The 1,153,433-nt window shown below is 38.4% G+C and overlaps 1 protein-coding gene across 1 annotated transcript; it reads right to left on the reverse strand.

Annotated features, from left to right (window-relative positions):
* Positions 1–35,227: 35,227 nt before the first annotated feature.
* MARCKS (myristoylated alanine rich protein kinase C substrate) lies at positions 35,228–38,410 on the reverse strand. Its single transcript, XM_052645840.1, has 2 exons — positions 37,929–38,410; positions 35,228–36,127 (listed from the first exon to the last, which is right to left on the reverse strand). The coding sequence occupies exons 1-2, from the start codon at positions 38,028–38,030 to the stop codon at positions 35,228–35,230; spliced, it is 1,002 nt and encodes a 333-aa protein (XP_052501800.1). The 5' UTR covers positions 38,031–38,410.
* Positions 38,411–1,153,433: the final 1,115,023 nt, after the last annotated feature.

Genomic DNA, 1,153,433 nt, shown 5'->3' on the forward strand with positions numbered 1-1,153,433 from the left:
AACGAAAACACTCTGAATTGAGATTGTAGATACAAGGCAAACAACACTATTTACCGACTGGGGAACCACGGCTGAGCAGTCACGTGGCAGGTGCTGTAAGTGGGCTCACCCGGTGTGCATACAAGCCATGTGTTTAATACAAGTATTTATGTTGAGTGATTCCATAAATACAGAGTTTATGAAGAACTGGGGCTTATGAGAGTGTTTACATAATAACAAATACCTGATGGAAAGTTTGACTTATAATCAATTTTGGTGTTCCTGAACATCTGAACTTTGGGTACTTTGTAGTACTTCTGTTCTGGTGTTTACTGGATGCTTATACTGCCCCAGGCCCCACTCTGGGAACCGGAAAACCCAGAAGCAAAATGAGCAAGTTCTTGCCTTCATGAAACTTATATTCTAATGGAAAAAGATGATCAACACAATAGAAGTTAGAGATGTATGTGTTGAGGAACAAAATAAACAGGAGTGGGCGGGTAGATGGGGGAACCGTTGTCATTTTTATAAAGAGAGCTTGGCAAAGGGGCCTGGCTAAGGAGACTTATGTATGATTCTGTCAACACGCAGACATTCAGCGACAGAATGCCATACAGAGAACAGTGAGTCCCAGGCACTGAGATAACAGCATCCCTGAGGTGCTAGAGGAAACCAAGGGGGCCATGGGTCAGGAGCAGAGTGAGCAGGGGAAAGAGATGGAAAGGAAGTAGTCAGACCAGGAAAGAGGTCTGAAAGTTCTCTCCACCCACACTGGGAGCTCGGCAGCAGCAAAGACTGCTTGTTAAAGTGGTCGGGGTGAGTGGAAAATGTAAAGTCCCTGGCCACCGCCTTAGTCCCTGATGGGACCACTGAGAAGAGTCTAGAAGGCTGAGGTGGAATCTGTCAGCTCAGCAGTGAGAGGCTGTCCAGGCAGCCTACTCCCCACAGCTGAGCTTGAGGTCTTTCTGGAAGCTCACATACAGACACAAGCAGAGCCTCCTTTCAATAAGTAAAATATCCAGGTTTCTCATGGTCATGGGAAGAGAAAGAAAGAGGAAAAGAAAATAGAAAAGGCTCCAATACTTTGGCCACCAGATGCGATGAGTCAACTCATTGGAAAAGACCCTGACGCTGGGAAAGATTGTAGGTATGAGGAGAAGAGGATGACAGAAGATGAGATGGTTGGATGGCATCACTGATTCAATGGATATGAGTTTGAGTAAACTCCAGGAGATAGTGAAGGACAGGAAAGCCTGGCATGGTATAGTCTCTGGGATCACAAAGAGTGAGACACGGCTTAGTGAGTGAACAACAATGACATTTCACACTTAGGGTTTTACCCCTCCTTTGGCTAAGCCCTGCCCTAAGCTTAGAAGCCTCCAGGGAATGAGGTGGGCAAGCCTAGCAGGCTTTTCTCTCTTTAGCACCCTCTCCATCAGTTACTAAGTGTAGCCTGAAGGGGGAAGGGATTAGAAGGAGGAAGTTCCCATCCAGGGAGGAGTGGGGGCCTCCCCGCCTGGTGATTGTCTCAGAGGCGGGGCTGATAGCTTACAGTCACTGGTGTATTTATGGCCTTGGAGGAGAGAATTTCAATCCAGGGCCAGAGACAAGGCTTGATCACTCAAAGTTTTGTGTAGCAGAGTTTTACTCCAGTGCAAAAGAAATAGAGAAAGCTTCTGACATAGACACCAGAAGGGGGCAGAGAGTGCCCCACTCACTAGTTTGGGTGGGGCTTTATATACTTTTTCAATTGGTTACTAACAATAGAAAGGTCTTACCAGACCCACTCCCACAACTTGAGTATTAAGATAATAAGATTGGTCAGAAGGTTCCTATTAAGGAGAAGCAGGTCCTGTTGTTATATGATCATTAGTATAGAGCTTAAGGTAAAACATACCCTGGAGCTAGATGGGTGAGGAGAAGGAGGCACTCCCCTCTGCACAAAATTTAATGAGGCACCCCTAAAGTGCAGTAATTAGAATAAAAGTAATATCTTAGTGGAATTCTATAAGAAATAGAAAGTAATGCAAAAAACCTATGACGAATGAGCTATCCCATCCTTCACAGCTGGTCTAGGACAGGGGTGATGGGCACCTGTGGCTTTGCTCTGCAGCTTTGAACCGTTGAGGCAACAGAGAGCTGATTGAACAGCATGCTCTCGGACCACGTGTGCGCCTGCAGCCCACAAATCTGCCAGACCTGCCATTCAGCACCTCTGTGACCAAGTCCTTCCTCACCTTGCCAACCTGGTGTGCCTCTCACTCTTCCAGATCCAACTCAAGGATCCTCTGCTTCATGAAACCTTGTGGACAGAGTGTTTGTGTCCCTCCCAAATCCCTATGTTGAAATCCTGACTCCTGAGGAGGTGGAATCTTTGACAGGCGATTAGGTCATGAGAGTAGAGCCCTCACGAGTGAGATTAGCACTTCTATAAGAAGAGATGCCAGCAAGCTTTCTCCTTCCCCTCCACCAAGTGAGGAAACCATTAAGAAGGCTCTCACCAGAACCCAATCCACTGGTGCTTTGACTTCTCAGCCTGCAGAACCAAGAAAATATCAATTTCTGTTGTTTAAGTCATACAGTCTATGGTATTTTTATTGCAGCTTGAACTAAGACAGTGACCCAGCCTTTTCCCTTTTCCCAGAAGTTACTAATTCCATTGCATCACCCTCATATCTCACTCACCCTGATTTTGCATCTCTCCAGTAAACCATGACATCCTCTAGATCACAAAACCTTTCTTCCACTTCTTCAAGACCCTGCAGAATATCTAGAGCATAGTAGATACCTAGAATTTTCTCTCAACAATGTATTTTGGACATTATTATGTTTTTTTTCAACCATCTAATCTATTTTGTTTTACTGATGTACCACAGTTTGTTAAACAGTCTCCTACAGGTGTTTAAGTTTTTCTAATCTTTTGCTAGAAAAATCACGCTGCAATGACTTTTGTTATGCTGACATCACTTTGCACATGACACAGAGTATTTGATCAACAATTCAGAGACAAGGAAGAACCACATTTGAGATTCTGTTCAAGTTTTATGTTTTGCTGAAACATCATAAACTTTAAATTCTCACTATGTAGCACACCCTTTAGCATTTTTCTTTCTTCTTCTGCATATGTCTGACTCACAGAACTAATTATTTAAATTCTAAAATAGCTTTGATAGATATAAACAAGTTGAACGTCAATGGCATCTGTCCCTTCATCCAGTTTTTTTGGTGAGGACACCCAGTGAAGTTCAGCATAAAATTAATGAAGAAAAGAAGAGAAAACACAAAGCCATGACTCTAATGCATTTACTGTTGAGTAGCTCTTCTGGGACTGATCAACTCCAGAGAGCTTTCTGAGTATTACTTTGCAAATTTAAGGAATAGAAGCACATGAAAACAATTACACAGGAAAAAAATCAAGGAAAGTTAAGAGACTCTTTAGGATAACAAAATGAAGCAAAAACATAGGTTTAGAAACATCTTTGAAATTCAAACTAGATTTCTTGAATTATTTTGGGATAGCTGAGGGCTGATGGGAAGAACCGGACATCTCAGACACAAATCTGCCTTCCAATTCACTGCTGTTTTGCAAGAGATTTTGTGTGTGTGTGTGTGTGTGTGTGTGTGTGTGTGTGTGTGTTTATAAAATACAATGTTAAAAAAAAAATCAAGCCAACCATTTATAAACAAATCTTCCTAAATTCCAAGAATTTTCTGACGAAGTATGTCAACTCAGAATGTCAAAGACCAAGTTAATTAGCTGAAGGCTGACCTCAGAGGATACTCATTAGGCCAAGTGTTTCCAACTGCACATTGCAAAGTGATGGAAATGGACGCCTGAACACCCGTGTTCTGCACTGAACACCCGTGTTCTGCACTCCTCCGGGTGTTCACCCTCAGCAGGCTCCTCAAAAATGCAACTATAGCAGATATAACCTCTCATTTAGGGGTTGTTATAGACTTTTCTCCAGTCTCAGGCCACAGATGGACTGCTGAGTTCCACCCAGAAGAAAAATTTCTGCAGCACTTGCTTTCCTGGCCCTCAGGTGAATGAACATGTTCCAGAAGGCTCACACCACTCTGCTGACCTTGGGCCTTCATTGTGAGCCACGTGACGCATGTTTAGGGTGCCTAAGACATGTAATGCCTCAGCCTAGGCTAAGGTGGGATCCTCTTTGCAGGTGAGCACATCCATCAGTCACTTCCTGGCACCCCTGGACTGGGACCCTTTCCCTGGATAGAAACAAAATAGATTCCTGCCTTCTTCCTGTTATCCTTTTCATTTTCCTCTTTCACCTTGTTTTTCTGTGATCTCTAACTCCAGCCCTCCTCTGTCTGATGCACATGCCACCCTGGGAATGTTATGTCATCGCTAGAAGGGTTAGTTCCTATCATCTTTCCTCCCATCCTAAACCAAAAGAAGCACATGCTGTTGCCCCCCCCAAAAAAATCTAAAGCTTGCATATTCATAAAGACAGTCTAAAATGACATATGAGACACTTAAGCAGAGGTTACCTATTGGATGGGTATAGAAACTGGACAATTTGGGGGGAAAGATGGGAAGGATACCTTTTGTTGCATATATTTTTGAACTCCTAGTTTTTGAGCCATATACATTATCTAGTCAATGAAAGTATAATACAAAATTAAATAAGAAATATATCTAGAAAAATATTAATTCTTGCTACTCAGATCTCACTTTTCCATAGAGTAAATAATATAATAGGTCTATTTTGTTTTATGTATATTCAGTTCAGTTCAGTTCAGTTCAGTCGCTCAGTCGTGTCCGACTCTTTGCGACCCCATGAATCGCAGCACGCCAGGCCTCCCTGTCCATCACCAACTCCCGGAGTTCACTCAGACTCACTTCCATCGAGTCCGTGATGCCATCCAGCCATCTCATCCTCAGTCGTCCCCTTCTCCTCCTGCCCCCAATCCCTCCCAGCATCAGAGTCTTTTCCAATGAGTCAACACTTCACATGAGGTGGCCAAAGTACTGGAGTTTTAGTGTTAGCACCATTCCTTCCAAAGAAATCCCAGGGCTGATCTCCTTCAGAATGGACTGGTTGGATCTCCTTGCAGTCCAAGGGACTCTCAAGAGTCTTCTCCAACACCACACCTCAAAAGCATCAATTCTTCGGCGCTCAGCCTTCTTCACAGTCCAACTCTCACATCCATACATGACCACAGGAAAAACCATAGCCTTGACTAGACGGACCTTTGTTGGCAAAGTAATGTCTCTGCTTTTCAATATGCTATCTAGGTTGCTCATAACTTTTCTTCCAAGGAGTAAGCGTCTTTTAATTTCATGGCTGCAGTCACCATCTGCAGTGATTTTGGAGCCCCAAAAAATAAAGTCTGACACTGTTTCCACTGTTTCCCCATCTATTTCCCATGAAGTGATGGGACCAGATGCCATGATCTTCGTTTTCTAAATATTGAGCTTTAAGCCAACTTTTTCACTCTCCTCTTTCACTTTCATCCAGAGGCTTTTGAGTTCCTCTTCACTTTCTGCCATAAGGGTGGTGTCATCTGCATATCTGAGGTTATTGATATTTCTCCCGGCAATCTTGATTCCTGCTTGTGCTTCTTCCAGTCCAGCGTTTCTCATGATGTTCTCTGCATAGAAGTTAAATAAGTAGGCTGACAATACACAGCCTTGACGTACTCCTTTTCCTATTTGGAACCAGTCTGTTGTTCCATGTCCAGTTCTAACTCTTGCTTCCTGACCTGCATACAGGTTTCTCAAGAGGCAGGTCAGGTGGTCTGGTATTCCCATCTCTTTCAGAATTTTCCACAGTTTCTTGTGATCCACACAGTCAAAGTCTCTGGCATAGTCAATAAAGCAGAAATAGATGTTTTTCTGGAATTCTCTTGCTTTTTCCATGATCCAGTGGATGTTGGCAATTTGATCTCTGGTTCCTCTGCCTTTTCTAAAACCAGCTTGAACATCAGGAAGTTCACAGTTCATGTATTGCTGAAGCCTGGCTTGGAAAATTTTGAGCATTACTTTACTAGCGTGTGAGATGAGTGCAATTGTGTCTATTAGTTTTGACAAATAAGTTTTTCTTTTTACTGAAATGGCCATAAATATGAATTATACTGTATCTGAATTATAGTATAAGGCAATAAATTTTTTAAAATGTCACTTCCACTTTCCTTTCTTATTCCATCCAGTGTGTAATAAAAATTTTCTGAGTGAAATGTTAACATTTGCAAAGTGCTTTCAAGTTTGCAGAGTCCTTCACATGCTCTGCCTAATTACGACATTCACAGAAGCAGCCTGGCACAATTCTTTTTACTTTACAGGTGAGGAAATGAGTTTTGACTTGTCAAGGCCACAGAGCAAGCCAGCGGCAGAACTAGGATTTGAATCCAGTTCTCTTGGCTCTGAATGGTGCCTTATTGTTTTCTCTAATTTCAGGGTAAAATTCTTACATGGAAAATTTTAATTCAGCTTGAAAGACTAGAAAGGAAAATGAAAAACTTAAACAACTACCCTACTGACACCACCATCATAACTCAAACACGCTGTATTTTGCACTTCACTGTTTCCATTTCTCTGCTCCTAGGTCTCCAGTGTGTTGCCCAGGAATGCTCATCACCATCTCAGAATCCAAAGTGGGAATATTTATAGTGTCTCCTGACTTTGAAAGGAGTTCAGAGCAGAGAGCTGAAAATAGTTGGTCTGAATGGGAAATGAAAATCAAATATTCTCTTATTCTAAAGGGCACTGTGAACAAGGATTAATAATGTAAGATGCAAGACATGCTATATAGCACTCTGAAAGAACATGATGCCTACATATTTAGTTTAAGGGAAAATGGTAAGTTGGATTTTTATGTGTGTAACATATTATGAAAAAATGTGAAGAAAGGAGAATTTCACTGATGTTGAAATTTATGGGGTTTTTTTTCCACTCCCACAAGCAATTACCATTTTAGCAGAAACTGGAGAAAACTAAACATTTATTTATATCATTTAACTGTCCCATTTTGTCTTGTCATCATCTTTTGGTTGAATCCAACTGAGTTATTAATTGAGAAAGTCTTAACAACCTAACTGCAGGGATTAAACACACACGCATACATGTGCTATCATTCCATAGTGTAGTTGTTTAAGATTTCTGGAATCAGGATGCCTTGCTCAAACTCTGTCCTGATACTTCCTACCTGGGAGACTTTGGGCAACTAACTCAAACTCTCTGAAGACTCACTTCTTACCTTAGAATTATATGACAATCAAGTAAGATTATGAATTTAAAGCAAAAGTATACTTCTTGAAACACTGCACTGATTTGTTCACGCATACATTCAACTAATACCAGGTCCTGTTATGTTCAGGCTTGGAACCCAGCCCTGGAGAGACAGCAATGAACAGAACAGCAACCCCAGCCGCCGGGAGTTAACCTTCTCTGAAGGGAGACAGGAAATAACAAATAAGGTAAGTGCTACTGAAAAATATAAATGGAGAGAGAGGAGAGAATGCCAGGGGTACAATTTTAAGTACATTGACTAGGGAAGACTGTGCTAAGAAAGAATGGCTTTCCTAAACATTAGTTGTTATTATGATCATAATCTATTATTCTACATTCACTTATCCCATTTGCAAGCCTTTGTGAGTAGACGAACAAATTTGACACTGTTGGTGGCAAACAGAAGATAATCAGACACACACCATCCCTGCAACCACACTCATCCCACTTCTCTGCAAATAATTTAATGTTCTAGAATTGTTCTCTGGCCCCCCTGTGATTAAACACCTGTTTAACATGCAATTTTATAATACATCTGGTGTCAAGGTTATAATAATGTTATGATATAAACTTGATATGATATATGCTACGAACTTGTCAAAATAAATGTGTAGAATAGATCTGTCTCTTTAAAAAAAAAATGCTTTCTGCCATGTGGTCTGTCTATTTTGATTTTCCTCAACTTGGCAAAGTCACTTGCTTCCAGTCTAAGCCTCTCTTTGAAGCAGTTGTTGCATCTGGAGTAAACAGGCCCCAATATCTGGGGTCAAAACATAGGGAATAGGTGTTTTATTAATTTGCAGAAAAAAATAGAATGCTTATCCAGATCCCTTTTATTATGATGATCCCATTTAGCTTTTCCCTTTCGTTTCTCACTTTCTTATACTTTTCTTTCTACCTTTTCCCTTCTTCACTACCTTTCTTCTCTGAGTCCTGCTTTTCATCCTCTCTTCTTTCCTGTTTTAGCCCTCTTCTCACTGTGAGCCATTTAAACTCTAGAGAGCAGTTTGCCATGGAGTGAGAACTGGACAGGAATCCCCCCAGTTCCCAGGCCTGCATTACCCTGGGCAGTTTGAGTCATCTGCCGGCTTTGCCCAAATCTCTCATAATAGGGAAGGAGAAATGGCACCGTGCACCAGCTGTGTGGTCCCAGGGAACTCAACCTCTGCAAGTCTCAGTTTCTTCAACTAACACAACTGTACTTTCTGGTTAAAGCTTGTTTTATAAGTTAGAAATAATATTTGAAAAGTTCTTGGTCCTTTGGCATTGCAATGCAACTGCTGAGTGACGTACATGAATGAAGATTTGAAGGATTGTGGTCTACTCTTTTCAAATTCCAGTAAGTACATGAGGAACATTTTTAAGGGCCTCGCATAGTCTAGGCACTAAATAATAAGAATTATTATTACTTACTTGGCACCATCCTCAGGAGTTTTCTCTTTGAGCCTGGTCCTTCCTTTCTGTTCTTTCTGGTATGTCTGTTCTTTGCTAAGATGGGCTTTATTTTTCTGTTTCTTTGCGTGTTCCTGAAGCAGCAGTTCCTTTCTTTCCAAGTCTAAAGACCTGGGCTTAGGCCTGGGCACGTGTCAGCCAAGCATTGTCTTTCACAGTGAGACGTTGGCAGTGCCAGGGCAGGAACGGGGGGCTCCTTGACTGAGGGAGTAGGGCCCTTCCCTCACTGCACCATATGGCCTCTGAGAACTGCATTTGATTTTCATTTAATTGAAATTCTTGTAGTAAACCACAACAATAGCATTAGCAGTAACCAGCTCTTTTAATTGTCAGAATAATCCTTATCTGTTTTTGTGCAGATGTTGTCTTGTGCCCAGGGCAGCTGTGAGTGTGTGAACGCCTCATCAGTGATTGCGGACACTGCCCAAATGGTGATCAGCACAGAAACCTTATAAAATTACCAACAGACTACCACTTCTGTCTGCCAGCACTTTCAATGCCAGCCAGCCTTGGGGCTTGTTTTGTTTGGTTTGGTTTTTTGTTTTTTTTTCTATCGGAGTAGGTTGTGATTTAGAACGAGTGTTTGTGGACCATAAATGAAAATATAGGCTCACACCCAATTAACTAGCTTTGACGAATCAGAAGGGACATACATGGTTTATTTACAAGAATGAACAACAACCTAGAAAACTAGGGATCTTTTTCTGCCTTCCTTTCCCGTAATAACCTAGGACAAATGTAATAAAACTCTGTCTTTCCCCCTCTGTCTTCATATGCTATATGTTGTGAGGAATGCCAAAGAAGTAAGTTATACTTCCTGTCCTTCAAGGGCAAATATAAGAAGGTTGAATCACAGTGACTGCGGTTTGAATCATTTACCAGGATATAAAAATATTAAGCTGAAAGTGTCTGTTCACATGTGATTCTATCTCTTTTGATGTCCAAAGGATGTGAGTGACATAACATCTCAGTTAGATGCATTTCCCCCAGTACAGAAGTGAACGTCTTTGTCTTATTCTTGCTTGGGTTACATACTCATCCAATTTCCCTCAATGCCTCCTGCAACTCTCCCTCAACGACTTCTCTTATCTGTACTTTATAGGATCTCCAAAGACTCTCTGCTTCTGTGAGGCCACCTAAACTATGATCCCATAAAATTAAAATGATGAGATGGAAAACCACAGAAAGCACTACACACCTGGCAGCTGAGTGGAGATTTGTGTTGCCAAATGGGCCCAGGCCTGGGCTTCTGCCATGTGATTCTCTGCCCACCTTCTACCCAGCTGCTGCTACTGCTGCTAAGTAGCTTCAGTCGTGTCTGACTCTGTGCGACCCTGGAGATGGCAGCCCACCAGGCTTTCCTGTCCCTGGAGGGGACTGCTAATTTTTAAAAATAGGTTTAACACAATTGTACACTCTAATGTACTCTGTACTATCTTCTCCCTGTGGGTGCACTTTTCAACTGGTACAAGAAGTTCGGTCCCTTGTGAAGCATGAGTTTGTAAAGATTTAGATCAGTTTGGTTATCTCTGTTGATTTTAACCAAATGGTGTATCCTGATATATTATATGAATTTAGAGTTAGTAGATCTCATTTCATTTCAACATATAGAGTTTGGAAAGTGTCCCAGAAGCCAGTAAGAAACCAAGCTTCTGCCCAAGAACTGTGGGCAGGTGCCTTCACCTCTGTTTTCTTATCTGTCGCCAGGGCACTACTATGGCCATACAGGTCTGTGTCATACAATTTCAAGGAGACTGTTCACATTGCAACTGAACAACAAAGTGGTCTGTCTGTAACAGGAGGATCGGTGAGCAAATTAAATCATCTTTCAATCGCTTTGAGCTAAAGTTTAATCATTATGACAAGGCGGTATTCCAACTTTTCTCCAGATTTTCTTCACATTTACTTTTTAAAATATCATTTTTTTTTAACCAATGCTTTCAAACATATGTTCTAGACTAAATTTGGTTTAGAAAATAGTTTTAAGTTTTGTACTATTTTCTGTAAAACAATTAAATAGTAAATATTAAAATTTTTAATGTTTTAAAACTTTACAGATTCCACAAAACCCAAAAATATGTAATAAAAATAGCTTGCCACGGAGGTCTTCTACACAATGATTTAAACTGAGATTGCTAGCAAATTAAATGGATTATTAGGTGTTTAACACTGTTGCTTTCCACTGTAATTTGAGTGGGATATAGCTGGGCCTTTAACATCACCATAGACACTTTGCTCTAAAGCAAACCTCCCTATCTTTATCATTGGTCTTGGAATCTAATCAAGGGAGCTTAGATACTGAATTGCTGATAGAACTCCCTTGATGAACTGATTCTCCCTGTTAAGCAGCCCTAATAGTGTCAGAATCCAGTTCTCTTCCTGTAGATAGTAGTATGTTTATGTCAAATCACTACACTCCATATCCAATTAGAAGGACACAGAAAAGCTTCAAAGTTTATTAATACCTTGTTAAATGGCATCAGGTAGCTTTGCTCTGTAATTTCCAACTCAGCAAGATCTTACAGTTCAATGTGCAGGAAGTCTACAAACTTGAAGCCTAGCCTTTCCCACTATAAATTAAACCTGTTTCCTTATTGGTATAAGCAAAATACTTAATGATGACTCTCCTCTTTCACTGTCCTTTCACAGCATTCAAGACTCTTTGGTCTTATTTTTTCACCTCTAGAAAAGGATATTTAAAAAAAAAAAAAACTTTCACCATTTTAAGGACTCACCTGGAAACCAAACCTAACTTAAAAACTGAGTAGAGAATTCCCCATGCTATCTCAGTGCTTGCTCTGTACCAGGCACTGTTTGTAATATTGTACTATTACATATGTTATTACCTCGTTTAACCCTCACAACAACCCTAAGAGGTAATTCCATTATTGTTATTTTATAAGTGAAAAACCTGAAGAGGCTAAGTAGGTTACCCAAGGTCACGTGATTAGAATTCAGCAGAGCAGAACCTTGCTCTTAACCACTGGTCCCCACTCCCCATCGCCGTTTTGAGCTTACTTATTTGGTAGCCAAATTTCTAAACACTGATGATGCATGTAACTTATTGCCTTCAGAACACTCTTCTGGTAAGCAATGTTATTACAAGTTTATTATAGTGTTATTACAAGCTTGCTAACAGTACACACTCATCATCAGTGAAAAAAAAATGATGCTCTAAGCATGCCTAGCCTGGTGCTGGCTCCTCCCAGACTGCTCCCACCCTGTTTTTTTTTTTTTTTTTTTCTGTTTGATTGTCTGTTTTGCAGATGGTGCCTTTGATATTCCTTTTTCGTGTTGAATACATTGAATTTCACTTTAACTCTGAGACATTGTCTGTGCAGCATTTTTAAGGGCACCAAAACATAGAGATTGCCTAGAAAACAGACTAGAATTGGTAGTCGTAAAGTAAAAAAGAAAATCAATAGAACTACAATATAAACAAAGTATAGTACTCTGAATTTTTCATAAGAGAGGCTAAAAAACTTACTCAGAAGCAATTTTCTATATGTCATTCTTATTCAGCCATTACATGGGACAAATGTATATTTTCAGATAATTGGGGCAGAGCTAACGACTTCAAATGATAAAAGCCTATACAAACTGGAGCCATAGTTTGAAGGCTAAAACCATATTTTCAGTAAGTCTAAATGTTAGTGTTTAAACTGCCCAGGAGTGTCTTTGCCCTTTGGATTGAGAGTCACTGCACACCAGTGGCCTCTGTGCCACTGGTAAGCTTTCCTAGGCCCCATTCTTGAACGTGTTTCCACTTAAGTGCCACAGACATTTTTGCAAAGCCCACTGGAGATCATGGCTTTTATCACAGACAATCTTTTCCCAAGACATATAGTATTCAGGATGAAAAGAACTCTCCTGGCTAATTTATGTTGCTTAGAAAGCTGAAACAGATAAAGGAATCGCCTCTAAAAATCACCACCACACTGTAATATAATCAGGAACTGGGTGAACTCAACAATAGAAGGAAGTTGGATAGGCTGACCTTTCCCAAGTTGTTTTTAAACTGACATGTGAGTGGAAGTTACTGGTGTGGTTTAGTTGCAGCTTCTGTTTTCCTAAGAAATTTGGAATTTGATCAGGGAAGTAGCCTTATTCTTTAGACATAGAACAAGAAAGAATACACCCATCTTTCTGGGGTGTGGGGAGAGTAGGGGGTATTATTGTAGCTGGGATCCATTTCCCCAAAAGATACAAATAAAATTACCAACCAGTAACTTAAACAAGAAGTACTGTTTATCTCTTACTACTGACCCGCATAGTTCTACACATTGGTAGAGCTTGAGGGGAGCAAGGTTTCAAAAAAAGTATCAGAGTAAACTGAGTTAATAAACGGTTTCTTCTCTCAAGAAGTTTTTACAGTTTAACTCAACATTTAGCCTTTTAAACATGTTTGAAAGTGTTTAACTTTCTTCCATCATCATTTGTCACTTTAAAAGTTATATCTGTAGTGTCTATGTAAATTATGATTCCCAGGTTTTCTAACATGGTGCCAGAATACTGTGTAGGTAGTACATTGTACTGTCTTTTCATATAAATATATTAACAAGTCACCAAAAAGTAGGAGCTGTTGTTAAACAATGTGTTTAGAATTGAATATAAAAAATACAGTCATTTGACCCATGCCTCAGTGTTGTAAGTGGACTTACCCAATTTATGCTTATCAGTCAAATAAAACCTTGGCAATACATTTCTAATAACCAACACTAGAAGCCGAACCCCAGTCAGTCATTCCTTGGACTGTACCTGCACCCAGAATCATCCTGTGTTTGAAATCTTTGACTTCAAACCAAGATTGTCTTCTCCTTGTCTAACTTCACTGCCCTTATTCCCATTCTGGGTCCTCTCCATCTGCTCGTTTCTCATTATTTCCCATTTCTACTGAATGCCTGTCTAGGATTGCAGGGCCCATCACTTTTATACCTCTCACACCAGGGTCCTTCTGCATTCGTTTGTCTTTCTCCCATTCCTGTCCTGTCCGCTGTCAACTGTGAATCAGTTCATTATTTGTTTTCTCTGTATCTGAGTCAATGGAGAAAAATCTCATTGTTGTTGATGGCAGGACTGCAAGCTCAGATATTTTTTGACCTGGCTCATCTTCTTGTTCTTGCTTCTCTTACTCATTTCCTACAGAAATGCTGCCAAGCTTTTTCATTCTCTCTAAGCCCTCCCTCTTATCCTGAAAAACTCATATTCAAGTGATGACCTTGCCTCCTCTTTCACATAAGAAACAGAAACCATTAGGATTGACCCATCTCGATTTCTTCTTACTATAATTTACCAATATTTTCAGACCCCTTCACCCTTCAAGCCCTAGCATAAAAGCTACGCTGAATCATTCTCTCTCAGTACAAATTGTCAATTGTGTTTTCTGAGCTCCAATAACATTATGAATATAAATACTATGAAAATGATGGATTTTTAGGACTATATCTTAAATTTCCTGCTGTCTATTAAATATACCTAATGAGATAACAATTCATATTTTAAGGCAAGACAGGAAAAGTTTAAACATCTGGCCCTTTGGACCTCCTTCCTCCCTTCTAGGATGCATCATCTCAGTCACTCAGTCGTGTCTGACTCTTTATGACCCCATGGACTGTATCCAGCCAGGCTCCTCTGTTCACGGGATTCTTCAGGCAAGAATACTGGAGTGGGTTGCCATCGGGCATCTGTATTATGCATAACCTGGATCTGTCCAATGACAGAGATGCCTGCTCAACCATGAAGATCAAATTTTCTCCTCCTGGTGCCAGCCCTGCCACTCCTTAAAAGGTGACCTTCTTTTCTCAATCCTGTAAAGGGTCATGATGACCTACTACTTGCCTTGTGTCTGCAGATGCATGCGTGTATGCTAAGTCACTTCAGTCGTGTGCGACTCTTTGCCACCCTATAGATTGTAGCCCACCAGGCTCCTCTGTCCATGGGATTCTCCAGGCAAGAATACTGGAATGGTTGCCATGCCCTCCTCCAGTATATTGCTGACCCAGGGATCAGACCCGCGTCTCATATCTCCTGTGTCGGCAGGTGGGTTCTTTACAACTAGTGCTACCTGGGAAGCCCGTGCATGTAGATACTTTTGGTGAATGTTATGTACAATGCCAAAATATTATTTTCCTTAAAGACAGCAACTGCTAGAGAACAGACTTAGGTCAGATGACCTGGGGAGATATTAGGCCTTACCTAACAGAAGTTCTTAGTTTAAATTCTTACTTATGTCCTTGTTAATGTTACTTGCCATATTACTTGTATTCTGCTTATTTATAAAATTATTGTTTCTTGTACTACCAGATGTGTGACTGAGCTGCTGATAAAATTAATGATGATTAGGTGACTTGAAATGATTGACCAAACATATAGTTTTATGAGATCAATGGCTGTGTTAGTAAAACTTGAGATATGGGAAGAAGCAACAAAAGAAACATTTCCTGAACCATAACAGACATAAGACAAATAGTCCAGAGGCTTTTGGCTACTGTTAACAAGACCTAGTTCAGTATAGCACATTACCTGTCAATGAACCCCTCAGCTGACCTGGGAATGAGCAACGTGGGACAAGTTGGTCATGAAATGCCTCCCAAATCCTCATTTAAGTTAAGGCTGGAAAGGGGAGCGGGGGGAGGCTATAAGAATGTTGCCCACTATCAAGTTCTATAAGAATCAAGTCATTATCCACTATAGATGCTGACCTACAATACACCCTGAAATGAATTCAGGGTGAAGATCTGAGCACTTTGTGCTCTGGGAAAACTGACAGAACTGGCCCTCAGATAGTCAGAGATTTTCAGGAGAAAACTTTGTGAACTCAGTTTCTTGCATCTTCCTCTATGTAGAAAAGCTCTGAAGTCATTAACTAAGATATCTATTCCTCACAAGAAGCAAGATGTGTGATTGATTATGTGCATGTGCCCTTTCCCTAAAATCACAAACATACTGGCCTCTCCCCTTACCTTTTTGGAATAGTCCTTTGAGCTATCAGAAAGACTATTTCCTGGGTTATAATCCTCAGGTTGGCTTAAATAAAATTTTCAATTTCTTTCTGAATTGACTATTGATTGTTTCATCATGTATCTTTAGGAAATCCAGCCTATGTTATCATTTTTATAGTTTAACATTTTAAAATAAATAATACCTTCATATTATAAAACATTCAAAAGGTAAGAAGAGAAATCACTGAACATTCTTCCTCTGGGTCTAGCTACCCAGTTTCTTGTGTATTCTCTAAAGATGCTCCTGGGTGCATGTAAACAATTAAGTATTCTCCTTCATCCACACTTTTTATATTGACAGTACTATCATATTATATGCACAGTTATATACCCATTAATTAACAGTGCATACCACAAATTATTCCAGATCAGTATATAAGTATTACTTTTTCTCTTTTTGGTAGATTAAAGATGGCCACAAGTTCTTTGTCATACTTTTACTTTAGAGAAAGAGTATATTTCCCTTGCTTTGAATCTGGCCTGGCCTTATCCCTCATTTTGTCAATAGAATGAGTTAGAAGTGATAATTCCTAGGACTGACCCTTAAAGAGAGCTACAGCTTTATGTTCTGGCCACACTCCCTCTTGGAAGCTAGCCATCTTGCTGGAAGAAGCCCAAGCCATAAGGAGAGGACACATGGAGAAGAGCTAATGCTAATACACTATGATCAATAGTCTCAGCTTACTTTCAGTCCAACAGCCAGCACCAACTCCAGCCATCTGAATGAGCCATTTTGGACAATACAGCCTCATTGAGTCTCCAGATGACTGCAACCCCAGCTCATATCACATAGAACAGAACTTCCCCAGCTAAGTATGGTCACCCATCGAATTTTGAGAAGAAATCAATAATTGTTATTGTTTTACACCACTATCTTTTAGGGTGGTTTGTGAATAGCAATAAATAACCCCAAAGCCATAGTATTCCATCATATATATACACCCCTCCTTTACTCAACTTTTACTGATGGACATTCAGGTTGTTTCTACTCTTGTCACCTTTTTGCTACTACAAACAATGCTGCTATTAATAATAATGTATATGTGTCATTTTGCATGTATGGATATAATTGTGGAATGAATTCCTAGAAGTAGAATTGCTGGATACATGCAAGTATGTGTCTATAGTTTTGATGGATATTATAAATTGTTATCATCAGAGATTTTGCTGACTTACACTATCAAAAATGTAATAGTAAAGAAACTTTGTATTCTGTTACAAGTTAATCACTAAGGGGATGCTGCCTTTAAGCTCAAATTATACATACATGATGGCCCTTCTTTGGGAAACCTGCCCCTCTGATAATGAACATTAAGCTAAAATGCCTTTGTGTAGCTCACAACAAATATCCTGACCAGGCTCACCTGGGACTGGCTGTAGTGAAGACAAAACTAGCATATCCCCTCCAGAGTCTGACCAGAACCAGGACTTTGCCTACTCCTTTTGGCTTTGATGGTAAAGAATCTGCCCACAGTGTGGGAGACCCAGGATTGATCCTTGGGTTGGGAAGATCCCCTGGAGAAGGGAATGGCAAAGCACTCCAGTATTCTTGCCTGGAGAATTCTGTGGACAGAGCGGACTGGCGGGCTACAGTCCATGGGGTGGCAAACAATTGGATACGACTGAGCAACTAAAACTTTCACTTTTAGTATAAAAGAAGCCTGAACTCTAACTCTGGGAAGAAAGTTCTTTGGAATTCTTGTCTACCATCCTCTCAGTCTGCTGGCTTCTAAATAAAGTCATTTGCCCTTGCTCCAGCAGCTTGTCTCTCGATGGATTAGCCTGGCATGCAGCAAGTAGTACAGGCTCGGACTCGGCAGCAAGAATACTTGAAAATTCTCCCATAACTCTCAATAACACTGTGTTATCAGATTTTTTGATTTTTGCTAATCTAATAGATAGGAAATGGTATCATTTTAATTTGTAGTTCTAAGTGAAGTTGAATATATTTTAATATATTTCAGAGCCATTTATATTTTCTGTTAAGTGAAAGGTCCATGTCCTTTGCTCAGATTATATTAGGATTTTTTTTTAAATTTATAAAAACTCTTCAGGGAATTGAATCCTTTATTTGTAATAGAAGCTGTAAATATTTTCTCCCCAATTTGTCCTCTTTCTTTTGACTTTGCTTAGAGTACGTCTTGCTATGTATAGCTTTTTGTTTTTATGGGTCAAATCATCAGAATGGGGTCTTTCCCATTCTAAGAGCTTGAAATTGTACCTTGGATTCTTCTTCATATTTTCATTTTAATTGTTTCTTTCATTTAAATCTTCTCTAAAGCATGAATCTAAATTTGTTTTCCAGTTGGCTTTCTGTTGTATTTCCTAATCTATTTACAAATCTACCTTATAGCTCTTGATCTCAAGGGCAGGAACCTTGACTCTTTATGGACATGTCCTAAATGCCTAGCACAATGGCTCATCTATAAGAGACTCTTGGTAAGTACTGGTAACCATATGAAAGAAATTTTCATCCAGCCCTAGTTCCACAGATAAAACCACTCTTTTTGACATTATCTGGGCAGAGTTTGTTGAGAGGGAACAAATATGCTACTTAAAAAAATTATTTTAAACAATTAAAAGAATCTATTGAATTCATTACAATATTGCTTCTGTTGTTTATGACCCTGAGGCATGTGGCATCTTAGCTCCCCAACCAAGGATTGTGCCTGCACTCCCTGCATTGGAAAGTGAAGTCTTAACCACTGGACTGCCAAGGATGTACCTGGATGCTATGTTTTGAACAAGCACATTGGAAGCTCTAGGACTCAAGTCTCAGTGATGTAGGAATACTTCAGTCTCATTTTTATCTGGATATACAGTGTTGCTCCATGTCCTTGGTGATAGGTTCCAGGACCACTGAAGATACCAAAATCCCTCAGATCCTTAAGGCCCTTATGTAAAGTGGCACAATATTGGCCTATGACTTACTCACATCCTCCCATATACTTATCTCTATGTTACTTATAAATGTAAATACTACGTAAATAGTTGACTATAAGGCCAATTCGAGTTTTGCTTTTTGTAACTTCCTGGAATTTTTTTCTGAGTATTTTCTATCTGTGGTTGGTTGAATCTGAGGATATGAAACCCACAGATAGAGGAGGGCTGACTGTATTTCCTTTCTATTAGGTATAACTGCTCTTTCTCTTGATGCTAATTATTAACTCCATACCTCAAATGCCAAAGTCTTATTTATTACCTTGCACACAGACCTCTTTTTAAAAAAATATTTATTTATTTTAATTTATATACTTTTGGCAGCGCTAGGTCTTCATTGCTTTGCACGGGCTATCTCTAGTTGTGGCGAGCAGGGGCTACCTTCTAGTTGTGGTGCATGGGCTGCTCATGGCCGAGGCTTCTTTTGTTGCAGAGCACAGGCTTGAGGTACCTGGACTCAATAGTAGTGGCTCATAGGCTCTAAAGCAAGGGCTCAGTAATTGTGGTGCATGGGCTTAGTTGCTCGGTAGCATGTGGGATCTTCCCAGATCACATATTGAACCTGTGCCCCGTGCATTGGCAGGTGGATTCTTATCCACAGTACCACCAGGGAAGTCCAGATACAGACCTCTGATAGAAATCTGGAATGTTGATGGGTAGGTAGGTACCTTGTCACAATAATTTTAATGGTTCTTCACCCTGGTTACACAATCTCCCAACGTCTTGGTAGCTGTATAACTTGACAGAGAAAGTAAGAAAAGAAAGAAAGAAAGAAAAAAAACCCTGATATAATCCTCTTAAGAAAAAGATGTGAAATATGTTTTAAACATTCTATAAACAATATAAGATATTCAAACAAAGGAAATGTGATGCTTTTATTGCTTGTTTTGGGTGCTGCATCTATTCTCCCAAGGAATGTCATGGTCTTAAATTCTATACCTCAACAGGCACTTCTGCACCTGCAAATCACCTTCAAATTTACCTAATTATCAAAACTTTTTACCACCTGGTCTCCACTCTAGACTTCCAAGTGATTAACATTTTTAATGGTTCCTTGTAATTGCTCTGATATGATAATGTATGCAAGCATATGTGCATTCAAAAATATTCTTTCTTCCTTCTTTTCATTCCTGTGTGTTTTGGTCAGAAGAGGAAATGTTTTAGGAATGAAGATATAATGAGAAATTTGAGAAACCACTGATATCACTGTGATGAGCTGTGGTTGAGGGGAACCCAAAAGGATGACAAGAGTAGTTCTTCCTTTCCAAGTATGGCCAAGTAATGATGAATGCATTTACTTAATTCCCCTTAAATTAATCAAGTACCTCTCTTCCATGGGTAAACTATATTATATACTGTCCTTTCCTTGCGTTTCTCAAAAGACTACAATAAAACATTCTCCTTAGAGGTTTACTTGGTTTATTTATTTATTTATTTATTTTGCTGCTTTTTGTGTTGTACACACTTCACATAGTGGTTGAACATGTAAGAAAGATATATCTTTATCTTTGATGACTTGATGACATGGCTATCCCTATAGCAGATTCCAGAAGTGCTTCCCAGGTGGCTCAGTGATAAAGAATCTGCCTGCAATGCAGGAGACTCCCTGAGTGCAAGAGACATGGATTCGATCCCTGGGTCTGGAAAATCAACCTGGAGAGGGAAATGACAACCCAGTGAAGTATTCTTGCTTGAGAAATCCCATAGACAGAGGAGCCCTGGGTGGTGGGCTGCAGTCCATGGGGTCCCGAAGAGTCAGACATGATTTAGCAACTAAACAACAATAATTTATTCAGAAACTACGAAGTTGTCTATTTGAAATTATCTCCAGTAAAGTTTGTTAAAATACAACAGATCCATTTGTCAAGCTGCAATACTCCCCATCCCTTACCCTCCACCTCTGCCTCAGCCAAGTGAAAAAAAATGTGGAATTCTTATGAAGTTTAGTAGATTCCCAATAGGGTAATGTCCTAGGAAAATAACAAATGTTAGGTTGCAAAAATAATTGTGGTTTTGGTGAATTTTGACATTAGATATTGGAATACATTCTTAAATATATTTTAATGTGCATTTCTCTATTTTTTTTTTGCTAATGACTTATTACTTGCTGTGTATTTTATATTTATTTTAGTCTAGGGAAATAATATTAGACAAAAAGCAAATTCAAGCAATTTTTTTATTTGAGTTCAAAATGGGTCATAAAGCAGTGGAGACAACTCGCAACATCAAGAACACATTTGGCCCAGGAACTGCTAATGAATGTACAATGCAGTGATGGTTTAAGAAGTTTCGCAAAGGAGATGAGAGCCTTGAAGATGAGAAGCATAGTAACTGACCATAGGAAGCTGCTGCTGCTGCTGCGTTGCTTCAGTCGTGTCCGACTCTGTGTGACCCCAGAGACTGCAGCCCACCAGGCTCCCCCGTCCCTGGGATTCTCCAGGCAAGAACACTGGAGTGGGTTGCCATTTCCTTCTCCAATGCATGAAAGTGAAAAGGGAAAGTGAAGTCGCTCAGTTGTGTCCGACTCTTCGCAACCCCATGGACTGCAGCCTACCAGGCTCCTCTGTCCATGGGATCTTCCAGGCAAGAGTACTGGAGTGGGGTGCCATTGCTTTCTCCACCATAGGAAGCTGACAACAATCAATTGAGAGGATCACTGAAGCTGATCCTCTTAGAACTACATGAGAAATTGCGGAAGAACTCAACCTCAACCATTCTATGGTTATGCAGCATTTGAAGCAAATTGGAAAGGTGAAAAAGCTCGATAAGTGGGTGCATCATGAGCTGACAAAAATTAAAAAATCATCATTTTGAAGTGTCATTTTCTCTTATTCTACGAATAGCAACAAACCATTTCTTGATTGTTTTATGACATACAATGAAAAGTGGATTTTATATTCAACCAGCAACAACCAGCTCAGTGGTTAGACAGGAAGAAGCCTCAAAGCACTTCCCAAAACCAAACTTGCACCAAAAAATGTTCTACCACGTCTTCAAGCATCTCACCAAATTTTTGCAAGGAAAATGTTTCCACAACCAGCAGGAGGCAGAAAATATTTAGAGTTTGTTGAATCCCAAAGTACAGAGTTTTACACTACAAGAATAAACCAACCCATTTCTCATGGGCAAAAAAATGTGTTGATTATAATGGTTCCTATTTTGATTAATAAAGACGTGTTTGAGCTTAGTTATAATGATTTAAAATTCACATTCTGAAATCACAATTACATTTGCACCAATCTAATAGAATCTGATACATCTATTTCAGGTGGTTTTACTGAATTATGTCCTGGTGATTTTGGAATCTTGATCACCAATGTGGCTAATATATCAATAAAAGTGGGGGAAATGTTAGTCACTCAGTTGTGTCTGACTCTGTAACCCCATGGACTGTAGCCCACCAGGCTTCTCTGTGGAATTCTCCAGTCAAGAATACTGGAGTGGATTGACATTCCCTCCTCCAGAGGATTGTCCCCACACAGGGACTGAACCTGGGTTATAACTAATTAAATGTGGCTAATTATATCATTAATTAATGTGGCTAAAATATATCATTAAATAATATAATTTTCTATAATATACAATAATGGTGCTTTCTATATGACTTTTGTGTTTATATCCATTTATAATATATCAAGGCATAACTCCAGGTTCTTTGAAGGACACTGCTTAATAAAGAGCAATGAAAACTGAGGAGCTGATGGAAATTCTGACATTACTTCCACCTACTTCCCCTACCACTGCTCTTACCATCCACAAGAAATTGTTCATGACCTCAGTTTGGAGTCATCTTTTACTCAGGAATATCGCATCTGTCACTAAGAGTCAGACACAACTGAGCGACTTCACTTTCACTTTTCACTTTAATGCATTGGAGAAGGAAATGACAACCCACTCCAGTGTTCTTGCCTGGAGGATCCCAGGGACGGGGGAGCCTGGTGGGCTGCCATCTATGGGGTCACACAGAGTCGGACACGACTGAAGCGACTTAGCAGCAGCAGCAGCAACAGGTATTCAGTGCTTTAAGATGATGAAAATTTATTTGACACTCCTCCCGCCAAGACGTTGTGTACATGTCCTTTCCTAGAGTCTGGATACACTCTGTGACTCCTTTAACCAAAACAGAATAGCAGAAGTGAGTTGTGCCAGTTTCTGAGATGAGGCCGTAAAAGACCGGCCACTTTTACTCCCTGTCTCTTGGAGCGTATCTTGGATCTTCACCTCAGGGAGGAGTTAGCTGCTGGGCAAGAAGCCTGACTATACTGACACAGCCATGGGTGAAGAGTACGTGCTAAGTCTTTGCTGGTCCAGCCATCCCAACCTGGGCACCAAGACCAGTAGTCAAGGAGCCACGTTAGGCCTCCTAATCCCAGCAAACATGCCAAGAAGAAAAATGAAGATCCCAGACATATGGCCTCCGTCTAGCCATCCCAGCAGCTCCCAGCTATTCAAGCAGCCCCAGCTGTGGCCACAAACATCATGTATCAGACTCACAAGCTGTCCCCGCTGTGCTGGCTCTAATCCCTGACCCACAGAATCATAGGCATCATGGATACGGTAAGAGTTTCACAGGTGTGTATATATTTGTGTATATCAAATTTTGCTCTTTAAAAATAGATGGTTTATTATTTATCCATTATATAGCGAAAAAGCTATTGGAAAAGAAAAAATTTAGATTATTGTTGCTATATACCACTGAGTTTTCAGGTGGTTTATGATCTGATAATAGATAAAATGAATATGCATCTTCTATATTTTATGTTTGGGGTTTCCCTGGTGGCTCAGTTGGTAGAGTCTGCCTGCAGTGCGGGAGACCTGGCTTTAATCACTGGGTCAGGAAGATCCCCTGGAGAAGGAAATGGCAACCCACTCCAGCATTCTTGTCTGGAGAATTCCCCAGACAGAGGAGCCTGATGGGCTACAATTCATGGGGTCACAAAGAGTCAGACACAAGTGAGTGACTAACACTTTTATTTAGTAAAATTAAAAATATAAACATAGATAGCATATAAACTTAAAAGATATATCAAATAGTTTTTTTTTAAATAATATTCAATTTGTTTTCACGTCTTTGTGATTAAGACTATAACATCATTGAATGTTTGACTTAGAAGAAATCATATTATGGATTGGTAGTAGTAGTGTTGGTATTGTTTTTAAGATGAGTGACTTTCCCACCAGAACAGATTTGAGGCATGCAGTATATTCACTCGTATATTCCCAGATCCCAGTCCTTTCACTAGACCACAGTAGGTGTTTAACAAATGTTTACTAAAATAAGAAATGAAGTATGAGATAAATACTTAAGTAGAAAACTCTCCTTTTGTTTTAATCTTTATCTTGGACATCCTAAAACATGTTGCAGAGAGCTGCAGTGTACCAGCAGAGTGCATCTGAGGTATTCAATATTAAATCAAAAATTCAGATACATAATAGCAGTGAACACTGATGAATACCTCCTAAGTGCCAGACATTAGAGCGGGTGCATTCCTTCCTACTAACTGACATTCTTTTTATTCTCAATTTTACACACAAGAATGGTGAGGCTCAGAAAAATAATATACCTAATATTGTAAAAAGTTTTCATGTGACTTCAGCACATAAGTGCCTAATACTGCTTCATTCTTAGACTTTTTTATACAATAACATTATTTACTAAACAAATTAACATAAAATATCAATAAATTAACTTTATTTTCTAAATAAAATAACACAATTCGACCGCATTGTCCACGAAGAATAGGACCTAAAGAACACAAAAGCAAGAAAAGTCAGTAATCTTTATTCTGCCCATTTCTTCTTTATTGTAGGCCAGATGTGTATGATGCTTATTATAACTGCCTGTTATGAAAGACTAATCAGCGGTTAAAGCCAAATTAAAGATTCTCATACAAAGAATTTTCAGAGAAATCAACTTCTGATCAAAAAAATACTTCCTTTAACCAAATCTTAAACCTCATTCCATCATTGTTCTCTATAATCTTAAGAAGGATTCAGAAGATACGATAGTATATTCCAAGACTTCAGGTAGCAAATGAAAGGGGTGAAAAATTAAAACTAGAGGGGAAATTTTGTTTAAAATTTTTAATATTAATAGTAGTGAGCACATTCAGATTTATGCCTGATTTTATATATCTATATATATATTAGATTTATAAAATATTTGTATCTTGCTATTATTAATTTAGTATACATATATACATTTCTGTATGAATTATATCTAACTTGTAAATATAGTTTTGATAACAAGATTGGTATACAGGTCAATAATAAATTAGGGAGGAAGCATGCTTTATGAGGAAGCATGCTTTTTGGAGTAGAATGTGGCAACCCACTCCAATATTCTTGCATGGACAGAGGACCCTGGTGGGCTAGTCTGTGGGGCTGCAAAGAGTTGGACAAACTGAGTAACTGAGCACATGCTTTACAAACAGCTAGTTTTAATGAGTCTTCTTGATCTAAACAGAAAAGTATCAAAACTCTTCATTTTCTCAATAAATATGTTTATTCTGTGTTTTAAGTTATGGCAGAAATGTTTCATAGGAACTATTCACTTTCTATTATTGTGACTGTATTTTTTTAATTAATTGTACTGGTTCTTTGTCCACTAAACATTAATAAGCATGAAGAATTTTAATAAGCAAGAATGTTGAAAACTGTAGATTTTCTCAAGAGAAATGAAAGACAACTTTCACTATAGTCTTGAAAATAAAACAAACGCTAGTATTTGTATATTTTTTGTTTAATATCTTTTTTTTTTTTGCTACATAGTACAGTATGTGGGATCTTAAGTTCCCCAACCAGGGTTCAAACCCACACCCCCTGTACAGGACGTGCTGAGCCTTAACCAGTGGACCACCAGAGAAATCCTGTGTTTGTTTTAAATAAATACATCACTGGAGTCCTCATACATTTCATTTTTGGATCAAATGGAATTTCAAATTTAGAAGGTATGTACCAATATAGTTTTCAAAATTCTAATTAAAAATTTTTTATTCTCATTCCAAAATATCTACCAATAGTTTATGTTTTTAAAATATCGAGACATATATGATAAAAAGAAAATCAGACATTTATTTGTACTAGTGTATTTCAATACTTGAACTATATAGTGCCCCAGAGGTGGAAGGAAAATAACATTGTTAAGATAAAATCAATACTTTATAACATGACCTAACCAAGTCCATATGCTTTTTTTCTTTATAATTTCACTGTGTTCTCTAATCTAGAAAAATGTTATATATTTAAAATTATCTATTGCCTCATCCAATGCTTGCCAATTTCTAAAAAGCACTAAAATAGGTAGCTCTAGGTGGTAATTTGTTTAAAAGAGACTATTACTTTATGGTCACTTAAATTCAAATTTCTCAAACTTCTTTATAAAAGCAACCAATTAATCTTGCCATAAGAGCCTCTGGGCTCTACAGTGAGTATCAGTTCCGTTCAGTCACTCAGTCATGTCTGACTCTTTGCGACTCCATGAATCGCAGCACACCAGGACTCCCTGTCCATCACCAACTCCTGGAGTTCACTCAGACTCGCGTCCATCGAGTCAGTGATGCCATCCAGCCATCTCATCCTCTGTCGTCCCCCTTCTCCTCCTGCCCCCAATCCCTCCCAGCATCAGAGTCTTTTCCAATGAGTCAACTCTTTGCATGAGGTGGCCAAAGTACTGGAGTTTCAGCTTTAGCATCATTCCTTCCAAAGAAATCCCAGGGCTGATCTTCTTCAGAATGGACTGGTTGGATCTCCTTGCAAGTTTTTCTTTAAAAATTGCCAATTTCATTGACCCATACTCCTTCGGAGAAGGTGATGGCATCCCACTCCAGTACCCTTGCCTGGAAAATCCCATGGATGGAAAAGCCTGGCAGGCTACAGTCCATGGGGTCGAGAAGAGTCGGACACAACTGAGCCACCTCACTTTCACTTTTCACTTTCACGCACTGGAGAAGGAAATGGCAACCCACTCCAGTGTTCTTGCCTGGAGAATCCCAGGGATGGCGGAGCCTGGTGGGCTGCCATCTATGGGGTCGCACAGAGTCGGACACGACTGAAGCGACTTAGCAGCATACTCCATCACAGAAGTTTTAGTATTTTTCCAGGGAAATTAGTAATGCCTACTGACCAGTATGTTCTATTTAGTGTACCTCTTCATTAAGTGCTAACATGTATGTCTCTATGACTAATGACTGCTGAGACTCCTCATGCCAGACATTTTTCTTACTGCGTGGAGTACAGTGTTAAGTTGATAGATTTTGGTGACATTTAAAATGATTACTCAGCAGTAATTATTGGGTAAAAGAAAAAAAAACAGCAATGTCTCCTGTTTCTTTGAAACTGTATAAACAGAAGCCTTCTTGACATGACACCTCAACTAAAATTTAGTAAGGGATGTTCCAACACTTAAATATGTAAATCCATTTAGTTTGAGTAAAATAAATATTGAGTTACATTTATTTTTTAAGCACATTCCCCAGTATCTTAATAAAATTTAAACTGATTTCGTTTATTGGTTCTACAACTTTAAAAGATAATCTAACTTTAAAAGATAATCTACCATGAGTCCATCGGAGCATCGTTTACATTGTTTATATCAAATAAGTTTAAAGCTATGAATGTATAATGATACTAAACAATAAATACTATCATTGGTCATCTTTGGAGAATGTTAGGGAACCAGTACTGAAAATTACTGAAAATTACTAATTACTGAAAATCAGTAATTAGAGGGAAGAAATCAAACACTTATTCTGCCTTTCCATAAACAAATATGCCTTAGGACAACCAAATGGTTGATGAAGGAAAGTTTCTTTTTATATAATTAGCTGCTCAAATAATAGAAAAAAGAAAGTCAATAAGAATAATGCCATTTTATCACTCTAAATTAGTTAATGGATTTAAGCAAAGATTAATTACTTCAAAAATCACAAAAAGAGAAACAAGTCAGGTTGCCTTCTGATAGACATACTCACCATTGCCTATGATGTAGTTCTTTGAACCTGAATCTGATCAAGCCTCTTGATCTATTGACCAATTTATAGAAAATATAAGAAATTCAGAAAATACAAGAAATACAGAAAAGATGAAGGAATATGTTAAATGACAACAAGAGGTGCAGTTGGCAAAATTCACACTGTGGAAATTATAGAACAAACAACTCAGTTTCTTGCACAAATAAATTGCAAGGAAAATAAACAGGTGGATAAATTCAGACATAACATTACATAGTATTTTTAGACATTTTTTAAATTTATGGCTGACAATATATTTAATTTTATTTATTTATGGGTGACAGTATTTTAAAATTTTCGTTATTTAGTTATGGCTGCACTGGGTCTTTGCTGCTGTGGGCAGGCGTTCCCTAGTTGTGGTGAGTGGGTGCCGCTCTCTCGTTGCTGTGCACAGGGTTCTCCTTGTGCTGGCTTCTCTTGTTGCGGAGTACAGGCTCAGTAGTTACGGCTCACATGTTCTAAAACATGGGTTCAGCATCAGTAGCCCATGGGCTTAGTTCTGGCATGTTGAATATTTCTAGACTGGAGACTGAATCCGTGTCCCCTGCATTGGCCTAATTCCCAACAACTGAACCACTAGGGAAGTCCCCAGACAATATCTTTTTCTTTTTTTTAACTATTTGTGTTTTAGAGATTCTTCCTGTTGTTGTTCAGTCGATCAGTTGTCTGACTCTTTGTGACCTCATAAACGGCAGCACACCAGGCCTCCCTGTCCCTTGCCATCTCCCGGAGTTTGCCCAAGTTCATGTTCATTGCATTGGTGATGCCGTCCAGCCAGCACATCCTCTGATGCCCTCTTATCCTTCTGCCCTCATTCTTTCCCGTAATCAGGGACTTTTCCAAAGAGTTGTCCACTCACATCAGATGACCAAAATACTGGAGCTTCAACTTCAGCATCTGTCGTTCCAGTGGACATTCAGGATTGATATCCCTTAAGATTGACTGGTTTGATCTCCTTGCTGTCCAAGGGACCCTCAGGAGTCCTCTCCAGCACCAGTTTGATGGCATCAGTTCTTTGGCATTCTGCTTTCTTTATAGTCCAGCTCTCAAAACTGTACGTGGCAGCTGGGAAGACCATGGCCTGGAATATACAGACCTTTGTCAGCAAAGTAACATCTCTGTTTTTCAACACTGTCTAGATCTGTCCTCACTTTCCTGCCAAGAAGCAATCATGTACTGATTTCATGGCTGCAGTCACCATCCACAGTAATTTTAGAGCCCAAGAAGAGGAAATCTGTCACTGCTTCCACCTTTCCCCCTTCTATTTGCCATGCAGTAATGGGGCCAGATGTCATGATCTTAGTGTTTTTTTAATATTTAGTTTTAAGCTGGCTCTTTCACTCTCCTCCTTCACCCTCATCAAGAGGCTGTTTAGTCCCTATTCGCTTTCTGCCATTAGAATGGGATCATCTGCATATCTAAGGTTGTTGATGTTTTTCCCGCCTATCTTGATTCCAGCTTGAAACTTGTCCAGCCTGGCATGTTTCATGATGTGCTCAGCGTCTAGGTTAAACTAACAGGGTGACAGAAGACAGCCCTGTCATACTCCTTTCTTGATCTTGAACCAATCAGTTGTTCCATACTGGGTTCTAACTGTTGCTCCTTGACCTGCATACACGTTTCTCAGGAGACAGGTAAGATGGTCTGGTATTCCCATCACTCTAAGAGCTTTCCACAGTCTGTCATGATTCACGTAGTCAAAGGCTTTAGCGTAGTCGATAAAACAGAGATAAATGTTTTTCAGAAATTCGCTTGCTTTCTCTATAATCCAGCGAATGTTGGCAATTTGATCTCTAGTTCCTCTTCCTTTTCTAAAATCCAGGTTGGACATCTGCAAGTTCTTGATTCATGTAATGCTGAAGCCTAGCATGGAAAATTTTAAGCATGACCTTTCTAGCATGGAGATGCATGCAATTGTCCGATGGCTAGCACATTCTTTGGTACTACCCTTCTTGGGAATTGGGGTGAAGGTCGGCCTTTCCCAGTCCTGTGACCACTGCTGGGTCTTCCAGATTTGCTGACATAATGAATGTAAAACCTTGATGGCATCATCCTTTAGGGATTTGAACAGTTCTGCTGGAATTTCATCACATCTACTAGCTTTATTAACAGTAGTGCTTCTTAAGCCCCACTTGACTGCATTCCAGAATGTCAAGAGATATTTCCTATCAACTCATTAATAGATTTAAGATAGAGATATAATCTATTTTTCTAGTTTTTAAACTATTGTTTCTCTTTTCTAGGGTAATATTAATAATAAAAACCTCAAGCTAGAAACCAGTCTCTCTTCCATTGAAGGAAGAGAAAAAGTAATCATGTAGAATTCTTTACATCCTGACCTAAGGACAGACAGCCTTTCCATTCTTACCCTGGAGTCCTGTATTAGTTTGCTAGGGCTGCAATAACAAATAGTAGACTGGGTTGGCTTTAAGAGTAGACATGTGTTTTCTCACAGTTCTGGAGACTAGAAGTCCAAAATCAAGGTGCTGACAGGTCTGGAGTCTTCTGAAGGAGATCTGCAATCTCCTTGTTTTGCAAATGGCCACCTTTTTCCTGTCTCCTCACATGCTCTTTTTCTCTAAACACATGTGTTCTGGGTATCTCTCTGCATGTCCTTTTTTTTTTCTCCTTGTTAAGACATCAGTCACATTAAATGAGGGCTGACCCTGACACCCTTATTTGAACTTAATCACCTCTTTAAGATTCTGTCTCTAATAAGTCACATTCTAAGTCATATTCAACATGAATTTTGCAGGGGTGATTCAGCTGATAACAAGGCCTTTCAAAATCTCACCGTGTTCATTTGTAATATCAATGCCATGTGCATGTGAGAGAAGTCACTTCAGTTGTGTCTGGCTCTGCAGTCCTATGGACTGCAGCCTGCCAGGCTCCTCTGTCCATAGGATTCTCCAGGCAAGAGTACCAGAGTGGGTTGCCATTTCCTCCTCCAGGCTATCTTCCTGACCCAGGGATCAAACCCACATCTCTTATGTCTCCTGCATTGGCAGGCAGGTTCTTTACCATGAATACCACCTGGGAAGCCACATTAACTGCTTAAAATGGTTTGAAATCTAGAAAAAACTTCAGTGTTGATGCAAAAGCTAAGCCCTTGAAGCTCATGCAATTAATTACAAAGCTACACTTTGCAAAGTCTGTAGCCAAACATTTCTAATCATTGACTTTCACACCCTAATTTTCCAGACATGTGCCCTCCAATATGGCAGCCACATGTGGCCATAAAGTGATTATTTTATGTACACCTGGAATGACTGGTCCAAACTGAGATGTCAGTCTAAATCACTGAATTTCAAAGCGTTAAGGGAAAGACAAGTCAACTAAGTAATTTTTTAATTGATTACATGTGCAAATATTTTGGATATGTAGATTATTAAAGTAATTTAATGTTTCTTATTTTTTAAAATTATGGTTACTAAAAAAGTTTAAAATGACATTGTGGTTAGAATTATATTTTATTGGTTGGTGCTTTCCCAAATGCAGGTATGTATCATCTGAATTAAGACTTGCTTTGAGTCTTTCTTAGACTTCCAATTTATAATTCATCACAAACCCCTTCTCTTTTCGCATCCCCACTAAGTTACCCAGGGATAGAATTCTAGCACTTTATCCAGTCCTTAACACATATTTCAAACCTAAGAGACACTTTCCATTTGTTGGGAAGACAATCTGTAATGCTAACTTAATAAATTCAACTGAAATGTTGTATTTACTGAAATTCCAAGTGATGAGTAATCCTACTGCCTTTCATCTTTCCCCTGAGAGAATAAGAGTAGTTGACAAATATACTCTCACTTCTCACTTACTAGTAGTACTAAAAAGTCTTATGTTCTAATTTCACCAAAGCACTAGAACTGAGATTATCAGGGTTGCTAAAAATTTTAAAGTGATTATTTTATGTACAAGCAGCTGCTAGATCCTATGGTGGGATATGTGTTTTGGTTTGTTTTTAAAATTGTTGATGAGTTGAGAGGAAAAACTATAGATAGTATTTGAAGATCAAGAATTTATCACTTTTTCAGGAACATAAAATATGGTTAACATTCACACCTTTTAGAAGTATTTATTTTCCATTTTAAAAATAGCATTGATGGGTGTAATTTAAAGGAGTGCTAGAACTTGAATCCCCAACAGGGACTGGCACATTTACAGACTGAAAGCATTTTAAAATTCCTGTTTGCTATACCGTGGTTTAAGCACTTTCATATAGCTGGAAAGTGGACAGGGGAAAAAAATGTTCAATTTGCACAGTAAATGATTAAAGGAAAGATAAAAGCTAATAGCCCTGTTAACTAATTTTTTAATTTTCAAAGCTAATTGGGCTATGTTAAACTACATGCCCCTCCCAGTTGGATCTACCTGATATATAGAAAAGCAAAAAGGAACCCTTCCTCCAAATCCTTAACTGCAAAATTTTATTGTTTATATTCATGAGGGGGAAATGTAAATAAATTATTGTTTCTCAAATACATTAAGTTCTATCATTAAAGTTTTTGACTTGTGAGCATTGTAACTCACTTTCAATGGATATAATTTTATATCCTAAGTATGATGTCAAGCATACCTTCCAAATTCCTTAAACTGAATAAGTTATACTTACCATCAACACTTAAGATGTAAAATTTTTCTCTAAAATTTGCATTTTATAGTTAAATCTGTAAAAAATCCTATTTTAGCAAGCTTGATTATATCAACTGTTAAAACTTTATTTTACAAGCAATAGGAATTGGATCAAATAATTATTATAATCCAGAGGAATTATTTTATAACCATAGCAAATGCCATTATACACACTGCCAATACAGATTTAATAGACAATACTGAACTGTACAAGAGTTATTTATTTTTCCTTAATCTCAAAGCTATTTTAGTAATACAAAAAGCCATATTAACATTTCTCCATTAGAAAACAATGTGATGTACAAAACTTTGGATGAAAAGATATATGTCAAATTTCACTTAATCATTTGGTGGAAAATCCACCACGCCATCGATACCACCCAAAGTGTTTTAGGCAATGATTAAAAATCAAAGTAAGCATCTTAATAAACTCCAGCTGTTAAAAAAAAACAGACCTAGCAATATAGTTGGCTACATAGTATTTTTGACTACTCAGGGTTACTTTTTAAAATCCATTTTTTTTCTGAGTCCTACCACATACCAAGTGCTGTACTTGTCCAAGTAGGTATTTGAGGAAAAGTTGGTAAGGTAGAAGACCCCATAAAGCAGTCCTTTGGTTACCATATTTGACTTTTAACTTTTAAACATTCTCCAAGATCAAGGAACCCCAACTAAAAGTACACACTCTTCCAAGTGTTATTCGATTTTATTAGTGGGGAGGGTGTTGGTAAAGAGCTCATGAACTATTATTTATAATCCATTATTCCAATTAAAAGCGCTTGTCAGAAACTAATTTGTTATTTTTCTAATGAGTTTAAGATCTGGCATTCAGTTATTACCAACGTGGTTCACCCTACAAGGCACACTGCTCAAAAACAGCAAAGCAGGTATGCATAAATGCTTTTCTTTGCATTTAGTGAAGTAATATTTGATACCCATATTTATCTGAAAATTCAGTTGTTTAAGGTCCAGTGAAGAAAATAAATCCAGTTATGGGGTGGTAAAGAGCAAAGAAGGTTAACTAGTAAATTATTACTATACAAAGAAATTTTATTCTCTATCTTTTTCTTTGAATAACAAGATACTAACACACTATTTTCATTAAAAGAAAAAAAAAATGCTTGCAACTATTGAACTGAGGCAAGTACAAAGGCCCATAAACCAACAGTATCGTCCATTCATCACCATTACTTCTTTACATTAAGCTTGTTCTCCTAAAGTATAATGCATACTCTAAGCTATAACTTGGAAATTAGCCAAGCACTAAGCAATTACAATGGCAGGTAATACACCATCAGTTTTTAAAACACTTTCGGTCACTTTTCATGACCCACCTCCAGTTTGAATTGAATATATTCTCAGTATAAATTTGTTTTGGGATCTGCATGACAAAAAAAAAAATGTAATTTTATGACATTTTCACATAAGACATTTAAATAGTCTTCAGTTCATACCACTTTTGTATTAAATGATTCATCCTGACATGCTATATATAACTACAATAAAAATAACTTCAATTTTTAAAGAAAACTAAATGCAGATAAATGTTAACAGATTTGACATGGAATGTTGTAAGATATTCCTGTATGTAATCTGATACTACTGATTATAAATTGACAAGTTTGAAAAACTTCAGATTAAAAACCACAAGAAAATTTACTCTTGATGGCATGCAAGATTTTTCAAAATGAAACCAGGACCTCAAAGTCTCAGTATTTTATCAGAACATAAAGAAACACAACAAATTTGTACATTTTATTCACATTTATTTTTCGCTTTTAGTGTGCTCACAGAAAATTAGAACACCTTAAGCAGGAGTTTAATAGCAATTTTTGTAAGCAAAGTTACATTCCATCTCTAAGTCAAATTGGTCAAAGCTTCTCCAGTATTTACAAAACATGATAGACAAGATGCTACACAAAACCATTGCATCTGAAGATTTTTTTCCTTATTCTCAAAGACGACTGGAAAAGAAAGCATTGTCTGCTGTAATCAAAAACATACCACAGTATAAACAGTAACCATTCCACTTATCACAGCTTGGTTGAGTTTAAAATTTGTGTTTAAAAGGTCCAAGATGACTGCAGTTTTACAAAAATGGGCAGGGTGGAAAGTTGCAAACTTCATGTGCTTCTGGATATCAAGATTTGTTTTTATACAATAGTCACAGTTAAAAACACCCTGCTGGTAATACATAATTACACTTTATTAAGGTCATAAACCAGCAATAAACAATAAAGCCTATACAACTTGTAGTTCTACTTAATCACTGACTGGTACAGCTAACATGAGATAAGTGAAAAGTTCCTATGGTTTAAATGAACTCCTAAGACTATGATCTTTTTAAAAATCTGGGTATCGGTGTTTTTTTTTTCCTCTTTCCTTCTTAGTCAAGACTTGTAGTGTTGTAAACCTGCCTCACAAAATACATCGTAATAACTTTTCTTAAAAAAAAAAAAAGACTAAGCCTTTACACCATCATTTCTAGTGGTACAGTATCTTGGCAATGTTATGCACCACTTAAATTTCTCCATGGTGGCCCCTATCACTTCATCTGATATCCCTTTTTGACCCACCCGTCTCCTTCATATATGGGCATGTCCATAGATTGACAAAGAAAGTTTACAATTTTGAATAAAGATGCAAAGTATGCAAAAAACATTAATACTGATGCAAAAAATAAAAATAAAAGAGAAACAAGGCAGAGGAAGGTATTTAAGCTCTCCTCGACCTGTTGGAATGGTGGTAACAGAATGATCTGAGATGGGATCTGTGGGGAGTGGGTTAAAAACAAAATTTGTTGTTTAAAAAAAAGTAAAATAAAAAAAGACATCTTTAAAATCAATCCCTGGTTGTAGACAAGTTCTCCAAAACCAGTACCTGGCACCACTCCAACAAACAAACGGGGGGGGGGGGGGGAGAAAAGTTCTTCGATTATCTCAAAAAATCTTGCCCTTTTACTCGGCTGCCTCCGCTGGGGGCGCTTCTGGACTGCACTCGGGCTGGGCCTCCTGTGAGGGGGCTGCGCAGGCTGACGACGCCGGGGCAGCCGCCGCCTCCTCCGCGGGGGCCGCCTCCTGCTCCGGGGGCACGCCGGGCCCGGCAGCCGAGGGCGCCTCGCAGGCGGCCGCGCTGGCCCCGGCCTCTTCTGCCTTCTCCTCAGCCTTGCTGGGCTCCTCGACGGCCTTAGCCTCCTCGCTGGCGGGCGGCTTCTCGGGCGCGACGGCAGCCTCCTCGGGCTTGGCCTCCTGCGGGTCGCCCCCCGCCGCCCCCTCCTCGCCCGCGGCCGCCTCCTCGCCTGGCGCCGCTGTCGGCTCCCCGGGGGCCGCACCCGCCTCGCCGGCGGCCGCAGCGGCGCCCCCAGAGGCCTCGTCCTTGCCGCCTTCGGCGGAGGCGCCGGCGGCCCCTTCGGCCTCACCGCCCTCTCCTGCCTCCTTCTTGTTCTTCTTGAAGGAGAAGCCGCTCAGCTTGAAAGACTTCTTGAAGGAAAAGCGCTTCTTTTTTTTTTTCGGGGTCTCGTTGCTGGGCGAGGGTGTGGCCCCGTCCTCAGCCTTCGGCGAAGACGTCGAGGAGGCGGCAGACGCGGCCTCCCCCTCGGCGGCCGTGGGTGAGCCGGGCTCGGCGGCCTCGCCCTCCACGGGGCCCTCCTTCTCCACGGGGCTGACCCCGGCGTCGGGGGCAGCGGCGGCCGGCTCATCTTTCTCGGCCGCGGCGGGCGACGCCGCCCCGCTCCCGGCGGCCGCGGGCTCCTCCTTGTCGGCAGCCGGGGCGCTGCCGTTGGCCTGCAGCTCCTCCTTGGCGCCGGGCTCGGCGGCCGCGGGAGAAGCGTCGCCGTTTACCTTCACGTGGCCATTTTCCTGCGGGGCAGAGAAAGCGGGAGGTCACTGACGGGGCCCGGGTCTGTCATCCCCGCCCCCACTTCTGGACCGGGAGGGTCCACCGTCCCTCCGGGCCCCTCAGGTTTTGCAGAGCCTCTCCCTTATGGGGAGGCGGGGTTGGATGCCCAGACGAGAGTTCCTCGAAGACCTGGGGGCAGGGGTGTTTGGGGTGCCTAAAGGCACTGCAGGGGCCTCGACCACTCAACAAATCCGAGGCCTTAAGAGGGCAGAGTCCGAAACGTGGAAAGCACAGGGTAACCCATTCCAACCTTCGCCGCAGGGACTTAGTCCTGTAAAAAATGATACACCAAACGCCCGTTGGAAGGAGACACAGACACAGAACCAGAGCCAGTGATCTGTGCCTAGGTTACACGTCCCCCTTTCTCCCTAAACTCTAAAGACCTCTTCAAAACACCAAGAACTCCCAGGGGGGATCCCAGCGTTCCAGCCCGAACCGCCCGGACTGCGCAAGCAAGGGCCCTACGCCCCAAAGACCTGGGGTCGGCAGGGGGCGCTGCGCCTCCACCAGCTGACCTTGCGCAGGCAGGCGCGGAGGGGCGGGGCCGCCGGGCCACCCCGCCCTGCCCGGTCGGGCCCTGCCCGCTGGCCAAGGCGCCCCCGAGCCCGGATAGCGCAGCCCAGAGTCCGCAAACAAAGCTCAGGTGGCGTCCCGGTCGGCATAAAACCAAGACAGGGGGAAAACCATTATTTCAGAGGGCTTGTCTCTGCTTCCACGCCCACCTCTGCCTGTGATTCTGCGAAGCCCGGGCGCGCCCCGGCGGCTCATTTTGCATTTTTAACGGGTTCAAAGCCTCTTGGCAGAGCCTGTCTTTCCTATTAGGTTAGGGCAGGCGAAGCAACACGGCCTCTGCTCTAGGAAAAGAGGCGTGGTGGTTGCCCGGTGTTTGTGAAGCAGCCACCCTTGGCCGACCTCTCGCGCCCACCCAACTGTGGCCATCTGCCTGGATTCGGGCAGCGCCGGGGTAGCCCCCGCAGTGGTCCAGGCGCCACGCACTCCAACAATCTCGACCGAAACACACGAACTGCCTCCTGTTGACCATCTGGACAGGTTCTTCAAAGAACCATAGTCTTCCCACCCTAGGGAGACCATTTAAAAGTCAGATGGGTGTGTAATTCCACAGACAACTACGAATAAAGACTTAGAACAGTGAGAAAAGCCCATCGAAAGGGAGTGAAACCTGCCCACCTCCAGCCAGCCAGCAACCTTTCCAAGAACCCAAGTCACGCCACCTCGGTATACAATAAGACAGCTCTCCTTCCCTCCTCAGCCTTTCTTCACCGCCATCCCTACTGCGCTCCCCGCCCCCCCCCACCCTTCTCTACCCGCACACACACAATCACACCAGAAATCCTGAAGGCGACCCAGTCTCGACAACAAACACGAGAGCCACCCAAACACCTTTGTGCCCACCAAGCACAAATGCAACCTGGCTAGGGATGGGGGTGTGGGGTAGCACCTAGCTAGTCAGGTTCTGCCAAGCTCCAAACACGCCATTTTAAACGATTTGTCACTTCTTTCCTCCCATCTACACAAGAATTCGCCAGGATTCTCTGGGAACCATTACTTTGGGAGTCAGGGGAGACCCCACCTATGAGAAATTGACAATTCGGCTATCGCTTTCCATTCAACTTTCAGACTGGAATCTGGCCACGCTTCTTTCCGCCGAAGGCGCCTCGGGCACGACCAAGGAGGGAAGGGGAAGCGCCGGGACTAGAGAAAGACACCAAATAAATGACCAGAACCACAGGTAGAATTTACCTGCCCATTCGCTTTAGAAGGCGACGAGGCCACAGCCGCCTCGCCGGGCCTCTCCGCGGTGGCTTCTCCCTTCGCGGCGGTCTTGGAGAACTGGGCACCCATGCTGGCTTCTTCAACAAAGAAACTCAACAGATCCAAAGGGGGAACAAAGAGCTTCGGGTTGGTGTAACGACGGGGCAAGCGGCAGCAGCAGCGGCAGCAGCAGCGGCAGCGGCAGCACACACACCGGAGGGAGGGGGGAGTGGGGGTGGTGAAGAGGACAGAACAGAACCGATTAAATACACGCCGGATAAAAAAATTTTAGTCGTAGAGATCAAAAAGCAGCAGCGCAGGAGGGAGGGGAAAAGGGTGGAAAAGTCGAGCACAAAAAACGGAGCCCAAGTGTAGTTTTTTAAAAAAAAGAAGTAATAAAAAAATCCCAGATTTGTAGCCGCACTGTAGACAAGAGGAAAATGGAGAAATCTCCCTGGTTGCTAATAAGATGCGGGGTCCAACGCCCAAGTGCACAGATGAATGGGCTCGCGGGCGCTGACGCGGCCCCCGCGCTCGCCGGCCAATCCTCGCGCCGCACACAAAGCAGGGGGCGGGGCCTGCGCGCCCGGCGAACAATGGAGCCGCGCTTTGCAAACGGTTTGAAAATCAGCCTCAGACCGAGAATTAATGTCCTCCAAATAAATAAATCAATTAAAAAATACATGCCTTTCGCCTCCTTCTGCCTGAAAATAATAATGCAGTACTGGATTGGCTTGCTTTGTTTGTAATTAATTAACGCGGGGGGGGGCGGGTACTTGTGGATGAGGGCGGAGAAAGCGTTAACTTGACTCGCTTTGGCTCTAGTTGGTCTATAACCGTGTCTCTCCTTCCACTCCCTCCCCTCCCCCATCTTTCCGTGTGTTTATGTGTATGTGTGTGTCTGTACGCAAGTTTTTAAGACAATGGTTGGGATTTGGGTGCAGCATGTTTTCTGTGTCTGTTCTATATATGTTTCACAGATCTTGCATAGGGTTTGTTCTTCTAACCGTTGCAAATGTGAAATCGCCCCAAATCGAAAGGTATTTAAACCAAGAAGATCGAATTTCATCAAAAGAGATCGCGAGTTAGAATTAGGTCTGTAGGCCAGATGTGGAAAATGCAAAACCAGCAAGCAGAAGCCACACTCCCTTCTCTATTCTACAGTGACTTGAAACAAAATATTTCGAGATTAGACTCTGCGCTCATCAACCCTCGCCCCTCCCCCAGCCCGTATTAGTGATTACCCACCCCCCCAACATTATAAAGTGAGAATCATGAACAAAAAATCGAAAAGGCTTGCATTTTATCACTGTATGAAATGACTGTTTTCCTCTATGGTGAAATGACACAGTCTAGAGTGTGCGAATCCATATTTACAGTTGGGATGCGATTCGCGTCGCTATGAATCTTTTTCAGTCTACTGCCAGGATCAGATAGACTCTTTTTCTGAACGTGTGTGAATGTGCAAGCAAGCGAGTGGACTCCTAGAAGGAAGGAGGCAGCAGCGATGAAATTCTGAACAACCGGATTGATTATTACAATTTCTAAGGAGAAATTACATATTGAGAAACAGCAAGAAGATCCATGAACACTCCAAGCCTAACTTGGGTTAGAGAAAAAGCTTCTATGAGGAAACCCAGGGTATCTCCAACTGCACCTCTTGTCTCGGAAATACCAGATGCTGTTTGTGCGTGAAAGACAGCGCGCTGATTTAAATAATGGAGGGGGAGAAGGTAGGGGCAAAAATCAAGGATACATACACTTACACATACTCTTATAAGCATTCTCCTACCACCTACATTTTTGCTCCCAGAGTTTTCACTCGTGTCCAAATCAGACTACCTTTTTTCGTTTACATTTAGTGATCCTGAAAAGAATAACCTTTCGTTTATGGAGGTGAGAAGCAGTCGAAAGAATGGTTCATTTCTCCTGGTGCTGGCTCTGAATTCTCAAACAGTTTTATTTTTCTGCTCATTGTAGGGAAATGGGTCACACTCTAGAGTGAAAAAGACGGTTGGTTCAAGCCAATAACTCTTTGTTCAAGTATTGCTTTGAAAGTCACCAAGTTGCAGATCCTTACAAGCTTAGTCTTCTCACTGTCCACTACTTCAGATGCATCATTATTCCATCACGAAGTCATACTCCCCAGAGCCGACGTTAAGGCGTTTCTGTCGAGGTGTATCTTGCCAAACATGTTATCACCCTTAAGGGAGCCCGCTGGCCTGACCCAGGACCCCAGCTGCCGCGATGGATACGAATCCCTTGTAATAGCGGAGTTCCAACTCGAAAAGCAAACTGGTTGATTCAAAAACCACCATCCAGGCGATTCTCAATAGCTCTTTTAAACCGTTGATATCCACCCACCCCCAACGTGAATCGTGCCCTTTTCTTCTGCATCCCCCTCCTGGTTAAACTTGGGGTGATTGCTAGCTAGCTGTCGGATTTTTTCCAGACGTGTTCTTAGCCCTCCATTTGGGGGCTGCTTTTATTGCTCCTTTGTTACCAGGCTGCCGTGTAGCTTTCCCCCCTTTTCTTTCTCGAATGCCTATTTGCCTAGTATCGGCTTGTCTCCTTGACAACGGCCGGGGAAGATTCGGAGCCCAGGGCGGGGGGAGGGGGAAGGGGCGGAGCCGGCGAGAGGGTAGGGAGGGAGGTGGTAGAAGCGAAAGAGGTGCTGAGCGAGAGACAGGGAGACAGACAGCAAAGCAGATGGCCGCGCGAGGGGGCGGGGCCCAGGCGGGGCGTGGGGGGACCCCGAGCGTCGCGAGCTCGACGGAGCCAATCAATTCCCTCAGCTGCGCCGGGCTAGAAAACAAGTGTAAACACGTAGATTCCCTCGCCGGGAGCGGCCGGGTAATTTAGTGTAGGGAAGAGTTTTTTTTAGATAGGAAAGCGCATTTTTAGCGCAGGTTGGAAAGCCGACAGGCCCCAGTAACTGGCAGGGGGAGGCAGTTTGCGGGACGCTGCCGGGGGTGGCGGTTGCTGAGGGCTGCGCCAGGGTCTCCTCAGACTCCCCCGGCATCGGGCCAGACGGGGGGTAGGGTAGGGGGGAAGCCCGGAATGCTTGAGGGAGTGAAGGCGGAGGATGGGTGAGGAAGGAAGGGCTGGAAAATGGGAAGAGGTCGCTCTGTCTCGGAAACTACATAATGGCTGGGAAGGACTGCCAAACAAGACTGAAACCGGTAGGAAGTTGTACAGTGTAAGTACACAGTTCCTCAGGAGTTTGGTGTTCACACACTCAGAGCTAAATGTTTCAAATCCACCTCTAAGTTTAAAAAAAAAGACAATTTATATAAATAAGACTAAGGAACCCAAGTGGTCATAGTGAAAATGTAAAACTGGTAACCAACTCACCAGGAGTACAAATTCTTTATTTGCATTTTTAAACCACACACTAGGATATTTCTAAGATGTTAACGATCTGTATATAGTTTTCTCTAGAAGAAGAACGCTTTATTTAAGATATCTCAAAGTTATTTTTTTCCCTTATGTTAGCAGTAGAAGGAATTTTTAGAAATGGTTCCACAGATTCTTGAGGGACTACTGTATGCCGCACATACTGATGTAGGCCTTGTTTTCCCATTAGTGAACAAGAGAGACGAAGTTCCTGGCCTCAAGGTGCTTACTTCCCCTGCCATCTGCCTACCACCTCCCCCGCAACCCTCCGCTGCTTTTAGGTTCTTAGTTCCTCACAGCCTACTGAACCCTTGCTCCCTTGCTCCCTGTAGTGGAAGGGCAGAGTCCTAACCACTGGTTTTGTTGTTGTTGAGTTGCTAAGTCATTTCCAATTCTTTGTGACCCCATGGACTGCGGAACGCTAGGCTTCCCTGTCCTTCACTATTTCCCTGAGTTTGCTCAAACTCATGTCCATTGTGTCTATGATGCCATCCAAGCATCTCATCCTCTGTAGGCCACTTTTCCTGCCCTCAGTCTTTCCCAGCATCAGAATCTTTTCCAGTGAGTCAGTTCTTCTCATCACATGGCCAGAGTATTAGAGGTTCAGCTTCAGCATCATCCTTCCAATGAATATTCAGGGTTTATTTCCTTTAGGATTGACTGGTTTGATCTTGCTGTCCAGGAGACTTTCAAGAGTCTTCACTAGTACCACAGTCCGAAAGCTTTAATCCTTTGGGACTCAGCCTTCTTTATAGTCTGACTCTGTACTGCCAAGGAATTCCCAAGGAGCTTGCATTTTAGTAGATAGTCTGCTTTAGAGGAAGTGGATTATCTGGTTTCATCTCTTCTGTTACCAGATGAAGAAACGGTCCCAGATATTGTCAGTTGGCAAAGCCCGGAATAGAGTTCACTGCCTTGATGATTCCAAGTCTCCAGCTTCTTCCACTACTTTTGGTGCTTACCTTCTTTTGATGGCACAGATTTATTGGTAGGTTGCTTATTCATTCCCAAATTACCTAATTGAGCTCCTGGTAAGTACCTGGAATGTGCTAGATATTCAGCTGACACCCCTGACACCAGGGAAGAGGATGAACATGTCTGTCCTCACTTGTAACTTCCATTTCACATTATTATCTCTTAAAACTTCTTAGAATATGAAGAAAGAGAACAAAGGATGAGCTTATGTGTGGTTAAAAAAAAAAGATGAGGGCCACTTTCTAGATTCCAAATTAAATATACCTTTTTCATTTGACATTCATTCAGCATTCCTTCATTCAGAAAATACAAGATCCCACTGTATTTATGGTGTTATGTTCCATTTTTCATCTCAGGTTTTATATTATCTGAATTTTAATTCCACATAAGTTGATTAGTTTGGAGTATAGCGTGAAGCAAAGCAGACACAGCCTCTCATTCATTCAATAGGTATTTTTTGAGTTCCTATCATGTGCTAGGCATGTGAAACATCAGTGAACAAAAGAGATAAGAAATCTTTATGGAGCTTACATTTTAGACTAGGGAGAAAAACAAAATTTAACAAATATAAATAAGCAATTTATCTTTTTACCTTTTCATACTGTTCATTGGGTTCTTGAAGCAAGAATACTGGAATGGTTTGCCATTCCCTTCTCCAGCGGGCTTCCCTGTTGGCTCAGAGGTTAAAGCGTCTGCCTGGAATTTGGGAGACCCGGGTTCAATCCCTGGGTCAGGAAGATCCCCTGGAGAAGGAAATGGCAACTCACTCTTGCCTGGAGAATCCCATGGAGGGAGGAGCCTGATAGGCTACAGTCCATGGGGTTGCAAAGAGTCAGACACGACTGAGCAACTTCACTCACTCACTCACTCTCCAGTGAAAGAGAAGAGTGAAAAAGCTGAGTTAATACTCAACATTCAAAAAACTCAGATCATGGCAGCTTGTTCCATCATTTCATGGCAAATAGATTGGAGAATGCAATGGCAACCCACTCCAGTGTTCTTGCCTGGAGAATCCCAGGGACGGGGCAGCCTGGTGGGCTGCCGTCTATGGGGTCGCACAGAGTCGGACACGACTGAAGCGACTTAGCAGCAGCAGCAGCAGCAGATGCGGGGAAAAGCAGAAACAATGACATATTTTATTTTCTTGGACTTCAAAATCACTGCAGATGGTGGCTGCAGTCATGAAATTAAAAGACACTTGTTCCTGGAAGAAAAGCTATGACAACCCTAGACAGTGTTACTATAAAGTAGAGACTTCACTTTGCCGACAAAGGTCTACATAGTCAAAGCTAGGTTTTTTTCCAGTAGTCATATACAGATGTGAGAGTTGGATCATAAAGAAGGCTGGGCACTGAAGAACTGATACCTTCAAATTGTGGTGCTATGGAGTACTTTTGAGAGTCCCTTGGAGAGCAAGGAGATCAAACCAGTCAATCCTAAAAGAAATCAACCTGAATATTCATTGGAAGGACTGAGGCTGAAGGTCCAATTCTCTGGTCACCTGATGGGAAGGGCTGACTCATTGGAAAAGACCGTGATGCTGGGAAAGAGTGAGGGCAGGTAGAGGGTGACAGGATGAGATTGTTGGATGGCATCACCAGTACTGTTGGATGACATCAGTGAGCAAACTGGGAGGTAGTGAAGGACAGGGCAGCCTGACGTGCTGCAGTCCATGGGGTTACAGAGTTGGACATGAGTTAGCGACTGAACAATAACAAGCAGATTATATGGAATACTACCAGTACGTTAAGTGTTGGGAAGCGGGTGGGTCTGGAACAAAATAAGGAGGATGTGAGTGCAGGGTTGAAATTCTATATAGGAAGGCCTTGCTCGCTGAGAAGATAAACTTTGAGCAGATTTGAAGAAGTGAGGGAATTGATAAGGTGCTTCTAACAAGAGAAGTAAAAATTGAGCAAAAAGATCACAAATAGGTAAGTAATTATAAATAATAACATGTACTCTGAAGGAAAGTTTGGATTCTATAAGATAGTTTAGTTAAGAGGGTTTAAGAAGGCCACTTTAAAGTAGGAAACCTAAAGTATGAGTAGGTGTTAGCCTGGTAAAGAGGTGGAGGGTTGTGTTCAGATGGAGGAAAGCCCCTGAGGAAGGAAGAGTTCAAATGGATTTGGGGGGAAGGTCAAGAGATTGGTTTGGACATGTTTTTGGATGCCTTTAAAATATCCTAGTGGAAGAGTTAAATCTGCAGATGTAAGAGTCTGGAGCTCAGCATTTGGTTTGCAATGTAAATAGAGATATGTGATCATTCCATATGTAAATACTTTCTGAAGCCAAGTCATGAAAGTACACCAAGAGAGTGCAGAAGCACACCCTAAATACCTTCTGCCTTAAGAGGCTGGGTAGATATTTGTCAGTTATACCTTAATAAAGCATAGCATAATATAACAAAGTAATAAGAAATAATTGAACAATAAAAACAAAAAGAGTGAGGCTGGGTAGAAAAGGAGGCTAGCTGGCAGAGAAGACTGAGAAGGAACCTCTAAGGAGGAGACAGAAAACCAGAAGAGTGTGGGGTCTGGAAAATCAGTCAAGACAGTGCCTCAGGTAGCGGTTAGTTTTGTCAAATGCTGTTGAGAAATCAAATAAAAGACTGAAAAGTTTCCATTGGTTGTTGCTGGTTACAGAACAGTATTCTGTATGCAGAATATAGAAGTTGCTAGTTACGGGCTGCAGAGCAGTTTTTATCTTATGTTGAAAGTGGAATCCAGGTTTAGTATGTTGAAGCGTCAATGGGAGGTAAAGAAGATGACACTATAAATAGTCCCTTGTTTATGAAGTTTGACTGGGTAGAGGGTGTAGATAGGGAAGTAGCTGTAAAGGGATGATAGAATATTTTTTGTTTGGATTTGGGTTGTCTTGGATGGAAGATAACAGAGCAAAGTTGACTGCTCTGAAAATTAATCCAGTAAAAGGGAAATGTAACCAGTATAACATTGAAAAGGAACAATGAATGGAATGATGCCCCTAAGAATGCAGGAAGGGATGGAGATGTAGGGCACATGCTGAAATACTGAATTTTGAAAGACTCTGCCCCTTTTCTGTGACAGAAGAGGATGGTCAAGATTGACTCCCAGGAAGATGAGAGGTTTTCCTTCTAATGGTTTCAACTTGCCTTTGAAATTCATCAGCTAAGGGTAAAGAAGAGAAGTTTGAGTCTGATTATGTTACAGAAGGTAGGAAATAGTAATTGGGAAGCACAGGATTGAGACTTTTGGGTATAGTAAGATTTTAAAGCAATAATGAGTGCCCATCTGATGTTGATAAATCCCGATGATGATTACTCAGTACATCAGAGTTTCTCTCTTTGTATAAACTCTTAAAAAAAACATTATGTAATTCTGGCTCTGCTGGGTCTTTGTTGCTGCATGCAGACTTTCCCTAGTTGTGACGAGCAGGGGCTACTCTAGTTGTGGTGAGCGGGCTTCTCCTTGTGGTGGCTTCTTTTGTTGCAAAGCACAGGCTCTAGGGCGCGTGGGCTTCAGCAGTTCTTCACAGTGGGCTTCAGGACTCTAGTAGCTCTAGAGTCCAGTGAGACTCCTGGACTCTAGAGCGTGGGCTGAATAGTTGTGGCACACGGGCTTAGCTGCTCTGCGGCATATGGTATCTTCCTAGATCAGCGATCAAATCTCTGTCTCCTGCATTGGCAGTCTTTACCACTGAGCCACCAGGGAAGCCCTCATATAAACTCTTAACTGAATAGTCATATTTATCACAATCCTCTTTAAGATTACTAGCTATTCACTTTCCCAGCTTATACCCAATTTTTTAAAAGTATAGTTGATTTACAGTGTTGTGTCACTTACTGCTCTATAGCAAAGTGACTGTTACACACACACACACACACACACACACACACAGTCTTTTTCATATTCTTTTTCGTATGGTTTATCACAGGATATTGAATATAGTTTCCTGTGCTATATAGTATAGCACCTTGTTGTTTATCCATTCTATATGTACCAGTTTGCATCTGCTAATGTCAAACTCACAGTGCAACCCTCTGCACCCTTGCCACCCCCTTGGCAAACAGGAGTCTGTTCTCTGTGTCTCTGATTCTGTTTCTGTTTCATAGATAGGTTCATTTGTGTCACAGTTTAGACTGCACATAATAAGTGATAGATGTGTGGTATTTGTCTTTCTGACTTGACTTTGCTTAGTATGATATTCTCTAGTTGCATCCAGGTTGCTGCAAATGGCATTATTTCATTCTTTTCATGGTTAAATAGTATTCCATTGTATATATGTACCACATCATTATCCATTCATCTGTTGAAGGACATTTATGTTGTTTCCACGTCTTGGCCATTGTGAATAGTGCTGCTACTAACTGTATTATGCCTATACCATCAGTATCTGCACAAAAGTATAGATTAAACTGACTGCTTTTATAAAGCTCTATTTCAGTTAATCCTGTATGGTTTTGTACAGATATGTATAAACAGAATGGAGTAGGGAAGAGAATCTACTAGGCACTAGGTACTGTACTGTGTGAGCTTGTGCTAGGCTTCTGTTTCACCCTTACAGCAGACCCATGGACTTGAATAATTATCCCCATTTTACAGATTTGGAAATTGATGTTCAGTAAGATTTGGAAAGTGAAATCCAACTACTGTGTTAACCATTGTCTGTTGAGGGCTATCTGATTTTAGGAATCTAATAAAATTTCAAATGATAGTAATAGCACAATGGAGTCTCATAGTAGGGGCTTAATTAATTTTTTAATAGTTACCATGTATTGAATGGAGAAGATGATGGCACCCCACTCCAGTACTCTTGCCTGGAAAATCCCACGGACGGAGGAGCCTGGTAGGCTGCAGTCCGTGGGGTCGCTAGGAGTCGGACACGACTGAGCGACTTCACTTTCACTTTTCACTTTCCTGCATTGGAGAAGGAAATGACAACCCACTCCAGTGTTCTTGCCTGGAGAATCCCGGGGATGGGGGAGCCTGGTGGGCTGCCGTCTATGGGGTCTCACAGAGTCAGACATGACTGAAGCAACTTACCAGCTTACCAGCATGTACTGAAATGTTAAACTTTGCTTTTGTGTTATTAACTATCTAATAACACTCAAATAGAAAGATTCTTTCATGGTTGGGAAATATCAACATCACTGGTTATCTGATCTGAAGACTCAAGGATTAACACACCTACAAAAGGAATGAAGTTTCTGGAATGTTAGATCCCCTCCAGATACTTAGGTGATTACTACAAAACCACTGGAAGCTTGAGTATGTTTCTGATTACTGCTCTTCAGGCATATTGATTAACTTAGCAAGGTTTTTTATATTTGAAAAACTTACCAAAGGGTAAAATACATTCTAGGTGATAGAAAGATTAAAAAAAAAAAAAAAGAAGAAAACAAAAGTTAAAAAAAAAAAGTTTTTGCCAGAAATTTTGAATCAAAGCTTATCTACAGTAGCATTCCCTAGAAGTTGCAGTATTTACCCTTCAAGGTACAGGCTGAAAACTTTCCATGTCAGCTTTTGAAAGACCTGAGTTAGAAGGGAGAGATAAACAGGCAAATAAATAAAGAAAAGCAATCAAAGTTAACATTAAAAGGATCAGGCTCTTAGTCTTACAGAGTTATCTAATTAACTAAGCCAAAAGGGAGAGTAGAAAATTCACATGGAAAAAAGTTGACTCTTCAGTGTGATAGCATAGGAACCATGTAAAGGTTAGTTTTTCATTGTTATTTTAAAGACATAAATACTTTCTGATATTAAAAAGTAGATTAAATCCCTGGCTAGAATGAGATACTAAAACTATTCTATGGGTCAAGAAATTAAATTATAAAATTATATTAAATATCTTTATTACAAATAATAATGGCATCTTTAAAAAATGATATGTTAACCTTTAGAAATCACTTGTTGCAATCAATAAATTGACAAGTTTTTATTAAGCTACTGCTAAACCAGACCTCTGTAAGACCCCCTCCGTGTAATGGACATTTCAGTGTCTTCAGTGCTCTATTGGGCTTTCTGATGGAATGATTGGGAAGGATGCTGACATTCATTTGCTCAACTGGTATTTATTAAGCTTCTACTTTACACCAGACACTGGGTAATAGCACTTTGCCTATAACCTCCTCAGAGGTTATGTGATATGCTCAAATTTTTGTTGCTTATAAGTGGTCTGGGCTGGATTGGGTTCTGAATCCAGCTTTTGGTGGTTCCAAAGCTTCTGGCACTGTTTCCCTGGATACCATGCTGTCTTAGAGTAAGAATTTTATGGGATGTTTCCAGTTCTCCTGGAAATTATAAAAATGCCCAGTAGACACTAAAAATTAACCAAAGGGCATTCAAGTTCATTTATGCATGGTGAGAGAAATACTTAGGACCGGGTATAAAATGAGAATTAGTATTCAAAAAATCACACACACACACACACACACACACACACACACTCAGAATCTGACAGATGAGATTCTTGAACCTGGCACCATCCTTAGAAACGTTATCCATAATATAGTTATTGCAGAGTAGATATTGGTATAATTAAATTAAAACCTGGTTAAGTTGCACTCAGAACTTACCTTTCTCTTTTCTGGAGACAAAAATGTGAGTCTGGCTGAGGGCAGAGTGAAGCCATTGGAATGCCGGTAAAATAGAGTGTAGAACTCAAGAGAGGAAGTTACTGTTGGGAAGGAAATCAAGATATGAGATGTGTCTGGGAGCTGAGACCAGAGATGAAAAGGTGCAGACCTTCACAGCACCACTGTGGGAAGTCTGTGAGCATTCATGGGAAGAAAGAAATTGTAACAGAGAATGTAGGGGTGATAAGAATGGGGTATTCTTCCATTAAGTCTGCAGTTGAAATTTGATGTACATTTTGGTTGTATGTGCTGTGTAGCTCAGTTGTGTCTGACTGTTTGCAATCCCATGGACTGTGGCTCCCTGCCAGGCTCCTCTGTCCATGAAATTTTCCAGGCAAGAATACTGGAATGGGTTGCCATTTCCTCCTCCAGGGGATCTTCCTGACCCAGGGATCCTACCCATGTGTCCTGTGTTTCTTGCATTGGCAGGCAGATTCTTTCCATTGTGTCACCTGGGAAGCCTCTTTGGTTATACAGTAGGTTTTAATATGTAAAGCACTACTATGTATATTTCATTTAATACTCACAGTAAATTCAGGCATCAGTTAATTCCCAGTTATAAGAGAGCCGAATAATTTGCCTGAAGTCCTACGTATGGCTGCTCACACCAGCCAGTATCTTGTGGTCGGCTGGGACAGGCAGGGACTGTCTTAATGGCTCTTCCTGCTGTCTCTGCCCTTATGTAGCACTTTTCCACTCCCATTCCACCTTAATAACTTAATAAAAAGAGAATCATGCCACATTTCAATTGATTTTGAGTTTTATTCTCATCAAATCACTTCAAATATTACTTCTATGCTAGTGATGTTAAAATAAAAAATTCCTGTCCTAACTGCTACCCCACATTTCAGATCTGTATTTTCTGCTATATCATTACTGATTTGGGCATTGCTGTGGGTATTTCTCACCACTCCCTCAAACTCAGGTTATCATTTTCCCACCTAAACCAGCATCACATCATGAAAGGATTTCTTTGGTTTTCTTGAAGACATTTTTGACTCATTCGTTTCCTTCACTTTCCAGGCTAAGAATAGAACCATATGTAAGACCTTCTTCAAGATTCAGTATGACCAAGCTAGTCTGCTACCAATTAGAATTAAAAACTAAAACTACTGGTTCCATGTTATGTATGTATGTTATGTATATATGTATGGCTGTGACGAGTCCCTTTCCTGTTCACCTGAAATTATCACGATGTTGTAATCGGCTATACCACAATACAAAATAAAAAGTTAAAAAAAAAAGACATCTAGGTTGTTTCCATGTCCTGGCTATTATAAACAGTACTGCGATGAACATTGGGGTACATGTGTCTCTTTCAATTCTGGTTTCCTCGGTGTGTATGCCCAGCAGTGGGATTGCTGGGTCATATGGCAGTTCTATTTGCAATTTTTTAAGGAATCTCCACACTGTTCTCCATAGTGGTTGTAGGGATGTTGTGGGGAGGGAGGTGGGAGGGGGGTTCATGTTTGGGATCGCATGTACACCTGTGGTGGATTCATGTCAATGTATGGCAAAACCAATACAGTATTGTAAAGTAAAATAAAGTAAAAATAAAAATTAATAAAATAAAAAGAAAAAGAGTATAGATGTTAGATTTGGGCTGCCTGAATTTACACCCTAGATTTGTGACTTTTAGCAATGTATTTCACCTCTTGGATCTCAGTTGCCACATCTATAAAATACATAAAAATGAAAAAAAAAAAAAAGAAAAAACTAAAACAAACTAACCATCTAAAACAAAACCTGAAGCTTTTACGTGTTTGGTCAGCCCATAAACTTCTCTTTCCAACTCTACTCTCTCTTTTTCACATTTTGGACACAGTTTTCCTATGTTGACTATTCTCTCTTTAAAATTACCATTCATTAGACTTTATAAAATATAAAAATAATTCAGTAACAAGGAAAGTACTGGGATTTTCACTGTATAATTTATTGAAACTCAGAATACCCCATAGATCATCTTTCTCAAGTTATGTTGAGTTTCTTTTCCTTTCACACATCTTTCATATTTTCTCAATACGTGGTAAAACTGATGTCAAGATTTTTAATGTGTCTGCCTAAATTACCTCATTGCTAGTTTCTCCCCTTTGTAGGGCCATCAGTCTATGTCACAAATATCTCCCTCTACCTCCATTGATCAAAAACTGACTTTCAGTTACCCAGGATCTAAGCCTCCCTGCATGACTTCCAAAATACTTCATAATCTGCTGCAAATCTCCAGGCAGAGGATAGTTTGAGAGCCAGTTTATTACTCTTCTCTATAATTGTTTCATCTGCCTCCTGGCAAAGAACTAGTAATTATGAGTTTTTGGTATAGCCCCTTTAAATATTCTTCGTGGAGAGAAGGTTGAAGAACTTCTTCAATGTATCTCATAATTTAAATCAATCTAGGAAGCAGTTCTCGATTGGCTTCTCTTTTTAGGGGTGAAAAAGGAGCAGATTTCAAGGGGATGGTAGATTGATCTCTCTTTTTGATGAAGAGAGTCCTGACTTTGAACTTCTCATGTCGTTTTCAAGTCTCATATGTTTGACCCAACCACAAGAACAATTGCACCAGAAGAGGCAAAATGTCCTCCTAAGAGGAGGAGAAGAGGAAACAGCAGCTAAAAAAATCATAGACATCGCCTTCTGATTATGTGGACAAGACTACTTTTTCCTTCTTCATGAAAAAATTTTTTATGTCTGTAACATTTCTTTTTCTCACACTGACACTTAATTTCCTTGGCTGGATCTTTTTTTTTCCTCTCCGCATTGTTTTTTAAATGTCCTAAGTACTTTTAGTGAATTTAAACTACACAATGTCCGTTAACTGACTAAAACAGGTAATAATTCTCCCTATATTCTTTTTTAAAAATTAATTATTTTAATTGGAGGCTAATTACTTTACAATATTGTAGTGGTTTTTGCCATACATTGACATGAATCAACTATGGGTGTACATGTGTCCCCCATCCTGAGCCTCCCTCCCTTCTTCCTCCCCATCCCATCCCTCAGGGTCATCCCAGTGCACTGGCCCTGAGCACCTTGTCTCATGCATCGAACCTGGACTGGTGATCTGTTTCACATATGGTAATATACATGTTTCAATGCTATTCTCTCAAATCATCTCACCCTCGCCTTTTCCCAGAGTCCAAAAGACTGTTCTTTATATCTGTGTCTCTTTTGCTGTCTCACATACAGGGTTATTGTTATCATCTTTCTAAATTCCATATATATGTGTTAGTATACTGTACTAGTGTTTTTCTTTCTGACTTATTTCACTCTGTATAATAGGCTCCAGTTTCATCCAGCTCATTAGAACTGATTCAAATGTATTCTTTTTAATGACTGAGTAATACTCCATTGTGTATATGTACCACAGCTTTCTTATCCATTCATCTGCTGATGGACATCTAGGTTGCTTCCATGTCCTGGCTATTGTAAACAGTGCTGCAATGAACATTGGGGTGCATGTGTCTCTTTCAATTCTGGTTTCCTTGGTATGTATGCCCAGCAGTGGGGTTGCTGGGTTGTATGGCAGTTCTATTTCCAGTTTTTTAAGGAATCTCCACACTGTTCTCCATAGTGGCTGTCCTAGTTTGCATTCCCACCAACAGTGTAAGAGGGTTCCCTTTTCTCCACACCCTCTCCAGCATTTATTGTTTGTAGACTTTTGGATAGCAGCCATTCTGACTGGTGTGAGACGGTACCTCAATGTGGTTTTGATTTGCATTTCTCTGATAATGAATGATGTTGAGCATCTTTTCATGTTTTTTAGCCATCTGTATGTCTTCTTTGGAGAAATGTCTATTTAGTTCTTTGGCCCATTTTTTGATTGAGTCATTTATTTTTCTGGAATTGAGCTGCAGGAGCTGCTTGAATATTTTTGAGATTAATTCTTTGTCAGTTGCTTCGTTTGCTATTATTTTCTCCCATTCTGAAGGCTGGCTTTTCTATCCCTATATTCTATTTGTGTTCTTTTCATTAGAAGGCAAAAAATATCTGCAATTTTGAGTTGACAAAATTCATGTTGTTATAATGTGGTGTCTTGAGAGTATCTCATAATAAGCAAAAAACAATTATTATATTTTAGACGTTGCTTTTTTTAAATAATTTGATATTTATTTGATTCATTCAATTTAATGGGAGAAAACTGAAAAATTATTTGATACCAGATAGGTAAATATATTATTATGTCTGTATCTTTCAACTTAATTCTTTCTTTAAGTCCTTAATGAGTCTTTAGAATGACTCCATGAAATACATTAAGATGTAGTTTATGTCACTGTATAAATATATATGTTACATCATATATTATTTATATTTGAATTATATATTATATATCACATTAAGTATTATAGTGAGTGACTATGCATGGGGTAAAATATGAAGTTGAGAACAATGATTTCCATTGCCACTCTATCCACACTTATAGAAACAAACAACTATCCTTTGAAATGATCATTTTGTCAGAACACCCATCAGACAAATGCCAATCTTCAGATCAATTTGGGAAACATTCCTCTATGGTTAGGCCTCATGAACTACACAAGAAACTACTTCAATACTTTATAATTGTGTTTTATGATGATAATTTTTAAATTATAAACTGCGTTACCCACTTTGATCACTCACTCTAATAATACTAACACCTTCTAGGTACATGAAAATGTGTTCAATTCACTTGTAAAGTATAATCTTATTCACCGTGGTTTTCAGTTCAGTTCAGTCACTCAGTCATATTCGACTCTTTGTAACGCCAGGCCTTCCTGTCCATCACCAACTCCCGGAGTCCCACCCAAACCCATGTCTATTGAGTCGGTGATGCCATCCAACCATCTCATCCTCTGTCGTCCCCTTCTCCGCCTGCCCTCAATCTTTCCCAGCATCAGGGTCTTTTCAAATGAGTCAGCTCTTTGCATCAGGTGGCCAAAGTATTGGAGTTTCATCTTCAACATCAGTCCTTCCAATGAATATTCAGGACTGATTTCCTTTAGGATGGACAAGTTGGATATCCTTGCATTCCAAGGGACTCTCAAGAGTCTTCTCCAACTCCACAATTTAAAAGCATCAATTCTTCGGCACTCCAGCTTTATAGTCCAACTCTCACATCCATACATGCTGCTGCTGCTGCTGCTAAGTCATTTCAGTCGTGTCCAACTCTGTGCAACCCCATAGGTGGCAGCCCACCAGGCTCCCTGGTCCCTGGAGTTCTCCAGGCAAGAATACTGGAGTGGGTTGCCATTTTCTTCTCCAATGCATGGAAGTGAAAAGTGAAAGTGAAGTCAGTCGTGTCCAACTCCTAGTGACCCCATGGACTGCAGCCTACCAGGCTTCTCCGTCCATGGGATTTTCCAGGCAAGAGTACTGGAGTGGGTTGCCACTGTCTTCTCTGACATCCATACATGGCCACTGGAAAAACCATAGCCTTGACTAGACGGGCCTTTGTTGACAAAGTAATGTCTCTGCTTTTTAATATGGTCATAACTTTCCTTCCAAGGAGTAAGTGTCTTTTAATTTCATGGCTGCAGTCACCATCTACAGTGATTTTGGAGCCCAGGAAAATGAAGTCTGACACTGTTTCCACTGTTTCCCCATCTATTTCCCATGAAGTGATGGGACCAGATGCCATGATCTTCGTTTTTCTGAATGTTGAGCTTCAAGCCAACTTTTTCACTCTCCTCTTTCACTGTCATCAAGAGGCTGTTTACTTCTTCTTCACTTTCTGCTGTAAAGGTAGTGTCATCTGCATATCTGAGGTTATTGATATTTCTCCTGGCAATCTTGATTCCAACTTGTGCTTCTTCCAGCCCACCATTTCTCATGATGTACTCTGCATATAAGTGAAATCAACCTATATGCAGGTCAGGAAGCAACAGTTAGAACTGGACATGGAACAACAGACTGGTTCCAAATAGGACAAGGAGTACGTCAAGGCTGTATATTGTCACCCTGCTTATTTAACTTATATGCAGAATACATCATGAGAAACTCTGGGCTGGAGGAAGCACAAGCTGGAATCAAGATTGCCGGGAGAAATGTCAATAACCTCAGATATGCAGAGGACACCACCCTTATGGCAGAAAGTGAAGAAGAACTAAAGAGCCTCTTGATGAAAGTGAAAGAGGAGAGTGAAAATGTTGGCTTAAAGCTCAACATTCAGAAAACAAAGATCAAGGCATCCGGTCTCATCACTTCATGGCAAATAGATGGAGAAACAGTGGAAACAGTGGTAGAGTTTATTTTGGGGGGCTCCAAAATCATTGCAGATGGTGACTGCAGCCATGAAATTAAAAGACGCTTACTCCTTGGAAGAAAAGTTATGACCAACCTAGACAGCATATTAAAAAGCAGAAATATTACTTTGCCAACAAAGGTCCGTCTAGTCAAGGCTCTGGTTGTTTCAGTGGTCATGTATGGATGAGAGAGTTGGATTATAAAGAAAGCTGGGTGCCAAAGAACTGATGCTCTTGAACTGTGGTATTGTAGAAGACCCCTGAAAGTCCCTTTGGCTGCAAGGAGATCCAACCAGTCCATCCTAAAGGTGTATCAGTCCTGAATATTCATTGGAAGGACTGATGTTGGAGCTGAAACTCCAAGACTTTGGCCACCTGATGCGAAGAACTGACTCATTTGAAAAGACCCTGATGCTGGAAAAGATTGAAGGCAGGAGGAGAAGGGGACGACAGAGGATGAGATGGTTGGATGGCATCACCGACTTGATGGACATGAGTTTGAGTAAGCTCCAGGAGTTGGTAATGGTAAATGGCGTGCTGCAGTCAATAGGGTCACAAAAGAGTCAGCTACGACTGAGCAACTGAACTGAACTGAAAGAGTTGTTAATGTATTATTGTTTTAAATTGTACTTTGTAAGAGGTTTTCGGTTGGCATCAGAATGAGAATAGGCAGGAGATAAGAGAACTTTCCTGGTGGCTCAGAGGGTGAAGTGTCCGCTTGCAATGCGGGAGACCTGGGTTCGATCCCTGGGTCGGGAAGATCCCCTGGAGAAGGAAATAGCAACCCAGTACTCTTGCTTGGAAAATCCCATGGACAGAGAAGCCTGGTAGGCTCCAGTCCATGGGATCGCAAAGAGTCGGACATGACTGAGTGACTTCACTTCAAGAAGAATGTATTGAGATAGTACATTTAATATTCTGGGACTTAGTAAGTACTAGATAAATGGTAAATGTGGGGATTCTTTTTCATCTTGGAATAAGCGGGAATCACAGAGCTGTTATTAAGAACTTGTTTAAGTAAGGACTTGCAGTTAACCCATATCTTCACTTTTCCTTTGTGCAGAATTAGAAGGTGCTAGAAGGCAATAGAATTGGTAGTTGTCTTTTTCTTCCAGCAAGTTGTCTTTTTCTTCCAGCAAGTTGTCTTTTTCTTCTTCATGCTCTCATGAGGGAGGTGAGATTGTATTTCTCAATATTAATTTTAATTAGCATTTAGACTTTTACATGATTAAGCTAATACTGTATCTCCACATTTTTCTTTTTTTATAACTATCTTTTCTTAATCTGTGCTTTTCCTGAAATATCCTGCAAACCAGTGCTCTTTAATGTAAGTCAGCATTTTGCCTTCTTCTCTGGGACATCTCTTTATCTGAGACCTAGCTGGGAGAGACAGCGGAGAGATGCCAGAATAAACAGCAATTTGAAAAATTTGCATTAGATTTTTTTTTAATCCCACCCTTCTCATAGAAAGTACAGATAGAGTAATGAGTTTCTCTGGGTTCTCTCTCTTTCTTTTTTCCCTGAGTGCTAATTAAAAATCTTGTTATCAGCAATCTCTTAATAATTTATTTATGTCCTGGGTTTTTCTTGGCAGTATGTTGTTATCCATATGCAAATTTATTTTCTGCAGTTTTTGCTTTTTCCTCCAGTTTTGAGAAAATATTAAAAAGAGATAATTTATAACAAACTACAGTCCTTGCTATAATTATCATCATCATCATGATTTCAAAATGTGAAACGTGTATACCAGGAGGTAGGAAGCATCATACACTCTCTCTGGTGTAGCAGTTAAGAATTTTACAAGCACATAAAATTAGCTTTGGGTCCAGGCTTTGTGAGACAAGCACTGGTATCATTTCACTGATAGGATAGATACCAAGGCATGGAAAGCTTGACACGATTTTGCTTAGATCACTCTGAAAATAACCAGCAAAAGTGCTCCAGGGGCCTGGAAACTGAGTTTAAAAATGCCCTTTCCCTTACAGAGCAAGAACTTTAGAACTTCATGGAAGATTGGACATCAGGTTCAAATTGTGTTCTTGCTATGCAGAGCCACCAGTATAATGTGATTCAGAGTTGATGTCTGGCCCAGAGCAAAACTGCACCAGAGCATCATGTGGCAGTAGTAGCTCTCTGGAGTTATTGCATCCTCATGGAAAAATTACAGACTTTTATTAATAGATCATGCCTACATCCAAGGACAGCTTTAAAGGTTGGATTTGTGTAAACAGTCCTCCCTTAGTATATGCCTGAGTTTGTATCCAGGACCAGCCTTGGATATCAAAATCCCTTGAGGCTGTAGTTCCACAGTCTGCCCTCCTGTATCTGAGGATTCCTCATCTGTGGACTCAGCCAACTGCAGATCTTAAACTTAGTATGTGATCCCTGGTTGGTTAAATTCATGGATGGGGAACACACAGGAATACATGAGAGCCAACTGTCACTGTTGTTCAGTTGCTAAGTTGTGTTGTGACCCCATGGACTGCAGCACACCAGGCTTCCCTGTCCATCACTATCTTCTAGAGTTTGCTCAAACTCATGTCCGTTGAGTTGATGATATCATCCAACCATCTCATCCTCTGTCATCCCCTTCTCCTCTTGCCCTCAGTCTTTCCCAGCATCAGGATCTTTTCCAGTGTGTTGGTTTTTCCCATCAGGTAGCCAAAGTATTGGAGCTTCAGCTTCTGCTTCAGCGTCAGCCCTTCCAATGAATATTCAGTGTTGATTTCCTTTAGGATTGACTGGTTTGATCTCCTTGCAGTCCAAGGGACTCTCAGGTCTTCTCCAGCCCCACAGTTCAAAAGCATCAATTCTTTAGCACTCAACCTTTATGAAGTGCAGCTTTCACATTTGAACATGACTACTGTAAAAACCATAGCTCTGACTATATGGACATTTGTCAGCAAGGTGATGTCTCTGCCTTTTAATGTGTTGTCTAGGTTGGTCATAGCTTTTTTCCAAGGAGCAAGCGTCTTTTAATTTCGTGGCTACAATCACCATCTACAGAGATTTTGGAGCCCAAGAAAATAAAATTTGCCACTGTTTCCAGTTTTTCCCCATCTATTTCCCATGATTGATGGGACTGGATGCCATGATCTTAGTTTTTTGAATGTTGTGTTTTAAGCCATCCTTTTCACTCTCTCTCTCATCTTCATCAAGAGACTCTTTGGTTCCTCTTTTCTTTCTGCCATTAAGAGTGATATCATCTGCATATCTGAGGTTGTTGATACTTTTCTTGGCAGTCTTGATTCCAGCTTGTGATTCATCCAAGCTGCCATTTCATATGATGAAATGCATATAAGTTAAATAAGCAGGGTGGCAATATACAGCCTTGACATACTTCTTTCCCAAGTTTGGAACCAGTCCCGTGTTCCATGTCCAGTTCTAACCATTGTTTCTAGATCTGCAAACAGGTTTTTCAAAAGTCTGGCAAGGTGGTCTTGTAGTCCCATCTCTTTAAGAATTTTCCACAGTTTGTTGTGTTCCACACAGTCAAAGGCTTTAGCATAGTCAATGGAGCAGAATACCTGAGAGCCAAGTGTATTAATATATTCATTGTAAAGAACGGGGGTATAAGCAGACTCACACAGTTAAACATTTTACTCTTATAAAATTTTCAGTGCTTTTGTATTAGCCTGACCATTATAAAAACTAGAGCTATTTAGATAAACATGAAAAATAAGGAAGAGAAATGAGTGACTAACAAAACATAGCTCTAGACTTAAGACTTTGTAACTCTGCCAGTTTGTTACCTGACCAAATAGTTCTGTATAAGGTGGGAGCCATGTTAATAAAAATACTGCACATTGCTAATTCTGTTTTTTCTGTAAAAATTTTTAATGAGAAAAGATACATGTTCATATTGCAATTTTTAAAATGGGATAGGAGAATATAAAGTAACTGAAAAAAATTCCCTTTCATTTTTCCTTCTTTTAGGAATTCCTTTACTCTCTGGTGGTTGCTTGTAATATTTCTTTTTGAGTTTTTTCCTATTCATTTTCATGCTCACAGACCAGTATGTACATGAGTTTTACAAATGGAATGAATGAAATTATTTTCTATTATCTATTCTATTCTGTGACTTTTTAAAGCTTCATATCTTCAAGAATGCCCTTAAGAGTCCATATAGAAACACCTTATTCTTTTCAAGAGGCACATTGTGTTTTTCATAGTTCATATGGAAGTATTAAAGTGTATTTAGTCATTTTATTTGTGAATATTTAGGTTGTTTTAAATTTGTCTCTATAATATCATTGGCTTTCCTGGTGGCTCATATGGTAAAGCATCTGTCTACAATGCAGAATACCCAGGTTTGATTCCTGGGTCAGGAAGATCCCCTGGAGAAGGGAATGGCTATCCATTCCAGTGTTATTGCCTGGAGAATTCCATGGACAGGGGAGCCCGGCAGGCTACAATCCATGGGATTTCAAAGAGTTGGACATGACTGAGCAACATTAAAATATAGATTTGTCCACATCTGTAAGTATTTCTGTAGGATGGATTGTTAGAATTAATATTGTTTATCAAAGGTTATAATTAGTTGTCATAATCTTTAACATATTGGTTCAGTTCAGCTCAGTTGCTCAGTCATGTCCGACTCTTTGCGACCCCATGAATTGCAGCATGCCAGGCCTCCCTGTCCATCACCATCGACCAGAGTTCACCAAACTCATGTGAGTCCACCAAGTCGGTGATGCCATCCAGCCATCTCATCCTCTGTCATCCCCTTTTCCTCCTGCCCCCAATCCCTCCCAACAGAGTTTTTTCCAATGAGTCAACTCTTCGCATGAAGTGGCCAAAGTACTGGAGTTTCAGCTTTAGCATCATTCTTTCCAAAGAAATCCCAGGGCTGATCTTCAGAATGGACTGGTTGGATTTCCTTGCAGTCCAAGGGACTCTCGAGTCTTCTCCAACACAGTTCAAAAGCATCAATTCTTCGGTGCTCAGCTTTCTTCACAGTCCAACTCTCACATTCATACATGACTACTGGAAAAACTATAGCCTTGACTAAATGGACCTTTGTTGGCAAAGTAATGTCTCTGCTTTTGAATATGCTGTCTAGGTTGGTCATAACTTTTCTTCCAAGGAGTAAGCGTCTTTTAATTTCATGGCTGCACTCACCATCTGCAGTGATTTTGGAGCCCAGAAAGATAAAGTCTGATGCTGTTTCCACTGTTTCCCCATCTATTTCCCATGAAGTGATGGGACCAGATGCCATGATCTTTGTTTTCTGAATGTTGAGCTTTAAGCCAACTTTTTCACTCTCCATTTTCAGTTTCATCAAGAGGCTTTTTAGTTCCTCTCCACTTTCTGCCATAAGGGTGGTGTCCTCTGCATATCTGAGGTTATTGATGTTTCTCCTGGCAATCTTGATTCCAGCTTGTGCTTCTCCCAGCCCTGCGTTTCTCATGATGTACTCTGCATAGAAGTTAAATAAGCAGGGTGATGATAAACAGCCTTGATGTCCTCCTTTTCCTATTTGGAACCAGTGTGTTGTTCCATGTCCAATTCTAACTGTTTCTTCCTGACCTGCATACAGGTTTCTCAAGAGGCAGGTCAGGTGGTCTGGTATGCCCATCTCTTGAAGAAGAATTTTCCACAGTTTATTGTGATCCACACAGTCAAAGGCTTTGGCATAGTCAATAAAGCAGAAATAGATGTTTTTCTAGAACTCTCTTGCTTTTTTGCTAAATTGACCTAGGAAAATGTTTCAGTTCTTTGTTTTCAGATGTATAGTGATAAAAATGCCTATTTCCCCATTCCATTGTCAAAACTGCATAACACCAACTGTTTGGTTTTTTTCCTTATCTGATACCACCCTTATGGCAGAAAGTGGAGAGGAGCTAAAAAGCTTCTTGATGAAAGTGAAAGAGGAGAGTGAAAAAGTTGGCTTAAAGCTCAACATTCAGAAAACGAAGATCATGGCATCTGGTCCCATCACTTCATGGGAAATAGATGGGGAAACAGTAGAAACAGTGTCAGACTTTATTTTTGGGGGCTCCAAAATCACTACAGATGGTGATTGCAGCCATGAAATTAAAAGACACTTACTCCTTGGAAGAAAAGTTATGACCAACCTAGATAGCATATTCAAAAGCAGAGACATTACTTTGCCGACTAAGGTCCATCTAGTCAAGGCTATGGTTTTTCCAGTAGTCATGTATGAATGTGAGAGTTGGACTGTGAGGATGGCTGAGCGCTGAAGAATTGATGCTTTTGAACTGTGGTGTTGGAGAAGACTCTTGAGGGTCCCTTGGACTGCAAGGAGATCCAACCAGTCCATTCTGAAGGAGATCAACCCTGGGATTTCTTTGGAAGGAATGATGCTAAAGCCTAAGCTCCAGTACTTTGGACACCTGATGCGAAGAGTTGACTCATTGGAAAAGACTCTGATGTTGGGAGGGATTGGGGGCAGGAGGAGAAGGGGACGACCGAGGATGAGATGGCTGGATGGCATCACGGACTCGATGGACGTGAGTGAACTCCGGGAGATGGTGATGGACAGGGAGGCCTGGCGTGGTGTGATTCATGGGGTCGCAAAGAGTCGGACACGACTGAGCGACTGAACTGAACTGATGAAAAATTACTCATAATATTAGCCACTTCTTGTGTTCTTTGATCATTTTTTCTTTTGCTTATTATTATTCTTTTACCTTATTATATTGGATTGTTTGTTATTGATTTGATGGAGCCTTTTGTTCTCTATGTATTATAGCAACTAGCTCTTTCTGTTATGTGTTGCAAATATTTTCTTCCAGTCTGTCTTCTTTTTTAACTTTTTATGTTGTTTTTTTCCCTTATGTCTTCTGGGTTTTCTGTCTTGTTTAGAAAAGACTTTGTTGCCTTAAAAGTACATGTATATTCTCCTGTATTTCCTTCCAATTTGCTTAAATTCAACTAATCAATATTTGCCTAAGTTCAACTAGTTAGTAACAGAATATTTACTTAAGTTCAACTAACAGAATAAAGATTAGAGTCCAAGTCTTCTGACTGGTGTTACCCCACCATAAGGCAGCTTCTTCTTTGTGCCTGTTCTTGGTGCTATCTCTCTCTCTTTTAAAACCTACCTTCATGTTGAATAATGAATCTGATTGAAGGAAATATAGCATAAGCTCATAAGTCTCTGAATCTTAAGAAATGAACAGTAGACTCTTATACGGTTAAAATTTCTCAAATTCAGGTAATACTTAGGTTGATAGAATTTTGGAATTTATTTTTAACCTAATATTTCTTTAAAGGCCTTACATAAGTGAAACCTCAGCAAAACTTCTTAAATATTTGTCTCAAACATCATGTACAAAATAAAACTATAAAATGTCATCACATTCATAGAATTGAGAGACATTATAATTAAGCTTAGCATTTGTCTTGCATTTAGTGTTGTTGCAAAACAGAATTGTTTGATCACCATCAACACTTGACAAAAAGATGGAGTTTTAGCAGTTATCAGTACAGTGTGACTATCATCAAGTGCTTTGACACTAGAATAAATCTGCAAATTTCAATAAATAAATATGATACTGCTGTTGCTGCTGCTGCTAAGTCGCTTCAGTCGTGTCCGACTCTGTGCGACCCCAGAGACGGCAGCCCACCAGGCTCCCCCGTCCCTGGGATTCTCCAGGCAAGGATACTGGAGTGGGTTGCCATTTCCTTCTCCAGTGCATGAAAATGAGAAGTGAAAGTGAAGTCGCTCAGTTGTGTCTGACTCTTAGCGACCCCATGGACTGCAGCCCACCAGACTCCTCTGTCCATGGGACTTTCCAGGCAAGAGTACTGGAGTGGGGTGCCATTGCCTTCTCCAGAAAATGATACTAGGGATCTCTTATCAAAATCTTATATGGAAGTAGATTCTGACTTAATGATGCATCCTAACAGTTTCTGCAGGTGGCTAGTCAAGATGCAAGCCTGATGCATTGTTTGTGTCCATTATACAAAGATCTCGAGCACTTTCTCTAAAGTAAGTAGGTGTGTATGCTAACTCCATATCATAAAAAGAACTCTGAAAGATTTAACTACCTTTGTGTCATTTTTCCCTATTTTTAAGCACAAGACCTCAAGTAAAATGCAGTTATGCCTGTTAGATTAGAATAAATACAACAGTAAACATGTGAAGTGTATAGTGTAGTCAGCACATTTAAACGTTGATCCAGTCAAAAACAGATTTGGTGGTGGCTTAGTTGCTTAATTGTGTCTAATTCTTGCGAACTCATGGGCTGTAGCCCACCAGGCTCCTCTGTCCATGGAATTCTCCAGGCATGAATTAGAGTGGGTTGGCATATCCTTCTCCAAAGAATCTTCCTGATGCAGGGATTGAACCTAGGTCTCCTGCATTCAGGCGGGTCTCCTGCATTGTAAGCAGATTTTTTACTGATTGAGCCACCAGGGAAGCCCAAAAACAGATTTAGTAGATATTATAAATGTGACTTTTTCTAAATATAGAAAGGTTAGGAAAGACCTTATCTGAAAGAATCAAAGATGAGAGGACCCAGGTTGCCCGGAATGGAGGCCAATTGAAGAAGTGAAGATCACAAAATAGAAAAAATGTGGTTTGTCTTGACTCAGGAGGTACCTGAATTTCTAGTCCTTGTGGAGATAATCATCAAATACTGGAAAAGGTTAGGGTATCTTCCTGAAGCCATCTGTGAGGAGGAGGGTGCTGACATGCTTGTTTTGCAATGGGGTTGCTCTTACCTTAATAATGAGTCAGTTATGAACCTTCCATAATACCTGTTGTACAGAAGCCAAGAGAGTGTCTCGCAGGTGAATTATGGGACTAAATTAAGTATCGCATTTTAGTGAAATCCTTACATCACTCTACACAGGGGTCTCACAGAATATTCTGACTCCTGCTCTTGGTGTCTGTGGGTCTTCTCTGGTGAAATTGATAATGGGAAGTCATGGTGCAGAAGGTGATCCAGTACATTAAATACCATTTCTGTTTTGTTTTGGTGTCTTTAATCTAGGTACTCTTGACAGGAAATTTATTATTTTTAAAAATGAAGTATTTCATTTTGAAAGTGAAAATGTTTACAATAATTGTGTGTCAGCTTCAATATCTCTGCTATCTGTTCCTTGTTCTCATTGCTGTTCATGTGAAACCCTCAAGCTCAATCAAGCAAACCTCCACTCTTTCATGAGGCAACCACACATGGAATGAGAACACTTATTACCTGATACCTGATAGACAGGAGTTGCAGATAGCTCTCTCAGGATACCACTGGCCTAGCTTTTCACTGAAGAATTGATGCTTTGTTGGCTGACCCATGTTTTCTCTCCTAAAGAACATTTGGAAGGGAGCTTTGCCTATGTAACTTGCCTGGTTGGCAGTTTTGTTTCTTTCCTAGCCAAGAAGCAAGGGGTTCATCAAACCAAATTTGAACCTTCAGCTCCACTTGAAAAATCATGGTGGTTGGTGTAAGAATCAGCAAAGTCTTTGAAGTTCTCTAGCATGCAAGACAAATTATAATTTGCTTCTTAGCTGAAATGTCAGTTTCCTTGTGAGTTGTCTCGTATCCTTAGCACAGAGTTCCCAGACTTCTATAACCATCATCATGGGTATTTTTATATTAAAATTATACATTATGTTTCTTCTTTCTCTCACTAGGAATGTTTCATCCCTTATTTCAATAATTAGGCCTAGAGAATACAAATTTAGTCTTGAGTTGAAGAAATTGAAGTGACACAAAAATTGAGATTATTGAGAAAGAAGCGTTTTATTATCCTATTGCAGAAGCATTTTATTATCCTCATGCTGTATTTTTATATCTAGTAGAGCTAATGTAATCAAATATGATAGAAATTCACTAAAACGTGAATCTTCTATAGACATTACCAATTAATGGAAATGGATATTCCATTTAAAGTTACTATAAAATATTGGCTATATTCTCTGCTGTATAATATATTCTTGTAGCTTATTTGGTTTATAATAGTAGTTTGTGCTTCTTAATCCTGTATCTTCCCCATCTCTCTTCTCTCTCCCCCTGGTGACCAGTTTGTTCTGTGTATCTGTGAGACTGTTTCTGTTTTATTACATTCATTCATTTATTCCTTTGGATCCAGATATAGGTGATAGTGTGTTATTCTTACTCTGTCTGATATATTTCACTGGGTGTGATACCCTGCAGGTCCATCTATGTTGTTGCAGATGCAGAATTTCATTCTTTTTTATGGCTAAGTGATATTCCATTGTGCATGCGAGAGAGTGTGTGTGTGTGTGTGTGTGTGTGTGTGTTTGTATACCGCATCTTCATTATCCATTCACCTGTTGATGCATGCTTGGGTTGCTTCCATGTCTTTACTGTTGTGGATACTGCTGCTGTGGGCATTGGCGTGCATATATCTTTTTGAATTAGCACTTTATTTTTCTTCAGATATATACCCAGGATTGGGATTGCTGGTTGTATGGTTGCCTATTTTCAATTTTTTGAGGAGCCTTCATGCTCTTTTCCATGGGGCTGTACCAGTTTGCCTTCTCACTAACAGTATACAGGGATTCCCTTTTCTCCACATCTTTGCCAGCACTTGTTGTTTGTGGTCTTTTTATGATATCCATTCTGACAAGCATGGGGTGTTATCTCTCTGTGGTTTTTGATTTGCATTTCTCTAATGGTTGGTGATATTCAGCATCTTTTCAGATGCCCATTGGCTGTTTATATATCTTCTTTGGAAAAATACTTATTCAGGTTTTCTGTGGGGTACTGCTTTTTTACAGTTCTTCTTGCTTATAGCTTTTACTGTCTGGTGGGTCCCCAGGGTTTCTCTTCACTCTACTGTTGGTTAAGTCTGTGCATCTCAAATGCTCCAAGTCAGGGAGTCTTTTGGCAGGTCAGTCACTACCCATAGAGTATGTCTGTTGGACCAAGCCCTAGCAGCAGATTAACACCAGCATAGAGTTTGATGGTTATCCTGGTTTAGTAGTTGTTCCAGACTCTGCCCCAAGCAGATGTGACCAAGGGTTGTTGTCATGTGATATCTACATTTGAGAAGCTTCTCAATGTGTTGTGTGGACACACTTGGCACCAGTGTAACTGGCAGAAGGAAATAATCATTCCAGGAGAATGACCTTTGAGGTCACTTCTATCTCTAAGAATCTCTGACTAGTTCCAATGAGATTTAATTCTGAATGAGATTCAGTTAGTATGTGTTGGATGATTGCTGCATGCCAGGTGTTCTTCCATATACTGTCTCATTTATGTCTTGTAACAAGCTAGGGAGTTGTTTATGCCTTCATTCATTGAATCTAAGATGCTACTCATTATAAGCCAAACCATTATTTTATGTACCATTAAGATTGAAAGAATATTACCAGTTAAATTTTGACACAATATTCTCTTATTTCTTAGCATTTGATTGAACTGCACATATCAAAACAGCTTTCTTACTTATACAGACATAGTTTCTTATTACATATCATTTGTTATGCATTGAAAAGAAAATATAGTAAAATAAATTAGTTAAGGTATCCTGGAAAAAATAAAGATGGATATTCAATAAATCAGTCAACACATATTTATTTAGTGCTTCTGAGTTTAAAGATTTTAAAGTGCTGCTATCAGACTTTTCTGTGATAACAGTAGAGCTTCCTAGAACCTGGAAGTGATGGCATTCTCACTGCACCAGACAGTGGATCATTCTTTAGTGAGAGTTAGCTAACCAACCCCTCCCCTCTATCATTGATCACTAACCTCACACACTAAAACATTGACTTCTTGTTATACTCACAGAAAATAGAACCCATGAGGTGCTCATGAACTTTTAAGTTGAAGTACCATTATTGAAATTCATGCAATGTGATATAACAGTGTGTGATCTATGGCTGAAATAAATGATTACTTCTGTGAGATTAAGAAAAACTGTAAGTTAAATGTAAGCATATGTGATAAGAACTGCTTCTCTTCTAGTTGCCCTGCTGTCTGTAAGTGCTTTTATGCTCTTTCTAAGCCTTGTATTGCCCTCACTAGTTGGCCTGTGGTAATTTACCCTGTGGGAGCCAGAGCACAGTCTTCTATACCAAGAGTTAGAAACATTTTTATGAAAAGGTTCTGATATATTAGTTTCCTAAGCTGCCACTAAACATACAACTAAACAACAGAAGTTATTTCTCTTATGGTTTTGGAAGCTCTGAGGAAGAAACTGTGCCTCTTTTCGAGTTTCTGGTGATTGCTGGCAATCCTTGGTGTTCCTGGGCTAGTAAATGCCTCACTCCAGTCTCAGCTTCTGTCTCCACAAAGTTCCTTCCTTCTGTGTATCTCTGTGTCTTTCCTTCTAATAAGGACACAAGTCACTGATTTAGGGACTCCGTGCGAGCGAGCTATTCTAATATGACTTCATCTTAATTTCATCTACTAAGACCCTATTTCCACATAAGATTGCATTGTGAGGAGCAGGCTGACATGAATTTATGAGAGATTCTGTTTCTGTTGAACCCATTACAGAGGACCAACTTTGTTGTCACACAAGAGCAACCATAGATAATACTTAAACAAATAAGTGGGCTGTGTCCCAATAACATTTAATTTATAGACACTGAAATTTGAATTATATATAATTTTCACATGTCCTGAAACGTTTTTCTTTTGATTTTTAATGCAACAATTCAAAAGGTATTTTGTTGGCTATATAAAAACAGGAGGGAGGTGGGGATAGCCAAATTTGACCCACATGCCATAGTTTGCCAACTTCTGATATATAGTATTGGCTAGCAGACAGAGGTGACAATAGGGTAATTTTTCTCCCTTCTGCTCTTAAACAAAAGAACCAAATTCTGAGAAAATCTGTTTGTGATTTACATCAAGCAACTTTTGTTAGATAGCTTCATGTTTCAGCAGAGAGGAAACCAGACTGATCAACAATGATGCCTGTTTGGCAGCATCATTCCTGGTGTGCTTGCCAAAATTTTGGTGAGGATTTTGCTGTCAAGATTAAGAGGTGATGCAGGCTTAAATGAAGAACATGACCTGGAGTCTTTACGTTGAAGGATTAGAGCATTTCCCTCATGGACGCATAGTACTGTTAATGCCAAATGTTTGAGTATGCTTTTGAGGTGATTTTAAATTAAAGGCATTTTGTGATTCAATACTACATGGCATTCTGATGAGATGTTGTCAGTCCCTAGATACTCATTCAAGGCCAGATATTAGATAATACTCTGCACATCTGAACAGACTTTATCTTCTAATGCTAAGAGTTGTTAAGTCATTTGGGGGCAAAAATAATCTAAACATTCGGGTTTATCATGCATATTGTTTATAGTAAGATTTATCTAGTAAAAATGTGTTGAGGGTGTTATTAAAGATTGTGATTATCTATCTGCTTTTTCTAATTACAAAACCAATACATGATCTTTGTAGAAATTAAACTAATGTCTGAAATTAACAATATATAAAGTGAAAGTTTCCCATAATCCCAATTCCCAGAGAGAATTTTTGAAGAGATGTTGGTAGTTATTTTTCCAAAAATTTCCACCCCATGTTATTATGGAAAGCAAATGAAAAAATATACTCTATAGATATTTTGTACGTTTTAAAGAGAATTGGGGACAAATTTTATGAACATAAAGACAAAGTATTATTAGATATAAATACCTAATTATGCATTAAACTCATAGTATGCTGATAATAAAGTATGCAAAAGTCCTATTTCCAGATCTTAAGACATACATCTTTGGCTTTGTTTTGTTTCTAAAAAGTAGAGAATGACCCAGTGCAACTAATAACTTTCATATACACATACATGATGAAATTCTGTTATTTGGACATTTATTGTGTCTTGAGTTCAGTGGTGGATCTTTTCTCTCTAATACAGAGAGACTAAACAGATACCCAACTTCTTTGATGACATCATCATTTTAATGAGGTTTTCCCATCCATAAAGCATATTAGCAAACATTTTATCTGGCTGGGAATTGAGAAAATCCTGTAAGCTCCAATTTAGTGTAGGAAAGAGCTGATTGCCAGGATCTCAAGTGGATTTCAGTGTTGACTGGTGTGGTTTATGCACTAGCAGCCCAGAACAGAATGGCTGACTTACCATCATTCCTAGATGACATGGAAATCTTGTATACAAAAGTGGATAGATAATTCTCCACTTGTACACAAAAGTGGGTAGATAATCTTAACACTTAACAGTATGCCTGCAAGATGCCAACATACTCTTATTACTAGTGTCATATGGGCTTCGGGACCAGACAGAACTGGGCATGAATCCTAACGTTATTGTTTTTATCTACGGGGAACCATAAGTTACTTAAACTGAGTTTTGGTTTTCTTATCTACAAAATGGATATAAATAGTACCCACTTTGTAGGAGTGTTGTAAAGATTAGTGCTATTGTGAGTAAAGCACTGAGCCAGTGTCTCACATTTAGGAGGAGCGCAGATAATTTCTTTTTTATTGCTACTGTTTGAGACATCTTTAGATGATTGAATCCAACCCTCTTATTTAACAGAAGAAGAAACTGGATTCAGAGGGCTTATTGCTCTTAGGTTGCTTAGGTAGTTGGTGGCAGAACAAAAAAGATAATTTTGACATTTTTCAGCTTTTCTTTCCATTATTCATCTGTTTATTCTTTAGTCACCATTTATTATGTACCCCTCAAGTTCCTGGCATTGTGCTGAACCTAGAGAATGTAAAGGAGAATAACATATAGAATGTGTTGGAAAGCTTACAGTCTAGTGAAAAACAAATGCATAAACATAAATTATTGGTCAGTTTTGTAGAGGCTATAATGGAATGATTTGATACATATTTATAAAAAATGGTTAAGATAGTGGTCTAACTCAGCTTCGGGGAACCATTAAGGCTTCATAGTGACAGCATGATATCTGAGTTTAGCCTTGAAGTATGTTTTGAAGATTGCAAGGCAGTTATGTGTTTGTATATGTGTGTGTTTAAGAGAGGATTGGCGGTTGGAAGTGGTATTTTAGGTAAAAGAAATAGCCTGTGCAGAAGTGATGGAGGTGTTATATTGTGGCATATTCATGACAGCTTTGATAGCTTAATGTGGTTTGAGTTGTGGGAAGAGGTGAGACCTGAGTAAGTAACGCAGCTTTTCTTATTCTACTGAAATGTTGTGATGCATTGTCTGGTAGCTGGTGTACTAACAAGAATTAAGTGTACATAAGGGGATAAATGGAAGAAGGCAATGGCAACCCACTCCAGTACTCTTGCCTGGAAAATCCCATGGACGGAGGAGCCTGGCGGGCTGCAGTCCATGGGGTCGCTAGGAGTCAGACACGACTGAGCGACTTCACTTTCACTTTTCACTTTCCTGCATTGGAGAAGGAATTGGCAACCCACTCCAGTGTTCTTGCCTGGAGAATCCCAGGGACGGGGGAGCCCAGTGGGCTGCCGTCTATGGGGTCTCACAGAGTCGGACATGACTGAAGCGACTTAGCAGCAGCAGCAGCAGCAAGGGGATAAATGAACGTCTGTGAACTGGTTTGGGAACCTGCTTACCATTTATAGCACTGGTCCAACGTCAAAATAATAGGATGAAAATAAACATTTGGAACCCAAATTGTACAAAGAAACTCCTTATAATGGTTGATTTACACATAGGAGGTGCTGAATAAGTACTGGCTAAATATTTTTATATAGTAGTCCAGTTATTATAAAGTTACTTTTGATATGAAGCTTTAGGATAACATAATAATCTATACAGTTCCATACAGTACAATAAAACTGTACTGACAACATTGACATATATTACAATTATGGGTCTTTGGTTATTAATTACCATTACAATCTGATTAATGTTGTTTGACTCATTTTCTTGAGACTTAATCGAGATAAATTTGATTTTTGATGGTTGCTGATTGGGCAAGGGGAATAGTCTGTACTGTTATAACTATGTATCCTTATTTCATTACATCTCCACGTCCAGTTGAAATTATGTGTCATGTGGTTTCCCTGGTAGCTTAGACATAAAGAATCTGCCTGCATTATGGGAGATCTGGGTTCGATCTCTGGGTTGGGAAGATCCCCTGGAGAAAGGAATGTCTACCCAATCCAGTAGAATGCCTGGAGAATTCTGTGGACAGAGGAGCCTGGAGAGCTTTAGTCCATGGGATTGCAGAGTCAGACACAACTGAGTGACTAATGCTTTTTTCTTTCACTCACTCTTTTACTGCCTTTATATATTCCCTGTTTTTTATTTTGTGGAGGTGACTTACAGACTTTTTTTTTGGTATGTGTGTGATTAAAAAGTCCCACCATGTGTCTCTTTTCAGTGTAATCTAAATTACATCTTTAGAGAACAGTTTGTTTTCAGTCTGCTGCTCTAGATTTGATATCCTAACATAACCATATTTCCACATTCCTTTTTATTTTATTGATTCCATGATTTATTATCTTTCTTCTTGGTTTTTCGTGGAGTTTTCACTGGGGCATGTTTATTGTGTTGCTCTATTGTGTTGCCAGGCTTGTTTATTTATTCAGAAAATCTTACAACCTTGTGGTATAATTCTGAATATGATTTGATTATAGATACTTTAGGCTTTGTTTTGTTGAAAAGGATTTCTTATTTACATTCACTAAGGTATATTAGTTAGAATAGTCCATAATTCAAGAATAAGAATATCTGGACAGGCTAGAGGGAGCTGCTCAGAACTTTGCTATTTGAGCAGCAAGGGGAGGTGAGGAGTAGGCAAAGAGGGTGATGTAAAATGTCAGTGTCAGGGTATAGTAAAAGAAATGTCAGGGCGTCTCTAATAACATTTTTTCAATTGGTTTTATTTTTTTAAGGCTTTGTGCTGTAAGTTTATTTATAAACGTCTAGGATGCTGAGTTCAAGAGTTTGATTCTTTTTTCGAAGAGATTGCATCTCTTAAAATGTTCTTCACATCTGCCTCATGGATTATTTTTTAAGCAGTTGGTGTCTTACTGTTAACATAAAGGTGCAGCAAATCTAGACTCAAAGTATAAAGTCATCATAGCTGGTAACCTCCACTTGTTTTCCACTGAAAATGGTATATTCTTCCCTGGAGCTTCCTCATTGTGCCTTCTACAGGCCACAGAGGTTGTGAACCTCCAGATGCTCTGTCCCAAAATAGCCTGTTGGAAGTTCTGTGAAAGGTACAGAAGCTGAAGGTGGAAGCACACCAAGCACTCCTTTCCTCAAGATTTTGTTCCCCTGTATTGCAGCTGGTTTTAAAAAACTTAACCAAACTATTGTTTACTTGCTGGGTCATCTTTAGGGATTCTGAGTCTTAAAGGATTTGCTTGGTCCCAATGGCTCAGTCAGTAAAGAATCTGCCTGCTTTGCAGAAGACCTGGGTTGGACCCCTGGGTCAGGAAGATCCCCTAGAGAAGGGAGTGGCAGCCCACTCCAGTGTTCTTGCATGGAGAACTTCAGGGACAGAGGAGCCTGGTGATCTACAGTCTGTGGGTCGCGGAGAGTCGAACACGACTGAGCGACGAACACTGACACACTTGATTCCATTAGTTGAGTAACTTTCTTCAAGGAAAATGGTAACTGCTCACAATCACAGTGTTTTAAAGTCTTAGAGGTCTTTTGAGCATAGGAATAATTATTCCTTGAACAAGTCACTGAAGAGAAGTTTCTAGAAATTTCTGTAGCTATGGCAACCATTTTAGGCAAAGGCATCAGTTATCTTTTGCTACATAACCAACCACTGTAAAGTCTACTTGTTTAAGAAAACAGCACTTTTTCCTTCTCCTGTTTTGGTGGGCTGGCCTGATTAAGGTTGGAAGGTTGAGGATGGCCTCACTCACATGGCGGGGACTCGTCTGGATGATGTGGGATGATTGAAATGCCTGAGGCCTTTCTCCACGTGGCATCATCCAGCAGGCTATCAGGTCTGGACTTGTTCAGAAGATCCTAGCAGGAAAAGAACACAACACCGGTGAGCCTTTTTCAAGTGTCTGTTGTGTCATGTGTTCTAATATCCCATTGGCCAGAGCAGATCATACAGCAAAGCCCAGATTCTCCCTTCTTGATGGCAGAGACAGCAAAAGGGGCTTGCATAGAGGGGTTAGAGAAGTTCATGATCATTTTGAAATTGATCTCAGCCAGTTACCATAGAAATTATTCTACATGTTTGTTAAGAGGTTGTAACAGTGAGCAAAGCTGTCTATAGCTTCAAAAATTACTACATTCACATGCAGTATTTGCTGCAAGCTTAGTCTATAAAACTTAAAAAAGAAACAAAACAGCTATCAATTTATAAGGCATATAAAATTTATACCAGTTTTAAATTCTTCTGAATTTAAGGAAGAAAATAAGAAAATCCACTGCTGCTGCTGCTGCTAAGTCACTTCAGTCGTGTCCGACTCTGTGTGACCCCATAGACGGCAGCCCACCAGGCTCCCCCGTCCCTGGGATTCTCCAGGCAAGAACACTGGAGTGGGTTGCCATTTCCTTCTCCAATGCATGAGAGTGAAAAGTGAAAGTGAAGTCGCTCAGTCGTGTCAGACCCTCAGCGACCCCATGGACTGTAGCCCACCAGGCTCCTCCATCCATGGGATTTTCCAGGCAAGAGTAGTGGAGTGGGGTGCCATCTCCTTCTCCAAGAAAATCCACTAACATTTTTATATTGCTTTTCATTTTACAAAGTACATTCACATATATTGCTTTAAAGAAAATACTTCAAGCCTCTTGGAGAAGTATTAGATCATTATCCTCATTTCATAGGTGTAGACTGATGCCTATACATGTTAAGAATCTTACTCAGTCAGAATCACTTAACTAGTAAGAAAGGTGGGTTTTGCACTTAGTTCTTTTGGTAGCCTTGCCTCGAAGCTGTACCCAGGAGTCCCTGGGGGTGCCCCATTGATCATTTAATGCAGCAAAGGACAAATAAAAGTAGTTAGTAGTCATCTCTGTAAGTTTAAGCCATAGCGCACACACACACACACAAACACACACACACACACACACACACACATATAAAACATTCTCTCATTCAATGAAAAATCTGAAGATCTGTTTTTTTAAGGAAAAAAAATATATAAATGATACTCTCATCAACAACTTAGTGAATTCATTTTCTGTCTGTTTCATTTCTGCAGACTGTTAATATATATTCAGTTATTTTCACATTACACTTATATGTTCACTGAATTTCACAAATTTTTTTGGATCCTGAATATTAACTGTTCCTATATCCATTTTACTGTAAGAAACTGGTTTATCTTATATATACATATATACTGAAATTATGCATATATATGTATGTATGCATATATGTCCATATGTGTAAATAGATATCACCTTATATCTTTTATTTCACGCTGCACAGACATGGTTTTCCAACAGAACTTGTAGACATTCCATGCATTCAGTGTATAGCCCCAGAGACAAGCAGGTTCCCAAAGATTTTAAAGTGAGAGATCAACATTCCTTAAACCTGTACTTTCACACAGTATAATACCTTACATACTTGATGGGAGGTTCAGATGAGGTAATATAGGTAAAAATCATTTGTAAATGCTTAAAAGCTATAGAAACATGAACTTGCCTTAAGGAAATACCATTAAGAGGAGCCAACATAATTATTTTAAACTCTTAATTACTGGACTTACACAAATTCAAGGATTTTTAGAACCACTCTCTGTACCTTTCCTATTTCTTTAGGCTCATTGACAAGAAATATCCCAGGTCTGAGAATAATCGTAACTGCTTGTGACTTGTGTACAGAGCTAGGGACTTAGTCTAGCAGTGAAATTTTATGGTTAACTTCTCTTCCCCATCACTGGGCCTCCCCCCACCACCCAAAAGAATGGAGAGGGCCTGCAGAAACTCCTCAGGGGTCTGTTTGAGAGGCAATTAACATTCCTACCTGACCACTCTTCCCTTCACTTTGAGCAGTACTTAGGCCCGTCCTCACCCTTGGTCTGGATTCTTGTAGTGAGTCCTAATTATATTCATGGCCTGCCTTTCAGCCTGAAGTAAACTTTATAGCCAATTTATGGGCTATTTTCAAAGAAATTTCGTAGTGTTTTACAGGGACTTTATTTACTTTCAGAAGACTTCATCAACGTATTCATTATAAAGAACCATATAGGTTTGCTTTTCTACTCTTTTCCTTCACACTACAGCCTCTACAGGAAATTACCTTGCAGGCAGAGGCTTCATGCAGTGAAAAGATGTCTCCCTATTCAGTGGAAGTAATTTCTGTCTTATGTGTTACTTTGACTGTCATAACATTCTCAGGCATGAACTTCATTCTCTTAATTAATATTTATAACCTCCTCTTTAGGCACCTGTAATGTCATTGCCTGTGGGGATGGGAAGCTTAGTACATGGCAGGTGGAAGAGTTGATACAGTTAATAGTTAAAGAGACTGGGGTTGTCAAAAGGTCCTACTGTCAAAGGAGGCCCTGGGACTAGTTCTGGCTGCTCTAAGTATTCCTAATTGGAGGTGGCATGACCCACTGGTCCCGGGGCAGGAGATCCCAAGCCCTTTGTTGCTATGTTTGCTTGCTTCTGGTTTTCCCTATGACTTTGGGCAATTCCCTTATGTTTGAAACCTTTATTTCTGCAACTGTAACATGAAAAGTACCTGCTGCTGCTGCTGCTGCTAAGTTGCTTCAGTCTAGATGGGGCTTATTACCAATAGGACAAATGGCGTGTCTGCGTAGCCGCTCTCAAGGCCTCCTGCTCTCAGAAAGGTTAAGGCTAGAGTGTTTTCCTCCCCCTGGAGTGAAGAGATTTCCTGGAGCAGTGCAGAATTACCGGCTCTGGAAAGACATGTCTGTATCTATCAGTCCATCGGCTCCTAGATACTGCTCACTTCTGGAATGGCACAACTATGTCACACGCCTCTAGAAGATCATAATGCAAGATCTGGGCAAACTTAAAGATTAAGGAAACACAAGGGGATTGAGTGTCTATTGGATAGATGACTGCTCATGAGTCATTTATGTAAACTTTTCTAATCTTTGTCATTGACATAGTGGGTGATATTCCCAGGTGACTCAGTGGTAAAGTAAGTGAAAGTGAAGTCGCTTAGTTGTGTCTGACTCTTTGTGACCCTATGGACTGTAGCCTGCACTAGGCTCCTTCATCCATGGGATTTTCCAGGCAAGAGTACCGGAGTGGGTTGTCATTTCCTTCTCCAGGGGATCATCCCGACCCAGGGATCGAACCCAGGTCTCCTGCCCTGCAGGCAGAAACTTTACCCTCTGAGCCACCCGCCTGCTAATGTAGGAAACTCGGGCTCAATCCCTAGTTTGGGAAGATCTTCCTAGAGAAGGAAATGGCAACCCACTCTAGTATTCTTGGCCAGGAAATCCCATGGACAGAGGAGCTTGGTGGGCTACAAGTCCATGGAGTCGCAAAGAGGTGGACGTGACTTAGTGACTAAGCAACAACAACAGTTTGATAAATCACCTTGTTTTTTGTGTTCATTTTCATTATTTGTTAGTTAGTTAATCCATAGTTACTCAGTCAGCACATATTCTTGGAAAATCCAGTATGTCTGAGACACCACAGAATGTAATCCTAATTTGGGGGTTCAGGTCTAATGCTCCATGAATTTTTTTTTCTGATACTCTCAGTTGCAGATAATCTTTCTTTGCTCTGATTTTCTGCTTTCTAACTTTAGTTAAAAGCATTACTTACCATGTACTGATACATATTAATGTTATTTGTGTACATGTTTCTTTCCAATACATAATTCTTATATATAATTAAACACCTGAACTGCCTCGTACATCCCCTTGTACTTCACAGATAAATATGTAATGGGAAACATAGAAAAACAGAAATAGTATGCAACAATATATGATGTTATATGGGGATATGGTGCTACATGTAATATTAATAAATGCTCAGGGAATTAAGGTGAATTGATGAGCAGAGAAAGATAGTTGGAAGAAGTTAAGGTGGTAACAGTCAGAGATGGGGCAAAGGCAATCCAAGTTGAGGAAAGGCATTAACAACTGACCCATGTATGGAAACCATACATCTATGGGGAGTCAGGGGACATGATAGACAGTAGCCCCTAGAGGATAGGACATTGCAGTTGCCAAGCTAAGGCAATTAGATTCTTCTGAGAGCAAAGGCTATACTACTCAAATATTTTTAAGCAAGTGACCTTTTCTTTTTGAAAAGATCAGAGAGGTGTTTTAGAAAGATTCCTCAGGTAGTGGTATCCAAGGTAGTGACACCACCTAGAACCAGGGGGAATTAGACAAATTAGTTATGAGTGCAGGAGTGTGTGAGAGTATGTGAGCACCTGGGCACAGATGTAAAGGCATGAGGCAGTGAGACTAGAGCAGAAGAGTGGACTCTGCAGAGCATGAAGCAGGGATCAATAGGACAATGGTGATCGAGGATGAAAAAAAAAGGGTGCAATAAAAGCTAACTACAAAGTCTTGTGTTTGAAAACAGTCATACCATTTATAAAAATTTATAAAAATAAGAAAATAATTTTAGAGGGAAAATATTGCATTCAGCTTTAGACATTTCAGCTTGAGAAACTCATTAGACTGTGTGGATGCAGAGACCATGGGAATTAAGCAGCTTGTTCAAAGCTCAGGACTGGAGCTTAGGAGGGAGGTCAAGGGTTAGGAAGTAAATGTAGATGAAATAGAGTTGTCTGTTCAGGAAACAGTCTCAGTCTTTTCTGTCTCCTGGGAAATATTTTATTAGTGCAAGTTACCAAATTAATTTATATTTGATTTAAATATAGAATAACTTGAAAGGCTTTAAGTCAGTTACAGTTTGGATCCCTCAGTTAATTAGTATTTTGTACTTGCTGACTTCTCAGGTTCCTTAAAATTATCAGAAATCTATGTTTCTCTAAGTAAGATGGGGGAGAAAAAAAAAAAAACCCGCTTAGATAAATATACTAATCCTTGGAATGTTGAAAGTCCATTACAGCAAACATCTGCCCGCCGCCATGTTTCCTTATTAATTCATCCAGTGCTGAGAAGTGATTGCTGATCCTTGAGAAAGGGCACTTTTGGTTTTAGCTTCTGTAGCTTCTTAATCTGCTTCTCTGCTCCCAGCCTAGGAGAGCTCAAGCCATGCATCTTTCCAAGCATGGAGGGAAGAAGTCAGCTCCCCCAGCTCCATCAGTTCTCAGAGGTGCTGGACTGATGCCTGGTCGCCCCTGGAGAATTGTGCGGCCGCCAGTGCAGCCGCGTTCCTAGTTACATGGTGACCAAGAAAAGTCCCTTTCTATGCACTGATTTCTTAGCCTGTAGACACTGAGGCACCAGGATGTTATGGGGATTGGGAGGCCCTCTTCCCTATAAATACATCCTCCTCAGAGTTGCCCCTCCTTGTGCTAGTCCAGCCTCCAGTTTACACCATAACACAGCAAAGAAACAGCAGCTGTCCTTTCTCTCTTGAAGAGAGAGACACTCACCCTGGCTGAAGTGCAGAGAAAGGAAGGAGGACAGGATAGCAGAGAAGGGGCTTCCTTTAGCGACGGAGCCTTCAGTGGCAGAGCCCTGGATTAGGACACAACAGGATGTCTCCTGGCTGTGAGACACTTGACGAATCACTCTACCACTCTATCTCCATTTCCTCTTCACAAAATGAGCAACTCTAACTAGATGATCTCTAAGGCCTATTTCCTCTCCTAATATTCTGGTTTTTAAAAATTTTATGCGATGAGAAGAAAATAAGCATTCCAAGTTAGTCTTGTCATAATCCCACTGGAGTACTGGGCAATGCCTATTCCGCAGATAAACACTTCTTTATGCTTTTTAAAGTACTTTGGGCTGAAGCGAGTAAAGAAAAAGGAAAGTTCAGAGGATGAAATTGATCCTGACGATTCTTTTAAATTCAGGGAACTACAGCCTTGAAGTAGTGTTCATAAACTGGCCAGAACTTGAGTTCTGGGGAGGTAACCACTTCCAGGCTGAATTTCTGATTTATACTGGCGTTGAACAAGCACGGGCTCCCAGCATGAAGGACTGTGATACAGCAAGGAAGTAAACTGGCTTTGGACTGAACTGCTCCATCTAGCTTTGCCTCTGGTTGTTAGGGGGTATGCTGTCAGTTACCACTGTGAGGGAGCAGTGGGGTCTGTGTAGATACTTGGCAAGGGATGGCATCTATAGGGTCATGTGTGTTGTTTGTGCTGAAATTCCATAATATCCCCAGGCAGTTTAATTCTGTGGTAGAACCAACTTGAATAATTAAACAAAGTGAAGATTTGACAACACTGTACTTGTGGTACAACACAGCTGTGATTCTATGAGCTCAGCCGAGAGAAGGAGTTGGGGGCATCTGTCACAGCAAAAGCATGCTTTGTAACAGACAACAATTTAGCAGACATCCGAAGTCCTACAGAACAGAGGCTGCAAAGAATATGGTCTCTCGGGAGTGAAAGAGTTGTGGTGTCTGTTTAGGGAATGTTAAAGGGATAGTTGATGATGTTTGCTAGGTCACTAGCATCTTTTGAAATGAAACTGTGCCAGAGGAGAGTCAATACATGTTCTTTTCCTTTTATAAACACTTTTACAGACTTGTTTATGGATGATCAGTAAGTAAACTGCTGCAGGGAGGAAAGATCACTCTTTGGAACAACTAAAGTTTGATATCTTTTTTGTGTACCTGTGATAATCCTAAAGATAGGAAAAACTACAGACTATTACATGTATCAGCAGTTTGTACCTATGAAACGATTTCTTCCCTGCTGCCTTTTCTTGTTGGGTAAGGCCTTTTTAAAAATAAAAAAGTTTCTTAAGAAATAACTAATTTTCCTGATGCTTGACCATGAGATTACTATCCCTAAAGGATTCTTTTATCTTATCCTGAATGTGATGGCTCTTTGTGTTCCCCAAGAGTACAGGGGATGCTTCCCAATAGGTGTTTGCTCCCCAGTCACATTCATTCCTACAGAAGTCATTTGTACAAGTGAGAACTGGAGCATGTTAATCATCAGAATAATTCTACTGCTTGGTATTTTCACAGAGCAGAAATGATCTTGGAGCTTAATGTTTAATACCTTTGAACTGTGGGGTTCAGTTTCATAAATAGATCAGCATATGAGTCTAAAAAGCAGTCATGTTATTTGTGTATTTTGACTTCAAAAATCTCCAAGAATAATTTACTGTCATACTTTTGTTTTGTGATTAACATAACTGCAATGACAGTTTTTTCAAAAAATCAATTTACTTCAAAATTCAACTTGTCTCACTTTTAACATGGGCGATGCATGTAGTTTGAGATCACAATAAAATAAAATGACATATTTCGGATTTTATGGAAGATGTGTGAAAACAAATGTTAAGTACTGATTTTTAAAAAGCTCTCTAGAGTCTTTCTTTGTATCTGGGCTGTCATGGCATTGATTTTTTTCTCCTTCTGTTTCTATTTGTTTTTCCCTTCTTGACTCCCTGGCTCCTCTTTTGCAGACATTCCCCTGTTTATGGAATGAGGTTCCAGGGTGAGTCCACATTCTATTCCTTGCACAGTTTCTTTACTGCGCAGTATCTTCCTCCTGGTTTGGTGACTGCAGCACCATCCAAACATCGGTCCATCTCTCCAGTTCCTCCTCCATCAGACTTCTTGCCTCTGCTGCATAATAGCTGCCTGACAGGTCAGTCTACACAGTCCAAATTGTTTTCCACAGAAAATTCTTCACTTTACTCAGTTCCTGTAGTTGGCTGCCCTCCTTAAAATGCTTAGCTGTTCTCACTCAGTGGATCCAGAACTCTGGCCTTTTTGTGTCTCTGACAGCACCCTCCCATTCTCAGTTCTCTCACACCTAGATATTTTTACTTGGTCTCCTGGTCTGAGCTTTCTCAACTTTGATCACTGCAGAATGTTTCAGAACAAAAATTTCTTTTCTCTCTGTTATATCTGTGCCCACCTTGCTTTAGAATCTTTCATCAGATATTTCTCATCTTTACCTTGATCTTTGATTTATCCATACATAATTTTTAGGGCAAAGCTCCCAGATTCCCACTACTTAAATATCTTCATTGTGCTGCTTGTATCTTTTCTATAAAGCCTTACCTACTGTTGGACCCATTCCTTCCACAGGTTTACTTCCAAATGTGTTAAACATCTTTTCCTCTGTTCCGGAATGTACTCCTTCCTTTTCTTTGCCAAACCAGCATCTAGGCTGGATAGCGGTTTAGAGCCTGGGTGCAGGGGCCAGATTGCCTGGCTTCCAATTCAAGCTCCGCCATATACTAGCTGATCCATGTTGTAGAGGACACTTAATCTCTTTCAGCTCCTATTTCTTCATATATAACATGGGAATAATAACAGGCCTTACTTAATAAGGCTGCCGTGAGGAGTTTATGCACATGAAGTGCTTAGAATGGGTCTTAACAGGGTGAGCCCTGCTTACGTGTTCACTCTTATCATTCACCTGCATTCAGTGTTTCACTGCACTTTATAGTCTAAGGTTGCATATGTCTCCCTAATCAGTTTTGTTCTCATCCTCTGAGGATCGAACACAAGATTCTGTACATCAGAGTGACTCAGCAAATACTTGTTGAAATAATCTAGACAGTGTTGGGAGACAGCTGAATTCCTTGATTTGGAACTTGATTTTTAGTTGTCTGAGAATGAAAGAGTCATATGGCACTATCATATGTAATATGACATATAGTGTACGTTTAATCTTCAATTTTCAAAAGTATATAAATATATACATAAATTATATACATATGGTGGTGGTGCTTTAGTTGCTAAGTTGCCCCGGTAAGAGGGTCTGATGTATGGTAAATGCTCAAAATATATTGTTTTAAATGTTCGAATAAATGAATGAATGAAGTGAATTGTCAGATTTCTCCAGATTTAACTTAGGAACCTCTTTGGTCACAATGAAATAATACATTTTTAAGCTAAAAATAATTTTTATTATTAGTAATAATAGTATATGTAATATAGACAGACATTATATATATAATTATATATAAAATATGCATATGTACAAAATGTAATGTATGTGATTAAGTATATATATTATAAAACTATAGGGCTTCCCTGGTGGCTCAGTCTGTAGAGAATCAGCCTGCAATGCAGGAGTCCCAAGTTTGATCCCTGAGACAGGAGGATCCCCAGGAGAAGGAAATGACTACCTGCTCCAGTATTCTTGCCTGGGAAAACCCATGGAGAGAGGAGCCTGGTGGGCTATAGTCCATGGGGTTGCAAAGAGTCAGACGCAACTTAACAACTAAACCATCACCACATGTATATAATTTATGTATATATTTACATATATATATTTATATGCTTTTGAAAATTGAAAAAAAGATTACATGTATACAATCCCATAACCAAAAATATCTATTTAGGGTATAATTTTTTCAGATATTTTCCTGTGCATAGAAGTGTAAATTTTTAAAAATAAAATTGGATCATACTATATTTAATATTTTATAAACTTTATGACTTTATTTAAAACTGTAGTGTGAACTAGATGTCTACTGTATAATGAGCACCAAAAGTGATTAATCAGGCCATCAAGCTTTTGTTTTTCTCTTTTGCCTTTACATTTATCCTTTTAGTCCCACTTTTCTTCCCCTTATGGTGCCTACTTCAAAATAGTGTAATTTAAAATGCAATTTCCAAGGCATAGCGAGGTGAGGGTAGGTCTAACTTATACTAGAACATAATTAGCATTTCAGAAAATACACTTAATAGCTTTGTTTTACCCTACAACTTTGATTTTCCTTTTACAATTATTTTTTAATAATTTTATTTTACATGAATCTATAGCTGAAATTCCCCATTGATTTTAGAACAAATACTGAAATTAAAGATTTAATAATAAAGCATAAATATGATACACACCTAGATAGATATTTTCAAGGAGTTCAAAAGCATTTTTTCTTTTTTCTATTCAACATCTATACAGTTCAGCTATATTGGGGGCCTCACCACTAGCTCTCTCTCCCTCTTAGTAAGTATCAAGAAAGACCAAGGGCACTGTTACTTCTTCCAGATTCCATTTTTGTTTACAGAGAACTCTCCATTTTAAAGTATAATGTCAAAATGGCTAAGCAGAAGGGCACCAAAATTGACAGAAAAATGACTATGATTTAACCAAGAAGCCACATTTACACTGTAAATGAGATAAAGTAATAGAAAATGTGCTGGATCAAGATGATAGTTTGGGCCACGCTAATGAAATCCTCGGATAGTAACTTCTTCAGTGAGCGTGCTCCTTTGCCTGGCCTTGTGAGTCGGATCTGGGAGAGCCACAGCTCTGTGCTGGGAACCAGGAAGTGTCAAGTTGTCTGTAAGCTATCTTTGCCTTCACAAATATTTACCAGTCACCACCCTCTTCTCCTCATTGCTACAGAAGTGAAAAAAACAAGGGGAAAAACAATTGAGAAAGGAACATGATTTCAGGTTTATGAAGTATGAGAGAGAATTATCCTTATTAAGGGACTAGTTAACAGGACTTTTTAAAATTTTATTTTAAAGCAGTAAGATTTTTGACTGTCCTGATTCTCTCAAACAACATAGCAAATAAATATTTAACAGAAACTCAAGGTGTAAGGAATAAATCTTAGGTAAAATCTATAAGTGAAATGTACATAAATATCTGATTTACAAGTTTAGCTGAGTTTCTAGTCTGGAGGCTAAGTGAATAGAAGGAGGGGGAAAAGTAATAATATATATTATATTAAGACTTATCAATGTAATTAGTTATGATAGACATAAGTAATATTTAATGAACTATCAAAGGTAACCAATCTTGCAGAAACAGATAATTTTTATAAGATCCCTATATTAAACTATGCCTTTAGACAAAAATTAAGTGTATATACCAATCAGAGTGCCCTTGTAAGACTCTGAATTGTTTGTGGCATGTTTTCTTAGTCCATTGGTTAATATTATGCTCAAGTCAGAGGTATTTATTATTCCAAAGGTTTTGTAAAATGAGTTTTTGGTAATGTCTCTATAGCTACTGGTGGAAAAGTACATTTTTGTGACATTAAATTTTATTTTCTTAGAGTTTGTCTTCTAAATATGTAATGTCTGAAGAAAATGACAATCTGAAAGGACAGCGCTGCTTCAGCTGGTTCGTTTCATTTCTCCCTCCCTTTAAATCTGTCTTTCACTTACGAAACACCAACAGAATGGACTGACTTCAAAAGTGTTTAGTTACTTTATAAAGAAACTGATTTTCCAACAGACTTCTGATATATCAAAAGGTCCTCAGGAATCAAACCTTATCTCTCTTTTTTCTTTCTCCCTGCCCTACTCTGTTTGGTAAAACTTGTAAATTGTTTCATTGACCTTGAACATTTTGTTCACATCCTTTGAAGAAAGGCAGAGATACAAAATAATGTTTTTGAAAGTACTGTGTTACAAAAGAAAGAGTGCCTGTTAGCCCATGTCCTGGATAATAATACTTCTTAGGCTTCTAATTTGGGAACACACAAATAACCATAATATTAAATTTAGGTAGAGTTTTAATGAAAACTTCAAAATCCTTTGATTTACTAGAAATAGAAGAGATTTTAGAGACTACTTAGTTCTGCTCTGAACCAAAACAAAATATCAGACATTTTTTCTTATTATAAACATAATATAGATGTTTAGTGCAAAGATTTGTGAAAAATAACAACTTTATGTGTACTCTGTCTAGCTTAAAAATCAGACATTATCCTGATCAGTATGTGGTTTAGTATTGTGTGTTTTTTCAACTTGATGTAAACAGGGATCATAATTAAGTGCCACTAGCAGTGTTTTAAGTTCTGATTGTTCCATACCTTGCCAACACTTGATATTGATGAACTTTAAAATTTTGCTTTTCTGGGATATGGAAATGGTATTTGTGATATTATTTTGCATTTCCATGATGATTAACAAGATTGAATATCTTTTTGTACTTTTTGGATACATTCCTATTTTCTTTTCAATGATGCCTATTTTTCTGTTGGGTTATTTATATTCTTCTTAAAATATATAGAAAATTTTCATGAATTTTGCATAATAATTCTTTGTCAGTTATGTTTTACAAATATGTTTTCTCAGACTTACATTTTCACATCCTTTGTCATACATATTATGGGGGTCTTATCTAAAATCGGCAAAGTAAATTAGTATGCAAAATTATTATGTATTTACATAAACATATAGCCATCACCTAGATCAACATATAAAACATCTCCAGAACGGCAGTAGAATCCCTTTACACCTTGTCTCTAGTTAATGTGACTGCATTTCCCATGCTCAGGCTTCCCTGGTGGCTCATACGTAAGGAATTTGCCTGCAGTGTGGGAGACCTGGGTTCAATTCCTGGGTTGGGAAGCTCCTCTGGAGAAGGGAATGGCAACTCACTCTGCTATTCTGGAAAATCCCATGGACAGAGGAGCCTGGCAAGCTACCGTCCATGGGGTTGCAAAGAGACAGACATGACTGAGCAACTATCCCTTTCACTTTTGGCCAATGCTCACGGCATTCTGTTCTCTACCACTCTGGATCTATTTTTCCTGTTTTGAAATCTTAATGAATGAAATTATATAGTATGTTTTGTGCAATTCAACAGTCATGTAATTGTATCATACAATAATCATACAAAACATATTATTTTATAATTGGCTTCCTTCACCCAGTATTCTATGAGCAAGACATTGTATGTAAAAATACTGTTCTTTTTCATTGCTATCTACTGTTCTACTATGTGACCATTTTACAGTTTTCCATTCTACAGTTGATGCACATATGGGTTCTTGTGTTAGTCTATTAAACGTTTCTGCTATAAGCATTCCTGTACTTACCCTTTGATAGACAGTAGCCCTTACTGTCCTTGGATTTATAGCCATGAGTGGAATTTTGGGACATAGTTGTATGTATGCTTGGCTTTAGTAGATATAGCCAGAATGTTTGTCAAAGTGGTTACACTGGTATTTACTTGGAATAACAGTATGTGAGTTTCAGCTGCTTTATGTCCTCATCAATGTTTGGTATCGTCATTCCTTGAATTTTAGTCATATTCTATCAGGTTGGTCTATATGCATTCATCTTCTCATAGGTTTAATCTAGTAGATTCTCATTTTTCTCTTTAATTTTCATTCTCTTGGTGACTGATTATGTTGAAAAACCTTTTGTAGGCTTCATGACTATTCATAAATTTCTGTTTATGAAGTGATGCTGTCTGTTATTCTTTTTTTTGGATTGTCAGTCTTTCTGATTTTGATTCATATTTCTTTATATATTATGGATTCAAGTCCACTATTATTAGACATGTAGTTTCTTCTTCTGGTTTATTACTTGCCCTTTCATCTCTACATGTTATCTTTTAATAAACAGAAATTCTTAGTTTTAATAAAGTCTAATTTATAAATTTTTTATGGTTGATGCTTTCTAATGAAATCCAATTTGTAAATTTTAAAAAGTTATAATATTTAACATTTGGTGTCAATATTGACATGATTGTAAAATTTTATTCAGAGCTAAGATAAATAGAATAGTTTAAATACATTTCCTTTCTTGTACAATCTTTTTTTTTTCTTTTGCTGATTCTTTTGCTGATTTTTTTTTTGTGTGTGTGTACCTATTACTAATTAAGCCTCAGACTTCTCAACAAAGCTGTAAAATTTATTGCAGTATGTTCAATTTAAGTAATATGTATATTTCACTTTTTCTTTTAAAAATCTTCCCTTTCAGCCCAATTTCTAAGTCTCCATACTAAGCAGAGATTGTCTACTAACCAAGTTAATCTACAATGGGCATGTAGAAAGAGAAGTTAACCTCTGATGTTTTAATTCACTGAGATTTTGGGAGGAGTTGTGTATTACTGTAGCATAACTTACCCTGTACTGACTGTCAACAGTATTCCTTTGCTGAAAATAACTGCTTTGTTGCAAGCTGAACTTCAGCCATCCCATGCTTTGCCTCTGCTATCAATCTAGGAGGTCCTCTGATCTCTTCATTTTCTTGCATCCTTGTTTTTTGGACTCTCAAGTCTTCCTTTTTCTTATTTTACTCCATTGTTTTGGTGGCACATATTCTTCAGTAGCTTCCTTATAAAAATTCGTGGAAAATAGTTTTTGAGACCCTAAATGTTGAAATATGTCACACTAGATATGATGTATAACTTGGCAAATTCAGGTATTAGCAATATTTCTCCTTCATAATTTAGGAGACAGTTCTTTAATTACTTGCTGAAAATGTTATTATTTGAAGTCCATTGACATTTTAACATACCTGTTTTCCTTTCTAGAAGTTTTCAGAATCTTCTCTTTGTCTTGAGTGCTCTGAAATTTCAGGGTGATATGCCTTGGTATACCTTTGTGCTTTGTTATTGAATCTGGAAACCCATGTACATTAGTTCTGGAAGTTTTCTTATGTTGTTTCTTTAGTGATGTTTTCCCTACCATTTTCTCTGAGCTCTCTTTAGAATTCCTGTTATTCAGATCCTATCTTCTAATTAATTTTATCTTTTCTCTACCATTTTCAAACCCTTTATCTTTCTCTTCTTCTTTTTTTTTTTGAATATTTTCTCAATTTTATCATCCAACCTTTCCCTTGGTTTTGCTTTTCATATGTATTTTAAAATTTCCAAATCTCTTTTATGTTCTGTGAAAGTTGTTGTCCTCCCTTCCTTCCTTCCCTATGTTTTCCTTCCTTCCTTCTTTCTTTCCTCCTTCTTCTCTCTCTCTCTTTTTAATCCTTTTATTGTTCTTCTGCTCCCTGCATTTTTTCCCTGTGTGCTTGGTTATTTTGCTATTGTTAGACATTTTAATCAAATGTCTAAGAATCCTTGACTCTTCATTCATATTATGAATGAGTCACTAAAAAGCTAACTGGAATGACTGGGAACATGGGGTTCACCATGATAATTTTTGTTGTTAAGTTCTGGTAGGTTCTATATAGCACATTTATTTAAGAACATTTATTTCAATTACTAGCTGGCTAAGATGAAATAAAAAGTAAGAATGGATTTTGTATTTAAACAATGCTTTCTTAGCATCTATTGAAATCATCAGGTACTCTTTAACCTTTAATTTGTTAATGTAGTTTCCGAATGGTAAGGTTTCTAACAGTAGTGTTTCAGAATGGCTTTGTTGTCTTTCTTCAAGGAGAAGCTAAAAGCTTCTCCTTTTTAAGGAAGGGGAAACTGGAGTGGGAAAGCAGACAGTGCTGTCCACGCTGCCAGTGTTTAGGTCTAGGTTTGCTCTCTCTTTGCTCTATGCAATGCAGAAGTTAAGATTTTACTTTTCAAAACAAGGATTTGACGTAGGAAGACTGTAGCATATTTTAAGGAGTCAACAAAGTTTGTTGTTATTCTTAGACTTTCTGTGTTTAATATAGTTTTTGCTTTCAAAGCCCAAGTGGAATTAAAACTCCTTACTAGCATGACATCTAAGGTATTTGGTTTGACATCATTTTAAGGGTAAGAAAAGGTATTTATAAAATGTTTTTTCAGTGAGCTCTTCATCTGTGGTTTAGCTACTTTCCTTACCACAGCATAGCTTTCCACCTACTCTTTATCGTCACATGGTAATCAAAAGACCAACACGCTTTTTCCTTCTGCAATATTTTACTCTTTCACATACTTCCCCAAAGAAGAAGGAAGAGTGAGGCCTGTTCTAATCATTAGCATCAGTTGCAAAAGAGTGTCTGAGTTCCCTGAAATGCCAAAGAATATGTAGCTAGGATTTTTCTTAAGCTAAGAAATGTTATGCAGAAGTCTTAGAAATTATTGGTATATTGAAAAAATGAAAAGCAGCCTAAAGGTATCGTGGAAGAGACTTAGGTCTGGAAACCAAGCCAGGAAGTGTTAGTTAGGCTCACTTCTCACTCACTAGCAAGTCACTAGCCTCTCTGAGCCCTCATTTCTTTGTGCATAAAATAAGAAGGCTTGACTTCCCTAGATGGTCTCTGTGGTCTTTTGGGACTCTGACATTCTTTTGTACTCAAAACAATAGCAACTCTAGGAAATAGTCAGTAAATAGACTTGTGCAGTTTATTGCTTAATTAATGTAAACTTTGTTAATGTTATATTTCAGAATTAAATATTTTTTTCCTTTTTGTTATGAACACATTTGTTTTTAAATGTATGAAATAGAAGGCTTCCTGGGGAACTATAAAATATCCCCAGAGTAGGCAGAGTAATATCCCCAACCTAAGATGTCCCATGTCCTAATCCCTGAAATTTGTTAATGTGTTACCTTCCATGACAAAAAGACTTTGCAGATACGATTACATTAAGGATTTATGTAGAGGTGGAGAGGTTATCCTGGATTACCCAGGTGGGTATCACAAGGGTCCTTATATGTTAAAGAGGGAATTCATAGAATTCATAGAATGTTGGATCTGGAGTGCACCATAAATATAATCTAATGAAGTCTAGCACTCTCTTTTCACAAGAGAAGAAATTGTAACCCTTTGAGATTAAAACTGTGAGTTTTTCCATAATCATCGAGCTAAATTCCACTACACTATAGTCTTTCCAATCGAAAGTGCTAGGACATGAAACTGTTTAATAAATACCTTGGTGTGAACTGTGAAGGAGTATGAAATTCAAATGCATCCTGTATGAGTCAACTCATTCTCGCTTGAGAAGCAGCTTAACAGAATGCATCTGATCTAGGATGTGTAGCGAGATTGCCTTTATGCAAATCTCATCTCTAGTATTTCCCAGCAGTGTGACCCTTGACAAGTTATTTAACCTTTCTATGCTTTTATTTCCTTGTCTGTAAAATGGAGAAAGTAATACCATTGACTCATAGGGTTGTGGAAAAGTGAAAGTTAGTTGCTCAGTCATATCCAGCTCTTTGCGACCCCGTGAACTGTAGCCTGCCAGGCTTCTCTGTCTATGGAATTCTCCAGGCAAGAATACTGGAGTGGGTAGCCATTGCCTTCTCCAGGGGATCGTCCCAACCCAGGGATCGAACCCAGGTTTCTGCATTGCAGGCAGATTCTTTACTGTCTAGGTTGCGGAAAGAGTTAAATATATTAATAACTGTAAGGCCTGTAGAACAAGGCCTGGGCCATATTTAACACTAAATAATTATGAGAAATTACTGTTATGAGCAGCAGGCTTTATAATACAGACATGCTATTTCAGTTAAAAAAATATTTATTAACATTAAAAAAATTTTAATTATTAATACTAATATTTGTTCCTGCTGTGGTTATTAGCTACCTCTTGTGGTGAAGGGATGAACACATAACCCTGAAACAAGGGCTGAATGTTCTGGTAAGGCTGAAAGTCTTGTCTTCTTCCATGCCCCCAGACATTTTGTAGACAGCACATGACTGTCATGAGTGCTCTTGCTAATTAAAGTCTCATTAATACCAAAGAACTGTACAGTGACTGATTCTATACTGTCGTTTCTGCAAGCTGCATTGTTTGAAGAACAAAGCAGCTGATGTTCTGTTTCGTTTCTTTCATAATGCTGAGCATGGGTATCTGATAGAATTGCTTAGGTTGGCAAACTTTGTGAGCAGAAGTGCTAGATTTGTATACATCTTCAAGAATGAGGCAGTTCAAAGCTAAAGTGAGCTGGGAAAGAAACAGGAAGTGAAAAAGTAGAACGGAAAGACATAGGTAGATAGAGGAAGAAAAAAGAGGAAGGAAGAAAGAAAGAGCTATGAAAGGACATGAAAGATAAATGAAAACACTTAAATGGAGAAGAGACTTTTAAGAGGCAGTTTGAGCAAACGGGAGACTGTTTTACATGAAGTGTTTCTGATGCCTAAACCTGTCTTCTCAAACTTTAATGTGCATTAGAATCAGCTGGAGGACTTGTTAAACTAGTTTCCTGGATCCCATTGGCAGATTCTGATCCAGGAGCTCAAAGTGGAGCCCAGTAATGCAGATTCTAACAAGCCCAAAGGTGGTACTGATGCTGTTTGTCTGTGGACACAGAACCTTTGGATTAAACCATATTTACAAAAACTAAATAGCTTTTACTGTATTTTAAGCTATATTTTATATATAGTAATAGCACAGATATTGATGTTCTTGGTTTCCTAATGTAAGTTGCCACCTGCTGCTGCTGCTGCTGCTAAGTCACTTCAGTTGTGTCTGATTCTGTGCCAACCCATAGACAGCAGCCCACCAGGCTCCGCCATTCCTGGGATTCTCCAGGCAAGAACACTGGAGTGGGTTGCCATTCCCTTCTCTAATGCATGAAAGTGAAAAGTGAAAGTGAAGTCGCTCAGTTGTGTCCGACCCTCAGCGACCCCATGGACTGCAGCCTTCCAGGCTCCTCCGTCCATGGGATTTTCCAGGCAAGAGTACTGGAGTGGGTTGCCCTTGCCTTCTCTGAAGTTGCACCCTACTAGGTCATAAAAAGATTTATCTTTTCCCATATACTGTGTCTTCCAGGATACCAGTAGATTTTTTTTTTGAATGAAGTCCTAGTGGCCTCATGTTATTTTCCATCAGAATGATATAATGAACTTCAGTAAGGTTTTTAGCTTTTTAAAGAACAACATGTATATTTATAATCTGGAATTGAATGCCAAAGAACTAGAAATACCTATATTACTATGATTACACCTGAAATTCTCCTAGTCTCATATAAACTATAGTCCATTTTCTATCTCTTATTTATGATCCCATTTGAAAGGAGGATATTTTGTTGTGTTATATTGAATTCTCTTCCCATTCTTTGGATTAGCAATTTACAGGGTTTCTGTAATAAGTAATCTGAGATGTTAGGCAAGGAAACTATTGAGTTGAAATTCTTGAGTGTGCTTCTTGAACTTCATGTGCATCTAAATCCCTAGGAATCTTGTTAAAAATGCATATTCTGATTCAGGGGGTCAGATGTTGGGTTCTAAGTTACACTTGTGTAACAAGCTTCCAAATGACATTGATGCTGCCAATTTACAGCTCACATTTTCAGTAGTAAGGCCTTGTATGGTGTATGAAGGTGGTTCTCAGACTTTAGCGAGTATCAGAATCAATGGAAGCCTTGTTAAAACACAGATTTTTGGCTTTTACACCCGAGTGTCAGAGTTAAGGGGAGTAGGGCCTAAGAATTTACATTTCTAAGTTGTCAGATGATGCTGGGGAAAGTGCAGGGAAACACACTTTGACAACCACTAATCTATTAACCAACCTCTTCATCTTGCTGATACTCATAGACTTGCCAGAAATTTATATTGCTGATTACGATTGCCCTCAGATGTCTCTGATAAAGTCATCAGTGGTCTCTTCATTGACAAATCCAATGGACTTCTCTCAGTCTTACCTGGCTTCTCAGTGGCTTCTGACTTGTTACTCTGCTCTTGATACCGCCATCTCTCTTGGTTACTATAGCAGTATTTTCTTTGTTTCCTTCTTACTTCTCTAATTCAGACGGTATTCTGTCTCAGATTCCTGTAAAAGTTTTTCTTTAATCCACCCCATGCTCTAATCTCAAAAAGTCTGCCTGACCTCAGCCTCTTATCATGTTACCTTAGACCACATCAGGGCTCATCTAACCAATCTCTCTGCCTTGAATCTCATAGTCTCTCTTCCCACTTCTACCAGTGATCTTTCTAAAATGCAAGGGTGGGGATATTTATTACCGTGCTTAAAATCCTTCACTAGCTTCCCATTTGTTCCCATTGTTCCCTTTGGATATATTCCAAACTCTTTAGCTTGGCTAATGTGGCTTTCTACAATGTAGTTCTTATCTGCTCTTTCCACTTATATCATGCCTACTTTGGAATCTTAGTTGAGTTCAGATCAGTCGCTCAGTCATATCCGACTCTTTGTGATCCCCTGAACTGCAGCATGCCAGGCCTCCCTGTCCATCACCAACTCCTAGAGTTTACTGAAACTCATGTCCATTGAGTCGGTAATGCCATCCAACTATCTCATCCTCTGTTGTCCCCTTCTCCTCCTGCCTACAATCTTTCCCAGCAACAGAGTCTTTTCCAGTGAGTCAGTTCTTCACCTCAGGTGGCCAAAGTATTGTAATTTCAGCTTCCGTATCAGTCCTTCCAGTGAATATTCAGGACTGATTTCCTTTAGGATGGACTGGTTGGATCTCCTTGCAGTCAAGGGGACTCTCAAGAGTTCTCCAACACCATAGTTCAAAAGCGTCAATTCTTCAGTGCTCATTTTTCTTTATAGTCCAACTCTCACATGCATACATAACTACTGGAAAAACCATAGCCTTGACTAGACGGACCTTTGTTGGCAAAGTAGTGTCTCTGCTTTTTAATATGCTGTCTAGGTTGGTCATAACTTCTAATTTCATGGCTGCAGTCACCATCTGCAGTGATTTTGGAGCCCCCCAAAATAGTCTGACACTGTTTCTGCTGTTTCCCCATCTATCTGCCATGAAGTGATGGGACTGGATGCCATATCTTAGTTTTCTGAATGTTGAGCTTTAAGCCAACTTTTTCACTCTCCTCTTTCATTTTCATCAAGAGGCTCTTTATTTTCTGCCTTAAGAGTGGTGTTGTCTGCATATCTGAGGTTATTGATATTTCTCCCATCAATCTTGATTCCAGCTTGTGCTTCCTCCAGCCCAACATTTCTCATGTACTCTGCATATAAGTTAAATAAGCAGGGTGACAATATACAGCCTTGACATACTCCTTTTCCTATTTGGAACCAGTCTGTTGTTCCATGTCCAGTTCTAACTCTTGCTTCCTGACCTGCATACGGATTTCTCAAGAGGCAGGTCAGGTGGTCTGGTATTCCCATCTCTTTCAGAATTTTCCAGAGTTTGTTGTGATCCACACAGTCAAAGGCTTTGGTATAGTCAATAAAGCAGAGATAGATGTTTTTCTGGAACTCTCTTGCTTTTTCCATGATCCAGCCGATGTTGGCAATTTGATCTCTGGTTCCTCTGCCTTTTCTAAAACCAGCTTGAACATCTGGAAGTTCATGGTTCATGTATTGCTGAAGCCTGGCTTGGAGAATTTTGAGCATTACTTTAGTAGCATGTGAGGTGAGTACAATTGTGCAGTAGTTTGAGCATTCTTTGGCATTGCCTTTGTTTGGGATTGGAATGAAAACTGACCTTTTTCAGTCCTGTGGCCACTGGTGAGTTTTCCAAATTTGCTGGCATATTGAGTGCAGCACTTTCACAGCATCATCTTTCAGGATTTGAAACAGCTCAACTGGAATTCCATCACCTCCACTAGCTTTGTTCATAGTGATGCTTTCTAAGGCCCACTTGACTTCACATTCCAGATGTCTGGCTCTAGGTGAATGATCACACCATTGTGATTATCTGGGTCATGAAGCTCTTTTTTGTACAGTTCTTCTGTGTATTCTTGCCACCTCTCCTTAATATCTTCTGCTTCTGTTAGGTCCATACCATTTTTGTCCTTTATTGTGCCCATCTTTGCATGAAATGTTCCCTTGGTATCTCTAATTTTCTTGAAGAGCTCTCTAGTCGTTCCCATTCTTTTGTTTTCCTCTATTTCTTTGCACTGATCACTGAGGAAGGCTTTCTTATCTCTCCTTGCTATTCTTTGGAATCTTAGTAGACAGACTTAAAAACAATGAATTTCAGTAGAGGCTGTGTGATTTCATGCCTCCACATCTCTGTTCATGCTTCATTCTCTTCCAAGAATTCCCTCCTTCGCATATATGTTTAGCCAGCAGACATCTTCTCAACTTTCATATGTCCCTCCTCTTTGAACTCTTGATGACCATCCCAGGAAGCAGTGACCATTTTCTTCTTGTGGCCACACATTATAATGACATCAGCTATACTGTATTGTACTTAATTTATGTGTCTGATTCTCTTTATCAGATTATCTATCACCTCTTGAGAACAAAATTATTATTTTTCCAACTCAGACTTTATTTTCTTGTGCTCCAAAATCACTGTAGATGGTGACTGTAGTCATGAAATTAAAAGATGCTTGTCCCTTGGAAGAAAAGCTATGACCAACCTAGACATATTAAAAAGCAGAGACATTACTTTTCTGACAAAGGTTCATCTAGTCAAAGCTATGGTTTTTCCAGGAATCATGTATGGATGTGAGAGTTGGACCATAAAGAAAGCTGAACACTGAAGAATTGATGCTTTTGAACTGTGGTGTTAGAGAAGACTCTTGAGAGTCCCTTGGACTGCAAGGAGATATAACCAGTCCATCCTAAAGGAAATAAGTCCTGAATATTCACTGGAAGGACTGATGCTGAAGCTGAAGCTCTAATACTTTGGCTACCTGATACGAAGAGCTGACTTGATGGAAAAGACCCTGATGCTGGGAAAGATTGTAGGCAAGAGGAGAAGGGGACAACAGAGGATGTGATGGTTGGATGGCATCACTGACTCGTTGGACATGAGTTTGTGCAAGCTCTGGGAGTTGGTGATGGACAGGGAGGCCTGGCCTGCTGCAGTCCATGGATTGCAAAGAATTGGACATGACTGAGCAACTGAACTGACATGTTTCTTGTTTGTTTCCTGAACAAATGAATGAATAACAGATTGAAGAAGCAGCAAGTGATAAAGACATTGAGTGACTGTGTTAGCATATTAAGTCTGCTATAACAAATTACCATAAATTTGGTGGCTTAAAACAACAGAACCTTAGTCTATTATAGTCCTGGAGACCAGAAGTCTCAAATCAAGGTGCTAGTAGGGCCACACACTCTCTGGAGGCTTTAGAGAGATTCCTTCCTCTCTCTTTCCAGATGCTGGGGCCTGTAGCTTTTCCTTGGGTTGTGGCTGAAGTCACTTCATTCCATCTCCATTTTCCCTTTTTCTCTTCTTTCTCTTCTAAGAACGTTTGTTATTACCTTTGGGGCCAACATGGGTAATCTAGGATGATATCATCTTGAGACCGTTAACTTAATTTCATCTGCAAAGAATCTTTTTTCAAATAAGTTCACAGTCACAAGTTCTGGTAGTAAACACACGGATGTAGCCTGTTGGGGACCACTCTTCAACCCACCTCAGTGACTATGGGAAAAATAAAGATGGTATTCATAAACAGAAATAGGAAGGAGGCAGAAACTCCTCTTCTGCCCTCTGAATCCCATTTAATAACAATGAATAGAAGGTGGTAGGCATGCACTCTCTTTTTCTAGTTTTCTTTAAACTGGTTATCACCCACAGACAAACTCTTGCTTCTTAAAAAATAAAGACATATATATGTGTGCATATGTTTTAGGAGGCATGGGTCAAGCACTAATGTTCTCCTTTCTGCCTAAATTGTACCAAATCCTCCTTAAGCTTCAAAAGAATAAAATAGAAAAGAACAAAAAGCGCAAGGATCTCATCTATTAGTCTTTAAAAAGTAGCACTTTCTGAGCTGATGTTTGTTTTCTTTCACTGTACATTTGTCCTGGAAGAGAAGGAACTGTTTCTTTCTTTTTTTTTTTCAGTAGTACCAGGCCTTCTTCACCAATTAGACACTTAAATACTTTTGATGAAAATGTAAATTTGTATTGGATGAGATCAAGGAAAGAAGTAGGGTTGGGATAAGCAGTTATGGAAACTGTGGGGGTGGGAGACTGGGCAGAGGCTTGGGAGTGCTGGTCCAGATTCCAGCCTCAGCACTTACTCTGCAGTTTGCACATGATCCCCCAGCACTGAAGCCAGGGTTTCCAGAGCAAACAGCTTTCATTTCCATTAGTGACTGACTTACAGCCGCCAAGATCAAACCTTTTCCTCTGACTTTGCAAGTGAAGGTCGCGGGCTTTCTCATCTAGTCTACAGATATGGGAGAGCTCAGGAAAAGTGGGGAAAACAGAAAAATACAGGATGAAGAAACTATAGAGCTACATTTCCCTTTATTTTTCCACAAGACAGGAGAACAGCACCGGATACTGTAATTTGTCAAATCCCCAAACAAAACAAAACAGGTCTGTTGTTAATACTGACAAACGGTCACAGCTGCAGAAAAGTTTCCACATGAAATCTTTCAGTCCTAAATAGTCGTTTTGCAGTTTTATAATTGCTTTTCCAGGGTTCTTTTTCCCCTCAGTGTTTATTCATGTTAACTGTTTGTTCCGTGTTGCAAGGGCCCTCCTGTTAGATTTCTGACAGTGCTGCTTTCCATACAGTAGTTTTTAAATATTCTATTCTGTTCCATCAGTACATATATATCATTTCAATTGGCACAATAACTTTAGCAATGGATGTTTTAATTACATAGAAGAACTACTGTTATACTCCCTCATTGTACCCCCATTCTCATTTGGATGATACAACCCCCCACCTCCACCCTCAGAAGCTTGTGGTTAACTGTTGTGCCACAAATTAATGCAGTGAAGCTTGAAACCCAGGTTGTCGTGCAGCTCAAATGTAGGCCAGGTGTTGAGACTTTTCCAAGTATTTTTTTACTATATTTTGGTTAAGTTAAATTTTCTTAGCTGGCTTGAATTGCTGTAAAAGTGAGAAAGCCAGGCTGAAAGAACTCGTGTTTGATCATTTAAAGCTGAAATTTAAACCTCAAGTAAAACAGAATCCAAAACTGATTCAAAACAGAAAGAAGAAAGTTTTATGTGACTTTGCTGTGATGGAAACTGATGAGTTACACATTTTTACTGTTGATTCTTAGCTTGTCTTCCTCTTTTACCAGAATATATTTATCTCTTCAGGAGTAATACCATGTTACAATAAAACCACTTTCATTTTAACTGCATTTGTGATACTCAGACACATAGAGGTTGATGTTTAATTTTGCACTGACAAGAAAGAATTTCCAAAGAATGGTATATCAGCTTGTGAGATAAATGTTTAGCCCTTGGAAGAGAAAAGGAATCTCTGAGCCTTTGTAAAACACTTTACCAGCACAGAAATAATTTGAATATAAATAATTCTAAAATAAAAGGACAGAGTATTCAAATCTAAAAGCAGAGTCCAAATTTTTTTACTTGGCAAATTTTATAGACATTCAGAATTATTCAATATAAATTAAAGTAATAAACATTTAACTTAACTATCAAATAACTTTTATAATACTTTTTACAATATGTTCACTTATTCAGCTGAACTTCTATCTGAATTTGTAAGATACTACTGTATTTGTATTTGTACACAAATTTTCTAAAGATATACTTAGATGCATTTAAGCTATAATTTTACATATTTTATGGTACAGTTAAAAAGGGAAAATAAACATAAAAATTGAAAATTAAATGTTTTATTCACTTTTAGGTATAATGTATTACAAATGGCTTCCCAGGTGGTGCAGTGGTAAAGAATCTGCCTGCTTATGCAGGAGATGCAAGACGCTCAGTTTTGATCCTTGGGTCAGGAAGATTCTCTGCAGTAGGAAATGGCAACCCACTCCAGTATTCTTGCCTGGGAAATTCCATGGACGGAGGAGCCTGGCGGGCTACAGTCCATGGGATTGTAAAGAATTGGACGTGACTGAGCGTGCGCGTGCACGCACACACACATACACACACACACACACACACAGTATTACAGGTTCATGGTCAAAAATTAAGGAAATACAGAAAACTCTAAGACAAGAAACCACTTCTAACTCTACCACTTAGTAATAACCATTGTTAAAATTTTTAGGATTACTTTTAACATTTTTACATATATATTATCTTTTAAAATAAATCAGGATTAACTAATATGTCAATGCTGCTGGAACAACTGAGCATCCATATAGAGGAAAACAAATGAGTTTTGATCCATATCTCACTCCATACACAACAAATTAATTGAGATGGATCATAGACTAAACTTAAAACCGAAAACCGGGAACGTAAAGCTTCGAGAAGAATAGAAGGAGTCTATGATCTTGGGACAAAAATTTCATGGAAAAAAAACCACAAAGACCGTTAACCACAAGAGACATAATGTTTAATTGAATTGTGCAAATTTTCTTTGCTTGTTAGAGGTCATCATTCAGATAGGACCAAACAAACCATAAACCAGGAAAAAAATATTCTCAGAACATAGGTATGACAAAATACTTACATTTACATCCAGCATATATAAAGAACCCCCAAAATCAATAATAAAATAATACTATACAGTAACTATTGCTGTATAACAAATCACTAAAGTGAATTGAAAGCAACAAACATTTATTTCATACTTTCTAAGGATCAGGAATTTGGGGGCAAATTAGCTGGGTGGTTCTAATTGAGTATTGCTTATGAGGCTGCAGTTAAAGTATTAGTTGGGACTGCAGTCAGCTGGGAGAAGGCAATGGCACCCCACTCCAGCACTCTTCACTTTCATGCATTGGGGAAGGAAATGGCAACCCACTCCACTGTTCTTGCCTGGAGAATCCCAGGGATGGGGGAGCCTGGTGGGCTGCAGTCTCTGGGGTCGCAGAGAGTCGGACACGACTGAAGTGACTTAGCAGCAGCAGCAGCAGTCAGCTGAAGATCTGATTGGAACTGGAGGATTCATTTTCAAGAGATGACTCGTGGCTTCTAGCAAAAGACCTCAGTTCTTATGCCACATCGGCTTTTTTATAGGTTGCCTTAATGTCCTTCTGATATGGCAGCTGTCTTCTCCCAATCCAAGAGAAAGAGCAAGGAGAAAGTCACATGCCTTTTATGTTCTAATTTAGATATCCATACCATCAGTTCCCTGGTGGTTCAGATGGTAAAGCGTCTGTCTACAATGCAAGAGACCCGGGTTCAATCCCTGGGTCGGAAAGATCTCCTGGAGAAGGAAATGGCAACCCACTCCAGTATTCTTGCCTGGAAAATTCCACGGATAGAGAAGCCTGGTAGTCTACAGTCCATGGGGTCGCAAAGAGTCGGACACGACTGAGCGACTTCACTTTCACTTTCACCATCAGTTCCACCATAATTTATTTATTAGAAACAATAATAACTGGACAATAAATCTGGACTTAACCGATGCAGGATACAGCATGCTTGGGGCTGGTGCACGGGGATGACCCAGAGGGATGTTGTGGGGAGGGAGGTGGGAGGGGGGTTCATGTTTGGGATCGCATGTACACCCATGGTGGATTCATGTCAATATATGGCAAAACCAATACAGTATTGTAAAGTAAAATAAAGTAAAAATAAAAAAATAAATCTGGACTTAAGATTTAAGAAGTTAGGCTTCAGTTTTTGAATGGAGGAGTATCAAATTTAAATCACTACAGACACATCACAAAAGAAGATACATATAAATGAGCAGGAAGTATAGGGACAAAAATGGTCAGCTTCATTAATCGTTAGATAAATGCAAATTAAAACCACTATAAAACACTATTCCAACCCACTATGTGGGCTAAAATGAAACAGATTGGCAACACCAAATATTGAAGAGGATGCAGAGCAACTGGAGCTCTCATCATTGCTGGCAAGAGTGTAAAATAGTCAAATATTTTGGTGAATTTCCTAGTGGTGTCTTATAAAGTTTATGCTTAACTCATTCCACTTGTAATAGTTTCCTGAGAAGTAAAATATATGTCCACAAAAAGCATTAGACATGGGAATAGTAAGTTTATTCATAAACACTTAAAACTGCAAACAGCCCAATGTCTGTTAACAGGGAGAAGGAAAAACAAGTTTACACAGTGGAATTCTTACAAAATGTATATTTATGCAATTGAATATTACTTAGCAATACAAAAGAATGAACTCCTAATAGGAGTCTCAAAATGTAACTATAAATTAATTATTAAGCAGAAGCAGCTAGACACGAAAGAATAAATATTGTATGATTCTGTTTATACGATATCCAAGAACTGACAAAACTAATCTATAGAGATAGAAATAAATTGTTACCTAGTGACAACAGAGGAAAGGAATTGATTGGAAATGGGCAGGATAGAATCTTAGGGGATGGATGAAAATGCTCTATTTCTTGTCTTGGATGGTAGTTACAATAGTGTATGCAATTTCCAAAACTCATAAAGCTGAACACCCAAGATCTGTGCATTTTATTGTATTAATAATGCTGTAATAAAAAAATGAAGATGATATAATGTTTTATTTACTGCTCTTTTGACTAAAATTACATTGTGTTATTCTATTTCCTTTATATTACTTTTTGAGAAAGTGTTGGGTGGCTACCTATTGTTTTAGGATATTGACACCATGCAAATATAAGTATCATGAAATGTATAAAATTATACATCATCATATGAATATATAAATATTAAGATTAATCTCACATTTTATAATAAGCATGAGTAAATTTTCTTATATCTCTTAGTATTTTGTTTTGAAGGCTAATGGTCTTTCATCATTATATGTTCCTTACTGAATCTTTCCCTCTTCCTTTCCTGCATTTCTCCTTCCCTGCTTGCCTCCTTCCCTTCCTTCCTACTTCCTCCTCCTCATCCATCTTCTCTTTCTCTCCCAGTTTGTGTGTGTGTGTGGGGGGGATTTGGGGGGGGGCATGCCACATGGCTTGTGGGATCTTAGTTCCCCAACTAGGGATTGAACTTGACCCACGACTGAAAGCCCAGAGTCCTAACAACTAGGCCGCCAGGGAACTCCCCCACTTTGTGTATTTTACTAACTTTTAATTTAAAAATACTTGAATTCTATAGAGAAGTAAGATGAATGATGAATATCATGAAACCTGTATACCTTTCACCTGCTGCTGCTACTGCTGCTGCTAAGTCGCTTCAGTCGTGTCTGACTCTGTGCGACCCCATAGATGGCAGCCCAGCAGGCTCCTCCGTCCCTGGGATTCTCCAGGCAAGAACACTGGAGTGGGTTGCCATTTCCTTCTCCAATGCATGAAAGTGAAGAGTGAAAGTGAAGTCGCTCAGTCGTATCTGACTCTTCGCGACCCCATGGACTGCAGCCCACCAGGCTCGTCTGTCCATGGGACTTTCCAGGCAAGAGTACTGGAGTGGGTTGCCATTGCCTTCTCCCATATCTTTCACCTAGATTCACCAATTCTTAACGTTTTGCAACATTTGCATTGCATATGTGTGTGGGGGGGGCACATACACTTTCTTAAGTTGCAGGTGTTACTTTAGCATTCAGCAATTTTTCAGATATGAAAAATTCTGCAAAATCACAATAAAGTGATAACTCTTAAGAAAATATGATAGAATAATATTAATTATAGCTGCTGCTGCTGCGTCGCTTCAGTCGTGTCTGACTCTGTGTGACCCCATAGACGGCAGCCCACCAGGCTCCTCTGTCCATGGGATTTTCCAGGCAAGAGTACGTGGGTGGCCATTGCCTTCTCCCATACCTTTCACCTAGATTCACTAATTCTTAACCTTTTGCAACATTTGCATTGTGTGTGTGTGTGTATAGGCACATACACTTTCTTAAGTTGCAGGTATTACTTCAGCATTCAGCAATTTTTCAGATATGAAAAATTCTGCAAAATCACAATAAAAGTACTCTTAAGAAAATATGATACAATAATATTAATTATAGCTGCTGCTGCTAAGTCGCTTCAGTCGTGTCCCACTCTGTGCCACCCCAGAGACGGCAGCCCACCAGGCTCCCCCGTCCCTGGGATTCTCCAGGCAAGAACACTGGAGTGGGTTGCCATTTCCTTCTCCAATGCATGAAAGTGAAAAGTGAAAGTGAAGTCACTGAGTTGTGTCCAACTCTCAGCAACCCCATGAACTGCGGCCCACCAGGCTCCTCCATCCATGGGATTTTCCAGGCAAGAGTACTGGAGTGGGGTGCCAGTGCCTTCTCCATTAATTATAGAGTGCTTACTCAAATTTTCCAAATGAGTTCCAAACTTTCCTTTATACTTTTTGTTGTTGTTTCAGGATCCAAAGATAATGCATTTAGTTCTTTCCTTAGTTGCCTTTAATCTATTCAAGAACAATCTACCTTTTTTTATTTGACATAACATTGATATTCTGCAGGATCTAAAATGATTGTCTTATAGAATGTTCCTTAGCCTAGATTTTTCTGATTAATTCCTCATAATTAGGTTCAGGTTAAACATTTTTTGCAAAAATACTATGAATTATATGTATAATGTGTTGCATTATATAATGTCACTGTGTACCTTTACTGCTGAAGTTAAGCTTGATCCCTTGGCTAAGATATTTTCACCAGATCCCTTCCTCTTTGAAGCTAAACAATAATCTGTAGGATGATCATATGAATATCATGCCCTCTAATAAGTGTTAGTTTTAACATTTATTAGTAATCCATATGTGAGACTCAGTTATTACAGTGATGGTTACAAATTGGAGGTTGTTCTAGTTCTGTCCTGTTTTTTACACTTTTTAGCTGCATTCTTACACATAATAATGCTTATCTCTTTTTTCTATAGTTTAGTACCATAGATTCTTTCTAAACAATTGTTTTATTTAATGTGTTATAATCTCCTTTGGACATTTTAGAGTTCAAATTGCCCTGCATTGGGCCAGTGGAGAATAGAGGGAATAATTTTAAATTATTTTAGATTGTTTTAGGCCATTCTAGGCATACCCCCCACCCCGCAAATTTCTTCATAGATTTTCTTTTTTTCTTGTTTTTTAAAGCTTTATTTATTTATTTCTGGCCGTGCTGGGTCTTCATTGGTTCACAGGGTCTTCCTCTAGTTCCAGTGAGGGGGGGCTGCTCCTTGTCGTGGTGTATCGGCTTCTCATTGTGGTGGCTCCTCTTGTTGCAGAGCACAGGCTCTAAGAGTACTGGCCTCAGTAGTTACGGCACATGGGCTCAGTAGTTGCACCTCCTGGGCTCTAGGGTGCAGACACAGTAGTTGTGTTGCATGGGCTTAGTTGCTCTGTGGCATGTGGAATCTTCCTGGACCAGGGCTCAAACACTTGTCCCCAGCATTAGCAGGCAGATTCTTATCCACTGTGTCCCCCCACAGAGAGCCGGGACTACTCTCTAGCTGAGTGCTCTGGCTTCTCGTCATGGTGGCTTCTCTTGTAGAGCATCGGCTCTAGGGTATGCAGGCTTCAGGAGGTGCAGCACTTTGGGCTCAGTAATTGCGACTTCTGGGCTGTAGAACATAGGCTCAATAGTCGTTGCACACAGGCTTCGTTGCTCTGTGGCATGTGGGATCTTCCTGGATCAGGGATTGAACACATGTATCCTGTATTGACAGATGGATTCTTTACCACTGAGCCACCAGGCAAGCTCCTTGTTACCTACCTTTGGTATTTTTCTTGAAAATCAACAACCTTTTTATTTTAATACCTTTGTTTTTAATGTCATTTGTTTAATGGTAAGTTTGTGTAGTTTTTCAGTTTTAATATCTGTGTTTAACAACTGGCTCATCATATTTCTTGCCAAAGTTTAACAATTGGCTCTTCTTAGAACAGGTACAAACCAACTTCAGTACCTGATCCCACTGTCTATTACCAGTCAAGGTTTGAGCCTAACTTTTGGGTTCAATATTAAGTAAAATATCAATAAAATTATATGTAAAACCAGATTGAAAAAAATCTTAGCATATTTTTTCCCCAGAGGAATCACTTTGTCAGCGAAATCAATTTCCTTCCCTCTTCTCCTTCTATGCTTCATGCTCTTAGTTTTAGTAGTGTCAAAAACCATTAAACCATCTCCAATTTACTGAACTGGAAAGTTAGTAAGAACTTCAGGTAATATGTGAAGGAGAACTGAAAGACCATTTAGGGACAAGAGGCCCGCGTGTATCATCCTGTCCAGATATTCTTTAGGGGAACATACTCTTTATTCTGCCCAGCTGCCATCCCTTTTAGCATCAGCTCCCCTTTTCCTGGTAAATGTCCTTCACTCGTCTCAGCTAAGGACCTTGCTCCTTCCCATAGTTTCTTCTTGGGCATTTTTGAACTGAATCTGGAAGAGTGATTCAGCTCTTCTCTGGAGGACAAGTATGATGAAACATGGGAGAAACTGGCAGAAGTTGTGTGACCAGATTTCCCTTCTAGTCTCAGTTCTCTTAGCACCATTGCAAGGCACTGCCCCACGTACTCTGTGTGTCTCACGGTCTGGGGCTGCACCTCCTTAAAGTGAGATGAAGAAATTAGGGTTGAGCCCCTGATTCCAAGGCTCTAAACACTGATTCTTAAGAAGATAACCATAATCTGATTCAGTTCAGATCGACTTCATTAAGTGCTATCCTTGTGCAAAGAAACAGTTTATATGCTGGGGGTAAAGGAAGATAGTCGTATTTTTACCTTAAAGGATCTAGTGTAGTAGGAGAGAAGTGTGTGTAGTCAAATACATATAAATAAATGGCATGTCTTACTGCTTATCTATACAGTGAACACTTAGCAGCCATTTAAAATAATAATCTATATGTACATACATTTGTGAAATACTACATAACTACTAAATCATATCTCTGAAGAGTATTGCTAGAGGAAAGAATCATTTTATGCTCATTACATACATAGACATTATATATATATATATATATATATATATATATATATATATATGTTCTCAGAGAGGCAATGGCACCCCACTCCAGTACTCTTGCCTGGAAAATCCCATGGACGGAGGAGCCTGGTAGGCTGCAGTCCATGGGGTCGCTGAGAGTTGGACACAACTCAGTGACTTCACTTTCACTTTTCACTTTCATGCATTGGAGAAGGAAATGGAAACCCACTCCAGTGTTCTTGCCTGGAGAATCCCAGGGACAGGGGAGCCTGGTGGGCTGCCGTCTCTGGGGTTGCACAGAGTGGGACACGACTGAAGCGACTTAGCAGCAGCAGCATATATGTTCTACATATATACATATGCATATATACGTATAGACATACGTATATACAAAGCATGCATGTGTGCTGTGTTGCATGTCTGACTCTTTGTGACTCTATGGACTAGAGCCTGCCAGGCTCCTCTGTCCTTGGGATTCTCCAGGCAAGAATACTGGAGTGAGTTGCTGTGCCCTCTTCCAGGGAATCTTCTAGACTCAGGAATCAAACCCACATCTCTTCTGTCTGCTGCATTGGCAGGTGGGTTCTCTACCACTAGTGCCACCTGGGAAGACCATCCAAAGCTTATATAGTGTATAACTAAAATTTAAAAACATACATAATGGGGTGACTCCAGTTTTATTTTTATTTTTTAATATGTATATGTAGGAAAAGGAAAGAAGGAAATACTATAAAGTGAGAAGTAGATGGTGGATTGTAAATGACTTGACTTCAACATTTTTTTTTGTTTTCACAATTTTCAAAATTTTCAGAGCGAGACTAATGTGACTGACACCAGTACCCAAAATATTTTATTGTTGAACATATTGCACAGTTACTGTAAGTCTTAATTTATACAGTATATAAATCTTCTAGGATTAATACAAAATACCAAAGACTAGGTGGCTTAAACCCAGAAATTCATTTCTCACAGTTCTGGAGTTGGAAGTCCAAAATCCGGGTGTCAGCAAGTTTGGTGTCTCTTGTGGCTTCTTTCCATGGCTTGCAGACCACCATTTCTTGCTGTGTCTTTCCTCTCTGTGGTCACAGCACCTTGTGTCTCTTTCTCATTTTATAGGGACCCTAGTCTGTTGGGTTAGGACCCCACTCAGAAGACCTCATTTAACCTTAATTACCTCCTTAAAGTTCCTCTCTCCAAATGGAATAATGTCAGGGCTTCAACCTATTGAAGCTTCAAGCTATTGAACTTCTGGAGAACACAAATCAGTCTATAACATATGATTTCTAAAATAAACTCAAAAAATTGATTCAAGATAAAGTTCTCAGAGTAAAAGAAATTTTCATGTAGCTTATTTTAACTGGTGATTATTTTTAATATCTTTGTAGACTTGAAAAGTAGTATCTAGCTTCTAAATAAATGTTTCCATCTCCATTTCCCACATCGCTACCCAAGTATTTTCTTAATTATGTTGTTGTCTGATTATATGAGTACCAATGATATTATTGTTAAAATACTCCATACTTTAAAATATGAGTTTATGTTTAAACTTTTTTTTGTTTGTTTGTTTTAACACTTTAATTTTCTAAAACACAACCAGGTAAATTCTCTTCCAATTGACTTGATTTGATTACATTATAATGAGTGAAATTTTACATTAGACCTATGGAAATTCAGTCCTAAATATAAGAATTTTAAACACTTATTTTACTTGGCTTCTCAGTATAGATGGTGACCTGATGGTGACCAGTTTCTCCAAGATAAATGTGCCTGCACACAAATAAACATATATGTATGTGTATATATACATGTGAAGTGTGAAAGTGAAAGTTGCTCCATTGTGTCCAGCTCTTTGTGACCCCATGATTATAGAGTCCATGGAATTCTCCAGGCCAGAATACTGGAGTGGGTAGCCATTCCCTTCTCCAGGGGATCTTCCCAACCCAGGGATCAAACCCAGGTCTCCCACATTGCAGGCGGATTCTTTACCAGCTGAGCCACAAGGGAAGCCCATAGATAAAGCACATATTTTTCTCTGATTTAAAAATAACCTATGTATGGGACTTCCCTGCTGGTCCAGTGGTTAGGACTCTGGGCTTCAACTGAAGGGGTTGTGGGTTCTATCCCTGGTCAGGGAACTAAGATCCTGCAAGCTGCCCAGCCTGGCCAAAAATAAAAATAAATTTAAAATATTCTGTTCAGCATAGAGATTTTAGAAAAAAAAAAAAAGAAAAGCACAAAGAACAAAAGCATATACTTTATCCTAATATCCAGAGATATCTGATGTTATTGTTTTGCTATATATTTGTTCCTGGCCTTCAAGATGGCATCTAACAAGTCTCACCTCATAACAGTCACATCCTTGTGTAGCCTCCTTCCCTGTGGAATCAGACTAATCAGTATGAGCATTAAAATCACTTGAAAGTGACTGTGTGTGAATTCTGAGACTATACCATTAAAGAAACCACAGCTGCTGTTTTATTCTCTTAGGAATCCAGCCACCATGTTTGGAGATACTCAGGCATCCCTCGAGAGGCCCAGGGTGGGAGGAACTGAGCCCTTCCTCCAACAGCCAATATCAACTTGCCAGCCACATGAGTGAGCCCCCTTGGCAGTGGCTCCTCCAACCCTGATCAGACAGCCAGATAACTATATATATATATATGTATATATACACTCAGTCGACTCTTTGTGACCCCATGGACTGTAGCCTACCAAGCTCCTCTGTCCATGGGATTCTCCAGGCAAGAATACTGGAGTGGGTTACCATTTCCTTAACTATAGTTCCGGCTAACATGTGCTTGCAGCCTCATGAGAGAACCTAGGTAAGAACTGCAAACTCTGCTCCTCTCAAATTCCTGACATATAAAAAGTGTGAGAGATAATAAGTGATTTTTGTTTTTAAGCCCTTAAGTTTTAGCATGATTCATTATACAGTAGATAAGTAGTAGAATATTCTTCTAGTTTTCTATTATATTTATTTTTTTCATTCGACAAGTATTCATTGAATACTTGCTACATGTCAGGGTTGACCCAGAGAAACAGAAAACAAGGGTATATATATATATATGTGTGTATATATATATATATACACACACACACACACACACACATACATATATGTGTGTATATATGTATAAGATGAGTGTGTGTGTTTTTTATGAAAAACTGACCTACATATGCTCGCATGGTGGTCACTAGCAAGCCTGAAGTCCACAATACAGGCAGGCAGGAAGGAGAGGTCATGAGCAAGTTGGAGCCCTGCGAGCACAGGCTGAAGCTTGTCTGTAGGCAGCAGGCACTCAGGAAGGAAGATCTGGGGGAAGGGAGAGGAATTGGACAGCCAGCTGCTGTTTTGAAGTCTTTTAGCTCAGTGAAGTCGTAAGTATTCTTTTAAAGGCCTTCCAACTGATGAAGCCAGGTCCCCTAGGGGTAATCTCTCTTTGGATTAATTTGAAGTCAACTGACTTGGGACTTTAATTGTATTTGCAAAATCCCTTCATAGAAGCACCTAGCTTAGTGTTGATTGAAAAACTGGGAGAGAGCAAGAGCAAGAGAGAGGAAGGAAGAGAGGTTTTTATTATGAGGAATTGGCTCACATAATTATGGAGGCTGGGGAGCTCTGTGATTTATACTGTCTGTGAGCAGGAGACCCTGGAAAGCCAATGGTATAATTTAGGCTGAATCTGAAGTCCTGAGAACCAGGGGAGCAGATGGTATAAAGCCTGGTCTAAGGGCTAGAGAAGATGAGATGAAGTTTCCCAGCTCAATCACTAAGGCGGGAAAAAGGAGTGATTCCTCTATCCTCTGCCTTTGGCCCTCGATAGATTGGATGATGCCCACCCACATTGGGGAGCATAATCAACTTTACTGAGTCTGTTAATTGAAATGCTGCTCTCATCCAGAAACTACCCTCAGACACATACTTGAAATAATGTTTAATTTGGGCAGCCTGTGGCTAGGCAAGTTGACACATAAAATAACCATCACAGCTGGTTTCTCTGGGCTTCCCCTGTGGCTCAGTAGTAAAGAATCCGCCTGTAATGCAGGAGACCCAGGTTCAATCCTTGGGTCGGGAAGATCCCCTGGAGGAGGATATGGTAACCCACTCCAATATTCTTGCCTAGAGCATCCCATGGACAGAGGAGTCTTGCAGGCCATAATGCACAGGGTCGCAAAGAGTCGGACGAGACTAAAGTGACTTGAGCATGCACGCACAGCTGGTTTCTCCATATTATCACAAACCTGTTTATTCAGATTCATATTACATGAACCAGTACATAATATCCTACATCAGTTCTGTGTCTTTAATCTGTGACACATATAGTTTTTTAGAAAGGTTTGTAGAAATGTTCATGCTGTTATGTATACTGATTAATATATTTAAGTCATCAATACAGAGTTATAATAACTAACTTAAATCATCCTTAAAAATTAAACATTGTTCAAAGAAAGCAGTTTGCATTGTTTATTATCTATAGATTAATATTGTATCATGCTTTTGGAGTGAGATTTTCTTCCTATTTTCAAAATATTTTCACATCCATATCTTCCATGATTTCCACAGCATCCCTAAAGGTCAGCAGGGCAGTATACTAATATAAGACTTAGAAGGTACAAGGGTAAGGAAGACTGTTTCTATCTTAAGGAGTTGTCAGTCTTGTAGGGGAGAATAGTATGTAAGCAGATAGCTCTAAGAGAAGATTTGATGTGACAAGTCAGGTTATGACTAGCAGACAGGGATGGGTTTGGGGAACATGATGGCAGAAGAATCAGATTGAGCAGAGTTCTAGAATATGTCTAAAATTCTTCACTTAGAGGGCATATAACCATGTTCTTGGCACAGGTTTGCAATGAAAAGTTGGGCCAGTGGAAAGTCATGAATATAAGTAACAAAAGAGATATTTGAGTCTGTCTCAAATAATGTTTCTTTGCAACTAAGCAGAGAAGATATTATTTTACCCTGTGGGGTAAAAAGCTTTTTGGAAAATGTTAACCCTTCTAATTGGAGAAGGAAATGGCAACTCACTCCAGTATTCTTGCCTGGAGAATTCCATAGGCAGAGGAGCCTCGTGGGCTACAGTCCATGGGGTCACACAGAGAGTCAGACACGACTGAGTGACTAACACACAACCCTTCTAAGGTCTTGATTAAACTATGAATTTTCTGTGGCTGAGAATTTTCATTGGGATTGTTAATGACATTGAGTAACATTTGATTTGGGAGAGGACTGATATCTTTTAGTATTTGAAATATGATTATGTTCATCAATGAAATCTTTTAGTATTTGAAAACCTGTGAGGCTGAACACAAGTGGAGCAGGACCAGAGAGAAAATAATAATGGCAGGAGCGTGGAAACCTTTCTGCTTGCTGACCAAGCTCAGGACGAGGCCTGAAAATGTATTCCTGGCCCTGGAGTGGCTGACACTACCAGCATGCCTCTGGTGGAACCACAGTGCCTGCTCCTGGGACTCATCGTGCAGACACTACCAGACAAGAGAGTGCCTTTCTTCCAGCAGGGTAACTGCATTCACTAATTGTAGTCAGTGGAGCCTACCATCAACAGGAGCGATAAATAGATAAGCTCTGTCCTCTCTGTGGCAGGGGAATGAAACTAGTGGTCATTTACTTTACATATTTATCTTTTAAGAGGCTTTTTTTTTTTTTTTTTCTCCAACTGTAGCTAAATACTATTGTCAGTAAGTCAGGGTACTCTTGTCACAATATGCTAGAAACCTCTCACTTAACATGGTGGTTCCTCTACTGCTATTCTAAGGTGTTTTATGGGCACAGTTTGAGCAACATCACTGTTTTCTTAGACTGTGCTCAGGACTAATCCCATCAAATCCATATGTATATGTGTGCATGAATGTATTAATATGTATATGAAATTCCATTACAATAAAACTGGTTAGGTTGTAGAGCTCTATAGGATGAAACTGTTCTGACAGCTTGCTTATTTCAAGTACTCTTTCCTTTAATATCTTAACCTCCCATAATCTTAGACTTTCTTAGATCTCAAAATACATGAAAGGTTATTTCTAATATCTGAAAAAAATACATTTATTCTTTAAACTATTAATATTCAAAGGAAAACCATGAGGGAAATATTTAGAACTTAAGGGAATGCTCTGTCCTTTTTTATATAATGAGTGAGTGGAAGTCTCTGTTGTGTCGGACTCTTTGTAACCCCATGGACTGTGCAGTCCATAGAATTCTCCAGGCCAGAATACTGGAGTGGGTAGCCATTCCCTTCTCCAGGGGATCTTCCCAACTCAGGGATTGAACCCAGGTCTCCCACATTGCAGGTGGACTCTACCAGCCAAGCCACCAGGGAAATTTATATATATATAGGACTTGAATAATAAATATGATAATTGCACAATAGAATTCAACTAGATGAATCAGGAAAGAAACTTTCTATTTCATGTGTGTGTTACCTTAACTTAGATTTTTGAAACCCTTAATTAACTTGAATTCAGTATAGTGAAATTGTAAGGAACCATCATTTGCGCTCTTAGGATTTCTCTACAAGAAGAAATACAAATCATAGAAATTGGCAGGCTGCATGGTGATCCAGTTGAGAAAAATATGTGACTGCACCATACTTCTGCTAAGAGTCTGTGAGTAGTTCTAAAATTCAAACAAGAAAAAGCAGCTCATTTCAAAGACTTTATAAGACAACAGAATAATTGCATGATATTTCTTAGGGCCAATGTAGATTAACATTAGTTTGTCATATTTTCCCAGTTAAATCTGCACAACCACTTAATTGTCATCAATGACTCTAAGGCACTGTAACATTTTCAATCATAAAAGAGATTAAAGCAACAATTTTTACTCTTTGCTAAAGTAGGAAATCTATTAGAAAATATTAGAAAGATTATCAGCTACTAAGTTTGAAACAGAAAGGGATTTCATTTGAGTCCCTCTGAAGTCTTCATTATTTAGAAGTTCTTGTTCTTCTAACTTTAGAAAATCACTGCCTTAACTTTCCATTTTGTTTAAGTCTAGGTATTGCTACTTCACGACTTAGCAGCAGCAGCATTGCTACTTCTAAAATGAATTTCAGTAGCTAAAGGCTTAATCTATTTAGGAATTACTAGAACCATTTCCTGAAATTCTGAAAAAATTAAAAGTTTCAAAATAAGAGTCCTGTGGATTTAATCACCTTTGTGCTCCCAAATTAATTATACATGTAGTGAGGATCAAATGATCATGTATATACTGTATTTTGTTTGTTTGTTTTTACTATTATCAGTGCTAATTCACTCAACAAGGGATATCCCAAATGTGTGGAAAAAGAGCCAGACATCCCATTCTAGATTTGGTGTGGATGACAGGTTTGACAGGAAGAATATGCTTTACAGATTGAAGAATAGGATATCAAAGTGAGTAGATATTTTAAAAAACATTTAAAATACACTATATAGAAAGCTGATGAAAATATTGTATTAAAAATAGGAGCTCTCTCTCTAGTTGATTTGTGTGGTCTGTATTAGCTTTTTATTTTTTAATTTGAAGAAAATTGCTTTTCAAAATATATCATTATTTTATATTCTATAGTTCTGGAGTAGTCTTCTGTTCTCATGGACAAACTCAGTATAAAATGTGAACTTACTGTCAGTAAATTCCATCTTCCTCTTACACCAGAACTATTTAAAACTAACATATACATTCCAGATTTTAGGTATATGTGCTGTGTGCTTAGTTGCTCAGTCATATCCAACTCTTTGCAACCCCATGAACTGTAGCCCACCAGGCCCTTCTGTTCATGGGGATTCTTCAGGCAAGAACACTGGAGTGGGTTGCTATGCCGTCCTCCAGGGGATCTTTCCAACCCAGGGTCTCCCGTACTGCAGGCAGATTCTTTACCATCTGAGCCACCAGGGAAGTCCTTGTATACTGAAGTTGGTAGCTTATCCCTTCTCAGGGGATCTTCCTGACCCAGAAATCAAACCGGAGTCTCCTTCTTTGCAGGCTGAGCTACTAGGGTAATGGTTATTTTTCCCCACAAATTAATTATTTTTGTAAAGATTCTATAATGTCTCCTTCTTATTGTAAGTATTGTGAAAGCATGCATAGAACCTGGGGGATCTTCCCTCTAATGAAGACCATTTTCTGCTGTTGGTTAACTTGCATCATCAAGCCTTTAGGTTCAGTTTCCTGATCTGGGAATCGAAGGTTTACAATGGCTAGTTGCTAAAGATCCTTTTTATGATTATATATATAAGGACAATTATTTTTGAAATTTTCTTTTAAAATAAGTGTAGGAAATCTCAGATATTTTAGTGTAAAAACTTCAGAAAATCGGGATCAGGAAGATATTAATGGATGTTACCCTAAGAACACACTTTCATCATAAAAACATTCACCCAGCACTAGGTAAAATGAGTCTCCCAGCCACAGTATCTATATGTTTTTTTTTTTCTTTTTTTTTTTTTAATTTTAACATGGTTCAATATGCTGTTGTGCCAGCATTAACAAAATGAGTTTTTAAGCAATAATGTATCCTGTAAGGAAAAAATTAAATGCCGATTTTGTCTGTGTAGGAAGTGTGTAGGCAGGATTCTCAACTTTTAGGAAAATTTCTGTCTTCATAGAAAGATATTTTTCAGCTACTCTTTGAATTACTTCCCTGAGAACAAAGAAAAGACTATGAAAATGGAGTTGTCACAGGACTTGCTTGACGGCAGGGGTGATCTGTGGCTGCCTCCACCTTTGCTGGAATTGAGAGCAGAATCTGAGAGGAAGACAGAGGTGGTGTCACAGTAGGGCTGGGGAGGCACTGGGAACAAAACTGCTTCAGAAAATGGCCCAATTGACTGGTTCTGCCCCAAAGACCCCAAAAAGCCAAAGCAGTCTTGTGAAAGAAAAAAAGGAACTGGAGGAACCAGTCTCCATGAGGGCTATTAAATTGTTGACACCTGTTGTGAGTTCAATGAGTGCCACCAAAGTTTGTCTGTTGAAGTCCTAATGTCTAGCACCTCTGGATATTATTTTATGTGGAGATGGGGTCTTTACAAAGTGTAATTGAGTTCAGGGTCTTTAGAGTGGGCATTAATCCACTATAACTGGTGTTCCTATAAAAGGGGGAAATTTGGAAACAAAGACATATACAGGGGGAGTACCATGTGAACATGAAAAAGGCCAAGGAGCAAGGCTTGGAACTGATCTTTCCCTCATACCCCTCAGAAAAAACAACCCTGTAAACATCTTGTTTTTGGATTTCTAGCCTCTGGAATGGGGAGATAAAAAATTCCTGTTGTTAAAGTACTAAGTTTGTGGTACTTTGTTCAGCAGCCCTAGCTAAATAAAACAATACCCAACCTGAATAAATTTTAAGGAACAAGTAAGTATCAGAAATTCTGATTTATATGAGTCATTCTACAGAGTAAAGTGAAAATTTGTTTGAAATGGAATTGAGAGTTTTGTGATTTTTATTTGTAGTGAAAAGAATTTTACTAAAAACAGTTGCATGTATATATACTCACGCACATATTATTTTAAAAAGTTAAGCTATATATATATAAAGTTAAAAAGAATACACAGAAGAACTGTACAAAAAAGATCTTCACAACCCAGATAATCACAATGGTGTGATCACTCACCTAGAGCCAGACATCCTGGAATGTGAAGTCAAGTGGGCTTTAGAAAGCATCACTACGAACAAAGCTAGTGGAGGCGATGGAATTCCAGTGGAGCTATTTCAAATCCTGAAAGATGATGCTGTGAAAGTGCTGCACTCAATATGCCAGCAAATTTGGACAACCCAGCAGTGGCCACAGGACTGGAAAAGGTCAGTTTTCATTCCAATCCCAAAGAAAGGCAATGTCAAAGAATGTTCAAACTACCACAATTGCACTCATCTCACATGCTACTAAAGTAATGCTCAAAATTCTCCAAACCAGGCTTCAGCAATACGTGAACCGTGAACTTCCAGATGTTCAAGCTGGTTTAGAAAAGGCAGAGGAACCAGAGATCAAATTGCCAACATCGGCTGGATCATTGAAAAAGCAAGAGAGTTCCAGAAAAACATCTATTTCTGCTTTATTGACTATGCCAAAGCTTTTGACTGTGTGGATCACAACAAACTGTGGAAAATTCTGAAAGAGATGGAAATAGCAGACCACTTGACCTGCCTCTTGAGAAACCTATATGCAGGTCAGGAAGCAAGAGTTAGAACTGGACATGGAACAACAGACTGGTTCCAAATAGGAAAAGGAGTACGTCAAGGCTGTATATTGTCACCCTGCTTATTTAACTTATACGCAGAATACATCATGAGAAACTCTGGGCTGGAGGAAGCACAAGCTGGAATCAAGATTGCCGGGAGAAATATCAATAACCTCAGATATACAGATGACACCACCCTTATGGCAGAAAGTGAAGAGGAACTAAAAAGCCTCTTGATGAAAGTGAAAGTGGAGAGTGACAAAGTTGGCTTAAAGCTCAATATTCAGAAAACGAAGATCATGGCATCTGGTCCCATCACTTCATGGGAAGTAGATGGGGAACAGTGGAAACAGTGTCAGACTTTATTTTCCTGGGCTCCAAAATTACTGCAGATGGTGATTGCATCCTGAAATTAAAAGACGCTTACTCTTTGGAAGGAAAGTTATGACCAACCTAGATAGCATATTCAAAAGCAGAGACATTACTTTGCCAACAAAGGTCCGTCTAGTCAAGGCTATGGTTTTTCCAGTAGTCATGTATGGATGTGAGAGTCGGACTGTGAAGAAAGCTGAGCGCTGAAGGATTGATGGTTTTGAACTGTGGTGTTGGAGAAGGCTCTTGAGAGTCCCTTGGACTGCAAGGAGATCTAACCAGTCCATCCTAAAGGAGATCAGCCCTGGGTGTTCATTGGAAGGACTAATGCTAAAGCTGAAACTGCAGTACTTTGGCCACCTCATGTGAAGAGTTGAGTCATTGGAAAAGACCCTGATGCTGGGAGGGATTGGGGCCAAGAGGAGAAGGGGACGACAGAGGATGAGATGGCTGGATGGCATCACCGACTCGTTGGACATGAGTTTGGGTAAACTCTGGGAGTTGGTGATGGACAGGGAGGCCTGGCATGCTGCGATTCATGGGGTTGCAAAGAGACACGACTGAGTGACTGAACTGAACTGATACATAAATGTACAATATAAAATGAGAGTCATCACTCTTCTTCCTCCAGTTTTAATCACCTGCTTAGTGCTGTTTGAAATCTAGCATTGTGTTTGTACAGTGCTGGATTCTTAATCTTACAGTATACAAACTTGAATAAAATTCTAGTCCAAGAGTAGAGTTTTGCTTAAACATCACATTTAGAGTCTGTGCTGTGGGACTATGTTGTAAGTTGAATCTTACACTTCTCTTATTGCAGCACCATGGATAGGCTGTAAAGTAGTCAGCCTGTTTTTTAAATTCTATCCTATGTCACATGTTTAAAGTTTAGTATATTACCAAGGGTGAATTTTTCAGAATCAACTATCATTTGAAGTTTTTCCTGACTTTGTTTTGTTTACTGCTTAAAATATTGTTATTTGAAGTAGAATAGCTGACTGCTGCTGCTGCTGCTAAGTCGCTTCAGTCATGTCCAACTCTGTGCGACCCCATAGACGGCAGCCCACCAGGCTCCCCCGTCCCTGCGATTCTCCAGGCAAAAACACTGGAGTGGGTTGCCATTTCCTTCTCTAATGCATGAAAGTCTAGTTTGTAACAATAATAAGAATAGCTGACTACATCTTATTAAAGCTCTTTCCTAGGAATCAGTAATAAACAAATCAAATAACAAATCAATACCTACCTTCTATGAAGTTTGAATCAATTATAGCAGAGTGATAGCCTTGTGATGGAGAACTCAGTGAATCAGCAGCCCTACTGTGAATCTCCCACTTGATATAATAGTGCAGGGCTTGAGCTATATGAAAACCTCTGAATAGACAACACAAACATTACAAAGTCCATGTAAGCAAGCTCAAAGCTTTGTTGGCAGACATGTCTGAGTCCTCAGCTGATGTTTGTGTACTCATGGTTTGTATGCAGTACCAACAACTTTTCTTGGTATAGTTCCTAAGTTCAAAGCAGAGAAACAGTAATAAAAAGAGGATGCATTTTACTCCTCCCATGTACAATGACCAGAATCAGAAGAAAAATTTAAGCACTCAATGACTTGCAGGGAATTGCAAACTATGAAATGCTACAGTAAGTAGCATTTTGAACAATTGCCTGAAGTCATTTAATAACAGTGAAAAGAGTTCTTTAGATTTTGAGGTCATTTTTATATTAAAGTGTAATATTATAATTGATGCTCAAAGTGGCCTCAAGTCACTTTGAAAAAATTTTTCTTGTGATCAATATTCCATATTTAAAGTGGTAGTTGTTCTGTAGCTGAGTCATGTCTGACTCTGCAACCGTATGGACTGTAGCATGCCAGGCTTCCCTGTTCTTTGCCATCTCCTGGAGTTTGCTCAAACTCATGTAGAAAGTTGTGTGATATATTTAAGAATGATTTCCATTTAAAATTGTTCAAATATCAAAATGATTTGGCATTTACAGAGGGAATGATTTAGTAATATGAAAAAAAACTTTGCTGTCTACATAGTTGAGGTTTTATTAGTATACCAATTAAAGTATTTCTTTTGCTTAGGTGCCTCTATTTATGATTGTGCCTTAACTTATTGGACCTTTATATTATATACAAAGTGTTTACTCCACTGGTTGAAAATAAATAATGAAGTAATACTTTAAATCTTTGCGGCAAGTGTTAGTCACTCAGTCGTGTCCGACTTTGCAACCCCGTGGACTGTAGCCTGCCAGGGTCTTCTGCCCATGGGATTTTCCTGGCAAGAATACTGGAGTGGGTTGCCATTTTCTTCTCCAGGGGATCTTCCTGACCTAGATATCAAACCTAGGTCTCCTGTATTTTGGGCAGATTCTTTACCATCTGAGCCACCAGGAAATCTTTGTAGTAGTCTTATTTATTTAGGGACATTGAAGCTGTGTTGTTCAGAATAAGGGATGCCTACCATATCAGCATACAGGAGAAGTTAACCAAGATGAATGGACTTCAAGTGAAGAGACTTTACTAAATGTACATCTGTCATTGTGGGAGCTCTACCGCTAAAGGAGAAGCAAGAGACCATAAACAAGGCGGTGTCTTTAGGCAGTTTTACAGATACCTCCTTTTCCTCAGCATCAGATCAACTGGTACAGTATTATTCAAATTGTATTCAAATAGTCCAATAACGCTGACTTAGGATTGAAAAACAAAGGCCGAGACCATATCAGATGAAGTTCTCAATATTGTAATTAAACGAAGGCAGTATTTGTCATATTGAACAAAGAAATGGTCTTATAAAATTTACTCCAAGTTTTGAACAAGGGGCTTACACTTGCCTGCTCTTTGGTGATTCCGTGATAACACGTCTTAAGTGTTGTTAGCTGCTCCATGCTAACAAAGGAGAACAGCTTATTTACAACAGCCTTGCAGGCAGAGGTCTTTCAAAGTTCATATCATCTTTCCTTCCCAAGGAGCAATTGCTTTGCACATATGCTCTACAAATACCAAATACAAGGAACCTGGTTTTTAATTACAGAGTAAAATATCATTCTCAAGTTGCATAACTGGTGGTTGCCTTTTGCAATGCAATGAACATAAGGAAACCTGACATTAAATCTTTGATGTGTTGCCATGACATTTTCTGAAATTTTACTTTATGCCACTTTTAAGCTGAAAACTATGTTAAATTTGAATTCTTTGGGGGGGTAATAGAGTGATGCAAAATTATAGAACCTAACTCTGATGTTGGAATGTCTAGGCCCACAGAGTGTATATTTCAGATTTTAGAAAAAAAGTAGATACAGAAATAGAGACACACTGGGGTCTTTATTCTCTCCTTACAGTAGTTCCATGTTTTTCTAGATATAGAGGCCATTTAGTCAGGGAGGGATGTCTCTAGCTTCCCCTTTGCATGAAGGGAAACAGAGTGGAGAAAAAGACAGTGGCAGTCAGTGTCACCACAGTTGAATGTGCAGGCCCCTGAAACTGAGAGAGAAATAGCACAGACTGTGTAGTGTGTATATAGGTATGTGCAGGGTGTGGGGGTGGGGGATTGATCTCAGGACTTCCTGTGGATAACAAAATCCACCGATGTTCCAGTCCCTTAAGTAAAAGGGTGGACTGCAGTTGACCCTCTGGATCCACACATTCAACCAAGTGCATTATCCCTGGATGAGGGGACCGACTGTATTCCTCCAGTTACAGAGTTGCTGGAGGAAGGAGCAGGAACTATAGTAGGAGGATGTTGCTCTGGTTCTCTCTTCCAAAGTGCCTTTTGGAATAAAAATTATTTGCTTAGCAGGGTTCAGTACCACTGCAAATGTTGGCACGGCTCCATACAAACCAGAGGATATTGAACACTAGTTTTTCCCCTCCCCACATCTGCATTTTCTACACCTGCAACCTTTTTTTGTTCCTTACTCCCCAAAGATCTCTGACATTCTGAAAAGTGAAGAGGCCAAATCTTAGAACTGAAAGACACTTTTCAAGGCATTATCTGTTCTGTCAATGAGAGGGGAAAAGGTAACTGGGTATCATGATTATAATTTGGGCTTATATAAGTAAAATGTAATACACAAAGCAGGATCATCCTACTTGAAATGATTTTCAAAGGTTCAGTATGGTCCCAATCCTTTGACCTCTAAAACCTCCAATACCAGCTAACCACGACACAATACATTTAGTAAGTGAATTGTAACTATTTTGTAGATTATTGTGAGCAGGGTTGTATGGAGACTTTAAAAATTGATTGTCTTGTTTTTAAATTTCACACCATTAGTTCATGTATGCACTTTAACTCCAACAGTCAGCTAAATGTCTGGAAATACATTCTTATTTCTTTCTCCAGCCCCACCTAGATTGTTCTTGCCTTTCCCCTGCCTGTCCTGACCTTCAGAATGAGTCCAAAAGGTCAATGTCCATGGGCTTATCTCCATGAGACCTCAGTATTATAATTTTCATTGAGCTTTCGGTTCGGTTCAGTCGCTCAGTCCTGTCCGACTCTTTGCGACCCCATGAATCCCAGCACGCCAGGCCTCCCTGTCCATCACCAACTCCCGGAGTTCACTCAGACTCACGTCCATTGAGTCAGTGATGCCATCCAGCCACCTCATCCTCTGTCATCCCCTTCTCCTCCTGCCCCCAATCCCTCCCAGCATCAAAGTCTTTTCCAGTGAGTCAACTCTTCGCATCAGGTGGCCAAAGTACTGGAGTTTCAGCTTTAGCATCATTCCTTCCAAAGAAATCCCAGGGCTGATCTCCTTCAGAATGGACTGGTTGGATCTCCTTGCAGTCCAAGGGACTCTCAAGAGTCTTCTCCAACACCACAGTTCAAAAGCATCAATTCTTCGGCGCTCAGCCTTCTTCACAGTCCCAACTCTCACATCCATACATGACCACAGGAAAAACCATAGCCTTGACTAGACGGACCTTAGTCAGCAAAGTAATGTCTCTGCTTTTGAATATGCTATCTAGGTTGCTCATAACTTATCTTCCAAGGAGTAAGCGTCTTTTAATTTCATGGCTGCAATCACCATCTGCAGTGATTTTGGAGCGCAAAAAAATAAAGTCTGACACTGTTTCCACTGTTTCCCCATCTATTTCCCATGAAGTGATGGGACCGGATGCCATGATCTTCTTTTTCTGAATGTTGAGCTTTAAGCCAACTTTTTCACTCTCCTTTTTAAGTTTCATCAAGAGGCTTTTTAGTTCCTCTTCACTTTTCTGCCATAAGGGTGGTGTCATCTGCATATCTGAGGTTATTGATATTTCTCCCAGCAATCTTGATTCCAGCTTGTGTTTCTTCCAGTCCAGCGTTTCTCATGATGTACTCTGCATATTGAGCTTTTACTCATTTTCTTATATTTCACTGTGCCCAACAGAGTATTTTGCACATAGCAATTGTTAAACATTTGCTGGCCTCAGTTAACAGCTGCCCTCTTGCCAACCTTCAGATACAATTTAGAATTTCTTTAGGGTCAGCAACTAAGTCATCTGCTTGTTGGCCTCCTCCTACTCCACAATGATAAAATGCATTCTAAAATAGAGAGATTGAACTGACCTCAGTGCTTTGCTAAGAACTATGTATAACAGTATGCCAAAATTACATGCAATAAACTGAATCACTTTGCTGTACAACTGAAACTAACACAACACTGTAAATCAACTATATTCCAATGTAAAATAAAAATTAAAAAGAATTAATTCAATAGCTACCATTCAGATTTTCCTGTATAGCAGGCACAGCAAGGTCACTGTGCTGAGACTTTTTGTGTGTGTGCACTAAGACTTTTATAATCATGATCTTACTTATAGCTCATAATTTTGTTAAAATAGGTAATAACATTACCCCATTGAGACCCAGATTCATTAAGGAATTTGCTTAATGCTGTTCAGCTCATTAATGGCAAAGACTTGAAACCATGCACTTGACTGATTCTGTTGTGTCTATTCAAGCACCCAAAGCAAGTCAAGAGGTAGGAAGTACTAAGTTAGAGAGATTTTAGTGCATGGTTGAGCAAACGGGTCATTTTGATCTTTTAATGCTTTTTTAAGAAAAGGATTGTAAATCTAGTAGTACACTATACTTCTAGGTACATAGCGGTGTGTAACCATGCATGCTTAGTTGCACAGTCAAGTCTGACTCTTTGCAACTCCATAGACTCTAGCCTGCCAGGCTTCTCTGTTCATGGGATTATCCCAGTAAGAATACTGGAGTGGGTTGCTATTTCCTCCTTAAGGGGATCTTCCTGACCCAAGGACCGAACCTGTGTCTGCTGCATTCCAGGCAGATTCTTTACCACAGAGCGACTTGGGAAGGCCCAGCTACATAGAAGCCTTGTGAAAATATTAAGCCATCTTCTAAATATGGCATTTATGGAAACATTTTAATTCAATTTTTAGTCTAAGAATTATGTTTCATTTGTATCAAGTGTTATAATTGACAAAGTATTTTCATATATACTATGTTATTGGATTCTTATAGCTGTTGAGTTCAGAGACTATATATTATCTGGTTTTACTGCAGAGGATTTGAGTTTAAGAAAGTCGAGATAACTTCCTTCAAATCATACAGCAAGTAAATGTTCTAAAAAGAATTAGTTCTTTTTATCACTATAATGATTCTGGAATATCTCAACATGTATTAATATCTCAACATATATGTGCATTTGTAGTCAAGAGTAACCTACTAAAAGTGATTACAGTTTACTACTACTAATGATAGCAACTTTACCATTTGCAATCAAGAATAAACTACTAAAAATTTTTAGTTTACTAATAACAATAATCACCATTTTCACACAGGTTGTACACATGAATTTTCAGCCAAACCAGGACCCCCTGAGAATGACAAATGGCAAACTAATTGGGAAGTTGAGACAACAATCATAAATGGGACTAGCTCGAGGAAAGAGGGATGTGTGATTCCCCAGGTGAAACAGCACCTGTCTTGTGCTATCCTGTTCTAAACAATTTACATGGATTAACTTGATTAATTCTCTATCCTTATGAGATAGGAATTATACATATTTTTCAGATGAGTATTTTCTGATGTGTTTAAGAACACACAGCATTCATGGATTCTTTTCAGTGCCCTGTGCTCTACTGAATCTGTTGCTTAAAAATAGGGGAAGGGAGAGCCAAGGCCAAAAAAATAAAGACCTGGGGAAAGGCAGGCAGTGCTTATGAGAGTTTTGTAGTTGAAAGAGCAGCTAGTTGTTTTCTACTGCTAGTTGGGGGAATAGTCTGTGGGAAAGTGGAAGTGTTAGTTGCTCAGTAGTGTCCTACTCTTCAACCCCATGGACTGTAGCCCGCCAGGTTCCTCTGTCCATGGAATTCTCCAGGCAAGAGTACAGGAGTGGGAAGCCATTCTCTTCTCCTGGGAATTTTACTGACCCAGGGATTGAACCTGAGTCTCCTGAATTGCAGACAAAATCTTTACCATCTGAGCCACCAGGGAAGCCCCTGGTATGGGGGAAGCAGTGGCAATTAAGTGAGGAAGTATGGATAATATATCAACAATCTTGCTAGTTACTGGTTTTTGTTTTGTTTTGTTTTTTAAATTTTTGGCTGTGCTGGGTGTACACTGCTGTGTGGGCTTTTCTCTAGTTGTAGTGAGCGGGGGCTACTGTCTAGTTGCAGTGGTTGGCCTTCTCATTGCAGTGGCTTCTCTTGTTGCAGTCCCTGGACTCTGGAGCACCAGGTTCAATAGTTGTGGCATACAGGCTTAGTTGTTCTGAGGCGTGTGGGATCTTCCCTAATCAGTGATCGAACCAGTGGCCACTGGATTGGCAGGGAGATTCTTTACCATTGAGCCACCAGGGAAACCCCTTGCCAGTTATTATTTTTTTAAAATTATTACACATTTACACACATTGAAGATGGTTTTGATGTACTTGGTGCTCTTGGAAAATTATTTAAATACGTTTGAACAATTACGTGAACTCTAAGCAGTTGCCTTTATTTCTAGGTAAGATGGGTGAACCAGTCAGGATTAGTTTGTTTTATTAATTGGATCTAGCCTGGGATAGAGCCCAGTTTTTGACTGTGAGAAGCCCTCTGGCTTATCTTGCTTCTGCTGAGGCTAAAGTTTGTTTGTTTTTTCCTAAGTGGGTGTCATCTGTGTGAGTCCTGTACCCTTTCTCGAACTACATTCCTTTTCTTCTCTGCTCTATCCCCTCTTAGTTTGTTGAGAGAAGTCTGTTGGCATTCCACTTCACTTGTCAGGCTGCACATAAAGGCAAAGATTGGAGATCTACAAGTGAAAAGAAATATTTCAATAGACAATGCCTGGTACTTTCAATCTGATCACTTTACAAACAAGCAGATGCTTTCTCTATTGTATGGATGACCTCATCAGGGAAAGTGGATTAAGCTCTGGATCACTCAGAGTCATCCTCCAGCACTTCTCAAATCACAGGCCTATTCTGCTCTACTCTTCCCTTAAAAGAAGAAGGACAATTCTAAATAACGTTCATCTCATTAATTAAAAAAACAAATAGGTAAGTATTTATACCCGTAGTTAAATGTAAATAATGTTTCATTAAGTATGAATCATCAAATTGCATCACAATGATTTTAGAGCAAATTGTATTTGGGGCAGGCATTATGCTAGAAATTCTTTCATGGCTTATTTAATTCTCATAATATTCTAGAACTGCTTTCCCCTTTTTAAACATAAGATAAGCACTGGTTAGAAAGATTACATAGCTTGCTAAAGATCAAGAGTAAAAAATCTATTTACAGCTAATCAGTTGGCTTTGAGTGATATAAACAATGTAGGTTTTTGTATTACAAAGGAGCTAAAGACATACAGTTGTGTTTCATTACCAGTCATTAACTCCACCCTCTTCCAGATTATCTGGCAAAATATGCCATTTAAAAGATAGGAGCCCACTTTTCCAGAAAGACCTGCCTTTTCTATTTTGTTCTTGTTGATCACCTAACAAAATGAAAGAAGAATGTACCTTGTCTCACAACATATTTTAAAACAATGTCTTTCACTGTTGTTTTTAACGTTTTTTTTTCCGCAGAACGCTCTTCTTTAAACATCTGTTAAAAAAAATTAGCATTTAACAGATGAAGGACTTCACTGGTGGTCCAGTGGGTAAGATTCTGTGCTTCCGCTGCAGGGAGCACAGGTACGATCCCTGATTGGGGAACTGAAATCCCACATGCCACAAGACATGGCCAAAAGTAAATAAATAAGTAAAATAATAAAATAAATGAAAACAGTATACCAGTTGTAAGATCAGTTTATACTGTTTAAAGTGAAAGTGAAAGCACTCAGCGGGTCCAACTCTTTGGACCCCATGGACTGTAGCCTACCATGGATTGTAGCCTACCATGGACTGTAGCCTAGCAGGCTTCTCCCTCCATGGGATTCTCCAGGCAAGAGTACTGGAGTCGGTTGCTATTTCCTTCTCCAGGGGATCTTCCCGACCCAGGGATCGAACCCGGGTTTCCAGCATTCCAGGCAGACGCTTTAACCTCTGAGCCACCGTTTGCTTACTATTAAATCAGTTATGTGAAGAGACTGTTCCTATGAACATTAGTACTCAAAATCAAGGGTTAGAAAAGATTAAAAAATAAAAAGAGTTAGAAAAGATAGTTGCAGGGTTATATTGTTTTTACTATCCAATTGTTTTCTGTATTTTTATTTGAAAAGTAAAATTGACTCAAGAAAAGTTACAGTTCATACTGTTAAGAATTAGTATCTGAATTTGCACTTTTAGCTATACAGCCAGAATCTCTCCGGAATAAAAAGAAGAAATTCAGGAACATTTATTAATTATTAATAAATGACACATTTGCAGTAAATTCAAATATCTGTATAGAGGTGTCAAGAAAAAGTGGCTCAAGTGAATGTATTGGTGGTTTCTTATTTGGTATAGAATGTATTTCAGTGTAGTATAGGTTTTCTTTTTAATTATAAATCTATGTGTTATTGAATGTATTTTTATCATATTTTATTTTTTTATTTGAAAGTGTATTTTTATAATGACATGTGAGCTCAATATTTATAAAACAGATGAATCACCAGGAATTTTCAGAAAGACAGTTTGAAAAGAATAACCTTAGTTTTCTTTTTACTTATTCAAATTCCAGTAATACCTGTGAATCAAAACTACAAAGCTGTTTATCATCTATATTTAGTCATTTTCATAGAGTTTGGTGAGGCACATGTGAAATGCTATGGAATGGCACTTAATTTTTTTTAATAATGAATTAAAACCCTTTTATTTTAGCTCCTGTTACGAAGGAAGCTCTGAGTACTTATACTTTATTTTTTCCATCTGTGTTGCAAATTACTTCCTCCAAATTTTGAAAAACTTTTATTTAAGACTTAAAAAAAAATAACTATTTCAAACTTATAGAAAAGTTGCGTGGGCAGTTCAGAATATTTCCATATCTCATGTAGACACAATATTGAAAACTCTAGTGCACATTTCTCAAAAACAAAGATAGTCTCCTCCTAATCCCAAATAATCCTCCAAATTAAGAAATTGATACACACTACCTTTTAGTCCACAGACCCCATTCAAATTTTGAAAGCTTTTGCAGTAGCAGCTTTTCCCTTTAACATCCAGAATCATGCATTGTGGTTATTTTTTACCACTCTTTAGTTTCTTTAATCTGGAGTATTTCCTTAGTTTTTCCTTAATCTTAGTCATGGATTCATGGCCTTGATAGATTGAAGAGTACAGACATTTCATTTGATAACGTGTCCCTCAACCTGGGCCTTTTATGAGGTTTTCTTATGACTGGATTCAAATCATTCATTCATTCATCAGAAATGATGCTGTACTCTTCCCAAGTTGATTACACGATGGAGGCTCAAGATGAGCACCCATCCCACCCCAAGTGATGCCAACCTAGAGCACTCAGTCAATTGCCAGCTTTCTCTACCTTAAAATCACCTTTTCTCCCCTTTGTAATTGATAAAGATTTTATGTTGAGATAGTTCAAACCTATGCCAATAGCCTCAAAATCTTTAAGCCTTCACCAGCTTTGGCATCCTTTCCTAATTCCTGCCTGAATTAATGACTTTTATATGACTGTCAAATGATGATTTTCTATTTCATTGTTTATCAGTTGGCATTCTAGGATTGGATAGATTTTCCCCTTCTCCTTCATTTACTTATTCATTAAATTATTTATATCAGTATACATTTATGGATTCCTGTTTTATTCAGTGGATTGTGATCTATTACTATCATTATTCTGATGCTCAGTTTTCCAGAATTGGCCAGTTGCAACCTTTGTAAATTTGCTCTCAAGTCTTTTTGATAGTGTTTATATCATTCTTTGAACACTTCCTTACTTTCTATGACAAAAAAGATAATCCAAGCCCATATTGTATCTTCTTTACCCAAGTGCTGGAATCAGTTGTTTATCTAAGGAGTCCTGGTTCCTTTCAGTGGAGAATGGTTTTGGAAGCCAAAATCTGCTCTCAGAGTACTCATTACTACTGGAGTGTCATTGCTTCTAGACTCTCTTGGGAAACAGAGCTGAAATTCTATATGTATTGAGATATATATATACAGATGCATATATAGGTATGCATATATATTTATGTGTATGTATATTATGCACATATAATTATTATTTATGCACACTAATCTATATCTGTCTATCATCTATTATCTAAAACTACAATTTCACCTAGTATTTCCAATTCCAGTTCATAATCTCAAGGTTATTTCTAGCTTTCTCATTTCTTATACGTTCTTTGACACTGAGGAACCTGACTCTCATTACTGACAATATAGTTACATTTTCTCAAAGTGATTATTTATAACTAATCTTCCTATTTTGCTTTGTTCCTCCTCCACCATCTTCAAGAAAGAGAAGAAAACTGAAAGCAGCTGTACTTTTCAGTTTACTTGGCAATTGTAGCCCTGAGCATTCAGTACAGTGCACCTCTAGAAGTATTTCCTAATCATTTTACCTGTCTTTCAATTTCTTTCTGCCTCCAAATGTGGTAGAATGATTATAGAATATCTTTGTGGAATTAGGGAATAACGTTCAACAGTTGTCCTCAGTCTAGCTACTATTTCTTCATTTTGCCCTGCTTCTTCCTCTTCTGTTCTGCTGCTGCTCTTGACTTGTTTCTTGATTGAATTACTTCAGCAGGTTCCTAAATGCTACAAATTTTGTTGCCTTTAAGATCTTCTTCCCCATAAACACCAGCGTGATCCCTTTAAAACACAGAGCTGAGTACAACATTCTGTTGCTTTAAAATTTCTCAATGGCTTCCTTATTGCTCCAGATTCATTAATGTGGTTTATAAGAAAATCTATAACTTGATAGATTCTTGTTTTCTCTCCAAATTAATCTCTCATCACTTTCTTCTCTAAACTTCCTGTGTCAGCTACAACAAGTGATTGTATGTATACAAAAAAGTCATGGAATGAGTGTTTTTGACACCAAGCTTTCTGGATTTGAATTCTCTTTTATTGCCTATAATTTTATTTATTTATTTATTTATTTATTTTTGATTGTGTTGGGTTTTCACTGCTACATGGGCTTTTTCTCTAGTTGTGGCGAATGGGGGCCACTCTCTAGTTGTGGTGCACAGGCTTCTCACCAGAGTGACTTCTCTTGTAGAGCACAGGCTCTCTGGCATGTGGGCTTTAGTGGCTGCAGCACATGAACTCAGGTTCTGAGGCTCTAGAATGCAGGCTCAGAACTTAGTGATATAAAACAACTCTTTTAAAACCAGATTTTGTGGGTCCAGATTCAGCAAAGGGTCAGTGGGGACAGTTCTATGCTCGGTCCAGAGGATTCATTTCTAAGATGACTTCTCACAAGTCTGGTACCCAGGCTGATGGATCAGAATGGTTTCTGCTGGTAGCTGGACATTTTGCCAAGCAGCTCAGGGATCCAACGTGTGTGTTTCAGCAAATCAAGTGGAAGCTGCTTGGCCTTTTATGATATAGCCCCAGAAGTTGCACAGTGTCACTTCCACTGTACTCTATTGATGGTAGCAAGATTCAAGGGTAGGGAATATAGATTCTTTCAGCATTTTAAAGCTGTTGCACCTTGGAGGTAAAATGGAGGTACTAGAAGTCTGGGTTAAATGAGACTTTTTATAAGGTGGCCAATACATAGTAAGTGATTGATAAATATTAGATATTTTTGTTTTTCAGTGACATTTCTTCCTGGAATTCAGGTCCTGTTCTCAGCCCCTTTCCTTGGAAGTCTCTCTTAAAAGTTGCCTCTCTTAAAAGTTTCCGGGTTGTCTGACCTCTACAATGCATATAAATGCCCATTTATGTGTTTATTTTTCCTACTAATCTGAGGCTTCTAGGGCAAAGATTGGAGAAGGCAATGGCACCCCACTCCAGTACTCTTGCCTGGAAAATCCGATGGACAGAGGAGCCTGGTAGGCTGCAGTTCATGGGGTCGCTAAGAGTCGGACACAACTGAGCGATTTCACTTTCACTTTTCACTTTCATGCATGGGAGAAGGAAATGGCAACCCACTCCAGTATTCTTGCCTGGAGAATCCCAGGGATAGGGGAGCCCGGTGGGCTGCCGTCTATGGGGTCACACAGAGTCGGACACGACTGAAGCGACTTAGCAGCAGCAGCAGGGCAAAGATAATTAATACAGTATTTCTAGTGTGCAGGGGCCCAGGACCCTGAGACAGGATGATCATATACCCAGTTTGCCTGGGACATTCTGCATTTACACCTGCTGTTGTAGCACAGTTATTAACGGTGCCACACTTCATTCTCAAAAAGTTCCCGGTTTGGATGATATATAATGCAGTATCTGCTCAAAGAGATTTCTAGAGCCTCAGTCATGTTGCTAAAGGAAAGACTGCCCTTGACCCTCTGACACACTTTCCAATTGTAGCAGCAGGACTTGAAGGTAACCTTGGAGCCTGGGAAACTTGCCTCTCACCCAGGGGGCTGGGGAGGCTATGAGGGAAATGTGCCTATGATGTCCCAGTGAGCCAGGCCTATAGTGCTGAATCACTAGCAGCATTTCCCAAAAGTGGAGTTAAGAAACTATTTCCCACTGACTCAAAGGGTGTGGGGCTGTCACTGGTCCGTACCAGCTAGAACAGAATTACCTGGTTTGCTTTGACTTCTGTTGAAAAAGTAGTCTAAGTCCACTCTGAAACCCCATGCCCTGTTGTTCTCTGAGGATCTTCAGGTATTGCCCCCAGACGTCTTTCAGGAAAAATTGTCTGATGAGTGCTCTTCAGTTGTGCTACAGAATTTTGAAATGACACAACGTTGAATTTGGACTAAATTGTAAATGAGCTAATGCTCCGATGTTTGTACTTACCTGGAAAAACAGGTTTAAAAGATCCAGGAAATCAAGCCATATGATCACTCCAGAAAGGAGTTTGTAAGAATGTGCCATCACCTTGGATAGCCCTGCCAATTGCCATTTTCGGAAGTGAATGGGGACTTTTTTGCCTTTGGTTTGGTCTTCTGCATTTTTCAAGGCCCAGTTTAAGTCCTGCTTTGTCTAAGAAACTTTCCTGAGTTCCCACAGACAGCCTCACCTCTCCTTTACCTCTGCTTTTCCTCAGCTCCAGGTATTTAAAAAATTTACTTATCTGGCAAGTCTCCTGACCTTTCAGTCAATACCTTTGATACAGTATTTGTGTGCCAAGCACTGTGCTGAATTCTTTGCGGTAATCATTCCTTCTAATCCTCTACCACCAGGTAAGTACTGTTATATGTATTTTGTAGGTAAGGAAACACAGGTCACATTGCATTATTATTTATGTTAGATTACATCGCCTCTCTCCATCTACCTGTAATCCTCTCAAGAACTGCAAACAGGTTGCTTATCTCATGGTATCCTAGTTTCCCCACACAGAGTAGTAACTCAGAGGAGCAAATTGTTGATGTTAATGGCCAGTATTACTTTCTATCTACTCCATAAGATGAAATTTTAAGCGTGACTACGTAGTTGTGCTCTATAGGCCATCTTTAAAGCCCTGGAAACCTCACATCAGGCCAGGGAAATTAAGTGTGAAGAGAAGGAATAATGCATATGCGAGACTTGCCATTTTGAGAGTCCATGGATGTTGGTTTTGAAACATGGAAAGCTTTCCTTCAACATTTGTTTCAAAGAGGAAGAAAATGTTGAAAGTTTTTAAAATGCTAGGCACATTGTGATTATTTGAATATTCTCTCATGTTGATTTCCTGCATTACATCTTTGAAAGTGTCCTGATTTTCATAAGTATTCCAGTGCTGAGTGGTATTTCCTGTCTCAGCCTAAAAAATGGGTTTTAACTTGCAACCAGAAGTGTCAGAATCAGCTGCAGTGACAAGAGTTGTTGAGGCAGTGACGAGCACGTGGAAACACATTTGAATTTTGATTTTAACGGACACTGAATACGTCTATAAATGTATATGAAATAAGAATGAGTGCCTTATCATAATTTTAAGTCTGATTTTTATTGTCAAGAATGTTTCCATTTAGAGTCCTTTAACTCTTGCCTTAAAGTGTTGGCCAAAGTTCATTTTTGTGTTTTTTAGTCTCATACTCAAATTGTCAGGTATTATGTGTGATGAGGCCAGTCAAGGCAGAATTATGAAAATTACAGGTGGAAAATTAGGTCCTTTTCTTTTTTCTTTTCCAATACAGGCTACTTTGTTTACAGAATATCCTCAAATAATTTTTCCATCCTCGTTTAGGATAATGTACACAAATGCTGGGGCCATTACAGGTTCCCCTGGGAGGTTATTCCTCAGAAAAATGGGATTTGTTGCAGGTACATTTTTTACCTAATTTTTAATCTAAACTTTTGTTTTGCTCAATTTCATTCTTTTACCCCTTAGACCACCTGTATAGTTCTTCACAGAAGTTTGCAGAATGCCTTTTTTGATAGGAATACTCATAATAATTAAAGGGAATTAGGTTCATTTATGTTTGCCGTGCATGGGTCTGCTTTATTTTTTGTGTGCTTATTGACATGGCCTAAGGAAGCATTCCATTCTAAAGGAGATCAGTCCTGGGTGTTCTTTGGAAGGACTGATGCTAAAGCTGAAACTCCAATACTTTGGCCACTTCATGCGAAGAGCTGACTCATTGGAAAAGACTCTGATGCTGAGAGGGATTGGGGGCAGGAGGAGAAGGGGACGACAGAGGATGAGATGGCTGGACGGCATCACCCACTCAATGGACGTGAGTTTGAGTGAACTCCGGGAGTTGGTGATGGACAGGGAGGCCTGGCGTGCTGTGATTCATGGGGTCACAAAGAGTCAGACACGACTGAGCGACTGAACTGAACTGAACTGAAGGAAGCATAATGATAAGTGGGCAATTCTTAAACATAATCACAGAACTGGATTAGAAGAGGTTCTTAAGTATTCTTTTAAGTAGGTGTAAAAAAGATTAGGCCCTTTCTTATAGCCATATGCTAGGTTTCTCATTTATGGGAAAATGAATGAAATAAGCAACCTGATCAGTTTGGTCTTGGATTGTCTAGAACTTCTCCAGTAAGTTAGACTTGCATCAGTATGTTCAGTTCAACTTCATACTGTAACCATAAATTGGGACGTTTCGATTTGCTGTATCCCAGAGACACCAACCTTGAGGCTTGATCTAGCCTTTATGGGTATTTGTATATCTATGATTGAGCCCATGCTTGGCAGATGTCAGGTGTTTTGTTGGATAATTGAATGATGAAGTATGTGCCAATTAAGAAAAAACTAGTAAAGCAGCCATTTATCTAGTATTTTTGACACCCAGTGCCTATCATTTTTAATACCCTTATATGAAAGATGTATTTCAGTAAGATTTGTGCTATGAAATGAATAATAATAACAGCCAAAAGAAAAACATAAACAATAAACTTTCATTAAACAATATATAATCATGCAAGTAAATTAAAAACAAATGTTATAGAACAAAAATATTTTGGTTTTATAAAGTATAAGACATTAATGATTTCTTGGGAAAAAGGAAAATATTTTATACTGCCGTGTACTCCATGACTTCCAAAGGGAGAATTGAAGTAACTCAAGTTTTCCTTCTTTATCCTTACAACCATTGTTTGTTTTTACTATTCTAAACACTTGAAGCTGTAGTACCCTAGAAATTGGAGTTGCTAACTGCCATCCAGGCAAGCTCAAAGGATTCCAAACCATTTTGAACTTACTTTCTATGGCTGATTCATGTTGATGTTTGGCAGAAACCAACACAATTCTGTAAAGCAAGTATCTTTCAATTAAAAAATAAATTTAAAATAAAAAAAGAATGTGGACAGCTGAGTCTCTGGGTGTACAAGTGGAGGTTCCAGATTACAGTGTTTATTTATAAATGATGTTATATATATATATGAAGATTACATATATATTATTAAAACTCATCAGTAACCACAGCAATTGTTCAGAACTTCAACGAACAAAAGGTGTTTTAAGTGGGAGGAGTATTTTATGATTGACTTTGCTTAGAGTTGACAGAGCATAGGGAAAATAGAAAGCAGTATGCCTTTGAGCTTATTTCTTTTAGTTTATGATTGAAAAATTCTTAATATTTACAAATTTTATAATTCTCTACAGACAATAATGGCTTGCCTGCACCTGGGGCACACTGTTCCCATTTCCCTGTCCTGGGTTCACTATTGTGGAAGACAGGAATTTTGCTTTGAATACAATTTTAGGGAAAAAAAACTGTTAAAAATGTTCCATGGCTTGCAGGTATCCAATATATATTTTGAATGTCTAACTAGAAGAGAGAATGGAGGATGGGTGAAATCTCTCAGAAGACTATGGGTATTGGAGAGTAGCTGGCTAGTATCAGGCCCGTGGGACAGCACAACAGAACATCAGCATTTTGCAAAGGGAAGTGAGGAGTAGAACAAAGAACTGATGTTCCATTCTGTTAGTGATTGTTTTGGGTTGCTGATGGGAAGAGCAGAAGCAAGAGAGTTTTTCTAGGCTTAACTTCCCATCTCATTCTTTTAATTTCTGCCTTTGACCAGGGTTAGCCATACATACTGTTTTCTCCATTCCCTTGGTCAGTTCCTGAGAAGACCCCTGTTACTCTTCCTTCAGTGGCTTATCTGCTTCTGTCAATAATCTGGAAATTTTATAGTAAAATGGTGTAAAATGGGGAAGTACTGAAATGCGTCTCAGGTCATGCAGAACATTTGTATGCCAGATGTGTGGTACAAATAGGGAGTACTTTGCATTAAATTCTTTTTGCCATTGTTCTCTTCTTGGACTCAGTTTTCTCTTGCTGACTTAGAGCTGGCATGGAAACCCCAACATCCTTTGTAGGCATTTTTGTACACTTCCTCTCCAGTCAGAGCAAGGGTATCCAAGAAGTACAATTCTCTGAGATGGCCCTTAGTCATTCTGTTTTAGTCCTCATTGCTCGGTCCAAGAGAAATCTCCATATGAGAATGCCTTGTACCCTGTTTCATGGCACCTCTATCTTCCACTCTTATAAAAAATAGGATTCCAGCATAGCCATTAGGATGACTACTATTAAAAAAATAGAAAATAACAAGTGTTGGTGAAGATGTGGAGACATTGGAACCTTTGTGTGCCATCGGTGAGAATGTAAAATGGTGCAGCCACTATGGAAAACATTATGACAAATCCTAAAAAAATTTAAAAAAGAGTTAATACATGATCCAGCAACTCCACTTCTGTGCATACGCCTAAGAGAATTGAAAGCAGAGAGGAGACATTTGGGCACCCATATTCATAGAAGCATTATTCATAATAGCCAAGAGGGAGAAGCTTCACGTCCACTGATGGATGAATGGATAAACAAAATGTGATATATCCATACAATGAAATATTCAGTTCAGTTGCTCAGTCGTGTCTGACTCTGCTACCCCATGAATCGCAGCACACTAGGCCTCCCTGTCCATCATCAACTCCCAGAGTTCACCCAAACTCAGGTGCATCGAGTTGGCAATGCCATGCAGCCATCTCATCCTCTGTTGTCCCCTTCTCCTCCTGCTCCCCAATCCCTCCCAGCATCAGAGTCTTTTCCAGTGAGTCAACTCTTCTCATGAAGTATTACTCAGCTTTAAAAAGGAAGGACTTTCTGACACATAGGATGACTTGGATGAACTTTGAGAACACTGTGCTAAGTGAAATAAGCCAATCACAAAAAGACAAATACTATATAACTTAATTTATAGAAGATACCTAAAGTAGCCAAATTCATAGAGATAGAAAGTTGAATGGTGGTTACCAAGAGTTAGGTTGAGAGGGAAATGAAAAGTTGTTGTTTAATGGGTACAAACTTTCAGTTTGTGAAGAAGAAAAGTTCAGGAGATGGGTGGTGATGATGATTGCACAATGTGAATGTACTTAATGCCACTGAGCTGTATACTTAAGAATGGTTAAGATGGTAAATTCTCTAATGTTATGTGTTTTTAACCTCAATTAAAAAAAAGAAAATATGACAAAATTACATACCTAACCCTAACCGTAATCCCAGAAAACTGCATGTGAAAAATAATTATGGGTATTTTACCACAATAAAAGATAATTAAAAAAATAAAATTTCAAGTTTGTTACTCGTCACTCTTTTTTTTTTTTCTTTAATTTATTTATTTTTGGCTATGCTGGGTCTTTGTTGCTGCATCACTGGGTTGGGAAGATCACCTGGAGAAGGGCATGGCAACCCACTCCAGTATTCTCGCCTGGAGAATCCCATGGACAGGGGCCCTGGGGAGCTATACTTAATGGGGTTGCAAAGAGTCAGACACGATTGAGCAACTAACATGCACCTGCACAGGCATACACACACACACACACACACACACACACACACACACACAGTCTGCTGGGTCTTTGTTGCTAGACAGGCTTTTCTCTAGTTGTGGCGAGTGGGGGCTTCTCTGTGGTTGCCATGTGCTTGCAGTGGCTTCTCTTATTTTGGAGCAGGGGCTCTAGGTTGCAAGGGCTTGGTAATTGCTGCTTGGGCTCTAGAACACAGGCTCAATAGTTGTGGCACACGGGCTTATTCACTTCATGGCATGTGGAATCTTCCCTGATCAGGGATAAAACTCGTGTCTTCTTCATTGGCAGGCAAATTCTTTACCACTGAGCCACCAGGGAAGCCCCATGTCACTCTTAATATAAAATAACAAAGAGCTGTTTTAGGGACGTTAGATTCTGATGCCATGGGCCACATGCTGTACCTCATTCCAAGCAAGTTTTGAAATCATGCTTGGTGGTCACTGTGGTTTGAATACAACACATGGTTAAGCAATACTACCTTGTTCTTTCCAGGTCAGAGACCAATGGAAGAGTAAATCAGAATAGGAAATGACCACCACTGTCTGTGACATCAGAGAAGGAAAGGCAACCCACTCCAGTATTCTTGCCTAAAGAATCCTGTGGACAGAGGAGCCTAAAGGGCTGCCATCTATGGCATCACACAGAGTCGGACGCGACTGAAGCGACTTAGCATGCATGCATGCATTGGAGAAGGAAATGGCAACCCATTCCAGTATTCTTGATTTAGTAGCAGCATTCTTTGAGATGGTACCCTCTTAGGTGGAGAGCTTACATCCCTAGCTCATCTACATCAGATTTAAAGATCTGAACGTTCACTTCAGCTCCAAGTAGAGGCTGCTTGTGCAAAATGATGTTTGGCAAAATGAAGTAAGCAAATTGGGTGTCATGGTGAATTAAAAGCACAGTTTTGAAGAACAGAGGCCTTCAAAACCTGCAATGCAATATCCACATTTTGACATTTAGGTTACCAGGCCAGAGGTAGCATTGGTGAAAGAAAACTATGATTACCATGGAGATTATTTGGCAGTAAGAAATAGTAAAATAATGCTTTGATTTAAGCCATTTCTCCCCAGGGCTCACATGTATAATAATTTATTTTCACAATATACTGAGGAACTAGGGAGGAATGGTATTATTATCTCTATAGTTATAGAAGGTGAAACTGAGAAATAGAGAAATAATTAGAAATTGAGGCAGTGACTCATTGTCAAGGGAACCTTAGAAAACAGGCTTCTAGTTTCCTAATCTTGGGACCTCTTCTTAAGAATAGCTTGCCTTCTGTTCTATTGATCCTGTTGAACAGAGCTACAACTCTATGTCCCCAAACATGACAATAGTTGGCTCTCTGAATAAGTTTTTTAAGTAAAGAAGCCACACAAGAAGCCCCTCCAGAAGCAAGCAAATGTATGGATGATGACCAAGGAACTTCAGTGTTGGCTGGAGAACTTCAGTTTCCTTGACTGTCACATTTCTCTGTGTCTAATTGAGAGGAAAAAAGACAACTGGAATTTCAGTAAGCTCCATTTTCTTGGCTTATAAGTCACAAGCTCCAGTTAAGTGCTGCCCTGAATAAGTGGCTCCTCTGTGTTGAAGGAGAGACCACCCCCTGTTGCGGTTTCGCAACACACATATGGAGGTTTCCAGAAGCCCTCAGCTGGAGCAACTAAATGTGACTGAGACAACACAGTCCCAGAGACAAAGGTCAGACCTATTTTAATCTCTGAGTAAGGCTATTACTCTGAGACAAGGCCCTTCTTGTCTGATATCCTGTTATTTTCAGTGATTCACAAGCTTGAATGTCTTTCATCTGGGAGCACAGAGTCCCATCCCCCTTTCAGATTTGTTTGTGAGTTAAAATACTTCCCATCCTCAGTCTTCTCAGAGTGTCTTCATCCAGCCATAGCATTCCTCAAGCTGTGACCTGGAGGAGTCCCTGGGAGGAAGAGTCAGCACAGCTTGGAATGTGAGCCCAGGGGAGGATCTGGAGTGTAGCAGGAAGTGGGGTTGCGGCTTGCTTGGAAGGTCCCTCAGAGGCTCTGAACCAGTAGGTCACTGGGCAGCTGACTCTTCTGACTCTCTGGGAGGCTTGCTCTGTACTGTCTGCTGAGGTGTATGTGTCGTGCAGATGTTTCAAAGTCCAATCACTGTAAAATCCAACGGAATTAGGAAGAAAGACACTTCCTTAGTTTCTTGATGACACAGCCCTCATTTTAATTACTGATCCATTTGGATTGATCACCCTCATATTTATGGGTTATTTCTCCAAAGTGAATGTTGCAATATAGAAACCTGCTTATCCAGTTTTCATATATCCTGTGGTTCTTGAGTTTGCCAGTTCCCTCCTTTCTTAAAAGCAGTTTTTTAATGACTTCATCTACTATGGAAACATCTCAAATCTCTATTTCTTAGTTGTTTAATACCTCAGTTTGGTGTAGACAGAGAAGAGTTTGAGAAATGCAGTCAAAGCTAGCCTTCAAAGAATCTTCCCAGAGTACTAATAATGATGAATTACCACTTACTGATTTTGTACTGGGCAAGTACTTTATACATATTATCTAATTTAATCTACATAAGATCATTTTACTGAATACAAAACAAGGTTTAGGGTAGTTAAGTAATTTTCCCTTAATCACAGTTAGTTTATGACTAGAACTAAGATTCCATCTCAGATCTTCTTGCTGGTAAACACAATAGAACAATTTTGCTGAGACTTTGAAAATAAATGTTGGATCCTCTTCAATATCATGGTCTTCTTTGTGGATATCATAAAATTAAATATTTTCTAAATTTTCTTCTCTCTTATTCTTTTTAAATAAAAGTTCCCTGAAGTCAGTGAGAAACTGGTGAGTTGCCCTTTTCATTTGTTTATAAGAGGAAACATGAACTTCTGTGATTATTCCACACATTCTTGCCACTTCCCTAAATCAAAGAAAAAAAAGAGCCACAGAGCATGGCTGTAATGCCTGTTTTCATATCAAAAGGTCAAAAACTAAAGATCCTTTAGCATGCCATGAGGAAATAGTGGAAAGAAAGTATTGTCACAAAAATAACAGGAGTTGCATAAATAAATAAATAGGAGTTTTGAGGGCATAGAGAAAAGGAATTAACATTTTGTGTCTGAATTCTGATCCAGAGTTAATGTTTTCAGAAGTAAATTCATCCAGCAAAAGACTGAAGGCTTTTGGATTTGATTGTATCAAAATTCCACCCACAAAATAGAAGTTGATTACCTCCCCTCCTGTTCTCTATTGAGGTCAAGCGAACAGCAGAATGCATTACCTTTGCTAAGGACTTTATCTATACCCCAGAGCAAGGTGGAGAGATAAGCTAATTATCCAAATTTTCAAGCCAAAGAGCGATTTGGCTTTAATTATCTGGTAGAAAGTGTTTGGAAACCTGAATTACTTGCACATATTTTTATCTTTGCTTAAGTAGAGTAACTTTGTGTATAGGCCCTTTCACTTGATGTTCAAGATTTCCTAGTTACTGAAATTATCTCCACTCATGTAAAGAGAAGGAGTTTCATGTTCCACAGGGAGATAAAGACTGAGATCAGAAATTTGGTTTTTAGGTCACAGCCAACAGTGAAGAAGGATGCAAACGGGGCTTCTTAGCCCCAGCTTTGCATGAGAATCACTTAGGGAGCTCTTAAAAGTGTACCAGTGGCCCTGGCCTCATATAAGTCCAACCAAGTCAGGATTTCTGAGATTGGAGCTGAGGTCAGTATATTTTCTAAAAGCTCTTTAGTGATTTGAAAGCAAACTCCAGTACTTTGGCCACCTCATGCGAAGAGTTGACTCATTGGAAAAGACTCTGATGCTGGGAGGGATTGGGGGCAGGAGGAGAAGGGGACGACAGAGGATGAGATGGCTGGATGGCATCACTGACTCGATGGACATGAGTCTGAGTGAACTCTGGGAGTTGTTGATGGACAGGGAGGCCTGGCATGCTGCGATTCATGGGGTCACAAAGAATTGGACACGACTGAGTGACTGAACTGAACTGAACTGATGGTTGAGAATCACTGGATTCATCATGGATATTATCATGCTGATGATAAGTATAAAAAAGATGGAGAATATATTGGTTCTGTTGTCCAAATTATCCATGGACAGTTTATTTTTAAGAATATATCAAAAAGATATAAAGCAAAATGAGAGTGTAAGTTTATTTCCCTGCCCTTTTCACTAGTATTGTGGTCTCCTGTATCTGTCTCAAATAAAATGTCTTATAGTTCCCAAAGCTGGTTATGAAAGCAAATTCTAAAGTACCAAAGCCTCCTTCAGAAAGATGAGAAAGAAAAATCTCTATGTTCTAACTGAATAGAGAACAACATTAACTAAAACACCATACTTTCAAATGATTCAGGAGTCACTTTCACAAATCCTTTGGGTTCATATTTCACTGTTCACACAGGCACAATTACTTTCCATACTCATTTGATATTTTAAAGAAGTAGTGGTTCTTAGACTTTATTGTGCATCTGAATTACCCAGGGAACTTGGTAAAATCCAGGTTGCTGGGTCCTAGTCTTGGGTTTTCTGGTTTGATGGGTCTGGGGTGGGAATCCAATAATCTGCATTTATAACAAGTTCCCAGGTGAGGCTGGTCTTGGGACCACAGCAAACTAAAGTAGAACTTGAACACCTCTCCCCAAAAGCTCATTATAATTGTGTAAAGAATAATGTGAATATTTACTTTAGTATTATTTTTATTCCAAACTAGATTTGAGCAATTCTCTAAAAGTATATAAATAGGTTAAACTTAAATTAAAAGGTAAAGGAGACTTTCCAATTGTCCAGTGGCTAAGACTCTACCCTTCCAATGCTGGGGGCCTGGCTTTGATTCCTGCACAGGGAACTAAATACCACATGTCACAACTCAGACCCAGTGCAGCCCAAGAAAAAAAATGGGAAGGAAATTTGAGTGAAAAGTAAAGTTTGAGTTGTAAAATAAAACCAAACAGCATATATATATATAAGCTATTTTAAGAAGATACAGAAAGTAAAATATATTTTACTATTTAATAAAACATACATTTGAGAGTATTAATTCTATATAGTAAATATATCATTCCTGGGCTTTTTCTTGCTTCTAAATTCCTTAGAAACTTAAGTGATATAATATTTAGCTATTCCAAAGTAAAAGAAAATGGAAAATTGCCTCGCCAGTCCTGAGGATACCGGTCAATGATGTGAGATTCTGTTTTGCTCCTCTGTATGTGCATAGACTGCTTTCAAACAGAATACAGTAAAATGAAATGAGGGGTGACATGCCTGGTTTACATAGTAAAACTGTGTATAGTAGATAACTTAAAAAGTGATTTGGAGGCTTGAAATTTTTAGGTTCATTATCCACATGAAACACCAAGCCAAAGCAGGATCTGAGCAAATGAAGCCAGGCAGGTAGAGACTGACATGGTGTCCTGACTAATGGCAGCATATGGCCCAGTGCTGTCAGATAGTTGATTTATTGAGAGAAGCTAGAACAAATTTTTATACAAAGTGTTATGCATTTTAACTGTTGGCAACAAGTTTAATTAAATAATACTGTGTGAATCAAACCAGATTTGGGCCAGCAAGATTTGGCCTTGCTAATCTGTAAACTCATCTTCAGGGATTCATTTTTCCTGGTTAATTACCAACTCCTCTTTGCATTCTGAGTAGACTTCTACCCAGGCAGCTAACTGAAGCAGAGCCAAACAAACTATTGACTCTCACTTGCATGGCTTTCCTTTAACCCACTGGTTCTCAAAGTGTCATCCAAAGCTGTATCAGTGTCTTCTGGGAACTTGCTAGAAATACACATTAAACTTGCCCATCTGAAATGGGCTAATTTCAGACGGCCTGCCCCAACCTTAGTCAGAAACTCTGGGAATGGAGCCAGATATCTGTTTTAACAAACCCCTCCTTGTGATTCTACTGCCCACTAAAAGTTGGAGGGCCCCAATTTACTTGAAGAGAATTTAAGGCAGCCTTATTAAACCAGAACAGATCTACTGGTTTAGTAATAAGATGAACTCCTTACCAGCATCCAAGGCCAGAGTGCTCCATTTCAAATGGTGCCAGGTATCATTACCCCATTAACTGATACTTTGGTATATTTCTTTTTAAAAATACTTATTTACCTCGCTGCATCAGGTCTTAGCTGTAACACTCAGGATCTTTGATATTCATTGCAGCACTTGAACTGTTAGCTGTAGCACGTGGGATCTAATTCCCTGACCAAGGATCAAACTCAGGCCTCCTTCCTTAGAAGTAAGGAGTCTTGGCCACTGGACCACCAGGGAAGTCCCAGACACTTCTGTATATTTCATTTAAAAAGATAATTCCAAAGTAGCATGGAGAGTCTCATTTGAGAAGTTTGCTGAAGAATATCTGTCAGTTTAGAGGTTGTTATCATTGATTAGTCACTCAGTCATGTTTGACTCTTTAGTGGACTCCTCTGTCCATGGGATTTCCCAGGCAAGAATATTGGAGTAAGTTGCCATTTCCTTCTCCAGGGAATCTTCCCAACCCAGGGATCAAACCCGTCTCCTGCCTGGCAGGCAAATTCTTTGTAGCTGAGCCACCAGGGAAACCCCTAGGGATTGTGTCAGTGCTTATTTACTCTTTTTTACCAGCTGCTCCAGTTGTTGTGGTTGGTGTCAGATGAAAATATTCACACTTCCTTTTGTAGCTCACATTTACCAGTTTTCTGAGGGTCACTAGAATGTGAGTATAGTTATAGATCCTTCTAATGGAAAAACTGCTTCAAATATACAGAGTCAAGGTATATCTAAAGAAGAACATTTATTCTCAAAAGAGAATTTAATCTTAAATTAGTATATTTACCAATATCCAGATGTGTGGCAACAAATACTAGCATTTGAACTGCACATGCTGTTTTCTTCCCTATATTAGACACCTTAGAGTTACCTGGAGTGACATAAGAAGTGCTGATGGGCACTGAGGAGGCTTGGTTTCTTCATGTCTCTCCCTATCCCTGCATGTACCTTCAACGGGTCATTTGTGACTTCCCTTTTCTCAGCCTGTAAAAGGAAAGCCTAGATCTGAATTATCTCTTCTGAGAGCCTTTCAGAAGGAAAGGCTTCTGAAAACATTCTGTAATATTAAAGGCTTATTGTCATGTGGGTTATGAGTCTTAGCTGAAGCTTCTTTAGTTGTTTGGCTATCTGGGGATTGTGTATTCACAGGCATTCCATTTAAATCACATGCTCTGAGCTCATTTACTTGTACTTTTATAGTAATACTTAAGCATTTATATATTGCTTTTCATCTTCAAAGCACTTAACATACTTAAGAATCCTTCCAGCAACACTTTGAGGTAGCTTAGTATTATTAAAATAGAAAGAGGAAGAGGACAAGGGAGAAACAAGGAAGGAGAGGGAGAGAGAGGGAATTTTTAGTCCTTTAATGATTTGTCTCTGCCTCAAGGAAGAGAATATACCAAGGGGGCACAATTAGCAAATTTAAAACAATAATTTTCTTAAAAACAGGGGTGGGAGAAGAATATACCAGGGCCAGCATTCATATACCATGGCCATAATTAAAACTACTTCCCTGTTTTGTGTTAGACTTGCTATCAAGCTTTTGTCCTTCCAAACATTCTTAAGGGTTTAGAGTCCTCCCCGCACTACTCCAGGATTTCCTCGAATCTTTGCAGGCTGAAGGCATTTTGATATTGTCTACCTTCTTGGAGGGCAGAGACACATCTAGCACAAGTACAGTTCTTAGTTTATGACAGAAGTTTGCTGTTGGTGATGGTATTATGGATCCTTTCCTGTTTTAAGCTGATGTAGCCAAAAGCAGAAGGGAAAAGTGAAGATTTCTATTGCAGCAAATTCATGGAGTAGATGCTTTGTGCTGCTAGCTTGCAGGTTTGCAATCTTAAATTTCCCTGTAGCTTACTAGAGACCAACGCCTTTTAGAATAATGCCAAACACATGTTGAACTTTAGTAACCTTTACTCTGTAATGAAAATATAACTCTGAGCAGGGTGTATAATCAAAAACCTAATGATAAAATTATTGCTTAGAAATTTAAAGTTTGGTTTGAGGATTTTTAATGCTGACACGGAAAGAGCAGTATGAATGGAGAGAGAGGTTCTGCGGAGGGATGGGAGGGAGAAAAGGACAAATGGAGGGAAAGGAAGATGGGTTTTCTGGAGGAGACTCTGAAGAAGAACTTCAGCTATCACTACAGTGTCCTCCAGACATGTTCCAAGACAGGAAGACCAGTGCTGAGAGGTAAATGTCAGAAGTACCCATATGAATGAGTCTCTTGTATGAAGTTAGATCATTTTTAGCATAATGCTATGTATTTTACTTCACAAATTAGATCTGACTTTTTTTTTGCAATCCACTTTAATCCAAAAATTCATGTCTTTGTAAATTTCTAATCCACTCTGTGACAGTTTTAGAGGTGTTACAGAAATTTGTGAACCAGCTGCTTAGGCTGAATTTTTTTTTATATGTAAACTCATTAAGTTCTGATAAAATACGCTGGCACACAAAACAACCCAAAGCTAGTTCATCAATATTTAATGTTAGGATGCAAAAAATGGAGTTTTGCTGAACCATGTTTCTAAATTGGACAGTCTTTTCCTGGCAGATATTTTAGATGGCCTGCCCTGGGACTTGTTATAACTGCCTTGCTCACACTGTTGTTAAACATGCGTTTGCCTCAGAAAATACTTTCTTGTTTTTCTGTTTATTTGCTCACTGAATTTTATTTTCCAAAAATACTAAAATTTACTAAGAGATGTAAAGACGTCATAGAGGAGGGAGCTAAGTGTGGCCTCCTGTTTGTTTCTGGCTGAGTGGCTTCTGCTGCTAACATTTCCCTGAAGTCCCAGAAGATCTTGTGCCTGGGGCTCATCTTCCCAAGTTCTGAAATGGGAGGTTTTCTATTGATTGAGGGTCGATAGGGCTTTGAGGTGACTCACTTTCTCATGGTAGTCTACTCATGACAGATTTGTTCATACAGCCTTAGTAATTTGCAGTGTGAAATGGAGATAGTTCACATTTGGAATTAGTCTACTCTGAAGAATTCCTGGTTGGACTTCCTTGGTGGTGCAGTGGATAGGAATCTGTCTGTCAATGCAGGGGACATGAGTTCAGTCCCTCGTTCAGGAAGATCCCACGTGCCACAGAGCAACTAAGGCCTTGCATCACAACTACTGAAGGGCCTGTGCTCCACAAGAGAAGCTGCCACAGTGAGAAGTTTGTGCACTGCAACCACAAGTAGCCCCTGCTCATTGCAATTAGAGAAAGCCTGCATGCAGCAACGAAGACCCACTACAACCAAAAATATTAAAAAACAACAACAGTAAAGAATTTCTGGCCTTCAAGACATCCTGGGTCAGTAACCAGAAAACTTCTCGTGGTGAAAAGAATCACCACATAATAAAGGACACCAGTCAATATTGGAGGTTATTTTGTCCAGGCAGTTGTAGAACCAGAGAAATTGTCTTCATACATGACCAGAAGTCACTTTAAGACCAAGAAGACTTGAAGACCCCATCTTCCTTACACGGTGCTAAAGGAATGCTCCTAAATTTTTATTTTGCTATTCTTGTGGGTTTTTTTTCTTTTTTTTGACAGTGCAGCTATCCAAGGCATATAGCTCTGTGCTCCGCAAATCTGTTCCTTAATAGCTTACTACATTCAGCTTTGTATTTTGATGTACTGTGTTACCTATCTTATTTGTTGTGTTAAATTTAAGCTCTTTTTAATAGGAATCATATTTTAGCAATCTTTACTATCTCTCTTTGTGCCTATAGTTCTGTTTTGCACTCCATAGAAGTTTAATGCATAGGATTTGGCTATTCTATGTATGTAAGTATGTATCTATGTATGTTTATATATATGTATTCTTCTTATTGCCAGGCCCTCTTTTTTTTTTTTCTTTTTCACCAAGTGGTTCCTTCTATGAGGTACCTGGTTAATGATCTAACTAGAAAATAATCTCTACCCCTAGTGTTTAAAATATATTATATCCTGTATCCACAGTAATATCCAAAGAAACACAGGGCAGCCCTCATCCTCTTATATAGCTATCAAGTGTGAAACCATATGATTGGGAATAGATTATCTAACCAATACAGCTCCTCCCGCCCCATGCAAAAAAAAAAAAAGAAAAAGAAAAAGAAAGAAAGCAAAATGCCAGGTATTTCTTCAGACACTGTGGGAAATGTATCAAAATATCAAAATAAAAATTGCTATATCCCCAAATTCTCCTCACATGCTTACTCTTAAAAGAGTGCCAGGAAATAATATTCAGGCCCCATGTATTTAAAATGTGTTAGAACATGCTTCATTGGGGTTTTGGCTAACAGCATTATGAGATGCAATTCAACTCAGTGCACAACATTTTTCTAGAGTGAGTTTTAAGAAGAAAAATATCTAAGGCTTTATTTATTAATGTCAAATAGACTTTGAAAACTAATTCATCTAATTTGCTTTCCTAACTCTTCATTTATTGACCCTTTAAACCATCTTTTTTTGTCCTAAAATTTTTTGAATAGGTAATATATTTCAATGGTTCAAAAAACTGAAAGGTATAACAACTATTCAGAGGTTAAGTTTCCTGTTCTTATCCTTGTCTGGCTGCTCCCCATCCCTATCTTTTTTCATTACACAATATTCCTCAGCTATCTTTTCATATTGTGCATAAGGAGTTTTCTCATTCTCTTTTAGTGTTATAGAGTATTTATAAGGATATACCACAATTAGTATAAAGTCTTCAACTGATATACACTTAGGTAGTTTTCATTGTTTTAGTATTATAAACAATTATTCAATGAATAAATTTGTACAAATGTCATTTTGTAAATTGGCAAGTTTATTGGTCAAGTAAATTTTCAAAAATAATATTTCTGGAAATTTTCTGTATGCATTTATTAATCAGTTAATATTGACAAATTGTCATCATAGAGATTTTGTCTAAATTTATACTTGTATAGGTACATTTTGAAGTCATTGAATTTTTGTCAATCTCCTAGATGAAAAGTAATATATGAGTGTAATTTTAATCTGTATCTCTTATGATGACTGAGGTCAGTATCTATCCATATGTTTGAGTCATTTATAATTCCATTTTTGAACACTCTGGTCATGTAACTTACTTTTAGGTTGTCACGTTTTTTTTATTATTGATTTTAGGTGCTCTTTGTATATTAGAAAAATTATTTTTCAATTTAACTTGAAAAGTTTTTTTTTGTTGTTGCCAGTTTATAAAATTACTTGGCTGTGTATGTGTGTCTGTGTCTATGCTTCAGAATTTTTAAAAATGTTGTTGAATTTATCAACTTCTGTTATGGCCTCTAAATTTTGAGCCATATTTAAAAAGCCTTCCACACTCCAAAGTTAAAAAAATGCTTTTTTATGGTTTAATTTTTATATTTAGATCTCTGATCCCCTTGGAATTTATCTTGATATACAATATGAGATATAGATCAATCTTTTGACATAATCAGAAAGTCTAAGATAAAACCTTATAGTTTAGAATAAAAATTGAACCTCTTTATTAAATAATGGGTCAGATTGGTTGTCTACAATGATTACTCACCCCAAAATACCCTTCACTGCATATTAGCTGTATAACTTCCAACTTTACCAAACTCAAGAGTCCAACCTTAAATTAACCAAGAATAGTTAACTTCTCATAAGTTAAGCCTAATTAATCATATTATATAATTATTCAGCATATCTTTGGCTACCTAATGTGAAGAGCCGACTCTTTAAAGAAGACCCTGATGCTGGGAAAGATTGAAGGCAGAAGAAGAAGAGGATGACAGAGGATGAGGTGGTTGGATGGCATCACTGACTCAATGGATGTGAGTTTGAACAAATTCAGAGATGGTGAAGGACAGGGAAGCCTGGCATGCTGCAGTCCATGGGGTTGCAGAGTCTGACACAACTGAGTCTGGATGTTAAAAAAAGTGAGATTAAATTCTGGTTCTGCCATTTAGCTGCCTGATTATGTAAACTTGAGCAAGTTACTTACCTTTTTGGTTCTGTGTTCTAAATTATTTGTCTTTGCTCTAGGAACTGTACAAATTGTACCATGAATAACAACAACATTCAGTGTATAATTAATGCCTTCAAAGGTCTATAGCACTGAACATAGTACATTAGTTTTGAGTTCCACATTTAAATTCCTATAGTCTAATATGACTGATAGACCAAGTGAATACAGAACAAATATTGAGTTAGCTATAGAAAATCTATATCATATAGTTCAGATGGGGTATAAAGGTCCAAAAAAATAATAATAATCAGTAGATAAAAGGTTCTAATTCTAACCAGAAGGGCTCACTGAAGACATACATTTTGAAAAACCTCCTGAGAGAAATGGCTACAGGAGTAAATGGAACAGGGGACAAAGTGGCCTCATAGTAGAAGGAGCTTCTTGAAGTGCCTAGACGGATTTTTTTTTTAACTGGAGAGGACACAAACAGGTGTGAGTTGTGACAGAATTTGCCATCACTTTTAAAAACCTACTTAGGGAAACCAAGTATGAAAGAGTCCATACGTTCCTGAGATAAGACTATACTGATACACTGGAGCTGTTGCTGGAATCCAATATCTTACCTCAGATAACAGGCACTGAAGATGACCCAGCTAACAAGAACAAATGTAAAAGGGCAAACCTTACTCAGTCCCCAACTCCACATCACCTAGTTCACGTCAAGAAGAATGGCTCCTGGTTGGTATGGTCACTAGTGACCACAATGAGAGTTTCATGGATTGCTAGTAGTCTGTTAGTTGCATATAAGGAACAATTAATTGGACAAAGCCATTGTCTTGGAGTAAATTGCTTTTTCAGATGTTCTAAATAGTGAAGTATTCTGTGTAGATATTTACATCGGTCATTTAAGGAGTTCTGAAATATGGAGAGAAGACTGGACTGGATGTTAAAAGAAGTGAGATTCAATTCTGGTTCTGCCATTTAGCTGCCTAATTGTGTAAACTTGAGCAAATCACATAACCTTTTGGTTCTGTGTTCTAAATTATTCATCTTTGCTCTAGGAATGAACAACTATACAACTCAATGGCTTACAACAATAGAAAATAAACAGTTTTTCACTTTCTTGACATGTGAGAAGATGGATCATATGCATGTCTGTTTCCAGTGTCCTCTTCATTCCAGGCTGAAGAGGCTGTCTCTTCTAGGACATGTGAGTCTGTGGCAGAGGGAAAAAAAATAGGGAGCTGGCAACACACATGGTGACTTTTAAAGTTTCTGTTTGGCCATAGTATAAGCAATGTGCCTTTTCATGCCAGTGGCCGAAGCGCATGGTCAAGCCCAATGTCAATGGAATAGAGGTATACACTTCTGTACCAGGCAATGCATGTTATATTGGAATGGGTGGAATTAATTAAACCTTTCATATGAAAGGGAAATGAATATTTGGAATCAGAGATACAGTCTATTTCAAGTTCTAATCATAATTTTATCACTGCTTCCTGAATATGAAATATAATACTTTCTCTGATCTTCAGCTATTAAATGGGGGACTTAAATGATCTTCCATCTTTTCTGTTCTGAAGTTCTATGATTCTGGGAAATGGTCATTTCTATTTGCTATCATAGTGTTGCTAGAAGAAAGGAATGGTGCTTCTGGACTGTGATGACCTAAAGGCAGGTTTCTTCATTCTATCTGTGCTCCTGTAAGTGGCTAGGGTATGATGAATGACAAGTATAACTGGTTGTACTTATCTGGATGATCTCATTTCACTAGATGATAACTGGTGGAGTTTGGATTAAAACTCGAAGTTACTGAGTTCTCTAAGCTCAAATGTTCTTTTATTTTTAGGTCTGAATTTCCCAAATTCATCTGTCAATACAATATTTTAAAAAGTATAACATAGTGATAGGACAGCAACTGGAGTTCATGAGAAATAGAGTTGAACTAACAGAAATCATAAAAGGGTCTCATGAAAAAAAAACTAATTTCAATTAGAAGCTATTAGCATTTAATTTATATGCAAATATACAATTGACATTGGGGAACATTAAAAATACATGCTAAAATTATGAGATAACTAACATAGACTGGTAATAATAATGGATAACACAGTTTGATCCCAGCTGCTGGGTAAGTATAGCTTATGTAGCAGTGGCAGACCTCACATCACATGGATTGTGATATATCATTTCACTTGACTGACATTCTTGCCAAACTCTTTTTAAAGGAAAATTATCACAAAAAATAAAAAGGTAATACCTACATGTTTGACATTTCTCTTATATATGTTCTAGAATAATTTGAGAGAAAGTACTGCTAATGCTGAGAAGGTTTTGTTTTGTTTTCTTCTGTGGAATGTCCATGAATATCTCACAGAATGAGGTTTTACTTTGTTGAAATATAAACTGAGGCATGTTAGAGATTTTAAGAGTTTATTTGAGCAAACACCCATTCAAAGTGGGCAGCTCCATATGGGAAGTGTTTAGGAACACTCCACAGACAGGAGCATGTATTACTGGCCACTGTAGATGAGCATGAATAATAGTCGGTCTCAGTGAATTCTGGCTCTGTGCCTGATGAAAACAGGTTTTTTTGAGGGGAGGAGGTGAGCAGCAAGGAAATGAACCATCAGTTAACATTTGCCCTCTCTTTTTAAAGATAAATTATAAGTTGACTTTAGAGTTCACAGCTAATAGCCTGCAACATGTAGAATCAAAGGTAGAATCAAAGGTGCAACACATTTATCCATGTTCCTTTATTACCATTGCTTAGCTTTAAAATATATATACATATATAACACATGTATAAATATGTGTATATATACATATATATATAATAGTAAAATAATTAAAAAATGTTTTCCATCAGGATATATATGCTATAGAATCTAAGGAGAATTTTGTTTATTTAGCTGTGTCAGGTCTTAGTTGCAGAACATGGAATTGTCCCTGCAGTGCACAGGTTTCTTTCTAGTTGTGGTGCATAGTCTCTATAGCACCCAGGCTCAGTAGCTAGGCACGCAGGCTTAGTTATCCTGGGGCAAGTGGAATCTTAGTTCCCTGACCAGGGATTGAACCTGTGTCCCCATGTCCCCTGCATTGCAAGATGGATTCATAACACTGGACCTTGAGAGAAGTCCTCAGAGAGAATTTTGGATCAACTTTTAACTAGAATTCTTTCCTTTTATCCAAATCATGGGCTTCATACTTGTGAACATTTCACTAAAATGTGATTAGGAAGAAAGATAGATCTTGTTTGACATTATCCTAAAGGTTGATAAGATTTTTGAAAGGAATATAATTTATTTATTTATTTTTGGCTGTGCTGGGTCTTCATTGTTGCACTAGGTTTTCTCTGGTTGTGGCGAGTGAGAGCTACTGTCTAGCTGCAGTACACGGACTTCTCATTGTGGTGGCTTCCCTTGTTGTGCAGCACGGGCTGGAAGTCTAGTGGGCTTCAGTAGCTGTGGCTCCCACTCTAGAACACAGGCTCAATAATTGTGATGCATGGGCTTAGTTGCTCTGAGGCATGTGGGATCTTCATGGATCAAGGATCTGAGCCCATGTCTCTAATACTGACAGGTGGATTCTTTACCCCTGAGCCCCCAGGAAAGCCCTAAAGACTGATAAGATTTTAAGCTTCTGCCAGGAATTGAGAATTGGTTGTCGATAGGCAAGTAGATGACCTCTAAGGTGTTCTCCATCTCTCTGATATGACTTCTGATGTGCAGACATAGGGAATGTTATTTATAGGAGAAATGCTTGTGTAGTGTGACTTTTAAAAAAATAACAGCTTTATTTGACTATAATTTAGATAAATGAAATTCATATCTTTTAAAGTATACTATTTAATGGTATTAGTATGTTTACACTAATACACTATGGCACAATCATCATCCTTGTTGAATTTAAAATATATTCTTCACCTGCAAAAGAAACCCCATATGCATAAACAATCACTCCTCATTCTCCCCCATCCATATCCTTGACAACCACCTTGCTTCCTTCCTTCCTCTCTTTCTTTCTGTTGGCTGTGCCAAGAGGCTTGTGGGATCTTAGTTCTCAGGTCAGGGCTCAAACCCAGATTCTGGGCACTGAAAGCCCAGAGTGCTAACTGCTGAAGCACCAGGGAATTCCAAACCACTTATCTTTCTATCTCTTTGAAATGGCTATGGACTATGTAAATACTTACATAGGCACTAGTTTAATTATATATATACACGTACACATTTTGTCTGTCTCTCTATATCATACACACAAATACATACATACATATATGTACATTTATGTGTGGGTGTGTGCTCAGTTACTTCAGTCGTGTCTGAGTCTTTTTGACCCTATGGACTGTAGTCTGCCCATGCTCCTCTGTCCATGGGATTTTCCAGGCAAGAATACTAGAGTGGGTTGCCACGCCATCCTCCAGGGTACCTAGGGATCGAAACTGCATCTTTTATGTCTCCTGCATAGGAGGAGGCAGGTTCTTTACCACTAGCGCTACCTGGGAAGCCCATGTACATTTATATGTATGTACAAAAACTTGCAAAGAATGTTCAAACTACTGCACAGTTGCACTCATCTCACACAGTAGCAAAGTAATACTCAAAATTCTCCAAGCCAGGCTTCAGCAGTACTTGAACCGTGAACTTTCAGATGTTCAAGCTGGATTTAGAAAAGGTAGAGGAACCAGAGATCAAATTCCCAACATCCGTTGGCTCATAGAAAAAACAAGAGAATTCCAGAAAAACATTTGCTTTATTGATTATGCCAAAGACTTTGACTGTGTAGATCACAACAAACTGTGCAAAATTCTTCAAGAGATGGGAATAATAGACCACTTGACCTGCCTCCTGAGAAATCTGTATGCAGGTTAAGAAGCAACAGTTAGAAATGGACATGGAGCAACAGACTGGTTCCAAATTGGGAAAGGAATACATTAAGGTTGTCAGCCTGGTTATTTAACTTCTATGCAGAGTACATCATGTGAAATGCCAGGCTGGATGAAGCACAAGCTGGAGTGCTTCAGCACAAGCTGGAGTGCTTCAGCACAAGCTGGAATCAAGCTTGCTGGGAGAAATATCAATAACCTCAGATATGCAGATGACATCACCCTTATGGGGGAAAGTGAAGAGGAACTAAAGAGTTTCTTAATGAAAGTAAAAGAGGAGAGTGAAAAAGCTGTCTTAAAACTCAACATTCAAAAAACTAAGATCATGTCATCCTGTCCTAATACTTCATGGCAAATAGATGAGGAAACAATGGAAAGAGTGACAAACTATTTTCTTGGGCTCCAAAATCATTGCAGATGGTGACTGCAGCCACAAAATGAAAAGACACTTGCTCCTTGGAAGAAAGTTTATGATCAACCTAGACAGCATATTAAAAAGTGGAGACATTACTTTGCCAACAAAGGTCCGTCTAGTCAAAGCTATGGTTTTTCCAGTGGTCATGTATGGATGTGAAAGTTGGACTATAAAGAAAGCTGAGTGCTGAAGAATTGATGGTTTTGAACTGCGGTGTTGGAGAAGACTCTTGAGAGTCCCTTGGACTGAAAAGCAATCAAAGCAGTCAATCCTAAAGAAAATCAGTCCTGTTCATTGGAAGGACTGATCCAGAAGCTGAAACTCCAATACTTTGGCCACCTGATAGGAAGAACTGACTCATTGGAAAAGACTCTGATGCTGGGAAAGATTGAAGGCAGGAGGAGAAGGGGATGGTAGAAGATGAGAAGGTTGGATGGCATCACTGACTCGATGGATGTGAGTTTGAGCAAGCTCCAGAAGTTGGTGATGGACAGGGAAGCCTGGTGTGCTGCATTTCATGGGGTTGCAAAGAGTCATACATGACTGAGTGACTGAACTGAACAAAGACTTTTATGAAATGAACTCTTTCATATTGTAAAAATGGAGACACAATCAGGCATTCATGTGCATTCAAGTGTTAGAGAAAGCATCAGATCCCATGGGTTAAGGGCTCAGTCCTCTAAGACTTCCCCTCCCTGCCCCTGTCCCAGTGTACACACTACAGACTGCTATAGCAAGTCCAGATTGTCACTGGCAATTCTGATCCATGAGCTATGGAGGGAACAGGGGGCAGGACACAACCCTCAAAAGAATGACATTGCCATGAAGGATATGACAAAAACTTGTTAGAACCAGTTTGGCCCAAGATGGTGGAAGATTCGACTTCCAGTAGACCTTGAGCCTCATTATGTGTGTGTTAGTCGCTCAGTCATGTCCAACTCTCTGCAACCCCATGGACTATACCCTGCCAGGCTTCTCTGTCCATGAAATTCTCCAGGCAAGAATACTAGAGTGCGTTGCCATTTCCTTCTCCAGGGGATATTTCCAACCCAGGGATTGAACCCAGGTCTCCTGCATTGCAGGCAGATGCTTTACCATCTGAGCTACTAGGGAAACCCAAGCCTCATTATATGCTCCTTGTAATACATTTTCATATGCCAAGTGACATACCCACAAATGCCATGACAGTTCGACTGACCACAAAAGGCCAAAGAATGGACAGGGGCTCAGTTCCTGGAAATCCCCACGCCTTCCCCTGAAGTAGCTGGAATAACCCTCACACTTGTTCACCTATGAAATTACTCAGCCCACAAAAACTAACCATGCAATATTTCAGGAATCATTTCACCTTTTGAGATGGACCACATTCTGTCCACGAAATATATATCTTTCAGGGCCTCTTGCCTTCTGAGATGGTTCAAACTCATGGTCTATGGAATGTATATATCTCTCAGTAAATCTGCTTCTTACCCTTGAACCTAAGCTTCATTAAGTCCTGAGACCAGATGTGTGATTTCAATTAAAAGGCCATGGGTTCAAGACCCAGTCTGAGTTTTGGCTGGAGGTGGGGTTTCTGATTGTGTGGTTTCAGCTATAGATGAGAGGTTCCCACAACTCCTTTTCTGAGTTCCATTAATTTGCTAGAATGGCTCAGAGAACTCAGAGCAACATTTTACTTACTAGATCAATCTAATTATTATAAAATGATGTAACTCAAAAATGGACAGATGGAAGAGATGCATAGGGCAAGGTATGTGAGCAGGGATGCAGAACTCCCATGCCCTCTCTGGATGGACCACTCTCCCAAAATCTCCATGTATTCATCAACCCAGAAGCTCTCTGAACCCTATGCTTTTGGAGACTTTTTGTTTTAAATATTTATTTTTTTATTTTGTCGTGCCAGGCCTTGGTTGTGGCACACAGCATCTTTGGTCTTCATTTCAGCATTTTAGTTGTAGCATGTGTATTCCTATTTGCCCCCTGTGGGATCTAGTTTCCCGACCTGGTTTGGGAGCATTGAATCTTAGCCACTGGACCACTAGGGAAGTCCTGCAGATTATATTCTTTGCAGCCAAAGATGAAGAAGCTCTATACAGTCAGCAAAAACAAGACCGGAAGCTGACTGTGGCTCAGATCGTGAACTCCTTATTGCCACATTCAGACTTAAATTGAAGAAAGTAGGGAAAACCACTAGACCATTCAGGTATGACCTAAATCAAATCCATTATAATCATATACAGTGGAAGTGAAAAATAGATTTAAGGGACTAGATCTGATAGAGTGCCTGATGAACTATGGACGAAGGTTTGTGACATTGTACAGGAGACAGGGATCAAGACCATCCTCATGGAAAAGAAATGCAAAAAAGCAAAATGGCTGTCTGAGGAGGCCTTACAAATAGCTGTGAAAAGAAGAGAAGCGAAAAGCAAAGGAGAAAAGGAAAGATATAAGCATCTGAATGCAGAGTTCCAAAGAATAGCAAGAAGAGATAAGAAAGCCTTCCTCAGCGATCAATGCAAAGAAATAGAGGAAAAGAACAGAATGAGAAAGACTAGAGATCTCTTCAAGAAAATTAGAGATACCAGGGGAACATTTCATGCAAAGATGGGCTCGATAAAGGACAGAAATGGTATGGACCTAACAGAAGCAGAAGATATTAAGAAGAGGTGGCAAGAATACACAGAAGAACTGTACAAAAAAGAGCTTCATGGCCCAGATAATCACAATAGTGTGATCACTCACCTAGAACCAGACATCTTGGAATGTGAAGTCAAGTGGGCCTTAGAAAGCATCACTACGAACAAAGCTAGTGGAAGTGATGGAATTCCATACAGTTGAGCTATTTCAAATCCTGAAAGATGATGCTGTGAAAGTGCTGCACTCAATATGCCAGCAAGTTTGGAAAACTCAGCAGTGGCCACAGGACTGGAAAAGGTCAGTTTTCATTACAATGCCAAAGAAAGGCAATGCCAAAGAAAGGCAATACCAAAGAAAGGCAATGCCAAAGAATGCTCAAACTACCGCACAATTGCACTCATCTCACACACTAGTAAAGTAATGCTCAAAATTCTCCAGGCCAGGCTTCAGCAATACGTGAACCGTGAACTTCCTGATGTTCAAGCTGGTTTTAGAAAAGGCAGAGGAACCAGAGATCAAATTGCCAACATCTGCTGGATCATGGAAAAAGCAAGAGAGTTCCAGAAAAACATCTATTTCTGCCTTATTGACTATGCCAAAGCCTTTGACTGTGTGGATCACAATAAACTGTGGAAAATTCTGAAAGAGATGGGAATACCAGACCACCTAACCTGCCTCTTGAGAAACCTATATGCAGGTCAGGAAGCAACAGTTAGAACTGGACATGGAACAAAAGACTGGTTCCAAATAGGAAAAGGAGTATGTCAAGGCTGTATATTGTCACCCTGCTTATTTAACTTCTATGCAGAGTACATCACGAGAAACGCTGGGCTGGAAGAAGCACAAGGGAGTCAAGATTGCCAGGAGAAATATCAATAACCTCAGATATGCAGATGAGACCACTCTTATGGCAGAAAATGAAGAGGAACTAAAAAGACTCTTGATGAAAGTGAAAAAGGAGAGTGAAAAAGTTGGCTTAAAGCTCAACATTCAGAAAACAAAGATCATGGCATCTGGTCCCATCACTTCATGGGAAATAGATGGGGAAACAGTGGAAACAGTGTCAGACTTTATTTTGGGGGGCTCCAAAATCACTGCAGATGGTGAGTGCAGCCATGAAATTAAAAGATGCTTACTCCTTGGAAGGAAAGTTATGACCAACCTAGATAGCATATTCAAAAGCAGAGACATTACTTTGCCAACAAAGGTCCATCTGGTCTTTTCCAGTGGTCATATATGGATGTGAGAGTTGGACTGTGAAGAAAGCTGAGTGCCGAAGAATTGATGCTTTTGAACTGTGGTGTTGGAGAAGACTCTTGAGAGTCCCTTGGACTGTAAGGAGGTCCAACCAGTCCATCCCAAAGGAGTTCAGTCCTGGGTGTTCATTGGAAGGACTAATGCTAAAGCTGAAACTCCAATACTTTGGCCACCTCATGCGAAGAGTTGAGTCATTGGAAAAGACCTTGATGCTGGGAGGGATTGGGGGCAGGAGGAGAAGGGGACGACAGAGGATGAGATGGCTGGATGGCATCACCAACTCGATGCACATGAGTTTGGGGAAACTCCAGGAGCTGGTGATGGACAGGGAGGCCTGGCGTGCTGCGATTCATGGGGTCACAAAGAGTCGGACACCACTGTGCGGCTAACTGAACGGAGAGGCTTCTTTGAAAAGTGAAAGTGAAGTGCTCAGTCGTGTTCGACTCTTTGCGTCCCCATGGACTGTAGCCTATCAGGCTCCTCCTTCCATGGGATTTTCCAGGCGGGATTGCTGGATTGTACTGCCATTTCCTTTCCAGGGGATCTTCCCGGCCCAGGAATCGAACAGGCGTCTCCCGCATTGCAGGCAGACACTTAACCGGGTCTCCCGCATTGCAGGCAGACACTTTACCATCTGAGCCACCCTTGCATAGATGCAATTGGCTAAATCATGATTTAAACTCTGTCTCTAACACTTTTTCCTTCTCCCCTCCCCAGAGTCAGAGAGGTGGGATTAAATTTTCCAATCTGCTAATCCTGCGGTTGATTCCTCTGGCAGCCAGCCCTTAACTTTTAGGTTTGATCCTTCGGAGAAGGAAATGGCAACCCACTTCTGTATTCTTGCCTGGAGAATCCCAGGGACGGAGGAGCCTGGAGGGCTGCCGTCTATGGGGTCGCACAGAGAAAGACATGACTTAAGAGACTTAGAAGCAGCAGCAGCAGCAGAAAATTGCCTCATTAACATAAAAATTGTTGCTGAAAGGAGTTTATTAGGAATATAAAGGTCCGTTAACTTCTCTTATCACTTAGGAAATTCCAGGAGTTTCAGGAGTTCTGTGCCAGAATGGGGGATGAAAACCAAATGTATTTCTTATTATAGAAAAGAATATTACCGCCATGGAACCAGCCCTCCTGAGTTTGAATGTTTGTCAAGTCACTTAACAGCTTTGCTCAAGTGTTTCCCTATTTTAAAAATAAAGACAATAATAGAATGCACACTGTAGGAACGATGGGAAGGTTAGACAGATGGACAAACATGGAGAACAGAGAACATTGCCTGACATGCTGTGTTATTTAGATATTAACTCTTTGAACTTTTTATTGGTGTATAGCTGATTAACAATGTTGTGATAGTTTCAGGTGAACAGTGAAAGGGCTCAGCCGTACATATTTATTGAGCTTTTAATATATCTCTGCTGACTCAATTATATGATCATTTTTTGAAATCACTCAGTTGTGTCCGACTCTTTGCGACTCCATGGACTGTCGCCTACCAGGCTCCTCAGGCAACAGTCAATGGAGTTTTTCAGGCAAGAGTACTGGAATGGGTTGCCATTTCCTTCTCCAGGGAATCTTCCCTGCCCAGGGATCAAACCTGGATCTCCCACATTGCAGGCAGATGCTCTACCATCTGAGCCACAGGGAGGCCCTTTAATATATCTCTGGTGATTCAATTATTTGATCACTTTTTGAAAGTGACTATCTGTTAGTAGTTTACACAACAGGGTGACTCATCTTAATTTCAGTGAGCCACAACTTCTCTGTACTCCACTCCGTACATCACGAGTTGTATTACCTTTTCTGTGGTTTTCTCTGGGCTTCCTCATCACTCCACCAATCACCAACTCTTATGTTGTAAGGGTGGCAGCCTATAATAGAAAATATGACAGATTTGACAAATCCTAATAGAGCAGAGGGCTTCCCTGGTGGCTCAGATGGTGAAGAATCTGCAATGTGGGAGACCTGGGTTCGATCACTGGGTCAGGAAGATCTCCTGGAGAAAGCAATGGCAACCCACTCCAGTATTCTTGCCTGGAGAATCCCATGGACAGAGGAGCCTGGCGGGCTACAGTCCATAGGGTTGCAAAGAGTTGGACACAACTGAAGTGACTTAGCACATATGCAGTAGAACAGAGAGTATCCATGTTGAACACAATGTCAACCCTAGTACTGAATCAGGTTATGGAAGCAGAGCCACATGACAGAGAGCCTGGCTCTACACACACACACAGTCACACCCATCCACCCCTCCACCTACCCCACCAACACACACCCCTGGGGCTTCTGAAAAGAGGGAAATATAATTTTCTGGCACCTTTCAAGGACTATCAACTACATTGTTGTTGTGACATGGAAAGATACTAATATTTACTATATTAAGTGAGAAAGGATACAAGTTTATACAACAATTAAAACAATGGAAATTAGAAGAAAACATACAACTTAAAAAATATATTTTGGTTTAGTGAGTTAATGCTATCTTTCTTTCTTTTTTTTGGCCACACTGAGTGGCTTTTAGGGTCTCAGTTCCACAACCAGGGATTGAACTTGGACCCTTGGCTATGAAAGCACAGAATTCTAAACACTGAGCCTCCAGGGAACTCCCTAGTTTTCCTTTCTAACTTTTAATATAATCAAATTCTATCTCCTGTGCTGATAGTACTTTATATAATATACCTTATAAGTAGTGAGTCTAAATGAAAGTATTCTTTTTTTTTTTTTAAAGAATAACTTTGTTTTATTATCATGATTTGTGAAAGAAAAAACAGGATACATAGTTCAAGAAAGGATACAGACAGTGCTCTGTTTTAGGTCTCAAATTTCTTTTTGATGGGTGGTGGGACCTGATGTCATCAAGGGGCCATTCTGCTGTCACCAGTGTTCTTTCATCCTAAAGATCTATAAAGAGTAGAGGCTTATATATCAGAAACTTGAAAAGCATGAGCTGTGATACATTCTTCAAAATGCAACCGTTTCTCCATCTAAGGAGATGCACAAGAAAAGCAGAATGGCAGTTAACTGCTTAAGAGAATTGAGTTGCAGATTTTATAATGGAGAAAGAAAAAAAGATTTCAAATCAGATTTCTCATGTTGTCCAGTCCCTCTTTTCGTAACTGACACAATTATATAGTCCTCACCTTGTTTATTTTCATCATCATGGAGACCATGTAAAGTCCTTGGTTCCACCTGCTTGTTCTGGACGTGCTGACTCTTCAAAACAGAGTTTTTTGTTTTTAAATCTTTCTACTTGGAGGACTATGACATATGGCTCTCAGTTTGTTTTCCAGCTGTTTTCTGTTAACCTTGACTCTGAGGATTTTTTTCCCCAAAATAATTTATATATCAAGGCAGGATGTAGGTCAGGGGGAAGTTGTCCTTTGAATGTGAAGGTGCTGAGGCACAGAGCATGAAAAGAGAACACGATTATTCTAGCAAATTATACATGGGTGACTTCAACTTTCAATTCTTTCTCTCTCTCACATAGTTTTCTTCCTTCTCTTTCCTCTTTTGCCTTTATCAAACTTGCAGATACACCATGTTTTGCCCTCATCTGAATAACTTTTGTTTCTGGAGTGAATCTTAACCTCTCCGAGCAGCACCCCTTTTAAAGCCACAAGATCACAGGAACAATTAATTAAAAACAGCAGGCTCTTACCTGATGTCTTCAGGATGGCTTTTAATTACACGAAATGCTCTACTTTTCCCAGTGAGGATGCTCTGTAACCCAGCACATGGTTTTTCCCCACTGCCTTTGCAGGCGAACTCTGTGTCCAGCAGGACTGCTGCTGCCTGCCAGCCCAAATCCTTTCTTTGTGACAAAGCCTGCCATTGTGTCCCCCATGCAGCCCCACTGATCTTTCCCAAAGGGCCTTTAAGAACATGTGCACACTTATTTCCATTCCCTGATGTGCTGGACGCGATAATAGTCAGAGAACCATGGTAACTTGTCTGGACTCACTGTCTAGTGTTCTCTGAAAGAGAACTGGCATATCTGGCAGCTGGACGTGTGTGTGTGTGTGTGTGTTTTTAGTTAGGGGAGGGCAATCTCTGGTGCTTTTGTTGGAGGGTGAGGAGGGAATAAAGAGCTTCAAAGAGTGACAAGGTGTCAGTGTCCTCCTAACTCAGCTGTTCAGTGGCCTAATCCTAGCCCACAACTGGATGTCTAAGGGATTGAAGGAGAATGTTCCTCCTGGCTAATTTCCAACTGTTTCCAAATGCGCTTGATAAAGTTCCATGTGATTTTTTTTTTTTAGTTGCACCTGCTTTAGCAATCCCAAAGCAACTCCCCCAACCCCCCCATTATACTATACATCTGTTATTTTGCTGACATGGAAGCTAGCATAACAATTAGATTCATTACTTGCCCAATAAATTGATTCCAGCTAAGCTTAAAAGACCTCAGTGTATTCTTTGAGCATTTACCCAGTGAGAGAACACATTTTAAAATCCTGTCTAAAAAAACTTTTTCTGGGAGGTGGGAGGGGGATTCAGGATTGGGAGCTTGTATAAATCCCTGGTGGATTCATGTCAATGTATGGCAAAACCAATACAGTATTGTAAAGTAAAATAAAGTAAAAATAAAAATAAATAAATAAATAAACTTTTTCGAGTTAGACCAGTAACATGTCATTCATATAAGCTTGTTTCATTTCAAGGTGGTGATGAGATGAAATTAGAAGGCCTGAATGATGGGTAAGAAAATGAGAGGTGGCTGGGAATCATTTTCACTTTCTTATAAGCTAAAGCAATTTTGGGAAGGTCCTTAAAAAAATTCTAAATTTTCTGCCTGCAGAAGAGTTTTTAACAAATGAAGACCTTGATGGTATGACAGTTGCTTTTTTTTTTCCTCTTTGCTTCTTTCCAAAGATAAAAATAGACAAATAGGTTCTTCTCTAGAACTAATTTTTTTCAGAATTAAAAAACATATACTTGAGACTTCTCTGGTGGTTCTGTGGCTAAGACTCCACATTCCCAATGCAGGAGGCCTGGTTTTGATCCCTGGTCAGGGAACTAGAATCCATGGGTTGAAGCTAAAGATCCTGCATGCCACAGCTAAGACCTGACACAAATATAATAATTAAATAAAAAACATACTTTATTTGAATAGGGCAGAAATAAGGAGGAAGGAAGGTAATGTGTAAGTAATTTGGTTCAGCCCTAGACACTATCTTTGTGACTGTGTGATGTACAGTAAAGTTTCACCAAACAGAACATCTTCTGAGAGAAAGAGATTAAATAAACTGGCCAATCCAAGGGACACATACAGATTGAAAGTGAAGGGCTGGAAAAAGATATTTCATGCAAATGGACACACACACACACACACACACACACACACACACACACACAAACAGGAGTAACAATACTCATATCAAATAAAATAGACTTTGAAATAAATGCCATGAAAAGAGACAAAGAAGGACACTACATAATGATCAAAGGATCAATCCAAGAAGAAGATATAACAATTATAAATATATATGCACCCAACATAGGAGCACCACAATATGTAAGGCAAATGCTAACATAATAATAGTGGGAGAATTTAATACCACACTCACACCGGTGGATAGATCAACCAAACAGAAAATTAGCAAGGAAGCACAAACTTTAAGTGCCTTATTATCAAATTCAGACTGAAATTGAAGAAAGTAGGGAAAACCGCTAGACCATTCAGGTATGACCTAAATCAAATCCATTATGATTATACAGTGGAAGTGAGAAATAGATTTAAGGGCCTAGACTGATAGATAGAGTACCTGATGAACTATGGAATGAGGTTTGTGACATTGTACAGGAGACAGGGATCAAGACCATCCCCATGGAAAAGAAATGCAAAAAAGAAAAATGGCTGTCTGGGGAAGCCTTACAAATAGCTGTGAAAAGAAGAGAAGTGAAAAGCAAAGGAGAAAAGGAAAGATATAAGCATCTGAATGCAGAGTTCCAAAGAATAGCAAGAAGACATAAGAAAGCCTTCTTCAGTGATCAATGCAAAGAAATAGAGGAAAAGAACAGAATGGGAAAGACTAGAGATCTCTTCAAGAAAATGAGAGATACCAAGGGAACATTTCATGCAAAGATGGGCTTGATAAAGGACAGAAATGGTATGGACCTAACAGAAGCAGAAGATATTAAGAAGAGGTGGCAAGAATACACAGAAGAACTGTACAAAAAAGATCTTCATGACCCAGATAATCACGATGATGTGATCACTCATCTAGAGCCAGACATCTTGGAATGTGAAGTCAAGTGGGCCTTAGAAAGCATCACTACAAACAAAGTTAGTGGAGGTGATGGAATTCCAGTAGAACTATTTCAAATCCTGAAAGATGATGCTGTGAAAGTGCTGCACTCAATATGCCAGCAAGTTTGGAAAACTCAGCAGTGGCCACAGGACTGGAAAAGGCCAGTTTTCATTCCAATGCCAAAGAAAGGCAATGCCAAAGAAAGGCAATGCCAAAGAATGCTCAAACTACCGCACAATTGCACTCATCTCACACACTAGTAAAGTAATGCTCAAAATTCTCCAAGCCAGGCTTCAGCAATACGTGAACCGTGAACTTCCTGATGTTCAGGCTGGTTTTAGAAAAGGCAGAGGAACCAGAGATCAAATTGCCAACATCTGCTGGATCATGGAAAAAGCAAGAGAGTTCCAGAAAAACATCTATTTCTGCCTTATTGACTATGCCAAAGCCTTTGACTGTGTGGATCACAATAAACTGTGGAAAATTCTGAAAGAGATGGGAATACCAGACCACCTGACCTGCCTCTTGAGAAATCTGTATGCAGGTCAGGAAGCAACAGTTAGAACTGGACATGGAACAACAGACTGGTTCCAAATAAGAAAAGGAGTATGTCAAGGCTGTATATTGTCACCCTGCTTATTTAACTTCTACGCAGAATATGTCATGAGAAACGCTGGACTGGAAGAAACACAAGCTGGTGTCAAGATTGCCAGGAGAAATATCAATAACCTCAGATATGCAGATGACACCACACTTATGGCAGAAAGTGAACAGGAGCTAAAAGGCCTCTTGATGAAAGTGAAAGAGGAGAGTGAAAAAGTTGGCTTAAAGCTCAACATTCAGAAAACGAAGATCATGGCATCCGGTCCCATCACTTCATGGGAAATAGATGGGGAAACAGTAGAAAAAGTGTCAATCTTTATTTTTCTGGGCTCCAAAATCACTGCAGATGGTGACTGCAGCCATGAAATTAAAAGACGCTTATTCCTTGGAAGAAAAGTTATGACAAACCTAGATAACATATTCAAAAGCAGAGACATTACTTTGCCGACTAAGGTTTGTCTAGTCAAGGCTATGGTTTTTCCAGTAGTCATGTATGGATGTGAGAGTTGGACCGTGAAGAAGGCTGAGTGCCAAAGAATTGATGCTTTTGAACTGTGGTGTAGGAGAAGACTCTTGAGAGTCCCTTGGACTGCAAGGAGATCCAACCAGTCCATTCTGAAGGAGATCAACCCTGGGATTTCTTTGGAAGGAATGATGCTAAAGCTGAAACTCCAGTACTTTGGCCACCTCATGCGAAGAGTTGACTCATTGGAAAAGATTTGGTGCTGGGAGGGATTGGGGGCAGGAGAAGACGGGGACGACAGAGGATGAGATGGCTGGATGGCATCACTGACTCAATGGATGCGAGTCTGAGTGAACTCCGGAAGTTGGTGATGGACAGGGAGGCCTGGTGTGCTGTGATTCATGGGGTCACAAAGAGTCGGACACAACTGAGCGACTGAACTGAACTGAACTGGGCCAGTTAGACCTAATTGATATCTGTGTGACATTTCACCCCAAAACAATGAATTTCACCTTTTTCTCAAGTGCCTACAGAACATTCTCCAGGATAGATCACATCCTGGGCCATAAATCTAGCCTTGGTAAATTCAAAAAAATTGAAATCATTTCAAGCATCTTTTCTGATTACATGTGATAAGATTAGATATCAACTACAGGAAAAAAAAAAACTACAAGCATATGGAGGCTAAATACACTTCTGAATAACCAACAAATCACAGAAGAAATCAAAATATGCATAGCAATGAATGAAAATGAAAACATGACAACCCAAAACCTATGGGATTCAGTAAAAGCAGTGCCAAGGGGAAGGTTCATAGCAATACAAGCTTGCCTCAAGAAACAAGAGAAAAATCAAATAACCTAACTATACACCAAAAGCATCTAGAAAACAAAGAAATGAAGAACCCAAGGGTTAGTAGAAGGAAAGAAATAATAAAAATTAGGGTAAAAATAAAAGAAAAAGAAAGGAGACTAGCAAACATCAACAAAACTAAAAGTCGGTTCTTTGAGAAGATAAATGAAATACACAAACCAGACTCATCAAGAAAAAAAGAAGAATCAAATCAACAAAATTAGAAATGAAAATGGAGAAATCACAACAGACAACACAGAAATACAAAGGATCATAAGAGACTACTATCAGCAACTATATACCAATAAAATGGACAAATTGGAAGAAATGGATGAATTCTTAGAAAAATATCACCTTCCAAAACTGAACCAGGAAGAAATAGAAAATCTTAACAGACCCATCACAAGCATGGAAATCAAAACTGTAATCAGAAATCTTCCAGCAAACAAAAGCCCAGGACCAGGTGGCTCCACAGGTCAATTCTACCAAAAATTCAGAGAATAGCTAACACCTATCCTACTCAAACTCTTCCAGAAAATTGCAGAGGAAGGTAAACTGCCAAACTCATTCTGTGAGGCCACCATCACCCTCATACCAAAACCAGACAAAGATGCCACAAAAAAAGAAAACTACGGGCCAGTATCACTGATGAACATAGATGCAAAAATCCTTAACAAAATTCTAGCAAACAGAATCCAACAGCATATTAAAAAGATCATACATTATGACCAAAGTGGGCTTTATTCCAGGGATGCGAAGATTCTTCAGTATTCGCAAATCAATCAATGTGTTACACCACATTAACACATTAAAAGATAAAAATCATATGATTATCTCAATAGATGCAGAGAAAGCCTTTGATAAAATTCAACATCTGTTTATGATAAAAACCCTCCAGAAAGCAGGCATAGAAGGAGGATACCTCAACATAATAAAAGCCATATATGATAAACCCACTGCAAACATTACCCTCAATGGAGAAAAACTGAAAGCATTCCCCCTAAAGTCAGGAATAAGACAAGCGTGCCCACTCTCACCACTGCTATTCAACATAGTTTTGGAAGTTTTAGCCACAGCAATCAGAAGCAAAAGAAAGGAATCCAGATTGGAAAAGAAGTAAAACTCTCACTGTTTGCAGATGACATGATCCTCTACATAGAAAACCCTAAGGACACCACCAGAAAATCACTAGAGCTAATCAATTAATATAGTAAAGTTGCAGGATATAAAATTACGCACAGAAATCCCTTGCATTCTTATACACTAACAATGAAAAAGCAGAAAGAAAAATTAAGGAAACAATTCCATTTACCATTGTGATGAAAAGAATAAAATACTTAGGAATAAATCTACTTAAGAAACAAAAGACCTATATATAGAAAACTATAAAACACTGATGAAAGAAATCAAGGATGACACAAACAGGTGGAGAAATATACCATGTTCATGGATTGGAAGAATCAAAATAGTGAAAACGAGAATACTATCCAAAGCAATCTATAGATTCAATGCAATTCCTATCAACTACCAATGGCATTTTTCACAGAACTAGAACAAATAATTTCACAATTTGTATGGGAATACACAAAACCTCAAATAACCAAAGCAATCTTGAGAAAGAAGAATGGAACTGGAGGAATCAACCTGCCTGACTGCAAACTATACTACAAATACTTCATGACTATACTACAATCATCAAGATAGTAGAGTACTGGCACAAAGACAGAAATATAGATAAATGGAACAAAATAGAAAGCCCAGAGATAAATCCACACACCTGTGGACACCTTATCTTTGACAAAGGAGGGAAGAATATACATTGGAGAAAAGACAATCTTTGTAACAAGTGGTCCTGGGAAAACTGGTCAACCACTTGTAAAAGAATGAAACTAGAACACTTTCTAACACCATACACAAAAATAAACTCAAAATGGATTAAAGATCTAAATGTATATAAAACTCCTAGGGGAAAACATAGGCAAAAAACACTCTCTGACATAAATCATAGCAGGATCCTCTATGACCCACCTCCCAGAGTAATGGAAATAAAAGAAAAAATGAACAAATGGGACCTAATTAAACTTAAAAGCTTTTGCACAATGAAGGAAACTATAAGCAAGGTGAAAAGACAGCCTTCAGAATGGGAGAAAATAATAGCAAACAAAGCAACTGACAAAGAATTAATCTCAAAAATATACAAGCAGCTCAATACCAGAAAAATAAATGACCCAATCAAAAATTAAGCCAAAGAACTAAACAGACATTTCTCCAAAAAAGACATACAGATGGCTAACAAACACATGAAAAGATGCTCAACATCACTCATTATCAGAGAAATGCAAATCAAAACCACAATGAGGTACCATCTCACACCATTCAAAATGGCTTCTATCAAAAAGTCTACAAACAATAAATGCTGGAGAGGGTGTGGAAAAAAGGGAACTCTCTTACACTGTTGGTGGGAATGCAAACTAGTACACAGCCACTTTGGAGAACAGTGTGGAGATTCCTTTAAAAACTGGAAATAGAACTGCTATCTGTCAGTTCAGTTGCTCAGTCATGTCCGACTCTTTGTGACCCCATGAATCACAGCAAGCCAGGCCTCCCTGTCCATCACCAACTCCTGGAGTTCACTCAAACTTATGTCCATCGAGTCGGTGATGACATCCAGCCATCTCATCCTCTGTTGTCCCCTTCTCCTCCTGCCCCCAATCCCTCCCAGCATCAGGGTCTTTTCAAATGAGTCAACTCTTTGCATGAGGTGGCCAAAGTACTGGAGTTTCAGCTTTAGCATCATTCCTTCCAAAGAATACCCAAGGCTGATCTCCTTTAGGATGGACTGGTTGGATCTTCTTGCAGTCCAAGGGACTCTCAAGAGTCTTCTCCAACACCACAGTTCAAAAGCATCAATTCTTCGGCACTCAGCTTTCTTCACAGACCAACTCTCACGTCCATACATGACCACAGGAAAAACCATAGCCTTGACTAGACGGACCTTTGTTGGCATACAACCCAGCAATCCCACTGCTGTGCATATACACCGAGGAAACCAGAATTGAAAGAGACACATGTGTCCCAATGTTCATCACAGCACTGTTTACAATAGCTAGGACATAGAAACAACCTAGATATCCATCGGCAGATGAATGGGTAAGAAAGCTGTGGTATATATACACAATGGAATATTACTCAGCCATTAAAAAGAACATGTTTGAATCAGTTCTAATGAGGTGGATGAAACTGGAGCCTATTATATAGAGTGAAGTAAGTCAGAAAGAAAAACAGCAATACAGTGTCAGTTCAGTTCAGTCACTCAGTCGTGTCTGACTCTTTGCGACCCCATGATTCCCAGCACGCCAAGCCTCCCTGTCCATCACCAACTCCCAGAGTTCACCCAAACTCGTGCATTGAGTTGGTGATGCCATCCAGCCATCTCATTCTCTCTCGTCCCCTTCTCCCCCTGCCCCCAATCCCTCCAGCATCAGGGTCTTTTCCAAGGACTCGACTCTTTGCATGAGGTGGCCAAAGTACTGGAATTTCTGCCTCAGCATCAGTCCTTCCAGTGAACACCCAGGACTGGTCTCCTTTAGGATGGACTGGTTGGATGTCCTTGCAGTTCAAGGGACTCTCAAGGGTCTTCTCCAACACTGCAGTTCAAAAGCATCAATTCTTCGGTGCTCAGCTTTCTTCACAGTCCAACTCTCACATACATACATAACCACAGGGAAAACCATAGCCTTGACTATACAGACCTTTGTTGGCAAAGTAATGTCTCTGCTTTTTAATATACTATCTAGGTTGGTCATAACTTTCCTTCCAAGGAGTAAGCGTCTTCTAATTTCATGGCTGCAATCACCATCTGCAGTGATTTTGGAGCCCAGAAAAATAAAGTCTGACACTGTTTTAACTGTTTCCCCATCTATTGCCCATGAAGTGATGGAACCAGATGCCATGATCTTCGTTTTCTGAATGTAGAGATTTAAGCCAACTTTTTCACTCTCCTCTTTCACTTTCATGTTATATTAATGCATATATACAGAATATAAAAAGATGGCAATAATGACCCTATATGCAAGACAGCAAGAGACACATGTAAAGAACAGACTTTTGGACTCTGGGAGAAGGTGAAGGTGGAATGATTTGAGAGAGTAGCAATGAAACATGTATATTACCATATATGAAATAGATCACCAGTCCAAGTTCTATGCATGAAACAGGGCACTCAAAGCCAGTGCAGTGGGGCAACCTTGAGGGATGGGATGGGGAGGGAGGTGGGAGAGGGGCTCAAGATGGGGGACACATGTTTACCCATGGCTGATTCATGTCGATGTGTGGCAAAAACCACTACAAGCTTGTAAAGTAATTAGCTTCTAACTAAAAAATATATATATATATATATGTGTGTGTGTGTGTGTGTGTGTGTGTGTGTGTGTGTGTGTGTGTGTGTGTGTATGTTTTAAGGGATGCTATTACTGAAGTACTAAGCCCCTGAAAGAGATGCTGGTAGTGGAAATGAATAAAGTTCTCCTAAGTGGGAAATTTAAATGGTCAGGACAAACATGTATGCCAAGACACAGCCAGTTTATATAGTTCAGACTTTAACTTAGAAATTATTTCTGTCTAAAAAGTTTGCTTCAAATTTGATTTAAGAAACACTGATGAAGCTTTTTCAAAATAGAAATATTCATGTATGTAAATCCTATACAACAAATATAATTAAGCACCTACTGTGCACAAGGAATTGTGCTAGCAGCTACAGGAAATAGAGATGAATAAGACAGAATCTTCTTGAGGTGTTTTAGGCTAAGTGCAAAAACAGGTAAGAAAGAATGAGACCTCACCCGAAATCTCTAATTGAGGGCAAAAGAAACTAAGTCTGACAATTAATGTGTATTTTAAAATGTATTTAGAGCTTCAAAATAGAGATAATGTGCTATTTAATAAGGGCTTCCCAAATGGCTCAGTGATAAAGAATCCGTCTGCCAGTGCAGGAGATAAAGGTTCGATCCCTGGGTTGGGAAGATCCGCTGGTGGAGGAAACAGCCACCCACTTTCCTGGGAAATCCCTTGGACAGAGGAGCCTGGTGAGGGTTGCAGAATCAGACATGGCTGAGCAACTGAGCATGCATGCACTGTTTGAAAAATGGGTAGAATTCTAATGCGTGGAAAGGTACTCCAGGTCTAGTTAGCAGGGTAAATTAAGACTGGAAATTTCTAGCTATGTCTAACCCACAGAAGTCTGACATGTAAAAGTATAAACTTTAGTATGTATATCAATAATATATAATTTGTATATGTATGAATGTATTCACACATATATTAATTGTAATCTGAACCATCATTTTATGTTTGTATATGAAATGATTTATAAGTATCAACAAGGGGAGAGTATTAAAAGAAATGGTTTGTTTTCTAGGGTTCTGGAAAAACCTCTGGTGTGCTTTGCCAATTGTAGCTATGAATGTTTAAAAATCTACAATTTGAAATTTGGGAGTTAGTTACAAAGTATTTTTTTATATGCAATATTATTGAGCACCCATGGTATAAACCATGTGTAGGCAATGAAAATATAACAGTGCAAAATCCTTACTCTTCTGAACCTTAAGTTCTCATGGTGAGACATGACAGACAAGTAAATACATGATATGTAAGATTCTGATATGGGGGAGAAAGTGAATTAAATAACAGGGAGAGGATGGTATTTTACATAGGTGGTCAAAGAAGACATGCAGTGTGAACAGAGACTTGAGAGAAGTGAAGAAACAGCTAGGTAAGGATTTGGAGGAAGGGTATTCCAAGCAACAGAAACAGAAGCGCAAGGTGGGGAGTGTGCCTGGGCTGTGTGGAACTTGGAGACTAGTAAGGCTTGAGCACAGTGGGCCGAAGGGAGAACATTAGGGGACTGAGATCTGAGAATTTGGAAGTAAGATAAGCCTTTCAGTCATTTTAAGAGCTTTGGCTTTGCTTTGACTGCAGTGGAGACATTGGATGCTCTTAAAGAGAGGAGCAGGTGACTTGGCCCAGAGTGGTAGTGGCAGAGTTTGGATTTTGAAGGAAGAGCCAATGGGATGTGCTAATGAACTACAAGTGGAGAATGAGAGAGGAAGAGTCAAGAATAACTTGGAGGGTTTTTGCTTAAGCATCAGGAAGGAAGGAGGAAAGAAGGGGACAATGGGAAAGCCATAAGCCAAAACTGAATTACACCAGTATTCGCACCTGGAAAATCCGATGGACAGAGGAGCCTGGCAGGCTACAGACCATGGGATTGCAAGAATCAGACATGACTTAGCACCTAAACCACCACCAGCCACATGGTGGCTATGAAAAAAAAAAAACAAAACTGAATTACAGTCTCCAGGGGTGGACCCCAGGATTTCTTAGACACTCTGTGAGAGGGGACAGTTTTTCCCAGAAGTTGACAGTTGTCAGACTCCAGCAGGCCACCATTCAGGCAACGGCAACAGGCATGCATCCACATGCAGGATACCCACACATCTCAAAGGACAAAAGCTGAAAAGCCTTCCTGCAAAGCTTTGCTCATAAAGGAGGAGGGCAGATGCATTTTGAATTTTCAGTTATTTTAAACACTGAGGGTTAACAGTCCATAAAATTTTATTTGAAAGTGAAAGTCGCTCAGTCATGTCTGAAGTCTGCGACCCCATGGACTATACAATCTTTGGAATTCTCCAGGCCAGAATACTGGAGTGGGTAGCCTTTCCCTTCTCCATGGGATTTTCCCAACCCAGGGATTGAACTAGGGTCTCCTGCATTGCAGGCGGATTCTTTCCCAGCTGAGCCTCAAGGGAAGCCCAAGAACATGAGTGGGTAGCCTATCCCTTCTCCAGTGCATCTTCCCAACCCAGGAATTGAACCAGGGTCTCCTTCATTGCAGATGGATTTTTTACCAACTGAGCTTTAGTATGAACTTTATTTTCCAGTGGGGGAAGAGAGAGAGATAATGAACAAATAGGCATGTAAATGTAAGGTATGTCAGATGTTACATGGCCACTGAAGATTATTGTTCAGCTAGCCCATATACTCTAGAGTAAGAAAACATTCCTTTTTCATAACTGAATTAACGTCTAGACTAGTGCTGTCCAATAGATGTATAATGCAACCTGCAGGTTTAAGCTATACAGGCATTAAGAAAGAAAAGGAAACAAGTGAAAATTAATTTTAATAACACTTTACCCAACATATTCTAAAGATTATAATTTCCACGTGTAATTAACATAAAGGTTATATTACATATGCTTTTTTCATATTAAATCTCCAAAACCCACAGTGTATTTAAATGCTTAGAGTATGTATTTTGTATTTACTCAGACAGATGGTCAGTAGCTGCCTGTGAGTAGTAGCTACCGTTTTGGACAGCATAGATTTGGAGAGTTCACAGATTTGGATTCAGTTCTTCTATATTTAACAATCATAAAGAATGATCCAATTCTTTTTAGATCTGGATAGGTTCTCCTCAGGTCATATGTGTGTAAAAATGTACATCTACAAAGTTTAGATATATGATGTTTAGGTAGAACTAGATATAGCATTGCATTATTCATCAAATTTAAGGTTTAACTGACAATCACTGAAGACAACCAAAAGGAAAAAAAAGTGCTTTCCCTTCTCTGACTTTTCCACTTTGGGGAAATACATTTCAATCAGAGGAAAGAGGAAGTCTTATTTCAGGGTCAGTGTATGTGTGTTCTTGTGTACACATACTCACTGGCATGTTTGTTTATGCATCCCTGTGTTCTCTGAAAGATGAGTGGCCTTGTTGGTTAATGAAAGTCAATGCCATGGAAGTGTTGGTAAAAATCCTGGCCCTAGCACACAGAAAATACAACTTCCTGACTGCCATTCCAGTGTGGAGAGACCGGGATAATTATCCATGAGAAATCAAAACTGTTGAATATTCTTGCAGTAGAAGGATCTATTCCTTCTGAGAGAGAATGTCTTGAAGCTCTGTACCTATAATCATTAGCTATAAAAATTATTTATGGCTTTGTGTGTATACATACACAATAGTTGCAATACTAAACCCTAGATTCAGTGTATGTAGTTAGTTGTCCACTGGGCATTAAAGGATAGAAACCAAATATATATATCTTTGGTACATGGGATATTTAATGCAGTGGAATAGTTAACCTTAAAAAAGACGGATGTGTCATTATTAGTTTTTGAGGGGAATGCTAAAATACAGGATCTTGGAAAGATGGAGTGGGTGAAGAGGAAAAACCCGAATGTGAGAAAGTAATCAGAGAGGACAGTGAAAGGACAGGAAAGGGAAACTCTCCTACTTCATTATTTTGCCCAAAAGTCGAGCCAACCCCAGTGCACTCTTCCCAGCAGGCAGGGAAGCCTGCAGTCCCCTAGGCCAACCCTTTGCCCAGCAGAGAGGACAGAGAGGAAATGCCAGTGAGCTTATTTTTCACACGCTCCACCAACTAGAAACTCACTCAGTTGTGGACACCTGAGTTTCGTACAAGAAATATGTCACAGCAAAACTCATCAGCCTCAATAACAAGTTAATTGAACTGCTCGGGGCAGAACAAACATTTTGGGACCTATTCTCTGCCAAGTACTTTACACGTGTCATTTCAGTGAAATGTCACTTATTTATTTATATTTATTTTGAAATGTTTAAGTTGCAGAGATGGTGAAAGAGTATATACTCATTGTAACAAGAGATTGTATATGAACCCAGTGTATATATTAGACCACTGAGATTCAGAGAGGTTAGGCAATTGGGTATGTGGCAGAGACTGGATTTGAAACTAAGCTTTACCTCCTTATCTTAGGAGTCTCCTGAATGACATAGCTAGGCTACAGATATTTTAATGTGGAATGAAAGTAGGGTAGAGAATAAGGGCTACTTTTGTAGAACGAGAACTCTGTGAAGCAGGGTGAAGGGCTGTGAAGATGGGAACCCCACTGCTACTTCACTGTGTGTTAATGGCCAGGTCCTTCAGGCTTCCTCCTCCTGGCTTTCTTGTGTATGGGTCCTGGTGATAACCCTTGCTTGTTTTGTGGATTTGGGGAGATAATAGGAATGACCTTTTATACTACGCAGTATACTGCTAATAATAATGTAGAGTGTTTGACGTTCATAAGGGTGAAAAGTAAAAGTAGAGGCTTTGGACAGTGGTTGGGCAATGTGTAATTGATATCTCATTGGGGGAAGAGAAAGAACAGGCCCCACAACTGAGAAGGAGGTTCGGAGTTACCAGAGATACACATCCCATCCTGACCTGTGTTACTCTGGTCCTGATCATTAATCTTTCAGTTCATTAACCAGAATTCCTCTGAGTGCTTCTCCAGTTAGATACTAGTTTGGCACTGGCCATACCAAGCCAGGGATCTTCCCAACCCAGGGATTGAATCCAGGTCTCCCACATTGTAGGCAGATTCTTTGCCAACTGAGCCTCCAGGGAAGCCCCATACCATGATGAGCATACTGATCCCTGTCCTGGCTGGGAAGGGCTTTTGTGCCCCTGATAAGCTCATCTGGCAAGCAGGCTCTGGTTCTGGCAAAGCAAGTCTGTAAAATCGAAATTGCTGGCCATGCTACAAAAGTGAATATGTGCAAACCATTCACACCAGGAAAATCCAGTTGGTTTTGAAAAAGAAACAGGTGATCCCTTTTAAAGCAGAACAATAGAATGCAGAATACGTAAACAGAACTTCCAAAATAATATAATGGGGGAGTAATTATTTATCTTTGCTTCACTTAAAAGATTTCAACAAAGAGTTTCTTTGAATGTGGAACTGTCTCAGTGCTCTTAAACATATGTTCATAGATGACCTGATTGAGAGCCAGATGGAACCAGCTCACTATGCAGAGTTAGGATTCAGTGCTGAAAGACCATTAGCCGGGAAGATAAAGGATTTCTGTGAAGACACGGTTTAAGCCAGTGCAGTCAATGGCATGGCAACGTGCAGAAAGAAAACTTCTGTCAAGTTTCAGTCATTGTTCTTTGAAAATAAATTATTCTCGAATTGGGCAGCTGTAGATATAAGGAAACATTTATGTCAAGCTAGAAGATTTTTGAAACTACTGTAATGTACTTAATTGTAATTCCCTCCCCTTTCAAATACATAACTCCTCTATAGAATTGTTCATGTATTTAATAACCTCTCACATATTGCAAAAGATATTCTTGACCTTGGGATTTGAATTAGTTCCTCAGCTACTCTCTCCTGTTTCTGGCCCTGTGTTGCTCCTTAATTTTTGAAGAATTATATCAGATTTCAAAACCCTGCCACTGGATTGGCAGAAACCATGTGGTCAACTAGAAAGAGACTCAAAGTGAAAGTAAGAAAACCTTTAGTGTCAATTCAGCTTCACCACTATCCAGCTATTCTTTTTTCATTGCTTATGCTTCTTTTCTTTTTAATTAAAATAAGAGTGGGATTTTATAATTTCTAATAATCTGACACAGTTCCAAAATTCCGTCCTATTAGTTTTCTTTTTCTGATGCTGTTTTTAGATGACTGTGAGTTACTCAATATGTATATCTAAGCATAAAACCCTCTCTTTCCCTACAGATTACTGAGGAAAGCCAAATCTTAGTGGACAAATAGTGAGAGGGGTAGAGTTTTAGGGTTTCTTTCATTCTTTGGCATTTTGCCTGATTTTTTAACTTCACTCTGATTTCTTTGAAGCTGTGTTTATTGTTCTTGCTGCTGCGGAACACTTATCATGAGCCCTGTCATCATTTCATGGGAAAAAAAAAAGTATTGAGCACCTGAATGCCTTCTAGAACTTCTCTGATGAGACTCTAAAAAATTTTATGCTGTTTTCCAAGCTGAGAGTGGTGCCCTTCAAGGCTCCAGGCCTTTGTCTATGCTGTTCGCTTTCCTGGCTATTCTCTGTAACCCTCTCCATCCTTGAAAGCCAATCTCAAATATCATTTCCTCTGCAAAGCCTGCCAGAGAACTTCCACTTTTGCATTCATCACATTGCACTGTAATTGTTTGTTTACACATCTGTTTCCTCAACTAGACTCAGAGCTCCCTGAGGTCGGAAATCTCCTCTTGTTCAACTTTGCAGCTTCCTGTTGGCTGCAGGGAAGTCAGAGCCAGAAAGGTGGCCCACCCTTAGTAAGTATGTGACCCTTCAGGGAAGTTTTCCTGCACCCTGTTTGCCCCTTCTTCTTCTTCCCTTGACCTTATCTGTCTTATCTACTTCTAATTCCTGTTATCTGGCAGCATTGTTTATATCTTAGAAAATCATCTGAAAAAAATTTTAAGCTTGGAAGGTTTAAGAAGGAAAATACTCATCTGTGGATCCCTAAGGCTTGACATAGCACTGGACAGTACTAAGCTACTCAATAAATGTATGTTTAATACATGATATAATAATAATAATATTTGAATGTTACTATGGACTAGGCAGTTTATATATATATATATACACACACACACACACACACATATATATATACACACATATATGTATAAACTCATTAATTTTTCCAACTGAGAAGCAGAAACTGTTTTTATCTTCATTGTACATAAGAAAACTGAGGCCCAGGAAGTTTAAGTAACTAGCACTGTCTACACATTTTGAAAGTGTTTGGGTCAGTATTGAAACAAAGGTGATACAAATAAAGAAGCTAAATTCATGATAGTCTGATCATCACCAGAATTTCATAAATGAAAATTATACATGTGAATTGAATGCCAAAGGACCACAGATCAGGTATAATTTTGGCTTCAGATCCAAATCACATGTGGTAGGTTTTTTCTTTAATTTACAAATCTATATTTTATAGGAGTTTCTTTGGGAAAATGTCACCCAGGAGCTGCTATGCTTCTCATATCTCTGGGAATATTGAAAGAAAGCAGAGAACCCAGATGGCTCAGTGGGTAAAGAATCTGCCTGCAATGCAGAAGACACAGGAGACTTGGGTTTCGATCCCTGGGTTGGGAAGATCCCCTGGAAAAAGAAATAGCAACCCACTCCAGTATTTCTTGCCTGAAAAATCCCATGGACAGAAGTGCCTAGTGGGCTGCAGTCCATGGGGTCACAAAGAGTCGGACACAACTGAGTGACTTAGCGCACACACAGAACTGAGCACCACATAGGTCTGTCTTTGTAATAAGTGTGCCCAAAGCAGCATCTGCAATCCCTTAATGATGCAAAGAAGTGTGGAATCAATAGCAAATTCCCTAGTCTTCATTTAAGCTGGGTCGCATCATAAAAGATGTGATGGCAATGATTTAACTGACTGACTGAGTCATTCCTAGGATCCTGACTTCCATCCAGGTCCCTGGGCAAAGTGGAGGAGGAAAGGCAAGGAGAGGAGAGTGTCTTCCTTTTTCCTGCCCTCTGGGTCAGCCTCCTTAAGTAGTTCTTGCTCTCTACAGCTTCATCACACATTCTTCCCCTTCAAAATCTCCACTACTGTTGGAAGTCAACATCCAATGTGCCTCAGTTTTCTCCTCTGTAAAATGAGGATAATAATGGTAACTGGCTTCTGAGGTGACTCAGTGCAAAGAATCCACCTGCCAATGCAGGAGCCACAGGAGATGCGGGTTAGATCCCTAGGTGGGGAAGATCCCTTGAAGGAGGAAACAGGAACCCTTACAGTATTCTTGCCAGGGTAATCTCATGGACAGATAAAACTGACAGGCTACAGTCCATGGGGTCGCAAAGAGTCCAACACAACTGAGCAACTGAGCGCACACACAGACAACAGTAACTCCTTCCCAAGGGAGAAACAGGGAGGCACAAGGTACAGTGGGATCTGTGGAGGGGGTAGAGGGGCTCCAAATAAAGACAGGATGAGGTGGAAACACTACTGGGGACATGCAGAAGATAAATATGAGTGAAACATGATCATAGGGGAGATCTGGGCTATTTCAAGTAAGGGTTCTGACTTTAAAGGAATCAAGGGAGGGTGGGCTGATCCCAAAGCCTGTGCTGTTTCTCAAGCAGCAGATGGAGAACATGGCTCCTGTTCTCCTGATACAAATGAGACCACTAAGAGAGTTGCTGAAGGAAAGGAAATCTGACTATAATGCCTCTTCTCAGGTGACATCACAGGTTGTTGACAACCCTGCTGCATAGACATCTCAATCTACCACTGTACAATGACATCATTATATAAGACTACATATATTTGGGTCACTCCTTGGATATTTTTCTATGATGATCACAGATTCTGATCAGTGCATTTGTATATCTAATATTGTATTCAGAAGAAGGATAGTTATCCCCACTACCCTAGATAAAAAGACAGAATGACCCTGAATCATCCTTTCATCCTTAGGTGGGGCAAAGCGGGCTAATTTGTCACTATCTTGATGAGACTTTCCCTGCTGTAAAATAGTGTCATAGATCTAGGAAGGACCTTGAAAGCTATATAATCCTTTTCTTGGCATCTCAACAATAGCAAACAGATGAGGAGACTAAAGCCCAGGCAGTGATATGAGGATTTGAATAACTGGGTGTTTAAATTTCCAGCTCTATTGGCCATTAGTTGACCCTGTCGACCATAGCTAAATCTCTTAACCTTTAAAACACTAAAGTGGTGCTTTCTCAGTGCAATCCATTTAGAAAACTTTTAATCTGGGAATTCCCTGGTCCAGTGGCTAGGACTCTGTTCCCAATGCAGGGGCCTGCGTTTGATCCGTGGTCAGGGAACTGGATCCTGTGTGCCACAACTAAGACCCTGTGCAGCCAAATAAATAAATTAAAAAGAGCCTTTTTAATCTTCCATCACTACTCATAAACAGAGAAGGATGTGGACACATGTACTACAAATGCCTTTGCTGCTTCTCCAGTGAAAGGAATTTTCTAAATAACCAGGTCAAGCAGACTGAGTCTGAAGGTAAGGCCAACTGTATCATTCGTCTCAGTGGCATCCACCCGAAATCGAAGATTCTAATTCCAAGGGAAAGACAGATGGTGACAGCCTCCAGCATAGACCTAGTGTGCTGTGGTTATATCTGAGATGGATGGAAAAGACCATCTGATCAAAATTACCTTGGCTATATACAGCCCCCAGACAGTCATCCCTTTTAGTAAATGAGCTAAACTTTTCAAAGAGAAGCATCTCTGGGAAGGTTAATTCACTGTAGTTTTGTGTGTGTGTGTGTGTGTGTTTTAAATTCTCACAGTAGTTTTTCATAACCCTTCACACCTTCATGTGACTTTATTGGATGCAGATAAGAAGAGCAATCTTCTGTGTGTCTGAGGAAAGGGTAAGCTGCAGTGGGGAGTTGATGCAGTGAGTCTGTCTTTCCCAAGAGCATCCCAAGAAAGAATCTTATTTTTTTTCAGGGAATAGAAAGCAAGATTAAGGGGAAAAGGGAGATTGGAGAACAATAATATCAGAATTGAACTATTGCTGTATGTCCTAACGATAAACGTACGATTACTGAGCTAGACAGGAAAAAAACACCTTACAATTACATATTTATTTTCAGTGTTTTTTTTTCCTCCTTCTTTTCCTCCTTTTTCTTCTTCTTAGAAGATGTAAATTAGCATTTTCCAAGGAAAATCCATGAGTCCCAAGTGACCGAAAGCTTTGCTTTAACCGAGAACAGGCATAGAGGAATTTAGTTATGAGTTCTAGCTACTGAGGACAAAGACATTTGTTGGGGCCTCTTTCATGCAAGGTAGATTGAACAAAATTCCATATTTTGAATAGACATTAAAAAAAACAAGCTTTATTGAGATATAATTCACATATCATATAATGTACCCATTTAAAGTATATTGGGTTTTGGTATATAATATTATTAATTTTTAAAAATTGTAGCAAAATATATACATATATGACATAAAAGTTTCCATTATAACCAATTTTAAGTGACAATTGAATGCAGAGTTTTTAAATCATTTTTTACAGGGGAATTCTGTGACTTACCTCTTGCTTGTCATTGTGAATCTGAAAAGAAAATAAATATACTGAAATATAAAAGACCAATTGAAAAGACATGCTGACATGGACTCTTCTGTAAATGAGCAGCAAGTTATTAACTGTTCTTAAGAGACTCCATCAGCAGCCAGGTGCCCTGTGACTCCCAGAGGCCTTATAGATCCCAGACTCCCTCAGCACCATCTGCCCAGAAATACTGCTTCAGGGTCATTACCACAAAATGATAAGTGTTCAAAATGAGGGTTTCTCACAGCTTCCTGGGAACTCTGGCTTATTAGAATGTTGAAAAAGCTCTCTAGGTGCATGGTCACTGGCTAAAAGCTGCTGTGATGGAGTTCTAATACTTAGATTGTTGATTGCCAGTATCTGAGGTTTTCCTAGTTCAGGATTTCACAGTAGCATCATTTTTATGTTTTGTCCAAGCTTTTGGTTGAAAATAACAGTAGCCGACAGTTCCTGAGCACTTCTCAGGTTCTGTCTTAATTGCTTCACATACATCATCTCTTGTGATTCTCACAACAATCTGAGAGAAAGAGGCTCTTATTATCTCCTTTACACAGACAAAGAAATTGAGGTTTGGAAATATCTAGTAACTCACTGGCCTACAGTGAGGTCTTAACAGCTGGTAAGTGGCAGAGACAAGACTCCAACCCAGGCCCCAGCCCTGGGCCAGGAGGACGGACCCCAAGTAAGCTCCTTGAGTCCCTGCATCTAAGCTCCTGCTGTGGAAGGGTCTCTAATGTTAAATCAGGAAAGCACCGAACCAGGACAGCTCTGAAACGATATTCCTGTCCTCCAGGGGCTTTCAGTCCAGGATGAGAGAGTACAAGGGCTCTAATAAGGCCTATAATAAAGCTACCAATAACCTACTCCAGTATTCATGCCTGGAGACTCCCCATGGACAGAGGAGCCTTGTGGGCTACAGTCCATGGGATCGCAAAGAGTTGCATAAGATGAGTGACTAATCACAGCAGAACACAGCACAGCACAAAGCTACCAATAAAGCTGGGAAAACTCTTAACAATTTAAATTTCTTAATAGTTGGACGCCTTTTTGTTCCAGATACAATGATATGCAATTAAAACGGGCCAGGGTAAAAAGATAAGGGCTTCTCAGGTGGCACATTGGTAAAGAACCCACCTACCAATGCAGAAGACACAGGAGACCCGGGTTCAACCCCTGGGTTGGGAAGATCTCCTGGAGAAGGGCATGGCAACCCACTCTAGTATTGACTGGAGAATCCCATGGACAGAGGAGCCCTGTGGGCTATAGTCCATGGGGTCGCAAAGAGTTAGACATGACTTAATGATTAGAAAAGGATACATACTATACAAATCATTTCTTTAAAACTTATTTTGTAGTTTCTGATACTTCATACTGTAGTAGCTGCTGAGCTAAGAGGCCTCTAAGGTCCTGCAGTAGCTTTGAGAAAACAATGCTTGCTGCACTCCCAGAGCAAACATGCTGGTCCTTCCAGTGCTGTGGTAATTAGTCTGTTTACTTGAAACACTTGAGCTGAGTTTACAGGGCCGCTAACTAAAGCCTCCTTACCTTAAGGGCTATGTACCTCTCCAGGAGATGTCAATTACTGCTTTGCAAATTGTGTCAACTTCTTGGCAAAATGGCAGTCAGCTGTCAATGTGAACACAAGATGAATCACAGAACTCAAGAGAGGCAGAGGTATTTGCAAAAGCAGACTTTCAAAGAGCTGGACAAGCCTGCAAGCATTACAGCCTTTGGTTCCTTCATCTTTAACATCAACAAAGTACATCATGCTCAGAAAAAATATTAATCCTTTTTAGGTCCCTGACCTCTGCACACCTCTCTTAACTTTTCTCTTTTTGACATTGCTTGCCTCTATCTTTAAAAAGTGCTGAAGCATAAATGCTATTCTAAACTGGTTACTTGTGAAAATACTTTTAAAATTATTTTTTGCTGCCAAAAGTAAAGTAAAACAAAATTTTTTTTCTTTTTTTGCTTATGCTACTTAATCATGGATTTAGAAGCCAGGGATGGAAAAGAAATAATCCAGGATAGGTATTAAATGTTAATGTAAAATGGTTAGATTAGCAGAATATCAACATCTGGGTTTTTCAAAGTGGGGCCTTATACCACCTGCTTCAAAATCTCTTTTAGAAAACAAACAAATTCACCCAGGGCCACCTGGACTCTAATCTCTGGGGATAGAGTGCAGTTATCTGCATTCTTAATCAGCTTCCTATGATTCAGGAGCTAATTGAGGATCTTTCTAATTTTTTTCTGATTAAAAGTGATAGGCTGGAATGTTCACAGTTCTGATCAGCTTTTCCCAGTGACTGCTTGCTGCCACAGTGGGGGTTCCTCACCTTTATTTGTGCCATGATCTGGGAGTATGGTAAGTATACAACTCCCTTCTTAGGATAATGTTTATAAATTCATAAATAAAACATATTGGACTTCTAAAAATGAATTATACTGAAATGCAATTATCAAAGAAAATATAATTAGTTGCCTTTTAAAATGAATGTATAAAATAATATTCAGTAATACCAAATGATAGGTATATTAACTACCAATATTTCAAAGCTGTGATGAGCATAAATGAAAATTTGATATTCTTAACAATTGATGTGTCTATGATTGTATTAATGACTTCTATTTCAGTTACAGACATAGCTAATACCACTGCTTTATTGCCTACATTTAAAAAGAAGGAAACGCTAAAGGTTAGTTAGAAGTTTGTGAAAATAAAGATGTGATTTTTTTCCCCCTCATCAGGGAGTTCATGAACTCCCTGAATTCTAAACTTGAGCTTATATTCTACTTGAATTCAAGCCCCAGTTTAAAATTCCCCTTGTATTATAGAAAAAGGTAGATAGTAGTCATGTAAAAACTTCCATTATTTCCCAGTTCAAATATGTCACTTCTAAGAAATGTCTTGCCAATTAACTAGACAAAAAGACTATACAAAGTGCAGCACATGGCAGGGCAGGGCAGCGAACACACCAAGATGTAACACTTGTTTGCCCTTATAGACCTCTGACCTGGCCACCTTAGAGACTGTGTGAAGTTGCAGACAGGTGTTGCTTGTGAGATTTCATCATCCCTTGGGGCAGCTTCTTCTGGGTCATTCATTCTCTAGATCCCTGGAACAAGCTTCCTCCACGGCTTCCTATACTGAGTTGGAGAGGGTGGAAAAAGATTGCTTATGTTATCCTGGTGGAAGGTTAGTCCTGGGCCCTAGAGCCGGGGATCTGAAATAGGTGTATGAAAATAAACCATTAAGCACATTTATCTTAAACCTTCCCCTGCAGCTCCATTATTTCAGGAAGGCCCTCAAAGGGCCTTTGCTGTGGGTACTTCACCTCAGGAAGGCGAATGAAGTGCTGAAAGCTCAGAGGATCCACCTTTTGTGGAGAGTTGGGTCTGTCCACACTTAGCCCCCATCATGGTGCAGAGGTGCTAAGTGAGCGTGGGTTCTTCAGTGTGACCTCTACTGATCCCTTAAATGTGACCCTTCAATGGCCTTCTGATGGTGGCAGGGGGTTGCTCATCTGGGGAGGTGACGCACACTGAATTGAGTGTCAGGCCTGGCACTGTGGGTCAGACAGACTGTGGTGCAAAAGCAGCTCTTTTTCTGTCCCTCTGCCTTGGGTTCCTCAGCTGGAATCAAGACAGTTGTATTAGATGATCTTTTTATGAAATTTAGTGATTGAATTGTTGAATTGTTCTTCTAGGGCTGCTGTAACAGTAAACCACAGACTAGGCAGCTTACACAATGAAAATACATTCTCTCACAGTTCTCGTAGTCCTGGAGGCTGGCAGTCTGGATCAAGGTGTTGGCTGGGTTGGTTCCTTCTAAGGGCTGTGAAGGAAAGGGTCTCTTCCAGGCTTGTGGTCGGCCTCTTTTCCCTGTCTCTTCGCATCCTTTCCCCTTCTATGTGTGTCTCTGTGTGCAGACTTCTCCCTTTTATGAAGACACTAGTCCTACTGGAGTAGAGCTTGCTCTAGTGACCTCGCTTTATCTCGTAATCAAGATAAAAGGTTTTTTTTTTTTTTTTTTTTAAACCCTCTGTCTATATAACATCCCGTTCTAAGGTATACTTGAAGTTAGTACTTCAACATATGAATTTGGAGGGGATACAATTCAACCTATGACAGTGATCTTTTGGGTCTCCTTTACGGTGGATGATTTTAGGTGTTAGATAATTGTTCAACTCTCCCCTAGATGTCATGAGTGATTTTGAGACTTTCCTACAGGAGCCGGAGCACTGGTTCCTAAGGCGCTGAGCAGAAATGACCTGTCTTTGGCAGGTCTCTGCAGTGTCCAGAGGAGACTTGTCAGGAAAGCCATTCCTCACCCCACAGAAAAAAGTGACTGTCCTTTGGGAAATCCCAGACAGGGCAGTTAGGAGGGCAGCAGTCCTCATCTCCAGAGGCAAATTGAGGAAGTCTTCCCCTTAGGAAGTCTGTTTCAGCTTGGCTCAGACTCTCTGTGCTGGGGAGAGGCACAGGGTAATGACTAATGAGCAATTTTCCCAGCCCAGGGGAGGGTCCTGGTCCCACCTGACCCACACCCTTGCAGCCCCACCTTAGACACATGGAGCCAAGCAAGCCTTCAGTTCAGGAGAGGAGCGCCGTTGTGGAGCCAACCAGCTTTCACAAGCTTACCCTGGATTTCAACAGTAAATCTGGGTGTTCTCATAGTGTGTTATTTACTCTATGGCACTTTATCTGTGTTTATAAACCATCTACTTGGTTTTCCTGCCAACTTCAGTGTGGTATAATTGAAATTAAGAATGAAAGAAATGAAGAGCCAAAGTCTGAATTTGTCGTCTATAAAACAGAATAAAAGCCCAGCTGACTAAGCTAAAATATGTACAATCTGATGTACAACAAGTATTTTAAAATAATTTAAAAACAAAATCCAAATGAGAGTGTCTTCAAAATACCAAGGAATTTTGAACATTTAAGAGACAAAAAATACACAAAATCTCACAATGATTTTGATTTCATTAATGTTTCCTTGCTACTTTAGATAGTTACCACAATCTATGAAATGTGAACAACAAAAGTTATCTAAAATTATATTACAATGAGGTAAAAGCAATTTAAAATCTATTTGGAACTGTGAATTTTCACCTTCTAAATTTTTACATTAAAATTTTATCTAAATCTCTGTCAGGCATGCTATTTTCCCCTCCCATAAATAAGATGTCTCTCTGCTTTGTGACGAGCTTCTTTCACTTAGTTTTTTTCTAAAGTGAGTTCAGTGATTTTGTTCTCGTTGGTGCTCTGCATAGTCTGGAATCCAGCTTGATCTTCTACTTCATTTCATAGCTTTTACTTTTATGTCAGCTTCTGGGACTATTGTTTTTTTAAGTATATATGTTTATTTTCATGCTTTGTTTTTATATTACTCACCGAAAAGGTAGCTGTCATTTACATATCCAGTCATCTCTTTTTTACATCTTTCTAATGTTCATCTTCTTTTCTGCAACTCTACTTGTTACCCGCTCCAGTTTTTGTCTGACCTAGATACCTCAATTGTAAGCGCTTCAGGGTAGGGCTCCTGTCACTTGGTATTTTGTAAGGTTTTCCAGAAACTTCTTACCTGACTTTGAGTAATTATGATATGCAGACCACTATAATTCAGTTATGAATCTGTGAATGACAATATATCCTGCTGATAACATTTTAGATAACAGCTTGGTTAGGGTGTGGTTAAATAGTACAGATAGTTAGAAGTGGGGAAAGGATTCAGCCAAAGGAAAATTGGACATAAATTTCTTGAAAGTGTAAAGCAACTCAAGGGCTTCTCTGGTGGCTCAGTGGTAAAGAATTCGCTTGACATAAGAGACAGGAGTTTGGTCCCTGGGTCAGGAAGATGCCCCGGAAGCAGGCATGGCAACCCACTGCAGTATTATTGCCTGCAGAATCCCATGGACAAAAGAGCCTGATGGGCTACAGTCCACAGACTCACAAGGTGTTGGCATGACTGAAGCAATTGAGCATGCAAGGAAATCCAAACCTCTTGCAATGTGGCAGTTAGTGCTGAAGAGAAGTTGTGGGTAAACTCTCAAGTCCTGGAGAGGACTTGTACTTTAAGAGACACATGGAATGGGCTAAATGAGAACATAAGAAAGCCCATGGCTGCTCATTTGGGCATGTTGGAAACCATAAAAAAAAACTATTCCTCAGGTACAGAAAAAATGACTTAAAAAAATACGGTGGTAATAATACTGCCCTGCTTGAAAACTGATCTGACTAGTCTGTGACCCAGGTGAACTTTCTTTCCTGTCTCTATATTGCTATGGCTATGATCACCACATCTCCTAGGAGCTTGGAAAGTGACACATCAGAAATTTGGAGATATTCCTTTAGGGTGAGGTCACTTCTGGTCACTTCCTCAGGGGCTTTATTAAATCAACGAACAGCTGTCTTCAAAATCCCCATTAGGTATCTGGGGACCAGTATCTATAACTATCAAAAGATGTCATCTTCTCTTTTGAAAAACAAAGCAAGATAAAGCCATAGAAAATTTGGAAAAATTACAGAGTTAAGTTAAAGAAACTAATGTTTATGAGGCTTCCCTTATAGCTCAGTTGGTAAAGAATTGGTTTGCAACGCAGGAGACCTGGGTTCAGTTCTTGGGTTGGGAAGATCCCCTGGAGAAGGAAGTTGCAACCCATTCTAGTATTCTTGCTTGGAGAATCCCATGGACAGAAGAGCCTGTCAGGCTACAGTCCATGGGGTCGCAAGAGTAGGACAAAATTTAGTGACTAAACCACCAACTACCAGTGTTTATGAGAAAATGAAAGCCCTCCTCATAAAGATCACCCATGGGGACTGTGGCTTCTGGAATGCCACTTCCTGGTGATTGCCTCAGGGGTACTGCTGCAGCCATCCCCTGGGAGCGTGGTAGGGAGTGTGGATCTCCATCAAATGCCCATAGCTGGGAGGGCTCAAGTATAAAAGAGCTGTTCAGACACTGAGGCTAGGATGCCAAGGCAAGACTTTGCATCATGTTATTTGGCTGTGTAAGTGCTCCTGAATCTCAGTCTCTCCCAAGGCTCTCAAGCTCATGAAGAATTAAAGGGGTGACAGCACAGAGTCAGGGCTATCACCAGGGCTGACTTAGACAGTAGAAGCTCTCACAGTACCAGCTGACCACCTGGAGAGGAATGTTGGCAGCCTCTGTGGAGGTCTGGGAAAGATCTTTCTGGAGGAATAAGAAGACATAAAGGTGGCCAGATGAAGGGTATAAACTTTCCAGCTTTGCTGGCAAGCTCTCTGAGGTGACAGGGTTGAATGAGATTCACTAAACAGATCTGGCAAATTTCTATGGTGCTAGGCCACTTTTAAGGTACCTTAAAATAAAAACAATGTAGGATGTTCTGGACAGAATGTTTACATGCTCTCCCAAGTTAATATGTTGAAATCCTAACCCCAGGGTGATGGTATTAGGAGGTGGGGGCCCTTGGGAGGTAGTTAGGTCATGAGGGTGAAGCTCTTATGAATGGTGTTAGTGCCTTTATGAGAAGAAGGCTTTCTTCTCTCTCTGCTCTGCCATATGATGATATGTATGAGAAGAAAGCCACCTGCAAGCCAGAAAGAGGGCTCGTAACAGGTCTGCTGGCACCTTGATCTTTGACTTCCTGGTCTCTAGAACTGTGAGAAATAATGTTTGTTGTTTAAGCCATGCAGTCTGAACTAAGACATAGAGAATGCCCAGAACCTTGTAGGAGAATGTATCCTTTTGGGTAGTTCACAAAAAGATGAAAAGCTAAATATCTTTGGAGAAAAAATGAGCTTGAATTAGTATCAGAATTGGTATAAAGAATAAAACCAGGGAAACCCTGATTTAAAATCTTTCTTGTTTATTCTCTTTGTTGGAATCTTTCCTGTCACCTAAAAAGTTCCCTAATTAATCAGTCAGAAATTTATACTCTGAGAACATTTCATGGGATTAGTAGTTTTGTAATTGTTTCTGACTCAGTTCGTACGTAGTGTATATATAAACTATAGCACAAGAGTGTAAAACAATGGAACAGTTTTCTCTCACTATAATCAGGCTTTGCTCTCTCATATCAAAATTGCTGATTTAAAAATTTTTTCTTTCCAGCTTCAAGGTTGCCTGTTACATAATTTCTTATGAAATAAGCCACAGAGCTCAGTTGGTATTACTTTATGTCTTTGATGTGAAATCTGAGGAAGTATAGTTTAAAATTCTGTTAAAACTGTTAAAATTGAGATTAAAGTCACTGACCTCCATGACCAAATAAAAGTGATTAAAATTAGTTATATTAAAATATATTACTAAGAACAGTTTAAATACAAAGCTGTTACAATTCTAGCTCCATTTCTAAACAAGATAATTTGAAATTTTTGATGATTGTGACCTCTTTTATAGTTTAAGGAGAACTTAGTACATAGGATTGTTACCTATTAAATTATAAACCTATTTGAAATTTATGTGGTTGAAAGATAAGCTTTCTTGTGCATTTTGTTACTTAAAGCAGTTCCATAGATGTTTCTAAAAGAACTCAAAGTAGTACTATTTATCCCACAACTTTCTTATTTTCTTTGTGTACACCTGGTGTTAGATTGGGCAGAGTTTAGAATATCGAAGTTTAGGAATTCAAATAACACAGGAGGTTTAAGTATTGAAATGATGCTTATTTGCAAGATTGTCATCTTTGCAGGTGACATATCCTAAAGGTACAAGTAGATGTTTATGTAGATAAATATGGATGTACATATACATGCAATTACATACATTTTTTTCTTTATATAATTTGTATTTTTTAAAAAATTCTCTCAATGTGTGTTGTGAACCTGATCACACTCCACCCCCACTGCCTGCCCCATGCTCCCCTTCCTTCCATGGGATTCTGTGTAGTATAAAGCATGTAAGAGTTGAGGAAGATTTGGGGGCTACATTTGGTGATGTATCCTTGGGGTAAATCCATTATGTCAGTTATACAGAACAAGCAACCTTCCCACATTTCCTTTAAGATTAGTATCAATACCTTATTCAGGGGTCTAGATGCCATAAATACGTATTTGCTAGCCTTGTCCAGCAGGAAGCCTTCCCTGATAAGTCTTACCCCTTAAAAATAGCTCATTCTTTTACATCACATCAGCACGTAGCGTTTCAAGTTGGATTTAATTTTTTTTCTGATTGCCATTTTTCAACCATTTTTTCCCCTACTGCTTTCCCCAAAATGTTCATTTCAAGGTTACCTACTGTTGAAATGCTTGTCACCAAATCTAATAAACACTTATCAATCAGTATCTTATCTGTTTACAAGTCATCAATATTGTGATCACTCACTCTATTCCCTGGGCTCCACCATTAACATTCAATGTTTGTTTACCTCTTAATCACATGGATAGTCCTTTTTCTTCAACCTTTCCATACCTGGTTCCTCCGAAACCTGCTCTTCATTCAAAATCTGCTGTCTTGTTTAGTGAGAGGCCTCATCCACCTGAGATGATACGGATAGTAGGGTACTGTTATCTGACAGATAAGACAGTTAGATGCATCTGAATCCAAAACCTGTCTTTGCCTTTGTGGATTTTCTTGTGAAAATTGTGTCTCTGACTCTAAACTTTGAGGTTGAAGTGGTAACAATTATGTCATAGAATTACTATGAAGATTAAGTAATAATCTCATAGGATTATTATTGTACATATTAATGATATGTACAACTGGCATGATGCCTAGAACATAGAAAACTTTTATTAAGTGTTAGGCTGTTCTTAATTTTTGCCTAATTGCTTTAGTCAGAAGTCACCCTGGACCATTTTATCCTACAATTAAACTCCATCTTACAACTGTTCACAAAGTACTATTGATTCAACCTTCTAAAATCTTCCAGAATTTATTACCTCCCTATTCTCATGGTTTAATTATTTACTGACTGTATCATTGCCACAGTTTCCCTGATCCACTTACAGCCAAAATAAAGTTTTAAAATGCAAATCTAGTCTTGGCTGGGCCCAATTAAATTCTTCTGTGGCTCTCTGTAGAGTTCACAGTCACGTCTACCTCCACAGTGTGGTGGAGGGACAACTTTCCACTGTCCCTTTAGAGTTAAGTCCTGCTACTTCCCGCAACAAATTACACCTCGATTTTCTGAAGTCTCCAACTGTCTTTACCTTCCCGTGTGTAGTTATACCTTAGACTCTTCTTCCCATTCTCCTTTGATTCATCTGGTTATCCCCCAGACTTGCCTTAAAGTTAGCTCAGGCTTTATCTCCTCTATGAAGGCATCCTGATGAGCCAGCCTGGTTTAAGTGCCCTTTATTCCTCTGTGGTTGCCATCATCATATGCATAGTATGGCCAAAGCATGAATTACAGTATTTTTTTCCTCATGATTCAATTTCCATTTCCCCACTAGCCTGGAAACCCCTTGGGAACATGTTAAATCTCCTGGATATAATTTACACCTTATACATACTATGTCTCAATATATGTGTGTTGAATGAATGGAATGTTGAGTAATTTATTATAATAGAGTAAAACTTGAATGAATCAATAATTAGATGAATTGATTAATGAATGATTTGAATCTTCAGAATGGGCCAGACTAGCAGGCATTCAGTTTTTTTCACAAGTAGTTTTCAACACCTTTTGCCCTTTTCTATCTGCCTAGTTTTTGCCTTCCTCTGCTGAGTTAAGTGCCCAAACTCTGAATACCTTTAACACCCCATACATGTCTCTGTATTAATACTTGCCAGCATGTTCTTAACAGAAGATTGAACTAAATTAATGTCAGGGTCATTACTCAATAGAATCCAGAGTCTAGACTCATCAGTGAACTCTAGGGCCATGGCCTTGTCTGATTTATCAACTATGCATTGTGGATATTATTGTTCAGTTCAGTTGCTCAGTCGTGTCCGACTCTTTGCTACCCCATGAATCGCAGCACACCAGGCCTCCCTGTCCATCAGTGACTTACTTGAGCTTATAGACTTCTGCAGTGGAAGAACTCAGATTTAATTTCCAAATGCCATGCTATTCTATTTTACTCCTTTTAAGAGTCAAAAAACAAAGAAGAGTCACATTTTATTTATTTCAGTTTTTACTCATGTAAAAGCTGCTGCATCTAAATCAATTGTAGTCTAATTTCTGGCCCTTAACTAATATTTGAAGTTCTCTGTAGACGTTTTGGACTAATGTTATTATTTCTTTTAATAAACACAAACCAGTTGAGCCACTTCCTTCTTGTGCATGGTCAGTGAGGAAAAAGAAAAGAAATGGATTACAAAGTTTTACTCACATTTGGTTGGTTTATGGGCTATTTCATATCATTATCTACAATAATAAATGTAGTATATATGGTGATTTCTGACATAGTTATAGTCAAGCATTGTGATTGACAACAGAAGAAAAACTCAAATATACTGAGATAAAATTGTTTCACCTGAGCTGTTGTTAGGGCTTAGCTGAGAAATAACTTTTTTTCTTCTTATTTCCCACCCCCTTTTTTCTTTCTTTTATTAAAACTTTGTTTCAGATCCCTGTTTCTTCCATATAGAAGGGAGGTTTCTGGACAAGGCCTTGGTTGGGTAGTTAATGACCTCACCTGGACAAGTTCCCACCTTATCTTTTATGTCTTTTGTGTACACTAGACAAATAAAACAGATGAGGAAGAATATTTTGAGCCAAAGAACACAGTGCAGTTGGAAATTCTTGCCTCATGTAGCCATAGCCGTGTTTATTGTTGTTCTAGCTAATACATACTAAAACACAGACTGAAAGATAGGGAACCCTAAACACACCACCCTCTTTCTCACGTCCACACCTTTGGTCCTGCTGAGATTGCTCCATGGTCTACCCTCTTCTCTGCCTCTTGAGTGAGGAGGAGTTCATCTTTAAAACCTTAGCTCTCTAGCAAACCCTTTTAGGTCTGCCTCTTCTAAGCACGTTTTGGGTCTAGCTCAGAGGTAACTGCCATATTGAATAATAACCATCTCCTTGCACGTTTGTCTTATCTACTAGGTTGTGAGCACCTTGGGAGCAATAGATTGTGGTTATTTCACAACCAGATCCTGAGAGCCAAGCTCTGGGTAAGCCAGACACATAGTAGTCACTCAGATGTTTGCTGAATAAATGTGAAGTCTGGTCCTTAGTCTGAGATGATGTAATATTTACAGCCATTGACTCAGATGATAAAATCCTAAGCCAATCAATTAGGCAATATTAATAAAAATGACTCCAGTTCTTTGTAGTTCCCAAAGTATATTGAATGCAGTTATTTTAAAGACCAGGTAAACATTTTGATTGAAATATGTTAGCTCTGTAGAGGGAGTTGGAGGTAGAATGGCATAATGGCTAAGAATGTGCCCTTTGAAATCAATATACCTGGGTTGAAAAACAAGTTTTGGTGCTTACTAGACCTGTGACATTGAACCTCTTACTTGCATCAGTTCCATTGTTTGTAAAATAAGTACAGTAATGCCCACCTCACAGTGTTAATTAGAACATGTCAGTAAAACTCTCCCCATGGTTCTCAGCACATGGTAAGCAGTGGATACATGGTCTCTGTTATTAGTGGACCATGTGCTCCTAGGCACAGCTTTGCTGTAGAGTTGTGGGATTTTGGTCCAACAGTTATGTTTGTTTTCAAATGTCCCCTGATATGTAACTTGTTTGCAGATGCTAGGATCTGTCCTTAGCCTCCTCCCAACTTTGAGCCCAATTTTACAGATGACCTTAAGTCTCACAGAATGAGAGGGGACCCAGTTTGAGTGAGAACTGGCATTTTAAGGACAAGCTTTTTCACTCTCCTCCTTCCCTTTCCACTCACTTCTCTCCTTTCTCTTTCCTATTGCAAGACTTTCCTCATAATGCTTGAAGAAAAAGATGGGAGCATATATAGATGACCATTTACTCATCCAAACTCTGTTCTAGACATAAGTCTTGTGTCCTAGGGGCCTGAACTGGGTGCAGGATTGAAACCCCAGGAGCTTCTAAAGTAGAAGTGTGTGGAGCAGAAATTGATAGAGACGACCAAGTAGCAACTGAACTAGGGTATCAATTCAAAAGTATTGTGTCTACCAGCAGAATTCTGCTGGGAGGTAACATGATAGAAACTTGGGAAAGCAGAACTGAGAAACAGGGTTAAAGGAGGACAGGAAAGAACATGTGGAGATATTCCCTGACTCATGGAGCAAAACCCGCAACAGGTAGCAAGGAATAATGGAAAGGTCAGAGGCCTTGAGCCCGGACAGGCTGTGGGAGCCTAAGGCATTCCTCTAGCCTGTTCAAGCCTCATTTGTTACATCTGTAACATGGAGATACTAGTGATTGTCCTATTGTTTTCCTGGGAAGATTCAGGAAAAAGGTGTACCTAAACTATCCAGGCTTTTTCAGGTACTCAGCCCTCAGCCTTGGCTTTGACAGGGCGGGAACCACCAAGCTACTAATACCAACAAAGATCTAAGGGGAAAAGCAGGCTTTCCACTTCTGTAGTCTCCAGTCATCCCTTCTGATCCAAGTTTATAAAGACAGAGGATGGAAAATCAGATGAAGCATTGTTGATGTTTAAGAAGAGGATGCCAATGAGCTTAGAATCTGTATTTGTTATGGACAGCTAACCCGGAAGATTGGTTCTGATTGGGTGCTGCTGACATCAGCCTCTAACTCAATTCCTGCCTCTAATTTGGAAAAATGGTGAATGAGGAGTCCTAGAAAACATTTCCCCAGGATAAAGCTGCTTTCTCCTTAGAGATCCAGTGCCTACTTTTCTGATGGAATGAGACACCCTAGTTTTCCTAAACTCTTTTGGAGAAACCATGCAGTTTGGTATTTACTCTAATTTCCTTAATGTACAGGAATGACCATGATAAGTCACAAGTATTTGATCAAAGTATGCTGAGCATACATTTGTTTGAAAATGTAGTTGAGTACTTTGGATAAATGGCAGTAATTACATAGCATAGCATTATATTGATGATAATGTGAAATTCAGATGCTACTGATTTTATTTAATGGTGTTCAACTCCTTTCTTGGGAATAAATTTAGTTTGCTTCAACCTAATTGAGGACACTTGATTGAGGTGCTTGCTGTGACTGCCTTAGTGCTCAGCTAGGGGCATATGGAAAAAAGCCAAAGAAAACTGATAGTCAACAATAAGTTCCCTGGATTTGTGTATGTTTCACACAGCATTAGATTTTTTTTTTTTAATTTTCTGAAAACTGCTTTTACATTAGTCCTTCATTTTTTAAACTGTTATAAATATCAGTGGCTAAAAATAGAAAGAGGAAATGGATATTGATAAATAAGAAATGCTCTTGATTTTTGAGAAACATGTTTTCTTATTTCCAAAGTTACATTGCATTTCCAAAGTTACCTGCCAGGCTATAATTATTGCAATCTTTATATATAGGAAGGATCTCACAGGAGAGAAGCAATAAAATGAGAACATTTTATGATCAAAATTCAGCACAGTTCTTTAAACTTACTGTTTTCCACTGAGTCCTGCAGTAGACATCATAGTGAGTTAAGGGAAAAACATTTTAAAAATGTGTTCTCCACACCTTTTCCCTAAGCGGGTTGTTTGGCTACTTTTGTATCCTGATTCATTTCCCATTTTCCCACAATTTTACATACTTGAGTGCTGAATCTCTCTCTGCTTTTTGTTGTCTTTCTAGTATCAGATAACTATCCTAAATCAATAATTTGTTTTCATCAGAAACAATTTCCTTCCATAAAGAAAATATCATTGAGGCATAATTATTAGAATAAGCCTCCTTAATACAACTATGCGGAGAACTATGGAGACTCTGAGTGTTAAGATATGTGTTTGAGTCTCGACCCGGCCACTCTTTTGTGACCAGTCTTGTGATCTTGGGAAAGAGACATTTTTTTCTGAACCTCTGGCTTCTTATCCATGAAATGGGATGATGATACTTTATAGTGATTATAAAAACTAGATGAAATAATGTCACAAAAGCAGAACTGCTTGTAAATTCCAGCTGAAAGCCTTTTAGATTTTTAGATCTCTGCTGAAGTACAGGGACAGTGTCTCCATCTTTTTTATCCTCAGCATCTAGCAATTGAGCAGGCATACAGGAGGCCCACAGAAACGTCTGTGGAAGGAGTTACTGATATTTTCACAGGTGCCTGCTTCATGTCAAGGCTTCTTTAAACATCTGTGAACTCCTCTGGGACCAACGTTGAAGTTACCAGGATGTTTCTCACAAATCCTGACACTGTTCCTGGCATACCAGCAGTTGTCTCCTGAGGATTTCAGAATGAAAGAGCAGGGGCCGTGCTGGCTGCGCACTCTGCTTCTGAGGGAAGTAAAATCTACCATGTCATATATATTTGGCCATTCTTTGTAACTATATCATTGAGCAGAGAAGTCTTTAAACTTCTCTAATGACATGGAAATCTAGACAAGCATAATGAAAGAATCATCCATAACACTGGGAATGATAAATAATCCCAAAGAGATCACAGATGTTTTATCATAAGTACTTTAATAAACTTCATAAAGCTGTTTCCAAATAAAAGCATATCCTCCAATGGCAGTAATTAGAATCTATAATAGAACCAAACAAAGAATTAAAAGAGATCATTTACTGTGACTAAACACACTACATTTGCCCACCTGCATTTTCTACAGCTTTGTAAAAGACTCATGAGTCAGGGTCATGACATAAGAGAACACTGTGCTGTATTCTTAAAACTAGAGCCTGTATAATGGACTAGAGATAGAGCTTCTACTTCTTATCCTGTCATTACTTTATAAAGTGAAGAAAAGCGAATCAATTAATGCCTGTGTGCCTTAATTTCCTAAACTCTAAAATGAGTATTATATTTGCCTTACCTGTCTCACAGGGTGGCTATGAGTATTAAATGAAGGAATATAACAGATTGCTGGGAAATAAACATAAAAACCTCTTTATGAGGGCGTTTTGTGATGATTCTGGCTATAGCAATCACCCATTATTGATACAAGTCTATATGGTTTCTTTCATAATCTTCAGTGAAGTTATTCCAATTGCCAAAGCCTTCAATTTCAGTTTCTGTGTTTTCTCTCCTAAAGACCATGTTGTTTCAGTTGTTATAACTTTTTAAAATATTTGTCTGGCTGTGCTGGGTCTTCGTTGCAGTGCAGCATCTGGGATCTTTAATTGTGGCATGTGGAATCTTTAGCTGCAGTATAGGAACTCTTAGTTGAGGCATGTGGGATCTAGTTCCCAGATCAGAGGCCAAACCCAGGACACCTGTACTGGGAGTACAGAGTCTTAGCCACTGATCACCAGAGAAGTCCCCCAGTGTTATAATTTTTATAAATCTATTGTGAAAATCACCCCCTCAGCTGATAGCTAACACTTGTGAAAGTTGGAGCTTTGGCTGTTGAAAACCGAAATAATAATGTTTGTCTAGTTATTTTAGTAACCCTTATGTAAAGTTTTCAATCTCCTGGCAAAGAATGTGACTGTCTTGTTCATTACTTTATCATCATTTTGTAGCATAGGGCTGGGCATAAGTCTCTATCTAATCAATATTTATGAAATAAATGAACGATTCTACTGTATTATTGAGAGATTTCTCCAAAGCAATTTTTAAATTTGTTTTTCAATTGGAGTGTAATTGCTTTACAATGCTATGTTAGTTTTTGCTGTATATATGTATACATATATCCCCTCCCTCTTGAACCTCTCTCCCGCCCTCCCCAACGCCCTCCCATTTCACCTCTCTAGGTTATCACAGAACACTGAGGTGAATTCCTTGTGTTATGCAGCAGCTTCCCACTAGCCATCTGTTTAACACATGGTAGTGTGTGTATGTCAATGCTACTCCCTCAGTTCATCCCATCCTCTCCTTTCCCTGCCATGTCCACAAGCCTATTCTCTGCATCTGAAGCACACTACTGGTTTCCTTGAAAAATTAACAGTTAGAAAGAAAAATGTTTTGTGTAGATGTGATCAACCATCAGATAAATACTCAAATTATTAGGTTAAGAACCATATACATGCTGCTAATTTGAGGGATATTGTCTGAGCTCAGGCTCCATGTGGATAGGTCAAGAAGACCTGGAGCTGAAATCCAGTGACATCAGATGGCATGATGGCTCATAGGTGGAGTTGTTTCAGCTCACAAAAGCTACTACTTTTTCTTTATTTGTAGAGTTACATTTTTAAAAAGACTAAAGAAATGTGTTTCTACATTAAATGGATTTTTGATGTAAGTCTTCATTTATTCAATGCATATTCAAATGCATTTTATTTATCAGGAGTTGAGATACATATTCAAGGAGACAAAGAAAGACCTGCCCTTGTGGGTCTTATTGTAAACCAATGATGCAGACAAATGAACAAGCAAGTATGACTTTTTGATAAGGACTAAGGGAATGCATAACAGGATCACCTTAGAGATTAGGGTAGGAGAGAGGGTCAAAATAAACTTTCTAGCGAGATGCTGTCTAAGCAGAAAATGGAGGAAAAAAATTGCCAGGTGGCATGAAAGGTGAACACACAGTAGGGTTGGTCCATGGAGTTGGGGGAGGTGAGTTGGGCAAGAAATATTTTATAGAAGTCACCTAGGATAGGTCATACAGGACCTTGAAAGCAATGTAAGAGTTTGGATTTTATCATAAGACTAAAGTCAAGTTCTTGTAGGAATTAAACTAGGAAAGTGATCAGATCAAATTAGTTCTTTAAAGATTCTTTCAGCAGGTGGTGCAGATAATGGATTGGAGGCTGAGACTAAACAGAAGGCCGTTATAGACATCCAGGAAGAGAGGATTAAGATTTGAACTGGATTACTAGCTGTGTTGATGGAGAGAAGCAGAGGAGTCTGAGAGAGCTCAAGGGGTTGAATTTGAGGGTCACCACAAATCTTTGCCAGGGACATGGCTGTAGATCTGAGTTTAATGCAAGAGGGACCACAGGATTGGGGTTTATTAGGCCATAAAATCTCACAAAGACCAAGCTGTATGATCTCTGAGGACAAATCCTCTGCCAGGCCAGCTTCACGAGTGTACACCCTGTACAGTCACATAGACCCCTGACTCAGGCAAGGTGCTTTTAACAGTTTAACGCCAAGAGGAGCTACCCCACGTCCGAGGTCAGGGGCAGTGGCCTAGAGTGCCAGGCTGCGACGGCGCAGGAATGGCCGAGAGGAGCTACCCTGCGTCCGAGGTCAGGGGCGGCCAGGAGAAGCCACCTTGTGCCCGAGGCCAGGGGCGGTGATCCTGAGGAGCCACCCCGAGCCCGAGGCCAGGGGCGGCAGCTGGGAGGAGCCACCCACGCCTGAGGCCAGGGCCGGTGGCCAGGAGGAGCACCTGAGGTGGCTGCACAGGCACAGGAGGGCCTAGAGGAGCTATCCCACGTTGAAGGTCAGGAACTGCGGCGGTAAAGAGATACCCCTCATCCAAGGTAAGGAGCAGCGGCTGTGCTTTGCTGGAGCAGCCGTGAAGAGATACCCCACGTCCAAGGTAAGAGAAACCCAAGTAAAATGGTAGGTGTTGCAAGAGGGCATCAGAGGGCAGACACACTGAAACCATACTCGCAGAAAACTAGTCAATCTAATCACACTAGGACCACAGCCTTGTCTAACTCAATGAAACCAAGCCATGCCAGTGGGGCAACCCAAGACGGGCGGGTCATGTTGGAGAGGTCTGACAGAATGTGGTCCACTGGAGAAGGGAATGGCAAACCACTTCAGTATTCTTGCCTTGAGAACCCCATGAACAGTATGAAAAGGCAAAATGATAGGATACTGAAAGAGGAACTCCTCAGGTCATTAGGTGCCCAATATGCTACTGGAGATGAGTGAAGAAATAACTCCAGAAAGAATGAAGGGATGGGGCCAAAGCAAAAACAATACCCAGTTGTGGATGTGACTGGTGATAGAAGCAAGATCTGATGCTGTAAAGAGCAATATTGCATAGGAATCTGGAATGTCAGGTCCATGAATCAAGGCAAATTGGAAGTGGTCAAACAAGAGATGGCAAGGGTGAATGTCGACATTCCAGGAATCAGCGAACTAAAATGGCCTGGAATGGGTGAATTTAACTCAGATGACCATTATATCTACTACTGCAGGCAGGAATCCCTCAGAAGAAATGGAGTAGCCATCATGGTCAACAAAAGAGTCCGAAATGCAGCACTTGGATGCAATCTCAAAAATGACAGAATGATCTCTGTTCGTCTCCAAGGCAAACCATTCAATATCACAGTTATCCAAGTCTATGCCCCAACCAGTAATGCTGAAGAAGCTGAAGTTGAACGGTTCTATGAAGACCTATAAGACCTTTTAGAACTAACACCCAAAAAAGATGTCCTTTTCATTCTAGGGGACTGGAATGCAAAAGTAGGAAGTCAAGAAACACCTGGAGTAACAGGCAAATTTGGCCTTGGAATGAGGAATGAAGCAGGGCAAAGACTAATAGAGTTTTGCCAAGAAAATGCACTGGTCATAGCAAACACCCTCTTCCAACAACACAAGGGAACACTACATACGGACATCATCAGATGGTCAAAACAAAAATCAGGTTGATTATATTCTTTGCAGCCAAAGATGGAGAAGCTCTATACCGTCAGCAAGAACAAGACCAGGAGCTGACTGTGGCTCAGATCATGAACTCCTTATTACCAAATTCAGACTCAAATTAAAGAAAGTAGGGAAAACCGCTAGACCATTCAGGTATGACCTAAATCAAATCCCTTATGATTATACAGTGGAAGTGAGAAATAGACTTAAGGGCCTAGATCTGATAGATAGAGTGCCTGATGAACTATGGAATGAGGTTTGTGACATTGTACAGGAGACAGGGATCAAGACCATCCCCATGGAAAAGAAATGCAAAAAAGCAAAATGGCTATCTGGGAGGCCTTACAAATAGCTGTGAAAAGAAGAGAGGAGAAAAGGAAAGATATAAGCATCTGAATGCAGTGTTCCAAAGAATAGCAAGAAGAGATAAGAAAGCCTTCCTCAGCGATCAATGCAAAGAAATAGAGGAAAACAACAGAATGGGAAAGACTAGAGATCTCTTCAAGAAAATTAGAGATACCAGGGGAATATTTCATGCAAAGATGGGCTCGATATAGGACAGAAATGGTATGGACCTAACAGAAGCAGAAGATATTAAGAAGAGGTGGCAAGAATAGATGGAAGAACTGTACAAAAAAGATCTTCACTACCCAGATAATCATGATGATGTGATCACTCATCTAGAGCCAGACATCTTGGAATGTGAAGTCAAGTGGGCCTTAGAAAGCATCACTATGAACAAAGCTAGTGGAGGTGATGGAATTCCAGTTGAGCTGTTTCAAATCCTGAAAGATGATGCTATGAAAGTGCTGCACTCAATATGCCAGCAAGTTTGGAAAACTCAGCAGTGGCCAAAGGACTGGAAAAGGTCAGTTTTCATTCCAATCCCAAACAAAGGCAATGCCAAAGAATGCTCAAACTACTGCACAATTGGACTCATCTCACGTGCTAGTAAAGTAACACTCAAAATTCTGCAAGCCAGGCTTCAGCAATACGTGAACCGTGAACTCCCTGATGTTCAAGCTGGTTTTAGAAAAGGCAGAGGAACCAGAGATCAAATTGCCAGCATTGGCTGGATCATGGAAAAAGCAAGAGAGTTCCAGAAAAACATCGATTTCTGCTTTATTGACTATGCCAAAGCCTTTGACTGTGTGGATCACAAGAAACTGTGGAAAATTCTGAAAGAGATGAGAATACCAGACCACCTAACCTGCCTCTTGAGAAATCTGTATGCAGGTCAGGAAGCAACAGTTAGAACTGGACATGGAACAACAGACTGGTTCCAAATAGGAAAAGGAGTATGTCAAGTCTGTATATTGTCACCCTGCTTATTTAACTTCTATGCAGAGTACATCATGAGAAACGCTGGACTGGAAGAAACACAAGCTGGAATCAAGATTGCCGGGAGAAATATCAATAACCTCAGATATGCAGATGACACCACCCTTATGGCAGAAAGTGAAAAGGAACTAAAAAGCCTCTCGATGAAAGTGAAAGAGGGGAGCGAAAAAGTTGGCTTAAAGCTCAACATTCAGAAAACGAAGATCATGGCATCTGGTCCCATCTCTTCATGGAAAATAGATGGGGAAACAGTAGAAAAAATGTCAGACTTTATTTTTTTGGGCTCCAAAATCACTGCAGATGGTGACTGCAGCCATGAAATTAAAAGATGCTTACTCCTTGGAAAAAAGTTATGACCAACCTAGATAGTATATTCAAAAGCAGAGACATTACTTTGCCAACAAATGTCCATCTAGTCAAGGCTATGGTTTTTCCTGTGGTCATGTATGGATGTGAGAGTTGGACTGTGAAGAAGGCTGAGTGCTGAAGAATGATGCTTTTGAAGTGTGGTGTTGGAGAAGACTCTTGAGAGTCCCTTGGACTGCCAGGAGATCCAACCAGTCCATTCTGAAGGAGATCAGCCCTGGGATTTCTTTGGAAGGACTGATGCTAAAGCTGAAGCTCCAGTACTTTGGCCACCTCATGTGAAGAGTTGACTCATTGGAAAAGACTCTGATGTTGGGAGGGATTGGGGGCAGGAGGAGAAGGGGATGACCCAGGATGAGATGGCTGGATGGCATCACTGACTTGATGGACGTGAGTCTGAGTGAACTCCGGGAGTTGGTGATGGACAGGGAGGCCTGGTGTGCTGCGATTCATGGGGTTGCAAAGAGTTGGACACAACTGAGCAACTGAACTGAACGCCCTATTGTTTATATGTTGAAATTCTTCATAGTTTTTGAACTGGGCCCCACAACTTATATGGAGGAGGGGGTTTTTGCAACCCCCTCCAGTATTCTTGCCTGGAGAGTTCCATGAAGAGAGGAGCCTGGCAGGCTACAGTCTATGGGGTTGCAAAGAGTCAAACACAACTGAGGGACTTCACTTTCCACAACTTATATAGCTGGTCTGGAAATTACCACTGTGGTTAAGATGTGCTAGGTGTTTGTTAAAATCGGTTGAATGAAAGACTTCTATTTTTACGCACAAGCAGTTAGCTTAGGAGTCACAAGGCAGGCAGGAAGTAAGGCCAACTGCTCCTTAACACAGGCCAGTTCCCCTGTGTCCTGCTGCCTGAGGGTAGAGAGGTCTAGAAAATGTGTGCCAGCAGCTAAAGCCGAGCAGTCACACCTCAGGGATTTGTAACTTGGTTCTGCCTATCCAGTCAGCTGATTCAGCTATGTTGTCTCTTCAACTACTTCTACAGACCAGTCTTTATTTAATACTTATTTAGATTGTCCTGCAGTGATTTCTTTTTCCTACTGTGTTGACTTCTAATTTTGAATACAGGTTACTCAGATCATCTCTGAATCCTTGATTTTCTTTTGTCTTTTTTTCTATACCAGGCATCATTTTGCTGCAGTCAAGTGTCATGCTGTATAATTATTTTTAGATCAAGTATACTTACTGCTTCGATTGCTGAGAGCAAATTATATACTGTATATCCTGTCTATTGTTAGATTTAGGTATAATAGAATTATTTCAATCTTTCTTCATGTTAACTCTTGAATGCTTCTCTTCTATGTGTTTTCTTGCAATAACCTCAGTCATATCCTTTGTTGACATGTATCCTTTTTTAAGAATTTATTCCTTCCAGGCTGTTTCTACTTCAGACGTTGCTGATGGTCAGTCACTGGTTAAACTTGGTGTCTTAGTCTGTTTGAACTGTTGTAACAGAGGTACCATAGAGTAGGTGCCTTGTAAACAACAGAAATTTATTTTTCACAGTTCTGGAAGTTGGGAAGTCCAAGATCAATGTGCCTGCAGATTCAGTGTCTGGTTCCTGCTTCCTAGCCCCTTTTTAAAGTACCTTTTTAAAGGGTACTAATCCCATTCATGAGGGCTTAGTTCTTATGGCCAAATCACCTTTCAAAAAGCCTTGCCTCCTACTAAGATCAGATATTAGGGATTAGAATGTCAATATATGAATTTGGAGTAGACACAGACATTTAGTTCACTTGGCAACCTACGAAGCCAAGTAACGCCTTCATCTCACTTTTAGACCCAGGGTGGTAAAGACCCAAAATGGAAAATAGCAAGGACTTGAGAGTCACTGAAATCTTGGTTTGAATGCTAGTTTTGCCAGAATAAGCTGTGTTTTTTTGATCCTCTTTCTCTTTATCTGAAAAAAAAAATGGCAATAATGCCTATCTTGCAGGACAACCTAGAAGAATAGTTCGGTTAATGTATAAAAAAGTTCAGTATATACTAAGTATTCAACAATGGCAGCTACTCTGCAAAATACATTCTGTATTTTTTTCTTAAACCTTCTATAGCTCAAGGAAGACTTGAAATATTCTTACTGTGTATAAGGTAAGCAAGATAATCCTATTTATTTTTATGTACCTTTTTATCTGTCAATCCATCTATCTCCATTTTATAGATATATATAACTTAATTTCTAAGGGTTACCTGTAGTATTTTCTCATCTTTAATAAGGAAAGAAGACTCTACTTCAACTTTTTAACTTGAAAATTTTCAAATCTACATAAAAGTTGAAATATTGGTAAAATAAACATGGTATATTTTCCCCTGGGTTCATCAATTTTAATATTACTCAATTGTTAAATAATTACTACTAATACCTGTTGTATTCATGCCATTTTTTGTTGAACCATCTGAAAGTGGTTGTGAAGACATTATAATCCTTTGCCCTTAAATACTTCAGCATGTATCTCCTAAGCATAGGAACATTTTCCTACATGACCGCACTATATCACACCTAGGAAATTTAATATAAAAGAAGTCTTCCACTATCTGGTTCATTCCCATCCCTCCAGTAAAGACAAGTCATTAAGAATTCTTGTCAGCCTCCATGTTAGTTTCAATTCAGAGACAGAAGTTCTCTGGGAGAGAGGGCTTGGTTCTTAGAAGTCAGAACTCAGGCAGTTGTTGACAGTAGGAACTAGCAGAACAGAGATCCAATCCCTAACATATTTATGCATATGTCTCTAATGCTATACTTTATTCAGACTAGTTTTGCCTTTCCTTAGCATATCTTTACTTATCATATTCACTTATATCTCCCTCTTTCATTCCTGATTCTAAGATCTTGCTTTTTCCACCTGTGGGAATTACCATAGCCTCAGGTTTTACCTTGTCAGTGGACTTCCTGGAAGACATCAGCTAACACCTGTCAGCCTTCTCTGAATTGTTGTTGTATACCTTATATGCAAGGAGATCCAACCAGTCCATTCTGAAGGAGATCTGCCCTGGGTGTTCTTTGGAAGGAATGATGCTAAAGCTGAAACTCCAGTACTTTGGCCACCTCATGAGAAGAGTTGACTCATTGGAAAAGACGCTGATGCTGGGGGGGATTGGGGGCAGGAGGAGAAGGGGACGACAGAGGATGAGATGGCTTGATGGCATCATTAATGACTCGATGGACATGAGTCTGAGTGAACTCTGGGAGTTGGTGATGGACAGGGAGGCCTGGCCTGCTGCAATTCAAGGGGTTACAAAGAGTCGGACACGACTGAGTGATTGAACTGAACTGAACTGAGCTGAACCTTGTATGCATTAATTTATTGAGCATTGTCTTACCTTGTTGTTCTCGAATTGTTTTATAGGATTTTTAGGAGGCAAGATTTAGGCTCCATAAGGGCAAGGTCTTTGAGAACATAATAGATGCTTGAAAAATATGTGTTAATTGATAGTTTTATTTTCAGCTGTGTATATCTTTGACTAACAATGGCATTGAACTGACTCAGCATCTTGAAGCTCAGTAGCATCCAGCCTTTGTCACCAAAAAGTGTTTTTGTAACTAACACGTTTACCATCAATTACACTCACAGTTGCTTTGTATTATTGGCTCTTCTTTGTCAAAGGATATATAGATCCATCATTTAAATCAAGATCAGTAGGGGCATCTCCATTCAGGCAGAGGTTTTAAAGCCAGCTGGATGTCAGTTACCAGGACATTGTTCAGACTGCTGTGTGGCCAGAATGATGCAGATGTTTAAGTAATTGAAATAGCTGCAGTACCACATAGTTTGCTTTGCCATTCCAACTGTATTATTGTTTGACTTTTAGAAAAAGCAATTGTGTGCATCTCCCACTACTTTCTTTCTGAAATCCATATTATTTAAAGTATAAATTGATATTTTAATGGATGTGTTGGATCTGTTAACAGACGTGATAACTGTTGACTTAAAACAAATGGTCACAACCTAAAAGTTGAGTTATGTTTTATTTAGCGGTAATTTTTAGGACTTCAGGGCTAGAAGACAGCATCTCAAGTAACCCTAAGAGAACTGCACTGAGGAAGCAAGGGGAGGAGTCAGATTATATAGAAGTTTGTAACAAAGGGCACAGAGAAGACACTGGCACCCCACTCCAGTACTCTTGCCTGGAAAATCCCATGGATGGAGGAGCCTGGTAGGCTGCAGTCCATGAGGTCGCTAAGAGTCGGACACGACTGAGTGGCTTCACTTTCACTTTTCACTTTCATGCATTGGAGAAGGAAATGGCAACCCTTTCCAGTGTTCTTGCCTGGAGAATCCCAGGGACAGAGGAGCCTGGTAGGAGGCCGTCTATGGGGTCACACAGAATCGGACATGACTGAAGCGACTTAGCAGCAGCAGCAGCAACAAAGGGCAAGTAGTCTGAACATCAAAAGTATTTTCTTGAATTAAAGAAAACTAGATATCTCAAATTAAGGAATTTAGTGCTTTTCTATGTATGGGATGATGCAAGAGTCTGGGCTCCCTGAAATCATCCCTTTCATATGCATCTCAGCTATCTGGGGCCAATACCCTCCATTTCTCCTCACTGCTTACTGTAGGGAGTGGCTGCAGCCTGATGGCTGCTGGATTGCAGGTATAAGGTATTGCCCTTCCTGGTTGCCCTCAGGGCTCAGTGATTCACATTTGAGGGCCAGAATCACTGATAAATGTGACATCCTTATTTACTGATATGGCAGAATACTCCCTTTCTCATAGATTTCCTAAAATTGTAGAGTTTAATTATTTCTTAACATTTTTAATAATCTTATTTCCTCTTTTATGGAAACTCGAATAATTTTAGATTATTTGTATTTTTTTTCTAAAATGCCAAGTAATCTTTCAATCTCTCCATATAAGACTATCTGTATAGTCGTAAAATGACTCCATTTTGGCTATGTAATTTTAGTTTAGGTAAGGAAAGGAGGTTCTGTTTAACTTAGTATATTTTTAAGTGTGCTCTTGACCAGAGTTTGTTGTTATTCTTTCTCCATGTTCTGATGCTCCAAGTTTTTCTCCAAGTTTGACTGGTGTATTTCCAGATTTCACAAATAAATCAGTTCTCTGGAACTGAGTCTGCTCTTTGTAGCAGTTTTCAGGGATGCTTGTCCTGGTCTCCCCATCCCAGCGCTGTGGCAGATGGATGTTTCGGTCACCAGGTGACTGCCCTGGGGCCATAACCTCCTTGCTGAAAACCTTCCCTCTTTCTTGTATTCTGAACTGAGGAAGTCTGCTCTGTTCTGTACACATGCACTTGATGTTTAAACATAAAAATGGCATTTTAGCTTTTTCCATACGCCCACCTAAACTCAAATTCCACTGAATTTAGTAGAAACAAAGTAAAACAAATACTATGGTTTGAAGCCAGTCTAGTTCATTAATTTGTCTTCTGTGACGGTCACAATAATCAGTTTGACTGAAATGTTCATGGGTCAACTAGTTTTGAGGATATACTTTTATAGAACTTCATTGTAATAAGATTAGAAAGGTAAACTAAAGTGGCTCAGTCTGTTATAATATGATGCTTTCTCATCACTTACCATTATTTATATTTATCTACTTTAAGCTGCATTTAGATGCCATCTCAATTTGTTTTAAGATTTGATAACTTGTAGAACTGTGTTTTGGAATGGACACAATTGTTAGTCAGGTAAATATCAAACTTGTTTCCTTCTGAATCTTCACCCTGTGTGACTTCATTTTTACTTTGATGCTGATGCTGGGGAGTGATAAAGATCCATTTACATACCTCTTTGGGAACCTGAGCTTTCATGCTGAAAGCTGTTCCTATAACACTTAAATACATACATTGTGGTAAGTAATTTATATGATGTGAGCAGCTTGGCTTTTAAAAATTCCTTGAAATGTTTTGGTATTGAATTTAGATTTGAATAATACATATTGGGTAGAAGGAAAACAGAAATAAGGTTTAAAATAATCAAGATTCACTGAACATCTGTACTTTAATACAAGGTAAAATAACAGAAGAAAGTTAATATTTTATTTTTTGAAGATTATTTGAAAATTGTTTATTTCCTATTTCTCTTACCCACCTTTGCATTTTCTGGCCTTTTTCAAGTCACATTGGATAAGTCATCTTTTTTTTTTTTTTTCATATATTTCTTAAAACAAACTACTTTGTATGAGTATCTAGCTAAGGATTGAAACATGGACATTCTTACAATACCAAAATAATTTATTTTCTTCTCTCTCTCTCGCCTCCCTGCCTCAAATGCCTGGAAAGATAGTTTAAACTTTCTTTGAACTAGATTCTGAAGAATGTTTCTGGTTTGGGCTTTTAATCAGAACCATTTCCTATAGCATGATTCTTTATATTTATCTTAAATTATTTTACTCTAGTTTCAGAGAAAATAAATTTAAGGGGGCTAAAATCTCTCATTGTCTCTCATCAAGCAAAAACCTTCTAAATTCTAATTTGAGTTTTCAGAATACATTCTCTTTTTTCTAAGTAGCTGTGGGTTTCTGTTACTTCCATACATTTTCACCTTTATTTCACTAATTTTGGGTTTTTCTTACTCAGCACTCCTCGACCTATACAAAAAATCTATCCATGTTGTCTTCTTCATCCTTTTACTCCTCCTCATCTGAATCACTTCTTATCAAGACCTACATACTAGACAGGATTTTAGGCCCTCCCTGTGTGGCATGTTCTATACTTACAACAGCCTACAAGGTTTTACAGATGAGGAAACAAGAGTTGAGACTGTGCGGTAGGCTGAATAGTGACCCTGAAGATGGCCACCTGTCTCTGGAACTGTGAATATGTCATCTTTTGTGGTAAAAAGGACTTTGCAGATGTGATTAAGGTTCAGAAATTGAGATGGAGCGATTACCTAGGATTATCTGGGTGAATCCAATCTAATTACATGAGTTCTTAAATACAGAGAACATTTCCTGGCTGGATTAGACAGAATTGTGGTGGAGGGGGAAGTCTGCTGGCTTTGAAGATGAAGGGAATGGGCCATGAGAAAAAAATACAGGTAATTTCTAGAAGCTGGGAAAGGTGAAAAACCAATTTTCCTTAGGGCTTCCGGAAGGAACACAGCGCTTCCCACCTGCTTGTTTCAGCTCACTGAGTTTTTTTAGTTCATGTCAAACTTCTGCCTCCAGAACTAGAAGATGATATAAGATGATACTAAATTTGTGCTAATCTGTTATGGCAGCAATAGAAAATGAATACAGATAGGTTAAGTCACTTGTTTATGGTCACACAACTTTTTTTGGGGGTATACTATTTATTAATATTTAAATTTTACCATTAAGCAATGAGCTCAAGTATATGCTGGCCATATGTTCAGATTTTTAAAATAAAGATAAATGGACAGACAGCTTAAAGGGTGCAGTGTATTTAACATTACACAATATATTTGGCAATTATAGAAAATCTAGGGGGTTTTTATACACTTTGTAGCACAAGTGTAGGAATGAGCCCTGCAACTCGAGAAAAAGACCTTATTCATGACTGAACAGAGGTCCTTGGTTGCTGACAGAATCTCCTCTTGATTTCAGACTTGAGACAAACTGAGGGGTCTGGCAGTATACAAAAACCACTGAATTCAACTCAAACAATAACAGGACTGGTAAGGGCTAGTTCAGATTATGGGGGACAATCTGAAGGGAGCAGGGTTAACTGGAGCTCAATTCAGGATCCATAGATTAGAGCAGCAGTAGATTAGAACAGAATGGTGGTTGCAATCCTCTAAACAAGTTCCTAAATCCCAAACAGTGTGATCACACAAGTTTTTGAGTTGGAGCCAAAACATCCTTGCTCATTGATGTATGTGTCCTTCCTCCATGCCATACTGCTGTTAGTAGCCAGAGCAGAGAACAGTTGTTTTTCTCAGCACATCAAATATAAGCAAATCTTCTTCAATCATGCTTCTTTCCAGACTCTGGGCTGCTAATTCATCTGTGCTCTTCAATATCTAGCACAGTGTATACTTCTTAATAGAACCCAGGCTATGAATGATAGTATAAAAATTCACACAATCTATGTGAATAACCTATAGTACTCTGTTAACCATGAGTTTAAAAAGCAAGAGATGCAAATTGAAAAACATTAGGAGAACCTTTATCTCTTTTATGCTATTTGCTAGAGTCGGACAAGACTGAGCGAGTTCACTTTCACTTTTCACTTTCATGCATTGGAGAAGGAAATGGCAACCCACTCCAGTGTTCTTGCCTGGAGAATCCCAGGGACTGGGGAGCCTGGTGGGCTGCCGTCTCTGGGCTCGCACAGAGTCGGACATGGCTGAAGTGACTTAGCAGCAGCAGCAGCAGCAGCAAGAAAAAGACCTTTGATTCAACATTGTTACAAGAAGAGGTACATTCCATTCTATTATAATACACTTGAGCTTAAAATTACAATTTAGTATCCAGTTTGTGTCACAAGTGGCAGCTAAACTTCATACCCCACATGATTTCGCCACTCTCCTTATTTAACTGTCTTTCTGTTGTTCTACATACAGAGGAAAAAAGTGATTTGTAAATGTTGACTAGACAAAGGACACTTCAGAAAGGATTCCAGGAACTCCCTGTGCTTTTATTACCATTACACTGAAGATACCTTCTAAAAAGTTGAAGATTGTAGCTAAAACCATGCCCGCAGCTTGGACACCTTGAGAGATTGTTGTGCTGCACATTAAAATTCAGGGCAGAAAATAGTGCTAGAGCAGTATAATGAAGAAAATTAGTTGACTGAAAAAATTTTATGTGGTACCAAACATCTTGTTTTGTACAAATATTTATGAAATAAATTCTCTTCCTTTCTCCTATGAGAATTCCTGAAAATTATGTTTGAAAGCTGAATAATAAGCTTTGAGGTAAAGGATTAACAAATTCATAACTGTTTTAAAGAAGGCAATGGCAACCCACTCCAGTACTCCTGCCTGGAAAATCCCATGGACAGAGGAGCCTGGTAGGCTGCAGTCCATGAGGTCGCTAGGAGTCGGACACGACTGAGCGACTTCATTTTCACTTTTCACTTGCATGCATTAGAGAAGGAAATGGCAACCCACTCCAGTGTTCTCTCCTGGAGAATCCCAGGGGCACGGGAGCCTGGTGGGCTGCCATCTATGGGGTTGCACAGAGTCAGACACGACTGAAGTGACTTAGCAGCAGGAGCAGCAACTGTCAACAGCTTTTCTTCTCTAAGAATAAATACTAGAATGGAATACTAAAGGAAGTAATGAACTACTTATTTGTTTAAGAGTTCTTTTAAGACGGTGTATGTTCTATATCCATCAGTGATAATTAAAATAAGGCCAGTTCTAAATTTGAGAGAGGGTTTTACTGAATCCTCAAGATTTAATTTTTGTTGTATGATTCCATAACCACTTGTGGTAGGTACTGCCATCTTCCTTGGCCCTGACCTTGAGAACTGAGGAGGTGATTTCCTTTAAATACAAAGGCATCTTCCTGTCAGCATGAAGCTTTAACAATAAAAAGGTATTAAAAACAATCAACCACCTTTTATTTTTTTAAATTTCTAGTTACAATAGTTCAGCAAACAAAGCCCATAGTCTAGGTCCTTCATATGCTCTGTGTGTTAGCCACTCAGTTGTGTCCAGCTGTTTGTGATCTCATGGACTGTAGCCCGCCAGGCTCCTCATTCCATGGGATTTCCCAGGCAAGAATACTGGAATGGGTTGCCATTTCCTTCTCCAGGGAATCTTCCTGACCCAGGGATCAAACCCACGTCTCCTGCATTGCAGGCAGATTGTTTCTATATGGGCTACCAGGGAAGTTGCTCACTTTTTATAATTTACAAAATTGATACATGAACCATGATGCCAAGCAAGAGACTGGCCATGGTGTTCCAAGTGGGAATGGGGTAACAGTAATAATGATGATCATCTCCTCTTGGTTTTGACAACTTTAGAAGTTGTCAAAGGTTTGCAGAAGTTTGTTAAAACTTCTGTCAAAAGTGGCAAAAGTTTCTCCTTGAGATTAACCTGGGGGTTCTTTAAGATGTAGAGTCTTGGGCTCTTTGGAATTTAACATTTTATAGCTGGAGCAAAGAGGAAATAAAGGAACATAGAAATAAATACCTAGTTTAGTCCAAGGGTGCCTTTTTCCCCAGATAACTCTGAGTAAATTTATTTACCATATAGAAATGCCTCCTGCCATTATACATTTTAATTTGAGGATAATGATTACTTATTTGAATATCAATTTCTCAATATCTTCTTTCCTATGTAAGGTTGACATTTGTGTGTCTTTGCTTTCTTTCAATCTATGATAAGCTTCAGTAAATACAGTACAGTGTATACCCAGAGATAAAGGTATTCTATTTCTAGGCATTTGAATGGCAGCAACTTCCTATTTTAAAACAAAAGAGCTGACTTTTTTCAAATGCCCCATGATGCCAGTGCTACTGATCTCCCATTGCCCTGACTTTTTGATGCCTAGGTTGGGTAAGCAAATCCAGTAAAGCATCTATGCAGGCTGGCCAACATGTCTCTGCTACTGCTCCCTTCATAGTTAATAAATTGGAAGAACCTTAGTGTGTAGATCTGTTGTTTATGCTGCTTTGTATCCATTCTTCCTTCTTCCGTTAGCCACATCCAGATTATTTTAGGGAGAGGTCACCATTGCCCCGGAACATGTTATTCAGAGAGAGGTGATTTTACTCCTTGGTATCAAGGTGAGTTGGGTCTGTGTCTCAGATCTGACCATCCTGTGTGGTTTATCTGCTTGGCTGTGGTGATTTCTCCAAGGATGGGCATGAAATCCAAGATACTCAGTATGTCTACGGGGTCTGTAGGTCATTTACTGATACTATTGGGAATGAGACATCCATTCTGCTGGTTGCTAAGCTAGCATAGTGGGTTATAAACCTAACACTGTTGAGGACAATCTTAATACCACAAAGGTGCATGTGTATCCTCAGTCACTCAGTGACTCTTTGCAACCTCATGGACTGTAGCCCACCAGACTTTTCTGTCCATGGAATTGTCCAGGCGCAAATACTGGAGTGGCTTGCCATTTCCTGCTCCAAGGGTCTTCCCAACCCAGGGATCAAAGCTGCATCTCTGCATTGGCAGGCAGGCAGATTTTTTTTTTACCACTGTGCCACCTGGGAGTCCCCACCACAAAGGTGAGCCTGCTGTAAAATAAAGCCCTGAGTCAGTTGGGGCTGAGGATGGAGACACATTTCTAGTGAAACTGTTAGAGAATGTGGATCCAGCTGCACCTTTTCCCTGAATTATGTGAAGCAAAAATTCTTTCTTCCTTTTATCTCTTGGTGTTCCATTTCCCTCGCTTGGAACTGAGCCAAGTCCTAATTTGATTATGATAAGGGTAATGAGTCACATTCTAGTTGTATTCCAAGGAGCCCATGTGTGTTAGTTGCTCAGTCATGTCCAACTCTTTGTGACCCCATGGACTATAGACCACCAGGCTCCTCTGTCTAGATTCTTCAGGCAAGAATGAGGGAGTGGGTAGACATTCCCTTCTCCAGGGGATCTTCCTGATCCAGGGATCGAACCCAGGTCTCCTGCATTGCAGACAGATTTTTTTAATCTGAGCCACCAGAGAAGCAGTCAAGGATCCCCAAGTGAATCAGGAATCAAATGACTACCTTATTCAGTACAAGAAATAGACTCTGCTATGGTGTCTGCAATATTGTATTTTTTTGTGCCCACAAACAGATACTGCTAATGAATCAATATGGTAAACTCTGAGTGCTATATGGGGCAGCATAATTGTAGTCCAAGAAGGTAGAACAGCATAAAAATGGTTTAATTATATTCTTATATTCTGTGATCAGAAAAAAGAGATACAATGTGGGCACCTGTGGGTGCTTCCAAGAATCACAAAGGTGCCACCTGCTTGCACCGAGTGGTAGATACCATCTGATCTCAGGGGTCATGGAAGACCGTAGAGTTTGCTCCCAAATCATGTTCAGCTTCTACTTGGCACTCTCTGACTCCTGAAATTTTCCATCAGCGCTTCAGTGTTTGTCTCGGTGGTTGTCTGTAATATATGCATAAAACATTTATGAGAAACTTATTATAGGGGCTTCCTTTGGGGAAAAGGTCTGGAGAAAATAAAACAGTTGACTCTTACTTTTTATTTTATCATTTCTTCCCAGTTGGACTTTTAAACTGTGCTTAAAATTGAAACATAAAGGGTTTAATTTTCTAACTTTATACTCAAGTTGTTTTATTTTTAAAAAGGCAAGTGGATAATCTGTTTATTTGTTAATTTTTGCATTAAGAAAGCATAATAAGTATCACAGTACGTGCTCACTCACTGAAACTGTTTGAGCCCCTACTTAGCACTGAGCTCTGTTCTAAGCCGTAGGCACAGCCATGAGGCTAGTGGACAGTCTCTGCCTGCACGAAGCTTCCGTTTCAGTGTCCAGAGCTTTTCTAAGAATGTCACTTGAATGTGCTCATTTGCTTTTATCACAGTGCTGGGATAATGATTTTATTTTACAGAGGAGGAGGCTATAAGTGTAGAGGTGTTAATTCCTTTGCCCCAGGTCACACAGTAGTGAGTGGAGGAGGTGGAATTTGACTAGAGGCAGTCTGACCTCAGTCTCTGCAGATGACACTGGACAAACAAATGCCTCCCAGCGTCTGTGAGCAGATCTACGGTTCAGTTCAGTTCAGTTCAGTCGCTCAGTCGTGTCCGACTCTTTGCCACCCCATGAATCGCAGCACACCAGGCCTCCTTGTCCATCACCAACTCCCGGAGTTCACTCAGACTCACGTCCATCAAGTCAGTGATGCCGTCCAGCCATCTCATCCTCTGTCGTCCCCTTCTCCTCCTGCCCCCAACCCCTCCCAGCATCAGAGTCTTTTCCAATGAGTCAACTCTTCGCATGAGGTGGCCAAAGTACTGGAGTTTCAGCTTCAGCATCAGTCCTTCCAAAGAAATCCCAGGGCTGATCTCCTTCAGAATGGACTGGTTGGATCTCCTTGCAGTCCAAGGGACTCTCAAGAGTCTTCTCCAACACCACACTTCAAAAGCATCAATTCTTCGGCGCTCAGCCTTCTTCACAGTCCAACTCTCACATCCATACATGACCACAGGAAAAACCATAGCCTTGAGTAGACGGACCTTAGTCAGCAAAGTAATGTCTCTGCTTTTGAATATGCTATCTAGGTTGGTCATAACTTTCCTTCCAAGGAGTAAGCGTCTTTTAATTTCATGGCTGCAGTCACCATCTGCAGTGATTTTGGAGCCCCCCAAAATAAAGTCTGACACTGTTTCCACTGTTTCCCTATCTATTTCCCATGAAGTGGTGGGACCGGATGCCATGATCTTCATTTTCTGAATGTTGAGCTTTAAGCCAACTTTTTCACTCTCCTCTTTCACTTTCATCAAGAGGCTTTTTAGTTCCTCTTCACTTTCTGCCATAAGGGTGGTATCATTTTCATATCTGAGGTTATTGATATTTCTCCCAGCAATCTTGATTCCAGCTTGTGCTTCTTCCAGCCCAGCGTTTCTCATGATGTACTCTGCATATAAGTTAAATAAGCAGGGTGACAATATACAGCCTTGACGTACTCCTTTACCTATTTGGAACCAGTCTGTTGTTCCATGTCCAGTTCTAACTGTTGCTTCCTGACCTGCATATAGACCTGAATCAAAACCCTTATGATTATACAGTGGAAGTGAGAAATAGATTTAAGGGCCCAGATCTAATAGATAAAGTGCCTGATGAACTATGGACTGACGTTCGTGACATTGTACAGGAGACAGGGATCAAGACCATCCTCATGGAAAAGAAATGCAAAAAAGAAAAATGGCTGTCTGGGGAGGCCTTACAAATAGCTGTGAAAAGAAGGGAAGCAAAAATCAAAGGAGAAAAGGAAAGAAATAAGTATCTGAATGCAGAGTTCCTAAGAATAGCAAGAAGAGATAAGAAAGCCTTCCTCAGCGATCAGTGCAAAGAAATAGAGGAAAAGAACAGAATGGGAAAGACTAGAGATCTCTTCAAGAGAATTAGAGATACCAGGGGAACATTTCATGCGAAGATGGGCTCGATATAGGACAGAAATGGTATGGACCTAACAGAAGCAGAAAATATTAAGAAGAGGTGGCAAGAATACACAGAAGAACTGTACAAAAAAGAGCTTCATGACCAAGATAATCATGATGGTGTGATCACTCACCTAGAATGAGACATCCTGGAATGTGAAGTCAAGTGGGCCTAGAAAGCGTCATTACGAACAAAGCTAGTGGAGGTGATGGAATTCCAGTAGAACTATTTCAAATCCTGAAAGATGATGCTGTGAAAGTGCTGCACTCAATATGCCAGCAAATTTGGAAAACTCAGCAGTGGCCACAGGACTGGAAAATGTCAGTTTTCATTCCAATCCCAAAGAAAGGCAATGCCAAAGAATGTTCAAACTACTGCACAATTGCACTCATCTCACATGCTAGTAAAGTAATGCTCAAAATTCTCCAAGCCAGGCTTCAGGAATACGTGAACCGTGAACTTCCAGATGGTCAAGCTGGTTTTAGAAAAGGCAGAGGAACCAGAGATCAAATTGCCAACATCTGCTGGATCATGGAAAAAGCAAGACAGTTCCAGAAGAACATCTATTTCTGCTTTATTGATTATGCCAAAGCCTTTGACTGTGTGGATCCCAATAAACTGTGGAAAATTCTGAAAGAGATGGGAATACCAGACCACCTGACCTGCCTCTTGAGAAACCTATATGCAGGTCAGGAAGCAACAGTTAGAACTGGACATGGAACAACAGACTGGTTCCAAACAGACAGTAAATACCTGTTAATGCATAAATATCATTGGGAAAAGCATACTTAAAGCTGTTATTCAGTCCTTTCAGTTCAGCCAAAAGATGAGAGCAGGTTTTTCTAGAGCACAGAAAGTAAACAGCAAGAGGGCTGAAGTTAGAGTGGTGGTGACTAGAGGAAGAGGAGCAAGAGGAAAAAGAAGTGGGAGAGGAAGAGGAGGAGGAAAGGAAAGAAGGGGAGCAGGAGAGGGAAAGGGGGAGGAGGTGGATGGGGAGGTAGCCAACTTACTGCCGGGAATGGTGACATCCCGTTAGTGGCATAGCACATATTTGGGGTCTGGTACCCTGAGTGTTGGCACTTAACACATTATATCATTTAATCCCCACCACTGCTCTGTCTGGCACCAAAGCTTATAGCTCATATCCTTCCAGCTTACTTCCAGCCCCAGCCCTGTGTTATCTGGACTCATTTCTGGGGGGAACCAACTTAGCAGACCTCAAAATGAGGGACTGAAGATTCAGAGCCATGGCGTCCGAAGAGTGGCATTGCCGAGCCAGCCTTCTCTGGGAAGAGCAGCCCACAGAAAGGATATTTTCTGGGGTTCCCTGGTGGTCCCGTGGTTGGGAGTCCACCTTGAAATGCAGGGGACACCAATTCAGTCCCTGGTCTGGAAAGATCCCACACACTGCTGGGCAACTAAGCCCACGAGCAACTACTGAGTCCACGTGCTGCAAGTCCTGAAGCCCAGGCTGTGCAACAAGAGAGGTCAGCTCAATGAGACGCCCATGCACCACACTAGAGAAAGCCCACACACAGCAATGAAGACCAGGGCAGCTGATAGTAAAATAAATAAAAATTCAAAAAATAAACAAACGAACTAGGATCTAGGACTTCCCTGGCGGTCCACTGGCTTTTTTTTTTTTTTTTTTTTTTTAAAGATATTTCCTGATGAAACATTGGTATTATTTGGTGGTGATGTTTTTGGGTATAAAGTTGTGGTGAGCTGCAAGCTGGATTCAGTCTTTTCTCAATGATTATAGCAAAGAATTTGGTCTGTTGGCTGGGAAAGTAGCTCCTAAACAGAGCCTGATGCGGGGGATGGGAGGGAAGAGGAGGACTCACATGAACCAGGCTTCCTGAACATGCTCAGTCCCTAGAAACTGAGAGTGCAGTTTGTTCCTGGCTAAATGGTTGTGAATTTATTTGTGATAGTATGACTGTATGTGAGAGAAAATGCCCATGTAGGGTGTGTGTGTGGCTGTCTGTGTTCTTTTTAATCAGAGGCTCACTACAGTGAGTCTGGAAACAGATCATTTGAGGGCCCTCAGCAGCCACAAGAGAGAGCTTGGAAGGAGCTCCTCTCCGATCTCTCAGTAGGGCTGCTGGCTTCCCAAGAGCAAGTGATCCCACACAGAAGAGACAGCCCCCAAGATAGAAGTGACAGACATTTTAAAAAAACGTTTATTTTTATATTAGAGTGTAGTTGATTAAAAAGCAAAGACGTCACTTTGCTGACAAAGTGTCTAGTCAAAGCTATGGTTTTTCTAGTAGTCAGGGATGGATATGAGAGTTGGAACATAGAGAAGGCTGAGCGCTGAAGAATTGATGCTTTCAAAATGTGGTGTTGGGGAAGATTCTTGTGAGTCCTAGGACTACATGGAGATCAAACCAGTCATTCCTAAAGGAATTCAACCCTGAATATTCATTGGAAGGACTGATGCTGAAGCTCCAATACTCTGGCCAACTGATGTGAAGAGTGACTTACTGCAAAAGCCCCTGATGCTGGGAAAGATTGAGGGTGGGAGAAGTGTATGGTGGAGGATGAGATGGTTAGATAGTATCACTGACTCAATGGACATTAATCTGATCAAACTCTAGTTTGATTGACCAAACAATAGTTGATTAACAAAGTTAATCAATTAATTTCATGTGCACAGCAAAGTGATACAGTTATATATATATATACCTATACTTTATCAAATTATTTTCCCATTTATGTTGTTACATAATATTGAGCAGAGATCCCTGTGCTATACAGTAGATCCTCGTTGGTTTTCCATTTTGAATATAGCAGTGTCAGTTCCACACTCCTTAAAAGATGTTTGCTCCTTGGAAGAAAAGCTATGACCAATCTACACAGCATATTAAAAAGCAGAGACATTACTTGGCCAACAAAGACCCATCTAGTCAAAGCTATGGTTTTTTCAATAGTCACATGTGGATGTGAGAGTTGGACTATAAAGAAAGCTGAAAAGGCTGAGTGCCAAAGAACTGATGCTTTTGAACCGTGGTGTTGGAGAAGACTCCTGAGAGTTCCTTGGACTTCAAGGAGATCAAACCAGTCAATCATAAAGGAAATCAGTCCTGAATATTCATTGGAAGGACTGATGCTGAAGCTGAAACTCCAATACTTTGGCCACCTGATGTGCAGAACTGACTCATTGGAAAAGACCCTGATGCTGGGAAAGACTGAAGGCAGGAGGAGAAGGGGATGACAGAGGATGAGATGGTTGGATGGCATCACCAACTCGATGGACATGAAGTTGAGTAAGCCCCGGGAGTTGGTGATAGACAGGGAAGCTTGGCGTGCTACAGTCCATGGGGTCACAAAGAGTTGGACATGACTGAGCGACTGAACTGAACTGAACTTACCTCTCCCTGCCACCCTTCCCTCCAGTAACCGCAAGTTCATTTTCTAAGTCTGTGAGTTGTGACAGTCGTTTTGTAATCTGATCTTGGAAGTGACATCCTATTACTCCTGCTATATTCTGTTTGTTAGAAGCAAGTCACTAGGTCCCATGCATTCAGGGGTACAACTGCATAAGGGCTGACTAGCAGGATGGAAGCCATCTTAAAGGCCCCCTCCTAGGCCTGTCACAGAAATCTTCTATCTATGAGTATTCTTGGTCACCAAATCCAAAACATACATTTAATAGTGGTTCACACAAGTGAATAGTCGATGAGATCAAAGAATGCTGTTAGTAATTTAAAGCAAAGCTAACTTGTACTGAGAAGAAAACATAAACCAAAGGGAGGTACATGGGAGAGACCCAACTTCTGAAAAATTTACTTCTGAGAACACTGAAGACAACTGAGCCAGTTCAATTATATCAGCATTTATTAAGACCTCTGTTTCATATATGCTCTGCTCTGTGTGAAGTCGACTTCATATTTCCCTTCACACAAAAGAGAGCATTGCCTATTTAGGAAGGCAAGACAAACAGAAAACAGAATGACAGTAGGAGAGTTTACATTAACTTGAAGCATGTAGAATGGTATGGAGAGAACGGGGTCCGCAAACACTTTCTGTAAGAGCAAGCTGCAGGGTGTGTATTTCAGGCTGCGTGGGCCACATATGGTCTTTGTTGCATCTCTTTCTTTTTTTGTACACGATTTTAAAAATGTAAAAACCATTCTTGAGCTTAGCCCTGTAGGCAGTGAGGCATCACTAGGTTTTTGAATAAGGTTGTTACTGACTTGATGCATGCTGCAGTCCATGGGGTCACAAAGAGTCAGACACGACTGAGTGACTGAACTGAACTGAACTTATCCCTAATTCCTAATTGTTCTAGGAATCCTAATCTGGGGCAGTGAAAGGGGAGGGTTGCTAAGTTGTTGAAATGTAGTATCCTTGGGTGGGTGGGAAGTGAGAGATGACATTGGATATACAGAAGGAAGCCATATTATGAAGCTAAGAAGTCATGGAAATTTAAAAGTAGGGGTGTCTCAACCCATTAAGATCAATGAAGAAGACTTTGCATTAATCCAGGCCTAATGAAATGATGAGGGCCTGTATTGGCCTGGCAGCCTCTATTCATGCTGCTTAGCTCAGGATTGGCTTAATAAATGATTAGATGGCCCTGAATGATGATAAATGAATACTTCTTCAGAACTAGGAGATAGCTGAGTATTTAGTCTCAAATAGAATTGCATATGAGTAATAACGCATGTCTATATAAAGTGAAAGTCACTCAGTCATGTCTGACTCTTTGAGATACCATGGACCATACAGCCCATGGCATTCTTCCGGCCAGAATACTGGAGTGGGTAGCCTTTTCCTTCTCCAGGGGATCTTCCCAACCCAGGGATCGAACCCAGGTCTATATGTGCATGTCTATATACACATACTAAATACATAGTAGTGTTTGGAACTGATAATCTTCTCTTTTAGATTTAGAATGGACTCTCTGGGCTATCCTTTTCTGAGGCTTAGATCTATTAGGCAAATACCATTTGATAACTAGACTTTGTCCCTTTGATCAACATACTATCTCCTAAATCAGGACTTACAGGCCTTAAGGTACAAACAAGGTAGTATAATTTAGTTAGGATCCAAAAATTTGGATTTGTGTGCAAATATTTAAAGTACAAGACATAGACTTGTAGCAATATAGCTTAGAAAACTTGTCCCATTACTTATACTTGGGACACCAGCCCCTTCCTCGTCATAGGAACTGTTAAAAGAAGTTCTGCAGGCCTCTCTTATCCAGGAGGGTGGCAGTGCCCTGACATACGCTCCAGTTTGTGTGGTTCTCCTTCCACTAGAAGCCCTGGCAGAAATGCTCAGACAAGGCTGACAGCTTCTCTCACTTGGAGTAGTGGAAACTGTTACTCTCTGCTGTCTCCTGGGAAAGGAAGAGTTCATCCTTTCTCCTCAGTCTGTGGGTACTTAGGCTGATTAAAGCCAGCTTTATCCATGCACACCTAGTGAATTTATATTCTTAGCGAAACAGCCAGTTTGCTGAGAACAGTGGTCCTCAAAGGATAGTCTCTAGACTAGCAGCAGCATCCCCTGGGAACTTGTTAGAAATGCAGATTTCTGGACCTCAAACCAGACCAACTGAATCAGAAACTGGGATTTAGGCCTAGCAGTCTGGTTTTAACAAGCCTTCCTGGTGATTTTCATGCATGCTCGAGTTTGAGAGGAAAAAAACCTAATTCTGAGTTCCAGGTTTGAACGAGGGATTTAGTTTTAAACCAGATCAATGGATCTCTGCATCTGTTGTGGCAAGAAATAATACAATCATCATCAGGGAGTCAGTTATGAGGAACGTCAAAGAGACTGTGAATGGATAATTGGGTGTAATGAAGAGAGAATCAGCTCCCTGGGAATTCCTACTGAAATCTGTTCGAGGATATTTCCAACACAGAATTTTGTACGACATTTGGAAATATTCTGCACGTTGAAAGAGAATGCAGATTTGGTAAGCAATAATGCATTTACTTATCAGCAAACACAGTCTGGGGCTCCCAAAGCTCCAGGCAGCCAGCTGTAGTTGGTCAGCCCAGCGTGGCCACAGAAACCAAGCCGAGTGTGTTCTGTTCAGAGAGGCAAGGCAGGAAGCCTCAGGACTCCAGTTTGTTTCGGTTTGCGGGTGCCGCTCCCCCGCTCCCCTCCCCCTTCCTGTGTCATAGTTCCTTTGAGAACAAGTTCTTTAAAATGACATAGTAACCAGTTCCAATGCAGAGAGAGAGAGGGAAGAAGAAGAAGAAGAAAAAAAACTCATCCTTTTCTCCAAAAAAAATGTAATTAAAGCAGATTTTCCCCAGGATCTCAGTTATTCTTTGGCTGCAGACGTACCTTTGGAAGAGGTACAGCCGGGTCTCCCTGCACAGGAAGTAAATCAATTCGAAGTACTTCGTGCAACAGATGGATTTTGACCGAATTTGAAAATTATATTTTTGTAAAACAAATCATATTTTAAATTCAGCAGAGAAATTGCCATTTAAAAGGAATTTCCTGGCAGATCTTTTGCCAAGAATATAATTATTTTATTATTTATTTCTTACTACAGAAATTTCCATATACAATAAAACCTCAGTGAAGAAGAATTTTCAAGGAATTGGAGGATTCTTCTTATTCCTTTTTTTTTCTTTTGGATTGACAGAAGCTTAACTGAAAGAAAAATATCCTGTTTCCAGCTTTTGTTGACAATCTTTTTAAAAATCTTACAATTGATTCTTCAGAATTAGTGGTAGTGGATATAATCAAGACTTTCTTGGTGATTAAAGACTTTGCAGCAACATTTTTATCAATTGGATAGTGATAGGAAATTAGGTTGAATTTGTGTTGACTGTAAAATGATACACTGAAAATGAGTTACTAGAATATTGGAATAGAACTCCTAGTTTTACTTCTTTTTAGTTGATATTTTACTTAAGTATTCAGCAGAGAAGGATATTGGTTTACATAGAAACTTTTGTTGGTTGGGTCCTGGTTGAAGTTTAGCAGATTTACCTACTGAGTATACATATATGTTTAGAAAAACTAATAAATAGGAAATGTATGTATATCTTTAGAAAAACTAGTAAATAAGAACGGAAGTGAGTTAAAATATCTTTGGATTAAACATGCGATTATATTCTCAGTGGAAAAAAAAAGGTAGTTGTTTAAGCCCAGGGTTGTCTTTGTTTTCATATTTTGTTGGTATGAAGAAGTGGCCCTCAAGCAGGCCATATTCAAATTCGTGACTTGGACAGCCTTCTGTAGACAAACAAAATGGGAAGGGAAGCCAGGTTTAGCACCTTGATTGCTAACCTACTCTAGGATTAATTTAAATTCAGTAAAGCTTATTATATCCCTGGAGGAGGGCATGCAACCAACTCCAGTATTCTTGCCTGGAGAATCCGATGGACAGAGAAGCCTGGCAGGCTACCGTTCATAGTGTCTCAGAGAGTCAGACATGGCTGAAGTGACTGAGTATGTACACAAAGCTTATTATACGTTTGCTATGGGACAGAGAAGCCTGGCGTGCTGCGATTCATGGGGTCACAAAGAGTCAGACATGACTGAGCGACTGAACTAAACTGAACTGATGATTATTAAGCTGTAACTCTTGGTGCCTCTGGAGTTACAAAGATAAATAAGAGATGGACCCAGCCCTCAGAGAGCTCACAGTCTAGGGTTGGAAAACTCTGGAGTATGAAGTTGGGGTGGGGTAATGGAGTGATCCAACCAGGAGTCATATAATTTGAGAATCTTTACATCTGTTTAGGTGGTGAATGCCATTGAGGAACACAGTGGGATACTGATCCATTTTATTTTACCATGAAAACTAGATTGATCTTACAAGCAGAAAACATGCCTACTTAAAGCTATGTTCGTACTGTAAAATCACATCTGTGAACTCCCAGGCCCACAGAAATAACCCCCAAGCTGTTGAGCTAATAGGCAGGATGGACTGTTCCCCATTTTTTTTTGCTGTTGTTAATGTCAGCATTTGTTGTTGTTTAGTCACTAAGTTGAGTCCAACTCTTTTGTGACCCCATGGATGGTAGCCCACGAGGCTTCTCTGTCTGTGGGACTTCCCAGGCAAGAATACTAGAGTTGCTTGCCATTTCCTTCTCCAAGGGATCTCGACCCAAGGATTAAACCCACATCTCCTGCATTGGCAGGTGGATTCTTTACCACTGAGCCACTAGAGAAGCCCAATGTTAACATGCTCCCCCTCAATTCATTATGCCATTTGCTAGCACTTGTCGCTAAATAGGGTTTCCCAGGTGGCACTAGTAGTAAAGAACCTGGCTGCCAATGCAGGAGACGTAAGAGATCCCTGGGTCCAGAAGGTCTCCTGGAGGAGGAAATGCTAACCCTCTCCAATATTCTTGCCTGAAAATCCCATGGACAGAGTAGCTTGGCGGGCTACAGTCTATGGGGTTGCACAGAGTCGGACATGACTGTTGCTAAATAGTGACAGGTGTCAAAAGTTGAAGGACATGGAGACTTGAGAAAATTCTATCAATTTAGTTTAAAACTGTGATTTGGGAAATGATGACCCCTCATTTCTGTAGCAGGCTTCCCTGGTGGCTCAGATGGTAAGGAATCTGCCTGCAATACAGGACACCCAGGTTCAATCCCTGGGTTGGGAAGATTCCCTGGAGAAAGGAATGGCAATCCACTCCAGTATTCTTGCTTAGAGAATTCCATGGACAGAGGAGCCTGGTAGGCTACAGTCAGTGGGGTCACAAAGAATCAGACACAACTGAGTGACTAACACACTCACACTTGTCTCTCTGTGACTCCATTCTTGCCCTCACTCCACCAGTACCTCTGTCCTTTATCCAGCCTCTTAAACTCCAATCTCTGTAGGATTTTCTTGGTGGCTCAGATGGCAAAGAATCTGCCTGCAATGCAGGAGAACCGTGTTTGATCCCTGTGTTGGGAAGATCCCCTGGAGAAGGGAATGGCAAGCCACTCCAGTATTCTTGCCTGGAGAATTCCATGGACAGAGGAGCCTGGTGGGCTACAGTCCAAGGGGTTGCAAAGTGTCAGACATGACTGAGTGACTAACACTTTCACTTTCATTTCTGTAGCAGCTCAGAGAAACCCAGTGTTCTGTTGAGGGTATGGGAGCTTGTGAGGTGCTGAAGGAATGGACATTGTGTCCAAAAGGATTTATTGCCTTTCCAGCCTTAGCCAGGAGGTCCTTCCAGAAAGTACTCACTCTGCTCCTGGGTATGGGGCAGGGATAGAAATTCCTAAATGGTAGGGATGCTCCTGCTGCTGCTGCTGCTGCTGCTGCTAAGTCGCTTCAGTCGTGTCTGACTCTGTGCGACCCCATAGACGGCAGCCCATTAGGCTACTCTGTCCCTGGGATTCTCCAGGCAAGAATACTGGCTTAGCTTTATACCTTTCCTTGGTACTAACATTTCTTCAGAAAGTAGCTGCTCAATAAGAAAACTGTTGAAAGGTGCCACAAGCTGGAATTAGGAACAAATTTCTCTAAAAAAACAGTGTTATAAATATTATTGGGCTTTCCTGGTGGCTCAGTCAGTAAAGAGTCCACCTGCGATGCAGGAGACGTAAGAGACGTAGGTCCAATCCCTTAGTCAGGAGGATCCCCTGGAGAAAGGAATGACAACCCACTCCAGTATTCTTTCCTGGAGAATCCCGTGGACTGAGGAGCCTTGTAGGCTACAGTCCATGAGGTCTCAAAGAGCTGGACACGACTGAAGTGACTGAACATGCGTGTATAATGATCAAGTTAAAGTGAAATAGTGTTAAATTCATTTAGAAAGATACAAATGGGTTGAATAGATTTTATGAGCTGGCCTTAGAAGCTACCCTCCTATCTATAATATTATTTACATGGAGTGGTGATTTCTTACATTTTAGATTCAATTAGCTAATGTTTATCTTAAGACTATCATGTACCAAGTACCTTCTGGACATGCTGGGTCATGGGAACAAAAAAAAGAGTCCTTCACCTCAAAGGATTGTTATAAAGATTAAATGAATTATAATGTGTAAAACTGCTCTGAAGGGTCCCTGACTTAAAGAAAGTGCTTAATCATTATTAGCTGGCCATTCCCCATATTATTGTATAGCAATGTAACAGACATGGTCCCTCTCCACAGGGAATTCAGACAACTTTCTAGCTGGGGCTGGTCTGTATTATTAGAGTTTCTTGGCATACAGGTCTCTAAGGGAGCAGCTGTTCTCTTACAGTTGGGGCTGGACTGCCCTGTGAGCAGTTGGTATCTGTCTGTGTGGCTTGACTAGTAAGCAGAGCCCTTTTCACTTTTCCCCTGGGGCTGAAGGATGGCGGAGCAGGGAAGCTGTGGGGAGCCGCCGGCTGCCTCTGGAAACTCTAACCAGTGGCCTTGCCTCCTGGGAATTGCAACCCTACCCCATGAGTGTTTACTTGCCAGCCATGGCTGTGGATGTGAGGCCTGCAGGCTTGCAACCTCCTGTCCGAGGCTCTCAGGTTTGTGGACATGTGGGTCTCTCAGTGCCTTGTGTAAATCCTGTGAAGGCTCAGTTTAATAGTTCCACATGGACTTTCTGGCCTGATCTGGAGGAAGCAGGCAAGAGGAAAAACTTGACGTTTTCACTTTTCAAAATAGGTCAGGTTTTAAGTTAACTTCTTCAGTGATGAAGTTTCAGAACTGTTTTGGACATCCTGAAGCAAACATACCAACTTTGGAAGCTGTCAAGGATTTGGGATGAAATTTTTACAGGCTTCCTGCTGCTAAGCATTGTGGAGCACAAATTAGTCCCAAGTGGATTAAAGGGTGAAAGAACTACACTTAAATGCTGTTGAAAATCTTGGTAAAATGAAGCTTATTAATGCTTGAGTAACACCAAGGTATATGGCTCCATCAAGCTTAAGACAAACAGTAACAAGGGCAAATAGGAACTGTTCCTTGCAAAACTTAGTGGGGACTCTCCTCCACAGCTGATACTCATCTCACCATGTAGAGGCTTCTTCTCTCTTTACTCATTTGTCCTTCATAATTAGCCCCTCTGCTTTCAGTGGACCCCTCTCTTCACTCTGGTTGGGGTTTCCCTGAATCCCCATTCTTGGTCTTATCTCGTGGTAGAATAATTTTCATTCATTCAACAACTTCTATATGTTTTCATTCTTAACTGATTTACATGTTAGGCATAAGGACCTGGCCTTTAAGGGAAATGAATGAAGCAAAACAAAAACCAGATATAAAGCCATTTAGCCAAATATAGGTTCAGTTTTCCATCTTGGTATGGTTTGCAGACTTTTATTTTGTTAATTTAAACTTTTCAGGTTACAACTTGGACCAAGATTTACTAACAGTAAACATATTTGTTTTGTCTTCTGCTCTCAAAGTTCCTTAAAATGTAACCATCTGGGGACAGTTTAAGAAAGTATCTCTCTATCAGTATTTACTGTGGGGAATACTGGGCACTTTGAAGAACTAGTAAGTCTTACTTTATTATCATCTTTAGATACTGACCTTAGGCTTATCTGGTTCTACAGTTCAAGATCAGCACAGAAAAAACTATAAGTAACTCAAGGACTGAATGCTGCCTGTATCCTTTAAATGTTGGTAAATGAGGAAGTGGCCATAAAGATCATGCAGGTAGACTTCAGATAAAGCCTCTTTTTAGTTTTAGATCTTTACAAATTAATCATTAATATAATGATCCTTCAGATTTAATATAGGACTGATACTTGGATTTATAAATGAAGCATAGGGAAAAAAAGGAAGAATGCCGAGATGATGTTTGCTGTGTGCTGTTTCAATGTCTGATTTCAAAAGACTGTAACTCTCCAGTGGATCCTTGAGCGGCAGATCACCAAATCACCATGGTAGCAGAGTACTCTTAGGGCTCAGGAACAAGGGTGTCAGGAGCAAGGAGGTAACATGGGGTACACATCAGTGGAACTTCACTTCTGTTTCTAGACCCACTGTTTTGATAGGAACAGCTGTGATGGGAACAGTGACTTTGGAGCTTATTTAGAAAGTAATTAAATTCTGTGACTCATTGAACAAAGCTTATTAAACAAGAAGCACTGCAAGGAGATCCAACCAGTCCATTCTGAAGGAGATCAGCCCTGGGATTTCTTTGGAAGGAATGATGCTGAAGCTGAAACTCCAGTACTTTGGCCACCTCATGCGAAGAGTTGACTCTTTGGAAAAGACTCTGATGCTGGGAGGGATTGGGGGCAGGAGGAGAAGGGGACGACAGAGGATGAGATGGCTGGACGGCATCACTGACTCGATGGACGTGAGTCTGAGTGAACTCTGGGAGTTGGTGATGGACAGGGAGGCCTGGCGTGCTGCGATTCATGGGGTCGCAAAGAGTCGGACACAACTGAGTGACTGAACTGAACTGAACTGAACAACTACCTGTAACCAAGACTGATGACTTTCACTGAATGAAGTAAAATTTACCTGCCTTGAGATGGAAAGATTGAGAAATAGAGAAGTAGTTTTGTGCTGAGGATTCACTGTACACTTGGGATCTACCCTGTTCTAGTTCTAGCTGTATGACACTGAGCAAGGTTAACTCTCTGGCTTCATTTTTCCTCCCTGTACAGTAAGGATGTATATAAAAAGTTAATATAAAATAAAATGATAAACGAGTAAAGGGCTCAGTTCACTGCCTGGGGTGCATAAAAAAACAATGATTGTTAGTAGTATCCTCTATAGTTTCACTGATATTTCAAGAATAAGAACTAACATGGATATGCAATTTTAAATTTAGGGAAGAAAAATATGTAGATTTACTCTTTTAGGAGGTAAAATTGAGATGACTACAAACATCATCCATGGAATTTACTCAGGATTTTGGTTAGTACTTTAAGGGAAAATACCAACATTAATTTTACTTTCTTAAAAGATAGTTTCACATACCAAAGTCATTTTATTTTCATGAGTCTAAGGAAATGAAAAAATTGAAAGGAAATAGCATATGAGTGTGACTATATTTTTTAAAAAGTGGTAATGAATGTGATAGCCCATTTATTCCCTTCAATGAAGAAGATTTTGTAAGTATATTACAAAGTGGAAAATTCAGTATTCTTTCTATTTAATTCTTTGGTACAAATAAAGAAATTGTTATAATCACGCCATACTTTTAAAATAATACTACACTCCTTTTCTGTTTTAAAGCAAGATGGCTAATTATGCTGTATTTTTTTTAACTTTTCTTTTACAAAGTGCTTTTAAGGTTTTGAAGCACTTTTATGCTGTTTTAATAACAATCCCCAGGTAATTTTGTAAGGTAGTCAGAGCAAGTATGATACTATTTTTTACATTCGGCAAGTGAGAAAAAAAGCAAAGGAGGTTGAAAGACCCAGCTAGTTGGGGATGGGGTAGACACTCAATAATGTTATGTTTAAAACTTCAGTTTGTTTAGAATGTATAGTTTGAGACCATTTAGATTCATCTACCAACCAGTTCTTGCCAGGAGGCAGAATATTTTAATCTCTACTTCACTCTTTAATCTCAATGATGAATCTTCCCAATTTGTCTTCCCACTTACTCATACAACCTCATTGTCTGAGTTCTCTATAAATTATATTCCATTTTTTGGAAAATAATGTTTTAATTTACAATATAATTCTGTGGCACCTGTGTACTATTTCAAATGATTTATTGTTACTGTAAACTGACACCAGACTTTGAAAGTGTCAAATTTAGTGACTAGTTGCTGCTGCTAAGTCACTTCAGTCGTGTCCGACTCTGTGCGACCCCGTAGACGGCAGCCCACCAGGCTTCCCCGTCCCTGGGATTCTCCAGGCAAGAACACTGGAGTGGGTTGCCATTTTTGGTAAGTATTATAAATGCCAATCTCATGTTTGGATGAAAACTGGAAAGTTTAGTCACCAAGACATATGTAAATTCTAGATGATTGAGACATATTTCTTTTAATTTTTCATATAGACCATGGTTTCACACCAGGCTTCCCTGGTGGCTTAGAGGTTAAAGCATCTGCCTGGAATGCGGGAGACCCAGGTTTGATCCCTGGGTCAGGAAGATCCCCTGGAGAAGGAAAATGGCAACCCACTCCAGTATTCTTGCCTGGAGAATCCCATGGAGGGAGGAGCCTGGTGGGCTACAGTCCATGGGGTCGCAAAGAATCGGACACGACTGAGCGAATTCACCTCACTTCACACAGATACAACTTGAGTGAGGTAAGTTTGGGAAATGTTGCTGAGTGCCCCAGCAAGTGGCCATTGGTTTGGGGTGTTTTCAAATGCTTTCTTTTAAGGAAACTTTCCTTCACTGTCCAGAATCTGGCCATGCCTGGGACCTGCTGGATGACAGATCCACCTGCTAGTTTCTAGTGTGGACCCAGCTGGTGAGATTTTCATTCTTGGAGAAGATCCATCTACAGTATGTGCTGAAAATGGCAGTGGGAGAAGAGAAGCGACATCAGGTCAGCTGCCTTCTTGCCCAAGGCAGGCTGACGAGAAACCCTTCAGAAAATAATCCTGTAATTTTGAGATGTCCTTCATAAATAAAGGCAAACTGCTTCCTATCTTTCAAAGAAGGCAATGGCACCCCACTCCAGTACTCTTGCCTGGAAAGTCCTATGGATGGAGGAGCCTGGAAGGCTGCAGTCCATGGGGTCTCTGAGGGTCGGACCCAACTGAGTGACTTCACTTTCACTTTTCACTTTCATGCATTGGAGAAGGAGTTGGCAACCCACTCCAGTGTTCTTGCCTAGAGAATCCCAGGGACGGGGGAGCCTGGTGGGCTGCTGTCTATGGAGTCGCACAGAGTCAGACATGATTGAAGTGACTTAGCAGCAGCAGCAGTAGCAGCAGCTTCCTATCTTTACACTGCTTTGGAATTCACTCTTCACCACTCCTCACCCCCCTTCCCTGAATCAGCTGAGTCACTTAAACGATGGGAATTAAATGCTGTAGAAGCTGGAACCATGTGTTTAAAAGACGTTTGGGAAACCTTACTTAGGGCTTCCCTAAATCGAGGTAATTAAGGAAACAGTCACCTCTTTGCCCTTGGGAACTTCTGATTTTTTGCTTAGCAAACACCTGTAACTTTTACAGCCTTTAGAGCTTTCTCTGAGTTTGGTCCCCTTGCACTGTGTTATTTTTGCTCTTATCATTTTTATATACACTATTTGCTTTTCCAATTAGTCTGAAGAACAGGACACATTTTACAGTTGTATATCTTTTTAAGTTCCTACATAGTTACCCTGGTAATCTACACAGAGGAGATACTCAACACAGTGGTCACTGCTAAGAATAATTACAGATTTCCTCTTTGAGATGCTGATACTTCCCATCCCCCACATGGGAATGGAGAGTGTATCACTTTCCTAGAGAGACCTTTGTGATCTTAGTAAGCTGACACATGGGTGTGTATAAACATGGCTGAGTTGGAAAAAATGACTCAGAAATTATTCAGATAAATCAGTTTAAATATCAAAGAGTTATAGCATTCACCCTGCTTAAGAGATCTTATGTTAGATTAATAAAAAATGTAACAGCTTGTTCATATAGGCTGATCATTCAGGCCACCCAAGATAGGTGTTCTCTTTTTGTCTGTACACCCCTTGCTCACCCAGCGCCTGCTTCGCCTACACTTGCTCACGTGACTGACCTTCCTCCACACTTGCTCCTGCCCCAGCTGATGATTATTTTAATCCTTCAGAACATCTCCATCTGATAGCTTTCCAAAGGGGTGGTGAGGGGAGCCCCCGGCTAGTTTCCCTAGTAACCCATGAGCCAAGCTGACGTCAGTTCCCCCTATAAGTGGTAATCTCCACTCTCCTTCCAGGGTTGAAGACTGCTGCCACGTCCTGCCCTATTCTGCTGTGTCCTGCCCACTGCCAGCTGCACACGGTGGGGTGTCACTCTAGGACCTTGATTTAGACATGTTAGCTACTACTATGAAGCCACTGATGTCTCTGTCACTGATTCCAGGCTCTAAATTTGGCTCTGAACCTGGGCAAATACAGGCCCGGCAGTGCAGGCCAACACAGTCCAAACTGAGTTCAATTAACGTAGTTTTTTTCTTTCCTTGTAGCTAGTCTACTACATTTTAGACAAGGAGTTAGGTTTAGAAGCTTTGCTGAGGGGACAAGGTAAACTGTATACCTGCAATGTTTTTCCATTTGGAGAAGACACAGAGAAACGTCTATTTACTCAAAGGACCAAGACAGTCACACAAACTTCACTAAGGAGCCTAAGTAAATATATCTTACTTCTCAAAACGAGCCACTCTTGAGCTGATAATCACACGCAGAAGGTGCTTCAGCTCACCAGCTTAATTACAGTAACTTCAACAGCATCACACCTCTCCCTCTCCACCTCCCTCCCCTTGTGCCCTCTTCAGATTCTTAGATTTGTCTTAGTTTTATTGGGAGGGACATCTTAACTCTTGTCATTGAATAGTACTTTGGAAGCCAGTCATTCTGGAAACAGCAAGCAAGAAAGTCCTAATGGAAATGGAGATGTCCTTCTGGGGTTAACCATGGAAACAGGCATTTCTTTTCCTTGCTTGTGGAGAGAGAGATTTGGCTTGGTGTGTGTGTATGAAGTCATCAAAGTAACAGCACATTCAATTCCAGGGATTTTAAAATAATATATGGCTGCGAAATGGAAAATGGAGGTAATTATATATTTGGTAATTTGGTCAACTTTTGAATTGTACAGATAATATTTATTTATATTTCTTGCCTAATTTTTGCAAACACAGTTTGTCTATACAACACAAATAACCCGAACAAACCTAAAGAATACCATGAGTGGGGCTATCTCTTGTGTTATGTTCGTAGTGGCCTTTAAAGTTGGCTTTAGAATTTTAAGATATATTTGCATAGTGTGTATTTCACAAAACAACTTCACTCTGTATATAAACAGGGTTTGTTTTGAAGGACATCAGACATTCTGCCTGCTCAAAATGCCTCTCCTAGACCACACATCACCTTGGTTGGAAATTCCTTCCATTAGCAGCCAGTCTGATCCCCAGAGACTAACTTGCTAAGTAAACTTCCATATCATTTAAACTGTCTTAGACTCAATTTCCTTATTTGTAAAATAAGAGGTTAAAGAGTCTATTTCTCTAGTCTATTCTTTCCCTGTTTTCTTCTCTTTCCCAGTTACTCAGTTTTGTGTTTAGTATTTTTCTGTATTCAGTTTGCAAAGTGTTAAGATAATTTTAATTATATTACAATCAAAATGTCAACTTCTAATCTTAAGAAAACAGATTCTAATTAACTAGGATTGCCGTTAAGCACTTTCTTATCAAGGAAGTGTTCTCTTTGCAAATCCCTGATAACCTTTCTCTATAAAGACTCAAAGAAGTTCTTAACCTCCACTTGAACTGCCTTTCTTATTTCAGACCTTTCCATTATCTTCATTACCTTCTATGTTTCCACCAGTGGGCTAATGGCTACCAGTAGTTGATGTAGAATAAGCCTCAGGTTTATCAGGTCTTACTGTTTTTTAGAATATCAAGCAGAGTAAGCACAGTTATCTTCAATTTCTTATAAGCTCTTAAACTGAGAGGCACACATCTCTGTTGTGAGAGAGAGACTTAATTTTATATACATGCCACACCATCTTTATTCATTCATACATCAAGGGATACTAAAGGTTATTTTCATATCTTGGCTATTGTAAACACTTGCAAAAAACATGGGAGTGGGGAGGGAGCACGGGGAAGGCATATATTTTTTAGAACTAATGTTTTTATATTCATCAGATAAGTACCCAGAAGTAGAACTGCTGGACCATATGATATTTGCATTTTTAATTTTTTGAGGAGCCTCTATGCTACTTTCCATCGTGGTTGCACTAATTTCTAGTCCCACCAACAATGCACTTGGAGCTTCCTTGGTGGCTCAGTAGTGAAGAATCCACTTGCAAATGCAGGAGACAGATTAGATCCCTGGTCCGGGAGGATCCCACATGCCATGAAGCAACTAAGCCCATGCACCACAACTATTGAGCCTGTGCTGCACAGCAAGAAGAGAAACTGCTGCAGTGAGAAGCCTGCACCCCACAACTAGAGAGTGGACCCTGCTCACCCTAACTAGAGAAAAGCCCATGCAGCAACAAAAACCCAGCATGGGCAATAAATGAATAAATGAAATTCTCTTAAAAAACTGTATGTGGGTTCCCTTCTCTCCACATCCTCATCAGCTCTTGATTATTTCTTGTCTTTTTGGTAATAACCAAATAGCAAGGTAATATTTCATAGGTTTTGATTTACATTTCCCTGATGATTAGTAATAGGAGAAAGCAATGATCTTTTCATGCAACTATTGCATATCTTTATGTCTTCCTTGGAAAAAAAAAAAAAAGACTATTCTAGATCCTCTGCTCATTTTTGTTCTCCTCTCATTTTTAAATTTATTGTTTTTTTGCTATTGATTTGCATCAATTCTTTATATATTTTGAAAATATTTTCTCCCATTCAGTAGGTTGCCTTTTAATTTTGTTGATGGTTTCTTTTTAGATTTCTACTGTCCCACTTGTTTATTTTTTATTTTGTTGCCTCTACTTTTGGTGTCAAATCCAAAAAACTATTGCTAAGATAGATGTTAAGAAGCTCATTATCTATGTTTTCTTTTAAAAGTTTAATTTCATGTCTTCATACAAATCTTTACTGCATCTGAGTTATCTTTTGTGTATAATGTAAGACAGTGGTCTAATTTCATTCTTTTGCATGTGGCTGTCCAATATTCCCAGCACTATTTATTGAAGAGACTGTCCTTTCCCTCATTGTATATTCTTGTTGCCTTTGTTATAAATTAATTGACCCTACATGTGTGGGTTTATTTCTGGGCTCTCTATTCTGTTCCATTGATTTATTTATTTTATAAGAATACCATACTGTTTTGATTACCATAGCTTTGTAATATAGTTTGAAATCAGGGCATGTGATGCTTCTAGATTTGTGTTTCTTTCTCAAGATTGCCTTGGCTATTCAGGTGAGATTGTCAGCTTTTTCTGAAAAAAAAAAAAGAAAAAACACATTCCACCTTATAGTTAGGTATATTTCCACATGGTACAAGACATCTTATGAGTATCCATTATGTGTTAGACATCAGGCTGGGTTCTAGGTGGGAAATATGGAAAGCTAAACTGTATGCTTGTTTCTGGCAACTCAGCTTCTAGCAATGGAGCTCCTCTTGCTCCCGATACACCTAATAATTTATGTACCATTAAATGTATAGTCCAGGTAAAATTGCCATGTTTAGTCTTGAATAACACCTGATTCCACCTGAACTGTAAATAGTCTTGAGTTTACTCAGAACTTAGCTTTCATGCAGCTACCTCAAGTTCAGTCTCAATGAAAGGTGAGCAAACCTTGAAAATGCTCTCGGTAGTTGAAGCATAAGCTTAGAAAAGTAATGAAACGTACACCCAGACAAGGACTGTTGAGAAAGTTTCATATCACTCTCCAAATTGAAAGTGGTTGCAAAGAAAAGCACATTTCATGCACTTATTATCTTCCCATCTTTCCTTCCTTCTTCTTTGCTTATAAAGGCTATAAATGTTAGTATAGGCTGTTGGAATTTCCAGAAGAATAAGCACCCCAACCCTGCACTGTGTACTTTCTTTGTTAATCAGTGAGACTGTGAGTTATAAAATATATCTTAGAGACAGCCCAAGAAATCACTAAACATTTTTCCATTTTGTGATTCACTTTAATAAGTGACAATTTAGAAATAGACAGTTCTGGGCTACTCTAAAATAAGTTATGTTCCCCCAGTTCAACAGTTAGTTCCAACAGGGCCTCAATACTTTTTACAGCTATCAGTTGAACACTTGTGCAAACTGATGCTGTCATTCCAAATGTTTCTGCCAAGTTTCTGCTGCCAGGAGCTGTTGAAAGTTTTACTAAGTCTTTTCTTAAGACAATCTATGTTTTCCTTCTGATGAATGATTTAATCTGATTTATTGGGGAAATAATTTTTTTAGAATGATTTAGTATCTTAGCATTAATCCTTTATTTGTGGTTTTAACTTGCTTCTTAGAGTAAAGGATTTTACCTTTATTGTTATTTCCCTTTTATTGTTTCAACTTAATGTTTGTTCTAATCTTAGAAGTGTAATCTCTTATTTATTTGAACTTTGAGGTGGGTGGGTGTAGAGGGGAAGCATTTTAAGAAATATGGTCATAGACAAGAAAACAGTCCTAACAAAAGTAAACATGACCCATTTCAAAGCTGTAATTTAAAATTCCTCAAATACTACTTGTTTTTTAAGGAGACCTTCCCCAATATATGATGTAGGGAGTTAGATAATTTTTCTAAAATTATCTTTGAGGCTTTTCTCATTTTGCTCATGATGCTTATTTCACTCTTAGTATATATTTGAAGAGCAATACATTATTTTTTTTTTTCATCACAGAGGTTAAGCTTTTTGAAGTAACATGTGTAAGTTTTGATCATGAATGTAGAATCCAACCCTAATTTAGTTGGTCCTTACACCCCATGTAATCGAAAGGTCCTAACTGTTTTTCTCATTTTATAAGAACCTCATATCATATGCTGAATCTGATTCCCATAAACAAATATCAAACCAACCAAGGAGACAGAGCAAATACGTCTTGCGGACTGAAGCAGTAAAATGGGTTATCATATTAACTCATGGCCGATGACAAGTCTATTAATGTTTACAAGGAAAATGCATTTCTTCATTCATTCATTCAACAGTTAAACCATCTTTCTTGCAAGCCACCTATGTGTAGCAATAGCCATTCCAAATTATGGACTATCAATCTATGACCTGCAGGCCAAATCTGGCCAACTGCCTATTTTTGGGCAGCCCATGAGCTAAGAATGGTTTTCACTCTTTTTAATAATTAGAAAAATCAAAAGAAGAATAATACTTTGTGGTTCATTAAAATGATATGAAATTCAAATTTCAGTGGTCAGGAATAAAGTTTTAATGAAACCATAAACACACTCCCATTGGTAATTTTCTAAAGCTGCTTTTATGCTAACAAATCAGAGCTGGAGCACTTGTGACAAAGACTCTGTCCTACAAAGTTTAAGACATATACTGCCTGGCCCTTTACAGAAAAAGTTAGCTGATCCCTGTTCTAGACACTGGGAATTTAACATAAGAAAAATAAGAAAATTTTCTGCACTTATGAAAATTTTGCATTCTAATGGGAAAACAAAAAGCATAAAGGAACAAGATCATTTCAGACTGTTGAATATATTATAAAGACAATGAGACATTTAATGTGATAGATAGTGAAGGTTTGGGCTTCCCTTGTGCCTCAGCTGGTAAAGAATTCGCCTGCAATGAGGGAGACCTGGATTTGATCCCTGGGTTGGAAAGATCCCCTGGAGAAGGGAAAGGCTACATACTCTAGTATTCTGGCCTGGAGGATACCATGGACTGTATAGTCCATGGGATTGCAAAGAGTCAGACATGACTGAGCGACTTTCACTTTACATAGTGAAGGTGGTTAATTTAGATGGGGTGGTCAGAGGAGTCCCCTGTGACAGTGAAGCTGAGAGGTGAATGGCAAGGAGTCAGCCATGAAGCACCTGGAAACAGAGGGTCTCAGTCAGAGGGAACAGGAACTAGGAAGTCTCAGGAACAGGGAAGCATGGCTGGAACACAGAGAGATGGGGACAGTAGAAGGAGGTGAGATCAGAGAGGGAGTGAGGGTTAGGCAGGGGCCAGCTCACAGAAGGCCTTTGTACTTTTCCCTATGGGCAGAGAAAATTCTCTGAAAGGTTTTAGCATAGGAATGACATGATGCTGAATTCTACTTTAGACAGATCAACTTGATGATTGTATGGAAAAGAGATTCTAGTGGAAGCCAAAGTGGATACAAATGGGCTGCTGCCATGTACCCAGAGAGAGAGGATGGTGGTTTGACTTAGGAGTGCAGTTGAGGGAAGGGAGGAATTGGGTAGATTTAGAGCTTAACATGGAGGTGAAGTGTCAAGGCTTGCTGAGGTGGAAGGCGAAGAAAAGAGAGAAATAGGATTATGCTCAGGTTTTTTCCCAAACTTGTGCCATTTCCTAATGTAAACTGTTCTGCATGCATGCATGCTAAGTCGCTTCAGTCATGTCCATAGTCCCCAAGGCTCCTCTGTCCATGGGATTCTCAAGGCACAAAGTGTACTGAAAACTGTTAAAATATATGAACTAGACTTATATCTCAAATAGAACTTTCTATCTATGTAATGGATGTTTTCCATTTGTTTTGTGCTAGAAATGTGGTTGTGCATCTACACCTTGGTGTCTGACTAATTTTTGTCTTTTTTGTCTTTCTTGAATGTATTAATAGGAAATAACTGACATCATCCACAAAGGCATATGTGGTATTGGAGAAGACCTTTGAGAGTCCCTTGGACTGCAAGGAGATCAAACCAGTCAATCCTAAAGGAAATTAACCCTGAATATTCATTGGAAGGACTGATACTGAAGCTCCAATACTTTGTGGACACCTGATGTCAACAGCTGACTCATTAGTAAAGACCCTGATGCTGGGAAAGATTGAAGGTGGGAGAGAAGGGGATGGCAGAGGATGAGATGGTTGGATGGCATCACCAACTCGATGGAGTTGAGTCTGAGCAAACTCCAGGAGATGGTGAAGGTCAGGGAAGCCTGGCATGCTGCAGGCCGTGGGGTTGCAAAGAGTTGGATATGACTGAGCAGCTGAACAACAGCAGCAAAGGCAAATAAACCGAGGAAAGACGACTTTTAACTTCAAGTCCACATGAGGACCTCTTTCTGCAGAGACTGAGGAAGAGGTAAGTGTGACCATGAAATGCCAGGTTTTTTGTTTATTGATTTGGTTGCACCGTGCCTTAGCTGTGGCACATGGGAGCTTTGATCTTGGGTTGTGGCAAGTGGACTTTTGGGTTGCGGCAGGCAAAATCTAGTTCCCTGATCAAGGATTGAACCTGGGCCCCCTGCATTGGAAGCATTGGAAGTCTCAACCACTGGACCAACAGGGAAGTCCCTGAAAGACCAGTTTAACACCATTTGTAAACTTTGCCTTACGCAGGTGATCTTTTGTTGATTTGTAGATAACAGGGAAATAACCAGATTTCCTTGTGACATTCTCATAACAGATATTTGTGACATTGATTCAGTTGTTTTAGTTCAGACTATTATAGATATCTAGTTGATGGACCCATCCAACCAAATAGCAATCACCTGTATTTTTCTAGGCTGTAGAAATATTTTATTTGTAGAAAGAAAACATGTTTCTCCCAGTTTTGTCAGCATAGTCAAACATTAATGATGTACATCAGCAAAAACTTATGAGAAAATGGGGGATATCATAGTACCAACACTATCATTAAAAAGTTAGGAAGAAATTGCAAAACCTTTGCTAGACTTTTTTTTCTCTCTAATCTTCTATGAAAAGAAAACCAGAACTTTAAACCACCCTACAGGTGATCATTTTAGCTACACTAATTACTCATGAAGATTACATGACTTTGAACAGTTGTGGTCACTGGAATGGTTGAAAAGATCAAATGAACTGGGTGATAGGATGGTTGTAGTAATCAGCATCAGACTGCAACTTTTGGTAGATTGTGTTTGTGTGTGAGGGTGGAGGGAAAGAAAAACTTGAACTTGAATTCAGACTTGAGCATTTGGTGGGGTGATTACGGCCTTACTGAGACAGCAAACCTGCAGAGGGAATGTACTTAGGGAGTGAAGGAGATGATTTCAGTTTGGAGCCTATGTTGCATTTGGGTTGTGTGTGAATAATCCACTTGGAGACATCCAGGAAGTAGTTGGAGATAATAGGTCTGCAGTTCATAGAAGAGGTTGAGATGAAAGATTTAGAGGGAATTTAGAATCTTGAGCGTAAATACGATAGTCCAGAGAAAATGTACATAGTGGAAAAGACTGATATTTACTCTCTAAGGAAAAGAACAAGAATAGAAACTTGTAAAGGAGACTGCAAAGGAAGAATCAGAAAGATCTGTAGTAAACCACTGGTATGAGAAACCATAGAAGTCACAAGACTATTTTTTTATATATTGTGTCATCTATTTATTTATATATGTATATATTTTTAATTCTCTTCTGATTATGTTATCTTTTTACTTAAAACACTTGGCTCTCAGAAAGAAATCCCTAATCCTAAACAGGCTGTACACAGGGATTGTCAAACTATAGCATTCATCAGAATTCTTGGAGGGCTTATAAAAAGAAGAGTATTTTAAAAAGTGAACTGTGATGTCAAATGCTGAAGGAGTAGAAGAGAAATGGAGAGTTGAAAACAAAAGTAGATTTGGTAGATTAGATAGAAGTTCAGAAGTTCCCTTAGGAATAAAGGTTATAGGATGAAAGTGCAAGGTAAAGTGTAGCTAGCAGAGATTTGGGAGAAAGGAGCAAGCTTAAAGCAGAGTGGGAAATGTTCATGGCTAAGGAGTCCTGGTAGGTTCCCTGACAGCCACTTTGGAGAGCCCAGCAAGAGTAGTGATCACAGATATATGATCACAAATTGCCCAACTGTTACTTCTCACCTGCACCATGCAATGCTAGACCAAACTTATTACGTTGCATGCAAAGAGTAAATAGTTGAGTTAGCCTAGGGATGGAGTTTTGCCAAGTAGATGCTATAGAAAGACAAAGGGGCATGGGAATTCTAGAGTATTGGTAAGAGAAGTAGTCAGAATGTTCAAAACGTGAGATCTATGCAGAATAATTATAGAGGTGAAGACTGGAGAGGGCTGTTGGGCAATAAAAGAGTAGCCGAGGACTAAAGGTTCTGATGACTTGCAGCACTCCTTCTAGATTCAATATGTATTTAATAGATACTCAATTGAGAGTAAGGATACACAGATGGCTACTTCCAAGTCCAAACATCAAAGATCACATGACTCCCACACATATATCCCATTCCTCCATTAACACCTCTATTTCAATTGAAGGGATCAGTTTATTCAACCAGAATATGTCACCCTGCCTCTGTACCTTTTGTCATAGCAATACCCTGTGTTAATACCTATTCCACTCCTTTTTGCCTATTCAAATCTTACCCATCTTTTAAGGCTTGGCTTTCCCTTGATTCACAGAACTTTCAACTGAGGGAAAGCGAGGGGGAAAAATGCTGAGCACTGATTATCTTCTAGGAAATGTACATTTCACATGCAATTCTAATTTAATTTGGACAAGGGAGTACTCAATTTCCTTAACTTTATTTTATATTGGCGAATAACCAATTAACAATGTTGTGATAGTTTCAGGTGGACAGCAAAGGGACTCAGCCATATGTATACATGTATCCATTCTCGCCTAAACTCCCCTCCCATCCAGGCTGCCGCATAACATTGAGCAGAGTTTCCTGTGTTATACTGTAGGACTTGTTGGTTATCTATTTTAAATATAGCGGTATGTATGTGTCCATCCCAATCTCCCTAATTATCCCTTCCCCTCATTCTTCCCCCCTCCCCTACCCTGGCAAACATATGTTTATTCTCTAAATCTGTGAGTCTGTTTCTGTTTTGTGGATAAGTTCATTTATATTTTTTCTTTTTAGATCCTCATATAAGGGATGTCATACGATATTTTTCCTCCTCTGTCTGACTTACTTCATTCAGTGTGACAGTCTCTAGGTCCATCCGTGTTGCTGCAGATGGCGTTATTTCATTCTCCTTAATGGTTGAATAGTATTCTGTTGTATATATATACCACATCTTTATCCATTCCTCTGTCGATGGACATTTAGGTTGCTTCCTTGTCTTGGCTATTTCAACTTCCTTTTGAATGTGAGTTATCTATTGTTTTTAACATTATACAGCATTTTTCTGTTTACTTGTTTTGAGGGATTTTTGTGTCTATGTCTCAACCTTATACTGATAGTATTTTTTGATGACTTAATTATATTGTATTTTCTGTAGTACCATTCATTCTGAAAGGTGCATTGCAGGCATAAATTCTTACTCGATTAGGAATATGAAAATGCAGCTAATACACTAAAGAGTATAGAAAAAGGAAAAGAAATATGCTGCTGCTGCCGCTGCTAAGTCGCTTCAGTCGTGTCTGACTCTGTGCGACCCCAGAGACGGCAGCCGACCAGGCTCCCCCATCCCTGGGATTCTCTAGGCAAGAATACTGGAAAAAAAAAAAAAAAGAATACTGGAGTGGGTTGCCATTTCCTTCTCCAGTGCATGAAAGTGAAAAGTGAAAGTGAAGTCACTCATTCGTGTCTGACTGTTAGCGACCCCATTGGGATTTTCCAGGCAAGAGTACTGGAGTGGGAGTGCCAGATATTATCCCTTATAAATTCATGATATGTGATGGGAATTGGGAAAAATTTGAGAAATACTGCCCTAGTGTTCAAAATATAAATCTACTTTCTATAAGTGGATAATTTACTATTTCAGTAGACTCATATCTGATACATTTATAATGGAATGTCTTGTAGCCAGTTCTACATGATTATTTCATTCGAAAAGTAGCCAAATATGATATAATGGGTAGAGGCATAAATTTCTTTTAATCCATTGTGTTTCCATATATTTATATGAGCTAACAATTCAAGAAAATAAAATTCAGTCTTGGACCTATTTTGAAAAAATGAACACTTTATAATTTGGATAGTTGCACATTAAAATATCTGAAATTCAAAATATATGAAGAACTCACACAACTCAATAGCAAAGCAAAAACAATCTGATTAAAAAATGGGCTGCTGCTGCTGCTAAGTTGCTTCAGTCGTGTCCGACTCTGTGCGACCCCAGAGACGGCAGCCCACCAGGCTCCCCTGTCCCTAGGATTCTCCAAGCAAGAACACTGGAGTGGGTTGCCATTTTCTTCTCCAATGCATGAAAGGGAAAAGTGAAAGTGAAGTCTCTCAGTTGTGTCTGACTCCTAGTGACGCCATGGATTGCAGCCTACCAGGCTCCTCCATCCATGGGATTTTCCAGGCAAGAGTACTGGAGTGGGTTACCATTGCCTTCTCCAAAAAATGGCAGAGGACCTAAATAGATACTTTCCAAAGAAGCTATACAGATGGCCAATAGTTCCATGAAAATTTGTTCAACATCACTAACGATTAGGGAAATAATAAATCAAAGCTACAGTGAGATATTACATCAGATCTGATAGAATGGCTCTTATCAAAGACAAAAAAATAGCAAAGTTGGTGAGTATGTGGAGAAAAGGGAACCCACATGTACTGTTGGTAGAAATGTAAATTGGTGCAGCCACTACGGAAAACAGTACAGAGGTTTTCCCCCAAATTAAAAACTATACTATGCGATCCAGCATTTCCACTTCTGGTTATTTGTCTGAAGAAAATGAAAAAAAACCCCCACTAATTTTAAAGGTATATCCACCCCCCTATTCACTGCAACATTATTTACAATAGCCAATATATGGAAACAAACTAAGTGTCCAAAGATAGATCGATATCACATCATCTTTATCCACTCATCTACCTACCTATCTATAATGAAGTATTACTCAGCCATAAAAAGGATGAAATCTTGCTATTTGCATCACCATTAATGGACCTAGAGGATAATACACTCTGAAATAATATGCCTTCAGACAGCAAAAGACAAATACCATATGATTTCACTTGTATGTGGAATCTAAAAAGCAAAACAGAAACAGACTCATAGATACAGGGAACAAAGTAGTGGTTGCCAGAAGGCAGGTGGTGGAAGGACAGGCAAAACAGGTGAAAGGGGTTAAGAGGTACAAATTTTCAGTCATAAGATAAGTGACAGTGCTGTAATGTATATCGGAAGGAATATAGTCAATAATATTGTAATAACTTTAGACTTATTGTGGTGATCATTTCACAATGTATGAAAATATTTAATCTCTGTTACATATGTAACACATCTGTTATAGATAAGAAATGAATACAATATTGTATGTCAACTATAATTTATAAACTTTATTATTTAGAAAAGTAGTATTACAGTGAGTGAAGATTTTGAAAGATTTGGCCCATATAAAAAATAGGAGTGCTTAACAAAAACATAGTGGTGTTTATATGTCAGAGATGAAAGTGAATAGTTCACATTTTGGTGGCAGCAGAGTAGTTTTATGGAGTTAAAGCACTGGAATTAATTCTTTAAAGAAATTTTGTAGCATCTCATTGAGAAATAGCTATGAAATATTCGTTAATGAACCATCAAAATTTCTTCTCTTCCTTTTCCAAATTCTCCTCCTACTTCATTTTTAGGTTTATAGTATTTTTATATCCAAAAGTTAAGCTTCATTTAAAGGCTTTGCCAACATGATGTTCATTTCATAAACAAATTCATTCAAGCATAGACAAGTTATACATGTCTGAGTTTCTTCAGAAAGCTTTTGCTGGAACCAGCAATAGCACTGGAGTTTCCTATCTGCAAATGAGGTAACTATTTTAGAGCATCATATGCTATATATTTAGTGGGCAAAGGCTGTCAAACTTGTTATACAAAGTTGAATGGATCAGTTTTTCTTCACTTTTTACAGTATTATCATCACCTTCTACCTGGAGATCATCATTTTCTTCATTAACCTCAAATTTACTAAAAGGAATGTTCATTTTTAGTGAAAATTTATAAAATATTTCAGTATTTTAAATGCTTAGCAGTTTCTTGCCATGCAAAAGGGAGAAACTTTTTAAATTGTAAATTTACAGTGATGTATATATTATTGAGATGACAAAACTTAGGCCATTTTGTAATTCATATGTAACTATAGTTTTCTTGTCCCTGGATACACCACAAGAGTGGAGTCTATAGAAGCTGCCAAAACATAATACCTTATATTAGTAAAACAAATATCATAGCATGTTTTCATATGCTGTTTTTTCTTTCTAAACATAAAAGTGTTTTTCCTTATTATAATAGAAATATGTGCACATTATAGAAAAATTAAAAAACATGGACACACAAATAGAAGAAAAAGAAAATATTGATATATTACTCCAAGTTAAGCTCTAGACACTTTGAGTTTAGTTTCATACCATCCTCCTCCCCATGTGTGGCTCATATACAGAAAATTTCCATTTGCTTATACACTTACTAATTATATTTTACATACCAGCATGTACCAATAGTTATGTTTTTATTTTACAACATTACTTTAGACAGCTATATAGTACTCTATTAGGTAGGTATATTCTAATTTTTAAAATCAGTTTCTATTGGACAATTGATTCTAACATTTTGTTGTTCTAATCAACACATGAGTAAATATCCTTTTACATACATCTTTCAACGCTATCTTAATTATTTCCGGGAAGCTAAATTTCCAGAAAAGGAATTATCAGCCATAGTTCTGGGCACTTTTAAGCCTGATAATTACTGCCAAATTGCTTTCGACAGTCTTATACTCTGACCAAATATATTTGAAAATATCTTTTGCCTCTAATAGAAATTCGACTATTAATTTGCATTGTCTCATTCTGACTCTTATAATTGTGAGGTAGGCAGAACAGATGATGAGAAATGATCACACATCTAGTAAGAAACAAGATGGGGAGTCAAGTTTTCTGACTTGCCATGCCATGTATTTCTTTTGTATCACATACTTCTCACTGTTACACTGTCGGTGATGGCAATTCCAACTGAATTGTCAGGAAAGAACCTTGAGCAGGAATTCTTGCATGCTGCAGCCTGACTCATGTCTGTGTTGCTGGCAGTGCCCTGGCCTCCAGCCATTGGACTGTGGGTGGCACAGTTCTTGTGATTCTGAGAAAAAGGCGATGTTGTCACCCTGCCTGTCCAGGCCAGCTCTGAAGCCAATGGGAAAGGGAGGAGAAAAGAAAGTTGGAGGCACAGAGGCAGTGGAGGGTGACCAAATTATAGACCTTGTAATAGCATGTCCCTAAGACCTTTTGAGTTTTGCCCTGTGTTATGAGTGAAAGAATCCAGGCCATCTATCTGACCACAATATTTTAAATTAGTGAGTTTATTTTTTATAATTTTTTAATTGTAAAATTGACACAAACAGGGTTCTGTTTTTGTTTTCATTTATACAAACAAGTCAAGGATCCAAGTTCTCATAAGTGAAACAAAGGAGGTGGTGAAGGGAAAAAATTTTCTTTCGGATAGAAAGACATTAAAATGGGATTTTTAAACTCTTATTGTTTGTACAATATGGTTGAGTAAGTTTAAAGAAAATTGAAAAAAATGACAATGTGTTTAATCATGTAGTTGTTTACAAAGTTCTAAGAAATATTTGGCTATAGAATTATTCTAGAATACTGTTATGCAGAAGCAACATTTGTTAGGGGCTAGTAAACCAGCCACCAAGTCTTCCCCGGTGGCTCAGGCAGTAAAAAGAAAATCTGCTGGCAATGCAGGATGCCTGGGTTTGATCCCTGGCTTGGGAAGATCCTCTGGAGAAAGGAATGGCTACCTACTACAATATTCTTCCCTGGAGAATTCCATGGACAGAGGGGCCTGGGCTACAGTCTATGGGGTCATAAAGAGTTAGACACGACTAGTCGTGTCTAACACTTGGCTTTCACAAACCATATATGTTAGTAGGTGTTGTAGGGTTAGTAAGATGAAGTAGTTAAGAGGCTCTGTTCTCAAGAGCCATCTTGTAGTGGCAGGATTGCCACTAGAAAGGTTGCCCCAGGAAGCTTTCCTACCTGTTAATCTTCTCTTGTCACTCAACCTACTTTATAAATTGACTTCAAATCCATTTACTTATCTGTTATACCCATCAGACTATGAGGTCCTTGAGGGCAGGAATTGTGCTCTGCTGTTTACTGTGCTTACCATGAGAGATTGTATAGGAGAGGGATCATAGAAACTTCATAAAACAAAATAATAGCAGAGCAAATATAGCTTTGTCATTTACCATTTGGGGGAAGGAATTATTCTTTGATTATTATGTTCACTATTCTCAAACATATTGGGCTATACTTTTCAAATTAAGGTAAGTTAGCATATTATCATGGAGAAGGCAATGGCACCCCACTCCAGTACTCTTGCCTGGAAAATCCCATGGACGGAGGAGCCTGGTAGGCTGCAGTCCATGGGGTCGTGAAGAGTCGGACAGGACTGAGCGACTTCCCTTTCCCTTTTCACTTTCATGCATTGGAGAAGGAAATGGCAACCCACTCCAGTGTTCTTGCCTGCAGAATCCCAGGGACGGCAGAGCCTGGTGGGCCACCATCTATGGGGCCACATGGAGTCAGACATGACTGAAGTGACTTAGCAGCAGAAGCAGCAGCATATTATCAAATTTTAGTTTTTATTAATTTTGCAAACCTAGGCAAATCATTCATGTCCTTGATTTTTCTTATCTACAAAGTAAAGGTGTTGGACCAGACCAATAATTCTCAATTGATGTTGGGGAATCCTATCTCAATATTCAGAGATAGGGTAGAACACATCAGAATCTTAGGATATTTGTGGTTTGAAAAAACACACTCAATATCACTGTGTAATTTTAAAATTGTAAAATGAAAAGAAAGGTCCTATTTCTGTAATGTTAAACAATAGAAAAAAATTGTCCTAGAAAATGTTGGCCTCCAGGTTTTTCAGAAGTTGTGGGCCAACTTTTCTTAGGACGTTGTATAAGAACCTTTAAGGTAGATGTGGGAAGGATCATAATTTATATTCTTTATGGTTTTCAATGAGTTCAATAAAGTTAAAATACACTGTACTAATGCAAAGAAGCTCCAATCACCTAAGATTTCATTGTGGCTGACATAAATCTTAGTTTTCTTTGCATGTGTTGGAAAAGTTCCGTCACCTTTTTTTTTAAACTTATTTTGAAGAGAGGCAAAAACTGTAGATCATATTAATACTAGGCTCAGAAAGATAAAGAGGATAAGAAAACCACTCAGACTGAGTTACTGAAACATTGATGTGTAGAGCTGCTTACTTCTTGGACTTGCCTATGTGATCAAGGACAGGCTGATCCTTTAGTTAATTGTAGCTCAGAAGACTGAAACCCAGCATAGCATGTTTGGGTGACGGGGTGCTGTATTTTTAAGAGATGAGAGGTTATGTTCTCAGAGTGCTTCGGGTCTTTATTTGAAGGAGTTTTTTAAGGGTTGAGTACTTGCTACTTAGCATCTGAATAACTTCCTCCTATAGCAAATTACTTTCTGGTCAAAATCGACATAATGTTCATATGTCTTTCTGGTCATGAGTATCCACATCACAACAAAAGTATAAAGTGATTTAAAATTCCTTGTCCAAACTAAAAAGAGATTGAAATGTCACCCATTATAGGAGTTGATACAAAAGTCAGTTCTTGCAAGCTCCTCTTCTCTGTGGCTCTCTTCAGATGGCTAGTGATGGAGTTGTTGTTTTGTTGTTGTTTAGTCATTAAGCCATGTCTGCCTCTTTACGACCCCATAGACTGTAGCCCACCAGGCTCCTCTGTCCTTGGAACTTCCCAGCCAAGAATACTGGAGTTGGTTGCCATTTCCTACTCCAGGGGATCTTCCTGACCCAGGGATTGAACCTACATCTCCTGCACTGGCAGGTGGATTCGTTACCACTGAGCCACCAGGGTAGCCCTGGTGATGGAGACAGCTGTGCGACTCATCCTTTGAGACTTTTGGAGCCTAGCCCATGCCCTCTAGCTCCTCTTATCCCCCAATGATTTGTCCACATTCCTGTGGTTCCAGGAGTCAAGAGCATCCTGACATCTTCAGTTACAGGCCAACCTGGGCTACTTTCACCCTCCATTTTGCCAGTGAGAATCCATTTGTCCCATCCTGTGATATTTCAAGATCTGATTCTAAACTACTGCATAGCTTTGATTAAGTTAGGGCATTGTTCAGTTTGGGGCATGGCCTATAGATTTAGAGAAGCATTCTTAAAATTTGACGTTTTGACCTAAATCTTTTTTTATTTATTTATTTATTTATTTATTTATTTATTTTTAATTTTAAAATCTTTAATTCTTACATGTGTTCCCAAACATGAACCCCCCTCCCACCACCCTCCCCATAACATCTCTGTGAGTACCTCCGTCAGTTTGGGTCTTCTGAAAAGCAGGTGTCAAGCAAGAGATCTGGGGGTAAAACATTGTGAAGGAAGAAAGAGACGGACCACAGGTAGGCCAAGAAGAGCCCTGAGACCCTGATACAGATCTGTGAAAGGAGAGGAAGGGAGTGTTGGGTTGGAAGGAGCCTCAGACCACAATGTAGTTCTGAGGAAGTCTCAGCCAGGCCTGTGGGGATCTCTGAGCTCAGGGTCCCGTTAGAGGAGTCCTGTGTCAGGCAGAAGTGGCCTGGGCCTACTGTTGCTACCATGCTCTGTCGTTGTCTGGGGGCAGTCAGTGGGAAGTGTGACCTAACTTGAGTGTTGAGTGTTGCACTGGATCTAAGAATGTGACAGCTTAAAGGTGTCCATCAGCTGTGTTCCCTAGAGCAGATCCTCGGAGGGAGAGTTGAAAGAGGTACCTCTACCGCCACTAAAGTACCCCAAAGTGGGACGTGAGATCCCAGGATCCTCAGCAGAACTTTCTAAAGGTTGTTGGCATTATTCCTCCACTCCCCACTCCCATCTCCTGCCTGCCTCATGGTGATTCCTTCCATTCCTAGACCCTCTCTCAAGTACAGATGGGGAGCTACACCTCTGGAGGCTCACTTTTGTTGGTTTTTATTGCCTGGCCAGTAAAACCAGCCATAAAAAAAAAATATATCCTGATTCCATGAACATTTCCATGATGAAATTCCCAGCACTGTGTTAAATACAGAGGACCCAGGATAAATAAGACACCTCAAAGGACTCATACCCTAGAGAAGTTTATGCACAAATTAGCATACATTTTAATAATGTGATAAATAGAGGACTAGACTGAACATAGAAGAGAACTATCTTGACCAGCCTGGGCAAAGTCTGAGCAGAGTCTCCAAGAACAAATACCACTTACTCAGACAGAAAAGGTGGTCAGAGGCAAGTCTAGGCAGAGGCAAGAAAGTATGAGGAACAGACTGTAAGAAATGGGGTGTTCCTGGAGGATAAAGGGGAAGGTTTATGAGGTAGGCAGGATCCAGATTTATGCTTGGGAACTGGTACTTGATTGTGTTAGCCACGGTCACCTGTGCATTTTACAAGTGTGGCAGAGGATTTGGGTGCAAGAGAACAGTAGGAAGCCACTGCCTGCCAACTATGTATTTCTATCCTTTTAAGGGTAGGTGTCCTGAGGAAAGATTGCCTGCCTTACATTCAAAGGATGTGGGTTCTAATCTGTGTGTCATGGTTTACTGTAGTTAGGCAAGTGCTGTAGTTCTAGAAATGGAAGCTTGTTACTTATAAACTGGAAATTGTGATACTTGCCCTGACCCCTATTGAGCTGTTGTGAAGATCAAATGAGTTGAGACAGGACTTTCTGAAGGCACTTTGCAGACTTTCAGCACTGTAAAAATTAAGGGGCTGTTATTACGTGCTGCTCAGGAAATAACAGGCACCTGGGAAAACCCACAGAGTGTGGTTTTGTAAGAAGTTGCTCAGCCTCCAAGGGAGAAAATGCTTGGCTTAACATTGGCCAAGAGGAACATGTCTGGGAAATTACAACATGAGGTAAAGCAAATGGGGCTTTCTGTTTTGTTTTTTGGAGATTACTATTTCTTGTCATTCTCATTGTTTACCCTTCCTCACCTTGGGTGGTTCTGAAGTGAGAGGAAGTTGGGGTGGGGAGTATTAATAAGGCAAAGAAAAGATGGTTAAAATTTACTTGATGTAACAATTAGAAACTGAACCATTTCAATGTGGGGAAGATCGTAAGCTAGACCTTGGTTATTTGAATGTGTAATGTGTAGGGATGGAAAACAAATTTAGGTGTACCAGAAAACTCTCTGACTTTTCAGGAGTCTCAAGGGGTCCCCATCCTCTTATACTCCCAGATAGAAATAGCAGTACAGTATCAAATAAATAAAACTTATCCTAACGCTTCTCTCCTGGAAGAATAAAAATTCTTTCTCTTATTAGCTCTCTTTTGTTGACAGCTTGTTAGATTCTTACCAAACAAAAAAACTCCACTGTCATCAGAATATTTGCTGTTGGTGAGATTCAATGGCCAGGCCTTTGACATATATTATCAATGTATATCCCTATAAATATATTATTGGTTTGGCCAAAAAGTTCATTCAGATTTCCTGTCAGATCTTATAGGATCTTTTAGCTCAACCCAACACCAGTACATGTATAAAGGTTTGGAAAAATTTCTATTTAAAAAATCCTATTTAAAAAATCTCTATTTAAACAATCCTGTAATACCACTGATCTCCTAAAAGAGTTGTCTGTTCTATAAAAAAACTTTTTTTGTTTTTTTTGGGATAGAGGAATCCATAAGAATATTTGCACGTGAATTGAGATAATCAGTTAATTCTTATAGCAAACTTGCAGGCAAAAATGTTGATTATTCTTTCTTGAGTAGTCATACTATAGGTTGGTCATTGCCAACTTAAAGCAAAACAAAAAAAAACTAAGAGACTTTAACTTGTATGACCCATGAGAGACATATTGGAAAAGAATTGCCCGAAGAACTGGGTGGCTGAGTTAGAGATTGATTCATTTGATGTCAACATCAGCTACTTTTGACTTTCTTTTACTAACTTTTAGAGGGTAGAAAGCTAAAAATAATATCCCTCAAAAACCCTTGGAGTTAAACTTTGGGGAACGACCTGGGCTTAGTCGTGCAAATGCAAGTGTTAATTTTCTATTGCTATTTAACAAATCATACAGATTGAGTGGCTTAAAATAGCATCATATGTTGGCTTATAGTTTCTTCAGTTCAGAAGTATGGGCATGGGGTAGCTGAAGCCTCTGCTCAGAGTTTCATAAGGTTGAAATCAATACATCAGCCAGGGCTTCACTTTCAGAGGTCTTGTCCAAGCCCACTGGTTGTTAGCAGAATGCAGAATTCAACTGCTTATAGCTGTAAGAGATCCTTGTTTTCTACCAGGCCATCAATCAGGGGTCATTCAGGGTTCCTAGAGGCTTCTTGCATTCTTTCCATGTGGCTCTCTCCATAGCATGGCAGTTTGTTCTTCAAGACAAATAGGACGGTGTCTCTGACTTTGAATTTCTGATTTCATTTAAAGGTTCACTTAATTAGGTCAGGCCCACCCAGGATAGGGCTTCCCTGGTGGCTCAGATGGTAAAGAATCTGCCTGCCTGGGATCTGTCCCTGGGTTAGGAAGATCCCCCTGGAGAAGAAAATGGCAACCTACTCCAATATGCTTGCCTGGAGAATCTCACGGACAGAGGAGCCTAGCGGACTACAGTCCATGGGCTTGCAAAAGGTTGGACATGACTGAGCAACTAACTCTTTCACTTTCACCCAGGATAATACCACCTTTTGATTAACTCACAGTCAACTGACTGGAGACCTTAATTACATTTACAAAATCCCTCCTTTTTTTTTCCATAACAGAACACAATCAAGGAAATGATAGCCCATTGTATTCACAAATCCTGCTCACACTCAACAGGGCCTTGTACAGGGCGTGTACATCAGGAGCAAGAATCTTGGGGACCATCTCAGAATTCTGCCTACCTCAGTGTGCCATTTATAGACAGACGTAGCCAAGGTGAGGCAGGAAGATTGTACTGTGCAGGAAGCACAGGGGCATGGATGCTGCTGCCAGGGAGAGTTTGTTTCTATTTTCTAGTGCTATGTGTGCCAAGCAGTAGGCAGCAGCAGCAGAGAAGGGTTTGTTTCGTTTTGTTTTGTTTTGTTTGCTAGAACAACTAGCAAAAATGTAGTTGAGTATTTTTTCTGGGCAACTTTTCCTGTTTTCCTTGGTAACATTCAACACTGTTTCTTTTGTCCTGTCATGGATGGTATAAGAACGATTATAATAAATCTCTTTCTCTCAAACTAGCTATAGTGAATACTTTTATCTGCAACGTAACACCTTTATTGATACAACAGGATCAATGATGACCTCTTTTTATATATCCATTAAATGTGTGTCATTCTGTAATGCCTCTATAGATTCGTAGACCTTTAGAGCAGGAAGGATATACTTTCAGCTCTAGAGCTTTTAAAAATATTTTCTATAGAACACTTGTAATAGACTTTAGGGTGTGAGGATAGTTTTTTTTTTTGAGGAAGAAGTATTCAATAGTTCTACCAGCTTGGGATACACTATACACTCTTGGGGTTTATGATATTCATTAGCATAACAAAGACTCTCAAAATCCTACAGAAAAAAAGGCAAAACCAAATCCAAAACTGTTCAGACTTTTCTTAATCCAGTGAAGGTTTCCCAAACCAAGGACCAAAAAGGTTAACTAAGTTACCAATTCAACTAGTTAGTGATAGAAGTTTAAAACTAGACTAACTAGGTTTTGCTGACACCCAGAAACATGTCTCCCTGAAACTTGTCCTAGTTCTTAGAGAAGCTTGGTATCCCACACGTCTCCACTGAAGGAGGAGGTGACCGCCAAATGAGCAGACTCTGAGGGAATGTTTCCCTGCCTCTCTGTTATTCACACAATAGCTTTTCCTGGGTGCCAAGGCCAAGGGCTCTCAGACCACAGGCAAAGGGAGCTTGTGAATTAGGTTCTAGGACATTTTGGTAACCATCACACCGTTATCCTCCATGCAGACATTTTGGGCTTGGGGCTTGATAGAAAAATAAGTTGCTTTAAAATAATTTCAAAATAAAAATGAAAAAAGTATAAAGGCAGTATGGATCATGTGCATAATAGAAACCTGATTCCTGGATCAGAATGCTTGTAAGCACATGCCTCTCCCAAATTCCAAAATGTAAATCACATCACACACATCTGACCAAGAGAGAAGAGGTTCCAGGAGGCGCATATTTTGAGAATGAAAACAAGGAGCTGTGAGTGTTACAAAGCACAGCTCATAGTCAGCTGGCTGGCCCGACACACCTCGATTTTTATTGTTCCCCCAGGCCTTCCTGCTTGCATGGTGCAGAGCCCAGGGTGGCTGTGGACATGCGCTGAAGCAGCTGCAGCCCCTAAGCTTCCCGCACCTGCCTTTGCTGATCTTGGAAGGAATTAAGATTAAGTAAAGAACTTAGTCTCTGCCACACGTTTATTATTGGGAAGATTCCCTCTCAGGGCAGAGAGGCAGGGTCACAGGTAAGACTTCTCACAGTCTCTTCTGGGGCTTTCCCCTCAGCACCATAGTTTCTCCTTCCTTTTGGTAGCAGCATTTCTAACAGTGCATGGGTTAAAAACCAAAACCAAAACCAACTATCCTTACCTCCTTACCACAATGTTTCACAGCCACTGAGGCCCTTAAAAGAAAGAAAATGGTAAACAAATCCAGCCATTGCACTGAGTCATAAAAGGACTTGCACCACCACATATACCCACCGCAATTCTCTGGGAAAAGTTTCCACATATGTGTGTATTCTCCGGGGTTTGTAGTGTTCCCTAGAGCTTAGATGGAGGCAGAACTGTGCAGCTTCCTGTAAACGGCTCTGGAGTTGCCTTTGTTGTGCTTGAGGAGCCAGAAGAAGACAATTTAGGAGTTGGGGTAATGGCATATGGAGACTGTACTCCTTCTTCCGTGCCTTGTAGTCAGTAGACATTTTCTGGCCTTTTTGGTTCAACTGTTGAGCCTCCACCCAGAGGCTTTCAAATTAAAGCTATTAGACCAGTGGAAGTGGGTTGTGTGGATACTTTTGAGGACTACAAAAGATATCTTGTTTCTTTTAAAACACTGTGAAACAAGCATCCAAGGAATGGGATTTATTTCAGCTTTTAATTATTACTCTGGAGCATCCTTATGGAAGAGCAAAATAATTGACAAATGAGGTTTCCAGCCCCAAATGTTGACATATTTGTTAATCAAGAAGTAAATAATATTTTGCTCTTCTGTTCTCAAAACTGGGCTCCAATTATATTTAGTCTATAGTTGATAAGATGTAATGGACAGTGTAAACAGAAATATTTAAAGTGTGCTCAACTCCCATGCTTTGTTAGATAATATATAATCAGGACAGAGTTATCCCGTGAAGGAAAATATGCACACTGGATGCAGAGAGATATACAGACATATTTCTATTCTAGCAGTGGGGTCAAATATTTACAACAGGCAGGGGTGTCCAGAAAACTCTGAAAGTCCAAATCATTTGCTATCTGTAGAAAACTTCTTCCCTTTAATATTACACCAAAGATCTCCAGGAAGTTCTGATACCTATTCGCTATTCCAGGATGGCATGACACTTCACTCTATGTGGATCTCATTTGTTAGCTATATGTGGAACTCACAGTCTTTACTGTAAGAAGTATACAAATTGTTTATGCTAAATTTGAATTAAAACTGACTCTTTGAAACAGTAAAGATTCCAGGCTTGTGATGGTAGAGGAGACCATATTTTTATTTCTGTTCATTTATCTAATGGCCTGAATTCATTTTGATCTATTTAATACCAAAACCAAAATGAAATCAACTTCCTTTAAAACTTTGACTTGCAGTTACCTGAAGAATAAAAAGGAAGATATATTGGGGTTCCCAGTAGAATGGATGGGTATTTCCCTGTCAACGCCGCACACCAGGGATTCCAGCTCAAACCCCAGGAAGGCGACAAAAAAAGATGTTGAGGATGTGGATAAAGTTCCCCAATTCTTTTTCTTCTTTTTATCAGGCTGTAACTTTAAATGAATTTCTTTCTGGTCCAAAGCAGGAATAACTGCTAAGGATTCCAAATGAGTACTCAAACAATTTTATCGGGCCCAGTAATGGACCTATTTTTGATAAGCAAGTAAGGAAAGCTGATAGCCCTATTTCAAAGCAGCCGGCAGTCTGCCAGAGAGAGGCACCTCCCAGGAACTTTCAGGGAAACACTTGTAAAGTTCACTGATGGCTCAAGGTGGATGCCTTGGTCCCGTACTTTGGACTCTTCATTGCTATTCTGACAGGTGAGGCCCCAGATGCAAATATTTGGTTTGACCCTTTCTTACTGTGAACACTGCAGCCCTTAGTATAATGTGAAGTATAGAATTCATGGCTATTTGCTCAGATATTATCAAAATAATTGTAAATTCTACTTGTTATTTCTCAAGGACCACTAGCCTGGCTGCCCTTTCGGAGAAGGAATTTGATAAAGGTAGGTGAGTAGAAACTTGTGAAAAGTGTTAGTCGTTCAGTTGTGTCCAACTTTTGCAACCCCATGGACTATAGCCTGCCAGGCTCCTCTGTCCATGGGAATCTCCAAGCCAGGATATTGGAGTAGGTTGCTATTCCCTTTTTCAGGGGATCTTCCCGACCCAGGAATCAAACCCCAGTCTCCTGCATTGTAGGCAGATTCTTTACCATTTGAACCACCAAGGAAGTCCATTAGGGGATGAAAAATAGCCATAGTACAGATGAATCTCAGGACTCAGCATTAACATTCAGACATAAAGTTAAAGCATGGAGCAGTCTTCCAATGAATCCTGATTTCACCCCAGCTTGGGAAAGGCAATAATGAGCTCAACAAGCTGTCTGTCAGAGCGAACTTCCACACCAGTCTTTCCTCTTTACTTTTTGTCCATGATCATTCATGATGGTTCTTCACCACTTTCCTTGTTGCTTTCTATTGAATCTCATTTTGTAATTTTTTTAACTCAATACCGCACCCCCTCCCTCTTTGTGAGTATAAATCTTGCCTCCCCCTGTAAATTTCAAGCATCATCAGGGTGAAGGCATGGTTCAGCAAGTGAAAACAGCATGAACTGTGGAATTAGCCTAGCTACTTTCAAATTCCGGTTCTTTCATTTATTAACTGTGAAAACATTGGGAAGGTAATTAACTTCTCTGAGTCTTTAGTACTTTATCTCTCAGAGATAATATCTACTTTTCTCTCTGTTTTAAATATAAAATGAGAATGTCAAGCCTGCGGCCCAGATCTAGTTTCTCAATTTGTTTCATTCTTTCTCTTGTATTTCTGTGAAATACACTTGCTCTGGCACCCTCTTCTCACACTTAGTATATAACAGACATTGAACCATGCTAGTTAAATACTATGTGTGTGTGTGTATGTGTATATATATCTATGCTTTTTGAGGGTGGATTGGAAGGTTTAGAAATTATCAGTTTGTATCAGTTTGTAGAAACTCAATTTGTAAGAAGTCCCTGGATCAGGGATCAGGAGGATGTTATTTCTCTCTGAATCTTCTCAACATATTTGCCTTACCTCCCTACTTTGCCTGTGTAGACACACCCTTAACTTTCTATCCACACTGGTATGCTTAAATCTAGAAACTGTTAAGAGGGAAGTGGAGAAAGAAGATAAAAAGGAGAAAATCAATGAGAAGGAAAATGAAGAACAAAACTTTAAAAAGCAAACTGAATGAAATACATTTAAAGCAACAAAATTCTGTTTCAGCAATGTGATACCAGTAGTGTGAAAGTGTTAGTCACTCAGTCGTGTCTGACTCTTTGCAACCCCATGGACCGTAGCCTGCCAGCCTCCTCCATCCATGGGATTCTCCAGGCGAGAATACTGGAGTGGGTTGCCATTTCCTTCTCCAAGGGAACTTCCTGACCCAGGAATTGAACCTGGGTTTCCCACATTGCAGGCAGATTCTTTACAGTCTGAGCCACCAGGGAAGTCCCTGTAGCATAGGTGAGGTCAAAGACTTGATCATAGACACGATCAAGTCTAGCGTAGGCTTGGGTGTTGAGTGACATCAGCAAATGTAGATTCCCCAGTGAGTTAAAAAGCTGAGGGATTTGGGAAGAAAGTTTAATAAAAGGAATCATCCCTGCAGTCTGAAAGTACAGACATGCATAGCTGAGTTAGATATTTAAAAGACTTTGTTGAAATACAGAAGTTAATAAGCAGCAGTGTGGAAAAACAATGCCATTTGAGTTACTAATTCCAATTTGGAGATCTGGTCTCATTTAGGAGATTTTTGCATGGTATATATATATATGATAACATTTTAATACTGCTGTGTTTTTAGGTTTCGGGATCTTCTTTTCATCGCCTCTATATGTCATTCAGCTCTTGTTCCTCTTTTAGAAAAATCTCAAAGTTAAATTTCCTAAAAATCTGAGAACATTAGAAGTATAACTAAACTGCTCACTGATAATTTCTTAAGACTGTATGAATACATTTCCCACCTCCCAAAACATTGGTTCTCAGTAGCCCAGTTATTTTTTGAAGTGTTGAGAATACAGAGTCTGATGATGTGGATGGCAGGAGTACTAAGGTCCTCTCTTTAAAACAAACAAACAAACAAAAAAAAAAAAAACAAAAAAAAAGCCATGAGCCCATTAAACATGGTAGCACCCTGGTGGCTGCTACCACAGCCCTTTTGCTCCATCAGAGCTGCATTTCCAGGGAAGTTGCAGAGGTGGTATGGCTCACATTAGGCAAGGCACAGGCGAAGGTTGCTCAAGAAAGGAGAACTGGGATACTGCTTGCAAACATTCAGAGTGAATATTCCCCTTGGTGAAGTCTTTCCTAGCTATTTCCACAATATGACACTTCGTCTTTGGTTATGTGCTTCCCGGGCAATTTGCCCATTTATGGGGCACTTAGCATATTGCAGTGATGACCTGTATAATGTCAGATCCCTGCAACATGATATCTGACATGTAGTAGGGAGTTGAATGGGCTTCCCTGGTGGCACAGTGGTAAAGAAACCGCCTACAATGTGGGAGCTACAGAAGATGAGGGTTTGATCCCTGGGTCAGAAAGATCCCCTGGAGGAGAGTATGGCAACCCAGTTCAGTATTTTTGCCTGGAGAATCCCATGGACAAAGGAGCCTGGTGGGGTACAGCTCATAGGGTCACAAACAGGACTGAAACGACTTACCACAGCACGGCAGAGAGTTGAATGAATGAATTAAACAAACTAACCCTTTCTGAGCAGTCAAGTTTGGCTGCCCTAAGATCTAGGAGATCTCCCAGTTAGCCTAAGCTGTTAATAGCAACAGTTACCTATTGTTTATTCAATAAAACAAACATACTGGGTTTTCCTAGTGCCACCTGCTTTTGTTTTTTATTGTATGTTATTTTTTTCTAAGACTTATTCTCACGGCTGGCCTTTGATTTCTCAAAAATAAAATATTTTCATGAGAGAGAATATGAGATTAGTGCCTGCAAGGAAGGTTTTAAGTTCTTAAATCTAAAAACTTTAAAGTCTCTATAATATACTGATATTAGAAACAAGATTTTGATAACTATATCCCTACTTGTAGTTGAAATGGTGTTTTTTTTAATAGTTATTTGAAGCTATCTAGATACCAGTTGGGTGTAAGGAGAAGGAAATACTGTGTGAAAGTTTCATCGTTGGTGTACGCTGTACTCAGGAGCTAGTTTAGACTGTGCTAGAGAAAAAAAACAGACACATCATTTGTATATCGTTTGAATTTGGTGTGTATGACACTTTGATCTGGTGTGTCCTGAAAAATCAATAGATTGAGATGTGCACTTTTATAGGAGAACATATCAGAATTAACACTGGATTAATGGTTTGGGGTGGGGGAGAAGGTGGAAGACTTCTCTCTCCATCTCTATTCCGGTGCTGGTGAAATTAGTAAAAAAATTTATTCAAAACTTACAAGCTCAAAAAACATAATTTAAACTACATGAAAGCAAGTGTAAAGTTTGACACTGAATGGTAGCTATGGGCTTTGTCCCTGAGCCTGCTCTCCATTTAGAAATTGGAGGCATTTAAAGACGGCACTTGTACCTGGGTTCAAGCACTAGCCTGAAGTGCCTTCCCCAGCCTATTTCTACAGGGAGATGAGGGTCAGTGTTCCCTCTCTGTGCACAGTAGAGTCAAACCAAGAACACATTTTCCTCCCCAGGAAATGGGCTTTGATTATGTTATGAAAATGAGTGCCAACATTTGTCTTTCACTTTCTCACTGGTTCTGAAAAGGCACAGAGTCCCAACAACAAGTGAATAGTAAATTATAGACTTAATGACCTGTTTTGAATATTTAAGAGACAAACCCAAACTCTTAAGAGTTAGTAGCTGCCGTTCAAGGAGTTCAGTGCACTAATAGGGAAAAGTAAAAAATATCTCTAAGCTGTTACAATAATTTGGGAAATTATGTGAGAATCAAGTCTATGCCCAAGGTTCAGGTTTGTTTTTTCTTCCTATGCCTCTTTTATCTTAAACCTAACAAATGAGTAGATAGGTTTGTGCAGAGGCAATGACAAAGTAGGGGGAGAGAAGGAAGTGTAGAAAAGCTGGCAAGGAATCAGCAAAAGGGAAATGGTGTTTTTTAATAGTTATTTGAAGCTATCTAGATACTGCTTGGGTGTAAGGAGAAGGAAATACTGTGTGGAAGTGCAGAAAGGAAATCTGTAATTAATAAGCTGAACCACTCACATTTTAAGTAGTAAAACTGAATATATGTTGATGTGAATATTGAAAAACCCAATGGAATCAAAGGTGCAAGTGTAACTCCTTTGTTCAAATTTAGAGACTAATGAACTATTAGTTAAGAAGCAAACTATCTCACATGCTCTCTGAACTCCAGCAGAATCTTAATTTAATTTCAGTTTTAGCTCCGGTTTAGTTTAGTAAATATTAATTGAGCATTTGCTGTGTTGCAGAGAAGGTCAGAAACTGGCTAACTCACATTAGCAATGAAAGAATTCCAGCATATTTGGGGAGATGACAAGTAAGCAGAAATTTCCACTGTAATAAAACAGGATGCTGTAAGAGAAAAAGGTGTAATAGACATGAGCGCTAATTAAAAAAAACCAAACTTTTTCTGTGTGTTTAAATCCAATTTGAAGGATTTAAATGGCCAGATGTAGGAGGAATTGGGATTCTGGAAACAGCTAAGTGTAGTGGAAGATCCCAAAGGACTCCGCCCTTCTGTGACTGAGCAAATTATTCGGGAAAGACTCATTATGTTTAAAATACAGGCACTTTAATTTTAAAATACATCATACAGTAATTCTGAAGCTCAACCACTGTTACATATTAATTATCATGATTATATGCAGTTATTAGTTATTGAACTATTTTGCGATGCTTACATAAAACTATGGAAAATACTTAGATCCAAGCAGAAGATCATAGAATGTCTTAACTTTATACACTGTGGGTTTATGAAACATATGTTTAGCCTTCCAAAATATCCAGGTGTTTGGTTTTTCCAGGAAAAATTATTGCTTATATTTCTCTCTTGTTCATTCAGATGTTTTGGCTTCACATAGATTCTAATGTTTTGTTGTCAAGATGTGATCAGAACTTTCTAAATTATTGTCTATGGTATTCAGCATTGGCCACACTAGATCTGACATCACACTTTTAATTGTTGCTTCAGAGTTTTTAAGGTTTTTGTATCATACAAAATCTGATGCCAGAGCTTTTACAGCAGATGTGTTCAATAAGAAAAAGCTGTACAAGAAATTCTCATCCATATAATTGGTCATCTCCCATCAATGTGCTTCTTCCTGATCCAATTTATCTCTGTCTCCTCCAGCCTCTGGAGTCAAAGCGCTTTTTAGCAAGGTCGTGGCCATGCTGGCTGACTGCATTAGTAGTTAGGCATTACAGGTTCTCTTCTTGTCCTTAAGCTCACTTGTCACTTCCTCTCAGACTTTGGACTTGATTGGCCTCTCGCCAAACACCTCCAGCTGTGGTTGGCTCTCTCTTCCTCCCAGGAGACCTTGTCCCTAGATCCTCCACCATGCTCCCGCCAGCCCCAGTGCTACCACTGTTGCTTTCTGCCTTTCAAACCGAGTGTTCTCACATAAACTTTCATTTCTGGGGGCTTATCATTTAGTATTCTTAGGTTGCATGGGACATACACCCACATCCCTCAAATCTGTTAACTTCAATGGATTCTCCCAAATTTCTTGAAGACTCATTTTGTCTGAAGAAAACCTTTTGTAGTTTCCCCTATCCCCTCTATGTGACTCATCAATGGAATCTCCCTGTTTTTCCTTGCCTGAGTGTTAGAATCTAGCATAAGCCCACCAGGAATTTCCATAACTTCTTGTTCACTCTGAGACTTACAAAAATGTTGGACTCACTTCCTCATCTAAGGGACTGTGGAACAAAGAGCCAGAATTTAGGGTGGCTGTCATTAGAATGATTTCCAAACAAAACTCTAAATGAGGTCGTTCCCCCCTTCAGAGATCTTATTCACCACTTGCCCCCAACATCCGCAGTTCAGATCAGTAGGCCTTCCAAACAAGTTTTCCCCTTTCATCCTCTCCCCTCCACCACATCTCCCATCAGTAACATTTCAGATCCTCTTAGCATTTTTATTAGTCCACCGGGCCTCTTCCTGAAGGTCACATTAAGATGTTAATAGTGGTTTAGTGCCCAGGAGTTTAGTGGGTTTCCCTGCCCAGGAGTCTTTAAAAAAACAAACACATAAACTTTTCAATGAGAAGTGAAGCTGACTCCCAGTGCTCTCCTTCTAAGCAGGGAAATTTTGTGCCTCTCGAGGGAGAATGAGTGTGAGGGCTTAGTGCTTTCCTATACTCATCCAATACCCCAGACACAATCCCCATGTTTGCTTTTTTAAAAAAAAACTGGTTGTGCCAGATATTTTATTTGTGCTTCCAATGGCACTCTGAATCTGAAAACTCAAATAATCCCCATGCCCAATTTAGAAGGCTCGAGTCTGTTCAACCCCCTCTCTTCCCCCAGGACTCCCTAGACATCAATTTGAATTTTGAAGACACAGCCCTTGACCCTGCATTGCATAACTACCCTGGAGGGAGAGATGATCTCTCCCCTTCACATAACCTTGTTCTCTTCTAGAGAAACAGCTCTGCAAGATTAAATACACTTGAGGGAGAGTGACATTACCGAGGAGAGGATAGTTAATTGTTCCCTCAAAATCCAATGGGCAGTGATCCAAAAACATTTGGGGAAATAGAAGTAACTCATTGCAAGCCAGCCAACCGGTGGCTTAAACTCTTTTACTTGGTGATTTCTTCTGAGTGTTTAGTTCAACTGCCTTAAGATCCATCTTGATATTAACAGGCTGTTTAGGATTTTAACAAGATTATTTGGAGACTCAAAACCTTTCTGAACTCATGTAATAGATGAATTCTCTCAAAATGGGCAAACTGTAAGTGGCCCCAAAACAAGGTACACATTCCCCTTGATTTATTGAGGTACAGAGAGGAAATAATATAAGTAGATACATAAATAGATCAATCTTTAAATATAGTATTTTAAAGGATTCTATTTTTTGTGAATGTTTTGTATTGTTTATAATCTAGTAGTTGGTAGTACAGTTATGTAACTCATAAATAACATAGATATGTTTGGGGTATGTTCTTTTTAAAAAAAAAAAAAATACTAAGAAGGAGGGATTAAATAAAACAAGAGCACCTTGCATTTAATACCCAACCCTCTCCAGTCCATGTACTATAATGAACTTTCCATGTAAGCATCTACCCAGGAAAATGAAGAGGTAGTCCTGCTTCACTCAAAATCCAAAAATTTTTCCTGAATTCCAGCCACCTCTAGAAGTGGAAGCTGGGTACAGCTGCATTTAGAGTCAGTATTAGTTTAGATAAAGTTGAAGGCAGCTCTTGAAGGAAAACATTTATTTTTCAGGTCAGGGCACTTATGTTTTGCATAATCCTTTAGTATCTTGACAGTCAGACATCCCCACCAGATACACTTGCAAGGACTCACAAGGGAAGGATTTGAGGGAGCCAGATGGATGGAATCAGTGAGGAGCATGGGTGTTCGTGAAGATTACTTGTGATCTGTTCTCTCTGGGGAAGGAGAATTAGAGCTGGTCTTTCTTTAGACAGCATAAAAGAGGACCCCCTGTGAGAGAAGGGATTTCGTGCTTTGATTTGTCACAGACGATGTAGGTTCTAGACATAATTCCTGCCTATTTCTTCAGAAGTTTGACCATCAAGGGACACAAGGTGCAGGGAAGGGAAGAAACAGAAGTTTTTCTTCTCTTGCTGCCTCAGCCTGTTTTCAGCTGCAGAGGAAAGAGCACACTCTGGTTTTGAAGGCCTGCACGGGCATGCGTGCTCAGTTGCTTCAGTTGTGTCTGACTCTGTGCAACCTTATGGACTGTAGCCCGCCAGGCTCTTTGGTCCATGGGATTCTCCAGGCAAGATACTGAAGTGGGTTGCCATGCCCTTCTCCAGGGGTGCTTCCCCACCCAAGGATTGAATCCTTGTCTCCTGCCTCTCCTGCATTGCAGGCAGGTTCTTTACCCACTGAACCACCTGGTAGGCCCCAAAGACCGGCATATCTGCCTTTAAACCACTGCAGGGCTGCATCACTGCACAGCTTATGTGCTCTGCAGCTATCAGAGTCTAGGTGACCCACAGCCTCCAGAGCTGTTCTCTGAGTGGCTGTCTGACTACTGGTTCCTGCCAGCCTCTAAGTGCTGTTAGTTACTTGGTGTGTGGTCTTGGATGAGTGGCTTATTGTACCTACTGGTAAATGGGATAGTAATTCCTACCTCCCAGTGTTGAGTATATGTATGCCTTATAATTTAAGTCTTTTCTTTCTTCCCTGGTCAGTTTGATTTGTCCACCTGCACAGCATCCATTATTTATCTTTGTTCACATTAAGATGTTACCTTTTGGACATCACTATTCAGGCACCTTCTGTGAAGCCCTTTCTAGTAACTTCCCTGTTTCTAGTTCCATGTCTTCCTCACCAGCATTTCACTAAGAATTGGTCATAAGGCACTAGTTGTGCAGGATTAATAGCTGTCATATGAAAAACAAAGGAGGTGGGGACATGAGGTCTTCAGTAAATTTGAGATGTGCTGGGTCTGACAGGCGTGTCCAGGTTTCTCCAACAAGGTGAGTGCAGTGCAGGGGACATCACACTTCAGGATTTCCCAAACTGTCTACTTTGGTACATAAAACTTTTATGCACAATCGTTTGTGGGCCTGAAATTTGGTGGCATTTACTTGAAGAAATATCAAATTCTTACCGTAGAAACTTCAGAAAGCGACTTCTATTCTCTTGGTGTCTCAGGTCCAAAGATCTGATGTTTCTGTAGTATCTATTGAAGGAAGACAGATGTTAAGTCTACAACTGATGTTAAGTTAACCAGAGTTAACCCTGGTTTTATTCATTAGTCCAACCTCAGTCTAATTCCTTAATTAAAAAACCACCTATGTAAGACCATATCTGTCATTCCCTTCCAAGCCTGGGAGAATTTTAAACATCTTCCCTTCTACATGATCACAGCTACATTTTCACTATCTTTAAGGCATAAAGGTAGAGAACAGTCCTTGGAGTTAGTTGAGAGATCAGTTTTCCTATTGTCTTCCATAAGCTCCTAGGATTTTATATATGCAGTGCATAATTTTAACTATGCCTTTAATCACAAAATAGGTCCTAGTTCAAACCAAACAATTTCTAAAGACATGAGAAACCACATAGAAAAATATAATACAAAAGTTTTTGCCATAGATATGCCCTAGTTTACTAACAAAAAAGGAGAAATTAGTACATAATACATGCTGAAACCACAGAGGAAAGAAAGTATATTTGTAGTGTCTATCTCACATGTATTTCTATTCTAGAATATAACTACTGATGTTGAGCAACTTAACCCTTTTTTTGTAATGTTTGCTGATGGTTCCAGATGAAGACAATGTCTCTTATACAAGCGTCAGTGAACAAGCCTGTCAAGACAAGCCCAAGGGTGGCATTATTTGCATTTGTTGATCAGCGACTCTTGAGAGCTGTAACGACTCTGACCCAAAGAGTGACTCAGAAAACCAGGGGCCTATGTCATTCTGCTCTAGACTCGGCCTTGCAGCGTTGCAGTATTGTGACTCGACAGTCCTGCAGCTTGCTTGCCCATCATTTTCATTGACTGATGCTGCTGTGAGTGAAACTCTCAGCAAATCAGTGTTCACACCCCAGCTTCTCAGCTTTTCCTCCTGTACTTCTTGCTTGATCAGAGGCCGAGGACAACAGTATAATGATTCATAGGCCTTCTTGGCAAGTAATCATTTTCTCACAGTGATCATATATTCTGGGAGAGGGGTAAGGAATACTGATTTGCTTTAAAAAAATTTTTTTTTAATTTAAACTTTCTATTAACATGAGGTTGACAGGGTTACTTTGTCTCCATTTGTAAGTCCTTCTAAAAAATATTTAAAAGCAATTTTGTTTATGTAGCTTGGGACTCTTAAATGTATATTATCCATTGAGAACAGAATATGATAATACCATTACATTCTTTATTTTTTAAGAAAAGAAAAATCATTTTGTAAGTTCCTTCCTTATTTTGGTACATGAGCACTAGGTATGCTTCATAAAAGTTGAAAGTAGAGAGGCCCCCACCACAACTCCATTTTATAGATGAGAAAACTGTGCCCCAGAGAAATTATATGATTTTTCTATTGCCATAGAACTGGTCAGTGGCAGAGATAGATCAGGGCTGAAATCAGCTAATTTGAGGCTACTGTCTTATCTGATATTAGACTTACTTGTACCTGTCATAAGAGAATCTAGGTTTAAAGAAGTCTGTGACTTGCACAGTGAGTCATGTGAATTAGGGACAGGAGTTGAGGCAGAAGCACAAAGCACAGAAATTGGTATCAGATGGGTCTCAATGTGAATCCTGGCCTTGGAACTGGGTGTGTTGGTTAATGTCTTGCTTAACTTTTCTGAGTGTGTTTTCTCATCTTTACAGATGAGAAAGGGATAGTTCATGGTACCTGCTCTAAGGATAAGAGATAATGCACGCAAAGCTCCTCGCACACAGTAGGTGCTCAATAAATGGAAGCTCTGATTATTGTTACGACTAACAGGCATTGCCCTTCCTCTCTGCTGCTTCCTTTCAAAGCAGCGTTTGCTATTCTCCACACTCTTAGAGTTCTGCCTTGTCAGGTTCAGCATGGTTCAGCTCATTTTCTCAAGACACCAATGATTTTTTTTTTCTTCATAATTTGCATCAGCGTTGTCTCATTTCCCTGAAACCCTGTCACAAGTCAGGAGATTGTTGCAGAACATCATCTGAAACCTTACTCACAAGGGAAAGTCCCTTCCAAAACAGGCATTTCCCCTCCTCTTGAGTTTTACACTTCTCTTTCACATTATGCAGGCGATCCCCCAGCCTGGTGGCTGACTGCACACAGAGAAGGACCTACCCCTAGTGTCCTGCGCAGCTTGAGTACGGTGGGAGAGAAGGGTCTGGTCACGGTGGCCCCTGGTGACTTCATTGTCACCATTTCTAACACTGAGCCTCCTAGTGCTTCCAGCTTTCCGCTTTCACCAGGTCTCACTCTTGAAACCCCCGATGGAAATTTAGAGGCTTCTGTGGTTCCGAGGGGTTACTGGGGCTTTGCATTTTCTGTTTCCTCACTTCCTGTATAGCTCTCAGGGATTTCCTAAGAAGACTGTGCTGTCCTAGTAGTCTAGTCTGGCTCCTCCCCGCCGGGATGGGGGAGCTGGCACGTAGGTGGGTACCTTTTTTTTTCAACACTGTTTCAAAAATATATTTGGGTCTTATAATGAAAAAATATTCTCGGGTCATTTATTTTTATTTTTATTTTTTTTAGTGCAAATAGTATGTACTTATTGTGATAAAAAATAATCAATTTTATCAAATGGATTCATCCTTTTATCCCAAATATGTGTGTGTGTGTGTGTGTGTGTGTGTGTGTGTGTGTGTGTGTGTGTGCCAGTGCCCTATTTTCTAGATATTTTGTCACCAGGAGATTTTTTAACTTGAGGATATGTTGCAACACAGGTGAGCCATCTGCAATATCTTTAAAAAAAAAGTACAGATCTGTGTTAATTCTTTGAAAATACTTTCCATTAACTGTTCACATCATAAAGGATTTTTTCAAGAAGAGAAAATAGGACTCTAATCCCATCCTTTCTGCATAATAACTGATTTCACTTTCATTAACTTTTATTTTTTATTCATGTACTATTCATGTCTTGTGTTTCCTTAGGCCAGGCTTTAAAAATTTGTATCATAAAAATAAAGCTAGCTATTTCCTAAAATTTACTGCAGTGGGCCTGGTCACTTTCCTGATTTCTTGTACCCTGTCTTTTTCGACCAATAGTATACCATGTAAAGATGGAGCCAACATTCTTTTGCCCTGGGGATTGATCCCCAGTGAGGTCACTGATTCAAACTCCATTTTTGGTAGTTTTCTTTTCCTTTTAAGAGTGAATAGAGAAAAGTTCCAGGACAAATATCTATTGAATACTCTTAAGTAATGAGTACTACTATCTTGATTAGGACAAAAGGTGTAAACTCACTTTGACCTGCTCAAGACGAGAGTGAAAAGTATGGAGGAGACTTACTGGTTGGCTTTTGTGATTTTGCAAGTGGCTCAGGTCCACTCTGAACGGAAAGATAATTTCTGCTATCATGTCCCACTCACAATATGGAAAGAAGTGGATGTGGAGGTGATGAAATAAAATGAGAGAGCATTATAAGCCACGGGCTGGTGGTGGCACTGAGTTTGGATTTGGGGAAGGATAAAGTAATGGGCTCCAAGAATAATAGAATGAAGCTGAATGAATAACCATGGATTGGAGAGCTTAGCATCTGGAAGCAATAAACTAGTGTATTTGTTTATTTACTTGTTTGTGGGAAGTATTTAAGATAAATTAATTAAATTGATTCTCACTGAAAAGGAAAGACTATTCTAACAGGTTTACATAAAAACTGAAATTTATTCCACATGTAACTAAAATAAAATCCTAAGCTGGATTTGGCTTCAACTTTGGATGAAATTGTGTCTTCCAACAAAAGTTGTTGTCATTCTGTCTTTCTCCAGATTTTCACCTTTCTTGTTGGGTTTCCATGTTAGGCAGGTTTCCCAACTTGCTGGCAAAGATGATCGTCACCAACTTATAGCTTCTGCTCAACAAGCTTTGTAGCTCTGATGGAAAATACATGCTTCTTAAATTTTGATTGGCCTGGCTTGGGTTATAGGCCCACCATGGAGCCAGGTGGAGTGATTAGCCCCATCTAAATCATATGGCAAAGTGGTCTTCTCCAAAGGGAAGGAATGAATTTTGTTATTAGCAGAAGTGATGCTGCACAGGCAAACACCAAGAATTACCACTACACAGATCATTTAAGTATCTGAGTATCTGATGAAAGGATAAGCCTTCTATTTCTAGAAAATTGCTCATAAGCACTTCTCCACATGCAATAATTCTGCTTATAATTACTAGAGTTCACAGAGCTTCTGAATTTGCATATCTCTGTGTACCCTAGGGTTCCATAAATCCTAGCTTCAAAAAACTCAATAGCATGAAATAATTGAGGGCAAGCACTAGGACTTTTTGGATATGATATTCGGAGAATAATGTCAGAAGAATGCAATGAAATAACATATACAAAATACTTAGCATACTACCAATACGGCAGAGCACCAAAAAATGCTATTTGATTGATTGATTCATTCATTCATTCAGTGTATTGAGGGCTCAATATGAATAAGACTGTCTATGAAACAGGTGTTATTCTTCTCAGACCCTGCACTGAGAAGAATAAAGTAGCCAACTATACTTTTCAGCAAATCATCTCACATGGGAGGAATGAGGGAAACCTAATATGCAAATTGCAAGGAGACAGTGGTTATGTTCTGATTAGTTCCTAGTGATTTGAATCCATGCATATATATCAACTGTTGATATCAGTACGGACAATACAAGTGTTTGCATAAATAGATTTGAAGCTTTATTTTTTCCCATTAAGGACCTAGTACTGAGTGCCAGTATAAGAAGATATTTTACTTCTTTCCCCATTAATTTTGATAAGCCTCAATCAAGCTACTTTCTTTTCTCCTATTCTTGCTCTTGTGAAGGATCTTTTTCTCTGTGTGTGTATTTTTGTGTGTAGCTTTACTAACCATATTGTTTGGGATCTTGAAAAAGGAGATGTGATACAGGGTACATTTGAACTAAACATTTGTTTATTTAGCAAGGGCTTCTGTTTAAGAAGGAGTGAGTTGGGGTATGCGGTGGTGTGAGGAAGCAAGATGTTACCAGATGATTAAACACTTGCTGTGAACGTTACTTGATATGTCAAAAGAGCCTTTGCAGATATGTGTAAGTTAAACATCTTGAGATGGGGCATTTAGCATGGGTTATGCTCTTAGATCCAGCGCAATCACAAGGGTGCTTATTGTTTTGTTTTTCTCCCTTCAGCTGCACATGCAGCATGTGGGATTTAATTCTCTGACCAGGGATTGAACTTGTTCCTCCTGAGAGGGTCAATTCCTAGGCAGGTTGATAAGAAGTCTGGGGGTCCCCAAGGAGAGAGGGGTCTGGAATTCTCAAGGAGGAGGAAAGGACAAACTTTTTTCCTCTGCATTCCTTAGTCTTAGTCTTAGTCACCTGGAACTGATGATTACACAACAAACTCAGTTTAAACTCTGTACTAAGGACTGGAAAAGGTCAGTTTTCATTCCAATCCCAAAGAAAGGCAATGCCAAAGAATGCTCAAACTACCACACAATTGCACTCATCTCACACGCTAGTAAAGTAATGCTCAAAATTCTCCAAGCCCAGGCTTCAGCAATACGTGAACCGTGAACTTCCAGATATTCAAGCTGGTTTTAGAAAAGGCAGAGGAACCAGAGATCAAATTGCCAACATCTACTGGATCATGGAAAAAGCAAGAGAGTTCCAGAAAAACATCTATTTCTGCTTTATTGACTATGCCAAAGCCTTTGACTGTGTGGATCACAATAAACTGTGGAAGATTCTGAGAGAGATGAGAATACCAGACCACCTAACCTGCCTCTTGAGAAACCTGTATGCAGGTCAGGAAGCAACAGTTAGAACTGGACATGGAACAACAGACTGGTTCCAAATAGGAAAAGGAGTACGTCAAGGTTGTATATTGTCACCCTGCTTATTTAACTTCTATGCAGAGTATATCATGAGAAACGCTGGACTTGAAGAAACACAAGCTGGAATCAAGATTACCGGGAGAAATGTCAATAACCTCAGATATGCAGATGACACCACCCTTATGGAAAAAAGTGAAGAGGAACTAAAAAGCCTCTTGATGAAAGTGAAAGAGGAGAGTGAAAAAGTTGGCTTAAAGCTCAACATTCAGAAAATGAAGATCATGGCATCCGGTCCCATCACTTCATGGGAAATAGATGGGGAAACAGTAGAAACAGTGTCAGACTTTATTTTTTTGGGCTCCAAAATCACTGCAGATGGTGACTACAGCCACGAAATTAAAAGACGCTTACTCCTTGGAAGGAAAGTTATGACCAACCTAGATAGTATATTCAAAAGCAGAGACATTACTTTGCTGACTAAGGTCCATCTAGTCAAGGCTATTGTTTTTCCAGTGGTCGTGTATGGATGTGAGAGTTGGACTGTGAAGAAGGCTGAGCGCTGAAGAATTGATGCTTTTGAACTGTGATGTTGGAGAAGACTCTTGAGAGTCCCTTGGACAGCAAGGAGATCCAACCAGTCCATTCTGAAGGAGATCAGCCCTGGGATTTCTTTGGAAGGACTGATGCTAAAGCTGAAACTCCAGTACTTTGGCCACCTCATGCGAAGAGTTGACTCATTGGAAAAGACTTTGACGTTGGGAGGGATTGGGGACAGGAGGAAAAGGGGACGACAGAGGATGAGATGGCTGGGTGGCATCACTGACTCGATGGGTGTGAATCTGAATGAACTCCGGGAGTCGGTGATGGACAGGGAGGCCTGGGTGCTGCGATTCATGGAGTCACAAAGAGTCGGACACGACTGAACGACTGAACGGAACTGAATGTATCCTGCTTTAGGACAGTTTCTCCTTCCTGAAAACTTGGCTAATTCTGTTATCTTAAAATGTAAATTATGGAGTGGGTCTAGTAAGATCTTGACAATCTCCAAATAGTCTTTTGATTCATTGTAATAACCAATTAAAAGGTATATAACTCCATTGCTAACACTAGTAAAGGAGGTATTCTTTCTGCCCCCTTCTGATGTCTATGTCAGAAGCTTTCTCTATCCCTTTTATACTTAAATAAAATTCTGTTACACAAAAGCTCTGAGCGATCAAGCCTTGTCTCTGGCCTTGGATTGGATTCTTTTCCTCTGGAGGCCAAGAATCCCGGCGTCTTTTGTGGTTCATCAACAACCTTTCACTCCTGCAATGAAAGTGCAGAGTGTTAACCATTGGACTGCCACAGACATCCCACAAGGGTTCTTATAAGAAATGGCAGGAGGTCAGAGTGAATAGTAGGAAAAGAAGGTTGGAGTGATGATCTTTGAAGATGGGGCCTCAAGCCAAGGAATACTGGCAGCCACTAGAATCTAAGGAAAATAAGGAAATAGATACCTTCAACTTTCAAAGGAACGTGACCCTGATAAGACTTTGATGTAGAGTTGTGTTTTCCAGAACTGTTAAAGAATAAATTTGTGTTAGATCACTGTGATTGTTACAGGAACAATAGGAAACTAACACACATTTCTCTTAGGAAAGGAAAGAAAATTCCAGTAGACATTTACTCCAGTATATTAATATATGTGTTTTTTTTGCCTGCTATATACATATGGTAACTGCTTTTTCAGGTGCCAGTTACCAATATTTTTCTTATCAGTTCTACTAAAAAATATGTATGATTCTAAATTGAGTAGTGAATTTAAGGAAAGAATGGACAGTACGTAAGGGCACATGCTGAGTGAATCAAGGGAGCTTGCTATGACAGGGCTTGATGTCTCTGTGTTGGTTAGAAAGGCTAGGCCAGGCTGTCGTGAACAACCCCAAATCTTGGAGTGGCAGAAGCTTCTTTCTTGTTGGTGCCAAGTCTGCTGCATGAGCAGCTGACCTGACAGGGAGTTCCCTCCCATGCGGTGGTTCGGTGTGTCACACTGTCCTATTAACCTCTGCTTACACACTAGCCAAGGCAGGGCCCGAGAATGCTAGAGGGTTTCATGCCAGCAGTGAAACACTTCTGCCTGAAAGTGACACTCATTGGCCAAAGGAAGCCATGTGGCTACATCTATGTAATTTCAATCAAGTGGGAAAGTGTAATAATACTCCTTTGTGCCAAGGGAGGAAACCTAGGGATACAGGGAAGCAACTTACATGTCTAGTCTATGACCACAACTTTGTAGAGTATTTTAAATAATTTTGGAATTTGCATATGTCCTTCAAATATATAGTGATAGATACATGCTCAAATCTGAGTTATCATCTTCTTTCTTAGAAGTGTTTTAAGTTCTGAATTTCCTCAGTATTGTCACAGACCCAGATTTCAGTTTAATAGTTAATGCTAAGAAATTGAATACTATAATTAATAAGCATTAACAAATGAAGTTGATTGTTAATATTATATTCTTTTAAAAGGCTTTAAAAAGCACAAAGCTAAACAAAATGAATATAAGTAATCTAATAATGAGAAGAGAACCCAGGTGGTGCTGAATTAAGTATTTAGTAACATTTGTAAAGAAATGGAAAATCATACCTAATTATATGATTGTGCTTACCTTTCCTCGGTTGGAAAGCCTTTGGCAGGCAGTGCATTTCTATAGGCATTTCATGGTGATTTAATATCAATTAACATCTACTTGCAGCAAAATGTTGATAGTAAGTTTTTAAATTCACAGGCTTGACATTTTGCAGTGAATATGGGCATATGAAGGAGATTTCCAGGTTACTGCTAATAGCACCTCAGAAAGATGGAAAGTGGATTTTAATCCTTTGCCAAGGAGGCTAGCGAATCCCCTTGCTGCAATTTAGGATATATTGCATCCAGAAATAGACAAAAGAATTGTTTATTCATTTATTTTTTTTTTCCTTTTTACAAATTAACTAGTGTTCCAAGTTCAGTTCAGTTCAGTTGTTCAGTTGTGTCTGACTCTGCGACCCCATGGACTGCAGGATGCCAGGCTTCCCTGTCCATCACCAACTCCTGGAGCTTACCTAAACTCATGGCCATTGAGTTGGTGATGCCATCCAACCATCTCATCCTCTGTCGTCCCCTTCTCCTCCTGTCTTCAATCTTTCCAAGCATCAGGGTCTTTTCCAATGAGTCAGTTCTTTGCATCAGGTGGCCAAAGTATTGGAGTTTCAGTTTCAGCTTCAGCATCAGTCCTTCCAATGAATATTCAGGGCCGATTTCCTTTAGGATGAACTAAAGGATGGTTAGATCTCCTTGCAGTCCAAGGGATTCTCAAGACTCTCAAGAGTCTTCTTCAACACCACAGTTCAAAAGTATCAATTCTTCAGCGCTCAGCTTTCTTTATAGTCCAGCTCTCACACCCATACATGACCACTGGAAACAATGTAGCTGTGACTAGATGGACATTTGTTGGCAAAGAAATGTCTCTGCTTTTAATATGCTGTCTAGGTTGGTCAAGCTTGCTCTTTGGAAGGAAAGTTATGACCAACTAATGTCCCCAGCACACAGTAATTAGGCCCCATGTTCCTGACAAGGGGTATTCTGCTTAAAGTGGCCTTTAAATGCCTCTTGGTGGAGTTATTATCTAATTCAGACCTTTTTCCCCCCCTTGGAAAGGAATCAACATGTTCTACAGGCCCTGCCAGCCAAGACCTTTAGTAGTTTGCTTGTTTATTGACTTTGTTTTAATCACCTTCTTAAAAACATTCTCCCTAACCCCCTCAGGGCAAGATGTGGATTTGTTTACACCTTGGTCTTTAACTTCAATATGTGGTTACTAATCATTAAATCATTGACTATATTTCAAGTTTTCTTATGTTGCTCAGTGTCTACTTGGAGAAGAGTCAAACCCAGAGTCCCTTTAAAATTAATAGGACTGCCAGGTAGTCTGAAAGTCAAATAAGAAACAGGTTCCTTTTGATGTAGAATCAGACAAGTATGAGATATGAGTGACCATTATTATTATGTATTTAATGTGCATAGAAAAACTGATCTATAGCCTTCGAGAGTGTTCTAGAAGTCTGGAATGTTCTTACTGTTGGCTCTATCTCAGATCAGTCAAAAAGTCAAATGGAACAGCAGCTTCAGGGTATTAAATTAGAGCTTTCTAGACTCATGCTCTGGGTAGACCACATGACGAATGGGTATCTGCTCTCACTGGACCTACAACCATTCATACCCAGCTCCTCTGTATAGTTTCTACCCCTACTTCATAAGGAAGTTGCCTCTTCTTGATAACGGAAACCACCAATAAGGGTGGGAAAAGGGAAAACCCATTTCTGGCTTGAAATACAAGATGAGAAATAATTTTCTCATCAGTGTATCTCCCTTGCATTGAGGAAGTGATTTCGTGTGAGTTATTATGAAAGACACTCATCAGCAAATACTATCTGAGTACTAACTATGTGCTAGGCTTTGGGCCAGGTACTGAGGATTAAGCTTTAAAGCAAATGGAATCTCTGTCCTCCTGGGAGTGACTAGTGTGAAATTCAGAACAAAAAATAGCCAAGAACAACACCATATGATAAGTGAGATAAAGGGAGAGCACATGGACTCTGGGAATCCCGAGGAGGGCACATAACCTGTACTGAGGGACTGGGGAAGGCTTCTTGGACAAGGAGGAGATAAGACAAAGGGTAAACAGGAGTTGGGGAAAAACTGGGGACCAGGCTTAGAAGACAGTGTGACAGGCTGAGGAATGAGCACAAGCCAAGGCTCAAAATGAGAGGGAGCATTTGAGGTAGCGAAGATCTTTAGGTCGAGTAGAAAGGTTAGAGTTGGGGCTAGCATGGCAGGCATGAGATAGCATAGGCATACTAAGGAACTTTGCTGCATCTACAATGAGATTTATTGAAAGATTTTTAGGCACAGGGTGACATGATCAAATTTATATTTTAGAAAGATCACTCTGGTTTCAGCTTTAAATGACCTGGAAGACTTAAAACCACACATCTGTGGAGAGACCAGTTAGAACAGGACTTCATTAGTGTGACTGATGGGCTTTCCTGATGGCTCAGCAGATAAAGAATCCACCTGCAGTGCAGGAAACACAGGAGATGTGTGTTTGATCCCTGGGTTGGGAAGATCCCCTGGAGGAGGAAAATGGCAACCCATTCCAGTATTCTTGCCTGAAAAATCCCATGGACAGAGGAGCCTGGTGTTCCACAGTCCAAAGGGTCACAAAGAGTTGGAAACAACTGAACACAATATGATGTGAGTGATGCTGTTGCCTGATTGAGCCTAAGGACCAGATGGTTGTTTAGACGCTAAGTCGTGTCCAACTCTTGTGACACCATGGACAGTAGCCTGCTGGGCTCCTCTGCCCATGGGATTCTCTAGGCAAGAATACTGGAGTGGCTTGCCATTTCCTTCTCCAGGGGATCTTCCCAACCCAGGAATCAAACCCAGGTCTGCTGCACTGCAGCTTCTTTACCAACCGAGCTATGAGGGAAGCCCAAGGACCCGAAGGTAGAGGTATATAGAAGAAGGAAGCGTGACAGCCATTGAAGACTGGTGGTTAGCTAGGGCACAAGGTCTGGTTTAGGTAACTGGCTTGATGCTGATGCCATTTTCAGAGATCAGAAACAGGAGTAAGAGCAGGTTTGCAGAGGGAAGCTAAGGAGTGTGGTTTGGTCATACAGGGTTTGAGGTACCCTGTGAAGATGTCCAGTAGTGCACTTGATTACATAGCTCAGTGCTCAGAGGAGAGAGCTGGTCTGCAGATAAACTGGCAGTCACCAGCTTTTAGCTGGTAATAGAAAATGTTACCTGGAGTGATCTCTAAGGGCAGCAAATAGGCACAATGCCAAGGAGTACCCACAACTGAGAGATAAACCCCAGGCAGGAACCCACAAAGGAGACAGATAGAAAAGAAAGCCAAGGAGTGCTGATTCTACAGAATCATAACTCTAAGGAAAACCAAGATGAAACTAAACACAGGCCCAGTTCTTAATACATTTTAATATAAGAAATCAGGAAAGGTCAAGAAATGTTAGGAACTGGGGCTAATGAAAATTAAAAAAAATACTTTTGCTTTAGTATCTATAGGAGGGAAAGGGGGCAGAGAGAGAGAAAGTGTGTGTGTGGTTGTTTGGGATTCAGGGAAGGAAATAGGGAATGTGGGAAATACTGTCAGCAGATATTACTTGCGTTCCCTTAACTCAGTCATATATGGAATGTTTATTCCCTTAACATATATTTAGAGCCTACATATAGAGCAGTTTTCCTATGGCAATGGATGATACACAAGGAGTACAAGTTATAGCTGGTCCCTGAATCTTGTGATCTTATCAGGGATGCAACACCTGTATCATAACATGAGTAGTGGAGGGAGCATGTGATGAGTACAGGGGCTTATATAGAAAATAAGGTCTGTAAGAATTTGGAAGAGGGAGATATTAATTTTCACCATGTGTGTGGAACAAAAAGACAAGACACAGAGCCAGGCATCTAATGTTCGAACTGAAAAATTTTTACAGGTTTTGAATTGTTAGAAAACTACCTACAAGGAAGATAGGCTCCTAGATTTATCCTCCTCCATGTCCCTTTCTGAACTCACCAGGGTTAATACTCCATTTTTTCAGAACTGCCTCTGGCTTCTGAAAGCAACATTCATCAGGGGAGGAACAATTAGTCTTTGTCTCTCATTAGTAATAGAATCAACAGCTCAGGGAAGAAAAGCCAGCAGTGACTTTTCAGTCACCCCTTCAACCCCCTAGGTTGTTCTGAGAAATTCCCAAATATCTTGTAGGAAGAACATGCAATATATTTAGCAACAAGTTCCTCCTTGCCCTGAAGTATGCCAGAAACATACACTTTGAAAGCTCATGGAAAATACAGAGAACTTGTGGGTTTTGTTACTTGGCAACTGAGATCTGAGCTGTTAAAATAAGAAATTTGCATTATTTTACAATTTCAAAAATGCAATCCATGTTATTTTCCTTTCTAGAAGGGGAAAAGTAATGTAGAGTCAATATCCTATTGTTTCAAAAATCCACTTTTGTTGGATTGACTTTCCTGTGATTATATCCTTGTCATCCAAGTTAGATACCTCATAGGCTGGTGGTTTCCAGGTAAAGCTCAAGTCTGGCTAGAATTCCTCGAAATGCCATGGGAAAACCAAGTCAATATTCAGAGAATGAGGATCATTTTATTAGAGAAGTAGGAATGCTGTCTTACATGTTGTGTTGGTGGGAGAAGACACTGAAGAGACAGAGATCAGAGCTATCATCCTGATATTATAGGGGAGACTCTTGCATCTGATCCCCTACTGGGAGTTACACCTTCCCTCTTGCTGCCCGGTCCCACCTCTCTTACCGCTGCCCTTAGACTTTAAGGTTGTCCTTGACTCCATGACCAACACAGGAGAAAGTATCAGTGTGGCACCCATACTTCCAAAATCACAGCTTGAAACTAGTACTCTAACAAGAGTAAATGAATGATGAGGAAAATGGACAAAATATTTGACATAATTTCTTGGAGCAAGTGAAATGGAGGATGCATTTCTATATGGATTAGACTTGGTTGAATGCCCAACTTTGGGTCACCTGAAACTCTAGGTGTATTAAATATGTTGAGCACTTCTGGATTCAGGGGTACATCTTACTACATCTCTTCTCCCATCCAGTGTTGTAATGAAAGTTTAGGTATTGTTGAAGAAGAGATCCTGCAATCAGATTGCACCTCAGTGAGTCAATATGAGGGGAACTCCTGGGGAAAATATCCTCTTTTTAAGCTGCAGTTACAGCTAATCACAGCCTGATTCTCTGGCAGGGGTAATTCTTTTGAGTTTAGAAAATGGAGAAGCTAAGTAATGGTATTGAGATTTTGATGTCAAATATTTCACAAGGAAATGGTCAATTCTGCCTTTACTGAGAATATCATAGAAAGTATTTTGTTTTGTATTACTTTACAACAAGACTATAGTAAATTCATGAGGATGTACTTTTACAGTATTGACACATAGGCTAAAATATAAGCTTTGTTATTATTTTCACTGATATAGCCCCAACTACCCAGAAGAATTTCTGGTACGTAATAGATTGGCAATAAATATTTGTTGAATAAATGGATTCTGAGTATATGATGTATCAGTTCAGTTCAGTTCAGTCACTCAGTCGTGTCCGACTCTTTGCGACCCCATGAATCACACCACGCCAGGCCCCCCGCTCATCACCATCTCCCAGAGTTCACTCAGACTCACATCCATCGAGTCTGTGATGCCATCCAGCCATCTCATCCTCAATCGTCCCCTTCTCCTCCTGCCCCAATCCCTCCCAGCATCAGAGTCTTTTCCAATGAGTCAACTCTTCGCATGAGGTGGCCAAAGTACTGGAGTTTCAGCTTCAGCATCAGTCCTTCCAAAGAAATCCCAGGGTTGATTTCCTTCAGAATGGACTGGTTGGATCTCCTTGCAGTCCAAGGGACTCTCAAGAGTCTTCTCCAACACCACACTTCAAAAGCATCAATTCTTCAGCGCTCAGCCTTCTTCACAGTCCAACTCTCACATCCATACATGACCACAGGAAAAACCATAGCCTTCACTAGATGGACCTTAGTCGGCAAAGTAATGTCTCTGCTTTTGAATATACTATCTAGGTTGGTCATAACTTTTCTTCCAAGGAGTAAGCGTCTTTTAATTTCATGGCTGCAGTCACCATCTGCAGTGATTTTGGAGCCCAAAAAAATAAAGTCTGACACTGTTTCCACTGTTTCCCCATCTATTTCCCATGAAGTGATGGGACCGGATGCCATGATCTTCATTTTCTGAATGTTGAGCTTTAAGCCAACTTTTTCACTCTCCTCTTTCACTTTCATCAAGAGGCTTTTTAGTTCCTCTTCACTTACTTCCATAAGGGTGGTGTCATCTGCATATCTGAGGTTATTGATATTTCTCCCGGCAATCTTAATTCCAGCTTGTGTTTCTTCCAGTCCAGCGTTTCTCATGATGTGCTCTGCATAGAAGTTAAATAAGCAGGGTGACAATATACAGCCTTGATAGTATATAATTGAGTATTTTTTCTAATATTTCATGGAATTAACTTCTCCCTGGAATGGACTGTATTTCTAGACAAAAGTCTCAAAATTATGGCCTTTGTAAATCACAAATTCTGAAATATTAGGTAATTTTTTTTGTCTGTTAACTGAAAGAAGTTTAACCATGTTCAATGAAATGTTATCTTTTCATTCTAAAAGCCAACAAATCTATGAATGTAGATTATTTCTCAAGCAGTTTTCACTTCTAACATTCCATGATCTTTATAAAAGCATATTCACTAGTTCTACTTGACACATATTTTATTCCTTTGGAGAAAGGTTTGGGAAATTCTAATCGAGCAGTGCCAACTCATGTTTGGTGGGTTGTCCAGGGCATCACTGCATACAGAAGAAATATTATTGACCTCTGAAGACTTTAGCTGACTATCTGCTGAGACAATCAATTAATGTGAATATACTGTTCATTAATCATCTTCCAAGCATTGTACTGGTGCTGTTGCATTGAGCATATAGTTGAGAAGACAGACAAAAAACAGTAACTAATAATCACAGGTTGTGAAAAATTACCATCACAGAAAGAAATGGGGCCAAAATAGAAGGTGAGCTATTTTGATAGGGAGGTCAGGGAAGGCCTTTCTGAAAAGGTCTCATCTGAGAGATGAGAAGCGTCAGCCATATTCAGGAGGAAGGGGCAAGCATTTCAGGCAGAGAATACAGCATAAGCAAGTGAATCACACATTTAGAGCTTCTTGTATTTTCAGATAGAATCATATGATGCCCAAGATTTGCTTTAAAATAGTTCAAGGGAAGGCTGGGGAAGGGGAGTATGTAGATAGAGAGCATTGGCCATATAGGGATGACCATTGACATAATGTAACTGGTACGTAAAGATTTATTATCCTATGCTCTCTTCTTGGGTATGTTTGTACTGTTTGACAATAAGATTTTTTTGAACTTCTTTTGTTTCCAGGTTGAGCTATTATCTCATTTTGTTAGTTTCAGAAATAGCACGCTCTTTCAGCATCCACTGTTTTTAAGAATATTGGAACCACAGGTCTGAAGAGAGTCATGTTAGAAACATTTGACGGGGGAGTTCAGTCATTTCTGTAGCCCTTAGTATAGACCAATTTCTGTTCCAGAGGAGAAAGATTTTCATATATTTTTATGAAGTGAGAGAAAAATAATATTTAAGAAAGTTTGACCAAATTCTGCTGTTAAAATTCAACTTTTGGGAAGTATAATTTACATGAAATAAAGCTCACATATTTTAAATAGACAGGTTGATGACACTGTGGAACTGTATCCAAGTATAGAACACCTCCACCTCTCCAGAAAGTTCCCCTTTACCTTCATGCTCAAGTCTCCCCTTCCTCACTTTAGAAAACCACTGATTTGATTTTTATTATTATCTATTTATTTTGGTTGTTCTATAATTTCATAGACTGTAACCATACACCATGACTTTGTGCTGTCTCCTTTCAGCAGCATGCTGTCTGTGTGATTCATTCCTGCAGTGATGCGTAACAGTCATTCATCCTTATTGAGCAGGATACTCCGTTGTATTGCTGGGCCACAACTTATCCACTTGCTGCAGACATCAGGTTGACTCCTGGTTTGGACCACTGTGAACAACACTTGTGTACAAGTCTTTTGTGTGCATATATGTTTTCATTTCTCTTCAGTAGATATTTAAGAGTGGAATTACTGGGTCAAATAGTAAGTGTATTTTTAACCTTGTAAGAAACTTCCAAACTGTTCTTTGAGGTAGTTGCATCATTTTAACACTCTTACCAGCAATGTATGAGAATTCCTGTTGCTCCCCATCTTTGGTAGGATTTCATCTCGCCAGTCTTTGATTTTAGCCACTCTAGTGGATATGAAATAATGTCACATAGTGGTTTTAATTTACATTGCCCAAATGACTAAGGTTGAACATCTTTTCATGCATTTATTGGATATTCATATATATTTTTGTGAATATTGGATATGCATATATACTAAAGCCTATTGACCTTTATGATAAGTAGCATTATTTTTCTTTCATTAAGGTGAAAAGTGCTTTTCATATTCTGGATAAACCCCATTAGCAGTTATATGTGCAGCAAATATTTTTTTCTTAGTCTGCCTCTTTGCTTTCTTGATGTTTTCTTTTAAGGAGAACAGGAGGATTTAATTCTAATTAAATCCAATTTAACTTATTTTATTTTATTTTTAGTACTATTTCTGGCCTAACTAAAATATATTTGCCTACCCACAAGGCCATCAAATATGTTTGGGTTTATTTCTGAACTCTCAGTGTTATTTCATCATCTTAATTGCTGTAGCTTCATACTGAGTCTTAAAATGAAGTAGTGTAAATTCTTCAATTCTGTTTGTCTTTTACAAAATATTTTTTTTTCCTTAGATCCTTTGCATTTCCAAACACGTTTAGAACCAGCTCGTCATTTTCTTAAAAAAAAAAAAAAAAAAAAAAAAACAACTTTCTGGGGATTTAAATTTGGTAAGACAATGCTGAGTTTTTCAATCCATGATCATGGTATATATTTCCATTATTTAATTCTTTAAAAATGTCCCTGGCAATACTTATTGCTATCTGCATAAAGATCATGAACAGCTTTTGTTAAATTTTTATTTCTGTTTTATGTCATTTGATCCCGCTGTACATGGTATTCTTTTAAAATCTTATTTTCCCCCTATTTTTGTTTCTCAATTTCATTTTTTAAAATTTATTTCTAATTGGAGGATAATTGCTTTGCAATAGCTTTATTATTTTGAGATGAATATATTTGCAAGCTTAACAAACCATGTCACTAGATTTTTCACGAATTATTTCTCACAAAACATGATTAAACTTACTTAATTTTATAGCAAAAAACTGAGATACCACAACGTGAAATAATTTAAACAAGCTGTTCAGTGCATACAGTCCTTCTCAGTCTTTTACCGGGTCTCTCTTAGATGGAAGAGAGTTGGAGATATATCACTGTGTTCCTATATACTGGAAATGGGAAGGAGATAGCTTTCTCCTTTATACTGATAATATCCCTAGAAGGGAACAAAACTTGAGGATCACTGGAGGAAAAAGGAGCGAGCATTGTCGTGATTGTCCAGAGAATGCGTACTGAGTGTCCTCCACTGTGTTTTTTACAACAGTCACCTTACACAGAGCCCACCTGGGGAGTCATTTTTCTTCCCCAGAAAGATCCTGATTCTCTGGGCTTAAGTCTGAGCATATGGTTTTCTAGTTGAGTATGTTTATTTATATATTTATTTTTTTGAGTTGACCAACTATTTCTATATGGGCTTCCCAGGTGGCTCAGGGGTACTGAATTCACAGAAGATACAACTTCAGTCCCTGGGTTGGGAAGATCCCCTGGAGAAGGAAATGGCAACTTACTCCAGTATTCTTGCCTGGAAAAATCCCATGGACAGAGGAGCCTAGCTGGCTACAGTCCTTGGGGTCCTAAAGAGTCAGACATGGTTTAGCAACTAAACAACAACAAAACTAATTCTATAGGGGACTTATGGAGAAGGCAATGGCACCCCACTCCAGTACTCTTGCCTGGAAAATCCCATGGATGGAGGAGCCTGGTGGGCTGCAGTCCATGGGGTTGCTGAGAGTTGGACACGACTCAGTGACTTCACTTTCACTTTTCACTTTCACGCATCGGAGAAGGAAATGGCACCCCATCCCAGTGTTCCTGCCTGGAGAATCCCAGGGACAGCGGAGCCTGGTGGGCTGCCATCTATGGGGTCGCACAGAGTCGGACATGACTGAAGCGACTTAGCAGCAGCAGCAGCAGGGGACTTATAATGATTTTTATATTCTTCTCTAAAATTAAGATGGTACATTTTCTTGCTTTGATGTTTTGTAGAACTTTTTTCAAGGATCAAATGTTAAGGCTCACAAAAACCCTTTGTAAACAGCAAGGGTTTAGCAGAATGTCAAATATCAAATCTTTTAAAATGGAGCCCTTTTTTAATGTCTAGGCAGAGAAATTTAATTACTAGTGACAACTGATTGTTGCTGTTGTTGTTTTTAAATTTGGTACAGGAAGACGTGACAGAACAGGGCCTTAACATGCATTGAATAAATAAGCATTATTATCATCCCTTTGCAAATAAGAAACTGAGGTTCAAAGAGATCAACTTGCTCAAGGTTCTTCCATGGTTAAAACTTTGCCTTGTCTACAGAGCAAATTGTCTAATTGAGAAACTGAGTGTTGGAAATGAGTGTGCAAGGGTAGCATGGGGATACTTGAATAGGGGATGCAAGACAGTTTAGAACTCAGCTGAGGGCCACTTGGTTTGCTCCCTACTTTTCTTTGTATTACCATCCCTGGGCACCACATCCATTTAGAGTCTCAAAGGGTCAAGGCAGTCCAAGCTCTTTAACACAGCTGGAATCACACATCCCAGATTATTACTGAGGTGTTTGCATAGATTTCAGTTTATTTACAGTGTCTGTACTGAAATTTATCTTTGGAAGTTGCAGTCAAATAATGTTTCTTAAGTCTCTCAATGTACTAGACTGGTAGTAAATGCTGGGTAGGAAGTCCATGATATAGCCACTAACCTCCAAAAGCCTTTTCTCTAGATATGGGCACAAGACATATCCTAGGCAGATAATGCCCAGCAATATATAGGTAGTGCTTTAGGATACATAGAATATTATGCTCCAGGATATGGACGGAGTTGAGAGCATGAGGGGGATTCTACGGGTAGCTGGAATCTCACTTGGGCTTTGAATTGGAAGAAAACAGGGAAGATGTATCTCCTGATATGGAATGTGAGGAGACTGGGAGTATATGTTCTCTGCTTGAAGAACCTGAGGAGGCACATGTGGTTGGAAGACGTGTCTAATGTGTGGTGGTTAAGCAGAGGGTTGGAGGGAGACTACCTACATCTTAATGGCCACCAGTGACTGTCTTTGAGGTTCTGAATATCTATCTTCTATGGGCATGGGTGGACACACATACACCTACTTTCTCATCTGTGAAGTAACGGCAATGATAATGGATTCAGGGAAACAGGGCACAAAAGCGCTTAGCACGCTGCCTGATACAAAGCAAACACTGATGCAATGATAGCTGCTTTCATTACTTGGATGCCAAAGTAAAGCAGAATTTTGCTTGGCTTCTGTCTGTCACCTTCCAAACTTATTTGCATTTGTAACCGTGAGAAAGCTAGGGCTGCCATAACAGGGTAACGTAGACTGGGTCACTTAAACGACAGAAATGGATTTTCTGGCAGTTTTAGAACCTAGAAGCTCAGGATCAAGATACTGGCAGGTTTCATTTCTCCCAAGGCCCTCCCTGCTCACTGTGTCCTCGCAGGGTCTTTTCTCTCTGCACAAACCTAGTGGCTCTCCCTCTTCTTATAAGGTCACTTGTCCAGTTGAATTAGGGTCCACTCGTATGACCTCATTTAACCTTAATTGCCTTATTAAAGGCCCTTTCTCCAAAGGCAGCCGCATTCTGAGGTCCTAGGGGTTAAGGCTTCAGCATACAAATTTGGAGGGGGTGGGGACAAAATTCAGGGCCTCACTGTTACCGTTCCTGCTTCTCTGCTTTCATAGTGTTATGTTTTCTTGTCAAGGTTAATCCTTCTACATGGCCTCCATCCCATCAGGTATTGCCTCCTTCTTTCCCAGTGGCTTGATATTTGGGGCTTCATATCATATCTCCTTTTGCTATTCATTTATTTACTTATTTTTTTAAAAAGAGATGGATAACTATAAATCTTTCTGGCTTGCATATATACTATTTACTTCCTCCTTAGTTAAATTGAGAAAATGTTCTTTGTTTTAAGATTTTTATACCAGGCAGGTTAGGTAGTAGCAAGTGACATACTAGGTGTGTGTGGATATGCATGTATGTATGTGTAGGTGGGTGCATTTGGCAGTTAGCATGAAAATTTGGAAATCCTGATTCATATTTGGACAAACAATTTAAAAAATGCTTGCTCTTCAATTTAAAAAAGTATCAAAAATGGGAAACTCATCTAAAGATAAAAGCAATCATTAAAATATAAATGCTGGGGAAGATTGCTTGTCTGTATTCAAAAGGCAGATCATTGCTTTTAAATAGAACAGAAAAGGGTAATGAATATTTCAAAGGGAATGTCAAATAAATGGGCACAAATGTATAATTTACAGCTCCAACATGGTAGAACAATTTAGAGTTTTCCTAGCAACAGGCGCTCTGATGAACTGTCAAGGGAGCAGAGATGCTGAGGCCTCTGCTCTCTCAGCTCCCCTCCAATCTCACTGAATTCCTGCTATTTCAGATATGCTGTGGACATGGTGTTAACTTAAACGGTACTCAAGGAAAAAAAAAGCACACGCTGTGTATGGAGAAAAGCCCAAGTTCTTCCTCTTTTTATGAGGTGCCAAATCTTGCTGCTGGTGTTTACATTATGAGAGAAATGTGATATTAATATTTAGCTCACTCTGCAGAAATATGCATTTAAATGGGGGCAATTTCAGCATGCAGGCTCCAGAGGAAGATCTCTGTCTCTGTGTCTCTCTCTCACACACACACACATGCACACGCACACATGCACGGAGAATGTTTTCTGGCTCCCATGACTAAGAACTTTCAATTACGTGTGGAGTATAACACATGGCCAGCAGAAGGAGGGGACCCAGCAGAATGACAATGATTACAGCCGCGGGGTAGGCCCGGCATGCAGGAGAGCTCTGTGAACCCTGCTGGAGATGGAGGTCCCACATCCACAGCTGCAACATCAAAGAATCCTGGTGACCTAGATTCAGCTATAGATCAGGGACTGCTTTGGCCTGCGTGGCTGCCACTAGGCCAGCAACCTGCATGCAGTTTCATGGGGTTGCCTGGCAAACAGCGCTGACCCATTTCACCATGACAACTCAGGCTGCTCTGCTAAAGGCCAGTGCACAGCGTAACACTTGCTGCTGGCATTTTAAAGATTTCAAAATTAAGTTTACTCAGAGTTTCTGAAAAACACATTTAAAAAACCCAACCAAAGCTGACATTCTTTGATGGTGATGGGAGAGATGGAGAAATGTGAGAAAGTTGTTGTTAGTCTTTTCCATGTTCTAAACTGTGGACAAATCTATCCATTTTATGTTTTACTCAGCCAATAGCATTGTAATAAATAAGTCTCCAACCAAAGTGAATTGATAAACAGAGAATAAGTAGGTGAAAAAGCTAAGGGATTAACTTCCATGGCCATATATATCCTGGTCTATTAAAATAGAGTATATAGAAACTAATAATTTAAAATCTCCTGATAAATACATGAAAGTATTTAAATGTGGAGTTATTATACCTTTAGCTCAATCTTGAACTGCACAGAATTGAGTTTCGTTGGAGAACTAAAATAGTATGCCCCACAGCGGGGAAAAAATGGGTCTGTGCTTTGGTAAATTCCATTTAGTAAGTTCAATTTAGGAAAATCATGGCCTGGTTTGTGCATGTGATTGTACTGAAATGCAACCTCTGCTTTTTTTTTTTTTTTTTTTTTGACAAAAACCATAGCACAAAATTGAAAGCATTTTCAGGTCTTTATATTGAAATCCATGTACCATTCTCAGCACTGCTTTTTTGGTTGTTGTTAAAAATAGCTCGGGAGATTAAACCTCAGAACTTTCTCAGTGATCTTGATTGTTCCCTATGAGGAGAAAACAAAATCAAAACAGGCCAAAGAATTGTTTCATATGATGCAGAGTCTATTCCCAGTGACTGATCCTATCCATGAGCCATGTAGGTTTTAACTTGAGGATGATAGTCATACACAGTCTTGACTTTCAAGAAGGGGAAGGGGAAGGGTAGCCATAGCTTGGCATTGGAGAATCAATCCAATACCATTTGTTGAGACATGGAATAAAACTATAGAGTATCTTTGTAAAATAAATGAGCCATTCACTCCCTTCATAACAAAGATGTTAAGAACTTTTCCTCACTCTCTCTTACTCAGAATTTTTCTTCAATGCTTAAAAAGGTTTCCTTTTCCCTTGTAAGATTTCAGTCTACTTTCCAGATCCCTACTATCTCAGAGTCATCCAGGAGCAGTCTCCATCCTGTGTGAAAGAATTGACTTCTTGTTGGAAAAGCATCTAACCGTTTGCAATCATGCCACACTTTATCCCAAGGTCCCCTGTCATCCAAGAGTTTGTTAAGTTAACTGAGCATCTAATACATTGTTGCAAACTAGATCAGAAGTTAGAAAGCAAATGCTGTTTGAGGACAATAGTGGCTGTGGAATCAATCATTCAACTTTCAAGGACAATTTAAGATGAAAATTACTTATCCAAAATACCAGAAAGATATTAATAGTCACTCATGGGCAAAAATGGAGTTGTAAGTAGGATAATCATATGTTATAGCTTGCCTGTCATCCTGATATAATTAGAAATGGTAGCCTTTTTGTATCCTCATTTGAATGATAAATTACATGGTCTTCCCAATAATTTTCAGTGCTTCCTTCAGTGTATTTCTACAGTTTAGTTTGCTGTCTTTTGTTGTTGTTTAGTTGCTAAGTCATGTCTGACTCTTTGTGACCCCATGAACTGTAGCCCACCAGGCTCCTCTGTCTTGGGGATTTGCCAGACAAAGAATACTGGAGTGGGTTGCCATTTCCTTCTCCAGAAGATTTTTCTGACCCTGGGATCAAACCTGCATTTCCTGCATTGCAGATGGATTCTTTACCATTAAGCCACAGGGAAGAATTCTTGTCTGCAACTATGATTTAATCGGGAAGAGTGTTATCTTTACAGCCTAAGGTCACCACCTCTTAGTAAAAGTTCCACCCACTTTCACATGATACATTTGGTCATGATCTTGTATCCAGGAGTGACCATAATCTCCACTGAGAAGTCAGAGGTTCAGATTAGTGTCTTGCTCTCTATAAGATAATCCTCTATATACCCTTCTCTCCTCAATTACATGCATCCATTAACCTTCCCCACCTTCAGGGTTCTTGCTCATCTCTCCTGTTCCTTTTCCAAGGCCTTACATTCTCAGATTCTCCACTAGCACCCATCTGCATATAACTGATAAGAGCTTTAAAAGTTTGCTTTTTGGAAGGGAGGGTTAGTTGAAATTGTAAAAGGAGGAAGGACTTGAAAGACAGAGAGAAAGCTTCCTTGGTGGAATTTTGGCATTAATCCTTAAAATCAAACTGCTCAGACAGCTTCTCGTTTACTTTTACATCTCAGTCATCAAAGTCAGTGAAGCCAATAGACAGATGATCAGCAGGACTCCCCAGTGTAAATGATCTGAAACATTTAGGTAGAAAACAGCCTTCTCCTATAAAATATTTTCATTTCTTGGGCTATGAAGCCATGTTATCAGTTCAGTTCAGTCGCTCAGTTGTGTCCGACTCTTTGTGGCCCCATGAACTGCAGCACTCCAGGCCTGCTTGTTCATCACCTACTCCCGGAGTCCACTCAAACCCATGTCCATTGTGTTGGTGATGTAATCCAACCATCTCATCCGCCTTTGTCCCCTTCTCCCCCTGCCCTCAATTTTTCCCAGCATCAGGGTCTTTTCAAATGAGTCAACTCTTCACATGAGGTGGCCAAAGGACTGGAGTTTCAGCTTTAACATCAGTCCTTCCAATGAACACCCAGGACTGGTCTCCTTTAGGATGGACTGGTTGGATCTCCTTGCAGTCCAAGGGGCCCTCAAGAGTCTTCTCCAACACCACAGTTCAAAAGCATCAATTCTTCAGCACTTAGCTTTCTTCACAGTCCAACTCTCACATCCATACATGACCGCTGGAAAAACCATAGCCTTGACTAGATGGACCTTTGTTGGCAAAGTAATGTCTGCTGTTTAATATGCTGTCTAGGTTGGTCATAACTTTCCTTCCAAGGAGTAAGTGTCTTTTAATTTCATGGCTGCAATCACCATCTGCAGTGATTTTGGAGCCCCCCCCCCCCCCAAAATAAAGTCTGACACTGTTTCCACTGTTTCCCCATCTATTTGCCATGAAGTGATGGGACTGGATGCCATGATCTTAGTTTTCTGAATGTTGAGCTTTAAGCCAACTTTTTCACTCTCCTCTTCCACTTTCATCAAGAGGCTCTTTCGTTCTTCTTTGCTTTCTGCCATAAGGGTGGTGTCATATGCATATCTGAGGTTATTGATATTTCTCCCAGCAATCTTGATTTCAGCTTGTGCTTCCTCCAGCCCACCATTTCTCATGATGTACTCTGCATATAAGTTAAATAAGCAGGGTGACAATATACAGCCTTGACATACTCCTTTTCCTATTTGGAACCAGTCTGTTGTTCCATGTTATATGTTTCTGAAAACGGCATTTATGAGAAAGCAAATATATAGATCCAGAATGTGTTTATCATTTCATACTTGGAAAACAGGTAATATTTGAGATCAGTGTAATGTAATGCCAGGGTTTTTGATATAAAAAAACAATGTATGCATGCCATATTTACTTCCTTAATTAAATTGGCATACAGCTAGCAATCTGATTGTATGGTTATTACTTTTTATTGTGTGAGGGGAAAAGTCTCATGATATAAATAAATACATTCTGGTGAATCGTTTCCCATAGAACAATTTTAGAAAAATATAGGGTAGAGTATTTCATTAGATCATTCAAAATCCTTCTAATGTCTGTGATATTATTTCCCTTCCACCTTTCAGTCGCTTATTTATTAGCTTTTATGGTTTCCCTTGCCCCAAGGTATTTAAGAACTAGTGAAAACATTATCTTTGCAAATGCTTTCAGACATCCAGCTCAGAATTTCTGCACAGTGTTAATGGAATGCATCATCTAGACATGCACTGTCTTGTAGACTGAATCATCCTTGTGAATTGACCATGGGTTCATTTATGCTTTAACTACAAGCATCATTTAATGATGCAAATGACCAGTCCATTTCTGAAATACTGGAGCATCCATTAATGGTAAAGATTCATTTGCCCTGACTGGCAAGAACTATGGTATTAGGTTGAGATTATTTTATTCCTAATGCAAGTAGGATACATAAGAGGATTTGGTCCTGGTATCATCTTCTCCTTGGAATTTTTATAAGAAATGGCTTATAGCATGATTTGTTCACAGTCTGTGTTAGTTATCTTATTGACAGAATGATTTTCCATTCTTTAAAAAAAAATCATGGTCCTTCTTGTTTTTTTCCTTAAAGCTCTATTTTTATTGATATTATTAATTCAGTCACTCAGCGAGCATCCAATCAGTAACATCATTCTCTTTCAACATGACATTTTTCCAGATATTGTGCCATGCAAGATATGACCTGCCCTCCTCTGGGTTGCAGTCCGGTGGGAGGGTTAATACTTACACAGGTAGTATTCTTGGCAGTGATGACAGACTATATGAATACATGATGAAGACTGTATACTCCAGAAATGTGATATAGAAGGTATTCTGGCTGTGGCGGAAATAACATTTGAAGCTAAAGTGTGTAGACTTGGTTTTGGTAGTCTGGGCTAAGTGTTTTACTAAGCCACAGCATAAGTAACAATATGGGCACTAGAAGGGCATTCTGTGATCAGAAAAGAGTCTTCAAAAAGTTGCATTTAGAGCTCAACCTTGAGTAATAGAGCTGGAAACTGGAAGAATAGTTGGGAGCCAGATATTAAGGCTAAGTGGTTTGGTCTAAATTCTAGGCAGTGAAGAGAGTGAGATTTTAAGTAGGAGCTTGGTGACTTCTGTGTGCTTTAAGAGAATGATTAAGGGCAGTTTGCAGGATGAACCGCAGGAGCGAAGAAGGTCAGTTGGGAAATTATTGCAACATTCAAGGTATGATGTGATAAGAGTTGGAAAGGAAGTAGTAGCAGTATGAATAAAAGGAGAAGATGCAGAATGTAGGACTGTTGTTTTATTTCCCTGGGGAATTGAGTTTGTGTTGATTAGTGAAGCAATAAAATCAGTTATGTTTCTGCTAAGACTTCAAAAAATATACAACTTATTTTGCCCATGATTTACTTATGAAACAAAGTCAGTCAGTGATTTAAAAAACATTAATCAAATGATAGGTAATGATTATCATCTTAAGTCCAATATGCTTCCTTTCGCAACCTTCCACTCCCCACAATCTGCAAGAGCATGGGCACATTATGCACATTCCCTGTTCAACTTTCCCCCATCCGTCTGCGACTGATGAAGCATTTCTGTTTGAAGATAGAGAAACTATAGCACAGAAATTTTAAGTATACAGGGAGGCACGAAGGCAATATTCCCACTAAACCAATTTTCTTTAGCAAGAGACAGATTAGGATGGCTTTAAGTGGCAGTTAGTTAACAGTGAAATAATTTGAGCAGGTCAAATTTTTGATGAAATGTCTAATGGGGGAAAATTAAGGTTAAGTATATATGGGGGACTGGGATTTGTCTTCTAACGAGGAACCGTCCTTAATTGCTAAAGCTGGCATGAATAATTTAGGATGTTTAGAACAATGACATTGGATTGTTGTCTTCAATCCTCTGGAATAGTTTTTATCTTCTTAGTCAAATTTACAAAAAAGAAAAACAAAAAAAGGTTTGCTAATACTTGACATTGCATTGAATAGCTTCCAGTCGACTAGCTGCCTACATGGGACTAGGCTATGTAGGGATTATCCTTGACTCATCAATGGGAGGAAACAATCATGAAATCAGATAGAACATAAGCTGTAGTTGAATGCAAATTTTGAAAGCATTACTGAATATACATCCCAGTAAATTACACTAGGAAGCAATGATTTAAATGAACCAATTACTATGGAAATACACTGGTTATACATTGTGTGTTTGTGTATCTATCTGGGTATATAAAACTTCTCATTTTGCATATGTATATGATGAAGTAGGAACAGGGAGAGAGAAGGAAAAGGAGAGATTTTACCCAAAAGTGGAATTTTCTGAGTATTTATGCTTAAACTATCTTTTCCTTAAACTACTTAAAGACCTATCCTTCACTGTTTGAAATAGAACTCATCCTTTTAAGGTTTTATTTTATTGTTCATTTTTATTTGTACAGAGTTGCCCATTAAGGTTGTATTCTACTGTGCTATGACTTTTATCCCAAATGACAGAATTACTGGACTTTGAAAGCTGACATGGGGGAAGAAGAAAAAAAGGAAATGTTTATACCTCCTCATTTTGACATGGCTTCTTCAGAAATCTGGTATTAAATATCTTCCTGCATCTGGGGAAGGGAAGAAAGAGGGCATACAGGCATTCTGTACATAATGTTGAAATAAAACCCTCTATTGTCCACCAAGACAATAGAACTAGTCTATAATAATGTAGTACAAGTAGAGCAGAAACTACACAAACCAGCAATGCAATCTTTGTTCCAGTGTAATCTTCCATATCAACCATCTACAATCCCCAGAGGTAAGAGAAAGGCCTTTCTCCTATTTCCCATACATAACTTAGCACCCCTCCTCTCTCTCTCCTTGCTGTATAGTTAGCAGTGTAATAAGGCTCCCTTTGGGGATGGCTAAACATGTTTGACAACATAGGAACTGTCCTAAATAATGGCCAAAGTCTCCAACTAAGCCCAAATGCTTTGTATGGATAAACAAAGTAGTTAGCTTCATTGTCTGTTTCAAAGTCTGCAGGTGTTTCCTTTGGTGGGAAAAGAAGTAGAAATACTGAGAAGTATGATGATCCAGGGGTGCTCACAATCAAAGGGCTCCTTGGGAAGATAGCATTTCAACTTTTGTCAAGAAAGACAGTATCTTTCTATAGGAATATGAGGCCAAGACACAAACATGCCTAAAACAAAATATCCAAGAACGTCGGGAGGAAGGCAGAGCACTGAACACACTGAGGCTGACACAGAGTCAACTGTTCACCAATAGTTCACTACTCCCTAGCCCTCTGCGAGGTAGAGGTACTGGGTGGCTACCACACGAATGAATAAGATTAGTGTGCTGCCCTCCGCATGGAGCTTTCATTCATAGTGGGCATTCGACCCAAACACACAGACAGGTATCAAATAAATTGTTATTGTTCAGTTACTCAGTCATGTTAGACTCTTTTGTGACCCCATGGACTGTAGCTCGCCAGGTTCCTCTATCCAAGGGATTTCTTAGGCAAGAATACTGGAGCATGTTGCCATTTCCTACTCCAGGGTATCTTCCTGACCCAAAGATCTAACCCGTGTCTCTTACATCTCCTGCATTGGCAGGAGGATTCTTTACCACCTGAGCCACCAGGGAAGCCCCGTCAGATAAATATCTCCTAGAATTTTTCCTGAGCCTAGCCACATTTGAGCCCCTAAAATTGCTTGAGTTTGTCTATAATTAGTCTTGCTGAAACCCATGACTTCAAGTTATATGCAAGAGTCAAAAACAATTAATTCCCAAAACATGTCATGCCTTTTTACAACCATAAAATTAACCTTTAGTTTAAGAGAAAATTCAATCTGTTAAAAATGTTTTATGAATGAGAGAAACTAGTCTGTAAAGATAAGACCGTTAAGAATTGTGAAAGCAGTCACAACAAGACGATTGCATATTCAAAAAACCTGGAAAGGACTTTGGAAGAAACTTGTTTATGCTGTTATCTTTGCTTTATCGGAGAACAAAAGGGATAGAAAGGCTCACAAAGTTCATAATCTCTTGACATCCTACCCTCCTCATTCTGGGAAAGACTGGTCCCACATCTTTTAAGTATACTTTCATTTTGGTACATGTCTCAAGGGTCTGTCACATAGAGACGTTCAATACTCCATAAAAGGTGGAGGGGATATACTAGTGAGTAAAAACAAGGACCCTGATCTCATAAACTTTATCTTCAATAGTGAAGACATACAATATATACATATATATTTACATATATATGTGTATATATATATTATGATTTTTTTTTTTTTGAGGAGAATGTTGCAAAGTCCAAGGTATATGGAGATATTTATGGAATTGTTAAGTGGCTGTTTTACACAGAGCTATAAGGGAAGGCCTCTTTAGCCAAGGGACATTTAGCTGAAACCTGAATGATGTGAGGGAACATGCTAGGTAGATATCTGGGAACAGTGGCTCTAGACAGAATAAACAGCAGATGCAAGGGCCATGGGACAGGAGTCTCGCGTTTTCAACGCTCTGCAGTCAGTGTGCCTATAAGAAGCAGATGGAGGCAGAGAGTGGGAGGAGATGTGACTGGAGTCAGCCTCTGGACCACCAGTAAAGTCTTTCTTCTGCACTTTTTCAAAGCTTCAATTTGTTGATGGCGTGGTGAAGTATTTAATATTTAGATAATAAAGCATTCCCATAAAGAGCACCGTGCTGAACAATTTTTAATGTCAGAATTCAGCTCTCTGTGATCTTCAGTTGAAAACCACCATGCAATTTCTCCAAGATACTCAACTACAAGAGTTTTACCCTAGTAAGGAACATTTCCTTTATATTTTTCCTCTCAAAGGCAATGAGAATGGGATCAGTGCACATCTCAGCCCAGGCTAGGTCTCCAGCATGGATCCAGATCAACCAATTTGGTAATAAAATGAAGGATCTCCCTCAGTTCAGTTCAGTTCAGTTCAGTCACTCAGTCGTGTCCAACTCTTTGCAGCCCCATGGACTGCAGCATGCCAGGCTTCCCTGTCCATCACCTGGAGCTTACAACTCATGTCCATTGAGTTGGTGATGCCATCCAGCCACCTCATCCTCTGTTGTCCCCTTCTCCTCCTGCCTTCAGTCTCCCAGCATCAGGGTCTCTTCCAGTCAGTCAGTTCTTTGCATCAGGTGGCCAAAGTATTGGAGTTTCAGCTTCAGCATCAGTCCTTCCAATGAATATTCAGGACTGATTTCCTTTAGGAATCACTGGTTGGATCTCCTCGCAGTCCAAGGGACTCTCAAGAGTCTTCTCCAATAGCACAGTTCAAAAACATCAATTCTTCTGCACTCAGCTTTCTTTATAGTCCAACTCTCACATCCGTATACATGACTACTGGAAAACCGTAGCCTTGACTAGATGGACCTTTGTTGACAAAGTAATGTCTCTGCTTTTTAATATGCTGTCTAGTTTGGTCATAACTTACCTTCCAAGGAGTAAGCATCTTTTAATTTTACGGCTGCAGTCCCCATCTGCAGTGATTTGGAGCCCAGAAAATAAAGTCTGTCACTTTTTCCACTGTTTCCCTATTTGCCATGAAGTGATGGGACTGGATGCCAAGATCTTAGTTTTCTGAATGTTGAGCTTTAAGCTAACTTTTTCACTTTCCTCTTTCACTTTCATCAAGAGGCTCTTCTGTTCTTTGCTTTCTGCCATAAGGGTAGTGTCATCTGCATATCTGAGGTTATTGATATTTCTCCCAGCAATCTTGATTCCAGCTTGTGCTTCATCCAGCCTGGCATTTCGTATGATGCACTCTGCCTATAAGTTAAATAAGCAGGGTGACAATATATAGCCTTGACATACTCCTTTCCTGATTTGGAACCATATGAATATGGTTCATATTCACCATTCAAGATGGTGGAGTAGAAGGACACTTGCTTCTCTTTTCCTGCAAGAACTCCAAAATTACAACTCATTGCTGCACAACTGTTGACAGGAGAATGCTGGATCCCACCAAAAAAAGACAGTCCACATCCGAAGGCAAAGGAGAGTCCCCAGCAAGATGGTAGGAGGGGTGAAATCATGTTTAGAATCAAACCCCATACCCACCAGAGATGCTCAGAGGAACCTTGTGTGCACCAGGACCCAGAGACCCCACAGAGACTAAGCCAGAACTGTGTTTGAGTGTTTCCTGCGGAGGGACAGGTCAGCAGTGGCCTGCCGCAGGGGTGGGGGCTCAGGGTGCAGTAGCATAAGCCCTCTGGTTATAGCATAAGCCCTCTTGGAGGCGGTCGCCATTAACCCCACCATAGAGCCACCAGAACGTACCTAGGACTGAGGAAACAGACTCTTGGAAGGTACAAACAGAACCATGTATGCACTAGCATCCAGGAGAAAGGAGCAGTGACCCCACAAGAGACTGACCCAGACTTGCCTGTGAGTGTCAAGGAGTCTCCGGTGGAGGCGTGGATCTGGGGTGGCCTGCTGCAGGGTCTGGGGCACTGAGTGCAGCAGTGCGTGCAGGGGACCTATTGAAGGAGGTCACCATTATCTTCATTACCTCCAACATAGTTTGGTCTCAGGTCAAACAACAGGGAGAGCACATAGCCCCGCCCATCAACAGAAAATTGTTTTAAAGATTTACTGAGCATGGCCCCACCCATCAGAACAAGACCCAGTTTCCCCCACAGTCAGTCTCTCCCATCAGGAAGCTTCCATAAGCCTCTTATCCTTATCCATCAGAGAGCAGACAAAATGAAAACCACAATCACAGAAAACTAACCAAACTGATCACATGGACCCATAGACTTGTCTAACTCAAAGAAACTATGAGCCATGCCATGTAGGATCTCCCTAGACAGCCTCTAATGTCTTTTCAAGGTCATGGCCCTCAACTGCCTTTACCCATCACTACTTCCCAGAGGAATCACATCCCTTATCCTTTCCCCAGACTTTATTTCCCCAACTTAGCTTTCTAACACGTTGTCTGTCACATGTGAAGGTGGGGTGGGATAGCATGGAGGAGAAGGGAAGAAGCCCCTTAGACTGTTTTCTGAAATCATTTTCTCTGAAAGTTCTGTCCAAACAGTAATATTTGCAGTGGGAGCATCTAGAGTTACCGTTTGGAGAGCAGAAATCAGCACTGTAGCTCTGAGCGGAATTGCCATGATGCTCCTGCTGAGGTCCAAGCGTTATGAAGGGGAGGGAAGGTGGTGGGGACCAGCTCCTCTGAAAAGCACATTTCCTGTTAATAACAGCTTCCTCATACTGAGTGCCTATAAGGAGTTATTTAATTTAATCAGCCTAATCGTTCTGTGATGTAGCTATTATTATCTCTATTTTACATGTTAGGAAATTGAGATGTGGGAGGCTTAAATAATTTATCCAAGGTCACACAGTTAGACAGTAGAAGAACAAGCAGTCAAACCAAGGGCTCTTTATGTTCACAGTTTGTATCCTTTCCACTATATGAACTGCTTCTTGGTTCAGATTTCTCTGGGAGAAATGGTAGAATAATTCAGTAGTCCAGTGATTCCAGGCTTCGAGGCACAGAGAGTAACCTTTCCACTGTATGTGCAATTGGGGTGCTATGGATGTGGGTAGGCCCACGTGTGGCAAAAAGAGAGGACTGGTAATTCCTTCCCTGCACCCCAAGAAGCTCTACGGTAGTCCATCCCACCCCAGTGGCATTGCGAGGCAGTGTTGGTGACCTTCCTGCAGTGACACAGATACAGTAAACACAGACCCTGAGGGGAGCCTGGTTGACAGGTAACTCCTCTGTGACTCAGACCCTTACTCATTACATAAACTCAGAAGCCCAGACAAGCCCCCAGTCTTCACACATCATGGCACCAGGGAGATAACCCCACCTGAATCTGGAATCCCACCTTCTTGAGAGGAAGCTGATTAGCACAGCACATTCCCAGTGCCTGACCAAGGCCACACAGAGGGGAAAATAACCATTCTTCCCTCAGCAGATGAAACCTGAGCCTTGCATTTCACTCTGCTAATCACCAAGTAAACAAGCTCTTTTATGCTAGCATCTGTGAGGGCTACTTCCCACACTGCCTCCTTCCTCCGTGCCTGCCTGCCTGCCTGCTCTCACCAAAATACCAGCAGCATCACAGGGCCACCTTAGCCCCAGAGGAGCCCCACTATCCTGAGGCCTGGGCCATGTTCCACAGAGGCCCGGGCTTAGGGACTTCTATTTCCTCCTAGGGCCAAACCACCGCTTTGGTGTGCAATATCCATGAGCTGCTTTGGCAACTGTAGAGACTCTGTCAGTGGTCTCTGTAGAATTTTCCTGGATTCCAGAGTTTCCTACCCCTGCTGGATCATGGTTAATTCACTGGCAGCACTGACTGCTTGAGAATAACTCTTGGTTTTCTTCAGTTTTCTTCCTTGCCCAACACAGGCCAGCTCATGAAGCAGTTCACACACACTGGTGCCAGATTTATAAAGTGTGAATTGAATTCTGCCCTTGGCCTTCTCTGCCCAATTCCCCCAACTTTCCTATTGTAGCTTCTCTTAAAACACAGCCACATTTCCTTTCTAAAGCCCTAGGAAATCCTGCCAGATTAACAAATGGGGGGAGGGGGAAGGATGATTTCTTATGCATTTTCATATGTAAGCTATCAACAGTCCCTGTTCTTTGTGATCTTCCTTACAGAGTACCTGTGAACCAGGGTAGTTATGCTCCAGGTTTTCTAAAAGGAAAAGCAGAGACCATTTCTTTCCTTTTTTTTTTTTTTTTTTTTCCTACTGCCAACAACCAAACCAAAACAAAAAAACAAACCCAAATGAAGTGAATTGGAAATGAAGTCCGAGAAGCAGAGGCCTTCTGTCTTTTAGCTCAACACTTGGTGATTTGCTTGATTATACTTCCCTCGGCCTCTCTCTCAAATCTCAGAGGCGCAGACTCATTACCCCATTAGGATTTGGCTGCAGAGCCTGAAGGGACAACGAGAACAGAGACGAATCTGGTTAGGGTGCCAGAGCTAACAACCTCTTGTGTGCAATAAAACCAGACAGCATTTTTGATGGACCACATTCTCATTGCATTTGAACAGTCTTGGAAAGCTTCCATGGCTGCTGATTTCAAATAAGAAAACATGCCATAGGGAAGCAGGGCAAAGAAATGTCCTCTGGGCTCGCCTCTAACACATGTGGACCCAGTGTAATCATCCAGTTGGAGGTGCACAAGCCATATGATGAAATACTTAAAAGTTAGGGTTCAAGCTTGAAAACTCTTTTGATAAAATGTAAAATATGCTCTATTCTCCTTCTGTGATAAACATGTTTTTATTGATAATCTAGTGGCTGGGTTCAAATGTGGATTTCTCTGACTCCTTGGAGTTTCATTCTGGATCACAGTGGTCAGGGAGAGCTGGCCTCTTAGTGCTCGGCACACTATCCTTGGTCCCAGGCCCATGCCCTTCTCTTCACATTCTGGCTCCAGCTTGCAATGTGTGTAGCCTCTCAAACCCCTGCTGGACCCTCTACCTCAAGTGTCCAAGTCCCGCCTACACTCCCACCTTCAGTCTCGCCAGGGCCATTCCTTGGCCTAGAGATGTGCCCAGTTGCATTCAGGTGCACAGGCCCAGGAAAGAGGCCTCATACAGTTCCTGGAAACTGACTCTGGCTGGTTGGAAAGGGAATTCCAGGGTACTGGGAAACTAAAGTATGGTTGTGGGAGTGTACTGGGGCTGGGGGAAATATCTTTTTGGCCCCATGGACTCTTCATCCCATTAAGAGAGCTGCTGTTAAAAGATGAGGTTGGACACAATTGTAAGATACAGGGCACAGACAAGTTGGCCCTCTCGCTTGGATTTATGGATCGTGCGTATCACATAGGTCCTTTATAGGAGGATGTTTCCCTTAGAAAGTAAATTCTTGCTACCATGACCACTACAGGATAGCAGATGGAGATTCATCAAAATAATGTGCTCTTAGCTTCATAAACTGGTCTGGAATGAATGTATAGCTGTGATGGTTCTCCATTATGGAGGCATAGTGATATCACTCAGGGAAGATTTCTATGACCCCACACATAAAGATTCTGATTGAATTTGGTTTAGGGTGGAGTCCAGGCACATGTATTTATTTTTTAATCTTTTTCTAAAGATTGAAGTATAGTTATACTCCATTTATAGTTATAAAAATATTGGCTGTATTTCTTGTAACATTTCGTACAGAGTAGTTTGTACTTCCTCAGTCAGTTCAGTTCAGTCACTCAGTCATGTCCGACTCTTTGCAACCCCATAGACTGCAGCATTCCAGGCTTCCCTGTTCATCACCAACTCCTGGAGCTTACTCAAACTCATGTCCATAGAGTTGGTGATATCACTCTATGGTGATACCAACCATAGAGTTGGTGATACCATAGCAGCCATCCCATCCTCTGTCATCCCCTTCTCCTCTTGCCTTCAATCTTTCCCAGCATCAGGGTCTTTTCCACTGAGTCAGTTCTTCCTTTCAGGTTGCCAAAGCACTGGAGATTCAGCTTTAGCATCAGTCCTTCCAATGAATATTCAGGACTGATTTCCTTTAGGAATCACTGGTTGGATCTCCTCGCAGTCCAAGGGACTCTCAAGAGTCTTCTCCAACACCACAGTTCAAAAACATCAATTCTTCAGCACTCAGCTTTCTTTATAGTCCAACTCTCACACCCGTACATGACTACTGGAAAAACCATAGCTTTGACTACATGGACCTTAGTTGGCAAAGTAATGTCTCTGTTTTTTTAATATGCTGTCTAGATTGGTCATAGTTTTTCTTTCAAGGAGTATGCATCTTTTAATTTTATGGCTGCAGTGATTTTGGAGCCCCCCAAAATAAAGTCTGTCACTGTTTCCACTGTTTCCCCATCTATTTGCCATGAAGTGATGGGACCAGATGCCATGATCTTAGTTTTCTGAATGTTGAGCTTTAGGCCAACTTTTTCACTCTCCTCTATGACTTTCATCAAGAGACTCTTTCATTCTTTGCTTTCTGCCATAAGGGTGGTGTCATCTGCATATCTGAGGTTATTGATATTTCTCCTGGCAATCTTGATTCCAGCTTGTGCTTCATCCAGCCTGGCATTTCGTATGATGTACTCTGCCTATAAGTTAGATAAGAAGGGTGACAATATACAGGCTTGACATTCTCCTTTTCCTGTTTGGAACCAGTCTGTTGTTCCATGTCCAGTTCTAACTGTTGCTTCTTGACACTGCATACAGAAGTCTCAGGAGGCAGGACAGGTGGTCTGGTATTCCCATCTCTTTAAGAATTTTCCACAGTTTGTTGTGATTGTACTTCTTAATCCCTTAATCCTCTACTTTTATATTGTCCCTCCTTTCTCCCCTCTCCCCGCTGATAACTACTAGTTTATTCTCTATATCTGGGTCTGCTGCTTTTTTATATTCACTAGTTTTTTTATGTTTTTTAGATTCTACAAATGTGATATCATACAGTATTTGTTTTTCTCTGACTTATTTTACTTAGCATAGTGCTCCCCAAGTCCATCCATATTGCTGCAAATGAAAAAAATTCATTCTTTTTTATGGCTAACTACTATTCAATTGTATGTATATATATGCACACAATTGAATTGATTTATATATATATGTATTGATAGATATAGATATATCTACTGATGGATACTTAGATTGCTTCCATGTCTTGGCTCTTGTGAGTAATATACTACTATGAATGTTGGGGTGCATGTCTCTTTTCAAATTAGTGTTTTTGTTTTTTTCAGCTATGTACCCATGAGTGGAATTGCTGGGTCATATGGTAATTATATTTTTAGCTTTTTAAGAAGTCTCCACACTGTTTTGTCTAGTGACTGTACCAATTTATGTTCCCATCTACAGTGTTCAAGTGTTCCTTTTTCTCTACATCCTACCTAACATTTGTTATTTGTATTCTTTTTGATGGCAGTCACTCTGACAGGTGTGATATCTCATTGTAGTTTTGATTTACATTTCCCTAATGAACAGTGATGTTGAGCATCTTTTCATGTGCCTGTTGGCCATCTGCATGTCTTCTTTGGAAAAATATCTGTTTTGTTCTTCTGCCCACTTTTTAATTTTTTTTTTTAATGTTGTTTTACCTGTTTTTATGTGTTGGATATTAACCCTTCAGTCATATCATTTACAAATATTTTCTCCTATTTAATAGGTTGGTTGTCTTTTTGTTTTGTCAATGGTTTCCTTTGCTATAGGTGCAAGTATTTTTAAAAAGCTCCTAGGTGACTTTATGAGCAGCCAAAATTGAGAACCACGCAGTCCAGCCTAATGATATTGCTTCCAAACCCCAAGAACATTCACCTTTGTGTTTACCTTACTCCTAAAAACTCAAAACCATCATGGCTCAGGAGATGTTCATTTCCAGAATAACAGGGCCCCTGTGCTGTAGCCTACAGTCAGTTCTCTGCTTGGAGCAATGAGTAAGACTGGTCTACATAGATTCTGCTAGAGGTAGGCAAAGCTCTTAACTGTTTTTACCATGCCAGATGAAATTCAAAATATTTAACACTTAATAGACACTGCAGCAATCCATCTAGACAGACTCCAACTGTAGAATACTGGTTGGTCTGACAGATTCCTCTAATTACTCCTTCCAGAAACCCCTTAGAATGGATGTTACTGTGCACATTTATCAGAAAGGTGGAGGTCTGTGACCCAGATTCAGGTCTTCTGACTCCAAGTCTTGAGTTCTATCAATTGCAGCAGACATCTTTCCTAGTTCCGCAAACATTTCTTTAGTCTATAATGCTGGCCTAAGCCAGGACACTTGAAGGAAGATATATTACTGGCTTCATATAAAACACTACCTACAAAATGGATTACCTAGTTTAAATCTAGACAAACACAAGGAGGGAAACAACAGCTTAGAGCCTCTATTTGAATGACATTTATTTCTGACCCAAGTAGTCTGCTTTTTAATTCTGAATTTATGTATGAATTCCAGCATATGCTCAGAGCTGTGCTTACCCTTAACAACAGGTCACACTCAGGTCTTACAAGTACAGAATCCACAGTTTTAAGGTTGTAGCTCCAATGTGAGTTGTGTAAGTTTAAGTATCTGATACTTACATCTTATTTACTTAAATTCTCTAAACAGAGCAGGATCTTTCATGGCCATCTAGTCTACTTCTGTTTCTGGGAAAGTTTGCATTTAAAGCATCCCAGAGACAAAACTTCCCCACTTGAAATACAATTTCTTTCTCTACTCAGCAGGGGAGGCTTCTATTCAAAGCTTAGGTCAAGGCCTATCTTTGTGACAAAGTAATTCATTTCAAGTCTCTGTCCTCAGCAAGGCAGATTCAGGTTCTGGGAAATGGAATTTTGTACAATTTGGAGAGTTCCCTTTATGATAAATAAAATGAACATTTATTTAAGATGAGAAAATAAATCAAATATTGTATTGTTTACAAATATTTCCATGTATAAATCTTCTCTCTTCAATAAGACTATAAGCTTCTTGGAGGAAAGGATCATGTCTTATAGCTTTTTTCTATTTCTCCACGTTACTAAGCATGTTATAGATGCCCAGTAATTATTTGTGGATTGATTGGCTATCTACTAATTTTTGTAAATTTCTATAGAAGTTAAAGTGATGGATTGATCAAGATAGAATGGATTTAATATGGGAAAGTTCCATATTGAGTATAGAGGTGTACTCAAAACTGATTTTTGAAGAAGGAATACTTGATTGGAAAGGAGGGTGTTTGTATGGGGAAATGGGAAGTTAAAGGTGTTTAATGAAGCTTTTTAATTTATTAAAAGAATATGAATTTCTAATAATTATCTTCACTGAAACATAACCCACTGGGTATAGAAACACATTTAGATTCATTGAATGAGGTATTTTCAGTAAAAATTTCAAAATCAATGTTGTGGTTTTTAAAGTAATTGTAGTGATGTCTAATTATCAACAGACAAGTTGCCCATTTATTTCCATATATAGAGGGAAGGAAAAGCAAACAAAGTAACAATAGGAAATTCCCTGGTGGGACAGTGATTGTGGCCAGAAAGAAAAAAAATTCTACTCATAGACAAAATTAAATGATACAGAAAATCATATAAAACAACAACAACAAAAAACATCATCCCCCCCCCCCAAAAAAAAAAAAAACCCCACAAACAATGGACAAGTGATTGAAGTGAATCAAAATTTCAAAATTTCCTTAGGGTCTTCAAAATTTCCTTAGGGCCTTGACGACTCTCCAAATTTATCCAAAGAATGGCGACTCTTCATGTCTGCACAGGCCTTTTAATGAGTGACAGAATGGTTTACAGGCTCACTATGAGGATATGCTTTATGTTTTCACATCTGTGATTTCCATTTACGCCTGCTTGTGAGGGGACTGAGAGGGTGATGAGATGCCATAAAGTGGGAAATGAGCTCTCTTACCCACCATCTTCTCTCAGATACTTATTAGGTGAAAACTATGAGAACATGAAGCTACAAAGAAGTCCTGGCATCTGTCCTAAGTCCCGTGGAATGGTAACAAGCAGGCAGGAGATAAGCAGGGTATTTTACAGATTCCTTATCCTAATCCCACTTAAGCCAAATCCTGCATCTCACCTCTGCTACTGGGGGTTGATCAGGGATCCCAGGATCCAGAGATGTCAAAGGGCAGCAGGAGCGCAGCATTCTGAACTCAAGCCTTCCTTTATTTAGACACAGGCTAACTCATTGCCTTATCACTTTCCTATAGATTGTCCTGGTTTCAGTTTACCTTCAGTTTACCCTCCAGGCTGTATGTTAGGTAATTATATGTTACTTCTATCTTCTGATAGCCTGGATGTTTCTCATTTTTCCTTCCCCTGTGCGTGAAACATAGTGTGGGTTACATGGTAGGAACTAAGTAAGTATCTCTTGAATGATTTTTTAAGTGCTTCATCTCAATAAAATTGGGCCTTCACCATGTCTCCTTACCACTGGTCCATTCCAACTTGTTCAGGACTTCACACTGCTAACATAAATTTCCATTGAAGGAAATGTTGATGTTATTCACTGTTCTGGTAATAAACAGATCTCTACTACGTTCATTAGTTCAGATGACACTTCCCTGGTGGCTCAGCTGGTAAGGAATCCATCTGCCATGCAGGAGCCCCGGGTTCAATCCCTGGGTTGGGAAGATCCTTTGGAGGAGAAAATGGCAACCCAATCCAGTATTCTTGCCTGGAGAATCCCATGGACAGAGGAGCCTGGTGGGCTATATAGTCCATAGGGGTCACAAAGAGTTGGACAAGACTGAACAACTAACACACACAAGGAAGCTTATTATTAGAAAACCTTACTTGAGTTATATTTCATTTCAAACACAGAGGGGTAAAGGCCTGTGTAGAATATAGGTAACTATTGATTTTATCTATTCTCAAGAAGCTTTCTTATCTCTCTTATTGCATAACAGATATTTTACCTCTAGCCTTAGGAGTAGGCAGTAACAATACTGGCCAAATATTCCCCTAGCTAGAAAGTTGTAGTTAAAATTTGGAACATGAACCAGACAGACTGTTTCCCTGGTTTTGCCACATGGGAACCAAAGGAGAAAGGAGTCACCACTTTCCACTGGGGTTTCTGAACAGAGAGTGGATGTGAAGTTCCTTCAGCTATTTTCTTGAGCTGCTTAGAGGGAGTCTTGACTGTAACAGAGCATAAGGCAGCTCTTTCAAGGGAAGTGTGGCCGAGAGATGAAGGGAAGGAGGGAGGATGGAGAGAAAAGGTCAGACAAATAGTGGACATTTATTGACCCCAAGATTTAATCATGCTCAAAGTCAGTGCCTTGCTTGGATTTCCTAGTTACAGGAGTCAATAAATATCCTCCCTTTTTACTTTCTTACTTATTCATCTGAATTGGTTGTTTGCCACTGACAATCAAACATTACCTGTGGAATATCTAAGGAAGTTGCCCAAACCAACTTGGTCAGTTTTAGACAAAGCATATTTTACCAAACGTTTTTCCCTAAAAGAACGTTTTCAGTTGAGCATCTATCTAGGCCCCTGGATTGTAGAAGCGATCAACTTTTCTCAGATGATTTTTATGAGCATTAAATAAGTCAATCATATAAAGCTTTTACCACTTGGCAGATGGTTCTAGTTGTTTAAGTCTCATTATCATCATCATTATGTTCGATGAAAGTTATTGAGATAGGGACTAGGTTGAGATATTGCTTGGAAGCCAGATAAGTGGTAAATCTATGTTATGCAAGAATATTTTACAGGTAGTACTTGGGGTTTCGTCTGTATAGTCTGTACTACTCTGTAGTATACAGAGTATAACGCGCTTCAGAAATTTTTGTTGTTTTTGTTTAAAAAGTCTTCTGTCTTTCTCAGAGCCTTGCCAAGTCAGTTACATAAGTGCATTTGGGGGGAGTTGGCAAGGTTTATTTTTACATGGAAAAACAATGTATCACTTTGACTACATACACAGGGGGAGACAAGAAGTAGCTTACTGATATGCGCTAGAACAACTCCCCAAACCAAACAGGATCCTATCCTTTTTTCATGAGCTGCGGTCGGTCCAGATAATAAGATCACTTAAAAAAAAAAATCTTATGTCACTTCTGGACTAAGGTGAAAATTTTAAAGAAATTAAAAAATTATTTTAAAGACAAATGAGAATTGCTCATCAAAATTAACCCTAAAGTAAACAAAAGCTGTTGACATAGTACTTGTGAAGCTTGCGTGTCTATCCTCTGACTCATGAGGTAATTAAAAGCAATTCTGGTGAATAAATTGACTGTTAACGGGGTAGGAGATGGTAGTAACCATAATCTGGGAAAGATTCCGTAAAAAGACAGAAATTGAGAATATTCAAACTAAGAAAATCAACCATTTTTTGCCCCAGAGAATGCAAGTTGAAAACATCTTTGTTTTTTCACCCACTATTTTATTTCTGTTCTCACACCCCACCCTCCTTTACACGAATATTAAGAACTAAGGCTTTAGCAACAGGCTTTGGTGGTGGGAGGCGGGGGTAAAGGGAAAAGAGTTGTGTATGGCTTTTCATATGTTAATAAGTTGGTTCCATGACAACCATTGAAAAAGAAGGGCTCGAAACAAAAGCCACTGCGAGAGAGGATCAGCGCTCTTTCATGGGCGCTGTAAGAATAACAGCCGAGGCTCCCTCCGCTGAAAGGTATCTGATGGCCGCTCGTCAAAGGGCTTTGTTTTAGTAGCGCAGAGTCAGTATATAATTAATGCAGAGTTTTATGAGTCCAAATTGCACCCTCAATGATGCTTCCCTTTTAAAAGGTTGTGAAAAAGAATCTGAAACCAAGAGGATTTGCTTCCAGGAGGGACCTGAGCTGTACGCAGACTATCAGTTCCTGTGATCATGCACTTCAGTTTTAGGTAAAAAGGTCAAGGGCTTTTTATCTCTGAGTCTAAGAAAGCATTTAGAGTTGGGCCGCTAGGGGAGTGCGATGGGAATGTCTTGCTTAGCTCTCCAGGCAGCCTTCGAACATGGGGCCGAGTTATCCCAATGACGTGGTGAAAGTGCTGAGGCCTCACACAGGAGCCGCCCTACGACACTGGCATTCCTGGGCTTCTGGGACCAATGATAAGAATTCCCAACCGGCTGTTTTTCCTTCCAGAAACATGACCATGACGTGACACCCTCATGACAGATTTCCTAATGCCTCTTACAGCTAAATTTTTGCTTTGACTTAAGTAACCACACATATCAATTAGCTGTTTTATCAAGTTAGCACAATGCATTCCTTCTGGTTAGTTCTAAAGCATTGTAAACTGCTGCATTCAGGAATAATGCTGACTTTACTAATTTTCTGTCTAGCCCTGTTTTTCTCTCCTGTGTGTTACCCAGTTCTTGATTGAATTATATTGTTCCTTTTATTTGTCCCCTTTAAGTAGTTGCCAAAAACTTGCCATGAGTAACTTGTGATACAGTGTTTTCTCTGTTCCGATGGACACAAGAACTTTGATCACAATGGAATGCTTATGGAATTACATATTTCAAAGGACACTAATATGAAAATAGGACTTCATTCGGAGTCAGGTCACAATGATGAATAGTAATGCCAAAATGATTACTGGAAGAATTTGCAATTTGCTTTTAAACTATTGGCTTTGGTCTCCCCTGTAATTCATGTTTTTTTTTTCTTATAAACTTATGAACTTATATCAATCTTGCTTTCATGCAATTAGTGTCTATAGCAGTGTTGTTTGATGAAAAGAAAAGAGATATTGTAGCTCTGATGAATCAGAATTTGAGATCTGATGATATTGTTACCAAGATTGTATCAAAAATATGCCAGTTTTCTTAAAAACTTATTTCCAGATGCACATTTTACTCAATAAATATCTGCAGTGTGAAATTTATCACTATCCAGTAGTTTGGCATGGAGAAGGCAATGGCACCCCACTCCAGTACTCTTGCCTGGAAAATCCCATGGACGGAGGAGCCTGGTGGGCTGCAGTCCATGGGGTCGCGAACAGTCGGACACGACTGAGCGACTTCCCTTTCCCTTTTCACTTTCATGCATTGGAGAAGGAAATGCCAACCCACTCCATTATCCTTGCCTGGAGAATCCCAGGGATGGGGGAGCCTGGTGGGCTCCCTATGGGGTCGCACAGAGTCAGACACAACTGAAGTGACTTAGCAGCAGCAGCAGTAGCAGTAGTTTGGCAAAAATCATTAAACCATTCATTCATTTGACAAACTTTAAAAAAATTTATTTTTGATTGAAGGATAAATGCTTTACAGTATTGTGTTGGTTTCTACCAAACATCAACATGAATTTGTTATAGATTTATCTATGTTCTCTCCCAATTGGACATCCCTCCCACCACCCTCCCCATCCCGCCTCTCTGGGTTGTTACCAAGCCCCCATCCCACCCCTCTAGGCTAAGCCCTAGTTTGAGTTCCCTGAGTCATACAGCAAATTCCCACTGGCTATGTGTTTTACATATGATGATGTTTCCGTGTTATTCTCTCCATACATCCCACCCTCTCCTTCTACCCCCTGCCCACCCCAGCTGTGTCCAAAGTCTGTCCTTTGTGTCTCCACTGCTGCTCTGCAAATAGGTTTATTAGTATCATCTTTAATCATTCAACAAACTTTTAATGTCTATTGCAGACCAGAACTGGACGTAATTCTATTTGTACATAGATGACAATATTTTTGCTTTTCTTGAAAAATTCACAGTTTAGCGAAATGGATAATTATGTTAATAGATAATCACAGCATTTTTATATCTCATCTCCTCTGAAATTAAGATTTGAGATGGCTTAGTTATATATGAGAAAAGATAAAAGAGAATGTATAGGTGAAATAAAATGACAGGAAAAGAAAATGAGATCAAAGAATAGAGTGTGCTCTAGAAACAGACCCCAAAATCCTGTGTTGTTGCCAGAAGTGATCCACAAATTTAACCTTGAATTTTTTAGCAGCCAGTCCAAAGAATATTGTTTACAAAATTCATGGTGTTCATAAGGGCAGAGCCAGCAAAAACAAATGATAAGACAAACTTACTTGTATTGAGATATGAGAGAAATTTCCCTACCAGATCTGTGAAAAAGTGTGTACAGTGTCATGTTGTGGTGTGTTCTCAATACCATGCTAAAATAAATGCAATATCGTGGCTCTTATAAGTATTTTGGGTACTATTCCTCAGCTCCAAACAAGACAGATTGAGATTCAGAGTGCTTCCAATGACCACAGAGCTTCTCTAAAAAAAGGAAAGTAGCCATAGTTGGCTTGACCACAAATAACTGTTCTCTGTACTATGTAGCCTCCCTTCTAACACACACACACACACACACACACACACACTCTCACAAACCTCCCAGTTACAAACATCATCGCCACAGCTAATTGGCCTGGGGAAGGGAGGGGCACTTGACTCAAGAGGAACTAATGTTTACAGACTGGCCAGTGGCCTTACAAGGCCATCTGACAAAAAAGGTTTGCTCAGAAATGGTGACTGAAGTTGAGAGGAAACAATTGGATGTTTTCTTTTGGAGTGTTTGATGTTAAGAGACACACAGAGGGAGGCAATTATTTGGAAGTGTGAGCAGGAACCAAAGGGCACAGAGAGAAAAGTTAGGTTGCAAAGGCCAAGAGGCAGCTGAGACAATAAATAGGCAAAAAGTGAAAGGGACACACAGAGCAAGGGATGGGGTGGTGATTTCGTGTGGACAGAAATGGTGTCATCAATAAGCTCCTGCTGCTGAACTGGGGCTGGAGAGCCCATCCCGGGAACTGTGGTGTTTTCTGAATGAGAGCGGGTTTCCCTGACTCTACTGTGTTCTGCTCTTCCTGCAAGGGGTCAAGGGGTAGGTTTGTGCCATTACTGTAGCTATCCCGAGAGAATCGCTGACTTTTGTCACTGACAGAGGAAGCCAAGTAAGTAGCTGATGGCACAATTTGAAGTGCAACTCAGTATTAGAAATCTTACAAAGGAGTAAACAGTGAGGTGCAAACATGTAGTGCTCAAGGTCTGTGTTGATCCAAGGAAAAAAAAAACATATGTATAATGGTAGGATTGCATGTCCTTCAGAAAATCTCCCATGAGTGTTACTACTATAATTTGTAAATAAATTCTTCACAAGGATTAAGTAGCAGAATTTCTAGTGTTGCACCTGAAAAGAATGTAGAAAGCAGATGTTGCCTCTAGTTTTATTAACACTGTGTTAGTCACTCAGATGTGTCCGACTCTTTACCATCCCATGGACTGTAGCCCACCAGGCACCACTGCCCATAGACTTCTCCAGGTGAGAATGATGAAGTGGGTAACCATTCCCTTCTCCAGGGGACCTTCCCAACTCAGGGATCAAACCTGGGTCTCTCGCATTGCAGGCAGATTCTTTACCCTCTGGACCACCAAGGAATCCCCATGGTCAATTTAAATCTGGAGGATAGGGTTGATATGCTTTCATAGAAAAATTTTAAATGTGGAAATTTTCCTCTGTTTATAGGTGGACTTATCCACGATTGCTAGGCTAAGGCAGTGCATGCTTATGCTAAGTGGCTTCAGTCGTGTCCAACTCTTTGCAACCCTATGAACTATAGCCTGCCAGGCTCCTCTGCCCATGGGATTCTCCAGGCAAGAATACTGGAGTGGGTTGCCACGCCCACCTCAGGGGTCTTCCCAGCCCAGGGATCGAACCTGTGTCTCTTACTGTCTCCTTCTGCACTGGCAGGCAGCTTCTTTACCACTAGTGTCACTTGGGCTAAGGCAGTATTGCCTAACAAAACAGAATAAACTCCTAGTTATAAATCTCAAACACAAATAAATGCAAATCCAGAAACCCACAGCTCTGTTTCATAGAACAGAGCTACAGAGATGTAAACATTTTAAAGTATGATAGACCATGATTGTTCCCTACGACTGTAACAAAATTTCCATTATAATCTCTTAGAACATCTTGTCTGATATGGCGCTGTTAGAAAGAACCAGTTGAATTTTAAAGTTCAGCTGCCCACGACAATGGTTTTAGTTTTATTAATAACAGAAATGTCCATTGCATATTGGAGACCCTCTTGATCATCACAGTGATCAGTATAGGAGAGGCATGAATGGAGGACTGGGAAGATGAAGGGAAGAAAAAACTCATCAGAACTACCGGGCTTTAGGACGGGGCACTGACTGAACCTTGACAAAGAGGGGCAACAGAGAACCCACAGACTCTGAGCCCCTGATGGTGGAGGCCTAGCTGAAAGCCTAACCTATAGCAGGCTTCCAACTCCTCTCTCCTGCTATGCATACAGGAGTCATTGCAATGCTGATACAGGCACAGGCAGAAGTGGCTAAGGCAGATGAGGGACTGATACAGAGGCAGTGTAAACACACACACACACGATGAGAAAGAGGGGCATCAGGACCAGCCTCATGGAAGATACTGACTTCTCTAGCAAATTCAGGTTGATACGATGCTCAGTAGTTCTAACTAAGATGGGCGTTAAATCAGTATACTGAAAAATTTCACAATGCAGTTATGTCCAATACATATCCTAGAGGAGTTGAATTCTGTAAGCCTAGGATAAAATTGAACTGGTGTAACTGGGTAATGCTTTCCAGGTCGTCCTGATCTGTTTCCTGATTAGTAGGATCATAAGACCAACCCTTGGTGAGAAATGAATTCCTAGATGTAAATGTCAGAACCCCTTTGGGATCTTACTCCATTTAAGTTGGAGTTTACTTTGTATGTACCTATGGTTCCTAGGTGGCACTAGGGGTAAAGAACCCATCTGCCAATGAAGGAGACGCAAGAGATGAGGGTTTGATCCCTGGGTCAGGAAGATTCCCTTGGAGAAGGGAATGGCAATCCATTCCAGTATTCTTGCCTGGAGAATCTCGTGAACAAGGGAGCCTCGTGAGCTACAGTCCATGGGGTTGCAAAGAGTCTGACACAACCGAGAAACTAAGCGTATGTGCTTCATTTAACTATTTCAGTTCAGTTCAGTTCAGTCGCTCAGTCGTGTCCGACTCTTTGCGACCCCATGAATCACAGCATGCCAGGCCTCCCTGTCCATCACCAACTCCTGGAGTTCACTCAGACTCATGTCCATTGAGTGAGTGATGCCATCCAGCCGTCCAACTGTATATAGTACATTTCAATGTAAGGATTAGGCCTAACACAAAATGGGAAAAACAAAAACAACTTGTTGGATTTAATTGATTTTGTGAAGTAAAAGGATTCTCAAAATTGAGTTTATTATTTTTTCATATTTTTTCCCTTAATTTCCCTTTGGTTTGCCAAGTCAAGTCAATTGACTTTCAGAAGTAATTAAGACTTCTAATTTATTATATTTATTGAGGGACAGAACTTGAGAAAGTTTCCAAATGTTTTTGATATTACTGTTACTGATTTAGAGAGCATTACCTAGTTTTTAGAGGCTTTACAATGAAAAAAAGAAACCACCAAAAAGTGCTACTTTTCAATTCCCTGACTGGTAAATTTTCTCATTTATGTCTCTGCAGTAGATAGATTTTTGGGCTTGATATCAAGAGAACAGTTTGGTTCTTTATGTTGGGCAAATTTCTTATCTTTTAAAAATTCTTGAATGTATCTGTCTGTAAAATAGATAGAAATACATCTGCTATACAGAGGATTTTCTAAAATAAGAATTAAATGAAATAAAATATAGTATACTGCCATCCACAGTCCTTGACCTAGTCAAATAGTTATTTTTCTTTGCCTGTCTTGGTAAGTTGGATTAAAACAGAGCATTGTGAGTGCTAAAATTCGACTATCTCATTCTCTTAGCAGGATCCTATGAATAGATTTGGCTTTGGTCATTGTGAAATGATCTCCCTCTTGAGATGACGTCTCCAGGCTGACAAGTTTCATGTTTTGAATAAAATGTGGAACTGTGCATTTAAAATTCCAGCTATGGGTTTTCCTTTTACTTTGAAATGTTCCTCTATGTGGAAAGTGAAAGAAAAAATTGAGGCAGCTGCCTGAATAATTTCAGCCAAACCAAAAAGAGGCTATTGTTGTGTGGATCATTATACGTGAAAGTGGTCCTTAACCTCTCTAGAGAAGTGCTACAGTTCCATTCTACTTTGATACAAGTGCATCACCTTAGAGTTGGAGAAATGTGAAGGATAGTATTTTAGCTAAATTTTATTTTTAAACTATTCTTTCATGAACTTCCTTGCTTCATTGGTTTTGTAACTTCATGGATTTATCTTATTGACCTTATTCTCTTCTACCTTTTGCCCTACCCTATTGGAGAAGGAGGCGATATATACTATTTTATGCTGAGTTTCAAAAAAAAAAAAATGACTAGTACTTTGAAAATATTTCTTGGGGGACCAAGCTGTTTGTATTTCCCTGGGGAGCTAAGAATAGGTGATGGGAGGATTTTGTGATCTCAATTTCTGCTTCATGAATCTCAACATGATACTCTTAAAAAAAAAGTCAGCTATAATGTATACATTAATTACTCAGAGAAATAGAGTTTTTCTGAAGGAAAACATTGAAAATTATCTACATAACAACTAAAACTTTGGAAGGGAAATGAAAGATGCTGTCAAATATTTGGATATTGTTTCTACAAAATAAAAAACAGGAGGTATTTTAAAATATTCAGGAATTTGGACTTGTTATTGCTAGAGCACCCAAATCTTAGAACATCAGTGTATTTGTTTTGTAAGGAACATCTATCCAAAACGAGGGTATTTCAAAAGAGCAGGTTCTGTGGAAGATTCTAATCAGATATGTTGTGAAGTTTTTTTAAGATGTGGATGCCTAACATGGGAAGGCAGTTGGAAATTCAGAGAAAATGTTTGGTTTATTGGAACAAGTCTTATACTATGACATATAAAACCTGGGGTTCTGTGCTGATGACTGGTGAGACTTTGGAAAAGATATTTCTCTTGTGCCTTAGGATTGTCACCTGTGGTGTGTAGTTGTGAGAGACGGCTCTGGATTCAGAATTAGCCAACGGGAAGAGAAGTGGGGCCTCATGTAACTGTCAGTGTGCTATTATTGCCACTTCATTTTTCTCCCAACGCTGCTATGCTCCCAACCCCTTCGTGATAAGAACATTTTCTCTTCCAGGTCCATTTAATTTAAAATATTTGTTAGAGTTGAGGACTGTGAGACCAGGTAATGGGTCATAAAAAACTCAATTGAAAAAAAATGGAGAGGTTGAGAACATAAAAACTGTGGGAATACTGGAATAATGAGTTTGGATACACATGTACATATTCACACTTACTCAAGAGAGCTTCCAAAAGAGAGAAATGAAAAAAAGCTGAAAGGAATAGCTGAAGATTAGGGCAGAATAAAAGAGAAAGTGATACAATGGAGGAAGATAAAATGACCAAGAAAGAAAGAAAAACTATTAGTTTTTCATATTCTTCAAAACGGAATATGCAAGGAGAGAGAGACAAAGAAGGAAGAAAAACAGTAAGAATTCCCTACATTTTCTGAAAGGAGAGATAAAAGTAAGATCCTTAAAGGCAGCTTCCAAGATAGGAGCTCAGAGAACTGAATATTGAACTCTATATCTTTTAAAAAAATTGAAGCGTATTTGATTTACAATGTTGTAAAAGGGGACAGAAGGGGTAAATTAGGAGTTTGGGATTAACATATACACACTACTATATGTAAAATAGATAACTAACAAGGAACTCTTATATAGCACAGGGAACTATGCTCAATATTTTGTAATAACTTATAAGGGAAAAGAATCTGAAAAAGAATATACATTTTCTTTTTCCCTTTGCTATACACCTGAAACTAACTCAGTGTTATAAATTTATGCTTCAATAATATTTTTAGATGAAGTTAGTAGTTATACTGGTTAGTGTCAAATGCTATGGCTCAACCACAAGTGAAGTTTATTTTTCACTCCATCCAGAATGGATGTTCCTTTGTTTCAGGTTGGGAGGAGGAGGGAGGACTCTATGTTGTCTTCAGGGAACCTGGATGGCAGTGACTCTATCATTTTTAATATGTGAAGCTTGCTTATGCTCTGGTTATTAGCATCTCATGCGGTGGAAGGGGAAAGTTTCTCAGGACGTTTTATACTCCAGGCCTGGAAAGAAAAGGCAGCAATCATTTCTGCATACTTGCCATTGACCGAAACCCAGTCTTGTGACCCCAGCACAAAGCAGAGGGTCTTGGGAAATATAGTCTAGCTGAAGAGGAGAATGTACTCTGATGATAGCTAGCAGTTTCTATTAGTTGCTGACATTTAAAACTCACAGATTTCTCACACACACACACACTCCAATTTCTAGCTTCCCATAAATGGAAAAACCTGGCAATTCTGATCAGATTCCACATGGCAACAATTGGATGGAACCACGTAGCAGCTCGCCTTTGGAAGGAGCATCCTATCTCCAGGTTGCTGTCATCCTTACCACTTCTATTTTTGTCCCAACCCCGGTCCTACCTCACTTCATCCAAGCATGATTGACTCAAGCGTGAAGGGATTATACAGTTAGAAGCCTTCTTACAGTGTAGTGCTTAGTCACTCAATCGTGTCTGACTCTTTACAATGTTGTGAACCATAACCCACCTGGCTCCCCTGTCCATGGGATTCTCCAGGTGAGAATACTGGAGTGGGTTGCCATTTCTTCCTCCATGGGATCTTCCCAACCCAGGGATGGAAACCATGTCCCCTGCGAGTCTTTCATTGCAGATGGATTCTCTTACTGCTGAGTCACTGGGGAAGTCCTTGGTTCATTAAAACAAATAAAAACAACAGCTAAAACAGGAAATTTTAAAAAAGGTTCTTTAGACTTTTACTACCCCAAAGTATGATAATTTACTTTTTTTGCTTGATTATAATCTTGCATCAAAATCTTTTCTTTAAACATATGTCTTCTGATGAAACTCAGAATTATCTTTTTTCTGTATCTTTTCTTCTATAAATCTCACACACAATATCGCTTCTATAATGTTCAATTTTTTTTAATTAAAGGAGCATTTAAAGACATTTATAAAGCACCTTGAAGGAAGAATCCTTTAGATTTTGATAAGTTTGTCCCCAACATACCAGCTATCTCATTCACATCTGATTTTTAGTGACTCATCCTTATCAAATTGTTCCGAAGTATTCAAGTTAGTTTTTACAGAGATAATAACTTCTATTTTACATTCCTATTTTATTGGGTGAAATAATATTTTAAAAAATCATATAATTTACAATAACAAATACATTTGTCATAAGTAAGTTTGAAGATAAGCACAACTGACTTTTGGTAAGTATGTTAGTTCAGGTAAGCATAAGTTGCTATAACAAAAAAGTCCAACATAGAATAGCTTTACTATGACAGAAGCATTGATATGTTTTCACAGAAGGTTTCAAAAGCAGGTGAGTAGTTTAGGATGAGTAAAAAATAACTCTTGATGTGATTCTTTTGTTTGTTTGTTCGTTTAGTTAAAGATAAACTGTGATATACCTACTTTCAGTCCAAAAGTTAGAGAAGAAAGGAGAGTCCAATGCAAGCAATACTATAAAGGAGACAACTGTGAGGTTGTACTTTTCATTACTACTCATATTCTATTGGCCTAAATCTGGTCTCCTAGCCTTGGATAGCTACAAGATGGCTGGAAAATGTAGTCCATAGCTGGCCATGTGTTATCATAAAGAGGAAACTTCTATTACTGAAAGGAGAGGATGAATCTTGGCATTAGCAGTCTCTGGCCCCATAAACATGGAAATGAGTCTTATGTACTATTGTATCAGTTAGATTTTGCAGCACAACAAACCTTCCCAAATTTAGCTATAACAACAAACGTTTATTATTCCTCTTGATCCTATGGGTTTGTTTAGTACTTCTGGTCTGGTTGGCTTAATGGGGGCTGTATGATCTAGGGTGGTCTCATTAAGATAATTTATTTCTGATTCATTTGGTCTCTCATCCCCTGATAAGCTGGCCCAGGATTCTTTTTATAGGTACCTCAAGTGTATAAAGCAAGAAGAGGGCAAGGTTCACAGAATAAGCAGTTTTCAGTTTCTGGTTATATACATTTGCTGAAGTCCCATTGACCAAGGCAAGTCATATGGCAATTCCAAGATGCAAGGAGTAGAAAAATAGGCATTGTCTTATGATGGCAGAGGCAGCAATATCACATTGCAAAGAAGAGTAAACACAAGAAAGGGAGGAGTTTGTGATCATTTTTGTAATTTACCACAGCAAAGAAGCAATCTATTAACTTTGAGGGTTCAATTTTTTTTTTTTTATAGAGAGAGTATTGTGTACCCAGGCTAGTCTGTTAAATGAAAATCAGACAATAAAGTTTCTATCCATTTGTTATGATGTTTGTTCCTCAAAAGAGAAACAATTGTTTACCTCTACTCCTACTTAGAAATAGGGAAGGATTTTTTAGGTAAGAACACCAAAGTGCAAACCACAATATAAAGGTTGATAACTAGAATACATTGTGATTAAGAACTAGTTTCCTTAGAAATATAAATAACATGAAAAGCCAAGTACAGACTGATTATCTATGCAGCATATTTAGCCAGAATGGATTATATATCCTCAAACTCCTGAAAATCAATAAGAAAAAGATAAATAACTCAATAGAAATATGGGGAAAAAAAATACCCAAAGAGTCATTTCAGGGTAGAGGAAACTCAGAGGCCAATAGACAAATGGAAAAAGGCTCAACTTTATAAGACACTGAGGAAGTGCCCATTGAACTCTGAATCAAATACCATTTCAACTCTTAAGATTGGCAAAAATTAGAAAGCCAGACAATGAATGTTGTAAAGGATATGAAGCAATAAGCACTCATGTATTTTGGACAGGAAATAGTATAAATAGTTTAGAAAATTACTTGGCACTATTTTGTAGAGTTAAAAATATGCATATTCTATGACCTAGAAAATTACTCCTAGATAAATAGAGTAATTTCCACCCATGTGCACCAGGAAATGTGTATGATAATGTTCCCAGCAGAGCAATGCATGTGAAAGTAAAGGTTTGGAAACAACCTAAATGTTCATTGACATGAGACTAGACAAATATTTTTTATCTTTTTCATGCCATGTCAGTTATACAGCTGTGAAAGTCAGTTAATCATAGCTCCTATATATATATGTATCTATACAAAATAAACAAGTATCAGTGTGAGTGGAAAAAACCTATTTCAACAGGATAAATATAAAGTGAGCATCTTTTATATTTTTTAATTTTTAAATCAATTGCTGTTTAATTGTTTGCTTGCGTTGGGTCTTCGTTTCTGAGTGCACACTTTCTCTGGTCGCCAAGAGCTGGGTCTAATCTTCGCTGCGGTGCATGGGCTTCTCACTGTGGTGGCATCTCTTATTGCAGAGCACAGACTCTAGGTGCAGGGGCTTCAGAAACTGCGGCTCTAGGGCTCAGTAGTTGTGGCACATAGGCTTAGTTGCTCCATGGCGTGTGGAATCTTCCTGAACCAGGAATCAAACCTGTGTCCCCTGCACTGGCAGGCAAATTCCTATCCTCTGTACCACCAGGGAAGTCCTCCAATGTGAATACCTTTTATTAAAAAAAATATTTTTGTATTAAAAAAATACAAAAGCAATATATCGCTAAGGGATACATGTATATGTCATAAAAACATTGGACAAAAAACAGAATGAAGAAAATTTCAGGATGGTGGTGTAGGGTCAGGATGGGATGCATGAGAATGTGAATAGTATTGCACTGTGTGTTCTTTGGTGTGTATGCACAATTTATAGTTTTAAGAAAAAGGATAGTGGCTTGTTGGCTAGTATTTGCTTAGAGCTTTTAATCAGAACTTCTAAAAATATTTCATTAAGGGTCCATTACTCCTGAGGGTTTCAGGATAGAATTAACGCCCTTTGCTTTAAGCAAAGAGGGTCTTTGAATTCAGTAACTTAAAACATATTGACCATTAATTTTGCATTCTACTTCATATTCCAGTGATTATGTTAATATTAAATTTGAGCCATTGCCATAAATATTAGTAGAATTTAAGTTTTAAGGAAATTAACCATTTAATTCTATGGCTTTAAGGACTCCCCAACAAACCATAGTATATTTCACATGGTAAACACAGGTTTACTATCCTATAAAAAGAGGCAATATTTAAAGTTTTAAATTCTGTGGTGGTTGTAGAACAACAAGAAAAGTAAAGTGGAGAGCCTTAAAAAGGAAAAACAAAAAATTACTATGATTTTGAAGGTATCAAAGAAAGACAGACCCTTACCTTGTATGTAGTATTATCATGTCATGTATGACACTATTATAATTGCTTGTGTCATGGACTGCATGCCCTCCTAGAATGTAAACTCTTTCTTGTCAGAGTTGTTTATTTTTTTTTATCCTTGTATGACAGCAAAATGAACAGCACACAGAATGCTCTATAGGAACTCTCTTGGCTCGCTTTCTAATTGCAGACTATCAGATTGCAATTTTGGCAGACAAATCCTGGTGGAGGAAGGACTGTGAGCTGGCCCCTTCCTTTGAGATCTCATCAGTAACAATTGCCATTTCCTTGTTGGCATCAGGGAGTGATGCGCTCTCCTTAGCTCATTCTGAAGTGAGTGGACATGAGCCTGTCCCTTAACACCACACAGAGTGACTAGTAGCCTTAACAGAATGTAGTGGATAGCAACAGAGTAATATAGCTTACTCAGGAAGTAAGTTAGTGACTGGTTATTCTTGCTCTCCAGTCACCAGTCCAAATGTATACTAACTGCTTTGCCAAATTCTCATTCTGACTTCAATATGGCAATGGCCATCTTTCTCCTACCACCCTATAAGAGTTCAAGGATATCTCGATTCTAGAGTCAAGAGATTGGGGCTGCAGAAGTGAAGGGAATCCAGTTTATCCACAGTCTACATTCTGCCTTTTCAGTCATAATTTTCCATCTTATGATCTATGTAATTTCCATATAATTAACAAAAGGACCACCTTTCCCCTTAAGTGAATACCAGCTCCAACAGGTCAGTCACATAGGGACAAAAATGTTTAGCCTCAGTACAAGAGATAGACCAATTTGGGGAGAATAGAAGCTGGAGGGAGCATGAACAGCATGACTGGCAGGGCTGGGGGCATTTTCCATAGAGGTGGTTTTGACAAATGTTTGTTGAGGAAACAAATTTTAAAGGGCTAGTTGAAAGTATTGAGTACACTGCAATGATCAGAAGATGCAAAAGAAAACTGAGGAATGAAAACATATGAAGTAGAAAAGTAAGCAAACCAAATTTTAGAAAACAGAGTAATATTGAACAAATTATTATTATTAATTTTTTTGTTGCCAACTTTTTTTAAAACCATAGTCAAGTGTGATTCTACTAATGGCATGTACCAGCCTTCTGATGGGGACTTTTTCATGACCTAATGAAACAACTGCAAATAGGAAAACAGCTCTCAAGGTGGAAAGAGAGTCTAGGTATACCAGGTTGGATGTTTTTCAAGTCTGATGTATATATTTACTTTAGAAGTCTGAACACATGAACAATCAAGAGAGCATTCCTCAGATTTGGCTTGAGGCAAGTGATAGCCTCATGTCAAGAGGCTAGTTAAATGGGCACATCACTTATAATGTTTTGTTTGTTCATTTTTTTTAATAGGAAGGGAGAATTATAGAAAATCTGGGGATAAGAATTATTCATTCACCCAATACACATTTATTGTACATTTCTACATGAAATACTCTGTGGGGTTCTGGGGATATGAGGACTATTTAGACATAGTCTGCTATTCCCCAGTAGCCTAGCATCTAATGCAGATAATGTACATTAGCGTGAACATAAAAGACCTCTAAAGGGTTAAATAACAAAAACTATGGGAATGTGCTATGGTTAAGATCTATCAAATCTGAACAGTAATTGTAAAATAGAAATTGATAGACTTGAGGGTTAGAATACTATAATGATTGGCAACTGTTTATAAGAAATCTAAAAACTGATATAAAATAGATATCAGTGGAATAGATTATGTAATAATTTCTGATTAAAACTGTGTACAACTCTATGGTTGCAGGAATGGTATCTTCCCAGAGAAAGGTACAAGGCTCATAGCAAAGAGCATTTTCTGAATGTACTTTGTGGAAACAGGATCAAGAAAACTGAGATAATTGGAGAGAAGGAAATTGGAGAGAAGAGAGAAGGAAAGCCAGGCAGCCTATAGTTACAGAGGGAAAGCTTACAGTATTTTATCCTTATTGGTATAAGGAATAACAAGAAATCATGATATTGAGGTGACGATTTTCTGGAACTGTAGTAAAGTCCAAGTACATAGGTGGGTGAGAGAGTCAAGAGAACTGGTAAGCAGAGCAGAATGCTGAGAAAAACTGACAGTGAGACTGATGGGGGGCAAACCACAAATATTTCAGAGTATAAAACTTCTATGCAAGTTTGAACTGTAACATCAGTGGACATGCTGTTTGCTTTGCTGGAGAAATGATTGTACCAATTTATGGTTAATATTTAAATACCTTTTACAATTTCATATTTTAAAAGTTGAAATTGGAATGTGATAAAATATTTGGGGCTAAATGTATATGTAAGGGGTTGTTAATATACCATTGTCATTGGTTCCTCCCTTCCCATCTGAGGTAGAAAAAAATAAACCCAAAATACATCTATTGAAAAGTAATGAGAATTCTAATTCATTCTATACACATTCATTAATGGCTTGTTATGGGTAAAACATTGTTCTGGATTAGGAAGCTACTGTAGTATTATGTTACTTTAATTCTTCTTAAGCATTTCGATGTCTTTCATTTATGGTTACTGTATAGCTAGTGCTTTTAATGAAGAGAAGGGTATACAACACATGAGTGTTTGTAAACGTTAGTTTAATTCCAAGTCAAATTCTACCAAATTTCTCAGACTAAATAAAATAAAAATTGTAGGCCTCCATGGGCATCTGATGATCATACTAAATCATACTTTAAAATTTTTCAGGTCAGAAAAGTAGCAGGTAGATCTAGTTTCCTACCAGTGGCTATCTTTCTCTTCTATCCATGTTCCCAGTTAAAAAACATTTCTCTCCTTAGACTCTTTTGAAAATAGAGTTGGTCATATAATCACTGTTTACCAGTGAGACCATAAGAAGAAATCTGGTGGAAAAGGACTGAAACTTCTATGATGTCTTTTAGCCTTTGTTTTCCCCTGTTTCCTCCCGGGAATATGGCCATAATGCATCAGTCATCTTGCAACCATGAGGATGTGACAGCGTTTGAAGCAGGGCAGAGAGAAAGAGAGCAGGATGGGTCTCTGATGGCACTGTGGTGCCACTTACTCCAGCCCTTCCATCTTGAGACTAACATGTTTTGTGAGAAAAATAAATTCCTATTTGGCTCTGTCTCTGTGGTCAGGTTTTCATTTCATGGAATTTAAGAGAGGGAGAAAACAATAATTCTAGAGGAAGAAATGGGGAAAAAAAAATGGGACAAAACACAACACAGTAGAAAACTATTTTCTCATACTCCAAATTCATATACATTTTTATGAAGTAGTAAATATTTCTACCTAATGAGTTATAGCTCATTCAGTAAGTGCTGTAGCTCACTGATTCTAAGATGTACCTTTTTTCGTATTTTTATATATTTTTATCACTGACATTGGATGTTTTTCAATTGCTGTTGGCTAGGTGGCACTCCTATTGTGGATGTTATTATTTGCACACCTGCAAAAGAACTAGCAGAATTAGTGTCAGGGGCTTGAAAGAAAATTCTGAACACAATGATAGAGCTTTCTTGTAAGAAATTCTGCATCATCATGTCTCTCAATTGCACAGATGATGCCACTGTGGGGAAAACAGAGGTATCAAACCTATGTACCAATTCTCATACAAAAACATGGTAAGAGAGTTAAACTATGCAAAAGCTTTTTAAATGCCTTAACCTATCTATTTTGCTGATGTTTTCCTTCTTATAGATGCATACGAGTAATGTATGATCCAGAATGAATTTAAATGGGCTTGTTTAGTATGTATAAAATTAAAATTCTAAGAGAAGAAAAGAAGTAAGGGTAATAATTTAATTTGCAATTTTTTAGTCATTCTGTTGTATTAGTTACCAAGTTGTGTCCGATTCTTTTGTGACCTCATGGACTATAGCCTGCTAAGCTCCTCTGTCCATGGTATTTCCCAGGCAAGAATACTGGAGTGGGTTGCCATTTTCTTCTCCAGGGGATCTTCCCAACCCAGGGATCGAAATCCCATCTCCTGCATTGGCAGGCAGATTCTTTAATTCTTTTACTGCTAAGTCATCTGGGAAGGCCCATTTAATCATTCTTAGTGGCATATAAAATCATGGGTTGTTTTATAAGATATCACATCATAGGTTTGATAACATACCATAACGGTCTGCTTAGCCTGGAGTAACGGTTGGGCTTTATTTTCATGGCATGATGTTGTATTAATAATAGAACATAGGCCTTAGGGAAAAAGAGGCCAAGGTAACAATGTCCCAAAGTAACATTTTGTGGCTGTGTGCAATGGGCCTAGCAGAGTCCCTGGCAGTTATATTGCCTTAGAGACTCATCCTGTGACTTGCTCTAAATTCTGGGCTAAATCCAGAGGCCAGATCCCAAACTTGACAGGCAAATTATATATATATTTGTAGGATGAAGTGATTTCTAAAAATTCAAATCAGTTTCATATACCATGCAGGTTTGCCTGGTATTTTTAACTTCTCTTCAAGTGTAATGTTTTTGGATAATATATTTATACTTTTGCCTTTTAGAATTTGTGCATCTGAACTGAATTTCAGTAACTATATTGACTTTTCTCATATAGAATAGGTTTTAATATGCTTATTTTAAAAGGGAGAATCTGAAGTGTCAAGACATAAATGACTTGCCTAAGGTCACATAGCTAGTAAGTGGCATAATAAGGATTAGAATTCACATTTATCTGTTTTAAAAGTCCAAGTTCTTTATACTGTGTGTAAATTAAAGTAAGCCTCCCCCTCTCTAAATCACACATAAGAAAATACTGGAATCATAGAGTAAATTGCTAATGTGCTATGCTTAGTAGCTCAGTCATCTCCTACTCTCTGTGACCCCATAGAAGAAGCTAAATATCACAACCAAACTGTGCAAAGTTCAACTGTAAAAATTAAAGCAAAACAAAACAAAGCTAGTTTGTATTAGAAAAGAAGAGGAAAAAAATGAAAAAGAAGATGGAATGGAATAAAATTTCCTACATAATGAATAGAGAATAAAAGAGTTATGGTTATAATGATAAAAAAATTTTTTTAAATGTTTTTGACAAGGACAAAAATGATAGCTTGATTGCCAAGATGCTTTTTTTTTCCTTTGGTTAATGACCTTTTAAAGGAAGTCAAAATGGTGGAACATGTTTTGGATGATTACAAAATTTCCTCATTGAGAGTCTGATTTCCCAGTTTCCTGTCAACTTGAAAGTGATGATATAGAATCACTGGCTTTACAAAGTGGCAGCAAAACCAGGTATGACAAAGACTTGTTTAGTTTGACTGGCCAAAAGTTATTAAGATGATCAGTGCAATTTATGATGTGTGACTGTCTGAGCTAAATGTCTAAGCCGGTCTTTAGAAATTAAGTTTCATTTGAAACTCACAAACTGATTTTTCACATATGTAACCAAGCCTTCCCATAAATAAGAACTTCATTCCCAGAGTGTTGAAAATAATGAGAGGGGTCCTGTTAATGGATTAGAAAGAAGATCCTGCTGTGCTCCTGAGGACAACACAAGCCTTTAATTTGATTAGACAAAGAATTGAAAACTTGAGAAATTTTAGAAAAGTATTCAAAACTGCATAATTGTATTTTTTAATTAATTTCTTTTTAGTATTTTGAGTTAAACCCAACAACAAATGGATATGTATTGTTAGCTATGGCTTTTAAACTTCTAATATTTCTATTTCTGTATTGTTGATATTTAATCCATAAAACTATTGTCTGATACAAATTATCTGACATATAAAAGATACTTTTTTTTTTTTTTTGGTACTTTGAAATGAGAAGGAGTTATTTTCCAAACACAGAAAATTAACCATAAAGGCTATGGTCTACTCCAGCAGGATACATTATTTTGTTTTTTAAGAATTTTTTAATCATACACTATTATTTGAAGCAAAGAACATTTTCTCCCTATTATCCTTCTCTACAGAACTAAGCAAGATGTAACTTGAACCTGGGGAAGCTAACCAGACTCTCCAGTTTGAGAAAAGGAGCATGGGTAACTATGTGAAAGCTATAATCAGGAGGCTTTTTGTTTGAATAGAAATATTTCAAAAGCTTCTCTTGGCAAAGCTTAATATTAGGTTAAATCATTATGAAATTTCAGTTTTATAGGCTCAAAAAGGGATGAATAGCAATAACGTTACATACTTCCACATAAGGCACTGAGATACTGAAATTTGCTAAAGATGTAATGATTATTGACTCAAGAGACAAAGAGCAACTTTGGGAATAAAAAACTACATTGCCTGTGAGAAGATAGATATTAAACGAAAGTAACTGTGTCAAGTCTTGTCAAAGTGAATCCCTGGACCAGCAGAACTGCATCACTTGGGAATTTAAAAATGCTTACTGTAACTCCTCCCTAAATCCTATACTGGGGGGGTGGGGGTGGGGAGGGGGCTAAGAAACTTGTGCTTAAATTAGCCGTCAGTTGACTTTGATGTATGCTAACATTTAAGAACCACTGGACTATGTGTTTCCTAGCATAAACTATGTCCTCACTATCAGTGAGACTTAAATTGAGTTGAACTTGCATTTATTAAGTTTACATGCCACTGACAGAGAAAACACAACAATGGCAATCTTTTTACTTTATACATTTGATCATCGGTATTATTATATGTTCATAGTACTGTCTTTTATGCTATCCTTTCATTCTCCCATCTGGAAAATCTTTGATGGTAGTAGGAAATGCTACTTTTGTCTTATCAAAGGAAGTGAGATTTTGAAGACAGAAATAAAGCCACTTGGCACATATTTAATCATAGTTATAAGGTTTTTAATTCAAAAAAGTAAAGACCTAAATGTAAGAGAAGATGGTTTGCTAACTGGAAAAATAAATGGTAAGAGAAAGGAACTAAGGGACAGAGATTTGTACAGTGTCTAGTGTTTCGAGGAGTTTTAAGGTAGTAGAACAAACACAGGAATGCCGGTCTTATAAGCAGGTCCAAGACTGCTGCTCAGAGCATGAAACCAGGATTATAGGTTCCATTAACTTGCTAAGGTGGAGTATATTAGCTCCGTTAGTGTAGAGTTATAGCAGAGCAAATGCTCTTTTGTGTTTTGAAACATATTTTTTCAAGTGAGAAGCAAATGGAAGTAATGGATAGAAAATACCATTAAAATGATTGTTGGATTTATATCTGAAAAAGTGGGTTTCAATAAGATAATGGAAAGTTTTTGACATTCTTGATTGCTAATATTTTGAGATTCACCATTTTGTAATGTTCTATTATACTTGAAAATGTAAGATTTTATTATTTTAAGCATCATCAAATAATTCGAACCATTCCAATTCATGAGAAGGCTTAGATATGACACACATTTTGTCATGTGTGTGACAAAAAACCTACAACAAATATCAGCCCTAATGGAGGAGTTCCAGGCCCAGTTCATTTATGGCTGAAGAGAAGACAAGAATGGTCACATTCAACCCTGCTGGCATAACACTATGGGAGCTTTTAGGCAATGAAATGAGTAAAAGAACAAATAAGTACTACAAGGGTAGAGACAAAAATAGCCTTATACTATGTACCAGAAAATTTAAGAGGATCAATATATTGTTAACATAATAAGAGGACAAAAAGAGACTTGAATAAATGTAAAGATATACTTAATATCACATATATTTCAATTTTTCAGTTTAATATATAAATGATATCCATTCAAAATCCCAAGAGAATTTTTGAGTAACTTTAAACATTGATTCTAAAATATGTGTACAAAAATAAAGGTCCATGCATATTTATAGTAATTTTTAAAAAAGAAGCCAAGGAAGAACTTGTCTAAGCAGAACTTCAGGCATATTACAAAAATGTTTAAAAAATGTTGTACTAAAAAAAAAATTTAAAAATGTGGTACTAGCATAGGAATGTATAGGTAGACAGTGGAATGGAATAAAGTGCAGAAAGAGGAGAAAAAAATGTGATTGAGGTGACACTGGGAAATTAGCAAGGAAAAGATGGATTCTTTAATATAAGCAATAGAAAAATTAGGTCAAGACATGAAGAAAAATAAATTTGTAATTTATGCTTCATATTACACATATTGCAAGAAAAGAGAAAGAATCCACTTCAAGTGAATTAAAGGCCTAAATTTGAATGGCAAAAATCCAAAGCTTTTATGGAAGAAAATACAGGAATTTATCTTTGTGATCTCATTTAGGGAAACCCCAGCAATATCCCAGAGCATAAGTGAGAATATCTAAATATAAACATTGTTTTTAACAAAGGATTCCAGAAGCAAAATTAATTGGCAGGAATGGATTAGAAGAAGATATTTATAATGTGAAAACAAAGTACATACACAACGTGTATATTGGTTTCCTGCAAATGAGAAAATTTGTAAAGCCAATAACACATGAATGAAATATATGAATAAGAGTTCAGGAAAACATGGGATAGGGATTGAATAGTTAATAAATAACATATACTTACTAATTTAAACAAAAATGAGTTATTATCAGATAGACAAAGGTTTGAAAGCCACATAACATCACGTTCTCATAACATCAGTTGCTAGTGGAGTAAGGTGATGTAGTCATCTTGGGCAGTAATTCACCAGTATTTAGTGAAATTAAATATTCATGTAACTATGATTCAGCAATCCCACTCCTGGTGAGCCTCTCACAGAAACTCTCCTCATATTCATAGGAAAATCTGTTTCTTACAGTGTTAGCTATGTTAGAAAAAGGGAGGGAGGCAACTGCATGTGCCCATCACCAGAAGAATATGTAGGTATCATGTGAAGATGCAAACCGTAAAAACTAGGTTTACCAAGGCTATTGGGATCTCCCAGGAGATCCCCAGTAAGGAATGATCCTCTTCTTTTCTTGGATTCTGCATAAATGGAGTAATAAAAGCAAGACTCCTTGAAAGTCTAAATATTACTCTTATTGTTGGATAGTGCAGCATTGGAAAATATAGTTTAGTGTGAGAGAAAAGGGAACCACTACCTGAAAACCAGGGTAGGCAGAGTCTCCGCCTCTGAGCAGAAGATAAAGTGGACCCCCTGCAGGCAGCTAGGACGTGTGAGAAAATAGGCAGAACAGAGCAGAGCATGCCAGCCAGCCGTTCTCAAACGTACCAAGGGAGAAGTCACTCTACCTCTCAAAGGCAGAGTGCAAAACAAGGCAGAATGGGGCTCTTTATAGGAAATTGACATTCCTTGTGAGGAAGATTAACAATATGGGTAGATCTAAAGGCATAATATTGGTGAAAAATGTCAGGAATCAGACAATTTATAGTTCAGTAAAATATACACATGTTATTTTTTAAAAGTACCCAAAGAGCATATTTTTGAAGGTTGCAAATACAGGAAACATACGGAAGGTAGATTAGAAAGGTGGGGAGTACATGTACTTTGTAGATGTACTATGGGAGATTTAAAGTTTAAAAAAAATAGTAAAAGAGGAGTTTTGTACAGATAAAGGAAGATAGTGTCACCTGAATTTAGGTATATGAACAATTTACTCCTGTACTACTGGGATTAAAAAGGCAACATTAGGGATGCAGAGATGATATGGCATTTTTTATTATTCTGTTATTTGCATTCGTATATATGAGCAAAAAAAAATCCTACCACAAAAATGAAGTTAATAAACGATAGCAGTTATCCCAGAACTCAAGGGTGGACCAAGTATTAAGCTTTTTTTCTCTAGGGTTTAGAATCTTTTGAGAGACGGCTTTCATTTTTACACAAAACTTTTACTTCTAAGGAGAGATGATTATTAATCAGATGATGTTTGTAAGAGAGAAGGGAAATCAAACAAATCATTTTGATGTTCTAGGTACTTTTTTTTTTAAACTTCCTGTGCTTTTCACTTCCGGAGCATGCTTTCTGCTATTGTGTGTCCCACTAGTGATTGAGACATGTCGTTAATTCAGTTTATCTTGTTCCCAGAATCTGAGGGGATAAACAGAACCAGTTTTGCTATTTTTGTTACATAAATATCTTATGAGAAATCTGCTAGCAAACTGCCCCGCCGTGGAGCCAGGCAGGGGCCAGGCTAGGGAGGAGGGGATTGCCAGCTGGGCTGGGCCTCCCTGACTCAGGGATCCTCGAGACTGGATGCCATCTTGAGGCAACTCCTGCTTGGGCTGTGCATACAGCACAGGGCTGCTAAGCGGCACCCACTCCGGGACTTGGAAAGTACCCCTCAGCCCCACAGTAGACAGATGGTATTTCTTCTGCGTTTGTGTGGAGGGGGTGGGGGAGTGGTGGTAACAATGAGCAGCAGTAGCCACTTGACAGGCTCCCTGCTGCCAAGAATTTGCATGACGAACGCTTGCTGCCATCTGGAGAACTTCAGCTCATTGAGGAAGAATCAGCATCTCAGCCTCACGATTCTCTTTGCCCCAGTCTGTGCCGAGAATCTCTTTTCCCAGGGGAGGAAGAGAGCAAAAAGGCAAATCAATCAGACGAACGGAACCTGGCCTGAGGGAGGCAGGCTGCGCCATTCCTTAGGGGAAGTCCCGGTGAGCTGGACGATGCTGGTCTAGTCCAGGGGGCGTGTGGACCAGGCTGGCATTTCGGAGTGGATTAGGTCAGTGGAGTCCGTCACCTTTTGAACAGGGCTTTGTTTATCTGCCGGTAGTTGGTGGAGGAAATGTGGAAATGAGGAGAAAACTCAAATAAGGAACCCCTTTCCCATGACCTCCAGCGTGGAGTTCAATGAGGCAAAAGACTGACCGTACACCCCGGGGATCTGGTCACAGACCACAGTGTTATGTACTATAAACACATGTGTGGGCCATTTAATTAAACACATAACACAGCTTTCCAGCTGCTGAGATACTGCATGTTTAAAACAAAAGGTATTTTTCAAAGTATGAAAAAAATTCCACTTAATATTAGTTATTGTATTTTTAATATCCTTTCTTTCCTTGTTATGGGAAACTTATGGTATTTTTTCTCTTACGTTTTTTCTTTAAAAGGTATTTTTTTCCTCCAAAATATCTTTAATATTTAAAATTTGTTAGGATCAAATGGTATCTTAAATGAAACATTTTATTAGGAGATTATATCCTATAAGGGCTATATATAATACATAAGACCACATAGCTTTATGCCTTAGAGTTTCTAACCTTAAATAACACCAAGCCAATTCCTCATTGGAAAAAAGAAATGGACTCATATATTAATTATGGAATTACCAAATAAGTGGGAGTAATACCACATTCAGGGGCTTCCTTGGTGACTCAGATGGTAAAGAATCTGCTTGCAGTGCAGAAGACATGGGTTTGATCCCTCGGTCAGGAAAATCCTCTAGAGAAGGGAATGACTACCCACTCTGGTATTGTCTGGGAAATCCCATGGACAGAGGGATATTGTGGACTGCAGTCCCCGGGATTGCCAAGAGTTGGACAGGACTGAGTGGCTAACACTCCCACTTCCAGTGCCACACTGACCACTGATGCTCTGTGAGATTTGTGAAAGTGGAAATTGTATTACGTCTCTCCTCAGTGCCCTAGCACCCAGCACAATTCCCACCTTGAGGAGAGTCTGTCTATCTCTGCCTTGGGTATTAGGAGGTATGATTACAGATTAACAGCAAACTTCAGCCCAGTGGAGGACTTGCTAGAAAGGTGCTGGAGAGCCATCATATGGACTGTAAAATGGTGAACAGCCAAGGCTAGAAAGGAAGGGCCAGCAGCCAGGCTGCAGGAATGTGGAAATTGCTTTAATGATAAGTATGCCTATATTCTGGTGACCTCCAGCCTTTGAATCTAAATTTCAAATTCTCTGAAGGTGAATTTTGATGGGCCCACCTTGGGTCTGGGTCAGGTGATTGCTCTGGACCGATCAGAGAGGCGAGGAAGGTGGCAGGCGCAAGTAGTACAGCAGCGCTGTTGGCGCTAACTCCGGGTATCATAGACAGCTTCCACCCAAGGGGAAAGGCATGTCTCCATCTCATGTCCCAACTGCACTATGAAGTCATTGAGGAGTCACCTGGCAGTATCAGAGCTGAGGCATTCTGGTTGACTATGTATTGTTCAGAACACAAGCTTAATGCTCTGTTTGCCGGAACTTAAAATTTAAATTGTAAGTGTATTTCCCTATCTTATTTGATGGAATTATTGAGGTAATTTAGTGTTCCAATGATTCAGAATTATAATTATGCTTGTTAATTTTTATAAACTATTGTAACATGATGCTCTCTCAGGAACCACTGAGGGGTAGAAGGGACGGGCCTGGACTAAAATGAAGAGAGGGAGGCATCTAGGATGTAATATTTAAGAAGGCAGTCAGGCTAGCATGAGAGTAAGTTAGGAGTTTTTCCTTAAATGTTACATCCTTGGTGACTCACTTGCTGTGCCTGTTTGGGCACTGGTCAGAGGGTATATTTAACCTTAAACAAAAATGACTTCATACTATTCACCTAGGTGGTTTTGTCATCTGTTGCTTCTGAAGAAACCATTGTTTTGTAGAGCCCTCATTACAATCACTCTCACTTCTCCACCCATTCAGACTTGTCTGATCTTCTTTAGTTTGCTGTAACCATGGTGTTCTAAGAGCCCTTTATTCCCAACCCAATACCAGTCTAGGGAAATCCTGATTTAAAAATTTCCATCCTATAGTTCCATTGTCACTATGAATGTCAATGATCTGATATTTATATGTACATAAGTATTCAAATCAATTTGAAACCTTCATAAAAGAGTCACTTTGAAATAATACTAAATGAGTAATCATTATGTACAGATGTATTGAAATAAACATGTTTCCTAGTAGGACATGTATCCTGATTTTTACATTTGAAAATCCAGCAATTATAACCATAATCTAGAGAGAACTAAAGCTTTAAAGATAAAAAGCAGACAGTTACAATAACAAAATTATATACTGCACTTTAAATCTCTATAGCAACACAGTTTTTGTGTGAGTCCTTGAGGGTGATTCTAGTTCTGGTCTGTGGAGAAATAGCTCATGACATTTATGACAGATTCTCACCTTTTTTTCTAGGTAGCCCCTGAGAGCCTAATTCTGAGTATAAGAGATGATTGCCAGACGAAGGTGATGTGATGGTGAGACAGAACATCATTCACCTGGAAGGAAAGTCAAATCTTGAGTTGTGTTCTTGGCTGTACTCCAACTTGTGAGATTACCTTAGATAAGTCACTCACTCTGTCATAGTTTTCAGATCTGTAATTGAATTAGACAAATTTGAAGTCCCCTTTGGATGTAATATTTTCTATTTCCATTATTTCAAATGAGAGTTGACTGAACATCAAACTTTAAAAACATTTCTACTGTTTCAGGTGATCTATTGAGTTGGCCAAAAAGTTCATTTGGGTTTGTCTGTAACATCTTATGGAAAAACCTAAACGAACTTTTTGGCCAACCCAACACATACATCAGTGAAATAATTAATTTTAACGGTTTTCTTTGTGGTGCCTGCTTGATATTCATCCCAAGAACAAAATGCTCTGCCTATGTGACCTGTGATTATAGCTGAGTCATTCCAGTGGTATGACGGTTTTAGTTTTTTCCAGTATCTGTATACAACTTTAGGAAAATTGAATTTAAAAAATTAACCAGTGGGTAGTTTGCCTGCAGAACACTAGGAACTAGCTCAATCTGAGGACAGAATTAAAATGCCCATGTTTTCTGGTATTATAGAGAGCTGTGTATATGTGCTCAGTTGTGTCTGACTCTTTGTGACCCCATAGACTGTAGCTCGCCAGGCTCCTCTGTCCGTGGAATTTTCCAGGCAAAAATACTGGAGTGGGTTGCCTTTTCTTTTTCAAGGGGATCCTCTCGATCCAAGGACTGAACCCGTGTCTCCTATGTCTCCTGCATTGGCAGGCAATTTCTTTACCAATTGTAGAGAATTAGTTTTTGTTTAATTGAAAAAAAACCAAACAGAAACAGACATCTAGTTCGGTTAAATGGTCTTGCTTGCTTTTGTGTCTTTTACTCTATCAGTGTAATTGTTCTTTTAGGAGATTGTTATCTCCCCCAAAAGACATGTTGGTATCCTAAACTGACTCACCTCAGAATGTGATGCTATGTGGAGATAGGGTCTTTACAAAGATATTCAAAATAGTCTTTATGGTGGGCCCTAATCCAGTGTGACTGATGTCTTTATAAAAAGGGGAAATTTTAACACAGATATGCACACAGGAAAAATGCCACATGAAGAAGGCATAGATCTAGATTGGGGTAATATTTCTCTGAACCAAGGAGTTCCAGAGATTGCTTACATGCCACCAGAAGTTAGGCAAGAGACAAGGAACAGATTCTTCTTGTCTACCTTTAAAGGTATAAACCCTTCCAACACCTTAATATTGGCCTTCCAGCCTCAACTGTGAGACAATAAATTTCTTTTTTTTAAATTAATTAATTTTTTAACTTTACAGTATTGTATTGGTTTTTTGTATAAGCCACCCAGCTTGTGGTACCTTGCCTAGTAAACTAATGCAGATACCTATTAGTGTATCTATGTCTAGATAAAATCCCATTATTAATTTCAGTTTTGGTTTTGAACACACACATTCACATGCACAAAGATTCTAAAATTACATATGTAGTTTTTAAGATCTCAGAGTGAAACAAAAAAAAGTACTTTTAAGGAGACCCCACAGAATTTGTACTTTATACACATATCCACTAGTAGCTTGAAAACGTAATTGCTTTCTGTGTCTTATTTTATTATGAATCTCATTTATTCAGTAACCTCATTTATTGATTATGATTGGAATAATTTTCAGGATCATCTTGCTACTCAAAAGCACAAAGAAAATTAGAAGTTTAGAGCATTTATGAACCATTACTAGGCAAAAATTTTCTGCAACAAAGAGTTGTCCCATCACCCTCCTAAAATGTACAGTGTCATGCCATTAGTGAATTTATGAAATATAAGGGAATTCATATCTTTCTTTGGGAAATGTTGATAAACTATCCTTAAAATTGTGACTTTCTTCTTTATAATCTCATAAAATAAAATTCTCTAACTTCCTTGGTTTTTTCTTCCAGTATTTCAGAGTTCCCTAAAGGAAGATTATTCTTTCTAATAGCTAAGTAAAATTCCGCCTTTTTGGGATTTATGCTTGAACTTTTTTACATACAGTTAGTTAGAAATAAAGAGCCAGTTACTGAAACTACTACATATAATCTCATGGAGGTAATGAATATGGAAATCAAAGATATAATATTTTTAGTTACTTCTATTTGCTTCACCAGTTTAAAGTAAGATTATATGCTTATAGAAATGTTTTCCTTTCTGGCTCACTAGACTGTATTTTTTTTCCCACTCTTTGATATACAGGGAGCAGAAGTAGGGCAATTTAAATATACCTTTTGAGCCAAGGAAGCTAGCAAGAAATAATCACAATTTTAAAGAAAAATAAGAAATTGTAACAGTGTTTAAGTGGGAGATTGCATTTTATTTGGATTCTGTTAATTACTGCTACCAGTCCACAAGCTGTTGCAAAAAGTCCCCTGGAGATTATTTCCAGGCTATTTATAGAATCTTCATAGAAGAAGCTATGAGAATGTCTTTTTATGATATTCTCTTTAGGCTTCCATTTTCAATAGCTCACAATTAGTTGTCTGGAATGAGGATGTATGTTAGGCTAAGTATGCAGGGGTCATAATTTTCTGACCCACTTCCTTCTTCATGGCCAAATACATTTGGAAAGAATTTTTTCCAGATTCTGTTTGTTGTATTAACTTACAATGACATCTTTTCAACTGTCTTGGCTTTAAAAGTATCTTGTAGCTTTAAAGAAGCAATTTCCCATTTTAAATGATCCATTACCATGCCTACAAGAATGTGGGTAGCTACCCACAGTGGTGAATATACTTGTGGAGAAAGCTTAGAACCGAGATGAGCAGACAGAATAAAGATGGGAGAATATTAATGCCTAGACAGGAGGTGGATTATGAAGGGAAGCCGAGGGTAGCTTCTTGTAGAATGGACTCATTTTAGCCGTTTTCTCTTTCTTCAGGTTACAGTGGAAGCTATTGTCTTCCTTATTAGCAAACTGAAATTGATCCTTTCATTTATTTACAGTTCTTCTCTAAGAAAGAATTCTTTATTTGGTTTTACTCATCAGTTTCCACAGAGTAGAATTTCGTACCTTTCTCTTTGGCATCATCTGTCCATTTGAGAAGTGCAGGGCTTCCTTAATTCCCTAAAATGGGTTTTGTGTATGCCAGAGGGCAGCATGTGACACTCGCCCATCTGGCATGTAAGTTGCCACTTGGCTGCCACCTGTGTTGCCACCCAGGACCCTTGCCACTCTTCCTCCATCCAAAGCATTAGACTCCAAGTCCCCACAGCCCCTTGCTGACTGCTGTCTCTTCTCCCATGGCAGATGTCAGGGTGGGAAACACTTTGAGGGCCAAACATTTGCTATTACCAGCCTGGCATAGACTCAAATCCTCCTCTATGGGCAAAATATAACAACATTGAATATGTTTGCCTCAGTCTACAATCACTTCCCTCCTTTACCTCAATCCCAGTTCCTACCTTAATTTGACTCATAGCTTTAACTTGGAATAGATCTGATAGGACTAATGTTGCCCATCCTGCTTGCCATCCCCAGTCCTCACTAAAGAGATCTTTGGGTGAGGAGGAGGACTGATTCATGCTGTCTTTAATCAGCTGAGCTTAGAGCCCCTTTGAAATTTTCCTGGTCCTTGGACATGCAAATCCAAAATCATTAAGTTTTTGCAGTCTGAATAGATTATCGAGCTAGTGGAAGTGCCACAGAGGCCATAGAAGAGGCAAGAGGTGTGAATGGATGTGATCCCTCTAATGATGAAAGATCAGCTTTGGCATTATAAACTCATACTATTTTTAGAGCAGGAGTTATCTTAGAATCATTCATTTAGCATATTTTACAAATGAGAGAACCAGAAGTCCTATGGCTTGGTTATATATGGTTTACATATTGGTGCTATTCTTATTGATATTCTATAAAAACATATGTCATGAAATTTATTATTATAAGTACTTTGGATTTATGTCTATTCTTTATGCATCTAACCTTTGAATGTGGGCAATCTTAGGAACAAAGCATTTCATTTGAATGAGACCGTTGAGCGCTAAGAGTCTTTCCTAGGCATGGCATTGAGACATTTCTCAATTACACTCTGAGAAAATGCTTTTCTTCCACTATTCGAGTTTACGGGAATAGCTTTAGAAAACATCATTCGTATTCATAACTGTTCACTTATTCAATGAGGTTCTTGTTGAATATTTATTGAAAACTGGTAGGCACTAGACTAGGTACTCGGGATATAGTGAGGAACAAAACAAATAAGATTCTAGATGCTAAAAAATGAGTGGCTTATATTTTTATTCAATGGGCAACTGAATGTGGTCTTAAAACTATAAATCTAGTTTGTTTGTTTTTTTTCCCTTGTGTGTTTTCCTTTTCTTTAATATCACCTTCATTGCAAAGTGTTTGTTAAGTACAAAGGGTATTAGGTAGAATGCATTTAGCTGTGAGGGAAAGAAAAATCAATCAGATTCAAACTGGCTTAAATAATAAAGGGAATTTATTGGCTCTGTAATTTAAAAGTCCAGCTGGAAGGTGGGCATCCAGCATGGTTTAATCAAGGTTCCAGGTTAATTGCTCAGTGACTGTTCCAGCTCTGTCCAGCACCATGCATGTATCATGTTACTCCCTAAAAGGCTTCTCTTGTGGTTGCAAGATGAATACCAAGAGAAAACAGGGTTTGATTTTTCTCACTCATAAAAAGGAAAGAAAGAGTATTCTTAGGATTCCAAGCAAGATATTGTGATGACTCAATTAATTTGATTAGAGCATATGTATACAACTGAACAAATTATGGTGGCCAGGAGAATAAAATATGTCATTTGATTTCAACTAACCCAGGACCTAAAATTGAGAAATCTGTGTGCAGGTCAGGAAGCAGCAGTTACAACTGGACATGGAACAACAGACTGGTTCCAAATAGGAAAAGGAGTACGTCAAAGCTGTATATTGTCACCCTGCTTATTTAACTTATATGCAGAGTACATCATGAGAAATGGTGGGCTGGATGAAGCACAAGCTGGAGTCAAGATTGCTGGGAGAAATATCAATAACCTCAGATATGCAGATGACACCACCCTTATGGCAGAAAATGAAGAAGAACTAAAGAGCTTCTTGATGAAAGTGAAAGAGGAGAGGGTGAAAAAGTTGGCTTAAAGCTCAACATTCAGAAAACGAAGATCATGGCATCCGGTTCCATCACTTCATGGGAAATAGATGGGGAAACAGTAAGAACAGTGACAGACTTTGTTTTTTGGGGCTCCAAAATCACTGCAGATGGTGATTATAGCCATGAAATTAAAAGACACTTACTCCTTGGAAGAAAAGTTATGACCTACCTAGATAGCATATTAAACAGCAGAGACATTACTTTGCCAACAAAGGTCCATCTAGTCAAGGCTACGGTTTTCCAGTGGTCATGTATGAATGTGAGAGTTGGACTATAAAGAAAGCTGAGTGCCGAAGAATTGACGCTTTTGAACTGTGGTGTTGGAGAAGACTTTTGAGAGTCACTTGGACTGCAAGGAGATCCAACCAGTCCATCCTGAAGGATATCAGACTTGAGTGTTCATGAAAGGACTGATGTTGAAGCTGAAACTCCAATACTTTGGCCACCTGATGCAAAGAGCTGACTTATTTGAAAAGACCCTGATCCTGGGAAAGATTGAAGGCAGAAGGAGAAGGGGACGACAGAGGATGAGATGGTTGGATGACATCACTGACTCAATGGACATGAGTTTGGATGGACTCTGGGAGTTGGTGATGGACAGGGAGGCCTGGAGTGCTGCAGTCCATAGTGTCACAAAGAGTTGGATATGACTGAGTGACTGAACTGAGGACCTAAAATTGGAGATAAGAGTAGGATCGGTTTCCCTCGAAGTAATTTAGCTGGAAGGAGAATAGGGCCAAATTTGAGGGCTATTTAAAAAAATGGGAAGTAAATAATGAATACCAAGTAGAAAATCATCAAATATTTACTAGATAAATTTTGGGATACTACATCAGGTTCTATGATCATGCTGGTTACCACTCATGGAGATTTATTTAAAAAGTTGAAAATGAGTTTACATTTTACATTGTTCAAAGCAACAAAGAAGAAAAAATTAACAAATTAAATATTCAATTCAGTAAGAAAAACCTTAATAAAAGAAACCAAAAAAAGAAATTAAAGAAATCAATAAACATAAAAACAGAAATTAATTACTGAGAAAACATAATGAAATTCTTCCTTTTGTGATCATAGAAGACTCTTTACTTTTAAACCAGTTCAACACACTGAGAAAATCCCATGGACAGAGTAGCCTGGTGGACTGCAGTCTGTAGGATCACAAAGAGTTGGACTGAGTGACTGAGTGTGAGTGTCCGCACGCGCACACACGCGTGTGCGCACACACACACTCACACACTGAGAAAACAGAAATAAACTAACAAGAACAACAAAATCTGTTGGACAACATTGAGGAGCTACCAAAGTAGCAAGGACTTGAAGGTCAGAATTCTGGAGAGAAGAGCCCTAAAAGATGAACCCCATTTCTGGTGCCACTTTTTATCTTAAGGGATTTGCCAGTTAGAAGCATAAGTGAAGGCTGAGAGGCTAGAAGTTTTGCAGAAAGTAATATTTGAGAGGCTTAGAGGCTCAGCAGATTTTAGGGTAATCTTATGGGGCTGGGGGCCCCAAACTAAAATTGAGAGCCAACTTGAGAGTCCCTTGGACATCAAGGAGATCAAACCAGTCAATCCTGAAGGAAATCAGTCCTGAGTGTTTATTGGAAGGACTAAAGCTGAAACTCCAATACTTTGGCCAACTAATGTGAAGAGCTGACTCATTGGAAAAGACCCTGATGCTGGGAAAGATTGAAAACAGGAGGAGAAGGGGACAACAGAGGATGAGATGGTTGGATGGCATCGCCAACTCAATGGACATGAGCTTGACCAAACTCCGGGGGATAGTGAAGGACAGGGAATCCTGTTATACTGTAGTCCACGGGGTCGCAAAGAGTCAGACACAACTTAGTGACTGAATAGCAATAAGAAAGAAGAGTTGCTTATAAATACCCAAGGTTTTCAACTGGGGCTCCCAAACAGTTATACCCCAGGAGTATGGGCTAACTCTCACAGGGAAAACAAAGTCCCAGTTTTGAGTCATTTTGGGTCTTCCCTAATAGCTCAATTGGTAAAGAATCCACCTGCAATGCGGGAGACCTGGGTTCAATCCCTGGGATGGGAAGATCCCCTGGAGAAGGGAAAGGCTCCCCACTCCAGTATTCTGGCCTAGAAAATTCCATGGACTGTATAGTCCATGGGGTCACAAAGAGGCGAACGCGACTGAGTGACTTTCCCTTTGAGTCATTTCAATCAACTTTAATCAATTATATAAAAGTGAAAATCCTTTGCCTTAATTTTCTGTCAGAAACAAAGGTAAATTCCATCTAGACAAAGACACCATTGTCCAGAGTTTCAAATTATTTTTTATATACAATGTCATTACATTAAGAAATTTCTGGTCATGTTGACCAAAAACTAAGAGAGAAAAATTAAAACAAACAATAAAATCAGACCTACAAGAGATCCAGATATAGGAATTATCAGGCATGGATTTTATTTGTGATACATTTATTAAAAAAAGGATGGAGAACGTTAGCAGAAAACTGGAAAAAGCACAGATAAGTTAAAAGCAATTTGAGAACTGAAAAATTTTTAGTAATTGCAAGTAAGAACTGGATATGTAGGTTTCATTAAAACAGATTTAATGAATTAGCAAATTGGTAAGAAGAAGGTATCAAGAAACAAAGAGATGGAAAATACATAAGCATCAGAGACCAGTGAAATATGGGGAAAATATCTGACATATGTGTACTTGGAATCTAAAAAAAAGAAAGAGAATGTGGTAGAAACATGAAGAGGTAATGACTTAGAATTTTCCAGAAAACAGATGGCAGTAGATAAATGATTCAAAAGCTGTTTATGAACAAAGCAAAACAAATAATAACAATGACAATAACAAAGTTAGCTAATATAATCAAGGGAAAAACAAAATAAGATTCCAAAATGAGTATAAACTATAGATATAAAGGATATTGAAATTATAATAAGTCTGTACTTATAAATTTACAAGCTTAATTAAATGAATAATTTCTAGAAAAATTTAATGGCATTCATTTAAGAAGACATAGAAATTCTAGAAATTAATGATAAATTACCTCCAGAAAAACATAGCTTGAGTCTTTCATAGATGAAATTCTATAAACTATTAGAGAACAGATGATTCACACAATATATAAAATTGTTTAAAAGCAGAGAAAGAAAACATAAAACCTTCCAATTTACTTTCAGTGCTTATGATGATAACAATATGAAAATCTTCCCCCAAATGGCATAGAAATCTACAAAAAATTACATTTAGAAATAGATACCAAAAGTTTCACAACTGATATCTGGCAATTTATTAAGAAAAAAGGCAATCATATTCCGGCAATACAAGAAAAGTTTAAATCGTAGAGTTACACTGATACATTTCTATCACATTTATAGATAAAAGAAAAAAAACAATATTGCCTGCTTGGTGGTCATCAGACTTTTTTTTTGAATTAAGTTTTACTACTTTGAGAGTTAGCATCTTGTGTTAGAAAACTAACATCATCTTTGATTCTAAAATAGGAGAAATCCACACCATACCAGTGTCTGAAAAAGCAAAAGACCATTAGGAATTTTATATTTCTTGCCTTCTTTAGAATCTATAATGATATGTTACTTCATTATTCAACCTTTTGCACAATTAAATTTCCTGTTGTTTTGCAGAAATGCATCATGTATGAAAATAATGCAGAAGATACATTTCAGTTCATCAAAGGGATAGATAAATAATTTACAGTTCAGTTCAGTTGCTCAGTCATGTTTGACCCTTTGTACCCCATGGACTGCAGCACACCAGGCTTCCCTGCTGCTGCTGCTAAGTCGCTTCAGTTGTGTCTGACTCTGTGTGACCCCATAGACGGTAGCCACCAGGCTCCCCCGTCCCTGGGATTCTCCAGGCAAAAACACTGGAATGGGTTGCCATTTCCTTCTCCAATGCATGAAAGTAAAAAGTGAAAGTGAAGTTGCTCAGTCATGTCAGACTCTTAGCGACCCCATGGACTGCAGCCCACAAGGCTTCTCTGTCCATGGGATTTTCCAGGCAAGAGTACTGGAATGGGGTGCCACTGCCTTCTCCTAAATTATTCCTGCTGCTGCTGCTCTGCTGCTGCTGCTAAACTGCTTCAGTCATGCCTGACTCTGTGCGACCCCATAGATGGCAGCCCATCAGGCTCCACCATCCCTGGGATTCTCCAGGCAAGAACACTGGAGTGGGTTGCCATTTCTTTCTCCCTGTCCATCACCAATTTCCAGAGCTTGCTCAAATTCTTGGCCATTGAGTTGGTGATGACATCCATCTCATCCTCTGAAATCCACTTCTCCTCGTGCCTTTAGTCTTTCCCAGCTTCAGGGTCTTTTCCATTGAATCAGTTCTTCGCATCAGGTAGCCAAAATATTGGAGCTTCAACTTCAGTATCAGTTCTTCCAATGAATATTCAGGACTGATTTCCTTTAGGATTGACTGGTTTGATCTCCTTGCAGTCCAAGGGAGTGGTTTAGTTGCTAAGTCATGTCCAAATCTATTCCTCGGTCAGGAAGATCGCCTGGAGGTGGAAAGGGACCCTCAAGAGTCTTTAACACACAGTTCAAAAGCATCAATTCTTCGGCACTCAGCTTTCTTCACAGTCCAACTCTCACATCCATCAGATCAGTTCAGTTCAGTTGCTCAGTCGTGTCCGACTCTTTGCGACCCCATGAATCACAGCACGCCAGGCCTCCCTGTCCATCACCAACTCCCAGAGTTCACTCAAACTCACGTCCATCGAGTCGGTGATGCCATCAGCCATCTCATCCTCTGTCGTCCCCTTTTCCTCCTGCCCCCAATCCCTCCCAGCATCAGAGTCTTTTCCAGTGAGTCAACTTTTCGCATGAGGTGGCCAAGGTACTGGAGTTTCAGCCTTAGCATCATTCCTTCCAAAGAACACCCAAGGCTGATCTCCTTTAGAATGGACTGATTGGATCCATACATGACTGCTGAAAAAACTATAGCTTTGACTAGACAGACCTTGTAACGTCTCTGCTTTTTAATATGCTGTCTAGGTTGGTCATAGCTTTTCTTCTAAGGAGCAAGTGTCTTTTAATTTCATGGCTGCAGTCACCATCTGCAATGATTTTGGAGACCAAGAAAAAGTCTATCATTGTTTCCACTGTTTCCCCATCTATTTGCCATGAAGTGATGGGACTGGATGCCATAATCTTAGTTTTTTGATTGTTAAATTTTAAGACAGCTTTTTCCCTCTCCTCGTTCACTTTCATTAAAAAGCTCTTTAGTTCTTCTATCCTTTCTGCCATAGGGTGGTGTCATCTGCATATCTGAGGTTATTAATATTTTCTCCCAGCAGTCTTGATTCCAGCTTTTGCTTCATCCAGCCCAGCATTTTGCATGATGTACTCTGCATATAAGTTAAATGAACAGGGTGACAATATACAGCCTTGATGTACTCCTTTCCTGATTTGGAACCAGTCTGTTGTTCCATGTCTGGTTCTAACTGTTGCTGCTTGACCTGCATACAGATTTCTCAGGAGGTAGGTAAGGTGGTTTGGTATTACCATCCCTAAGAATTTTTCACAGTTTGTTGTGATCCACACAGTCAAAGACTTTGGCATAGTCAGTAAAGCCGAAGTAGATGTTTTTCTGGAACTCCCTTGCTTTTTCTGTGATCCAACAGATATTGGCAGTTCATCAAAGGGATAGGTACAAAATAGTTTGCACTATTGCAATATTGTTAGACAAGCTTTTTAACACTTTGTTGTTGGTGGTGTAAAATTGATGAAGTCTTCTTGGAGGGTAACAAGGTTGGATGTACTAGAAGTTTAAAAAATATTAATTACCTACATTCTATCAATTTCATTTCTAGATATTTATGTCAAGGATATTACTATGGTGTGTAAAATGATTTATGTTCCAGGATATCCTATTCATTGCAGCATTATTATGAAAGTAAAACATTGGAAACCACCTAAATGTCAACAAGAGATTAAGTAAATTATGATGAAGCTTTGATTGGATACTATGGCTTAAAATATTTTAATGGCATGAAAATATTAGTTATATATTGATAAAAAAGTCACACTTTTATAAACAACAAAAATGTATATTATACACAAGCAGACAGAAGAGATATAAATCAAAATCGTAGCAGGAATTATTTCTTTCAGTAGTATTGTTGCAGCTGATGTTCATTTTCTCCTTTGAGCCTTTCTATAATTCCACATTTCCAAATTTCCACGATAAACATAAACATATCCTATTTTTGTAACCAGAGAAATATTATTTTAAAAGTTGTGCTTGAAGTAAGGCAAGAAGGAGAGGTTATTTCTTTTCAGGAGAGCTGGGAACTTTGTGATAGTTTCCAGCATAACAACTATGACTAGCAAAATCATATTATTTCCTTTTCCCTCCTTAGTTAAGCACTCCTGAGATACTAATTTTGTCCTCTTAAAGGGTCCAATATGGCAGTATCCGTTCAGTTCAGTTCAGTGGCTCAGTCATGTCTGACTCTTTGCAACCCCATAAACTGCAGCACGCCAGGCCTCCCTGTCCATCACCAACTCCCGGAGTCCACCCAAACCCATGGCCATCAATTCGGTGATGCCATCCAACCATCTCATCCTCTGTTGTCTCCTTCTCCTCCTGCCCTTATCTCCTCCTGCCCTCAATCTTTCCCAGCATCAGGGTCTTTTCCAATGAGTCAGCTCTCAGCATCAGGTGGCCAACGTATTGGAGTTTCAGCTTCAACATCAGTCCCTCCAATGAACACCCAGGACTGATCTCCTTTAGGATGGACTGGTTGCATCTCCTTGCAGTCCAAGGGACTTTCAAGAGTCTTCTCCAACACCACAGTTCAAAAGCATCAGTTCTTTGGCACTCAGCTTTCTTTATAGTTCAACTCTCACATCCATACATGACTACTGGAAAAACCATAGCCTTGACTAGATGAACCTTTGTTGGCAAAGTAATGTCTCTGCTTTTGAATATGCTGCCTAGGTTGGTCATAACTGTCCTTCCAGTTGGCAAAGTAATGTCTCTGCTTTTGAATATGCTGCCTAGGTTGGTCATAACTGTCCTTCCAAGGAGCAAGTGTCTTTTAATTTCATGGCTACAATCAGCATTTGCAGTGATTTTGGAGCCCAGAAAAGTAAAGTCAGCCACTGTTTCCATGGGAAACAGTGATGGTACTGGATGCCATGATCTTAGTTTTCTGAATGTTGAGCTTTAAGCCAAGTTTTCACTCTCCTATTTCACTTTCATCAAGAGTCTCTTTAGTTCTTCTTCACTTTCCACCATAAGGGTGGTGTCATCTACATATCTGAGGTTATTGATATTTCTCCCAGCAATCTTGATTCCAGCTTGTGCTTCTTCCAGCCCAGCATTTCTCATGATGTACTCTGCGTATAAGTTAAATAAGCAGGGTGACAATATACAGCCTTGATGTATTCCTTTTCCTGTTTGGAATCAGTCTGTTGTTCCATGTCCAGTTCTAACTGTTGCTTCCTGACCTGCATACAGAATTCTCAAGAGGCAGGTCAGGTGGTCTGGTATTCCCATCTCTTTCAGAATTTTCCACAGTTTATTATGATCCACACAGTCAAAGGCTTTGGCATAGTCAATAAAGCAGAAATAGGTGTTTTTCTGGAACTCTCTTATTTTTTCGATGATCCACTGGATGTTGGCAATTTGATCTCTGGTTCCTCTGCCTTTTCTAAAACCAGCTTGAACATCTGAAAGTTCACGGTTCACATATTGCTGAAGCCTGGCTTGGAAAATTTTGAGCATTACTTTACTATTGTGTGCTGCTGTTGCTAAGTCACTTCAGTCGTGTCTGACTCTGTGTGACCCCATAGATGGCAGCTCACCAGGCTCCCCCATTCCTGGGATTCTCCAGGCAAGAACACTGGAGTGGGTTGCTATTTCCTTCTCCAATGCATGAAAGTGAAAAGTGAAAGGGAAGTCGCTCAGTCGTGTCCGACTCTTCATGACCCCATGGACTGCAGCCCACCAGGCTCCTCCATCCATGGGATTTTCGAGGCAAGGGTACTGGAGTGGGGTGCCATTTCCTTCTCCGACTAGCATGTGAGATGAGTGCAATTGTGCAGTAGTTTGAGCATTCTTTGGCATTACCTTTCTTTGGGATTGGAATGAAAACTGACCTTTTCCTGTCCTGTGGCCACTGCTGAGTTCTCCAAATTTGGAGCCGCTGCAGTTGTGTGTCGTCGCAGTCACTGCGTTCATGCGTATGGCAGTATAGGAAGACCCTGAACTCCCTTCCTTCCATGGACATATCAAATCTGTAGGTATTATGAAATAATTTTCACAGCTGAAAGAGAACTGTGGACTAGCTGAACAGCACCCAGCAAAATAAGGGGTAAAAAAGTCACAAAGAGTTGGGTAGGAGTGGCAGAGATGTAGTCTGTCTACAAACCCTACCCCTGGCAGGAGTATCTCCCTGAGCATGAGGAGTGCCTACTTCACACTGGGTACCCAGGGGCCTGAATGAAGAGATGAGGTCCTTAAAATATCTGGCTTTAGAAACCAGTGGGGCTGACATCCAGGGGGTCTGAGGCCTGTGGGGATCTGGGATACTTCCTTTGAGGGACTCAGGAGTAGACTTACTCATCCTGGGACTCACTGTAGTGAAGGCTACAGTTTGAGACATGACGGTATGATATGTGAAGAAGGTTCGTTTGCTAATCTTAAAGAACTTAACCGTAAAGCATAGATGCACAAAAAATGAGAAAGAAATCTAAACATAATGCTAAAGAGAGTCATAAAATAACAAGAGAAGAAAGCAATAGAAGAGAAAACTACAGGATTGTAGAAATGAGGGAGCCATTGACAGGATGGATGTGAAGGCAAGTTCTAGGATGATAGCTCTACAGCTATGCAGTGGGTCTGGAGGAGCATGCAGTCCAGAATGGAGAGAGAGTGAAAGAGGTCTCAGAGGGAGAGATTTCCAGGAAAACGTATGCCGTGGTGAGACTATCTGATGCTTTTGATCATGTGAAAAATAGTATTATGAAATGTTTTATGTATTAGGTTTACACTTTTGAGGCAACTTAGATATAGGTTTTTTGTATAGAAGCCTAAGTCAATGAAAAATTGAAACAATTATACACTTTTTCAAATAGTAAAAATACTACAGAAATGGAAACAAAATCATATTATACTATTTGGCTCAGCAACAAACAATAATTGCACAGTTATAATAAAGTATCTGCATTCAGAAATTTAACCAAAAACTGTTGTAAACATACACTAGGAAGATGGTGGGAATGGGAAGTGATTAGTAGTGTAAGCGAGAGGTTTAGTGTAAGAGAAAAAAAAAATATCTGCTGTAATTGGAAGTCAGTAGATCAAATAAGATCTTCACCACCCAGATAATCACAATGGTATGATCACTCACCTACAGCCAGACATCCTGGAATGTGAAGTCAAGTGGGCCTTAGAAAACATCACTACAAACAAAGCTAGTGGAGGTGATGGAATTCCAGTTGAGCTATTTCAAATCCTGAAAGATGATGCTGTGAAGGTGCTGCACTCAATATGCCAGCAAATTTGAAAAACTCAGCAGTGGCCACAGGACTGGTAAAGGTCAGTTTTTATTCCAATCCCAAAGAAAGGCAATGCCAAAGAATGCTCAAACTACCGCACAATTGCACTCATCTCACATGCTAGTAAAGTAGTGCTCAAAATTCTCCAAGCCAGGCTTAAGCAATACGTGAACCGTGAATTTCCAGATGTTCAAGCTGGTTTTAGAAAAGGCAGAGGAACCAGAGGTCAAATTGCCAACATCTGCTGGATCATCAAAAAAGCAAGAGAGTTCCAGAAAAACAGCTATTTCTGCTTTATTGACTATGCTAAAGCCTTTGTGTGGATCATAATAAACTGTGGAAAATTCTGAGAGAGATGGGAATACCAGACCACCTGACCTGCATCTTGACAAACCTGTATGCAGGTCAGGAAGCAACAGTTAGAACTGGACATGGAACAACAGACTGGTTCCAAATAGGAAAAGGAGTACGTCAAGGCTGTACTTTGTCACCCTGCTTACTTAACTTCTATGCAGAGTATATCATGAGAAATGTTGGGCTGGAGGAAGCACAAGCTGGAATCAAGATTGCCAGGAGAAATATCAAGAACTGCAGATATGTAGATGACACCACTCTTATGGTGGAAAGTGAAGAAGAACTATAAAGTCTCTTGATGAAAGTGAAGGAGGAGAGTGAAAAGGTTGGCTTAAAGCTCAACATTCAGAAAACTAAAATCATGGCATCTGGTCCCATTACTTCGTGGGAATTAGATGGGGAAACAGTGGAAACAGTGTCAGACTTTATTTTTGGGGGCTTCAAAATCACTGCAGATGGTGACTGCAGCCATGAAATTAAAAGACACTTACTCCTTGGAAGAAAAGTTATGACCAACGTAGATAGCATATTCAAAAGCAGAGACATTACTTTGCCAACAAGGTCCATCTAGTCAAGGCTATGGTTTTTCCAGTGGTGATGCGTGGATGTGAGAGTTGGACTGTGAAGAAAGCCGAGCACCAAAGAATTGATGCTTTTGAAGTGTGGTGTTGGAGAAGACTCTTGAGAGTCCCTTGGACTGCAAGAAGATCCAACCAGTCCATTCTAAAGGAGATCAGTCCTGGGTGTTCATTGGAGGGACTGATGTTGAAGCTGCAACTCCAATACTTTGGCCACCTCATGTGAAGAGTTGACTCATTGGAAAAGACCCTGATGCTGGGAAAGATTGAGGGCAGGAGGAGAAGAGGACAACAGAGGATGAGATGGTTGGATGGCATCACCGAATTGATGGCCGTGGGTTTGGGTGGACTCCAGGAGTTGGTGATGGACAGGGAGGCCAGCCGTGCTGCGCTTCATGGGATTGCAAAGAGTCGGACACGACTGAGCTACTGAACTGAACTGAGATGATTAGTAACCATATTAATTAGAAGTATAGGGGTAGAAGTCAGAAAAAAATAGCTAAGACATTTTTGCAAATAGTTTTGTTGGGAAGTAAGACTACGTTGGAAGTGTGCAGTGGTGGATTCTAGTTTTCACTGTGTTTTCTGAACCTACTTGACTTTCCAAAACCATATATTTGAATTACTTTGATAAAATTAAACAGCAGTTACTTTTAAGAGAACATTTGCTCGTGAGGGGCAAAGCTAGTGTGGGCAAAAGAAAACTAAGATCATTTACTTATATTTCTAGGCGTATCTCCAGAATTAAGAGCATTTAGTCTGCTCTAAGCTCTTTTAACATCGGAATTCTTGTGGTCGCTGCCGTAGACTTGGATGTGGTCTTCAAATTCTGTATACTTGCCACTCTACCATGTCATCTCAAAATCATTTGGAACATCAGTTGATGTAAAAACAACTTGACTTCAGTTATTTTCTTGAAAGGATTTTCCTTTTCTACTCTTCTTGGCAATGAAGACTGGACTGTGGGCTTTCCCAGAACTGGCTTGGTGTTACGCAGTCCACTCAGTCAACAAAATTAAACATAAAAGTGTTTCTCATGTTTCAAGACCTAGTCTTTGCTCTGACAGCTTGTTGATACCACACCACTCGATTGATAACACTTAAATGTCTGGCTTTGATTGTGGTAAAATGCAATCAGCTGTTGACATAGAAAATATGAATAAAAATCCAGAGGGCAGATTTAGAGTATGTTTATGTGTGGGGCTGGTTTGGAGGATGGAGTTGGGGGAGGAAAATAATTTGAGAGGAGACAATGGAGAGAGACTTGAGGCCACAAGTATATAAGCTCAACAGCCTCCAATGTTTGTCTGACAGCCCTAACCTTGGAGCAAGCTTCTTCGAAACTTCTTTCTACTTATGATAATGGCAAAGTAAAAAGAAAAGCATATCATTGTTTTTGACTTAGATTCTTATCCACAGTGGAGAATGTGATAGCTTATTTGCAAATCATTTGTTCTCATCTGAAGGGGCTCCCATTGTTAATGCTTCTGAAGCTGAAACTGAATACTCTGGGATTTTATCCACTGCCACTTGCCCAGCTGCAGAGAGAAGCATTGACTTAGCTTCCAGACCCCAAGGCAAAGGTTCTAGGAAAGTCTGCTTAGGTGCATTTTAAGAACCTCTCACCTATCACTTCTCTTTCTCTTCAGCCATTCATGGTAAAATTCAGAACAGGTTGGAACTCTGCTCCATTTTATGCCTGATAATTTAATGGAAATTAAAATGCAGTTAATAAAGGTAAATGACTAGGGAAATAATAGCCATGGCCAAATTCTCCCAACTTCATCAGCGAAGGAAAGTTTATAAGATATTTTAACAGCTGAATAGTCTAAGTCAACTTCTGGTGGGTATGAGTGATTTCAGAAAGGGCGTCTCATGGCCATTAAGAATTAAGGAAACCAAATAATCATGTGGTATCATTTAATTCGTGACCATCTTGAAAGTTTTCTTTGTAATCTGGGTTGTGACCATTCACATGACAATTTGATTTTAAAGAGTTAGCATTCCACCAGTCAATTTTCTTTCAATTCTTATTTTTATACTCCTGACAAGTGAATACACTTAGTTGAGGAAAATTAAGTATTTGTGTAATTATGTGTTTTGTTATTCCTCATGGTCAATGACAGCATTTCAGGTCTTCTAAGATTACATCATCTAAGAAGATCTGAAGGAGATCAACCCTGGGATTTCTTTGAAAGGAATGATGCTAAAGCTGAAACTCCAGTACTTTGGCCACCTCATGCGAAGAGTTGACTCATTGGAAAAGACTCTGATGCTGGGAGGGATTGAGGGCAGGAGGAGAAGGGGACGACAGAGGATGAGATGGCTGGATGGCATCACCGACTCAATGGATGTGAGTCTGAGTGAACTCCGGGAGTTGGTGATGGACAGGGAGGCCTGGCGTGCTGCGATTCATGGGGTCACAAAGAGTCGGACACGACTGAGCGACTGAACTGAACTGAAGAAGAACTAATAATATGTTCTAGTCTCCATTCATTTTGTTAATAGACACAGGCTACTCTACATCACCACTCAGATTTCTTCAAGTACTAATGGCATTTGCTACCTAATGATCTGTGACGCTAGAGCTGAGCTAATGACTACAAGGTGACGAGCATTGTCAAAATACAGTGTCAAAAAAGACATTGTATATTGTTCCAGTGGTAGATAAGCCTTAAGTTTACATCCAAGTTTTATAATTCACTTCTATGCTTTCTATAAATAAATACACATATATATGTATATGGACTTCCCAGGTGGTGCTGGTGGTCAAGAACCCACCTGCCAATGGAGGAAATGTAAGACACTCAGGTTCTGTCCCTGGATCAGGAAGATTCCCTGGAGGAGGACATAACCCACTCCAGTATTCTTGCCTGGAGAATCTCATGGACAGAGGAGCCTGGTTGTCTACAGTCCATGAGGTTGCAAAGAGTTAGACATGGACATGATTGAAGCAATTTAGCATGCATGCATATATGTGTAAAAATGGGTAGGAGGGAGTGAGTGGGGTTCAGCCCTGAAAACATTGGTGGAAAGATATATTAAATTGGTGATGTATAAAAGTCATTTTACATTCCCCTTCTTACTCTCTCCCTTTCTCCTTCACTCTCTCTAAATAGGTATGTATGCCTGTGCACACATATGTATTAATAATGTATATAAATACACATACATACACGCCCACATGACTATTCCTTCTATTATGTCTCACACTATGTATATCTGATAAAATGCAAAGAGAGAAGTAATGCTGGGAAACAATAGGGTCAAACACTAAAATGGAAAACTCCCTTTTTTTCCTCATCAGAACATTGTCAATCTTTTCATCTTCCAGGACAAATTCATTTTGGTTTTCCCTGAAGTAAAAATGAATGGTTATCTACAATTCTTTTCATATTGAACTCAAAGTTCTTCCCTCCTTGGCCTTATCTGGTTTCAACTGCTCTTTAGAATGAACATTGTATATTTTCTTAGTCCACAAATACAGACAAAGCTCCTACTCTTCTGATTTGCCCGAGGGCAATGTGGTCTAATTCTCAGAGCAGTGCTGTAATGCGTTTGTATGAAAAAGAGCATCCTTGAGTGAGTCACTCTGCCTCCCACAGACCATGAGTCGCACATGTAGTTTCAGAGCCCTGGTCAGAGAGGCCGGATTGGACCCATCTGAGCTCACTGTGAACCCTGAAAACAACATCAGGGCCTGGGGTTATTTTAAACTTCAGCATTTTAGCGTCCATTCTTTTTCACTACCATGAGTAATTTAATGAGGGTTAGTTTTAATAGACTACGATATTAAAGAGTCTTTTGTATTTATGAATGAATTATTTAAAATATACTCCATCTTTAAAGCAAGTAATTATCTTTTTTCTAAAGACAGTTTCTAAAAACAGAGATTTAAAGATTTAAGTGTATATTTTAACTTTTTGAATCTATAATGAGTACCATTCTGGAAACAAATTATTATTTCCAAAAAGAAAATATAATAAGCCAACAGAAACCTCTTACAAAGTACAATTTAAAAAATAATACATTAACAACTCTTTCAGTTCAGTTCAGTCGCTCAGTCATATCCAACTCTTTTGCGACCCTATGGACTGCAGCACGCCAGGCCTCCCTGTCCATTACCAACTCCTGGAGCTTACTCAAACTCATGTCCATTGAGTCAGTGATGCCATCCAACCATTTCATACTCTGTTGTCCCCTCTCCTCCCGCTTTCAATCTTTCCCAGCATCAGGGTCTTTTCCAATGAGTCAGTTCTTCACATCAGGTGGCCAAAGTATTGGAGTTTCAGCTTCAGCATCAGTCCTTTCAATGAATATTCAGGACTGATTTCCTGTAGGATTGACTGGTTGGATATCCTTGCAATCCAAGGGACTCTCAAGAGTTCTCTCCAACACCACAGTCCAAAAGCATCAATTCTCCGGCACTCAGCTTTCTTTATAGTACAACTCTCACATCCATACATGACTGCTGGAAAAACCAAAACTTTGATTAGATGGACCTTTGTGGCAAAGTAGTCTCTGCTTTTGAATATGCTATCTAGTTTGGTCATAGCTTTTCTTCCAAGGAGCAAGTGTCTTTTAATTTCATGGCTGCAGTCACCATCTGCAGTGATTTTGGGCCCCCCCAAAATAAAGTCTCTCACTGTTTCCATTGTTTCCCCATCTATTTGTCATGAAGAGATGGGACCAGATGCCATGATCTTTGTTTTCTGAATGTTGAGCTTTAAGCCAACCTTTCACTCTCCTCTTTCACATTCATCAAGAGGCTCTTTAGTTCTACACTTTCTGCCATAAAGGTGGTGTCATCTGCATATCTGAGGTTATTGATATTTCTCCTGGCAATATTGACTCCAGCTTGTGCTTCATCCAGTCCAGCATTGCTCATGATGTACTCTGTATGTAAGTTAAATAAGCAGGGTGACAATATACAGCCTTGACGTACTCCTTTCCCAATTTAGAACCAGTCTGTTGTTCCATGTCCAGTTCTAACTGTTGCTTCCTGACCTGCATACAGATTTCTCAGGAGGCAAATCAGGTGGTCTGGTATTCCCATTTCTTTAAGAATTTTCCACAGTTTGTTGTGATCCACACAGTCAAAGGCTTTGGCATAGTCAATAAAGCTATACATTTTATAAGCTAGTCTACAGTATTTTGTTATAGCAGCCTAATCTGACTAAGACAGGAGAGAGGAAACAGGTTTGACTCAAGCAGATAGTTTAAGTTGAGGATTGTATTACTTGTCCATTACTGTATAATAATATTAGCACAAACGTGGTGGATTAAGACACATGCATTTTTATCTCACAGTTTCCTGGGGATTCAGATTTGAGGCACAGCTTAGCTGATACCTCTGCTTAAGATATCTCGCAAATGCTGCAATCACTGCTGACTGGGATTGGGGGTTTTATCTGAGGCTTGATTGAGGAAGGAGCCAGTGCTATGCTCAGAGGATTACTGGCAGCATTTCAGTCCTTGTGGGCTGTCAGATGGAAGGCTTTCATTCTTTGTTGGAGGTAATGCCCAGCTCTTTCCTTGTGGATTTTCTAAACGTGACTGCTTGCTTTCTCAAGCCAGGAATGAAGGGAGAGTCTCCAGGTAGGAAGGATGTTACAACTTTATGTAATGTAATCACATATATGTAAACCTGCACGGGCTTCCCTGGTGGCTCAGCGGTAAAGAATCTGCCTGACAATGCGGAAGACATGGGTTTGATCCCTAGGTCAGGAAGATCCCCTGGAGATGGAAATGGCAACCTGATCCAGTATTCTTGCCTGGGAAATCCCACGGATAGAGGAGCCAGGTGGGTTACAGTCCATGGGGTTGTAAAAGTGTCGGACACGACTTAGTGATGAAGACAACAAACAGCAACAGTCCTGTACACCATGTCACCTTTGCTGTATTATGTTGGTAAGGCGCAGATTACAGATCCTGTCTACACTCAAGGGGAAAGATTACACATGGTGTAAATACAGGTGTAAATTACACACGGCGATAATCAAGAGAGTCACTTGAGGGTCTTTCATCACAGGGAACAAAGCCGAAAAAACATCAGGAAATAAAATAGGGTCCTTGTTTAATGAAGATATGGATAAATGTAAATGATTGTCTTCATTGTGAGTAAAAAAAAAAAAAATCTAATCTCTTATGTCTTACTGACTGAATTTCCAACTTGAACTTTCCATTGTGATATACAGGTTATTGACAGTACCCTGAATTTAGGAATAGATTCTGTCCAACTCTGTGGAGGCTATTTGATAAGCAATACTGATAAATATTTTCCTGTCCCTGGTAGTTATATGTAGTGCAGCCATGAGATGTTCAGCTTAATGAAGAGGAAATGTGGTGAGGTTTTTGGAGAGGATCTGGTTACTGGAGGGGAGAAGGTCCATTTGGGGAAAAATTTACCACACTTGCATCTGATCAGTTTGATAGAGAAGAGGCCATATTTGGGCAGAGAATAATGAACAAATTACAGAAATTAGAGCAGGGGAGTGGCAGAGCCAAGAGGTCAGATCAAGCAGCTTGACCCCAGAGCCTGCAGTCTTCAACCCTCCCCATCTCCACCCAGGGTCTCTGAAGTGTCTGAGTTCTTGGTGAAAGGGAAATCTCAGAGGTCATTCAGTTCCAGCTCCTCAGCTTCAGATAAGGAAATTGAAGGATCCATGAAGATTAAGTATTAGCCTCAAGTCATGAAATGGTCCTCTGGCATAGCCAGCCTCAAAAATTAAAGCAAAAATCAAAGTACTGCTTTGAAACTTTCGTGGATTTTAATTCTTCATTTATAGGAGGGCCCTCTTATGGTTTCTAAAGAAGAGGTTGAAAAGAACTGAATATCTGAAGAATTCCTTCAGTCCTCTTCTGCTTGGGGTTTTAGGATGTAAAGTAATTCCATTAAATCAATGTTTAAATAGCAGCAGCAGCATGTCCCTAGAAAGAAGGGATACATATCAAGCATATCATTTCTCAGACTTTTTTTTCTTCTTCATTCCTCTACCTCTTCAGGACAAATCTAATGTGAAGCTTTTGAAAGTGACATGGGATGAGGGCTGGGGAGAAGCTTAACTAAATCTAATCAAACTTCATTATCTGCTAACTTCAAAGGGAAGCCAAGTATGAAGGACATGTGTGAAGGTTCAGCAGGCAAGAGGCTGTAAGATATCTTATGACAGTTTGCTTGAGTATGTTGCAGTTCTAAGTGTTAGGAGCATTTAATCCAGCCAGAAGAAGCCTTGAGAGAAAAATAGGTACTACTACTAGAATCTAAAGAGGTTCAGGTATGTTAGTAGTAATCAAAGCAGGTTGATCGGTTATCTGAAAACTCGGTGCAAAGTGTTTGATATTCAAAACAACAATCTGATTATGTCTTTCTTGGTTGGAACCAATCGATTACTGTCTCATTACTGTTCATGTCCAATCAATCAACAGAATGACAGGTTTGGGAACAAAGACCAGATACAGAACAAAAGATGAAAAGCTAATGTGGAGAACATGCATTTGAATTTTCGTGCAGCTGTTTGCTATGTAATCTTCCTTTCATTCACAATTAGTTCACATCTTTGTCTCTAAAGATACTCTAACCATTTACCCCAGTGGTCTCAAGTTCTTTAAATGTACACACTGAGACCCAGGAAGGTGAAGTGGCTGAACTTGGCCACAGGTCTAGGTGGCTACAAAGCCAGAGTGTTAGCTCATGTCTTCAACACTTTGCACATTTTGTCAAGACTCAGTTTCCAATCAGGTTCATTGATGTTGATTTAACAAAGAAAAAAAAGTTAAAATAAGATTAAAAAGTTAAAAAAGTTAAAATAAGAATGAACTTCAGTGATTATTTCATTTCCATTGAGGCATTGATTTTTAGCTTTGAAACGCTGCAACTTTTCTAAACTTTAGGAGGCTGACTAGATGCTGAAAGACTTACTTATTGCCTAAAATCTATTTAGAAATTCTTAGATGAAAGGCACTACATAAAATTATTCTTATGACAGAGTGACTATGTGGAGCCGGGTTTGTGTTTGGCTAGGATGCATCTCACCTGGTTAGCCGGCAGCCAGGTTCTTTGGGGAGATGATGTATGCCTGTTGCAATAACAGGGCCAGAGAGAGGGAGGCACTGGCACCAAGGCTTCTTAGAGAAAGCCCCAGGGTAAGCCCAACCCAGCCTCTCCTCCCACTAATTGTAAGTTTTATTATTATTATTATTTTACCTTTTATGTTTTAAGGTCAACATCTTCATATTTTAAGGTTATAAGAACTTATGGGGTCACAGCACTTTATAGTTAATGAAACGTTCATATAAGTTATTCCTTTGGAGAGTCTTAAAGTCTGTAAGATATGTAGGTAGATATCACCATCCTGTTTGGATGTATAAGCACAGACGATTATTAGAATCACACTGTCAGAAAATGACATTCTGTACCAGAACAAGGCTGCTTCCCTAGCTGAGCTTCAACCTTAGCAGAGGTAACATTGATGTCATCTCTCCCAGGCATGCTGGGGCATCACTGCTGAGTGGGAGGTTGGCAGCTCTGGCAGGATTACTGAGAGGGATTCAGGTTATCCTAGTCAGAAGTGCCAGGAAGTTAGACCTCTGCCTTTGGTTTTATCACTGTGGGTTAGGAGGTTTTGTGGAAGAGTTGCCTCATTCCTCTGGGCTTCAGGTCCATGCCTTACATCATCTAGGTGACTGTGCACTGGAGTAGAGGGAGAGAGACACCAAGGCTGCTTCCCAAGCTGCTGTGGACAGTTGTGCAGGCTGTGTACTATCCCACTTTAGGGGCACCATTCAAATCAAAGATGTTATAGATGCTCACATCGACTATGATACTGTAACAGAGAGAAGGAAAGTTGGGGAAAAGGTGTTTTTCTAATTTATACAAAAGTTGAAGACAACTAGGGCTCTGAATCAGGGCAAATTTATGGAAAAAGATGAGAAATAAGCAAAGAAAAAAGTTATTAGAATTTTATTCACAGTCAATTAATCTAGAAGGCAATTTATGAGAATACAACCCAATTTATATTTAAGAGCAAAAAGAAAATCAGTAAATTCTACATATTATAAGTGTCTCATCAGATAACACTGTGAGTAGAGAAACTTCAGACAGCAGCAGGCCTGATTTTTCAAAGAATTAGATTTAATTAGAAAATAAATCCACAAAACTTCAAGTATCAAACAGTTTAGGAAAAGAGGAACTTTTTTCCATGTTATTTCACAGGTGACTGAGAGATCTAAAGATTCTAGGTCATTTAAGAACTTGCCCAAAGGATTATTTTCATTTTTCCCTAGCTCTGTTTGAGACTACCCTCATACTCAATACTTCCTCAATTTATATCACAGTGAAAGATGAATCAGTTCTAAGGAGTAAAGGTTTAAAATATTTTACTCAGCTTGGTTGGGATTTGATTGAACTGAAGCTTGACTAACAGGAGTTTGAAGTTAAAAACTGAGTGCACTTGTATGTCAGTACATCAAGGAGAGCCCAAAGGAACCAGAAGTGAGAGTATCAAAGAAGTAAAATAATGAGTTCTGCATGTTGAATGCAACAAAATAGCAGCTATTATGCATTTTTCCAAAATTCTGTAAAATTCCTATTTTCTAATTTTATTTCCAATCAGTTCCCTATATTGCATGGAAAGAATTGTAGATATTTCTCAAAGAACTTGTACTAGCTCTCATTTTTTTTTTTTAATAACCACATTTTAACAAAAATTAATCTCTGGCTTCAATTGTTCAACAAAACCTCTGGGTGAGATCCCTCAAGCAAAATCTACTATCTTTCTCGTTCTTTTCGGTCTTGATGTTGTTCTAACAGTACTGGCCACCTTTTCATCTTGAGTCCTCTTGATTTCTAAGCTTATGTGCACCTTTCACCATCCTCTCACTTATTTCTCCTTTTGTTCACATTTTCTGGACTCTGCTATTTCCTCATCTTATATTCTGCAAAAATATGTGTACATATTTTGGTATGTGCTTTCTGAGCATCTTTATATTGACATTTCTCCAGGTTTCTTTTTTGAACTCTTTTCCCATCTCTACATTGTTGGTCATATCACTGTATTGTTTTGCTTGACTGGCCTATATCAGTTTACCATCCATCTTGTGTTTCTTTCCCTCAAATATTTCCAAAGTCCACTCTTGACATCTTTTCATTCTATAGTCACAGAGCCTCCAGCTTGCTGCCTTTAGCAACCCATTTGCTAATTTCTTTGTCTTTAGTCTATCTTCATCTGAACAGCTGCATTCACACAAAGAACATCATTTTCTTTTCTTCTTGTAACTTCCAGTAAACTGTCACATCAAATTTATGTATCTTCTCAAGCAATTCTGGTCTTTCCATGGCCCTCTTCCCTCTAATCTCATTGCCCTCTGCTCTCTGTAAGGAATTATATAACATGGTTCACCCAAAATAGTCTTGCTTTATTCCTGTTACTTTAGAGCAATTATTAATTGTGTCTTCTTACTCTCCGGTGATTGCAGCCATGAAATTAAAAGACACTTACTCCTTGGAAGCAAAGTTATTACCAATATAGACAGCATATCTAAAAGCAGAGATATTACTTTGCCAACAAAGGTCCATCTAGTCAAGGCTATGGTTTTTCCAGTGGTCATGTATGGATGTGAGAGATGGACTATAAAGAAAGCTGAGTGCCAAAGAACTGATGCTTTTGAACTGTGGTATTGGAGAAGACTCTTGAGAGTCCCTTGGATTGCAAGGAGATCCAACCAGTCTATCCTAAAGGAGATCAGTCCTGGGTGTTCATTGGAGGGACTGATGTTGAAGCTGAAATTCCAATACTTTGGGCACCTGATATGAAGAGCTGACTCATTTGAAAAGACCCTGATGCTGGGAAAGATTGAGGACAGGAGGAGAAAGGGATGACAGAGGATGAGATGGTTGGATGGCATCACCGATTCAATGGCCATGGGTTTGGGTGGACTCCGGGAGTTGGTGATTGACAGGGAGGCCTGGTGTGCTGCACTTCATGGGATCGCAAAGAGTCGGACATGACTGAGTGACTGAACTGAACTGAACTTTCAAAATTGTCCGCTTTAGTATTAAATTATAAGGTCATCCTACCTTAATGGGACCTTGGTCATGACTGTGTCTACTACACAAATATACTTTGCAATTCTCTGTATTTGAATTGTCCTTATGCTCCTTGGAATATGGAATGAAGCAGGGCAAAGGCTAATAGAGTTTTGCCAAAAAAATGCACTGGTCATAAGCACTGGTCATAGCAAACACCTTCTTCCAACAACACAAGAGAAGACTCTACACATGGACATCACCAGATGGTCAACACCAAAATCAGATTGATTATATTCTTCGCAGTCAAAGATGGAGAAGCTCTATACAGTCAACAAAAACAAGACCAGGAGCTGACTGTGGCTCAGATCATGAACTCCTTATTGCTAAGTTCAGACTGAAATTGAAGAAAGTAGGGAAAACCACTAGACCATTCAGGTATGACCTAAATCAAATCCCTTATGATTATACAGTGGAAGTGAGAAATCAATTTAAGGGACTAGATTTGATAGAGTGCCTGATGAACTATGGACAGAGGTTCGTGACATGGGACAGGGATCCCCATGGAAAAGAAATGCAAAAAGCAAAATGGTTGTCTGAGGAGGCCTTACAAATAGCTGTGAAAAGAAGAGAAGTGAAAAGCAAAGGAGAAAAGGAAAGATATAAGGATCTGAATGCAGAGTTCCAAAGCATAGCAAGAAGAGATAAGAAAGCCTTCCTCAAGAATCAATGCAAAGAAATAGAGGGAAAGAACAGAATGGGAAAGACTAGAGATCTCTTCAAGAAAATTAGAGATCCCAAGGGAACATTTCATGCAAAGATGGGCTCGATAAAGGACAGAAATGGTATGGACCTAACAGAAGCAGAAGATGTTAAGAAGAGGTGGCAAGAATACACAGAAGAACTATACAAAAAAGATCTTTATGACCAAGATAATCATGATGGTGTGATCACTCATCTAGAGCCAGACATCCGGGAATGTGAAGTCAAGTGGGCCTTAGAAAACATCACTACAAACAAAGCTAGTGAAGGTGATGGAATTCCAGTTGAGCTATTTCAAATCCTGAAAGGTGATGCTGTGAAAGTGCTGCACTCAATATGCCAGCAAATTTGGAAAACTCAGCAGTGGCCACAGGACTGGAAAAGGTCAGTTTTCATTCCAATCCCAAAGAAAGGCAATGCCAAAGAATGCTCAAACTACTGCACAATTGCACTCATTTCACATGCTAGTAAAGTAATGCTCAAAATTCTCCAAGCCAGGCTTAAGCAATACGTGAACCGTGAATTTCCAGATGTTCAAGCTGGTTTTAGAAAAGGCAGAGGAACCAGAGATCAAATGTCCAACATGTGCTAGATCATCAAAAAAGCAAGAGATTTCCAGAAGAACATCTATTTCTGCTTTATTGACTATGCAAAAGCCTTTGACTGTGTGGATCACAATAAATTGTGGAAAATCCTGAAAGAGATGGGAATGCCAGAGCACCTGACCTGCCTCTTGAGAAACCTATATGCAGGTCAGGAAGAAATAGTTAGAACTGGACATGGAACAACAGACTGGTTCCAAATAGGTAAAGGAGTATGTCAAGGCTGTATATTGTCACCCTGCTTATTTAACTTATATGCAGAGCACATCATGAGAAACTCTGGACTGGAAGAAGCACAAGCTGGAATCAAGATTGCCGGGAGAAATATCAATCACCTCAGATATGCAGATGACACCACCCTTATGGCAGAAAGTGAAGAAGAACTAGAAAGCCTCTGGATGAAAGTGAAAGAGGAGAGTGAAAAAGATGGCTTAAAGCTCAATGTTCAGAAAATGAAGATCATGGCATCCAGTCCCATCACTTCATGGCAAATAGATGGGGAAACAGTGGAAACAGTGTCAGACTTTATTTTTCTGGGCTCCAAAATCACTGCAGATGGTGATTGCAGCCATGAAATTAAAAGACACTTACTCCTTGGAAGGAAAGTTATGACCAACCTAGATAGCATATTGAAAAGCAGAGACATTGCCAGCAAAGGTCCATCTAGTCAAGGCTATGGATTTTCCAGTGGTCATGTATGGATGTGAGAGTTGGTCTGTGAAGAAAGTTGAGCACCGAAGAATTGATGCTTTTGAACTGTGGTGTTGGAGAAGACTCTTGAGAGTCCCTTGAACTGCAAGGAGATCCAACCAGTCCATTCTGAAGGAGATCTGCCCTGGGTGTTCTTTGAAAGGAATGATGCTAAAGCTGAAACTCTAATACTTTGGCCACCTCATGTGAAGAGTTGACTCATTGGAAAAGACTCTGATGCTGGAAGAGATTGAGGGCAGGAGGAGAAGGGGATGACAGAGGATGAGATGGCTGGATGGCATCACTGACTCGATGGACATGAGTCTAAGTGAACTCTGGGGGTTGGTGATGGACAGGGAGGTCTGGCGTGCTGCGATTCATGGGGTCGCAAAGAGTCGGACAGGACTGAGCGACTGAACTGAACTGTACTGAACGGTGCAAATATTTAGGGGTCATTTTTGATCCATGTCTTAATTTGTAATGTTACCTGGCATATTTCTGTATGAATTAATATAGATTATATTTCTGTAATTATTATATTATAGATCTGAGCTCTCTTATTTCATTTCCTCTGGAAAAGAATTCTGCATCTTTTACCATTTGATAATATCCCAGCTAGAATTAAAAAAGAAAACTGCAGTTTTTCCATTTCTAATAAATAAAGAATGTTAAAGTTTTTACTTATACAAGTGGTCCCTGACTTAACTATGGTCTGACTTTACAGTGGTGTAAATGTTATTTGCATTCAGTAGAAATTATACTTCTAATTTTGAAATTTTGATCTTTTCCTGGTTTAGTAATATGCAGTAGATATTCTTACAATATTGGGCAATAGCAGTGAGCTGCTGCTGCCACCAGTCAGCCACATAATCAAGAAGGTGAGCAACCCACACACTTAACAACCATTCTGAACCGCATAGTCATTCTGTTTTTTTTTTTTTTTACTTTCAGTACAGTATTAAACAAATTACATGAGATATTTAACACTTTATTGTAAAATAGGCTTTGTGTTAGATGATTTTTGCCCAGCTATAGGCTAATGTAATTGTTCTGAGCATGTTTAAGGTAAGCTAGGCTAAGCAATGATGTTGGGCTAATTAGATGGATTAAATGCATTTTTGATGTATGATATTTTCAGCTTGTGATAAGTTTTTATCAGAACCTAACCTCTTTGTAAGTGGAGGAAGACCTATATAAAATTTAGGGATTTTAGCATGTTTAATTTTTGCACATTGATCTAAGGTCAAAGATTATCCGGAAGTGTTCTTGCTTCCCTCTTGCGTTCTTGCCTTTAAAAAACAGCATGTTGGCAAGTATTCATGCAGGATCATACAGATTTATCATTATCTACAAAGTGTTTCAGTGGAATTCAGGACAACTGTTAGTCAGTGTTAGGGAGAGACAGACGACTGAAATCAACAGTTTCTGTCTCTTTTCTTGTTCCTAAAGGGATTCTGCTGGGCTTTATCAGAGTTGCTGAAAGAAAACAGCTGAGAATTGAACGAATTTTCCCACATCCTTCAATAAATGGTAGTTGGTGAAAAGGAATGTAAACATTCTTACAGTAAAAGGAGTTCAAAAAGAAACCCTAAATCCTTAAAATTAATAAACCGGTAAGCCAAAACATAAAATTGTGCAACTATTTGTATCATGATAGGAAAAGAATTTCAGGTGTCTTTTTGAAGAACAATAAACAGTGTATTAAAAACTAAAACAATATTAAGTACTATACAATAGAAAAAATATTGAAGGCACCAAATAAAAGAAAGTAAATATAAGTTTCTATTGACATAGATTGATTTTAAGAATGATGATTCAAGTTGTTGACTTCCTTTCTTTCCTGACTCCTAACCCAGAGCTTATGCATTTTTTCCTTAAGCTTATCTTGTACCTTTCACCTTTCCCTGTTCATCAGGGCATTTCAGAAAGCTTCCTTTACTGTAACTTATTCCTTACATGCTGCAGCTGTGGTTACATGTTTTTCAGTTGTTAGCACCTTGCACTGATCTCTTAGCATCCCACTTCTGTTTTTTGTTTATTTTTAAAATAAAGTTACCCTTCACTTTACTAAGATGATACTACTGATTAGGCAGCAATATTAGATATTTCAGGTTGTTTTCTGGAAGTGATGATGGATTTATATTGCCCACTTGTATTTTTCCAACATGGTTCCCTGGCAACTACGGGCATTCATTTAAGTGAGGATTTTTCATGTTGGGGGTTGCAGTTTAGGGTCATGAATCGAACTGTGCTTCTTATATTTTGCTGTGTATCAAAATTATGTAGGGAACTTAAAATCTTGAATCTAGGTCATATCATATACCAATTAAATTCAAATTTCTGGGTGAAGGAACTTGAGATCTGGTTCTTGTTTAATCTACGTTCACGAGGGACTTGGGTGTGTAATTTTGTTTTCTTATCTTTTTTTAAAAAAAAAAAAAACAGCCTTTTTGGTTATCTTTAACAAACAATGAGTTTTACCATATATGTTCACCTGTGAAACCATCACTGCAGTCAAGATAATGAATATAATCCTATGATTCCTCATGCATCAGTGTAAGCTCTTCCTTCTCCCACCCCTTCCCTGCCGTTCCCAGGCAACTGCCAGTCTGCTTTCTGTCACTATAGTATGCATTTTCTGTAATTCTGTAGAAATAGAATCATATGGTACATACTCTGTAAGGTCTGGCTTTTTTATTTTTTACCAGAGAGAAATCGTATGTATCAATGGCTTATTTTCTTTTTTTAAAATTGCTAATTAGTATTCCATTGTGTGGAAAAACCATAATTTGCTTATCAGTTCATTTATTGATGGGCACCTGAGTTGTAGCTATTACAACAAAGCTCCTATGAACATTCATGTACAAGTCTTTGTGTAGGAGTAGGCTTTCATTTTTCTTGTATAAATGTCTAAGAGTAAATTAATTGGATCATATGATAGCAGATGTTTTTTAAGAATCTGACAAACTATTTTTCAAAATGGCTGTATCATTTTGCATTTTTACTAGCAGTATAAGATTTCTAATTCCTTCACATCCTTGCTAACAATTGACATGGTCTCTCTTTTTAAATTTTTAGTCATTTCAATACAGGATACAAGATGCTTGGGGCTGGTGCACGGGGATGAGCCAGAGAGATGATATGGGGTGGGAGGTGGGAGGGGGGTTCAGGATTGGGAACTCATGTACACCCATGGCGGATTCATGTCAATGTATGGCAAAACCAATACGGTATTGTAAAGTAAAATAAAGTAAAAAATAAAAAAATAAAAAATAAAAATAAAAATTTTAAAAGGCTAATATTAATACATTCTTTCATTTAATTGAGGATCTTCTATGTGATGGCTCTTTTGCAGGGCCTATAGATAGAACAGTTAAACAAGCAAATAAAATCCTAGCAAAAGTAAAAAAAAATTTTTTTAGTCATTTCTAATTGATCAATAGTGATGTCCCATTGTGGTTTTAATTTGTGCTTCCCTGGTGATGGTTCCTGGTGGCTCAGACAGTAAAGAATCTGCCTGTAATGCAGGAGACCCAGTTTTGAGTCCTGGGTCAGAAAGATCCCTGGAGAAAGAAATGGCAATCCACTCCAGTATTCTTGCCTGGAGGAACCCATGGACAGTGGAGCCTGGTGGACTACATTCTGTGGTGTCACAAAGAGTCAGACACAACTGAGTTACTAAAAACACAGTGACTAATGATGTCAAGCATATTTTCATGTCTAGTCAAGGCTATGGTTTTTGCTGTGGTCATGTATGGATGTGAGAGTTGGACTGTGAAGAACGCTGAGTGCCAAAGAATTGATGCACTTGAACTGTGGTGCTGGAGCAGACTCTTGAGAGTCCCTTGGACTGCAAGGAGATCCAACCAGCCCATTCTAAAGGAGATGAACGCTGGGATTTCTTTGGAAGGAATGATGCTAAAGCTGAAACTCCAGTACTTTGGCCACCTCATGCGAAGAGTTGACTCATTGGAAAAGACTCTGATGCTGGGAGGGATTGGGGGCAGGAGGAGAAGGGAATGACAGAGGATGAGATGGCTGGATGGCATCACGGACTCGATGGACGTGAGTCTGAGTGAACTCCAGGAGTTGATGATGGACAGGGAGGCCTGGCGTGCTGCGATTCATGGGGTTGCAATGAGTCGGACACAACTGAGTGACTGAACTGAACTGAACTATTTCAACTTTTAAAAAATTAGGTAATTTTTCATTTTATCATTGAGTCATAAGGATTTTTAAATGTGTTATAGATAAAAGTCTACTCTGAGAACTTGCCTTTTCAAATTTTTAACAGTATATTTTGAAGAACAAAGTTTTTAATTTTTATGAAGTCCATTTTATTAACTTTTCTGTCTGTGGTTTGTGTTTTTGCCAGATTCAAGGTCATTAAGATTTTCCTTGATATTCTAGTAGTTGCATAGTTTTAGCTCTTATATTTAGGTCTATAATTCATTTTTAATTAATTGTGAGAAAAGGGTCAAGTTTTATTTATTTTTCCATATGGACATCTAATTGTGCCAAAGCCATTTGCTGAGAAAATATCCTTTCCCCAGTTGGATTATCTTGGCGTCTTTATTGAAAACAAACTGACTATATATGTGTGCATCTATTTCTGGACTCTATTCTGTTACACTATTTGCTTATTTTTATGTCAATTCCACACTGTTTTGATTACTAGACTAAGACTAAATCTGCTAGTATAATTCCTCTATATTTATTCTTTTTTCAAAGATTTTTGACTATTCTAGGTGTTTTGAATTTTCATTTAAATTTGAGAGTCAGATTGTCAAATTTTACCAAGGAGGGAGGGAGCCTATTTTGATGGCATTATGTTGAACATGTAGATCAAATTAGGATTTATGTTAGCTCTATTCGTTTTTTGGTAGATTCCATAGGATTTTCTATATAGAAATTGTGTTCTCTTTGAATAAAGATTAGTTAGTTAGTTAGTTCAGTCACTCAGTCATGTCCGACTCTTTGCGACCCCATGAATTGCAGCATGCCAGGGCCTCCCTGTCCATCACCATCTCCCGGAGTTCACTCAGACTCACGTCCATCGAGTCCGTGATGCCATCCAGCCATCTCATCCTCGGTCGTCCCCTTCTCCTCCTGCCCCCAATCCCTCCCAGCATCAGAGTCTTTCCCAATGAGTCAACTCTTCACATGAGGTGGCCAAAGTACTGGAGCTTCAGCTTCAGCATCATTCCTTCCAAAGAACACCCAGGGTTGATCTCCGTTAGAATGGACTGGTTGGATCTCCTTGCAGTCCAAGGGACTCTCAAGAGTCTTCTCCAACACCACAGTTCAAAAACATCAATTCTTCGGACAGTTTTACTTATTTCCATATTCTCCCAATATTGTTGCCTTTGTCTCTTTTTTCTTATTATGCTAGCAAGAATCTTCAGGACAATGTTAAGTAGAAATAATGAGAGTAGACATCCTTGTCTTATTCCTCATCTCAGAGGAAAAGCTTTCTGTCTTTTACCATTTAAACATGATATTAACTGGTTTTTTTTTTTTTTTTTTGGGTAGATGCATTGTCTACAAAAAAGAGAAAGTTTTCATTTCAAAATACTTTCCCTTTTGATATTTCCTTTGTATCATGGGTTATTTAGATGTATATTTGATTTCCAAATATTTGGGGATTTTCCAGATATTTTTGCTCTTAGTGGTTTCTCAGTTAATTACACTGTGGGCATAGAACAGATTTTGTATGATTTGAATCCCTTTAAATTTATCTAGACTTTATGGTGGTCCATGGACACTTAAAAAAAAGAGAAGTGAACATATTCTGTGTTCAAGAATCTTTGAGTGAGGGAACTAGGTGTCAGTGTTTTTTCTTTAATGCTTTCCAGATGATTTTAATGTATAGCCAACTTTGAGAACAGATTAGACCAGTGGTTCTCAAATTTAGTATGTGTCAAAAATCACTAAAGTGACTGGCTAAAACACAGATGCTGAGTAATACAGAATTTCTGTTCCAATAGTTCTGAAATAGAGTCCAAGAATTTGCATATCTAAAAATTTTCCAGGTGATACTGATAATGCTATTCTACAACAACATTTTAGGAATGACTGGACTAGATTCTTGATATTCAAAGTATAGACCAGAGACCAGCCACATAAGCATCATCAGTGTGCTTATTAGCAATGTTGAATCTCTGGTCCACTCTATATCTACTAATAGAAATCTGCATTTTGGTGAAATCCTCTGGTTATTCTTTTACACATTAAATTTATGACTCAATGGAACTAAAACACTGCTTTTTACTCTGACTCAGTAGGTTTCATCATGGGGCCTGAGATTCTGCATTGCTAATAAGCACCCAGGAGATGTTAACGTTGTTGGTCTGTAAGTCACACTTTGTGTGTGTGTGTGTGTTTGTTGCTTAGTCATGTCTGATTCTTTGCAACCCCATAGACTGTAGCCCACCAGGCCCCTCTGTCCATGGGATTCTCCAGGCAAGAACACTAGAGTGGGTTGCCATTTCCTTCTCCAAAAGGAACTGTAGAAAGAAAGAAAGTGAAGCCACTTAGTTGTGTCTGACTCTTTGTGACCCCATAGACTGTAGCCTACCAGGCTCCTCCATCCATGGAATTTTCCAGGCAAGAGTACTGGAGTGGGTTGCTATTTCCTTCTCCAAGTCATATTTTAAGTAATGTTAAATAAAAATCCAACTGAGTAAATTTTAAAGATCTAATTGGCTTTGTCGAACAAGGTATGGATTGGTCAGCATCCCATCTAGTGAGGAGAAGAGTTCTGCCACACTGTAGAAAAGAAAAGTCTCTTAAAGGTGGAAAAAGGGGTGGCAAAAGGACATTATTAGCAAAGAACACATTGTTTCAGTGGTATTCTGGAAAAAATGAAAAACCTTAATCTAATAATCATAAAACAAAATGCTCCCAGATTGAGGAACATGCTACAAATCAACTGGTCAGTATTCTTTAAAAGTATTAAGGTCATGAAAGACAAGGAAAGAATGGGAACTGTCACAGATCAGAGGAGGCTGAGGAGACGTGACCGCTAAATACAATGTGGGATCCTAGACTGGATCCTGCACCACACAAAAATGGACATGACTGTAAAATTACTGGTAAATCTGATTCATATCCGTAGTTGGGTTGAATGTTTTGTACCAATATTCATTTCTTAGTTTTGAAAATTATACTACAGTCTTGTAAGATGCTAACATTAGGAAAGGCTGTCCTACTTTTGCAACTTTTATGTAAGTCTAAATTTATTTCAAAGTGAAAAGTTTAAAAAGTGTTTTAGGGACTTCCCTGTTGGTCCATATACAGGCCAAATGGGACAGGAAAATGGGGTATGCTATTTTTCTGGGTGGAAAGTGAGTTTTTGAAACACCCAAACTCTTAGATGAATTTATGATCTTTCCAGTGGAACTTCTAATCTAAGAGTTAGTCAAGTTCTTCTGGTCTCCCTGGGAAAAAGATAATGCAAGGCAAGATAGCTTTAGAGCAATGGAAAAACAATGATGATTTATGTACTGCAAAAGAGATAGAAAAGCATTTAATTGACCTCTGCATTGTCAGGAGCCTGATGATTCATTATCTTATAGTTAACAGAAGGGAACTCTTTTTGGAAAATTTGTTTGAATGGATGTGTCAAAATACTAATCAAGCCATACCTTAGAACGAAATTCATTAATTGAATTATTTGTAGAGACATCTCAGTCTCAGTGAAATGGCATCAAAACCATTTTAAAATCTTTAAATTTCATCTATGCCACCCAGGTGAAAATAGTAAAACTTTCTGTGGACAGTGCCCCTCCCCCACCCCCCACCAAACAAAACCTAAACCAAAAATGTTGGCTTTAAACTAAATAACTAAATCTTGTATTTTCAAATGCTTTTCAGGTCAGTCAAAAATTTTAAAGGGGAATAGAATTTCAGAAGTTTTCTTTTTCATGGTAGGCAGTTAGTATACAAAGAGGTAGATAGATTTTTTTCATTGTAATAGATGAATTGAATGTGGAAGTTTTAGGCATGTCCTCAAATTTTTCAACATTCTTCCCATGGAGATGTGGGATCCATGTCCTCTGCTGTGGAATCTGGGCTATCCATAGTAACTAGCTTGTAAGCAACAGATTAGGGCTTCCCAGTGGTAAAGAACCCACCTGCCAAGGCAGGATACATGTGTTCTATTCCTGGGTTGTGCAGATCCTCTGGAAAAGGAAATGGCCAATATTCTAGCCACTCTAGTATTCTTGCCTGGGAAATCCCATGGACAGAGAAGCCTGGAGGGCCACAGGGTTGGATACGATTGAGCATGCATGCAAACAGTTGATTGTGGTGGAGGTAACACTGGGGAACTTCTGAAGTTTGTTCAGAAAAAAGTCATGAAACTTCTTCCAGTTTTTCTTGGGGAACTCACTCCAGGGGAAGTAGCTGCCATGTAATCCAACCCTGAGACTGTCATGGAGGAGAGGCTATGTGTTGGCACTCTGGTTGGCCCCGGCTCAATGCCCAGCAGCAGCCAGCTTCAGTTGCCAGCCCTGTGAGGAAGACATGTTGGATGGCCAGCCCTGTAGAGCCTTTTGTTGACCCTGTCCCAGCTCACACCTCACTGTCACCTCCTGAGACACCTCAACTGAGAACATTCCAGATAACGCCCTCCCTCCATCACTGATCCACAAAATACTACCCTCAATAAAGCAATTTTAAGGTGCTAAGTTTTGTAATGATTTCTGACACAGCACATGTAACTAGAAAAGTACCAGCAAATTTATATGAAATCACTGATTTATTTATTCATTTATGTATTTCTGGAACAAATTTGTAAATTTGAAGATCTTTACCAATTAGAATCACACACAGTCCAAAAAAATGATTTACAGTACTGTCCGGGTTTTGTCCAATTTTAATTGTGTATTCTAGATTTTCCATCCATTTATCTGAAAGCAATCACTGATTAATTGTATTCTTAGTGGGGAGGATTCATGGTTTATGCTCAGAAGGGCAGCTGTTGCCAGGAAGGAAACAGGTTTCAACAGGCTGGAGACATAGGCCCCACTTTTTCTGGCTCCAGCCACCTGTTTCAACTGAGCTAAAATAGCCTGTATGCAGAGATTTTGGAAGTAGTCATTAGGAAAGAAAATAAACTATACTCATTTTGAAAACTCAGTTTTATGGAGAGGAAAAAATTTGAAGGCCCAATTTAGGGTATAGTTATGAAAGCAATTTACAAATGATTTAGGATTTCTTAGTGGAGAATTTCTTATCCAAATGGCAAAACATTTGGCGCCGCTGATTGCAGGAAGAATATGAAGCTGCGTTGAGCAAGGAGCTTGGTGAGGGCTTATGATGCTGCATTGTCGAAAGTGATGCAGTCCAAGTAGGTCAGTATGCATATACGGCTTATAAACCTTCTGTTCTCAGAGAGTGAGTCCTCTAAGCAAGGCACAGGGTATAGTGCTTCATACAAAATCAAATGAATTCACTCTTGTATGAAAATGTATCCATAACTAAGTTATCATAACTGCTGTACCCTAGGAATTTAGGAACCGTATTAATTTCCTGAAAATTTCAAACTCCTGCCTTTTTTTTTCCTTTAATTAAACTATTAGAAGCAGTAAATTAAAAAGGCGAGAATCTGGGAAAGGAGAAGGAAGAGAAACTCAGCCATTTACCTAAGAAAGAGAAAAAAATAAGGTGTGAGATAATATCAATTTAATTTTTAGTTAACACATAAGTGTTCCGAGGAGAATGTTAGTACTTTATATTGTAAGATTTTATATTATAGTACTTTATAAGATAGATTTCCTATCTTTTTTGTAATGTTTCAAGTGTTTTGTCTTTTGAATCAGAATTCTTAAAGTTATGTAAATAATTTATTAAATGGGTGGGACCTGACAGGGTATAAATGAGAAAAACTTTTTTTCTCCTTCTATCTTTGAGAGTTCCCTTCCCAGTAACTAGAGACCCCATTGCTTTGTAGTTGCTTTTAGGTGTTAGACTGTCATTTCCCACCCCCCCCCCCCCCCCAGCTATGAATAAGATTAATTTAAAAAATTAAGCTGGCACTCAAGCCAGAGGGGTATCACTCACTTCTCCCTAACTAAGCCTAACTCAGGCGTGGCCTCTGCTTTCCCAGTCATCAGAGGAAAAGGAAGCCACCCGCCTCCCCCCACCCAGTGGTTCTTGCACACTAGTCCAGTTATCAGTCCTCTTTATGGCAGATGCCCAGTGCTTACTTTTCTGCTGATGCACTGGTGAATTCTCTGGGGAGGCCCCTCTGCGGATGTCCACTCAGCAATTCTCTCACAGGTGAGGCTTCTTCTGGTTCAGTTCTCTGAAGCTTCCTCCTCTCCTGTTTCAGAGGTACACTCTGTGGTGTCCTCCACCCTATGGCCTGCCCTCTCTACTGGGATCCTTTGAAGATGCCTGGAGCCTGGCTACCTTCTGCAACTTTCTCTTGGCCTAGAGGAAAACTCAGGAAGTGTAGGTTACCCCCACGATTGCCCTCTCTCCTCGTCCTCTGTTCTAGTTTCCTCCAGACAGCCTCCCATTCTCAGTCTTCTCTAAGGAGAGGGAGCCATTGGTATCTCTCTTCATGTATACCCCCAAAGTTCTGGAGACACTTATCAACATGTCAGGTTTTCTCCAGTCCTCTCTCAAGGATAAGCAGCCAAGATTCTGCAGCTGGGCACATACCTAGTTGGAGGGTGAGGTACCCAGTGCTTCTTGGAGAAGATAATTTCAATCTCTAAGAGAGTTTCCCTCATGGCCTTTTTCTTTTTGTGTGTGTGCATGTGTGCATGTGTGTACTTGAAAGTGAAAGAAACCAGTTTGACCACCTCTTAGTTAAGTTGTGCGGGGATGTTTCTAGAACATCTTTTGTAAATGCAGGAAGGGATAATAGTCAACTTTGGTCATTAGTTTTGAAGCCGAACTTCTGAAACAATAGGAAAAGCTTAATTTCATATCATGTTACATTTGAACTCGGATGTACTCTAGTAGTGATAGATTATGAGCAACACAGCTGGAGGGCATTACTCAAATTTTTGCAATTATATTATTTCTACATAACTCAGGTCCATAGTAATCTGTACTTCCTTTCCTACGACCCTTTCACTGTTTGAATCCTGGGAGAGTCTTCAGTTTATCACTGTAAGAATATGCACCACCCCCCCCCCTTTCCTTGTCTTGCACTTCCCTTTTTCTCCTAAATTCCTCCCTCCCTTTTTTCCTTCTTAATCTTGTCCCTTCTACCCTAATTTGTGCCCCATCTCTTTTTTCTCCAGTCTCTCTTTTCCTGAGATTTTCTTCCGACAGCCACTGCAGTATTTCACAGTGAGATATAAATTATAAGTAGTTCAGAAAAGAGAAAGCAAACTAGAGCGAAATATAATACAGAACTAAGAACAAACCAAGTATAAAAACACATTCCATAAAAGCCTACATAGTACCTACAAAAGGACCATGAATCTGATACTAATTGGCATCCTAGCAGCCAAGAAGAAAACACTGCTTGATCAATTATATAACTTAGAGAGTCCTTGACATAAAAAGAGACTAATTGGACAGAAAAAAACCCCTTAACTATTGCTGGTAATAAGGACAGACAGGAATTTCTCCTGAGGGTGTAACGTTATGAACAAAAAACCCCAATAAACCACCTCTTAGTAGACACAAGAATATTTTTTGTGGGGCTATTTCATCCAGCAAATCTCGGTGTGAGCAGATGGCATCTTGCCAAAACTCTGGTTGGTAACAACAATTTGATGAGCGCTAGTCACTGCTTAGCCTCTTATAATGTGCTCTGCAGAAAAGTGCGCCTTACAAAGCTCAGGAGAGGAAGAGAAGGCAAACAGTGTAGGCAGCCTAGTTTGAGCAGAGGCCAACACTTAGATCCCCATCTTCATGGAATGTAAGCTAACTGAGTCATATTCCTCCCGGAGAGGAAGTGAATACTGCCTAGAAAATTGAGTTCCAGAGAAGATAAACTGTGCTAGCATGTTTTCATATACAATCTTTAATTAGCATTAGCACACTAGGGCAGTAAACAATTCCCCAAGTCCAGTTGGTCTTCCTGCGGCGTGGAAAGGCCAGGTCCAGCCTAAAGCATACTGCGTGGTAACATTCTAATTCTGGACCTGAAAGCGTTAGGAATAGACAACTACTGTTGCCCTACATTTGAGTCTAAAGAATATACTTTAAATTTAATAACATCAAGAAGACTTTCCAAGAAGTATTTTTTTCGATAGCAGCTGTTATACAAGAGTCAGTTTCTAAAATATTTTAGATGTTTTGTAAATCTCTGTAGGATGTCCCAGAGACCAGAATTCCTAAGGGCAGCATCTCCATCTGATATTTCAGATATGGTGGTGGTCTCTCTCTTCTTGGTGTTCTTGACTTGTTTCTTACTCTTGGTTGGAAAAGACATTCTGACTCTTGGGCAGGATTTTTCAATACATCTGTGGGAAGGGACCAGGGTACCCTCCCAGCCCACCAATCTGTCATGGACTCATATTTTTATAAAGTCCAATGCAAATGACTAGAAAAATGGTCATGCATTTGGATATTGTTGCCACAAAATGTCAAATTATTAAAAACATTTCTAATGTTTGCTTTCATTTTCTGTGTTCAGTTCTTTGAGGGTTGGTAACAGCTTACAGATGTGCTTATAGTATCTGGGCTCTATTTGAAGAAGGACAGCTCTAAGGTATTAATTAACCTGATGCCATTAAAACTTGAATTCTAGGTGGTGTGTAATCAAGCTGAGATGCTGTTTGGTGTAACATCTTCTGACAGTTTTAACTCACTTTCTGTTCCTTTAGAAGGTATTTTGCTGACTTAGCAGATGAGAAGATGCCAATCGGCCACCTGGGCCAGTGCTGGCAATACAGTGGGCGGGGCTCAGTATTAAATGAAAATACAGGGCTCCTTATTCAGGAATTATTAAGAATTCCAAGACAGCAATGGCAGGGAATTGAATCAAGTTGCAGGGTCCTTCTGAGGGTAGCAAGTACTCTGTGCAATTGCCAAGGTCACACACCTATGATGTTTGACTGGCCTACTCAAATTGCTCCTACTGAGCTTAATATCTTAGCAAGACACTGTGTGCTTACACTGCTGGATGCTTTAGGAGGGATCCCTCTGAAGCTCATTTTAGGGTGTCCTCAGGCCCATGTGGCCTCAGTGTTCGAAGATATTGCTGCTGTTAACAGAGTTGTCCCTTGACATGCCTGTGTGACCTAAAAAAACCATGAACAACAGTCCTTTTGACCTTACATTCTGGTGAAGCCAGATGTGTATTAAAGACTGCTGCTGCTCCTAAGATGCGTCAGTCATGTCCGACTCTATGCAACCCCATAGACGGCAGCCCACCAGGCTCCTCCATCCCTGGGATTCTCCAGGCAAGAACACTGGAGTGGGTTGCCATTTCCTTCTCCAATACATGAAAGTGAAAAGTGAAAGTGAAGTCACTCAGGTGTGTCCGGCTCTTAGCGACCCCATGGACTGCAGTCCACCAGGCTCCTCCGTCCATGGGGTTTTCCAGCCAATAGTGCTGGAGTGGGGTACCATTGCCTTCTCCCGTGTTAGAGACTACTGTCAGTGTAATTCCAGCTTTTTAGCCCTTTCGAGGGTATTTACTTAAAACTGGCTTTTGGTTTTCTCCGGTTTCTGAATGCTAGGGCAACAAAGGTAAATAAAAATAATCACTCTGGTGGCAAGTGACAGGATTATTCTTAGGGCACAAGCTATTTGTTTTTTTTCTTTCTTTATAAACAAGGTTAAGTGGCTCAATAGAGTGTGAAAAAGAGGCCCTAGTTTCTTTCGGAAGGTTCAGTCTGGAAAGTGAGAACAGAAAAAAATAAGGCCTTTTAGGTACACTGGTGTTTACAATTCAATTTTGTTTTAATAGCTGTAAGGCAGACTTGTTCCGTCCACTTCCTTAAAGCTTTAATAAAGTCTGCTACATAAAGGCTTTGTGTGATCGTTTTTTACTTTTCTTTCTCTGTCTCTCTCTTTTTGATTTTTTTGTAAATCAAATAAAGAGTACATTCCTACTGTCCCACATCTGAAAGACAGGACAGTATTTAAGGTTAGCAAAACTTAATGGATGAGAACTTGGGCTTGGGAACCAAACTGCCTGGGCTTGGATCCTAGCAACAACACTTACCAGCTTAATCTCAGGAAGTTATTATCTTTGTGCTTCAGTTTCCTCTGATAATAGTAGTAGTTCCCCTAAAGTTGTTGTGAATATTAAACAAGGTATCTGTAAAGCTCAGAGAACAGAGTTTGGTTTGGTAAGTGTGTTAGCTATTATTATTAATCCATAAGATACATTAATTTGATGAGTACAATAAAAATATAAATCCACTGGAAAGGTGCAGAGATCTTAGGAGCACACTGGGTCACAGGAGTTTATATCAGTCTGATCTGGATCTTAAGAGTCCAGGTTACAGCAGTGGCCACTGTGATTGTTCTAGGTTGGACCCTTTCCTTGTTGAGTTCTTAATGTCTTAGCAGCACCATCTTGATGAGGCCATGCACCCATGTGATGGGCCTGTGTTTGATCCCTGCCATTCATTCTGATATCCCTGGTCCTCCCTCCTTCATTTCAGCATTACCCCTCCAGCTGTAGAAAATATCTTGTTTGGGTCTCCACAGTTAGGCTACATGGCTTAATTTTATTTATCTACATAGATAATTTTTTTAATGTGTTTTTTCCCCGATATAAATTTTATTTGTTTATTTATATATTTTAATTTAATTTTAATTGAAGGATAATTGCTTTACAATTTTGTGTTGGTTTCTGCCATAATTAACATGAATCAGCCATAGGTATATATATGTCCCCACCTTCTCAATCCTCTCTACCACCTCCTACCCCATTACTTTTCAAATGTGTCTTTATCACACTTCCCTTAACTTCCCTTAGCTGTTTGGCATCCATCTCCCCCTTCCCCAGTAATTGAGTGCCTGTTTAAGAGCTCTGATGTTATTCACCTGCTCTTAACATCTTGTCCAGGAAGATTGGTTTGTCATCACTCTCATACTAGACCCTAAGGAAAGGATGCTATCAGTGGCCTCTGGTGCTAGGCAGTAAGAAACCTGTGTGGGGCCTGCCTCAGTTCCACAGGTGTACTGTCAGTGCAAGGTGTACAAACACTTCCTCTCAATAAAGAATTTAAGAGCAGATAACAGAATCAAAGTTCCATTGTCCCAGCATAGTTTTTGAGTTATTCTCATGAGCTATTTCATGAATAATGCTACTGTATAATGGTAGTGATGATGATGATAATCTAATATATGGGGACACATATGTGCCAGGCTTTGTTCTAAGTATTTTATATGTACTCACTAATTATCATAGGAATCTTGTGAAGTGTTTTCCCATTTTTACAGATGATTAAACTCTTGATCTCTGAAACTGGGTTCTGTGTTTGTGAAAAGAAAATGCTAGATTTCTGTAGTCCTGTTTACTTCAGAGGATAAGAATGATCTGGCCAGGGAATGCAGTAATGTTAAGCTTTAAACCAACGATCCTCAAACTTTGGCATGCATCAGAATTACCTGGAAGGTTTGTTTAAAAAAACAGAGATTTCCAGGCTCTACTACAAGAGTTTCAGATATAGTGGGTCTGAGTAGTACCTAAGACTTTGTGTTTCTTTCAAGTTTTCAGGTCATGCTGATGCTATGTTGGGCTGAGCCCAATAATGTGAGGTTGTGATGTCATTATTCAGGATTGGGGAGAACTAAGGCACAATTCTATGACTATAGGATCACTTCCCTTACAAATAATTAAACTTCTGCAAGGCTAATTATATATGCACATTTATATATACTTGTATATACATTTCTATTTATTCCACTGTAATGAGAAAAATATCTTTTACTTCTCTTGAAATCTACAGAGTACATTTATTTGTGTCATGGATACTGATGTTAAAAATATTAATAACTATTTTTAGAGCAATTTTAAGTTCACAGGAAATGGAGTACAAAGTACAGAGTTCTCATAAAATTATTGTCTCCAACATGCACAGCCTCCCCCACCATTAACATTTCCCACCAGAGTGGGATGTTTGTTACTATCAATGAACCTACACTGACACATCATTATCATCCATAGTTTATATTAGGGTCCATTCTTGGTATTGTACATTCTATAGGTTTTGATAAATGTATAATAACATTATCCAAAATCCCACTTTTAAAAAATAAGTTATTTTTAGCTATTACTAAGCAAATAATTTTTCACATTTTCTTTGCTTTTATGTTGTAGTTTTCCTCAGAGATAAAATAATATTCATTTTGCTGAGAGGATCCATCTGTTCCTTGCATCCCACTTCCCCAGCCCTGCCCTCCCAACCACACACACACTCACATACTTTTATTTGTTTTTTAAAGGTAAGGAAGGGGCAATAAAAAGATCCTATTGGTTATTTAAATTTTTTTTCAATGTTAGGAATTCCCAGTTAAAGAAGCTCTGCTTCAGATTTCAATGGCCAATCAGCCATGGGATTAAGTGGATTAATGTAAAAAGCTTTCTCAAAAAGAAAAAGAAAATCCACTCATTTTCTTCTGAGGGAATGTGTCTGTGATTTCAGTGACCCTAACAATGCAGTATGAAACAGCCACCACACAAATGGATGGCGACAGCTGTACCCTAACACCAGGGAAGACAGTAATTGTACGTGCACTGCACAGTTCTAAGAAGCTGGTCCGTATATGTTTCCCTTTATTGTAGGTGGTTGGGCTGTCCTTTCAACAATGCTTCCCTTTATTATGTTAGCAGTATTTAAAAGGCACTGTGTTATGGTGGAAAGAGCTGTATAGTTTTTAAATTCAGTCAAGTGTGAATTTGAGTCCTGGCTTGAGCAAGTTCTTCATCTCTCAGAGACCATTCAAATGGTGGCGATGGAGGACAAATTCTGTCTTCTCAGGTTACTGGGAAGCTTAGCAAAGGGCTATTAAAATGCCAGTGAGTACTCATCATGTTTGGCAAAAGCACTATGTTAAAACAACCATTCAATATTCCACAAAAACAATTATTCATAAATCAGTTCAGGCAATCATTCATTCATTCATTCTTACTGAGCACTTTTGTAAGTGCTCTGTGTGAGGCACCGTAGAGTATCAGTAGTTCTCTTCTGTTACTGCTTTCTTCTTTGTAATAATCTCACTAAGCAAGCTATCAACATGAACTATTTTAGATGGTTATAAAAATATAGGCATAGTATGTTTTCTTTAAATGTTTAAAAGTTAGAGACAGAAATAAGAACCATCTCCAAATATTAAAGTGATTTTCAGGGAAGTGAAATTATGTATGTCCTATGTTTTCTTCTTCATGTTTTATTTACATTTTGTAAACAACTTTTACAAATTTAAATGATTTGGGGATAATAAAAAGGACAACAAATTTTATTAAAATTTTAACAGTGTTTGGCTAATTCTGATAATCATCATTGCAATAATCAGTAATTGGTTCCCACTGTACACTATTAGGGGGCTTCCCAGGTGGCTCAGTGGTAAAGAACATGCCTGCCAATGCAAGAGATATAGTTTTGATCCCTGGCTTGGAGGAGGAAATGGCAACCCACTCCAGTAATCTTGCCTAGGAAGGGAAATGCCATGGACAGAGGAACCTGGCAGGCCACAGTCCATGGGGTCATCAAAAAGCTGGACACAACTCAGTGACTGAGCATGCACACATGTGCATTATAAATTGGGGGGCAAAGGAGGAATAAGGAAAAAACCTGTGCTTGAGTGTCTTTTAACAAACTTGTAAAGGGAGATGCTTCTTTTATATGTCAGTGGTATCCTGCTATCTTTTTAATTTTCAAAAGGACAAAGGCTAAAGCTTAAAGTTTAGAAATAAGGGACTATCAAAATCATGAGAAATAATAACACATATCTTTCTGAAGAAAAAATGAAATTCTCTTAAAGAAAGAAAAATTCTTAGAAATCTTCCTCAGGCTCTGAAGTTAAATATTATATATGTTTGCTCTCTTTGGATAAAGAGTTTTAAAAACTTGGTTTCATTTCAGTTCTTTTCAATTCTAATTATACTTCACACTGACCCAGGTTAATGTGAACACTGATAGGCTTGTCCTTTCCAGGAATATTTACCATGTGACTGATAAGGTCATTTCCCAGATCTGTGATTATGGGACTAATATCCAAAGTAGACCAAAGATGAAATTGTGTGGAGATCTCCACTGTTATGAAATCTGTGACAATGGCAGGTTGTCCTTATATAAAAATTGTTGCTGTTTAGCTGTGAGATGTCAGATGTCAATTGCTCTGAACCACAAACAGAGAAACATCCTGAACTTAACAAAAGCATTTCCTTAAGTACAAACTAATTCAACCAGACTCACAGAGTATTTCAGAATGTTGAGGTGTATCCAGGGTTTGGGAAGCTTCAGCAGAGCTGTGGATTCTGAAGACAAAATATTAGAGTTGTGGTATTCAGCCACAGTGGGGGTATTTCTACCTATTGATGATATTGGACACCTGAATTGCCTTCTTTGTCAGTGCTGCAAAGGCCTCAGAATTTATATTTGTAGTGTGAGAACTAAGAAGGCTTGATGACAACTCGTACTTTTTTTTTTCCCAGCATGAAACCCAATTATACTTCAAGGGCTTATACCAGCAAAAATAATTATTTCTTTTCCAAAGTTGATTCAAATCATTATCATAGCTGTTGGGCCTGAAGTGGGGAGAAAATTACATAAGGTATTATTACATTTTTTAATAGGAAAATAAAATGTAATGAATACTATTTACTCCCCAATTCCGTATCTTTGAAGACAAATTTTATATAAAAGGTATGTTTCTTATCAAATTAAAGTAGTTTTTATGATGGATTTGATTAGTTAATTTTTAAAAGAGGAAAATATACTTCATGTAATGTGTATATGCTGATGTATGGTAAGAATGCAGTGTTATGTAAAATGATCAGCAGGCAGTCAGTTAGGTCATTCGTAGTGGTCAAACGTGGGTGGTATGGTGGACATCCATACCCTGAGCTCAGGGATGCCATTGCAAGGGAGCAGTGATTATTGCAATTCTGGGTGCTGGAAAAATTTAAGGCCTACCTATTAAGTGGTGCTAGTGGTAAAGAACCTGCCTGCAAGTTCGGGAGACATAAGAGATGCGTGTTCGATACCTGGATCAGGAATATCCCCTGGAGGAGGGCATGACAGACCACTCCAGTATTCTTGTCTGGAGAATCTCATGAACAGAGAGGAGCCTGGTGGGCTACAGTCCATAATGTTGCAAAGAGTTGGACACAACTGAATTGAATTAGCATGCATACATTGCAATGCAGTTTATTCCACAAATATTTCTGAGACTCTCTGGGCCAAGCTTCACACTTTGAGCAGATACCACCACAGAGGCAAACCTCTACCATCAAGGGGTTTGCAGCACAGTAGGGATAATCAGATACCAGCACCCTGATAGAGGCTGCTGTATGAGCCTTGAATAGGGGGTTCCCAATGTCCCTTGGGCAGTGGCAAGAAGTTTTGTTTTTATTGTTTTGCTTTCAATAGAGAGGACACTGAGGCTTAGAGGAGTCATACAAACAAGAAGAGACAAAGCTAGGAATTGGAGTCCATGTCCTTTGCCCATACTATGCCAACTCCTCTAGGGGTGGGAAGGTCTTGTTGAGGCATGAGATGGAAACAGTAGGACAGAGATAGGTTGAAAAGATTTATAATGGGTAAGATGAGGTGGTAGTTCTAGAAGGTCTTGTAGGTCTTCATAGAACCGTTCAACTTCAGCTTCTTCAGCATTACTGGTTGGGTCATGGACTTGGATTACTGTAATATTGAATGGTTTGCCTTGTAAATAAACACATCATTCTGTTGTATTTGAGACTGCATCCAAGTACTGCATTTTGGACTTTTGTTGACTATGAGGGCTACTCCATTTCTTCTAAGGGATTCTTGCCCACAGTAGTAGATATAATGGTCATCTGAGTTAAATTCTTCCATTCCAGTCCATTTTAGTTCACTGATTCCTAAAATGTCGATGTTCAGTCTTGCCATCTCCTGTTTGACCACTTCCAATTTGCCTTGAATATGGAACTAACATTCCAGGTTCCTGTGCAATATTACTCGTTACAGCATTGGAGTTTACTTCCATCACCAGTCACATCCACAACTGGATGTTGTTTTTGCTTTAACTCTTTCTCTTCATTCTTTCTGGAGTTATTTGTTTACTGATCTCCCATAGTATATTGGGCACCTACCGACCTGGGGAGTTTATCTTTCTGTGTCCTATCTTTTTGCCTTTTCATGCTGTTCATGGGGTTCTCAAGGCAAGAATACTAAAGTGGTTTGCCATTCCCTTCTCCAGTGGACCACGTGTTGTCAGACGTCTCCACCATGACCCATTCATCTTGGGCGGCCCTACATGGCATGGCTCATAGTTTCACTGAGTTAGACAAGGCTGTGGTCCATGTGATCAGTTTGGTTAGTTTTCCACGATTTGGTTTTCATTCTGTCTGCCTTCTGATGGATAAGGATAAGAGGCTTATGGAAGCTTCTGGATGGGAGACACTGACTGAGAGGGAAACTGGGTCTTGTTCTGATGGGCAGGGTCATGCTCAGTAAATCTTTAATCCAACTTTCTCTTGATGGGTGGGGCTGGGTTCCCTCCCTGTTGTTTGATCTGAGGGCAAACTATGGTGGAGGTAATGAAGAAAATGATGACCTTCAAAAGGTCCTGTGCACACAGTGCCACACTTAGTGCCACACTCAGTGCCCTGGACCCTGTAAAAGAGGCAGAAGATATTACGAAGAGGTGGCAAGAATACACAGAAGAACTATACAAAAAAGATCTTCATGACCCAGGTAACCACAATGGTGTGATCATACACCTAGAGCCAGACATCCTAGAATGGAAAGTCAAGGGGGCCTTAGGAAGCATCACTATGAAAAAAGCTAATGGAGGTGATGGAATTTCAGTTGAGCTATTTAAAATCCTAACAGATGATGTGGTGAAACTGCTGCATTCAATATGCCAGCAAATTTGGAAAACTCAACAGTGGCCACAGGACTGGAAAAAGTCAGTTTTCATTCCAATCCCAAAGAAAGACAATGCCAAAGAATGTTCAAACTACCAGACAATTGTACTCATCGCACACACTAGCAAAGTAGTGCTCAAAATTCTCCAAGCCAGGCTTCAACAGTACGTGAATCATGAACTTCCTGATGTTCAAGCTGGTTTTAGAAGAGGCAGAGGAACCAGAGATCAAATTGCCAACATCTGTTGGATCATCGAAAAACCAAGAAAGTTCCAGAAAAACATCTATTTCTGCTTTATTGACTACGCCAAAGCCTTTGACTGTATGGATCACAACAAACTAAGGAAAATGCATCATGAGATGGAAATATCAGACCACCTGACTTGCCTCCTGAGAAATCTATTCGCAGGTCAAGAGCAACAGTTGGAACTGGGTGTGGAACAACAGACTAGTTCCAAATCAGGGAAGTGGTATGTCAAGTTTGTATATTGTCACTTCAGTTCAGTTCAGTTCAGTCACTCAGTCGTGTCCGACTCTTTGCGACCCTATGAATTGCAGCACACCAGGCCTCCCTGTCCATCACCAACCCCTGGAGTTCACTCAAACTCACGTCCATCGAGTCCATGATGCTATCCAGCCATCTCATCCTCTGTCATCCCCTTCTCCTCCTGCCCCTAATCCCTCCCAGCATCAGAGTCTTTTCCAATGAGTCAACTCTTCGCATGAGGTGGCCAAAGTATTGGAGTTTCAGCTTTAGCATCATTCCTTTCAAAGAACAGCCAGGACTGATCTCCTTTAAAATGGACTGGGTGGATCTCCTTGCAGTTCAAGGGACTCTCAAGAGTCTTCTCCAACACCACAGTTCAAAAACATCAATTCTCTGGTGCTCAGCCTTCTTCACAGTCCAACTCTCACATCAATACATGACCACTGGAAAAACCATAGCCTTAACTAGACAGACCTTTGTCAGCAAAGTAATGTCTCTACTTTTTAATATGCTATCTAGGTTGGTCATAACTTTCCTTCCAAGGAGTAAGCATCTTTTAATTTCATGGCCGCAATCACCATCTGCAGTGATTTTTGGAGCCCAGAAAAATAAAGTCTGACACTGTTTCCACTGTTTCCCCAACTATTTCCCATGCAGTGATGGGACCAGATGCCATGATCTTTGTTTTCTGAATGTTGAGCTTTAAGCCAACTTTTTCACTTTCCTCTTTCACTTTCATCAAGAGGCTTTTTAGTTCCTCTTCACTTTCTGCCATATGGGTGGTGTCATCTGCATATCTGAAGTTACTGATATTTCTCCCGGCAATCTTGATTCCAGGTTGTGCTTTTTCTAGCCCAGCGATTCTCATGATGTACTCTGCATATAAGTTAAATAAGCAGGGTGACAATATACAGCCTTGATGCACTCCTTTTCCTATTTGGAACCAGCCTGTTGTTCCATGTCCAGTTCTAACTGTTGCTTCCTGACCTGCATATACATTTCTCATGAGGCAGATCAGGTGGTCTGGTATTCTCATATCTTTCAGGATTTTCCACAGTTTATTGTGATCCACACAGTCAAAGGGTTTGGCATAGTCAATAAAGCAGAAATAGGTGTTTTTCTGGAACTCTCTTGCTTTTTCCATGATCCAGCGGATGTTGGCAATTTGATCTGTTTCCTCTGCCTTTTCTAAAACCAGCTTGAACATCTGGAAGTTCACAGTTCACGTATTGCTGAAGCCTGGCTTGGAGAATTTTGAGCATTACTTTACTAGCGTGTGAGATGTGTGCAACTGTGTAGTAGTTTGAGCATTCTTGCTTATTTAACTTATATGCAGAATACATCATGTGAAATGCCGGGCTGGATGAAGCACAGCTGGAATCAAGATTGCCAGGAGAAATACCAATAACTTCAGATATGCAGATGACACCACCCTTATGGCAGAAAGGGAAGAAGAACAAAACAGCCTCTTGATGAAAGTGAAAGAGGAGAGTGGAAAAGTTGGCTTAAAGCTGAACATTCAGAAAACTAAGATCATGGCATACAGTCCTATCACTTCATGGCAAATAGAAGGGGAAACAGTGGAAACAGTGAGAGACTTTTTTTTTTGAGGCTCCAAAATACTGCAGATTGTGACTGCAGTCATGAAATTAAAAGATGCTTGCTCCTTGGAAGAAAAGCTATGACCAACCTAGAGAGCATCTTAAAAAGCAGAGACCTTACTTTGCCAACAAAGGTCTGTCTAGTCAAAGCTACGGTTTTTCCAGTGGTCATTTACAGATGTAAGAGTAGTTGCACTATAAAGAAAGCTGAGCGCTGAGGAATTGATGCTTTTGAACTGTGATGTTGGAGAAGACTCTTGAGAGTCCCTTGGACTTCAAGGAGATCCAAGGAGTCCATCCTAAAGGGAATCAGTCCTGAATATTCATTGGAATGACTGATGTTGAAGCTGAAACTCCAATACTTTGGCCACCTAATGCGAAGAACTGACTCATTGGAAAAGACCTAATGCTGGGAAAGATTGAAGGCAGGAAGAGAAGGGGATGACAGAGGATGAGATGGTTGGACGGCATCCTCAATGGCATCATCAATGGGCATGAGTTAGAGCAAGCTCTGGGAGTTGGTGATAGACAGGGAAGCCTGGTGTGCTGCAGTTCATGACGTTGCAAAGGGTTGCACACGACTGACTAATTGAGCTGAACTGTGAAGATGAGTTGACCAACTGAATGCTGAGTATGACTGAAGGAATAAGTAGGGGTGACTCTTGGGTGGAACTCTGCCTTGGGCAAGTAGGAAGATAGTGACACCCGCTACCAAGAAAGGGAGGTGGAGTGGTGAGAAGTGGAACAGGAAATGGAGTAATGTCAGCTTTAGATCTATTGTGTTCCTACGGCTTATTCATCTAACTGATGTTTAAAGCTGACAGGAGAGGAGCATGAATAGGCAAATGGATTTTGAAAGCCTTTGGCATGCAGTTGGTGGTTTAAACTGTATGTGAATATGACATTTTGTGAATTAGACAAATAAGTGGAACAGTCTAATGAGTTTCATCTTATCTAGAATCAAATATTTAAGGCAACTAAATACTTTCAAAACTAAATGAAAACTAGTGATATTTAACATAAGATTTAACAAATGAATATTATTCAGGTAAAGAATTAAATACTTTTTATTTATGAAGCTGGGAAACTTTCTTATTAAAAAAAATACTCTTCCTCCTTCAAGTGTCCTTATTCCCCACCATTTCCCTGCAACGGAATTCATATTTGGTCATTTCTTATAGTACAGTTGTAAAGAAAGTGACCATCTGGTGATGTCCATGTGTAGAGTCTTCTCTTGTGTTGTTGGAAGAGTGTGTTTATTACATGTTCTCTTGGCAAAACTCTATTAGCCTTTGACCTGCTTCATTTTGTATTCCAAGGCAAAATTTGCCTGTTGCTCCAGGTATCTCTTGACTTCTACTTTTGCAATCCAGCCCTCTATAATGAAAAGGACATCTTTTTGAGGTGTTAGTTGTAGAAGGTCTTGTAGGTGTTCATAGAAACGTTCAACTTCAGCTTCTTCTGGGGTATAGACTTGGATTCCTGTGGTATTGAATGGTTTGCCTTGGGAAGGAACAGAGATCATCCTGTCATTTTTGAGATTGCATTCAAGTACTGCATTTTGGACTCTTTTGTTGACAGTGATGGCTATTCCATTTCTCCTAAGGGATTCTTGCCCACAGTAGCAGCTATAATGGTCATCTGAGTTAAATTCACCCATTTCAGTCAACTTTAGTTCAGTTCAGTTGCTCAGTCGTGTCCGACTCTTTGCGACCCCATGAATTGCAGTATGCCAGGCCTCCTTGTCCATCACCAACTCCCGGAGTTCACTCAGACTCATGTCCATCGAGTCAGTGATGCCACCCAGCCATCTCATCCTCTGTCATCCCCTTCTCCTCCTGCCCCCAATCCCTCCCAGCATCAGAGTCTTTTCCAATGAGTCAGCTCTCAGCATCAGGTGGCCAAAGTATTGGAGTTTCAGCTTTAGCATCATTCCTTTCAAAGAAATTCCTGGACTGATCTCCTTCAGAATGGACTGGTTGGATCTCCTTGCAGTCCAAGGGACTCTCAAGAGTCCTCTCCAACACCACAGTTCAAAAGCATCAATTCTCTGGTGCTCAGCCTTCTTCACAGTCCAACTCTCACATCCATACATGACCACTGGAAAAACCATAGCCTTGACTAGACGGACCTTAGTCAGCAAAGTAATGTCTCTGCTTTTGAATATGCTATCTAGGTTGGTCATAACTTTTCTTCCAAGGAGTAAGCGTCTTTTAATTTCATGGCTGCAGTCACCATCTGCAGTGATTTTGGAGCCCCCCAAAATAAAGACTGACACTGTTTCCACTGTTTCCTCATCTATTTCCCGTGAAGTGATGGGACTGGATGCCATGATCTTCATTTTCTGAATGTTGAGCTTTAAGCCAACTTTTTCACTCTCCTCTTTCACTTTCATCAAGAGCCTTTTTAGTTCCTCTTCACTTTCTGCCATATGGGTGGTGTCATGTGCATATCTGAAGTTACTGATATTTCTCCCGGCAATCTTGATTCCAGCTTGTGTTTCTTCCAGCCCAGCGTTTCTCATGATGTTCCCTGCATATAAGTTAAATAAGCAGGGTGACAATATACAGCCTTGACGTACTCCTTTTCCTATTTGGAACCAGTCTGTTGTTCCATGTCCAGTTCTAACTGTTGCTTCCTGACCTGCATACAGATTTCTCAAAAGGCAGGTCAGGTGGTCTGGTATTCCCATCTCTCTCAGAATTTTCCACGATTTATTGTGATCCACACAGTCAAAGGCTTTGGCATAGTCAATAAAGCAGAAATAGATGTTTTTCTGGAACTCTCTTGCTTTTTCCATGATCCAGCGGATGTTGGCAATTTGATCTCTGGTTCCTCTGCCTTTTCTAAAATCAGCTTGAACATCAGGAAGTTCACGGTTCATATATTGTTGAAGCCTGGCTTGGAGAATTTTGAGCATACTTTACTAGCATGTGAGATGAGTGCAATTGTGTGGTAGTCTGAGCATTTTTTGGCATTGCCTTTCTTTGGCATTGGAATGAAAACTGACCTTTTCCAGTCCTGTGGCCACTGCTGAGTTTTCCAAATTTGCTGGCATATTGAGTGCAGCACTTTCACAGCATCATTTTTCAGGATTTGAAATAGGTCCACTGAAATTCCATCACCTCCACTAGCTTTGTTCATAGTGATGCTTTGATTATCTGGGTCATGAAGATCTTTTTTGTACAGTTCTTCTGTGTATTCCTGCCACCTCTTCTTAATATCTTCTGCTTCTGTTAGGTCCAAACCATTTCTGTCCTTTATCGAGCCCATCTTTGCATGAAATGTTCCCTTGGTATCTCTAATTTTCTTGAAGAGATCTCTAGTCTTTCCCATTCTGTTCTTTCCCTCTATTTCTTTGCATTGATCACTGAGGAAGGCTTTCTTATCTCTTCTTGCTATTCTTTGGAACTCTGCATTCAGATCCTTATATCTTTCCTTTTCTCCTTTGCTTTTCACCTCTCTTCTTTTCACAGCTATTTGTAAGGCCTCCCCAGACAGCCATTTTGCTTTTTTGCATTTCTTTTCCATGGGGATGGTCTTGATCCCTGTCTCCTGTATAATGTCACGAACCTCATTCCATAGTTCTTCAGGCACTCTATCAGATCTAGTCCCTTAAATCTATTTCTCACTTCCACTGTATAATCATAAGGGATTTGATTTAGGTCATACCTAAATGGTCTAGCGGTTTTCCCTACTTTCTTCAATTTCAGTGTGAATTTGGTAATAAGGAGTTCATGATCTGAGCCACAGCCAGCTCCTGGTCTTGTTTTTGTTGACTGTATAGAGCTTCTCCATCTTTGGCTGCAAATAATATAATCAATCTGATTTCGGTGTTGACCATCTGATGATGTCCATGTGTAGAGTCTTCTCTTGTGTTGTTGGAAGAGGGTGTTTGCTATGACCAGTGCATTTTCTTGGCAAAACTCTATTAGTCTTTGCCCTGCTTCATTCCTCATTCCAAGGCCAAATTTGCCTGTTACTCCAGGTGTTTCTTGACTTCCTACTTTTGCATTCCAAAAATGTCAGTGTTCACTCTTGACATCTCCTGTTTGACCACTTCCAATTTGCCTTGAATATGAAACTAACATTCCAGGTTCCTATGCAATATTGCTCGTTAGAACATCAGACTTTACTTCCATCACCAGTCACATCCACAACTGGATGTTTTTTTTTTGCTTTAACTCTTTCTCTTCATTCTTTCTGGAGTTATTTGTTCACTGATCTCCCATAGTATGTTGGGCACCTACCGACCTGGGGCATTCATCTTTCTGTGTCCTATCTTTTTGCCTTTTCATGCTGTTCATGGGGTTCTCAAGGCAAGAATACTAAAGTGGTTTGCCATTCCCTTCTCCAGTGGATCACGTGTTGTCAGACATCTCCACCATGACCCATACATCTTGGGCGGCCCTACATGGCATGGCTCATAGTTTCATTGAGTTAGACAAGGCTGTGGTCCATGTGATCAGTTTGGTTAGTTTTCCACGATTTGGTTTTCATTCTGTCTGCCTTCTGATGGATAAGGATAAGAGGCTTATGGAAGCTTCTGGATGGGAGACACTGACTGAGAGGGAAGCTGGGTCTTATTCTGATGGGCAGGGCCATGCTCAGTAAATCTTTAATCCAATTTTCTGTAGATGGGTGGGGCTGTGTTCTCTCCCTGTTGTTTGACCTGAGGCCAAACTATGGTGGAGGTAATGAAGAAAATGGTGACTTCCTTCAAAAGGTCCTGTGCAGACACTGCAGCACTCAGTGCCCCTGACCCTGCAGCAAGCCATCCCAGATCCATGCCTCTACCAGAGACTCCTGGACACTCTACACATGGACATCACCAGATGGTCAATACCAAAATCAGATTGATTATATTCTTTGCAGCCAAAGGTGGACAAGCTCCATACAGTCAGCAAAAACAATACCAGGAGCTGACAGTGGCTCAGATCATGAACTCCTTATTGCCAAATTCAGACTTAAATTGAAGAAAGTAGGGAAAACCACTAGACCATTCAGGTATGACCTAAATCAAATTCCTAATGAGTATACAATGGAAGTGACAAATAGACTTAAGGGATTCGATCTGATAGAGAGTGCCTGAAGGACTATGGATGGAGGTTTGTGACATTGTACAGGAGACAGGGATCAAGACCATCCCCAAGAAAAAGAAATGCAAAAAGGCAAAACGATTGTCTGAGGTGGCCTTACAAATAGCTGAGAAAAGAAGAGAAGCTAAAGACAGAGGAGAAAAGGAAAGCTATACCCATTTGAATGCAGAGTTCCAAAGAATAGCAATGAGAGATAAGAAAGTCTTCCTCATTGATCAATGCAAATAAATAGAATAAAAATAATAGAATGAGAAAAACTAGCGATCTCTTCAAGAAAATTAGAGATACCAAGGGAACATTTCATGCAAAGATGGGCACAATAAAGAACAGAAATGCTATAGACAGAAGCAGAAGAAATACGAATAGGTGGCAAGAATACACAGAAGAACTGTGTAAAAAAGATCTTCATGACCCAGATAATCATGATGGTGTGATCACTCACCTAGAGCTAGACATCCTGGAATGCAAAGTCAAATGGGCCTCAGGAAGCATCCCCTATGAACAAAGCTAGTGGAAGTGATGGAATTCCAGTTGGGCTATTTCAAATCCTAGAAGATGATGCTGTGAAAGTGCTGCACTCAATATGCCAGCAACTTTGGAAAACTCAGCACTGGCCACAGAACTGGAAAATGTCAGTTTTCACTCCAATCCCAAAGAAAGGCAATGCCAAAGAATGCTCAAACTACCGCACAATTGCACTCATCCCACACACTAGCAAAGTAGTGCTAAAAATTCTCCAAGCCAGGCTTCAACAGTACGTGAACCATGCACTTCCAGATGGTGAAGCTGGTTTTAGAAAAGGCAGAGGAACCAGAGATCAAATTGCCATCTGTTAGATCTTCAAAAAAGCAAGAGAGTTCCAGAAAAACATCTATTTCTGCTTTATTGACTATGCCAAAGCCTTGGACTGTGTGGATCACAACAAACTGAGGAAAATTCTTCACAAGATGGGAATACCAGACAACCTTACCTGCCTCTTGAGAAATCTGTATGCAGGTCAGGAAGCAACAGTTAGAACTGGACATGGAACAACAGACTGGTTCCAAATGGGGAAAGGGATATGTCAGTTTCTATATTGTCCCTCTGTTTATTTAACTTATATGCAGAGTACATCATGAGAAACGCTGGGCTGGATAAAGCACAGCGGGAATCAAGATTGCCGGGAGAAATATCAATAACCTCAGATATGCAGATGACACCACCCTTATAGCAGAAGGGGAAGAAGAACAAAAGAGCCTCTTGATGAAAGTGAAAGGGGAGAGTGAAAAAGTTGGCTTAAAACTCAGCATTCAGAAAACTAAGATCATGGCATCTGGTCCCATCACTTCATGGGAAATAGATGGGGAAACAGTGGAAACAGTGTCAGACTTTATTTTTTTGGGCTCCAAAATCACTGCAGATGGGGACTGCAACCATAAAATTAACAGATGCTTGCCCTTTGGAAGAAAAGCTATGACCAGGCCAGACAGCATATTAAAAAGTAGAGACATTACTTTTCCAACAAAGGTCCATCTAGTCAAAGCTATAGTTTTTCCAGTAGTCATGTATGGATGTGAGAATTGGACTATGAAGAAAGTTGAGCGCCGAAGAATCGATGCTTTTGAACTGTGGTGTTGGAGAAGACTCTTGAGAGTCCCTTGGACTTTAAAGAGATCCAAGGAGTCCATCCTAAAGGAAATCAGTCCTGAATATTCATTGGAAGGACTGATGCTAAAGCTGAAACTCCATTACTTTGGCCACCTAATGTTTAGAACTGACTCATTGGAAAAGACCTGATGCTAGGAAAGATTGAAAGTGAAGGAGAAGGGGACGACAGAGGATGGGATGGTTGGATACCATCACCGACTCAATGGACATGAGTTAAAGCAAGCTCTGGGAATTGGTGATAGACAGAGAAGCCTGGTGTGCTGCAGTCCATGGTGTCACAAAGAGTTGGACATGACTGAGCTACTGATCTGAACTGAAGTGAAAGAAAGTGAAAGTCACTCAATTACGTCTGACTCTTTGTGACACAATGTACTGTATCCCTCCATTCTCCTCTGTCAATGGAATTTCCAGGCAAGAATACTGGAATGAGTTACCATGTCCTTCTCCAGAAGATCTTCCCAGCCCAGGGATTGAACCTGGATCTCCTGCATTGCAGGCGAATTGTTTACCCTCTGAGCCACCAGGGAAGTCACAGTGATAAAGAATCCACTTGCAGTGCAGGAGACGCAGGCTTCAGTCCTGGGTCAGGAAGATCCACTGGAGGAAGAAAGGACAACCCACTCCCGTGTTCTAGCCTGCGAAATCCCATGTCCAGAGGAGCATGCCAGGCTACAATCCATGGGGTCGCAAAGAGCTGGATACGACTGAGCGACTAAACGACATCTACAGATGCTGCTGCATTTCTTTTGTCACTTTTTTTTTTTAGTTAAGACCCTATGTTTTCAGTTTTCCCCTTTCTATCATTTATACATTCTAGGTGGTAATTATCTTATTTAGTTTATACCTCTCAAAGCCTCTTTTTCGTATATGTTTTGTTTTGTTTTTATTGCTGTTTTTGTAGGTCTCTCCAGATAGTTCTGTGTCTGTGCCTCTTTGCTCATCTTAAAAAGCATTCACATCTTATTCCCTGAAACTTGCAGTTTCCGCACACTTAATCACTCCCTGTGAAACCTGCCCATTGTGACCTTCATCTCCTCTGACCGACAGCACCCAGATGCTTCCTGTGAGACGAAGCACAGGCACTGACTTGTGAGCTACAGGAAGCACTGTTCTTTTTTTTTTCTATTTGAAAATGCTAAAATAGTGTAAAAATGCACTGTGTTATCTCTTGATTATTGGAAGGGTGGTTCTCATACTTTTATATTTTCCTTCTCTTTGGTGACGAACTTCCTAACCATTCACATCAATTGCCAGCCCCGTACCAGGGTCTGGATAGAAACCAGACACACAGGTGAACTTGGTCCTGCTTGTTGGTGTCTCCAATAAAAAAATTTGAAATTTAAAGACATAAAAACTGTAGACAAACTTTGATTGTGTCCTCTATCAGAGGAAACACTACATATTTTTGAGCAATGAGACTTATTTTAAAATTATTATTTAGAAATATAATTTGATGGCCACACTTAGATCTAAATGTGTCTGATATTCTGCAAGGCTTTAACACTTCCAGCACAATCATGAAGCTGAACAGTTAAGAGGAAATGGTGATTAAATCATTTGTCATACTCCCCTGCTTAGGCTCCTCTACCCTGGAAAGAAGTGACATCACATCTTAGGCTGATACAATGCTAAAAGCAGTCAGCAGGATGTCAACCTGTTTTTTAACACTCATTCATTCAGTAAATATTCATGAGAGCCAGTTTTTGTCAGGCACTATGTTAAAGACTGAGGATGAGTATAGTACGTTGGAGAGCTATGCAAGATATTGTGAGATCTTGGAGGAGAGAGATTCAACTCCACCTGGGGTATGGAGGGGGGTACTGCTGTCAGAAAAGCTTTGGGAAATTATATTTAGTTCATTGTCAAAGGTTGACTAGAAGCTAGGCAGGGAGGCGGAGGTGAGGGGTTAATATAGGAATAGAGAGAGTCTGAGCAAAGTATGAGGGCAAAGAATTGAATGCTGTATGGGAAACAACAGTCATTTCAAGCTTTCTGAAATGTGGAGTGTGAGATGGAATGGTGAAAAATTAAAGGTATGAGATTGCGTGGCAGGAAATGAGGGCATAGAAGTGGGCAAGGGACCGTGTTCCATGTCAAGAAAGTTGGACTTCATTCTGAGAAGCTAGGGCTCCATTAAAAAGACAGATATTTTAGACATAACTCTAGGGCGAGAGAAAACAAAATAAATGTAAATGAGGTGAGAGAGGAGGTTGCCACTGTGTTTAAGCAGAACCAAGAGACCTAGTTTTAAAGTAGTAGTTGAAATAAAACGGAGTTGAGGTAATGCAAAGTATTTAAGCAGAGACAAGAGATCTAGGAATAACGTAGTAGTTGGGGTAATACAAAAGATTTTAAAAGTATTTTGAGGCAAAGTCATCAGAGTTTTGTGATTTCACTGATTACATATGAAAATTAAGGTAGGTGGCAAAGTCAAGAATGATACCTGGGGTTCTAGTTTAATGTCTGTTTGCATAGCAGTATCATACACTAAGTAGAGAGCATAGAAGAGGCACAAAATTAAGGGGAAATCTAGTGAATTGTTTTGGGCATGTTGAATTTGAAATTTTGTTGTTTATTCTTTGGACTTCTCCAATCTACAGTTCATCATATATCTCCACTGGGAGATCAGAACCAAGAGTTTGAGCTTGGAAGGCATTAGTAGACATATGGTTGTTAAAACACAGGTGTGGGTGAAACCCCAGTAGGAAGAGAGCATTGTAGATGGAGAAAAGTGCAGTAACGCTCTGGATGTGAGCAATATTGAATGCTTGTGCAGAGAAAACAGGCGAAAGGAAGACTCGCAGAAATAAGAAAGATCAGGAAGATGGCTCAGAGACCAAGAGTGTAGAGTTTTAAGAAGCAGGAGATGACCAACAGAATTAAAACAAAGTTGCCTTCCACAGGTAAAGACTGAAAAATAGCCCTTGGATTTGGGAACTCAGAAGTTGCTTGGGAACTTAGGGAGCAATGAGAGCAATTTCAGCCTAGTCATGAAGCAGATGTTAGATTTTGCTGAATTCTTAAGCAAATGGGAGTGTAGGTTGTGCTTTTGAGATATTTGGAGAAAGGGTAAAAAAATGGATGGGTATACCAGAAGATAGAAATTGGGCCAAAGGAGATTGAAAAAAAAAATAGATTATGGAAGAGTCTTGTATGTGTTTGAAGACTATTTAAAGAGGAAGAAGCCAGAAGCTCACCCAAGCCTTCAGTACATTTGCTGCCCCACCTGACCCTACAGTGCTTCACTGTGAACAGAAGCTCAGAAACTGGGACCTCAGTAGAGCAGAATCTGGCTGATCCAGCTTTGGCAACCAGAGATACTCACTAATCAAGTATGTTGTCTTTCTGGTTAGCACATTGCCTGGGGGTGAGTTGGGTAATTAAATAAATTAGTTGAAGTGGTATGATCTAACTTCTTCATGTCTATAGAGTGCTGCTGGGTTTTTTGGAAAAAAAAAAAAAAAATTAGATGGAGATTGCTTCCCTTGTGGCTCAGCTGGTAAAGAATCTACCTGCAATGCGGGAGACCTGGATTCGATCCCTGGGTTGGGAAGATCCCCTGGAGAAGGGAAAGGCTCCCCACTCTAGTATTCTGGCCTGAAGAATTCTATGGACTACAGTCCCTGGGGTCACAAAGAGTCGGACACAGCTGAGTAACTTTCACTTTCACTTAGGAAGGAGAAGGTATTAAGGAAAAAAATAAAAGCAGTGTTTATCATGAATGAATGAATTTTAAAAACTGAATGTGTTGTCTAAAATGAAGATTTTTGGATTAAGTAATCTAGTTTTGCCCCTTATTAACATAGATGATTGAGGGTGACTTGCTTCTACTCTTTTTTCCCCTCTATTTTTGAAATAAAATTTCAACCTTAGGACTCCCTCTCAGAGTGTACTTTCTTTCATTTCTTTTATCTGAAAGAAAGGGGGTTTATCCTTAAAAAATATATATATATATATTCTAGATACATAGGTGTCAAGGCTAAGCAAAGGACAGACCATAGAAGGACTTGGGTGGGTGGGTGGCGGGGGATGAGGGCATTTTCTACTTTGTGAACAAGACTAGTAATATTCACCATTTTTTATTATGCTATCTAGGCAGGCCTTTAGGCTTTTAAGGATATTCTTATGCAGAAATATCACATTTTATCTGTGATAGATATATTCTTGAAAATTAGTAGATAAAATCTTATTCAAATGCAGCAAAAAAGTTATGTAAAGAAATCCTATAGCAAATCTTTTCTTAAACCCAAGGGGCCTTTTTAAGTGGGTCTATTGAGGAGACAGACATTTTTGTGAATCAGGCTTTTGTCACATGGAGGTTGAAGGACATCTGCAGTAGACAAAGCCCCCCCCCCCCCCGCCCCCCCACATACAGAAATCAGAGAACTTTAATCAGAGTCACCTCTAATTTGCTTCAGTGGGTCAAGCTCTGATTAGCAGTAATAAATTCTGAAGATCAGGGTTGAGGTCTCCTGCATCCAAGGGTAATTCCACTGAGCTACTGGAGGATAAAGAAAGTAGGATGCCCCCCAGAATGTTTGTAAGGGGACTGAACTGGGGCCAATGTAGTCTGGAGCACAGATGATCCTCAGCTTGGATGCAGACAATAAACAACCATAGCACAGAATAGTCTGAAGTACAATCACTGAACAGCTCTTGGGTCAAAGCTTCAAGATGATTCTATAGCACAAGGGCTGAGTGTTAAGTAGGGACAGATTTTGCAAACATCAGATATACGTGTAAAGAGAACTGACATAGTTCTTTGATTTTTTTGATCTCTGAACATTGCTTTAATGTATATTTTAGTAGAATTAGTTATCGTATACTGTATCAGCCTTATAGCTAAATTTTATGAATGCAATTACATTTCATTTGTTTGTGTTACCACTTTTGTTTCACTCCTTTTTTTTTAGCTTTCCTAGTTGCCCTTCCTTTACCTTTATTCTTAGCATTAGTGTTAATGCCACCCTTTTCTGTCAGACATCGTCTTGGCATACCTTTTGTCAGCACCCTCTCTTTTGGACATTATTTATCTTATGTTTCTCATTAACACGAAATATAAAACACATAGAGAAAAATATCACACATTTTATTCCTACCTTCAAATGCAGACGTTTAGTTGATACCCTGTTCTAGGCATGCATTTTGCTTTTTCTGCTTTTAAAGAATGACAGGCAATATTTTGCCATGCCTTAAAGTTAATACAAGACTTTCATATTCACTAGTCTGTTCCCTTTCCACAACTATCCTAAGACGAAGTGTTATGAGTTTTGCTTTTAAGAGTAGGAAACTGATGCTCTTGAAGATCATGCAGGTCTGCATGAGTGGACAAAGTACCATGTTGTCAAAAGAATATTCCTGGGGAAGTCGATAGGCAATTCCCTCAAATAGACTTAATGAATTTCCATGATTTGAAATAACCAGAAGGAGTGTTGGAAAGCAAGTGAGTTAAGGAAAAATAACAAAAAGCAGCAGCAGCAGCTACAGTCACATCTCGGGCCACCCAGGGTTCCCTGGGCAAGTGTCTTTTGACTGCAAGGCCTAACAGAACCCAGACCCCCACCAATTCCCACTTTTTATTGGAAGGTGTTTTTTTTTTTTTTTCCAGAGTTCAAGATTGCAAAGAAGAGAATGAACATTTTGTATTCATTTAGATTGTGCCAGGACAAAGATGGTGGGGCTTGGCTTGCAGCATTTGGCAGGTTGAGGGCTCCTGACTTCATTAACTATGAGGCTTTCACATGTGTACAAACATACACATGTACAAACACATGTCTACAGATACGTAAATCAAGTTAGTGAAAAGAAAAATTAGACAGAGTTGGTTAATTTTTTGTGTGTTCAGTCACTTAGTCGAGTCCAACTCTTTGCGACCCTATAGACTGTAGCCCATCAGGCTTCTCTGTCCATGAGGATTCTCCAGGCAAGAATACTGGAGTTGGTTGCTATGCCCTCCTTCAGGGGATCTTCCCAACCCAGGAATCGAACCTACATGTGCTGCATTGCAGGAGGATTCTTTACCCGCTGAGCAATCATTTTAATTCATTTTAAACTTAACTAATAATTACCTTACATGTATCTAATCCTCTTCTTCTGAATAATTTCTTAAAAAATATATTACTGTTACAATGGAATGTATCCGAGGAAATAATCCCTAGAAAATATTGGGGAATCATGCACTTCACATATTAATGAACCCTGAATGCCACCAAGATACAAAAGAGTAAAAGGAAACCTGGGATGTACTTCCTTGCATGTGACGAATTCCAGTGAAGAAGGTGTGCATGAAGGGTGTCTGTTTAGTTAATTATAAAAACAAATTCTCAAGAAATTATCATCTCTTTAAGTTCCTTCAGTTTGTAACTGTTGATTTGGGCCCTAGCTGAGCTGGTTATGAAATAACTAGCCCAGAAGTAAACAGCACACGACAGCTGCAGATTCATTGGTAAATACTGCCGCATATTTGAGATGTACTAGGGAACTCAGAGCTCAGTGATTGCATCTCCAGGTGGGAAATATCTTCCGCTGTGATTTTTGTGCTGATCTGGAACATAGTTCAGGCAGAACAGTGAACTTCACATCTAGGCACCTCCTTTGGGAATGCTCATAATCACGGTAGCTATTTTTGCTCAGCACCCGTCCACGACTATGGAGTTCCATGCAGGGTGAGAGCACTTTTATCTTCTTAACTTAGAAAGGCTGCCATGTGAATGCCAATGGATATATGAAATCACAAAATACCCTTCAAGGGTGAGGAATTCTGAAAATGATCAATCAGGTGATAGATACATCAAAACAAGATTAATAACTTCTCCTAAAGGCATGCAAAGCAGTAGTAAACTATAGAGAGAAATTTTATTTGGATGAAAGTTTCCAGGCTTTTATTGTGATGTTTTTTCCCCTAACTTCAGAAAATTAAAATCTATATTGAGCTTCTAGTGTTTAGAAATCTTTAAGCCTATAGGAATCATCATTGTTTAATTCGAACACAGGAACTGTGTTATGTTTGCCATAGACTAGGTTGGATTTACTCACAGACTTTCAGGAACTCATAGGAAAGACAACAAAACATCACTACACATCCTTCCGTATATGAGCACCTGGATTTCTCATCATTACTAGTGGGAACATAAAGTGGTATACCACTTTGTAAAACTGGCACTTTCTAATAAAGAAACACCCTTCTTTCTTTATAAAGGGTGTTTATAAAGGTATATGACTTTGTAAAACTGGCAATTTCTAATAAAGAAACACCCTTCTTTTTCTTTATGAAGAAAAAGACCTTCATAAACCTATGAATGGTGGCTTTGTTCATAATGGCCCCCCCGTGGAAAAAACCTAAATGACCATTACTATAATAGTGGATAAACCATCTGTCGCATATATTTATATAAATATAAATATAAATAAAATGTGACTACTACTCAGCAATCAAAATTGCTAATTTGCTAATAAATCATTGGAGCACAAGAATCCTGATGTAAAAAGTGAATGGATGATTCTGTTTACATAAAATTCAAGAATAGGTCAAACTCATTTATGGTGATAGAAGTCAGAACAGTGATTATCTGCAAATATGGGATGTTATGGATGGTGAAAGGACTGAAGAAATTTTCCAGAGTTGTGAAATACTATTTTAATCAGGTTACATTGAAGTATAATGCGCACTGAAGTTCATCAAGCTGTGCAACTAAGGTGTTTTATTGTTCAATATATAAATTATACTTTAAAGTACTATAAATACAAATTTAGAAAAACTCAAGATATTGTTAAGAAAAGAGAGATTATAATGGCAGTTTATGTTGAATCCTCAGGGAGGAAAACCTGAAGAAGTGGTAGAGGTGTTGAGGAAACAGTTTAATATGCCTTTTGCTTGTGGTATTTTGGTTGAGGGAGGAGAGAGCTTGTGCATAGCTGCTGGGAAGAGTGGGAGGATGGAAATAAAGGTAACCGAGGGTGGCATATGGATTCAGATCTCTAACTTAGAATCTGAGCACAGCTATGTTTCTATACCTTAAGGGCCATATGATTTCAATACATCAAAAGAAGTACCTTTAGCAAGACAGTGTCCTCTAAAAGTAATAAAAATAATGGTGGACACCAGGGATGCTTGTCCTCTATAAGGCTGGGAAAAGTTGTCCAAGTTATGTACAAGTCAGACTTGATTCAGAATGCATCTTTGGGGCAGGGATGTTATTTTAAAAAGGAATAAAAATTCTATATGAAAGAGTAATAGATTAGTCAGAGACACTGAGTATTAAAATTACTGTGGCTTCAGCTTTCTTTGAAACTGGTGAGTCTAAGGCTTTTGGGTTACATTCCAAAGAAGATGGTATGTGCGTATTTATTTTCATTGAGTGCTCTTGGGCCCCAGAATCAGTGCTTAATGAGTTTGATGGGTTTGAGCATCAATTTTATTGTTATAATCTGTTGGAAGTTAGAACTTGACTTTCAATTTCCAGACTTCAGAACAGTACATGTGAGCTTGCCAGAAGTTTTGTAAAATCCTATAGCCAGTCCAGCAGTACCTGTTGAATGATTGTATCTCCATGACAGCCAATGACTATGCTCAGTAGGAGCTGATTCTACTGAGTAGAACAGGCCATTTTTTTTTGGAAAGGCTTCCTGATGGTCTCTGAGTCACCTTCAACAGTAGGAATGAGAGATTTCTACCCACAGAGTGGCCTATAGCACCTGGCCAAGTTAAAAGCAGAAACCTTAAAAAAGCCTATTTCCTCATCTATAAGAATGGTTTGTTTACAAATAAGAAGTGGCAAGTACCCATTAACTCAATCAATCTTCCCAAAGCAAAGGGGCAGGGATTTTGCCCAAATGTGGGTTTTCTCTCTGGACACTCAGATAGTAAAGCTAACCTAATACATGAATTCTTAGCTCAGCATCAATCTGCAGGCATGAGTAAGAATTTCCGGGGCATTAGATTAAACGTGTGAAATTATTTATTGCATAATAGAAGATACGGAAGTCATGGGAACACAAAGGACTATTGCAATTTTGTATTTGAAAAATACCTCTAAACCCTAGGGACTTCCCTGGTGGCTCAGATGGTAAAGAACCTCCCTGCAATACATTTGACCTGGGTTCTATCCCTAGGTCAGGAAGAGCCCCTGGAGAAGAGAATGGCTACCCACTCAAGTAGTCTTGCCTGGAGAATTCCATGAACAGAGGAGCCTCGTGGGCTACCGTCCATGCGGACACAGAAGAGTCGGACATGAATGAGCAACTTTCACTTTCTGATCCACCACCAAGACTATTGCTTTGCTATAAAATTTTTTTCTCAGCATAAAAATAAATTTCATCAAAATAATTAAAACCTTAGAGAAGACAGTATGATGTAGCGAAAAGAACACGGACTTTGGAGTCAGCAGATCTGGATTTGAATTTGGTCCTCACCAGTTATAGTGACTCTGAGTTAGCATCAGTGCAGGTTACAATGCTGTGTACTGGGGCCAGATTCCCCAGTAGCTGATGGCAGCAAACATTATTACTCACTTGTGTTGCTTGTTTTATTGGGCGGCCATGCCTCTGCTCTCTAGTTGCTTTATTCCAAACCCCACATGAAGAATAAGCCCATATCTTGAGAGCATTGTTGGCCTCACGGGAGAGGGGAAGAAAATAGAGCCCATGATAGACAATGGTAGATTTCTACTCACTGGCTTAAACAAGGCATGGGGCCAAGCCTGACTCATTGGGGGTAGGATTGTATAATAGACTCATTGGAAGTAGCAGAAAATAGTCTGACTCTAATCTACTACAGTGATCTTTGTGAAGTTACTTCTCTAAATCTGTCTCCTCAGACTGTCAAACAAGGCTAATGATCCCTGTCTCTGCTGTAGTTCTCAGTAAACAGTTGTAAATGAAATGCTCTGAACAAATCTAGCTCTTTTTTTCCCCTTCTTTTGTGATGTTTGTGGATGAGCACTGATTTGCATTACTGTGAATTTCAGAGTTTAGAAATTAATTAATCTTCACAAGCTATAATTTAGCAAGTGTTTTTTTGGCTACATCTTACTATGTGCCCTGAAAATCATTAATTTGAAAGAAATATAGACCTTGCTGTTTTTCTTTTAAAGTTCACTAATACCGCGTTAGTTGCTCAGTCATGTCTGACTCTTTGTGACCCCAAGGACTGTAGCCCACCAGGCTCCTCTGTGCATAGGATTCTCCAGGCAAGAATTCTGGAGCGGGTTGCCATTTCCTTCTCCAGGGGATCTTCTCGACCCAGGGATCCAACCTGGGTCTCCCATATTGCAGGCAGATTCATTACCATCTGAGCCACCAGGAAAACCAAAATGAGCCCATGGGATTTCCCAGGCAAGAATATTGGGGTGGGTTGCCATCCCCTTCTTCAGGGGATCTTCCTCCTCAGAGATCAAACCTGAGTCTCCTGGATTGCTGGCAGACTCTTTACCATCTGAGGTACCAATGTTAACAATTTGAATACAAAGTATGATAGTGGTTCCATTATACTTTGTGTTTGAGAATATGGGAAAGTATAAGTGTTCCCATTATGCTTCATATATGAGAATATGGAAAGGAGATTAGCATTATTAGTCTCACTTTATAGTTAAATGAATTAGTACAATAATTTAAAAAATTCATTAATTCATTAGCAACATTTTAAGTTTTTTCTTCTGATTATTAAATAGTAATATGTATACATTATAGAAAACTGAAAACACAAAAAAAGGATTTAGAAAGAAAGTAATCATGCATAATATTCCAAGAATATCCTGACTAACATTTTGTTATACTTAGATCATTGTTATCTCCTTCTCTCCATGGGTATTATGGCTATAACTTTGCACAACCAGAATCATAAAGCATAGGTTTCTTTTTTTAATACTTGATTTCTTAATATGTTTTACTTTTCTGTCCATTAAAACATCATTTTCAAGGATGTTTAATATTCTTCTGTTACATACAAGTCATACATATGATGCTTGCACCATTGGATATTTCGTAAATTATTCAGCTTTCTACTCTTGATTATTTATAATTGTTTTTTGTTCTATTTTGTTTCGCAGTCAGTGCGGCACTGGATTGAACATCTTTACATATATGTTTTTGTTTGCATTTGGAATTGTTTATTAAGTCTAAGGTTCTACAAAAACAATTAGGTCAGAGAATGTTTGAAGTACTTGATATGTATCACTACTTTGTTTTCCAAAAATTTTTGACAAACATTGTTGACTTTTTACCATATGCATAATACTAGTGGGACAAAGTTGGCAGTAGGTAGTGATGAGTTGAACTGGAAGATGGGATCCAAACATGAACAAGACCTCAAAGCAAATCTGGCCTCAGAAAGAAAATAAGGTTATAAATAAAAGTGGGGCATTGTGGAAATAATTGAGTGTGGGTTAAAACTGAGAGCAGCCAAGGTCAAGCTACTAAATGAAAACAGTAGCATTTTAAAATTCTTGCCCTAAGGAATGATGCAAGGTTTTGTGTCCTAACTGGTTTGGAAGACAGAGAACAGACTAGTCAGTGGGAGTGGTCTTGTGTGGGTCTTCCCCAAGGTCACAGAGTTTGTTAGGGACCCAGGATCTGGGCCTTTTGATCCTGTGGTCAGTGTGCTTTTCGCCACATCACGGTGACTCTCACGTGTGCATTGAAGAGTCAAATTACCACACCAGACATGGTGTAACTGAGTGACGAAATGCATGACATAGACTCATGCTTCCTGAGTCAGTGGTTCTCTATCCAGGGACTATGAGCTGGGTCAGGTTAAATTTCACAACAGTTACCGAAAATGTGCTTTTGCTTTGTTCCCATGACCTTCTGCAGATTGGCTCATTGTTTCCTGCTCACCCCACCTCTGACCCAAATCATCCATGAGAAGATTCTAACAGGTTGTTGCATCCTCAAAACTGCTGTTTCTCTTGATGTTCTCTTCCCCTTGCTCTACAACAAGTCTTTTGCACGTGCCTCCTCGTGTGTTGTGGGAGGCTCAGCATTTATGAGTCAGTTTTAAAAACTGAGCATTACACTGCACCAGCTCCTGGAAGCAGAGCTGTGAACAAGAAAGGCACGTCTGCTCCTCAGAGGGTGAACTCTAATGAAGGGAGACAGACAAAAACCAAGCAATTTAATAGACACAGTAACTTCAGATAGTAAAAATATTTTAAAGACAGTGACAACAAAGGGGATAGAAGGGTGGGGTGAGTTGGGAGATGAGGATTGACATACCCACGCTATTGATAATGTGTATAAAGCAGATAGCTAATGCAAACCTCCTGTATAGCACAGGGACCCTTACTTAATGCTTGGTGGAGACCTAAATGGGAAGGAAATCAAAAAAAAGAGGGGATAAATGTGTACATATGGCTGACTCACTTTGCTGTACAGCAAAAAAGTAACACAACATTGTAAAGCAACTATACTTCAATAAAAATTTTAAATGTAGATTAAAAGAAAGAAAATAAAGTAAACCAGATAATATGATAGAGGTGAAGCTTGAACCTTATCTAGGTCCATGGACAGGAACGCCTCTTTGAGGAGATGCCTTTTAGGTAAGATCAGGATGGCAAGAAGGAGTTACCTTGTGAAGACTGGGGAAGAGCATTCTGTACAGGAAGGATGCCAGCTGCAAAGGCTCCAAATCAGGAACAGGCTTGGCATGTTCAAGAAATAGAAAAACAGTCTGTGTGCCTATAAGGTAGTGAGTGAGGGGGAGTAAAGGAAAAGACAGTCTTAGACCTGGGCCAGACCTGTGGGGTCTGGAAACCTGCCTGTCACCCAGGATTCCTCTCTCCCTGCAGGCATCCTCCACTTTAGATTATTTACCTCAAATTAGCCCCCTCATTATTCCTCAGAGCTCTCCCCTTTTGCTGGCTTATATCAAGTCTCTCTAGGGCAGTCTGAATCCTTCCTGCTAACATCAGATTTCCTCACCTTAGTTCACTCCCAGGTTAACATAGGAGGGATGTTTCTAAATGCAATCTGACTGTACCACTGTAGATTTCAAGTAACATGCAAGAAAGCCTCCCCAGAGCAAACAAAACCTCTCCTTATCTGGTCCAGCCTTGTTTCTTACCATCCTCTTCTCCTGTCTTCACATTCCTTCCTTCTTTATTCCCCCTTCTCATATTTACTTTTTCTCAAACTGTCCAGAGCTTCTCCCTGCAAGCAGATCATGCTTATTTTTGCACCTTGTACCAGCATTGCCCTCTGCCATGCACACGTGGTCTTTTTTCCTCCTCTTCATGTCCCTTTAGTGCCCCTGATGCCATGAGGGATGGAACCAGCTGCCCTCCTGGGTGCCATAGCAACTATTGTTGCTTCTGCTACACACATAGGACTTCTTACATCTCCCTCACTAGGGTGAAAGTTCTTGCAGGTAGGGTCTGAGTCTCATTTTCTTTTCTATTCCCACAGTTAGAATGAGGGCAGTGCCAGGCACAGAGGAGGTGCTCTGTGAACGTAGGCAAGAGGTCCTCATCTACTGTGGGTCCCGATAGAAGTATTTGGGCAGGAGGGGCTTTGAGGAACCCTTGCGCCTTCCTCTGATGTGGAGGGCTGTGGCAACTTCATGGTCCCAGGAAATCTACTAAAAAAATGATGGTAGTGTCAGTCTTGGTTTATGAGGAAGATACTAAAAATCTCCCCAGTGCTCTGTCTAGACATGTGTGCGTGCTCAGTCGCTTCAGTCATGTCTGACTCTTTGCGACCCCATGGACTGTAGCCTGCCAGGCTTCTTTGTCCATGGAATTCTCCAGGCAAGAATGCTGGAGTGGGTTGCCATGTCCTCCTCCAGGGGATCTTCCCCATAGTAGAGGCTAAATAAATATTTCATAGATTAATGAATGATCAAGTTAATGACTTCAAAGAGAAATTCTTTCCATATCCAAATAACCTTGGCAAGGAATACAACCCTGATCCTCCCATGAAAAGGAGAAGTATATTTCTTCAAGGTTTTTTTCTTATAGCAACATCAGAATTTATTTTGATATTTGGATTTTTCCCATTGAACCTGAGGTATTTGCTTGAACACTTCTCAGGGCACTTCACATATGGATCCTAAGTGTGTTGTGTGTGTGTGTGTGTGCCTGTTTATTTTCTTATGTTTGTGAACAGGAAATATTGTATTTACATGTCACTTAAGTTTTCTCAGAACTCCCTTCCTACAGTCCCAGGAACCTGCATCATACTGGAATGAACTATTTCTCGACAAACCCAGAGAACATACTGTCATGCTGACCCTCTTGTTTGTGTGAACAAACTATTTAAGGTAAATGTATCAGCACTGAGATGTCATTTCCTCAAGACTCAGGCTTTTCATGTGGTTGATGTGCTCATGTCTGAGTGGATAGACTTCTAAAAATTAAAATACTGGCTAAACAAACCAAAGAAAAATATTTTGAGAAATATTTAGATTAAAGCTGATTGATTCATAAATGTAAGAACTTGATCAAATATATCGTTATAAATTATGATCTATTCAAAAATTCATCACAAAAGAGCAGATGTAATAGATATGATTGATATTGAGTTACTTACCATCATCACATTTTTAAAAGTTCTGGAGATGAATTGAAAAAACTCAGTGACTGAAGAAATATGAAGAATGCTTTTATTCTTATTGTGACTTAGATGTTATGTGAAAATTGCAAAGTTATGAGTAGTTCTCTGAAACTGGCAGAATAAAGATGATGTGTCTTGTATATATTATGAAAACCACAATTCTTGTAAAATGCATAAAACACTCAAATATGCAAGTGAATGTAGTGTTTCTTTTTTCTCCCATATTTTAGTGTCAAGCAATATAGACTCTATTTTTTTGGGTACACATTCCCAAGCAGATCTCTCTTGGTGTGCAAATATACAAAATTATTTTTTTAGCATTAGATAATATTGATCAAAAGAAAATTACATCCATGAGTGGAAAGTAGGAAGAGGTAAAAACAAAGGAAATTCTAAAAATACAATTTAAAGAATCCAATTCAATACCATGGGGGTGTGCCCAGGAATTAATATTTTGGTAGAGCTCCCCAGGTAATGCTGGAGCATAGTCAGGTTTGGGAGGCACTGGCAAAACCTAGTTCTCTCTTCCTGGAATTAGATTTAACATCTGTCAGCCTACCTCTGTACTAGGTAATAGTGCTGAATGGAGTCCTTAGCCCACAGCAAGAGAGGAGGGAGCAGGTACTTCTTACTTCCCTCATATAATGATAGGGACGTCTATGGTCCATGGACATCGACTGGCTGCAACATCTAGCTTTCCCTGTTGGAAATGTCAGCTGACAGAGTTGCTGAGAAATATGGAGATTATTTTAGTGTAATTTGTCATTTCACAGTTGAGGACACCTATAGATAGTGAGTTACTTGGCAAGGTCACACAGATAGTTCTGGAAAGATTTGGGAGTAGAACTCAAGTTTCCTGAGACTTTCGTGCTTTTCTCATTAGGAAAAAAGAAAAGGCTCTTTATACTGAGACTTCAAGGGAAAGGCCTCTTTCCCCATCACTTTACTAGACATGCTGTTACCTAGTCTCGGACCTCAGGTACCCCCTAAGGCAGTAGACACCAGTTGTAATGCCAGCCTAATGCCCCTTCTGCCTTCTTTTGGTAAAAGCCCTTGACTAGTCATTGTGAAAATGCTTTCTTCACTCTCTTCTGGTTTGAGTGGGTTTACCCCGGCCCCTGGCCTGAGGGGTGGGGTGTGAGAGAGGGCATATCACCCAAACCAGAACACTTGAAGATTGAGTGTTTAGTTCCAGGAGGGTGCGACTTATCCAGGCCAGTGAGCATCAGTCAGGGAACTTGTTGGAACCACTGAGAAAGAGCTACTCTCTCCTTTGTGGTCCTTGTGGGCAAGAGTTGAGCTACTGCTGCTGGTGGCAGCGGTTGGGGACACCCTGCCTGAGAATGAAGACAACATAGAAGAAAAAGTCATGTAGAGAAAGTGAGACTTATCCCTGGTGGCTCAGCCAGAGTACCTGGGTCCTGTCACACCATTTCCACATCTTCTCCTGGAGTTTTCACTTCAGTTCAGTTCAGTTCAGTCACACAGTCGTGTCCAACTCTTTACAACCCCATGAATTGCAGCACACCAGGCCTCCCTGTCCATCACCAACTCCGAGAGTTTACTCAAACTCACATCCATCGAGTCGGTGATGCCATCCAGCCATCTCATCCTCTGTTGTCCCCTTCTCCTCCTGCCCTCAATCCCTCCCAGCATCAGAGTCTTTTCCAATGAGTCAACTCTTCGCATGAGGTGGCCAAAGTATTGGAGTTTCAGCTTTAGCATCAGTCCTTCCAACGAATACCCAGGACTGATCTCCTTTAGGATGAACTGGTTGGACCTCCTTGCAGTCCAAGGGACTCTCAAGAGTCTTCTCCAACACCACAGTTCAAAAGCATCAATTCTTTGGCACTCATCTTTCTTCACAGTCCAACTCTCACATCCATACATGACCACTGGAAAAACCATAGCCTTGACTAGACGAACCTTTGTTGGCAAAGTAATATCTCTGCAAATATGCTACTGGAGATCAGTGGAGAAATAACTCCAGAAATAATGAAGGGATGGAGCCAAAGCAAAGACAATATCCAGTTGTGGGTGTGACTGGTGATAGAAGAAAGGTCCGATGCTGTAAAGAGCAGTATTGCATAGGAACCTGGAATGTCAGGTCCATGAATCAAGGCAAATTGGAAGTGGTCAAACAGGATATGGCAAGAAGTAAACACTGACATTCTAGGCATCAATTTTCACTTAGGTGTTAATAAATCGACTTATGGCCTAAGCTGATTTGATTGGGTTTCTGTTAACCTATGCATGAGAGAATTCTGCTGATATACTGGGTTCTGTCATTTTGCAGCTATTCCACCATTTCACTGTAATGCTCATTCTTTATTTTTCCTTTTTAAGAGCTTTTTATTAGAAAAAACATAAAGGATTAGTTAGCCATGGTTATCCTGTTTATCATTTACACAGACCAATTGCCTGGTTATCAATAGCCCTGCCCTGACATGCCTTATATTAAGCATGAGGGAAAGTTTTTTTTCATAACTGTTTACACACTGGGCAAGGCCTGTGAAATGTCATCAAACAAAGATTCTTGCTTTTGTGGAATTTAACTTTTTGTGCAGGGAGCGATAATCAATGAAGAAAACATAAAAAATTAACATGTAAATTGTCCTGTGGGTTAGAAGGTGAGAAGAGTTATTTTAAAAATACCATCAACAAGAAAAAAACAGAGTAGAGGGTGCTAGAAATCCTGAGGGTGTGAGGATTGCAATTTAAAATAAAACTTATTACAAAAGTTACAACCTAGTAAAGACTTAGTGGTAAGGGAGTTGGGCAGATGGCCACCTGGGAAAAAGGGTGCTTCAGGTTTTCAGGATAACCAGTGCCAAGACAAAAATGGAGTGTATCTGTAGTCTAGAAACAGCAAGGAAGCCAGGGTAGCTGCCAGAGCTAACAATGGAAAAACAAAGTCAGAAAGGTCACAGAGATTAGTTACATTTCATTTGCAGTTATCTATGAACACTTTTGTCTTTTACTCTCTGAAATGGAGAGCAAGTGAAGTTTATTTCACTTTATTTTTAAGTTTTTATTATCCTATCTTACCCTATTCTATTTGATTCTTTTGGAGGAGTGACGTGGTGTACTTTGCAATTAAAAAAAAAAATGCCTGTGGGTATAGAGTGGAGAATAGGCTGGGGGTAAGTGGAAGCAGGGAGACTAGCTAGGAGGCTGTGGCAGAAAACGTCCACAGATGCTCAGCACCACATTCAGTCTTCTAAACATTCCTCAGTGCCATGTGCCTGGAAGCTCACAAACTATTTTCCTCGACTCCCTTGCCAGCTGGTTTCCACATAGGAACTGCCAATGGAAAGCACGGTGGTAAAATGAATGTAGGAGGAAGAGAGCCCCATTTATTTTCCTGCTTCTGGTTGCACCTCCATCCAGACGGCAGTAGGGAACATCAGTAACTGAGCACAAAAAGGAGGGAAAGGCCATCAGCTGATAAGGAGAGGAATGCAAGTGCGGCATGTTTGGGGCAGAAGTGGTGGGTGAATAGGAGTTCAAGTTTGGGCATGTGAAGTTTGAGATGCTGTCCTAGTGGAGCTGTCAGTAAGTGACTGCATAGTATGGAATTCAGGAATGAGATCTAAGCTGCAGATGTTAATTTGGAAGTTGGTGATGTTATTTAAAGCCGTGAGATGAAGATGACAGAAAAGGAAGATCACCACTGGGATCCTGAGGCTCTCTAACATTCAGAGCTCAAGGAGAAAAAGAGAAAGCAGAGAAAGAATGAGTCATGATGATGAAAGCCTCAGACCTTGTCAAATCAGCTGATGAGTCAAAAAGATGAGGACCGAGAATGGAAGCTGGATTTAGCTATGTGGGGTGATTGGTGACCCTGATAAAAGTAGTTTTAAAAGAGTATGGGGGTGAAAATCTTGGCACTGGTTTATTCATTCACTAATTCATTCAAAAGTACTTATTGAGCATCTGCTTTGAGCCAGTCACTGAGAATTTCAGGTGAACATGAAAGACTTTGCCCTGACCTCTCTAAGTTAAGAGGATTCTACTTGTAATTACAGGCTATGATATCAGGCAGGGATCAATTTCAAAACAGACCTTTACTACATGTGTGCGTGCACAGAGGCATACACACCCTTGAAGGCTGAAGAGAGCAAGAAGACACAGGCTAAGGGAAGTTTACTGTAAGCCCATAGGATGTATGAGAACACTCCTTGCCTCTATGGGCTAGGACTTGTTAAATACTGTTTATCTTATGAGTGGCTGCATCTGGCACCTTTAAAAGGGGATTATCGACTCTCTTTTTGTTTTTATTTTGGGAAGTATTTGACCGGGTGCCATAATTTGATTTTAATCTGATTTTATCTCTGTAGTGCTTAGATAGTTTAATTGCTGGTTTGATCAGGCACCTAGAATGTGAATTGTTGGAAAAATAACATGCTGCATTCTTGTAGTCAGGACTGTTTCCATGGATTCTCTTTCCTGAATACAAGCAGTTATTCATAACTCTCCAGGGACTAAAACTTGCAAAATAGTATTTTGTTCATCTAAATATTGTTTAATAGAAATCCTGTAAAGCAATATCTGAAACCCTAATATTTTCTTAGGTAAGTTTTGGCATGAGGTCCTATGCAATAAAATAATTGAAACTGAAACAAAACTTAAATGGTAGACATCCTAATATGTGTTTCATTATAATATTGGCTCTTAAATATTAATCTCCTGTAATTTACTAGCAAAGTAATCACTAGGATATAATAAAAATGTTAGTATAGCTTGAAAGTTATTTGTTTGTAGATAGGAGACCTCTGTAAAGTACAGAGAAATATTATTCTTGCAAATATAAACACATCAGTATTTTGGGTTTTTTGCTTGAATTCTGTAAACACTACTAATAACCTATAAACAAATGCTCTTGGGCCACAACAATATCAAACTGTGATAAAGTGTGTATATTTTGTTCATTCAGGCAATGAGATTGATCTTTAAAGAACTTTCCTTAACAAGTATCAGTATTTTAAAGCATCAGTATGTCCCATTTTAAACTCGTCCCTGAGTCCTACCAAGCAGCTGAATACAACATACTCCTACATTCCGAAGCCTGAAACGCAAATGATTTGTATCTTAAATGTATTTATTTCAAGAAAGGGATTCTTTCACCGGGAATTTTTATCAGGAAGTGGGTGAATAGATGAGATGATTTTTTTACAACAGTAAAAAAATCAGTTATATATTTTTAAAAAGCTGTCTATAATCAAATGATTTATTCTATTTTATAACATATCTAAAGTAAACTATAAGCTCCAAGTGATTAAAAATCAGGAAGTTCATGGCCTGGTTTTGGCTCAAAGAACTTGAAATAGCCAAACACAGCCTTATTTGGCCAGAGTGTTTGCCATGTTTTCTTCGATTTCAGTAATAGAGCCCCTGAAATTAGTGACTAGAATGAAAACTTCTTAGTTCCTTACCCCCCACCCCCCACCAATTTATCCCTTCGCTCATCCTCCTTTCTCATTTGGTAACCATAAGTTTTTTTCCCTATGTCTGTGAGTCTATTTCTGTTTTGTAAATAATTCATTCTTTGTATCTTGTTTTTTTAGACTCCACGTATAAGCGATATTATATAATATTTGTCTTTCTCTATCTGGCTGACTCAGTATGAAAATCTCTAGGTCCATCCTTGTTGCTGAGGTAGAAGAGGGAGAAATCAAACAGTTCCTAATAGAAAAGTCAACAGAACTGAAGAAAAGAACGAAGACGTTTTTCTCTAGGTCATCTAAAGTGAGAAAACTTATGTTTTTGTTTTGCTTTAATTGTGTTGACTTTTCTATTGCTTCTTTCTGTCCTCTACTCTTGAAATGAAGTTAAAAAGTTGTTTCCAGGAGTATTAGGCATACTTTTAGCTTATTTCTACCCTTACATGCAACTCTAATCTGGACAGTTTATTAGTTGATGAGACATAATATTGCCTCATTTGTCAAGATTAGATTTGTGGAGAAGAATTACAGAAATATCCTCCCCTTTCACTCTTTGCATCTACATGATTGTTAATTCATGTTTGGCAGTGTCTTCTGCAGGTTTAGAAGTGCTCTCAGAACACGCTGGGAAATAAATGGCTCAGCGTTCACTTCCATGGGTGTTCACTCAGCTGACAAAATTGATGTAAATCAGGATCAGAAGAGGACTTTTCATTATTTAAATTGGAGAGAGTGATGTTCATTGGTTGCGCTTAACTGCTGAGGAGGCTTGGCTCAGATGGTAAAGAATGTGGGAGACCTGGTTTGATCCCTGGGTTTGGAAGACCCCCTGGAGGAGGGCATGGCAACCCATTCCAGTATTTGTGCCTGGAGAATCCCCGTGGACAGAGGAGCCTGGTGGGCTATAGTCCATGGGGTTACAGAAAGTCTGATATGACTAAGTGGCTGAGCATACACACACACTGTGAGAGGTTTCCAAATTTTATTTCTTAGAATAAACGGTCTCCCACAGAGTGGAGTAGGAGTCAGAGAAAACCCAGAGGCTCATTCTAGCCCTTTGCTTCCTAATTACAACCAAAGGAGCTCTCCCTTCTGCTCTTTTAATAGCAATGTGTTAAATTTGCAAACAGCACTACAAAATGGATTTGCTGCTTTAAAACTTAGCTTAGCATTTGAAGAGATAGGTCTTGTTAAATGAGCATCATAGGAGTGGGGATCTGAACCCAAATGTGCTAGAGTCTGATGATGGTTCCCACAAATCCATTCTCCCTTTTTTCTTTCCAGTGATAGAACCCTGAACTCCCTCATCTGCTCCCATTTTTAAAAGGCTGGTACAAGGCCACCCAACTAGAAAGCTTTATTTTCCAGCCTCCTTTGAACCAGCCCTGTGTCAGACGACTAAGTCCAGAGGAGTGAGGTGTGAGCAGAAGTGATGTGTGCACATTCTTTAAAATGTGTCAGTTCTTTAAAAAAAGGAAGTCCATTGGCATCTAGTCTCTTCCCTTTCCAAGGGGACTGTCATAGCCACCGTAGTCTCTAAAATGGAAGCTATAAGTTGATGATGTCAGTGCCACCCAGCAGATCTTAACTGCTTCTTTTGAACTATAACATGAATGAAAAATAAAATTACATGTTGTGTGTGTGTGTGTGCGCGCTCAGTCACTCAGTTGTGTCTGACTCTTTGAGACCCTCAGGGCTGTAGCCTGCCAGGCTCCTCTGTCCATGGGGATTTTCCAGGCAAGAATACTGGAGTGGGTTGCCATGCCCTCCTCCAGGGGATCTTCCCAATGCAGGGATCAAACCAAGGTCTCCCACATTGCATTATTTACTGTCTGAGCCACCAGGGAAGCCCACCCATTTTGAAGACCATCAAGATCCTCTATTATGAAGATTTTGCTAAGCTAGTAGTTCAGCCTTTACCCAAAGTAAAGTAACAAAGGTCATGCAAGATTGGTGAGGTCAGTTTCATTAGAAAGGCTGACTTTAAAGAATTTAATCTTCAATGTAATTGGGTTTTATCTCATGAAATAACATGGTACAGAGGAATATCACAGCAATCAGTGCTGTGCAGGCCAAAATGGACAGATTCCAGTCATTATTGTCCTTATTATTTGACACAGCACAAAAGGGGGGCAGGATGAAAGGCAGAGACACATCTAAACAAACAAACATGGGCAGGAATTAAGTGGAGGCGATATTATGGCACACATGCCTAGCAGTTAGTGGGAACTGAGAGGAAAGCCTGGAATGAAGAGAAATGTAGACAAATGGCATCTGGGGGAACTCTTTCATTATTTATCATTTTGTTCTTTTGCTGCATCTTTCCTATAAGAAACTTCTGAGTCTTTACACAGTAATAACAGTTATCTTACTGACACCCTGGTGCTTCCTATGCTATCCTGATGCACAGGCATCTTCCTGTGGTCTCTTATCCAAGGGCTCCTTAGGGGTTATATTAAACTCACCCTCAGGAGTCCTGCCATGGCCCTACACTGAACATATTAAAACCAGAATTCCCTTTCTCTTCATAGAGGTTGCTTCCCCTATCTATTCTCTGTTTGTCAATGTTACTTTTTTTTTTTTTTTTTGCCATTTTTCACTGAAATTTTTTTGACTGCACTCGGTCTCCATTATTTTGCTGGACTGTCTCTTGTTGCAGGGTACAGGCTTAGCTGCTCTGAGGCATGTGGAATTTTCCCGGACCAGGGATTGAACCCATGTCTCCTGAACTGGCAGGCAGATTCTTATCCACTGCACTGCCAGGAAAGTCCTGAGGTCTTTTTTCTTTTTACTTTTCTTTTTCTTTCATCTGTCCAGCCAGTGTCAACACATCCTCCTCTTCTTTCTTTAAACTGGTTTTAGATTTATCCATTGCTTTCTGTTCTCACAGCCACCTACTTGGTCCAAGACCAGAACACATCAAACCCCATACCCCGACAACCTTCTGTTTGGTCATAACCAGATTTTGTTTGTTCTCACATATTAAGATTGGAGAAATTACTCTAGAAGCTGCTCTTAGCATTTACTTCCTTCCTCAATAACCCATTACAGTTGGCTCCCATTTGTTTATTGCCTATAAGTCATGTTTGCCTTCTTGCCAGGCCTTCCATAAACGGTGCTGATGAGATGTGTTCTAGGGTAGTCAGTAAGCACAGGTTTTGGTGTCCTCCTGACCTAGCTTCAAATTCCAGTGTCAGCAGTTAATTACAGGCTCTGTGGTATGGCCATTTAAGCCTTAATTTATTGTCTGAAAAGCTATGATAATGCCCCCTTGAGAGGGCTTCTTGAGGCATCTCAAATGGAGTGATGTCTGGAAGGTGCGTGGAATAGTACGCAGCACAGAGTGGGCACTCAGCTCGTGTACTTCCTGTTGCCTTGCAGCCAGTGCTCCCTCCCCTGTGTCGTCCACATTAGATTCCTCCTCTCCTGGACCACATCATCTCCATTCCTTCCTTGGCATTTTCAGGGCCCTTTGCCCTTTAACCCCTCTTGAAGTCCTACTTTCCTCACAGACGCTTGTCTGAGTTCTCACTGCTTCTGTCATTGACTGACATCTGTCATATATTTGCTTCAGCTACAGTTCAAGTGCAGGAATCATTCTTATACTTTGCTACTCTCTCCAGCATCTGGCTAATGTTGATCACCTATCATTCGCTCAACACCTAGCCATGGAGATATTAACGTAGATGGATTTACAAATATCACAAAAATAACAAACTCATTAGATGTACTAGTTTACAAAACGTTTTGGAACACATGTGCTCAAGTAGCCTTGCTGCTGTTATGGCCTCACATACCTATTTCTTTGCACTGTCTCCCACGTGACTTGACTTGAAGCAGTAATGGGAAGGCTATTTGGTGATGTGGGCCAGAGAGAAAAGGTGAAACCTAAGTGTTCAAGGGAAAAGGGGGCAAAGGTAAGAAGATGTGAAACTGAGAGGAAGGAATAAAGGTCATGGAAAGGGCAGTAAGGTGAATAAATAAGGCTATCTCAGCATCATGCTGAATCCTGGATATCAACAGTTTCATCAAATTCCATTCATAAACTTGAAAAACTGGTGTTATCCTTGTATTAACAGATCTGTTATAGGTGAACTATTACACACACATGAAAGATGGTACAAAAGTTTGCATTATGGATGAACGTGTATTGAGCCAATACTGACTCAGACACGTGGTACTCCCAGGAGCCTTAGAAGAACTCTCAATCCCAGTCCAAGGCCTGGGATAGCCTGGGATAACCAGAGCACTGCAGATTTGTGGGCAGCCTGGGTGACTTCGGAGTTTGGGGAAGTCAGCCTGACGGTGTGGAGTTCCAGGTTAAACTAGGAGTGATTTATCTGGGTCTCCAGCTTCAGTACCCTCTGGGCTTTACCTTTTCACTCTCTAATCTTTAAGGCTGCCAAAAGCTCAGCTCAGTTTTGCTGCTATTTTATTTTTTCTAGATCAGCAAATGACTTCAGAGCAACAGTAGCTTTGTGTTTTGGTCTTATCTCTCTGGAATCTTGTCTTTCAGATTTTGGTCTAGTAATTCCTCAGTATCTTGTTATCTTTTTTAATATGATTATGAATATTTTATTTGACTATTTTGCTTGTTCTTAATAGGAGTGTAAGTCTGAATTACACTAATTTTTAGAGGAAAACTTGTCATTGCATTTTTTTAGATGTAGAAATTGAAGTTTAAAGAGAGATATCTATCCAGTAGAAAGAACCAGAACTTGAATCCAGTTTGGTCTCATCCTAAACTTTTTGTTCATTCTGTTCTGTCATTTAGACTAACAGATGAATGTAGTATAATTGGGTGTAATTACTGTGTTGGGTAAAAGTTATAAGAATTAATTGCTTATTTGCCTTCTTAGTTGTCTGCCTTTACTTCACTTTTAACCTTGGTTCACAACACTCTCTCCTCTAGTAACATTAGTAACTAAAGTGAATAAACAAAGTTTAATAAAGACTGCTGGCAGTTACTGACTCTATGCATTGTGCATTAAAGAAAACTGGATTTCTTTTTTGAGTTGGGGGGTTGTTTTAATCATGCACCCAAGAGATAAAACGATGGACTCAATCTCCATGGGGTTTCGAGCACTTAACCAATGTGATCTTGTTAATCCTCACAACACTACCTTGATATCTCTGTTTCATAACAAGTGTAATTTTCCAGTAGAAAGTAAGTGACTTGAATCTTGATTTTAAAAACTCTTCTTTTTGGATCCCCTGGCTGCTATACACCTGTCTGGGCTGCTTCTCTGTATTGACAGTTTTTCCATTTATCTAACATGGCTTTCAAAAGTAAGACTTTATAAGGCTCAGGGTAAAAAAATAAATAAATAAAAGTGTGAAGCTAAAGGGATGTATTAAAGGGATAGCATTAGGATGGTGGTTATGTATTACAGCTGGAATGGAAATTTCCCCTCGTCTGATACAATGGGAATGTAGAACTGGAGGCAGCTCACCCAACACCTGTCTTTTGATAAATATAGAAAATTGTGATTATGGATTTTCTGTTTCTATTATATAGATAATTCCCTTAATTTTAAGCTATCACTTTTCAGTAATAAATTTCAAGCTGTGTGTGTACTGTGATTTGAAACTGAAGAATTAGATACTTTAATATTGTTTTTCATAATTAGGCAAGGAGAATAGACACTCCCAAAATTGAAAAAGCTCACTCAATTCCAGAGTTTTTCATAGTTCTAAAAAGGGTCAATAGGAGTATCTTTCTCAAACTTAAAAATCACACAAGCTCTTGTTCAAAGCTTGCCTGCGTGCCTTGTATCTAGACACCAAAACTGGTGCATATAGCTACTGCTAAGTCGCTTCAGTCGTGTCCAACTCTGTGCGACCCCATAGACGGCAGCCCAGCAGGCTCCCCCGTCCCTGGGATTCTCCAGGCAAGAACACTGGAGTGGGTTGCCATTTCCTTCTCCAATGCATGAAAGTGAAAAGTGAAAGTGAAGTCGCTCAGTCGTGTCTGACCCTCAGCGACCCCATGGACTGCAACCTACCAGGCTCCTCCGTCCATGGGATTTTCCAGGCAGGAGTACTGGAGTGGGGTGCCATTGCCTTCTCCAGAACTGGTGCATACTGGAGTCAGAAGTTTATCCCTGACCACCACCCCTTCCACCAACATGGAACTTTTGACAGGAAAAGTCCCATATCCAAACCATGAAGAAGCAGGAAGCTCAGGTTGCTTTTTTGCCACATCCTGGTAGTTGCAGTGTGAATCTTTTGTTAGGAAAGCTGGAAGATCACAATGGGGTAACATGTTAATTTCGTAGTGCTTATGCAACAAGAAAAAAATGACTGTTGCACTGGTTGAGGGCCTCTCTAACAAAGACAACCTGAATTAAATATAATAAAATGATTAGGACAGCATAAAACATACGAACCAAACATTTTCTACCACCGAGTCCAACAGAGTCTTGCTCCTCCTCAGTATTTGTGAGTGTGATGGACAATACCAGAGCAAGATCTCATGATGAGATGAGGATTGAAATAACATGTTTTGGGGATTCAAACTTGCATTGTCTTTTTACCGGGGAATTATTTCTGTTTCTGTTGTCAGGGCTTTGAAACATTTCTATTTCTCAGAGATATCATAGTTGCTATGGGACATTTCAGAGTTTAGATAATGGACACTTGAAGAAGCACACTGAGAGAAAAGATGGCTTCACGTCAAGACAAGGCTTTGGAAATGAGCTGAAACCACTGTGTGTTTGCATATTAATGACAGGGAGCAGGTGAACACTAGCAAATGGAAGCACAGAGGGTGGCTGGTGAGATGGCTAAGGGGCTATGAAACCCAGGTGATTTGCTATTAAGTACAAGCTAATGGAGTGATCCTTTAAGATTCTAACAGGCACCAGCGATCCGTAGGAACCTAGGGGCTAGAAGTATTCATCTCCTTCCTTCTTTATAGTATAATATTTTAGCTGGCATTTTAAAGTAATCAATGCTGAATTATTAAATAGAAATGTCAATAATTTCAACATAAAGCACTCTAAGAGTAAGAAGTTGCTAAGGAATATTTAGATTTCAAAGAGGTTCAGTGTCAGAATATCATCAAGGGGTAAAGTCAGTGTGGAGACAAACAGCATTGGTTCAAGTCAGCCTCTCTGAGCCCTGGGACTGCGGGAGGTGACTCGTGCCCTTTCTGAGGCTCAGTTTTCTCAGTTATAAAATGGGGTTAATATAGTTTTCCCCTGGTTTGTTATAGTATAATCTTACATAGGTAATTTAGTGTTGTAACAAAAGTGAACAGATAAAAATCTGTGTTTAAAAAATAGTCTTCTCCCAAAGATTTCTAATTTCTGTGTTTTAAACAGCACTTTTTTGGCATATTCGAAATATACAAATCTTGACATAGACACATTCTAAAAATCTATGTGTAATCTTTGAAGTGTTTGCCCTGTTCTCATGATCTGTGTTTTTTCCCTCTCTTTTTTTCTGGCAAGAAGCCTCAGGCCAGAACTAGGAGTCCCTACATCCCTTTAGGGAGACTCAGTCCCTGGCAGAGAGGAAGGCTGTGGCAGGGGACATTCTTCAGGCCCCCTGCTTCTTTTTCTCAATGTATTGCTTTTATTTATTTATGGCTGTGCTGGGTCTTCATTACTGTGCACAGGCTTTCTCTAGTTGTGATGCACTGGTTTCCTGTTGCGGTGACTTCTCTCGTTGCACAGCAGAGGCTCCAGGTGCAGGCTTCATTAGTTGTGGGATGTGGGCTCAGCAATTGTGGTGCATGAGTTTAGTTGCTTCCTGGCATGTGGGATCTTTCCAGATCAGAGATGGAACCTGTGTCCCCTGCACTGGCAGACAGATTCTTAATCACGGGACCATCAGGGAAGTCTAGCCTCATTCTGTTGGATTCCTGCAACATGGGAAAGGTATGACTCCAAGGGTATGTGTGGAGTCAGGAGGAGCAGATGAAGCTCTAGGGTAGACACTGGGGAATTTTAGTAGCACTGTAGAAATTTAACCAATTGCCCATTGTCTAGTATGAAAATGATGTGGATATATTATAGGGCAGAATTCAAAATTCACGTAAAGGTTTTAAAGAAAATTGGTATTTGAGGTTGGGATAATGTAAAATTCATAATGCAAAATATAGATGTATTCTACCTTGACATTGAGGTAATGTGAGGAAACTGTGGAGCAAATCAGTTAGCTCTCTATTCCTAAAATCAGCTGCTGCCTCACCTGCCATGCAGGACTACTCTTAGTTTTGTTGGGCTTTTCTAAAACTCATCTTAAGGAAGTAAATGGTCTTTGATTACTTTTTCTGATGAAACAGAGATGAGATTTTTGCTTCCAGTTGTGCTTTTTAAAATCTAACTTGTCTCGCTGAATTGTTATTGCTATTCTTTATGCTGGCTAATTTAGTGCTTTATAATATTGTTTATTTTTTCTCATCCTCTTCCCCTTCTCCTCCCTTTTTATAACCAAACTGAGAATTAACACTCTCCTGGCACTTATAGGAAATATATAATTAGCCATCTAATGCTATATTAGGCAACCATTATTTTTATTATATATTTGGGGATTTTAGATAAGTAGATAAATTAAGGAAGAAAAATTGCCTACTTTGAAGCTACACAATTTTAATTTGACCCTACATTCATTTTTTCCTATAAATATTTTTGAGATGGAGGAGGAAAATAAAACCCAATAAATAAGTAAGCCCCTTTGACTTGACATCTTGGATAATATTTTAACCATGTAGAGGTTTTAGCACATTTGAACCCTTATGTCACTGAGTTATTTTAAAACAACTAGGAATCTTGGTTTAAATTTGTATTTAAAAAGAAAGGATTGATTTTAATTTCTGGGTATAAATTATTTAAAGCATGGGTTGGCAAACTTCAGCCTGTGAGCTAAAGCTGGTATGTGTCTTATTTATGTACAGTCCAAGAATTAAAAATGGCTTTTACATTTTAAAGTGTTGTAAGAAGAACAACCAAAGGACAATATTCTATAGAGACTGTATGTGGTCCACAAAACCTAAAGTATTTATTATTTGGGTTTTTACAAGGAAAAGTTTGCTAACCACTGGTCTAACAGATTACACAATATATTTTCTTTTAATTCCTTTTAATGCTCTCTGTTCCATTAACACCCTCATCCTTCCTGGGACTCACTGCTGCTTGGTTGTCCAAACTGTTCGTGGAGTATGTTTTGAGTTAATAAACACAATGCATCATTACTCACAGAAAACCTGTGACTTCTGCTTCTTTCGTGGCTTCTTACAGTAACATTTCAAACCCAATCTCTAAGCTTTATGCTAACTGCAATGAATCTACACTGATTGTGAATACAGTCTTGTCTTCTGGCCATCATTAATCCAGAGTCTTATTAAGCAACCGTTCTCCTTAGTGAGTGGTGAACAAAAGCAGTAACACTAAAGTTTGGAATACTGGTTAGTCCTCAAAATATATACATGCATGATGAAAAGAAAATCTTTTTCATAGTGAGGAAGAAGGCATGAGAGAAGCTCAGGAATTAACCAGTTAAATAAAAAGCCTTTTTGCTTTGAGAAAGGAGGGAAACAAGGGCAAGCCAGTGGTTTGGGAAATTGTATTGCTTTTTTCTTAAGTAGAAATGGACAGGTGAAAAACACAATCCTCTTTCTATGTGAAATTAGAAAACCAATTCTCAATTTCTCTTCCCCCCTCTCTCTTTTTCCCCATAACTAGTGGCTATTTAACCCTCAGAGTCCAGAACATGGGCTCCTGTAGACATTCTGGGTCCCAGATATCTGACTTTGATTTGTACCATTTCATGCAGAATTTCTTTGTTAACTGAAGAAAGGCAAACAGTCCAGTGCCAAGGCAAAGCAGTAAAGCACAGAAAATAGATCTAAAGTAAGGTGATACTGAAACAAATAATAGTACTTTAAAAAGCCAGAATAGTATTATAAACGATTATCACACACTGTCCCCACCACACCTTATTTGTTTTTAAAAAGATTTAGAATGGTTTTGTGTGTGTCTACTATTAGGTAATAAATTTTACTCAGGAATTGGTTAAGTTCCAGATCATTCCATATGCAATTCTCCTAACTGCCTGTGATGTTCTCATTTTGACATTGATTATGTGGAAATGAAGAAACAATGGGTTAGACTAATAGTTTTTACATAGATAGGCAAAGTTTGGGCAGGTTCCTTAAAAATTCCCTTCAGACTGTGGAAATAGTACAACCAACCACAAAGCCATTCCTGGAATATTTACTCTCGTCCAGCTCTGGAGAATTCTTGGTTGTCACATGGCCTTGGAGAAATGCGTGGTCTTGTTTCCTTGCTAAGGGGCCCCTTCCCATGGTGCCGGCTGCAGCTCTATGCTGACTTTTGATGGATGGTGACACCCACTTCCTGGCTGCCAGCTAACAACATCCTTGACTCTTCTTTGAAAGAAGCAAATCTCAGGGAGTGGGTAATCAGCCAAAGGAAGTCAAGAGGAAAGGCAGAGATTGTACCTAAAGGAAAAAGTAAATTTGATTACTTTAAAGCTGCAGAGTCTGATGTATTCTATTTACTGCCAGATAAATGTTCAGAGGTGGGTAGTGCTAGAGGATGTATATTAGTGAGACCGACCACTTATTTCCTTTAACACGCAATGCTACATTGCGACTGGCAACGTACTAGATTTGGAACCAAGAGGTCGGGGTCCGAGTCTGAATGGTTGTTCAAATGATAGGACATATGTCTGAAGATGTGCAGGATATTCTGTCCTCTCTCAGCTTCAAACTCACCTTGAAGGCATTGATAGGAGACTGGAAATTGGGAAGAGTGAGGGAAAGGGAGAAGTTGCATCGCCTCTATTTGTTCCCCAACCGCACAAATGAACGTGTGTGCGTGTGTGTGTGCATGCATGCGTGCACACACACACACACACACACACACACACACAGTTCTTCTGGTAGCCCCCCAGCATCATTTGCTTATGAAGGTGTTTAGAATAGTGCTTGCATCACAGAATGTGCTCAATCGTTAGCTATTATTTTTCTTGTTTTATACACAAAAATGTTCCAGCATTAGATTTATTTGGAAAGGCTGGGACCTCCCTCTGTCTTTCCCATGAGATTGATAATAAACGTGCTAAAGAGTTTTTTTTTCATTCAAAAAATCAGTTCAACTTTAGTTATTCCAACATTCTCTAAGCCTATTTGAACACCAAACTTTCTCCCCTCAAGTACACCAAATATTATCTTGTAAAAGTGGGGTTCTGTAGAAGCTATTTTAGAAAATGACAACCTAGTGAGACATCTGTGGAGAACCGCCTCTTTACTTTCTGCATGACCCGAGGGCTTCTAAGCTTCAGTGATCCCCTTTTTGGTTTCTTCATGACACTGTCAGTCCCTGTGGCAGACGCTGTTCAGGGCAGCCTCTGTCATCCATGCCCTTGTATGATCCCCTCCTCATGAGTACGGCCAATAGAATATGGCAAAGGGGACGGATTGTCACTCCTGGGGTTATGTTTCATTATGAGACTCCATTTTAGCAGATTGGAGACAGAGAAGGAGACTCTCCCACTGACATTAAAGAAGCAGGTGCTATGATGTGCAGGGCAGTGTGAGCAGCTTAGAGGACCCAAGGGCCTCAGTGACAGAGCAGATAGGAGTCTATTCTGCCAACATCCACAAGCGTGGAAGAGGATCTTGAGCTCCAGAAAGGAGCATGGCCCATCTGACACCTACATTGTGAGACCCTAAGCAGAGGACCCAGTTATACCATACCCAAACTCCTGACCCGTGGAAGCTGAGATGTAATAAATGTATGTCATTTTGAGCTGCTAAATTCAGTAACTCTGTAATGAGAGCAGCAATAGAAAACCATTCCCCCTGTTTTTTCATTAATAACAAAACCTGAATTTCCTTCAAAATGTCAAGCTGTCCAGAAAAAATACTTTACACTCCTGAATCTCTTTGCTGAAAAGGGAACAAAGGGAACCTATCTAACCTAGGAGTTCCAAGTGGAAGTCTGATAAGGATTCTTGAGGCTTGCTTTTCTGATGAAAGGGAAAAATACCCTGGTGTCTCCTTAGTTTTCCCCTTTGAATATACTTCCTATGTAGGGAGCTGTGGTAGTCATACTGGGGCCAAGAGATACATAGAGGTGACAGCCTTGACCTTGTTGAACCATTTAATCAACACTAGCTTCCATACGTCTCATTACTTGAGAAAAAGAATTTCATGTATTAGTATGTTTAAGCTACGGTTTGTTGGGATTTCTGTTATGGTCGTATAAACATATTCTTTAATGGTTAGTATACTATATGATTTTAAAAATAACCAAAAAACACAGGCAAAACATCTATGACAGTGTCTGTCAGAGCTGCCCTTTCTCCCTCATACATATATGCATATGTGGGTTTGTTCTCCTGCTTCTCTGCACTTTTACCCTCTTTCAGTCCTCTCTCTCATCCTTGCTCTATCTCCATTCATTCATTCATTCATTCGTTCATGCAGCAAATATTTACTGAGCACATGCTAATTTCTGGTACTGTGCTAGGTCCTGAGGATGCAAACATAAATAAGACACACAGGTTTCCATTTTAACATTTCAGTCCTTGCCTCATTAGAATGAGAAGAGTTTGATGACTGATTAGCTGATTACATTTTAGTGTGATTGACTTCCATTTGCAATCTCAATATATTTATGAATGGATGAGTCTTAATCCAAATTGCCATAATGTTTTTACTCTCAGATACAAAATTCCAGGTATTAGTGAGCAGATGATGAAGCTTTTCTTGGTGTGGGGTTGGAGGAGATATGTGCAAGCAGGTGACTGACCTTGGACGACTTGTTATTAGTAATTTCTGGAGACTTCCATGCGTTTTCTGATAGCTCTTTCTTATTCTCCTTACCTGGCCACAGGACATTCTCTTTCTTGTCTAAAGGTACTCAAACCCTGACTCTTTCACCTCTCTTTTGGCTTCAAAAGTCTCAGAAACATATCCTGATTTCAAGCAGACTTTATATTCTTTTAAGCATAACAGTGTTGTACTATGAACCTCTTATCTGGAAACACCACAGTAGAGGTCTCTAACTTATTTCTACTTTTGGTGATAATGACTCAAATCAGTAGTGTAACAATGGAATGCACTCTCTTTGTTAAGATGCTTCTGTGTCCTTACCTAGTCACTTGCTACTTGTTTCATTTCTATGTGCTTTATTGCCCTTTATGTACTGATTTGACCTATCTCAGACCACAAACTCATTGAAGAGGGAAAGTATGATGCAATTCATGTCTTGTTATGTGCTGGAAGTCAATGAATTGTGGTGATGGTGGCGATAGACTTTCTTTGAAGCTCTTGGTCACTAGCCTTACCATCATTTAGGGTCTAACTAAAATATGCCCAATTCTTCTTTCAAGTGCCAATTACAGAATAAAGCAGAAGGAAACCCAAAAGGACATAAACTGTGTTGGAGATTATTTTTAGTTCGTGAACTTAAGCTAATTAACATTTGAATGGCCCAACCCGGATCCTCTTAAAGACAAATAAGCAGGAGAGACTGAGGCACACCATCTGGCTGCCAGGAGGCCACTGTTATCATGGTCAGGAGAATGTACACAAAGGAGTTCTGATGTTCCGTTTGCATGTCAATGGAACCAACACCAACCACTCTTTTTCACCTGCATTCAGAATCTATAGAGAAAGACGTTCACCCAGAGAAGTCAGGCAGTTGGAGCTGGAGAGCTAAACGTCACCCTTATCACCAAGGCTGCTGCTGGGGTACCTCATGCTTAGTCTGCCAGTGAGACGGGCTTGCTAATAACCTCAGAGCCTCTGTCAACTCTGCTTGACTGCAGCCCCTCCTTGCTGGGGCCCACCTGAATAACACTTACACAGCAGAGCAGGGCAGGCTGACAGATTTTGAAGGAAGAGCACACTCAGATCCTTCTCTTAAACCCAGCAACAGAACACTCACTCCTTTTCCCAGGGCAGGAAGCTGAATGGGGCCACAGCTAGTGTGAAGCAAGTGAGGGCAGAGTTGTTTTTATGGAAGATTTTTATATTTTGTTCCTCTTGGATTTTTTGCGTTTATTTTGATTTTTTAAAAATATTGCATTAAATAGTATTTTTCTCAATTATCGAGTTTTCGAGTGCATCCTTATATTTCTTAATTGAGATGAGTGCCTCAGTAGCCTCATCTGAGTTCGAGCTTTGTAAGACGATAAAAGGGTAAATGGATGGAGACCCTTCCAGACAGAAATATCAGGAGTAGGGACTGTATTCCTACCTGGTCAGATATTTAGGTGCTTGATCAACTCTACTGTAATTGTGCAGATACTCATGTAGTCAGAGAAACTCTTTTTTCTTTAGTCAATATGTTGGATCTCTGTTGTTATAAAAGGAGATGCAAAGTAAGACAGGTGACAGAGATACTAGAAGATGATTATAATGTTCAGTAAAGCTACCAAATAACGTTGGTTCTAATGGGCTTCAGAACCAAGTTGCTCTTTAAAACAAATACTTGATATGTCTTGCTTTTTCCTTAATTAAGATTCAGAAAATATTTGAGTGTGTATCCAAACATTATGAAAAATGTAAACACAGATTTGGACTTGTGGAATTTAATGCATGAATGTGTCCAACTAAATCTTCAGGCTCTGACCATCAGAGGAACGGCCTGTTCTGTGACGAGTGTGTGCCTGCCTTTGGAATTCACAACACATTCCAGGAAAATCATATCCTAACTAGTTTGGTTGTTTACGCCAAAGAGGGCATTTTTGCACCTAATTTTTCAACTCTAGTTTGTTTGGATTGAGACAAAACATTCTCACACAGGAAGACACTAGATACTCTTTCTCAGTGGAGGGAGCATTCTCTTTTCGGGGTCAGGAACTTTATGTCTGCAAAGTTAATTATCACGAGACTGTAAACCAGGCTTTCAGGCTCCATGTCTGTGTCTCTGACCTTTGCCAAGGGCACAGTGCCACCAGACATACCACAAGATATGCAAAGGATGGAGTCTAACTTGAATAGCCTTGTTAGCATGTTTTCTGGTGCTAATATGAAGAGTCTCATCCTAAGTCATTTTGATGCATTTGAGATAGCTCAGTTCAAAAGGTTAAATCATCTAGTACCAAAAATATTACCTTATTAATGGCCACATCTTAAATTCTTTCACTGGGACCTGTAAACATTTAGCCTTTCACGTTTAGACAAGATCTAAGCAAGGCATTGGACCAGGTTCATCAGTTTTGTAGTCTTATAAGCTTTGACAAATCAAAAACATTATTTCTGATTTATAGCTTACCTTTAGGTAATATCTAATATCATGGCAATTGGATGGGTTTAATCAATCATGGGAAATAGATAGGGAAACAATGGAAACAGTGTCAGACTTTATTTTTTTGGGCTCCAAAATCACTGCAGATGGTGACTGCAGCCATGAAATTAAAAGACGCTTACTCCTTGGAAGAAAAGTTATGACCAACCTAGATAGCATATTCAAAAGCAGAGACATTACTTTGCCAACTAAGGTCCATCTAGTAAAGGCTATGGTTTTTCCAGTGGTCATGTACGGATGTGAGAGTTGGACTTTGAAGAAGGCTGAACTCCGAAGAATTGGTGCTTTTGAACTGTAGTGTTGGAGAAGACTCTTGAGAGTCCCTTGGACTGCAAGGAGATCCAACCAGTCCATTCTGAAGGAGATCAGCCCTGGGATTTCTTTGGAAGGAATGATGCTAAAGCTGAGGCTCCAGTACTTTGGCCACCTGATGCGAAGAGTTGACTCATTGGAAAAGACTCTGATGCTGGGAGGGATTGGGGGCAGGAGGAGAAGGGGACGACAGAGGATGAGATGGCTGGATGGCATCATGGACTCGATGGACGTGAATCTGGGTGAACTCCGGGAGTTGGTGATGGACAGGGAGGCCTGGTGTGCTGTGATTCATGGGGTTGCAAAGAGTCGGATACAACTCAGCAACTGAACTGAACTGAACTGAATCAATTACAAAAGTGTGATGATTCAAAAGAATTATTCTGAGTCTACGGCTTAGTTCTTGGTGGCTTTCACTAACTGGCCGCCTGGACCTTTGTTGTTCAGTGTGCCAGCACTAGCCATGTGTGGGCTATAGAGCACTTGAAACATGGCTCATCAGAACTGAGATATACTATAAGTATAAAATTCACAGGAGATTTTACAGACTTAGTTGATATTTTTATTTTGAAGAGCTAAATAAAAATCTATCCTAATTTATAATACCTGTTAACTTAATATTTGTGGCCAATATTCTAGTTCTATTGGATAGTGCCATTCTTGATGTTTTGGAAGTAAACATTATGGAGAGAGACACTCATATACTTTGTACACTTCCTTTGAAGTATTCCAGAAGCAGCACCCATATACACAAAACCCCTGTGAAGAGGGTAGGAAGTACCTTTTACTAATGTTTCAAAAAAAAAAAAGTTCAAAGAATGTTGTCATCATGACTATGATTCATAAATCAGAAAGAGTTTGAGTTCACGCTTCAGAGAGTAAAACATTCAGGGTCAGCTGTTTTATGCATTACTAACTCTTCTTTGGGTACAGTTTGAAAACAAAAATCTTGGGGGAAGGGTGAACAGTGCTGTGGACTTGGGAAGGTATGTATAGGTAATAATTTTTACAGAATACCTAACAGACAATCGGTCCTTAACAAATATTTGCTCAATCAAGCAAAAAGGGCTTGTGAAGTTAGATTACACCGAAGTTAGAATACACAGAAGAACTGTACAAAAAAGATCTTCACGACCCAGATTATCATGACAGTGTGATCACTCACCTAGAGCCAGACATCCTCGAATGTGAAGTCAAGTGGGCCTTAGAAAGCATCACTACAAACAAAGCTAGTGGAGATGATGGAATTCCAGTTTAGCTATTTCAAATCCTGAAAGATGATGCTGTGAAAGTGTTGCACTCAATATGCCAGCAAATTTGGAAAACTCAGCAGTGACCACAGGACTGGAAAATGTCAGTTTTCACTCCAATCCCAAAGAAAGGCAATGCCAAAGAATGCTCAGACTACCACACAATTGCACTCATTTCACATGCTATTAAAGTAATGTTCAAAATTCTCCAAGCCAGACTTCAGCAATACGTGAACTATGAACTTCCACATGTTCAAGCTGGTTTTAGAAAAAGTAGAGGAACCAGAGGTCAAATTGCCAACATCTGCTGGATCATGGAAAAAGCAAGAGAGTTCCAGGAAAACATCTATTTCTGCTTTACTGACTATGCCAAAGCCTTTGACTGTATGGATCACAATAAATTGTGGAAAATTCTGAAAGAGATGGGAATACCAGACCACCTGACCTGCCTCTTGAGAAATCTGTATGCAGGTCAGGAAGCAACAGTTAGAACTGGACATGGAATAACAGACTGGTTCCAAATAGGAAAAGGAGTACGTCAAGGCTGTATATTGTCACCCTGCCTATTTAACTTCTATGCAGAGTACATCATGAGAAACGCTGGACTGGAAGAAGCACAAGCTGGAATCAAGATTGCCGGGAGAAATATCAATAACCTCAGATATGCAGATGACACCAGCCTTATGGCAGAAAGTGAAGAGGAACTAAAAAGCCTCTTGATGAGGGTGAAAGAGGAGAGTGAAAAAGTTGGCTTAAAGCTCAACGTTCAGAAAACGAAGATCATAGCATCTGGTCCCATCACTTCATGGGAAATATATGGGGAAACAGTGGAAACAGTGTCAGACTTTATTTTGGGGGCTCGAAAATCACTGCAGATGGTGATTGCAGCCATGAAATTAAAAGATGCTTACTCCTTGGAAGAAAAGTTATGACCAACCTAGACAGCATATTGAAAAGCAGAGATAGTACTTTGCCAACAAGGTCCATCTAGTCAAGGCGATGGTTTTTCCAGTGGTCATGTATGGATGGGAGAGTTAGATACTCAGCACAGGCTACTAGGTGATCCAGATGTCTGGTAGCATGGCAAGTATTGTCGGTCACTCAAGTCATGTCCAACACTTTTGTGACCCCATGGACAGGCTCCTCTGTCCATCGGATTTCCTAAGCAAGAATACTGGAGTGGATTGCCATTTCCTCCTCCAGGGGATCTTCCCAACTCAGGAACTGAATCTTTGTCTCCGGCATTGGCAGGCAGGTTCTCTACCACTGAGCCGTGTGGGAAGCTCTAGATGTGTGGTTAAATACTCCTTTTTTTCTTTTTGCTCTTGGCTACTTGGAGGAACAGAAATAAAAGAAGATATTTGGCTTGTTTTATCATATGCAAGGACTATCTTCTTTTACTATAAGCAGTTATCAAATAAGCTTAACTGAAATGATCTTGCCTCAAAATAACTGTAGGATAATAAACTTGAAAGCTATTTTATTTAACTTTGATACTGTAATATCTTGATAATATCCAACAGACCAATGTTTTTATGGATCTCATCCTGTGATCCTAAATTGGATTGAAATAATGACTTTGATGTCTTATTGATTTTTTCTTCCAATTTTATTGAGATATAGTTGATAAACAGCACTGTATAAGCTTAAGGTACACTGTTCAGTCACTCAGTTATGTCCAGCACTTTTCAATCACATGGACTGGACTACAACACACCAGGTTTCTCTGTCCTTCACCATCTCCCAGAGCTCGCTCAAACTCATGTACATTGAGTTGGTGATGCCGTGCAACCATCTCATCCTCTATCATTCCTTTCTCCTGCCTTCCATCTTCCCTAGAATCAGGGGCTTTTCTAACGAGTAGGCTCTTCACATCAGGTGGTCAAATTATTGGAACTTTAGCCTTAGCATCAGTCCCTCCAATGAATATTCAGGATTGATTTCCTTTAGGTTGACTTGTTTGATCTCCTTGCAGTCCAAGGGACTCTCAAGAGTCTTCTCCAACACCACAGTTCAAAAGCATCAATTCTTTGGTGCTCAGCATTCTGTATGGTCCAACTGTCACATCCATACATGGCTACTGGAAAAACCATAACTTTGACTATATGGACCTTTGTCCACAAAGTAATATCTCTGTTTTTTAAATATACTATCTAGTTTTGTCATAGCTTTTCCTCCAAGGAGCAAACATTTTTTAATTTCATGGCAGCAGTCACTGTCCACAGTGATTTTGGAGCCTAAGAAAATAAAGTCTGTCACTGTTTCCATTGTTTCCCCCCTCTGTGTGCCATGAAGTGATGGAACAAGATGTCGTGATCTTAGCTTTTTAGGTGTTGGGTTTTAAGCCAGTTTTTTCATTCTCCTCTTTCACTGTCATCAAGAGCCTCTTCAGTTCCTCTTCACTTTCTGCCTTAAGGGTAGTGTCATCTGCTTTTCTGAGGTTATTGATATGTCTCCCTGCAATCTTAATTCCAATTTGTGCTTCATCCAGCCTGGCATTTTGCATGATGTGATCTGCATAGAAGTTAAGTAAGCAGGGTGACAATATACAGCCTTGATATACTCCTTCCCCAATTTGGAACCAGTCCTTTGTTCCATGTCCAGTTCCAACTGTTGATTCTTGATCTGCATACAGGTTTTGCAGGAGGGAGGTATGGTGGTCTAGTATTCCCATCTCTTTAAGACTTTCCCTCAGTTTGTTGTGATCCACACAAAGGCTTCTGGCATAGTCAATGAAGCAGAAGTAGATGTTTTTATGGAATTCTCTTACTTTTTCTATGATCCAGTGGATGTTGGCAATTTGATCTCTGGTTCCTCTGCCTTTTCTAAACAGAGCTTGAGCATCTGGAAGTTCTCGGTTCGTGTACTTCTAAAGCCTCACTTGGAGAATTTTGAGCACTACATTGCTAGCATGTGAAATGAGTGCAATTGTGCAGTAGTTTGAGCATTCTTTGGCATTGACCTTCTTTGGGATTAGAATGAAAACTGACCTCTTCGTGTCCTGTGGCCGCTGTTGAGTTTTCCAAATTTGCTGACATATTGAGTGCAACACTTCAACAGCATCATCTTTTAGGATTTGAAATAGCTCAGCTGGAATTCCATCACCTTCACTAGCTGTGATCATAGTGATGTCTTCTAAGGCCCACTTGACTTCTCACTCTGAGATATTTAGTTCTAGGTAAGTGGTTACACCCTCATGGTTATCTGGGTCATTAAGATCCTTTGTGTATAGTTCTGTGTATTCTTGCCACTTCTTCTTAATCTCTTCTGCTACTGTTAGGTCCATACTATTTCTGTCCTTTATTGTGCTTGTCTTTGCATGAAATTTTCCCTTGAAAATTATCCCTAATTTTCTTGAAGAGATCTCTCGTCTTTCCCATTCTATTTTTTTTCCCTCTATTTCTTTGCATTGTTCACTTAGGAAAGCTTTCTTATCTCTCCTTGCTATTCTTTGGAACTCTGCATTCCAATTGGTATATCTGTTGCCTTCTGCTTCTCTTCCTTTCTCAGCTATTTGTTAGGCCTTCTCAGACAACCATTTTGCCTTTTTTTGCACTTCTTTTTTGGGGATCGTTTTGATCACCATCTGCTGTATAATGTTACAAACTTCTGTCCAAAGTTCTTCAGACTATCTGAAGAACTCTGTCTATCAGATCTAATCCCTTCAATCTATTCTTCACTTCCACTGTATAATCATAGGGTATTTGATTTAGGACATACTTGAATTACCTAGTGGTTTTCCCTTCTTTAAGTATATATACGGTATAATCAGGATGATTTACATACATCATGATTATCGCAAAAAGTTCAGTAAACATCCGTCATCTCATATAGAAATAAAATTAAAGAAATAAAAAAATTATCTTATAATGAGAATTCTTAGGATATACTCTTAATAAGTTTCATATATAATATATGTAATGTTAATTATATTTATCATGTTGTACACTGTATCCCTGAACTTTCCCAGTGGCCCAGTGGTAAAGAATCTGCCTGCAATGCAGCGGTCGCAGGAGATGCAGGTTTGATCTGGGTCAGGAAGATTCCCTGGAGGAGGGCATGGTAGCCCATTCCAGTATTCTTTCCTGAAGAATCCCATGGACAGAGGAGTCTCGCAGGCTAAGGTCCATAGGGTCACAGAGAGTCGGACACTACTGAAGCGACTTAGCACACGCATGCACACACACACATTGTATCCCGAATACTTGTTTATCTTATAAATGGAAGTTTGTACCCTTTGGTGCCTTACTGACTTTGACTAAATGGCAAAATTAACAGTTTAAGCAGTAGTTGTTTAGGAGATGTGACCAACTTGTTGCTCTGTGGGAACACATGGGGTCTTTCTTACTGATTTCTTACACATGACCATTCTTAATGATTTGAAATCGAATTTGTGACTCATAGTAGTCTAACAACTGCTCTGGGACCGGCATTAATGACTTAGTAATGGAGTTCAAATCCGAAGCACTACTTTTTGTTTTCTCCAAGAATCTGAATTATACCTTCCTCCTAAATAATTTCCCTGCAGACTTGGTCTTTCTTAAAAAGATGGACTTGTCCTACTTCAGTACTAGAAGTGTGGCAAGTTATAAAAATAGATACAGATCTGAGATTCTGCCACAATTTTCCCCAGTACTGGATTTATATCGAAAGTGGACATCTTCAAATTTTTGGTTATGGAACATCTGAACAAGCACAAATACTTCTACAACCCATAATTGCCAGTTTGGACCATAAAAAATGTATGGCTTTTTGTGGATTAAAGGCTTAGATTTCAACACTGACTCTCCCCAACCTCCACTGCAAAATCCAGCAGTCTTATAAATACAGCATAAATCCACATGCACTGTGATTATCGTGGTCAATTATGCTAAACCAAGCACATAGTTTTTCCTCAAACATTTTCATAAGCAAGGAAAAAATTGCCTTCACAACTCATTTTTAGAGATGGGCTAACAAGTTTGGGTCATTTGAGAGCTGACTCACATTTTTTTTTTTGGTCTCTACATTTAAGCCATGTTCACGTTCAGAGGAACCTATCTAAACTAGCTTTCTATTACCTTGATTGGGACCAGATGAAAAGAGACTGAAAACAGGTCAGGGTTTCTACATCCTGAGGACATCTTTATAATAAGTAGACCCCTTGTAGTTTATGATCAGATACCTTCTAATGTAATATTATTTTTTTAAAAACAGCTTTGAGGGAATATAATCTACATACCATAAAACTCACCTATTGTAAGTGTACAATCTAAATATTTTTAGCAAATTTATACAACAGTATAAACATTACCATATTTCAGTTTTAGAACATTTCATTACTTCTAAAAGTTCCCTGTGTCCATCGACAGCTCACCTGTTTCTACTTCCAATTCCAGACAACCACTGACTTGTGTTCTCTCCATAGATTTGCTTTTTCTAGACATTTCGCATAGGTAGATTGTATAGTAATGACGCCTCTTGTGTTTGACTTCTTTTTGGGGTACTCATACATGTTATAGCATGTATAGTTGCACCATCCTTTGATTGTTGAATAACATGCCACATTAAAAAAATCCATGTACTAGTTGATGGACACTTACATTTTTGTCCAGTTTTTGGCCATTCTGAATAGCGCTGCTATGAATATTCACTTATATGTATTTGAATGGACATATGTTTTCATTTCTATTCCATGAATTCCAAAGAACTGACTCACTTTGCTCTATAGTAAGTTTGTATTTAAATTTTTAAGAAAGTATCAAACATTTTCGCAGTATGTGACTTGTTACATCCCCACCAACAATACATCCCCACTTGATATTTTCTGTATTTTGATTATAGATTCTAATAGATGTAGAGTGGCATGTCATTGTAGTTTTAATTTGCATTTTCCAACAAACAGTGTTTAACATCTTTCATATGCTTAATCATTTATATCTTCTTTGGTGACATGACTTAACATTTTTGCCCATTTGTAGATTAGAATATCTGTCTTTTTATTATTAAGGTGTAAGTATTCTTTATTTACGTTGGATACAGATCCTTTATCAGACCAGTTTTCTTCTGGTCTGTGGCTTGCCTTTTTATTTTCAAACTCACTTGAGACAGTGAAGACAAGAAAAGATATGAATTCTGAACCATCCAGGCATGGAAATGCTGCTTTTACCCTTCATTTTTTCCCCCTAAAATGGTAGCTAGCAAACAGGAACCGATAGTCATGTACATGTGGCTTTGCAGACAACTTAGAGACCGTGACCTGGACCTGGAGTGATCAGCTCTTTATTTGTCAGGTTGTCTAAGCAATGTCTATATGTGCTATGGCATGCTTAGGAAATAGTTGAGGGGAAGGAAAATTCAGAAGAGGCAAGAAGGGGTAGGAAAATAGAAACTGTTATGGAGAAGAGAGAACAAAGATAGCCATTGGCAGAAGCACAGTATGAGGAGCCTTCCTCTGTATCCTGACACTCATACAGGACCAGCCCATATTGTTCACTACTGCAAGACTTAGGACCTAACAGAATGCTTATCATTTAGTTGGCATTCCCTAGTGTGTGTATCAGTCGCTTAGTTGTGTCTGACTCTTTGCAACCCCGTGGACTGTAGCCCGCCAGTCTCCTCTGTCCATGGAATTCTTTAGGCAAGAATACTAGAGTGGGTTGCCATTTTCTTCTCCAGGGGATCTTCTCAACCCAGGGATCAAACCCGGGTTTCCTGCATTGAAGATAGATTCCTTAGTGTCTGAGCCACCAGGGAAGCCCTGGCATTCCTTAAGTGTTTTAGAAATATGACTTACTCAAAGAAGGCTATCCATTAATTCAAAGTCTTCGCTTGATATGATATCCTAGCCATGGTGTGAGGTCTTGGTCTCTGCCCTCAAGAGATACATAGAATATTTGGGAGGGGAAACATAATCAAATTATTAAAAGGAAAGCATGTTAAGTTCTGTAACAGACAGATGAAAAAAATCTTATGAAACAGTAGAAGAAGCTACTTGTGTTGTCTCAGGGCTTGGTGAAGTGTTCATAGAGAGCATGGCACTTGAGTTGGCAAGGCTATTGGAAGCATGGTGTGAAGAGTCATTTGAGAAAGGATGAGAATGGCATAGTAGCTAGAGATACAACATATGGACAGAAAACATTGGGCACACATGTGGGACTTTCAGGTCAGGCTAGAGGTTTGTATTATAGCCTGGGGCACATGCAGAGCAATAGCAGTCCCTGTAAGTTCACTCTCTACCTTGCTATTAGAGCAATTTTCTTTAGAATGTAAGTTTTATGATGTTAATACCCCTTGTAAGCCATAAAGCCACCCAACCGTCACATGGTATTATGAAATATGAGCTTCCATAGATAGATACCAGCATGAAAGCATGATGCTTATTGTGGAAACATCCAGTTCACACAAGTCATTGAATCTCTATGGTGGCCTAAGCCCAACCTCCTGATTTCCATGCCCTCGTGTAATTGCCTCCTATACCATATTATTGATCTGTGTGACCAATAGAACACAGAAAGAGTAATAATATGTCACTTCTAAGGCTACATCATAAAACACATTGTGGTTCTGTCTTGGATGATTTGCTCTGGGAGAGTCAGTCACCATGTTGTAGGATATTCAAGTGGCCTATGGATTTCCCCAGGTAGCGAGGAATCTTAGTTGCCAGCAATCATATGAGTGGTTCAGCCTGGAGCCAGCCTGCCCAACCCCAGTCATGTCTTCAGATGATTGTGGTGGCCCCAGCTGGCCTCTTGAGTGCAACCTTACAAGAGATTCTGAGTCAGAGCTACCAGTTTCTAGACCCACAGAAATTTTGAGATAATAAATGTTTAAGTCATTAAATTTTATGATAATTTTTTAGAGCAGTTGATAATAATATAGTCATCAATCATATAAAGTCAGAGTTAAAAGAAATACCAGCAATTAAGTAAGGCAGGTGCTGATAATTGGGTACAACATTTCCAATGAAGTTTGAAGAGATTTGTGGAGTCCTCCTCCACCTTCCCTGAACACATTGAAACCTCCTTACTATCCCTGACTTTAAGAGATATGGTGCTTGGTCCAACCTTGTTTGTCTAATTAATGATAAGAACTCCATTTCCTGACCACAAGTCAGACTTTTACCACTATATTGTGCTAATGTCCATGAAAATGAATTAATTTAGTTAGCCTCTTTAGTTTATAAGGGATACCCACCATTTGCTGAAGATTAGTCATTGAGTTTGTTAAGAATTATTCATCTAGGAAGAAAATATTACATGGCTAAAGAGAGTGGGAGGCAGTTTGAATGCTAATTGTGGTAGCTAAATAATGGCCCCCAAAGATATGTAGGTTGTATCCCTGGAATCTAGGAAAGTTGCCTCATGTGGCAAAAGAGATTTTGCAGATGGAATTAAATTCAGTTCAGTCAATCAGTCACGTCCAACTCTTTGTGACTCCATGGACTGCAGCATGCCAGGCCTGCCTGTCCATCACCAACTCCCAGAGCCTACTCAAACTCATGTCCATTGAGTTGGTGATGCCACCCAACCATATCATCCTCTGTTGTCCACTTCTCTTCCACCTTCAATCTTTCCCAGCATCAGAGTCTTTTCAAATGAGTCAGTTATTCACATCAGGTGGCCAGAGTAGTGGAGTTTCAGCTTCAACATCAGTCCATCCAATGAATATTCAGGACTGATTTCCTTTAGGATGGAATGGTTGGATCTCCTTGCAGTCCAAGGGACTCTCAAGAGTCTTCTCCAACACCACAGTTCAAAAGCATCAATTCTTCGGTGCTCAGCTTTCTTCACAGTCCAACTCTCACATCCATACATGACCACTGGAACAACCATAGCTTTGACGAGACAGACCTTTGTTGGTAAAGTAATGTCTCTGCTTTTGAATATGCTGTCTAGGTTGGTCATAACTTTCCTTCCAAGGGGTAAGCGTATTTTAATTTCATGGCTGCAATCACCATCTGCAGTGACTTTTGGGCCCCGCAAAATAAAGTCTGCCACTTTTTCCACTGTTTCCCCATCTATTTGCCATGAAATGATGGGACTGGATGCCATGATCTTAATTTTCTGAATGCTGAGCTTTAAGCCAACTTTTTCACTCTCTTCTTTCACTTTCATCAAGAGGCTTTTTAGTTCTTCTCTTTCTGCCATAAGGGTGGTGTCATCTGCATATCTGAGGTTACTGATATTTCTCCCAGCAATCTTGATTCCAGCTTGTGCTTCTTCTAGCCCAGCATTTCTCATGATGTACTCTGCATATAACTTAAATAAGCAGGGTGACAATATGCAGCCTTGACGTACTCCTTTTCCTATTTGGAACCAGTCTGTTGTTCCATGTCCAGTTCTAACTGTTGCTTCCTGACCTGCATACAGATTTCTTAAGAAGCAGGTCAGGTGGTCTGGTATTCCCATCTCTTTAAGAATTTCCCACGTTTTATGGTGATCCACACAGTCAAAGGCTTTGGCATAGTCAATAAAGCAGAAATAGATATTTTTCTGGAACTCTCTCACTTTTTGGATGATCCATCGGATGTTGGGAATTTGACCTCTGGTTCCTCTGCCTTTTCTAAAACCAGCTCAACATCTGGAAGTTCACGGTTCACGTATTGCTGAAGCCTGGCTTGGAGAATTTTGAGCATTACTTTACTAGCATGTGAGATGAGTACAGTTGTGTGGTAGTTTGATCATTCTTTGGCATTGCCTTTCTTTGGGATTGGAATGAAAACTGGCCTTTTCCAGTCCTGTGGCCACTGCTGAGTTTTCCAAATTTGCTGGCATATTGAGTGCAGCACTTTTACAGCATCATCTTTCAGGATTTGAAATAGCTCAACTGAAATTCTATCACCTCCTTTAGCTTTGTTCGTAATGATGCTTCCTAAGGCCTACAAGACTTCGCATTCGAGGATGTCTGGCTCTAGGTGAGTGATCACACCATCGTGATTATCTGGGTCATGAAGATCTTTTTTGTATAGTTCTTCTGTATATTCTTTCCACCTCTTTTTAATATCTTCTGCTTCTGTAAGGTCCTTACCATTTCTGTCCTTTATTGAGCCCATCTTTCCATGAAATTAGGAATTAAATTAGGGATTTAAACTAGGAAGATTATCCTGGATTATCCAGGTAGAACCTAAATGTGTGCACAAGTGGTCTGTTAAGAGGAAGTCAGAAAGTGATTTGATAAAGAAGAGGAGAAGGCAATGTGATGTGGAAGAGGGAGAAAAAAGATCATGTGATTCAGGGCCATGAGCTAACAGAATGAGGACAGCATCAATCCTAAAATAGATGATTTTCTCCCTGAAGCTCCAGAAAGAACCAGCCTTGCTGACCCTTTGGTATTAGCCCACTGAGGCTGATTTTATGATTCTGACCTCCAGAACTGTGAAAGAATAATTTGCATTATTTTAACCCACCAGATTTGTTATAATTTGTTGCAACTGCCATAGGAAACTAATACATTAATCTTAACTTCATCATGTCCTATTTCTGTTAGTTTATGTAAGACAATCTTTCTAAGACTCTGTCTTCTCATCTGTAAAATGGGAACAATAAAATGTCTATTTCAAAGGTTTGTTGTTAGACTGAATGAGATCATTCATGCAAAATGCTCAGCATTGGACTTGGCAGCTGGAGAGTTCTTTATAAACCTGGCTATTGGTTTAATTTTGTCTAGACAGAAAAACTGCAACATTTAAAAAAATATTGAAGTATAGTTCATTTGCAATGTTATTAATTTCTGCTGTACAGCAAAGTGACTCAAGATATACACATTCTTTTTCATATTCTTTCCTGTTATGATTTTTCACAGGATATTGAATATAGTTCCTTGTGCCATACAGTGGGACCTTGTTATCTATCCTATATATAATAGTTTGCCTCTGCTAATCCCAAACTTCCAAACTTCCCTCCCTTCCTCACCTCACTTGGCAAATGCAAGTCTGTTCTCTGTATCTGTGAGTTCGTTTCTGTTTCATAGAGAAGTTCTTTTGTGTCATTTTAGATTCCACATATAAGTGATATTATATGATATTTATCTTTCTGACTTACTTCACTTAGTATGTTCGTCTCTAGGTCCATCCATATTGCTGCAAATAGCATTATTTCATTCTTCTTTATGGTCGAGTGATACTCCGTTGTATGTCACATTTTCTTTATCCATTCATCTGTTAATGGACATTTAGGTTGCTTTCAAGTCCGGGCTATTGTAAATAGTGATGCAGTGAACATTGGAGTGCATTATCTTTTTGGTTTTTCCCACATATGTTCCAGAAGTGGAATCGCCAAATCATATGGTAGTTCTGTTGCTTTTCAAATTATAAAAGCTGCAACATTTTTTGTCTCCTTTTGAAAACTCAAGAAGCATACTAAATAGTCTTGGAATATAGAAAGGGTTGAATATTTATTAACTGTTCTATTGTTACTGGCTTCCCTGATGACTCAAATGGTAAAGAATCTGCCTGCAATATAGGAGACCCGGGTTCAATCCCCTGATGGGGAGATCCCCTGGAGAAGGAAGTGGCGACCCACTCCAGTATTCTTGCCTGGAGAATTTCATGGACAGAGTTATCTGGCAGGCTACAGTCCAAGGGATCACAAAGAGTCGATACAGTTGACAGACTAACTTTCACTTTCTTCTATTGTTACTGTCCTATCAGGAACCCAAAAATCTGTTTACTTCACCCTCTCCAATTGTTCTTTCTCAAGGGTGTTGACTGCAAGATGAGGAAAAAGCACATAGATGGAATGAGTGGAAAATAAGCCATGAATGAGAGATCTAACAAGGGTTTTGGAAAGGTTTCTCTGTTTATTACCTGTTTTCAGAGAACACCACACAGAACAGGTGAAAAGTTATCCTATTTATAAAGATCTCCAGAGAGGGAGAGTCTGCAAGTTTTCTTAGTAATTTCCCTTGGTACATATGAAGACTGCTCTTGATTTTCAATGACTGCACTGATGGCTGTACTTCTCTACAAAAATAAATTCTCGCCTACAAAAATAAAAAATAATGATTTTGTTTTTCAAAGCTGCTTGATATATAATGATGCCTTAAAGAGTCTACTATCAGAGCAGCCATGCGTTAGTTACCTGGTCATCTGTCTTATGCAGCTTCAGGACCACTGGAAGTGTGGAGCAACCTAGATGTATGAGCCTTTCCTCTCCTTATTCTGGAATAAATTTCAAAATTTCAATGTTGAAAAAATGTGTAGTCATCATATTTACTTATATTATTCATCCCTACAACTCAGTTTTCTGGAGGCGCTTGTGTTTCAGATTTCTACTGATTTAGTCTTTGTATTCTTTTGTTTCAATGTACTGATCACATTTGCATAGATTAAATGCTTTCTGTTTCTCTCTGAGCCCTGGTGGACTGGAATAAAATCTACATCATTCTCTTGGTAGAACTTCTTGTGCCTCATGATAAAGATAACACTATAAAATGAAGCAAGAGGAACATTTTTAAAATAGGGTCTGATCCGGTTAGAATCAGATATCCTTCATTAGATATCCCTCCATTTATGGAGTAATGAACTGAGGAATAAATTGTATCAGCATGACAAACAACGGACATAGTTCAGGCCAGTGATTTCCTAACGTTCCACAAAACCCTGGTCCTTTTAGTTGGAGATAACTATAAAAATAAATGAATTGGGCTCACTGACTGGGCTTCTAATGCCTGCCTAAGGTTCACCAAAAGGGCTAAAGTTCAACTTCTCTTCTATCTCTGAACATGCCTCAATCCTGGACATTAGTCCTCAGTCATCGAATGCCAGGTTTGCCCTCTACTACTATGATTAGCAGTACCTTAGAGGAGGGAGTGCCTTTTTCCTAATTTGACCTGGGTTGGTTAATACCTGTTGAGCTAGAAAGATGCAAGATGAAAGGCAGTCTGAAGTTAGCAGACCAGGTAGTCATTTTCTCTAAATACAAAACCCCGACTATCTAAATCAGTAATGAAAGCCGACAAGCTCCTAATTGAAGTGACCTTGTTTGGTCAACAGAGACAGACAGCTGAGGCAGAGTTCATCTTTACCTTAGTGGGGTTTACTGCCTCCCAGGTGCCATCTAATGGTGGCTGTTTACCAGTAACCTTAGTAGGTCTTTTGTGACAACTTTAAAGCTACAGATTATAAACCAGGCAAAAATTACTTTCCTTCCTGTAGGTGCTCTCAGTCTAAGGTAGGCAAGGGATGAAAACAGGCACTTCCAGAAGGTGGGGTTTGACCTCCCTGCAGATAAGAGGCTCATGCCAGCCTTTTTGCTTTTGTGAGAAATCAAAATTCAATATATAACCTGAAATCTCCCCAGTTTATTCAAGTCAGATCACAGGTTCCAGAAGGGAAGATGAAATTTTCATTTATCTTCACTCTACACTTAGATACTGTGTGCAACTGCCTCGGCCAAAATCTTGTAGATTTTGATGCATTTTATCTGTTTACACAGATCAACAATGCTTGGCTACTCTCAACGGTAAACACTACATCCTGTTGATAGAGGAAGGGCAGTGTCTGCGGGAAGCACGAGCACAGTGCTCCAGGCTCCTCTTCTTTCTCCTTTTTCAGAGGCTCCAGGGGAATATGTGCCTTTGCACCAAGTTACCAGCAACCCTAAATCATGATTAATTTAAAGCCCTTTCTCTCCTTGGTTAGGCCTGACACAAGCAACTGCTTTTCTGTCACATTGATTTTTCTGTCCTTGCAGATTCAAAGCCAGGGTTGAGTCTTCCTAACAGGGTGAATTCTCTGACAAGGAAGTTTTGCAACCTAATTTACCACTGGAGGCAAGCTTGTCAGTGAGTGCCAGAGGGGAACTGTCGCAATCCACTGGTTAAGTATGCATTTAATAGTGTTTATCCAAGCAAGTTTGTGATTTCTTCACTCTCTCCAACAAATATGTTATTTGTAATACCTATCTTCTGTAATCTAGGTGTTTGAAAAATGTCTCTAACATGTGTGGGCTAGAATGCATTTTGTTTTCCTGTGAGTCTATTCATTGAACAAGGGCAGTCTCTGAGGAACCATCAGAAACTGCTTGCCATTTTTCCAAATCCTCTCTCTCTGCAGTGACCATGACTTAATCCTGAAGGAAAACAAGGTAATCTTTTCAAATAAACATTCTCAAGGATGTTTAGAGGGAACCCAATTGCTAGTATGCAGAACCCTCCCAGTGATTGAAAATAGTTACACTGAGGGAGTACAATTACAATAAGCTGGAGTGTTTGTAAGCATTCGGTATTTTCAGATGATTAACAATAATAAGTTGAATTGCAAGAAAAGATATGTGTGTGTGTGTGTGTGTGTGTGTGTGTGTCTGTGTGAGTTCAAAGAGTCATCCAGGGTCTTTTTACTCAGTGCTGTTGGTGGAAAATGAGGCAGAGGGAAATTAAAAGCTTTCACTAGGTAAGGAACATTCGCAATGTTTGAACCTAAGCCCGTTAGGTTTCACTGGACTAACCTGCTTCTTGTGAAAGTAAATAAGAGAAGAAACATTTGATCGTTAAGTGGAAAGAGAGCACTGAAACACACACACTTGGCTGCATGCAGTTTATTAGTACAAATTCCCAGTCTCAAGGAGCTTGGCCAGCAACAGGGGAGACTTAGAGGAAGGATTGAATAAACTCAAAATTACCTGGATGATAAAATCAACTAAATGCAGACATTTGCTGGAGTCTATCATATTACTTAGAACATGACTTTGTATTTTTATAATATTCAAAACATTTGTCAAGTACCTTTCTCTTTCCCTCTTTGGTCTGCAGGCTTTTGAAAGATAGACCTCGTTTCTCATTTGGGCCTGAAGTCTCAAGATGGAATGCTCATCCTGGCACAAATGAAGGCAGAAATGATTAAAAGGAATGAGTCTGGTCTTGATTTGACATTTTGATCTCCCATTGTTTGTGGCCTGATATTCTCTAATTTATTTATCTTTTAAGTTGCTTGTACAGTCAAAACATCTTTTTATGTCCCCACCTATGCATGACATAAATGCATCATTACCTTGTTAAAAATCTTAGAGCAGTCTGTTTGTTTCTGTGCAGTAGAAGTGCAGTATGGGCCACATGTATAATGTAAAATTTCCTAATAGCCACATTAAAAAGTAAAAAGAACAATATATCTTATTTAACTCAACATATCTAGAACATTACCTTTTTAATATGTAAATATAAAATTATTAAGATACTTTACATTCCTTTTGCATACCAGTTTTTTGGAATTGGGTATGTATTTTAACTTATTAGGCATCTCAAGTCAGACCTACTTTCAGGCTATAATGCTGATGATCACATTCCTAGTGATCAATGGATCCACAAGACCATTGTGGTAAGAAGAGCTCTGTCGCCATATGTAAATGTAGGGTATGTTTCTCCCTGCTTAGCAAGCAACTGTGGTTTGGAAACAACACCATCCTCAGTGGTCTCTATGAAAACTTGGATTGACCAACCATCCCAATCTGATCAGGGTTTCCTGGGACATAGGGCTTGCAATGCAATAACCAGGACAGACCTGAGTAAACTAGAAAGGCTGATCATCCCACATTTAACCCATGCTTGTCCAATCGACATATGTTATCATCCTGGCCACTGTGCTGCTTAGAATAGTGGCCACCTTTGAGGCAAAAAGGGTTGAAAGCAGTGAAGTTGCTGCCTCTTGGCAACAACCTATGGATTAGTGGGGATTTTTTAAAATAGAAAACAAAAAAGACCTACTATTTTTTCTTCTTCTCTTACTCTCAGACCTTTGTGCTTCACTTGTGTTGTGGTTATTGTACTACATTCTAAATGACTCTCCTGATGGATTATGACTTATTCTAGGTATTGGAAAAATCTGAAGTTCACAAGATTTCCAACCTGTGGATTTAGGGACCCTTGGGAGATTGGAGAATTGCAAAATCAGGCATCTGAAAGTACATCCATCCATTTATCTCTTCTTAATCAACAGATTCTAAAAGTGAAGTCATAGCATGTGGATTATAACACTTTTTGACAGTTCCAAGAGAAGGAATGAGTAAGCATTCAATACATGTTATTGAACTGCTAATATGTAACTTGACAAGGTTAAGTGCCCTATGTGAAGCACTTAACATATTTTATTGCATAATATTTGGACTTCACATCAATCTTACAAGGTTGGCATTATTATCCTTGTTGTTTTGAAATAGGAAAATAAAATATATATAATTTTCTTTATTCACTATTCATCTAAAGTTCTTTTAAAAATTATGTTCTCAATGGATTTAGCATTTAGTGGAGAAACCAGGCTTCTGGGCATATGGCTGTTATGAGTATCTAAAGAGATAAGAAATACCCCTGGAGAGGAGAGAAGAGCAAGAACACTTAAGAGCAGAGGTTGGGAGTGGGCATGAGGCAGAGAGGTGACCAGCTAAACTCCCTGGAAGCATGGTGCCTGATGCCTGACACACTAGTTTTTCTGCTGTATCGTAAATTTCTCTCCCTTTCCCGAGAGAGTTCCATTATTCTACAATGACAAACTTTAGTTTATTTTTCTGCATCATAGTGACATAAGTGACAGAACTCTGAATTATGAAGCAAAAGAGTTGGGTTTTCCACTAGGTTCTCTGGATTTGCTTTTTATGAGGTCTTTAGGTGGAGTCTTTTAAGTATTTGGGACTAGAGTTTCTTCACTTGTGAAGTAAGGCAGATCAGCCAGTTTATCCACAACACTCTCCATTCCAAACTTAAGATACTACGCGGCCTTCAGATAGTGTCTTCCTTTTCCACTTTTACTGTTCTTCTATTAAGAATCATTACCTGGAAACCATGGTTCAGAGGCATGAAATTGCATCTGAGTGTAAAGGGAACTCAGCTTACAAGGAAAACATTTCATTTTGTTTTATTTTTGCCAAGGTCAAAAATTCCTTCCATCATACCTGCAGGGTTTTTTCACTTAAGTGTGGCCTAGGATGAACTAGTGAATATTTGGCAAATCAGAGTAGTAATGGCAGAGGGACAAAATTTCACCAAATGCCTCAACCTAGCATTACCAGATTCATAACTGAAGAATAATGAATTTAACCCACCATTTATTAATACCTGAAAGTTTCCTATACAGAAGCCAAGACAAACAAACCTCACATTCTCACATGAATGTGCTTTGGTGACAGACCAAAATCTTAATCTTAGAATCTGGATTTTCTAAGAAATCAGCTTTCTTCTTGTATTTAGCTTTGTTGTGCCTGGGAATGCATTTAAGTATATAGCTATGAATCAGGAAAGAGGGAGAAGGAGGGAGAGAGAAAGAGAAACTGTTGTGTGTTCCCAATTTTAGCATAAGTTTCCAGCTTGAAGATAGAAATCATTTATAAGATTACATTAAAAAATAAAAGGATGGAAAGGGAAAAACTATTGAACATGATCTTAGCCTTTCACACTGAAGTGTTTTTTTGAGGGGGAGGAGTTTCAAAAAACTTAATGTTAGTTTTATGTTTTGATTTAAATGAAATGAAAACATCCCATGTTTTATGAACAAACATGGTAATTAACTTCCATTGTGTATTAACATACAAAGTAATATACATTAGTTATAGAAGACTCTGCTTTCATAAAATAGATATTTTTCCTCACTGAATATTGAAGTTGATAGCTTTTTTCTCTGCAGCTAACCATGTGATAGATTTGGCCACATGTAACTCAGCAGAAAGGTCCATTTACTGACCATATCATGATGCTCTTCCATATCCAGCTGTTTCTTAAAAGGATACTACTACAGGTTTAAACCCTGAATATTTAATATGGCACACTTGGAAAGTCATCCAACTCCCCATGACAGAGTTACAGACATGGTGCACACTTATCCAGAGTCAGTATATCCAACATCTGTTTTCACCAGTTATTGGAAAACACAAGCATGAAAGTCTCTGGCATTTTCCACCTGAACTTTGCTACTGTAAATGTGGCCAGCCCACCTTCACACGGCATTGTGATTGGCATATAGGAGCCAGTGGAAGATATCATCAAGCCTTAGCAACAATTGTCACCAACAACTTCCTGTTTGGTATGAGTACCACTCATGACTACCACATTTATAAAGAACTACATGCTTTCATCATACCGGAAACAGGTGTATCTCTAAGACTTGACTTCCTCTCTACATCTTGCCTTCCCAACTTCTGTCCCTTCTCATCACCCTGCACCCCCACAGCTTAGGCTTGCTTCTGTTTGCTCAGGCTGCAAGTGGGCTCACTTTTATCTGCTTATAAAGCCAAGCATTAATTTTGTAAAACTGTTCTGCCACATATTTTAGCCTCTTCCTGTTTGAAATTAATCTGTATGTTAACAGCTTGCAAAGCCTTTGAAGCCAAGCTTTTGCACAAACTTACATCCACTGTGTTGCTAAGTCACCATATCAGTGTTATCTGCCTTGTCACCTAACCCACAAAGCAATAAGCAACTTAAACTTAGAAATTTAGGGTTCTTTCTTCCTCCATCTAAAGTACCAGATTTGTATGCAAGAAAGGTGGCTTGGAGGCCTGGTAGTATGAACCATGAGATTATTAACTCGAGAGTTACGTGCATGCTGAGGATTACAATTTGCAATCACATGCAAACTCCTGTTGCAAATCCTTTAAAATATTTGCCTTTTATACCTTTTGTCTTTTCCCTCCTGAAACTTTCTGCCCTCCAGCATATCATTTTTACATACAGAAAGGATGATATTTGACCTATTGAAAGGCTGGCTATGATGTTTAGTTCACTCATCCGGAGGCTGGTACAAAGGAAAGCTCAAGCTTGCCCTTAGCTCTGCTGGGTCAGTCCCTGTCCCTGCTACCCACTGTTCAACAACCTACCCTGACCCATTCCTTAAGGAACTTGGCAGAAAAGCCTCCCTTCTTTGTCTTGCGTTCATTCTTTGGAAGTAAACTGCAGACCTACTAGCTACACAGCACCTTGCTTCACTATGAGAATCACAGATAAATATAACATCTGGTTCCTGTTCTTAGACGGTCACCTCTGTTTATGCCCTTCTTTCCCTCTGGGCTCACAGTCTAATTGGCAATCTGCAGAAAGAGCTTTCTCTTTCTGGAACTCTCTACTGAATTATGAAAGTAATTGGACTTTACCATCTTTTCTAGATTTGCTTTCTTTTATTCCTCTAAGCTCACCTATGTGGCAGCCACAGATTGTACTGTTTAATGTCCCCTGAACCCACCCTGCCTATAAGATTCATGGAAGAGCATGTCACTCTATTGCTCATCACTAGGGATATAACCGTTCTACTTAAAGGTCTATTTTAAGTATATTTTCTTTTTGCCTGGATTAAATTATTTTTTGCCTTTTTTGACTCAGAGTAAGTGACAGGAAAAAAATAAACCACAATAAACTTTAGAGTCTAAAGGATCTCATTCTGCATTTGGGGTCTACTGCTTACTAACCATGCCCCATTGGAAGAGTTAAGGGGCCTCTCTGGGCCTCAGTTTCATCATCTGCAAAACGGAGAGAATAATACTGCAAAAGAGTTAAGGCTTTTTAATTTAATTATTTCATAATTCAGGTAGTTTGCATAAACGGCTTAGCACAGTGTCAGGCACTTAGTGGGTACTTCTTAAATGCTAGTCAGCATCCCTTCTTGGAAACCTCCACTATTAAATTTTGTTTGGGGTCTAAGTTTGCAGGATTATTTCCTGTCTTAGACTCCAACTTGCTTAATAATCGGTACTACAATTTATTCACATGGGATTCCCTGTAAATTTGCACAGCAGCTTTGTACCCAGCAGATGCTCAGGCACATTAGATACATCACTGTGTTACTGTAAAAATACAGATAATTCTAGGTCTGTAAAGAGCAAACCTGTACACAAAGCTCAAGTTCTTTAAAGCCTTTGCTGTGCTCAGCGAGGTTCCTGAGTGTAGGATAGTTACAGGGAGAAAGTGGCAGCTATATGTGCAGGCTCACGTAATTTAGGGCCGTGTGGTGACCTCTCCCTGAGGTCACACACAAAATGAATCAGGAGAAGAGAGAACAGAGGCACAACCAGCTGCTCTCAGATCCATAGACATGCCAACAAGGGGGAGAGACTCAGTCTTTCCTGATTAATCTTTGATGATTTATTCTTTGGACGTCATTTAAAAGGAACATTTTAAAGTAAATTAATTGAACTCCCATGACCTTTTACCCTACTTGTATCATCAAAAGAAACCAGATCTTGAATTTTTAAAAATACCCCGTTTTCTGTGACTTACAAGCTACTGAGGAATCTCAGTTGGGTTTTCTTTTTCTTTTCTTTTATTTATAAATACAAATCCAGCTCTCTTGGCTGTAAATTGAAACATCCCAAGTTTGAAAATCCCAATTTTTGTCAATAGGTGTTGAGTGAAGGGTGTCATAGGGATGAATAAATGATAAATATAATCTAAGACACACAGAATGGGCAAGTATTAGGTCGGTGCAAACGTAACTATGGTTTTGGACTGTGAATTGTAAATCATTATAACTAGGATCAAACACACATTTTTGCCAATGAGAAATAAGTTTTTATTTATTCCTGTAACATAAAAATCCATGCTTTGGGCTTTAACGAACTCTTGCAAAGCATTTTATGCCTCATGCTGGTTGTGGGAGTGTTTTCTCTGCAAAATTTGTCGAGATGCTTGAAGAAGTGGTAGTCGGTTGGCGAGAGGTCAGGTGAATATGGTGGATGAGGCAAAACTTCCTAGTCCAGTTTGTTCAACTTTTGAAGTGCTGGCTGTGCAAACTGCAGTCAGGCATTGTTGTGGAGAACTGGGCCCCTCTGTTGATCAATGCCAGCTGCAGGCATTGCAGTTTCCAGTGTATCTCATCAATTTACGGAGCAGACTTCTCAGATGTAATGGTTTCCCTGGAGATTCAGGAGGCTGTGGTGGATCAGATGGGCAGCAGACCACCAAACAGTGACCATGACCTTTTTTTTTTTGGTTCAAGTTTGGCTTTGGAAAGTGCTTTGGAGCTTCTTCTTGGTCCAACCACTGAGCTGGTCATCTTTGGTTGTCATATACAGTCCACTTTTTATCGCACATCACAATCCAATCGAGAAATGGTTTGTTGTGCAGAATAAGAGAAGACGACACTTCAAATCCATGATTTTTTGATTTGCAGTCAGCTCGTGTGCATGCATGCCAAATCACTTCAGTCGTGTCCAATTCTGCAACCCTATGGACTGTAGCCCACCAGGCTCCTCTGTCCATGGGATTCTCCAGGCAAGAACACTGGAGTGGGCTGCCATGCCCTCCTCCAGGGGATATTCCTGACCCAGGGGTTGAATCTGCATCTCTCATGTCTCCTGCATTGGCAGGTGGGTTCTTTACTGTTAGTGCCACCTGGGACCCACTTAAGAGCTTTTTCACCTTCCACTTTGCTTCAAATGCCAAATGACCCCATTGAGTTCTTTGGCAACTTCTCATAATCAGTTTCGATGATACACTCAATGGGTCGTTGATAACTTCTGGCCGGCCACTGCACCCCTCATTCTCAAGGCTCTCATCTCCTTTCCAAATTTTCTTGAACCATCACTGCGCTGTATGTTCCTTAGCAGTTCCTGGGCCAAATGTGTTGCTGATATTGCAAGTTGTCTTTGCTACTTTATGACCCGTTTTGAACTCAAATAAGAAAATTGCTTGAATTTGCTTTTTGTCTAACATCATTTCCATAGGCTAAAATAAAATAGCAAGCAATAAGTTATTAGCAAAATAAACATAAAGCGAGAAATGTGTATTAAAATGATGTATAACATAACCACATTTATTTAGGAATATATTCCAATGTCAAATGGCAGATTTCAACAATGCAAAAACTGTACTTTTGTGGCACCAGTCCAATATTTGTTGCCTTCAATACAGTCATTTCCCCTGTTGGCCTGATAATATTTCTGAGTTTGTCCCATTTCAATATAACTTGGGTAAATTCTCATTAGTATGAGCTGGCATTTTTCAAAGTGCAGGTAGCCCATCTATAAATGAGTTATAAAATCAAGATTTCTTTAAATTAGTAGAATAGAGTAATATTGAGAGTAAAATAGAAAATATGTAACTTTCATTTGCATGTTATATGTGTATTATGAAACATATTTAGTCAGGTGCTGAGCTGGGGTGTAAAATGTATTTTTCACTGTGACCATATCTCAAAAACTTTGGAAGGTGTTGTATCTGTTTGGCGTCATGGTGCTTTGTTTACAAATTTCCCTGGGATGGTGATATAACTCTGGGCAATGAAATGTCAAGGGAATTCTGATGGGGAAGGTTGGATATGCTTAGGGATACAAGAGGAGATTCTTCTCTCAAAAGCACGATGCAGAGTCAAGCTACTGTCCTTTGTTTCATTGGATGTTGTTATATCTGTACACGCTTCCTGAAACTGAGGCACCAACTGGCAAACACAAGAGGATCTCACGTGAGATCATGTTGAACACAGCAGAGTAAGAAGAGGAGGGAATCTGGGTCCTAGGTTTGGTCTTAAGCCATGATATTAAACATTTCTAGAACTATTCTACTTCTGGGTTTGTTATATGAAATAATATTGGGTTGGCCAAAAACTTTGTTTGAGCTTTCCATAACATCTTACAGATAAACTTGAATGAAATTTTTGGCCAACTCAATACATTCCCTTACCTTTTAAGCCACCTGAATTAGTTTCTTATGACAGCATAAATAACCCTGAGAGATAAAGACAGATTATTTTAGGAAGTAAAGTTAAATCAAACACTCATGTAAAGGTCTGGTGGAAAGAAAGTCTGGAAAGGTACTCTGGGTCAGATCATGATGGATTTTGAATTCCAGTCCCAAACATTGGTACTGACTCAGTACAGGCTTATGGCTGTGAGTATAGATTTAGAGTGGTCTGTCTAGGCTCAATCTTTGTTTTCTACTTGTTAGCTGAATTACCTTGGGAAAATGATTTTTTTAAGCAGTAATGTTAGAACGTTAATTTGGTGTCATTGTCCAGGGTGGACTGAAAGTTGGAAGAAACTGGTGTCAGTGAGTCTGGTTGTTAAGACTGGTGTGATGACCCAGTAATGAAGAATGAGAGCTATGCCCTGGAGATGGTGAAGGAAATAGGAATGGAAGGATGAAGGAATTACTAAGAGTCTGGACCTGGTGATAGACTGCATATGGGAGATATGTCTGAGGAAGGAGTCAAATCTCACCATGTGATTTCAGCGCTTGAAGTCTCGAGTGGGGAAGGGATAAGGAGGTCTAGTGCAGTAAGAATAGGGAGTGGGCAGGGGAAATGACTTCCTAAGATCCTCTTTGTGAGTTTGGCACTCTATTTGGTTATAACTCCTCATCTGAAATCTCATTTTATGTACGATGTGCCAAAATTTTGAGAAGTTAAGGAGCTTCTCCTAAGCGACATAATCAATGACTAAGCCAAAATTTAGTCCCAGGCCATTTTTACTTCAAATATCTTGAGAGCCACTCATGACCAGGACAAGAAATAGAAAAATCAGGAGGAAATGAAAAGGTTTTAGTGAGAAGACAAAGTTCAAACTATAGATGCTTAATACAGATAAGAAATACAGGAGAGATTGTGGATAGGGCTTAAATAGAGATATTTTTAGAATGATGGCTTTTTAAATTGAAAATAAAATATGGAGTGAGAAAGAATAGGTAAGTACTAAAGACAGAGAAGTATGAAAAATGAGTGGGAGGACAATTAGGATGGTCCGGATATAATGAATTCCAAGGGAAAAGTGTGTGGCAAGAGATGAGGTTCCATAATGATGCTGCTTGAGAGATTAAGAGCATTAGGGGCTGAGAAAAGGGTACAACAAGAAGTAGCTTTTTTTTTGGTGGCTTTCAGGCAAGAGATCCCAATAAGCTTGGCAAACATATGTGCTGCTGCTGCTGCTGCTAAGTCACTTCAGTTGTGTCCGACTCTGTGATCCCATAGACAGCAACCCACCAGGCTCCCCTGTCCCTGGGATTCTCCTGGCAAGAACACTGGAGTGGGTTGCCATTGCTAGATTATAAGATATACGAGTTAGTTAGGGTTAGGCACCCTCTCTGTGTCTTCAGTGATGGGACTGCTGCTGCTGCTGCTAAGTCGCTTCAGTCGTGTGAGACTCCACAGTCGGCAGCCCACCAGGTTCCCCGTCCCTGGGATTCTCCAGGCAAAAACACTGGAGTGGGTTGCCATTTCCTTCTCCAATGCAAGAAAGTGAAAAGTGAAAGTGAAGTCGTTCAGTCGTGTCCGACTCTTCGCGACCCCATGGAGTACAGCCCACCAGGCTCCTCCGTCCATGGGATTTTCCAGGCAAGAGTACTGGAGTGGGTGCCATTGTTAGATTATAAGATGTACGAGTTAGTGGATGAGAAATTGTGGACTATTAACAAAAGGTCTCAATGGTAAGAAAAGATTTAACAAGAAGGGGAAAATCGTTTTTTGTTTACAGTAGAAAGTAAAGAAAATAATTTGAAGATAGCTTAGAGAATAGTTGAAGGTGTCTAGAGAAAGGGTTAAGGAGAGAGAAAAGAGGGAGGAGGAGGAGGAAGAAAATGAGAAAGAGGGATGAGGGTAAGAGAAGGAAGGAAAATAAGAGTGAGTATGGAGGTATCTGTATGTAAACGGCTTTGTAGTCCAAAAGATGTGAGTTCAAACATGAGTTAGTAGTTATCTACAGGACAAAGGAAATGGCAGGCTGTGACTTTTTCCTGCAACACTTAATGCCTTCAGGAGAAAGAGAGGAGAAAACAGGCTTTGTAACTTGCAACCAGTGACTCAGGAAAATGGTGCAAGAGTATTAGTGAAAGCAGCCCTGAAGTGATGCTGGAGTTCATTTCCCGACACAAGTTCCAAAGGGCACTCCCCAGAGGGAGAGTTCAGAGCTCTAGCTGTGGCTCTGCTCTGTTTAGGTGAGAGGTCTTAATTTCTTTTTTTTTTTTTAATCATAAGGACATCAGTTTCTGTTATCTATAAAATGGAACACTCTGGCTATGGCTCCTTATGGTTTGTTATAATTTCATATATATATATATATAAGACAAGAAGATGACACTGATGATAATGGTGATAAATAACAATAATAGTTATAGCAACAGCATACAAAATTATTTGTCTCTATAGTGGGACAGACATATTTATAGTTTCTACATACATTATCTCATTTAACCCTCCCATCAGCCCTATGGGATTTCTATATTTACACCCAGTTTACAGAAAAAACTCAGATACAGTGATTTAGTTGCCTAAATTTAACAACCTATAAGTGACAAGGCCAGAGTTCAACCTAGGTAACCTGACTTCAGATAAAGAATTTTGAAAATAGCCTTCTATTTTGCCATGTATTATTACAATATAAATTGTCTTACACTCTGTAAACAAATTTCAACAGAAGATATGTTTCAAGTTTATTTATTTTTATTACTAAGGCATCTGTTTTGCAGATCCCATTGACTCTTGACTCCATGGTGTTTCCATAGTTTTGTTTTCCCACTTAGAAAACAGCACCTCCCATCTTCCTGTAGCTTCTTAAGGAAGATAAATGTCTGAAGTTGTTTGGTATTTGTTTCTCTGAGCAGCAGCATAGTTGATCTGGGAAGGATGCTTTTCCTCTAATGAGCAGCGTTGACAGCTGATGCCTCAAACTTGTTGGCTGACCCTGAGCTGATGAGTATCAGGCAAAGATGATGAAATGGAAGGGAATCCAGATCATCTTTGACTTACCATGGGGTTACATCCCAATAAACCTATTGTAAGTTGAAAAGCATTTAATACAGCTAACTAACTAAAAATCATTGCCTCACCTACCTTAAATATGCTCAGAACAATTATATTAGCCTATAGTTGGGCAAGATCATCTAACAAAAAAAGCCTATTTTATAATAAAGTATTGAATTTTTCATGTAATTTATTGAATAAGGTTCTGAAAGTGAAAATCAGAGTTGAGTTGTTGTATGGTTAGGAAAGGTTAGGAATATATGGGTTTTATTACACTCATGACCACTGATTGACTGGGAGACACAGCTCGTGGCCATAGATCAGCATCAGCATCAGCTCTTAGCGACCCCGTGGACCGCAGCCTACCAGGTTCCTATCAGTATCTACTGCATATTGCTGGGCCCAAGAAAAGATCAAAATTCACAATTCCATGTTCAGTTTCGACTGAAGGTATGTTGCTTCTGTACCATTATGAGGTCAAGGAATTATAAGTTGAACCATCAGAAAATTGGGGACCATCTGTATAACTCTTTAAAGGCTAGAGAAAATTCTTCACTATTGCATAAAAATGAGGAATCAAACTTTGAATGGGTTTCCTCAGAGTGTCATTTTAATGACTCTGCCTGAAATAGTCTTTGGGCTAAATTGCAAGCAAATTGTGTATGGTAGGTGATATTTTACACTAAGAGCTAGCTGCAGAGCACCAACATAGGATTCCAGACTGTTAATCAAAGTCTTAAAAGGTTGTTCTAAAGAGCCCGCCATGCTTGGTAGGATATCAGTGCGTTCATTACTGCTGCAGTTCTAGAAGCTTATTTGTAGTATCTTCAAACTCAGTTGGCTGTGTCTTAGAATTACTGGAGCTACCTGGAATTTGATCAAAAGAAAGGTTAAAGAAGTTAAGTCAGGTGACATCCTCTGGTAGCATCTTGAAGAAAGGAGCAGGAGCACAGCTTAATTACCGCACTGTATTTACCTCCCTGGAGGACAGTGCTAGGGACTATGAGACAGTGACACAAGGCTTATATGGAACTGGCCATCATAGAGTTAACAGGTTATTATCCAGGGCTCTGGATTTGTGGGGTCTGTAACTCATGTAAGGTATTGTCAGAAGATTTCCTTTTCCATTTCCACATAATCTCTCATGCATAGCCACAATCCTGGATCAATGTTCTCCAGGGTGAACAATAGTGTTTTGAGACTCAGAAAAAATTCATTTTCTCTAACCCTGTTCATATGTTTTTAAGAGCAGCTTCAATAGAAAAAAAGGTTATTGATTCAGAGCCACAGGTCTAGAGGATAAATAGCAAAAGTCATGCGGAACTCAGGCAGGAAGGCAAGGGACGTGGATATCAGCCCACACAGTGGTCTCAGAAAGGGTTAGGCACCTTCTTCAGTGATAGGACTGCTGCTGCTGCTGCTGCTGCTAAGTCGCTTCAGTCGTGTGAGACTCCATAGTCGGCAGCCCACCAGGCTCCCTGTCCCTGGGATTGTCCAGGCAAAAACACTGGAGTGGGTTGCCATTTCCTTCTCCAGTGCATGAAAGTGAAAAGTGAAAGTGAAGTCGTTCAGTCGTGTCCAGCTCTTAGTGACCCCATGGACTGCAGCCTACCGGCTCCTCTGTCCATGGAATTTTCCAGGCAAGAGTACTGGAGTGGGTTGCCATTGCTTTCTCTGCAGTAATAGGACAATTCAGGTCTAACTGAGGGAAAGTCAATGGTAATCTCAAAGGACCTCAGTGATGTGGAAACATAGCCTGGCTTTTCCCATGGCAATGCTGCTTCTTACTTCAATTTTTGCTTGCTCTTAAAATATGTTTGTATTTTTAACATATTTACATGTGTTACAAGGTGATCTTCCCAACCCAGGAATCGAACCAGGATCTCTTGCATTGCAGGATTCTTTACCAGCTGAGCTATCAGGGAAGCCCAGTTAAAATATGTTTGTTCAAAATCTATTTCCACACTTTTTTTTTCTAAGGGTCTACTCCCCATTTTTGTCAAAAAAAAAAAAAAAAAAAAGTACTCTCTTGTTAAACTCTCGAGTCCCCTGGGCAGCAAGAAGATGAAACCAGTCAGTTCTAAAGGAAATCAATATTCATTTGAAGGGATGATGCTGAGCTGAAGCTATAATACTTTTGCCACCTGATGCAAAGAGCCAACTCATTGGACAAGACCCTGATAACTGGGAAAGTTTGAAGGTAAGAGGAGAAGGGGGTGACAGAGGATGAGATGGTTAGATGGCATCACTGACTCAATGGACGTGAGTTTGGGCAAACTCCAAGAGATAGTAAAGGACAGGAAAGCTAGACGTGCTGTTGTCCATGGGGTGGCCAAGTATTGGACATGACTTAGCAACTGAACAACAATGTTAGACAGGATGTAAACGTACAGAGGACTTGATAGTAGCTCTTGAAAATCTCATTCAGAATGAGTAGGAATGCTGTAGGCTTGCTTTTTTTTTTTTTTTGACATTTCAGGCGTTCTTCTGACTTGTCTTACATATTAGATTTTCTTAGATGTTAGCTACTTTGATACTATATGGAATTTACTTAGGAATATCATGTTTTCATACTCTGAAATTCAGGCTAAGCTTGCTTTATAATGTATTAAATATTTTGAAATCAATATTGTATTTCTGCCCTACCCTCCTCACCTTTCCCTCCCCTCACCCCCCGCCCCCACCAAGACTCTTCCAATAGATTTGGGCCAGAAGAGTTGAACTCATGACTGAATGCTCTTCCTCTCACCTTGTCTCCATACGTGACATGTCAGACCATAGACCCAAGCTAGATAGACTAGATTGTTCCAGTCCTAAGATGAACCTTCTAAAATTTTCCAGTCTTATGTGAGCAGAAAATCTCATATAAACACATATTTATACAACATGTTTTAACTATTTTTTTTTTCTAAATCTCAATACTTTTGCTTTTCAGTATAATTACTATTATGATTCCTCTGTGAAGACAGAGGCTTACTTTGGTTATGGATGTCTCCTTGATGTATTTTTAAAAATACTGATCACATTGTGGCACTTCTTTGCTTAAAATTCTTTATTGGTTTCCCATTACATTGGGTAAAAACCCAAATTATTTCCATGGGTCTAAAGACCTGTATGATGTGGACTCTGTTTCATTGGAGGCCAACATGCTGGTCTCTCGTTCTTCAGTCAAAGAGGCCTCTTTCTGTTTTTGCAAGCTCTATCCCACCTCAGTGGGTGACACACTAGGTGACATTAGCCTCCTGACCTACTACAGAATACTACTGAAGGAACTTCCCTGGTGGACCAGCAGCTGAGACTCTGTGCGCCCAGTGCAGGGAGTCTGGAATGCTCCTTTGCAAAGATGACTTCCTCTTATTTAAAAGTCACATCTTCAGCTATGTCTTCCCCAACCATCCTATTTAACTAGATTTCTTCCTCTCTCCTAGGAGCTCCATCCCCATTTTCTGTATTTCAGCAACAACTTTCTTTCCTTAAGAATACTTATAAGAGTTCATTTATCATGTTTATTGTCTGTCTTCTCTGCTTAGCCATGAGATCTATGAGATCAGGGGCCACATGCCTGGGATATTCCTAGGGCTTAGCAAAGTACATGAAACATGGTAGATATTCAACAACTATTTGCTGAATGAATACATGAGGTTGGGTGGGATGTGATGATAAATGTATCACATATTTGTATCCTGAGTGTGGAATAATAGACAAAAATTAAACAGTTGAGTCCAGATGATAATAATCTTCAGTTGTATTCTGTTTTTTTAAATATTTATTTGGCTGTGCTGGGTCTTAGTTGCAGCTTGAGGATCATTGATCTTTAGTTGTGGCATAGGGAATCTAGTTCCCTGACCAGGGATTGAACCCAGATTCCCTGCATTGGGAGCACAGGGTCTTAGCTGCTGGTCCATCAGGGAAGTTCCTTCAGTAGTTTTCTGTAGTAGGTCAGGAGGCTAATGTCACCTAATGTGTATTTTAGACAGATTGATCTGGCAAAAGTACAGCCAGCTTGATTGTAGTAGAAAAATAGCCGCAGACAGACCAGTAATAGTAAGAGATGGAAGAGACTGAAGCTGAGAAAAGTGTTTTAGACAGGGAGCAATGTTGATTAAAAACTTTGATTTACTGAAGCAGGTAGGCAAGAAGAAGGAAAAAAAAAACTTCTTTTGATGGATATTTTATTCAGAATATAAGTTTTGGGAAGGTTGTTAGGGAAAATAGAAGGAAAAAAAAATATTCCTGTCTCAAGTCTCCATCCTGAGGAATTACTTTCAAAGAGGTGACTTAATGTAGTTCAGCATCATTTCAGTACTTTTGTTCCATGGAAGATCTTCTGGTCACACCTGGGATAAGAATCTTGAACAGTTATTTAATTTTTTAAAAAGATCCTCTAATGTCTCCCAATACAGAGTCATATTAACTCAAATGTACTGATATTTGATTTTGGAACCTTTTTAAATGGAGTCTTGTAGGAAAGGAAGGCTAGGCTGTGTTTCTTTGGGAAAGATGTTCTTGGTGGGATATAGGATTATGAGTTGTGTCTCCTAGGATTGAGTTGTGGCTCTTTCCTATAATATTTGGATAAATTTAGGCAAGTCATTTGACCACTCAGAACCCTATTTTCTGTTCTATCAAATGGAAATGGATCAAACCCTAACTTACAGTAAATACTTTTAAGCTTGGAGCTACTTAACAAGCTCTCATGACCAGGAATCACAGATACTCTGCAACTCCATCTTGCCACGCAAATCTGCGCATCAGCATTCTAACTTCTGTTTACCCAGAAGTTAGTGGAAGGGGATTTACAGGTATGAAGGATGGAGAGGAAGAAAATAAGAAATATAACTAGACTAGTGTGACCAGGGAATGGTAGACTAGTAGTATAGGGTTTGTGAGCTGTACATTTACCTTTGCAATTAAGATCATCAGGAGATTGTTAGCACCAAATAGTAAATGATCAAATATTGTAATTTGTAAAAAAAAAAAAAAAATGGTGGAGGGGGACAATTTTGTGAGGGTATAATAATTAAGGAAGGAAGGAGAGAATCTTCCTGTCATGTTACTGTTATTGACAACAATTCTGTGGCTATGAGGCAATGGTTTCTGAACTTTCCTGGGTCAGGGACTTTTTGGAGTCTCTGATAAGAGGAATAGATCCTAGAAAAATTCCATGTATATGTGTGCGTGCTAAGTTGCTTCAGTCGTGTCCGACTCTGTGCGACCCTGTAGCCTGTAGCCTGTGAGTATCCTCTGTCCATGGGGTTCACGAGGCAAGAGTACTGGGGCGGGTTGCCATGCCCTCCTCCAGGGATCTTCCCAACTTAGGGATCGAACCAGCATTTCATGCATCTCCTGCATCGGCAGGCAGGTTCTTTACCACTAGCACCACCTGGCAAACCCCTACCAGGTATATATTCAACCCCATTTTTGTCTACAGATCATCTGAAATCTTTTTAGAGAGGAGGTGACCCATGGATACCAGGGTAAGAGATCTGGCCATAAGGCAGAAATTGAACTTTCTTTATATATCACTCTGTTTTCTATTTTGTTTTGTTTTCATTTAATTTTCAATGGGATTGTTCCCCTGGGTCATAAGCAATCACGAGGGGCCTGGCATTGTTCTAAGAACTTCCTTAACTGTTAACAGCAATCCTGCAGGCTAGTGGGCTTCCCAGGTGGCGCAGTTGATGAAAAGCCCACCTCCCAATGCAGGAGACAAAAGAGATGCGGGTTTGATCCCTGGGGCTTCCCTGTAGCAGGAAATGGCAACCCACTCCAGTGTTCTTGCCAGAAAGATCCCACGGACAGGGAGCCTGGTGGGCTACAGTCCATGGAGTTGCTGAGTTGGACACAACTGCGCATATAAACGCAGTAGGGTTTGTGCTGTTTTTTAATGAAACGTTGACTAATAACCAAGTCAAGTGTTTTGAATTGTTCCTAGATGAGTCTGGGGAGCCTGACTATAGGTTCTAACAGAAGACCATCAGCTACTTGCTGCCTTTCACAACAGATTATAAAGTAGCCCCTGGTCAAGGCTGCCCTTTTCTCTAAGGTACACCCCTTAGTACCATCTGGGAGGGGACGACCGCACAGCGCAGAAGAAGAAAGATCACTCTTAGAGTCCTCTCACATTCAGGGTGCCTTACAACACGTTAGACCACTGTTAAGCCCAAGGTGTGTGGGTGTGCATGTATTTTTAAAAAAATACAAAGAGTTTTGCTATTCAAGTTGAAAGAATGACCAAAAAAGCCAAAGTTTTATTGAGATCAGAACAATTTCTCAAAGATTTGTTTTTCCAGGTCATTAGAATTTCAATTCCTGATCTAGAAAAGAGATACATAGATCTATATTTATTCTTCTACCTCTTACAATAATAGATATTTAACTTTGATAACACTAGTAATCAATTCCCAGGAAGCAAGCTGTTTCTACAACATCAAAAATTGCACAAATATTCTTTAAATAGGCTTCCCTGGTATCTCAGCTGGTAAAGAATCTACCTGCGATACAGGAGACCCTGGTTTGATTCCTGGGCCTGGAAGTCCCCTAGAGAAGGCATAGGCTACCCACTCCAGTATTCTTGGGCTTCCCTGATGGCTCAGTTCGTAAAGAATCTGCCTGCAATGTGGGAGACCTGGGTCCAATTCCTGGGTTGGGAAGATCCCCTGAAGAAGGAAACAGCTACCCACTCCAGTATTCTGGCCTGGAGAATTCCATGGGTTGTATAGTCCATGGGATTGCAAAGAGTTGGGCATGGCTGAATGACTTTCACTTTCATTCTTTAAATAAGCTAAGTGTATAAATGGTTGAAATGCTAAAATTGAGGAATTCTGGGTTTATGATTAATGCTAATATTTGAAGCAGTTTTACAGAAGTGCATATAATTGGAAAAGCAGGTTTGTTTGGGTAAAATCAAAGTATTTATTAGTAAAGTTCTCTGAGATACTTAGATGAAAGACATTGTAGAGGTATAAAATACCATTATTATTATCATCATCATTAATAGCCAGTCTAGTACTCTAATGATTTTCTTGAAGTTGCTTTGTTGGTTTTTCATGTATTAACTTTTTGGACATGATTGCAATTAAGGCATTAGAAACTGATGATTTGGGTTAACTCTGGGAATAAGAAGAAAGCAAATTAAGCAAGCATCACCAAACCAAAAAACTCTTTAAGATGAGCAAATTTTCCATGGCTTAAGAGTACTTTCATATTTACTTCTAAAGCTACCCTTTCATATAAATTAACATTCCAGAATGGAAGGTTGGTTATATCAGAGAAAAACAGAAATTATGCTAAATCTCATAATACAAGATATCTCCAATATTTATGGATAATGATGATAGTTCAGGTTGCATTAAATTTGAATTTTAGCAAATCATGTCAAAAGAAATGACATTATCTTGTCCAAAGTCAGAAAACCCAATGACTCTGAAATTGGTTCTTGGGAATAGGTCCATATGGTTAGTTAATGTTTTTTGATGCTATCTGGGTGGTGTTCTGGAAAGCAAACTGCTTTTTGCTGTGAAGAAAAACCAGATTCCAAATATTTTCATAGTTCTTTTACTGAACATTGATATTTTGCCCTACTTTCAATTTTTCTGTAGACATAGGCATTTTGAATGATGACATGTTCAGATAAAGTAATAGTTTTCCTGAAAGAATGATTATACCTCCAACTAAAAAATCAAACTTGGAAAAGAGAAATAGCAATATAAAGAAGCCAATATGGCTTTTTAAAGGAAAGTTTTGAGTCACTAAAAAAGAACTAGATAATTCCTATTAGTTACAAAGTGATTTTTAAAAACTATGTTAAAAGAAGCATAAAAAACTGAAAAAAATGTTGCAAGCCATCTTTCATGAGCTTCCTTGTTATCAGGTGTTGGATGGATGATTTTACTACTGAAAAGCTGCATTACAAGTCTTGACAACTAAACTCCAGTAGAAAAAAGAAAAAGATAAGTGGAGCATATTGATAAAATAAAATTTCAAATTAAACAATGTTTAAAGGAAAAACTCTACCTTCAACTTAAAAAATTGTTTTAAAAAGACTTTCAAACATAAGCCAAAGCATTTTCCTACTTTAGAAAATAAAGTCTGTGTAGTCAAGAGTTTCTTTGATCATTGAAATGTCCGAAAGTATCTAAAGATCATTATTGTAAAAATAAATTTAATGTTCAAGATGGTAAACCTATTGCAGCAATTTTTTTCAAATTGGAATGTTCTGATAAGTGAAGAGAAACTAAAAAGCCTCTTGATGAGAGTGAAAGAGGAGAGTGAAAAAGTTGGCTTAAAGCTCAACATTCAGAAAACGAAGATCATGGCATCCGGTCCCATCACTTCATGGGAAATAAATGGGGAAACAGTGGAAACAGTGTCAGACTTTATTTTTTGGGCTCCAAAATCACCACAGATGGTGAGTGCAGCCATGAAATTAAAAGACGCTTACTCCTTGGAAGAAAAGTTATGACCAACCTAGATAGCATATTCAAAAGCAGAGACATTGCTTTGCGACTAAGGCCTGTCTAGTCAAGGCTATGGTTTTTCCTGTGGTCATGTATGGATGTGAGAGTTGGACTGTGAAGAAAGCTGAGTGCCAAAGAATTGATGCACTTGAACTGTGGTGTTGGAGAAGACTCTTGAGGGTCCCTTGGACTGCAAGGAGATCCAACCAGTCCATTCTGAAGGAGATCAGCCCTGGGATTTCTTTGGAAGGAATGATGCTAAAGCTGAAACTCCAGTACTTTGGCCACCTCATGCAAAGAGTTGACTCATTGGAAAAGACCCTGATGCTGGGAGGGATTGGGGGCAGGAGAAGGGGACGACAGAGGATGAGATGGCTGGATGGCATCACTGACTCGATGGATGTGAGTCTGAGTGAACTCCGGGAGTTGGTGATGGACAGGGAAGCCTGGGTGCTGCGATTCACAGGGTCGCAAAGAGTCAGACACGACTGAGAGACTGAACTGAACTCAACTCTTGTGTTTTTCAGTGTGTGTAAGTTCTATGAGAACTTTTTTTTAATGATTTCTGTTTTCATTTCACTAAATTAAAAATGTATATGCAGTGTATGCCAGATCACCTAAAGACTGCTGTATGGACTCAGGGTTTCTATTTGTGTTACAATTGTTTCAACATTGAAAGTTCACCTAAGTAGTCAGTATCTAACTCTTCATGTCCTGTGACCAGTCTCATGTCAAAACAGGAACTGTCCCCAGATAGCCATTGAGATGCTTTTTGCCAGTTGTAATGTCCGAACTTGTCTTTTACAATAATGAATTATAATAGAAAAACCTTTTTATTGACTAAGCTTTTTAACAAATCATGGTTGTTTATTTGATATAAAATTGGAATCATGAAGAAACTAACAAGAGTGAACTTACTACATAAATGAACTTGATGTTTTTTGCTATGTGGAGTGCTACATCAAAGATGATTTTACCATAATTGGTTACAGAGAAGCGGTGGCAGTTTGGGACCTCCCCTTTTCACATGGAGGAGTGGACACACACAAATGAATAGAGCCTGAGGGGATGAAGTCAGCATACTCACCATATTCAGGCCAGGAGTGAACGGCAGGTGTGGATCTGTCTTGTATTTGTATGTTCAGGTACTTCTTGTTGTTGTTCAGTTGCTAAGTTGTGTCTGACTGTCCCTCACCATCTCCCGGACATTTCCCAAGTTCATGTCCATTGAATCGGTGATGCCATCCAAATATCTCATCCTCTGTTGCCTTCTCCTTTTGCCTTCAATCTTTCCCAGCATCAGGGTCTTTTCCAACAAGGTGGCTTTTCACATCAGGTGGCCAAAGTGTTGGAGCTTCAGCTTCCTCATCAGTCCTTCCAATGAGTATTCAGGATTGATTACCTTTGGGATTGACTGGTTTGATCTTCTTGAGGAAACTTGTAAATGTTCAATATTAGTAAATGCAGAAGAAAATATAAGAAAAATATTTTTAAAATTCAGTGAAAATTTATTTTTTTTACATTATTATATTTTGGGATTTACTGTTACATTTTACCAACAATGGGTTGATGGTAAAGATAAGTTAATGATCAAAAATTTCTCTTTTGATTGTACAATACTGAAGGTTGAGAAAATTGATATAGAGGAATTCAATTTAATTTAGACTCACTGTAAAACAGTCAAAGTTATTTTTGAAATAAACAGCAAAGCTTGATAACAGCATCTTCCCTCCTACCTTCCTCCCTCTCTCCCTTCCTTCCATCCATCCTTCTTCCCACCCTTTCTCCCTCTCTTCCTTCTTCTCTTTTGATCTATCTCACCCTCTCCTTTCTCTTTTTTTCTCTCCTTCTTACCCTTTCCTCCTGAAAGTTGAGAAAAGCAAGATAACACCCAGCTATTAATTCTGGATAATTGAGATATTATTTATCAAAGTAAAAGAATTTCTGAAACAAATGTCATGTACATTTTCTTTTTCCTTGAGTCTTTAAGTATCAACAATGATTTGAGTTTTAGGACATTTGGGCCATATTTTTTTCCCCTACTGATTTATTCAGATCATACTCATGTGAAGACTTAGCAAGTCAGTATGAAATTAGACCCTGATGCTGGGAAAGACTAGGCAGGAGGAGAAGGGAGCAACAGAGGATGAGATGGTTGGATGGCATCACTGGTTCAATGGACATGAGTTTGAGCAAACTCTGGGAGATAGTGAAGGACAGGGAAGCCTGGCATGCCACAGTTCATGGGGTTGCCAAGAATCGGACATGACTTAGTGACTGAACAACAAAAATGAAATTAGAGGTCATTACTCTTCAGAGACCCAGGTGTCCCTGGAAACAACTTCCACTGAATTCTTAATTCTTTAAAAAGAAATTTAAAAAACTTAAATCTTTAAAAAACTTAATTCTTTAAAAAGATTAATTCAGCTCAATTCAATAAATAATATTTGAGAATGTACTATGTCCAAAACACTACACTAAGCCCCGGAGGTAAAAAGATAACTTGGAAATTATTTCAGCTCCCAGGGAACTTAGAATCTGGTGTGGGATGTTAATACGGAGAATGGAAAGGTAAACATTAATTTAAAAAAATGTATATTTTATGTTAATCTACTAGTGCTTCTTAATGCTTTTTATAAAAACTTTCTGGCATTTTTTTTTGAACTAGATTTCTGAACTTATGAAAGAGTTACTTCTATTTTACTGGTTTCACAATGTGAGAGAAGAGGCATCATTATTACATATGATATTCTTTGCAATATGAAAATGCCCTCAGGCTGGGATTCATGGATAATAGTGAAAGTAAAATAAGTAAAAAGTGAAACTGTGTTGGAAGAAGGCTGAGTCCCACATGGACACATTAGCTAGTGTTGAATGACAAATGATAGCAGTATTTGGTCCTTTTCAGTCCTGATGGCAGGAAAGAGGAGCTCAGGTAGCCATAGGTGGTATGAGCCATTAAGGAGATGTTCCTGGAACAATCTCTGTGTTAAAAATAAAAATATAAGCCTAACCAGTACAGATGTAAGATAACACTAAAAGTTAAACCTTAAATAACATGGCTCCTGATTACTTTGCTTTCATTTAAAAAGTGCTCAATATTAATGGAAGGTGGAGTATTTAATCTACACTTGGAGCAGGACATATAACTTAGTATAACAGCTATTCAGAACCAGAAAACAAAACAGCAACAACAAAAAACAACCATTGTGCTATCATTACTTATGTAATCAGATGTGAATAAGGGCAAGAATATTTGCAGGGTGGGTGGTAGAATGAAAGTGATGAGCCCTGAATGTCCTCTTTAAATCTGAGTTCATCAATTATGTCTTGGTGGGTGGTAGTATCATGGAGAAAGTCTGTGGTCAAATATGTTTGAGGAGCATTGGGATAAATAAAGCTAAACAGACTTGTTTATTGTTGGACATTTTCTAGCCTTGCTGATGTGCCCTATAACTCTCCAGGAGGGGAAAATTTTAGAGAGAATTCCCTAAATGCATTCAACTATGAAACACTTCTAGAAGAACTCACAGGGGAAGTGAGTCCTTGGAACATAGTTTTAGAAACATCCATACTAGTGTAGAGCATGTGGGAAACACTATTATTTTAATTTTTTTTATTTTAAAAGAAAAGAAACGAAGCCAATTTAATTATCTCCTGGGTCCAGCATGAAGTTAGGTAGGTGCTTGATATGTGTTATCTCATTTTATCCCAATCTCTGTGATATATTGTTTCTTTTTCCCTGCCATGCCCCTGACCACCCCCCAGTTTCCAATTGCAGCTTAGGAAACTGAGGATCTCAGAGGTTTACCTGGTAAACCAGTAAGATTAAGGCTGGGATTAAAGTTTATAGTTTTTTAAAAGCTTGAATTTGGAAATTTTGACTTGCAACTGAAATAAGTTGAGTCATGGATCGCATCACATGATTGATTCATTGCTGAACTCAAGAAGCACTGTTATGTGAAGCTCTGGTGGGACAGTGATGAAGATGTAGCTCCTTCCTAAGAACTTAAAGTCTGGTGGGGAAAAGCAGACCCATGAATAAGTAATATCAAGGCAGTATAGGAAGTGATCAAAACAGGCTCACACACCTCTTTGCATTTGTTCATAATATTTTCTCTCCACAAAGTACAGTGAACCTGAGCCCTCAATCCCACCCTTTCACACCCATGAGAAGCTGTAAGACTGAATTGCAATGCATGTTCTCTATGAAGTATTTTCTAGGCACCTTGCCCTCTTCCTCCTTTGGAATTAATTGTTCTTCATACTATGTTCCCACTGCATTTTGCTTTTCCTCCGCCAAAACTTAGTTTTCAAAGTGTGAATTGAGATGTGTCTGATTATCTTTCCCTAGATTGACAGTATTTTGAAGAGTGATATTATCTCAGATATTCTTAGAGCCACCAGTGCCCAAAGAAGTGCTTTGCTTGAATATAGCAGACCCAAAGTAAATGGTTTTGTTTTGTTGCTTGGCTGTTTTGAAATAAAATAAATCCTTTTTCTTTTTAAGTTGAATTTTACCATTGTTTAAAAATCATTAGCAATATGAACTGTAGCATCAAGAAAATTCTTAGAGACAAAAAACTGTAGAATGTTGTTCCTGTTTTATTTTTTACTTCCCATCATTTTGTCATTAACTCATAGACTATGAGGAAACATCAGAGGAAATACGGCATGGACTATGTTGTTCATTAGGAAACCCACAAGAGCCTTCTCATGAACTATTAATAACAATCCAGTTTGATTATGAGGCAACTTTAGCAATTATGGAGAGAACATGAAGACTAGGAAGAAGTCCCTCATAGAGCCTTTAGCATCAGTCTTTTTTGAAATCTTGAGTTATAGACAAGTCCCAGGGGCATCTAAGGCAAGCCTGGGGAAAATGCAATTATTTTAACTAGTAATAATTAAATTAGCAAGAGTGTAAGCATTTACTTTTGTCAAATCTTGTTCAGACTTTAGAGACTTTGCAAGAGATTTAAATATATGAAAGGATCTTTCTTATCTGTTTGTAATCAGATATTAGTTGGTTATTTAAAAAATGGTTGAAGTTGGGAATCATAAATGTAATATATGTGATTCTTTAACAATCAGCATAATGGGAGCCTAGTTATATGTTTATAAATGATCAAATCTACATGGCAAGTTTAAAACATAAATACATTGCCTCATATGTTTTAGCCTTTAAAGAGAAGAGGTAAAAACAATGAAGTGTCTCACAGTAAGTACAGGAATAAATACATAGAAACATAGGAAGGGGAAGGGTTTGTCAAACCTGTAACCATTTTGGTTTTACTTCAGCCATATTTTAACTCTAGATATTCCCTGAGAAAATTATTTAAAGCAGGAGTCAGCCTATTTTTTTCTACAAAGAGCCAGATAGTAGATAAAGGCTTTGCAGGCTCCTACAGTCTTTACACATAAATGAATGGGCCTGCCTGTATCCAATGAAACAGTATTTACAAAAGCAGCCAGTGGGCTTGATTTAAAGCATTGACACTGCTGCACATCAAGGTCATCTGTGGGAAGTGACTGAATCTCTGAGAAGCCATCTCTAGCTTTGCAAGCTCAGAACAGGAACAGCAGTCTCCTTCTTCGGAGAAATGCTCACCCCACACTCCCACTGCGATGATGTCAGAGTTTGTGCTTGCACATTCCTCTCTGACTGAGGGTCTCCCTTGGCTGATTCAACTCTTCCTCCTTCAATGGATACATTTGTCGTTGGCCCATGCTAACATGAGTTGTCCTTCTGTGTCTTGGTCCTGGGAGGGTCTTGAAATGAGTACAAATGAGTAGGCACCTCGCTGCTGAAGATGAGGCTAGCAGGAAAGGGGGGCAGCTGCCACTTCTTTGGCTTTACTGGTGCCCCAAGCTGAAGACCCCATGTCTTCCTCAGCTGAGGCCTTCCTGAGCTTGCAGAGATGGACATGATTGTGGATGAGCAGTCATCTTCCCCTCCTTATAAAATCCCCCCGAAGTGGGATCTCTCCAGCTAATGCCACTCTGGGGGAGATATTTGTCATGCTCGCCCTCGATCCAGCCCACAGGTTGTAAACTTGATCACTTCTCCATGCTGTGCTGGAATTTACTCCCTCTTGGCTATTCTCCAAGTGTTGTAAACATCCTAATCCCTCCGGGAAGCTTTTGTGAAAAATATTTTTTTTCTCAAAGAAGTCACTGGTCCCCTTTCACAATCCTGAGCAGCATGGTCTTTGGGGAAACTTTAGCAGAAATGAGCAGGCGACACCCAGATGGGCCTGTTTCTTCTTGTCGCTTGAACCATTGGCCACTCTTGGCACTGTGAGAGCCCTCCTCATGCTCTCACGTGGCTGGTGGATTTTCTGGTTAACGTGAAGCTTTAAACAATCCAAATCCCTCCATGATTTTGGAGGATTGTTTGGACTGTGTTATGGCAACAGGGTGGGCCCCCAAAGAGGATGTTCTTGCTCAGCATTCACTGATTCCTAAAGGCGCACAGCTCAGCCTGCTACATGTTTACTGAAACACCCCTGTGGTTTGTCAAACTGCAGTTAAGTTGATGTTGACTATTTTCCCAGGCACTCCCACTAAAAACAAAAACTGGGCTGATGGCTCAGAAACAAGTGATTCATGTGCATCCAACATGAAGGAAACTAAAGGCAAGTCAAAATGAAAGCTGGAAAGAGCTCTAATTATTTGTAAGTCCTACTGTATGATTATTAAACTTGTTCGCATTAATGAGATCTGTCAGTCCTGACTGAATTTGTGGTTTTATAAAAAGGGGATTATATATCTACCTCATTGAAGCTGAATATGAATTGTGCCATATAATAACAAATGATGATTTATGAGGGAATTTCCAAGTATGAATACTAAGATAGGTGGTTTTCTTTGATCGTTATTACAAACTCTCAGGCAGGTATTGTCCCCATTTTATGATGAAAAAAACTGAGGCTTATAGAGGTCAGATAACAAGCCCTCAGTCAAACCAGCAACAAATGATGGAGTCAGGACCAAAATCTGTGGAAGTACCACACATAGCACTAAACACCTGAAGGGAACTGAAGAATCATGAATGTACTGGCTTTTTTAGTGGGGGCCAGGTTTATGTTTTCTTGGACTAATGGAGTTTGCACCCTTGTTGAATTTATTTGCAAATATATAATGCACAATTTCTCTGAGAACCCTAACTTAATGTTTTATCCTCTAAAACAGTGGATCTCAGCCAGGGGCAGTTAGTTCGAATTCCCATTCCCTTACCCACGAATATATGGAAATGCCTGGAGACATTTTTGGTCCTCACAACTGGGTGGGAGCTGCTATTGGCATCAATACAGAGGCCACAATTGCTGCTAAAATCCCACAGTGTACAAGATAGTCCTTCTCTCAGCAAAGAATTAACCTTCCAGAATGTCAATAGTGCCAGGTTTACGAAACTCTATTTTAGGGTGCTCTGGAAATTAATAGATTCTTGGAAAGATCAAGAACTTGGATAAGCAGAGCTAAACAGCTCATATCCATAGAGAATTCTATCTCTAGCAGTTTTCACATATCAGCCCCTTTAGCACGTCTCCAGCAAGACTGGTCTGTGATGTCACTGAATATTATAAAAAAGCCAAACTGATATCAAAATGGAGCTTCAGTGTTTCAGAGAAGATAACTTTGGCAGCCATGTTCCTTGTTTCTTGTTCTTTGGCAGCCATGTTTTAAAATCTTTTTTCATTCTTATGCTGAACATTTTTTCCAAAAAATGGCAATGTCTGAAACTATGGCTCTTCTTTTGAAATACAGCATATGCTTGTTTAAACGATCCATGTAGCCAGAGTTCCAAACATGAGGCTTTTCACATTTGTTTCTCATCATTTTTGACAATTAGCCTCCCTTATTTCAATAAACACCTCACTCTTAAAGAGTAGTTCTTGAGTACCATTTATCTTTTCCTGGGTGGAGTTAAGATTTCCCATGAACAATCATGTCACATTTTTCTCTGCAAAATGTTTTTCCAAGTGTTTAACTCTGTGGGCAAACCTACAGGGTAGATAAAAAAGGATATCTTGAGAATTGAAAGTCTTCTCTAAGCTCCTGATGCTAATCCTTTAGTTTCCACATTAAGGAAACCACCCCCCCACCCCGACTCCGCCTCTGAAAGAAGTCAGGGCTTAACATTAAGGATATAGTTTTACTTCAATACAGGCAAATAACATTCTTGTTGGCAACTATCCAGGAAATTTTAACCTAACATATATGTCTCTGAGTTCAATAACCTTTTACTATATCAACTTCAGAATTTGAAGAAAAACTAATAGAAAGTTAAAATAATTAAGTTATAAACCTGTTGTTGCTGCTGCTGCTGCTAAATCGCTTCAGTCGTGTCCAACTCTGTGTGACCCCCATAGAAGGCAGCCCACCAGGCTCCGCCATCCCTAGGATTCTCTAGGCAAGAATATTGGAGTGGGTGGCCATTTCCTTCTCCAATGCATGAAAGTGAAGTCGCTCAGTTGTGTCCGACTCTTCGCAACCCCATGGACTGCAGCCTACCAGGCTGCTCTGTCCATGGGATTTTCCAGGCAAGAATACTGGAGTGGGGTGTCATTGCCTTCCTATAAACCTGTTAGAAACACATAAATATTGATTGATACACTGTTACATTTATGGGACCAATCAATTTAATTAAATAACATCATTTCTAACTCCTGAAAAAGTTTGAAAATGGCTGATTATTTTTATTGAGTTTTAAAATTGGGTTCTAAAAGTCATATCTAGGACTACTGTTAGGTTATGAAAAAAAAAACTGAGGGGCACTTCTACACTGGTATTTGAGAGACTATTTTTAAGGCAGGAGATTGGCTTCCAAGAGACATTTAAAGTGCCAAAGACTTGCATAAAAAAGATGAGACCATAGTCTCCCCACTTCATCTTAACTTCATCTAAACCAGACAAAACCATGAAATTGAGTTTTCCTCCTTCCTAGTTCTTTACTGTCACATAGAAAAGTCGTTTGTGTCTATATTCCTTTTTAAGAGGAAAAAAATCCAAAATTTACAAAAAAAATTGGAATTGATCTCATTATGAATGGGCATACAGAGCCTTACTAGGGAAGTATTGCCCCCAGAGTTGGCTGTGACAGGATCAGCTGAAGGAAATGCCCTTTCGCTTATAAACATAGAATGCTGGTTTAGACTGAGCAGTAATTGTTTTTTGCCTCAGTTCTCTGACAGCTGAGAAACAGAGTTCCTGCATTTGCTAAACCAAAATTGTGTGTGTGTGTGTGTCAATAAAATGCATAATCAGTTCCATGGTATATAGACATATAGGCAAACTCAGACAACAGGTATAATATGTACCAGGGTTGGACATACCACTTGTTTTCCAAGGAATTTCTCAATTGGAAACTTAAGTTTCTCAGTCCGCCTCGTAAAGCTTCTTCCTCCTCTTCTTTCACTTCTTCCCCTCCATTTCCTCCTCCTCCTCCCCTTTGCTCGACTGCAGTCAAAGTGAGAAGATTTAAGGATAGTTGTTTACCTCCATCAGAGTGTGAATTTTACAAAGAACTATTTTATAGTCTGGATTTGTTGGTTTGTGATTTTATTGGCTTGCCTAGCAGGCTGCTTCTCCCTGGAGAAATTAAGTCTTCAGACTTCTGGTTGGCAAAGTCTTTGAGTCCCTCTGCTGTGCTCCCCTTGGGGGATGGAAGTGTCCCAGGTTGGTCTACAGTGACTCTGCTCACTGAGCAGTGTGCTACTGTTCCATGGGAAAATGCCAATTGGCAGCCAGGCATGAGTGGTCTGGACAATTAGCAGGCTTCTGTTCAGTTGTTGGTCTTATTGACTACAGAGCAAGCATGTCACTTAGATGAGAGAGGAATTTGGGCATGTGAAGGAACTGGCCAGGATCCACTGGCAACGGACTGGTCCTACCCCAATCTCCATAAGCCCTCCAAATATACCAAATACATAAGACTCTCAATCAAAACAAAACAGAGAGCTTGCTGTGCATGCAAATTCAAGACAAGAATGGTAGTACTTCTATTCCAGATAGATTTTGTCTGTAAGCCCTTTTTGATGTAGGAATGCTAAAACTCTCCATGTCAATAACTTAGGAGGGACTATTCCTAGATTTTAAAAAGTGAGTTACGGTTGGTGTTAAGCTCACTTGGTGATATTTCTGTAGCAATGTTGAGCCTCCTTGGATTATATAGCTCTTGAGCAAAATAGTTTACAAAAGTTTCTGGGATTATAAGGAGTTGAGCAAACACTGACTAGAGGCATCTTGGATAATCAGAAGACACATTTAGGATTAAACTAGATTATTAACAGATGGTTGGGAAACATCTAGAAAAAGAAGCCGTGAAAGCTCAGAAATTCCATAGATTCACTGAAAACAAATCGTACCAAAGAAACACCATTTTGTATTTAAATCAGCTTTGTTGAGTGGTAGATAAGAAAAATATTATAGGTACAGTGTTTCATTTTAGTAGGACATTTGATAGAGTCTCAGTTGAGGAGATTGTTTTGTAATGAAACAATCATTGGATTTGGAGTCAGAAAACTGACCTGACTCCCACTTATCAGTTCCGTGAACTTTCATAAGTATGTGGCTGTTCTGAAGCTAGATTTCTTCATCTCTTAAATTGGCATATTTACTTATGTATTTTCAATCTCATTCCAAAATTACTGAATGCTTGAAAGCAAGGCTAATAACTGTGGCTTGGATGAAGCTCTACTTAGACGATGAACTCACAGTGAGATGAAGAATTAGACTCATCAGTTATACCTCAATTAAAAAAAATTTTTTTAATCATTAGGAAAGAGAACTAGGTTTAAAGGCTATTGGTCAGTGGATCAATATTGGCTTTATATAAGGATCTTATTGAGCGTCCCACACAACTCTAACTTTTTTCTTGTTCAATGTATTATTGAAACATTTTGTAGAAATATAGAATTGATTATACATAAATATAGGAGGATAGCTTCCAATTATAGAAACAAATTATCAAAATATTTTATACCTGCTATGCTGAGCTAAAACACAATGCCAGGTTTATTACACATAGACATGTTATGCATAGATATATTTTTATTTATTTTTTAAAATTTAAATTTATTTATTTTAATTGGTGGCTAATTACTTTACAATATTGTATTGATTGAGAACTGACTACAATAGGAAATCAAGAAAAAAAGCACTAAGGAATTAAATTGAAAATAAGACAAACAGCAGAAAAATTCAGATGATTTCCTCCACTTGTGCAAAAATTTCACCTTATATCAATTAAACAAACATTCACTGAATTTTCCCAGTCCCTGCCTTTATGGAACTCATCCTGAGCTAGGAGTTGATACTAAGATTTGATCCATGTTGTGACAAAGGTATGTAAAAGGGACTGTTGGAGCTGAGAAAGTGACATGAGTGAGACATTTTACATGTGGTGTACATATATATGTTTAGGTGTGAGTGTACCTGTATGGGTCAGGGGAAGCTCAGCAGGTTGTGCTGAGCGGATTCTGAGGAATTGGAGTTATCTAGTTGGACAACATGGGGAAGAGCATCCTGTATTAAGGAGATCATGGCATGGAAATGCATGGCATGGTTTAGGAGTATTAAAAATTTTATATGACTAAAGCTTGGATTTGTATATGAGCCAAGTTATGAATGACTTTTTTTCAGTCATATATATATTCTTTTTCATATTCCTTTCTGGTATGATTTATTATAGGATATTGAGTATAGTTCCCTATGCTAGACAATAGGACCTTGTTTATTTTATATATAGAAGTTGTATCTGTTAATCCCAAACTCCTAATTTATCCCTTTTCCATCCTCTCTTCCCTTTGTTAACTATACATTATTTTCTGTGCCTGTGAGTCTATTTCTGTTTGTAAATAAGTTCATTTGCATTGTATTTTAGATTCCATATTATGCGTTATTCTACAGCATTTGTCTTTTTCTCTCTAACTTCACTTAGTATGATAATCTCTAGGTTCATCCATGTTGCTATAATGGCATTATTTTATTCTTTTTTATGGCTAAGTAGTATTCCATTGTTTCCAATCTTCTTTTTCCATTCATTCATCAAAGACATTTAGGTGGCTTCCATGGTTTGATTGTAAATAGTACTGAAATGAGCATTGGTGTACATGTATATTTTCAAATTATGATTGTCTCTAGATATATGCCCAGGAGTGGGATTGTTGGATCATATGGCAACTCTATTTTTAGTTTTTTAAGGAAACTCCACACTGTTTTTCATAGTGGATGCACCAATTTACATTTTAATATACTAAATTATTTGAGCTTAATCTTACAGGTGGTGGGGAAAGCCTCACTGATTGGTGATCACTTGGTGGCATTACTGGATTTGTGTTTAAGAAAGCAACTTTAAGGACTCAGTGCTGCATGAACAAGTCAGAAGAAGCTGGAAGCAGGGAAATATTTTAAGCAATAGGTTAGTTATGAGCTTTTGGTTGCAAAGGATAGAAATCTAAATTGATCTAGTTTGAGCAAAATAGAAAGTTGATTGGATTCTATAACCAAGTGAAGATGTAAAATAGGCTTTAAAAATGACTCTGTAAGAATCAATGACCTGAGCGCCATTTGGATTTTCTTTTTCTCTCTTGTCTTTAGTTCTTCCTATGTCAGCTTCCTTCTCTCATGTGAAATTCTTTATTAGTCTTGATTTGTGACTACAAGCAGCTCTCTTCAGGGAGTTTCAATAATCTTGTATAAAGGCAAAGTTGGCTAGTTGGGTCATGTGCTCATCTATGGACAAATCACTAAGGCATGTGATGGGATATTTTGACAGGCTTAGAGCTTACCTGCCTATCTAATACCTACTTCTTAGTGAAAACAGAACCTTGAGTTTGTTTTGGGATGTAATGCATCCAGCACCGTGCAATTTATCATGATTAGTTTAAGCCAAGCATTACAATTTTATTGTATATTTTATTCAATTTTTACACATGTGTATTTTGCAACTAAAGATATCCTTGAAACCTACTTCATTCCAATGAGATTTCCAGGAAAGTATGCTGCATAAGTTTCTGAAAATCCATTTACTTTATTGATAAAAATGATTGGAATAAACTGGGGCCCTCTTTCCTCCTCCTGCTATTTTTTTTTTGCTTGACCTTAGAACACATATATAATTTGAGTTGCAGGAGCCAACTGGTGGCCATGAGTTAACATGCATGTGGGAAATGCCAAGAGAATTACAAAGGCATAGACCCAAGTTTTTTGAGCCATTAAAACTAATGTGAGCAACTTTCTACCTCCAGCATTATTATTAGGTCAGAAAAACAAATCCTTGTTTGCTTAAGCTACTGTTAAACAGTTTTAATTACTTGCAACCAATTACCTTTTAAGTGTTATAGTACTTTTAGTCAAATACTTTGGCCGTGGAGTAAGGTCAAGCGAGAAATTGACAGCAACTATTCAGAACACACATCTAATACGATGAGGGAGGAGAACTAGTTCCCCCCTGAAGACAACAGTGTGTAAAGGATAGAAACTGTCTCTGTAGGGATCATTTTAAGTGTGAGAATGAGTGACAGGATGAGCATGTCTCAAATATTCAAAGACATATGTATGGAAGAGGAATTAGACTGATTTATAATCTTGGTGTCATTTTTATCTCAGAGTAAGGCAGAAACATAAGGAGACCCTACAATTTGGAGGTAGGATGTTTATAACTGAATAACTGCCAGGAAACGTTTAGAGGTGAGTTTATCCTTAATTTTGTGGGATGTGAAGCTATGTTCTCCTGGGTATAGTGAAGAGAGCTTATAGCCTATATTTTATCCCTGCCTTTTTGTTGCTTACTGGCTCAATCATGTCTGACTCTTTTGTGACCCCATGGACTGTAGCCCACCAGTCTCCTCGGTCCATGGAATTTCCCAGGCAAGAATATTGGAGTGGGTTGCCATTTCCTTCTCTAGGAGATCTTCCCAACACAGGGTCCAAGCCCGTGTCTCTGCATCTCCTGCATTGCAGGCAGATTCTTTATCACTGAGCCACCAATGCCACCTCCATTTAATGCTGTCTGCTTGTGTGCAAGGATTGTTGTTGTTCAGTTGCTAAGTTGTGTCCAACTCTTTGTGACCCCACGGATTGCAGCGCGTACACAGATGGAGGGTGCTTGTTTGGTGGCCATGCTAAAGAGGAAGAAACTTATTCAAATTTTTTGCCACCTTTGACTATCTGATGTTCCAGATAAAAAATTTTTAGAAAACATAGAGACACAACCCAACATTTTCCAGGTCTTTCAACTTGTTTTCCATCTTTGGAAACAGCACATATTTGTGGTTGAGTCTAGGCTCAGGAGCTAGGTGATCTGAGTTCAAATTTGACTTCACTTACTTATTTTGTGACCCTGGGCCAATTACTCAACATTGTGTATCTCAGTTTTCTCATAAATAAAGGAGAGATAATAATAATAACAACAACAAGAATACCTATTTATATCAAAGGGCTGTTGTAAGGATTAAATAAGTTAATTCATGCAAAGTACTAAAAATAACATTAACTCACTGATGCTTTTCTTTCATTGACTTTTGCTATGTTTTATATAAAATAATTCACAGTTTAAAATAAAATTGGAAAATATTTTTTCTTATCTAGTATGTTTCAGACACTATTAGACCATATACAGAATATTAACCTTGCCCACCAAGAGCTCACAGTCTACTTGTGGAGACGAAGTACAAAACTCACAAGAAAAAAGAACACATACAATTAGAAAGAGGAACATGTACAACAGTGCAAGCAATGTCACATGGTGGTAACATTGTAAGGCAAATTATTGGTGTGTGGGCTTTTTATGTTTGCTGAATGAATTTGTGAAAAAACGTTGGTAAAATTTAAGTGCTCATTTGATATCTCATTATACTTGATGCTGGGAGATGGCTTAAAAGAAAAACCAAACGTGAAAGGTAAAATAGACAGGGATTAAGTTAGACCTAACATCTCCTAAAGTATGAAAAATTACAGATTATGTGGGTCATTAATAAATAAGTAAAACATCAAGCAGCCTTCCAGCATTTGTGAAGAATTACTCTTGGAAACAGATAGGCTGGAAATATGGTCTGAGTTTATGAGAAGTTTATGTATATATCTGATCTCAGGCCAGGAACAGATTCCAAGCATGTCCACAGAGTTGGTTGCACATGTGAGTGTCCTGGGAAGCCCAGCCATAATTCTATTTCCCTGAGTTGTTCAGTTTCTGACTGAAATGTTCTTGGAAATGTAAATACGCCGAACACTGTAGAAATCAGAATGACTTATATGATTATTTTTCTGTAGAGCTGTGTCTTAATCTTTGTAGCAAATAGAGTTAGTATTTCTCAAGACTTATTCACTCAATTCTGATTAAAGTTCTGATAGTGTTAAGAATCATTTACCTTTCTTCTAAGGCATTTTAATAGCTTTCACACTATTCAAAACCACAGTTTACTGTGCTTCTGCAAAAGGAAACAGAAAAATAAATGGAAAGAGCCAGGCATGAAGTGAGTTAAACTGGAGAGTCCAGCCCCTAAATTCCAAGTATTTAATGGATATTCTTGTTTTAATCTGTTTTTAGGAAAAACTTGCCATCTTGAAATCTGAAATCACATTAGTTTGTAAAGGCTATTCTGTTAGAACTGGAGGTTCAAAAAGTCTTGAGTGAGAGGAAGCTTTTGAAATTCCACCTGCACAGAAATCTTTCCACAGCCTGGCTGACAGTTGCTCATCTAATCTCTAGCTGAGTCTTTCTCGTAACAAGTAACTTATTTCTATACAAGTCCATTCTACTGTTGAATATCTGGTATGAAGTCTTCTATATACAGCCCAGATGTCATTTGCCTCTTCAGTCTCTGAATATTTGTAAAGTTATGTTTCTATTAAACCCCAAATTATGATGACTTTGAGTATCTAATGGGACTTTGTAAGAGTCCAAGTCTTTTTAGAAAACTTGGGTATATTTTTCATTGCCCCCCACCCACGATGGTGTTGTTTCACGTGTGCTCTCATACAGATCCAGTCTAGTTCTTGACTCTGCCCCTTTAATCAATGTGCTATGTTACTGGCTCAAACCCAGATGGTCCTTATAAAGTATCCACTCATTCAGGCCCAGCTATCTGTTACTAATGATCACTACTTTGGAACTCTCATTTTTCCTTTGGCCATCCAACCTGAGTACAGAACAAAATCTTCTTGTAGTTCTCTACAGCACAGGCTGTCATTTTCATGAAGATTTATCAATGGTTTGGAATTATTTGCCATTAGATATAGTTACCCTTGAGCCTATAGGCCATAAAAGTCTCACAAAACATACCCTATGTAGCCCCTGGCTTTCTTCCTCCTGGCAAGATCAATTCATCTCCACCAGTTGGAGCGTCCTCGGGTCCCCCAATCACTAGGCCACGAGAGAAAAAATTCACCTTTCACACCACTCTCAGATCTGCATTATTCTGTCCTCACACCTGCTTTTTTCCCTAGGTAATTATCCTGTGAGATTCAAGGACAATTATGTTAATATGTAACAATCCAACATCAGTCATTTCCTAAAGTGTGAGTTTTTCAGTTTTATGAAATGTTAAGTAAAGGACCTTCTATCAGGAAAAGTTCTTGTTGGAATTAACAAAATATAACTGTGGGTGACTTAAACAGGAAAGATATTTGTCAGAGGGAAATCAGGTGGCTCTCAGAATCAGGCTTAGATAACAGTGACCTGTGAGGTTAGACTGGAGGAAGCCGTTCAGGCCCAGCTACAGTTGGGGTCTGCTTAGAGAGTTGCCCCCAGCACAGCCATCTCTGGACACTTGTTTTAGCCATCAGCATCAGACTCAGTCGTCTCTTACCTTCAGATGCTAAGCTAGTGTTATTGAATAGAAGTCCCCAGAGTGACAGTATGTCTTCACTGTTCAACAAGTAGACACTAGTCAGGTGTAGTTATTGAGCACTTGAGATGTGGGTGTGTCTGGAGATCTAAATTTTTAATTTTATTTGACTTTAACTAAAATAAATTTAAATAACCACATGTAGCTATTAGTTTACTATATTAGCTCAGTCCTAATCTATCAGAGCCTGTTAATTTGGGATTATCAGTCATTTTTTTCCTAAAGCCACATTTCCAGGTGTAAAAAGAGCCACCTATATTTCTAATCCTTGACTCTTAGGTCTCTCTATTTGACCATCTCTGTATTTGACCTACGTGAAAAATAAATAGCATCCTCCCATTAGCACTGTGCATCAGCCATTGCACAGAGGTGGCATTAATGGGCTCTTCCAGCATTTAAAAAGGCCAGGTGCACCTAGTGATCAGATAATGATAAGATCAGTAGATCTGTCCATGTTCATAGGTCTTAGTTAAACATTATAGCTCTGAAGTTAGTCTTTCTAGATTAGAATTCTGGCTCAGCCATTTGCCCACTTGGTGACTTAAGTGACTTCACTAAAGCGTTTGTGCCTTGGTTTCTTCATGTATATGATGAGAGTACCCAACTCAAATAACACATAAATAAATTCGTATAAAATACAGAAAAACATCTGATGCACTATAAGCTCTCAGTGAATATTGGCTATTATTGTTATTAATGCTATAGATATCAAAATGATTTGCAACAAAAGTGGATACTAATCCACTGGAAACATGAATGGGTAGGTCTATGGAGCTACTGTGAATCAAAGCATAGACTGGAAAGTTAAGGTCAAAAGACATGGTTAACTCAATGGCCTGACCTCTAGAAGGGCAATCTTTACCTTCTTAGTTGAGAATCTATCTTGTATTGTGAAATTATGCCTTCTAAAAACAAGTTAATAAATTGTTTGATGATAAAACTTCTATTTCGTATGTTGAGAGATTTAAAAAAAATTGCTGATTTAGAGTAGAGTGTGGAAACACATACACAATGAAGGAAACAGTGTCAATAAGACTAATCTGTGCTGACTCTGAAATACACATTAGTAGCTTTAGGAATTATTCCTGTCGTTATAGTGAGGGTTTTTATTTTTATAAAAACAGAAACCAAAAATGTAGAAAAGAACTCCAACATTCAGATTACTACATGGAGCTTTGCAGTGGTGAAAGAAATTGTGCTTCTCCTATGTTTAAACATTTATTTCAGTCTTGAACTCTGCTTAAACCTCACCATGGGCCTTCAGCAGCCAGCGTTTAGAACCACGCAGTCCTGTCTTAGGCAAGCTTTATATTTTTTCCTTTGCAAAAAGAAAAGAAACACAATAATTCCAGTCTCTCAAAAATGGTTTCCTTTGTTTTTCTAAAAAATTTCAAAAAAAATTGAAGGAAGTGTCTTGCTGTAATTTTTTGTGTGTATCCCTAGAAGACACTGTCTTATCTAGCCAGCACAATTTTCCATCTGGTTTTAAAAACTAACAGAACTTATTTTAGAGAACTACCATGTTACAGGCAGCAAATGAAAGACTTATAATATAACTTATTCCACAGGAAAAAAAAAAAAAAAACAACCTGGAGAGTCTGCTTCCTCATATGAGATCAATAAAAGTGCCCCCACGTGCATGTGTATATAAATTTTGCAAGTCTTCCACACATGTGTTTTTCAAATGCCACTAGCTTGTAGAAAATAGCAAATCCCCTAGTTTTCTAGCAACCAAATCAATAAGATGTGGAATCTTCATCAGTCAAAAGCCAAGTACTTTGAAGTATTCATGCATACCAGCTGGAAGAAACATACCATTGCTATACTTAAACCTAAACACATGTACTGCATGATATTATTACTAAATTGGGTATATTAAGGTTCACAAATTCCTGGGTGCAACTATGCATGTTTAGGCAATTTCTAGGCTGATAGTAAAAAAAAAAAGAAAAGAGACAAGTTATATCTAAATTGATGTTTTAATTTTTTTGTAGTGGATCTTCTAAATTAATATGATTTATTCTGAATACTTTAAAAATTGTTTTGAGTTGATTTCCTGATAATGAAGATGAGTTTTTCTCAATCCAGGTGCCTCATGGTTCCATGAATGATGACACTCATTTGTGAGACAGGTGGCCTAGGTGAGAGGAACTTTCATTTATGCAAAATTTTAGTTCTGTCACACTAATATGTTCATAGTGTGAACCTTAAAAACGTTCACACTAATGCCATGTTTTACCCAACCGTATGCATAAACCTGAAGCTGGAATATTTATATTTACTCACATTTTCCGCAATTGTCTTTTGAAAGAAAAATTTACCTTTACACACAGAATATTCTGTTTTGAAATAGTAACTGCTAGAGTCAACAAAGTATATTCTATTAGGGGATCAACTTGTCCTTGTCCAGGAGGATCAAGGGTCAAGGGAGCTAGTGGAGAAGAAAATAAGGAGACTTGATTTGTCTCTTCTCTTCCACGAGTGGTAATGAGGTCCCTTTCCATCTCACTTTGTGTTAGAGACACAAGACTGTTTATCTCACTAGGGAATCTTCAAAAGACAAGAGGCTATTCTGGGAGAGCAGAGCAACGGATGGTCCTTTTTCCCTTAGATGTCTCTGGACATAAACTCCAAACATGAAACTTTCAAAGAAAAATAATCCTCTGAAACTGCCTCTTATTTACTTAACAAATCTCTTCTTCCCTCCTCTATCCCATCACTCATGGCTAGAACAGCCTCTTAGTACTGAAGGAAGGGATTGGAATGTAATTCAAATGAGTTAATTCTCTGATGAATGAGAAACAGAATCTCAGAGGTTAATGAAGGCTTCTGGGGTTATTTCTTCTTGTTTTGGAAATTAAATAATGAGGACACATTATCAAAGAGAATTATATAAGCATATATTCTATTAAAATACAAGGGACCTGATAGAAATCCAACTGACCAAGAATCTTCCAAGTAAATAGTAACCCTGGCAGCTGGGAGGACCAAGTCTAAATAGCTTTTGCGAGTACACACTGAGACTGTCTTCATAAGACAGCTTTATACAGTTTTAGCTGTTAGGGGGCTATTTTCTTTATAAAATCACAAATCAAGTGTTTTGTTTGAATGTCTAATTAACTTATTCCTCTCCTTTCATAACCCATGTTTTTAAACACACATGCAAACACAAATTCATGCCACACATAAGATTTGGTATGATACTGGTGTCACGTTTGAGTGTGAATAGCTAATTTGGGGAATCATTTAGCAAATCCATCATGAATAATGTCTTAATCCAGAGGGTTTGTTTTCTTTTTTAAATTTTTTATTTTCTTTTTTTTTAAACACAAGCATATAATTTCTGGTTTAAACATTATATATTCTTGAGTAGGAATGAAGTGCCACGTAGTCTTTCAACACAGTTCCGAGTGTTTGACCTACCCTAGGAATATCTCCCTACTCCAAAGGAAAGGGTGGTCAAGATATTAAATTTATTCTTTAGAGGGTTAGTTGAGGTTTATTCTCTATCTTTTCCTCCCATGAAAATCTCTGGTGTCTGCTACCCCATGCTGGGAACCAGTAGACAAAAGCCTGGTGGTGAATCAAAAGTTGCAATTCAAGCCCTGAGAGAGAATTTCTATTAAAATGGACAACAGATGTGAACAAAGGAAAGAAATAGATCAAAGATGTGAACTCCATCCATGAGATTATTTGCAAACACAAAGCATGTAGGTTTTTTGTTATTTTTAACTTTTATCAATGCAAACTTCTGGGTGGAGGAGGAAATAACACCAAAAAAAATAAAATAATGAAGGGAATAAGCAACCATAGAATAGAAAGAATCATGTCTGTGGAAAAGAGTGGAATTTAAAAGAAAACATTTTTTGAGCACCTTGTTTATGCAGGCACTGGCGGGGATGCTGAGAGTAGAGACACTTATAGCTTGACATGAGCTCTGCTTTGGAAAATCCAGAGTCCAGTGGAGAAGTCAAAATTATGAAATAGCTGTAATGTAAGAGAAATGCAAGAATCCCAGAGGATGCAAAGTCAAATTATTCATTATATATGTTGATATAAAACTTTGGTATCCTTTTAAGAATTCTGAATTGTTTTCATAATTACATCATGACCTGAGCAATGGTTAGCCTTCGCATAAGAGTTGAAACAGTTTGGAAACAACTCAAGTAATTGTTGGCTTTTATGACTTACTCCTGTGCTGAAGAGTCTGAAGCAGTTCTGTAGAAGAAACAGTGGAGGCAAAGGATAGTGATTTCAAAGCCAGTGACTTTCAGCACCTTACCAGATTGCTACTTACACTTGGTCATATCCTATAACTTCAAACTTAACCGCATCTCTCATTACTTCCTGACCAATTAACATTCACACCACAAATGACAATGCCTTTTATTTGCTATTTGGCATTCCCTGCTACTGCTGCTAAGTCGCTTCAGTCGTGGCCAACTCTGTGTGACCCCGTAGACGGCAGCCCACCAGGCTCTCCCGTCCCTGGGATTCTCTAGGCAAGAACACTGGAGTGGGTTGCCATTTCCTTCTCCAATGCATGAAAGTGAAAAAAGTGAAGTCGCTCAATTGTGTCCGACTCTTAGCGACCCCATGGACTGCAGCCCACCAGGCTCCTCCGTCCATGGGATTTTCTGGGCAAGAGTACTGGAGTGGGGTGCCATGGCATTCCCAACCCCAAGTAAATACTCACAAATTAATACCGCTTAGTCCAGACTCCACAAGTCTTTGAATGCAATTTAGAGGTTTCTATTGAAAAGTTATTGGGTACTTGTTGATATAGCTTTCATTTTTTATAATAAAATGTTAAGGCTGGTGACAACTGTAATTATCTTAAAATAGCCCTATAGCAGTGATGAATGAAAAGGATGATGGTGCTTACTTCAAATGCTCATTATGCAGATATCAAAACACGTGAGGGGAGAAACTACCTGAGTTAGTAGAAGAAAATGGGAGAAAGTATTGGGCTTGTACTTTCTTTAAAAATTTGTTTTCATTTTAAGAAGCATCAAGTTTAAATACACTAACTGCTTATTTTAGGACCTTGAAAATGCTCTAAAGTCTATGGAATAATTTTGGAAGTCTCTCTTTTGTTTTTTGATAAGGATATTCACATAAGTGTGGACTAAAAAAGATGCCCAACTTGAGAGTTGTTAGTTAAGTTTTATTTGGGGCCAAAATGAGGACTGCAGCCCAGGAGACAGACCTCAGATAGCTCTGAGAAACGGCTCCAAAGAGGCAGTCAGAGAAGGTCAATATGTAAGATTTTGGTGAGGGGGGAGTTCAATGCAGGAACTTACTATACAAAAGGTTTTCTCCTAATCAGGGGAAGCTGATGTCACCAGGAGGGTACTTAGTGAATTTCTAGATATGAAGAGATGGAAGGATTGGAATCATGAAATCAGTTTCTGAAGATATCTAACTATCTAAAGAGCTGTTTGACCAGGGTCGCTGGAGCACAGAGTGCCTCACTCCGCCCTGAACTCCCTCGAGGGGTGCTGGAGGTCAACTGCAGCAGCGCAGAGTTCAGTCCCCACAGAGGCAGACGGCAAACACCACTATTGTTCAGTCGCTGGCAAATGCTCTTGGCAAGTGCCAATTTGTAGTTGATAGGCAAGTGCCAATTTGTAGTTGACATAAGGTTAAAGAAGTCTGTAGTTAAAACTTTCCTGAACAGTGATCTCAAATGGCAGGGATCCCAAACCAAGTCAAAAAACTGTTTCAAATTCTAAATTAGAAAACAAATGAATTATTCTTCAATTTGTAACAAATTACAGTGACTCTATGGTAGCATTCAATTGTATTTTTATGTGCTAATTTCTTTTTTATGGTAGGCATTCACACCAATATTATTCAGTAAAGAGCATTGCCCTAGGAGGTTAAATGATTGTAAAGGCTGCTTCTAAAATTTTATATGTCCAAAGTTAATTCACAAAGTGGAAGATAAATTTATTTTTGATTTCTCTTATTCTGAGTAGCTAGGGCTAGTAAAAACAGAGATATTTAAACAAATGGAAGAAAAAAAAGTATGATTTTAATTTGCTGCTAAGTCACTTCAGTCGTGTCCGACTCTGTGCGACCCCATAGACAGAAGCTCACCAGGCTCCCCCGTCCCTGGGATTCTCCAGACAAGAACACTGGAGTGGGTTGCCATTTCCTTCTCCAATGCATGAAAGTGAAAAGTGAAAGGGAAGTTGCTCAGTCATGTCCGATTCTTAGCGACCCCACGGACTGCAGCCTACCAGGCTCCTCCATCCATGGGATTTTCCAGGCAAGAGTACCGGAGTGGGGTGCCATTGCCTTCTCTGATGATTTTAATTTATTTCTATGTAAAAGTAGATTTTATTTAGAAATCATCTGTTTTGTGATACACTTTCCAAACATATATTGTGGTAAAAGCTAAGTTCTTACCTTTAAATAATGTAACTTCATGGATAAACAGCTTAATTAATTGGAAAGGGTAACATCCAGTTTCCCTACCCAAATAGAATGAAATAGGACATAAAGTAAAAAATCAATAGCACTTCAGAGTGATCAAATTATTTTCATGGTGAGTGGATGGATTCATGGGCAAAGTCAGTTTTAAAAGAGAGAGGCAGCTACTTAAGGTGCCCATAAAAGGAAGTTAGAATGGGAATTCAGCCTAACAACACAGTGATTTTAATTATTTGTAATGATGAGGGATGGACCGAGGAAGAGCCTTTATAAAAGAAAATTATAGAAAAGAATCCCCCAACCAACATTTCTTTTTCTACTCACTTTCAACATATATCTTCCCACCATATTTTTTCAAAATTCCTATCTGCTTATAGGCAATGAAATTGTCTAAAGTCAGTGTAACCTGTTCTTTTAATCCTCTTGATCTGATGAATATAGCAATATATCAAAGAGAAAGATCCAGTTTTGGGGAGAGAAGCAACATTCTGGAATAACATCTAATATGGATGATCAGTCCTTGAGAAACTTAAGACTAGTTATGCATAGTTATAAAGGGAAATTTGGAATGACAGGGATATCAGAAGAGTTTAAAGACCATTAAGAAAAGGTTCATGCACAATAGCTGAGTATTCCATAATAGCCTGGACATCAATGAAATAGGATGGTTTTATGCCTGATTCCCATATGTTCATAAATGAAGCAAATCACACAAAAGAAACAAATTGCTTTCCCTCCTAGTGAATATCATGGGTCCAAAGCCTGGGTTCCATAAAGTGTATTTTCTTTTTCTCCAGCTCCACTTTCTCTCATGTCTTGCCTTGCACTCCACCCTTCAGAAGCACTGAAGTGTTCATTGTGTTCTTGCTCTCTTCACCTGTTTCCTCCAGTACACATTTATGCCATGCTAATCCTTAGGAAATTCTCTCTCTATGAAAATCTTTCCTGTGTTTTATTGCCACCACTCATTTTTAATGTATGCAGTTCAGTCATTATATTATATAGCAAAATTTCCCTGATCTCCATTTTTGAACTTGGTTACATCTTTGGAAACTCTTAAGTAAATCCTATGCAATTGCATATATGAAAATATCATCCATTTCCTTGTCTGTCTTCTCAAGTAAACTTTTATCATGTCTCATATAGGTATAGCGCATAGTACAAAACAGTGCTCAGCATACACATGGTGAAATAAACCAAATAGAATTGAAAGTTGCACTGTATTAGAGTTTGTCAAAATGTTGTCCACTACCTGGTGGGTGTGTGTGTGCTCAGTTGCTTCAGTTGTGTCCAAGTCTTTGCAACCCTATGGACTATAGCCCATCAGGGTCCTCTGTCCATGGGATTCTCTAGGCAAGAATACTGGAGTGGGTTGCCATGCCCTCCTCCAGGGGATCTTCCCAACCCAGGGACTGAACCCATGTCTCTTATGTCTCCTGCCTTGGCAAGTGAACTCTTTACCACTAGCTCCACTTGGGAAACTCCTACCACCCCAGTGGAAGTAAGTGTTAATTGATCCGTCGAGTCTGACACTTTTTGACTTCCATGGTGGCTCAGGTGGTAAAAAAAAAAAATCCGCCTGCCATGCAGAAGACCTGGGTTCGAGCCCTGGGTTGGGAAGATCTCCTGGAGAAGGGAATGGCAACCCACTCCAGTATTCTTTGCAACCCCGTGGAATATAGCCCGCCAGGCTCCTCTGTCCATGGGATTTCCCAGGCAAGAATACTGGAATGGGTTGCCAGTCCCTTCTCCTTTAAAAAGTGTTTTATACTCGACAGTGAAATTATGTACAGAAATTGAGTAGGCATTTAGAAGCTTCAACTACAATTTAATATTGTTGCAGTATTTGAAGTCATGACTTGTCTCGCTGAACAGGGTACAGTCCGGGTTGACTACGCTCAGACTTCTGTGGTGTGTAATATATGGCAGGATGTGCATAATAGTCATGTGCTATAAGAATGCACGACAACATCCAGGTTAGTCAACTGTAACCCCAAAAGGTAGAGAAATGTGAGAGAACATAGACATGCATATATTCTTATAACTTGTCATTTTCAATCATTATATTTTAATCAAGTTAATTTTCTAATATAGTAACAGACAAAATATATTATTTATATACATTTCTCATTAATGTATGGTAAAAATAAGCTTCATTGGATAATTTTTGGTTAAAAAAGAAGACTTTCTCTAAATATGGCTATAGAAATACTTGAAATGATGATGCTGATGATGGCGGGGATTCCACAGACAGAAAGATAGAAAGAGTTTCTGCTGCTTTTATTTGGAATAATGATTTGTCATACGCTGAGTTCCATTTTATAGCCATAAATGATTGTGGAATGCTGAAATCACAGTTGTTTATTAGCTAATATGTTTGGCTAAGGTTAAGAAATCATTCAAAGTCAAGTCAATAACATATGAATCATAAACTATAGGTTTAAAACCAAAAGGATTCTAGAAAACAGACTATTAAATTCAAAAGCTTAGAGAAGCAGAAGTTTAATATTTCACATTTGTGTATTACTGATTTTAAGTCTTTTTGTAAAGTAGCCCTTTGTAAAAATAAGAAATCATATACAACTATTGAAGTAGTAGTGAAGGCTGACTCAAAAATGCTTTCTTAGAAACATTGGGAAAATCTGCAAAGTAAGATTATGCATCTGTTTTTACTGATGTTTTTACTGATCTAAGTTTGATGTTTTCAGGAATTTCTTAATTCTATGGAAGGCCTAAGCATAGAATAAACAAAACTCTCAGGGTATTTTTTTTTATTTGCTCTTGACAAGTGGACATATTATTAAAACAGCAGTTCCTTTAGTATCTGTGCAAACTGAACATGTTGGTAACGTGAAGGAAGAGGTTTTTTTTTTTATCTTCATTAATGACAGTTAAATGTTAGCTCTGAACTGTATAAAAGTAAAACTAAAATAGATTAAATTTTAAACAAATCTGGTTTGGGGTTTGTTTTGCATAGGAGCATTGATATGATAATGTGTCTAGATTAGGAGCTTGGGTTAGGATGTAGGTAATGCACACAGAAGTCTTGCCATTAAAATAAAAAGACACCTAGTGTAGACTCTTAGTGTAAGAGTACCCTAGCAATGGAATAAGATTTATGGGTTAGGTAAGTTTAATGTTTTAAAGTAGAAACTATTCTCTTTATTATGATAATATGGAAACTGATTGTAAGGTACTGTTAGTGTACCCTGAGGTGAGAGGATGAAAGGGAGGAAATTCTGCCAAGAGAACTTAAACTATGAAATACATTCTTTGTGCATCTGCAAGATAAGAAACAGTTTGGTCCCAAATGTTTAAAGATGGGAATTGGACCACTGGAATTTCTTGTCTCTCTGTTTTTGTATTTTCAAATGATCTTAATACTTGCATGCATGTGAGGAAGGTATGCAACCTGCTTTTCAGGGGCTGATAAAACTGAAGAGCAAAAATAAAAGTTAAAAGCTTGAAAAGAATAGAACTTCTATAGATTATAATAGATTTTATGAAACAACAATTATTAATAAAGCAGACAATGATCTTGATATTGCACATCTGTGAAAAGTTATCACCAAACACCTTACAAATTTAATAGAATGTTGCATTGTTGTGATTCTGATTATCAGTTCAGTTCATTCGCTCAGTTATGTCTGACTCTTTGTGACCCTATGGACTGTAGCACTCCAGGCTTTCCTGTCCATCAACAACTCCCAGAGCTTGCCCAAACTCATATCCATCAAGTCAGTGACATTATCCAACCATCTCATCCTCTGTTGTTGTCTTCTCCTCCTGCCTTCAATTTTTCCCGCATCAGGGTCTTTTCCAATGAGTCAGTTCTTTGCATCAGGTGGCCAAAGTTTTGATATTTCAGCTGTGGCATCATTCCTTCCAATGAATATTCAGGATTGATTTCCTTTAGGATGGACTGGTTTGATCTCCTTGCGGTCCAAGGGACTCTCAAGAGTCTTATCCAACACCACAGTTCAAAAGCATCAGTTCTTCTGTGCTCAGCTTTCTTTATGGTCCAACTCTCCCATCCATACATGACTACTGGAAAAACCATAGCTTTGACTAGATGGCCTTTGTCGGCAAGATAATGTCTCTGCTTTTTAATATTCCATCTATGTTTGTCATAGCTTTTCTTCCAAGGAGCAAAGGTCTTTTAATTTCATGGCTGCAATCACCATCTGCAGTGATTTTGGACCCCCCAAAAATACAGTCTGTTACTGTTTCCATTGTTTCCCCATCTATTTGCCATGAAGTGATGGGACCAGATGCCATGATCTTAGTTTTCTGAAAGTTGAGCTTTAGGCCAACTTTTTCACTCTTCTCTTTCACTTTCATCAAGAGGCTCTTTAGTTCTTCTTCACTTTCTGCCATAAGTGTGGTGTCATCTGCATGTCTGAGGCTATTGATATTTCTCCTAGCAATCTTGATTTCATCTTGTGCTTCATCCAGCCTGGCATTTCACATGATGTACTCTGTATATAAGTTAAATAAGCTAGGTGACAATATACAGCCTTGAGGTACTCCTTTCCCAGTTTCAAACCAGTCTGTTTTTCCATGTCTGGTTCTAACTGTTCCATGTTGGTTCTAACTGATTCTAATAATAGAAAAGCCAGAATTATAGTTTATCTGTCTATATTTCTTTAATTATCCTAGTAATTTATTTTTATTTTATTGTTCAAGTAAAGTTATAAATAAATTACTAATAGAAACAGTTCATTCACCATGAATCCTATGAGAACTGTTCTAGATCTGTGATACTCAGATTTGAATGTGCATTTGAATCAGCTCAGGACCTTGTTAAAATCCACCTTTGGATTCATAGAGCTCAGGTGGGGTCAGGGAATCTGCATTTCCAATAGCTCACAGTGATATTGATGCCCTTCCTTGGTCTGGGGACTATATTTCAAACAGCAACTTTCCAGATAATAGCTCTTGTCATTCTTCAGAGAACATTTTTAGCTATTAAAGTCACTACACGCTCTTGTTTTATGGGAAAATGATATTTAATTTTTGATTAAGCATTTAAAGTATAACAGGAGTACATAAGGAGCACCTAGGGACCAGGCAGTTTCTCTGCATTTTCCACAGTACCTGGTGGGCAGTGCCTCTGGTCTGATGGTGAGTAAGCTCAAAGCTTGCTCAAGAGAAAAAGGAGGCCAGGGGAACTTTGCAATTTATCACTAGCAGTTCCCTGGGAACTTAGCCATACTGTTTTTAAGTGAAGATATATCAAGCTCTTTAATAGCATATTTTCCCAAGTTTTTTGATCTGCTTCAAGTCATGCATGAGATAGGAGTCCGCCCACCCTGCAATTTCACTGAAGGCGAACTGGACATGGGTTTTTTTCCTATCAGTTTATCAGTATAAGTATCGGTGCACAAATGTAGAAATTTAAGGCTCTCATGTGTTACTCACTTTTAGAGATTAATATATGATAAAAGCCAGAAATATAATGATTTCTTCATGAATAGTTGTATCTTCTAATGAGAACGAATGAGACTATGGTGTTTGGCCAACGTAAATATGTCCCTTTAGTTCTAGGTAGTTCACAGGCTAATGATACCAGTATTAAATATGTTAAATATAAAAATACAACCAAGAACCTTTGACATGGAAAGAAATGAAAGTGTAAATCTACATAGTCTGCGAATCGATAATTTAAAAAATAGTCTTTGTTGTGGAGAAGGAAATGGCAACCCATTCCAGTACACTTGCCTGGAAAATCCCATGGACTGAGAAGCCTGGTAGGCTACAGTCCATAGCGTCGCAAAGAGTCGGACGTGACTGTGCAACTTCACTTTCACTTTCAAAACTGCACACATTTTTACAAATATAACAAAAATGAAGGAAAAAAAATAGTCTTTGTTGATTCGTAAACACAGCACAATGTACTTACGCAGAAAACTATGTGGAAAGCTCATGACTTTGTATGTAAATAAATAAATAAATGCAGATATAAAAAAGTATCCTAGCATAGTATCATTATGATTCTTCCAAAGAAGTATAATTTCTCAGTGTTATGCCAATTTATGTAAGTTACCTTGTTCTAGAAAACACATTCTTATCATCCCACCCTTATACTGATACTTGGTAGTGTTTATTATAGAAAAGGGGCTTCCCTGGTGGTTCATCTGGTAAAGAATCCACCTGCAATGCAGGAGACCTGGATTCAATCTCTGGGTTGGGAAGATCCCCTGGAAAAGGGAATGGCTACCCACTCCAGTATTCTGGCCTGGAGAATTCCATGGACTCTATAGTCCAGGGGGTCAAAAAGAGTCAGACACGACTGAGCAACTTTCACATTAAAGGACACTCTGATGGCAGACCCCAGACAAATATTATACATGCAGAAAAAAGGTCATTAAAATTTAAAAAAATCTTTAGAATATTTGAAGAATGTTTGATACTATGAAGTAAAAAAGCTTTTCTTTTTGCTTATCATTCCTAAAGAGCTTTCTTTGTATACAAATGTTTTATACATCACAGAGTTAAATTTAAACGGTTATAAAAATGAATTATGCCACTTTATAGTAATTATCAACTCTCAAAGCAAATTTAAAATTAAATTATAGGATGAAAATTCATTAAAGTATGCATAAATGTTAACAAATGTAATTGAATTATAGAAATTATATGGTCTCATTTGAAAAGAAATTCTAAAATAATAATAATAAAGAACTTCTAGACCTTTCTTTGTTGGCTAGCACACCAAGAAATCCCCATTCAACAATGCAACATTTAATAAAATGTCCAAGATGGACACATGGCTTTATTTTTCCAGCGCTCTCAAAATGGCATTTGAAGTTTTCTATTTTTTCCCCAAAGTGTTTAAGATGAAATCCCTTTTGAGTCCACATCATTTCCTATTTTTTCCAATGACAGTAAAATCTGATTATTAGCAAAACGATAAGAGTGCTTTCTGGCAACCAGCTGTCACAGAGTCATGCTGGGCACTAGAGTAAAGGAGGAGTTACAAGAAAACAAAGCAACCAATCTGTAACTCATTTCAGATATACTTATAGAAAGTTTGAAATAGCAGAGGCCACAACACAATCGGATTGTAACAGGTGAAGAGAATATCTTCAAAAACTTTTACTTTCATAATGACCTAGTGATATACATAGTGATGTACAAAGCTAAATTTAGAAATATTACATGAGCATTGATCTAGGATTTGAAAATCTCTGAAGAAAGGAATCATTTGTTGGATTGAGTGAATAATCATAAAATGTTACTTTCAAATAACTATCTACTTCCTTTGCATATGTATATTTTTTCATATTGTTAAATAATCCACCCCTTGTTTTAAAATATTCTATAGCTATTTTCATGATTTGATATTAAAATATGGCTTCCAGAGATCTCTGTTTTGTCAAAATTGATCCTTCTGAAAAGAATTGCTTTTTTTTTTTTTTTTTTTTGCAGTTATCCAATACAGGTTGTTGTACCTATATGAATTTCTCTTCAGTTGACCAAAAAGTCCATTCAAAATAATTTTTTGGTCAACCCACTATCTGTTGGGATTCTCTGTTGGTTCTTATGTTGTTGGCAATGCAATCATTCTTAAAGGAAATGTTGGGATATCTTTGTAAGAATGCTTCTCTATGGTGACAAAACTTGTTGATGTTTTCCTTTTATTTCCAATCTGACTTTAAAGTCTCCAGCCTTATTAACCTAATGCTTTGGATGTTGTAATTGTTGTGAAAAAGACAGTAGAGAAAAAGACCACCATGCATAATTAAGGTAGATAATAATGGAGAAAGAAGTGTCTCCTATGAACTTTGAATGTGCCAGCAAACATTTCATTCACCATTTAACTGATCCTTTATATAACAAGATTCTAAAAGTGGAACTGATGTTAACTGAAAATGGGCATTTAGATACAGATTTTGTGAAAATGATCCTTAAGCTCCAATTCTCTGCTAATTTCATGTTAATTCTGAGTAGTATTTATGCCAAACTGAGGTTAATTTAAGTCAACCATTTATGAGTGTTTCAGTTCAGTTCAGTTTAGTTCAGTCGCTCAGTCGTGTCCGACTCTTTGCGACCCCATGAATCGCAGCACACCAGGCCTCCCTGTCCATCACCAACTCCCGGAGTTCGCCCAGACTCACGTCCATCGAGTCAGTGATGCCATCCAGCCATCTCATCCTCTGTTGTCCCCTTCTCCTCCTGCCCCCAATCCCTCCCAGCATCAGAGTCTTTTCCAATGAGTCAACTCTTTGCATGAGGTGGCCAAAGTACTGGAGTTTCAGCTTTAGCATCAGTCCTTCCAAAGAAATCCCAGGGCTGATCTCCTTCAGAATGGACTGGTTGGATCTCCTTGCAGTCCAAGGGACTCTCAAGAGTCTTCTCCAACACCACAGTTCAAAGGCATCAATTCTTCAGCGCTCAGCCTTCTTCACAGTCCAACTCTCACATCCATACATGACCACTGGAAAAACCATAGCCTTGACTAGATGGACTTTTGTTGGCAAAGTAATGTCTCTGCTTTTGAATATGCTATCTAGGTTGGTCATAACTTTTCTTCCAAGGAGTAAGCGTCTTTTAATTTCATAAAGCAAATACTAAGTAAGTTGGTCCAAACATTATGTATTGTGATTTTTTTTCATGATTCATTTTTTAAAGCTACTGTGCTATGTACACATAATTTGAATGAAATAACAAACATGGATAGGCATTTTATTTACACAGGCTGCCTTAATTCAAGATGTGATATCCATCCATGGTAAACATTTACATTGTTAAACAGGCCTTTCCCAACATTTGAGGGGCAAGGATAAGAATAAAATTGTATACTAGACATATACCACGTGTCTAAGTATTTAAAAGGTATAAACTGAGGTATCAAATTTTTAATTTGTTCAAACTTTATACTCTGTCAAATATATTTTCATATCAAAAGAATTCTGCAAACCTATAATTTTTTATATGCTGAAAGTTGAGATGATATCAAAGAAAATTGAATTTAATTATTATTGCACATATTTGAATATTCTGTTTATGACCCAAGTATGTTTGATGGCTAATAATATAAATACATGTTATTTACTTTAGCACATTTCTGCTCTAATGATGTTGCTATTATCAACATTTTTACATTATTTTTGTGTATTGGCAGTCACGATCTAAAGCATTAAAAGTATACCTATTGAAAACATTTTTATCAAGATGCAAATTACATGTAAAATATTAAAAGTAGTTTTTATGTTTTTAAGAAAGTATATTTTTCCAAAATATTAAATTTATCTACTAACATAAGGGCAAGTGCAAATTTTTGTTTTCATGTATCTAATGTAACAATTATTAAAAAATTTAAAAGTTTATTTTTTAAATATATTTTTAAAAACTGATCTTTAAAATTGAAGATTTTAAATTGAAATTTGTTAAATATTTTTGTTGAAGTATTCTAACATTCAGTATTCATCTAGTTGTCCTTAAATAGTCCTGTAAATAGTCAGGATCATGCCTTAGGTATGTTGCTTGACCACAGATATATAAATTTAAGGGTGATAGAAACTGTTTAATCCTGCAAGAATTTCATTAGTCACCATATGCAACTTTTGTATATCCAAGGTAATCTCTGAGTGCCTTCAGAACCACAAATTGAGACACAAAGAGAATCCTAAAAATGGATGCTTTCAGTGCTACTGGAAAATCATTATGCAAATGTACTGCGTTCATACTATGTGAGAGGAAGGATTTGGTTAATTCATTTTTCTTCTTTCTTTATGTTTTGGCCTCCCAAATCACTTTGAAGCAGCGTCCATCTCCAGTGTTGGCAATGACACATGTCACAAATATTTAAGCACTGTGGACTTCCATTTTGAGGGTATAGGGCAAACGATGGGTTAAAGGGTTTCCCTGGCACTTAAATGGTGCTGGTCAGTAAGACAGTTATTTAGGGTTCCAGGTGTAGCTCAAGGGCTCAAACTGAGCTCTGCCTTCTGAGTGACATAGTCTCTTATGTTCCCTCTAATCTAAGTTTTTTTTTTCTGTCTGTGATATGCAGAATCTTTTAAAGTGTAGATCCCAAGGCAGGGCCCTTCCTGCCCAGGTTCCCATAGCAGAATTTCATTTTTTCCCCAAGTATGATGCAGAGGGCCTAAGAAATCAGCTTGGGAATTCAGCATACAGTCACACCAATCAAGATATTTTAATGATGGAGAAGTTCAAACTCACTTCAACTTGGATTTACTAACACTTAAAGGAAGAAAAGATACTTTGTAGGGTACATATTCTGTGATTTGCACTTATGTAAAGTATAATTTGCATGTTTGGGAGTTAAATGGGCTGGGTGTAGAACATGGCCATTTACAACTAATATTTGTAGTTCCATACCAGTCACCTTCCTGTTAAAGGTGACCTGACATGACCTTGAAAAAATTCTCCTGCAAGAATTCCATGTGCTTTGCAAACTATCTTGTAGACTCATGTTTTAAATTAATTATTTGTTCTTAACATTCATGGGAAATAGATGGGGAAACAGTGGAAACAGTGTTAGACTTTATTTTGGGGGGCTCCAAAATCACTGCAGATGGTGACTGCAGCCATGAAATTAAAAGACACTTACTCCTTGGAAGAAAAGTTATGACCAACCTAGATAGCATATTTGGAGAAGGAAATGGCAACCCACTCCAGTGTTCTTGCCTAGAGAATCCCAGGGACGGGGGAGCCTGGTGGGCTGCCGTCTATGGAGTCACACAGAGTCGGACACGACTGAAGCGATGCAGCAGCAGCAGCAGCAGATAGCATATTGAAAAGCAGAGACATTACTTTGCCGACTAAGGTCCATCTAGTCAAGGCTATGGTTTTTCCAGTGGTCATGTATGGATGTGAGAGTTGGACTGTGAAGAAGGCTGAGCGCTGAAGAATTGATGCTTTTGAACTGTGGTGTTGGAGAAGACTCTTGAGAGTCCCTTGGACTGCAAGGAAATCCAACCAGTCCATTCTGAAGGAGATCAGCCCTGGGATTTCTTTGGAAGGAATGATGCTAAAGCTGAAACTCCAGTACTTTGGCCACCTCATGTGAAGAGTTGACTCATTGGAAAAGACTGTGATGCTGGGAGGGGTTGGGGTAGGAGGAGAAGGGGACAACAGAGGATGAGATGGCTGGATGGCATCACCGACTCGATGGACATGAGTTTGAGTGAACTCCGGGAGTTGGTGATGGACAGGGAGGCCTGGTGTGCTGCAATTCATGGGGTCGCAAAGAGTCGGACACAACTGAGCGACTGAACTGAACTAAACTGAAGATGATATTAATTACCTCTATGAATTATAATTCTGTCAGGGGAAAACATATTTTTATATTGAAAACAAGTAAAAAGAGACAGAGATGCTATCTATCCAAATGGCAAAAGTCTGGCAACTGGTAACTCATAGTATGAACCTGCCAAATATGTCCTGCTGCTTTACCATGTGGCCACCTGCCAAATAGCTCTGTATTGCATCCTCAATAGGTTTAACAAGAGGAAATGGAAAGGGACTCAACTATAATGCTATGGTTCAATTAGTAAGCACTTGTTCAGAAACTCTTAATGGTTTAAATTGAATATCCTGTCCAATAGAATGTGCAGGCTTACAGCTTGACAAGAACACAGCTAATTCTGTTTAGATATTTTAAAATACCTATTTTAAGGACATTCTTATTTATTAATTACATGCTTAGGATTCATATTTTAGATAAAGGGCCCATAAAGTACAAGTATTTGAGAGTTGAGTTAATAGGAAGTAGAGCATAAGCATAAATTCCTCCTCTGTTCCATTATTTATGATTTGGGGTTTAAACAAAGTGAATTTCTCAGAAGTAATGCTTCCATCGGAGTCTAGTGATTTAGTCTTCCATACTTAAATCACTTACATGTAGGTATGTTTAAATGTAGTAAAACACATCACTCATTTTGTTTTCCATATCCATAGGTTAAGAGAGTCCCTAAGTGAGGGGAATGAAAGCCCTATAGAATTGGGCATTTGGAGGAAAGAAACAAGAGAATTCACATAAGATATCCAAGAGAAATACATAGGATGGGAGTGGGAAGTGGGAGGGAGGCTTAAGAGGGAGGTGATATGTGTATACTTGATTCATGTTGTTATGCAGCAGAAACTAACACAGCATTGTAGACTAATTATCTTCCAATTAGAAATTAAAGAAAAATACATAGGACAATAGAAAAGTTTAACTTAGAATCATGGCAGGTTTATGGTGAAAGTTACCTGGTTGTTGTTCAGTTGCTAAGTTGTGTCCAGCTCTTTGAGATCCCATGGCCTGCAGTATGCCAGGCGTCCTTGTCCTTCGCTCTCTCCCAAAGTTTGTTAAAACTCATGTTCACTGAGATGGTGATGCTATCCAACCATTTCATCCTCTGTTTCCCCCTTCTCCTTCTGCCCTTAATCTTTCCCAGCATCAGGGTCTTTTCCAATGAGCTGGCTCTTCAAGTCAGGTGACCAAAGTACTGTAGCTTCAACTTCAGCATAAGTGGCCAAGTATTTGAGTTTCAGCTTCAGCATCAGTCCCTTCAATAAAATATTCAGGACTGATTTCCTTTCGGATGTCTGGTTTGATTTGTTGCCCAAGGGACTCTCAAGAGTCTCCTCCAACACCACAGTTCAAAAGCATCAAAGGAGAAAAGGAAAGTTATACCCATTTGAAAGCAGAGTTCCAAAGAATAGCAAGAAGAGATAAGAAAGCCTTCCTCAGTGATCAATGCAAAGAAATAGAGGAAAACAATAGAATGGGAAAGACTAGAAATCTCTTCAGGAAAATTAGAGATACCAAGGGAACATATAATGCAAAGATGGGCACAATAAAGGACAGAATTGGTATGGTCCTAACAGAAGCAGAAGATATTAAGAAGTGGTGGCAAGAATACACAGAAAAACCATACAAAAAAGATCTTCATGACCCAGACAACCACAATGTGTGATCACTGGACTAGAGCCAGATATCCTGGAACATGAAGTCAAGTGGGTCTTAGGAAGCATCCCTATGAACAAAGCTAGCGGTGGTGATTGAATTCAATCACCAACTCCTGGAGCTTGCTCGAATTCATGTCCATTGAGTCAGTGATACCATCCAACCGTCTCATCCTCTGTCATCCCCTTCTCCTCCTTAATCTTTCCCAGATCCAGGGTCTTTTCCAATAAGTCAGTTCTTTGTTCATGTGGCCAAAGAATTGGAGTTACAGCTTCAGTGTCAGTCCTTCCAATGAGTATTTAGGATTGATTTCCTTCAGGATTGACTGGTTGGATCTCCTTGCAGTCCAAGGGACTCTCAAAAGTTTTCTCCAATGCCACAGTTCAAAAGCATCAATTCTTCTGTGCTCGGCTTACTTTATGGTCCAACTCTCCCATCCATACATGACTACTGGAAAAAGCTAGTTTTGACTAGACAAACTTTTGTCAGTAAAATAATGTCTCTGCTTTTTAATATGTTGTCTAGGTTTGTCATAGCTTTTCTTCCAAGGAGCAAGCATCTTTTAATTTCATGGCTGCAATCACCATCTGCAGTGATTCTGGATCCCAAGAAAATAAAGTCCATCACTGTTTCCATTGTTTCCGTATCTATTTGCCATGAAGTGATGGGACCAGATGCCATGATCTTCGTTTTCTGAATGTTGAGTTTCAAGCCAGCTTTTTCACTCTCCTCTTTCACTTTCATCAAGAGGCTGTTCAGTTCCTTTTCACTTTCTGCCATAAAGGTGGTGTCATCTACATACTGAAGCTACTGATATTTCTCCCGGCAATCCTGATTCCAGCTTGTGTTTCATCCAGCCTGGCATTTCACATGATATAGTTTGAATATAAGTTAAATAAGCTAGGTGACAATATACAGCCTTGAGGTACTCCTTTCCCAATTTGGAACCAGTCTGTTGTTCCATGTGTGGTTCTAACTGTTGCTTCCTGACCTGCATACAGGTTTCTCAGGAGGTGGTCTGGTACTCCCATCTCTTTCAGAATTTTCCACAGTTTGTAGTAATCCACACAGTCAAAGGCTTTGGCGTAGTCAGTAAAACAGAAGTAGATGTGTTTTTCTGGAATTATCTTGCTTTTTTGATGATCCAGTGGATGTTGTCATTTGATCTATGGTTCCTCTGCATTTTCTAAAACCAGCTTGAACATTTGGAAGTTCTCGGTTCATGTACTGTTGAAGCCTTACTTGGAGAATTTTGAGCATTACTTTGGTAGTGTTTGAGATTAGTGCAATTGTGTGGTATTTTGAACAATTTTTGGCATTGTCTTTCTTTGGGATTGGAATGAAAACTATCATCTTTCAGTCTTGTGGCTACTGCTAAGTATTCCAAATTTGCTGGCATATTGAATGAAGCACTTTCAAGCATCATCTTTTAGGATTTGAAATAGCTCGGTTGGAATTTGTATTTGTATTGATGCTTCCTAAGGCCCATTTGACTTTACATTCCAGGATGTCTGGCTCTTGGTGAGTGATCCCACCATCATGGTTTTCTGGGCCGTAAAGATCTTTTTTGTATAGTTCTTAAGTGTATTCTTGCCACCTCTTCTTTCATATCTTCTGCTTCTGTTAGGTCCGTACCATTTATGTCCTTTATTGGGTCCATCTTTGTATGAAATATTCCCTTGGTATCTCTAATTTTCTTGAAGAGATTGCTAGTCTTTCCTATTCTAACGTTTCCTCTATTCCTTTGCAATGATCATTTAGGAAGGCTTTCTTATCTCTCCTTGCTATTCTTTGGAACTCTGCATTCAGATGGGTGTATCTTTCCTTTTCTCCTTTGCCTTTCACTTCTTTTCTGAGCTATTTGTCAGGCCTCCTCAGATGACCGTTTTGCCTTTTTGCATTTCTTTTTCTTGGGGATGATCTTGATCACTGCCTCCTACACAATGCCATGAACACACACTGTCCATAGTTCTTCAGGCACTCTGTCTATCAGATCTAATCCCTTGAATCTATTTGTCACTTCTACTGTATACTCATAAGGGGTTTGATTTAGATCATACCTGAATGGTCTAGTGGTTTCCCCTACTTTCTTCAATTTAAGTCTGAATTTGGCAATAAGCAATTCATGATCTGAGTCACAGTCAGCTCCTGGTCTTGTTTTTGCTGACTGTATAGAGATTCTCCATCTTTGGCTGCAAAGAATATAATCAACCTGATTTCAGTGTTGACCATCTGGTGATGTCCATGTGTAGAGTCTTCTCTTGTGTTGACAGAAGAGGGTGTTTGCTATGACCATTGCATTCTCTTGGCAAAATTCTGTTAGCCTTTGCTCTCCTTCATTTTGTACTCCAAGGCCAAACTTGCCTGTTACTCCAGTATCTCTTGAACTTCCTACTTTTGCATTCTAGTCCCCTATGATGAAAAAGTACATTTTTTCTTGGTGTTTGATAAGGTCTTGTAGGTCCTCATAGAACTGTTCAACTTTAATTTCTTCAGCCTTATCGGTTGGGACATAGACTTGTGTTACTGTGATATTGAATAATTTGCTTTGGAAATGAACAGAGATCATTCTGTCATTTTTGAGAGTGCACCCAAGTACTGCATTTCAGACTCTTTTGGACTATGAGGGTTACTCTATTTCTTCTAAGGGATTCTTGCCCGCAGTCGTAGATATAATGGTCATCTGAGTTAAATTTGCCCATTCCCATCCATTTTAGTTCACTGATTCCTAAAATGTTGATTTTCATGCTTGCTATCTCCTGTTTGACCACTTCCAATTTACCTCGATTCATGGACCTAATATTCCAGGTTTCTATGCAACATTATTCTTTACAATATTGAATTTTACTTCCATCACCAGTCACATATACAACTGGGCATTGTTTTTACTTTGGCTCAGCCTCTTCATTCTCTCTGGTACTGTTTCTCCACTTTTCTCCAGTAGGATATTGGGCACCAACCTGGGAGTTCACCTTTCAGTGGCATATGTTTTTGCCTTTTCACACTATTCATGGGGTTCTCAAGCCAAGAATACTGAAGTGGTGTGCCATTCCCTTCTCCAGTGGACTATGTTGTGTTAGAACTCTCCCCCATGATCTGTCCGTCTTAGGTGGCCCTGCACGGCCTGGCTCATAGCTTCATTGAGTTAGACAAGGCTGTAATCCGAGTGATCATTTTGGTTAGTTTTTCTGTGATTGTGGTTTCCATTCTGTCTGTCCTCTGAGGAAGCCTCTTGATGGCAGGGATGGGCTGTGGGGGCATCTGGGTCTTTCTCTGAGGGGCAGGGCCATGCTCAGCAAATCTTTAATCCAATTTTCTAGTGGTGTGTGGGGCTTTGTTCTCTGCCTGTATTGTGGCCTCAGGTAGGCGTAATGGCAGACCTTCAAAGGACTTGTGCCAGGACTGCTGTATTCAGTGCCTCGACCCCAAGGCCGGCCACTGTTGAGCCACGCCTCTGCTGGAGACTCCTGGACCCTCACAGACGCGTCTGGCTCAGTCTCTTGTCCTGCCATTGCTCCTTTTTCCTGAGTTCTGGTGAACACAAGGTTTTGTTTGTGCCCTCCAAGAGTCTGTTTACCCAATAGTGTGGAAGTTCTGCAATCACATCCCACTGGCCTTTAAAGTCAAATGCCCTGGGGGTTCTCCGTCCCTTTGTGGGATCCCCAGGTTGGGAGATCTGTTGTGGGCCCTAGAAGTTGTACATCAGTGTGAGAACTTCTTGGTACAATTGCTCTCCAGTTTGTGGGTTGTCTGTTCAGTGGGGCTTACACGCTGCAGCTCCCAGTTTGGCTGCAGCCAGAATGCCTGCTCCTGTGGCATGCCACTGTTGACCCGGGCCTCTGCAGGAGACACTCCGCTGCTCAAAGGCAGCTCTGGCTCAGTCTCTTGTGGAGTCCCTGGTTTCTGGCGTGTGCATGGTTCTGTCTGAGCCCTGAGTGTCTCTGGCAGGTATAGGGTTTTATTCTAAACATGATTTTGCCCCTCCAGCCATCTTGTTGGGGCTTCTCCTTTTCCCTTGGATGTGGGGAATCTTTTTCTGGTGGGATCCACCATTCTCCTGTTGATGGTTGTTTAGTGGTTAGTTGCAGTTTTTTTGGAGTTCTCACAGGAGAAGATGAGTGCATGCCCTTCTACTCTGCCATCTTGGGAAGCCATGAATAAGTGTTTTCTAAGGGCAATTGAATTTACCCAGTGTATAGAAGTTGGGATTGAATTCAACAGACTGGTAAATTCTTTTGATCCCAGCCAATAGCCTTAGGGAATAAATGTCTCAAGATGGGAGAGAAGAGTAGGGCTTAGGTAGCATAGGGGAGTCGGTGTGCTGCCCCAGCACTTTTTTCTGGAGGCATTTACCCAGTTAAGGATATGGATAAAGGGATGAAGTCAATTTGGGCTCATCTTATGTATATTATCTGTAGTGAAGTGTCACACACACGGCAGGCACCTGCATGGTGCTTCCCTGGCTTTTAGTAGGAGCCTTAGGTGAATGTAGTTAATGGGGAGGTTTGGTATTAATGAAAACAACTTTTAGATTCATTTAAATATTTTCTGCTGTAATTTATTTATAACATCACATCTCTAGATTAGCAGCTAGAGATTGGTATTAACTTACTAGTATTTTTTGTAGGGTAACAGAGAGGGGCAACAAGAGCAGCTATGTTTACATTTTCCTTTTTGTAAAAATACTTCAATGATGAAATGATCAGATCTCAGTAAGTTCTCTTCCTATACTTGGTTACCAACAAAAATTAATTCTTCATATGTGAAATATGAGCAATGATGAAGCCTCATGGGGTCTTGAGGGAATTAAACAAGACAGTATCTAATATTAGCATAGTTCCTGGCTCAAAGTTGCAAATTAATTAATGATTCATTATGGTTGCAATATATATGTCTTGTGAAGGATAAACAATAGCAAAAGCAATAGTGGGTACTCACATTACTGTGATGCTTTATTGAGTTCTTTAGATAATGAAGGAAACATGCTTAGGATTCTCTATATATTCAACATTCTTAGGATTTTCAAATATGTGGGTAATTGAAATGTTTGTATTTGAACCAAATAAAGAATAGAACAAACAAATATTGTGTATTTTAATAAATTGATTCCATACCAAAAAAGTTGAAGCCTAGATAATGAATTCAAATAGCCTAATCATATGATCATCTTGATAAATGCAGAAAGAGAAGTTGGTAAAATTCAATGTCCATTTATGATGACAAAGTGGATATGGGGGAACATGTGTATGCGTGCTCAGTTGCTCAATCATGTCCAACTCTGCAACCCCATGGACTATAGCTTGCCAGGCTCCTCTGTCCATGGAATTTTTTCAGGCAAGAATACTGGAGTGGCTTGCTGTTTCCTCCTCCAGGGGACCTTTCTGACCCAGGGATCAAACCCGTATCTCCTGCATTGGCAAGTGGATTATTTACCACTGTGCCACCTGGGAAGTCCACGGCAGAGGGGGGAGTATACTTCACTATAATAAAGGCCACATTTGACAAACTCACAGCTAACATATTCAACCATGAAAAGCTGAAAACTTTTCCTCTAAGATCAGGAACAAGGCAAGTATGCCTATCCTTGCTATTTTCATTCAACATATTATTTGGAGTCCTAGCCACAGAAATCAGACAAGAAAAAGTGATAACAGACATCCAAATAGGGAAAGAAGTAAAACTGTTGGCATTTATAGATGACATGATAGTATACATATAAAACCTTAAAGACTCCACAAAAGAACTGTTAGAACTAATAAATGAGTTCAGTAAGTTGTAGGATATAAAATCAATAAGTAGAAATCTGTTGCATTTATATACATGAACATATATATATATATTATATATACTATATATAGTAGAATATTACTCACAATGAAAGAGAAGGAAATCTTGTCATTTGTGACAGTGGGTAGACCTAGAGGGTATTATGCTAAGTGAACTAAGTCAGAAGGTCAAATACAGTATAATTTCACTTATAGGTAGAATCTAAAAAACAAAGTAATGAACTAATAAAACAGAAAGAGACTCAAGTACAGAAAACAAGCTAGTGGTCACCAGACGGGTGAGAATTGATGGGTCTGGCAAATTGGTGAACGGGATTCAGAGGTACTCCAGTTACAAATAAGTCATAGGAATATAATGTGCAGCAGAGGAAATGTAAACAATAATATTGTAACAAACTTGCATGGTTACTGGACTTATTATAGCAATCAATTCTTAATCTACATAAACATTAAACCACTATGTTGTACACTTGAAACTAACAATATTGTATGTCAACTATACCACAATAAACTATTTTAAGAAAAAGAATTCAAAATGACTTTAAAGTAGAATTACATCTTTTTTTTTACACTTTGGAATTTAAAAAAATTATTGAAATATAGTTGATTGCAATGTTGTGTTAGTTTCAGGTATATAGCAAAGTGATTGTTTTATATAAATATATGTGTCTTCTTTTTTTACATTCTCTTCCATTATAAGTTATTAGAAGATATTGAGTATAGTTCCCTGTTCTATACAGTGGATACTTGTTGGTTATCTTGGTTATCTATTTTATTTTTAGTAGTCTGTATGTTTTAGTCTCAAATTCATAGTCTATCCCTCCTCCCATCTTTGGTAACCATAAGTTTGTTTTCTGTGTCTGTGGATCAATTTCTGTTTTGCAAATAAGCTTATCTGTATCATTTTTCTTAGATTTCACTTATAATCAATATCATATGTTTGTCTTTGTCTGGCTTCATGTAGTATGATAATCTCTAAGGTCCATCCATATTGCTGAAAATGGCATTATTTCATTCTTTTCTATGGCTGAGTAGTATTGTATATATGTACCACGTCTTCTTTATCCATCTGTTGATGGACATTTAGGTTGTTTCCATATCTTGGCTTTTGTAAATAGTGCTGCTGTGGACATTGAGGTGCATGTATCTTTATGGATTATGTTTTCCTCCAGATAAATGCCTAGGAGTGGGATTGTAGGATCATAAGGTAGCTCTATTTTTAACATTTTTAAGGAAACTTCATACAGTGTTTTATAGTGGCAACATCGATTTACATTCCTCCCAACAGTGTACAGGAGTTCCTTTAAAGTCACTGGTCATTAGCTGAACCTGAAGTTCTTTAAAACATTTTCTATTTATCTTTAGAACTTGTAATATATAAATGATAATGTATAAACTAGACATCTGAAATAAAAACTTAAGTGCACTTAGTCTTTACTATGAACATGTACACGGAAAATCATTGCTGTGTAATTTCTGAAGCTAGGAAATTTTCGTATTGCATTTGCTATAGTGAGAAGGGCTCTGAGGTCAGCATCACAAGGCCTGTATTGTCATGATCCTTCTACATCTAATACTCTTACCAAACCTGGTTCATTTGCCCCAAGCACAGCAAGGCAAATGTGGAGGTTTATAGCAGATTAAGGAGTCATTCACAAGGCAGCTAAGCTAGGAAACCAAAAAACATCTCACATCTACCTCTCCAAAGGCCAGGGGCTCAGGATGCTTATGGGATAAAGCTGAGATGTGGAGAACAAGACTGGCAAAAGATAACTGGAGACAAGAAAAAAGGTGGGTTAAGGGGACTTCTGTGTAGACCCGCACTGAGCTCTGGCTCTTTCAAGGTATGCTTGCTTGGTGTGCTCTGAGGGTGGGTTTTGGCCCTCTGAGGTCAAAACTTCACCAAATGGACAATTGCGCATGGACAGATGGAGGGCTCATGGGCTTACCCAGTCTTAAACAGCTGGAGCTTCAGCAGGATGCTGCCAGCTCCAAGTTCCTAAAAAACAAGTTGGGCAAACGGCTTGGCGCTTGGATAGTATGCTTGGAGAGCAAATTTTTATAAAAACAACCAAAGTGTGAGTGAGTGAAGGCAGGTTATAGGTGTAATGGATTTAACTGGTGATTAACCTGGGCTTCAATACCAGGTAAGTTTCTTACTCTGAGACTCAATATTCTTATGTTTAAAATGAAATATGGTTCCTTTGTACTTTGCAGAATTAAATAAGATCATAGATGTGGAATGCGCTGAAAAAGGTGTCAAGTGTGGTAGAAAGGGATTTACATGAATGTTGCTATGCTCTTGTTCAGCTCTTGCTATGCCAACTACTGTTGCAATGAAACCTAACCAGGCAGTGTCATGGTTACCTAATTTTCAGGAATTGACTTCCCCAAACCTAACAAGCATGACATGAAACACAATGCATATTGAGACCCTCTTGCTTTGCACCTCCCTGAGAAGAGCATGGTTTGGTCCACACACTAATTACTATCTTCCTCTTTACATTTCAAAATTTGGCCCAGCCTATGAAGCCTGAGTGTTCCAACGGAAATTACCTTTTTTTTCCTGTTCTTTGCACAGGTGTTAGTGCAACTTAAGGACGAAATTGTTTATCCTTTGCTTTGTATCCAAGAAAACTTTGGATCCTTAAGGGTAAAGTGTGTATTCAATGTATGGTTTTACACCCAACAGAGTTTAGCAGAGTGCTTGGCCCCAAATAGGCAGTGATGAGCAGGTATTTCTTTAATGGTGAAGATATGTTACAGGATTTGAAATCTCATCCAGCATACAACATTTGCTAGGAGAGAGAGAAGCAAGGGACTGTTGGGGCAATTAGAAGATAGGAGATGGGCAAAAGGTAAATTGAAAATAAATGGGTTTAACCAGTTTAAACAAGGACAGGGAACAATATTTTGTAATACCTATAAGGGAAAATAATCTGAAAAAATATATGTATGTATAATTGAATCACATTGCCGCACACCCAAAACAGAGCATTATAAATGAGGTATATATGTCAGTTTAAAAAAAAAGAGAGAGAAAAAGCAAAACTAAGTTTGGACATGATGAACATGAGAGAACTGAAACGAAAGATTAATTCAAACCTGCAGGTCAAATTCAAAGATCTGTAACAGGAGATTTTTTTAAAACCAGGAAAGAACATGTACTTTTATTAAACTACAATTTAAGTCTGTTGTACAGCAATCAAGTATCAAAGATGCAGTAAGATATGTGAAAAGAATGAAGAGAAGGGAACTATTATTTCACGCGCATATTATGTATCAGCATCTGGAAAAATGCTTTATATATATAAACTCCAGTTTAAGAGAAAGGATGTGGTTTTCTGTTAAGCTATAGACAATGCAAGGGTGAAAGCAACTCTAGGGATGATACTTGGATTAAGGAAGATGGTGCATTTCTGGGATTTAAATTTTGTGGTGTTTTTCCTCCCTCAATATTAAGAGTTATAATGCAAGACAAAATATCTGCCATTGCTTATTAAAAGAAAGCCTGAGAGTGCTGAAAAGAATAGCTAGTGACAGATACCAGGAAATATTTTCTATATTATTGTAAGATTTGCAAGGCATGTGCATGATCTCTGCAATTTATAAGCAAACAGAGAAATCATGCTGGGTTCTTTGACTTCTATCAAGCTCATCAAAGAAAGCAGAACAAAATGAATTGCAAAGACATATTTTTGAGGAGAGATGTTTGAACAATATATGAGATAACAAAATGAAAGGGAAGTTAATAGCCATGATTTTTTTTTTTTTCCCTAGGAGGGGGAAGTCAAATAAATAGTCTTTTGTTTTCTTTTCTAAGAGAAATGTGAATTCTAATGAATCTTAAACTACATATCACCTTTGGGGAGCTATTAGTTTTTGTATGGAGTGGTTGATAGAATGACATTTTCCTATTGAATCTAGATAAGAATAGTCCAACACTGTAATTGTTTTCAGAAGTTTGAAGTCACCAAAAACATATTTCAGTAGAGAATGTAAAAGAAAAATTATGTTTAAACGGTGGGAAAAAATACAGAAGTGACATTTTGAAAGGGAATGGGGTGTCATTTAAAGTTATTTCAATGACAGAGGAAAATTCGACTGGCTTTGATTCTCATAGCAGATTCTCTTTCCTCCCCTAGTCTGTGTTATCATGGGTTGGATAGTATGCAGGTAAATTCTTGCTGTTTTCATCCTTGAATTCCAATCAGTCTCAGGATTTGTTTTCACATGTACTATCAATCAATAGAGTAAAAGGCACACATTAATATATAACTTGAACTTTCTTCTCCTCCTGGAGATATAAGAAGTGAACTAGCTTAAAAAAATGCATAAGCCAGTCCAAACTTGGTCGATATCTCTTTTATTTCCTTAAGTCAATTTTGTCAACTGCCAAACAAAAAAAAAATTACAAATTTATTAACACTTGAATGCATAATTTACTCTCAGGCATGGAATGATCCAAAACAAACAAGCCAGTGTGTGTTCATATAACTAAAGTTATATGAATTTTTGAATATACTACCTCATAAATCTAATACATTGCTGAACTTAAGAAAAAATAGTGTTGACACTTAAGGGGGCCACCGTTAATTATCTCTCACTGCAGACATCATGACCTCCCTTTATTCTATAGGATTTTTTTCCTCCTTATGGTGCTGTAAATATTTCATATATTTTTTTCCCCTATTAGGTCTGTGGTGCTCCTCACTGGCTATGGTCTCAGTAAAATTTCTAGGATATTCTACCATTTCTATAAAGATGTTTGCTGTTACTTATTTTCTGATATAAATCTGTAGTTGGTTTTAGTATATTCAACTCTGCTAAATGAGGAAATAGAGCTTTAGGCAGGTTGATTTGTGGACATGGTCGTCTCGGTTCCCAGTGATGCACTTGTTTTGGGGGATTGACTGTAAACCATGTTCTTTGGCTCTGCTCGTTCCTTCGCTGCAGGCTCATCTAGCAGGACTGATGCCGTTTTCTGTGACTTCTGCCTTCACGATGCCTCGCCTGACTCTCCAGTCTAAACTGGAACCTCTAAACTCTCTTCTTCACCTTATACGTTCTCCTCAGCATTTAATAATTTGGAGTTTTACATTTGTGTGACTACTAATGTATGTGTCACAAACTCTCCTATAATCCACGAGGGAAGGAATTGTGTTTCCAGTGCCCACTACAGAGACAGATGCAGAGAGGGCGCTCAGTACATATTCGTCAAAGTATGAGTTAAGGTGAGATTCAGACCCAAGTCTGCCCTACGGTAGAGCCATGGATTTACCCATTAAGGCGTGGTGGCAGGGCTCCCACGGCCAGTCCTTGCATGTGGAGTTTGGAGGGCTGGTGGCTCCACATGCACTAGCCTGTAGGCTGTATCCTGAATTGTCCTATTGAGACTAGATTGGAAGCTCACTGAGCGCATGCCCCATAGTTTACATTTATTGTAAGTAAAGCATACAGTTGGTTGGTCTTCAGTAAATACTGAATATCAAGAGCTGATCTTCAAGTGTACTCTATCACAGAGCATTCTCTCTCTCATTAACGGTGTATTCCTACCACTGTTCCTTGGCATTGTCTGTTCTTCTGCTTTAATAACTGATGATCATATTCATGATTGTGTCACCAGGCTGTGCATGGTGTTAATGTTTCCTTCTTTCTCCTTTATTTTAAGACATTTGGAGTGATCAAGCTTTCAAATCCTTGAAAAAGTGAACGTCACTGTCTATGGCAAGCTGCATATTTTTATAATGTACCACACAACTTTGAAAGCAACACAGAAATTCAGAGTACTCAGATTGAAAAATGAACACTTTTTATGTTTAAAAGTGAATGAGCTTTACATATTTTTGAAGTTACATGCATTTTTCTTCCCATTTATAAGAACTGGGCACAAAGCAGGAGATTTAATACTATTCTGCTTTGGCTCTTTGTTGATTTTTCTTCCCACCCCCACTCCATCCCATCCACTCCATTCCTTTTGTTCTTCATAGTTTCGTGCTAACTTTGGAGCTGCGGACATGTCATAGATCACAGGATTTTATATATGAGCTAAGAGCAAGAATGCTAAAATAATTTCTTTCTCAGGCCTCAAAGATAGATGGCAGGTCAAGACACTTGAGTTCATAGCCAAACATACTGAGGCACAGAGCAACATGGCAGTAATTTGAGTTGCAAGTGCCAAAAGTGCTTGTTCAGCACTAACAAGAAATAGGAGAACAGGATCAGTATAATCTCATATTCTTATTAAATTAAAAAAAAAAAAAGCAGAGTAATGCCAAGGTTATGACATGAACTGACAAGACCAAAAAAAGAAAAAAAAAAAAGAAAGAAACTCAGAAAACAAAACACACACAACTCAGAGATTTTCAGATGCTTCATCTTCTATTTGCAGGCATGTGAAAGAATAAAAATAAGCCCCATGGCATGAGTTATAGATGAAGTATCTGCCTTTAGCTTGGAATTTCCTGGCATTTTTCAGCTTGTGACACAGACTTGATGTGATTAAACAAGGGCTTTTCTCCAAATGTAAAGTTTTTTTTGTTGTTGTTTCAAAGCTGAATCTAATATGCTCTAACTTTTTTAAATGGGAGCAGATGCCTCTGTTCTGTGAGCTGGCTACCAGACTCTCAGAAATAAGTGGCGAGTGGAGGCCTGTTCTGGTAGAGGTTAAGGAAACAGTCCTCCATATTTGTCTTTCAGAACTACACATTACCCCTGCGCTCCCAAGCAACAGGGCCCATGTCCCTCCACAGGATGAGGCTGGGCAGGGAGTGGCTTCCCTTGGATTGGATTTTGTTTGGACTCCCTTGGAGAAGTCTCTGAAGAAGCACAGTCTTGGGACCAAGCTCACCAGTGAGCGACAGTATCGCTGTCCCCAAGAGATGAAAAGAAAGAGGGTCAGGGGGAACCTCTAGTGGGGGAGTACAAAATTGTCAAAATTACTATTGTCATTTTCTTTTTCAGCATATTAAAAAGCAAAGACATTACTTTATCAACAAAGATTGATCTAGCCAAAGCTATGGTTTTTCCAGTAGTCATGTATGGGTGTGAGAGTTGGACTATAAAGAAAGCTGAGCACCAAAGAATTGATGCTTTTGAACTGCGGTGTTGGAGAAGACTCTTGAGAGTCCCTTGGACTGCAAGGAGATCCAACCAGTCCGTCCTAAAGAAAATCAGTTCTGAATATTCATTGGAAGGACTGATGCTGAAGCTGAAACTCCCAATACTTTGGCCACCTCATGCGAACTGACTCATTGGAAAAGACCCTGATGCTGGGAAAGATTGAAGGTGGGAGGAGAAAGAGACAACGGAGGATGAGATGGTTGGATGGTATCACCGATGCGATGGACATGAGGTTGAGTAGGCTTGGGGAGTTGGTGATGGACAGGGAAGCCTGGCGTGCTGTAGTCCATGGGGTCGCAAAGAGTTGGACACGACTGAGCAACTGAACTGAACTGAAAGCTGGAGGGGTGCTAGAGAAATGGGGAGAGGTAGGTTGAGTGAAGTGGTGAACAGTCTGGCAATCTCCTGGGGCAGGGGCAGCCAGGATTCTCTGCATCCTTGGTATTTTGTGGGATGAGTCATGTAGGGATGGCAAATAGGGCCAGCCCCTGGTAAGTTCAGCCCCACCCCTGAGGTAGTGGCTGTCATCATCACCGAGGAGCACAGACTGGACTAGGAACCTCCGTCCTGAGCAGTCCACAACGAATCATGAGGGGACGCAGAATAGGACCAGAGACACACCTTAGGTGAGTCCTTCCTTCTGCAGCGGGAGTGAAGGGAGGTAAGGAATACTCCTCGCTTTCTTTTCAGCTGCTGTGATCTTGAACATATGCAGCGAACGTAAATATGTGCTTGAAACCATCTGGAAAAGGTCCTCTGCCCCTAAACTGTTCCAGTGTCAAATGTCACCACTTAGTGATATATTTGCATTAATAATGCTTTCATAATATTAATAATAAGTATTATACTTGAGTTCTCTTGGTTTTGGTTTTTGTGAATCTATTGTGTTTTTGATCTGTGGTTTCCCTGATTTTTAATGTTTTATGTTTTATAGTATGTTAACCCATTACTATATCTACTTGCTTTTGACTGGGAGTTATACAGACTCAAATACCATTCTTCTTTTTACCATCTGATCTCTCTCTCCAATAATAATCAAGCAATAATTCAATAAATCTGGTGAGGGTTGGAAGGAAGGAATCTATATCTCAGGTTAGCTATAGATTGTTGTTTAATAAAATTTTCTTTACCTGTAGATCAGCTCTACAAAGGAAAGCAAGCTATTGATTGATGGGAGGATTGCAGATTTATCGAGTGGTCTATGACTAGGATCTTGAAGAATTCTTGTCCCACTGATGTGACCATGCACACATCACCAAGCTTCTTGAGGCTCAGATTTGTTGTCTGTGTAAATGAAAGGTGGACATGGTGGCCAACTTGGATGATTTCTAAGGTTCTTCATGGGTCTGGGTCTGATACTCTATGGGGAAATGATTCTGAGAAGGAGGCGCGGGGCTTGAGAAGCACAGGATGTGGGGGCTGGCAAGGAGATTCGAAGTGGTGCAGTGTTTCAGATAAGTGGATCACATTTCTCTAAAAAGATTTGACTGGAATCTATACTTCTTTGTTTTTGAGCCACGTTCTTTTGGGCTTACTCTTTACAAAGAAACACCATCCATAGTCCTGGATGGTGTGTGTGTGAGACAGAATAGTATAAGTGTCATGCAGAAATGTGCTAAAATTGATTTAAGGCCATGCTCGAGTATATGACCTGTAAAAACATTTGAAACCGCTAAAATATGAAACCTGAAAGTCCACAGAAGCAGCTCAATCTGACAACACCTTCACAGACAATATTTATCTTGGTAAAATGTTGAAAACATTGAGGAATTAGTCATGAAAATATCATTGAACTTTCCCTTAGAAGCTTTAAAAAATGATGGGCCTAGAAGAGTTACAGACTCTGACCCACAGGGATTGAGTGGGAAGGTAGAGAAATTTTCCGGAAGAGCAGAGTCACTTAGCAGCAGGCTATCAAAGGTGACATACAGCAGAATTAGTCGCTCCCTTTTAATGCTCCTGAAATGTTTTCCTGGGGCCTGTTACCGCCATTACCAAATATCTCACCTGTACTACATTCAGCCGTGAACATGACTGTCTCTCCTCTCCTCTGATGACTCCTCAAGGAAGGGAACCTGGTCATTTATTTCTCTCCCCTCCAGAACTACTGTTCCAAAGACTAAAACTCAGACCACTGAAACCACTCATGCCTGTTAGTCTCTGAACTAGCTTGCCCAACTACCTGAAATATTCACTCAGAAGTATAATTATCATCTCAGACTTGACGCTGTAAACAGAGCTCTTGCTTTCCACCTCAACTTCTTCCGAATTGGCTGTGTCTCCATTTCAGTAGTTGGCACAACTCTCCACCTAGTCATTCAACCCAAACCCCCAAAACTATCCTTGATTTTTTTTGCCATTTACAGCCTGACCTCTGATCCTTCAGCACCATCAGCAAAACTCATCCTGAAACCACCCACTCTTCTTCCCTTCTTATGACCACTTTGAAAAGTGAAAGTGAAGTCACTCAGTCATGTATGCGACCCGTGGACTGTAGCCCAGGGGATCTTCCTTGGCCCAGGGATCAAACCCAGGTCTCACACATTGCAGGCAGACGCTTTAACCTCTGCACCACCAGGGAAGCCCACTTTAATTCAAGCCAAATTGACGACTACTATGATAGCATGCTTCAGTTTCTATGCTCAGCCCAAACCATTCTCCACGTAGCAGCCAGAGTGATCTTTTGAAAAGTTAGACCTGAGTAGGTCACTTTGGTGTGCCCTGGATTCCTGTTGCATTTAGAGTAAAATACGAAATTTATTCCAGAGGTGTGCTCTGGCATGTCTTGCGGTGTGCCCTGGCGTGTCTTAGTTCTTTGACGTCCTCTTGAGCTAGTCTACCCATCACTTACTGTCCTTTAGCCACACAGGCCATCTCTGGTTGTGAACACAGGACTCCATCATTCGCTTGTTTCTTTAGCAGCAGATCCTCTGCTTCATGAACCTCACGGGGCTGGCTTCTTCATATCAGGCTGCTGTCAGCCCAAATGTCTATTTTTTAGTGAGTTCCTAACTGACCATCCTGCCTAAATTAGCATCCACCCCTGATACCTCTTATCTGTATTACATCATCCTGTTTTGTTTTACTTGGAGCATTTATCACTAGTAAACATTATTATTTGTTCATCTTTTATGTGCTTACTTATTATTTTCAGCTGTCCCTCATGTGGAAGGCCTATATGAGCAGGAAACTTGCCTGTTTTGTTCTTCATTGAAGTCAGTCCTAGAACAGCACCTAGGTCATAGTTGTTGTTCAGTTGCCAAGTTGTGTCCAACTCTTTGTGACTCCAAAGACTGTAGACCGCCAGGCTTCCCTGTCCTTCACAATCTCCCAGGATTTGCTCAAATTCATGTCCATTGAGTCAATGGTGCTATCCTGACCCAGGGATCAAATCAGCGTCTCTTATGTTTCCTGCCTTGGCAGGCAGATTCTTTATCACTAGAGCCACCTTAGGACATAGTAGTGCTCCATAAATAAATGATGACTGAATAAGTGAATCCATTCATATTTCCAGCTCAATTCCTGAACTCTGCCTTTAGTGAGAAGTATATGATGACCCTTTTGGTATGGAAATCAGTGAGGATGGTGAGAGAAGACAAGAAAGGCATAAAATGTGGCCTTGTTTCCCTTACCTGTCTCACCCCTTCTTAAGACACCAGAGTGTGCGGGAGGTGAGCTACATGATGTTGCTGGGAGGTCTGAGCAGCCCCTTCTCATCCCACTTTTGATCAATGAAATCAGAAGTGACACATTAGGAGTAGAAAAGGCAACAGGAAGTTTGAAGTTTAAATTTCATGTCCTGAGCTTCTCAGGAGTTATTTTACTGGGCTCACCATTCTTATTGGTTTAGATGAAACTGAGGGTGTCTTGGAAGGCTGATCTTGTTCCTGGGCCTCTGGATAAACGGAAATGGCTTTGGTGCATTTGGATGAGTTTCTCTGGTCTACACACACACGCACATGCATACATGCACGTGTGCGCACGTACACACACGCACACACACACACACAGTATGAGGCCTTGACCTTCAGAGGGCACTTATATCTATGTAATTTGGGACATACCAGGACTCTCTCTGATATCTAAAAGCTTGAAATATATTTGGGAAGGTGACATATGCGCAAGGAATATGAGATACTTATTTAAGGAAAAGACTTAAATACTACAAATTGTTACAATGTATGTGAACAGTGATGACTCAAAAAGCAAAGAGAAATAACTATGAGCAAAAATTATTAGGTCTTCATCCACATTTTCCCAAGCTATGTAAAACCATAGGGGATTTAGTGAGGCTGCAGAAAATAGTTTTCTTAATACACTGGAATTAAATATTCACCAGTTTGTTGTTTTGTTTTTTGCAACTTGTTGCAAGGTCTGAAGTTGAATCACATTCAATTAGTAACAGTTAACATAACCAATATGTCAATTAAATTTTAAAATAATGAACTAATGGATAGAGTGTTTTTACATTCTTAAATATTAAGATTTTTAGAAGAGAAAATGAGTATTTGTCTTTCTGCAGACATATTTATCTCTTCACTTTTTAGAACTTACTTTCCAAATAGAGATCATATAATTCCTTTATTGTTTTTCACATACTTTGCCCTTCTTTACCTTTTAACAACTCAGAAAGAAAGATAAATCAACATACATTTATTTTCTTTTAAGTTCAGTGGCTCTAATGAAAATCTTGGAAAGAGAAAAATTTGAAACCAATTGTTTCATGGTAATTGTGGGTTTATCTGGTAACTTTCAGGGCTCTCCAGGTGGCTCAGTGGTAAAGAATCCACCTGCCAATGCAGGAGGCACATGAGACACAGTTTTGATCCCTGGGCCACAAAGATCTAGAGGAGGAAATGTCAGCCCGCTCTGGTATTCTTGCCGGGAAAATTCCATGGAGAGAGGAGCCTGATGAGCTACAGTCTGTGGGGTTGCAAAGAGTCAGACCAGGCAGGCACACTGGTAACTCTGTGCTCTTGGTAACACCCAAGATCACTCTGCACATAAATGTACACAACTGTGGGTACATAATTGTGAATGAGATCCTGACTTGCCCTGGTTTATCAAACAAACTTTTGCAATGTGGTATGTGCTGTTCTCCACAGCTTTTCTGTAAGCTGACTGGCCCTCCTTAAGAGCTTCCTTTCCAAGTTGCACAGGCTCTTTCAAATCATTACAGAACATTGTTAGTCTCGTATGGACTTTGCCTTCATGCTCTTCAGGACTCTATTGCTCTAATATGATCTAATTTTTAAAAGGAAAATCCCTGTGACTTGAGAAAATACAAAGTAAATGCAGGACAAAGTAACTTGGTTAATATAAGCTCTTCTCTGAAAAAGATAATGAAAACCTGCCATTTGATTATTTAGGCAAATTTGACATATTTCAGCCTTCATTCGTTTGTACTTCTTCAATAGGCAGTTTTTTATCAAAGACTACTAGGTCAAGAATTTCTAGGGTTATCCCTGCATAAGACATTTGTGGGTTGAGAAGCTTTTATAACTGACTTCTTTATCAGAAAGACTTCACAGGCAGCTGCATATTTTATTGCCTTTCCCCATTCTAGTTAACAAGGAAGAATAATCCATTGAGAAATGCATAAATACATATTCAGCTTATACTGTGGCAATTTAAGAAGTGTTTCTGGAAATGCCATGAACATTTTATGGATTGCGAACTCTTCAATTTTCGAATTTATAACATAACCGTAAAAGTTTTGAAGACCTTTGGGGGAAAAAAAAAGCTCACTTCTTCCTTAAAACTTATGTCTGAAACTGATTAGTCTCATGAAATGCCCCTTTATGTAGGAGAAAACTTTAGAAAACCTAGGACTTACCACTGAGTCAAGACCATTTATATCTTAAGTCATGTTTGTTTATACCTGGCATAGTCACCCTGGCTTAGACATCTCTTTTATGATCCCTGGTTTTAAGTGGTTAGTGTACAGAGCTGCATGTATAGGAGAGCATTCACATTTATGTTTGTCCTGGCATGTCCCTTCAGTGAATTCTCCCAGGGTAAGTGGGGAGAAGTACCTGAGGCCTTTACTGGATGTGTAACTAACCTGTTCCCAGAGCAGACAGGGCACCTTTTAAGGCAACTGCTGAGATGTATCCTGTCAACTCTTACTACAGCTCAGTACTGTTTGTTAGTTTCCAGTATTATTCATTTGATATAATTAATTTTATTTGTATATAATGCAATGACGTTCCTATTTTTACTGCTTCCTGGAGCTATTCCAAGCAAAGCTTAATTTGCATAACAAGTACACTGTTTCATCTTTATGTGACTTTCTTTCCCTTTGTGAGGTCCTTCATATGCATAGTGTGCTTGCAGATTAAAAAACTCTTGGCACAGCAAAGCTATTGCTATTTATTTACTTTAAACAGAAGGTCAAGAAAATTTTTGATTAACTACAGTGGGACTGTCTTCCTATTTTAGCATGACTACTAATACTACTAATATGACTATTAATGTTAATAGAGAGTTCCAGAAAAAACATCTACTTCTGTTTTGCTGACTGCTCCAAAGCCTTTGACTGTGTGGATCACAACAAACTGTGGAAAATTCTAAAGAGATGGGAATACCAGACCACCTTATCTACCTCCTGAGAAATCTGTATGCAGGTAAAGAAGCAACAGTTAGAACTGGACATGGAACAACAGACTGGTTCCAAATCAGGAAAGGAGTATGTCAAGGCGGTATATTGTCACCCTCCTTATTTAACTTATATGCAGAGTACATCATGTAAAATGCCGGGCTGGATGAAGCACAAGCTGGAATCAAGATTGCTGGTAGAAATATCAATAACCTCAGATATGCAGATGACACCACCCTTATGGCAGAAAGCATAGAGAGCCTCTTGATGAAAGTGAAAGAAGAGAGTGAAAAAGTTGGCTTAAAACTCAACATTTAGAAAACTAAGATCATGGCATCTGGTCCCATCACACAGATGGGGAAACAATAGAAACACTGACAGACTTCATTTTTTGGGGCTGCAAAATCACTGCAGATGGTGACTGCAGCCATGAAATTAAAAGATGTTTGGTCCTTGGAAGAAAAGTTATGACCAACCTAGATAGCATATTACAACTTTACCAGCAAAGGTCTGTCTAGTCAAAGCTATGGTTTTTTCCAGTAGTCATGTATGGATGGGAGAGTTGGACCATAAACAAAGCTGAGCTCAAAGAATTGATTCTTTTGAACTGTGGTGTTGGAGAAGACTCTCAAGAGTTCCTTGGACTGCAAGGAGATCAAACCAGTCAGTCCGAAAGGAAATTAGTCCTGACTATTCATTGGAAGAACTGATGCTGATGCTGAAACTCCAGTACTTTGGCACCTGGTATGAAGAACTGACTCACTGGAAAAGACCCTGATGCTGGGAAAGATTGAAGGCAGGAGGAGAAGGGGATGACAGGATGAGATGGTTGGATAGCACGACTGACTTGATGGACAGGAGTTTGAGTAGGCTCCGGGAGTTGGTGATGGACAGGAAAGCCTGACGTGTTGCAGTACATGGGGTCGCAAAGAGTCAGACACGACTGAGTAACTGAACTGAACTGAGTCTGACTACAAATGGATGTGTGTAAGTTTTCCCTTTCTTCCTCTATCCTGTAGCAGTAAAAATAGTGTAGACTTCCGAATATAGAAAGAAGTCCTTGGTATTTTAAATCTTTACTTGCTCATCTTAAATTGACTTGGCTTGCTAGTTTCAAATTGGTATGTATAATTGTTAAAGTGCAGGATCATTATATAACTAACTCCAATCCATGGAAAACATGAGTTCACATCAGAAACAACTGAAAGGTAAAGAGAAGGAACTGTATGATAGAGCGCAGCTGATGCGACCAGTCTTAATATTTCTATATTTCAAAATCCTACGAGATCTTTGGTTCAAGGGTTCCTGCATGGTGGCAGGCTTATGTCTGAGGGAGGTGGCACTCTTTGTATTATTTCTATAATGAAAAGTGTTTTAGTTCCCAAATTTCCCTATCCTTTGCGAGTGAAAAGAAATGGGACTTTTATTTGACACATTTATTCATTCCCATCGTGTTTCTAATGTTTTTGCTAACTGTTAGACAATGCACAGTCTATACGGTACACGTAACTTCTATTTCTGAGGTGCAGAAACTGGGGTTCAAAGAAGATAAGCAAATGTCCATGGCCACAGGTATTAAGAAAAAACTGGAATTTACATGTAGGTCTCTGATTATAAGATCCCGATTCTTTCTTTTGTGGGATGCTGTCAGTGAACCCAGGGCCTTTTGCCTTCTTTCATTATTCTTCATGCTTTGAATATTGAATTGTCCTTTAACATTTTTCTGAATGCACCCCCAAGTTTTCTAAGTCCCATTAAGGGTGAGACCCAGGTCTGCCAGAACCTTCTAATAAAGAAAAAATTCTTCTCTGAAAGAAGGTCCTACCCGGGGCAGAGAACGCTGTATAACATAGTTCTCCAAACATTTTCAGTGAAGCAGAGTTAATATAAGTGTCAAGGTCAGGCTTAAAGTGGAGCAGCAAGGGAATGAATGCCCCCTTTGGCCATCTGAGGCCCAAGGAAAGTGGGCAATTTGGCTTTAGCCATTGTGTTTTAACTGTATATGGAGTCAGAGGGTCTGGCCTGAGGAAACGCAAGGAAACTGAGACTTAACTGGATTTAAACTGAATTTATCTGATGAGTTTGGGGAAATCCATGTGCCCAATTTGATTTGCCTGTGGGTTTGTTTAGCTGCAGGGGTAGGTGAAGGTGTTAGTGCTAGAGCCTTTGTGTGGTGGAAATTTCGCTCAACTTACTTGTTGTACAGGCTGCACAGACTGAGGGGCTGCGGCAAAACTGAAGAAGCTGGAAGGTCTCCGTGAGCTCGTGAGAGGGAGGGGTGACAGGGTTTGCAGTGACTCCGTGTGGCATGGTGTGGGGGTAGAATGGTCTCCCATGTCTGTGGGGAGTGTAGCACGCTCTGGCATATGCAGCTGGCAGTGCCAGGGGCATCAGGGCCTCTTTCCAGGAGCATTTAAGGCGCTGTCAGCAATGGTGGAGGCCTGGCATGTTGGTGACGGATGGAGGAGCATTAGGCAGGAATGCCCTGGGGCCTACAGTCCATTTGAGTGGCATATCTGAGATGGCTTCTCAGACCCCCAGAAATATTTGGAGGAGGCATTGCAGGGACATCATCACCCTGTGTGTGGAGGTGGGTCAGGTTTGGCTTATTACTTTTATTTCCTAACCTGACCACAGCTGCATCCATGATACAGTGAGCCAGAGGAACATTTGGGTCATAATTAATGGAGAGTGTTGAGAATTCTAGGAAACCAGAGGGTAATGGGTCTCCACAGTGCAAGGGCAGGACCCGCTGGTTTCTGACCAGGGTTTGCTGCTGGTGATGCAGCCCAGTGGTGTGCCACACGGCTTCTAGGGTTCTACCCTGAACGCCTTAGTCAGCTCCAGGTTCCTTCAGGAGGGACAGAGTTTGCATTGTTTCTTTTGTATTTTTAAGACACTCAAACCAAAGTCTTTTCCGTTTTCTGTCTTGTGCTGTATGTAACCAGAAGTTACTACTGTGTCAGAATACATTCATGAAGAGAGTACCTTTAAGTCTGCAGTGTTTGCTGTTGAATGATTCTGTGCATGTGTGCCTCAATTCAAAATTCCTCCCGTGCAGTTTCTGTGTAGAAGAGTTTGTGTGTGTGTGTGTGTGTGTGTGTGTGTGTGTGTGTGTGTTTTAATCATCTGTTTTGTACCTTAAATGCTGAATACAATGTAGCTTCAATCATCTCATCAGAAATTCTGTTGATTGTCGGGGAAGTGTTAGTCCAGCTTATATCTTGTTGACCTACGATCAGGACATCAACGACCTCTGCAAAAGGTCCAGGATAATTACAGATTCAGTAGAAAACCTGAGATAAAGAAGAAGAGGGAAAGTTGGAACAGGGAAGAATGTGTGTATGTGGAGACCCAAGTGGTATATCTCCCTTCTCAGTTCCAGATGGTGACTAGAATCCTCAGTCACATTTTTTAACATGCATCCCTCCAAAATGGATTTAAAAAAATGATGTATAGTTAGAGTGTCTAAGACCAGAGCTTTAGAAATATGAGTGAGAAACCTGTGGTTAGACAATGGCAAATGACTCTAGGATGAAAATATGACTGTTTATTTCAGTTATACTTCATGTAGGAAAAAAACAAAACAAAACTGTCTCTCTTATTTTCGTAAGGCAAAATATTTAACCCAGCACTTTCCAAAATGTGTTCTTAGAAGTATCAGTCTGGTCAGATGCCAACCAGAAACTGGTTTTTCAGAATTTCATGGCTTTGTAAGTTTGGGAGGTACTGTTACAAAAAGCAAATCACATTTAGACACTCCTAGAATTTGCAACGGAGAAGGCAATGGCACCCCACTCCAGTACTCTTGCCTGGAAACTCCCATGGACAGAGGAGCCTGGTGGGCTGCAGTCCATGGGGTAACTGAGAATTGGACATGACTGAGCGACTTCACTTTGACTTTTCACTTTCATGCATTGGAGAAGGAAATGGCAACCTGCTCCAGTGTTCTTGCCTTGAGACTCCCAGGGACGGGGGAGCCTGGTGGGCTGCCATCTATGGGGTCGCAGAGTCAGACACGACTGAAGCGACTTAGCAGCAATAGCAGCAACAGCAGAATTTGCAAGACTTTAATAAACCAATATATTCTATAACCTCCAGTCAGGGGAAATAGCTCACACACACTCTGCTTTTCTCTGAGGTCATTTTTTTAGGGGAGTGAAACCACTTTGAGAAATGTGGGTTGCTCACTGAGAAGGAGTAACTCAACCAGGCAAATTAAGGATCAAGAAAACTACCAGAAAAACTACCTTTCCCATTGAAATCATTAGCAAATTAAACAGTGATAAGATTCTTCATGGCTACATATTTTCATCTGAGTTAGTTTCCAAAAAGTTACCCAGAACAAGTGCCTCTTAAATGTAAGATACTGGTTTGGGTGCTCATAAAAACTTCCTAGAAAATCAAGCTTTTATACTAAAATTATACAATTGACCTGAAGAAGTTACTGTTCCCTCCTTAAAATGAAAGTTAGTCACTTAGTCATGTCCTACTCTTTGTGATCCCATGGACTGTAGCCTGTCTAGCTTCTCTGTCCACGAAAATCTCCAGGCAAGAGTACTGGAGTCAATTGACATTTCCTTCTCCAGGGAATCTTCCTGATCTAGGCATAGAACCCTGGTCTTCTGTATTGCAGGTAGATTCTTTACCAACTGAGCCTCCTTAGGAGATCTAAGAAACATAGAAAATGGCTGAGGATATTTCTAGCTGATAAGAGAAGAATTAGCAGGTGTTGTGTGAGAGCTGACATTATCTCTTGATTGCTGAGATGTCTATTTCAGAGACAAACATATTCCATCTCAAATAAACATATTGCCAGATATGTGGCACAGTGACTGATGAAACAACTAGGAAGAAACCAGGTTGCCCCATTCATTAAGTTCCCCTTTTAGAAAGCCCTGTATAACTTAGATAGCTACCTGCTTGAGTGATCCTGCTTATCCCTTCTTGCATTCTAAGTCCCCCCTTTTTCTTAAAAAAATCTGCCGATAAAGAATGAACCTATGTCACCCTGAAAGAAAATGAAAGTTGTTCATTTGTGTCCGACTCTTAGTGACCCCATGGACTATACAGTCCATGGAATTCTCCAGGCCCGAATACCAGAGTGGGTAGCTGTTCCCGTCTTCAGGGGATCTTCCCAACCCAGGGAGTGAACCCAGGTCTCAAATATTGCAGGTAGATTCTTTACCAGCTGAGTCACCAGGGAAGCCTGAGAATACTGGAGTGGGTAGCCTATCCCTTCCCCAGGGGGTCTTCCCAACTCAGGAATCGAACCAGGGTCCACCTGCATTGCAGGCAGATTCTTTACCAGCTGAGCTCCCTGGGAAGCCACTGTGAAACCCTAGGTGCCCCATTCTCCAACCCCAGTAAATGCAGAGACTTAAGTCTCCACTGCCTCAGTTTCTCTCTGTGACCTCACTGGCTTGTGGATGTTCTGGGTACTCCTCTGAATGAATCTTGTTCTTCTGTTTCCTTATGATTTTTTGGTGTGGGTGTGTCCTGTAGTCATAATGATCTCAGGGACTGGCCCAGCCACAACATTGGGAAAAACTGGGGAAATGTCTGTTGGAGGCTTGCCCCAGCATGTATGGTCCAGGGGGTATCCCAGCATTTCTAGCTGATAGCATTACTATCAATAGGCTGAAACTTCCCCCAGTGGCTCAGCAGTAAAGAATCCACCTGCAATGCAGGAGACGCGGGTTCAGTCCCTGCGTTGTGAAGATCACCTGGAGGAGGACATAGCAACCCACTCCAGTATTCTTGCCTAGAGAAACTCATGGACAGAGGAAGTTGGCAGTTTATGGTCCATAGGGTTGCAAAGATTCGGACACAACTGAAGTGATTAAGCATGCACAATAATGGTAAGTAACATGACTTAGGAATTCTCTCTCTACATAAGAGTCAGTCCCTCCCAACATTTTCAACCCCCCATATTGGGGCATAACCTTCAGGGCTAAGAACATGGAATTTCCAGGTTCTGCTTGGTGCTTGTCTAGACAGACTGCCCCAGGTGCTGAATGCCAGGCTGGGTTCAAGATCTGTCTTCTGGGGAATCTGTAAACATTGCTTTATGTACCAAAGGAACAGAACTTGATAATGTCCAAAGACAGCTGAAGTAGAAGTTTATTTTAAAAATCCATTATGCGAGAAATTCTAACTCAAAAGCAATAATTAAGGAACATTTAGAAAATCAGACAAATGTGCTCTATTAGACAATGCAATACTAGAGGCATCTTCATCGCCTGGTTATGGGAATGGGACTTTGAGAGGTGTGAACATTGCCTAATTTGGAGAAAGTGTGGCAGTCCAAGCTAGGAGCACAAATAGAGGCTATGGAACCCTCCACTGGGCCTTTAAGCAGGAAGCAGTGGAGACAGACCATGTTCTCTATCATTTTAAAGGCCCCGAGTTCACCATCAGAAACTCACTGGAGGAAAAGCCAGGAAAATGCCCACATCTTCACCCTTTCTAATTTCTCATTATAGTTTTCTGTTTTTTCCTCTCTCAGGTCATAAAATATAATATAAAACCAAGATGGATTTTAACAGAGGATGATCCAGATATGTAACTAATTCCTACAGCTTAAGATCTTTAGACTTCCTAGAAATAAGTTTTTCACTTTATTATATGAAAAATTAAGGTAATATAAAATTTAGACTTTACAGGTAATTCATAATTAGCTGAAATTTTGACCTTTTCCAATACTCACATCTGAATGACATTATCCTTAAAACTGCTTAGGGTTTGTTTTAATGTTTTTCCAGAGGTTAGTGCTATAAAGCATTGTAGGTCATGTGGAATTTTAATTTTGAATCATGAGAAAAAATATTTTGCTTATAATAGGATCATTACTTTTTTTCTTTCCTTTGAATATGAGCTACAAAGAGAATGAGAGAAGAAAAACATGTTCAATGTTTTGTTAGTGAAAATAATTTTGATAAATGTTATAGCTAAAAATTAGAATTGTTTAATACCTTTAATACAAATTGAGGGTGCTTTAATACTTTTGCATATCATTATTCACTGATATTTCTAAATGTAATGACGTGAAAGCCTGTTGCCATCTAAGAATAAATAATGCAAGTATGCTTGAATTTCTGTACATTTCACACTTTAGCGAGTGAGTATATTTCATATGATAACAACTCTGTCCTAGAATAAGGAATACTCAAACTGATGGAAGTTTGATTTTAAATGTAAGCATAATATCAAGGAATATGGGACACTTTTTTTTTAAATTTTTATTTTTACTTTATTTTACTTTACAATACTGTATTGATTTTGCCATACATTGACATGAATCTACCACGGGTGTACATGTGTTCCCAAACATGACCCCCCCCCCACCTCCCTCCCCATAACATCTCTCTGGGTCATCCCCGTGCACCAGCCCCAAGCATGCTGTATCCTGCATCAGACATAGACTGGTGATTCGATTCTTACATGATAGTATACATGTTTCAATGCCATTCTACCAAATCATCCCACCCTCTCCCTCTCCCTCTGAGTCCAAAAGTCTGTTATACACATCTGTGTCTTTTTTGCTGTCTTGCATACAGGGTCGTCATTGCCATCTTTCTAAATTCCATATATATGTGTTAGTATACTGTATTGGTGTTTTTCTTTCTGGCTTACTTCACTCTGTATAATCAGCTCCAGTTTCATCCATCTCATCAGAACTGATTCAAATGTATTCTTTTTAACGGCTGAGTAATACTCCATTGTGTATATGTGCCACAGCTTTCTTATCCATTTATCTGCTGGTGGACATCTAGGTTGTTTCCATGTCCTGGCTATTATAAACAGTGCTGCAATGAACATTGGGGTACATGTGTCTCTTTCAATTCTGGTTTCCTCGGTGTGTATGCCCAGCAGTGGGATTGCTGGGTCATAAGGCAGTGCTATTTGCAATTTTTTAAGGAATCTTCACACTGTTCTCCATAGTGGCTGTACTAGTTTGCATTCCCACCACATTTCATAATTGTTTTTATATCACTCAAGAAGTCCTGAATGAGTCTCTGGGGAAGTGTGCAAGAGACAAAGGAAGACAAGATTAATAGTGTTTTTCAAGAATCTTATGGCTCAGTTGGAAGAAGAAAATAAGTGTGTGAAAAGCTAAATGATTAACAAGAAGAATAAAAGTAAAAGGTAAGATGAATAATAAAGACATGACTTATTAATGGAGTTCAGAGGAGAGAGAAAGAGGATCACGTAAGAGTGGTAGAGATTGAACCTGACATAAAAGGATAGGGAAGATTGTATTAGAGAGGACCACTTCCACTCTTTGCATGCATAAGAGAGTGAGAATATGGAAAGATTGTAGCAGCAACAGGACACTATGGTTCTAATGCAGGGGCTAGTGAATAATACAGTTTATTTGGAGTCAAGAATCCTTAGAGGTGGAGAGCTATATTTCTGAAAAGGAAAATGTGATTGGATTATGGAGACTCTTGAGTGCCAGACCAAATTTAAACTTTGTAATATAATGTGAAAGCACGGGAATACAATGACATCAGTTGATTTTAGGAAGAGTGACTAATGTGTGGGAGAAGAAGGACCTGGAGGCAAGGGATATAGCTATTTGTCTGCTGGTGTTGGCCGACCAATTTTTGGACCACTGAGTTAGACGGTGATCATGGAAGAATGGGAGAGAAGCCGGGACTGCATGATTGTGACTGAAAGTGGGAAAGAGAGGAATCAGTGATCACTGTTTCTAAGGACACCATGAACTGGCTCTCTTTAAGTATCATAGCAATGAAAGTTGCAGTGCATTTTAACCATGAGTTGACACATTCACTGGCTCTTAGGGGTAAAAGTGAGATCAAGTAACTTTGGTCAAGCTTTCTGTTTTTAGTGAAGTTTGTGTATCGTTATTTTATAGACGTGCTCATTCAAACTAGTTGTCTGGGCTCTGAAAGCATGGCCCTGGGCCCTGTCATATTGCCTTTCCCCAGAATAGGTATTATAGGTGGGAGCAAAGATCTTAGGATGATATTTTAAGTGTGTGAATATCAGTATCTGGAATTTTATTGCAATAACTTAAAATATAAAATGAAAATTGCAGCATGCTCAGCCGCATATTTCTAGTCAAATGCAATGCTTTTGCATACCCAAAGGATTTGAGGACAGTTTTCTATTTCAAAAAAATATTTTCTTAGCAATTTCATGAAAACTTAGTATAGCAATGTCTGTCTGTCTATCTCTCTCCCTAAAAAATATCCTGATCATTTCTGAGTGAATTGTTTCTGAGAAGTGTAAAGCAGCTCAATCTTGTTTATGAAAAGAATGTGAGAGAAGTTCTGAATTTCTCCAAGGGTTCTGCACAACACTGTCGTATTATTACAACCTCAATATCCTGTGTTAGCCACACTTATTGAACTCGTCACATTTTAGTTTTATGGGAGAGCAATGAATGTAAAAGGCACATAAAACCCACAGCCAAATGGTTGACATCTGACCTTTAATCATCTCCTAGACTCTGCCTTAGTAACACACAACCTCCTCTTCTCTCCATACACAGTGGGTATATTAACTGCTTCTTAGCTTACTAAGCATCACGGTGTTGTTTAAAAAAAAATCACTGGCTTTCTTGATCCTGGGGGCCTTCTGCATCCTCACCCCTCTGTTTTGTTTTTTTACCACTTATTTTCTGATTTTTGGCCCTTCAAATTGCCACTTCCTTTGTGATTAAAATTAAGATTTGGAACCTCAAGCAAAGGTGTTAAAAATAACATATTGAACACTCACAAGATCAAGAAGAAACTAAGTAGTTTGTTTTGAATTTTGAAACTCTGTCACCAATTATATAGTTCCTAATTTTTACTAATATATCAATAATTATATAACTTGAAATTTAAAACTATATATATGTGGCAGAAAATTAAAGAATTCAAGATGGAATTTGTAGAAAGGGACCTCAGAAGAGGCCTGTCCATCCATCACCTGACAGGGATGAAGGTTGAAAAGTTTGGATGTTGTCACTAATGTCACATGGCTACTTATGGTTGAACTGGGACCGAACCCTCTTAAGCCCCAAACTGCTCCCATACAACTTTGCCCTCAGACATGACATCTCTGTCAGATAGACAATGCTGTGCCTTAAACAGACAAAGACTGAGCAGGAGTGCCACACTCTGCAGAGAAACTTGGATCCCACCTATGAAGCAAGTCTCTTGTTTGCTGTCTCAGCTTCATGAATGTGCATGAAGTATGGATCACAGACACTCCCACCTGCCTTAGTTTTGCCTTCATGGGATGAGAAGGGGTATAAAAAGTCTGGAAACCTGACCCACCTCAGTCCATAAAAAGACTTCTGCCTGGGAACCTAACCACAAGTGATTCATTAATAGGCGATTGAGAAATTTTTTTTTTTTTTTTTTGGTCAGGAACTCTCCTTTTCCCCCCTTTTATGGAAATGAACAATTTGAAACACAACTAAAGTATAAGATGGTATCAATCCCCACTTAAAAATAGTTCTATCTGCTATACATAAAGATATTTATTTCTTATGATAAAATATTTGTTAGCTCTTCCATAAGTATCCCCTTAATTAAATATACCATTTGTTTTGTCAAAAGTGCAGTACAAAAAGTTCTTTACAGAATATTTTTGTGCATCCAAAAATAGTAGTTCAGTTAGTTAAAAATATTTTTTTTAACTTTAACTTTGTGTTTCTAGTAGATGAATAATTATATGCTTCAGGTCAGATAGTGTTGTTATTTCACTTATCGATGTTCAAAAGAAATTAGTAACTCAACGTGGGATTTTTATCATTTATTCTTTAATGCTTACTAAAGATAAGCACTGACATTTTTTAAAAAGTTCTTACTTATGTGTGGATTACATTTCACTTCTATAGTATTCTTCCCAAGGATCATATGTTATGTTTGACCTTTTAATAACTGACTTCAATTCAAATAAGAAAAAGTAATGGCATTAAGCTACATTCAACATTTATTAATATAGCATTTAAACTCAAGGAAAATGCCAGACTCCAACATCCTGACAATGAAAATTCATCCTAATCAGACTTTGTCTCTACCCTTTGTAAGAAATGCAAGAAACTGGGATACCTTCTGTGTTAATCTGAATCACAGCAAGTACCACCCACTTGTGAAGTTAAAAATCTTTTCATCATATTTACTTTGTATTTAAAAAAAATAGATATAGGTTCTCTCCAATTGCTTCTCCAAGTTGTGGTGTGGAAGAATCAATAGACAAAACATGAATCATCACTAAGGGCTTGAAATCCTAGGGACGATCCCATTCAGAGGGAAATATAAGATAGATTATATTTAGTGGTGGTGGTGATATTTATAACTGCCTCAAAGTCACTCAGGTAGAATCCCCACAAACATTTTAATATTAATTTTCAACTCTCTTTATAATTGCTTATATGCCTTTAAGACTCTACCTCACTTGGTAAAAACAAGACTTAAGTCCTCAACCTTCTAAAAGTAGCCTGGGCAAGTGATTCAGATGAAGGTCTTGATTAACACACTCTTTCTCCAGGTCTGCTCTAACAAATCAAGCATTTCCTGGAAACCCGCCCACAGATTGTGGAACTATTTTTAGTAGCTCACCTCCCAGTTAAGGCAGCTATTAGATATCCTGCCCCTTTCAGGTGCAGTAAAATAGAACATAAAAGAGTATAATTGAATGATTACAGCTAAGGACTGTAACCAGGAGCCCAGGGTCTCTCTCCTGCTGGGCACTCTGGGACATGCCTCTGAGAGCCTTCCTCCGCCCGCTGCCAGGTGAAACCTACACAAGGCACGCCTGTACCATGCAGAAGTGATGCCACCTCAAAAAAGGCACTGCTGGGCTTGTTCTTTGTTCACACACATACCGTGGAAAAGAAAGGAGGGGGAATTCGTTTTTTTAGAGAGATCCTGTGCATTCCTGTAATTATCTTAACAGTCTCAGGAGGTAGCTGGGTAGCATCATTCTCTCTGTATCATGCACAGAGCTTATCCATCAGTGGTTTGTGTACTTCTGAAGGACACATGGCTAATATGCAGCAAAGCTGGGTTTAAACCCAATCCATGCTATTCCTCTCTACTTTTGCAGAGGAAACTGACAAGCCCTAGAACAAGGTGGTTGAATCATTTATTGTCCAAAGCAGAATGGGAGGCGACATAGGAAACATTTTCCCATGAAAAGCCTCATCGTCTAGGAGGAAATGGAAGGTGGGACTTTCAGGGAAATATGTAGCTGCGTAGGAGGTAGAGAGTGTCCAAGCATTCTCGTAGAGCTGCGGAGCTGATGCTGATCACTTCTGTCTCCCCGCACTGTGGACTAGTTTGGACTTTAGTCACTGGAGCAGAAAGCTGTGATGGAAAATTAACTTTCAAGGGCTGTTTATCTCATTAAGCAATGTTTCTTCTGCCTCTCCTCATACTCTAAATGTTTTGTTTATTTTAGGGGAGAATTTTTTTAAAAATTCAAGCTGAAAAAATTTGGCTTGCAAACATTTGCATGTTTATGAAGGGCAAAGACTATATACATTTTGAATTCCTGTAGCCTCTATGACATAAAAATAGTTAACCAAGTATGAGATGATCTCCCCAGTCCAGTGCAGGGAAAGCATTGTGGATACCTAGTAACTAGCCAACATTAGCCGTTAGTCGGAGAAGGCAATGGCAACCCACTCCAGTATTCTTGGCTGGAAAATCTCATGGATGGAGGAGCCTGGTGGGCTGCAGTCCATGGGGTCTCTGAGAGTTGGATACGACTGAGCGACTTCACTTTCACTTTTCACTTTCATGCATTGGAGAAGGAAATGGCAACCCACTCCATTGTTCTTGCCTGCTTGCCTGGAGAATCCCAGGGACAGGGCAGCCTGGTGGGCTGCTGTCTCTGGGGTCGCACAGAGTCAGACACGACTGAAGCGACTTAGCAGCAGCAGCAGCAGCAGCACAAGCAACTAGTAGCAATTAAGGCGTGGTGGCGTGAAGTTAAGGTTTTCAGCATTTGGAGTCAGCCTGGTGGTGGTACTCATAGGCCCTCAGATCTCTGAAGAGAAGGAACAGCTACTCTGTGGTTAGTTCCTGGAATGGAATCATTTTAGAACCAAAGATTTGTTGAACATTTTGCACATAGTTTTTTTGTTTGTTTGCTTTTATACCAGTTTGTGTGTTGTTGCAATTGCTTCACCCATGCAGAAGACACCCTTTTATTTAAACCATGAAATCTGACTGTAGTTCTGAAAGTGAGTGAAAATAATCTGCTAGCAGAAAAGAATTCTCAACAAAATCAATGCTTGTTTTTGTTTTGGCCAGAGCCCTTTTCAGGATGCACTGTGTATGATAAGGCAGCGGTTAATGGAAGCCTGTGCTTTAAAAGGAGACATTTAGAGATAACAGACAGAGAAGGCAATGGCACCTCACTCCAGTACTCTTGCCTGGAAAATCCCATGGATGGAGGAGCCTGGTGGACTGCAGTCCATGGGGTCGCTAAGATTCGGACACTACTGAGCGACTTCACTTTGACTTTTCACTTTCATGCATTGGAGAAGGAAATGGCAACCCACTCCATTGTTCTTGCCTGGAGAATCCCAGGGAGAGGGCAGCCTAGTGGGCTGCCGTCTATGGGGTCGCACAGAATCGGACACGACTGAAGTGACAGCACCAGCAGCAGAGATAACAGAACTGGAAGGAATCAAGAAAATTACCACTCTAGGACCAAAAAAAAAAAAGAAAAGGAAATCCACTTGTTAATGACTATTGAGGGCATCAGTGTGGGTGGAGTCTAGATCAGTCAACATGGGCTACTTTATGTCATGGTGCCCAAATATTCGAGAACCTCAGTGCCTTTAACAGGAACACTTGACTGATCAGTCATATTGCCCGTTATGATTGACTGGGCTTTACTCTGCAGAATCCTAGTCATTCCAGGCAGAGCAGCCTCTACCTGGAAACACGCTAGTGACCGCAGCAGAGGGGAAAAGTGTGGCTCGGCGTGGGAGTGACCACATTGCTTCTGGTTGCTATTGACTTTTGTGGATCATACGTCAAGCCTCATTTCCAGGGAGCAGGGAAGCATAACCCTTTCCCAGGGAGGGAAAGCAAGCCTCAGTAACTGGTGATACAATCTATCACAGAGTCCAGTAAATAATTGATGCTTACAGAGTTAAGCAGTCTGAGTAATGAAGAAGAAGTTAAATGAGTCCCTATACGCTTCATTCAACAAATATTTACTAGATTCTTTAAATATTAGGCAGTGTACTGAGTACTATTTTATAAGGCAGGTAGATGATAATATGTGTTCATCAAGCATTTGCATTTAAAGGAATACATTTCATCTATCTGAGAAGAAAGTTTGTGTGGCTTAGCTCATTTCCCTGAGACAAAGCAAAGGCGCAACATGAACTGTTTTAGTTCTGTAGTGAGGCATTGCAGATTTGCAGATTATAGGTCATAAAAACTCAAGGTGCTTATAAAAACTCTAGGTTATTATGCCGCAGTTTCTGTAGGTCAGTGTCTTAACACAGTGTGACTGGCTTCTCCACTCAGGGCCCCATCAGGCTGAAACAAGGTGTCAGCTGAGGTTCCCATCTGACGCTTGGGGTCCTCACTGTGGTTAGCAGAAGCCATTTCCTGTGGTTGTAGAATATTCAGGTTCTGGTGTTCCTGCTGGTCATTGGCTGGGAGCCCCTTTCAGTCCTAGGGGCCACCCTGGGCTCCCTGCCCTGTGGCCTCCACAGGGCACTCACATGTGTTTACTTTCTGCCAGGCCAGCCTAAGTGTGTATCCCTGACTTCTTCTGGTTTGACCAACTGGAGAAAAGGTGCTGCTTTTAAAGTGCTTGTGTGACTCGTTCAGATCCACCTAGGTAACCTCTCTATTTTAAGAAGAGCTGATTTGGGATCTTAATTACATTTGCAGAAACTTTTCATGGATTAACCCTTCACTAGATGAGTATTTGATTGAATTATTGGGATCTATGTTATGTGAACACTAGACTCTGGGCAGCAGGGCACCTCCCAGAGTTCTGCCTAATACCTGGTCCCACTGCAGGGACGTGGGAGTTAGTATGACTTGCATGGGGCAGGACCGATGAGAGGCCTGTTCTAGTATCATGTGGTTCTCCTGAGTAAGAACTAGATTTACTTAGATTGGTATCTAATTGAGGGCATTTTGTGATTAGTAAAAGCCTGGCTCTGTGCTTCTGATGTGGTTTCTCTAAGAGTTGCACTGAACGTAATCCCTTAAATGCTAAGAGGGTTAGCATCTGAAGAGGGTAGCAACTGAAGTAGTCAAGAGTTCTGGCAGGAAGCAGGCAGTGTTCTCAAACTTGGTAAGTTGGGAAAGTTTAATAAAAAAGGCTTCCCCCGCCCCGTTCTTCCTTCCTTCCCTCTCTCAGCTGTAGGCAGAGTTTAGGAATCAACAAGCTAGAGTGCAGTACCTCTCCTGGGCCAGAAGGGAGAAGGAGGAGGTGTGGGGCCAGGAAGCTGGAGCGGTGAGACAGGTGGAGAGGGACACCTGACTGGAACTGTGGCCTTTCATGGAAAGATCCAACCAATCTATGGATATTGAGCAGGGTCTTGGTAGGGAGTAAGTAGCTTGACTGCATTCTCCTGCCACCCTCTTATATTTAGCTAAGAGGGCAAAAGAGGCTGTTGGTTCAGTTCTCAGAGGCAGCCTCCTGAGGCAAGAGGAGCAGATCTAGAAGGACGAACAAGAAATATGCGGCCCAGTTACCAAAGAATGTTTCTTGGCTGTGATCAGGGTCATGGGCTCTGTTGTGACTTGCAGCTGCAGTGTTTCTTCATCTGTGTTTCATAGAATGCTTTGGTGAGCTTGATTATAACTTACATCCCATTAAACTCACTCATTCGTATGTATGGCTGTCTTTCTGCTGTCTTGAACTTACTGAGTGCAAGGGTCATATCATTTTCATCTTTATACCCATAGTACCTGTGTGCTTGGCTCAGAGAAGGTGATTAACAAATGCTTGTGGAATTATAATTATATGAAACCAACAGTAAATTATTATCAAAGACCTATAAATCGATTTGGTATTAGAGGTCTAAACAAATATACACTGTTCCAATTGCTAAGATGTTCTAGTCCATGTGAGCTGAGAGAGAAGGTGCGCTTAACCATTGTTGCACCGTCTTACCCTATGACAAGTTGATGTTCCACTTCATTCTCTACTTAAAGGTCAGCAATTCCAGGTTATCCTACATACTCCATTCAATAAGTATTAAAATCGATCAACACAGAAGGACAATAAAAGGTAGGGAAATGAGATCGCTTGGAGCTGCTTGTACTCAAACGGCAGCTGACTGTCTATCTCTTGATGGCCTCAGAATGAGAGGGTTGGATGTCCTGTCTTCCTGCCATTATCACGTGTGATTCTGGCTGCCAGCAGGGAGGGGCGTATGCTTAGTCTATGGAAAAACTGTTTTCTCCTGCTTTACTTGTTAACATTTTTTTTCAAAGCTAGGTAAAGATAAATGTGGTCAGCTTGATTTATGATCATTGTTTTGATTCCTATAGAATCACATGCTGAAAAATCTCAGGGACTGACAGTCTGGAGAAAAATGTAAACGTCATAATTTTGTTAATTGTTTTAGCATGTGTTTCTTCCACATGTCTAAAAGCAACTGTAATTGAGGATTGTGGTTTCTGGGCCACAGCCAAAATTACAATGTGACTAACAACTGAGGAAAATATCGTGGGATGTCATGTGGTGTTGGATCTTTTATCTTTTTTTTTTAATTAACCTCTGCCAAAGTGAGTATTTTCCAGTATTGAAGTATGTTACTGGAGTATGAAAAAAAGAATTGTATGTAATTCTTCTTTTGTATGAAAATACAAATTGAATTCTTGGATTGGTGTTTTTCATCAGATAAAAAATAACATATAAAACTCACTTTTAAATTCTGTGACTATCTATTCCATCCTGGAGTTTCCTATTTCAAAAATTGGATTTGTGGAAAAAAACCCCAGCTCTCATTAAACATTTCAATGATAAGAGTCTTTCTCAAGGAAACAAATATCAGGAAATTCAAATACAGGTAAGAAACCATAATCTGCCCTCACCTTCTTGCTCCAAAGCATAATAACTCTATTGAGAATGCCTGAAACCAATGGGTGATCTGACCCTGAGGCTTCATATACAATTTCTTATTTTTATGACAGGAATTTCACAACTTCAAGGCAAAGTTGAAAAACAGTCTATTTCTCCACTTAAGCAAGTGATCAGGTTGCTGCAGGAACAAAGCAAAGGGCTGAGCTCACATGCTCAGCCAGGAGCTCTCTTGCAAGCTTCCTGGTTTGGGATAGACTGCAAATGCTATTAGTATATTTCCTGGTATTTCAGCCTTCTGCGAATTGCACAGTAACTAGATCTTTGAACAACGAGCATTTGGTAGCCAGAATCCCACAAAAACTTTCCCGTATTTTTCAGAACTGTCTGCTTGTTTGGGGGCTGTTCTCTCATTGTTTTATACTCTTTCTTCTGTTTCTCTCCCCACATGTCTGTAATTCACAGATACTTTTGTCACACTTAAAACTGACTCTACATATGTGACTAAGCTGATTGTTGGTGCATCTAGCAGGTCATAGGAAGCTGTTGCTGACACAGTCTCTTCATTTTCCTGACACACTCACACCCCCTCCTTTATCCAGGCTGACTGGCCCCACAGCTGCTGTGAGCTGCAGAAGCAAATGGAAAGTCTATCCTGCCAGTGGCTGGAGAAAAGTTTCCAAAGTATCATTTGGAGTAAAATCAGATAGAAAATCCAAGTGCAGAGAGCAGAGGAAGAAAGGACAGCTAAGATAAGCGTTCTAGCTTCTTCATGGAACTGTGTAAGGGCTTTGAAGAGCCTGAATTGTTATGTAAAAATCTGCCAAATGATCATGTACAATTTTTTTTCTAAAAAGAGCTTACATTATATGCTCAAGGGGTTTGGTTAATATTAAATTTTATAATCAAGAGAGAAGGAAGGTTAAAGGTCAGTAAGAAATAATAAAATTAGGATACAAAGAAGGAAATAAGGATGACAGAATAGCCCTTCACTCTTCTCATCAGTTACTTTAGACTTGACCTTGTGAGCTGGCATGTAAGGATACCATTTATACAGCAAACACATATCTAATTTAGAGATGAGAAAATGAAGATATAGAGAGGTTAGCAATGTGTGTGCAAGCTCAGTCACTTAGCTAATAAGTATCAACCATAGGCTCTGGGGGCTGCTCTTAATCACTAGTTTAAACCAGGAGGCTTTCTCTTTTTTCTCTTGTTATGTGTTATAGCATTGTTTTTTAAAATAATCTGGAGGATAAAGTTATACACCAAACTATTATTCTGGGTGTCACAATTATGGGTGATTTAAAATTTTATCCTTACCTGCATTTTATATAAAATTATTTTCTTATCTCTAAGAAATTAAAGTTCAAGATTGTTAATCCCTCATCAACAAAGGGCACCAAGACTATGAACAAGAATGAAGAGTTTGGTATTAATCTATAATGACTATCATTATAGTGAAATGTGACTTGTTCATGGTATTAGTAAGATGCTTAATGAAATCAGTGAATTAAAAACAGCCCAACAAAGAGTAATTTTAATGTAAATTTACAATACTGGACTAAATAAATACCTTTTATTTCTGTAACATGTACACTGATGCCCCATGACCATGTGTCTTGGTTGTGTCTTCATAGGCACCAAGAAATGGGGACCTGGGCTAGTTATGTGGTAATTTCTGCTTTGAAAAATTTCCAGGTAAAACCCATCTTGGTGGAGATCTTAAGGAGCTGATTCATCCATTGCTTATTTGCTACAACGGACTAAACACAGGGACTTCTCTGATGGTACAGTGTTTACAACTTCATCTCCAATGCAAAGGGTGTGTGTTTGATTCCTGGTTAGAGAGGTGAGATCCCACATGCCTCATGGCCAAAAATCCAAAACATAAGACAGAAGCAGTGTTCTAAAAAATTCAATAAAGACTTTAAAAATGGTCCACATCAAAAAATCTTAAAAAAAAAAAAAGAAGACTTAGGACAGTCGCTTGAGGAAAATCCACAATTTTCTATCAATTATCTTTTCAGTGGAGGCAGTTGAACAGTTCTTCTTTGAGGCAGAGTTCCTGGTTAGGCTTATTTCCACAAAAGGATCTAAAACTAAATAATTGCCACTTCCCAAATGCTGACATGTAGGCTGCTGCTTGAACCAGTCCACTCAGGATGTGGACCTTCTACTCTCCATTCAGACTTTGCCTCTCCACAGAGAATGAAATTGGTTGGCCTCCAGCCCCTTTCTCCAAAGCCCTGCTGAGGAAGTGACCCTTTGGAGAGTGGTTTGAAGGTGATTCCCTGGGCCCTCAAATTCCTCTGCATGCATCAGACCAGACCGCTGAAAAGCAGTACCACTCAGACCACATTGTCTTACCCCATTCAGAATTATTGTTCCCTAAGCTTTCGTGGCATGGCCTCAGTTCTTATCAATGTATACTATGAAACTATCAGCCACCTGACTATGTTTCCAGATATCACCTACTACTTAGGCAAGGGTACACTTCCAAAATAGTACTTGAAAAATTGCTCAGATTTAGCGCTAGGAATTTTTTTTTTCTTTGATGAAGTGATTTGTTTTTTTCTAACAATAAGAATATTTGTGGAAGGGGAGGCCTGGAGAATCCCAGGGACGGCGGAGCCTGGTGGGCTGCCATCTATGGGGTCACACAGAGTCGGACACGACTGAAGCGACTTAGCAGCAGCAGCAGCAGCAGCAGGATGAGGTTGAGTGTCTCTGGGAGAAGCCAAGATGACTTTCTACTGAAATTCTCACTGAGTTGTCAGTGTTCCAGGTTTGATCAGACTCACTGAAGCCAATTCACTCTGCTCAAACTTCTGAAAGTCAGAATCCTAATGTGGAATGCCATTGTCCTTCATGTGAGGTCTTTTCCTGCCATCTTTAAGTTTGCTAAAAAACCACAAGAAGCAGAAGCACGAGAGATGGACCATTTTAAGAGAAATTCTATCAGGGCTTAGGGTCCTAGTGCATTGTCTTGGCCAATAAAACGTTCATTTCTCTGTAATTCAAGGCCAGATTTTTTCTCCTTTCAGGGTGATGCTGGATAATCCTGTACCATCTTTCTCTTGAGTGAGGAACATCCCCTTTCTAGTCTTACAGTGGTTTTCCCAGGTGAACAAAATATAGTTAGGATTCCGCTTAATATAGCCTATGACATCATAGATTCGCCTTGTTATGTTATATTTCAGTTTAACCTTAGTTTGGATATTTCAAAGTCTTGTGTGTGTGTATTTATATCTATGTAAATGTAAAATTTATATAAATGTATATCTCACAGCTGACAGATCACACTGATTGTTGTGAATTTTACTGAGCACACTCAGAGGGCAAACTTCTTTCAAAACTGGGGTGTTGAGGAGTGCACATCAGTATTTTCTTCATTACTACCAAAAAGATTATGTAACTCATTTTATCTCCCGTTGTTTCTATTCAAAAAAACAACAACAACAACTTACAAGGAATTAAGGTTAGATCATGTAGAAATGTATAAGCCCTTGGAACCCTTGTGATATTTATCGAAGTTTGGCCTTACATACTCTATTTTCAGTTATATTTACTTTCATCTTTTTATTGGTTTTATTTTTGTAAGTCTATTCACAGTCGTCTGTAAACAGAAGTGAGGCAAAGAACATAACAAACAAATGAACAAATCACTTGTTTGCTCAGCCCCTCTATTTAGGGTGTGGCAGTTTTCTATGTTCTGTTGGGTAAAATCAGAAATCCTCACTAATATACAAATTTTCCATTGGTGAAATGAGAAATGCTATAAACTTTTATAGTAAAATATAATTTAAATACAAATAAAAATATTAGAAGTCAAATTCTGCTCTTTAAAATGATCAGTTTATGGAGTATTCTAGTAATTAAATATGTTATCTGAGAGTTATCTTTAATTTTAGGCATAAATTATACATATATACATATATATATAAAGAGAGAGCGCGAGAGAGAGAGGGGATATATATATCTAATGTCAGTAGTATGGGTGTGTATTCATATATAATAGAAGTAGATTTTATACTAAGATCTGTTCAGACTTTATACAGTCACTCTAAGCAATCAAATTATCATTGGTGAGAACTGGGAGGGAACTAATCCTCTGAACTTTTATATTCTTGTTTCAATTCTAGATAATGAGAGGTTGAAAACTTTAAGAACAGATGCATACCATGTGCTATGTTTTGTGCAAAAGTAGTACTCTTGCCTGGAAAATCCCATGGACGGAGGAGCCTGGTAGGCTGCAGTCCATGGGGTCCCTAAGAGTCAGGCACGACTGAGCAACTTCACTTTTGCTTTTCCCTTTCATGCATTGGAGAAGGAAATGGCAACCCACTCCATTGTTCTTGCCTGGAGAATCCCAGAGACAGAGGAGCCTAGCGGGCTGCCGTCTATGGGGTCGCAGAGTCAGACACAACTGAAGCGACTTAGCATCAGCAGTAGCAGACAAATAAAAGAGTTACTTTATTTATCTACAGAGATAGAAATCGTATACCCCATTTTGTTGCTAATTAGACATGAAAGAAGATGGCTTTCATATAAACATCAAGTTCTTCTTGTTGCTTCCAGCTCCCTCAGTGTCAAGTTTCTGATTATTTCTAAGAGCTTCTTGAAGAAGGCAGTAGGAATGGACAATTCATCACGTTCCCAGTATTAATCTGTGAAACAGTGATGGGACTGATGATCTAATACAGTTAACAAAAACACCACCATGTATTTTATCTTTGTTTTTTCCCCCCATCACAGGAAATGGGGAAGGGACTGTTTTTCCAGTAGTGAAGAACAAAGGCACTTTGGGGGGTGGGTTGGATTTCATATATTACCCTCCGCAAGGTCTTTTTTTTTTTCCTAGAAAACTGTAATCAACACACAAAAATGCACAATGCTTAAAACAGTTGAGCAAATTTATGTCTTTAATTATATATTTCAGTACAGTTTACTTTTAGGAATAGTTTTGTGAATGCTATAAATAAATTATAAATGGAAGAATTACGCTGAGAATGAAAAGAACTTTGAAAATAAATATTGGCATAATCCAGCTATTATGAAAACGGAATGGATCCAATTAAAAAATGATGGCAGTTCTCATCTTGATATCCTATTCTTTTTAAAATTATATTTAATTCATAATGTGTTAGTTTCAAGTATACAACAAAATAATTGTTATGCATCTATGTTTTCCAGGTTCTTCTCCATCATAGATTATTACAAGATACTGAGTAGAGTTCCCTGTGCTATAAGTAGGCCCTTGTAGTTTACCTATTTTATATATGTGTGTCTGTTAGTTGCTCAGTCGTGTCTGACTCTTTGTGACCCCGTGGACTGTAGCCTGCCAGGCTTCTCTGTCTGGGGAATTCTCCAGACAAGAATACTGGAGTGCGTTGCCATTTCTCCTCCAGGGGATCTTCCCGACCCAGACACTGACCCCGGGTCTCTTGCGTGGCAGGCAGATCCTTTACCACCTGAGCCACCAGGTGATGCCCTTATATAGAGTAGTACCTATGTGTTAATCCCAAAGTCCTTATTTACCTCTCCTCACACCAATTCCCTTTGGTGACTGAAAGTTTGTTTCTGTCTGTGAGTCTATTTCTGTTCTTAAAATAAGTTCATTTGTATCATTTTTTTATATTCCACATATAAATGATAGACATGATATCTTCTTCTGGCTGACTTCACTTATTATACTTCACTTAATATAGTAGTCTCTAAGTCCATCCATGTTGTTGCAAATGGCATTATTTCATTCTTATGGCTAATAGTTTATGTATGTACACACACACATATGTATAAGTATTTATACACCACATCTTCCATTCATCTGTTGATTGACATTTAGGTCCATTTGTATCAGTGAGTACCAGAGAACACCGATCCAGTGTCTAGAGATGATGCCTGACCCATTTTCCTGAAAAATTCATCCCATAATTTGACAATTAATAGACCAATTATATCAATGAAGAACACTGCATTTCTTCCTTTTCTCATAGTTGAGACTAGTGGTTATAGCCATGCAGAGGATTTTCAGGGCTGATGACGATCTTTAGAAATTTGGGGCCCATTCATGTCCTTTGCACTTTCCCCACTGACAAAGTACATACTTTTATATCTGACCAACAAGGGAAGCCTTTTGGAGGAAAAGAATGGCAGAATATGAGGATACTGGGAAAAGAGTGTTATGTGTGGACAGCATGACCACAGATAACCATCTCTAAAATCAGATTGGTATTCCAGCTCTGCCAGTCCTAAACTGTGTGATTTCAAAAAGACTTTTTAAAGTGATGTTTTTCCCCCTAACTAAGCTTCAGACATTTTGAAAATCAGAAAGAAGTATTTCTTTCTTCTGAGTCATTGACCAACTACTCCCAGCTGATTCAGCATGCAGAATGTGCTTGCTGTTTCACTTGATCTGCTGCAGAAAAGCTCCCCTGGAAGGCTAGCCCCTTAACTGAAACTGGTCAGGAAACTATCACTAATCAAAGGAACTCAAGAGGTTATTACCATACTGTCATCATCCATGCATTAAGGAGTCTATTAGCAATTGCTAAGGCATCTGTCTTTCCAGATTCAACACAAGCCACTCTGGCACTGGAAGAGATAGAAAACACCTGGATAACCAAGAGGGCATGGAGCAGTGCAAGTATCTATCTCCCTGAGACAGCGCCATTTGTATATTACTTTAGATGACTTTAGATAGCCGCAATAACATAACCAATAGTTTGTGGCCATCACCACTTATGAGAAAGCAACAGTTCATTAAGGACTCGAGCAAACTGCCATATTGACCCAGGGATCAAGACGTTTCAAAAAGTATACTTTCCTTCCGAAAAAAGCAATGAAGGATAATTTCTTTCAGTTGAAAAAACTAAGTATTTATTATGTTCAAAATACTATGTTAGATTATCAGGGCTTACAGAATTCTGCAAAACAATTCTTTTTTTCACAAATTAACTGGTAGTTGTGAGAGCCCTAAATAATTTTAATTCCAAGTAAAGTGAGAGTAAGCATTACTGACTGGTTAGATGTTCAAAGGGAAGGCTGATCTCTTAGGTTATGCTCCTGAGTGTGGGCAACCTTGAAGAAGCGATGTTTGAACCAGGCCTTGAAAGACAAAATTTGGGAGGAAGAATGGAAGAGAGAATAAAAGAGTGAACTTGTTCTCAGATGGAGGGACCAGTGTAAACAAAGGCAGAGGGGCAAGGAAATTTAAGAAATGATGAGGTTAGTTTTCTGAAACAGGAGGGTTATAAGATGGGACTGAAGAAGAAAGCTAAAGAAGTGGATTGTTTTGAGAGCATAGGGGGCCTTGGATATTAGACTAATGAGTTTGTTATTTAATAAGGAATTGTCTGTAATAGGGAAATGTTGAGGGGTTTTACACTGTGGGAAGACGTGATAGCAACCTGTGTTGTAGTATTTGCAGTTTGAGAGAGGCATATGTCAGTGTTCATCAGCTTTTTCTCCATTATCGCCCTTATAAGGAGCATTTGTAGACATCGGCCTGATATTTCACAGGTTTCCCATACAGTCATGTTCTTTGAGAGCGGATCTACTGCATCTTGTTTCCATCAATGGCCAGGATATTCTTTTTTTCTTATCTTTTTAAATTTCCTTTAGTGTGTTTGAGCCTTGAGTAGCTGTTGAGATAGAGCAATCTAACATCATTAGGTACTTGGTGAGTGTCATAGGAGTAAAATTGCAAAAATGAGACTTCCCTAGTTTTGAACCCAATGAAGGGCTGTGTAATGTTTGAATCAGGTTTTTTTTTAGAAGTTACTATTGTTATAAAAACATCATAACAAACAGCAGGTTGCAAGCATATTTTGATCATTCTTACTGAAGAAAATAAACATTTATTGCCAACTGTGTAAGGGCAGATTTGATGACTGATGGAAAAATCACACTGCTTTGTCAGTTCACATAAATAATAATTCATCAAAGGAACATGTGTTGATGAGTGCAGTCTGGTTTGAATTGAAACCGTAGTGCATTCTTGAGCAACAGCTTAAGTACCTGAGCCTCATTAAAAAATCTCCAGCACATTATCTAAGCATATAAACAATTCTTCCTAAGCTATGTAATGAATCTCATCAGAAATGCTCAGGGATGAGTAAGGTGGCCTCTATTTACCTTGAGAAAAACATATCTGGGTGCCCAAGAAAGCCTGATGAGTACTTAAGAAATATGATCTGAATTCACTTTTACGATAGATGCTCAACAAATTGATCTGGGACCAGATGAGTGTTTACCAGACACTAAGGAAAATAACAAGCATTGGCTGCTCAGCTTTCTCTGATAATCATTGTTCAGTGAAAAAGGATAGACTGTGATATTTTCTCTGGTGAGCATTCCACTCTTGGGCCACCCCAATCTAAAGGCCCTCTGTGCTGTCGATGAACTGATGCGATTTGGCAAGCTGGTGTGTGAATCTGGTGGCCAGGTGTCTTGGTGTGGTTGAGACAGGAGCTAACAGATTCGACATGTAGGAATATTGCTCCCAGATGCTCCCCCAAGGGAAAGAACAACTTTCTTTCGGTGACCTGTCCTTTCAAGATGAGTCCTATGCTGCAGGCACTGCGATTAATTAGCTCTGTGAGAGGAAGCAATGCATCATGGGTGCCTTTCTGCCAGAAAAAATAAGCAGTTCCAGAGGGTGCTGCCGATTTCTTAGTAAAATCCAGTGGTCTGTGTCTGGAGGTTGTCCAAGGCAAATCAAATAAAGAACTCTTCAGATATTGAGGTGATAAGGGAGAAAGAACACAATAATGATGAGCGGTGCTGATTTTGAGCTGAAGAGAAACCTAACAGGCAAAGCCGTGTCACAGATAGTCGTGGCCCTTGCTGCCGAAGTCTGCGGAAAAATACAACCGGAATTCGATGCCCCTGATGTCAGTGCCGCGATGTCCAGAGCCCCACCGCCTGTCAGTTCTCAAATACTATTGTATCACTTGGAAACAAATATCTGTCTGACAGTATTTTGACATTTGTATGTTTAAGAGACTTTGTTACTCAAGATGAATTGCATTAGCAAAGCTTTTTCAGCTTGTCATTTCAGCAGAGTTCTCAGCGTTCTTGCTGTCTTCCAAACTCTAGAATGAAATGCCTATCTTGTCAACCACTTTCATGATTCCAGATTACACATCCTGAAAAATGAAACCATCTCTGTGCAGAACTGGATTGACAACATCTGAATCCATGTTGCTAATGAGACAGTTTAGGCAAAGTAACACAGATACTGGGCAGGCATGGGTTATGTTGCCCAGGTTTCAGGGAAACTAGCCCAAGTCATGGCTCTCTCATCCTCTAAGGGTCTCTGTCCTATACCCAGTGTCTAAGAAGAAAGTTTGACTGGTCCCTTCTTGGAATATGAATATATTTTATTCATTCATTCTATTATGTGAAATTATTATTGTTTACTTCCCCCAAATTAAATAGATTTCTGTATTTCTATTTCCCATTGTTCATTTTTAGCCTTCTGTATCATCTCTTGGGGCTTCCCAGGTGGCTCAGTGGTAAAGACTCACCTGCCAAAGCAAGGGACAGGGGTTCAAGCCTTGGGTTGGGAACATGCCCTGGAGGAGAAAATGGCAACCCAGTGTTCTTGCCTGGAGAATTCCCATGGACAGAGGAGCCTGGTGGGCTACAGTCCATGGGGTTGCAAAAGAGTTGGAAATGACTGAGCAACTGAGCCTGCTCACATGCATTATCTCTTTATTACTCTGAAGAGCAGGAAAGAAGTCACTCTGTTGTGTGAAAAATATGTCCTATTGCACGTTCTGGTTAGGGTCATCTGGGACAGTTCTGATAATGTTTCAGATATTCCATACGCCTCACTTCAGGTTACATAAACCTTCCTTTTTATTAGATTTCAAAGAGAAAAAAGAAAAAGTAATGTGTTTAACTCCTGGGATTTAAAAACCTGTAATTAATTTGAACCAAGCTGTATTACTTTTTACAAGGATCTCTTTTAAAATTTTTGTTGGTTTATTAGAAAAAAATCAAAAAGACTTTTACAGTTTTCCTTTAGAAATAGGATGGATTAACTGGCCTTAGTACTTCATAGGGCTTCTCAGATGGCAAAGAATTTGCTTGCAGCGTGGCAGACTGGGGTTCAGTGCCTGGGTTGGGAAGATACCCTGGAGAAGAGACTGGCAGTCCGTTTCAATATTCTTGCCTGGAGAATCCCCATGGATAGAGGAGCCTGGTGGGCTACAGTCCATAGGGTTGCAAAGAGTCAGACATGACTGAGTGACTAAGGACAGTACTTCTGTATTATATTAATTTTATATTATACTGTATGTGAATTTCCATTCTTTTTCTTTGAAGCTTGTGTCAGTGATCATTTTATTGTCTTTCAGCTCTGAATCCACCCTTCTCTGCCCTGCTTTGGGAAAATGAACTGGACCCTGTAAACATTTTCCCTTTGCTGCTGGTGTGATGCTCAACTTTGCCAATAGAGGGCACTAGAGGGATACTACAAGTTGATGGTGCCAGGTTGATACTTCCCTCCCGGTTCCAGGCTTCCATTTGTTCTTCAGCGTGGAAGTCTGGAAGTTCCAGCTACACTTTGATCAACCAGGGGCTGCTTCTGAGTACCTCTTATGGACCATATCTGTGGTAGCTTTAGTTGAACTCTCAGACTACACCCTCTTTGAAGAAATCCGAATCTCAGTTTGGGGTCCCTTTCCCTCAGCTAAGAGATAGTGGCTGCCTTTTTGCACATCGAAACTCCAGACTGCTTAGAGTTCTCTTTTAGCCCTTTTAGTAGTTCACCTCCTTTTATAAATTAATAATTACTTATATTTCTTTATTTTCTACTCAAACTACTGATCTGATTTCTGTCTCCTGACAGGACCCTTACTGATGCAAGTTGTTTACAGGTGTTCTTAATGTATACATATCTAACCCATTTAATATTTTTCAAATTTTCCAAGAGAGGGGGAGGCCCTTGCTTCTGTGTTTGTAATTTTTTTATTCCCTTCAAAACTTTGTATAATATTCCGTATTAATTGGGCTTCCCTTGTAGGTCAGTTGGTAAAGAATCCACCCGCAATGCAGGAGAGCCCAGTTCGATCCCTGGATCAGGAAGATATGCTGGAGAAGAGATAAGATTACCCACTCCAGTATTCTGGTCTGGAGAATCCCCATGGACAGAGGAGCCTGGTGGGCTACAGTCCACAGGGTTGCAAACAGTTGAACATGACTGAGTGTCTTTCAATTTTACACGCTGACTTTCACTTTTGCCACATTAATTAAACACTTCTGACCAACAATGATGAATAAGACAAGGATGTCAAGAATCTCATTGTCCAGTAGGAGAGAGACACAAACAAACAAGTAACTTTAGACTGTGATAGATATGCCAGCGAAGAATGGGCGTGGTGTGGTGGCCCCACCCTGTGTTGGGTGGGGCTGGGACTGGGGATGGGATGGACCGCACTGAGCAGTTGCTACTGAACTGAGTTTCTGAGATTGAGAAGAGGGGTGGTCCCATAGATTAGGGAGGAAAGGGCAATGCAGACAGAGGAAGATGTGAAGTTTCAGGAATGCAAGAAGCAAGACAAGGCCAACCTGAGGAATGTCAAGTACACTCTTGTGACCTAAGGCAAGTGTGCCAGTGTGTGTTTGCAGGACTATAATGTGAGTAGGGGAGGAGGCAGCATTAAGAGTGGTGGGAAAACGAGGCTGAGAGAGAGGAGTGGGTTAGCTCCAGACCGGACTGGACTTTGCACGTCCTGCTAAAAAGTCTGGGTTTTATCATGGACAGCTACAAGTTCAAAGAACTCAAGGAATATAAAGAATATAGAGACAAAGTTAATTGTTAGTTTTTTGCAGTGAGTATATTTAATCCTTTACAATGTGGAATACATTTTTGAAGGATGCAAAGAAATTCAAATCCTTAGCCTCGCCTTGGAGTTAAAAGAGGGAGATTTAAGTGTTAGGAAGGAATAAGAAGCATTAAATGGACAGCTAAAGAGCAAAGTGTGCCCTGGGGTTTGAGGCAGGAGAAACTGGGTAATTAAGAAGAATAGAACTGTCTGGTAGGGCCCTTGGGCACCTAACTTTCTTCCTCTGTCTGCATTGTCCTTTTCTCTACATCTGTAGGGACTGTTCCTCTCCTCTTTGAAAACTCAGCTCAGTGACAACTGTTCTGTGAAGTGTACTCGAGCCCCATCCCAGGCCCACCCGACATGGGGCCCCACCACAAACTTATCAAGTACATTCTTCTATGGTGGTATCTTCATACTGGAATAGTAAAAGGTTGCTTGTTGGTATGCAGAGGTACTTGCTTATAAATATGTAGAGGGACTGCATGGTAGGGAAAGAACAACCTTTTAGTAAAGGGAAGCATGGTCTCGGAGTGATTTTGGTAGCAGGAGAAAAGCTTCTGAAGCTGAAGCTCCAATCCTTTGGCCGCCTGATGCCGACTTATTGGAAATGATCCTGATGCTGAGAAAGAGTGAGGGCTGGAGGAGAAGGTGGCAGCAGAGGAGAAGATAGTTAGATAGCATCACTGACTCAGTGGACATGAATTTGAGCAAACTCCGGGAGATAGTGAAGGACAGGGAAGCTTGGTGTGCTGCACTCCATGGGGTTGCACAGCTTAGCAACTGAATAACAATAACGTGGATTTTTGCTGGTAGATTGCTGATTATAAAGATGTTTCTATGTTGTTAGCAATAATGAATGGAAGGGAAGAAACCAAAGATGAAAACCAGATGCTGTTGAAATGTTCTTTTGGATCGATTTGTAAAGTATATTTCAAGCATTGAGATGCTACATGTTTCGGCTGTTGGTTGGAAAGATGTAAAGAGTGTTTGTGTTTAATTTACATGGGTGCTCTCTCCTTGATAGCTCAGGTGGTAAAGAATCTGCCTGTAAGGTGGGAGGCCTGGGTTCGATTCCTGGGTTGGGAAGATCCACTGCAGAAGGGATAGGCTACCCACTCCAGTATTCTTGGGTTTCCCTGATGGCTCAGCTGGTAAACAATCTGCCTGCAATGTGGGATACCTGGGTTCGATCCCTGGATTGGGAAGATCCCCTGGAGAAGGGAACAGCTACCCACTCCAGTGTTCTGGCCTATAGAATTCCATGGACTGTATAGTCCATGGGGTTGCAACGAGCTGGACATGACTGAGCAACTTTCACTTCACTATCTCCAAAAGAAACAAGCCACAACACACCAAATGTCATAAATCAGAATGTCATGCTGAAAAGTGTTTCACATTTCCATTCCTCCCTTAGGAAATGGTTGACCTCAGAATAGGAATTCAGAAATCTCCCTGCCTGCTTCTTTGCCTCTAAGAAAACCGACACTGGTTCCCCAAACCCCTGATTAAGAAAGAAGCTGGAAGAACAAGCAGAAGTGTTTTGAGACTGCGAGTACCCCTGCCAAAACCCAGTGGGAGTGTCTCTGGAGAAATGAAGGTCATAGAAGTTTAAAAGTTTGATTATTTTTCAAAGTTTTTGCTACCTTCCCAGTAAATAGTACCTTCCATTCTTCATTCTTACTAGCAAATTGTCATTTACCACCCAATAATTCTCTTATTAAGGCCTAGAGGATTATTATTTTCAGGGATGGGTGAATTTAATTGCCTTGCTGTCTCCCACAACTTTGCCAGAGTATCTCAGGGGCCAAAGTTCTTCTCATCTCCCACCTCCCAGAATATATTCTCTTTTATTATGAAGCATGAAACCTGGACTACCTTGAATCAAATGTATGAGAGGAGAAAAATGCATCAGGGCAAAGGGATCGCTCAGTTCTAGGCTTGTTTCTGTGAAGGCCTCACTAGTTCTGACCTTTGGAAAGTTATTTAATCTCTCTGTCTTGTCTTTTTAATTAGTAAATGTGGATATGAACATATTTCTCTGACTCCTTATAAGATTTTTGTCCAGATGAAATGAAATAATAGACATTGAGAGTCATTTTGAAAAAGTATGGTGTTACCAAAATGTAAGAAATCCTTCTGTTATCCCGATTACAGTAACCCGCATGATTAAGAAGCATAGATGGTAGTGTTTGGAAAGATTTGCTGGGTATAATGAGATGGGGCATCACAACATACACGGTGGCCTGTGTGTTTTGCTTCTCTTTGTGCGTGTACAGCGACCTACCAGCTAGTGGCCCAATGATCTCCTGCGTGGGTGCATCTTCATCTTTCCTCGTTCATTAACAATTATTTATTAAATGCCTATTGTGTACAAGAAGGACTTCCCTGGTGGCTCAGGTGGCAAAGAATCTACCTGCAATGCTGGAGACCTGGGTTCAATCCCTGGGTTGGGAAGATCCCCTCAAGATCCCCTGGTTGCTTGGCAACCTACTCTAGTATTCTTGCCTGAGAATTCCATGAATGGAAGAGATTGGTGGACTTCTAGTCCATGGGGTCCGCAAAGAGTCAGATATGACTGAGCAACTAAGCACAGCTCAGCACAACATGTAACAAGAAAGGTTTCTAGATATTGGACATACTGCTTAAAGGAAAGAGACAACGTAGCTTATACCCTAATTAGAGGAGACATAAAATAAACAAGTAAATACACAGTATGGCAGATGGCATTATGTGCCCTGGAGGTAAATAAAGCAGGAAAGCAGAATGTTAGGCTGTGGGGCATTATGGCCGACTAGCCAAATCTTGCCCATGGCTTGCTTTTACAAATACTAACCATGACCGTTCACTTATATCTTGTCTGCTGCCTTGAGGAAGTAGTTGAGATGGAGAGCAGCTTTTTTTTTAAACCATGAAGCAAACAATATTTACTCTTGGCTTTGTGCAGAAACTGTTTGAAGCTCCTGATATAGGCCTTTGTAGGCCATCTCAAAGACTTGGATTTTTACCCTGAGTGAAATGGGTTACCCATCGAGGGTTTGTGGAGTTATATGACCCAGGTTATGTTTTAGGAAAGTTTGTCCTGGTGCATCTTATGAGACTAGATTCTGGGGGCAGGAATGGAAGCACAGAGACCAGTTAGATGGCAGTTGCAGTGATGTAAGGGGGGTGACTCACTCCAGGGTAGAAAGGATAAGAAGGGGGGGATGAGTATAAAGCTGGTTTCCAGATAAAATTGTAAGGTAATACAGTAAGGATTTTGGCCTGAACAACTGCAAGGGTGGAATTGACATCAGCAGAAATGCAGAAGCTGCCAGAGGAGCAGGTCTAGGGATAGAAGTGAGGAGTTTGGTTTGTACGTAGTGAGTTTGCACTATTGCATAGCCCTTGAAATAGTTGTGCCAGTGAGGCAGGTGACTGAATAATGCTGGAATTCTGAGGAGAGGGCAGTGCCGGGGATAAAAAAATCTCACAGTTATCAATGTGTAGTGGTTGATCAGTGCCATGGGACAAAACAAAATCGCTCCCTTGACTTTACTGCTCTGCTTTGTTTTGTCCACTAGTGCCCAGGCAGACTCTGTTTTTGGTGGAAAGATAAGGGAAAACTTTGTTTGGGTACAGAGTTTGATGCCTGTGTATTTCTTGATAGCTCTACAAGTCATTGTCCTCAAGCTACATTTAGCTTAAAGGAAGTAGGAAAGGGAAACATTCGAAATTTAAAAATGATACATTGATCTTAGTTTTGAAAAGCAAAAATCCTGCAAGGTGTATGTCTGCTTTCAGCGTACATCCTGCTCAGTTTCTTGGTTGTGTCCAACTCTGTGACGCCAGGGACTATAGCTCCCTGTCCTCCCCAGTCTCCTCTGTCCTTGGGATTTTCTGGGCAAGAACACTGGAGTGGGTTGACATTCCCCTCTCCAAGAGGGTAGGATAATTTGTCCCAGGTGCACTTTTTCTCAGAATAGGTAAACAAGAGTAGAAGTTCCATTTAGTTAAAACCTACTGGATTCCAGGAGTTTTACAAACAATAGTTCATTCCACAGCTCTCCTGTTGAATTTTGAAAAATTGGGTGGAATTATTCCAGTATATCTATCATTTTATTCCTCCAGATGGATATTCAGTGAAGATAATTTCTGGCTCTTACCATTTCATTCTCTCTTCTAACAGAGAGAAATTGAAAATAAAGTCCCAATTAGTGCAAACACATTCCTGACTTTCAAAAAGGTTCACTTTTAGGTCACTTCTAAATTAACTTTCTATTTAATTGGAACAGGTTGGTCCAGCCCACTAACTGCTGTTCTAGTTCTAAGGCTAAATATAGTTCCGTAAAGCATCAACTTCAGAGAAGGCAATGGCACCCCACGCCAGTACTCTTGCCTGGAAAATCCTATGAATGAAGGAGCCTCGTAGGCTGCAGTCTATGGGGTCGCTAAGAGTCAGATACGACTGAGCGACTTCCCCTTCACTTTTCACTTTCATGCATTGGAGAAGGAAATGGCAACCCACTCCAGTGTTCTTGCCTGGAGAGTCCCAGGGATGGAGGAGCCTGGTGGGCTGCCGTCTATGGGGTCGCACAGAGTCGGACACGACTGAAGCGACTTCGCAGTAGCAGCAGTAGCAAAGCATCAACTTAAAAAGTATCTGTAGTGTAAACTCCCTGATACTGTAATGATTATTTTCATTTAAAATAGGCACATTTGTAACCATGGTCTGTGTACGTTGAGGGGCCAGAGTGTACATTGTTCAGCTCTCTAGGTTAAAGTGCATAGCATAGATACTACGTATAGCTGAGGAGAGAAGAGAGGCAATCTGCTGATTGAGTCACTGATCTGGAATTGCTCCCTATTACCTAGAACCGGGTTTCTCAACCATGGCACTACTGACATTTGGGCTAGATAGTTCTTTGCTTGGATGGTGGGCTGTGCTCCATAGAATACTGAGCAACATCTCTGGCCTCTACCCTCTTGCTACTGATTGCAGCCATTCGTTTTCTAGTTGTGATAACCAAGTCTCTCTAGAGATTGCCAAATGCTTCTGAGGGGCAGTGGGTGTTGAGAACCACTTACATAGAGGGTAATTTCTGTTTCCTTAGTTGGGCATTGGAAATTTTCTGTGATTTACCTTCAAGTGTTTTCAAGCTTTCCCTCCATAAATCTACCTTAAAATGCCTGGTCTACTTATCATTCTCCTTAAAAGTTTTTTTTTTTTTTCCTTTTGGAGTTGGTGCCTCTGCAAATGCTCACCCACTTCCCACTATGGAATTCTATCCCTTTCTTCTAGACAAATGCTATCAATGCGTATAAACATAATGTAGTCCTTTGTGTTTCATGAAACGATAGCATCAAGCCATAGAAACTGAAGGAGGTTAGCCTAGTTGTTTTGCAGGTGAGGGCCATGAAATCAGGGGAGCCACTGTTGACTGAGGTCATGGGGGCTACACGGGGAGCAGGCAGCAGATGCAGAGCCCTTCCTCTAAATCTACCATGCCTGCCATCCCACCTGCTTTCTGGATGTCTCTGGTCCCATTTTACTTTCACCCTGAAACTCTTAGAGATTTTTGTTCTTATGATTCACTTTCAAAATCAGAGTCCTTCCACACTGAAACATAAACATGCCATTTAATACGTGAATGAGATACAAGCTTCTTACATAGACATGACAGAGAGAAATAATTTCATAGATTTATCATAATTCAGTAATAGAAATTATATTTTTGGAGGAGAATTTTTTTAAATAAATAAATTTATTATTATTTTTTAATTGTCCCGCAGGACTCTGAGGCACTATTCATTTCTTTCTTTCTGTAACTTAAACTTTTTATTTTGTATTGGCGTATAGCCAGTTCACAATGTTGTGGTAGTTTCAGGTGAACAGTGAAAGGATTCAACCATGCATATCCATGTATCCATTCTTCCCTCAAACCCCCTGGAGGGGAATTTTTTAAAACTCAATATTTTATTAAAAGTTCCTCACATTAGCGTTGTCCAATAAAAATATGAGACAGATATGTAAAGATAATAGTTTCTTGTAGTCACATTAAAAAAGCAAAAGGAAACAAGAGTATAATTTCATTAAAATATTTTAATTAACCCCATTATGTCCAAAATGGCAAGTAGATGGGGAAACAGTGGAAACAGTGGCTGACTTTATTTTCCTGGGCTCCCAAATCACTGCAGATGGTGATTGCAGCCATGAAATTAAAAGACGCTTACTCCTTGGAAGGAAAGTTATGACCAACAAAGATAGCATATTAAAAAGCAGAGACATTACTTTGTCAACAAAGGTCCATCTAGTCAAGGCTATGGTTTTTCCAGTGGTCATGTATGGATGTGAGAGTTGGACTATAAAGAAAGCTGAGTACCGAAAAATTGATGCTTTTGAACTGTGGTGTTGGAGAAGACTCTTGAGAGTCCCTTGGCCTGTAAGGAGATCCAACAGTCCAGTCCAGTCTAAAGGAGATCAGTCCTAGGTGTTCATTGGAAGGACTGATGCTGAAGCTGAAACTCCAATACTTCGGCCACCTGATGCAAAGAGCTGACTCATTTGAGAAGACCCTGATGCTGGGAAAGATTGAGGGCAGGAGGAGAAAGGGACGACAGAGGATGAGATGGTTGGATGGCATCACTGACTCAATGGACATGGGTTTGTGTGGACTCTGGGAGTTGGTGATGGACAGGGAGGCCTGGCGTGCTGCGGTTTATGGGGTCGCAAAGAGTCGGACATAACTGGGGTCGCAAGAGTGACTGAACTGAACTGAACTGAATGCCCAAAATATTATTTCAACATGTAATCATCATACAATTGTTAATGAACTATTTTACATTCTTCTCTCTGTATAAAGTCTTTGAAATCTGGTGTTTATTTTATAGTTACTCATACGTCAGTCGGAGAAGGACATGGCACCCCACTCCAGTACTCTTGCCTGGAAAATCCCATGGATGGAGGGGCCTGGTAGGCTACAGTCCATGGGGTCTCAAACAGTCAGGCACAACTGAGCGACTTCAGTTTCACTTTTCACTTTCATGCATTGGAGAAGGAAATGGCAACCCACTCCAGTGTTCTTGCCTGGAGAATCCCAGGGACGGGGGAGCCTGGTGGGCTGCCGTCTATGGGGTCACACAGAGTCAGACACGACTGAGTCGACTCAGCAGCAGCATGCATCAGTACAGAGTAGATGCTTTGAAGTGCTCGTGTGCTCGTGGCCTGTAGCATTTCATAGTGCATGACGCTCACATGGACCTCCTCACCTCATGGATACTCCTGTGTATGAGCTACTAGATCATAGAACCAAATGCAGTCTTTCCCCCGTATACCTCTCCTCAGAACTCTCTGTCTGGACTAGTATCAGCCACCTCCATCTGAGCCAGACACCTCGGTGCCACTGTGGCTCACAGGCCCCATCTTGAGCCTTTTTTTTTTAAACATTGTCATCTGAGAGATCTCCAGTTGCTCTCAGTGTTGACACAAAAGCTTCTCAACTCACTCTCTCTCTCTCTGGTTTCCACCCTACCTGAGGTTATAAATGGCTTCCTAGTCCGTTTCCCTTTGTGTAGCCTCTCACCCTGTCCACCGGTCTCTACACTTAGGTGATATGTAATCATTGATCTGACCATTTCCTTCCCCATGTTTCCCATAGGTTTAAGGATTCAGTCCCAGGATTCAGTGACGCAGTCAAGCACCATGCAGTCAGCCTTCTCATATCCGGCTGCCCGTGTGGACCTTGTTCCAGCACCACAGGTCCTGCTCTGTCCCCTGACAACACTGTGCACTTGACTCACTTTTGCTTGTGACTTTGTTGCTCTGTCCTAGACACCCTTTACCATCTCTACCTTGACTTTGATTGTGGAGACCTTAACTTGTGTAACTAAAGTCAAATGTACCTTAAATATAAAAAGCTTCCAAACTGCCTGAGAACATGCCATCACAGATAAAAGCATGTCCATTTATTTTCTTATAATTACATGTATGTATGTCTGCTTTTGCCAGTAGATTATAAACACCAGAAGGCTGATTTTGTTTTATTTGTCTACATTACATAAGATGTCGAATCTGAAAGTGGGATTGTCTTATAGTAGGAAGTCCCCCAGTTCCTTTCAGTTGAGATGACTATTTCTGTCTTGCCAGATTCAAAATGAGTCATGGGTCATGGTCCAAGGGCCTCCTCTTCATCCTTGAGTCTGTCGTATGTTGCCCATCCTACATACCCACTCGCGCCTGCAGAGGGACAGACACCAGGACAAGACACAGGCGCTTTCTCATATGCGTGGACACAGATGACAGCAACTTGTGAGAAATGAAACCCACCTTAACCAACCCCGTGGAACTCTGGGAAGAAACTACTCAGCTGCCCAATGCTTGGTTTTAGCTAGTGGTGTAAAATCAAATCTTTTGAACAAAGTTATTGACAATTTGAAATATTGACTCTTTAGGGTCTTACTATTTCTAAATTGCCAGGCCTAAATTTTGGTGCTAGCCCATGGGCAGCAAAAAAAAAAAAAAAAAAAAACCAAAAAGTTCATCGAGAAATAAGAAGAGGGAAATTGTTGAAAAATATCACACAGAATCATAAATACCTATCTAATATTAAATTTTAGTAACTATATTCCAGTAGAAATGATGATATTTTATTATTTAATTAAATGTAATGCTATTTTTAGGCATTGGTTTGGGAGCTGGTGTGTCAGGTGGTATATATTTAAGGAGAAATAGGGTTAAGTGGGTTGTGACTTGCTTGCAGGTAATTTGGTGATGGAAGGAGGTATGTATGACATTTAGTTGTTTAAGTCAACCAGTGTGAAAACCAAACATAAAGGTAAATTGTTATCTGTAAAAGATATTTTCATTCTTTAGGCATGTTCCTGTGGCTAAGGCTAAAATGAACCCATTTGAGATCTTCTTTAAATAGAAATTTTTAATAATTTTAAGTAGCAGTTAAATAGATATTAAAGGATGTCATGACTTCATATTATTTTTAATGGCTGTAAGAAAAGGGTCTAATATTGAATTAATAGCATTCTATTCTATGACTTTTCTTTATTTAGAAATATTTTGTATGTTAAATATAAACCTGTCGTGTTATACATGAAATTAGTAAAAGTCAGAAATGGATTCATAAAAGATGTTCCAGTTTGAATTCTGGATTCTCTTTTGACATGTTAGAATTTTCAAGATTTTTTTTTTTCTAGTACACACCTATGACCCACATACAACCTTCTACTTGACCCAGATTCAAAACCCAGTCCTTTCAAAAGATTCAGGGAAGTTTGTTTTTTATCTGCACTTGATGTAAGGACTGCTTCACTTAAACAGTAATTGCTCCTGTGAAGCAACCAACTCGAGGTAATTCTAGTTACTGCTCTTGTATGGAGAACAAAGACACACAAAAATACACAAAGACACAGTCCGGGTGAAGTTACCTGGCTCAAGGGCTTTTCTGTATCACAAGCAAAGGGGTTTTATTGTCTGTTCCCTTGGTTAATTTAGTTTTCCTCTAAACATTGTAAAGACTAAAAAGGTTTAGGGAGAGAAGGAGGAAGATAGTACTAGCATTACAGAATTCATGTGTTGTGTTAGGCAGTGTTTTAAGTTTTTTACATGAATTACTTCGATTTATAAAAATTTTGAGTTAGGTATCATTCTTCCCCCCAACCCTTAATTTAAAGATGAAGAAAATGAGCTTTGGAAGAGTTAAGACATTTGTCCAAAGTCTCAGAGCTAACAGGCCATGGAGCTGGGATTCAGCCCATTGTCCCTACTGCAGCAGGCGACCTCCACCATGACAAGACTGAGGCTCCCAGAATGCAACATGCCACTGACGTTTACTAAGGGTGAACTTTAGCAGAGTTAAGTAGACATACCCGGTGTATGCTGCAGCTAGCTTGTATCAGCTTACAAGAGCTGGTTGCTGAATTTTCAAGTGATGGTTGTTACATACAGACATGTTGTTGGTTGTCACTAAGTGGTGTCCAACTCTTTTGTGACCCCATGGACTATAGCCCACGAGCCTCTTCTGTCTCTTAATAAGCATTAACATCCATAAACTCAAATTCTAATAAATTTTTTAAAAGATAGTAAAAACTAAAAACATCACTTCTAAATTATTTTCCCGCAGTTTGCCATTGCCTCTGCTTGAGATTACTCCTATCTGTCGCATGTGCGTGGAGGAAATGTAATAACTATATGATGCTGTGCGGCTGCGCTCTTGTCTCAGCTCCACCTCCAAGGACCTCATGTTGACTGCTCGACATTAGCCACGGGAGGAGCCTTTGGACCATGGAGTTAGGTAAACACTACAGATCTGTATCTTCCATCCTGGGAAAGCTGTTTGTTACTATTTACCAGGACACTACTGTGCACAGCACTTGGAGTTGATATGCACACCTCAGTTCTTTGATGCTTTTTGTTTCTGTGAACTCATGAGCATTCGATGCGTATTTACCTAGCATTCACTGTGTGTGCGTCAGGCGTTTACAGTATACACTTCTGCCACCCTTATTCAATGTATACCTCTTAAAGTAGCTATAAGGTAGATGTCATCACTCCCATTTGTAGATAAGAAACTGAGATTTAAAGTAAAATAACATTCCCAAGTTCATATAGTTAGTAAGTAGTGGAACAAAAGCTTGACTCTGTGCTTTGTGAATCCACGTTTCACAGTTCTGCAGCTTATTGTGGAGACAGTCCAAGAGGTAGTTGTGGTCAAGGAAAAGCATTTTATTAAAGCCATACATTTTCTTTCTATTTTATTACTACTGTATTCATTTGAGTGAATAATCAGCACATCCACTGGAATGCAACATGACAGTTTGTAATGTTGAATAGAAAAGTGAAAGCTAGAATAGAGGATAAGAGGAGCTTTAGAGGAAAAAGCACAAAACACATGGCAATTCAGATTAGCTGTCTCATACAAAGAAAAAAAAGTTTATATTGTCCCTGCCCTACAAACTGGACTACACAACACATCACCCCATTCTGGGGATACAGTTTTCCAACAATAACTTTATTAAGGACAGAAAGAGCTGAAGGCATCTATTCTTGAGTCTATTTTGCTATGAGATGCCCACCTGATACTTTGTAACATAGAGTCATGGCTTCCTTCCAAGAGGACATTTTAGAGGGGCTTAGTGGACAACCTTAGTTTTTATCATTTCAACAGGTAATTTTATAGGTCAGTAGCACAAACCCTAAAGTTTCAATGTTTTAATACAAGACCCCTGAGTGAACACAGTTTACTTCTTGCTCCCATCATAATCTGATACAGATCAGGTGTTTGTGGCTTAGTGTCCCTCTAGTTATGGCTCAGGGAGTCAGCTACTTCCATTTGCAATGCCTCTATTTCAGAGTTCTTCACTTCCAGCTAAGGCACCTATGGAGAATTCACATTTTTCTTAGCTTCATGAAGCTGAGCTTTCACTCACATTCTTTTCACTGTGCCCTCATTCACATGGCCACAACCTATTCATAAGTGAAAGTCACTCAGTCGGTACGACATTTTGCTACCCCATGGACTGTGTCCATGGAATTCTCCGAGGCCAGAATACTGGAGTGGGTAGCCTTTCCCTTCTCCAGGGGATCTTTCCAACCCAGGTCTCCCGCACTGCAGGCGGATTCTTTACCAGCTGAGCCACAAGATATAGTTAATTTCAGAGAACACATTGATGGTTGGTGCTAGGGACCGTCTTCTCCATGTTCCTTAGAGCCTAAAAAGCTTTCTTTTATTCCATCCACTCTTACTTTACTCTCAAGTCAAAGTAGATTTCTGTCTGCCAAACACACCAGAAGAAATAAAGCATGACATTAAGACTACTGTATTTCTGTTCCTCTTTATAATGGCAAGATTTTGACAATGTAGTCTGAAGTCAGTGTAGCTATTAAGCAGCTTCACTTGCAGAGCCTTCTCTAACACAAAGGCTAATCAGAGTTCTCATTATATTTGCTCCTTGGCATTTAAGTTCAGGAATTAAAGAAAAATATTGGAGAAATCTATCATACTGTTTTTATAGTTTAGCCAGTGAACCACTCAGTTGCTCACACTTAACTTTGTTCTTTATGTGGTTTATGTGAATTCTCATTTCTTTTAATTAGGAATGCTAAATATTTTATTGACATGTTTAACTTTTGCCCATTTTGGTGGGTTCTTATACATTATCTTTTGGAACTCCTGAGGCCCACTATAAAATATGCCCTTGTAGATTAATGTACAGTCATCAATGGTTACTGCTTCAGAGTAGCCAAATAATCATTAAATATTAAATGTTAATGTGAGGTTTATGAAAAACCGTTTCTAATCTCTGCCTCAAATCTCACACAAAATACAATGAAAGGGCAGAGAATGGTTTGCTGAGAACTAAGGAAATTCCTGGGACACAGGGCTCTTTAAGTTAAAACTGGGAAAGTTCCAGGCAAACTACAACTGGTCAGTCACCTTATGAGGGTTCCTCCTTGAAACACAGATTTGGTTTCTTCTAACTGACTTTGTGTTTTTATCTTAGGCCCCAGCCCCTGTCCTACAAGTGGGAAAGAGACTTTATAAGATAGTGTCCTAGGCATATACAGGAGAAGAAAATCAAGCATTTCATCCAAGTAGATTCATGATGGATTTGTTTGGATCACTGGAAGTTTCACCTTGGCAGAGAAGATTCACCATAAATGTTTCAGCAGAGGAAGTTTCCAGTTTTCACAATTGAGTCTTTGTATCTAAAAAGTTTCTCTCTTGATTTTAAATTAAGATAATGTATGAAATTATTCTCCACTAGTTATTCCAACTTGGCTTTCAAACTAGTAATTTTTTTTTTCACAACAAAGAAGGGAAATAAATAACAACACAGAGAGGGGAACTTTTGACCTGACAATCAAAGCTTGTGCCATTCAAACCTCTCTTCTCCATGCCTTTTGATGCTATCTGGCATATTTCAATTTTCTTTTCCAGTGGCCTCAGCAAATGAGAAGAAAGGTTGAAACTGCTCATATGGCATTTAAAAATTATAACTTCAGCAAATTTGCTTAAGAAAAATGGACTTTGCTGTTAAAAGTGACCTCTTTTCCCCCTGTTTTAGTAAAAATTTGTATTACCCTAAAATATTCTGTCCCTTATATGAAACGTAAGGCCTTGTTGTCATTTCATCCGCTCTCTCTGGCCCTGCTCTGCAGAAATTCACTGACAGATTATTTTCTCTCAGCAAACACGTGGCTCCAAGTTATAAAGATAAAATTAAATGTCATGTAAAGTCATAAGAAAGTCTAATTCACCTCCAAACAGTGAACAGAGGAAAGAAAAGTTAGATTTTATAGAGTGCTTGGTGGTCCCTTAGGTATAGTTAAGTCAGATTGAGAATAAAGGGAACCTGGAAGAAAGCAGAGCTGAGATAGATGGAAACAGAGGGTAGATGAAAATAAAGGGGCTGGGAGAGCCAGAGAGCCTGTTGTGATGACATCATTTGTGAGCATGGATCTCACCATGTCTAATCCACCCCTTGAACTTTTCAGATAACGTCAACTCATAATTCGTTTTGTTCTTAGCCAGTTTGCTTCCAAACAAAAGATTTCTGACTGACAAGCTCTCTCAGGATAGGTTGCATTCTAATTGTTGACTTTTGTGCAGCTCTCCGGGACTAGAAGCATAATTGAGTGACACCCTCTCAATTTTGTTCCCTTGCAATGCAAATTCTTATTTATTCATGTACTCAAACAGCAAATACACATGTTTTCTGAACCCATAGAAGAGGCAAGGATAAGGGGTGATGGGGGGATGAGGAATACAAGCTCTGGGGTGGACTGATTGCCCAAATCTGCACAGTTTTTCCACTTATGTGACTGGCTCGCCCCTCAGCCAACTGACTCATGACAAGATTGTTTTAAGAATTAAAAAGAATACTTGTAAGATATAAGATATTGAAAATAGCAGGCACCTTATAACTGACCTATCATTGTAATTGGTATTAATAATATTGATATTGTCATTTTGGATACGTACAAAGTATTCAGCTAGTGTCTCCATGATATAAGTAGAAAAGGAAAGGACACAGATTCACAACAAGAAGTTGTAAGTGCAGGCTGTAAAATAAACACGCTTAGTGGTTCAGTTCAGTTCAGTTGCTCAGTTATGTCCAACTCTTTGCGATCCCATGAACCGCAACACGCCAGGCTTCTCTGTCCATCACCAGCTCCTGGAGTCTACCCAAACCCATGTCCACTGAGTCGGTGATGCCATCCAACCATCTCATCCTCTGTTGTCCCCTTTTCCTCCTGCCCTCAATCATGATGCAATCATCTGCATATCTGAGGTTATTGCTATTTCTCCCAGAAATCTTGAGTCCAGCTTATGCTTCCTCCAGCCCAGCTGGATCTCCTTGCTGTCCAAGGGACGCTCAGGAGTCTTCTCCAAAACCACAATTCGAAAGCATCAATTCTTTGGCGCTCAGCCTTCTTTATGGTCCGACTCTCACATCCATACATGACTACTGCATGCAAGTTGTATAATTGAAAAAGGAAAACAACACATAATGTTTGCCATGTAAAAATAATAATATGCCCTTATTTTTGTCCTTATTTTATGTAAAAGGTAGCAAGTTTTATCCATTGTTCTATAGCTTTTGTTTTTCACTTGATATCCGTGATATGGCAAAAGACATGCACCTCAATTTGTATGTCACAGTGAATTATATTTGATAAGGTACTTAATTATAACTTGTGTGATTTAGCTAGCCATTGGGATTGTAGCTGAACTTAGGCTTTTACACACTCAGCAGTACGTCACTTTTGAGGCACCGCATTTTCACTTAAATATAGTTCTTAAAGGTGATATTGCTGTGTCTGCAAGCGCACACATTTGTAATGTGGATAATGATTGCCCACTTGTCCTTGTAGGGCATGCAGACAGTAATGTATGAGGTTGGTCATTCACTGATAGCATCTCCAAAAGTGCTAATCAAAAGTTCAAATACTTCCCACTTTGATGGGTAAGAAAAAAGAGTGATACAATGTAGACTTGCTCTTCAGTTTCCTTTGTGCAAGTGAAGCTGAGCAACTTTGATGTTTGAGAGCCATTGTCTTTCCTTTACTATGAATTGTATTCTGACCATTTTCCTATTTGGTTATTGGTCTTTTCCTTTATAAATTTTGGAGAATTAACGTTTTGTCTATGATAGAATGGCGTACTTTCTGTTCATTTCTCTTTTGAATCACTGTTCTTTTTTTTTTTTGCAAAGGAGTCCTTTAACAAATTTTGTATCGAATTTATAAAATGTTCCTTCTGTGGCTTAGGTATAATTTCAAGTAAATTAGAAGGTCCTTTTTATCTTTTTTATGAAGGCATTTCCCCACATTTTCTTCTCGTATTCTTGTGCTTTAATGTTTTTCACGTTCCAATCCTAATGAATTAGGAATTGAACCTACTTTGCAGTGGGAAGGACAGATCCATTCCAATATCATGTACTGATTTGCTACACGTAGTATATAATGAATTATCATTTGTATTTAGTCTATTTCAGGACTCTATCCCATAAGTCTTTTCCCACATGTCAGTATGAAGCTGTTTTAAATATTAAATCTTTATAATCTACTTAAATAGTTGGTTTAATCTCTGCTGATTGTCCTTTTTCAGAGATTTGCTGGCAACTTGTTTGCTTAATTTTCTGTGCAAAATTTAAAATCATCCTGTCTATTTATACCCTCCCTGTAAAGCTAATATTTTCATTGTGCATTCTAAGTCACTTCAGTCCTGTCCGACTCCTTGCGACCCTATGAACTGTGACCCACCAGACTCCTCTGTCCATGGACTTTCCCAGGCAAGGATACTGGTGTTGGTTGCCATTTCCTTCCCAGGGGATCCCCCTTCAGGGGATCTTCCTGACCCAGGGATCAAACCCAGGTCTCTCATGTCTCCTGCACTAGCAGGCAGGTTCTTTAACACTAGCCCCACTGACTGTATTAAATTTAGAAATTAAGTTTGAGAGAATTAACATCTTTATTATGGAAAAGGGGGTCTTTCAAGAGCACGCAATGTGTCTTTCTGTTTGCTTAAGTCTACTTTGAAGTCTTCCAGCGTTTTAAAATTTTGCTTCATATAAGTGTTAAGCCTTTCTTAAGTTTATTCCTAGGTTTTTTTCCTTCTGTGTTGCTTTTGTAAGACAAAGTAATGTCTTCAGTGTTCTAAGCATATAGCCATATATCTACAAATAGTTGAAAAACGAACTCTTTTAAAACATGTACACTTCTAAATTCTGTTTCTGTTTGTATTGCTCAGTGCCTCTATCACAGTGCTAAGTGATAGAGGGGTAAGAGAATCTTTGTCTTGTTTCTAATCGTTAAGAGTCTGTATAAGTGAGCTGACTGAACAGTCTCTGTAAGACTAATGCTAAAGTTTGAAATCCACAAATCAGACAGTCAGGTAGGGGAGATGGATGTAAAGAAGGAAGAATGAGGACAAGCTGGAACTCATAGGCACAGTCGGGGACCTAGGAAGATGGACTGAAACACATGTCATTTCCAGGAATTGTTGGTATCCTTCACTTTAGAGCTGAACAGATGACTGGCCCTCAGTCCACACTTAAAGAAAAACCAGTAGGGAAACTTACTATATTATATTATTATTAGTGACCTTATTTAGTGCTATTTGCCTACTTTGCACAACTGGAATGAGAACGGAACATGTTTATGTATCTTACTCTTACTTGTCATTCAGGATAGATTTGCTATTTTTTAATTGCCGTTATATTCACCATTTCCCTTTGTTAATCTTCCTCTCTGCTTCCATCACTTGGGGAAATGTTTTTTTCTTACGCTGTTTAGCACTTTTTCTCCCTTCTGCTGTTAACTGTACCCTGAATTTCATCTGGGTGCCACCTTTTTTCCCTCCCTTTGTCCCTGGACTTTTCAGATTGAGTTGATTCAAGCTCCCCTGATTCAGGGTGAGAACATGGCTCATATCTGGTCAATCACATTCCCATGGCTAGGGCAATTTACTCAAAGGTGAACAACTGACCTAATCAGAACCAATACAATAGAGCAAGATTTGATTGGAATTCTTGAAGAATATACTTACATTGGAAATAAAATTAAGAGAAAATGGAAGCTAACTTGTCTCTTGTGGAGCCTAGAAGCAAAGCCATCAGTTGGAAGACAGCAGAGATGAAAAGATCAGGATCTTTTGATCTTATTTGAGCCCTAAATCCTCCAGCTATGTGTGAAGTAAGCTCCACCCATGAGCTTTTCAGTTATAGAAGCCAATAAATTTTCACTTTCCTCAATCAATTTTGAATTAAGTTTTCTATCATTTCTGACCCAAACAACCCTAAGGCATAACATATAACCAACAGATGCTCAAGTACACCCATTGATTATAATTGTGATTCTCTTTTCCATGTTCATAGCTACTCCGTATATACTGCCCTCTAGCCTTATTCTATGAGCACCTTTAGAGCAAGGAGTGATTTTTAAGTTTCTTATCCCCAGGGATGATTATTAATCTATTTTGCAAATATCAGGGACACAAATAATGTTTGTTGAGTGAAAGAAAAATAAGTTAAATGTTCTTTTTGCCCAGTGAATGTTTTTGAGCCTGGTAAGCAGCTAAGTTAGACACCTGCCATTTCCACGTCTGGCCAGGGTTCTCATCCTTTCTTCTTTGGGGTGTGTGCTTTTTAGTGTTTGTTTTCATTCACATTGGTGAGAAATTGCCTGATTCTTTACCTTTCTATTTTTACCTTCAGAAGTTTGCCCTTCTCTTTTTGATTTGTGTCACACAGCCACCTGTGTTATTATTCAGTTTTTTAATCTTTGATTACATTATGTATTTTGTTTTCTTTTTTGATAGTAATTCAGTCATTCAAGCTGTTTTCTATGAGCATTTCCACCCACTTACAGGATCTCTTACTGAATTTACTTCCTGACACCTGGGAGTATTATTTACAATCTATCTTTTAATATGCATTTAAGGCTATTTTCTACCAAGCCCAGATGACAACTGAGTAAAACTACACCCTATGAATCTTTCTAAAGATGAGGGAAATAGACAACCCCTCTTTCTGCAATTAGTTATTCACTGAAAATATGTCAGATGGGCATTGCGTGTCTAATTGTGAGCTAGGAGTACTGAGAGATATAAAGATGGAAAACATGGCCCTGCCCTTTTAGAGCAAAGTAAATATAACATGAGGCAAAGGGAAAAATTGCTGCACAAATGTATGATGATTCAGTGAAGAAGTGAGAGAGAAATGAATGCATTTGACTTGAAACTCAAAGGTGATCCAATCCAGGCCATGAATTGTGAGTGAGAATTTTAACTATGGGGCCTGACACCCAGTGGAGGAAATGGTAAGAATAAAGGTAGGGAAGTCTCTGTTCTCATCCCAGTGCTTCATTTTTGCCATGGTAGATGCTGGAAAGAAAGTAGTTGATAAAATGGCAGAAATTCCTGCCATTATGGCATTTATATTTCAATGGGAATGATGGACAATAATTAAGATAACTAGGAGGGCTAGGTAGCATTTGAGACAGTGGTAAGTATTTAGCAACAAATAAAGCAGGAAGGGTAATAGAAGATGTTAGGATTTGAAATTTCCGATAAGATTGTCATAGGAAGTGAGATAGAGCTAAGTACTCTCAATTTTTGCAGTTGGAATCTGTGGCTTAGCAGGCTGACATTGACTGGTACCAGTTTTGGCAGCTGGGCACTTCCTCTTCCTGAGTATGAGCTGCCAGCCAGTCAGGAAGGGCTGAGGTGGGAGGCGAACATGGGTATGGTGCTGCCTCTGCCCTCCAGGACCTTACAGGGAGCGAAGACAGAGCTCATACCATTGTCGCCTATGATATAAAGTGATTATGAAAGGGCCAGGAAGGATGGGGAAACTGAGAAGTGCTTAAGTAGGAATTCCATTTAGCACCAAAAGTGGCAAAGAGCCAGGAAAGTATTCAGTCCTATAGAATTCTAAAAACAGTTCACAAGAAGAATAGCTGGTTACGGTGGCTTTTTGAATTTTCTTTCATTATGAATATGAAACAATAACCTAAAACAATTGAGAAAAAAGACAGACTTGCAGGTAGCATCTTAGAATACGTGTTACTTGAAGTGTGTGAGTGAAGTGAGGTACAGTCTTTGACTCCCTTGGGTAGTAAGATAGTGGTCACCCCAACACGCGGCAGGCTTCATGTGGGCCCTGGCAGCCAGAAACACAGGGCCCTTGTCTGGCGTCTTATTCCTGATGTCCTTGCCTGTCAGTCAGCCTCCAGCCACCTGGGTTCTTTCCATTATGTTTTTGTTCCTTGTAATAAAATGGATTTTCTTTCTCAGAGAACGAGCATAAAGATACCCGGAAAATAAAGCCAGGTGCCTGTTCGCAAGACTGTAGCAAGCCAGCGTGCAGATGAGGCTTCTCAGCCTGTCCTGTAATTTCCCCCAGAGGAAAATGCTGCTGCTGACATGAATAGCAGAGGCCAGACAATGATTCTTAGGGAAGATAAACAGGCCTGTGACTCCCTCCTGACGGCTCCCACTCCTCTCCTCAATGAGCGATCATGGAGCAAAAGGTCAGGGGGATAATTCTGCACCTGCAGCCTGGGATGGCCAGGCTCAGTCCTCACACAGAACTCTCCCATAATTGATGCTAATTATTATTGAACCAAATGCACCCTTTCATAGAGGGGCATGTGGGAGGCTCTGTCACTGTTGGGGTGATTTTACCTAGAGCAAGTTTAGAATTCTTTGCACAGATGGACACACACCCAAGGAGACCCAAGTATCACATAAAAGTTCTTCATAGAGAATATTATCATTAGAAATTCCTGCAGCTTTTTAACGAGAAGTTTGGGACTCAGGTGAATGACAAATGCTACCCAGTACCAGGGCCAGAATACCGAGTGGAGGAGCATGATTTATTCATAGCGGCTTGAACTCCACTGCTGGGCCTCTGGGCTGCTTGTAGGATTTTGCACCCTGCCATCTGGACTCTGAGACAGGTTAACAACAACTTTGGAGACCTTGGAACCCACTGGGGATTTGCTTTCATGGACATCCATCTGCTTTCTGGTGGTTTTAATGAGAGTAGGGGCCCAGTGAATAGGATGGAGAATGGAAAAGAAATGGATGAGAATTCACCCAGCTGTACATAAAGCAGAATTGACTTTAGCAGAATACCAGTGTGGAAGTGAGAACTCCCCTTCACATTAACCACTCCCTGTTTAGGAGAACAGTTTTAAACAATGTTACATTTTCTTTTTCCAACGCATCAGTTCTATTTTTCCTCTCTTGTGATAATAAATCAATTGTTTTTAAAGGATGTCCTTATATATAAAAATAGTATTGCTTGTGAGAGTTTGCACCGTGCCATCTGGACCCTAAAACAGGTTAACAACAACTTTGAAGACCTTGGAACCCACTTGGCTAATTCTTCAAATATACTTTCACCCCCTACCCAGGATTTCTAATTATACATAAATGTGCATACAAAGGGATAGAGTGTGCTCAAATGTACAGTTTTATTATAATCATACCCCTTAAGCCAAATATTGGAGGGAAAAGAGTCACATAGTCACTCATTCATCAGAAAATTATTGCACCCAGACTATATTGTGGGGCTTTTTTTCTGGATTCTGACCCAAAGATGAGGAAAACCTTATCCTTCTCATTACTTTTCTTTCAGTATTGGAAAGATGTTCCTCCACTATCGTCTAGCTTGCATTGTTTCCAGTGAAAAACCTACTGTCAGTCTTAGCTTTGCTCCTTTGTAGGCAGTCAATGTGTCTTTTAATTTTTTTCCTGGCTGCTTTTAAGATTTCTTCTTTATTCATTATAAGTAATTTAACTATGTTAGGCCTTGGTGTAGTTTTTTTCGGGTTTCTTATGCTTGGGTTCATTGAACTTTTAGGATCTATGGTTTTATTGTTTTTTTTTATCAAATGTGATAGATTTTTGTTCATTAATTCTTCAAATATACTTTCACCCCCTACCCAGGAACTCTCAGTTCAGTTCAGTTCAGTTCAGTCGCTCAGTCGTGTCTGACTCTTTGCGGCCCCATGAATCGCAGCACGCCAGGCCTCCCTGTCCATTACCAACCCCCGGAGTTCACTCAAACTCATGTCCATCAAGTTGGTGATACCATCCAGCCATCTCATCCTCTGTCGTTCCCTTCTCCTCCTGCCCCCAATCCCTCCCAGCATAAGAGTATTTTCCAATGAGTCAACTCTTCTCATGAGGCAGCCAAAGTATTGGAGTTTCAGCCTCAGCATCAGTCCTTCCAATGAACATCCAGGAATGATCTCCTTTAGAATAGACTGGTTGGATCTCCTTGCTGTCCAAGGGACTCTCAAGAGTCTTCTCCAACATCACAGTTCAAAAGCATCAATGCTTCAGCGTTCAGCTTTCTTCATAGTCCAACTCTCACATCCATACATGACCACTGGAGAAACCATAGCCTTGACTAGATGGACCTTTGTTGACAAAGTAATGCCTCTGCTTTTTAATATGCTATTTAGGTTGGTCATAACTTTCCTTCCAAGGAGTAAGCATCTTTTAATTTCCTGGCTGCAGTCACCATCTCCAGTGATTTTGGAGCCCCAAAAATAAAGTCTGACACTGTTTCCACTGTTTCCCCATCTATTTCCCATGAAGTGATGGGACCAGATGCCATGATCTTCGTTTTCTGAATGTTGAGCTTTAAGCCAACTTTTTCACTCTCCTCTTTCACTTTCATCAAGAGGCTTTTTAGTTCCTCTTCACTTTCTGCCATAAGGGTGGTGTCATCTGCATATCTGAGGTTATTGAGATTTCTCCCAGGAACTCTAATTATACATAAATGCTCAAAGTTGGTCCACAGTTTGCTAATGTGCTGTGCTTAGTAATTCAGTCCTGTCCGACTCTTTGTGACCCATGGACTATAGCCTGCCAGGCTCCTCTGTCTTTGATTGATTGTCTTTGAGGATATTCCAGACAAGAACACTGGAATGGGTTGCCATGCCCTCCTCCAGGGGATCTTTCCATCCCAGGGATCAAACCGAGGTCTCCAGCATTGCAGGCAGATTCTTTACCATCTGAGCCACTAGTTTCCTCATACTGTATTCATTTTTTCAGTCTTCTTTTGCTCCATTTTTAATTTTTTGATAGTTTATATTGCTATATCTTTAAGTACACTAATTTTTTCCTACACTATTTAATCCATTGTTAATCCTGTCCTTCAGATGTATTTTTCATCTCCAGAAGTTCTATTTGTACTTTCTTTGTATCTCCCCTGTCTCTTTTAACATGCCCATGCTTCCCTCTACCTTTTGTGAATATACAGAATATAATTATAATAATATAATAATCCTTATATCCTTTCTACTCATTTTGTCATGTGAGTAATTTGAGTCTTTCCATTAATTAATTTTTCTGCTCTTGAAAGGCCTGATTCTTTGCAAATCTGGTGATTTTTATTTAATGAGTTTACTTTTTTGAGTAAGAAATATTTCTTTAAATGTTCTTGAGTGTTTTGGAGGGGATTCAGCCAAGTTTTTACTTGACTCTTTCAAACCTTTCTTTTTTGTTTTGTTAGATGGAACAAGAAGGTCATTTGAGCTAGGAAAAATTTTGCTCCACTATTCAGGCAAAACCCTTCTGAGTACTCTATTTAATGTCCTATGTATTTAAATTTATTTATTTTAATTGGAGGCTAATTACTTTACAACATTGTATCGGTTTTATGGGAATTCTCCATTGTAGCTTGTGGGAACATGAACTATTCTTGGACTTGTATAATCTCTAAAAATTGTTCCCCCTGCTTTGGTGAATCTTTCTTCACTAGGGTCAATTTCCTCATAGGCATGTGCCGATTAGTTCTTAGTTAAAGCCTTACGGGTCTTCTGTATATCTCCAGAGCTGGTTTTCTCCATTCTGGGCCTCCGCCCTGGGAATTTTACCTACATTAATCTCTCTATTTCCTTAACTCTGTCCTCTCAATCTTTGAACCTGCTTCTGAATCACATGGGGTGCTTGTTAAAAAATGGAGATTCTGAGGTTATCCACATGATTTGAATTATAATTTCTGGAGATGAGGCCCAGAATATTGTAGGTTGATCACACAATGCTATTGATTTCTGAGAACCACAACCCTGATGAAATCGTTCTCAAGGTTTATCAGTTGCCATCTCCAACAGTCTTCTCTGGATCTTAAGTCTCCTTGACTTTGTCTGATATACAGCCCTACTCATTCTCCCCTCTTGGATGTCCTCAGGATTAAAGTATATTAAAACAGCTATTTGAGACTTATCCCAGCTCAACAATCAACCAATTTGGGGCCTAGGAGAGGAAAAACTTGGCCTATAACTTAAGAGACTCAAGTTTTGGACTGAGGGGGTGCCACTGACTTGCCTCAATTATACTGGGTCTTGTTTTCCAATTCCCCATCTGAAAAATGAAACATAATAATTACATCTACCATACCAAGTAGCTATAATAATCAAATTAAAATGGAAAGAATGCTAGACATACTATAAATATCTCTCAACTTTTTCTGTATATGTGTTTCAGTTCTTTGGCCTTGTATCTACATTCTGAGTATCCCTTAGGGAGATATTCCAGCTTACGTGTTCTGTCTTCTTCTCCATCCAGTGTACCACTCAGCAGATTAATTGTTTTTATTTTTTGAACTTTGTGATCATGGTTTTCTAAGATCTCTAGTTTTTTTTTTTTTTTTTCATAGAATGAGTTAAATATCAACTAAAACCTCTCCGAGGATATAAATTATACCTATATATTGCATATAAGCTGTCTTCTGTTTATTTTAACTCAGTTTCCATGAGTGTTCTTTTATTTGGTGAATATGGCACTTTGTGTGTGTGTGTGGTGCTGGTTTTCCTCAAATCTTAGCGAATATTGATTGTTCATATTTGCAATTGACAATCAATGTTTAATTGTGCACATATCTTCTGATTAGAGTAGCTTTCTCTGAAAATTGTGTGGAAGGATAAGGAAGTTTTCTGCCACAGTGTGCATGTCCTAAGTCATTTCAGTTGTGACTGACTCTTTGCGACCCCATGGGCTGTAGCCCACAAGACTCCTCTGTCTATGGGATTCCCCAGGCAAGAATACTGGAGTGGGTTGCCATTTCCTCCTCCAGGGGATCTTCCCCACCCAGAGGCTGAACCTGGGTCTCTTACGTCTCCTGCATTGGCAGGTGGGTTCTTTACCACTAGCACCACTTACGTCATTAATAGGAAGCTGCTATGGTGTGGAGGCTCCCTATTCATTCCACAGTCTTGAATTAGTTGGGGCACTGCTTTATTTCTCTAGGTACAATATTTATTCTGGGAGTCTTTTATGCCAAAAACACACAGTTTCAGAAAATCATGTATTTATGCTTTAGCACAGGAAACTAAAGTCTACTATCCTCCTTGTTTGTTTATTTCTCTGGTTTCCTTATGGAAGGTGACATTTCATTAAGCTTTACTCAGTTTTTCTCTGTACTTTGATAAGAGTGCTAAAATTGCTAACCTGGAAGATCATTCACATTTTCAAGATCTAGATTTTCTTTGGAGGGAGTGAAAGAAAGGATATTTGGAGGAGTCATACCTACTATCTGTTGCTTAGCATAAATGGGCCTAAAAAAAAAAAGGTTCAGCGGATCTTAGTTAGTAAGAATCTGTTGCTTCAGTTTCTCTGTTTATTTTCTAAGGTCCTGTTGTCTGTTGACTCTGAGCTTTGTTTATATGTGAAATTGCTTAACAGTAATTTTCTCATCTGTGTGTTTGGACTGTTGTTTTCTCCAATTTTGTTTCTCTGACATTCTGACTCCATCTGCTTCCTTTCAGGAATTCCTCAAAATTTCCCAGGAGCTGGTGGCATTCTTTCTGTTTGTGACAATTTTTGTTAATTTGTTTCTTTCAGAACATTTAAAGATGTATGTGCTTGGCCCCCATCCTGAAGTAATCTTTATCATAGTATCTCTAGTTTTAATAATCTAGGAGAAAAAGTTCAGTAACTTAAATATGCTTCTAGAGATTTTTTTTACTGTATATGTCCCCAGATTTTGAATACACAGCTTATTTGGAACTTGTAATCATCTTTACATGATTGTCTTAAAGAAGATCTTTTATCTGACCTCATAATTGGTTGGGAGAAGGCAATGGCACCCCACTCCAGTACTATAGTCTGGCAAATCCCATGGACGGAGAAGCCTGGTGGGCTGCAGTCCATGGGGTTGCTAAGAGTCGGACACGACTGAGTGACTTCCCTTTCACTTTTCACTTTCATGCATTGGGAAAGGAAATGGCAACCCACTGCAGTGTTCTTGCCTGGAGAATCCCAGGGATGGGGGAACCTGGTGGGCTGCCGTCTATGGGGTTGCACAGAGTCAGACACGACTGAAGTGACTTAGCAGCAGCAGCAGCAGCATAATTGGTTTATGAATTAAAAAGTTGGATGAAACACATAACCATAAAAATGATACATGGACTGATACATTTTGTTTCATTTGGATATACACATGTACATTCTTGTGTCAGTCTTTTGATTACCATCCATGTTCTTTTTGAGTATCAATCAGACAGTTCAGTCGCTCAGTCATGTCCGACTCTTTGCGACCCCATGAATTGCAGCACGCCAGGCCTCCCTGCCCATCACCAACTCCCAGAGTTCACTCAAACTCATGTCCATCGAGTCAGTGATACCATCCAACCATCTCATCCTCTGTTGTCCCCTTTTCCTCCTGCCCCCAATCCCTCCCAGCATCAGAGTATTTTCCAATGAGTCAACTTTTCGCATAAGGTGGCCAAAGTACTGGAGTTTCAGCTTTAGCATCATTCCTTCCAAAAAACACCCAGGACTGATCTCCTTTAGAATGGACTGGTTGGATCTCCTTGCAGTCCAAGGGACTCTCAAGAGTCTTTTCCAACACCACAGTTCAAAAGCATCTATTCTTCGGCACTCAGCCTTCTTCACAGTCCAACCCTCACATCCATACATGACCGCTGGAAAAACCATAGCCTTGATTAGATGGACCTTGTTGGCAAAGTAATGTCTCTGCTTTTTAATATTCTGTCTACATTGGTCATACTGTCGATACTGTTCATGGGGTTCTCAAGGCAAAAACTCCCCAGGTCAGTAGGTGCCCAATATGCTACTGGAGATCAGTGGAGAAATAACTCCAGAAAGAATGAAGGGATGGAGCCAAAGCAAAAACAATACCCAGCTGTGGATGTGACTGGTGATAGAAGCAAGGTCCAATGCTGTAAAGAGCAATATTGCATAGGAACTGGGAATGTCAGGTCCATGAATCAAGGCAAATTGGAAGTGGTCAAACAGGATGTGGCAAGAGTGAATGTCGACATTCTAAGAATCAGCGAACTAAAATGGACTGGAATGGGTGAATTTAACTCAGATGACCATTATATCTACTACTGCAGGCAGGAATCCCCTAGAAGAAATGGAGTAGCCTTCATGGTCAACAAAAGAGTCTGAAATACAGTACTTGGATGCAGTCTCAAAAATGACAGAATGATCTCTGTTCGTTTCCAAGGCAAGTCATTCAATATCATGGTAATCCAAGTCTATGCCCCAAGCAGTAACACTGAAGAAGCTGAAGTTGAATGGGTCTATGAAGACCTACAAGACCTTTTAGAACTAACACCCAACAAAGATGTCCTTTTCATTATAGGGGACTGGAATGCAAAAGTAGGAAGTCAAGAAACACCTGGAGTAACAGGCAAATTTGGCCTTGGAATGCGGAATGAAGCAGGGCAAAGACTAATAGAGTTTTGCCAAGAAAATGCACTGGTCATAGCGAACACCCTCTTCCAACAACACAAGAGAAGACTCTACACATGGACATCACCAGATGGTCAATACTGAAATCAGATTGATTGTATTCTTTGCAGTCAAAGATGGAGAAGCTCTATACAGTCAACAAAAACAAGACCAGGAGCTGGCTTTGGCTCACATCATGAACTCCTTATTATGAAATTCAGACTTAAATTGAAGAAAGTAGGGAAACCACTAGAGCATTCGGGTATGACCTAAATCAAATACCTTATGATTATACAGTGGAAGTGAGAAGTAGATTTAGGGGACTAGATCTGATAGATAGAGTGCCTGATGAACTATGGATGGAGGTTCGTGACATTGTACAGGAGACAGGGATCAAGACCATCCCCATGGGAAAAAAATGCAAAAAAGCAAAATGGCTGTCTGAGGAGGCCTTACAAATAGCTGTGAAAAGAAAAGAAGCAAAAAGCAAAGGAGAAAAGGAAAGATATAAGCATCTGAATGCAGAGTTCCAAAGAATAGCAAGAAGAGATAAGAAAGCCTTCCTCAGTGATCAATGCAGGGAAATAGAGGCAAACAACAGAATGGGAAAGACTAGAGAGCTCTTCAAGAAAATTAGAGATACCAAGGGAACATTTCATGCAAAGATGGGCTTGATGAAGGACAGAAATGGTATGGACCTAATAGAAGCAGAAGATATTAAGAAGAGGTGGCAAGAATACACAGAAGAACTATACAAAAAAGATCTTCACAACCAAGATAATCACGATGGTGTGATCACTCATCTAGAGCCAGACATCCTGGAATGTGAAGTCAAGTGGGCCTTAGAAAGCATCACTACAAACAAAGCTAGTGGAGGTGATGAAATCCCAGTTGAGCTATTTCAAATCCTGAAAGATGATGCTGTGAAAGTGCTGCACTCAATAGGCCAGCAAATTTGGAAAACCCAACAGTGGCCACAGAACTGGAAAAGGTCAGTTTTCATTCCAATCCCAAAGAAAGGCAATGCCAAAGAATGCTCGACTACCACACAATTGCACTCATCTCACAAGCTAGTAAAGTAATGCTCAAAATTCTCCAAGCCAGGCTTCAGCAATACGTGAACCGTGAAGTTCCAGATGTTCAAGCTGGTTTTAGAAAAGGCAGAGGAACCAGAGATCAAATTGCCAACATCTGCTGGATCATGGAAAAAGCAAGAGAGTTCCAGGAAAACATCTATTTCTGCTTTATTGACTATGCCAAAGCCTTTGACTGTGTGGATCACAATAAACTGTGGAAAATTCTGAAAGAGATGGGAATAGCAGACCACCTGACCTGCTTCTTGAGAAACCTGTATGCAGGTCAGGAAGCAACAGTTAGAACTGGACATGGAACAACAGACTGGTTCCAAATAAGAAAAGGAGTACGTCAAGGCTGTATATTGTCACCCTGCTTATTTAAGTCATATGCAGAGCACATCATGAGAAACGCTGGGCTGGAAGAAGCATGAGCTGGAATCTAGATTGCCGGTAGAAATATCAATAACCTCAGATATGCAGATGACACCACCGTTATGGCAGAAAGTGAAGAAGAAAAGTTGTGACCAACCTAAATAGCATATTGAAAAGCAGAGACATTACTTTGTCAACAAAGTTCCGTCTAGTCAAGACTATGGTTTTTCCTGTGGTCATGTATTGATGTGAGAGTTGGACTGTGAAGAAGGCTGAGCGCTGAAGAAGTGATGCTTTTGAACTGTGGTGTTGGAGAAGACTCTTGAGAGTCCCTTGGACTGCAAGGAGATCCAACCAGTCCATTCTGAAGGAGACCAGCCCTGGGATTTCTTTGGAGAGAATCATGCTGAAGCTGAAACTCTAGTACTTTTGCCACCTGATGTGAAGAGTTGACTCATTGGAGAAGACTCTGTTGCTGGGAGGTACTGAGGGAAGGAGGAGAAGGGGACGACAGAGGATGAGATGTCTGCATGGCATCACTGAGTCAATGGATGCGAGTGTGAGTGAACTCCGGGAGTTGGTGAAGGACAGGGAGGCCTGGCGTGCTGCGATTCATGGGGTCACAAAGAGTTGGACATGACTGAGCGACTGTACTGAACTGAACTGAACTGAACTGAGGTTGGTCATAACTTTCCTTCCAAGAAGTAAGCATCTTTTAATTTCCTGGCTGTAATCACCTTCTGCAGTGATTTTGGACCCTCAGAAAATAAAGTCTGACACTGTTTCCACTGTTTCCCGATCTATTTGCCATAAAGTGATGAAGCCAGATGCCATGATCTTAGTTTTCTGAATGTTGAACTTTAAGCCAACTTTTTCACTCTCCTCTCTCACTTTCATCAAGCGGCTTTTTAGTTCCTCTTCACTTTCTGCCATAAGGGTGGTGTCATCTGCATATCTGAGGTTATTGATATTTCTCCCGGCAATCTTGATTCTAGCTTGTGCTTCTTCCAGCCCAGCATTTCTCATGATGTACTCTGCATATGAGTTAAATAAGCAGGGTGACAATATACAGCTTTGACGTCCTCCTTTTCCTATTTGGTGAGTATAGACAACCTGTTTATGGGCTTTCCAGGTGGCTCAGTGGTAAAAGAATCCTTCTGCCAATGCAGGAGATGTGGGTTCAATCCCTGGATTGGTAAGATCCCATGGAAGAAGAAATGGCAACCCACTCCAGTATTCTTGCCTAGGAAATCCCATGCACAGAGGAACCTGATGGACTGTAATCCTGGGGGTTGCAATGAGTCAGACACAACTGGGCTACTGAGCCTGCATGCACACAACCTGTTTATAATTCCAATTCATCTTTCTTTCATAAACACGCCCATAAGGTATCGTCTGTTTTCTAGATTCAGTTTCTCCACAATGTGTAAGAAGTTGACCATGTGAGTAGAGGATTCCTCTGTATCTATCCATCCCCTTCTCTCAATCAGTCATAGTTGCCTAGCCCACACCTATTTTGCAGTAATTATTTTAACAATTCTCCTTAATGCAATCCTTCAAAATAATCCTTATTGAAACAACTCTTTTTACTGTTATTTATTTATAAGAAGAAAAGAAAAGAAAGAAAGATATTTATTTATATATTTGCCATAATAAGTATATTAGGCATAAACAGTTTTGTAACTAAAATAATTAATTCTTATGAACATATACTTTAATTGATAGATATAAAAATGCAAGGGACTTTTTAATAATGAAAAATCTCAGCTGTGAGTGTTCAGAGATTGTGAGCATGCTGCTATGTTTAAAATGGGAAGAGAACTCCGGCTGATCTGAAAATTATTTAAAATGGATACTGGTTAAAAAGGCTTTGTTATGAATGTGCTATCATCATTTATTTCACCAAAAGTTTTAGGCATTCTGCTAGGCTTTGGGGATATAGAGATCAATATGATGAATAAGAATAGATAAAAAAAGAAACGAAATATAGCAATAGCCTCAGAGACATGTTAGTTTATGCATATGTGATAAAAAGGGCATCATAATTAGTGGGAAAGGAACCAACTGTTTAGTCGATGATGTTGAGAAAATTATTCACTTTATGAAGAAAAATGAAATGGGATTCCTATATGTTGCCACATACAATAGTAGACTACAGATGGACTACAATATTTAAGTATGAAAGACAAAATTGGAAGGAATAAAAGAAAATATAGGATAATATGTTTGTGATTAAGAGATGGAATGGGGAAAAACTTCTTAAATAAAACTTAAAGTACAAACCATGAAAAAAATGTTATTTTATATCAAAATTAAGCATTTCTGTTATGTGAGGAATTGAATGGGCTATGCAATAAACAGATAGCAAAAATGGAAGGATGTATTTCAAATGCCTAAATCTGGGAATGGATTAATATGTAGAATACACAAAAACTTTCTGAAAATGATCAACAACAACAAAAAGGCAGAAATCCCAATAGAAATATGGACAATGATGGAGATAAGAGACACCACCAAAAGACTAAGTATATAACATGATTCTGAAACACAGTACTAATCCAAGAAATGCAAATTAAAAACAGAAATATAATTTTGCATTGCTGGAAAGGCAAGATCTGGGAAGTAAGCAATGCCAAGTGTTGGAGAGGATGTAAATGTATTGATAGTCTCGTGTGCTGTGGGAAGGAGGGTTGACAGATTAAGCCATTTTGGAAAGAATATTGTCATACTCCTTAGTTAAATAAGAATGTGAAGTTCCTGTGACCCAGAAATTCATCTCTTATATGCATATATTTAACATATGTGTATATACACACATACATTATACACATGTGCGTACATACATATAAAATGTGGTAGTGGTATCGTTAAGTCATGTCCAACTCTTGCAATGCCCTGGTCTGTAGCCCGCTAGGTTCCTCTGTCCATGGGATTTCCCAGGCAAGAATACTGGAGTGGGTTGCTATTTTCTACCCCAGGGGATCTTCCTGACTCTGGAATCAAACCTAGGTCTCCTGCTTTGCAGGTGGATTTATATGTGTGTAGACATATGTTTGGGCTTCCCTGGTGGCTCAGGAGTAAAGAATCTGCTTGGAATTCAGGACACCTGGATTCAATCCCTGGGTGGGAAGATCCCCTGGAGAAGGGACTGGCTATCTACTTCAGTATTCTTGCCTGGAGAATTCCATGGACAGAGGAGTCGGGCAGGCTATAGTCTATGGGGTTCATTGTACATATACACACATTATACACATGCTAAAGAAATTCTCATGAGGTCTAAAGGGGCTTGTAAATGAATGCTTATTGCTGCATTACTGTGGTGGTGAAGATTTGGAAGCAACCAGTAAATGTCTTGGGAGAACAAATAGGTAACTTGTGGCAGCTGTTTACCAGAAAACATTGCGCATCAATTAGAAGCAATTGATATTGAATGTACATGTGAAACCATCAGTTCAGTCACTCAGTCGTGTCCACCTCTTTGTGACCCCATGAACTGCAGCACGCCAGGCCTCCTTGTCCACCACCAAATGTTGGAGTCCACACAAATCCATGTCCATTGAGTCGGTGATGCCATCCAACCATCTCATCCTCCGTCATCCCCTTCTCTTCCTGCCCCCAATCCTTCCCAGCATCTGAGTCTTTTCCGGTGAGTAAGCTCTTTGCATCAGGTGGCCAAAGTATTGGAGTTTCAGCTTCAACATCGGTCCTTCCAATGCACAACCAGGGCTGATCTCCTTCAGAATGGACTGGTTGGATCTCCTTGCAGTCCGAGGGACTCTCAAGAGTCTTCCCCAACACCACAGTTCAAAAGCATCAGTCCTTCGGCGCTCAGCCTTCTTCACAGTCCAACTCTCACATCCACACATGACCACTGGAAAAACCATAGCCTTGACTAGACGGACCTTTGTTGACAAAGTGATGTCTCTTCTTTTCAATATGCTGTCTAGATTGATCATAACTTTCCTTCCAAGGAGTAAGCGTCTTTTAACATCCTGGCTGCAATCACCATCTGCAGTGATTTTGGAACCCAGAAAAGTAAAGTCAGCCACTGTTTCCCCATCTATTTGCCATGAAGTGATGGGACCAGATGCCATGATCTTCGTTTTCTGAATGTTGAGCTTTAAGCCAAATTTTTCACTCTCCTCTTTACCTTTCATCAAGAGGCTCTTTAGTTCTTCTTCACTTTCTGCCATAAGGGTGATGTCATCTGTATATCTGAGGTTATTGATAGTTCTCCCGGCAATCTTGATTCCAGCTTGTGCTTCTTCCAGCCCAACATTTCACATGATGTACTCTGCATATGAGTTAAATAAGCAGGGTGACAATGTACAGCCTTGACATAACTCCTTTTCCTATTTGGAACCAGTCTGTTGTTCCATGTCCAGTTCTAACTGTTGCTTCCTGGCCTGCATACAGATTTCTCAAGAGGCAGGTTAGGTGGTCTGGTATTCCCATCTCTTTCAGAATTTTCCACAGTTTATTGTGATCCACACAGTCAAAGGCTTTGGCATAGTCAATAAAGCAGAAATAGATGTTTTTTCTGGAACTCTCTTGCTTTTTTCATGATACAGCAGATGTTGGCAATTTGATCTCTGGTTCCTCTGCCTTTTCTAAACCAGCTTGAACATCTGGAAGCTCATGGTTCACATATTGCTGAAGCCTGGCTTGGAGAATTTTGAGTATTACTTTACTAGCATGTGAGATCAATGCAATTGTGCAGTAGTTTGAGCATTCTTTGGCATTGCCTTTCTTTGGGATTGGAGTGAAAACTGACCTTCTCCAGTTCTGTGGCCACTGCTGAGTTTTCCAAACTTGCTGGCATATTGAGTGCAGCACTTTCACAGCATCATCTTTGTATGGATGGATCTTAAAAATGTATTGAGTAAACAAATCAAAACACAGAATTAGTTAACATATTAAAACCTAGAATGTAACACAGTATCACTTATAAAAATTCAAAAATATACATAAAACAGGGCACAACAGAAACACAAATTCAAATGTGTGCATTTTCACTTTACCCTTTGCCTATGGATGGCAAAAGAATTGCAGTTCTATGAGTAAATAAATAGGTAAAATTTGGCAGTTGGTGATCTTAAGATGACCATGGGTGACAATGGGTAATGTATTCAGAAGCAGGATTAACTCAGCCTTCCTCACTTGAGATCCAAGTTACTTAAAAGAAAAGAAACCCCTATAAAACATAAATCTATTCTTCAGAGGACTCATGAATTGTCAAAGTCCTCAGAATAATTGAATATAGCAACAATCATGACAGAGAGAAGTCCAGAGTTTGGCCAAACGTCACTAATGCAGTTTATTTTATGTCAAATGGACTGAGCCACGGGTACCTAGGTATTTAATCAAATAACTTTAAAGTGTGTGTGTGAGTGTTTCTGGATGAGGCTAGCATTTGAATCAGCGGACTGAGTAGAGCAGATTGTCCTCCCTGTTACGAGTGGACCAAATCCAATCAGTTTGAAGGGCTGAATAGAACCAGAAAGCTGAGTAACAGGGAGTCCCTTTTGCCTGAATGCCTTCCAACTGAGATGTTTTTTTCCCAGTCTTCAGACTCAAACTGAAACATCCACTTTCCTGAGTTTCCGGTCTGTGGACTATAGTCCCAGGGGTTTTGTAATCACATGAGCTGATTCCTAATAGTAAATCTCTTTATATGTAATAGTTTTATATCCTATCGGTTCTGTTTCTCTAGAGTACCCTCACTAATGTAGTCACCACTGTCCCAAGGTCCTTCTCTTGTACAGCGCTAACCTTATGAATGCTCACTTCTATCCTGGAAATCCAGCCCTCACATTTGTGTTCCAGGCAACAAGCCAAAGAAGAATTGGAGAGCCAACTTCCTGCCAAGTTGACTCACCCTACAACTTGTGCCACTTGCTACTGGCTGGTTCTGTGGCTATTTTATCTGCAAAGGAAGGTGGGAAATATAGTTTTTCAGTGTGGTACAGTGCCATGCCCAGGAGAAAGTAGGTTCTACTCTTTAGGAAGAAGTGGTGTTTGAATAGTGGATTGGTCCTTAGTGGTCTGTCTCAGCAACAGCCTTTTGCACACAGTTGGCATTCCAGAAATACTAATTGAATCAAAATTTTAAATTTTCATAAAATTATCCTACATCATAGAATTGTAGAGAAATGAAATACCGATCTCTGAGCCTTATTACTCTGCTTCTGTTTTGATTAATTCTTGCATGAATTAGTTTAAAACATACATTCTAAAAAATGCTGTTGAGTGATTTCTGTGTTGTTGTTGTTAGCAGTCACTCAGTCATGTCCAACTCTTTGAGACCCCATGGTCTGAAGCACCATAATTTTTCCTGTCCTTTGTCTCCCGGAGTTTGCTCTAACTCATGTCCATTGACTTGATGATGCCATCCAACCATGTCATCCTGTGTCATCCTCTTCTCCTCCTGCCTTCAATCTTTCCCAGAATCAGTCTTTTCCAAAGAGTCAGCTCTTCACATCAGGTAGCCAAAGTATTAGAGTTTCAGCTTCAGCATCAGTCCTTCCAGTGAATATTCAGGGTTGTCTTCCTTTAGGATGGACTAGTTTGATCTCCTTGTTGACCAAGGGACTCTCAAGAGTCTTCACCAGCACCACACTTCAAAAGCATCAATTCTTCAGCCTTCAACCTTCTTTATGGTCCAACTCTGACATCTGTACGTGACTACTGGAAAAACCATAGCTTTGACCAGACAGCAAACTGATGTCTCTGCTTTTTAATATGCTATCTAGGTTTTCTTCCAAGGATCAAACGTCTTTTAATTTCATGGCTGCAGTCACCGTCCACAGTGATTTTGGAGCCCAAGAAAATGAAGTCTGTCACTGTTTCCATTTTTTCCCCATCTATTTGACATGAAGTGATAGGATCTAAAGCCATGACCTTAGTTTTTTAAATATTGAGTTTTAAACCAGCTTTTTCACTCTCCTCTTTCACCTTTATCAAGAGGCTCTTTAGTTTCTCTTTGCTTTCTGCCATGAGGGAGGTGTCATCTGCATATCTGAGGTTACTAATATTTCGCCCAGCAATCTTGATTCAAGCTTGTACTTCATCCAGCCCAGCATTTCACATGATGTATTCTGCTTATAAGTTAAATAAGCAGGGTGACAATATACAGCCTTGTCTTAACTCCTTTCCGAATTTTGAACTAGTCCATTGTTCCATGTCCAGTTCTAACTGTTGCTTCTTGACCTGCATACAGATTCTCACGAGGCAGGTAAGGTTGTCTGGTATTCTCATCTCTTTCAGAATTTTTCAGTTTGTTGTGATCCACACAGTCAAAGGCTTTAGCATGGTCAATGAAGCAGAAGTATATATTTTTTCTGGAATTCTCTTACTTTTTCGGTGATCCAATGGATGTTGGCAATTTGATCTCTGGTTCCTCTGCCTTTTCTAAATCTAGGTTGTGCATTTGGAATTTCTCAGTTCATGTAGTGTTGAAGCCTGGCTTGAAGGATTTTGAGCATTACATTGCTAGCATGTGAAATGAATGCAATTGTGTGGTAGTTTGAACATTCTTTGGCATTGCCTTTCTTTGGGATTGGAATGAAAATTGATCTTTTCCAGTTCTGTGGCCACTGCTGATTTTTCCAAACTGGCTGGCATATTGAATGCAGCACTTTAATAGCATCATCTTTTAGGATTTGAAACAGATTAACTGGAATCCCATCACCTCCATTATTTTTGTTCATAGTGATGCTTCCTAAGGATCACTGGACTTCACAGTCTAGGATGTGTGGTTCTATGTGAGTGGTCACACCATTGTGGTTATTTGGATCATTAAGACATTTTTTGTACCATTCTTCTGTGTATTCTTGCCACCTCTGCTTAATATCTTCTGCTTCTGTTAGGTCCATACCACTTCTGTCCTTTATTGTACCCATCTTTGCATAAAATATTCCCTTGGCATCTATAATTTTCTGGAAGAGATCTCTAGTCTTTCCCATTCTACTGTTTTCCTCTATTTCTTTGCACTGATCACTGAGGAAGGCTTTCTTATCTCTCCTTACTGTTCTTTGGGACTTTACATTCAGATGGATTTATCTTTCCTTTTCACTTTTGTCTTTTGCTTCTCTTTTGTGTACTGTGAGTTTTTCAATTAAGTTAATGAATTATTGTAGAAGAATCCTTAGCAGACAAAAGGTAAAATTTTATCAGGCAGATAGAAATGATATATACATATAAATTGTGTAAGTAAAAGTCAATACTTCTAAATGGTTCTACCATGTTTGAAAATACATACACTTTTAAGAAGTGTAAACATTGCCTCATTGATCTTATCATATTAACTGGCTAAGAAAAAATTTTTTTGTTGAAAGTAAAAGCTAAATTTAAATCTCAGCTCTGAGTTATCATGAAATGTAAACATGGACACTATGTGATGAAAGCTTTACCTGTACAAATATATTTTTCCCATATATATTATAAATGCATATATTTTATGCATTTTAAAGATAGTTTTTTTTCAGTGTTAATTTGTGATACATTTGTTGACTATTTTATACATTTTTATATAAAATATACAAAATTCAGAGCAGAGAGAATGTCAGAGCCCTTGACTTAATCTTGCAAATCAACATTGTATGCTTAAGGGATGGTATGGGAAGGGAGGTGGGAGGGGGATTCAGGATGGGGAACACATGTACACCCATGGATTCATGCTGATGTATGGCACAACCAATACAATATTGTAAAGTAAAAAAAAAAACAAAAACAACTGTGAGATGACTGTAAAAAAAAAACAAAACATTGTATGCTTAGAAAAGAGGTGGGTCAATACAATAATTCATTTGTCATATTGATGCACTGGAAGTCAATTATATTTAAAACAGACAGACAGACACACACACACACACACACACACACACAGCACTTAATGGCTTAAGGTTAAAAGCAAAAACGACCAAACTAGCTTACTCATGGAAAAGAAAAAACTCACTTAGCCACTGCAGAAATAACACTTCCTGATTTTGCAAAGAGGTCACAAGTGGGCCACCTCCGCTCCTGCCGTGGGATAATTCCCAGTGTGAGTGACGCTATTGCTGGAGATGCAAACTCTGGTAGAAGGGTCTCCAGGGCTATGGGATCCCGTGGCAATGGGCTGAGAGAAACGACTCGGCCCTCTGCTGCCAAAGCTCTTTGCCAGGCTATGAAGAGTGAAGAGGCTGTATAAACTATGATTAGTTCTTGGTATTAACAGCTGGGAAACGTGTTGCTCATCTATAAATGCCACTTGTCCACTCTGCGTATTCACTGGTCTACTTTTTCGTCCGTATTAGTCAACCATTGCCACCCTCTTCTTACCATCTCACAGAGAGAATGGGAATCTGTGATGTAAGAAATGGTCACTGCAATTAGATTATTTCTAAAAACATATAAGATGGAATGTCATATGCAGAAAGAATTGATATAGGCATCTAAAATGTTTGTAATTTCTCACAGCTGAGAGAATCAGTTTTCTGACTTTAATATTAAATAATAGAAAGTAAATTTTAGCTTTTGAAGACAATTTATTTTTCTACTCTGTGATGTATTTAAAATGCAGTATATATTTGACTCTAAGTATAATTCTAGTGTTTTGTCCAAATTAGTTTGGACTTAACTAGAAATAAATTCTTAGAATTTATTTATAAAACAGCACATATTAATAATATTCCCTTTATCTCTATAAAGAACAAAATATATAAAGAATTATAAAAGCTACTTTTAAATGGCAGCAACTGAAAGAACTCCCAGTTCCTTCAGTTCAGTTCAGTTCAGTTCAGTCGCTCAGTCGTGTCCAACTCTTTGCAACCCCATGAATTGCAGCATGCCAGGCCTCCCTGTCCATCACCAACTCCCGAACACTCACTATTCTGTAATTCAGTCAATATGATTACACTGTTTTTGAGATTAGCTCTTTGCAAAATTTCTCATAGAAACTATTACTTGAGATATTAATATTGTAAGGTAACTACTATCAAAAAAGAAAGAAAGTTCCAGAAAAAGCATCTACTTCTGCTTTATTGACTATGCCAAAGCATTTGACTGTATGGATCACAACAAACTGTGGAAAATGTTTTTAAGAGGTGTGAATGCCAGACCACCTTACCTGCCTCTTGCGAAATCTGTATGCAGGTCAAGAAGCAACAGTTAGAACTGGACATGGAACAACAGAATGGTTCCAAATCGGGAAAGGAGAACGTCAAGGCTGTATATTGTCACCCTGCTTATTTAACTTATATGAAGAGTACATCATGAGAAATGCTGGGCTGGAAGAAGCACAAGCTGGAATCAAGATTGCCGGGAGAAATATCAACAACCTTAGATATGCAGATGACACCACCCTTATGGCAGAAAGTGAAGAGGAACTAAAAAGCCTCTTGATGAAAGTGAAAGAGGAGAGTAAAAAAGTTGGCTTAAAACTCAACATTCAGAAAACTGTGAACATGGCATCCGGTCCCATCACTTCATGGCAAATAGATGGGGAAACAATGGAAACAGTGAGAGACTTTTTTTGGGGGGGCGGGGTGGGTCTCCAAAATCACTGCAGATGGTGACTGCAGCCATGAAATTAAAAGACACTTGCTCCTTGGAAGAAAAGCTATGAACAACATCGACAGCGTATTGAAAAGCGGAGACATTACTTTGCCAACAAAGGTCCATCTAGTCAAAGCTATGATTTTCCAGTAGTCATATATGGATGTGAGAGTTGGACTATAAAGAAAGCTGAGTACTGAAGAATTGATGCTTTTGAACTGTGGTGTCGGAGAAGACTCTTGAGAGTCCCTTGGACTGCAAGGAGATCAAACCAGTCCATCCTAAAGGAAATCAGTCCTGAATATTCATTGGAAGAACTGATGCTAAAGCTGAAACTCCAATACTTTGGCCACCTGATGCGATGCTGGGAAAGACTGAAGGTGGGAGGAGAAGAGGTCAACAGAGGATGAGCTGATTGGATGGTATCACCGACTCTATGGACATGAATTTAAGTAAGCTCCAAGAGTTGCCAGTGGACAGAGAAACCTGGTGTGCTGCAGTCCATGGGTTTGCAGGGAGTCAGACACAACTGAGAAACTGAACTGAACTGAACTGAACTACTATCTGGTATTTGGTCCATAATTCTGGAAGTAAAAGAACTGAAATCCAGCTTCGTGAATGAGTTTGACTAAAATTTATAGCAAAGATTCAAGCAATAATTTTCTATTACTTTTCATGAGAAAGTGATATATTTCAAAACACAACTCTCACAGCATTACCTTAGCAAAGCAGGGTGACATTTAGTGGTATCTTCCCCACAGTTAAGTTCCAGAAGACTGAATCCAACTGAATAGTGAAGAGACCACATAGGGAAGCTAAAACACATTTTTTTTTTTTTTTTTTAGAATAATATCCCTGGTATTTGGGCTTTTAAGCTATAAGATTTTTTAATGTCCCTTTTGGGGTCCTCACTTGGAGAAGGCAATGGCAACCCACTCCAGTACTCTTGCCTGGAAAATCCCATGGATGGAGGAGCCTGCTAGATTGCAGTCCATGGGGTCGCTGAGAGTAGGACACAACTGAACAACTTCACTTTCACTTTTCACTTTCATGCATTGGAGAAGGAAATGGCAACCCACTCCAGTGTTCTTGCCTGGAGAATCCCAGGGACGGGGGAGCCTGGTGGGCTGCCATCTATGGCGTTGCACAGAGTCGGACACAACTGAAGTGACTTCAGTAACTTGTATGTGATGTGGCCATCTGAGCATTTCACAGCTAAGGACTGACCTTGAAACCAATTGCTCAAAACATCTGTGTTATGAAAAGTGAATTATTTTGGATCATCCAATTAAGTCAGGTCTAATTAGGACAGCGGCTCTGTCCAAATTGGGGTGACTAGGATCTCTAGCACTGCCCTCTGGTGGCAAGCTTTGCTCACCCAGTCTCACAGGCACGATTGGTGGCTCTTTTGTCAAGTCAGCTGAGCGAAGCTTTTAGAGTGTCTTCAAATTGGTGTCCTCATTCAATAGCTCTTCCTCTTGGGCACTGGATTTCAAAACATCATCTCCAGACTAGAAACATCAACATCACTTGGAATTTGTAAAAACTGTAACATTTTGGTGGGGCCACCCCGTACTGTCTGAATCAGAAATACTAGAGGTAGAGAGCAGTGCTCTGGATTTTGTTTTAACAAGCAGTTCAGGTGATTCTGATGTCCACTAAAGTTCGAGAACTGTCTTCCTGTTTTGTCCAGTGATTTGAACTCTTCAGAAACACCAAAACCAAAATGTTTTGCCAGAGCCCCAACTTCTTTCCCTTAGTCTCTCAGCCTTCACAAAGACCAGAATTGTATGTTTCAGTTCAGTTCAGTTGCTCAGTTGTGTCTGACTCTTTGCGACCCCATGGACTGCACCAAGCCAGGCTTCCCTGTCCATCACCAACTCCTGGAGTTTACTCAAACTCATGTCCATTGAGTCGGTTTGCTTAATAGTAAATTTAAGCAATTGTAACAGTGCTGTTTCGAGCATTTGTTTTTATGCATCTCTGCTTGTGTGTATATTTCTACAGTATAAATTTCTAGATGGTAAATTGCTGAGTCAAAGAGTATACATGTAAGTATTAATATATTTACTCTTTGTGACCCCATGACTGTAACCTGCCAGGCTTCTCTGTCCATGGGATTTTCCAGGTAAGAATACTGGAGTGGGTTTCCATTCTCTTTTCAAGAGTATCTTTCTGAGCCAGGGATTGAACCCAGGTCTCCTGCATTGCAGGTAGATTCTTATCAATGAGTCACCAGGGAAGCCCAAAAAATAACAAATGAAAAATTAATATATTTCCTTATTTCCTGTATTCTTGATGCTCTGGAATCTGGAGCCTTTCTGAACCTGGAGAGACTATTCCTCTGAGGGTCACCTAATTTCAAGAGAGAGCAACAATTTGCCTGCAAACTCACCTTTAATATATAAATCAATCAATCTAAAGCCCATACTCTGAACTCTATCTTGTTCTTACACTCCAGCAGGAAAGATTCCTCTGACCTGCTTATCCTATAGCACAGAACCCACAGAAAATTTTCAAACTATCCAGTCCTAAGTCTGCTCAGCTAGCATACTCTGCCTTGCTTGGTTCTGCCATGAACTCTGATACCAGAATACCTGGGTTGAAATTCTAGCATCTGTGCTTCCTGGGTATGTGGAATTTTTTCCTTGGTAAGTTATTTGATTGCTCCATTGACTCAATTTTTTCATCAGAATATGGTTGATAATAACAAAATCTACCTCACAGAGTCTTAAATATTGATAAACATAGAATACTTTTAATAATACATAGCATGTAGTAACTATTTGCTATCATTTTTGGTCAACTTATTTAGTCAACCTCAAACAAGTTGAAATAGTTTAATCTTCATAAAGAACATTTGTAAAAGCCTATCTATTATATTTCTAGCAAAATAAATCATTAAACAATATTTATTAAAATTGTACTGAAGTTAAACTGTATTGAAATTGAATAATATTTTGAATATTTTCCCACCTAATTGTTCAGTCTCTCAGTCATGTCCAACTCTTTGTGACCCTATGGACTGCAGCACACCAGGCTTCCCTGTCCTTCACCAACTCCTGGAGTTTGCTCAAACTCACATCCATTGAGTCAGTGATGCCATACAACCATCTCATCCTCTGTTGTGCTCAGCTCTTTCTGCCTTCAATCTAATAGATTTTAAAAATAATCTCTATTAGCCTTTTTTTAGTTATAAGGTGATTGAAAAATTTTAGGGTATTTTGAGGCTTTGATTACCTTTTGCTGTGAAATATTTAATTTTTTCTCTTTTTGTTATTTATTGTTTGACTAATGAATATTAGTCCAGTATTTAAAATTGAAGATCTTTTTGTGATTATATCTTAACATTTTTATACCAGTATTAGCCAAACATTTAAAATTTTATAGGGTCAACTGGTAATGCTTTTCATTTATGATTCCTGGCTTTATTTGTTTAAAAGTCTCCTATATTTTCTTCAAGTACTATAAATGAAGTATTCCATCGTTTACAATTCAGTCCTTCTAAGCTGGATTTTGACCACCTTAAAGTTTTGTTTTTTTTTTTTTCAATATCCCGACAAGCCGATGTCTGTATGGTCATAAAAATTCCCTGAAACTTTCTTTGTTTACTTGTTCCGAATCTCATCTCCAATCCTTTTTTAGCATTTTCCCGTATGTGAAATATAGGATAGAATCTCTTACCTTGGGAATATCTCAAAAGAAATTTCTTATTTCAGCAGTCTATCCATCTCAACCATTGACATAGAAATTTGTTTGCAAATTAAATTTTCCATGATGACAGTGGTCAAATCTCTGTATGTCCTGGACTTCACCCACCTGACCAAATAGATAAATTGATCTCTAATGTTCTTTTCCAAGAGTCCCAATCATGCTAATCATTTCTGCAAATTCAAGGACAACTTGTTCACCACTGGGGCCTTCCTGTTTGGCTCTGCCTCATCCTTCCATTTTTTTCTTTCACTGATGCTAATACTGTTATACTGAAAAGTGATTTCTACTCAGTGGGGATTTTTTCTGATCACTATCCAAATCCTCTTTTCTGTCTCATATTTCTACTGATTTATTCATTAATTTAAACATTACATTACTGAGTAATTATAAAGACCTTATCAATGGCAGGCTCTTGCGATACCTCAGTGATGCAAATCCCAATGGCAGAGATTCTTGTTCTGATGAAGATTTTGTCTCAGAATTGTTATGGTGTCTGGAACACAGCATGTACATGTATGTGCATAAATAATGAAATATGCTTGTAAATAATTGGTTGGAAATGTTAATTGATTTGGATGCAGCTATGTTCTCTCTCTGTGTGTATGCTTTTTGATTAAATTAATAGGCTTAATTTTCTGGGACAGTTTTAGGTTGTAGATAAATTGAGCTGATAGTACAGAGTTCACATATACCTCTTCTTCTGCCCTCCTCATCAATTTTTCCTATTATTAACATCTTACATTAGTGTGGTATATTTTTTTGTTGTAACTGATTAACCCATATTGATATACTACCATTAAAGTCCATGGATTATATCAGGGTTTATTCTTTGTGTTGTGCAATTCTGTGCATCTTGACAAATATATATTGTGATGATATTTATGATTGCAGTATCATACAGAATAATTTACTACTCTGAAAATGCCTTTTGGGAACCTATTCTTTTTTTTTCTTCCTCCCCACCCTCAAACCCTTAACCCCTGGGAACTACTGATCTTTTAACTTGATGGTTTTGCCTTTTCCAGCATGTTATAGACTTGGACTCAGTATGTAAGCTTTTCCAGTTTATTTCTTTCATTTATCAATATGCATATTGATAAATGTGTCTGTGTGCTTAGTCATTCAGTCATGTCAGACTCTTTGTGACGGACTGTAGCCTGCCAGGCTTCTCTGACCATGGGAATTCTCCAGGCAAGAATACTGGAGTAGGTTGCCATGTATCCTTTAGGGGATCTTCCCAACTGAAGAATCGAACCCAGGTCTCATGCATCGCAGCCCAATTCTTTACCATCTGAATCACCAGGGAAACACAAAGCAGTAGTACTGAGTCATCCCCAGCTCTGTGAAGTGAAAGTTGCTCAGTCATGTCTGACTCTTTGGGACCCCATGGACTATACAGTCAAGTCCAGAATACTGGAATGGGTAGTCTTTCCATTCTCCAGGGATCTTCCCAACCCAGGGATCAAACCCAGGTCTCCCACATTCAGTTCAGTTCAGTTCAGCCTCTCAGTCGTGTCTGAATCTTTGGGACCCCATGAACTGCAGCACGCCAGGCCTCCCTGTCCATCACAGACTCCCGGAGTCTACCCAAACCCATGTCCATTGAGTCGGTGATGCCATCCAGCTATCTCATCCTTTGTCGTCCCCTTCTCCTCCCACCATCAATCTTTCCTAGCATCAGCGTCTTTTCAAATGAGTCAGCTCTTCCCATCAGGTGGCCAAAGTATTGAAGCTTCAGATTCAACATCAGTCCTTCCAGTGAACACCCAAGACTGATCTCCTTTAGGATGGACTGGTTGGATCTCCTTGCAGTCCAAGGGACTCTCAAGGGTCTTCTCCAACACCACACTTCAAAAGCATCAATTCTTTGGCACTCAGCTTTCTTTATAGTCCAACCCTCACATCCATACATGACTACTGGGAAAACCATAGCCTTCACTAGATGGACCTTTGTTGGCAAAGTAATGTCTCTGATTTTAATATGCTGTCCAGGTTGGTCATAACCTTTCCTTCCAAGGAGTAAGCATCTTTTAATTTCATGGCTGCAATCACCATCTCCAGTGATTTTGGAGCCCTGAAAAATAAAGTCAGCCACTGTTTCCACTATTTCCCCATCTATTTGCCATGAAATGATGGGACCAGATGCCAAGATCTTAGTTTTCTGAATGTTGAGCTTTAAGCCAACTTTTTCACTCTCCTCTCTCATCAAGAGGATCTTTAGTTCTTCTTCACTTTCTGCCATAAGGGTGGTGTCATCTGCATATCTGAGGTTATTGATATTTCTCCCAGCAATTTTGATTCCAGCTTGTGCTTCTTCCAGCCCAGCGTTTCTCATGATGTAATTTGCATATAAGTTAAATAAGTAGGGTGACAATGTACAGCCTTGACATACTCCTTTTCCTATTTGGAACCAGTCTGTTGTTCCATGTCCAGTTCTAACTGTTGCTTCCTGACCTGCATATAGGTTTCTCAAGAGGCAGGTCAGGTGGTCTGGTATTCCCATCTCTTTCAGAATTTTCCACAGTTTATTGTGATCCACACAGTCAAAGGCTTTGGCATAGTCAATAAGGCAGAAATAGATGTTTTTCTGGAACTCTCTTGCTTTTTCCATGATCCAGCGGATGTTGGGAATTTGATCTCTGGTTCCTCTGCCTTTTCTAAATCCAGCTTGAACATTTGGAAGTTAACAGTTCACATATTTTTGAAGCCTGGCTTGGAGACTTGTGAGCATTACTTTACTAGTGTGTGAGGTGAGTGCATTGTGCAGTAGTTTGAGCATTCTTTGGCATTGCCTTTCTTTGGGATTGGAATGAAAACTGACCTTTTCCAGTCCTGTGGCCACTGCTGAGTTTTCCAAATTTGCTGACATATTGAGTGCAGCACTTTCACAACATCATCTTTTAGAATTTGAAATAGCTCAACTGGAATTCCATCACCTCCACTAGCTTAGTTCTTAGTGATCCTTCCTAAGGCCCACTTGACTTCACATTCCAAGTTGTCTGGTTCTAGGTGAGTGATCACACCATCATGATTATCTGGGTCATGAAGATCTTTTTTGTATAGTTCTTCTGTGTTTTCTTGCCACCTCTTCTTAATATCTTCTGCTTCTGTTAGGTCCATACCATTTCTGTCCTTCATCAAGCCCATCTTTGCATGAAATGTTCCCTTTGTATCTCCAATTTTCTTGAAGAGATCTCTAGTCTTTCCCATTCTATTGGTTTCCTCTATTTCTTTGCATTGATCACCAAGGAAGACTTTTTTATCGGTCCTTGCTACTCTTTGGAACTGTGCATTCAAATGGGTATATCTTTCCTTTTCTCCTTTGCTTTTTGCTTGTCTTCATTTCACAGCTATTTGTAAAGCCTCTTCAGACAGCCATTTTACTTTTTTGCATTTCTTTTTCTTGGGGATGGTCTTGCTCCCTGTCTCCTGTACAATGTCACAAACCTCCATCCATAATTCATCAGGCAATCTATCAGATCTCATCCCTTAAATCTATTTCTCACTTCCACTCTATAATCATTAGGGGTTTGATCTAGGTCATACCTGAATGGTCTAGCGGTTTTCCCTGCTTTCTTGAATTTAAGTCTGAATTTGGCAATAAGGAGTTCATGATCTGAGCCACAGTCAGCTCCCTGTCTTGTTTTTGCTGACTGTATAGAGCTTCTCCATCTTTGGCTGCAAAAAATATAATCAATCTGATTTCGGTGTTGACCATCTGGAGATGTCCATATGTAGAGTCTTCTCTTGTATTGTTGAAAGAAGGTGTTTTTAATGACCAGTGCATTCTCTTGGCAAAACTCTATTAGCCTTTGCCCTGCTTCATTCCGTATTCTGAGGCCAAACTTGCCTGTTACTCCAGGTTGTTTCTTGACTCCTTACTTTGCATTCCAGTATCCTATAATGGAAAGGACATCTTTTTTGGCATGCATTTAAGGTTCCTTCATGTATTGTGACTTGATAGCCTATTTCTTTTTATCATTGAGTTATATTCCATTCTATGGATGTACCACAGTTTGTATCCATCCACCTATCCAGGACATATTGTTTGCTTTCAGTTTTTGATTATTACAAGTAAACATGCTATAAACATTCATATGTTTTGTGTATATATTAGCTTTTTTATCATTTGGGAAAACACCTAAGAATGTGATTGATGTACCACATAAAAAGGAAGAAAGATAGCTTTAAGTCATGTCTGACTCTTGTGACCCCATAAACTGTGGCCTGCCAGGCTCCTTTGTCCAGGCAAGAATACTGGAGTGGGTTGCCATTTCCTTCTCCAGGCTACCACATAAGACTGTGTTTAAATTTGTAAGAAGCTACCAAATTGTCTTCCAAAGAGGCTGTACCACTTTTTACTCTAATAAATGAGAGTTCCTGTTGCTTTACATCCTCACCAGCATTTTGTATTGTCATTTTTAAGATATCAGTCATTCTAATAGTTGTATAGTGATATGTCTTTGTGTTGATTTCCCTAATGATATAACATCTTTTTCAAGTTCAAAAATTTAGAAAGGCTATTGTATTAAGCTGATGTGAATAATTAACATCACATTTTCAATATAGAAAGAGACAAACATTATGTCACTTCCTCTTTTCTTCATTCAAATATTTTCAGTGGGTCCAATCACTTATAAGATGACATATATAATTTAATATTAATTAAAAAGGCCCATGATTGTCTAACTGTAATTTTGTTTAGCCCAAATTCCTATCCCTTCCTTTTGGTTTTTGCTGAGAGGCATACATTCCTCTTTCGAATTTTGAAAATATAGGCTGAAAGTAAAGTGAAATGTTAGTTTCTCAGCTGTGTCTGACTCATTGTGACTCCATGGACTGTAGCCTGCCAGGCTTCTCTGTCCATGGAATTCTCCGAGGCAAGAATACTGGAGTGGGTAGCCATTCCCTTTCCCCAAGGATTTTCCCAACCCAGGGATCAAACCCAGGTCCCCTGAAGTGCAGATGGATTCTTTACTGTCTGAACTACCAGGGAAGCCCTGTGCAAATATGGGCTATATTCTATCAAGACCCTGTCCCTTTGGACAAGTAAATCCTTTTGTTAGAAATGTCTTCTTGCCCTCCGTTTCTTTTGCCTTGCAAAGACAAAGTGCCTACCTATTCTTCTGTATTTGGCTTCCCTCTTTCTTTGATCCTTCTCTGTCTTCCTGATCCTACATTGACTCACATAAATGGGTCAGTGCCCTTCAGAATTTTATGTGGTCTTTCAGGTTAGTACATACTGATTGTATTGTAAATGTCCTCCTGGTTGGGAAAAAAGATTATGAGTGTGAAATTATTTCTTACTGAGAATTCCTAAAAAGGATTCTTTGCTGACTGAATGAGGCGATGAGAGAAAGAAAGCAAATGAGAGAAGTTAGTGTTACATTCTTTGTTTTAGAAAAGGTTTTAGGAAGGCAAAGATTAAATGTGTGAAAGAATAGGACTGGAGCCAAATAGGCCAAATTACTAAGATATGAATATGTACATACAGGGCTGAGAGATAGCATAAAGTCAGGTGTCAAGCAATAAAAACCCAGTCTCTCGCAACTAAGTAGAGCCATTACAAAAAGAACAACCCATTTAAAGGTGATTTTAGCATGTGGGTAGTTAATTTAAGATTTAATTTGAGTATTTAGTTCCATTCAGACAGATAGAGCCTTTGATTGTTTTTAAAGAGCTAATTCTGAAGTGGAGTAATTGGTAAGAATTCCCACCTTGCTTCTCCATGTGGAACTATGGCAGTAGTTTGAGAGGGAGAAAGATCTCAGGGGATGGCTGAATGTGGGGCTGATGGAGGCTGGATGTCGGCTCCCAGGATTATCAAAGATTTCTATACCTTAAGCATGGCACCAGACCTGACTGTACTTTGTGGTCAGTAGTAGTTCGTGTGGACCTTAAGTGTTGACTAATAGAGGCTCCCTGACTCTTTGGTTACATATAAGATAATTTGGGGTGTGTGAGTATGAGAGGGTAAAGATCTGTAACAACTGAGGCAGAATGTCCCACCAGTTTAGTAAGATAGAATCATAGTCAAAATTAGTTTAAAGAAAATAAAGAAATATAAAACAAAATTGTCATTACTTCTTGTAGTATATTTGTCTACAAAGAAAATACTAGATAATGGAGAGATTTTTTTTTTCTAGAATTGGTGAATATTCAATAAGATTTGTGATTAATATTTAGAATTCAGTTGTGTTTTTATATACCAGCAATTATTGTTTTGAATAGTGTTCACAACAGCAATAAAAACACATATGGTACCCAATGAATAAATGTAACAAAAGATATGCAAATCTTCATGGAGAAATAGATAACATTTTATGGAAGTGTATTAAAATGTAGTATAGAAATACAGGGAGTCACCATGTCATATATAGAAAGACTGTTGCCAATATGTGCACTTCTGATAATTACACACACACACACACACACACACACACAATGCTATATCATTCAAAATCTTAAATGTTTTTGAGAAAAATTAAAAGTTGGCTTTGCAGTAGATATCAGTTTATCAATAACTAGCAAGTCTGGCAGTACCAAGAGTTGGTGAAGCTTAGAGTACTGAGAACTCTTAGATAATGTTGATTGGCTTATGAAATGGTACAGCTACTTTAAGAATAATTCACAATTTTAGAACGTAATTCCTTTGATTCAGGAATTTCACTTATAGGTGGACAAAATATGCATTATATTCTTCATAAACTTTGCTTGCAATTGCAAAAATTGGAAAAAAATGTCAGTCAATAGGAGAGTGTATATATTTGGAGGTCCCATGATCACCCTCAGGTTTAGTAATTTGCCAGAACTGAACAGAATTCAGCAAAGCTGTTATGTTCATGGTTATGATTAGATACAGGGCTTCCCTGATGGCTCAGGAAATAAAGAATCCACCTGCAGTGTAGGAAACACAGGAGACACAGGTTTGATCCATGGGTTGGGAAGATCTGCTGGCAGAGGAAATGGCTACCCAATCCAGTTTCCTTGCCTGAAAAGTCCTTTGGACAAAGGAGCCTGGCAGACTACAGCCCAAAGAATTGCATAGTTGGACATGACTGAGCAACTAAACACACACACATGGTTTATTATGGTGAAAGGATAGAGATTAAAATTAGCAACAGAAAAAGGCACACCAGGCAGAGTTCCGGAGACAAGGCATGCGTTTCTAGTTGTTCTCATGCAGTGTGGTAGTATAGACAGCACTGTTTCTTTTAGCAACGATGGTGACAATATATTCAACTAGGGAAGCTCATCTAAGTCTTAGTGTCCAGTGGACACTATTGGATTGTCGCCTAAGCATGGTGGGTGGCTTGTGTAACTGATCTTAGGCTGACCTTACTCTCTACCCCCTTTATAGGTCAGACTTTGCCTGGTTCAGGTCCTCCACCATAAATTACTTTGTTAGCATAGGCTATCTGGCACCACCCCAAGGGCCCTCAGTAAACAAGGACACTCTTACCATGCAGGACACTCCAAGGGCTTAGAGGATACCTCCCAAGAGCTGGACAGAGCTCAAATCTTTCCTTTGAATGTGCAGGTGTGAACAACTCACACTTGCTGAGTTGTCCTTTACTATACAGTGTATAGGTTTCCCTCATAGCTCAGTTTGGTAAAGAATCCACCTGCAGTGCAGGAGTCTCCCAGCAATTCATGAGCTCTCAGTTTGATCCCTGGATTGGGAAGATCCCCTGAAGAAGGAAATGGCAACCCACTGTAGTGTTCTTGCCTGGGAAATCTCATGGACAGAGGAGCCTGGTGGGCTAGAGTCTGTGGGGTAGCAAGAGTCAGACACAACTTAGTGTTTAAACCACCACACAGTATATAAATAAATTGTGTTACATATCTACAAACAACAGTATGGATAAATTTTTATAAAACTACTATTGAAAAAGAAAGTAAACTGGAGGAAAATGAGTACAGTATAAGCTCATTTATAGGAAGTTAAAATTATGTAAAATATTGTTTGATATGGCACATGAATACATAAAAATGTAGAACGAATATTATGGAGAAGGAAATAGCAACCCACTCCAGTATTCTGGCCTAGGCAATCCCATGGACAGAGGAACCTGGCAGGCTACAATCCATGGTGTCGCAAGAGTTGAACATGACTTAGCAACTAAACCATCACCACCAGAAAAATATTAAAATGTTAATGAGAATAATAAATTCTAAGTACAGGCTAATTTTTAACTCTGGGGACAGAAACTGCAGTGATCTTCTAAGAAGTACATGGTAGGGCATTAATTAAATCAGAAATGTTTTATTTTTCAGGCTAGGTGGTGGGTACATGGGTGTTGGTAATTATTATTCAATGACTTGATATGTGTAGACTATTTCAAATTTTTAAGAAAGTAAATTTTTCATATAATTGAGTTTGTTTAGTAGGCATAAGCATATTAGGTTGGTACAAAAGTAATTGCGGTTTCGGACCATGAGTTTTAAATCTTTATAACTAGCCTCAGACACATCTTTATCAATCAAAATAGGAACCATTACTATCAACACATTTTTGCCAGTGAGAAATAAATTGTTTATTCCTGTAGCGCGAAAATCTGTGCTTCAGGATTGGACAAACTCTTGGAAAGCATTTTCTGCCTCTTGCTGGTTGTGGAAGTGTTTTCTCTGCAAAAAGTTGTTGAGATGCTTGAAGAAATGGTAGGTGGTTGATGAAAGGTCAAATGAATATGGGGGATGAAGCAAAACTTTGTAGCCCAATTTGTTCAACTTTTGAAGTGTTGGTTGTGTGGCATGCAGTGTGTGTTGTCCTGGAGAATAATTGGGCCATTTCTGTTGACCAGTGTTGGCTGCAGGCATTGCAGGTTTTGGTGCAGCTCATTGATTTGCTGAGTATACTTCTCAGATGTAATGAATCCTTTCGCCAGGATTCAGAAAGCTGTGGTGTATCAGACTAGTGGCAGAGTACCAAACAGTGAACATGAGCTTTCTTTGGTGCAAGTTTGGCCTTAAATCTTCTCAGTCCAACCACTGAGCTAGTCTTCACCAATTGTTGTATACAATCCAATTTTCATCACATGTTGCAATTCAATTGAGAAATGGTTCATTGTTGTTGCATAGAATAAAAGAACATGACACTTCAAATGATTTTTTTTGATTTGTGGTCAGCTCATAAGGTGCCCACTTATTGAGCTTTTTCACTTTTCCAATTTGCTTCAAATGCTGAATGACTGTAGAATGGTTTTTGTTGAGTTCTTCAGCAACTTCTCCTGTAGTTTTAAGAGGATCAGCTTTGATGACCCTCTCAGTTGGTTGTTGTCAGTATCCGATGGCTAGCCACTGTACTCCTCATTTTCAAGGCTCTTGTCTTCTTTGCAAAACATCTTGAACTTCCACTGCACTGTACGTTTGCTAGCAGTTCGTGGGTCAAATACGTTGTTGGTGTGGAGAGTTGTCTCTGCTGCTTTATGACACATTTGAACTTGAATAAAAAAATTGCTTGAATTTTCTTTTTGTCTAGCATCATTTCTATAGTCTAAAATAAATATAAAATAAATAACAAGTAATAAGTAGTTAGTAAAAGTACATAAAGTGATAAATGTGCATTAAAATGATGTATAACATAATCACATTTAAGAATGTATTCCAATATCAAAAGTTCAACAATGCAAAACCACAATTACTATTGCACCAACCTAATACTATAGTTACTGCTACACATTGATTTGATTTGTTATGATATTCTAAGGAGTCAGGTCTATTTTGAGGATTTATCATAGCATTGAATTCAGCTTCAAGATGGGCAGAAATAAAGCAAGACAGAAATTGCCAAGTTAATCTACCAACCTCCTTTCATGTATCTTCTTCATCTTAACTTCTCAAGCACAGAGCCTATGCCTCATGTCTTTTCTCCTGGCATCCAATGGGGAAGTATTGAATGGATTGATACATTAATTAAAAATTTATACATGAACTTAAAAATTTATACATGCGAATAACTACTCAAAAGTAGGGTCCTAAGATAAGGAGCATTATGAGTCAGATTAGAAATGGGTTGATTTGGAGAGTATATTCTCTGAATCTCAATGTTGCAGGTATCAGGGACATGGAACAGGGCCTGTTCAGGACTCTTGGCATATGTTCTGGAATAGGGTTGAAGAGAGAAGCTCTCAGATAGATCACATGTAATATGAAGCTAACCCTGGCTTATGCTGAAAATAAAAGGGCTAATAAATAAAACCCATTTTCATTGATGTTGCCAAATCACAGAAACTAAAGGAGTATTATATGGTGATAATTGTCCTAGGATTAAATTTAAAATCCACTTAGAACCCTTTAGACTGAAACCCCCAGTGAATTATAATTGGCTGCTATAATTGGCTGAGAGCCTAATTGGCAGATGTACATGGAGAGGGAAACTTCCAGTTTGCTCTGGTGCCTTGGGGAATGTCTAGTTTGAAGTCCCAGAAAAGAGATTACTTCAGTTCTGCTAACACTTGAGTTGCTGACAATCAGGTATGATTTGAGGGTTACCAGAAAAGCATAGTATCCACCAACCACAGGAAAAATCAGACATTGCCCTAAAAGCTGAAGCCAAAGAGAACCCATTCCTGTCCATCACACAGAATTTAGTGTAAATAAATCAGGGCTGTTCTCCCAATCAAGAGGGGTACCATTTCCCCTGTTGAGGAATGACATGTTATAATTTTAACTAACTTGGCACTAGTAAAAAATGATGGGTTATAAAATCATATATATAGTGGCATCTAGAATATTGAAATTCCGTTCCTTAAGCTGCAATTGTGTGTGTGTGTGTGTGTGTGTGTGTGTGTGTGTGTGTGTGTGGAGGTGGAGGTGGAGGTGGGGGGTGGTGGTATGTGATCTCAATTTTAACTTTCCTGTTATATGGCTGAAAGACTAGTCAGATTCTGTAATGCCTGTTGTTTTAGCATCATGACTGAGGATAATTTAGGATGCTCCCTGGTAATAACATATCAACCCATGGCTGAATCATGGCAATGTGTGGGAAAAACCACTACAATATTGTAAAGTAATTAGCCTCCAATTAAAAGAAATTAATTAATAAAAAAGAAAGATTAAAAAAAAAAGAAAAAAACTAAGAGATACTGAATGCTGTCTATGTGCCAGCACCCTGATAACCACTTTAGCCATATTTTGTGGTTTGCTACTTGGAATAGCCTTATGAGGAAATCCAGAGAAGTTGAATAACATACCCAAGGTAGCATAGGTTATGGCTCTTTGAATCCATATCTGTCTGACTGTAAAACTCAGGTTGATCTTGATTTTAATGCCATGATGACAGTTTTCTCTTTTAGTCACTGTTGCTACTGGCATACAAGCAGGGCAGTTTAGTTTGCTAAATGTGCCTATTAAGAAATAGGACATTCACATTGGCCTGTTTACTTCAAAAAATCCTGTGAGAATGAATTAGGTTGAGTCATATTTTAAATTTTCCAGCAAGTGGAAAAAAACAGAAGAAATATGACTTATCTTTAATCTCCTGATTGAGCTTTGCCCCCCATCCCCCCATGCCCTTTTGGATACTGAGCTGAGCTCATGAATGCTGGAACAATAACCATTTCTTACAGCATTCACTTTCAAAGTCCACAATATAAATGACTAAGGGTATAAAATTTCCAGAATTTTGCATTAGGAGGAGAGGAAAATTGCATTAAGAGAAGAAAGAAGATTGATGGTACTTTGTCATTTACAAAGGCCTTTGGACACGACTGAAGCGACTTAGCAGCAGCAGCAGCAGCAGGCTGTGTTATCCATGGACTCTCACATTTAATCCTTGCTCTTATACTATATGTGGCTTCCCTGGTGGCTCAGATGGTAAAGAATCTGTCTGCCATGTGGGAGACCTGGGTTCAATCCCTTGGTTGGGAAGATCCCCTGGAGAAGGGAATGGCAACCGACTCAAGTATTCTGCCTGGAGAATTCCACAGACAGAGGAGCCTGACAGGCTATAGTCCATAGGGTTGCAAAGAGTTGGACAGGATTGAGTGACAAACACATTCACTTTCATTATACTGTAAAGAGTGGTATTATTGTTTTATCATCACTGCTGATTAAACTAAGGCACAGAGGGAAAAAATGACTGCCGATGTCGTGTCCCAGCAGTTCCACTCAAGAAGGCAGGCTCCTACCCATGTGCAACACAGCCTCCACTTGATCAGGCTGATCAAACTGATATGAATGGAACATGGGTTTTAAGGGCGAAGATGAGAGCTGGAGAAAACTCCTTATTCAAGATATAAACGTAATCCTTCAAAAATTCCTGTGTTAGAAAGGCAAACAAAACAAAACAAAACAAAAAACAATCAAAAAACCCACAAAAAAAACCAAAAAAAAACCATGAATGACTTCATTGGTAATATATTGAATTAATTTTTTCATCATCTAATAAAAAATATTTTTTTCAGAAGCTGGGGAAGCAGGCAAAGGACTGTCCCCAAGGATGTCCAGTGAAGCAGTTGCTAGCTGAAAAAGAACAACTCTTGGGGTACTGGGTGAGTAACCATGATTAGACCCTCGGCTTAATTAACCAAGAAAGAAACAAGTATCTTGAAAAGGACCCTGCCCTCCCTCCCTAATTGACCATTTAGTAGACTCTCAATATTTTTCTCTTCTTTCTTTTTTCAAGAGACCCTCAACCTTTTAATTTCATTCATTTCAAAAGCTGCCTTGCCATTACGACCTATTCATAATGATATATATTTAACAGAAAATGATAGTTTTTTAAAAAAAGTGAAACTCTTTTTTTTGCCATTATTATGGTTTCTACATTTATTGATATATGTAACAACTATTTATTAAGCCCCTACTTTTATGCCAGCCTGTCCTTTGAGAACTAGGAGTATGGAGGTGAATAAGGCCAAGTTCCCACCCATGTGGGGCCTGTGTCTAATGGGGAAGATAGGAAATAAAATGCAAATTAGATACAGCGCCAGGCAGGGTCAGGCATATGAAGGAAATAAAACCATCTCTGTGGAGGAGGTATCTAAGCAGACTACATGTTGCATGGAATGGGATCATGTGGAGAGCTAGGGAAATGTGTTCAAGGCAGAAGGCATATTGCGGGTATAACTCAGGGCACAAAAGAACTTGATGAGTTCTCTGTAGAACAAGATCATGGTAATCTTACTTAGCACTGTATGTCTACTGATATACACTACATTTCCAACATTTTTTTTTTTTTAGTATTTTTTGTTGAACATGGTTAAAATGATGGTGAATATATCCATGTTCATCAGCATTCTGATGATGATTTTGTTATATATTTTCACTTACTGGAGAAACTTGATATTAAATTCACTTTATTTACAGACATTATTTACAGTCTTTATTTACAGACATACTACGGTCATTTAGGTTTTCTAATTAAAACTTGTCCATAGTTTACGTTTTTGGAGTACTTTGATATTCAAATGATCCTGTGAAAATGGATCTTAATGTTTGATGAATTTTTTATTGTGGCATTCAAAACTGAAATATTAAAGTATTTTGGCTTAAGTATCATAAAATGAACTATAACATTAAATATGGATATTCTGAAAGTGTGTATTTTAAAATTTCAGTACTCAATTTTGACTTCATTTGTGTATTTGTAAGTACCAGTATGCTCTAGAACAATGATAAAAGAAATTTAAAGAATCTGAAAACTTACAGTGTTTTACTGTACTGTTTGGCATTTTGGAATTAATTGAGTTTGACCTGATTATTTTCTGTGCTGATAGCTTCCACATGGAAACACAAATATCGGTATTTCCGGAGCATCATCACTAAAAAGCAAAAATAAAAATCTATCAGAAATGGACAGATCTCCATGAGATAAAATTTATTGATTAGTAACAGACTTAAATCTTTGTTTCATTCTGCTTTTGTCTTTGTGATACTAAGACAGGCTACCTTGTCAAATAGCTAACGACACACACAAGTCTATGGTTTTGGTTTTAAGTCAATTTAATTATTTTCCTTCTGTTTTCTAGGCTGTTTTTGGCAAATGCACACTGAAGTCATTGCTGAACAAGCCTCCCATATTTTCACAAAGCCTGACAGCATAGACATCCGTAACCACCCTTCCCATGGGAAGCTTTTTCTTCTAGAACAAGGACCCCCAAAAAAAGAGTCTGCTTCAAATTCCCATCCTCACCTCTTTTTACTCCCTTAGCTGAGACTGACAATAAGGAGAGGGCAAACTGCAAGGATGATATTTCTGCTCTAAACAGATTTACATCTTAAAGGAGAGAGCCTCATTTAAAATAGTAATTCTATTTGTCTATTTTTTCCTTAAGCTTTCTCTTTCCTATCTTAAAAAAAAAAAAATGAATAGCTATCAATAAGACTGAGTTTCAGGGAAAAACTGTTACTATAGAAGGCCAGCCAGGTGACCAAGACTCAAATGGTTTTTAGGAACCCTTTATATAGATCTTGTGGTAACAGGCTCCTTAGGGAGCATCTCAGTTAGAGATAAGTTCTGTTACTGTACTTAAGTCCAGCATTGTTTCCACGCATCTACGTGAAGAACTTTATGCTCCCAAATTCCTTTGGGTCTTGGGCTTTATATTTATCTATTCTACACAGAAAACATTATTATTATTTTTTTTTACAAGCTTCTACTGCTGGTAATTATTTTAGTGGTTTTATAGATAAAGTTGCAGGAACACAATTCTCTTTATAGATTAAAAATTACCTTTTCGTATTCCAAAATCACTGGAGAGATTGTTTTATATACCTTGTTTTTTTTTTTTTTAATATTTAATTGTGGTCTAGCTGCTCAGGATTCATGAAAACAAAACAAAATGTTGTCATCATTGATAGTAATTTGAAAGGAAAATTTCACATTCATGTTACATTCTTACAGAACCAAATAAGCTAGTAAGCAAAAAGTCATAAAATAAGCTTAACAAACCTTCATATTAAGACAAAGTTAACATTTGTCACTTGGCAACTGGATAAAAATTCAACTCACAAGACAGAATTTGGGCTGCAATCAATGCTTATGAAAACCACGTGCAGTTTGTGCAAGCCCTGCTGGATTTGGCAGCGTTGGGAGTCAGCTGTGATTCCTGAGCATAATAAATGCATTGGTTTGAATTCTCCTGTCTGTTGTATGTGAGGTTTGTCTGGAGCTCATTCAGATTCAAGATGCACTTTAAGATAGAATTACGAGGGGGAACTGAAGGAAAGAAAAAAAACCTCCCATTTGAAATGCTTTTATTGGAGGATGGCCCTACTAGGTGATTGTTCCTCTGGACATATGTCATTTTCAAAAATGAAAATAACATTGCCTACTTTGGTTAAGATTCCACCCACAGAAACTGTTCCATCCTTATCAGACTCAGCTTCAGCAGCGGATGATATCTTAGTCCTTTATGGAATGGGAATCATCTGGTGTCCTATTGCTAAAATAGTCTAGAGATTACTCACTTACTTCTCTGCAATTATAGCCATCTGATCCTTTGATATTGTGGAAGGGGGAGATAATGACATGACTGTAACACAAATCCATATTGAAGAGCCCAGTGTTTAAAATTCTCTGTGTTCACACACCAGAGGTTTACTTGGGAGCTGATGATACTTGTGAGCTGATGGCACATCACAGATAATCATCAAATATGGTTATCAACTTAGTATCTGGACAAAGAATGAAAACAGGAAATAACATTCTATTATTAACTCCTAGTTGTTGAATATAGGAAACACTTAAAACATATCAAGCACCCTTAGTAATCTTTTCGGTAAAATACATACGACTCAGTGGAGCACCCTCCACAGAGCCCTTTCTAGTCAGATAAAAAGGTCATTTATCTTCTTTTAACAAATAAGACTTTGGAAAATTCAAGGCAAGTAGGCCAGATTATAGCATGACGCTCCGAAGACAAGGAATGGTGTTGCTCCTCCTCTGTTTTTTCTGCTCTCAGACCACCTTCTCATCTCTTTTGCTTTTCAACAAAAAAGCCCCAGCATGGTGAGTTGGAGGTTGATGAAAATATGTCCAGTTAAATCTGCCACTGTTAAATCTGAATACTTCTTTTATAAAAGATATCTAAGGTGTCATTCCAGACCCATCATTTATTTTTTTTTTACTTGAATATACTAATGAATAAAGAACACTAGATTAGGATATAGGAGACAGGTTCAATGTAGTCTCTGCTGTATACTCATCACTGAACTTTCTATATAGTCTGAGTGTTAGTTTCTCTTTTGGAAATTGAAGATACCTGCTAGACTCATGTCAAGAAGTTACTAGATGAATCACAATGAGGTAGGTATTTTGTGAAGTGCTATATTTGTTGTTTAGTTGCAAAGTAGTATCTGACTCTTGAGACCCCATGGACTATAGTCTGCTAGGCTCCTCTGTCCATGATATTTTTCCAGGCAAGAATACTGGAATGGGTTGCCATTTCCTACTCCAGGGGATCTTCCTGACACTGAAAGATCTCCTGGATCTTCTGGATCCAGGAAGATCTCCTGGGTCTCCAGGATTGGTGGGTAGATTCTTTACCATTGAGTCACCAGGGAAGCCCAAAGTACTATAGAAATGCATTTTATTCTTACGCCTGTATCTAATAAATAAACCAGTGAACATGCATCACATGATTCAGGAATATTAAGCTTCCTTTGTGCTTTTATTTTATGTATACTAAATCTCCCCCTTTTCATTTCAGTTTTATCCATGTATGGTGTTTTTCTTAAATGCTTTACCCCATAAAGATCATGTAAACTTTTAAAATTATTTGATTCCTTTTTTACTTTATTATTTGTCATTTAAGTAAATATTGCTGTGCATTATTCAAAAGGTTTTTTGGTTGTAAATGCAGTTGCCTTCAATAATTTTGTAAATTCACAAGTTCATTTCTATTCTGCTGATATGATATATATGAATATGTAAAATATAGTACTGGGCAAATTTGACTTCTTCGTCAGGATGGTTTACCACAAATATGGCTCCCGTGAGCTAGAATCCTATGTGGTGAGCCCCATGCTATGCTTCATATGCTTCTTGGGTCACTCTGGCCCAAATATCTGTCCTCCTTGGTTAATCATATCCTTAGTTGTTTCTGCCTCTAGAACTCTGATTTTTTTAACTTAGTTGACTATAGTGGACTTGAACAAGTCTTTCTTGGTATGTAAGCACAACATGCTGAAATAACAGGGAAAATACTTACGAGTGAGGAGTAGCTTATATGTAAAGACAAGAATGTCTGCCCCTATTTTAATTCAGATTTGTGCAGTAAAATTGGTTTGGAAGGGGGAGATGGTCTTCAATTGCAAACAATGATATATGTTGTCAAATCAAAAATAGATAAACAAATAGAGCCCCAAGTCCATCAAGCAGCGCAGTGCTGCACATGGAGCCATATTAGAGGAGAGAATGCTCTGACCGGATTTTGCTGCGTTTGTCAGTGTTGCAATCATGTTTCTTTCCAATGCATGTGGTTGCGGTAGCCCAGAGGTCTATATTCAGATGGTTCCCTGGAAATTAAAAAATATTGAATTGAAATTACCATTTTCCAGTGGGATCCCCAGGCACAGACTCTGTTATTGCCATTTAGCAGCCAGCATCTCTGTTCAAGCTTCTGTCTAAATTTGCAAACATCATACAGTTGTCTCCTTTGGTAATTATAGAGCCTCAAAGTACTGAGAAGAGGTGGCACTTAATAACATGCATTACAACAGCGTGGTAACTTAGGCAATAAAAACACTGCCTAACGGACACCATTGTAATGGGAGCTGCATGGTGGGGTGTCTATAATAATCAGAATAGATTTAATGTACATATTTATGCCAACTGTAAAAAGGTTGCAAGCAACAGTAGGAGAGGCAATATGTTACAAGGGTGAAACACTGAAATAGGGAACAAAACATATTCTTAACATATTCTGCCACAATTTTGTTTCCTAAAGGGTGATATAACACTGTGAGTCTATCAACAGAATCAGCTATTTGTTTTCAGTTCTAGTGTGTTTGGGTTATGAATTATGAAAGGATTATCCTGATTTAATTTTAATTAAATTTCAAAACATCAGTGTGGTCGTGTGTCAAACCCCATTGCAACTGTTTAACTTTGTTGACCAAATAGATTCAATTTATGTATATATATTTTTAATCTTACCCCCAAAATTGTTCAAGACACCTAAGTAAAATCCAACCAATCTTTGGACATTATTGCATTGACTGTACAAGGATGTGAATTTTGATAACCTGGTACACCACAGTACTGCCAACAATGTAGTTTTGCACTGTTGAACAATAGAATATTCAACTGCCTTTAAAAAGCCACAGCCTGACTCCTTAGGCATAATGAGAGCTAGTTTAGTAATTTCTTCATGTTAAATGAAACAGGGACCTTTAACAATCTCAGATATGTACACCAAGAAAAGATTTTTGTTAATAGAGACTTGATATCCATTTAATAAAATTAGTCTTTAAAAGGTTTCCAAAAGGAGCTAAACTAGAGTTTCTGTGTTTTTTTTTTTTTAAATGAAACAGATTTTTCTTACAAGAGCTATATCTTTTGCTGTAGGTGGCTCTTAAAATCTTTATGTCTTTTAAATCTTTTATGGGCTTCCCTGGTGGCTCAGCTGGTAAAGAATCCGCCTGCAATGTGGGAGACCTGGATTTGATCCCTGGGTTGGGAAGATCCCCTGGAGAAGGGAAAGGCTACGCACTGCAGTATTCTGGCCTGGAGAATTCCATGGACTGTATAGTCCATGGGGTTGCAAAGAGTCAGACACGGCTGAGCAACTTTCACCTTAAATCTTTGTAATGCTCATGTCTCTGTGTACCCCATTTACAAGCAGTAGGAATTCCATTTAATACCCGGATAACACTAATCTATGTTCTCTCCCTTCAAATCACACACACAAAAATGTCCAGACAACTACAATGTAATATATGGTAATCCTCAGCAATGCTCGCATGCTTTACAAATCAATGCTGATGCCATTGTCATTCCACCAGGTATGTTGGCCACACTACATCTGCTCCAAAGCTTTGAGGTCATATTTTGTTGTCTTCCAAGATAGTTGCCTGTCCATCCCATATTGCTTTGTCCCAAATGTAGTTAGAGATTTTTCCTCAATTTTCTAAAATATGGTTAACTGTGGGGTATAATAATTTTAATAGATTTATTGAGATGTGATTTATATATCATAAAGTTCATCCATTGTATTAATATTACTATTACTTTCAGGGGGGCATATACCACATAGTTTGCAGGATCTTATTTTCTAAGCTAGAGATTAAACCTAGGCCATGGTAATGAAGGCGTTGAATCATAACCACTGGATTGCTAGGAAGTTTCCCAAATTCATCCATTTTAATGGTACAATTCAATAAGTTTTAGTATGTTTATAGAGTTGTAGAGTCATTGCCACAGTTTAATTTTAGAACATTTTCATCATACCGAAAAACTTCTGCCCATTTATAGATATTCCTTATTTACACATCAACCGTAAACAACTGCTAATCTGCTTTAGGTCTCTATATTTCTGGACATTTTATATAAATGAAATTATGCAGTATATATTCTTTTGAGTCTGATTTCTTTTACTTAACGTATTTTCAACATGTATCCAGATTGTAGCATCTATCAGTACTTCATTCCTTTTATTGCTGAATATTATTCCATTGTAGTGTACATTATGTTTTGTTATTTGCTCACAGGATGTAACATTTTAAATCTTCACTGAAGGGGTACTTGTGCCATGTCAGAATAATAATACCAAATTTACCACACAGTAGGAAAACATGACAAAATATAAGCCACTACTACTGCTGTTTTCAGATCTTGGTCAGTAGGCCCACAGGACCGTGATACCTGTTAGAAAAGAAACTAATGAGGTAAGGTCTCTGATGGCCCTGGTTTTCTATCTAGAAGCACTTTACAGACTGTGGACAAATTAGGGGAAATTCAACTCAGGACAACAATCTTGCTGAGTTGAACAGATAAGAGTTCATAGGAGAGGGAGCTTGGGTGCTAGGAAAGAGTACTAGAAAGAAAACTTTGCAGAAAAAGAGCTACAGTAATATTGCTAAAGTTTCTTTTGAATATTTTGGTAAGAGTAAGCATCGAAACCCTGTGAGTACAGGCAAAAAAGTACCCGAGAGCTGTAATGGGCCATTTCTCAGTGTTCATACAAATTTGGGAAGTGTTTAAATTTGACTAATCAAACTTGAGAGAACTCACTAAATACCTTATATATGCAGTAAAGATTAAAGAAAGGTCATGCTTGAGGAATAGGGTTAAACTAGTCCTCATACAAAGGCAGTTCTGCATATTCCCTAAAATAGCTTATGAACAAGTGTTGAAAGAATCAGTATGACCTGAAAGTATATCAGCTGCTACCTCAGCAAGATTCAGCAGTCTTTAAGGGAATATAACTGAATCTAAACACTCAGCAATGATAAGCATCCATATAATAACAAAGGGTTGATGCTTTTGAACTGAATTACTAGGTACATAAGGAAGAATTGATGCTTTTGAACTGTGGTGTTGGAGAAGACTCTTTGAGAGTCCCTTGGACTGCAAGGAGATCAAACCAGTTAATCCTAAAGGAAATCAACCCTAGATATTCATTGGAAGGACTGATGCTGAAGCTGAAGCTCTAATACTTTGGCTACCTGATGTGAAGAGCTGACTCATCAGAAAAGACCCTGATGGTGGGAAAGATTGAAGGCAGAAGGACAAGGGGAAGACAGAGGATGAGATGGTTGAATAGCATCACCGACTCATTAGACATGAGTTTGAGCAAATGCTGGGAGATAGTGAAGGACAGGGAAGCCTGGCATGCTGCAGTCCACGGGGGTTGCAAAGAGTCAAACATGACTGAGTGACTGAACAACACTGAATATATGTACTCCAAGAAAAATTCTTCAGATGGAAGAAGTGACTTCAAATGGAAACTTGGACCTACAAAGAAAATGGGAAATGTCCTTAAGTGGTAAGTAAATGGGGCTTCCTTGATAGTTCAGTTGGTAAAGAACCCTCCTGCAATGCAGGAGATCTTGGTTTGACACCTGGGTTGGGAAGATCCCCTGGAGAAGGGAAAGTCTACCCACTCCAGTATTCTGGCCTGGAGAATAAATGAATATATGTAAAAGTTTTCTTATTTTAAAATATCTTTAAAAGACAGCTGTTAAACACAGATTAGTAGCTATGGATTTGGGGTTTTACAGAATAATTAAAAGTATAATGTATGACAACACTATCAAAAAGGATTGGGGAGAATATAAAGTTCTGATATGTACAGTAATAAAATATAAAGTGAAAGTTGACTGTTAAAGTCTTCCCTGGTGGCTCAATGGTAAAGAATCTTCCTGCTAATGCAGTAGATGTGAGTTTAATTTCTGAGTCAGGAAGATCCCCTGAAGAGGAAAATGGCAACCTACTCTAGTATTCTTGCCCGGGAAATACCATGGCAGAGGAGCCTGGCGAGCTACAGTCCATGGGGCCATAAAAGAGGTGGACATGACTTGGTGACTAAACAAAGCAATACTGAAAACTTAAAGGTAAATCAATCATAAGTCAATTGACCAACCAAAATTATATGCTAATAAGCAAATAATAAGATATAATGGAACACTGAAAATTGCTCAATTAACCAAAAAATTGCAGAGAAAGAAGAAAGTGGGGACAAACAGTAGATGAAGCAGATAATAAACATCTTGCAAGATGCTGGACTTAAATGATAGCCATACTGATAATTACATGAAGTGTAAATGGTCTACCCACTTAAATTAAAAGGTGTAGTTTATCAAAATGGGTAAAAAGCAAGATTCAATTTTATGCTATCTATAAGAAACCCCCTTTCGATATAAAGACACAGATAAGTTAAAGGTAAAATAATGAAATAGGTATACCATAAAACTGCTAATGAAAAGTAGAATAACTATATTGTTATTAGATAAAGACTTCAGAGCAAGGAATATTTATTTCCAATAATAAAAAAATTCAGTGATAAAACAGAATTCATCAAAAGGTATAACTATCTTAAGTATATATATGTACCTAATAACAAAACTTCAAAATTCAGGTAGCAAAACTTACATAGTTTAAAGGAAAAATAGGCAAATCCATTATTATCATTGATTCTTGTTGGAGATTTTCACTCTCTTCTCTCAGCAATTGATAAAATAATAAACTGAAAACAAGTAAAAATATCATAAGCAATATTATCAACCAGCTTGACTTAATTGACCTTTCTAGAATACCGAGCAGCATGGTTCACATTCTTTTCCAGTATTAAAGTAAATTTTACTGGGGTAGAATATACTCTGAAATTTTGCTAAGACTGTACCCTGGAACATAAAATAAGTCTTAATAAATTCAAAATACCTGAAAACATAGAAAGTCTGTTCTCTAATAATAGTTTAGTTAAATAGAAATTAAATCAACATTCTTTTAAATTATAAGTGAAAGAAAAGATAACAAAGGACATTTAAAAGATTTAGAAATTAATAGTAAGGAAAATACAAGATATCAAAATATTTGGGACAAAGCTAAAGCAATACTTAAAAGGAAATTTTTAAATTTACATGTTTGTCATGCTGGGCTGCTGTCTATGGGGTCGCACAGAGTTGAACACGACTAAAGTGACTTAGCAGCAGCAGCAGCAGCATGCTCAAGTTAGAGAAAGATGATAGATCTGAAATTCAGTAATGAGTTTCTACCTCAATAAACTAGAAAAAGAAGAGCAAATTAAATGTATATTTCATTTAAATTTAAAAAATTAAATGAAATAAAAGACAATCAAATTCAAGGAAATAATGGCAAATAATAATACCAATTAAATTCAAAACTTGTTATTTGAAAGTTGAATAAAAATAGACATGTAGCTAGATTCCAAAAAGGGAGGAAGAAAGATAAGTTGCTGCATATATTATAAGGATAATGAAGAAATATTATGAATAACAACATGCCAATACATTTGATAGCTTATAAGAAATTAACAGATGCTTTTAAATATACAAATTAGAAAAATAAACTCAAGAAGAAATTGAAAATGTCAATAGATTTTACCAGTTTAAAAATTTTAATATTTTAAAAAATATTTCCATATAGAGTATTTGAAGAACCTGTAATTTCACTGAATTCTCTCAACTCTTAAAGGAAAAATTAATATCAATTGTATATAAACTTTTTTTTAGAAAGTAGAAGAGGAATAATACTCATTAAGTCTGTATCTGAAGCTAACATTTCTCTGGTGCCAAGATCAGACCTACACATTATGAGAAAGCAAACTATAAACTAATATTTCTCAGGAATATATAAGAAAAAATCCTTGCTAGTAACAATTTAGTGGCATATAAAAATAATAATAAATGATGACAAGGTATTGTTTGTCTCTACGTTATAATGTTTTAACATTTGAAAAATACTGGTTTATTTACTTATTAACAGAATGAAGATGAAATACCATATGAGCATCTCAATAGATGAAAATGGACATCTGACAAAATCCATTTCCCATTCATAATAAAATTTCTATGCAAGCTAGGGATAGAATGAAATTTCCTAATTCTAAAAAAGAACACTTAAAAAATGTCAGCAAACAACATACTTAATGATGAAAACTTGACTGCTTTCTCCTAGAATTGGGACCAAGGCAAGGATATTCACTCTCAACTTCTTTTCAACATTGTACTTGTATTACTGGTCAGTACAATAAGGTAAGAAAAATAAAAGACCTCCAATTTGGACAAAAGTTATGCTGTCTTTATTCCCAAACAAAATGATTATGTAATACAGAGACTCCTAAGGAATGTACAGAAAATCTGTGAAAATTAATAAGGAAATTTAACAAGGTCTCAACACCAAAGGTCAATACAGCAAATAAAAACAATATTACATTTCCAATGAACAATCAGAAAATATAATTTAAATATTTCATTTATAATAGTATCAAACACATGACATATTTAAAGATAAGTTTAATAAAGCAAGACATAAACTGGTGCACTGAAAGCTACACAACATTTTGAGAGAATTAATCAGAATGGAGAGATATATATATCATGTGCATGGTTTGACCAACTCAATATTTTTAAGATATCAATTTTCCTTAAGCTCATCTATAGATTTAACACAATTGCAGTAAAACTTCCAGCCATCTCTTTCTCTCTCTTTTTTTTTTAGAACGTCCCAAACTCATTCTAAAATTTATTTGAAATTGCATTACAAACCACTTTGGTATATGGTCTCTGATCTTTCTGCAAACTTGCACCATGCCAAAGAGCTACTACAGTCAAAGGATATCTCTCTGCCCTAAGCACAGTTCAGTTCAGTTCAGTTGCTCAGTCATGTCCGACTCTGCAACCCCATGAATCGCAGCACACCAGGCCTCCTTGTCCATCACCAACTCCTGGAGTTCACTCAGACTCACATCCATCAAGTCAGTGATGCCATCCAGCCATCTCTTCCTCTGTCGTCCCTTTCTCCTCCTGCCCCCAATCCTTCCAGCATCAGAGTCTTTTCCAGTGAGTCAGCTATTCGCATGAGGTGGCTAAAGTATTGGAGTTTCAGCTTTAGCATCATTCCTTCCAAAGAAATCCCAGGGCTGATCTCCTTTAGAATGGATTGGTTGGATCTCCTTGTAGTCCACGGGACTCTCAAGAGTCTTCTCCAACACCACAGTTCAAAAGCATCAGCCTTCTTCACAGTCCATACATGACCACAGGAAAAACCATAGCCTTGACTAGATGGACATTTGTCGGCAAAGTAATGTCTTTGCTTTTGAATATGCTATCTAGGTTGGTCATAACTTTTCTTCCAAGGAGTAAGCTTCTTTTAATTTCATGGCTGCAGTCACCATCTGCAGTGATTTTGGAGCCCCCCAAAATAAAGTCTGACACTGTTTCCACTGTTTCCCCATCTATTTCCCGTGAAGTGATGGGACCAGATGCTGTGATATTCGTTTTCTGAATGTTGAGCTTTCAGCCAACTTTTTCACTCTCCTCTTTCACTTTCATCAAGAGGCTTTTTAGTTCCTCTTCACTTTCTGCCATAAGGGTGGTGTCATCTGCATATCTGAGGTGATTGATATTTCTCCTGACAATCTTGATTTCAGCTTGTGTTTCTTCCAGTCCAGCGTTTCTCATGATGTACTCTGCATATAAGTTATATAAGTAAGGGGACAATATACAGCCTTGACGTACTCCTTTTCCTATTTGGAACCATTCTGTTGTTCCATGTCCAGTTCTAACTGTTGCTTCCTGACCTGCATACAGACTTCTCAAGAGGCAGGTCAGGTGGTCTGGTATTCCCATCTCTCAGAATTTTCCACAGTTTATTGTGATCCACACAGTCAAAGGCTTTGGCATAGTCAATAAAGCAGAAATAGATATTTTTCTGGAATTCTCTTGCCTTTCCCATGATCTAGCAGATGTTGGCAGTTTGATCTCTGGTTCCTCTGCCTTTTCGAAAACCAGCTTGAACATCAGGAAGTTCACGGTTCACATATTGCTGAAGCCTGGCTTGGAAATTTTGAGCATTACTTTACTAGCATGTGAGATGAGTACAATTGTGTGGTAGTTGAGCATTCTTTGGCATTGCCTTTCTTTGGGATTGGAATGAAAACTGACCTTTTCCAGTCCTGTGGCCACTGCTGAGTTTTCCAAATTTGCTGACATATTGAGTGCAACACTTTCACAGCATCATCTTTCAGGATTTGAAATAGCTCAACTAGAATTCCATCACCTCCACTAGCCTTGTTTGTAGTGATGCTTTCTAAGGCCCACTTGACTTCACATTCCAGGTTGTCTGGCTCTAGATGAGTGATCACACCATCGTGATTATCTGGGTCATGAAGATCTTTTTTGTATAGTTCTGTGTATTCTTGCCACGTCTTCTTAATATCTTCTGCTTCTGTTAGGTCCATACCATTTCTGTCCTTTGTAGAGCCCATCTTTGCATGAAAAGTTCCCTTGGTATCTCTAATTTTCTTGAAGAGATCTCTAGTCTTTCCCAATCTGTTGTTTTCCTCTATTTCTTAGCATTGATCACTGAAGAAGGCTTTCTTATCTCTTCTTGCTATTCTTTGGAACTCTGCATTCAGATACTTATATCTTTCCTTTTCTCCTTTGCTTTTCACCTCTCTTCTTTTCACAGCTATGTGTAAGGCCTCCTCAGACAGCCATTTTGCTTTTTTGCATTTCTTTTCCATGGGTATGGTCTTGATCCCTGTCTCCTGTACAATGTCATGAACCTCATTCCATAGTTCATCAGGCACTCTATCTATCAGATCTAGTCCCCTAAATCTACTTCTCACTTCCACTGTATAATCATAAAGGATTTGATTTAGGTCATACCCGAATGCTCTAGTGGTTTCCCTACTTTCTTCAATTTAAGTCTGAATTTCATAATAAGGAGTTCATGATGTGAGCCAAAGCCAGCTCCTGGTCTTGTTTTTGTTGACTGTATAGAGCTTCTCCATCTTTGGCTGCAAAGAATATAATCAATCTGATTTTGATGTTGACCATCTGGTGATGTCCATGTGTAGAGTCTTCTCTTGTGTTGTTGGAAGAGGGTGTTTGCTATGACCAGTGCATTTTCTTGGCAAAACTCTATTAGTCTTTGCCCTGCTTCATTCCTCATTCCAAGGCCAAATGTGCCTGTTATTCCAGGTGTTTCTTGACTTCCTACTTTTGCATTCCAGTCCCCTATAATGAAAAGGACATCTTTTTTGGGTGTTAGTTCCAAAAGGTCTTGTAGATCTTCATAGAACTGTTCAACTTCAGCTTCTTCAGTGTTACTGAAAGGGTCATAGACTTGGATTACTGTGATATTGAATGGTTTGCCTTGGAAACGAACAGAGATCATTCCGTCATTTTTGAGATTGCATCCAAGTACTGCATTTCGGACTCTTTTGTTGACCATGATGGCTACTCCATTTCTTCTAAGGGAGTCCTGCCCACAGTAGTAGATATAATGGTCATCTGAGTTAAATTCACCCATTCCAGTCCAGTTTAGTTCGATGATTCCTAGAATGTTGACGTTCACTCTTGCCATCTCTTGTTTGGCCACTTCCAGTTTGCCTTGATTCATGGACCTGACATTCCAGGTTCCTATGCAATATTGCTCTTTACAGCATTAGACCTTGCTTCTATCACCAGTCACATCCACAGCTAGGTATTGTTTTTGCTTTGGCTCCATCCCTTCATTCTTTCTGGAGTTATTTCTCCACTGATCTCCAGTAGCGTGTTGGGTACCTACAGACCTGGGGAGTTCCTCTTTTGGTATCCTATCATATTGCCTTTTCATACTGTTCATGGGGTTCTCAAGGCAAGAATACTGAAGTGGTTTGCCATTCCCTTCTCGAGTGGACCACATTCTGTCAGACCTCTCCACCATGACCTGCCCATCTTGGGTTGCCCCACGGGCATGGCTTAGTTTCGTTGAGTTAGACAAGGCTGTGATCCTAGTGTGATTAGATTAACTAGTTTTCTGTGAGTATGGTTTCAGTGTGTCTGCTCTCTGATGCCCTCTTGCAACACCTACTGTCTTACTTGGGTTTCTCTTACCTTTGGCCCTAAGCGCAGCTACCCTCAATTAGATATAACCAAGCTGCAATCCTCTGATGGAATTAATTCACATAAATAGTGAAGGACAGAGGCTCACAAGGGTACCAGCTATATTTCTTAGTAAGATGAACTGGTTGAATTTTGAGCATGCAGCAGATTAAGTTAAAATTCTGGTGGTGTGTATATGATACATTTGTCCAGGTATGTGTCACCATCTATTCAGGGCATTGCAAGTTGAGAATATGCCACAAAGGCCACCTCTTCCTACATTTCACAGCAACTTTGGTTTCTCCTGAGACCACAAATGCCTCAAAAGCTTGAAAAAATTTTTTTCACAATGCCTTCCGTGGCCCGAGTGGCTATTTCTGAGGATTGTGAGAGGGATATTTGTAAGAGGAAGAACTGCTTACATTACAGAATTTTCTGCAGTATTTCACCATTAATAGCGGTGGTTTCTTTCTTCAGCAACAACTGCTTACAGGAAGGCAGACTTCATTAACATTCTTCAGTCCTGCTGAGTCTCCCCTGCAGCTCTCAGCAGTCATTCACATTTCCAAAAAGCTTGAAGGTCAAAATTCTGCCTCTCTATGTGTCAGAATCACTTCATGACTTCAACTTATATTCAGACCACATCAATCTCCATTTTTGCTTCTGAAACCGAAACCCAAAAAAGACTCACTTTGCTTAGACCCACCAGATTACAAGAGCCAATGGATAGTACAAGTCTTTATTCATTCAGGCAAATTAAAAAGGTTTCTTCTTTGAAGAACTAACCAGATGATGCACCAAGATACAATTATGGGCATGACTTAATTATTTAATTTGTAAATTATGATTTATAGTCAACCTAATTCCAAAGGACATTCTACACAAAATGTGTTAGGAAACTTAAGGACATGAAAATGAATATATTAAATTAGAGGTCAACACTCAAAATGGCCCAATTATTTTAATTATAATTTATTAATTTATTTATTTTGACTACTGTCCTACATATGGGATTTTTAGTCCCTGACCAGGGATTGAACTACGTCCTTAGCATTGGAAGTATAGAGTCTTAACCACTGGACTGCCAGAGAAGTCCCAGTTAAATTTAAATTTTAGAATAGTTTTATATTCCTTTAGGGTTTGTGTGTGTGTGTGTTATTTGATGCTTTTTAAAAACATTATTCTTGTGTTCTTTTCTCTCTAGTTTTTGTGTATTTTATTTGCTGTAGGTTTTGATTTGTGGTTACCACAGGGTTCATATGTGTTGCTCTGTAACTATATCCACTTGTTTTAAACTGTTAGTCATTTAAGTTCAAATACATGTTGAAAGAGCTGCATTTTTTGTTCCCCACTCCCACATTTTGTGTTTTTGGTATATTTTATATCTTCATGTTTATCCTTTTACTCTTTTTTGTGATTATACTTAATTTTACTTTTTTCCCCTTTTAATCACTGTAATAGTTTATTGCTCTACCGTCTTTATATTTGCCTTTACTAGTGGAATTTTTCCTTTCTTATAGATTCTTATTTTTGTAGCCTTTTCTTTTCCACTTAGAGAAGAACTTCTAACATTTCTTTTAGAGTTGGTTTGGTATTGATGAACTCTTAGTTTTTGCTTGTCTGAAAAGTTCTTATCTCTCCTTCAATTCTAAATGATATTCTTGCTGGGTATAGGTTGCAGGGTTTTCCTTTTCAGCACTTTGAATATATCATCCTCCTCCCTTCTGTCCTACAAAGTTTCTGCAGAGAAGTCAGTTGATAGTCTTATGCATCCGTGCATGCTCAGTTGCTTCAGTCATGTTTGACTTTTTACAACCCCACACACAGACTGTGACCTACCAGGCTCCTCTGTCTATGGGATTTTCCAGGCAAGAATACTGGAGTGGGTTGCTGTTCCCTTCTCCAGGGAATTTTAGTGAATCTTAGGTGGTTCCCTTATATATGACTTTGTTGTTCTCTTGCTGCCCTTGGAGTTTTCTCCTTATCTTTTGCTTTTACCTTGTTTAGGACCCTCTGTGTTTCCTTTTTCTCTTTCCTTCTTCAGATTTGGGAAATTTACATCCATAATTTTACCTAATACATTTTCAATTATTTTCTCTTCTTCTAGAACCCCTGTAATGCAAATGTTTATACACTTGATAGTGTCAAGTATAAACGGTCGTCATTTTTTTATTATTTTGCTTTTCTTTTTGCTGTTCTGATCGGGTGATTTCTATTATTTTGTTCCAGATCACTTATGCATTTCTGGATCATCTATTCTGCTATTCCATCATTCTAGTGTGTTTTCCATTTGCTGTATCCTTCAGTTCTGACTAGTTCTTTTTATATTTTCTTGTTCCTTGGTAAAATTCTCACTGTGTTTGTCTATTATTTTCCCTAACTCAGTTAGCCTTCTTAATTAATGACACTTTGAGTTCATTATTTAATGAATTATTTGTTCCATTAGTTGTTTTTTCAGGTGTTTTCTCTTGTTCTTTTAATTACAACAAATTCCTCTATCTTCTCATTTTGCTTAATTTTCTTGATGAAATTAGGTGAAACAGTTACCTCTCAGTGTGTTGAAGGAGTGTCCTTGTGTAGGAACATTCTTATATAGTCTGTGTGTGCCCCTTGGCTATGATAGAGGAGCTGGATTTGATATGAATCACATTTCTTCCCAGGGCATGCTGGTAGCTGTCTCCTTAGTAGGAGGTAGAGTGGAAATGGAGAGGCTAGAGCCACAGCCAGTCATGAGCCAGGACTTTTCCTGGCTCAGGACACAACACCACCTTGCTGAAGGTCAGGTCATGTCTCAAGCTGCTGGACCAGAAGCCCTGAGGGTCAGGTCTGAACTGGCTCCTTTTCTTCTAAGTGGCACCTTTGTCCCAGAGTGGGCACTTGGTGAGGGTATGGACTCCAGCTGTGGCGGTCCTGGTCCCAGTCCAGGCCACTCAACATGCTGTCTCCATGAGAGCCACTATTGGCTGTCCATTCCCTGTTCTGTGCTGTTCTGTGTCCAACCCCGTCTCGCACAGTTGAGCACTCTTCCTGCAGCAGTGCTCCTGACCTAGTGTGGACCTGCCTCACAAAGCAAGCAGGGCTACTTTGGGGGCTTGGCTCAGGCTGATACAAATGCTGGACTGAGCACAGGAAACTGGCCGGACTCTCATGCAGTTCCAGTCTGCTGTCTCTGCCTTCATTCTGGAGTGGGCAAGCATGTCTGCGCTCTTCAGGAGTGGAGTCTGGGTTTCTTACCACCCTCCTGGTAGTCCCTCTGGTTTTCTAATCAGCTATGTGGACTGATCTTCCCAGTGCTGGACTACAGGGCTGGGCTGCTGAATACATGGCTCTAACCGCTCACTCCTCAGGGAGGATCCCTCAACCCATGGAATACCCCTCCTCTTCTGTGTCCTCTCCCAGGGTCACAAGTCTCAACCTGATAGCCTCTCTTCCCTTCTTGCCCAATTCTATGTATATCTTTCTTACAGCCTTAGTTGTATAAGAATCTTTCTGCCAATCTCCAGTTTATTTTTAGTAAGAACTGCTCCATATGTGGTTATATTTTCAGTATATTTCTGTGGGGAGGTGAGCTCTGTGTCTTCCTGCTCATCATCTTTATCTGTCCCCGTGAATAGTTTTAGATTTATAGAAAAATTGTGAAGGTGGTACAAAGTGCCCATACAGTGTAACAGAGACCTATACAGTGCACTTACATAGTGATAGTGTCCTTTATCATTAAACTCTAACATTATTAGCATCTAATATGGTACATATTTTACAATTAATGAGCCTTATTATTAACTAAAGTCTATCAAGGCTGTATATTGTCACCCTGCTTATTTAACTTATATGCAGAGGACATCATGAGAAATGCTGGACTGGATGAAACACAAGCTGGAATCAAGATTGCCAGGAGAAATATCAATAACCTCAGATATGCAGATGACACCAACCTTATGGCAGAAAGTGATGAAGAACTAAAGAGCCTCTTGATGAAAGTGAAAGACGAGAGTGAAAAAGTTGGCTTAAAACTCAACATTCAGAAAACGAAGATCATGGTGTCTGGTCCCATCACTTCATGGCAAATAGATGGGGAAACAGTGGAAACAGTGACAGACTTTATTTTTTGGGGCTCCAAAATCTCTGCAGATGATGACTGTTGCCATGAAATTAAAAGATCAAACCAGTCCATCCTAAAGGGAAATCAGTCCTGAATATTCATTGGAAGGACTGATGCTGAAGCTGAAACTCCAATCCTTTGGTCACATGATGCGAAGAACTGACTCATTTGAAAAGACCCTGATGCTGCGAAAGATTGAAGGGGGGAAGAGAAGGGGATGACAGAGGATGAGATGATTGGATGGCATCACCAACTTGATGGACATGAGTTTGAGTAAACTCCGAGAGTTGGTGATGGACAGGGAGGCCTGTCATGCTGCAGTCCATGGGGTCTCAATGAGTCGGACATGACCGAGTAACTGAACTGAACTAATACTTTATTCATGGGCTTCCCTGGTGGCTCAGACTGTAAAGAATCTGCCTGCAATGCAGGAGACCTGGCTTTGATCCCTGGGTTGGGAAGATCCCCTGGAGAACCACGTGGCAACCCACTGTAGTATTCTTGCCTGGAATTCCATGGATACAGGAGCCTTGGAGGACTAAAGTCCATGGGGTTGCAAAAATCAAACATGACTAAGCGACTTTCACTTTCTTACTTTATGTATATTTCCTTAGTTTCTACTTAATGCTTATATTCTGTTCCGGGATCCCATGCAGAATACTATATTTAATTGTCATGTCTCCTTAAGCTCCTCCAGACTATGATAGTTTCTGACTTGTTTTTGATGAACTGGATAGCTTTCAGGAGTACTGGTTAGGTGTTGTGTAAACTATCTCTCATTTGGGATTTTTCTGATTTTTTTTTTTTTTAATGAACAGACTGGGGTTATGGACTTACTGAGGTAAACTGCCAATTTCATCACATATCAAGGGTGTATGATATCAATATAACTGCTATTGATGTGAATGCTATCATCTAGCTTAGGTAACATTCATTAGAGTTTACTTCTGTAAAGTTACTCCATATGGCCACTTTTGGAAGGAACACACCTTTCCAAACTGTACTGTTTGTAAGGAAGCGATGTTGTGCTCCACTTTATTGGGTATTCTGCATAAGAGACTTGTCTGAGCAAATGAACATATGCATACACACACACACACATGCAAGACTTGTCTCTTCCTTCTCATTTGTTTGTTCAATCATTTATCTCAGTATGGACTCATGCATATTTATTTATACTGTGAATTATAGTCTAATACTGCATTATTTATTTTCCTACTTAAATTATTTTGGCTTTAGCTACTGGGAGTTCACACAGTTGTCTCCTCTGTCCCTTAGAAGGACATTGTTTTATATTTGATCACGTCCTTACTTTGTAGCACTAGAAGATGCTGCAAGTCTTGTATTCTGCCTTCTCCAGTTGTAGAATCACTCATTTCTCCAATGACCTCTAGTTCCTTTTATTGGAGAATGTTAATAAAAACCAAGATCTGGATTCTGGGAAGACTGTCTAATTTTTGTAATAATAGTTTTCTCTGTCTGAGTGAAGTGACCTTCATGTCTATAGACTGGTACATGTCTATTTTACTGGTGGATATCTGGGTCATTTAAATATGTTTTGAATAAGTCACTTAAAGAAGAGCATCAGGCTAAGTAATATTCTAGTTTCCATTGAATAATTGAGGCAAACAGTACAACCGGGAGTTTAAATGTATGCAGACTCTAGATGTTTAGAATCAATCAACATTAGAGCTGTGCTTCTCAGACTTTAATGTGAATGCTAATCACTTGGGCATCATTTAAAATGCAGTTTCTCATTCAGTGGGTCTGGAGTGTGACCCGAGATTTTGCATTTCTAACACTTTTCCTGGTGATACCACACTTTTATAGTAAGCCCTTAGAGCAGGGGATGGCTTTTTTTTTTTCCTCTGTAAAGGGCTGGATGATAAATATTTCAGGATTTGTGGGCCATGCAGTCTTTGTGACAACTACTCAACTCCACTGTTACAGAGCTGTACATGAAACATGGAGAATAAGTATGGCTGCATTTTGATGAAACTTTATGAACAGTGACATGTAAATTTCATGTAATTTTCACCTGTCACTGAGTATTAAGGTAAAGGCTGTTCTTAACTCTAGGGCTATACAAAACAGGTGGCAGGCCATAGTTAGATGACTCTGTCTTGAGCATTTATTCCCAAACCTAGTCACATTATTAGTATCTTCAGCTAGGGAGTTTTAAGAACAGTTGTCCAGATTTTATACCACAGGTGTGCCACGATCAGTGTACTTTACAAGCTCCATGTGTGATTGTGATGCACAGCCCGGTTGGAGAACCACTGCTGCGGAGGGCTTTGCATAGCTTTCCCTTCATAACCATTTTTTTCTCTGCTTGCACACTTCTAATGAGAGGAAGCTTATCACCTGGCAGGTAGATCATCCCATTTATGAACACCTCTAATAATTGTGGGAGTGCTTTTCCTACCACTGCATCTCAGTTTGTTTCCTTGTTCAGTTCAGTTTAGTTCAGTCACTCAGTCATGTCCAGCTCTTTGTGACCCCATGGACTACAGCACGCCAGGCTTCTCTGTCCATCACCAACTCCCGGAGACTGCTCAAACTCATGTCCATTGAATTGGTGATGCCATCCAACCATTTCATCCTCTGTCATCCTCTTCTCCTCCCACCTTCAATCTTTCCCAGCATCAGGGTCTTTTCCAATGAGTCAGCTCTTCACATGAGGTGGCTAAAGTACTGGAGTTTCAGCTTTAGCATCATTCCTTCCAAAGAAATCCCAGGGCTGATCTCCTTCAGAATGGACTGGCTCGATCTCCTTGCAGTCCAAGGGACTCTCAAGAGTCTTCTCCAACAACACAGTTCAAAAGCATCAATTCTTCAGTGCTTAGCTGTCTTTATAGTCCAACTCTCACATCCATACATGATTACTGGAAAAACCATAGTTTTGACTAGATGGACCTTTGTTGGCAAAGTAATATCTCTGCTTTTTAATAAGCCATCTATGTTGATCATAACTTTTCTTTCAAGGAGCAAGCTTCTTTTAATTTCATGACAGCAGTCACCATCTGCAGTGATTTTGTAGTCCCCCTGAAATAAATCTGTCACTGTTTCCATTGTCACTGTCTCCTTGTAGCTTCTGTAAGGTATAGTTCAGGCTGAGTAGGAAAAGGAGAGATGACCTCAACAGAGGTAGGTTACCTTTATTCAGGCAAGGAGGGGCGACAATCGGCCTAACCACAAGGCTGAGTGCAAGAGGGATCAGGGAGACTTAACAGTTAAAGGAAGGTTTGTGGAGGTGATAAGGGAAACTTTAGTCAGGTGGGACATTTTGGGTAATCTTTAGTTGAGATGGCATTTATAGTTGAACAGGAGGTGGAAGGTGTTGGGCAGGGGCTGATAAGTCCCCTGGGTAGGGGGTGATAAAAGTTCCGGGCAGATGAAGTGGGTGGGAGGTTTCTGGGCAGGGGGTGATAAGTCCCAGGTAGATGCAAGCTCCCAGGTAGAAGCATCAGGGTGGGACTTAAAGTTCGATTTTGTTTTCCCTGAAGTTAGATGATTCAGCAAGGGCCTTTGAGAAGGCTGTTTTCTCTTGTAGGCCCAAGGACTCCTTCAGCTTCTACTTATAAGCTCCCTCTTCCTTCCAAAGCCAAGGGGAGAGGAGCACATCTAATCCTGCTTCTATGTTATAATCCTCTAAAGTCTTTGAAGAAAGCTAGTTTTTTTCACAGTTCCTCCAAATGTTAAATCTTCTCTTTTGCAGGATAGGATTTGTATTTCTAGCTTCCTATCACTTAGATCACACTCCTCTGGAACATGCTTTGTTCCATTTTACTGTATTGGTGCCGAACACGTGAAGTATGCAAAATGCTGGAGGAGGATTGGCTCCATTGTTTTGCCATCTCTACTTCCAGTATTGCCACTTAAGATTACACTAGCTCTTTTCTTTCTTTGGATGGTCAGTTCACATTGCTCGATGTTGCCAACAAAAATTCCTAAAACTTCAATGTAAGTAAATAAGGTCTCCTTCATTCTCTACCCATGTAGGGGTTTTCTGAATGCAACTACTGTATTCTATATTTTATCCCTATGAAAATTCTCTTTAAATTTTTGGTCTGCCATTCTTGCCAATTAAAAAAAAAAGTTCTTATTTATCATCTGTGGTAGATTGTTGCAGAAATGGCCACACTGGCATTGTAACTTATTTATACAACACCATCAGTTTATTTATATTTCTCTTTATCCCCTGTACTTTGCTAGTCTCTCCTAACCTGATTCAAGGCTTGGCCCTGCAGCTTGTTTTAGCCAATGAGACAATAGTAAATGTGACAGTAGAAACCTGAGAGGGGATTGCTATAGGGTCTTGCATTCTCTGTTGCTGCTCTGTGGAATCATGAGACTACAGAACGAACAAGCAAGCTAGCCTGCTGGAAGGTGAAAGATCACTGGGAGCACTGGGCACTCCATCCCACAGTAAGCCAGTCCAAAGGAACTTGCATTTGATTGTAAATACATGAGTGAACATTTGACAAGACAAATGAAGCTCAACCCAGGTCAGCAGAACTACGCAAGTGAGCCCAGCCTAAACCACAGAACAACAGAACTATGAGCTAATAAATATGTGCTGTTTTAAGTCACACAGTTTTGGCTGTTTTTTTTTTTTTTAAGTAACAAAAGTTAATTTATACATCCTCTAATGTCATAGCATGCATTCTTTTCACTTGCATGTCACTTACAAATGTGGTGTTTTTCTGTCTCCACATTATTGAGTAGATTCTGACCAAATAAAGAGCTCTGAGATATAACTGTAATGTTGACACTGGCCAAGTCTCTTTTGTGCAGCCAGATTTTCAAAAATATTCTAACTACTTTTCATGCAGCCGACAATTTGCAAAAGAAAAGATTGCACTGGAATAAAAGCTGGATTAGCTTATAATATTAACATATTTCTTTCCTTCTGGTTAGTCTGGAAGACAGTGTTATGTTTTCTAATATCACAACATTATCTGTGGTCAGAATGTTTGAAGTATCTGAAAGTAAATTATCTTTGTAAGAAAAAGTTAAGCATAGCTTTTCTGAGAAAAAAAAGAAATGAACATTTGAAGAAGTCATTCAAGTCTTCTCATACTGATGAATTTTATGTTTTCTAAATGCAATGAGAAGGGTTTCTTTTTCTTTTCCTCCCCCCTCCCCATTTTGATTCTGTATTTTTGTTTCCCTCCTGAGGCCTGTAACTGGTGCCTTCAGTCTGAAATAGAAGTGCTGAAATCTTGAATGTGGAGATTTGGGGAAAGAATGAAAAAGACATTTCCTGCGTGATTAGTAGCAGGAAATACCAGAAATCGCATCCAAAATATTCTTTTCCCTACAGATTTTTTTGTTCCATATATTATTTTTATTTTTGTTTTTTTAAAGCAGTATGTTATCTGTTTCAGTGCATTTATTCCATTTATATTTGGTTCAATTACTACATTTTTAAAAAGACACAAGCCCTTAGAACATCTTTGGAGTAACCAGAGACAGCAAATGATCCTATAATGAGACAGCTTAATGCAGTGGAGAGTACACTCAATTGGTAATAGATAGCCTGATAGGACTGTCTCATATACTAATTTCTTTTTTTTCTTTTCCTACTCTTTATTGGTTTTGCCATACTCATATACTAATTTCTAGCTGTGTGACACTGGGGATCTTTCAGAAATTTTGTTTCTGTTTGTATAAGATGAGGATGATAATAATATCTAACTTTCTAGATAGGACTGTCTGTGTAAGTGTCAAGTACATTACAATGAATTAACAAATAATAGCTTTTATAAACTAATAAGAAATAGAAAATATTTAATGAGCACTTGTTTTGTATGAGGCACTGTGTTAAGAGGTTGGCTTGAATGGCATGGTAAGATATGATTCTTAGGGACCAAAACTTATTAGTTCTGATCTTATTAGTCCTTATACAGAATGTCTGCAGGGCTTATATTTTGTTTTCCACCACACACAGCTTCCATTACTGGCCAAAGAGAGCTGCTTGGAACTGAATTATAGCATCTCTGTTTACGAGAGCAACTAAAAATGGGGATATATTTTCTTCCCTTTAAGAACACTTTCATCTTTCTCATGTGGCCACACTTAGCTATAAAAGAGGCTGGAAAATGTGGGCTTTATTCTGAGCAACCATGTGTCCAATTAAAAATTTAGAATTCTATGATAGTAGAGAGAATGGATACAGGGAGGGGATGAACTAAAAGTCTCTGTTATAGCACTGATGTGAACACGTTTTTCAAATGCATGATTTCATTTTAGTAGGTGAGTTGGAGCAAAAGTAAGGAGAGGTACCACTAAAACATACCCAGTTCCAAGTTTTGCCTAGGGCTAGCCCAGAGGAGAAATCTGATTAGAAAGTGATTTTTTTTTTTGGCAGCCTGAATATTAATACACTCTAGTTCTTTTTCTCTTGTTCCCTCTCTTCTCTTTCTTTCTTTCTTTCTTTTTTATTTCTTCTAGGTCAGGAAAAGAACAAATTTCTAAAGATATTGACTCTTAAAATCCAAATCTAATTTATCTTTCCATTTAGAAGCTACGCAAAATTTGGCTTTTGGAATAAAAGCATGCCATTCATCTGTAAAGTAAAAAATACTAAATTTAACCTTCTTTCATGGTGGATCAGTTAAATAAATTTGAAAGGCAGTCTCATGACAAAACCACTAATTTCTACTTTCATTAAGAACTATGCTTTAAAAAATCTTCATTAATTTTTACTTTTTTTGTTCCAGATCTTCATATTTTGTTCTCTGAAACTTTATAATTTCCTGCTCTCAGTATTTAACTTCCCCTTCCTTTTTTCTCTTATAATATAGGATAGTAAATACTGTAGACATGATATTCTAATCATAAAGACTTTCCTGGTGGCTCAGATGGTAAAGAATCTGCCTGCAATGTGGGAGACCTGAGTTCGATCCCTGGGTCAGGAAGAATCCCCTGGAGAAGGAAATGGAAACCCACCCTAGTATTCTTGTCTGGAGAATTACATGGACAGAGAAAGCTGGTGGGCTATACAGTCCATAGGGTCTCAAAGAGTCAGACACAACTAAGCAACTAACACTTTTCTAATGACAAAAGTTCATATATTGATATGAAGAATCACTAGCTTAAGAATTCACAATATGTGCTGTAATCACTGTATTCATTTCTTAGGGCTGCCATAACAAATCGCCACAAACTTGACTTAAAACAACAGAAATTTCTTCTCTCTCAGTTCTGGGGATGAAAAGTTTGAAATCAAGGGGTTGGCATGGTTGACTCCTCCTGGAGATTCTGAGGGAGAATTCCATGCGTCTCCTCCTAGTTTTAGTGGCTGCTGACAGGGAGGCCTGGCATGCTGCAGTCCATGGGGTTGCAAAGAGTCGGACATAACTGAGCAACTGAACTGAACTGAACTGACAGTCCTTGGCTTGTGGCTCCAACACTGTGATATGTGCCTCCATTTTCACACTGCCTTCTCTGTGTATGTCTTTGTGATGGCATTTAGGGCACTTCTGAATTCATCTCAAGATTCTTAATTATATTTGCAAAGTTTTTTTTTTTTTTTAAGGTAACATTTAAAGATCCAAGGGTGAGGACTTGTTTTTGGAAGGCCAATACTCAGCATATTACAATAATTTATAAATGTTGCTTAACACTTAATGTTTTGTGATGTTTAAATACTCAATATAAACAGAATTCAACTCCTTAACTGGATTTAACAAGCTGTACATTTGGCAGACATTGTCATTTTATGGAAATTTTGGGTAAAATGTGTTTTTCATAGAACAAGTAACTTTTTGTGTGTGTGAGGAGGCACTTTAAGTGTTTATCATCTGACATCTAGTTTTGGAAGTAGAAAAGGGCTCCAAGTAGCTAATCTGAAAAAACGTTGGCTCTTCTCCCCATGACTGCATTTTACGTTCTCTTGCAAGTCCTGGTTAGAATACTCAGCCTCTCTCTCTCTTACTAAAAGAGTAAACCTTTCCCCATTGAACTCAGGACACTTTGGTTCAGAGAGACTAGTATTTATCATTAACATATATGTTATTGATATGCATTAAAGAAGCCCTCATACGAACTGACTGCAAACAGAGCCAATTTCTGGGATGATAGATGGTAAATCTGGAGACTATCCTGAAGTAACTATGTATTTTAACACAAAATTTAAATAGGCTATTTGATAGAATTTTCTTTTATTTTTTCCTATTGGTTTATATGTGTATATATGTGTATATGATATATATATTTCAATGAAGTATAATTCCATATAGGTGATTATTTTGATGGCAGGGTCTCTGGGAGGTGGCAGAGAAGATTCATCACATGCATAATGTATTCAGTTGTAAATCTTTCAATTCAGGCATTTGTTAATTTTCCTCTAGCTCTTCTCCCAAAATGATTCTATTCTTATTCAAAGAAAAAAATGATGAAAATATAGATTTTAAACAAAGATTATCATTTTTGAGATAATTTTGTTTGGTAAAAAGGAAACACAGAATTCAATGAAAAAGATGTGATAATTCAGGCCAGAGACAGACAGGATGAACTAGTCTTTTCACTATAGATTGAGGAGTAAGAGCACACTTTCGCAATAAAGCAGGAGAAAAAATGAAATATGCTGAATACCTCTGAAAAGGGTAAATGAAATTACATGGTAGGGGGGATAATTTTGTATTTTTTTAAGTTCATTTGTCCTTGTTACAGGCCAGACTTCATGTCTGGGTCTTTTCTGCCATGATCTTGAATCATATCAAGCTGTCAGGCTTGGAATAGTCGAGCTAATAGCTGCTCGTACCACGGTTTTCACTTCTAAACAATGTAGTAGGAAATAATTCACCTTGATAAGACCAGTAGTGTTACGACTTAAGAACCAATATCTCATGGAGTACTTACCTGAGGGGAGACAGGAAGATTTAAGGACTTCAGTTCAGTTCAGTTCAGTCGCTCAGTCGTGTCTGACTCTGTGACCCCATGAATTGCAGCACGCCAGGGCTCCCTGTCCATCACCATCTCCCGGAGTTCACTCAGACTCATGTCCATCGAGTCTGTGATGCCATCCAGCCATCTCATCCTCGGTCGTCCCCTTCTCCTCCTGCCCCGAATCCCTCCCAGCATCAGGGTCTTTTCAAATGAGTCAGCTCTTCGCATCAGGTGGCCAAAGTACTGGAGTTTCAGCTTTAGCATCATTCCTTCCAAAGAACACCCAGGACTGATCTCCTTCAGAATGGACTGATTGGACCTCCTTTCAGTCCAAGGGACTCTCAAGAGTCTTCTTCAACACCACAGTTCAAAAACATCAATTCTTTGGCACTCAGCTTTCTTCGCAGTCCAACTTTCACATCCAAACATGACTACTGGAAAAACCATAGCCTTGACTAGACGGACCTTTGTTGGCAAAGTAATGTCTCTGCTTTTTAATATGCTATCTAGGTTGGTCATAACTTTCCTTCCCAGGAGTGAGCGTCTTTTAATTTCATGGCTGCAGTCACCATCTGCAGTGATTTTGAAGCCCCCCAAAATGAAGTCAGACACTGTTTCCCCATCTATTTGCCATGAAGTGATGGGACCAGATGCCATGATCTTCGTTTTCTGAATGTTGAGCTTTAAGCCAACTTTTTCACTCTCCTCTTTCACTGTCATCAAGAGGCTTTTTAGTTCCCCTTCACTTTCTGCCATAAGGGTGGTGTCATCTGCATATCTGAGGTTATTGATATTTCTCCTGGCAATCTTGATTCCAGCTTGTGTTTCTTCCAGCCCGGCGTTTCTCATGATATACTCTGCATATAATTTATATAAGCAGGGTGACAATATACTACCTTGACATACACCTTTTCCTATTTGGAACCAGTCTGTTTAAGGACTTAGCTGGCACATAAATAATTTATTGACACAATATCTCCTTTTGTTCCCCATTAGTGTTCACATATTCCATATTTCTTAAGATAAAGCAAGAAATTCCATTTTCTGACTTGCCTCTCTGTCAGAGCATGGTTTGGTGAATTGATTTAGTTATTCTGCTGTCATTCTCCTTTCAGAAGCCCTATTTGAAAACAAAATTTCTGAACAGAGCTACGCACCAGACTGGCCTGAACACTGTCGATAATATGTCTTTACCTCCAAATGACAAGTGGAAGTGATCTATGAGGAAAACATCTTGTTTTATATGCTACATCTTTGCCAATTAGCATGACATGAGATTAAGAGTAATACTCTTCTACAGTGTAGGACTCAGAGCACTCAGAAACTGAAATTCTAGATTTTAATTCTGACTCTGTTCCTAATTAAGTGGTCCTAGGCAAATTATTTTCTTCTTTTATACTTACACACTAGAGATAACAATGAATATTTTAATTACTTTAATTACAGTAAATGGGAAGAATATGTATGTCTGTGTATGTATTCATTTTGAAAAAGTGTATAGGAGTTATACAAATGTAAGATCTTAAAATAAGAGTAATGAATACTTGCTTAGAGAAAAAAGTGTATATATGTAGATACGTATACATACTTACATAGAATGTATATACAATATTTCAAGACACACATATGAGAACAGTGTTGTTTATTTTTCTTTTGGCCTCTGTTCCATGGACATCAGGCTATGACTTCATTTAAGTATTTCCATCTGGAACAAAAAAGTAAAGAAAAGTTGAGGAAGTCATATCATGCCTTCTCAATCTTCCAGACCACATCTCCCTAGAGTGCAGGTTCTGGTATGCTTGGGAAGAGTTAACAACATTCTACACCTAAAAAAAACCCACAAATCCTCTTTCAACAATACAAATTCCTCTGGAATAGGCATCCAGAGACAAAATTCAACATGTTTAGAAAAACACCTAACGTGTGTCTCTGTTACTGGAATGACCAGCAGGAACCCTGCTCTGCTGGAATATTGATGGGAAACACATGCAGAGAGGATGCTATTAAAAATTACAGATCAGTAAGAGCAGTGAAACTTTGAAAAAAAATTTTCTCCAGATTAGACAGTGAGAAGCCATAGAAGAAATTTAACTCTTGGGCCCTGTAGGCAGAAACTGTACCTGTGTTGGGTATATTGTAGATATCCAACAGAGAGGACCTCCCTTTTTTGGTAGTCTTCTCTAATGAGTGAGCTTTGTTTGCTACTCTCTGAATAGTGTTAGAGTCCATTCTGAGCATTAGTTGTGTCTACAGAACTTTTAAACATTTTCAGTGAAAAATGATATTTTGGTCAATCATTCAGAAATGTGTATGATGCTAGGAGTTGTTTTTTAATAGTTTGTAGATGGTATAAAAAACATCCTGAATGTCACCAGTTGGGTAAACAATAAGTATACAGGAGCACTCTGATTGCATGATGGAAAGGAGAGAGGCAAAACCAAATGGGCAAGAATAGGGGAACGAGAGAAAGGAAAGGGGAAAATTATGAGCCATCATCAAGTGCCGTAAATGGCGCATTGGAGTCCATGCCTGGTGCTGATAGGACCTCACACAGATCTGTGACCCTGGCTCTAGAAAACTGCTCTTATAGTTCTACCCACTCAGAAAGAATAAACTGTGCTTACAACTTAGCAAGTGAATAGAGAATAAAGTTAATATTCATATTATATGCAACACTTCTGCAGCTGCTAACTAATGCCAGGACTATGCCATTCCATAACTACCTTGAATAAAAATTAGGGTATGGGCAGTAGGAATAGTACTAGCCAGTCAAGAAACTCTAGTGTGATATTATTAAACACAATTAATTGAACATTTGAAAGTAAAAAGGAAATAGCAAATTTTTTCTAAAAGGTCAGTAGCTTGTTACCCCATATGTAATCGTTATATCTTTTAATAACATTTTTGTATAATTTCATTCTTTAGCAAAAGGCTGAATCCATACCTGATGTCATAATTCTGTTCTGATTTAAATTTCATAATTGATTAGTGATTTGCATTCTACACATATTCTGATAAAATATAAATTTTAGAGGATCCTTAAATTGTCTTAACCATTTCAATTTTTGTGAAAAACTATAGAATCTTATTATGAAGTTCCTAAAGTATGATTATTCACAACCTTCTGTGGAATAGCTTTTGGTTAGTTATACTACTCCAAATGCCTAGGTGATGAGAATAATATAGATAGCAAGTAGAAATAGCACATACTTTAATTTTTATCTTGAAAACTGCATGTCTTTTTATTTCATCAGCTACTAATAATTGCTATAGCATGTACATATCTTAAGCTATAAACTCTGTTGTTTTTTTTTTTTAATTGAACTTAATCTTTGTTTTGAGCTCTCATTCTACCAGGTGATGAACATTTTCCCCAAAATTGTATCTCCGTTATAGGAGGCTTACAAGGTTCCAGAATATAACAAGTTGATCTGAGCAAATTTATTCTTTGTGATAGTGACAGCCTTCCAAGAGATTTAATTCAAGGTAAAAAGAAAGTCTTAGTCCACATTCCACCATGTATATATATATATGTGTGTGTATATACACACACACTATACATACATCCACACAGAGAGAGTAGAAGAGAGAGAGAGAATGCTCCGTTAAACAAATTCTCATTAGTTAGCCAATACAAACATAGGTCTATTTTGCAGTCTCTATGGGGTCCCAGTTTTCTAATCTCTGTTCTTTAATGTGTTCCAACCACCGCCTTACATGAAATGTGCCCTAAAGCAGATATGATAATTTTCCAGAAGCTGGGTTCCATGATCTTTTCTGTTCTTAACAGGTGTCAGGAACTGTATAGGATTTGAGATTTACCCTGCCTGCAAGCTCACATGTTAATCTACCACAGTTGTGTGAGTACTGGCAGAAGACATGAGACTCGGATCAGAGACAAAAAGCAGTTACTACTCACAATAGAAATAGCCTGAGTATCAGTATTTACACTGGTTCTCACAGGCAATGTGAATAGTCAGATAACACATTCAGAAGGGATAGGCTACCCACTCCAGCCAGTATTCTTGGGCTTTCCTGGTGGATCAGATGGTAAAGAATCCGCCTGCAATGCGGGCGAGCTGGGTTTGACCCCTGGGTTGGAAAGATCCCCTGGAGGAGGGCATGGCAACCCACTCCAATATTCTTGCCTGGAGAATCCCCATGGACAGAGGAGCCTGTCTGGCTACAGTCCATGGGGGTCACAAAGAACTGGACATGACTGAGGGATTAAGCACAGTTAGGTAGGAGAGTAAACCTGAGTTTTGATAACTCAGAATCATTTATAACTCAGAAGCTTTTAATCATTTATACTGAGTTTTGATAACTCAGACTGCTTTATGCTCTGGAGAGAGATAGTATCTTTATTTTTTTTCTATAAAGTGATATTATAATAAGTAAAGGGCCAAACAGTAAGTATTTTAGATTTTCTTGGCCAAATACAGAATCATTTTCATATGCTTCTTAACTTTGTCTTATAACACTAATAATTTAGAACCCAGTTTAACTCACAGGACATTCAGAAATGGGCTATAGGCTGAATTAGGCCCACTAGCCATCATTGGCAATTTCTACCAAAGCAAATAAACAAACCCCAAACCCCCAAAACTTGTCAACTGCCCAGGAGAGGAACCCATCTCTCCTAGGCCCTTAACAATACAATAAGCCATGAAAAGGTAGTCCAAAACGAGAACAGTCAGTGCCTTTCTTCAAAAACATGCAGCAACCTGAAAGACCGTGGAAAATTAACTCTAAGTAGTGTCTGCCCCTGTCAGATGTTACTTTCTACAACAATTTCTACACTGTCTTGATTTCTGGTGAATTTTTCTATGAGTTTGCCGCTTCATAAGCAACTCTGATTAACCTAACCTACAAAACTGGGACCAAATTTGTTCAGGTGTCTTGTATAGCATTTACTTCAGGCTGTTACCAAAATAAATCCAAGCAGTCAAGGCTAAGAGTGTATCTAAAATATTTTATTCAATCCACATTTGTAATAGATTAACTGTCAGTGAAGAAAGTATATTTCAAACAGTCTTCATGCTATCAATAAATCACTAATCTCACTAATGAAAACCCATTTTTGACATTCTGCTAATTAGCTAAATGTCTTGTGTGCTCAGAGATAATGATAGCTGAAGTGCTCATAATAACCTCCCCTGGATAGTGATTTTTCTGATACAATGCTTGCTGACCACTTCTGAGGTAAAGATTCTTAATTAAAATACCACCTGCACATGAAATATCAAAATATTCATCCTTCACTATTCTAGTGAAAATTACAGATGTCCTACCCCTAGGCTTGAAGGTGGCATTTGGATTTTTGTCTTTATCATCTACCTTTGCAGGCACTTGCTGAATTATTTGATACTGAGCAGTCGTCAGTCATTAATCTCTACAGATGTATCCTTTTTCCCCAATCACAAAACCTCTCAAGGTCCACCCTCTCAAAATTAATTTTATGTTTTCTTGGAATCTCAGGAAATTCTTAACTCCACCTGTTCTACTTTAAGGGCTAGAAAAAAATAACGTTTGAATACTGCCTGGGCTGTACCAATGCATGTGAGAAACTCATGAGATTGTCCCAGGTCTATCTGCCAAGATAATGCCCCTAGTCATTGCTACGCAATTGCTTCTGTGTTATGTTGAGGTATGAAAAGTTCTGGAATTTGGCTGATTTCTTTAAGACTAAAGAAATCTGTGACTAAAGTATAGCACCTTAGGTTTTCAGTTCAGTTGTCTACTCCCATGGGAAGTAGCTTCAAGCGTTTTCTCAGAGACTCATATTAAGGCTTCATTCTGTAGCTAAATATTCAATCTTCTCTCCTTTTCAACCTCATCTCAGTCGCTAGAGAAGTGCTGTCCGGTAGAATTTTCTGTGATGTTGGAAAGTATTAATATCTGTGCTCTCCAATATGGTAGCCACTAGGCACATTTCGCTTTTGAGCATTTGAAATGTGACTAATGTGACTAAATAACTGAATTTAAATGTTATCAATTTTATTTCATTTAAATTTAAATAACCACAAGTGACTAGTGGCTACCATTTTTGAACATGTAATGCTGTTCTAGAATCTTTACATAATCTAGATTGGGTAATGATTTATAGGAAGGAAGGGAAATCTAATACAAGTCTTCCATTTTTAAAAACTTTTTTATGCCCTAAACTACTATTCTGAAAATTGTAACTCAAAGATTGGCTTTGTTCCAAAACAGAAAGCCCCAGGCTTAGAGGGGTATGCTATCAAACGTTTAAGGAAGAAATTACACCAATTTTCTACAATCTGTTTTAGAGGCTAGAAGCAGAGGAAACAATTCCTAACTCACTCTATGGGGCCAGCATTACCTAATACCAAAAGTAGATAAAGATATTACAAGAAAAGAACACTGTAAGCCAATATTTCTTATGAGCACAGATTAAATAAAATATTAGCAAATTGAATCCAAAAAAAGTATAAAAAGAATTTTATATCATAGCCAAGTGGAATTTATCCTAGGTATGCAAGACTGGTTCAACATACAAAAATCAATTACTATAATCCATTACATCAGCAGACTGGAAAGGATCAATTACATGATCATATCAGTAGATGCAGAACAAAAGCATTTGACAAAACGCAATATCCATTCATGATAAAAAATCGCAGTAAAACAGAAAGAGAAGAAAACTTTCTCAACTTGATGAAGACTATACAAACCTAAATCTAACATATACTTAATGGTGATAAATTCACCGTTTAAAAAATTGCCTTTATTTACAAATGATATTATTATCTACAAAAGAACTGGCAAAAAGAAAACTCTTAAAACTAAAAGAGATTATACCAAGGTTGTAGAATACAGGGTTAATACACAAAAATCCGTTTCTTTCCTGTATGCTAACAATGAACAACTGGAATTTGAAATTAAGAACATGATGCCATTTACATTAGCACCACTAAAAGTTAAATACTAGATATGAATGTAATAAAATATGCATAAGATATGAAAGAAGAAAACTATACATCTCTGATGAATAAAAGTTGAGAAGGAAACGAATGGTAATGTGTCCCATATTTATGGATAGGGAATACTCAATATTGTCAAGATGTCAGTTCTCCCCAATGTGACCCAAATCAAAATACCAGCAAGTTATTCTATGGCTATCAACCAACTGATTCTAAAATTTATATGAAGAGGCAAAAGACCTAGAATAGCCAACACAACATTCAAGCAGAAGAACAAAATTGGAGGACTGCTGCTACCCAACTTCATAACTTAATATTAAAAGGTTACAGTAATCAAGAAAACATAGAATTGATGAAAGAATAGACAAAGAGATCAGTGAAATAGGGAGCCTAGAAATAGACTCCCATTAATATAGTCAACAAAGGAGCAGAGGTAATACGATGGAACAGAGATGATCTCTTCAACAAACACATCTGGAACAACTGCACATCCGCTAGTCAAAAATGAATCTAGACACAGACCATGCACCCGTCATCCACATCAACTCAAAATGGATCGTAGACTTAGTTAGCTATAAGGCTCGAAACTGTAAAAGGTTGTTAAAGCAACATAGGAGCAAGCCCAGAAGACAGAGCATGGTGATGCTTTTTTTTAGGGACAACACCAAAGACATAACCCTTATAAAAGAAATATGTGATAAGCTGGACTTCCTTAAAATTAAAAAACTTCTGCTCCATAAAAGACAATATCAACAAAATTAGAAAACAAGCCACATTTTCAAATAGTGTTCAAAATATTTTCAAAAGATACATCTGATAAAGGACTGTTACCCAAAATATACAAAGAACTGTTAACAATGAGAAACAACCTCATTAAAAAATGGGCTAAAGATCATAATGGACACCTCACTAAAGAAGATACACAGAAATGAGCATATGAATAAAAGCCCTACACTGTATATCATCTGAAAAATGCAAATTAAAACAACAGGATACCACTGCATACCTATCAGAATGGCCAAAATCCAGAACACCGACAACACTGAATGCCAGTGAGCATGTGTAGCAACAGGAATTTTTGTTTGTTGATAATGAAAATGTAAAATGGTACAATGACTTTGGAAGACAATTTGCTGGTTTCTTATAAAACTTAGGGCTTCCCTCATAGCCCAGTTGGTACAGAATCTGCCTGCAATGCAGGAGAACTGGGTTTGATTCCCGGGTTGGAAAGACCCACTGGAGAAGGGACAGGCTACCCATCCCAGTATTTTTGGGCTTCCCTTGTGGCTCAGCTGGTAAAAAATCCACATGCAATGTGGGAGACCTGGCTTCGATCCCTGGGTTGGGAAGATTCCCTGGAGAACCGTAAGGCTACTCACTCCATTATTTTGGCCTGGAGAACTCCGTGGACTGTATAGTATACGTGTGTATATATATATAAATATATATATGCTATGCTAAGTCACTTCAGCTGTGTCTGACTCTGTGCCACCCCATGGATGGCAGCCCATCAGGCTCCCCCATATATATAACACTAAGCATACTCTAGCCACATGGTTCATCAGTTATATTCCTTGCTATTTACCCAAAGAAGCTGAAAACTTAAATCTACACAAAAACCTACACAAGGATGTTTATATCAACTCTTTTTTTATAATTGCCAAAACTTAGAAGCAACCAAGATGTCTCTTAGTAGATGAATGGATAAATAAACTTTGATATATCCAGACATGGAATGTTATTCAATGTTAAAAATAAATGAACTATCAAGCCATGAAAAGACACAGAGGATGTACTATTAAGCGAAAGAATCCAATTGAAAAGGCTGCTATATGACAATCTAGGAAAGGCAAAACTATGGAGACAATAAAAGATCAGTGGTTGCCAGAGTTGGCAGGGAGAGATGAAAAGGCAGAGCACAGAGAAATACAAGTGCAGTAAAAATACTCTGTGTGATAATCGTAATGATGGATTTGTTGATTGATTTTTCCAAACACATAGAATGTACAACACCAAGAAAAGGTAAACTACGGACTTTTGAGTCGTTATGATATGTAACTGTAGGTTCATCCTTGTTTAAAAGAAAAAGTACCACTCTGGTAAGTGATGTTGAGGATGAGGGAGACTATGCGTGTGTGGGACCAAGGAGTATATGAAAAATCTCTATGCCCCCTTCTCAATTTTGTTGTAAACCTAAAAATGCTCAAAAAGTAAAATGCTTGAAAAATAGCATCCATCATTTTTAACAGTGAAGAATTGGCCTTTGAATTCTGCTACATTACTCCTCTGTTCAGAGAATGAATCTTGCTATCCAAATGTGGGAAGGACATATGTGAGTCCGGGCAATCTTCATTATGAACTTGAAATTTAATTCTTTAGATATTATAATACCTGCACTTTTCTTGGGTCTCAGTTTAGGAAAAAATCAATGCAAGGAACTGGAAGATTCATTTCTGAAATAGAAAAGCGTAGAAGAAAGTTCATAGTTGCTTAAATTTTAATCTTTCTTTACTACTTACAATATTACCTTAGGGAAATCATGTAATTTTTTAGAAACAAAATTTATCAACTTATAAAATACAGGCTAATGATATTTTCCCCAAATGACTGTGATATTTCAAACTAAATAAAATCATTCATACAAAGCATCATCACATTTCCATTATATTGGCCACTCTTCCTCTGTTTTTGAAACAAGGTATATCTAATAGTTTCTTGGTTTGCAGTGGACTCTCTGTTCAAATTAAACTTTAAGAAATATATAATTATATATACAATGTTTTATCAAATCATTGATAATTTTATTCTCCAAATATTAAACTATAACATTATTGATATACTACTTTGTGACTGCTATTATTTTTAACAATTATACATTTCCATGTGTGATATCAGCCCAAACTTTACCTATATATCCTATAAATAAATATTTATAAGAATCTATGATATACTCACTTATATATACATATATATTCACTGCTTTCAGAAAGGTTTATTTTGCAGTGCTAAAAAAAAAAGGAAAAGTTAACTCCATATCTGAATTTTCAAGTCGATTTGTGAAACTGGTTGTTTCAGAGGGTGATACAGGCTATATTAAACTTTATTATAACTGTAAGCCCACATAGTTGAAAGCCTTTACTTTCTTGAGAATGAAGACATCTGATTAGGAGATACTCATAAAAAGATGTTATGAAACAACTCTACCTAGAATAACACATTGAAAATGTCATGTACATTTGCATAATGCTATCGAAAGAATATACAGCAAATTCATGGCTGTATATAGGAGTAGGAGCCAGCCCTAGTGAATGAATGAACATTAACCACATGAAACATTGCCAGGAGATGCCACAAGGGAAAATTACAGATAGCAAGTGCGAGGGCCATTCGTTTATTTATGAGCTTAGTTAACCCGTATTTATTGTCGTCTATATTGTGCTAGATTGTTTGCCAACCTTTTCTCAGTATCAACCCCCTGAATTGTACTCCATTACTATGATAGTGAAGAGTCCACTTGCCAATTCAGGAGACGTGAGTTGGATTCCTGGGTCAAGAAGATCCCCAGGAGAAGAAAATGGCAACCCTCTCCAATATTCTTGCCTGGAAAGCCCAGGGACAGAGGAGCCTGATGGGCTACAGTTGCCAAAGAGCTGGACTCGACTTAGTTCCTAAACAACAACAAACCATTCATGAGGTTTTTTTGTTTTTTAAATTTGATGGTGATATCACCCCCACTGAGAATGCATGTACTGTCTGCCAGTAACAGTGGTGAGCAAGGCAGGCGAAATTTTTGTTCTCAGAGAGCTGGCAGTTTAACAGGTAGACAGACACACAAACAGACAATTATATATCATGAGGAGTGCTACCACAGGGGTAGCAAAGAACCAGTTAAGTTGCTCCAACTGGGGAAGCCATCTCCCGGCCCCAGCCCCGACAATCAGAATGGGAGCCTTTCTTCTGCTGAGTGGTCAGGAGGTTGGTACAAGAGATTGCAGTTTGAGGCTTCAGTTTGAGCCAGTTTGGTTTTGAATACTTTCAAAATTAAAACACCAGTATTATTGTTAACAAAAGAACAACTAAATTCAGTTTAAGATTTCCCCCCATGACGCTTGTGGGTTACAGTAGATTTATGTTTAATGCCTGAAAAATGCTATGAGGCTGCCTGAAGAGGCTAGCAAGCAGAGAGGGTTGCTTGGGGGAACTGACTGTACTCCCACTGAAAGATGATCAAAGGCACTTTATTCTTTAAAACCAGATGTGGAACTTGCAGTAGAGCTGATGGCCTGGGGCTATTTTAAAAGGGATGACGCCCAGGAGGGCCTCTGCCAGAGGGCATGACATCTGCAGCAGAAACCCGAAGGTGAACTGATGGATGCGAAAGCCAGGGAGAGGTTGCTGATGGCAGGAGGGGCCCTGCCAGAGCCAAGGGGCTATGTTCAGAGAAGCCAGCAGAAGAATGAGGAAGACAAAAGTGCCCGTGAGAGATTTTCAACAGCTACTATGGCCGAAGGAAACTGACGCCACAGAACATCAGGGCCAGACAAGTAAACTTGTCCTGCTCGTCCTCTCCCTTCCCACTCCTTCCTTCCACAGCCCAGGAAATGAAAGGAAGAAGAAGGCTAAGATAGGGAAACATACCTATCCGTGTACCTCTTTCCCTTCACAGGTATACAGCCTAATATAGGCTCAAAGGGGGAGATGAAAGAAAATTCAACCTTAAATAAATTCTAGAGATTAAATATTTTTCTCCATGTCTTGGACATAGTAGTTACTGTGAAAGTGTTAGTTGGTCAGTTGTGTCCGACTCTTTGTGACCCCATGGACCATAGCCCACCAGGCTCCACTGTCCATGGGATTCTCCAGGTAAGAATACTGGAGTGGGTCATCATGCCCTTCTCCAGGGGACCTTCCTAACCCAGGGATTGAACTTGAGTGTCCTGTGTTGCAAGTGGATTCTTTATCATCAGAGCCACTAGAGAAGCCCTGAAATGATACTTTGTGTTCTAGAATAGACTGGAACAATTTTTATTATTGAAGGGTAAATAGTAAACTGTGAAACTTGCTCAGGTTTTGAAAAGTGGGAAAATTATCTCCACAGGGAGAAGTTAGTTCTGAACGGGCTGTGTGGGGAGAGCATAAGGTTGTTTCTGATAGCCGTGTAGGCGGCCTGTGTGTTCAAGGGACCAGTCATACTTAAGCAGGATGAGAGCTGTGGGCAGGTCAAGAGCAAAGTGACACTGTTTTAGAAGTTGGTGTGAGACCAGCCAGGCCTACTGGGCATGTGACAAACTCAGCAGGAGCTAAGGGGAGGTTGAGTCCACAAAGCCAGGGTACTGAGCTGTGGAAGAGTAGATCCCAGGTGAGAGGAGGCAGACGTCACCAACAGAAGTGGGATATAAGTTCAAAGATGGCTGAGTCAGCCATGCTTCATTGATACCCACCAAACACTAATGCTGGAACCATGGAGAACCTGAGTGATTCTGCACTCAGACTCTTTCCTCCATCTCCCCAGATGCACTGTACCCCTAAACTCTACCTTAGAAGAACTAGGAGAGCCTGAGCAACGGTCCCCCAAGCTGATCGTTACCTAAAGGGACTATTTTATCACACAAATTTATCAACCAGATTGGACATTTGTTCCTAGTTCCAAGGAACTAGGTTCCCTGCCACCTAGACAGTGAGGATGTCTGAGGAGAATCAGAGCAGTTTTAGACAAAATATGCATTTTCCCTGCCCTTGAAATTGCAAATAAATATATTCTGTGGTGCCTCACCTCCACATTTGGCCCAAGCACTTTAAATAACATAACTAAAATGTGGACACATGGTGTAATTCTTATTAATTTGCTTTCTCCTTTTACCAGAGATTAGTACATTTTCCTACCATCAATGAAGAGAAGTAGAGACAGTCCTGGCTCCAGTTCTTATTTTCATTGTGGTCTTTTCCATGAAGTTCTTGCTTTACTTTACAACACTTGGTGTACAGTGGTAATCAGTACAGGTCAACTGAACCAAAAAGGCATCTTCTATTACATCATGTGTTTGAAACATGATTTCCAGCCTCTGTAGATACCCGTCGACTTCCTGAAGTCTAATTCCCACTTTATTAAGCTGAACATCTTAACTATAGCATCTGCTTTTACTCTTACTGAAACCCTTTTTTATTTCATCTTTTTGTCTCTGCAGTTCATATTCTTGTGCTCTGCATATGATTTCCAAATGGGAGATTTATCTCTCTCTCTAGTTATGAAATATTTTAGGTGTTTATCTAGAACTCTCCATTAATCTTTGCTTGGATTTGTTTTCTTAACAGTCTAGACTTCTGTCTTGTACTGCTCTTTGCATCCTACTTCCCTTGGAAATCTTCTAAAGAAAGCCTCTGCAGATAGTGAGACCACAGGTGTAATCTTAGAGATCTTGAGTTCTTTCTGTTCAGGCTGATATTGACCATGATGGCCATTTGCTGTACCTACCTGTGATGGTCACAACTTTGTGGTTATGATACATAATCATAGTTCCTAACAATTTCCCTTTGAACTCAGCCCTCTGGAAAGGACTATAATCTTCTCACCATAGTTTTGGACATGAATAACTTTGAGCATTGGATGGCTATGAAAACTCCCTCTAGGGAATTATTTTTTTCCCCATTCCTGGTGTTTGTGCCTTTGTTTCCTTCCCTCCCATATTGACCTGTATTACCAATGTGATTGCCAGGAGAAATATCAATAACCTCAGATATGCAGAAAACACCACCTTTGTGGCAGAAAGTGAAGAGGAACTAAAAAGCCTCCTGATGAAAGTGAAAGAGGAGAGTGAAAAAGTTGGCTTAAAGCTCAATATTCAGAAAACGAAGATCATGGCATCTGGTCCCATCACTTCATGGAAAATAGATAGGGAAACAGTGGAAACTGTCAGACTTCATTTTTGGGAGCTCCAAAATCACTGCAGATGGTGATTCAGCCAGGAAATTAAAAGATGCTTACTCCTTGGAAGGAAAGTTATGACCAACCTAGATAACATATTCAAAAGCAGAGACATTACTTTGCCAACAAAGGTCCGTCTAGGCTTTGGTTTTTCCAGTGGTCATGTATGGATGTGAGAGTTGGACTGTGAAGAAAGCTGAGTGCCAAAGAATTGATGCTTTTGAAGTGTGGTGTTGGAGAAGACTCTTGAGAGTCCCTTGGACTGCAAGGAGATCCAACCAGTCCATCCTAAAGGAGATCAGTCCTGGGTATTCTTTAGAAGGACTGATGCTGAGGCTGAAACTCCAGTACTTTGGCCACCTCATGCAAAGGGTTGACTCATTGGAAAATATCCTGATGCTGGGAGGGATTGGGGGGCAGGAGGAGAAGGGGACGACAGAGGATGAGATGGCTGGATGGCATCACTGACTCAATGCACTTTGAGTGAACTCTGGGAGTTGGTGATGGACAGGGAGGCCTGGCATGCTGCGATTCATGGGGTCGCAAAGAGTTGGATATGACTGAGTGACTGAACTGAACTGAACTGAACCAATGTGATATTGCAGAACTGAAGATGTATGACTTCTAAGCTAGGTCACAAAAGATATGTGGCTTCCACCTTGCCCAGTCTTGTAGGACTTATTTTTAGTGAAACCACCCACGGTATGATGAGGGCACTCAGGTGCCCTATAGATAGATTTGTGTGGTGAGGAATTATCCTCCTGCCAATAGCCAACATCAACCTGCTAACCATGAGAGCAAACCACCTTGGAAGAAGATCTTTCTTCCAGATGCAGCTGCAGTTGCATCTTGACTATAACTTCATGTGAAACTGAGCCAGAACCCCACTTAGGTAAGGTGCTTCCTGAAACATGGAAATTATGTGTGATAGTAAGCATATATTGTTGTTTTAAGCTACCAAGTTTTAGAATGATTTTTTATGCAGTGATGGATAACTCTCATCTTAGGTCTATAGTGGATTTAATGTGAAAAGCAGGATAAAATATAGTGTTGACTTGAGGAAAAAATAATTTGGGAAATAATAACAAGGTTACTTAAAAAAAATCTAACAAGAGACAGTGATCTTGCAAGATGAAGAACAATGGTGATGACATCAAGTTTACACCATGAGTTAAAAGAAGTAGTCATAGATTAAGGCTGCCAAGAAGAGAAGAAAATATGTTTAAGAGAAATTAGCATGTGGAATGGTTTTCAAAAAGAAAAAATAAATTCCTATTACTTTGTCCATGGAAAGAAAAAGATACTGAAGGAGCTAAAGGGGTACTCATCATGAACTAAAATTGTGTTTACCCTTGCAAGAGTTACCAGTGATTATTTTTAAAATTAATTAATTTATTTTAATTGGAGGCTAATTACTTTACAATATTGTGGTGGTTTTTGCCATACATTGACATGAATCAGCCATGGGTGTACATGTGTCCCCCATCCTGAAACCCCCTCCTACCTCCCTCCCCATCCCCTCCCTCAGGGTCATCCTAGTTTATTGGCTTTGAGTGCCCTGTTTCATGCATCAAACTTGGACTGGTGATTTTTTCACATATGGCAATAAACATGTTTCAGTGCTATTCTCTCAAATCATCCCACCCTTGCCTTCTCCCACAAAGTCTGTTCTTTATATCTGTGTCTCTTTTGCTGTCTTGCATATAGGGTCATTGTTAACATCTTTTAAATTCCATATATATGCATTAATATACTGTATTGGTGTTTTTCTTTCTGACTCACTGACTTCCTTCACTTATAATAGGCTCCAGTTTCATCCACCTCATTAGATCTGATTCAAATGTACTCTTTTTAATAGCTGAGTAACATTCCATTGTGTATATGTACCACAACTCTCTTATCCATTCATCTGCTGATGGACATCTAGGTTGCTTCCATGTCCTGGCTACTGTAAACAGTGCTGAAATAGACATTGCAGTACACGTGTCTCTTTCAATTCTGGTTTCCACAGTGTGTATGCCCAGCAGTGGGATTTCTGGGTTGTATGGCAGAACTATTTTCAGATTTTTAAGGAATCTCCACACTGTTCTTCATAGTGGTTGTACTAGTTTGCATTCCTACCAACAGTGTAAGAGGGTTCCCTTTTCGCCACAACCTCTCCAGCATTTATTGTTTGTAGACTATTTGACAGCAGCCATTGTGATCGGCATGAGATGGTACTTCATTGTGGTTTTGATTTGCATTTTTCTGATAATGAATGATGAGCATTTCTTCACGTGTTTGTTAGCCATCTGTATGTCGTGTTTGGAGAAATGTCTGTTTAGTTCTTTGGCCCATTTTTTTTTTTGATTGGAGTCGTTTATTTTTCTGGTTTTGAGCTGCATGAGCTGTTTGTATATTTTTGAGATTAATTCTTTGTCAGTTGCTTCGTTTGCTATTATTTTCTTCCACTCTGAAAGCTGTCTTTTCACCTTGACTGTAGTTCCCTTTATTGTGCAAAAGCTTTTAAGTTTAATTAGGTCCAATATTTTATTTTTGCTTTTATCTCCATTAATCTGGGAGGTGGGGCATAGAGGATCTTGCTCTGATTTATGTCAGAGAGTGTTTTGCCTGTGTTTTTCTCTAGGAATTTTACAGTTTCTGGTCTAACATTTAGATCTTTAATCCCTTTTGAGTTTATTTTTGTGTATGGTGTTAAAAAGTGTTCTCAGCACAGTTCAGTTGCTCAATGTTGTCTGATTCTTTGCGACCCCATGAATTGCAGCACTCCAGGCCTCCCTGTCCATCACCAACCCCTGCAGTTGACTCAAACTCATGTCCATCAAGTCGGTGATGCCATCCAGCCATCTCATCCTCTGTTGTCCCCTTCTCCTCCTGCCCGCAATCCCTTGCAGCATCAGAGTCTTTTCCAATGAGTCAGCTCTTCGCTTGAGGTGGCTAAAGTACTGGAGTTTCAACTTTAGCGTCAGTGCTTCCAAAGAATACCCAGGACTGATCTCCTTTAGAATGGACTGGTTGGATCTCCTTGCAGTCCAAGGGACTCTCAAGAATCTTCTCCAACACCACAGTTCAAAAGCATCAATTCTTCGGCGCTCAATTTTCTTCACAGTCCAACTCTCACATCCATACATGACCACTGGAAAAACCATAGCCTTGACCTTTGTTGGCAAAGTAATGTCTCTGCTTTTGAATATTCTATCTAGGTTGGTCATAACTTTCCTTCCAAGGGCTAAGCGTCTTTTAATTTCATGGCTGCAGTCACCATCTGCAGTGATTTTGCAGCCCCCACAAAAAAAGTGCAACACAGTTTCCACTGTTTCCCTATCTATTTTCCATGAAGTGATGGGACCAGATGCCATGATGTTTGTTTTCTGAATGTTGAGCTTTAAGCCAACTTTTTCACTCTCCTCTTTCACTTTCATCAAGAGGCTTTTTAGTTCCTCTTCACTTTCTGCCATAAGGGTGGTGTCATCTGCATATCTGAGGTTATTGATATTTCTTCCTAGTTTCATTCTTTTACAGGTGGTTGACCAGTTTTCCCAACATCACTTGTTAAAGAGATTGTCTTTTCTCCATTGTATATTCTTGCCTGCTTTGTCGAAGATAATAGGTGTGTGGATTTATCTCTTGGCTTTCTGTTTTGTTCCATTGATCTATATTTCTGTCTTTGTGCCAGTACCATACTGTCTTGATGACTGGTTTTGTAGTATAGTCTGAAGTCAGGCAGGTTGATTCCTCCAGTTCCATTCTTCTTTCCCAAGATTGCTTTAGCTATTCGAGGTTCTTTGTATTTCCATACAAGTTGTGAAATTATTTGTTGTAGTTCTGTGAAAAGTGCCTTTGGTAGCTTGATAGGGGTTGCATTGAATCTATAGATTGCTTTGGGTAGTATACTGATTTTCATTATATTGATTCTTCTGATCCATGAACATGGTATATTTCTCCATCTATTTGTGTCCTGTTTGATTTCTTTCATCAGTGTTTATAGTTTTCTATATAGGTCTTTTGTTTATTTATGTAAATTTATTCCTAAGTATTTTATTCTTTATCACAATGGTGAATGGGATTGTTTCTGCAATTTCTCTTTCTGTTTTCTCATTGTTAGTGTATAGGAATGCCTGGGATTTCTTTGTATTAATTTATATCCTGCAAGTTTACTATATTCATTGATTAGCTCTAGTAATTTTCTGGTGGTGTCTTTAGGGTTTTCTTTTTAGAGGATCATTGTCATCTTCAAGCAGTGAGAGTTTTACTTTTTCGTTTCCAATGTGGATTCTTTTTATTTCTTTTACTTCTCTGATTGCTGTGACTAAAACTTCCAAAACTATGTTGAATAGTAGTGTGAGAGTGGGCACCCTTGTCTTGTTTCTGACTTCAGGGGAAATGCTTTCAATTTTTCACCATTGAGGATAATGTTTGCTGTGGGTTTATCATATATGGCTTTTATTGTGTTGAGGTATATTCCTTCTATGCCTGCTTTCTGGAGAGTTTTTATCATAAATGGGTGTTGAATTTTATCAAAGGCTTTCTCTGCCTTTATTGAGATAATCATATGGTTTTTATCCTTCATTTTGTTAATGTGGTGTATCACATCAATTGATTTGTGAACACTGAAGAATCTTTGTATTCCTGGGATAAAGCCCACTTGGCCATGTGTATGATCTTTTTAATGTGTCGTTGGATTCTGTTTGCTAGAATTTTGTTGAGGATTTTTGCATCTATGTTCATCAGAGATATTGGCCTGTAGTTTTCTTTTTTGTGTGTGGCATCTTTGTCTGGTTTTAGTATTAGGGTGATGGTGGCTTCATAGAATGATTTTGGGATTTTTACCTTCCCCTGCAACTTTCTGGAAGAGTTTGAATACGATAGGTGTTAGCTCTTCTCTAAATTTTTGGTAGAATTCACCTGTGAAGCTGGCTCCTTCTGAGCTATTGTTTGTTGGAAGATTTTTGATTACAGTTTCTATTTTTGTGCTTGTGATAGGTCTGTTAAGATTTTCTATTTCTTTCTGGTTCAGTTTTGGAAAGTTAAACTTTTCTAATAATTTGTCCAGTTCTTCCAAGTTGTCCATTTTATTGGCGTATAGTTGCTAATAGTAGTCTCTTATGATCCTTTGTATTTTGTGTTGTCTGTTGTGATTTCTCCATTTTCATTTCTAATTTTGTTGATTTGATTCTTCTGTTTTTTCTTGATGAGTCTGGCTAATGGTTTGTCTATTTTATTTATCTTCACCAAGAACCAGCTTTTCGTTTTGTTGCTTTTTGCTATAGTCTTTTTTTCTTTCTCATTTATTTCTGCTCTAATTTTTATGATTTCTTTCCTTCTACTAACCCTGGAGTTCTTCATTTCTTCTTTTTCTAGTTGCTTTACATGTAAAGTTAAGTTATTTATTGATTTTTCTCTAGTTTCCTGAGGTAAGCTTGTATTGCTATGACCCTTCCCCTTAGCACTGCTTTTACTGAATCCCATAGATTTTGGGTTGTCATGTTTTCATTTTCAGTTGTTTTTAATGCATATTTTGATTTCTTCCATGATTTTGTTGGTTATTCAGAAGCATGTTATTTATCCTCCATATGTTTGTATTTTTAATAGTTTTTTCCTGTAGTTGATATTTAATCTTACCACATTGTGATCGGAAAAGACACATGAAATAAGTTCAATTTCTTTGAATTTACTAAGGCTAGATTTATGGCCCAGGATGTGATCTATCCTGTAGAATGTTTCGTGTGCACTTGATAAAAAGGTGAAATTCATTGCTTTGGGGTGAAATGTCCTATAGATATCAGTTGGGTCTAACTGGTCCATTGCGTCAATTAAAGTTTGTGTTTCCTTGCTAATTTTCTGTTTGGTTGATCTATCCATGGGTGTGAGTGGGTATTAAAGTCTCACCCTATCATTGTGTTACTGTTAATTTTCCCTTTCACACTTGTTAGCATTTGCCTTGCATATTGAGGTGCCCCTATGTTGAGTGCATATATATTTATAATTGTATCTTCTTCTTGGATTGATCCTTTGATTATTATGTAGTGTCCTTTTTTGTCTCTTTTCATGGCCTTTATTTTAAAGTCTATTTTATCTGATATGAGTATTGCTACTCCTGCTTTCTTTTGGTCTCCATTTGCATGAAATATCTTTTTCCACCCCTTCACTTGCAGTCTGTATGTGTCCCTTGGTTTTAGGTGGGTCTCTTATAGACAGCATATATTGGGGTCTTATTTTTGTATCTTTCAGCCAGTCTTTGTATTTGGTTGGGGCATTCAACCCATTTACATTTAAGGTAATTATTGATAAGTATGATCACATTGCCATTTACTTTGTTGTTTTGGATTTGAGTTTATACACCTTTCCTGTGTTTCCTGTCTAGAGAAGATCCTTTAGCATTTGTTGAAGAGCTGGTTTGGTGGTGCTGAAATCTCTCAGCTTTTGCTAGTCTGTAAAGCTTTTGATTTCTCCTTCATATCTGAATGGGTTCCTTGTTGGGTATAGTAATCTGGGCTGTAGGTTCTTCTCTTTCATCACTTGAAGTATGTCCTGCCATTCCCTTCTGGCCTGAAGGGTTTCTATTGAAAGATCAGCTGTTATCCTCATGGGGTTCCCCTTGTGTGTTGTTTGTTGCTTTTCCCTTGCTGATTTTAATATTTGTTCTTTGTGTTTTATCTTCATTAGTTTGGTTAATATGTGTCTTGGGGTGTTTTGCCTTGGGTTTATCCTGTTAGGGACTCTCTGGGTTTCTTGGACTTGGGTGGTTATTTACATCCCCATTGTGGAGAATTTTTCAACTATTATCTCCTCAAGTATTTTCTCAGGCCCTTTCTTTTTGTCATCTTCTTCTGGAACTCCTATGATTCGAATGTTGGAGTGTTTAACATTGTCCCAGAAATCTCTGAGATTGTCCTCATTTCTTTTAATTCTTTTTTCTTTTTCCCTCTCTGCTTCATTTATTTCCACCATTCTATCTTCTACCTCACTTATCCTGTCTTCTGCCTCAGTTATTCTACTGTTGGTTCCCTCAGAGTGCTTTTGATCTCAGTTATTGCATTATTCATTATTGATTGACTCTTCTTTATTTCTTCTAGGTCCTTGCTAAACATTTCTTGCATCTTCTCAACTCTAGTTTCTAATCTATTTATCTGTAACTCCATTTTGCTTTCAAGATTTTGGATCATCTTTGCTATCATTATTCTAAATTGACTCCCTATCTCCTTCTCTTTTGTTTGGTTTGGTGGGCATTTATCTTGTTCCTTTACCTACTGAATATTTTTCTGCCTTTTCATTTTGTTTAGATTGTGTTTGGGGTGCCCTTTCTATAGGCTGGAAGTTTGTGGTTCTTCTTTATTGTGAAGCCTGCTACTTGTGGGTGGGGTTGGACTAGTGGCTTGTCAAGGTTTCCTGGTTAGGGGAGCTTGTGTCTGTGTTCTGGTGGGTGGAGCTGGATCTCTTCTCTCTGGAGTTTAGTGAAATGTCCAGTAGTGAGTTTGGGGGTGTCTATAGATTCGGTATGGCTTTGGAAAGCTTGTCTTTTAATGCTCAGGGTGGTGTTCCTGCTTTGCTGGAGAATTAGCATGATATGTCTTGCTCTGGAACTTGTTGGCTCTTGGGTGGAGCTTGGTTTCAGTGTAGGTATGGAGGCTTTTGGATGAGCTCTTGTCTATTAGTGTCCCCTGGAATCAGGAGTTCTCGGATGTTCTCAAGTTTTAGAGTTAAGCCTCCTGCCTCTGGCTTTCAGTCTTTTTCTTACAGTAGGCTCCAGATTTCTCCATCCATACAACACAAATAATTAAACATCTAGGTTAATGGTGAAATAATTCTCCACAGCAAGGGACATTCAGGGAGGTTCACAGAGTTACATGGAGAAGAGAAGAGGGGAGGGAGATAGAGGTGACCAGGAGGAGAAGAGGGGGAGTCAAAAGCGGGGAGACCAATCTAGCCAGTAATCAGTTCCCTAAGTGTTCTCCACAGCCTGGAATACTCAGAGAGATTCACAGAGTTAAGTAGAGAAGAGAAGGGGGAGGGAGGAGATAGAGGTGACCTGGGGGAGAAAAGGAAGAGTCAAAGGGGAGAGAGCAATCAAGCCAGTAATCACACCCCTAATTGAAAATGGATACTGAAGGTTAGATTCTTAAAGGTACAAGTTGATAACAAATACCCAGAAGCAAAGATTAAAAATCTAGAGTAGAGGTTAGACTCTCAAAAATACAATATTAAAAATGCAAAGCAAAATCAATCACAGAATTATTATATATATATATATATAAATTGCTTTAAAATAGGGTCTTTTTTTGCAAGGTAATAGTAGATTATAAGAATGAAAATTAAAGGAGTAATAAATAACTTAAATTTTAAAAAAATTAAAAAATAATAATAGTAAAAATACATCTAGGAATTTCTCTGGAGCTGCTGTGGGCAGTGTAGGATCAGTTCAGTTTCAGATAGTTCCTCGTTCCAGCTTGTACTTGTTCTCAAGTTCTATAGGCCCCCTCCTATGCTTAGTCAATGTTAACTACAGGGTTTTAATCTGTTGTGCCTTTCCCTTCCAGAGCATTTCCCTCTTCTTTGTTTATTTTGGCTTTCTCTATTTTCAAGTCTCTTCAGTGTCTAATTTCCACCCTGAAACAAGGGGGAGAAGGTGGTCACTTACTTAGGCTCACCTGCTCAGTTGTGTTGTGAGGAGGGAGGAACACTGCAAAGAAATATCACTGGTATGTGTGGGGAGTGCTCACAGTATATGGACCACACTGGGTTTGCCCCAGCTCACAGCGGCGTGTGCTTTCTGGGTCTACACTGCTCAGGCTCCAGGGTGCTCTGCAGGGCATTGTCCAAAGTGGGCCCAGGTCTAAGCCACTCAAGTTCATGCTCTCAGGTACTCCACAAGGGCACAGACTTGGTTGGGCCTATGTTTTGTGCATTTCCCAGGTTGGAGCGGCTCAGGTGACCAGGTGCTTTGTGAGCACATTATCCCAGATGGGCTGAGCATCTTAATCACCCCCCACCCCTGGTCTACGCTGCTCGGTTTCCCAGGTGGGCCATGAGAACACTGTCTCAGGTGTGCCGTGCATCTACTCTGGGGAGCTGATCTCAGGTTGTGACCCTCCTGGCAGATATCAACCATCCAGGATCCCGGGAAGATGTGGATAGAAACTGAGAGCTTGTTCACAGTTTGGTGGAGGATGCCAGTCTCTGGGGCTGAAATTACAGCAGCCCCTTACCTTCTGGCTCTGGCTGTTGCACGTCTGCCTCTCTGCCTCTGGCAGGGCAGAGGTGCCTGTATGCAGTCGGCTAGCTCTCCTTTGGTATTCGCTCAATCCGTGTTCTGTGAGCTGGCCAGGCTGCAAGTTAGAGCCTTTTGTGGGAAAGTTCTCTCTCTCTCTTTTTTAGTTTTCCTCTCTGGAGATCCCACAGTTTGGGTTGCTATCTCACATTAGCTCCCTCAGATTGTCCTCAGGGCCTTCAGGCCCAGTCCTTACCCTAAGGACCGATAATGCCGCCTGCACCTCCTTGTCCAGCCCCGTCTCGCTGGTGGCAGACGCGAGCGTCTGGGCTACTTCACTGGCAGTTGTGGTTAGGTGCCTATTCTGTGGGTTTTTTATTTCCTCCCAGTTATGTTGCCCTCTGAGATTCCAAACTCCCCATGGACCTGCCTGTGAGAGGGTTTCCTACTGTTTGGAAACTTCTCCTCCTTCACAACTCCCTCCCCAGGACAGGTCTTTGTCCCGAACTCTTTTGTCTCTCTTTCTGTCTTTTATATTTTGTCCTACCTCCTTTTGAAGAGAGGGGGCTCCTTTCTGGGTGACTGGTATCCTCTGCCAGCGTTCAGAAGTTGTTTTGTGGAAGTTGCTCAGCATTCAAATGATCTTTTGATAAATTTGTGGGGGAGAAAGTGGTCTCCTTGTCCTATTCCTCTGCCATCTTGGGACCACCCCCTTACCAGTGATTTTTTTTTTTATTGTAATTCTCTTACAATGACTCAGACAGCATTCATGAACTACAGTAAACAATACATCAATACACATATTGCTTTTGTCCAGAAAAATAAGCAACACTTATGTTACACAGAAGATATTTATCAGTTGATAAACCATTCGATTACAAAATAAGAGCATACATTTTGGCAGAAATTAATATGTGGTGATTTAGGTTGGTCAGAGCTGATAAAGCCGCACTCCACCCACAGGCACTCTAAAGCTAATTGAGTTTTATCAAGTTGCCTCAGCAATGCTGGAGTACACCATGAAATGCTTGAAAGCAGCTGTTACAACATATTTCAATTCCCTGGAAACCTCTTCCCACTCAAAAGGCCACATATCATGAGGGACTATTCTAGTCTGTATTCTAGAAACATATATACCTGGTTTACACACCCCAAACTTGACAAATGTATTTCTTATTAGCACAGGACTAACAACCAGCTAATGAAAACTAGAAATTATTAACCATACAATACAGGACAATTTAATATTTGAGACTAAAAGATACAGTAAGAAATGTCGCCTGCTGCGATTACCAGAAACATATGCACTGTCTGTAGAGAAATATTTACAAGGTCATGGGCTAGGTTACAGATGGACCGGCATAATGTTACCATAGGAATCAACTAAAATAGATTTCTCTGCAGGGAATCTTGACAGCAGCATAGTTAAAAGCAACAACCCCTGTATATCCATTTAGTATAGCAATTTTGATCATATATGAGACCTCTCAGAGTGACAAAAATGCAATGAATAGGCTTTTCCCAGTGCAAACGTGGAAATAGGCTTTCCTAATACTTCTGTAGTCAACAGTATAATACCAAGACAGTCTCAGTAAATGAAATTTCTGTCAGTTTTGGCTAAGGGCTTAAGAGGTGTGGTCATTGTCATTCAGTATTTGTGTTGGATTTTCTGAGTTCTGTTTAGTACTTTGTTCTCCTTTGTCTTCTTGCAGTTATTTGCTGTTGCAGTGATTAAGGTGGAGTTTACCTCAGGTAGAGTTTGTATTTAATAAACAGCTTTCTTGGGAGGCTTGCTCATCTCCAGTTTCAGCAAATGTCCATTTATAGGAGAAACCAGTTTGATGAAAGGATTGTATAGTGTATCCACCTTAAGGAAGTCTGAATAAGTGGAGCCTAGAGCATAGTTTAACGTTAGTGTGCCTCAGAATGATCTGTGAGCTTGTTAAAATACAGATGCTCATGACCTTCTCAGGCTTACTCAGTCAGGCTTGCTTCTGGGATGTGACCTGGCATGTATGTGTGTATGTATGTGTGTGTGTGTGTATTTTTAATGAGCCACTATATAATTCTGAAATGTACTGATTTTTGAGTACCAGTAGTTAGTGTGGAAATAAGGGCAGTCAGGGATCAGAGCTATTAGTCAGTGTCCTTTGCTTCTCACATTCAATTATTGAGAAGAGGTTTCTCTGCTCCTTAGGTACCAGGTATATGATGCCTCAGGAGAGACCCACATAGTCTTCCTTACTCATTCTCAGAACCAAGCTTGTCCCTTATGGAAGGGAATGAGGATCAAGCACCAAAGAGGATACCTTTAAAATAAATCATCACTTAACTTTGAGCATCAACTTTTAGATGAAAATGGTATCTATTTGCATCTTTCAAAGAAAGAAGAAAACTGTTCATGAGAGTCATCACATGTCATAAAATTGTTTTTCTTTGATTTTTTGTTGAAATACACTTGACATATATTATCTTGGTTTCAGGTGTGCTACATTCGTGATGTGACATTTGAAAATAATGTAAAATGCTCACTATGATAAGTCTTGAAACCATCTGTCCCACTATAAAGTTATTACAATATTACCGATCATATTCCTTATGCTGTATACCTACATGGATTATTTATTTTAAAATGGGAGATTGGTAGCTTTTAATTCCTTTCACCTATTGTACCCCCTCCCCTCTGGCAACCACCCATTCATTCTCAGTACTATTCACAATAGCCAAGATATGGCTATTAGGGGTATTGGGGTACACAAATCTTTTCAAAAATGTTTTTGTTTACTTTGGGTAGATACACGAAAATGAAAAGGCTGGATTATACATTAGCAATATTTTAAATTTTTTGAGTAATCTCCATACTCTTTTCCATAGTGGCTGCACCAGTGCCCACCAACAGTGCATGAGGGTTCCCTTTTCTCCACATCCTCGCCAATACATGCTGCCTTTCAATAACAGACATTCTGACAGGTGTGAAGTGGCATCTCTTTGTGGTTTTGATTTGCATTTCCCTGATGATTAGTGATGCTGAGCATCTTTTCACATACCAGTTGGCCATCTGTATGTCCTCTCTGGAAAAAAGTCTATTCAATTCTTTCCATTTCTGTTGTTTGGTTTTCTATGTTGAATTGTATGAGTTCTTTGCATATTTTTTATATTAATTGCTTTTCAGATATATGATTTGCAAATATCTTCTCCCATTCATCAGGCTGCCTTTCCATTTTATTGTTAGTTTCCTTTATTATGCAAAAGCTTTTGTGTTTGATATAGTCCCATTTGTTTATTTTTGCTTCTGTTTCCCTTGCCTGAGGAGACAGGTCAGATCATTTTATAATTTTTTGCCATCTTAACTATAATGTATCTTGATGTAGATATCTTTCAGATCATCTTGTTTATGGTTCTATATCTTCCCTGAACCTAAATGTCTCTTTCCTTCCCCACATTAGGGAACTTTTCAGCTATTATTTTTTTCAAATAAGTTCTCTGTTCTTTTCTCTACTTCTTCTCCTTCTGGGATCCCTATAGTGTGAATGTTAGTATGCATGAAGTAATCCCAAGGGTCTCTTAAACTACCTTCCTGTCTAAAAATTTTGTTTCTTTTTCTGTTCAGCTTGGGTAATTTCCACTACTCTATCTTCCAGATCACTGGTTCATTCCTCTGCACCGTCTAATCTGTTGATTCTTTTCTAGTGTATTTTTTTTATTATGGTTATTGTATTCTGCAGCTCTATTTAGTTCTTAGCCTTTTCCAACTTTTGTTTAAATTCTCACTGTGTTTTTTCATCCTTCTCCCAAATTTGTTGAACTCTTTGTGATCATTACCTTGAACTCTTCATTAGGAAGATTGCTTATCTCCACTTTGTTTAGTTCTTTTATTGAGGGTTTGTCTTGTCCATTCATTTCTCTGTTTCTTTGTTATGGCTAATTTTCTGTGTCTATTTCTACGTATCAGGCAGGTCAATTATATTTTTCCATCCAGGAGATGTGGCCTTTGGTGGAAGCCGTTCCGTGAGCCCAGGTGTATCCTCCTCTCTGATCATCAGAGCTATATGCTCTAGTATATATAGCTTTGTGGGCTTCCTGCCCCCTTCAGCTGTGCAGGTGCTGACTACTGTGCGTGCACTGGGTAGGTAGGGATGGACCCTACCCCAGTGGCTGTGAGACCTTGCCTTGTGTCATAGCTATGAGTCTGCTGAGTTCGGGAAGGCAGATACACACATGGCTGGCTATATGGGCCAAGAGGTCATGGGCCTAAAGGGCTGGTATTGATTGGTCTGCTGGTAGTCTGGACTGGGTCCTTGAAAAGCTATGTGTGTGGGTCCCGGAGAATGGAGAGGTTGGTCTGGCCAGTTGGTGGGTGGATAAGCCTCTGATGCTAATATATTGGCTGGAGGGAGGTTTCCAAATGGTGTTTGACAGTGTCATTATCTCTACAATAGAAAGAGCTCCCAAAATGAGTCTCACCAATGTCTCCATCCCCAGGGAGCTTCTAGATTGCCTCCTGCCTCTCTGACAGCTTCTCCAAGATCAGCAAGTGGGTGTAACCCAGGCTTCTTTCAAACTCTGAACTTGGAGATAGAACATGTGAGATTTTGTTCACATTCCTTAACATCAGAGTTTTCATTTCCCATAGTACTTCAGCCATCCTGAATGTAAGCTCTGTTGGTTTTCTAACCCAGATACTCTTGGGGCACATCTTCCCAGTGCAAGACCCCTAGGATGGGGAGGCCGCTGTGGGGCTCTGATGTCTCACTCCGTGGGGAGGACCTCTGCAATCGTGGCGTTCTTCCCATTTGTGTGTCACCAGCCTGGGTTGTGAGTCCTGATTGTGCTGTGTCTCCACCTCTCCTATCCATCTCATTCCTTCTTCATGTTTTTAGATGTGGAAAATCTCTAGTAGCAGTTTTCAGTCGTTCTCATAGATAGTTGCTCTGAAAATTGTAATTTTGGTGTGTCAGTGGCAGGAGGTAAGTTCAGGGTCTTCGTACCCAGCCATCTTGGCTATACCACATTTCATAAAATTTAAAATTGAGCTACGTCACAGTATGACTTATGACCTTCCAAAAATTATAGTCAAATCTTTCTATATTTCTCACAGATGCCTTTTAACAAATTCTACAGTAGAGCAGGGCTTCCCTGCTGGCTCAGCAGTAAACAGTCCTCCTTCCAATGCAGGAGACACGAGTTCAATCCCTGGGTCAGAAAGTTCCCCTGCAGGAAGAAATGGAAACCCACTCCAGCATTCCTGCCTGGAAAATCCCATAGACAGAGGAGCCTGGTGGGCTACAGTCCATGGGGTCACAGAGTTGAACACAATTGAGTACACACACATGCATACACAATAGAGCAGGTGGTATTAAACATTCTGCAGCATGAAAGGAACAAATTTCCTCATCTAGCCCTGATTTCTCATTCTTATAAACACTCATTTTTGGGATTTCAATCAGATGAGCTACCATCTTTCAAACTGTGGTTTGAAAGCTTAAGATACACTATAAGGCACAAGAAACCAATTTATTTTCTCTCTCTCTCTCTGACCATAAGTTTCCTTTCTAGTGGTTCTTTGATTAAGAATGATAACTCCAGTATCTCATATCTGAAGACACATAGGATTTGGTCAAAGGAAACAACTAACACCTCCACTATCTCTGACAGCATCACATGGACGCTTCAGGATGTTTACGATAATTTAAAAGCTACAGGCTTTGTAGTGATTGTGGATCTAAGATCTGATATTAGTTTGGCTCTCTGCAGAAGTAGTGGCTGTAAATGGATTCTGCCTTCACTATATTGTGTGAAAAGTATAGCTCCGATCCAGTTGCTTCATCAATATCCTAGATCACAGATAACATAACAGTGTTCTGCTGGAAATGAGCATAGGACTGCATTTTTGAGAGCATGCATTTTTGTTTCTAAGCAAATATTACCATTAGAGATTTACAAGGTATGAAGACAGCATTAAGAAAGCTATCCTAGATATTTGTGCAAGTGCCGAGGCATGTAGATTAAGTTTTGTTCTTTGTCTCAGGTGGTTCAGGTTGTCTCTGGTTGTTCTTTGTCTCTTCACAGGTTGCCTGTTGTCTCAGACGAATGAGAAGCATATTTGCATTTTCCAGATTAAAACTCAAGTCAGTAATAGCTTTGGCCAGATACTGGCACAACATGGTAGTCAGATATCAAGTTCAGTGGGCAAGCATGCCAGGTTAGTAACAGGAATATAAAGCCAAGAGGTAAATTGTTTCCAAGACCTTGGAGGCTTCAGGGGAGGGAAGCATAAAGAATGACCAGGGTCAGTAACAGCATTCCACAGGGAGTAACAAAAATCATTTCAAAAGACTATAGGAATAGAAAGTCCAGACTGCATTGCTGTGTCAGATGCTAGAGAATATAGCTAGATACCAGAGATAAGAGTCAAGGTCAGGTGGGGAAGATAAGATAGATTTTACCAAATGATTTTCTTGCTGTCTCTTCTCGATTTCCTTTGGCTTGTTATCAGTGATAAAGCTCTTGTTCTGGATGATGTCTTAAAGACACCAAATAGTTCTCCAACCCTGCTTTAACATCTCACCACAAGGGACAAAAAATAAAAAACAGAGTGTGGATTCAAGCAGTTATCATTTTTAAGTTTTATTTTTAAAACTGGCTCTCCACTTTGCATGAGGCAGGTGGTCAATTTTTTAATGCAAAGCTCTGGGGAAGATAGACTCCAGATAAAATTCTACTTTGCCTTAGCTGTTATAGAAACTAGTTTATATAAAAATCCCATCATATGGCTGAAAGGTTTTACTATTACTATCATATTCAAATGTGAAAAGTCAGAGGGATTAGATGGGAATATCGTTAGAGTAAGAGTCAGATGACTGGGATTCTAATCTCAGCTAAATAAAAGTATAAACTTAGGCAAACATTTAATCTTTTATATTAAAAATTTTTTGGAGTATAGATGATGGACAATATTGAGTTAGTTTCAGGGGTACAGCAGTGAATCTGCTATACATATATATCCACTCTTTTTTTTATGGATAATTTTCTTGATGCTATCTTTATACCTTGCAAATCTCTAGTGGTAATATTTGCTTAGACATAAAGCTGAATGCTCTCAAAGTCCCAATCATATTTTTTACAAAAAAATAGGCCATTACAGAGTATTGATTAGAGTTCCCTGTACTACACAGCAGGTTCTTATTCGTTATCTATTTTATATAGAGTAGTGTGTATATGTCAGTCCCAACCATTTAACTGTTTTAGACTTTAGCTTCCTCATTTACTGAAAGATGCTAATCATTCATTCATTGCCTAGTAGACTTTTAGTGAGATGAAACTGTGATAATACACATAAATAACTTCCTATCTTTCAAAATCATTGTAATAGATGGTAACTTTAAGTTGTTAAGAACCATAAAAAGTTAGGACTGACATTTATATTATCATTTTAGAAATACTCTTACAGCATCTTTTCATAAATAAGGACCCCATAGTTCTACTTGGATGAATGATTAAGCAGATTCCCCTGCCCTCTGGTAACATACTTTCATGTAGGGAAGAGAATCATGTGTAGTGATATCTCCTGCTTGCCTCCCAAGCACCCACTTCTCCATCTCCCTCCTGCGTGATTCTGAATTTTCAGTCTGAATGGTTCTGAGATTACTGCCTCCACTAGTTATTATTATTGGCTCAGATCTATCTAAGGATTGGCTTTGTTGTTGTTCAGTTGCTCAGTTGTGTCTGACTCTTTGCCATCCTGTGGACTGTGGGATTTGGTAACCAAATTGAGGCTCATCTAATCAAAGTGAATCTCAGACATTTTGCTTGAAATGTTGGAATGTAGACTCTTCCTTGCTAGGCTTATACTCAAAAGATGAGAAGCCTGGTACAGCAGCAACCACAGAGACAGAGCCAAGAGCTACTTTGCAACCAGCCAAAGAGCTGCAAATCCTAGAGAGGGAACCTAGTGACATCATTTAGGTTCATGATAAGAACCTTGCCATTCTCTCTCATTTTCCTAGAGATTTTGATACAAAAAGCCTGTAATCTGAGACCCCAAGGCATTTTTAAAAGTCTCTCAGAATGATCTCATTTGCATCTGGATTTGATTATTAAGGGATCGAACCAAGAGCACTTGTAGTTTTCACTACGGAATGAAAGGTTTCTTTGGGGCACATAGTTCTAGAAATCAGATTTGTTCATAAATCTTTGTTTCTTTGAAATTAATTTGTTTGTTTGACACACTATCCTTGCACATGCATTTACAGTTCCTCTGTCCACTAGTTTTACCATTTACCTAGTAATGATTGCGCTTTTATGTGCTAAGTCACTCAGTTGTGTCCAGCTTTCTACGACCCTTTGGACTGTAGCCTGCCGGGTTCCTCTGTCCATGAGATTTTCAGGAAAGATTACTGGAGTGGCTTGCCATTTCCTCCTCCAGGGGATCTTCCCAACCCTGGGATTTACTAATGACTGCTTAGTGCTAAGTGTAACCATGAGTAGTGCCCTGACATGAGAGAAGGAAGGAGGAAGGGCTGTGTTCCCTACTGGTTTCTGATAGGTGATCTAGGTAACTTAGTGCATGGTGTTGGAATGCTCCTGTTGGCACTGTGTGAGACTGATCGTAAACCACCATTATATATGAAAAAATGATGGGTACAAATGTAATGAATGAACTTCTCTATGAGGTAAATGAGGCTTTCTAGGTAGAAAGAGGATGCAGTCACTTCCAGTTGAGAGGAACGGGGTGCATCTGGGAAGACTTTCCAAAGGAAGAAGAATTTGCAGTGACCTTGAAAAACACACTTTGGATGGAGAAGGACAGTCATAAACACAGCAAAGAGGTGGGGAAAAGCATGTTTGGGGAACAGTCCACAGACTGGCTGGACAGTTTCAGCTAAAGGTGTAAGGAATAGCCATGATTATCTTCCCAGTGTAGAATGCTGTTAGACAATTCTATGCTTGTTCTTTCATGAAAATGAGCTTTGTAAAATGCTTTTTATATGCTGTTGACACCTCATCTGTTCACATGGGCAGCAGCCTTATATCTGAAGGCAGTGTGGCTGTAATGTAGCAATGTTGGTGCCCTATTAAGTTTGTTGAAAAGGAGTTCTACCTGTCGTGGATAGTTAGCTGCTTTGGCCCGCTCTTAAATCAACATTTAAATAAGGAAACCAGGAAACCCAAGGGACAAAAAGTCCTTGCCACATTGTGTATCTAAGGGTTTTCCTTAAAAGAAGTGAAATAAATAAATAAATAAGTGTTGAAAACTTAGGAGGGTTAAAGGAGTGCAAAGTATTTGCTTTTTTGCATGCTGTTCTTGGACCCAGGCCATTTTCACAGTACTCAGCGGTGTTTTCGTGTTTTCCCTAATTTATTGGTGATTTCATTTCATGACCTTTAATCCAGGAAATGCCACATAAGAAACACACTGTGGAAACTTTCCTATCATAAATTTTAAATATATAAAAAATGGTCATCCCTGGGTACTCCAAGTATCCTGAAAATCTTGTTCCAATGCTGATCACAGAAAATCATGAGACATTCCAAAGGCATAGGAGAGAGCATTTTCCCTCATTTGATCTGATTACACCTATTATAATGTTTCAATTAAGACACATTTATAATATAATGCATTTGTCTTTAATGTAATATGACTTAATAGCTCCTTTAGCTATCTTAGGAATAAATGTTCATTCCATAGGACCAGCTAGGCTGTCCCAGGTTTCTTCCTCAAATGGAATTTTTTGCTTAGCACATTAAGTATAACACAGCTCTGATATCTTTGATACCTGGTACTGCTTTGATCTGCTTTTCTCCTGTCCTTTACACCCCACCTAGCATTTCAACTGATGTTTGTTCCCATCTAGAGTTTCCTTTAATTTTGGCTTCTGGTGTCATGCTTCCTGGTTTCTTATCTAATCCGATCCTTTCTATGACTTAGCCTCACTCCCAGATTCCAAGTTACCTGCTGTGGTCCCTACTGTGGCTCACCTGTTGAGTTAGGTCTCTTATCTGCCCCTTTCTGTGGAACTCTCTGCTTCTGCTGCATTTTACAGATGACAGATCTGGCTGCCTCCTGACAGAATGTCAACTCTAATTTAGCCCTTTCAGATGGAGGAAGATCTAATGCCTCTGGCAAATGTTCTGGGAAATATTCATTTTTTTCCTTTTATCAACATTAAAATTCATGAGGGCTATTTTTTTAAAAATAAAACAAAATTTCTAGACATAATCTTCCCAGAGTATACCCACATGGAGGAAAGCAGACAACCTCGTACAATCTTAGGATCTTTGTTTTCTTATCATAAGATATAATTTGGAATTATAGTTGTCACATCATGAAAATGTATTATACAGTAAAGTTAAACTGTACTATCACAAAAATTCATCTAGATATTCAAAAATAATTCTTGAATTATCAGAGATTTGTTTAGTTAGTTAAGATGCTCATTATCAATTTGGGGCACCATGATGGTGATATAGGTTTTCCTGACTTTGCTTCCCTCCCAAGAAGAAAAACTAACATTTATTCAATGTTAGTGAACATGGAGGGTAGAGCTGAAGCACACCCATGAGCCTCCGAGACCAAGACAGGCTGCATTAAAAGATAAGAATAATAGCTCCATGTCGGCTGTGTTGTCCTGTCCCAGGACAGGCTAGCATAGGATCTGTGGAGAGATGTCTTTGGAGCCTCCATTTGCCCCAGTGGTGAAAGAGAATCCAAGGAGGGCAGCCAGATTCCCTCAGCATTGCAAGTCAATTTCTGGGAGTCCCTACTCTCACCATGGGGATTATAGGAAGATCTGAGAATCCAGTCTCTGGGAATCTGACTGGAATAGAGAAGTGGGGAGGGGCTTGCCGAAACCAGCAGAGGAATCTTGGCTGACCAAGTTCATGCTGACAGCACCACGTAGTCATCCCAACTAGTGACTTTGCTTGTCTGCAGAACCAAGTCAGGAGTGTACTCCAATCAAGGAACTTGACTGGGTGCAGATTTATCTGATCCAAACTCTCAAGAGAGGAGTTTTGCCCAGTTTTCCATGCCTAGGCAAGGTGCTGAGTCACTGCCCCACCCACTGTGACAGTGGAGAGTGCCATCTAGCCCTGTCTGACTGGAAGGGCTGGTGACAACTCCAGTGTGGCCCATCGGCACTTGAGTGGAGACAAGGGCAGACAGAGCTAATGGTTTGCAAGGCCAAGCCAGTGGTCCTGTTCAGCCAGGGAACTTGGAGTGTGGTCAGCTTGAGACAGCAAATGGAGCTTTCCTGGTTCTAGAACTGCTGCTACTGCTACATTCAGGCAGGAAATCTCATTTGTAGTTGTGCTCTTTGTTGAACACAGTCTTAAAGCTGTCCAACCAGGGAACCTAACCAGAGCACATGGGAAGATTTATAGGCCATTCAACAGCACTGCATACAGTGGCACTTATACAGCACAGCCTATGGCTTCTCCAGTCAGTAGAGCAAAATCAGTGGACTCACCTGACCAGGGAATTCAGTGCATACTCAAGCATGATTTGGCCCCCTAGACAATGAGCTGCATAGACCCTGGGCCTTGGTCTGCTGTCTTGTCAAATCAGAGAAGTGAAGTTGCTCAGTCCTGTCTGACCCTTTGTGATCCCATGGACTGTAGCCTACAAGGCTCCTCTGTTCATGGAATTTTCCAGGCAAGAGTACTGGAGTGGGTTGCCATTTCCTTCTCCAGAGGATCTTCCCAACCCAGGGATCAAACCCAGATCTCCTGCATTGCAGGCAGATGCTTTACCATCGGAGCCACCAGGGAAGCCCCAGAGCTTCTGCAACTAATGAATACAGAACTCAGTCCTGACTCTCTTTATAAGCCTGACTTGAGACTTCAGGCATTATGTAAAACATATGAAGAACTCATACAACTCAATAGCAAAACTTTCATAACTCCATTTTAAAAAATGGATAACCTAACCTAAATAGATATTACCTAAAGGAGATATAAAAAAGACAAACAGGTACCTGAAAAGATGTTCAATATCACTAATCATTAGGAAAATACAAATTAAGACCACAATGAGGTATCATCCATTTCAAGCCTATTTAAAATGGTCATCGTCAAAAAGATAAGAGATAACAAATGCAGACTTGGATGAGGAAAGAAGGAAACCTCCATGCACTGTTGGTGGGATTGTAAATTGGTACAGCCATTAAGGAAAACAGTATGGAGGATCCTTACAAAATTTTAATTAGAATTACCATATGATCCAGCAATTCTGCTTCTAAGAATGTATTCAAAGGTATTGAAAATTCTAACTTGAAAAGATATCTGTACCTTACCCCCTATGTTCATAGCAGCATTGTTTACAATATCCAAGGTATGAAAACAACTGAGGAATCCAAGGATGGATGAATGAATTAAAAAGTTGTGGGTACATATGTGCACACGCACACACACACACCCATACTCCTATAATGGAATATTATGCAGCCATAAAAGATGAGGAAATCCTACCATTTTTGACAACGTAGATAGACCTTGAAGGCATTATGCTGAGTGAAATAAATCAGAGAAAGAAAAATACTGTATAATCTCACTTATATGTGGGATCTAAGAGAATGAAACAAACAAAAACATCAAACTTGTAGAAAAAAAGATCAGACTGGAGTTACCAGAGGTGGCGAGTAGGCCAAGGGAGAGTTAGAGGAAGGCGACTAAAGGGTACACACTTCCAGCTGTAAGATAAATAGCTCGAGGGATGTAATATACAACATGATGACTGTAGCTAACACAGCTGTGTAATGTGTAGGAAATTTAAGACAGTAAATCCTAAGAAATCTCATCACAAGAACAGTTTTTTCTTCTTACTATGTAGATATGAAAATATGAAAGTTAGCTGAACCTGTTGTAATCATTTTCCAATATATGTAAATCAAGTGATCATGCTATACACCCTAAACTTATACAGTGATGTATGTTGATTATTTCTCCATAAAATGATGGTTTTATATGTATAAAAGATGCTCAACTCATATTGCAAGTATCTGTATTTTTATAAATGTAAGTGTTTCTATGTGCAGCCCAGTACTACTCTTGAATGTGTTTTGAACCATCTAGGGACCTTGTTAAAATGTAGGTTCTGATTCAGGTCTCAGAGCCTGGTTAGAGACGAAGAGTCTATATTTTTAACAAGCTTCCAGGTGTTGCTAATGCTGCTGATACTTTGGTTAGCAAAGCTCTAGACAATGACTTCATCTGTATTTTTAGAATTGTACATAAACAGCTTCTAACACACAGTCTGTATATACTAACTGAAGGAAGGAGTGAAAGAAAAAAATAAAACATTGACAATTTGGGGAAGTTAATGGCTTATTAATTTAAAAACATAGAGCCCTAAAAATGAATATAGACATAGGTCATTGTTGAAAGTTCAATCCGTGGGAAAATGTGTTCAACTTTTTAAAAGATACTATGTCGTGATTCTGATATATTTAGCTAGAGTCAGCATGTATGCATTGAGACCCACTGTATATGAGACACTGTGCTCAGTAATACAAGGATGACAAATGAATTAAACAGTCACGTCTGTAAAAAGGTTATTCTGTACTGCAGGTCACAAAAACTAACATTGTTTAAGAAATGATACATAATTTGGTTTTCATATCTATTGCTAGAATGATCCAGGTATTGTAGATGCTATTATATTCACTTACTCAGTGTTTCAGACAGTTTTATCCTGAAGCTGGATGCTTGTTGAGAAAGAAAATGAAGTATTTTTCTGTAGGGTAGAACCATTTAATGGTATAAAATAAGCCATGTATTATTTTAAAAAATAATGATAATCATGACAGTAATAGTGAATCTAATACAGATAGTAAAAGCTAGCATTTAATGAGCACATAGAATATACTAAGAACTTAACAAAATTATTTTCTTTAGTACTTCTAAAGTTCCTGTGAGGTAGATACTATAATTTTCCTAGTTCATGTATGAGAAACCAAGACTCAGGAAGAGAAACTAACTTGTTCAATGTCACATGGTTTAGTATATGATAGACTCAGAATATGAAAACATGCAGTCTGGATTCTCTGGAGTTTATTCTATTACCTCTGAACATATACTGCTGTAAGAAAGGCATAAACAAATATGGTGGAGATTCCAAGGAAAGGGGGCAATATTTGAGTGAACTGCCCTGGTGGCTCAGATGGTAAAGCATCTGCCTACAATACAGGAGACCCGGGTTCAATCCCTGAGTTGGGAACATCTCCTTGAGAAGGAAATGGCAACCCACTCCAGTATTCCTGCCTGGAGAATCCCATGGACAGAGGAGCCTGATAGGCTACAGTCCATGGGGTGGCAAAGAGTCAGACATGATTGAGCGACTTCACTTTCTTTCTTTCTATGGGCATTCCAGGTGGTGCTAGTGGTAAAGAACCTGCTTGCCAATGCAGGAGACATAAGAGATGTGGGTGCAATCCCTGGGTCAGGAAGATCCTCTGGAGGAGGGCATGGCAATCCACTCCAGTATCCTTGCTTGGAAAATCTCATGGATAGAGGAGCCTGGTGGTCTACAGTCCATGGTGTCACAGAGTCAGACATGACTGAGTGAGTAATACTTTCACAACTTTCACATTAAACCTTGAAAGATAATGAGATTTCAGTAGGTGGAATAAGGTGGGATGACAATCTAGGGAAATGAAACAGCCTGAAAAAATGCTCTGAGACTAAAAAGACCATGACTTTGAGGTTTTAATCTTGGGTGAACAAGAAAATGATGGTACAACAATAACACTAACAGGAAATTAACAGGAAAATGAAGTTTTTTCAGTTTATTTATCAATAGATCACATCAATCATTACAGAATTGGAAGCAATATTCTTGAATTACAGGAAAAAAAAAAAAAGCCAGGCTGAAGATACTGATTTGAAATATTTAAAAAGAAGCTACTGGAATGAACACTTCGTCTTCAGAGTGGAAATAATTAGACAAGAGATGACAAAATGGCAAATGCTTTCATCTGTCTCATAAGACAAAATGCTTACTTTTGAGGCAATTTTGGCCACTTAATATTTTAAATTTTACCCCCAATAAAATAGAATTACCTTGAGGAGGATATATATAATTGTTAAAATTTAGCAAAAAATTACTTCTTTGATGTATTTATTTATTCAAACCTAACTGGAATCATTCACTACTAGAAGGACATGTAATAATTAGATAAGATGAATGAGTGCTTTGGTTTTATTCTTAAATCCATGATGTATTAATAAACTTAACTGGAATGTAGATCAAGAAGGATGACATGCCTTGTTACACATTGTCAATATGAACCATGAGCCAGAATGGCAGGGTGGTTAAGAGCTCTGGTGTAGGTTCAGATCCAGATTTGTGAGATTATCAGGGTCCTCCTCTAGAAAATGAGAATGATAATAATAATAATAATAGTACCTACCTCTTAGAAATTTGGAGGAGAACAGTTAAAATAAGACATGTAAATTTACTGGAATGACATCTGACATAAAATAATGGTTTGAGAGTCCCTTGGACTGCAAGGAGATCCAACCAGTCCATTCTGAAGGAGATCAGCCCTGGGATTTCTTTGGAGGGAATGATGCTAAAGCTGAAACTCCAGTACTTTGGCCACCTCATGTGAAGTGTTGACTCATTGGAAAAGACTCTGATGCTGGGAGGAATTGGGGGCAGGAGGAGAAGGGGACCACAGAGGATGAGATGGCTGGATGGCATCACGGACTCGATGGACGTGAATCTGGGTGAACTCTGGGAGTTGGTGATGGACAGGGAGGCCTGGCGTGCTGTGATTCATGGGGTCGCAAAGAGTCGGACACGACTGAGCAACTGAACTGTACTGAACTGAGCTGAATAATATTTGTTATCTATCAAGGATTATTTTCAATAAGAAATTAAGAAATGTTAGATATTGTTATTACTGTCAATAACTCTTATGGCAGTATTATTTTTACAGGGACTATATCCTGTTAAACATTCATACATTATCTGAAAGAGATGGCCATGTCAGTTGCATATGCTTTTTTTTTTTGGTTCCTATTCTCTTCAGTTTTAATCCATTTAATATTTTTAATACTGTAGTGGTACCAAAGTTGATATTTAGAGATGAGTACAAGGAAGGAAAGTATGACCAATCTAGATAGCATATTAAAAAGCAGAGACATTACTTTGCCAACAAAGGTCCGTCTACTCAAGGCTATGGTTTTTCCTGTGGTCATGTATGGATGTGAGAGTTGGACTGTGAAGAAAGCTGAGCACTGAAGAATTGATATTTTGAACTGTGGTGCTGGAGAAGACTCTTGAGAGTCCCTTGGACTGCAAGGAGATCCAACCAGTCCATTCTGAAGGAGATCAGCCCTGGGTGTTCTTTGGAAGGAAAGCTGAAACTCCAGTACTTTGGCCACCTCATGCAAAGAGTTGACTCATTGGAAAAGACCCTGATGCCGGGAGGGATTGGGGGCAGGAGGAGAAGGGGATGACAGAGGATGAGACGGCTGGATGGCATCACCGACTCCATGGACATGAGTTTGCGTGAACTCCGGGAGATGGTGATGGACAGGGAGGCCTGGTATGCTGCGATTCATGGGGTCGCAAAGAGTCGGACATGACTAAGCGACTAAACTGTACTGAACTAAAAGTTATAGCAGAATAGACATTTCCCCAGAGGTAGAGTGCATGTTCCCAGTTGAAGTGATAACACACTTTTTGGTGTTTTGAGTGGCACAAGATGACATGAGGCCATGTGAATCATAAATTCAGTTCTGTTGTAAGAATTGTGAATATATTTTTAAAATTCTGAATAAATTGTTGTTCTCAAAATCTGTCCTATTCTAACTTTTGGAGAAAAATTGAGAGATGTTTAGACACTTTTTGCACACTTCCTATTATTATTTTCCACAACTGACCTGTGTGTCAAGTTCCTGAAGCATGGTATGGATAACACTTTAAATCATCCAAACACTATTCTGTTGGTTAAATTTTATAATTGGCATTCTTATATTTTTCATAGAAATAACACTTATTTCCTAGAATTCAAGAACTTCTTTTTTTACCATTATCTGTTTGCATTACTATTCTTTTAGTTACTGATATTTCAAAATTCCTTTAATTTCATAAGTAACGGATTATTACTTCATGTAGGGAGAAAAGATCACTGAGACCAGTTTTTCTTTTTTTTTCCCCCCCACAAGAATCTATGGTACTCACAGAATTAGGGAGCCACTTATATAAGAAAAAAATTGTGTCCATGATTAAAACATAATTTTTTTCCTGTGAATGTAACCTAAAGAGTCAAATTTATATATGTATAGAGACAAATGCACTATTTGTTGTTACCGTTCAGTCACCCAGTCTGTCCAACTCTTTGTAACCTCATGGACTGCAGCATGCCAGGCCTCTCTCTCCCTCATTGTCTCCTGAAGTTTGCCCAAGTTCATGTCCATTGCATTGGTGACGCCATTCAGCCATCTCATCCTCTGATGCCCTCGTTCTCCTTCTGCCCTCAATCTTTCCCAGCATCAGGGACTTTTCCAGTGAGTCAGCTGTTCACATCAAATGACCAAAATACTGGAGTTTCAGCTTAAGCATCAGTCCTTCCAACGAGTATTCAGGGTTGATTTCCCTTAAGGTTGTCTGGTTTGATCTCCTTGCTGTCCAAGGGACTCAGAGGACTTTTCTCCTGCACCAGAGTTTGAAGGCATTGATTCTGCAGTGCTCTGCCTTCTTTACGGTCCAGCTCTCATGACCATATATGACCACTAGGATGCCCAGAGCCTTGACTGTATCGACCTTTGTCAGCAGAGTAATGTCTCTATTTTTCAACTCACTTGTCTAGGTTTGTCATCACTTTCCTGCCAAGAAGCAAATGTCTTCTGATTTCATGGCTGCAGTCACCATCCACAGTGAGCCCAAGAAGAGGAAATCTGTCACTACTTCCTCCTTTTCCTTCTCTATTTAGCATGAAGTGATAGGGCCAGATGCCATGATCTTAGTTATTTTAATATTTAGTTTTAAGCCAGCTCTTTCACTCTCTTCCTTCACCCTCAACAAGGGGCTCTTTATTTCCTCTTCACTTTTTGCTATTAGAGTGGTATTATCCTCATATATGAGGTTGTTGATGTTTCTCCTGCCTGTCTTGATTCCTACTTGTAACTGTCCAGCACAGCATTTCTCATGATGTGCTCAGCTTGTGAATTAAACAAACAGGGTGATAGCAGACAGCCCAGTAATACTCCTTTCTCAACCTTGAACCAATCAGTTGTTCCATATGGGATTCTAACTGTTACTTCTTGATCTGCATACAGATTTCTCAGGAGACAGTTCAGATGGTCTGGTATTCCCATCTCTTTAAGAACTTTCCACAGTATATTATGATCCACACTGTCAAAGGCTTTGGCATAGTCAATAAAATAGATACAGATTTTTTTTTTTTTCTGGAATTCCCTGTCTTTCTCTATGATCTAGCAAATGTTGACAATTCGATCTTTGGTTCTGCTTCCTTTTCTATACCCAGCTTGGACATCTGGAAGTTCTTGGTTTGCATAATGCTGAAGCCTAGCATGCAAGATTTTAAGCATGACCTTACTAGTATGGGACATGAGTGCAATTATCCAATGACTAGCACATTCTTTAGTATTACCCTTCTTAGGGATTGGTGTGAGGATTAACCTTTTCCAGTCCTGTGGCCACTGCTGGGTCTTCCAGATTTGTTGACATATTGAATGCAACACCTTGATGGCATCATCCTTTAGGGTTTTGAATAGCTCTACTGGAATTCCATCACATCCACTAGCTTTATTAACAACAGTGCTTCCTAAGGCCCACTTGGCTTCACTTTCCAGAATGTCTGCCTCTGGGTGGCTGACCACACCATTGTAGTAATCTGGTTCATTTGGACCTTTTTCTATACAGTTCTTCCATGTATTCTTTCCAGCTCTTCTTGATTGCTTCTGCTAGGTCTCTACCATCTATGTCCTTTATTGTGCCCATCTTTGGGCAAAATGTTCCCTTGATATCACCAGTTTTCCTGAAGAGATCTCTAGCCTTTCCTCTTCTATGGTTTTGTCTTTCCTAGTTTTATGCACTGTTCATTGAAGAAGGCCTTCTTGTCTCTCCTTGCTCTTCTCTGGAAATCTGTGCTTGTTTGGACATACCTTTCCCTTTCTTCCTTTTCATTTCTCTTCTTTCTTTAGCTATTTGTAAGACCTCCTCAGATAACTGCATTGCCTTCTTGCTTTTCCTTTTCTTTGGGATAGTTTTGTTTGCTGCCTTCTGTGCAGTATTACAGACCTCCATCCATAATTCTTCAGGCACACTGTTTACAAGTTCTGATCCCTGAGTCTATTCATTACCTCCACCGAATATTCATAAGAAAGAAAGTAAAGTCGCTCAGTTGTGTCTGACTCTTTGCAACCCCATGGACTGTACCCTGTGAGGCTCCTGCAGCATATTTTCTAGGCAAGAGTACTGGAGTGGGTTGCCATTTCCTTCTCCAAGGGATTTTCCCAGCCCAGGGATCAAACCCAGTTCTCCCACATTGCAGGCAGATGCTTTACTGTCTGAGCGATCAAGGAAGCCATAGGGGCTTTGATTTGTATCATACCTGGCTGACCTAGTGGTTTTCCTCCACTTTCTGGATTTAAGCCTGAATTTTGCTATGAGAAGCTGGTGATCTGTGCTACAGTCAGCTCCAGATCTTGTTTTTGCTGACTCTATGCAGCTTCTCCATCTTCGGCTTCAAAGAATGTAATCAATTTGATTTTGGTATTGGCCATTTGGTGATGTCCATGTGTAAAGTCGTCTCTTGTGTTGTTGAAAAAGGGTATTTGCTATGACGAATGAATTCTCTTGGCAGAATTCAGTTAGCCTTTGCCCTGCTTCATTTTGTTCTCCAAGGCTAAACCCGCCTGTTACTCCAGTTATCTCTTGACTTCCTACTTTTGCATTCCAATCCCCAGTGATGAAAAGAACATGTTTTTTTGGTGTTAGTTCTAGGAGGTCTTCTGGTCTTCATAGAACTGATTAACTTCAGCTTCTTTGAGGTCATTGGTAGGGGCATAGACTTGGATTACTGTAATGAATGGCTTGCCTTGGAAGTGAACAGAGATCATTCTGTCATTTTTGAGGTTGCATCCAAGTACTGCATTTTGGTTTCTTTCGTTGATTATGATGGCTACTTCTTTTCTTCCATGGGATTCTTGCCCACAATAGGAGATATAATGGTTATCTGAATTAAATTCGCCCATTCCCATCCATTTTAGTTCACTGATTCCTAATACATTATATTTGTTATTAATACATTTTCAGGTTTTAGTCCACCTATGTGGACATTGTTTTAAAAATGCAATTGATATTTCTAAAAGTTTAATAGATTTACTGAAACTTAAAAAATAAATTTGGTTAAATATTTGAGGGAAAATTAGATTATCCTGTTCATAGGTTCAAGACAATTATAGTAGAAACACCAAAAATTCAAATTCCCCAAGAGGTCAAGAATTAATACAAATGTATTAAAAGGCCTTATGTAAATCAATGGGGAGCATAGGGCATTGATGGCAGCTTGCATGCCATACCTAATAACATTATAGAAACACTTAAGTAACTAAGTAAGTGAAAGTCCCTCAGTCATGTCTGACTCTTTGCAACCCCATGGACTATACAGTCCTTGGAATTCTCCAGGCCAGAATACTGGAGTGGGTAGCTATTCCCTTCTCCAAGGGAACATCCCAACCCAGGAATTGAACCAGGGTCTCCTGCATTGCAGGTGGATTCTCTACCAGCTGAGTTACCAGAGAAGCCCTTGGAGCCAAGCAAACCACCTATGTTCTGGCTACATTTTTATTCTCTGTCTTGTGATTTGCTGCCACTTATTTTAGGGGATTTGATTTATGCTAGTTTTAAATACCATTTCTTAGCTTCACTGATCCACATCTGTTGCCTAAGTTCTAGTCTAGAACTGGAATAAAAATTTATATCATTAAATTATATTAGATATTTCAAAGACAATGATAATTTGAATTAATTCAAGGAATATATGTTGGGTATAAATTATATGCAACTTATTAATATAATCTGCTGAGCATGACATAGAGGAATACAACTTGGGATGATTCAATAATAAGCTTCAGATTGGCAAGAAGAAGAGAGTTAATTTATTCTTTACTCTTCTTACTCACCTGAAAGGTTTAACCTGGTTACACATATACCTTTGTCACTTCTTTGATTTTCACAAGTGCAAATTATATTCCAAACTTTAAAGATTATGTGGAGGAGAGCAATGAGAAGCAGTAGCAAAAATAAATAAATAAAACCACTTTCTTGCTAATGAGAAATTCTGGGTATATGAAAGACACAATGTGATGAGGGCTCTGATAGATGCACTGGTACCAAAGGGAGGAGGTAAGCGTCTAATGGAGGGGGTGGCTGTGGGTTAATTATCTCTCTCTGTAGAGTGGAGAAGGGGAAATTTTAGGTGGAGGCAATACCAGATACAAAGGGCAGAAGATATCCAAAGCAGAGGTCAGTTATAAATTATATGCCTATTTCCTGCTTCCAAAAATCATGGTCAAGAGCATGAGGCTGCAAAAAAATAAAATGAAATGGGCATTATCCTTAATAACGCAAACAACGTGTTTGATATGTATTCACTTATTTAAAAGAATTAAGTAAATCAGCACCTCAACAGTGTATAATAAAAGAGCAGGTTCATGAATACTTTCCTTTCTCAATCATTTGCACTGAAGCCTTACATTGCCTTCAGCCTTGTGCCTCAATTATTTTGCTTATATTTTTATTGCTGAGAAGCTTACTCAGTGCTTCCGACACCTGTGGCCAAGAAATATTTTATGATGCCTATGGCCAAGAGATATTTTATGAGTATTTTTGATGATGATAACCCATTGTAAGGCAGCTTGAGGAAAGAACAAATATATTAGATAAAAATGAAATGATACTTGAAATTCAGTACTCATTGACACCCGGTAAATACCAACTTGTTGTGGACCGTATAGGACTCCACCACACTATAGCATAGGAAGCACATTAAGTGATAGCAAGTAACCTTCCCCTCTGCCCACTACTTTACTACATATTAATTAATGTATGTATTGATCACCTTGCTCCTGTTGTCTTTTCAAATAACTCTCCCATTCCCATCACTCTACATCTTATCTGCAATATAAACAGAAGACTACTGTGTACTCTATAGGATATTGAAAAGGATAAAAGATAATACACATAAATCAGTACCATGAGCTCATAGACAGTAGAAGGATAAATATTGCTGGTACAGTGGGTAATGGTGTGAGCTGCGTCACATAACCTTGAATTCTATCACTGGCTTCCTGGTTGATCTTCTGGTACCCAGAATCTGCAATCACATTCTGCTTCTCATTTCTTAAATGTCTGAACTTAGAATGTCTTTCAGAGCATCTGTTTGATGCATGCTTTTTTTCACAATCAGACCAATAAGGACAAGATTTTTTGAACTAACAGTAAGGTATTTTTACCTTTTAAGTCATTCTATACAGTGTTCAGTTAAAACAAACTGTTATATAGCTCTCCCTTTGAGCAAATTTTCTCTATGATTTCTACTCACTGATCTTAGATCTTTCTGCCAAAAAGAATAATTTAATTTTCATGTTTGGATTAAATTTAATTAAATCTGCTTTAAAAAATTACATCTGGTCAAAATTTTCCAATTTCCATTTGCTTAAAGAATAAGTTCAAAATTTCCCTACTTACCATTGAGAAACCTTTATGACTCAACCTCAACTTACTTGCTTTGCCTTGTCTCCTATTAATATTTTAAAATTTTTAATATAAACCCTTTCAGAATTTTCCACAGTTTATTGTGATCCACACAGTCAAAGGCTTTGGTATAGTCAATACAGCAGAAATAGATGTTCTTCTGGAACTCTCTTGCTTTTTCGATGATCCAGCGGATGTTGGGAATTTGATCTCTGGTTCCTCTGCCTTTTCTAAAACCAGCTTGAACATCTGGAAGTTCATGGTTCACGTATTGCTAAAGCTTGGCTTGGAGAATTTTGAGCATTACTTTACTAGCATGTGAGATGAATGCAATTGTGCAGTTGTTTGAGCATTCTTTGGCATTGCCTTTGTTTGGGATTGGAATGAAAACTGACCTTTTCCAGTCCTGTGGCCACTGCTGAGTTTTCCAAATTTCGTGGCATATTGAGTGCAGCACTTTCACAGCATCACCTTTCAGGATTTGAAATAGCTCAACTGGAATTCCATCACCTCCACTAGCTTTGTTTGTAGTGATGCTTCCTAAGGCCCACTTGACTTCACATTCCAGGATGTCTGGCTCTAGGTGAGTGATCACACCATCATGATTACCTTGGTCATGAAGATCTTTTTTATACAGTTCTGTATATTCTTCCCACCTCTTCTTAATATCTTCTGCTTCTGTTAGGTCCATACCATTTCTGTCCTTTATTGATCCCATCTTTGCATGAAATGTTCCCTTGATATCTCTAATTTTCTTGAAGAGGTCTCTAGTCTTCCCCATTCCGTTGTTTTCCTCTTTTTCTTTAGTCAACTCAGTCTTCTTACAATTCTTCTGTTGCACTTCATTTATTCAAATACTTCCACATTTCTTCTCCTCCTTCAATTGGCCCAACTCATCTCTTCCTCTCTATAGCCTCAAGGCCTGAGGGTCCCTGAGATGTCATTTCTCAATGAAAAAACTCATTAGGTTTTGTTGCTCTTTCTCATTTTTGATCTTCTGTAGGAAACTTTCCCCATGGGTAAACATTATCCAATTCCAATCTTTTGATGCTCTCTGCTAGCTTTAAAATTCTTGTTTCTCTTCTCCTTCTATTATATTTATATATTTAATTACATACCATCTGATATCTTTCTTAGTTTTATAGTTATTCAAGTTGGAAGATAACTTCTATAGACCATTTTTAGTATTTGATTTGTTATCATTTAACAATTTCTTATTTGCGAGCCTAATTTCCCAAATAACACAATGAACTTTCTAAATGCAATACCTCTGTCTTGTATTCCCTTTGTGGTTCAATGTACTCATACTTTCTTATAAAGCACATGCTCAAGTGTTTGCTTGAAATTACAAGAGAGTAATTACCTGCTGCACACCCAGTTCTATATCGGTTATTGTAAAGAATACAAAGGTAAGGCATGAACATCTTCCTCAAAGAACATGGTGTCGGGAATAAATCGTTTTCCCAACGATGTTCCCCTTCCTTATCAGAAAACCTGATCAAACTATATTCCAGTATGTTTAAAGAAAGAAGAGTTTGTTTGGTTCATTTTTATTGCATGCATGTCTCCCCCTAGTTATGAAGTCAAATAAAAGGTAATCTTGAAAGAAAATGTTATTTGCAACTTCTAGAAGGTCAAGATGTCAATGTCCTAGTAGATTTTGGCAGCACCTCATAGAATTCTTTTTTGGTTGGAAATATTTTGTTCCCTTAATTCTAACCTTCTGTCCAAGTCTAAGAACTGACTTATCTTGCAGAAGCTCATGTAAGTCAGCAGTCTTATCTTGAATATGTAGGCCAATATAATATTTATTTTAAACTAGCAGCTAACAGTAATTTCTGCAAACCATCTGGAAGGACAGTTTATCAGATTACACACTCTCTCCTCCCAACTTGTCCCAGATAACAGGCAGTTGACTGAATGGAAGATTATCCCTGTACTTCCCAGAGGAGCCCTTTTGGACACAAACTCCTAAATGATTTGATAAAGCAAAGTTTGGCTTGGCAATTTCACCAAAGATTAACAATATTTACATGTGTAACTATTGAAACAAGAGACTGTTTAGGCTGTTGTTTCTATTATTTGTTAGTCTTTTAGCTTGCTGATTTTGCAGAAAGCCAGAAGGACTGAGTCACAGGCCTCATAGTTGGTTTTCCATAAGTCAACGTTTTAGGGGCTTTGTTGTTGGAGAGCAGCGGTGGTTGCAGTGTGGAATGACTCTGAGAATGTAGCATTTAGACAGGATCACTGAGTTATAACACCTGTCTATAGAGTTAATTTTTCTTAATGTGGTCATAAAGGAGCATGATACAAAGGTTTTTCTTAGCTACAAGTGGCACCCAAATTTTGGCAAAACTAGAAAATGCACTCACATAAGGTGGTTTTGTTTTGAGGAAGGTTTCCTTCAGTGAATATAGAATCAGTTATTTCTGGTGCAGAATCTTATATATATACATATATATATATACATATATATATCAGAAATTAAACAAATGGAGAAACAATTTATCCTTCAGTAGATTGAACTAAATTAGGTTGACATTTAAGAGAATTAAGTCTCAAGGACTGCACTTTAAAAACACATTTTGAAAAGTGACTAGAGATGGCTTCAATGACTCTCTAAGCTGGTCTTGCCTCCTGCTGGATAATTATCTGATGCCTGCTCAACAGTTTCCACTAAAACTTCAGATGGCTTGGATCTGCTTTGTATCTCACAAGCGGTAACAACTGTAATATATTACCATCTTGGCCCATGGTTAGATTCACATCTGTCTTAGAATACTTTCTGTGCCACTGTAGATTACACAAGAACAGAGGTACTGGAAAGAATAAATACAGTAACAGCACCTTTTATTAATTTCCTTAGAAGGTAAAGTAAAACTGATGTGTGTATATGTGTGTGCATTTATTTCCTATGGAGGCTTTCATTTACAATTTTATTTAGAATTGATTGTGGTCAGCCATTGTATTCTGGTCATACAAATTCAGTTTACTCCAGAATTTCAAGATTGGAATTAGCAAGTTTGTTTTATGTAACAGGGATTTTTTTTTTTAATAAAAATATAATTGGCATAAAATAGGATGCTTATTTCAGGTGTACTACATAATAACTTGATATTGAAATGATGACCATGATAAGTCTAGAAACTATTTATCCCCATACAAAGTTATTATAAGATTGTTGACCATATTCCTTATGCTATGTATAATATCCTCAGACTTATTTGTTATATAACTGGGAGGTTGTACTTCTTAATTACCTTAACTATTTTGTGACTCCTCTCTTCCTTCTAAAAACCACCTGTTTGCTCTATCAGTGAGTCTGTTTTCATTTTGTTTTGTTTTTTAGATTCAATATATAAGCACAATCATGTAGTGTTTGTCTTTCTCTGACTCATTTCACTTAGCGTAATACCCTCTAGACCCATCATTATTGTACAAATGGTAATATTTTTTTCAGCTTAGTAATATTCTATTGTGTTTATATACCACATTTTCTATATCCATTCATTTATCAATGGATACTTAGGTTGATTCTATATCTTGACTGCATTAAATAATGCTGCAATGAACATTAAACTGCATATACAATTTCAAGTTACAGTTTCTGTTCTCTTTGAGTAAAGAAAGTGAAATTGCTGAGTTATATGAAGGTTCTGTTTTTAATTTTTTGTTAAATCTTTATCCTATTTTCTGTAGTAGCTGATAGGGATAAATTTAATTTAGACATTGAATATTTATTCCACTTTGTTTCTCCTTACTTTTATGATTTTTGGATGACTCTAATGGTCCACCTGTAAAGGGTTGGCTATAGAATGCTATTTAGCTATCTAAGGATCTCTCAATTCATTATTTATTTATTTATTCACTTTTTCAACGATACATATGTACATTTATATATGTACATAACAGGTACTTTAGTTGGTTCCATAAACAGAAATAAAAAAATGTAACCTCTGAACTCAAGAAGCTCTTAACACAGGAAAGAAGACCTACATCTTCCACAGCAGATTAGAATGCAAAATAAGGAATAGACAATATACTACTTGACTACGAAGGAGGGAATGAGTACTTTCTCCAGGTTGGGTATATGCCAGAGAAAGGACATTTCAACAGAACAAACATTTCTCTGGAAAGATGTCAATGGTTCAGAAGAGAGGATGAATTGAAATGCACTCATCTTATCATATGACAACTGTGGACTCTAATGGAAAAAAACAAAAGCCTCATTTATCAAAACCTTTCACACCTCCAAAAGTGAAAGTGACAGTGAAGTCGCTCAGTCCTATCCAACTCTTTGCAACCCCATGGACTGTATCCTACGAGGTTCCTCCATTTGTGGAATTCTCCAGGCAAGAGTACTGGAGTGGCTTGCCGTTTCCCTCTCCAGGGGATCTTCCCTACCCAGGGATTGAACCCTGGTCTCCAGCATTGCAAGCAGACAATTTTACCATCTGAGCCACCAGGGAAGCTCTTATATCTCCAAAGTACTTCATAAATATCTCTTTATTTGTTTCTCAAATAAATGAATGAGATGGATATGGTGGTCAAATGAATACAAGATGAAAAGCTTTTGCAGGAGATGACTTGAATGTCTTCCCTGGGCTTCTGTGTGGAAATTCAGCTAGAAGAGTTATATAATTATGACCTTCTCTGGGACTTCTTTGTGTTGATGATCCCCAGTGTAGGAAGCAGTCAAGACTAAGTACCCCCTTTATCTAGGAACTAAGGCAAATTATTAATATAATAGCAAAGTGTTTTCTCTCTTTGTCACACATAATATGACTTGTTTAGTGTTTAATTCTAGGAGTCTTAGTCATGGTGTTAAAAGAGAAAAGTGAGTATAACTCTCCTGAAACAGAGATGCTAATTTCTGACAAGTCCTGTCATTCTATCAGTTTATACCCTGCCACAGTCTGTGGAAGAGAATAAAGAATGAAATTGATCCTCTTTCACCTTACCAGGGAGAGTGGGTTCTTCCTAGCCTTGGGAGGGAAAATGAGTGTGAAATGCATGTTATTTGCTTTCCTTCAAAAATACATAACTGGAAAGAAGAGAATACCATATAATTTTGCTAATCACATGTTCTACTAAGTAAACAAAGAATATTTAAAGATAGATTTATTTAAAGTCGTCACCTTTCATAATTATTTCATTCTGCATCATAATTTCCTAATTAGGCAATGTAATTATAGGTTGAAATTCCTATAATCATATGCATTTAGGTTAATTATGTTAACCATTAATTACTTTGAACTACTGAAATGGTAACCTGTGCAAATGAAATGCTTATACAGAAGCAGCTCAGGTTTCAAAAATTGTACCATATGCAGGCATACTTCAAATATACTGAAGTTTGGGCTTCAGACCACTGCAGTAAAACAAACGTCACAATAAAAGATTCATAAGAATGTTTTAGTGTCCCGGTTCATAGAAATTTTATGTTTACCTTATACTGTAGTCAGTTAAAGTTGCAATAGCATCATATCTTAAAATGTACAGTCTTTAATTCAAATTTTTATTGTTTAGTCACTAAGTTGTGTCCAACTCTTTTGCAACCGATGGATTGTAGCTTGCCAGGCTCATTCTGCCCATGAGATTTTCCAAGTAAGAATACTTCCATTTTCTATTCCCAGGGATCTTCCCCACCTAGGGATCAAACCCACATCTCCTGCATTGGTTAATTCCTTCACTGAACCACCAGGGAAGCCCATATAATAACTAAAAAACATTTTATTGCTAAAAAAAAACTAACCATCATCTAAGCCTTCAGCAAGTTATAATCTTTTTGCTGGTGGAGAATTTTGCATTGATGTTGATGGCTACTGACTGACCAGGGTGGTAGTTGTGGAAGGCTGGAGTGGCTGTGCAATTTCTGAAAATAATACAACAGGGAAGCCTGCTACATCTATTGATGCTTCCTTTCACAAATGGTTTTTCTGCAGCATGCAATGCTGTTTGATAGCATTTCATCCACAGTCAGAGCGCTTTCAAAACTGGAGTCAATCCTTTCAAACCCTGTCATTCCTTTATCAACTAAGTTCATGTAATAGTCTAAATCCTTTGTTGTCATTTCAGCAATCTTCACTAAAGAGATTCTATCTCAAGAAACTATTTCCTCTTCTATCAGAAGCCACTCCTCACCCATTAAAGTTTTATCAGGAGATTATAGTAATTCAGTCACATCTTCAGGTTTTACTTCTCAGTTCAGTTCAGTTCAGTCACTCAGTCGTGTCCGACTCTCTGTGACCCCATGAATCGCAGCACGCCAGGCCTCCCTGTCCATCACCAACTCCCGGAGTTCACTCAGACTCATGTCCATCAACTCAGTGATGCCATCCAGCCATCTCATCCTCTGTCGTCCCCTTCTCCTCCTGCCCCCAATCCCTCTCAGCATCAGTCTTTTCCTTTTTTTTTTTTTTGAATTTTTCTTTTCTTTCTTTTTTTTTTTTTAATTTTAAAATCTTTAATTCTTACGTGCATTCCCAAACATGAACCCCCCTCCCACCTCCCTCCCCATAACATCTCTCTGGGTCATCCCCATGCACCAGCCCCAAGCATGCTGTATCCTGCGTCAGACATAGACTGGTGATTCGATTCTTACATGATAGTATACATGTTAGAATGCCATTCTCCCAAATCATCCCACCCTCTCCCTCTCCCTCTGAGTCCAAAAGTCCGTTATACACATCTGTGTCTTTTTTGCTGTCTTGCATACAGGGTCGTCATTGCCATCTTTCTAAATTCCATATCTATGTGTTAGTATACTGTATTGGTGTTTTTCTTTCTGGCTTACTTCACTCTGTATAATCGGCTCCAGTTTCATCCATCTCATCAGAACTGATTCAAATGAATTCTTTTTAACGGCTGAGTAATACTCCATTGTGTATATGTACCACAGCTTTCTTATCCATTCATCTGCTGATGGACATCTAGGTTGTTTCCATGTCCTGGCTATTATAAACAGTGCTGCGATGAACATTGGGGTACATGTGTCTCTTTCAATTCTGGTTTCCTCAGTGTGTATGCCCAGCAGTGGGATTGCTGGGTCATAAGGTAGTTCTATTTGCAATTTTTTAAGGAATCTCCACACTGTTCTCCAAAGTGGCTGTACTAGTTTGCATTCCCACCAACAGTGTAGGAGGGTTCCCTTTTCTCCACACTCTCTCCAGCATTTATTGCTTGCAGATTTTTGGATCGCAGCCATTCTGACTGGTGTGAAGTGGTACCTCATTGTGGTTTTGATTTGCATTTCTCTAATAATGAGTGATGTTGAGCATCGTTTCATGTGTTTGTTAGCCGTCCGTATGTCTTCTTTGGAGAAATGTCTATTTAGTTCTTTGGCCCATTTTTTGATTGGGTCATTTATTTTTCTGGAATTGAGCTGCATAAGTTGCTTGTATATTTTTGAGATGAGTTGTTTGTCAGTTGCTTCATTTGCTATTATTTTCTCCCATTCAGAAGGCTGTCTTTTCACCTTGCTTATATTTTCCTTTGTTGTGCAGAAGCTTTTAATTTTCATTAGATCCCATTTGTTTATTTTTGCTTTTATTTCCAGAATTCTGGGAGGTGGATCATAGAGGATCCTGTTGTGATTTATGTCGGAGAGTGTTTTGCCTATGTTCTCCTCTAGGAGTTTTATAGTTTCTGGTCTTACATTTAGATCTTTAATCCATTTTGAGTTTATTTTTGTGTGCGCTGTTAGAAAGTAATCTAGTTTCATTCTTTTACAAGTGGTTGACCAGTTTTCCCAGCACCACTAGTTAAAGAGATTGTCTTTACTCCATTGTATATTCTTGCCTCCTTTGTCAAAGATAAGGTGTCCATATGTGTGTGGATTTATCTCTGGGCTTTCTATTTTGTTCCATTGATCTATATTTCTGTCTTTGTGCCAGTACCATACTGTTTTGATGACTGTGGCTTTGTAGTAGAGCCTGAAGTCAGGCAAGTTGATTCCTCCAGTTCCATTCTTATTTCTCAAGATTGCTTTGGCAATTCGAGGTTTTTTGTATTTCCATACAAATCTTGAAATTATTTGTTCTAGTTCTGTGAAAAATATGGCTGGTAGCTTTATAGGGATTGCATTGAATTTCACCAGAAAATTACTAGAGCTAATCAATGAATACAGTAAAGTTGCAGGATATAAAATCAACACACAGAAATCCCTTGCATTCCTATACACTAATAATGAGAAAGTAGAGAAAGAAATTAAGGAAACAATTCCATTCACCATTGCAACGAAAAGAATAAAATACTTAGGAATATATCTACCTAAAGAAACTAAAGACCTATATATAGAAAACTATAAAACACTAATGAAAGAAATCAAAGAGGACACTAATAGATGGAGGAATATACCATGTTCATGGATCAGAAGAATCAATTTAGTGAAAATGAGTATACTACCCATCAGTCTTTTCCAATGAGTCAACTCTTCGCATGAGGTGGCCAAAGTACCGGAGTTTCAGCTTTAGCATCATTCCTTCCAAAGAACACCCAGGGCTGATCGCCTTCAGAATGGACTGGTTGGATCTCCTTGCAGTCCAAGGGACTCTCAAGAGTCTTCTCCAACACCACAGTTCAAAAGCATCAATTCTTGGGCGCTCGGCCTTTTTCACAGTCCAGCTCTCACATCCATACATGTTTTTTGCTATTTCCACCACATCTGCACGCAATGTGGGAGACCTAGGTTCAATCCCTGGGTTGGGAAGATCCCTTAGAGTAGGGAAAAGCCACCCACTCCAGTATTCTGGCCTGGAGAATTCCATGGACTGGATAGACCATGGGGTCGCAAAGAGTCAGACAAGACTAAGTGACTTTCACTTTCACCACAAAGTAAAACACCCACCACATCTGTAGTCACTTTCTCCTCTAAAATCTTACACTCGTCAAAGTCATCAATGAGGATTGAAATCAATTTCCAAACTCCTGTTACTGTTGATATTTTAACCACTTTCCATGATTGTTGTTAATGGCATCTAGAATGGTAAATTTTTTGGGTGCAATTTTCAATTGACTTTGCCAAAATTCATCAGAGGAATCACAATCTATGGCAGCTATAGACTTACAAAATGTATTTCTTGAATAATATGACTTGAAATCATTCCTGACCCATGGGCTGCAGAATGGATATTTATTATCAGGCATGAAAATACCATGACCTTTATTGTACATCTCCATCAGTGCTCTTGACTGACTAGGTGCTTTGACAATGACAGTAATATTTTGAAAGAAATCTTTTTTTCCTGAGCAGTAGATCTCAATAGTGGCCTTGAAATAGTCCGTTAGCTGTGTTGTGAATAGATACGTGGTCATCCAGGCTTTGTTCCTCCATTTATAGAGAATAGGCAAAGTGCATTTAGCCTGATTCTTAAGAGCCCTAGCATTTAGGGGATGGTAAATGAGAATTAGCTTCAATTTAAAGTCACCAGCTGCATTAACCCCTAACAAGAGAGTCAGCCTGTGCTTCAAGGCTTTGAAACCAAGCATTGAGTTTTCCTCTCTACCTATGGAAGTCTGAGATGGTATCTTCCTCCAATATAACATAAGGCTGTTTCATCTATATTGACAATCTGTTGTTATTTCCTGGATAATTTGCTACAGCTTCTACATTAGTAGAAGTTCACTTTGCACTTTGATGCTATGGAGATGGCTTGTTTCTTCAGGAAAAACCAACCTATACTATCTTCAAACTTTTCTTCTGCAGCTTTCTCACCTCCCTCATCCCTCATAAAACTGAAGAGTTAGAGCCTGGCTCTGGGTTAGAGTTTGGCTTACAGAAATTTTGTGACTGGTTTGATTTTCTTCTTTCCAGAACTTTTTCTTCATATTCACAAGTTTGCTTTTTGGCACAAGAGGTTAACTTTTATCCTATCTCAACTTTCGAGATGCCTTCCTTACTAAACTTAATCATTTCTATCTTTTGATTTAAAAATGAGAGATATGACTCTTCATTTTATTGAACTCTTAAAGGCCATTGTATGGTTATTAATTGGCCTAATTTCAATAATGTTGCATCTCAGAGAATAGGGAGGCCCAGGGAGAGGGAGAGAGGTGAAGGAGGAGTCTGTAGAGCAGTCAGAACACAACATTTATGCATGAAGTTCACCTTCTTACATAGATACAGTTAAAATAATAATTGGTGCAGGAAATGGCAATGCACTCCAGTATTCTTACTTAGAAAATCCCATGGACAGAGGAGCCTGGTGGGCTACAGTCTATGGAGGTCACAAAGAGTTGGACATGACTGAGTGACTGAACACACAAGTATAAGAATAACATCAAAATTGCTGATCATAGGTTATCATAACAGATTTAATAATAATGAAAAGATCTGAAATATTGTAACAATTGCCAAAATGTGACACAAGGACAAAAGGCAAGCAAATAATGGGGGAAAAGTGGTTCTGATAGACTTGCTTAATACAGGGTTGCCATAAACCTTCAATTTATAAAAAAAAAAAAAAAGCCATATCTGTGAAGGAAAATAGAGCTCAGCACAATAAAATGAGGTATGTCTGTAATAGAGAAAAGTCTAACACTGCACTGATTAAGATCTTGTATGAAACTCATTAAGTCAAAGAAAATGACAGTTAACTTTTCAGTATTTGAACAAATTCAATTAGCATTCCTTTAATGTTGATTTCAAGATGCTCACAGAGTTATGTTTAGATAAATTTATAATTTATGACTATTCATAGTACAGCAATAAATGCCTTTGGGGTGAATTAACTATCATACATGTTATAGCAAAGTAGTGAATGTTTCCTAATGGAAAACACAATGAAGAAAAATTAGCATTCACAAATTGTATTTCCTTTACTTTACATAAATAAAACTGCCATCATTTGCTCAGTTCAAAATGCCTTTGTCATTGGTAAGTGAAAAGATGTTTGTATTTATATAATAATATATGAATTTCATAATGCTATTGTTTGACCTGGTTTTGTTTGCACCTAAAATGTATACTAGTCTTTTACCAGAGTCAACAAAGAGAATGGTATCCTCTTGTATTCTCAGAACACAAGGACTTTTCTTAAAAAATTTTAAACTGTTCTGTTCAGTTCAGTTGCTCAGTCATGTCTGATTCTGAGACCCCATGAACTGCAGCACGCCAGGCTTCCCTGTCCATCACCAGCTCCCAGAGCTTGCTCAAAATCATGTCCACTGAGTTGGTGATGCCATCCAATCATCTCATCCTTGGTCATCTCCTCCTCTTGCCATCAATCTTTCCTACTATCAGGGTCTTTTCCAAAAAGACTGTTAGTCAATTGCTAAGGCTAGGCTGTGCTGTGTGTGCTTAGTTGCTCAGTTGTGTCTGACTCTTTGAGACCCCAAAGACTGTAGCCTGCCAGGCTCCTCTGTCCATGGGATTCTCCAGGCAAGAAAACTGGAGTGGGTTGCTGTGCCCTTCTCCAGGGCATCTTCCCAACTCAGGGATCAAACCCAGGTCTCCTACATTGCAGGTGGATTATTTACCATCTGCGTCACCAGGGAAGCCCAAGAATACTGGAGCATATAGCCTATCCCTTCTCCAGGGAACTTTCCATCCCAGGAATTGACCTGGGCTCTCTTGAATTGCAGGCAGATTCTTTACCTGTTGAGCTACCCAGGAAGCCCCTCAAGATGAGATTCCTCCATCCGTGGAATTTTCCAGGCAAGAGTACTGGAGTGGGTTGCCATTTCCTTCTCCAAGGGTAGGCTGCTGCTGCTGCTGCTAAGTCACTTCAGTCGTGTCCGACTCTGTGTGATCCCATAGACTGCAGGCCACCAGGCTCCCCTATCCCTGGGATTCTCCAGGCAAGAACACTGGAGTGGGTTGCCATTTCCTTCTCCAATGCATGAAAGTGGAAAGTGAAAATTGAAAGGGAAGTCGCTCAGTCATGTCCAACTCTTCACTACTCCATGGGCTGCAGCCTACCAGGCTCCTCCGTCCATGGGATTTTCCAGGTGAGAGTACTAGATTGGGGTTCCATCTCCTTCTCCAAAGGGTAGGCTAGGAAGGACTAAATACTAATTATTATAGGACAAAAATAAGCTTGTAATTTGGGGCAGATTTCTTCTAACAGTCAGATGGGTAGCACTAAATCTGTTTTAAAGTTTAACTTACTCAGTTTTTTGGGTATACATTTTGTTCCTAATATTACAGTGGGGACAAAGTTGAATATGAGTATGGAAGGTAATTTAAATATATTTTATACCACAAGTGAAGATTTGCTTGATAATCGTTGTGAAGTCGTGAAGTCATGTCCAACTCTGTGACCCCATGGACTGCAGCACACCAGCCTCTATGTCTCTCACCATCTCCTGGAGTTTGCCTAAGTTCATGTCCATTAAATCAGTAATGCTGTCCAACCATCTCATCCTCTGCTTCCCTCTTCTTTTTTTGCCTTTCCAGTATCAGGGGCTTTTCCAATGAGTCAGCTCTTCACATCAGGTAGTCAGCGTATTGGAGCTTCAGCTTCAGCATCAGTCCTTTCAGTGAGTATTCATCACTGATTTCCCTTAGGATTAACTGGTTTGATCTCCAACCAAGATTTACTGGTTTAATTCATAACTTAATCTCTATAAAATTATACAAGTTTAAATATCATTTTAAGCTCTCTACTACAGAATTTCAGGGAATCAGTTGTAAACTTGTTCAAACACATTGAAAAGAAAGTGAAAGTGAAGTCGCTCAGTCGTGTCTGACTCTTTGTGACCCCATGGACTATAGCCTACCAGGCTCCTCCCTCCATGGGATTCTCCAGGCAAGAGTACTGGAGTGGGTTGCCATTTCCTTCTCCAAACACACTAGTAACTATCAATTTGCATTTCTGAAATTCATCGTGTTGTTTGAGACTTACTATTCAGAGTGTGCTCTACAGACCACCAAGGTTGGTGCCACTCAGAGCTTGCTAGAAACACACGATCTCAGGCTCCACCTTAGAGCTGCTCAATCAGAATCTGAATTTTAGCAAAATTTCCAGGTGATCAGTGTGCATGTTAAGGTTTGTCATGGGCTGCTCTGGACCATAGGCGTTATCTTTTCATCAACAAAGAAGAGCACTCAGGTCTTCACTTACTTGGCGATCTTATTTTCATGAGCCCTAGAACAACAAATTCAAAACCTTGTTAAAGCACATAATGTTCGTTGAACAGGGTAGTCTAATGGATGAGTGAACCATTTCATTATACTATACATTCTAGGACACTCTTATTCAGAAATGGTGACCAGTTGCTCATGATGTAATCAAAATATATGTATGAACTTGAGTTTCATTAAAAAAAAGTTATATACATAATTAAAAATTTTAACCTGAAACACGAGTGTTTTTATCTAAGATAGCCACTTATTTGCCAAACTTCAGATATAAACTTAAGGCAGTATATTTGAATGGAGTTTGAGGTCATCTTTTCTGTTAAAACTGAACCTATAGTTCATTATTTGATACCTGATCTTAGTTTCTTTAAAATGGATATCAAACAAACCCTAAGGACACTTGCACAGTAATCTGAGTATAATATTTAAAATTTTTTCTTACTTTAAACATATTTGCTGTCTCAAGTTGAGTAAATTATGCTACTTATTTGGTGGCCTATTATTATCATTTCTTTGCTTAAAGTCATGTTACCACTTCACTGACTGACATGAATACCTCTTTTCTAATCTTGTGTTCTTCTCCATCCTTATGTGTTTAATGTAATGACAGCCATTCTAGTGTGTTTAATTGCATATGCTTTTTATTGGGTGTGCTAGAAAAATGTATTATTTTGTGTGCTATATTATAAATGTAGCATAAATTACAATATATCTCATTTGTTTCTGCTTTCATTCAATCTCCAATTTTTAACATCCATCTTTGTTGGTTTCTGGGCAATTTGTCTACTTATAATGCTGAGTGATACTTCTCATTGTGAATTCATTACATTTTCTATATTCAATTCTCCAGTGATGGATACTCACCTACAAATAATGCTGATATACTGTGATATATGTACAAAAATTGCATGTCTCCTTTTGGATTGGTGTATGTTTTTCTCATAGATACACAGGAGAGAAATTGTTGGTCCACAGCACATGCCATATTTCTTTTCAGAATTTATGTACCTGTCTATATAGTTCCACCAACAGTATATAAGAATTTCTATATTTGCACATCCTCACCAACACTGCTTTTCTTAGTATCACATCTAATAGATGTAAAAAGATATCTCATTTTTATTTAAAATAATCTATTAAATTTTGAAATGATTTTAGATTTATATAAAAATTGCAAAGTTAGTGCAGAAAATTCTTTTGTACCCTTCATCTAGCTTCCTTTAATATTAACCCAGAAATAATACATTTATCAAAACTAAGGGTCGAATATTGGCATAAAAGTATTTAGGTAAACTTTTTACTCTGTTTAGAGCTCACATTTTTCTACTTAAACCCTCTGTTCCAGGATTCACTCCAGAATGTTACATTGCATTTAATTATTGTGTTCCCATTCCTCTCTTGGGTATATATCTGAAAGAATCAAAAAGATTAATTCAAAAGCATGCATGCACCCCCCAATGTTCATAGCAGCTTTACTTACAATTGCCAAGATATGGAAGCAACCCAAGTGTCCATCAACAGATGAATAGATAAAGAAGACGTGGTGTATATCTATATATCTATAAACATATAGATATGCATACACACAGTGGGATATTAGCCATAAAAAGGATGTCATTTTGCTATTTGTAGCAACATGGGTCGACTTGGAGGGCATTGTGCTAAGCGAAATTAACCAGACAGAGAAAGACAAATACTGGGTGATAACACTTATGTATAGAATCTGAAAAATACAACAAACTAGTGAATAAAACAAAAAGGAAACAAGCTCAAAGAGCAAACTAGTGGTTGCCAGTGGGGAAAGGCAATATAGGGATAGAGGGGGGGAAAGGGTTACTATGAGATTGCATTAAATCATTTATGTAAAACTTTTGAAATACTGTAAAGCACTATAAAATTAAAAGTATCTTTCATTCAATAAATATATATGTATATAAAATATTATATTCTCTTTTGGACCCTTTCTATCCATGACACTTCTCTAGTCTTACCTTTTTTGTATGAACTTGAGACTTTTGAAAATCACCGGCCTGTTATTTTGTACGATATCCTTCATTTGGGCTTGTCTGTCTGATGTTTTCTCCTAATTAGACTTGGTTTGGGCGTTTGGGAAGAGTGCTGAAGAGATGATGTTCCCTTCATGCCATGTTATATCAAGAAACCCAAGATACTGATGTAATTTATCATCAATAATTAAGTCAAGTGGATCCCATTGTTTTAAATTGCTTTTCTCCTTTTACTAGTAAGTTTGAGTGAGTATTATCTTCATAAACTTAAAAATCTTTTATGTTGCCTCTTCTGTATGTTTCCTATTTACATGTTTTGCCCATATTTCTATTCCTTTTTGGATCCTATATTTTTTTGGTTGATTCACAGACATTTTTGTTGTATTAGAGATACTAGTCCTTTGTCGGTTTTAGACAAAGCCAGATTTTTTTTTCTGTTTCAGATTTATTTTCAATCGGCCTGTCTATTCATGGAAATCTTCATTGGCCAGGCATCCTTACTTTCTTTGCAGTCACGTTCTTTTATTTTTTCTTATAGTGCAAGATTTTGAGGTTTTAAGAACTCCTTTTCTGCCCTTAGATCTCTATTTTTTCTATTACATATATAGTTTTATCTTTTAAGTATTCATTCCACCTGTAGTCCACATTGCTTGCTGTGTTAAGTAAAAATAGTTTTTTCTTTCTCACATTGTGAATTAGTTTCCAAGCTTTATTTTCTAAGCAACTTGTCTTTTTCAATTATTTTGTGTTGCTACCTTTGTTGTAAATTAGGAATCTTCTCTGAGTTGTCTATGTTGTACCACTGAGCCATTGTTCTTTGGCTCTGGCAATATCACAGTAGTATATTTTTTTCACTTAGATCTGTCTTTGTAGTATGTATGGCTTAATACTTGGTAGGGCAAATCCTAAATTTAATGCTTTTTTGAAAGCTGACATCTATTCATCATCCCTTATTATTTCATATATATGTGTATGTAAACTATATAGTATACAGAAAACTTATGTTAATTTTCTCAACTATTCAAATGGAATTGGTATTGGCATTGTACTGACTTTATAAGTTAATTTAAGGAGAGAACTGATGAAAATGTGTCTATTCAGAAAATCCCTTTTACCCTTATTTCCCAGTCTAAAGTTTCAGTCATGGAAGTTTTGTAGACTCCTGGCTAAGAAAATTTTTCATAATTTTGTGCCTATTGTAAAAAATGTTTAAAAAATTATTTTCCAAATTTATTATTGCTAGTAGAGAGAAAAATGCTATCAGTTTTCATAAGCTGATTTAGTAAATGATTAACTCATTTACTCCCTGTGTTTTGCAGCTATCTTTTCTCAACTTCATAAGTTAATACAGTTAGTATTTATGAGTGTCTGCTTTGTGCAGGTGCTCTTCTAGCCACTTGCAGTAGATCAGATAACAGGATACTCCCATGGAGACTATATTCATTCTACCTCATAGAGATAGATAGACAAGCAATAAAAACTAATAACTAAATTATGTACTATACTAGAAGTGGAATGTGCTAGTGAAAAGAAAATCAGGACAAGGGGCATCAAGAATGTGGGGAAGCATTTGCAATTTTACTAGAGTTCAGGGTAGACCTGTTTGAGGAAATGACATTGAACACAGATTTAAAGGAAGTGAGTGAATCTGTTATACAGAGAAGAAGGAGCCTTTCAGCAAGAAGATCAGACAGTGCAAAGGCTCTGGCAGCTATGCTAGGATGAAGTCCAAAGGCAAAAGAGAAGAGACAAGGATACCACTGAGGAGGCTACGCCCAAGCCAGGCAAAAATTCTGGCTTTGACCAAGCTGGTACCAGTGGAGATGGTAAGAAACAACTGGATTTTAGATATATTTTGAGATTTTGACAGTTTTTTTCCCTAAAGCAGGAAGCTTGTATTAAGTACTTCTGAAGTCTTAGGCTGATTTATTTTTATATATCTCTTTTCACATTCTCATTCCATAAGCATGAATATATTTTAATTAACTAGATTATTAAAATAACAAGCATCACAGTATGAAACTAGCTTTGGAACAAATCCAACTGATGTAAGTTTGTATATGACTCAAGACAAATACATATCAGCATAATGCAAAGTTACCTTCTAGTGGAAGTATGAATGCGCCCTGGGCCACAGCCAGAATTTTACATAAGAAATAGAGAACATTGCTTAACCTAACAAGTAAGCTAAGTCGGGGTCAATTTAGACAGTTTTTCATTCTCTGTTGGTCTGTGTGTTATGGATGTATGTATGTCTGTGTATATATACATGTACAGTCTACCTGGTTCTAGGAAGAATTTAGTACAGCTTTATAAACATAGAAAGCATAGTAAGGTGAAAATATAATTTGAAGTAAGTAGATGAGGAAAGCAGACATAAAGAGGAAATGAAATCAGGAAAAATAACATAAACATAGGCAAGAAGAGTGGTTTTGTTTGTTTTAGAACAGGTGAGTTATAAATCTTGTTCCAGTTTTTAAGTTTTTAAATCATCAAAATTCTTTAGGCTGGTCTCATACAGAAATAATAAACTGTTTTTGAGTTATTTGACTCTGACATTTTTCTTTATTTTTTTCATTTAGAAACATCTTAAATATATGCTATAGGATTTGGATGAGAGTTGATATAAAATATGAGGGCTTCCCAGGTGGTGCTAGTAGTAAAGAACCTGCCTGTCAATGCAGGAGACATAACAGACTTGGGTTCAGTCCCTGGGTCAGGAAGATCCCCTGGAGGAGGGCATGGCAACCCACTCCATTATTCTTGCCTGGAGAATCCCATGGACAGAGGAGGCTGGTGGGCTACATTCCAGAGGGTCACAAAGAGTCAAACACAACTAAAGTAACTTAGCACACACACATAAAATATGCAGATATTTCTATATCTATGTATATAGATAGAGATATGTGCTATGAATAATATCATTCATTAAATTATGTAGTACTATCTGTAAAAATACTCAGCATAGTTCCCTTCAAGTACATATTTTTGTCTTTCTGTGCTGAATTGCTGCTCTTACTTTCAAAGAACAATGAGTACTCGGCAGCTTGTTTTCTCTTTCTTTGACTTCTAGAAAGCTTAGGGGTTATTGCTGGAGATTTTCTTAATTTGTTTTTTCTGGCATGAAGATCTCCATCTCAGGTCCTCATATTATTTGGATCTTTTAGTGTTTCAAATAATTTTTTGTTTTATTTGTGATATAGCCACTTCAAATCCTTTTTGGAAGCAGTGCGTGTTGAATTGACTAATTTATAACTCCTTTCCTTATAATAGCTTCCCTGGTGGTTCAGATGGTAAAAGCACCTGCTTGCAATGCGAGAGACCCGGGTTCAGTCCCTGGGTTGGGAAGATCTCCTGGAGAAAGAAATGGCAACCCACTCCAGTACTCCTGCCTGGAAAATTCCATGGATGGAGGAGCCCCATAGGCTACAGTCTATGGGGTCACAAAGAGTCAGACATGACGAAGTGACTTCACTTTGCACTTTCACTTTTCCTCATAATAAATAGAAATCAATCTTCAGCAAAATACATTAAATATTTTTTTAAGATTGAAAGTGGCAAGACTAAAATAGACCTTGGGAATGGGGACTGGAAAAGGGATCGGACTCTTGCTCATGTACCTCTGGCAGATCTATTTCCTTCTTACTGTGACTGTCTTTCTGTGCTTCCTTAGTTCCCACGCTGGGTGGAAGAGGTTCATCCTAGTCCCTCAGGCCTAGAGCTGGTCAGGCCTAGATGAAATCACCTGAGAGAACTGGCCTCAGCCTCCCTTCTCTTGCTCTGTCTCCCGCTCCCTTTCTTTCTTTACGCCTCTCTCTGAAAGATGCCAGATAGACCCAGCTTTGGTCAGGAGACCACTTGGAACCTATGAACTCTGCTTAAGTGAATGAAATGATCTGACTGCTGGTCCTTCCACTGGTCCGTGAGATGTTCACACTGTCAGGCTTTCTCTACAGATGAACAGAAAATTCCATGGTTTAAAGGCAGAATACAAAAACCAAAACTAAATCAAATGATAAATAAAGCTAAAAATACACAAATAAAAACACTAATGCTTTTGCTCTGATACAACTGTTAATACTGCAAATTGAGAGTCTTGCTAATTTAACATGCCTGAATGCTTACAGACTTACCTGATTTGAAGATCCCTATATACATATTTATATATGTACATATACACATATGCATATATATATACATGTAAATATAAATACAAGGCTTCCCTGGTGGCTCAGTTGGTAAAAAAAATCTGCCTGCAGTGTGGAAGACCTGGGTTCTATCCCTGGGTTGGGAAGATCCCCTGGAGGAGGGCATCGCAACCCACTCCAGTATTCCTGCCTGGAGAATCCCCATGGACAGAGGAGCCTGGTGAGTTGCAGTCCATCGGGTATCAAAGAATCGGATATGACTAAGCAACTAAGCACACAGCACACATAAATACAAAAATTTGCATTCTTTTTGAAAGCTACAAAAAATAAGAATTTAGTAAAGAAATATTTATGAAGCACCTACTGTGTTCCAGACAGTGTCTAAGCTACTAGGCTCTGGGTATACAACGTCAAATAAAACAGGCAATGCTGTTTGTGACTGTTGAGTAGGAAATATCTTCCTATCTATCTGTATATTTATCTGCATGTAATACCTGTATATTTATATTTATAAATGTCTTCCTATCTATCTGTTTATGTAGAAAAATAGACAGGTGACTTAACATCTCTTAAACAAAAGAGTTTAAGGTGGCATATATGTTTGTGATGGAGCAGGAAATGGCAACCCACTCCAGTGTTCTTGCCTGGAGAATCCCATGGAAAGGTGAGCCTGGCAGACTACAGTCCATAGGGTCACAAAGAGTGGGACACGACTGAGTGAGCAAGCACATGTATTTGTGTACATTCTGCACTTTTACACATTGTATTCATGCACACATTCTGGTTTGCTCTGGTGTCCACTGTGAAAGTAGGTCACTCAAAACTATTGAAGAACTAATGCATCCTCTTTTCACTTTCAAAAGTCCTGAGGTTTATTGAAGGAGCACAGTTGCAAGATTATTTCTCAATTTGTGTTATTATAAAGATATATTCATTGATATACACGAATTAACACACACGGAAACAGTGTTAAAGTTGAATTTATGTTCATTAGTGGAAAAGCAATGTCGTCACAGTCCTTAGGCCCGCTGGGCCCCTGAGACAGCCCAGATGCTCGGTCATGCTTCAAAGGCTGCTGCCCCTCTGAGGTCAAGGGTTTGGCCTCCTCCACAGGCGCCAGAGCCACAGAGAGACAGCCCAGACTGCAGTCTGCTTTGGGGAGCAAGAGCCTAGAATTTCTCTATAGGAGGAACCAGCAGGGATTTCATCAAAAGGAGGGACAAGTAAGTGTAGATTTACAAAGGTCTGCTCAGGGAAAAATCAGAGATGGACACTAACATCTTTGGCTTCAGTCCTGGATTAACTGTAATAAGAAAGATGCTCAATATGCTCAGTGATACTCTAAAGTTTAGTTCTTGGAGATGATATGGCACTGCATTCATAAAAATATATGTGTGAGTATATATATAATTTTTTTCTTTTTAAGACAAAGATATCATGATAATATTGACTTTACATTTGAGTTTTAAGAGGGGTGGGATGGAGGGGCAGGTGAGAGGGAGGCTCAAGAGGGAGGAGACGTAGATGTACCCATGGCTGATTCATGTTGATGTTTGGCAGAAACCAACACAGTACAGTAAAGCATTTGTCCTTCAACTAAAAATAAATAAATAAATAAAATACAGACTCAAAAATTCAAATTTTAGAATTTTAAGTATGTAATATCTATTATTAATGAAGGGGAATTAGTATGGGGAATGATAAGTGTATTTGTCCCCCTTCACACTAGATAGCGTAGTTCAGTTTTAATACAACTGACTTATTGAGACACAAGCTCCTATTGAAAAGTGATTTTTACCTTTCTCTATGAAAATTGTGGTATTTCACAAATGTAGTTTCTCCCTTTGAAATTTCTGCCCAAGCATTCTAAGTATTCTACATATGCAATAAAAACTAACGGACACACACACACACGCATACACACACAAAGGGAGGAAGATAGATATACATCAGATTGATTGAATTGGTGGCAAATTTGGTAATCAAACTTAGCTTCATTAGGTTCATTATTTACTTTGTCTGATACGTGTTGTGGCTTACTTGAATAAGTTTTCTACTCAAGTGGGTTAATGGCACTAATTTAGATAGCCCTTTTAGGTTTCTTAAGTCACACTCCCTTGCCTGTGAGATGATGAGGTCTTGCCACGTGGGTAGGCTCTGAATTCTACCCTGTCATCAGAAGACTACCTCTCTTTCCTGCATATTGTTGAATTATCCCCGATTGCTGGTCAATATAAAGTTTTGGAACTTAACAAAGCACTTCTGAAAAGAAGACATATAACAGAATCATATCTAATTTGCTTAGGAAGTAATATATTTTCTAAGAGTAAAACTCCTGTATCAGGCAGCATTGCTTGTTTTATTTGTTGGGAATGACATTTAATTCAGATCATTTTCCATGTGGCAGGGAATGTGAAACTAAGTAATGGAGATTTTTCCAAACAGGATGTGGTGTGATACTTTGGATAGTGGGCACACTGACAATAGTTAATAAAGTAAAAACTGCCGGGCAAAAAGAATTTAGAAGGTAAGGGGCCTTTTGAGAGGAAGGCTGAAGCTGTAACTCTACACTACCAGCAATAATGGGTGGACTAAATATCTAAGTCAACCAGAATCTAGTCCCATGGGAAGCAGTGAAAGGAACAGGTAGGAATTCAGAGATTTCTCTAAGCCAAAAATGTCATTTGCTGTCAAAGTCAATTTAATTCAAGCAGGAAAACAGTCCATCTGGTATTATGATTTATTTTGAAATTGCAGGAAGATTGTCTTTTCTCTTGTTACTCCCCACATAGTAAATAGGCCCTTAACACTCCTTTTGAAAATCTTAGTAAACACACATTAAAGCTTGAAAGAATTCATAGTTCATTTGTAGTATCTCTCTATTTTTTCCCTTGTGAGTGAAACAATAATATTCCTGGAAGATGGGAAAAAAATCATGGTGAATTTTATCAGTATAAGAAACTTCCTACAGCAGAGCTTTCATAATCTCAAATGCCATGGTTTGTTATGATTTGATTCTCTCAGTCACATATTCCATTATTGTCTGTTCATGAGTAATCTTGAACTCCTTCCTCCAGAAAGAAACTACTTTCAATAGACATTTTATTGAGCTCATCGTATAAGCAAAATCTTTAGGCCGGGTTCTAATAAGAAGCACCAAACAAGTCTTGTGCCCACAACTTGCTGTCATGTTTGTTAGCAATTAATGTTAAATGAGGTATTGGGGATATTTTGATGTGATCTGATTCCATTATGCAGATGAGTGGTAACAAAGACACTACGTTTACTATGATATAGTGAGTAACGGAAGATAGAAGCCCCAAAGAATTGCTTGCATGACATTTCAAGTGAAGAAATAAGGAACTGAGATGGATGGTAGATGAGTAATTACTGCTACAGTCTCCATAAGCCATAGTGAAATAAGTTCAGTTGATTCAGTAAAGTGTTAAGTCTACCACGAGAACCAGTTCTTAGGGTTTTTTTTTTTTTTTTTCCATTAATTTCCCTTTTGCCTCACTTTCCACTAACCCCATTCAAGGTATACATGGAGCTACCTATTCCTACTTGACTTCATTTTGACGTTCCATTAATATCCAGGAAAGGTAAAGATCCATTGAAAAGCTGAGAAATGTTCCTAGCCCCGCTTTGGGAGTGTAGCATCCTTGCTTTCCTGAGCTTTTCCTGTCAGTCTCCTACCCTGTTGCCACCTAAAACTAAATAAAGAAGAGACCCTTCAGACCGTCTTCCTTTCAGTCTTGAGCCCCTCAGTTCAGTTCAGTCGCTCAGTCGTGTCCGACTCTTTGCGACCCCATGAATCGCAGCACGCCAGGCCTTCCTGTCCTTCACCAACTCCCGGACTTCACTCAGACTCACATCCATCGAGTCAGTGATGCCATCCAGCCATCTCATCCTCGGTCGTCCCCTTCCCCTCCTGCCCTCAATCCCTCCCAGCATCAGAGTCTTTTCCAATGAGTCAACTCTTCGCATGAGGTGGCCAAAGTACTGGAGTTTCAGCTTCAGAATCATTCCTTCCAAAGAAATCCCAGGGTTGATCTCCTTCAGAATGGACTGGTTGGATCTCCTTGCAGTCCAAGGGATTCTCAAGAGTCTTCTCCAACACCACAGTTCAAAAGCATTAATTCTTCAGTGCTCAACCTTCTTCACAGTCCAACTCTCACATCCATACATGACCACAGAAAAAACCATAGCCTTGACTAGATGGACCTTGGTTGGCAAAGTAATGTCTCTGCTTTTGAATATACTATCTAGGTTGGTCATAACTTTTCTTCCAAGAAGTAAGCGTCTTTTAATTTCATGGCTAAAATCACCATCTGCAGTGATTTTAGAGCCCCCAAAAATAAAGTCTGACACTGTTTCCACTGTTTCTCCATCTATTTCCCATGAAGTGATGGGACCAGATGCCATGATCTTCATTTTCTGAATGTTGAGCTTTAGGCCAACTTTTTCACTCTCCACTTTCACTTTCATCAAGAGGCTTTTTAGTTCCTCTTCACTTTCTGCCATAAGGGTGGTGTCATCTGCATATCTAAGGTTGTTGATATTTCTCCCAGAAATCTTGATTCCAGCTTGTGTTTCTTCCAGTCCAGCGTTTCTCATGATGTGCTCTGCATATGAGTTAAATAAGCAGGGTGACAATATACAGCCTTGACATACTCCTTTTCCTATTTGGAACCAGTCTGTTGTTCCATGACCAGTTCTATCTGCTGCTTCCTGACCTGCATACAGATTTCTCAAGAGGCAGGTCAGGTGGTCTGGTATTATCATCTCTTTCAGAATTTTCCACAGTTTGTTGTGATCCACACAGTCAAAGGCTTTGGCATAGTCAATAAAGCAGAAATAGATGTGTTTCTGGAACTCTCTTGCTTTTTCCATGATCCAGCAGATGTTGGCAATTTGATCTCTAGTTCCTCTTCCTTTTCTAAAACCAGCTTGAACATCAGGGATTTCATGGTTCATGTATTGCTTAAGCCTGGCTTGGAGAATTTTGAGCATTACTTTACTAGCATGTGAGATGAGTACAATTGTGCGGTAGTTTGAGCATTCTTTGGCATTGCCTTTCTTTGGGATTGGAATGAAAACAGACCTTTTCCAGTCCTGTGGCCACTGCTGAGTTTTCCAAATTTGCTGGCACATCGAGTGCAGCACTTTCACAGCATCATCTTTCAGGATTTGAAACAGCTCCACTGGAATTCCATCACCTCCACTACCTTTAGTATCCCAAACAGTGTTCCATGATTCAGACTCATAATTATATCTCCCTTTCTCTAGGATCAGAAGCAAATAAATGACTTAGGTACTAGGGAAAAAAAGACTCTGAAGCCCTTACTTCTAAGCTTCAGATCTGGCCAAGGATCTGAACTGGAGGAGATGGAGGTTTAAAGAGAGGATTTCCCAAGAAGAGCAATCTGAGTTAGAAAAGGATAACTAGACAGAGAAGGAGAGTAGGTTTTCCAAATCCAAGTTCTTAAGTGAGGAAAGAACTAGAGACAGTGATGGGTTTATTTGTGTATGTACCATCCTATCTATGGATGAAGAAATCTGTTTCTCAGTGATTCGACGTATAACAATAAGGCATGGAAGAAAATAATTATTAATGTTTTCTGAGACAATCATCATGACATCTTTCAAATGTACATCATCCCCATCCACTTAGATCTAGTGTTTCTGACATCTGCTAGTGACTTCTTCTGAGCTCACCAGGGCCTTGGTTTCCTCTTCCTTCCTAAGCATTTTGAGATCTCTTATTCTCTGCTAACTGTAAGGCAATGTGTGTTGAAGGTATTTGGGTGAAGCCTATTTAAAAAGAAAAAATATATATACCTGTCATTTTGATGTCTTAAAGAACTTGGATGGGGTGGTTACCAACCTCTGGCAGGAGAGTTCTCTCTTCTTTTCTTCCTTCCTTCAGTGAATTATTTCAATGAAAGTCTTAGTTCCCATTTTGATTCTGAGGTCTCTTTCTTTCCTTAATATTCCTATATTTACATCCACTTAAATGCTTTAAGAAAGTATTTAAAGAAAATTAGCCATCAAAATGCCCTTGCTAAGTCACTTCAGTCATGTCCAACTTTGTGCGACCCCATGGACAGCAGCCCACCAGGCTCCCTTGTCCCTGGGATTCTCTAGGCAAGAACACTAGAATGGGTTGCCACTTCCTTCTCCAATGCATGAAAGTGAAAAGTGAAAGTGAAGTGTTCAGTCGTGTCCAATTTAGCAACCCCATGGACTGCAGCCCACCAGGCTCCTCCATCCATGTGATTTTCCAGGCAAGAGTCCTGGAGTGGGTTGCCATTGCCTTCTCTGTCAAAATGCCCTAGTCCTAGCATATTCTGATTGAGGTAAAAACAAAAAGAAAATGGGAGGAATGAAGAAAGAAAGAAGGGAGGAAGAGGGGAGGGAACAATTGCAGAAGAACAGGTCCATTTTCCTGGCTGTCGAGCCAACTAACTATAAGTACATTACCTTCCTTGAATTTTGTAGATTCCCAAGCTAGAGTTGATTGTCTTTGCTTAACAGATGAGGAAACAAAGATTTATTGAAATTAAGACATTTTCTTAAAGTCACAGACAATATACCAAAGAGAAGAGGAGAAGGATTAGAATTAAGAAGTAGCTGTTTGTCAGAGGACACTGTCCAAAACTGATCTTTTCCAACAATTTTCAAAGATTATGTGGTTATTGGGAGACATAAGAAAAGGTATTAGGGAAAACTCAGTGAACTCAAGTCCACTCACCCTTCCCCCAAGTCGTCACAAAACACAGAGGTAGACATGTGGGAGAGACTCTAGCATCTCATTCAGGGTGCAAGGGTAAGACAAGTGATTTCCGCTCCAGCATTCAGTCTACCCCCATCCAGGCTACCAGACCACCATCACTGTCAGTTTTGAGGTATGTGAGAACAGAACCTTTATAAGTCTAACAAAAATGGGTGAGAACAGTAACTGCTACTAGGCCCAGCTACGTAATTTGCTGGGCTCCATGTTCAAACATTATTAAGAATTTCAAGACAATAAGAGCAGAGCTTTAAACTAAATGTAGATTTCTGAGCACAGAGCCTTGTGCAATTCACTTGCATGCCCGTGCAGCTGGCCTGGCCACAGGAGTTTTGGATAGACAGTCACCGCTTAGGATCTGAGACTGCTTCCCAGTGCCCTTCAGATAAACAAGCACCTTACAATGTGTGGTCAAATTGCTTGCCTCATCCCTTCTCTCTCCTCTGTGAGGAAGGGGTTGCCAGGAGCACCTGGCCTTTGGGTCCTGGCCTTCACTATTTCATCTGCCCCGTTTGGTCAATGTATCCTTGGTTTTTGAGTCGCTAAGTCGGTCTGACTATTAGCGACCCCAATGGACTGTAGCCTACCAGGCTCCTCTGTCCATGGGATTCTCCAGGCAAGAATACCGGAGCGAGTTGTCATGCCCTTCTCTAAGGGATCTTACTGACCTAGGGATTGAACCTGCTTCTCCTTCATTGGCAGGCAGAATCTTTACCACTGAGCCACCAGGGAAGAACCGCCCCCCACCCCGTGTCCTTGGTAGCTTATCTCAAACTCCATTTTCTTTAAAAGTTTTCCTGACCAAACCAGGCAATTGAATTGTTTCCCCTCACATGTTATGCTGTTTGTATTATATGTTAGTCCCTGATGGTGTTTCATGTAGCAGTTCATTTATTTAACCAATTGTATGTCTAATTATTTACTATATGAGACTTGTATATTGTCTCGCAAATGGTTGTGTATTTCCTCCAGGCTGGGATTCCACCAAACACTTGACATCAGGGTAATGAGGCGAAGGGAGGAAAAAGCAGAGAGGACGCGGCTTCCTCCCTCCCATCTTCAACAGGCTTTTGGGGAGTCAGGAAATACCAATGTGCCAAAGTCCCTATGGCATGGCCCTGACCTGCATAGCACTAAAATAATTCTGAGTGGCTCCTACAGGAGTGGGCTGATTTCCCTGGAGCTGCCCCGCTCAGTATGGCCCACTGTGAAAACACGGCAGAGGCCTGTGAGGGCTAATTGTTTTCTGACAGATTTATAGTTCCGCTTAATCAAATGTCACTGTAAAGACCAGATGGAAGGCTGTGAACCAGAACAGCAAAGAGAAATATGGGCCTCCATTCCCCTTTTTCCCTTTTCTGGAGGACAGGCAAGCCTCGGAGGGGGCCACCGGGAGGTGGGAGCTTGGATAAACTGCTCCCACCCTTCCCTTGTAGGTAGGGTGATGGGGGAGGGGTAGTGAGGATATCATGCGGCGTGCCTGAACGTATGTTTCATGTATTAGACAACAGTCCTGTGCGGCACATCCCCCCATGTTCTTTTCCAGACACCACACATCGGGGGCATTACAATAACTGTTCAGCTGGAGAACTCCTTATAATTATACACACTGGAAAGCTCTCTGAGCCACTCTTCTCCCTGCTGCAGGCTACAGGAGGCAAACATAGAATACATTTGGTCCTTCCCATGCATTTTGACAACTTTTAAAAAGGCATCAGGGTAATGTTTGCATGCATTATGTAGCTGGAAGAATGAAAACTCCATTACAAGGACTGAAAGGAGGAGGCTCTCTTAAACTGACATCCATCAGGCATGTTTGACATCACCACTTCCAGCACTCAGGTTGCAGGCATCAGGCACAGTATGCAAATATGTGTTGCTTCCTAGTGACAGGGGAGGGTAAAGCCTCAGACAGAAAGATTTAGAATACAGCTACATCTAATGCCCAGAGATATTAAAATACCCTTTCTCTCTTTGTGGACACAAGTGAGTGTTTGGGGCTAATGTAACTGCCAGTGACCAAAATAGCATCGTGGTGTCCTATTGATCTGACGGTTTAATATCCTTATCTAATGGAGTGCAGACCATGTGAGACGTTTATAACCCCTGTGCCTTCTCCCAGCAGATAGTAATGTGCACTTGGCTGTATGTAATTGGGCTATAATTCCTTTGTGGGCTTCCCGCACATCTTAACGTGCAAAGAAATCGCCCATGATTTAGTAGTGTCAGTAGTCTGGGGTGGGTTATCTGTATATATGCAACTGTACACTTGATTATTTATAATCTGCTTTGTTAAAACTTTAATGATAATGCAGCATCACTTTTCTGCTTTAGTGGTATTTTAAAATTTGCTTTAAAAGGTAAAAGTATCTGTTTAATTCTTTAAAACATCTTTTACTAGTAGCTTTACTGCCTTATGTGTTTGGATGGTAAAATATCCCAGACGTTTATGATTTCTTAATAGAATATAAAATCCAAAAGCCAGATAGTTTGGATAAAAATATTGATGTGAAACCTTTAGTGTGATTGTTTTAAGATCTTGGTCTGAATTTTCTTTATATTTCTGTTCTTTTACCAAAGATTTATGAGTGAACATTTTTCTAAAGAGTGTGTATGTGTCTGAGAGAAAAAGAGAGTTATATTTTGATACTGAATACTATGATCATCTTTATCTCAAAATACATTTTTATAATAAAATGTGGAAAGATAGAGCACCAAAATACTCCTTTTGCTATTTAATTTCTTATTAAAATGAAATGTACAAATTGCTTTCGTTGCTTCAAATAATAAAGTCAAAGAGTCTAGGTTAATTTCTTCTAAATCCTTTTAAACCCATTCTTCCCCCAGTATTTTTTTTTGTCTAGCCATAAACAAACAAGACAATCTGAGTTAGTCTCTGTGTGTGCACATTTGCTTGTGTGCACGAATATATGTGTGAGCATGTCTGTGTGCATATAGGCACATGTCTGTATTTGCATGTGCACAAGCTATTTTGAGTGGATTTTTTGTCTGCAGAATTGATTGTGTGCATGTATAGGCATGTGTGTTTGTGTTCATGTGAGCTTGTGTGTTGGTACCCATGCATGTACATGAATAGGTGTGTTTAGAAATAGAAGCAGTTTGTGCTGAGCACATATTAAGTTAATTTTTATATCAACTTAAATTCACTGAGCACACACTCACATCTCTAGCATTTTATTAAATGCATGGAAGACAAAACTGAGTATGACCCAGTTCTGGACCTTGAGAACATCCAGAACAGGAGAGACAAGTTTGCATACAAAGGGCAATAAGGTAATGGAATGCATGTTTTACTGATTTAATGGACAGGGTGCTTAGTTAGCTGATAGGCTGGAATTATACATTCAGAGGAAGGCTAGACAAAAGAGGAAGGTGATGATGATTGTGTAAGATAGCCTTGAACTTTGAATAGAATTTTAGCTTTTGAAGAAAGGAGAGGAAGGTGATTTAGATAAGGGAGTTAGCACAAAAATGGAGTTGTGAAAGTGCATAGTGTTTTAGAGGAAAGGTTATTTATCTGATAGGAGAATAGGTAGAAGGAAATTAAGATGCCTGACTGTCTACTGCCAAGTAGAGAGATACAGTGGTGAGAATGGTGGCCTTGGGTTATCTAGCTGTGAATGTCTCTTTCATTTGCTGGCTGTGTAGTTTTTTTTTTTTTTAATCATTTTATTTATTTATGGCTGTGCTGGGTTTTTCATTGCTACACGGGCTTTTCTCTAGGTGTGGAGAGTGGGGGCTACTCCCTAGTTTGCTGCATGGACTTCTCATTGCAATGACTTCTCTTGTTGCAGAGCACAGGCTCTAGGTGTGAGGGACTTCAGTAGTTGCACACGTGGGCTCAGTAGTTGCGGCTCTGGGGCCTTACTACGCAGGCTCAATAGTTATGGCACAAGGGCTTAAGTGTTCCTTGGCATCTGGGATCTTCTCAGACCAGTGATTGAACCCACATCTACATCTCCTGCATTGACAGGCAGATTCTTTACCACTGAATCATCTCATCTAGGAAGCCCTGGCTGTGTGGTTTTGTGCAAATGACTTAATCTCTTTGAGCCTCACTTTGTTTTTCTGATAGTAACTGCAGTGACGATTCATTGAAATAACATACTTCCTAATGACCAGTCTATTAGTAGATATTTGATAAAGAATATTTATTATTATTCTGTGTGTAGCCCAGAGATAATATTAATATCTAGAAGTTATTGAGGTTACTAAATTCCTCTCCCTGGTGGCTCAGATGGTAAAGAATCTGCCTGCAATGCCGGAGACCCAGGTTTGATCCCTGGGTTGGGAAGATCCCCTGGAGAAGGGAATGGCAACCCACTCCAGTATTCTTTCCTGCAGAATCCCATGCACAGAGGAGCCTGGCAGGCTGTAGTCCATGAGATCACAGAGTCGGACATGACTGAGTGACTAACACATGTACATATTGAGGTTACTACATGATAGACACTGTGCTAAATATGCCTCATTCCATTTAATCTTCACAATAGCTTTTTGACATGGTCATTATTGTTTTCCCCTCTTATAGTTGAGGAAATATCTTAGGAAGGTCACTGAGAAAAACAGAACCACACCTGGTCTGGAGACTGAACATCAAGACTGTCATGAGAAGGACATTGGTAGGAAGTAAACTAGAATGAGAGTCTCAGAATCAAATGGTCAAGTGCTATAGTGATAAGACAAATAATTTGTGTTTTCTCCCCTCAGCAGTAAAAAGTGAAATATTTTTCTTGGAGAATTGACAGTATCAGTCATTAATTCATTTAATAACTACGTATTGAATTCAACTAGTAAAATATGCATAGCACTTTTTACTGCTTTTTGAATAGAGTTCTCTTACTTGCTGTAGTCTGATATTCTTATGTCCTGACTGTGTTTTAGTAATCTTTGCACCCTGAGTTACTAGATGCCTTTCCCCATGTTAAACACTGAGAGCAAAGTGGTGACCAAAAGCAGATGTGGTCTCTGATCTCATGGAGCACACAACTTAGTTGAGGGTTGGGGCAAGGAGGTATCTAATATGTACGCAGGGTAAAATTGCCACTGCGACCAGGGTTACAATGGTGAGGTCCACAGTAATGTGAAAGCAGATATGAGGAGAATTGGACCAAGACATGGAGATCAGAAATGTTTTCCTTGAGGAAAAGATGCTTGAATAAAGAGCTGAAAGATAAGTAGAGATTAACTGAGCAGAGGATGGAAAGGGATAGGAATAGCATGTGCAAAGATCATGTGAGGGGAGGAAGAATTTGTGAGTCCAAGGGGCAAAGAGGGGACAGGAGTGTCTGGAGGAAACAGGCCTAAAACAGCACCATCCAATAAAAATATAATGAGAGTTAGACATGTAATGTCAAATTTTTAGTGGTCACTTAGGAAAAGTAGGAAAAAAAGGTAAAATTAATTTTAAGTGCTTTTTTAACCCAATATACCTGTAATATTATCATTACAAACTATAAGCAATATAAAAACTATCAATTTGATATTTTGCCTTTTTTTTCTTGCACTGTTTGAAAACCAGTGTGCATTTTAAATTTATAATACATCTAAATTTAGATACTAGATTTTCATCAGGAATATTTGATCTGTATTTAAATTTCACAAGATTTATAGTTGAAAAAATAACTGCACATGTCAGGTTCTTCCAAACATACTTAAAAGTTCTTGAATAACTGAATCAAGTTTCTATTTTAAATTTAAATTCATTAAAGTTAAATAAAATTAAGAACTCAGTTCCTCAGTTGCATTCATTGCATTTCAAATGCTTGATAATCACAAGAGAGACTGGTAGCTGCTCAGCTGGACAGTGAGAAACGGGAAAGTAAGACTGGATGGATCATACAGGCCTTGTAAACTTCATTCACATTTTTGTCTTTCTTTCAAAATCAGTGGGACACTCTGAGGAATGCTAAGCATGGGGTGATGTTAGGAGATGTGAGCTTTGAAAAGATCACTCAGCACTGTGGAGAATGACTTGGGATTGAGCTGGAGGCATGGAGAAAAGGGTTGATCAATGAAAATGCCATTGGCATAATTTACACCAAAGATAGTGGTAATTTGAACAAGGGTTTTGTTGGGAGAAGATCAGTTCAGTTCAGTCACTCAGTCGTGTCCGACTCTTTGCGACCTCATGAATCACAGCATGCCAGGCCTCCCTGTCCTTCACCAACTCCCGGAGTTCGCTCAGACTCACGTCCATCAACTCAGTGATGCCATCCAGCCATCTCATCCTCTGTCGTCCCCTTCTCCTCCTGCCCTCAATCCCTCCCAGCATCAGAGTCATTTCCAATGAGTCAACTCTTTGCATGAGGTGGCCAAAGTACTGGAGTTTCAGCTTCAGCATTATTCCTTCCAAAGAAATCCCAGGGCTGATCTCTTTCAGAATGGATTGGTTGGATCTCCTTGCAGTCCAAGGGACTCTCAAGAGTCTTCTCCAACACCACAGTTCAAAAGCATCAATTCTTTGGCACTCAGCCTTCTTTACAGTCCAACTCTCATATCCATACATGACCACAGGAAAAACCATAGCCTTGACTAGATGGACCTTAGTCGGCAAAGTAATGTCTCTGCTTCTGAATATGTTATCTGGGTTAATCATAATTTTTCTTCCAAGGAGTAAGCGTCTTTTAATTTCATGGATGCAATCACCATCTGCAGTGATTTTGGAGCCCCCAAAGTAAAGTCTGACACTGTTTCCACTGTTTCCCCGTCTATTTCCCATGAAGTGATGGGACCGGATGCCATGATCTTCGTTTTCTGAATGTTGAGCTTTAGGCCAACTTTTTCACTCTCCACTTGCACTTTCATCAAGAGGCTTTTTAGTTCCTCTTCACTTTCTGCCATAAGGATGGTGTCATCTGCATATCTGAGGTTATTGATATTTCTCCTGGCAATCCTGATTCCAGCTTGTGTTTCAGTTCATAAATTGAAGAGATATTTAAAGGGCAAAATCCAGAGAAGCTGATGTTGTTAAGTAGCTAAGTCTGAACATGATGTTGTTGTTGTTCAGTTTCTTTCCTATCCACAGAAGTTGATAATACATTTGAAAAAGAGGATGACATTGAAAGAAGACCAAAGTTGCTATCTACTGCTGCTTTATCTCTGCATCAGGAATTTAGACAGGGCTCAGTGGGGATGGCTTATCACTGTTCCATCATGTCTGGAGTCTCATCTGGGGAAAACCAAATGGCCAGAAGTAGTGAGTACAACCATCTGGAGGTTCCTCTTTCTCCTCTCCAGAGCCTGGGCTGGGATGAATTAATGAAGTAGGCTCAGCCAGAGCTTTCTACGAGAATGACTATACATGTCCTCTCTTTATATATCTCGGGCTTCTTCATATCATGGCAGCCTTGAGGTTGCTGAAATTCTTACATGGTAGCTTTCCATGAGCATTGTGTCAAATGAGTTGGAAGCTGTGTGACCTTTTATATTCTAGCTTTGGAAATCACATGCCTTCAGTTCCACTGTATACTACTAGTTGAAAAGGTCACAGGCTTACACAGGTCCTGAGAAAGGGAACAGAAAATCCATCATTCAATGGGAAGAATTTCAAAGAATTCACATCCATGTTATGTGTGTTCAGTCACCAAGTCCTGTCTGACTCTTTGTGATCCCACGGACTGCCACGTTTCCCTATCCTGAACTATCTCCCAGAGTTTGCTCTATCTCATGTCCATTGAGTCAGTTACGCTATCTAACCATCTCATCCTCTGCCACCCCATTCTCCTTTGCCTTCAGTCTTTTCCAGCATCAGGGTCTTTTCCAATGAGTCAGCTCTTCTATTTAGGTGACCAAAGTATTGGAGCTTCAACAACAGTCCTTCCAATGAATATCCATGGTTGGTTTCCTTTAGGACTGACTGATTTGATCTCCTTATAAAATCACATAAAGGCAGTTTGGAATATTCTCATTTCATGATGCATCTGATGAGAAAAGCTGATTTCATTGGAAAAGACTCTGATGATGGGAAAGATTGAGGGCAGGAAGAGAAGGGGACGACGGAGGATGAGATAGTAGGATGGCATCGCCATCTCAATGGACATGAGTTTGAGCAAACTCCAGGAGATAATGAAGGACAGGGAAGCCTGGCATGCTGTAGTCCATGGGGTTGCAAAGACTCAAACACTACTGAGAGAGTGAATAATAAGAAAAACATTTTGTAGTGCCTTTGAGTCATCTAAGAGAGATGTTCAGATATCCTGATCTGGAATTCAGAGGAGAAGCCCAGGATGAGACTATAAATGAACAAATTGTCTGTACTGATGTGGTAATTACAGTATAGATGAGAACCCCTCAGAAGAGAATCTTGGTTGAATACAATGCCTTGAGGCTTTTCAACCAGTTACTGTTCTGAATAAAGGATAAAAGTAGAACAGTCAGAGCAGCAGGGAGAAAGGCAGGAGGGTGTCATACCCGGAAAGCCAGGAGAAGCATGTGTTTCAAAAAGAAAAGAGTAGTAACAGCTTTAAATCTTCAGAAATGTCAAGAATGATAAAGGCAGATGATGTCTATTGTGTTTGTTGACAGGGCTGTGTTGTTTACCTTTTAAGAATCATTTTGATGTTTTAGAAATAAAGATCTGGATGCAATACAAAAGCGGGGTTGCTGCAGAGAGAGATTAAACTGTACGAAACTAGTGACTGGTCTATTCTTGTTGAAAAGTAGTAGCCACATTTCATCAAAGTGAAAATATTAATTAGATTGTAGAGAGGCACAAATGAATGGATAAAGTACATTGTTTTTGTTTTTTGGAGATGAACATTGCCTTTAGTCTTGTATCTTAAATAAAATTTCACCTATAATATTTAAAGTATTGGAGAAGGAAATGGAAACCCACTCCAGTATTCTTGCCTGGAAAATCCCATGGACAGAGGAGCCCAGAGGGCTACAGTCCATGGAGTCATGAATAGTTAGACACAACTGAGCATCTAAACAACAATTTTGAGTAATAAAAATTTATACTGAGTTTTTTGTTCTTGAATGGTAAATATAATTTTTTATTTCCTTTGTTCACTGGGTCAGTCTACTGTACTTTATTTTTGTTGGACTGTTTTGACTTTGTTCATGGGTGTATATGTATATGTGTATATTGCATTATTTTAAATATTATTTGCCTGATTTTATAACTGCCATTTGTCTGGGGTACATCTTTGGTTTCTCGTTTTTTGATATTTGTTTTAATCTCACTTAATGTCATTACAAACTGCTTGTGGAATCTTTGTTCCTGACCAGAAATCAAGCCCTAAGCCTTTGGAGTAGGAGCACTGACTCCAAGACCCTAGACTACTAGAGAACTAACCCTAAGGAGAATCAAATAGGGAGAACTCACACAAAGAAAACTAATGGAATACAAGATCCAGAATCACCCAACCACCAGTAGCACCCTGTGCAGAATGCCTTATCTAAACAATGAACAAAACAAAAATACAAACCCAATCATCAGCAGAAGGATTACCACATCACTCAGCCATGCCCATGAGAGGAAGAACAAACAAATAAAAACTCAGCACAAATCTCACTGTATACGAAGCTTACACAAACCACTGGACCAACCTTAGGAAGGCAGAAACCAAAAGGAAGAAAGAATTCAACCTCGGAAGTTGGGAAAAGGAAACCTCAAACACGATAAGTTAAAAAAAAAATGAAAAGGCAGAGAAATACTACACACACGAAGGAACAAACTAGAAACACAGAAGCCCAAATAAATGAAGAGGAAATAGGAAAACTACCTGAAAAATAATTCAGAATAATGATATAAAGATGATCAAAAACCTTGAAAAGAAAACGGAGAAAATGCAAGAATCAATTAACAAAGACCTAGAAGAATTAAAGCATAAACATACAGAGATAAACAACACAATTACTAAAATTAAAAATCTCTAGAAGGAATCAATAGCAGAGTATCTGAAGCATAAGAACGAATCAGTGAGCTGGACGATAAAATAGTGGAAATAACTTCTGAAGAGCAGAATAAAGTAAAAAGAATGAAAAGAACTGAGGATAGTCTCAGAGACCTCTGGGACAATATAAAATGCACGAACATTTGAATTATAGGCATCCCAGAAGAAGAAGAGAAAAAGAAAGAGTATGAGAAAATTTTTGAAGAGATTATAGTTGAAATTTTCCCCAACATAGAAATGGAAATAGTCAATCAAGTCCAAGAGGCACAAAGAGTCCCATGCAGGATAAACCCAAGGAGAAACATGCCAAGGCACATACTAATCAAACTAACAAAGACTAAATACAAAGAAAGAATATTAAAAGCCACAAGGGAGAAGCAACAAGTAACATACAAGGGAACCCCATACAATTAACAGCTGATCTTTCAGCAGAAACTCTGCAAGATTGAAATATTGAAAGGGAAAAATCCACAACCAGGATTTCATTACCCAGCAACAATCTCATTCAGAATTGATGGAAAAATAAAAAGCTTTTCAGGAAAGCAAAAGTTAAGAGAATTCAGTACCACTAAACCATCTTTACAACAAATGTTAAAGGGACTTCTATAGTCAAGAAATAAAAGAGAAGAGAAAAGATCTACAAAATCAACCCTAAACAATTAAGAAAATGGCAATAGGAACATATATATCAAAATTACTTTAAATGTAAATGGATTAAATGCTCCAACCAAAAGACACAGACTGGATGAATTGATACAAAAACAAAGACCCATATATATGCTGTCTACAAGAAACCCTCAGAGCTAAAGACACATATAGACTGAGTGTAAGAGGATGGAAAAGTATATTCCATGCAAATGGGAAGCAAAAGAAAGCTGGAGTGGCAATCCTCATATTAGACAAAATAAACCTTAAAATAAAGAAGATTACAAGAGATAAGGAAGGATACTACATAATGATCAAGGGGTCTACCCAAGAGTAAGACATAACAATTGTAAATATCTATGCACCCAACATAGGAGCAACTCAATACATAAGACAAACACTAACAGACACAAAAGGAGAAACTGACAGTAACACAATAGTAATAGAAGATTTTAACACCCCACTCACACCAATGGACAGAAAATTAATAAGGAAACACAAGTCTTAAATGATACATTAGATGAGATGGATCTCATTGAAATCTTCAGGACATTCCATCCAAATGAAGAATACACCTCTTTCTCAAATGCCCATGGAACATTCTCCAGGATAGACTACATCTTGGGTCACAAATCAAACCTCAGTAAATTTAAGAAAATTGAAATTGTATCAAGCATCTTCTCCAACCACAATACTATAAGACTAGATACCAATTACAAGAAAAAAAAACTTTAAGAAACACAAACACATGGAGATTAAACAACACATTTCTAAATAACCAATAGGTTACTGAAGAAATCAAAAGGGAAATCAAAGAATTTCTAGAAACAAATGACAATGAAAACACAACAATTCAAAACCTATGGGATGCAGTGAAAGCAGTTCTAAGAGGGAAGTTTATAGCAATACAATCCTACCTCAAGAAGCAATGAAAACATCGAATAGACAACCTAACTTTACACCTAAAACAACTGGAAAAAGAAGAATAAAAAACCCCCAAAATTAGTAGAAGAAAATAAATCATAAATATCTGAGCAGAAATAAATGAAAAAGAAATGAAAGAAGCAATAGTAAAGATTGATAAAACTAAAAGCTGTTTCCATGAGAAGATAAACAAAATTGACAAGCCTTTAGTCAGACTCATCAAGGAAACAAGAGAGAAGAATCAAATCAACAAACTTATAAATGAAAAAGGAGAGTTTAGAACAGACAACGCAGAAATACAAAGGATTATAACAGACTACTATCAACAACTATATGGCAATAAAATGGATAACCTGGAAGAAATGGACAGAACTTTTAGAACTTTTAGATTGAACTTTTTCAATCTTCCAAGACTGAGCCAGGAAGAAATAGAAATTATGAGCAACCCAATTACAAGCACTGAAATTGAAGTTGTTATCAAACATCACCCAAAAAACAAAAGCCCAGGACCAGATGGCTTCACAGGAGAATTCTATCAAACATTTAGAGAAGAGCTAATGCCTATCCTAGAACTCTTTCAAAAAACTTCAGAGGAAGGAACACTTCCAAACTCATTCTACAAGGTCACTATCATCCTGATACCAAAACCAGACAAAGACAACACAAAAAAGACAAAGACAACACAAAATAGCCCTGAATTTCCAAAAAAGGAAAACTACAGACCAAAGTCACTGATGAACATAGATGCAAAAATCCTCAACAAAATTTTAGCAAACAGAATTCAGCAACACATTAAAAAATTCATACACAAGGGTCAAGTGGGGTTTATTCCAGGAATGCTAGGATTCTTCAATATGTGCAAATCAATCAATGTGATACACTATATTAACAAACCAAAAGATAAAAACCACATGATAATCTCAATAGATGCAGAAAAAGCCTTTGACAAAATTCAGCACCTGTTTATGATTAAAACTCTTTAAAAAATAGACATAGAAGGAACCTACCTCAACATAGTAAATATATGATAAGCCTAGAGCAAACATTATTCTCAATGGTGAAAAACTGAAAACATTCCCCCTAAGATCAGGAACACAACAAGGGTGTCCACTTTTGCCACTATTATTCAATATAGTTCTGGAAGTGCTAGCTATAGCAGTCAGAGAAGAAAAAGAAATGAGAGGAATCCAGATCAGAAAAGAAATAAAGCTCTCACTGTTTGCAGATGACATGATACTGTACATAGAAAGCCCTAAAGATAGTATCAGAAAATTACTAGAACTAATCAATGAATTTAGCAAAATTTCAGGATACAAAATCAATACACAGAAATCACTTGCATTTCTATATACTAACAATGAAAAACCAGAAAGAGAAATTAAGGAATCAATCCCATTTACCAATGCAACAAAAAGAATTAAATATCTAGGAATAAACTTACCTAAGGAGACGAAAGAACTGTATATAGAAAATTATAAGACACTAATGAAAAAAAAATCAAAGATGACATAAACAGATGGAGAGATATTCCATGTTCCTGGGTAGGAAAAAATCAATATTGTGAAAATGACTATACTACCAAATGCAATCTATAGATTCAGTGTGATCCCTATCAAATTATCAATGGCATTTTTCACAGAACTAGAACAAAAACTTTCACAGTTCACATGGAAACACAGAAGACCCCGAATAGCCAAAGCCATCTTGAGAAAGAAGAATGGAGCTAGAGGAATCAACCTTCCCGACTTCAGATTATACTACAAAGTTACAGTCATCAAGACAGTATAGTACTGGCACAAAAACAGAAATATAGACCAATGGAACAAGATGGAAACCCCAGAAATAAACCCATGCACCTATGGGTACCTTATTTTTGACAAAGGAGGGAAGAACATAAAATGGGGCAAAGACAACCTCTTCAATAAATGTTGCTGGGAAAACTGGACAGCTAGGTGTAAAAGAATGAAATTAGAACACTTCCTAACATCATACACAAAGATAAACTCAAAATGAATTAAAGTCCTAAATGTAAGACCAGAAACTATAAAACTCTTAGAGGAAAACATAGGCAGAACACTCGATGACATAAATCAAAGCAAGAAATTCTATGACCCACCTACCAGAGTAATGGAAATAAAAATGAAAGTAAACAGTGGGACCTGATTAAACTTAAAAGCTTTTGCACAACAAAGAAAGCTATAAGCAAGGTGAAAAGGCAACACTCAGAATGGGAGAAAACAATACCAAATGAAACAGTTGACAAAGGATTAATTTCCAAAATATGCAAGCGGTTCATACAACTCAATGCCAGAAAATCAACCCAGTCAAAAAGTGAGAAAAAGACCTAAACAGACATTTCTCCAAAGAAGATATACAGATGGCTAATAAATATATGCAAAGATGCTCACCATCGCTCATTATTAGAGAAAGGCAAATCAAAACTACTATGAGATTTCACCTCACAATGGTCAGAATGGTCATCATCAAAAAGTCTACAAACAATAAATGCTGGAGAGGGTGTGGAGAAGAGGGAACACTCTTGCACTGTTGGTGGGAATATAAATTGATATAGCCACTATGGAAAACAGTATGTAGATTCCTTACAAAACTAGGAATAAAACCATCATATGACCCAGAAATCCCACTCCTAGGCATATACCCTGAGGAAACCAAAATTGAAAAATATACATGTATCCCATTGTTCATTGCAGCACTATTTACAATAGCTAGAACATGGAAGCAACCTATATTCCCATTGACAGATGAATGGATAAAGAAATTGTAGTACATATACACAATGGAATATTATTCGGCCATAAAAAGGAATGCATTTGAGTCAGTTCTGATGAGGTGGAGGAACCTAGAACCTATTATACAGAGTGAAATGAGTCAGAAAGAGAAAGATAAATATCGTATTCTAACACATATGTACAGAATCTAGAAAAAATGGTACTGAAGAATTTATTTACAGGACAGCAATGGAGAAACAGACATAGAGAATAGACTTATGGACATGGGGAGAGAGGAAGAGAGGGTGAGATGTATGGAAAGAGTAACATGGAAACTAACATTACCATATGTAAAATAGATAGTCAATGGGAATTTGCTGTATGACTCAGGAAACTCAAACAGGGGCTCTGTATCAATCTAGAGGGGTGGGATGGGATGAGAGATGGGAAAGAGGTTCAAAAGGGAGGGGATATATGTACATCTGTGGCTGATTCATGTTGAGGTTTGACAAAAAAAGAAGATTCTGTAAAGCAATTATCCTTCAATAAAAGAAAATTTTAAAATGTATATAGAAAAAACAATGTATACTTTATTTCACACAACGTTATGGACTTGAAAGGTATAAACATTGTCAGAAATCTGACAAAATTTTGTTGTCAGATTTGGAAAGATAGGTATGTGCTGCATATTTGATTCTGGGTATGCTTGGGTTGGGAAGATCCCCTGGAGAAGGGATAGGCTACCCACTCCAGTATTCTTGGGCTTCCCTAGTTGCTCAGAAGGCAAAGAATCCACCTGCAATGTGGGAGACCTGGGTTCAATCCCTGGGTTTGGAAAATCCCTTGGAGGAGGGCATGGCAACCCACTCCAGTATTCTTGCCTGGAGGATTCCCATGCAGAGAGGAGCCTGGTGGGCTGCAGTCCATGGGGTTGCCAAGAGTCAGACACGACTGAGTGACTCAGCACAGAACAGCATGACCGACATAGCTTCCCAGGTGGTGCTAGTGGTAAGGAACCCACAGGCAAATGCAGGAGACGTAGGAGACCTGGGTTCGATCCTTGGGCCACAAAGATCCAGTGGAGGACACAGCCACCCATCTCAGAATTCCTGCCTGGAGAATCCCATGGACAAAGGAGCCTGGTGGGCTACAAGTGGTAAAGAACCTGCCTGCCATGCAGGATACATAAGAGATGTGGGTTCGATCCCTGGGTCCAAAGGTCCCCTGGAGGAGGGCATAGGCAACCCACACCAGTATTCTTGCCCAGAGAATTCCATGGACAGAGGAGCCTAGTGGGCTATTTCCCATAGGTTCGCACAGAGTCAGACACGACTGAAGCAACCTAGCATGCACGCATCCTATAAAAAATGTATATGTTATTGGTGTGTAATAAAATTTCAACAGTTTTAAAACGGGATTCAAAATTTAGTTACTTAAAATACATACACACAACATACACATAAGCACAAATCTAATATTGTGGGACAAAATATTTTATCTCAACATAAATATGCTTTTTATGTACATTTTGATTTGATACTTTGTATGTATACAGTCAAAAACAAGACTGGGAGCTGACTGGGGCTCAGATCATGAGCTCCTTATTGCCAAATTCAGACTTAAATTGAAGAAAGTACGGAAAACCACTAGACTATTCAGGTATGACCTAAATCAAATCCCTTATGACTATACAGTGGAGGTGAGAAATAGATTTAAGGGACCAGATCTGATAGATAGAGTGCCTGATGAACTATGGACTGAGGTCTGTGACATTCTACAGGAGACAGGGAGCAAGACCATCCGCATGGGAAAAAAATGCAAAAAAGCAAAATGGCTGTCTAGGGAGGCCTTACAAATAGCTGTGAAAAGAAGAGAAGCAAAAAACAAAGGAGAAAAGGAAAGATATAAGGATCTGAATGCAGAATTCCAAAGAATAGCAAGAAGAGATAAGAAAGCCTTCCTCAGCGATCAATGCAAGGATATAGAGGAAAACAACAGACTGGGAAAGACTAGAGATCTCTTCAAGAAAATTAGAGACACCAAGGGAACATTTCATGCAAAGATGGGCTCGACAAAGGACAGAAATGGTATGGACCTAACAGAAGCAGAAGATATTAAGAAGAGGTGGCAAGAATACACAGAAGAACTGTACAAAAAAGATCTTCACGACCAAGATAATCACGATGGTGTGATCACTCACCTAGAGCCAGACATCCTGGAATGTGAAGTCAAGTGAGCCTTTGAAAGCATCACTACGAACAAAGCTAGTGGAGGTGATGGAATTCCAGTGGAGCTATTTCAAATCCTGAAAGATGATGCTGTGAAAGTGCTGCACTCAATATGCCACGAAATTTGGAAAACTCAGCAGTGGCCACAGGACTGGAAAAGGTCAGTTTTCATTCCAATCCCAAAGAAAGGCAATGCCAAAGAATGCTCAAACTACCGCACAATTGCATTCATTTCACATGCTAGTAAAGTAATGCTCAAAATTCTCCAAGCCAGGCTTCAGCAATATGTGAACCATGAACTTCCAGATGTTCAAGCTGGTTTTAGAAAAGGCAGAGGAACCAGAGATCAAATTCCCAACATCCGCTGGATCATGGAAAAAGCAAGAGTTCCAGAAACACATCTATTTCTGCTTTATTGACTATGCCAAAGCCTTTGACTGTGTGGATCACAATAAACTGTGGAAAATTCTGAGACATGGGAATACCAGACCACCCGACCTGCCTCTTGAGAAACCTGTATGCAGGTCAGGAAGCAACAGTTAGAACTGGACATGGAACAACAGAATGGTTCCAAATAGGAAAAGGAGTTATGTCAAGGCTGTACATTGTCACTCTACTTATTTAACTTCTATGCAGAGTGCATCATGAGAAATGCTGGACTGGAAGAAACACAAGCTGGAATCAAGATTTCTGGGAGAAATATCAATCACCTCAGATATGCAGATGACACCACCCTTATGGCAGAAAGTGAAGAGGAACTAAAGAGCCTCTTGATGAAAGTGAAAGAGGAGAGTGAAAAAGTTGGCTTAAAGCTCAACATTCAGAAAACGAAGATCATGGCATCTGGTCCCATCATTTCATGGCAAATAGATGGGGAAACAGTGGAAACAGTGTCAGACTTTATTTTTTGGGACTCCAAAATCACTGCAGATGGTGACTCCAACCATGAAATTAAAAGACGTTTACTCCTTGGAAGAAAAATTATGACCAACCTAGATAACATATTCAAAAGCAGAGACATTACTTTGCCAACAAAGGTATCTAGTCAAGGCTATGGTTTTTCCAGTGGTCATGTATGGATGCGAGAGTTGGACTGTGAAAAAAGCTGAGCGTGGATGAATTGATGCTTTTGAACTGTGGTGTTGGAGAAGACTCTTGAGAGTCCCTTGGACTGCAAGGAGATCCAACCAGTCCATTCTGAAGGAGATCAGCCCTGGGTGTTCTTTGGAAGGACTAATGCTAAAGCTGAAGCTCCAGTACTTTAGCCACCTCATGTGAAGACTTGACTCATTGGAAAAGACTGATGCTGGGAGGGTTTGGGGGCAGGTGGAGAAGGGGATAACAGAGGATGTGATGGCTTGATGGCATCACCAACTTGATGGATGTGAGTCTGAGTGAACTCTGGGAGTTGCTGATGCACAGGGAGGCCTGGTGTGTTGCGATTCATGGGGTCGCAAAGAGTCAGACACGACTGAGCGACTGAACTGAACTGAACTGGTGCATATAGTTATTTATCTAATGAATTTAAAATATCTGCCATGAATTCCTAGAAACATAAATTGATATGATCTCATATTGGACTAACAGAATTTAAAGAAGATTCTGCAAAGATAACTATTTCTAGTATACCTACTTCAAGTATCTTTTAAAGGCTTGTTATACCAATGTAAAATGGTGTTTAATGAACTGATACTACAGTGTCTTCTCTTTGAATGTTGAGAGAAAGCCTTCAAATCTCGGTGCCTTTGTGACTGCTGATCTAGGTAGCGCTTCACTTGAGCCCATCACAGCGTTTGTTTTCATGATCTATATTTAGAGCTGCTACTGATCAATACCAGTCCCAAACGAATGATCACGATGGTCACAAAGAATGGGTCATGTGCTCTACAGTATGTCCCCTTTCAATTCATATTCTTGCCAAAACCTGGAAGGGGAATCAGAAATACAAAATAAACGTTTATTTTTCCAGTAAGACTGGCTTCTGTCACAACAAAAAAGCACAGTTTAGTGAAATAATATTAATTATACATAGTCAAATATGTTGCTTCAAGAGATAAAGATCAATCAACCGTTTGACTGATTTTGTCGGGTTTTTTTAATATGCTGATTAAGTTTCCCTTTATTTTTCAGTTCCTGTGAAAAGTTAGCATTTTTGCCTGACTTGGTAAGATGAGATATCCCAAGATGAAGAGCCGGAAAAGCACAGGTTAATGAAACGATGTTGGCCACTACCTCTATCCTCCCATTTTCTCTCTTCCTCTCCTCCTTCTCTCCCTCCCTCCCTTGTCATTTTCCTTCTGCTGTTTTCTTTTGCACCTTCATTACTTTTACCTATTTTTCTTTCCACTATTTGTTTTATTTTTTATTTTTTCCTCTTCAATCTGCCTCCATATCCTTTGAGCTTGGCAGTTCATTGAATTTCACTATTGATAACAGATTTAACCGTAGCTGATGAATTTTCTGCTAGAGGTGCTGACTCCTAAGTAATGCATGATGTAGGTCACTACCTCTTAGCATTAGTGATCAAAGCAAGGGACAAACAGGTGAAATCTGGGATTGATTTGCTTTAAAACAATCATTTGACTATTTCAGTGTTTGCTTGCTATTTAGGAAATTTTATGAGCTATACACAGTCTTTCTGAAATATAAGTCATGTATTGATTTCCCTCAGAAAGAATCTTCCAGGCCTACAGTGTTATCTTTAGTTATTTTTATTATATTGTGATCTACATATATACCACATAAAATTTGACATAAATTTACCATGCTTATACTGGTTGTACAGGAATTTACAAATTGAATACAAAATAGTAAATAAACATGTGAACTTCAAATTTTAATGTATGAATATGTTCCTTTGAATCTATTTTTGTCTTTATAATTATCTGTTGCATTTAGTCACCAGATTCAGAATATGGCTGGTAGCATTTCAACAGTATATAAAGCAGTAGTAGTAAATTCAAGCTCTGGATAATCTGGCATTCATCAGAAAGAAGTACTCTAATGTTGTTTTATTATTATTATTCTTATTTTTAATTGACAGATAACTGCTTTACAGTATTGCATTGGTTTCTACCAAAAATCAACATGAAATGTGGAGTTCTTGTTAAGTCTATAAAGCTGTCTTCTTCATTTGAAGAAAAAATTAGCATGTGATCTTATTAAAATTTGTATTAAGTGGGTATGTAGTCCAATTATTTCTGGAATCAGAAACTGGAAAATAGTATTTGAATCTGGTTTCAACTCTTTACATGAGAAGAAAAATTTTTACTTTTAACAAGGATGTCAGTGGACTATTGCTGAAAATCACTAAATATTAGAAATGGATCCTCTATTGTTTTTGACTAGGAATATTCAAGCCCTGATGAAGCTATTATTTGGCATTTAGCCTTGGCCTGAACATTTTATTTTAGGACTAAGCCATTTTTTTGTTTTCCTTTTAGTCTAAAAGAATAAAGACAGTGTATTGAACTACCACAAACTGTCATTTTTGCCATGTAGAAACAAAGTCTTGGCTTATTAAAAAATTAGGAAATTAAGTGCTTTTATCATAAAAATATCTATCAAATGAAAAGTATTTAGAAGAGGAATTTTGTATTTATTTCTAGCATAATGATTTAGTATACGAACAGTAACTTAGGGTAGACCTTCTTTGCTCCTAGATATATTCATCAGAAATTAAATGTGTTCAGGATCTGTCACATGCATGCTTGTAAATAAGTACAGAAAGGTGTACACCAAAATCCTGTGGAAAATCTGGTAAAACATGGTAATTCAGATAAATTATAATAAAAAATTTTTAAAATAAAATTTAATTTGACACTAGTTTTAGATTTACAAAAGAATTGATACAATAGGAGTTCTCCAATTGATACAATAAGAGAGAGTTCCCATACAACCCAACCCCAGTTTCCTCTATTATTAATAGTCTGTATAGATGGGGTACATTGTCCAGTACGTTGAATCAGTACTGATATTATTATTAGTTGTCGTCCTCAGTTTATTCAAATTTTTCTTAGTTTTACCTGACATTTTTTATCCCAGCATCCAGTCCAGGATGCTGCATTACATTTTGTTGTCAGGTCTCATTAGGCTCCTCTTGGCTGTAGCTGCTTCAAATACTTTCCTTGTTTTTGATGACCTTGAGAGTTTGAGGAGAGTGGTCATGCATTATGTAGGACGTCACTCTATTGGATTTTGTCTGATGTTTTTCTCATGATTAGACTGGGATTAGGAGTTTTGGTGAGGAAGATTGCAAAGGCTAAGTGCCACTCCCATCACATCATATCAAAGGTCTGTACTCTAAGATGACTTATCACTGTTGCTATTGACCTTGATCATCTCACTGAGGTAGTGTTTGTCACACTTTTCCACTCTACAGTTACTTTCATCCTCCTTTTTACATGTCATTCTTTGGAAGGAAGTGACTATGTGCAGCCCATACTCAAGGCATAGAGAGTTATGCTCTGTCTCCTTGAACATAAATTATTTGGAAATCTCCTGTACAAATTTGTTTCTTCTCCATTTATTTGTTTACTCAGTTATTTATTTATCTTAGTATGGACTCATGGATTCATGGATATTTGTTTTATACTTGGGGTTATAATCCAATAAGCCTTTGGGTTGTTGCTCAGATTGTTCCAACACTGGCCAATGTGAGCTCTTTGAATTGTTTCTTGTATCCCTTTGACAGGCTCCCACCATTGTGTTTGTTTTAGCATTTTCTTACTTTCTGGCACTACTGATACTCCAGGCTATCTTGTGTATTGTATCTCCTTCCCCAGTCCCAGAATTAGCCATTTCTCCAAGAAGCCTGTAGTTCCTTTTGTTAGAGAATGGTGTTAAAAACTACTTTCTGGGCCCTAGACGTTCTCATTATTACTTAAGTGCCATTGCTTCTAGACCTTCTTAGCTGGCAGAGTGAAGAAATGCATGTGTCTGTGGTAATCTGTGCATGGAATGAATTTTTCCCTAGAGCCTCCAGAAGACATGCAGTTCTGATGACACCTCAATTTTTACCTTATAAGACTTATTTTGGATTTCAAACCTCCAAAACTGTCAAAGAATAAATTTGTGTTGTTTTAAGTCACTAAGTTCATGATAATTTACTGTGACAATAATAGGAAACTAATATAGGAAAGACAAATGATGGTGAACATTTTTTTCATACATTAATTTCCCTTTATATCTTTGGTGAGATGTCTGTTCAGATCATTTACCATTTATTAAATTAAGCTATTTTTTTAATTGTTGCATTTTTAGAGTTTGTGTTTTTGGATACACAAAACAGATACCTTACCTTTATCAGATACCTTATTCATTAATATTTTCCTCTAGTCTGTGGCTTGTTTATTCATTCCACTAATATCCTTCGTAGAACAATTTTAATTTTAATAAAGTCTAACTTTTTCTTTTATGGATTATGCTTTTGTTGTTGTAGCTAAAAGTCATAAACAAATGTAAAAATCATGTAGATATTCTTCTAGAAATTGTTTAGTTTTGCGTTTAATTCTATGGCCCATTTTGAGTTAATGTGAAAGGTTTGCACCCAGATTTATTTTCTTGCATATTGGCCAAAATTAGCCAGGCTCCTCTGAGCTTTCTTTTTGAGTAGGTTTTAACCTTCCTCAGACTGTGGATTTTAATACTATTCTCCAAAAAACAGGAACAGCTTTATTTCCTTTTTCCAACATGCTTGGTTTTTATTTCTTTTTATTTTCTTATTGCATTTATTAGGACTTCCAATAGTATTTTAAGTAGTAGTTCCATATTCCTAATCTTAGGAATATATATGTATGTAGTTACTTATATGATTTGTTTGTAGGTATTCTTGATCAAGTTAAGTAAGGTCCTCTTTATTTCTAATTTACTAAAAGTTTTTATCATGAATTGGTATTAGATTTTGCCAGTTGTTTTATTATGTACCAATTGTATAAGCATATGATCTTTTTCTTTGCAGCTGGTTGATATGTAGTTTATATTGATTGAATTTGGAGAGTTGGACCGGCTTTGCATACTAGGAATAAGTACCACTTGGTTATAGTATATAAATACTTTTATACATTGTTTCATTAAATTTGTAACATTTTCTGAAGGATGTTTGTGATTACATCCATGAGAGATATTGGTCTGTAGTTTTCCTGTCTTGTAATGTCTTTATCTGACTTTGGTTTTGTGTAATGATGGTTCTCATAAAATGAATTGTGAGTTAGGAAATGGTCTCTATTTCTACTCTTTGGAAGAGACTTTGGGGAATTCAAATTCTTCACAGTAGAGTTGTGGACAATTGCTCTGACCCAGACTTTCCATGTGGGAGTGAGCACCTTCCTCATATGAGAAAGACTGTAAATGTTCTGTATTATTCATGGCTGAATGTAATATCTCAATATATTTTCAGTTATATTCTATCGTATGTGATTAAAACTATGTGGAAGGTGATTAATTATTGACTTGATTTGTTTAGGCTCTATTACCTATTTCTCCTTGTGTGAGTTTTGGTAATTTGTGCTGTTTAAGGAATTGATCTATTTTACCTAAGTTATGAACTCTGTTGACATAGAGTGTAGTGTTCATTCCTTTCTTATTTTTTCAATGTCCATGAGTGATGATACATCTTTCATTTCTAACATTGGTAATCTTTGTCTTCTGTTTTTTGACTTGGTTAGCTAGACTAGACCCACTCCAGTGTTCTTGCCTGGAGAATCCCAGGGATCGGGCAGCCTGATGGGCTGCTGTCTATGGGGTTGCCCAGAGTCAGACACGACTGAAGCGACTTAGCAGCAGCAGCAGCAGCAGCTAGACTAGAGCTTTTGTGGGTATCCATTTCTCTTGGTGTGCATAGTAGCTTGTTTATTTTTAGGAATTGTTCCCTTTTATCTAAATTTTCAAATTTATGTTAATAGAGTTGTTTGCAGTTTCTTCTTATTTTTTGATGTCTATGGAGTCTGAGTGAATAGCTTCCTGTTTTATTTCATATATTAGCAATCTGTGACTTCTCCCTTTTTATTTTGTTCTTCTTGCTAGCATTTATCACTCTTTGACCATGTGAAAGAACCAGCTTCTATTTTTGCTTGTGTCTGTTGCTTTCCAATTTTTAGTTTTATTAGTTTCTGCTCTAATTTTTTATTATCTCTTTTCTTCTACTTGTGTTAGGCTCAAATTACTCTTTTTTTCTTTAGCAGCCTGAGGTAGAATGTAGGTTATGGATTTTGTATTTTTCTTATTTTTTAATGTACACAATGATATGAATTTCTTTCTAAACATTGCTTTCACTGTAGTCACAAACTTTGCCAAGTTGTATTTTTGTTGAATTTAAAATATTTGTAAAGTTAGGATATGGATTTTTAAAAACATTAAAACTGTAATATAGCAATAAAAATTTCTTACAGAAGTACTTTTGGATTCTGAGAATACCCAAGAGTTTGCACTCTCACATTTGAGATATCTAGTAATCACTAATGACACTTTGTCATGATCCATATTGAAATCTTCTTGACTAGCAAGTTGGAAGTCTGACAAAAACTGTTTGGAAGGATAGCAACAGAACTATGATTTCCATAGTGAGACCAGAAAATCAGTACTGTATGTTGATACTTAGTCTCAGAAAAATTTACTCTGCAGAAGGAAACCTTTGGACAAAATGTCACTGAGATGAAATCAGCCATTTTGTGCCAAAGAGCTTCCATATGAGGGCATGCCATGAGAAATGATGATAGTCAGACTTGGGACTCTTTCCAAAAGGTACCAGGTAGGTGATTCCAGCCGTTTCTAGTATTATAGAAAAGCCAAAAAGTAGAGTGCTTCTTCTTTCTGATAATGAAAAATAAAGAAGTAGTTATACACACTACCATAGGCATGAAACTCTGTTCTCATAGCCATGTAAGGTTTTTGTCTGATCTACTCACACCTTTCATTACACTTTGCTTCTCCACATAGGTTTTATATTTTCTAGGTCCTTATTCTGTATTGTTATTCAGTTTAAAAATATTTTTTATATGTATCATGGTAAGCCTCTAAAAATAATTTTTTAATAAAGTCAGTAGGCAATTCTCAATCAATCCTTCTGTCTTTCCATCTGTCTTTCAGTCAGTCTCTCTCTCATGCTAAGTACAGCCTATGTGCAAGGACAATTAGTTTTTACTTCATATTTTCCAAGTCCCCTAATCCGCTCACAGTTTTTCCCCATCCACATCCTATTTTCCCTCCATAACCTAGTAAGAAATAGTCTACATGTTCTATCATGAATTGATGCATGTTTTTCTAGAACCTACCATATTTCTAATCCTGCACAAGGGCCTCTCATACAAAAATGAATTAAATGACTTTTTTCTTCCAGAAAATACAGACTTGTTGGATTGACAAGACTAATAAAATAATTAGTGAGTGATATAATCAATATGTTATTAAGCCCTGAGTGGTCAAATAATGACCATAAATACCATGAAAACTTCATGTAAAATTGTTCACAGTGTTCCTTTTCCTTTGGGGAGTTTAGAAAGAGTCTGTTCAAAAAATTTGTCAAGAGCATCTCATCAGCTGTTTTTATTGGAAGGGACAGAAAATGAGTGAAGACTAAAATATCCGTGTAATTAATAAACTTAAGATAGGTCAGGTCAATAACCCTGCAAATTGTTTTTTAATGCATAGACACATCAATTCCTCTCATTTTGTCTCCTTGGATGATTTTTGGAATATGATCTCTATTGGAAAGGAGAAAAATCATTTTTGACTGACTTTCAGAAAGAGATGTCCCTACCTTGTTCTGTGTGTATGTATGTACACCCTTGCAAGTACACACGCATGTACTTACTTATACACATTCACGGAGAGGAAGAGCCACTGCTTTGTGCTCAATGTAAATGTTTAACTGCTTACTGAATTTAAATGAATACCAATGTCATTCATCAAAAACCTCTCAGATCTTTTCCTTTACTCTCAAATTGACGAACAATACCTGGTGCTTCCCTGCGGCAAAAATAAGCCTGAGGAAAGAGTACAATTGGGTACAATTGTCTTTGCACTGGGTAGAAACTTAGAATGGGACTGACTGCACACAGGTGAAGAATTTGCAATGATGTACAGGGGTGCACCATGCTGGTGGTCTTCTTCTCAAGTGGACCATCCTAATATCCTCCTAATCGCTGCTTTAATGTTTCTCCAACTGAAGTTGTATACCACTTTTATGGTTTTTGCCTTGTCTGCGTACCATTTGTGTTGTTATTCATTTGATCCGTCCTTTATGTCATAAAATACGTAATACTTTTATTAGCAGCAGGAGTAGCAGTATTACAGGGCATTTTGTGTTACTTCTGCAAATGTAAAACCAGTATCTCATGGTCTGCATTGAAGAACTTCATTTTAAAAAGATTTTTCCTGGGCTTCCTTGGTGTCTCAGGGATGAGTGAAGAGTTAAACTCATTCAGTCATGTCTGACTCTTTGCGACCCCGTGGGCCATTCTGTCCAAGGAATTCTGTAGGCCAGAATACTGGAGTGAGTAGCTGTTCCCTTCTTCAGGGGATCTTCCCAACCCAGGGATCAAACCCGGGTCTCCCACATTACAGGCAGATTCTTTACCAGCTGAGCCACTAGAAAAGCCCATCAATGCAGGAGACATGGGTTCAATTCCTGGTCTGGAAGGATCCCACATGCCACAGAGAAGCTGAGTCCATGTGCCACAGCTGTTGACCCTATGCTCCAGAGCCTGGGAGCTGCCCCTACTGAGCCCATGTACCACAACTACCAAAGCCCACATGCCCTCTAGCCTGTGTTCCACAATAAGAGAAGTCACAGCAAAAAGAAGTCTGTCTATCACAACTAGAGAAAAGCCCACTCAACAAAGACCCAGCACAGACAAAAATAAACAAATAAATAAAGTTATTAAAAATATCTTTCCACAAAATGTTTGGGTACAAACAGCCAAATATCAAAAAACCCACCTAAAGTTAGCTGATGGTCCACTAAGGCATGCGTGTCACATTCCGGGAAGTATGAACAACAGAATAAGGTCCACGTGACCAGAGCAGACAAAGCCTCGGTGATCCAGCCCTGGTTTCTCCCCAGCGTTGTCTCTTTCTGAACCATACTTCACATCACAATGCTTAGCTTGCTTGAATAATTCATATTTCCCCAAGCCACCTTGTTTTAGAGGTCTGGCTCATAGTATCTCCAGTTCAGTTCAGTCGCTCAGTTGTGTCCGACTCTTTGCAACCCCATGAATCGCAGCATGTCAGGGCTCCCTGTCCATCAGCAACTCTAGGAGTTCACTCAAACTTATGTACATCGAGTCAGTGATGCCATCCAGCCATCTCATCCTCGGTCATCCCCTTATTCTCCTGCCCCCAATCCTTCCCAGCATCAGAGTCTTTTCCAGTGAGTCAACGCTTCACATGAGGTGGCCAAAGTATTGGAGTTTCAGCTTTAGCATCAGTCCTTCCAAAGAACACCCAGGGCTGATCTCCCTTAGAATGGACTGATTGGATCTCCTCGCAGGCCCAGGGACTCTCAAGAGTCTTCTCCAACACCACAGTTCAAAAGCATCAATTCTTCGGCACTCAGCTTTCTTCGCAGTCCAACTCTCACATCCATACATGACTACTGGAAAAAACATAGCCTTGACTAGATGGACCTTTGTTGGCAAAGTAATGTCTCTGCTTTTGAATATGCCATCTAGGTTGGTCATAACTTTCCTTTCAAGGAGTAAGCATCTTTTAATTTCATGGCTGCAATCACCATCTGCAGTGATTTTGGAGCCCCCCCCAAATTAAAGTCTGACACTGTTTGCACTGTTTCCCCAACTATTTCCCATGAAGTGATGGGACCATGTGCCATGATCTTCATTTTCTGGATATTGCACTTTAAGCCAACTTTTTCACTCTCCTCTTTCACTTTCATCAAGAGGCTTTTTAGTTCCCCTTCACTTTCTGCCATAAGGGTGGTGTCATCTGCATATCTGAGGTTATTGACATTTCTCCCGGCAATCTTAATTCCAGCTTGTGCTTCTTCCAGTCCAGCATTTCTCATGATGTACTCTGCATAGAAGTTAAAAAAGCAGGGTGAAAATATACAGCCTTGAGGACTCCTTTTCCTATTTGGAACCAGTCTGTTATTCCATGTCCAGTTCTAACTGTTGCTTCCTGACCTGCCTACAGGTTTCTCAAGAGGCAGGTCAGGTGGTCTGGTATTCCCATCTCTTTCAGAATTTTCCACAGTTTATTGTGATCCACACAGTCAAAGGCTTTGGCATAGTCAATAAAGCAGAAATAGATGTTTTTCTGGAACTCTCTTGCTTTTTCAATAATCCAGCAGATCTTGGCAATTTGATCTCTGGTTCCTCTGCCTTTTCCAAAACCAGCTTGAACATCTGGAAGTTCACAGCTCACATATTGCTGAAGCCTGGCTTGGAGAATTTTAAGCATTACTTTATAGGTGCCAAAAAACTTTCAGTCCTTTGTTTATCTAGAAAATATCTTCATACCTCAGACCTAGAGCATCATCTTTTCTCTGAACCCTAAGGTGAATTTACTTCTTTTTCTCTGTCTCTTCCTTTAACCCTTAAATGAGCTTCCTTGTTAGGGAGTCTTTCTTTCTCGAGCAGATGACAAATGCTTTCATAACTTGCAGGCACTCAATGCTTATAGAATGAAAAAAAATGATGGCAGAGTAAGTGATTGAATTCATGGGGGTAATCTCTGTGGTACCCCTTAAGTTAGTGTTTCTCCATACTTTCTCAGGGCTCCCCTGGTAGCTCAGCTGGTAAAGAATCTGCCTGCAATGCAGGAGATCCCAGTTCAATTCCTGGATAGGGAAGATCCCCTGGAGAAGGGATTGGCTACCTACTTGAGAATTCATGGGCTTCCCTGGTGGCTCAGATGGTAAAAAATCCATCTGCAATATGGGAGACCTGGGTTCAGTCTCTGGGTTGGGAAGATTCCTTGAAGGAGGACATGGCAACCCACTCCAGTTTTCTTGCCTGGAGAATCCCCATGGACAGAGGAGCCAGGAGGGCTACAGTCTGTGGAGTCACAAAGAGTTGGACACGGCTAAGCAACTAATCACATGTACTTTCTCAAGCCTGGAATTCTGCAAAGGAGATAGAGTTCCTTACTTTAAGCCTCTGTGGTTGCTGTTAAAGTTTAATGCCCCTAGGATTGGAATCAGTCAATCATGTTAAAGTGTTTGAAGATTCATCTGAAGGTTTTGCATACCCTGTCCAGAGAGTAGGTTTTGAGAGGAGGGGATTAGGAGAAAATAGGAATGTGAATGCTGAGGGGAAGATGACACCAAAAAACCATGAAAAATTTGGAAGGAAACTGTCCATTCTGAGAGTTTAGCTATAGACCACCATATTGGTACTTTTCATCAGAGCAGGCTAGAGTGATACAGAGAAGCTTAGGTCATAGAGAAAGTGTTTCCCCCCGCCCCCCACTACATGCTCAGTCCTGGCTCCGGGGCAGAAGTGACTATAAAGATAGAGGAAGTTTCATGGGAAGAACACACTGGACTCATAGGAAGTATAGTGATACGTATTTTGAGGAGACTCAGTTCCTGATATTTTGAGCAATAACCAATATGAATATTTTGAGCAATTAAAAAAACAATAAGTAACTACTGTATTTGTTGAAATTGATCTGTGGGGCAAAGGTGTGGTCCCGTGGGATGGCAAAGACAGTAATTTTTTTTTAGGTATGTATAACTATAAGTGTCTATGTAGGAGGAATAGAATAGGAAAGAAAGGAAAATTCTATTGGAAAATCTAAAATTAATTTCATAATATCACATTTGCAGATAGTACAAGATCATGAAGTTGAAATAATATTATAGAAAATAGCCAGTGTGCCCCTTTAATTTGCTTTCCTTTTTGGTCTCAGGCAGAAGAAGTAATTCTGGTCTTCAACTGAGAGTTGGAAGTTGTAACGCTTTCAACTTAGAACCAACTTTTAAGTCTATATGTCTCATGTTTTGTTTTATTTAATAGTCATTTAATTTTGGTGGAATAGCTTTGTAGAACCATCTTTGTTTTGTTTCTTACTTCTTAAAAACCATTAATTTTCACAAATAAATGTCTTGGTATGTCAGTAGTACATGTTTAAAACATATAACATCTGAATTGCTTCTATAGTGAACAAGAAAGAAAATAAAGAGCCAGGTAAGAAATCCTCTAAGATTTAAAAAGATTATGAATACTTTATTTCTATAGGAAAATTTGCTTCTTTTCTATAGAACATAAAGTATTTCCTTCTGTAGTCTTAAGGAGGCTGTGAAATATCTGATGGAGAGGCACATGAAGGAGGATTTTTTCTCATTTAGAAAGACATGAGCCTGTGATAGATAAGCCTAGCTGTTGTATGAATTATATTGCTTCTCTTTTTCTCTTTTAAGAATTTTATACAGAGGGAAAAAATTCTAGAATATAAGTTTCTATATACATATATATATTTTAATGACCTGAAACTAAAAAAGCACTAGATTGTAGAAACACATGTCCACATTAATGAAAGTCCTTGGAAATAGAAATTTGGTTACCATCACTGCAAGGGGGCCAGCTGTCATAATCCTGGCTCAGTTGGGTCCTTTACTTGGGGGGTCCTATTCATTATCTTTGGAATGCCACATAATAAGTGATTCTCTGAGGATACCATCTAATAAAAATACCATCCAGACATGCTCTGTTATTTCTGGCTCTTCCTTCCTCACCAATTCAAGTCTCTAATTATTACCAGAAATTAAATTCAAGAGTTTCTGATGTTGGTAGTATCTACTATTTCCTGTTTGCCATCACAAACTAAATAATGGAAGTCTAGCTTATATATCCATATATATATATATATATTTTTTTTTTTTTTTAAGAAAGATTATATTTGTATATTCTAGTGTGAACACATAGTACATACTCTCTAAAGTTCCCATTTCTGGTATCGTAGCTTGAATCCTGAATTTTAACTCAGAAATCATGCAGTTATTCAGCATCTGCAATGCCTGCTTCAATAGTCAGTTTCAGAAAAGTATACCACGCTTTCAAATGTCTAGGCATTACCTTAGAGCAAACTTTGTTTGCACAATATTTTACAGTATCCAGCTTCTTTTTACTGGCAAATCCCTTGTCATTATTATTATTTCACACCAAGAGCCCATATCCTGCTACAAAACACTGTAAGTAGGAGCGTATGTAAAAACAATCTGTGTTGTGGAATTTATATCCTAAAATTCCTTCCCTTTGAGATATGTGAAATCTGAGCTCCTGTGGTTCTGAGGAGCTTGATACTGTGACAGATTATCTGTGCACGTGTGTGTGTGCACATGCATGCGTGCTGGGGAGCAGTAGCGGAAAGGCAGTAGAATAGTTTGGAATGGAAGGATCCTCATGACACATGGGATGATGGAAATGAAGCAATAAATTCCCAGACATCCCGAGGCACTTTCCAACATATCCAGAATGATGTAAAAGTCCACTGAAACTTTAACAGATAGAGTAGGAAGAGGGCGTCTAGTCAGAAACCCGTATCTTGTGTTTTGTTATATGCTACGTGGTATGAACATAATACTTGTCTTATTAAATTCTAAGCATGTTTCCCATTCAGGGAAATGTGCAACCAAGCAGACATTTTAAAGAGCTGAAGTATAAAAATATAAAAAGATTTAGTGTCTCTCTCCAGGCCAGATATGTGGAGCTATGACTTATATATAGTGTGTGCTTTAAGTTGAACAGAGTTCCCAGAGCTGCACCACAGAGTAAAATGCTTCCAGGAGGTTTCCATTTCAGCAGCACTGTAAGCAGAGACCTACCACCCCATCCTTCTCTGCTAAAGTATAACTTCAAATTCCAAGCACCTGGGAAATTCCCAGGAGTTCAGTGAGAACAGTAATGGCCTAAAACTTCTCCAGCCAACCCAGAGACCATATTCTCTGCCCTGAGAAACCCCAGTCTTGGAAGAATCCAGTTCTGCCCCTCCACATCTGTGCCCACAGTCCAGCCTGGAGAGCAAAAGCGCAACTGGGGGAATTTCTGGCATGTTAAATCCGTGGCCACCCATCTCCACTTGCTTTTAACACTTCATAGAAATTCTAATGAGATTTTTTTTGTTGTGAGCATTGCTTCCCCTCTCTCTGGAATGGCAATTTAAAACATTTTCCACTCAACTCACATCTGCAATTTGCTTTCTTCTTGTTCCTGGCAGATGTCTGACTTCACAGAAAATTAAAATAGAAACCATGAAAGCGAACCACTTCAACTTCCTGCTGTCATATCTACAAGTCTACCTTAATTTGCCCCTTTTCCTTTCCCCTCCCCAGCCGGCACAAAGGAGAAAGCATCCCTTCTCCAAATTACCTCTCCTCTGGACTGACTCTCCAGGCCACTATCCTTCTCCGAAAACAACAGCCAGGTCGCACCCAGCTGACCTCTTTCCTGGCTCACAGTAGAGGCTTTGTCTACAGCACTCCACTCTCTTCTTGTCTCCCTGCTCCATCCAGACTGCAGCCAGAGGGAACATGTAGCACATAACTGGGGTCATGTTACTGTCTTGTGCAAAACATTTTTCACAGCATTCATATGTTGAAGCCGTAAAGCCTAGGACCTCAGAATGCAACTGTATTTGGAGATAGAGTTTTTGAAGAGGTGTTTAAAATGAGGTCATTATGGTGGCCCCCAATCTAATAGGACTGGTGTCCTTATAGGAAGAGCAGAGTAGGACATAGTCTCTCATAGAGAAAAGACTACATAAAGACAGCCAACAACAAGCCAAGGAGGGAAGCCTCAGCACCCCTGCTAATACTTTGATCTTGGATTTCTAGCCTCCAGAAGCGGAAAAATGTTTCTTGGTTAAGCCACCCAATCTCTGTGGTACTTGGTTAGGGTTCAGTTCAGTTCAGTCACTCAGTTGTGTCCGACTCTTTGTGACCCCATGAATTGCAGCATGCCAAGCCTCCCTGTCCATCACCAACTCCCGGAGTCCACCCAAATTCATGTGCATCGAGTTGGTGATGCCATCCAGCCATCTCATCCTCTGTCATCCCCTTCTCCTCCTGACCCTAATCCCTCCCAGCATTAGGGTCTTTTCCAATGAGTCAAATCTTCGTATGAGGTGACCAAAGTACTGGAATTTCAGCTTTAGCATCAGTCCTTCCAAAGAAATCCCAGGGCTGATCTCCTTCAAAATGGACTGGTTGGATCTCCTTGCAGTCCAAGGGACTCTCAAGAGTCTTCTCCAACACCACAGTTCAAAAGCATCAATTTTTTGGTGCTTGTCTTTCTTCACAGTCCAACTCTCACATCCATACATGACCACTGGAAAAACCATAGCCTTGACTAGATCAACCTTTGTTGGTTAGAGTAGCCCTAGCAAACTCATACACTTCCCAGTGACTGTCAGTCATCTCTAGCAAAGTCTATTCATTCAATGGGCTTTCAAATGAATAGAAAGTCTATTCATTTCTGAGGCCCAGGATGATCTGGCCCATGCTTGCTTCTCTTGCTTTATCCTTGACCATTCTGCCCCTCTCTCTGTTCCAACCACACTGGCTTCTGAGCTGTTCATTGAATATGCTATTATCTTTCTTCTTCTGATCCACTTAGATGTACTGTTCCATCCTCATGAAACATTCCTACCTGCTCATGCTACACATTCACCTACTTAGCACACTCGTCTATCAAGTCTCAATATAAACATCACTCCTTAGAGAAACCACCCTTGTTCCCTAAGCCTAGGTTAGGTTCTTCTCTAGTAAGCTTCCATAGCATTCAGTACCTCTCATATCATTCTGTACAGCCCATATCACTCTCAATCATTTGGTCAATATACGTTTTCTCTTAAAGACTGTAACCTTCAGGGACTCAGGAACTTATTCTACTTTGCTCACTGTTCTGTCTGTAGTCCGTGTGGCTATTTTTGTCATATATTTGTACTCTTAGGCTAAAAACAGACAGGATCATAAACCCTGGCAGAAAAGTAGACTGTTATTGTATGGCTTGGGACATGGTGTTAGTAAGATTTCCAGTGATTAGCAAATTCCAATGAGGTAGGTATCTGTTCCTGAAGTTGAAATAGTAATGTCATTGCCTATAGAGAAAACGTAGCTTACTGATTCAGTTCAGCTTATCAGAGGCAAAGATTATTTTTTATTTTCTTAAACTTATCAGATGTTCAGTATTTGTTGGACTAGACATACACTAGGTCTAATTTATTTGGGGATATAATTGAAACAATTCTGCAAAAAGTTAGATTTCATATCTTTACCTGGCATTTTTTATTTTTATAGAAACAGTGGTGTGTACAAAATTGGGGCACAGTCATAGGGCACATGGTGATGCATGTGTTACTATCATGGGAAGTAGGTTTTGCTGCAGTTCTTCATCTCTGGTTTATACCAGAACGTTAAAACCCTTATAAGAAGTGCCTAGAGGTTCAGAGTCTCTTCTGTGGTGTGCTGTGGGAGGCAACAGTGTGTAGATGTGGAGGAAGCACTGTCAGGGACCACATTCTGAAGAGTGGTACACAGATGCTGCAAGAGTGAGCATGTGGTTTGTGTACCTGGCTCTTGTGGTCAGGAGGGTAAATGTGACAATGAGGCCATGCCAAGAGAAGTCTTTCATAGCAGTTGTGTGATAAGTACAATGGTCCCGTCTATTTGGGACTGATATTTTTGATGGGATTGACTATCCCTGAGTGGTGTGGGGACAAAAAGACTAATGTAGCTGGCCATCACGCGCACATTTATTTACATGTCAGGGCTTTTGTTCAGATTGTGACTGAAGCCTATTTGTAGAACCAGGCATAATGAGGTAAACTTCATTGAGATTCACTTCAGGACATACCCAAACAAACAAGATCTTCATTCTGAGCCCATCCAAATGTCTGTAATTTGGTAAATTACTCATTCTGTCTGAATGCATTAGTCATCATTTATGAATGTCAGTGAAATTGAATGGACTTCCCTCAAAGCACTATAGAACATTTCCATTATGCTACAAATGTCTTTTTTTTATCAAGACATATTTTTCTACTGCATTTACAATTTCTGATCCACGAACTAGATAGGCATCCCAGGAAATAAAAAATCATGGTCAAAGAGCTAATGGGTATTTATGAAATATTTGTTTTAGATTTGAGCAGATTAAGGTCACATCACATATGTTAAAATGTATAAGCCTTCATGATCTTCAGATTTAGTCAATACTTACTAAGCATCTTGCAAATCTTAGTAACCTTCAGCATGAACAGCTATCAATACAAAATAAAATAGGAAGAATCTTAAGGAAGATAATACCTCAATAACTCACTTCTTCAAAAAAATATTTAAAAACAATTTGGCATGATGGAAGCTTTTTATTGAGTATATTGACTCGTGGCAAATTATAAAAATATAAAAGGCCTTGGACAGACATAAGACCTAGAAGACTTTTCTGATACCTTGACATTTTGTGCTCTCTTTAAAGTCAAAGAGTTTTAACAAGACAGCAAAGAGAGAAATCTTACATTTTGCCATTAAACAGGTATTTTCAGTGAAGTTATGTCAATTAAAAATTCCTATTCCGACACACTTTACTTGCTGCATGCCAGCTGTAAGTCTTTATACCACGTTGCAAATGCATGATGATGACAGGAGATAAGATAAAGGCTTACCATTGACTTTCTGAGTGTATTTCTGTAATTCCCCAAATTCTGATTTTTTCTGTGCCAGAGTAATATAGTGAGTTCTCTTTTACATTTATGTAAAGAGTGATGGAGACAATGGTGTCTGTAAGTCATTATTGCTCAAATGACTAGAATTTTTGCTTCCCAGGTGGCTCAGTGGTAAAGAATCCTCCTGCTAAGGCAGAAGACTGGGATTTGATCACTGGGTTGAGAAGATCCCCTGGAGAAGGCAATGGCAACCCACTCAAGTATTCTTGCCTGGGAGATTTCATGGACAGAGGAGACTGGAGGCTACAGTCCATGGGGTTGCAAAGAGTCAGACACAACCGAGTATATGAGGATGCTGCTGCTACGTCCCTTCAGGCGAGTCTGACTCTGTGCAACCCCGTGGACTGCAGCCTACCAGGCTCCTCCATCCATGGGATTTTCCAGGCAAGAGTACTGGAGAAATGAGCATGAATGCTTATGGATTTGGCGAGGAAACGTTCTTCTCAGGAAAGGATCTTTTAAACTCTTTCCCTGGAAAAAGTTTTTAAGTTGAAGTTGAATTTTTAAATTTTAACAAGAGAGGTCTACTGATCTAAACATGAACTCCTAATTTTTCCTATATCTCAGAACTTTCCCTATGGTATGCATTGGCAACTCTAGTTTTTCTAAAGAGAAAGTTGGCTATTCTTCTAGAATCTCTGTACAAAATCTCTTCTTTAATTGACCAATTATATCTCAGCTACACATATGCTGCTTACTTTCTCTACACATTCCTTGAATTTTAAATCCTAGAGGACTTTCTTTCATTATAAGAAAACTGTTTCCCTTTTAGTAATTCAGATTTGAGGATGATTTGATTCACAATTATATGGCTATATACTTTTTTGGCTTAAGCATGTATGTGTGTTTAGCAAGTATTTATTACACAATTGCACTCATTTCACATGCTAGCAAAGTAATACTCAAAATCCTCCAAGCTGGGCTAATAGTACTTGAACCTAGAACTTCCAAATGAACAAGCTGGATTCAGAAAAGGCACAGAAACCAGAGATCAAATTGCCGACATCCATTGGATCATTGAAAAGGCAAGAGAATTCCAGAGAAACATCTACTTCTGCTTCATTGAGTACACTACAGCCTTTGACTGTGTGGATCACAACAAACTGTGGACAATTCTTAAGGAGATGGGAATACCAGGCCACCTTATCTACCTCTTCCAAAACCTGTATGCAGGTCAAGAAGCAACAGTTAGAACTGGATATGGAACAATAGACTGATTCAAACTTAGGAAAGGAGTAGCTCAAGGCTGTATATTGTCACCCTGCTTATTTAACTTATATGCAGAGTACATCATGCGAAATGCTGGGCTGGATGAGGCACATGCTGGAATCAAGATTACTAGGAGAAATATCAATAACTTCAGATATGCAGATGATACCACCCTTTTGGCAGAAAGCAAAGAGGAATTAAAGAGCTTCTTGATGAAAGTGAAAGAGGAGAGTGAACAAGTTTCCTAAAAACTCAACATTCAAAAACCTAAGATCATGGCATCCAATGCCATCACTTCATGGCAAATAGATGGGGAAACAATGGGAATAGTGACAGAGTTTATTTTCTTGGCTCCAAAATCACTGTGGACAGTGACTGCAGCAATGAAATTAAAAGACACTTGCTCCTTGGAAGAAAAGCATATTAAAAAGCAGAAACATTACTTTGCTGACAAAGTTCATCCAGTCAAAGCTACACTTTTCCAGTAGTCGTGTGTGGATGTGAGAGTTGGACTATAAAAAAAGCTGAGCTCCAAAGAATTGATGCTTTTGAACTGCAGTGTTGGAGAAGGCTCTTGAGAGTCCCTTGAACTGCAAGGAGATCCAACCAGTCAATCCTAAAGTAAATCAACCATGAATATTTATTGGAAGAACTGATGCTGAAGTTAAAGCTGCAATACTTTGGCCACCTAATGTGAAGAGCTGACTCACTGGAAGAGATCCTGATGATGGGAAAGATTGTAGGCAGAAGGAGAAGGGGACAACAGAGGATGAGATGGTTGGGTAGCATCACCGACTTGATGGATATGGGTGTGAGCAAACTCCAGGAGATGGTGAAGCCTGGCATGCTGCAGTCCATGGGATTGCAAAAAGTCAGACTCAACTGAGTGACTGAACAACAGATTATGGTACAGTATTTCATCTTGAAGTTGAAAGACTAGATAACTCTTGAAGGGGATATGAAACTATCTCATGCAAGCATTCTTAGACTCAAATGCTTCAAGTTTCTGGAGAGGAAAGAAGATGAATAAAATGGCTGTGGGCACAGCGGCTTGAGAACTCTTGCCTTGTCTTAAGCACAGTGTCTAATTAACTATAGTCAATCACGGCTATGCGATAACGATCCCAGGATTGGTAAATCACGCAAAAGAGTAGTCAGAAAATTGGATTTTCACCTGAAAGCTCCAAATATGTAAACTCTAGTAGCTAATTCTAAGTTAAACACTGTGTGAACCAAACAAATAAGTTAGTTGGTGCCTAGTATGCAATTTCTTCTGTAAAACAGAGTCTACACCATATCTAGAAAGAAAATATTATGACTTACCAACTTCATTTAACAGCAAAATAAAATGCATATAAGATAAATGTAAATGTAAAATGCACATCCAGACCATATGTTTTAGAGAAATTTCTTGTATAAAGAATTCCTCCCTACCCATATCACTTAAGTCTGCTGGTTCTAGAGACGGGTTCCAGTCATCACCACCCACTTCCTTACCCTGACTCCCACCAAAACAGGTGCAGGGTCTTTTGTTTCCTCAATGCTCACTTCTTTGCTCACTGTCCAGGAAAAAGTGTTTTTTGGTTTCTGAATGTCCTGGAATATCAGGAGAGTCAGAGAGGTGATTCAAGGACATTTTCAGATTATGGACAACATCATTCATGCTGGGCACATACAGAGGGAATTGATGGCAGAGAGGCAGATGTCTCTGCCTGACAATAGCAGGAAAGTGGAAAGAATGGCTCTCAGCTTTGTTGGTCTCAGTGCATATGGAACAAGCATGGGCTGGCCAGCTTACATATGACCACTCAGCTCCTGGACAGCCCCAGAGCACCAGTGACCATGAAAACTGAGTAATCTGCTATGCAGATCTAGCTCTTTGCTGAAAAGCTGAGAGCAAGGCCCTTTGGGGCTTCCCTGGTGGCTCAAACAGTAATAGACCTGCCTGCAAAGCAGGAGGCCCAGGTTCAGTCCCTGGGTTGGGAAGATCATCTGGAGGAGGGTATGACAATCCATTCTAGTATTCTCGCCTGGAGAATTTCATGGACAGAAGAGCCTGGCAGGCTACAGTCCATGGGGTCGCAGAGTCGGACATATCTGAGCGACTAACACACACACACACACAAGGCCCTTTGCAGAAATACCCCTCATCTCTGCATCCCTACCTTCCCTCAGACTTCTCCCTCCTTAGCATCTTTCAACATCTCTGTTCTCACCCTACTCCTTTCTGTTAAGAAGAAATTTCATGTTCTCACACCAGATGTTTCTACCCCAAATTTGTCCATGGTGTAAGTCTTCTCTATATCCCTGAGGCCTTAGAATTTCTGTAAGAAACTCCAGAAGACTCTCCTTTTCTCAACTTTTTAATTTATCACATTCATCTCTGAGATGATGGGATCGAACCCAAGTCTCCTGCACTGCAGGCAGATTCTTTACCAGCTAAGCCACCAAGGAAGCCCTCTGAGACAATGAACACGTTGAATAGGCTGCTTGAATGGAGAGGAGGAAAAATTCTAAACATCAAGATAAAAAATAAGTGAAAACTTGTTTTAAAAAGCTGTCCTTGCATAAAATATGTTTAAAGTAGAATACATTTTTGCTTTTATATTTATTGTTATTTGTATTAAATTACAAATCTGACATAGCAATCTTTGGCCTGTGAAAGAAAATCACATATTCAAAATAAAAATTTACTTGCATGGGTGAACTTGCTTTGTGTTTCTTCTCATCCCCTTTATATGATGTAGAGGCTGTTTTCAGCTGTGTATCCCTCCTTCTACTCCTTAGGTAGAAACACAGGACAAATACACTTGAAAATATATAGAAAGCATTTTATTGCCTAACTATAAGCATTATCTATTATTAAGAGTATTACAAGGTATCAAGTGCTTTTAAACCAACGATGAATGAAGCTTGGGTGATTTTAGTACCATATCAGAACTGAACATCTGATAGAGAAGAAGCTGTAATTTTTTTTTTTCCTAAAGGGGAAATATTTAAACCTACTATTTTTCTAATGGATGCCTAGAAATCTTACTCCATGATGAAGAAAAAAGAGAAATAAAGGTCTATTTGACTCTATTCTTTATAAATGTTTAAGAAAAAGAATCCAATAAAATTCTCACCTCAGTTACTGTATTATCAAAGTCATCACACACGTTTCTTTCACCTGTCAGAAAAACTCTCTTAGATGTTACTGCCTTAATGCACAAGGAGTTTTAAAAAATGGGGAAGTTGTCTGCTGATGCCTTCAGGAAGCTTTGGCATGATGGTGGGGAAAATAAAATAATTTTAAGTGCTCATATCTTTGGTTAGTCTCACCTCTTTCAGAGCCCCTGTTAACATCCAACATTATTATGAAGCCTTTAGTTCCACATTTCTCATCTTAAAATATCACTTGTTTCCCATGATTATAAGTTGTTTGTACGTTTGGTAGAACTTTCACATGCTACACTGTATTAAGATATGGTTACCTATTAATGTACTCAAATTAATGAGCATGTGTTATAACAGACTCTATGTGCTAGAATTTTCAACATATGCTGAGATATATGATTTTAATATGCTGATATAGGTAATAGATGTAAGCAAGTTGCTCTGACAGATCATAAGAGAGAGATACATAAGGCCACGCAGGAGAGATGAACTTTCTGTTCAGCGTTCATAAGTAGGTGATCATTAGCCAGAGTAAGAGGTGAGGACCAGCACATTCTAAATTAGAAAAGCTACATACTTAAAAGAATATCTAGGACATAATAAGCAATGTAAGAATACTACATGCAAGGGTTTACAGGGTCACCAAGTTTGAAAGACTTGATAGCTTATAGTGAGGCTTTTAGATGTTATGGCAGTGGGGCACCTTGGGGGATACTAAGTGGGATGCTCATTTAACCAGTGGGATACTTGTTTTGATTATCATAGTAGAAAACACTCTCTGGAGGAAATGTAGAGATTGCATTGGAAACAGGCAAGGACGCAAATGAGAGGCCAACTATGAAGGTTTGTTGTAATCTAGGAAGAGGCCTGAACAAGGCAATGTCAAGAGAGATGGGGGATATGGGGCAGATTCCAGGACTATTCAAGAGATGTAAATAGTCAACATGACTCAGTGAGTTTTGGATCTGAAAAATAAGGGACGATATATATATATAGCTATATATAGCTATATGGCTATATATAGCGGTGCCAAAAACCAGCATAGGAAATTCAGGAAAAGGATGAGGTTTTAATACATGGGATATGTTGAGTGTATTTTTGGACACATCTAGTGCAATTACCTGTGGTTTATCTAAGATCAGACATATATTGAGTAGTTGAGAGCTTGGTTCAGATGTGAGTGAAAGAGGAAAATCTGAGATTTACCAGGTCTTAGCTGAAGCTATGAAAGTGGATGAGATAAACCAGAAAAATGTGTAGAAGATGTGGTAAAACTTATCTGGGAATCTTTAACATTTAAAGCATAGGCAGAGGAAGTGGTGACTGCAGGTAAAAGTTAGGTTTAAATATCAAACATTAGTGCTCTAAAAATCAAGATGTAAGGTGGTATTTCAAATATAAGTGAGACAAATTGTCAGATTCACAGACGAGTGAGGCACAAGAAGAATTAAGGAGAGTTACTGAGATTTAGCATCCTGGTGGCCATTGGTACTCTTGGGTAGCTCTTTCAAGATGTAGTAGAGACAGTAGCCAGACTTTGGGACTTTGAAGACTGATCAGATTGCAAGGGTTCTCAAGTATGGTTATGCAGGTAGTTTCTTGCATGAGAACTCCCACCAAGAAGGCGAGTGCGGGATAAATATACCTACTTGGTCTATTCAGTGAGTCATATGCCCTGTTACAAGATAACATACATCCTGAGGAACTGACAACTTTTGCTAATTTTTTCAGTCATTGATGGGTTAACTGTAGCCTGAGGGAGGATTTCCCAGTAAGTAGAAAAAGGAGAAGGTGGGTAACAGCTAGAGGGATGTAAAATTTATTTGATTTTTAAAGATCAGCTAGTCTTAACCATAGGGGCTTCCCTGGTGGCTCAGGTGGTAAAGAATCTACCTGCCATGCACGAGACCCAGGTTCAATCCCTGGGTCCAAAAATTCCCTGGAGAAGGGAGAGACTACGCACTTGCCTAGAGGCTTGAGCATCTGAGAACTTTGGCACTCAGGGGGTCTTGGAACTAATCCGTTGCAGATGCCAAGGGATGACTGTATATGTATGTGCATCTGTATATATACACATAAATTATATAAATTTATAATGTAGTTCTGTGTAATTTGTAGCTTCTATTAACTATCAAAGCTTAAAAAAAGATGAGGGGTTAGATGGCTAAAAGCATATAAAATGGGAAAAGACTGCAGCAATCAATCTAAATGTTCCAGCAATTTCAATAAAATATAGGTGGACTAACCTGCTACGAAAGAAAAATCTATTGGAATATCAAAACACAAAAAGATTATTGTGTATTACTGACAAGAGAGACACCAAGCCAAGTGATTTAGAATTGCTGAAAATAAAGAGATATAAAAAATATAGTGTAAAATTCTAACCCGTTAAGTGTATAGAGCAATATTAATATCAGACAAAATAAGATTTAGTGAAAAAAGACTCATACACATAGCTAGAGATAATTGATACTTATATATTAACTTCTAGCAAATGGAGAAATCATTACATATTAAATATTACAGTATAACTTCAAATTATTTAATGAAAAGTGGATAAAATTTCAAGGGGAAATTGACAAACAATAATTATAGTGTGAATTTAACACATGCTTTATAAACCAATAGATTTAGCTTGACAAAATTTAAGTCCATAAAAGATTTTAAGTATTGTTTAAATTAGTAAATGGGATAAACTGAAAGTGAAAGTCACTCAGTCATGTCTGACTCTTCGCATCTCCATGGACTGTATAGTCCCTGGAATTCTCTAGGCCAGAATACTGGACTGGGTTGTCATTCCCTTCTTCAGGGGATCTTCCCAACCAAGGGATTGATCCCAGGTCTCCCACATTGCAGGCAAATTCTTTATCAGATGAGCCACCAGGGAAGTAAATGAAATATATATTGCTATATACATATGTAATAGATTATTTTCTCAAACTGAAATGGACTTCAAAAATGAACCTTTAAGGCCACAAACTCAAAAATTTCTGAAAAACACATAATATACATACTATTTTCTTTGACCACAATGGAATTGAATCAGCTGTTAACATACAAAATGGCCAATTTCCTTATCCAATGCTTCTAAAAAAAAAAGAAGAAAATACAATTAAATAATTTATGGATTAAAATATTTCACTGGAAATTAGAAAATGCTAAGAACTGAAAGAAATTTAAAATATTCTGAAGCTCCAAACCTTGGCCACCTTATGCAAAGAGCTGACTCATTGGAAAAGACCCTGATGCTGGGAAAGATTGAAGGAAGGAGGAGGAGGGGATGACAGAGGCTAAGATGGTTGGATGGCATCACTGACTCAAAGGACATGAGTTTGAGCAAGCTCCAGGAGATAGTGAAGATCAGGGAAGCCTGGCGTGCTGCAGTCCATGGGCACAGAGTTGGACACAACTGAGTGAATGAACAAGAAATAAAATACGGGCTGCACCTGTGGATCTGAGATTGTTTTGTGCCCTGACTCCAGATCTTAGAGAAAGATTATAACTTTACATTAGTTAAAAATTAAGAAAATTGGAAAATAACTTATTTAAGCATTCAAGAACTAGAATCAACTCAAGATTTAGAACAGAGAAAATAATTAAAAATGTAAATTACTGAAACAGAAACCGTAACCAACAATAATAACACAATAGAAATATTTAAAGAAAAAAATCATGTATTTATAAAGATGAGCCAAACAGAGAAAGCTACAGTGAGATTAATATTACAAAAAGATATAACTATAGAGTGGATATTTTAAGACTTTATAAGGTACATTTTTTGAAAGCAAGACAATTGTATCTAATAAATTAACAAATTAATATTAAATAATTTTCTTATAAGCATAAACAAATAAAATTTAATAAAGAAAAATATTAGTCAAAAATACTTTTTTCTAAAATAAACTAGTTTTAAGTTGTTTTAGAAATATTTTATCTAACTTAAAAGAAGCAATTACCATATTATAACATTTTCTTCTAAAAAAGAAAAAGAGAAAATTGATTTTATGTAACCTTAACATGCACCCTAGACTCAGTCAGCATAAAATAAAATCTAGTTCAGCCTTCTTATTGAAGATACATTCAGAACTACTTAATAGCCCATGTGCATAATTCAAATGCTTGCAAGCTAGCAGGTGGATAACATCAGTGTTTGAAACAGGTTGGATGGAGATCAGAATGATAGTTGTAGAGACCATGTCAAATAGGAGCACATACATAAACATGTCCTTGTGAAGTTGTGAGAATACTCAGTTTTGTCAGAATTGACAAATTTTTTTCAGAAAGAATGCTAAATATAATCTCCTGATTTTTAAATGTTGACAACTTATTGAACTTTGTGTGGGCCCACTGCACATCCCCATAGGCTAGATTTGGTTGGAGGACCAGGAATGGCTTTGGTTGACTATTTTCCAACTTTGCAATGAGGACCAACAGCAAGCCTTAGAGAAAGAGTAGATCCATTTATCCTTCCTAACTTTTCAGTGCTTAGATAACCACCAGAGCCTCCAGCTGTGCCCAGAGCCCAGCTTCTGACTGGATCCAGGGAGGCCACTATTGGGTCCGCACTGGAGCTTGGCCTACTTGGCACTCTGCTGTTTGGTTATCTTGTGTGGTCCAATCACTTTTCTTCTTATTTTGCCATTTCTACTCAAACCTATCTATCCTAAAATAGTCTTTTAAAGTCTGATCCTAAAGTAGTTTTACTAACATCTTACAGAATTTCTTCCCTGCCTTCTTTTCTTTGAAAGGTCTGATGGGTATGAGGCTGCTCTTTTCCTTTGGAGTAGGTGTGGCCGGTCACTGATACCGTGAAGTTATTTCATGAGCTTTAAAGTAAAAACTAATGTCTGCAAACATCTTCCCTCAAATAAAGATTATCATTCTAGGAGAACACGTAGCCAAAACATTTCTTGCAAATTGAATTCATCAGAAATATCTGGCATTGTTCAAAGCTCTGATGGTGATGCTCTAGTCAGCAGAACATGTGGAACCTATAATCTTTGTGTTCAGCGATTGTTGACCCTTTATTGGTCTATTGCTACATTTGTAGTTTCATTTAAAAGATTTTGATGAATTATTCTTTTTATTTTTGTTATTCCTAGTGAATTGCAATATAGACACACAATATTTCTTTCCATACTTGGGAGTAGGGCCAATAACAAGATACAAAGATTACAATCAGCAACAACTCAAGTACATTCTGTAATAATGCAAGAGGCCTATCAGAACTGCCCTGTAACTTGCCAAGAAATGGCAGCCTTTTGTACAGTAGGAAATCAAGTTACTTTTAAAGCAATCCTTGTGTTACAGGTCTTCTTAATCAGATAATATCTGTACCCAGAAAGGAAAGGGGGAAACTGAGCTTAATATTATTAGCTTTAAACTTGTTTTTGGCTGGTAATATAAAGATAATTGATGCCAGGGTAATATTCATAGGTCTCAGTTTTTTAGCTTATTCTCTCATTTCTGCATTTCAGTTTGACCACTGTGATACACTCTGTCTCAGGAAATAGGATGGAAAGTACAGTCCTTATTCTAGGCATATTGTGGGAAATCTAGGGGATTCTTGGAGTGTGCATATGCACTTTATAAAAACTATTAAAAGGAAACACTTTTTAAAAAGTATGATTATCTGTCCAGTATTTCCCCTTGGGTTTGCTTCCTTCATTATTCTGCTTGCCAAATAAGACCTATAAGAACTTTGAACATTAGTGTGTAGAAATTGACTTGAGTGAGTATATTTTCTATTTTATTTAGCATTCACAACCAAAACAAGGCTATTTTTGATGACTACAATCAACTGCCTTCATGCTCAAGTCTAAGCTTCCTAAATCAGAAAGTGCCAGAAATTACACTTTGAACCTCCAAATAGTGTGAGTTGAACAGAAGTGTATTTTTGGATACCAAATGTGCTCTCATATCCTTCCAACTCTGCAAAATCAAAGAAGCAGGAATTTCATTATCTGGGCGTTCAGCCTTGATCCCTCACAACTGGCCCTGTCTTCCTGTGACCCTGTTCCCCTGCATCAGACAGAGCCATAACTGTGTCTCAGTGTTCATTTCCAGCCTACCACTACCCCTCCCTCCACCTCCTTCCCTCTCCCCCTCCCCTTCCAGCAGGGAAATGCTTCAACAGAGAGAGAGAAAACTCAAAAATAATCCCCCTTTACTAACTAGAACTAAGATGAATTGTGTCAGAGTTCAGAGCCCCCTTGTTGCTTTGGCATGAAATCACTGCCCTTGGTTTCTGCCAAGGCGGGTGTCAGCTGGTGAATTATAACACTGGCAGACAGGACTGAGATAAGCAAAAAATACAATGACAGCTGCTACACAGAACTATTCTTTCTGGCCTAGTGAACACAAAAATACATTGTGTAAATAAAGACAGACAGCTTCATTATGCAATTGTCTGCTACTATGTCACTACTAAAGAGCAAGTATTGATTCTGAAAAATATACCCAGACTCCTCAAGATAATATGGTCTTACTCTGGGCATGCAGGGACACTAAGGAACTGCTACTGCTACTGCTAACTCACTTTCTGTGCGACCCCATAGACGGCAGCCCACCAGGCTCCCCCGTCCCTGGGATTCTCCAGGCAAGAACACTAGAGTGGGTTGCCATTTCCTTCTCCAATGCTGGAAAGAGAAAAGTGAAAGTCTGAGTGAAGTCACTCAGTCGTATCCTACTCTTAGCGACCCCATGGACTGCAGCCTACCAGGCTCCTTCGTCCATAGGATTTTCCAGGCAAGAGTACTGGAGCAGGGTGCCATTGCCTTCTCCGGACACTAAGGAAAGTAATCATCTAATCGAACTTCTTAGCTTCAGAGCTGAACCAACATGGATAGTTATTATAAGATCTCATTACTTTAGTTGTTTGAAGTATAACTTTAAAAAAACTTCTTTTGCATTCAAGTCCTCAATATTTATATGACAACATACATATTTGAAGTAAAATTCTGGGGCTTTGACCAGCTTTTATGAGCTATATTTCAGGTTGCCATAACAAAGTACTGTACACCAGATACCAAATACCATAGGACAAAATGCCATAAAGTACTGGTGCCTTAGACAACAGAAGTTTCTTTTCTCACAGCTGTGGTGGCTGGGAGTTCCAGATCAAGGTCCAGCAGGGTTATTTTCTGGTGAGGGCCCCCCTTCCTGACTATGCTCTCACATGGTGGAGGAAACAAGAACAAATTCTCTCATAAGGATACAAATCCCACTGATCAGGGCCCCATGCATATGACCCTTGCTGCTGCTAATTCACTTCAGTCATGTCCAACTCTGTGCGACCTTACGGACAGCAGCCCACCAGGTCCTTCTGTCCACGGGATTCTCCAGGCAAGAACACTGGAGTGGGTTGCCATTTCATTCTCCAGCATATGACCCCATTTAACCTTAAATACTTTCTTGTAAGGCCCTGTCCCCAAATACAACTGTACATGACATTACAGCTTCAACATATGAATTTGGGTGGACAAAACATTCAGTCAATACCAGTGTATTTGGGACAATTTGATTTTTGTTATAAATAAACAATTTAATAAACTTAACTGTTTATCTTATGGTTAGTCATTCATAATATAACAAATAGTATTTTTAGCAAGATATTATATATAGTGACTATCTTTTCTTATTTAGTAACACAATACCAGGAATTAAGCAGAAGACTTATATAGCACAGCAGACTTCAAAGTATGGCTTGTGGATAACTGTGGGTCCCTAGGGCCTATTTAGCAAGGTCAAGCCTATTTTTGGAATAATACTCAGTTGCTATTTGCTTTTTTATGCGTTGGTATTTATACTAGTGCATTTGATGTCACTGCCTTGATACACGTGTTAAGGTGCCCACAATTTTATCCTCATCACTTTTGCAACAGCAGTGAGAATACATATATTTATATACATATATATTTATGTGTACACACACACATACATACACATATATTTCTTTCTCTATGAAGTTAGGTGAAACAGTTATCTACTGCAGTCTGAAAGGGGTGCCTTTCTGTGGAAGTGTCCCTATGTAGTCTTCAGGTGCCCGTTGCCTTTGGTGAAAAAGAAGTCCATTTTTCCCCAAGGTGTGCTGGCAGCTGTCACTTTTGTGGGAAGTGGAGCTGGAGATGGAGGAGCTTATGCCAGAGGCAAGTGTCAGGTGAGACTTCCTCCTCCACTCGTTGGCTATCACTGCCGTACTGAGGGTGAGGTTGGCTTCAGGCTGATGGAGCAGAAGCCCTGGTGGTTGGGTCCAGGCTGGCTCGGTTCCCTTTAAGTGTGCATTCTTTCCTCTCCCAGCTGGTGCCCTTTCCCCAGAGGGGAGCAATGCTAGAGCAGGAGGGGATCATGTGGGCTCTCAGCTCATGAGGAGGTGCAGCTGTGGTGGGCTGACCACAGGCAGAGGGCTCCGCTACAACCGACGTGCCGCCTGCGCACCCGCCGGCAGTGGCAATCCTACTGTATTCCGGTTTCCTTGATTCCACGCAGGCGATCACTCCCCCATCGCTTCTTCCAGCCCCGACTCTGTGCCGGAGCCACTCTGCAGGGTGGGTGGGGCCTGTGTGGACTCTACGGAGCACAGGCGGTGGCAGTTTCAGGCTTGTAACCTGTTTGTTTGTTTAATTTTAAGTAATAAAAATGTGTTCACATTTAGAAAAAATGAATTAATATTACTTAGCAAACCACCATTTTCTATATGATCAATGCTTGACATTATAGTCACTCATGAGTATAGGGAATCAATCATTCAGCATGCGATATAATTCAATGTACTTCAAACTAAGAAATTACAAAAAAAAATTCCTTGATAAATATTCAGATTCCACTGAAGTTAAACTTTTGAGGAGCAACCACTCACTGAGCTTTCGGTGTGATATCAATGGTGAATATGCACAGCATCTAAAAAGGCGGCGGAATACTCCTCCCTTAACCATCTGCACGTCAGTGTGAGACAGCATTTTCGTTGTAGGCTTTCACTAAAACTGTATTTTGACAGAATGAGCAGAAGTTGATTTGAGAAGTCAACTGTCTATTTAGTGAGACATTAGCTTTGGCAAATAAGCAAAACAATTTTACTCTTCTTAGTAATTTTCTGTTTTGAAAAGAAAACCTTTTTTTGCCAAAATGTGTTATCTATGTTAGCATGTAATATGCTTATTATTATTGATTTAAACAAATCATTAAATAATATTTTATAAAATTTTCAGTTTTATGAAAAACCTTGGGAGAGAGAGCTAATATAAACAAAATCTCTTTGGAATACTCAGTACTTTTAACAGTGTAAAGTGTCTTGAGCCAAAACAGTGTGAGAACCACTGGTGTATGGAAAAATAAGAGCATTTGCCAACTGGATATCCCCTTTTAAAAAATAACTTCTGCTAGTTATTTTGTGAGTTGGAGCAAGTTACATCATCTGAACGATAGGTACAATATTTATAAAATAGAGATAATAAAGTCCACTTCACACAGTTTTTGTAAATATTTATTTAATTTGTTTCATGTTTATTTCATGAACATTAAAGCACTTTATAAACTGTTAAGTCCTAAACATTTTCAGTTGTGTGTTGATGTTTGTCTCTAGCATAGATGTATGGGACTGGCAAGATACTTAAACTCACAGAATTTTCCATTACTTCTTTATTCTTGATTTGTCCCTCCTAATCCTGCTCATCAACAGCAGCAGGACAAAAATGATAAATGTCATCCTTCTTTTAAGGTGCTCTACAATATAGTTCCAATTTGTTGTTGCTGAACCCAGTTGTGTCCTACTCTTTGTGACCCCATGGACTGCAGCACCCAGGCTTCCCTGACCTTTACCATCTCCCAAAGTTTGCCCAAACTCATGTCCGTTGAGTCGGTGATACCATCCAGTCGTCTCAACCTCTGCGGCCACCTTTTCCTACTGCCCTCAGTCTTTCCCAGTATCAGGATCTTTTCCAATGAGTTGGCTCTTTGCATCAGGTGGCCAAAGTATTGGAACTTCAGCTTCAGCCTCAGTTCTTCCAATGAATATTCAGGATTGATTTCCTTTAGGATGGACTGGTTGGATCTCCTTGCAGTCCAAGGGACTCTCAAGATTCTTCTCCATCACCACAATTCAAAAGCATCAATTCTTTGGTGCTCAGCCTTCTTTATGGTCCAAATCTCACATCCATACATGACTACTGGAAAAAATATAGTTTTGACTAGACAGACCTTTGTCAGCAAAGTGATGTCTCTGCTTTTTAACATGTTGTCTAGGTTGGTCATAGATTTTCTTTCAAGGAGCAAGTATCTTTTAATTTCATGTCTATAGTCATCATCAGCAGTGATTTTGGAGCCCAAGAAAATAAAATCTTGGCTACATTATCATGGTTATCTGGGTCATTAAGACTTTTTCTATACAGTTTTTCTCTGTATTCTTGCCACCTCTGCTTCATCTCTTCTGCTTCTATTGGGTCCTTACCATTTCTGTCCTTTATTGTTCTCATCTTTGCATGATATATTCCCTTGGTATCTCCAATTTTCTTGAGGAGATCTCTAATCTTTCTCATTTTATTGTTTTCCTCTATTTCTTTGCATTGTCAGCTTAAGGCTTTACCTCTTCCTCCTAGTCTCTGGAACTCTGTATTCTGGTGGGATATCTTTTCTATTCTTCTTTGGCTTTCACTTCTGTTCTTTCTCAGCTCTTTTTAAGGCCTCTTCAGACAACCATTTTGCCTTTTTGCATTTCTTTTTTCTAGGGGATGGTTTTGGTCACCACCTCCTATACAATGTTATGGACCTCTGTCCATAGTTTTTCAGGCACTCTGTCTACCACATCTAATACCTTGAATCTATCTGTCACTTCCATTGTATAATTGCAAGGGATTTGATTTAGGTCATACCTGAATGGCCTAGTTTTTCCCTACTTTCTTCAATTTAAGCCTGAATTTTGCAATAAGGAGCTGCTGATCTGAACCATGGTCATTTCCAGTTCTTGTTTTTGCTGATTTTATAGAACATCTCCATCTTTGGCTGCAAAGAATATAACCAATCTATTTTTGATATTGACCATCTGGTGATGTCCATGTGTAGAGTCATCTGTTATGTCGCTGGAAGAGGGTGTTTGCTATGACCAGCATATCTTCTTGGCAAAACTCTGTTAGCCTTTGCCCTGCTTCATTTTGTACTCCAAGGCCAAACTTGCCTGTTTACTCCAGGTATCTTATGACCTCCTACTTTTGCATTCCAATCCCCTTTGAAGAAAAGGCTATCTTTTATTGTGTTAGTTCTAGAATTTCTTGTAGCTCTTCATAAAACTATTCAACTTCAGCTTCTTTGGCATTTGTTGTTGGGGCATAGACTTGGGTTACTGTGATGTCGAGTGGCTTGCCTTGGTAATGAACCAAGATCCCATTGCTTCATTTTTGAGGTACAATACTGTTCTACAGAAGCTTCCCAGGTGGCACTAGTGGTAAAGAGCCCGCCTGCCAAAGCAGGAGACATGAGAGATGCAGGTTCGATCCCTGGGTCAGGAAGATCCCCTGGAGGAGGGCACAGCAATCCACTCCAGTATTCTTGCCTGGAAAATCCCATGAACAGAGGAGCCTGGTGGGCTGCTGTCCATAGGGTCACAAAGTTAGACTTGACTAAAGCAACTGAGCACAGACAGTTTTACAAATAGCTCCAATTAACCTGGCCCCAGTTACTTCCACAAATGTGGTGTATCATCAGGAGACGTTATGGCCAGGGGAGCTCCACTTGAAGGTCCTGTATTGTGCTCTCTGCTCATGTTCTCTCTGCTTGGGATGGGTCATGGAACTCCTGCAAATTCAAGGCCTGCTTCAAAACCCTTGTGAGGCCATTCTGGCTATTTCCCTCCTCTCTGCATTTGGAAATGTTTTCCCTTTTTTGACTCTGCATATTAATTTAATGTCCTTAAAATGACTTAAGTAGATGTAAAATGTGCTTGTCCTGGTTTACTTGTCTTTGTAGTTGTTTAAGCTCAGGCTACTTCTCTTGGACCATGATTCTCACCAAAGTATTTTATTAAGCTCACCTCTTATTCTTTGTAAGAAATATTGCTTAGGGGAAGCAGTTAATAAATTTTCACTGAGTAGACTCAAACTAATAAATATGCCAAACCCGCCAAACTAATAGATACGTCATCTATTTTATATGGTGAGAATCATCTGCTTATAAGGGACAAGATGACATAGGAGGCTCAAATTCTTGGGAAGTCTGAAAACAGTTCTCTGAGCATGTATTGTAGGGGAAACATCAAAGATTATTTGTGATTTTCTTATGGAAGCAAGCAAATAATGCCTCCCTGTCGCATCTCTCTTATAACTTCCTGTCACTGGTGATACTTATGCCGTGCACCACCTGTGGTACATCTGTACGTCTCCAAGTGGACCAATCCAACCGTTGACTCAATAAGCTGAGCTGAAAAACAAATCATTCAAACTGTTTGCAATCCATTGTAGAACTTTGTTTTGTTTTGTTTTCTATTTTTTATTTTTCAGGAATTTGTTTTCTTCTGTAGAGATTATTGAAATGTTTATTTTTTCCAGTTCTCAAAGGATCTCTAGCCTTTAATTCATGTTTAATGATGGCCCTTTGAATTCCCTGTTCCTCTTGGCAAGCTTTAGGATTAGTGGGAAGGAGGGCTGATCAACAGAACTTTTTGCAATAATGGAATTGTTCTCTATCTGTGCTATCAAGCAAAGAGCCACTGGCTATAGGGGACTTTTGAGCCCATGAAATATAGCTAGAGCAACTGGGAAACTCAATTTTATTTCCAGTTTGATTAGCTTAAATTTAAATTAAATTAACTTAGATAACAGTGGCTTAATACCTCTGTATTTGACAGCAGTGGTGTCGATGGTGACTTAACTTTTCCCTGAGACAACTGTCCCATGAAATGGTAAATTGAGAGAAATATACTAAAAGTAACTGAAATTACCTTTTCTCCTTCAAGAAATACAAATAGGAAATGTCTTTTGTTTTTAATCTGAAAGAGCAGGGAAGAAGAATTTGTAGACAGAGACAAACAGAGAAAATAGAAATGTGAAAACAGATATACAAAATGACCAGTACACAGATGAAAAACTGAAGGAGAGGAAAAGGTAGACAAGGACTCTAGGAATTCCAAGAAGTTAATTTAACTTTCATCCTTCCATGTGTTGCATTTGGGTTGTGTCTTCAGATTATTATCACTATCTTGTCCTTTTACATTCTTGTCACTCATTTCCCATTGTTCTTTGTTTTCTTTCATTAGCCTTAAAGATCACTGGTTCTATTGCAGGTAATTCTAGAATTTCACTTTGATAAAATGAAATCACAGTGTTGCCATAGTAATATCCAGGAAAAAAAAATTCTCACAAGGATGCATAAAAATCAGTCAAAGGCTACTGTGATTATGGAGTTATTCAGAAGCGTGAAGAAAGGCAGGATCACAAAAGTAATATTCTTAATAATTGAGAAAGAGGAAGATATAAAAATACTGTTTTATGGGAAATCTGGATAAATATTAGAGAATCTGCTACTTCATCCTTCATCCCATTTCTTTACTAAGTAATCGATGAACCTGCAAATTTAAGATGTTAATTGTTGACAGGTACATTTAGTCAAAGTCATTAGGTTTCATAAAGAAAAGCTGAGAGTGTTTGCTTCTTGTTAATCTGTACGCTGAGTAGTATCCTGTCAGCTGCACCTGCTAAAGTAGGTAGTGGACCTAATGACCACTTTAATAGTAGATCAGTTCCCCAACATTACTGTAAACACCGATAGTGTTCTTAAGGACTACCGCTAGAGTCGAGAAAGTGGTAAACTGGAAATATTGTACATGATCTCAGCTAAACAAATCATATAGGTGAAAACAGAATAAATTTATGTTCCCGACTTCCAAGGATACTCCTTCTTAAACCTTTTCAATACTCTTAAATCCTTTATGAAGTAATAATCTCTACTATTGCCATAATTTCACTACTATTAAAAAAAGAGTAAAAGGGAACTTTGAAGTAAACTTCATTATGCATGAAGTCTAAAAGGGCAATATTTCTTAAATGAATGATCCTAGAACTTAGTGAAATAAATTTAGGGGATCTCAATAATGTTTCTCTCTTTAAGCAAAACAGGATAGAATACACTAGAATGTATGAACTTTTGTTTCCTTTAAATAAATATATATTTATTTGTATACTGTTTATGTGGTATAAGGGCTTACCTGGTGGCTCAGATGGTAAACAATATGCCTGCAATGCAGAAGATCTGGGTTTGATCCCTGAGTCAGGAAGACCCCCTGAAGGAGGGAATGGCTACCCATTCCAGTATTCTTTCCTGGAGAATTCCGTGGACAGAGGAAGCTGGCAGGCTGCAGTCCAACTCCTTGGGGTTGCAAAGAGTCAGATACAACTGAGCGATTAATACTTTTACTTTGTATGTTTTATAATGTTTTCTGTTATGAGTTACCTTAACTAAGACTATTCTAAGTCAACATTCAGTTGATTTAGTGCTAGTTCCAAATTGGGCTAAACCTCCACACAGAAGCACACGTTGTTGTTGTTGTTTTTCCCTTAGCAATGGAAAAAATGTATTTATAGAAAATGTATAGAAATGTTTAATGTATTTATAGAAAATCCTTGTTGATACTTTGTGGTTAAAAGATGGTGAACTGATGAGAGCTTACTGAATTGAAAATGTAAATACATGAGATATGAATATTTGTCATGAGGTTTCCGTGCTTAATTGGTGCTGGAACCTTGGTAGGCTCTTTCAGTCTTGAAATACCTGCTGTTCAGTTCTGGGAAATCTGAAATTTCTTCTTTGGTAATTTCCTTCCTTCTTTTATTCTCCCTTTATGAAACTTCTATTTGGATGTACCCTTAATGGATTAATAAGCTAATATTATGTCTTTTCCAGTGATGTGTTTTTTGTTGTTGTTGTTATGTATCTTCTGGAAGGTTTCCATGTATTTATCATCTGGAATCATTCAACTGGGTGTTTTATTTCTTCTACCAGCCTTTCAGTATCCAAGGGCACCTACCTTCAATCTTTTTATGTGTTTCTTTTTAATAAGTTTATGCCTCTTGACTGTAAACTTTAAGAGTTTATTGTTTTCTTTCTCCCTCCTTAGGTAGGACAGGTTGGCTCACACTGACCAGAGTTAGGTATTCCCTTTTCTCATGGTCAATTAGGCTTTGATTGTATGCTAGCAGATTTGCATCTGGTTAATTAGCTTCTCCTGCTTACTCCTTGAAAGAAAAGTTATGACCAACCTAGACAGCATATTAAAAAGCAGAGACATTACTTTGCCAACAAAGGTCCGTCTAGTCAAGGCTATGGTTTTTCCAGCGGTCATGTATCGATGTGAGAGTTGGACTATAAAGAAAGCTGAGCACCGAAGAATTGATGCTTTTGAACTGTGGTGTTGGGAAGACTCTTGAGAGTCCCTTGGACTGCAAGGAGATACAACCAGTCCATTCTAAAGGAGATCAGCCCTGGGTGTTCTTTGGAAGGAATGATGTTGAAGCTGAAACTCTAATACTTTGGCCACCTGATGCAAAGAACTAACTCATTTGAAAAGACCCTGATTCTGGGAATGATTGAAGGCAGGAGGAGAAGGGGATGACAGAGGATGAGATAGTTGGATGGCATCACCGACTCAATGGACATGAGTTTGAGTAAACTCCGGGAGTTGGTGATGGACAGGGAGGCCTCGCATACTGCAGTCCATGAGGTCACAAACAGTCAGACACGACTGAGTGACTGAACTGAATTGAACTGAACTGAATTAGTTTCTCCTGAGGGCAGGCTTTGTTAAGAACAGAGTGCTGTTTCAAGTTTCCAGATGGTTTCTTTGCCTCTCTCCCTGCTGGAAGCTCTAGGAGATCTTTCTCCTTTATTTATTGTTATCATGTGGTTGAGCTCCTGGAGGTGAAACTTAAAAACTGTGGAAGTCTCCCTGACTGGGTCCTCTGGAGTTTTGAACTCTCAGAGTTGTACATACTCTAGCAATTAGGTATTCCAGTTTAGCTTGTCTTAGTCCCAGCAGCACGAGTTACAGCTTTTGCAGCTGTTTCCTGCTCCTGCCTCTCTGCTCTGGTAAGCTGTTTTATGTTCCTTTTTTATTCACCTTGTTTCATGGTAGCAATGTTTTCTTATCTCTAAAATATATTTGTGTGTGTGTGTATATATATATAATTTTATATTACTTCATCCTCCTTGCCTAATCTTTGTTGCCTTTCTTTTATTCTTTTTCTGTTTGGGACTGTTATTCACATTAATTTGTGTCATAAAATATTAAAAATTATTTATAATTGTTTTCTTATGATTTTAATTGAATTTTGCGGGCCCTCAACACAGCACCCATCCATCTCCCATTTTACTTAATCTCAGTAATATTTTAGAGCTTTCTCTGTAGAGGACTTGCATATATTTTACTAAATTTATTCCTGGATATTAGGTGCTTTTTAATTTGCTTTAGAAAATGGTGTTACTTAAGATTTTTTTCAAATTGTTTGCAATTATATAGTAGTATAATTTGAATTCTGTTAATTTATCTGTGTATTCCTTTATGATTACGTCCTATGCAATCATCTTGTCTGCTAATAAAAATAATTTTTGCTGTCTTAGTAATCCTTATACATCTTTTATTTCTTCTTGACTAATTTCCTGGTGAGGAAAACTATGGAGTAGGAGTAGCAGGCTTTTGCATCTCATTCCAGCTCAAGAGTAAACCAATTCATTGTTTAGTTGTAGGTTTGGTATTTAGGTTTATTTCTTTTAAATATATTTATCAGGTTAGGGAAGTTTTTTATTTTTCATTTATGGTGCGTTTAAAAAGTAATTATTGGGTATGGAATTTTATCACTAGCTTTTCTGAATTTAAAATTATTACATGGCTTTTCTGTCTTATTCTTTAAATGTAGTAGATTAAATGAATTGATTTTCAAATGTCAAACTAATGTTTAATTCTTGAAATAATTCCATTTTGGTTGTGACATATTATTTCTACACATTGCTAGACTTGCTAATGTTTTGTTTATGATTTCCACATATATGATTCATGAAAGTGATTTATGTGTTCATCTGTAATTTTCCTTTCTTAAAATGTCTTTGTTAGACTCTAGTATCAAGTTTTGCTGGTCTCTAAAAGAAACCAGTTAAATATTTTCTCTATTTTTGATCTCTAGAAAAATTTATGTGAGATTGTTTATATCTTAAGTATTTGGTAGAAATATAATAGCATCAGAATCTGGATATTTCTTTATTGGAAGGCTATTAATTATAGATTCAGTTTTTTTAATTGATATATATGGCACAATACTTAGACATGTATTCCTTCTCATATTGATACTGATCATTTGTGTTTTCCTGGGAATGTGTCTGTTTCATCTATTTTGTAAATTTATTGTGCTGAAGTTGTTTATAATATACTCTTTGACTGCTTAGTGACTCTAGAATCTATAGTGATTCCCCTCTTTGTATTCATGATATTAGCTCTTTTTTTTCTTCTGATATTAGCTCTTTGTTTTTTCTCTCTCTCTTTTTCTTCAGTTGCAACTGGGATTTATTAATTTTGTTAATTGCTTCAAAGAACCAACTTTTGGTGTTTTTCCCCTCTAAGATCTATGTTTTACCTGCTTATTAAATTCTACTATTTCCTTCTACATAACTTCTTTGATTTACTTCCTTTTATTTTTATTTTATCTCTCTCTGCCCTTGGGTTAATGAAAACTATTAACACTGAACATTTTTAAAATGTGTACCTTCTTAAATCAATTGATGGGGTGTATGGAATGGATAATTTAATAATCTATTAAAAATCAGTAATTAAAAAATTGTATTAATATTTCCTGTGGGTAAATTGCAGTTTTTGGAGATAGAAATTTAAAACAGTCTAACGCAAAGAGTCGGACATGACTGAGCGACTGAACTGAACTGAACTGAATAATATCATGCGATTGGGAAAAATCTATATAGTTTCAAAAGGTTTTAATTGAGTTAACAGATATATTAGAAAAAAGTGAAAACTAGAAATATTTCTAATATTATAAGGCAGAACTAAATATAGGGATTCTTTGAATTCATAATAATTTGGTATACAGACTGAAGAGGACATTATTACTCAAAATTAAGTTTTAAAAGCTATATATAAATTTCAAATACTTTACAATCATTGGCATGCTTTATATTTTAAAATAGAGTAGAAAAGAACTCAAATTATTAATATTACTTTCAGATAAGGCAAAAATTACAGACTAGTGTAATGTTCCATATGTAATTTTTAAAATTTATACATTATGGGTCAGTCTCATAAAAATTCTGGAATTGTGAGATGAATTTTTAAAATGTGAATGACTTATACTGAATTTAAAATGTAATATTATCAAATGGAATACTGATTGGATTGCAAAATTAGGAACTAATGAAATTTAAAAATTATTATAAATTTGTAGAAATAACAATTTTCATTTTCCACTCTTTTTTTCTTTATACTTTGATAATCTTGCTTTTAATCTCTTTTTTGAACATGAAGGAGAATCTAAATTATTCTCAATTAAAATATCATTCTTTCAAAGTATCCATCAGTTCAGTTCAGTTCAGTCGCTCAGTCGGGTCTGACTTTTTGTGACCCCATGAATTGCAGCATGCCAGGCCTCCCTGTCCAACACCAACTCCTGGAGTTCACTCAGACTCATGTGCATCGAGTCGGTGATGCCATCCAGCCATCTCATCCTTGGTCGTTCCTTTCTCCTCCTGTCCCCAATCTCTCCCAGCATCAGGGTCTTTTCCAATGAGTCAACTCTTCGCATGAGGTGGCCAAAGTATTGGATTTTCAGCTTTAGCATCATTCCTTCCAAAGAAATCCCAGGGCTGATCTCCTTCAGAATGGACTGGTTGGATCTCCTTGCAGTTCAAGGGACACTCAAGAGTCTTCTCCAACACCACAGTTCAAAAGCATCAATTCTTCGGCACTCAGCTTTCTTTACGGTCCAACTCTCACATCCATACTTGACCACTGGAAAAACCATAGAAGTATCCTATGGAAGTAAGCTTTCTCATGAATATTTGTGATGAACACACATTCTGTCCAAAGCATTAGTAATGGTGAGCCCCAGGATCATCCTGGGAGAGAGAATAATTGCAAGATGCTTATCTAAAGTAGGGCTTCCTCTGGTGGCTCAGCGGTAAAGAATCCACCTGCAATGCAGGAGCTGCAGAAGATGTGGGTTCTGATCCGTGGGTCAGGAAGATCGCCTGGAGGAGGGCATGGCAAACCATTCCAGTATTTGTGGGCTATAAACTATAGAGTTGCAGAGTGGGACATGACTGAAGCAATTTAGCATGCATACACCACAGCTTGCCCTGAATAGGACCTAGCTTTGCACTGCATTATTAAAGGATCCTTAAGGAAAAAAAAGCATGGTTATCTGGACTTGTGATTTATACATTTATAATTTATTCGTGATCAGATATTTGGTATATGCTTCACAGTGTATCAATCTGCTTACATGCAAAATCTCATTTAATATTCACAAGGAACTGCATAAAGGAGGTATTATTAATATTTGACTGCTTTAACAGATGAGGTCACTAAGGTCTATAGGAATTAAGCAGTTGCCCGAAGGCCATTTGTATTGCAGTCTTCCCTGCTGTGGACCTCTCTGGTGGCTCAGACTGTAAAGAAGCCTGCAATATGGAAGACCTGGTTTGGATCCCTGGTTGGGAAGGTCCTCTGGAGAAAGAAATGGCAACTCACTCCAATATTCTTGCCTGAGAAATCCCATGGACAGAGGAGCCTGGTGGGATATAGTCCATGGTGTCACAAAGAGTGGGACACAACTGAGCAACTTTCACTTGAGCTGTATTGAGATTTGAATCCAAGAAATCTGCTTAGAATGCTTACTTTTAATGTATTTAAAAAAAATACCGAATAATGAAAATAAACATTACAGTTCTCTTATTTAAACTAATGTCATCCTGGAACTCAATGTTATCCCGACTCTTTGTGACCCCATGGACTGCAATCCACCAGGTTCTTCTGTCCATGAGATTTTCCAGGCAAGGATACTGGAGTGGGTTGCCATTTCCTTCTCCAGGGGATCTTCCCAACTCAGGGATCAAACCCGGGTCTCCTGCACTGCAGGCAGATTCTTTACTGACTGAGCTACAAGGGAAGCCCTATCTTCCAGGGGAAAGTGTTTTATAGGTCTTTGATTGCCATTTAGAACTTTCTGATGTTTGAGATAATCTTAAATATGGAATAGGAGATTTTTCTGAGCTTCTGAGAGTTCGAAGATACCATTGAGGACAAATAGCAAGAAATTTTCCTTGCACTATTAATGTCCTATTTAGAAAATATGTTAATTTTGAACAGTATTCTAGTAAAATAGTTGACTCTCAAAGAAGTGATGATATTATAGGTATTAACAATAATTTTTTTATTTAAAATACACAGTTCCTCTCAAAGCCTGTATATTACTGCTGGAATAAATTTTAACATACTTGTAGGACAGATGCACATATGATACAAATAAACTGCATTTTTTAAAGCCCAAGGGCACTCAATACAAACAAAACTTTAATTTTTTATTTATTATTTTCAAAGCTTTATTTTTAAATACCACTCAGACCTCAAGAATTTAGCCTTTTCTCAAGGTCATTTCGTACTCGAATATTTACTATTTCTTTCTTTCCTTTAGATTTGGCTGCCATGCCCAATTCCTTTCTTTCAGCTGTAAGCTATTTTTGATGTGTTCAGGGGAAGAATGGTCCCTGGTTAGGTAAGACTGATGGAAGAAAATCATCATATCCCTCCCAGAAGGGTGTTCCTCAGTGCTTTCAGAAATACATTTTCAGATTAAAAGATACTAAAATGGTGGTGGCTAGTTTAACCATTTTCAAAATATGGCCAAGAATGAATGTGGATTTGGTAGAGGATTTTTTGTTTGTTTTTAATGCTGAAGTTGTATAATTTCAAACTGATTTCTCTGAAGAAAAGGAATTCTCTTTGGAAGCATAAAACTAAGTGTCTATTAACAAGCATCCCATAGGATAGCTTTTTGCAATTTCTGTGTTTTTTGTGGCAGTGAGAGATATAAAATAATGTTCTTGGTTTCTTTCTCTTGTTTATGGCAAAATCTAACGCTGTGTGTGCATAATGTTTTTACTATGTCAGTATCTCAGGCTATCCATGGAGTGAATATGTTATAAAGTTTATATATCTTCTTCTAACTAAATTGGAGAGAGTAGATGTAATCATCTCTTGCATTTTATTGCTATTGTAGTCTCACATGATCACTCAATGTGGAATGCAGTTCACATGAGGACTCATATAATTTCTTCCAAATTTATTCAACTCATTTTGCTCTGGATTCACAATGCCATGGCTATTATTGTTAAATATCTTTACCTCATATTATTCCCAATCCATATCCAATTTTATATCCTTCTCAATCTCCTCATAAAAATGAAACCAAAACAAAGCAGTCAGCTAAAGAAGAACATTACTTCCAAGTGATTTTTGTTGTTGTAATAAATGAGTTGTTTTACTATCAATTTTAAGGATAGCCAAACAAAAGAGTGACAACTAGCTAAGTGATCAAGAAGCTGTAATTGCAATTGTTCTTTGCTTTATGCTATTGAGATGCAAGCAGGGTCAATCTGCAGGCCTTTGTTTCTAATATTCACTGGAATCTTTAAAAGTAGTCCTCAGAGTTCTGCAACATGTTTAGTTATATTTTGTTCAAATATACAGGGCTCACTAAGTCTGCATTTTAGAATGAAAGAGCTGGAAGGCCTCTTAAAACTCACATAGCTTAATATTTCAAACTTAGGACAGTGGAGGATAGAGGCATGTGTATTATGGCTCACTCAACCATGTGGCAGGTCAAGAATCAACCTAGGGTTACTGACTCCCAGCCTGGTACTATTAGTAGCATTATTCTACTTCACTAGAAACTAGCATGTTTTAACGTGTACACATTTCATGTCCTAGAATGTATATAAATATACTTCGTGCTTTTCTGTCTGTAAATGTACACATGGATGCAAAATCAAAGCAAATGGTTAAATCAGAACGGGAAAGCATGGGATTTAACCAGTGTTTCAAAGGTAACTAAGCAAGGATATACAGGTCAAGTGAAAGGTATTTTAAACTGTGAAGGTCATTATGAGTCCATGTTTTCTCAACAATAAAATCAAGCTTCAAGGAAAGGAAAATATACTCCAGGGAAATCTCGTAATTTGAAAAGCTTGAGCCAAGAATGAACAGAATAGTAGTGTTTAAATGGAAAAGTTGCTCCAGTGTCATCTTTGATGAGAATAGATGAACTGTGTGTTTTTGTTCTGCAGACTAATAGTCAAAATAATTCATAATGTGGTGTTGAAAAATGAATGTAAAATAATAAATTATTCATATGGACTATAAGAATCACTGCTTAGAAAATATAAATATGTTTATATTTGATTCTTTTTCTTTCTCAAGAGATCTCTGCTTGAATAATTCATTCAACCTAGTACTTCTTTTCATTCTTACCTGGGAATATGTCTTATTGTCTGAAGTACAATAATACTTAAAAAAAAAATTTATAAGTATATATAAAATATACAGTTAAGCTCTCTAGTCTTTCTCCTCATATTTAATATCATAGCAACAACTTCTTTCCAAAGCCCTTTTCATTTGAGAACCTTAAACAGTAAATTCTCTAGGAGTGGGGTTGTATAGACCACTGTATAGACTAATAAAGACATTTTGAAAAGCATTGATTTGATCATTTTTCTAAGTGATATAAAAAGTATCTCACACATATCTACAAATTAGAAGACCAAATACACAGTATAATAATAAATTGTACAAATTGGGATTCTTCCAACTAGCCCTCATGTGTGCTAAACTTGAAAATAACTGAATTTTTGCCTTCCAAGATTTGTTTTGCTGTGTGTGTGTGTGTGTGTGTGTGTGTGTGTGTGTGTGTGCATGTTTTTAAGATGTTCAGTGCTATTAAATGATCCCTATCTCCAGAGAAGGATGACTTCACAGACTAAGCATTGTTTGTGTTGCTGTTATTTCGAGGGGTGGTGGGAAGTTCCTTGCCCAATTCCTGCTTCCTCAGTGTCCAAAGTAGTTATTGTTTCCTCTGGACACAAATATTTTGAAGATCTTCCCTGTCCTGTTGCCTTGTGTGTGCCTCAGAGGAATAGAGGGGACACTCCCTTTCACTCTCCAGTTGTACAGAAGATTGGGATGGGGGGACAGTGGAGGAAAGCTCAGTGTCCCAGAAGCTCCCTTCAACAGCTGGACTTTGTCTCTCTCTACATTGCTAAATACATCTCCAATTGTTTAAAAACCTGCAATCAATGATTTTTTCCAAAATCTAAGTTTGTCCTTTAGCGATTATAGATTTTTTTATAAGAAAATAAACTGTTCATGTAAAACTCTTGGTAGGGAGCAACAAAGATTGAGAATATCACCTGTTTTTCTTTAAAACTATATTATATTTGATGTATTTATCATTTTTAAAGACTCTAAGAATAAATCAAGAGGTATTTTCCAATTAAATCCTACCACATTCACTCTTTCAAAGCACTTGTGACCTGGTGTAAATAAAAATTTTCCTTTATAACACTTATCTGAAAGACTCAAAACAGTGTGTGATTGTATCATTCTCTCAGTTAACTTAATAAGCCTTTATTGAACTCTTATTATGTGCTAGGCACTACTCTGAGTGCTAATAATGTGAACATGAAGAAAACTGGCCTCAGAGCTTTCTAATACAATAGACAAAAATTTACTATACCAATAACAAGGCTTTCCAGGTGGTGCTAGTAGTAAAGAGTCCACATGCCAATGGAGGAGACGAAGAGACATGGATTCAATCCCTGGGTCAGGAAGATCCCCTGGAGAAGGGAATGACAACCCACTCCAATATCTTGCCTGGAGAATCCCATGGACAGAGGAGCCTGGTGGGCTATGGTCCATAGAATTGCAAAGAGTCAGGCATCACTGAAGCAACTTAGCATGCATACCAATAATATGAATTAGTATAATACATTTTCAACCTGTGAAAAAATGCCAGTACATATGAGGCAGAGAGGCAGCCTAGAGAGGAGAGAGATGAAGAATGATAGAGTCAGGAAAGGCCTTTTGAGGAGGACATGTCTGAACAAGTTTTAGACTATTTGCAACCCCATGGACTGTAGCCCAGAGCCACCAGGCTCCTCTGTCCATGGAATTCTCCAGGCAAGAATATTGGAGTGGGTAGCCAGTCCCTTCTACAAGGGATCTTCCTGATCCAGGGATCGAACCTGGGTCTCTTGTGTTGCAGGCAGATTCTTTACCATCTGAGCCACTAGGGAAGTCCATGTTGAATAATTATTTGAAGATAAATTGATAAACTAGAAACAATTCAAGCAAAGAGGTCAGGTGAGGCTCTATCAGTGGACCACAGTGGTTCCAGAGGGCTCAGGCCAGGAGTTGGACTTTATCAAGTAGATAATGAGGAATCAGGCAGCAATCTTAATAGAAGTGATGCTGCCGTTTCTGTCTTTAAAAGACCCATCTGTTGGCAGTGTGAATGCTAGTTTGGAAAAGAGTAGGAGAAAGAGATTGTAAGCAAGGAACTCCTTGGCCACACTTATCAGAGTCTAGTGATGGTAGGGTGATTTATTGAACGTCTCAGGGGAGCAAATTGCAGATGGTACTAGAGTCTGTACTGCAGAGACCCATGTATTAAATCAAACCAGTGGGAATTTTATTCACATGTGTGTTCCCTCCATTATCTAAAACCAAAGAACAAGGAAAATGCTGCTTGAGTCTTAGAAAATATCATTTCTTTTTCCCCTCAAATTACAGTCATTATACTCCATGGAAAATACTGGATAGAGATTTTTTTGACTTGTGAGGAATAGACTCTATATAATAAGGTGCATTTTGCTAATCGCAGGCTCTCTTACACACTAATGGACAAGCTTGAAAGGATCTAAACACTGTCTTTCACTGGCTCTTTATTAAGTAGCCTGCAGTGTAGATAATCATTTTCACTGACTCTGACATGCAACCTAGTAGAACCAGCCTGGAGAAAATCGTAGGTTGAAACGCCAAAGTCTTAGAAGTGAAAATTACAAAGCTGAGAGTACTTTGAGCCAGTTAATCTATTCAGTACCAACTCAGTGTTTGACAATATTATAAAGGAGCATGACTGCAAATAAAAACAACTCTAAAAATACATTTCTGTGTTTGGCAAATTATTACTTTTACTATGGCTGCTTAAATGCCTCTTTGTGCTTCGTTCCTCTCTCTCTTTTTTTTTTTTTTTCTTTTTTCTGGCATAGGTTTAGCATGTACAATAGTATATTGACATTTACATTTGTAAGGTCATTGAACATCTGTACAGAGTCATGCACACTCATGCCAGTACATTTTGTCTTATAATAATATGATTTATATAGATACATTTATATATCTAATCATTTCTGATGTATTTGCCAGAAGACAACTCCCCATATACCTCACCAATGACTTTTCCAACTGGCAACAGAAATAAAGCCAGATTATCATGTAAACTGTAAGATAAGGATAATTTCTGAAGTGAGGATATAATACAAAAGTAAAGCCCATGCTAAATTTTCTCTCCTGTTCAGTGTATAGTTCCTCCAAAGTCACAGTGGCTGTAACAACTCTATTTTAGAAGTGATCACAGGGTTCAGAAAATATATTAACAATTTCCAGCATTTACTGAGTCCTTGTCATATACCAAGCTTTTTACCACATACTTTGTACAGTTTACTCTATTTAATTATTATATCACAATGTGGGTTTATGATCATTATCCTTATATGGGGAAATAGTCTTACAATAACTTAGTAAATTACCTAATAATTTTAGTAAATATTGAAGCTAGTTTTTCATAGGAGGAAACAACCATTAGTCAAAATGGTGTCAAATGTGCATAGGAAATAGAGTGTGTCTGTTTGTGTATGTGGGTGGTATGTATGTGCATGTTTATATTTGTGGTCTATATCAGTGTGTGATATGTGTGTTCCATGTTGGGGTCAGGTCTCGAGAGAACAGAGGGGAAGTTTCTCCTCATCTTTAGAAAGCTGGTGTTGGTGTGATCCATCCCTGTAAAGGGGGATAATGTCAGTATTTACCAGGCTATGTCCAAATGAATTGTGACTTGAAAAATAAGTTTATTTGTAATCTAAATGTACATTTCATAGGCATTTCCCCCTTTCTTTCTACTCATCATTCCCCCAAGGGCAAACACGTGTCATCTGCAGCTCTACCCAAGGCCGCAAACCAAATAACTCAATTCTCAAAATGCCTGGTGAGGAACTTCCTCATAAAATGACCACATTAAAATGAAGCAGACTCAGGAAATTTGTGGACCTGTAGAATGCACCTAATTATGTACCTAGAGGCCCAGCTTGTGCATATGGATTGTGTCATGTATAAACTTAGTTGGCAGCTCAACTTGCTGGGGATGATTTATTCAAAGAGAGGGGACAGGACTACAGCTTAAGGAAGATGTTGTTTCCAGCAAGTCATGGAGTTTTGAAAATGGCTTGGCTCCTGAGTGCAACATCTCTCCCCTTACACAGGTGTGTTTTGGCAGGCTAACACCTCTAGACTTCTCATGGAGGGTTACCTTTCTCCTCAACTTCAAATATTCTAGTCACACTTGCACTTCTAATTTTGATCTTTCTCCAGATGGAAACTTTTATTTGACAGAATTCAACTTATATAAACAAATGTGAATATTAAACTTCAAATAAAAGACTAGAAATAAATTTAGTAGACTAAATTTATTTAGTAGACTCTCCACGACCTTGGAAAATATCTGCCAGTTGGCAGCAGCCTCTTTGTATAATCATGCTGTTGACCTCAGCTACGCCTTTCCAAGAACTCAAATGATAACAGAACTCCTAAATGGGAAAGGGACTGCTCAGCTTAAATATTTTGTTTTCAGTTCTCTCACACCTGCTACTGGACTCAAGGAGGAGGTTTGGAAACACAGAGAGATACAGTGGATAGATCTTAGGTCAGGGCTACAAAAACAAGCACGGTTTGTTTGTTTTGCAACCACAAAAAAATGGCCACTTCCTCTCTCAAGAGCTGTGATAAGCACTCCTGGAGGTGTGTGTTGGGCTCTGAATGAAATTAATCTTTTCATCTTAAGTCACAAAAAGCCTACAGCCTTCATTGTTAGTACGAGTTCACACCCAATTTCCTCAGTGCTGCTCCTTTTTCAAAAGCCTCCTTCCTCTTCCTTCCGGTTCCAATAAACCTGAGGAGGATAAAGACATGAAAACATCATGCACCCAGGCATGTGTGTGAGCACGCACACACACATTCTCCCCCACAGTGATACCAGTATTTTCAGAGATTCACATTTCAGCTTGCAAATGGATTATTTAAAGCAGAGAAATATTAATGAAACACGTGTATTTCTTTCTCTCCTCCATGCCAGTAGTATAAGAGTAAACTTGAGTTTATGGATAGGAGGAAAAGTAAACTCAATCTTATGGAAATACTCAGTGAAGTTCTTTGCTTTTTTGTTGCAGCAAATATTTATTAAGTGGAGCAGATTTGTTTGTTTTGTATTAGAAGGTTGTCAGTTCAACTTTGTAATATATATAAAGAAATTAGTACAGATTTGCCAGTTCTCAGAAAAAAGGTAATTCTTTTAAGGTGTAGATTTGAATGTGAATTTTTCTAGAACAAATCATTGGGGATTTGCTTATTACATTGACTTTCCTGAGAGATATCTTAGGAGATAAGCATTAACTTTCCTGGGAGGGAATAGCCAATAATTGATAACTACCATAATATAATTGGAAAAGATACTGGCTTCCTAACAGAATTTTTTTTTTTAACTTTTTGTTATATAATCGAGTATAGCTGATTAACAATACTGTGATGTGTTATATAATCGAGTATAGCTGATTAACAATACAGTCATACATATACATGTATCCATTCTCCCCCAAACTTCCCTCCCATACAAATTGCCACATAACATTGAGGAGAGTTCCATATGCTATACAGTAGGTCCTTGTTGGTTATCCACTTTAAATATAGCTAGCAGAACTTTTGTGAGAAACAATTTTGTGTGTCTATGTTTCACTTGTAATTCACCAAAAAAATACAAATACTGGAAGATGTTATTGACTCTGATAGTATTTAAAGAAGAAAAAGTCCAGGTAAACCTATTTTAAATCATTCTTGTCACCATTTTCCTAGAAACTTGAGCCACTTTTTCTTGACAGTTCTCAATCATTGACATAACACTGGCAATATCAGATCTGATCTAACATGTATAAAGAAAGCATGATTTTTTTTCCTATATCTGTGCTGCATATGTGGCTATTGAGTTTTTGAAATATGACAAGTTCAAATTCTATGCCCTATAAATGTAAAATACACATTGGATTTCAAAGACTGAAAATGAAAAATATATATTATCTTGCTTATAATTTTTGATAAAGATCAAATGCTGAGTAATAAATTTTATTTAACCCAATATATATATAATGCTATTAAAATTAATTTTATGTTTAACTCTACTTTTAAAATGTGTGACCACTAAAAATTTAAAATTGCATATGTAAATCACATTCTGTTTCTATTAGAATAATGCTACTCTAGGCCATTCATTTTAATTTCTATGTAACATGACCAACTATGAAGATATATTTTATAAAATAGGTTTTGAAAATTTTTCTTTTTCCACAATATAAAACTTGAAATTTATGGTTAGATATATGGTGCCACTTTAATTTCCCTATAGACTTTCCAGTAATTATACAGAATGAAAAAGTTAAATTTAATGGAAATTTGCCTTTTTATATGTGTTTAATATTTCTTCATATTGTATGTGTCTATGTTTCTAGGATGACTAGATAGTTATTCTCTGTATTGTCAGATTAAGTTTTTACTCAAAATTACTTAGCTCAACTTAGCTAAGCCAAGCTAAGCCACGTTACTTAGCTAATGTCAGCTTAGCTCATTTTCATTGTAGCACCACTTTCTGAGATTCTTAGATATTCTTTTAATCCTAAGATTAATAGTAGACTTGACTTATATTAAAATAGATTTTGAATAGCAGCTCTATAGAGACCGGCCTTCTCTGTCCTGGAATGGACATAAGCAGTGAATCATGTCTCTCAGTCAATCAACAATATCTGTTATCCTTTCTGTAAGGCTTGGCTCTCAGCTAATGCTGTTGAATAAGTAGAATAAGGTACTGGCTCAAACTATTAAGAAATTGATAGTTTCATAGTTGAAGAGACAAAATGATTTGCATTGAAACACATGAAGTAAAACATGATAGGGAAACAATATTAAAATCAACATTTCTGGCTTCTCTTGAAAAATGGAAATCCTGGCCTTATTGTTGTTGTTCAGTCATTAAGTTGTGTCCAACTCTTTGTGACCCTATGAACTGTAGCAAGTTCAGCTTCCCTGTCCTTTACTATCTCCCTGAGTTTGCTCAAACTCATGTCCATGGAGTCAGTGATGCCATCCAACCATCTCACCTTCTGTCATCCCCTTCTCCTTTTACCCACAGTCTTTCTCAGCATCAGGGTCTTTTCCAATGAGTCAGCTCTTCTCATCAGGTGGCAAAAATACTGGAGTTTCAGCTTCAGCATCAGTCCTTCCAACGAATATTCAGGACTGATTTCCTTTAAGATTGACTGTGTTGATCTCCTCGCTGTTCAAGGGACTCTAAAGAATCTTCTGCAGCAACACAGTTTGAAAGCATCAATTCTTTAGTGCTCAGACTTCTTTATGGTCCAACTCTCACATTTGTACATGACTACTGAAAAAACATATTTTTGACTAGACAGACCTTTGTAGGCAGAGTAATATTTCTGCTTTTTAAATATGATGTCTAGATTTGTCATAGCTTTTCTTCCAAGAAGCAAGTGTCTTTTAATTTTGTGGCTGCAGTCACCATAAACAGTGATTTTGGAACCCAAGAAAATAAAGTCTGTCACTGTTTCCACCTTTTGCCCATCTATTTGCCATGAAGTGATGGGACTGGATGCCATGATTTTAGTTTTTTGAATGTTGACTTTTAAGCCAGCTTTTTCACTCTCCTCTTTCACTTTCATCAAGAGGCTCTTTAGCTCCTCTTTGATTTCTGCCATTATGGTGGTGTCATCTGCATATCTGAGGTTGACATTTCTCCCAAAAATCTTGATTCCAGTTTGTGATTCATCCAATCTGGCATTTTGCATCATATGCTCTGCATATAAGTTAAATAATCAGGTGACAATATACAACCTTAACAACTCCTTTCCCAACTTTGAACCAGTCCATTGTTCCATGTCCAGTTCTAACTGTTGCTTCTACATACAGGTTTCACAGGAGGCAGGTAAGATGGTCTGGCATTCCCATTTCTTTAAGAATTTTCCACAGTCTGTTGTGATCCACACAGTCAAAGGCTTTAGTGCAGTCAGTGAAGCAGAAGTGGAATCTTTTCTGGAATTCCTTTGTTTTAAATGATCCATTATTATGCAAGCCATTGCCTTAAGTTGGTAGCTACTGTCCACATTAGATGGGTATACAATGAGCAATGTGTTAATTTGCATTGTCTGGCCCATGTAGATATTTGAGTTCAGTTCCTGTTTGAGATAATTATTAATGCCCTTTTCAGCTGCCAGCTGTGGTTATGAGGTTCTTGACCTAGTAGCTTAGAAGTCTTCCTCAAAGGACTCTATTGTCAAAGTAGAGCTGGATCCCTTCTCCTACATAGTAATATGCACTGAAAAAACAATCCTGTAAACATTCATTTCTTCCACTAGTGGTAGGAAGACTATCAGAGGGCAGTTAAAATAATAAGTATTATTGAAAATCATTTATTATCTGAATGAACTTTTCATGATAAAAAAATTAACTCAATATTTAACAGATCTGGTTTCTACTGCTAGTGTGAGATACTGTTTTTGAGTAAACAAACACAGGCACAGGGTTATTAAAAATGTTACTGAGGCATTTTTGTTATTTTACAAGGGATAATCTGTGTGGTAAAACACTGTGATGTTATTGTTTACTAGCTCATTCAGAATTGTCATAAGATGATGTGATGGAAAACTAATTTGCCAATAGTTTCCGTATGCTGTTGGATATATAGAAATGTGTTTGAAGCTTTTAATTTTAATTAGATCCCATTTGTTTATTTTTGCTTTTATTTCCAGTATTCTGGGAGATAGGTCATAGAGGATCCTGCTGTGATTTATGTCGGAGAGTGTTTTGCCTATGTTCTCCTTTAGGAATTTTATAGGTTCTGGTCTTACGTTTAGATCTTTAATACATTTTTAGTTTATTTTTGTGTATGGTGTTACAAAGTGTTCTAGTTTCATTCTTTTACAAGTGGTTGACCAGTTTTCCCAGCACCACTTGTTCAAGAGATTGTCTTTAATCCATTGTATATTCTTGCATATCACACCAGTCAGAATGGCTACGATCCAAAAGTCTACAAGCAATAAATGCTGGAGAGGATGTGGAGAAAAGGGAACCCTCCTACACTGTTGGTGGGAATGCAAACTAGTACAGCCACTATGGAGAACAGTGTGGAGATTCCTTAAAAAACTGGAAATAGAACTGCCTTATGACCCAGCAATCCCACTGCTGGGCATACACACCAAGGAAACCAGAATTGAAAGAGACACGTGTACCCCAATGTTCATCGCAGCACTGTTTATAATAGCCAGGACATGGAAGCAACCTAGATGTCCATCAGCAGATGAATGGATAAGAAAGCTGTGGTACATGTACACAGTGGAGTATTACTCAGCCATTAAAAAGAATACATTTGAATCAGTTCTAATGAGGTGGATGAAACTGGAGTCGATTATACAGAATGAAGTAAGCCAGAAAGAAAAACACCAATACAGTATACTAACACATATACATGGAATTTAGAAAGATGGTAACAATAACCATGTATGGGAGACAGGGTTACAGATGTATAGAACAGTCTTTTGGACTCTGTGGGAGAGGGAGGGGGTGGGATGATTTGGGAGAATGACATTGAAACACGTATAAGATCCTATAAGAAACGAATTGCCAGTCTAGGTTCGATGCAGGATACAGGATGCTTGGGGCTGGTGCACTGGGATGACCCAGAGAGATGGTATGGGAAGGGAGGTGGGAGGGGGGTTCAGGGTTGGGAACATGTGTACACTCGTGGAAGATTCATGGTGATGCATGACAAAACCAATACAGTATTGTAAAGTAAAATGAAAAAATAAATAATGAAAAAATAATAAAAATAAAACAAACAAACAAACAAAAAGAAATGTGTTTGTCACATAAAAATCTATTCAGTTCAGTTCATTCGCTCAGTTGTGTCTGACTCTTTGTGACCCCATGAACCACAGCACACCAGCCCTCCCTGTCCCTCACCAACTCCCAGAGTCCACCCAAACCCATGTTCATTGTGTCACTGATGCCATCCAACCATCTCATCCTCTGTTGTCCCCTTCTCCTCCTGCCCTCAATCTTTCCCAGCATCAGTCTTTTCAAATGAGTCAGCTCTCCGCATCAGGTGGCCAAAGTATTGGAGTTTCAGCTTCAACATCATTCCCTCCAATGAACACCCAGGACTGATCTCCTTTAGGATGGACTGGTTGGATCTCCTTGCAGTCCAAGGGACTCCCAAGAGTCTTCTCCAACACCACAGTTCAAAAGCATCAATTTTTCGGTACTCAGCTTTCTTTATAGTCCAACTCTCACATCCATATATCACTACTGGGGAAACCATAGCCTTAACTAGATGGACCTTTGTTGGCAAAGTAATGCCTCTGCTTTTTAATATGCTACCTAGTTTGGTCATAACTTTCCTTCCAAGGACTAAGTGTCTTTTAATTTCATGGCTACAGTCACCATCTACAGTGATTTTGGAGCCCCCCAAAATGAAGTCAGCCACTGTTTCCACTGTTTCCCCATCTATTTGCCATGAAGTGATGGGACCAGATGCCATGATCTTAGTTTTCTGAATGTTGCATTTTAAGTCAACTTTTTCACTCTCCTCTTTCACTTTCATCAAGAGGCTCTTTAGTTCTTCTTCACTTTCTCCCATAAAGGTGGTGTTATCTGCATATCTGAGGTTATTGATATTTGTCCCAGCAATCTTGATTCCAGCTTGTGCTTCTTCCAGCCCAGCGTTTCTCATGATGTACTCTGCATATAAGTTAAATAAGCTGGGTGACAATATACAACCGTGATGTACTCCTTTTCCTATTTGAAACCAGTCTGTTGTTCCATGTCCAGTTCTAACTGTTGCTCTTAAGAAACTTGTATTCCCATCTCTTTCAGAATTTTCCACAGTTTATTGTGATCCACACAGTCAAAGGCTTTGGCATAGTCAATAAAGCAGAAATAGATGTTTTTCTGGAATTCTCTTGCTTTTTTGCTGATCCAGGGGATACTGGCAATTTGATCTCTGGTTCCTATCCCTTTTCTAAAACCAGCTTAAACATCCGGAAGTTCACAGTTCATGTATTGCTGAAGCCTGGCAAAGAGAATTTTGAGCATTACTTTACTAACATGTAAGATGAGTGCAATTGTGCGGTAGTTTGAGCACTCTTGGCATTACCTTTATTTGGGATTGGAATGAAAACTGACCTTTTCCAGTCCTGTGGCCACTGCTGAGGTTTCCAAATTTGCTGACATAAAAGCAACATGTTAATGGCTTGGGATATTTCAGCCTAATGGATGATGAAATTCCATCCTGAAAGAAAAATTGACAATAGAGAAAATGACTCCAGTAATATGTAGAAATAACTATATTATTATAAGAATATTTGAATTTTAATCATATTAGCCAAACAATTAGAACAATTATTAAATCAACATTATGTCACTTAAAAAAATTATTTCTACAATGTATATCAATGTTTGAGATGATTCAATTTGTATTTAGAAAGCACTTTTTAGAATTTCCTACCATTAATCAACAAATACATATTGATAATTTAAAGTTGGTTCAAAGAAAACACTATTAATAATGAAAAGAACATTCTAGACAGAGTAGGAGAGTTATCTAATGGAGAGGGCATGACCAGGCTAGGTATGAAGAAATTCAATTCTAGTTTAAGTTGTTGTCTATATATTAATTTGCTAGCTCCTCATTAGTCAAGGGCTGATAAAGAACTTAACAACCAATTTTTATCAACTCTCCCTAAACACTGAATACCTTTTGGATTACGTGAGGGATACAGTGAAAACCAAGAATTAGTCCCTTTGAAGAAGTAAACACTATGTCGGGATTAAAGTAAACAGAAAACAGATGCTGCTTGGTAACAGGTAATCAACTGCTTTAGGATTTTAGCAAAGTTTAATTGAAATTTCTAACACTGAAGTGGCCTGAGATAGCTTCATGGATGAACAAGGACTTGATGAAGACAAGTATAAGGTTGAACAATAGTGTTTGCATATGGCAGAAATGGTATAAATACCAGGAAAATTTAGGCAGAAATTGCTTTTCACCTGGCATTTCCATAATTTATGTTCTTTCCACAACTGTGGAAAATTATGCAATAGAATTCTAAAACTAGTTTTTTACCTGTGAAAAGGAGATACTATTTTACTTAGTTTTTCTGATTCCTTGCAATATAGAAAGTTAGAAAGTTAATTTCATTCCACTCAATTCTTTCATTGGTGGAAAAAATTGAGACCTAAGGATGAGAAGTAATTTGCTCAAGATCTCTCAGTTGCTTCTAGATGTCCATAAAGTGAGTAAGCCACAGGAGTTGGTGATGGACAGGGAAGCCTGGTGTGCTGCAGTCCATGGGGTGGCAAAGAGTCAGACACAACTGAACTGAACTAGACAACTTATCCTGGTTGCATTATACAAGTGACAGATTGAGTATGTATACAGATATGGCCTCAAAGATATTTAGGGGAAAGATGGCAAAGACTTTTATGTGGACATTAAATGCTATCAAAAGAAGAGAACTTTATTGGATATTCTTATTTTATGTTTCAGTATTTTTATTTTGATTTATATAGATGAGTGGTGAAGATTGGGCATGGTATTTTACAATGTAGACTTTAAAAAATGTTCATATAGCCCTCATGTATAACACCTATTTTTGTCTTTACTTTTAAAGCCATCTTTACTTTTTTACCATAAGAATCTCGTTAGTTTTATATTATTTATACTTCATGTAAAAGTCTATGTTCTACTATTAGGCCTAGCTTCTCTGGGCCTTTTCCCAAGCGTATATGCTCTTTCTCTGAAAACGCCTGCACCTTAGAGCAGCATCTTATTCCTTGCACATAGCTTGGGTGGAAAGGGTCAGGCAATGGCCATAGGGGAGTGTTCTACAGCCTCACTATTGGACTTTGTCCTTCTTGTAGCATCTTGAAAGGGGAACTCCTGGGAAAAGGTCAAACACAGATACACAAGGAAGCAGCTCTCTTCATCAAAAGAACTCACACTTGCCATGTAGCAATGTACCTTTGTGGATCAGGCCCCCAAAGATCAAATGGGCCATGCACTTGATCTAATTCTTGCAAAAGATTGTATTACCAAAAGGCACATTTAATGGGAATGCTGTTACATAAGAGTTGCCACCATAGTCAAAGGAGATGGAATATCATTGTGCATTAATTTGAAAGCTACATCACTGTCAGTTAAAGGGACAACTTTTTACCTGTATCTTCAAACAATCCAAAAAACTGGTAGCATATATGGCCAGTAGAATGAGAAACACCATTGGCCATTTGAAATCTGTGCCTTTGGCATTATTTGGAAAGCTTCTTGTAATATTCATAACACAAAATTAAACAAGGTTTCAGTTTTGACTATGAGAATTTTTTAAGTCAATTATGCTGGTGTATTTATACTTTTTTGTGTTAGTATCTTGTGATGAAGTAGATTTTCTCTCTAGCTGTTGAGTCAGTTCTGTCTGATACCAAGTTAGGTAACCCTTTTGATAACGATTTCTGCTGTTCATAGTGCTAAGACGTTAATGAATGCTAAATGGATGCGAATTGATGAGGATGATCAAGTTTAATTTGTCAGTGGCATGAAAAGTATGAGGAACCAGAACTTTACAATAAGGAAAGACATGAAAGCATATCTTTACCAGACTCAGCTAAGTGTTTACCTTAAATTTGACATTTGCTTTGGATGAAGCTTGCAGACAATAACAAATGTAATTTACTTGCATCTTTTATTCATTTATGACATGCAAATATATTCCACAAAGGTCTTAAGGAAGAGTGCTCCCATAGAAGAGTGTCTGGCAACAATGCTGGAGATTATAATTGTGTTCTCTGTTCTACCTGTGGCATTGTGTAATTGAATTATGGAATTATGAAGATAGCAGTAGAATTTTCGTGGGCCTGCAATGATTAGGCTTTTCAGAATTTGTTTATGTTGTATCTTTTATCAAAAACACACTGAGGAAATGCTTTTTCTGCCTGCATTATGAACTTGATTTCTCTGTTGATAGTTCATCAATATTAGTCATGGAGAAACAGATTTTTTTGTATGTATTTGTATTCATTTCTCTCCAGAGTGGCTGTTATATCTTGAATATGCCAGCTGTCTCTTGGGCCCACTTCACAAAATGAGGACCTTTTCTCAAAGGAGAGTATTTTTTTCCCCATAAAGTGGAAGTCAAGTTCTTTTCCCTTCATTATTTGAAAAAATTAAATATTGTGAAGGAAAAACATTTTCTTTTCAAGTTATTTCTCTCACACAAATGGCACTTAGTTCGAAGATTTTTACATTTTTTCCCAAATGTAGATGAGTAGCACAAAGGAATCTGACTTGAATTTGATATATTTACATGGTAAACACTGCAAAGCAAATGGAATTGTCTTCAACAATGGCATATAATAAGACTTTTATATCAATAAAAGACTATAAAACAGAATCTGTGATTCCTAGAAATTCTTCATGCTTAATTTTACTTCTACAAATACCAAATGGATGTCCTGCTGAGAGGAAACATGAAACATACTGGATTTGGACAAGGATAATTATGGTTGGTGTGAAACAGAATTTCCCAGTTTTTTTTTTTTTTTTTTTGCCTACAATGTGAATCCTGAATCAGGGGTAGCTAATATTGAAATCTACATACATCTGAAGATAAGTGAGATGTATGGTTTGTAGAAAGTTCACACTTTTAGTTAAAGTACAGTGGATTAACAACTAGGACAGTAAGTTTCACATGTCACTACTGAGACTAGTGAGCTTAGCAGAGAGCAGCAGAAAGATCTTAGGTTTGCACAAGTGTGAGAGATGAGTGAGAATAGGATTGCTTCTCAAATTGTCAGATCTTTGTTGAAAGCTTCAATACTCCTCTGTATAAATTAATGGCTGACTGATAGAAAGTTCTATAACCAGAGGGTAAAAGTATCATCTCTAGAACCCAACTACCTAGTACACTTGGGGATAAATTCAGGAAATACCTCACAGCTAACCAGTAAGAATCCAGGGAAGAGAGCTATACAGGAATATGATTCAATGGAAATTAAAGCCTACTTCACAGGAAGAATTAAGAATGATTTGCCTATTGAAATTGTCCTGATTTGCAAGTCCTTTGCCTCTAAGACCAATTAAACAGTGGAGCAAGAATGCGTATCATACAGAAAAGTCATCATGTTTGATCCTCAGGAGGGAAAATCCTCTTTGGTGGTGTTATTTATATCTAGAAAAGTGGTATCTGTCAATTGTTAGGACCCTGTGCACAGACATTAACTGCTTCAACACCTGAGAAATTATTTTGGCCTCTTCAAGTTAGACGATCAGAATGGGTCTTGAAAATCTTTTTTTTAGAGTTCAAAGCCAGGGCCATCGATGGTTTGAACCACATGATCTAATTAGGAAATCACTGCTTCCCTGAATCTACCTCCTCAGGTCCATACTGAGTAAATGTGGCCCCACTTCCATCAATATAATGTGCCTTTTTTGTCTTTTTTTTTTTTTTTTTTAAGATTCAGGGTAACTTTTAGTAAGATATAGCTTTTAATTTTGTGTATTATAAAAATGAGAATAAAATGACTGCATGTTACAGTTAGGTGAAATGTGCAAGTGTTTGAGATACCAGATATCAAGCACAGCATCATTAAACTATGTTAACAGATTTCTCAAGACCCACACAATTATTGATACTCTTCAGAATAAAAACTTTCTTAGCCAGGATGGGAGTAGAATGCAGTAAAGAAAACTCTATCTTAATCAGCTGGATTATATCATACTGTGAAATCTAGAGAATTCCTCTCATGTCTTTTGAACAATGAAGAAAACCCTAAATAATAAAATAGTACTTAAAGGTATATAATTATCATCTTCATGTGTAAAAGTTAAAGTTTATTGGGAGTTTTTTTTTCATGTGTCAAGCACCATGTTAGGCACTTTATAAGACATATTTTAGTCTCAATAATTTTATATGATATATCTTAATATCCATCCATTATTTTTTCATGAGAAAACTGAGGCTCAGAAAGGTTAAATAACTTGTTTAAAATCAAACAACTACTGAAATTCAGAGCCACGTTTCCAACTCAAGATTTTTTCCTGACGCTGAAATCTTGACAACTTTCATACGTTGACTCTTCTGGAAACCATAAAGATGGAGATTTGGTTTCACAAAACATGAGCAGTACATGAATGTCTAAAACACTGCAAATAATGAAAATGATACTATTTGTCATTAAGTGTGTACTTGATGTTTCCTAGACATATTGTTTAGATTTTATGTCCATAATAGTTCATGCATCCCCATTTTATACATGTTAGACCTGAGCCTTTGTTTCAAATCTAAGTATAGTTGATTTATAATGTTGTGTTAGTTTCTAGTGTTGGAGAAGGCAATGGCACCCCACTCCGGTACTCTTGCCTGGAAAATCCATGGATGGAGGAGCCTGGAGGGCTGCAGTCCATGGGGTCGCAAAGAGTCGGACACGACTGAGCGACTTCACTTTCACTTTTCACTTTCATGCATTGGAGAAGGCAATGGCAACCCACTCCAGTGTTCTTGCCTGGAGAATCCCAGGGACGGGAGAGCCTGGTGGGCTGCCGTCTCTGGGGTCGCACAGAGTCAAACACGACTGAAGTGACTTACCAGCAGTGGCAGTTTCTAGTGTATAGCAGTGTGATTCAGTTTATATACATATATATATATATATATTCTTTTCTATTATGGTTTATTATAAGATATTGAATACAGTTCCTTGTGCTACACAGTAAGACTTTACTGTTGATCTGTTTTTATATCATGTTTTGTACCTGCAAATCCCCACCCACCTCGTCTTTCCTCTTTGGTGACCATAAGTTTGTTTACTATACTTGAGAGTATGTTTCTGTCTCGCAAGTTCATTTTTGTAATGTGATACAACTGAGTTTCAGTGTGCCAGAGTGGCTTGTCCAGCTAGTAAATGATAGAATTCAGATTTGAAAACCAAGTTTGCATAATTACAAAATCTATCCTCTTCCTGAAAGACTATTTGCAAATAATCATCCAGAAAAAAAAAAATTTGCTTCACTTGTTACGAACAAATGGTTAATAATTTTCATTCAGAAAAACAAAACACTGAAGATGGGGAAAGGTACAGAATTATAGAATGCAATATTAGGAAGCAAGAAAAAGAAAAATAACTAATGGTCAATATAGAAATATTTTAAATTTATATAGAGATCAAAAGAAATGCAAACAAAACCAGTAAGATACCATGTCTGAACAAAATAATTCAGGCAGAGTCATTATTTTATGTTTCAAAATATCTAGTGACAGTTAATATTCAAGAAACAGATATTCAAATACCTTGTTCATAGGGAGTAAGTTGATATAATCTTTTCAAGAAGAGAATTTGGCAATATTAATATGAAGCCCTAAAGTGGATGTTGACTTTGACTCAGTAATTCCATTATTACTAATTTGTCTTATTTAACAATTATTTGATACAATAGAAATTATAGTATTTTTTTTTAGAACGGTGGAAATCAAAAGCAAAGTAAATAGATAGTAATAGGGATTGGTTAAATTAGGGCACATTTATTAAATATAATATGATACAGATTTTACAAGTGATAGTGCAGAAATACACTGATGTAAATAGTCATAATAACAGAAAATAAGGACACTTAAACAGTGTGTACACTTGGGCTTCCCAGGTGACACTAGTGGTAAAAAACAAAAACAAAAACAAAACAAAACAAAACAAAAAAACCTCACCTGCTAATTCAGGAGAGACATGGGTTCAATCCCTGGGTTGGGAAGATTCCCTGGAGAAGTGTATGGCAACCCACTCTAATATTCTTCCCTATGGAATCCATAGACAGAAGAGCCTGGTGGGCTATGGTCCATAGGTTCACAAAGAGTTGGACATTTTTTTGTGTGTTGTTAAAAAGTGTATTCATAGAAAATTCTGAATGCATAAATATAAAGCATTAACTTTTTTTTTTGAGTAATGGTTTTCCGGATCATTTTCTTTTTTATGCTTATTAAAAGCATAAAATTTCTAATTTTTCTTGGTTGAGAATATTTAAAAATTGAACTAAAAGAGTCTAGTACACATGAACCAACACATATATGAAAGTCTCAAATTTAGTAAGGAAATGAAGTTATTACCAGATTTTCCAAATGGAAAAAATTCTTCTGGATTTCCAGACAATTTAATGTATGATAAATTAGCTTCTAGACTACAATCTAAATAAGAAAAGAAGACATACAGATGGCTAACAAACACATGAAAAGATGCTCAACATCACTCATTATCTGCTGCTGCTAAGTCACTTCAGTCATGTCTGATTCTGTGCAACCCCATAGACGGCAGCCCACCAGGCTCCCCTGTCCCTGGGATTCTCCAGGCAAGAACACTGGATGGAGTGTGTTGCCATTTGCTTCTCCAATGCATGAAAGTGAAAAGTGAAAGTGAAGTCGCTGAGTTGTGTCTGACTCTCAGCGACCCCATGGTCTGCAGCCTACCAGGCTCCTCCGTCCATGGGATTTTCCAGGTAAGAGTACTGGAGTGGGGTGCCATTGCCTTTTCCGTCACTCATTATCAGAGAAATGCAAATCAAAACTATAATAAGGTACCATTTCACGCCAGTCAGAGTGGCTGGGATCCAAAAGTCTACAAGCTATAAATGCTGGAGAGGGTGTGGAGAAAAGGGAACCCTCTTACACTGTTGGTGGGAGTGCAGACTAGTACAGCCACTATGGAGAACAGTGTGGAGATTCCTTAAAAAAATGGAAATAGAACTGCCTTATGACCCAGCAATCCCACTGCTGGGCATACACACCGAGTAAACCAGAATTGAAAGAGACACCTGTACCCCAATGTTCATCGCAGCACTGTTTATAATAGCCAGGACATGGAAGCAACCTAGATGTCCATCAGCAGATGAATGGATGAGAAAGCTGTGGTACATATACACAATGGAGTATTACTCAGCCATTAAGAAGAATACATTTGAATCAGTTCTAAGGAGATGGATGAAACTGGAGCCTATCATACAGAGTGAAGTAAGCCAAGACGAAAAACACCAATATAGTATACTAATGCATATATATGGAATTTAGAAAGATGGTAACGATAACCCTGTATGCGTAACAGCAAAAGAGACACAGGTGTATAGAACAGTCTTTTGGTCTCTGTGGCAGAGGGCGAGGGTGTGATGATTTGGGAGAATGGCATTGAAACATGTATAATATCATATATGAAATGAATCACCAGTCCAGGTTCGATGCATGATACAGAATGCTTGGGCTGGTGCACTGAGACGACCCAGAGGGATGGTATGGGGAGGGAGGAGGGAGGAGGGTTCAGGATGGGGAACACGTGTATACCTGTGGCGGATTCATGTTGATGTATGGGAAAACCAATACGATATTGTAAAGTAATTAACCCCCAATTAAAATAAATAAATTTTAAAGATAAATAAATAAAAAAGGTTGATATAATTTATCTAGGGGCTTCCCAGGTGGCTCTAATGGTAAAGAACCTGCCTGTCAATGCAGGAGACATAAGAGACACAGGTTTGATCCCTGGGTTGGGAAGGAAATCTTTCTATCTAAGTAGCTTTCTTCCCTCCCAAGTATCTAAGGAAAGATACTTACTCCAGTAATTTGCTAGAAAAGGAAATGGCAACCCACTACAGTATTCTCGCCTGAAGAATTCCATGGACAGAGGAACCTGTTGGGCTATAGTTCAGAGGGTTGCAAAGAGTCAGACATGACTGAAGTGACTTTGCACAGCACATAATTTACCTGAATACTGATGGGCACTAAAATATTATGTTTCTTTATTACTTATATGAAAGCTATTGAGATTAAAAGAGTAGATGTCTAACTGAACAGTCATCAGTTTAACAAAAGAAGAAACTAACATCATGATAAAATATATCCCATAGACAACAGCAGGGTGGGTCAATTCTTGTTTTGATGATTAATCCTGCTCTTGTCCATTGTATAGACTGTCTCAACATTATTTACTGACATTTTTCACCAGCAATGGATTAATTTTATTTAAACAATAATTCTTGCATTTCATATTAAAGATAATTTGATATTCTCCAAATAATTTTTAACTTTAGGAAAGCAATAATAGTTGCTTTTTAAGTTAATGAAAAATCTCACCTATTAACTATACCCTCAGATGAATCATCTTGAATATATATTACAATTATAAATTTTTTATTTGATAGACTCAGAAGACTTTTTCACAGTAATCCAGATTTTAATATTCTTGTGGAATAACAGAAGAATAAAATTTGATATTTAGGTTTATTTTTAAATTGAATATTCACAAATAAGAACTAAATTAAAGATATTACTTTTGGTCTCTGATTCCTCAGCTGACAAGATTTATCATCTCTTTCTCCATTCTATCATCTATCTGTCGTTAGGAAAGAAATCTTCCATTTATTTATCATATACTTATGGTATATATAACATTTATTGAGTGTTAGAAATAGAAAATAAATGGGTATATACATTTCCCTACTAACTGGAAATGCTGCTGCTGCTGCTAAGTGGCTTCAGTCGTGTCCGACTCTGTGCAACCCCAGAGACGGCAGCCCACCAGGCTCCCCTGTCCCTGGGATTCTCCAGGCAAGAACACTGGAGTGGGTTGCCATTTCCTTCTCCAGTGCATGAAAGTGAAAAGTGAAAGTGAAGTCGCTCAGTCGTGTCCGACTCTTCACGACCCCATGGACTGCAGCCTACCAGGCTCCTCCGTCCACTGGATTTTCCAGGCAAGAGTACCAGAGTGGGGTGCCATCGCCTTCTCCGAAATGGAAATACAATTACATATAAAACACTCATTTTTGAAATTTTATATTATTATGAAGGAGAATAAAAGTTTCTTGGATAAAAAACATGAATTTTTAAAAAAAATGTATCTATTTTTAAGTTGAAGGATAATTGCTTTACAGTATTGTATTGGTTTCTAGCAAATATTAATATGAATCAGTCATAGATTTAGTCATGTCCCCTCCTCCTTCCCTCCCCATCCCACCCCTCTAGGTTGTTACTGAGCCCCAGTTTGAGTTCCCTGAGTCATACAGGAAATTCCCTTGGATATCTAATTTATACATGGTAATGCATGTTTCTATGTTACTCTCTCCGTACATCCCACCCTCTTCTTCCCCCTACCCCAGCTGTGTTCATAAGTCTGTTCTCTATGTCTGTCCCTCCATTACTGCTCTGCAAATATGTTCATCAGTACATTCTTTCTAGATTCCACATGTATGCATTGCTGCTGCTGCTGCTGCTAAGTCGCTTCAGTCATGTCTGACTCTATGCGACCCCATAGATGGCAGCCCACCAGACTCCTCCATCCATGGGATTTTCCAGGCAAGAGTACTGGAGTGGGTTGTCATTGCCTTCTCTGATATGTATGCATTAGTGTATGATATTTGTTTTTCTCTTTCTGAATTACTTCACTCTGCATAGTAGGATCTAGGCTCATCCATCTCATTAGAACTGACTCAAATGTGCTCCTTATTATGGCTGAGTAATATTCCACTGTATATATGTACCACAACTACTTTATCCATTCATATGTCAGTGTACATCTAGGTTGCTTCCATGTCCTAGCTATTGTAAATAGAACATCAATGAACGCTGGGCTTCACTAAGCCCTGTTTCAATAATACATGAACTGTGAAATTCCAGATGTTCAAGCTGGATTTAGAAAAGGCAGAGGAACCAGAGATCAAGTTGCCAACATCTGTTGGATCATTGAAAAAGCAAGAGAGTTCCAGAAAAACATTGACTTCTGCTTTATTGACTATGTCAAAGCCTTTGACTGTGTGGATCCCAACAAATTGTGGGAAATATTTAAAGAGATGTGAATACCAGACCACTAGACATGCTTCTTAAGAAATCAGTATGCAAGTCAAGAAGCAACGGTTAGAACCAAACATGGAACAACTGGTTCCAAATTGGGAAAGGAGTATGTCCAGGCTGTATATTGTCACCCTGCTTATTTAACTTATATGCAGAGTATATCATAAGAAAAGCTGGACAGGATGAAACACAAGCTGGAATCAAGATTGCTGGGAGAAATATCAATAACCTCAGATATGCAGATTATACCAGCCTTATGGCAGAAAGTGAAGAAGAATTAAAGAGCCTCTTGATGAATGTGAAACAGGAGAGTTAAAAAGTTGACTTAAAACTCAACATTCAGAAAACTAAGATCAGGGCATCTGGTCCCATCACTTCATGGCAAATAGCTGGGGAAACAGTGGAAATAGACTTTATTTTTTTGAGCTCCAAAATCACTGCAGATGGTGACTGCAGCCATGAAATTAAAAGACGCTTACTCCTTGGAAGGAAAGTGATGACCAACCTAGATAGCATATTAAAAAGCAGAGACATTACTTTGCCAACAAAGCTATGGTTTTTCCAGTAGTCATGCATGGATGTGAGAGTTAGGCCATAAAGAAAGCAGAGTGTCAAAGAATTGATGCTTTTGAACTGTGGTGTTGGACAAGACCCTTAGAGTCCCTTGGACTGCAAGGAGATCCAACTGGTCCATCCTAAAGGAAATCAGTCCTGAATATTCATTGGAAGGACTGATGCTGAAGCTGAAACTACAATACTTTGGCCGCCTGATGTGAAGAACTGACTTATTGAAAAAGACCCTGATGCTGGGAACGATTGAAGGCAGGAGAAGGGGATGACAGAAGATGAGATGGTTGGATGACATCATCAACTCAAATGGACATGAATTTGAGTAAACTACAGAGTTGGTGATGGACAGTGAGGCCTGGTGTGCCGCAGTCCATGGCATGGCATTGCAAAGAGCTGGACATGACTGAGCAACTGAACTGAACTGTCTTTTTCAATTTTCGTATCCTCAGGGTATATGCCTAGTAGTGGGAATGCTGGAGCATATGGTGGTTTTATTCCTAATTTTTTTTTTTAATGAATTTTCTCCCCAAACAGTCTGTACTTTCTCTTTCTTGAAAATGCTTATAAAAATTTGAGAAAAAATTAATAGTGATAAGCAAGTATCAGTTTTATCAATTTTAGAAATACATATTTTCTCTCTTCCTCTGTTTCCTCAATGTTTGTTTACAAAATAATTCCATAAATAATTTTTCTTTTGTAACTATATGGAATGAAGGATATTAAATAAACTTGTTAAGGTAATTATTTCATAATATATGAAAGTTAAGATATCATGTTGCATACCTTATATGTACAGTACATAGTACTATGTGTTAATTATATCCCAATAAAGCTGGAATAAATAGAATTACCTCATAAGTATGAATGGAGTTCTGAAGAGTGTCCTGAGGAATTTTTTGAAAAAAGATGATTCTTTCTTTCAAAGAAAGGTAAACTACAAAATTAGAAGAATAATATCAGGAAGAAGATTTTGTCCTTCAGTTCAGTCTCTCAGTCACGTCCGACTCTTTGTGACCCCATGGACCTCAGCATGCCAGGCCTCCCTGTCCATCACCAACTCCCCGAGTTTACCCAAACTCATGTCCATTGAGTTGGTGATGCCATCCAACCATCTCATACTCTGTCATCCCCTTTTCCTCCTGCCTTCAATCTTTTGCAGCATCAGGGTCTTTTCAAATGAGTCAGCTCTTCGCATCAGGTGGCCAAAATATTGGCGTTTCAGCTTCAGAATCATTCCTTCCAATGAACACTCAGGACTGATCTCCTTTAGGATGGACTGGTTGGATCTCCTTGCAGTCCAAGGGACTCTCAAGAGTCTTCCCAACACCACAGTTTAAAAGCATCAATTCTTAGGTGCTCAGCTTTCTTTATAGTCCACCTCTCACATCCATACATGATACTGGAAAAACCATAGCCTTGATTAGACGGATATTTTTTGGCAAAGTGATGTCTCTGCTTTTCATATGCAGTCTAGTTTGGTCATCACTTTCCTTCCAAGGAGTAAGCGTCTTTTAATTTCATGGCTGCAGTCACCATCTGCAGTGATTTTGGACCCCAAATAATAAAGATAGCCGCTATTTCTGCTGCTTCCCATCTATTTGCCATGAAGTGATGGAACCGGATGCCATGATCTTAGTTCTCTGAATGTTGAGCTTTAAGCCAACTTTTTCACTTTCCTCTTTCATGTTCATCAAGAGGCCCTTTAGTTCTTCTTCATGTTCTGCCACTAGGGTGGTGTCATCTGCATATCTGAGGTTATTGATATTTCTCCCGGCAATCTTGATTCCAGCTTGTGTTTCTTCCAGTCCAGCGTTTCTCATGATGTACTCTGCATATAAGTTAAATAAGTAGGGTGACAATATACACCCTTGATATACTCCTTTTCCTATTTGGAACCAGTCTGTTATTCCATGTCCATTCCTAACTGTTGTTTCCTGATCTGCATAAAGATTTCTCAAGAGGCAGGTCAGGTGGTCTGGTATTCCCATCTCTTTCAGAATTTTTCACAGTTTATTGGGATCCACACAGTCAAAGGCTTTGGCATAGTCAGTAAAGCAGTAGATATTTTTCTGGAACTCTCTTGCTTTTTCTATGATCCAGCGAATGTTGGCAATTTGGTCTCTGGTTCCTCTGCCTTTTCTAAAACCAGCTTGAACATCTGGAAGTTCATGGTTCACATTTTGCTGAAGCCTGGCTTGGAGAATTTTGAGCATTACTTTACTAGCGTGTGAGATGAGTGCAATTGTGTGGTAGGTTGTGCATTCTTTGGCATTGCCTTTCTTTGGGATTGGAATGAAAACTGACCTTTCCCAGTCCTGTGGCCACTGCTGAGTTTTCCAAATTTGCTGGCATATTGAATGCAGCACTTTCATGGCATCATCTTTTAGGATTTGAAATAGCTCAACTGGAATTCCATCACCTCTACTAGTTTTGTTCATAGTGATGCTACCTAAGGCCCACTTGAGTTCACATTCCAGGATGTCTGGCTCTAGGTGAGTGATCACACTATCATGATTATCTGGGTCATGAAGATCTGTTTTGTACAGTTCTTCTGTGTATTCTTGCCACCTCTTCTTAATATCTTCTGCTTCTCATAGGTCCGTACATTTCTGTCCTTTATTGAGCCCATCTTTGCATGAAATGTTCCCTTGGTATCTCTAATTTTCTTGAAGTGATCTCTAGTCTTTCCCATTCTATTGTTTTCCTCTATTTCTTTGCACTAATCACTGAGGAAGACTTGTCTCTCCATGCTGTTCTTTGGAACTCTGCATTCTAATGGGTATGTCTTTCCTTTTCTCCTTTACTTTTCACTTCTCTTCTTTTCACAGCTATTTGTAAGCCCTCCTCAGACAGCCATTTTGCATTTCTGCATTTCTTTTTCTTGGGGGTGGTCTTGATCCCTGTCTCCTGTGTAATGTCATGAACCTCTGTGCATAGTTCATCAGGCACTCTGTCTATCATATCTAGTCCCTTAAATCTATTTCTCACCTCCACTGGATAATCGTAAGGGATTTGCTTTAGGTCATACCTGAATGGTCTAATGATTTTTGCCTATTTTCTTCAATTTAAGTCTGAATTTGGCAATAAGGAGTTCATCATCTGAGGCAAAGTCAGCTCCTGGTCTTGTTTTTGCCAACTATAGAGAGCTTCTCCATCTTTGGCTGCAAATATAATCAATCTGATTTTGGTGTTGACCATCTGGTGATGTCCATGTATAGAGTCTTCTCTTGTATTGTTGGAAGAGGGTGTTTGCTATGACCAGTGCATTCTTAATAGTGATGAAAATTCTATCATGAAATTCTTAACACAAGGGCAGAGAACTTGTAATTAACCCTAGACTTCTAACCCATAGTTTCTTTCATTTAGGTAGAAAATCAGTTGGTCCTCAGCGGCCTCACATCTATGATGTTATGCTTCAGTCAGTACAATAATAAACTGAAGCTGTTTTCTCATAGTTGACTATCTGCTCATACTGGGGCCTCCCATATCTCATAAATGATTTGCTCCTTTTCTGACATGTGTTGTTCAGATACCTACCCTCTTTTCACCATAGCTGGAAAGTGCTGTGTTGGCAGGCAGTGTTTGGGAGTTAGTGCAGACTGTGCTTTCCTCTTGAGCTGAAAACAGAGGAACGGAACGTGTCTTCCTGCAGCCCTGAGCTGCCCTCCTGGTAGGACATGCTCTGCAGCTGCAAGGCTGGCCACCTGGGCCGGCGGCCCTGTTCAATAGCTGGATATCCTGTTCTGCTTTTTTTGCTGCTGAGCTGTCCAGGATGATCGCCTGGGAAGTGAATTGTGACTTTCCAGGGTTTTAAGCTTGCCAAGATTAGTTAGGAAAACACAGTTTGGGGTTATACAAATTCCAAATCTTCTGGCACTCTTGTTACCTGAAATTTGAGAGAAGGAAAAAGTATTGGTGGGAGTTGTGAGCATAAGTGTCTTCTAAAGCAAGGAATTTTGTTGAAAAAAGATAAATTATCAGTGAGTATATTTTGTATGCAAAACACAGGGGCCCTATTGAATTTTTTTAATTATATATTTAAAAATTATGAGGTCCCTCTGAGCTGTGTGGAGTAACATAAGGTAGAAATTACTCTCCAGAGGTATTTTGGCAAAACAAATGCTGAATGTTAGAGTTAAAAGACATCTTTGAGTTTTGGTAAATGGACAGGTTTTAGAAGGATAGTCTTACTTTGAAATTGTGTTGATATTCCAGGAAAAAAAGGAAAAGAAAAAAAAAATGTTTTGAGGGGAACAGTTGCTTGTATGCTCTCTCACCTGCAGTCCTGGTCCTTCTCATGGATGTGCTATTGGTGAATAAATTCAAGTGACAGTTGGTTTGGGAAGACTCTTAGATCCCACAACATCAAAAAGTCTCCTTCAGCCTCACTTGAAAAGTGAGGATAAAGTCCTGAATCTATTGTGTCAGAAAATCAAGTCTGACAAAATTATTTGTACTTAATATACATAGGCTATTGATGACCCTGTTTGTAGCTGCCTCTTAGGGAACAATGTTTTCATTCAGTTTCAAATCATGTTTTGAAGTCCTGAGCTTTCTCATTGACATGTCTAAATTTTTGTATTTGCTTTAAGATAGACTATTTCTTTCTCTATTTCTTTGATTTGGGGAGGGTTGTTAACGAATGAAATCATTATCTCTGCCTTGAGGATGTCAGTTTATTCAGTTACTTGTATCTGTTTGGAAAAAGGATATCATTTTCTCACAAGGTTAAATCATTGATACCAGATCTTGTGATAATCAGAATATTTAGCATGAATAGAGCTTAATAATTTAAAAATTACTAGTATGGCATTTTAAAAGTGAAAGAATGTAAACATAGCATTGAATAAAGAAAATACATTAACCTCCCCCCCACCACTCTTTTTTTAATCATCCCCACCCCTGCTGCTATCCTACAGCCACACACTCTGGTTCTGTGCTGAGAAATTTCAAGAAGCTCTGAGTGGGTGTTTATGGGAGGATTTTATTCCCCTCCTTGATCATCGCTTCACTTTTTGCTGTGCCCAGTGAGAATCATAATGACTAATATTTTGAGAGATATATAAATATCAAGAAACCAAGAATTCACTAAAGGCTGATATTAATTTGGAAGTCTGCAGTTTTACATGTGAGTCAGATAATCCGATCTTCATCTAGACCTTGCAGTTCACTTCGCCATTTCTAAACATAGAATATGAAAACCAAATTGTGGTGGAAAATAAAAGCATTTAAGTTTTCATAGATACAAAGAGGAACAGTGATTATTTACCACCACCAAACTTGATAAACTTAATTCTGAAACTAGGATATTGGCCTTCAATATTCTTTCCACTAAATTCACCATTATCATATGGAAGCCTAAAATATCTGAGTATTTTTATGGATTTTTACTTTTCCATTACTTTAAGACCTATAGTTAAAATTGAAATTTACTGTGATTATAATATATTAGCATCAAAAATTATTTTTCATATCTACACCTAAGTGTATATTTTGAAAAGTTAGTATGTAAATATAAATTTCTTAAAGACTCTTGCCAAGAATGAAGTTTTACATCCTATCATTCAAACTATGTGTAAGGTTTGCTCAGATTTTCAATTTAAACTTTGAGGAACTGTTTTATATATGTAAGAATGTATATATAAACACACACACACAATCATGTGTGTATAAATATATAAAAGAAACTGAGTCTGGACCTTCAAAGAGGTCAAGTGTTTTAAAAATTCATATTTTGATTTTATGTACAGCTGCAGTTTCCCCTCTTCAGTTTTTGGTAGAGCTGCATCTTCTGTTTTTAGCGAAAGCAAAACAAAGTTTATGGTGAGTCTGAATGTTACTTTTCATTTAGTCTCTAATTAGGAAGAGTGTAGATGTGTGTGTTTATCTACCAATATAATTAACCATGATATTAGATAGTTTCCAAGGTCAATCTCAATTTTTGAATAGAACAGTCTTAGTTTTACTTATGTTTTCTAATAAAGAGGATTAGTTTTAGAATACCAACATTAATACAGGTGATATTTGCTCAGCATGAATGTAGTATGAGTAATATAAGTCACTATGTCTTGGAAACCTAATTCCTTACATACCATTAAATAATCTAAATTGAATGATCTTTGGTTGTCTTGCTTCATTCATTTCATTCATCCATTCAGCAAGTCTTTATTGTCCAAAAAGATTATTTCAGTTTGCTCAAACCACAACTATGGTTATTGTTTGACCGTAATCACAGAAAAATTTTGCGACTAGCTTTATGTTAGAATCTAATGTATTGCTTATCCTAAATTGTTGACATTATGAAGCTAAGGAAAGCAGACTATTTTAGGATTGATTATGGATGGTATCTATATATCTAAGGCACAAATATTACAAACCATATATCTAATAAGGGATTAATAACCAAATATATAATACATAAGGAACTCATACAACTCAACAGCCAAAAACCAAATAACCCAATTAAAAAATGGGCAATGGGCCTGAATAGACATTTCTCCAGAGAGGACATACAAATGGTCAACAAGTATATGAAAAGATGTTCAACATCACTAGTCGTCAGAGTCAAATCCAAGTCGCAATGTGATTTCAGCTCATACCTGTTAGGTTGGCTATTATTAAAAACTCAAAAGATAGCAAGTGTTGGTAAGAATATGGAGAAAGGATAATAGTTATAGACCATTAGTGGGAATATAAATTGGTACAACAATTATGGAAAATGCTATAGAGTTTCCACAAAAAATTAGAAATAGAACTGCCATAAAATCCAGCAATCCCACTTCTGGGTATATATCCCAAAAAATTGAAATCAGGATCTTGAAGAAATGTCTGCTCTCACATGCTCACTGCAGCATTATTGACAATAACAAGAGGTGGAAGCAACTTAAATGTTCATGAGCAGATTAATAGACAAAGAAAATTTGGAGATATATATATATATATATATGAATATTACTCAACCATAAAAGCAAAATTCTGCTATTTTTGACAACATAGATGAACTTGGAAGACATTATGCTATGTGAAATAAGACAAAAAAGACAAATGCTATGGGAACTTACAATGTATGGAAAATTTGAACTCACAGTAACAGAGACTAGAATGGTGGTTTAGCCAGGCTTTAGCGGTGAGGGAAATGAGGATAAGTTGATCAAAGCTAAAACCTTTCAGTTATAAGATGAATAAGTTCTTGAGACCTTATTACAGCATGTTACTATGTAAAACAATCTATTTAAAGGACATTTTTATAAAAATAAATATGTATTTTTAGGCTTGAAGCATCGGGTAAGACAGCAGAAAATCTAATACAAAATAGTCCTTAATTTCAACTTCAATTTTGTTTAATGCTAGTAAAGTGATGCCCCAAATTTTCCAAGCCAGACTTCAGCAATACATGAACCGTGAACTCCCTGATGTTCAAGCTGGTTTTAGAAAAGGCAGAGGAACCAGAGATCAAATTGCCAACATCCGCTGGATCATGGAGAAAGCAAGAGAGTTCCAGAAAATCATCTATTTCTGCTTTATTGACTAGGCCAAAGCCTTTGACTGTGTGGATCACAATCAACTGTGGAAAATTCTGAAAGAGATGGGAATACCAGACCACCTGACCTGCCTCGAGAAATCTGTATGCAGGTCAGGAAGCAACAGTTAGAACTGGACATGGAACAACAGACTGGTTCCAAATAGGAAAAAGAGTACGTCAAGGCTGTATATTGTCACCCTGCTTTTTTAACTTCTATGCAGAGTACATCATGAGAAACGCTGGACTGGAAGAAACACAAGCTGGAATCAAGATTTCTGGGAGAAATATCAATAACCTCAGATATGCAGATGACACCACCCTTATGGCAGAAAGTGAAGAGGAACTAAAAAGCCTCTTGATGAAAGTGAAAGAGAAGAGCGAAAAAGTTGGCTTATAGCTCAACATTCAGAAAACAAAGATCATGGCATCTGGTCCCATCACTTTATGGGAAATAGATGGGGAAACAGTGGAAACAGTGTCAGACTTTATTTTGGGGGGCTCCAAAATCACTGCAGATGGTGACTGCAGCCATGAAATTAAAAGACGCTTACTCCTTGGAAGGAAAGTTATGACCAACCTAGATAGTATATTCAAAAGCAGAGACATTACTTTGCCGACTAAGGTCCGTCTAGTCAAGGTTATGGTTTTTCCTGTGGTCATGTATGGATGTGAGAGTTGGACTGTGAAGAAGGCTGAGCGCCAAAGAATTAATGCTTTTGAACTGTGGTGTAGGAGAAGACTCTTGAGAGTCCCTTGGACTGCAAGAAGATCCAACCAGTCCATTCTGAAGGAGATCAACCCTGGGATTTCTTTAGAAGGAATGATGCTAAAGCTGAAACTCCAGTACTTTGGCCACCTCATGCGAAAAGTTGACTCATTGGAAAAGACTCTGATGCTGGGAGGGATTGGGGGCAGGAGGAGAAGGGGACGACCGAGGACGAGATGGCTGGATGGCATCACGGACTCGATGGATGTGGGTCTGAGTGAACTCCGGGCGTTGGTGATGGACAGGGAGGCTTGGGTGCTGCTGTTCATGGGGTCGCAAAGAGTCGGACACGACTGAGCGACTGAACTGAACTGAACTGAAGAAGACAAAATATTAAAATAGATTTATATGAGTGAAAGGAAATGTAAAAAGAAGTCATCACAAGAGTTTTCATTTGGAATGAAAATTATTACCAAGGATTTGTCCTTGTCTCATTTCTTATTTTATTAAATTCATGACATTATTGAACATTGTGTCCTATTCCCCTGACATCCTACTGAGTGAAAAATGATAGAGCTCAGCTAATGATTTGATTATGGTATAGTATTGTTTCTGATATGTCAAGATTAATGTTAACATTGCTACAGAATTTATGGATCTGTAGACAGTATTTAATTTTTGGAAAGAAATCTTTTATCAAAATTATTAATCATTTATTATTGTCAACACAACTGTGTGACAGGTTTCATTACACTACAGTGAAAGATGTTGAATATAAAATCTCTTTCTAGCCTGACTGTCATGCAACACTCAAAGCATTTGAGGAGAAACAAGTTTTATCTGTCTTTTCAGAAAGATTTACACCATCATCAATTTTGTATAAAGAGAACCCTTGTGTCTGTGGAGAAAAGATGCCTGCAGGTAAAATGTGCATCAAGGGTAAATGTGTCTCCATGAGATCACTGGGGCCAGGAGTCAGATTACTAATCTCCTTTTATTAATTTTGATAATTAATAGAATGTAATTTTTAGAACAATGTAAATTTGACAGAAAATTGAGCAGAGAATTCCCTTAACTCCCGCTTACCCCAGCTTATAGATTCCCCCATTTTTCTTTTTATTTTTTCATTAAAATGTTTTCTTGGAGTTTAGTTGATTTACAATGTTATGTTAGTTTCAGGTGTACAGCAAATGAATCAGTTATATATATCCTAATATCCACTCTTTTTTAGATTATTTTCCCATATAGATCAAAGTATTGAGTAGAGTTCCCTCTGCTATACAGTAGATCTTTGTTATCTATTTTATATACAGTAGTATGTGTATATCAGTCCCAATCTCCCAGTTTAACCCTCCCCCTTTCTTTCTTACCGAGTTACTATATCATATATTATTTGTCTTTCTCTGACTTACTTTATCAGTCTGACAATCTCTACATCCATCCATGTTGCTGCCACTGGCATTATCTCATTCTTTTTTATGGCTAATATTCATACCATGTCTTCTTTATCTATTCCTCTGTCAATGGACATTAGGTAGCATCCAGGTCTTGGCTGTTGTAAATAGTATTGTAATGAAGATTGGGTGCATATATCTTTCCAAAGTACAGGTTTTTTTCACCAAATATATGCTGAGAAGTGGGATTTCTGTATCAGATTATACTTCTATATGTTTTTTTTTAAGACACCTTCATACTGATCTCCGTAATGGTTTTACCAATATACATTCCCACCAAAAAGGTGGAAGAGTTTTGTTTTCCCAATACCCTCTTCAGAATTCATTGTTTGTAGATTTTTTGATGATGGCCTTTCTGACTAGTGTGAGCTGATACCTCATTATAGTTTCAATTTGCTTTTCTCTAATAATTAGTGATATGGGGCACCTTTTCATGTGCTTTTTGGCCATCTGTTATCTTCTTTGAATAAATGTCTGCTTAGGGCATCCACCCATTTTTCGATTGGGCTGTTTGTTTTTTGATATTGAGCTGAATGAGCTGTTTGTATACTTTGGAGATTAACCTTTTGTTTATTGCTTCATTTGCACATATTTTCTCTCATTCTAAGGGATGTCTCTTTGTTTTGTTTATGGTTTTCTTTGCTATGAAAAATGTTTTTAAATTTAATTAGGTCCCATTTGTATCCTTGCAATGTTACCAAATTCATTGGTGAGCCCTAATAGTTTTCTGGTAGCATCTTTAGGATTTTCTATGTATGGTATCATGTCATTTGAAAAGAGGGATAGTTTTTCTTTTCCAGCTTGGACTGCTTTTGTTCTTTTTCTTCTCTGATTTCCATGCAGTTCTTCCCAAACTATCTTGGAAGGGCTAAGACCTCCAAAACTATGTTGAATAAAGAGGGTGAGAGTGGACATACTTGACTTGTTCTTCATCTTAGAAGAAGCATTTTCACATTTTCACAATTGTAAATAATGTTAGCTGTGGGTCTGTCATATATGGACTTTATTATGGCTAATTGTTTCCCTGTGCCCAGTTTCTGAAGAGTTTTTATCATAAGTGAGTGTTGAATTATGTCAAAAGCTTCTCTGCATCTATTGAGATGATCTTATGGATTTTATCCTTCAGTTTTTTAGTGTGGTGTATCTCACTAATTGATTTGCATGTACTGAAGATCCTTGGATCAAAAAATTCTTAAAGAGATGGGAATACCAGACCACCTTACCTGTTTCCTGAGAAATCTGTATGCAAGTCAAAAAGAAACAGTTAGAACTGGACATGGAACAACAGACTGGTTCCAAATCAGGAAAAGAGTATGTCAAAGCTGTATATTGTCACCCTGCTTATTTAACTTCTATGCAGAGTACATCATGAGAAATGCTGGACTGGATGAAACACAAGCTGGAATCAAGATTTCTGAGAGAAACATCAATAACCTCAGATAGGCAGATGACACCACACTTATGGCAGAAAACAAAGGAGAGCTAAAGAGCCTCTTGATGAAAGTGGAAAAGGAGAGTGAAAAAGTTGGTTTAAAACTCAACATTTGGAAAACTAAGATCATGGCATCCGGTCCCATCAGTTCAGTTCAGTTCAGGTCAGTCACTCAGTCATGTCTGGCTCTTTGCGACCCCATGAATCACAGCACGCCAGGTCTCCCTGTCCATCACCATCTCCCGGAGTTCACTCAGACTTACGTCCATCGAGTCCGTGATGCCATCCAGCCATCTCATCCTTGGTCGTCCCCTTCTCCTCCTGTCCCCAATCCCTCCCAGCATCAGAGTCTTTTCCAATGAGTCAACTCTTCACATGAGGTGACCAAACTACTGGAGCTTCAGCTTTAGCATCATTCCTTCCAAGGAAATCCCAGGGTTGATCTCCTTCAGAATGGACTGGTTGGATCTCCTTGCAGTCCGAGGGACTCTCAAGAGTCTTCTCCAACACCACAGTTCAAACGCATCAATTCTTCGGTGCTCAGCCTTCTTCACAGTCCAACTCTCACATCTGTACATGACCACAGGAAAAACCGTAGCCTTGACTAGACGGACCTTAGTCGGCAAAGTAATGTCTCTGCTTTTGAATATATTATCTAGGTTGGTCATAACTTTTCTTCCAAGGAGTAAGCGTCTTTTAATTTCATGGCTGCAGTCACCATCTGCAGTGATTTTGGAGCCCCCCAAAATAAAGTCTAACACTGTTTCCACTGTTTCCCCATCTATTTCCCATGAAGTGATGGGACCGGATGCCATGATCTTAGTTTTCTGAATGTTGAGCTTTAAGCCAACTTTTTCACTCTCCTCTTTCACTTTCATCAAGAGGCTTTTTAGTTCCTCTTCACTTTCTGCCATAAGGGTGGTGTCATCTGCATATCTGAGGTTATTGATATTTCTCCCAGAAATCTTGATTCCAGCTTGTGTTTCTTCCAGTCCAGCGTTTCTCATGATGTACTCTGCATAGAAGTTAAAAAAGCAGGGTGACAATATACAGCCTTGACGTACTCTTTTTCCTATTTGGAACCAGTCTGTTGTTCCATGTCCAGTTCTAACTGTTGCTTCCTGACCTGCATACAGATTTCTCGAGGCAGGTCAGGTGGTCTGGTATTCCCATCTCTTTCAGAATTTTCCACAGTTTATTGTGATCCACACAGTCAAAGTATTTGGCCTAGTCGACAAAGCAGAAATAGATGTTTTTCTGGAACTCTCTTGCTTTTTCCATGATCCAGCAGATGTTGGCAATTTGATCTCTGGTTCCTCTGCCTTTTCTAAAGCCAGCTTGAGCATCAGGAAGTTCACGGTTCACGTATTGCTGAAGCCTGGCTTGGAGAATTTTGAGCATTACTTTACTAGCATGTGAGATGAGTGCAATTTTCCCATCAGTTCATGGCAAATAGATGGGGAAGCAGTGGAAACAGTGACAGACTACTTTGGGGGGCTCCAAAATCACTGCAGATGGTGACTGCAGCCAAGAAATTAAAAGACACTTGCTCCTTCCAAGAAAAGTTCTGACCAACCTGGAGAGCATATTAAAAAGCAGACATTACTTTGCCAACAAGAGTCCATCTAGTTAAAGCTATGGTTTTTCCAGTAGTCATGTATGGATGTGAGAGTTGGACTATAAACAAACCTGCATGCCTAAGAATTGATGCTTTTGAACCGTGGTATTTGGGAAGACTCTTGGAGTCCCTTGGACTGAAAGGAGAACCAACCAGTCCATCGTAAAGGAAATCAGTCCTGAATATTCACTGGAAGAACTGATGCTGAAGCTGAAACTCCAATACTTTGGCCACCTGATGCGAAGAACTGACTCATTTGAAAAGACCCTGATGCTGGGAAAGACTGAAGGTGGGAGGAGAAGGGGACGACAGAGGATGAGATGGTTGGATGGCATCATTGACTCACTGGACATGAGTTTGTGTAAACTCTGGAAATTGGTAATGGACAGGGAGGCCTGGCGTGCTGAAGTCCATGGGATTGCAAAGAGTCAAACCCGACTGAGTGACTGAACTGAACTGAATTGGATCCCTGGGATGAATCCTATTCGATCATGATGTATCATCCTTTTAATGTATTGTCAGGTATGGTTTGCTAGTATTTTGCTGAGAATTTTTGCACCTAAGTTCATCAGTGATGTTGGACTATAGCTTTCTTCTTTTGTGGTATCTTTATCTGGTTTTGGTATTAGAGTGATGCCAGCATTGTATAATGAGCTTGGGAATGTTTCTTTCTCTGCAAATTTTTGGAAGTATTTCAGAAGCATAGGTGTTAATTTTTCTCTAAATTTTTGATAGAATTTGCCTGTGAGGTCATCTGGTCCTGGACTTTTTGTTTGTTGGAAGTTTTCAAATCACAGTTTCAATTTCAGTATTTGTGATTGGTTTGTCTATATCTTCTATTTCTTCCTGGTTGAGTCTTGGAAGTTTGTACCTTCCTAAGAATTTGTGCATTTCTTCTAAGCTCTCCATTTTGTAGGTTGTAGAGTTGTTTGTATAGACTCTTATGATCCTTTGTATTTCTGTGGTATCAACTGTAACTTCTTTTTTCATTTCTAATTTTATTAATTTGAGCATTCTTTGTATTTTAGCAGGACAAGAAAAAAATCTTTAAAGTGTTAAAAATTTTTTGACAGAGTTGCTTTTGTACATATTAATTTATAAAGTATATTCCATATCTATTGGTTTGAAAATAAGTTCTTTCTTATGTTAAACTCACCAACAAGGATGTGTCTATTCAACATCCAATATGCCAGTTAAAGATATTAACTAAAAACCTGCAATAGTTTAAGTACAGCCCTATCCTTAGAGTAAAATTCAAAACTGAGATGTAGTTTTTCACTCTGATTACTTTAGTAGTTGGTAACAATTGTTATATAATTTACAAATTCTTAGCAAATGCACTCTTTTTTAATGTATAGAGTAAAACAAATAAGTAGATAGCGGAAACAAAAGGAATCTTCTTGGCAATCTGAATTAAAACCCTCTTCTATTACCTTAAAGAAAACTAGCTATTACAAGTGAAAGAAACAAATTTATTTCTCAGGATAATTCATCTTGAAATGAAGTGTTTATGTAAATATGAGTTAAATCATATATGCTAAAATCATATGAATTAAATGCTCTTGTGTATAATTTAAAAAATAATGTCAATATACTTCAAACTAAACCCTAGTGGTCTTGAAGAGTTAATGTGTTTTTAAAAAGAAAAAAAAAAACTTAATTTAACCCCAGGGAATAACTTATGCACTGGGAAAATTGGGTTGAAAAAATGAAAATTTATATATGAAAGCCAGTTTTTAATGAGTACAAGCATAAAAATCTATAGAATACACACAAGATACCAATTCAAGTTTCAGTTAAATTCTTTTGAAAAGAGATCATCTTGATTAGATTTAAGAAAATGACCCAACAGGGAAATTATGTGTATATATTCTGAAACAATAATTTATGTTAAATGACTTTCTGTATGACATGAGAATAAATTAAGCTAGAGGATTTGAGATTTACATTTAGCATGCACTTGTTCTGATTTTTTTTTTCCAGTTGATGACTTCCTAATGTGGCAAGTCTTAAATCTCTTCTTAAGAAGAAATGTTTCCTGTGCTTAATTGTAAAGTGAATTCTCCTTTCCCTATCAATATCAAATGAAATGGATGACAATGGAAAATGATATAAACAGTATTCTTGCTATAAATAAGCAGTTTATATAAAAAATATACAATTAGCAAAAGCTTGCTTTAACTTAATAAAAATTGAGGCTCAGTGCCTAATCTAAATACTAGATAAACACTGGATTTTGCAGAAAATAAGAAAACAACATTTATTAAAATGACAGTTCCATAAAGTTGTGAATTATTAATCTAGACTAATACATCTATTGCTATACCTTCCCTCAAAGATCAACCATAGCATCTGAACACTATTTCATGTCATTCCCTGAGGGCCATGATCTATCTTGAGGTGTACTCACTTACAATCTGCTCTTCCCCTCTTATTTATGATTTAATTCTGGCATATTAATTTCATCATGGATATATATTCTTTCTTCATTAACTCTTGGATCTCTCTCAGGGTTTTAGTATAATGTTCCTACTAGCTCTTATATTCTCAGCTCCACATTCAACTAGTTAAAGACTCGTGGTGCTTTTCCTTCTGAGTATTTACAGAACTTGCCTTCTGTTCTTCTCATTACCACCAGTTTCTTAGTTCACAATTTCATCTTCTCTTACTTCAAATATTAAAACACTCTGCTCACTAGTTTTCTTGCCAAAATCCTTCTCAACATTTAATCTATACACTATGTTTTTCTAGAGTAATCTCTCTGAAAGAAAACATTTATTAGGTTCCTGCTTAAAAAAAATTGATACGTTCCTAAGCCTTTTTGAATATTATGCAGACTCTGTTGCATTTTTTGTGGCCTGGCTCTGGCCTTATCTGTTTATGACTGTCTCCAGAAGGACCACAATACTCCTGCCATACTGAGCTACTTTCTCCTCTTTGAACATGTATTGTTTCATAACTGTGTGCCTTTGCAATTGTTGTCTTCTCTGTTTAAAATAGCCTTCTTTGTTTATCTGTGAGAAATTTAAATACATTCTTGAAAAGTAGAAAAATAAAATTACTAAATAATGTATCTCATTTCACTTGAAAACAAATTTTTAACTAAATTATTGCTTTCAAAAATTGTACAGTCAGAAATAAAACCAGAAATAAACAGGGTTGCCCAGTATATTGCAGCAGAAGGCATATAGTTGATTTGGGCTAAAAATTAATATTAAGGGATTAAACAATTAACTGTATATATTACTTGGAAAATGGTTATTAAATTGTTAAAGTAAAACCAACAGGCCCATTACAGAATGCTTCAATATCTCTAACAGTACTTATTCAGAGTTATGTAAGATGGTGAAGTCTTAATTTGTTTCAATAAACAATTCATGAATCCACCATGATGGCAACATATCAAAACCTTAGGAGTGATTTCTTACCATACCAAGGTTAAAAGAATATCTTCACTAATAACAGTAGTAAAATTAGTCATTAATTAATGTGAAATACTTAAAAAAAAACCCCAAAGATCTTAACTGTACAGTCACAGTTATATAAAAGCTATACTTTAGCAGGAATAATTTCAGAAGCTTTTGCCATTTATAAAATCATTTTGTAGTTTTGTAGTTCAAATATACATGCATTAGAAATATTTAACTTCAGGAAGCTCTGGAAACAATGTTTTGATATTTTATTTCATTTCAGTTATTCTTCCCATGGATTATTTTTATACTTATTAAATTCAGAGTCAAAGAATCAAGTCTAATAACATTTTTGTGTTTTCTATTCTGTTAATAGAGACAATTATAGGTTATTACCTAGTGGAATTCTGGTTTCTAATATTCAAGAGAACATTTTGTGTCTAAGAGACTGAGAATGATAGAGAATCTAGATATTCTTTCAGCTCACTAAGTCTGCACATTAAATAATCACGAAGCCATTTAAAACCACCAATGGGTTTTTTCATAAAATGCCCCTTTCAAGTGTCTGTTCTTCCTTCCTTCCTTCCATTTTACAGAATTAGCACATACCCTTTTGTTCTGGCCTCTGTATTACATTGGCCCCAAGTGTAACTCAGATATCACACCTATTTTAGCTAACACATGAGACTATTCTGTAATGTGAGTAAACTCAGATTGTTAAGTAGCTCCTATTACAAAAATTCCTGCTTTGCTATTTTTTCTCAAGGATAGCAAGAGTTGTTAGCATTCCAAAAGAAAAAGAAACTATAAGGGGAAAAGCAACTAGTCCATCATGTTTTTTAAGTCTAGTGTGGTGAAAAGGAAACAGTTTTTACTTGACTTGTTGAGTGGATCATTTTTATAAATCATTTGAATGATCTCAATGCATATTGAATACATATATAATGTATATATTAATTTTTGAGGTATCATTTTAGGAACTTAGAATTAAAAGTTGAAATAATTGCAAATAGGGGCAAAATAGGTGATTTAGAACATTTCTTCTGAAAGGCTTTCCCACCCTATGCTTCACCTTACATGAATTCTAGACTAAAAGAGACTCTGTTGATTTTACTTGGATTATTTATGGCAACACAATCTGTTTCTGACTTCTTTGGGTGGAGAAGTGTTTGAGGAATATTTTTTATTCAATTTTTAAAATTGCCATATCATCCATCTCTTTTTTCCATCTAATATATACACTTGTATTCATATCAAATAGGGCCTAAAGTTCAGTATCTCAAAGTGAGATAGCTGCTGCTGCTGCTGCTAACTCGCTTCAGTCGTGTCCAACTCTGTGCGACCCCATGGACAGCAGTCCACCAGGCTCCTCCATCCATGGGATTTTCCAGGCAAGAGCACTGGAGTGGGGTGCCATTGCCTTCTCCACAAAGTGAGATAGAACTGTCCTTAAAAATAATAATAGTACTCACTGTAGGATATACTATGTATATATTTACTTATTTGCTTGTTTTGCTTTTATTAGATGAAATAGGATCACCAAGGGCCTATGCCATGATCAAGCAGTCTGTCCTAGTTATTCTCTCATGGGCACCTTGGGTAGTTGCCTTAGGTGGAGAGGAGAGAGGTGCAATGGCTTCCAGAGAGTTGAAAGGGTTCAAACAACTTCCAGGGGAACCTCCTAGGATGTAATTTATATGCATAGAAAATCCACATCATTTTTCTTAAAGATCAAAATGTACAACCTATCCCCAACATATTTTAAAGCATTATTTATTATCATAGATGTTAGAAAAGGAAACACTTATACTATCGTTTTCCCAGATGTCTATTTTTTCAAGGTACCCTGACAACTTTGCCTAGTAGGACTCTAAATGATTCCAAGGTGATATTTTTAATCATCAACTTGAAAAAAAACTTAATTGCTCATGCTAAGCTGCTTCAGTTGTGCCTGACTCTTTGCAACCCTACGGGTCATAGCCTGCCAGGCTCCTCTGTCCATGGGATTCTACAGGCAAGAATACTGGAGCGTGTTGCCATTTCCTTCTCCAGGGGATCTTCCTGACCCAGGGATTGAACCCACATCTCTGTGTCTCCAGCACTGGCACCATCAGGGAAGCACCATCATTTAGTAGAACTCTAAATAATACCAAGGTAGTTTTTTTTTTCTAATCATCAACTGGAAAAAATTTTAAATTAGCATTGTAAGTTTCTACCCTGATATCTGTAATTAATCCCTCAACTTTACTGAAACCAGTTTATCTAAAATAGTCTTCTGTGCTGATAGTCTTCAACATTTGTAGGGCAGAATAACTCAAATTCCTTTGTTTTCTCTTCCAATCAAATTTCTTAAAATTATTAGTTTTGAGTATCTTTCTTCTTTGAATTGTATACATATATTTTACCATATTTTAAAGTTCAGAGTATCTACATTTAATAGTAGAAATCTCATTATTATTTTGTTAAGAATTATTATTGAATTATGTATAGATCAGTCAGTTATTCAATTATAACCTTGTACTGCAAGTACTGAGCAATGTGTCATTCTAATGAAGTAGTTTAATCTTAAATATAATTTTATTTCCTTATTTTCTTTAAATTCACTAAAAATTTAAATGTACTTCTTATTTGTTTATGTACTCATATTAAATACATTTACTATTCCTGCATTTAACTGATATCTTTTGAAGGTTAGTTATATCACTATTCTAGGCATTTCCACAGGGTAATTTGAGGAGAGAGTATGTAAGCATTACGAAGGAAAGTTAACTTGAAATCAAATTGCCTGTTATTTTGTGGTGCAGAAACTGGAAAATCAAGATATATGGTTCTTTTGTCCATGTGCACAGTTTTCTATTGATAATGAGATATATTGGGTTTGGATTAAAGAATTGGACTGCTTAACATTAAAAAGAAATATCTTAAACCCATGCAATTAAATGTTCTCAAGTTGTTCACTAGAATTTGACAAACTTTGGATGTGATAAGTTTGTCTTCTTATATGGGGAAATAAATTTTTAAAAGGCTGATTCAGAACAATTGTAGACTAAACACTTTTCCTACTAGGAATTCCAACTTCATAAGAAGTTAAATCACGATGTAAGTTGTTAGTTATTGTAAGTTGTGTCAGTTACTATATTCCAGACAGCATGTCCTCTATTGAAACCACTTCTGAAAAGAATAGCTCACTTTTATGGCTACCTAACCTATTCTGCAATATCAAATCCATCTCACAGAAGCTAAAATTCAACTGAAAAATAAAATGACACAAAGAATACTTCAGAAGTTGAATTGTGGTGAAGTGTATGTGTGTATCTCTCTGTGTGTGCATTATAGATAGAAAATTCCTGTTTTGTACTGGGCTGTAACCTCCCACAGAGTCTGAATTTAGCTCTTAACTGGGAAAGAAACAGGAGACAAAAGACACAAGTCTAAAACAACAAACATTCACATAAATATCAAAGTTAAGACCTTGGGGACTTTCACATATTTACAGAAGTATGCCTGCTATTTGCTATTACCTTAGGTTAATTCCAGAGAAGGCAATGGCAACCCACTCCAGTATTCTTGACTGGAAAATCCCATGGGCGGAGGAGCTGGTAGGCTGCAGTCCATGGGGTCGCTAAGAGTCGAAAACTACTGAGTGACTTCACTTTCACTTTTCACTTTCATGCATTGGAGAAGGAAATGGCAACCCACTCCAGTGTTCTTGCCTGGAGAATCCCAGGGACAGGGGAGCCTGGTGGGCTATTGTCCATGGGGTCGTACAGAGTCGGACACGACTCAAGCAACTTAGCAGTAGCAGCAGTAGCAGTAAGTTAACTCAAGTATCTTTAAAGATTTTTTAAATTTCTATAGGGGTGAGTGTGTGTGTGTGTGTAAATATGTGACATATATCTCATCAGACAACCCACTAAATTCTCCTTAGAGCTTAATTTACATGTTCTATATTATTTCAATCAACATAAAAATAAGCGTGGAACTAAACTGATCTTAATTTGTGAGTGAAAGTTTGACTACTGACATAACAATACATCCAGTAAATACACATCAAAGACAAAGCCTAAGCACTTGAAAGTTAATGTTATATATATATGTATATGTTTGTTAGACTTCAGTGTTGGGTAGACATACTGAAAGTTTTTATAATGGAATACACATACAAACACATAAACATATACACACGCACACATACTCTTGCATGTTTAGGATAAGCTCCCAAAATTCAGATGAATTTCTAAATGAAAAATTCTCAACTCAAATATACTGAACTCAAGTATTAACATGTTTCTCTTTTCTGTGACTAAATATCTATACAGATTATAGAGACAATATTGCACTTACTTTTTTGTGAGATTTAGCACCCTGGAAAAATATTGGAGAAGACCTATATTCTTTCCTGCTTTTAAAATTTGTGAGACCAATTTTATGCCACATAAGATTCAATTTCACAGTCTCAGATGCCCCTGAAATGTTTTAGAGATTCATTCCCTGAACAAGACAGATTGTCTGTCCTCAGCAGGTGACAGTTTCGTGCTCAAATATTAAATATTCTCAGACAAAATAGTAACAACAGTATTTTTCAAGCAACTGTAAAATACTTGATTTTCTCACAAAGAATCAATTGTGGCATTTAGGACTCTTTATAGTCAAGCCATGCTATTGCACAGTTAGTTATATTCTTTTATGTTGAAACTAAATCTCTTTTTTTCTGTGTCCTCTGTAAAAAGAAAGTTTCTGACAAATGGTAAAACTAAATGTATTTTTTGAATGAATAAATGAACAAATAGCCAATTAAGTGTTTTGCTTGTGAACCTCTGTTGGCCAATATTTAACTATAAACATAACTCAAATGGAAGTTTCTCATTTTCCATATTTTCATTGCATTGAGCTCTGTTGTAATATACTAAGTATAACAGAGCAAGATACTAAACCTGAAAATTTCACATGTAAAATAAAGCTCCTCAATTTTTTTTGCTGCCCCCCAACTCATAAACTCCTATTTGCCCTTTCCTGGTTTCCCTCCAGACTTACTCTTTCTAGCCCAAGCCTTTCTTGTGCACTGACTTTCAGGCTCCTGACCTAAGGCAACTTGGTTTACCAGGGACTTAGTTTCCTTCTCTGCGATTGCACTTACTACTTCGATCTAAGTATCAAGTGTCTCCGAGCTTAAAGCAACAGATCTGACATGGTTACACACTTTGCTGCCTGTCCTTCTTCACTTTTTATACCTCAGCTAGTTCCAGATTTCTCCCTCATTATCCCATTTAAGCTATTTGTATAGCTTCATTACTGACCCCTCTATGGTACATTTTCCAGTTTTTACCTTACTTGATTTCTCAGGGTCATTGACTGGATGAACAAAGACATTATTTTCCTTGCTGGAAACGTGCTCTCAGAAAAAACATCTGGTCTAGGTGCTTCTAATTTGCTAGGTATGGCTTTTCAAGTTTGTGTAGAGTCATCATTTCATGTACTCCTTAAATACTATTCCTTTCCCTTCCCCACCAGAGTACTGCAGTGAATATTCTCATAAATAGGATCATGAGTCTTCATTTCTTGTCATCTGACAAACTCTCTCTGTGAAGGCTTCCATACTGACAACAGCTTCCATTGCCCCTGGAAGGAAGGTTGATGTCCTTAAAAAATTTAAATTCCAAGGCCAGAGTTCCTTCCTGGGACAAATGGGGCAAAGTGAAGTCTTAGAGTCCCAGAAGTACCTTTCGGCCAGCTGCTTTAGCTTCTCAGAGGTAGATACTACAGTTCTCCTAAATCTAACTGGCTTGCCTGAACACTTCATGTTTTTGACATTTTTTTCCTACTCAAGTATATGAGATTCAAAACAAAAATGAAAAATCCTGATTTTAAATTAAGTCTATCAATATTAGTATTTTTTAATTCCATTTTATAAATAGCAGTAAAACTTAAGGTTTTAATTGAATGAACATAAGCATAGACTGGAGAAGGCAATGGCACCCCACTCCAGTATTCTTGCCTGGAAAATCCCACGGACAAAGGAGCCAGGTGCGCTGCAGTCCATGGGGTGCTAAGGGTCGGACACGACTGAGTGACTTCACTTTCACTTTTCACTTTCATGCATTGGAGAAGCAAATGGCAACCCACTCCAGTGTTCTTGCCTGGAGAATCCCCGGGACGGGGGAGCCTGGTGGGCTATCGTCTATGGGGTCGTACAGAGTCGGACACGACTGAAGAAACTTAGCAAGCATAGATTATAATATGTTACATTTATATAATTTTTTTATTTATTTTTTATTTTTTACTTTCAAAGGATATCCTCACATCTAGTCAAATTCTCATAACCACCATATAGCTTTATTATTATTTATTGTAGGAAACTTAGGCTTCTAGAAGCTTGGAGGCTTGCCAAGGTCCACACTAGACAGTGACAGAGCAAGACTTAAAATATTTAGGAAAAATTAAATATCCCTGCATAAATATTACACAGTCTATAATTGTTACTAATCACAAATTAATCAAATTCTGTACCATACCAATCACAAATTAATAAAGTCATGTACCATAACTAAGAATACATTTCCTTAAAGATGTTACAAAGACGGAAATGTTGTTTCTTATTTTTTTTTTACTAACTGGTCCATTTTTTTGATAAGAGTAATAATTTAGCTCTAAGGCATAAGAAAAAGTGAAAGATTAAAGATGTAAATCAAAGGCCATGTATCATCTATAACTTAAGTTTTTTATTCTAGATAATCAATAGTATGTATGCTTTTTTTTTGCATGAGATTCAAAATAAACACAAGCTGGACAATATGTATTTAAAACTGGAAATAGAAAAGACCTTTATTTACTTTTGTTTTCTTAAAGGATTAAAAAGCTCCTTCCCTAAGATTCAAAGAAGTTTCCTGACCCTGGTGGCTTTTGCCCAATTTGCTCATATGGCGATGGCCTTTTGACATCCATTCCACAGGTTAAAACACCAAACACGTGGTTTGCCAGTGTCCTGCTACCAACCAACCAGGAAACATAATCTCTGAATGAGTCAGGAGCCAAGACCCCAGCAGTTCTTCAGAGTTATGCTGGAATGAAAGTCCCAGCTAGCAGTGAGAGGGCAGCAGCATTCCTCTCTGGCGCCTGCTGAAACAAATCTTAAGAACGGTAATGGCCTTGTTTTAGGGTTCTAAAACTATCAGTCTGGGATCAGCAGCCTGCTCTGAGAGGGTGGAGATGTCAAATTCCAGCTGTCACAACTCGCTTCTGTGAGAACCTCATGCTCAGTCAGTCTGAGACTGGGAAGACAAACTTGGTTACGACTAGGTACCACAACTCTTTTTATAGACAGACTAAACCCAAACCACAAATCTCCCTCTTGAAAACCCCAGCCCTTCCTTCCTAGTTTGGAATACAGGGTCAACACAGGGTTATCTGTAGGTTGGGTGTGAGCACCCAAACAAAATATTTAGCCAACTGCATGACTAGTTTGTGGTTTCAGGTTTTCATTTCAAAATCTTTGCAGCCCATTAATCACTAACATGAGAGAGTCTTCATCAAGAAAGAGTTCATGCCCAGTTCACTCATTGGGCTACAGAATCAATGTTGGTATTTTCAAAGTACAGAGAGAAAAGCAATAATTGACCAAATTGTATCAAATTATGCCTAGAATTTGGGACCTCCAAACAAAGATTTTCCTCTGGACAAGATTTTCATTTATCTATACATGACTCTACAGTAGTTACTTGGGTGATATTTGTTTTCATAGGGAGGAAAAGGTAAGGTTTCAGTTCCACGTGTGCTTTTCAAGAACCAGAACCATGACTAATGAGTTGCTCATCAACAGGAATAATAGCTGAGCTTTAAAAATTTAGCAATGTTTAGCTGGTTAGCTGCAGTGAACCTTACAATAAAAGTATTTATGGGACCTGACTGATCTCTGATTACACTCCTTAAACAGAATTTCCTAAATTATTATCAAGAGCAGTTAAGCAATAGTTAAAAATAAATGAATTCTTAATAAGTGCAGTGGACTGTGATGACCTTTTACTTATGTTAATGCTTTTAATCCTCAGAATACTATTATAAAGTGGCTATTTTCATAAGGCCTGTTTTGTTAATGATAAATTTTAGGCCCAGAGAAGCTAAATAACTTGATCAAAGTATCACAGGTAGGAAAAAAAAAAAAGACAGGATTCAACCTTGATGTTGTGATTTGAAATAATAGAAAGCAATATACAGCAGGCTATGCTTTTTTCTTATGGAACTTAGTTTTTTGACTTCCCTGTCAAAATTTGAGAGGGAGCTGCTTATATATTCGGTATGTCTATGAAACAATAGTATGCTTGGATTTTCAGTAACATTGCTCTTCCCATTATTATAATTTAACATTGTTGTCTGAGGGGTCATTTTATAAGTCAGCCGCAGTGTTGATACCTTTGCTCAGTATTTCAGATGATACATGAGGTTAGCAGTCAGAAGGCCTGGGTTTTAGATTCATCTCTGCCACAGACAAAGTCTTGGTCCTTGAGGAATCACTCAATGGTTTGGATCTTGTTTTATCTCTCTTGTGATCATAAGGCTTGCCTTGTTTTGCCCATTTGATGGAACCGCTTTATACAGTAGATACAAGAAATCTGTTAAAAGAATTGTGTCCATCACCATCAAATTCAAAGTCATATAGATATTATCCTATGATTTCTTTTAGAAGTTTTGTAGTTTTGCAATTCACATTTTAGCCTACAGTGAAGTTAATTTTTACGAAAGATTTAAACTTCTAGATTCTCTTTTTTGCATAGGGTTATTCAATCATTGGTATAATTTGTTGAAGAGACATTAAGGTCCATGCTGTTTTTTCAAAGATAAGTTAACTGTATTTGGTAGATCCATTTCTGGGCCCTCAATCCTGTCTCATTGATCAATGTCTAGTCTCTAATCAATCAATCAGTCAGCACTACAACTTGATCACTGCAGTTTCATGGTAAGTCTTCAAAGCTCTCCAGCTTTGTTCTCCAGGATCTTGTTAGCTAGTCTAGGTCTTTTAAATATTCATGTAAATTTTAGAATAAGGTTGTAAGTATCTGAAAAATGGCTAGCTGAGGTTTTGTTTGGGAGTATATTGAATCTATAGAACAAGATACAAAGAATTAATATTTTAACACTATCAAGTCTTTCAATCAATGAACATAAAATGGCTTCATTTATGCATACCTCTTTCATCAGTTTTATAGTTTTTGTATATGGATTCAGTACATACTTTGGTAGATACCTAAGTACTTTGCTTATAAATACTTGTCTTACTTGTATCTGGGCTTCCCTGGTAGCTCAGCTGATAAAGAATCCACCTGCAATTTGGGAGACCTGGGTTTGATCTCTAGGTTGGGAGGATCCCCTGGAAAAGGGAACAGCTACCCACCCACTCCTGTATTCTGGCCTGGAGAATTCCATGGACTGTATAGTTGCAAAAAGTCAGACACAACTGAGTCACTTTCACTTTCACTATTTTACTTGTTGATACTATTGTAAATGTCATCTTTTTCCCTACATTTCAAATTCTAATTCTTCATTATTGGTACAGAGTAAAGCAGGTGACCTTTATATATTCACCTGTATCTTGCAGTCTTGCTATTCATTCATTATTAATTCAAACACTTTTTTCTTTTTTATCAATTCCTTAGCATTTTCTACATATAGATATATGTTATCATATATAATTCTTTGCATACATTATTGGGGCCATCCCTGGTGGCTCAGTGATAAAGAATCTGCCTGCCAATGTAGAAGACATGGGTTCGATCCCTGGATCGGGAAGATTCCCTGAAGGAGGGCATGGCAACCCATTTCAGTATTCTTGCCTGGGAAATTCCATGTACAGAGGAGCCTGAAGGACTTCAGTCCATGGCATTGCGAAAGAGTCAGACAGACTTAGTGACTAAACAACAGCAAATATATTATTGGATTTAAAAGCTTATATTTTATTGAGGAATTTTGTTTCTATGTTCATGTAAGATATTGATTTGTAATTTTCCTTTCTTAGGATGTTTCTATTATAGTATTTAAATGTATCCAAGAGCTAATTCTAGTGTAAATCAGGATGCTAAATCCAGTCAGCAAAACTAACTTATGCATGCAATCAAAAGCACATTTTAGGTAGTTTTTTATTCTCACTTGCTGATCCATATTAATGTTACCTCTATTTGGCATCCTTATCTCACTAGAACATAGCCAAGAACTTAAAGGCAAGTATAAAAAGTCTTTGATGGTTTACAGTATATATTTATTTATGAAAATACAGAGGAGATTCCCATCAGAGCTTATTTACTTCTTTTTAAAATTATTTATTTTTAATTTAAGGATAATTACTTTACAATATTGTGTTGGTTTCTGCCATATGTCAGTACGAATCAGCCATAGGTATACATATATCCCCTCCCTCCTGAACCTCCTTCCCACCTTTCACCCCATCCTACCTCTCTAGGTTGTCACAGAGCATCAGATTTGAGCTCCATGCATCGTAATGCAAATTTACACTGGCTATCTAATTTTCATATGGAAATGCATATGTTTCAATGACACAGCTTATTTACTTCTATTTCATATAGAGTATTAACAATCTTGGTAACATGACCTTTAAGTTCATAGACAAGAAAACACAAATAATTTGATTGAGGCTGGGAATACCAAAAGAAATCTTAGTTACAGAAGTGAAAAGTTGTAACTGCCAGTTTCAGAGCACTCACCACAAGAATAGCTGGTATAGGGATAAGATTAAAGACCTCTCCCATCTCATCAGACAATAGACCTACTACTGTGTTATAACTATACACATTAATTGCTTTCACATTAGTATCATTAAGTTCTCAAGAAAAGCTGGAACTGCATCTCAAATATTTTCATTCAGCATACCCATCCATTTTAGAAGAGATATATACATGATGAAGCCGAAAAAAAAACTGCGATAAATATGATAAACAAAAAAAAAAGATAAATTATAATCTAATACTATTTGCTTTATCTTCAAAATACCGAGGCAGAGTACATCTTCTCTATATTTCTGAATATAGTGTTTCTTCTGAGCCTTTTCTTTCTAAGGAAGCAAACTCAAATAAAGAATATAGGAATGAGTGGTGACAGGCCAAATAAATGTTACCATTCACCTTCCATTCTCATAGGACCAAGTCATCTGAGTCAAGTGGCACTTGATGCCTTCACTTCTTTCCCTCTAATTTTCTGCTCAATCAACAGTGATCTGGGTGTTACCTTCTACTACTTAAGTAAACTTACTATTGATTCAAAACACAGTTTCTCATCATTCTATCACTTGAACTTTTGAAGTATTCAACATTATTGACCACTTTCTTTCTTTAATGCATTTTTCCCTTGGTTTCTTGGACATTAGACTGTCCTGGTTTTTACCTATACCTCTGGCCAAATCCTCTTGGTCATCTACACAATCTCATCCTCTTACACTAATTCATAGGTGTATACATCCCTCTTTCCTAGAATTTTATCCTCCCCAAATTAATTTTATCTTGTCCCTCAACTCATTCTTCTAACAATATTCCCTACTGTATTCATTTTCTATTGCTGTTGTAATGATTTACTACGAACTTTGTGGCTTAATACAACATGTGCTTATTGTCATAATTCTGGAGACCAGAAGTGTGAAGTTGGTCTCACTGAGGTAAAATCAAGGTGTTAGCTAAGATATAGTCCTTCTCCCTGCTCAGTTCTGTGGGGGAGAAACTCATTTCCTGTCCTTTTCCAGCTTCTAGAAACCGCTTGAATTACTTGGCTCATGCTCCTTTATTCCAATGTGTAGCATCTTGAAATATCTCTTTGATTTTTACGTCCTTTTCCTGCCTCAGTTTTTTCATGTTAAACACTCTTGTGATTACATTGGGCTATCAGGATAATCCAGAATAATCTCTTTATTTTAAGGTCAGTTTATTAACAACCTTAATTCCACAAACAACCTTCATCCCCCCTTAGCATATTGTATAGAATATCATAGGCTTCAGGACCTAGACATAGGAATCAGGACCAAGACATATTTGAAGAAGGCCGTTTTTCTGCTTATCACACTTACTCCAAGACAAAAGCCTGGAGGTTTTCCTAGACTTCTGTTCTTTCTCAAATCTGAACACAGAGTGTTGCCAAGACTTCTCAGTGCTACACTTGGATTTTTCATAAATCGTCCTCTCCTCCACGCAATCTTTGATTCTTTCTCAAACACAGAAGCTCATGTTTTTAGCACCGCTTAGTCAGGTAACAGAGGTACCCTTTTACTTGCTCTCCTTGTGGTCAGTCTTACACCATCTTTGCTCCCATCATCCCAACATCCCTGTATATTTAAACCTCTGCCTTCTACTCTGCAGGTGGATAGATATATAGATATAAATACTGATAGAGATATGTATTTTAAGATTCAGAGTTAACTATTTTATTTTCATTAAAGGTTTCTTTTAGCGGGTCTCTACAGCTCAGACTCAGTCATATCTGAGACACACTCAAAGCACACATGCTTGGTTCCTGCAAATCTATTTGGGCTCACACCCTACACACTCTCTGCCGCAGCATATTCTATTCAGTTCCTGATTAGGCGATGCTACTTGTGGTTTATTGGCTCCTGTACTTTCTGAATCTTCTATATCAAGTGCTTTCCCTTCTCTGACATCTTCATTTCCAGCTAGCACACTCATCATTCAGGACACAGCATGAACAAATCTTTCCTTAGAAAGACTCACCTGCCCTGCCTGGTTGGAGTGTTAGCCCTTAACTATGCTCAGAGAATAGTGCATTTCTAGCAGATACCCCCATCTACTGTGTTATGATCTGGTTTACTTATCTGTCTCCTTTATGACCTTCTTGAAAAGAAGAAATTTGACCTTCATTTGGTACCATCAAAGCTACAGAGTGATTGGTAGAAAGCAGATACACAGAAACTGCTTAATAAATGAATGAATCCTGGGGGTAGTAATCTATCCTAGGAGCTAAAGGAGTATTTCATATTGAGCTTTATGAGAACAGTACCAAAGTTACTCTATTCTAGGTTTTCCCCAGGTAGAAGCAGAAATTCTAATTCTTGACATCCTAAGAACCGGACCAGCATGTAGTTGCTTTCTATAAGAGGAGGTCAGGAAAATATTTCTTCTAGTTCTTGTTTAGAGCCCTAGACCATAAAGTAGGCTTATGAAAAGTAGCAAGGATGCATGCACCAGATAAATGTTACACAAGTTGAAATGACATTTCCCTCTCATCTCAATTCTTAATTGGCTGCTCACGGTCACTGGGGTGTTTATTCAGCCTCAGGGCTGGATTCATTCTGCTGCCATCTGTCTTAGTTATAAGTACACTACAAGTTCCATATGGCTTCATAATTCCAATGACCCTAAAGCATTCTCATATTTCACAGGGCCTGTTGAGATAAATGACTTACTTGATTTGTTTGGGGTTTGGAATAACTAGGATATGAAATTAATAGTACTGAAAATCTCTCAAAATGCTTTTCCTTTAGTTGGCGGGGGCGGGGGGGTGGATATTCTGGACAATTGGCATCACTGTCACACCTTCTCACATATCACATCTTCTCTATCCTCTGAATGGAGAAGACATGTTTGTTCTTGATGTAATGAAAAGTGGATTACATTTTTATTTTTAGTCTAGAAAGCTAACACTGGATTCATGTGCAGCTGTTTCTTTCATAGTACAAATTACTAATTTTTTTAGATGATATTGATGATGATGGTGGAAGTGCTATTGAACATTCCCAGGGTAACTCATGATTAGAAATTTTATATACATTTATTCAATCAAATATTTTAATTCAATGCAAATATTTCTCAATCACATGAATTGTTCTTTCATGAGAACCCTTTGAATCTTCATTTCCCTTGCTTCTTTATGTGTTTCCTATCTGCTCTACAGAGTCCTAATCCTTGATTTATGTAACCATCTGCATTGCCAATTATAACTAAACTGGAGAATTTTTAAACTATGACACTTGGTCTCAGCATACATGTACTGTGTTCCAGGCCTGATGGGGCCTCAGTTTATTACCAATTCCTTCCTTGTCCTTCAAAAGCTTCTATCCTGTTGCCCTCAACAAAGATTCTGAAGCCCTTCCATTCTTTCCGTCACCCCAAATCTTACTTTACTCTCCCACATCCTGACTCAACTTCCCACTTCTTACAGCTACAGACTACTCAGTGGAGTCACCTCATCCTTATCCTCTTTATTCTAATCTAGAAGGATTAATTATCCCATTGAAAGCTAATCCATCCAACTGCAATCTCTCTTATACTTCTCATTTTCTCAGGGGTCCTTGTTTTATCTGTTGCCTCCTTTGGAATCATGACCCACTCATTTTCACTAAATTCTTTTCTTCCTCAACAAAACATTCAGGTCAAAATATCCTTTCTATGTAACCATAAGACATAAATTCTCTTCAGATTCTTCTTTTGGCGTACTTCCATGTGTTTGTTGATCCTAACTATTTTCTAGGTAGCCTTTCTCTCCTCCCACTCTTCCCTAGTCCTGACTGTATGCTATCTTCCTGTGCTTGCCTTGCCCTACCTTTCATTATGTTACAATCTAATTTCCATTCTGATTGAATCTGCCATGAACTCTTTGAGTCAAGGATAGTGTCTGTTTTCTCTGAATCCTTAAAGCTAAACATAGTAATGCCTGAGAAGGTTACTCTAATATAGAATATAGTATGCCAACCAGTCCATTCTGAAGATTAGCCCTGGGATTTCTTTAGAAGGAATGATGCTAAAGCTGAAACTCCAGTACTTTGGCCACCTCATGCAAAGAGTTGACTCACTGGAAAGACTCTGATGCTGGGAGGGATTGGGGGCAGGAGGAGAAGGGGATGACAGAGGATGAGATGGCTTGATGGCATCACAGACTCGATGAACGTGAGTCTGAGTGAACTCCGGGAGTTGGTGATGGACAGGGAGGCCTGGCGTGCTGCGATTCATGGGGTCGCCAAGAGTGGGACATGACTGAGCGACTGAACTGAACTGAACTGATGCCATATGTTAATATTGCTAAAATGTAAACTAAAAGGAGGTTAATGACTCTTGGAATTTGCTACCCCATTTGAGATACATCCCTTTTGAGCCCTAATTCCTGTGCTAAGGATTGAAATGATCCTCCTTCAATATTTTTCAGCAAAATTCACTGTGGTGACAGCCAACTGTTAGTGACAGTCACCGCATAATGGTCATCTGAGAGCACAGGTATACTTTCCATGTTGAAATTGTGATACAATTGGCTAGGGCCCTCACAAAAAACTCTTTACCTATATTAGAGTTTGAAACGTAAGATGAAATCTCCAGTTGTGTTTTAGGAAGACTTTTGCGTTTTGGTTGCACGAATGGCTAACAGAATTTACATTTGGAACTCTGGCCTTTTAGAAACATTCTGGTGAGGGAGGTGGGATGGGGGCTTGCATGAGTTGATTGCAGCTCCCAAGGATTTCAAACGGTGGATAGACTGCAGTTTCTGCATTTGACACGCAGAGTGCTTTCATATCCACTTAAATAATCATGGGCAGGAATGTGAAAAAGAAGCTGAAAAGGAACTCATGACACTGAGGTTTTGGAAAAATGCTATGCTGGTGAAACATTAGCAGCCTGGCTCAGTTTGGTATTTTAACTATTTGTTGCTGCCATTCCTTTGGTTATGCTGGTCCTACTCACGATTTTTATTTTCAGAAATCGCTATAACTATCACTGTTGGGTTCCCTCTGGTCTCATAAAATTCAAAATCAACAGTTAAGGTATCATCTTTATTTTGAAAAACATAACCAGTTTAAACCTATTAACAGCTATCATAGTTACTTTTTTACATAGGCATTTTTAAACTTACGGTTTACTGTGATGATAAAGATCACATTCTTGTCTTCTTTCCAGGTAAAACAATGAGCATACCAAAGGCATTTGATAAATTATTTATAATATCCTCCATAGGCAAGAAAGCAACAAGAATAATGGGCTCCAGTTTTTTATAAAAGTAAATAAGTCATAGTGATGTTTTATGACTTACTTGTGGCACATGCCCTACAGATTAGTAACAACCAAGGAAGAAAATTGGCAGCCACATAACCACTTGCAGATTCTTGAACATACCAAGCCCGATGGCAGGCATGGTAATAAATCACTGAGTTAAGAACATGATTTCTTCAAATGTTTCCAAGTGGAATTTTCCTCAGATACAATATATATATATATATATATATATATATATATATATATATATATATATTTTTCACAAAAAGAAATAGGTATGAAGAATAAAAGTTTGTCTGAGACAGTTTTATACATTTCTGTGCATTTTCAGATTATTTACATATTTATTCATTCAAAATAGATAACACATGCACACAGTAAAACAAAGCATTAAGTACAAGGTGTTTCCAATGAAAACATATCTCTGTCACATCCTTCCCTGGATGTTACATCTCTCCACAGAGTCGACTAGTTGTGGGTTCTTGACGTATAGTTGACTTGTGTCTGTATGTGTATACATACATTTTTCCTTGTTCAAGAGACTTAAATATGTTCCAGTCTCAACGGAGAATTTTCAGCCACTAAAAGAAGGCTGATCTTAAAATAATATCTGTTTTCTTCTCAAGGAAAACCACAAACTTAGAGCCATTATCAATCCTAACCAGTTACCTGTCTTTAAAGAGAAACACATTTGTTTCAGTCAAAGCCTGCTGTACTTATAAGGAACACATAAATATTTAAAGAAACAGAAAAAGCTGCAAAGTAATGAGAGTAATATTGGCCGAGCTCTCACAGTGCATCTCATGTACAGTATTAGATGCCTCTTGCAGAGTCATTCCGGGAAAGTTTTTATAGAAGTCTGTTTATGAAGTAATAAATTTGAAAATCAATAAACTTAATGGAAATACTGAATGTCCTTAACTGTATGTTAAGAAAGAAGTTGTTAAAGTATTACAACATTCTTGTCAAGAGAGAATAAAGTGAAATAGAAAAATTGCTTCATTTTTCACTTCCGGAAACCCTCCGTTTACTTGAATTTTTTTTCGTTTTGTATCTAATATGAATCCACAGGCAAAAGAGAGGATCTAGATAAATCAAGGAAGAGGGTGTCATGTAGGGATTTATCATCTAATTCTGAATATTTAGGGTTGAGGATTTACTCGATGGAAATAAAATAGCATTTTGGAAAATAGAAAGCTTAGAAAAATCTTGTAAAAGAACAGTGAATTAATTGGAAATATCTTCAGCATTTAAGCAGTAAAAGATTAATGCAGAATCACTGCATTAATCATTAAAGGATAAATGGATCTTAGTAAAATTTCAGTTCTATGCTCAGGGTTTGGTCATGATGGTTAAATAAGCATTCCAGTTGCTTTATTTGGGGTATGTTTTCTTTGGTTAATTTTATATAATAAATTGTGAAATTATGAACATTAATTTTTGTGTTGGCATGATTTCTGAATCTATTTTCTAAAATTGTAATTACATAATTATAATTTATATTCAATTTATTAAATAATATTTTCCCATTGTTTATAATGCTTTCTTTCCCATATATCAAATATTTGACATATGCTACCTTCTTATATTTAATATTCTTTTGTGGGCCATTGTTACGTAAGAATAATACAACCAGAACATTGTATTTTGCCTTAAGATGAGTTGTAATATGTGCCAAAGAGATAATATAGTTTCTTTCATTCAGTTCAGTTCAGTCATTCAGTCATGTCCAACTCTTTATGACCCCATGGACCACAGCACACCAGGCCTCCTTGTCCATCACCAACTCCCAGAGTTTACCCAAACTCATTTCCATCAAGTCAGTGATGCCATCCAACCATCTCATCCTCTGTCATCCCCTTCTCCTCCTGCCTTCAATCTTTCCCAGCATCAGGGTCTTTTCCAATGAGTCAACTCTTCACATGAGGTAGCCAAAATACTGGAGTTTCAGCTTCAGCATCAGTCCTTCCAAAGAAATCCCAGGGCCTATCTCCTTCAGAATGGACTGGTTGGATCTCCTTGCAGTCCAAGGGACTCCCAAGAGTCTTCTCCAACACCACAGTTCAAAAGCATCAATTCTTTGGCTCTCAGCTTTCTTCTCAGTCCAACTCTCACATCCATACGTGACCACTGGAAAAACCATAGCCTTGACTAGACGGACCTTTGTTGGCAAAGTAATGTCTCTGCTTTTCAACGTGCTATCTAGGTTGGTTATAACTTTTCTTCCAAGGAGTAAGCGTCTTTTAATTTCATGGCTGCAGTCACCATCTGCAGTGATTTTGGAGCCCCCCAAAATAAAGGCTGACACTGTTTCCACTGTTTCCCCATCTATTTCCCATGAAGTATGGGACCAGATGCCATGATCTTAGTTTTCTGAATGTTGAGCTTTAAGTCAACTTTTTCACTCTCCTCTTTCACTTTCATCAAGAGGCTTTTTAGTTCCTCTTCACTTTCTGCCATAAGGGTGGTGTCATCTGCATATCTGAGGTTATTGATATTTCTCCCGGCAATCTTGATACCAGCTTGTGCTTCTTCCAGCCCAGTGTTTCTCATGATGTACTCTCCATATAAGTTAAATTGGGAAGAAGTTTGTTGTTCCATGTCCAGTTCTAACTGTTGCTTCCTGACCTGCATATGGGTTTCTCAAGAGGCAGTTCAGGTGGTCTCGCATTCCCATCTCTTTCAGAATTTTCCACAGTTGATTGTGATCCACACAGTCAAAGGCTTTGGCATAGTCAATAAAGCAGAAATAGATGTTTTTCTGGAACTCTCTAGCTTTTTCGTGATCAGCGGATGTTGCCAATTTGATCTCTAGTTCCTCTGTCTTTCCTAAAACCAACTTGAATATCTGGAAGTTCACGGTTCACGTATTGCTGAAGCCTGGCTTGGAGAATTTTGAGCATTACTTTGCTAGCGTGTGAGATGAGTGCAATTGTGCGGTAGTTTGAGCATTCTTTGCCATTGCCTTTCTTTGGGATTGCAATGAAAACTGACCTTTTCCAGTCCTGTGGCCACTGCTGAGTTTTCCAAATTTGGTGCTCTCACAGAATCATCTTCCAGGATTTGAAATAGCTCAACAGGAATTCCATCACCTCCACTAGCTTTGTTTGTAGTGATGCTTTCTAAGGCCCACTTGACTTCACATTCCAGGATGTCTGGCTCTAGATTAGTGATCACATCATCATGATTATCTTGGTTGTGAAGATCTTTTTTGTACAGTTCTTCTGTGTGTTCTTGCCACCTCTTAATATCTTCTGCTTCTCTTAGGTCCATACCATTTCTGTTTTATTGAGCCCATCTTTGCATGAAATGTTCCCTTGGTATCTCTAATTTTCTTGAAGCGATCTCTAGTCTTTCCCATTCTGTTGTTTGCCTCTATTTTCCTGCACTGATCACTGAGGAAGGCTTTCTTATCACTTCTTGCTATTCTTTGGAACTCTGCATTCAGATGCTTGTATGTTTCCTTTTCTCCTTTGCTTTTTGTTTCTCTTCTTTTCACAGCTATTTGTAAGGCCTCCTCAGACAGCCATTTGCTTTTTTGCATTTCTTTCCATGGGGACGGTCTTGATCCCTGTCTCCTGTACAATGTCATGAACCTCATTCCATAGTTCATCAGGCACTCTATCTATCAGATCTAGTCCCTTAAATCTATTTCTCATTTCCACTGTATAATCATAAGGGATTTGATTTAGGTCATACCTGAATGGTCTAGTGGTTTTCCCTACTTTCTTCAATTTAAGTCTGAATTTGGCAATCAGGAGTTCATGATCTGAGCCACAGTCAGCTCCTGGTCTTGTTTTTGTTGCCAATATAGAGCTTCTCCATCTTTGGCTGCAAAGAATATACTCAATCTGATTTCGGTGTTGACCATCTGGTGATGTCCATGTGTAGAGTCTTCTCTTGTGTTGTTGGAAGAGGGTGTTTGCTATGACCAGTGCATTTTCTTGGCAAAACTCTACTAGTCTTTGCCCTGCTTCATTCTATATTCCAAGGCCAAATTTTCCTGTTACTCCAGGTGTTTCTTGACTTCCTACTTTTTTTTTTAATTTTTATTTTTACTTTATTTTACTTTACAATACTGTATTGGTTTTGCCATACATTGACATGAATCCACCACCGGTGTACATGCGTTCCCAAACATGAACCCCTCTCCCACCTCCCTCCCCATAACACCTCTCTGGGTCATCACCATGCACCAGCCCCAAGCATGCTGTATCCTGCATCGGACATAGACTGGCGATTCGATTCTTACATGATATCTTGACTTCCTACTTTTGCATTCCAGTCCCCTATAATGAAAAGGACATCTTTTTTGGGTGTTAGTTCTAAAAGGTCTTGTAGGTCTTCATAGATCCATTCAACTACAGCTTCTTCAGTGTTACTGGTTGGGGCATAGACTTGGATAACTGTGATATTGAATGGTTTTCCTTGGAGATGAACAGAGATCCTTCTGTCGTTTTTGAGATTGCATCCAAGTACTGCATTTCAGACTCTTTTGTTGACCATGATGGCTACTCCATTTCTTCTAAGGGATTCCTGCCCACAGTAGTAGATATAATGGTCATCTGAGTTAAATTCACCCATTCCAGTCCATTTTAGTTAGCTGATTCCTAGAATGTCGACGTTCACTCTTGCAATCTCCTGTTTGACCACTTCCAATTTGCCTTGATTCATGGACTTAACAGTCCAGGTTCCTATGTAATATTGCTCTTTACAGCATCGAACTTGCTTCTTTCACTAGTCACATCCACAGCTGGGTGTTGTTTTTCTTTGGCTCCCTCCCTTCATTCTTTCTGGAGTTTTTTCTCCACTGATCTCCAGTAGGATATTGGGCACCTACTGACCTGGGGAGTTGGTATTTTTAGGCCTAAGTGTAACATTTTTTGAGCAATTGTAGAAAGAGTATTGTATTTTTAATCTTCATTTCCACATGGTTTTTGTTTGAGAATATCATATTGAGTGAACTATGTCAGAGAAAGACCAACATATGATATCATTTATGCGGAATCAAAACAAAACAAATTCACCTTTAGTTCAGTCACTCAGTCCTGTCTGACTCCCTGAGACCCCATGGACTACAGCAAGCCGGGCTTCCCTGTCCATCACCAACTCTTGGAGCTTGCTGAAACCCATGCCCATTGAGTCGGTGATACCATCCAACCATCTCATCCTCTGTCACCCCCTTCTCCTCCTGCCTTCAATCTTTCCCAGCATCAGGATCTTTTCCAATGAAACAGTCTTTCGCATCAGGTGGCCAAAGTATTGAAATTTCAGCTTCAGCATCAGTCTTTCCTATGAATATTCAGGACCGATCTCCTTTAGGATGGACTTGTTGGATCTCCTTGCAGTCCAAGGGACTCTCAAGAGTCTTCTCCAACACCACAGCTCAAAAGCATCAATTCTTTGGTGCTCAGCTTTCTTTATAGTCCAACTCTCAGATCCATACATGACTACTGGAAAAACCATAGCTTTGACTAGATGGGCCTTTGTTGGCAATGTAATGTCTCTGCATTTTAATATGCTGTCTAGGTTGTCTGACACAACCTAGACAACAAATTAGGTCAACAGATCTAATTTGGTCAACACAAACTAATCTGTGTACAAAACAGAAACAGACTTACAGATGTAGAAAACTAAATTGTGCTTACTGAAGGGAAAGGGTAGGGGAGAGATAAATTAGGAACATGGGGCTAAAAAACTAGTGTACATAAAATAGATGAACAATTTTGTTATTGTTGTTGTGTAGTGGCTAAGTTGTGTCCAACTCTTTTGCAACCTCATGGGCTGTAGCCCATCAGGCTCCTCTGTCCATGGGATTTCCCAGGCAAGAATATTGGAGAGGGGTTGACATTTCCTTCTCCAGGGGACCTTCCCAACCCAGGCATCGAACCCAAGTCTCCTGCAATGGCAATCAGATTCTTTTTACTGAGCTACCTGGGCAGCCAGATGAGCAATAAAGATCTACTCTATAAGTCAGTAAACATGAACAATAAAGATATACTCCATAACACAGGAACCTGTACTTAGTATCTTGTAATAACCTATAATGGAGAGAATAATCTAAAAAAAAAAGTGTGTAACCAAATCATTTTGCTGTACAACTGAACTAACACAATACTGTTAATCAACCATACTTCAAAAAACAAAGCAAAACGTAAGTAGACGTTCTGCAACCCAGAGAAGGGCACCCGCAAGGACCTGGCAATGCTGACTGACACCTTGTTCTCAGACTTTCAGCATCTAAAACTGTGAGAAATAAATTCCTGCTGTTTATAAGTCACCCAGCCTGTGATACTTTGTTTTAGCAGTCCTAAATTGCTAAGACAACAAATACGTTATCTGTAAGTATGTACAATTTTACTTCTTTCTCTTTCATCTGTTTGCTGTTTATCTCCATTTCTTGCCTTTTAAAATAGCTAGAACTAGCAGTGCTGTGTTAATTAGGAGTGGTAAGAATGAGATCTGTCTTTGTCTGTTCTCAGCCTCCTGAAATGCTGATTACATTATGCTAGTTGACAAAGGTGTTGAGTTTTTGCATACCTTTATTGCTTTTTCTACCAATCGTTGACAGAAACATTGAACTCTCCAAATATAATTGTGCATTTATCAGTTTCTTCCTTCAATTCTATTGGTTTTGCTTTATATATTTTACAGTTCTTTTTTTTTTGTTTGTTTGTTTTTTGTGCAAACTTGTTTAAACTGTTATGTCTTGCTTATAGATTGACATTTTTTTATTAAATAATATCCTCCTTACTTCTGGTAATTTTCTGCGCTCTGAAGTCTGCTTTATCTAATATTAATATAGTTATTACTGCTTTCTTTTGATCTGTGATTACACAATAGCTCTTTTCCCTGTCTTTTTACTTTAGTTTGCCTATAAATTCTTTTTATACTGTATCTGTTTAAGCTGTGTTTTTGAAACCGTCTTGTTATTTATCTATTTTGATCATTTACATTTATTGTAATTATTGACATGTTAGACCTTAAATATCTTTGTTTTCTATTTCTTTCCCTTGTTCATCTCTCTGCTTTCTTTTGCTTTATTTCTCTGCTCTCCTATAGGCTATCAGATAACTTTAGGTTCTTATTTTGATTTATCTATATTGTTTTCTTAGTTAAAAGATGTAGCTTTATTTAAGTGGTTACTCTGTGTATAATGTTACATATAGATAATAGAGTCTATTGGTTTTGTCAGTTTCTCAGTTTGTGAGGTGTACAAAGTATCTTTGTCTTTGTGTCCCTTTTTCCTACCTATTTATAACATAATTGTCTTAAGTAATTATTTTTTGTTTGGAATATGTCTTAAATATTGCATGTACTTAGAACTGCATCAGATCATACTCCAATTTTTGCATCAATTGATAAACATAACTTAGAAAATTTATGAAAACAAGTAAAGTCTTCATTTACCTATAATTTTCCTTACTGTGTGATTTCTTCCTGATTTTCCATGGTCTCTTCTTTTATCATTCCTTTTCTGTTTAGAGAACTTACTTTAGTCATTCTTTTAGTTTAGATTGGTTGGGAAAAAAAATTCTTAATATTCCCTTATTTTGATTTCCCCCTTATTCTTAATGGATATAAGATTATAAAATGAAGTTCTTTTCTTTAGCACTTGCAAAGTGTTTGTGCCATAATCTCTGGTTTATGATGAGAAATCTGTTATCATTGAATTGGTTTCTCTTTTAAGTAAGATACTGTTTTTTTTTTTTTTTTTTTTTTTTGCTTCCTTTTTTGTTTGTCTTAACTTTTCAAGGTACAACTGTGTTATAGTATAGATTTCTTCTGGTTCATTCTATTTGAGGGTTCTTCAGTTTCTTGAATTTGTAAGTTTATATGTTTAATCAAATTTGGGGTCTCTTTCACTTCTCTGTCCAATTTCCAGTGACATAAACATTAAAAATGTTCATAGTCCTACAGTATCCTAAGGTTCCACTTCTATATCTTTCAATCTATATCGTCTCTGTTGTACAGATGGCATGATTTCTATTGTTTTGGCTTTCAGTTCACTAATTCTTTCGCTTCTTCTCTTCATCCTTCTATTGAGAACATTAGTTAAGTAATTTTATTTTGGTTACTATATTTTTTGCTGTAAAGTTTCTGTTTTGTTTTTATTTATATTTTCTATTTCTTTTCTGAGACATTTCACTTTTCCCTTTACTTCAAGTGTGTTTGCTATTAAAATATCCTTATGATGGCTACCTTCAATTATTGTAAAATAATTCTTATACCACTGTCATCTTGACGTGGGCATCTATTGATATTTTTGAGTCAGTTTTAGATGTTACTGGTCTTGGTATGATGTGTGATTGTTTATACTGAGGCTTAAAACTTTATGACACCATGGTGATAAACCCTGGACCTAATGAAAACCTTCTATTTTAGCCAACTTTGTCTGACATGACTCCACCAGGAGAAGGGAATCTCTTCTTTGTCACTACCAGGTAGGGGCAGAAGTTCAGGTTCCACCATTAGGAATAGAAGATCAGGTTCCCCATTCAGCTTTTGCTGATATGAAAGGGAAATAGCTTATCCTTCTGTGAAATGTGAGATTTCTGGCTCCCCACCAGACTTCCCTTGATACTTTTCAGGCTAAAAGGCATAGAAATGCCTCATTACTACTCTCCATGTAGCCACCAGCTACATCATTGGTTGGGAGGGTGAAGGTGGTACTCCTTACCTGGCAGTGGTGAAGGTCCTGGGCTGAGAGGTCACAAGAGTCCTGACTCTTCTGGATTTCCTTCTACATTGTCCCAGCAGAAAGAGGGAGGGATGACTTATTAACACTGAACGGAAGTGAAAGTCCTGATGGCCCCATGGTCCCTACTGACACCATTTATTGGGGGACAGATGATCTTATTAATGCCTAATGGGGTAAAAGTTCTGGCACCCTACTTAGCCATCTCTGATACCACCTAGGTGATCAAGGTAAAGTGGATGGGGTCACCTCTTTGCACTCTGGCAAAGATGGAAATCTAGGCTGACTGTATTGCCTTTGTTGACGTGAACGTGGATGGGGCCGCATTTTATTTTTCCTGTGATGTTAGGTTGAATAGGGTTATTGTCTAAAATTTTATGTTGCCTCTTTATTTCCTTTGGTTGAGAGAATAGTTTTTGTTGAAATTAAAAAAAATTATTCATCTGTCCTGCTTTTATTGATGTATCTGGGTTGTAGGCTTCTTTAGCTCCAAGTCTGATATAGATGAGGCAAAAAAAATTAAAAAACAACACAAGGAACTCAGTCCTAGATGGTGTGCAATCTCTGCTCCACTTTTCAGAGTTTTCTTATGTTTGTTTTATACACTATGTCCAAGATGTTTAGTTGTATTTAGCAGGAGAAATAGGAAAGTATGTCTATTTCATCTTCCCAAAACCAGATGTCTGCAACTTTTTTTTTAAATCCATAAAGTATAACAGTTTAATATATGTATTTTTATCATTAGGAGAAAGCTAAACACATATTTTGGTAGTGTAGCAATCCAGTATTACTTATGATAACAAGTCTGTCACAGAATTACCTAAACACCAATGAAATAATCACAGATCTCATTCAGAAATGTCCAATTTCAATCTGGAAATGAGCTAACAAAAAATTGACATCAAGTCCACCATAGAAAGGGTCCAAGGGCTGGAAAGTATGCTGATTAAAGAATCTCATGGGGGTATTATTTATCTTTCTCTATTTTAAAATTGCACTAACATCCCTAGCCTGATCCAATATGATTTCATTTGGGAGGAGTACAACTGCAAAGATAAAAACCCCAGAGTTTTAAATTTGTTAGTATGTTTTACGTTATTGTTCTTTTACTTAGTTTTTTTTTTTTTTTTTTCTGTGTCTCACTTGGGCTGCTGTAAGAGTGAAGACTTGCTCAACGTTCCTTGGCTTATGCCCTCTGTTTTTTTTTTTTTTTTTTAAGCAACAGCTTGTTGGAGAGGAGCATGATACCTGTGAAGACCTCTCTCATTATTATTTAGCACATGGATGTGGGCTTGTGGCCTGTGGGGTGTGTACACTGGGGCCAGGGGAGCCAGTGGAAAGCACTGCCTGTGGATGTGTGTGTCTGGAAGGTCTTTCTCTCTGCTTGGAAGTCAGTACTCAACCAGGAGCCTGTGCAGATGGCCACTGAAAGGGCCACACCTAACTCTATTCAGGTAGTTCCATGTTATCAGCTGTGGAACAACATTATTACCTCATTTCCTGTTTTTTCCTACCTATTTCCATTTACTAACTAAAGAAAACTTTTATATCAGTAATAAAGTATTCCATCCTTAACTGGATAAAAGAATGGAATCCAATCATTTCTTTAGGAAAAAAATATGTAGTGCAAGATAAATTCAATCTTGGAATACTCAGACAGGTCAGAATATGAAATATTTTGAGACTGAGAGGCATTCACAACTCACACACACACACACACACACACACACACACACTTCAGTCTGTCACATCACATATATTCAACAACATCCCATAGGCAACTTTTCAAATAATTTTTAGAGGCATCCTCCTAGAAATTGTTAACCATTGCCTGTGCTAATTTTCCTTCTTGCTCAAAGCATCAAATGTTTATTTAAATTACAATCTCTTTGAAATGAACAGCAGATTTTCAAAACAGTGAACTCTTGAAGTTCTTTTCCATATGCTCAGTATACTTTTGGGAATCATCGGTATTTAAATTGTCCCCATTGAGAAATCAGTTCCTATGGAGGTAAACACAGGAAAATTATTGTATCCCTTTACCATATATCTGTGCTGCTAAGAACAACAATAGAAAACAGAACAAATCACAATATTTATATATTTGATGCGTCATTACTTTAAGCTGTATTGACATCTAACTAGTATGCCCCAGTTTCCAGCCACATAAGAAGACCAGATATTACTTTTGAGTGAAGTTTACTTTCAGAAGTACCAGCAGAGAGGAAGGACATGTAATTTGGACTTTGTTTTAGATATTTTAAGATAACTCCATACGTATTTTAGAAAAGCCACATATGGAAGATACATCTATCAAGATAGAAATGTGTAAGTTATGATTAATAGCTTTTTAAAACCACTCATGTAAGAAATGAGAGGAAAAAAAGGAATAATTGTAAACAACTTTTTTCCTTTCCCCAAACTCTGACTCTATGCCTGATTAATGGGTCTTTGAACATGAGGACTCATTCTGAGCATCAGGACTTGGCATACACAAGACTTCACCCTCTAGGAGTTTTCATTAAGATTAGATTTCATACACTGTTTCAACTTTGTAATAATTGCTCGAGTCAGGCACTTAGATTTTCTCTTGTCTGGATACTGCAATTGTTGATTAGAGTATAACCTGAAATAGAGAAATTATTAGAGAAATGAGTATCTGTTCTTTCAGCAGGCATTTTGGGAAACAGGACACATGATCAGCGATGCTAATTGTTAATAAAGTACATAGCTAGGCTGAACTGGTGTTACTATTGGTTTCTTCATACAACTTATGAGATGTTAACATCCAATTTTAAGAAACATTTCTTTACTCCTAGAAAGGAAAATGGAAATATGCTCTCCTTATACAGAAAGGTACCAAATGCCTTGCCCACCAAAGATTCAAATTCGATTCCTATTTAACTTGTGTCTTGAGAAGAAATGGCAGAAAGAGATGCAAGGCCTAAATCAACCCAAAAAATCCAGTCCCATTCTAGAGCGCATTGTAGCAAGTTTCTGTTTATATGCCTTAAAATAATTTCTCAGTCTGTAAAACTTAGTAATATGTTAATAATTAGATGTCAGACAATTTGTAAGTTATGGAAGGTAATAAAAATAGCTTAGTAATGTAATCATAAAACTTTCCATTTTCAAAAGTGCTTTTATATGTATAATCTCTTTTGGTCCTTATAATAGCCTACTAGAGAGACAAGGAAAATCTCATTTTGCTCATCTTTCAAAGGAAATTAATATTCATAAGCTGATTGACACAAATAAGAAAACAGAATCAGTCTGGTAACCAGGCTTTCTGTTTCCTACTGGTAGTATTTTAATTGACAGGTTACTTCTCCTCAATTCCAAAATAAAACTGTTTAACGCTAAGTTCCCTAGAAGCAGAATATTTTTTAAAAAATATTTTGCAGATGACTTACCAAGGGTATATTCTCAGGAGAATCTTCTAGGGTGATGAGGAAAGCAGAGTAGAGCAGGGGAAGAAGCAAGGAAAAGAGAGGGGCCCAGGAGAAGTCTAGCCTCAGCCTGATCCTGTGCTTTTGTGTAAATTGTACCTGAGGTTTCCCACTGAAAGTCTTCCCTGGTGGCACAGAGGTAAATCATCTGCCTGCAAGGCAGGAGATGTGGCAGGAGACATGGGTTTAATCCCTGGGTCAGGAAGATCCATTGGAGAAGAAAATGGCAAGTCACTCCAGTAGTCTTGCCTGGGAGAGGCCATGGATAGACAAGCATGGCAGGCTATAGTCCTTAGGTCTAATATCTGGTATTAAAGTTTGTTTGCTAATACAAATTTGTCAGTAAGGAAGGGAACTTGATGTGAAGATGTTTTTAAGGAAAGAAAATGTAAATAAGTTGTTCAATCACTAATCCCATGTCTCTTTGCAACCCCATGGACTGCAGCACACCAGGCTTCCTTGTCCTTCACTATCTCCCAGAGTAGGCTCAAACTCATGTCCATTGAGTCAGTGATGCCATCCAACCACCTCAACCTCAGTTTCCCTATTCTCCTACTGCCTTCAGTCTTTCCTAGAATAGGGGTCTTTTCCAATGAGTCGGCTCTTCACATCAGGTGGCCAAAGTATTGGAGCTTCAGCTTTAACATAAGTCTTTCCTATGAATACTCAGAGTTGGTCTCCTGTAGAATTGACTGATTTGATCTCCATGTTGTCCAAGGGACTCTCAAGAGTCTTCTCCAGCACCACAATTCAAAAGCATCAGTTCTTTGGTGCTCAGCCTTCTTCATGGTCTAACTCATATAAACACATGACTGTTGGAAAAACCATAGCTTTAACTATACAGACCTTTTATGGAAAATTGATGTCTCTGCTTTTTAATGCACTGTCCAGGTTTGTTGTAGCTTGCCTTTCAAGGAAAAAGCATAGATAAACTCTATTGAAAATAATTGGGTATTCCCAAGTGGCTCCCCTGGCTCCCTAGGTAAAGAATCCGCCTGCCAAGCTGGAGATATGGGTTTGATCCTTGGATTGGGAAGATCCCCTGGAGAAGGAAATGGCACCCCTCCCCAATATTCTTGCCTAGAAAATTCCCATGGACAGAGGAGACTGGTGGACTATAGTCAATAGGGTCTCAGAGATGCAGACATGACTTAGCAACTGAGCATACATACATTTCCCACTGAAAGGTAAGAGAGCTGTTGTACTGCTTTTTCCTATCAAGCATTCACTGGCTGTGGACACCCATGAGAGTGGGATGTGTTGGGATGGGGCAAGTCTCCCAGGCATAACCATGGGTGATGACTCCCAACCTAAACTAAGGACCATGCTCTGAAGAGGTGTGCACGTGAGAAGCAACAGACAGGGAGGGAGCACCAGACCACTGAAGCACACAAGAGAATCTGCTACAGAAAACCAATTACAATTATTCTTTGAGAACTATTTCATTTTTCCATTCATTTTGTCAATCATTTGAAACATACACTGAAGTAGAGAGAAAAGCATAATGAACTCCTACGTACTTATACCCACATAAGTAATGATCAACATTTGGCTTATATTATTTTCTCTGTGAACATTGTTTTGAAACATAGTGCTTGTTATTCTGTGTCCAGGACACCAATGTACATAGCATAGTTTAAATAATTATTTTTGATTGGAATATTATTAAGGAACAATTTAGTGTGCTATATTGGAACTAGGATATATGATGTATGTGTTTCAGTCTTAGTTCCGCAAAGTTAGGGAACTGGACAGATTACCCGTGATTATTTTTCATAGCTCAAACACTTGATAGTTTCCTAACCAAAGATAGCATAGAATAAATTGTTTATATTCTCAAATGCATTCAGAAGTGTTGCATTAGTCCTCTGCTGACTCTTGAACCCAAGACAAACTCCCACGTACAGCTCGTGCAGAGTGGACTTCTGCAGACCACCACAGGAACGATGGGCATGCCAGTTGGAGCCAAAGGGCAGTGGGGTCTTAGCAGATTCCTGTTGTTCGTAGGATGAAGTCCACACTCTTCAGTGGGATGCGAGGGTCTACACAAGCCCACCACCGCCATCTCTTTTCTGCTTCTCCTTCCTTAAGTCTCCCACATCTGCACTGTGTGCCTGGCATACTAAACTGCTACTCCTAAGTCAACATGCCCTTTGGTGTGACTCTGGGCCTTTCAACCTTCTATTTCTCTGACTATACTCAGAGTCTCCACATTTCTGTGTGGAAAAACTAGTAATAGTACAAAATATCATCTACCCTCAGAAATATTATTTACCTCCATTACTTCCTCTTTCTATACCTTCTTTTTCCTTCTTTTCCTCTTCTTCCCACTCTCACCTCATCGTTTCCTAGGAAAAAAGTGGTTTCTTTATATCCAGTTAATCTATCTGCCTAGAAATATCTAGGCAGTGCCTCATTGCCTTGTTTACATTTGCGTGAATCGGAAAACTAAAAAAATGGTGGCCAATAAATTATTGTTAAAAATGAACAAGTGAATGTAGCTCCCACCTTTGATTTCCTTGACATTTAAAACACATGTTTACTATGTATTTTTTGGTGATTATTTGCTTCCATGCCTGTTTTACCTATTGTGATGAGTAATTTTATGTTACTGGGCTAAGGGATGAGTAATTTTATGTTTACTGGGCTAAGGGATGTCCAGATACCTGGTAAACATTATTTCTGGGTGTGTCTGTGAAGATGTTTATAGAAGAAATTAGCATTTGAAACCATAGGCTGAATGCAGAAGATCACGCTCACCACGGTAGGCGAGCATCATCCAGTCCACTGAGAACTGGCTTAGGCTAAGCCGTAGGCTATTGAACTCAGGTTGAATTACACCACCAGCTCTCCTCCTTCTTCAGTTTACAAATGGAACATTGACAGAAAAACTAATGTCTCAGTCTCCACAATCACATGAGCCAATGCTCATAATAAGGCTTCTGTATGCATTTGATCCCTGAATAAAGTGGGGGTTAGGGGCATGAATCTGCACAGTAGAAAATCCACATGTAGCTTTACAGATGGCCCTCTGTATACACAATTCTGTATCCACAGACTCAGCCAACCACAGGTCATATAGTACTAAAGTATAGATTTATTTCTTAAAATTTGCTCACAAGTAAAGCTGCATTAATTCAGTGTTGCTCAAGGACCAGCTGTATATCACATTAGTTCCATGTCTACAAAGAATCCTAATATACCTATTGTCTTAATTTGTGTTTTCCAGAAACAGATAAGGATTCTAGAACAAGTAGCTTATTTGTGGCATGATAGCAGGAAAGATGAATAGGGGAGTGGAGACATGAGATAGGAAAGGAAAAACCAACTCTGTGGGCAATTAGAGCTTCAATCTGGTGAGGAACTATGGAGTCTGTAGAACATGGGTTACAGTGCTATCCCATCTGCATTGATTGGTTTGGGATTGCTTCTGAGAAGCATTCATTTCCAGCATGTTGGCCTACTGCACATGGGTGGAGCAGGATTTGATGGCCAGGAAAAGCCCTCTGATAAAGAGATTCAAGTGCTGGCTGCCAGAAGTTAGTCAAGCATGGAGGAAACAGTAGCACCAAGGGCATCAGGTGTGACAATGAGAGCGTCTGTTTCACTTATGCATTGTGGGAGTTGCTGGATTTTAGTCAAGATCTATTTTGCTTTTGTCTTATGCTTTGTCTTAGGTCTTATGCTGTCATACCACAGAGCACCAAAATAAATGCCGTAAAATGAATGACTAAATTGATAAGTGAATGGTATGATGAACAGCTCTACTAAGTTACAAACATGGTCAATCTCACCAGGTTTCAGGATCCAGTGAGGAAACCTCAGACCAACAACACTGTCCTGAAATAGAAGTTATTCTCCCTTTCTGATAGATTTTAAGACCCTCAAGCTGAGTCCTTTCCAATGCACATGTACCACTCAAATGCCACCCCTGCTGTTTGTGGTAATTCTACTCTCCAATTGTGGCTTGTTAGCTGAAACCATAAAAGATAATCATAAGAGACCTTGATATTGGTACCCTAACACGTTCCAAAATTTTTTCCAAGCCCACTTTCCATTATGTTGCCAATGTGTGGTTATTTTGCGTGGAATGCAATCCATATGGCTCATTTACGTTTACCTCTCTGAATACTGCTTTATAAAACAAGTTAATGTCCTGAGGAGCATTTTCAAAGATATTTTAATTTGAATAAATTTCTCTTTGCCTTGGCGATAACTTGACCCAGAAAAATGGAGTTGATTTTGTGGATTTTGAGTATCAAAAGGTTTTAGGATTAAGCTAGGTATGCATTTAACACAACCCAGATTTTGCCATCAGTGCTATATAAGGCAATAGGGAGCTTTGCTCACAGTTACTATATTTGGAGAATGAGTGTGATTATAATGATTTGGTGTTAAAAGTTTTTGACTAGGAAAAAAATTGCATTGTAGCAAATCTTTTACTTTAAATGAAAGATATGTGAGTTTGGTTTTGAGATATTTGGTATAAGATGATTTTTTAGCATATGGTGAAAATATTAAACAAAACTGCTCATGGATCTTGAAAAAGTAGACAGCAAAACAAAAAGATTGCCTTCAATTTTATGTCTTATGTTGAATTTGATTAGCATATATATCTTCAGAAACATATAAAAGGTGTTTTTGTACATGCTTACATGCACACACATACATATACAGGGGAGAAACTTGTATTTGATTTTACTTGTGAATATAATATTGTTGCTGTAGGCAAAGATATACTGTTGTATTGTAAAGCTGATATGCTTAGTAGCAAACACCATGTGCATGCTCAGGCACTTGTATCTGGCTCTTCTCAACCCCATGGACTGTAGCCCACCAGGCTCCTCTGTGCATGGGATTTTCCAGGCAAGAATGCTGGAGTGGGTAGCCATTTCTTCCTCCAGGGGATCTTCCCGACCCAGGGACTGAACCCAAGTATCCTGCATCTCCTGCATTGTCGGCAAACTCTTTACCACTCAGCCACCAGGGAAGCCCTAGTAACATCACAGGTAACACACCTCTTTTATTTGTCTGAAATCTGTGATAGTTGAAGATTTTATGTTAAAATTTATCTCTTACCACTTTCTTATGAAAAAAATTTCAAATATATAGAAAACCTAAATTTACAGTGAATGCCATATGGCCATCACCTAGATTATAGCATTAACATTTTACTGTACTTGATTTATGGAAAAGGCAATGGCACCCCACTCCAGTACTCTTGCCTGGAAAATCCCATGGATGGAGGAGCCTGGTGGGCTGCAGTCCATGGGGTCACTAAGAGTCGGACACGACTGAGCGACTTCACTTTCACTTTTCACTTTCATGCATTGGAGAAGGAAATGGCGACCCACTCCAGTGTTCTTGCCTGGAGAATCCCAGGGACAGGGGAGCCTGGTGGGCTGCAGTCCATGGGGTCACAAAGAGTTAGACACAACTGAAGTGACTTAGCAGCAGTACTTGATTTATCACATAACTACACATCTCTAACCTTTCCATTAATCTTCAATTTTTTAATGATTCATTTAAACAAAAATTGCAAATCTCAGTACTTCTTAAATACTTCAACATAATAGACTTCATGATAGATTATCTTTGAATGTTTTAGAAGATTAACAATGAATATAATTTTAACACTATTGCATTTTATTGCCTTTCATAGTTTGCAAAATAAAATAAAAATTTTATGAAACTCACAATAAACATTTTATGTTTCTATTTTTAGAAAAGAATGAAAAAAATATAGCTTTTTTCATAGTTTATAAAACTAATATGTAATAGGTCCTATAAATCACAAAGGTATGTCTCATGCCTCACAATCCAATCTGTTGCCACATACACTATGTTAGTTACTTAGTTGTTTCTGACTCTTTGTGACACCATGGACTGTAGCCCACCAGGCTCTTCTGTCAAGGAATTCTCCAGGTAAGAATACTGGAGTGGTTACCCACTCTTTTCTCCAGGGGAATCTTCCCTACCCAGGGATCAAACTTGCGTCTTCTGCATTGCAGTCAGATTCTTTACCATCTGAGCCACCAGGGAAGCCCAAGATTGAGGTATTTATGCTAAAGATATATGGGCAATTTTGTTTAAATATGTAGGCATTCTTAGACTATACTATGATTTTTTTAAGATTCACTTAAAAAATTAAGATTCACTAATTCTTTCTAAGATTTCTTAAGGTTTTTTCTTTTGTTACTTTTTCTAAGAACTTCCATTACCCATTCTTTTAGGGCAGGTCTTCTGGTGACAAATTCTCTTAGTGTTCCTGCATCTGAGAATTTCTTGATGAAACATCTTTCATTCCTGAAGGATATTTTGCTAGATGTGGAAATCTGGGTTAACAGTTCTTTCAGCACTTGAAATGTAGTGTCACTTCCTTCTGGCCTCTTTTGTTTCTGATTAGAAACTTGTTTTCATCCTAATTATTTTTCTACTTCTGAATTGCAATTCCATACTCTTTCTTTCCTTCTTCTAGGACTCTAAAGCCATGGATATTCCGTCTTTTGTCTTAGTTCTATGAGTCCCTGAAGCTCTGTTTATCTTTTCTGCTTTATTTTCTGTTGTTCAAATTGGATAAAGTCTATTGTTCTACTATCAAGTTCATTGATTTTCTTCTGTCCCTCTATTCTGCTATTGAGCCCATTCTTTTTTTTTTTTTAAATTTAAGGATTTTCTTTCTAAAATTTCAATTTGATTCTTTTTTGTATTCTCATTTTTTGCTAAGATTTTTCTATTAGTTCATTTCTTTCAAATGTTTCCTTAGTTGCTCATGGAAGCATTTTTATGATGGATACTTTAAAAACTTTTCTAATTCTAATGTTAATTCTAACGTTTGTATCATCTTGGCTTTGTTATACCGAAAACCAAGATGATACAAACATCTTTTCTATTATCTTTTCACATTCAAGTTGATATTTTTCTGGTCTTGGCATGTTGAGTGATTATATATATATGTATAATAAGACAGGAGATTTTGGATTTTATTAAATATCTCACATTACATTGGAGGGAAAGAGTATATTGTCTTGTTACTTCCAAGGGAAAACTTACTCTTACTGAAAGGTAAGCAAAGTTCCTGTTTCTTACTTGGCTGCCTCTGATATTCTCCTTGCAGGAGGGAGAGAAAGTGCTACCTTTTTACTTCTGGATGGAGGTAGATGGTTCCCCTCTGAGGTCTGTACTGACACTGCCAGTGGGGAGTCCTCATTATTCCCCAGTGGAAATTAAAATACCACCTTCTCATGTCTGTCTTCTTTGATATGACACCTCTGACATTAGCTTGGTGGGAGGGAAGTATTTCGTGTTACAGTCAAGGCAGTGGTGAAACTTGAATCTCCTTATTTGGCCTTTGCTGACATGGAAATATAACCACGTCTCTGTTATTTCATTAGAGTACAGCAGTTACCGTCTAAAAGTTTTCTATCTTACTAGAATGCCCTTTTTCTGGTCCTATGTCTAAAAGAGCCGGCTTTCCTGAGGCTAACATTATTATTTTTTTTTTTTTTTCTGAACCATTGGTTGGCATTTTCATGTTACTTGCTTCCTCAGTGCCCAATCTCTCTATAAATGAAAATCCATGGAATACACCATTGCGTCTTTTCTTGGATGCTGGGTATCCTAGCTAGTCTGCCTTCAGAGTGCTCTTATGTTTGTCTCACTTATAGTGTCATTGGTATTTAGCTATACTTAGCAGGGAAAATAAGATGTCTACCACACTTTACTGGAACTCAAGTTTGTTTTAAGAGAACCATAGAAAGGAAAAAAAAAGAAAAAGTATCTTCTAAAGAGACCAGGCAGATCATCTCTGTTAATATTAATCAAACTTGTAAAACTTGTGCATAAAATGGTTAGAAAAGACAGATGGAAGAGAAAGCTATAAATAATAATTAGAAATCAACTGGGCTTCATGTCTAGTGTCTTTTAAGAAAAGTAACCAATATGAACAGATTTTGTTTTAGTATATGTATATCTTAAGGAAAATGACACAAACCAGAATATGTCAATATAAAACTAAATATAAATATTACTTTCTAATATTTTTTAGAAGGGGTAATGTTATGCTTAGAGATATATATCTTTCCTGAGCTCAGTGTATCTTAGGAGCAAGTCATAAATACACTGATTTCTTTAGGAGCAAATGTATTCTATCATAGAGCTGCACATTTTTCCCCTTCTCTGAAATCTCTTGGGCATTTTTGGTCGTAAATAATGTCAACTATTCAAATAACATTGTTTTGTGGTCATACCTACGATATTTTAGTAGCAGTGGATTTTGTTGGTCAGAAGGCCCATACTCTTTTAATTTTGGTAGCTATTTCCTAAAAAGTTGTCCTAGTTTATGCTTCCATTAATAGTATATGGAAGTGTCTCTCCCACAACTCCAGCTGTCATTATCAGTAAACATAATCTATTTTTAAGTTATTATATATATGTATATTCATAAAATGGCTGAAAATCATATATTATTGCAATTTTTTAACTTGTATTTAATTAAGATTTAGTCTGCATTTTTTTTCAGTGTTTTACCACTTGTAGCTATTCATCTGTAAACTTATTAAACCATTTTTAAATTGAGCTCTTCATCTTATTTATTCTCAGGAATTCTTTTTCATAAGAGACTGTTTTATCTTTTGATTTTATTTATGACCTTTTTGTTAAATAGAATGTTAGCTTTTTTATTCCTAGTCATATGTGAAGGTCTCATACTTCATAGCTTTTGGGTTTTATTGATTTTCTTCAAATGTCTGAGATTTTCATTGAAATCATACTGAATCTTTAGGTCAATTTGTAGATATGACACCTTCCAGTATTGAATTTTGTACATTATGTAACTTTGTATTTTAAAAATTTTATGTATTTCCTCTCAATCATATGTTATAAATTTTAGTGTAGCAAATTGTATGTCTTTCCTTAGATTTATTCCAATGAACAGGGTTTTACAAGATATTGTAAATGTTATTTTTAAAATGTAGTTATTGGATAACTTTTTGCTGCACATAGAAGTAGGATTGAATTTTGCTTGTTGACCTTGCACTCAGGTTTTTATGAAATTCACTTATTAATCTGCATATTCTGCTTTCACAGCTTTTAAGTTTTCTATGTTTAAAAACATACCAAGTGCAAATATTACTGATCTTATTTCCTCTTCAGTCTTCATATCTTTCATTTTCTTATTGCACTGCAAGTCTGCAGTGCAACATCAAATGGAAGCGTTGATGTGGTACATCCCAACCTTTCCTGATTCCACAGAGAATGTGTTCAATAACTTACCAATAAGTATAATGTATGCTGCAATGTCTTTCACTTGTAGATATTCTTTATCAGATAATGAACAGTTTTTTTAGTTGATATGAGTTTTTATCATGAATGGATATTGTCTTTTGTCAAATTCCACATTTGCATTTCTGAAAAAAATATATTTTTCCTTTGTGTGTGTTAATGTGGCAAATTGCGTTGATTTATTTTCATATGTTAGATCATCTTTGCATTCATGGAATAATAATCATTCTTACTGGTGATTTTTCTTAGTGTTTGTGTATCTCAGTCATATCAACTTCAGAGATGATTTGTAAGTGTTTATTCTTTCTTCCAAAGCTTCCAGGAAGCTTTCATTACCAAAGCCAACTAGACCTGGGATTTTCTTTTTAGAACAGATTTAGATAATGAACTTAATTCTTTAATATGTATGTGTCCTTCAATATGTTTTTCCTTGTCTTGGCTATAGGAAATTTTATTTTTCAAGGAATTTATCAATTTTGCCTAAATTTTCATATGGATTTCCATAAAGTTTTTCATTATATTCCATTGTAGGCTTTTTTTTTTTTTTTTGGTAGTCAACAGGATCTCTAGTGATTTGTTTTTTAATAGAAAACATATTTTTGTCTATTAATGCAGTCTTGATAGATGTCACAGATATAATTATTACTACCTTATAAAGTGAACTTTCCTTTGTGATTCTTGTCTTAGCTGAGTGAGCCTCAGTAAGCTTCCTAACAATAAATATTACAATAGCCATTCATAATGGGAGTCTCTTTTACAGGCTATAATTAAATTTTAATATAATCTATTGCTCGTTGTATAACATGATACTATGAAATAAATAGGACCATTTGAAATAAATGCCTATTTAGTCAGTGTTTCTTTCTGATTTGACAATTGTTTTGCTTCCACAACATGCATAGGTAATGCTTTGTTCATGTACTGAGTAACTTCATGGAAAAATACAATTTTTGTTTGTTTTTCTAAATGAAATTTATTAAACTTTGATAAGGCTTTTAAATACGTTTAACTGTAGAAAATATCAACTTTGCAGAGTTTCTACTTATTGCCCATTGTTCTTTTTAAAAGTATTTTCTATCATCCTTCTGGCCACTAAACCATGACAGACATATCTTCTATGACTTTAGTGAGCTTTATTTATTATAAATACACCTTATAACAAGCCTTTTAGGATAAGCCAAAGACTTCTGCAACCAAATTCCCAATCAGTCAAGCTATTATTTAAAAGTTGCTATAGTGTTTGTATTTTTCTGAATTCTGAGTGAGAAAAAAGAAATGTTGGGTGTTATACTTTTTTCCAATGATCTTTATTATTATTATTATTATCAGCTATATTCCCTGTGTTGTACAACACATACTTTTAGCTTCTTTATTTTATATATAGTATAAAATGACAGTCTATATTATTATACTGATGAAAAATCTGATATCTAAAACAGCTAGAAGATAGTGATGTTGTTGTTCAGTTGCTAAGTCATGTTTGACTCTTTGTGACCCCATAAGCTGCAGCACACCAGGCTTCCCTGTCCTTCACTATTTCCCGGAATTTGCTCACATTCTTGTTCACTGAGTTGGTGATGATGTTGTAAAAGTGCTGCACTCAATATGCCAGCAAATTTGGAAAATTCAGCAGTGGCCACAGGACTGGGAAAGATCAGTTTTCGTTCCAATTCCAAAGAAAGGCAATGCCAAAGAATGCTCAAACTACTGCACAATTGCACTCATCTCACATGCTAGTAAAGTAATGCTCAAAATTCTCCAAGCCAGACTTCAACAGTACGTGAACCGTGAACTCCCTGATGTTCAAGCTGGTTTTAGAGAAGGCAGAGGAACCAGAGATCAAATTGCCAACATCTGCTGGATCATGGAAAAAAGCAAGAGAGTTCCAGAAACACATCTATTTCTGCTTTATTGACTATGCCAAAGCCTTTGACTGTGTGGATCTCAATCAACTGTGGAAAATTCTGAAAGAGATGGGAATACCAGACCACCTAACCTGTCTCATGAGAAATCTGTATGCAGGTCAGGAAGCAACAGTTAGAACTGGACATAGAACAACACACTGGTTCCAAACAGGAAAAGAAGTACGTCAAGGCTGTGTATTATCACCCTGCTTATTTAACTTATACGCAGAGTACATCATGAGAAACGCTGGACTGGAAGAAACACAAGCTGGAATCAAGATTGCTGGGAGAAATATCAATAACCTCAGATATGCAGATGACACCACCCTTACGGCAGAAAGTGAAGAGAAACTAAAAAGCCTCTTGATGAAAGTGAAAGAGGAGAGTGAAAAAGTTGGCTTAAAGCTCAACATTCAGAAAACGAAGATCATGGCATCTGGTCCCATCACTTCATGGGAAATAGTTGGGGAAACAGTGGAAACAGTGTCAGACTTTATTTTTGGGGGCTCTAAAATCACTGCAGATGGTGACTGCAGCCATGAAATTAAAAGACGCTTACTCCTTGGAAGAAAAGTTATGAGCAACCTAGATAGTATATTCAAAAGCAGAGACATTACTTTGTTGACTAAGGTCCGCCTAGTCAAGGCTATGGTTTTTCCATTGGTCATGTATGGATGTGAGAGCTGGACTGTGAAGAAGGCTGAGCACCGAAGAATTGATGCATTTGAACTGTGGTGTTGGAGAAGACTCTTGAGAGTCCCTTGGACTGCAAGGAGATCCAACCAGTCCATTCTGAAGGAGATCAACCCTGGGATTTCTTTGGAAGGAATGATGCTAAAGCTGAAGCTCCAGTACTTTGGCCACCTCATGTGAAGTGTTGACTCATTGGAAAAGACTTTGATGCTGGGAGAGATTGGGGGCAGGAGGAGAAGGGGATGACCCAGGATTAGATGGCTGGATGGCATCACAGACTCGATGGACGTGAGTCTGAGTGAACTCCGGAAGATGGTGATGGACAGGGAGGCCTGGCATGCTGCGATTCATGGGGTCGCAAAGAGTCGGACACGACTGAGCAACTGAACTGAACTGAACTGAACTGAGTTGATGATGTCATCCAACCATCTCATCCTCTGTGGTCTCTTCTCCTCCTACCCTCAATCTTTCCTAGCATCAGAGTCTTTTCCAATGAGTCAGCTCTTTGCATCAGGTGGCCAAAGTATTGGAGCTTCAGCATCAGTCTCTTCCAAGAATATTCAAGGTTGATTTCCTTTAGGAGTTTCTGGTTTGATCTCCTTGCTGCCCGAGGGCTCTCAAGAGCCCTTCTCCAGCACCATAATTCAGAAACATCAATTCTTCAGCACTCAGCTTTATTTATGGTCCAATTTTCATATCCATACATCACTACTGAAAAGCCATAGCTTTGACTATACAACTTTGTTGGCAGTGATGTTTGAGTCTGGGGTTGGTTAAAATCTTGAAAAAAAAAATCTTTGACCCTTTTAATAAATCATTTAAGAAATGCCATGACCACATCTCTGCCTACATGATACTAGAATAATCTATTGAAACACAAAAAAATGTCCGTCCTTGCTCAGTACAAACTGGCAACATATTAACAAAAATGATGTTTACATTCATTGTTTTGTTTAAAATATTGAGAGAACAAGTTATGTCTAAGCAAACGTTACTAGTTCAGCTCATGCTCAGTCGTGTCCAACTCTGCGACCCCATGAATCGCAGCACGCCAGGCCTCCCTGTCCATCACCAACTTCCGGAGTTCACTCAGACCTACGTCCATCGAGTCAGTGATGCCATCCAGCCATCTCATCCTCTGTCGTCCCCTTCTCCTCCTGCCCCCAATCTCTCCCAGCATCAAAGTCTTTTCCAATGAGTCACCTCTTTGGGCATGAGGTGGCCAAAGTACTGGAGCTTCAGCTTTAGTATCATTCCTTCCAAAGAAATCCCAGGGTTGATCTCCTTCAGAATGGACTGGTTGGATCTCCTTGCAGTCCAAGGGACGCTCAAGAGTCTTCTCCAACACCACAGTTCAAAAGCATCAATTCTTTGGCGCTCAGCCTTCTTCACAGTCCAACTCTCACATCCATACATAACCACTGGAAAAAGCATAGTTGCTAACACCTGGTTAAAAACTGAAGCAAATGATTGAAGTGAAGTGAAATGAAAGTTGCTCAGTCCTATCTAAGTCTTGGAGTTCTCTAGGCCAGAACACTGGAGTAGGTAGCCATCCGTTCTCCAGGGGATCTGCCCAACCTGGGGATGATCAAATCCAGGTCTCCCACATTGCAGGTAGATTCTTTACCAGCTGAGCCGTAAGGGAAGCCCAAGAATACTGGAGAGAGTAGCCTATCCCTTCTCCATTGGATTTTCAGTTCAGCTCAGTTCGGTTCAGTTGCTCAGTCGTGTCCGACTCTTTGCGACCCCATGAACCACAGCACGCCAAGCCTCCCTGTCCATCACCAACTCCCAGAGTCCACCCAAACCCATGTCCATTGAGTCGGTGATGCCATCCAACCATCTCATTCTCTGTCGTCCCCTTCTCCTCCTGCCCTCAATCTTTCCCAGCATCAAGGTCTTTTCAAATGAGTCAGCTCTTTGCATCAGGTGGCCAAAGTATTGGAGTTTCAGCATCAGCATCAGTCTTTCCTATGAATATTCAGGACCGATCTCCTTTAGGATGGACTTGTTGGATCTCCTTGCAGTCCAAGTGACTCTCAAGAGTCTTCTCCAACACCACAGCTCAAAAGCATCAATTCTTTGGTGCTCAGCTTTCTTTATAGTCCAACTCTCACATCCATACATGACCACTGGAAAAACCATAGCCTTGACTAGACAGACTTTTGTTGGCAAAGTAATGTCTCTGCTTTTTAATATGCTTTCTAGGTTGGTCATAACTCTCCTTCCAAGGAGTAAGTGTCTTTTAATTTCATGATTTTCATGACCCAGAAATTGAACCAGAGTCTCCTGCATTGCAGGAGAATTCTTTACCAACTGAGACATCTGGGAAGGAAATGATTAGGCAAATAATAAGTTAGTCATTTTTTATACTTTAAATAATAGTCTGGATGATTTTTGTTTTGTTTTACTAAACAGAGTAATTATATGGACCTGAGTAAGCATAATATGAAAAGCTCTTTTCAGAGCTACTGCAATTCATGTTTTTACCCTGGAGAAGAGTCAGGATGACTAGGAGACAACAATGACAGTTAACTTCAGATTATGAAAACAGAAGAGGAGTCTATGTAGAGTTCAATGGTAGCATGAAATGTGAAAAATAGATAAGGATACTTCAGATTTAGAAATATGTAAACTTTTAAATGCAAATGTAAAGTTTATGAGAACTCTATCTTGAACTCACTGCTCAGTGAATTTTTTCTTGGTCTTTAGATAGAAGATAAATAAGAGTTAATTTTAGACATGATTCCTTTGACATGTCAGATGATAAAAAACAATGATTACAGCTTCAGTATGAATATGTAGTCTCATCTCCAGATAGAAACTTTATAAAAAATAATCTATTTCTAAAACACAGAATTTCCATCCTGTGAAATTGAGATGATGACATAAACTTTATGAAAGATAGCAGTCTTACCTACTATAGTTTCAAAGTCACTTTTGGAGAATAAATATTTGAGCAATAGAAACTGTCTTATATTTTGAAATTAGGGTTTAAAAATTTGTAAAACATGAGATCTGTTAGCAAGGATATGAGCATCATGAGCCTATGTATTGTTGGTGTAAGCATATAATAGTAAAATTACTTTGGATATCTGTCTGGCAGTTTCTAATAAAATTTAACACACTTTCCCTCTCATCCAACAATTCTACTCCTAAGTATATACTCAAATGAAATGAATATATAGCAAACACACAGATACATACATATAAATACATGCAACATGTACAAAAATTCTTAAAGAAGTTTTATTCATAATAACCTCAAAGATAAAATGTCTCAGATATCTACCAAAAGGAGAATGGATAAACAAATTATAGCATATTCATACACTGGAACAATTCACACCCATAAAGAAAGAACATACTACTTATATACACCATGACACATTGTAAAATTTAAAAAAATACTATGCTAGATGAGGAAACCTGAAACCAAAGTGAACATTCTGTATGATTCCATTCTTATGAAGTTTAGAATTGGAAAAATTAATAAATAATAGTTGAAATTCAGAGCAGTTGCTAATGGATTAATTTGAAAGAGTATGAAATAATTACTCTGGTGATAGAAATGTATATCTTGAGGTGCCTGATGGTAATAATCAGTGTGCTTTGGTACATGCTTTAACAACTGGCCCTCTGAAGGGAAAAGCCCTAATTTGCAGCACAGATTTCTGAATTTTCAGTATTTTCACTGCAGTCAAATTTCCAATGTGTCATTACTGAAGCAAAGCTGGAGAGAGATGTACACATCTTGGATGGACTGATATTGAAGCTGAAACTCCAATACTTTGGCCACCTGATATGAAGAGCTGACTCATTTGAAAAGACCCTGATGCTGGGAAAGATTGAAGGCAGGAGGAGAAGGGGACGACAGAGGATGAGATGGTTGCCTGGCATCACCGACTCAATGGACATGAGTTTGAGTAAACTCCAGGAGATGGTGATGGAGAGGGAAGCCTGGCATGCTGCAGTCCACGGGGTTGCAAAGAGTTAGACATGACTGAGTGACTGAACTGAACTGAACTGTGAGCCAGTAGGAGTAGGCCTTGGTTCATCACTGGTTGCAAGGTGTATAAATTTTTAAAAATCCATCAAGCTTCATACTGAAAATTTGTTACTGTATTTAAATAATATCTCAAAATTGTAAAAACTTGCAAAAAGAAAAAAACATAGAAAATTCTTCTAGCCCCCTTTTAGTAACCTGAAATCTAACAGTGAAAGGTCAGTTATTAACAGTGACATTTCTAAGACACACTGATGAAGCATCTAAGCTTGTTAAATTATTTTCAGTGAGTCATAAAGATGAGTAAGCCTTGGTCCTTATCCCCAAGGAGCAATTAGAGAAATAGAAGAAATACATTGAATAGTTTCAATGTACAGTAAGAAATGTAAATAAAAGGTACATACATACGTTCATACCAAGTACCTGATTGTAAGACACAGCTGATAGAAAAGGAAAAGATAAATCTTCACAGTATTTTCCCTTTAATTTCTTGCTGTAATCGAAACCTTATTTCCAAGTTAGCCTGGGTAAAAGCAGTTCAACATTTTTCTAACTCTTCAATGATGGGCCATGACTTGTATTTTTATACTGCCATGTACCCATGATTTTTAAAATATTTTTATTGGAATATAGTTGATTTACAATATTGTGTTAGTTTCTGCTGTAAAGTGAATCAGTTATACATATCATACACCCACTCTTTTTTTTTAAGATTCTTTTCTCATACAGTCCATTACGGGGTATTGAATATGGTTCCCTATGCTATACAGCTGGTTCTTAGTTATCTGTTTTACATATAGTAGTGTGTATATGTCAATTCCAATCTCCCAGTTTAGCCCTCCACCCTGTATCCCACGGTAACTCTAAGTTTGTTTTCTGTATCTGTGACTATTTCTGTTTCATAAGTAAGTTCATTTGTATACTTTTTTTTAGATTCCATATATAAGTGATATAATATTTGTCTTTCTCTGTCTCACTCCCTTCAGTCTCTAGGTATGACAGTCTCTAGATCCATCCATGTTGCTGCAAATGGCATTATTTTGTTCCTTTTTTGGCTGAGTAATATTCCATCGTGTGTATATATGTGTGTATACATATATATATGTATGTATATGTATAGATATATATACATATGTATACATATATACACATATATGCATGTATATATATATATACATATATACACATATATATGCATGTATATATATATATACATATATATACATATATCATATCTTCTTTATCCATTCCTCTGTTGATGAACATTTAGATTGTTTCTGTGTCCTGGCTTTTGTAAATAGTGCTGCAGTGAACACTGAGATGCATGTATCTTTTTGAGTTATGGTTTTTTCCACTTATATGCCCAGAAGTGGGATTGCTGGGTCATACAGTAGGTAGTTCTATTGTTAGTTTTTAAGGAACCTCCATACTGTTCTCCATAATGGTTGTACCAATTTACATTCCCATTAACACTGCAGAAGGATTCCCTTTTCTCCACACCCTCCCCGGCATTCCTTGTTTGTAGATTTTTTGATGATAGCCATTCTGATCGGTGGGAGGTGATACCTCATTGTCGTTTTAATTTGCCTTTCTCTAATAATTAATGACATTGAGCATCTTTTAGTGTGCTTTTTAGTCATCTATATGTCTTTGGAGAAATGTCTGTTAGATCTTCCACACACTTTTTGATTGGGTTGCTTGCTTTTTGATACTGAGCTGCTTGTGTATTTTGAAGATTCATCCCTTTTTAGTTGCATCAATGCAAATATATTCTCCTGTTTTGAGATTCGTCTTTTTGTTTCATTTATGATTTCATTTGTTGTGCAAAATTTTTTCAGTTTAATTAGCTCCTATTTGCTCATTTCTGTTCTTATTTTCATCATTCTAGTAGGTGGACAAAAAAGACCTTGCTGCAATTTATGTCAAAGAGTATTCTGCCTATGCTTTCCTCTAAGAGGAAATGTCCAGCCTTACACTAACCCTGATACCTAAACCAAAGAAAAGGAAATTACAGACAAATATCACTGATGAACATAGATGCAAACATTTTCACCAAAATTCTAGCAAATAGAATCCAGCAACACATTAAAAGAATCATACACCACGATTAAGTTGGCTTTATCCCAGGGATGCAGGGATTCTTCAAAACAGACAAATCAGTCAATGTGATACAACATCTGATCATCTCAGTAAATGTAGAAAAAGTTTTTGACAAAATTCAACACCTGTTTATGATAAAACTTCTAGAAAGTGGACAGAGAGAAACTACCTCAACATAATAAAGGTCATATATGAAAAACTCACAACAAACATCACCTACCCATGATTGTAATATATAATTCTGTGCTTTTTAAAGTACCTGCCTCTAGAGCACATACTATATTCACTGAGGACTTTCTGCCTGTTTACAGTAACCTTCCATCCCTCAAATCTTATCATCACAGGAAGTTATTTCAGGGTCCTTGAGGATCCCAGTCCAACTCAGGATCCATTTAATCCCTATGACCTTCACCTTGATTCTATTCACGTATACAGCAGCATGATTAATTAAAAATTCTATAACATTGAACTCAAGTCTCCAACTTCCTGATCTCAAACTTATTTTTCCAACTTTTTCCAGAAACCTAATTTTTTAGGTTTTATCAGAAATCTTTTTTCAGAAACCTAATTTCTGACAGCTGTTTAAAATATCCTAGATTTCAAAAACATTTCCAGCACTTGCTCTTGACACTTAAAGTTTATCTTGAGTTAATAGTTCTGTATCATGTTTTCCTCCCCTCCTTTTCCTTATCTCTGGCCCCCAAGATTGATTTCTTATTTCTCTAATTATGTGACACTGGAAACACACAAAGGTTTTGATCTATATTAGTTAAATAAATAAAAGCACTTGATATAAGAAATAAACACATAGTGATTCTTGTTAACACATGATTCTAGGAAGAAACCATGGCAAATTGATTGTGAGTTAAAATTACACTTTAACACACTGTACTAAAGTGAGTAAATATACCTTTTCAGGAAAATTACAGTATGCCTGTATAGTACTCATCTGAATTAATTATGATAATGTATTCAACCTTATATAATATACTTTAAAACTGGTAGTCCCTTTGTGTTCTAATATTTTCAAGTTACATTTGGAAATGTCTTTAAAATTTCCAAACTGAACTTGCATGTATTGTTTAATACCATGCATTACCTGCCTTTAAGTTGTCCATAACAGATGAAGGTTCACAAATCTGTTAACAGTTCAGGAAAGGTGGATATTTAAATGTTTAAATTTAAAAGGTAGATATTTAATTATTAATGTACATTTCCACTTACAAGGTGATGTCACCTTGCTGACAGTTTACATTGCTTTTCTTGTTTTTGTTTTTAAGACTCAGTACTATAACATTATATGTACATAATTTTAAAGAATTGTCCGTCCTGCCCTTAAAGTAATACTTCAGTTTAAAGTGAATTTTGAGATTATTCTCAGTAATTTGGTTATAACTATTGGAACTATTTCACATTCCCCAATGTTTCAATATCACTTACTTTCAAACTGAGTTACTGTACTTAACTGATATGGATTATCCCCCAACTCCAGACTAGTGTAAATAGACACCTAGAGATACACAAAGTATGTTTATTTATTAAGAATAATTAACTTTAGTCTAATCAAGGAATATTAAAAATAAAATCTACTTAATTTGGAATATTTTTTACCTTCTCAACCATCAAATTATAATAATTCCACTTATGAAGATCTGAAATCTTTTTGCTGTTAAGAGTATATTGGGGTATAATAACAGGAAATAAACAGCTATTCTACCTTGATAGTTGATGGAACTACTTTTTGTAAAAATTGGTCTTTTTCACCATGAAATGATACAGTTAGCATAAGCTGAGAGATTTGTTAAGAAATAGCCAATAAAATTCCATGTTATGCTTTCACAGGAAGTATCCAAGAGCACCTATCACAGGCATTTTTGGACCAATTTGTCTATTTTTGTTTTATGTAATTTGTGACTCACAAGTGATTATATAGGACTTTGTACATTGAACAATCAAGTGCCTACTGGCTACTTTTACTTATATTATCTTAAAGGACACCTTAAAGGACACATGGTTAGTCATTTCAATTTTTTTAAATTTTATTTTTTGGCAAGAAGAAGATATAGATGAACAAGATATTAAATCATCTAGTTAAGTACATTCATGTTCAAGGGATTTTTGTAGGTACAAATTTAAACCAAGATTTACTTTCATATTAGAAAGGAGAGTACTCTATGACATTTAGGATTAGTCAGGAAATCATTCCTTATTGAAATTCTGGTTCAAGAAAGAATCAAATATATCTTCTCATATTGAATCTGCATTCATTTCAGCAAGTTTTGAAACAATTCAGAGCCTATTTTATATTTCACATGCCTTGTATTTGAAAATAAATATTAAAATATGCTTATATATATAAGGTAGAAGGAGATAAGATAAAAAGATTGAATTAATTTGGAATGTCTTGACCACTGATCTACTTTGGCACCAGGAGCAGATTCTGCTTCTTGTAGGCCTATCTAGTGAGTTGTTGGCACATTCAAATGTGTTCACACCCAATAATACCAGAGTGTGTTGGTATGACTATGATCACCAAAATATGAAAATGGTATATTTGATTAATGACAAAACAATTTATTATTTATGAAAACTCCTAAACTAGGTGTGTCTCTATAATAATGTTTTTATTTTGTTTTCAGCATGTGGTTAGATATTTATGGAAATAAATAACTTCTATCACCAAACAGCTTTTCAAACATGACTTTCACTTAAAAACAAATTAAGTCTGAAGTTTACCATATATATTCAAGGAAAGTTTGTTTTGACATCCCCAAATTATAGTACAATTAAAGATCTCACTTTGTTATCCAGGGGTTAAATGCCAAAAACATTTGTTTTGTTTTTTTTTGCTTTGTTTTAGATGTTAGTTTATGTGAATTGCTTAAGTCTGCAAAATTCCGAAGGAAATCTCTGCAGTACAGATTTTGTTAAAAGATTTCCAGTATTTCCTGCATCTGTTGGGTGGAAATGGTACTGTTTTACAACTATTTCAATAAAAAAACAGAGGTGGATAGAATATAAGTTTAAACAATGGAAAAAATGTTGGTTATTTTTAAAGTTAAAAAATGTGTTTTATACTTGGTTCCTGACAAGGTGAAGCTGTTAGTTACTTCTTATCCTGTCTAAATTCCTACAGACCCTTAGTCCTTAAGTTGGAGGTAACTTGAAGGAAGGTTTTAATTCATTATTACATGTGCATTCATATGTATAACTCAGTTTCTAATAGTTTTAATTCCCAGTAATTTTAATTGTTTTATTAATCTATAAACCATGATTAATTAGGGAAAATTCTATTTTATAGTATTAAGTTACATTACATCTCCACTGTCATTGAAAATAGCATAATTTTAAAATTCCATTGAAATTAAGGCTTAATCTGTATGATTTCATGTAACTCCATAACAAGAATAAAGAACACATAATAATAGAGGGGCTTTCCAGGTAGCACTAGTGGTAAAGAATCCACCTGCCAATGCAGGAGAAATGAGACAAGGGTTTGATCCCTAGCTCAGGAAGATCCCCTCAAGAAAGGAATGACAACTCATTCCAGTATTCGTATCTGGAGAATTCCATGAACAGAGGAACCTGGTGAGCTACGGTTCACTGGGTTGCAAAGAGTCAGACAGGACTGAAGTGACTTAGCACTCAGGCACACATAACAATAGAGAGAGACAGACTTCATTTTTGATGATTGATTACTGACAGATTTCAAGCCGCATCTTCTCCAGCCCCCTCCTTTTCTTTGCACTATCTAAGCGAGCTGATAATGTTTACACACATTCTGTCTTTTGGTACCAGCAAGAATTTTAAGCCTTGCAACACTCCAACTCAATCAAGTTCTGGAACTTCTCCCTAGCCACAACTCCTAGCCACTATAAAAACTCAATCGACATGCCCTATCTCATTCAACCCACTTGAACCCACTTATACCTCCACTATTCCCTCCTTTAGTTTGTCTCTTTGAAAAGACACATACATTTTTACTTGGCTGCCCATGACAGTATCTCAAATTCTGCCATAATACACAATGTTTGCAGACAAGATCTTAACCACATCCAACTTTTTCTGGAAACACAGGTATGATATTGCAGTAATGACCTCAGCCCCACAATTGGATTCACCCCTTCTTTCCTTTGAGCATTCTTTGGCATTGCCTTTCTTTGGGATTGGAATGAAAACCGACCTTTTCCAGTCCTGTGGCCACTGCTGAGTTTTCCAGATTTGCTGGCATATTGAGTACAGCACTTTCACAGCATCATCTTTCAGGATTTGAAACAGCTGTAGTGGAATTCTATCACCTCCACTAGCTTTGTTCGTAGTGATGCTTTCTAAGGCCCACTTGACTTCACATTCCAGGATGTCTGGCTCCAGGTGAGAGATCACACCATCATGATTATCTGTGTTGTGAAGATTTTTGGGGAGTTCTTCTGTGTATTCTTACCACCTCTTCTTAATATCTTCTGCTTCTGTTAGGTCCATACCATTTCTGTCCTTTATTGTTCCCATCTTTGCATGAAATGTTCCCTTGGTATCTCTAATTTTCTTGAAGAGATCTCTAGTCTTTCCCATTCTGTTGTTTTCCTCTATTTCTTTGAATTGGTAGCTGAGGAACGCTTTCTTATCTCTCCTTGCTATTCTTGGGAACTCTGCATACAAATGTATATATCTTTCCTTTTCTCCTTTGCTTTTCACTTCCCTTCTTTCACAGCTATTTGTAAGGCCTCCCCAGACAGCCATTTTGCTGTTTTGCATTTCTTTTCCATGGGAATGGTCTTGATCCCTGTCCAATATCAGGCACTCTGTCTATCAGATCTAGTCCCTTAAATTGATTTCTCACTTCCAGTGTATAGTCATAAGGGATTTGATTTAGGTCATACCTGAATGCTCTGGTGGTTTTCTCCACTTTCTTCAATTTCAGTCTGTATTTGGAAATAAGGAATTTATGATCCGAGCCACAGTCAGCTCCCAGTCTTGCTTTTGCTGATTGTATAGAGCTTCTCCATCTTTGGCTGCAAAGAACATAATCAATCTGGTTTCTCTGTTGACCATCTGGTGATGTCCATATGTAGAGTCTTCTCTTGTGTTGTTGGGAGAGGGTGTATACTATGACCAGTGTGTCCTCTTGGCACAACTCTATTAGCCTTTGCCCTGCTTCATTCTGTACTCCAAGGCCAAATTTGCCTGTTACTCCAGGTGTTTCTTGACTTCCTACTTTTGTATTTCAGTCCCCTATATTGAAAAGGATATCTTTTTAGGGTGTTAGTTCTAGAAGGTCTTATAGGTCTTCATAGAGCTGTTCAACTTCAGCTTCTTCAGCATTACTGGTTGGGGCATAGACTTGGATTACCATGATAGTGAATGATTTGACTTGGAAATGAATAGAGATCATTTTGTCATTTTTGAGATTGCATCCAAGTACTGCATTTCAGACTCTTTTATTGACTATGATGACTATTCCATTTCTTCTAAGGGATTCCTGCCCACAGTAGTAGATATAATGGTCATCTGAGTTAAAATCACCCATTCCAGTCCATCTTAGTTCGCTAATTCCTAGAATGTCACTGTTCACTCTTGTTATCTCCTGTTTGACCATTTCCAGTTTACCTTGATTCATGGACCTAACATTCCAGGTTCCTATGCAATATTGCTCTTTACAGCATTGAACCCTGCTTCCATCACCAGTTCCATTCACAACTGGGTGTTGTTTCTGCTTTGGCTCCATCCCTTCATTCTTTCTGGAGTTATTTCTCCACTGATCTCCAGTAGCATATTGGGCACCTACCGACCTGGGGAGTTCATCTTTCAGTGTCCTATCTTTTTGCCTTTTCATACTGTTCATGAGGTTCTCAAGGCAAGATACTGAAGTGGTTTGCCATTCCCTTCTCCAGTGCATCACATTCTTCCAGATGTTCAAGCTGGTTTAGAACTTCCAGATGTTCAAGCTGGTTTTAGAAAAGGCAGAGGAACCAGAGTCAAATTGCCAACATCTGCTGGATCATTGAAAATGCAAGAGTTCCAGAAAAACATCTATTTCTGCTTTATTGACTATGCCAAAGCCTTTGACTGTGTGGATCACAATCAACTGTGGAAAATTCTGAAAGAGATGGGAATATCAGACCACCTGAGCTGCCTCTTGAGAAACTTGTATGCAGGTCAGGAAGCAACAGTTAGAACTGGACATGGAACAACAGACTGGTTCCAAATAGGAAAAGGAGTACATCAAAGCTGTATATTGTCACCCTGCTTATTTAACTTATATGCAGAGTACCTCATGAGAAATGCTGGACTGGAAGAAGCACAAGCTGGAATCAAGATTGCCAGGACAAATATCGATAACCTCAGATATACAGATGGCAGAAAGTGAAGAAGAACTAAAGAGCCTCATGATGAAAGTGAAAGTGGAGAGAGAAAAAGTTGACTTAAAGCTCAACATTCAGAAAACTAAGATCATGGCATCCAGTTCCTTCATTTCATGGCAAATAGATGAGAAACAGTGGAAACAGTGGCTGACTTTATTTTTCTGGGCTCCAAAATGACTGCAGATGGTGACTGCAGCCATGAAATTAAAAGACAGTTGCTCCTTGGAAGGAAAGTTAAGACCAACCTAGACAGCATATTAAAAAGCAGAACATTACTTTGCCAAAAAAGGTCTGTCTAGTCAAGACTATGGTTTTTCCATTGATCAGGTATGAATGTGAGCCTTGGACTGTGAAGAAGGCTGAGTGCTGAAGAATTGATGCTTTTGAACTGTGGTGTTGGAGAAGACTCTTGAGAGTCCCTTGGACTGCAAGGAGATCCAATCAGTTCTTCCTAAAGGAGATCAGTCCTGGGTGTTCTTTGGAAGGACTGATGCTAAAGCTGAAACTCCAATACTTTGGCCACCTGATGCAAAGAGCTGACTCATTTTAAAAGACCCTGATGCTGGGAAAGATTGAGAGCAGGAGGAGTAGGGGACGACAGAGGATAAGATGGTTGGATTGCATCACCGACTCGATGGACATGGGTTTGGGTGGACTCCAGAAGTTTGTGATGGACAGGGAGGCCTGGTGTGCTACGATTCATGGCGTCACAAAGAGTCAGATGTGTCTGAGCAACTGAACTGAACTTCTTTGCTTATACTAACCTCAGCCCTGTATGTGTATTTACTTCTCATGATGATATCAGCTTCACAGCTGGATTCACCTCTAATGATGACATCAAAAGTTGGATTCATTCTGGGTATACTCACCTGCAAACTTGAGTCCCATTATAAAACCCATGAAATAAATATTTTCTGCCCCCTATATTTCCTTCTACTCCTCAACTTTCAGGAAACACATCTAAGCAAAACACTCTACTGAAGGCTTAGATGGTGATTAGCATTTTTACCAATAAAATATTTTTAAAATTATGGTTTATACTTTTTTAGACATAACACTATTGCATGCTTGATAGACTACATTCTAGCATAAACATGCTTTTATATGAACTGGGAACCAAAAAAATATGTGTAATGTGTGTAACTTGATTAGTCATGATATTTACTGTATTGCAGTGATTTGGAATTTATCCCACAATATGTCAGAAATAAGCCTGAACCTAGATTTTGTTTTATCATATTTTGTCAGTTCTTTTGTTTCTGAATTCTGGCAACTGCCAATCTTTTTCTTTTCTTCTTCTTGCACCGTATCTGAAAACACTGTCATATCCTCACCTTCCTTTTCTGATTTTGTCTTTCTCCTCATCTCTGGTACAGTCTGACTGCTTCCCTTGGCTTTTAGCTTCATCCATCCATCCTTTCTTCTGTGGGCATTTGCTCCCCAATCTGCATGGATTTCCTGTATCATATTGCCTTTTCTCCTCTACACCCGTCACCTACACAGTGCCTTCTTGACATACTAATTTCTAGTCTTAGTCCTTTTTCTTCTCCCAAACCTAATGTCCCTGAAATTTATCACCAATAACTTTTTCCTCTCTCAAAATTTGTCTCTGCCAGGAGTTAGGAAGTTTGTCTGTCTCTGGTGGTATCACAGTATGTAGTGTGTACTTGTTATTTATAGCTAACCAGCTGGTGTTCACTCTTACTTTCAAAAGCCCTATTTTTCCATGAGATAACACCTTGTACAATCTTAATCCATGCAGTTTTGAGATGAGAAGGTGATTGTACCTCAGTATCTTGGAAGACCAAGTGGAACCCCTTGGAGCTGACAAAATTTAAATAGAGAACTTTTTGGAAGTATAGGAAAATAAATAAATTATTTCCTAGGGACTCTGTAAGATTAGACCTAAGCTTAGAGAGTCATTGTAATCAACCCCTGGAAGAGAGCATTCTCCTTGTCTCTTCACATCATATGCAGGGGGATCTGGACTCGATTTATAAATCTGTAAATCATTACCCAGTGTACTGTGTGTAAGCCAAAGATGTAAGTGAGCTCACTGAGGGACTGACTATCTGCAGAGTGAGAAATTTTTCCAAATGGAACTTTGGAGGAGTGTCCAGTATTTCATGATTATGTGGAGGGAGATAAACCGCTAGAAGAAAAGAGAATGCCCAAGATAATTAGGGAAAAAACTGAGAGAGATAGCTAAAATAAGGCAGAGAAATATTTTAAGAAATGAGATATGATCAACAGAATTAAAATCTGCTGAGAGACCAAGCAAATTGAAACTGAAAACTGGCTGGTTTGTGGTGATTTTGGCAACAGATATTGCAATAAATTGATGAAAGAATGGGACATGAGGAAAAGATGATGGTAATACAGCTAGTCTTTCATAAAGCTTGACTCTAAAGGGAGGAGAAAGGTAAGGGAGCATCCAGAGACTGAAAAAGCCTCAGAGACAGAGAGATTTTTTTGAGGATGAAAAAGATTAATGTATGTTAGAATGTTGATATAAAAAATGGGTGATGTGACAGAAGGGAGAGATAGAGAGAAAGGAAATTGAGGATGAGAAGGAACAAAGGAAGAAAAAGTGAAAAAAGTCTTATTTGCTGGAATGAAGTCTCTTAATATGCAGCAGGAATAGATTTTAGACCACAAGATGAAAAAAGGATTGTCCGTCTTCTCAACCCTGCATCCCCTGTCCCCACCCTGCTCCTAGGACTGAGATTTATGGCTAGTCAGTTTTATCTTAAAGTTATCTCCAATCCTGCATACACCAAATAGTTCCTTACCTTTTCTCTGAGAATCTATTTCCTACTGTGTCTTATCTCGATACCACCATATATTTTGCATCTACTTTCCAAGTCAATAATCTTACATTCATTCTTGAAATTTTAATATGTCTTATTCTTACTAGCTCATTAATCAACAATATTTTTTGTTTTAAGTCCTTATGCTTATTTACTGAATGGACTCAATCTCTGTGTGTGCTAAATTGCTTCAGTCATGTCAGAATCTTTGCAACCCCATGAACTGTAGCCTTCCACCCTCCTCTGTCCATGGGATTCTCCAGGCAAGAACACTGGAATGGGTTGCCTTGCCTTCCTCCAGTGAATCTTCCTGACCCAGGGATCAAACCCACATCTCCTTCATTGCAGGAGAATTCTTTACCCACTGAGATACCTGGGAAGAACAATCAAATCTCTAAGAAGCATCAAAATTCTCTTAAGAATCTCTAGTTTCATTTATAGACCTTCACAAGCAATCCTTTCTCTATTCATTTATGTTTGAAGAAATAGATTGACTTATGTTGTGGAATTGCTATATATAAAATAAAATCTTAAAACTGGTCCCTTGGTATTTTCATCTCCTTTATATCTTTTCTTTCCAGATTTGTAGGCTCTTCATTGTGTCTTTGAGGCCTTTCATAGTCAACATCTGTCTGTCTAATAGTCTTCTCTTCTGGAAATGCTTCCCATTCGGTTTCTCCAACATTTTATGTGGTTGGTGTTAGAATTACCATGTTTTTATATGATGTTGATTTCTAGAAATAGTTAATCAGATCTGAAGTACTCTAAGACCTATTACAATACATGACTATTTGGACCAAATTGACGAACTGAAGGAAATGGTTTTTCTTTGATGGTGTTCTTTTAAGAAGAGTTCATCGTCTGTAGAATAATTTGGTATGTAGTCAGAGACTATACACACACACACACACACACACAAATACACACACACCACACACACATGCACATATACACTCTCAGAAAGAGAGAGAGAGAAGGATATAGAAGTTGGCATACACAGAAAGACAAAATTTTGTGAAAATTTTCAGGTTACTTTCAAGTCCTTGATATTACTTGTTTGTAACACTCAGCTTTAACTGTATGCCTACTGTTACTAAGGTAATGCTCATTTATTATGACTATTTCAGAAGATTTTCTGTTACTTGCAACATAAAACCAAGTTTCAAGGTACTGTAGTTGCAAGTTCTTTTCTGTTTACTTGCAACTAAAGGATTTTTGAATAACAATCTCTATTTACAACTTTTGATTGAGAAATATGAAAAAATAAACCTGTTGTGCCTTCAAGTTTGTGATAACAAAATATTTTGTGGTAACAAACAAAGCTATTACTGTCTAATAGCAACAAATGTTTATATCTCTCCTTTTATATATGAGTTGAGCATCACAGCGGGTTTATTCATCATGTGATCCAGACCAAAGAAATAACTGTTATTTAGGATACGCCATTCTCATGGCAGAGGGAAGAACAAATAATAGAACTATGAAATAACTCTAAAACTTCTGTCATTCATGGCTTCATCTCTTATTCTATTGGCTAAACCAATCACTTGACAAACCTTGTCACTATGATGCAAAGTATTTTCATTCAATAGGGAAGTTCTGTAAGCCATACATCAGTGAACATGATATGACTCTTATAAGAAGGATGATGAATAATTACTAACAAAAATACAAGCTACCAAACCTAGTTTTTCCCTACATATTCCATGCTCTAAATTTACATTTTCCATTCATCAAGCCAATTCATCAAACAGTGAAATAAAATTTTATTTCTCTTACCTGATCACAGATACATATCAGAAAAAAACGATAGGATCTGTACTAAAGCCTTCCCAGAATTACTTCTGATGCTAAAATAGAGGTTGGTTTAAAAAACACTGGAGTTGTTCAAATAATAAATAATAGGAAAAGTAAGTGAAATATCTCAGTGTGAGGGAAATACATTTTGAGTTAATATCTGCTTACTTTATCTATCTTATAACTAGTTAAAATATTTCCTATTTTCCCTTAAGCTCCATGAGAGAAGATATTGAGTTGGCCCAAAAATTCATTTGGGTTTTTCCATAAGATGTATTGGGAAGTCTGAACAAACTTGTTGATCAATCCAGTACACGAAGCAGGAAGCATGGCGTGATAGTCATAGGTCCCTTACTTTGGAGTTAAACCACCTGGATTGAAATTCTAGCTCTGCTCTTTCCTAGCTGTGTGACCTAAGTTCTTTTCCTCTCAGTATCTGAACTTCAACCAAATAATGCCTTTTCATGGGGTTAATAATTAAGCAAGTCTAGAAAAGGCAAATAACTTAGAACAGTATCAAGTATGGATATAAATCTTTGTTACTGTTATTATTATAGAGACTAAAAGTCTTGCTTACAATCACATTCCCAGGGCTTAGCATAATTTCTGTTTATAGCAAGCACTGAAAATGTTTATGTATCAAGTGAATGGAAGCCTGTATAAATGAATGGATGATTATATCTTTATATATATTTTATGCATTTGAATGTACAGCAATATGGTGTGTGTATATATATATATACACACACATACATGTAATTGTTTCATCTTTTTATGGTAATATATTAAGGCAAATACATTTAAAATGTAGAAGTAGTAAAAGTCTTACATTTTTAAAGCTACAGAATCATTAATTTTGCAAGATGTCAGAATGTGAAAGGAAATTATCAGTGAAAAGCCATGGAGATGTCTCTGTGTAATGGGGGACAAAGAAAGGAGGAATGGCTTTTATTCTTCTGTCCTGTCACTTTATTTTGTATCAGCTGCTTAAAAGGTAGCACTGAAGCGTGTGATGGGTTTCATAAGAGCCTTCAGAATGGTAAAAGAAAAATGACTGTTGCATATTAAAGCAAAGGTCCAGGAGATGGATCAGACTAAAGGAGAGTGAGGAACAGACATATCTACATTTTATTGTGGATACAGGTGCCTCTTTATTATCCTGAAGCTGACAGCCAAGATGACCAAAGAGTATTAGGCCACTGCTTGTGTACAGACGATTCTTTGTGTTAGACACATATTTGTAGTTTTAGGGAGCTTCAGCTGTGACAGCCAGCTGGAAACTTCTCATAAACAGAATCATCAAATACTTATGCTAGAAGGAAACTCAGGTTGTCTGACTTAGGGTCCAGCAACCTGTCCTTGTTCTACAATAGCTTGGTCTGGTTCTATGGAGCCTGTTAGGCTAAAGAAGAAAATAGTTACCAAATGTGAAAAATGACACTCAACAGTTTGAGCATATAATATTATTCAGTCAAATTCAGAGAATCTTTTTCTTTTTTCGTATTTGAAAGTGAAAGCCGTATTTGACTCTTTGCTACCCCATGGACTATACAGTCCATTGAATTCTTCAGGCCAGAAAACTGGAATGGGTAGCCTCTCCCTTCTCCAGGGAATCTTTCCAACCAGGGGATTGAACCAAAGTCTCCCACCTTGCAGGCAGATTCTTTACCAGCTGAGCCACAAGTGAAGCCCAAGAATACTGGAGTGGGTAGCCTATCCCTTCTCCATCAAATCTTCTCAACCCAGGAATCGAACCAGGGTCTCCTGCATTGCAAGCAGATTCTTTATCAACTGAGCTATCAGGAAAGCCCTTGTTCTCCTATTTGTGTGTATGTGTGTGTTAGTTGCTCAGTCGTGTTTGCTCTTTGTGACCCCAAGGACTGTAGCCCGCCAGGATTCTCTGTCCATGGAATTCTCTAGGCAAGAATACTGGAGTGGATTGCCATTTCCTCCTTCAGGGGATCTTCCTGATTCATGGATTTAACTCCTGTCTCTTGTGGTCTTTACCACTGTGCCACCTGGGAAGCCCTATAATAGTAATTAGAGATTTATTTAATAAAACTTCAGGAAACAGCTTAAGATTAACCACTGGAAAATGACTTTTATTTTATTTTTTTTTTTTTGCTTCTTAAAAGATTACTTGAGTCAAATTTATACACAATAAAATGTCTCAGTTAAAGCATCCAGTTCAGTGAGTTTGCTGCTGCTGCTTAGTTGTTTCAGACAGGTCCAACTCTGCCTGAGCCTATGGACTGCAGCCTGCCAGGCTCCTCTGAATATGGGATTCTCCAGACAAGAATACTGGAGTGTGTTGCCATGCCATCCTCCAGGGGACCTCCCTGACCCAGGGATCGAATCGAGGTCTCCTGAATTGCAGGCAGATTCTTTACTGCTGAGCCACCAGAAAAGCCTTCAGTGAGGTTAGTTGTTGTTCAGTTAGTCAGTCGTATCCACCTCTTTGTGACCCCATGGATTGCAGCACGCTAGTCTTCCCTGTCCATCACCATCTCCTGGAGCTTGCTCAACTTTATATCCATTGAGTCAATGATGCCATCCAACCATCTCATCCACTATCATCCCATTCTCTTCCTGCCTTCAATCTTTCCTAGTATCAGGGTCTTTTCTAATAAGTCAGCTCTTCGCATCAGGTGGCGAAGAGTTTCAGCTTCAGCATCAGTCTGTCCAGTGAATATTCTGCATTGATTTCCTTTAGGATTGACTGGGTGATCTATTTGAAGTATAAGGGACTCTCAAGAGTCTTTTCCAATACCGCAGTTCAAAAGCATCAGTTCTTCAGAGCTCAGCTTTCTTTATGGTTCAGCACTCACATTCAACAAAAGTCCAAATTTGCCAACAAAGGTCCATCTAGTCAAAGCTGTGATTTTCTGGTAGTCATGTATGGATGTGACAGCTGGACTGTAAAGAAAGCTGAGTACCAAATAAATGATAGTTGTGAACTGTGGTGTTGGAGAAGACTCTTGAGAGTCCCTTGGACTGCAAGTAGACCACACCAGTCAATCCTAAAGGAAATCAGTCCTGAATATTCATTGGAAGGATTGATGCTGAAGCTGAAACTCCAATACTTTGGCCACCTGATGTGAAGAATGGACTCATTAGAAAGGACCCCGATGCTGGGAAAGATTGAAGGCAGCAGGAGAAGGGGATGACAGAGAATGAGATGGTTAGATGGCATCACCGACTCAATGGACATCAGTTTGAGCAGTCTCTGGGAGTTGACTGAGCGACTGAACTGAACTCACATCTATACATGACTAGTGAAAAAACCATAGCTTTGACTGTACAGACCTTTGTTGGCAAAGTAATGTCTTTGCATTTAATATGCTGTCTAGGTTTGTCATAGCTTTTTTCCAAATGGCAACAGTCTTTTAATTTAATGACTACAGTCACCATCTGCAGTGATTTTGGAGCCCACAAACTAACATCTGTCACTGTTTCCATTGTTTCACCATCAATTGGCCATATAGTAATGCAACCAGATGCCATGATCTTAGTTTTTTGAATGTTGAATTTTAAGCCAGTTTTTTTCACTCTCCTCTTTCACCTTCATCTAGAGGGACTTTATTCCTCTTTGCTTTCTGCCATAAGGGTGGTATCACCTTCATATCTGAGATTATTGATATTTCTCCAAGCAATCTTGATTCCTTCTTGTGCTTCATCCAGCCCAGCATTTCTCGTGTGTATTCTGCATAAAAGTTAAATACGCAGGGTGACAAAATACACCTTGACATATTCCTTTCCCAGTTTTGAACCAGTCTGTTGTTCCATGTCCTATTCTAACTGTTGCTTCTTGACTTGCCTACAGGTTTCTCAGGAGGCGGGTATGGAGGTCTGGTATTCCCATCTCTTTCAGAATTTTCCACAGTTAATTGTGATCCACACAGTCAAAGGCTTTAGTGTAGTCAATGAAGCAGAAGTAGATGTTTTTCTGGAATTTTCTTCCTTTCTCTATGATCCATCAGGTGTTGGCAATTTGATCTCTTGTTTCTTTGCCTTTTGTAAATCCAGCTTGAACATCTGGGAATTCTTGGTTCACATGCTGTTGAAGCCTAGCTTGGAGGATTTTGAGCATTATTTTGCTAGCATATAAAATGAGCGCAATTGTGCTGTTTTGAACATTCTTTGGCTTTACTTTTCTTTGGGATTGAAAATAAAACTGATCTTTTCCAGTCCTGTGGCCACTGCTGAGTTTTCCAAATTTTGTTGTCATATTGAGTGCAGCACTTTCACAGAATCATATTTTAGGATTTGAAATAGTTCATCTGGAATTCCATCACTTTCACCAGTTTTGTTCATAGTGATGCTACCTAAAGCCCACTTGACTTCATACTATAGGATGTCTAGCTTTAGGTGGGTGATCACATCATTGTGATTATCTGTGTTATTTACTTCTTTTTTGTATAATTCTGTGTATTCTTGCCAAATCTTAATATCTTCTGATTCTGTTAGGTTCATACCACTTCTGTCCTTTATCGTGCCCATCTTTGCATGAAATGTTCCCTTGGTGTTTCTAATTTTCTGGAAGAGATCTCTAGTCTTTCCCATTCTATTGTTTTTAGGCAAACAATAGAATCAGCCATCTAACCATGAAGAACAGCATATAGAATATTTCTTTTACCCCAGAAAAATTTCCTCATGTCTTTTTCCTTTAGTTCCTTCCTGCAACCCAAAATCAGCTGCTATTTTTACTTATTCTTAAAGTTCATGGAATTTACATCATGCAGTATGAAATATTTTCTTTCTGTATTTACTCACTCAACATAATGTTTTTGAGATTTTTTTCCCCCTCAAATTGTTGCATGTCACTGGTTCATTCTTTTTAATTGCTCAGTGGGATTCTGTTACAAAGTTTCACACTTATTTTCTTCATTTTTCCATTGCTGGGTACGTCATTCTTTTGCATTTATTATTTATTAAGACTGAAGTTTCTATGAATGTTTTTGTATTGGTATTTTGTGGATGTATGTTTTCTATTATTCTTAGGAGTAAAATTGATGGGTCAGAGTGTAGGTATGTTTTTAATATGGCAACCCACTCCAGTGTTCTTGCCTGGAGAATCCCAGGGTTGGCGGAGCCTGGTGGGCTGCCGTCTATGGGGTTGCACAGAGTCGGACACGACTGACACGACTTAGCAGCAGCAGCAGCAGCAGCAGTTACTTTTCAGAAGGCAATGGCACCCCACTCCAGTACTCTTGCCTGGAAAATCCCATGGATGGAGGAGCCTGGTAGGCTGCAGTCCATGGGGTCGCTAAGAGTCAGACACGGCTGAGCGACTTCCCTTTCACTTTTCACTTTCATGCATTGGAGAAGGAAATGGCAACCCACTCCAGTGTTCTTGCCTGGAGAATCCCGGGATGGGGGAGCCTGATGGGCTTCCATCTATGGGGTCGCACAGAGTCGGACACGACTGAAGCGACTTAGCAGCAGCAGCAGCAGCAGTTACTTTTCAGAGTGGTGATAGCATTTTACACTTACACAAACAATATATGCAAATTATGATGACTCCATATCCTCCGTATGTTGGTATTGCCAGTCTTTTACATTACAAAGAGTTTGAGTATGAGACAGTATCTCATAATGCTCTTAATTTACATTTCTCTAGTTACTAATGATGGTTAACATCTTAACAGATGTTTATGTTTAGATATTTTCATTTTTATGCATGTGTCTATATTATATCTCAATTTAACTTTTATATATGAAATAGAGATCAAAGTTTTAGATTGAAGTTGGTTTTGTTTTTAAACAAAATCCATAAACATGGTATATATCTCTATTTATTTACGATTTCCTTAATGTCTATTATGTTGGAGAGGTTTAGTATTGGGATCTTGAACAGAATGTTTAAATATATTGCTAAATAAATTATGTTCTTTTAAATGTTATTGTAGATTCTATTTTTTCTTATTTCATTCTCAGTTGTTTATTGCTGGCATATAGAAATTAAATTGCTTTTGTATATTACATTCCTTAAATCTAACTGAGGTCATTTTGATTTTAGGAGGTTCTAAATGACTTTATCACTTGGGAATAATAGTGTAACCACCACTGCAATCAAGTATGTTGTTAAATATGTGTGCAATCAACTAGGCCATAACCATAAATATTTACTTCATGCTACTCCTATATTTTCATAGCTATTCTCTACCCTCTAGCCATCCCTAATTCCTGCCAAACACTAATCCGTTTTCTACATCTATAATTTTGTAATTTGATAGACATTATATGAGGGAATCATATAGTATGTGATCTTTTGAGATTATCTTTTTGACTCTGTACAATGCTTTTGCAATATATTCTAGCTGCTGTTTATATAAACAGTTACCTTTATTCCTGAGTAGTATTCCATGATATAGACATGACATTGTATTTACCTGTTTACCTGTTGAGAGACATTTTGATTGTTTTCAGTTTTTTTTTTTCTACCCCAAATATAGCAGCTGTAAACATTCATACACAGGATTTTTCATTTATTTGGGAAAAATGCCCAGCAGTGTGATTCTTGAGTCATATGATAAATGTAGTATAATGTTTCAAAGAGACTGCCAGACTATTCACAGTGACTTATCCATTTTACATTCCTATCAGCAATGTATGAGGGACTCTATTTTATTGTATCTTTGTCAGAATTTTATGTAATCACTATTTTGCTGTTTTAGTTCTCTAATATATGTTTTGCAAGATTACGTCATGTTCATATTTGCCTTTTCCTAGTGACTACTGAAGTTTAAGATCTTTTCATGTTTTTTCTCTTTTTTTTCCCATTTACACACCCTCTTTGGTGAAATGTCTTCTCATGTACTTTGCTCACTTTTCAATTATATTGTTTGCTTTTTACAGTTATATTTTAAGGATGCTTTCAAAATCCTAGATACAAATTATTTGCCATGTGTCATTAACAGATATTATGTAGTCTTTGTATCTACTTAACAGGGTCATTTGTAGGAGAAAGGTTTTTAATTTTAATGAAGTCCTTTTTATCAGTTTTTTATTCTTTTATGCATCATGATTTGCATTATTTCTAAAAATTATTCCCCCAGCCTCAGCCTGTAAAGATTTTCTAACATGTTTTATTCTGGTTGTTTCACTTTTAACTTTGATCCATTTAGAGTTAAGCTTGTATAAAGTGTGAGGTTTAGCTAGAGAGTCTTTTTTTTTTTTTTTAACCTATATCAGGCAAAAGACTATTTTAAGGCTATTTTCCCTCTTCCTCCATTGAATTGATTTTACACTTTAATAAAAAAAAATGTGTTGACTATACTGGTAAATACATCTGTATTTTAAATTCTGAATTCTTTATTTTGTTCTATTAATTATGTGCTTATTGCTCTGCCAGCACTACTGTTTTGATTAGACTAGCTATATAAAAATCTTAAAATTATGCAGAGAGATGCTTTCAACTTTATTATTCTTTTCTTGTTAAAACATCTATTCTACATTCTTTGCTTTTGTAAGATTTTAGAATAATTTTATTTAAATCTATAAAATATCTTGCTCTAATTTTGGTACAGATTGTCTTGAACATATATCAATTTAAATAAATTTAGTATCTTTACAGCGTTAAGTGTTCCAGTCCATGAACATGGTATGCATCTCCATACCATTTAGATCTTCTTTGATTTTTTTCCAATAAATGTTTTATTTTTCATCATGCAAGTTCTATACATCTTTTGCTTATTTATTTTTTGCTGTTCAGTCACTCAGTCATGTCCAGCTCTTTGTGACCCCATGGAGTACAGCATGCCAGGGTTTCTTGTCCTTCATCCTCTCTCCCATCTCTTGCTCAAACTCATTGAGTTGGTGATGTCGTCCAACCATCTTGTCTTCTGTTGCACCCTTCTCCTCCTGCCTTCTATCTTTCCCAGCATCAGGGTCTTTTCCAATGAGTTGGCTCCTTGCATCAGATGGCCAAAGTATTGGAGCTTCAGCATCAGTCCTTCCAATGAATATTCAGAGTTGATTTCCTTTAGCACTGACTGGTTTGATATACGGGGCTTCCCTGGTGGTGCAGAGATTAAAGCGTCTGCCTGCAATATGGGAGACCTGGGTTCCATCCCTGGGTTGGGAAGATCCCCTGGAGAAGGAAATGGCAACCCACTCTTGCCTGAAGAATCCATGGACAGAGGAGCTTGGTGGGCTACAGTTCACGGGTTGCAAAGAGTCGGACACGACTGAGTGGTTTGATATACATAAATAGTTATGTGGTTTACTTAGCATTATTTATTTAGAAATACCTAAGTATTTCAAACTTGATTCATCTATTGCTCTTACTATTCATCTACTCCATTCATCTATTTCTCATACCCTCATTCCCTACCTCTGGCAACTACCAGTCTGTTCTGTGTATCAGTGAGCTCAGTTTTGTTTTATTTTGCTTAGATTCCAAATGGTAAAGAAATCACATGGCACTTGTCCTTATCTATCTGACTTATTTCACTCACTGTAATACTTCAAGGTCCATCCATATTATCAGAAATGGTGAGGTTTTATTTTGCCTTTTTTGTGGCAGAATAATATTCCATTTTTGTGTGTGCATGTATGTGTATATTTTTTAATCCATTCATTCACTGATGGACAGCTTTAGGTTGTTTCCATATTTTGGCTATTGTGAATAATGCTGCAATGAATATAGGGTTACATATATCTTTTTGATTTAGCATTTTCATTTTTGTCAGATAAATAGACACGAAATTTGCTGAATCATATAGTTGTTCCATTTAAAATTTTTTAAGGAATCATCATAGTGTTTTCTCTTTTGGTTACACATTTTACTTTCCCACCAACAACTCACAAGAATTCTCTTTCATTTACATCCTCACTGACTCATTATTTGTTGTCTGTTTGATAAGTCATTCTGATAGGTGTTAAGGTCCTATCTCATTGTGGTTTTAATTTGCATTTCTCTTATGGTTAGTGATATTGAGCATCTTTTTATGTACCAGTTGGCATTCTGTATGTCTTCTTTGGAAAAATGTGTATTCAGATATTCTGCTAGTTTTTTTTAAAAAGAGGATTGGTTTTGTTTGATATTTAGTTCCATACATTTTTCATATATCTTTGATGTCACCACCTTATTAGACATGTGACTTGCAAATATTTTCTCCAATTTAGCATGTTGGCTATTTATTTTGTTGCTGGTTTCCTTTGTTGTACAGAAAGTGAAAGTGAAAGTGAAGTCGCTCAGTCCTGTCCAACTCTTTGCGACCCCATGGCCTGTAGCCTATCAGGCTCCTCCATCCATGGGATTTTCCAGGCAAGAGTGCTGGAATGGATTGCCATTTCCTTCTCCAGGGGATCTTCCCAACCCAGGAATTGAAGCCGGGTCTCCCGCATTGCAGGCAGACGCTTTACCGTCTGCGCCAAAACCTTTCTAGTATGACATAGACCCACTTATTTATTTTTACGCCTTTTACTTTATGGTCAGATTTTTAAAAATCACCACAGTCTGTGTTGCCTATATATTCTTCTAGGAGTTTCATGGTTTCAGGTATCACACTCAAGTCTTCAACACATTGTGTGTTGATTTTTGTGTATGGTGTAAGACAGTGATCCAGTTTCATTGTTTTGCATGTGGCTGCCCAATTTTCTCATCACTAATTTTTGGATAGACTTATTTCCCTATTCAATAGCCTTGACTTGTTTGTCATCAATTAATTAACCATATACACATGGGTTTATTTCTGGGTTCTCCACTGAGTTACATTTATCTATGGGTCTGCTTTTATACCAAAATTCCAGACTACTTTAATTACTATAGCTTTGCAACATAGTTTGAAATCAGGGAGCATGATGCTTTGTTTATTTTCACTATTTGTGTGGGGGAGTCCATACAAATTGGGGAATTATTCTATTTCTTTGAAAATCTTTATTGAAATTTTCACTGGGGTTGCATTGAATCTCTAGATTCTTTTGGTAGTAGGGAAATTTAACAAATATTGGATTTTTCTAATCCATAAGCTTGGAATACCTTTGATTTATTTGTGTTTTATTAAGTTTCTTTCATTAATGTCTTATTTTCAGTATAGGTCTCTCATCTCTTTGATTAAATATATTTCTAGGTATTCTATATTTTTTGATGCATTTGGAGATGATTTCTCTTTATGGTAGTTTATTATTTGTGCATAGAAATACAACAGATTTTTTCATATTGATTTTATATTCTACAACTTGATTGCATTTTTGTTAGTTCTAACAGTTTTTGTTTTCCTTTTTGAGGATTCTTTAACGATTTTATGTATAGTACCATGTTGCCTGCAAATGATGACATTTTTATTTCTTCCTTTCCAACTTGAATGCTGTTTAAATTTATTTTTCTTGCTTCATTGATTTTTCTGGGACTTCCAATACTATGTTGAATGAAAGTAGAGAGAGTTAGCATCCTTGTCTTATTCTTGATGTTAGAGGAAAGAGTTCATCTTTTCCCCATTGAGTATCATGTTAGCATTAGACTTGTCTTTTATGACCTTTATTAGATTTTAAATGGTTATAAATGATATCATATTTTAAATTTTGGTTTCCATGTATTTATTGGTCATTTTGGAAATAAAATTAATTTTGTTATATTGATTTTATATTTTGTGATCTTTATGAAATCAGGCATTCTTTCTAGAAGCGTTTTCATAGAGTTCTTATGATTTTCTATATAAATAATTATGTCATCTGCAAATAAGGACAGTTCATGTCTTCTTTTATGATCTTTATGCCTTTACTTCCTTTTATTTCCACCTCTTGAATGGTCAAGAATCTCTAGTAATATGTCATATAAGACTAGATATTTTACCATGTTCCAGATCTTAGGGGAAAAGCTTTCAGTTTTTTACTACTACATATGATGTAAGATGTAGTTTTTTTGTAGTTTAGGAAGTTTGCCTCTAATTTGCTGTGAATTTCTATCATGGCCAGGTATTAAATATTATCAAATGCTTTTTATATCAGTTTGTAATGAGTGTGTTTTTTTTCTCCTTTGACTTGTTAATATGGTAGATTACGTTGATTGGTTTTCAAATATTAAGCCAGCTTTGCATCCCTGGAGTAATCTCACTTTTCATCAAGTATAATTCTTTTTATATACTACTCAATTTCATTTGCTATTATTTGGTTAAGGAGCTTTGCACCTATACTCATGAGAGATATTAATAGTTTTTCACATCTTGGTACTGCCTTTGTTTCTTTTTGTTATTAGAGTAATACTGGCTTCATAAAACAAACTGGGAAATGACCCCTTTTGCATTTTCTTCAAGAGATTATGTATATTGGTGTTAATTCTTTAAACATTTGGTAGAATACTCCAGTGAAATCACACAGGATTCATTTGGAGAATTTTAAGATTTTGAATTTATTTTCCCTGATATTTTTAGAGCTACTCACACCTGGGCTACCAGAAGCTATATGGTTTTTTAAAGAACTTCCTATTTGGGGGGGCTACAATTTTCTTCCAGAAAAAGGCATTAATTAAAATGGAATAATAAGCCTGAAATCACTTTAATTTTCTCACTTCATGTCTAATGTTTTGTTATCCTTCTGTAGCAATAGTTTCCAAACTTTTTTTTTTTTTCCATAAGATAGAAATGTTGAAGTCCAATGTAGAAAACAGATAAAAGAAGTGATCAGGACCAGAGGCGTTCTGTCTTGTGTTTTCTCATAAGCTGTCTCTGAAATGGACAGAACTCTGTGAGACACACTTGCCAATAACTTTTGTTTAGGAAAATAGGTTACTGTACAGGGAGTCAGCAGGCTTGCCTTCTAGAATCATCTCTGCCATAAAATTTCTGACCTCAATTATATCTCTTCATTTATCTATATCTCAGTACTCTACAGAATAAAGCATTGAAATTGATCAGACATTCATACCTGGGATGCATGTAATGTATGAAGTTACATTTAATATTTTGCTTGCCTATGGATATATTTTTTTTTCTTGGTATAATATCTAGAACTTTCATCAAGTTTCTAGCAAGTTCTATGCAAGTACATTTCCTAAAAATGTTTAGGAAACCTGGAATTAGAAAATGTTCTCTGTTCTATTCTAGAGCTAAAAATCTGTGATTCTATGTTCATTGTGAGTATAATAAAGCCAGGGTATAGAATGACTTTGAGTTTTTAAAATGCTGTGATTTTAATTTGCTTTTATTCATATTCTTATTTGATTTTGTTAACAGTCTGATAACATTGCAGGGCAATTTTTTAATCTATTCTATAAGAAAGAAAAAGGTAAGTCCAAGGTAGAGAGACTTTTACAGGGAAGCCGACAAATGAACACAGACCTTCTGGCTTCAGATTCAAATTCTTTTTTTCCTATCTCATCCTGCTGCCCCATATACTCCATATAGGGAAATTTTGAAAATCATTTTGAGGATAATTTTATGTTAAAGCAATCTGTGCTAGTTCAATTTATTTAGTGTCATATGAGGTTCACTAAAATTCTGGGCCTGTTTTTCCAGTATCTTCTATGTAATAAAATAAAAGACATAACATTAAAATTACCTGTAAGTTAAGCAACAAGGACCTACTGTATAGCACAGGGAACTCAGCTAATATTCTGTAATAACCTAAATGGGAATAGAATTTGAAAAATATGGGTACTTGTGTGGGTATTACTGAATCACTTTGCCATATACTAGTAACTAACACATGCTTGTTAATCAAGTCTACTAAAAATAAAACAAAAAATAATTTTAATGCCTAATCTGATAGACTTTTAAAAATAGTAAAATAAATAAATAACGTTGAAACCATTCTGCCATCTAGAGTGTATGTAAAATCAGATGCAGGAAAAAAAAATCTAAAAGCTCCGCTTAAAACCTTTTGATTTATTATAAGGAAAATGATTTTTAAAAAATTCTTTTGTATTTTTTAAATTTTATACTCTTGGGAAACATTTTAATAATTTTATGTTATAAATACAAATATTAAATTTCCTGTTTCCAGCTACTTGCTTCTAAAAACTCAGAGAGCATTACTTCTTAAAATAATGACAGAGAATTATTGCAAATTATAAGTGTTAACAGGAATTCAGAAAATAAACTGAAGGTCCAAGGGAGGTGATGCAGAAACATTTCACTGCTTTGATATCCCTATTCCTGAAATGAGTTAAATCTATTCTTAAAAGTTCTCAATAAAAAAAGCTATGTAGTTTAATACTCTACCAGATTCCTAAAAGTTGTTTGTGGAAAGAATTTTGCTGACAAGAATATTTTTTCTCTCTTTTTAAAATTTTAACTCAGAACTCTATCCTGCTGAGTAAACTTTAACAGGAACATAGAAACACAAATTCAGACTTATTAAAAAAAAAAAAAGACTATTCAGAAGATATACTCTGTGAAGTGAATCAAAGAATAGAGTTACTAAATATACTAAAAGGTTTTTAATGAGCTTTTCTCTTTCTACCTCAGAAAATATCTACACTTCATAATTAGAAGTTAATGGAGAAGGTTCTATAACTGCCTTCACAAAGACAGCCTGAAAGGATTAATTGTATATTCATGGCCCCCTATCTTGGTATTGCTTATAAAATTTCTGAAATAATATTCATCTTTTAATATTCTGTGCATATTTCTGATAAAGCTATTTGTATTAGTCCTGCTTTGAAATAAAGCAGAATGTGCTTGAGTTTGTTTTCATACTTTTAGAAGAATTGTGAACTAAAGTTAACTACTTTTTACAGATAAGTTTTGAGATAATCAGATTTGAATATATACAACTATCCCATATAAAGAAACTATCATAGTTTACAGAGAGCCATTTCCTTTGAGCTTCATTGCTGATAAAAAAAAATTTAGAGGGAGTTGCCTTTAAGCTTAAAAAAAAAGAGAGAAAGAGAAAAATTCCATGCTTGGGCTGACATCTGGTAAGTAGGAACTCATCTGCCCTTTGAGCAATGGAATCTGAACTTCAGTGTGTAGAGGTTACAGTGAGTCCAAATCTTTTAAAATTCTCTTTGCTTCATTCAGTATTCAGAAATCCATCACAGTGGAGCTATTGTTGTTGGTGTTGCTCAAAAGCTTCAATAAATATGCATGCCAATATTTGTGGGAAAGGTTAGTAATCTTCCTATTTCAGAAGAAATAGGAATACATTTCTTCAAACTGGTGGAAAACTACCCGAAGCTGTTATTTATTTTTATTGTGGTTAAAAGCACATCACATTAGAAAATCTACAATTTTAACCACCTTTTCAGAGTACAGTTTGGTAGCATAAAGTATATTCGCATTATTGTGAAAGCTATCTCCAGAACTTTTTCATCTTGTAAATTTGAAATTCTCTCAGATGGTAAAGCATCTGCCTACAGTGTGGGAGACCTGGGTTCGATCCCTGGGTCAGGAAGATTCTCTGGAGAAGGAAATGGCACCCCACTCCAGTACTCTTGCCTGGAAAATCCCATGGACGGAGGAGCATAGTACGCTACAGTCCATGGGGTCGCAAAGAGTCGGACACGACTGAGTGACTTCACTTCACTTCACTCATTAAGCAACATTTTCTCCTTTCACCTTCTCCCCAGGCCCTAGCAACCTCCATTCTACTTTCTATGAGTTTGATTGCTTTGTTCCCTTTGTAAGAGGAATCATATAATATTTGTGCCTATGGCTTATTTAATTTAGCACAATATCCTCAAGGATCATCCACATTGCACCATGTGGCAAGATTCACACCCCCCCCCCTCCTTATTTGGTAAGGTTAAATGCTGTTTTGTGTTGTGTATATATCACATTTTGTTTATACATTCATCTGTCAGTGGACATTTGAGCTGCTTTCACCTCTTGGTCTTTATGAATAGTGGTGCTCCAAAGCTTTTATTTTCTTTTACTTTTCAAATTTAATCTAATTGTTTGGCTTATGACAAAGCAGGTGTGGGAGAATATATTTTTTTAGTTGGCTAGGAATTTTGTCTTCCTGTAGAGTGACTCAGAATAGTAAATATGTATAAATGAATGTTAATAAATGAGTCAGGTACAGTTTTCCCAAGAGCAAAATTAAAGAGGGAAATACTCCAGTAGAGACTATGGGAATTGGAGGGAAAATGGAAATTTGGCTTGTTGGGAAGGGAGATGAGAAGCAGGGTTGATTTGCTTGCCTCAATATTCGGTTCCCCATGCAGGCCTCGGAGATGAGTCCTTTGGTCCCTGAAAGTTAGGAATTTAAAAAATGGGGACTTCACCTGAAGTGGGAGCCATTTCATCAATGAAATGGCAGACAAAAATAAGTCCACATACCTGTTTAGGAAGATAATATAAGGAAGGCTTTTGCTCTGGTTAGGAAAGGTCAAGTGTCTTCTAGGAATGTCTAACATTTTGCCTCTTCTTATGTCAGTTTGATGTTTGAATTTATACAACTAAGCTGAGAAAATGGCACAAAAAGGAACCCCCAACACACTAAATATTGACAAAGATACGGAGGAAATGTAATTCTCATACACTGCTAGCAGGAATATAAAATAGTATAACCTATGTGGCAAATAATTTGGCAGTTTCATAAAAAAGTAGAACACCTACCATATAACGCAGGCATTCCACTCCCAGGTGTTTATCCAAGAATATTTAAACATTTCTTCCCATAGAGGTTTGTACATAATTGTTCATAGCAGATTATGTGTAATAACTTAAACTGAAAACAATTCAAATATCCATTGGTAAGTGAATGTATAAACAAACTGTGATATGTCCATGCAGTGGATACTACTCAGAAATAAAAAGGAATAAAATATTGATGTGCTCGATAGCCTGGATGAATATCAAATTGTGACATTTTCAGTGAAGTGAAGTGAAGTTGCTCAGTCGTGTCCGACTCTTTGCGATCCTGTGGACTGTAGCCCACCAGGCTCCTCCGTCCATGGGATTCTCCAGGCAAGAATACTGGAGTGGGTTGTCTATCAAATATCAAAACCATTATGCTAACTTTTAAAAGCTACGTAAACAATAGTACCTACTGTATGATTTCGTTTATATAAAATTCTAGAACATGAAAGCTAATACAAATATAGTTCCTCCTCTGAGAAATTACAGATTAGTGGGAAAGGAAGATCTATTTAATAATTTTATACAAAAATAATTTTCAGATAGATTAGAGACCAAAGCACAAACATTTGCAACTCTTTAAAACAAAATAGGAGTACATAACAATGACCTTAAGGGAAGGAGAATTTTCTTAAACAAGACATTAAATGTGTAAATCAGAGGCCAAATAGAAGCATTAAATTTTAAATCTTTTGTTTAACAAGGATACCATAAACAATGTTCATGGATTCTCAAGGCAAGAATACTGAAATGGTTTGCATTCCCTCCTCCAGTGGACCACATTTCATCCTATATGTGTATGTATCTCAAATATATATAAATACGTGTGTGTGTGTGTGTATGTATATATATTCCCCACAAAGAATTTGGGTCTATGAAATGTGAAGAAACCTACAAATGATTATGAAAACAAGAACAGAATGAAAAGCAAAAAAAAAAAAAAGTGAACAATTTACAAAAGAAGAAACCTAAATAGCCAATAAACATGTAAAAAGTTGTTTAATTTCATTAGCAATCATAGAAATGCAAATTGATATATATATGTTTCCTAATAGTTTTTTAACCATTTTTTATTGAAATACAGTTAATTTGCAATGTCATCTTAGTCTAAGATGTACAGCAAAGTGATCCAGTTATATATATAAGAATCTTAAAAAAAAGAATATATATATTCTATATATATTCTATATATATATTCTCTCTATATATTATATATATTCTTTTTTTCAGATTCTTTTCCATTATAGGTTATTATAAGATATTGAATATAGTTCTAATATAGTTCCCTGTACTGTACAGTAGGTCCTTGTTTATCTATTTTATATATATTAATATGTATATGTTAACACTAAACTCTTAATTTGTCTCCCCTCCTCCTCCCACTCTTCCCAATGGTAACTATAAATTTGTTTACAATGTCTGTGAGTCTATTTCCATCCTGTAAAAATTTTATAATTCCACATATAAGTAATATTATATAATATTTTTCTTTCTCTGACTTCACTTAGTATTATAATCTCTAGGTCCATCCATGTTGCTGCAAATGGCATTATTTTATTATTATGGCTGAGTAATATTCCATTACTCAATGAAGAATCTGCCTGCAATACAGCAGGTGAAAGAGATGCAGTTTTGATCCTTGGTTCGGGAAGATCCCCTGGAAAAGGAAATGGCAACTTACTCCAGTATTCTTGCCGGGAAAAATCCCATGGACGGAGGAGCCTGGAGGATCCCAGTCTATGGTGTCACAAAGAGTCAGACATGACTAGCATTCAGCACACACTGATCACACACACACACACATACACCAACCACATCTTCTTTACCCATTTATCTATCTGTGAACATTTAGATTTCTTCCATGTCTTGGCTATTATAAATAGTGCTACTGTGAACACTGGGGTTCATCCATTCAGTTCAGTCACTTAGTCGTGTCCGACTCTTTGCGACCCCATGAATCACACAGCACACCAGGCCTCCCTGTCCATCACCAACCCCCAGAGTTCACTCATACTCACGTCCATCAAGTCAGTGATGCCATCCAGCCATCTCATCCTCTGTCATCCCCTTCTCCTCCTGCCCCCAATCCCTCCCAGCATCAGAGTCTTTTCCAATGAGTCAACTCTTCACATGAGGTGGCCAAAGTACTGGAGTTTCAGCTTTAGCATCATTCCTTCCAAAGAACACCCAGGACTGATCTCCTTTAGAATGGACTGGTTGGATCTCCTTGCTGTCCAAGGGACTCTCAAGAGTCTTCTCCAACACCACAGTTCAAAAGCATCAGTTCTTTGGTGCTGAGCTTTCTTCACAGTCCAACTCTCACATGACCACTGGAAAAACCATAGTCTTGACTAGATGGACCTTTGTTGGCAAAGTAATATCTCTGCTTTTCAATATGCTATCTAGGTTGGTCATAACTTTTCTTCCAAGGATTAAGTGTCTTTTAATTTCATGGCTGCAGTCACCATCTGCAGTGATTTTGGAGCCCCCAAAAATAAAGTCTGACACTGTTTTCACTATTTCCCCATCTATTTCCCATGAAGTGATGGGACCAGATGCCATGATCTTTGTTTTCTTAAAGATTATGCTGTGAAAGTGCTGCACTCAATATGCCAGCAAATTTGGAAAACTCAGCAGTGGCCACAGGACAGGAAAAGGTCAGTTTTCATTCCAATCCCAAAGAAAGGCAATGCTAAAGAGTGCTCAAACTACCGCACAATTGCACTCATCTCGCATGCTAGTAAAGTAATGCTCAAAATTCCCCAAGCCAGGCTTCAGCAATACGTGAACCGTGAACTTCCTGATGTCCAAGCTGGTTTTAGAAAAGGCAGAGGAACCAGAGGTCAAATTGCTAACATCCACTGGATCATCGAAAAAGCAAAAGAGTTCCAGAAACACATCTATTTCTGCTTTATTGACTATGCCAAAGCATTTGACTGTGTGGATCACAATTGGGCTGCATACATCTCTTCAAATTATAGTTTTCCCTGGATATATGCCCAAGAGTGAGATTGCAGAATCCTATGGTAACTCTATCTTCAGTTTTTTAAGGAAGCTACATACTGTTCTCTATAGTGATTGCTGCATGGGCTTATATTCCCACCAACAGTGTAGGACGGTCCCTTTTTCTCCACACCCTCTCCAGAATGGCTTTTCTGACTGGTTTGAGGTGATAACCTCATTGCAATTTTGATTAGTGTTTCTGTAATAATTAGTGATACCAAGCATCTTTTCATGTACTTTTTGGCCATCTGTATATTTCCTTTGAAGATTTTCTTGTTTTTCTAATTCATTGTCTAGTAATTCGGGTGGCAAAGTTAAGGAGCATTTAACCAGGACTCAAGAAACTGTTCTTAGCTACTTTTTTGTTTAGTTGCTCAAACCTGTTCAACTCTTTTGCAACCCCATTAACTGTAGCCCGCCAGGCTCCTCTGTCCATGGATTTTCTGGGCAAGATTACTGGAGTGGGTTGCCATTTCCTCTTCCAGGGGATCCTGCTGACCCAGGAATCCAACCCACACCTCCACATCTCCTGAATTTCAGGCAGATTCTTTACAGCTTTTTTTTTTTTTTTTTTTTACCTTGTGAAAATTTCTTAAGCTCTTCATACTTACCTTTTTTTTTTTTAATGCAGACTTTGGAATAGCTCACCAATAACCATCTTTCTAATATTAAATGTTTCAAATTTCCATTTTAATATTAATTCATACTGTTAGTCCTAAGGGAATTATTATAATTCTATCTACTGTGTTGACACAGTCTCATTGTGACAAAACTTTAAGATGCCTAGCTTGAGGTCTCAGATATTATTTGCTGACATTAATTCTCTGAAGACATACTTATATTTAGTTTATCAACTAAAGGTATGTTCAGAGAATTGTTATCAGAATACAGTTTAAAATGTACACACATATTCTTGTAAATTAAAGATTCATGTCTAAAGATTTCATTATGAATCAGTCAATTTTCAAGCTGTTCAGGGAATTTAAGTACTTCAAGGAAAAAGCATTAAATTTTCGTCACAGCATGGTTCTTCCTTCACCAGACTATATTTCATTGACATGCCACAATTAACTGGTTTTTAAATAAAATGTTCTCTTTGTATTTATCAAGCTGGCAAGAAATTGATCTAATTCATTATTTAACTTTTTAACTTGAAATAACTTTTAGAGAAATTTTTAAATATTTCTTTGTCATATGATTTATAATTTCCTCAAAAATACAAACAGTTCAAGAATATTTGGGGCATTAGAGTTGACTATTCTTTAGCCTAGTATAAATAGGAAAGCTTACATTTTGTAATATTTCTTTAATGACGTATGTATTACATTAACTTGTAATGAGATGATTTCAAAGATAGAGTTGCAAATACCAAACAATCTGCTACAGATTAAAACTAATCCCTTCCAAATGGTTGGAAACTCTGTTATACACTCTAGTCATCACTACCACCCCACAAAAATAATTCTGGGGTTTACACAAAAATATACTTTTTTAAAATTTAAAAATAATACTGCAACTTCAAACCTTGTTAAGTGTGTAACTAACTGTATTAAAATGTATCTAAAAGAACCCTTTCCAAAATTCCCTGAAGTTTTAGTCCTTATCATACCAATATAAATAAAAGGATTTCTGGGAGAAATCTGTTCATAAGTAAGTCTTTTTAAATGAATTAATTCATAATATATAAATCCAAAAGAACAATGCAGGGAGTTTTACAAGGTATATAGCATAATATTCTTGTACTGATCTCTTGCTTAATACTTGTGTAGCAAAATATGTGTTTTTACAGTTGGCAGATTGGCAGAATTCCTATTTATGGTACAAATGAGCGATGTATTAATTTTCACTGATTTTTCCAAAAATTATTCATATCATAAGATTAATTTACAAATGTAACTTATTGAAAACTAATTATTTTAAATATTTAGTTGTATCAGTATTTCATCATGTATCTGTGATTCTTCTGAATACATTTGTTAATGTTTCACCTCTCAGTCTCAATTTTCCAACTAAATTTAAAGCCTCAGCTATCCTCTGAGGTTCTGGGAAAATAAAAGAAACAAGTTCACAATAGTTTTAAAACAGACAAATTTATTATTTTGAAAAAACTTATTTTTCACAAATTCATACAGAAAACCTGAATGATGACCAAATATAGGTTTTTACTTTTTTGCTTGTGACTGAGTATAAAATTTAATTACCCAAATTCTAAATTTAATAAGACAAGAAATTTTGGGATTGTTCTCAGTTTATTTACCTAGAGGTTAAATGGTCAGTAGAGGTGGGAAAATATGTATTAGCATAACCTTCACAATGTTGTGTCCAAATCTGTTATGGCAACTGTATTTGCTATCACAATTATATGATTTAATTAATGTCACAGTAAACCCCTATTATTATCACAAAAAAGACTAATGAGAAATAGTGACAAATGGAACAAAGTTGTTATTTCTATAAACTCAGTTAAAATTTTGGAAATATTACCAATATTAAGATGAGTTGCTAAAAAATGTTAAATTGACTTTTGATCAGAGAATTATACAGTTTAGAGGAAAATATTGTAAAAATCTTAAACCAGCCTACATCCAGAGGGCTTCACAAGTGTCTATATTTAATTGCTTGTTCATCTTTAACAGTCTGGTAATCACAGATGATGTTTTATGAGTGTGACTTATGCACAAAGACTGGGAACTCCAATCATTGGATCTTCACCCAAAGACTCACCCATGCATTAAAAGAAGATAAATGAATGTACCTTTTTTGTATACATATATATATATATATATATATAATATGTGTGTTTCCAATCTTGATAGACTTGAAAATTAATCTACCAAGAACTGTTTCTAATCATTTGAGAACAGAGGGTATCTATTTTAAATGCCAGGGAAATTATGGACATAGAGAATGGGATGAAGATAGTCCTTGCACCTTTACACATCACTTTCTGTATTTGTCCTGATAATCTCTTAGGTGCTGTTTTAAATTCTTTAAATATATGAATATACTAAATACCCGCAACATCCCTTTTAGACATATGAATAAGGAAGTTGCCTAAAGTAACACTGCTGATAAGTGGCAAAGCTAGTGTTTGTATTAAGGGAGTCTGCCTCCAGAGCCTGAAATCTTTTCATTTTGTAAGGGGGACTTTTTTTTCTTTGTGTTTAACATTTGTTTTGAGGTACAAAGTACATAAAGTATCCACAAAGAAGATATACAGATAACAAATAAGCACAGGAATATATGTTCAAAATCATTACACATTACAGAAATTCACATAAAAATTATAAGATATCACCCTTATCAGAATGGGTAAGAGGAATAAACAACGATAACTTCAAACGCTGAAGAGAATTCAGAGAAAGTGGATCACTCACACATTGCTGGTGGGAATTAAGATGGTTCAAATCTCTAAGGAATAATTTGGGAATCTTTCAAAACTGAAAATGAATGTAACATAAAACTCAGAAATTACACTCTTGGGCATTTATCTCAGATAAATGAAAACTTATTTTTAATCATGTTTGTAGCAGCTTTATTCATGATAGCCAAACCTAGAAACTACCCAAGTGTCACTCAGGGGGTAAATGATTAAACAGACAGTGGTATATTCACACACGGAATACTACTCAGAAATAAAAAAGGAGCAAACAATAAGTGGGCCTTAGAATGCATCACTACGAACAAAGCTAGTGGAGGTGATGGTTCCAGTTGAGTTATTTCAAATTCTGAAAGATGACACTGTGAAAGTGTTGCACTCAATACACCAGCAAATTTGGAAAACTCAGCAGTGGCCACAGGACTGGAAAAGGTCAGTTTTCATTCCAATCCCAAAGAAAGGCAAAGCAAAAGAATGTGCAAACTACTGCACAAATGCACTCATCTCACATGCTAGCAAAGTAATGCTCAAAATTCTCCAAGCCAGACTTCAGTAATATGTGAACTGTGAACTTCCAGATGTTCAAGCTGGTTTTAGAAAAGGCAGAGGAACCAAAGATCAAATTGCCAACATCCACTGAATCATTGAAAAAGCAAGAGAGTTCCAGAAAAACATCTATTTCTGCTTTATTGACTATGCTAAAGCCTCTGACTGTGTGGATCGCAAGAAACTGTGGAAAATTCTGAAAGAGACGGGAATACCAGACCACCTGACCCACCTCTTGAGAAACCTACATGCAGGTCAGGAAGCAACAGTTAGAACTGGACATGGGAAAACAGACTGGTTCCAAATAGGGAAAGGAGTACATCAAGGCTGCATATTGTCACCCTGCTTATTTAACTTATATGCAGAGTACATCATGAGAAACACTGGGCTTGAAGAAGCACAAGCTGGAATCATGATTGCCGGGAGAAACATCAGTAACCTCAAATATGCAGATGACAACACCCTTATGGCAGAAAGTGAAGAGGAACTAAAAAGCCTCTTGATGAAAGTGAAAGAGGAGAGTGAAAAAGTTGGCTTAAAGCTCAACATTCAGAAAATGAAGATCATGGCATCTGGTCCCATCACTTCATGGGAAATAAATGGGGAAACAGTGGAAACAGTGTCAGACTTTATTTTTTTGGGCTCCAAAATCACTGCAGATGGTGATTGCAGCCATGAAATCTAAAGATGCTTAGCCCTTGGAAGAAAAGTTATGACCAACCTAGACAGCATATTGAAAAGCAGAGACATTACTTTGCCAACAAATGTCCATCTAGTCAAGACTATGGTTTTTCCTGTGGTCATGTATGGATGTGAGAGTTGGACTGTGAAGAAGGCTGAGCACCAAAGAATTGATGCTTTTGAACTGTGGTGTTGGAGAAGACTCTTGAGAGTCCCTTGGACTGCAAGGAGATCCAACCAGTCCATTCTAAAGGAGATCAGTCCTGGGATTTCTTTGGAAGGAATGATGCTAAAGCTGAAACTCCAGTACTTTGGCCACCTCATGCGAAGAGTTGACTCATTGGAAAAGACTCTGATGCTGGGAGGGATTGGGGGCAGGAGGAGAAGGGGATGACAGAGGATGAGATGGCTGGATGGCATCACAGACTCGATGAACATGAGTTTGAGTGAACTCCGGGAGATGGTGATGGACAGGGAGGCCTGGCGTGCTGCGATTCATGGGGTCGCAAAGAGTCGGACACGACTGAGCAACAACTGAACTGAACTGATGAGGATTCCATCATCCCTTTCCTAATCAATACCCAGTCGCTCAGACTTCTATCACTATTCTGACTTACATTACCACTGACAAGTTTTTGTTGATCTTGGAACTTTGTAGAAATGGAATCCAATGGTATACTCTTATGCATCTGGCTTTCATCCATGCAGTTGAATGCATCAGCTATTGTTCTTTCCCATGGCTATGTGGAAGTCCATTGTGTAAATACACCACATATTTTTTTACTTTGCTATTGATGGATATTTGGGTTGCTTTTCCATCTTTGGCCATTTTGAATTAAACAGCTATGATTGTTCTTACACATGTGTTTTGGTACACATATATATTTTTTTCCTTGGGAATTTGCCTTGAAGTGAATTGCTTCAGTACATACAGCCAAATAATTTTGGATCAATTACATTTCCACTTCCACCTGCAAAGTGTGAGTGATCCAATTGTTTTCCAGCTTTACTAGCACATAGAAACTGCCTACAAAACCTGAATGCTATACATAGGAGTAAGGAAAAGATGTGAAATAAGCACAAGAGAGAGGAGACAATAGAATTTACTTGGAAAGTATAGTAGGATTGATGGCATCTGTAAATGTACATTTTGAAATTTCCTGATACTAGTTTTAAAGGAAAATGAGTAATCCTGATTGTGTGGTTCACTCCATAAAAATTTATCTACTTGAGTGCTAGTGTTGCTCATTGGATTCAGTCAACAGCAAGTTGAACAAATCGGAGGACTTTGAAGTTCGTTTTTGTAGCTAGGAGGTTTGTATATGGTGACAACAAGGACAAGTAATGCATGCTTGAAAAAGTATGAGTTGCTATCCTTTGGGGTACTATATATTACTTGCTTAAAAATCTCAATATCTTCTCTGTATCTTCTTAAACTTTTTAATACATCTTTTAGAGAGTGTGCAACTCTATGGTATTGATAAGAAAATACTTTAAAGAATCATGGCAGATAAAGTTGCAGTGATATATCATTGTTTATCCATTAGTATCTCCCATTTTGCTTGTATGTTGCTTGTGCTTTTTACTTGTAAAGCCCATTGTTTGATATTCTGTATATAACCTCACATCATTTACAGTTTATATATCCTATAGTATATCCATTATGTTCTCTCTCAAAGCTTTTAAAAACATAAAAGTAGATAGAATTGTTATCACAACTCTCTGATTCCAGTTCCCCACATGTTTTTAAAATCTGTTCTATAATCCTGCCATTTGGAAGTTTTCTTTGAGAATTCCATTCAGAGATGCCATTGCCTTTTCATGTTTTACCCACTAAAGAGACTTAGCCAAGAAATGTCTATCAGGAAAAAAAAAAAAAACAAGATAGTCTTAATTAACTTTTTACCAATATAATTATTGATAAAGGTATTTCAAAGTAATTCTGAATTTTACAGAGTCAGCTATTATTTCTTCATCATCATCTTGGGTTTTCATAGTTTTATGCAAACAAAATTATCTCTACATGTAGATGTGTTTATAGTTATGCACTGAATAAAGTTTCTTGAGTCTTTTGATTGCACCATCTCTTTAATAACATAATTTTGTTTCATGATACAGAATTCTTGACCAAGAACTTTGACTAGAGTAACTTAAAAGTATTTTATTATGCTTTTCCTCATTTAAAATGACAGAAGTCATTTAAAAATTTTGACTACATAGTAAGTTGAATTTTTCCAATGCTATTTCAAAAGTTTCTAGAAAATACCTTTCTGTAGCTCATGACAACTTAAACTGTAGGATAATTCCTCATATTAGAACAGACCTATCCATTGTATTGGGAGGTATTATGATTTTTAGGGGTTTTAGTAACAATTTGTGCAAAAATACCCTGTGTTTCAATCTGTGTATGCCACATGATTTTGAATGTAGTTGGAATAACCTTGTAGGTGAAATATATCAGCTCAATAGTAAGTTAGCTTTTCTTTGTTGTTGTTGTTCTGTTGCTAAGTCATGTCTAACTGTTAGACATGGACTAAAGCCTAGCAGGCTCCTCTGTCTATGGGGTTTCCCAGGCAAGAATACTGAATTGGGTTGCCATTTCCTTCTCCAGAGGATCTTTCTGACTCAGGGATTAAACCAGTGTCTCCTGCATTTGCGGGTGGATTCTTTACCACTGAGCCATCTGGGAGGCCCAAGTGGGAGTAGTTAGAGGTAGTCAAATCTGGAATATATTTCAGATACAGAGCTGATGAGATTGTCTCATGAACAATAAATGGAGTGTGAGAAAGACAGCAAGAAGCATAGCAAGATATTTTGACCTGAGGACTGAAGTGGTTGCTAATTAAGATGGGAAAGACTATAAGAGTAATTTACATGGTTTGGTACGTATTAAGCTCAGGTTATTATCAGATAGTCAAATGAAGATATCAAGCAGGCAGTTGGAAATATTGGATAAGATTCAGACATATTATTTGTAACATGGCCAAGTCTTTACATACAACTTGAGTATAAAGATTAGTGATTTAGATATCAAGGTACTTTATAGTAACACTGCAGTTAATTATACTTTTCCTATTCTTAGTTTACACACTCTAGAATCACAGTGGATCCTTGTACTGATAGAATGTTTAGCCTTTTAACTTTTTTGACACATGATCCAAGCATCTAACTCAGGTAGGACATTCAGATATGTTACAAAAAACTATGTTTTGAACCAGTTTTCTTAAAATTTTATCAAAGAAAATTTTATCTTCCTAATTGTGTTTATGCTTAGTTATCTCTGACTCTCTACAGTCACATGGACTCATGGGGTCCCATGGAGCTCACCAAGCTTCTCTGTCCATAGGACGTTTCAGGCAAAAACTCTAAAGTGGGTTGCCGTTTCCTACTCCAGGGGATCTTGCCAACCCAGGAATCAAACCATGTCTCCTGCAGGAGGAGGAGGATTCTTTACCACTGAGACACCTGAGAAATCCACCTTCTTAAGTAGTTTTAACTGTTGGTTAAAATGGCACTTTCCATGTTGATAACTACTTCTGCAAATCTGAGCTCTCTAAACACATTTTTTAAACCAATTAACACTCAGTAAATTGGTCCAAGTTACAGTTTCATGATCAGTTCTCTTCCTTTAGATTCCATAGTTGTTTTCCTATGTGCTTTGCTCCTTGAAGAAAAGCTCATCCAATACTGTCTACATGTGTTGCCTTCCAACATGGTCACATTCTCTTAGGTGAAAGGTGGGAGGGCGTGGTCTTCTTTGAAATTCTCTGGCTGAAGCAATAGCATTTTCTCTTCCCCTCTGTTCTTGGCCTGGAATCCTTGGTGATGCAACTTCATCCTAGGGAAAATGCATCTAAATGGCTCTGTGGTACTCTTTGAGCTCTGCTTAAGAACAATATCCTCGAAGATGTGAATGATTTTTGTTTTAGTTTGCCCTGTTGTCTTGCTGTTCACACTGTTCACTGAACCTAGGGTAGGCAAGGCACGAGCTAAGTGGCTCTAAGAGGAGCCACAGGAACTACAGACATGTTTATTCTCTCCTGGCTGGCACAGCCTCTCTCTCCTGCACAAAGTACCCTGTGACCAAGTGAGTACCTCATGGTGCACGCATACACACATGCTACAAGTGATCGCAGCTGTTACACAACCATGCAGAGTCATTGTTTACAGAACATGGGATGAGAGGGCATGAGATGGTGGGGCAAGAGAGGCTGACTGGAACTATTTTGTTCATTTCCCCATACCTGCCATTCATCCAGCCATCTTCATGAACTCATTTGCCAGGATGCAACTTCTTCTGAACTCTGCTGTGTACCTTTCACTCTCTCCTCTTCAGAAATACAAAAGCCAGTAGTCCTTCCCCCAAGGAAATAAAAATATGTTCATATTACTACAGTATCATTTGCTACTTCTGTTGAGAATATTTACAGTAGTGATTTTTAAAAAAGACAAATGTTGTATAGATTTCAAGATTCCAATTACAAGGAGAGCCAATTGTCAACCCCCTCCTAATTTTAAAACCATAGACCTTATCTTATTCTCTTACTATGCTGACAGAACATGTCTAGTGATAAAGATGTTATTGTTATGCAACGCTGTAGAAATTATTGTTCTTCAATGCTGTAGCTCTTTTATGTAAAACTACTGATTTGATAGTTTTAGAGATGTTTTTTGAAAAGAAATCTTAGATGGCAAGTTTGAAGCAGAATCCGTTCTCAGCATTTGCATTGTCTACAGTATGATTGGCTCTCAGAGGCAGAAACTTATTCTGACTTGCTTGTATGAAAATAAAGAATTATTAAATGGATAGGAAGGGCCACAGCTTTATTGGGAATCTGGGAACCATGCTGGACACTACAGGAGCTGCTTAGAACCAAAAAACTAGAAGCAAAATGACTATCTTTTAACAGAAAGAATAAAGCTAGATCTTCTGAGGCTCTGGGATATGGTCTTCTCTAAAGAAAAAAGAATTTTTCTTTCTTATTTTTTGTGTCATCACTCTAGAGAGAAAGGCCTACTGGGACATCTGACCAACTTTTGCAAAGTGGCACACACGTGTGCTGCTTGCCAGCATACAGCAAAAGTGTTTGCCTTTCTGGTACTGGTGTTAGGAACCAGATCATTGCTCTTCAACAAGGTGGCACATGCAATAGGGAACTCCTGCCGAATAGAAAATAAGGATGAAAGCTCATCAATCAAAAGATGTTCTCAAACTTAGAGATGAGCTCTCCCCCATTAAAAAATTAAATACATATAAATGTATATATATGTATACAATGTATTACACATTTTAGAAGAAATAACATTCCTTGGAAAAAAGAGATCAGTAAGTACATTTTGTATGACTCTTTCCCTCTTTTTCCCCTTCTGAGCCATAGTATTTTAATCTAGAGAAAGTGTATTCTGACTGCTGGTTTCCCCAACTGTATGCAACACATTAGTGTGTTAACAATGTGAATAAAATACATATAAATATTTTCCGATGGTATTGTCCTCTATAATCCATGGGGAAAAATGTACAATTGTCCCATTATTTCACTTTCCAAATGACAAGAGTGAGGAGAAATTCCAAGTTGCTTATTTTAATAAGGAGAAGACACGTGATGCTGTTACAGGTGCTACATGACCCTGTTGCCCCGAGAAGGCTCCCTGACATGCTTCCGTCAACCCCCCCCTTCATCAGGGGTCTGCACATTCTGAGGAGGCTCTGCAGACAGAGCTAACCTTCCCCAGCTGTGCCCCGGTCTCCCCCTCCTTTCACTCAGTACCTTGCCAGGAAGAGGCTTGAGGATTCCGGCAGCTCCAGCCACAGGGGGTCTGGCTAATTAGATTTCTACTCTAAACAGATTTTTCAAATAATAGAGTTTAAAGTTCTGACTTTTGAAAAAGTGCAATTTCTTGTGCTAATGCTACATCTCATATGGGAACCAGAATCTTTAGTCTGGAAGTTTGTAATTAGAGATGAGGCAAAGTAGAACACTATATGATATCAGATTATTAACCAGGAGATAGACAGCTAGGCACATAGATGAACAGCTAATTACTTGAAGATAATCATACTCCAGACTTCTAAAATGGCTTTGAGGAAAAACAGTGCTTCCATTTTCTTGTCCTTATATTTAACTAAAATACACATTTTAGAAAACAATATATAGCTATATTTATGATTTCAGAGTCCTATCTGAAGCTCTGTTACTTACAAGGCAAAGAGTAACATAAATGGACTGAATTTGGATTACAACAGTACACAGCTGAGAAAATAATTCTCTGTTAAGTTTGTTCCTGTGTGTAGGGCCACTCTTCAATTCAATCTTTCTGTGACAATGACCCACAGGCTTTAACAAGAAACAATTAATTTACAAACTTCTGGATATTTTCCCTTTGGGCTTTCTTGATATTTATATTTTCTATTAAAATACAAAAGAATAAATTTCAGCCCACTTCTCATATGGCAAGGGTGACACTTCTAAAATATTTTTGGCATACTTAAGTTGCGGTGCAACAATACAACATTTTCTAGTGTTTAGAGATGATGTATGAAAGAAAACTATTAGAGAGCAGAGTTGGCTTAAATCCTTCACAGATGTAGTCGGCGCAATTTTAAAAGTAAAGTAGAAAACAAATGCATCCAATGTGATCTAGGTATACCTCAGCTGTAATCGAAGCCTGTCTTTTCTTTCCCTTTGGAAACACCGAGTCTTGCCAGAATTGGGTTAAAAGACAGGACACCTGCTTCCCATTTGTAAGTTGACAGGTCATCAAACATTAGTGGTTCTTGCTTAGTTCTTAACATTCTTTGCCCTGTTCTGATTTTATTTTCATTCTCTACATTTCACTGTGAATTAATTTTTCTGAATATCCAAACTCATTCTTTCTATGAACCAGCTTGTCCCTTACCTTCCTACCATCATCTTTTCCTTGTTTTGTTGAGTTATTTCTTTATTCCTCCTCTTTAGTGAGTCACTCACACTCAGAAAATCCCCACTGAGCCACCCTGACAAACACAAAGTCACTTTATAGCAGCTACCCTTAACTACCAAGAGGAAAAATAAAATTTAAAGCAAACCTTGTTCTTTGCAAATGGAGGTGTGAAAGGAAAACTGCGCCTTTGTTTTCATAGCCACATTCTCTCGGCTTTTCATTTTCCAGTTTAGGAGTAGAATGTGAGTGTATCTGACACAGAAGCATATTTTATATCCCCAACCTGAGGAAGAATAGCAGGAAATAGTTTTAACCCAGTGATAGAATGACCAACTTTTGCCTATTGTAGTAGTACATGGAGAGAATATTCACATTGCCGAGAAAAGAACCCTTTCTAGAGGTTTTTGCAAATCAAATATATTTCATCCGCACTAATGCCTTTTCCCTCTCCCTATGAAGTCTCTAAAACTTCATTAAAATAATTAGACTAAGGTTGGGAAGAAACTACTTTCTCCAGATATTTCAAAAAGGAGCTATTTTTTCTGTTTATTTTTTTTTAATTTCTGAACATTTTTTCCCTTTTTTCCTCCTTTGCTTTCTCATCATTGAGTCCCAGAGAGGTTAAGTTACTTTGAGTACTTTTTGAAAACTGACAAATGAAAGTTAACTACAGTAGTGGATGTCTGTTCAGACTTAATCAAAGCAATAGAAACTTGATTCAAGGCTCTTTACCATTCCACTCTGAGCTTGCTTCAGCTTGCTTCCAGCAATACTGAAATGACTTCTTTATAACTAACAGTTTTTGCTCATTAATGTGGCTATGTGAGGCAGGGTCACTTCACAGCTTGGGTGAGTTGGGTGAGGATTTCTGGGTGAACAGGAGTGGCTGTCATCTGCAGACAAAAAGACTTTGGCTTCTGCAGCCTCAACCACATCAGCCCTTGCCTCGGGCCTGAGAGAATGGACACTGAAGCAATTCTGCAGACTCTAGTGGAAGGGAGGGTGGTCCCCTTTACCAAAATTTACTGGGAAAAGAATTTCAGAGAAATTTGCACTCTGAGTGCAATGAACACAATGGACCTCCATGGAGACAGCAAGAAATGTGTAAGGGACCCTGAGTTTAAAATGATGGTATGGTTGCCAAAATACTGGTGTCTTTATGATGCCCATATCCTAACCCCTGGAACCTGTGAATATGTTAGGTTAAAGGTCAAAAGTACATTAAAGTAGCAGATGGAATTAAGCAGTTGTTCATCATTAGTTGTTCATCATTTTTTTGTTCCTCAAAATGGATTATCTTAGATTTTTCCAAGTGGTCCCAATGTAATCACAAGGGCCCTTAAAACTGGAAGAAGGATATAAAAGAGAAGGTCAAAGTGAAGAACACGTGTTGTTTCAACATTCATGGAGATGACACAGGCAGCAATTCCTCTGAAGAACTTCTGGACCATTTTAACTTTCATCTCCACTTTATATCAGCTACAGTACCAAGAGAAAATCCATGAACTTAACCATCACCTGTAAATGTTCCACCTTAAAAATCTTAAAAATATAACTTACCACTCTTTGACCATATTTTTCCATTCTTCAGTCTCACTCTAACTCTCCTAATATGCCCAATTTTTAAACTAAGAAAACCGCCTACTCCCTTATGCTTTAGTTTTTCTCCTGAGCCTATCAGTCCTACTCACTGCTAATCTTCTTTCTCTCCCTCTCTTCCTGCCCTCTTCCCTTCTTGATACCAATAATCCCAACTCTGCTGCCTTTGACTCCTATGCACAGAGAGTAGAAAATCACTTGGCTTTACATGCCTCTCCTGCAAATCCTCATCTATAATCCTGGAAGTAACCTTTTAATTATCCTTGGTTCATTAGTGATAATAGGCTTGCTTATGCTGCCATAGCAAATCCCAAAATCTCAATGGCTTAATACATTAGAGCTTATTTTTTGTTCCTGTTATACTCTGAGAACACTTGATAGCCCTTCTTCAATTTATAGCTTTTCTATTGGAAACTCACAGCCTTTTTCATAGCTAGAGGAGAGAATATGGAGCAGGTATAATCTAAACTGTCTTAGACTGAACAACACTCTTCTCACATGAGCCCTGCTAGATGTATGAATGTTTGGGAAATATAGAGGACAAAGTGGGTATTTCCTGAACACTAAATGATGTCTGGCATATCATTAGCTCCAACTCTATTTTCCAAAATAAATATTTTAACATTTTTATCACTCTCCTTAAGATCTTAAATCATTTTCTGTCTCCTCCTTCCCCACTTCTCTTATCACTTGCCCTTTCCTTCTTTCATGAGAACTTTGGGTGCTTTATGTTTGATTTCCCTGTATTTTTCAATCCTATCCATCCATTCTCATTTCTCTTTCACTCTCATGACAATGAATCTGCCCTAACCCTTCCTCATCAAGACCATGCTCCCTTAATTCCTTTCTATTCTATATCTTTAGACAACCTCTTTTATCCTTGGATCTTTTCCTCAATCCATAAGCTTAGATTTAAAAAATTTATCCTAAATGCTTCTTTAATATCATTTGCTTTTTTTTCTGTCCTCAAAACATATCAGAGTTCTGGTGTATTACCTCTCATACACTCATGATGCCTTTGTAATCTAGCTTTGGCACTTACTAGATTTTTGAAATTTCACCTTACAAGCCCTAAATACAATGGATATTTCTATCCCACTAGACTCATCTACTGCGTATGACTCTGCTAATCAGTATCTAGTTCTGAAACCTTTATTGTTAATAAAAAAAAAAAAAAAACAGAGCCTTTTGAGTCTTTTCCTATCTTTTCTTTTTTTCACTTAATGAATTTTTCTCCACCAGTCTTTTCAACACTGGTATTCCTGGAGGCTTCATCCTTGGGAGCTGTTCTTTTCATTTTGTACTCACTATGGGAGAAATTGTCCAATTACATGTTTTCAGAGATCAGCTATATAAAAGAAATAACTCTAAAGTCCATGTCTCTGGTTAAATTCACTTACATGACTTCAAGACCTTCTATCCAACTGCCTATTTTACCACTCCCACTGACTGTTCTAAAGATGCCTCAAAAAAAAAAAAAAAAAAATAGAGAGTAAACTCATTTTCTCAGCACTGTCATTCAGTTGACACTTCTTCCTGAAGTCTATTTCAGTTGGCGATGACATATTCCTCCATGATAACAAAGTAATATTCTGGTCAGCACCTTTCATAGCATAGTTAGAAGCCTTGACCTCCTCTCTCAATCTTCACAATGACCAACCAATGATGAGGACTGTCACTATCACTTAGCTTGTATTTCTGAAGTCACTGTAACCATTCCTAGTCTCACGGCTATAGTTGAGATACTTTTCAACTTTAAACTGTATTATAGCAATAGGCTCCTACATGATATTTCTCCTTGTAGTCCTATTTTTCCCAGTCTATCTTGCATATCCATAACCTAAAGTAATATCAATCTACTGCTTAAAATTCTTATTTGATTTCTCACTACCTGCAGGATAAATTCCAACTCCCTTAGCAGGACATATAAAGACCTTTTCCATCTGAACCTGTCTTGACAGCCCATCTTCACCTCTTTACCCATTTTGTATGTTACACTCTCACAACATTAAGCTGTTAGAAGAACAGGAGCTCACCATACTGTTTCTCCATATGCCTTAAATCATGATGTTGCCTTTGCTTAGAATGTTTCTTCTCCCCTCTTCTTTCAGCTGGATCTTCCTCTTCTCCCCATTTTTCACAACTGTGAACCAATAGGAGATATATACACATGCATATACATGAAGATTTATTTTAAGTGATTATCTCAAGATTTATTTTAAGTGATTATCTCAAGATTTAGTCCAAATGATTATGGAAGTTGGCAAGTTGAAAATCAGCAGAACCAATGTTCTTGTTTGAGTCTAAAGTCTGGTGGGTTGCTGTAGTACCAAGAGGAGTCAGTGTTTCCATTTGAAGAGTTACCAGTGCCTTTGTGGGTCAGTGGTGGTTCAGGCTTTGTGATATATAGGACTTCAACTGATTGACTGAGGCCCACCCACATTACGGTGAGCAACCTGCTTTTACTGTATCTACTGATTTTTAAATGTTAATCACATTCAAAATAGCTTTTCTTGTAAATCAGCTATACTTTAATAAAAGACCCAGCCTCCCAGAAATACCTAGAATAACATTTGACCAAATATCTGTTCACCCCATGTCCCTAATTAAACCACCTAATAGTATTCTAATGTATTTTGTGCCTGAGCCCTTTTAAAGATGACCTTATCATACTTCTGTGCAATTAAAGTATATTTATATTAATATTTACAATTTTTTTCTAACCATCATGTTCTATTAAAACTTTTCCTCTATTTTAAGATATTATTATGATTATTTCTATAAAATTGATCAAAAGGGCATAAATACACTTTTCATAGATTGTCAAACACAAAATTCAAAATTTTACTAGGAATTCCTATTTTAATTACATAGATAGCTGTTTTCTCTTCAGATAGTTTCCATGTATTTGGATGAATTATACTTAATGCAAAACTGAAAATGGGTTCAGCATCAATTTTATTCCTTTTGTTCATTTTTATAAATGTGAATGATAGTGAGTCTTGTTTTGAAATAGCAGTGCCACTTGATTTTTGTGTCATATGACAAAAATCACATAGTGATCTGTGATTTACAAAAAATAAAGTCATCTCTTGGTTGACAGCTTGATTAAGTCCTCTAACTCTTGAATCAAAGAGTCAGAAGCCATCCCAGTGTGATAACATGACCTTTCTTAAATTGTGACAGGTAACACTGTATAAAATAACCACACACGTGTGCCCCCTTTCCTAGTGGTTTGTCAGCCTCATGAGGACAGGGACAATGTGATATCTATTTTGGTTCCCACAGTGCTACATAATATCTGTCACATAGTGGGTACAACTTAAAATTAAATTTATATACTGTGGTTTGCTTTATAGTAATTTTTATTATCTCTGAAGGTAAATAAATTAATAATAGGTTTCACACAAGGCATTAGATAGTTGCCTATATATAAAAATACTGATAATTTTTTTAGGAAAAATCCTCTCATTCAAAGGCTGAAGCAGTAATTCCTGCATTATTTTACTAGGAGTATCATATTGAAGTACCACAGACTGGGTGGCTTAAATAACAGTCATTTATTTTCTCAGAATTCTTTAAACTAGAAGCAGGAGAGTAAAGTGTTGACAGGATTGATTTTTTTCTGAGACCTCTCTTTGACTTGCAGATGACTGTCTTTGCCTTGAGTGTTCACATAGTCTTTCCTTCGTGCATGTCTGCATCCTAATTGAATCTTATCAGCAGGCTAGCCATACTGAATCAAGCCCCATCTTACTGATACCATGTTAAATCAATTACTTCTTTAAAGGATTTATCCCCCCATACACTCAGTCATCTCTGATTCTTTGAGATCCTGGAGACTGTAGCCCACCAGATTCCTCTATCCATGGAATTCTCCAGACAGGAATACTGAGGTCGGTAACTATTCCCTTCTCCAGGGGATCTTCCCAAATGAGGTTTAGAACCAGGGCTCCTACACTGCAGGCAGATTCTTTATTGTCTGAGTCACAAAGGAAGCCCTTAATTTCCTCTTCATAGGCTTTATCCCCAAATAAAGTCAAATTGTGAGATACTGGGGGGTTAGAGCTTCAACTTCTAAATTTGGAGGGGCCACAAATCAACCCATAATAACACCTAATTAATAAAATGTCTGAATTTTACCTTATTTTTATTTTTGTTTTTGCTTTTTGATTGAAATCTTATCCACCCCTCCCCCCTCCCCCCATCCTCACTCAAACTACTGAGTTATTTTATGCTAGGGCCAATTATTAATTGTTTCAGACTGCAAAGGAAATACCTTATTCACCTTCCTGTGCCCTTGTTCTATGCCTGCAGATCTAATTGCTAAATGTTACCAAAATTGCTCTTGTCAATGGGAAACCTTTCTATTTCTAGGTGTATATAAACACTGATCAAAATAAATATAAGTATATAGTTTTATAAAGAAACCATGGAACAGATTGTATTCATTGTTTTGTTATTTTTATGTGCTCATCTGCTATCCTAGTTTATAAGTTACTGGAGGTCAGGAACCTATCTAATTCAATGGACTAAGAACCAAACATAGTGCTTATAATATGCATAGTGGTATCTATAAGTCTTGAATGAAGACTGATCAGATAAAAATCGTGTCCAAGGTTTTACTGCATTTCAACTAATTATGTGTTGATACTCCTTTTAGTTGGTGTAAATCTCCTCCAGACTTTTGGTGAGCATAAAGGAATTGAATAGTAATTCAATTTTATTTTTGTGTTTAGTAAAGAATATTCTCAACATCCAGATGGGAGAAAAGAATGGGATAAAAGCATAACATTTGAGCCTTTTGAGTTTTCTGTCCTTTAATGTTCAAAGCAACTGATGCTTTAAATCTATTTCCTCACTTTCAGTGCTTGTAAGTAAATGTCAGTGTTTCAGGGGAGGAAGCATCTTGTTCTATTTAGAACTTCTTTTCCTGTGTAGGAAGCGGCTTTTTTTCCCCTTTATTCCCTCTTCCCAGAGAATTGTGTTGTATACCAACAGACCTGTGTCTTGTCTTTTTCTATTTGCTGATTCATCTAACCAACCACTTACATTTAAACTTCAGAATCAGCTGGGAAATCACAATAGCTGGCTGTGATACTGAAAAAGCTTGTCTGTTTCAAACTTCTAAGATGGATAGCCAGTTCCCATAGCTATCTCCCTCATTTGATCAGACATAACCACTGGAGGGGACAGAGGGCCATAGCTGATCAGTACTACTCTCATTGTGACAATTAGCTTCATTTTTATTTTCCTTCAAGTGTGAGTCATATGTGTTCATGGATAAAGAAAGAGAAATCATTTTTACATATATACATATACATATACATATACATATACATATACATATACATATACATATACATATATATGATTGGAGAAGGAAATGGCAACCCACTCCAGTATTCTTGCCTGGAGAATCCCAGGGACACAGGAGCCTAGTGGGCTGCTGTCTTTGGGGTCGCACAGGGTCGGACACGACTGAAGTGACTTAGCAATAGCAGCAGCATATATATATATGACCAATAATATTAATGCTAAAAAATTTTTAGAATACAACATTAGCTAAATAGACTCCATTCTACATGGTTATCTATAACTGTTACCTAGTCTGGCAAGAACTGATAGTGAAAACATTAGTCTTAATTTACCAGAGATTGTTATATATAAAAAAAAAAACAGCAATATAAGAACAAATGTAATTAAATAAACATCTAAGTGCACTAAGATCATGGCATCTGGTCCCATCACTTCATGGGAAATATATGAGGAAATGGTGGAAACAGTGTCAGACTTTATTATTTGGGGCTCCAAAATCACTGCAGATGGTGACTGCAGCCATGAAATTAAAAGATGCTTACTTCTTGGAAGGAAACTTATGACCAACCTAGACAGCATATTAAAAAGCAGAGACATTACTTTGTCAACGAAGGTCCATCTAGTCAAGGCTATGGTTTTTCCAGTGGTCATGTACGGATGTGAGAGTTGGACTGTGAAGAAAGCTGAGCACTAAAGAATTGATGCTTTTGAACTGTGGTGTTGGGTGTTGGAGAAGACTCTTGAGAGTCCCTTGGACAGCAAGGAGATCCAACCAGTCCATCCTAAAGGAGACCAGTCCTTGGTGTTCATCGGAAGGACTGATGCTAAAGCTGAAACTCCAATACTTTGGCCACTTCATGCGAAGAGTTGACTCATTGGAAAAGACCCTGATTCTAGGAGGGGTTGGGGGCAGGAGGAGAAGGGGATGACAGAGGATGAGATGGCTGGATGGCATCACCAACTCGATGGACGTGAGTTTGGGTGAACTCTGGGAGTTGGTGATGGACAGGGAGGCCTGGTGTGCTGTAATTCATGGGGTCACAAAGTGTTGGAGACGACTGAGCAACTGAACTGAACCGAAATGAACTGGCTTCTCTTGACTCATTAGTCTATTGCGATTCTAATAAAACTAAAACCCTTTAGGGCCTTCCTATTGCTATCCCCTCCCTGGGATTCTCCAGGCAAGAACATTGGAGTGGGTTACCAGTTCCTTCTCCAATGCATGAAAGTGAAAAGTGAAAGTGAAGTTGCTTAGTCCCGCCTGACTCTTAGCAACCCCATGGACTGCCACCTACCTGGCTCCTCCATCCATGGGATTTTCCATTCAAGAGTATTGGAGTGGGTTGCCATTGCCTTCTCCACTAACTAAATTGATACCAATCTAAAACAGCCATTACAAATCTTCAGACAATACTAGAGTTTGCAATACAGTGACTTTTTAGCCTATTTTTAAAAAAGTATAAGCAGCAGATAAATATATCCTGACTGGACCAAAGAATAAAATTTCTAAAAATATTTAGAACATGCTACAATTAATTATTAGTTCTTGCTGAGTGCATTTTGCTAAAAACGCTCTTAGAAAAATACTTAGATGGTAACAGGCTCAACATTGAAATATTTTCAATAAACTAAGGAAAGACTTGCATTTTAATATAGAATGGAGAACTCACATGATAAGAATGTTGTTTCAAAGAGCTGGTCATCATGATTTTGAGGGGAAAAGTTAATGATTTTTCACCCTGGCTATAATCTGGCAAGACAAAGTCACAAAAATTTATGAATACACAAAATTAAAATGTAAAACTAAAGTAATAGAAAAGTGGCAAGCAGAAATCTAAAGACGGGGAGAAAAAGAATGCTAAACTTTTATTCGTAAATATTTAGGGGACTCATTAAGAAGCAAATATTGGGAAGTATTGAAGATTTTAAAGCAAAAGTAGTAAATAGAATATGAAAATAAAACCATTATTGCTGGTGGGATATGTCTATATTGTTGATAGTGGGATGTGGATGTGTGTGTGTGTGTGTGTGTGTGTGTGTGCGCGCGCGCATGCATGTGCATGTGAGAGAGAGAGAGAGAGAAAGAGAGAGAGAAACTCAGTCCCCAAATGATAATAACCAACAGGGTTTTGTGGCTAGATTTAAAATAACTGCAAATTGATCTGTTAAGCTTGGTGGTCAGACAACCATGTAGCTTTAAGGGAACACCCATACTCTGTAGGGTCATGTACTTTCTTTCAGGTATTAACATATATAATTGTGGATTAGTAGTGTTCTTAAGATTTGGCATTGCATGGCTCATTATGACAGAATCATCAAATCATGGATCAAATCACACAGCTAGTTTAATAAGTCTAATATTTATATAGTGTGATATATAAAATGTAGCTATACTTTGGGATACTAAGATATCCAGAGACACCTTTCAAACTACACTAAGAAAACACACTGCACTGTAGTTTTGTAAATCTTACATGCTCACTTAGACTAGTAGGACTAACCTGAACCCCCCGTCCCACCTCCCTCCCCGTACTATACCTCCGGGTCATCCCAGTGCACCAGCCCCAAGCATTCTGTATCGAACCTGGACTGGCAATTCGTTTCTTATATGATATTATACATGTTTCTGTGCCATTCCCCGAAATCGTCCCACCCTCTCCCACAGAGTCCAAAAGACTGTTCTGTACATCTGTGTCTCTTTTGCTGTTACGCATACAGGGTTATCATTACCATCTTTCTAAATTCCATATATATGCATTAGTATACTGTATTGGTGTTTTTCTTTCTGGCTTACTTCACTCTGCTCCAGTTTCATCCACCTCATTAGTACTGATTCAAATGTATTCTTTTTAATGGCTGAGTAATACTCTGTTGTGTATATGTACCACAGCTTTCTTATCCATTCATCTGCTGATGGACATCTAGGTTGCTTCCATGTCCTGGCTATTATAAACAGTGCTGTGATGAACATTAGGGTACTTGTGTCTCTTTCAATTCTGGTTTCCTCGGTGTGTATGCCCAGCAGTGGGATTGCTGGGTCATAAGGCAGTTCTATTTGCAATTTTGTAAGGAATCTCCCCACTGTTCTCCATAGTGGCTGTTCTAGTTTGCATTCCCACCAACAGTGTAAGAGGGTTCCCTTTTCTCCACACCCTCTCCAGCATTTATTGCTTGTAGGCTTTTGGATCGCAGCCATTCTGACTGGCGTGAAATGGTACTTCATTGCGGCTTTGATTTGCATTTCTCTGATAATGAGTGATGTTGAGCATCTTTTCATGTGTTTGTTAGCCATCTGTATGCCTTCTTTGGAGAAATGTCTGTTTAGTTCTTTGGCCCATTTTTTGATTGGGTTGTTTATTTTTCTGGAATTGAGCTGCAGGAGTTGCTTGTATATTTTTGAGATTAGTTGTTTGTCAGTTGCTTCATTTGCTATTATTTTCTTCCATTCAGAAGGCTGTCTTTTCACCTTGCTTATAGTTTCCTTTGTTGTGCAGAAGCTTTTAAGTTTAATTAGGTCACATTTGTTTATTTTTGTTTTTATTTCCAATATTCTGGGAGGTGGGTCATAGAGGATCCTGCTGTGATGTATGTCAGAGAGTGTTTTGCCTATGTTCTCTTCTAGGAGTTTTATAGTTTCTGGTGTTACATTTAGATCTTTAATCCATTTTGAGTTTATTTTTGTGTATGGTGTTAGAAAGTGATCTAGTTTCATTCTTTTACAAGTGGTTGACCAGTTTTCCCAACACCACTTGTTAAAGAGATTGTCTTTACTCCATTGTATATTCTTGCCTCCTTTGTCAAAGATAAGGTGTCCATAGATGCATGGATTTATCTCTGGGCTTTCTATTTTGTTCCATTGATCTATATTTCTGTCTTTGTGCCAGTACCATACTGTCTTCATAACTGTGGCTTTGTAGTAGAGCCTGAAGTCAGGCAGGTTGATTCCTCGAGTTCCATTCTTATTTCTCAAGATTGCTTTGTCTATTCGAGGTTTTTTGTATTTCCATACAAATTGTGAAATTATTTTTTCTAGCTCTGTGAAAAATACCATTGGTAGTTTGATAGGAATTGCATTGAATCTATAGACTGCTTTGGGTAGTATGCTCATTTTTGCTATATTGATTCTTCCGATCCATAAACATGGTATATTTCTGCATCTATTAGTGTCCTCTTTGATTTCTTTCACAAGTGTTTTATAGTTTTCTATATATAGGTCTTTAGTTTCTTTAGGTAGATATATTCCTAAGTGTTTTATTTTTTTCATTGCAATGGTGAATGGAATTGTTTCCTTAATTTCTCTCTCTATTTTCTCATTATCAGTGCACAGGAATACAAGAGATTACTGTGTGTTGATTTTATATCCTGCAACTTTACTATATTCATTGATTAGCTCTAATAATTTTCCGGTGGAGTCTTTAGGGTTTTCTATGTAGAGGATCATGTCATCTGCAAACAGTGAGTGTTTTACTTATTCTTTTCCAATTTGGATTCCTTTTATCTCTTTTTCTGCTCTGATTGCTGTGGCCAAAACTTCCAAAACTATGTTGAATAGTAGCAGTGAAAGTGGGCACCCTTGTCTTGTTCCTAACTTTAGGGGAAATGCTTTCAATTTTTCACCATTGAGGATAATGTTTGCTGTGGGTTTGTCATATATAGTTTTTATTATGTTGAGGTATGTTCCTTCTATTCCTGCTTTCTGGAGAGTTTTTATCATAAATAGATGTTGAATTTTGTCAAAGGCCTTCTCTGCATCTATTGAGATGATCATATGGCTTTTATTTTTCAATTTGTTAATGTGGTGAATTACATTGATTGATTTGAGGATATTGAAGAATCCTTGCATCCCTGGGATAAAGCCCACTTGGTCATGGTGTATGATCTTTTTAATATGTTGTTGGATTCTGATTGCTAGAATTTTGTTAAGGATTTTTGCATCTATGTTCATCTGTGATATTGGCCTGTAGTTTTCTTTTTTCGTGGCAACTTTGTCAGGTTTTGGTATTAGGGTGATGGTGGCCTCATAGAATGAGTTTGGAAGTTTACCTTCCTCTGCAATTTTCTGGAAAAATTTGAGTAGGAGAGGTGTTAGCTCTTCTCTAAATTTTTGGTAGAATTCAGCTATGAAGCTGTCTGGACCTGGGCTTTTGTTTGCTGGAAGATTTCTGATTACAGTTTCAATTTCCATGCTTGTGATTGGTCTGTTAAGATTTTCTATTTCTTCCTGGTTCAGTTTTGGAAAGTTGTACTTTTCTAAAAATTCGTCCATTTCTTCCACGTTGTCCATTTTATTGGCATATAATTGCTGATAGTAGTCTCTTATGATCCTTTGTATTTCTGTGTTGTCTGTTGTGATCTCTCCATTTTCATTTCTAATTTTATTGATTTTATTTTTCTCCCTTTGCTTCTTGATGAGTCTGGCTAATGGTTTGTCAATTTTATTTATCCTATCAAAGAACCAGCTTTTGGCTTTGTTGATTTTTGCTATGGTCTCTTTTGTTTCTTTTGCATTTATTTCTGCCTTAATTTTTAAGATTTTTTTCCTTCTACTAACTCTGGGGTTCTCCTTTTCTTCCTTTTCTAGTTGCTTTAGGTGTAGAGTTAGGTTATTTATTTGACTTTTTTCTTGTTTCTTGAGGTATGCCTGTATTGCTATGAACTTTCCTCTTAGCACTGCTTTTATAGTGTCTCACAGGTTTGGGGTTGTTGTGTTTTCATTTGCATTCATTTCTATGCATATTTTGATTTCTTTTTTGATTTCTTCTGTGATTTGTTGGTTATTCAGAAGCGTGTTGTTCAACCTCCATAAGTTGGAATTTTAAATAGTTTTTCTCCTGTAATTGAGATCTAATCTTAATGCATTATGGTCAGAAAAGATGCTTGGAATGATTTCAAATTTTTTGAATTTATCAAGGTTAGATTTATGGCCCAGGATGTGATCTATCCTGGAGAAGGTTCCATGAGCACTTGAGGAAAAGGTGAAATTCATTGTTTTGGGGTGAAATGTCCTATAGATATCAATTAGGTCTAACTGGTCTATTGTATCATTTAAAGTTTGCATTTCTTTGTTAATTTTCTGTTTAGTTGATCTGTCCATAGGTGTGAGTGGAGTATTAAAGTCTCCCACTATTATTGTGTTATTGTTAATTTCCCCTTTCATACTTGTTAGCATTTGTCTTACATATTGCAGTGCTCCTATGTTGGGTGCATATATATTTATGATTGTTATATCTTCTTCTTGGATTGATCCTTTGATCATTATGTAGTGGCCTTCTTTGTCTCTTTTCACAGGCTTTGTTTTAAAGTCTATTTTATCGGATATGAGTATTGCTACTCCTGCTTTCTTTTGGTCTCTATTTGCATGGAATATCTTTTTCCAGCTGTTCACTTTCAGTCTGTATGTGTCCCTTGTTTTGAGGTGGGTCTCTTGTACGCAGCATATATAGGGGTCTTATTTTTGTATCCATTCAGACAGTCTTTGCCTTTTGGTTGGGGCATTCAACCCATTTACGTTTAAGGTAATTATTGATAAGTATGATCCCATTGCCATTTACTTTATTGTTTTGGGTTCGGGTTTATATGCCCTTTTTGTGTTTCCTGTCTAGAGAAGATCCTTTAGAATTTGTTGGAGAGCTGGTTTGGTGGTGCTGAGTTCTCTCAGCTTTTGCTTGTCTGTAAAGCTTTTGATTTCTCCTTCATATTTGAAAGAGATCCTTGCTGGGTACAGTAATCTGGGCTGTGGGTTATTTTCTTTCACCACTTTAAGTATGTCTTGCCATTCCCTCCTGGCCTGAAGAGTTTCTATTGAAAGATCTGCAGTTATCCTTATGGGAATCCCCTTGTGTGTCATTTGTTGTTTTTCCCTTGCTGCTTTTAATATTTGTTCTTTGTGTTTGATCTTTGTTAATTTGATTAATATGTGTCTTGGGGTGTTTCGCCTTGGGTTTATCCTGTTTGGAACTCTCTGGGTTTCTTGGACTTGGGTGATTATTTCCTTCCCCATTTTAGGGAAGTTTTCAACCATTATCTCCTCAAGTATTTTCTCATGGTCTTTCTTTTTGTCTTCTTCTTCTGGGATTCCTATAATTCGAATGTTGGAGCATTTCATATTGTCCTGGAGGTCTCTGAGATTTTCCTCATTTCTTTTAATTCATTTTTCTTTTTTCCTCTCTGATTCATTTATTTCTACCATTCTATCTTCTATTTCACTAATCCTATCTTCTGCCTCCATTATTCTACTATTTGTTGCCTCCAGAGTGTTTCTGATCTCATTCACTGCATTATTCATTATATATTGACTCTTTTTTATTTCTTCTAGGTCCTTGTTAAACCTTTCTTGCATCTTCTCAATCCTTGTCTCCAGGCTATTTATCTGTGATTCCATTTTGTTTTCAAGATTTTGGATCATTTTCACTATCATTATTCGGAATTCTTTCTCAGGTAGATTCCCTTTCTCTTCCTCTTTTGTTTGGTTTGGTGGGCATTTCTCCTGTTCCTTTACCTGCTGGGTATTCCTCTGTCTCTTCGTCTTGGTTATATTGCTGCATTTGGGGTGGACTTTCTGTATTCTGGGAATTTGTAGAGTTCTCTTTATTATGGAGTTTCCTCGCTGTGGGTGGGGTTTTATCAGTGGGTTGTCAAGGTTTTTTGGTTAGGGAAGCTTGTGTTGGAGTTCTGGTGGGTGGAGCTGGATTTCTTCTCCAATGAAGAAATGAAGTGTCCAATAATGAGTTATGAGATGTCAATGGTTTTGGAGTAACTGAGCTGCCTGTATATTGAACCTCAGGGGTGTGTTCCTCTGTTGCTGGAGAATTTGCATGGTATGTCTTGCTCTGGAACTTGTTGGCCCTTGGGTGGTGCTTGGTTTCAGTGTAGGTATGGAGGCATTTGATGAGCTCCTATTGATTAATGTTCCCTGGATTCAGGAGTTCTCTGATGTTCTCAGGATTTGGACTTAAGCCTCCTGCTTCTGGTTTACAGTTTTATTTTTACAGTAGCCTCAAGACTTCTCCATCTATATAGCACTGATGATAAAACATCTAGGTTAAAGATGAAAAGTTTCTCCACATTGAGGGACACCCAGAGAGGTTCAGTGAGTTACATGGAGAAGAGAAGAGGGAGGGGGTAGTTATAGGTGACTGGAATGAGACGAGGTGGGATCAGAAGAGGAGAGAGCAAGCTAGCCAGTAATCACTTCCTTATGTGCACTCCTCAGTCTGGACTGCTTAGAGATGTTCACGGAGTTATACAGGGAAGAGGAGAGGGAGGAAGTAGACAGAGGTGGCCAGGAGGATAAAAGAGGGAAATGGAAAGGAGAGAGACAGATCCAGCCAATAACCAGTTCCCTAAGTGTTCTCCATTGTCTGGAACACACAGAGATTCACAGAGTTGGGTAGAGAATAGGAGCGGGAGGGAAAAGACAGAGACAACCTGGTAGAGAAAAAGGAAAGTCCAAAGGAGGAGAGAGTGGTAAAGCCAGTAATCTCACTTTCAGGTAAAATTGGGTACTGAAGATTGGGTTTATAAATGTACAAAATTGACAACAAATACCAAAAAGCAAAGATTTAAAATCTGTTTTTGAAGACAATGATCTGCTTTTCTGGATGCCTGATGTCCTCTGACAGCATTCAGGAGTTGTTTTGTGGAATTTACTCAACGTTGAAATGTTCTTTTGATGAATTTGTGAGGAAGAAAGTGGTCTCCCCGTCCTATTCCTCTGCCATCTTAGGACTGCCCCCCCCCCCATGCATTTCTTAAGATTCATTGATCTCTGTCTCTTTGCTTGCTAATTGTGAAAAAAGAAGATACAAAAACATATGAAAAAGAGTTCCAAGGAAGTATAATTACTCATTTCCTTCCTTTTTTTTTGCCTCCTATATTATGAATGGCTTAAAGATGACCAACTGATTGAGAGACTGGAGAAACAGCAGGGTACAAAACCACATCTGTTATAAAGGAAACAAAGAAAAAGAAACGTGTCTCAACTATTGGTGGCCATTGCTTCAAAATATAATTAAATTTTATGATAGAAGAGAAAATTTGAACTTTGACTCCTTGAGACACTTTTCAAAGGATTATTCTTGACTTTTGCCTGTACCTGTATAGATTCAAGTACTCCTGAGATCATTCCTGCCTATGAGTAAACAGCACTGAAACAACAGAGTTTACTGATATCCTACTTCTACTAGGTTAATGCAGTTATAAACAAAAAAAAATACTCTAGGTCAGTATTTTGACAAGTTGTAGAAAACCAGGCAAACCTCAGTCTAGACAAGTAACTACTATATTTCCCATTTTCAACTACTGACTCTTCCAGTTCAGTGGAGTATCAGGTTATCTGTGATGAAGTGGTGTTGCTCGACAACAAGGGTAGCCCCTGCTATTCTTGGGCAGAAGGAGCTGCTGACGTGGTAAATCATTCACCAAACCTGTATTTGTTTATAAATAGCTAGTACCTACCACTGTCCAACTCAATGGATATGAATGTGAACAAATGCTGGGAGATAGTGAAGGACAGGGAGTCCTGGCATGATGCCTTCCAGGGAGTCACAAAGAGTAGGACACGACTTAGCGATCAAACAACCACCACCACTGTCTTCCTGCTGAGAGTCACAAATGATAGTAAAACAAATTAATAATATTTAAGAAATGAATATCGGGTTTTGAGGAAAATTACTCTGAGGAGTCAGTCAAGGGCTTCACAAACTACAAAGGAGTCCATCCAACCAAAAAAAAAAAAAGGTTAATAATTCTTGACTAGAGATAACAAAGAATTATATAATATCAGAATTTGCAGAACTCAAATTCTAGATGATGTCTGCTTGTGTTTTAACATTTTCTGCAAGTGTTTTCCTAACACTAAGTACTGGATTCCTTCATACCATTTCAGACATGCCTGTCATCATGTACTGTCTTCAAATATTTTTCTATATTATTGAATTATCAGATCAAACACTAATATCTCATTACTTCTCATTTTGCTATTCCTGCTGCTTTTTACACTTGTCAATATTAACGATCTTTTTCTTTTGGATATGCTCATGATAATCTTAAGGGAATTTTTAAAATATCATAGAAATTAAATTGAATATCTTTAATTCATTTAAGTACAGTTTGTTTTGCTTTTTGACTTATGAGTCTCATTTCTATATAAGGTAGATAATTATAGTCCTCAGTTCATGACAAACTAGAATCATTGGTCTGTTTTATCTGAGGTTAACAGTTTTCCATTTGAGCCCCTCCCTCCAGCCTCCATCACCAATAGGAGCCCAATCTAATGTGTTTAATATCTGACTTCAGTATGGTGATACTATATGTGATTACAGTATGTTACTTAAGAAAAGTGATACTGTGTTATATTCTTGTTTTCTTTCTCACATTTTTCTATGTAAAATCATATCTTTAGAACCTATTCATCCTGATCTATAACACATGCACAATGACTTGAGTGAGTTTGATTGCCATGTAGCGTACTGTTCTATGCTTCTACCATATGAGCTTCCCACCCCCCACAAATTACCATGATTAACAGTCCTATCCATGACCTCCATGGATATGAGTTATATCCATGGCCATGTGGGAGAGAGTCCCTGTGGACACACTAAGAAGTGGTATTGCTAGGTGAGAAGGAATAGATTGCTGTGTTATTTTCAGAAAGGTTGCAATTGTCAAAACAGAGTAATTTATTAAGGTTTCTATTTCCCCATGTTTTTTTTATTAAACAGTATTATTGAGCATATTAAAAAACTTACTAGTTTTTATGGAGAAAAGTAGAACCCCACAGGCATTTCTCTGATCACACTATCAATTGATCATATTGTTCTTACATCAAAGCTACATAGGATCTCCTTTTGTGATATATGCCTCTACATATATTTGGACCATTTTTCTGTTGTGTTTCCTATAGTTTCCTTGATAACTAGTGAGAATTCCTTGTAATGTTAGATATATTATTCATGTTTCCGGTTTAGGCCTCCAGTGGGTTCCCCTTTAGAAGGTTTGTCTGTTGTATTCTTAATTGAATAGAAACTTTTAATTTTGATATAGCTGTTATACTATTTTTATGACTTTGGTTTGTGTTTCTGCATTTTATTGAAGAAATTTCCATCCCAAGATCACCAATATATTCTCATATGTTTTTACTGTTTACCTTATAGTTTTACCTTTCCATTTAGGTACTTAATTAATCTAGATTTTATTCTTCTATGTTATTTGAAAGAAAGGTTGCATTTTAGTTTTTCCTATCAGAGAGCCAGTAGTACAAACTCAACCACTTAAAGATGATCTGCTTATTCTCTCACTGATCCCTGATGTCACAGCTATCACATAACACTACCGTCTTGTTGTTCAGTCACTAAGTTGTGTCCAATACTTTGCACCTCCATGGACTGCAGCACACCTGGTTTCCCCGTCCTTCACTATCTCCTGGAGTTTGCTCAAACTCATGCCCATTGAGTCAGTGATGCCATCCAACCATCTCATCCTCTGTCAGCCTCTTCTTCTCCTGCCCTCAATCTTTCCCAGCATCAGAGTCTATTCCAATGAGTTGGCTCTTCGCATCAGGTGGCCAAAGTATTGGAGCTTCAGCTTTAGCATCAATCTTTCCAATGAATATACAGGTTTGATTACCTTTAGTATTGAGTGGTTTGATCTCCTTGAGTCCAAGGGACTCTCAAGAGTCTTCTCCAGCACCACAGTTTGAAGGCATCAATTCTTCAGTGTTGCTTCTGGGCATTCTTATTTTTTCCCTGATTTTATGTGTCTGTTCCTGTACCAGTACGTGCTTTTTATTGCTGTGGTATAGTATGCATTAAAAAGAATACATTAAAATTTTTCTTCTACTTTCTCAGAAATTTCTAGGAGGACAAAATGTTTATTGGTTGCATTTTTCCATCAGTATAAAATTTGTTATATTCAAGCATACTGAAAAACAACACATTAAAAAAAAAAACTTTATTGCCCACTTTAAAGCATGTCAATGTATAATTGTGCTCTGCATTGGAACCACTCACCCCTGGTATTTGGTATGTTAGTATAGGAACTGGCAGCAGTATTTTAATATTTGATTTAGAAAAAAATATGAGTATTGAAGCTCAGCCAGCCACATATTCCTCCACAGTCTTTATGTTGTCCATCGCTTCTCAAGAACTAAATGTGAGATAGTTCATTAGCTCTTAACCAGAATCCTTTATAATACTTTATTTTTTCTCTGCTGATCCTGCTCCTTTTTTTAACCTCTACTAGCAAAAAATATAGGAGAAGGCAATGGCACCCCACTCCTGTACTCTTGCCTGGAAAATCCCATGGGCAGAAGAGCCTGGTAGGCTGCAGTCCATGGGGTTGTGAAGAGTCGGACATGACTGAGTGACTTGACTTTCACTTTTCACTTTCATGCATTGGAGAAGGAAATGGCAACCCACTCCAGTGTTCTTCCCTGGAGAATCCCAGGGATGGGGGAGCCTGGTGGGCTGCCGTCTATGGGGTCATACAGAGTCGGACACGACTGAAGCGACTTAGCAGCAACAGCAGCAGCAGCAAAAAGTATATGAAAGGGCTTGATAAATGTGAAGGTTCTTATACATTACATTGCCAATATAAAGAATAGTGTTTTGGGGACTTCCTTCATGGTCCAGTGGTTAAGACTCTGCTCTTCCAATACAGGGGACTCAGGTTTGATCCCTGACTGAAGATTAAGGTCCCACATGCCTTACAGCACAGGCCCTCCCCACCAAAAAACAGAGTAATGTTTTATATATAATAAAAGCAACAAAGCTTTGTGTTTATATAATGCTTTTTAAGTTTATGCAGTAAGAATGTATTCCTTCCTTTACTTTACTGATGAGAACTCTGACTCAAAATTTTTTCTTATCCTAAATTATAAACAAGGAATCTGAGACTTAGTGTGGTTCTCCCACTCTTTTGAGATACTAAGGCTGAATGAAAGGCAGAATAAGAACTGGACCTCAGATCTCTCTTTCTTTAACATGCTGATGCCATTTCATTGTTTGTACTGGCAGAGAAGCCTTGTCTACTCCAGCAAACCACAGCGAGACCCCTATAATCCACTATAGGTTGCATTAAACTAGTACCTCTGGGTAAGAAAGATAACCATGCGTAATGTTTTTATGCCTGATTTATAAAAGAATATAGTATATCTGTCAGGCAAACCAGATTGTGGGAACAAGAACATTAATAATCCTCTATTGGCAATATTGTTCTAATATTACCAAGTGTTCACTCTCCTTCTTAAACCCTTTTTTCTCCCTGGCTCAGCTTATGTCATACGTTTTTCTGGATTTACACACTTAGGCCAGATAAAAGCTTTCCCTCACAGACAAAGTTGGCAAACACACATATCGAGACAAATGCAAGAGGTACTATGGCATTTGTGAGGCTCAGAATATTAGGAACATATGATCACTGATGATAAACAGACTAAGAAAAATTAAAAATGTGCACATTATGCCCCAATTTTCTAAAACTGTGATGTGGGAAGATGAGAAATCTTTGATTTGTTGCCTCTAAGACCTTTCTCACCAAAATGAAGATAACAAAATAATTTAAATACATCTAAATATTTTAAATATTCATGAATAAATGAATGATAAGATAAAATCTATTTCTCATGTTCTTCATTACATCGTAATATATACAATACATTTTTTATATATGTGTATATATATATATATATATATATATATATATATATATCTCCTAGGGACAAGGCTGAGCCCCTGCACCTTTGTAATAATCTCTATTACCACTATCTTTACCTCAGTAACTCTTTCCCAATAACTCTGGGCCCTATGAAAATAACAAATAATGTAGCCTCTTAACACACATCTCATAACACTGCGATCTATTTTACACATTACTTTCACATTAATTCTTATGTCAAACAATTCCATTGAAGATTTTCCTTCCCTAATCAAGTTTTGTGAGCCTGTGAATAGTCCAAGAACAGATTTTGATGACCGAGGCCCATTCACCATGCCACTCTGCTGCTTTTCATGGCTATTCCTCTGTTATGTATGGTTGGCTTTTAATTGCTCCAGAGCCTTCAGATAACATGTCAGCAGAATACATTTCTTACTGGCTCCTCCAGCAACCACATTGGTTCAACATCAGTTGTTTTATGTATGTCCCAAGCAAGATCCATTTATATCCACCCTAGTCAAAATTCATTTGCTTCAACTTTATTATATTTAAATGTTTGACATCAAAGCATGACTCAAGGTATAATGATAGAAAAAGGAATTTACAAGCATTCCTTTGCACAGTTCTGATAGGCACAAATATCAGTTGCCATGATTTAGTAAGTCTCATCTACCAATATCACTTCAAATTTCAACCATCAATGTATTAGCTGTGAGTACTTACTCTTATTATTAGCTGTGAGTACTTTTGGGTGCAAACTTGGAAGCTAACTCTCAGTGCACAAATCACTGCATACCTAATAGATGCCTTTAGATGAGGGACCAATCACATCACTTCTTTCTAAGTCTGTCAGTGATTGGTCACTGCATATCTGTTAATTTGGTTCACCCACAGACAATAAAAGGTACAGTTCAGTTACTTCCTTGTCTCCCAGTAATAAAACCCATGTGACATTTTACAAAACTGGACATTCGGAAGAGGAATCAAAGTGAAGCAAACAAATGATGAATGATAATGCTGGAAGTAAAATATGAATTAGACAAAAATAGATGTGTAAAGAAATGGCTGACCTGGGCATGTTGACATGACCCTAGTTGGAGACAGTCTACATGAGAGCCAGGACTTAGCAAAGGGGAACTTTATATAAATGAAGAAAGTGGTTGTGACAAAAAGGATAAAGACTCTCCAGGGGAACAAGCAGGCAAAACACTTCACATGAAAGCAACTCCTGGAGTTATTTCACAACACTGAAATCACAAAGGATAAAATGTCAGAAGCATATTCAAAGTTGGGAAGAAGCATGATGTTTCTCCAAGACTTAGGAAAAAAATGGTAGCTCCCTATCCCATTACATGACAAGAAGGCTAGCACTGTTCAAACAACCACTTGATAGGATTTTTAAATGTAAAATAAAACACAGTAATTCTCATTTTTTCAAGTGATTGAAATTACAGTATAAATATATAATAATTTTACATTAAAATGTATTAATGTTTTAAACTAACATTAACAGAGTTTTTAATGTTCCAACAAAATTTTTGAAAGTTACAGAACAATTTTAATTTTCCCTTTTGATTGTTGTTATGGTCACTCGACACAGTTTCAATTTATACGTTCATTTTTGCAGTCCCATACTGTACAAAATGAGGAATACACACACACACACACACACACACACACACACACACGTGAATGTGTGTATCTGTGTGGTGGTGGTGGTGTGTGTGTATTTTGGAATATAAAAATGACAAATCTTTTCAAGTAAAATTTAGATGTAAAGTTTATAAAATATAAAATGACTAAGCCCACATATATTTTATATTCAAGTTATAGATTACTAAAAAAGTCATGAAAAGCAATATTTTTATTGACATGATTATATTTATAAAACCTTAATTGGAGCTTCTCAAAATTTATCTTTCAATTCAAATGTTTTCAATAGTTTTAAAATGCTCATATAACCAAGTATTGAGTTCATATGTCTCTGCCAAATATACCAACCTCACTGGCGAGTGCAACTATATGGCAGTATAGCAGCAAGCACTTTCTGAGCCCTCCTGCCAAAAGGAACATTATTAAGTGGTTTCAACAGTGAATTTCAGCCACTCACATTGAATACAATGTTGCAATCCTTTGCCTTCTAGAAACAGGATCTTTAACACATTCTGCCTGCTGTGATTCTGTGACTCAGTTATCATACAGATATGAACAAACCATACTCAATAATGGAATGTATATTGCAATCCATTGTGCAAATAAAATGTCAAATTTTCCTTGATATTGAAGTTTTGTAGAGCAAGATATTACCAATCTCTATTTTCAGGGTTAAGTCTATCAAAAGTTGTTCATCTGTATACATATATGCTACTTTAAAAAACACACACACAAAAAGCAGAACACAAAACCCTCTTATGGTACTGAAATCTTGTCCACATGTACAGTGAATACTGCTTAATCAACAGATTGGAGAATGGAAAGTTCAAATCATTCTAATATTCTTAATAACCCACAGTTACTCTACATTAGTCTTCAAATATTAATGTTTTGCAAAAATAAGCACCAATAAAATTGCTTTTAATATAGTTCTTAATGAATTAGAAGACATTTTAAGATATTCTTAATGCAAAGAGATCCAACCAGTCCATCCTAAAGGAGATCAGTCCTGGGTGTTCATTGGAAGGACTGATGCTAAAGCTGAAACTCCAATACTTTGACCACCTCATGCAAAGAGTTGACTCATTGGAAAAGACTCTGATGCTGGGAGGGATTGGGGACAGGAGGGGAAGGGAAAGACAGAGGATGAGATGGCTGGATGGCATCACCAACTCGATGGACATGAGTTTGAGTGAACTCTGGGAGTTGGTGATGGACAGGGAGGCCTGGCGTGCTGCGATTCATGGGGTCGCAAAGACTCGCACACGACTGTGCGACTGAACAGAACTGAACTGAATAAAGAATAGCTGTTATAGATCTTTCATTAACAATGATGGTTAATGGGAATTTCTGCCTGAAGGGAGAAAAATTGCCAGGTTTCAGGATGCACTGTTTAAATATATATATATATATATATATTTATATATATATATGCTATTTCAAAAAAGACCTGTGGTTTAGAAGATTTTGACCAACTGTCATAAGGAAAAGCAAAAATTACCCATCTGGGTCAAACTCATCCTTAGGCCATAGGGCTCCAGTATGTTCTGAGGAGTTTCCTCTCTAAAAAACTGAACTGAACTGAATATCTACCTTACTCCATAACTCTCTCCTAACCTAACATCTCTAAAGTTATTACCTGAACATGGTTGAATTTCAGTCTGTATCGACCTCTTGACAGTGAGATGATCCATATAGTCTTTACCCTGTAAAATGCATTTTCATAATTTCTACTTATCTCTTACGGTTTTATGGGTAGGCTTTGGATTTTATGTTTCAGACGTAATGAAGGAACTGTCTGCTTTTTTTCAAACTCTTCATGCCCTTATAAGCAGCAATCAAATCCCACTTGGCACTTAAGTTAAAAACAGGCAATTTACTAAATTTGTGGCTTGGATATTGAAACTTATCACCATGTACAGTTTAAATGCGTAACTCTAAAAGCCCTTAGAAATGTGAACTTGCAGAGAGGTGGTTAAGAGGTCACAGTGTAAGGAATGGAGTCAGCAGTCCCGAGTCTACTGCATGATATTCAGAGTCACACAAACTCTATTCTCAGTTCTTTCATCTAGTGTGTGTGTGTGTGTGTGTGTTATTTGCTCAGTTATGTCTGACTCTTTGTGACTCTATGGACTGTAGCCTGCCAGGCTCCTTTGTCAGAGTTCTCCAGGCAAGAATATTGGAGTGGGTTGCCATTACTTTCTCCAGGGGATCTTCCCAACCCAGGAATCAAACCTGGGTCTCCTGCATTGTGGGCAGATTCTTTTTACCATCTGAGCCACCAGGGAACCCCTTTTTATCTATTAAATGGGCATGATATAAGTTATGCTGCATAGTGTTGTTAATAGGAGTAAATGAGATGGTGTGTCATCACTCAGTCGTGTCCTACTCTTAGCAACCCCATGGACTGTAGTCTACCAGGCTCCTCCGTCCATAGGATTTTCCAGGCAAGAGTACTGGAGTGGGGTGCCATTTCCTTCTCTAGGGGATCTTCCTGACCCAGGGATCGAACCTGGGTCTCCTGCATTGTGGGCAGATTCTTTTTACCATCTGAGCCACCAGGGAACCCCTTTTTATCTATTAAATGGGCATGATATAAGTTATGCTGCATAGTGTTGTTAATAGGAGTAAATGAGATGGTGTGTCATCACTCAGTCGTGTCCTACTCTTAGCAACCCCATGGACTGTAGTCTACCAGGCTCCTCCGTCCATAGGATTTTCCAGGCAAGAGTACTGGAGTGGGGTGCCATTTCCTTCTCTAGGGGATCTTCCTGACCCAGGGATCGAACCTGGGTCTCCTGCATTGTGGGCAGATTCTTTTTACCATCTGAGCCACCAGGGAACCCCTTTTTATCTATTAAATGGGCATGATATAAGTTATGCTGCATAGTGTTGTTAATAGGAGTAAATGAGATGGTGTGTCATCACTCAGTCGTGTCCTACTCTTAGCAACCCCATGGACTGTAGTCTACCAGGCTCCTCCGTCCATAGGATTTTCCAGGCAAGAGTACTGGAGTGGGGTGCCATTCCCTTCTCTAGGGGATCTTCCCGACCCAGGGATCGAACCTGGGTCTCCTGCATTGCAAGCAGATGCTTTACGCTCTAAGCCACCAGGGAAGCCCCAAATGAGATGATACATATCTTTATAGTTAATGGCAGATAATAAGCACCAAAGTATTTTCAGCTATTGCTAGAACTCAATCATTTATAACCAAACCTAGAAGTTTTGCCTGGGAAAAATGCCAAACCAGACAGTATATGGGACTGAACATAGAATCATCTCTGGAAAATCAGGATGTATGGCTCAGCTCAGTTCAGTGGCTTAGTCATGTCTGAGTCTTTGTGACCCCATGGACTGCAGCACTCCAGGCTTCTCTGTCCATCACCAACTTCTGAAGCTTGCTCAAGCTCATGTCCATCGAATCAGTGATGCCATCCAACCATCTCATCCTCTGTCTTCCCCTTCTCCTCCTGCCTTCAATCTTTCCCAGCATTAGTCTTTTCCAGTGAGTCAGCTCTGCTCATCAAGTGGCCAAAGTATTGGAGCTTCAGCTTCAGCATCAGTCCTTCCAGTGAATATTCAGGGTTGATTTCCTTTAGGAGGGACTGGTTTGATCTCCTTGCACTCCAAGGGACTCTCAAGAGTCTTCTCCAAGACCACAGTTCAAAAGCATCAATTCTTCAGCACTCAGCTTTCTTTATGGTCCAACTCTCACATCCATACATGACAACTGGAAAAACCATAACTTTGACTAGATGGACTTTTCTTAACAAAGTGATGTCTCTGCTTTTTAATACTCTGTCTAGGCTTGTCATAGCTTTCCTTCCAAGGAGCAAGCATCTTTTAATTTCACAGCTGCATTCACCATCTGCAGGATTTTGGAGCCCAAGAAAATAAAGTCTGTCATTGTTTCCATTTTTTCCCCATCTATTTTTCATGAAGTGATGGGACCAGATGCCATGATCTTAGTTTATTGACTGTTGAGTTTTAAGTCAGAATTTTCACTCTCCTTTTTCACTTTCATCAAGAGGCTCTTTAGTTCTTCTTCACGTTCTGCCATATGGGTGGTATCATCTGCACAACCCTAGTTATTATGATGTGGTTTTTAAATTAGTTTTATTTATGGCAACTGCAATTAACCTTTCTACCCACCCATTCTTAAATCTTTTTGTGTATCTCACTCTATCCAAAATGGCAGATATGTAAATTATATGATGACATTAGCAAATGGTATACCACATCCAAAATCTCTGGCCATTCAATTGATTGCTGGAATGGATCAGCCCCAAATATGGTTGGTAGATGTGATAATCACAGTAACTCAATTCATCATGGCCAGCACAAAGGTGGACAACCCAGTTTCTAGATTTGAGTCCTGTATAGCAACCTTCCTAACTTCTTCAAAGCCTTCATTGCTATTACTTTTTACTAGTGTAATTTTACTAGCTATAAACTTAGGGCTATGAAAGTTCAGTTATGAGTCATATTATTATGTCAATTCCAATTGATAGTTACGTGCTTTTCAGCTAAACTCAATGGTTCTTGTGTAAGTAATTCTTGAGAGTTAAATAATCCTTACCCATGAACCTCATTTTACTCTTCAGATAAAACATTTTCTTATTTTTATACCTACAAACGCTAGAAACATGATAGTATTTTTCTTCCTAGAGCTAGAAAGATGTAATAAGAAACCAAGCACATTTATGCAACCATGGTGCTAGCAGCTGGATAGTGTCAAAATTCCTTCATTTATTACTTTAGATTTACCAACAATTATGGCATATTTTAAAGTGACTTTCAGAGTTTGAACATACTTTACTTCTATAATCAAAGTATACTCCAAACAGATGGATAAAGGAAATGTGATCATTGACCTGTGAACTGACAGTTAGGGGCAATTGGGGGAGAATATGCAAAGTATGAGGGTTGCTGGAAGTTTCCTCCTTATATACCAAGTTTAGGAATTGAAGAAGCATAATGCTTTTCTGACTATTGGTGGCAAGCATATTCATCAGTTGCAGGCTTAGTGCCAGACTAGGATAAAGGAAACCTGAGTGTCAGCTAGTATTTTCACTTAACCTATGGAGTTCAATGTTTTCTTCTTAATATAAGAGAATTGATGTAGATAATCTTTAAGATGTGTGCTCTATCTGTAATTCAGTACTTCTAGGACTTTCTTGACAATTTAGGAGAAACTAATCCTACTTCAGATGGTGACTGTAGCCATGAAATTTAAAAATGCTTACTGCTTGGAAGGAAAGTTATGACCAATCTAGATAGCATATTGAAAAGCAGAGACATTACTTTGCCAACAAAGGTCTTTCTAGTCAAGGCTATGGTTTTTCCAGTGGTCATGTATGGATGTGAGAGTTGGACTATGAAGAAAGCTGAGTACCGAAGAATTGATGCTCCTGAACTGTGGTGCTGGAGAAGACTCTTGAGAGTCCCTTGGACTGCAAGGGGGTCCAACCAGGCCATCCTAAAGGAGATCAGTCCTGGGTGTTCATTGGAAGAACTGATGCTGACACTGAAGCTCCAGTACTTTGGCCACCTCATGCGAAGAGTTGACTCATTGGAAAAGACTCTGAAGCTGGGAGGGATTAGCGGCAGGAGGAGAAGGGGACCACAGAGGGTGAGATGGCTGGATGGCATCACTGACTTGATAGACATGAGTTTGGGTGAAGTCTGGGAGTTAGTGATGAACAGGGAGGCCTGGCATACTGTGATTCATGGGGTCGCAAATAGTCAGACACAACTGAGCGACTGAACTGAACTGAATCCTACTGCTGGGATAATAAATCTTATAATTGCATGATGCAAGAGAGAAAATTGAAGGAAGAGAGATAAACTCTCTAACAAGAGTCAGAACCAGGCCCCTTGATGTTGTCCCCATGTTTGGAAATGTTTGCAGTAGGGACTGTAGGCATTTTTGCCTAAGATCAGGGTCAACAGTTGCCACAGTTGTCCTGAGTTACTCTTAGTACTAAGCAGTCAGCTACGTAAGTTCGTGTGTGCCTAAAAATCCTTCACATCTCAGCATCTTGGCATTCCCTGGAACCACTTGATACTTCTGCCTCAGTTTCTCAAGATCAGTCATGACACAGTAAGTCATACAGGAAGGTGCACTTGGCATATAGTCAGTCCATCATTCGCTGCAGGATGACTAGTTTAGCTTTACTGGAAGAATTGATGAAGTTGAATTCCACCAAAATGGAATAAGGTTGGACTATCTGGATGTTACATGAGAAAGAGAAGTTCTTTTTCTATGTGGGAAAGAGAATTAAAGGAGATTTTAATGTACCCTTTCCTTCAAACCTCTGATTATAGAGACTAAGCCTTCATTTTATTGTTGTATACTGTCTTCCTTTCATTTGCTTTTTCATGTAAAGGTCATCTCTCTGACCTTTCAGAATCACTAATTGCATGGTACTTAAGCTGAATATATTTTTGAGTTGTATTTAAATGATATGATAATGGAATTTCTTATTACTTTGTCTCTAAGCTTTGGCCAAATGTCCTCAGATTGCTGATAACCACAATCAGAGATCCATTCTTCAGAAATTTGGCCTCACGTATGTGAATCACAAGAGAAGAAAGCAGTCATGACCTCATCCCCAGACACCTATAAAAGGTGAAGAGAAACAGAACCAAGTCATGCTGACATCCATGCTGAAGACATTGCAGAGGAGGTTACTCAGCGTCTGCCAAGACCATAGACACGCTTCATCATATATCCCAACAGGAACACTGAAAGTCCAAACTGAAGGAAATTTTAATATGATTGTAGCTACAGAACAAATATTTTATATCTCCAAGAATAATATGCTTTTTTGGTGAGTTGACATTTCCTGGCCTGCTTTCCTGCATGAAGAAGCTCAAGTTTCAGTACATTAAATTTATGATGCCACTTGGGCCTGCCAAGGGAATTTAAACAGATACTTGATGTCCTAAACTGAAGTTATAGTTTTAAAACCAACTCTATTTTGCATAAAACTGAGCTATGTACTTAAAAAAAAGAAAAAAGAAAAAAAAAGCAGTAACTACTCTGCATTTACCCCATTTCCAGATCAGGATGCTGGAGTCTTTTTATAATTGGTTGAGAAAATGTAATTTTAGCCACTGAAAGTTGGACTTCAAATTTTATACCCAATTAGAGGTTTCATTAAGCTTCATGTCATGTGAATTTGATTCCATGTCTATTTCTTTAATTCTTGCCAACTACAGCAGCCTTGAAATACTTGCCTACTCTAAAATTGTGCTTTGCATAGTAATTCCCAAAAGAAATCAAATTTAAACTTTGTCAGTTGGGGTTTTTTGTTTTGCTTTGTCTTTTAATCTCTCTCTTTATTAAGACTATTCTCACCTTGGTAGAAATAATCAATTTCATATGGGTCCTGGTGCCAATGTGCAGCTCCCAGACTGGGAAACTTTTCCTGATGGATCTGAAACAAATACTGCCAAACTTCCTAGGATCCCTAGTCATTGTGGAATGTCTTTTGTTTCTCACTGTGCAATCTCAGGAGCCCTGGGGGAATATAATTTTTATGTACTGAAAAGTCTTAAGAGCTACGAAGTATTGCCTTAGAGCAAGTCACTAGGCCTGGAGGAAAGAATGGTGACTTGGGAAAAGCTCTAAGTAAAATATCGTTTTGTTTTGTTTTGTTTTGTTTTCTGAATATTCAGAGGGATTATGTTAGAAATACCAACCCAGTAAGAAAAGATTTATGCATCAAGGTACAACACATCAGATTAAAGAGAACTGAGTTATTTGAGTTCTCAGGTATTTTCTCATGGGTCTGATTGACTTGGAGCTCTCTTCTGTGGGGGCAAGGGTGGGAAATACCTTACTCTTGCAACAAGTAAGCTTTTTTACTGCTAAATGAGGGCCTAGCATAGTTTCTGAATCAATAGTAAGTGCCCTTAAAAAGTGTTTGTTTTATTTCCTTGATATATTGTGCCTTTAAACAGTTAAAAATATTCTTTTTGTCCATTATGATGTTTTTCACTTTAAATTCTATTTGGTCTTATGTTAAAAATGCTACTGGCATTTTTATGCTGTATTTTATATATATATGGTCATTCTTTGATTTTCACACTTTCCACATACACCCTTTTTAATTTTTCTTGTTAACATTATACCTTGGGATCTTCTTTTTAAACAGATATGAAAACCTCTATCTTTTGATTGTTTTTATCCACTTATATTTGACTCTTACCCATTTATTAGCTCTAATTACTCTTGTATTTTCTTGTACACGTGTGTCTATGTGTATATGTGTGTGAGAGACTTTTAGTGCCCCCAGTTCCATGGCTAGCTAGCTAATATCAGTTGAACTTCATTACTACGGTGGACAAGGTTACACCTTTCTCAGGCTACCCAGTGGCAGCTTTCTGGCTTAACCCAACTCGGGGCAATGTAAGGAGAGAACACAACACAAGTAGAATGCTCTCCAACTTAGTCTGCTTTAGTTGGATATTTCCTTCCTGTCAGGGTTCTTGTTCCCTTTCTGATCTTTCTTAAATAGTTTCAAGTTTTTCCCGTGAATGTCCTAGGACCAATGCTTCTCTATCCTCACAGCACATTATTACCATCTCGATGGTATAGTGTCACCTTAAGGAATTCCAGTTTAATTGGTGTAGATTGAGATCTGAGAACTGGTAGTTTGTTTTTGTTTTTAGTGTATAGTTGATTTATAGTGTTGTGTTAGTTTCAGGTTTACAGCAAAATGAATCAGTTATACACACACACACACACACACACGCACACACACACACACACACTATTTTAAGATTCTTTTCCCATAGCATATTGAAAAGCAGAGACATTACTTTGCCAACAAAGGTCCATCTAGTCAAGGCTATGGTTTTTCCAGTGGTCATGTATGGATGTGAGAGTTGGACCATGAAGAAAACTGAGTGCCGAAGAATTGATGCTTTTGAACTGTGGTGTTGGGGAAGACTCTTGAGAGTTCCTTGGACTGCAAGGAGATCCAACCAGTCCATTCTAAAGATCAGCCCTGGGTGTTCTTTGGAAGGAATGATGCTAAAGCTGAAACTCCAGTACTTTGGCCACCTCATGCGAAGAGTTGACTCATTGGAAAAGACTCTGATGCTGGGAAGAATTGGGGGCAGGAGGAAAAGGGGACAACAGAGGATGAGATGGCTGGATGTCATCACCGACTTGATGGACGTGAGTCTGAGTGAACTCCAGGGGTTGGTGATGGAAAGGGAGGCCTGGTGTGCTGTGATTCATGGGGTTGCAGAGTTGGACACGACTGAGCCATTGAACTGAACTGAACTGAACTGAAATGAAGTAGAGTTCCATATGCTAAACAATACATCCTTTTTAGTTATCTATTTTGTATAGTGTGTATATGTCAATCACAATCTCCCAATTTATCACCCCCCCAACTCTTATCCCTAGTAACATAAATTCTTTTTCTGCCTCTGTAATTCTGTTTCTGTTTTTAGATAAGTGCATCTGTACTCTATTTTTAGATTCCATATGTTAGTGATACCATATGATATCTTTCTTTCTCTGTCTGATTTACTTAACTCAGTATGACAGTCTCTAGGTCCATCCATGTTGCTGCAAAATGCGTTGTTTCATTCTTTTTTATTAGTAACGTTCCATTGAAAGTGTGTACCACGTCTTTATCCATTCTTCCATTGATGGACATTTAGGTTGCTTCCATGTTCTAGCTATTGTAGATAGTGCTGCAGTGAACACTGGGGTACATGTGCTTTTTGAGTCATGGTTCTCTCTGGATATATGCCCAGGAGTAGGCTTGCTGGATCATACGGTAGCTCTATTTTCAAGTTTTAAAGGAGTCCTAGTACTGTTTTCCCTAATGGTAACATCAGTTTACATTCCCACCAACATTGTAGGAGGGTTCCCTTTTCTCCACACCCTCTCCAGAATTTATTGTTCGTAGGTTTTTTTGATGACGGCCATTCTAACTTCTTTGAGGTGATACCTCACTGTAGTTTTGATTTGCACTTCTCTAATAATTAGTAATGTGGAGCATTTTTTCGTGTACCTATTAACTATCTTCATGTTTTCTTTGGAGAAATGACTTTAGATCTTCCACCCACTTTTTGATTGGGTAATTTGTAGTTATTTAAAAATTCTACCACCCCTGGGGATTCTAATGTGCAGCCAGGATGGAGAACCCCACCACATTACAAATATCATCTTTCATGATTCATAATGTTTTCCTAGTACAAAGAACAAAAGCCTAGTACTGAGTGGCTGCTCTTCCTGGAGGCTTTTGGAAACTTCATATTTGTGGGAAGGTGTTTGTAGGGCTGTGAATACCTTGAGTTCTAGATCTATCCAAGAAACCTTAACAACATGTGTGATCCCATAGAGAGAGTGCCACCCTTCTCAGACCATCTGGTAGGAGCTTCTAGGTTGTCCTCAGCTGGTGCAATACAGAGAAAGGGTTCAAAACCAGGCCTAAGGAGAACTTTCTCTTCTTGTATCCCATATTCACTTTCCGTAGCCCTATCCCACTCCAGGCTTGTGTTTTCTTCCAACCCAAGGACTTAACCTCCTTTTGCCAACAGTCTCTCATAGGATTTTTGATTAGATGACCTGTGAGGCTTTAGAGGTTCTATCAGCCTCTTCTATGTTCTTTCTGGTATTGAATGCTTGGTCTGAAATGAACATTTTCCCTCAGTTCTGTTTTTCATCTCTCACTGACTTTGTTCATTAGCAATAATAGGTTTTCGTGTCTAAATGCCTTCTAGACTGATGAGACTATAATCTTTTTGAGGGTCAGAGCCTTTGCCTCTAGTAGCCATTATTGTTTATTCTGTGCCAAGAGTGGTGTTTGATTTGGTGCATAAAATTATCTTTATTTATTCCTGTTATCTTCAAACAGGTTGTCCATCCTAACAGCTTTGATTTATGGTTCAATAAAAATATTTCTTAATATTCAGATATAAAACATACATGAATTTAAACAATTTATAGAATTTATTTTACTCATTTCATAGGAGGTAAGCCTATAATTTCAATTCTGTTGTGGCGTCTAAGTAAAAATGAGCTTGTAAATCTCAAACTATTCTTAGTATGCAACAATGTTACTGTTGACACAAATCAATCTGATGTGTTTATTCTGGAAAAAAAATCACATTTTATGAAAGACATAGTCCTCTAAGATATTTTAGTTTCCTGGCTTATTGCTGCATACTGCTTTTTATGATACCTAAAGTCCTGACAGCAAATAGAACCTTATAGAGAAAGAAAAATAATTGAAGGCGTTTTATTACTCCTTTGGATAGAAGAAAGAGAAAAACAAGGCCAAGCTTTAGAGGGAATACCAAGTATAGAACATATTGGGAGCGTCAGGAAACAGAATCTGATGCCTTCAGTTAGTCACGGAAGATGAAGAGGGAAGGCATAGAGCACAGTGAACAAGCTATCTTGCAATAAGCTTTAGAGCAAACCTAGAGTCAATTACTTGCCTGAAGATGTGGAGGTGGTCCTTATGAAAAAATTAACCTGAGTCTATCTCTGCCAGGAGAAAGGGGAAAAAGGAAGACCTAATATTGGGCTTATAAAAAATTTACTGAAGAAACAAACTATAGGGACTGAAGGAGGGATGGAGAGAGTGAGAGTTCACAGAGCAAGAGAGAGTCAGAAGTACTTTCCATAACTAAATGATCTGTTGAGAGAGTTTTATATTTTCCTTTTGAGAAAACATTCCAGTTTAAATGGAATATAATGTTTCTACCCTTCACTTTCTGCCAAAAGGGTGGTATCATCTGCATATGTGAGGTTATTGATATTTCTCCCGGCAATCTTCATTCCAGCTTGTGCTTCTTCCAGCCCAGCATTTCTCATGATGTACTCTGCATATAAGTTAAATAAGCAGGGTGACAATATATAGCCTTGTCGTACTCCTTTTCCTATTTGGAACCAGTCTGTTGCTCCATGTCCATGTCTAAATATTGCTTCCTGACCAGCATACAGGTTTCTCAAGAGGCAGATCAGGTGGCCTGGTATTCCCAACTCTTTCAGAATTTTCCACAGTTTATTGTGATCCACACAGTCAAAGGCTTTGGCATAGTCAATAAAGCAGAAATAGGTGTTTTTCTGGGACTCTTTTGCTTTTTTGATGATCCAGCAGATGTTGACAATTTGATCTCTGATTCCTCTGCCTTTTCTGATACAAGATTGAATATTTGGAAGTTCTCGGCTCACATATTGCTATAGCATGGCTTGGAGAATTTTGAGCATTGGTTTACTAGTGTGTGAGATGAATGCAATTGTGTAGTAGTTTGAGCTTTCTTTGGCATTGCCTTTCTTTGGAATTGGAAAGAAAACTGACCTTTTCCAGTCCTGTGGCCACTGCTGAGTTTTCCAAATTTGCTGACATATTGAGTGTAGCACTTTTATAGGAGATATCCCACGTCCATGGAACATTGGACTAGTTCAAATCTGGGAAAGGAGTACAACAAGGCTGTATATTGTTACTTTGCTTATTTAACTCATATGCAGAGTACATCATGCAAAATGCCAACTGGATGATTCACAAGCTGGAATTATGATTTCCAGGAGAAATATCAACAACCTCAGATATGCAGATGATACCACTCTAATGGCAGAAAGCAAAGAGGAACTAAAGAGCCTCTTAATGAAGGTAAAAAGCAGAGTGGAAAAGCTAGTTTAAAACTCAACATCCAAAAAAACGAAGATCATGGCATCTGCTCCCATCACTACAAATAGATGGGGGAAAAGTGGAAACAGTGACAGACTTTATTTTCTTTGGCTCTAAAATCACTGTGGACAGTGACTGAAGCCATGAAATTAAAAGACACACACTTCTTGGAAGAAAAGCTTGGACAGACTAGACAGCATGTTAAAAAGCAGAGACATCACTTTGTGAACAAAGGTGCATATAATTAAAGCAATGATTTTTCTTGTAGTCATTTATGGACGTAAAAGTTGAACCATAAAGAAGGCTGAGCACTAAAGAATTGATGCTTTTGAATTGTGGTGCTGGAGAAGACTCTTGAGAGTCCACTGGGACTGCAAGGAGCCCAAACCAGTCAATTCTAAAGGAGATCAAAACAGTCAATCCTAAAGGAAATCAATCCTGAATATTCATTGGAAGTATTGATGCTGAAGCTGTAACTCCAATACTTAGGCCTCTGATGCAAAGAGCTGACTCACTGGAAAAGACCCTGATACTGGAAAATATTGAAGGCAGAAGGACAAGGGGACAAGGGGGCAACAGAGGATGAGATGTTTGGGATGGCATCACTGATTCAATGGACATGAGTTTGAACAAACTCTGGGAGATAGTGAAGGACAGGGAAGCCTGGCACACTACAGTCCATAGGATCACAAAGAGTTGGACTCGACTTCGTGGCTGAACAACAACACCACTATGCTGCATTAATCTGAAGCATCAAATATGCTTTTAAATTCAAAGGAGACATGTATGAAGTAAGAATTTTATGGGAATTTTTAAATTCATTAAGTCTCATTGCCATTTGGATTTAAAATTTGTTCGTTCCTAAGCTTGAAATCATTTCAGCTCTACATGTAATTTTAAGAGATTCAAGACTAAAAACAACAATGTTATCTAACTGGTGACCTGAGTTAAAGGACTGAAAGATTTTACAAGTCAATTTCAAAAGGAATTCAAAGGTATCAATCACCATGGCCAATGTCCTGCTTTCAATTAACGAATGAAAATCTCTGTAGAAAATCTACAGACTCCTATTACTAGAGAATGCCTGAAACAGCAATTGTTCTGTTTAACTTATTCTTAAACAATAAAACATTGTCTTTTCTTTCATATAAAATTTGAAAATTAGACAAAGCAGAATACCACCCATCACTTGAAGAGCTCTTGCAGCTGTCGCTCCCAGAATAAAAAGTCTATTGTTTTATAAACCAGATCTGTCTGGAGCTATCTACATTGCTAAAAAGAGCCAGACTGTCAGTGAATGGTTCATCTATAATCTCAGCAAGTTGGTTTATTGATGATTCAGTAATCCTTTGATTCCCTGAATTGAACAACTGGATTTTTTTTTTTTTTTCTCCTCAGTTGATAGATGTGTCTGCCTTCAGACTAAAAATCTACCTAAAGCTCTTAAAAGATAAATGCACACACTTTATCAGTTAGGGAGAGCATGTTTGAAGTCTCAGACCATTGATTCTCTGATGGTAGGAACCTCCTTAATTTCACTTTAGGTTAGTCTTCTGAAAAATGATGAGATAGAGTTTATATAAATTATGCAATAAGTTTCTCATACCTCTAAAGTTCTATAGCATTACCAAAGAATCTCACCCCATAATAGTAGTCTTTGGAATTTTTCATGTTGATAAAAAATTTGCCAGAGATATATTGTTCTCAACTTGACATGTCTCATGAATAGACACAGCCCTAAAAACGGGACGTAGGTATCATGTATATATTTGTCAATTTTCAGTCAAAAGTGAGTAAAATCAAAAGTTGTCTGAAAAGATGCCTTTTAGTTTTGTGTTTATATTGGCTTGTGGTTGCTATGCTTAGTTATTTAAACAACTACTTCTTAATTTATTATGCTTACTCAGTCCTGTCTGACTCTTTGCAACACAATGGACTGCAGCCCACTAGGCTCCTCTGTCCATGGGATTTCCCAGGCATGAAAACTGGAGTGGGTTGCCATTTCCTACTCAAGGGGGGGCTTCCCAACCCAGAGGTTGATCCCATGTCTCCTGAGTCTCCTGCATTGGCAGGATGGTTCTTTACCACTGCACCACCTAATACTTTATCTTAAATCCACAACTTGATGCAACCACTGTTGTGTTGTATTGAAACTAAACTAAAATTATACATGAATTATTGACAAATACTCTCATGGATTTTAATCATTGAACACTTTCTCCATTTATTTGAATGACATTTCTCCAGGTGTTTTTTTGTACGCACAGCAGGAGTGACTTAGACTTGAAGGCTTTGAGCACAGGCATGACGTGTGCTCTATGAATCAGCTCTGCACAGTTGAGCCATACATAGTATGAGCTTACTACACTGATTTTCAGTGGTTTAGGCACATAAACTATAGTACAACCAAAACTCACATCTAGATTTGAACAAAAGTTAAGCTAACCTTCTGGTATAAAGATCTTAAAATGTATTCCTGGTCTGGTTTACCACATTTTCCACTTTTCAATAAGATTAAACTGAAATAATCTGCACCAATAGCATGCTAACCCCAAAGAGAATAATTATCCAATTATCCATAAATCTCACAATAAGAATTTTGCTGGTAATTTGCAAATCTCTTTGATATATGAAGGCCTTGAGTTATGGATCTGAATAGGGCTGGCATTCATCAATCACTGCAAAATAATTAAGGGAAAATTATAACACGAGAAATGCTCACTGCAAAAATGGTAGAACCTATGAGGTATTATTAACCTTTAAAATATTCCTCTCTTTCTGGGAATATACTGTGTAATCAATTTTTTAGTTAAACATTGCCTTTTCCATCATATCCACTAAAGCACTGTTCCATGCTTTTCTTAGAACATTTTCTATAGTGTGTGCCTTTATATACCTTCAAATGCTCTTTTGACATAAATTTTGTAGTATTGTTTGAGCAACATCTTAAACTTTTCTAGAGTGTTGTTGTGTAAGTTTTTTTGTGTTTGACGTGAAGAATTTTTTGCATTGTTAAAGATTAATAATGAAGACAAACAATATCAAAAATACTATCAGACTTTTAAGATAGAGGATGGCATATTGATAAATACATTTTAAAAATAAACATTTATTTGTCATAAAAATTAAGTTTGGAGAAGTCTGAGAAAAACTACAAATATATGTCAACAAAAAAGAAGGTCATATGGTAGTTGATTACTGTGAACTATATCTAAGTAGTGTTTATCCATATACTATTTACATCTATGATGTGTAACTATATATACTATACAGTATATGTTTATAACTATTTTATATCTAGTATTTTTAAATTTTCATATTTTCATGAAGTAATCTTTGCATCTAATTACAAGCAATGATTTCCCTACCCCTTTGCTTAGTTTAGACCTGTTCCTCAGAAGTGAGTGCTTTTCTCTCTTTAGCTTTTTTTCTGAAAAATAATAATCTTCCAGTGCTAATTCTCTATCCATCATTTTGGTCATTGATTATCTTTTGACAAGACAGGTGAAACATATCTCTTTTTTTGCAAGACTTCTAGCTCCCCTTCTCCCATATTGAGTATATATACTTTTTCCTTGGGATTTAGTTCATTTTTAAAAATGTCCCATTGCATAGATGTACCATGTCTTCTTTATCTATTCCTTTGTTGATGGACATTTAGATTGCTTCCATGTCGTGGCTATTGTAAGCAATGCTGTAATGAACATTAGGATGCTTGTACCCTTTCAGATCATGTTTTTCTCTGGGTCATGCCCAAGAGTGGGATTGTAGGGTCATATGGTATTTCTGTTCACTGTGTGAGACACTTCTTTCCTATTTCCCTGGATTCTGTCATTTCCTTTCTTTTCCTTGGCTTTTCTTTTTCTTTTCTTTCTGAATGCTGTTTTGCTGCAATCATGCAAATTGTTTGGGTTTTGCCAGAGATTCTGCATTTCTGGATGATGCTAATGCTATTGGTCAAAAAAACACACCTTGAGCAGCATTGTCTTAGATTAGTGCTGTCCAGTCAAAACATAATGCAAGCCAAATCTATAATTTTTAAATTTCTGATAGTCATATTAAAAAAGTAAAAGGAACAGGTGAGTTACATGATTTTAATATTTTTGTTAATTCATATATTCAGACTGGTAGCACTCAACAGGCAATCAATATCTACTTATTCTAAAGATATTTTCAATATTTTTCATACTAAATATTTGAAATCTGGTACATGTATTACACTATACAGCATGTCCCAGTTTGGAGTAGCCACATTTCAAAAGCTGAACAGCCACATGTGGCAAAACATGGCCCAAGGGGACCTCCTACATATGTGCACTAGGACACACTGGGACATGCGTACAAAAATGTTCAGTGATGATGCTCAACATAGCAGAACAATGGAAAAATCTAAATGCTCATTAATGAATAAATGGCTACTATGCAGGATTCAAAGATCAACTGCAAACAACAAAAATAGAGATGGATATTAGGAAGAAAATTTGAATTAAAAAATTAGCTGTGCAAAACTACAATTATAATATCATTTTATAAAGCTCAAAGAAGTACAAAAGCCAAACAGTATACTCTTTTGGAATATATAAATATTTGTAAACTTACAAAAAAAAGTACACTAAGAGAGTGATGAAAACAGAAGCTTGTGAATATGATGTGGGAAGGGCATGAGGGTTGTGAGGGGCTGAGAAATGAGAAGAAGAGAAGCACATAAGAACTTGTGTTATCGGAATACACTAGTCCTTGGGCAGGTAGGATAGCCAAGGACGCTGTAGTTTATACAATGGTACTTCAACCTTTTAACGTGTTCTCTTGGCTGAGTTTCCCCCAGGAAGACAGAGCTGGCATGCACGTAGTTCCCTATGAGAAGTGATTCGAGAGAACAGGCTAGGGTTTTGGAAAAGGGAAACAAGGGAGATAAGAAAGCTAATGGAGTTAAGGATAACTGGGTCTCAAATCTGCCAGGACCTTCTGTGGAATCCAAAGAAGCCACCTCAGAATCCCAGGGTGATGCATTTATCACTGACACCTGACTCTCTTGGTCAAAACTGCCCCGCAGAACATTAACTTCCCACTTCCAGGCCGGGCAGGAATGACTTCCAGGAGGGACCAAGTCAGTTGCCCTGAGCCTTCCCTGTGGTGGTTTTTGGGAAGCCTCAGCCCCATGTGAGAGATCAGCACTTAGCTAAAGGAAGATGGTTGTGACAGGAAAGGCTGGAGGAATAAAATGTCCTTGAGAATGTGAAGCAGGAGAACCAAACAACTTCCCTACACAATGCATATATTCTTATGCAGGTATCAAATACATCTTAAAAGATAGTAAGAAAGAAAATTATATGTACTTTTATTCCTCTAGATAAAAATTATTTCATGGGTACTTCACACTTATCAGATACTACTATGTCCCTAACTTGGCTTAATAGAGTGTACATGACCTGGCATTAGCTGCTTCTCCAACCTCATTTTCTAACACCCTCTCTTTTCTTTACAGCAGTTCATCACCATTGCCTACAGATGTTCTGGGGGCTCACCAACTCCTGGCCTCGCCCTGGGGTCTTCACTGTTCCCTCTGCCAGGACGCACTTTCCATGGCTCACCTTGCATTGCATGAAGGTAGGTTTCTGCTCGCCATTCAGTTTCTCTTAGTAGTCTTTCTTGACCACCTCACCTTCACGTGAGCATCCCCTACCTGGCCCACTAGGGTGCCACTCTCTGTCTTCTTGTGCTGCTTTCCTTTGCGTGGCATTTTTCACTCTTTGATATTACATTATAAAAGTACTTTTGCCATCTGTCTCTCACTCAGGTGAAAGCTCTACGAAGGCAGGGATACTCCCTGTTCAATTCATACCTGTAACCCAAGAGTCTAGAATAGTACCTGACACCTGATGAACATTTCTTGAATGCCCTCTTAAGTTTCACTTTTGAAAAATTAAAAAAAATAGAACCCTAGCTAGTTCTCCTTTTACATTTCAGATTCATGTAGATTGAGGCTAATCACTCATGTAGCTTTATCAAATTTTCAATTTTCTATTTTTAAATTACATTTGATTCAGTCTACCACAACCTCACCTACACTTTTTCTTCAAGAACTCAAATCTGAAAACATTGCTTGGGAAATGCGGTCTCTTTGTAATTAGCACTGCCTTTTATAGAACCTAAACTGATGTGTAAGTTTTAATGACATCTAAAACTGGACAAATACACATGGCTTCCAGTCTACACAAAGCACTTCCATGAGTGCTTTGCATGGTATTATATAAAGTATTGCATAGAGTGGTCATTTGTTAGCTCTTCCAGACAAACACTCAGCTCCCATGAAAGCATATTTGAGGATACAGTTATAACCGAGTGGTTATGGGCTTCCTGAAGTGACATAGTCTGTGTGTTTGTGAATCAAAAGGGTTAGCAGAAATGTATTTCACAGTTTAAATAAATTTAGGATAATACTAATGTTTGTGCATATGAATTTAGCCATAGGTTATTGTCATAATATTTTAGCTTCCATTGAGCAATTTGGGTACTATTTGTAGTTGTTTTTCCTCTGATAAACTGTACATTTAAAACTAATTCTTAAAGCTCTCCACATGGGAAATGCTGTATACTAGCATATATTTTATATTAAGCCACATGGTCTTGCTCATAAGGCGAATGGCATCACAGAGCTGATCAATGGGAAGTAGTGCAAATGCTTCTTTGGTAGCTCTATTAACTTTCTTTTCTTCCCTGTTTCCCTTTTCCAAAACTCCTAACCTGTTCTCTGGTTAGAAGTTGTAACTCTGAAAGTGGAAAAATAGTGATACTTTAGTGTTGGCATTCAGGGCACCTACCTAGAAGGGGCTCAGATACTGTCTAGAGTCTCATCTTTGACCCGGCTACACATGATGGGTTTCTAAGGAGAAAGGACATTCACAGTCAGGGCTGGCAAAGCTCTACCTCAAAGGCAGCAATTTTGCTTCATTTGTGAGTGGGGCCCAACAGACCTAATGTGTCTGTTGATTGAGTTACTTAAATGCCAAATATCAATGATCAGTAGTCACTAAAATAAAAGCAAGAGGCAGATTTTGTTTTTGTGATTCAAAAAAAGTTAAAGAATTTTTTTTTTCTTTTAAAATAATCAAAAGTGCAGGAATCTTTTACTTGTAGCCTTACACCCAAACCTTTGCTACTTAGCTTCAAACTAAAGAATAAAGGAAACATGAAACACTGAAATAATTTGTATTTGAAGTTTTTTCCTCCTTCATGGCACTACATATAACTATGTGTGTGTACATGCATTTGTGTGTGTATAATACAAAACTTAGTAAATTTAGTAAAATGATGCCAAAATATAAAGAGCCCAAATACTGAAAAATAACTTGAAGTTAATAATTTTCCTACCACTGTAATAAAAATGGTGAACTTTTTTGTTTTTATGTTAGTTCTTTTTATATCAGGAGATTTAATGAACAGTTCTCAAAAAAGTGCCTGTTTAAAATGGCACTTTTTTTCTCAAGGGAATTTGCCAATAATTGGAATGTCTATATCTACATAGATAAGAGAGGAAAAAATACTGAAGACTTTCTAAGATATAATGCAACATTTCATCAAAGATTATAAGATAGAAACTGAGTACTAACAAAATTTAAAATTTTAAGAAATTTTAACTTGTGTTGCATTAGAGTGTTGTTTTCTGTGAATACACAATCCTCATTTTCTTTGCTATTTCATGCCAAGTATTTTGGCTGTGCCATCGTCAAATATCAATTGGGAAAAACACGTCTGTCAGCAGCTTATTTTCTCATCAATTTAAGGTACTAAACTATAAATTTGTTACAAACTGCAGATGGCCTCAAAGGCTGTGTTGATTGTATAGAAAATACACTGGATACTTTCTAAATGTACAGCAAAATACAAAGCATTTTTCTAAGTCAAGACATTATATCCTTTTCTTGAAAACCAAAAAAATTACCATTTAAATACTCTCCATTAGTATTTTTAGGAAACAGTGCAATTTCCAATAAAAAACAAGTTCAAGAAAAGATGTCCAAGAATTAACGAATTATCGTTAGGGTACCCTCAACCTCTGCATTCAACCTTCCCATTAATTAACCCATGATAAAGCCAGCATACATAGACCATATAGTTTAGGAAATCATATTTTCACAGTGATAGAAATGATTTAAAAATTAATTTATTGGCTCATTTACCAAATGCATAAAAGAAATTTCAAAGTAATAAAAGGCAAATCCCTATCTGAATAGATACTTAAAAAATGCTGATGTTGTTATGTAGTAAGCCAAGGTAACAACCAGTGTAGTATTTATTAATAACATTTTACCAGCTTCTAGAATATTTATTATTGCTAGGATATTTATTACTATGCTTCAAATGTCTTTGCAAAATTGAACTTTTAAAATTATATTTTATTGCTTTGAGAGGCCTGTTCTTTGGATGGGAGCTAATCTTCACTATTGTGTATTACAGTAAAAAAAATTTGAATATTAAATTTAAATATTTAAAGCTACCTTTCAATGAAATCCTTAAGAAGGTTAATTTTGAAAATGTGTTAAAGACAATTTTATAACAAGTTCTATGTATTCTGTGTAACTGATAAGATAAAAATTGGCCTTATGTACCTTAAAATACATTGAAAGTAACCAAAAATGAGCTCTAAAAGCCTCTTAATGGGATTTATGATTTACAGAGACCTCAGGACAATAGGTTAGTAAAATCTAAACTTCAGATTCCTCACCCATGAACTGAAGGCTTTGGACAGAATTATGTCTAAAACTCTATTAATAAGAACATTCTACAATTCTACCCTGGAAAGAGACAGAACCTTACTTAGTTATTGCTGTTTCATTAAACTAAATTCTTGACCCCTAATTATATCTCAGATTCTTAAAATAATTTTTTACATACTGTCAGTTATTATATTCTTATTTTTAATGACTTTAGATAATTTTACATGTAAAATCTTAGGGAACATTAATTGTTTTTGTTTGAATTTGTGTACATTTGTGCTTACAATATACTTTGAATAATTGTAATCAGTGTGTACTACCTGAATCTTAAGTTATGCTTTTTACATCACTTTTTTAAACTTCTTCACATGTATAAGGATGAAACTGGATTTCATACATAAAAAATAGTTTGAAAACTCTATATGTATATCAGAACATAGGTATTTTTGTTCATTTGAACGTGAGTCCTTCAAATTCAGGGATTCTTTATTATTTATCTTATCCTCTCTCTCCACAATCTAGCAGGGAGTTGACACCCAGATTCTCAGTAAAAATAATAACTATCACTAACATTTATTCAGCTCTTACATCAGATGTTGAACCAATTTCTCTGTATAGGTCATTCATTTAGTAATCACAAATAACTTTTTATAAAAGTACTATTATCAGTTTTTAAATTTATATTTTGTGTTATTTTAAATTGAAATGTAGTTGATATGCAATTTTATATAATTTACAAGTGGGCAATATAGTGAATCATAATTTTTAGAGTTTATACTCCATTTACAGTTATAAAATATTACTAATATTCCCTGTGTTGTACAATTTATCCTCGCAGTTTATTTTGTACATAATCGTTTGCATCTTTAATCCCTTACCCTATTTTACCCCTCCCCACTTCTCTCTCTGGTAACTACTAGTATGTCTGTGAATCTGCCTCTTTTTTGTTATCTAATTTTTTTAAAGAGAAAAATGGACTCAAAGAACTTAATTAACTTTTCCAGTTTATAAGAGGAAACACTAATTTTATAATCCAAACAGGTAACACTTAACAATCTCACTATAACTCATTTATTTCGCATTTATTAAATGACACTATATCCTATTTATAGTCCGTAATTTTTTAGCTACTTCCCTCATGAATGGGCAAGTAGACTGTCTTTAGACTGTCAGTAATATACACAATGATGCTACTAAGCACTTGTAATATACTTCAGTATATTACAGTAATACTGTAATATACAGTATGTATGTGTACATTATTCTCATACTCGAACTCAAAATGATAAGCAAAATGTGATCTATACATTGATGCAATGTTATTCAGCCGATTTTAAGAAGAAAATTCTGACACATGTTACAACATGGATAAGCCTTGAGGACAGTGAAGTAAGGCAGTCAGTAATCAAAGAACAAATACGGTGTGATTCCACTTAAATGAGGCATATGGGATAGTTAAATTCAAAGAGATAGAAAGAAGAATGGTGGTTTCCAGGGGCTGGAAGGAGAAAATGAAGAGCTGATGTTTAATGCGTATTGGGTTTCAATTCGGGAAGATGAAAAGTTCTGGAGATGATTGTGATGGTTGCACAGCAATGTGAATATAAGCAAAGCCACTGAACTGTACTCTTGAAAATTGTTTGAATGCTAAGTTTTGTTATACATATTTTATGACAAAAAGAACTCAAAATAAAGCTTTGTGAAGCACTATTTGCATCCCCAAAAGATATACTATTCCAAATTCTTATTTATTCTATGTAGATATAAGAGAAGACTTTGTATCTACACAAGTCAGAACTTCATTGGAGAAGTAGAACTTGGTGATGCAGATTTGGGAGCATTAGCAGATAGAGTGCCGGGAGCCACCATGGGAGATCCCATCCATGACAAGGTCATGTGGAAGAGAACTGTTAAGCAAGGCTTCAGGACTCAACAGGCTCCCTAGGCTTTCTTGAACATCTACCCCAAAACCAGAACCTGTCTGTTTTACTATTTCATGACTTTCACCAACTCCTCTGACATTAACAGGGGGCTAACCCTGACCACCTTTCTCTGGAGAAAATCAACTTAGGGCTATAGCTAATAAGTCTCCTGGACATGAGGGGACTATTTCCAATCAAACCCCCTCTGTCAGCATTCTAGCTTGCTTGGCAGGTATATCCAGACTCTTGCAGCTACACATATGATTATTTACAGCCTCCCAACTGTGAGAGGCACGAAAGCCTAAAACATAGAGCCTTTCAAAGAGTTAAAAGTTATTAGAGTAGTACTGGTGTAGGATTTCATTATTGGGCCAATGCTTCATTATTGGGCCAATAAGTTCCCATATCTCTTATCCACTGTGCACCTGCGAGTGCATTAGTTAACGTAGTTGGAAAATAAGAAAAACAAGTGTAGCCTTGAAATTAACCACATCAGACTTTTGAGCTAATTGGTTCTTTCTTATAACTCACTGCACCTTTGCTCCATGAGAAATGTAATTTGTTTAATACTTTCTAAGGCTGACATAGATTAGAAATATAAGAAAAATCATTTCAAGGGAAAATAAGTTTTCTGGTTGAACAGCCTTTATCAAAAGAGGGTCATAAAATGTTCACTGGCCTCCAAGGCCAGAAGATAATGTAAACAATATTGTTTATGGGAAAAGTTTGCAGAAAAAATCCTGGTTTCAATAAAGACAAAACAGATGTAATGTTTGGGCTGACTCTGTATGACTTTGCATCTTTCATTTCCCTGTATGTATAAGACAAGGTATAAAAGTACCTTTAAAAATAAAGCTATTGGGCCTCACTTGAAGAAGCTTGGTCACCCTGTGTTTTTCTTTTTTTCTCTTTTTTTCTCTCTTACTTTTTTTTCAGGCTGATACCTTGGAGCATAGAGGCTCCCTGTGTTCACTTATCTGTCCAGGTTTCTAAGACCTGAAAGGGAAGACGTTCTGCGTCTTCACTCCCTCGGGAGACCGGGAAGGCACCTGTGGCCTCTGTGAACAGGGCAAACTTCTTGTCTCGAAGTTTTATTTGTTCTCTATGTAAACCAAGGAATATCAGCCTCTTTCTCTCCTCTATTTTCTTATCTACAATATTCTTTCCTTATCTCTTTAAAATCATCCGCCGACACCGTTTTTCCTTCAGGTTCCGCTGGACCCCAGCAATAGAGGATATTTATGTTCCTGGGACTGAATTAGGCCAGTTAAGGACTATGGTTTTTCCAAGGGTCATGTATGGATGTGAGATTTGGACTGTGAAGAAGGCTGAGCACTGAAGAATTGATGCTTTTAAACGGTGGTGTTGGAGAAGACTCTTGAGAGTCCCTTGGACTGCAAGGAGATCCAACCAGTCCATTCTAAAGGAGATCAGTCCTGGGTGTTCATTGGAAGGACTGATGCTAAAGCTGAAACTCCAACTTTGGCTACCTCATGGGAAGAGCTGACTCATTTGAAAAGACCCTGATGCTGGGAGGGATTGTGGGCAAGAGGAGAAGGGGACGACCGAGGATGAGATGGCTAGATGGCATCACTGACTCGATGGACATGAGTTTGGGTGAACTCCCGGAGTTGGTGATGGACAGGTAGGCCTGGCGTGCTGCGATTCATGGGGTCACAAAGAGTCAGACACGACTGAGCGACTGAACTGAACTAAACTGAACTAAAGGACTATACAGAGATAAGATGGGAGGCGCAAGACTTGGCCTGAGCCATTCTAAAAATTACTGGCCAGCCAAGGAAGGACAAGTCTGCAAAGATGACTGAAGAACAGCTATAAAGGTTAAAACAAATAAAGAAAACAAAACAAAAAAAGAAAGAGAGAGAGAATGTGGTATCATGGAAGGAAAGAAAGAATTTCAAAAAGAAAACTTGACCTTGAGTCATTTAGGAATGTTTTACAGTGTTCTTTTGAAATTCCTTTCATCTTTAGTTTCCATGATTTTATCTTCTGACTTTCCTGTAGACTCCTTGGTCATTTCTTCATCATCTCTTTTATTTAGTGTCTCTGCTGCTGCTGCTAAGTTGCTTCAGTTTTGTCTGACTCTGAGCAACCCCAGAGATGGCAGCCCACCAAGCTCCCCCATCCCTGGGATTCTCCAGGCAAGAACACTGGAGTGGGTTGCCATTTCCTTCTCCAATGCATGAAAGAGAAAAGTGAAAGTGAAGTCGCTCAGTCGTGTCTGACTCCTAGCGACCCCATGGACTGCAGCCTACCAGGTTCCTCCATCCATGGGATTTTCCAGGCAAGAGTACTGGAGTGGGGTGCCATTGCCTTCTCCATTTAGTGTCTCTATTAAACCTTAATTTGATCTACACCAAGGTATACTTGCCCTAAAGAAGGGAATTATTAAACCTTAATTTGATCTACACCAAGGTATACTTGCCCTAAAGAAGGGAATTACTACCCTCTGCAGTATTGCCTGGAGAATTTCGTGGACAGAGAGCCCGGAGGGTTACAGTCCATGGGGTCACAAAGAGTTGGACAGGACTTAGCGATTAACACTTTTACTTTCAAGGTATGCTTGATGAGTTTAATTATACAAGAAGAACTGCTGATGAAACTCTACTAAGCTACTCTGTTCTTGGACAGGAACTATTGAGAGAAAAAATTTCACTGGAAATGAAAGAGACTAATGATGATTGACTGAAATGAAATTGTATCTCACAAAATTATTTTGCAATTAAAAAAGCTTCCCATCACCTAAAGAAAAAAAGACTATGATAAAGGACAAAATATATATTTTGGATGAAGACAGAGACTTCTGTATAGAAAAAGAAAAATTGAGTAGGAAATTTTGTGTGTAGTGATAAGGAATAAATTTTTCTAGTCAGGGAAGTTGTGTTTGTTTATTTTTACCAAAGTAAATTCTAATATGTTATCCCAGACAAGATTCTTCCTTTCAAAAATATGCAGTCTAAGTGGAGGTGGTGGTGGTTTAGTCGCTGAGTCGTGTCCGACTCTTAGCAACTCCAGAGGCGGCAGCCCACCAGGCTCCCCTGTCCCTGGGATTCTCCAGGCAAGAACACTGGAGTTGGCTGCCATTTCCTTCTCCAATAATTAGGCTAGCACTGATATAATTTGAAACATTGGTTTCAGGGAGTCTTATTTTTCACACTAGCTATAAGAAGTTTTTGAGACACCTGAACCATACTTTTTTGATTTCTCTAAGACCCAGGCCTGAATCATGAAAGCAAGAGAATCATGATTCCATGCATAGCAGATAAAAGACACTTGTAACCCCTTTGCTACAATGTTCCCTAAGGGTTGATATAAATACATTAACCATTATGCCAGGAACTAAATTTATACTCTAGCTTGTACAAGTGCATCATGACAAGCAATGTATTGTATGTTTCAAGGTATCATATTTAATTAAGGCTTTTTAACAGGTCTTTCCTTCTTTGGGAGAAGAATTTAAAACATTTAAAATAATGTTATCTGGCTTCCTAAAGTTTACTACAATTTGGATAAATTTTAAAAAAGTATTATAACTGTTTTGTAGAGTCCTATTATTTTTCTGAAATATAAACCAGAAAGATGAATTGAAATCACTTCCTCAATGAAAACCTCTAATAAATTCCAATAACTAATGCCTTTTATTACTACAAATTTTAATAATATAATGGTATTATTGTATTTTTGCAATATATTAAATTTAAAGTTATTAATATGTTTATATTCCTAATTATAAATTTATATATTTTATTATATATACACATATATATATAATTATCAATTCTCAGATACACAATTAACAAGTACAATGACATAACTTGAGAGAGTACTGTATGGTTTGTCCAGTGAAATGGTTGAAAGATCTATGTAAGTTTCATTAAAAGTTTATGACATTCAAAATGTGCACAATCTTTATACATCTATTTATACACTGAATTATGTTTCAAAAGTGCCTTGTGGTTAATGCTACTTCTTATAGATACACTAAGAATAATTTTTAAAAGATTAATTAAATAAATGCTCAGAAGCAGATATAATGCATACACATTATTACTATCTCCCTTTCACATGTGTGACCAACCTAGATAGCATATTGAAAAGCAGAGACATTACTTTGCCAACAAAGGTCCATCTAGTAAAGGCTATGGTTTTTCAAGTGGTCATGTATGGACTGTGAAGAAAGCTGAGCGCTGAAGAATTGATGCTTTTGAACTATGGTGTTGGAGGAGACTCTTGAGAGTCCCTTGGACTGCAAGGAGATCCAACCAGTCCATTCTAAAGGAGATCAGTCCTGGGTGTTCTTTGGAAGGAATGATGCTAAAGCTGAAACTCCAGTACTTTGGCCACCTGATGCAAAGAGTTGACTCATTGGAAAAGACCCTGATGCTGGGAGGGACTGGGGGCAGGAGGAAAACGGGACGACCTAGGATGAGATGGCTGGATGGCATCACTGACTCGATGGCCATGAGTTTGAGTAAACTCTTGGAGTTGGTAATGGACAGGGAGGCCTGGCGTGCTGCAATTCAAGGGGTCGCAAAGAGTCGGATATGACTGAGCAAAGTGAACTGAACTGAACTGAGGTTGTTGTCCACTCATCCATCAGCTGAGAGTATGAATCTGGGGAAACAATGAAAATCATTTCCTTGGAAACCTATCTTTCCACCCCTATCTCTCCCCAGTCTTCTATTACGACACTGCCCTCAACCCTCCTTCCACTTTCAACCTGTGACTTTCCTCCCACAGCTCTTCCACACCACTCTTTTCTTGCTTTCACCTCTTCCTTACCTTGAAACTCCTCATAGACTCAACTCAAATATCTGCTCTGTAAAATAATCACTGACTCTTAGAAAGGACTGAAGTCGCTTATTTGTACTGTCAGAATTTGTGGTATTTTGTACACATCTCTAAGTATTATGCATATGAACATTGTTTAATTAACATGTGAATCAAGGAAATGTCCCTCTAATGACTGCTTTTTATGTCTTAATTCTCAGGGCATCTTCCTTTGAAAATAAGGGTGTCAACATTTATATCATAGAGTTTTAGGTAACAAACTGTAAACATATACATTGAAGATTGAATATCTATATTGTCCTCTCACTTTGAATCAACAGAAAGTATTTTCTGGATCAATGCCATTTTCTTTATTGTAAGATCACTACTTTATATCTAGTCTTGCAAATTCTTTAGCTCAACTAGATTTTCCCTTTGTCTGAGTTTGGACAGTATGACCTTCAAGTCTTGGGTCAATGATGACAGTGTTTATAATGACAATAAATAATAGTTAATGAAATTTTTTGCTATTTAATGGTACAATTAGATTAATGAAAACATTCCTTAATTCCAGGTTGTTTTTTTTTCAAAGCCTCCTAGTACCTAAATAGTTGCTTAAGCCCTTAAATATGACTTATAAATCCAATGAGCACCTGTATTAGACTTGGCTAAAAGTTGAATATCTACAAGATAAATATTAGGCAATATAGTAGCCTCTTTTAGCATTGCTTAAGACTGATTGGAAAAGACCTCAATGCTGGGAAAGATTAAAGACAGGAGGAGGAGGGGCCAACAGAGGGCGAGATGGTTGGATAGAATCACTGACTCAATGGACATGAGTCTAAGCAAATCTTTAGGAGATGAGGAAAGACAGGGAAGCCCAGCATGTTGCCATTCATGGGGTCACAAAGAGTCAGATACAACTGAGCTACTGAACAGCAACAAGACCAATTGAACAAAATAATTACTCTTGAGGGTGATACTCCTACTGTATCTTTATAATTTTTTGTTATGGTTTCCCCATCAGTACTAATCTGAAAGTATTTTTAATGACTTGTCTTCATTCAATATCCCCAAAGCATTCAACATTTCACACACATACACACACACGCACACACACAACATCTTTCAAAGTTATATATCATAGGCTTTTATAACAAATAATTATATGATTATAATAGCAAAGGAAACTGGGATGATCAGTTTGGGGAACAAATAAAACCGACTCTTAGAAATCACAATTTGTGGGAGAAAATAGGTACAGGTAAATAAATGAAAGATGAACTTGCAGGTGGGATATAAGCATTAATTATCCTGTGGGCATCACTCAGCTATGTTTTGAAAAGGGAATAGAAAGTTTTATGTAGGATTGCTAATGTGTTATTTGGGTTTCCCTGGTAGTTCAGACGATAAAGAATCCACCTGCAATGTGGGAGACCTGGGTTCGATCCCTGGGTTGGGAAGATCCCCTGGAGGAGGGCATGGCAACCCACTCCAGTATTCTTGCCTGGAGAATCCCCACAGACAGAGAAGCCTGGTGGGCTACAGCCCATGAGGTCACAAAGAGTTGGACACAACTGAGTAACTAAACATGGCTCAACAGCATGCATCAATTAATTATACTTAAACTGGATGAAAACATCTGTGGTAAGGATGAAAAAATCTGGGGTAAACTTATTTGTATAATTCCTATAAGGAGACATGAATAATTTAGAAACATTGAATTTAGATGTGCCACAAGCCTATAAATCCTGTTTGTTCTGTTAGATGAACAAGTTTATGTCAGAGTGGAGAATGGCAACTATCTCGTGCGATCTGACTTAAGACAAGGAGAGATGGTGGAGAGGAGCAGACACTGGGGGAGGAGTCTGGGTTCCAGACCCCATGTCATCAACACAGGCTATGTGATGAGCCTCTAGTTCCTACCGGCAAAATAGGGGTCCCATCTGCCTTCCTAACACATGATTAAATGAGATGATAAATGTGGAACCTTACAAAAGCTGAAAGCTACAATTAAAACATGATTATTATAATTTATGTGTTATATTTAATCAATAAGAAAACCAGCTTTTAAAACAGAAAAGGACATTAAATGGTTTTCAAGTGTGTCCACTGAAAATTTTCTATGGGACCCCAATATCCATAGTGTGTGGGTTAGTCAGGCAGTCATGTCTCACTCTTTGTGACCCTATTGGCTATAGGCCACCAGGCTCCTCTGTCCAGGGGATTCTCCATAGCTGTTGTTGTTCTGTTTCTCAGTTATGTCTGACTCTTTGGGACCCCATGGACTGCAGCAGGTGAGGCTTCCCTGTTCTTCACCATCTTCCAGAGCTTGCTCAAACTCATGTCCATTGAGTTGGTGAGGCTATCCAACCATCCCATCCTCTGTCGTCCCCTTCTCCTGCCTTCTATCTTTCCCAGCATCAGAGCCTTTTTCAAATAGTCTGCTGTTTGCATGAGGTAGCCAAAGTATTGGAGCTTCAGCTTCAACATCAGTCCTTCCAATGAATATTCACGGTTGATTTCCTTTAGGATTGACAGGTTTGATCTCCTTGCAGTCCAAGGGACTCTCAGGAGTCTTCTCCAATACCACAGTTCAAAGGCATCAATTATTCAGCCCTCAGCCTTCTTTATGGTCCAACTCTCACATCCATACATGACAACTGGAAAAATCATAACTTTTACTAATAAATATTTGTCAGCAAAGTGATGTCTTGCTTTTTAACATGATGTCTGGGTTTGTCATAGCTTTTCTTCCAAGGAGCAAGCCTCTGTTAATTTCATAGCTGCAGTCACAACCTGCAGTGATTTTTGGAGCCCAAGAAAATAAAGTCTGTCACTGCTTCCATTGTTTCCCCATCTATTTCCTATGAAGTGATGGGTCTGGATACCATGATCTTAGTTTTTCGACTGTTGAGTTTTAAGCCAGCTTTTTCACTCTCCTCTTTCACTTTCATCAAGAGGCTCTTTAGTTCCTCTTCTCTTTCAGCATTAGATTGGTATCATCTGCATATCTGAGGTTATTGATATTTCTCCTGGAAATCTTGATTGCAGTTTGTGCTTCATCTAGCCCGGCATTTCACACGATGTATTCTGCATATAAATTCAATAAGCAGGGTGACGATATAAAGCCTTGATGTACTCCTCTCTCAATTTGGAACCAGTCCATTGTTCCGTGTCTGGTTCTAATTGTTGCTTCTTGACCTGCATACAGATGTCTCAGGGGGCAGGTAAGATGGCCTCGTATTCCCATCTCTAAGAATTTTCCAGTTTGTTGAGATCCACACAGTCAAAGGCTTTAGTGTAGTCAATGAAGCAGAAATAGGTATTTTCTGGAGTTCTTTTGATTTTTTTCTGTGATCCAACAGATTTTGGCAATTTGATTCTGGTTCCTCTGCCTTTTCTAAATCCAGCTGGAACATCTGGGACTTCTCAGTTCATGTACTATTGACGCCTAGCTTGGAGAATTTTGAGCATTACTTTGCTGGCATGTGAAATGAGTAGAATTGTAGATAATACCAAAGAGAGAACATCCAGCTGATCTATGGCAGGAAAGTCCAGGATCCTCTTTGTTGAACCTTTCTCTTATCCTGTCGGACAGCCCTTAAGGCATCTCAACTCTCTCCTAATAACCACAAAATTCTGTTTAACACCAAAGATCCAGGTCAGCACTCACACTTTGCAGATAAGGAGTCTGAAGGCCAGAAAGGCCAGGCAACAAATCTATGGTGTCTTGGGAACATAGATAGGCTGTGGTTTCACTTTTAGCAGTTTCTTTTCTTTTCTTTTTTTTTTGACAATTTGCTCATGCAGTGCCTTCTAAGAAAGAGCTCTACTTAACACATTACTGTTTTCATGGGTTCACTGAAAGGTTACTGCCAGTGTAGGAACAGATCAGGAGAGCAGTGTGCACAGCCAGAATACAGCACAAGCACCGTCAGCACTAAGCCCAAGGTAGCTGCCTGGGAGAGATGATTCATTCATTGCACAACACATTTGCCATGCGCCGATACTAAGCATACTTCGCTCAATTTTTTTATAAACCAAATCTACTTACATCACATGTCAGATAATGAAATTCCTTTTTTTATGGAAGTATAGTTGGTTTACAATGTTGTGTTAATTTCCACTATATAGCAATATGACTCAGTTAAACATATACTATATATATTGTATCATATATTCTTTTTTATATTCTTTTCCATTATGGTCTATCCCAAAATATTGGAAATAGTTCCCTGTGCTATACAGTAGGACCCTGTTGTTCATCTATTCTGTATGTAATCATTTGCACCCACTAACCCTGAGATGGTGAAATTTCTAATAATTTGTTCTGGGAATTTTTTAGGTAGTAGAGACAAAGCACATAATTTCTATTTTTACAGATAATGTTGTGTAACTCCAGATACTAAGACAGTCTTAATCATGCTCACTCATACACACACACACACACACACACACACAGACATAAACACGTAAGGCAAAAAGAAGATAAACATGTATGATTAAAGTAAACAGTTTTCTCAAAAATACTAAATACTATACCCTAGTACATAAGTCCTAGACATTTAACAAGTAGAAAGGGTTATTACAAACTGTCCCAAACTAGAAAGAAAAAGTTACAACATACTCAACACAAGATACTCATGTGTTTTATGTTTCATAGATTTCCTTGTGAAAAGTTTCACTTCTGTCCTAATACATTTAATAAAAAAAATTAAATATTTAGAATAATAAGACCCAAATTAGGAATAAGTGTTTTAAAATTCTCTATTCTCTATGGCTTAACTTTGCTAAAAAAAAAAAAATACAGTTCATTTTTTAATGTGGGAAAAGTTTTGAATAAAACAAGAGGAGCCCTCAGGGGATGAAACTTAAATATGCCTGGAAATAATACTTTAGGAAAAAGGGGAACATTTTTGATCCAGCGGGAAAAGCTAGAATTAAATTTATGTTGTAAAAATATAAACAAAGGATAGATCAAAATGTTATTAACTAGAATGTAACTGTACAAAAAGAAATTAGCAAAAGAACTTTAAAGAATAAACAGTATGGCAAAGGGAATAATCTTGATTACATATTATAAAAATAAGCAAATCTAAATAGAAAAGGATAGTTAAGAAACAAATGAGAATAGATAGTACAGAAGTCAGTTAAAGTTTTGCCAATGATTTAAGATGAGTTTGATAATGTGTGTGAGTCAGCAGTTATATCTTTGCCAAAGTTATATCTTTGGCAAACATTAATGAAGAATTGTTTGTTCATTGTAATTGGAGTATTTTACACATGAAAATCTTTATTTTGAATATTTTCTTTGGTTGATAATTGAATTAATGAAAACTCCCACCTCCACCCCCAATACTTGACTTAATTAAAATTCTTGGGTTCAGAATCTGTTTCCAGCTTCTCAGGCAACCTCACCAAATAGATGGAATTAAGTAAAATATCTTTCACACTTTCAAGTAATTTTATTCTGAGATTTGTCAAGTCAGCTAAATCTCTCTTCTCTATTTCTCTTTGCTTTCTCCAGCATTACTTTATTCTCTTTATTCTCTACTCTCTGCTGGAATATGAGCCCCATCCTGTTTTTCTTTCTCTGTTTCTCTTAATCAAGAGAGAGAAGCAGGCCTGCCTTGGTCACTTGATCATGTAACACATTTGAGTATAATTAAATGACTTCTTTTGTGCTGTTATAATGTCCCAGCTGTCAGTTCTGATTTAGACATATTTTAGACTCATCTTGAGCTAATAATGAATTAATTTCTCATCCTAATGAACTAAGTAATTATATACTAACTTGGGACCAGTTAGAATGTATTTTATCAAACTTTTCTTTGAAAAAAAATTTTTTTTTCTAAAAACTGTTTTGTGAGTTTAGGGTAGATTAGGAGAAATTTCTTCATTAGGAAATATTACCACTCTCAATCAATATTTTTATTAAAACCCTACCTTTCAATTATAGCAACTGTACATGATAGACACAAAGAATCAGATACCTTATCAACAGAGACAATACATATTCTCACAAGTCTATGGCAAAATAAACAATGGTACATTTTATAAACTGGACCCAATAAAAAGGCTGTTAAAGAAACCTGGCTCCCTGTGTATGACTTTTTCTCACACTGTGTATCCTCATTTGGTGAAGACCTGAGCCTCCTGTATTGTTGAAAGATTCTCTTCACAATGACAATTTGACTGGATTGGCAGTCTTCCAGCTTCTTTCTCCCAGGAGGATTGGGTGGGGGAGACAGTGGGAGGGAGAATTAAAAATTTTACTCTACTTCATTTTTAACCAATGACCTCTGTTCTCTGGAAACAGGGAAATGCATAACCCAGAGCTGCTAATTGGCCTTATTCCTTTATGTTATTCATGGGAAGAAATGTTCTGCTTTTTCATAATAAAACAAAAGCTCATACTTTAAATGCCTTCTAACCATCATAGTTCCAGTATGTGAAGGATCCTATGATTAACTGAATATAAAGTAGATATGCTTTGGAATTTCATTCATCACATCAAGTGACTTTTTGTTTTATTTTACAATTGGAACACCACATGCTGCTGCTGCTGGGGCTGCTAAGTCGCTTCAGTCGTGTCCGACTCTGTGCAACCCCATCCCTGGGATTCTCCAGGCAAGAATCCTGGAGTGGAGAACACTACATAGAGCAAAGATTTTAGCAGTGGAAATACTCTACCCTTTATAGCCAGAACTAGAATGCAATTGGTGAGGAATTTATCTTGGGGATACAATGTAGAGAGGTGCTGGAAAATTAAAGAATCAAGATAAGTATAGTGCAAGATGTATAAAAATAAAAACTAATGTAGAAAATGCATAATGAATAAAATATCACGTTTAAAGACAGATTCATGTTAATTACTTTTCCTTTTGCCTCAAACTATGGCTCAGCACAGTACAGGCATTGTCTCTGAAACTTCAATGTCAATGGCCAATATTGAACACATTATTTAGTCAAGATTCATTTGTTCAGCTAAAGACATACGAAGTGACTAAACCTGCAATTTGTTTATTGAAAACATCTATCAGTTTGGTCCCAACTTGATGTTGCCTTAAACTGATAAAATTGACAAATCATTTTAATGACATGTAGACTTCATCATACTTTCTCTTTTGTGTCTTTCTCAATTTTGCTGTTCCCTTTTTAACTTTTTCCCTCTTGTGGTTTTATTTCTTATGAAAATGATGTCTGACCTTTTGGGGGACTACTTTCATTATGTTGTTGTAACAGATTTTTGAGGGCTTCACTGGTAGAACTTTGCTGGACTTACTTCCTCTCCAGATCTTTTAAAATTCACTAATAAAGAGAAGGGAAGTGATAGATCAAAATTTAAAAGCCTTGATTATAAGCCTAAACTTGAATTTCCTCCTGAGATTTATTATCATTTCTGAAACTTAGTGTTTTTATCACAACTGACAATGTGTAACTTTTTTTTTTTTCCAAATAAATGACTCTAGTTTAGTAGTGAGACAGAAATACTCCCTGCAGAGTGCAATTGCTGGTGTAGCATTTATAATGTTAAACACCTCAGTTAAGTCCATTCCTCTTAAAATTCTGAAAAAGTTATACTGTTAGCCACACAATTGTGTTCAGCTCTTTGTGACACCATGGACTGTAGCCTGCCAGGTTCCCCTGTGCTTGAAATTGTCCAGACAAGAATATTGGAATGGGTAGCAATTCCCTTCTCCAGGAGATCTTCCTGACTCAGGGATCAAACCAGGGTCTCCTGCATTGCAGGCAGATTCTTTACCATCTGAGCAATGAGGGAAGCCCCTTTTAAAATCCTGAATGAACCCAAATCATCCAGCTCTTAGACTAACTTTAATATCATAGTACTTCAGATAGAAACTTCTAATGAGGATACTCTTCACTCCTCCTTCCCTTCTTTTGTAATATTGTTGTTACAGTTTACTTTTACATTATACTATGAACTCAAAATAATCACTACTATTTTTGCTTTAGATATACAATTTTAAAATAATAAAAATGTCTCATATATACCTGAATTTTAGCCACTCCCAGAGATCTTCATTTTTCGTATATACAAGGTATCTGTCTGGTGTCATGTTCCTTCTACCTGTAGAATTTATTATAAAATTTCTTGTAGAGTAGTTCTGCTGATAATAATTCTATGGTCTTATTTGTCTGCAAAAGGCTTTAATTACCCTTTATTTTGACATTTTCTCTGGTTATAGAATTCTGGGTTCTTTCAGTACTTTAAAACTGTCACTGTAGATTTCTGGTGTGTGTAGTTCCTAACAAGAGAACTGCTGTAATTCCCATCTTTGTGCTTCTGTAAGCAGTGTAACACTGCAGATAGAGACCCACTTGTCTCCCAAGAAGACTCCTTTAGTATCATTAAGCTTGGCACTTAGCATGCTTGGATAGATTTGAATCCTTTCAAAGATACATAAAGAGAAAAATGATGCATTAAATGTGGGACTTGTGCAAATTTTTGTTGAAAAAAAAAGCACATAATGCATGCAAAAGATAGATGAGGAGACAAGATATTTTGATTACATACCCACTACAGAGAAAAAATTTGGATAAAAACTTCTTTGAACTTTGAAGGATATTAAAGAAAACCTAGACTGGGTGGGGGAAGGGAGGGAGGAACATGAAGACAACATTGCTGTTAAATGCTATAGGTGTTTTGAATCCTGGAAACGGAGTGTAAGTATAACAGCTCCAGCACCTCAAGTGGTTTCCAAATGCCAGATGAAATTAGGAAATTTTGAAGGCATTTACCGATACTCCCTTTATATAATTTCTCTCAACATGCTGGGTCTCTCTTTTGAAGTAGAATTATGTGATTATAAGTATAACCTATAAACTAGAAATTTTATAATCTGTAAATTAGAAATATAATTACCATTCATATAAGTTTCACTATATCTGGCAGCAATTCCTTTATGTCTGTGTTTGGCACTATTCCCTAATTAGCCCACCACATTTTTCATTTCTCCCTCATCATTTCAATCAGGGTCTGGAAGAAGAATGTGTAACCCCCCTTTGCTATCATCTTACCTAGAAATTTGTATAACTGGTTATAAACAAAACAAAAGATACCACCACCAGCAAATAGAAAATTTATATCTTTTGTGAAGTTTAGAATCTGTGATCACTGAAGTAATCAACATTAGTTAATTTTCAAATTAAAGCCCTAACTACAAAACAGATGTTTCTGATTATTAATTAAAAAATAATAAACATTAAAAATTTGAATAAATAAAACATCTGTTTTATAGTTAGGACTTTAATTTTAAAATTTGGATATATATTAATATAGTATCTTAGTGATAAAAAGTAGAAATTATAGGTTAGTGAAAACAAAATATAGTCGTGAACAGTCACCATTCAGGGTTAACAATTGATCTATTAGTCTGGTGCCTTTAAACTTTTGGAAAATCTGTTTGTCACCCTTGCCTCCCCAAATTAACAAAATATTATGAATATTTTCCTAGAAAAATTGTTTCCTAAGGACATCTCCACATTGTATCACATTCACTATTGTTGTTGTTAGACATTTTCCAATTATTTGCTGTGCTATGTTGTGCTGTGCTTAGTTGCTCAGTTCTGTCCAACTCTTTGTGACCCCATGGACTGCAAAATGCCAAGCCTCTCTGTTCCTCACCATCTTCTGAAGTTTGCCCGAGTTCATGTCCATTGCATCAGTGATGCAGCCAGCCATCCCATCCTCTCATGCCCTCTTCTCCTGCCGTCAATCTTTCCCAGCATCAGGGACTTTTCCAGTGAGTCAGTTGTTTGCATCAGATGACCAAAATACTGTAGCTTCAGCATCAGTCCTTCCAATGAATATTCAGGATTGATTTACCTTAAGATTGACTGATTTGATCTCCTTGCTGTCCAAGGGATTTTCAGGAGTCTTCTCCAGCACCACAGTTCAGAGGAATCAATTCATTGGCACTCTGCCTTTTTTACAGTCCACCTCTCACAGCCATACATGGCCCCTGGGATGACCATATCCTTGATTATATAGACCTCTGTCAGCAGAGTAATGTCTCTGCTTTTCAACACAGTCTAGGTTTGTCATAGCTTTCCTGCCAAGAAGCAATCATCTTTTGCTTTCATGGCTGCAGTCACCATCCACAGTGATTTTAAAGCCCAAGAAGAGGAAATCTATCACTATTTCCACCTTTCCCCGTTATACTTGCCATGAAGTAATGGGGCCAGATGACATGATCTTAGTTTTTTTAATATTTAGTGTTAAGCCGGCTCTTTCGTTCTCCTCTTTCACCCTCATGAAGAGGCTCTTTAGTTCCTCTTCACTTTCTGCCATTAGAGTGGTATCATCCGCATATCTGAGGTTGTTGATATTTCTCCCATCTATCTTGATTCCAGCTTGTAACTTATCCAGCCTGGTATTTCTCATGATGGTCTCAGTGTATAGGTTAAACAAATAGTGTGACAACAGACAGCCCTGTCACTCCTTTCTCAATCTTGGAACCATTCTAACTGTTGCTTCTTGAACTGCATGCAGGAGATCAAGGAGACAGGTAAGATGGTCTGGTATTCCCCTCTCTTTAAGAGCTTTCCGCAGTTTGTTATGACCCACACAGTCAAAGACTTTAGCATAGTCAATGAAACAGAGGTAGATGTTTTTCTGGAATTCCCTTGCTTTCTCTATGATCCAGTGAATGTTGGTAAATTGATCTCTGGTTCCTTTTCCTTTTCTAAACCAGCTTGGATATCTGGAAGTTCTTGCTTCATATATTGCTGAAGCCTAGCATGGAAGATTTTAAATATGACCTTACAATGTATGGCAAAACCAATACAGTATTGTAAAGTAAAATAAAGTAAAAATAAAAATTAAAAATTAAAATAATAAATAAATAAATATGACCTTACTAGCATGGGAGACGAGTGCAATTGTCTGATGGTTAACACATTCTTTAGTACTGTCCTTTTGGCAATTGGGATGAGGAGTCCTGTGGCCACTGTTGGGTCTCCCAGATTTGCTGACATACTGAATACAACATCATGATGGCATCATCCTTTAGGGTTTTGAATAGCTATACTGGAATTCTATCACATGCCCTAGCATTATTAAGAGCAGAGGTTCCGAAGGTCCATTGACTTCACACTCTAGAATGTCTATCTCAGAGTGACTGATCACCCATCATAGTAATCCAGTTCATTAAGATCTTTTTTGTGCAGTTATTCCATGTATCCTTTCCATCTCTTTTTGATCTCTTCAGCATCTACTAGGTCTATATAATTTCTGTCCTTTACTGGGCTTATCTTTGGCCAAAATGTTACACTGATATTTTCAATTTTCCTTAAGAGATCTCTAGTCTTTCCCCTTCTGTTGTTATATTCTAGTTTTATACACTGTTCATTGAAGAAGGCCTTCTTGTCTCTCCATGCTATTCTTTGGAACTCTGCATTTAATTGGCTATACCTTTCCCTTTCTCCCTTGCTTTTTTCACCTCTCTTATTTCTTCAGCTATTTGCAAAGTCACCTCAGACAACCACTTTGCCTTCTTGCTTTTCTTTTTCTTTGGGGTGGTTTTGTTCACTGCCTTCTGTACGATATTATACTGACCTCCATCCACAGTTACAGTTCTTCAGGCACACTGTTTACTAGATCTAATCCCTTGAATCTATTTGTTACCTTCCCTGCATATTCATAGGGGATTTGATTCAAGTTGTACCTTGCTGGCATGTAGTTATCCCCACGTTCTTTCATTTAAGCCTGAATTTTGCTGAGAAGCTAGCTAGTGATCTGAGCCAGAGTCAGCACCAGGTCCTATTTTTGCTGGCTATGTACAACTTTTCCATCTTCGGCTATAAACAACGTAATCAATTTGGTTTCTTATTGACTATTAGGTGACTTGTACGTGTAAAATAGTCTCTTGTGTTGTTGGAGAAGGGTATTTGCTATGACCAGGGCATCCTCTTAGCAGAAGAATTCAGTTAGCCTTTGCCCTGCTTCATTTTGTTCTCCAAGGCCAAACTTGCCTATTATTCCTTGTCTCTCCTGACTTCCTACTTTTACATTCCAATCCCCAGTGATGAATAGAACATCAATTTTTGGTGTTAGTTCTAGGAGATCTTCCAGGTCTTCATAGAACTGATCAACTTCAGCTTCTTCAGCATCAATGGTAGGAACGTAGACTTGAATTACTGTGATGTTGAATGGCTTGCCTTGGAAACTAACAGAGATCATTTTGTCATTTTTGAGGTTGCCCCCAAGTACTGCATTTTGGACTCTTTTGTTGATTATGAGGGCTATTCCATTTCTTCTATGGGATTATTGCCCACAATAGTAGATATAATGGTCATCTGAATTGAATTTGCCCATTCCTGTCCGTTTTAGTTCACTGATTCCTAAGAATGTTTATCATTATAATCAGCCTAGTTGTTGAAGAGCATTGCATCTTCAAGAGCTCATATTAAATAAATAAAACAGCAGTTTCAGGTCAATACATATATTCCTGTCTTAGGAGCCACATCTCCAGATGGCACTTTATAAAAATAATACTAATCAACACAGAGTAATATATGAAACCCATTGACTTCTATAGTCTCATTAATACTAGAGATAATAAAATGTTCTGTATCTATTATATGTGAACAAAAATGGGATCCCATTAATTATTTCAATTTGTATTCCTCCTCATCCATATTACAATGTTGTTATATAGGTTTAATTATTAAATTTAATATAAATTAAGATATAAAATATTTAGTAGACAGCCTGATACAGACTTGGAGATCAATAAATCTGTGTGTGTTTTTGCATGTATTGGTATTATTGGTGTATATGTATATATAATATATATATATTTGTAAGAGAATATATATAGTAGTAATGTGATAAGCTGTACTCTTGTTTTAGTTGAAGTCATGAAATGGATATAATATGTATATCCAAAAGATAAAATACGTACATATATATATGTGTGTGTGTGTGTGTATTTGCTTTACAATGTTGTGTTAGTTTTAGCTATAGTGTACAGCACAGTGATATATATAGAGATATGGATATGTAAATATATCTCTATATATTCTTTTTCAGATTATTTTTCCTTATAAAATATTACAAAATATTGAATATAGTTCTCTGTGCTATACAGTAAGTCCCTGTTAGTTATCTGTCTTATATAAAGTAGTGTGTATATGTTAATCCCAACCTCGTAATTTATTCCTCACTCTCTTTCCCCTTTGGTAACCATGTGTTTGCTTTCTATGTTGGTAAGTCTTTGTTTGGTAAATAAGTTTATTTGTATCTTTTTTAAGATTCAATATACAAGTGATATCATAAAATATTTGTCTTTCTCTGTCTGACTTGTTTCACTTGGTATGATAATCTCTAGGTTTGTTCCTGTTGCTACAAATGGCATTTTCTAGCTCTCTGGTGATGTTCTGGTGATGTTCCATGACTTGTATTCTTGTAACTCTATGTATTCATGGTTTTTTAAATTTTTACATTGGAGTACAGTGAAAATGCTGGCTTAAAATTCAACAATCAAAAAACTAAGATCATGGCATCTGGCCCCAGCAGTTCATGGCAAATAGATGGGGAAACAGTGGAAATAAACAGACTTTATTTTCTTGGGCTCCAAAATCAGTGGATGGTGACTGCTGTCATGAAATTAAAACACACTCCTTGGAAGAAAATTAATGACAAACCTAGACAGCTTATTAAAAAGCCGAGATGTTATTTTGCTGACAAAGATCCATATAGTCAGTAGTTATGTATGGACAACAAAAAAGGCTGAATGCCGAATAATTGCTGCCTTCGAACTGTGGTGCTGGATAAGACTCTTGAGAGTCCCTTGGACTGCAAGGAGATCAAACCAGTCAGTCCTAAAGGAAATCAACTGAATATTCATTGGAAGGACTGATGCAAAGATATATATTATATCTCATTAGAAAAGACCCTGATGCAGGGAAAGATTGAAGGCAGGAGGAGACGAGGACAAGATGATTGGATGACATCATGGACTCAGTGGACATGGGTGTGACCATCTCCAGGAGATAATGAAGGACAGGGAAGCCTGGTGTGTTGCAGTCCATAGGGCTGCAAAGAATCAGACATGACTGAACGACTGAACAACAGAGTTGATTTACACTGTTGTGTCAGTTTCAAGTATACAGCAAAGTGATTCAGTTGTATATATGCATATATTCACTCTTTTTTAAGACTATTTCCCATATAGGACATTACGGATTATTGAGTAGAGTTCCTGTACTATACTGCAGGTTCTTATTAGTTATCTATTTGAGATACAGTAGTGGATATATGTCAATTCCAGTCTCCCAATTTATCCCTCCTCCCATCTCCCGATAACTGTTTACAACATCTGTGACTCTATTTTTGTTTTGTAAATATATTCATTGGTACCTTTTTTTGTTTTGTTTTTTGGATTCCACATAAGTGCTATCATATGATATTTGCCTTTCTGTGTCTGACTTTACACAGTATGACAATCTCTGCTGCTGCTAAGTCGCTTCAGTCATGTCCAACTCTGTGTGACTCCATAGATGGCAGCCCACCAGGCTCCCCTGTCCCTGGGATTCTCCAGGCAAGAATATTGGAGTGGGTTGCCATTTCCTTCTCCGATGCATGAAAGTGGAAAGTGAAAGTGAAGTCGCTCAGTCGTGTCTGACTCTTAGCGACCCCACGGACTGCAACCTACCAGGCTCCTCCATCCATGGGATTTTCCAGGCGAGAGTACTGGAGTGGGGTGCCATTGCCTTCTCCAATGACAATCTCTAGGTCCATCCATATTGCTTCAAATGGTATTATTTTGTTCCTATGCTGAGCAATATTCCATTTTATATATGTTCCATATATTCTTTATCCATTCCTCTGGTTGATGGACATTTAGGTTGTTTCCATGTCCTGGCTGATGTAAACAGTGTTGCAATGAACATTGGGCTTTTCAGATCATGATTTTCTCTGGTTATATGCCCAGGAGTGGGATTGCTGTGTCATATTGCATGCATCTTTTCAAATTAGAATTTAAATATTTTCCAGATATATGCCCAATAGTGGAATTGATGGATCTTATCATAATTTTATTTTTTGTGTGTTTAAGGAACTTCAATATGTTTTCCATTGTGGCTGTATCAATTTACATTCCCACCAACAGTGTAGGAAGATTTTCTTTCCTCCACACCCTCTTCAGCATTTATTATTTGTAGACTTCTTGGTGATGACCATTCTGACCAGTGTGAAGTGATACTTCATTGGAGTCTTGATTTGCATTTCTGTAATAATTATTGATGTTGAGCACAAAAGATGAAACATATTAATGATGCTTTTTTGTCAGGGAGGTTTTAGTATACACACAGGGTCACTATGAATTGCCATGGAGATTGTACATAATCCAGTTCCTGGAGCACCATTCACACAACTGTAATGAGGTGGTGACATTCGTATTTATGCCATGCACAATCAGCAGGGCCAAGATAAAGGTGATGTGAGTGATGCAATTAAATATAAACTATTACTTAATATTGAACAGATTTAAAAAATTTTTTCTGTGATAAAAGTCACATAATATAAAACCTACTATTTTAACCATATTTAACTATACAGTTCAGTGGTTCTTTGTACATTACATTGTTGTGCAACTCTCAACACTAGATATCTCCTAATTGTTACCTTTTTACACTGAAACTCTGTCCCCATAAAAGACTAGTTATTATTTCAGTGTTCAGTTCAGTCACTCAGTCGTGTCTGACTCTTTGCGACCCCATGAATCGCAGCACGCCAGGCCTCCCTGTCCATCAACAACCCCTGGAGTTCACTCGGACTCACATCCATCAAGTTGGTGATGCCATCCAACCATCTCATCCTCTGTCGTCCCCTTCTCCTCCTGCCCCCAATCCCTCCCAGCATCAGAGTCTTTTCCAATGAGTCAACTCTTCGCATGAGGTGGCCAAAGTACTGGAGTTTCAGCTTCAGCATCATTCCTTCCAAAGAAATCCCAAGGCTGATCTCCTTCAGAATGGAATGGTTGGATCTCCTTGCAGGCCAAGGGACTCTCAAGAGTCTTCTCCAACACCACAGTTCAAAAGCATCAATTCTTCGGCGCTCAGCTTTCTTCACAGTCCAACTCTCACATCCATACATGACTACTGGAAAAACCATAGCCTTGACTAGACGGACCTTAGATGGCAAAATAATGTCTCTTCTTTTGTATATGCTATCTAGGTTGGTCATAACTTTCTTCCAAGGAGTAAGTGCATTTTAATTTCATGGCTGCAGTCACCATCTGCAGTGATTTTGAAGCCCCAAAAATAAAGTCTGACACTGTTTCCACTGTTTCCCCATCTATTTCCCATGAAGTGATGGAACCAGATGCCATGATCTTTGTTTTCTGAATGCTGAGCTTTAAGCCAACTTGTTCACTCTCATCTTTCACTTTCATCAAGAGGCTTTTTAGTTCCTCTTCACTTTCTGCCATAAGGGTGATGTCATTTGCATATCTGAGGTTATTGATATTTCTCCCATCAATCTTGATTCCAGATTGTGCTTCTTCCAGCCCAGCTTTTTTCATGATGTACTCTGCATATAAGTTAAATAAGCAGGGTGACAATAACAGCCTTGATGTACTCCCTTTCCTATTTGGAACCAGTGTGTTGTTCCATGTCCGGTTCTAACTGTTGCTTCCTGACCTGCATACAAATTTCTCAAGAGGCAGGTTAGGTGGTCTGGTATTCCCATCTCTTTCAGAATTTTCCACAGTTTATTGTGATCCACACAGTCAAAGGCTTTGGCATAGACAATAAAGCAGAAACAGATGTTTTTCTGGAACACTCTTGCTTTTTCCATGATCCAGTGGATGTTGGCAATTTGATCTCTGGTTCCTCTGCCTTTTCTAAAACCAGTGTGAACATCAGGAAGTTCATGGTTCACGTATTGCTGAAGCCCGGCTTGGAGAATTTTGAGCATTACTTTACTAGCATGTGAGATGAGTGCAATTATGCAGTATTTGAGCGTTCTTTGGCATTGCCTTTTTTGGGGATTGGAATGAAAACTGACCTTTTCCAGTCCTGTGGCCACTGCTGAGTTTTCCAAATTTGCTGGCATATTGAGTGCAGCACTTTCACAGCATCATCTTTCAGGATTTCAAACCGCTCAACTGGAATTCCATCACCTCCTCTAGCTTTCTTCGTAGTGATGCTTTATAAGGCCCATTTGACTTCACATTCCAGGATGTCTGGCTCTAGGTGAGTGATCACACCATCGTGATTTTCTGGGTCGTAAAGATCTTTTTGGTACAGTTCTTCTGTGTATTCTTGCCACCTCTTCTTAATATCTTCTGCTTCTGTTAGGTCCATACCATTCTGTCCTTTATCGAGCCCATCTTTGCATGAAATGTTCCCTTGGTATCTCTAATTTTCTTGAAGAGATCTCTAGTCTTTCCCAATCTGTTGTTTTCCTCTATTTCTTTGCATTGATCGCTGAAGAAGGCTTTCTTATCTCTTCTTGCTATTTTTTGGAACTCTGCATTCAGATGCTTATATCTTTCCTTTTCTCCTTTGCTTTTTGCTTCTCTTCATTTCACAGCTATTTGTAAGGCCTCCTCAGACAGCCATCTACTTTTTTGCATTTCTTTTTCTTGGGGATGGTCTTGATCTCCTGTATAATGTCACGAACCTCCATCCATTGTTCATCAGGCACTCTATCAGATCTAGTCCCTTAAATTGATTTCTCACTTCCACTGTATAATCATAAAGGATTTGATTTAGGTCATACCTGAATGGTCTAGTGGTTTTCCCTACTTTCTTCAATTTAAGTCTGAATTTAGTTAAGGATTTCATGGTCTGAGCCACAGTCAGCTCCTGGTCTTGTTTTTGTTGACTGTATAGAGCTTCTCCATCTTTGGCTGCAAAGAATATAATCAATCTGATTTTGGTGTTGACCATCTGGTGATGTCCATGTGTAGAGTCTTCTCTTGTGTTTGTTGGACGAGGGTGTTTGCTATGACCAGTGCATTTTCTTGGCAAAACTCTATTAGTCTTTGCCCTGCTTCATTCCACATTCCAAGGCCAAATTTGCCTGTTACTCCAGGTGTTTCTTGACTTCCTACTTTTGCATTCCAGTCCCCTATAATGAAAAGGATATCTTTTGGGGGTGTTAGTTCTAAAAGGTCTTGTAGGTCTTCATAGAACCGTTCAACTTCAGCTTCTTCAGCATTACTGGTTTGAGCATAGACTTGGATTACTGTGATATTGAATGGTTTGCCTTGGAAATGAACAGAGATCATTCTGTCGTTTTTGAGATTGCATCCAAGTACTGCATTTTGGACTCTTTTGTTGACCAGGATGGCAACTCCATTTCTTCTGAGGGATTCCTGCCTGCAATAGTAGATACAATGGTCATCTGAGTTAAATTCACCCATTTCAGTCCATTTTAGTTCCCTGATTCCTAGAATGTCAATGTTCACCTTTTCCATCTCCTGTTTGGCCTCTTCCAATTTGCCTTGATTTATGGACCTGACATTCCAGATTCCTATGCAATACTGCTCTTTACAGCATCGGACCTTGCTTCTATCACCAGTCCCATCCACAACTGGGTATTGTTTTTGCTTTGCTCCATCCCTTCATTCTTTCTGGAGTTATTTCTCCACTGATCTCCAGTAGCATATTGGGCACCTACTGACTTGGGGAGTACCTCTTTCAGTATCCTATCATTTTGCCTTTTCCTACTGCTCATTGAGTTCTCAAGGCAAGAATACTGAAGTGGTTTGCCATTCCTTTCTCCAGTTGACCACATTCTGTCAGACCTCTCCACCATGACCCTCCCGTCTTGGGTGGCCTCACTGGCATGGCTTAGTTTCATTGAGTTAGACAAGGCTGTGGTCCTAGTGTGATTAGATTGACTAGTTTTCTGTGAGTATGGTTTCAGTGTGTCTGCCCTCCGATGCCTTCTTGCAACACCTACCATCTTATTTGGGTTTATCTTACCTTGGAAGAGGGGTATTTCTTCACAGCTGCTCCAGCAATGCACAGCCATTGCTCCTTACCTTGGATGAGGGGTATCTCCTCACCGCCCCCCCTCTTGACCTTGACCATGGAATAGCTCCTCTAGGCCCTCCTGCGCCTGCACAGCCACCGCTTCTTGGACATGGGGTTGCTCCTCCCAGCCTCTGCCCCTGGCCTCGGGCATGGAGTAATGTCAGCTATACACATCTTTTTCCTTCTGCCTCAGACTCAGCTACAGTTCATGACACTGTTTCTGTTCCTGTCTTTACTTATACTTTCTATATTTTGCTCATGCTTAATTTTTGATTCTTGAAAATATTTTTAAACTATTGCACTAAAGTATTTACCTTGATTGCTAAGTTTTTTGATTACTCCTTAAATTTTGCACCCAAGTCAAGTATCACACACTCACCTCATCCTAATCCCATACCTGACAACTAGTTGAACTTTACTCAGTGGTTCTATGCACACAACTCTCATCTGCCAAAAGTATCGATAATCCCAAACTTGCTCCTCCTCCAGTCATTGCTGTCTCAATAAATGGTGTGTGTGCTTAGTCGTTCTGTCATGTCCGACTCTTTGTGACCCTATGGACTGTAGCCTGACAGGCAAGAATACTGGAGTGGGTTGCCATGCTCCTCCAGGAGATCTCCCCAATCCAGGGATCAAACCCTGGTCTCCTGCATTGCAGGCAGATTCTTTACCATCTGAGCCACCAGAGAAGCTGTTACTAAATGGTACCACTATATATCAACTGCTTCAGGCCAGAAACCTCACAGGTATCTTAAACTGATCTTTTTCTCCTCTGCACTTTGCATGTATATAATCTACAGGTAATGTGGATATGTGTAATCAATATATAAACTAATACAGCTGGTTGTCTCAAAATTGTATTCTACATCCACTTTCTATTACTTTTACAAGCCACTTTAATTCAAGCCTGAACTACCTGGTCTTGTTGACTCATTCTGTAAGTCAAGATGAACCAAAAGGATTTTAATAAAATATAACTCAGACCATGTCATTCTTTTCATGATCCAGGAAGACATAATTTGTGGCTTGTTATACAATTAGGGTTCATTTTCTACAAATTACCTCTTAGAATCTAGATTTTAAACAAACACATAAGTATTTATATTCCAAGAATCAGAGCCCTCCACTGGTTTCCCATCCTTTCAAGTCCCTAGGTTATCACAGAACCTGGACTTTAACCCATATTTTCTCTGTCATTGCCAATCAGTGACAGCCACCCTCACTTCAGTATAGCCACATTGGCCTACTCTATTACACTTTTCTGTATTATTCTCCATCAGATCACTTTTTGGTATTTAATTACAAGCTATATCTTTATGTGTTCATTGAGCTCCACAATTGAAAAAAAAATTAAGACTGTCTTATTTAAACTATGTAAATGACAAGGATTACTAGAATGTAATCTTCATAAGATAGTAATTTGTCTTCAACCCTGAATATTCATTGGAAGGACTGATGCTGAAGCTCCAATACTTTGACCACCTGATGTGAAGAGCCAACTCACTGGAAAAGACCCTGATGCTGGCAAAAATTGAGGGCAAGAGAAGGAGGTGACAGAGGATGAGATGGTTGGATGACATCACTGAGTCAATGGACATGAGTTTGAGCAAATTCAGGGGATAATGAAGGACAAGGAAGCCTGGCATGCTGTATTCACTGACTCAGACACAACATAGCAACTGAACAACTACTGTGTTACTGGTACCTAAAACCTTGCTCATTACATAGTAGGAGTTCATAAGTATTTGCTAAATATGTGAATAAATGTTAATGACAATGATAGCTAGCTCAATAGAAATTAAGCAGAAGACTGGAATTAGCCCACCATTCCCCCCAAGCTGGTAGATAAGAATAAAGCCTTAAAACTCTAGTACAGGGGCAACTAACATGGGTTGGAATAGGCTTTAACATTGTTTATTTTTTACCAGGTATATCTAATCATGATTTGGAGCTTCCAGTAAAGTGGATAAATGCTACAGCTCTTTTCTGCTGGCACATTATACAACACGTTTTTCAATTCAATGATCAATGGAAAAAAATGGATACTTCTTAATTTTCACTGCTATTAGCATTTCAATAAATTAATACTGTAAATAAATTAATACTGTAAATAAATTAATACAATAATATGTTACTGTCTCAGAAAAGACAGTATTATAATGATTATAAATTGTCAAGAAGGTTTTATAAATTTTAGATACAACTTTTTATGGTTAGCTTGCAAATTCATCTACTGTGTCTATAAATCTTATTTTACAAATGAGAGTTAAAAATATGAAATACATATTCTAATATGTGTTCTTAGAGTAGTTCACTTATAGCTTATCAATTCAGAATGTGTGAATATAATAATGGGAAAAAATAAGGATTGCAGAAAAAATTCTTACAACTATACCATTATAACATTAAGATCAAGAACGTGATGAGGTACTTGAACTTAAATCATTGAAAAAATTAGAATTTAGCTTTATTTAAACCATGAAAAATATGAAGGGTGAAATATAAGCACTTGAAATAATTAACACTGGATAGTGTTATGATATTTGTGTGTATGAAAGAAAGTGAGAGAGTAAAATCCAGATCTAGATGCTAAGAGGCAATTTGTTAAAAATGAACCTTTGTATAGTACAGCACATCAACAACAAACAGACATATTACAATGTTGAAAAAGCATATACAGCTACTTGCTGTCAGATATTTCAATATTACATCACATACATTTACATTAAATTATAGCAGAAGCAGATCACCACATTTAATCCCATTTCATAGATACGGATATACAGGATGATTCTTAAAGTATTATTATAGACAGTGATTCTTAAAATTTTATTATATTACTGAAGAAGCTCTGAGTCTAGAAACTAGTTTATTGACTATTAAGGAGGTTCTCCATCTTCTGGACCATGTGCAAATACAAGAATTTATGCAATGTAATTGTAATTTTTATTAAATATGTAGTATCATCTCAATACACAATGGACATGAACTTGGGAAAACTGATGAGGGACAGGGAGGCCTGGCATGTTGCAGTCACAAACAGTCAGACGCAACTGGGCAACTGAACAACAACAATTAACTCAGGACATGTGTACTGATAAGACAGAAGATAATAGAGCCAACTATTTAGATTCTGTGCCTAGTTGTAGCCATTGGGCTTGAGATAAGAGATTGATTTAAAATGTAGTTAAAGTTTTGATTAAATAGTTAATCTCTCATTCCCATATAGATTTTGTCCCTACACGATATATTGAGCTGAGATTCTTCCTGTCACATGAGTTAATTTCACCCCAGCATCATCTCTGAGTTCTTCTAATTCCTTCACTGCTCACCAAAGCCTTCTGGTAATATCTCTGAAATACCTCCCTAATCATGTCTTCCCACAGACACTGGCACTAATACAGTTGAGGACCTTCTTTTTACATGAGCTGACCCAGACACAATAATGACATTTTAAATGTATTTGATTGCTCTTATTCCTTGAAAATACACATTTACACAAAATATAATGCACATATTTAAAAAATTATCTTTTCTTTTCAGAAAACCAGCTTTTAGTTTTTCTGATCTTTTCTTTTCTTTTTTTTTAGCCTCTTTCATTTATGTCTACTCTGATGTTTATGATTTATCTCCTTCTCTTAACTTTGGGTTTTGTTTGTTCTTCTTTCTCTAGTTTCTTTACGTGTGAATATACGTTGTTTATTTGAGATTATTTTTGGTTTCCTTAGACAAGGAAACCCTAGTACAAGCTTAGATAAGCCTGTACTGTTATAAACATCCCTCTAAGAACTGCTTTTCCTGCATCTCATAGGTTCTGGATCATTGTGTTTTCATTTTCATTTGTCCCTAGGTATTTTTTTATTTCCTCTTTGATTTCTTCAGTGACCCATTCATTGGTTGTTTCATGCCATATTGTTTTGTTCTTTTATTTTGCTTTGGGTTTTTAAAAATAGGTATTTTCTTATGCTTTGTTTCAAAAATGCATCTGTTTTTTTCTTAATCTTTCTTATGTTATATTAATGTATCTAATAAATCAAGGATCTGAAGTTTCTAAAGCTCAAATTAATTATCCCTGCAGCTGTCATAAAGTCATGGTATTTGCTTATTTGGCCTTTTATTTTTCATTGTGAGTTTATATTTGATTGAACTTAATCTATGGGTATCCTGAGAAACCAAATGGAGGATATTTTTTTTCCCAAAAAGAGATTATGTTTATGTTTGTTGGAAGCCAAGAATTATTACTTAACAAAGATCCCACTAATAGATTCTGAGAGTCTTGACTTAACAATAAATCTTAGGTATACATTTTCTAATCTGAATTAGTACCAAAGTTAGATGAGTCTCCTAGTCATTAAAATAACAATAGTTTAGATATAGGGAGTTAAATAGAACACATTTTAAAAATTAAGTTCACATGTTTATTTGTATTTTAATGTGGCTACTAGAAAAGTTAAATTAGGTTTGTGGCTCACAAAATATTTCTACTAGCAAAGATGCTAGCTCTAACTACAATTTTCAAATTCTCTATATATTGAGTCATCGTTTTAAAATTTTAGCCTTAAGTATAAACTGATCATGATTTCATAAACTTTTGAAGTATAACTTCTAAAGAACCTTATATTAGATGGGTAGACTTTACAATAATTGGTTTAGAATTTGCTTTGGATAAAAAAGGCTTTTACTTTTTTTTTTACAAATATAGTGCATACTCTTTGTTAAAATTTTAAACAATTAAGATTTGGCAGAAAACAAAATTCTGTAAAGCAATTATCCTTCAATTAAAAAATAAATTTAAAAAAGATATTCATAAATTAAAAAGGCAAAAGATAAACAGCTCAATTCTAACCATTCAGAAATACTCCTTACCCATATTGCAGCATTAGATACTTGAGAACTTTTTCAATTATGTACATATGTTTATGCATGATTTTTTAATTAAATTCTTATTCCAAAGATGAACAAAATAACTCATCACTGCACCAGCAGTAATATTTCTGAACCAAAGTGATAACTGTAGATAAAACAAAAAGTAACTGTGAAATCATTATGGAATTGATGCTAATTACATGTTAGATGCTCAATATATATCTTGAGAGGTTTCCTTAAATTTTATGAATTTTTTGAAATGGTATAGCTTGCTTTTAACATATTGTGAAATTTTTTTTTCAAAAAGAACTATAGTTACTAGGGAAAACTGTGGGTATTCTATATACATTGAATCAAAATATCCATTTTTAAGAAAAGTTTAAATATAGAATTCAAAGAAATCCTACTCAGTGAAGATGAAGCCAATTCCTTAAGAAATAAATTATATATATATATTTTTTGAGGAGATATTTCTAAAATATACATCTTTGACAAGGAGTTGTAGCTTTGGCTACTAGTACTATTTATGAAGGCAGTGCTGATACTGAACAGACAAAATACTCTTCCACACTCCATGGACTTTATATTCTTAGAAAGTTGTCCTAACTGATATGACTGCAAAATCTAATGATAAACTTGGTTGTTAATCTATAGAGAAAATACTGTGATTCTCTCCATTGTCCTCAGCATTTTTCCATAATAACATAACATTATCCAACACTGTGCCATTTTTATAGGTTCACATCTACAGATAGTTTTTTTTTTTTAATGGGTTTTGATACTTACAATTGCTATAAATTGGGGATAGCTTTCAAGGTAAAATCTAGTCACATATTCAACTGCGAGTAATAGCTGTTTGTTGTTGATTTATTTTACTTCTTTGAGAGTCATCAGCCTTTATTAGTTTCCTCATGGTCTCAGTTCAGTTCTTCAGTTCAGTTCAGTCACTCAGTCGTGTCCGACTCTTTGCGACCCCATGAATCGCAGCACGCCAGGCCTCCCTGTCCATCACCAACTCCCGGAGTTCACTCAGACCCACGTCCATCGAGTCAGTGATGCCATCCAGCCATCTCATCCTCTGTCGTCCCCTTCTTCTCCTGCTCCCAATCCCTCCCAGCGTCAGAGTCTTTTCCAATGAGTCAACTCTTCGCATGAAGTGGCCAAAGTACTGGAGTTTCAGCTTTAGCATCATTCCTTCCAAAGAAATCCCAGGGCTGATCTCCTTCAGAATGGTCTAGCTTAGATCGGATATGATCATTGACTGAATTACCGTTTAGTGACTTGCTGCTGTCGCTGCTGCTCAGTTGCTTCAATTGTGTCCCACTCTGTGCGACCCCATAAATGGAAGCCCACCAGGCTCCTCCATCCCTGGGATTCTCCAGGCAAGAATACTGGAGTGGGTTGCCATTTCCTTCTCCCATGCATGAAAGTGAAAAGTGAAAGTGAGTTGGCTTAGTCATGTCTGACTCTTAGTGACCCCATGGACTGCAGCCTACCAGGCTCCTCCGTCCATGGGATTCTCCAGGCAAGAGTACTGAAGTGGGTTGCCATTGCCTTCTCCATAAAATTGTCTATTAGATTTAATTCAAGTTTTTATTATTACCTACTAACATTTACTCTCGTTTCACCAAATAGTGTGTGTGTATGTGTATATATATATAGATAGATAGATGTAATTTTATATATGTATAATTATACATATTATATATATGTATATATACTTTTAGCATTAAACACTGTCTATATTGAATATTGTGACTAGCTTATAAGCAAAGTGTAATGTGCATTATCTTAAATTTCAAGAGAGCAGCTTTGATAGTAGAAATCTCTCTGTGATGACTTGAACTGTGAGGCTTGGTGGGGAAATCACAAATAGAAGGCTTCTTGACAATGTGAAACTCTCAGGGAGCATTATAGGAAAAAGAAAATGGAGAAAAAAGGAAGAGGGTTGGGAAAGAAGGAAACTGGGAAGCAGGCATTGAACACCACTGCCTATCAAGAATAAAGGCCTTCCTGAGTCCTTTGCAGGAATGAAGGTTCATGCAGAAACTGCAGTCCTCATCAATTTACCAGCTCTCCATTTCCATTAAGAAGGCAATCTGTCCTGAAATACTTTGCCATCCCTGTAATAAAAAATTCTAGTTACAAATGTTGAAACTCAAGAATTATTTGAAAATGTACTTTTTTCCCCTTAGCTAAAACATTTGAAACTTAAAACTTCAACATCAAAATTCAAAATTTATATGATTTAAAATGCATGTTTGTTAAAAACTATAATAGTCTGATCAAAAATTATAAATGCATTAGTAAACAAAGATATTAATATTATATTGAAAACAAAAAAGTAAACACAATTGTTGAAAAATGTTTTTAGAAAAATAGGGTTTTTTTTAACTTTTAAAATCTTTTTAAATAAAGGCATACTTGCTTTATAACAATATGTATTAGTGATATAGTGATTCAACTTTTTATGATTTTATTATTTATTATTTATTTTTGACTGTGCTGAATCTTCGTTGCTGTGAGGGCTTTCTCCAGTTGTAGCTAACAGCAGCTACTCCCCAGTTGCGGTGTGCAGGCTTCTCGTTGCAGTGGCTTCTCTTGTTGCAGAACATGGGCTATAGGGCACCTAGGTTTCAGCAGTTGTGGCACAAGGGCTCAGCAGTTGTGGCTCCCAGGCTCTAGAGCACAGGTTCAATAGTCATGGCACACAGGCTTTGTTGCTCCACAGCATATGGGATCTTCCTGAATCAGAGATTGAACCCATGTTTTCTGAATTGGCAGGCAGATTCTTTGCCACTGAGCCACTAGGGAAACCCCGATTCAATTTTTTGTTTTTAAATTCTCCGTTTAGCTGTCTCCTAAGAAACCTGTATGTAGGTCAAAAAGCAACAGTTAGAACTAGACATGGAAAAACAGACTAGTTCAAAATTGGGCAAGGAGTTCATCAAGGCTGTATATTGTCACCCTACTTGTTTAACTTCTATGCAGAGTACATCATGAGAAATGCCAGGCTGGATGAAGCACAAGCTGGAATCAAGATTGCCAGGAGAAATATCAACAATCTCAGATATGCAGATGATAGCACCCTAATGGCAGAAAGGGAAGAGGAGCTGAAGAGCCTCTTGATGAAGGTGAAAGAGAAGAGTGAAAAAAGTTGGCTTAAAACTCAACATTCAAAAAACTAAGCCCATGGCAACTGGTCCCATCATTTCATGGCAAATAGACAGGGAAAAAGTGTAAACAGTGGCAGATTTTATTTTCTTTAGCTCCAAAATCACTGAGGACAGTGACTGTAGCCATGAAATTAAAAGAAATTGGAAGAAAACCTATCACAAACCTAGACAGCATATTAAAAAGCAGATACATCACTTTGCCAACAAAGGTCTGTATAGTTAAAGCTATGGTTTTTCCAGTAATCATGTATGGATATCAAAGCTGGAAAATAAAGAAGGCTGAGCACTGATGAACTGTTGCTTTTGAACTGTGGTGCTGGAAAAGACTCTTGAGAGTCCCTTGGACCTCAAGGAGATAAAAATCAGTCAATCCTAAAGGAAACCAACATTTAATATTCATTGGAGTGACTGCTGCTGAAGTTGAAGCTCCAATATTTTGGCCACCTGATGGGAAGAGCTGAGTCTTTGGAAAAGACACTGATGCTGGGAAAGACTGAGGGCAAGAGGAGAAGGGGAAGACATAGGATGAGATGGTTGGTTGACATCATTGACTCAACAGACATGAGTTTGAGCAAACTTAGGGGGATAGTGAAGGGCAGGGAAGCCTAGTGTGCTGCAATTCATGGGGTTCCATAGCGTCAGACATGACATAGCGACTGAGAAACAATAAATACTCCATTGATAGCTATTCTAAAATGCTGTCTATATTCCCCATGTTGTATAATATATCCTTGTAGCTTATTTTACAGCAAATAATTAATACTGTATCCCTATATTGCTCCTTCCCATTTCCTCTCCTAACCAGTAAACACTGATTTCTCCTCTATCTATGAATCTACTTTTTTGTTGTATTCACTATAATGAACATATAAGTTATACTGTATTTGTCTTACTCCTTCTGACTTATTTGATTTAGCATATTGTTCTCCAAGTGCATTCAAAGTCCTGCAAATAAAATTTAATTTTCTTATGAGAACAAAATAGCATTTTTTAAATGAAAGATATAATTATTATAATTAAAAATTCAATGAAAATTTGAAACAAAGAATGAACTGGAAGACATATCTTAAGAAATTATCTTATGTGTAACAGAGAAACAATAGAATGGAAATTACAAAAGAGGTTAAGAGATGACAATGGTAATACTATTAGATATTGCAAGAATGGTCTAACACATATCTACCTATTCAGAATTCTATTCGAGAAGGAGGAGTATTAGACTGGCAGTATTTAAAGATCTAAAATGGATGCAATTTGCTAATCCACAGGCAGAGGAGAGAAACATAACTTAAACCAAGAAAGATAAAAAGAAGCTGCAGATAATAACTTTTAGCTAGAATTTGTACTCAAGAAAATGATCATTCAGGATCAAGGATGTAGTAAAGTCATGTCAAATAAAGAAAAACTTGAGTGAGGATTGGCATATTTTTAGTAAAGTAGCTATTAAAGGATCCGTTTCAGAAGTAAGATGTCATATGGTAACTACATTTTTAGTGTTTTAAGGAACCTCCATACTGTTCTCCATAGTAGCTGCACCAATTTATATTCATACCACCAGGATAAGAAGGTTCCATTTTCTCTACACCCTCTCCAGAATTTATTATTTGTAAACTTTTTAATCATGACCATTCTGACTGGTATGCGGTGATATCTCATTGTAGTTTTGACTTGCATTTCTCTAATAATTAGCAATGTTGAGCATTTTTTTCATGTGTCTGGTGGCCATCTGTATGTCTTCGTTGGATAAATTTCTGTTTAGTTCTTCTGCCAATTTTTCTATTTTTTTGTTTTTGTTTTATACTGAGTTTTATGTACTGCTTGTGTATTTTGGAAATTAGTCCCTTGTAAGTCATATTATTTGCAAATATTTTCTCCTTTTTTTTTTTTTTGCTTATTTCCTTTGCTGTGCAAAAGATTTCAAGTTTAATTAAATCCTACTTACTTGTTTTGTTTCTATTTCCATTACTGTAGGAGATAAATTCATACTTGAAAATTTAGGTCGGTAGGTAGGTAGGTACATAGATAAAGTAGTTTGGTAGAGATATACACCAAAATTTGTGTTTGTGATATGCTGGGTACTATCTGCATATATATATATATATATATATATATATATAAAATTATGTTTTCACTGAACAAGTCTGGAAATAAGGATACCCACCCCCATAGTAAAGATCACACCTAGTGCCCAAGTTTTGATGTCTGTGTATTGTTCCCAATAAAATGAACCAGACTCCTTGGAGAAATTTCTAATTTCAGAACTGATTCTATTTATTAAGTACCCACAAGTATTTCTTCTCCTAAAATTTCATTTCTACCCAGTGAATCCTGTCTATAGAACAATACTTTCCAACTTTTTTAACCACTGCATTAATTGCTTAGTGAAGCATCTGATATGATAAATATACTTATCAGAATTGTACAGTTCACTAGTTACTTCCATATTCTCAGCCCTAGTCATCTCTTAAGCTATTGCCATCTGACTTCTGAAATAAGCTCTTTGGAAAATTGCCAATGACCCATCTTTCACAAAGTCCATTGTACTATTTCTTAACACCTGTCTACATTTCTTACTGTTCCTTGTAGTGTGAGGAAATTTCTTGGCTCTGTTAGTTTTTAAACTACCTTGACTCATCCTATGACTCTTAAATCTCCTCCATTTTTGTAGCCATCAGCTTTATGTTCTATTTTTGATTGGTACAACTTGACTATCTCCAAATAGCTCTACTTTCTTAATTTATTTGCCTTAGAATCGAGTAAGTAGAGAGATCACAGGTTTGATCAGCTTTAAATTATCATTTGATGCTGCAATCTGCATCTATAATGATTTTTTTGTTAAGAGATTGCTCAGCCTTTGGCTTGCTAAATTTATAGAGCATCAGTGTCAGGCACTAGGTTAAGCACTTACCAAATGCTCAGAATGGCTCTATGAAAATAAATTTTCCAATTTTAGAGACTGGAGAAGGCAATGGCACCCCACTCCAGTACTTTTGCCTGGAAAATCCCATGGACGGAGGAGCCTGGTGGGCTGCAGTCCATGGGGTCGCTGAGTTGGGCATGACTGAACGACTTCATTTTCACTTTTCACTTTCATGCATTGGAAAAGGAAATGGCAACCCATTCCAGTGTTCTTGCCTGGAGAATCCCAGGGACGGCGGAGACTCATGGGCTACTGTCTATGGGGTCGCACAGAGTTGGACACAACTGACGTGACTTAGCAGCAGCAGCAGCAGCAGCAGCATTTTAGAGACAAGGAGACAAAAGATTAGACAGGTTAAGCAGCAATGATTATACAACTTAACAAGACTTGAACTCTGATGATATGGCTTCAACCACTATCCCTGCTGTCTTGCTTGAAGATCTTCCTGTGAGGCTCTGCCTTCTATTTTCAGATAGCTTTTGCTGTTAGAAATGTACTTCTTATGTTGAAGTCTATCCCCCGTCTCGTTCCTACTGATGATACTAGCTCTGTTTCTAGCACCATGCAGACAATGTCCAAGTCCTCCCTTACATTGTGACTTTCAGGTATGTGAAGATAGCTGTCATATCTCCTTTAATGAATTCTCTTTTAGGATAAATGTCTTCAGAACTTTCATCTATTGCCATATCACATGATTTTTAAATCACCTGGCCATCCTGGCTACCCTGTTCTGTACAGTGTTTCAATTTGTCATTATTTTTCATGAAGATCAGTGCCTACAATTGGCGATAATACTCCATATGTAATTTGGCCAAGTAAGAGTAATTCTCATGCTGTTTCACCTGACAAGAATATTCTACCCCTTATCTCATCTCCTCCTACTGAGATCTTTTACTGGTCCTTCAAGTATTTGCTACAGCTGTCACTTATTTAATGAAATCAATGCTATCCCTAAAGCCAGAATTTTTTTCTAACTTCTCTACTTTTTTTGAGCACTTTGACCTCTCCTTACTTGGTTTTTTATTTTATGTGTTTCATCTCTACTATTAAATTGCATTCTTTGTGGCAGGACACCAAGTTTTTACTTTTCTGTTTCCCACACCGACTAGAGTACTGCACACCCTTCTCAGAGTTCCTATATGATAGTAGGTTCTCAGTCCCTACTCAGGTCAGGAGTTCCTTGCTACTGTGCTATATCCAGCACATGGTAGGAACACTAAATATTCATTTACTCACTTACAAAATAAAACTAACAGTTTTACATTCAGTATATTTAGCTCGAATTTATTATTCAAAAATTTTTCTTCCTTGTAATCAACACTACACATGAAAATTAAAATGTGTTCTCAATGATCTGGATTTTTTCCCTTGATACTTAACATCCATACCCTTGGAAATACTGATTAATGAGATATTTCCTTTACAATAGAGGATTTTCTATTATGAATACCACCTCAGGATTTCTATAAATACAAAATGAAATATAATTTTTATGTAAATATTTGAAAAATCCTTGAAATAAAGCAACAGATATTTTTGTAAATTATGAAAAAATTAATATACATATAGTCATTCACTGTAATAAGGGGTGAAATTCAGCTCTACTTGCAAACACAACCAGAGGGCAGAAAAGAAACATTTTGTTTTGAATTTAGATCTCTGCCTTTACAGCAAATGACAGAATCTTACTCTGATGGTACATTCTGTTTTAGTGTATATTTTTAAAAAATTGGACCCTTTCTCATCATGGACAGTTTAGTACTGGAGGAAAGAAAAACATGAAATTTAAAAATTCTGACCATAATTTTGTGTCACATCTTTACTTGCAGAAAAGATTGACAACACAAAGGCCCAACCTGGCGTCCTTGTCTTGCCTCTCTGTGTTTTCTTTTGTTACTATTCACACAGTGCATATTTGTAAGACAATACAATCCTTCCTCAACCCAGGGCTTGCTGTAATATACAATTAGCTACATATTTTTTAGACCCATAATATTCAGTTGGTTTACCAAAAGCCTTGGTAGAGCTAGAATTAAACCCATTTTAGAGAGTCTAGGAAGGGAAGGGTGAGAGGCAAACAAAGAACTCCCCCCAAAAATCCAGCTCTGGAGTTTAGCTTTTACTTTGAAGCAAAGGTCACCTAAAGTCAGTGAAACTGAGCTCCTCTGGTAAAGACCTGAGATCCCCCTGCTCTGGTCTTGCAGGCAGTGTAAGAGAATTATGAGACTGGGCATCCCAAAGTGTGAAAAGCCCCAGAAACAGAAGCCAGGACATTTGCATATAGAGTGCAGATTTCATTGTCTAAGTGAAAGCCGCTCTTGCTTTGCTTCACCCCCCAGAACAATCTGTCCAGCCAACTGTTTACATGCTCTCCATGATGTTAATGTTGGCAAGGAAAGGGCTATATTTTCTTTCAGTTTACACTCTGGGGAACCGTGGGAGTTCACCAGCTTGACAGACAGTTAGACAAGCCTTCCTTCTCTTTCCAAGAAACAAGAAAGTGACCTGTGGGCTGTTGAGTTATATGATAGTGAACCAGGCTATGTTGCCTTGTACCTCAACTCATGAAGTTCAGGTTTTAAGCGAGGCAAGAGCAAAGCAGAACAGATATAACAGGAATAATTCAAGGCCATAACATGGGAGTGTACTCCACTACAATCATGCCTTGTAGACCAAAGGGGCCTCATTGTTTCAAATAGAGTTACTTTCTAAACTCATCCTTTTGTTATTAATCTCTACTTTTCTGACCTGTTGTGAATAGGAGGATCTGTATTTTAAAAGCTATTAATTGGAGGCAGCAGTTTGGGGAAATAGCATGTTATGATTTCCATTGACTAACGTATTGGGATGGGTCCATAGCATTGCTGCCCCAGCATCAAAAACTAAGGCCTCCAGTTTACCCATCTGATTATAACACAGGTTCAGATATTTCAGGATAAATCCCATCAAAATGTAATAACTAAATGCAGAACAGATAGTCATATAGCATTCATGAGACTCTTCCTCTATTCTTCCTACATGAATATGTAGAATTCATGTGAGTTTTTTAGGGGTTTGAGTTTGACAGTCAGCCTGTAGGAAGGCCCAGCTACATGGCAGAGATAAATCTCAGTAGGTGTAGACGTCAGGATTGCTGCTGATGAGACTGATGGCGCCACATCAGTCCTGGGGTCTTGAAGGTATTTTGTTTGTTCACACTTGACACCTTGTCTTCTGTTCCTCCCATCCAGCCAAACATAGTAGCTAAAGCTGAGTTTCACACTTTTTCAAGAAATAACTATTCTTAACTGAAAGGATTTTGTGAAAAGAAAGAAAAAAGCAAAAACAATTTTTAGTTTTGCATGTAATTTAATTTTTTCTTATTAGAAAAAGAAAAGTCAATAAACAACTTAGAAATACATTAAAACAAAAATCATCAATGCAAAATAATTTAAAAGAGTTGAAATCAAGGAATGAGGGTGGGCTATTGACTTAAAGGCTATGCTTTAAGGTTTCTAGGGTTCAGGTAATGCTCTGCTTCTTTGTATGTGCTGGGAATCCAGGTCATCTCACTTTGTATTTAAAATTGAGTTTCAAACATTATTTTTGTACATTCTATAATATACTTCAATGAAATTATAAAAAATCAAACTAACTCCTTACCCATCCTTTTCTCCCTGTAAAGCTCACTCATTATTTCCATTGTGAATATGAAGGTATAAGTTCAACATCTTCCCCCCTTCTCCTTGTGGAACCCAGACTAAAGAAACAGTCAACAAAAATCTTACCACCCAGTACCAGCAAGCACACACTTCCTAAATAGAAAGATTCACTCTGTGATGCCAAGATCAATCTCTTGTTGACACCAGCTCATCTAAAATCTGTGGTTTATTGTTAGAAGCCCTATTGGTGGTCTGGTGTGGTTCAAGGAAGCAGTCGAGACTACACACAGTTTCACCAGAATAAAAAATTCCTGGTTAACAAGTATCCGTCTCATGTAATTATGATTGATAACAGTATCACTGGCAGAGCATTAATATAATGATATGAAAATAAACATAATGGAAAATAAGAGCAATATTTATAATAGCTAAAGAATACTTTCCAAAAAATAATGACACCACCAATCAGAAGAGAAGTGTTACCAAATATCCCACTATAAATTAAGCAATACTTTAACGCAGCAATCAGCTCTCTGATGGGAGAGAAGAGATGTTAAAATACACTAGACTGTAAAACAGAAGCTGGCAGAATTCAGGAATATAGAAGAAAACAAACCATCACAGAAATAAAGAGAAAAACAAAAGTGGACAATGAAGAAAAGAGAGAAGCCACATAAAATATAAAAGGGAAAAAAAATAAAATGAAAATAAGGGAAAAAAAGAATTGGTATAAAAATGGTAGCTATAGAAGACAAGCAAATAAGATACAATATAATTTTCCTTAAAGAACAACAAAAAAAAGGCCCCCAAAGAAGAAGAAGAAAAAAAGCATGAAAGAAATATTTTAAAGTACAATTCAATAAAATTTGAATCCAAATATAAGAAAGCACAATGTACTACATCCTGTAAATTTTACCCCCAAAAGTCAATACTGAAACACCAACTTGTAAATACACTGAATGTTAAAAGTAGAGAACAGATCTTTTGGACAGGCAGGCAAAAGGATCAAGTGTCTATGTGTTGAGAAAAATGAGACTGTCCACTGTCTTTGCCACAGCGACATTCACTGCAGGAAGACAGGGAAACAAAACCCACAAGATGCTCAGGGAAGGAGGCCATGAGATTTATAGACAAAGTCTCATTCTGGTGTGAAGACAGCTTTGAATGGGCATTATCTGAGGAAATATTATTCCCAAGAGCCCTATGGAAGATGATTCTAAAGGATAAACTTTAGCCAGCCAAAGGGTTACTGGACACATGACAGCAGAATTCGTCTCAGATTTGACATCAGACAAAGAAAACCCTAGCAGCTTTCTCTATATTGAAGAAGAGAGAAAAAATTCAGGAATGTTAAAATATACATTTTTAAAAGGACAGGTAAATGTATACCACCAAATGTAAATATACAAGCAAACAGAAAAATGTAGGAGTTGTGATCTTTTTTTCTTTTTTTAAATTTATTTTTAATTGGGGGAAAACTGCTTTAGAATGTTGTCTTGGTTTCTGCCATACAACAAAGCAAATCAGTCATATGTCCCCTCCCATCTATCCCATCTGTCTAGGTTATCACAGAGCTCCAGGCTGGGCTCCTTGTGTTATAGAGGAACTTCTCCCCAGCTGTCTGTTTTACATATGGTAGTGTATATATGTTGATGCTACTTTCTCCATTCATCCCACTTTTTCCTTCTTCCACTGCAATCTTAACATTAAGCCAGAGTGTACTCTATAATGATTAAGCAAAAAATTTACAGTATATTAAAGCACCAAATATAATAGTAACAGAATCTACAAGACAGGCATTTCAGGAGATGCAAGACAAGTAGAAACAAACTTGCAGGAGAAAATGTTAACTCACTACTCTCAATCCATCACAGTTTGAGTAGACCATACATAAAGACATCAGGATATTTAAAGTACCTAATGAAGTAGTTTTCTATCTACCACCTATATATCTTTATCCACCTATTTATCATTCTATCAATACAGCTTACAAACTCTACTGTGAAAATAGAAAACTCTCTACAGTAAAAATGGAAAACATACTTTTATATTTGCAAAAATTGCCTACATATTAGGCCATAAAAATAACAATTCAATTCAAACTTCAAAAAATATACAAATGTATAAAAATCTGATTAAAAACATAAATAATTTGTATGAAGCCCTCAGTGAACTGCTTCCTGTCTCTCCCCTATGCTTCCATCCCCCTCTGCCTACCTCTCTCATTTCCTTGGATGCCTCCCTGCCTGTCCCTCAGCACATCAGACATGTTTGCCTCAGGGTTTATGTTTTATTCTTTTCTTATTTCTAAATGTCCTATCCCAGGTAACCATGTGGCTTGATTCAATTTTTCGTTATGATCTTTATCAAATGTCATTTCAGTGAGGCCTTGCTTGTCCATTCTATCTCAAATTTCAAATCCTGACTTCACCCCTTTTACCCTCCTCTTTGTTGCTTTTCTCTTTAACACTCTGCTCTAGCATACTTGTAGTACTTAGGTACTAACATACTTGTTTCATAAGCCTTGATTATTTTCTACCTCCCCAGCTCTGACATACACTTCAAGAAGTCAGGGATTGCTGTTTCCTCTATTCACTTTTGTGTTCCTGGTTCCTAGAACAGTGACTGGAACCTAGTCAGTGCTCAATGAGTATTTGTGCAATGAATTTTTGAAACAATGGCCACTTAGAAGAAATGATCAATTAAGGATCAAGACAAAAACCTAGGAATTAATCATATAAGTAAGGCAAGATCTACATTGGGAAAAAAAAAAAAAACACCACAGACAACAAAACTTGACAATGATGACCGAAGAACACAAAGGAAGATCTGAACACAGTTTTTGAGAAGCAGAATCTCCATTACAAATATGTCCGTTCTCCTGAGATAATCTACTTCAGTTCAGTTCAGTTCAGTTCAGTCGCTCAGTTGTGTCCGACTCTTTGCGACCCCATGAATCACAGCACGCCAGGCCTCCCCGTCCATCACCAACTCCTGGAGTTCACTCAGACTCACATCCATCGAGTCAGTGATGCCATCCAGCCATCTCATCCTCGGTCGTCCCCTTCTCCTCCTGCCCCCAATCTCTCCCAGCATCAGTCTTTTCCAATGAGTCAACTCTTCGCATCAGGTGGCCAAAGTACTGGAGCTTCAGCTTTAGCATTATTCCTTCCAAAGAAATCTCAGGGCTGATTTCCTTCAGAATGGACTGGTTGGATCTCCTTGCAGTCCAAGAGACTCTCAAGAGTCTTCTCCAACACCACAGTTCAAAAGCATCAATTCTTCGGTGCTCAGCTTCATGCAGTTGCAAATAAAGTACTAATACATTCATATTTCTAAAACAATATGATCCTGAAGTTTATATAGAAAAAAAAAAACAGATCATATCCAAAAAAATAATATGAATAAGAAAAGTAAGAAATAGCCTGACGTGTGTGCTGTCACGCCAATTCTTTGCAGCCCCGTGGACTGTAGCTGGTTAGGCTCCTCTGTCCATGGGTTTCTCCAGGCAAGAATACTGGAATGGGTTGCCATTTCCTCCTCCAGGGGAATCTTCTGACCCAGGGTTGGAACCCACATCTCTTATGTCTCCTGCACTGGCAGGCAGGTTTTTCACCACTGTGCCACCGGGAAAACCAAAATAATGATGATTGATAAATCCTATCAGGGTGCTCCTGGGCTAGCAGAATCTTAGTTCTCCGAAAAGAGATCAGAATCTAACCCCGCCACTTCAGTGAAAGCCCAGAATCCTTACTACTAGGCTACCAGAGAACTCAGATACTGAAATACAAACATTAGTTTTTTAGAGTGAGGCTCTGAAGAAACTTTGATGTTTAATTCTGCTTGTCAGTTGTTAAATCTTTTTAATTTCTCTCTGTGATTTTGTTCACTATGTAAGACGTGTTCTTCCAAATTTATCTTTTAACATGTTGAGCTTTTCTCTGTTTTTTTTTACATTGGGCAGTTCATTACATCTGGAATTTATTTTAACTACAAAAAGGAGATAGATGATGTTTTCTTCTCCAAAATTCTTGCCAATTTTCTTGACACCATTTATCAGTTCACATTTTGACTTATGTGCTTCCCTTGCAATATATGCATTTCACATATGTATAAAATAATCATATGCATAGCCATATCTACTTGATAAGTATAAGATTCTCTCTCTTCACAGGATTCAGCTGAGGAAAGTTTTGTGTTTTTTTGTTCTTTTGGACATGTCTGCTGCTTTGAGCAACAGCATAATTTTTTACTTAGTTTTACATTTTTTTTACACTGTTTTTTGGTATTTGAGTCTCTTTAGTTAGTCTTCCTAATATAAACTGTTCAACTGGTCTAAACTGTTTATTTGGACTTCCCTGGCAGTACAGATGGTAAAGAATCGGCGTGCAATGTGGGAGACCCAGGTTCAATCCCTGGGTCAGGAAGATCATCTGCAGGAGGGCATGGCAACCCACTCCAGTATTCTTGCCTGGAGAATTCCATGGGCAGAGGAACCTGGAAGGTCACAGTCCATAGAGTCATGAAGAGTCGGACATGACTGAGTGACTAGCACTCAACTGTTTATTATTCAATTAAAAATATAGAATTTTGTTAATAGAAAATAATCTATTGGTATTTTGATTTGGACATTTTATAAATGTAAGGATGAGACTGAGTAGCTGATGCCTTTCTGATATCAATTGTACAATCTAGAAGTACAGCATATCTTTATTTGAAGTCTCTTTATGTTTCTCAGAAAGTATATTTGCCTCTATGATAGATTCTCCATATGTCTTATGAAGTTTCTTTTCAGGAATTTTATACTTTTGTTGCTACTGTGAACTTGTGCAGTCCTTATTTCAAATGTATCTTTTAATTATTAATTGTGGTACCAAGGTTTTTAAATATTTTGTTTTACATCAAAGTTATCAATGATGTTTCAATAATTCCCTTTTCCTACTTTATGACTTTTCATTATTCAAATTTTAGTTTCATACTTTGTTTTAATGACCCAAACTTTCAGATATAATATTAAATCCTATTTGCATTCTTATATAAACCTACTTGGAGATGATTTTTAAATAAACTATTTAAATTATTTATACAATTAAATATATAATTAATAGACTATTTAATAAATCAGCATTTATTATAACAATATGGGCTTTCACATATATGTCCATAAGTGAAGTGGCTCTATATTGTTATGATTGTATGATATCTTGTTATAAGTTTTTCCTATTTTATATTATAGAGAATCTATTCATTCTAAATAAAGTGAACAAACAGTAGTTCATACATGTAAAGCTTGAGAACGAAACTATCATATAACATGATCTACTATCTCACCTCTAATTGAAGACCATTCTGTATTAACTATTTCTTAAACATCTCATTTTATTATTGCTAGTTTTAAATACTATGAATATTAGTTTTATGTTGATCCAATATGTGGTAACAGCAAAGCCTACAATTCCTTTAGAGCTCTACCCAAATCTTTACATATACATAAGACTTCGGTAAAATGATTTAACACTTAATGAACACATTTAACAAATAACTTTCCCAAATAAAGAATACTTAAAACAATGAAGAGAATGGATAAAAATTCAAAAATAAAGTTGAGGGTTTATTATATATCTTTCTTAATTTAAGATGTATAGATATGTAAAGAAGAAATAAACATTGTAACCCCTTGCCTTTCTTTTTATACTACTTATTAAAAAGTTGTAATTAGCCATTTATTTATACACTTCTGGCTAATATTTGGTAAGATATATGTTAGAAGAAGCCATGATAAATTATCTAGAATAGAACAAACTAAAGTACACATTTATAGTTATTCTTCTGGGAAAGTTGGCAAATGGGGAATTTTACTTAGTAAATTTGGAGAAAGTGATGTGTGTGTGTGTGCACGCATGTCAGCAGTAGAGTCTTCACTTGACGGTTTCAGGTATTAAAAAAATTTTCTCTTTTGTATCATGTATTTATACTTTGAGTAAAGCTTCAGTTTTTCACATTAAGGGACCATATCCTTACCTTCTTCCTCCCCATTAAGTACTCGAACTGGCAAGATGTGGACAGTTTCAGAATAGAATAATATCTTTTCACCTGTGAAATCACTTGTCTGTTCACTTGAAATAATTCATAAATATTCTAGTGTATGTTTTCTCTTCTTTAATAGTAAATGACCTTAAAATGTAGTGGCTTACAAAAAGAATTTCATTTGCTCGTGATTTTCTGACCAGCAGTTTGGGCAGAGTGCAACTGAGTGCTTCTTCTGTTGGTCTCATTTCTGTTGCCTGTTGCAGCCACAGTCATCTGATGGCTCAGCTGGGACTGAATAGTATAAGATGGTCTCATCCGCATGTCTGGTGGTTGGTGATGCCTGTCAACCAGGCTGCAGTAATGCTAACAAATGAGCCTAAATTTCACACGGTGACTTCAGCATTCCCAAAGGCAAAGAATGGATGCTGCAAAGTCTCTTAGTACCTAGTACCTTCCAAGTGGAAGTTGACAAAGTTATTTCTATTACATTGTTTTAGTCAAAGCAGGTCACATAGTCAACCCAGACTTAAAGCAAAAGGGAGAGCAGACTCTAACTTTTGAAAGGAGGAACAGCCAAGTTACATGGCAGACTATGGAGACAGGGGTAGGGAAAATTCCTATGGGGATCTTTGCAAACACATTTTGTGTTACAGGATTAACAAAGTGTACAAAAGTGTGTGAATGAGGTAACAAGCATACCTATCATGTCATTTAATCAATTAAATTTCAAAATAAATAAATTTGATGAACTAACTTTCTCTGAATGGAGAATGTCAACTAAATCCTTTTCAGACTTTCTCAGGGTATGTGTATGTTTGTCTGATTTGTGATTTGGTTTAAAACATGCCATGAAATGAAACAACATAAAGATAAAATTTAGGGATCAGGTTTAAAATCAACTTAGACTTTGAAGTGCAGGGTGAGAGGAGGAGCAATTTTCCCTATGAGGTTAACGTCAACAAGTCTTTCTTTTTTTTTTTCTTTTAATGTACAAGTTAGTAGTTAGTGTATTGGCTGAACAGTCAATTATCGACAGTTACAGACAATTGCATGTCTTGCTAATACCATTTCAATTCAGGGCACAATTGTGTGAAAATGAGCTGCATTTCTCCTTAATAATTAGATTGTGCATAGATCCAATGCCATTTTAGTAAAAATAACTCCTTAAAATAAATTAAAATGTTAGATGATAATACCTGAGTGCTTAGTCCATCCTGACCCAATAAAAATTTAAATATATGTAAATAATGGCAGAAGTATCTTTTAGATAATTGAGAATAGGACTTAAGCCTAGCTATAGGAAAAATGAGAAACCCACTGAACAGGCCCTAAGATTTTGTTTGAGTTTATTATACAATAACTTTTTGGTAAAAAGAATCATGTTAAGCTAGTTATTATAACTTATTTCCCCCCTTATATAGATAGCATAAAATCTAACCTTTTTAACCTAATCCCTTCACTTTATTGGTGAAGAAACTGATACACAGATTCAAATCTTGCATTAAATGAATTAATAGTTACCTGATAGTTCCCCTCTTCCTTCTTTATCTAGGCATTTGGCCAACCACTCTTCCACCTACCCAGCCCCTCCACTTTTATCTGATCTGTAGAGACCAAACATTGGGGATATCAGTGGCAGCTTAAAGCTTCTTCCTTGATAAACATTTTAATGGTACTATAAAAATTAATTTACTTTTGTCATATAAGCACAACTATCTCCCTGATTTTGAACGTCATTTTATTAAAATGAAATGTTTAATTCAATTAAATTAATACTTATAACATCATTAAAATGTTCTTAAGGAAAGTTATTTAAACTGTCATTGATATAACCTATGGTATATTAAACATGGTTTATTAAAATTAATGCTTTGTTCAATCCACATAGCCAATTTCATTATCTTCATTATTCATTATTTATATTTCAACATTTGGAAAGGTAAGGTTTAAAAATATTATTTGGCACTCTATGGAAAATAATTTTCACATAAATCATATTAAGTAAAAAGCTTATTCACAAGTTTGCTCTAATTGTATTTTGCAACATCAAATATTTGATTTACTAGTCATTATAGAAAAATTATTTTTCATAAGACATACACACATTAGGATGAATTATATCAAACTGCCATTTTGTAATGATATTGGCAATTTTATATGATTTAATCTAACATACATGTTGATTGTATGTTATTCTCAATGACTTGTGTGCTGTTTTTCTATATACACACTTTGCTAGTTAGGATTTCATTCAATATGTGTAAATCATTAATTCAAAAAATAAAAACATAAATTAATGAAATAAAGCTTTTAAAATGGCAAATTGCTACACATTTATATTTTTTAGAGAACCATGTAACCTTCAAGGAGTAAGAAAATTCATTCTTAAAAATCATACATAACCCTCAGCTTCCCTGGATAATACAGTCGGACAGAGTCGGACATGACTGGGTGAAAAGGAAAGAAAAGGAAAGTGAAGTTGCTCAGTCATGTCTGACTCTTTGTGACCCCATGGATTGTAGCCTAACAGGCTCCTCCGCCCATGGTATTTTCAGGCAAGGGTACTGGAATGGGTTGCCATTTCCTTCTCCAGGGGATCTTCCCACCTCAGGGATTGAACCTGGGTCTCCCACATTGCAGGCAGATGCTTTACTGTCTGAGCCACCAGGGAAGAAACAACAACAAAATAAATAAGTGAGGGAAGACTGGGATACAAATCAGAAGTTGAGGGTAAAAGAGAAAAGTGGAAAAATGTATTTTTTCCAAAAAGCTCAAAAGTGTTATTATACACATTTATGTCTGAATAATATATTGATTATCTGAGATTAAATTAGAATCAGGAAAAATGTAATATCACATTTTCTGTATTCACAAAGATACACCAATTGAAAGAATATGAATAAGTTATTTTCTAAATGACGGTTAAACCAAGCAACTTTTGAAACTGACAAACTTAAAACTTTCTCTTTGAATTTAATATTTCATCTTAAAATTGGAAACGTTATTTCCACTCTGAAGTATCCATTTGTTTAGTGCTGCAATGAAATACCATAAAGAACAAAGCTATGACATAATATTTTGAGAGTACTTTAAGGCCCCTAAATTCAGCTTGGAAATTCTATGTGTATATCCAAGAATTCGGTGTCTCCATTTTCTATTTTATTTCTTTTTCTTTGCTCTATTGGTATTGCTTTTATATGTAGTTGTATGTGGTAGGAACTTGTCATGGAGTTAACCCCACAGTTTTTTGTTTGTTCATTTTTAGCAATGTTGAAATTATGATTTATAGTAGCACACATGTTTCTTGTCTAGTCACTGTTACCAGTAGATTATTCTTTCTTTTCTAAGGAACTGAGACTTTTACCACTTTTCCAGTCATTATTCCAGTGAGCCTTCTAAGTTCAATAGGTTTTCACACCACGGTGTATAAGATGAGGACCTTCTTGGACAGAAACTCCGATAGAAATGAAAGGATACAGGCATGATAACCAAATGGAGAGACTGTCTCTGAGTTTTTATACTGCGAGTTAGATGGTGCCCCTCAGCTGTCCCTGTGTAACTTGATGAGCCAGAGCCCAGGGGTCTCAGCTTCCTGTACTTGCTACTGCTCGTGTTGCAAAGACTTTTCATTGACTCCTAGGAGCTTCCTAAGTTTCTATTCTAATAAAGTTGCTATATTTTATTACCTTTATATTATTATGATTAACAAGCAGTCTACTAGGTACTGGGGATATGTCATTGTTGTTACTTAGTCACTAAATCGTGTCTGATTCTTGTGACCCATAGACTGGGCCCACAAGGCTCCTAGTCCGTGGGGTATCCCAGGCAAGAATACTAAAGTGAGTTGCCATTTCCTTCTCCAGGGGATCTTCCCAACCCAGGGATCAAACCCACATCTTCTGCATCAGCAAGTGGATTCTCTACCACTGAGCCACCTAGAAAACCCTACTGGGGACATAAAGGTAAACAAATAGACATGATTTTTGCTCTTATGGAAGGAAAAAAGGAATCAGCAATCCATAATTTGGAGTAAGCGTGATCACATTTTCACACGTTAGGTCAGTTTCTAGCCACTCATAATCCAATCCCTGTGTTTAGTTTCATCATAGGGATACTTTTGCACAGATCTCAGTTGACTCTTTGGTGTTGAGACTGTATTCACATAAACTAAGCCTCCTCACTCTTTCTCCTAGATAATGTTTGTTGAGTATCATGTGGTAATCAACATGCAATATTTTTGTGTTAGCTTTCGAAAAAGCTCCACTATAATCCTCTGAAATCAAAAGATATAAATAATTAACCTTAGTTAGGAAGACATGTTGAAAGCCGAAACAGGCCCAAAGTAAGCCTCTTGAGCCTAACAAGTAGCCAAGTGCTGAAAACAAAGGAAAAGTTCTCAGAGGGAACTAAAAGTGCTACTTCAGTGAACAGATGAACAGTAAGAAAGTAAAATAGCCCACTTGCTGATGAGGAGAAAGTTTTAGTGGTCTTAATAAAAAATCAAGCCAGCCATAATATTCCCTTAAGCCGAAGCTGAAGTTGGTGCAAAGCCCTAATTCTCTTCAATTCTGTGAAAGCTGAGAAAGATGAAGAAACTTCAGAAGAAAAGTTGGGAAGTAGCAGAGGCTGGGTCATGAGGTTTAAAAAATAAGCCATTTCCATCATATAAAAGTATGTGCTGATGCATAATCTGTAGAAGGTTATCCAGAGGATCTAGCTAAGATAATTATCGAACATGGCTACACTAAACAGCAGATTTTCAATGTAGACTAAACAGTCATTATTCAAAGAAGGTGCCATTCAGAACTTTCATAGCTATAGAGAAGATAATGCTTGGCTTCAAAGCTTCCGAGGACAGGCTGCTGTTCTTGTTAGGGTCGTATGCAGCTGTTAACTTCAAGAGCTCATCTACCTTTCCAAAATTTTAGGGCCTTTAAAATTATGCTAACTCTACTCTGCTTGTGCTCTATAAATAAAATAATAAAGCCTGGAATACAGCACATGTGTTTACAACATTGACTGACTGACTGACTGAAGTCGCTCAGTCGTGTCCGACTCTTTGCGACCCCATAGACTGTAGCCTACCAGGCTCCTCTGCCCATGGGATTCTCCAGGCAATAGTACTGGAGTGGATTGCCATGTCCTTCTCCAGGGGATCGTCCCAACCCAGGGCTCAAACCCGGGTCTCCCGCATTGTAGACAGACTCTTTACCGTCTGAGCCACCAGGGCTGAATATAAGTCCACTGTTGAGACCTACTCAGTTCAGTTCAGTTCAGTTGCTCAGTTGTGTCTGACTCTTTGCAACCCCATAGACTGCAGCACGCCAGGCTTCCCTGCCCAACACCAATTCCTGGGGCTTACTCAAACTCATGTCCATCAAGTTGATGGTGCCATCCAACCATCTCATCCTCTGCCGTCCCCTTCTCCCCCTGCTTTCAATCTTTCCCAGCATCAAGGTCTTTTCCAATGAGTCAGTTCTTGCATCACGTGGCCAAAATGTTGGAGTTTCAGCTTCAGCATCAGTGCTTCCAATGAATATTCAGGACTGATTTCCTTTAGGATGGACTGGTTGGATCTCCTTGCAGTCCAAGAGACTCTCAAGAGTCTTCTCCAACACCACAATTCAAAAGAAATAAGTGAGGGAAGACTGGGATACAAATCATTATCTTCTCTATAACTATGAAAGTTCTGAATGACATCATCTTTGAATAATGACCGTTTAGTCTACACTGAAAATCTGCTGTTTAGTGTAGCCATGTTTGATAATTATCTTAGCTAGATCCTCTGGATAACCTTCTACAGATTATGCATCAGCACAAGCTTTTATATGATGGAAATGGCTTATTTTTAAAACCTTATAAATTCTTCAGTGCTCAGCTTTCTTTATAGTCCAACTCTTACATCCATACATAACAATGGGAAAAACCATAGCTTTGACTAGATGGACCTTTGCTGGCAAAGTAATGTCTCTGCTTTTTAATATGTTGTCTAGGTGGCTAATAGCTTTTCTTTCAAGGAGCAAGCATCTTTTAATTTCATGGCTGCAGTCACCATCTGCAGTGATTTGGGAGCCTAAAAAAAAAATCTGTCGCTGTTTTCCCATTTTTGCCATGAACTGATGGGACCGGGTGCCATAATCTTAGTTTTCTGAATGTTGAGTTTTAAGCCAACTTTTTCACTCTCCTCTTTCGTTCACTTTCATCAAAAGGCTCTTCAGTTCATCTTCACTTTCTGCCATAAGGGTGGTGTCATCTGCATATCTGAGGTTACTGATATTTCTCCTGGCAATCGTGATTCCAGCTTGTGCTTCATCCAGCCTGGCATTTGGCATGATGTACTCTGTATATAAGTTAAATGAACAGGGTGACAATGTACAGCCTTGACATACTCCTTTCCCAATTTGGAGACCTACTGCTCAGGAAAAAAAAAAAAGCTTTCAAAATATTACTCCTTATTTACAATGTAACTCATCACCCAAGAGTTTGATGGATATGTACAATGAAATTCATATTATTATTCATGCCTACAATTGCTACACTCAGGTCAAGAAGTAATTTTGACTTTCAAATCTTGTTACTTAAGAAATACATTTTGCAAAACATATAGTCATTCTTCCGATGGATCTGGACAAAGTAAAATTGAAACCTTTTGGGAAGGGTTCACCATTGTATATGCCTTTAAGAACATTTGTAGCTCACAAAAAGAAAATCAAAATAGCAACATTAACAGTAAGTTGGAAGCAGTCATTTCCAGTCCTCATGGGTGACTCTGAGGAGTTCAAGAGTTCAATGGAGAAAGTAACTGCTGGTGTGGGAGAAAAAATAAGAGAACCAAAATTAGAAGTAGAGCATGAAGATGTGACTGTATTACTGCAATCTCATGATAAAACTTGAATGAATGAGGAGTTACTTCACACAGACGAGCGAAAGAAGTGTCTTGGTTTGTTTGTTTTTTTCCTTTTTAAGATAGAATCTACTTGTAGGGAAGATGCTATGAAGACTGTTGAAATGACAATAAATAATTTAGAATATCACATAAACTTAGTTAATAAAACAACAGTAGGGCTTGAGAGGACTGTATTGCGGTCATCTGGAATGGAACTTTTGATATCCACAAGTTATGCACACAGATTTTAAATTATCTCAAGCATTTTCAGAAGCAAGAAGATTAAATCACATCAAGAAGTTATTTCAATGTGGTATTAGCCATTAAAAACACAGCTGAATATAGTTTAAGTACTGTTTAAGTCACCCAGTGGTCAGCAGCAATAGCTTCTAGAGGTCCTGATATTTTTAGGCCACATTCTTTGCCTGAAAAGCCACCCACACTTGTTAAGATAAAACTATTATGCTTCATTTAACTTTTCTAAAATAGATAATGCTTTGATCTGCTGGAAATCCAGTAGCATTTAACCTATTACTTTTTTAAAAAATTTATAAACTACCTTTCTCCAAAGAGTTTCAGTGATTTATAATAGAATTAAAACATGCTTAAGAAACAAAATCATCATTTATTTTTACCATAAAAAGTAAAAGCAAACAGGAACTTAGATATGCAGGAGACCTGGGATAATACTATTTTTGTGAAGGAGCTGTATGTTTAGCTTTGAGCTTCTTGGTGAAATGATACCTGTCAGCTTGCAGTCATGGTATGTGGTAGCTATTGCTTTGGGTCCGCTTTTCTTCTCTTAGAAGATCTTGTTCTTTAGCCATAGATGACCTGGTCTTAGTTCATCCCAGCGTCCTATCTTACTAACAACAATGACTGGGTCAAGAAATGAACATGTGACCAAATCAGAATTCATCCTTGGAATTGTTTCATTGATGCTGGGAAATGGCGGGTCTATTTTTCCATTGAATTGTTAAATCTGGGCTTCCAGAAGCATAGTCCACAGACACCTGGGAAAACTGTTTCCTTTAGGATAGTGTTTCATAAGTAGGCAAAGACAGGCCAGGGTTCAAAACAGAAAGAAGTAGAAAGAATCAAAGAGGAAGAGAGTACTAGATGAAAGTACCACATTTCGCTTTTTCGGAGACATGTTCTTGTTGCTAGTCAATCGATTTCATGAGATGCCTCAGTGTTCTCAGCTTAGTGCAACCAATGAATTCGTTTTAAAGCTTTATCCTATCTTTAACATCAATCACTTGCAGACAGAAAGCCCCAACTGATATCATTATATGATTCTCATTTCTAATAGAGGAATTGTGCCCTTTCATCTGAGGGGGTATTGTCTCACCCCAACTCCGGCATTAAATGCTAGAAGATATTGAGATATTTTTTCAAGGGGATCCTCACAGGGGGAAAAAATCTTGAGGAAACACCACACACATTGTCCCGCTCTAGTTTTTGCATCCATAAAATGGATTCTTTGTTTCAATAAGATGTTTACTTAAAGTGTCTTTATATGTTTCTTGCAAGACTTCGTTGGACTTGTTCAGTGCTTTCTCCAAGTTTTTTTTTTCTTTTTTTTTTTAAATTAAGGATCATGAAAATGAAGATGCATCAGCTAAAACTTAAAAAAAGAAATAAAGAAAGAAAACTGTGTTGCTTCCTGAAGAGACTTTTAAAAGAGTCCTTGAGTTCAGAAAATTGTAAAGCCATCTCTTTTACACATTAGATGCCTAAGTGAGATTTTGTTCACACTGGGGTCCTAGATGTGTGAGAAACACTGCTAGTAATCTGTCAGGAAGATGTCACAGTCCCACCTCCATCATTTTCTCTAAATTGTCATCTGACTATATAAGTGTTTCAAAGAGTACCTTCAGAGAAGGCCTTTTTCTTTTCATGAAAATTTTATTTAAATTCACTCAGGCTCTTCAGATATTAAATTAGTGTCCTGGTGCTTTCTGCCATAAACTATGGACATTTTAGGGCCTAAAATACCACAGCGTGATCTCTGGGAAAGGTTATGCTCTCAATAAAATTATACCCTGATAGACACACTTTGCAAGAATCCTTCAAAGGATATTTATGTCAACTGGCACCATAATAAATCCATATTAAGATCCCACAGAAGCCTAAAGACCAACAGTAGAAGTAATTGCTTGTAAAAAAAGAAATTTCTAAATGAATTACTTTAGAAAACACTGTCATTTGAATAGGGCTTAGGAAATTTCTAAAATTCTTTTCTGCGCTCAGAATATAAGATTGTTTAGGTAACTTAGTCAGTTACATATGTGAATTTTGACTATAGAATAATTAGGAATATTTTAGAATAACGACTAATGGGCTAGATCTTATGAACTCACAAAGATGTATTCAGCCAACAGTACCAATGTTAAATGGTGCTCTTATGATATTTTCTATTATTTAGGTTTATAAATTTAGAATTGATTATTTTCGAGTAAAGATATTAATTCAGGAAGTTCCAAATTACCACACTTTCCCAGGAATGACATTTTTTATTGCACGCATACAGATTTTTAAAAGGTCCTCTTCTTTGCATTATTAATAAAACATATCTGAGATAGACACTGACAGCTAACCCGTAGTATCAAAAGTGTGACTAAATTGATTACTAACATTTCTACTCCCCTAGGAGTATGCACTTCTCATTGGATGTTAAAAAATATATAAAATGCTATTCAGGTCATTCTTTAAAATGCTTAGTTAGGAGAAAAATTGAAGCATATTTACCATAAATTCTTTTTACACAAAAATGAATTTATTTATTTATTTAAAGGACACGTGTCGACAGAGTTCATTCTTCTTTTAAAAATGTTCCATGGTAAGTCCATCAGACATAGATTATTCATTAGTAAGACTGTTATCCTACATTTGAAAACTTGACAGTAATTTGTTGCTTAGATCTTTTTATAGATCTATGCATTATTACATCTCACCAGGACACTATAAAGGCTTCTTTGTGGTTTATTTTTAGCCAAACAAATCCGTTTTCCGCCTCCGTTAGAAAACAGTCATGTTAGTAAGAGTTTACAACTATACTCTCCAAATAAATGGACACCATGTAGATATTTAAATCATACCAGCTGTTTAGTTTGGGTTCTTAACAGGGTTTTATATCATGAACACAGCCCTTTTACTAAACTAGGCAGGTGATCATCAAACAATGTTATTTGTGTGGAGAATTTTTTATCTAGGTAAAATATTCTGTTTATATTCCAATTTCTACTTGATTTAGATTTGATTGCATGATATTTTTATGGCCATGTCAACATGTGTTGATATAAAATTGTTCAAAATCAGTTGTCATGAAGTTAATAGGTACTGATTTTTGATCTAACACAGCTTCTATCCAAAGCATAAATTAGCTATTAGCTTTAAGTTTCCTGATCATAAAGACAACATTTCCTAAAAGCTTCCTTTGAAATTCTATGAAAAAAAAAACAGACCATAATTCATATTGTATTGCAGAAGGTCTGAAGAAAATGCATTCATGAATAATGTCTTATTTCAGTGTGTCATTATTCTAGTGGTGTACTACATTGCTTTGGCTGATAAAGTTCTCAAGATAACTTCAAAATTCAGTATTTTATTCTCAGTGTTTTTGCCTAATAAATCTCTGAACCATTTCTGGCAAAAAGAAAAATAAGCCCTTCATTAAAAAGCATGACTTTTATCCCTCTCCCTCTCCCATTCTTCCTCTCTTTGCCTGTGTGTAGATGTGTATGGAACTCTTGATATACAGGGGATAGAATAACAAGGCTAGAGGCTAGAAATGGGTTAAGCATGAACTTTGGTATTAAAGAGCTAAAAATAAGGCAAAAAACTAAGAATTTGTATAAACTACATACAATAGCATAGTGGAAATAATGGGATATGAGTAGAGGAATAAGGGAGGAAATCCATTAGGCAACCTCAAAACAAGAAAATTAAGACAAATAATAGCCCAGCCTCTTGCAGATCAATTAAAAAGTGGGAATTGAGCCAATATGTAAAAGGGAAGACTAGTACTATAATCTTCTTTTGGAAACAATGGCAATAGACCATTTATCCTGTTGGTTTTAACTTGGGCTAAGTGCCCAGCCTGGACAATTAATACAATATTCTTAAGGCAAGAGCAATTTTTTCTTGCTGCTGTTAGCAAAGTGTCACTAACAACTATACACACAGATCTAACCCATATTCTAAGTGTACAAGAAGTGAAAACATAATCAAAAAAGCAGAACAATTATAAAGAAACGTATTAGTAGACAATGGAGATATATTATTTCTCACTCTTCCTTAGGCAAAAATGTTGAATGGAAGCAAAATCAACCTGATATTCTCATTATAACAACCATTTTTACAATAAGATATTCAGTTCATATCTGGGTATCTGAATTGGTCAGTAAGGTAGATTATTTTTTACTCCAAACAAGTGGATATTCAGAGGTCCATATGCATTGGTCCTAACAAATACCCAGATAAAATAACCTTGCTCCTTGGAAGAAAGACAATGACAAAACTAGACAGCATATTAAGAAGCAGAGACATTACTTTGCCAACAAAGGTCTGTATAGTCAAAGCTATGGTCTCTGTAGTGGTCATGTATGGATGTGACAGTTGGATCATAAAGAAGCCTGAGTGCTAAACAATTGATGCTTTTAAACTATGGTGTTGGAGAAAGCTCTTGACAGTCCCTTAGACTGCAAGGATAGGAAATCAATCCTGATACTCATTGGAAGGACTGATGCTGAAGCTCCAATCTTTTGACCACCTGATGTGAAGAACTGACTCATTGGAAAAGACCCTGAGGCTGGAAAAAATTGAAGGCAGGAGAAGAAGGGGATGACAGAGGATGAGATGGTTGGATGGCATCACTGACTCAGTGGACACGAGTTTAAGCAAACTCTGGGGATTCATGATGGACAGGGAAGCCTGGTATACTGTAGTCTATGAGGTCGCATAGAGTCGGACATGACTGAGTAACTGAACAACAACAACAAAAATAACCTAAGTAAATGTTTTTTGTAATAATAACAAAATATATAGTATATTCTGTTCACTCCAATGCTGCTGCTAAGTCGCGTCAGTCGTGTCCGACTCTGTGCGACCCCATAGAGGGAAGCCCACCAGGCTCCCCCGTCCCTGGGATTCTCCAGGCAAGAACACTGGAGTGGGCTGCCATTTCCTTCTCCGATGAGTGAAAGTGAAAAGTGAAAGTGAAGTCGCTCAGTCGTGTCCAACTCTTAGCGATCCCATGGACTGCAGCCTACCAGACTCCTCCATCCATGGGTTTTCCCAGGCAAGAGTACTGGAGCAGGGTGCCATTGCCTTTTCTGCTACCCCAATAATACATCTTAATTAGAACTAGTATTTGACATTTTCTCTACTTCTCTAAGTATTTTGAAGAGTGAATGACCACAAATACATTAGATTTTTTTTTAATTACAAAGGAATCTTTCAATATTCAGGCTTTTCTGTGGTTTTTGTCCCAATCTATTTTTAGTCTCCCAAGTAATTTTATTATTATTAACGTTGGCATTCTAGACAATGTGTTTTATAACAAAATTCTGATAATTAAATCTTAATATGTTTTTTGATGCAGCAAATTTTGTCTCTTTTGTGTTCTCTCTCTCTTTTTAAGAGCATTCTGCTTGCTTATTTCTGGAAATTCTTATACTCTACAATGCTAGCCACAACTGGGTCAGTTTAATCTCTTTCAAAATCAGAATCTAATCCAAGAATAAAAAATCATTCTGCTTATTTTAGTCACAGTACAGAAACACTGTGGATCTGTATTCAATGCTTTCCATCAGAGCTTTTCAGTCAAAAAAACACAAAAAACAGTGAATGCAGTCTAAACAATATGATTGTAAATTTCTGATAAAGATCTGTTTATTTCCATATACCTGAATCTTAGAACTTTTATATACCATGATGTTTCACCAAAAACTAAAGTTTGCTGTGTGTGTGTTGAATTTCAGTGAAAATCTAAATTCTTTTCCACACTATTTTGTATTAAAGAAGAAAAATTTTTAAAGGTTAACTTGGCAGATAATATCCCTTTGTTGCTTTTTCTTGCAGTGGAAAATTTATACATTACCCTGTAATTTATGTACTTTTTATAATGATGGACAAGTTATCATGTTCAGTTATCAAACTTACCACTTACATGCATACACATACCAAGTATGTAAAGAAGAATACAAAATTCTGAAAATTTTAGTTCTGTTTTGAAAACAGATTAGAGTACTCTTCGGTTTTATCAGAAGAATAAGAAACACGCACACATACCCCGATACAGAAAACAGTACAGAGGCCGTAAGTAACCACTGACGAGTGTGCTCAGCTGTATCCAATTCTGCGGCCCGATGGAGAGTAGTCCGCCAGTCTCCCCTGCCCATGGAATTTTCCAGGCAAGAATTTTGGAGTGCAGAGCCATTTTCTACTCCAGGGACTCTTCCTGACCCAGAGGTCAAACCTGGGTCTCTTGAGTCTCCAGCATTGGCCAGCAGATTCTTTGCCATGAGTGCCACCTAGGAAGGCCACTCATGTGTGGCCTCTTTATTTAATGTTTGGATGAACTATGTATCCATTCAGATACTGCAGAGAGTAGAGACAGTAGAGTCCTCCCAAGCATTGTGCCTTACATGTATGTTAGTAGCATGCCCTTATCTCTACAAATTAAATATACTTTAAAAGTAAGGATTACTTTAAACGTTGTAGTTTAATCAAGGGCTTGAAGATAAACTGCAGATTTTCTAAAACTAACCTCTCTCTCTACCTTACTCTAGTCAAGTTCCCTTTTGTGAAATTTTACACAAAAGTAACACTTTGGAAAATATACAATGCTATGGGATCTTCAGAATAGTTAAGCATTTTTTGACTCAGCTACATTATTTTTCATGATTATTTCACTCAGTGTTTATTTTAGCCAGGCATTTTTATTTGCTGTTGTAGCTGTATGAAGTAATGAAAATACCTTCTGTTGATTTAAATAGGTAAATTCCTATATATCATTTACCTAACAATAGCTCATTTCGCAATTGTGTGGCCAAACAAAGGACATTTGTTCTGTATACAAAAGCTGTGTTTTAATCCACAGATTGTTGTTTCCTTCCAAGATATTAGGTATAAATCCAGTTTATCCTTATAAAATATTCCCACTGAAATTAGGTGGAGTTCTGACTGATTTAATACTGAGAGTCTGGCTCACTGCAGTACCGGCAGTTGAAAATTACATGAAATAATTGAAATTGGAATTGGGCACACCCATAATGCTAACCAGAAAACAATATGATTAAAACCACACTGATATATCATATGACATTGACCTAAATGGAGTCAGTCTTGGAAGACTCAGCAAGACCTGTTTATCTTTGCTTTTTAATATTTGTGCTCATCCTTCTTCAGTACTAGGAAAAAAATCAAATGGCTTATTTTTTTTGGAAAACATCCCATCATCTGTATGTGGATTTCTACTCTCTTAACTACCCAACTAGAATGTAGGTCACTTCCTTACATCCATGAAACTCTGTATAGAGACTCTACAAAAGTGGGGGCAAAACCTCATTTAAGTTTGAATGTGGGTAGATGACTTCATAAATAAAGGTCATATCCACATTTTTTTATATTTAAGTTTAAACTTTTCTATTTTCCCATATCTAACATTTAATGATTATTTGTTTTTAATTTAAAATATTCATTTTATAATTCAACTCTTTTTACTAAAGTTTTCCTACTTCTTGTTCATCCTAGTCTGTCTGGATGTCAAGAGCTCTTTCTGCAAATACATGGGACACCCCTGCCTGCATGTCCAAGCTTTGTCCACACCTTTATAAACAGTCCTGGAGCCATCCTTCTGGTGGACGTGCATAGTCCCTGGCGTATGGTTGGCCCTCGGAGAGTGGAGTTAGGGAAGGGGCCTGAAAGGCCTCTGGAGGTAGGCGGGAGGCACTCATGCCACAGGTCCTTGTTCCTGGAGTATGGTTTAGAACTGGTGGCAGGAGGTGATAGTCTCTGGATGAGCAGGTTTTAGTCTCTGGATGAGCAAGTTTTCTTGGACCATCAGATGCCAAACACCACACAAAGGGGCAATTGGCAGAAGATCAGAGCAGGTCCCTCTGAATATGGAGGCCCAGGATATGGGCACCTGGGATAGGGATCTGAGAAATGAGAGTTCCAGAGTAAGATGGTGAGCCATGTCAGCCCTTTGGAGCTTGAGTAGAAGCAGCTCTGGCAAGAGGTGGGTTAATATAGAGGCTGTATACTCCACAAGGAGTTAAAAAGTGACAATCCTAGACACCTATATTTTATAAATTGGACTCCTTGCACTTTTCATATTCTTTCTATTTATTCCTTTGGACATTTTTTTTTTCTCTTAATTTTTTAGTAATTTATTTTGTATTTTCTACCTAACTTAGCTGCAACACCGAGAACTGAGTTCTTGGGTCAAAGCATTTAGGGGAACAGTAGCTTCATGTTCAAGCAAGGCATGAGGGAAATAATCAAAAGAAGAGAAAATTTAGGAGGTGATGAGAATATTTACTGGACAGTGGTTATAAAGGGACTATGGAATCCAAGTTGGAAAAGAAGGGAGAGTAAAAGAGGAAATTAATGGATAAGAGAAAAATGATAGAGTCAATACATTTGAGATTTTTGGAATAAGTTAAAGTGCTGATATAAATCTGTTCCTTTTTTTTTTTTTGGTTGGAAACCAAGAAACTAACCCTGACTCTCTTAAAGAAAAAAACTGTAACAAAGCTCTGGAAAATGCAAAACAGAAACTTGTGGAAAGTCTTGGAGAGGTCCATGAAATGACAGTGAAACAGCCGTTCATCTTGGTTTATCTTTTTTCGTTTATATTTCCTAAATTTCCAAGAAAAAGACTTATTTTAAAAACTGAATTTAAAGTGCGTTTATAAACTTCTCATTTATCATTCATGTATATTCAAGGGACAGGGCTGATATAATAATTTAATAACTAGGGAAGTAACCACTTGAGTGAAAACTAGATGCCCAGGAGGTTGTGGTCAGAATGGAATATTAGAAACTGTGATTTCAGAAAGCATGCCATTTCTACTGATGGCAAGGAGTGATAAGGGGTGGTGATTGTGTTCTGCAGAAAAATTCTTGGTCAAGGAATCAGAGCCACTCATTCCATGTTGAACAAAGAAAGAGACAATGTTTCTGTTCAGAGACATGAGAATTGAAGCAACAGTAATCTAAAGGAAGACTGTCTTATCAGAAGAGCTAATTCCCAAGTGGTAAAGTGGTAAAGAACCCACCTGCCAATGCAGGAGACCAGGGTTTGATCTCTGGGTCAGGAAGATCCCCTGGAGAAGGGAATGGCTATCCCCTCCAGTAGTCTTGCCTAAAGAATCCCATGGACAGAGGAGCCTGGTGGGCTACTGTCCATGGGGTTGCAAAGAGTCGACACCACTTAGAGGCTAACACTTGCACACTTTTTTTCATTAATTGGGGGACATGGAAAGAACAAATGGAAAATTATGTGGCTTAATAATGTGAAATGGAAAACAATGTATTATATGGAGAAATGGAGACAGAGAACGGGAAATGGGAGGCACAGCACAGGACTCAGGCCTGCCCTGGCTTCAGGAACCTACTCTTCTTATTTCTCCAGGCTCTGCTTTATTTTTGAGTTCTCCTCCCGTACCTTTGTTCTCAGTCTTTTGGCAAATGAATCCTTCTCAAATTATTCCAACTTGAGTGTACTACTGATTTCCTGTTAGGACTCTAAATTATACATCAACTAATTTAAAATATCTTATCCATTTTTCTCTTTTATGTATTATCATTAATGATAATGATCAACTTTATTATTACTAAGAAGCTGTATGCAATAATTATATAATAATAGATTTATATATTTATGTTATTTAATCTGTAAGGTAAGTTGTGTTCTCTTTGTATTATAGGTAAGAAAACTAAGACTCAGTGATGTTGCTATATAGTCAGTAAGTTGCAAAACCAGTCTGTCTCCAGTATTTGTTTCCTTTGATACAAAGTATTAGACTGACTGTAACAAAAGAGTGACCTTTACCTCTGCCCTAAGGAAAAACAGTAACTATTTAGTAAAATGATAATTAATTAACTAATTAACTGATGTATGGTGTGTGTGTCTATGTGTATAGACACACACATACATATATAAGACATGATTAAGCCAATGTGATAAGTTTCTTGGGCAGACATAAATGCTGCAGGAGTTTTAAAAAATTAATGTTCACTGTAGACCAAGGAAGACAAAAGAAACCGGTAGACAATTTAAATAGCAAGTGCTGTTGTCTTTGTCATTCTTCATACATTTTTATCCTTTTGTATATTTTGTCATTCCTTGTACACATAAATTATTAAAATTTTGAGACATTTGATTATGAAAAATGTCTGTATGTTTGTATCCTTTAAAGGATAAACTGACTGGTTGGTGTGGAAGAAACCTCCTTGAAAACTTTCCTGAAGTTCATCAAAATAAATCATACCTTTGTGAAGCTGGCTTGATGAAAGCAACATTTATTTGAGTAGGTGTCTATAGTGGGAAGTTTAAGCCATTCTCTGCACAATACAACCACAGAGGAAAACAACTCAGTAAATTCAAAGCATAAAGATCAAAGCTGTTATGATTACATTTTATTTCCATTTCATGTTACCTTACTGTGCACACTTATTATTTTATGCTGTTTATACAGCCCATTACCTACTCCCTCTAGTTCTGTGGTCAGGGGAATGGCATTTCCCCTTCAGAGCATTACTACCTCACAAAATCTCTAATTGGCTCATGGAATTAGAGATTTTGTGGTTATGGGAACAGAAAATTCCCCCTTCAACAAAAATGCAGAATTGTCATAGCCCATTCAAGCATTATTTGGGCTTACAGATTTTTTTAAATTTATTTCAGTTTTTAAGAATTTGAAATATTTGCTATGAAATTAGGCTGGCAAAAAGTTATTAGAGATATGTAAAACTTGGATGAATTCCAGACACTATTAATCCAATTTTGTTTTGAAAAGAATTCTTAGACATCATTTTCAATTTACAGGACAGCTGCTTTCACATAGGGGGAGTTGTTATCTGCCAAGTCATATTGAAGATAACACACAATATCTGACAGAACAGAAATTTAGAGAAGTCATATTCTGTTTTGAACTTTTATTTTATTTAAAAAAATGTAAATGTGCTTTTATAACTCATCTATGATTTGGCATTTCTATTGTCAATAATTTATAGAAAATGAGAATGGCAATTGACTTATTTTTTTCAGGGAACTTTTCGGAAGACAACAGAACTGGAAAACTAAATCGAAAATCTTACCATCTCCAAAGTGCATTCCTTAGGAGCAAAAGCTCAAGCAAGTAATTTTGCCTTGGTAATCTTGTTAATAACAACTCTTAACCACTGGCAACAAGGGGACTTTTCCATTCAGTACCATCAAAGACAGTTGAAATTAAGGACACTGAAAATGAGGGATTTGGGTTGGGTGAAGGGCAGTCACTAATGTAATCTAATTCATATTGAACCAGACACTGATAAAAAATTGCTTTACTATTCATATAAATTGGAGTTCATATAGGTTTTTTTTTCTGTTATATGTTGGGTTTTTACACAGTTAGTTTCTGTTACTTCTCCTGGTTACTATAACTCTGCAAAATGAAAATAGAAATTCTAAAGGTATGTGGCATGTGTTTGGATGCCTGAGTGCACCGCCTGGGTTTGAGAGGGAGACAGAGAGAGTTTACAAGATGGTAGGTGGAGCCAATGTTCTTGCAGGACGTTTAGCACCATTCACAACATTTCCAAAGCATCCAGGTGGATTCTTATGGTAGAGCTTTCTGGGATTATTCAGCATTCACTTCATTCTGAGACCTTTTATTTTTATTTTTTGGTGCATTATTTTATTAATCCTACTGACAGTAAAGACTTACAATCTTTGAATCCTGTTGATGTATACTTAAATTTACAAATTATGAGCAAAAGATGTATCATTCTAGTCTTCCGAGATCTTTTTAATTTGGGCTTTATCTGTGTCAATAGCATGCTTGAAATCTGTAAACATAAGAAAGAACTGTTTATTGGTCAGGCACTGTGTTTTGTTTGTGGATGTTCTATGTACTGTGAACATGTGGAGGAAACAGAGTTTCTCAGAACTTCTGAGAATTGAGATGCCAAGAATACCAGAGTGCAGAGGGTGACTAGGGATGGGCTGGAATACAAAGGAGTTTATAACTAAGCCTGGTGAACTCCAAATAATCCATTATTTGGGGAGGCTGGAGATTGGATTTAAGTTCGATTTCAGTTTTTCCTAACATAGGGGCCTCCTTCGGGACAAGTTTAATCCATGTAAATCCCAGTTTATTTTTCCATATTATAAGGGATATCTTCTACTCAAGGACAAAAAAAAAATATTTGCATGCATGCTGAGTCTACCCTGTTTCTCCACCCACGTAGACAGTAAGCTTGAACGGTTGCACCTTTCTCTCTGAACCCAGAGAGTCCTCAGAATACTTCTCAACTTGATTTGCAAGAAGTAATTAGCGACTGATTGGAGCTTGGGTGTAAGGTGAAACCAGTTCACCATTCAGGGCCTGATTGAGCTTTAACATCTGAATTTACGAATCCAAAATATGTTGTACAGGATCTGTGTCACAAGTGTGGCATAAAAATAAACAAAAAATAGAGTCTTAAATTACAGCCCTTAATGGGCACCTGGCTGCTTTAAGTTAAACCTATTCTAAAACAGTTTCTTGGTGTTCAGTCCACATCAAAATCACCGGGAAAGATTTTTTTTTAAAATATCACTACTCAAGTTTTATCCTCAGAGATTCTAATTTCATTTTCCTGGGGATGGGTCCTAAGTATCACTTTTTTAAAAAGCGTCTCTAATGGATCTAATATGCAGATGAGGTTGATAAACTGTTGAACAGAAGGAAATAAAACAGTAGTATTAAACACTACTCTCAGATAAGCTTGAGTAACAGAGAGTAAGAGAGAAGCACCCGTGGGGTTTGATGCAATATGTCCCAATGTAGGAGGCAGGGATTTTATTTGGCTCTGAAGATTAAACTGGATTTGAATACATGTTGAGGAGAAGGGAGATAAAATTTCTGGTTTGAGGAGCAGAATAAACAAAAGCACAGAAGTGAAAAGCATGTCTTGAGCAGAGAAGATATGGAGGCTATTTCATATTGGGAGTATTGTGTGAGAAATTAGATTGGTTAAGTGCATAGAACTATTGCAATTGACTAGCATTTATCATTTAAGTTTCCTAAATCATTCTATACACCTGCAATAGAACCGTTACAAAAGCCTTCAGTTTTACTGACTGAATAAATAATCAGTTTCCTTCTTTTAGAAACAAACTAGTTCAAGCATTTAACCTGACCAATAAAGTAAAGAAGGCCTTACTCTGGTAGGAAATACTAGTGACAGCACTCTGCCGGCCCATTCTTGTTTAGATCCCAGAAAGAAGTGGAACCTCTTTCTGAAAATGTTATCCTTTTTAAAATGTGTAAGAATTCCATAGGCTTCCCTGGTGGCTCAGAGGTTAAATAGTCTGCCTGCAATGCGGGAGACCGTTCGCTCCCTGGGTCGGGAAGGTCCTCTGGAGAAGGAAATGGCAGCCCACTCCAGTATTCTTGCCTGGAGAATCCCATGGACGGAAGAACCTGGTAGGCTACAGTCCACAGGGTTGCAAAGAGTCAGACACGACTGAGCGACTTCACTTTGCTTTTTCACTTTAAGAATTCCATAACAAGTGGAAAATAATTTAACTTAGCATTAAAGTTAGTGAAAATCCACTCTGAAATGGATAGATTTTCTTTTTATAACTATTGAACTCACTGGGGCAGAAAATGAAATGGTTTTATACATCATCCTGCAACCATGAAGTACATAACATAAAGCTTTGTAGAATGTGGGTACTGAGTGTACATCTGAAATTAACAAAATGTAACCAGTTTATGGTCCCTTTTTTCTGTTCTCCAGTTATTGTTATTTTCTTACATTTGAGTTCTTACAAGTCTCCCCTAATTAAGGTTTTGCTGCTACTGTTTTTTCTGTTTTCCTGCTACAACTCATCTATCCAGTAAGCCTCTCAATTTAGATGCATTTCTAAAGTTGTATATATGATAAGGGCTGCTTTCAAATAGCTTGAGAACAAAATTCACTTAATGTGAGATAAAGGTTAAAAGATAAAACTAGACTGTGAAAACAGAGATTTACACACAAGTTCTTTGCTATTTAACTTTGAGTTTCGTAGACAGTTCAAAATAGCCTCAGCATACCTAAGTTATTGAATGATCCTTTATGCTATAAACTTTAGGTTAGACTGTGTTTCCACTTAGGTGTTGCTAGGAAGAAAAGTTATGACCAACCTAGATAGCATATTGAAAAGCAGAGACATTACTTTGCCAACAAAGGTCCGTCTAGTCAAGGCTATGTTTTTTCCAGTGGTCATGTATTGATAAGAGAGTTGGACTGTGAAGAAACTAAGCACCGAAGAACTGATGCTTTTAAACTGTGGTGTTGAAGAAGACTTCTGAGAGTCCCTTGGACTGCAAGGAGATCCAACCAATCCATTCTAAAGGAGATCAACCCTGGGATTTCTTTGAAAGGAATGATGCTAAAGCTGAAACTCCAGTACTTTGGCCACCTCATGCGAAGAGTTGACTCATTGGAAAAGACTGATGCTGGGAGAGATTGGGGGCAGGAGGAGAAGGGGACGACAGAGGATGAGATGGCTGGATGGCATCGCTGACTTGATGGACATGAGTCTGAGTGAACTCTGGGAGTTGGTGATGGACAGGGAGGCCTGGCGTTCTGTGATTCACGGAGTCACAGAGTCGGACACAACTGAGCTACTGAACAGAACTGAACTGAGGAAATTGCTTTAATTTAACCGGTACATTTGAGTTATTTCCAGTTAGCATCATTTTTCCATGATTAGCAAGAAAGTAGTAATTTATGAGATGTAAAGTGTTTCATTTGGCTCTGTCCATGGTTTGGTTCAGATCAGTTCAGTCCAGTCCATGGTAGATTACTATTATTACTAAACTTGACCCTCCAGTTTCCTCTAACTGGTAAACAAGAGACTAAATTAGGTGAAATAATAATAATAGCAATAGTAATAGTTCCATGAGGAATCAACACTATGCACTATCACAGAGGAAACATTTCTCAAGCATTTTATTTTCTCCCTTTTATGGATAAGCTTTCCTGCAATCTATAAGAATTCACAAAAATCTTAATCTCAGCGAATGCTGTGAACTTTGTATTTTCTGAAACTACATACATAGAGAGGACTTAAAAATTCTGGGGTTTGGATGAGAAGCAGGATAGGCCCAGAGATCTAGTGTCAGCATAGAATCTCTCTTAAAAGAGGCATATTCCAAAGACAATTGGTTTGGTTGGAGTTTCACTGTGAATAGTGCCCACTCAGATCAGAGATTTCCCAGTATTACACTGAGCTGAAATTTTTCCATATCTCATCCAGGTTTCCTTAATTCATTCATAATCTTACAACCTCGTATAATACATTTTTCTTTTATTATGTATTCCCTTCTAGTTTTTTAATCAGCAACTTCTTTTTCAGTCATAGGCACACACATATATATTTAAGTATCTTCTATACATATAGTTATACATACATATATATTTCCTTGTATGCTTAAGAAAAAAATTTAGCATCATCTCAGTATCGCAAAGAATCTTAAAATATACAATCCAGTTCTCCATTTGATACTAGAATACTCTCCTGCTACATTCAGGCATCATCTGGGTCAGCCTTGAATATTTACAGTGATGAATATCTCACCACCATTAAAAATCTTTAGATAACTCTAACATTTGAAATTTTTTTCTTATGTTGTACCCTACTTTCTACATATGGTTTTTTCTCTAGTCTTTGGCAACAGAAAAATGGAATCTAATGTGTCTTCTATATGCTATTTCCTGTAGTATTTTCTTATATAACATAGTTTCTGAATCTATCCCTCATCAAGAAAATTTCCTCAAGAATATCACATGCAGAGGTATGATATTCCTAATTCCAGAAAGATACATCTACTAGTAGGTGCAAGTATCAGATTATGCAAGTAAGTTTGCAAGTACTGCCAAGTATTAGCTTGGCTTTTTTTGGTTTGTTTGTTTGTTTTCATCTTATCTCATTCTTGTTGACTTCTGTCAAAGATTATCACTGCATAAAATCAGAAGGTTTCTAACTGATTGTTCAGACATTTTTAATTGTTCATTACTGTATGTTCACCACAAACATGATTTATCTTTACCAGGTGAATTCTTTTTTTTTTTTCTTTTTTTTTTTTTTTTACTTTATTTTACTTTACAATACTGTATTGGTTTTGCCATACATTGACATGAATCCACCACGGGTGTAGGTGAATTCTTAATGTATTCAGGTGTCTAGCTTTAGGGAAATTGTCTCTATTCCCACCTCATGGTTAAATCCTGAACCCACGTCAATTATGGTATTAGTTTTCCTTACTGGAATGGATTAAGGAGAAGACATAAGACTGAAGTCTAGTCTATGAAATGTGTTTGAAAATCTATAGTGTAGGAAGAGAGGCTTCTGAATACTTTTTTTCTGCAATACTTTTTCCTACAAGCAAAAGGAGACCATACCAAAAAATTAGCTTATCTTCTAGTGTATATTGTCTTACCTGTCTGTGATGCCTGAGAAAAAGGCAGGCTTTTTGCAAGCATGAGGTAAATTAGCCAGAGGACAGGTAGACACACAGAGGACAAACTCGTTCTTTTTTCTTGTTTTAAATATTGGGGTACAAATTAAGCAGACCAAACATCCAGGTATATAAACTTGTGAATTTTGACAAATGTATATATTCATATAATAATACCGTAGTCAAGATATAGTTTCATCATACTGAAGAGTTCTCTCGAGACTGTTTCTAGTCAGTCACCTCCCTCTACTCTTGGCCCTTGGTAACCAATAAATTTTTTCTGTTATATTTTTTTGTTTTCAGAGTGTCATGTGAACAGAATCGTACAATATAAAGGTTTCAAATTATCTTCTTTTTACTTCACACAATGTATTTGAGGTTCATCTATATTATCACATAAAATAGTTGCTTGTTGCTTTTTATTGCTGAGTAGAATTTCATTTTGTACATATGAAAAATGAGCATTGCTTCTTAATGATATTCAACCACAGAATTAATCAAATTGAAAGCCATCCGACTCTGGGTTGTATTGATAAGGAGGACAGTTTTCCTTTTTAAAATCTTCTGCTATTTGTTGTCCAACCCAGTGTAGCTGACATACCAGATTAATCCACCCTGGTATTAATGATGTCAAACAATGAGTTTAAATATAAGATGGTGTATTTATTCCAAAGTGAGTTCTTTCTAAACAAGTTTGCCTAAAATAACTATCTCTAGTCCATTCACATAAATTCTATCTTGTTAGACTGGGCACACCACAGTGGCTATCAAGACAGATTTTTGCCTTAATTTTGTCATTTAATATTTGTGCTATTTGGTTGCACTTATGCTGTACAGATTGAGTGAGCCTTCCTTATATCAGCTAATCCAACATAATGATGTAGCAAAAATTATATATATTGAAATCCAGTCATGTCATCTTTTATTATATTTACTTTTCCACATTAGACTGTTTAATTTACCCTTTCCAATACAGACAACCACGTTACTCCAATTGTTTCTAGGCTCTCTCCAAGTTGTTTTCCTATTTGATATGTTTGTCCTTAATAATGTAGAGAGCCACTCTAAATTAATTTTTCTCTCACTGATGTTCATTTATTTTAGTGAAATTCACTAATGATAGCGCCTTTCTAGTAAGAGTCCTATTAATCCAGAAACACAGTAGATAACATTAATTCAGCTTCTATTAAGTTGTTTATACTCTGCCAGATATTTTATTTATATCCTCTTATTTATTTTTCAAAATTATTTCAACTTTACAGATGAGATAACTAGATATTAAATATTGTAATATTTAATATTACAATATTAAATAATGTATTGCCCACAAAGCATACCCTAGGTTAAATTTTCTACACCCAACCATGTAAAATGTCATAAAAAGTACAGCAATGTGCTTCCTTTCTGCAGTGTGTTTCTTTTAACTATAAGAGGAGAGCTTTATTTTATTTCATTAACTTCTCAACTTTAAAAAAATGAATGTGACAATCTTCTACACTATAATCCACATAGTTTTTGTATCTGTTTTATAGTTTGAAAATTGCTTCAGCTAAAAACAGTAGTAGCAACAAAATAATCTATTATCAATACATAAGGGGCCCCTGAAGATCTAATAGCATTCCTTGGTAAGCTTGTACTTCTTATGGGTACCAGAAGTATAATTAGATATCTCAGTGGATACAACAGGTATAGACATTTTCCTATTACTTGTTAGCTTTCATCTGAAAAAGTGTTAATGAAGGCACCAAATTGTATCCTAAAAGCACATTGAGAAGGCTGAAAGAGGTTCTTCCGCGTGTACTTTGTCAAACTACCTTTACAACATGATAAAACTACCACGAGGTGATTTTCTAAACCATCCTTGAGTGTTTGAGCAATGGCATCAATGCCCTTTCCTAGAAAGTCATAAAGAAGGTTGCCCTGGAGGATTCACTGGTATTCCTGCCCAATGGTGATTTTTTCCCCCTAATTTGCTTTTATAGTCAATGAGTGTATTTAGTCATGTCTCCATTAATCATCTCCACGGGAACCAGCCAACAAAGGTTATGATGTTCTGTTTTAGGATGTCAGTCCTGGTGTTAGCCTGAATACAGAAATCTCCTAGACAATTAGCCATGGCAATTCCAAAGCTGATGCTTGGAGGCCTTCCTTCCCTTACGGGAAGAACCCTGGGGAAGCTACAAGAAAGGCCACCAAGCAGGGGAATGTCCTTACTTGAGTTATGCGAGACTAATGTGTAAACGTGTGTAATGAATATGCAAGGAAGATTCTTACTTCAAAAAGCAGTTACTTCTGCTCCAGGCATCAGTGTCTTTACAATAATAATGACTGATGCTTCTGCCTTCTGAGCCAGAGCTGCAATAAATGAAGGGAATCCATTGGTAGTAAAGGTTATTAGCCTATTGTCTTACAATAGGTTGTTTGATTTCCCTCAATCAACTTAAACAAGCATGGCACTCGGGGAAGAATGATGCATAGCGTGTAGAACACTATTTGGAGACAGCTGGGAAATGCATGCTTTGAGAAGTAACTCTGTTTCAAATCCAAGATGTCACTTCAGTTCAGTTCAATCACTCAGTCATGTCCAACTTTTTGTGACCCCATGAATCACAGCACGCCAGGCCTCCCTGTGAATCACCAACTCAAGGAGTTCACTCAAACTCATGTCCATCGGGTCGGTGAAGCCATCCAACCATCTCATCCTCTGTCGTCCCCTTCTCCTGCCCCCAACCCCTCCCAGCATCAGAGTCTTTTCCAATGAGTCAACTCTTCTCATGAGGTGGCCAAAGTATTGGAGTTTCAGCCTAAGCATCAGTCCTTCCAATGAACAGCCAGGACTGATCTCCTTTAGGATGGACTGGTTGGATCTCCTTGCAGTCCAAGGGACTCTCAAGAGTCTTCTCCAATACCACAGCTCAAAAGCATCAATTCTTCGGAGCTCAGCTCTCTTCACAGTCCAACTCTCTTATCCATACATGACCACTGGAAAAACCATAGCCTTGACTAGACGGAACTTTGTTGGCAAAGTAATGTCTCTGCTTTTCAATATGCTATCTAGGTTGGTCATAACTTTCCTTCAAGGAGCAAGCGTCTTTTAATTTCATGGCTGCAGTCACCATCCGCAGTGATTTTGGAGCCCAAAAAATTAAAGTCAGCCACTATTTCCACTATTTCCCCATCTATTTGCCATGAAGTGATGGGACCAGATGCCATGATCTTCGTTTTCTGAATGTTGAGCTTTAGGCCAACTTTTTGACTCTCCACTTTCACTTTCATCAAGAGGCTCTTTAGTTCCTCTTCACTTTCTGCCATAAGGGTGGTGTCATCTGCATATCTGAGGTTATTGATATTTCTCCCACCAATCTTGATTCCAGCTTGTGTTTCTTCCAGCCCAGCATTTCTCATGATGTACTCTGCATAGAAGTTAAATAAGCAGGGTGACAATACACAGCCTTGATGTACTCCTTTTCCTACTTGGAACCAGTCTGTTGTTCTCTGTCCAGTTCTAACTGTTGCTTCCTGACCTGCATATAGGTTTCTCAAGCAGCAGGTCAGATCGTCTGGTATTCCCATCTCTTTCAGAATTTTCCACATTTTATTGTGATCCACACATTTGCATCCATGTTATTTGGGTCATCATTAGTTAGTCCTTAGTTTGTTCCAGAACTTTCTTACCTTATATAACAAAAATAGATCACAGCTCATAAGGTAGTTGAGAAAACTAAATAAAATCTTTTGTATAAAAAGCAAAGATCAGTGTTTGGTATATTATAGACTCTTAGTTAATGGTAGCTATCATCATTGTTGTTGCATATGTGGATGACATTTCTACTTTAGGATATCATTTGAAGCTTTTTATACCTTTTATGTATGAGTTCATCAAGTAATTTGGATCCCCAAATACCAAAATATCTGAATGTCAAAAAGTTAACTTATAATTTTTATGAACTAACTAGAATTTGCCAAAGAAAAAGTTTAATCATAAAATATGTTCAGGTACTTAAATGAAAGATACAGAAATGTTACTACTGTACTCTATTATTCAGCATGAATATACAGTGTCTACATTTTTGTTTTGGTTTTTAAAAAAATATTTGTTCTCATTCACAAAGTGCTAATTAAGAAACAAACAAACAACAACAAAAAATGAGACTCAGGGCTGAGACTGGTTCTTTGTGACATATTTTACATGAAATCATTAGAGAAAGATTCTCTCTGCCATATGACTTTTCTACTCCTTTATATTTCTAGTATTTCCTATGTCTCTTTGCCTTTTAACTAAAAAGGCATAACCAACTACCCATACATAATAGCAATCATACAATAGGTAATGTGTGTAGAAACCGCATGAATCCTCAACATTGCTGTAAGTGCTTCCTGTGTGTTATCATAAGGCCATCACAACTCTGTGAGGTTTCCCACTTTATCAACGGGAAAACTAAGGCACAGAGAATGTAATGGACTTATTTCAGATCATATAGCTAATAAGCAACTTGCCTAGAACTACAGAGTACGCGCCTCACCACTCTGCCTCATTGTCTCCAAAGCATCACTACCTCCATTCAGAGTTTGGTCATAGTGCTGTGGCCCCACCAATCGTAATCATCTGTGTGCATGACTGGTCATCTCACAGTACCCTTCCTTGGTAATTCTATACAGTTCCATTTTCTGTCTTGATTGCCTTCTAAATACGCTGCTGCAACAACTGTCATAAATACAAACCTTGAGGATTATTTGTGTCTATTTCCTTTTTGCCCATATGGATAGTGAGCAAAACTGATCAGATGATCAGTCAAGAGAAACACTGGGTCCCCAGTACCTAGATTTATGAGACTACACTGTAAAGTCATGGAACAAACTTTTTAACACACCTCTAAATGAATTCTATTCCATTCAGTGGTGACACAGGTTGAGGGATGTCACAGTGGGGATGTGATTACCCCTCAACATTGTCCCTATTATTCTTACGGAATTTCCTTTTATATCTGAAACACATTTTTTTTTTAAATTTTCTTGGTGGTGAATAGTTATGCCTTGAACAAAAGGTGGTAATTTTTGAAAAGAGCCAAAATTTATTTAAACAATAGTATGAAAGAATATTACAGAGTTATGGCAGACAAAGGCAGGAAGGAAGAAATGAGGGAGGGAGGGAGGGAGGGGAAACAGAGTGAAAGAGAAGGTGGGGGTGAGGGGAAGGAAGACAAAGAGAAAGGAAGCAGGAAGGGAAGAAGAAAGAAAAATAAACAGGGTTTCTCTCTGTGATTATAATGGATCCAGAATGCAATTCTGAAAAAAAGGTCTTCAAGAATATTTTAATCTGTATTGAATGGTATGCATTGGAATATATGTGTAACCTCCACAGATGACAGCTAGAAAGACAGCATCTTTTTAAAGCTTTGCAAAAAAATGCTTTAAATTTTATAATTTTACCATTTTTTTTAAACACTGAGTCAACAATCCTAAATGTTTGGATCTCTACAGAGGACAACCAGATGACAAAGGAAAGGAGTTTTTGAAATATGAAATTGCATTTAAACCTGTGCTTGTGTCCCTCGTTATTGATTTTTATAAATAATCAAATACTCCATTTCTGCATACTATTCCTCCTTTTAGGGCTTTACTACAACTACAACTGTGGAAAGAGAGTGGTTTTAAATAATAATGGAATCTTACTGTTATTATTCAAACTTTATATCATCCTGAAACCAAAACATCTTGTATGTCAGATAAAGCTTTCCATAAGCCTGCATTATCCATCATCCACTCTAGGTTCAAACAGCGGAAGTACCCACTTTTCTTTCAAGTAGATTTCTCATCTGTCTCATTTAGGTCCCCTTCTGAACTGTATTCTTTGCCATCCTGTCCTCCCCTTCTCCTTGCCAAATAACTTTTAAAAGTCTCAGGAAAAAATGCTTTGGATTGTGCTGTTTGTGGCAGGATCAGCATTGCTAATTCTTCCTGAGTGTTCTCAAAATGTGGCTTGTCTCCAAAGCCAGAAATGCAAAATAATGTGATTCTGGTCATTTCCTACATGATCCAATTTAAGGCATTTGGGGGACTTAGATTTTATATCATTAAAAGGTCTTTTAAATTTTGTTATTGAAATAGTCCCTAAAAATTATTTGCATGGTCAGTAATAGATAAATTACATAGTCAATTAATGGTATTATAAACATGTGGTTATGTAACCTCTAAACTCAAAGATCTATCATAAATAAATAAGGCAGAATTCAAATCCTGTAAGAACAAATTACATGCCTCCAGTTTTCCTTAGGAAACAGCTGTAGTGAATCAGGTGGGTTGATGAAAGCCAACTATACTTGGCCTTGAGAGCTGGACTTAATTAACATTCACGACTCTCATTAAAATTAATGAGCATAAACTTTCCTTGGATATTACGGCCCTGCCTTTTTGTTATCTCATGTCATGCTCACTGGCATCCACAAGTACTTGAATATGTTCACGGCCTGTGTGTACAAACTTGATAGCATTTATTCGTAAGGCTCTTCAGGGTTATATGATATTTTCTCAGATAAATGGAACAACAAATTTCCATGAAACTTACAGATTATTAAATGAGAAATGTTCATGCTAGCTAGAGGTAATGTGTGGAATCAATCTGAGTAAAATCCAGTACTAGAAAATTCTTACGTGTTTTTCACAGACATCTGTAGCAGACTCCAGTTGCTAAAGGCTAAGTAATTTTATTTAGCAGAAATACTAAATAGGGTCAGTCACTAATACCTAAATTTTGATATGGACCTAAGCCGTGTGCAGTTTACAAGGAAAGAGCATATTTACAGTTTCAAGAGATGCTTAGGGGATCTATAAGCAGCAATAGTTATATACTTTATGCTAATTGTCCCTACCTAAAAATTGCCAGGTGATACAAAAGATTGGCTGGATCACTTGCTAGTATATGGATGGATGAAAGAGCAAATTTTATAGGAGCAAGGGCAAATTGTTCATATTAATCAGACTTGATCACTGACTTGATCAGATAAGTTAATGTTTGCTGCTGCTGCTGCTGCTGCTAAGTCACTTCAGTCGTGTCTGACTCTGCGCGACCCCATGGATGGCAGCCTACCAGGCTCCCCCATCCCTGGGATTCTCCAGGCAAGAACACTGGAGTGGGTTGCCATTTCCTTCTCCAAAGCATGAAAGTGAAAATTGAAAGTGAAGTCGCTCAGTCGTGTCCGACTCCTAGGGACTCCATGGACTACAGCCTACCATGCTCCTCCGTCCATGGGATTTGCCAGGAAAGAGTACTAGAGTGGGTTGCCATTGCCTTTTAGTCATTAGTATTAAATTAATTTTCTAAGGAAGATTTTCCCAAGTTGAGATTTTCTTTTTATTTATTTATTTATTTTTCATTCATTGGATGACATCACTGACTCAGTGGACGTAAGTTTGAGCAAACTCAGGGATATAATGAAGGACAGAGAAGCCTGGCATGCTGCAGTTCATTGGGTCACAAAGAGTTGGACACGACTTAGCAACTAAACAAAAATAGGAGTTTTTCATTCAAACTACGAATTTATTCTTCTTAAATTGTTATTTTATATTGGAGTATAGTTGATTATGGAGAAGCAAATGGCAACCCATTCCAGTATTCTTGCCTGGGAAACCCCATGGACAGAGAAGCCTCGTGGGCTACAGTCCATGGGCTGGCAAAAGAGTTGGACAAGACTTAGCGACCAAAACAACAACAGTTAGTTAACAATGTTGTGTTAGTTTCAGATGTACAGCAAAGTGATTCAGTTGTAATACACATGCACCTATTCTTTTTCAAATTATTTTCCCAATTAGGTTATCACATGGTTTTGAGCAGAATCCCCTGTGCTATACAGTAGATACTTGTTGATTCAGACAATAAAAAATCTTTCTGCAAAACAGGAAACCTGGGTTCAATCCCTGGGTCAGGAAGATCCCCTGGGGAAAGCTGTGGCAACACACTCAGTATTCTTACCTGGAGAATTTCATGGATAGAGAAGCCTGGTGGGGTACAGTCCATGGGATCGCAGAGTCCAACATAACTGAGAGACTAACACAGTGTTGGTATTCTATTTTAAAATATACTAGATGGCACCCCACTCCAGTACTCTTGCCTGGAAAATCCAATGGGCGGAGGAGCCCAGTAGGCTGCAGTCCATGGGCTCATGAAGAGTCGGACATGACTGAGCAACTTCACTTTCACTTTTCACTTTCGTGCATTGGAGAAGGAAATGGCAACCCACTCCAATGTTCTTGCCTGGAGAATCCCAGAGACGGGGAGCCTGGTGGGCTGCCGTCTATGGGGTTGCACAGAGTCGGACACGACTGAAGCGACTCAGCAGCAGTAGCAGCAGTATGTATATATCAATCCCAAACTCCCAATTTATCCCTCTGCCATGACCTTTCCCCTTTAGTAACCATAAGTTTCTTTCCTAAGTCTGAGTCTATTTCTGCTTTTTAAATAAATTAATCCATATCATATTTTTTAGAGTTTACGTATAAGCGGTATCATCTATCTGTCTTTCTCTGTCTGACTTACTTCACTCAGTAGGGCAATCTCTAGGTCCATCCATGTTGTTGCAAATGAATTATTTCATTATTTTCCTATGGCCCAGTAATATTCCATTGTATATATTATATACCATATCTCCTTTATCCATTCATCTGTTGATGGACATTTAGGTTGCTTCCATGCCTTGGCTATTGTAAACAGTGCTACAATGATTATTGGGGTGCATGTATCCTTTCAAACCATGGTTTTCTCTGGATATATGCCCAGGAGTAGGATTGCTGGATTTGAGAGAGACATTACTTTGCCAACTAAGGTCCATCTAGTCAAGGCTATAGTTTTTCCTGTGGTCATGTATGGATGTGAGGGTTGGACTGTGAAGAAGGCTGAGTGCTGAAGAATTGATGCTTTTGAACTCTGGTGTTGGAGAAGACTCTTGAGAGTCCCTTGGACTGCAAGGAGATCCAACCCATCCATTCTGAAGGAGATCAACCCTGAGATTTCTTTGGAAGGAATGATGCTAAAGCTGAAATTCCAGTACTTTGGCCACCTCATGCAAAGAGTTGACTCATTTGAAAAGACTCTGATGCTGGGAGGGATTGGGGGCAGGAAAAGAAGGGGACGACCAAGGATGAGATGGCTGGATGGCATCACCGACTCAATGGACGTGAGTCTGAGTGAACTCTGGGAGTTGGTGATGGACAGGGAGGCCTGGCGTGCTGCGATTCATGGGGTCGCAAAGAGTCGGACAGGACTGAGCGACTGAACTGAACTGAACAAGAAGAATTGGGCTTCGCTGGTGGCTCAGCGGTAAATAATCCACCTGCCAATCCAGGAGACATGGGTTTGATCCCTGGATCAGGAAGGTCCCCTGGAGAAGGAAATGGCAACACTCTCCAGTATGCTTGCCTGGAGAATCCCATGGATAGAAGAGCCTGGTGGGCTATAGTCCATGGAGTCCCAAAGGTTGGAAATAATGATTAAAAAACAGCAACAAAAAGAATAACTTACCATATCAAACAGTCAACATTTAATTACTCAATTGGAACTTATTTAATAGTCCATATGCTTATGCATCTGGGGGCACTTTGACTCCTATTTAAGGTGAATGAATGAATGAGTACTTAACAAAGTCAATTAATTAGTAACTTTTACCAATATCTTTTCAATAAGCACCTTGCAAACTCTTTTCCCATCTCGATGAAGCCCAAATGCTCTTACTCTGAGAAATAAAACCTTATCTACGGATGTTTGGGAATTCAATATTTTTACATTTAGGAATAAAATTATCTGTAAGAGTACATCTTATTCTGACTAGTTCTGAACACAGATGTTTGGCAGAATTGTGCTACCAAGAAAATAGAAAAAGTTGAAAATATAATTAAATTAAAAGTATTCATGACCACCAAGGCCTAACTGCTTTTAATATTTTGGTATATGGTCACTCAGGCATTTTTTTGTGCACATATGTGTGTGTTAATTCCTCAGTCATGTCTGATTCTTTGCAACCCCATGGACTGTAGCTCGCCAGGTTCCTTTGTCCATGGAATTCTCCATGAAAGATTACTGGAGTGGGTTACCATTCACTTCTCCAGAGGATCTTCCCGACCCAGGGAACCCGGGTCTCCCACACTGCCAGCGGATTCTTTCCCATCTCAGCCAGCAGGGAAGCCCATGTGATTGCATGTAAGTATGTATGCATTATAATATATACATTATAAATCCTTAAAAACAATAGGTAATTAAATATATAATATAAGATATGACATAATAAAGCTTTTTCCAATGAAAACAATTATAATTCTACAATTCTTGCCATTTTTCATTTTACCTTCTGATTTGTATTCATATTTCTACCTAATTGTAATCATAAAATTCATACTTCAATAACTTCTTTGATAAGAAAATTATAACTATATATTTACTGCTTTCAGGCAATTCTTTTAATACACATTCCTCTCAAATTCATCCAAGAAGTGAAAAACCATGACATTTACATCAGAAGTGTTTTAGCCTTTTTGGGTGACAACTCAGTAGACTTATTTTAAAAAGCAATAACATAAAACATTCCAAACATCTTATTTCCATATGGGAAGCAGCTGTTCTTTTTTACATTGGTGAAGGGAGATTTTTGTGCTCTCTGCTGTGTCTGGCCTACTGGGGCCCTGATCACGGAAATCCACCTCCTGTTCCTATGCATCTTGGAGAACTGGTGATAATATAGTTAATGTTTATCAGAATTTCTTCTGTGACAACACTGTGCTTTGCATTTTACAGTCATTAACTCATTTATTTCTCCAACTGCCATTTTAAAGATGAAGGAACTCAGAAAGTTCTTATATCTTTCCCAGCTCATGGAAATAAGTGGCAGGGCCAAAATTTTCATCTGCTTGTTGCAGGAGTCCATGGGCTCTAGCATAGTGTTTTCCTGCACTCATCTGAGTCGCTGTTTTCCACTGCTGATCAGTAGACCAGTAATCAGATGCCTTATGCTGGAACCCTCTCTATCTTACTAGTTGTCTTCACATCTTGGAGTAAATAGTTCTAGCTTTTAGAAGAGCCTAGCTGTGGAAAATCTACCATTCTAGTCCTGGGAAAGCTCCTGACACACTGTTCCTTTTCTAGCAATTTCTCATTTCTTGAGTTACTTTGAATCAGTGCCATGCCAATCATTAGCTGGTTCTACTTTATTTCTCTCCTGAGATTGTAAGCTTTATGTCTCCCTGCCCCCCAGACAAGCTGTCTATAGTTCTCTTATCTTCAGTTTCTTATCCACTTGAGATATTTGAAGGAGTCCCTGTAATCTTCAAAGTAATTTAATTCCTGAAAAATCTTCCATATCGTTTACCAGTTACTCAGGGCAAAAATTTTGGAGCCAACCCTGAATCCCCCTTTTCTCTCTTATTCTGCACCCAAATCATCAGCACACCCTATAAGTTCCACTTTCTAAATATTCTCAAGATACAACATTTTAGGATGAAATCACTTCTTACTCTTTTTTTATTGCTGTGACCCTGCTGCAAGCCCCTATCATCACTCTTCTTCTAGTCTTGCCTCCATATTGTATTAGTTACAGAGGCTAGAGGGATCCTATAGAAATCTCTGTCATATTGGATCAGTCTTCTGCTCAAAGTTCTCTTATCTCAGAGCAAAAGCCATACACCTGTGCAGGCCTCCATGCTCTGATTCCCTCCTCCTTGCCATCCTACCAATGTCCCAATTTGTCTAGTTAAACTGGCCACCTGCACTTCTCAAATAAGCCAAACATCTTTATACTTCATAGGCTTTGTGCTTGTTTTTCTCTCTGGCTGGGACATTTTTCTGGCCAACAGATATGTGACTTGATTCTCCATTTTATTTCGCATCTTCCCTTGGAGTCACTTGTTCAAAATCCATTCCTGGGCTTTGCGATCTGATGGGCTAAAATCCGCAAGGCTCCTCTGTCCACGGGATTCTCCAGGCCAGAGTACTGGAGTGTAGCCATTCCCTTCTCCAGGGGATCTTCCTGACTCAGGAATCTAACCTGCATTGCAGGTGAATTCTTTACCTTCTGAACCACCTGGGAAGCCCTTTATATAAGACAGCAGCTCTCAGCCTCAAAGTGCCCTATTCTGCCTTTCCTTGTTTTATTTTCCACCAAAGCAGTTGATCAAAACCTGACCTTTAACACATTCATTTCTTTGTCTGTTGTATTCCTACTAGAATATAATCTTCATGAGGGCATGGAGTCTGCTATTTACTGATATACTGTTAGCCTAGAACAGCACCCACCACACAGCAAATATTTGTTGTGTACATGAATAGAATACACCTCACTGTTGAGGGATCATTTTAGGATAGTGCTTGTTACTTGGCAGGTAAGGTGCCCCAAGATGCAAGTCACATTAAGAAGAATACTTAAAATATATCTATATTTTAGTAATTCATGTGATATATTGACACCTGAGCCCAGAACTGAATTTATCATACAGTTATGAAATTTAATTAATCAAATGATTATATAAACAAAGGAAACAAATTTATTTGTTTGACTATGTAAGCTTATACACAGCACTTGCCTTTGTTTAGTCCAATAGGTCACCATCAGCATTCCACACCTGGGCTCTGTGCCATTTTATAACACAGAGAATGCTCTTATTAGGTAGTTAGAATAGGGAAAAGAGTCCAGAATTGTGGTGGCTAAAAGATAAGGAAGAGAAAAGCCCACGAAAATAGAACAAAGGAAGGTCTGAGGACTGAGGACCAGAGTGAGGACCTCAGGTAAAACAAAGAACACTCCTGGCTGGCCCAGTCTACATAGGACAGCCCCGGGGGCGGGGAACATATAAAAAGAGGAGCCAAAGCTAGCTCGCGCTCTCTCTCTCTCTCTCTCTCTCCCTTGCACGCTGGGGTGCTTGCTCTTCTCTTCGCGTCTTTGGATCGACGTGCTCTCATGTCTTGAAGATGGATTTTCCTGCTATCTTCTAAATAAAATAGAGCTGTAACACTGAGCTGTAACACTGACTTGTCTAAGAGCTATAACATGGTCCGTTCGAGACCTGAGAACTATAACACGGTCTGTCCAAGACCCCAGAGCTGTGACACGCCGAGGGCTTTAATGTCCGTCACTCCAAATCTTCGTTGTGACGAGACAGAACCGAGGAGCATACAGTCGCCTGACATTCTGAAGTGGAATAATGTTGCTGTGGCTTCCTTTTTCCTCTTAAATGTCCCTATTTCTAAGGCTTTTTCTCCATTCTACCCTTACCTCTCTGTTAGAAAACTATGATAGTTGTTAAAGCTGTAATTATAAGGGCAAAATTTGCTTTCCCCAAATTGGGTCAAGATCTGTTTGTTGCTTTAGGTAACATTTTCTCTTTTCTTCTAAGAAACATTTAACAAAAGCGGCCATGCAGAATAAGAAGAGGAAAGTAAAATCTCCAAAGCCGAAAAGAAATTTCACAAATTGAAAACTTATTAGAATTAAACATTCACCTGCCAAATTGGCCTCAAATACTGATCTGAATATGATCCAATTTCATTTAGAAAATAAATCTAAGATCAAATGGTTCTTTAAAACATATCCCATAAAAGATGACCTAAGCCAAATACTGATAAATATATACACAGAAAGCAGGAGACATGGGCTAATTTAGGGGAAAAAAAAGATTTTTTTTTCTTTTTGGTGGTTTATTATGACCAGAGTTGAATCCACCTATTTACAGTTTTCAGAGAAAGAAAATAGTTTTTTCGGACCACAGATGAACAGAGACCCTGACAGAGCTTTCCTGCTCCCTGTCTACCATGTCATCAGTGTTTTCTGGGAGAGGAATCTGAGGTGGTTTTCCAGCTAAGTGGTTACAGCTGTTTCCACGGCATCAGTCAGATGGAGTTTCTGCTCATGTTGACTTTGGCTAAAATCTTCCCCATGAGCCCAGCAGAATAAGAGCATTTGCTCTGAGGCCTGGGGCTCTGGACAAACATTCCAGTTTCTGAGTTCTTCACATTAACATTTGATAAATTCTTCTCTTAATTTCTCCTGGAGAAAAGTCAAAGACACTGGAGAGCCCCCATGCCCTGTGACAACCATGGTATTTCCCCCACACAGAACATTTTTCTTTCTTTATAAATAGCTGAAAAGCTGAAAAAAATAATAATGTGCACAAACTATGCCAATCTACAAAAAAATGCATTCTTTTAAATATGTTTCAACACATTTTGACAGATTTCTGAAACACCAGACTCCTTTGAAGACTTTAAAAATAAAAGAGAAATAAAAGGCTTTAGAGCAAATTCTGAATCACTTGGTGTCAAAAGGTGCTATGAGAAAATTTGAACTGTAGTTACGGAGTTAATTAGGGGGGTCAGCTGTCATAATTGCATGAAGTAGGATAGCACTTCTTAATGTTATTTTGATAACCTTTTAAAAATGGCAAGTCTAATGCTTGCTTTTGGTTAAAATAGTTTTATGTGGGTCCTCACATTAATAAGAGGCAAAAATTAAGGATTTATTCTTCAGCAGCTGAAGTATGGGACACAAAATGTTATAACAAAATGGCATTAGGAAATGATTCATTTTTGTTAACTGATCAGCATTAAATGGTCCAAACATGCAGTGGATGAAATCTGCCTGCCTTTGGGATAGCAGTAGAGGAACTGGCTTTGGTCTCTACTCAAGGATTCCAGTTGTAAATAACAGAGCCCATGGTGGAAAAGGTTATAAAAATGATAACATGGATGCCAAAAAAGATGTTAGAATCTTTTACCTAACAAGTTCTGAAAGTATACTTTTAAAAGTTATTTTAATAAATCTGTCAATGTAGTCAAAGTAGGTATTAAAGTGATATTTCAAAGTTCTATCAAGTCCTCTACTGTGATATTTATGTAAGGTTACACTAAGACACAAACTGGTTACATGCATTTATTTTATACACACACATAAATGTGTATATCACTACAGTATTGTATATGTTCCTGTATGCATAATTTAGAAGGTAAACTCTACCACAGCATAGCCCTTGATTGTTATACTGCTTCATCAGATAATGCTCATAACAAATAACCTGAAATCTAAGGCTGTATTACGTTATTTGCAACATTATTCTAATGATAAATAAAATGCACATTGTTCCTATGTCTGTAGGTGTATATATGTATATATACATGTATATATGTTGTGCTGTGTTTAGTCACTCAGTCGTTCTTTGCAACCCCAGGGACTGTAGCCCACCAGGCTGCTCTGTCCATGGGGATTCTCCAGGCAAGTATACTGCAGTGGATTGCTGTGCCCTCCTTCAGGGGATCTTCCCAACCCAGGGATTAAAGCCAGGTCTCCCGCATTGCAGGTGGATTCTTTACAATCTGAGCTACCAAGGAAGCCCATATATATATCCCCACTTATTTCAGGACAACTTAAAACCTTCTAAGATAAAAACGAATCTTAATTTTGACAGTGTAGGGTGATGCCTAAGAGTGTGGTCTTTAGAGACAACTTTCATGAGTTTAAGTCCCACTTAGTGCCTTGCTAGCTGTTTAGCCCTATTCCAATTATTGATTTTATATGTCTCAGGTTTCTCATTTGTAAAGTGAGAATAAACAGGCATTTAATCCATACACTTACATAATGTTACTAAATCCAAGTTTGTGCTGCTCACCACCTGACAGGCCGTAAATTGAGAGATGAGGTGTTGGACTAAGGAATAGCAACTTTATTTGGGAAGCCAGCAGGCTGAGAAAATGGTGGACTACTGTCCCAATAAACCGCTTTACCTGACTTAGAATTCAGGCCTATTTTGTGCTAAAAAGGGAGGGGTTACGGCTTGTTATTGAAAACTTCTTGTGCAGGAATTCTTTGGTCTTGCAACTGTCCATGCAGGTCTGGTCTTGCTGCTGCTAAGTCGCTTCAGTCGTGTCCGACTCTGTGCGACCCCATAGACGGCAGCCCACCAGGCTCCCCCGTCCCTGGGATTCTCCAGGCAAAAACACTGGAGTGGGTTGCCATTTCCTTCTCCAGTGCATGAAAGTGAAAAGTGAAAAGTGAAAGGGAAGTCGCTCAGTCATGTCCAACTCTTAGCGACCCCATGGACTGCAGCCTACCAGGCCTCTCCGTCCATGGAATTTTCCAGGCAAGAGTACTGGAGTGGGGTGCCGTTGCCTATGTGCCTATAAAACTCGGACAAGACAACTGTTATTGCCTACACTTTTTTTTTTTAAGTTGCTTATTTTTAGCTGTGCTAGGTCTTCATTGCTGCGTGGGCCTTTCGCTATTTGTGGTGAGTAGGAGCTACTCTCTAGTTACAGGCTGCCCATTGCTGTAGCTTCTCTTGTTGTGGAACATGGGTCTAGAGTACTTGGGCTTCAGCAGTTGCAGCACATGGGATTCAGTAGCTGTGGCTCCTGGACCCTGGGGCACAGCTCAGTAGTTTCAGCACACAGGCTTAGTTTCTCTGCAACATGAGCAATCTTCCTGGATCAGGGATTGAGCTTGTGCCTTCTGCATTGGCAGGCAGATTTGTTACCATTTAGCCACCAGGGAAGCCCTGCACAGCTTTTTTAAAAAATATAGCTTTTATGGTCAACCCTGAGATGTACAACCTTGAAAATGGGCTATCATGTATATTTCAAGCTAAGGGCAACATTCTTTTACAAAGTGCAGAGCCAGCATGAAAAGCACAGGCAGGAGAGAACATTTAGCACAATATGGAGTCAAGTTTGTTCTCTGTTACAATAAGAATTAAATATATATTCTATTTAAAGTGCTTACAAAGCACCAGCCATATAATCCACTCTCAATTTTAAAAAAATCTTATTATTATTCTTTTTCTAATTTAATGCAACTCACTTTTTAATGAATAAATGTTCTCTGTAATCTTGTGCCAGTGGTCATCTAACATAAGCTTAAATATTTAAGTGAGGATGCTTTCTGGAAGAGCCCAGGGCTTGCGGTATAGCCCTAAAACTCAACATTCTAAAAACAAAGATCATGGCATCTAGTCCCATCACATCATGGCAAGTAGATGGGGAAAAACTGGAAACAGTGATTGACTATTTTCTTGGGCTCCAAAATCACTGTGGATGGTGACAGGAGCCATGAGATTAAACGGCACTTGCTCCTTGGAAGAAAAGCTATGACAACCTAGAAAGCACATTAAAAAACAGAAACTTCACTTTGCCAGTGAAGGTCTATTCCGTCAAAGCCATGGTTTTTCTGCCAGTCATGTATGGATGTGAGTGTTGGACCATAAAAAAGGCTGAGCACTGAAGAACAGATGCTTTCGAACTGTGATGCTGGAGAAGACATTTGAGAAATACTGCATGCACTCAGATATTTCTTAGACAGCAAAGAGATCAAACCAGTCAATCTTAGAGGAAATCAACCCTGAATATTCATTGAAAAGAATATCCCTGAATTTTCTAGATGCTTAGATCAACTTTGATCATTTCTACACCTTCCCGGTTACAAACCTTCAAACACTTAAAGCCTTCTTTAATCCTACTCTTAACCCCCTATCTCTAATTACTTCTACCAGGCCAAACATATTGCCTACACTCAGATATTTCTTCTATTACATGATTTCATTAGTCTCTTCCCATCTTAGTGAGAGTTTTGGTAACTTGTAGTTTTTCAGCCTTTGAGCCTCGTAGGTATATTATCTTTCCTAACTTGGATAGGTACTTATATTGCTATCATGTAACAGTGTTCTTGCCTTGAGAATCCCAGGGATGGGGGAGCTTGGTGGGCTGCCGTCTCTGGGGTCGCAAAGAGTCGGACATGCCTGAAGTGACTTAGCAGCAGCAAACATTTTGGCTATATTGTTTTTGGTCAAATAAAACCCCTTAATCTCTTTCATATAAATTTTTATAAATAAGCCTCCTGTAATTCTTTCCTGTATTGCAAATATTGACTCTAGGATTTCTATTTTTAACAATAACAGAATGACTTCTATCAAACCAAACCTACTAGCCAAGAAAATCTATAAAAGCTGGATCAAACAACAACAAAAACAAAGACACCAGTATCCAGTGTGGTTGCAGACATTAGCAATCAAACAAGACAGCCATGACTTGAGGGGTCAACATACTTAAGAAAAAGGCACGGGAGTACCCCCACTTCTTTCTCTCTAGTAAGGTAGCAATCTGGAACTTTTAGTAAATTGTGGAAACAAAGACTGCATTCACAAGCTACCAAGACAGCATATCCCAGAGTCAAGTAAACCGCAGAGACATGAGCCTCTAATTAGTACGTCTTTTCCTCTTCAAGATGCTCGGCAAAACCAAAGCATCCAATTAAGAAGGGAAGATCCAAGTGGAAAGTGACTATTGAGACAAGCGGAGTTTGAGGCATTCTGAGACCATACAAGGAGATGAGGAAGACAGAGCCTCTTTACAGTCTGGAGAAAGTGAAAGTCTACCTTCTCTTCTTGGCCTTTTCTGATATGATTAACCCTGAAGCCCCAGTTTTTTTCTGTGCTGTTTGTCTGAGTAAAGAGGCACTTGTCTAAAAATTCTGTCTCATTAGAGTGCCTCCTTTTTTGTTCTTTAGGCAAAATGAACAGGCTTTTATTAGGGCGCTTTTGTTGGTTTTTTTTGGTCTACTTCAGTTGATGCTTCCAGCTCCATGTCGAGGATGGAAGCAAGGTTCCCAGCCAGTCTGCCCTCTTCTCTCCATCTTTCAGGGTCCAATTAATTAATTATATCATGTACACAGTTTTCAGTTGTATTTAGCAGGAAGAATAGGGAAAAATATATTTACTTTATCTACCTGAAAGCTTGAATTTCCTTAGCCATTTCCTTCTCCAGAAGATCTTCCCAGCCCAGGAATCATAACTGCATTTCCTGCATTGGCAGGCAGGTTCTTTACCATTGAGCTACCAGGGAAGCCAAAAATGCCTTTATGTAGCCTTTATTCTTGAGGGATATTTTTGTTTGGATAGAAAATTATTCTGTGTTGGTAGACTTTTTCCTTTCAGCATTTTAAAAATGTTCTATGTTCTTCTGAATTCATAGTTTTTGATAAGACACTAGCCATCACTTTTTACTATTTCATTTTTCTCTGGCTGGCTTTATAAAATTTAGTTTTTACCATTAACATTGATTTTTAGCAGTTTTACAGTGATTTGTTCAGGTGTGTTTTTATTTATCCTGTTTGGAATTTTTTGAACTTCTTAAATTTGTAAACTTATGGGTTTGCAGTTTTGGAAATTTTCAGCCATTTTTAAAAATCACATTTTAGCCCTTTCTTCTCTCTTACTGAGATTCCAGTTAAACCTATGCTAAACCATTTGTAAATGTCCCACATAACCCTGAAACTTTGCACTTTTTTCAATCACTTTTTTCACTCAGATGGATAATTTTTATGGTCTATTTTCTGTAATTTTTCTTACAGTATCCAGGATGGCTGAGTCAAATAAAATCTTATGTTATCACGCAGAAACAGAACTACATCAATTATATTGGAGTCTTTGTCTATCATTGGGGTCACAAAGATAAAGTTTAAAAAAATACTACATAAAATCATCTTTATCTCTGAATTATCCCTAAATACAATTTCTATATTAAAAATATTAGCTACAAACTGGGAAAAATATATTTGCAAACAAAAGTAACAGTATAAAAGAGGTTCATGAAGATTTCCAAATTAATACAAAAATTAATAGGAACAAAAGATATTAAGAGGGAAATCAGAGATATGGAAACTGAAAGGACATAAATATATGCTAAAAATTCTTAAATTCTCTAGTACACAAACAAATGAAAGCTAAAATAAGTTGTTACTTCCCATGTATAATCTGAGCAAAACATGAAAAGCCTGACAATACTAGATTTTGGTGAGAATGTGGAGCAACGGGAACTTTCATGAATTACTGGTGGGAAAAAATTTTGGCATGGCTATACAGGAAAAACTTGGTAAAAATTAGAAAACAGATAAGCCTAAGCTATGAACAATAATCCCACTTCTAGATATATACCCTAAATAAATCCTCAATCATAAGGACAGCTTTACATGGATTTTATTGCAGCAAACCCTTGTAAAGAATATAAATATTTATTAATATGGTGTTCTAAATTGTATCTCCTCAAAATTATATGTCAAAGCCCCAACTTCCAGGACATCAGAATATGAGTGTACTTGCAAATAGAGTTAATTAGGTTAAAATTAGGTCATTTGAGTGGGCCCAGTCAAACATGACTGGCACTTATAAGAAGAGAACATTTAAACACAGAGAAATACAGAGGGAAGACCTTGTAGAGACACAGGGAAAAGATGGCCATATGTAAGCCAGCAAAAGAGGCCTCTGAAGATTCCAGCTTGCTGACATCTTGATCTCAGATGTCTAGCCTCCAAAATTGAGAGAAAATAAATGTTTGCTGTTTAAGTCACCCAGCTGTGATACTTAGTTACAACTAATATATAGGATAAATTAATGATATAGTATATTTATTTATGATTACTACATAGCAATGATAATGAATGGATGAATGCTAACTGTATTTATGTGCATATATTTGAAGGAGATAACTTGAAAAATGATATACGTATGAAATGATTTATAAAAAGTACTGAATACTCTAAACTCTGCTTCATATTTTATATATGCCTACCCATGTAGTTAAAGAATACTTTGATAGAAAAGTTAAACAGCCTCTTCAGAGTTCTTATCTCTGGGAGGAAAAAATGAAATTGGGGTGGTGAATAAAGAAATCTTCAAGTGTAGTTGTGAGGGAGAGACAGAAAAGTGAACTGAAGAAATATGCAAAATATTAATTTTCCTGGATACATGTGATAAGCACATGAATTTATTTTAATAAAATTTTTTATGTTTAAATGTATGTAATGGATTAAAAAGAGAAGTGGATCATTATCATATGATAACTAATTTTATGTTGTTAATTGTTAATTGTTGTTTTAGTCACTGTGTCCACCTCTTGCAACCCCATGGACTGTAATCCAGGTGTCGAACCTGTGTCTCTTCATTGGCAGGTAGATTCCCTGAGCCACCAGGGAAGCCCTTAGTTGTTAATTATTCAGTTATTAATCAATCCCAATTCTTTCTGTGGAAGTTTGCATCTAAAACTATTTCTTGGAAAATTTCTTTTACAATAGGCTATACATGAAATAAATTGTATTTCTTCATTGCTTATCCTATCAGAGATAACTATAAGGTACCCATCAAATAGCTGCAACTATTTTCTACAGTGGTAGAATTAAAGATAACTTTTCAAAAATACCAATTAAAGACTAATAAATTTAAATGACAACATTTAGACCAAAAATTCTGCTTTTTCCATTTCTATTTTCTGAACAAATTTGGCCTGTGTGTGATTGAGATTGTATTCATTTTTTCTCTCTTGCTGCTTAAGCAATTGTTACTTTCTTCTAACTGTGTTAAATATTTTTTAAAAGGCAGGAAAATCATTTTTAATTTAATTGCACTGTTGCTGACCTATTCAACAGCTTAGCCAGAAAACTCAATGAGTGATATGGAAAGAAGCAGAAATTGAGATAAGTATTAGAAACCCCACCCTATCTTTCAGGTTTGAAATTATAATCAGTATGACAAATTGAGTGTCTGAGAAAAAGTGCATTAAAATTAAAAAAGAAAGACAGAAATGTCTCTCTCTCAATATTAGACAGCTCCATTTTAAAACGTATTTTTCTGATGGAGTCAGGCTAGATCATCTAACATAAAAGGACTCAGAGGGCAATACTGTACTGCAACTGTAAGGCCACCAGCAGGTATTTTCATTCCCAAGGTGAAGTCAGTCTATTAGAAACATTTTTAGAATTTTTAGGGTTTATCACACATTGGAAATGGAAAAAAAGAATACCCTGAGAAATAACTTAACCACCTTAATGTAGTGATGTGGAAATTGGGGCACCCCAAGTTAACAGTCTTGATCAGAATATTAATGGGGGTTCAGAGCAGAGCCAGTAGTAAAGCTCACTTATGATCTATATTTAATCTTTCCTTTTGAAAAGGCTACTCCATTTAGTAGATGCCCTCATTAAAATATTCAGTTCTTCTTTGCTTTAAAAATGCTTCTGGGCAATTTCAGTGGGGATGTTTATGACACTTGCCTTTGGATCTTGAATGCAACCTAGGTCTAATGCTAACCAACTGACTCTCTGTATAAGGACATGGAACAACAGATTGGTTCCAAATAGGAAAAGGGGTATGTCAAGGCTGTATGTTGTCACCGTGCTTATTTACCTTATATGCAGAGTATATCATGAGAAATGCTGGGCTGGATGAAGCACAAGCTGAAATCAAGGTTGCCAGGAGAAATATCAATAACCTCAGATATGCAGATGACACCACCTTTATGGGAGAAGGTGAAGAACTAAAGAGCCTCTTGATGAAAGTGAAAGAGGGGTGTGAAAAAGTTGACTTAAAGCTCAACATTCAGAAAACGAAGATCATGGCATCCAGTCCCATCACTTCATGGGAAATAGATGGGGAAACACTGGAAATAGTGTCAGAGTTTATTTTTCTGGGCTCCAGAATCACTGCAGATGGTGACTGCAGCCATGAAATCAAAAGATGCTTACTCCTTGGAAGGAAAGTTATGACCAACCTAGACAGAACATTAAAAAGCAGAGACATTACTTTCAACAAAGGTCCACCTAGTCAAGGCTATGGTTTTTCCAGTAGTCATGTATAGATGTGAGAGTTGGACTTTAAAAAGAGCTGAGCACTGAAGAATTGATGCTTTTGAACTGTGATGTTGGAGAAGACTCTTGGAAGTCCTTTGGACTGCAAGGAGATCCAACCAGTCCATCCTAAGGAGATCAGTCCTGAGCATTCATTGGAAGGCTGGATTTTGAAGCTGAAACTCCAATACTTTGGCTATCTGATGTGAAGAGCTGACTCATTTGAAAAGACCCTGATGCTGGGAAAGGTTGAGGGCAGGAGGAGAAGGGGACGACAGAGGATGAGATGGTTGGATGGCATCATCAATTCAATGGACATTAGTTTGGGTAAACTCCAGGAGTTAGTGATGGACAGGGAAGCCTGGCGTGCTACAGTCCATGGGATCGCAGAGTCAGACACAACTGAGCGACTGAACTGAACTGAACTGTCACTTCTCAGTGCAGGTGCCTTTGAAGTTGCTCAGATTCCAGGCCAGCTGCCAAATTGCCTGTGCAAGTAGGGGCACTGAACACTGCCTTGTTGATTTTGGAGACCTGACCAAATTTGTGTCCTTCATTCCTAAGAGTCACTAGACCATCTGATAGCTGAAGAATTCACTTAAGTATAGTGAAAGCAAACATCTTTTCTAAGTTGACTGCTTTTTTCCATATTCTTGTGCCCATTCCTTTCTCTCCGTTCTTAAATAATATCAAGTTTACTGCTTTGACAATCAAAAGAAGTCACCCAAATTGGTTTCTGAATCAGTCTAGAAATATTTTCTGAATGCCTACCATATTCCAGGAAGCATGCTAAATATATCAGAATGTGCCTTGAGTACAGGACAATCTGCACAGCCAGGTCTTCCTCAGGCTGTTTTGACTCAGAATGCATTGTTGGTGATCCTTTTCAGAGGTAGACAAGCTAGTTCCTTCCTTCATCCCCCCCATATCTGTCATTCATGAAAACAGTGATCCAGTGTAGCTAGAGTTCTCACAAATTTTTGAAACAAGCCCAGATCATGTTGACAAAGAGAGATCCCATGTGGTCTTTTTCAGATTCTTTCTGGGGGTCTAACCAGGGCGCTGACACTTTTCAGACCACTTCTGCCACCATCAACATCACTGTAACAATTCCTGCTCACGTTGAGTGATATCTACTTAGCTCCAAGCTGAGATCGAAATAAAAGCAGTTCAGTCACAAGAGAGACCAAACAATATAGGGTGGAGGGTAGGAAGGAAAATAGCTACCATTTCTGAAAGACTGCTGCTGCTGCTGCTAAGTCACTTCAGTCGTGTCCGACTCTGTGTGACCCCATAGACAGCAGCCCACCAGGCTCCGCCGTCCCTGGGATTCTCCAGGCAAGAACACTGGAGTAGAAAGATTAGCACAGAGAATAAGGGAATACATTTTTGTCATTTCTGTCATTGCTTATCAGAAACAATAAAGGATTTTTTTCACTTTGTTGAACACATCAGTTGAGCAAGTGTTTTAAAATTTGACAGTATTAAAATTTGATGTATTTAAAAGTTATCAGTTCAGTTCAATTGCTCAGTCATGTCCAACTCTTTGCGACCCCTTGGACTGCAGCATGCCAGTCTTCCATGTGCATCACCAACTTCCAGAGCTTACCCAAACTCATGTCCATTGAGTCAGTGTTGCCATCCAACCATCTCAGGCTCTGTCATCCCCTTCTCCTCCCACCTTCAATCTTTCCCAGCATCAGGGTCTTTTCCAATAAGTCAGTTCTTTGTATCAGGTGGCCAAAGCATTGGAGTTTCAGCTTCAGCATCAGTCCTTCCAATGAATATTCAGGACTGGTTTCCTTTAGAATTGACTGGATGGATCTTCTTGCAGTCCAAGGGACTCTTGAGAGTCTTCTCCAACACCACAGTTCAAAAGTATCAATTCTTCAGCACTCAGTTTTCTTTATAGTCCAACTGTAACACCCATACATGACTATTGGAAAAACCATAGCTTTGACTAGAAGAGCATTTGTTGGCAAAGTAATGCTTTTTAATAAGTTGTCTAGGTTGTTCATAGCTTTTCTTCCAAGGAGCAAGTGTCTTTTAATTTCATGGCTGCAGTCACCATCTGCAGTGATTTTGGAGCCCCAAAATATAAAGTCTCTCACTGTTTCCATTGTTTCTCCATTTGATACCCCTGATGTCCCAGCTTAAAACATGATGAGGGTGGAGTTACTAGTGCTGAGTAAGGAGAGGATTTCTATCTACAATGAATGAAGTCAAAGAAAAAAAGAGCTGAGAGTCAACTATTACCACTTGTGTTATTTTTTCAGCAAATATTCAGGATGCATTGGTGAAGCTATTTAAAATGTTGAGTTTGATGAAATATGAGCTTTCTTTTGCAAAAATTTAACTAATAAGAGCTCTTAAGCTGCTCAATGCATATTCCATTTAAAAAATATTAAATGGAAGGAATTCATAGTTAGAAAACCATTCTGTTTCTATATGTTTCTGAGAATTAATTAACAGAATATCAAAACAGTTCTGTGAAATACTCTACCAAGTGTTCAGATCTCAAATGGGTATAGTAATTAACTTTAAGGACATTAAATACTGTATAACATATGATTCTGAAAAAGGTAAAAATATTCCAGAAACATTATGAGTTTATCATTGAATCAAGAATTATTCTTTAATCATTAGAAAAAGAGTTACAATATAGGGGTTATTCTAAGCAAAATAAGCAATATTTGTTATTCATAATTTAATTTAACTTTCTTCAAAGCCTGTTGAATAGGAACTGGCTTTATAATGGATTTGCCAGAGGAACAGATAACACACAGTTTTGCCATATGTTAAGTAGATAGCCAATCAGAGTTTGCTGTATGACTAGGGAAGTCAAACAGGGGCTCTGTATCAACCTAGAGAGGTGGGATGGGGAGGGAGATAGGAGGGAGATTTAGGAGGGAGGGGACATATGTAAACCTATGGCTGATTCATGGTGATGTTTTGCAGAAACCAACAAAATTCTGTAAAGCAATTATCCTTCAATTAAAAATAAATTAATGTAAAAAAACAGGGAAAAGAAGACTTGAGCTTTTCAGAGTTGAGTATCTATTTGTTCTAATTCTTTTTTTACTGGGAGTAGGGCAGGATGAATGCATACTGCGTGAGACTCTGGGAAGTTAGGATGGAGTGAATAAAGGATATTATCCTTGCTAAAGTTTTCTGGGCTCCAAAATCACTGCAGATGGTGACTTCAGCCATGAAATTAAAAGACGCTTACTCCTTGGAAGAAAAGTTATGACCAACCTAGACAGCATATTCCAAAGCAGAGACATTACTTTGCCGACTAAGGCCCATCTAGTCAAGGCTATGGTGTTTCCAGTAGTCATGTATGGATGTGCGAGTTGGACTGCGAAGAAGGCTGAGTGCCGAAGAATTGATGCTTTTGAACTGTGGTGTTGGAGAAGACTCTTGAGAGTCCCTTGGACTGCAAGGAAATCCAACCAGTCCATTCTGAAGGAGATCAACCCTGGGATTTCTTTGGAAGAAATGATGCTAAAGCTGAAACTTCAGTACTTTGGCCACCTCATGCAAAGAGTTGACTCATTGGAAAAGACTCTGCTGCTGGGAGGGATTGGGGGCAGGAGGAGAAGGGGACGACAGAGGATGAGATGGCTGGATGGCCTCACCAACTCGATGGATGTGAGTGAACTCTGGGAGTTGGTGATGGACAGGGAGGCCTGGCGTGCTGCGATTCATGGGGTCGCAAAGTGTCGGACACGACTGAGCAACTGAACTGAACTGAACCGAAAAGACCTAATACTTAAAATATTTGATGAAAGAGCTAAGCTTAGATATTCATTTTTGACAATGATCTCTTTTAATTAGATAACAAGATACCTGCCTGCCAGATAAATCAAAAGCCTGAGGAAACTAACCCCAGATAGAGGAGCAGGGCTGGTGATGAGGAAAGAGCACATGATGTACAGGACATTGTGGGGCAGAGAGAGTTAAATGCTTGCTCTCTTACTTACCAGTTGTGTGTCCAGGCAAGTCACTCTCTCTAAGCCTCAGTTTTCCTTCTGTGATATGAACATTACAATAGCACTAATATTGGAATAGTTCTGAGAATCAAAAAGGAAAACAAGTAAGGTACTTGGCGCAGTACTGGAAGAAACAACAGGCTCCCTATAAGAGGTCATTATAAGATTTTAGGAGTCCCAAGTCAGGGTAGAAGTTACAGAGAACAGAATTGCTCTGTCTTAGTAAATAAAATATAGCTTCCTGCATCTGAAAAGAGACAGAGAAATGTCAAATTAGAAAAAGACAAGGGAGAAGAGAGAAAGGCTGCTCAGTGTAAAAATAAACACATTGACAAATAAAGAAAATGTGCTGTGCTATGCTTAATTGCTCAGCTGTGTCCAACTCTTTGAGACGCCATGGGCTGTAGCCCACTAGGCTCCTTTGACCATGGGGATTCTCCAGGCAAGAATGCTGGAGGGGGTTGCCATGCCCTCCTCCAGGAGATCTTCCCAACCTAGGGATTCACCCCAGGTTTCCCATATTGCAGGCAGGTTCTTTACCATCTGAGCCACCAGGGAAGCCTAGATACCTGCAAATAGAATAGTGCTGTGGGAAAAATACAGTGTGCTAGAGAGAGCTGACGGGTGGAGACCTCATCTTGGATGGCCAGGCAAGTTGTGCAAGACTCTGATTGCGAAATGAAGCTAATTCAAAGATACAGGGGAATAGACTTTCCAGGAAAGGATGCAGATGTGTATAAAATGAGATCAGCATGTTGAAGCAGAAAGTACACAGTGATTCTGAAATCCAGAGAATGAAAATAATATTAGACAATGTCTGAGAGGTAAACCAAAGTCACATCATGTAGAGCTTTTAGGATCTAGACAGACATAATAAAATTTTAGTTTATTTGCTAAGGCTAAGAGGAAATCATTGGAATCTCCAGTAGAGGTTGATATTTATATTTTAAAATGAGCATGCTGGTAGCTCTGTGGCATGTTATCTTCAAAACAAGAGAAGAACAAGAAGACCACTTAAGTGGCTTCAGGAGTCTAGGCAACAGTTCATGGTTGTCTGGTTTGGAAGGAAGACATAGAAATGATTAGACTGTCATATCCAGAATAGATGTTAAATGTGATGACTTCTCACTTTTCCTTATACAATATGAGAATGAGGACAAATGAGAAGTCAGCCATGACTTCTGAGATTCTGACCTGAGAAACAAGATGAAAAGGATGACATAACTGAAAGGAGGGGTATTCAGAAATAAGCAAGTTGAGGGAAAATGGATTGATACAGGGAAGTGGTAAAGAACAGGTTTTTAGACCGAATTCTAACTTGATATACATTAATGGTGATGGTATGAGTAGAGAGGATTAAGAGGAGAGTGGGTGGTGAAGATGTACAGACAGGGATTTCAATAGTCTTGTTTTTTCAAAGAAGAATATGGTTCTTCCAAACATAAAGAAAAAAAAAAAGAGTGTTTGGTACCAGAGAAAGAACCCCCTGTACTTTTTAATCCCATTAGTGATAGTCACATACACCATCTTCACGCAATACTGTGTCTCCAGAGAAAATTCCTTGATCCCACATATCTAATAGATACCTGCCAAATATTTGTGATTAATCTTCAGAATTGATTGTGTAGCTTCCTCAATAGAGGATGTTCTCTAACGATACTGAGCCTTAAAGGTATCAGAACTAAAAATGTTCTTGTCCTCCAAGTTTTTTTTAAGTTTAATAGGACCAGAGTAAAAACTGATAATGTGGCTCTTTTCATATGATAAATAGGCTTGAAATAGCAATAAAAATATTCAAATCATTCTAGAGGACTAACTCAAGGAATTTTTCCCAAAATGGACATAAATACTCAGTATGGAATTTTGACCAAAGTTTCTCAGGCGGGCTGATAGCCAAGTCAGATGATTTTGATAAGAGCAAAGACGCAAAGTACTCTGTTTTAAATTCTTGTCAGTATCAGAACCCATTCTGGACTTAGCCATTACTTCATGGTTCGATTGAATGGTTCCCAAATGTGCTGCCTGCATCATGGACAAAACGATGTGATATCCGTCTCATTAAATAAAAAAAAACATTCTTTCATACAGGGGATTAACTCATGCAAATTAATTGCAAGTCTTCTATAAATGTCTCCTAGATGCTTCCTCTGCATTTAGTATTGAGTGACAAGATCTATTGCAATTGGTCTCACCATTCATCAGCTTTTAACCCAGTGACATCAGAGAGCATTTATTGAATATGGAATGCCACACACAATATAATTCAGGGTCTCCAAAGGCAGGTACCTTGGGCGTTCAGAATCCAATAATATTATTCCATAGTTTTAGACAGTGGTTGGTGGCATTATGCAAAATTTCCCAAAGCTAGTGATCATAAGTGATAAAAGCCTACTCATAGAGGTAATTTGTGAAACTTCATTTTTCTTTTTCCTTTTTAAAAAAAATTTTAGTCACTATTCAATAAAAAGATGTCTTCTTCTATAAAGTACAGATAGAAAATAAAAGTACGTATTTTATCTTTTATATGTTTACCTGCCTTTGTCTCCAGAGAGAGATAAGTCAAATTATATACATGAAGAATAAATAGAACTTTGGGCCAGTTGGCCTGGGAATATATTCACTTTAGGAAAAACACTGTCCTTTGTTTGGGATAATCCCTTAATTTGCTATCTGACTGTGAAAAATAGGGGCTTCTGATTTCAGGATAGATAGGTAGCATTTATATATATAATTAGCTAAATGGCTATACATAAAGAGGGCTTCGCTGGTGGCTCAGATAGTAAAGAATCTGCCTGCAATGTAGAAGACCTGGGTTCAATTCCTGGGTCAGGAAGATCCCCTGGAGAAGGATACAGTCCATGTGGTCACAAAGAGTTGGACACAACTGAGCAACTAACACTTTCACTTAAAAAAAAAATAAATTTATTTATTTTAATTGGAGGATAATTACTTTACAATATTATATTGGTTTTGCTATACATCAACATGAATCCACCATAGGTATACACGTGTTCCCCATCCTGAACCCCCCTCCCTCATCCCTCCCCGTACCATCCTTCTGGGTTGTCCCAGTGCACCAACCCCAAGCATCCAGTATCATGCATTGAACCTGGGCTGGCGACTCATTTCATATATGATATTATACATGTTTCAATGCCATTCTCCCAAATCATCCCACCCTCTTCCTCTCCCACAGAGTCCAAAAGACTGTTCTATACATCTGTGTCTCTTTTGCTGTCTCGCATACAAGGTTATCGTTACCATCTTTCTAAATTCCATATATACACGTTAGTATACCGTATTGGTGTTTCAGATGGATTAAAGATCTAAATGTAAGACCAGAAACTATAAAACTCCTAGAAGAGAACATAGGCAAAACACTCTCTGACATATATCACAGCAGGATCCTCTATTACCCATCTCCCAGAATATTGGAAATAAAAACAAAAATAAGCAGATGGGATCTAATTAAAATTAAAAGTTTCTGCACAACGAAAGAAACTATAAGCAAGGTGAAAAGACAGCCTTTGGAATGGGAGAAAATAATAGCAAATGAACCAACTGACAAACAACTAATCTCAAAAATATACAAGCAACTCCTGCAGCTCAATTCCAGAAAAATAAATGACCCAATCAAAAATTGGGCCAAAGAACTAAATAGACATTTCTCCAAAGAAGACATACAGATGGCTAACAAACACATGAAAAGATGCTCAACATCACTCATTATCAGAGAAATGCAAATCAAGACCACAATGAGGTACCACTTCACACCAGTCAGAATGGCTGTGATCCAAAAGTCTACAAGCAATAAATGCTGGAGAGGGTGTGGAGAAAAGGGAACCCTCTTACACTGTTAGTGGGAACGCAAACTAGGACAGCCACTATGGAGAACAGTGTGGAGATTCCTTAAAAAACTGGAAATAGAACTGCCTTATCACCCAGCAATCCCACTGCTGGGCATACACACTGAGGAAATCAGAATTGAAAGAGACACGTGTACCCCAATGTTCATCGCAGCACTGTTTATAATAGCCAAGACATGGGAGCAACCTAGATGTCCATCAGCAGATGAATGGATACGAAAGCTGTGGTACATATACACAACGGAGTATTACTCAGCCGTTAAAAAGAATACATTTGAATCAGTTCTAATGAGGTGGATGAAACTGGAACCTATTATACAGAGTGAAGTAAGCCAGAAAGAAAAACACTTTGTTTTTTAATGCATAGTGAAGAAACAACTTTTAGTGTCATTTCTGTCAATTAAAGTAGCTGAATGGGCTAGGAAAAGGAAATAGAAGAGGCTAAATAACTTTGGAATGAACACGTCCACAGTTAGGACTATATTTCAATATAATTGGTTTCCTTTGCAATCCTATGTATTTTTTTTTACTATACATTAAAAAAAATTATTCTGATAAAAGGTCCACAACCTTCTCTAGACCATTAAATATACATTTAAAAACATTTTTAGACATCCTTTTTTAAAGAGAGATGAGCCTAACTAACAATACTACAGAATGGAACCCACAAAAGAACATAACAGGAAAGAAGTGTCTTGTGGAAGGGAAGAGACAGTCAATTTCTAGGAACTGTGGAGCTATTATATTTGATATGGCTTCTATCCTGAGCTGTAATTATACTTCATCACTCCCAGGTCTTTCACTAATAACCAATTACATATAAAGCCTTGATGTCAATAGTCTTTAGAGGAGAGAAGGAAGGATGTTAGTATTAAAATGACTGACAGCAAATGAAAAGAAGGGACCCAGCAGAAGCATTGTGGGAGAGGAAACAGTGAAGAGTATTTGAGCACAGTCATGTGGTAAACATCTTTATCCAAAATGTGCTATGGGAAGGGCATCCTTGCAGAGGTGTTAGGTGACGAGGAAATAGATCCTACTATCGCAGGGGAAGATAGTCCTAAGAGAAGTACAACTCCAGGAGGATAGAAAACTCATGGATAACCAGGAGAGAGAGAGGTTTTTTTTCTCTTTAATTGAAGTATAATTGATTTACAATGTTGTGTTAGGTTTAAGTGTATAGCAAAGTGATTCACATATATAGAGAAAGTGTGTTAATCACTCCATCATGTCTGACTCTCTGTGACCCCATGGACTGTAGCCCACAAGGCTCCTCTGTCCATGGGGATTTCTCCAGCCAAGAATACTGGAGTGGGTTGCCTTTCCTTTCTCCAGGTGATCTTCCCTTCCCATGGATCAAACCCAGGCCTCCTGCATTGCAGGCAGATTCTTTACTGTCTGAGCCACCAGGAGCCACACACACACACACACACACACACACACGTATATATACATACACACACACACACATATGTTCTTTATAAGACTGGTTGCTTAAATGGTAAAGAATCTACCTGCGATGTGGGAGACTTGGGTTTGATCCCTGAGCTGGGAAGATCTCCTGGAGAAGGGAATGACAACCCACTCCAGTATTCTTGCCTGGAGAATTTCATGGACAGATGAACCTGGCAGATTACAGTCCATGGAGTCACAAAGAATTGGACACAACTGAGTGACTAACACACATTTCTAGTATAGATTATTATAGGATATTGAATATGGTTCCCTGTACTATACAGTGAGTCCTTGCTGGTTTTCTGTGGTATATATAGTGCTTTGTATATGTTAAGACCAAACTCTTAATTTTTCCCTCCCTCCCCTGCCTTTCCTTTTTGGTAACCATTAGCTTGTTTTCTATGTCCGTGAATAGATTTCTATTTTATAAATAAGTTAGCTTGTATAATTTTTGATTCCATATATAAAGTAGTAACATATGGTATTTGTCTTTCCCTGTTTGACTTCATTTAGTATGAGAATCTCTAGGTCCATCATGTTGCTGTGAATGGAATTTTTCATTCTATTTTATGGCTGAGTAATATTTCATTGTATATATGTACTACAATTTCTTTATCCTTTCTTATGTTGATGGATACTTAGGTTTGCTTCCATATCTTGACAATCGTAAATAATGCTGCAATGAACATCGGGGTGCATGTATATAATCTTTTCCTGATACATGCCTAGGAATGGGACTTCAGGGTCATATGTTAGCTCTATTTTTAGTTTTTTAATGAACTTCCATACTGTTTTCCACAGTGGTTGCACCAATTTACATTTCCACCAGTAGTATAGGAGGGTTCCCTTTTCCCCACACCCTCTCCAGCATTTTAGTGGACTCTTTGATGATGGCCATTCTGAATGATGTGAGTCATACCTCATGGTAGTTTTAATTTGCACTCCTCTAATAATTAATGATGATGAACATCTTTTCATGTGCCTGCCAGACATTTATTGTTTTCTTTGTCCAATAGATCTTTGCCCATTTTTTTTAGATTGAGCTGGAGAAGGAAATGGCAACCCACTCCAGTGTTCTTGCCTGGAGATTCCCAGGGACGGGGGAGCCTGGTGGGCTGCCGTCTATGGGGTCACACAGAGTCGGACACGACTGAAGTGACTTAGCAGCAGTATAAGCTGTATGTTTTGGAAATTAAGTCCTTGCAATTCCCGTCATTTGCAAATATTTTCTCCCACTACAGAGGTGCTTTTTTAGTTTTGTTGATGGTTTCGTTTGTCATGTAACAAGCATGTGGACAGCAGTTCTAGACTTACTAGACCAACTATCATCCTAAGAGTTTCTGTCACTGAACTTTTGAGTTTGCTCTACTGCTCTACTCTTTCTTTAAAATACACACACACACACACACACACACACACACACACACACACACGGCTTCCCTGGTAGCTCAGCTGGTAAAAAATCTGCCTGCAATGCAGGAGACTCCAGTTCAATTCCTGGGTTGGAAAGATCCCTTGGAGAAGGGATAAACCGCTCATTCCAGTATTCTTGGGCTTCCCTGGTGGCTCAGCTGATAAAGAATCTGCTGCAATGCAGGAAACCTGGGTTTGATCCCGGAGCTTTGAAGATCCCCTGGAGAAGGGAACGGCTACCCACTTCAGTGTTCTGGCCTGGAGAATTCCATGTCCTGCACAGTCAATGGGGTTGCAAAGTGTTAGACATGACTGAGCCTGAGCGACTTTCACACACACACACACACACACACACACACACACACACACACACAATTTGGTTGGGTCAGGTCTTAGTTGTGGCGTGTGGTTTCTCTTGTTGTGCAAGGACTCTCTAGTTGTGGTGCACAGGCTTAGTTGCTCCACAGCACATGGGATCTTAGCTCCCTGATCAGGGATCAAACCCACATCCCTTGCACTGCAAAGTGGAATCTTAACCACTGGGCCACCAGGGAATTCCCACTCTACTCTCTTAAATATATGTTTTGCCTGGATATGACCTCTGCAACAGTTCCAAGAACAGCATATGTCACATAAACTTTCCAAGTACTTACGTGTCTGAAAATGTTTTTACCTGGTCCTTATGCTTGATTATGTAGTTTAGCTGGGAATATAATATACAAACTTTAGGTTCTATACAAATTTCCCTTTGAAGTTTAAGACATTACTTTTCATTTTAATTTTCTTTTTTCATCAAAGCATTGCTAACGAGGTCTCATGTTCTTCTGGCACTTCTTTCTTTGCAGATGATCTTTTTTTCAACCAGAAACGTCAAGAATCTTCTCCTTATATTTAGTAGAATTTTATGAAAATTCATATCTTCCTTCATCCTGTTGAGACTTAATAACATGAGTCTGAAAACTTTCCTTCTCAGATTCCACTAATTGCTCATCTTTTCCTTTTTGACTTTCAGTTATCTCTTCTCTCCCCTGATTCCCTATTATTGAATATTGCACCATCTATATCAATGCTTGATATTTCTTAAATTTTTATCCATTTTCCCCTCTATTTATTTAAATACTTGTCTAAGCTATCTTTTCAGTTTTATTTTCCAGCCCTTAGAAAGTTTTATCTCAACTGTCATATTTAATACTAAGAACTTCTGACCTCATGGATTTTTATTGAACTTCAGTTTTTCTCACATGAATACAATATTGCCTCAACTATCTTTGTGAATATTAACTACACATTTACATTTTTCTGAATTATCCCTTTAAGAGACATCCACTGAATGTCACTCAGAGCTTTATCTGTAGCTCCAGCAACACAGATCAGCAAGCTGTCCTTCTTCCCAAGAGGCTGGATGAGAATTTTTGATTTGGAGCACTAGCATCCACAGTGGAAACCCCCCCCCCATAAAAAAAGAGTAGCTTACCCGTTGTATCAGCCTAACACAACACAATTGTAAATCAGAGCCGGCACCATATTCCAGGGATCCTGATTTCAAGGCTGATATTCTTTCCTTTATACTTTTGGCTGAGTAATCCAGCGGATATAATCATGGTCAATTAGTTTTACATCATAAACTTTTTAAAATATTTCGTATAAGCTATGGGCCCTTTATAGTTACCATACTCTTTGGTATGTAATATAAGTCTTATAAAATTATATCATTTTTTTCCATCAACCATATCTCAATAAAAAATTATGTCATTTTTCAGGGCTTGAGTCATTTGCAATAATACATTTATTAACATTTATAGAGATTTTTTTCATGCATGCAAATAGTTTGTGTAAGGCATTTTAGTTGAATAAGCTCTACTGTGCCAAGAATGTTGAGTTTTCCTTGAAATGCCCATGCTCTGATGTCTAAGGATATCAGCTCCATGGCAGCTGTTTTCAGAGAGAATTATAGTTAGTATTTGGTTTATGGTTGCCACAGTATCCCAGTTAATACCATAGCAATGAGGCTGAAGGCCTATCAGAATCACAAAAGTTACTGCCTTTGTGTGGATTCAGAGGTTATTTCTGCTCTATAGTTAAAGGTAAGTCAGTGTTTTCAGCTAGTAAAAGTGAGATCTCCTACGCTTTCAAAAGTAACTGTCTTATTCGATAGGGGCATATCATCTGACCTATGCATGGGGCATTTAACAAAAGTGTGTCAGGCAAGGCAGATGCCAAGAGGATGGTGTCAGCAGCAGTCTGTGGCAATCTTCAATGAACCTACAATGCCAAGGCCTTACTGAACAGCCAAAGGATTTTAGGAAGAAATCTGGGGAAAAAATGATTTCTAGTTTAAGAAATACAAAAAAAGACACACACATTCTCTTTGCAATAGTTGATTTTTGGGGACAGGCAGTTTCAGAAAAAAGTTTATCTCATACTTCAGCCACAGTGCTATTTCTCCATGAGGATATCTGAGTTTCCTCAAAGAGTAATCAAATAACTGCTTCCTAAGAGACAGAAGTGTCGTAATACCTCTCGGAAAGTTACCCACCAGTGACTTGTCAAGCATACGTGGAGACCGGTTGTCAATTCTAGGCATCAGATGGCAAAGCAGAAAGGCCAATGACAACACTGATTTACAGTGTTACAGCATTCTGACTTTTCCTGAGGTAACTAAAGTTTCAGCCTTACTCTTTTTAGCCGTTAGTTTCTTGGGACTATTTTTTTGTTGTGAGAGGAGAGAATATATTTGAATAAACACAGAGTGGTACACTGGATGGTAGACTTATGTTGAATACCTCTGTGGAATTAATTGTAGGAAATATTCAGAACAAGAATTTAGACATTTTTAGAAGTCTAGTGGACAGGAAAAAACAGAGAATACAACATGCAAAACATTTCTTAAATGTCTCAGTAGCTCTAGAAAGATCACAAAACCATTCAGTAAATGTATGGTTGCTTAGGCAGGAAATTAAAGGTCTGCCAGTGTTAATCTGGGATTAAACACTATGAGCCTGCCAATATTGACCACCCTGGAGGTAGAAACGTGCTCTAATTGGCAATTGTGAATATGCTCTAATGTAAATGCAGATGCCAGATGTGCTTAGATTAACATTATCAAAAGGGTAATGCTTTTGCTGATACAGTGAATCTATTCCAGCAAGAATACGGGCACACCATGGATAAAATGACAGAAGGTCTGAGTAGAGAAGTAATTTAGAAATTAAGGGAGAATTTAAGTAACATCAATTGCAGAACCTCCAATTAGAGGCAGTGAGCTCCTCTGTGCTGTAACGCCACGCATTGCGTTCTTGTTCAGTAAAGTTCAAGGCTACTCAGCCAAGAGTGATTCAGTGCCTAGATTCGGGGGAATTCAATTTGAACGCAGCTTCCAACATAGGACACAGTCTCTCAAGAGATCAAATTCCATTTTGTGGATAAAATAAAAAATGTATTGCTCTACTTTGAGACAAAAGTAATGACATTTTGCTGAATGGCTAAGTCCTGTGACTATTGAACTAAATAATAAATAACAACATTTAGAAAGATATATTTGATTTACCAAAAGATATTTAAGTCAGAAGGACTAAAATTCTGCGTTTATATATATTAACTCCCTGTTTTATGTGATCGGAGAAGGCGACGGCACTCCACTCCAGTACTCTTGCCTGGAAAATCCCATGGGCGGAGGAGCCTGGTGTGCTGCAATCCATGGGGTCGCTAAGAGTCGGACAAGACTGAGCGACTTGACTTTCACTTTTCACTTTCATGCATTGGAGAAGGAAATGGCAACCCATTCCAGTGTTCTTGCCTGGAGAATCCCAGGGATGGGGGGGCCTGGTGGGTTGCCGTCTATGCGGTTGCACAGAGTCGGACACGAATGAAACGACTTAGCAGCAGCAACTGCCTGTTTTATGTGATCAAAACAGAGATTATTTAGTATCACGTCAAATAGAATATAATTTAAATTGGGCAGCTTTACATTACCCTTAAAATCCCTTATACATGTATTATTTTATTATTGAAAGACTCTTATCTTTAGTAGAATTTTGGATAAAATTCAGATGGCAGAAATTATTGTGTTTTTTTTTTACAGTGGAGCCTATACCTTACATAGAAAAACAAGGGAAGCAAACTCAAATTTAGGGAATGATTGAAAAAAAATCGGTTCAGAGAGCAACCTCTGGTATTTCCCTAGCTCAAAAATGTCAATTGGCAAGTACTCTTTGGATTACAAATTCAAGTGTAAAAGTGCTAATCAGCGTGATGTAGTATGTGAGTCACATCCTGGACCTTGGCCATTCCCTAAGCAGCCGCAGGACCTCTGGGAATTACCAAAGACTCTGGTTACCCTTCCGCATGAACCTGAACCCTTGCATCAGAAACAGGAGCTGACTCAATCTGCTCACTGCACACTTTTTGTCCTTCATCCTGCTTCCCACCCACTTTTTTTTTTTTTTTTTTGGGCTCACTCTGTAATGAGTAATCTTTTTTCGTTTTTGTTAACACTCTTTAAATCCTATTTGGTTAGTCAAAGGCAAATGCTAGAATGCTAAAAAAAAAAAATCTACTTTCTAAAGTGAGTAAAAATTATGGGCAGAAATAAATAATATTAATCTTTCCCATGGGAACTTTGAAAGACATCTTGATATTTTAAAGAGTAGAATTTATCTTATCAAGCACTTGAGGCCTAAAGGAAAGAAAAAGAAACTCACTCTGTGTCCTTTTCAACTAACACCTTCCCCTGAAAGATAAACTCACACATTACCTATATATGAGTTTTCAGGGGCTACCTCAACAAAATACTACATACTGGGATGCTTGCTGCTGCTGCTGCTGCTAAGTCGCTTCAATCGTGTCCGACTCTGTGCAACCCCATAGACTGCAGCCATCCCTGGGATTCTCCAGGCAAGAACACTGGAGTGGGTTCCCATTTCCTTCTCCAGTGCGTGAAAGTGAAGTCACTCAGTCGTGTCCGACTCTTAGCGACCCCGTGGACTGCAGCCTACCATGCTCCTCCATCCGTGGGATTTTCCAGGCAAGAGTACTGGAGTGGGGTGCCATTGCCTTCTCCGACTGGGATGCTTAAACAATAGCAAATTTCTTTTTCATAAGTCTGGAAGCTAGCAGTCTGAGGTCAAGGTGTTGGTGGGTTTGGTTCCTTCTGAGACCTCTCTCCTTGTCTTGCAGATGGCCGCCTTCTCACGGAATTGTCCCTCTATCTATGTTGTCTGTGCCCCTGTGCTCGAACCTCCTTTCTTGTAAGGAAATCAGTCCTACTGGAATAGGGCCTACCTTAATGATCCCATTTGAATTTAATTATCTCTTTAAAGTCCCTATATCTAATATAGTCACAGTCTAAGTACTGGGGGTTAGGGCTTCCACATTTTAATTTTGGGAGGCGGGGACCCAATTCAACCAGTAATACTTTCCAATATAATTCTTCTATTGATTGAGTTTGATTATAATTTCATTTTTTATCATGGTAAATTGTTGCTGTCGCTGCTGTATTGTTTAAAATAAATCACATTTTTAATAGTAACATACCATTTGCTTTGTTTATGATCAGTCCTCTAAGACATATGAAACATGTTGCCGTCTATGTCTATGTTATTATTTAATTTTGGTCCATGATGAATATTTCTTTAATAATGTAATAAAAGTGAAAATCTAAACTTTAAGTCTTAAGATGTTACTTCTTATATTAAACATCTGATATTCTCAAAGTATTTGCCTTTTTATTCAGTAGACTATCATCTAAATTTTTTGCTGTTTATTTGGACTTTTTATACAAAATAGTTGTTTACAATATAAAAATGAAGCAGAATTTCATTAATAAAGCCTAAAAAGGAGAGGAATGAAGAAGTAGTTTCCAATCAAAGTGGGAGCAAGAGGAAGACAGAGGAAGAATAGAACCAGAAATGCCAAAGAAAGTGCCACCAGCTAGGACATCCAGTTCATCTGAGGCTTGTTGGAAGAATGGCAGGCTTCAGGGCTGCCTAGACACAGCTTTATGTGATGCACTTGGCAGTGCCAACATTTTAGCAGACTGATGATTGTGACCCTTCAGCACAATGGCAGGGAGGTTAATTTTTAAAAAATCAGTGACAGGTTAAATATTCATATCATCTGAGGTGGTTTTCTGTTGGTGTGGCCATTTAAAAAACAAAATTATAATCCAGTAATGTCTTGTTCACATACTTTAGATATTCATAAATTTAAAATATGGCCAATCTGAGCACTGTGTGTTTTTCCCTCTTTTCTGAACATAAATTAAAAATGCAGAAATGTCTTTGATGGTAGATGTTTTCCAGAAATTAGCCAAAATAAACAAAGTAAAACAAAAGTTCCTGTTACACTAATTATGGTTGTTTCTAGTCTAATGTATTTGGAGAGTGTGGAAGGTATTTCTAGAGGATGGTTTATTAACCTTGATTTTTTTTTTTTTTTTTTTTGGAATGGTGTTAGAATACTGTCAGTGACTAAAAGTTTGTGTATTCTTAACCTGTTTTTTTTTTTTTTTCACACTATTTTGCTTGCTGAGAATGCTAGGGTTAAAAAGACAAAATACTAAAGCACAGAGATTCCCTCATGAAAGTACTATATCTCAACACATAAATCTATCCATCCTGCTATTATTAACACCAAAGAATGACTGGAAAATAAGGATTCTGTGAAGCTGTAAAGATTAAGTTAAAGAGTGGAAAAGTAAAACCCAAAACTAACCAGCTGATTGCTCTTAGAAAAACAAGCCTTGCAGTTTGCTTTGGGTTGATATATTTCTAAAAGAGTAAACATCATTCATTTTTACTTGGATGAGTATTTTGTCTTAGCACTAATGTTTTCAATGAAACACGCTTAAAATTACAGCCTTGCCATCTCTTTCTAATTTACAACTTTAGACAAAATTATAAAATTAGCTGGTTTTTTTTTTTTTTTTTCCTGTAAGGTAGGGTGACCTTAGTGAGGGTGATGAGTAGCCAGAGAGTATAGGAATGTGTACATTGGGATTTGCTTTGAGAGTGTGCATGTTTGTGCACACACATGTCTTAGGCATTTAATTTAACCCACAAAACAATATATGGTACTTTGAGACCAATTACACAGGTTTTTTGATTACAAATAACTCAAGTAGAGCTTTCATTTAGAATTTTATCTACATATTTTCCCACCAAAGGAAGTTGCTGCCTTGAGTTTGTGGGTGGACATCCATTGATTGATTGCCAAGTTTGTTCAGGAGTTGCCTGACTCCACAGTGCCACCAGTGGGTTTCTCCTGGTACCTTTCCCGTACTAGCCTTTAAGTTTGAGATTGGAAACCAGAATGGTTTTCTGATTCCCTTTTTTTTTTTTTTCTCCTGGCAGTTAAATGTTAAGAGATTTACATTTAAATCCCATGGCCCTCAGCAAGATTGAACAAAGCAAACCAAAATTCATGATTGTTTCTTATTGAGCCTCTGCTTTGCCCAAAGCACTACGCGTGTTAACTCAACTACTTAAGACAAGACCTCTGTCCCCAAGGAGATTCCTTTCCGGCTATTCTCAGAAATGCTCTTCCTGTAGACTGTGATAGAATTCACTCTCTCAGGATATCACAAACTCTTAGGAGGCAACTAGTGCAGTGACAATTCTTAGTGAAGGGAGGTCTAGTCTCCACTCTCCTATCTTGGCCCATAAAGCAAGGCAGTGCATCATTTAAAAATGGAACTTACGTTCCATGCTATGTGTACTCCCTTTGCCCCCAGTAGAAGACATGTAGTTGACCTGATTCATGCAACTGAGAGAAGGAAAGAAACCTTTGTTTAACTCCAGATGTTTTCTTGCCAATAAAGTGTTTCTGTGTCCAGGCATGCCTTCCACGACTGGATTTATAGGCCTTCTCACCCTCTCCAGCTGTCTAGGTTCCTTGTACCTGAGGTACGGATACTGGATCAGAATGTCTGCATTTTTTTCTCCAAAGTACATATACATTTCTAATGAGCCAGCCATGTTTAAAAACAACTAACTATATGATGACCTGTTGCATAGCTTCTTTCACTTTTTCTTTTTCAAATTCAGTGCTCTTATTTAATTGAGCTTGTTTTCCAATTTCTCCAACTCTTTTTTTTTTTTGATGTTCTGTCTCAAGACTTTATCAAGTGTAGTAGAAAAGATTTTGTATACATATATATAAATAGTCAGTATTATATATATATATATATTTATATATTTATTTATTTATTTATTTTAGAAAACTTATCAATTTTTGCCTAAATAAAAATTTATGGCATTTTGATTCCACTTTGTTTGACTTAGTATGAATAGAATGCTAGATTTCTAATTAAAAAATAGATATGCAACAAGCAACAAAGGTTTACTGTATAGCACAGAGAACTATAGTCAATATCTTGTAATAACCTATGATAGAAAATATTCTCAAAAAAATATATATGACTGTGTGGCTCACAATAAACTGTAGAAAATTCTGAAACAGATAGGAATACCAGAGCACCTGACCTGTCTCTTGAGAAACCTGTATGCAGGTCAGGAAAAAACAGTTAGAACAGGACAAGGAAAAACAGACTGGTTCCAAATAGGAAAAGGAGTACATCAAGGCTGTATATTGTCATCCTGCTTATTTAACTGATATGCAGAGTACATCATGAGAAATGCTGGTCTGGAAGAAACACAAGCTGGAATCAAGGTTGCCAGGAGAAATATCAATAACCTCAGAATATGCAGATAACACCACCATTATGGCAGAAAGTGAAGAAGAACTAAAGAGCCTCTTGATGAAAGTGAAAGAAGAGAGTGAAAAAGTTGACTTAAAGCTTGACATTCAAAAAACGAATATCGTGGCATCTGATCCTGTCACTTCATGGGAAATAGATGGGGAAACAGTGGAAACAGTGGCTAAATTTATATTTTTCGGCTCCAAAATCACTGTGGATGGTGATTGCAGCCATGAAATTAAAAGACGCTTACTCTTTGGAAGGAAAGTTACGACCAAACTAGACAGCATATTAAAAAGAAGACATTACTTTGCCAACAAAGGTCCGCCTAGTCAAGGCTATGGTTTTTCCAGTAGTCATGTATGGATGTGAGAGTTGGACTGTAAAGAAAACTGAGCACCGGAGAACTGATGCTTTTGAACTGTGGTACTGGAGAAGACTCTTGAGAGTCCCTTGGACTGCAAGGAGATCCAATCAGTCCATCCTAAAGGAGATCAGTCCTAGGTATTCTTTGGAAGGACTGATGCTAAAGCTGAAACTCCAATAATTTGGCCACTTTATGGGAAGAGTTAACTCATTGGAAAAGACTCTGATGCTGGGAGGGATTAGGGGCAGGAGGAGCAGGGGACAACAGAGGATGAGATGGCTGGATGGCATCACTGACTCGATGGACATGGGTTTGGGTGGACTCTGGGAGTTGGTGATATACAGGGAGGCCTGGCGTGCTGCAGTTCATGGGTTCACAAGGAGTCAGACACAAATGAGTGACTGAACTTAACTGAACTGAATATGTATATTAAAAAAAATCTGTTTTATAGGCAAAAATTCTCCCTCTTGTGGGTTATTTCAAGTACAGAGGCATCAAAAAAGCAGAATTTTCCCCCATATTTAAGCCAGATTGTTCAGGCCAGCCTTACCAGGAAAAAAGCTGATAAAAATTTTAGTTAGAATTTTAAAGGGTAAAGCTATGTAATTAATATTTATAGTTTCTCAACATTCATACATGTAAAACATCCACCAACAAAAACTTAAAATCTCTTTATTTAACCTGAAACTCCAACTGAAAATATATAAGCATGCTGCTGCTGCTAAGTCACTTCAGTTGTGTCCAACTTTGTGCGACCCCATAGATGGCAGCCCACCAGGCTCCCCCATCCCTGGGATTCTCCATGCAAGAACACTGGAGTGGGTTGCCATTTCCTTCTCCAATGCGTGAAAGTGAAGTTGCTCAGTCGTGTCCGATTCTTCACGACCTCATGGACTGCAGCCTATAAGGCTCCTCCATCATGGGACTTTCCAGGCAAGAGTACTGGAGTGGGGTGCCATCGCCTTCTCCGATATAAGCATGGTTAAGTTCTAATTAATTAATTAATTGATGTTGCAATGAGAAATCAATGTTAATTGTTTTCACTAGATGGGGAAAACGTAATGAAGATTACTTCAGTACCTTTTGAATTTATTTATAAACATCTGATTTAGGGTTCCTGCCACTGCACTCTGGCTTTTTCTTGAAAGTTGCACAAATATACTATCATTGTTACCACAGTACTACATAACTGTGCTTCTTAGAAAATATCACAATTTTTAGTTGTCAATGTGTATTAAGAAAACCCAGAAGAGCCATGTATTGTTGATTATTTGAAGAGCAACAGTTAGTACTTAAAAAGACAAATGAGGGGAAAATGCCCAAAAGGATGAGATAATAGCACAGCCTCCGAGATAATATTTGGGAACCAGTCTAGCATATCTCTGATACCTTAACAAAAGTTTTTATAAACATGTTTTCAACAGCTCTTAAGAGTTATTGTCAAGACTTTTTCAGTAACAAAAAAAAAGTAGGGAATGTTTACTTGAGGGTGTGTTTATTTTCCCTGCATCTCCTCCTCCTCCTCTTCCCATCTGGCTCTCCTTTTTGTCTTCAGCTACCTTGTCTCCTTTGGCACTTGGAAATTCCCTTTTGATGTGTATAATTCAAATGTGACCTCCATTTCTTCCAGAATTCCCTGGAAGACCAAGCCAGAATTACGCTCCTTGATGGGACTTTGTTAAATTTTATACCCCAGAGCGGTTCCTCTCTTTTATGCCCCAAAATTGGGGAATTCTTTACTGTTATTTCCTTAGAACATTTCTTAACTTTCAGTTCAATTTAGTTCAGTCACTCAGTCATGTCCAACTCTTTAAGACTCTATGGACTGCATGCCGTATGCCAGGCTTTTCTGTCCATCACCAGCTCCTGAAGCTTGCTCAAACTCATCTCCATTGAGTCAGTGATGCCATCCAACCGTCTCATCCTCTGTCATCCCCTTCTCCTCCTGCCTTCAATCTTTCCCAGCATAAAGGTCTTATCCAATGTGTCCATTCTTTGCACCAGGTGGACAAAGTATTGAAGTTTCAGCTTCAACATCAGTCCCTCTAATGAATATTCAGGACTGATTTCCTTTTGGATTGACTGGTTGGATTTCCTTGCAGTCCAAGGGACTCTCAAGAGTTTTTTCCAACACCACAGTTCAAAAGCATCAGTTCTTCAGCTCTCAGCCTTCTTTATACTCCAACTCTCACATCTATACATGACTACTGGAAAAACCATAGCTTTGACTAGACAGACCTTTGTTGGCAAAGTAATGTCTCTGCTTTTTAATATGCTGTCTAGGTTGGTCATAGCATTATTCCTCATCTCAGCATCTAATTTTGGTAATCTCAACCTAAGACCCTAGGCCATATAAGTAGGCTGTGTGTAATATATAAACAGCATCTAAATAAACGTCTCATTCTTACCTAGGCTATGAGGCCTTAGTACTTTTAAGATCAGAATATGAAGGGTGGGTAGTGATCATCTGACTAATTATTGTTCCTTTAAGATTTTCATTGAGTCAGAAACATCTTTTATGTCCTTTCACATTTTCACCCTTATTTGTAAAACCAGAGAAAGGCTTAAGTTAGTAATGTTTATTTTCTAATTAAAGTGTAGCAACTAATGTGTCAGCAAATGATCTATATATTCCTATATCATTAGCCGTATATATATCATTATCATATATATCACTATATCATTAGCCTGGCAACTTAAATTGCAGGAGAGAGTAATATGGATAAAAATAAACAGAAATAAATGTAAAAATGAATGAATGTAACAGAATCTTGAATAATGTTTAAAAGTCTGTTTAATAAGTTATAATTACTGGACTCTTGGATCTGGTAATGGTAGCCCTGGTAATCAGACCAAATCTCTGACAACAACTGGAAAAACTGTATATAATATTTTTCTGTAATTTGCTTGAGATTAGCAAACTGCTAACAATGTAATGAATCTTTAGGGGCCAAGATCTACAAGAAGAATCAAACCCAGAGGGTTGAGCCCAGCCTTGGGGAATGCTTTTTCCCCAGGAACATCTGCCCATTCCAGCTTAGGTGAGAGCTTTAACAATCTTGTGGAGTCAGAGCCACAGAAACAAGATTCTAGAATCATCAAGAATTTAGAACCCTAGTAATTAGAACCCTAGGTGTGAGATCAGAATTCTAAAGGAATAAGCTCTAGAATTAATGTTGAACAAAAGTAAATAGGCATTCAGAGAAAAAGATTTCCGGGTAATAAACTCAATCTTTGAAACTGAATTAAAAGATTGCTAGTATCTCTACTTGTCTGTGCAAAGTAAACATTAATCTTTCCTGAAAAAAGACATTGTGATAGTCTCAAATAAAAGTTACAAACTTTTATGTGCAATTTGTGGTAATTAATTCAGAAATTACCTGAAAAGAAAGGAGGTAGGACAATATGATTGCAAATTTATGGAGATAAAAAGACAATAGAAATAGACCCATAGGTTATATAGATAATGAAATTATTAGATCCAAATGTTAAAATAATCATGCTCGATATGTTCAAAAAATGAAAAGACAAAAAGAGAATTCTAGAAGAAAAAATGGAAATTATATTAAAAAACTAATAATTTTAGAACTGAACAAGTATAAACAATAATTAGTAATTAAGTGAATGAGTTTGATAATTGATTAGACACAGTGGAAGAAGAAATTAGTTAATGACAAGACTCAAAAGAAAATAACAGAATGAAGCAGAGAGAGAAAGACAAGTGAAGAAAAGACAGAAGATAAAAGGAAAAGACAAAGTCTTAAATACGTGTGTTGGGAGACCTAGGGGGAGGAGAGAATGAGGAGAAGCTCTTTTCAAAGAGGTAATGACAGAAACTGTTTACAGTTAATTTAAAAATTAAACTATAGATTCAAAAACATAATGTAAAACTGCTTAAAATATAAAGCAAAGGACAGGTTTTAATCAAATGATCAATAATTAGTTTGACAACTGCTTTCTTAATATAAAGATGTAAGTCTTATAAACTGATATCTTCAATGTGCTGAAAGAATAAAATCAATAGTCAGGAACTCTGTGTCTTGTGAGAATACTCTTCCAAAGTTAAACTGTACTAGAAGCATTTAAACCAACAAACCAAAAAATTCTGAAAAATAAGTTATCACTGACATACTTTTATTAAAAGATATACTTAAGAGATGTTCTTCAGGCCAAAAATAAATAAATAAATAAAGTCAGAAGGAAATATGGAAATAATAAGAGCAAGTGAAAAAGTAAATATCTGAGTGGACAATAGGTAAAAATTGTCTATAGGTATATAAAATGTTAACTAGAATGTTTTTAGAGATATAACTCTTAAAATAAGCTGACTCAGAGACAGAATTTAGCATGTAGGATGTTTATTAAAGATAGCTTTGAGATTAATAGCCATGGGAATGCAAGAAAAGAAATAGGGATTGGAAAGAAGGAGAAATTAAGCAGGTATCCAGTCTCAATTACCATCTTGGAAGATCCTTTGGGGAGCTTTGGGTCTAGAGTAGTTCACATTGAACCAAGCCAGGATTTTGTACTCTAACATTGATCAATCATTTGATGTGTTCAGCCCTAGGAAGGAGTGGAATTTTGGTTAAAGGAGCTCTCTCTACAGCTGAGTCAGTTCTTAAAACGGTTGACATCTAAAGGCTATTTGCCAGCAGCACTCCCAGAGGCTGGCAAATACTCTTTGTAAAAGAATCTGGACGGCACATTATAGCATTCATCACAGTCCACCCATTATATTACTCTGATCCGCTTCTTCACATATGTTCTGGAACACTTCCATCAGATTCTGATGGATGTCTTTTCCTGGGGTTAAATATAAAGGAAAAATAGTGGAAAAATAGTTCTCCCTGTGACAGCATCTCAGGGTCAGGACTGATATTCATTATACCTCTTCTTCTTATCCAGTTTAGATTCCTCATCTACCACTAGGATATCTGCTAAACTAAGTGATTTCTTTCAGCTGATGAAGCAGACCCTTACAACTGTCCGTTCTGTTTCCCTCTAGGGAAAGTGAGATTTCTAATCTAGGAGAGTTTAGAGGTCTATGAGGAAGTTCCCTCAAGCTGGTCACTCTTACTGGTAATTCTTGATCTCTATTCCTAAGAATCATTCATATTGGGAACACTACCATGGTGAAATTACATGTAGAATTTTAAATCAAATTGCATACTCTACCTGGAGTGTGTTCCATTCTCATAAAATAATACCTTCAAACTGGCACATTAGCTACATCTTTAATTGGTTCAGTGTAGCCAACTTTCCAGCTAATGGCTATTGATCTTCTGAAAGGATCATGCTAAATCAAGGATTAAGCACGTGCACAACCATGAGAAGTGACTCCTTAAATTTTGTACCTGAAGTACCTCTCGCTTTAATCTAATCCCAACTCAGAATGTGAATATATTCTGACCTCAGAACTTGTCTTTTCCTATAGATCTGATGACTAGATGAAACAACCCTAGCTCTGATCTCTGGCACGATGCTTCTTCACCACTGTCTTTCAGATCCACTCTTGGGTGAATGTACAGTATGACTGCCATCTATTTTCAGCTCCCACTCACGTACTGAGACAACTTATCCATAACTAAGCTCAAACTTTTCCTTTCTCTGCCATTTCCTTACAATAGACCCCTCACACAGCACAGGTATGAGCTGAGAGAAATGTACAAACGCAACAGTAGCACATGGCATGTGGGTCTGACAACCTCCTGTACAACTTGGTTATATACTCAGCTCAGTTCAGTTCAGTTCAGTCACTCAGTCGTGTCCGACTCTTTGCGACCCCATGATTCGCAGCAGGCCAGGCCTCCCTGTTCATCAACAACTCCCGGAATTCACTCAGACTCATGTCCATCGAGTCCATGATGCCATCTAGCCATCTCATCCTCGGTCGTCCCCTTCTCCTCCTGCCCCCAAGTCCCTCCCAGCATCAGAGTCTTTTCCAATAAGTCAACTCTTTGCATGAGGTGGCCAAACTACTGGAGTTTCAGCTTTAGCATCATTCCTTCCAAAGAAATCCCAGGACTGATCTCCTTCAGAATGGACTGCTTGGATCTCCTTGCAGTCCAAGGGACTCTCAAGAGTCTTCTCCTACACCACAGTTCAAAAACATCAATTCTTTGGCGCTCAGCCTTCCTCACAGTCCAACTCTCACATCCATGCATGACCACAGGAAAAATTATAGCCTTGACTAGACGGACCTTAGTCGGCAAAGTAATGTCTCTGCTTTTGAATATACTATCTAGGTTGGTCATAACTTTTCTTCCAAGGAGTAAGCGTCTTTTAATTTCATGGCTGCAGTCACCATCTGCAGTGATTTTGGAGCCCAAAAAAATAAAGTCTGACACTGTTTCCACTGTTTCCCCATCTATTTCCCATAAAGTGATGGGACCAGATGCCATGATGTTCGTTTTCTGAATGTTGAGCTTTAAATTTGGATGCAATCTCAAAAACGACAGAATGATCTCTGTTCATCTCCAAGGCAAACCATTCAATATCACAGTAATCCAAGTCTATGCCCCAACCAGTAACGCTGAAGAAACTGAAGTTGAATGGTTTTTATGAAGACCTACAAGATCTTTTAGAACTAACATCCAAAAAAGATGTCCTTTTCATTATAGGGGACTGGAATGCAAAAGTAGGAAGTCAAGAAACACCTGGAGTAACAGGCAAATTTGGCCTCAGAATGTGGAATGAAGCAGGGCAAAGACTAATAGAGTTTTGCCAAGAAAATGCACTGGTCATAGCAAACACCCTCTTCCAACAACACAAGAGAAGACTCTACACAGGGACATCACCAGATGGTCAACACCAAAATCAGATTGATTATATTCTTTGCAGCCAAAGATGGAGAAGCTCTATACTGGCAACAAAAACAAGACCAGGAGCTGACTGTGGCTCAGACCATGGATTCCTTATTGCCAAATTCAGACTCAAATTTAAGAAAGTAGGGAAAACCACTAGACCACTCAGGTTATGACCTAAATCAAATCCCTTATGATTATACAGTGGAAGTGAGAAATAGATTCAAGGGCCTAGATCTGATAGATAGAGTGCCTGATGAACTATGGTTGGAGGTTCGTGACATTGTACAGGAGACAGGGATCAAGACCATCCCCATGGAAAAGAAATGCAAAAAAGCAAAATGGCTGTCTGGGGAGGCCTTACAAATAGCTGTGAAAAGAAGGGAAGTGAAAAGCAAAGGAGAAAAGGAAAGATATGAGCATCTGAATGCAGAGTTCCAGAGAATAGCAAGGAGAGATAAGAAAGCCTTCCTCAGTGATCAATGCAAAGAAATAGAGGAAAACGACAGAATGGGAAAGACTAGAGATCTCTTCAAGAAAATTAGAGATACCAAGGGAACATTTCATGCAAAGATGGGCTCAATAAGGGACAGAAATGGTATGGACCTAACAGAAGCAGAAGATATTAAGAAGAGGTGGCAAGAATACACAGAAGAACTGTACAAAAAAGATCTTCACGACCAAGATAATCATGATGGTGTTATCACTCATCTAGAGCCAGGCATCCTGGAATGTGAAGTCAAGTGGGCCTTAGAAAGCATCACTACAAACAAAGCTAGTGGAGCTGATGGCATTCCAGTTGAGCTATTTCAAATCCTGAAAGATGATGCTGTGAAAGTGCTGCACTCAATATGCCAGCAAATTTGGAAAACTCAGCAGTGGCCACAGGACTGGAAAAGGTCAGTTTTCATTCCAATTCCAAAGAAAGGCAATGTAAAAGAATGCTCAAACTACCACACAATTGCACTCATCTCACATGCTAGTAAAGTAATGCTCAAAATTCTCCAAGCCAGGCTTCAGCAATACATGAACCATGAACTTCCAAATGTTTAAGCTGGTTTTAGAAAAGGCAGAGGAACCAGAGGTCAAATTGCCAACATCTGCTGGATCATGGAAAAAGCAAGAGAGTTCCAGAAAAACATCTATTTCTGCTTTATTGACTATGCCAAAACCTTGTCCATATGGAACACAACAAACTGTGGAAAATTCTTCAAGAGATGGGAATACCAGATCACCTGACCTGCCTCTTGAGTAATCTATATGCAGGTCAGGAAGCAACAGCTAGAACTGGACATGGAACAACAGACTGGTTCCAAATAGGAAAAGAGTATGACAAGGCTGTATATTGTCACCCTGCTTATTTAACTTATATGCAGAGTACATCATGAAGAACACTGGACTGGAAGAAACACAAGCCGGAATCAAGATTGCCGGGAGAAATATCAATAACCTCAGATATGCAGATGACACCACCCTTATGGCAGAAAGTGAAGAGGAACTAAAAAGCCCCTTGATGAAAGGTTATATACTCTAATCCTGCTTATTCTTATTCACAGGTGTACCATTTCCACCTTATAACAGTGATCATTGCTAGACCTGCTTAATCCAAGATTACATGACTTGATGGTTCTTACAGGATTTGGCTTGTAGTAGGAAGTCATGATCACATGCCTACCAGTGTCCAGACACTTTACATCTACAGTGACTGCGTTGTACATAAGGACTCATATTATGAAAGGCATAGCATTCTCTTAAGCAGATGGCATGGCCTTGCTTTGAAACCTACGGGTCTATGTTGTAAAGTGAAGTGAAGTCTCTCAGTTGTGTCCGACTCTTTGCAACCCTGTGGACTGTAGACCACCAGTCTCCTCCATCCATGGGATTCTCCAGGCAAGAATACAGGAGTGGGTTGCCATTTCCTTCTCCAGGGGATCTTCTGGACCCAGAGATCAAACCCAGGTCTCCCACGTTGCAGGCAGACGCTTTACCCTCTGAGACACTCTTCCACTATTGTTATCTCTAAAATAATAGTATCTGCCTGGTTTCATGGTTCAAGTGACAAGGTTGCATGTGTACCAGTCTGGACCTATTACTTGGTAACATTTATTTTCCATCCTGTCAAGAACAGTGTAAGGTCTTGAATTTTGTGCTACTTAGTTAGTCTGCAACAGTTTGATGGATGCTGGCAGAACATATGACAATCCTTTCATTACCTCCATGACTTGCAGTTTATTACTCATAGCAATAGCAGTAACCAGAGTATCACCATTTTTGCACTGGCTTCCTAAACTCCAGTTTCCATAGGTAACATGAAAATGGCCATAAGCCAGACACCTATACATGCAGTGATTTGCGTTACAGGAAAGAAACACTGAGTTGAGGGAAGCCAAATATTTTATTGGGCTTTGCTGATAGCTCAATTGGTAAAGAATCCGCCTGCAATACAGGAGACCTCAGTTTGGTTTCTGAGTTGAGAAGATCCGCTAGAGAAAGGAGAGGCTACCCACTCCAGGGGCTTCCCTGTGGCTCAGCTGGTAAAGAATTTGCCTGCAATATGGGAGACCTGGGTTCGATCCCTGGGTTGGAAAGATCCCCTAGAGAAGGGAAAGGCTACCCACTCCAGTATTCTGGCCTGTAGAACTCCATGGACTGTATATGTATAGTCCACAGGGTTGCAAAGAGTCACACATGACTGAGCGACTTTTCTTTTCACTTATGCCTGCCTTTTGCTGTTGAGAAAGATACTATCTTTATTTTCCAAGGTTACTGAGTGTAAAACATACTTGAAAAGATAGTCCAGAGCAATGGGCAGTCAGTGTCTTGGTGGTAAGGCATGCAGAATGTAGAAGACCTTAGGAAAAGGTTTCTTGCCAAGGCCTCCAACACACTAGCCCCTTTTGGCTCATCTAGTTCAGTTACCATGATATTGTCAATGTAGTAGATTGGTGTAATATTGTATACAATGCTCATTCACTCCCGAGCTTCTTGGACTATATTATAACTAATACAAGGAGATTATTAACATACTCTGGGGCAAAATTTAAATCTGTTTCCACTTGAGTATGAAATGTTTCTTATCTTCTTTTCTAATAGGGATGAAAGAAAACATATTAGCCAAATTAATAGCTCCATATAATGTCCCCAAAGCCATGCTCTGGAAAAGATAACATACATCTGGAAGGGAAGCTGCAAGTTGTTTATTACTTGAATAGCTTTACTCCACAAGGAGCTTTGAAATAGAAATCAACCTTCAGAGATGCCTCAAGTTGGCTAGATCTTTACTGTTCTGCATCAGTTATTAGATGAAGGCTGACCCAGAAAGAAGTGTGACCTGGTGTGAGGTGGCTCCATGCAGTTGAGGCAATCCTAGAAGAGGGTGACATCATAAGGCTGCCATGCAGATGGGGCAGAAAGTCCTTCAGTGAAGGGGGATCTGGATGACACACTATAGTGTCCACCATGATACAGGTAAAGTACACCACAAAAGCTGGCAGATCAGCAGGGATAAAAATTGAGTTAAAGAATTCAAAGTTCTCTGCACTTTCTTGGATGAATTAGAAGCAGCACTTTAAGTATACACTGCACAATTTCTAATACATTTTGAAAAAGGTAAAACTATGGAGTTAGTGAAAAATCAGCGGTTGCCAGAGGATGAAGGGTGCTGGAAGGGATGCATACACAATGCACAGAGGATTTTTTTTAAGTAGTAGAAATACTCTGAATGATACTATTATAATGGATATATATCATTATATGTTCAAACTTATAGAGTGTACAACACCAAGAGTGACCTATAAGGTAAGCTATGAACTTTGGGTGATTGTGATGTGTCAACATGAGTTTATCAGTCATAGAAAATATATCACTCTATATGGTGGGGGATTTTTGATAATATTGGTACAGAGGGCAAGGGGTATATAGGAAGTCTCTATATATTTCTCTCAATTTTGCTGTGACCCAAAAAATTGCTCTAAAAATTGTCTTGAAAGAAAGTGCTGCTTTATATTATACTCTTATCTGTTATTATATTATATATATTTCAATTTCTAGGACAATACTATACAATAGTGCAAGAATGAATATTTACAGAGCTAAGAGTGGGAAGGATGTATATTAATAAAAATCAATCCAAAGGAAGGCAAAAAATGGAATGATAAGTACACAGAGTATGTATACTAAGTGATTAAAATGTTGCATTTAAACCAAATATATCATTATTTATAAACCAAAAAATCATTATTTACTTCTCATTTTATAATTTTGTTACATTAAATTTGATAAGCTGAAATAAAAGAAGAAATAGATAAATCCATAATCATAGTGGGAGATTCTATTACATTGATAAAAAAAATCAGGAAGAAATTAAGATTATAAAATATTTGAACAAAAAATTAACAAGATCAAAATAGCTGATATATACAAATCATTGCATTCAAAAATGGCAGAAATTCATGTGTAACATATTTTTCAAGTTCACATAGAATATTTATGAATGGTTACCAAGTGTTAAATCTTAATATCTCAATAAATCTCAAAGTATTATTATCATCTAGTTCATGTTCTTTGACTATACTGCAAATAAGTTAAAATTTGAAAAGAAATCACTGAGCTTAAATATTAATAAACCTATTTCTGATACTCTATGGGCTTCCCTTGCAGCTCAGCTGGTAAAGAATCAGCCTGCAATGCGGGAGACCTGGGTTCGATCCCTGAGTTGGGAAAATCCCCTGGAGAAGGGAAATGCTACCCACTCCAGTATTCTGGCCTGGAGAATTCCACAGACAGTCCATGGAGTACCAAAAAGTTGGACACGACTGAGTGACTTTCACTTCACTATGGATCAAAAAGAAATTATAAATGACACTAGAAAAAGAAAATTATTAATATACCTGAAGAAACTAAAACTGAAAAAGGCACATGTACCCCGATGTTCACTGAAGCACTATTTACAATAACCAAGGCATGGTAACAACCTAGATGATGATTGACAGATGAGTAGGTAAAGAAGCTATGGTACATTTATACAATGGAATAATAATCAGCCATAAAAAGGAACACATCTGAGTCATTGCTAATGAGGTAGATGAGCCCAGAGCCTATTATACAGAGTGAAATAAGTCAGAAAGAGAAAAACAAATATCGTATAAAACTCATGTATATGGAATCTAGAAGGATGATACTGATGAATCTGTTTGCAGAGCAGCAATGGAGACACAGACATAGAGAACAGACTTACGGCCAAGGGTGGGGAAGAAGAGGGAAAGGGTGAGATAAATGGAGAGAGTATCATGGAAGCATACACAGTAACACATGTAAATAGACAGCCAATGGGAATTTGCTGTTTGACTCAGGGAACTCAAAATGGGGCTCTGTAATAATCTAGAGAGGTGGAACTGGGTGGGAGGTGAGAGGGAAGGGACATACGTACATCTATGGTCGTTCATGTTGGTGTATGACAGAAATCAAACCAATATTATAAAATCATCAAACAATCAAAAATAAATATTAAAAAATAAAATTATCAGCCTTACATCATATATTAGGAAAATTGATTAAGATGAATGATATAAACATAGGCAGTTAGCAAAATAATTAAACCTACAGAGAATATTAAAAAAATAAATAAACAATAGAACTTAATGAAACAGCTTCTGTTTAAGTTTTCACCTCTCTACTGAAATTGTTTCTTTTTTCACTTATTTTATCCATCTTCTCCTATAAATTATTTAACATATAAAATATTAATAGCTGCTTTTAAGTTATTGGAGTGTCTGGATTATCTGTAGGTCTGCTTCTGTTGGCTACTTTTCCTCTTCTTTATGGGTCACATGTCTACCTTTTTAAAAAATTCTCATTTTTTTTATTATGTTCTACTCAGTTTTTGAAGAGAACAGATTGAGCACTAATATATTTCTATTAAGATTTGTTTTACCTTTCCAAGATACCGAAAGCAAGCCTTTTTCTTTGTCTGGTGGCTAGAATGGAGATTATCAGATTTCTCCAAAAATCAAATTGAGGTGAGGCTGACCTGTCATTAAGCTGAGTTTGTCCGTCTTAGCCCTACTCTCATTTCCCACACCATTGATGCTGAGGGTGTGGAAAGTACTCTTTCACTGTTGGTATTAGAGCCAGGAGGGTATCAGGCCAAAGCTTCAGGTAGTTGGTTTTCATCCCTCGCAGGATTCAGGGATACAAGCATCCTGCAAATGTGGAGACTCCATGGGTTCTCTAGCTGCCAGGGCTCCATCCACTGGGGCTTTCTTAGAAAACTATTTGGGGCCTGATGAAGAGAGGACAGTAGGGGCTGAAAATGTCCTTTCACATGTGTGACTTTCCAAATTCCAATCCATTCTGTTAGCTTGCCATATTCTCATTTGGTTCCTCCTTGTCTCTCAAAGTATTTCCATTGATGGTAAATCTGTTCCTCTGACCTCTGGCATTGAGGTTGGCTGCTCAGCCTAGTTATGAAAACTGTTGCTGCTCTTTGCTTGTCTAACGGGGCACTTTCTCCCTAGGGTTTAGTTCATCGCTGCTCTTTGATAGCTTCGTAAAAAACACTATTTTGATTGTGTTTGTTATTCTTCTTGTACCATGGTAGAAAATGTCTTTCACATTATATATGTTTTCTAATCAAAAAGAAATCTACCTGAGGAACTTAAAAATTTATTTCAAAAGATAAATGAATCTGCTAGAAGGCAAAAACATTTCACATAAATATAGATTTACAAAATTGTATCCATTTAACAAATCTACATCACCGTAACAAAACAAAAATGTATGTAATTCAACCAAATTCAATCTTTTATACATAGGATTCATTAGGGTGAAAAATATTCATTAATTATGAATTAATATTTTTTGTTGGTTATCTAGAGACCATGGATAATGAGATAATAAGTGGACTTCCAGGTACATTGTGACCAATGTATTAGTTTATTTTGTAGTATTCAATTTACCTGTAAACCCCTAGTAAGAAAATCTATTGAAAATACAGTGCCTTTTTTCCTCTTGTAGTGATAGTATCAGTTCAGTTCAGTTGTTCAGTCGTGTCCGACTCTTTGCGACCCCATGAATCGCCAAGCCTCCCTGTCCATCACCAACTCCCGGAGTTCACTCAGACTCATGCCCATTGAGTCCATGATGCCATCCAGCCATCTCATCCTCTGTCGTCCCCTTCTCCTCCTGCCCTCAAGCCCTCCCAGCATCAGAATCTTTTCCAATGAGTCAACCCTTCGCATGAGGTGGCCAAAGTACTGGAGTTTCAGCTTTAGCATCATTCCTTCCAAAGAACACCCAGGACTGATCTCCTTTAGAATGGACTGGTTGGATCTCCTTGCAGTCCAAGGGACTCTCAAGAGTCTTCTCCAACACCACAGTTCAAAAGCATCAATTCTTCGGCACTCTGCCTTCTTCACAGTCCAACTCTCACATCCATACATGACCACTTGAAAAACCATAGCCTTGACTAGACGGACCTTAGTCGGCAGAGTAATGTCTCTGCTTTTGAATATGCTACCTAGGTTGGTCACAACCTTTCTTTCAAGGAGTAAGTGTCTTTGTATGGTAAGAAGTAAATAAGGACTAAATTAAAGGTTTTTTTTTTTTTTTTTAAGAATACATAAAATACCTAAATCTAAAACAGATAAAGAAAACTTTTGTATCACTTATGTCAGCACTTTTTATTTCCTTCAAGAACATTTTCTTTGCTTCACAACTTGGCTGTTTGGTGCAAGAGGCTTACCTTTTGGCCTATCTGAGTTTTTGACATGTGACCTCACTAAGCTTAATCATTTCTAGCTTTTATTTAAAGTGAGAGATATTTGACTCTTCCTTTCCCTTGAGCACTTACAGGTGATTGTGGGGTTAGTAATTGGCTTAATTTCAATATTGGCATGTCTCAGGGATTAGGGAGGCCAAAGCAGAGAGAGTTAGATGGGGAAATAGCTGATGGGTGAAGCCGTCAGAACACACATAACATTTATTGATTAAGTTCGCGGTCTTAAATGGACATAGTCTGTGGTGGCCCAAAACTAGTTTTTAATAGTAACATCAAAGACTGCTGACCACAGATCACCATGATTAATATAATAATAATGGGAAAAAATTGAAATACTGAATTACCAAAATGTGACACAGAGACATGAAGTGAGAAAATGCTGTTGGAAAAATGGCACTGCTAGACTTGCTCCCTGTAGAAATGCCTCAAACCTTCAGTTTGTAAAAAACATAAGATCCGTAAACTGCAATAAAATGAAGTACAATAAAATAAGGTATGACTGTATTCCTTTTTGTATTGTCCCATAGTCCTTGGATATTTTGCTTCATTTTTTTCCATTTGATTTTCACTCTATTGTTGACACATCTTCAAGCTCATTAATTCTTTCAGCAGCCTTTGATCAGCCAATTAAAGATATACTTCAAGTCTGTTACAATGTTTTTGATTTCTATACTTGTTTCCATAATTCCGTACCAAAAGCTATACTACTGAGAGTATCAAATGAGGAATTCTCAAGAGCAACAAGTTAAATGATTTTACTCTAATGAAGCCATGAATTACACCCTTTCTAAATAGTTCATATTCTGGTTGAGGAAACTTAACAGTACTCTTTATGAACATAAGTTAATTGACACAACAGGAAAAATGAAACTTCATTTATTCTTAACTCAGCACAACAGAAAAGACTTTCTTTTTCTGCTCTCACACATTAGGCCATCAACTAATTTCTCTTTAAAGTCCAGGACACAGCATGGAAAAGACCTGATAATTGCAAGCAAACCCAGATTGCAATAAAATGACCACTTCCCACTGAGGACTTTAAGTGTTCACAGGGACCCTGCTGTGTTGAATGTAGCTTCAGTGCCCTGTCAGGAGAATGCTCTTTTTGTTCTCATACTAACTTTAGATCACTGATCTGTAGGGTCTTTCTACTATTTTGAACAAAACAGAATATTCACCTATAAATTCAGATCTCCTGAAATTCACACAAATATCCTATTAGGAAAAAAAGCTATTTTTCCTATCATCTTTGAATTAGTAGCAAAGGATTTCCAAAGCTTTACAAAATGCATTTCTAACTAATAGGCTGCTACCCTGACTTGTTTTGAACAGCTCCAGTAATGGAGAGCTTTCTTATTCTCCAACCAGCATATTCCATGTGGACAGCTATTGTAATATTGGATCCAGATTGTTGCATTTCCTCATTATCCTTTTTTTATTTTATTTTCCTCCTAGGGTCTTATATGGCAACTTTTTAAGAAAATGGCACTTGCTATGTCCAACACCCATTCACACAATGGATCTTTTTTTGCAAAATAAACATCCCAAGTTCCCTTAATGATACCTTATACCACATGGCTTCCTTTACCCCATCCTGTTCCCTCTGGAGATGCAGTACTCAGAAAAGGACCTAGAAATGAGAGAGATCAGTGGGTGAACTCTAGATTACACATGCAGTACTCTGCCACTTCTTTTTTTGTAAGTGACTCAAAGTCTGATCACTCTCTTGGCTAAGTAATATCCAGTGCAAACTGCCAGGAAGGTTACAACAGGAAGATAAGTCTATCTGTGATATCTTACTCCTTTTAATCTTCCTATTTGAGGGTCCCCATTACTTTCTTATGTAGTGAGAAACATTTTGGGACTTCCCTGGGGGCTCAGACAGTAAATAATCCACCTGCAATGTGGAGACCTAGGTTCAATCCATGGGTTGGGAAGATCCCTTGGAGAAGGACATGGCAACCCTTCCCTTGCCTGGGGAATTTCCATCGACAGAGGAGCCTGGTGGGCTACAGTCCATGTTTTCGCAAAGAGGCAGACATGACTGAGCGACTAAGTACAAGCATATTACTTTCTTATAGCATGATCTTTCTTACATGTTTATAGATGCTCCCTATCATCAAAACCTTTTTTCTTTGGCTTATCTCTGCAGGAATCTGATCTCTGTAGAAAGAGTTAATTCAGTTCAGTTCAGTGGCTCAGTCGTGTCTGACTCTTTGCGACCCCATGAATCGCAGCACACCAGGCTTCCCTGTCCATCACCATCTCCTGGAGTTCACTCAGATTCACGTCCATCAAGTCCGTGATGCCATCCAGCCATCTCATCCTCGGTCGTCCCCTTCTCCTCCTGCCCTCAATCCCTCCCAGCATCAGAGTCTTTTCCAACGAGTCAACTCTTCGCATGAGGTGGCCAAAGTACTGGAGCTTTAGAAGAGCTTAATTTCAGATTTAGCTGATGATGTTTTTCTATCAGCATCAGCTACAGAGTTGTGCACAATAAAATAAATGTCAACCCATCTGAAATGTGCATAGAAATGCACCAGAAAGCACTTCAAGGATGGCTAAAGATGACATATTCTGTATTTAGAAACACACAGGTCTGAGTTGCCTGTATTTATAACTGGTATATTGAAAGAGTGGACGTCTTCTAAACCAAGGCTACTCAAAGTGCAGTCCCTGAACAGACATATCAACAGCATCTGAGAACTTAATAGAAATGAATGCTTGAGGCACCTCCCCAGGCTTACTGAATTGAATGCCTGAGGCTAGATTCCAGAATTCTCTATAGGAAATTTTTATGCAGAATAAAATTTGAGAAACAGGTTTCTCACCCACAGCCACTCTCATAATCTATTCATTCCAGGTGGCTCTGGCTTCCTGTTGACATGACATTAAGTTTGGTGCCATGGAAGAACAGCATATGATATCCAGCACTGGGTGTCTGTCATATTCAAGATTCTCAATGATCTGATTCACTACCCTTACTTTCAGCTTTCTCTTAAAGAATCTCTCTTAGGCACACTTTTGCCTAAACTATCATTTAGCCAGTGATACTCACCTTCATCTGTCAGAATTATATATCCATCTTTCAAAATAAAACCTAAAACCCTGCTACCTCCTTGTCGCTTTCCTGACAAACGTAGATACTGAACCTAGGGGAAACACTCTTCTTCTAAACCCTCCTATATGTCATTCACAACTCTCTCATACTCACTGACATGTTCTTCTTGTGTAATTAAGTGTTCCTAAAAAACAGAAACTGAAACCAAATTTTATATGCTGATAATTAATTAGGATAATCACACAGAAGAAGAAAGAGGAAAAGAGAGGAAGCTCCGAGGAGGGAAGAAATTAAATTCAAGAAGATGAATTCCTGATACTGCTTGGCGTCAAGTGCATCTAATTGGTTATTCTTGAGGAATCATCCTCCTAGCATCCACATGAAGAACTGCATCTCAGGATTCTCTATCTGGGGTGAAGCAGCTATAGAAATGCAAGATTAACAGGCGCTTAAAAATATCTGCTTAATGAATTGAATGTAATTAATAAATTCTTCTCTCTACACCAGAAATTTAGTCTGATAATCTCCCCGTTGTCATTTCTTCTCCTTAAAATTCTTATGTCTGCCAACTAGATGTCTATGTTCAGTGCTGTTTTGTTGTCCATCTGTTACTTTCTATAAAAACCCATAGAATAGAGTCCACAGTTTTTAATCTATTTGACAGATAAGAAATGTGACCTCCTGCTAGGGCACTGAGTATCTCATACTTTTTTGTATGTGGACATTTCGGGGAACACTAGAATGTTTTCTATTCCAAATTTGTTTGAAAATGTCTGTAGTGAAAATGATTGCATTTGCTTTACATTTGGCACCTGAACTAAAGCTTGCTTTGCAAGATAAATTTTTATCTTGCTCCTGGCAATCATGTAATACAAATCACTTTCTGTTTGTAGGAAATAAAAACAGAATTTTCACTTGATGCTTTGGGGAGTGGAAGCTAGAAGCAATGCTGAAAGAATGATTTCTTCATAGCACAGGTACATTTCTAAAGTAAAAGTTTTGCAGGCTGAAAAAAATGCCATCTCTTTGTGTTGCCTACAACAATGTTCTAATATGGAAGGAAGTGTTCCTGATAGTTCAGCTTTTGACAAATCTCTTTCAGTACTTTTAAATGAATCAGTATAAATTGAGTTGTTAGGTGCTTATCATGTAAATATCCTGAAGTAGTTGTATTCTAAGTAGAGTAAATTTTTTGCAGTAGAAAAAATTGTAACCAAGAGTTATGGAAATTGAAACAATCTTGAAAAAGTTTGCTCAGTTTATCAATAGCTCGACTCAATAACTGCTGAATGCAAACTTATTACGGAGAAGGCAATGGCAACCCGCTCCAGTATTCTTGCCTGGAGAATCCCAGGGATGGCGGAGCCTGGTGGGCTGCCATCTATGGTGTCACAGAGTCGGACATGACTGAAGCAACTTAGCAGCAGCAGCAGCACACTTATTAAATACTCTGTTTTTTTAAAAGAAAATATATGCCCTTCATGCCATGGAGAAGGAACCAGCAACCCATGCCAGTATTCTTGCCTGGAAAATTCCATGGACAAAGGAGGCTGGAGGGCTACAGTTCATGTGGTCGCAAAGAGTCAGATATGACTGAGCAACTGAGCACACATATTACATTCTTATTCTAGGTGCTTATCATGTAAACTGTAGTATAAATATTAACATCAATTAAAACTATAGAAGAGTAATACCAAATATTAGGTTGGTCAAAAAAAGTTGATGTAAATTTTTCTGTAAGATGGTATGAAAAAAGTCAAACAAACTTTTGGCCAACCCATACATGGAGCAGGGCTTCCCTAGTAGCTCAGTTGGTTAAGAATCTGCCTGCAATGCAGGAGACCCAGGTTTTATCCCTGGGTCAGGAAGATCCCCTGGAGAAGGAAATGGCAACTCACTTGAGGACTCTTGCCTGGAGAATTCCAAGAGGAGCCTGGTGGGCTATCATCCATGGGATCTCAAAGAGCCAGACAGGACTATGCAACTTTCTGTTTTTGAGAAGCAGCTATGAGGCAGAGTGGTTTGATTTTTCACACATTATGTTAATGTTTCTATAGGTTAGATACTCTTTTGCCCCTGACTGTGTTTGTGTACCCAATACTAAACGTAATGGAACTTGTGGTGGCCTAGGAGGAAAGATGGAAAACTTAGCATCTGCCCTTTGGAGGAAAGCAAGGGCTCTTCTTCTTCTGCCTGGAAAAATCTAGTCATTGTTTGTTTTTTAACATAGGTGATTGAGTGATTTAGATGGAAAGTGGAGGAAAGATGGATATTATGGGAAGATTCTGTGAGAGAGGAGAGAAAAGAAATCTCTAAAAGATGAGTTTTTTCTTAAAAGATACATTGTGTTATTGTAACGTTTGAATAGAATTTTTCTGTACCTAGTCTTTTAAAAGAAAACACAGTGCTTGAAAGAACATGAAGTTAGGATTTAAAATATGCAATGCCTCTAAAGATATTTGTGTTACTGAACTATCCATCACAGGAATCATCTGTAAACAGAATGATAGATGGATTTTCCAAAAGCAAATTTTAAAGAGATTTAGAGAAAAAGAAGGGACCTACCTTTAAGAAAATGGGTAATCAATTTAAAACTTCAGTTCATTTCATTTCAGTCACTCAGTCGTGTCCGACTCATTGCGACCTCGTGAATCCCAGCACGCCAGGCCTCCCTGTCCATCACCATCTCCCGGAGTTCACTCAGACTCACATCCATCGAGTCCGTGATGCCATCCAGCCATCTCATCCTCAGTCGTCCCCTTTTCCTCCTGCCTGCAATCCCTCCCAGCATCAGAGTCTTTTCCAATGAGTCAACTCTTCTCATGAGGTGGCCAAAGTGCTGAAGTTTCAGCTTTAGCATCATTCCTTCCAAAGAACACCCAGGACTGATCTCCTTTAGAATGGACTGGTTTGGATCTCCTTGCAGTCCAAGGGACTCTCAAGAGTCTTCTCCAACACACAGTTCAAAAGCATCAATTCTTCAGCACTCAGCTTTCTTCACAGTCCAACTCTCACATCCATACATGACCACTGGAAAAACCATAGCCTTGACTAGACGGACCTTTGTTGGCAATGTCTCTGCTTTTCAAAATGCTATCTAGGTTTAAAACTTAGCCACCACATTATTCATAATCTAAGATTTCAAAACTTTGAAGAAATATTTGTCTGAGGGAGTTTAAACCTCAAAACTATGAATAAATCATAATTATTAACTGAATTTGCATTTTATTAGGAAGATGCTGTAGAGATAATCAATTTTCAATCCTTTTGTGCATAGCCTTTGACTTAGAAATGCCCCTGAAATTATTTACAGATGTTTCAAATACAAAACATTTATAACTTAATAATCATTAATGTGATCATTTTAGATCTATGTTAGATATCAGAAAGATTAAAGTGAAAGTGAAAGTGAAAGTCGCTCAGTTGTATCGACTCTTTGTTAACCCATGGACCGTAGCCTGCCAGGCTCCTCTGTCTATGGAATTCTCCAGGCAAGAATACGGGAAGGGTAAATCTTTCCCTTCTCCAGGGGATCTTCCCAACCCAGGGATTGAACCTACGTCTCTCACATTGCAGGCAGATTCTTTACTGTCTGAACCACCAGGGAAGCCTGGTGATGAATCGTTTTACCTAAGACAGAATGAAGCTGTGATTTTTTTTATCAAATATAATTAAGCAGAAAAGCTCAACTTCATTCATGGATTGCTTACCTTCTATTCCTTAACCAAATATAAATTAATTTGCCCTTTTGTCACTAAATCTAGGTCATACTAGTTGTTGGTGTTTTAAGTGGGGACAGTTATAATTATTAACAGTGTGCTTTAAAAAAAAAAGTCAATTGCTGCACTTAACATCCTAAGGCACAGTGTTTAATATTCAGACCCAAGTTTTCTGATGTACTTAAAAAGGATAACACCTACTCATAGGCTGCTAAATTAAACACAACATATGAAAAGCACTTAGCATAGTATCTGGTGAATGAGACACATGTCATAGAGGATAGTTTTGTTATGAATATTGTTGCAAATATTACTTGGCACTTCAAGTTAAATAATCAGAAAGAAACTTCAATTTACAGTGCTGAGATACAGTTTAAACCGACATCCTTAAGAGAGAACACTTCATTTCCATTTGGAGGTTAACATCGGTTTAGGTTTGCTCAAAATGAGTGACATATTATACTTCTCCAAACAGCAAAAACACTTGTAAAAACAAAACTATAATAGGTTAACTTGGACCAGTATTCTAATTCCCATGAGAACTTTTATTATGTTTTTATTTCCCATAATCGTATGGTCTTAGAAAGAACAGTTCGAGTATTAACCAAATTAATGATACACATAAAAATTGTTAATTTGATGATGCACTGATTTTATTATTAATGGTTTTTAATAAAATACCCTCCAATGAATAGTAACTCATAGCCCATAATTTTATTAAAAGAATGATTTCAAATCATGTGGTACCCTCTAACTCAGTGAAATCATTTTGTAGAGTCTGCATTTCATATACGTTTGGATGTGCAGCAAAATGTTGATTCATTGCTTATAGCCAATCATATTAATAAATGTCAAAGAAAAAATGAAACTACTTTTCTCATTTTTTTACTCCATTTCCCATATGAATAAGGATGGTCTTCATATTAAAAAAGTGGAAAATAGCATTAATAAGAAAGAACGGAAGTCCTTAAGGATATTAAAAAGCACAGTCAGTTGGACTAAATGTAATCTCTGATAGGACAAATGGTGTTCTGGTAAATTATTGAAGTCTGGGGGAAATTCACACATGAGATAGCTGAACCACTGCTTAGACTCTCTAAGGAAATTATAGGACAAGAAAGTTATCATAAATCTTGAAGATGAGCAAATATAAAGGTAATTTTTCACCATGAAATTGAACTAAACACTTTTTTTCTACAGACTTGTCCTCAGAGGACAGTTTTTGAGTTCTGGAAAGAGAAAGTTGCATAGATTCATTAAAGACAAGTTCTTGTTCATTAGTCTTTGTTTCCTTTTTTTTAATAAGACAGAAGGTGAGCTATTCAAGGAGATTCTATCAATAATCTTTCTATGTGCTGCGCTCAGTCACTCAGTCATCATCCAGCTCTCTGTGACCCCATTGACTGTAACCCACCAGGCTCCTCTGTCCATGGAATTTTCTAGGCAAAAACACTGGAGTAGGTTGCCATTTCTTTCTCTAGGGTATCTCCTGGAGTCAGAAATTGAACTCACATCTCTTGGGTCTCCTGCATTGACAGGTAGATTCTTCACCACTGTGTCACCTGGGAAGACCTATTGTTTCTATATTATCTCTAAACTTTAGCATGGAATTGTAAAACTTCTGCCATAGCTTTCTAAACATTGTGAAATAATCTTATTAATAATGCAGTTTGGAATATTTATATAAAGTAGTACTGATAATTTATATAGATTTAAGCAATACTAATTTAAGCAGTACTAACAGCAGTACTAATACAATAATAATAAAATGATGATTAATGAGTCTTGATCAACTTAAAATGGAGGACTTCCATATACAAATATTTTTCATTTAGTAGCTTATTTTAAAATTTTTCTATCAAGGTAATATGCAAATATTAAAACTTTATCATATTACAAGCATATTAAAAGCAATAGTCCCTACCTTACCTTTCCCCACCTCAGTCACAAACACCAGAAGCAATAATTAGTGATTTCCATGCTCAGATAAACTTAGTTATCTCCATGTTCCCTAAATGATACATTCATATTAATATTTCTCAATTTATCAACAGTAGGTGTAATTTATTACTTGTTATACCATGCCTTTAAAGAGATAGCCTACTTGAAATCTGCTTTATTTTCACCTCTTCTCAATAAAATAATAGTACTACTTTTATTTTTTTGGTAATGACTAGAATATTATATTTATTAAATTCATTTTTAATTGAAGCATAGTTGCTATACAATATTATATCTTATATATGTACAATACAGTGATTCACAGTTTTAAAGGTTATACTCATTTATAGTTATTATAAAATATTGACTATATTCCAGTGCTGTACAATATATCCTTGCAGCTTATTTTACAGCTACAAGTTTGTAGCTCTTACTTCCCTACCTCTATATTGCCTTTCCTTCCTCCCCTCTCCCCACTGGAAACTACTAGTTTGTTCTCTACATCTGTGAGTCTTCTTTTTTTTTTGTTATATTCACTGGTTTGTTGAATTCTTAGATTTCACATATAAGTGATATCATACAGTGTTTGTCTTTCTTTCACGTATTTCACTTAACATAATGCCCTCCAAATCCATCCATGTTGCTGCAAGCGGCAAAATTTTGTTCTTTTTATGACTGAGTAGGATTCCATTGTGTATAACTCATCTATTGATAAACATCTAGGTTTCTTTCATACCTCGGTGATTGTAAATAATGCTGCTATGAACACTGAGGTTCATGTATCTTTTTGAATCACTGTTTTTGTTTTCAGATATATACTCAGGATACCCAGGAGTGGAACTGCTGGGTCATTTAGTAGTTCTATTTTTCTTTTCCTGGGAAAACTCCATATTGCTTTCCACAGTTTACATTTCACTTTACATACCTCAGTTTACATTCCTAGCAACAGTGTATAAGAGTTCCCTTTTCTCCACATCTTCACCAACACTTGTAATTTGGGTTCTTTTTGATTATAGCCATTCTGACGGTGAGAAGTGATATCTCATTGTGATTTTGATTTGCATTCCCCTGATGATTAGCAATGTGGAACATCTTTTCACATGCCTGTTGGCCATCTGCATTTCCTCTTTGGGAAACTCCATTCAGTTCCTCTGCCCATTTTTAAATCAGGCTGTTTTTCTTTTTCTAATGTTGAGCTGCATGAGCTGTTTACATACGTTGGCTATTAAACCCTCATCAGTCATATCATTTGCAATTATTTTCTCCCACTCAGTAGACTATCTTTTCACTTGGTTGATGGTTTCTTTTTCTGTGCAAGAACTTTAAAGTTTCATTAGGCCCCACTTTAATTGCTTTTGTTTCCTTTGTGTTAGGAAATGGATTCAGAAAAATAATGCTGTGATTTATGTCAAAGAGTGTTCTGCCTATGTTTTCCTTTAGAAGTTTTACAGCATCCAGTGTTAGATTTAGGTCTTTAATTCACTTTGAGTTTATTTTTTTACATGATGGTAAGGAGTGTTCTCCAGGCAAAACAGGGGAGCCTGGTGGGCTGCTATCTCTGGGGTCACACAGATTCGGACACGACTGAAGCGACTTAGCAGCAGCAGCAGCAAGGAGTGTTCTAATTTTATTCTTTTACACGTAGCTGTCCAGTTTTCCCAGCACTGCTTATTGAAAAGACTGTCTTTTCTCTGTTGCATATTCTTGTCTCCTTTGTCCTAGATTAATTGACCGTAACTGCATGCATTTAATTCTGGGCTATCTATCCTGTTCCATTGATCTATGTGACTGCATTTGTACCAATACCATACTGTTTTGATTAGTGTAGTTTTGTAGTAAGATCTAAAGTTAGGGAGCCTAATTCCTATATGTCTGTTCTTTCTGAAGATTGTTTTAGTTATTTAGACTCTTTTGTGCTTCCATACAAATTTAAAAGTTATCGGTTCTGGTTCTGTGAGAAATGCCATTGGCATTTTGATAGGGATTGCATTGAACCTTTACGTTGCCTTGATTAGTATGATCATTTTAACAATATTGATTCTTCAAATCCAAGAAGAGGACATATTTTTCCATCTGTGTCTTCTTCAGTTTCTTTCATCAGTGTCTTATAATTTTGTGAACACAAGTCTTTTATCTTAGAAAGGTTTATTCCTAGGTATTTTATTCTTTTGATGTGACAGCAAATGGAATTGTTTTCTTAATTTCTCTTTCAGATTGTTGTTCAGTCATTAAGTCATGCCCAACTCTTTGAGACTCCATGAACTGCAGCATGCCAGACTTCTCTGTCCTTTACTATCTCCCCAAGTTTGCTCAAACTCCTATCCATTGAGTCAGTGATGCCATCCAACCACCTCATCCTATGTCACTCTCTTCTCTTGGGCTCAATCTTTCCCAATATCAGGGTCTTTTCCAACGAGTCAGCTGTTCACACCACATGACTAAAGTATTGGAGCTTCAGCTTCAATATCAGTCCTTCTAATGGATATACAGGATTGATTTCCTTTAGGATTGACTGGTTTGATCTCCTTGCCATCCAAAAGATTTTCAAGAGTCTTTTCCAGCACCACAGTTCAAAACCATCAGTTATCCAATGCTTAGCATTCTTTGTTGTCCAACTCTCAGACTACTGGAAAAACTACAGCTTTGACTATATGCACTTTGTTGACAAAGTGATGTCTCTGCTGTCTAGGTTTGTCATAGTTTTACTTCTAGGGAGTGAGTGTTTTTTTAATTTCATGGCTGCAGTCACAATCCACAATGATTTTGGAAACCAAGAAAATAAAATCTGTCACTGTTTCCACTTTTAATCCTTCTATTTGCCATGAAGTGATGAGACCAGATGCCATGATCTTAATTTTTTGAATGTTGAATTTTAAGCCAGTTTTTTCACTCTCTTTCTGATCATTCATTGTTAGAATAAATGTATAGAAATATATAGAAAGGTAAGCTATTTCTCTATATTAATTTTGTATCCTGAATTTATTGATGAGCTCTAGTAGTATTCTGGTGGCATCTTTATGATATTATATATACATATAATATTTATGATATTATATATATTATATATAATATATATATATTCACAAATTCCTGGGTGTAATTGTTTTTCAAACACAGTGTTTGAACCCCTTGATTACTAGATAAATATAATAATTGCTATTGGTATTTAGTTGCTAAGTCATGTCTGACTCTTTTGCGACCCATGGACTGTAGCCCATCAGGCTCCTCTGTCCATAGGATTTCCCAGGCAAGAATACTGGAGTATGTTGCTGTTTGCTTCTCCAGAGGATCTTCCTGACCCTGGAATTGAACCCATGTCTCCTGCATTGGCAGGCAGATTCTTTACTGAGCATGCCAATATATATACAGGGAAGTCCCAAATATAGTAATATTCATAATAATTCCTTCACTTATCATCTTTCTGTCCACTAACTTGACGATCTATACTTTGACTTTTGCATTGCCAATATTGATGACATTTAGATTCTGTTTTAGGCTTCTTTAATAGTTCAGTTGGTAAAGAATCCACCTGCAAAGCAGGAGACCCCAGTTCGATTCCTGGGTTGGGAAGATCCGCTAGTAAAGGGATAGTTTACCCATTCCAGTATTCTTGGGCTTCCCTTGTGGCTCAGCTAGTAAAGAATCTGCTTGCAGTGCAGGAGACCTGGGTTCGATCCCTGGGTTGGGAAGATCCCCTGGAGAAGGGAAAGTCTACCCACTCCAGTATTCTGGCCTAGAGAATGCTATGGACTATATAGTCCATGGGGTTGCAAAGAGTCGGACATGACTGAGTGACTTTCACTTTCACTTTAGATTCTATTCTGCCATTATGACAAAGCTTCCAAGCTTTATCTGACAGTTCAGCCTAAAAGTAGAAAACAAATATAGTTTTGATATTATTTTAATTATATGCACTGTCCCTCATGCATACTGCAGTAGTTTATTTCAATTAGATTTCTACTCTGCCACTCAAGAAAGCACGCTCAAATGAATTCTCCATCATGAAACTCCAGTAGGTGGTCAAATATGTCATCTATGTTAAATTTGACCATGGTTATGGTAGGCCAAAATACAAGATGATCCCAAATTCCTACTTCCTTGTGTACAGACTTTGGATACTCTTCACAGTGTAAATATCATGGATTGTAGTCCTATCATTAGATTGTATTATATGACACCATGGACTTTAAGAAAGGAAGATGTCTACATGAGCCCTTTAAATTTGGGTGTTAATTTTACATACAGAGGACTCAGAGAAAGAAGTCAAAGAGATTAAAATCCGTTGACTTGGAAAGATAAACAGCTGTGCTGTGAAATATCAATGAGAAGGCCTATCCTCTAGGAACTGAGAATAGTGCCTTGCTGACAAGTTAGCAAGAAAACCTTAGTCCTATGGTTGGTTATAAGGAAACAAATCCAGCCAAAATCTTGAATGAACTTAGAAGTGGATTCTTTCCCACAGAAGTCAGATAAGAACTTAGTCTTGCAACAATGACACTTCGATTTCAGTCTCGTATGAGACCCTAAGCAGAAAGCATAATTAAACTGTACTAGTTTTCTGACCTATAGACTGCAAGATTATAAATGGTGAACTAAAAAACTGGTATTGTTTTAAGCAACTAAATGTGTGGGAATTTGTTGCACAGTAATAGGAAATAACTACAACATTTACAACTGTGTTTGGAGAATTAAAAAATCCCTGAAGATAGGCTTTTTTTTTTTTCCTTTACTTTTTGAGGTGATTTTAAAACATATCCACAACTTTGATATTCTTTCTGTAGGATGTGGAATTTAATCCGTCTCCACTTGATACAAGCTGATATTTGTGACTTGCTTTTGATGAGCAGAATGTGTATAGCATAGGTGACATTATATAACTTCCCAGACTAGCTTAAAAAAAGTGGTAGATACTCAAACTGGAACCAATCAAGACATCCTTCAGTAGGATAATGGGTAAACAAATTGTTCTAGGTTTATATTATAGAATACTTCATGATCAAGAAATAAAGCTGTCCATTTATACAACAATATGGATGAAGTTTAAACATATGTTTCTAAGTAAAAGAAACCAGTCTTATAAGACTGCATGCTGTATTATTACATGTATATGATGTACTGGAGAAGGGAAGAGTGCAGAGGTGGAAGACAGATCTATGTTGCCAGAGCATGGAGAAGGGAGAGGGTTGAATAGAACTAGATTAAGCACACAAGATAATTTAGAGCTGAGAAAATACAGGATGCCATTTGACAAAACTTCTGTCAAACCCCATAGAACTTTACAACATAACAGTAAACTTTAATATACGTAAATTTTAAAAAAGGCACAGGATCTCAGGATGGAATGTAGAATGTGACAAAAGAATCTAAATTTGTTACAAATACATGCTGTAATCTAACCAAAGGGAGTGAAGAAAACGAGGTAATGGCCTACCTACATAAATTTGGAAATGACTGGAAAATGTAAAACTAAACATAAAGGAACTGTTTGTGAACATTACACTCTAGTTGGTAAAACTGTTTCTCACAAAAGTGCATATTAATAATTATGAAGCCATTTTACATCTATACTGGAATAAACAATAAGTAAATAGATGGCAGATGATAGAAGTCAGGTGTATTTACTGTTGGAGTGAGAAAGTAAAAATTGCTCAGTCATGTCCGACTCTTTGTGACTCCATAGACTATACAGTCCATGGAATTCTCCAGGCCAGAATGCTGAAGTGGGTAGCCATTCCCTTCTCCAGGGGATCTTCCCAACCAGGGATCGAACCCAGGTCTCCCTCATTGTGGACTGATTCTTTACCAGCTGAGCCACTGGAAGTTCAGATAAACAGTAGGAGAAAGCTAGAATTAAACCAAAAGTATTTAGACTCTGGTTTGGCTTAATATAAGTGCTGATGGGTATATGAATACGTAGAGATGCGTATGTGCCCATGCTTTAATGTACATACATGCATTTCCTCAATTTACTGGGAGGACCTAAAAGAGTGACGAGCTTACTCACTGTCCAGATTTACAACCCCATTCTTCAATAAAATTAAGAAGGTTTTGAGAAATGGCTGAATCTAGGACTAGGACATATACAAGATTAGCCTAGAGCATCTTATGTCAGAAAGGACATACTGCTAATGACTGACTCTGAAACAATTTGAGCAGTGAGATAGATAACTAATAATGGAGTCTTGAATTATAACAAAGTATAAATAAATATTAATGAATCCACACTGATCTGATTGAAAACTGAATGAGAGAGAAGAGATAAATCTTCCATACAGAAGAATTTCAAATGATGTATATAGTTACTACTCCCTCAAAGCAGTAGAACATAACTCCTCACTCCTCAAGTATGGGCTATGCTTTTTCACTTGCTTCTAAATAATGTAGTCTAGAAAGGAGGTAAGTATAACTTTACAATAGGGCAATCCAGCATACAGTACTTTAGCCCAATGAGTAAGACTAACTTCATCAGTGATTCTATGTTTTATTGAAAAGAGCATTTCATCTCTGTGATTATCCTGCTGAAACAAGCATAACCTGTTAACATGAGAAAACACATCTACTAAAAGCAAATTGAAGGACCTTCTGCAAAATACCTGACCAGTAATCTCAAAAGACACTAGGAAAAAATTAATGAAATTTGAACAAAGTATGGAGGTTAGTTAATAATAGTGTACCAATATTGATTGATGAGTTACAACAATGGTATCATATCAGTGCAGGATGTCAACAATAGGGGAAGCTAGTTGCAAGGTAGGTGGGGCTCTCTGTGCTATCTTAGCTTTTTTTTTTTTAAACAAAGCTAACTTCTGAAATAAAGATTTATTCGGAAAAACAAAGTGATCAAGCCTAGGGAACTCCCTCAGGAAATGTGCCCTGAGAACCCAAAGCTAATAAGGAAGAAGTCTAACTGTCCCGAAGCCAGTGTGCTGGAAGTATCAAATGAAGAGATCACATGGAGATAGGAGACCCAACTGTTCAGGCCAGACCTTTCTTTTCCCAATCTTTCAGGATGTGAGTGAGCTTTCAAAGTAGTTCAGCCCCAGCCTTTGAGCTATCCCAGTAGCCAACCAGAACAGGTATGAGCTGCCGTTTTTCAGTTGCTCAGCCGTGTCTGACTCTCTATGACCCCATGGACTGATGACCTAAGGCCATCCCAGACTGCAGATTTGTGATTAAAATGAATGCTGCTTGTTTGAAGCCACTAAGTTTTGAGGTGCTCTTTCAGGTGGCACTAGATACATGAAACACTCTTATTTACTATGAGTTTGCAATGGTACATCTAAAAAAATAACTTTCACCAAATTTGCTCAATATTTGCCAAGCTTCTTTTGTTTGAATACATCTCCTTTAACTCCAGAAACGTTTTTAGCTTTTGTTTGTTTTTTAATATTTTTCCCCTAGTCTTCCTCTTGTGCTCCCTTCTGAGTTCTAATTAGCTCAGTACTGTCTTAAATGGATACTATATAATTTTTATCTTTTCTCTCATATTTCTCTTGGTTCTACATTATTAATATGTATTTGAGGAATTCCTTTGACTTTATCTTTCTTATCTTTTGTCAGAAATACTTTAAGTTTTGTGTAATTGTTTATTTTCCTGTGATCCACATTTTGACAAGTCATGTGATTCTTTTATGAAGTATATATACATGCACACACACATACATAAATCTTTCTAAGAATAAATTACCAGAGAGATGGTAGGGGGAGGGAGGTGGGAGGGGCGTTCAGGATTGGGAACACATGTACACCCATGGCAGATTCATGTTGATGTATGGCAAAACCAATACAGTATTGTAAAGCAAAATAAAGTAAAATTTAAAAAAAGAATAAATTACCCTTCCATTTCTTGCATTACCTCCCTTTCCTTTCATATTTCACAATGATACTATGAAATGGGGGCTGATACCACTTATGCTATTCAAAATGGATTTTATTAACAGGCACCTTTTGCCAAATGGTCAACAGAACTGGATGCCAATCATTATGACTAGACTTCCTTAATGCCAGAATATACTAGTTGCCTCATTTCTCTCTAGGCAGCTCAGGTTATTTAGAAAATAATTGTCCTTTGATTGTTGGTTTTGTTGTATGTATTTACTTGGGTGTTAAAGCCTAGCTTCTGAGTGAGGGATAGAGGAGAATGACTGCATAAATAGGAAGCAAGTTTTTCTTTGCTTTTAGACTCCTTCTCTCTCCAACCCTCTGAGGTTACTTGCCTTGTTGTCAGGAGCTCTGGGCTGTAGCCCTCTCTGGGTTTCATCAGTTCATTTGTTTGCCATCTTCTAGAGGTGATTCAGAAACTTTGATCTGCTGATATCCCATTTTCTATTATGTTTGTGGCTGTAGGATTACCATTTTGATTCATTTAACGTTATCTTAATGGACATCCAGGGGTAGGAGATAAAAGTATTATTTCTTAAATTAGAAGCTGAAAACTTTAATGATCTAGGAAATGATATCAATGAGATACAAATCAAATGTTCATAGTACAATGAATTGAAGTAGAGAGATGAAGAAAAATTCAAATTCTAAAAGCTAACATGATTGCTAGGTATTATTATTATTATTTATTTTTATGGACTTTCCTGGAAGCTCAGTCAGTACAGAATCTGCCTGCAATGTGGGAGATCCAGGTTTGATTCCTGGGTCGGGAAGATCCTCTGGAAGAGGGACTGGCAACCCACTCTAGTATTCTTGCCTGGAGAATCCCAAGAACAGAGGAGCCTGGCAGGCTACAGTCCATGGAATGGCAAAGAGTCAGACACTGAGTGACTAACACACACACACACATTATGATTATGACTGCTATTATCATCATCAACATTATTATTCCATGTACTCTGGCATAAGTTTTACATATCTGTTTGATCCATACACCAATCTGACTACTTCTCACCATACCCTCTGCTCTCATCCTAGTCTGAATCACCATCTTTTTTCACCTGGATTTATTGCAAATGTCTAGTAAATATGTCCATGCTTCTCGTTAATTCAGTTATCACAGAACAATCAAAATGATCTTTAAAATAAAAAAAAAATAGATCATATCATTGCCTTGCTTAAAATGTTCCAGTTGGCTTGCCAATCCCTCAGAATATAGCCAAAGCTTATAGTCAGTTATGAGCTCTACATTACCTGATCCCTGCCTAAATCTTGATTCCATTACATATTTCTCCTCTTCTTTCTTTATTTCCCATGTTCCAGACAAGTTATTTATTGCTCTAAAGGTACATACTCTAATCTCCTCATAACTGTTGCATAGGTCAGGTTCAATAAATATAAATACATGTTTTCTAAAATATTAAACAAGGAACATTTGCTAGTAATTACACGTCTAGCTTAAAAGAGTTGTGTGTTTAGCATATCTGCCACCATTTTTGAACTATGTCTGCATTTTTCCAAAAAATGATATTATTACACTTGTGTCTTATCAATGGGAAAATAATGTTTGATAAATTAACTAAATCATGACAACCTAGAGCTGTCTCCTTGTTTATTCCGTCAGTTTAGCTAGTCATCTTCTGAAGAGTATTTTCAAAATATTAATAGGATAACAACTTCTCTACATAGAGGAGAGAAATTATCAATTATTATATCAAAAATCAGAAGGACAGGAAGGATAAGGAAATTTAATGGCACAATTAAACAGGTTTAAGTAGAACATACCAGTCTAGACAGTGCCCATTCAAAGAACTATAGAAGGGACTGGAGGAATACAAATGCATTCAAAGTTCTCACATTTAGTTTCTTCCTCACTCCAGCCTTCCTCCTTCCTGGGAATTTGCCAGTTAAACTGTTTTCCCCCCTTGACCTGATTTATGCAAAATCTTGGGGAAAGAGTGTCCTTTGGATTTCATTAGGTCATTATTTGGTTTATTCATCCCCGAGGATGTGAGTTAGAGTGCCTTTCACCAAACCACACACTTCATCTGGTTTATACACATCTACACGTTACCTTCTGCCACTGCGATTTTATCCCAGTGCTTTCTAGTTAAATCTGGGGAGCATAATCACTTAGCATAACCATGATTGTGGCTGCAGGCCATGAGCTGGCATTACGAATCTTACTTCCCCATTTTCATAGGGAAATGAAACTAGGTTGGTTTCAAGGAATTGTTTTTAACAATCAGAATCACTGACTACTCTGAATACATATTAGTTACTGGATTAGAAATGGTTTATTCTCTACCTAACAACTAGGCAAGTGATAACTGGTGTTTCAGTCTAGGTCTAGGTAGGGAAGTAGAAACCTTTCAAAACAGAGAGAAATTAATGTAGCAAATTGATGACAAATAAATCAGAGTTGGTGAGGTAATCAAGAGATCAGCAATAAAAAACGACTATCTTCAGTCCCAGGCTGGAAGGAGTGAGAGAGGAAAGGATTTTACTAAAGTCCTGGAGCTACCCAATGGGAGTTGGAATAGTGATAAACATTTTTCTAAACAGAAGCTGGAGCCACAGCAAATACATAGCTGTCAGAGATGGTGCCTCATGCTAGCTTCTCCTTTCCTGCCATCCTCCAATCTATCGCCAGGAACTTCCGTTGGCTAAATGCAAGAAAAGCCAGCTTAGCCAGAAGGCTGGGAAATGCAGTTTGCAAGATTCAGTCTCTGTGACACAGAGCTTAGCAGAGAAAGGCAGAAAGTCAGGACTGAGCAAGCCCAGGAAGGGCACAAATAAGTTTTCATATGGATCCAATAATCAAATGTATTTACTCAGAATTTATATATCCGTGTTGAATTGGGCATGTTTCTGTGAAAAAATAATTGTATTTTCTAAGGACTTTATTTGTTAATTGAGAACTATAAACTAAAATCTTAGTAGGAAAATGTTTCACCAAGGAGGAATATGCAAGGCAAACAAACAATCCATAATTGTTGCATTTATGAACTCATTTAGCATTATATTGGTCCTTAGGATTACATATTTATCTCAATTAATATTAAGTCAGGTATTAAAAAGCTGATATTAATATTTATAGAGCTCCTGTCACAGTAGCAATTTACAGTCACCACAGTGAGTTGGTAACCTGGCTGTTCCTCCATGGAAGCCATTTTGAATGAAATGAATGTCACAGAAGGCACACAGATAGAGCAACATAAATTAATCCCAACTGTCTGGAAAACTTTATGGCGTATATTTATAGTACATGATGTTTTTATATCCAACAATAAAACAAACATAGAATTCAGTGGAACTGAAACCATTGTAGTCACTAGAGAGAAATTATTAATAAAAAGAAAATTCCTTTTAGATATTCATTATATACTGCTGTTTAATCTCAAAGCCTTTGATGAAAATATATGTCTATTTTGTGCTCATGATGACAAATAACCAGATGTTTGGGAATATCCAGAAGTTCCTCTGAATATTTTTTAACTTTCCTCAGTATTTGGTATGACATCAACAGAGCTAACATATGGGAATTACAGCTTGATTGGCAATATGTAGCTTAGAACAAATACAACTATCATTTTGATAACTATATGTTTTGGCAGGGTCTTCGCTGATGGGTCAGTGGTAAAGAATCCACCATCCAAAGTAAAAGACATGGGCTCGAACCCCAGTCCAAGAAGATCCCCTGGAGAAGGGAATGTCAGCCCACTCCAGTATTCTTGCCTGGAAAACCCCCATGGACAGTTACACAGATGATTTTAAAAATTAGATGAATACATGAGTATGCCTCTATTCATTGCAGTTAACCTGAAAGGAACAATACTATAAAATCCATCCCTTTGCTGTCAAGCCTTAATTTTTCATTTCTTTCACTCTGGCCTCCTAGTGGGATCTTCTTTCATTCTCCCTTCACTTGGTCAGATCATTATAGCTTTACAAATACTGTTTATTGAAGATCTAACCCATGCCCTCTGTGCTAAGCAAAATCTTTGAAGTAATCTTATGATATTAAGCACTCTTTGCTTATCCATTCATTGATTCAATCATTTATCCAATGTTTATTGAGTGCCTATTCTGTGTTAAGGGCTTCTCTCATAGCTCAATGGTAAAGAATCTCTCTGCCAACATAGGAGACATGGGTTTGATCCCTGGGTTTGGAAGATCCCCTGTAGGAGGAAATGACAATGCACTCTAGTATTATGGGGCTTCCCAGGTGGCACTAGTGGTAAAGAACCTGCCTGCCAATGCAGGGGCCATAAAAGACCCAGGTTCAATCCCTGGGTCGGGAAGATCCTCTGGAGAAGGAAATGGCAACCCACTCCAGTATTCTTGCCTGGAGAAGAGGAGCCCATGGATCCCATGGACAGAGGAGGATCCCATGGACAGAGGAGCCTGGAAGGCTACAGCCCATGGGATAGCAAAGAGTCAGATGCGACTGAAGCTACTGAGCATGCACATTCTGTTAAGTGACAAGAATCCTGACATTATTTCCATTTTACAGGAAGAAGATACATATTTCAAGAGTTAATCCCATTTTAAAGTAGGAAAGATTGAACTTAAGGAAGTTTAAGGAAGTTATCCAAGGTCACCAAATCTAGCACATGTAGCCCTAGGATTCTAGCTTAGGAACTCTAACTGCAGTGTCAATAGTCTTGACGAGTATAATGGTTCTGTCTCCTGTCTTTAGGGACTCTGTTTCCCTTTTCTTAAGAAAGGCTTTAATTAATTTACTTATTCACATTGAGATGCACCTGCTTGATAAGCATCTATATGTGGTAGACTGTCAGTATTGTTTTTTCCTCTCCTAGCAAGCTTTCTTATGTGCTTATTGACTTCTTATAAGAGATTTCCTATTGTTAATACGTGGATAATAGGGAAAAAAATCACTCTTTCTTGAGTACTGATAAGGTGAGTTTGCTGGACATTGTTAAGACTTGCCTGCAGAAGAGAATAAGGCTAACATGTAAAGAAAATGAAAGATAAATGGAAAGAGAAAACAGGGAAAAATAAGAAGACAGAAAGCAAGAGAGAATTTCCTGATAGCATTGAATCCCCAAATGGAGTTCCTGAATCTGGTTTTAACACTTTTTTCTTTTTCTTTTCACTCCCTTGTTCTGTGAATTTCTAAAGCATCTACAAGACAAAAGTATGCTTTCTGTTTATGGGAATTTTAATTGGATCTCTTATAATGCAAGAAATCATGACTAATTCTCCCTTCCATTATCATATGTATTTGTAGCATAAGATAAAAAACCTTAAGCAGATGAGTCTCTAATGTGGGAAATCTTAGCATTGATAAGCCAATACTAAACATATATATATACCTTGGTGCAGGAGGACTTGTCTCAAACTACAAATCATATGCTTATTGACTTCTTATAAGAGATTTCCTATTGTTCAGGGCTCCTGTACTTCATGGAGTCAAATTATCTGAACCAGAATTAGTAGGCTGATATGATCTGTTGAACTGGAATGCTTGTAGGTGAGATGGGAACACTTCAGTTATTCAGTTTCAACATCACTATTTTTTTAATCTTGTCTGCATGGCTTCTTCCAGCTCTGAAAATATTTACAATTCCTATATTAGAAATGTATTTGTCACTCTTTGCATCAAAAATGTGACTGATTTCTAATTTATCAATTTTGAATCTGATAACACCTATCTACATGTCTGGCTCCCTTGGAAGGAAAGAAACTAAAATTTTACCATAAAAATTTGAAAACTTGATTACTCACAAGAAATTACATATAAAATCCTATCAACTAGTATTCATTTTTATAATTATCAGGCATTCAGTTGATAAAGATAAGCAGTGTCCTAGTGATGTTATAGATTATAATCCCAAGGTCACATCATTTTCTCCATAGATAAAAATTGCTTGACAGCCATTATACAAGGTGATTTGAAAATTAATTGGATATTGGACATATAGATCTTAAAAGTCAATAGCACGTTGGCTTTGGAGATAGATGGAATGGGAGTTGACACTTCTAGCTCAACAAAATGATGTTTAGCTGCTTCAAAGAGATACAGTGGAAATCAGTACTTGAGTTCATCCAGCCTCTGTTTAGATGAATTCGATAAAAAGTCAAGGAAAATAGTATTTGGGGATATTGGCACGGGTATGATAGAAACGATAAACTGTGAATTCTAAACTGGGTTGTGAGTGCAGTTACATAAGACAAAGCTTAGTTGAAAAAGGTAAAGTCAGATGAACAAAAAGGTGGATAAAGGAATAAATGGAGACTCCTCTAGAACAAATCCAGGCATTTGTCAATTGACACTATATGTATAATAAAAACACTGAGTGTTTTTGTGGTACAAGTTTGAGAGAAAACTAAGAATACTTTATTCTGACTGTCAAGAATTCCTTTCTGTTGAGGCCCTAACTATTCAATATAAATCCTTGGCCAGGAATATTTTCATTCCTTCCTGTAGAAAAGCATTTGGAGAATTATATTGAACACTTTAGCATACAATACGTTTTCACAGTGAGATTTAAAATTTCAGATCATCTGCTTCTACCCAGATTTAAATGTGAACACTTCCTAGATACGCTGCATGTGGTGCAGCAAGAATGATATTAAACCACCCTATTTGAACGGGAAATTAGTAATGGAATCTACATAGGTTGATTTTTTTTTAATGTGACCATCCACTCCATTTATAGGCAACTAACATTTTTAGGTTATAATTTGCTAGGTTCCTTGGTAGATATTTGGGCTTCCCAGGTGGCACTAGTAGTAAAGAACCTGCCTGCCAATGCAGGAGATGCTGGAGACACCAGTTTGATCCCTGGGTCGGGAAGATCCCCTAGAGGAGGGCATGGAAACCTACTCCAGTATTCTCACCTGAAGGATCCCGTGGACAGAGAAGCCTGTGGACTATAGTCCACAGGGTCACAATGAGTCAAACATGACTGAAGCAACTTAGCATGCAGCCATGGTAGATATTAGGAAAATAAACCTTAATAAACTGCTTCTGCTCTTTAGAAGCATAAAGTCCAATAGGGGAGTCAGACCTGTAAACTGTAATGACATAGGTATAGCAGAGTACACTGGAATTACAAGAATGGGAAATGTGACTGCCTACTGAATTGGTGAAAGCTTCTAGAGTAGTCAACACTTGCCCTGGGTCTTGAGGGATAGATCAAAATTAAGAATGTGTAAGATCGGATTGTTAATCATAAAATATTCACTTCTCTACTTCTCCCCCTTTGGGTGGAGCATATTTCTCTCCCACATTGATACTGGGTTTGACCATGTGCATTGTTTTTGCCTTATGAACTTACTGGTCATGATGCAAACAGAGTTTTTAAAATGTGTTGCTGTGATCTAGGGTAACAACTTATAGCCAGCAATTTTCCAGCAGGAGACCATACTCTGGGTAACTGCTGGCCCAGGAGAATGAGGAAACACCTGGAGCTGACCTAATTTCTAATCTATAGCTTGGAGCCAACCCTGGTAGATCCCAGCTGAGTCTTGCCTAACACCAAGTTGCCCACACAATGCATAAAAGGAAAACAAAACTGTGTGTTTCTGTAAGCCACTATACTGGGTTTTGAGGTAGTTTGTTATGCCTTATTTTTCCCATATAATAATACAGAGAGAAAGACTTGCTTGGTAGGGGCAATGCTGTGTGAAAGAACATGGCTATTACCGTGCTAGGATTAGATACTGGGTGACTATAAGGGAACGATAGGAACTGGAAGATACAGTTTAAAGCCCAGTGGCAAATCTAAAGTGTTGGACCAAATCCCATAGGTGGCAGAATGTCATGAAAGTATTTTTCACCAAGGAAGTAATGTAACTATACTCCACAGAGTTAATCCTGCAACTTTTATCTACCAAAAACTCACTCATTCAGCAGATAACTGATGAGCACCAAATATGTGCCAGACATTTGGGACATACTAATAAGCAAAAATAAGATATCTGTCCTTCCCTCTTAATGGAGGACAACAGACAACAAACAATGAGTATAACAAGCAAGGTATGTGGTATCTTAGAAAGTGATCAGGGGGTGTGGAAAAGATGGCGGAGGAATAGGACGGGAAGACCACTTTCTCCCTCACAAATTCCTCAAAAGAACATTTCAACGCTGAGCAAACGCCACAAAACAACTTCTGTAGGCTGGCAGAGGACATCAGGCAACCAGAAAAGGAGACCATTGTCTTCAAAAACAGGTAGGAAAAAATATAAAAGATGAAAAAGGAGACAAAGGAGGTGGGGAGGGAGCTCCGTCCCGGGAAGGGAAGCCCGTCCCGGGAAGGGAATTTTAAGAAGAGAGGTTTCCAAACACCAGGAAACACTCTCCCTGCCGAGTCTGTGGCGAGTCTTGGAAACACAGAGGGCAACATAACAGGAAGGGAAAATAAAGAAATAATTAAAACCAAGAGATTACAAGCCCAACAGTAACTCCCCCAGCGGAAAAGCGGCACAGACGCCTGCATCCGCCATTGGGAAGTGGGGGCAGGGCAGGGACGCGCGGGAGGCGCGGGCTGCAGTGCTTTGTAAGAATCGGGCAGGGACGCCCCACGCGCAACCAGAACGATCTAACTTGCGCTAGCAAACCAGACTGTGGGATAACTACCGCACGAAAAGCTCGATCGTAAGATACCACCAGGACCGAGCACAGAACAAAGGACGGAACGGGAAAAGCCGGCTGCAGACCATTCCCCGCCGGAGACAGGCAGCCAGAGCCATAAGGACTGGAAAGGGGCAATTGCAGACCCGGAGAGACTTTACTTACCTAACTGCAAGCAGGCTTCTTTGCTAAGACTTCTGGGGGTGCTGGACAGTCACCATCTGCTTCACGGGGGACGCCAGCGGTCCACCCAGAAAGCTGAGCAGCAGCGGCAGAAAAGGTGACACGCCGCGGCGATCGCGCTCGCCAAACTCCTGAGCTACTCGGACCTGGGAAGGGCACAAAGCGCAGTCCCAGCCGAATCTGTGCCTCTGAGGGCGGCCTGAGCGCCGAACCTGAGCGGCTTGGACCGGGGAAGTGCACGCAGCCTAGGGCCGGACCCAGACGGTTCCCGGCTGAGCATCGTAGAGCCTGAGCGGTTTGTGCGCTGCGAGAAGGGACAGGTCAAGTGGGGCTGAGACACTGTGTGCACATGACAGCGCTATTTGTTTGCAGCATCCCCCCTCCCCACAGCGCGACTGAACTAGTGAGCCTAAAAAACCAGCAAACGGAAGAAGTTAAACAGAGGGAACCACCTTGGAAGCGATCCCACACGGCCCAAAACATCAGAGATATATTTTTACTATTTTTAAAATCATTCCTTTTTTTTTTTCTTTTTTTTCTAACTTTTTTTAAATTGTTAAGTCTTCTATTTCTCCTCTAATTTTTATTACTGTAACCTATTATTACTATTAAAAAAAAAAGACTTTTTTTTTTTTTTTTAAGGCAAACACCATATATAGCCTTTGGATGGTTGTTGGTGGTTTTTTTTTGTTTGTTTGTTTTGTTTTTTTTGTTTGTTTGTTTTTTAAATAATTCTTGTTTTTTCTTTCTTTCTTTCTTTCCTCCTTTTTCCTTCTGCTTCTTTTCTTTAATATTGTATTTTTGAAAACCCAACCTCTACTCTAGATTTTTAATCTTTGCTCTTAGGTTTTTGTTGTCAATTTTGTACATTTAAAAACCCAAACTTCACTACCCAAGTTTACCTGAGAGCGAGATTACTGGCTTGACCACTCTCTTCTCCTTTGGACTCTCCTTTTTCTCCACCAGGTGGCCTCTGTCTCTTTTCACCCCCATCTCTTCTCTATCCAACTCTGTGAATCTCTGTGTGTTCTAGACGGTGGAGAACACCTAAGGAACTGGTTACTGGCAGGATTTGTCTCTCTCCTTCTCATTCCTCTCTCTTATCCTCCTGGTCACCTCTGTCTACTTCCTCCCTCTCCTCTTCCCCATATAACTCCATAAATACCTCTGAGCGGTCCAGACTATAGAGCGCACATAAGGAAGTGACTACTGGCTAGCTTGCTCTCTCCTCTTTTGATCTCACCGCATCTCATTCCAGTTACCTCTAACTACCCCCTCCATCTTCTCTTCTCCTTGTAACTCAGTGAACCTCTCTGAGTGTCCCTCAATGTGGAGAAACTTTTCATCTTTAACCTAGATGTTTTATCATCAGTGCTGTATAGATGGAGAAGTCTAGAGGCTACTGTAAAAATAAAACTGAAGACCAGAAGCAGGAGGCTTAAGTCCAAAGCCTGAAAACATTAGAGAACTCTTGAATTCAGGGAACATTAAGCAATAGGAGCTCATCAAATGCCTTCATACCTACACTGAAACCAAGCTCCACCCAAGGGCCAAGAAGTTCGAAAACAAGACATACCATTCAAATTCTCCAGCAACACAGGAACACTCCCCTGAGCTTCAATATACAGCCAGCTCAAAATTATTCCAAAACCCTTGATGTCTCATGACCCATTACTGGTCACTCCACTGCACTCCAGAGAGAAGAAACCCAGCTCCACCCACCAGAACTCCAACACAAGCCTCCCTAACCAGGAAACCTTGACAAGCCACTGATAGAACCCCACCCACAGTGAGGAAGCTCCATAATAAAGAGAACTCCACAAATTACCAGAATATAGAAAGGCCACCCCAAACACAGCAATATAACCAAGATGAAGAGACAGAGGAATACTCAGCAGGTAAAGGAACAGGAGAGTTGCCCACCAAACCAAACAAAAGAGGAAGAAGTGGGGAATCTACCTGAGAAGGAATTCCGAATATTGATAGTGAAAATGATCCAAAATCTTGAAATCAAAATGGAATCACAGATTAATAGCCTAGAGACAAGAATTGAGAAGATGCAAGAAAGGTTTAACAAGGACCTAGAAGAAATAAAAAAGAGTCAAAATATAATGAATAACACAATAAATGAGATCAGAAACACTCTGGAGGCAACAAATAGTAGAATAACGGAGGCAGAAGATAGGATTAGTGAAATAGAAGATAGAATGGTAGAAATAAATGAATCAGAGAGGAAACAAGAAAAACGAATTAAAAGAAACGAGGACAATCTCAGAGACCTCCAGGACAATATGAAACGCTCCAACATTCGAATTATAGGAGTCCCAGAAGAAGAAGACAGAAAGAAAGATCATGAGAAAATCCTTGAGGAGATAATAGTTGAAAACTTCCTTAAAATGGGGAAGGAAATAATCACCCAAGTCCAAGAAACACAGAGAGTTCCTAATAGGATAAACCCAAGGCGAAACACCCCAAGACACATATTAATTAAATTAACAAAGATCAAACACAAAGAACAAATATTAAAAGCAGCAAGGGAAAAACAACAAATAACACACAAGGGGATTCCCATAAGGATAACAGCTGATCTTTCAATAGAAACTCTTCAGGCCAGGAGGGAATGGCAAGACATACTTAAAGTGATGAAAGACAATAACCTACAGCCCAGATTACTGTACCCAGCAAGGATCTCATTCAAATACGAAGGAGAAATCAAAAGCTTTACAGACAAGCAAAAGCTGAGAGAATTCAGCACCACCAAACCAGCTCTCCAACAAATTCTAAAGGATATTCTCTAGACAGGAAACATGAAAAGGGTGTATAAACCCGAACCCAAAACAATAAAGTAAATGGTAACTGAATCATACTTATCAATAATTACCTTAAACGTAAATGGGTTGAACGCCCCAACCAAAAGGCCAAGACTGGCCGAATGGATACAAAAACAAGACCCCTCTATATGCTGCTTACAAGAGACCCACCTCAAAACAAGAGACACATACAGACTGAAAGTGAAGGGCTGGAAAAAGATATACCACGCAAATAGAGACCAAAAGAAAGCAGGAGTGGCAATACTCATATCTGATAAAATAGACTTTAAAACAAAGACTGTGAAAAGAGACAAAGAAGGCCACTACATAATGATCAAAGGATCACTCCAAGAAGAAGATATAACAATTATAAATATATATGCACCCAACATAGGAGCACTGCAATATGTAAGACAAATGCTAACAAGTATGAAAGGGGAAATCAACAATAACACAATAATACTGGGAGACTTTAATACCCCACTCACACCTATGGACAGATCAACTAAACAGAAAATTAACAAAGAAACGCAAACTTTAAATGATACATTAGATCAATTAGACCTAATTGATATCTATAGGACATTTCACCCCAAAACAATGAATTTCACCTTTTTTTCAAGTGCTCATGGAACCTTCTCCAGGATAGATCACATCCTGGGCCATAAATCTAAAGTTGATAAATTCAAAAAAATCGAAATCATTCCAAGCATCTTTTCTGGCCATAATGCATTAAGATTAGATCTCAATTACAGGAGAAAAACTACTAAAAATTCCAACATATGGAGGTTGAACAACACACTTCTGAATAACCAACAAATCACAGAAGAAATCAAAAAAGAAATCAAAATATGCATAGAAACTAATGAAAATGAAAACACAACAACCCAAAACCTGTGGGACACTATAAAAGCAGTGCTAAGAGGAAAGTTCATAGCAATACAGGCATACCTCAAGAAACAAGAAAAAAGTCAAATAAATAACCTAACTCTACACCTAAAGCAACTAGAAAAGGAAGAATTGGAGAACCCCAGAGCTAGTAGAAGGAAAGAAATCTTAAAAATCAGGGCAGAAATAAATGCTAAAGAAACAAAAGAGACCATAGCAAAAATCAACAAGGCCAAAAGCTGGTTCTTTGAAAGGATAAATAAAATTGACAAACCACTAGCCAGACTCATCAAGAAGCAAAGAGAGAAAAATCAAATCAATAAAATTAGAAATGAAAATGGAGAGATCACAACAGACAACACAGAAATACAAAGGATCATAAGAGACTACTATCAGCAGTTGTATGCCAATAAAATGGACAACGTGGAAGAAATGGACATATTCTTAGAAAAGTACAATTTTCCAAAACTGAACCAGGAAGAAATAGAAAATCTTAACAGACCCATCACAAGCACGGAAATTGAAACTGTAATCAGAAATCTTCCAGCAAACAAAAGCCCAGGTCCAGACGGCTTCACAGCTGAATTCTACCAAAAATTTCGAGAAGAGCTAACACCTATCCTACTCAAACTCTTCCAGAAAATTGCAGAGGAAGGTAAACTTCCAAACTCATTCTATGAGGCCACCATCACCCTAATACCAAAACCTGACAAAGATGTCACAAAAAAAGAAAACTACAGGCCAATATCACTGATGAACATAGATGCAAAAATCCTCAACAAAATTCTAGCAATCAGAATCGAACAACACATTAAAAAGATCATACACCATGACCAAGTGGGCTTTATCCCAGGGATGCAAGGATTCTTCAATATCCACAAATCAATCAATGTAATTCACCACATTAACAAATTGAAAAATAAAAACCATATGATTATCTCAATAGATGCAGAGAAAGCCTCTGACAAAATTCAACATCCATTTATGATAAAAACTCTCCAGAAAGCAGGAATAGAAGGAACATGCCTCAACATAATAAAAGCTATATATGACAAACCCACAGCAAACATTATCCTCAATGGTGAAAAATTGAAAGCATTTCCCCTAAAGTCAGGAACAAGACAAGGGTCTCCACTTTCACCGCTACTATTCAACATAGTTCTGGAAGTTTTGGCCCCAGCAATCAGAGCAGAAAAAGAAATTAAAGGAATCCAAATTGGAAAAGAAGAAGTAAAACTTTCACTGTTTGCAGATGACATGATCCTCTACATGGAAAACCCTAAAGACTCCACCAGAAAATTACTAGAGCTCATCAATGAATATAGTAAAGTTGCAGGATATAAAATCAACACCCAGAAATCCCTTGCATTCCTATACACTAATAATGCGAAAGTAGAAAAAGAAATTAAGGAAACAATTCCATTCACCATTGCAACGAAAAGAATAAAATACTTAGGAATATATCTACCCAAAGAAACTAAAGACCTATATATAGAAAACTATAAAACACTGATGAAAGAAATCAAAGAGGACACTAATAGATGGAGAAATATACCATGTTCATGGATTGGAAGAATCAATATAGTGAAAATGAGTATACTACCCAAAGCAATTTACAAATTCAATGCATCCCTATCAAGCTACCAGCCATATTTTTCACAGAACTAGAACAAATAATTTCAAGATTTGTATGGAAATACAAAAAACCTCGAATTGCCAAAGCAATCTTGAGAAAGAAGAATGGAACTGGAGGAATCAACTTGCCTGACTTCAGGCTCTACTACAAAGCCACAGTCATCAAAACAGTATGGTACTGGCGCAAAGACAGAAATATAGATCAATGGAACAAAATAGAAAGCCCAGAGATAAATCCACACACATATGGACACCTTATCTTTGACAAAGGAGGCAAGAATATACAATGGAGTAAAGACAATCTCTTTAACAAGTGGTGCTGGGAAAACTGGTCAACCACTTGTAAAAGAATGAAACTAGATCACTTTCTAACACAGCACACAAAAATAAACTCAAAATGGATTAAAGATCTAAATGTAAGACCAGAAACTATAAAACTCCTAGAGGAGAACATAGGCAAAACACTCTCAGACATAAATCACAGCAGGATCCTCTATGATCCACCTCCCAGAATTCTGGAAATAAAAGCAAAAATAAACAAATGGGATCTAATTAAAATCAAAAGCTTCTGCACAACAGAGGAAAATATAAGCAAGGTGAAAAGATAGCCTTCTGAATGGGAGAAAATAATAGCAAATGAAGCAACTGACAAACAACTAATCTCAAAAATATACAAGCAACTTATGCAGCTCAATTCCAGAAAAATAAACGACCCAATCAAAAAATGGGCCAAAGAACTAAATAGACATTTCTCCAAAGAAGACATACGGATGGCTAACAAACACATGAAAAGATGCTCAACATCACTCATTATTAGAGAAATGCAAATCAAAACCACAATGAGGTACCACTTCACACCAGTCAGAATGGCTGTGATCCAAAAATCTGCAAGCAATAAATGCTGGAGAGGGTGTGGAGAAAAGGGAACCCTCCTACACTGTTGGTGGGAATGCAAACTAGTACAGCCACTATGGAGAACAGTGTGGAGATTCCTTAAAAAATTGCAAATAGAACTCCCTTATGACCCAGCAATCCCACTGCTGGGCATACACACCGAGGAAACCAGAATTGAAAGAGACACATGTACACCAATGTTCATCGCAGCACTGTTTATAATAGCCAGGACATGGAAACAACCTAGATGTCCATCAGCAGATGAATGGATAAGAAAGCTGTGGTACATATACACAATGGAGTATTACTCAGCCATTAAAAAGAATTCATTTGAATCAGTTCTGATGAGATGGATGAAACTGGAGCCGATTATACAGAGTGAAGTAAGCCAGAAAGAAAAACACCAATACAGTATACTAACACATATATATGGAATTTAGAAAGATGGCAATGACGACCCTGTATGCAAGACAGGAAAAAAGACACAGCTGTGTATAACGGACTTTTGGACTCAGGGAGAGGGAGAGGGTGGGATGATTTGGGAGAATGGCATTCTATCATGTATACTATCATGTAAGAATTGAATCACCAGTCTATGTCTGACGCAGGATACAGCATGCTTGGGGCTGGTGCATGGGGATGACCCAGAGAGATGTTATGGGGAGGGAGGTGGGAGGGGGGTTCATGTTTGGGAACACATGTAAGAATTAAAGATTTTAAAATTAAAAATATATATATAAATAAATTAATTTAAAAAAAAAAGAAAGTGATCAGCACTATGGGAAAAAATAAGAGAAAGCAGAGCACGGAGGGAAGGCTGCACTTTTTAAAAGGTGAGATGGGGTAGGTCTCTTTGAGAAAGCAATATCATCTTGGAATCTACAGTATCAAGGACTTTTCAAGATTGGCAGCTAGCATGTAGCTGTATGCATTTAGCCAAAAATTCCATGTAAATGACTCTATAATTAAGGGTCTAAACTGTTCCTCATCATAAGCTTATGAGTCACAGAACTTACAAATCATCAGATAGAAGTTGTAGAACGTCATGATTCCAATAATAACAGCAAAGATGTCTTCGTCAATATGAACGTTGTTCTATTCTGCAGTAAAGTGGTTCATGAATAGGCAGTACGGCTGCTGCTGGGCCACCTGGCATCTTGTGAGGAAATATATTTTCAGCACTATGATCTGAGCCTTCACTGGTGAGAAACGGCGATTTATGTTCATTGAGGCATACTGCAGAACCTTGGCAATCAACCCCAACTTGGCATTCTGGAAAGTATCCTTATGCTGGAGAATTCAAACTTTGTGCCAGGCCTTCCTCCAAGAAGCAGTTGCACTGACTCAGTTATGGTTTGAAGTTATATTTTCTCTTATGGAAGATAGTGTGAAATAATTTGAATGCTGTAAGAAAAAAAAAGATTTGAAGTTTTTGCTTTACCGTGGACACGTCATAGAATCCAAGTAACTTAGTGTTTTGTGATAAGTGTTATGTGGTTAGTATTTTGAACTCTGCTGATTGAAGCTGTACAATATAGGTATTGTGTAAGTTGCTATAACAATTTTCTTCATTTCATACTTTGCTCTCTGAAGTAGCATGGATTTGTGGAAATCTTTCTGGAAGAGAGTTCTTTTATTCATAGACAACATAAAATTCATTTTATCTTTCTGATTATTTTTATGTATTTGCTTTTGTATTTATTTTTATTGAGGTATAGTTCTGTACAATATTATATAAGTTGTGCATGCTAAGTGGCTTCAGTCTTTTGCAAATCTGTGGACTGTAGCCCACGAGGCCCCTCTGTCCATGGGATTCTCCAGGCAAGAATACTGGAGTGGGTTGCCATGCCCTTCTCCAGGGGATCCTCCTGAACCAGGGATTGCATTGGCAGGCAAGTTCTTTTTCACTCGTGTCACCTGAGAAACCCATATAAGTTACAGGTGTACAATAGAGTGATTCACAATTTTTAAAGATTATATTCCACTTATAGTTATTATAAAATATTAACTCTATTCCCCATTCCATCCTTGTAGCCTATTTTATACATAATAGTTTGTGCCTCTTAATTGTATTGTCCCTATCTTGTCCCTCCCTCTTCGCTCTCTCTACTGGTAACCTCTAGTTTGTTCTCTGTATCTGTGAACCTGCTTCTTTTTTGTTATATTCACCAGTTTTTTTTTGTAGTTTATTTTAGATTCCATGTAAAAGTGATAGCATGCATTATTTGTCTTTATTTAACTCACTTCACTTAGCATAGTGGCCTCCAAGTCCATCCTTGTTGCTGCAAGTGGCAAAATTTCATTCTTTTTTATGGTTGAGTAGTATTTCACTGTGTGTGTGTGTGTGTGTCTGTCTGTCTGTAAAATCTTTATCCATTCATCTGTTGAGGGATGCTTTATGTTGCTTTCTATTAGGTTGCTTTCCTATCTTGGCAATTATAAATAATGAAACAATGAACATTGGGGCATTTTCAAATTGTGTTTTTGTTTTTGGGCTATATATACCCAGGAGTGGGATTGCTGGACCACATGAGTTCTATTTTTACCTTTTTGAGAAACTTCCATGATTGCTGTACCAGTTTGCATTCCCACCAACAATGTAAAAATGTTCCCTTTTCTAACTCTTATTGCTTGCATTCTTTTTGATGACAGCTATTCTCATGGGTATGGAATGATATCTTGCAGTTTTGATGTACATTTCCCTGATGATTAGTGATGTTGACCATCATTTCATGTGCTTGTTGGCCTCCTTGGAAAAATGCCTATTCAGTTCTTCTCATTTTTTAACTGGGTTTATTTATTTATTTTTGATGTTGAACTGTGTGAGCTGCTCATGTATGTTGGACATTAATCTTTCCTTGTTCGCACCATTTGCAATATTTCCTCCCTCAGTAGGTTGTCTGCAAGACAATTTTTGGTAGTCCACCTTGACACCTCTCTTGCCATCATCCTTCATATGCTCCACTACTCAGAGTAGAGTCCATCTCGCCCCTGCTGTTTCTTTGTCTTCTCTGATATCAGTGTAATGCACAACCACTCTCATCTTAGCATCCTACCAGCTCTCCTTACAATGTACATTCTTATAACCTACCCTCGGTGCTCTGCACGGCAACCTGAGTGATCTTCAAAAAATGTGAACTGGAAGGTCAATGAGCTGGGTAAATCTTTTCATTAGTATTCCACTGTTGTTTTATTTTTCCCCTTTTCCATCTTCTATTTTTAATAAAATGTATGTGTCCATTCCAAACATAGATTCTATGTTTCACATTCTATTTTCAGTCTTTAAAAACTTAATCTTGAATTTTGAGAATACACATGTAACAAAGTCTACTCTTTGGATATGAGTTGAAAAGTTATTTCTTCAAGAAGCATTTTCTCTTGACATAGGTCCTCATAGCACTCTGATTATTTCATAGAACTTATTTTTATCATTTTTAGTTGTTCAGTCACTAAGTTGTGTCTGACTCTTTGCGACCCCATGGACTGCAGCATGCCAGGCCTCCCTGTTCCTCAACATCTCCCAGAGTTTGCCCAAGTTTGTGTCCATTGAGTCAGTGATGTTATCCGACCATCTCATCCTCTGCCATCTTCTGATCCTTTTGCCCTCAATCTATCCCAGCATCAGGCTCTTTTCCAATGCGTTGGCTCTTTGGATCAGGTGGCCAAAGTATTATAGCTTCAGCATCAGTCCTTCTAACAAATATTCAAGGATTATTTATGTTTATAAACATTCAAGGATATTCAAATATTCAAAGGATTGATTTCCTTTAGGACTGACTGATTTGATACTGCTCTTCACCAGCACCACAGTTGGAAAGCATCAATTCTTTGGTGCTCAGCCTTCTTTATGTCCAATTTTCACATCTGTACAAGACTACTGGAAAAACCATATCCTTGATTATACAGACCTTTGTTGGCAAAGTGATGCTTCTACTTTTTAATACACTGTCTAGGTTATTCTTCCAAGGAGCAAGCATCTTTTAATTTTGTGGCTGCAGTCACTGTCTGCAGTGATTTTAGAACTTAAGAAATGAAATCTGATACTGTTTCCACATTTCCCCATTTTTTTCCCATGAAGTGATAGGACCAGATGCCATGATCTTCATTTTTTGGATGCTGAATTTTAAGCTAGCTGTTCCACTCTCCTCTTTCACCTTCCTCAAGGGGCTCTTTAGTTCCTCTTCACTTTCTGTCATTGAAGTGGTGTCAGCTGCATATCTGAGGTTGTTGATATTTCTACTGGCAATCTTGGTTCCAACCTGTGCTTCATCCAGCCAACATTTCACATGACATACTCTCCATATAAGTTAAATAAGCAGGGTGACAATATACAGCCTCGATGTACTCCTTTCTCAATTTTGAATCTCTCCGCTGTTCCACTTCTAGTTCTAACTGTTGCTTCTTTTCCTGTATATAGGTTTCTCAGGAGGCAGGTAATGTGATCTGGTATTCCCATCTCATTAAGAATATTCCAGTTTGTTGTAATCCACACAAGTCAAAGTCTTTAGCATAGTCAGTGGAACAGAAGTAGATTTTTTTCCCTTGGAATTTCCTTGCTTTTTCTATAATCCAGCATATGTTGGCAATTTGATCTCTTGTTCCTCTGCCTTTTCTAAATCCAGTTTGTACATCTTGAAGTTCTTGGTTCACATACTACTGAAGTCTAGCTTGAAGGATTTTGAGCATATTCTTGCTGGCATATGAAATAAGTGTAATTGTACAGTCATTTTAAAATTCTTTGGAATTGCCTTTCTTTGGGATTGGAATGAAAGCTGACATTTTCTGGTCCTCTGGCCACTGCTAAATTTTCCAAATTTTCTGGCATATTGAGTGCAGCACTTTCACAGCATCATCTTTTGGGATTTGAAATAGTTCAGTTGTAATTTCATCACCTCCACCAGCTTTGTTTGTAGTGATGCTTCCTAAGGCCTGCTTGACTTCACAGTCCAGGATATCTGGCTCTAGGTGAGTGACCACATATTCATGGTTATCTGGGTATTAAGTGTTTTTTTTTTTTTTTTGTACAGTTCTTCTGTATATTCTTGCCACCTTTTCTTAATCTCTTCCGCTTCTGTTATGTCATTGCTATTTTTGTTATTTATTGTGCCTATCTTTGCTTGAAAGTTTTCCTTGGTATCTCCAGTTTTCTTTGAGAGATAGTCTTAAAGACTGGTCTTTCCCATTCTATTGCACTCCTCTATTTTTTTGCATTGTTTACTTAAGAAGGCTTTCTTATCTCTCCTTCCTATTCTCTGGAACTCTGTATTCAGTTGGAATATCTTTCCCTTTCTCCTTTGCCTTTCTCTTCTCTTCTTTTCTCAGCTATTTGTAAGTCCTCCTCAGACAACACTTTGCCTTCTTGCATTTCTTTATTAGGGGACAGTTTTGATCACCACCTCCTGTATAGTTTTATGAACCTCAGTCCATAGTTCTTCAGGCACTGTGTCATTTCAAACTACAATTTACCACTGAAAATAAGCAACAGACAGATAAGAAATCCCTGACAGAGATGTTTCATTATGTAAATCAAAAGTTGTACAGCAATAATTTTCACACACTGGAAAGTTATAATGTACAATTCAAATTTTAATGAATTATTTTCATGAAGAAAGAAAAAAGAGAAAAAGTGATAAAGAAGAAAGAAAAGAGAAGAAAAGTAAAGCAATGCAAAGGAATCAGGGGAGTCTATGGAACCCATCTCACTAACACTGCAGAAAAACATTGAGGTTGAGAAAAGACATACGTAATGTTGTAGAACACAGAATAACATTTTCATGTAATAACCAAGATATTTTTCTTCTCAGTTATATCAATCTCCCTTTTTAATCTCCTGGTCTTTTCCCCACAAAACTATGCAGTTGAGCCATTTGAAGCTTATTGGTCTGAGCCAACAGAGGAGTGAGTGACAACTGGGAGAGGATTCAAGTTGGGGTACATTCCTGAGAAAGGGATTCTTTAATCTTTCTCCCATTTCTGAAGTAAGTTTGAGGGGAGAGCATGTGAAAGAAACTCCAGTTAAATGTAGGTGATTCTGAAAATAGAAACTATCCTCTTCTGACCTGAATTTTGGAAATAACATTCTCAAGAGAGTGTCCACTGCCTTGTTAGCGTCAGGAAGAAGAAATGTATCATAGGGATGTGTTTGTACAGGGAGGGCCTGAAGAGGCCCCATCAACTCTCCATGACCCTGGAGTTCCATGAGAGAGCAAACATGGTGGGGCTCTGTGGTCAGGCTGGGCAAGACACAGATGCATGTGCATACCCCACAGCCATAGGAACACATCCCTCTTAGCAGGAGTGAGCAAGAAGACCATCTATAAGGCTGGAGAGGATAAGTTACAACTCAGTGACTACATCACCATGAGGAAGGATGGTAGCCACAAAGCTGATGCCGGCCCCAAGTCATGATGGTATGTATGTGCCTGGAATGTTCCCCTAGGAAAGTGGAATCTAGAATTAAATGAATTTAAGCTTAAAATGATTCGTGATATTCTGGGATGCCGAGTCTACCTAGACTTGAAAAAATTCAGTTTTCTGCCTCCCAATATAATAATAGCTCAAAGTAAAGATTCAGTTAAGTTTTAAAAAAAGAAAGGTAGTTATATATTTGCACACCTGAGTTTGTGGCTTGAAAATTCCTAGTCATTCCATTAGCAAATGTGCAGATGTAACTAGCACTTTGCAGATTTTATATCCCAGCTGCATATTAAAGTAGCTGGCATTTGTTTCACTAAAAAAGAGAAAAAGCATAAGTTTTATCTATGGCACTAATTCTTCCTAGGTGGGAATCCTGTTCCCTGATAGAAATATGTCCCTAGCAAAAAATACTTTGTTCTTCCTAATATCTTTCTTCAAGCATCATAGAAAGGGGGTATACTCTCATTTACCAAAGACAAATGCCCATATTTGCAATGCTACAAGATATGTTTCAAGGACAACCCCTCCATCTAAATAATTCAGGCACATTTTATATAAAACTCAGCCCTATTGTTTGCATGGCACTCTTCCTGGGCACAATCAGAGTGAGTTTGAATACTAGGAAATGTACACACTTCCTTCTTCTGGGAGATGGCTCTCTATACTAGAAGGTTAGTCCTCTAGTTCTTCATCCTTCTGACGGACCCCTCTGCCCCTCTCCTGGTCCTCTTTGGAGATGGAATATTGCACTGTTTTAAGGCCTGAGATCATCTTAGCCACAGCAACCTTCTGCTCCATACTCCTATGGCTCCAAAACTTTCCAACTTTGACCCAACAGCAGCATTCCTCAGCTTCCACGTGGGGAGTTGCTCAATGCTTGTCTTAGCACTTGCTCACTATTTTAAAGAACAGAGGATGTTCTTCACAAATTAACCTAATTTCCTGGGGCCATTCTCTGCCTGCACTTCTGCATGGCTACAGGTCCAAGTCTCTCAAAGGTATTATGAAGAGTGGCCCTAACATATTGCAATTTTGGGGCGTGCTAGGGGGTTCCACTGTCTATTGACAGCTCTAATTTGCTTCCTTCCATTTCTGGGCTCTGTACTCAGCTCTATGCTGATGCCAACACCTTTCTTTCTAAATTATCTTTTTTTAGAAGAAGACTGAGGTTAACTTTCTAAATTTTCCCTAGATTTGGCTGGTACTGAAAAAAGACTCCCAAAGTCTCATTTCTCTCATAAATAAGCATAAATCAATAAAGAGTCAAAATGTCTACCCAGGAATGAAAAAAATAGTTTTCAGGCCAGTCATGTCATTTGTAGAGAATATTTGGGCTGTGCTAAAAATAACACATGTTGGCTCACTGATACGTCTGCATAGGTTTTAGTGAATCCTACATTTTCAAAAGTTTAGTTAAGCCTCTCTGGTTTGTGGTTGTTTCAGAGATAATAAAGAGTGACTCTGGATTTTGTACCCCAGTCAACTAAAGTAATTCATATAATAGACAAACCCACATAGAAAGAATGCTCCATAGAACTTAAATTTCTTGGATGAAATGTGAGGTCTCTTTTCCTCAAAATTCTGTGGAAATTTTGTTGTTGCAAATATTTTGAGAAGCCTGAGAGTAATTTTTTATCCTTTTATTATTTTCCAAACCATATATTTATTCTCTCTATGCCTAAACTTCTCTCCTCCACATATAACTGTGTGTGTGTGTATATATATATTTTTTTTTCCCGTGTTGTAACCATCCTGTGACACATTATATATCATTATAGATTAGATATATATAAAATATATATATTAGTAAAAATTCTTAGGGTTTTTACTTTTAATTACCCATTTTAAGGCAAAAGATCTGGGGATCTTTTCACAGTTTATCCAGATTGCATGGAATATGGTGGATTGTCTTCCAGGTTTGTTGGATGAGCCTACACTGTTGCTTTGTCTCAATAATGAAGGTATTTTCTTCAAAAACTTTAAAGATTTTAAAAATAAATACCACTGAGTTTCAAAGAGACCATTTACAAACTTGTACTTTTCTCAACTTTCTTGAATGCAAACTAATATTTCAAATTGTATATTCAACTCATACCTTTAATATAATCCTTTCTAGATGATGCTTGAAATGAGACAAGTCTGAGTTTTAAATCCCATTTAAGCCACTTGTATCAAATGGGCTTGAGCATGTTCTCAACTTAATGAACCTAAGTTTTCTCACCTACAAAATGAAGATAATCTGGAAGAGTATTCAACTGGAAAAGATGCTTTGATGATTACACATGACATATATATATATATACATACACACACATATGTGTGTATAGATGTGTATATACATATGTGTGTATATGTGTGGGTGTATGTGTGTATATGTATATATGTATATATATATATATATATATATATATATATATAGCATTTAGGGAGTTTTTAATATATAAAAGGTGTACAAACAAATACGTTATCTGAAGCTACTTGTTTAAATTAGTTATAATTTTTAAGCTCCATTTTAAGCCACTGAGTATTTGAATATTATGATTTTTAGGGCAGAATGTTCTGTTTACTAATGGTTGCTGATGTGTGTGTGTTAGTCACTCAGTCATGTCTGACTCTTTATGACCCCATGGATTGTAGGCTGCTAGGTTCCTCTGTCCATTGAATTCTCCAGGCAAAAACACTAGAGTGGGTAGCAATTCTCTTCTCCAGGGCATCTTTCCAACCCAGGGATAGAACCCAGGTCTCTTGCATTATACTCATATTCTTTATGGTCTGAGCCACTAGGGAAGCCCATGGTTGTTGATACATGTCCTCAGTAACCCTAAAGGATGGTGCTGTGTGAGCAAACTGGAAATTAATACTCTGAAGTCTTCTAAGGAGACTGAACTTAAATCTTCTTAAAAGAAAACTTCTGTGAAAATTAATCAAAATGGCATTTTACACTATTTCTCATGTTTTTGCTTTCTTTGATATTCTTCATGAACCTGGGAAATACTGAAATTCAAAGTTTGAAGCTAATATCCAAAATTTTTCTCTCACTTTTGTATTGTAAATAATCATTCTGTATACTCATCAATTCAAATAATTGTAGATATACTGTAGAAATAAATCACTTTGGGGGGAAAAGGAATTGAAAGAGAGTCATTAATTCTGTAACTTGAAATTTATAAATTATACATGCAGGTAAGCTATCACCTGGGTATATTAAAATAAAGCAATATTTTAATAAAACTTTTTCATATCAGTTCAGTCATTCAGTAGTCTCCAATTCCTTGCGACCCCAAGGACTGCAGCACGCCAATCTTCCCTGTCTCTCACCAACTCCCAGAGCTTTCTCAAACTCACGTCAATTGAGTCGGTGATGCCTTCCAGCCATCTCATCCTCTGTCATCCCCTTCTCCTCCCGCCTTCAATATTTCCCAGCATCAGGGTCTTTTCCAATGAGTCCATTCTTCACATCAGGTGGACAAAATATTGGAGTTTCAGCTTCAGCATCAGTCCTTCCAATGAATATTCAGGCATTATTTTCTTTAGGATTGACTGGTTGGATCTCCTTGCAGTCCAAGGGACTCTCAAGAGTCTTCTCCAACATCATGGTTCAAAAGCATCAATTCTTCAGTGCTTAGTTTTCTTTATAGTCCAACTCTCACATCCATACATGACTACTAGAAAAACCATAGCTTTGACTAGATAGACCTTTGTCAGCAAAGTAAATTGTCTCTGCTTTTTAATAGGCTATCTAGGTTGGTCATAGCTTTTCTTCCAAGGAGTAAGTGTCTTTTAATTTCATGGCTATAGTCACCATCTGCAGTGATTTTGGAGCCCAAAAGCATTAAGTATCTCATTGTTTCCATTGTTTCCCCATTTATTTGTCATGAAGTGATAGGGTCTAAATTTCTTTTGATTATTATTTTAATGCAAACAGAAAGCTTAGTTCTTATTCTGGGTGCCACCCAGTAGACAATTCTCCATGTTCATGTTTCCCAGGAAGCTATTCAACAGTTTCATCCCAACTCTAAGAAAAGGCGAAAACAAAAAGTTGATACAGCTTATCTGAAAATATATATTCTTGTCTTAAAGGCTTTGTTTTATGGGTCCATGTTCCTTTTGACCATGATCCATTAAGAGAAATAGTTGTATTTTTCATAAAGTAGCCAAGTTACTTGAAATACTCCATACAGGTCCTGCTGTCTCATGTGTGTAGGAAGGTTATTTTTGCCATTTCCTCTGGTGGATCTATAATTTGGCCTTGCAGGGCAACAGCTTGAGAAATGGCACTCTTCCAGAGGCTGACTCTGAGCCTGGGGCAGGAAGTCACAGTCTAAGTCTAGAAGGAACTGAAAGCAGACAAGCAGTGTGCTGGCTCTTGGATCACCTAAGGAACATCAATGAAAGGGAGATGACTTATTTAGCATTCTGTGCTTTTGACCAGTTTCACAGGCCTGATTTCAAACCCATAGCATGAGATGAAGTAGAGGCCCTTTTGTGATCTTTCGAGTTCCTTCCTTGCATTCACTGGTCAGGAAACATGAAGGGTGTAAGGGAATAGGGGTAAATATTGAGCCTTAGCAGTCTGTTGGCCTCACTCTATGATTACATCCTTTCTACTCCTTTTTCTGTCCTGATAAGCAAATCCCTGTAACTAATTATGAACTGTGAAAGCCAAGGGTAGCTTTCATGTCTATTTTTCATAGAAAAATCTCATGAAATGTCTATGAGTGTTTTATCTCAAGGCTCAGAGGTAGAATAGAGTAGTGGTCAAGAGAAAAATTAAACTAAACTAGTCTGAGTCCAAATTCTAGCTCTACCTCTTACTGATTGTGTAATTTTTGACAAGTTAATCAATTCCTCTGTCCTTGAGTTTTCTTGCCTGAAAAATTATAGTATTTAATGTTAAGAGTTTTGTGAGGCTTAAATTAGTTAATATAGTTTAAAATACTTAGTTTCCTAGGTGATATTTCATAAATGCAATCTATTATAATTATTAATTTAAATATTCCAAAATAGACTTAATGGAATATATAATTGAGTGTCCATTTTCAAAACACAGAATCTAGGCTTTCAAACTCAGAGTATATGACTTATCAGAAGATGCAACTACCTTCGAATGCTCAATGTCCAGTCATGAACCCGGGGGCACACAAATAGTAAACTGTTTCTTTAAGTTGAAATTCCTAAATAAGTTCCTCTTTTCCCTTATTTTTTTCCATATTCACAGAAAAGAAATGTAATTGTGCTTTTGATCAATCAGCAGAAAATCCCACACTGCTCCATGATGAGGGCCCCATGAAATGTAAATTAAGTAATTTGCCCAAAATACAGTTGCCAGATAAAATGCAAGATACCAAATTAAATTTGAGAAAATAATAGATACTTTTAGTATAGGTCTGCCCTATGAAATATTTAGAATATACTTATATTTAAAAATGTGTAGGTTTATTTGAAGTCTAAAAATACACTGAGTATCCTATATTCTATTTGCTAAGTCTGGCAAACCTAATCCAAGAACTCACCAAGGCTGTGCTGGTCCTGTCTTGTCCAACATGAAGATAAAAACACAAGACTATCCAATATTCTGCTTCCTAGTTAGGAATCACTTCAACTAACTTATAGAATTCATATTTTCAGGAAGATGATAATCAGAATACAAAAATGGCTTTATTATGTATTTCAAGGTTATTTATTACAAGTTATAATTATTGATTGGTTATTAGATTCATAATCACCAAATAAAAGTATTTATTCACTTTTACATCTAATATGTGTAATGTCCATAAACCCAAAATCTGGATGAAAAAGTCTACACATTTTCTATTTTCCAATTGTAAGAAATATTTACATTTAAAAATTATTTCTGCTCTTCTGTCATCCTTTAAAATGTATAGCATGTTTAAGAGCACATAGAATATGGAAAAAAATCATTTCTGAAAGATCAATACTCAGTACAAATCAATGCTCTTACATCTTAATCAGTTCAGGAATGATATTATTAACATGATATTTCCTTCAAAGATAATATTCAAATGTGTTATTTAGAATACTATGCCTAATGTATCTATCAAAAAATAAGCACTGCTATCTTATTCTTATGGTTTTTAATACTTTCTAGGTATACCACTGGACATGGAACAACAGACTGGTTCCAAATAGGAAAAGGAGTACGTCAAGGCTGTATGTTGTCACCCTGCTTATTTAACTTACATGCAGAGTACATCATGACAAACGCTGGACTGGAAGAAGCACAAGCTGGAATCAAGATTGCCGGGAGAAATATCAATAACCTCAGATATGCAGATGACACCACCCTTATGGCAGAAAGTGAAGAAGAGCTAAAGAGCCTCTTGATAAAAGTGAAAGGGGAGAGTGAGAAAGTTGGCTTAAAGCTCAACATTCAGAAAATGAAGATCATGGCATATTGTCCCACCACTTCATGGCAAATAGATGGGGAAATAGTGGAAACAGCGGCTTACTTCATTTTTTTCAGCTCCAAAATCACTGCAGATGGTGATTGCAGCCATGAAATTAAAAGAAAGGAAAGTTATGACCAACCTAGATAGCATATTCCAAAGCAGAGACATTACTTTGCCAACTAAGGTCCATCTAGTCAAGGCTATGGTTTTTCCTGTGGTCATGTATGGATGTGAGAGTTGGACCGTGAAGAAGGCTGAGCGCCGAAGCATTGATGCTTTTGAACAGTGGTGTTGGAGAAGACTCTTGAGAGTCCCTTGAACTGCAAGGAGATCCAACCAGTCCATTCTGAAGGAGATCTGCCCTGGGTGTTCTTTGGAAGGACTGATGCTAAAGTTGAAACTCCAGTACTTTGGCCACCTCATGCAAAGAGTTGACTCATTGGAGAAGACTCTGATGCTGGGAGGGCTTGGGGGCAGGAGGAGAAGGGGACGACCGAGGATGAGATGGCTGGATGGCATCACTGACTCGATGGACACGAGTCTGAGTGATCTCCAGGAGTTGGTGATGGACAGGGAGCCCTGGCGTGCTGCGATTCATGGAGTCGCAAAGAGTCGGACACGACTGAGCGACTGAACTGAACTGAACTGAGGTATACCACTACTGCCTACATATGGGTCTCCATAACTTTCTTTTTCATAGTCCCCTATTCTCCTATAATCTTCCTTCCCACTAAAATCTCTCCTTCCTTGAAACTGTCTTCTTTAGCCTGGCTTCCACCACATCTTTCCACTCTTCCTCCCCATTCTCTACCTACCCTCTAAACCCCTCGTCTCCCACAACCTCATCTACCACCACCACCACCCCAGCCGATCTTTCCCTGCCTGCTGGTTTCTTTTGAAAAAAGAAAGCAGTGGTTCTATTGCATTTGTTCTTCCTCCCCTGTAAAGCACTCTACCCAGGAATACCTTATTAATAGCACATATTTTCTTCTCCTAGTTGGCTTTGCTACTGTTTTAATGATCGTGGTTGTATCTTCATGAGCAGTAAGTACGTGTGCCAAGGTCATAGTTGTCATGCATGGAAAGAAATGACATTTAGGCTGATAAAATTTTGCTAAGTCATCATCTGTTTTAATTGAACCAAATTCACATATTTATGCAAGCTGTTTAATTTAGACATGCACATGCATTATTTTTTAAATGATAGACATTCAATGACATGTATCTATTAAGATATAATCAGCTACTGTTTACCATGTCACATTTTTATCATAATCTTGCTTGAAAAGTTTTCATATTGAAAAATCCCTTCCTTATATTTCTGGATTAAAATGCTAAAAACACAAACTGGAATGTCCTAGTCATTCTGCTTCTATAAAGTTAGGATTAAGTTATATATATATACACATATATATGTATATATATTCTCTACAGTATTTACAAATAAGAAACATTTATTTGATAAAAAGACAAACATTTATCATTTATATGTTTATTTAAGTATTAGATTGAAATATGCTAATTCACCACTGCAGTGGCTATATAAATATATTATGACTGTTCAGATACATTGTTCAGATATATTGTCAGAAATTATTTTAAAAATAAGGCATTGATATAAAGTTTTTGTTTTGTTTTATTGAAGTTTGGTTGATTTATAATATTGTGTTAGTTTCAGGTATATAGCAAACTGATTCAGTTACACATATTACATATTCTTTTTCATTATATCAATAGGCTATAGTTCCCTGTCCTGTACAATAAATCCTTGTTGTTTGATATGAAGTGTTAATCTCTTACTTTAATATTAGAGTTTCTTAACTATGTTATTTTGGTTGAACTATCAGTAGCTAACTATAGAAGAAGGAAAATTGGATAATTAACAAAGATCAAAAATTTTTTTAATCTGTCAAATGTTCACTAAGGGAAAGAAATCTGTATTTTATCCCAGGAAGTTCAAGTAGCAAAAGCTTCTCGGGACAATTCTAATTGTGACAGTACTTTAGATTCAGTTGTTGCTGTTCAGTCGCTAAGTTATGTCCAACTTTTTTATGACCCCATGGACTGCAGGACACCAGTCTCCTCTGTCCATAGGATTTCCCAGGTAAGAATACTGGAGTAGGTTGCCATTTCCTACTCTAAGGGATCTTCCAGACACAGTCCCAGAGATTGAACTGTGTCTCTTATGCCTCCTGCATGGGCAGGCAGGTTCTTTTTCACTAGCACCACCTGGAAAGCCCCTCTTCCCAGGGGTTATGATTTTAAGGAACTTCTAATCTCACTCAGTTGCTCAATTCAGTCACTCAAGTCATCAGTCTAATCTAGCTGGCTGCGCACTAAACCTATATACATAATAATAAGGAAAGATTAGGACTATAAGACAATTACAATCAAAGTATCATAGTGGAGAGAGACATTCCAACTGGAATGATCAAAGAAAACTTTTTGGATGAGGTGTTTAATTGGGAAAGGTGGAAAAAAATGGAAGCATTGTATATTGAAATATTTGGTTTGGAATCTCATATCCCTAAATTCAAATCTTAAGGCCACCATGGTACAGACAGAAGCAAGCTATGTAGTTTCCTAATTTATAATGTAAAACTGGTTAAGAAACTTTGTCAGTCTTTTAATCTTTAACACATAACTCATAGGTTAAATTAGATGAACGCATGTGTGTGAGAGAGATAAAGAGAGAGAGAAAGGAAGGAAGGCGAGGAGGGAAGGAAGGAAGGGAGATAGAAGTCTAAAGTATGATTTGCTATAGGGAACCTAGGTAGAAGGAAACTCCGAAGGCAACTACATAACTCCTCAGCTAGCTCACCTTCTCTTGGTAGCAGAGTGAAGGAAAAAGGGCAGGGAATTCAGGACCCTGAAACCTTAATCCCTGCTTGTCTCCTATGTATATAACTTAGTAGGATTAATAATTTGAGGTGCCTCAAACTTTACATTCTTCTCTTTAAGGATCTCTTTGCCAATTTCATAGCTCTTCTTCTAAGAATTCAATAGCAAATCCATGATATTAAAACATAACACATAACCTTTAGGAGTGCATTAAAATTGTAATAATAAGCATGTCATGAGCGACTTCACTTTGACTTTTCACTTTCATGCATTGGAGAAGGAAATGGCAACCCACTGCAGTATTCTTGCCTAGAGAATCCCAAGGATGGGGGAGCCTGGTGGGCTGCCGTCTCTGGGGTTGCACAGAGTTGGACATGACTGAAGTGACTTAGCAGCAGCAAGCACAATAGTATTTTTTAATACTAGTGAGTATAAAAGAAAAAAAAATTGAAATCAAATACTAGGGTAGCAAATATAGAGCAATCTATTCTAGCCATTAATAATTATGCATCAAACTGTGTTTATGTTGCAAGTGAAAAATAAACACATGCAAATTTAATATTTCAGATTTCAGAATTACCCATCTGACAGTTTTCCTATACTGATTTAAGTATGACCATGCTTATAGATTGACTATGCCAAAGCCTTTGACTGTGTGGATCATAATAAACTGTGGAAAATTCTGAAAGAGATGGGAATACCAGACCACCTGACCTGCCTCTTGAGAAACCTATATGCAGGTCAGGAAGCAACAGTTAGAACTGGACATGGAACAACAGACTGGTTCCAAATAGGAAAAGGAGTACGTCAAGGCTGTATATTGTCACCCTGCTTATTTAACTTATATGCAGAGTACATCATGAGAAACGCTGGGCTGGAAGAAGCACAAGCTGGAATCAAGATTGCCGGGAGAAATATCAATAACCTCAGATATGCAGATGACACCACCCTTATGGCAGAAAGTGAAGAGGAACTAAAAAAGCTCTCGATGAAAGTAAAAGAGGAGAGTGAAAAAGTTGGCTTTAAGTTCAACATTCAGAAAACGAAGATCATGGCATCTAATCCCATGACTTCATGGCAAATAGATAGGGGAACAGTGGAAATAGTGTCAGACTTTATTTTTTGGGGCTCCAAAATCACTGCAGATGTTTACTGCAGCCATGAAATTAAAAGACGCTTACTCCTTGGAAGAACAGTTATGACCAACCTAGATAGTATATTCAAAAGCAGAGACATTACTTAGCCAACAAAAGTCCGTCTAGTCAAGGCTATGGTTTTTCCAGTGGTCATGTATGGATGTTAAAGTTGGACTGTGAAGAAAGCTGAGCACCGAAGAATTGATGCTTTTGAACTGTGGTGTTGGAGAAGACTCTTGAGAGTCCCTTGGACTGCAAGGAGATCCAACCAGTCCATTCTGAAGGAGATCGGCCCTGGGATTTCTTAGGAAGGAATGATGCTGAAGCTGAAACTCCAGTACTTTGGCCACCTCATGCGAAGAGCTGACTCATTAGAAAAGACTCTGCTGCTGGGAAGGATTGGGGGCAGGAGGAGAAGGGGACAACAGAGGAGTAGATGGCTGGATGGCATCACCAGCTCAACGGACGTGAATCTGAGTGAACTCCGGGAGTTGGTGATGAACAGGGAGGCCTGGCGTGCTGCGATTCATGCGGTTGCAGACTCAGACACGACTGAGCGACTGAACTGAACTGATGCTTATAGAAGCATTTACAGATGTTGAACTTGGTGAATTTTTATTCACTATTGGCACAGACTTACTAGCTTCAAAGAAACATTTTTCTTGATATATTTTGAAAAAATAATCATTAACAATTGAGTTGTGGGAAAATCTTTTGCAGAGGTCATTGCTTTTTTTCCCCTTTAAGTATATATGAGTTTTAAAATGCAGTGGAAAGCTGTGAAAAGGGGACTCAATGACTAGTGGTGAAAAGAATTTTTTAAAAAAACAGCTAACTTTGTGGTTAGTATATTTAGAAAGACAAAGAGTCACTATGCTTTTGCGTTTTGTGCAATGAAAATACCCATGGCCAGGTGTAAAATTCGGGAAATACAAAGACAGGCAAATTTGATTCAACAGTGGATTGACTATGACATCATGGCTATATATGATCTTTTCTATAATTGCTATAAAATGTCAGTTCGCCAACACAGGAAAGGAAAGTGCCAGATAAATGCCACTAAGAACTTTAAGTTGTATACATTCAGTACATTTTCAGTCTCTCTAACTACTGATGAGTTAAAATGGTCTTCTTTCTTTATAAATGTTAAAATCAAGTGCATTAATTATGGGCCAAAAGTTATACTGGACTTTATTAGTCCTAATATATCAATAATTTGTGTCCTCTAATACCATAATTTAATGTAAATGAAAAAGGAATTGGTAAAAATAATTCAAGATGTATGGGAAGCATTCATTTATTCATTCACTTAATTAATATATGTCACATATATTAAATTTTTAGACAGCTATATAAACGATTCTGGCAAGTACCAAGGTTTGGAAATTCCTGGTCTGTATAAAATAACACTACTTATATTAACTAATCTTACTTGGTTTCAAAACAGAAAGATAAAACAGCAAGAGAGCTGTCCCTAATAATCTTTCTCTTCTCTCCCAATTCACTGCCATGGTGCCATATCTGACCCTCATTAGCACTAACTTTCAGAGGAACCTTCCACCTGGTTTCCTTTTTTCCATTCTATTTGGCTATTAACATACCCAGATTACTAGAGCTTCAGTCCTTACTCTAAATTGACTCTATAGAGGATATCAGTCAGTCCACTGACTTCAGTCCAGCTCTTTCTAAAGACAATACATGTATTTACATCCAACCCAAATCAATTTCCTGAGCTTTATACTTATGTATTTAACAGTTTAGTGCACATTTCTCAAGTGAGACACAAAGTTATCCCAAACCCAACTCATCCAATGCCCTGCCAAGCTGGTCGTCTTCTCCCATATCAAAATTCAGACTGACTGCAATTTTACACTCCTGACCACATTTCTAGTGGCTCCATGAGCTGGACATATGGATCTTTCTGTGTTTTTCATTGGTTGAACTTATTTTTTTTATAATACATCTTTTTTTTTTTTTTTTCAAATGTCTCTGCCTCTTTCCCCTTACCAACACATGGTCTCTGCCTGCCTGGCCACTTGTTGGGATGTTAGACCCTTGATCAAGAAGGTCTACCCTTCAGGGTCAACATTTTTGAAGGTCCTGCTGGCCATGCCCAAGAAGCACTCTCTAATTGCATCCCAGGAAAGAATTTCCCATCTCTGTATCTCATATTCTTTGTGCTAATTTACAACACTCCATCTTCAGTTACAGTTAATTAAACATGACTTACACAGTTAAGGGGAGAACCTAGATTTTATTACTTTTGGAATACTGAGCACATCCTGCAACAGTCCTAAGAACATATAAAACTCTATAAAGAAGTAGTTATGAAAGAAATTAATCATTCTGTTCTTTGCAGCTTTGTCTTGCTCTTAAAGGCAATTTATTTTTCCTAACTGTTCAGTGGTTTTATGGATATTTGTTTTTTAGTGTAAAAACAATGCATTCATTTTATTGTATGTAGATTGGAAATATTGAAAAATATGAAGAAGATAATGAAAATTGCCTATTATCCCATTACCTTTTGGTAAACACCTTAAATATTTTGCACATTTCCTTCTAAATTCTTTTCCTATGCCGTTATGTTGGTATTTTTGTGTATTTACACATACCATAGTTGTTTTATGGTATGCTTTCTATGGTATACCCTATGGATTTCCACAATTTTTAAAGTACCCAACTGACATAAATTTTAATAAGTATAGATAACAATAATTAGCAACAATGTTTCTAATGGTTTTTAAATATTTGTTACTAAAACCTGAAATACTCTAGAAATATTATACAGTAAATGCAAATCAGGGCTCTAAGAGAAAAGGAACTAAGATAGATCTGTTTAGAGTCTCATAAAATGTATATATGTCAAGCTTAGAACCTGAAGTATTTGGGAAATTTGTACTCATGTTTCCACAAATACAAAGCAAGAGAAAATGGTTAATGTGAAATAAGTGTGCCCTTTCATTCCTTAAATTAAAAAAATTCTGAACACTTAGCAATATATTAAGTATGAAATGAACAGGATATACCAGGTGAATCTGCTTAAAGAACTTACATAATAAATTGGGAAACGGTTGATATGTAGTTAAAATAATCAGTTCAGTTCAGCTCAGTCGCTCAGTCGTATCTGACTCTTTGATCCCATGAACTGCAGCGCGCCAGGCCTCTAGTCCATCACCAACTCCCAGAGTCCAACTAAACCATGTCCATTGAGTCAGTGATGCCATCCAACCATCTCATCCTCTGTCGTCCCCTTCTCCTCCTGCCATCAATCTTTCCCACCATCAGGGTCTTTTCCAATGAGTCAGCTCTTTGCATAAGGTGGCCAAAGTATCAGCTTCAACATCAGTTCCTCCAATGAACAGCCAGGACTGATCTCCTTTAGTATGGACTGTTTGGATCTCCTTGCAGTCCAAGGGACTCTCAAGAGTCTTCTCAAACACCACAGTTTGAAAGCATCAATTCTTCGGCACTCAGCTTTCTTCACAGTCCAACTCTCACATCCATACATGACCACAGGAAAAACCATAGCCTTGACTAGACGGACCTTAGTTGGCAAAGTAATGTCTCTGCTTTGGAATATGCTATCTAGGTTGGTCATAACTTTCCTTTCTTTTAATTTCATGGCTGCAATCACCATCTGCAGTGATTTTGGAGCCGAAAAAAATGAAGTAAGCCGCTGTTTCCACTATTTCCCCATCTATTTGCCATGAAGTGGTGGGACAATATGCCATGATCTTCATTTTCTGAATGTTGAGCTTTAAGCCAACTTTCTCACTCTCCCCTTTCACTTTTATCAAGAGGCTCTTTAGCTCTTCTTCACTTTCTGCCATAAGGGTGGTGTCATCTGCGTATCTGAGGTTATTGATATTTCTCCCGGCAATCTTGATTCCAGCTTGTGCTTCTTCCAGTCCAGCGTTTGTCATGATGTACTCTGCATATAAGTTAAATAAGCAGGGTGACAATATACAGCCTTGACGTACTCCTTTTCCTATTTGGAACCAGTGTGTTGTTCTATGTCCAGTTCTAACTGTTGCTTCCTGACCTGCATACAGATTTCTCAAGAGGCAGGTCAGGTGGTCTGGTATTCCCATCTCTTTCAGAATTTTCCACAGTTTATTGTGATCCACATAGTCAAAGGCTTTGGCACAGTCAATAAAGCAGAAATAGATGTTTCTCTGGAGCTCTCTTGCTTTTTCGATGATCCAGCAGATGCTGGCAATTTGATCTCTGGTTCCTCTGCCTTTTCTAAAACCAGCTGGAACATCTGGAAGTTCACGGTTCACGTATTGCTGAAGCCTGGCTTATAGAATTTTAAGCATTACTTTACTAGCGTGTGAGATGAGTGCAATTGTGTGGTAGTTTGAGAATTGGGGGCATTGCCTTTCTTTGGGATTGGAATGAAAACTGACCTTTTCCAGTCCTGTGGCCACTGCTGAGTTTTCCAAATTTGTTGGCATTTTGAGTGCAGCACTTTCACAGCATCATCTTTCAGGATTTGAAATAGCACAACTGGAACTCCATCACCTCCACTAGCTTTGTTCATAGTGATGCTTCCTAAGGCACACTTAACTTCACACTCCAGGATGTCTGGTTCTAGGTAAGTGATCATACCATCATGATTATCTGGGTCATGAAGATCTTTTTTGTACAGTTCTTCTGTGTATTCTTGCCACCTTTTCTTAATATCTTCTGCTTCTGTTAGGTCCCTATCATTTCTGTCCTTTATTGATCCCATCTTTGCATGAAATATTCCCTTGGTATCTCTACTTTTCTTGAGGAGATCTCTAGTCTTTCCTATTCTATTGTTTTCCTCTATTTCTTTGCATTGAATGCTAACTCTGCATTCAAATGGGTATATCTTTCCTTTTCTCCTTTGTTTTTTGCTTCCCTTCTTTTCACAGCTATTTGTAAGGCCTTCTGAGATAGCCATTTTGCTTTTTTGCATTTCTTTTTTCTTGGTGATGGTCTTGATTCCTGTCTCCTGTACAATGTCATGAACCTTCATCCATAGTTCATCAGGCACTCTATCAGATCTAGTCCCTTAACTCTATTTCTCACTTCCACTGTATAGTCATAAGGGGTTTGATTAAGGTCACACCTGAATGGTCTAGTGGTTTTCTCTACTTTCTTCGATTTCAGTCTGTATTTGGCAAGAAGTTCATGATCTGAGCCACAGTCAGCTCCCGGTCTTGTTTAAGGTAAAAGAAACCCAAGTAAGATGGTAGGCACTGAGAGAGGGCATCAGAGGGCAGACAGACTGAAACCACAATCACAGACAACTGGCCAATCTGATCACATGGACCACAGCCTTGTCTAACTCAATGAAACAGCCATGCCACGTGGGGCCACCCAAGACGGCCATGTCATGGTGGAGAGGTCTGACAGAATGTGATCCACTGGAGAAGGGAATGGCAAACCACTTCAGTATTCTTGCCATGAACAGTATGAAAAGGCAAAAAGATAGGACACTGAAAGATGAACTCACCAGGTTAGTAGGTGCCCAATATGCTACTGGAGATCAGTGGAGAAATGACTCCAGAAAGAATGAAGGGATGGAGCCAAAGCAAAAACAACACCCAGTTGTGAATGGGACTGGTGACGGAAGAAGGATTCGATGCTGTAAAGAGAAATATTGCATAGGAACCTGGAAAGTTAGGTTCATGAATCAAGGCAAATTGGATGTGGTCAAACAGGAGATGACAAGAGTGAACACTGACATTCTAGGGATCAGCAAACTAAAATGGACTGGAATGGGTGAATGGGCAGAAATCCCTTAGAAGAAATGGAGTAGCAATCATAGACAAAAAGAGAGTCTGAAATGCAGTATTTGGGTGCAATCTCAAAAATGACAGAATGATCTCTGTTCACTTCCAAGGCAAACCATTCAATATCACAGTAATCCAAGTCTATGCCCCAACCAGTAACCCTGAAGAAGCTGAAGTTAAACAGCTCTCTGAAGACCTACAAGACCTTTTAGAACTATCACCACAAAAAGATGTCCTTTTCATTATAGGGGACTGGAATGCAAAAGTAGGAAGTCAAGAAACACCCAGAGTAACAGGCAAATTTGGCATTGTAGTACAGAATGAAGCAGGGCAAAGGCTAATAGAGTTCTACCAAGAGAATGCACTGGTCATACAAACACCCTATTCCAACAACACAAGAGAAGACCCTTCACATGGATATCACCAGATGGTTGACACCAAAATCACTTGAAACAATAATGGGAAATCAATACAACCTGGAATAAGTTCCAAAAAGGAAATAAAATTGACACTGCCCAAAAAATGCCTAGTGAGACCTGCTTTAGAAACAATAAACAAGGAAAGAATCAGCTACCAAAACCAGGCAACCTCTCCTGAAAAAGAGAACAGAAAGTGCATGGTGCTAAGGACAGACAGATGTGCCGTCCTTTTGGAAAGGCCTTCAGTGATGCTGAAACCGGCATTCAAGGGACAAGTGTATGAGGGGTTTGAATTTGTGGGCAAAAATTGGATCATAATGGACAGTATATTTGGTCTTCGCTATTCTACAAGCATATCATAGAGTAGATCTATCTTACATCTAAATATAAAAGCTGCTTAGACTGCAAATTCCTCCTGTCACTTCTTCTTGTGTTTATTTATATATAAAGACAGCAGTTAATACCTACCAGTCTGATTACAAATGAGTACATTTCCTAACTCAATCATTTATAAAGCATATTATAAACAGATTTTTTAAAAATTTGGGTAAAACTGAACACATTTAATGCAGTGCCACACACAGAAATGTTGATGGAATCTGAGTCAGTCACCATTATTACAAAGATGAGAATGTGAAATTCAGACATATTGGAGGAAATTTATACCCAATATCAATCATGCTGGTTTATATTTTATCTTCTTTTAATGAAAATAAGTGAAATAGGAACCCATGGAAATGGAAAATAAGTCTGAATATCACTTCAATAAATTACTCTGTTAATTGTTTACACCATTAACATCTCATATTAAGTCATGTAGATGAAAAATGTATGAATTGTCAGTTTTTAATCTGTAGGCCATTTTTTACCACTTAGACTCTCCTTGGATGCCTCTGCCTGGTATATTTCAACTGAATTATGAACCTGCCTGAAGCTGAGTAAACCTGGCCAAAATGTTCTTTCCACTAGTATTATGTGTTAATTTTGGATGTAGAGCAAAATGATTCAGTTGAACACATATTTTTTCATGTTCTTTCCCATCGAGGTTTATCCCAGGATATTGAATATAGCTCCGTGTGCTATACCATAGGACTTTGTTGTCTATCCACTGTCAATGTGATGGTCTGCATCTAGTCCATCCTTCTCCTTTCCCCGTCCCCTTGGCAACCACAAGCTTGATCTCTATGTGTGTGAGTCTGTTTCTGTTTCATAGATAGGTTCATTTGTGCCATATTTTGGATCCCACATACAAGTGATATATGGTATCTGTCTCTCTCTCACTTCAGTTAGTATGATAATCTCTAGTTGCATCCATGTTGCTGTAAATGGTATATTTTTTTTTTCTTTTTGGCTGAGTAGTATTCCATTGAATTAATATATATTGTATACATACCACATCTTTTATTAACTAAATAAACATTTATTGACTGAATAATATAACCTTAATGCAACTCTGTATTTCTTTATGAAATCAGGAAATTAGATTATCTCAGCATATGTATAATATTTCCTTTTAAAACACTGTTTAGATTTTTTTTTTTTTTTTGCTTTAAAAACCCCATGTATTTAGAGATAAAATGTCCACTTTTAAATGATAGGTGTCTGGTGGTGGTGGTGCTTTAGTCACTAAGTCATTTCTGACTCTTGCAGCCCCATGGACTACAGCCCACCAGGCTCCTCTGTCCATGGGATTTCCCAGGCAAGAATACTGGAGTAAGTTGCCATTTCCATCTCTAGGGGGTCTTCCTGACCCATGAATATCAGACCAGTGTCTCCTGCATTGCAGGCTGTTTCTTTACCACTGAGACCCTTGGGGATGCCCTGATAGATGTATCTAAGAAGCCAGGGGAAGGAAAATTAGGGGGAAAAAAAATACCACATCTTCTTTATCCATTCACCTGCTGATGGACATCTAGGTTGTTTCTATGTTTGGGCCATTGTGAAAAGTGTTCCTGTGAACATTGGGGTGCATGTATATTTTGAATTTTAGTTTTGTCTGGATATATGCCCAGGAGTGGGATTGATGGATCATATGGTAATTCTATTTTCAGTTTTCTGAGGAATCTCTGTGTGTTTTCCATGGTGTCTGCACAAACTTGTATTCCCACCAACAGTGTAGGAGGGTTCCCTTTTCTCCATATTCTCTCCAGAATTCATGATTTGTAGACTTTTCAATGATGGCCATTCTGACCAGTGTCAGGTGATACCTCATTGTAGTTTTGATTTTCATTTCTCTAACAATTAGTGATGTTGAGCATTTTTTCATGTGCCTTTTAGTAATCTGTATGTCTTTTTTGGATAAATGTCTATATAGGTATTCTGACATTTTTTGATTGAGTTGTTTGATTTTTGCTATTGAGTTCTATGAGCTATTCATGTTTTGGAAATTAAGCACTTATTGATACATTGTGTTTGCAAGTATTTTCTCCCAGTCCATAGGTTGTCTTTGCATTTTGTTTATAGCTTCCTTTGCTGTGCAAAAGCTTGTAAATTTGATTAGATCCATGTGTATATTTTTGCCTTTATTTCTATTGCCTTGGGAGACTGACCTAAGAAAACATTGGAATATTTTGCCTATGCTCTCTTCTATGAGTTTTATGGTGGCATATCTTATACTAAGTCTTTAACCCTTCTGAGTTTATTTTCGTGTGTGGTGTGAAGGTGTGTTCTAATTTCATTGATTTACCTATGGCTGTCCAGCTCTCTCAATACCACCTGCTGAAGAGACTGTCTTTTCCCCATAGAATATTCTTGCTTCATTTATTGAAGATTAATTGGCTGTGTGTGTGTGGGTTTATTTCTGGGCTCTCTATTCTGTTCCATTGATCCATATGTCTGTTTTGGTGCCAACATGCTGTTTTGGTTACTATAGCTTTGTAGTGTTATCTGAAGTCTTGGGAAGGTTATGCCTCCTGCTTTGTTAAAAGATGCATATTTTTAGTGAGCAAGAATGAAGGAAACATTATGGTTACAGAACCTAAAAAGCCTGCACACACGTATAGATAGAGTAAAATTTAGATAAAAGCTAGGTACAGAGAGTAAAAATTAGCTGCTAAAATTGTCCTTGGGGTCTGGAAATGAAAGACCATTTTTAAAGTAAGTCAGCATAGATGTAATTACTAGGGAAGTCTTGGAAAATCATAAAAAATAGCCTCAGCTCTTTTATACCTCAGAATTGAAGGAACAGAGACCTAAGAATCATACCTGCCTTGCAGAAATAATTCTTTACCTATGCTAAAAATGGAGAATACAGTAACCTGGATGACACAAGGTCACTTTGTCTAGAAAGTGGAGTCAGTGTTCCAGAGGAAGTGGCCCTGGATTAGCACCTTTGAAGAAAAAAGGGCATGCCTCCCTTCCTCTTGAGAAGATATCCCTAGGTTGTACTTTGAAGGACTGAGCAATCATCCATCCATGGATCTCATGAAGAAAGAACAGATTTGCCTCGAGTCTTGCAGTAACTGAATATGTGAAACGAAGAATTTAAAATAACATTATTTAAATTTTGAATGTTCACATTTTTTACTGTATCTGCTAATCCAAAGCGGCATTCCCTTCTCCGCAACCATGACTGATATAATGCTTGTCACAGTGCACATCAAGCGCGAGGGCTACGGCAAGTAGCCGGGTCTAGATAAGTTCATCCACCCGACATAAAATGGATTCAGAGCATCCCCACATCCAAAAACGGTCTTAAAAACTGAGCCCCTCTGTTCTTTTGCCCCAAAGATCAGAGACTGAGCTTAGGGTCATACTCTTGTATGAGCAGCTCTGAGCCCTAAGCCTTGTCTACTGCACACTGGCTGCAAAATCTTGGGCAAGTTATTTAACCTCTCTGTTAAATGATTTTGATATCTCCAAACAAAAATAGTAACCCACAAATAAGGTTGATGAGACATATATGTATAAGTGCTATATAATGCCGCTGAGTATAGAAGACCTAGTGTAATTAATATGCTGTTAATATTATTTTAATATGCCAAAGAAATTCTTGATTTTCCAAAGGCTGCCAACCACTATAGTATTAAAATATATATATTCTCTTATGTAACACTCAGTTATATGTGAGGTCAAGTAATCCAAGAGGTCTGATACTTGAGCTTCTAAGTTCAAGCTCTACTACATGCAGCGTAGCATTCTTCATTACCAATGTATGCAAGCTGAAAAGCATACTACAGCCTTTAGATCTCTTGTCTTATTGATTACATCTGTAAGCAGAAAAGCTAAATTATTACTTGGTTCAGAACAGCTTATTTGTTTGCTGCCTTTTTGTTAATACTCCAGTTACACACAGATTTTGCATGACACCAGAGCAAAGCGTCTGCCTGCAATGCGGGAGATCTGGGTTCGATCCCTGGGTCGGGAAGAGCCCCTGGAGAAGAAAATGGCAACCCACTCCAGTATTCTTGCCTGGAGAATCCCATGGATGGAGGAGCCTGGTGGGCTACAGTCCACGGGGTCGCAAAGAGTCAGACACAACTGAGAGACTTCACTCACTCATTCACTCACTCTTGCTGTTTAGCAGTGCTTAAGCACTCTTTCCTCCCATCACCAAACCCAAGCATAGCTGCCATTTTTCAGAGTCAACCAGAAGTGTGATGAGCTTGTAACAAACAGGGTTTAAAGAGGTAGAATCAATGAGTATACTCAGCATTACTGCACTGTATACCTCAAAGGAATTGCAAAAGGACACCTGGCCAGGTATTAATGGCTGATATCTTACGGGGCATAACAGTGATTTTCCAACAGTTGGCTACGTGGGTTTGGAGGCTATTCTTTGGGAGACATATCACCTCCAGCCACAGAAATTATAATTACTGTATAATCCAAGCTGAAATTGTTGGAGCCAGCTTTATTCGTGTATCATTTGTTTTATTTTTCCTCTGAGAGTCTGGAAAATAGATAATTACTGTAGAAAACTGTGTATACACACACACACACAAAGAATAGAGAATTACAACCATTTTCAGATTTACTTTCACCGTTGTCAATACATCTCCCCATCATTAATAGTTTTCCAATCCTAGGGCCAGAACACATTTTTTATACTGAGTTTAAATTCCATGCATTTCTTTGCTCTTGAAATGGATGGGGTTTTTTTGTTGTTGTTGGCATGTATGAGAGCACACACATGTCTTCTTTAATAAGAATGGAAGCAGGAGGGTTTGCTAAAGCACGTTTTTTCAAAATTGGACACAGTTTTAACAATTCACAAAATTGCTATTTATGGCTTAACTTCACTGAGGTAAATAAGCGCTTTTATTCTACTTTAATCGGGTAAGTATTTACTAAGCTGGTCTCACACCTCTATGGACGTTATCTGCCTCATCTTCCTAAGCATCTAGGTTATAGTCAAATTTCTCTTTCCTAACATTTAGTGCTATATAAAATGATGCTGTTATTGTTTGCCTGTCGCTAAGTAATAATTTTAGAGAGAGCTAAAGTCAAGATAATTATAAAATACACTTGAATAATTTCTTTAGGGGAGGAGAAGTAAAGGTTACTGTATATTCTGTTATTTTTGCTGCTGCTTTTCTAGCATTTAATTTCTGTTCCCAACCAGGTCAACAACTGGTTTCAGCCTCTCATTGTCACAGAAAAAAAAGAAAAAAAAAATATATATATATATATAGAGAGAGAGAGACAGATACACACTAGCCTCTCCCTGTTGAGAATTTTATTTTCTTTTTATACTTAAAAGATCCAATCCTCTGGGTCTAAGTAATAGTTATATGTGAAATGATGATTCTAATCCTCACCTAATTGCTACTTTTATGGGAAAATCTGGGTAAGTCACAAGTTATACATTTCTCTTTTATGAAATGATTTTAGCCAATCTTTTACCTTAGTTGTGTAGTTATATATCTTGAATGCTAACAGATTTGTGAAATATGTAATACATACACAGTTGTATTATAGATATATATATAGCTCTACATATAGAAGCAAATTTGTTAACATACATGAATTATTCAAACAATTTCACCTAATGTTATTACTAGCATTCTTTTAAAAATACTTTTCCAGTTTGGAAATGTTTACAGAATTTTCAGAAAAGATAAAAAAGCATTACACATAATTTCAACTGGCTAACCAATATTATCATTTTATGTTTAAAACTCAGATCTCAATATGTCCTCTGTACTAAATTTGTTCTGCTCCACCCTCACCCACATTTCCTAGAATTTGAGATCAGTTTCAGTTTCCAAGACCTCTCCAATTTATCTGTGAGACTATGTAGGAGGTCTCACAAATATTCCCAAACTCAGAACTTGGGTCACCAGGAGGGAGCCCACAGAATCAGTGGCTCCTGGGAAATTCCCTAGTGGTCTAGTGGTTAAGACTGTGTACTTTCACTGCTGAGGACCCAGGTTCAGTCCTGGTCTGGGAACCAAGATCCCACAAGCCTCACCATGTGGCTTATTATTTTTCAAAAATGATATATACACACACACATATGTTAATATGTGTTCATCTCAATCTCCAAATTTATCTCTCCCCCCACCTCCATTGTCCCCTTTGGTAACCATAAGTTTGTTGTCTATGTTTATGAGTCTATTTCTGTTTTGTAAATAAGTTCATTTGTATCATTTTTTAGAGTACGTATGTGAGTGTGCTAAGTCACTTCATCCATGTCCGACTCTTTGCAACCCTGTGGACTGTAGCCCTCCAGGCTCCTCTGTCCAGGGGATTCTCCAGGTGAGAATACTCAGTAGGTTGCCATTTTCTCCTCCAGAGGATCTTCCCAGGGATCTCCAGGGATCAAACTCACATCTCTTACATCTCCTGCATTGGCGAGCCAGTTTCTTACCATTAATGCCACCTGGGAAGCTCCCACATATGAGTTATATCATATCATTTTTGCCTTTCTCTGTCAGACTTACTTAACTTTGTTTGAATCTCTAGGTACATCCATGTTGCTGCAAATGCAAATAGCATTATTTCATTCTTTTTTATAGCTGATTAATTTTCTATTGCATACACACACACACACACACACACACACACACACACTACATCTCCTTTCCCATTCTTTTGTTGATGGATATTTAGATTGCTTCCATGTCTTGGCTATTGTGGATAGTGCTGCTGTGAACATTGGAATGCATGTATCTTTTCAATTTAGAGTTTTCTCTGGATTCAAAATTATACACAAAATAATAATAAGTCATTTATTGAGTAGCAGACTTATCATATGTTTTACTAGAAATTTTCAACATATTACCTAATTGTTTCTGAAAATAATTCAGTGATGCAGGCATTATCATCTTCCTTTCAAAAGTAATAAAGAAACCAAGAAATAGCAATGCTTGGTGAATTACAACTAAGGTACAGTTCTTCTCACCTCAGTGTGAAAATATCCTATGATTTAGCACCAAGATGAATAAGCATTTCTCAGGCAGGGCTACTCGAAAATCCAAAATTTGTTATCGCTCTGTAACGATTGACTCCCATTGATGATGATGAAAATATCTTTTTATTGTACTTCCTTTTGTACTTTGTATGCAACATATATCATTTAATTACATGCAGCTCTATTCTCTGTTTTTCTGTACCAAATAAACGTGTCACATTTGGTATCAAATAAACTGCCATATATAATAATATTTACATAGTATTACATAAATAATACCATTTATATATGAAGTTATATATATATATAATATGTATAATTCTTACCTCACCAAATAGACTTTAACTTCACTGTGGGCAGACCATTAGCTGAGCAGTGAACTTTATAACATCTAGGGCAATGCAGAGTACACAGGCATTTACTGAACACCCATGGTCTTATAAGTTTATTTTTTAAGAGTGTTACCAGAGCTATATAATAGTATGACCAACACTTCAGTCTTTCAAATGAAGGATTTAGTAACTTGAAGTATATTTACTTCATCAATTTCTCTGTCCTTCAGCAGTTAGATCCTTTTTCTGCTTAAAGGTTGTGCAAGACTGATGGTAATATTTTTAACATGCATTAGCTTACCAGACAGACTTCACAAGGATCAGAGAATTATTGATCTAGATATATTTTTTCTTCCTACTGCCTCAACACACTTCTCCAGCCAAGTGCCAGTTTATATAGAATATGTAAATAAACTTCATACAAACATGCACAAAAAATACTGTACTTCTTAGCATCATTAAAAAGAACAAAACTACCACTTTACAGCTGGAAAATGTCAATACATATTGAAGAGCAATATATCACTAATAATTTTTAAAAGTCATATAATGTTGGATTAGTTAAACAGAAATAATACTTTTAATAAGTATTAAACCCTTGTTAATACATGCTCATGATATAATATAGATATTAGTTAAACATGTTCTTTTAGCTGGGAACTATCAGACATATTTTTCTCAATTTAAGGAAAATACTAAATTAACAAATACTGCTATTTGAGACAAATGTCAACTTCAAATAAATAAGTACAATATGAAGCAATTTGAGTGAGAATAACTTTCATTTTTGTATGGCTCTGAAATTTCAAAGATTTTCTGATCATGAAGAGGCCCTTTAAGACACTGCCTTTTTTAGAATGTTAAATGCCTGGACATGACCCGAAATAGTCCACATACCTGTAAACTGAGAACAAGATTCATCATACACTAGGAATGCAGAAAAATGAAGCACAGGGAAGGAAAACACATATGGCATTTCACATGGCAATAATGAGGCTAAGTTGCTTTTTGTATCCAAACTGCAGATAAAAGTCCAAAGCTTATAAAATCAAAAGGCCTAAAACAATAATAAAAGCAACCAAGGATTTCTCAGGCTTCTCGCAATTCTCATATACTGAATCGGTTCAAATGGGTAATAAGAATATTTAACTCGTTGATCTTTGAGTTATATTTCACTTCTCTGCAGCTAAAATTCTAAGTATAGAAGGGGAAAGCAAAGAAAAGGAAAGAAAACTAAATTTTAATTCAACAGACAGGATGCACATTTAAAGAGCTCACTGAAGTGATAAGCGCAAATTTACAGATTATTCATATGCAAAAATAAGGTATTTATGAGTAAATCTATACAAGTACACACATAGACTCAGCCTTTTTCTCTTTCTGGCTTCCTCTCTTTCTAATTAGCTGTATGAAGAGTCTTAGGACTATCTGATCTATAGTTTTCAGGCAAACAGTTCCAAGTGCAAAGCATTATTGCCTCAACATCGAAAAGTACTATTTCAGTTGCTCACATATTTTCCCCTAATGTCTGTTTTGAGGGCTAGATTATAGACTGAAATACAAGCTTACTCTGTCTTCCTACAAAAGGACATTTACAAAATTTAACTGAATCTGACAGTAATTTACCGTATCTTCATGGATGTAATTAAATGTGTAAGAAAGAAAAATACCTTCTTGAAGAATTAATTGCTTATTTCAGTTTTTAAAGGAATTTTTAAAAAACATTGATAATTTATCCTAAAAGTGTGCTTGAAATATTTTGTTCTATTTAATGACAGGGTATTACCTGTACATTCTTCCCCCTACTTTATGAATACCATACCATGTAATTTAAAGCAGAAATTACATGAAATATCAAAAGATTCACTCAAATCTTAGCCTGTTATCTTTATGTTATAAATTACAATTTTTATTTTTTATAAAAGCAACATAATAATCTTAGCTTTGATCATTACTCAGTATAGAATTACATAACTTTTCTGCAGATAAGGAAGGAAACATTTATTCTCCAATGATTAATAAAGAAAAAAACATTTATTCTAGTATAAATTTGAATAAATCCCTACAATTCTTTTTCTCAAACATCTGCTAACTATGACTTTTGAATTCTACCCTGTAATTTTCTCTCAAATTAACTGCCTCCCTACATTTCTTGGGCTTCCAGGGGGGAGCTAGTGATAAAGAACCCTCCTGCCAGTGCAGGAGACAGAAGAGACTCAGGTTTGATCCCTGGGTTGGGAGGATCCCCTGGAGGAGGGCATGGCAACCCACTCCAGCATTCTTGCCTGGAGAACCCATGGACAGAGGAACTTGGCAGGCTATAGCAAAAGAGTCGCAAAGAGTTGGACATGGCTGAAATAACTTAGCATGCCTTTCTTCCATTTGTCCATTCACAGAATACTTTTACAGTGTCTCTCATGTTTCAAGTTCTAGCATATTCTCTAGGACCACAGAGATAGAGCTTACCCCCAAGAACTTCCAGGAACTGTAGGAGACATTAGAGAATTGGCAATAACAACATAATTGAGAAAGTATCCATGGTAGAGGCTCACTGTCACAAAATTTCTGAAGCACCTATCTTGATTCAAGAAAGTTAAAAAAGTCTTAAAAGAAAAGATAATATTTGAACTGACTCTTTAATGACAAGTGTTACTTGACAAGGCATGTGAAGATGTTCCAGATAAAGGAAATACTAGCTGAAGTGACTCCAAAGTACAAGGGAGGATACCTCACTCAGGAAACGGCAAGAATTTCAGTAAAGCTAGTTAAGTCTTGAAGTTGTAGCGAGAGGTTAAAATAGAAATGTACAAAGAGGATTGATCATAAGGGTCGTTGTAAGTGTATCTAAAAAGTTTGGACTTTTACCTGAATGTGAAAGGGAGGCACTGAGTGATTTTGCTGTTGTTCAGTCACCAAGTTGTGTCCAACCCTTTGCGACCCCATAGACAGCTGCATGCCAGGCCTCCCTGTCCCTCACCATCTCCCAGAGTTTGCCCAAGTTCATAACCATTGAATCGGTGATGCCATCCAACCTCTCATCCTCTGTCACCCTCTTCTCCTTCTGCCTTCAGTCTCTCCCAGCATCAGAGTCTTTTCCAATGAATTCGCTCTTCACATCATGTGGCCAATGTACTGGAACTTCAGCTGCAGTCCTTCCAATGAATATTCAGGGTTGACTTCCTTTAGGATTGACTGGTTTGATTTCCTTGTTGTCCAAGGGACTCTAAAGGGTCTTCTCCAACACCACAGTTTGAAAGCATCAATTCTTTGGTGCTCTACCTTCTTTATGGGCCAGCTCTCACATCCATAGATAACTAAAGACCGTAGCCTTACTATCCAGATCTTTGTCGGCAAAGTGATGCCTTTGCTTTTTAATACACTGTCTAGGTTTGTCATAGCTTTCCTGTCAAGAAGCAATTGTCTTTTAATTTCATGACTGCAGTCACTATCCACATTGATTTCAGAGCCCAAGAAGAGGATACTTGTCACTGCTTCCACCTTTTCCCTTTCTGTTTGCCATGAAGTGATGGCATTTGATGCCATGATCTTAGTTTTTTGTTAAAAAGCTATATATTTTACAGATATTACTCTGGCAGCTATGTGTGGATAATCTGATAGACTGGAGTCAGAGATATCAATTAAAAAACTATCCTAACAATATGAATTCATCCAATCCAAGAGCATAGGATATCTTACCATTTCTTTGAGTCATCTTCAATTTCCCTTTAATGTTTTGTAGTTCTCAGTACAGAAGTCTTTCACCTCCTTGGTCAGATTTATTTCTACTTATGTTATTTTTTTGGATGTAATTTTTAAAAGAATGTTTTTGTTTCTTTTACATTCCCTCTCTGATATTTCATTGTTAGTGTAAAGAAATGCAACTGATTTCTGTGTGTTGATAATTTGATAAAATAATCCTGATAATTTGCAGGATTCACTTTTCAGTTCTAATAGTTTTGTGTGGAGTCCTTAAGGTTGTCTATAAATAATATTGTATAATCTGCATATAATGACAATTTTACCTTTTCCCTTCCAATGTGGATACTTTTTATTTCTCTTTCTTGTCTGATTACTGTGGCTGGGACTTCTGTGTTGAAAAGAAGTTGTGAGAGAGGGCATCCTTGTCTTGTTTCAAATTCTAATATCCTGGGTAAGAAATAAGGCAGGCTTAGCTAATGAAATCTAGTTGCAATGTGGTGTTAGTTGCTCAGTCATATCCGACACTTTTGCAACCCCATGGACTAGAACCCACCAGGCTCCTCTGTCCATGGAATTCTCCAGGCAAGAATACTGGTGTGGGTTGCCATGCGCTTCTCCATTTGCAATGTGGAACATGAGAGATTTGATATATATTTAGAAAATAGAGAAGTCTGTACTTGGTGATAAACTGAATGACATAAGGGGAAAAGGGGGCTTTGGGGTACCCCAAGTTTCTATTTTAGATGGATGAATGTGTAAGATAGTAAATACAGAGTTTGAAAATGAAATATTGTGGGTTTGAGTTAAAATGTGATGACTACAATTTTGACATGTTGTTGGGTCTTGAACCGTTTGCTATAGCTAGGTTAAAATGTTGTTTAGATAGCTGGAAATACTAGTCTGGATCTCACCACACAAACTTTGGCTGGAGAAAAGACACAGATGACACATCAAAATTTTTGTAGGTTAAATCTCAGATAGTATGTTCTATATGACTGAGCAGAAGATCATTATCAAATTATATTCTCAAATATTAAGTTTATTTTTATAACAGTTCTTGAGAGAAAGGTAGAGAAAGAATAATGACTCAAACATTATTGATTTTCCTGTGGAGGCTATCAGAGTGCATAGACAGTCACTGGATCAACCCAAGAGGAAAATGTTTTAATGCCCATCCCTGTTAAGGCTGTACGTAAGCTCTCCCTCCCACATGTTCATGAATGACTCAGATTTTGTCTTTTTATGTATGATCTGGATTACCCACCTGCTGATTTCATTCTGTTTGCAGAAAAGGAAATGAAGTAGAAATAACTTGTTGAAACTCACTTAATATATTCAGATGAAAACCAGGCCTAACAATGAAATGTGACTAGCATTGTTCTCCAGTTATCCCATATTACAGTTATTCCATTTATCTTTAGTGTGAGAAAATGATGTGAGTAAATCAGAATAAATACTGAGTGAGTATCAGGATATATATTTTAAAGGCCTTGAGAATGTGGCTTGGCTTCCTTTGGCTAAAATAGATAATAGGGGCAAAGTCAAGGCTCTATGCTCACCAACTCATTCCCTCCCCATCTTCCTACGAAATAAGATAATCTACAACTCCCAGCTTCTGCAGTTAGATGAGCTATATAGTGCAGTTTAGATAAAAGTGATACACATCACTTCAACCAGTACTCGTTTCCCGTTGCTACATAGGAAATTGCCACAGATTAGGCAGCATTAAGTAAAACAAATTCATTATTTTACAGTGTTTGTTGGGGCATGGTAGGACCGAATTCTTTGCTCTTTATCTGACTGACTGTTGAGAGTGGGGACAGTTCTCATCTGGGGCTGGAGGAGCTCTTCCAAGTTCATTGGCTAATAGCAACTTCATATCCTTGCCGCTGTAGGACTGATACCCACACTTTACTGCTAGCTCTCTGTCCACTGGGCCTGGCAGGTTCTCGTTACTGGCCCCTCCAGTCTTAAAGCCAGCAAGGGGAGAAGTTTGTCTCGCATCAAATCTCTCTCATTCGAGTCCCTGGTCAGCACTGTCTCTGGTTGCTAGACCCCAGTTTCATGTATTTAGATCCACCCCACCCTTGTAGTTTCCCTTTTTAAAAATCCAACCATGTAGTTTAAGGATAACCTAACCAAAGGGAAAAAAATCTCATATTTGTAGCATGTGCACTCTAGGGAGCAGGGACTCCTCAGGGTCATCTTAGAATTCTGTCTACCACTGTGGCTAACCCATTGAATATCCCATGGGACCTTCCACTCGTTGTTTCCATCCACCACCAGATTTGGAGATTCAGTTGAGGACTATGAGACCTTGAAAGATGAGGGGCCACCAGATGGAAGGGGCAGAGGTCCTGAAATGAGTATCAAAATCATCAATGCCCCCTCCCCCCCCCCTTTCTTGCATTGCCCTGGGAAGTGAGCAAGAATCAAATCTTTATTACATTAAATTTTTGTAGCTCTTTGTTCCAGTTGATAACCTACTTTGGTTAGTGCAGAAACTGGTATCAAATAATAATGGGATAATATTGTGATATATTATGAACTTGCTGTTTTCCAGCTTTTTATGTATTCCTACCTTTCCCTAATAATTCAGGTGGCATCTCTTTCTATGTGTGGTGGCCTTGAGCAAAAAGCTGTTTTGAGCCATTAAGTAGATTTTGTAAATCTTTCTAAAAGACATTAGTTTGAAAGCTAATGTGCTTTTGATATGCAATATGCAAGCTTTATTGAGAAAGAAATTATTCTCTTGGAGTTATAGAAAAACTGGTGTTTTCATATCAAGAGCCAAGTTGTGAGGTTCAGGATACAGACTACATATAATATATCACAGATTTGTGAAAATGCATATTAATGCATTGGTTTACTTGCCTTGAAGGAAAAAAAGTGTGATTGCTGAAGGAATGAAGAGACTGAGGAATGAGATTTTGGCTTGGTAAAGGAGAAGTAGAGAGACCCACATTCCTGGGTGAACTTCAAGCCACATAGCAGAGACCCTTGTGCATCTTGAGGCTGAAATGGTGGCTGAACTACAGCTAATGGAGGTGCCCAGGTGCATTCATCCAGACTCAGTGTTGGGAAAGCACCTGAGTATTCTCCAGAGTAGTGAGTGAGCTGACAGATCCCCAGGGACTGAGAGCCAGGACAAGGTGTGAACGTGTTCACTAAAGGCTGAGGCTGGGTGAATGAGACTAGAGGCGGGTGCAGTGCAAGACAGGTGATAACTCTGGTGAAAACAGGATGACATTCATTGCAGACAACCCTCCTCTGATAGTAAAAAGACGTATTATGTGACTCTCCTTCCTCCGTATTGCAGATAGATTACTTTTGGGGAGAAAGGGAGAAAATGAAGAGAGACAAGGAAAATAAACTAATTTAGTCTGGATTTCTAATAAAAGGGACTGGGTTCATGGCCCCGTGATATTAGGTTTTCCACCACCAGCTGAAATAGAGGTCCAAATTGAAGTCAGTTGGAGAAATATGCAAAGTGACATCTTTGAAGATAAAATTCTTCCCTCAATAGCTTGATGGAATACTTTTTTAATTTAGATTTCAACAGCTGCTGATATTAAAAAGGGAAGAAAAAACAACAAAAGACTTCCCAAATAAAAACCTTTGGTGAAGAAAGGAGGTCAGTATGCTGTCTTCTGCCTTTTATTGGCTTCTCCTTTTGCCTAAAAGTTCCCTTGAATTTCATCCTTTGCCATCCTCCTCTTATTCTCCAAATACCATGGTAAAGAAGGCTCATCCACACCCATGTTATGCTTAGGTGACTATCACATCTCTAGCCGCAGTATTGATCTTGCTTATGAGTTCCATACCTACATTTTCAAATCCTTACAGGTCTGCATTATTGACCTCTATATAGTGGGAAGCTCCAAATCAACATGTGTCCCTTTCATCTGCATCCCCTTACTTTTTCTACCTCTCTCCCTGAAATTAAAAAAAAAAAAAAAAATCTAAACATTGAGATTTCCATTCCCTCTTCTCCACCTGCACTTAACTTGTATGAATTCTGCTTCCTCAATCTCTCACTTCTTCCTCTTCTCACTGCTCATTGCCTTTGTCTAATATTAGACTTCACTGGTTTCTTTGCAGGATATGGCAATATCCTTGGAATGACCTCTCTGTATCAGGTTTGGCTACTCTACTCCTACTCAGTTCATTCTCCATATTTTTTATAGTGGTATTCCTAAAATGCAATCTAACCATACTACTTTTCTGCTTTAAATTGTTCAGAGGCTCTCCTTCAGGATAAAATCCATGATATACTAGGCTTTTCATGGTCTGTGTCTTGCTGCCTTTTAAACTTCATCCTCCTTTTCTCAATATTACGAAGTACAAGAGTTTCCTGAATGGGCTTTGTTCTTTCAACCCTCTGTATTTGTTAACAAGCAACACAGTACCTACATTCTTGAAATCTCATTCCCTAATAATTTTTGTCAAATATGTTAACTCCTATTTGTCTTCCAAGATTCCCATCAAGCTGTACATCCACCTGATTTTTCTTCTCCAAATCATCGTTTAGAGTGAAGATTTCAAAATCCTGTTCTTTCTCACTGAGCTGCCACAAGAACATGTGGGGATTATCTGCTATTTCCTTTATAACTTGAGTTGAAATAACTGTTTTTCTAATTCTATTAATATAAACAGAATTGGTAGTATATACCTCTCATGAAATTCTATAAACATCCAAACAGAACCCATCTTTTTGTTTCTTTTAAAGTTATTTTTTTCCTGGGACTTCCCAGGTGGTCCAGTGGGTAAGACTCCATGCTTCCACTGCAGGGGCATGGCTTCAAATCCTGGTCAAGGAACAAGGAAACCGTATGCTGTGCAGTGCAGCCAAAAAAAAAAAAAGAAAGATATTTTTTCTTGTCATCTTTGTCTCACTTTAGTTCTCTTCTTCTCAGTTACCTCTTGTATCAAATATGTATATCATATCCCCTGTCTCATTTGAAAAGATATAGTGTTGCATGTACATGTAAATGTTTGGGCCCCCTTTCTATATCTAGAATGCTATTTTAAATATCATTGTTTCTTTGTTTTTATTTTTAAACTTTTTGTTTTTGGGGGGGTTACAGCTGATTAACAATGGTGTGATAGTTTCAGGTGAACAGTGAAGGGATGGGACTTAGCCATAAATATGCATGTAAATATCACTGTTTCTTAATATTTCCATGCAGCTTTAACTGTTTGTATCTACCCAGCAATGGTCAACTAGGTTGCTTCCATTTATTTTCCTTCAAACAATGATATGGGGAATGTCTTCTTAACTATTTTACCAGTGTGAGATTTAACTCTGAAAGATCTTGAGTGGAATTGGAAAGTCTTAGGGAATATGTATACCCTATTTTATGGAGTATTTCCTGACTCCTCTCTGGAATTTGTTGTTCAGTCCCTCAAATATGTCCGACTCTTTGCAACCCCATGGACTGTAGCACACCAGGCTTTCCTGTCCTTCACCATCTTCTGGAGTTTGCTCAATCTCATATCCATTGAGTTACTGATGCCATCCAACATCTCATCCTCTGCCATCCCCTTCTCCTCCTGCCTTTAATCTTTCCCAGCATCAAAGTCTTTTCCAGTGAGTCAGATCTTCACATCAGTTCAGTTCAGTTCAGTCACTCAGTCGTGTCTGACTCTTTGCGACCCCATGAATCACAGCACGCCAGGCCTGCCTGTCCATCACCAACTCCTGGAGTTCACTCAGACTCACGTCCATCAAGTCAGTGATGCCATCCACCCATCTCATCCTCTGTCGTCTGTTTCTCATCTTGCCTGCAATCCCTCCCAGCATCAGAGTCTTTTCCAATGAGTCAACTCTTCACATGAGGTGGCCAAAGTACTGGAGTTTCAGCTTTAGCATCATTCCTTCCAAAGAAATCCCAGGGCTGATCTCCTTCAGAATGGACTGGTTGGATCTCCTTGCAGTCCAGGGGACTCTCAAGAGTCTTCTCCAACACCACAGTTCAAAAACATCAATTCTTTGGTGCTCAGCCTTCTTCACCATCCAACACTCACATCCGTACATGACAACTGGAAAAACCATAGCCTTGACTAGATGGACATTTGTTGGCAAAGTAATGTCTCTGCTTTTCAACATGCTATCTAGGTTGGTCATAACTTTTCTTCCAAGGAGTAAGCGTCTTTTAATTTCGTGGCTGCAGTCACCATCTGCAGTGATTTTGGAGCCCTAGAAAATAAAGTCTGACACTGTTTCCACTGTTTCCCCATTTATTTCCTATGAAGTGATGGAATCAGATGCCATGATCTTTGTTTCCTGAATGTTGAGCTTTAAGTCAACTTTTTCAATCTCCTCTTTCACTTTTATCAAGAGGCTTCTTACTTTCTCTTCACTTTCTGCCATTATGGTGATGTCATATGCATATCTGTGGTTATTGACATTTATCCCGGCAGTCTTGATTCCAGCTTGTGCTTCTTCCAGCCCAGCGTTTCTCATAATGTACTCTGCATAGAAGTTAAATAAGCAGGGTGACAATATACAGCCTTGACGTACTCCTTTTCCTATTTGGAACGGGACTGTTTTTCCATGCCCAGTTCTAACTGTTGCTTCCTGACCTGCATATAGGTTTTTCAAGAGGCAGGGCAGGTGGCCTAGTATTCCCATCTCTTTCAGAATTTTCCACAGTTTATTGTGATCTACACAGTTAAAGGCTTTGGTATAGTCAATAAAGCATAAATAGATATTTTTCTGGAACTCTCTTGCTTTTTCAATGATCCAGCAGATGTTGGCAATTTGATCTCTGGTTCCAATGCCTTTTCTCAAACCAGCTTGAACATCTGGATCGGTTCATGGTTCAGGTATTGATAAAGCCTGGTTTGGAGAATTTTGAGCATTACTTTAATAGCGTGTGAGATGAGTGCAATTGTGCAGTAGTGTGAGCATTCTGGCATTGCCTTTGTTTGGGATTGGAATGAAAACTGACCTTTTCCAGTCCTGTGGCCACTGCTGAGTTTTCCAAATTTGCTGGCATATTGAGTGCAGCACTTTCACAGCATCATCTTTCAGAATTTGAAATAGCTCAACTGGAATTCCATCACCTCCACTAGCTTTGTTTGTAGTGATGCTTTCTAAGGCCCATTTGACTTCACATTCCAGCATGTCTGGCTCTAGGTGAGTGATCACACCATTGTGATTATCTGGGTCGTGAAGATCTTTTTTGTACAGGTCTTCTGTGTATTCTTGCCACCTCTTCTTAATATCTTCTGCTTCTGTTAGGTCCATACCATTTCTGTCCTTTATCGAGCCAATCTTTGCGTGAAATGTTCCTTTGGTATCTCTGATTTTCTTGAAGAGATCGCTAGTCTTTCCCAGTCTGTTGTTTTCCTCTATTTCTTTGCATTGATTGCTGAGGAAGACTTTCTTATCTCTTCTTGCTATTCTTTGGAACTCTGCATTCAGATGCTTATATCTTCCCTTTTCTCCTTTGCTTTTCACTTCTCTTCTTTTCACAGCTATTTGTAAGGCCTCCTCAGAGAGCCATTTTGCTTTTTTGCATTTCTTTTCCATGGGGATGGTCTTGATCCCTGTCTCCTGTTTAATGTCACGAACCTCAGTCCATAATTCATCAGGCACTCTATCTATCAGATCTAGGCCCTTAAATCTATTTCTCACTTCCACTGTATAATCATAAGGGATTTGATTTAGGTCATACCTGAATGGTCTAGTGGTTTTCCCTACTTTCTTAAATTTAAGTCTGAATTTGGCAATAAGGAATTCATGATCTGAGCCACAATCAGCTCCTGGTCTTGTTTTTGTTGACTGTATAGAGCTTCTCCATCTTTGACTGAAAAGAATATAATCAATCTGATTTCAGTGTTGACCATCTGGTGATGTCCATGTGTAGAGTCTTCTCTTGTGTTGTTGGAAGACAGTGTTTGCTATGACCAGTGCATTTTCTTGGCAAAACTCTATTAGTCTTTGCCCTGCTTCATTCCGCATTCCAAGGCCAAATTTGCCTGTTACTCCAGGTGTTTCTTGACTTCCTATTTTTGCATTCCAGTCCCCTATAATGAAAAGGATATCTTTTTTGGGTGTTATTTCTAAAAGGTCTTGTAGGTCTTCATAGAACCATTCAACTTCAGCTTCTTCAGTGTTACTGGTTGGAGCATAGCCTTGGATTACTGTGATGTTGAATGGTTTGCCTTGGAAACTAACAGAGATCACTCTGTTGTTTTTGAGATTGCATCCAAGTACTGCATTCAGACTCTTTTGTTGACCATGATGGCTACTCCATTTCTCCTAAGGGATTCCTGCCTGCAGTAGTAGATATAATGGTCATGAGTTAAATTCACCCATTCCAGTCCATTTTAGTTTCCTAGAATGTCGATGTTCACTCTTGTCATCTCCTGTTTGACCACTTCCAATTTGCCTTGATTCATGGACCTGACATTCCAGGTTCCTATGCACTATTTTTTTTACAGTATCGGACCTTTTTTCTATCTCTAGTCCCATCCACAACTGGGCATTGTTTTTGCTTTGGCTCCATCCCTTCATTCTTTCTGGAATTATTTCTCCACTGATCTCCAGTAGCATATTGGGCACCTACTGACCTGGGGAGTTCCTCTTTCAGTATCCTATCATATTGCCTTTTCATACTGTTCATGGGGTTCTCAAGCCAAGAATACTGAAGTGGTTTGCCATTCCCTTCTCCAGTGGACCACATTCTGTCAGACCTCTCCACCATGACCCGCCCATCTTGGGTGGCCCCATGGGTATGGCTTACTTTCCTTGAGTTAGACAAGGCTGTGGTCCTAGTGTGATTAGATTGACTAGTTTTCTGTGATTATGGTTTCAGTGTGTCTGCCCTCTGATGCCCTCTTATAACTCCTACTGTCTTACTTGGGTTTCTCTTATTTTGGAAGTGGGGTATCTCTTCACGGCTGCTCCAGCAAAGCGCAGCCGCTGCTCCTTACCTTGGACGAGGGGTATCTCCTCACCGCCGCCCCTCCTGACCTTGAACATGGAATAGCTCCTCTAGGCCCTCCTGTGCCCTTCTGTGCCCGCACAGACGCCACTCCTTGCATGTGGGGTTGCTCCTCCCGGCCGTTTCCCCTTCACATCAGGTGGGCAAAATATTAGAGCTTCAGCATTAGTCCTTCAAATGAATATTTAGAGTTGATTTCCTTTAGGATTGACTGGTTTGATCTCCTTGCAGTCCAAGGGACTCTCAAGAATCGTCTCCAAAGCCAAAGTTCTAAAGCATCAATTCTTTGGCAGTCCTCCAGTTTACATTCTCAGCAGCAGTGCAGAAGTGTCTTTATATAGCCATGCTAAAATTCCATGTAAATTAGATATTTAAATCTTACAAATAATTTCTCCTACTTCTACATTCTTTAGTGTTTTTTCTTTATCTTTCATGGAACAAAGATCTTCAAGTTTTTAAATTAATTTATTTTAATTGGAGGCTAATTACTTTAAAATATTGTAGTGGTTTTTGCCATACATTGACATGAATCAGTATTGGTGTACAAATCATCAATTTTGATACAATCATGTTTCAGTTTTCTTCCTTGGTGTTTGTGCTTTTTGGAGTTTTGTTTAAAATCTCCTTTTTAACCCAAAATCATAAAAATATTGTTTTCTTTCTTTTGGTGACTCCTATTATCCAGTTGTTGACAATTCTGCCTCTATCCAGCATTTTTACTCATTTATTTTTCCTCTATCCTTCTCCCATGTCATAAATTAATCCCTTTTTGTACCTTCTTCAAGAGTCACCCAATCTTCACCTCACTAATTCAGTCTCCTACTATAAATCTTTTGTCATCAACCCATCCTTGCCCTTTTTTATTTCCTCATTTCTAAACGTTCTCCCCAATACCTCATGATTTCTTTAAAATATCAGTTTTGCTTCATGTTTAATATTTTTCCTTATCTGTTGAACATATTTATGATGTGCACTTTAAATATTTTGTTCTTTCTGTTGCATTAGTTCTGCTTTTTCAGGAAATGATTTTTCTACCAGTGATTTTTACTGTATAGTGTTTGAGCTCCTCAGTAACTAGAAAATCTATTTTATTGGATTTATACTATTGCTTTGACTAATATCTGTTACCAAAGAGGAGATTCAGAAATCTGGACTCTTAACTTGTGCTCTGCTTTGTTTCAGAGTAGAAATTTTAATGTTGCATTCTACCCCTTCCATCCCTGTCCTTCTAGTGACTCTGCTCCTATAAATGCCTTTAATCTGGAACCTTATGTATGTTCCGATTAGCTTTTGCAGTGAGGCTAATGGTGAAGGTGCAAGAATGATCAGAAGCTCCCCACACTGCATACACTCACTCATAGGTCATCTTCATCATACCCAGACTCATCTTTCTCATTACTCCACTGCCTGTGGCTGATAGTGGGCCTGGTACTTCTGTATTCCTGCCCCAGAGAAGTGAAAGCTGAGGGAGAGAAAGGGGCACAATTAGGAAACCTAACCCAAACTGTGCCTCATTTGAAGCTCCTGTCCTCTAATTTGCAAACTTCTCCATCTCCGTCTATCTTGGTTCCACTAAGATCCAACCATCTTCGATCTTTACAAAGGTTTTATACTTTTCTGTGAGTAGTTGAATGGAGTTTTTCATGGCTGTTGTTCAACATGATCTAGGGAACATGACTCATATTGTATTTTAAACTACAGTGAGGTGCCATTCACTAAGAATACAATGTGAATAGCATCCATCACAATTTTTCAGTGTTGAACTTGATTTAGAATTCATTAACCATCATAGCTCTGCTCTGGCTCATTCTGTAGAGGAATATAGGAGCTTGTGGTAGTTCACTCTGTTGTCTAGAGGCAGAAGAAATCATCAAGTGTTTTTGCTGCTTTTTTAAGCATTGCACCTCTTAACTACAGACAGTTCCTTTAAAATGAAGACTATTTCAAGTTATCACTATATACCAAGCATGAGATTCAGTTTCTGATTCCTAACAAGACATAATGAAAGAAAAAAAAAAGTTAAATCGATTTGTTAAATGAAATAGGAATGAAAGTAAGGGGAATTTACTTGAGAAGCATCAGAGAGATAGAGACAGAGACAAAGAGACAGACTTCCTCAGAAAACAAAGAAGGAAATACAAATAGTAATTGAAAATTTCTGGGTTAATAATTGTTGATAAGTTAGATTCTGGTTTTACTACTGTTCAAAGACCTTGTAAGATGTTGGGTTTTTTAAAATATAATCACAGGGCCTGTGTTTGTTATCAGCTGTCAGGAGGAACAAGCAGCATTATATATCATTAGCTATTTAATGTCAAAGAACCAATAAAATCATAACTTGTCTCATTACTCACTTATAACAGGGTTTAAAAATAAGATTCAGATTGTTAAAATCTACTGGTTTCAGATGAGTATACACACAGATTTTTCCTCAGAACAATTTAATTGATCCAGGGATGTGTACCTCAGTGAAAAAGCTTACTAAAAATGAAATTTGTACTTTATTGTAAAAATTACAAAAAACAAAAGCTTTGTCTGAGGTAAATTCAGACTATAAACATGGCAGACCAACCTTTACCACCCAAGCTCTGAATACATAACCATACAGAGATCATAAGTTAGAGGATTATTGACAAAGGCAGCTTCTTGTCAAAGAACATCAATGCAGCTGGTATTTGGTATGCACATTCTGATTCTTCAGGTTTATTCACTTGTCCCACTTGATTTCTGATCAGTCTTGGAAATGATATTAAGTGAATGTCTTTCACAGGCATTCCATTAAGATCATCTCATTAGAGTTGAAACTCAAAGCATAAGTAGTTTTTGTTGTTGTTGTTGTTCATAAGAAATCATGGATTAATTTTGGATTGATTTGAAATTTGGATCCAAATTTTGGATTGAAACTTTGGATTATTTTTTTAGTGGTATAAGGAAAAACTGTATCAGAACATATTCATGGAAGATTTTTAAATAAAACTTTGTCTGGGCTTCCTAGGTAGCAATGGAACAGAATCTGCCTGCCATTGCAGGAAATGTAAGAGACATGGGTTTGATCCCTGGGTTGGGAAGATGCCCTGGAGGAGAAAACGGCACCCCACTCCAGTATTCTTGCTGGGAAAATCTCAGGGACAGAGGGGCCTGGCAGGCTACAGCCCATGGGGTCAAAAGAGTCAGACACAACTGAGCCTCTGAGTGCAAACCTTGTTAAAAGGAAACCTTATCTAGAACATGGGCTGCAGAGTAAGTATGGCAGTTCAGTTCAGTTCAGTCACTTAGTTGTGTCCGACTCTCTGCGACCCCATGAATCGCAGCACGCCATGCCTCCCTGTCCGTCACCAACCCCCGGAGTTCACTCAAACTCACGTCCATCGAGTCAGTGATGCCATCCAGCCATCTCATCCTCTGTTGTCCCCTTCTCCTCCTGCCCCCAATCCCTCCCATCATCAGAGTCTTTTCCGATGAGTCAACTCTTCGCATGAGGTGCCCAAAGTACTGGAGTTTCAGTTTTAGCATCATTCCTTCCAAAGAAATCCCAGGGCCGATCTCCTTCAGAATGGATTGGTTGGATCTCCTTACAGTCCAAGGGACTTACAAGGGTCTTCTCCAACACCACAGTTCAAAAGCATCAATTCTTCGGCACTCAGCCTTCTTCACAGTCCAACTCACATACATGACCACTGGAAAAACCATAGCTTTAACAGTTAGCAGTATTCAAAGTTCAAGGTCAGAGTTGACAACATGGCTTCACCAGAACACAATTTGAATCACAAACTTTAACAGGAGAGTAGAGAAAGGAGAAGGTAGGGATGTCCTAGAGATGCATCTATCCTAAATAGCCAAAACTTATGAATCAGGGGAAAAGAAACAGAATAAAAGCAACTTGGGGGGAGAAGGACAGAGTTGTCTAAATTGAACATTAGTAGGAGTTAAGTAATGGGAGAAAATAATTTTGTGGCTTTAAAGACTATCTAATTTTGCTTTTTATTTTGTAAACTATTGGTGATTTCTTAATTTTTTAAATATGATATTCTCTTTTACCTGTTTTTTGTTTCCCCCTGTAAAAAAGAATATAACCAGACTACCTATATTTTACTCAGTTTCCAGATAAAGCTAATGTTTTTGTTCTTATCTGACAAATGCTTTCACTGAAATTGTGGTTTGTATTTCAGGTAAATATAGTACAGAGACATAGGAAGGCAATGTCAGCATTAATCAATTTTCTGTTCTGCATTCAGTTGGAATAAAACATTCCTCAGTGACATGACAAACCCACACTTTATAAAAAGGAGACAAGATCCAGATACTTTTTGGTTTTTCTCCTCAAGTCTTGTCAGATTTGTCTAGCTAAAAAAAAAAAAAAAAAAAAAAAAGTCTTTATTTAAACTAAAACAGATATAGGGTCCTAGTACATATATTTAAACTCTGATAGTTTTATGAAAACATGATTTCTTTCTTTTCTTCCTTCACTGAGTTGGGGTTTCAGGCAGCTGCTTCCTTCAAGTCTATTCCTCTTTTTTGACTTAATGACCCATGATTTTCATCCAGTTGTGCTCATATTTATTTTTTTTAAGCAAAGAACAATTGACTACATGCTGAAAGTGAAAAATCTCCCAATATAAAATGCAGTCTTCAAGAAATATTGGCCATGTACAGCTCTTAGAATGAAGACCTTTTCTTTCCAATGTTTTTCAACTATGTCATATTAATATCACTTTGTCATTTTAAGTCCTCTTAGTTGTAATGCAAACTAAGCACCATATAACAAAATATTGGCTTAAAATGAAAGAGACTATAAAGAAATTAGTTAACTTATCACAGTTGAATTCTCATGAAAAACTTGGTAAGTTTTTAAGCTCAAGTAGAAAATAAAAACTTTAGGTAAAAATGTTTGGGAGTTTAGAAATATACACTCTCTCATTGTTGCTGAAGAAGGGATAGGCTACCCATCCAGTATTCTTGGCTTCCTTTGTGCTTTAGCTGGTAAAGAATCTGCCTGCAATGGCAGGAGACCTGGGTTCAATCCCAGGGTTGGGAAGATCCCTTGGAGAAGGGAAAGGCTACCCGCTCCAGTATTTTGGCTTGGAGAATTCCTTGAACTGTATGGTCCATTGGGTCGCAAAGACTCAGACACGACTGAAGTGACTTTCACTTTCACTTTGTGTGTGCATCTCAGAGTATCTGTGTATAAATTAATTTCTACAAAGACATCATATATAAACATATTAAAGACTTACTTGAGTATTACTGAATTTGAAATGACTAAATATACATTCAGAAGAATGTGAACCCAGGAGAGACTGTGAAAATTGCAACCATGTTTGCATAAAGTAGAATGTAACTTCATGTAATTATTTAATTGATAATTAAAAATAAATTATAAACATTTCTCACAGAGGTAAACAGGAAATAAAATTTTTTAAATATTATATACAACAGAAGTCACTATTAAATAAATGTCTTTTTCATGTTGAAACCAGAGGATTAATTTTAAAAATTAATAGAGATGTAATTAAAGGGGAGCTATTTTATTGAAATGAAAGATATAAAAATTTAAAAATAATCACCTAATTTGACTTTAAAAAACATTATTATAAGGATAATATACCTATTACTGGTTTTTCTTATTTTATTTTTAATGATTAAATAAGTATTCATGTTTACTATAGGGTGACAAGACAATCTCCAGTACTCCTGGAGGGACTATGACTTGTGATACACTTTCTGAAAAACAATCAAAAGGTGTAAACAAAAATGTTCACACATTTTTCTCACTCTATTTTTTAATTGAACTATAGTTGATTTAGTGTTTCAGGTATACAGCAAACTGATTCAATTATATATATGTGTGTGTGTGTGTGTTCTTTTTCAGATTCTTTTCCATTATACGTTATTACAAGATACTGAATATAGTTCACTGTGCTAAACAGTATGTCTTTTAGAAATCTACTTGATGTATAGTAGTATACATATATTAATCTCCAATTCCCAATTTATCTCTTCCCCATCCTTTCCCCTTTGGTAATTAAAAGTTTCTTTTTTTATTTCTGGATAAATAAGCTCATTTGCATCATTTCTTTAGCTTCCACATGTAAGTGGTGCCAAATGATATTTGTCTTGTACTTCACTTAATGTGATAAGCTCTAGGTCCATCCATGTTGCTGCAAATGGAATTATTTCATTCATTTTTATGATTGAGTAATATTGCATTGAATATTATCACATCTTTATCCCTTCATCTGGCAGTGGACTTTTAAGTGGTTTCCATGTCTTGGTTACTGTAAATAGCTATGAACATAAGGATGTGTGTATCTTTTCAAATCAGTGTGTTCATCTTCTCTGGATACATACCCAGGAGTGAGATTGCTAGATCATATGGTAACTCTATTTTTAGTTTCTTAAGGACTAACCCCTCCCATGCTGCGCTCCATAGTGGCTGCACCAATTTACAGTCCCACCAAAAGTGTAAGAGGGTTCCCCTTTCTCCAAATTCTTTCCAGGGTTTATTATTTGTAGATTTTTTTATGTTGGCCATTCAGACTGGTATGAGGTAACATCTCATTTTAGCTTTGATTTGCATTTATCTAATAATTAGTGACATCAGACATCTTTTCATGTCCTGGCTGGCCATCTGTATATCTTCTTCAGAGAAATGACAATTTAGGTCTTCTACTGACTTTTATTTTTTGTTTGTTTCTGTTTCTGTTTTTTAGAGTTGTTTGAGTTATTTGTACATTTTGGAAATTAAGCCCTTGTCAGTCACATTGTTTGCAAATATTTTCTTCCATTCTATAGGCTGCTTTTCATTTTGTTTATGGTTTTTTTTTCTGTACAGAAGATTATACATTTGGTTAGGACACATTTGTTTGTTTTTACTTTTATTTCTATTGCCTTGGGAGACTGACCTAAGAAAACATTAGTATAATTTATGACATTCTCTTCTAGGAGTTTTACAATGTTATGTCTTGTCTTTAAATCTTTAAGCCATTTTGAGTTTACTTTTGTGTGTTCTAACTTCATTGATTTGTATGTGGCTGTCCAACTTTCCCAACACCATTTGGTGAATAGACTGTTACTGTGTTTTTTCTCCATTGTACAGTCTTGCCTCCTTTGTCAAAGATCAATTGACCATAGGTGTGTGGGTTTATTTTTAGGTTATTTTGTTCCATTGACCCATATGTCTATTTTTATGCCAATACCACACTGTTTTGATTACTGTAACTTTATACTGTTTTCTAAAGTCTGGGAGGGTTATGCCTCCAGCTTTGATTTTTTTTTCCTCTGAAAATTCCTCAGTTTGAGTCTGTTTGGGTTCATTTTGTTTGGGACTCTATGTGCTTCCTGTACTTGGATGTCTGTTTTCTTCTTTGGGTTTAGGAAGTTTATAGCCATAATTTCTTCTTTACATTTTCAATCCTCTTTTGTCTTTCTTCCCCTTCTGGGACCCCCTGTTATGTGTAGATTGGTACGCTTTACATTATCCCATAGGTCTCTTATGTTGCTTTCATTTTTTTCATTTGGCTTTCTGTCTGCTATTTAGATTCAGAGATTCTACCTTCCAGATCATTTATTCTTTTTTCTGAATTATGTTCTGGATTATTTAGCTTGCTATTTATTGCCTTTAAGCTCATCTTTCACCTCAGGAAATGAGTTTTCTAATTTTAATTGTTTCCTCTGTATAGTTTTTCCTTCCTTGTTGCAGAGATCAGCATTTCTATTGACAGCCTTTCTTAATTCAGTATTTTTATTACCTACTTTTTGAACTTGGGATCTGGTATATTGGAGAGGTCTGTCTCATTATTGATTCTTTCAGGAGAATTCTCTTGTTCTTTTAATTGGGAATAGTTCCTCTGCTTCATTTTCTTACATTTCTCTGACTATGAATTTAAGAAAAATAGTTATCTACTGTGGTCTTGAAGGATTGTTTTCAACTTATATTTTTTAACAACTTTATACACTATCAAGTAAAAACAGCAAATAATATCAGCTAAAATATGTGAAAATAATTCTTAATCTTATATAGATGGAGTTAACCCCATACCAAAGTTTTCTATGTCTAAAATGGAGAAAATACTAACATTTAATTCATAGACTTGCAGACCTAACTGGTTTTAGAACTGGTACATAGTAAACATTTCATAAATGTTAGCTACTGTTGGTAAGGGTTAGTTCTTATCAGAGTACTGGGTCAAAAACAGGGGGAAAATTCTGTTCTTATTAAAGAGTTCATAGAAGCCTTTTCTTTCTCTGTGTATGAAGAAGGCAATAGGAAACAATCTCAAAGTTAGGAAAGGGAAGATAAAAAATTTATCTTCCTGTTTTGAGGTAACGAACATGATCCACATGGAAAGGACAATCAAATGTCAGATGTTAAGTGTCTGTCAGATTTCATGGCAAATACTTGTTGACAAATGTCTCTAGGCAGAGCTGGTTACCTGTATACTTGGTCTATGCGCACGTTTTTGTGTTTGGTTTCCTCTTGACACTCATGTAAATGTTCTGTACCAGGTGGGTTCTTTGGTGTCTGTCATGAGAGAAGAATCCACCATTTCCAAGTCCCCTGGGAAGGAAAACTAGTCAAGAGTCCTGCGAGTGGCTTACTTAAGATGTGATAAAGCTGAAAAAATGGGACTGAAATTTCCATTTGTGTAATTGTGTCAATAAATTGATACAGGAAGGAAGAAAGGAGGGAAGGGAAGGAAGATAAAGACGGGAGGGAGCCGGGAGACAGAGAGGAGGAGGAAGAAGAAAGGAAATGGATAGCTCCTATACATGTGCAGGACATGAGGTGGCTGTATTTGGCATTCACTTAAGTCCTCTAGCATTTCATTTTTTAAAAATTCTCCATTTTTTTCATTCTCCATTGTGATATCTTTATAATATTGCAGTTACACAGGGTCTTCTTTTACTTTTTCATATTCTTCATTCTAGGGATGTATTTCTGAAATTGCTTTCTTTTTGAAATGGGGTAAACAGGGTCACCACCAGAGAGAGAGAATAAAATGAGATCACAGGATCAAAAAAACAATCCCTCACTGAAACAAATAAATGAAGAAGATATCTGCAAACTCACAGCTCTGATTCTAGCCATATTTAATAGTTTACAAACAACTCATTTTCTTCTCAGATCATTTCAGAGTTTTATCCAAGAATATCATTGTATTTGGCTTGTCATTTGTTCAACTAAAGAGACATTTTAGCATTTTCCCCAAAATCGACAGAAGGTAACTTTAAGTTCTACTTCTGGACCACTGTTGAGCAGCAGCTTTTCCAGCTTCCACTCACTGAAGCTGTAATAAATTTAGGGTCCATTTTCTAGCCTCAGTACCACTACATCAAGCATCATGATACATAAAGAACATGACTAACTTAACTCTAACTTGAAAAAAAAAAGATATTTTGAATAACCTAACAGTTTCATGAAGAGAAAAGTTATGACCAACCTAGATAATATATTCAAAAGCAGAGACATTACTTTGCCGATTAAGGTCCGTCTAGTCAAGGCTATGGTTTTTCCTGTGGTCATGTATGGATGTGAGAGTTGGACTGTGAAGAAGGCTGAGTGCCGAAGAATTGATGCGTTTGAACTGTGGTGTTGGAGAAAACTCTTGAGAGTCCCTTGGACTGCAAGGAGATCCAGCCAGTCCATTCTGAAGGAGATCAACCCTGAGATTTCTTTGGAAGGAATGATGCTAAAGCTGAAACTCCAGTACTTAGGACACCTCATGTGAAGAGTTGACTCATTGGAAAAGACTCTGATGCTGGGAGAGATTGGGGGCAGGAGGAGAAGGGGACAACCGAGGATGAGATGGCTGGATGGCATCACCGACTCGATGGACGAGAGTCTGAGTGAACTCCGGGAGATGGTGATGGACAGGGAGGCCTGGCATGCTGTTATTCATGGGGTTGCAAAGAGTCGGACACGACTGAGCGACTGAACTGAACTGAACTGAACAGTTTCGAATTGCAAGTAGAATTACGGTATTATAATTAGAAATAGTATTTAGGAGCTTTCTCTTCAGTCATTGTGCCTTTAAAAACTCTTTTACGATTTCTCCTTGCATCTCAAAATAAATCATGTTTCTGATATAACTTTTTTCTATAGTCTAATTAGGCCCATTAGGTATACATATGTAACATTCGAGTAGGTTTGCATGAACTTCATTTAAGGACAGTCAAAACACTTTCAGTTGGAGTATTTTGAATATATTAAAAATGGTTTGTTTCAATAGGTAGAGGATTTTAAAGGATGTTTAGACTTTTATGCAATTCATTATGCAGATGGATTTCTACTAGAATAAGGCATCTCAAACTAAAGTTTCAGAATATCTTCCAAGGTCTTCAGGATCTTTATAAGAATATATTTTACTTTGTTGATCATCTAAAAGATAATTCACTCATATTCTGGATTACCTAGTGATCCTACTTGTAATCAAATATGCAAGGAGGTTTCAGAAACTGCATGTCTTATTATGGAGTCCAAAACTGAAAAACAAATGTTTTCCAAAACTTAGGTTTTCAAAAAAGTACAAGTTATTTGTGGAATTAAGTTATCACTTAGTATATGATAAACTCGAAGCTACAGTCACCAAGATAGTGTGGTGTTGCTTGTTATTGATAATTATTTTTAAAGTTTTTGACAGTGATGACAAAACATGGGTGACGTCATCATGTTTGAGGCAAACTCTTTCTATGTTTATGCTGGCATTTAGAAACAACTTATTAATAAAAGTATGGAATAAATGCACAATAAAATTCTTTTCCTAAGAAAATCAGCAGCAGACATTCATTTAATGCAAGTTTCAGTAATATTATAACACACAAGTGAACAGGACCACTTCCCAGAATTATCAAGTGATGTCTCATTAAACAGATAGTCCAGGACTACTGTCAATTTTATTTAAGTCGGAAATCTGATTGTCCTGAACTAGCAAACAGGCTGTTAATGTTTTAAACAGTATTTTGTCAATATACATAGGCAAGTCAGCATTCTGTGAATTCAAAGTCTAGAAATAGATTAAATATAGAACTGGAACTGAGATGCCATCCTTCTGTCATTAGCATCGTGGCAGTGCAATGCCACTGAAAGGGCATTCAGAAGACCAGAATTCCAGTCTTGGCACTTTCCTCTCATTCTATTATATTGAGCACAAAATTAAACTGCCCTAAGCCTCAGTCCCTATACCATGAAAGAAATGAGACATCCAATTCTAACATGCTATGTAAGAAGATGCCCTAGGCATCTGTCGTAAATTCATGTATTATATTTTCAATTCTTGGAAATACCTAAAATCCACAAATACTATACTTTTTGTCATATTCCAACAGAGTATTCCTCATTTTCAAATTGAAGAACAGGATGACTCATTCCAGTGTTATTCTAAACAAAATGCCTAAAACAAGTTCCAGCAAATTCTTTTAGCCATTTAATTATTTGAGGACTAGGTTACAGTTTCTCTGGTGTCCCATATGATAAAGAATTGGCCTACAGTGCGGGAGACCTGGGTTCGATCCCTGGGTTGGGGAGATCCCCGGAAGGAGGGCATGGCAACCCACTCCAGTATTCTTGTCTGGAGAATCCCCATGGACAGAGCAGTCTGGAGGGCTACAGTCCATGGGGTTGCAAAGAGTCAGACGCAACTGAGTGATTAAGCACAGCAGAGCACATGTTACAGTAATCTTATAAGAGAGCATAAAGTATGTTTAATTGTAGATGTTTTATTTTTTTTATGTAGTTTTCATTTTATATAGGTGCAATGTTGCCTTCCAATGTTGTGTTTCAGGGGTACAGCAAATTGATTCCGTTATAAATATATTCATTGTCATATTCTTTTCCTATGTAGGTTATAACAGAATATTGAGTAGCTTCCTGTGCTATACAGTAGGTCCTTGTTGATTATCTATTTTATATATAAGTAGTGTGTGTGGTGGGTTTCCCTGTGGGCTCAGTTGATAAAGAATCTCCCTGTAATGCAGGAAACTGAATGCAGTGCAGGAGATCTGGGTTCGATCCCTGGGTCAGGCAGATCTGGAGAAGGAAATGGCAACCCATTCCAGTATTCCTGGGAAATCTCAAGAACAGAAGAGCCTGAAGGGCTACAGTCCATGGGGCTATGAAGAGTTGGACACAATTTACCAACTAAACCGCCACCCTGTGTGTATGTTAATCCCAAACTTCTAATCTATCCCTGCCCCTCCCCTTTCCCCTTTGGGAACCTTAAGTTTGTTTTCAAAGTCTGTGAGTCTGTTTCTGTTTTGTAAATAAGGTCATTTGTATCATTTCTTTTTTGATTCTACATATAAGTGATATCATGTGATATTTGTCTCAGTCTGACTTCTCTCTCTCTCTCCTCTCTAGGTCCATCCATGTTGCCGCAAATAGCATCATGTCATTCTTTTTTATGGCTGAGTAATATTACATCATATACACGTACTGCATCTTTATCCATTCATCCAGCAACGGACGTTTAGATTGCCTCCATGCCTTCACTGTTGTAAGTAGTGGTGTAACGAACACTAGGGTGTTCTGGGGTTTCCTCTTGTTCCTTCACCTGGAATATACGTCTCTGCCATCTCTTTCTCTCTAACTTTGTCGGCGCCATTCTACAGGCTGTAGGATTGTAGATCTTCTTGCTTCTGGTCCACCCTCTGGTGGGTGAGGTTAGTCTAGGGGTTCATGGAGGCTTCCTGGTGGGAGGAAGTGGTGCCTGCCCACTAGTGGGTAGATCTGGATTTTGTCCCTCTGGTGGAGAGGGCTGTGTCATGAGGCATGTCTAGAGGTGCCTGTGGGCTCAGAACCACTTTGAGTAGATTGTCTGTTGATGAGTAGGGCTGTGTCCTCACTGTGTTGGTCGTTTGGCCTAAGGCTTCCAAGTGCTGGAGCCTGCAGGCTGTTGGATGGGTCTAGGTCTCTGTGCCAAAATAGTGACCTTCAGGAGAATTCATGCTAGTTGATATTCCCTGGGACCCTCTGCCACCAGTGGTCTTATCCCCACCTCCCTAGGAGAACCTTCAAGACCAACAGGTAGGTCTGGCCCAGATTCTTATGGAGTCACTGCTTTGCCTTGGGTCCCAGTGCGCATGAAACCTTGTTTGCACCCTCCAAGAGTGGAGTGTCTATTTCCCCTCAGTCCTATGGAGGTCCTGCACATAAGCCCTGCTGGCCTTCAAAGCCAAATGCTCTAGGGGCTCCTGTTCTATTGCCAAACCCCCAACTGGGGAGCCTGATGTGGGGCTCAGAAGTCTCTCTTCTGTGGGATAGCCTCTCATTTGCTTCAGCTGTGTCCGACTTTTTATCCCAGGGATAACCTCTGCGATATAATTAGTTTCAGCTTGTGGGCTGCAAACTGAAACAGGTATGAGATTTGATTATATCATGAAAGTGCCCCTCCTACCATCTCATTGTGGCTTTTTCTTTGGGTGTAGAATACCTTTTTTGGTCAGTTCCAGGTTTTTTTGTTGATGGTTGTTTAGCAATTAGCTGTAATTAATTTTGGTGTTCCTGTGAAAGAAGGTGATCATGTCCTTCTATTCCACCATCTTGTCTCCAATCTCTGCTGTAGAGGTTTTAGTATAGCGATAACTTCATAACTATTTTATTGCATTGTAGCCAAATTCTTTGCCACCTGAGCCACCAGGGAAGTCCTGAATTTTCACTTTCATAACTACTTTATTATCTGATAAGCTTTTTAAAAATAACATATTCTTATTTTAAACAGAAAAATATAATTCTGGAATGTTTGTTTGGGTAACTCAACTGGTAAAGAATCCACTTACAATGCGGGAGACCGGGGTTTGATCCCTGGGTTGGAAAGATCCCCTCTGGAGAAGGGAAAGGCTACCCACTCCAGTATTCTGGCCTGGGTCACAGAGAGTCAGACATAACTGAGTGCCTTTCACTCACTCACTCACTCAAACAGGTCATAGACTTGAACTGTCATGTCTATGATGACAAAAGCAAAAAATTTCTAGGTCCTCTGGGACATTATTTAGAAAACTAACACTATTTTTATGAGCCAATTATCACTAGAATGTGCTTAAGAATTATTTTCTCTTTGTATATAGAAAACATGACCTTAGACCAGTGGTTCTCAACCAGGGGTGATTTTGTTTGGAAATGAACAAGTGGTGGTGTTTGGAAACATTTTCCATCATTACAACTGGGGGTTGGGTGGCAGAAGTGCTCCAGGCATCTAATAGATAGAAGTCAGGGATGCTTTTAAACATTCTACAACCCAGAGGACAGGCTGGTGTCAACAAAGAATAACCCATCACCAAATATCTATAACACCAAGACTGAGAAGTTCTGCTGTAAACTCTAAGTTGCCAATCCCTTCTGTACCAGTTCTGTGAAAATGCTAAAGGATAATTTTCCCTACTTCCTCTACTTATAAAAAGGGAACTTAAGGTTTTTATTCAACTGTTAAAATATGTTTTCTTCCTATTTCTCTGTCACAGTCTGTCAGTCTCCTTATGTAAAGAACTGAAAATCTTTGAAGTTCTAACTTGGGGAACTATTTCTGCTATTTTGAAGATATAGTAACTTCATTATAGGGCCTGTTTAGTGCCTTGCATTTCCAGAAAGTCTATATATATATATATATATATATATATATATACACATATATATATATATATATATGTGTGTGTGTGTGTGTGTGTGTGTGTGTGTGTGTGTGTGTGTGTGTGTATGTGTGTGTATATATATATATTACTGTCAAATCATATCTTTCCATGCTTTTGAAAACTCAGCTGAGGAAGCCAGTGCAGCTTTTTGATCCCCTTGTCCTTTTTCAGTGTGTGAGAAATGTGATTGCCAAGAGTTCTAGGAAGGATAAATTGGGAGTGGTTTTGAGAAAGACTTGGTGTTGATGTTTAAAATATGATACATATTTTTGTATTTATTTCCAGATTTATTCAACATAATTTCCGATTTTTTCCTAAATTGGACAAACCACTGTTGCTTAGGCTTAACTAACTTTTTAATTAGTGTTTCCATTTTTCTGAAGGACTCCCAAATCAATATCTAGGTAAACCATAATGGAGGCCTGTTGGTGGCTGTCATTATTCTCACAGGATTGTAGCGCCACCTACAGGAATCATTATGCATATCACTATTTGACCTGCTTTGCTGCCATCAATCATTGATTGATATTCGTATAGTACAAAGGAGATATGAACACGTCTGGAAAACAAAGCAAAACAACAAACAAGAACCCAAGAGAGACACTTATACCATAAGAACTTCACTTACTTTCAGAAGAGCAGTAATTTCTTGATTTCCAAAAACATAGGGAAATATTATTTTCAAAAGTTTGGATTGTTTTAAAAACAACAACTACCTCTACACCATTAAAATAAGACAATTATATATTTTTTAATGTGCTGAAAATTAGTGATACTATTTCTAGTGATTTTGACTAAATTTTGAAAAATCAATACAAAATTTTATAGATTAAGTTCATCTGTAATTTAAAAAAAATTAAATCCATAAACAACTGTAAACATAAAGACAAAATTGGAATATGTTTGTTTTCCCTTTCTAGTCTCCTTCAAAACATGAGTTTATGCAATTGAGTACCTTTTTAGTTTTGGCAAAAGCCAGAATTTTCTGGTTTTTAAACTCACACTGCCTAGTTTTGATAATGACAAAAGATACCATGTTCTGATGACAAAAGATACCATGCTCCTCTTCTTTATGCATGTGGACTTTACTCCAGAAAACTGGTATGCAGACACATCAGCCTAAGACAGCATCTGTGAGAACCTTTAAGAGAGTTAAGAATAGATTTAGACCAAGTCAGCACACAGTAAGAAAGAAGTTGGCATTCTGAAATCTACCTCTTATCTCCTGTGAAAAGGCTATTTAACTCCTGAAGACCTAGTTTTTATACCAGCTAAAGAAGTAAATCATAGCATCAAAATCTACCCGGGCGCTCTGTATGTGGCATGAAATCGCACTCTTTGATGAAATGGAGGCAGGCGTTACCATAAATCTTTTTCACCAAAAGAATGTTCACTGGTTCCTTTTCGGTAATTTGATGTAGTGTGAATTAAAACCAGATCTTGTCTGCTCCTATCAGGGAAGGAAAAGTAAAAAGAACGCAAGGTATTTTTAGAGTGAAGACCAGCCAAGAAAATTAAACCAGATGATTAAGCTTAATGGAGTTTGAAAACCAAGGGGCAATTATTAGTTCAAAATAATTGCCTTCCATTCAACTTCAAGGAAATGTGGGAAAGCAGAATTCCCTCAATTCTCTCTTTCTCCTGAGCCTAAGTAGGGAAAGACACAAGGAGTGGAGGTGGGTAGGGATCAATAACCAACTATACTGGCCATGAAATATAGTTACATTGCTTAAATGTCTTTTCCAATAATATCAATTCCCTCTGTTAGGATTAAAATAGCACATCAAAAGTTAGCCATAAGAATTTTCTAAGAATACAGGTAAAATAATTTTCATAAAAGTTGGTCCCAAAGAGATATATAGCTATCAAAATTTATAACCTACAGTGAGCACATTGGCTGTGACAGAATAAAAGCTCTTGGGGGGTAGTGTCATAAAATAATTGAAAGAGTCCAGTAGTTTTAATGGGATGACATGCATCTTAAAGAGAAAGGAGAAAACTTGTCCTTTCTCTGTTGTGTTGTGCTGAAATAGGTTATACAGAACAGATAAGGTTCCCCAGACAAGAAGGTTGGAAGTAGAATTATGGTCCCATCTTTGCTGGTAAGTTTGTGATCTATCTGTATGTATGCTTTGGAAGTTTATTTTCTTACTGAAATATAGCGAATAATAGAACCAAATGATTGAATGAGCCCATCTCACTATTATGCAAAATCACTTTAGTAACCTTAATATCTAGTTTATGTTGTGGTGAATTATGACTTACAATATAGATCTAATGTTGTATACTTATATAATGCCACTGTTATATAATTTTGCAGTATACAAGTAGGAATTTCTTTCTCTTGCCACTTTAATTTCAGGATTAAAATTATCTACCTAATACTACATGAGAGAATACAGCATTAGTTTCTTTAAATTTTACCTGAAATTGTATAAAACTGTAAATATTTCTTACAGGATCCTGAGAATTCCTTATAAATAAATGAACAGTCTAAAATATTCTATGACTTGAAAAAGAAAAATCTGTTTTAAAAAGGAAATAAAAATGAAGATGCAAATCAGCACAGAAGTAGTATATATTCAATCTTTCCTTGGGGTCAAATTGCATTTTTCACATAATTTAAACAAAATTCACAGAGACTAAGATGCCAAGTTGACACACAGCTTGTAATATATTGAAGTTATAACATAAATCTGGAACACTGTTGAAAGGAAAAATAAAATGCTAATGTTAAATTTTTTATGCTGCAAATGTGAATGCTTTACTATCATAAACAAACTAAAAAGTACACATTTTATTAATAAGCATATTTCATGTATAAAATAATAAATATGTTTGAATCATTTTTCTGGATCTCTTCTTTTGGATTTTCAACCTAGAATTATGTTATTTTACTAAAACATATTCTCTTTAATTCATTCCTCTAAAAATGGATTTTCAAATATCTCTTCTGTAAACATGTTAGTTGTTTAGTTGCTAAGTTGTGTTCTATTTTTTGCAACCCCATGGACTGTCACCCATCAAGCTCCTCTCCTCATGGGATTTCCCAAGCAAGAATGTGAGCGGGTTGTCATTCCCTTCTCCAGAGGATCTTCCTGACCCAGGGATTGAACCCATGTCTCCTGTACTGGCTGGTGGACTCTTTACCCTGCTGTCATCAGGAAAGCCCTCAACACACTGAATTAAAACTTGTGTAAATAAAACAAGAACAGGAGGAGTTCTTATTTACCAAGTAATGAAATCACTTTCTCTTAGAGTGAAGGTTTCATTTATGTCAATATAAACAAGAAACAGTTCAAAGCCTAAAATCAGAATGTTCTAGTTGCAGGAGCTTCAGTTAAGAATCATTTACATTTTTTGAGTCTCAGCCTTCCTATCTGAAAAGTGGTAATAATAGTAACAATAATACTTTACTGGGCAGTTGTGTATTTTAGGGGACAAACATGTGAAAGCCTAGTATACCCCTATGTGATAGATAACTGATAGAAGTGGTCCCTCTGAAGCCATACAGTTAAATCCCAGTTCTCCTCTATAGATTATGTGTTCTTGGATACATCTTTCTAAAGTCTTTCTCTGTGTAATACAGATGATAGCCAAATGCATATATGAATATCATAATACATAGAAAATATACAGGTGCTTCTTTTTCTAATCATGTGTTGGCTAGAGCAGGCTACACAATGCTGTGGTGCCAAGTTTGAAAATAGTAGTGATCCTGTACATAAAAATGTACTTCTCTGTCATGTAGAATCACCATAGGCCTGGTGGCATTCCAGGTTATCTCCCTTCCAAGAGTTGATACAAGGATCTACACAGCATCCATCTTCTACTCTACAGTCTGAAAGACCTGACCTTCTAAATCAAGGTAGAGGAAAAGAGAGTGGGGCGCTTACACAGGCAAATAACTCTGAGGCTTACGTGGCTCCTGATAATTTCTGGTAATAGAAAAGATAAACCAAGTCTTAATTAATCATATCAAAAATGAAATTAAAACTAGCACTCATACAGTACCCAAGCAACTGGATTTGAGGTGTGATGGTCATCTCATACACTAGTAAAGTAATGCTCAACATTCTCCAAGCCAGGCTTCAGCAATACATGAACCATGAACTTCCAGATGTTCAAGCTGGTTTTAGAAAAGGCAGAGGAACCAGAGATCAAATTGCCAACATCTGCTGGATCATGGAAAAAGCAAGAGAGTTCCAGAAAAACATCTATTTCTGCTTTATTGACTATGCCAAAGCCTTTGACTGTGTGGATCACAATAAACTGTGGAAAATTCTGAAAGAGATGGGAATTCCAGACCCCCTGACCTGCCTCTTGGGAAACCTGTATGCAGGTCAGGAAGCAACAGTTAGAACTGGACATGGAACAACAGACTGGTTCCAAATAGGAAAAGGAGTATGTCCAGGCTGTATATTGTCACCCTGCTTATTTAACTTCTATGCAGAGTACATCATGAGAAATGCTGGGCTGGAAAAAGCACAAGCTGGAATCTAGATTGCCAGGAGAAACATCAATAACCTTAGATACGCAGATGACACCACCCTTATGGCAGAAAGTGAAGAGGAACTAAAAAGCCTTTTGATGAAAGTGTGAGGAGAATGAAAAAGTTGGCTTAAATCTCAACATTCAGAAAACGAAGATCATGGCATCTGGTCCCATCACTTCATGGGAAATTGATGGGGAAACAGTGTCAGACTTTATTTTTGGGGGCTCCAAAATCACTGCAGATGGTGACTGCAGCCATGAAATTAAAAGATGCTTACACCTTGGAAAGAAAGTTATGACCAACCTAGACAGCATATTCAAAAGCAGAGACATTACTTTGCCAACAAAGGTCCGTCTAGTCAAGGCCATGGTTTTTCCAGTAGTCATGTATGGATATGAAAGTTGGACTGTGAAGAAAGCTGAGCAATGAAGAATTGATACTTTTGAACTGTGGTGTTGGAGAAGACTCTTGAAAGTCCCTTGGACTGCAAGGAGATCCAGCCAGTCCATTCTGAAGGAGATTAGTCCTAGGTGTTCATTGGAAGGAATGATGCTAAAGCTGAAACTCCAGTACTCTGGCCACCCCATGTGAAGAGTTGACTCATTGGAGAAGACTCTGATTCTGGGAGAGATTGGGGGCAGGAGGAGAAGGGGACGACAGAGGATGAGATGGCTGGATGGCATCACCGACTCAATGGACGTGAGTTTGAGTGAACT

The sequence above is a fragment of the Budorcas taxicolor genome, chromosome 9, assembly GCF_023091745.1.
Source record: "Budorcas taxicolor isolate Tak-1 chromosome 9, Takin1.1, whole genome shotgun sequence".
Classification (NCBI taxonomy): Eukaryota; Metazoa; Chordata; class Mammalia; order Artiodactyla; family Bovidae; genus Budorcas; species Budorcas taxicolor.

Excerpts from the sequence above, each read along its gene's own strand:
- MARCKS (XM_052645840.1), bottom strand. The coding sequence starts at position 38,030 with ATGGGTGCCCAGTTCTCCAAGACCGCCGCGAAGGGAGAAGCCACCGCG. Across the intron at positions 36,128-37,928 it reads CTTCTAAAGCGAATGGGCAG|GAAAATGGCCACGTGAAGGT; the intron begins GTAAATTCTACC and ends TCTGCCCCGCAG.